The sequence below is a fragment of the Rhinatrema bivittatum genome, chromosome 2 (genome assembly GCF_901001135.1).
Source record: "Rhinatrema bivittatum chromosome 2, aRhiBiv1.1, whole genome shotgun sequence".
NCBI lineage: Eukaryota > Metazoa > Chordata > Amphibia > Gymnophiona > Rhinatrematidae > Rhinatrema > Rhinatrema bivittatum.
The window spans coordinates 490,755,811-491,909,243 of NC_042616.1; the positions used below are offsets into that span (position 1 = coordinate 490,755,811).

At 42.8% G+C, this 1,153,433-nt stretch overlaps 1 protein-coding gene across 1 annotated transcript; it reads left to right on the top strand.

Annotated features, from left to right (window-relative positions):
* The first annotated feature begins 90,400 nt into the window (after positions 1-90,400).
* On the top strand, positions 90,401-892,581 carry LOC115085047 (phenylalanine--tRNA ligase, mitochondrial-like). The gene is made up of 6 exons (XM_029590596.1): positions 90,401-91,032; positions 227,604-227,763; positions 273,603-273,734; positions 467,654-467,814; positions 570,273-570,424; positions 892,020-892,581. The coding sequence occupies exons 1-6, from the start codon at positions 90,427-90,429 to the stop codon at positions 892,156-892,158; spliced, it is 1,350 nt and encodes a 449-aa protein (XP_029446456.1). The 5' UTR covers positions 90,401-90,426; the 3' UTR covers positions 892,159-892,581.
* Positions 892,582-1,153,433: the final 260,852 nt, after the last annotated feature.

Consider the following 1,153,433-nt stretch of genomic DNA (forward strand, 5'->3'; position numbering starts at 1 on the left):
TCTTGATGCAACGCACTAAAGATATGTCAAAGCAATCAGTCATGTTCTTCCAAAGCATCCAGGCATTCCATTCTATCCAAGCTATCAATGCATCAAGCTCAACATCCTGCTTATCAGGCTACTCTGCCAGCACAGCTATATGTAGCCTATCCTAGATCTGTGGCAGGAGTTAGATTACCTCTGCCCCCTCCATTAACAAGAGCCCTCATGCCATCCAGGTTACTGGAGGAGGGTCTTCATTTGAAAACACCACAGCCACGTATGTTTCATTGTTCAATTGCCTCCAACAAACCTCTTATTCAGATGCTGGAATCTATCCTGGTCTCAAAAGAGAATGTTCCACCACCCATACCAGGTCAGAGGACACATTAATCATTTGACCAGAGTGCAGTTTTGGTAAGAAATTTCTTTACCTCTTTGACCAAGAAGATGGAAGTAGCTATCCAACCTCTCCTCTCCACTATTGCTGAGGCAGTTTTCTCAGATTGGAGTCCCATTTTTCTTATAGGGGTGAACACATCATCAGAACCCTTAATTCAGGGCTCTTCAGCATCATCCTACTGTCTTGCAGCGGAGTCTGGTTGGTCAGAGGCATTGGACCATTAAGTTTACTCATGGGCAACCGGAAGAACTCCCGGTTTTCCCTCTTTGTTGTTGACGTCCTGGATAAGTGAGCCCATGCCATTAGTTCAGAAGAAGATTCTACAAGTAAACCTTCTGACCTGCTTCTGGATCCCCCAGACTACTCCCAGAGGACCTGACAAATTCCAAATTTGTGGAAAAGATGGAATCAACATTTAGTGTCCATGTCCGTAAAGACAAAGATCCTAATTCAGAACTCCTTGATCTTCAAATCTGGGCACCCATTCAGAACAAGTGGCTTTTCCAGCCCACAACATCCTTAACATCTTAAAATTAAGGATGTAGGAAACACCTATTTTAGGCATTCCTATGGCTAGGAATCTTGACCTCAAATACAGAGTTCAAAGGTCTCCTGGGCTCGGCGTTGCTCAGCTGCTATATCAATCTGTAGTGGTCAAATCTGGTATGAAAAAAGCAAAAAGACATGAATTCACTCAAATTTACCTCCAGGAAAAGACAACAGACTACTTGATAGCTTTGGCAAGAAGGTCTTTCAAAGCTCTATGCTCACTGCTCATATTGCTATCCACCAATTCTACATGGTTCAATACCTCTACAACTGCATTCGGAAGCCAAAGTCTTTTTTCTCCAATGTATGAATGGTGGTAGTTATTATCTCCAACCACATTTAGATGCAGAGGAAGACATCCATCACCTTTTTCAATCTGTCTGAGTCTTTCCATTCTGTTTCAGGGCTTGACATATGGCATAGCTTAGACGAGCGAGCAGCATATGTGAATATTCCTTGAGAATTTGGCAGACCTCCCTTGTTCAGGGAACAATCTATTTGGCAAAAAGCTGAGAGAAACTGTTGATCAGATTAAAGACCAGTGTATAGCAATATAATCTCTTTCAAAGGCTCCCAAATAGCCCTTTACATTGAGACATTCCTTCAGCACTTACAAATAACCATACTTTCACGGACATCCCTACCATTCTTTTTAATAGTACCTTCTGCCATCTCTTCCAGCCTAGCTTCAGCAGCAGCAGCTTTCAAGACACACCTCGTCAATGAGAACACCGTCAGCCTAAAACCACGCAATAGGCTCAACTCAAAACTAGGCTCAGTTTTTGATCTTCCTTAACAATCTCTATCCCTCTGTTCCAGTAGGGGGAGGAGTTCAGATATTGTTGTAAATATGGTGTTGGATAACAAAGGATCTCTAGATCCTCAAAATTGTGCAGTCTGGATATCATTTGTGGTTTGCTCATCTGCCTACCCTTCCACATTGTTCGACTCTCAATCTGGATCTGTCTAACTTGGCACAAATTCACCTGGAAGTCCAATTGCTGCTTCAACAACAAGTGATAGAGCCAATCCTTGCATCCCAACATGAGTAGGGCTTCTATTCCTGTTATTTCCTCATCCCCGAGAAGTCAGAAGGATTGAGGCCCATTCTGGACTTGAGACACTTGAACAAACATCTACTGTGAGAGAAATTCAAAATGAATTTCTTCAGCATTGATCCTCCTCAAATATAGAAAGATGAAAGGTCCAAGGTACAAAACCAAATGGATACACATGCTCAGATACCCATCTACTCTTCACATTGGTGCTACCTTCACTTCAAGGTAAATTCTTCCCACTGTCCATACTAGGTACTTCCGTTTGGCCTATTGGCAGCACCGAGAGCCTTTACAAAAATGCCTTGCATTAGTTCTTACTTTTATGTCCCATTACTGTCTCGACAACCTCTCAAGAACTCACAGTAAATTTGGGCAACCAGTTTTGTGTAACTTGTTCTCACTATAGTACATGCTCCATGGTGGAGTTTGAGTTCCTTATTCAGTAAACTACTGCATCCTTCAGCTTGGGACTCTCCATATGTAATGGCTAATTCAGTCTGCTTATCAATGGAGCAAGCAAGTTTGCTTTCTGTAAACCATTTTTTTTTGTAGATAGTAAGATGAATTAGCCATGGAATACTTGCCTGCCTCTCTGGAGAGTCAATTACATAGCTAGGATTAGCTCTGATATAGACTGAGGAGGTTGAGGCAACACCTACGCAGGAATTCCTGCACATGCTCAGTAGAGGTCAAAACTCTATTAGATAGAAGAGATGAGTCCGTCCAATAGTCATGAATGATGTCTCCCCACATGTAATGGCTAATTTATCCTATTTATGGAAAACACTGTTTACGGTAAGCAAACTTGCTTTGCTTGTCAATAATTGACAATATTGCTTGCATTGCTTATCTCTCTTTCACTTTAGCTGCACATCAAATTCATAGGGGTTGATTAACTCAATTTGTGACAAAATAAAAGGCCATGGTGAATAGCTATTCTGGAAGGCCAGCAAATAAAAAAATGATGTAATTGAAAGCTAGAACAGATGCTGTATAGGAGGCCAAATTGCAGAGAATTGGGTGATTATGAGCCTATAATAAAGCATTGGGGACCTGACAGGCTCTAAACTGCAGAATATTTTAGTTGTTTCATTACACTGTGCATGAGCTTGATTGTCCTTTTGTGGACATGCAAAGTAACTCAAATGACATCTGTCCCCTGTAGAAAAAGGAAGGGAAATTATACTTTTCTGTTCTTGTTTAGCTTCACCCTGAGTTGCTGTTTCACTCTGAGAACAGCAGAAGGGGGGGCAGAACCCACAACACTTAAGTCCTTTCACTTCCAGCCTCCCCCCACCACTTGGGAAGGGAGGGGAAAGCTAACTTTTGGTTTTTTTTTAAATTTTTCCCATTTTGTAGAACTTATATGACCTATATGTGGTAATGAGATGTAGTGATGAATGGGTGTGAGCGATAGATATGAATGCTGGGGTGGGAATGCATGTATGCAGTGTAGCTCCCAGTAATGTAGTTGTGTGATAGTGAATGTGAGTCGCATGTATGGATGTTAAAAGGGGAAAGGAGGAGTGTGTTTAATTAATGAATGTGTTGGGATGCTTGCCAGCTAGATAGAGACTATCAAAGCCACTTTTTAAAAGAAAAGTGTCAGTGTACTGTGGTGTTATAATACTGTCACTTTAAAAGCTAAGAAATTACAATAGCATAAAAAAGGCAAAAGGATGGGTATGAGCCAGCTTGTATAATTTTTCCTAAAAGTAAATGAAAATAAAAATGCCATCTTTGGTCCCATAGGAAAGCTTTATGGGCAGAAGGAAAGCCTCTGCTCTGACCTGGAATAAATGTATTCAGAGCAGAGGCCTTAGGAAAACACCTGAAAGCCGTGTATTTAGACGGGTGAATTACCCTTTGTGCACTGGATCAATGGCAAAGTGGAGCTCAGTAATGGAGAATATGGGTTGGCTCTTACTCTACACTTTCCATATCTTATTTGGGGGGTCAACGCCAAATAACTTTTAAAATGTTTTAAAAGACGCTGAATAGCAGCTGAATATCCTCTTTTTATGACTAGATTTTCCAGAAAAAAAACCAATATTTCGCCCTGTTTGCCTAGTGGACCACCAAACCTCTGGGGATTACTCAAGCTCTTAATGTATAGGATATTCACCTCCTTTTCTTTACTGATGCCTTGCTTTTGCTTTTTTGCTTCAGATTTGATGATGTTGCTCTTCATTTTCACACATTTGTTTTTTAAAAACAACATAAGCAGTTCTCTGATTGGACTCCAGGGCAGTGTCAGAGTGTAACTAGAATGTATTTGTTTTTATTTTATTTATCCACCTTCCTAGAAGCTCAAGGCAGTTACAGAATATCAAATATAAAATTGCAGAAACAAAATTCATAGCATTCAGTCAAATATAACAATCATCAGTGATAGCACCCATAATAAATATTATGAGTAATTTAAAACTCAATAGAAATTGTCTACTGACATTGTCTTAAATCATCAAAGGTTATATGAATGTGGTTGTCTTTCTACAAAAACTATGAAAGAGATCAGGCAGTAAAACTTTCTGGGAGATTGGATCTCTAGGCTTGATTCAATGAGAATGAAAAAAGTGATCATTAACAGAAGTTTAGTTCTTCTTCTAGTGTTTATCTAGGAAGGCAGTGGGGAGTGGCAGCCCTGGGGAGTGGATTCTCCAGAAGGTGGGGAGGGGAGAAGAGAGACTTCCAGGGCCTAAGGCACAGGGTTAACACTTGCTGTGGGTGTTGTATCAGTGTGGGTACCAGAATAAACAGTCTTGACCCTTTGGATTGGTGTTCCCAAATTAACTAACCTTTGCTGCTGCATAATCTTCCACTATAATTAACTGGTTCCAGATATATTTATTCTTTTACATCCCTGTCCAGAGTCAGATTGTATAACTTTTTTTTTTTATCTGTGCAAGTATTCCTGTTTTTGGGATCTCAGGAATATCTAACACTCCAGAACATGGAAAAATAAGACTCCTAGGTGGGAAGGGGTCTCCTAGATACAGGCAGAATTCCCTTAACAACCCCCCCCCCCCCGAGGTCCCTTGTAGAATAGCAAAGGAAACCTCCTCTCTTTCCCATTCTTGAGCAGGAAGAGTGGCAGAACCAAAGGGCAAAAATCTTCACAAAAATACTCAACCATTCGAACAGAACCACCACTCTCCATCTATGGGATGTGGGAGGGAACAGCAGGTCTTCTCTCTTCCTATCCTAGATAGCTAGGAATATAAGACCTAGCCCACCAGGGAAGAAACAACTCCTTCTCCTTTGACTGCTAACTAATAATGCCGTACCAACTGTGATGCAGCCTAGCCTTGAACAGACTGGATCCTACCACTACAACCACCACACAGGTGTGTTGTAGCAAGTGGTTTGCTCCACTGTTATACTCCTGTGCTCAGTATCTTTGATTACAGCCAACTAGTGGAGATCCCAAAGAGTATCTACACGAAGAAGAAAAATATTTGTATCAATAATTATTACACTGGAGGACGACAGATGTTGTGGAGGCAGCATTCATGCGTCCCTCGTTAGAGGAGTTTTCAAATCACTACACAATTGATAGACTCGGGGTGCATGTGTAATGGGTTCCTGAGGGAGCTATGGTCTATGGCCCTGGCCAAAGTCTATGGCTTTGATGGCTGGGCTAGACTGGAGGGAAGAGATTATTTAAAAAATAAATAATGGGGAGAAAACCCCAGTAGCTGAGAATGAAAGCTCTTCTGCCTCAGTAGAGGTAGGCTCTGAGTCAACTGGAATCCCAAAAACTGTTCATATAAAATCTTCAGCATTTATTAGATAAACATCTGGGAAGCATTAGAAAGTTTTTCTACAGATAATTAAATGGAATTTCTCATAAAATGCTATAAAGCTCTTTGACTTTATAATATTAAATCTAGCTCTGGAATGATAATAAAGAATGAGAGCTCATTTAACCAATTTGCTATGATGGATGGTACAAATTTCATTGTCTGAAGAATATGACTTTCTTAGTGGCTGATTCCATCCCAAGGCTTTCTGACATTGCAGTGAAAGCAAAACAGCCATTTGAACTTAATTTAACATTCTTCGTCTTAAACAAATAAACAAAAAAAGTTATTCATCATTGTCATCAGCAGAATTTTTGTCTTTGTTATCCATGACTTTTGTAATCTGCTTTTCTTACGATCACAAGTATGAAACCTTTATCTAGGTACTAGGTACAGTGCTGAGAAAAGGTTTGTGAACCCCAAGTACAATAATGAGAATTACAAGTTCTTACCAGGATACCCTTTTTAAATTAAAGCCAGTATTTTCCTGTGCAATAAAAAGAGTTTAAATTTAATGGTTCCATGTTTCTTGAGACACAGTAGTATGCAAAGTATAAATAGTATGACTAATTCAGAATAAGTGTGTGTGAAATAGTAAGTGAACCCCTAGTTTCTGTGGCACAATTAATTGGCTAATTAGAATCAGGAGCTTAAATAATTGGTATCACCCTGTAGGATAAATTTGCATGTTTGAGTTTGGGCATCATGTCCTATATAAAGGTTATGAGCTGGGTCTTCACCATAAAAGGTAGTGGGAACTCATTATGGTATGAAGAAAAGGAATTTCAGAGGACCTACAAAAAAGTAATTAATGCTTCTCTGCCCAGACAGGGTTACAGGACAATTTCTAACATTTGGGGCTCTATCCACTCACTGTCATATGGATAGTCTGAAAAATGCAAACATTTGAAGACTACAGTCTTCCTGCCAAGATTACCCCAAGAGCAAATTAAAATCATCCCTGAAGTCAAAAAGAACCCCAAACTAACATCTAAAACTCTGTAGAACTCTCTCACTGCAGCCTGTTTGAGGGTTCATGTCTCAACCATCAGAAAAACTGAATGGGAATGGTGTTCATGAGAGGATAGATAGGAAGAAACCACTGATCCTTAAAAAGAACATTGTTGCCAACCTCAGATTCACCAAAGAGCACCTGACTAACCCACAAAACTTCTGGAATAATGTTCTCTGGATAAATAAATCAAAAATTGAACTTTTTTTGGTCATGATATTTTGTTGGCGAAACCAAACATTGCCTTCCAAAGTAAGATCCTCATCTCTACCGTTGAAATGGTGGTAGCGGTATCAAGGTGTGGAGCTGCTTTGCTACATCAGGACCTAGATGGCTTGCCATCCTTGATGGAACCACTGCTTTAGAGAAGAAAATTCTAGTGGAGAATATCAGCTTATCCATCCATGAGCTGAAGTTAGCTGAAAGTACTTCAACCATAAATATTCAAGCAAATTTGTTATCGGATGACTGAAGAAGATTTTGTGTTTTGGATTGCCCAAATCAAAGTTCAGACCTCCATCATTGATTGAAATGTTGTGGCAAGACCTGAAATGAGCTATTGATGCAAGGAAGCCCTCAAATAGCAAAGAGTTGAAATAGTTCTGTATGGAAGAGTAGACAAAAATTCCTCAAGGGTAATGCGAGAGACAGATAAACAGTTACAGTTTAGTTGAAGTTATTGTTTCTCACGGAGGTGCCACCAGTTACTGAATGAAATCACCTACTTTTACGCACAAATATACTTATTCTTGAAAGTGTTTGATGAATAAGTAATAAAAATATATCATTTTTGGCAGTTATTTATTCAGTGGTTATTTCTCTCTCTTATCAGGGTTTAGATTAGTATGTAATCATGTTTTGAGTATAATATGTGCTAATCCTTGGGGGGAGGGGGGGCAAACTTTTTCTCAATGCTGTATTTTATATTTGCTATTAATAGCCCAATCTGAGTCCTGTTTTCTAAAAATAAATAAAAAAAAAAAAAAAAAATCTCACATTCTGTATCTGTGGCAAGATTCTCTTGAAAGTAGTGTTGTAAATAGTTTGGTTTAAAAATTGTACAGTGCTACACAGTTGCTGCTGATGTTTTCAGATAACATTTGTTAGACAAAGATACTGTTTTTTTCCCCTGAAATAAATACTGTGTTTTATCAGGGACTCTGTTGCTGTGCCGTAAAGACAGGACAAGTTGTTGGATTTTGGCAGCTTTTATTAGGTGATTATATTTCCAGTATTTTTCGGGTTGCCAACTTTCAACCATCAAATTTCTGAACATGTGGAGAGGCTGTTTAATATTTTCGCTGATGGGGTTTACAGACAGGCGACTTTTATTGCCACTCTTCATTCACCATTAGAAAAACACACAGAAACATAGAATATAACTGCAGCTAAGGTCCCATCTACTGTGTCCATTTCACTTAGTGTTATGCTAACATAGATCTCTGACTTTCCACTCACTTCTCTGCAATTAATACTCTTCTGTACTTGTTCCATGCTTTCCTGAACTGTTATTATTTTTGTTTCTGTCACCTCCATGGGGAGGTTGTGCCATGCATCTAACACCCTTTCAATGAAGAAATACTTTCTGATTATTACTCCTGTGTCTTCCCCATTGGAGTCTCATATCATAACCACTCGTTCTTAAACTTCTTTACTTCTAGAAAGGTTTGTTTTTACCAGAGACTGCACTACTGTTGTATAAAACTTTTTTATTCCTCTGATTAAATCGTGGACTAAAGTCTATGGAATTGACACAAAATATATGTAGAGAACCTACCAAAATGTACACTGCATTATGTAATTGTAGAGGAGGACTGGATACTAACCTGCAGCTGGAGGGCTAACATCAGGGCCCTTCCAAATATTTTAGCCATCCCTCTTTTTTTTTCCAATTCAGTACCCTAAAAATCTGTACAGTTCGAGAAAATCAGGAGAGTTGGCAATCCAAAATATTCTCCTCTCTTTTTGAGATGATGCGCGATAAATTCCAAAGAAATAAGAATAGGGACAAGATCCAGAACCTGAAAGCAACAGCATTGTTTTTATCTCCTTGGATCCACTGTAGTTATTTCTTTTAGACATGCAGGCAGCAGTGCATGCAACCGTGTGTAGCAAAATATTTTTTTTTTTGCACTCCCTGTGGACTTTGTGAGGCAGGAGGCTAAATGTTTGAATGCCTTCTGCACATGGCAAGTGAGTCAAAATCAATTTATATGTTGTACTTACAGAATGTAGTGGGCCCAAAATGCTCAACAGATTTTATATTTAAGAGAAAAGTTCCATAGTTTTCTTTCCTTTTTTTTTGTACACTAATTTTTATTCAGAAGCAACAGGTAAGAAGGATTTAAATTCATCAAACAATCAAAATAAGGTCCTCTACTATTTACCTGATTGATAGAAATAACCTTTCAAAGTTTTTATTTTGAAAATAACCTGACAAAACAAACAGTCCAAGACTTAAATTTAAACCACCCAACATCCATTTCCACTATTGTGCCCATCATCAAAATACCCCATTCTAGCTTTTATCTAAGCATTTGACCAACTTTAGAGTAGTTCACTGTATTTTTAGATACTCTTTACAGTTTGCATGCTGTTGAATGCCTTCTGTGCCTATTCGTATCCATCTGTGCCACCTCTCAGCTGCACATGCACTGTAAATTATGGACAGAGCTTTCCCATCAATAAAAGGTCATGCGCGCAACAGGAATTTACACATACAGGTTGAAAAAGACAACTGCAGTTGTGCATGCACAAGATGACGGACGAAGCAGAGTCTTTGCTCCTAATTGGGGCACCAGAGGAGCAGGGCATATCTTCTGGTCTCAGGAGAAGTAGTCTGTGTTCTCAGCCCTGGTTAGACTCTGGGTGAAGGTGTCATGATTGGAAGGAGGATGACCTCGCGAGTCGCTGTGTTTACCCCTGATGCCGGCAAACACTCTCCGTGGCAGAGATGCCATCGACCAGGTCACACCTGCAATCAGAACGTTGCCATATCCGTGAGGCTCCCAAACTCCCTCCTAAGACGCACGCACGCCCATTGTCCCGACTCTTAAAGGGGCTGTGTCGGGAAAGTCCCCGCAGCACTGGGCCCAGCCTATATCAGCCTGCTTTGGATGCCCTTCAGATGCCTCAGCAACAGGTTCCCTGGTGCTCCTTGATCCAAGAGAGTGTTGCTTAGTTCCTTGCCTTGAACTTGGTCCCTTGTCTTATTCCTTGTCATCTGCCTTGCTTCCTGCCCCTTGCTTTGCTCCTTGTTCATGGTCCCATGCCTTGCCTTGTCCTGTCTGGTTCATCCTTGCCTGTATCGTCAGTCTGTCTCCTGACTCTTGTTCCCTCAGCTTGCCTTCCTGGACTCTGACCTTGGCTCTGGACTTGACCTTGCTCCATCTGCTTCCTGTCTTGATTTTTGGTCTGTCTTCTGGTTCTGCTGTCCGCTACCTGTCTTCCGGTCTTGCTGCTGTTGCCTGTCTCAACCCCTACTCTGACTCCAGGTTACGTTGTCTATCACCTACCCAGATCCATGTATCACCTTGGATTCCTCTCAGGACTGCCCTAAGGATCCTGAAAGACCTGCTGGCTGCCAGAACCCAAGGGCTCAATCTGCAGGGGAGGCGGCTGGTATAGGCAAAGCTCCAATTGGTCCCGCCTCAGGGTTTCTCTGCTAGCTGACAGTGTAGGCCTAGTGGGCCTCCCCACTAGGCAGCACCAACCACCCCTCAGTACCAAGGGTCTACAACCTCGTTGAACCTTACAGAAGAAGGTTGCATTTTGGGGCTTGATCATGAGCTGAGAATGAGGCAGAGGCTTCAGCATGATCAGGGACTGGGATGAGCAGGCTTTTTCACCCCAAACTCAGGGCCCTGGAAGAACAAAACCACACCTTTCACCAAAATTGGGACTTGGCAGGAGAAGGCTTCCTTTTTCCTCCTGGTCTAGATGGAGGCCAAACAGAGAGCTGCAGCAGTTGTAGGGGTGGGAGGAGGAGGAGAGGAATACAGAAGGAGAGTTAGGGTGTTGGAGAAGGGGAAGAGAGACAAAGGTGGGGAATAAGAGAGTGGAGAGAAAAAATAATTACATCTGGGTGAGGTGGGGAGTGGAGGACGAGAAGATGGCATATGGTGGGATAGGGTATGTGCACTTTTAGTTTGGTAACCAGCAGTGCCATGAAATTCTGAGGTACTGCAACAGTCTGGCTTTTCCAATTTGGGGATCTGACATTTATGCCACAGTCAATTGGCCGACGAGCTTTCCACTATAGTAGGGGTACCCAAACTTTCACATATCAATAGCCACAAAACAAGAATTCATAGAGAGCAGCCATGTCTTTCATAAGCAGGGAGGCAGAAATGGGGCGGGAGGGAGCTCAGGAGGAAGAGGAGATGTTCACTCTCCTCCACCTGAAAGAGAAGGCCAAATCTTTCTCTGTCTTCCAGAAACAGGAGTACACACACTCTCTCTCTCCTTCTCCCAGACACTCACACACTCTCTCCTTCTCCCAGACACACACATTATTTATTTTATTATTTATTTATTTTTAATTTTTATATACCGAAATTCTTGTAGGGTCTACAAATCACTCCGGTTTACATAAAACGAAAACGAAAAACTGCCCAACAGAGAGAGGGGCTTTACATAGAACAGTAGTACCGATGGAACAATATAACTGGATGACAATTCACTTTCTCTCCAGACATACACACACATGCTCTCTCTCTTCCACAGATACAGTCACACACACTCTCCCCAGGTATAGGCACACACACATTCACATACTCTCTCTCTCCCTCTCGCAGACACATACATACACATGCATACTCTATGCCCCAGACACAGACATACATTCGCGATTCTCTCTTTCAGACCCAGACACACCCACCCACTCTCCCCCACAAACACACAGTCTCTCTATCTGACACACACTGTCTCCCAGACTCTCTCAGTGTTTCTCCCAGACACACTTTCCCTCCCTCTCCCAGATACACACACATTCTCATGCTCTCTCCCTTCCTGAAAGACACACTTTCATCTCTGTATCCTAGACACACACATTCTCCCTCACTCTCTCACACACACACGCATGCAAAACATGCACACTTTCTTTTTCCCAAACCCACATAAAAACACACTTTCTCTATCATACACACACTCACTCTCTCTGAAACTCTCTCCACACACACACACACACTCTTTCTCTCTCGCTCTGACTCAGAGACACACACATATATACTGTTTCTCTTTCTCCCAGATTCACTCACACATTCTGTCTTCCAGACACACACAAACACCCACACTCTCTCCCAAACATACATAAAAATATAATCTCTCTCCAGCATTCACACACACACACACACACACACTCAGAGACTCAGTCTCTCTCAAACACACTGACACAAATACACACTTTCTCTGCCATACATGCATGCACTCACTGTTTCCCAAATATGTATACTCTGAGACTCAGTAACTCTGTCTCCCAGGCACAGACTATCTTGCTCTCTCTATTCCAGACTTACACACACACACACACACACACACTATCTCTATCATATTTAAAGAGACACTTTCTTCCTCCCCCAAATTTGGACACACTGTCTATCTCAGACTCAAACACACATTCACTCTGTCTCTGACTCAGACTCTAATACCCTCAAACTCTCAGAATCAGACACGTACACAATCTCTCTTGCTCCCTCTCTTGAAGACTCAGAATCTTTCTCTCTCTGACACACACACACACTCTCTCTTTCTCTCTCTGACACATACTCTCTCTTATTCTCTCTGACACACACTCTCTCTTACTCTCTCTGACACACACTCTCTCTTTCTCTCTGACAGACACAAACTCTCTCTCCTAAACTCAGACACACACTGTCACCCAGAAACACTCTCTCTCCCTAACCCAGACATTGACACACACACACACACACACTCTCTCTCTAATCTCCCTCCATAATCCCTAGTCATACACACTGTCTCTCTCCCAGACTCATACACACACTCTTCTTCTCCCTGAGACACATACACACTTACTAACTCTCCATCTTGCCTAGATACAGACACACAAACACACTCATTCTCTCCTCCCTGGACACACACTCGTTGTCTCTCCCTCTCCTCCAGACACAGACACTCACTCTTCGCACGCTTTCCCTCTCCCTCAGAAACACTCAAACTCACTGTCTCTATCAGATCAGAACACACTCCTAGAAACATGCATATATACTATTTTTCTCTATTCCAAACACACTTGCATTCTTGCTCTCCGCCTGATTTAGACACACAACACTCTCTCTCTCTCCCAGACTGGCACAAGCACTGTCTCTACCCCAGACTCAAAAACACCCACCTGCAATCTTTGTCCCCTAAATTTAGATTTGCAGACGCTCACACATTTTCCCAGACTCAGACACACACATGCTTTCTCTCTTACTCAGATACACATAAACACACACTCTCTCTCTCTCTCTCCCTGTGCCAGTCTTAGACACCCACACACACCATTTCTTTCTTTCTCTTTATCAGACTCTTTACACTCTCTCTCAGACACAGACATACTCTCACCATAATGGTGCTCTTTGATTTTTCTAACAAAGATATCATTATTTTTTTTCCATTTCTCCTGCTTCCTTGGGCTTCCTTCTTGAGGTGATTTGGGCTATGGTGGCATGAGCCACCATTTGTTTTTTTTTCCCCTTTATTTTATAAAGGGAAAATTAATCTTTTGTTTACTCTTTAAAAAAATATAAAGACAATGAACTTATTAAGTGAGCACACTTAAAACTAATAAGAGAATATACTTTTTTTACTCAACGCACAATTAAGCTCTGGAATTCATTGTCAGAGGATGTGGTGAAAGCTATTCGTGTAGCTGCATTTAAAAAAGGTTTGGACAAGTTCTTGGAGGAAAAGTCCATAAACCATAATTAGGACGGAATTGGAGAAATCTACTTCTTATTCCTAGGATAAGCAGCATGGTATCTATCTACCCCTTGGGATCCTGCCAGGTACTTGTGACCCAGCTTGACCACTGTTGGAAACAGGATACTGGGCTTGATGGAACATAAGAACATAAGAAAATGCCATACTGGGTCAGACCAAGGGTCCATCAAGCCCAGCATCCTGTTTCCAACAGTGGCCAATCCAGGCCATAAGAACCTGGCAAGTACCCAAAAACAGACCTTTAGTCTGACCCAGTATGGCAAGTCTTATGTTCTTATATATTTATATCCTCCTCCTAATTCACAGGCCAGTTATTATAATGACAATCTTTGGTTGGGGACCATGCATCAGGACTCCTAGATCCCTCCAATTTTGGACCCTAAATCTGGCCAAAGATGTAAATGTTTTATGACTGTGACTTCCTGCCTGCTAGGAGCTGTGAATGCTTTGCAGTATCCCCTGCTGGCCCCAGGGAATGGAAGACCTGATCTGGGAATCAAACACAACTTTTTCACATGGCATTGTGTGCAACACTGCCACTGAGCCACCAGGCCAACTAAAGCTCTCCTTGGGCTCTGAAGATTTCTTAAAGTAAAATAAATCACAGTGGAGTCACATTTGAAGGAATTAGATGTTGTAGCCATTCTGTCGTGATTTGATTATTGAAATTTACCATACTTTGATTGTCAAGTGAAACAGGGTGGTGAATTGTTTATTATATAGCCATACAGTAATTAAAGCAGAAGTCTGTGACTTTCTGATTTAAGGTTTCTTTCAATTTTACAAGCCTGCCTCATTTAGTAGATCAGACTCCTATTAGTGCGGAAGTAGAAGTTCCCTATTATTGCTACCATCTATAGATATTAAGGTGCTTTCCAACATTCTGCAGCTTCTATCTATCTCTCATAGTAAAGCATTGATGGCTTTTTGGGAGACTTCACTCTCTGACAATACTGACCTGATACATCGTGTTTTTTTAATTCATCTGAGATCTTATTCCAAAATGCTAAATATTATGACTTTTTGTCATGTCTTTGGAGAGTTTTCCCCCCCCCCCCCAGAGCCCTTTTGTATAATTGCTTTCCAACGCAATACTAAAACAGCAAATAACACCAAAATGAAATCCTATAAGCTAGACTGAAAGAAATACATGAAAATTAAATCATAGTGGAAGCAAATATAAGAGAAGAGGAGGAAAAAGAAATATTAAGGTAACTTTATGCTAAACAGCAGAATAAGAAATCCTAGATAAGATGAAATTAGAAACAAAGTGTATAGAACAAATGAAAGATATTGTAACAGTATTGATTAGGTTATATGAAAAGTCTAACCTGGCGTATTCTCTTGTGTCCGAAAGGTTAATATGAGATGGCATGGTACTATAGTTATTTCTGGTTGATAAGATGCAGCCTGCATACTGATACTCAACAAAGTCTTCTGTATTTTGTGAAGAATTCTGTCTGATGGGGAAAATGACGGACAGACAGCAGTGCGGGGTCTGATTTTTCTTTGCATTAATATATTTTTGAGAAATCTGCATTTGTCATTTTCAGAATGGATGTGCTTCATGAAAAATAAGACAAGGAATGAGGACAGTTCTGAATAGTAATGAAAATTTACATATGTTGAGTAGCAGTAATTTTGTATTTCTAGACTGGGTGACCAACCTTTCACATTGAGAGCCACAAAACCAGAATTCACAGAGGCAGAGAGCCACCATGCTTTTTATGTGGGGGAGTGGAGGGGGAATGCCAGCTCCCCACCTTGTTGTGCTGCTGCTTATGTATTCACTCATGGGCCGATACAGTAAAAGTCGCAGGAGAGCGGGCCACTCTCCTGTGCGCACGATACAGTAAATACATTTATTTAAATTAGGCCCAACGCTAAAAAGATGCGCTAGGGACACTAGCGCGTCCCTAGCTATTTTCAGACAGGAGCGGCAGCTGTCAGCGAGTTTGACAGCCGACGCTCAATTTTGCCGGCTTCTGTTCTCGAGCCCACTGACAGCCACGGGTTCGGAAACCGGACACCGGCAAAATTGAGCATCCGGTTTTCAAGCCGCGGGCCTATTTCAAAATTTTTTTTACTTTTTTAAACTTTCGGGACCTCCGACTTAATATCACCATAATATTAAGTCAGAAGGTGCACAGAAAAGCAGTTTTTACTGCTTTTCTGTGCACTTTCCCAGTGCCCGGAGAAATTAGCGCCTACCTTTGAGTAGGCGCTAATTTCTGAAAGTAAAATGTGCGGCTTGGCTGCACATTTTACTTACTGAATCACGCGGGAATACCTAATAGGGCCATCAACATGCATTTGCATGTTGCGGGCGCTATTAGGTTCGGGGGGGTGTTGGACGCATGTTTTGGACGCGCTATTACCCCTTACTGAATAAGGGGTAACGCTAGCACATCAAAAACGCGCGTCCAAATGCCAGCTAACAGTGCGCTCCGTCGCACTGTTAGCCGGCATTTCTTGGGGCCAGCAAGAGAGATTAAAATGTGTCAGGGCCAAGTTTATTTGTGAATAGAAAATGAAGCGGTCCATGTTCAGCTGCTGTGTGGTTTGGCTAGTTCGCTAGATAAACCTATCTGGCTAACTTAGCCTGTATATTCAGTGGTATTGACGCAACACTGAATATACCCAGCTATCCTAAAGTTAGATGGATAAGTCTATCCGACTAACTTTAAGATAGGTCTACGGGATGAACAGACTTATCCAGAGTATCCCGCTAACTCTGAATATTGAAGTTAGCCAAATAACTTAACTGGCTAATTCAGCTCCTCCCAGTTACACACTCACCTCTCTTCAAGTGAGATCAACCTGTGAAAAAACTAGGATACAAAATCTATAATGGATATGATTAAAAACTTATAATGGGAGTGATTAAAAATTACAATTGTATAAAGATCAAGTAGCGCCATTACAAGACTCATTCAGAGACATATAATTATATTTATTTATTTTTGGTTTTTTATATACCGATCTTCTTGCATTGGATGCAAATCAAACCAGTTTACAGTAAAACAATTCAACTTGCCAAGTAGCATTACATGGAACAAAGAACATGGAACAATATAATAGTGCTTGCGAGCATTACATAGAATACTAGTAACAAATTAAACATTTAAACCTTTAGAAACCATTGGTGACAATTCTTATAGCGAATTTGATTAAATGTGCCTTAAATGATAAAACAAAAAACAAGGGGAAAAGATTGACTGGGTTAATAATATTTAAGATATTATCTCAAGATATTTAATAATTTTATTAAAATTAAAAATAAGAGAGTATAAGACCAGTGACTGCAACAATTGGCCTATAAGAAGCTTCTGAAATTTCAGATCTCTTGCCAATACTGAGGTCTTCTCTCTAGCAAAAATATTGATTGTTATAAATTATAAAGGTTCCAGAATTAATAAAGAATATTTATTTTAATAGTAAAATTTATTTACAATTTCCAATAACTTTCAGTAGCAAACACCACACCACATAACTAGTTATTGTTCGCAATTATTGTATACTAGTTATTCCCCGATTTTTTTTTTTCCGTTCCATTGTATGTAAATCCATCTCATTCATATTCGTTAGGAATATCCTGAAAACCCATTAGTTGGTAGTCCTTGAGGGCTGGGAGTGAATACCACTGGTATAGGCAACAGGAAATTTAGATGTAAAATCCAACAGGAACTATTTTTGAATAGGGCTCTTATACCCAAGGGTTCTTGTATTTGCTTTGAGACACCTGTTCCAACTTATTACCTTATTTCGGTATGAAGGTTAGGATATAGTTTCTTTAGCCAGGTGCTTTTTGGAAATGTGTTGGTGGGTTTCCTTGGCTTTGTGAATTTAATGTAAGAGTATATGGTTAGTTAATAAGTTAGATAATTCTTCCTTTTGGGTGAGTAAATGAGGCTATCTATGGATTTATTTCTGGTACTGATATCTAAATAAACACACTGTCAAAACTATCAGGCTGTGCTTCTCTAATGGCTTGCTCACTGTTGTATATCAGTGTTTTAGAGTTTCTTAGAAAGTACTTAAGTCAAACAATGGAGGCAGTGCATGCAGATATCTCTCATGCATATTCATTGTGGAGATCCTGAATGCCTGGGCCTGTTTGTGACTCTGGAGCACCAGAGTTGGCCACCCCTGATTTAAGTAATAAAATTATGGGCTCTAATGTTTTCAGGCAGCTCAAAATTTCAGGTGTTGCTCACCTGTTCCTAATTTCTTTGTCTTCAGCTTTTACTTTTAACATTTCTAATCGTTACTTAGTCATTCTGCTTGTTCTACATTGCTTGTGTCTTCTCAGACACCAATTGAATTTTCTGCTTCTTCCAGCTTTTTCTGTAAAGACATCGTTTTCTCTACAGTTTTACCTTTTGATCAATTTTGGATTTGAATCCTTTAAATTCTTTGAGAAGCATGTGGACATTTTCTTTACATCTCCATATCACTTTCCTCTGAGCTGGTAAAGCTGGGTGATACCGCAAATGATACTGCTGATGGATCTTCAATTTTTTTTTTTTTGCCTGCTCTTTAAAAAATTCAGTTATGATCTTATTTATTCTCATCTCATCTTTTCACAAAAGTTCTCAAGGTGGGATACAGCAAGTAAAACAGAATTATAATGCAATCAAATAAAAAAAAAATACAATTTAAAAGAATGCAGGCAACCCAAAATGATTGTCCCCAACCTGTGTCTCAGCACTTTCCTGTTACATCTTTGCAGTGAGTATCCAAAGGTGGGTCATGTAACTAGGTTGGCTCTTTTCTTACTGCATTGTAACTTTGAGCCGCAGTCAGAGTTCAACTTTTTTTTTTCTTTTTTTAAGATAAGGGGCTACCTTATAGAGACCCTGATCTGGTGGGAAGGTCTATCTGAAGTAGAACAGCAACGAGCTAATCAAAACGGAGCAATTTATGTTATTTATTTATCATTTATTTATTTAACACATTTCTATACCGTTTTACCAGTACTAATACTGTTCAAAGCAGTTTACAATGATAAAATAAGAGTATAATAAAATAATTAAAATAAAACAAAATAAAACAGAAATGCAGTAAAGTAAGAATAAAAATACAGTGTAATAATTATCAATAACATAACTTAGGATGGTATGAGGGAAGAATTGGCGGCTACATTATTAAAAATTCAAAGATCAGAAAATCATATAAAGGTATTAGTTAAACATTAATAAAGCATAACTAAAGAAAACGACCCATCTAGTATTATTACTCCAAATTAAGGAGTTTCCATATCTTTAAAAGCTATTTGAAATAGATGAGTTTTCAATGCTCTTTTAAACTCCTTTGCGCTCGAAATTTGCCTTAAGGGGTTCGGCAATGCATTCCAAAGCGTGGGTCCTACAACTGAGAAAGCTCGGTTTCTGGTCACATTTAAATCCGCATTTTTTACTGATGGGATTTCCAGCAGGTTTTGTCCTGCTGACCTAAGTTCTCTCTGGGGTTTGTAAACTCTCAGCAAAGAGCACAGCCAAGTGGAATCTTTGTTATTTAGTAATGAATGTATAAGTGACATGATTTTATACTGAATCCGGTATGTTAGAAAAGTAAATAAATAGATCAGTGTGGTGGGTGGAAAGCATAACATTCCAAAAGTTTCAGGGATCTCAGAAAGATGAGGAGAAGGAATATGGAGAATGAGGGAAATAAAGAAAGTATTTAGGACTGTACAGAGATCGCTTAAGGAAAGAAAAGACATTGCACACTTTTATTGAAAAGATCGAGAGGATGGTTCAAACTGAATTAAGTGCCATGCTCTTCTTAATTTTAATGGTTTTTAAATGCAGTTATCAAAAATTATGCTTAAAAAAATTAAGTGAGCCCAATGATTAAAATTCTGAGAGGCTCCAAACGCTCGCGGTTCCATCTTTGCAATTTATATGCTGACTGGAACACATCATAGTGAATATTCGCGACTCTAATATATGAAGGTCTCTGAATATGACTGATTTATTTGTCAGCTTTTATTATCTTGGTTTTTCTATTTCAAGTTCTTGAATTCACTGGTGGTATTTGGAGCTTGGTTGTGTTCTACTAGGGGAGCAAGCACAAAATTGTTGCCTTAGGAGCAGAGATCCTTCTCTACCAGGAGAGAACAGCACACAAGCTGTTATCCTGGAAGCAAGCTCCACAAGGGATCATCTTGAAGGCCAGAGTCTTGGAAACCCAAGAATCCTACAGCATCAGACAGCACGTGTCCCTCACCTGCTGGAGGTAGAGAAATACTGGCTATTGACGGTGCTGCACCAATCAATGTACCCGGTGATGATGTCTCTGAAGAAAGGGGTGTTCTCTGCCTCCATCTGCTAAATGCAGTGTTAACCCACATGTCTGTCCTGGTATAGCAGGATGATAATGGCGTTCCTTTAAAACCTTAGGGGCCGATGCAATATAAAGCATGGAAAGCGGGTGCTGAAAAGTCAGTGCCTGCTTTCCTAACATGCGCATAGTGCCCGCAAGGGGGCACCATGCAATTTTCAAATTAGGGGGTCGTGCTAACGCGACCCCGCTGTGGCTGCCGGTTATGAAGACCGACGCCGGTAAACTCAGCCGATAAATTCGGCATCCGTTTTCATTACTGGCAGACGGCCAGTTATGAAAACCGATGCCGAGTTTACTGGCGTCGGTCTTCATAACTCGGCGGTCTGCCAAGTTTTTTTGTTTTTGTTTTTTATTTTTTACTTAAAAAAAGAAGTACGGAAAAGCAGTTTTTTCTGAGACGCACATTTAGTTTTTTGCATGCGGAGTGAATGAGTAATCCGCATAGCGTCCTATGCGGATTAAATAGACACTAATCTCCCTATTTCATTAGGGGGTGGATTAGCACCTATTTAACCCGGATTGGAGTGCGGGTTATACCGTGTGCTCGGCTGAGCGCACTGTATTGCATTGGCCCCTTAGGATGCATACCATGTGGTCCCATTGTATTGTATACTTTCAGATTTGCTGGCTCCATGTAAACCCTCTCCTCTAAATAGAGGGGTATCTACCCCATTTCATATATTATTCTTAATCATTTGTATAGCACATACCAGTTGTGTGCATCGCTGTACACAGACAGACAAATAATGGACAGTCTGTACTCCTGGGTGTTTACAGTCTCGTGAAGACAGACAAGACATGAAACAACAGCTGAGAGCTTTGAGTTAAGACAGCAAAGTCATGGCTAAGAAACTTTAAGGCATGAGGATATTTAATTAGAATCATGAAATATGTTGGAGTAAGTAAATATTTAAAGGATAACTGGTTATATTTATGGTTACAAGTTAGCTTTTTCATATTTAATATAAATAAGCATAAAATATCTACCCTAGTTCTCTGTAAGAAACTGAGAAATAGACTCCCAGCCTAGAGCTCAACTTGATCAATCTATTGCAAGAGCAGGAAGAATTAAGAATAAAAAATTAAGCACATAGAAGACATTAAGTTATAACAGGGAGACCATGACTGGCAGGAACTAAGCTAGGTAGGTTATGTGTAGTTAGGCTCAATGTTGATTATCCAGTTGAGCCAGGGGATAAAATTTAAAGCAGTCTGAAAATTGATTGATAGATGACTTATCTAATTGGTTAAAGCTGCAAGAATCAGGCAATCTTTACAAGTAAAGCAGGAAATCGGGTGGGTGAGGGGATGAAGTGAGAGAAGGTAGGGAGGGAAGGATATCAGGTGGGGCCATTTGCTCCTTTTATCCTTCCTGGCCAGCCTTGCAAATACATTCCAGTATGCACAACACATTTTTTTAAATCAGGTCCCAATGCAAGCAGAATTAAAGTTGGCTTATCTGGAAAAGGAGATATCCCTTTCAACTATCTGTAGTTCTTCAACAATCCCTTCTTCAGTCAACAGTTAACTACAGTATTATTTCAATATTTCAACTTTTTTTTTTGTTGTCATACGCCACATATTCCCTCTTTATTTCTCAGTCCTACAACGGGCATCTCTGTTCTCCTCCTCTGACTGACATAGCTGAAAAAAAAAAGTCTCGTCATCTTGCTTTCCTCCTTAGCTATATTTTTCAGGGCATGTGAAGTAATGGCCCAAAGTATTTATTTGATAAACTGGAATGGTATGTTTTTGCGTGCCATCAATTTAGATAGCAGTTTAACAAGAGCATTTACAAGTATAGTGCCACAAATTTGGAATATGCTTCCTGCTACACTGTGTTTAGAATTGAATTGTTAGAAGTTTCAGAAATCAGTGAAGGCTTTTCTGTTTCCAAGTATTTGAGAAATGGGGGTCTGCATACAAATGTTCTGATAGAGATGTGTATTAGTATAGGGTGGAGCAATAAGGGTGATACCCCCACAGGTGTGGTACAAGATTACAGGGCTGGTCTTCTGCCTAGCCAGCCCCCTCCCCTGTAGGTTGAGCCCTTGTGTTCTGGGGACCGGTAGTGCTTAGCTGGACAAGGCGGGATAGGCTGGATAAGGCAGGGCAAACACAAGCTGGAACTGAGGTCTGGCTCAGGCTGGACATTGTAGGCAGAGACAGACTGGAAGCAGAGTTCAGGATATGGAACAGACAAGGAGCTAAGGATTGGATACTGAAACAGGCTGCATAAGACTGGACAGGATACTAAGCAGGGAAAATGAATGGAAACAGACAGGGCTTGGGCCGGACACTGAGCGGGGACTGGGATTGGATACAGACACAGGCTTGGGCAGGGTACTTAGTAGATTGGTGCTGGAAACAGGCTGGGGCATGGCAATAGCAAGCTAGAGAATGGATACTAAGAACTGGATTGGGCAGGGCAGGACAAGACCAGACAAGGGCATGACTAGACAAAACAGACCAAGACAGGAGCAGACAAGGACTAATTAAGTCAACACAACAAAGAACACTGAGACCCGAAGTCAGCAATACAGGAAGTCCACAGGCCGCTAAGTATAAGGCCTGGAGGCCACTAGGCGAGGAGAGATCTGAATAATTCACAGAGCAAGGTCCAAGGACACAGAAGGCCTGGAGGCCACAAGGCAAGGTGAGGTCTAGTTAGGCTGCAAGATAAGGAGTGTGGGTACTTACCAAGTACTTGTAACCTGGATTGGCTACTGTTGGAAATAGGATGCTGAGCTTGATGGACCCTTGGTCTGATTCAGTATGGCAGCTTATGTTCTTCTGAGCAAGATACAAGAAGGCCTGGAGGCCATAAGGCATAGAGCAAGGTAAGAGCGGCCAGGTCAGAGAGTCAAGGATAACTCTATGAAGAGGCATCTAGGATCTTGCAAGGCAGGGTTAAATAGGGCTGGAGCTTGGGGTGTGTTGCAAGCAGTGAGGTGGGGCTAGGCAAGGCTTGAGGTGAAGCTTGCTGAGGACCCCTGATAGAGAAGAGGCTGTACCACAGGCTGAGTCAGGTGGCCAGTGAGGACATGGCTTGGGTAGCTAGGAACAGAGCTCACCGGAGGCCTCTGCTAGTGGGGAGGTGAGATAGTGGACAAGATCAGGGCTCAGCAAGGCTGCATGGCAGGCAAAACCATGACTGTTTGTTTTGTGAATGTTGTTTTATTATAAATCACCTTGATGGTTTTGCAGATGGTGCGGTATATGGTTTTTATGGTAAATCTGTTTTTATTATTTTGCATAGAACAGTGAACATCAACAAAGCATAACATATGGTACATAATGTGGTCTGTTACATACCATACAGTTGTAAACATCTTTGGTCATAGTTTCCTCCCCCCCATGCCCCCTGAGGAGTGAGCTTAAACAAGCTTGAAGAGTTAAGTGATGTTAGTAAGAATCAATGCAAAAAATGCATAGTATCATATATTTAATGTGCAGAAGTTTTAAAGGAACAATGTGCAGTAAGGGTGAAATAATTGTAAAGCTATATGAATAAATGATAAATTGGGGGTGGTCATATCTACTAATCTCAAAAATTGCAAAACAGTGCAAAAAGGCAGTGAATAGATCCAGATGATTTCCATAGGTGAATAAAACTGGTATTACCAATAGAAAAAGGAAGTGATCATGATTTTGTAAAAATCATTGGTATGACATTATGTGGAGCAGTGGTTCTCAACCTTTTTTCTGTCGGGACACACCTGATAGTTCCCACATGTGTGACAGACTGAACACATGACTGTCATAAGGCTTATCCCTCCCCCACCGTCGACCCTCAGTAATGGGTATAAAGCAGTACAACTGTACAACTCACCATACCAAAAAGATATTCTGGTATTCTCAATAACAGCAACACAAACTCCCTCTACTACCATGCGCAATAGCTCTTATAAAAAGACAGCAGTTTACCACCAATGTATGTCCTATTGAGAAAACACAACAAATACCAAACCTTGGTCATACACACAAGATCGTCCTTCACCAAGTACAGAGTGCATTATGACATGCACTCAAATGGAATAACCCTACCTATAAAAAGGCAACAATATAAATATTAAACCAGGCCCTAAACACCAATACACCTCCAATTAGGAAAACAGAAAAAGCCAAGCTGTTATAGATTCCCCACATAGAAATAATTGTAAAACTATATGAATAAATGTTTCAAAACAGCTGTTGAACAGAACATCTAACAAAAGCTCTTAAAAATTATTTAAAATTCTCCGAACACAATAAAATATTTCAAAACAGCAGACATATCACATAATACCCAATAATTAAAATGGCAGTCAATTAAGAAAAATTAACTTAAAAAGCCACCTTTACTTACACTCTCCAGCAGTTCTCCTACTCCTTTCCCTTGGAGGCCACACCTTAAGCAGCAGTAGTTGCTGAAGGTGACCTCACAGTCCTCTTCCTTAGGGACCACAACCAGTTTATCCTCTCTCTCTTACACACACACACACGACTAGTTTCTATCTCTCACACACCAATCATCTTCCTGACCAGTCTCTCACTCTCTCTCACACACACACCCACACCCCCCTCTCTCTCTCGCGCGTACATACACACACACACACCTCTCTGCCCAGTCTCTCTCTCTCTCGCGCACACACACACCTCTCTGACCAGTCTCTCTCTCTCTCGCGCACACACACACACACCTCTCTGACCAGTCTCTCTCTCTCTCGCGCACACACACACACACCTCTCTGACCAGTCTCTCTCTCTCTCGTGCACACACACACACCTCTCTGACCAGTCTCTCTCTCTCTCGCGCACACACACACACACACACCTCTCTGACCAGTCTCTCTCTCTCTCGCGCACACACACACACACCTCTCTGACCAGTCTCTCTCTCTCTCGCGCACACACACACACACCTCTCTGACCAGTCTCTCTCTCTCTCGTGCACACACACACACCTCTCTGACCAGTCTCTCTCTCTCTCGCGCACACACACACACACACACACCTCTCTGACCAGTCTCTCTCTCGCGCACACACACACCTCTCTGACCAGTCTCTCTCTCTCTCGCGCACACACACACACACCCCTCTCTGACCAGTCTCTCGCTCTCTCGCACACACACACACCTCTCTGACCAGTCTCTCTCTCTCTCTTGCGCACACACACACACACCTCTCTGACCAGTCTCTCTCTCTCTCGCGCGCACACACACACACACCTCTCTGACCAGTCTCTCGCTCTCTCGCGCACACACACCTCTCTCTGACCAGTCTCTCTCTCTTGCGCAACACACACACACACCTCTCTGACCAGTCTTTCTCTCTCTCGTGCTCACACGCACACGCATACCTCTCTGACCAGCCTTTCTCTCTGTCGCACAGACACACAAACACCTCTCTGACCAGTCTCTCTCTCTCTCGCGCACACACACACACCTCTCTGACCAGTCTCATTCTCTCTCGTGCGCACACACACCTCTCTGACCAGTCTTTCTCTCTCTCTCTCGCGCACATACACACACACACACACACACACACACCCCTCTCTGACCAGTCTTTCTCACAGGACAAGCAGGATGATAGTTCTCACATATGGGTGACATTACAGGATGGAGCCCAATCATGGAACACTTTTGTCAAAGTTTCTAGAACTTTGACTAGCCCCTACTGGGCATGCCTAGCGTGGCACTAACCCTGCAGCCAGCAGGGGTCCCTCTTCAGTCTTCTTTTTTCCGCGCAGCAGTAGCCACGCAGTTAAGGAGCTCTGCAAGTATTCCTGATAGGAATTTTCCTCACGGAATTATTTAAAGTTAAATTGTCCCACAGGGGTCCCTCCGTTAACTTTTTTCAGTCCGCGGTACTCTGGTAAGTTTTTACCCATTTTCCGTTGATTACCGTCGAGTTTGGCCCTCGCGGCCTACTGGCCGTCGACCGTACCGCGGCTCAATTTTTTCTATGGCCATGGCGTTGGGGTTCCGTCGGTGTCTGGACTGTACTCGTACCATGTCCATTACAGACCCGCATAAAGTCTGTGTAATGTGTCTTGGACGAGAGCACTATGTCTTGACCTGCACCAAATGTGCCCTAATGACACCAAAAGGTCGCAAGGCCAGAATGGAGAAGATTGGACTTCTCTTCTGTGCTCAAACCCCGACTCCGTCCATTGCATCGACGTCATTGGAACCGGCACCATCAACGTCGCGCCAGCATCGTCAACCAATCGGTGACTGCCCGGTGTCGATCACTTCCCGGCTTTCGACACCCTCTTCTCCCCCTCAGGACTGAGGAGATCGTAAGGAAAAGCATCGCCATCGGCACCGAAAGTCTCGGACCATCGAGGTATCGAAACCATCGACCTTGCCATCGTCCAAGCCGCCGCCGAAGAAACCCCGTCCAGAAAAGGCACCGACCTTTTTGGCGACCGGGTCACCGAGGCAATCTACACCGGACAGGGCATCGGGAGCAGCGACTCCACCTTCAATGGTGGTCCCTCCGGCTATGCCTCTGCCTCCTTCATCTGTTCTGGAGCCGGGGCTGCTTGCTCCAGGTCTCTGAGAATAACTGGACTGGATGGTTCAGGAGGCCATCGACAAAGCGATGCATCGACTCCAGGTTCCCCCGGCACCGATATCGGTACCGATAGTGGAACCGAGCACCGACCCGATTCCAGCAGCATTGGCACCGCTGCTATTGAGGATGGAAGCGCTTATTGCCGCTTTTCCACCGGTGGATCCTGGGTCACTGATGGCTCCGGTGCCCTCCCCGTTGACTTTGTCATCGGGAGGAGAAACACCATTCCGCATCCCTCCTTCGGGAATACTGCTTCAGCCATCGAGATCGATACCCCCATCGAGCCATCCACCGATGCCATCGATGCCTGCTCCGGGGCCTTCATTACTTTCATGGGTGCCTCCGGTTATTCCTCCGATGCCTTCGGAGCCAAAACCGGGACCTTCAGGTATCCAACTACCCCGTCCTTCTACAGTCCCTAAAGACACAGGTGCGGATCCTTATGATACCTGGACCGATGATTCTTCACCAGACACCGATGATTTACCTTCACCACCTTCACCTACTGAAAGTAGAAAGCGTTCTCCTCCAGAGGACCTTTCTTTCATAAACTTTGTGAATGACATGTCTGAATTGGTCCCCTTCCAGTTACTAATGGAACAGGACGACAGACATCAAATGATGGAGTTGCTTCAATTCCTGGATGCGACCAAGAAAATCACCTCCATGCCCATCCATCAAGTTCTTCTTGACCTTCTCAAAAAGAACTGGGAGCACCCTGGCTCCATTGCACCAGTCCACAGAAAAACTGACTCTACCTACTTGGTGCAGTCAGCTCCAGGTTTTCAAAAGCCTCAATTGGATCACCAATCTGTGGTGGTTGAATCTGCGCAAAAGAAAGCAAAAAGGTCCAAAATTCATATTTCCTTTCCACCTGGCAAGGAACAAACATTTTTGGATACCATTGGTCGCCGAGTCTTTCAAGGATCAATGTTGATCCTCCGAATTGCTGCTTACCAGCTATATATGACCCAATATAATAGTCATTTTTAAGCAACTTCAAGACCTGACAACCTCCATGCCTCAATCACTTCCAGATAAGTTCCACACCCTACTTAATAAGGGTTTGGAGGCAGGCAAACATGAGATTAGATCATGTTACGATATCTTTGACACTGCAACCAGAGTGTCTGCAGCAGCTATTTCAGCAAGACGATGGGCTTGGCTTAAGTCTTCAGACCTTCGTCCAGAAGTGCAAGAGCAGTTGGCCGACCTCCCCTGCATAGGAGACAATCTCTTTGGTGAGCAGATTCAAAAGACAGTGGCTGAACTAAAGGACCATCATGATACTCTGACAGCTCTCTCTGTTCCCTTTGGATTATCCTTCCAAACAGCCTTTCTGGAAGGACACTAAAAAGTCTTTTTATAGACCAAAGAATTCCTACCGGCCAGCAGCTAGATGCCGCTCTGTGAGATCATTCCTCGTCAAACTCGAAAGCAAAAGCTACAGACAGCCCCCCAACCGGGCCCTGCTTCTGGTTTTTGACTTTCACATAGAGAGCAGCAGCCAGATTCCATTACCAAATGTCCCAGTGGGAGGCTGCTTGTGCCATTTCATCAACATATGGCAATCAATCACTTCGGCCCACTGGGTCCTAACAATCATTGCTCAAGGCTATCATCTCAACTTTCTCTCCTTCCCGCCGGATTCCCCACCTCTAATGACGTGGAGAACATCTGACCATTCATTACTCCTGGAGCAGGAGGCTTCCCTCCTACTCCAGTCCAGAGCAATAGAACCAGTACCATTGCCTCAGCAAGGCCTCTGATTCTATTCCCGGTACTTTCTAATCCCCAAAAATTCAGGAGGCGTTCGTCCAATTTTGGATCTACGACCACTCAACAAGTACCTCCAGAGAGAAAAGTTCAATCAAGATGGTAACCTTGGGCTCCCTGCTTCCTCTTCTTCAAAGAGGAGACTGGCTCTGCTCTCTCGACCTTCAGGACGCATACACGCATATTGCAATAACTCCATCTCATTGCAAATTCCTGAGATTCCTCGTAGGCCCCAAGCACTATCAATACAGAGTGCTTCCATTCGGCCTAGCATCTGCACCACGGGTGTTTACAAAATACCTTGTCGTAGTTGCTGCCTTCCTCAGGACTCAAGGTGTCCAGTCTACCCCTACCTGGACGACTGGTTAATCAGGCTCCAACTCAGCAAGCCGCTTTGTCCTCCCTACATCTTACCTTACACACTCTCACTTCACTCGGATTTCTCGTCAATTACGACAAATTCTCCTTAGTCCCATCTCAAACCTTGTCATTCGTTGGGGCAGACTTGGACACCTTACAGGCAAAGGCTTTCCTGCCTCGACAATGAGCCCTCACCCTCGTGTCTCTGGCACAACACCTGCAGTCTCAACACTCGACGACTGCGCATCAGTTTCTCATCTTTCTAGGACACATGGCGTCCTCAGTTCAGGTCACACCAATGGCCCGTCCGGCCATGAGAGTCATGCAGTGGACTCTAAGGTCGCAATGGACACAGTCCCTTCAGCCTCTGTCGACCATTGTCCATGTCACCAACTCACTCCATCTTTCTCTCGCTTGGTGGACGAACCATATCAATCTTCTACAGGGCTTGCCCTTTCAGGCGCCAAACCCTCAAATAACTCTAACCACCAATGCTTCCAACTTCGGGTGGGGAGCCCATGTGGCCGATTTCCAAACACAAGGTTCTTGGTGTCCAGAGGAAGCCAAACACCAAATAAATTTCTTGGAGCTTCGAGCAATAAGATACGCTCGCAGAGTATTTCAGGATCGCCTGTCCAATCAAGTCATCCTGATCCAGACGGACAACCAGGTAGCCATGTGGTACATCAAAAAACGGGGAGGGACAGGATCCTACCTTCTGTGTCAGGAAGCTGCACAGATTTGGGCGGAGGCCCTCTCCCACTCAATGTACCTCAGGGCCACCTACTTGCTGGGAGTGGACAACGTGTTGGCGGACAAGTTGAGTCGCAACTTTCAAGCGCACGAGTGGTCTCTAAACTCCTTAGTGGTAAACTCCATCTTCCTACAATGGGGTCATCCTCAAATAGACCTCTTTGCATCTCCCCAGAATCGCAAAGTAGACAATTTCTGCTCTCTCACTCGCAGCCAACATTATCCACCAAGAGACGCGTTCTCCCTATCGTGGTCAACGGCTCTCCTATACGCATTCCATTCACTTCCACTTCTCTCAAAGACTCTCGTGAAGTTACGTCAGGACAAGGGAACCAGGATCCTGATAGCACCCCACTGGCCCTGCCAAGTGTGGTTTCCAATCCTTTAGGATCTTTCCATTCTCAGGCACATTCCTCTGGGAACAGACCCGCTTCTAATCACTCAAAACGATGGGTGCCTTCGCCACCCCAATCTTTATGCCCTGTCCTTGACAGCATGGATGTTGAAAGGCTAATCCTTCAGCCGCTTAACCTTTCTGATCCAGTCTCCGTGTCTTGATCACTTCTCAGAAGTCTTCCACGAGAAAATCATATTCCTACAAATGGAACAGGTTCACATCATGGTGCTCTTCTCAGGCCCTTGATCCTTTTACCTGTCCCATCCCGAAGTTTCTAGACTTTCTCTGGCACTTGTCAGAGTCAGGTCTCGAAACTTCCTCCATTAGAATGCATGTCAGTGTGGTAGCCGCCTTCCATAAAGGTGTCAGGGATATCCCTATCTCAGTGCAACATCCTTGTAACACGCTTCTTGAAGGGCTTGCTTCACCTCAAGCCTCCACTACGTCCTCCGGCCCCTTCTTGGGACCTCAACCTGGTTTTGGGTTGGTACGCACACACAAACTCACTCCTCTCTGACCAGTCTTTCTCTCTCTCTCGCGCACACACACACACACACACACACACACACACACACACACACACACACACACACACATACCTCTCTGACCAGTCTTTCTCTCTCTTGCGCATACACACACATACCTCTCTGACCAGTCTCTCTCTCTCTCTCGCGCACACACACATACCTCTCTGACCAGTCTCTCTCTCTCTCTCGCACTCACACACACCTCTCTGACCAGTCTTTCTCTTTCTCGCATGCATACACACACACACCTCTCTCTGACCAGTCTCTCTCTCTCTCTCGCACTCACATACCTGTCTGACCAGTCTTTCCCAATCGCACACACATACCACCTCTCTGACCAGTCTCTCTCAATCACTCAAATGCCCCCTCTCTCTCTCACTTAGACAAGCACCCTCCCTGTCTCACATACACACACCGGCTCCCAGCTGAACATCTCATCTTTGGCCCATGCTGGCCTGTTCTCCGATGGTGGCCAGCAGCTTCGGTCTTCGAGTCTTCGGCCCCGTCGGCTGCAGGTAGCATGCGACACACTTGCTTGTGCGTGGCAACATACCAGTTGAGAATCACTTATATGGAGTATTGTGTCCAGTTCTGTAGGCTGTACCTCCAGGAAGACCTTGGGAGATTGGGCATCCAAATGGCAGATGAAATTTATTGTGGACAAGTGTAAAGTGATGAAAATATAAATAAATAATCCAAATTGTAGTTACACAGTGTCAGATTCAATATTTAATGTCACCACTTAGTAAATGGATCTAGGCATCATCATTTAAGATTAAATTTTAATAAAGTTTGTAACCTTGATGACAATTTTTTTTGAACCAAAAATATCTGGGCCTGATATTCAGCGCTGGCTGTTTAAGTAATTTTGCCGGATATGACTAATCCGGCTAAGTTACAATGTATATTCAGTGGCACGGCAAAGCTGCTGAATATAAACGTATATGTGCTTTCTTAGATAAGTCAACCCAGCTAAGTTTAAACCTGCTCTGTGGGGAATCTAAACTTAGACATATATGGCTAACTCCAAATATAGGTAGCTAGGCATATAAGTTACATGTCCAACTTGCTCCGCCCTGGTCCACCCGGTACATTTTAGCCGTATATGGGACAAATATGGCTAAGCAGTAGCGGCATATTTAGCGGCTGCTACTTAACTGCATAAGTCTCGTTTATTCGGCTGAATAGAGCTGAATGTGTTTTGAATATTGGGCCCTCTATTTTTAGTTATGCTCTTCTCTTACTCTTGTGATTTGTGTTTAGCTCTTTAATGTCTAATATATCTTAGTCAGTCACCTGGTTTTTCTTGGAACCTTTTTTTTTTTCTTTTTATAATTCCAAACCCTAATTATACCATACCTTGCAGTCGTCAGCATATGAATAATAAGTTTGGCATAGCCTTTTGCTGACGGAAGACAAGTAATAATATGCAGTAAGTACACCTGTCTCTCCAGATTGAGATACTGGTATGCACTTCTTGTTTTTCCAGTTTTGTCCCCTACAGTTCTCCATAAGGCTTTTAATTGTGGATATATTAATGATAAATGGAACAAATCTTCCTTGTTGTCACAATCTTTCCAGCAAGTTTCAGGAATTGTATTTTCAATATGATACATTTCTGCTAGACGTAGATAGGCTTTGCAAAGTAATGTATAACTGGACACCATAAATATTTTTTAAAACTGTTCCGTTACTTGCTCCAAATCGTCAGGAAAGATTTAAATTCCCAGATTGCTGTGCCACTTATTACAGAGCAACCATTGCATATGATTAACTTCTTAAGCAATTACATCTTTGAGCCTGGAGATTAAACTCTGCACCATATGAGGTTGATAGATTATTGTTTGTATTAGTAATGCTTCTCTCAGAATCATAGTTTTGTTCTTAGGTAAGCAAGCAAATCTTCTCAGTGGAATGTATTACCTGGGGAAATGGCACTTGATTGTTTGTCTTATTCTGGACTTGCTACATAAGACTTCTTTTTAACAATTATCAATAGAAAAATAATTTAAGAAGAGTATTTTGTTTAAATGCTAACATACTTTGTTTTACAATATTTTTGTTGATTTTCTTCCTGTATAAAGGAATGCACTTTTTGTAACTGCTCATAACAGTCTCATCATTTGAGGCAGCAGTCCTGCATTGAATCTCATGTGCACAGTGAATAATTCAAAGGGAATGAGAGTTGAAAAGATAGCATCCATTTTCACTTGACTTGGTATCCAACATTTGCACCTCTTGGACATCATGCCAAATAAACACTAAATACTTCAGTCAAATAATTCAGCTTTCTAAGGAAAAGGAGAAGGCTTGCTTCATTTTCACGCCATTGCTCTTCAGCTTTGCAGAAACAGGTTCAGATGGTCTCATCCAGTTTATTGATCTCTATTTAGAAAGCCTTCCCTCCATGGGGTCAGGGAGTAAACTGCACACTGAAAGCAATCAGCAGCTGCTCAAGTCAATATAATTACTAGGGATGTGAATCGGATCCGATATCGGATCCGATTCTGGTTCCGATTCACATCTCTATAGATGTGAATCGGATCCGATATCGGATGTGAATCGGATCCAATATCGGATCCGATTCACATCCCTACTAATTACTTCATTCAGCTTCCTAGTGGAGGACAGAAAAAAAAAGAATTGGAGAGAGGTGAGGTTTCAACTCAGATTCCATTTTATATGCATGCTTTAGAATGGCAGAAAATTAAATGCCACAGAGATGCAGGAAAGTGACATGAACTTTAAGATTCTCCTCTCTTCCTCCTCCTCCCTCCTCCTTTTCCTCATTTCATCTTGTACCTTCAAGCTTTCTGTAATTATCTTTAGAGATTTTATGATGCTATTGCCCAGCAAACTCAGAATCTTCTACTTTGGCCAATTAAATGTTGGACAAAAATTGTGCCTACAGTCTTTTCAAGTTGCAACCTGCCTAGATGATCACATGGAAAATAAATGGGTTCAGTTTGGTGCCATTCTTGGAAATCTTAGAACTCTGACCTTCTCTCTCACAGGGGCTAATAAGGGCTGCACTCACAAAAGGTGACATTTTTGGGATCCAGAGACAAACCAGATGATGCTGTACATAGCTTGGGTTTTCCAGACGGATTCAAAAGCACTAGTGATGACTTTAATTAAATAGGTATTTTAATTTGGAAATTCTACAGATAAAAAATAAATAAAGTCTCTTCAGCCTACTACCAGGTTTGTGGTACACTAATTTTCAGGCCGACAGTAAGGAGCGGTAGGAAGAGCTGTGTTAGTGCCGGGCGCACCCGCGTTTGCCGCACGCACAGTCTGGCTCACCTACCGCTCGATACTGTATTAAAATCGCATGCAAATGCAAGCCGCGTCCAAGAAGCGTTCGTGAAGAGTTAGGCCCGCGCAATCCATTTTACTGTATAGGTGCTTTATACAGCGCCTATACAGTATCCTGGGTGCGCTGGTACTTGTCATTTCAAATGTCATTTCAAATGACATTTGAAATGACAGGCACCAGGAAGTGGATCCCAACTTTAACCAAAGAAAACCTAAAACCACCTCCTCCCGAAGCGACTCGACATGTAAAAACGGACGAACGCACGCCCGTAGTGCACGGGCGCTCAAACCAATGAAAGCACAAGGACGGGCGTGCGTGACGTGCGCCGTGACGTCATGCACTTCGCTGGCTAGAGCGCCCAAATTGACGGGCGCTCAAGCCAATGAAAGCACATGAACGGGCGTGCGTGACATCACGCACGCCCGTCCTTGTGCTTTCATTGGCTTGAGCGCCCGTGCACTTCGGGCGTGCGTTCGTCTGTCTTCGCCGGAGGGGGCTGCTAGAAGCCGCTTTCGCTGCCGGCTGCCCCTGCCGGCGGCGAAAGCAGCTTCTAGCAGCCCCCTTCGGAGGACATCAGAGAAGGCTGAAAGGGCTGAAAAAGAAACAAAAAGTAAGTTGGTTACACTTATTCACATATTTTACATGTTGAGTTGCTTCGGGAGGAGGGGATTTTAGGTTTTACATATTTTACATGTCGAGTCACTTCGGGAGGAGGGGATTTTAGGTTTTACATATTTTACATGTCCAGTCGCTTCGGGAGGAGGGGATTTTAGGTTTTTAGGTTTTCTTTTGGGGGAAAGTTTGCCGCCTACCCTTACCCCTGCCTCTAACGCAGGGGTAGGGGTAGGCGGTAAATTAGCAGGTTAAACGCGCAGCTAAACTGCAGATTAAAAAGGCGATAGTCGGGGCGCGCGTTACTGAATGGGGGGGGGGAATAGCTAATCCGATCGTTTACATCTCATATACATGCCGCGGGCGGAAGGGGTTACTCGTTGATTTAAAGAGGCGGTAAGAATGGGTTAAAGGGGATAGTGAATCGCGGGTTGGACTAACGCGGCCAAATTGTGAGTAGAAGGCGGGTTAGAAGCAGGGTAACCGCGGCCGCACTTTACTGTATTGACCTGTTTATTATTTGGCGGAAGAGGAAGGGAAAAAAGGACACATGAAGCAAGCAAAAAAAGTAAGCTTCTGCCACATAAAATGTTAAAACTGTCAGCTTCGAACACCTGATCCTTACTCCCCCAGTTACAGTTCAAGAATTACTTTTTTAGGGAACACCTGATGTTTCAGTGATGTAACATACTGCACTGTTAATTGTGAGACCTAGCAATTACTGTTTTGGTCATGTCATCTAACGAAGCCAACAGGTAGTATTAGTAGAGGATGTTAAGGAAGTTGCAACCTATGTTTTTGTCCGGTAGTTTGCATATAAAGGGGAAGGCAAAGGCTTGAAGAGTGCAAAAAAATATCTGGGTCCCATAACTGGAGTTAGTTCAAATCCTTTTATTAAAGAAACAGACATTACAACCTAGCACATGTTTGTTCTGTACATACCATGTACATATAAAGTGCAAACTAAATCACAATATCAAATGTCATCTCCCTTTCCAGAATCTCACCAAAAACCCTAACCTCCCCTCTCCCACTCCCAAATCATATTTCCTTCCCATCCCTAAACCCAACCACACAAAAGCTGAGTCTCCCAATACTGATTATATCTCTGTCTTGAAATACTCTGTGGATATATTTATGATTGAAATTATTATAAAACCATATCATCCATACCATATTGAATAGGTTGGGTGTGACAACGTTCTAAGCAGTAGCACCGTGTGAAAACATACAAACATATGAAGTAATTGCCGCCAGAAACGCTGTTACATTGCTGAGTAATATTAATTTACCATGGTAAATTATATAAGAGGCACAAAAGTATGTTTTCACATGGTCCTACCGTTTAGAACACTGTCACAATCAACCTATTCAATGTGTAAAGATGATATGATTTTTGAATTTTTGAACTATACCCCCAAAATTTAAAGTGATCTTTTTGTTGGCTCCTCCCCGACAAAGCACCTTGGTGAAACATGTGTTACGATTCCTCCCATAGCTATGCCACGGGAGGCCTCTCACCTTCTCTGGAGGCTGCTCCAAAGCCGGGGCCTTGCCTGAGTAATCCTCTGGATCTTGCTCCACAGCCTGGGAGGCCTTCGGTGTCAGCAGGGCCTACCTGAGGCCTACTCCACTGCAGCCTGTATGCTGTGGTGTGGGCCACGCCTTTCTCCTAAGGGGCGGGCTCGCGGCTCCTCTCCACTCTTGTAGGACCAGAGAGGTGTGGCCATCTGGACTCCTCCCAGGCATTTGACTGCTCCTGGGGTATAAAAGCTCTTCTCCAGCACTCATGCATTGCCTTGCATTGGAGTTACTCGTCTCTGGAGGTCTCCTCTTCCAGCGCTCTGTCAGGCCTTCGTTCTTTGTTCCAGCTTGGTGTCCGGTGTCTTGCACGTCCCTGATGTTTCCTGATGTTGGTTCCTGTTGTTCCTGTCCCAGTCCTCACTTCTGACTGCCGGTGTGCAGTACCTCGCTTCTGACTGCCGGTGTACAGTACCTCGTCCCCTTCCTGCGCTGGTCCCGCTCCCACGGATGTAGGACAGGGTGGTCCGTGACCAGACCAGTGGTACTTGCTGTGTAGGGCGCCCTGAGGGACCGTGCCAACGTCTGAACCTTCCAAGTTCCTGAGTCTATGTCTACAGTCTATGGTTCCCGAGTCTTCGTCTTCTGTTCCTGAACCTCCGTCTGCCCACGCCCTGAGTCCGGCCTGCTGCCTTTTGCCATCCCAGCGGGAGGTCCGAAAGGTCCGGGAACGGTCAGAGGACTGTTCATCACCAACATTCCATAGTTGGTTCCAGGGGCATGCAAGTCCGGCTGGGGGTCAGGCCCGTCTCTCGCCACTCACGCTGTCACACGCTACACCTACCCTTGCCGCGGTCCTGATCCACCTGGGATTGCGCCAGGGGCCCAAGGGCACACTCCCTCTAAGGGGGACCGCTCTCCCAGCGCTCCCCATAACAGAATGCAAGGCCTTCCAAGGCCGCCCGATACATAACAACATGTTTGTGTCAAGGGACTATAAATTTGTAAATGTCTTTTTGTGTCAAGCTTTGGAATAAAACAGCGGTAATGTGAATTAAAGAAAACTCATTTCATATAATAGAAAAAAGCAGAAGTTCCAATTAAACATCCTTCTTTTTTGTGTTTTATTTATTGACAGTGATAATCTGCGTTTAACCAAGAATAGTATCAAGATGGATTACAGCAAATTTAAAAGCAAACACCATTTGAATTAAAAATTATAAATCTTTAAGCAACAAACCTTTTAACTGCTGATGTAATAAGAACATGAGAACATAAGATATGCCATACTGGGTCAGACCAAGGGTCCATCAAGCCCAGTATCCTGTCTCCAACAGTGGACAGTCCAAGTCACAAGTACCTGGCAAGTACCAAGACATTAAATAGATTCATGCCACTAATGCTGGCAACAAGCAATGGCTCATCTCTATTGATTAATAGCAGTTTATGACTTCTCCAGGAATTTAACCAAACCTTTTTTAAACCCAGCTACACTAGCTGCCTTATCCACATTCTCTGGAAATGAATTCCAAAGCTTAATTGTGTGTTGCGTGAAAAAGAATTTTCTCAGATTTGTTTTAAATGTGCTACCTGCTAACTTCATGAAGCGCCTCCTAGTCTTTGTATTATCCGAAAGAGTAAATAATGTTTTCACATTTACCCGTTCAAGTCCTTTCATGATTTTTGTAGACCTCTATCATATTTCCCCTCAACTGTCTCTTCGCCAAGCTGTAGAGCCCCAACCTCTTTAGCCTTTCCTCTTAGGGAAGCTTCTTCATGCCCTTTATCATTTTGATCGCCCTTCTCTGTACTTTCTCCAATGTAGCTATATCTTATTTGAGATATGGCAACCACAATTGCACACAGTATTCAAGGTGTGGTCTGACCATTGAGCAATTCAGAGGCATTATGACATCCTGTATTTTATTTGCCTATCTCTTCCTAATAATTCCTAATATTCTGTTTGCTTTTTTGACCGCCACAGCACACTGAATCGACAATTGAATATATATATTTCATATAAATAGGAGGGTTCTTTTTCAAGAGGGTACCCTCTTTCCCAACTATTTTTGCTAATAAATGCAATTTGTGTATAGTATTATTGTGTTATTGAAGAAGCATTGATAATTTCCACTACAAAAGGATAGATCTCTTAGTTTAGCTGGGACTAGTTAATTGTGCTGTAAAACACAATGGTGAAATAACAAGAAATAAAACAATTGCACAGCAATTTATATGAGCTCTTTTTTTCCTAAACAGATTTGTTTTACTTTTTTTTTTTCTATTTTGGACAAAATTCATAAGTTTAATGGGAAAACATTTTTTATGGTTTCTAGCTTTTATAATACCTACCCTGAAAATTTGGTTGCTGTAGATTTAAATAGTTTGGGAGATAGTGTAAAACAGATAAAATACATTTCTTTTGTAGTTACTTTAGAAAAATACTAAAAAATGATTATCTCAACTGAATGCATACTTGCACGTAAAGAGAGAACATGTTCTGTAGTGCGTCAAAGTCAAATATAATGCATGTCACTTCATTATAGTGTTGGGTACTTAAGCGAATGCGGATAAGGGAAATCTCAAATAAATTAGGAATTCAAGTTACTTTCTCATGGTTCAAGTAGATTTCTAGTGTTCACATTGTGGGCATAGGAGAAAACTGATAAACTCAGAGAAGTCCAGTATGAGTGATAACTATTTTTGTACAGATCTTAATGAATGCTTCAACAGTTAATGACCTAGAAATCCAAAACAGCATTAAAGCATTTCAAATTCTAGTAATATTACAAAAAGACTAATCCATATCATTTTTAAATAAATTATTTAGCTATAATGTGTTTGAAGGTAGCAATAGAAGTAGGCATTGTATTGAAAAACCTAATGTTTTCCATTTGATGGAATAATATGATTTTCAGTTTTCTCTGCAGTTAAAAAGTAACAAAGAAAAGGTGAACATCATTTTAAATATCTATATTGTTGGGGGTGCTAGTAAACACTGAATGCCAACAGCCAGTAAGAGAAAAATCTATAGTCTTTTATTATATTTCATAATAGAAGCAATTCTGCTTACCAGACAATGCAAAGTAAATGTCAGCTGAACACTTCTGAGCCATGACGCTCAGTTAAATACGTCACTGCTTCTAAACGTTTCACACCAATGGGTTAGTTTGTTTGCATATTTTCCAACTGGTTGACATTATCATTTTATTTCATATATGCTAATAAGACTGGATTCTTGTAAGTCATATAACTTCTTGTAAATTGAGCCCTGAAGGCAGAAACAAAACTTAATGCTGACCTTTAACATACTTTTTAGTATTTCAACAGTTTTGGCTATTTCTACAGTTCTGATCCGTGCAATCCGATTGTGCTGTAATTCTTTTTCTTCACTGATGTCAAACTAGTCTGGGATCATAGAAAATTCTCTCAAAGCACCCTTACAATATATTAGTAAGGAACCAATTTGTTGTGTGCAAATGAAATCTTCAGTCATTTCCTGATGCCGTAGAGACATGGTTCTTGTTTCTTTGCATTTCTTTCTCTTCTTTTAAAGACTAACTGCTGTAGTTTAACCCCCCTAAAATATGAATTAAAAAAAAAGTCATGCTGAAAAAAATCCTTTGTGTAAAACTGTTAAAATTGCTGTTGTGTTCTGTAATTATATTTTTATATGATGCCACCAACACTCAGTCCAAAAAGCAGATAGTCTGAAGCCAGAGGATCCTTTCCCCACAGCTCCCAACCCAAATAGAAGAGATTATGGGGTTAGGGGTAATATCTGCTTGCAGCACCAAATCAGAGAGAAGACACCATAGGACTAGGAGGATTCCTTCCCCACTGCCCAAACCAGTTAGCTATCATGGGACTAAGGGATCCTCTTCCTACAAAATTTTATAGGTTAGCTTTTCTGCGTACCTATTAGGAATGCTGTCCCCCACATACTAAAGCTTTTAGCTGTGCCACTCAATATCAACTTTAAAATGAGGTAGACCTGTCCTTTCCTCAGAGAATGGAGCATAAAGCACATTCCGTGAGACCCTGGGGTACTTACCATTCCAGATTAATTTATTCTCCTGGGACAAGCAGGATGTTGACATCGTCAGATGGAGCCCGGATGGAAAACCTTTGCAGAGTTTCTAGAAGTTTGAATAGGTACACTGAGCATGCTCAGCATGTCACTATCCGCGCGGGGTCCCTCTTCTTTTTCACGAAGCTGTTGTCTCGTGGATGTGGATCTCACGCTTTTTGTTGGAAAATGTTCACAGTCAAGCCTTCTCGGTTTCTCTTCCTGTGCTGGGGTCCCTCGTCTTTTGTCCCAGTCTTAGTTAGGGGGTGTTGCGGTTAGTGGTAGCCTTTTGGTATGTTTTGTGTGGTCGATCTCTGATGGTGTCGTCCTCCGATGGTCACAGGCCTTTGACCATTTAGGTACTTTTTAGAATAGCGTCATCGGGGTTTTGCCAGTGCCACCAGTGCCCCCAGACCATGTCCATTACAAACCCCATAAGGTTTGTATCTTGTATCTGGGGCAATTGCATTTAGGGATGTGCATTCGTTTCATTCGTTTAATTTGTTTCATACATTTCCCATTACATGTCAATTAGATGAGCATTTGTTTCATATGTTTCATATTACATGCTTGTATAGGAAACGTATGAAACGTATAAAACGAATGCACATCCCTAATTGCATTATGTCAGGGGTGCCCTTTTTGCTCCCAGATGGCCCCCAAGGGTCACTGTGCGTGCCTCGCTTCCATGGAAAAACTGTTTGGCTGCTGGACGTCTGGTCCCTCGGCATCAACGCCCCTAGTAAAAGGTGAGCCGATGACTGACAGTCTTGTACTGCTCTCCTCTCCACTGGGTCCCTTGGTCAAATTGGGTGCAAGGGACCGTCCTGTTTCTATTTCCTCTCGTTCCAGGTCCAGATTGTCTCCATCTCTCTCAGAGCCGGTGAAAGACTGGGCTGAGCATTGTGGGAGATTGAAGGACGACAGTCATCGGTCTCAGTCTTCGCATGAGACCAGGCTTGGGAAGGCACCAGATTGATCCGAGTTTCTCCCATAGTGGCCCTGTCCTGAGGAAGCATTTCCTTCCATCGAGGCTGGTGGCCCAAGGCAGTCTCCACCGGTATCTGTGCCAGGCACCGGTCTCCCTCGAGGTACCGAGAGGGTCCAGGTTATGCTTCCCTCTCCTCCTCTGGCTGTCCTTTCTTTGGTGGCATTGAAGAGGAGATAGAGCACAGAGTGTGTTTGACTGGGTTCTGCAAGGCATAGAGCCACCGGCCCCATCGGTGCCACTGCCTCAGGAGCCTTTGATGTCCCGGGGAGCACCAGTGCTGCCCCCGGTGGATCCAGCCTCTTGGATGAGGGCAGACCACCAGGTCCAATGGCACCGTGGCCACCATTGCCCGAGTCTCTGCAGGTCCCTCAAAGCCCTTGGAGATGTCTATGTCATTGGTGCCTTGGGCTGCAGATATAGCCCAGCCACCCCCATCGGCGTACCCGGGGATCCTAAGTGAAGAGGACACCTTGTACAACCCATGGGGGAATGATGTGTTCGAATCCTCATCGAAGGACTCAGAGGATCTGCCCTCTGAGCTGTCACCACCGGGGGAGAGATGTTGGTCCTCGCCAGAGGACTTGACGTTTGCGGCTTTGTGCATGTCAAGGTGTAGTCTATTGCATTTCAGCTTCTGACAAAGGAGGACTGTCGCCACAAAATGTTGGAAATTGTTCAATTTTTGGATGCACCGAAAGAGGTGGTGACTGTCCCGATCCATGACATCTTTAAAGATCTCTTTGTCCAGCTCTGGGAACACCCCATCTCGGTATCCTCAGTGAACAGGAAGACCGATGCGGTGTACCTGCTTCAGCCCACCAAGAGGTTTGAGAGGCATCAGCTTCCACACCATAAAGCTTCCACAACATAAAGTCCGCACCGCCTATGACGTCTTTGAGATGTCGGTGAGAGTGGTGGTTACTGGCATCTGTGCTTGTCGCATGGCATGGCTCTGTGCCTCCGATCTTCGTTCAGATGTTCAGGAGCGCATTGCCGACCTACCCTGTACCAGGGAGAACCTCTTCAGTGATAAGATTAAGGAGGCGGTGGCTCAGCTGAAGGATCACCATGAGACCCTCCAGCACCTCTTGGCGAGCACTTTGGACCAGCAGTCCTTGGGCAAGAGGTCTTCATGGCAAGGTCCTAAATGCCACAAGCAGACTGTGATACATTACAGGAGGACATTGCAGACGATTGGGCATCCAAATGGTAGATGAAATTTAATGTGGACAAGAGCAAGGTATTGCATATAGAGAAAAATAACCCTTGTTGTAGTTACACAATGTTAGGTTCCATATTAGGAGCTACCACACAGGAAAAAGATCTAGGCATCATAGTGGATAATACTTTAAAATCGTCGGCTCAGTGTGCTGCAGCATTCAAAAAAGCAAACAGAATGTTAGGAATTATTAGGAAGGGAATGGTTAATAGAATGGAAAATGTCATAATGCCTCTGTATCGCTCCATGGTGAGACCGCACCTTGAGTACTGTGTACAATTCTGGTCGCCGCATCTCAAAAAAGATATAGTTGCAATGGAGAAGGTACAGAGAAGGGCAACCAAAATGATAAAGGGGGGATGGAACAGCTCCCCTATGAGGAAAGGCTGAAGAGGTTAGGGCTGTTCAGCTTGGAGAAGAGATGGATGAGGGGGGATATGATAGAGGTCTTTAAGATCATGAGAGGTCTTGAACGAGTAGATATGACTTGGTTATTTACACTTTCGAATAATAGAAGGACTAGGGGGCATTCCATGAAGTTAGCAAGTAGCACATTTAAGACTAATCGGAGAAAATTCTTTTTCACTCAATGCACAATAAAGCTCTGGAATTTGTTTCTAGAGGATGTGGTTAGTGCAGTTAGTGTAGCTGGGTTCAAAAAAGGACTGGATAAGTTCTTGGAGGAGAAGTCCATTAACGGCTATTAATCAAGTTTACTTAGGGAATAGCCACTGCTATTAATTGCATCAGTAGCATGGGATCTTCTTAGTGTTTGGGTAATTGCCAGGTTCTTGTGGCCTGGTTTGGCCTCTGTTGGATACAGGATGCTGGGCTTGATGGACCCTTGGTCTGACCCAGCATGGCAATTTCTTATGTTCTTATGTTCTTACCAATTTTACTGCCCGAGGGAGTATTACCCTTTGGCATCCTGGGTGAGAACTCAACGGGCTGACCTTAGGCCTCGCCTTCGGCAAACCCGGGCTCCTAGGCCTCAACCAGCCCCCCAGCAAAGCCCAGCCATGGGGCTTTGACTGGTGGTGAGGGGGGCAGCCAGTCACTGGTTATCTCGATAGCAGGCCCTCCGGTCAGGGGCTGGCTACGACTCTTCGCAGGCCATTGGCCGTCCATCGTCTCTGATTACTGGGTCCTATCCATTGTTCGTCGAGGGTACAGACTAAACTTTCAGGAAACCCCGCCAGACTCTCCACCATGCCCCTGCTGGGGCATCTCGGCGGATCAGGAGTTACTTCTCACAGAGCTCTCTGCCACTTTAATATCCAGGGTGGTAGAGCCCATTCTGTGGCATCCACAGGGGAGTAGTTTCTATTCAAGTTATTTCCTTTTTCAAAAGAGAACTGGAGATCTCCGTTCCTATTTTGGACATGCTGGCCTTGAACAAGTTCCTGAAAAGGGAGGAGTTCAAAATGGTTTCTCTCAGCTCCTTAATACCTCTCCTGCAGAGAGGTATCAGGGAGCCAAGACTGGCTTTGCTCTCTCGACAAAAAAAACCCTCCTACACCCACATCGAAATTTCCCGCACCCACAGGAAGTATCTGTGGTTCGTGGAGGGCGGGCAGCACTTCCAGTAGAGAGTAATGCTGTTCGGCCTGGTGTTGGCGCCCCGTGTTTTCACCAAGTGCCTGGCAGTGGTGAGCGCTTACTTGCAGAAACTGTGTGTGCAGGTTTTCCCCTATCTGGATGATTGGCTCATCAAGAGCTCTGACCAGAAGGACGTTTGCAGTCCCTGCACTCCACCATTCGGGTCTTGGAGACTCTTGGTTTTCTATTCAGCTACCTGAAGTCTCACTTGACTCCATTGAGGCAATTGGACTTCATTGGAGCCAGGTTTAATATGGTGCAGGCTCGAGCATTCTTGCATCAAGACCGGGTGCTCATCTTAATGGTCCTGGCGAGAATGATCTCCTGGAATCAGGTATCAGTGCACTGCATGTTGGGACACATGGCGGCGACGGTTCTTGTCACTTCCTTCACCTGTCTGCATATGCGCAAAGCTCAGTGGACCCTCAGTTACCAGTTGTGTCAGGCCACTCAGGATCTTCAGGTGCACATTTGAATCACTTAGTCGCTCCAGGTCTCTTTGTCATGGTGGGAGACCCTGTCCAATTTGGAGGTGGGGGATACCATTGCAGGCATCCCTGACTCACGCTGTGCTTACCATGGATGCCTCTCATCTGGGGTGGGGTGGCCATGTGGAAGAGCTCCACACCCAAGGTCAATGGTCTGCCCAGGAAGCGCAACATCAGATAAACTTCCTGGAGCTCCAGGCAATCTGGTACATACTCTGGGTGTTTTGGGATCATCTGGCCAAGAAGGTGGTCCTAATCCAGACGGACAACCGGGTAGCAAACAGGGAGGCATGAGATCATACCTCCTCTGCCAGGAAGATGTCCTTTCGTGGATTGCAAACTGGCTAAAAGACAGGAAACAGAGGGTAGGATTAAATGGACAGTTTTCTCAATGGAAGGGAGTGGGCAGTGGAGTGCCTCAGGGATCTGTATTGGGACCCTTGCTTTTCAATATATTTATAAATGATCTGGAAAGAAATACGACGAGTGAGATAATCAAATTTGCAGATGATACAAAATTGTTCAGAGTACTTAAATCACAAGCAGATTGTGATAAATTGCAGGAAGACCTTGTGAGACTGGAAAATTGGGCATCAAAATGGCAGATGAAATTTAATGTGGATAAGTGCAAGGTGATGCATATAGGGAAAAATAACCCATGCTATAGTTACGCAATGTTAGGTTCCATATTAGGTGCTACAACCCAAGAAAGAGATCTAGGCGTCATAATGGATAACACATTGAAATCGTCGGTTCAGTGTCCTGCGGCAGTCAAAAAAGCAAACAGAATGTTGGGAATTATTAGAAAGGGAATGGTGAATAAAACGGAAAATGTCATAATGCCTCTGTATCGCTCCATGGTGAGACCGCACCTTGAATACTGTGTACAATTCTGGTCGCCGCATCTCAAAAAAGATATAATTGCGATGGAGAAGATACAGAGAAGGGCTACCAAAATGATAAGGGGAATGGAACAGCTCCCCTATGAGGAAAGACTAAAGAGGTTAGGACTTTTCAGCTTGGAAGAAGAGACGGCGGAGGGGGGGATATGATAGAGGTGTTTAAAATCATGAGAAGTCTAGAACGGGTAGATGTGAATCGGTTATTTACTCTTTCAGATAATAGAAAGACTAGGGGGCACTCCATGAAGTTAGCATGTGGCACATTTAAAACTAAGCAGAGAAAGTTCTTTTTTACTCAACGCACAATTAAACTCTGGAATTTGTTGCCAGAGGATGTCGTTAGTGCAGTTAGTATAGCTATGTTTAAAAAAGGATTGGATAAGTTCTTGGAGAAGTCCATTACCTGCTATTAATTAAGTTGACTTAGAAAATAGCCACTGCTATTACTAGCAACGGTAACAAGGAATAGACTAGTTTTTGGGTACTTGCCAGGTTCTTATGACCTGGATTGGCCACTGTTGGAAACAGGATGCTGGGCTTGATGGACCCTTGGTCTGACCCAGAATGGCATGTTCTTATACACCCATCCCTTCGTACTCCACCTTCTTTTGCCAAGAAAAAGGAAATAATTCCTTAAGATGTCTATAATAATTTACAGAACTTCCTATTTTGCGTGCATGACTTTTTAAATTTACTTTAAATCCTGAAAACGTCCCATAAACATTATACACATCTATAAACTGTGCAGTGGAAGGTGATGGTTTCCTAACAAACAGTAGAGCATCATCTGCATAGAGCGCTGTTTTGTGTCCCCCCCCCTACTACATTAGTCATCTTGTATCTATTGTGCTAGTGGCTCCAACACAAGAACAAACGAGCGGTGATAAAAGGCATTCGTGTGTAGTACCTTTCCCAGTGGAAAGTTGTTGGAGGGAGATCCCATGGCCTTTATTCTGGCATCTGATATTCTATATAAGGCTCTAATCAAATTAAAAAAAGATCTTCACCAAAGTTCATTGACTCCAGAACTGTTATAATCTGGCTGCTGGATACTCCCGTTGAAGGAGGAGTTAGCAATCTATTACAAAATCTGCCAAGGAGTTAGCAATCTGCTAGCGCTTACCCCGCCAGGAGGGCGGAGTGAGTGATCTGGTATCGATCAGCTCCTCCCAAAGGGAAGAGATAGCAATCTGATAGGCTTGGCTCCTGTAGGAGGAGGAGTTTAGCAATCTGTTAGTGCTCTGCTCCCCCAGAGGGAAGGAGTAGCAACTGTTATGCTTGGTTCCTGTAGAAAGATGAGCCAGCAACCTGTATGATCCCTACGGGGAGATAGCTATCTGATATGGATCAGCTTCCGCAGAAAGAGGAGTAATGGTCTGATGTGGGTTGGCTCCCACAGAGTGGCAGATGATAATACCGCTCTATGACAGCGCCCTCAAGTGGAGATCCTGAGAGGGCTCACCGGCTAGGCTGGAATATTGAGACAAACACAGATAGTTCTTTATTAGACTGGAAGTCCCTCTGATACTGGAACTATGATCTCTGAGTTGCTGAGCTGTAAGGAGAGACTATAGGTAGTGAGTAGACAGGGTATGCTGGACATAACCAGTGGTAGATGATACACTCTCACAATTGTAGATATCTGTAATGTCTTCTTATGCAACAGAGAGTCTTCAGTATTCAAGAACAGGAGCCGCAGGCAAGTACTGGTTCCTATAGGCAGTCTGAAATAGAACTCACAATAACTGTGTATGGGATGGCTTCTAGAATAAAAGAGAGGCTATGAGAGATTTAGGAACATAGGCCATCGTGAGCGAGTACTGGTTCCTATCTGTTAATCTGTAATAGTAATCCATAAGATATAGGTATGCGATATCTTCTGAGGAAGAAGAGAGTCTGAGAAAGGTATTAGGAACTTAGGCCCTCATGGAGCGAGTACCGGTTCCTATCTGCAATGTGCAAAGGTAACTCACGATCTCCGTACCTGTGATAACGTCTTAGACTGAAAGGAGTCTTAGAGATTAGGAACAAGGGCCCTGGTGGAGTGAGTACCAGTTCCTGTCTGTAATAGGACTCACTGTGTTCACGTCTGCAATCACCTCCAGGCAATAGGAGTCTTCTGAGTCTTTTGGAACGTAGGCCCTCGGGGAGCAAGTACCGGATCCCGTCCAACAATCTGAAATCAAGATGAGGAGCCCCCAAGGAGCGGGTACTCCTGGTAAGTTTGAAAAGGCCGAGCAGTGGAGAAAGATTTCCCCTTGCTGACTCGGATCGTTGTTGCAAGTAGCGTGGACTGCCAAAGCAAGTCCCGTTGGAGTTCCTTGCTAGCTCGTTTGTAGTTAGCAAACAAAGACCTTTTAAACTGAAAACGGATGACGTCACTTCGGGGGTATGTCCCCGAGGTTCGCGTCCTTGCTGGTGCAAAGTCTGGAGCACGCGCGCTCTTATGTCATCAGAAACATGGCGGATCTGTCGCGTCAGGCCAGCCCGGGGATACCGGGACCAAGAGGCGGGGAGAAGCCGCGGCTGCATCTGTCAATCTGAGCTGAAGGGAGTCACCACAAAGGTAGAGAGGGTGGAGCGAGGGCGAGAATAGGCACGAACGCAACAAGAACCACATCCAAGAAATGCCACTCAACCCAGACAAAGGCCTTCTTTATATCTAATGAGAACCCCCCCCCCCTCCAATAAGCTCCTTCTGTTTATCTACCAAATTAAGTATATCCGCTAACCTAACATTATCCACTGCCTAAGCTTTGCAATAAAGCCAATTTGATCTCTATGCACCAGCACAGATATATATTTTTCTACTCTTTTGGACATTACTTTAGCTAGTATTTTTGCATCCACATTTATGAGAGAGGGTTCTTAGAAGCCTCATGAGAGGTAATAAGATTTGCAGATGACACAAAATTATTCAGAGTAGTTAAATCACAAGCGGATTGTGATACATTGCAAGAGAACCTTGCAAGACTGGAAGATTGGGCATCCAAATGGTAGATGAAATCTAAAGTGGACAAGTGCAAGGTATTGCATATAGGAAAAATAACCCATTGTGTAGTTACACATGATTTTAAGTTCCATATTAGGAGTTACCACCCAGGAAAAAGATCCACACCTCATAGTGGATTATACATTAAGATCATGTTTAGTGTGCTGTAGCAGTGTTAGAAATTATTAGGAAGGGAATGTGGAATAAAAGAAAGAATGTCATAATGCCTCTGTATCTTTCCATGATGAGACCACTCCTTGAGTACTGTGTGCAATTCTGGTCATTGCATCTCAAAAAAAGATATAGTTGCACTAGGGAAGTAACAGAGAAGGGCAACCAAAATGATAAAGGGTATGGAATGGCTCCCCTTTGAGGAAAGGCTAAAGAGGTTAGGGCTGTTCAGCTTGGAGAAGAGATGGCTGAGGGGGGATATGATAGAAGTCTATAAACTCATGAAATAAACGGGTAAATGTGAATTGGTTATTTAGTCTTTTAGATAATATAAGGAATAGGAAGCACTTCATGAAATTAGCAAGTAGCACATTTAAAATAAATCAAAGAAAATTCTTTTTCACTCAATGCACAATTAAGCTCTGGAATTCATTGTCAGAAAATGTGTTTAAGGCAATTAGTGTAGCTGGGTTTAAAAAGGTTTGGATAAGTTCCTGGAGGAAAAGTCCATAAATGCTATTAATCAAGTTGACTTAGGGAATAGCCACTGCTTATTACCGGCTTTAGTAGCATGTGAACTATTTAAAATTTGGGTACTTGCCAGGTACTTGTGACCTGGATTGACCACTGTTGGAAACAGGATGCTGGGCTTGATGGTCACCCAGTATAGCAACTTCTTATGTTCTTAACTGGCAACTAACTTGTGATTCCTTTGTAGACCCCTGACTCTACCTCTCTCTATGTCAGTGTCACCAACTATTAGGAGAGCATCTGAGAAGTTCACCATTTTTGCCAGTCTCAGTAATACATTTTACTTGGTACTACTTTGGAGTGTAGACGTTTGCAGGACATATCTTTTGCTCTTCCATTTTGCGTTTCAAAATCCTCCTCCTCTCTAGTTTGTCTTTTACTAACTTACTAACCTTTATAGTGACTGACTTCCAGTTTAAAATGATTACCCTAGTGCTACAGGTACTATTTAGTGAGAAAAATGTCCCCTACACTTGACACTTTAACTTTCGTATGACTTTTTCTCTCCAGTGCGTGTCTCACAGTAAATATGTATCTGATCAATTTCTCCTAAAGCTTTCCTCCATTTATGTACCTCTACCAGAAGATGGAGACGGAGGAAAGCTAACATAATAGTGTATACACTCCTGCAAAGCCTGCCAGTATTCTCTGCAAAAGTGAACTGTGGACAAACTAACAAAACTTGATTATTAACAGATAATCATTCCAACACTCAGCCAACAGAAAAACACTGAGCTCAGACAAAGAGTATAATAATGCTAATCTAGGGACTGGATTGATACTTACCAGTACTCCCTGGAACACAGTCAGGCATGAGGACCATAGCACAACTGTTCGACAGCCAAGGGTGGGAAATTGGATTCGCCTGTCTGTACTAAGGAAAAGGAAATTATCAAGTAAGTAGTAATTTCTCCTTTCTTAGCGTACAGACAGATGAATCCAAAACCAATGGGATGTACCAAAGCTACTCCCAAATAGAGAGGAAGGCTGCCCGCAGTCCAGTCAGATCCACATGTGCGAAGGCTGTGTCTTTCCGGGCCTGCACATCAAACGATAATGCCTGGAAAAGGTGTGTAAAGAGGACCATGTCGTAGCTCGGCAAAAGTTGATGGGAGACAACAATCTACCCCTCTGCCCATGACACTGCCTGAGCCCTAGTGGAATGAGCCTTAACATGACTAGGCAATGGCTGCTCAGTTTCCACATATACTGCCGTGACTACCTCTTTAATCTGGCGAGCTATTGTAGCCTGTGATACCAGCTCACCCTGCTTATTCCCACCATGGAGTATAAACAGCTGGTCCTTCTTCCTGAGAGGTTCAGGAACTTCTAAATACCTCAAGATATGCCTCTTGACATTTTGATTGCAACATCCAAGGGCTGTAACAGGCAATATTCCTCTGCATCTCTTTCTCTATCCAGAGACGGCAGAGAAATAGTGATTTCAAGTGAAAATCTGAGACTATTTTTGGGAAAAAAAAGGAAGGAACAGTACGCAGCTGTATCGCCCCTGGAGTCACTTCACTCAAATCACATGATCCCTATGTTGAGAAGACCGTAGATGGGGGTGGGGGTAGATGAAACTCTATTTGCAGAAGAAGACCTGTTTAATAGATCCCTGGAAATGAGAGTGGTGCCATGTGATTGAAGAAGAGCTGTGGTAGTCCCACTTCACAAGAGTGGTAGCAGAGAGGAGGCTGGAGAATGCAGGCCAGTTAGTCTCATCTCAGTGGTGGGAAAATTAATGGAGATCCTGCTAAAGGAAAGGGTAGTGAACTATCTACAATCTGGTGGGTTGCTGGACCTGAGGCAGTATGGTTTCACCAGGGGAAGGACCTGTCAGACAATTCTGATTGAGTTTTTTGATTGGATGACTAGAGAATTGTATCCAGGAAGAGTGCTTGATGTGATTTCCTTGGATTTCAGCAAAGCTTTGGATACGGTACCGCACAGGAGGCTCGTGAATAAAATGAGAAGCTTGGAACTTGGCGCCTAAGTGGTGGAGTGGACTACAAACTGGTTGGCTGACAGGAGACAGCGTGTAATGGTAAATGGAGCGTACTCTGAAGAGAGAATAGTGTTAAGTATACTGCCACAGGGATAGGTTTTGGGACCAGTTCTGTTCAATATCTTTGAAGGGACAGAAGGTAAAGTTTGTCTATTTGCGGATGATATTAAGATCTGCAACAGAATGGACACACTCCTGAAGGAGCAGAGAGAATGAAAAGTGATTTAATTTTAACACTTTTTTTAATTGAGCATTGAATAGAATAACAACACAAACCACCATGCCTGGGTGGCCTGCACTCTTAACCCCCCAGGTCATCGATACAAACATGTGGCTCATTTACAATTATCTCCCCCCACACAGCATCCTCTTTACCCGCCTCCCCCCCCCCCCCCCAAAGAAACCCCAAGAACCAGTATGAGATATGAATGTCATTGAGGGTATCCAAAATGTGGCTGTCGCAACAATTGAGTCTTGCTCAAGCATCCAGCCAGGTGTGAGACTCCCCTTAATCGTTTAGGATCTGACTGCGAGTCCTATGCGGTAGTGATTGGATATATACACCGTCCAGATTCGCACGAAGTGGCGTCGGCAGAGGGGTGATACACGGGACGCCAGGTTTTCCAGTTGTAATAACTTATGGAAGTTATTCCGCCACATCCAATAGGTTGGAACCACTGAGCTCTTCCAATGCAGCAGGATCATTTTTTTCCCCCACATAACATGCCTTCTGAATGAGGAGACGTGTAGTGGGAGCAACCCAGTAGCCACTCCCTAATTATGCGCAGATTACTTGCCAGGTTATAGAGCATCAAATCGGGGACTCCATGGCTCCAGAAATAGTTGAGAAATAGTTCATTATTTGGACTTAGGACTCATGCTTAGAAAAAATTGAAACTATATGCACAAGTTTATTTACTGGATTCACATTTCCAATTAATGGGGATTTGCAGTTTAAATTTGAAAATATAAGGTTTGTGAATTATTACAATTTATGTATTGTTACTTGAAGTGCAATATGTTTTTTTTAAACAAGGTGTGGATGAATGGTGTGGATGTGTTAGTTCAGCTTTTAGAGTGTCTATATAGGTGTGTGTGTACTGTTGAAATAAACGTTATACACATTGTTCATGTGTTATCTCTCTAATTTACTGGCAATATAGGGTAATCTTTAGTCTGGTGTGCAATGACTGCTACTTTGCCCCTCTAATCACTGGTACTTTTCATAGAAATCTATATATTCTGTTCTCGGCTCCTGATTGTCCTGGCTTGGGAGCCTATGCAGAGAGTTACACCTCTTCCTTGCTTTAAGTTTCCAAAGTCAGAGAAAACTCAGATCTTAATACCAAAACATTTATTGAATGATAAACAGTTTGACACTCACTGCGGATGGCATGGTATTGAAGGTGACTGCTCAGACAGCAGAACTGATACAGCTGTGATGAGAAACTCTTGAGAGCTTAATCAGAAGCAGAGGACGGCAGCCGTAGAGGGAACGGAGACCATCAGAAGACAGCAGTGGTGGAGGAATAGATGCGGAGGAAGGCAAGGAAGTAAGGTGAAAAGAGCGATGCTTCTAGAGGCTGGAGAGGGGTTCTAGAGAGCTGCAAACAAGTCAGTTGCAAACCGAACTTTAGCAGGAAGTAAGGTCTCCCAAAGGTTCCAAGAGGCAACAGACCAATGGGAAGATGCAAGAGAACAGAAACTGAGGGGGAGCAAACAGGAACAGATACAATCGGAAGCTTAGCAAAACTTAAACAATACCCAATAAGGAAGAGGAACTTTACAACATGCAGAGAATTTGAGCTGAATAACATTACAGATGACACCAGGTGGCAGCATAGTAAGAGAGCATATTTACATAGAAATTTAAACATGCCGAGAAGACAGAACAAGCTCCAAGCAACGCCTCCACAGCCTAGGACAGTGATGGCTAACCTATGACACGCGTGTCAGAGGTGACACGCCGAGCCGTTTTTGCTGACACGCCTAGCGTTTCGGGACTATCGTTTTTTTTTTTTATTGGCTGTGCCGAGCCTTTTTTTTTTTTCTGGCTGCGCCAACCCTTTAAAATTAGTTTTTTAGTTTCCCTCCAGCCCCCCCCCCCCCAATGCCCCCGGGCGCAGGGAGGCGCAGCGACAGGCAGGGCCGTGGTGAGGCTCACTTCACCACAGCCCAAAGAAAAAGATCGTGTTGAACGCGCTGATGCTCCTCCTCCTTCCTGCCTGTGCGGCCCCGGAAGTAAACGTTGCCGGAGCCGCGTGGGCAGGAAGAAGGAGAAGCATCAGTGCATGCAGAAGAGGAGCATCGCTTGCACTTACGGGCCGCCGCGAATCTCAAATCGCAGCGGCTCGAGAAGAGGAAGAAGCCCGGTAGCAGGGCCGCTGCAGAGCCCATCCTGCACGACCCGCGAAGAGGAGGCCCAGAGGTGAGAGAGAGGCTGAGGGTCTGTGTGTGTGCGCGCGTGTATGACATGAGTTGAGAGATTGTGTGTGAGAGTGAGGACCTGAATGTTTGCAGAGACTGCATGTGCTTGAGCAAGACAGCATGTGGGAGTGAGAGAGAGCCTGTGTGTGTGAGAGTTAGACAGCATGTGCCAGTGAGAGCCTGTGTGTGTGTGAGAGAGAGCATGTGACAGTGAGAGCCTGTGCTTGAGCAAGACAGCATGTGGGAGTGAGAGAGAGCCTGTGTGTGTGAGAGTTAGACAGCATGTGCCAGTGAGAGCCTGTGTGTGTGTGTGAGAGAGAGAAATGCATGTGAGAATGAGAACCTGACTGTGTGTTTGAGGGAAGAAGATGGAGAGAAAAGAAACAGAAAAAAAGACAATATAAAAGGAATTGGCAAAAAAAAAAAAAAAAAAAAAAGAAAGGGAAGGTGGAAAAAATAAGAAAGGGAAGGTGGAAAAAAAAAAGCCTGTGACCAATCAATTAGAAAACTAAGATCAGACAGCAAAGGTTAAAAAAAATATATATATTTTTAGTGATTGGCACATGTAATCTTTGGGAATGTGCAAGAATAGTAACATCCCCAATAGTCATGTGGCAGCAGTGACAGTGGCAGCAGAGGAATGAGAGAGGTTCAGAGGTTGCTGGCAAAAGAGAGGGGGGTCTGCCTTTAGTGTGTGCATGTGAATGAATGGGACTCTGCCTGGGGGTGTATGTGTGTGAATGCATAGGTGCCTGCCTGGGGGTCTGTGTGTATGAGAATGAATTGGTGCCTGCCTGGGGGTCTGTGTGTGTGACAATGAATTGGTGCCTGCCTGGAGGATGGAGCGGGAGTGGTGTGAAAATGAATGGGAGCCTGCCTGGGTGTGTGTGTTTGTGTGTATGTGAGGGAGCCAGTGAGTGTGAGAGCATGAGTGTGTATGAGAAAATCCAGGGGAGTAAGAGTTTGTGTTGGAGGGGGGGTGGAGGGGGAGAGAGTGTTTTAATTGAAGATTTAGCTGACGAAATTCAGCAACAAAAAAGTCACTAAGCAGGCAAGGTAAAGAATTATTTGTTTTTGCTTTATTAATAAATACAGTACATATATTAAAATTATAACTTGTTATTAATTAGAGCTACAAATATCACAATTATGGATTTTTCTAGAAGTGACACACCACCCGAGTTATGCTCGGCTTTTTTATGAATTTTGACACACTGAGCTCAAAAGGTTGGCCATCACTGGCCTAGGAGGAGAGGGGCATTGTCTTGAGCCTGTAAAGATCCCTTGCTTCAGGTCCCAGTGGTGAAATATACACTCTTCCGCACTACTTAGCTAATCTGGTTCCAAGCATGCACCACAATCAAGGGAATCCTACCTACCCCAGAGAGAGCATGATGCCTTCTCAAACAGACACACATGACAGGGGTTAATGTGCTCTTGGAAAGATAATGGCGAGACACAGCCAAGAACTCTACCTTAAAGTCAATTAGAAAGCTGTGTTTACAAAAGTTTTCCTTTAAGTTGTGACCATGGGAAAATTAAAATAAATAAGAAAATTGGAATGACAAATAGGATGAAATAGTAATAAAAAAAACCCCCAAACTGAGGGATTAGTATCCCTTTCAGTATTTCTTATTCAAATGCCTGTTTTAATTTTAATAGAAAAATAGCTCTCCCTACAGGCACTGAAAATTATATTTATTTGAAGTCTTTTGGAGCCAGTCATCCTTGTCTAAATCTGTTTAACCGCCATCTCTAACCTTCTGTCTTGACGTACAGGAATTATTATTTTGTGACCACAAATTATTCTGATTTTGGAAAGAACCTAAAGTAAGTGTGATTCATTTTGTATTTGTCTATCAAGGAATAATTTTCTTCCACACATGTTCATGTGAGTTTGAATAATTAAATAGCTCCTGACAAGACAGAACCTTTTCTTACTTTGCAGTCTTGGAAAAAAAAAAAAAGTGGCATTTTATTAGTATAACAGAGGACCTATTACTGATACTCATTGCCTGATTAAAGCAGAACAAGAAAAGCTGACTCAGTCATTTACACCGAGGAAATCTGCATTTGACATAATAGTTGCAAATGCTAATGCTGGTTATGCTGTAACAGGCTGCGCTAAAGATTAAAAAGAGGAAAAATTTACATATATAGCAGTTTACTAACACATTCAGCAAGTCAAACTGATTTTTGGAGCAGTCAGATTGGAATGCTCTGGCATTGTATCTTGCATTGCTTGCCTCTTGTATAACTGCCAAGCTCTCCTGCATAATTTTCTTGACAAATGGCTTACTCATTAATATTTCAGCCCTGCTCTTACCAGCCGTAGAAGCTATGTGCCTCAGGCAGGGAAATATAGTTCTTTTTTCAGGAGCATAATCTTTGCTTTTAAACACTTTGTCAGAACCAATGACAGATCAGCAGAGCTGATACAGTTCAAGCTGTAAATGACTTTCCCTTTATGTAAGTGGACATTTTCCCGTGCTTATTTCTTTGTTTGCCATTCAGGGTCACAACATTTCTGATTGATAAATCCTTATAGAATGAAAAAGCATAACAAAGATCCTTAATAAAAAAAAAAAAAAAAAAGTACATTATTTTTTTTGTCATTTGTCAAAATGTGGCGTACAAACCTGTCAGCTGTCCTGCATGCTGAAGAGTACCATATTTGTTAACTTGCCTTAATTCCATGTTCAGTTTCTTTCTATAGCTAGTCCATTACCCCTTTTGTCAACTGTTCTCTTATTTGTTTTATTTATTTATTTGGCTTTATTACCCGCCTTTTTGAATACAAGATTCACCCAAACCAGTTTACAATACATTAGAATACAAGCATATGAGCAAAGGTCAATAGCAGCTTTACAATTAGAACATGTGTAGCAATTTAAAATAGCAGCAAAAATCACATTTCACTTCATAATCAAATTCTTGTTCAAAGGTTCAGAAAGAAAGATCTAACTTCTGAAGAGCTTTGGTCTTAGATTGACTCAAGTAGTCCATCAAGAATTGGATTCAGATGACAACCAATGCTGGGCCCTGAATTTTATGGTCTGGGATACTGATGCGCAGATGACAGAAAAAGCACAGGACTGCTTCTCTAGCCAAGACCAAAAGCAAAGCATGTTCAAGCAGCATTGTCTAATTATATATATTTCAACCCTGATCATAAGGAGGTAACTACCTTAGGAGACTTTCTGGGCAGACTGGATGGACCATTTGGTCTTTTTCTGCAGTCTTTACTATGCTGCTGTACAAGACAAAATGACTTTATTCTGCTTCTTGGGCTGCTTGGAATTGGGAATGCTATGACATCACAGTCCACATTGGGAGGAAACCCCAGACATTACAAGAAGGTGACACTTAGGGGCTGATATTAAAAAAAAAAAAAATAAAAAATTTAGGCTTCTGAATTAGATGCATAAGTTAGATGTCTTAAGAATGGTGTCTATTTTCAGCCGAGCATAGGTTCCTAAGTTTTCAGCTGAAAATTCAAGAAGTTTAGGGGCTCCTGAATTTAGGCCTGCTATATTTGGGCTCCTAAATTAGATGCCTTGTTCTAAAAACCAGTATTAAGCTCCTAACTTTGTTTTCCTGCCCTAAATGTGCCCCATAGTCACTCACTTTTTAGGAACTTAAATTTAGGGGCCTAATGAAAGTGGGAGCCTAATTTTAGGGACTCAGCCCTAGTAAATTTTCAAAAGAACCAAAAATTAGGAGTCTTCAACCCTTTGAAAATCAGCAACTTATTGTCCAGAATCAGTATACATGCCTATCAGATTCCAGAGAAAGTCGGGGTCTGTGGCAGCTAGCTAAGGTCTTTTGTGGTGGATGGGCTAAATAGGAAGTAGGAGAAGGTTAAAAACAGATTTGATATTTCAATCGAGCTCTCTCCAGGCCCTAATCCTGCCGCTCTCATGGAAGTTCCACCAGCATTTCAGATTATTACCTTGCTGCGCCATGGGAATCTCCTGCAGGGCTATGTGCCTCGGATGGAGTTCCAACGGGTTGCCCTCTTCCGGCAACCCTAGTCCTCCTCGCTCCTGCTGGAGCCTAACGGCTGGATTTGCTGGTGGCGATCTCTCTTCGGGGGAGAGTGATGTCGTCAGCTCAAGAGCGGAAGTAGGGTCCTCTTCCCTCCACCTACCGCTCAGCGAGCTCTCAGCCCCGTTCTCCGTCCTACGACGGAAATGGGCGTCCATCGGGCCCACAGACGGTGTAGTCTCCGAGGCCAGCCGCTCCTTAGCCCTCCGTTTGCGGACGGAATGAGGTATCTGATAGCAAGAAAAATATCAAAGGCAAGAGGGACGCTCAGACCCATCACTTTGCCGGCACCATCTACTATACAATTCAAAACTCTGGTAAGACCACAAACATTTTCCTTGGAAAGTATTTGGGAAGCAATCAATGATATAAATAAAAATATGGAGATGCAAATTGGTTCATTGTTGAATTCTGTGAAAGAAATAAAAGTCAGAGTGGATAAAATAAAAGAAGAAACTGGTCAAACAAAATAAGAATGGGAAATAGTAAAATCAGATCTGGGGAAAATTAATGATCTACAACATGCTCTAATTAAGGAGAATCAGACTTTACAGTTTAAGGCCTGGATTCATCATCATCACTGAATGATGAATCCAGCAAAAACAGGGGGCGGGCCTGCAAAAACAGCATCGCGGTGTGCCGGCTGCCGGCTTTCACACTGAATAGCACCACCGTGAAAGGTGGTGCTATTTGGAGCGCTACTGCCGACAATAACGTTGGTAACGTTATCGCCAGCAGTGAAGACACTGCTGACTCCTCCCCTCCCCTCCCCTTCCCCTCCCCCTAATTTACATGCTTCGCACACGCAAAGGGCCTTTTTGTGTGCGATAAAGGCTTATCACACGCGATACAGCTGCATCGCATGCGATAAGCCTTTGATAAATGACCCCATAAAATAGAGAACATGGAAAATTGCTCCAGGATTAAAAATCTCCGTTGTATTGATTTTACCAAGCTCCCAATGACTACACCAACTCAGCTGTGGCGGAGATACTTAATAGAAGTGTTGAAAATACCTGAACCAACATTACCTATTATATCTAAGATTTATTATCTTCCACCAATGAAGAAAGTTACCAAGGAAAATAATAACAAAGTTATGCAGGAATTACAACCTGTGGAAACACCGAACATTGATATCTCAGCAGTCCTGGAAGATTCTGATAGCAATTTGGCGAGACCATCAACATTGATTGTGACTTTCTTATTAGAGTCTGATAAAGACTGGGTGTTTAAAAAATATTTCTTAAATCATTCAGAGATGTTTTTGAATTGTAGAATTCAAATGTTTCCGGATCTGTCTAGGCAGGCCCAAAGACGTAGGTAAAAATTTTTACTGCTTAAACCAAACGTAGTCCAATTAGGAATGTTTTTCATATTAAAGTTTCCATGCACATGCCTAATAAAACATAGAGGACTATCATATGTATTTTTCCAGCCATCTCAGCTAACAGATTTTTTGATCAGTAGGGATAGACTGCAGCTTAGTTCCTCACCATGCCCTGAATAATGCACTCTTAAAATGGAATATTGTTCTCTGAAAGTTAAATTATCCTATAGCTATATTTCCTTGGATTTACTTTAAGAGATTTCCTTAGGTTGTGTAATTGTGGATCCTGTTGGGGGCTTGTAAGACGGGTGTGTCAGATAAATATAGTCTGTGTAGAAAAATTTCACTGTACTACCTGTATATCCATTCAAGTAATGTTACTTGATGATTATGTTGGTAAAATTTGTAACTTATCATTAAAATCATCCATTGTACCTGAAGACTGGAGGATAGCAAATGTAACCCCAATATTTAAAAAGGGCTCCAGGGGCGATCCGGGAAACTACAGACTGGTTAGCCTGACTTCAGTGCCAGGAAAAATAGTGGAAAGTGTTCTAAACATCAAAATCACAGAACATATAGAAAGACATGGTTTAATGGAACAAAGTCAGCATGGCTTTACCCAGGGTAAGTCTTGCCTCATAAATCTGCTTCACTTTTTTGAAGGAGTTAATAAACATGTGGATAAAGGTGAACCGGTAGATATAGTATACTTGGATTTTCAGAAGGCGTTTGACAAAGTTCCTCATGAGAGGCTTCTAGGAAAAGTAAAAAGTCATGGGATAGGGGCGATGTCCTTTCGTGGATTGCAAACTGGCTAAAAGACAGGAAACAGAGAGTAGGATTAAATGGACAATTTTTTCAGTGGAAGGGAGTGGACAGTGGAGTGCCTCAGGGATCTGTATTGGGACCCTTACTTTTCAATATATTTATAAATGACCTGGAAAGAAATACGACGAGTGAGATAATCAAATTTGCAGATGATACAAAATTGTTCAGCGTAGTTAAATCACAAGCAGATTGTGATAAATTGTGAGACTGGAAAATTGGGCATCCAAATGGCAGATTAAATTTAATGTGGATAAGTGCAAGGGAATGCATATAGGGAAAAATAACCCATGCTATAATTACACAATGTTGGGTTCCATATTAGGTGCTACAACCCAAGAAAGAGATCTAGGTGTCATAGTGGATAACACATTGAAATCGTCGGTTCAGTGTGCTGCGGCAGTCAAAAAAGCAAACAGAATGTTGGGAATTATTAGAAAGGGAATGGTGAATAAAACGGAAAATGTCATAATGCCTCTGTATCGCTCCATGATGAGACCGCACCTTGAATACTGTGTGCAATTCTGGTCGCCACATCTCAAAAAAGATATAATTGCAATGGAGAAGGTACAGAGAAGGGCTACCAAAATGATAAGGGGAATGGAACAACTCCCCTATGAGGAAAGACTAAAGAGGTTAGGACTTTTCAGCTTGGAGAAGAGACGACTGAGGGGGGGATATGATAGAGGTGTTTAAAATCATGAGAGGTCTAGAACGGGTAGATGTGAATTGGGTATTTACTCTTTCGGATAGTAGAAAGACTAGGGGGCACTCCATGAAGTTAGCACGGGGCACATTTAAAACTAATCAAAGAAAGTTCTTTTTTACTCAATGCACAATTAAACTCTGGAATTTGTTGCCAGAGGATGTGGTTAGTGCAGTTAGTATAGCTGTTTTAAAAAAGGATTGGATAAGTTCTTGGAGGAGAAGTCCATTACCTGCTATTAAGTTCACTTAGAGGATAGCCACTGCCATTAACAATGGTAACATGGAATAGACTTAGTTTTTGGGTACTTGCCAGGTTCTTATGGCCTGGATTGGCCACTGTTGGAAACAGGATGCTGGGCTTGATGGACCCTTGGTCTGAGCCAGTTTGGCATTTTCTTATGTTCTTATGTTCTAAAATGTATAAACAGACAATAAAAACAAAAAACAGATTTGAGGGACACACACTTGTGAATGAAGATTTATGGGGTTCCGTATTCAGCCGCTGAGTGGCTAGTTAAGTTAGCCGGATATACCTAACGGGGATATTCAGTGACATGGCCACACCACTGAATATACCCGGATATCTCTAAGTTAGCCGGGTAGGTATATCTGTCTAAATTTAGACCAGCCCTATGGTGCATCTAGAGTTAGCCAGTTAGGTTAACCAGCTAAATCCGCTTCTCCCGGGAATGGCAATTGCCAGCCCCCAGAATGCCCCCAATTTAACCGGCTATATTCTAGCTGGATAACTCTTTATCTGGTTAGAATATAGTCTGTTAAGCTTTTTAAAATAGCAGCTTAGCCATTTAGTCAGGGAACATTTCAGTTCTCCATCTAAATGGCTTTTGAATATCTGCCTCATGATGATTATCCTAAAAGAGACTACTTGAGCTGGAAGTCCAAAAGAATAGGAGGAAACTGCTGGGTCAACCTCTCTCCCTATAATTAATTTCTCCCCTTTTCCTAGCTGCTTTGAAAGTGGGAACCTGGTTTTTTTGAATGAGACTGCAGTGCTTTCAGTTGGATTAATTTAACATCGGTAATTTAAAAAATGCTCAGACTTCAATGGCATACTTAACACTGGCAGCAGAGTACTGTCCTGTCCTGGAAGGCAATTGTATCCAACTCAAAGATTCCTTTTGATGATGAAGGAAGATAGCTACCATTGGTTCCAGCATTGTGCAAACACTGGCAATAAGTGAGAAACAATCCTTCCCAACCTCTGTGGCTTTCCCTCAAATGAAAATCTCTTAGTGGGGTACCTGATCGGGGCAAAGGCTGGCTGGTGCCATTTTGGAAAATTGTCGTGCCCAATCTGGAGCCTGAGGGGATGCGATGGGCCCCACTAGACTACCAGGGACACCGCCCCCCCCCCCCCCCGATAATAGGTATGACTGAATGAGGGTGGGCTAGGTTGGGGAGGGGTCTGAGGGAGTGGGCTAGCTTATATTGGTGGGTGGCTGATATCGATGAGGGGGAGAGGGGTTAGGAAGGGGGCAAGGCAATGCAGCATGATGGTCCATTCTATTTTTTTCTCTTTTTCTTTTTCTCCTGCTAGGCTGCCTCTACACGGAGGGTAAGTGAGGGTTTTTGAGACATGGGGGAGGCTTATTTTTCGCCAGCATGGATCTTTAAGAAGATGGTGACTCGGGGCAAAGGGGGCCGCCATTATGCAATTTTTTTCTCTTTCCTCATGGTATTTTTTTCTCGTGGAACTTTCCCACGGGAAAAAATATCACAGGGAAGTCGCCATGATATTTTTACGCAGCGGGGAAACATACCATAGAAATGCCACCCACAGTGTTTTTCTGCAGCTTGCAGTATTTTCCCCTACTTTAGTAAAATATCATAGCATAGTAAATGACCCCCCTTAAACTGAAAGCCCTCTAGGACAGGAAAATACCTACAGAACCTGGATGTAGTCTGCTTTAAAGTGCCATAAAAGATGGAATATAAATAAAAAAAAATATTAATACTACCTTACCTGGAGTATTGTGTTCAGTTCTGGAGGCCTTAATTCTGGAAGGTGAAGGAGGTGCAAACAGAGGCTATCAAAATGACATGGGGTCTGCATCAGAAGCCCTATGAACTGAAACTTAGAAATCTAAACATGATATCCCAGAAGAAAGGAAAGAAGGGAGATATGATAGAGATTTTAAAATGCCTGACAGGTAATAAAGCACCAGAAGCAAACTTTTTTTTCAAGGGAAAGAAAATTCTAGAACAAGAGGGTGTGATATGAGCTTTGAGGTGGAAGTCTAAGGAGCAATATCAGGAAATGCTTTTTCATAGAAAGGATGATGGAAATATAGGACACCTTCCTGGGGTGAGTGGTAGAGACAAAAATAATAACAGAGTATAAAAGAATTAAAACTCTTCCAAAAAAGCTTAAAAACTTGGCTCTTCAAAAAAGCATTTCACAATGAAGTCGCTGAATAACAACAAATACATGCAGCTGATAGTCACCTATAAAAATGCAGAATCGATTATTTATTATTTTATTCATAATTAAATATTAAATGAAAAACAGCATACACATATATGATTATACCAACAATCATATAAATAGAAACTCCAACCCACTTCTCACTTAGGGGCGGATTTTCAGAGCCCTGCTCGCGTAAATCCGCCCAAAACCGGGCGGATTTACGCGAGCAGGGCCCTGCGCGCCGGGAAGCCTATTTTACATAGGCCTACCGGCGCGCGCAGAGCCCCGGGACTCGCGTAAGTCCCGGGGTTTTCGGAGGGGGCGTGTCGGGGGGCGGGCCCAAACCGTGCGGCGTTTTCGGGGCGTGTCGGGAGCGTTCCGGGGGCGGGCCCGGGGGCGTGGCCGCGCCCCGGGGCAGCCTGGGGGCGTGGCCGCGCCCTCCGGACCCGCCCCCAGGTCGCGTCCCTGCGCGCAGGAGGCCCGCTGACGCGCGGGGATTTACGCCTCCCGGAGGGAGGCGTAAATCCCCCAACAAAGGTAAGGGGGGGGTTTAGACAGGGCCGGGCGGGTGGGTTAGGTAGGGGAAGGGAGGGGAAGGTGAGGGGAGGGCAAAGGAAAGTTCCCTCCGAGGCCGCTCCGATTTCGGAGCGGCCTTGGAGGGAACGGGGGTAGGCTACGCGGCTCGGCGCGCGCTGGCTATACGAAATCGATAGCCTTGCGCGCGCCGATCCAGGATTTTAGCGGATACGCGCGGCTCCGCGCGTATCTACTAAAATCCAGCGTACTTTTGTTTGCGCCTGGAGCGCAAACAAAAGTAGGCTATTCGCGCTCGTTTTAAAATCCGCCCCTTAGAGTATGTTATTGAACTATGTAACCGTAATATACCATGGATAATTTAGAAACCAAACCAAACCTATTTTGTGCCTAAATGTAAACCGTTGTGATGGTGCATTACTAAACGACGGTATAGAAAAGTTTTTAAATAAATAAATAAGAGGATAATTTTCAACCATGTGTATAACTCAGTACATATAAAAGCTGATTTTAAAACAAGCGCATGTGTGCCCACATATGCGCTTATGTGGGTGCACGTGGCAAAATAAAGGAATTTTCAGTGGCATGCCAAATTAGTTGCATACTTCAGAAAATGCACGTATGACTGCGCCCAAATATATGTGTGTAATAGGGATGTGAATCGTGTGCCCGATCGTTTTAACGATCGGGTTCGGCTGGGGGGGGGGGGGGGAAATCTGATCGTTAGAGATGTGAATTGGGATTGGTTCCGATTCCAATTCACATCACTAATTTTTTTTAGTGAGGCCCGCACCGATAAAAAAAAAAACAAACAAACCCCACCTCGACCCTTTAAAATTACCCCCTTAGCCTCCTCCACTCTCCCGCCCCCCCCCCCCCCAAAACCTTTTACACATACCTGGTGGTCCAGTGGGGCCGCGGGGAGCGATCTCCCGTTCCCAGGCCATCAGCTGCGCTAAAAAAAATGGCGCCGATGGCCCTTTGCCCTTACCATGTGACAGGGTATCCGTGCCATTGGCCGGCCCCTGTCACATGGTAGCTGATCTTGTGCCGGGAATACGCTTAGCCACATTAGCATGGTTACCGAGACCGTATAGATGGTTGCCAGAAACTTGCCCTCTGACTATACTACACACATTATACATGTGGGACACATGGAAAACATCTCTGACGGGCACTCGGGCTGTTTACATGAGAACCCCTATTTCTCTCAATCCAGGATTCCCACCGGGTATGGAGAGAGCTGTAGCCGGGAGTTGGGAGAGGCAAGGGTGTACATGTCTGGACCCAGGGGCGTATGTGGACTTTTCAAGAGCTGCAGCTGAAATTTGCTCTGCCTAATAATACGTATTACTTCTATTGTCAACTGCACCACTATATATCACTGCACCACTATATATAATCAAAAAAAGATTATTTTGCATCTAAGATTCACAACCTGGTCTTTGATGCTAAAGCCCTCTTCGCTTATGTATCCAGCCTCACGCAAACCATACCGCGAGAAATCCCCAGCGACATGGCACAATCCAAAGCTGAAGAACTGGCCCAATTTTTCCAAAATAAAATCGACAATCTTTTAACCCAACTGCCTTCCAATACAGTAGACGCCCTCCCAACATACCAACACCCGACCTTCTTAAACTCCAGCCTTAACACTTTTGAGCCCGTCTCTTCCACTGAGATACAAACCATCCTGAGAAGAATGAAACCTTCATCTCATCCTGCAGACCACATCCCCACTAAACTACTTCTATCCATTCCAGACACAATAGCTACATCATTGACAAACATCATCAACTGCTCTCTAGCCCAAGGATCCTTCCCAGACGATCTCAAAATGGCCTCAATCTCACCTCTCCTAAAGAAACCCAACCTTGACCCAAAGGACCCCATCAACTTCCGCCCCATAGCTAACCTCCCATTCATCGCCAAGATCATGGAAAAACTTGTTAACACTCAACTCTCAAACTACATAGAAGACAACAATCTCCTCTTCGCCCCACAACACGGATTTCGAAAAAATCGAGGCACAGAATCTCTCCTCATCTCTTTGACAGACCATATACTATTGGGCCTTGACAAAGGAAACTCGTTCCTACTAATCTTGCTAGACCTATCCGCAGCGTTTGATACGGTCAACCATGCCATCCTCCTAAACCTATTGTCATCCATAGGAATCAGCGGCACCGTCTTCTCCTGGTTTAAAACCTTTCTCAACAATAGAGGTTACAAAGTTAAACTCCAAAACAAGGAATCCTCAAGATTTGACTCTGCTATAGGAGTCCCACAAGGTTCTTCACTATCCCCGACTCTATTCAATATTTACCTTCTTCCTCTATGCCAACTTCTCACTGACCTCAATCTAAAGTTTTTCCTATACGCAGATGATATTCAAATCATCATCCCTATTAAAGACACTTACTCTAATGCTCTTGACTACTGGGAATCATGCCACCAAAAAATCAAACAACTACTCAACAGCCTACACCTCATCTTAAATTCCTCCAAGACTGAGATCCTACTCATCTCACCTGAAAACACAAACAACAGTACTCTTCCTTCCAATCTTCTTACCACACAAACCAGAGACCTAGGAGTGATAATAGATAACCGGCTAAACTTCAAGGCACACATCAACAAAACAACTAAAGACTGCTTCTATAAACTCCAGGTCCTAAAAAGGATAAGACCTCTTTTCCACGCTCACGATTTCAGAACGATCATCCAAGCAGTCATTTTCTCGAAACTGGACTACTGCAATTCCCTATTGCTAGGTCTACCTTCATCCTACTCCAAACCACTCCAGATGGTGCAAAATTCAGCAGCCCGTATTCTGACAGGCACAAGGAAAAGAGACCACATCTCCCCCGTCTTGAAAGAGCTACATTGGTTACCCATATACTTCCGCATCATGTATAAGGCCTTAACCATCATCTATAAAACTATACATCAACTCACCACTCTCGATCTCCAATTCCCTCTCCAATTACATAATTCTACTAGACCTACCAGAGATGCTTATAGAGGCTCCCTACTAGTTCCCCCAGCGAAAACGACCAAACACATCACCCTAAGAGATCGCGCCACCTCCACAGCTGGCCCTCTACTGTGGAATTCCATTCCTACAGACCTCAGACAGGAGCCATGCCTCCCAACATTTAGGAAAAAACTTAAGACTTGGTTATTCAAGCAAGCTTTTCCGGACACAACCTAATGACACAATCCAATGACTCATAAAACACCTTGCCGTTTGTATTTAATATTTATTCTATACTACATTTATATTGTATTTTGTTAACTAGTCTCTCCTCTCTTCTTCCTTCCAAGTTCGGCTTCCCTTGTTAAATGTAACTGTACCTTCTGTCACCACAGTTCTAGTTCCATGTATTTATTATCATTTTTTGTATTTATTGCACCCCCGTTCTATGTAAACCAGCAAGATATGTTTTCATGATTGCCGGTATATAAAAACTCTAAATAAATAAAATAAATAAATATATCTCAGAAGGCGGTGCTCACAGACCTACAAAAAGGTAAAACCTTATTTGAGGGTTTCTGTGATGCGGCTAGTTCACTCACAAAGGTGATCTCCCGGATATATTCTCTCTTAAATGGAGAACTGGCAACACAGCCGGCCCATATCCAGGGCTGGGAGAAGGATCTAGGGCTTACCTTAATGGCCACCCAATGGGCAAGCACCTTTTCGGCTATAAATAGCTGCTCCATAGCCTCCTCGATAGTGGAACATGGGTATAAAATGTTATACAGATGGTATCTTACACCATCGAAACTCCATCGATTTTATCCTCAAGTTTCAGCTCAGTGCTGGGGGCGATGTGGCACCTATTTTCATATATGGTGGACATGTCCTATAGTGATGAAATTTTGGGACACTGTGACACAATTACTCTCAGATATAATGGGCGTCCCTGTAACTAAAGACCCGGCAGTTTATCTGCTCCACATACCCAGGGACACACAACCTTGCACAGAAGAATACTTTCTACAGCAAGCCCTTCTAGCGGCGCGAATGGAACTGGTGTGCTGCTGGAAATCAGAACAGGTACCCACCTTAGCTAGGGTCACACAGCGTTTGAATAATGTCTGTTATTTGAATAAACTCACTGCTGTCAGGCGGAAACAATTAGCCAAATTTGAGCTTCGATGGCGATGTTGGTTCTTATGGAGGGGAGAGACACATATACAATAAGGCGCACAAGTCTTCCTAGTAGAACTAGACACTAATACAGATAGAGGTACCATGTGGTCATAGAGTCGGACAGTGGACCAGATTTGTAGGAGGGTGGGAAGTATTAAAACTCAGACATTTGCAACAGAGGTTTTACTTTTGATGGTTTATTATTCATGCTGCCAGCATTTATGACATTACAGTTTTCAGGCCTCTTTGATGAGGCATTACCATTCTTTTTGCAACCAATAGTTTACATTATTATATGTCTTGTATGCCTCCCATTGAGTTCTAGTGATGACTGGGAGTCCTGAGCAGTGATTTCTTGATTGAGGGGGGACTGCAAGTCGAGAGAGACAGTTGATACAGCCTGTTCTAGCATATTTTTCTAATTATATATTGATAACCAACGTTTACTATGTAATGCTACAATTTTATTGTCTCCATGCTGGCTCTGCATATGTCATAGTTGTAACCATTCTGATTGTTATTGTATTACATTTCTGCTTTAAAACCATAAATAAAAAAAAAAAAAAGAAATCCTAGCGGAAATGCATATGCTTATATAGCTGGTTTTGTCTGGCAAACATCCAGCTCCCTAAGTTCCCTTAGGGAGCTGGATGTTTGTAGGCACAATATAAACTGCAGATCTAAGTTAGGCCAAGAGCCATTATCTCTGAGCCAAACCAATATGCAAGAAAGCAGCCAAAGGACTTTGGAGTTTCAACTATATGTTAAGACTTGGAAAATGCAGGCATTATAGAAAATCAAGATTATACACCTTGTTTGATGAGGCCCCACAAACTGTTTACTCTGGCCTAGTCTGAAACAAAGAAGTTAACCATGATTGGTCGCTGCTTATCTTTAAACATTCCTAAGGCTATGCAGTCACATATTTCAAGATGAACTCTACACTTTTCCAAAAAAGGAGTCTTCCAATCAAGAGCCGAGTTTGATTCTCATCGGTATTCACGTGCTCTTGTCTGTTCACTTGCCATAAAGTACGTGGAACCCAGGAACAAGACAGAAGGGATGGCCATTACCATCTGCAGAGCCTGCCATCATCCTGGGGCCCAGCCAACCAACAGATGTGCCTTTAGCACCAGAATTGCCCCCTTCTGGTACCCAAACATCTCTTCTGCATTTGTGCGCCTGAAGATAGATACTGACTGGTGATTCCTACACCAAATCATCTGGCCAAAGATTCCTGCACAGAAGCTGCATCTCTGCCTTATCTCCGTGACCAGCCTCCTGACAGCTGACTCTGAAGTCCCTATACTGGACACTGTGCTCTGTCCAGCTGTACAGAGGCTCCCTGCAAAGAGGGTGCCTCCTCCTTTAATATTGTTTGTCAGTGTGGTAAGAAAAGACTCAAAACTCCCAATAGTATCGCAAAGGCCAGATAATTGATTTTAAGTAATCTGGAGTTAGCTGGTAGGGTTTGTGCATTAGTGAAATGTGTGCAAGTTTTACAACTGATTGATCTGTTGCCACAAGTTAGAAACTGTAAAAGTGCATCTAACTGTATTGTATCACCTGAGGCAATTGATATATATTTACATAATACCTGATCAATTATATTTATTGATTTCTTTTTTTTATCAATTAAAGACATTCTGAATCTTGAAATATTGAAGAAATTTGTCATTCTGATTTCAATCAAAAATAAATATTCTCTAAGAGATCTCTTCTTAGAAGTTGTAAGGTTTAATCTGCCCTTCATGTTCGGGCAGTGGTCATACTACCGTAGTATTCTTAGCTTTTTAGATTCTTACAATACTTTGTGGTTAAACATGGGAAAGGTGGGTGTTAGAAGGAATTAAGTGGGATCTTGTATGCTCTTCTGCCCAAGATGGTAGAGTACAAAGGAGGAAGAGAGAAAAAAAAACCTATCCTGGAGAAGGAGAGTTCATTTGTATAGTGCCGGAGTGCTGAAGTGTTTATGAAGACTAATCAATGTATATTTTTACAAATTTGGTTGCTAACATTAAAACACTTTTGTTGATTGCTAAAATGCAATTATATGCAAAAGCTTGAATTTGATGTTAGATAATATAACTTTAAAAGAACTTAAACCACCCAGTGAATAGTATCTTGGGGCTCTGTTTCTTCTCTGATTTCAGACATGCTTGCAATCGTTTTTTCAAGCACTTGTCTACCCAGCACCACACATAAGCAATTCACTCTGCTTTTATATTTGGGGCAGGCAGACCAATACAGTAACTTATATATAAAAAAAAAAAGTCTGCTTTATTAGCATTGCTGTCAGAACAACATAGGGTGCACAGTAGGACTGTAATGTGCTCCCGATGTGTCTTTAGGGTTTGGAGATGTCCTGATGTGGGTAGGGGTTGGCAAAGTATGGAGAAGGAGGACTGCTGGGTAGAAGGGGCCCTGGAGGCAGCTTATTTTATTTAAACATTTTATATAGCAAGGGAGGACCTCAATTCACTGTGGATAACATCTTTTTAAAAATTTTATTTTTATGGTTAAGGGTATAAGATGCTAGGCTGTGATAGTTTTTACAACTTTTTCTGGGGGTAGAGGGCTGGAGGATTGGGCCTGCTAGCCTGGAAGGTTTCTTTTCCTGTTACCTGACTATAGTCTGAATATAGCTGGGTAGGATTTAAAGTTAGCTGGGTACACTTACCCAGATAACTTTAGGCCTGCTCTGAGCAGGCCCAGACTTAGCTGGCTAAATGTAACCAGGTAGCCTTGATACTCAGTGCTACCTGGCTAAGCTAAATCCCCATCCTTGGAATACCCCTGTACCGCTTTTTTAATCCAGTTAAATTTTAGTCGGGTGCTAACTTAACCAGCTCAGACTGATAGGTCAACAGAGGAATGTAGTTAAAACCCCAGCTTTGTCCGGCTAATTCCTGAACTTAGCTGGACAAACCCTTTTGAATGTTGACCTCTGTTTTCTAGGACTACAGGTGTACAGAAGTATCTAGATGTCTATATTATGGACATTGTATTGTGGATCATCCCAAGTTTAGACAGGTTTATTGTTTGCTCCCTGCTTAGGCTGGGCTCTTGTGATATGTTTCCCCCAATTTTTATGCAATTTCTGTGGTTTATTGTTATGGAGTGAATTATTGAAAAAGCAGCTTAGTGTCAAGATAGCCAGTTATTGTATAACTAGGTTGTGACTGAAAATTGATCTTAATCTTGCCAACTATAAAATTTAAACCAACTGTTCTTGTGCATAGGGATAACTGACTAACTTAGCTGATTGTTTATACCAGCTGGCTAATATCCTCTTCCTCATCCTTTCTCAAATCAACTGTGCCTCCATGAGTGTCCACCTTCCGAGTGACTAAGTATAAAGATGTAGTGAAAGGGCAACTGTTTAGCCACTTATTATGGAGAGATTTTCAAAACCTCTGCTCTTCCCACCTATCTCCTATCCACCTATCTCAAAGAATCCAGACAGCTGGACTCTTTGAAAATCGAGTCCTCTGTGAATATCGTTCACAGCTTAACCAGCTTTGGAGCTATAGGGCAGCAGGAGGCAATAACCCACACTGCTGCTCTGCTCATAAGGCCATGCTGAAAGCTCTGTAGGGTAGAAGCAGTAATGAGATGCTTTGTGCTGTCTGTCCTCCTTGGATGTTCCTCACTAGATTTTAAGTGCCAAGTGAAGATAGATATTTATATTCTAGCTGGGTCCTCATGCTTGAGCCAAAAGTTGGATCCCATTTAGAATAGGTTCCTAGATACTAACTTCAAGTGTGGATTTATAAGCAGTAGTGGTGATGTTAGGAGTTGACATTGCTCTTCACATTGGCGGTAGTTATGAAAAGTCTGTATACATTTTCTGAACACCAGAATGTTGGTAAGTTTCCCCTTACTCCACAAATGCATTGCTTGTGAATGCAGTTAGAAGTGCAGTGAACTCATTGAACTTTGTATTTTTTTTTTTATTTTTTTTAGGGCCAAAAATGTCCTCCTGCTTCAGCTCAGTCTGAATTTGCCTCTGCTGGGCTGTGGCCCCATAAACTTTCACTTACAAGAACCTATTTTATATCCCTCTCCCAGCTCACTTAACTCAGTCTTTGCGCTGAAGCTGGGGCCGTGCACCAGTGCACCTTTTGTAATCCTGCAATTGGGAGCCCTAAATCTGGCCTCTAGTTATTCCAAATGTGCTATGAATGGGATCTCCCTTCCCTTCACAGGCTGTGCATGTTGCCTGCCCAGCATCCTCATTCCTTTTTCTAGCCAACCAGCAGAACCACATACCCAGGAGTTGAATCCAGGTCCTCCGGACAGCACTGTCTCTGGACCAAATCCTTTGTGTTGGTTTGTATTGTATTTGTTAGGATATCAGTAGGTAGGTCAGAAAGGAAAGTAGAAATTCCATGAGTGTTCATTAAGAAATAATAAGATTGGCAATATAGTGGAATTAAAAAAAAAAAAAAAAAAAAAGTTACACTCCAGAAAATTTTCCACCTTCCTCCAAAGTTTGTATAGAGCACAGAAGGAAAGAGATAAAGAGGAGAGAGAAAGTGGTAATCTGCAGTAATTACCATTTGGTTCATCTCAAGCTTTCCTGTCATTAAAATGTACTTACAATTTGCCAAAGAGAGATTTTCAGTATCCGCACTTGAACAACAGCTAGGAATATGAAAAAAAAAAGAGATTGACAGTGGAAGTGAAGCAGAGCAGCTGGCCACCTATTCAACAGCTGCATCCAAGCAAAAACAAACATTCAGAGAAAGAAAAGAAAGCAGAATTGGGGAAACTGGTCTTAAAAGTTGGCAGAATTTGACAGAGATGTCCTTTTTTACTAAACTGTGTGTATATATATATATATATATATATATATATATTTGTGATTTTGCTCTTTCAGTTCTAAAGAAAACATTTTCTTAGCTAAAGTGAACAAAACAAAGCCTGCCAAATCGAAACACAAGAATACATGGTTGTTAATGCCATGCATATACCTGGTTGTGAGTTTGGGGATCAGACTTAGCATAGTGGTAACAGTGCAAGTAACTGTTTACATCATGAGAGCAAATACAGTATTTGTGAAATTGCCCCCTCCCCCCGTTTCTCCTGACAGAGTTGCTCATTTTATTTGACTGTAATATGATTTTGCCACTTTTGACCCCAGTGCATCCACTCAACAAATTTGAGTGAAGAGGTTAAGATATATATCTACTTTTGTTCCACAAAATGTTGTTTTTATTAGGCTTATAAAATTGGCAGGCAGAGAGGTGCATTGTGCGGATTCTTAGAGAGGCATTTGCCATTTTGGAAGAACATGTTTTACTGATCACTAAAGTCTAGCAGACATAATTGTTTGTGCCGTTTCTTTTATTCCTGCTGTGCGTTAGTCTTCTTTGCTGTAGCATTCTGTTTTTTAGGATACTTTCCAAATGCACCTTCTCACGTATGCGCAGATGTGGGGTTTTATAAAATTGCTCCCCCGATGTGGGGGTAAACTTAAGCGCATATGCCACGTTTGTATGTAAGTTTAACTGGAGGCGGGATTGTGGCAGTTTTCCCTGATATGTATACATTTTTATTTTAAGAAGTATGCCCGTAAGTTTACACGAGAAATGTACATGCTCTGGATAGCAAATGTAAAACATGCAGGTACTTTTGATGGGATAATTTTTCAAAACAAAACTACGGGTGTATGTTGCCTTTGAAATTTGGTGTAACTTGTGTGCATATTTGCTGCTTACGTTATCCACAATGTCACACAATTACTCTCCCTGTATCTTTGATAGTAGCTGTTGGTGCTGTGATTTGTATATTCTGCTCAAGAGAAATCTGTATAAGATTACTATAACCTGAAGAAATTTGCAATTGCGAGATTGCACAGTCTTGTGAGATTTTGTTCTCCAGTCAGTAATGCAGCAGTTTAGAACCATACTTATGACCTCATTGGACAGCTGCACTTTCTGCAATCCCCATATGCATTGGAAATGTAGTTGTTAGTGTTGGTAAACCAGACAGTTTCATTAACTGTGTGGAATCTAGACTGACTAGCCCTAAATCTCTGATAACATACCAGAGCTGCATGGAACTCAGTGCTATGGGATGTCATGGAAGCAGATAGTTGAACTAGGTTCAGAAAGGAATTAGACACATTTATAGGCTATTAAATATAACAGAAATATCAGCTCAGGTTCACTGCTTCACTAAACCTTGAGTGCTGAGCAGTGGAAGAATATAACATGGGTTGAACCATGCTACACATGCCTTGTTTCTTTTATGCTTCTTCTAAGCATCTGTTGCTTGTAACTGTCAGAGACATGATATCAAGTGAGATGGCCTCTTATTCTGAATCACTCCGTCTGTCCTGATAGCTCTGATGTGATTAAACAGTAACATTAGCTTTGAAGCATATTTGTGGATCAGTAATCTAATTAGATACATTCTGAAGGGAAGATATTGGCCCATTAATTGTCTCAATATGTCTACACTGCATATGTACATCACATGAGTACATACTGAGGATTTCAGTTAACCTTTATGCGGAAGTATTGTATGTCTGGGGAAAAAAAAAGGTAAAAGCCTCAGGAAATTGGAAGCTTTTGGAAGTATTTGACTACCACAGATTTTTATTTTCTCTGAGGTCATTATCTTCCTACGAAAAACCCAAGAATAGTTTCAAATTTGGACCATCAAATATTTTGACTTTCGAAGTTTAAAATAACGCCTTAAATCATAAGATGGCTTTACCCCTATGAAAAGTAATGATGAATAGATTTTTGGATTACAGTGGTAACAATCTAGTAAAGACACCTCAGTCCTAGTAAATTTTGGAAGGGATTTTTTTTTGTCGGATTTTTGAAATCCAGAAAAAAAAAAATAAATCACATAAACGTGTTAAAAGCTCTCACTTTCTCCTTCACGCCTTCTTGGAAAATACTTGGTTGGAGCACTGCCTTTTAGGATTACATGATTATTTTCTAGGTTTCCGACTGGACTTCAATTTCCATATTACAAGAATCAGCACATGATGACACAAATATACTGAGAAAATCCTAATGATGATCGGTACCTAGGGCCTACACCTAAGGCAATTTTCAAAGCTATCTCTGTGGTAAAATAGTGCTTTGCCTGCAGAAATGGGCTTTTGAAAATTTCCTACCCTACATGTGAGTAATCTTGGGCCTGTATGCGCGCACGTTTACCCACAGTGAGGAGGAATTCCCACGGGCTGGGAAAAGGTTTGTAACTACATGCATCCTTTGGTATTTTCAAAGGTATATGTGTGTTTTGTGTTTCCTCCAAAAAAATCTATCCACACAAAATAGCAGCTGTAAACGTGTGCAGGTAGGTTTCCTGCATTCATTCTCAAACTGAGGGCACTTACTTTGATTTTGAAAGTTAGTGCAAAGCATGCAGGTAAAAGGTGCCCGCAGACTTTGCATTTAATGCGACCACTCTTAAAGTCAGCCTCCTAATGTTACTGCTGTACAGTTAGTTGCTTTTTAATTGGAAACCCATGAAAAATCAGGGCTTCTTAACACTGCACCCTAGATCTCTTGCTGCATCTGCTGTCTTTGCCAGATAGATTAGCTGTGGCCATCATAACCGTCATTTTCACTGTGTATCAAGTTAGGTCGCTTCTAGTGCTCCTTCTCCATTTGAGCATTCTCTGACAGCTCCATCTTGAGGCTATGGTGTATTATTTATTACGTCAGCTTCAAGCAATAGTTTGTTAAACAAGCAAACTTTCCAGATTTATTTGGCTAAGTGAGATTCGTAAGCAAGGGAGTTGGTGTAAAACAATTAGCTTCAGGGAAATGTTTACTTTTGTGATGATTTTGAGGTGACTGATATAGCTATCAGCTCATCCCCTCTGTTTCTATGATGGTGCATATTATGCACGTGCAAGAGTAGATCTCAAATAGATGTTATCCCAGCAACCTCATCCTGCTGCACTTATACTACAGTGTGCAGGTCAAATTGCTGGAACTTTATTTTCTTTTATTGATAGCTGAATGGTTTATTTCTCTCCAGCTAGTCATCTGTCTTAACATTCCAGCTGCTACCTGCATGTTCTCTGTTTGCCTTGACGTATACAGCACACTGTAGTGATCTGTGACTGAGACTGCAAGATGTAGTTTCATCACATCTGCTTTCACTTTTATCCTTGTACCAATCTCTAGTTGTTACAGAAGTAGAGTTGACCCCATTTTGCTTATAAAGGACTGTGGGTAATATCTGAACTTTTTATTTTTACTTCTGTCTGTGTTCTCTGTACAGCTTAGGTTTCTTTTTGGTGAAAGATTGAAAGGCAAGTCTTACAAATGGCTAAAACCTTCAGTGTCTTTGTATACTGGCAAGGGCTGCATCTTTCCTCCTTTTGGAATATTTTTTTATTTATATTCTGCCTTTAGAGCAGATTGCATTCAGGTTACTGCAGGTATTTTCCAGTCCCCAAAGGGCTTACAATCTTAAGTGCCTGATTTACTAAGGCTTTTCTCTCCTTCTCTGTCTATGGTAAAATACCTTGAAGAATCAGGCCCTAAGTTTATACCTGAGGCAATGGAGGTGAACTAACTTGCCCAAGGTCACAAGGAGTGTTGGGTGGATTTGAACTCTGGCTTTCCTGGTTCGCAGCCCGCTACTCTAAACATCCTGTACCCTGCACTCTTCCCTGGACAAGGGGAAGCAGTTTTGGGGAGAGAAAGACACAATCTCTTTTTACTATCTCAGCAAACTTCCAGATAGTACGTTTTCAGCTCCTTCAGCCAACGACCTTTCTCTTCTGTCATCTTGCTAGATGTTCTGTGAACTTAAAGCAGCAGGACTTGCTAGATTGCCTGTCTTGTGACTCTGTTGCTGCCTCCTTTGTTCTTGTTCTTTGGTCTCCTTTTATTCCCTTGCATATTTCTTTTACTAATATTTGGCATGCTAAATAAAAAAAAATGTGCACATCTCTCTTAAAGGAGTTTATATCTCAAGTACAAGTTGAAACAAACTGCATGACGCCCTGAATTTTCAATAACCCATAAAACCACCCATGATATGTAAAATATCAGCCATCAGACCAACCATAATATGACCAGAATTTCTCCCAAATCTGCTCATACAAGGCCTCACTGATTTTTAGTAGATAATTTAGATTTTCAATCAGCACAATTTCATGCATCTGTTTATGCCAGGGCTCCAATGGGGGCGACTTCCACATGGTTACTATACTGAACCTGCTGGCATGAAATAATGTTTACCAACTGCTTTTTATATTTGCTCCCTCCACCATCCAAGCAGGCACAGATCAGGTGTGAATTCACAGTAGCGTCAATGATGGCATAGATCACCCATCTCACTCTGTTCCAGAAGTCTGCCACCCTGATACAGACCCAGCAAATGCGCATATATGATCCTTCTTCACTGCAGCCCCTTCCACCACAATTTAGATGAACTAGGGGAGAATTGAGCACAAACTAGAAGGCATCTATATGTGCTGTGTATGAGCTTAACCATCAGTTCTGATCTGTGCTTACAGATCAGATTCTTAAGGGCATCCTTCCAAATTCTTTTCCACTCTTCCTCACCTATTTTGAGCCCAAGGTCACTATTCCATTGAGCCTCTAGGGAACATGGGGGTTCTAAGCTAATCTCTACCTGCATTACAGCTTTGTCTATTAAAGAGATCACTTTCCTCAGAGTATCTTCTATAGAAGAACTTCACTTCTACTAGTGGTGGAGACCCTAAATTTCACCCTCCTGATTTATGTCTTTGTAACGCCTGCTGTGGCCTCACATAGTGAGGCCTGGATTACTCATGTATGTAGAATTTGAGCGTAGGATGTGAAGGATTTTGAGATAACCGTTATGTAATTGATCCAAGAATCTGAGACCCCTGTCCCAGAATCTTCTTCTTTGTTACAAACATGTATGTACTGACACCACCAGATTGTGCCTGATTGGGATAAGAGGAGGCGTTTTCAATGAAATCTTCAGTGCCCCCTATTCATAGCCTTCCAGACGATAACTGTATTAGAGATGAGCAGACTAACTTTACCCGCCTTCCTTGCCTGAACAGATGGTTCAGTACATTATAAGAGTGAAGGAAATTCAATCCCCTCAGCTAGATTGCATTCTAGCGGTAGCCATGGTACAGAAATATTTATTTATTTATTTATTTATTTAACAGTTTTTTATACCGACCTTCATAGTAAATAACCATATCGGATCGGTTTACATTTAACATAGGGTATAACTGAAGGAACAATTCAGGTAAACAATAAATAACCATAGATAGGAATAAGTCAAAGTTACAATCAACGGGAGTCAAGAACTTGGAAGCTTAAAACAAGCTGGAAGGAAGATAAAGGCAAGTATTAATTATGAAAGATACGATAGAGAGAACGGGTTAAAGCTTGGAAGTGCTTTAACCTGGAGGTACCAGAGTCCATAGTTCATGAAAATAAATGCCAAGGCCGGATGAGAGTGGAAGCCATTAGTGATTGTCTGGAGGATCGGAGAAGGCTTGGTGGAAGAGCCACGTCTTGAGTCTTTTTCTGAAAGTTAAGAGGCAGGGTTCCAATCTGAGGTTTGCAGGGATGTTATTCCAAATAGATGGGCCTGCTATCGAAAAAGCTCTGTCTTTGGTCGTGGAGAGACGTGTGGCCTTAGTCGGAGGAAATTGTAGAGTGCCTTTGAGAACCTCTCTAGTTGGTCTGTTAGAGGAGTGGAGTTTGAATGGGATTTCCAAGTCGAGTTGAAGTTGATGGTGGATGGTTTTGTGAATTAGGGTGGTTGATTTGTATAGGATTCTAAAATTTACTGGTAACCAATGTAGGTTACTGAGGATGGGTGATATGTGTTCACCGCGGCTGGTGCTGGTCAGCAGTCTCGCTGCCGCATTTTGTAACATCTGCAGTGGTTTGGTGGTAGATTTGGGGAGGCCTAGGAAGAGTGCACTGCAGTAGTCTATTTTGGCGAATAGTAGCGCTTGTAGGACTGTCCTGAAGTCCTGGAAAAATAGTAATGGTTTAAGACGTTTTAGAACCTGTAGTCTGTAGAAGCAATCCTTGGAGGTTGTGTTGACCATTTTCTTTAAGTTTAGTCGATTGTCTAGTATTGCCCCAAGGTCTCTAACATGCTTACAGGTAATGTGAGAATTGTGAGGTGATGGTGGCGGAAAATTGTTTTCATTTGAGGAGATGAGGAGTAGCTCTGTCTTTGAGGCATTGAGGACCAGGTTTAAGCTGTTAAGTAGATTGGTGATGGAAAGAAGGCAGTTATTCCAATGGGTAAGAGTTTTTGAGATAGATTCTGTTATAGGGATTAGAATCTGCACGTCGTCTGCATACAGATAATGAATTAAGTTGAGATCCGATAACAGTTGGCAAATATCCCGATTTAACCATGAATTCACTCAAGTCACTCTTGCTGTCCAAATGTATGCCTGAAAATGAGGCAATACCCCCTTCAGTGGCCTCCACAGAGTGCTTAGCCTCACAAAAGGAGACTTATTTTGCCAAATAAATCTGGACAACATTCCATTAATATTAATGAAAAACTTCCTGGCAAAATGCATGGAATGTTTGGAATAGAGACAGTATATTAGTCTAGGCAAGATATTCATTTTTACCATCCCAGCTCTGTCTGCCCATGAGATATAACAATCTTGTCATGCCTCTAAATCCTTAGGTATTTTTGCAACCACAGGGGCACAATTTAATCTATATAGATCTGAGGCAATCTTGGGGATAAGTGTATCCAAACATATTGAGCCAGATCTTAAAAAATACGCGCGGGCATAGATTTGTTTGCACAACCCAGCGTGAACAAATCTACGCCCGATTTTATAACATGTGCGCGCAGCCGCGCACAAGTTATAAAATCCGGGGTAGGCGCGCGCAAGGCGGTGCACACTTGTGCACCTTGCGCGCACTGAGCCCAAGGGGAGCCCCGATGGCGTTCCCCGTTCCCCGAAATCGGAGCGGCCTTGGAGGGAACGTTTTTTGTGATTTTCCCGCCCACCCCCCTGCCCTACCTGAATTCCCCCTACCTTTTGTTTCCAAAGTTACCCTGCCGGCTCGCCATCCCCTGGCACAGGCCGCTGTGCCGGAGGATTCAGGACCGCCCCTGAACTGCCGTCACACCCCTGTCCCCGACCCGCCCATTTTTTAAAGCCCCGAGACATATATGCATCCTGGGGCTTGCGCTCGCCACCGAGCCTATGCAAAATAGGCTCGGCGCGCGCAGGGGCGGATTTTCTCCGGTTATGCGCGTAGCCTTTGAAAAACTGCCCCATTATACTGGCAGAGCCCAGTTTAAAGTGAGAAAAACACAGGGGCATATCTTTTTTTTTTTTGTACATACCCCTATTGGGAATATTTCAGATTTCTGGAAATTGACTTTGAAAACAGAGACTTTGCCATAATCTGCCAGCAGTTGCAAGAACTTCGGACCCAAATGTCTTGGACTGAGCTGGAGAAAAAGCACATCATTGCATGGAGGGGTATGTAAAGTGCCATCAACCCTAAACCCTGTTTTCTTAGCGTGTAGCAGATGGACTCATTACAAATGGGTATAGTGTGCTCGTGCTAGCAGTTGGAGACGGATCTGATGTCAGCACGCAGTACATATACCCCTGCAGGAAGTGCAGACGCTCAATAATTTCCGTCTCCAAAGCAGTTTGGAGCTCCCTCACGCTCGCTGAGTGTTTTTCCAAATTCTAGATTCATAGAAGAATTCTACCTGAAGACGAGCCCCGCACTCCTGCGGTGATACCCTCGGGTCCCTCCCCCAGTCGAGTTTCCCGAGGTGATTTCCGTGGTCCCTTGGAGGTAGGAGCCTCGGTCCGGTGGCCGAATCGCGGCAGGGACCTAGCCCCCGAGTGAGAAGGGCTCGGGCGCGGCGTAGAGGCAGCCTCGGTCCTGATCCGTTTGCAGTGAGGACTTGGCCCCCGAGCGAGACGAGTTCGGGCGCGGCCTAGAGGCAGCGGGTGCACTTCCTCGGGTGCGGCGGTGACGGTAATCACCCTCTTTCCCCGCAGCCGGAGACCGCCCAGGTCGCAGCCTGGAAGCGCCGAAGATCAGGTAAGGCGTACATCTTTACTTTGCTGGTCTCTGAAGAGCGAGGATAGCGGGGTTTGCCTACGTGGTAGCCCGCCAAGGAGGTTGCCATTTTGCCTGCCTGCTCGCCGTCGCCATCTGCTCTGGTTCGCCGCCTTACAGGCAACGGGCACGTATGTTAGGCGCCCGAAAGTAATTGGGCGCACAATGATAGGTGCACATTCGATAGGCGCATATTGATAGGCGCACGTCTTCGCGCATATTACAAGGCGCATACTTCGGCTGGGAGCACACCAGACCATAAAGATAACAGACGCGATGGAGCGTATGAGAGCCCATGCGTCCGCAGAGCCGGCACCTCCAGAATCAGGCATAAGAGCTCTAGGCCTCTGCTCAGCATGCCACCTCAGAGCCACACAGAGCGAGGAAGCTGACTCCCTATGTGCCCAATGTGAGGAGGCCCTGGGAGTCCCAGGCCAGGGCTGGTCCCAGCCCACATTAATTGCCAGTTCCTCTGGGAACACCCTGGACCTAGCAGGCCGAGGTGAGCAGCCAGGGAACCCTACAGACCTGGTGCCCCTAAGGCTAGAACCTGCTTCGCTCTCCTGGGAGGAATTATTCAAGGGGATTCACACCTTTGTCAAGATGCAGTCTGATCCCCGAACGGACCCATATATTCCGGATGACCCTGCCCCTGAACCCTCAAGACCTAGGCACGGCCACCCGGAAGCCCCACTTATGGGGACTCAGATTACTCTGAGGAAGAAGGCGAGCTCCCCGAGGAGGGAGAATTTCGCTTGGGGATAGAGCCGTATCGAACCATGAGATGCTTCTTTCTTAAGGAGGATCTCCCAGACCTGGTCTCTCAATGCCTGTCGGAGCTGGCTATCCCGGGCCCAGGCACCCCGGGGGAACCTAGAATGAACCCCCTGCTAGAGGGCCTGCGTCAAACGGCTCACCATTTTCTCCTCCTACAAGCAGCACAGCAGCTAATCGATCTGGAGTGGAATGCGCCGGAGGCCTCATTCAAAGGGGGTCGGGCCTTGTCTGGCATGTACCCCCTGGACCCGGCAACTAAGGAGCTGCTAGTGTGCCCCAAGGGTAGACGCCATAGTTTGTGCAATTGTGAAGTGCACCACCATTCCAGTGGAGGGAGGGGCGGCCCTCAAGGATGCACATGACAGGCGCCTGGACGCCATTCTGAAACAAGCCTTTGAGGTGGCAGCCATGTCCCTACAAATTGCGACCTGCTGCACCGTGGTGACGCATTCCTGTTTATCACAAGCCAGGAACAACACCCCGGGAGAAGAAATGGAATCAGCTCTCTCGTTCCTCACTGACGCTGCCTCCGACCTAGTCTGTACGGCAGCCAAGGGAGTGTCGTCCTCAGTGGTAGCCAGGAGACAGCTCTGGCTACGACATTGGTCGGCCGACTCCTCCTCCAAGACACGCCTTACAAGAATGCCCTTTAAGGGATCCCTCCTGTTCGGCAGCGACCTCGAGAAACTAGCTAACAAATGGGGAGCATCTCCCTTACCCCGTCTACCAGAAGACAAGTCACGGAGGAACCAGCGCCCTCTTCCTAGGCCATCCATAGGTAGAAGCTCTCAACGCTTCAACCCCTACAGGACTAGCTACCAAGCACCTCGTTCTCAGGCCAGGAACCAGTCCTTTCGGACCAGGCACAACAAGAGGGGAACCGGCTCGGGTTCGGGTCCTGGCCGCACCCCACAATGAGAATCAGCCGACCCATCTGGGGGAGGAAGCCATAGGGGGCAGGCTAACCCTATTCTACTGCAGATGGGTCAAGATTACTTCGAACCAGTGGGTCCTCGCCATCATCCGAGAAGGGTATTAGCTGGACTTCCTTCATCTCCCTCCGGACAAGTTTGTGGAATCTCCGTGTCCACCCCTCAAGAGGGCGGCACTGGAAGCTACCTTGTGGAGGCTCCTGTCCCTAAAAGCCATAATCCCAGTGCCTGCATGGGAGATACATTCTGGGCATTACTCCATTTATTTCATCGTACCCAAGAAGGGGGGCACCTTCAGACCCGTCCTGGACCTCAAGTCAGTCAACCGGCACTTAAGGGTCCCAAGATTTTGCGTGGAAACTGTGTGGTCAGTCCGAAGTGCAATACAGCCAGGGGAGTATCTCACATCCCTGGATCTGTCAGAGGCCTACCTGCATATCCCAATCCATCGGGATCATCAGCGCTACTTACGCTTCAAAGTCCTGAAACAGCACTTTCAGTTCCGGGCTTTACCCTTTGGGTTAGCCACCGCGCCGCGGACCTTTACCAAGGTAATAGTAGTGGTGGCGGCGTCACTCAGGAAGGAAGGAATTCTCGTCCATCCCTACCTAGACGACTGGCTGATCAGGGCAAAGTCACCGGAGGAGAGCCACCGGGCAACCAACAGAGTTATATCTCTTCTGGAAAGCTTAGGATGGGTAGTCAACACAAACAAGAGTTCCCTACAGCCTTAGCAGTCGCTGGAATACCTAGGAGTCCGATTCGACACCCAGGAAGACAAGGTCAGCCTGACCTCCAAGAGGAGATCAAAACTCCGGAATCGTCTGCAGAATCTGCTAAGCACCACCCGGCCCACAGCTTGGGATTACCTACAGGTTTTCGGCCTAATGGCCTCCACTCTGGACGTGGTACCATGGGCACGGGCTCATATGAGACCGTTACAACGCACCCTCCTATCTCGGTGGAGCCCACGATTACGGAACTACACCGTGCATCTACCTTTACCGGCCAGAGTATGGAATCAGTTACGGTGGTGGCTGCAGCCCAGCCACACGAGCCGGGGGTCAAAAATGTCCTCCCCAACCTGGTCCCTGCTCACTATAGATGCCAGCCTGAGCGGCTGGGGAGCACACTGCGAAGAGCTAACCGCCCAAGGGCGGTGGTGCAGAGAAGAGTCTGGGTGGAACATCAACCGACTAGAGGCACGGGCAGTCAGGTTAGCCTGCCTGAGATTTGCACACAGACTTCGAAACAAGGCAGTCACAGTGATGTCGGACAATGCAACCACGGTGGCATACATCAACCGGCAGGGCGGAACCAGAAGCCGACAGGTATCCCTAGAAATAGCCCCCCTGATGGTTTGGGCGGAAGCAAATCTCCCATGAAGGCTTCCAGTCGCATCTGGAGGATCTTAGTGAGGCTCTTGGTATCGGCATTAAGTAACGAGATTGGGCAATAAGGTCCCAAGATCTGTGCCATTCCTGCCCTTCTTGTGTATCACTATAATAGTGGTGTCCATCAAACTTCTAGTGCTGTCTGGATGCATCTGTAAATATTTAAAGGTTTTTAGGATTAATGGGGCTAACTCAGGGAATTTTTTTTTTTTTTTTTTAAAGTAAAAATTGAGGTGAAAACTATTTGGTCCTGGTTTTTTACAATTGGATAGGAAAGCCACAGCTCTTTGTATTTCTATTATTATGATAGGGGCAGACAACTTATCTTTTTGCTTCTCTGTTAGCCCTGGTCGGTTTATCTCCTTCAGATAGTCATTGATGTCCCCAGGAGAGGCACCCTCACTATCCAAGTATAGCTCTTTGAAATAAGACTAAAAAATATTATTAATTTTAGTCAGCTGGTGATAGATCTTGTCTCATGTTTTTTTTGGATACTCCTAATTGGGGTCTGATTAGCTCTTCTTCTCAGGAGCCTAGTTAGCATTGCACCAGTTTTGTTTCCACTCTCATATCTTTTGCCTCGAGTACCTTTAGAAAGTGCTCAGTGTTGCTGAAGTGAATCTCCTGTAGTTCCTCCCTGCATTTCTGTAGGCCCCTGTAGACTCTGAAGCTTTGTGTTCTGCCTCTGACTATCCAATATTTTTCCCTGAATAAACTTTCTCTCTTCAGCCTTGCATACTTGCAGGGGTTGGCATAGCTTATAATTTTCCTTCTTCGGATTGACTTCAGCATCTCCCACAGCACAACTGGACTGTACTTGCCCCCCTCATATGCTTGTAAGAAATCTTTCATTGCATTTATAATCATACCACAAAATCTGCTTTTGTAGAGAATAGGTCTTCTCAGGTTATTACTTCAACCCTGGTTCCTTAGGTAGGTATGCGATATATAATAGATGATTTCTTACAATGCAGCATCTAATTGTACTGAATTTTCTTTTTAGTTGTCTCTCTTTCTCTTCTCCTCCCATTGAGGTCAGAAATTTTGGGGCTATTCTGTATCAATCTTTATTGTGCATTTCATGTGACAATGGCCTTTGTTTTCTGAAAAGCATTTTATTTGTGCTTATAATAATTGCCAAAAATCATAAATAAAGTTTAAAAAAAACCCAAACCAACAACTCTGCTTTTATTCAGCAATAATATATTCAGCTTCGAAGATTTCTCCAAGGCTAGAGACTGTGAGAGCCCAGAGGTAACAGAACAGGGTAATGATCTGAATTTCTGGATGAAAAATATGTCTGAAGGCTCTGCCAAGTGAACTAAGACCTTTGCATAAAAGAAATAGTCAGTAAGGCTATATGAACTGTGTCTTTGAGAGAAGCAGCTATAATCCCTAAATTTGAGATATTGGGCTTGCCATATGTCCACTGGCCCCAACTGCTGCAATAACATATTCAACTCATCTGCTTGACATGGGACCTGAATCTGGGATGATCTATCTCTGCTAGGATCCAGACAAGTGTCACAGTCTCCCCCAATTACAAAGGGTGATGAAGAAAAGATCTCCAGTATCCCAGTAAATTGCCTGTAGTAGTTCTCGGTCCCTCATTGGGACCATAGATGCAGGCCAGGACAAACTCTTTCTCTTTCCCATATAGACTGCACTCCAGAGCCACATAGCTACCTTCCAAGTCTACTAACTTCTTTGAATTTTAAATGGGAGTAATTTGTGAATGAGAATGCATGTTCCCCTGCTCTTAGAACTGAAGGACTCTTAGTATACTTGGTCAACATGTTTGTGCTTTAGTTTATCATGCTCAGCATCTGTGAGGTGTGTTTCTCGAATAAATGCTACTTTGGTTCCCTGACTCCTAAGAAAATTACGTTTTCTGTGTCGCTTAATTATGGTACCAATATCTCTAACATTGAGAGATAACTATTGAGTTAACTAGACATGTTTATCATCATTTTTTCTACACAGGCCTCAGCCTATGTACATCTTCAGAGTAAGGACATGTTTGCTCAGTCTGGCTACTTTTTAAAGCTGCAAGCCCCACTGCTAACAGCCCTGCCCCTTCTAACTCTGTTAAAGATCCCGTAGCTGGCAAAAGCAAGGGGAAAGAAGCTTCCATACTAGCTCAAGTCTTCCTTCTCCTCTAATTCTGCAAGATTTTGGTTCCATCCCACCAGAAGGAGCTCTACCTGGGCAAGAGAAGCCCCAAGGCCTAGATGCAGGATCCAGTGACAGCATTAACAAAAAAAAAACCAACCCAACCTTTAATCCAACAATGAAAGGCACCATAACCCCTCTTCCCAATCTTCCTTTCCTCTTCCTGCCCCACAAACTCTGAACTTCACCACAGTTCAATTCCCAGACATCATTAAACATCATTAAGTCCAGTACACAAGAAGGCAATTGAAGTGAACCGCCTGAGTTCAGTCGTGGTGTTGCCAACATCTTCACTATGTTCAACCTCAAATGCTTTCATCACATCCTCTGGCATTGAATTTGAGAGCTTAAATATGCATTGAGTAATAAAATATTTTCTCCTATTTGTTTTAAGTGGACTGCTTAGTAACTTCATTACTTGTCCCCTAGTCTCTGTACCTTTTGAAAGAGTAAACAACCAGTTTGCGTTTACCTGTTCCATTCTGCTCATTATTTTATGGACCTTTGTCATATCTCCCATCAGCTGACTCTTATGTCCTCTGACAATTGCTCTTCTGAGGTAGGTACAGTAGTTTCTCTATGGTTGCTTTTCGGCTGGATCTCTTGGGTCTTAGTGTTTAGTCCCTCCACATCATGAGGATGCATTTCTTAACCACCCCTTTGGACATTTTGGCTTCTGAAATTGTCTTGTTGAGGTGTGCTAAATGTATTTAATCTGGATGAGCGCACAGAGCAGCCCAAATCAGTAGCTACTTACTGCAGGCACATCACGTTTCCCATGGAACTTGGTATTTGTTGAATTTCTTTTTTAGCAAAGAAATACAATTTTTGTATCATTAAGAGAGTGGTCAAGGAATCATAGGGAGCAATGTATATTAACACATTGCAGTAATCCAAAGCCATGTAAAAACTATTAAAAGTTCCTAAACTTACAGATTTAGAATAAAATAAGCCTACCTTTGTATACGTTAAACCAGGGGTGCTCAAACTGGTCCTCGGGGCCCTCCCAGCCAGTCAGGTTTTCAAGGTATATCTAATGAATATACATGAGATTTATTTGTATGCACTGTCTCTTATGTTTGCAGATATTTCTCATGCATGTTAAATAGGGATATCCTGAAAACCTGACTGGCTCAGCAGGGAGGGCCTTGAGGTCTGGTTTGAGCAACCCTGCATTAAAAAAAACTAATCATTTCCATTTCTGCTCTTGAAATGTTGTATATAAATATTACAAGCATCTGAGAAAGGCTTGCCCTTATCATTTATCAGTGCTCTCAGTCTCTCAATTGTCATTACATACCGGCAGGTTGGGAATCAGTTAAATATGTGTGCAATTGCACGCCTCCATTTTCTTATTGATAAGTGTGTGGGCAGGAACAAGTGGCCAGTTAACTTCTTAGACCCAGGAATTCAATTACCTGTCACTTCTGTCCCCAAAATCAAGGATCTGGCATCATCTGTGATCAATATCCTGTGATCAATATAATGATATCCAGTATAAAACTCTGCTTGATAGCCCAAAAGGTTTTTATTATAGAGGAAGGTCATGTATGATATGCAAGAGTGTGCCCTTCCTTTTGTCTTACCTCCCATACCTGTTATTTGTCTCTTCCTTTTTTTTATGTGACAGTTTTTCAGCTGTATAATAGAGTTGAGTTTAATATTTTTATCTTGTAATCCTATGATAGAACTTGAAATGGGCCTCTTATATGCTCAGAGATGTGCACTTTTTATTATAGTCGTCCATCTTGTTTTAAAACATTTTCCTACTTTAAATGCATCAGTGTGATGTCTGCAAGGGGTTCTGCTAAGGTCAATAAAGTATCAGTGTGATTTACAGTTGTGCTTATAAGTTTACGTGCCCCTGGCAGGATTTGTAAGATGTGTAGCAATTTAAGAAAAGAGTGATCAGACAAAACGCTTCTGCTATTTTTAATGTGTTTCAAATTAAAACTATTATGCATCACAGAATAGCACAATCATTAAGCAAACCATAGCAATAAGGAAAATAATAAAATGGTCCAGTTCAAAAGTTTACGTACCCTTGGTTCTTAAAATCATGTATTGCCCCTTTTGTATCAGTGACAGCTTATAGGCTTTTGTGATAGTTGTGAGTGAGGCCCTTTATTTTCTTATGTGGTAAAGCTGCCCATTCCTCTTGGCAAAAAGTCTCCAGATCCTATAAATTCTTTGGTTGTCTAGCGTGAACTGCATGTCTGAGTTCTCCCCGAAGCGGCTCAATGATGTTGAGGTCAGGAGACTGTGATGGCCACTCCAGCACCTTCACTTTCTTCTGCTACAGTCACTGAAGGGTCGACTTAGCCTTATGTTTCAGATCATTGTCATGTTGGAAAGTCCAAGTGCGTCCCATGCGCAGCTTCCTGGCTGATGAATGCAAATTCTCCTCCAGTATTTTCTGATAAGATGCTGCATTCATCCTGCCATCAATATTGACTAAGTTCCCTGTGCCGCTGTAGCTCACGCCCCCAAAACAGCAGAGATTCACCTCCATGCTTCATGGTAGCGATGGCGAGCTTCTCTTCATAGCACTTATGGTTGTGACCATATTGGTCTCATCACTCCAAATTATTTTAAGAACATAAGAACATGCCATACTGGGTCAGACCAAGGGTCCATCAAGCCCAGCATCCTGTCTCCAACAGTGGCCAATCCAGGCCACAAGAACCTGGCAAGTACCCAAAAACTAAGTCTATTCCATGTAACCATTGCTAATGGCAGTGGCTATTCTCTAAGGGAACTTAATAGCAGGTAATGGACTTCTCCTCCAAGAACTTATCCAATCCTTTTTTAAACACAGCTATACTAACTGCACGAACCACATTCTCTGGCAACAAATTCCAGAGTTTAATTGTGCGTTGAGTAAAAAACGCACAATTTTGTTCCAGAAGATTTGAGGCTTCTTTGGTGCTGTTTGTCATATTGTTAATGGGCTGTTTTGTGGTGTAGGTGCAGCAATGGCTTTTTTGTGGCAGCTCTACCATGCAGCCCATTTTTGTTCAAGTATCTCCTTAGTGTGCCTGCTGAAACACCCACACCACTTTGTTTCAGAGAAGCCTGTATTTCAGTAGAAGTTGCTTGTGTGTTTTTCTTTGCATCCCGACAAATTTTCCTGGCGGTTGTGCCTGAAATCTTTCTGGTCTGGCTTGGTATTATCAGAACCCATAATTTTCCACTTCTTGATCAGAGTTTGAACAGCACTGATTGGCATTTTCAAATCTTTGGATATCTTTTTATATCCTTTTCCTGATTTATAAAGTTGAACTACTTTTGCTCACAGATGCTTTGACAGTTCTTTAGCTTTCCCCATACTTCTGTGACCACCAAAGTCAGTGCAGCCCTGGATGAAATGCACAAGGGTTTCATAAGAGCTTAGAAACTCATTCACTATGCACAGACACTAATTACAATCAATCAAGGCCTAGGTGTGGATACCTATTCTTCATTGCCATCTCAACCCGTGTGTGTCAGCTTGAGTGTATGTTATCAGCCCAAACATTCAAGGGTACATAAACTTTTGAATAGGACCATTTATTATTTCCCTTATTGTTATGGTTTGTTTAATGATTGTGCTATTCTGTGATGCATAATAGTTTTGACTTGAAACACCATTAAAAATAACAGATGTGTTTTGTCTGATCACTTATGTTTTCTTAAAATGCTACACATCTTACAAATTCTGCCAGGGGTATGTAAACTTATGAGCACAACTGTATGTAGATTCATAATGGTGGGGGTGATTAGACAAGAGAAACTACTCTGTCCTATGTGAATATATCTTAATTGACCAATCTAACGTAATCCCAAGGAAGAAGACTTTCTGAAATCTGGGACTGATTTGCACACCTGAATGATGCTTTTCCTAGTAATTTTTTTTATTTTGAATCTTGGTAAACAGAAATAATAAGCTTTCTAGGTTTTACATCAGTTCTGAGAGAGTTTGAATGCATATGATGATCACACATTTCTTAGTTCTCATTTAGTTGGTCAGAGTGAGCAATTGTAAGGCAGTAACCTTTTTTTTTTTTTTTTTGTGGCTTTTCAGTGATAATAGTTGGAATTGTTAGCACTTTCCTAATAATTGCTATTACCAGCTCCGAACTGTGCTCATGGCATGAAATGAACAGTTTATTGGATTGATCCAACCAGGGTTTTGCATAGTTTTATGGTCCCTAGGAATTTAAGAGATGCACTTGAGAACCTTGAGCCATTTTACCCTATCCAATACCTATTGTTTGTTTATGCATTATATAATTGTAAAAGTAATGTACACAGCTTTGAAGTAAAGATGGAATGGGGATTACAGAAGTCAATATAAATAAATATATTAATATGCACAAGTATGGCATAACCTCTTCTAGAACCCCCATATTTTTGAATTGTTACTTTCTACTGCCCCTTGTTGGACTCAATAATAACCCAATTCCCCCATGTCTACAAATTATTGACTAAACTTACAGCAAATGCCAACAATAATCAACTGTTCTCATTTGGTGACTTTTTAGCATTAGAACAAATTTTGAGGAGCCAGAGTTAAATGTTACATTTATTTTAACCATACATTTTACTTATGGATTTTGCTTTAATTTTATGCAATTTAAAAACATGACAATGTTGCTGATTGACTATCATTGGTGTAAATGCTATGTCTTCCTCAATTGTTGACTGATCATGTTCTTTTCTTCCGTTCTCAGGTCCTGTGGAAGCCTGACATGATTGCACATAGAGCTGTTTGTTACTCCAAAGCCTCAGTGCTTCTGAGAATTCACTCTGGCGCTTTGGCTAATTACTTGGGGCATGTATGTTCCAGAGATGTGACATCTGGTTTTCCCAAAAACACAACTGCCTCAGACTCTGTCAAGCTGTTCGGTAGATTCTACCCGCGGGATGACTATACCAATGTCATGGGCAAAATTCTCTCCAAGGTGGGAAAAAACTTGCACAACCAAAGGTATCACCCTCTGTGGCTCATTAAGGAAAGAATTAAGGACCATTTTTACAAGCAATATGTAGGTTGCTTCAGGCATCCTCTCTTTTCTGCGTATGATGATCTGTGCCCTGTGGTCACAACACAGCAGAATTTTGATAAATTGCTCATCCCAGAAGATCATCCCAGCAGGAAGAAGGGAGACAATTATTATTTGAACCGTACTCACATGCTGAGGGCTCACACCTCAGCCCATCAGTGGGACTTAATACATTCAGGACTGGATGCTTTTCTAGCTGTAGGTGATGTCTACCGTCGAGATGAGATTGACAGCAGCCACTATCCTATCTTTCATCAGATGGAAGGAGTTCGGCTCTTCTCCACTCATGAGGTGGGAAAGGTTTGTTGTAGAAGACCATACCCTATTTCTGCAGTAGATTATTAACCAAATAAAATATATACTGCGAACTACTGCCTACTCAGATATACAAAGTTGTATTATGAATATACATCACCATATTTTTCACCAAAATCTGTTATGAAGTCAGCAAGATTTAGAGCACTGACATTTTCCTTTTCATTTCATGTGTTGTATTTACTGTTTCTCTTATATCTTTCTTTTTTTTCTTTTGTGGCATGAGATTGTTTTATCTTAAAGCAAAATCAAATACTTGTGCATTCAATATCAGTGAATATATAACTGCTCTATAGAATGTTCAAGTGTTTACAATAATGTGCTATCCTTCATATAGTTTAAATTGTAAATCTGTGTAAACTTTTACAGAAAAGAGCAAGTTTTGACATGAAGTTTTCTCATGCAGTTAGCTGTACTACACTCAATTGATAACTTTCTGTTGCAGGCACTAGTTTTTGTTGAATTTAGTATCTTAAGGTTTCCCTCAGCTAAATTCTCTTTATATAATTTGCTACATTTGTGAACTTCCAAAAGAAGTGTATTTATGCTGCCTTTTTGGGTCATTAAATGGTTGATTTTATTTCCTTTGGGTCTGCTTTCAATATTCCACCAAGACTGTGCCTTTAATAACTTTAATTGAAGATAAAATACATTAAGAATGATCTTCTAATGGGATGTACATTTCCTGTAATTGAGCATATTGTGTGCATGTAAAACAGGCTTCGTAACCTTGCTTGGCCTCTGTGGGTAAAAAATACACCAAAGTGTAACAGTATGCGTACTGTTACTTTGCAAAAAGTATGCGTGCTTTCTAGTCACGGCTCAGAAAAGGCGCATTCCCAGTGGCGGGGAGAGGTCAGGGGAGTGACTTGTACGGAACTGATCTTTCGTTTGGCATATGTTTCATTTGCTGGGGACGTCTCCTTTAAGTCGGACGTTTCAGATATTATGTTGAAAGTCATATTGTAAATCGTAGGTTCACTCATTCATATATGAAACTTCAAATTGCAGTTCCCCTGACACAGCCTCGATTGTGAGGAGAAACATGTATCCATGTCTCCCTGAAATAATCTTTTTTTAAAGGCGTTATTGGGCTTTTCGAGGAAGGGATAGATATTTCTGTAATTCGAATGTTTTTGTTTTAATTGGATGGATGTGGGTGTGTGTGTGTGTGTGTGTGGTTTTGAGTGCTGCTTTTAGTATGGGGTAACTTATTTTGGATTGGATGGGATTCTTAGTCATTTGATATATATGATACTTGAATTAATTTGAATGTTTTTTTTGTATTTATATGATTAATTTGTAAATTTGATATGAATAAAAAAGTGTGTATGTATATATATAATTCTTATGGTTTGTGTGTAAATTTATATGCACCCAATTTATTTTTGAAACATAGACACACAGAAATGACGGCAGAAAAGGACTAATGGTCCACCCAGTCTGCCCAGAAAGCTTCCCATGGTGGTATCTGTCACGCCGTGCAGGTTACCCCCATGTATCAGTCAGTGCTGCTTTTGACGTGCTTTGCTTTTTCCCCAATGTCTGCGCATCATACCCCAGAGAGTAAAAATGTCATGGCTCATGTCAGTTGACTCTGAATCCAAATTCCTTTTTCCTTCCACCCCCAGCCCCCTCTATCGAAGTGGAGCGCAATGTTGCAGTTGTATCAAAATTTTGGATTATACTTTTTTTTTACCCCATCATTTTTTTTTACAGTCCTTACACTAATTCAAATACACAGTAGCTGAATTTAGCAATAAAATATATAAATATATATATTTATTAGTTTATTAGATATTCTATGTTTTCAAAAAACTTTAAATGGAGTTAAGTTTATCTTGGTGAAATACAGTGGCTTGCAAAAATATTTGACCCCCTAAAAAGTCAGCATATTTGTGTGGATTACAAATAACACTTACCCAGATTGTTCCAGACAGTTTGGGATGGATTTTAAAAGGGTTACACGCGTAATATACGTGCGTAACCCTTTTAAACTCGCTCCTGCGCGTGCCGAGCCTATTTTGCATAGGCCCGGTGACGCGTGCAAGCCCCGGGACGCGTGTAAGTCCCGGGGCTTGAAAAAATGGCCGGGGCGGGGAGGGGCAGTCCAGGGGCGGGGCATGGGCATGGCCAGAGGCATCTCCACTGCCGCTGGGCCCGGGGATCGCACGCCGGCACTTGGCCGGCACATGCAACCTATGCCTGCCCAGAGGCAGGCGTAAATATTACAACAAAGGTGAGGGGGGATTTAGGTAGGGCTGGGGGGCGGGTTAGATAGGGGAAGGGAGGGGGAAGGTGGGGGGGGGGCAGAAGGAATGTTCCCTCCGAGGCCGCTCCGATTTAGGAGCGGCCTTGGAGGGAATGGGGAAAGCCATCGGGACTCCCCTAGGGCTTGGCACGCGCAAGGTGTACAAGTGTGCAACCTCTTGCGCTCGCCGACCCCAGATTCTATAACATGCGCGCGGCTGCGCACGCATGTTATAAAATCGGGCGTAGATTTTTGCGCGCACAAATCTACGCCTGCGCGTAGATATTAAAATCCGTCCCTTTGTGTATTGCAAACCAGTATGCTCTTAAAGTAAATTTTCAAAGTCACAATTCATTATTTCTTTAATTTTTTTGTAAAATAAAAAACTGAAAAATGCTGATTGCGTAAGTATTCAGCACCTATGCTGTGGAAGCACAAAGATTACACAGATGAAAGATATTGCCCTAACACTTGGCTTACAATTGGCCTCTACCTGTGGAATCATGAAAAAAGGTTAGCTTTTCTGCATAAAAGACCCCCTAATTCCAGTACCTTTGGTCAGTTTGTGACTCTGAAGGACAACTGTGAAAATGAAGACCAAAGAGCATTCTAAGGAAATTAAAGATAAAGTTATAGACATGCACAAGATAGGAAAAGGCTACAAAATAATATCCAAGTGCTTGGATAGCCCAGTGAGCGCTGTCGGATCAATTGTGAGGAAATGGAAGCTGCATCATACCACTCAGACACTGCCTAGACAAGGCCATTCCTCAAAACTCAACATCAGAGCAGAAGGAGATTAGTGAGGGAAGCCACAAAGAGGCCAACAATCACTTTGAAGGAGCTACAGAGTTCAGTGGTTGAGACTTGCATACAACTGGCCTGCAAGGAAGGGTGGCTAGAAAGAAGCCATTACTGAAGAAAAACCACATCAAAACACATCTGGAGTTTACCAGACACCATCAGAATGACCCAGCTAAAATGTGGGATAAAGTTTGTGGTCAGATGAGACAAAAATGGAATTTTGGCCTAAATTCAAAATGCTTTGTGGTGTAAACCTAACGCTACCCAATCCTCAGCAAACCCCATCCCAACAGTAAAATATGGGGGTGGCAGCATCATATTGTGCGGATGCTTTTCCTCAGTGGGGACTGGGCATCAAGTTAAAATTGAAGGATGGATGGATGGTGCAACTTGCATAGAGATACTGCAAGATAACCTGCTTCAGTTCGCTAAAAAACTAAAACTTGGGAGAAAGCTCATCTTTCAGCAGGGCAATGATCCCAAGCACAAGGCCAAAGCAACACAGTAGTGGTTGAACCACAAAAAGGTAAATCTTCTACAGTGGCCGAGGCAAAGTCCAGATCTCAATCCAATCGAGAATCTGTGGCACTATCTGAAGATTTCAGTCCATAAGCATCTTCCAACCAACCTGAAAAACCTGGAGCAAATCTGCAAGGAAGAATGGGCAAAAATCACTCCCAAATAGTGTGCAAGCTGGTAGGAACTTATCCCAAGAGACTTAAAGCTGTTATTGCAGCAAAAGGTGGTTCTACCAAGTACTAGTCTGAAGGGGTTAAATAGTTATGCAAGCAGCATTATTTAGTTTTTAATTTTAAATTACAAAAAATGCAGAGAAATAATGACTTGTGACTTTGAAAATTTACTTTAAGAGCATACTGGTTTGCAATAAACATAGGGCAGATTTGATAAAGTGCGTGCTGATTTTATAGCATGCGTATACCAGTCCCGGTCTGCTGCAATTAAGGAGCGGACTGGGAGGGAACTTCTCTACCCCCTTACCTAACCTCCCTTCCCCTTTCCCTCTCCTCTCCTCCCCACCCCCACTCCCATACCCTACCTTTTTCTTTCTTTTTTTCTTTCTTGCTCCCGAGCTGAAGTAAGTTGCATGCGCTGGCAGCCGGGGCTTAGCGCGAACAAGGCCTGGCCACGCACGTAAAGCCTGGATTTTATGCATGCAGGTTATTTAAAATCCGGGCTATAATGTTTGGAACAATCCGTGTAAGTGTTATTTGTAATCCACACATCTGCTGACTTTTTGGGGGGGGGGTCGAACACTTTTGCAAGCCACTGTATTTGTGACATTGTGCGAAGAGTGAATTTGTGCCCTGTTGCATGTATGACTTTTGTTAGGGGAAAATGAATCACTCTGATAGTTCTTTCCTTCAGTTTTTGTTTTTTTTTGAGAGAATGACTGAGACATCCCAGAATGTTAATGCCTTATACAGGTGATGAGTTATGGCAGTAAGCTAATCAACTTGCTAGGAGACAAAAAAAAGATTTCCTTAGCTGAAAAATGTGTTTTGGAGGCTTTCCAGGCTTGACAGCTAAGAGAAAGTATTCTCTTTATGGGAATTAAGGGTTTTGTATGGAGCCTGCAAGTACAATGTTTATGTTGCTTTTTAACCAAATCTTAAAATAAATTCTGATAAAATAAATGTAAATATTAGTAAAAATTTCTCAGTTTAACACTTCCAAGTAAATGTCACTATTTTCTTGTTTAAAGCAGCAGTTGTAGCATATTTTTTGATAATTTAGTTGGCAGTCAAAACAGTCTTTATGATGCCCTTTTTTCATTTGAATTTCTCTTTAATTACTGAAAGTACATTGCCATTAAAAGCTTTTGCATGCTCCTCATACACAGCCACTTCCATCATTATGAATCGAAGTTAATTAAGGTACTGCTGTGTTGACCCTTTTCAAAACCTCAGGCAGGTGCCTCACTAATAATAACAGATACAAATATACTGTGAACAGCTTTGTAAACTTGAGTGGAGATATTTAAAGAGAAGATAGGTGTGACCATATTTTAAAAAATGCATGGTTTTTATTCAGAAAGCATGACAATATAGACAATGAACCATGTTATGACAAGAAGAACGGAAGCTGAAGAAGTAGTTACACCATGGGGAATTGTGCAATTATATGCACATAAGTGGTAACTTTCAAACTGGACATGGGGCTCTGTTTGGTGCATAAGAACATAAGATATGCCATACTGGGTCAGACCAAGGGTCCATCAAGCTCAAGTGTCCTGTTTCCAACAGTGGCCAATCCAAGTCACAAGTACCTTTCAAATACCCAAACATTAGATAAATCACAAGCTACTATTGCTTATTAATTACCGTAATAGCATTTTATGGATTTTTCCTCTAGAAACTTATCCAAACCTTTTTTAAACCCAGTTACACTAACTGCTGTAACCATATCCTCTTGCAATGAATTCCAGAGCTTAACTATGCGCTGAGTGAAAAATAATTTTCTTCAATTTGTTTTAAATGAGCTACTTGCTAACTTCATGGAGTTGCCCCCTGGTCCTTCTATTATCTGAGAGAGTAAATTACCAATTTACATTAATTTGTTCTAGTCCTTTCATAATTTTGTAGACTTCTATCATATCCCCCCTCAGTCATCTCTTCTCCAAACTAAACAGCCCTAACTTTAGCCTTACCTCATAGGGCAGCCGTTTAATGCCCCTTATTTTAGTCTCCCTTCTCTGCACTTTCCCCAGTGCAGCTATATCCTTTTTGAGATGTGGTGACCAGAATTGCACACAGTATTCAAGGTATGATCTCACCATGGAGCAATACAGAGGCATTATGACATCCTCCGTTTTATTTGATATTCCCTTACTAATAATTTCTAACATTCTATTTGCTTTTTGATTGCCACACTGGGCCAACCATTTCAATGTATTATCCACTATGACGCCTAGATCTCTTTCCTGGCTGGTAACTCGTAAGGTAGAACCTAACATTGTGTAACTACAGCAAGGGTTATTTTTCCCTATATGCATCACTTTGCACTTGTCCACGTTAAATTTCATCTGCCATTTTGAAGCCCAATCTTCCAGTCTCACAGGGTCCTCCTGCAATTCATCACAATCCGCTTGAGATTTAACTACTCTGGATAATTTTTGTGTCATCCGCAAATTTGATCACCTCACTCATCATACCCCTCTCCAGATCATTTATAAAGCACCAGTCCAAGTACAGATCCCTGAGGCACTCCACTGTTTACTGTTTTCCACTGTGAAAACAGACCATTTAATCCTACTCTCTTTTTCTAGTCTTTTAACCAACTTGCAATCCACAAAAGGACATAGTCTCTTATCTCATGACTTTCTACTTTTCTTAGAAGCCTCTCATGAGGGCTTTTGTCAAACGCCTTCCTAAAACCCAAATACACCACATGTCCACATGTTTATTCACCCCTTCAAAAAAATGTAGGAGATTTGTGAGGCAGGACTTTCCTTGGGTAAATCCATGTTGGCTGTGTCCCATCAAACCATGTCTGTCTAAATGTTTTGTGATTTTTATTCTTTATAACAGTTTCCACAATTTTTTCCGGCACTGAAGTTAGACTCTCACTGGTCTATAGTTTCCCGGATCACCCCAGATCCCTTTTTAAATATAGTGGTTATATTGGCCATCTTCCAGTCTTCAGGTACATCGGATGAGTTTAATGATAGGTTACAAATGAATTGAAATAGGTCTGAAATTTCATTTTTTAGTTCTTTCAGAATCTTGGGGTGTATACCATCTGGTCCAGGTGATTTATTACTCTTCAGTTTATCAATCAGGTATACCACATCTTCCAGGTTCACCATGATTTGGTTTAGTTGATCTGAATCATCACCCATGAAATCCTCCGGAACAGGTATCTTTCCAACATCCTCTTCAGTAAACACCGAAGCAAAGAAATCATTTAATCTTTCTGCAGTGGTCTTATTTTCTCTAAGTGCCCCTTTAACACCTTGATCATCCAACAGAACAACTGACTCCCTTGCAGACTTTCTGCTTCTGATATATTTTAAAAAGTTTTGATTGTGAGTTTTTGCTTCTATGACCAACTTCTTTTCAAATTCTCTCTTAGCCTGTTGCATCAATGTCTTACATTTAACTTGCCAATGCTTATGCTTTATCCTATTTTCTTCTTCCAATTTTTGAATGGAGATATTTTGGTTAAAATAGCCTTTTCACCTTACCTTTTAACCATGCTGGTAATCGTTTTGCCTTCCTTCCACCTTTCTTAATACGTGGAATACATCTGGACTGTGCTTCTAGGATGGTATTTTTTTTTAAACAATGTCCACGCCTGTTGCACACTTATTACCTTTGTAGATGCATCTTTCAGTTTTTTCCCCAGCCGTTTTTCTCATTTTATCAGTTTTCCTTTTGAAAGTTTAGTGCTAGAGCCATGGATTTACTTACTTTCCCCCTTGCAGTCATTAATTCAAATTTGATCATATTATGATCACTATTTTTCTCATTTTCTCAAATATTTCCTTTTGAAAGCTTAGCGCTAGAGCCATGGGTTTACTTACTTTCCCCCTTCCAGCCATTAATTCAAATTTGATCATATTATGATCACTATTGCCAAGCGGCCACACCACCATCACCTCTCTCATCAAATCCTGCTCTCCACTGAGAATTAGATCTAAAATTGCTCCCTCTCTCATCGGTTCCTGAACCAATTGCTCCGTAAAACTGTCATTTATTTCATCCAGGAATGTTTCACTTACCCAATCAATATTGGGGTAATTGAAATCTCCCATTATTACTGTACTACCATTTTGGTTAGCTTCCCTATTTTCTCTTAGCATTTCACAGTCCGTCTCATCATTATGGCCATGTGGATGGTAGTATACTCCTTTTACTATACTCTTCCCCAACACAGAAGGGATTTCTATCCATAAAGATTCAATGGTGCATTTAGTCTCATGCAGGATCTTTATCTTGTTGGACTCTATGCCATCCCGGACATAAAGTGCCACCCCGCCACCAAGATTCTCCTCTCCTGTCATTGCGATATAATTTGTACTCCAGTATACCACTATCCCATTGGTTATCCTCTTTCACCATGTCTCTGAGATGCCAATTAAGTCTTTGTCATCATTCACTGCTATACACTCTAATTCTCTCATCTTACTTCTTAGACTTATGGTATTAGCATACAAACATTTCAAAGTGTGTTTTTTGTTTGTATTTACATTCTGGTTTTCAGTTGTCAGGGATAAATTGGAATCTTTTAGCTCAGGTGAGTTTTTAATTATAGGCACTTGGACTACTTTTCTTATTCTTGGAACCTCTCTATTGGAATGTCCTAACCCTTATGCTTCATTAGTATTCTTTGAAGACACCTCCCTCCAAACCATGCACTACTGAGCGGTTGTCTGCTTTCCTCTTTGTTCTAGTTTAAAAGCTGCTCTATCGCCTTTTTATAGGTTAGTGGCAGCTGCCTGGTTCCACCCTGGTTAAGGTGGAGTCCATCCCTTTGGAAATAATCCCCCTTCCCCAAAAGGTTCTCCAGTTCCTTACAAAACTGAATCCCTCTTCCTTGCACCATTGAGACTCCAGAGTTCTGCCTGCCTCTGGGGACCTGCGCGTGGAAGAGGGTGCATTTCAGAGAATGCTAGCCTGGAGGTTCTGGATTTCAGCTACCTAAGAGCCTAAATTTGTCTTCTAGAACCTCCCTTCTACATTTTCCTATGTCGTTGGTGCCCACATGTATCACAATGGCCAACAATTCCCCAGCACTGTGTAAAATCCTATCTAGGTGACACATGAGATCCGCCACCTTCTCACCAGGTAGGCATGTTACCTGGCGATCCTCACGCCCACCAGCCACCCACCTGCCTACATTCCTAAAAATCGAATCACCAACTATGGCTGTCGACCTAACCCTTCCCTCCTGGGCAATAGCCCAGGGAGACACATCCTCTGTGCGAGAGGACAATGCACCACTGGAAAGCAGGACATTGCTACAGGATTATTTCCTGCTGCACCAGGTTGATAGTTTCTGATCATGAGACCTTCCTCCTTCAAGGCAGCACCAGGGCTGCCACACTGTGTCCTGCTTCTGTGTTCTTGAAGGTCTCATCTATATACCTCTGTCTTCCTCAGCTCTTCCAGATCTGCCCCTCTAGCCTCCAGAGATCGGACTTGTTCTCTGAGAGACAGGAGCCCTTTGCATTGGATGCATACGTACAACTTCTCACCGGTGGGTAAAAAATTATACGTGTGACACTCGATGCAAAAGACTGGGAGGCCCCCCTCTTGCTGCTGGACTGCTGTCTTCATCTTAAATTTGTTCAATTCCTAGTTCGGTTTTAGGTTGCTGTGGGTGTAGGAATGCATACAATTAGGGTCCTTTAAATGTATTAGTGTATTCATTATATATCTGGTAGTGACCTTCAAGGGAATGATCCAATTCTTGATAAGGTGTGGGGAATTTCTGAGTTTGTTAAAAGGCTGATTATATATTTATTTATTTTTTAAATTTGAAAGTGATACCTGCCTATAAATTAAAGGATGAGCTAGGAGAAGGGTGGAAGGATTGGGAAATACAAACACACAAATTTCTGTTTGTTGCCTGCCTTTCTGACTACCTATTTAAAACAAAACGCACAAACACTCTAAATAATATACCCCAAAAGTTTAATTCTCCCCAATACTTTTAAGTTTTAAAAATTTTCCAAGCAGAACTTACTGATTCTTTCCAGCTACCAGCAAGGTGATCCTCTCCTCTCAGTGCTCCCATTGGGAATTTTGTGCCCAGAAATGTCGTCATTTTATAACTTAAGCGCGTATATGTGGGGGCTTATATGTGTGCATGTTATAAAATAGTCCGCAAATCTGGGGACCTCTAGCCAGTTGGGTTTTCAGGATGTTCACAATGAATATGCATGTGAAAAATGTGGATACACTATCTCCATTCAATGCACATTTATCTCATGAATATTCATTGTGGATGTCCTGAAAACCCCGGTTGGCTGAGTGTCCCCCAGAACCAATTTGGAAAGCACTGGTGTAGAACATATCCCTAGTTGCCTATTCTTTCTCCAATTTTCTATCCCAAACTGCTATCACAAAACATGAGGATTGATCTAATTTCAAGTGTTCGTAGTAAAAGATACTTGATGTATAAGCAGTAGTGAACATGATGATTGCGGTTTTCATTTGATGGGCAACAAAAAGATTGATGGGAAAGAGGGGGGATATGATGGAAAATGTTGGTGGGCCTCATGGGAAGAGGGAAACCTAGCCTTATTAATGAAATTTATGGAGATCCTCAGAATAAATTAGACACTTGCATACTGCTTGCTACATTGGTATGGGGTGCAATGTAGAGGATTTCAGGTGGATTTCTGTACCTGAGCCCTGGAAACATTAACAACTCCTGTTGTGCCATTATCTGTTCTCAGTTTTGTCAAGGGAATGAAGATTTTTAAATAAACTTTTTTTTGTCTAAAGTGAAAGCATCGGCTTTTATTACCTTTGTAAAATTCTGGATTAGCTTGCCATCCTTGATCTTAATTTTTTTTTTCATTTTATAGTAATCGAAAACAGCATCCAATGTACAAAACATGAAAAGCATCCAGTACAGTACACTTAAGGCAATAGCTCCTGTATCAGGCACTTGTGTTTAAATATAGAAACTTCCTTAGGGAGTGTATCTACTTTTAATAAAATAATTATATGAATATTAATTAAGCATTTAACATCTTAAATTTATAATCTTAAATGTATGCGCTCTTTGTGTAAACAGAATAAATTAGAGTCCTAGTCTTTCTTGTAGCAGGAAAAAAAAATCTCAAAGATGTTTTACTTTAAGGGTGGTTTGCTTAAGAAAGATCTTGCAGCCTGTTTCTGTCTTTGGCAGAAAGGTGATTTACCAAGCAATCCCGGAAATATTTGTGACCCTCTAAGGGCAAACAGAAACAGTGAATTTACCATTTCAAAGATTTCAAATATTTTGCTTTTCCAAACTGCAAATTTTTTTTTTTTTTTTTAATATATATTTTTATTGTTTTCATAATTACAGACCTTGGTTACACTTGTAAGAATACAGTAAGCGTTTCTCTCAGTATTAAACCCATACACGAATATAACCATCAGTCAGACTGTAAGATAAACAGTGTTGTAGGCAGGCTTGCAATAGTCAAGGTACAGTCCATAAACTTAACTGAACCAGAAACATGAACAGAAACGTTAACATGAACAAGGACACTCTGTATCCAAAAAGCTAAACCATCGTCCGTTTCCCCCTTCCCCTCCCTCCCACCATCCCTTCCCGAGGTACTTGGTGAGGTCAATCAATCAAACAAAGGAACTAGAGTGCCATCAAATGTGTACAGGTCTGCATGATGGGTCTACTGGAGTACATTATTTGCTGCTATATATAATTTGCTATGATAAATATATACTTTGCTGTTATGTAGATATAGGTTACACACTTAAAGATATCTTTTCAAGCCTCTCCGCCTCCTACTCCCCAACGGTAAGTATGAGTAGGCTATCACAGTGACAGCTGTGTAAAAGTAATCTGATATTGGTGAAAGGATCCCCAAATCTGAGACACCAACTCTCTTCTTTTTTTTGTCTGTGTTTCGGCCGTCATTCATTCAAAGGTAGCTAGCTTAATCATATTGTTCAACCAATGGTTAAGGGTGGGAGCTTTTTCCGAGAGCCAGTGTGTTAGGATTAATTGCTTTGCCAATAACCCTGCTTTATCTATAAATAACGCAATGTGCGATGGTGGACGTGGGGAAGGTAACATATATGAACCCAGGAGCCATACCTCCGGCGCCAGTGGGATATCAACGGCATAGATCTTGGAGCATAGCGTTTGTATGGAGGTCCAAAAATGGAGTATGGTTTGGCACGTCCAAAAACTATGGAAATAGCTCCCAACCTCTGTGTGGCATTTAAGACATAGGGAAGAAGAACAAATTCCCATTTTGGCAGCCTGTTCTGTTGAGACATATATTCGCCATATGAATTTAAATTGTAGTTCCCTTAATTGGGCATTTTCAGTAATCTTTAATGTTTCCTTGAGGAACAGTTTGATTTGTGGCTCCGTTATCTGAAGTTCCTGTGTGGTTTCCCATTTCCCAGCAATCCGCTCTAGACCTTTCGTAGTACGATAGGGTTTCAGTAATTTGGAAAAATTAGAGCTGGAGTAGGGTATCCGCCGCCCCACTCCCAGGACCGTATGTAATTGTTCCCTTAGCGTCCCCGGTATGCTCGTGAGCCCACTACCAGTGAAGAAGTGTCTCAACTGCAAGTAAGCATAAAATACCGACTTAGGTAGATGATACTTGTCCTGCAAATCTTGAAAGCTATACATTATGTTAGTATCAGAATCAATCAGCTGTGAAAGTAGTCTCAGCCCAGCTGCGTCCCAACTTTGAAATATGGTGGTGCCGTGTCCAGGTGGGAATAGTGGGTTACCGCATATAGTTAGTAAGAGCGACTCCCGTTTTGGTAAATTCATCACCCTACCCAGATGTTGCCAGGCTCTGCGACCCGATTCAATAAGTATGAAATGTCTACTAGATGGGGGACTCTCAGCCTGTCTCAGCTGGATTATTGAAGCCGGGGCCCAATCTCCCAACCAGCTTTGCACGTAGGAGGTTGGAGAGAAATATTCAGTACCTTGAATCCAGTCTCGAATATGTCGAAGCATGGAGACCAGATTATAGTGTTGAAAATCCGGGCATTGTATTCCACCTTCCAACATTGGGCCTACCAAATAACGAAGTGCCAATCTCGCTCTCTTCCCCCTCCAAAGAAAAAGACGGATCTCCCTATTTATGGCTAAAAGGTCTTTCCTGGCTAGCCATATCGGCAACATATGCATTAAATACATCCACTTTGGAAGTTCCACCATTTTCAGTAAGTGCATTCTACCCATCAAAGAAACCGGTAAATCTCTCCATCTCTGTAAGCGATCTCGCATCTTTTTGAGCATTGGTTGAACATTAAGGTGATAGAGATCAGCGGGCGCACTAGTTATAAGAACTCCCAAATACTTAATGTGTCCCGCAGCCCACTTGAGAGGAAAGGTAGTTCCCCAGGATTGCTGAAGTGCTCCATAGATCTCCAAGGCTTCTGATTTGTCAGCATTAATCTTGAGCCCAGAGAAACTGCCATAAGATCTTTGCAACTGTAAAACCTTAGGTAGGGATGTCCTAGGATTAGTGAGAAAAATAAGAACATCATCAGCAAATGCCGCAATCGTGAATTCTTTAGTGCCCGCAGCTAGCCCAGTGATCTCGGGATCTTGTGATATGGCTCGAAGCAACGGGTCTATGGCCAATATATATAGCAGGGGAGAGAGAGGACAACCCTGTCTGACCCCGCGCTGCGGTATAAAGGCCAGGGAGAGCTGTCCATTCGCCAGGATATGTGAAGTGGGGTGATGATATAACAAAGATAGATACTCCAAAATGTGGCCCTGGAAACCATAACGTCTGAGAACTGAAAACAAGTAATCCCATGACACCCTGTCAAAAGCTTTCTCAGAGTCGAAACTCACTGCCATAGCTGGATTTTTTTGTTGTTGACACACCTCGATTGCCATAAGCAATTTTACAATATGGGAACTAGAAGAACGACCCTTCACAAATCCCACCTGATGGGAAGAGATGAGACTAGGCAAGATGCCGCTTAATCTCGTCGCCAGCACATTGGCCAATAGCTTAAGATCACAGTTTAATAACGAAATTGGCCGATACGATGCGGGCAGCGTCGGATCTTTGCCAGGTTTGGGGAGGACAGTAATATATGCTTTATTGAAGTCTTGGGGAAAGACCCTCCTATCTAACGCATCTTGGTAGAAAGACCGTAGGGAGTCCACCGCTCTCTCCCCTAATATCTTGTAATAGTCGTACGCAAACCCGTCTGGACCAGGCGTCTTTCCCGACTTACTAGTTTTTATGGCTTGGAGAATTTCATTATTAGTGATCGGGGCATTCACCTTTACCAGATGTATGTCCGAAAGTGTAGGTAGTTTTAAGTGTGCAAAAAATTTGTCCTCCTCCGTCGGCCCTCCCGCTCTATCATCGGTATACAAGTGCTCATAGAACTGCCTGAAAACTGCGCAGATATCTGCCCCCCTAGTTGCCCAAGTATTTTGGCTAAGTGCCAGCTTCTCTATGTGAGTCTTACTCCTACGTAATCTAATAAGGTTGGCTAACGTCCTCCCCACTTTATTCCCAAATCTGTAAAAAGAGTGTTCTTTGTATTGCAGGGCTTTTAAGGCTCTTTGATGGAGCAGCTCCTGTAACGCACTGAGAGTGTGATGGTAGTGTGCAATGTGTTGTGTCGTAGGACTCTGAACCATGTCCGCCCTGGCTTTTTGCAATTGACTATCCAGGGCCAAAATTCCCGAATTAATAGTCTTGTTTCTGGAACGAAGGTAGGAAATTATTTCCCCCCTTAACACCGCCTTACTGGTTTGCCAGAAAAGGTCTGGGGTGCAGGCATGTTGGGCATTCGTCACTTGATAGGTTCCCCATTTTTCAACCAAAAACTCCTGGAACTTCAAATCGTCTTTCATAAAATTTGGAAATTTCCACCATCTAGTTCGTTCTGTCTCTTCTCCCCAATTAAACATCACCCAAGGCATTGCATGATCCGACACTCCCGGTTCATCTATACCGGTAGAAGCTACAAAGGGGAACAATGTTGAGGAACCTAAAATATAATCAATGCGGGATAAGGTTTTGTGAGCTTTGGAAAGATGGGTATAGTCCCGTTCGGTCGTATGCAGGGTCCGCCAAAAATCAAGCAAATTGAGATCTCTACATAATCGGCCAATGAAAGTGCGTCGGGAACTGGGAGTGGAACTAATGTTAGCGGCGGATTTGTCTAGGGAAGGGTCATGGACTGAGTTAAAGTCTCCTGCAAGAAGGAGTCTCCCTGTACCCTGAGTTAGCAGTAAATTGGATATGTTCTGGAAGTATGCAGCAGAGGGTGAATTCGGGCCATAGATATTAACAATAGTTATGTCTTTTCCATTGAGTTTCCCGATGATGACAACGTATCTGCCTGCCGGGTCTGTAGTTTCTTGTATCAATTGAAAAGAAAGAGATTTATGGATTAACACAGCTACTCCTGCCTTTTTTCCCACCGCAGGGGCATAGTAACATTGACCTACCCAGTCTCTCACAAGCTTTTTGCTCTCTGCTTCGGTGAGGTGTGTTTCTTGTATGCACGCTATATGTACCTGAGATCTTTTCAGGGCTTGCAATATTTTGGTTCTTTTAATAGGGTGGCCCAGCCCGTTCACATTGAGGCTCGCTACCTTCAAAGGAGGCATAATCTCTGTGTATTCTGCAGAATATAAGAGGTAGAATAGTCTCTAGTACCCCAGGCTCCCCAGCCTAAGCCCAAGGCACAGCTACACCCTTGACATAGCGTCCACCTGTAACCTATGACAGTCAATTCCAGCGGAAAGAGACCCCCACGTTGTGGCAAACATAAATTTACTGTACCTCTTTGTTGATCCTCATCCCCTCTCCTCCCCCTCCCCACTCCCTCTTTACCCTCCCTTATCCCGTTTCTTCCCCAAACAACCATAATGAACAGTATCTGTCCACCCAAAGGTGTCAAGACACTTGGAGGAACACGTTAGTGACGCTTCGGGATCTCGCCCTCCTCCACAAAAATGTTAGCTCCGGATAAAAAGAAATATGGAAACAGGCATTATTTCTATCTTTTTTGTGGCCATGCAGTGTTGTTAATTTCTTCGTCAACTTTCTCCGTCTGCGTTTCCTCTCCCGGTTCGGCTTTCGGTTTTTTTTTTTGTTTTGTGTTTATTTGTTTTTTCCAGTTTTTATTCCGCCGCTGGCTCGTACACCCATAATGATACCCTCACATGCACTCGCCATGATATCCAGACATGCCCGGTAAGCCCGGTTGGCCAAAGCCGGCATAAGCTTTCCAGTCCCGGCAATCCATATCCGTGGTGTACTGTTCGAGTCCATACTCCGCCATACTCTGACCACCTCATCCAGGCAAGCATATGGGTCACATAATCATTGACCATCCATGGGTGTACACAAAGCCAGAGCATCGGATTCTCGGCCAGGACCACTGTCTAATCAGGCACAGGCATGTCCAAACAAAGGAGATAGAAAAAACAGGCCACAACACACAAAATAAAATAAAAGGACCCAGGATGTCCATGAAGAGAGAAAGGGCCCTAAACAAAAAACAACAATACCCCCTGAGTGGCCTCAGATTCGATCGTCTACGCCACTGCAACTATTGTCCACCGGCCTCTCAGGGTTCATTACTCACTGTCAGTGTTCGGCCCGAAGTCTCCCTCCACAAGAGCTTTCTGTCGTGGCACGCCCCCGCTCTCATCCATCTTATTGTCCTGCTTATGATCTGCCATCAGGCTCTGCAAAATAGGAATCCTGCACATGTCGTTTTTTCTCCGCGGGAAGCATTATCCAGCTCAACTGATTTCACATGGTTAGTATAAATTTTTTCGCTGCCTCCGGGTCTGTAAATGCGTGGTCCTTACCCGCGTGGTGGAATCTGAGAGTCGCCGGGTAAGCCAGCTGAAAGCGCACTTTCTTATTGAAGAGGTCGGTACAGCTGGGACTAAACAGTTTGCGTTTAGCTGCTACTTGGGCCGAATAATCCTGAAATAAACGGATCGCCATATCCTGGTATTGCAAAGTATTTTTCAATCGGTATGCCCGTAAGATCCTTTGTTTATGGGACCAATTGAGAAGTTTGGCCATTATCAGGCGGGGTCTGGAGTCTCCGTCCCGTTTGCGTCCAAGGCGATGCACGCGTTCAATTTTGAAGACTTCCTTGATTTCTATTAACTCCAGTACCTCCGGAAGCCCTGCTTCTAACACTTTTTCTAAATCCCCCTCTTCCACAGACTCGGGAAAGCCTGCAATGCGCAAGTTATTTCTCCTTTCCCGATTTTCCAAGTCGTCAAGTTTTTCCGACTGCGTTTCCACTATTTTTTCCAGCTCCGTCACTTTTTGTTGTGTGCTAAGGTGGCCATCTTCCAGAGTTGAAATACGGCCCTCAGCCGCATCCATCCTAGGATGCAGCTCCTCTAGCGATTTTTTCACTTCTTGAAATTGTGCGGAGAGTTCGAGGAAGCGGCTGTCGAGGGCTGCTATAACCACATTAGTAACAGAAGAGGTGAGCTCCTGTTGAAGTGTAGACGCCGTCGGGGTAACGGGAGGGGAAGATCGGCCTGGAGTGTCCGCCATTTTGGTTCCAGCCCCTCCCGGCTTCTCTTTGTCTTTTTTCGTTCCTTTTAGGGGCATATCGGCAGGAGATTTTAACATAAAGCGATCTATAGACATTCACCTTTGCAAATACCAGGTTTCTGGAAAAAACGCGGAGCAGATGCCGTGGATGTAGTCAGATACGAGGAGGGCGAGGCCCGGAGCCAGAGTTAGTGCAACCACCCGGCTTCACCGCATCACGTGACCCCCTCCTCCAAACTGCAAATTTCAGAGAAAATATGCTAGTCCATGTAAGCCAAATGCATTTATTTGCCACAAAAGCCATCAGCAAAAATGTTCTCACATTTATGAACCTTCAAATGTTAATTATTACTAAATAAGATAATATAGCATGATATAACTTGATGGTATTCCAAAATTTTTTATCATATTTTTTTTCTTTTAAAGAAATGCTAGTCTACAAAGAAAAGGGTAGGATAACCAATGGAAAAAAAATCTAGATCTGAAATATTCCGCCTGTACAGGAATCATTCAGTTGTTGACTATATTATCCATTACATGTAGTCATCATTTACACTTTGGTTGTTTTATAGAAACATGTGACTGGTACTTCTTTAAAAAATGACCTTAAAAACGTTTTAAGGCAGAAAAACCTGGCTGTGCAGGCTGTGCCCTCCAGACGAGGACAACAATATCAGTTCTCTAGCAAAGGGGACCGTTAGATCAAAAGTTATATAAATCTTCAAAACAAATCTCTTGTAATTAAACAAAGTTGCAAAAGTGGTTTATTGATTTGATGGTTTATATACTTTTTGATCTAAGGACCCCTTTCAAAATGTTAGACATTAATAATGTTGGCTAAGGTACTATTTTGCAATTTTTATTAAGTAAGAAATCTAGTCCGCTTCAATCTGTTTGTAGGATGGAAGCAATATTTCTTGCAATCCACAGTACTCTGACTGTGCATTCCAGTTCTTGTCAAATTTGCCTTCATATTTTTCTTTGCAGGCAGGCCCATTTAACTCTTTCTATGTTGCAGCATTACTGCATCTTCTTGTCAGCAGGGAGGTCTTCAGTATTAAAGTTGTATATTTCCTTTTCGGCATCTATTAGACTATTGTTAAACCATATAACCACATTTCAGTATGCCTGGCGAGCATTGTAATCCCATAGGTTCCAGATGCATCTGCACTCCCATACAATATGGATAAATGTATCCTCTTATTTGAGCTTGCTTTTTTTTAACATTCTGCCTCACTGCCATAGGCAGAGTATGAGAATATAAGGCAAGGAAATAAAATGAGCTGTGAGTATGACAAAAGATGCCATTTCTCAACCTGTGCTGCAGATACTCTAGTGAATGCGAAGTCGCTCTAAGGAAAGTAACTGGTGTGTGGCATGTAGATCCAGACGTAGGATGCACGCACCATAGCCTTATGCATCTGGTGTGCTGCATTTTCTGCTCTTCAGGCAGTAGGAGCCCAACTTTTAAGCAGAAAAAAAGTTTTGAGCAGGTCAGTCAAATGTGATTAAGATAAGGCTGCTTCTTGTTGCACAAAAACATGAGTTGTATGTGAATGATAGCCTGTAGTAATGAAGTATTCTGAAGATTACCAACATGGTTGTACAGAGCGAGAGAGAATATATTCCATTAATAAGTAATTATATCTTTCTCCTTTAGAATTGGAACTAAACAATTTCCTTTACAGAAGAAGAGTGTATTTTGCAGGCCACAAATGTTAAGCTCCTACCGTTAATTTGAATGTATTTTGTCAGTGTGAAAATCCAGATTCCTGGCATCAAAGAGATATGATATTTAAAATAAGATGGACATTTGTAGTTCTCTAAAGTTAAATCTCTGCATAAAACCTGTTGTAAATTCTTTATTCCTTGTTATCTTGCAATTATAAGTCTTTAATAGGTGAGAGGCTAAGAACATAAGAGCATGCCATACTGGGTCAGACCAAGAGTCCATCAAGCCCAGCATCCTGTTTCCAACAGTGGCCAATCCAGGCCATAAGAACCTGGAAAGTACCCAAAAACTAAGTCTATCCTATGCTACTGTTGCTAGGAATAGCAGTGGCTATTTTCTAAGTCAACTTAATTAATAGCAGGTAATGGACTTCTCCTCCAAGAACATATCCAGTCCTTTTTTAAATCCAGCTACACTAACTGCACTAACCACATCCCCTGGCAACAAATTCCAGAGTTTAATTGTGCGATGAGTGAAAAAGAACTTTCTCCGATTAGTTTTAAATGTGCCACATGCTAACTTCATGGAGTGCCCCCTAGTCCTAATCGGTTATTTACTCTTTTGGATAATTATCTGTTCTAGACCTCTCATGTTTTTAAACACCTCTATCATATCCCTCCTCAGCCGTCTCTTCTCCAAGCTGAAAAGTCCTAACCTCTTTAGTCTTTCCTCATAGGGGAGCTGTTCCATCCCCTTTATCATTTTGGTCGCCCTTCTCTGTACCTTCTCCATCGCAACTATATATTTTTTGAGATGTGATGACCAGAATTGTACACAGTATTCAAGGTGCGGTCTCACCATGGAGTGATACAGAGGCATAATGACATTCTCTGTTTTATTCACCATTCCCTTTCTAATAATTCCCAACATTCTGTTTGCTGTTTTGACTGCCGCAGCACACTGCACCGACGATTTCAATGTGTTATCCACTATGACGCCTAGATCTCTTTCTTGGGTGGTAGCTCCTAATATGGAACCTAACATTGTGTAACTATATAACTATAGCATGGGTTGTTTTTCCCTTTATGCATCACCTTGCACTTATCCACATTAAATTTCATCTGCCATTTGGATGCCCAATTTTCCAGTCGTACAAGGTCTTCCTGCAATTTATCACAAGAAGTGCCATACTGAGTTAGACCAAGTACCATCAAGCCCAGCATCCTGTCTCCAGCAGCAGCCAGTCCAGGTCACAAGTAGCTGGCAGATCTCCAATAGTTGATCTGTTTCATGTATTTCACTCCCAGGGATAAGTGCTGACTTTCCTAGGTCCACCTGGCTATAACTGTGTATGGATTTTTCCTTCATGAACTTGTCCAACCCTCTTTTGAACCTATCTCTGTTAGTTGCTTTGACCACATTCTCTGACAATGGATTCCATAGCTTGATTGTGTGCCGAGTGAAAGAAATACTTCCTACTATTTGTTTTAAATCTGCTGGTTGTTACTTTCATGGAGTGTCCCTTAGTCCTAGTAACGTGATTCACTGAAATAAAATGCTTAAACCAGTAACTTGCGCGCGCCGGCTCTCCATCCTCCGGCCCGGTGGCTGTTCCGGAGGCCTCGGTCACGCCCCCGGAACGCCCCTGGGCTGGTACCCCGCCCACGGATCGCCCATTTTTTCAAGCCCCGGGACTTATGCACATCCCAGGGCTTGTGCGCGCCGCTGAGCCTATGCAAGATAGGCTCAGCGCGCGCAGGGGGAGGCAGGGGTAGGTTTTCAGGGGTTGCGCGCATATCTTACATGCGCAACTCTTTGAAAATCTACGCCTTTATGTATGTATTTATTTATTTATTACAAGTTTTTATATACCGTTATTCGTTTTCACATCATATTGATTTACACTGAACAGATTAACGGTAGCTATTCTGCCTTACCAGTTGTTGGAGAAAAGAAAATAATACAATCATTATTTTACCTAATAATACATTTACAAGAGTATCTAAGCGAAAAGGAGCAACCTAGGGCAAGAGTCTCTTGTCTTAAAGCAAGAAAACCTTTCCTCCTTTCTTGAGTTACATGAGCTCTCTCAAGAAAAATCCTCACAGCCTGACCAAAAAACAAAGATGTAGAATTCCTAAAATACTTTCTCATTACTTCAATCATGTTCAGAAATCAAAGAAACAAGCAAAGTACATTGCTCAATAATCTCAGAGCCTGAGCTTTCAAGAAAATTCATCAAATTATTCATCTCTGGAGAAAGTTGAACAGTTGGAACCTGTTGAGAATTAGTTGGGGTGTTCATAGGCAAAAAGTAAAATTTATCAACAGAAGGAATTTGGTCAGGTTGAAATTTCAAAGCTTAAAAGAAAATATTTCTTTAATGTCAAATATGGTATTTCTCTCATAACCTTAGGAAAGTTCGGCATATGAAGATTTAAGTGTGTGGTATAATTTTCAAGGAATGCTATCCTCCTGGAAAGTAAAAATTGTGGTCCTTCATAGTGGTGACATTCCAGGCCTGGATATCCTTGATATTGGATTCTGTATAGAAACTTTGCTATTGATTGCAAAAATGTGGCCTTCTCGTTTTAGGCACTGTTGACTCAAACTTATCAGACAAGGAATCAATCTTAGTAGAACAGACCTTTAAAAATGTCCTGAAGCCAACAAAAAGCTCACAGAGGGAATCCAGAGTCACCACCGCTGATCTTGGTGGAAACACATAGGACTCAACAGGGAGAGCTTGCTGTTCCTGCTGAGGCAATCCAGATGAAAAAGCACACAAGGCAGCCTTCAGCACCTGGGGGGGGGGGGGGGGGGAAGAGAACAAAACTGAACTTTCTCCACTGTGGTCTCCTGGCAGTAAACTAGGAACCCACTGCACTCATGCGTCAGCAAACTATCCCCCTTCACTGCGTTCACGCCAAGAATATTAGCGCTCGGCACTGCTGGATGAACTGCACACCTCTTCTGGTGGCAGCATTCTTTGGTCTACGGGGCTCAGAGATGCTTCATCCAAAGGTGAACCAGATGCTCCCTCACTGTGGCTCACAAACAGGGTCATCATCCCCTTGCAGTGCAGTCATATGAGAGATGTATGTTATAATAGATAGCTGACCCGAAGGGTTAGGAGTTTCTGGAGGAAAAACCTGGACCCTTCTCTTACATTTAGAAGGCATAACAAAGAGGAAAAAAAGAACAGAAGAAACAAAGAATGGCTCAACAGTTGAACATGTCCTCTATCATACTGCCATCTTGCCTCTTGACCTACTCTTCCCTTTTACCCTTGGAATTTCTATCCATAAGGATTCCAGAGTGTGGTTTTCCTGCAATACTTTTATTCTGTTTGACCAATTTTATCTGCCCTGTCATGTCAATATAATTTGTACCTGGAATCTTATTTTGCCTCTGTCATGTCTCTGAGATGGCCTATTATGTCTATATCTTCCTTTAGTGCCATACATTCCTACTCTCCAGTCTTACTTTTCAGATTTCTGGCATTCACATATAGACGTGTTCATTCTGGCTAAATCATTATTTAGCATTAGTACTATGCTGTCTTCCACATGGTATCCTATTACTGTATGACTCCTCAGTGATACCAAAGATATGAAGAATGGTGTAAGGCCTAGCAGTATCACACCCCTTTTAGTTAGTGGTAATGTCACAGAATCTGCAGAACCTAGTTGAAGTACAGCCCAGAATTCACCCCTTGGCCCTTAACTCTTCTCTTTGTCTGATGTTCCTTTTATACAGCATGCTTTAGGATAATTCTTTTTTTTTTTCCTGGAAGCTAGTGGCTCTTGGCAGTCAGTTGAGATGAGACTTCACTATGATATAGTAAAAAAAAAAAAAAATAAAAAAAATTGAGTTAGGTTGGCAGCTTGTGATAAAGTGAATGAGAATCCTCAATCAGCATCAAACCTTCAATATTCTCAATGTGAAGTTTAAGGCGTGGATGCATATATCTTTCTTTTCAGTATAACGGATGTTTGCTTTGGTCTTTGGAATCCTTTTGTTAGGGTTTAAGAATATAATTGAATTTTTTTTCTGCAGCAGAGGAAAAACAAACACTGAAGGTTTTGGAGATTAATGACAAAATGAAAATGTTTGCTTTTTGAGGTGATTTTGTTTCTTATATTAACCAATGGTTAGCTAACACCAGGCTGATGTTAAACAGAGAGAAAACTGAGATTATAGTGTTTGCTGTTTTTCCACAATTTAGTTCCTCCCTCTTATCATAATTAAGAAATTTAGGTGTTCCGGAGTCTGACCATTCCTTGCATTTGCAGGTAAAGGCTGTAGTAAGAAATGACTTTTACAAGCTATGGGATAGATTTCAAAAGGGTGTGCGCGCGCTACCCGGCGCGCGCACATGTACGCCTGATTTTTCGTCCTAGCCTGACCTTCCCACCCTTTCCGCTAACCTTCCCACCCCCCCCCAAAGTGTTGTTATACCTTTTGTGCCTGCCTCTGGGCAAGCGCAAGTTGTGCACGCCGGCACGCGATCCTTAAACACAGCGGCAATGGCCGCTGTGTCTGAGGCCTCTGGCCCCGCCCCAGACCGCCCCTTTTTTGCAAGCCCTGGGACTTACACGCATCCTGGGGCTTTATGCGTGTCACTATGCCTTTTTAAAATAGGCTTGGCGCGCATAACCTTTTAAAAATCTGGCCCTATGCCTCTTAAGAATTTTAAAATTTTACTTAGCATTTATGGATTTCTGTATTGTTCTATAGACCCTTGAAATTTCAGCTTAGGTGCCAGCTCTGGTGGTTGCATGAGCACCTCCAGTTTTGTCTCCTGCGATCCTGTAGATCGGGAGCCGAGAGCTCCGTGCTGTAGGGAAAAGCAGGCAGCGTTGCTAATTCCTACATGAAGAAAGTCACTAGATCCACTGTGAAAAGTCTCCAGATTGGATAAAAGGGTAGCTAAAACCATGTTGTTGTTCAGTGCCATCAGCACAGCTGGTGTGCCTAAATTTGGTGGGGAAAGAGGGATGGATTATATCCATACACAATCTCTTAATCTCTCAGAAGCTAAGACACACATTCGCATTCTCTGTTACACACATTTTCTTAAACACACTCTGACACTGACGCATTCTCTGAGACAGACACTTGCTTTCTTAGATACACACACACACACACACACACTTTCTCTCTTTCTGACCCACAACCCTACTGCTGCTCATGTCCTCAGCAACTGACCCTTCCCTGGACTGGTTAATCAAGGGCACTACAGCAGCATCATGTAAAGTTCTGCACTTGCTGCCAGTTCTTACCCAGTCTGTAGGAGCCACCTTTATTTACATTTCTTCCTTCCTCTTCAGGATACTTATTGAGTCCATGTCCCTCTACATTGCTTTTCTCTTACATCAACCTGACCAGCTTTCACAAAGGCCTGACTAGCAGGGCAGAGAACTTCCCTTGAGTGCCAGTAACACAGCAAAAAATAATAACAACTGAAGATAAAACATAGCCCTCTCGTTGTCTTCTTCTTCTGCCTCTGTCAGTCTGTCATAAGGTGATAATGCTGCTGTTCCTGCTTATTATTATTACTTGCTGGCTGTAATTTGTCTTTCTCCTTCCTGCACACAAAACGTAACCATGATGTCATCAGATTCTCTGGTGTTTTCAGGGGGGGGGGGGGGGGCCGCCGCCGAGAAAGAGCTGAGAGACTGAATCAGCAGAGCCTGTTCTGAAGAGTTGAGGGGCTGTGGTGAGAGGAGAGAGAACAGAGCCAGGCAGCAAAGGTACTCTAGGCAAAGAAGATCTCACACTGTAGCCAGAGGAGGTCTCACTGTCTTGCACACTCCTGCAGCACTCTAGCCAGAGGAGGTCTCATACTCTTGCATTCTCCTGCAGCACTCTAGCCACTGGAGGTCTCACACTCTTATACTCTTTTGCAGCATTCTAGCCAGCAGGTCTCACTCTTTGGCAATCTAGCCAGAGGAGATCTCACTCTTATGCACTTTTCTGCTTCCAGATATCCTCCATAAGTAGGGAGCTTGATGGAAATTTTAGAGCTGTAAGAAAGTCGCTAGATTTGTAGCTAAATTACTTAAAAATAGCTAAATTAGCTTCCTATGTCACTCAGTTTTTTTAAATCTCCATTTGGTTGAAAAGGTCATCAGATCTAGCTACAAAATCATCAAATTGGCAACACTTAGAGCAGGCAGGAAATGCTTCTGTCCACCTACTACAGTTATTGCTCCCGCCTCCCCCTGCACTCTATTGGCTGATGGTGGAATGTCTGACCAGTGAGCTGCAGGGAAACCAGAGAACAGCAGCAGTGTAGGATAGACAGGCTTTCTGTGGTGCAGCGCAAATGGGAAGGGCTGTTGATTGAGGGACTGAGAGAAAAAGTGACAGAGGAGCTATGAGTGGGATGAGAGGAGCTGAGAGAACTGCCTGGAGCTGGGGTGAGGAGGAAAAAGAATGCTGGCAGGGAGATGGAATGATTGGTTTTGAAAGGGAATATTGGTTGGGAGAGAGAATAATGTGAGGGTTTGGGAGAGCCACTGAAAGAAAGAATCCTTCTTGAAAGAGGAGGAAAAGAACTATGAGGGGAAGAGAGAGCTGCTGATATGCCCTAAGCAGGGTATAACTTTCTGTGTGTGTACTAGGACAACCTGTGAACTTTTTGCTCATAAATCCGCTTTGAAAATTTGCACTAAAGTCTGCAGATAAAATGTACTCACAGACTTTAGCTACATGCGGGTTGTTTGAAAATTATCTTCTTAGATACAGGCTGGCCAGTCATACTTTGCAACCCGATGTGGGATTTTTTTCCTTTACTGGGGGAAGGGGGGGGGCTATAATTTATGTTGAGTTCAGGACCCCCTATTGTTTTAAAACTTTGGCTCTTAGACTCTCAGGTTTAGACTATTGTAATTCATTGTATACAGGATTACCAGGTTCTATTCTGCAGACTTCAGGTGGTTTAGAAATACCGCTGCTTAAGTACTGACAGGAATACTTCTAAAGGACCATATCACTTCAGTCCTGGGATCTCTTCACTGGCTGCTGATATCTTGGTGTATTAAATTAAAGATTCTTATGGTGCTGGAGGTTTGAGACACATCCCCTGGGTTCTGCAAGCTGTATCCTCTAATTTATTTTATATCCAGAGTAGCAATATCCCCGACAAGGATCCTTGTTTTGAAAATAATCTGCTTCGTTTTCTTTAGCGTTTCAGAAGTCACTGTAGTGACCATGAGTGAGCACCATTACTGCATTGAACATGAAAGAAGCTGAAATGTAAATATTGCTCTGTTCAATCTCTCCCCTCTTCCAGTTCCAAGTTAATTTTCCCTGTTTTATTGTAACTTTCTCTCTCCCTTTATCTGATTCTCTGTATTTAAGTTCAAGGTTCTTATTGTAAATATTGTTTCTACGTTACGTTATGCTTTCACTCTTTGTTATTTGTAAACCGGGTTGATGTGATGCCTGTCATGAAACTCGGTATAACAAAAACAATAAATAAATAAATAAAGAATGACATGGAGATGTTTAAAACCCCCTGAAGCAGACTATTTTTGAAACAAGGATCCTTGTTGGGGATATTGCTATTCAGGGTGTATGCAAACTAAGTACTGCTTTGGTACAAGGGTTTTTGGGCTCATGTTCAAAGCCCTGGATTTGGGCACATTCTAAGGTTCAAATATAATGGCAGTTATTTTATTTGCATATATTGAAAAACATCTAAAAATATATATATATAAGTGGACCTCACAGATATGCAGCTTATAAGAAATTGACTAACTGGCATAGTGTCTGTCCAACAAAACATAAACTGCAAGGTTTTGTTTAAATACATTTGATTGATATTGTCTGTGAATTAAATGACCAGAAATTCCAATTGTTTACTTCTATCTACTAAGAATAGACTAAGGTAGGGGTTCCCAAACCTTTTGGGAGCGTAGACCCCTTTTTAGCCTCCAAAGTTTTGGTGGACCCCAACATGCTTCTCTTTCATTGTGACCTGCAGTTATGTGCATATATAGAAAAGTTATTAATGAATAACAATTATATGCATGCCAGACTCATTCATAATATATAAAACATATTGAATAATACTTACTGATATAAACTAAATACATATAATTGCAAAGCATAGCAGTAAATATGTAAGAGGATCCATATGGAAGCCGGTCCAAGAAATAATGTAGCCCAAAAAAGGAGGCCTTTCTTGCTCAGAGACATTTCTCAAGTTTAGCATACAGGTGATAGTCTCATAACAGGTGTAGCACCTGTTTAACATGTTCTCTGTGCAGAGTCAGAGACTGAGAGTAAATGAGTATGTCGTCAAGGTAGACCACCTTGGGAGTACAAGAGATCTTGGAAAATTTCATTAACCATTTTCTGAAATACTGCAGGGATGTTGCAGAGTCCAAAGGGTATGACAAGGCTCTCATAATGTCCAGTTTACATATTGAAAGCGGTTTTCCAATCATCTCCCTCCCTGATGCGAATGAGATTGTATACTCACCGTAGATTCAACTTAGTGAAGATCTTGGTCCCTTGTAGGTGATCAGAAAGCTCTGAGATGAGAGATACTGGATATTGTTTCTTTTGTGTGATGGCATTAAGGTCCCTGTAATCAGTGCAGGGCCTAGGGTACCATCCCTTTTGCCCACGAAAAAAAAACTCTGCTCCACTAGGAGAAGATGATGGTTGAATAAAGCCCCTTGCTAAGTTCTCCTTAATATAGTTACTTATGGCCTCAATGTCTGGGACAGATAACAGGTAGACCATACCCTGCATGGATACATTATCTGGGAGAAGGTCCATACCACAGTTGTAAGAGCAATTGTTTTTGGTGAGTTATAGACTATAGATTTTTGATAAATAGGTCCAGTCTGTTTAGAGATGCCACAGGTGGTGATACATTTAGTGGTTGCCATTTTCAGGTGTTTGTATTTTTTTATGTTATGATGTATGGTTAATGCATGGAATGCCCTCCCAGAAGTGGTGGTAAAGGCTAGAGTGATAATGGAATTCAAAAGTGCATAGAATAAACACAGAGGGATCCCTAATGGTTAGAGGATGGAAATGAAGAAACAGGGTAACATTTGTTAACTTTAGATGTAACATTTTTGCTTGGGGGAACTTGCACAGACTGGCAGTTACTATCCTAAACAACTTGCTGCACAGACTGGATGGACCATTTTGGTCATTATCTTTGTCATTTACTTTGTTACTATGTACATTTTTACCCTACTGAGAATGCAGGATTCTGTATGCTACATACTTTAAAAAACTATGGACACAATATTCAAAGATATCCAGTTATCTAAGTCAGTGATTCTCAACCGGTGTATTGTGACCTACCACTGTGTTGCAAAGCACAAGCTGGTGTGTCACCATGTCCACGGTCAGAATAACGTGTTCCCCGGTCTCCTGTTAGTGTAGCTGCTTTTCCTTCACCTTCCTCTGCTCTGTGGAATGCAGAGATCTCCTCCTCTGCCCGGCTGTCATCATTTTCAAGCCCAGACAGATTGCTGGGGTGGGGGGAGGCACATGTGAAGTTTTCTCTCATTATCGGCTCGGCCCGGAAGAGGAAGTGAGGTGGATCCGTGCGGGAACAAGAGGCCATGCTGCTCTCATAAGTAGGCATAAGGTGCCGGGACTGATTGAGGAGAATGAGCAGTGCGAGCCAACTTTGAAGAGGCACAGCATCAGCCCCCCGGCCCCAAGAAAGAGAACAAGTTTTGTTGACCATAGAGGCTAGAGGACAGGCTGAAGCTGCTGCTGCCACTTGTGTTTCCAGGGGAGAGAAACAGCCTGTTTGTGTGTGCCTATGTGAGGCTGAGCTCATGAGAGTGAGAGATAGACCATTAGTCTGTGCCTGTGTGAGGCTGAGCATGTGAGATGGAATGACAGCCTGTAGGTGTGTATCTTCATGAGACTGAGCATGTGAGAGTGAGAGACAGCCTGTGTGTGTGGGACTGAGCAAGAAACAGTCTTTGGGTGTGTTTTTGTCTGAGACTGAGCATGAGAGAAGAAGAGAGAGTCTGTGTGTGTATGTCATGTCTGTGTGACTGAGCATGTGAGAGTGAGAGACAGCCTACGGTTGTATATCTGTGTGGGAATGAGCATGTGAGAGACTGGGGGTGTGTGCCTGTGTGAGACTGAGCTTATGAGAGTTAGGGAGAGTCTATATGCATATATGAGAGAGAGAAGAGAAAGTTTGAGTAACAACCCCCTCCTCTCCTCTTGCTAATCCAAGACAATCTCATGGCACCTGAAAATAAAAAATTCCTAGGTATGGAGAGCAGGGGATATTTTTTATCCTTATTTTTTTTTTTTTTTAACTATTGTATGTTTATGGAACATTTTAATGAGTTTTAAATTGTTGGATGTTATGCTATTCTTCAGCTATTATGAAATATGTATTCTTTTTATTAGTATGATTTTATTATTATTGATTTTATATTTCTTGATTTTCTTTGATTTTTTTTCTGAGGAATAGTGATTCTGTTTTTCTCTTGTTTTACTGAATACAGAATCTGGCTTGTGGGTAATAGTTCAGTTTTTGTCGGCATGTTTCTGTTTATACAGTATATGTGGTCTTTTTATTCTGTATTTGGTGAGGGTCTGTCTGTATTCTGCATGTGTATGACTGCGGTGAGGAATTCTGCCAGTATGTAATTTCTGTATAGGGGTCTATAGCAGTCTGGTTTGTTCTATTTTCCTAATAGGAGATGTATTTTTTGTTTTAGTGCTTGGTGTAATATTAGCACTGATGCACTTTCATAGGTAGGGTTGTTATAGTTTGCATGTTGGGAGGTTTACTATATTATTATTATAATTCTCTACTCACGGATTTCTGAGTGCTAAGCCCACACTGAACACATGTTCACTCACCTAGCCTTTCACAATCCTCCACATTAAATATTGATCTCTCCTCAGACGTCAGGGATCTAGGAGCATGGCTTGACAATCAACTTAACTTAAAAATTTTTATAAATACTACCACCAAGGACTGCTTCTATAAATTACAAGTCCTTAAAAAGTTAAAACCACTCCTGCACTTCAATGACTTTCGCCTCGTTCTACAATCCATTATTTTTTCTAAACTCGACTACTGCAACGCAATCCTACTTGGCCTCCCCGCTAACAGTATCAAGCCGTTACAGATGGTACAAAACGCCGCGGCCAGAATCCTAACAAACACCAATAAAAAAGAACATATCTCCCCCATTCTGAGCAACCTCCACTGGCTACCCATCAAACAGAGAATCCTTTTTAAAACCCTCACCATTATTCATAAATCAATACACAACATCGCACCGATATCACTCCAAACTCAACTTCGTCCACACCTATCCTCCAGACCAATCAGAAGCGCTTACAGAGGCACATTGTTCGCCCCTCCAGCAACATCATTACTAAGAAAAAGAGCACTCTCAACTGCAGGACCTCACCATTGGAATGCTCTCCCCCCAGACCTACGCCTCGAACCCAGTCTTCCAGAGTTCAAAAAAAGGTTAAAAACCTTGCTCTTCAGGCAAGCGTTCCAACTTCCAGAATGTAACTAAGCACCCTATCCTGATTGAACTAAACGCCTTTATCCTGATTGAACTTGAACTTAGAATATTTTGTCTTACAGTTAATATGCAATGTTTATCCTGCTAATCGTTTTAATTTAATTTATGAAAATGTTTAATGGTTTATTGTCACTGTTTAATGGTTTACTGTCATTGTTCATAGTTCCTTGTAAAAAAACCCCGGTCGGACCTCCCAGACCAGGGCAAGCTTTTCGTTCCATGTAAACCGAACTGATTTGTATTGTATACAGGAATTCCGGTATATAAAAAATTAAAATAAAATAAATAAATGTTACAATAGGTTTAATACACACAGATTTCAAGTCTTTTTTTTTTTCCTTTTGCTTTTTTGCAAGGTTTTCTGTTTGCACCACAACAGTGCATGTGTTAGTGACATTTTTTGTTTTACTTCAAACTATACTTTTATTGTCTTTTTAAATGTAAAATCTACTATAAATGCATAATTTTTAGTTGTGTGTAGGGGGGAGGGGAGAGTGCGCAAGCTGGTACGGTTCACAAGCTAGACTTTTTCACCCACTGGGCTCAGTAGAACACAGCTCTTGTTCTCCATCCCTGCCACTCCAGCGAGAAATGGCAATTCTCTTTTTCTTCTGGGCCAGTGATAACTGATTCTGTTGTCGCCTACTGGGCCTGAAAGTGACACAGAAGAAAAAAGGTCTGTATACCTGTTGGGGACAGAGAATACAGCTTTCACAAAAATTTTTGTAATTTCTGTTCAGAGAGAGTAATCTTATCTTTTCCCCTTGTGTCATTCTCAACAATAAAAGTAATACTGAGGTGTTTGTTTTTTGTTTTTTTTTAGTTCAGCTGTGGATTGTTATGAGCAGTATGTCCCACATGTGAGCATTGTCCACCAGGTGTTTAACAATGGGAAAATGGTTGAGAAGCACTGATAAAAGTTATTCGGATATTAATGTTATGCTGCTGAATATAACCGGATAAATGCTAGTTAACCGGATGAGTTATATACAGATAACGTTAGACCTACAATTGAGTTGGTCTAACTTATTTGGTTAATGAAACTGGATAAGGCTGAATATAGGCACGTATCTGTTTATGATAACCAGATAAGTTGCCCCACCTTGATCCTCCTATTGCTTGCTTCCAAGATATTCAGCTATCTACTTAACCAGATAAATATTTTCCAGCTAAATGGCGGCTGCTGAACATAGTTGGATGTTCAGCAGCTGCCACTTAGCTGGAAAAGTCACATTTGAATATCTATCCCATTATAACTAAATAAATAACGGAAGGCTTGGAAAAACATTAATCAGAGAGTAATATGCTCAGTTACCAATACATATGAACTTCCATATCTGACAACGCGCAAGTATATGCACACACTTGGGTAACGTTTTAATAGGACACCTAGCTGCAAAGTTACGTCTGTACTTTTAAGCACACCCAAAGCAACATGGTTTTCCTGTTTTCTGTTTTTTAAAATCATTTTTATTAAAAGACAGAACATGCGTTTACAGGTAACATATTATATATACTCGCATATAAAGCCTATCCATTTTTAAGCTGACCATCACTTTTTAACCTCCTAAATCAGGAAAATGTGAAACTCATGTATAGGCCAAGGTTCAAAATTTGATAGCCTATAGTGGTGTTTGCAAAGAATTAGCAGAAATAGGCCAGGTATGTATCTTTGCCTTTTAACATCACCCTAATGATTAAGGTATGCTTTTGTCTAACTTTTTAAAACATTCCACTGTAGCTTATTCGCTTTGCAAACATCTTGATGCCATATTGTAGTAATTAAATTTAATTTAAAAACAAAGCTGCCATGTTCTATCAGTTAATCTTACTGACTAAAGCGACGTTTTATGATCTTTTCCTAACATTTACAAATTGGATGTTGAACGTGTTTCTTCAAATATAGACAAACAAGGCATGACCTACTATTGGTAATTTGTAAACTATCATTTAAATCAGCTGTGGTACCTGAAGGATTGGAGAGTGTCCAACTTAATGACAATTTTTATAAAGGATTACAGGGTAACCCAGGTAACTACAGATAGGTGAGCCTGATGTCAGTGCTGGGCAAAATGATAGAAACTATTATAAAGAGCAAAATGACTTAACATATATATAGACACATTTTAATGGGACAAAGCCAACATGGATCTAAACTCACCATTCTTCTACATTTTTTGAAGGCGTGGATAATATGTGGATAAAGATGAGCCAGTTGATATAGTGTATCTGCATTTTATTTATTTATTTTATTTAACGCTTTTATATACCGTCGTTCTGTATTCACTCACAATGGTTTACAATAAATAGAATAGTAAAATCAAGAAATGATAAAATAATCCAAAAATACAATAAAATATCTTAATAAAAACAAATAGATTACCAAAATAAAAACAATATAATAGTATTAAATAAAACTAAAAGACGAAAAGGTTAAAATAAGAGCATGCCTCATTCTTCAAAATTCAGTAAAACATCTTTGCCATAATAATATTAAATTATTCCATTCCCTCAAAAGCTTTTTTAAAAAGCTGCATTTTTAGATTTTTTTTTTTTAAATTGTAAAATCTGCTTGTAGCCTTAATTCAGTTGGTAAAGAATTCCATAATTTGGGTCCTGCTATTGATATGGCTCTCTCCCTAACCTGTGCATACGGAGGGTACCACCAAAAGACTTTTATTAGACTATCTTAAGTTTCTTTGAGGGGTATAAAGATGTAGTGCTGCATTGAGCCTTGTTTTTTGTTTTTTTTTTCCATTAGTAAATTTGTGTAAAAGGCAAAGAACTTTAGAATCAATTCTATATTTTACTGCTAACCAATGCAAAGAAATTAAAATTGGCATGATATGATCAAACTTTCGACATCTGGTTAAAACCCTAGCTGTAGTGTTCTGCATAAGTTGTAGTGGTCTTATTGTACTTGCTGGGAGGCCAAGTAAGAGGACATTACAATAATCTAAATTTGAAAAAATTAGTGTCTGGAGTACAGTACGAAAATTTTCATGAGTGAGAAGAGGTTTTAAATGTCTTAATGCAAGGAGTTTATTATATCCATTTTTTATTTTTCTACTAATGTGCTTTCTCATGGTTAGGTCACTATCGATTATCATTCCTAGATCTTGTGCATGGGCGAATAATTCAGTTTCGGTAGAGTCCATTTGAAAAAAGAAGGGATATTTAATCTCAGTTTTCTGTTTAATAATATATTTTCAGTTTTGAGGTTTAAAAACAATTTGGTATGAACTAATAATTGTTTAATTGCAGAAATATAAGTATTAACTAATTTCAAAGTATTATCTGTTATATCTTTAATTGGTACCAGAAATTGAATGTCATTTGCATATAAATAACGTGTGATACTTAATCCAGCTAATAGTTGACACAGAGGTAACATGTAAATATTAAAGAGAGTGGTACACCAGAATCCAAACTAATTTTCTCAGATAGGGGCAGATTTTCAAAGCTTACGTGCGCCAGGCCTATTTTCAAAAGGCCCGACGGCGCACATATAGCCCCGGGACACGCGTTTGTCCTGGGGTTCGGAAAAAAGGGTGGGGCGTGGGCGGGGCGAGCGGGGTTGTGGCTGGAGCCTCTAGGCACAGTGGCCATTTGCTGCTGTGCTTGGGATCGCGGGCTGGCCGTTGGCCGGCACGTGCAACCTACGCCTGCCCAGAGGCAGGCGTAATTTATAAAATAAAGGTGGGGGATTTAGGTAGGGCTGGGGGGCAGGTAAGATAGGGGAAGGTTGGGGGGGGGGGGGGGCGAAGGAAAGTTCCCTCCGAGGCCGCTGGCCTCAGAGGGAACGGGGAAAGCCATCGGGGCTCCACTAAGGCTCGCACACGCATGTTATAAAATCGGGCGGAGATATTAAAATCCAGCCCACATTGAATTACCAATTCTCACTTGAAAAGATCGATTCTGTAAGTAAGAACTAAACCATTGTAAAGTAATGCCACTAAGGCCAATTTTGGACAATCTACGAATTAGAATCTAGTGGTTTATTGTATCAGAGGCAGCTGACAGGTCAAGTAATACCAATAAATATGACTGACCTGCATCATATCCCCTTAGTATGGTGTCTGACAGGGCAAGCAATAATGATTCAGTATTAAAATGTTTTCTGAACCTGAATTGAGAAGGAAAAAGTTGGGCCTGTACTACTTTTTCTTAGATCTTGGATATAAATGGTAGATTTGAAATATGTCTGAAATTATCTAAAATATTAGGGGTCGGAATTTTTCTTTTTTAGAATTGGTTTAACAACCGCACATTTTAAAGGGAGAGGTATCTTGCCCTCAGATAATGAGTGATTTATTGTCGTAGCAATGGGAGAAGAAATTGACTGAACTTCTGGTTTTAAAGCTGAGGTGAGAATTGAATCTAAAGGATGTGCAGCGGGATTTAACTTTTTTATGATTGTTTCATTTTCTAAAATAGAGATGTTTTCGAAAAAGAACCACAAAGGTGTTAAGTGCACGCAGGCTTTGGCTAGATGTAGCAAGAGATGCCATGAGCAGCTGCTGCGCGAGAATAGGAGATGTGTGCCCTTGGACCTCGGTGAACCCAGAGAGGAGCTCCGGGGAAACACCGAGGCTGGGGAGACAGATCCGTGTCTGGGTCAAGGTCAAGCCCAGGCCCCTGCCGACCTGCATACCTCGGTGAGACCAACCACCCTTGGTTGGTCTCTGAGTGGTCCTCCGACTACTCCAAGCCCTTTCGGATCTGCTGCTGGGAACGGCAATGGCAGCAGGCCAGACAGGAGACAAGGGCAGAAGAAGGCTCTGGAACGTGAAGACTCAGACAGGAGACTTGGGACGTGAAGACTCAGACAGGAGACTTGGGACGTGAAGACTCAGACGAGAAGCTTGAGCACGAAAACTCAGGATCAAGGTTCAGGAACAAAGTCAAGTACTGGGTTGAGGCTGTGACGCAGCACGCCCTACACAGCCCACAGGCTGGTCACGGACCATGCTTAAGTGCGAAGCAGACTCCAGACGAATACATGGTAGTTGAAGCCGGAACATGGTGAAGATTCAGTAGAAGCCTGTACCAAGGCACGCCCTACACAGCAGCCCGTGGCTGGTCACGGACCACGCTGGAATGGCACAGGTTCAGTCAGAGTCTTAGGCATGGACGGAGCAGCCACCAGAACATCCGAGGGCCGAGGCGATTTCCAGGGTAAGGGACCAAGGCGAGACTTGGCTTCGAGCATAGGGTAGGGGGCCAAGACGAGATTTGGCTTTAGGCATGAAATATGGTGTTTAAAATCATGAGAGATCTAGAATGGGTAGATGTGAATTGCTTTTTTACTCTTTCGAATAATAGAAAGACTAGGGGGCACTCCATGAAGTTAGCATGTGGCACATTTAAAACTATTCGGAGAAAGTTCTTTTTCACTCAACGCACAATTAAACTCTGGAATTTATTGCCAGAAGATGTGGTTAGTGCAGTTAGTATAGCTGTGTTTAAAAAAGGATTGGATAAGTTCTCGGAGAAGTCCATTACCTACTATTAATTAAGTTGACTTAGATAATAGCCACTGCTATTACTAGCAACGGTAACATGGAATAGACTTAGTTTTTGGGGACTTGCCAGGTTCTTATGGCCTGGATTGGCCACTGTTGGAAACAGGATGCTGGGCTTGATGGACCCTTGGTCTGATCCAGTATGGCATGTTCTTATGGGACCAAGATGAGACTTGGCTTCAAGTGAAGATGACCCTCCGGAGACTAGTGCTGCGAACGAGAAGGCAGGCCCGAGACCCGACATGACACGTCAGAGAAGGTAGCAATGAGGAACCAAGGGTCCAGGAAGCAGAAGCAGAGACGAGGCATCAGGAAGGAACGTCAGGATGACCACGAGACATCAGTAAGATCAGGAATAATCCAGAAGAGACAAGGAACATGAAGAACAATGAGGGATCCCACAAAGAACAGGAAATACCAGCAGGAGCGAAGACGAGAAGTTCTGGAAAGGAACTAACTCCTTGCAAAGGCAACTAAGGACTGGAAGCTGGGCCCTATATAGGGCTGAAGATCAGGTGGGGCCAGGAGGCTGGCCCTTTAAATCAGTGAAGGAGGCGTGCCCGCGCCCTAGGAGACAGAAAACAGGAAGTTATGCAGAACCATGGCCATTGGTCATGCTGCAGGAGCAGTGCAGGGAGAAGCCGGGCCTCTAACCAGGCCCCGATGTCAGCAGTGACTCCTGCTGCTGCTGGAGGCACCGAAGGCGGTTCCAGCCGCCAGGAAAGCCCGGGGACTGCGGCCTCCATGCCGCGAAGTGATGATGACAGCGGCGGCTCCGGCCGCATTGAAGTCCCAGTCTGCAGCTCCCTGCCACGGTGAAGAGAGGAAACAGCTGACTGCAGCTCCTGCTGCGAAGAACGTCGGCGGCTCCGTGCCGCTTTCGTAAGCACAGAGTTATAACAAAGGTACATCTCGTAGTTTCAAAACAACTGATTGATCTGTGGCTGAGGGGATGTTAATGAGAAGGTATTGAATCTTTTCCTTAAAAAAGCATGTAAGCTCATTACATTTATTGCCTGGTAGGACTAAGTCATCCAGAAATTCTTTGACAAAGTACCTCATGAGAAACACCTCCACTATTCTGTCTATCCCTTCCTCCACCAGTCCATCTCCGCCAGTCTGTCTCTCTCTCTCCCATCCTGCCAGTCTCTCTCTCTTTCTCTCCCTCCCCCAGTGCCCCAGGGATCTGTACTGGGACCACTGTTTTCTGTTTTTTGTTTTTACTCTAAATTTACAGACATAAATCACAAAACAAGAATAAATAACATAAACTCCAACAGTGGCATACACCTCATCAATGACATAGGTAAGGAACTAAGATATAAAAGAAATTCCATCACTGTAAGGAGCTCTGCCAAAATCAATATTTCTCCCAGACCCTCAGTATTATTTTTAGGGGCAAGTGTAGTCCGTTCTAAAGCCACCACTTCCCTACAGTGGGCTTATAAGTAGCATACCTTTCCAATAGAAAGCAATAGTAATTTGCCCTGCGTGAAACAAGTGAGAAATTAATTGCTTAAGCTATTTAGTTAGATCCTGAAGCTTCCACCTCCACAGCAGGCATAAAGAGCCAGATGGTAACTAAGAAATGCCTGAAATAGTGAATATCTTGATATACTTTGCCCCAGAGCTCTTGAGCAATGATACAGTTCCACCACATATGAATATAAGATGCTCACTCCCCACAACTCCGCCAACAAAAAGGGTTCACATTTATTTATTTATTTGAAATTATTTGTATCCTGCACCTTCCAAAGTTCAGGGCGGATAACAATATTACACACATAAAAGCAAGCATCACATACGTAAACAATATACGAGAGAAACAACAGCATTAAAAATCATCAAACATTAGCTTTTCTCACACTACACTTAGCTGTTAGGTTGAACCTTAAAGATTTCATAGGGAAGATGGCATGACCCTATGAGTTTACGTGAAGTATGCCTGACTGAGGAAGTGCTCGATTATCTGAAGATGCTAAGGAGAAAGAGGTTGCGAAAAGGTGTTTTTTTTATTTTTTTTATCGCTGTTTTAAAATCTTTTATGTTTGTCATGATATGTACTGTATATGTTGTGGGAGGGAATTCCAAAGTATAGGTCTGGCAAGCAAAAATGCTTTTTCATGAGTGGATGACAGTCTGGCTGTATGTAAAGATGGGATTTCTAGTAAAGATTGGGAGGCTGATTGGGAGAGTTCTGGTTGATACATAAAGTTTGATGGTACTGCTAATCCATGGTGAATTGATGTGATGTAGTAATGTATGGACTAATAGTGCCAGCTTATATTGAATACATTCGATTGGGAGTCAATGTAGGGCTTGTAATGTTAGGAGTAATATGTTTGTTTTCGTGAGTGGTGAGTAACCTTGCGGCAGAATTTTGAATTAATTGCAGGGATTTCATGGTGGTGAGGTGAAAAGGGGAGGTGAAAGAAGCTATTTTAGCCAAAAGATCTTCATTCAAAAATTGGAAGAAGGATCCAACAGAAGAAAATAGGATAAAGCATAAACATTGGCAAGTTAAATGTAAGACATTGATAAGACAGGCTAAGAGAGAATTTGAAAAGAAGTTGGCTGTAGAGGCAAAAACTCACAGTAAAAACTTTTTTAAATATATCCGAAGCAGAAAGCCTGTGAGGGAGTCAGTTGGACCGTTAGATGATCGAGGGGTTAAAGGGGCACTTAGAGAAGATAAGGCCATCGTGGAAAGATTAAATGATTTCTTTGCTTTGGTGTTTACTGAAGAGGATGTTGGGGAGGTACCCGTAATGGAGAAGGTTTTCATGGGTAATGATTCAGATGGACTGAATCAAATCACGGTGAATCTAGAAGATGTGGTAGGCCTGATTGACAAACTGAAGAGTAGTAAATCACCTGGACCGGATGGTATACACCCCAGAGTTCTGAAGGAACTAAAAAATGAAATTTCAGACCTATTAGTAAAAATTTGTAACTTATCATTAAAATCATCCATTGTACCTGAAGACTGGAGGATAGCAAATGTAACGCCAATATTTAAAAAGGGCTTCAGGGGTGATCCGGGAAACTACAGACCGGTTAGCCTGACTTCAGTGCCAGGAAAAATAGTGGAAAGTGTTCTAAACATCAAAATCACAGAACATATAGAAAGACATGGTTTAATGGAACAAAGTCAGCATGGCTTTACCCAGGGCAAGTCTTGCCTCACAAATCTGCTTCACTTTTTTGAAGGAGTTAATAAACATGTGGATAAAGGTGAACCGGTAGATATAGTATACTTGGATTTTCAGAAGGCGTTTGACAAAGTTCCTCATGAGAGGCTTCTAGGAAAAGTAAAAAGTCATGGGATAGGTGGCGATATCCTTTCATGGATTGCAAACTGGCTAAAAGACAGGAAACAGAGAGTAGGATTAAATGGACAATTTTCTCAGTGGAAGGGAGTGGACAGTGGAGTGCCTCAGGGATCTGTATTGGGACCCTTACTTTTCAATATATTTATAAATGATCTGGAAAGAAATACGACGAGTGAGATAATCAAATTTGCAGATGATACAAAATTGTTCAGAGTAGTTAAATCACAAGCAGATTGTGATAAATTGCAGGAAGACCTTGTGAGACTGGAAAATTGGGCATCCAAATGGCAGATGAAATTTAATGTGGATAAGTGCAAGGGGATGCATATAGGGAAAAATAACCCATGCTATAATTACACAATGTTGGGTTCCATATTAGGTGCTACAACCCAAGAAAGAGATCTAGGTGTCATAGTGGATAACACATTGAAATCGTCGGTTCAGTGTGCTGCGGCAGTCAAAAAAGCAAACAGAATGTTGGGAATTATTAGAAAGGGAATGGTGAATAAAGCGGAAAATGTCATAATGCCTCTGTATCGCTCCATGGTGAGACCGCACCTTGAATACGGTGTACAATTCTGGTCGCCGCATCTCAAAAAAGATATAATTGCGATGGAGAAGGTACAGAGAAGGGCTACCAAAATAAGGGGAATGGAACAGCTCCCCTATGAGGAAAGACTAAAGAGGTTATAGGACTTTTCAGCTTGGAGAAGAGACGACTGAGGAGGGATCTGATAGAGGTGTTTAAAATCATGAGAGGTCTAGAACGGGTAGATGTGAATTGATTATTTACTCTTTCGGATAGTAGAAAGACTAGGGGGCAGTCCATGAAGTTAGCATGGGGCACATTTAAAACTAATCGGAGAAAGTTCTTTTTTACTCAACACACAATTAAACTCTGGAATTTGTTGCCAGAGGATGTGGTTAGTGCAGTTAGTATAGCTGTGTTTAAAAAAGGATTGGATAAGTTCTTGGGGGAGATGTCCATTACCTGCTATTAAGTTCACTTAGAGAATAGCCACTGCCATTAGCAATGTTAACATGGAATAGACTTAGTTTTTGGGTACTTGCCAGGTTCTTATGGCCTGGATTGGCCACTGTTGGAAACAGGATGCTGGGCTTGATGGACCCTTGGTCTGACCCAGTATGGCATTTTCTTATGTTCTTATGTTCTTCCATTCTCAAACGCTGACACAGTTTATTGCATCGACATCATCTGAACCGGCACCGTCCATTTTGCGCCAGTATCGGCCACCGGCCGCTGACCGTCTGACGTCGACGACTTCTCAGCCTTCGACTACCTCTAATCCCCCTCAGGACCGAGGGGATCGTAGAGAGAAGCATCGGCATCGACCCCGGAGGTCTCGGACCATCAATGAAGGAAAATCATCTACCTCGCCGCCATCAAAGAAACCCCGTCCAGAAAAGGCATCAACCCTTTCTGTGACCGGGTCACCGAGGCAACCATCACCTGGGGTATCGGGAGCCGCGACTCCGCCTTTAACAGTGATCCCTTCGGCTATGCCTCAGCCTCCTTCTTCCCTTCCGGAGCCGGGGCTGCTTGCTCCAGGTCTCTGTGAAGAACTGGACTGGATGGTAAGGAGGCCATCGATAAGGCGATGCACAGACTCCAAATTCCCCCGGCGCTGAAATCGGTGCCGGTCACGGAACGGACCATCGATCCCATTCTGGCAGCATTGGCACCGCTGCTCTCGAAGATGGAAGTGCTTATAGCCGCTTTTCCACCGATGGATCCTGGGTCACCAATGGCTCCCCGCTTAACCTGTCATCAGGCGGAGAAACACCGTTCTGCATTCCTCCATCGCGAGTCCTGCCGATGCCTCAACCATCGATGCCGATGCACCCTTCGGTGCCACCGATCCATCCATCGATGCCTGCACCGGTGCCCTCGATGCCTTCATCAGTGCCTCCAGTACTTCCCTCGATGCTTTCAGAGCCTAGACTAGGACCTTCAGGAATACCATCATCCCATCCTTCTCAGGTTCCTAGAGGGGCAGGTGCTGATCCCTATGACACCTGGACTGATGATTCTTCTCAAGACACCGATGATTTACCATCGCCACCTTCTCCTATTGAAAGTAGGAAGCGTTCTCCTCCAGAGGACTTGTCCTTCATAAATTTTGTGAAGGAAATGTCTGAATTGGTTCCCTTCCAATTACAGACTGCGCAAGATAATAGGCAACAAATGATGGAGCTGTTACAATTCCTTGATGCTCCCAAGGAAATAACCTCCATACCTATTCACCAGGTTCTTTTGGATCTTCTCAAAAAGAATTGGGAACATCCTGGTTCCTTAGCCCCAGTCAGCCGAAAGGCAGATACCACTTACTTGGTACAGTCAGCCCCAGGGTTCCAGAAACCTCAGCTGGATCACCAGTCTGTGGTTGTAGAATCTTCCCAAAAGAGGGCACGACGCTCAAAACCCCAGGTAAGGAGCAGAAATTCCTGGATGCCACCAGCCGGTGTGTCTTCCAGGGTTCAATGCTCATCTCTCGGATCTCTTCTTACCAGCTCTATATGACCCAATATAATAGGGTCTTATTCAAGCAGATACAGGACTTTGCAGAGTCCCTGGCTCAGCAATTCCAGGAACAGCTTCAAACCCTGGTACAAAAGGGTTTTGAGGCAGGGAAGCATGAAATAAGATCCTCTAATGATATCTTCGACACTACTTCCAGGGTATCTGCAGCTGCTATTTCTGCAAGAAGATGGGCCTGGCTTAAGTCTTTGGACTTGCGCCCTGAAGTACAAGACAGATTGTTTGATCTTACCTGCATAAGAGACAGTCTGTTTGGCAAATAGATTCAACGCACAGTGGCGGAACTCAAGGAGCATCATAAGACCCTTCGCCAACTCTCTCTAATGCCTCTGAGTATTCTTCTAAACAGCCATTCAGGAAGGATACTAAAAAGTCATTCTTCCGTCCAAAGAAGTCCTATCCACCACCGTCTAGAACTCGTTCCACGAGACCTTTCCAAAAGGCCCAGTCTCATCAACCTCAGAAACAAAAGCCGCAAGAAGCTCATCAACCGGGCCCTGCTTCCGGCTTTTGACTCCTGCATAGAGAGCAGCAGCCAGCTTCCATTGCCTCAGATACTAGTGGGAGGTCGATTGTGCCATTTCCACAACAGGTGGCACACAATCACCTCAGACCAGTGGGTCCTTGCCATAATCTCTCAGGGTTATCACCTGAACTTTCTCTCCATCCCACCAGACTCCCCACCTCTGCTGACGTGGGGAACATCCGACCACTCACCACTCCTGGAATAGGAGGTCTCCCTCCTCCTGCAGTCCAGAGCAATAAAGCCAGTGCCCTATTCCCAACAAGGCCTAGGATTCTATTCCCGATACTTTCTAATCCCCAAAACATCAGGCGGCGTTCATCCAATTCTGGACCTACGTGCCCTCAACAAGTACCTCCACCGAGAAAAGTTAAAGATGCTCTCTAGATCTCCAGGATGCGTACACACACATTGCGATAACTCCATCTCATCGCAAATTTCTGAGATTTCTGGTAGGCCCCAAGCACTATCAGTACCGAGTGCTACCATTCGGCCTGGCATCTGCACCACGAGTCTTCACCAAGTGCCTTGTAGTAGTAGCAGCCTTCCTCAGGACTCAAGGTGTTCACGTCTACCCCTATCTAGGCGATTGGTTGATCAGGGCTTCCATTCAGCAAATTGCTCTGTCGTCCCTACATCTTACCTTACACAGTCTGATTTCGCTAGGATTTCTCGTCAACTACGAGAAATCCTGCTTAGTTCCATCTCAAACTTCGTCCTTCATAGGGGCAGACTTGGACACCCTTCAAGCAAAGGCATTTCTGCCTTGACAGTGAGCTCTCACTTTCATTTCTCTCGCACACCAGCTACAGTCTCAGCACCACTCGACTGCACGCCACTTCTTCATCTTGCTGGGACACATGGTGTCCTCAGTACAGGTTACCCCAATGGCCCACTTGGCCATGAGAGTCATGCAGTGGACGCTAAGGTCACAATGGACTCAATTTGTCCAACCTCTATCAACCATTGTCCACAACACTGACCCACTTCATCAGTCTCTAGCCTGCTGGAAAAATCAGATCAATCTCCTCTAAGGCCTACCCTTCCAGGCTCCAGACCCTCAAATAATTCTCACCACTGATGCTTCCAACCTCGGCTGGGAAGCGGGCCCTACCCTCTGGAATTCCCTACCCGTCAGACTCCGCTTAGAACCGTCCCTGAGCCATTTCAAAAAAGGAATCAAGACATGGCTCTTTAAACAAGCATACCCCAATCCCACCCAATCCTAACCTATTTTCTCCTTGATTCTTGATCCTCCTCAGTCCCGTCCCCGCCTATAACCTTTTCCCTGACCTCAATCCACCATTCCAGTACCCTCCCCGCTCCCTCCCCTTCCCCCTTCCCCCTTCCCCCTTCTCCCTACCCCACACCCCCCTGCCTACCATCCCCACTCCCTCCCCGGCTCCCTCCCCCATTGCCCACTGTACCCCCGCCCTCCCTCCCCCCCTACTCTGCCCCTCCACCCCCTCTCCTCCGCCCCTCCACCCCCTCTCCTCCTCACTCCCCCTCCCTCCTTCCCCACCCTCCCCCCATCACCAGCCTCTTATCGCTCTTGTACGCTCCTGTATTACTGTACTACTTGCACCTGTATTAATGTAAATATCCTCATATACTAAGTGTATCAAGTGCACATGCCACTTAACATTGTATATTAGTTCATTTGCATATATAATCCTAATCCAATGCAAATAGTTGTAACGCTGCCTGTTGACTCTCCTCTCCTGTACTTATGTATATCTTCCAGTTACCCCCTCCCCTGTTCATTGTAATTTCCTTTCCTTCTCAGTTTTTTGTAAACCGACATGATGTGTCCTACGAATGCCGGTATAAAAAAGTTTTTAAATAAATAAATAAAATGTCGTCAATTTGCAGACACAAGGAGCTTGGTCTCCAGAGGAAGCCAAACACTAAATCAATTTCCTGGAGCTGCGAGCAATCAGATATGCTTTCAGGGTATTTCAGGATCACCTTTCCAACCAGGTCATCCTGATTCAGACGGAAAACCAGGTTGCCATGTGGTACATCAACAAACAGGGAGGGACGGGCTCTTACCTACTGTGTCAGGAAGCTGCACAGATATGGGCGGAGGCCCTCTCCCATTCGATGTACCTCAGGGCCACCTACTTGCCGGGAGTGGACAATGTGTTGGCAGACAAGCTGAGTCGCGCCTTTCAGCTGCACGAGTGGTCTCTCAACCCCACAGTGGCGGACTCAATATTCCAACTTTGGGGTTATCCTCACATAGACCTCTTTGCGTCACCTCAAAACAGCAGAGTAGAGAGCTTTTGCTCTCTCACTAGCAGCCAACACTCTCAGCCAAGAGATGCGTTCTCCCTCTCATCGGCAACCGGTCTCCTATATGCATTCCCTTCACTTCCACTTCTCTTGAAGACTCTCGTGAAGTTACGACAGGGCAAGGGAAGCATGATCCTGATAGCACCTCAGTGGCCTCGGCAAGTGTGGTTTCCAATACTTCAGGACTTCTCCATTCGCAGGCACATTCCCCTGGGGAAGGACCCGCTTCTGATCACTCAGAACGATGGGTGCCTACATCACCCCAATTTTAAGGCCTTGTCCCTGACGGCCTGGATGTTGAGAGGTTAATTCTTCAGCCACTTAACCTTTCGGAGCCAGTTTCCCGTGTCCTGATTGTTCATGGAAGCCTTCCACAAGAAAATCTTATCTTTACAAATGGGACAGGTTTAAATCATGGTGTTCTTCTCAATCCCTTGATCCCTTTACTTGTTCCACCACGAAGTTTCTAGACTATCTCTGGCACTTGTCAGAATCAGGTCTAAAATAATCCTCCATCAGAATGCATGTCAGTGCGTTGGCTGCCTTCCATAAAGGTATTGGGGACATTCCTATTTCAGTACAACCCCTCGTAACACATTTTCTGAAGGGTTTGCTTCACCTCAAGCCTCCACTGCACCCTCCGGCCACTGCTTGGGACCTCAATCTGGTTTTGGGTCGGCTCATGAAACTACCATTCGAGCCTCTCCAATCCTGTGATCTTTGTTATCTCACATGGAAAGTGATTTTTCTTTTGGTAATAACTTCTGCTCACTGAGTTAGTGAGTTACAGGCCCTAGTTACGTATCCGCCTTACACTAAAGTTCTGCAGGACTGGGCAGTACGCTGCACTCACCCTACGTTCTTACCTAAGGTAGTATCGGAGTTTCACATTAATCAATCCATTATACTACCTACCTTCTTTCCCAGGCCCCACTCCAATCCAGGAGAACAGGCTCTGCATACCCTTGATTGCAAATGTGCTCTAGCATTCTATCTAGACCGTACAGCTGCCCACAGGAAAAGCACTCAATTGTTTGTCTCTTTCCATTTCATCAAATTGGGGCAGCCTGTGGGTAAACAGACTCTCCTCCTGGTTAGCGGACTGCATATACTTTTGATATCAGCAAGTAGGCATTTCAGTTCAATACTGTGCTAAAGCCATGGCGACTTCAGTAGCACACCTACGCTCGGTGCCGCTTCCCGACATTTGCAGGGCTGCTACCTGGAGTTCTCTCCATACCTTTACAGCCCATTATTGCTTAGACAAGGCCGGAAGACAAGATTCCATCTTCGGCCAATCTGTCTTGCGCAACCTTTTTACAACTTGACGTACCAATACCCTTCCGCCTGCCCATTACAAAATTCCACCCCATTCTTTGTGCCTATTGCACATCTTGGGTACATTTGGTGCATTTCTCGGACATCCTTAGCTCAGTACTCACCCATATGTGAGGACTACCATCCTACTTGTCCTATGAGAAAGCAAATGTTGCTTACCTGTAACAGGTGTTCTCACAGGACAGCAGGATGTTAGTCCTCACGAAACCCACCCGCTACCCCGCGTGTTGGGTTTGTTTTCTTATTTTATTTTTTGGCACTTCCTGTAGCTTTAAACAAAACTGAAGGGGGACCCCTGCTGGCTCCAGGTTTAGAGCCTTGCTGGGCATGCCCAGTAGGTGCCAGTCAAAGTTCTAGAAACTTTGACGAAAGTGTTCCGTGATTGGACTCCATCCTGTGATGTCACCCATATGTGAGAACTAACATCCTGCTTATCCTGTGAGAACACCTGTTACAGGTAAGCAACATTTGCTATTTCAGCAAATCGTGGATGATACATTTTTATTTTTTTTTTAATGCATTGTGTTTATAAGCACAGTAGATATGTTTGTTGCCAGCTCAAAAAGTTTGACAGGTTGGGCATAGAAATGACCTGAAACACTGGACGTGTTGGCGCCTCGATGGTTGTGAGCCATAATGGCCATGTCCAATGATAGTTGGAATCTCTATTGTCACAGTTAGACAAATATATAAATAGTGAGACTGAGGAGGACATCAGTGTTGGCTGTAGAAGTAAATAAATGGAAAACAGGTATCAGGACTCAGCAACTTAGGCACATATAAAGGGGTGGACAAAGGGCCAAATCCCTTTGTGCACACCCCTTTGTGTGCATATTACTAAAGTTCCCCCTTAGCAGCCTTCTTGTTTTCTGACTAGACATGTATTTATTGTCAGGCTTTTTTTCAGTTAGTTGTCATGTCCTTCTACTTGGTCTTCATTCTCTGGCTTCATCCTTGTTACCTAAATCTAGAAGACTACTTCATCTTGTTTCTGCCTTCAGTGTTCCTGCTTGATCTCTTTCATATTCCTAGTTTCCTGGAATTCTCTAGCCTCCCCCTGTGTTCCAGACTTCTAGCTCCTTGCTTGTATTGTAGGCTACCCCTGTTCCTCATGTATCACCAACCGCCAGCACCTAAAGGTTTAAACTGAGGGAACAATAGTTGGCATAGGAAGAAGATGCCCAGCTTTTCTGTTTTCATTACCGTCTGCCTGTATTTGCTCCTTCATACATTAAGCCTCTTGTCCATGGGGCAACCCACAAATGACTGACTTCACACTGTGTGCCTGAAATAACTTGGGCACAATGGAGGAAAAGCTGTATCACCTTTACCTGCAATCCCACCCTCTGCAGGGTAATTTGAGTAAGGCATAATCCCACCCTGCCAAAGTATCTCTTGCAGGTAGAGGGGATAGGGTAGGAATGCACCATGACTCCAGTTTCACTGTACTTTATTTCACACACAGTGAATTCATTTTTCTTGGCTTATCAGATATCAGGACTCAAACTACTCCCAAATTACCAAAAGTTAGGAATTTTCCTCGACACTCTTCTTTATCATGGAATCTCAAAATGTTTTTTTTCACTCTTAAATTTCCTGAACTTCTGTCAGTGACTGGATTCTTCTGACACAGATTACCACAGCAGTTTATCTCTTATCCACACAGATTAAATTAACAAAGGAAATATTCCTTTCCTGATTTAGCATAGAAATTGTATTTACACTGTACCCTCAGGTATTTCCTTCAGAATTTCCTCTAAAGCAGAGCTATTTTCCCTTCAGAAATTTGGCTGGCTCTTCCCTCCAGATGGTCGCAGTGAATTCTCTGAGCTGCTTTCCTCCTAGCCTCCTAATGGCTTTTTCTTTTTCTCATGTGCTGGCTCTGTCTTAGGCCCAGTTATTTGTTTCCTCATTCTCTGAGTACTGCTTTATTCAATGTTTCACCCTCTGCAACATGCCGGAGAAGAACCAACATGCCTGTCTCCATTTCCTTTCAGGGCTCATTTTTTGTCATACCAGCTCTCTCTCGGCTAGCCAGCTTCTATTTTAAGCAGCTATAGGAGCTGCCATACTGAGAGAATGAAGGAGGGAAGTAATAAATCTCCTCAAACTTCACTACCATTGTTCTGTTATCACTGCTTATCTGTGTTTACCTGTCCCCATTTTCTTTCTTGTCTTATGAACCATCTTAACCAAACCTTCTCCTCCCCCCATTTGTTTATTTTGATATTCCTCCTTTAAGACACTTCAAAGCATATTACATTTAGGTACTGTAGATATTTCACCAGCAAAGATTAAATAATGTCATAATATATTTAATTAAAACATCTGGTGTCCAGTACCATTGATATAAGGTCCTAAGTATGAAACATTTTTCCACAGACACCAGATGGAGAAGACAGTTAGTAGATAGGACCCAATTAATAGATAGGTACTGATTCTTTTACTCCAGTAGCATTGCCCTTATGAGTGTTTTCCAAATCAGAAAGCATTTATCAGACAGAATTTTCTTCCAGTATTTTTCTCCCAAGTCAGCCTGTACTTCTCAGAAGATTTAGCATATTAAGTGAATTATATAATATGGAAATAGTCCCTTTTCTAGAAGTGTTTTTTAAGACAGTATTCTATTTGCCTGTGTATAGCCTATGCTTAATATTAATTAATGATCTTTTAATTTGCAAGTATTTCAAAATGGAAATATTAAAATGACATTTATCCATGATTGTTGAAATACTTTGTAAAAGAGCTGGCCTGCATTAAGAATATTTGTATTAACATAGGAATGGAAATTTTAGAAAATATTTATAGAATATCAGTATTTTCCCATAATGGAATTATAGGGGAAGAGAAAAAATTTACTTGGAAATAAAAAGAAGTCTCCTGCCTCACTTGAATAGTGACTAGAATAACTGGATTTTCTGGTAAATCCAACCTTTTTAAAAATTTTTGTCACTGTGTCACGTCAGCTAAATGCCTTGTTAAACAAGCTGTTCTTCAAAGAACCCAGTGTCTGCTAGGATATACCTGATGCCAATCAACAATAGATATCAGTTTATCATTATTATGTATTAATATGTAGGTAGGCAGTTTCCTTATAGTTGTTAAACATGCCATATTTCCAATTTTATTTCTTTCAAAGTCTACAATTGTATGTAAAAGCTTAGGCACCCCTAGGTTTATCAAAATGTGGTAATTTTTGCATGAATAATGCCACAATAAGGAAAAAGAGCATGACTATGATAATTTTAGAGTTACCATACCATGTGCTATCTTAGCCCTTCACATAGGTAGTTTATCCCGTGTGTTAAAGTTTTCGCACCCTGCGATATTTGTACTTTGCTACTTGCGAAGTTCCCAGGCAGACATTTCCTTTCTTGAGAGAGGGAGAGAGACTCTTTTTAAGGCTTTCATATAAAGTCAACTATTTATATCACTATAGGAGGACCAGCTAGTAACTTAGGTGAGGTTTTGGGGCCAGTTTTACATGCAGAGTGAGTCGTACAAACAGCACAGTAGACCTCAGGGAAGATGTGACATGATTTGGAGTGAGGAAAGACAGACTAAGATGAGATTACTTTAATGTTCTCTTGCCCTAGGTTGATTGGACCCTGTAAATGAACAAAACGGACACAATGTCTATATAGTACAAAGTTAAACATAGAAAAACTTGGCTAAAGAAAGAATACCACAACTACTGATGATCAAAATATATATAAAATGGTACCTCAAAATTCTTTACTAAGAAATGTAAAAACATTATATAAAATTTAAATAATTCAAAAACAATTCCAGAATTTCAATTAATTGCAAACAAAAAAAATTAAATACAATTTTCACACTCACTAATAAATTTTATAACAATAATTATGTAATAACACAAAACAAGCAAACACATAACCATATGGACATAAAATGTATTTAATTAGTAATTGGAAATTTGTATTTATCTTTTTTGTTTGTGATTAAATCGAAATTTCTGCCATTTCTAATGCTAACTTACTATTCGTTGCTGATTTTAATAGGTTGAAAATAATAAAACATTGAATATGGAAAGTGCAAAAGTTTGACACACTTCCAGTCAATTCATTTCACTTTTTAAAAAAAAAGTTGTTAATAAAGCCCAAAAAGACAATTGACTTGTTAGGCCTTCAGTTAGTCAGGTGACGACAGTTCTACAGTTGAACAAATACTCTGACGCTTCTAACCTCTCAGGTTGCAGTCATTGTGTCTATGTTCAACAGCCATTGGCTCTTCTAAGCACTGTGTGAACAGTTGAAAATGAAGATAATCACTCTTACAAAGCAGGCTATAAAAAAAAAAATCTTTAAATGCTTCCAGCTAGCAATTCCTACTGTCAGAAGCAATGTTAAAAAATAGAAGTTACTTCAGTACCTTGTGCAGTTGTGTCAGAACAGTTCAGTTTTCATTTCATCAGTCCACAGCACTTTCTTCCAAAGCTTCAGGCTTATCAAGGTTTTGTTTTGCATACTTATTGATTACTTTTATAATGAGGGCATAAAAGGTTTCTTTCTGACAGCTCTTCCATGCAGCTTATTGTTGTGTAAGCAACACTGTACTATGGACATATGGACAACTACTTCAGTATCAGCTAAACATTCAGCAGGTCATGTGCATTGATCTGTGGGTTCTGTTTTACAGCTCTGTCAGAGATTTTTCTTGATCTTCCAGATCTTGCCTTCACCTCAACAGTTTCATGTAACTTCCATTTCTTAACACTATCTCTGACAGTTGAAATTGCTAGCTGGAAGAGTTTAGAAAAACTTTTATAGCCTTTCCCTGCTTTGTGAAAATGAATTATCTTCATTTTCAAAAACTCTTGAGAATCCTGTTTTTGCTGAAATTAGAACGATAATCACAAATTGCGAAGTTAAGACGGGTCAGAGTATTTGTTCAATTTTGGAATTGATTTCACCTGACTAATTGCAGGTCTAATGAGTGAGTCAACTTTTTGGGCCTTATTAAAAAAAAAAAAAAAAAAAAAGTAGAAACAAATCACTTGGAAGTGTGTCTAAACTTTTCCGCATGCCATATTCACTTTTTTTTTCCAATTTGTTTTATTCAAAGTTTTTCCTTAAAACCCCCCATAATATCCAAATGGCTTTATTTACTACAGATGTTGCCAATTTGTCTGAAGAGAATGGACCTACTGGAAATCAATAAGGTTATTCAGCAGTTCATCTGGAAAGGGAAAAAATCTAGGTTGTCCTTGACCCAGCTTTGAAAACATTTCTCATAAGGGGTTTGAATTGTCTGGACTTCCAATGATTTAATTTTGCCTGCATGTTGAGGCATGTTAGAGACTGGTTATTAGGGACCTCTGCCTTTCCCCCAGTATTACACTTGCAACAATGGTTTGGGAATTGGTCCCTATCTTCTTTAAAACAATTAGATGCTACTCATATTCCTTTTGATTTTCAGCCATACCTCATTCTTGTCTCTTGTAGGCAAGCATGGCAACATCTCTGCAAGATTCTGGATATTCATGGGAAACTTTCTCCCATGTTGGCTATCCATGGTAATCCTACATTTTTACCAGGGGTAGAGACTGGTTATTAGGGACCTCTGCCTTTCCCCCAGTATTACACTTACAACAATGGTTTGGGAATTGGTCCCTATCTTCTTTAAAACAATTAGATGCTACTCATATTCCTTTTGATTTTCAGCCATACCTCAACACAGGATGGAGCCCAATCACGGAACACTTTCGTCAAAGTTTCTCTTGTAGGCGAGCATGGCAACATCTCTGCAAGATTCTGGATATTCATGGGAAACTTTCTCCCATTTTTAATATTGCTTTTCGCCCCAGCCAGGACAGGTTCATCTTGTCCCAAGATTGCAAGTCTAGGAAAGGTGCATGTATTAAGGAAGAATAGTTTAGTTGTTATTTTTTGCATATCTTCAGATATCTTTACTCACAAATATTTAACAAATTGTGTAGCCCAGTGGTTCCCAACCTGTGGTCCGTGGATCCCTTGGAGTCCGCCAGACCATAACATGGGGTCTGCGAGATAAAAGAAAGCCCACACCGCAAAAGAATAGACCCGATAGGCCAGAAAAGACTGAAGGAGGCAGCAAGGCCACCTGCGCACCCATCCCGCTGGTGGCTAAAGATTGGAGGAGGCCCGACAGGCTTCCAGAACACCACCCATCTTGCCGTGGCTGAAGATTGGAGGAGGCCTGACAGGCTGCCAGTGCACCCATTACACTGGCGGCTGAAGATTGAAGGAGGTCAGACAGGCCACTGGAGCATCCATCCAGCCAGTGGCTGAAGATTGAAAAAATGTAGAGGGGCCACCACCACCACATCCCAACATGCTGGCAGCCTGAGAGAGAGGAGGCAACCACAAGACCCCCTCCCCAACCACAGACTCCAGGAAATAGAGGAAGAGGCCCGGTTGAGAGTGAGGCTGTGAGAGCATGTGTGTAAGAGAGAGAAGGGAGCGTGTGTGTGTAGGTGAGGCTGAATGTGAGCATGCATGTATGTGTGTGTGTGAGAGCATGTGTGTGTCAGTGAGCGTGTGTGTGAGAGAATGAATGTGGGCATGTGTGTCTGTGTGAGAGGGAACATTTGTATATGAGTGAGAATGAACATAAGTGTGTGTGAGTGAAGAGAGAGGGAGCGTGTGTGTGTGTGAACATGTGTGTGTGTGTGTGAACATGTGTGTGTGTGTGAACATGTGTATGTGTGTGTATGAGAGAGAGGAGAAAGATTGTGTGTAACCCTCCTATTCCACAGCAATATCAGGGCAACTGGAAATCAAAAGTTCCTAGGTATAGAAAGTAGGGACTTTTTAAATCCTTATTAGTTTTGTTGGCTATTATTGATGTGTTTGATGTTTTGAAATATTTTATTGGCGTTTGGGAAATTAAAAAATAATTTTTTTTAATTATTGGATGTTCACATATATCAGTTGTTTTGAAATATTCTTTTTATTAGTATGGTTTTACTATTATTGATATTTTATATTTCTTGATTGTGTTTGATGATTTATGAGGACTGTGATGTTTTTGTTTTCCATTGTTGCACTGAGGTTTACAGTTCAGTTTTTGTCTGCGTGTTTGTATTTATACTTTATGGTCTCTTTATTTTGTATTTGGCAAGGGTCTATCTGTGTTTTGTATTTGTGACTTAGGTTGAGGTATTCTGCTAGCATGTACTTTCTATATAAGGACCTACAGCAGCTGGACTTGTTCAGTTTTCCTAACGGGTATATTGGTGTTTTAAGGCCTGTTGTAATATTTGCAGTATTGCCTTTTCATAAGTAGGATTGATACTGTTTGAGTTTGGCAGTTAGGGTGCTATGGTGTGCCAGGCTTCCTATGGGTCCCAAATACATTTTTTGCGCGATTTTTTTATTATATAATGTTCCTGTTAGTGGAGGGAGCTTGTGTTGCTATGAATGCAGCGACATCAGAATTTGATTTTTTTTTTTTATGGTGAGTGGTAAGGGGAAGTACCCTTGCTCTGCTTTGTACCCTTTATTGGGGGAGTTTCTATGAATTCAAGGTATTAGATCACTTGAAGTGCAACTTTTATATTGGGATTCTGTCCCACTCCTATATAGAAAAATTTGTATTGATTAAGGCACTTGAATAATTTTGGTGGTAGTTTTCTTAGATAATTGAAACTGGACAAGGGTTTCTTTGTTATCTAGAAGGTTCTTCTATCTAGAGATGCCACTGACATATATGCCCAGCACTTTGTGACAATGGTGCAAAATGTTTGTAGTGGTGCTTCTTACTTTAGGAGTGGGGGTGTCTTAACTCTTCATGTATGGAATTTGTTAACAGGCAGGTGTGGAGAGAGCCATTGGACCCCTACCAGCATTGAACTAATAGGGTGGTTTCCCTGTCACAGATGATTGTCTTAAAAAAAAAAAAAAATCATAAAAAAAAATACCATGTTAGGTAGGGAGGTTAGGGAGGGATATTTTATTTATTTTTATTTATACATTTTGTCTATACCATTGCACAGAAAATAATTCTATTTCCATGGTTTACAAAGTAACTCTTGAAATAAAAACATTAAAAAATGAATAAAAATACACAAGAAAATCATCTAGTATAAATTAATGTAAAAGCCATTAAAGAGCTAAAAATTTCGTTATAGCAAGCTAAAAAAAATAATAGTAGAGCATAAAATAACGTAGATCTCAGCTAGTGTCAAGAGTCTCAGCTAGTGTCTTGAGTATCAGTCTCAAATGCCTGTTATAAGCCACGTTTTTAGGTCTTTTTAAAATCTCTTCAAATTGTGCTGAAGTCTTAAATTTTGTGGCAATCTATTCCAAAGTTTTGGCCCTGCAATTGAGATGGCACAGTCTCTAACTTTGCTCAGATGGGCGGATCTTACAGTGGGTATTGAGAGAAGGCCTTTATTGGCTGACCTTAGCTCACGCACTAAACCTCTTTGTTGCGTCCGTCGGTCTTCGATGGCTTCGTCCTGCTTGTTGCACCCCTATCTCGGCTCCTCCCACTTACGTGGGCAAAATGGCTACTGCAGCGTCGTCAAGCCAACTTCTCTGGCGTCCCTGGAACGGCTATGGTGCAGCCGTACGCCATTGCTCCTCCCAGGTACCTGCTAGGGTGCACGCGCGTGCGCCACCCACATCTAAGTACACCCAGTGGCGTGAACCTCGAGGGCATTCCCTCATCTGACGTCACCCCCATCTGGGTATATCTACTTCTCAAGATTGGTAGCTCATTGAGTTGGCAAAGGCTTGAATAGTCTGATTGTTCCTGTCTGCGCTACTCTGCCACTTCCCTGCTGCCTGTGGGAAGCTCTCCTTCTGCCCTTCGGGGTTTGACTACTAACTTGGGTACCCGCTCCTTGGGGGCCCTTTGTTCTATTTTCAGGTGCCATTCAGGGATCAGGCACTCACTCCTCAAGGGCTGCTCTCCCTGCCTCAGTGCCTGTACTATCTACTACTATCTAGTGGAATCGCATTCATAACAGCTAAACACCAAGTGAGTACATTAAAATCTCATCTGTCTCATCCACAGTAGTTCCTGCTGCGGAACCTCCTGACGTCATCTTAGAGAGAAGGGCTCCCTCTGCCGAGGTCCCTGAGACTACAACTCACCGCTGCTATCTGGTGGCTACTTCAAGCTGTAAAAATAAAGAGTTCAATAACCGGTGTTTTTGTGCATAGAGTCTAGTCCAGTGCTGTGGCTCCTCACGAGGCTCCTCCCCATGGGCCTGGTCATCTCCACAGCACCCAAGGATCCACTCAAACACACGTAATAACAACACTCTTATCTCATCTTTAGTGATGTGGGACTTCCCCACCAGGCAGACCCCCCTCTCTCCTTCCACCTGCCCATCCTGCAAGTCTCTCTCTCTCCATTAGTCCATTGTCACTAGTCTTTCTCTCCTCCACAGTCCATCCCCACCAGTCTCTCTCTCTCTTTCCCCTTCCACTAGTCCATCCCCACCAGTCTCTTAATCCACCTCCATCTGTCCATCCTCATCAGTCTTTCTGTCCCCTCCACTAGTCCATCCCCCCCAAGTTTGTCTCTCACTTTCAGAGCTTTTCTACCAGTCTGTTTCTCTCTCCACCAATCTATTTCCACCAGTCTATTTTTCTCTTCCTCCACCAGTCTCTCTCTCCTTCCACCAGTCCATCCCCACCAGTCTATCAATCTCTTTCCCTCTACCAGTCTTTCTTGCTAGTCTCTTTCCACCAGACTATCCTTGTCAGTCTCTCTCCCTCCAGTCCATCTCCACTATTCTGTCTCTCCCTTCCTCCACCAGTCCATCTCATAAGAACATAAGAAATTGCCATGCTGGGTCAGACCAAGAGTCCATCAAGCCCAGCATCCTGTTTCCAACAGAGGCCAAAACCAGGCCACAAGAACCTGGCAATTACCCAAACACTAAGAAGAACCCATTCTACTGATGCAATTAATAGCAGTGGCTATTCCCTAAGTATAATTGATTAATAGCCATTAATGGACTTTTCCTCCAAGAACTTATCCAAACCTTTTTTGAACCCAGCTACACTAACTGCACTAACCACCTCCTCTGGCAACAAATTCCAGAGCTTTATTGTGCGTTGAGTGAAAAAGAATTTTCTCCGATTAGTCTTAAATGTGTTACTTGCTAACTTCATGGAATGCCCCCTAGTCCTTCTATTATTCGAAAGTGTAAATAACCGAGTCACATCTACTCGTTCAAGACCTCTCATGATCTTAAAGACCTCTATCATATCCCCCCCTCAGCCGTCTCTTCTCCAAGCTGATCAGCCCTAACCTCTTCAGCCTTTCCTCATAGGGGAGCTGTTCCATCCCCTTTATCATTTTGGTTTCCCTTCTCTGTACCTTCTCCATCGCAACTATATCTTTTTTGAGATGCAGCGACCAGAATTGTACACAGTATTCAAGGTGCGGTCTCACCGCCAGTCTGTCTCTCTCTCTCTCTCCCATCCCCAGTCCATTCCCCCCAGTTGCTCCAGCTTCAGCTGTGTGACTGCCTGTAGTTTCACTACGTAAGTTATAGAATATAACTACAATTTGCACATTTACTGCTGTGCTGTGCAATTATATGCCTTCATTTATATCAGTAAGCTTTCAATGTTTTATTATATTATGAATGAGCTTGGTGTGCATATAATTATTTCTTTATTACTTTAATAACGTTTCTATATATGGGATCTAAATGTAGATAAAAAAGAAAGGGAAGCATGTGGGTGTCTGCAAAACATTTGGTGGTTGAAAAGGGGTCTACTCTCCCAAAATGGATGGGAACCCCTGGTGTAGCCTATTTAAATGAAAAATTATCCCATAGTCTCTCTGCCAACTTTGGCAATATGGATATGTTCAAAACCTTGGATTTACTCATATTTACCTTGAATCCTGCTACTTTTCCATATTGTTCCAATTCTGCAACTAACACGGGCAGTGAGACTAGGGGATTGGATAAAATAAACATCACTTCATCTGCAAATAATGTATATTCTACTGACCCAACAGTGATCACTTGGACATCATTATTTTTCTGCCTTATATCTGCTAATGATTCCATCGCTAAAGCAAAAAGAAGAGGGGACTGTGGGCAACCCTGTCAAATTCCCTTTTCCAAAATAAGAATCAGAAAGCTCCCCATTAATTCTGACACTGGCCAAAGGTGAGTCGTAGAACTTCCTGATGCATGTGTAAAACTGTTCACCTAACCTACATTTCTCTAGTACCTTATACATAAAGTCCCAGTGTACTCTGTCAAATATCTTCTTGGCATCAATGGCTAAGAGTAGTCTCTAGTTGTAATTTGTGTGAAGCCCATATTAAATTAGCATTCTCCTGATGTTATCTGATGTGCTTCTCCTAGTTATAAAACCCGATTGATCTTCATGGACCAAATGTGGCATGACATTAACCAATCTCTTGGCCAATATTTTGGAAATGAGTTTCATATCAATATTTATTAATGACATAGGATAATATAACCCACAGTTTTTTCCTTGCCTTCCTTATTTATTTATTTAATTAATTTATTTATTTAATGGTTTTATATACCGTTTTACCAACAATAAATGCCGATCAAAGCGGTTTACAATACTTCGAAGCAAAATTAGAACCAAAAAAATAAAAACTTCAATAAAATCACATAGAAATAAAATAAAGCAGGAATAAAAATACAATAATAATATTATCAATAACATAAAAATTAGGTGACATGGGGTAAGGAGACTGGCTGTTATTATTTTATTAAAAACTTAAAGAACAGAAAATAAAACAATAGTATCAATAACAGTGAACTACATTAAGAGCTAGTCTAATACAACACAAGTCCAATTACTGGGTATAGATCAAGGCCTAGACAGTTTTTAAGACTTCTGAAAGGGGGATACAACTAAGAAGTCTACATGCTATGGGGTATCCTCAATGTCCTTGAATGCTACTTGGAACAAGTGAGATTTCAACGCTTTCTTAAACTCGTTCCGATTAAATATATGCCTTAAAGAATCGGACAAGGCGTTCCACAATATAGGACCTACGACTGAAAAAGCTCTATTTCTGGTCACGTTTAGTGCTGCATTTTTTATGGAAGGGACCTCTAATAGGTTTTTTCCCGCTGATCTGAGTTCTCTGTGAGGTTTGTAAATACGCAGCGTGGTGCATAACCAAGTAGAATCGATGTTATTTAGTAAGGAGTGAGTTAGCATGTTGATTTTATATTGAATACGATACTTAACTGGTAACCAGTGCAGCTTATATAGAATCGGCGTAATATGCTGCTTTAAAGGTGTACCTGTAAGGAGTCTTGCAGCAGAATTCAAAACCAATTGCAGAGGTTTAATAGTGGTTTCAGGAAGACCTATATATAAACCATTGCAGTAATCTAAGCCTGATAGAATCAGGGTTTGTAGAACTGATCGATAGTCTTGGTAAAACAATAAAGGCCGTAAACGTTTTAAAAAATGCAATTTGAAAAAAGAGTTCTTCACAGTTCTGGAGATATGTTGAGTTAAGGATAGATTAGTGTCTATCCAAACTCCTAAGTTCCGCGCTAATTTGGTAACCTGGATAACATCATTACCCAAATGTATGCTAGAAGGAGGAGCATTGGTCGAGTCGGATATAAAGCTGAGATACAGTACTTCAGTTTTCTTTTTATTCAATTTCAAACGATTGTGAGACATCCATTTTTCTATGGTGCTAATGTATAGTCGAATCAAGGAAAACGTATCAGACTAGGAGGATTTAAAAGGAATAAAGAGTTGGATATCATCTGCATAAAGTTTAAATTGAACATTCAATGATGCCAAAATTCGACACAGTGGTAAAAGATAAATATTAAACAAAATTGGTGACAAAGACGAACCTTGGGGGACACCTGTACTTTGAATGTATTTTTGAGAGGAGCAAGAACCCATATTAACTTGACAAACACGATTGGAAAGAAAACTCTCGAACCACTCTAGCACCGTAGATTTTATGCCAATAAGTTGAAGATCGGTGAGCAATATTTTATGGTCCAGCGTATCGAACGCCACAGAAATATCCAAAAAGATAACCATGAAATCTTTATAGGAATCAAAACCTCTAAGAAAGGTGTCAAAGGAAGATAATAGCAAAGTCTCTGTGGAGTAGACTTTCCTGAATCCATGTTGATTTGGGCTAAGTAAATCAAATTCAGATAAGTAATCTTTGAGTTGATGTAAGACAACTGACTCCAGAATTTTGGCTAATGTACATAATGATGCAATAGGTCTCAAGGTAGAGAAATCTAGAAAAGAAGAGGATTTATTCTTTAGAATAGGCAGGATAGAAGTTTGTTTCAATGAATTGGGAAACTTTCCTGATTTTAAAGATTGATTTATTATCAAACATAGATGGTCCGGGTACTGCTCTACAATTGTTTTTAATAAGGAGTCAGGACAAGGATTTAAGGGAGAATTTGATATCTTTTGTTTGCTTATTATCTTTTGGACGGCTAAAGGAGTGATAGTATCAAAATCTGTCCATTCTGAGTTAACTGCATGTTGACTATAGTTTGGGTAGGGTAATGAAGCAAATTCATGAGATATAGTATTCCTTAGGAAGCACTGTAATTTAGTCATCCATGTGGATGGTGGCAGCTGGTTATCCCCTAAAAAAGTATTGAACATAGATCTGAGAAGCCCAAGCAGAGAGCATTTACATCTCTTATAAAATTGTGCTGTGTATCCATCTAAACCAGGTGATTTATCCAATTTTAGGGATGTAATTGCTGTACTAATTTCAGATTCTGGAATTTCTCTATTTAATATTTCTTGTTGATCCAAACATAAGCAGAGTAACTGTACATTAAGTATTTATGCCCTCAACCATGGTTTTCTTGTCCTTAGAATAAAGATCTTGGTAAAACTCCTTAAACCTCTGTATTATCTTGTTAGGATCATGAATTACCCACCCATCTTTAGATTTTATCCCCTGTACTTGTGACCAAGTGGTATGATTCCTCAATTTAATCGCTAGCAACCTGGAATTTTTAATTTCCCTGTTCAAAATAAGTTTGACTCATACATCTGATAATTAATTTGCTCCATCAGAATGTGTTCAATTGTATTAAGTTTTTTAAACTTGCATTAGTATTCTTGGGGAACCTCCCATTTTATGTCTTCCCTCCAGATCTTCAATGGATTTTCTCAGATCCTTGGCTGATTTTTTGTTTTTGCCTGTTGGCCTGTGATCTCCACAGAATCAGTTTTCCCCATAGTATACATTAAAGTCCATCCCAAAGCATGCATTCAGTTACTTCCCCATTATAATTAATGTCAAGATAATCTTGAATTTCCCGCTTGATCTTAGTACAAATATTCTCATCTCTTAATAGTGCATCATTCAATCTGCAGGTTTTCCTAGTCTAAAACGTATACAATTCAAAAGTTCAGCCCAAATAAGCACATGGTCTGTCTAGACCAGGATTCTGTCCTTACCTGAGATACATTGCCTATCAGTGCAAAGGAGCAGAGCAACACATAAAAACATAGAAGTGATGGCAGAAAAGGACCTAATGGTCCATCCAGTCTGCCCAACAAGCTCCCATAGTTATCAGTTCCCCATACTTATCAGTTACTCAGACTGCCAAGGTCAGGGCTCTTGTTGGTTACAGTTTGTGACCAATTTCTTCCCCCCCCTCCCCACCATTGAAGCAGAGAGCAGTGTTTGAGTTGCATGAGAAGTGTAGTATCAAGCTTTTTAGTTAAGGGTAGTAACCTCCGCATCAAGCAAATTAGTTCCATGCTCTTGTTTCTTGTTGGTTACTGTTTGAGTTCAATTCCCCTCCCCCCTTGCATTTGAAGCAGAGAGCAATATTGGAGTTGCATCAGAAGTGTAGTATCATACTTTTTAGCTTAGGGTAGGAATCGCCGCATCAAGCAAATTACCCCCATGCTTATTTGTTTTCCCAGACTGTACAGCTCAGTATCCTTGTTGGTTGTTATCTGAATCCAGTTCCTCTTTTCTTCTTTTCACCCTGCTGTTGAAGCAGCGAGCAATGATGGAGTTACATCAACAATATGAAGGCTTATTTGTAAAGGGTAGTATCTACCATATCAGCAATTTATCCCCGTGCGAAGGCTTATTTGTTAAGGATAGTATCTGCAATACCAGCAAGTTACCCCCATGCCTCTTACTTCATTCCCCTCCTCCTTGCCTTTAGAAATCCACAGTGTTTATCCCCTGCCCTTTTGAAATCTTACACTGTTTTTGTCTTCACCTCCTCCTCCAGCAGGGTATTCCAGACATCCACCACCCTCTCTGTGAAGAAATATTTCCTGACATTGATTCTGAGTCGTCTTCCCTGACGTTTCATTTCATGACCCCCTAGTTCTATTGGATTCTTTCCAGTGGAAAAGGTTTGTTGATCGTGCATCATTAAAACCTTTCAAGTATCTGAAGGTCTGTATCATATCTCCTCTGCTCTTCCTCTCCTCCAGGGTATACATATTTAGGTCCTTCAACCTCTCCTCATAAGTCATTTGACGGAGACCTCCCACCATTTTGGTTGCCCTTCTCAGGACCGCCTCCAACCTGTCTATGTCCCTTTTGAGTTGCTGTCTCCAGAACTGAATATAGTACTCCAGGTGAGGCCTCACCAAAGACCTGTACAAGGGGATTATCACTTCCTTTTTCTTAACTAGTTATTCCTCTCTCTATGCAGCTCAACGTTCTTCTAGCTTTAGCTATCGCCTTGTCACATTACTTCGCCATCTTTAGATTGCTAGTCACTATCACCCCAAGGTCTCTCTCCTGTTCTGTGCACAGTGGCGCTTCAACCCCATCGCATACAGTTCCTTTGAATTACTGCATACCACATGCATGACTCTACACTTCTTGGCATTAAATCCCAGTTGTCATATCTTCGACCACTCTTCAAGCTTTCTTAAATCACATCTCATTCTCTCCACTTCTTCCGGTGTGTCCATTCTTTTGCAGATCTTAAAATCTTCTGCAAATAGATAAACTTTACCTTCTATCCCTTCTGCAATGTCACTCACAAAGATGTTGAACAGAACTGGTCCCAATACTGATCCTTGTGGCACTCCACTTAACACCGTTCTCTCTTCAGAGTAGGTTCCATTTACCATCACATGCTGTCTTCTATCCATCAACCAGTTTGTAATCCATGCCACCACCTTGGCGCTCACTCCCAAGCTTCTCATTTTTCTTCTGTGCTGGACCGTATCAAAGGCTTTACTAAAATCCAGATAAATCACATTGAGCACTCTTTCCTTATCCAGTTCTTTAATCACCCAATCAAAGAAATCAATCAGATTTGTCTGACAGGACCTTCCCCTGGTGAATCCATGCTGATGTGGATCAAGCAAGCCACACGATTGTAGGTAGTTCACTATCCTTTCTTTCAGCAGAATCTCTATTAATTTTCCCATCAGCAAGTTGAGGCTACCCGGCCTGTAAGCGGGACAACCACTGCTCTTCTCCAGTCACTCGGCACCACTACTGTTTCTAGGGATCTATTGAACAGGTCACTCAGCAGAACCCCCAGCACATCTCTGAGCTCCCTCAGTATCTTTGGATGAATCTCATCAGGCTCCATGGCTTTGTCCACTTTTAGTCTTCCTAGCTCTTCCTATACCTTCTCTTCCATAAATGAGGTTTTGTCAAATCCACCCCCATCCACAGCCTTGTAAATCAGTGTTGGTCCTTCTCAAGGGTCTTCCTTAGTGAACAACGAACTGAAGTATTTGTTTAATATTTCCACCTTTTCTTCTTCTCTTTCCATACATTGATGCTTTCACCTTTCACTTTCACTATACCACTTAGGACCTTTCTCTGATATATCTGAAAAAAGTTTTGTCACCTTTCTTTACCTCTTTGGCAATCCTTTCTTCTGCCAGATTTTTTGCTTTCCTGATTACTTTCTTTGTCTCTTTCAGTTTAACCAGAGATATTCTTCCCTGTGTTCCTCTTTTTTGGGATCCTTTATATTTCTTGAAAGCTGTTGATTTTATTTTATCAGCTACCTCCTTCGAGAACCAGATCAGTTTCTTATTTCTCTTACTTTTGTTTACTTTTCTAATATATAGTGGACAATTTAGTTTCAAATTTCTTTCAAAGCACCCCCAAATTTCTAGTACATCCAGTATTCTGTGTTCCTCGGTTCAATAACAGTCTTGGAAATTAGAATAATAGCAAATTCCCACTACACAGCAGAAAAACAGAAATTAGAGTAAAAAATAGCAATTTCCCCCCCTCTTTTAGCTTAAAACCACACCCTATCCAGATAGTAAGAGCAGAAAATCTCTGTTCCGAATTCAGTTATGTTATGTGAGAATAGGAAATGTTGAGTATTGAAAAGAAGGTACAATCATAACTTGTCAGGTTTAAAGATCTCCCGCTGTCCACTAATCCCATTGTTTCTAGAAAATGTATCAATTTTTTCTGAAGGTGTTTGTGAGTAGATATGGAAGATTTAAAATTATCTAGAGAAGGACAAACTGTAAGATTAAAGACTCCTCATAATATCATGGGCCCTTTTGCAAAGCCTGCTAACAACTTAGTTACTGTTTCAAAGAATTTGCCCTGCTCTTGATTTGGGGCATATATACACTAGTCAGTGTCATCATAGACCCTTTCATATTTACATTGAGAAATAGAAATCTGTCCTCCTGGTTTTCCGCATTTCTAAGATGGAAATATTGAGCGATTTGTGATACAATATCTCCACTCCTTGACTCTTCTTTTTTTCGCTAGAAGATGTTAACAGGATTTCTGAATAATCTCTATGCTTAAGTAAACCTTTGTTCTGTTTCCTAAAGTGTGTCTCTTGTACAAAGGCAATGTCAACTTTTATTCGCTTTAATTCTTTAAACAGCAACTACCGTTTAGTTGGTATATTTAAACCCCTGACATTCAGAGAAACTATTTTCTTATTCACCAGTCTACTCTAACCTTGCTCCCCCATTCCAACATTCCCAGCCTTTCCTTTTAAACTCTCCTCCCTTGTTCCCTTTCCCCTCCCCCATAATTATTAAATCCACCTCTGTACCCACCTGCCAGTCCTCCATCTTCCCCATTCCACCCCCGGTTTCTCTCTTACCATCCCCGTATCCCTCTAATAGAGCCAGCTCCCCTGCCTATAACTGCCAAATGACAGAGCCTTATGGAGGAATGACTCCATTTCCCAGCTGTAGAACTTAAAATCTCAAACTTCTTTTAACTTAATATATAACATAACAGACTCAAGGTGCAAAGAATAGAAGCATGAATGAGCAGATCTTCTGTACTGAAACAAGGCATATTCGTGTAACTCAAATCTTAGTCTGCCAGCTCAAAGGCAGGATTAAAAAAACAAAACAGTATAACCACTCAGATTCAGGAAATGACTGCTTTCACTGTAGAAATCTGTGCCTCTGGAAAAGTTGAAGTCCAATACGATGGCATTCTAAAATTTAGCATGTGGCTTCCTGAGAGCACTCTCTGTCAACAGGAAAAAGCCTGCTTAGTTGAGGAAGAAAGCCCCTTAGGCCTGGAAGGCTCAACTGGCGAGATGCCAATTATCTCCAGACTGGCTAATCCTGAGAATATAACACTAGTGGATGTATGGAGAGCGGTAACAAAATTGGAGAAGATGTTATCTTCTTCCATGAGTCAGTCCTCCAATTTCTCAAAAGAAACATGGCTTCCTCCTTTGATCTGGCTCGATAGCTTGTCCTGGTCACAATAAATGACAAGCCAAAAGGAAAAAGCCAACGATAGCGCACATTTTCTTTTTGTAGCTGTTGTGATTTCTCTCAGCTCTCCTCAGTTCCTTAAAGTTCCCAGTGCCAAATTGTTATGAGCAAAAGATTATGACCTTCCCATACGATGGATCCTTGCACTCTGGTTAATGCGAGCTTGATGAGCACGTTCAGTATTGACAGCGCTTTCTTCCGTCTCTGACACTACTTCGTTCATCAAAATCACTTTGTAAATCTTTTGCATTACAGCCATGGTGTCGTCATATTTTCTATCTTCCTAAATCCTAAAGTTGTTGCTTCTGGATCTATTTTTAAGATCTTTGAGTTTGTCATAAACATGGAGGTGGAGCCTTTTATTTCTGTTAATTGTAGTCATACTCATATTTTTGCTCAACATCATTCACTTGCCCTCTAGATCTGTTCCTTCACTTTTCAATTCCACCATGCTCTCTAATATCTCATTCTTTACTGATAAGATATCCCTCTTAAGGTCTCAAAACCAACTTTTCAGCTCCATTCGAATCAGTTTCTGATCATCTGCTCCCGCTTTTCCATCTACCAAAGCTATCAGTTTTAGAATTCGAGGAGGCCACTTCCTGCATGGTTTGCGTGTTTCCCAGTTGATCTGCTTATGTCATAGATATTCTTAATCTCAGAAGTTTTGCTGTGGATACTCATAATCTTTGCACTATCGCCAACAATTCTACTAGCAACAGAAAATCTTGTCTCGCTGTAAAGCTACTTTAATTCTACATCTGCTTTCCCGTTAAGCCTCCATCTTGGGAGATGATGTCACTTCCTCCCATATTCACTTTATTATTTTCGATCTGTCAAAATTGGCAAATAGTATTTATGCACTAAAAATTGCAGAAAGATATGTTTAATGTTGTGCCATGTAGAGGTTATCACTTGTCAGCCTCTGTTCACGTAGAGATTCATTGAAACATGCCATTTGACCATGGGTGCCTAATATTTGTGCATAACGTAATTGTTTAACAGCATAAAACAATTACAGTATTTAAAACACAAACTATCTGTTAAATTATGCAAATAATGGCCTTAGAGATTGATTTAAAACACAAACTATCTGTTAAGCTATGCAAATGATTGCCTAGAGATTGAACACAATGATCAGTTCAGGATTAGTTGCATGCATTTTTCTAAAAGGTCTACATCAATTAAACCATGTAAAAGTTATGTATTTTGTGGTAAGTTATTTCATCCTAAATGTACTGTTTCTTCTTCTTTCATGTTTAACTTCATTCTACTAGGATCCTAATGGCCAATTTTGAATGCAGTCTTCTAATATTTTTATTTTAAACCTGTGTCTAGCATTACAAAAAAGCAGTCCTAAAATTCTTTCCATAATTTAGTGTTGGAGTTCAGAGTATCCGATATTTTCTTAAGGATTTGAAAAACTGTATTTTCTGATCATGCTTGATAATTAGAAGTGCTGTTCTAAAATTTCTCCTTTTGTTTTCAATCTTTTATTTTTAAATAGATCTATATTTTTTTCTTGTCTGCTGCTTGAAATGTTTTATTGGCACTTGGGATAAAAGGGTGCTCACACTGGCTCAGTAATCACCAGCATCACCTGTCCTTTCCTCATTAGTAAATAATATGCCAGATGGCCAGATCCCTTAATCCTTCCCTCCAGAAGTGCAGGGTCAAGCCCATCTTTTATGCAATACCTCTGCCAGTTCAGATGGAATATGGGGGTAGCCCACACTCCGTATAGCAGTGCAAAATGTATTTTTCTTTTCTGCTTTATCTGACTTAGTAGAAATCATTTTCAGTCTATTATTTTCATGTTAACTGAGTTATTAATTAAAAGGTTATCCTGTTGACAGGAAGGTTGGTGCAGCAGAAACATATTCTTAACATTTTCACATCAGATTACACTGGTCTGCAGAAATCAAAGGTATTTCTGAGGTATCTGGATGTGATAAAGTTTATACTACTAAATAGGAGATGGCAAAGATAGCTGGGATGCTAGGGGGCATACTGCAGAAACACTAAGGGAAGGAAGGTGATTTACATCCAAAATGAAGTATGCTTTTAAAAAAATAGAGGGCTCTGTGAATTGGAGTGATATGGAGATGACAGGGCCGGGACTTAAAAAAAAAAAAAAAGCACTTTGTTTTGCTGTTGGGAATCCCCACTGTGCGTGTGGACCTTCCATCTATACTGTAGTGTAGTGGGCTTGCTGTGTTAGTTCAATTGAGTGCATAGAATTAAAGATTTACACAGAAAAGAAATTGAGTGACATCTTTTTATTGGACTAAATGCATGAATTGATTTGAGGTGGTAGTAGGGTCATGCCATGTTTAGAGATGGAGCAGCACCTGAATGAGAGAGATGCCATTTGCAGGATGATGAGCATGGCTTTCCTTGCAAGAAAGTAAGAGTAACTGAAGAGCCAGAGTGATCACTGGAGAACGCAGCATAGAAAAGAGCTAGTGTTTTCTCTCTGTCTTCCCGCCTTATTTCTCTCTTTGTTTTACCCTTTTTGCTGGTTAATAACAGTTTATGGAATTTTCCTCCAGGAACTTGTCCAATCTTTCTTTAAACTTAGTTACTTTAACTGCCTTTATCACATCCTCTGACAATGAAATCCAGAGCTTGATCGTGTGTTGAATAAAAAAAAAATTTTTTTTGTTTTAAATGTGCTACTTAGTAGCTTCATGGAGTGTCCCTTATTCTTTTTAGTTTATGAAAGAGTAAACAACCAATTCACATTTATCCATTCCACTCTGTTCATGATTTTATAGATCTCTATCATATCTTCTTTCAGTCTCTTCTTCAAACTGAAGAGCACTAACCTCCTTAGCGTTTCCGCATAGGGGAGCTTCTATCATTCTAGTCATCCTTCTCTATCTTTTCTAATTCCACTATATCTTTTTTGAGATATGATGAAAAGAACTGCACACAGTACTCTTGGTGCGGTCATGTCATGGAGTGATACAGAGGTATTATGATATTCTCCATAATTTTCCTAATAATTCTTATCATTCTGTTTGCTTTTTTTGACTGCTGCCACACATTTAGCTGAGGATTTCAATGAATTGTCCACAGTGACCTCTAGATCCTTTTCTTTTGAGGTGACTCCTAATATGAAACCCAACATCGGATAACTACAGTTTGGATTATTTTCCCTATGTGCATCACATTGTGTTTCTCCACATTAAATTTCATCTGCTGTTTGGATGCCCAGTCTCTCAAGGTTTCCCTTCAATTTCTCACAGTCCACTTCTGCATTCAGTGCTCTTAACCACTCTCTATTACTTGCTCAGCTTTCTGACCTGGGATTTGTAATATTGTTTTGACTTGGTTTGAAATGTATTTATTTAGGAGGATTTCTGCTTCTTGATCTGTCCACAACCTTCTGAAGGTGTGCTGGGAGGCAGAGAGACCGGGCTGTTGCATTGCGCTGACATCATCATGAGCGCCCAAGCAGAGCTCGCAAAACCAGCTGATGTGTGACGTACTGCTGCCGACGCACCAAAGCAGAATGCCCTTGCCTCTGCTTTTCTGAACATGGGAAGGAAAGGAATGGGGAAGATAGTTGCTTTCCTGATAGTGTCGACCCCCATCAGAGGACCCATGGATGACCATATACACCATACTACCATTATTACTTCTCAGGTATCTGCTTCTGATGAATCTTTAGGTATCTAAGTCCGGGGGTCCCCGTCCCCCCTATTTTATCTCAGATACTGTCAACAGTGGAGGTTGAAGATAGCACCATGGTTAACAGGGTGTTGTGGGTCCCATGCTCCTTGGTGCTACTGAAGTATTACCAGCTTCAATTAATCATCTTCATGGATCCCCTGTGACTGCCAGTTTGGACCTCACCTCCATTATGTCTGTTCTTCAGGAAACTTTGAGTGCTTGTAGGCTTCCAATTCCTCAATCCTGTCTCCTTTGGAGCTAGCTCAGGTAATGCATCTTTGAAGCTGGATGATGTCTCATTAAAAGATATCTGGAAGGTTATGACTCGCATGGAAGCTTCCTTAATACACAGTGTTTCCCAGTTATGTACATATTCGCCAAGAACTTCCTTTAAATTATTAGAAATTGACCAAAGACTTGAGAATATACAGTCCAAGGTTGAATCTTATGCTGTTTTATCTGACCCGCAATTAGAGTCTTTGGTTAAGGATAGTGTTTTTGCACTCTAAATTAGAGCACTTACAGGCCGATACATTACAGTGCATACTGTTAACCAGCATTTGGACGCGCTTTTTCGCCTTGCTAGCTTTACCCCCCATTCAGCCGGCGCCGAGGAAGAGCACAAAAAAGCAGTAAAAACTGCTTTTCTGTGCACCCTCCGACTTAATATCATGGCGATATTAAGTTGGAGGCCCCAAAATTTTAAAAAAGTTAAAAATAAAAATAAAAAAAAATAAAAATGGGCCCGCAGGTTGAAAACTGGACGCTCAATTTTGCCGGCGTCTGGTTTCCGAACCCGTGGCTGTCAGCGGGTTTGAGAACCGACGCTGGCAAATTGAGCGTCAGCTGTCAAACTCGCTGATAGCCTCCGTTTCCATCAAAAAAAGAGGCACTAGGGACGCGCTAGTGTCCTTAGCGTCTCTTTTTACCACGGGCCCTAATTTAATTAAATTAAGTTACTGAATTGCGCGCACAGGAGAGTGGGCGCTTGCCCGCTCTCTCGCGTGGTTTACTGTATCGGCCAGTTAGAGAACAGGATTAGAGTAAAAAACTAAGGGTTTGTCAGGTATTGAATTACTTAAAAAATATCTAATTGAAATATTGCAGTTTTCATCAGAAAGTTTTTTTTCTAATTGGTATTATGTTCTTGATGTTAAAAGATCTTCAGATGATAGGAATGTTTCATCTGATGGGTTTGAGCCTATTATACGCTCTGATCTGTCCTCTTTTTGCAGAGATATCAGGACATTATGCCTACTTAATCTACTCTCATTGTTTAATTTGTCAGAAATGGATAAAAATCTTGTTTTTCATCCATATTTCAAACTTAAAGATGCCTTATTTTGTGGGTCTAAGATTAGAATATTTCTTGATATCTCTAGGGAAACCCAAGAAAGGAGGAAGCTTTTTCTTAATTTGAAGCAATGTGTTTCTGCTTTTGGTGCCTGCTTCTTTCTCAAGTTTCCCTCTAAAAGTGAGATGGATGGTTTATCAGAAGACTAGGTTTATCTTCTTTGGCCCTAGTCAACTAGAGTCTTTTCATAATGAGAAAACATAGGTGTAGGTCCATATGGGTCAGTGGGAACGCTTGGGCAGTATTGTATGGTAAGATTATTTTTTTTATTTTCCTATACTTTTTCTAATGTTGGGGGTCTTGTAAAATGTTTTTTAAAATTTTTATTGGCAATTTCCTAGCATGTTCCTTTCTGTAATTTCTTTGCCTACATAACTTTATTTCAATGTATTTTGAATTAACAATTCAATTAAAAAATAATTAAAAAATGAAACGTATTTATTTGACTGAGTCTGGAAGGTGGAAATAGGGAATTTTTCTTCATCATTGTTTCCTTTGACAACTGGTGCCCGCCAAGGGTCGGCAGTCTCTGCAATAATATTTAACATCTACTTGAGGCCTGTTTGCAAAGTTGTGGCTGACTTAGGTATAATCTTCACTGTTGATATTCAGTTTTGTATTACAGTAACATCATTAGAAGAGTCCAAGAGAAAAGCAGTAAAGTTCATTTCCACTGAAATTAAATCTGGGGAAAAGAGATTCTATTTTTATCTAGATTTCTGAGACAATGCTTCTCTGACTCTTCAACTTGAAGATCATAAGATTCCTATTTCAAATCAGGTTAGGAACTTGGGTGGATTATTTGATACCAGTCCATCATTTAAGCCCCAGGTAAATGCTGTCATATGTGGATCATTTTTTTAAGCTTTGGAGGCTGAAGCCTTTCTTGTCCATTGACCATTTCCTAACAATTCTCTAGGCTTTGGTTATCTCAGGCATAGATTATTGCAATGAAGTACATAATAGGTTGTCATCAGCTATAGTGCATACTCTCCAGGTGGTACAGTGTGCCACTGCCAGATTATTGATGGGGGTAGGTCAATATGCACACATCTCTCCATTTCTCTCCAAATTGCACTGGCTCCCACTGGTGTGGAGAATTAAGTTTAAAATTCTTACAGTAATTCATAAGGTTCTCTATTCAAAGGTACTAATTCAGTTTGGTGCATTTGTGAAAATATATACTCCATGTAGGGCTTTCTGCTCCAGGAATCCAATCTTTTGGAAATTCCCTCCCTGAAAATTAGTTATTTATGTGAAACCAAGAATCGTACTTTTGCCACAGCAAGCCCCAAAATGCAGACTGCATTACCTGAGTCACTGAGAGCTGATTATAAACCTTTTTGTAAGAATCTTAAGGCAGTTCTGATAACTGAGACATTTACTGTCTAGCCTTAATACGAAAAAGAACCTTCTCTGTAGCAGGTCCTACACTATGGAACTCTCTTCCCGAAAATATCTGCCTATTATCAAATCGCAAAGAATTCAAAAAAATGTTAAAAACTTATCTGTTTAACGACGTTTACAGAATATCATAAACTCAGTAACACCTTCGGTTGTATTGCTTTAAGGCCTACCATCTTGTATGAACTTATTTTATACTGTATTATTTTGTCTTTTAAATTATGTATGTGTGCCTGTAAACCGCCTAGACGGACATGTAAATGTCTCATTGTGCGGTATATAAAAACTTTTAAATAAAATAATAAAAAAATACTGTTTTATATACCCACTTTAATAACCTGTAATAGGTATCTGAGGAGGTTTTATTCTTTGGCAGTTTGGTTTATGTTTAGTAGTATGTACTGTGTTTTATTCCATGGTTATTTTATCTATGGTTAAAATTTAAGATAATGTGAGTAATCTTTTTAAAATTTAAATTTTAAAATAACAACTTGGAATAATTTTGTGCTGTCAGCAAATTTGATCACCTCACTCATTGTTCCCTTTTATGGATCATTTATAAATATATTAGAAAGCACTGGTCCCAGTAAAGAACCCTGGGGCATTCCCAATATTTACCTTCCTTCATAAAAAAAAAAAACACAACTGACCATTCACTTCTATTCTGTTTCCTATCACCTAACTAGTTTGCAGTCCATAATTGTCTGTTGTACCTGAAGATTGGATGGTGGCCAAAGTAACACCAACTTTTAAAAAAAAGGCTCTAGGAGTGATCTGGGGAAACATTAGGCCAGTGAGCCTTGGAAAAATCATATAAACTATTCTAAAGAATAAAATTAAAAAATGCATAGATATACAAGGTTTGATGGGACTCAGCCAACATGGATTTACCCAAGGGATGTGTGTTGCCTTACCAATCTGCTGCATTTTGGGAAGGGGTTAATAAACATGGATAATGTTGGCTGTAAGCTGGTGGATATAGGGTATCTGGATTTTCAGAAGGTGTTTTACAAAGTCCCTTATGCAAGACTCCTCAGGAAATTAAAAAGTCATGGGATTGGAGGCAATATACTTTTTTAATGATAGGTTACAAATTACTAGTAATAGGTCTGCAACTTAAATTTTGAGTTCTATAGAATTCTGGGGTGTACACCATCTGGTAAACCACTCACATTCTGTGGACAAAGGGCTTTTATGATCCTTTGTATGGTTTAGAATTTTACTTGTATGACAAGGGTATCTGTCCCCATGAGTGTGTATGTCTCTGTTCTGAGCAATACATGGAGTTTCTGAGTGACTTAATTTTGATAAGCTGCTTTTGAATACCATGCAGGGAAAATATCCATCAACTATGACAGTCATTTACTGAGATGACTAGGATTAAAAGCAAGGAAACCTGCGGAGAACTGACAATGAATGTGGAGTAAATGTTTAATGCTCTCCAAAGCCTCCCCCTCCCTACCTGTGGACAGCTAAGCTATGATGCTGCAGGACGTATGTTGGACCAATGAGGAGCCTCAGAACTACCCAAGAAGCAAGGAGATTTCTGACTAATGTGGAGGAAGGAAATGACAGATGCGGGCTTTTGCTGAAAAAGAAAAATGGAGAGAGGACTCATAGCATCGGAGGAGTGTTGTGAACACTTCACAGGCATTAGGATCTTGAGCCTAGCAGAAATAAACCCTGGGAGAGGAACAGGAAAGAATCTCTCAGCAAGGGACTGGAATCGAGCAGAAAATAGGCTGCTCCCCGTGCTACCCTCTCTGACGTCAGAAGACAGTGATTCCAGCATCCGTGGATGGGGCACTGCCTCAGAAGGAATCAACTAAAATAAGTAAAAGAAACGAAATATAAACTTTTACTGTAAGATTAAGAGAGAGAGTTTCTTGAAAATGCCTCCTTGCACTGAATCCTAATAAATATATGAGTTGAGTTTCGTCCAGCATTCAAACTGCTCCCCAGTTTTGGCTTGAAAGTGTAATTTCCCCAGAGAGGAGAGTGATGAAGAAAGAAATCTTGAGCAGCATTCTGCTCGTAACATGTGGGGACATATAATAACTATCTGTATTATCAGTATGTAGTGGATTAAACTCTGGTTTCCCCGGAAGAGCTACACCCATCAGAGTAGCAGCATTGTATGGACAATTCTGTGGGCCAGATTTTAAAAGCCCTATGCGCGCCGGGCTGATTATAAAAAGGCCCGGCGACGTGCATAAAGCCCCGGGACACATGTAAGTCCCGGGGCTTTACTAAAGGGGCAGTCCTGGGGCGGGGCCAGAGGCCTCCGACACAGCAGCCAGTGCTGCTGTGTTAGAGGATTGCGTGCCAACCAGCTTCCGGCAAGCGCAAAAGGTAAGACAAAGGTCAGAGGGCGATAGTGTAGGGCTGGGGAGGGAAGGTTAGGGGAAGGGGTGATAAGGTCAGGCTAGGGGGAACTGGGGAAAGGTAGCGCGGCTCGGCGTGCACAATTGTGCACCCCCTTGTGCGCGCGTGTGTTATAAAATTGGGCGTACGTGTGTGCGCACTGGGTAGCGCACGCATATACACCCACCGCATCCTTTTAAAATCTACCCCTATGATTCTAGAACGCTGGGGCAGCACTTCTTTGGGGGTTGTGTTTTTGTTTTTTGTATATACCCTACCAGGACTGGGGAACTGCTTTTTGTTTTGTCCACAAATTTACACTGATAACATTTCAGATCGCTGGTGATCCTGCTGTTTGGGTCTGGAGATGTTCTATTGATAATAGTAACCCTTTGCTACTGTTACAGTCACAAATTTATCTATCTGTCTATATAATTATTGTTCCTGTTGTTGCTGTGTGGTATTACCCTTGTATTTATGTTTTTTCTCCTTTAACTAAGAGTAAAATGGTGTTGAAGATTAGCATGTTGCGTTATATCCTGTGTCACTCTGCTTGGGAACAGATGTATTAATTGCATAGAATCAGTATGCTTGGGTCATTTCCCCAGTATCTAAAGAACCCGCAAACCTCTTCTGGCCCTATTATACATGGGCTGATAGGAGTCTTCTTTCGCAGTCCACCTCCATCTATAGGTAGCAGGTTTTTCTCCATGTCGCCATGGTGGGGGACTACACTTGAAAGTACCAATAATCAATGGCATGTGCTAGTTGTAATGCTTCAAGTAGTAGTCTGTTCAGTTTTTCCATAAGGAGATCATTTAAACTGTCACTTTGCAACAGTGACGTAACTTGACATTATTTTAATTTTACCGAATCCTCTTTCACGTGATGCTGTTGAAATCTGCAATTATATATATATAAATGAGTTGCTTAGCAGTAGACTTTTTTCTTTTTTTGTGAAATAGCTAATGTAAGAAAATCTAACTTAACTTTTTGCCCTACAATTTTTAGGTCATTGAGAACATTTTTGTAAGCACTTTCAGTTGTTTCTCTTGATAGGAGATGCCAAAAATGGGAAGCAAGTTTCTACATCTTAGAATCACCAACAGATTTTAAACGAGTACCAGTTGACCATTTAAAAATATCAAACGCGGAGCAGGCATCATTAAGTTTTAGTTAATAGTGCTTGAAAGCCTCTTTTAAGGCTTTAACACCTGCTTCATTCAGCTTAGTTTTGAGCTGTGTGGAGTTTTGACTGTGCTTTATGTATTAGACCAGTTGCCTCTTTTTGGAAACCTCCTTTTATTGACGTGCTATCCAAACTTTGTTTTCCTTTGGTCTTAAAGCTTCTAGTTTTTCTCTCCAAAGAATAACATGTACTTTCCATGTTAGGATTAACTTGACTTAACAGAAAGTTTTTCCTTTTTTAAAAATTAAGGATAACATTTTTAAAATAGGCAGCAAGTCTAACAAGAAGTGAACTATTTAAAAAGGAGAAAAAAACCCCTAAATTCATGAATATTGCCTGCTGCTGAAACAAATTTCAAATGAACAGTGCAACCCTTCCAATTTCTGACTAGCAGAATAAGAGCTTCCATTTTATGGGCCACCCATCAAATACTATGAAGATGCTTTCTTCTCCTTTTCCTCCACCCGTTTTCTCTTACCCCTTCCCCTCACTCATTCTCTTCCCATTCTCTCCCCCTTCCTTCCTCACTCACACTCCTTTCCTCTCACCCTCCCTTCCCTCACAGTGCCTTCCCCTCGTCTCACTTTCCCTTCTCTCCTTCCCCACACTCCCTTTCTTTCATGCTCACACTCCTTTCCCTTCCGCACCCTTCTTCCACTCACCCAGAGCCTTAGCTAGCCTGTGGATGTTATGCCCTCAGCCATAGGTGCCATCACAATCCGCCGGCCTCCCCTCTACTGATAGAGGCTTGGTGCTTCAACAGCTCAGTTGCCAGGGAGAGAAGAACTGCTGTACCAGCTTCTGGAGTCCGAGGGGGGGGGAGGGGAGAAGGGAAGTGGCAGTGACAGCAACCCCCAAATCGGGACAGAAAAAATCATCAATGCTGCCCCTGCCCATGAGCTGCAAGAAGCAGCATCAACCTCCCACCCCCAAGTCAGGAGCACACCCTGCCAAGCAGCATCAGCCTCCTCCACTGCATTTAAGGAGAATGCGAGCTGTGAAAACAAAACATCGGCCTCTCAACCCACTCCCGCAGCCTGAAGAAGAACTGCCCTTGGAGCAGCATCAGCTTCCCACCCTGCCTCAGCAGTCAGAATGAGCATGGTCCATGGAGCAACAAAAGCAGCATCCATCTCCCACTCCTAGAAGTTGGGAGGAGCCAGCCTATGAGGTAACATTGGCCTTCTTCAACTCTCCCGCATTTAAGAAGAGCGTGGCCCGCGGACCAAAAAAAACAACCCCAAAGACCTTTCATTCTGTCCCTGTAGACAGAAGAGGCAAACCTGCAAAGAGAGAGAGAGAAAGAAGGAGCATATATGTGTGTGTGTGAGAGAGAGACAAAGAGCAAAGGATCATGAATGTGTATGTGTGTTTCTGACTGAGCATGTGTGAGAGAGAGTGAACAAGAATGTGTGTATGAATGGTTGATCATGTGTGATGAGAGAGAGCGAGCACAGTAGCGTGTATGTGCATGAGCATGTGGGAGCGAGCGTATGAGCGCGTGTGTGTGTGTGTATGACTGAGCATGTGAGAGTGAATGGGCATGTGTGTGTATGATTAAGCATGTATGAGAGAGAGCAAAGTGCGTGTGTGATTGAACATGTGAGAAAGCGAACGAGCATTTGTGTATGATTGAGCATGTGAGAGAGCTAATGAGCATGTGTGTAGGATTGAGCATGTGAGAAAGCTAATGAGCGTGTGTGTAGGATTGAGAATGTGTGAGAGCAAACAAGCATATATGTGTGTATAATTGTATATGTAAAAGAGAAAATGAGCGTGTGCATGATTGTGCATGTGAGAGAGATTGAGTGAATGTATGTGTATATGACTGCATTTGAGAGAGTGAGCAAGCATATGTGTGCGATTGTGTATGTGAGAGAGCAAATGAGCGTGTGTGTGGGTATAATTGAGCATATGAGAGACAGAGCAAAGAGTTTGTGTGTATGAGCATGTGAGAGAGAACACAAGCGAGTGTGTACATGTGTATGACTGATGTTAAAAAGACCTGAACTTCCCCAGCCTGGTTTCCTCCCCAGAGATAGTCAGTGGTGAAACAGACTGTCAGTTTCAAAATATAACATTTATTGAGTAGCTTAGAGAACTTACAAGAGCTGGCAGTATTTGCTTATTTCATGCATACATACAAATTAGGATAGAGGAATCTATAAGAAAATCAAGATTGTGTTTTCCTTCTGGTAGTAAAGGAGGCCAACTTACAGAATATACTGTTTTGTGAGCAATGCCATCCTTTTAAATTTGCTTTACTCTTTTATATACTGTTAAACATGGCTCGACCCCCCCCCCCCCCCCCTTTGCTCATCCCCTATGTCAGCTGGTAATTTTCCTTCATGCGCCTTTCAGACATCACACATTCTGCTTAGGTTAGTACTTCATTTGTTTAACTTTCATGGCACCTTTCTTATCTGCACTCTCACGCCAGTCCCAGCCTTGGGCTGACAATTGCATTTTTCTCTCTTCAGGCCTTCTTATTCCAGTTACTTGTTAACATGAGGTAGTTTTTTCTTAAAGCAGCAATTAACAAATAACCTAAATCTTCATTCCCCTCTTGATAATTGTGGACAATCGTCATACTCAGGGCCATGCGACTGTCTTAGGTTGTCAGAGGGTGTGCTCAGATCTTACCCGTCATTGTCAACATGACTCATCCTGAGGACGTTTCTTTCCAGGGAAGCTGCTGTATCGAGAGAAGCATAGAGGTTCTGTGTCATACTTGACCTCTGAATGTTGGTTGTATTCAAGGTGATAGGAGATGTTGTTTAGGCCCATAAAACAATAAACAGGTAGGCAAACACATTCACACTACTAACACAACCATAAGAAGGACCAGAGCAAACCACAAGAAACCACTGCAAACACCCCCCCCCCCCAAGGGATATGAGCCAGTTTACCAGTTGTTCCCACCAAATTGACCAAATCCATTACTAATTCAGAATTATCAACGGAAACACAACCTTTGTCCTTTTACAATAGCACCTACTCCGCCTTGGAATAATAACATATAATTATTTGTTTCTGCATATGGCTGTGATAATTCATTAATAATTTTGTTAAATGTAAGCGCTGTATTTATGTACCATAAATTGAAAAAGGAATCCCTATAACTAATGTAATGACACCTGTAATAGCTAAACCTACATTTTGGCCTTCAGTAAGTAGGGAGGGTTTGTTAGAAATAAGGAGATCTAATGATTGTTGCAGTTCTCTCTTCAATCAGGAATAATTAGAGTAAACATTTGAAATTACAGACAAATTCAGATAAATGTGTGTGTGTGTGTAAGATAAAACACTTGCACTGAAGTGCTCGATATGTTTTGTGTCCACATACAAAATAATGTCCTTGTAGGGCTACTAAACCTGGGCAAGTTTCTGCACAGAAGAGTGAAGAAAGTCAGGAAAATAAAAACAAGAAATAAGGGAAAAACGAATTATATACCTCTTGATCCCTTTTGAACCTTGAATGTGATCAGACTAGCTTCCATAGACAAAGAGAGAGAGCAGCTGATTCAGTAAGTAAATGCATATACATATTAAAAGTTATAGGACTGGAAAATGCTGCAAAACACTTGGAATGTAGAGACTAATAAAAGCTGCATTAATTCAGGCTGTATCATTAATTTTAAAATCTAAATAATGGCATATGCAAATAAGGTATTGATTAGGTATATCATAAAAATATCAGTTATCACATGTCAAATAAGGGTACATTAACTTATAAAAAACAAAGAAAACAGCATTAAAGTAAGGCATAGAACAAAAACATAAAGAGAAAATCAGGCAAGAAGTGTAAACATTTCAGTTCATTGAAGGGTGCAGGATGGCTTCTATGACAAAAGATGGGATGATTTCTGAAATCAATGACTTATGACGTATACAGTCTCCCAGTATGGTGTATTTTATTTTTTTACATCAAAGCTTAGCCTCTTAATTCATTATTAAGGCCTGGTTTTATCAAAATGCGGTAAGTACCGCATACGATAGCAAAAGGGGCATGGTTTATGCAAAAATTTAGTTTATCGCAATTTGTGCTAATTAGCTATGCGAAGAGCTAAGTTAGTGCACATTGCAATAACATTATCTGAATTTGCGATAGGTGTCAGACCTGTTGTATTTCCTGCATATGACCACTGGGTGGACCATTTTTGAGAGAGAGAGAGAGAGATGGACTCTCTACCTGGGTAACATCAAGCTAGGTGGAGAGAACATTGCCCAAATCTCATCTTGGACTGAGTTTCCTCACTCCGAAGGTCATCAAGTCTTCACAAGAGACCACTGTTCTGTTCGTATGTATCACATAGAATGTCAGTGGCCCCTAACCCCCTACACTCATACCTAAACCCCACCTCGTGTTACTAGGTGGGCCTACGGGATACAAATACCTACCTATGGGGATGACATTATGGCCACTCTCTCTCTCTCTCTCTCTCTCTCTCTCCCTCCCTCAAAAAGGCTCTGGACCCTTCAAATCACCTCAAATAGGCCTTATGGAGACATCGCAAAAGGCGATGAAACTTTACCACACAGTCACAGCAGCTATCGCACAGCCTAACGCAATTCAGAGAGGTGTAGTTAAAATCAGCGTTACAGCTGTGCGATAGCTCTTCGTAGACAGGCTAACCCAGACCACTCTCCGCCCCTAACTCCTCCTATTTTCTGAATTTGCATTGCACGTTTTCGCATGCGGTAAGGGCCTATCGCATGCGTTAATGGGGCTTTTCACATGCGATAAGCCCTTAACGCATGCGAAAACGCCTTATCGCATTTTGATAAATGACCCCCTAAGTGAGATGTGTATGTTAAACCTACTATAAGATCAAAACAAATTCAAATTAATCAGTGAGAAGATTCCATCATGGCCAGAATTCCTAGTAATCCCTACATATATACTATTACTATAGTATTCCCACTTTATTACTAGGTAACATGCAATAGTCAGAACCACAAACAACTTAAGTATTCAGACATTACATAGAAACATATATTTCACTGAACTGACACATAAATTCATCCATTACATTCTTCAGGTGTTATGATACACAAACAACACAAAAGACAAACAACAATTAATACCTATTTGAGCTAAAAAAATTAGACCAAAAAGTGTTTGGGAAGTGTTTGGTTCGATCCAGAATAAAACAAAAGTCAGAATTAAAATAGATCTGTTTAAAAAATAAAAAGAAATCAAACTGGGAAAAATATAATCTTCAAATGTCACATCTTTCATGGCAGAGTCAACCTGGAAAAACATAAGCCTGGCATACAACAAAATTGAGGTAGTGGTTACAGTGAAATTACAGTTCCATTAAAACCAAACATTCTAATATGCTTTAATTCAGCGGTCATGAAACTACTTTCTTGTTTCTATTGTTATGCCTTTAGGAGGCACTACCACAAGCTGCGGTGTAGAATAATACCAGTTTTAGTTTTTAACCTTGGAATAAATTCTCTCAGCAGAAACTTAACTACAGAGATATCTGCCTTCACTACTGGGAAAACCTCCTCCACTCTGAGAAACAGCAAATCGTTGTTAGTGCGTACTTGTAATTTTGACATAAAGGCAAGCCATAAACAATTTTGATAAAAATCAATTTGGATTTACAGTAAAAGGCCTAGGGGATACTTTAGGTGTGCCGGTGTGATGACCAAATCTTTGAATGTTTATAATAACCAGAACTCTGATGGCCGAGACCAGACTCTTTCCAGAAAAGAAAAGCTCATTCAATTCTGTATTCCCTGCACCAACAAGACACAGATTTCCACTCACTGCAAACAAAATTAAACATTCTTGCCAAATCAAGGTTATTATTATTCTTATTATTCTTAATATTGTTTAATTCCTCACCAATCTGTTATTTAAACTGAAATATTAATTAATTGAATGAAGTTTTTCCCCTTCGTTTGTCTTCTCCTGAGAAAACCCTTTCCCTGCATTCCTTCACTCACCCCCCTTCCTCTCTGTTGTTAACCCTTAACTGCCGGTGTCCTTTCAAGTTCTAAACTTTAACACTAGTAATTAACTCCTCTAGGAATGCCTTTTTAATTCTGAAACAAGGAAAAAACAATATACCCTCTTCTGATAAATTAAATACTCCAAGTCTTTCTAAATCTAATTAGTATATGAAAATAGCTTCAAATGTGCACATCTTGCACACACATGTCTCACAATTATATAGTGCACAGCAGGAAGCAGGAATGCCAATAGATAATAACCAAAATAAAGGCAAATAGTAGAAACACTTTCTTTTTAAGTCTAATCACCTGGGAAGACACTTTCATTTACTAAAGAAACCACTGTGAATATTTTCCTAAAGAAAGAAACCCTAATCCGTTCTAACTACTTGATTTTTAATATATTAAAGCAGAAAAGTAGAAAGGAATCCTATCCCATCTCTATCAGATCTCTGCACAGACAATTACAAACATTCTGCCCCGTTCAAAGAGAAAGGCACTCAAACACTAACTGCGTGCTTCTCCTCATCCTGCCATATAGATTCTTTCCTGAAATAAACAAGAGATAGGGGCCGAGAAAAACTAGAGTCTTCAAACAAAACTAGCATATTATGAACAACATACAAATCTTTTTACAAACTATAAAAACAAAAACAAGCAGTCCAAGACTGTAAATGTAAGATTCCCTGTACCATAGCCTAACCAAGGGTTAAATTCTGATTCCTTGCTCTCATAAGGGGGAGGGGAGCGCTGATCCTGAACTCTGGGAATCTAATCCGGTTCCTATAAACATGTTAAAATAATGCAAATGTCGTGTTAAGGATTTTCCTGTCTTTTTATACTTAAAGAATAGCAGCAATTGTTGCAGAACCAGGGCTGTATAGAACTCACAAAAAAAGCAGCTCAATAGGACAATAAAAAATGCACACAAATGGATAACAATAATATATTAAGATAAAATAAAACTACAATCTACCCCAATGAAGGCTAGTGGTATTTCTTCAATTTTTTTTGCTTACTTCAATCTCAACAGCAGTGTTATCGCGTAATCATGCGTCCGAGATCATGTCGCGGGGCAAAGAAATATTCGTTACCTGAGGTCTGGATCTCTCGGGGAGTTCACCAAGAAAATATTCATAACCTGAGTGTTGTGATACTCAGGGAGTTCAAATCCTTACTTGCTTGTGCAGGGAGTTCAAGGTATCGTTACCTGACCTTTTCAGGGAGTTCAATAAATCATTACCTGAGTGCTTCATGTACTCAGAGAGTTCATAGAATCATTACCCGTAGACCATATCTCTCTGGGAGTTCACAGCATTAATCCAAAGGAAAACTCTCAACCTTATATCTCTAAGTAATAATCTTTATTAAGAACAGTAAAGAAAGGAAAAGCAAGAAATTACCTGAAGTCCGCAGCACACCCAGGGAGCGAAACCAGAGGGAGTTCAGTCTGCCCGTGCCCGCATTCTCCTCCAAAAAATGTTAAAAAGACCTGAACTTCCCCCGCCTAGTTTCCTCCCCAGAGATAGTCAGTGATGAAACAGACTTTCAGTTTCAAAACATAACATTTATTGAGTAGCTTAGAGATCTTATAAGAGCTGGCAGTATTTGCTTATTTCATGCATACATACAAGTTAGGATAGAGGAATCTATAAGGAAATCAAGATTGTGTTTTCCTTCTGGTAGTAAAGGAGCCCAACTTACAGAATATACTGTTTTGTGAGCAATGCCATTTACTCATCCTTTTAAATTTGCTTTACTCTTTTATACACTATTAAACATGGCTCCCCTGAACAATTATTTAAATAATAAACATATGACATACAATTGTCAATCCAATCCCACCCCCCTTCCCCCCTTTCCCTAAGACCCTCCAACCCATTGAACAGTCCTTGCTGTGTGCCATATCCGCCATCAAACGTCCACGAGAAACTAGGTCCTTGGTTTACCATATCACAAAATCATCCATTAAGAATCAAGCTCCTGGATCTATGAGGAAGTGGCTGAAGATAAGGATCCCTCATTGATAGAAACTTCTGATGTCGCAAAGGAGAATCTCTCGATGCCAGATCGTCCATGCGCAACATATGGTGTAGCTGATTTCGCCATTCCCAAAATATGGTCTCTCACTTCCCCGCCAATGTGATAGAATTACTTTTTTCCCCACTAAGCATGCCTTCAAGAGGAATAAACGACAGCCTCCACCCCCCACTGGCATCCTAGGAAGGCATCCGAAGTGCACAAGCAATGGTGAAATGGGGAGAGAAAATCCAATCAAGTGCGAAACATAATTAATAATATGGCCCCAAAAACTGTGAATACGTGGGCTCACCCAGAAAGAGTGAGACAGAGTTCTCCTGTCTTTTGGCATTTTACACACAAAGCTGAGGTCGAAATATGGGTGCAAAATGCTACATAGGCTGACACATATGCCCAGCGTAAGAACTTAAACTGCATTTCCTTAAAATAAATATTTACCGGGAGGTGCGCTATTCTCCGAAAGCATGTTCTAAGGATAGTTACAGTAAGCACAAACACCCCATCACTGTGCCACCGATTCACCAGCTCAGAAAATTGTTCCGGTTGAGTTCTCTTCTGGAGCAATTTATAGTACAGGCATAGGGACAGGTGTTTTGATCTACCAAATAGAAAAGTTCATCTAATGACTGAAAAACCATTGGGGGTCATTTTCAAAGGAGTTACGCATGTAAATGTGACATACTATCGTAGCAATTTTCAAAAGCTATTTACTCGAGTAAAGTGCACTTACTTGAGTAAATCCTATGGACAATTCAATGGCATATATTGTAGCAATTTTGAAAAGCCCACTTACTTGAGTAAAGTGTATTTACTCGAGCAAAAACCAGTTTTGCTCGAGTAAATGCTTTTTAAAATCTACCCCATTGGATTTAGGGAATCAGACGACAGTGATTTAATATGATGTTGAATTTGAAGATAGGGAAATACCTGCTCGAGACCCAATTGATACAAATCCCGAAGTTCCATAAAAGATAGCAATTTGACCCTCTGTGTTAAGGATGTGACCCAACTGTGTGATTCCTTTAGCCCTCCACTCTAGGAACCCCTTTGTTTGGGAACCTGGCGAAAAATCCAGATTGCCTTGGATAGGCAATAAATAGGAGCAGACTTTCGGAAGTTTCAACAACTTAATAGTCATTATCCACGTTTTACGACAAGGTATTATCAAAGGAGAATGGACCAAAAATGGGGGTAGAGTTATAGCGGGAGCCTGGAGGTCATATTTCAAGTCTATAGGGGCTACTAGGGCCTCTTCCGCTCCTTTATTAACATAGATAGAGTGGCCCGTTAACCAATCCCGGATGATGTGGAGATTACTAGCCATATTGTAAAAATATAAGTCCAGTAGCCCCAGTCCCCCTTCCCCCCCACCGCCCCCTAAGGCCATTCAAGGGAATGCGAGGCTTAACCCCTCTCCACAGGAAAGCACGCAACGCTTTATCAATAATCCACAAATCTGTACTTTTAATAGTTAAGGGGAGATTTTGTAGAACATAAAGCCACTTAGGCAACAGGACCATCTTAAACAAGTTCACCCTACCAATCAGAGACAGAGGCAAGCCCTTCCAAGTCTTTAGTTTGTCTACCATGTATGTAACCAAAGGAGGTACGTTCTCTGTATATAAAAAAGCTAGAGAGTTCAGAAGAGTAACCCCTAAGTACTTAAGAGACTTCGCAGCCCACTTTAAGGGGAAATTCCCTGGCCATCCCCTTTGTAGGGCTTCCGGAAAAGCCAGTGCTTCTGATTTATCTGTATTCAGTCACAGCCCTGCAAAAAGGCCAAGCTCCTGAATGAGCTGCAGAAGGGGAGGGAAGGATTGGGCTGGCTCCATTACAAAAAAGTAAAATATCATGAGCAAATGCTGCATACTCAGCCTGTAACTTTATTCCCCACACAACCGGTGTAGATTGTATGGCCAAAAGAAGAGGTTCGAGTTGTAATAAAAATAAAAGAGGGGATAGCGGACAACCTTGTCTAGTAGGGATGTGCAGACCAAAAGTTTAAGTTCATAAGTCCATAAGTCGAAAGGGGGTCCCATTTGCGGTCAATATGGACATATGGAGAATTCCATAAGTTGAGTCTATGTCCATATGTGCAAATAAAAATTTAAACCCCTCACCCGCCTTAATCCCGCCCCCCCCCAAGACTTACCAAAACTCCCTGGTGGTCCAGCGGGGTCAGGACGCCATTCCTGAACTCCTTTGCAAGGAGCACGTGACGTCGGCGTCACGTCGGAGTGACGCGGCGTCGCGTGATTCCCCTCGGGTTCGCTCCCGGACCCCTCATTGGGCCCAAAAGGAACTTTTGGCCAGCTTGGAGGGGCCTCCTGACCCCCCCACTTTTGGCCAGCTTGGGGGGGGGGGTCAGGAGGCCCCCCCAAGCTGGCCAAAAGTGCCGTTTGGGTCCAACGAGGGGTCCGGGAGCGGAACCGCGATGGACCACGTGACGTCGGCGTCACGTCGGAGTGACGCCGACGTCACGTGATTCCCCACGCGTCCGCTCCCGGACCCTCACGGAACTTTTGGCCAGCTTGGGGAGTTTTGGTAAGTCTTGGGGGGGGGGGATTAAGGAGGGTGAGGGGTTTAAATTTTTATTTAGATCAACAATCGCGATTTCCAACGTATTCAACATAGCTATGTTGAATAAGTTGGAAATCCGATTGTTTACGCCTCATCATTTTTTTAAGTTAAAAAAAAAAAAAGTTGCGTTTTCCATTTAAGTTCAAAATGAATGCACACCCCTATTGTCTAGTACCCCTGGAAACTGGGAAAAGCTCTGACTGCATGTGATTGGCAAGTATAAGGGCAAAGAGTTCACATTAAAGCAACTGGATAGCATCGTAGAAAAAACCTTCAAAACCCATCACTTTTAAAACATGGAATAAGTAGTTCCACTCCGCTCTGTCAAATGCTTTCTCCGCATCAAAGCTGATCACTAGATACGGAGATTCCATTTGTTGGCTCATTGCCATAGCGGCTAATATCTTCTGGTTGTTAGTCAGGCCATAACGTTGTTTAACAAATCCCACTTGTCCCGGGTGATTCAAGGAGGGTATCACCTCGGCTAAACGATCGTTAAAATATTTGCCATCAGCTTCTGATCTGCATTAATTAAGGAGATCGGTCGGTATAAAGCCAGTGAATGGGGGTCCTTCCCTGGCTTGGCAATCAAAGTAATATGGGCAGTATTAGTATGGGGTGGAAAGTGACCGGTCTGTATTAAAGTAGAAAAGGTGAGAGTGAATTGCGGTCCCAGTTGAGCTTCCAGACTTTTATAAAATTCTGCAGTGAAGCCGTCTGGGCCTGGGGTCTTAAAATGCTTTGCTTTCTGTATAGCGTGCTTCACCTCTTCAGCCCCCATAGGTCTATTCAACCATTCTTTTTGTGCCTGGGTGAGGCAGGGCAGATCAAGGCAGGTACAAAACTGATCACAAGCCTCCTGATTCTGTCCCTCTGATATAGGTCAGAGTAGAATTGCCAAAAATGTGATAAAATGGAAGGGGTGTCTGTAAGTATATTACCCGTTCTGGAACGAATAGCTGAAATATGACTAGACCTACGGGTCGCTTTAATTAAATTAGCCACTAACGTCCCTGGTTTATTGCCATACTGATGTAATCAAAACTTATAATAGAGGAGGCTCTTTTTAGCCCTCTGATGCAATAGGGTATTTAGAGTGCCCTGAAAAGTAATATACTGCTCCCTATCTTTGGAGTGATTAGACCTGGCCAGCTGATGTTTGACTGAGTTCAACTGTGCACTAAGAGCTAAAATACGGTTATCCAAAGTTTTACGCCTATGGGCCACATAGGAAATGATATCTCCCCTCAGGACCGCTTTGGCTGTATACCAAAAAAGGACTGGATTCTCCTTATGCTCATTATTCAGACTAACATAGTCCGTCCATTTAGCCAATAAGTAAGCTTTAAAATGTGGATCATCTGCTAGATAGTAAGGGAACCGCCACTGAATGGTAAAGGGGAGGGAGAGCTGAAGTTGCAGATCCACCCAAATAGGAGCATGATCAGGGATTACTATGTCACCTATTTCAGCAGCATTAATCATAGAGAAGAGGGAACTACCAACCAACAAATAATCAATGCAGGACAAGATGGCATGTGCCCTAGATAAATGTGTGAAGTCCCGCTCCTTTGGGTGCCAACCCCCCCACGCATCTACCAAGTGGAGGGAGCTCTCCAAGTGCATGAGACCTTTGGTGCCCCTAACATCTCTAGGAGAGATCCGTGATTTATCGAGCTGGGGATCTCGAATAGCATTAAAATCAGCCCCCATAATAATCAAGTCCTCAAGGTATGGAAGGAGTAAACATTGAAGGTCTCTATAATAACCTGGATTATAAATATTAGGGGCATACACATTGCATAAGACCATAATGTCTTCATAGATCTGAGTTATCAAAATGAGGTACCGCCCCAGATCATCTTTAATTACTTTTTGGACTTTAAAGGGCAAATTCTTATTAAACAGAATTGCCACTCCGGCTTTCTTGGTGGAGGCTGAAGCATAGTATGCATCCCTCACCCATCCTCTACATAGTTTCCCATGCTCCATATCTGTGAGATGAGTCTCCTGCAAGAAGGCGATATCGACCTGTTTCTTTTGGAGATGATGCAGGATTTTTGATCTCTTAATTGGTGAATTTATACCACAGACATTCCAGGAGACTATTCTGATACCCAGACTAGGAGTCCTGCAATACACAGAAATGGAATGAATTCATGTTTGAGTGCATTTCAAGGCAGGCACCCTCCCAGCACAGGTCCCACCACTCCGTAACGACTGTGGTCTCACAGGCAGACACCTGTGAAATTACAGCACAACAAGGCACACACAGCATAGTACAGAACAGAAAATGAAAACTTCCCTTGTTATCCCAGTCCTCAGCCATCCCACCCCTCTCATGTCTATATCCCCTAACCGCTCTTTCTCCCCACTATCGAAGCAATAACCAGGGAGTCACTTCAATGCATGCAGCCCTCCCCCCCTAAATCCCGCCCCATTCACCACCTTAGAATCAAAAGTTTAAAAACACTCTACAACACATACATAGTAAGAGAGAACTATCAACAACTGCAGATACATCAGATAAGCTGACCGATAAAGAAAGTAACCAAAGGAGCCCAGTGAGGGCAAAACCTCCTCTTTCCATCAAGTTTGTTCTGTATAAAGGGCAGTACAACATTACTACTCACGCAGACGTTCAGCAGAGTATGTTCAATGGGTAGTGAGGGGGCCCACAACTTGCTGCTATCTGAGCACAGTAGGCTTTCACCCACCACTAAGGGTGGAACACTGGCATCTCTCTGATCACCTAGCCCTTATCCGCATCCATCACCAGTGGACTCCTCGGGCTCAGGAGGGGGTGAGAGCTCAGGAAATCTTTCACATCTTCAGCTTCTGTAAACCAGCAAACTCCCGTAGATGTGGCAACTCGAAGCCTAGCCGGATAAACTAAAATGGCCTGAAGACCACCAGCAATCATCTGAGAGCAGAGTGGGGCCATGAGATGCTGCTTTACTGCCAAATTAGTGGAGAAGTCCTGGAACACCAAAATGTTTTGATTCTCATAAGACAGGATTTTCCCCACCTGAGTGGCCCGCAGAATGTCACTTTTGTGAACAAAATTCAGAATTTTTGCAATAACCACTCGTGGTCTTTGGTCTGCCCCTCACTTGGGCCCTAACCAGTGTGCTCTCTCAAATCTCAGTGGGCCGTGCATATCAGAAATCTCCAGGGCAGAGCTAAGCCATCTCTCTAAAAATCTGGCCAAACTTCTTTCTTCCAGTGACTCAGGCAGCCCCAGGAATCTCAAATTAGATCTTCTTGACCTATTTTCCAGGTCTTCAAGCCTTTCTTCATGTTGGATGATTGTAGCTTTAAGAGTAGCAAGGTCGGACTCCGAATTGCGGCAGCCATCTTGGATGTCTGACACTCACTGTTCTAGCTCAGAGAAGCGGCTTTCATAACCTGCAAACGCCGTGGAGAACTCAGTTATTTTATTTAATATGTTTTTGAGTTTGGGGCCCAGAGTTTTGGCTATCGCCGTTTTTAAATCAGTCACCGCCACAGTGGAAGTCAGCAGCGCCGATTCTGGCACCATATTGGAGGGCACATCAGCACCACGGGGCCGCTCCTTCTCCTTGTCTTTTTAATTTATTCGGGAGGCCATCACTAGAACCAACCTGTGCTGTGATGCTTTAGCAGTCGGGTCAGCCCGTTTTGGTCAGCTAAAAACGCAAATTGTGGGCTGTGGATGGGGCGGAATTGCTGAGGTTGAGCGCTGCGAAGGGAACTCACGTCTTCCCTCGACACTGCATCATGTGACCCCCCCCTATTGGGTATTATTTAATGTATCTGCTGTTTTGAAATATTTTATTGCGATATGTTTTGAAATATTTCTTTTTATTAGTATGGTTTTACTATTATTGTTATGAACGTGCCCTGCTGGCCCTGAGAAGGGACGTGGAGGCGCGGTCGTCTGCTTCTGGGAGAGAGGGAGTCCTTGGCCCAAGGGGCAACTCAGGGAGGAGCCCCAAGACATGCCTCAAGGGGAGGTGAGTGAGTGCAGGCATGGGCGGAAAAATTACACTGGAGCTGGGACGAACAGGGTCAGCCCCCCGCTGAGCTACATGCCCCAGTGAAGTCAGACGGAGGCAGAGGGCTGGGAACAAAGAGACCAGGAATTGGAACAGGAGACTCCAGATCCTAGAAACAAGAGGAGAGTCAGAGTACATAGAAAAGACAAGGACTCTTGGAGACTTGGACGAGACAAGACTCTTGGAGGAGATGAAACTCTTGAGATGTGGAAGAGACGAGACTCTTGGAGACTTGGACAGCATTGTCCCTCAGAGCGCCCTACACAGCCCGACGTGGACTGGTCACGGACCACCCTTTCCCACTGCGTGCCCTACACAACCTGGAAGGCTGGTCACGGACCATGCGGAGAGTGGAACATGCAGGAGTGAGAAGAGGATCCAGCAACACTTGGGAGAAGACCAGCTGGACGGACAGTGGATGAGATGGATTTACTCCCATGAAGGATGGCTGGAGAATGGAGTCCGGCGGACGGCAAGGCTGCTTGTGGATTCTTCAGGATAGAGATAAGGAACAAAGATGGGACGATACACAAGGGAATGGTACCTTCGAATACAAGGACATCTGGACATCTGGACGTGAGGTCGGGAGGACAAGAGGACATCTGGATGAGAGGACATCTGAGAGAGACACAGATGAGGAACTTCAGGAAGGGAAGCTGAGGACTGAGACCCAGGACATTGGACGGAGACATCAGGAACACGAAGAACATGGAACGAGAAGTCATCTGGCCAGGAGCAGCAAGATGGACCACGATGGAACTCCGCGGAGCTGGAGAAATCCATGGAGCAGATATAACTCCATTCGAAGGCCCTGAGCAACTGAAACAGGGCCTTTAAATAGGGCAGGACCAGGAAGAGCCCTGAAGACATCATCTGGTGTGGCCGAGCAGTACTTCCTGTCTCTGGCCCTTTAAAGCAGGAAGAGGCGCGCGCCCACACCTAGAGGGAGCCCTGGAGGAAGCTGGGTGGAGCTAAGGTCTGCAGCAGCAGCCAGCCGCGTGGAGGAGAGGAAGCAGGCCGGAGGTTGGAAGATGACTGGAAGATGAGAGAGGATAGGGGAAGAGGAGGATTTGGAGATGAAGGGGTTTCAGGAGCACAAGAAAGGATGCAGTTGTTGAGGGGAAGCTCTTTTAGATCTAATTCTTAGTGAAACCCAAGATTTGGTGAGAGAGGTAATGTGGTGGGGCCACTTGGCAATAGTGATCCTAACATGATCAAATTTGAACTAATGAATGGTAGGGGAACAATTTGTAAGCCTACAGCTCTAACAGTAAACTTTCAAAATGAAAACTTTGATAAAATGAGGAAAATAGAAAAAAAATAGAAATGTTCAGCCACAAAGGTTAAGAGTACACAGGTGTGGATATTATTTAAAAATAGATCTTAGAAGTGCAGTCCAGATGTATTGCACTTACTAAGAACAGTGGAAGGCCATACAATTACCAGCATGGTTAAAAGGCAAGCTGAAGATGCTATTTTAGCCAAAAAAGCTTCTTTCAAAAACTGGAAGAAGCATCCATCTGAAGAAAATAGGAAAAGCATAAGTATTGGCAAGTTAAATATAAAACATTGATAAGACAGGCTAAGAGAGAATTTGAAATGAAGTTGGCCATAGAAGCAAAAACTCATAATAAAAAATGTTTTAAATATTTTTTGAAGCAGGAAACCTGCAAGGGAGTTGGTTGGACCGTTAGATCAAGGGGTGAAAGGGGCTTTTAGGGAAGATAAGGGCATCGCGGAAAGTCTAAATGAATTATTTGCCTCTGTCTTTAATGAGGAGGATGTTGGGAAGCTACCGGTTCTAGAGATGGTTTACGAAAGTGATGATTCAGATGAACTGAACCAAATCTTGGTGAACCTGGAAGATGTAGTAGGCCAGACTGACAAATTGAAGAGTAGCAAATCTCCTGGAGTGAATGGTATATACCCCAGGGTTCTGAAGGAACTAAAAAATGAAATTTCAGACCTATTAGTACAAATTTGGAATCTATCATCAAAATCGCCCGTTGTAAGAGAAGACTGGATAGTTGCTAGTGTAACCCTGATATTTAAAAAGGGCTCCAGGGTTGATCTGGGAAACTGTAGACTGATGAGCCTGACTTCAGTGCTGGAAATATTAGTGTAAACTATTCTATAAAAAAAATCACAGAATGTATAAATAGACATGGTTTAATAGGACACAGCCAGCATGGATTTGCCTCACTGTTACGATCCCGGTCACTAGACTAGTGACCGGGAGCTTAACTCTCTCACCCGCGCTGCGAACCGCCGGGTTCGGGGCCCTCCACGCGGCTTGGCTGCGGCGTCTCCACGAGGGAGACGTCGCCGGAGACTCCTCCCCTCGGCGAGGGAACGCGCGCGAAGGGCAGCGTTTTGTGCTGTCAGCACCCGGATGTGCTGACACGCCCCCCGTGACGTCAGACGCCGACCGGGGGATTTAAACCGGGCTCTTTCCTTACCCAAGTGCCTTGCAACGAGGTTCCTTCTTTGAAGAGCTAGTTGCCGTCGTTCCTGTTCCCCGCTGATTGCCTGCCTGCCTGCTTGATTCCTGCCTGGTTCCTGGATTCCTGCTTGTCTTCAGCCTGCCTTGATTCCGGTTTGTGACTCCGATTCCTGCTTGTCTTCAGCCTGCCTTGACTCCGGTCCGTGACTTCGATTCCTGCTTGTCTTCAGCCTGCCTTGACTCCGGTCCGTGACTCCGATTCCTGCTTGTCTTCAGCCTGCCTTGACTCCGGTCCGTGACTCCGATTCCTGCTTGTCTTCAGCCTGCCTTGACTCCGGTCCGTGACTCCGATTCCTGCTTGTCTTCAGCCTGCCTTGACCCCGGTCCGTGACTCCGATTCCTGCTTGTCCGCAGCCTGCCTAGACTCCGGTTCGTATTCCACTCCTGGGCTTCTCCGTCCTCGCCTAAGTCCCAGCGGTCCGGGTCCCTACGGGCTCCTCCCGGGGGGACCTCGGGCTTCCAGGGCGAAGACTCCTAAGTCCTAGCGACCCGGGCTCCCACAGCTCCTCTGGAGGAGTCACGGGTTTCCGGGTGAAGCTCCATCTGCCCAGTGGGAGTTCTGCCTCCCGACTGCCCCCTCGGGTCAGTCGGCCTAAGGATCCACTTCCGGATTTCGTCCTTCGTAACAGTTTGCAAGGCCATGGATCCGGCGGATCTCGCTGGTCTCCAGGCCATTCCGGGCCTGGCTCAGCGCCTGGTACAACAACAACAGGTTCTGGATTCCCTGGTAGCCACGGTGGAGCGAATGGCTACCCGTATGGACGCAGAACCTCCGGCACCAGTTCCTGTGGTCGCACCTACGCCGGTAGTTACGCTCCAGACGCCTACACAGCTGCCTGCTCCTTCACGCTACGCTGGAGACGCCAAGGGGTGTCGCGGGTTTTTGAATCAGTGTTTCGTGCGATTTGCCTTGCTTCCGAATCAGTTCCCTACGGATTCTGTCAAGGTCGCTTATATTTTTTCCCTACTGGATGGGAAGGCTCTGCACTGGGCTTCACCGATGTGGGAGAAAAGTGATCCTACTCTCACCAATTTGGATCTCTTTGTGGCTGGGTTTCGTGCAGCCTTCGACGAGCCAGCCCGTCAGACCTCTGCCACATCGGAATTATTGCAACTCTGGCAAGGGGGCCGTACTCTGGCCGAGTATGCCTTGGAGTTCCGCACCCTCGCTCTTGAGGTGGGTTGGCGTGACGATGCTCTTCGGGGAATTTTCCTTGAAGGATTGGCTGGTCGGATCAAGGACGTACTAGCCGCCCGGGACCTTCCCGAAGGATTAGACTCACTCATAGAGCTAGCTGGACGTATCGACCTACGTTTGCAACAGAGAGCTCGGGAAGTACGCCCTCCGAGACGCCTGTCCCCGCTAGCTCCGGCATTCTCGAGACCGCTCACTCCGATGCCCAGGTCGACGGTCGCCTCGGCCGAGGCTTCTGCTGAAGAACCTATGCAGTTAGGTCGCACTTCCCTAACTGAAGAAGAGAAACGCCGCCGGCGGACACTGGGGTTGTGTCTTTACTGCGGTGGTAAGGGGCATTTCCTTTCCCAGTGTAAGGAACGGCCGGGAAACGCCCACGCCTAGGAAAGAAGGAGGAGTACCTCCTGGGCTGTTTCAACGCTGCTCCTCAATGTACAGTGCCTGTAACTCTGAGGTTCTCAGAGGACACTTTTTCTACTCAGGCCTTGATTGACTCCGGGGCTGGGGGTAACTTTATCACTCGAGAGCTGGTACAAAAGCTTCACTTGGACACAGTTCCCCGTGACCCACCTCTCTGCATTACCTCTATTCAAGGAACACCTTTACCGGGCAGTATCTCTCTTGTCACCACTCCGATCTTCCTTCGCACTGGTCTGTTACATGAAGAAGAGATCTCTTTCCTGGTATTGGAGAAGTCTGTATATCCCATAGTTTTGGGTCTGCCCTGGTTACAACTTCACTCACCCGTGATTCGCTGGGACGACCTGCAGATCGCACAGTGGAGTTCTCATTGCCTACAGCATTGCATCAAGGCCACGGTGGTTCCGCCTATCCCCTTGGCTCATGCTGGGTTGAAACTTCCTGACCAGTACAACGACTTCTCTGACGTGTTTTCCAAGGACAAGGCGGAATTATTACCTCACCATCGTCCTTTCGATTGCTCTATTGAGCTGCTCCCTGATACGACTCCGCCACGAGGTAGGGTGTACCCCCTCTCTCTGCCCGAAACAAGAGCTATGTCCGATTATATTAAGGAGAATCTCGCCAAAGGATTCATCCGTCCATCCAAATCACCTGCCGGGGCCGGATTCTTCTTTGTCGCTAAAAAGGACGGTTCCTTACGCCCTTGCATTGATTACCGGGGCTTAAATGCTATCACCAAGAAGGACCGGTATCCGTTGCCACTGATTCCCGAGCTACTGGACAAGCTTCAGGGGGCTCGGGTGTTTACTAAGCTGGACTTAAGGGGGGCCTATAACCTGGTGCGCATCTGTCCCGGCGACGAGTGGAAAACCGCTTTCAATACCCGGGACGGACACTACGAGTATCTGGTTATGCCCTTTGGTCTATGCAATGCACCAGCAGTATTCCAGCACCTCATGAATGAGGTACTCAGGGAGTTGCTCAACTCCTGCGTTATTGTATACTTGGATGACGTTCTTATCTTTTCACGAGATTTGGATTCGCATCGTAGTCAAGTCCGACAAGTACTCCAAATCCTCCGAGAGCATCAGCTCTACGCCAAATTGGAGAAATGTATCTTTGAGCGGGACTCGTTGCCCTTCCTTGGGTATATTGTATCCGCCACCGGATTCAGCATGGACCCCGAAAAAGTCTCCGCCATCAAGAAGTGGCCTCAACCTGTGGGCCTAAAGGCATTACAACGTTTTTTAGGTTTTGCAAACTTTTACAGGCACTTCATACCCGGATATTCACGATTAGTGGCACCTCTGACTGCTCTGACTAAAAAAGGAGCAGACACACAACACTGGACTCCGGGGGCTTGCAAAGCTTTCCAAGATTTGAAAGATGCGTTTCTGCAAGAGACTTGCCTCCGTCATCCGGACCCGTTACGCCCTTTCGTAGTGGAGGTAGATGCTTCCAGTGTGGCGGTAGGAGCAGTTTTGTCTCAGCATTCTGCATCTGGTCAATTGCTACCTTGCTCCTTTTTCTCTAAGAAGTTTACACCTGCCGAGAACAACTACGGGATCGGCGATAAGGAGCTCCTGGCCATTAAGCTGGCTTTCGAAGAATGGAGGCAATGGCTGGAGGGAGCCCAACATCAGGTCACGGTGTATACCGATCATAAGAATTTGGAATTCTTATCACAAGCCCAACGCCTTAACCCAAGGCAGGCTCGTTGGTCTCTATTTTTCAGCCGATTTAATTTCATCCTTAAGTACCGTCCGGCTACTAAGAACGTTTGTGCTGATGCATTGTCTCGGAACTCCATCCTTGAGGAGGAAGATGATCCTCCACAGTATATCATCGACCCAGCTAAAGTTTCCCTTGCAGGCACCGGTATTTCCTCAACCGACAAAGTAATTGTTCCTCGCCGAGATAGGAGGAGGGTGCTGGAATGGGCCCACGACTCCCTTTCGGGAGGTCATGCCGGTCAAGGGAGAACTTTGACACTTTTGAATCGGTACTACTGGTGGCCCCGAGTACGACAGGACGTACACGAATATGTGGCTTCGTGCCCCGTTTGTGCCAGACAAAAGCCGCTGGTTGGACGTCCTTGGGGTCTGCTGCAGCCTCTGCCTATTCCTGCCGAACCCTGGACCCACATCGCCACGGATTTCGTGGTGGATCTGCCTCCGTCGGAGGGACATACGGTGATCTGGGTCATGGTGGACCGGTTCTCCAAGATGGTCCATCTGGTACCGCTGCCCAAACTTCCATCGGCCCCGGAGTTGGCACGTCTCTTTATTCTGCACATCTTCCGAGCACATGGTCTTCCACAGAGTATCGTGTCGGATCGTGGTTCACAGTTCACGGCGCGCTATTGGCGTGCTATCTGCAAGAAGTTTGGAGTGCAGCTAAATCTATCTACCGCTTTCCACCCCCAAAGTAATGGGCAAACGGAGCGTATGAACCGGTCACTCAAATTGTTTCTTCGCAGCTTCATCACCGAAAAGAGGGATAATTGGGTCTCTCTATTGCCTTGGGCTGAATTTGCGTACAACAATCACCAACACTCCGTTACGGGTCATACTCCGTTCCAAGTCGTCTTTGGAAGACATCTTCAGCCTCCAATACCGCTTCCCTTGGAGGTTCCCTCACCAGCGGTTCAGTCTATAGCTTCCCAGCTCCATCGACTCTGGAAAGTCCTTCAGCAGCGACTATCGATGGCAGCTCAGAGAACTCGTACAGTGGCAGATCGTCATCGGCAATCTGCGCCAGAATTGGTCCCTGGTACTAAGGTTTGGCTGAGCACCAAGAACCTGCGCTTCCCAGGCCACAGTCACAAGTTAAAACCCAGGTTCTGTGGTCCTTTCTCCGTGGCAGAACGAATTGGCATGGTATCATACAGGTTACGCCTCCCGTCTCGTCTGAGAGTTCACAATGTGTTTCATGTCTCCCTCCTGAAACCAGTAGTATACTCACGTTTTCATCGGCCTACTCCAGATGATGTTTCTGCTTCCTCTCCTGGGGAACCTGTGTACCAAGTTCATGAAGTTCGGGATGTGCGCTTCGCTAACCGTCGATGGGAGTATCTACTGTCCTGGGAGGGTTGCGGCCCAGAGGAGGACTCCTGGGAACCTGCCCGTAATATTTTGGATAAGTCATTGTTGACACAGTTTCATTTGGACAATCCCGGGAAGGCCGGTCCTCTTCGGAGGGGGCGTAAGAGGGGGGGTACTGTTACGATCCCGGTCACTAGACTAGTGACCGGGAGCTTACCTCTCTCACCCGCGCTGCGAACCGCCGGGTTCGGGGCCCTCCACGCGGCTTGGCTGCGGCGTCTCCACGAGGGAGACGTCGCCGGAGACTCCTCCCCTCGGCGAGGGAACGCGCGCGCGAAGGGCAGCGTTTTGTGCTGTCAGCACCCGGATGTGCTGACACGCCCCCCGTGACGTCAGACGCCGACCGGGGGATTTAAACCGGGCTCTTTCCTTACCCAAGTGCCTTGCAATGAGGTTCCTTCTTTGAAGAGCTAGTTGCCGTCGTTCCTGTTCCCCGCTGATTGCCTGCCTGCTTGATTCCTGCCTGGTTCCTGGATTCCTGCTTGTCTTCAGCCTGCCTTGATTCCGGTTTGTGACTCCGATTCCTGCTTGTCTTCAGCCTGCCTTGACTCCGGTCCGTGACTTCGATTCCTGCTTGTCTTCAGCCTGCCTTGACTCCGGTCCGTGACTCCGATTCCTGCTTGTCCGCAGCCTGCCTAGACTCCGGTTCGTATTCCACTCCTGGGCTTCTCCGTCCTCGCCTAAGTCCCAGCGGTCCGGGTCCCTACGGGCTCCTCCCGGGGGGACCTCGGGCTTCCAGGGCGAAGACTCCTAAGTCCTAGCGACCCGGGCTCCCACAGCTCCTCTGGAGGAGTCACGGGTTTCCGGGTGAAGCTCCATCTGCCCAGTGGGAGTTCTGCCTCCCGACTGCCCCCTCGGGTCAGTCGGCCTAAGGATCCACTTCCGGATTTCGTCCTTCGTAACACTCACAAATCTGCTACATTTTTTTTGAAGGGATGAATAAACATGTGGATAAAGATGAACCAGTAGATGTGGTATATTTGGATTTTCAGAAGGCATTTGACAAAGTACCTCATGAGAGGCTTCTAGGAAAAGTAAAAAGTCATGGGATAGGTGGCGATGTCCTTTCGTGGATTGCAAACTGGTTAAAAGACAGGAAACAGAGAGTAGGATTAATGGTTAGTTTTCTCCATGGAAAAAGGTAAACAGTGAGTGCCTCAGGGGTCTGTACTTGGACCGGTGTTTTTCAATATATATAAATGGATACGACGAGTGAGGTCATCAAATTTTCAGATGACACAAAATTATTCAGAGTAGTTAAATCACAAGCAGATTGTGATAAATTGCAGAAAGATCTTGCGAGACTGGAAAATTGGGCATCCAAATGGCAGATGAAATTTCAAGTGGACAAGTGTAAGGTGATGGATATAGGGAAACATAATCCTTGCTGTAGTTACCCAGGAAAAAGATCCGGGCGTCATAATAGATAATACATTGAAATCATCGGCTCAGTGTGCTGCACCAATCAAAAACGAAAAACAGAATGTTCGGAATTATTAGGAAGGGAATGGTGAATAAAATGGACAATGTTTTATGCCTCTGTATCGCTTTATGGTGAGACTGCACTTTGAATTATGTGTGCAGTTCTGGTCGCCACATCTCAAAAAAGATATAGTTGCACAGGAGAAGGTACAGAGAAGGGCAACCAAATTGATAAAGTGGAACAAACAGCTCCCGTATGAGAAAGACTTAAGAGGTTAGGGCTGTTCAGCTTGGAGAAGAGACGGCTGAGGGGGTTTATGATAGAGGTCTGAAAAATCTTGAGAGGACTAGAATGGGTAAATGTGAATCGGTTATTTATTCTTTCGGGTTAATAGGACTAGGGGGCACCCCATGAAGTTAGTAAGTAGCACATTTAAAACAAGTTGGAGAAAATTATTTTTCACGATGCACAATTATACTCTGGAATTCGTTGGAGGAGAATGTGGTTAAGGTATTTAGTGTAGCTGAACCCAGGCCCGAAGCTGCAGCCTGACTCAGAGGCCAACACCCAGGCTCGATGACGTGACCCATCCCGGAGTCTGGATCTCCACGCAGGGGCCTTGACCCCGGATACAGGCCCAACACCGCAATCTGACCCGGAGGCTGGTCTCTGACACCGGGGCCTCTGCCCAGACCCAGGCCCGATGCTGCGATCCGACTCAGAGAGTCCTCTTCTTTCTTTGCTTGAAAGCCCAAATGATTCTGTCTGCTGGGATTTTACTCACATTTTCCAACTACTCGCTTAAAAATATTTAAGATTTATCATTATTACCCAGAGACACCGCACGGCTACCAGGTGAAATGGAATCATGCTCAGAGTTATGCTTATCCATAGTCTTGTTAAGAACATAAGAAAATGCCATACTGGGTCAGATCGAGGATCCATCAAGCCCAGGATCCTCTTTCCAACAGTGGCCAATACAGGTCATAAGTAGGTAATGGGGTGCAGAAAGAATAGAGGGAAAAAGGATAAGGCAAAGGGCAGAATGAGAAAATGTAATTAAAAAATACTGCCTCACAGCAAAACAAATCAGAAATCAAGTTGGACTTCACTTAATGTAAGGGTAAGAAGTGTTTGGACTGATTTTGAACTGTGGTCTGTCCATCAGAGCTGAAGCTTTGCCTCTGAGCCAGTGTGTGACTCCTTTGATGAGAAGCTGAGCAGTCCAGAAAGTGTTTCGCTGCTTTCCCAAGCCCAGATCGGCAACCCTGCCCCTGAGGATCTGAATTGGTCCTCGGGGAGTCAATTTCAGTGGCAGTGGGGATCGAACCCACAACCCAGGTGTTCAAGGCTTGGGGGAACTTGCAGTGGATTAGAATGATTCTGATTCGCCAAGAATGCTGTAGAAAGTACTAAGCAAACCAAAGTGAGAGAGATCTACCTCTGGGAGGCTCCCTATTGGACCAGCATTAAGTGTCTCAAAAATTGAGCATGTATATAAGAGCTTTAACCTGAAACAGAGCCCACACAGAGTTTACACTTGGGCCGATATAGTACAGTGCGCTCCAGTGGAGCACACTGTTAGCCCGCGTTTGGACGCGCGTTTTTGACGCGCTAGCTTTACCCCTTATGCAGTAAGGGGTAATAGCGCGTCAAAAACGCGCGTCCAATCCCCCCGAAACTAATAGCGCCCGCAGCATGCAAATGCATTTTGATGGGCCTATTAGTTATTCCCGCGCGATACAGAAAGTAAAATGTGCAGCCAAGCCACACATTTTATTTTCAAAAATTAACGCCTGCCAGCACCGGGGAAATGTACAGAAAAGCAGAAAAAACTGCTTTTTGTACACCCTCCGACTTAATATCATAGCGATATTAAGTCGGAGGCCCCAAAAATAACAAAAAAATAAAAATTTAAAATTTAAAATCGGTCCGCAGGTCGGAAGACAGACGCTCAATTATGCCGGCGTCCATTTTCCGAACCCATGGCTGTCAGCGGGTTTGAGAACCAACGCCGGCAAAATTGAGCGTCGGCTGTCAAACCTGCTGACAGCTGCCGCTCCTGCCAAAAAAGAGGCGCTAGGGACGCGCTAGTGTCCCTAGCGCCTCTTTTTACCACGGGCCCTGATTAGCATATTCTTCCCCCCTGAATCACGTGCACAGGAGAGTGGCCTGTGCACGCACCGGGAGAGCGGGCGCTCACCCGCGACTTTTACTGTATCGGCCCGACTGTGATTTCCTGTTGCTTGGCTTTGTTTCTGCATCTCCTGATTCCTGTTCTGATCCTGGTCTTTAGCTCTGAACCTGCTTCGATCCTGGTCCTTGGTTATTCTGGTTCCTGTCCTTGTTCCGATTCTGATCCTCTGTTCTTACCTTGGTCTTTGTCCTCCATTTTTGGATCCTATTGTGCTTTAGGACAAAAACATGCTCACTTATGGATGCCCGGTCTCTCTGTGATACACTTCAGCTCAGGCACCGTACTTCCTGTTTATTCCTAGCAGAGTGGCTGGGGACAGCTTGGACCAGCCCAAACCTGAGACTAGGCGAAAAGGGAGTTCCCTGGCTTTTGGTCTGTATGTGCCATCATTTATTATGTTACTGGTTTTATAGACTGGTCTTTTGACCCACTGTATCAAGCTCCTCTGGTGAATCTATTCCAGGTTGCACCAGCAAACTCAAAGACTCCGTTCCAAGCTGCACCAACAATTTCAAAAACTCTGTTTCATATGGCTGGGATTTCCTATAATTTGAAAGATCACTTGTTTGATACCAGCTTTACAGACTGGTCAGTCCACTTTAAACTGCACCAGCAAACTTAAAGACACTATGCTGGGCCAGCAAAGCCAAAAACTCGGTAATGGATATGGGATGTATGAGCCCGCAGTGCTGCATTGTCATTGGTGCAGCTTCAAAGGTGAGCCCCTGAGGCCTACGCCAGCAACTGGCGAATGTTCCCTGTAATAGGAGAGTCTGGAGCTTCACCTTTACCAGCCCCCCCCGCCTCCTGCCCTTGGATTCTGGCGGAGGGCAGGACTTTGGCTGGTCGCTAGGGTAGAGGTGGTAGATAGAGTCCAGAGACATACCAAAGACAAAAGTGGACAGCAGGCTTTTGGAAGTCAGTGGAGAGCTAAGGTAAGGGCAGGCAGCGAGCAAGTGTAGTCAGACCCAGGCTAGAGGTCAGCTCCAACCGGCAGGCAATCGTAGTCAGGTACAGGCAGGCAATTAAGATTCGAAGCAGCAAATTGAGGGCGATGTGGGCACTCAGGAAACACTGATGACGAGAACGAGGAAGGCAGGCTGGATACGCTGGGCTGGGAAGTGAGGCAAGGCTGGATGATGTTGCATTGGAAGACAAGGAAAGGCTGGACTGGAAGACAAGATGAGGCACAGGAGCCTTGGCAACACACTGCAAGGAATGCAGGAAACCCATTGCTGAGGTGAAGTAGATGCGTCACGGGACCCTTTTATTGGGCAGCGGTGGTGATGTCATCTAAGAGCGCCATGGCCTTTTACTGCCATGGCACATTTAAATCTGGCAATGTTGGGCACGTGTGCATCTAGAGGGAAGGCCTGAGGTAGTGGTTTCGGTGGCATCCTGCTGCATCTGTGAGGTCCGATGGGGTTTCGCTGGAGAGGGGTGTTCCAGTGTTTCATGGTATCGGTGGTGAGTGTGTCAGTTTGCGGGGTCGTCTCGCAGCTGCCAAACGTAACACTCCCTTTCAGGCTGGGCCAGCAAAGCTAATTGACTCCATTCTGATCTGTGCCAGCAAAAGCAAAGATTCTGCTCCAGTTTGTACCTGCAGTAGTTTACAAGCTTCCACCCTGGACTGTGCATGCAGCCGTTTCCAAGTCACTGCTCTGAGCTGCACCTGAAGTCGTTTCTAAGAGTCTGCTCCAGGCCATTCCGTTGCCAGCAAGTCCAGCGCTGGTTGTCCTCGCTGAGCCCGCTCCTGCAATGATTCTGTTCCAAGCCGCATGACAAATTTAAAGATTCCGTGCCAGGCTGTCCCAGCAGTCCCTTTCATGGATCCTAGTCTACTTCAGGGCAGAAATATGTTTGCTCCAAGATGCCCAGCCTCTCTGAAGTATACTTCTTCTTCCCCAGATGAGTGAGCTGTGACTGTCAGAAAGGCTGCTGTGACTGTCAGAAAGGCTGCTGAGAATACCACATATTCTGGCAACTTGATGGCTGAGAGGCTGGGCTGAGGATCCCAGAAATGAAGCTCCATAACCCCGTTTGAGACCATGTATCCTGGTACCTAGCCCAGTGTCTTGCACTTGAATACGAGTGCCTGCAAACCTTAAATGTATGCTTCAGGAACTTAATAACTGTATGAGAATAACCTGGAAAACCTCAAGCCAAATCTGCACCTAGTAATCTGGAATTCATGACTTGAACCTTAACCTGAGTACCTGTGTAGAAGTAACTGTTCCATGGACCTGATCTGTTAATTATACTGATTAGTAAAGACTGTGCCTGAGAAGTGTTCCATGTTTAGTTCTGTTGTGAAGGTAACCTGTTATCTTGTTGTATAATATAAAGTCTAGAATTAAACGCAAGAGGAGTACTGTGTCTATTATCCTGTGGACCTAACGTGACATTGACCAGCCTTTGATAAAAAAGAAAAATTAGGAATAAGGAATTCATTAATATATTTTCCTTATTTGTTTAATAATAGAAAAAGGATAGTAACCAGGCTGGAACTAAAATAAAACAAAGTAGTTGTTATGCGTGGCTTCAGAACAAACAGATCTAAAACTAACAATAATTGGATTTCTGCCTTTCGTATCTATACAAGTATAATTTCTGAGACTAGACAGAGTTGGAACTAAGCTATATACTGATAAAAGCTCCAAGGAGTATGGGCTTGACTAAATGTTGATATCAAGTTTCTACAAAATATGGCTAGAGTCTGGACCGCAAGGTACTGTGATATTAGCTGAATGAAATGACATTGCAAAGACGGTGATCATTTCAGGCAAAAACCAGTAACTCCCTGCAGTCAGTTGTAAGTACATGATTCCATTTTCTCCTAGCTGAACAGAACCAGCCATTTTGTCTTCCCTTCAACGCATGTCAGTGCTTGTTCTACACTGTGTGTAAATTTATGCCTCCGTGCTCCTGTGGTGTAACCACCCCAGCAGCGCAATGTCTTAAGCAAGGAACTCTCAGGACGCTTTTCTTTTGACCTCGATTTGTGTACTGTACACTAATCTTCTTGCAGTTAAATAATTAGCCTGGTAAGCAGATATTATATTAAAGTAGTTGTGGCAAAATCTGATGTAAGTCTGCTTTTAGGTTGTACTGTTCATCAACAAAACTTAGTCTTTCTGGGTTTAAATATAAAGAAAAGTGCTGTTTGCCAAATGTATGCCCTTGGGAGATTCAATTTAATGGACTTACTTTAGAAAGTTTAGTATAGTTATCTATTAGATGACCAAATGAGTTTCAGAAAAACAGTAGTATAATGCATGATTTTCTCTTTTTTTTTTTGGTCCTTGGAATCTTGAATCCTGTGCAGTCTTGTTAGACAGGTTTATGATTATTGCTAGGATATTAATGATCCTTTTCATGGGAGGATGAGATGGCAAGTCCTAAGATTGTAATCCCTTTGCTGGGACTAGAGTTGGATTAAATTATAATAGAATCTTGACTGTGTATTGACAAAATGAACAAGTTAAAGGACTCTCGTCTCTAGAAAAGAGAGACTTTTGATCAGTTTCTGTGACTTTTTTTTAATTGGTAAGCTAAATTTTGCGCACTAGTTATTCCTTTGGGAAGATATCTTTCCGGTAGTAACCATTCATCATGTCAGTGGTGACAAAGCACTATTTCATAAAAATAAAGGATGATTTGGCAATATGGTACAGATTCTTATGTAACTTTTAATGATGATATAATTTGACATGATTTAGTGGTGTTAAACAAAATGCTGGATTATTTTCTGATGCATCAGGAAAAAAAAGTTTCAGCGTTTACTTTTAGGGGGCATTATGTATGGAACTTTACCAGACAAATGATTCAGGAATGGAAGCATAGGGAATGTAACTTTCTTGAAGATATTTTCAATGTTAGTCATATTATTAAACTGAGGACATCATTTATCTAACGAGAAGGCAGTATTCCAGTCAGATAACATGGGAAGAGAGGAGGCCATTAAAAGAAAATTGGCAAAATGCCTTGAGGTAGAAAATTTGCTGAAAGGAAATGGTGCTTAACTGTCTGAAGATGAATATTTCATTTCAGGAAATATAGATGCCAGTGATTCAAAAGGATTTTGCTAATTCATTTTCCCATTTCAAGGGAACTTATTTCAGTATGCCAGCACTAGTTGCCTAGTCCAGATGTCATGTGGGGTTAGAAATGGGGATGGCCATAGGTCACCATAAGTCATGTAATTAAATATGTTAGATCTCCAAAGAAGTAAGGTCTGTAGTTTGCTTGTACAACTATATGTCTAGCTGGCATTTATTTTTCCCAAATTGGACTGTTTTGAAGAGATTATGTAGCAATTGTTCAAAAAAATTCTTATAGTATTGGCTGAGTGTGTATGAGGAAGAAGAATAAGAGCTGTCTCAAGATACTTGGCCTCTTAATCAGATTTTGGTATGCCACTTGTGACATTTGTTTATCAAGGTGTGAGCTTTCCCCATTTCCCTACCATTAATTGTAGTTTTCAGGTTGAGAAAACTTGTGGCAACCTCTAAATGAGAGTCACAGAAATACAGAGTGCGGGTTAGAATAGTCATTCAAAGTTCCAAGACAGATGCAAAAGGCAAATGAGAATGGATTTTCATTCACTAAGCAAATAACCATATCATATTGTAGTCACATTATTAAACTGAAACCTGAAGTCACATTATGTCACTAAAACTTAAAACTTGAGTCCTAGTTTATAATTCACAGAGATGGCACCAGTTTAATAAACTTTAATTTGTCAAGTGTAATGCAGCAGTGTTTAGCATATGTTGGATTTAACAAAGTGCATTGGTAAACTCTCATTTTGCATAGGTACAGCTTCCATGATTAGTTGGGGCATTCAGACCGTATAATCAGGGTGTAATTTCTGGGGGAATGGCAGGGAGGATGTGTGTTGGGAGGCCTTTGAGTGAAGGGATCAGAGGGGAGGGGTTGTGGAGGGGGGCAAAAGAAATGAGTGAGGGGTTCACAAGGGCTATGAGTTATATAGGAAAATGAATGAGGGATTCAAGGTGATACATTGTGAGAGGAGGAGATTGGAGGGATTGTGCAATATGAGTCAGATGATCAGAGTGGGGGATAGTCTATAAGTGAGGCATTTGCAGGGGGCACGGAAAAAGTGAATGAGGGGAGGCGATGGGAGAGTGTGGTGGAGGGAGAGAGGAAAGAATGAGGAGAGAGTACATGGTGCTGCTTCCTTCCTTCCTTCCTCCCTGAAGAAGCAAAGATTAGGCCATACTTTTGAATTTCAGGCTCACCCACCATTGTACAAGGAGACTAAAGAATGCATTCTAGTCTGCCCCTGTTCTCCTAGGCAGAGGAGAGCCAACTGATTCCGGCTCCAAGGCCTGTGCCTTATTAGCCAAGAAGTAATAGAAGGAGAGTTGCTGGAGAATTAGGGACTGTGGGGGTTGGGGGCTCAAGGATCATCAGGGATTGGGGGTAAAACTTGGGAAAACAAGGGCTACTGGAGAAGTCGTACATCTGGGTTTGGTAGACTAGGATCACCAGGGCAGAGAGGAGGGAGAAGGGTAGATAGAGAGAGAGGATTCCCATTCATGCTCCTCTTCCCACCAGTGATCCTCCATCTCCATCTCTCACCATTGCTAAACCCCTAGCCATCGCTCATCAAGCACTGATGGGGACTGGAATGGAGGAGCTCTAGGATCAGAGGAAGAGGAGTGTTTGTGTATACATGTGTGAAAGAGATTGTGTGTGCTTGGAGGAGAGAGAGGTCATGCCCACCCGTGTGCACAGGTCACGCCTATCCCACCCCCTGATTCGCCGCTTCCTGTCGTCTGCGCCCTGCTCCACAGCTCCACTTCTTTTTTTTGTCAGCAAATTAAACCCTGAACACTAATGCAAACTTGAAATTCTTTGAGATTCAGGGGTTATATAAAAATGGAAACAGGAGGATTGCTATAAGAAAGGAAATGAGATGGAACTCAAAACTGCTAAAGATCATTTCTAAGAATTTATAGTAATTCCCACAGGTGCCGGAAGTCAGAATGAGCATTTAATTCGGCAGCCATTCTTTTAGATATCAGGCATATAAGAGCAACACAATAACATATGGGTGAACACTCAGGTTTGGCTTAGCAGAGAGGTTCATATTTATGGAATGGAATGTCATGGAATGCATTGGGACCAATTAAGTTCATTTTTCAGGTCAGTAAATGCTTTACTCCGCATGACATAATAGTTATACATCTGGACAGCAGTAAACTCAGAAAAATGATTGTAGATTTATTGTTCCAACAGATCAATAAGAAATAACTGCTTCCATACTTAGAATTATATCATATTGAACTGTTGTGCTCATAGAGGTGATTCATATTACTGAGCAATTGATAGAACTAGGAAAAGGATAAATATTGAAACTGAAAGATGTATAAGAAAGTTGGAGAGATTAATCATCTGACAATTTAATTGGGGTTGAATGTGCAGAAGCATATAAACATGGGAGCATATGCTTTTCTTGTGTTGGGGCTGAAGCAGTTAATAAAGCATTGCAGAAAGAAATAGAGCAAGTTGTTTAAGACATTAGAGAATCACAGCTAAAGCTGGGGAGTGTGACACCCAGATACATAAGGTATCACAATCTAGGCTAGTGACAGGGGATTGTACTGGACAGAAAGCCTTGTATCTGAAAGGGATGCTCCTGCATCCATGAAGTGTGGCTGTGGGTGTAGGTTTCCTAATAGAAGTTATACACTGGTGAAAGTCCTGGGACTATGTCCAAAATAATAGGACATTTAATGGACTGAGCATTTTAGGGCCAGTTCCAAGAATGATATCCTACTCCTTCCACAAACGTGTATTGTGTGTGGTTACAAATGCTCTATTTCCTGTGAAAAATTACAGTTCTTTGCATTAAAAGCATTTTGAATGTCACATTTTGTGGGTTATCCTATTACATAAAGCCATCAGCCCTCTGTTTACAGAAAAGGATTAGTTAGGATGCTTAGGGTGGAGGGATGGAGGATGATTTCCAGGTACTTTAAGCTCATATCTAAACAACAGATTCTTTCAAGTTCAGATCAAAGACACAATATCAGAAAAATTTAATCTCGAAACAGGAGTACCGCAAGGATAGCCTTGTCTGCAGCTCTATTTAACATATACATGCTGCCTTTAAGGGGCGGTTACATAAAACCTATGTCCTAGGTAAGTTAACGACTATAAAAAATACATCTTTGGTGGGGTTTCGAAAGACATGGGAGCTATATTGTTGGTTGGCAACCATTAAGATCCATGATGGTTAGTGTGATGTGTCTTTTTATGGAATGTTTTGATGTTGCAAGCAGCTTGGCAGTATGTTGGATTTACTATTCTCTTAACAGAATGAAATGGATCTTATGTCATACCAAGCTTTATCCTTTTGAGAGAACTTGAGGGAAAGTGGGGGGAGCAGAGTGGGGGATTGTTTGGGGTTATGTAAGTTACGATTATGCATAGTTGATTTTGTATAGGTATTTTGATGTGACTTTTGAAGCACTAAAAAAAAATAGTGCAAAAAGCAGAATATAAATAAATAAATAAAATCAATAAATATTATGAATGTTCCAGAAAAGTCATCTCTGCTCCTTTGGCTATTTGTAAACATTTTTTGGTTTAATCTATTAAAATTTAAATGGAAAAAAGTTTTATGCATGTGTGTCACCGATTTGCCACAGAATCACACTGACTCCAATTTGTTCCCTTTTTGTCTATTTTGAATTTTTTGTACAGTTTTTATATTCCTTCTTTGGTTTAATTTGGCATAAAGTAATGACATGCAACAAGGTTAGCATCACCATTGTGCACTGCAATTTTTGCTAACATTTTGGTGACCTGCATTATCCAGAAGATTTTATTGCTCTGGGGAATTTCCAGTTCATTGTAGATGATGATAAGCTTTATTAATAAAATATTTTTTTCTCGTGTACTTGTCTTTTTATTTTCAGTACTTACTTATGTGATGAGTAAAATATGAAATGTGGATAATGTAAGCATTATTTAATTTTATTTTTTCAGTTAATGTTCATTAGCCAGCATCTCTCTTTACCTGTAACATAGATAACTATCGTTATGCTTTGCAGCACAACCAAACCATCCAAACACAATTATAATGACACATGTGACAAGCCACACACATATCTGAAAAAAATGTTCTACCTACAAAAAGCTCTCCAATATGCTTATAAGAGTAAAGAGATCATCACATCAATACCACTTATCACTAAACTTAAAAATAACGCGGTGAAGTTTAGTGACATGTGGTGTTGGTATGACAGCCTCCTTACTCTTTTATAAGCATATTGGAAGGCTTACTGTAGGTAGATCAATTTTTTCAAATGTTAGTTATCTACTGAAGTGGTTCAAATGAAGTGTTAAGCTGCGCACATAGCCACACCTTGACAGGGCCCTGAAGCACAGCAAAGTCGATGATATCACACACACAAAATAGCAGCAAATGTAATGCAACAGTACCCACAGTACAACAGAATTATGGCTATAAAAGTTAAGTAAAAAGAAAGTATAGATTCTGGGAGTTAGATGCATGTTATTTCACTCGTGAATAACTAAGGAGCTAATGAAGTCGAACTAGTGTTGCCAACTTCTCATATCATTACCAACTGTTAAAAATCCAATTTTTATTATATTGTAACAATCTTCCGGAAAATTAAAATTTATAAATTTTTTGAAATATTTTATATATTTTTTTTAATCAGAGGAAAGACCTCAGGACTGGCAAAGGATCTGATTTAAACAGAAACTCTGTGGCCAGTTGTTACAGTTACCAGTCTTATTGCCTCTTTTTTTTAAATTTTTAACTTAAAATCTAATAGCTTTAATATGTATTTTTCTTTTTGATATCTTAATTGTCCATAAGGTGCAATGCAGAATGTTCTTGCTACTGTTGCAATTGATTTTATAATGATATTCTCAATAATCTGAACTTAAAGTAACAACTTCAGTTAGACAATATGGAACAAATAATGAAATCTTCAGAACGGAGCCAACTTCATACGTTCAATTTAATCTGAAACATATCCCGACTTCATAAATAGCAACTTGTTCCATATTGTCTAACTGAAGTTGCTACTTTAAGTTCAGATTATTGAGAATATCATTATAAAATCAATTGCAACAGTAACAAGAACATTCTGCATTGTATCTTATGGACAATTAAGATATCAAAGAGAAAAATACATATTAAAGCCATTAGTTTTTAAGTTAAAAATTAAAAAAAGAGGCAATAAGACCGGTAACTGAAACAACTGGCCACAGAGTTTCTGTCTGTCATGGGGATTCACCGACTCACGGTAAGCCATGTTTTTCTTATATAGGGCATCCACTCTGCCGGGTGTCGACGCCTTCTGGCTGAGAACACTGGTGGTCTCCAGCTACTATCAATTGGTCAGGGTAATCCTGTTCATTTGATCGATCGGTCAGTCACACATATATCCATAAAGCTTTTGCAAGGAAGATTACTGAATTGCTACACTTCCTGTGGGGGTATATGTACCCGTGCTGACGTCAGATCCGTCTCCAACTGCTAGCACGAGCACACTATACCCACTTGTTTTGAGTCCATTTGCATACACTAAGGAAAAGGAGATTATCAGGTAAGTAATCTCTACATTACTGATGAAAAACCACATCAAAGCATGTCTGGAGTTAGAAAGCATTAAGCTAAAATGTTGGATAATGTTTTGTGGTCTGATATGAGAGATAAATGGAGCTTTTTGTCCAAAATTCAAAATATTATGTGTGGTGCAAACCTAACCCTGCCCATTCCTCAGCAAACACCTTCCCAACAGTAAAATATGGGGTGGCAGCATCATGTTGTGCGGATGCTTTTCCTCAGCGGGGACTGAGCATCTTGTTAAAATTGAAGGGTGGATGGATGGTGCAACTTGCATAGAGATACTGCAAGATAACCTGCTTCAGTTCGCTAAAAAACTAAAACTTGGGAGAAAGTTGACCTCCGGTCGGAGGTCCAAGAAAAACTTGCAGACCTGCCCTGCACCTTTCAGCAGGGCAATGATCCCAAGCACAAGGCCAAAGCAACACAGGAGTGGCTGACCAACAAAAACGTGAATGTTCTGCAATGGCCAAGTCAAAGTACAGATCTCAAGTCAATTGAAAATTTGTAGCACTATTTGAAAATTGCAGTCCAAAAGCATCATCCAACCAACCTGGAGCAAATCTACAAGGAAGAATGGGCAAAACTCGATCCCAAACAGTGTGCAAAGTTGATAGAAATTTACCCCAACAGACTTAAAGCTGTTATTGCAACGAAAGGTGGTTCTACCAATTACTAGTCTGAATACTTATACAGCTGCATTTTTTAGTTCTTAATTTTATTTTACTAAAAATAGAGAGAAATAATGAACTGTGACTTTGAAAGTTTACTTTAGAGCATACTAGTGTGCAATAAACATACTGTCCGGAACAATCTGACTTTTTAGAGTGTTGAATACTTTGGCAATAGTGATCATAATATGATCAAATTTGATTTAATGACTGGAAGAGGAACAGTGTGCAAATCCAAGGTTCTCGTGCTAAACTTTCAAAAGGGATACTTTGATAAAATGAGAAAAATTGTTAGAAAAAAACTGAAAGGAGCAGCTACAAAAGTAAAAAATGTCCAAGCGGCGTGGTCATTGTTAAAAAATACCATTCTAGAAGCACAGTCTAGATGTATTCCACCCATTAAGAAAGGTGGAAAGAAGGCAAAACGATTACCGGCATTGTTAAAAGGAGAGGTGAAAGAAGCTATTTTAGCCAAAACATCTTCATTCAAAAATTGGAAGAAGGATCCAACAGAAGAAAATAGGATAAAGCATAAACATTGGCAGGTTAAATGTAAGACATTGATAAGACAGGCTAAGAGAGAATTTGAAAAGAAGTTGGCTGTAGAGGCAAAAACTCACAGTAAAAACTTTTTTAAATATATCCGAAGCAGAAAGCCTGTGAGGGAGTCAGTTGGACCATTAGATGATCGAGGGGTTAAAGGGGCACTTAGAGAAGATAAGGCCATTGCAGAAAGATTAAATGATTTCTTTGCTTCGGTGTTTACTGAAGAGGATGTTGGGGAGGTACCCGTAATGGAGAAGGTTTTCATGGGCAATGATTCAGATGGACTGAATCAAATCACGGTGAACCTAGAAGATGTGGTAGGCCTGATTGACAAACTGAAGAGTAGTAAATCACCTGGACCGGATGGTATACACCCCAGAGTTCTGAAGGAACTAAAAAATGAAATTTCAGACCTATTAGTAAAATTTGTAACTTATCATTAAAATCATCCATTGTACCTGAAGACTGGAGGATAGCAAATGTAACACCAATATTTAAAAAGGGCTCCAGGGGCGATCCGGGAAACTACAGACCGGTTAGCCTGACTTCAGTGCCAGGAAAAATAGTGGAAAGTGTTCTAAACATCAGAATCACAGAACGTATAGAAAGACATGGTTTAATGGAACAAAGTCAGCATGGCTTTATCCAAGGCAATTCTTGCCTCACAAATCTGCTTCACTTTTTTGAAGGAGTTAATAAACATGTGGACAAAGGTGAACCGGTAGATGTAGTATACTTGGAATTTTCAGAAGGCGTTTGACAAAGTTCCTCATGAGAGGCTTCTAGGAAAAGTAAAAAGTCATGGGATAGGTGGGGATGTCCTTTCGTGGATTGGAAACTGGCTAAAAGACAGGAAACAGAGAGTAGGATTGAAAGGACAATTTTCTCAGTGGAAGGGAGTGGACAGTGGAGTGCCTCAGGGATCTGTATTGGGACCCTTACTTTTCAATATATTTATAAATGATCTGGAAAGAAATACGACGAGTGAGATAATCAAATTTGCAGATGACACAAAATTGTTCAGAGTAGTTAAATCACAAGCAGATTGTGATAAATTGCAGGAAGACCTTGTGAGACTGGAAAATTGGGCATCCAAATGGCAGATGAAATTTAATGTGGATAAGTGCAAGGTGATGCATATAGGGAAAAATAACCCATGCTATAATTATACAATGTTGGGTTCCATATTAGGTGCTACAACCCAAGAAAGAGATCTAGGCGTCATAGTGGATAACACATTGAAATCGTCGGTTCGGTGTGCTGCGGCAGTCAAAAAAGCAAACAGAATATTGAGAATTATTAGAAAGGGAATGGTGAATAAACGGAATATGTCATAATGTCTCTGTATCACTCCATGGTGAGACTGCACCTTGAATACTGTGTACAATTCTGGTCGCCGTATCTCACAAAAGATATAATTGCGATGGAGAAGTTACAGAGAAGGGCTACCAAAATGATAAGGGGAATGGAACAGCTCCCCTATGAGGAAAGACTAAAGAGGTTAGGACTTTTCACCTTGGAGAAGAGACGGCTGAGGGGGGACATGATAGAGATGTTTAAAATTATGAGAGGTCTAGAACGGGTAGATGTGAATCAGTTATTTACTCTTTTTGGTAGTAGAAAGACTAGGGGGCACTCCATGAAGTTAGCATGGGGCACATTTAAAACTAATCGGAGAAAGTTCTTTTTTACTCAACGCACAATTAAACTCTGGAATTTGTTGCCAGAGGATGTGGTTAGTGCAGTTAGTATAGCTGTGTTTAAAAAAGGATTGGATAAGTTCTTGGAGGAGAAGTCCATTACCTGCTATTAAGTTCACTTAGAGAATAGCCACTACCATTAGCAATGGTAACATGGAATAGACTTAGTTTTGGGTACTTGCCAGGTTCTTATGGCCTGGATTGGCCACTGTTGGAAACAGGATGCTGGGCTTGATGGACCCTTGGTCTGACCCAGTATGGCATTTTCTTATGTTCTTCTGTTCTTCAACCACTGTAGTTAGGATTGGTTTTCTCTATGTGCTTTAGTTTACAATTGTCCGCATTAAAATTCATCTGCTGTTTAGATGCCTCGTCCACCGGTCTCACTGAATCCTCCTGCAACTTCTCACATTCTCCTGGTGTTTTAAGTATTTGGAATAATTTTGTGTCATCTGCAGGTGTGATCACTTTGCTCAGTGCTTCCTTTTTCAAATCATTAATGAATCTGTTAAATAATGCTTTTTTCAGTTCAGATCTCTGGCGCATTACACTGTTCAATTCTCTCCATTAGGAAAAATTGACCAGTCAGTCCTACTCTGTGTCCTATCCTTTAACTAGTGACTAGTAGGATACTGTCTCCTATTTCCTGATTTAGGAAGTGTCTCATGACAAACTTTGCCTTCTTAAAATTCAGAGACACTATGGGACCTATTTACTAAAATGCACTAATCACGTGAGATAAAACATATGTTATTGTTCTGCCTTTAAACTGTTATTCACTAAAGGGCATAAAGCCTTTAGCGAATAGCATTTTAATCACCATGCATGTTTAGCAGAGAAATATTAACACTATCTTAAGAGGTGTCGTTGAAATATAACTTTATTGCATGCATTAATGTTAACATAAGAACATGCCATACTGGGTCAGACCAAGGGTCCATCAAGCCCAGCATTCTATTTCCAGCAGTGGCCAATCCAGGCCATAAGAACCTGGCAAGTACCAAAAACAAAGTCCATTCCATGCTACTGTTGCTAGTAATAGCAGTGGCTATTTTCTAAGTCAACTTTATTAATAGCAGGTAATGGACTTCTCCAAGAACCTATCCAATCCTTTTTTAAACACAGTTACACTAACTGCAGTAACCACATCCTCTGACAACAAATTCCAGAGTTTAATTGTGCATTGAGTGAAAAAGAACTTTCTCCGATTAGTTTTAAATGTGTCACATGCTAACTTCATGGAGTGCCCCCTAGTCTTTCTATTATCCGAAAGAGTAAATAACCGATTCACATCTACCCATTTTAGACCTCTCATAATTTTAAACACCTCTATCATATCCCCCCTCAGTCGTCTCTTCTCCAAGCTGAAAAGTCCTAACCTCTTTAGTCTTTCCTCATAGGGGAGCTGATCCATTTCCTTTATCATTTTGGTCATCCTTCTCTGTACCTTCTCATTCGCAACTATATCTTTTTTGAGATGCTGCGACCAGAATTGTAAACAGTATTCAAGGTGCAGTCTCACCATGGAGCGATACAGAGGCATTATGACATTTTCCATTTTATTCACCATTGCCTTTCTAATAATTCCTAACATTCTGTTTTCTTTTTTTTAACTGCTGCAGCACACTGAACCGATGATTTCAATGTGTTATCCTTTATGACGCCTAGATCTCTTTCTTGTGTGGTAGCTCCTAATATGGAACCTAACATTGTGTAACTATAGCATGGGTTATTTTTCCCTATATGCATCACCTTGCACTTATCCACATTAAATTTCATCTGCCATTTGGATGCCCAATTTTCCAGTCTCACAAGGTCTTCCTGCAATTTATCACAATCTGCTTGTGATTTAACTACTCTGAACAATTTTGTGTCATCTGCAAATTTGATTACCTCACTTGTCGTATTTCTTTCCAGATCATTTATAAATATATTGAAAAATATGGGTCCCAATACAGATCCCTGAGGCACTCGACTGCCCACTCCCTTCCACTGAGAAAATTGCCATTTAATCCTACTCTCTGTTTCTTGTCTTATAGCCAATTTGTAATCCACGAAAGGACATCGCCACCTATACCATGACTTTTTACTTTTCCTAGAAGCCTCTCATAAGGAACTTTGCAAACACCTTCTGAAAATCCAAATATACTACATCTACTGGTTCACCTTTATCTAGATGTTTATTGACTTCTTCAAAAAAGTGAAGCAGATTTGTGAGGCAAAGCTTGCCTTGGGTGAAGCCATGCTGACTTTGTTCCATTAAACAATGTCTTTCTATATGTTCTGTGATTTTGATATTTAGAACACTTTCCACTATTTATCCTGGCACTGAAGTCAGGCTAACTGGACTGTAGTTTCCCGGATTGCCCCTGGAGCCCTTTTAAAATATTGGAGTTACATTAGCCACTCTCCAGTCTTCAGGTACAATGAATGATTTTAATGATAGGTTACAAATTTTTACTAATAGGTTTGAAATTTTATTTTTGAGTTCCTTCAGATCCCTGGAGTGTATACCAGCCGGTCCAGGTGATTTACTACTCTTCAGTTTGTCAATCAGGCCTACCACATCTTCTAGGGTCACCGTGATTTGGTTCAGTCCATCTGAATCATTACCCATGAAAACTTTCTCTGATATGGGTATCTCCCCAACATCCTCTTCAGTAAACACTGAAGCAAGAAAATGATTTAATCTTTCCGCGACGGCAGAATTTGAATTGTGCCATGACCAAATTCTCAAACTCTTCTTCTGAGACTCTGACTGAGAAACAGCACAGGTACAGAAGCACCTTCTGACTCAAACTCGCTGAGAGCTGTGCAGTGCCAGAAGCCAACAAATCTGGGGGTAGCGCTGGCAGCGATCAGTAGAAAAAGATGAGTGATGGATTGACAAAGTGGTGGCGAACGGCAAGAAAAGGTGTATGTGTATTGAGGAGTCCAGTAAGCTCCCTTTGCATTGCTTTCTAACCTGTTGCCCCAGGCAAGGTGCACAAATTCTATGGGAGAATTTAACAGCTCAGCATCGGAGGAGAATTCTGCCCAAATTCAGCATTGTGCAGTTGTACAGGATTCCTCCAGGAGTAATGATTAGAACTGTTAGTCTGTGTCTTTTAAGATTTAGAAAGGACTGCAGCAATTCCCTCTATGAGCTATCTGCTCCTTTTATCATTTTGAAAAGATTTACTTAATTCAAGTATAGAAGATTTTACATTTGATTCTAAGAAGACTGGTTCTAGTTCTGTAGAAATGACTTGCCTGACCTAATTGTTTGGGGCAAGTACAGTTTTACATATATAAAATCACATAAAGCACAAATACAAAAGCAAAATAAAACACAAATGATACATGTCTGTATTACAGAGAACATGCACATTTAACTGCTAACATAATAGTTAATCCAGTCTTGGAAAGGCTATTAAGTATTTAAAGCCTTTTAAACATTTTTTGGACATTTTATGCACCGGACCTCTGCTAGCAAAGAATTTCACATTAATGGACCTGCTAGTAATCGCAAGGGGGTATGTGCGTGATATTTTTTAAAGCATCTTGAAAAATTGTAAAGAAATTAATTTTGAGATTTAGTAGCAGTAATCCCTCTGGACTGGGGATTTCCTGTTAGTTATTGGCCTATCTCGACTAAAAATCCTTGGCTCCTACATCGGGCTTCAGCAGCTCCTGACATACCCATGGGAGATTATTGCTTTTATATGTAAACCCTCAGAAGCGTCCGTAAAATAATATCTTGATACCAAGGGTTTGTCACCTAGCACCCAGTCTATGGGATCCAGGTAGGTCAGGTGGTAGATGGTGAATTGGACCATACTCAGAGGGGAGGAGAGCTTAGGAGTTTCCCTTACTGGATAGAGAAACAAGAACGGATCTCCCCTTTTATGACTTCTGACTACCCCTCTAAGTGAAATTCTTGCCAGGCCCTTCAAGCATTCCTTATGACCCTGGATCACAAACCCAAGGCCAGGGATCTGATAACGCCAGTTGAACACACAGGATTTGATGGCTGTAACTTATAAACGATTTATTTACTACTTCTGTGGAATCGGCAGTAAATCAACATGACTTTAGTCTCAAAGTCCAACAGCAACAATAACACCAAAAAACTGCCAGTATAATAAAAATCCACTGCCCATTAACAGCAAAACAAATAAAGCCTGTTTCAGTCCAAATCAAAGTAGACATCCAGTCCAACTCCCAGAATAACCCAAGCATTACTCACACATGAAGAATGAGTCCATCGAGTTAAGGATTGTTCTAACAGAGAAAAGTGTTTTTGGATAAAATCTGTCCATGCTGCCTCCTAGGGCTTTATAGGAAGAAGCTAGGCAGTAGGAGCTTGAACTTGGCACTGCAGTATCCATGACAGAAGTTCGGGGCAGGAAAAGCAGAAAGCCACAGCAGACAACCCCCCCCCTTCACACACACTAAAGGTCTGTCTAGTGGACTCAGAGCTATGATTGGAACAACAACCTGGAACAACTCAACTTCTGCTACTTGTCAGATTCAGTGTTATCTGGCACCCCTCTCTAGATCAGGAGTGCTCAAACGAGTCTCTGGGCACCCTCCAGCCAGTCAGGTTTTCAGACTATCTCTAATGAATATATATGAGAAATATTTGCATACATTGGAGGCTGTGCATGCAAATCAATCTTATGCATATTCACTACAGATATTCCTGAAAACCTGACTGGCTTCTTTCCATGTAGCAGTGCCATTTTTCATAAACTAAAAAAAAAAAACAAGCTAAACTAAAATTGGCAAGTAGAGACAGACTGTAGAAGGAAAATACTTAGAAGAATTGTACATTAAAGGCCTTCTTATTTTTTAAGTTAATTTCCACTAAGCAAATGCAGAAACTACATGGGAGATACCCTTCTGTCTTTACGGTTGTTTCTCAGGAGTGAACTTGTCATGACACCTGTATAACATTCTATTTCACTGGGTGTTCTTTTCCTGTGAATTTTGATTCCAATTAGATTTTAGCCAGTTAGTTATGCATTAGTTTAAAAAAAAAATCTGTTTAAATTGTATGTTTAGCATTTGCACATTGCTGTTATTTTGGAAAACTGAAGCAGCCTGTATATATCATTTGGTGGTTCAAGATACGAGGACATATTCATGCCATTGTGAGTTTGAAATCTGTTTATATTTTTTAGTTCTGTACAGAAAGTAATGTGATTAATTCATAACACATTTATCACTTTTATTGTAATCAGGTCAGTAAATCTTTCAATAGGATAATGAAGATCTTGATTTAAAGATGCAATTAATATGTTCATTGAGTCTAGTGCTGTTTGTCTTGCTGGAAGTCCTTGTGAAGCATAATTTAGGCTATGATTTTAAAGGGGAACAAAGGAAGAGACTTGAGAGACTGTTGGCCAGATGATCAAATTAGAACCCTTCTTGGAAAAGAATGTAATTCTATTTTTCTCTTGTGCAGAAATACTTTTAAGAGGGTTTATCACAAAATAAAATTGGTTATATACTAGCTCTCTCTCTCTCTCTATATATATATATATAATATACAGATATATATTTACTCTCAAAAGAAAAATAAATTTGATCATCCTTTGAAAAAAATCTTAGCCTGTAAAATGACTAAAAGTCTGTGCTTTCTGCCATATTCAATAACAAGCTCTGTTCTTTCCCAAGACCTTGGTACAGACGGACGTTTCATAGGAAATTGTGCTTCCTTTCTAGTATAACTCATTTATGCTTGCTGGAAAAGTAATATTTTTCCGTCAATAAGCAGGCTGAATTAGCCATGCTGTTTGGGTGACGTTATCGACAGCGCTGTTGCGGACTTTCCTCATTGCAGCAAAGCTTCAAATGCTGCTGCATCTGTGCAGTTTTTCCCATGCCTAACGCATCATCAGTCTCCTCAGTGCTTTTTTTTCTGCGCTCAGGTTTGGACATATTTTGCTATCTCTCCTTTGTGTCTCCTCACGCGAAATTTGCACTTTCTTCACATCAGCGATCTCACAAAAACACTTTTCAGTGCTAAAGAAAATGTAAAAAAAAAAAAAGGGCTTCAAATACTGCCCGTACTGACACATAATGTCCATCACTGACAATCACAATTATTGTTACCTGTGTCTTGGCCCAGACCATGACCAGGCATCGTGCTCCATTTGTGGTTGGATATCTCCTAGGGCAAGGAGACAGAACGGAAAAAATTGCCCATCTTTACAACCAAGAGAGAGACTCATTCTGAGTCTTATGCGCCCACCCCACGGTGCTCAATTCACTTCTCACTGGGGCCAAAATCCAAGTCCCACGAAGTCTATCACAAGGCATCTTCTGTAGAGCTGCAGCAAAAATCCACTGCCAAACAAGAGATCAGGTGAGAAAGTTGCTTCGTCACTATCACAACCCGGATTGTGTCCTGGAGATGGGCCCCAGTGCATTGAGAGTGCCGGTGAGGGCCTTGGAGTGTCATCCTTACCGGCTTTCTGCATCGTCCTTCCATCGGATCCATAGCGCATCCCACAAGGAGTTGTCCTGGGAAAGGGACCATGCCACATACGATGCACCGGCACTGCAACCGAAGCCGGCGCCGACATCGAACCCTTTGATGCATGGCTCATCAACGCATGCAAACCATCCTACAATTCAGACAGTGCATACACCAACTTCAAAGGCATATGCATCAGTCAAAGAGAAGGAATCAACTTCCTCTCATAAGTCATGAGCCTCGAGAGAGCAGGAGTCCTCAGCCCAAAAGAAAGAAATGAGAATCAACTCCATCTCCTGCAAATCAGCAGGTAGACCTGATTTTGGATATTTTATCATAGTCCCCTGGGTGTCACCAGCTAAGCCTGTATCGCTTAGCTTCAAATCATCTTCTTCCTAAGAAGGTCGCTCAGTCTACTCAGATTTATCAAATCGTTCCCATCTCAATGTTTTGTTCTTCAGGAAGAACTAACTCTGAGGGATAGATCAACTCCACCGGAAAAGGGCTCCTGGAATCCAAATTAGAGTTCTTCAGCCATTGTGACTGCAGTGATTTGCACAAGAGGCACGGGGTATACTCAGATGGCCATCTCAAACCTGCCTGTGAGCCTGTCTCAAGCCATGGATTAAATTTCCACAATCATACATAATCTTTTTCTCGTCCTGGTATCCAAAGCCACCATTGCCTCAACTTCCAGGTACAAGTGGGGAGGGCATTCTGGAACGTGTTTCATCCTCTCCATAGGCATCAGTTTCCCATTCTCCAGATAAACAAGCTGGACCTCAGTTTTCTCCTCAATCAGATGCGCAAGATTCTCCACGAGATATGTTGCTTTCTGGTTCAACAGGCATTCCTTCTGACCCACCAGAGGAATCCCCCCACCCCTGATCATTCCGTGCCTCCAGATGATCTCACCTCTTCAGGTTCATTGGAAAGCTAGGATTGGTGCTAGGGGTGGACATCCAAAAGCTGTCAGACCCTCGAGAGGAGGTACTTGGCATCCTCAAGATCTTGGAAGTGCCGGCTAAATCTTTGGCTCTACCTTCTCACAAGGTTCTCGATAAAGTGCTGTTGAAAATGTGGGAATCACCGCATTCCAAACTGCTTGTTTCCAGGAAATTAGACCTAAAATTCAGATTACAGATGTCTACAACCTTAGGGGTTATACAACTCGCACATGCTTCTGTGGTTATAGAATCCACAATGAAGCGTGCTAAAAAAATCCAAGTTTCACATGTCAACTCCTTCATTATGGGAGTATAAACTCCTAGATGATGTGGCAAAACAGACCATTCATAGTGCAATGTTGACATCCAGAATACAACAGTATCAATTTTATATGGTTCAATATTTATACGAATGCCTTCAATCTCTAAAATTATTCCTGTGTTCCGAGACTGGTCAGCCAATTACCCTTCAACCTTTTTTCCACATGGAAGAGGGACTGAGACACCTGCTGAGAGCGATTTACAAATCTTTGGAGACCTCATCCCGGACATCTGCTATGGCAATTGCTGGCAGGCGGTTAGCATTGCTCTGTTCTAGCTCTATTAGAGAGGACATCCGTGATAAGCTAGCAAACTTACCCTGCTTGGGTGAAAACCTCTTTGGCGACTGGCCGAAAGACACTGTCTCCCAGATTAAAGAGCAAAACGTTGCAGTTCAATCCCTGCTGTCAATGGCAGACTCTCAGTCCAGTCTGGAAGGTTTTACCATCCTTAACGTAAGTCCTCTTGCTATCAGAGAAGGCCATTCAAACAATTTCAGCCCTTCAGACCACAGCCATATGAACAGTTCCAGCAACCTCATATGCAGCCTCAATCATTTCAGTAGAGACCACATCAAAGAGACAGGAACCGGAAAAAGCCCTCACAAGCAATACCCCAAAAACCCCCTTAGTCTTTTTGAGGATAGCACATCCATAACCTCACTTGCCAATGGGAGCCAGAATATCTCATTTTGCCTCGGATTGGAATTGGATTACTTCAGATCAGTGGGTCCTGAAGATAGTGAGCAAGGGATATCGCTTAGATTTTCCTATTCCACCATCCCTTCCCCATCTTGCCAAACAGCTGAAGGATGTTCTCAGCTGTATCTGTTATAACAGGAAGTTCAAACTTTACTCTGCCAGTAAGCCATCTGGCCGGTTCCAAATCACCAACTCAACACCGATTATTACTCCTAGAATTTCCTTATTCTGAAACGATCGGGAGGTCTTTGCCCCATTCTGGACCTGCACTCCCTAAACAAACAGATTCGGAAAGAGAAGTTCAAGATGACTTCCCTAAAACTAGTTCTGCCATTTAATCAACAGAACGACTGGATGTGCTCTCTGGATCTTTCCTCACTCCAAATCACATCAAATCTTCACTGATCTGTACTGTGCTGTTCATAGCGCTGATTGTGCATGTAAAACTGTGCTCCAAACCCTAGGCCACCAAAACCTCACCGAGTTACTAGTTGACCCTCTTACAGTGATTTAAATAATTTACTAATATGAGAGCCTTATAAAGAGTCTCCCCCCCAATGTGATAAAAACCTGTCTGGGCAGTAACACGGCATGCAATAAATTTAACTAGCATTGCATTAAAATGGCTGTGTGATGTGGTAACAGGAAAATTTCCTTAATCACATCCCTTTTCTTTCTCATGGGCGTTAGGCCTGTGAAATTTTATAGCCAAATGATAATCTAGGTCTAAGTTATGTCAGCCCAACCCAGCAGGGAAAACACAAAAATCTTTTTCTCACTCTCCAAAAGCTAACTCAAACTGACCACACTCTTCCTCCTTCCAGCCCCCCCAAATAGATGAAGACTACCAATCATAACCTTCCTCAAAAGGAGGGGTTACTATGAGAATGGGGCACCAGCTAAGCTGTTAAAATCTAAGAGTAAGGATCTAGGGCCATCTACTTTCTGACCAAAGGGTTGCCACACATGCTTTTTCATTCTTTGATCTTATTTTATGAAAATCAGTTTCTAAAGAAAAATGGTCAACCTTAAAGTACTCAGTCTTTAGAAAACTATGAAAAACTTGTTTTTTTAAAATCTTACCATTGTTTAATGGGATATCGATTCTTTTTAATATGGATCATTATAATTCCTTTTACCTTGTACATTTAATTTTCAGGATTTTCTCATTGGAAATTTACTAATATAATTTTCCCTTATCAGTGTTTTATGGAGTGGTGTTTGTTCTTTGAACTGGCTGTCCATATAAGAGAGAAGACTTGTTTTATATGTTGTTTATGATGGTGTTTAATTGTTTGTTTATGTGATATTTCACAATGTGGTGGATTTTTTTTTTTTAAATTATTTATTTATTGGATTTTTCAAAACAAATATACAGAACTTTCTCGTTCAGAAATTAAATCACAGTTAATGGAATACGCTTATACAGAAAAAGAAAAAATTTGCATCTCAAAGAATATAAAAAGTTTACCCTGTGTTATCAATTAAAGGAAATTGTAGATCCAAGATGTAAATACAAGCAGCTAGCTAAGAAATAACAAAGATATTTATTACAAATTGCGTCAAAATTAACTAGTGTCTTCTCTGAATTATACCTTCTTCCCTTGGAACTAAACAGAGTGGGAGTCGAGGTAAGCTCGTAGTTGTTCTGGCTCCCTGAAAATATATCGTGAATTCTGGTAAATTAGCAAACAATAGCATGGGAATCTGAGAATATACTTTGCACCTCTGGCAATGACTTCTTCCCTCATGGCAATACATTTTTTTCTTTTAATTTGGGTAATCTTCGTTATGTCCGGAAAAATTTTTAATGGGTATCCATAAAATTTTTGATGTTGATTTCGAAAATAAGTTTTCATGATTAAGTCTCTATCAGACGACATGGCAAATTGTATAAAAAGAGTAGCTCTTTCCTCCACTGTTAACTCGTGGGATTTTTCTAATATATCTGTTAAATCGTACGAAGAATCTTCTTTTTGATCTGGATTTTTTTCTTTATCCCTCTGAGGCAAATAGTAAATTTTAACAATCGTTGGAAAATTTTGTTCTGGGATTTTAAGCAGATTCTGAAGGTAACTTTTGAATAACTCACGATGCGATAATAGCCTCAATTTAGGAAAATTCAATATCCTTATGTTATTTCTCCTTAAGTGATTCTCGAGGATTTCCATTTTTACCATCTGTATATTTTCAGATTTTATCAGGTAATGTGGTGGATTTTATGATGCGGTTCGCTACCTATAGCCTGCAGGATGGGCAACTTAAAAATAGAATTGAATTAAATAACTGGATATTATTTGCATACTTTAAAATTAAAAGAACAGAAATGTAGACCTGTAGTTTACATAGATGTCAAAAAGGATCAGTGATAGCATATAGATCCCTGTGGTACCCTGCAACTTAAATCTCACATATTTGAAATTTTACCTTTTAAAAAAGACACACAGAGTCCTGTCCTTTAAAAATGAATTAAGCCAACTTAAAGTAGAATCACCCAGCCTCAATTTTTGTAAATGTGACAGTGAAATCTTATGATCTAAACTAGGGGTGTCAAACTCCAGTCCTCAATGACTGTAAACCAGCCAGATTTACAGGACATCTGTAATGAATATGTAGGAGATTAATTTGCTTGCATATTGCCTCAGCTGTATGCAAATATATCACATGCCTTGTTATTAGGAATATCTTAAAAACATAACAGGTTTGTATCCCTCAATTTAAACAGTCAAGAGCAGCAGTAAAATCTAATATCAAAAGAGCATTATTACCTTTATTAATTTCACATTTTAAATGGTCTGTTAAGATGAGTAGAACTGATTCTGTCCCATATTCATATCTAAATAAAGATTTCTTAGCTTGTAGACAGATGGACTCAGGACCTTTGGGTTATGCTCTTCTGCCAGCAGATGGAGATGGAGCAAGCTGATTTCACAGTATATATATATATATATATATATATATATATATATATATATATATATATTTACATACATACTCCTGAAGTGACCCCAACCTACCATTATTCTACGATTCCAGCAGTTGGTGGATGTGTATCTCCCTATGGGGATTGCTTTGAGTTTTTTTGAAGGGAATGAAGCATCTTAGGCTTCTTTGAATTTACCGGTCCCCTTGTGGAGTCTTAACTCGGTGCTGGATTTATTGGCTGGCCCTACATTCCAACAGCTGTGTAGCCTTTCCTTGCGGTTGTTGACCTTGAAGATGGTGTTCCTGGTGGCTATATGTTCTGCGCGTCCAATTTCTGAACTGCAGGCCTTGTCTTGCCGGGAGCTGTTCCTTCAGGTGACTCCAGGGGCATCACAGCTACGTATTATTTTCTCCTTCTTGCCCAAAGTGATGTCAGACTTTCATTTGAATCAGTCCATCTCCTTGCCGACCCTGGATAAGGTTAAGGATGCGGAGGAGTATCACCTTCTGCGCTCCTTGGATGTCAAGAGACTTGTGTGTTATCTGGAGCTTTCTGAGCCTTTCCGGAAGACGGATTGCCTGTTTTTCCTCCATGGTGGGAGTAGGCAGGGTGCTCCAGCTTCGCGGGCTACCATAGCTCACTGGATTAAGGAGGCAGTCATGGCTGCATATGTGGATGCTGGCAAGCTGTAGCCTACTCAGGTTAAGGCTCATTCCACAAGGGCTTAGGCAGTGTCGTGGGCAGAGGTTAGATTGTTGTCTCCCATCGACATTTGCCGAGCTGTGACATGGTCCTCTTTACATAGGTTTTATCGTCTGGATGTGCAAACCTGGAAAGACACAGCCTGTGCACGGATAGTGTTGACTGGACCGTGAACAGCCTCCCACCCTGTTCTGGAGTAGCTTTGGTAAATACCACTGGTCCTGAGTCCATCTGTCTAATGGTAAGAAATGGAGAAATTACTTACCTGATAATTTCATTTTCCTTAGTGTAGACAGACTCGGCTTCCCACCCTTGGCTGCCGCATGAGTATGTCAGTAGTCGTCCTGTAGGGCTCTGGATCCCAAAGGATTACTGGTAAGTGTTCATTCAGTCCCTATACTGGTGTACCTATATTCTTACTTAAGTTCAGTATTTCTTGTTGGTTGAGTACAGCCAAGAGGAAACTTCATTAGAGCCCCTACCTGTATTTTTAATGGTGCAATTTCATCCCTTCTCTGAAGACAGGTAGTTCTGACACATGGGTGACGACATCTGATGGAGCCCAGCAATGAAAACATATGTCAAAGTTTCTGTACTTTGACTGAGTCTCACTGAGTATGTCCATGCATGAATCGTACCATATGGATGGGTGGGTTTTCTTCAGCCTTTCTTTTTCTGCAGAGCCTGGTGGTTGCAGTCTTTTCTATTCAGTCTCTTCTCCAAACTTTTAAAACTTTTCATCTAGTTCCTGTGAAACTTTCATCTGTTCATGGGGTCCCGTGATTGTCCTGTAATATCCCGAAGTAGGTTTGTTGATTGTTTCTATAAGTTTCCTTTCGGGCCATTGATTGCCGCCATCATCAAATTTGATTTAGCGTCCCATTTAGTTAGAGTCGACATATCCTCCAGATTCCAGCAATGCATGAGGACCTTGTCTATCACAAATTCCTATGATAAATGTCATCTGCAGGGGGGCATCACATGACATCTGGGGTTTCCCTAAGTCCTGCTTGGATTTGATGGAATGTCTGTCAGGGCACTGGAAGATTGATCCATTGGCATCAGAGGTATCAACATCGAAAAACCATGGAGCCATACTGATGGTCATCGAGTAATCGACATCAAGGACACCATCAGTTCCCTCGATATCAAAGGCTGGTAGGGACACAGGCGACAGGCCATCGCCCAACTCCTCCAGCTCAAAGAAGGCATTGGGTTCCTCTTCTTTGACATTGGTACCAGGGACTACCGATGCTGAGCATTGAGGGAATCCGAAGAAGCATTGGCATCTGTTCCCATGTATGTACAAGTGCTTTGCACAGGGATGGTCCGACTTCATCCAGGAAACCCCCAAAGCGACTCCATGGTGAGGAGAGCTCATCCTCCCAAGTTACCCTGGGTCAGCCACCAGTCCTCCTCTCAGCACTGAAGACATGGCCACTCCTCCTGCCTTCCAATAGGGCTTGGCATCACAATATTCAAAGAGGAATTGGAGAGATGTGTGCACATAGCCATGGAAAGGATACTGCAGGCACTGACTGCATTGCCACTGCACCATATTTCCTCAAGCAGTTGTTGGACTAGTTACAGGCACTTATAGGCATGCTACTGACACTGTTATCTGTGTCGGTACCCGTTGGCTCCCCAATACCTGGAAGGGCATTAGAGTTTGTGGCAGCCAACCCGATGGTCATCCCAATTTCCTCTGAGGAGGAAGTTTCCTCAAGGGAGCCAAGGACCTTGGGGTCCGGACCTCTCCAGCCAGCCCATCAGCCATCTAACTACTGGCTGGGGAGTGAGTACTCAGGGATCCTTCTCCTGCCTTTCGCAGTGGATTGGAGTCCATTTATTACTGGGGTTCTGGAGACTTTGATGCTGGTTCAAAGGAAAGGCATTGGATGGTTTCCCTTCTGATCCTTCTCCTTCCCTGGACAGAAGGAAGTCTTCTTCAGAAGACCTTTTCTTTGCAGGTTTTGTCAGATTGATAGCAGAGGCCATTCCCTTTACATTGCAGATGGAGGAGTACTCCAGGCACAAAATGCTGGATATCCTCTAGTACATGGGGCCTCCTAAGTAAATCATGGCAGTGCCAGTGCCTGAGAGCCTTCAAGAATGGCTATTCAGGATGTGGGGGAACTCCCTCCACAGTGGTTCCTGTTAATAAGAAGGTGAATGAGGTTTATCTCGTCCAAAGGCTCCTGGATTCACCAAACAGCAACTTCCCTACAAGTCAGTGGTGGTTACATCTGCTTTCAAGAAGGCTAAGTGCTCTAGGATCCACTCCTCTGTGCCCCTATGGAGGGATCCTAGGACCATAGATACACTTGGGAGGAAAGTGTTCCAGGGCACCATGCTCATTGCCTGCATAGTGGCCTACCAGGTCCTTTTGAGTCAGTTCATGTGGGATATTCTGAAGCAGGTACAGGAGCTTGCCGAGCAGCTGCCTGAGAAGCAGCATGACTCTCTCCAGTCAGTGGTGAGCAAGGGTCTGGAGAGTGGGAAAACAAGGGGTCTGAGCAACCTACAAAGTTTGAGGCGGCTTTGAGAGTGCCTGCAGTAGGAATAGGGGCATGCAGTCTCACCTGGCTGCATGCCTCCAACCTCCACCCAGAGGTGCAGGAATGACTGGCCAATGTGCCATGTATGTGAGATAGTCTCTTCGGAGATCATGTTAAGGATGCAGTGGCACAGATTTGGGATAACTGTGTAACACTCCAACAGCTCTCCACTCCCCTCCTGACCCGGCCTCCTCATCTAGGAGGTATCCAAGATCAGGGCAGAAGAAGCATTTCTTCCACCCGAGGAGACACTATTCTCCACCTTATCAGTCCTGTACTCAATAGGTCCCATGCAGCCATTCTAGGCAGCAGAAGTGCCTAATCCCCAGATGGCTCCTGTACCTGCTTCAGAATATCCCACATGAACTGACTCATAAGGACCTGGTAGGCCACTATGGGGATTTTGATTTGACCACAGAGATTTTGATTTGACCATTTCCCCATAGTGACCTGGTAGGCCACTATGGGGATTTTGATTTGACCACAGAGGTTTTGATTTGACCACAGAGAGCAAAATCCCACAGGGTGGGATTTTGATTTGACCACAGAGAGCATAGCACAGATCTCGATACCTGTGCCGAGGGATCTTCTGGTCAGGGGCAGACTATGGTTCTTCTTGAATCGGTGGCCCAGTGTAATCTCGGTCAAGTGGGTCCTCGGCATTGTACGCAGAGAGCACAAATTAAACCTATTGAGTGTTCCACCAAATCGTCCACTGAGCTACCACTCCTACCTTACTCATACCAGAATTGGAAATGCAGATGACTTAGGCATGCAGGGAACAAATACCCAGATGCAGCAAATCATTTACTAAACAAAATAGATGTCAAGGAATTTAATGACATCAGCATGCACAAAAGGCCTAATGTGAATTAGCTGCCTTCACAGCAAAGCGGCATGAACGCCATTACCCTTGGCAAGCCACAGCATAGAACAGGTGTCTATATGCAATCAGTGACTTGGTGGATGAAGTAGGTGGAAGCTGCTTTAGAAATACACATCTCAGTGCATAGATGCTGATATGTATGTGCTGTTGGACTAGCAGAGACACATGTGTCACTGCCAAGCAAGGCAAACCATGGGAGAAACACGCTGCAAAAGGTGCAAATCCACTATGGTTCATGCGGATTGTTCAGGGTTTCAGATATTTCCCAACCCTATTTATGATTAATTGAAGTAAACAAAGACATACCTCCTAAGACACAAAATTGCAAACCTTGGGAGAAATGAGGTATGTGACTAGAACAACTCCAGCTTGAATAATGATAGAGATGGCAAGGACCACGCCTTTGGATGCTAATCTTCCTACGAATGCAAATTATCGGACAAGCCTGCTGCCCAACAAGGACAACCCAGCAGCAGACCTCCCATAAATAAACCAGGGGCATTTGGTAACCATTCCAACATAGGCGTACTAAATGAAAATCCATTAGAATGTGGCTAGCGGCATTATAGAGATGCAGTTAGTGTGGCTGGATGTACAGGCTTCTACTCCATATCCCAAGAGTGAACTTCAGTAAGCCACATTCTTTCCAAAGGCATCACCGACAACGTTAAGGTGAAGCTATGGAACCATTTGACTTTGCTTCCGGTATACAACCTTAGAGAACACTGCAGAGGGGTGAAGACTTCTTGTCTAACTCTGGCAATAGAATTAGCATGATGGCTGACTAAAATGTTTGGTGGTAAAATCAAAGATATAATAACCCGTATAGGTCTGAACTACCTCTCCCACTTTGAAAATGTAGAATCAATTGCTGCTTACAGTCACTCAATAATAGCAGCACTGTCATATCTCTGAAGCTGAATGCCTTGTGACTGCCCCAAACATGCCAAGAAGGAACTGAGATGGTGCCGGGCCTTTTGTTGTAAACTTCTCATACTGAGAAATTCAGGGGAGGCATACAGATGACTGCAGATTAGCTGAGGAAGGATGGATGGGGCTATACAACACATGCTGTTGTGATAGAGCAAATGAAGCTGGGGATACAGAATCCTGTCACTAATATTTATTTATATTTGGTACACGTTGTTACGTTTCCCTGCTCGCAGGGGCAGTCCGCGAGCTGGCTCACTTATCCAGTGCAGCCAAGCCATGCTGGTATCCCCGCTCCAAGTGGCCCGGAACATCGCTACTCCACACAGTCTGAGACGCTGCCGCTGTTGACCACCGGGCTCTCTCTTAGGCATATGTGCATGGTGTGCACCAACATTTAAAGGTCCCACAGGGAGAGCAACACTTGCCAGCACCCCTGGATGTCAAAAGGTTGGTTATTTAAACCCCGTCCGTGCAATGCTACATGTGCTTAGCAGTGGATCAAGTATCCTTTGGATAGATTGTATTGCTTCTCAACATTCCAGTTTTTGATCCAGCCTTGTCTTCATCTCCAGCCTTGCTTTTGTGTCTACAGCCTTGCCTTCATCTTCTCCACTTTGTCCCCTATTCTCTTGAGTTTCCATTTTCTCTTCGGATGAATCTCTGGTAATTGACCTTAGCCTGAACTCTCGATATCCCTACCTGCCACCTGCCATTGACCACAGCCTGGACTCTCGACATTCTTGCCTGCTGCCTGCCTTTGACCTTCACTTAGCCATGGATCTTCTCTACCACCAGCTTCACAGAGACTGCCACCTAAGAGCTGCCGGCTCCCGGAACCCAAAGGCTCAACCTGAGGGGAAAGAGGTTGGTACAGGCGAATCTCCAGTTCAGTCTCTGCACCATCTGTTCCGCTAGTTGTCAGTGATGACCTACAGGATGTACCCTGTAGGTTGTGCCAACTTCACCTCAATCCAAGGGTCCACAATCCTAACACATGTCTTCCTTGGTAGCGCAAAGAGTGATGCACTCGAGCATGGCAGGCCTATAAGCCTTTGAGAATAGGTGTTGGAGAACAGATAGTGGCTGGACATTTTGGAAGAAATACTCCTGCCCAGCCAACAATGGGTTAATTCGTACTATGTTTCCACTTTTCAAAGCTTTATTATTATTATTATTATTATTTTTTCAATATTTTGACCAGCAATGTAAAACCTACCATAGGCCACTCTTCATACCACCCAACATCAGTGACTCAACTCATTACTGCTTCAATGCCAACATAGGGGGCTTTATATACTCCACTTTGTGAGCCCACAGGCTAGTTCAACAAGCCTACTAGAACCCAGAAAAAGAGCAGACAAAATAGCCCTACCTAGGATGGCTGATACCTTCCATTATAAAGGCCCACATCTAAGCATGGCTACTCTCCCACCACAAATGTGTATGACAGCAGCTGCCCAATAGCTCTTAACATTAGGGGTGGGGTGTGGCAAAGACCTGCAGCTGCCAAATGGGGCTGGACAAGTCAAGTCCCGAAGATGCCGGTGTGGGAGGGGCTGCCCCTCCCATATTTGCAGAAAGCCTTAAATCCCAGCCCCCTGGAAGGGCACTGTGAAACATGGCAGGGGACCTCCTTTAATACATATGAAGCTGGCTGCTGTTGCATATGTGAACCCATAACTTATATGATCCCTAACCCCACTGTGATGGCTGCAGGCAATACCTTTATATGAATAATATTCTTTAATACATATGAAGCTGTCTGCTGCTGGCATTTACGGTAGTCCTGCCAAAGCTGGCTGCAAAACAAACCAAGCCCAGTGAAATGGCTGCCACAGTGACACCGACCCACCCAACATGGCCACCGTGGCTATGAGGCAGACCTCAACAAGATGGCCGCCACTAGCCCCATACCAACCTCCCCAACATGGCCTCTGTAATTGTAGGGGGGCCTTGACAAGATGGCCACTGCCATTGACTCTATTAGCATAGCAGGCTCAGAAAGACATGGCATTGACCTCCTTAAGATAGCTACTAAGAAAGGAGTGCCAACCTTCCCAAGATGGCTGCTGAACCTTAACTGGTGGGACCCGACCATGCAACCCACAGGGCCTTGCATGTCCACTTGACTGCTTTTCTCGCTGACACACCGAGGCTGCCCTCGGTGTGTCAGCGAGTTCATTGCCTGCCGTACAAGACCCTACCAATGCAGCAGCCCAATGCCCTATAATCCATGCAAGTGCCCAAGCTGGCAGCTTCTCTATGGATCCTTGCTGAACTTGTACAGCAGCTCCTGGTGGGAAGAAAGGCATCAAACCCCCTTACCCAAACCCAACACTGAAACACTGTGGGCTAAAGTGCTCCACAACGGCAACATTTGACACATTGAGAAGGAAGGAGGGAGGGAAGAAAGAAACTGTTGCTCCCGGGAACAGGCCTGCAAGCTCCCACGAGAGGGAAGGAGCAGAACAGATGCCGCAGCGAAGACAGAGCTGAGAAGCATGGCCTTCATCTGCTCCTGATGGAAGGAAAAGGTGGGGAAGTGATTGACTGGGGCCAGAGGTTGCACTTTGTCTCATAAATGCCTACCAGTTGTTCCTGTTTGCAGCCCACCTGACCTCAACACAGGGACCTGTACTGGGAAGCAGGCACCAGAAGGGAGAGTAGAGAGGTGAGCTAAAAAAACCAAAACAACAAAACCCCCCCACTAATAGAGGCTGGTAGATGGTCTGGCTCAAACTTATTGTAATTGCTGGTCCACCCTTCCAGCTTCCACCATTCCCCTTGATCCACCCCATCCCCTGGTGTCCGGAAATGGAGCACCTCTCTGGTTGTAGCCTGCTCAAACCTATATGAGGGGATGGGTATGATGCCTAATCTACCAATATTTTGGAAATGATATTGTGTGTGCAGAAATGATTTTCTTTGTATAAAAGTTGTTTCATGTGCATTTATCTGTTCTGTGCGCACACTGGGGCAGATTTTCAAAGGGGTACGCGCGTAATCCCCAAAAAGCTGCCCCTTCCACCCCCTACGCGCGCCGAGCAAGCCCCGGGACGCGCGAACGTCCCAGGGCATGTCGCGGCCGGCGCGTCATCGGGGGGGGGGGGGGGGGGCGTTCCAGGGGCATGGCTGCGGCCTCCGTACCAGCCCCTGGACCGGAATATGGCGCACCGGCAGCCGGCCCGCATGCGCAAGTTACGCCTGCTTCAGGCAGGCGTAACTTTTGAAATAAAGGTGTGTGTGTGGGGGGGGGAATTAGTTAGGGCCGGGAGGCGGGTTAGGAGAAGGAAAAGGAAGGTGGGGGTGCCGGAAAGAAAGTTCCCTCCCAGGCCGCTCCGATTTCGGAGCGGCCTGGGAGGGAACGGAGGCAGGCTGCGAGGCTCGGTGCGTGCAGGCTGCCAATTTTGCGCAGCCTTGCGCGCGCCGACTACGGATTTTAAAAGGTACGCGCGGCTACGTGCGTATCTATTAAAATCCGGCATACTCTTGTTTACGCTCGCGTACTTTTTAAAAATATGCCCCACTATGTACTAGCAACGTTGCTCCAGGCTCACAAGTTCCTTCCTCCTGTACTTCTTGCTGCTTTTGCCTTGCCATTTTCAGACTCTGCTCTCTGGAAAATTAATCCCACAGGTATGGTAGGAAACTTCTCAGTTCCGCTCGTAAACCCAGTATTGCCCTGGCATTTCACTCCTGTAATCAGCACAGTAATTGGATCCTTTTCTCTCTACTTTTCTGGCAGCAAGGATACATGGGTATTGCCAGGGCCAAATTTAAGAGCAAGGCGTCCATAAGCAGAGGACTGGAAATGGGGGTTTTTACTCCAGGAAAGAGCTGCAGGAAAATTTCCAGTGTGTGGGCACCTTCAAATTTTGGTGTCCATGGCACATGCCTATGTTGCTTAGGCCTAAATTCAGGCCTGGTCATGGCACAGCCGAGCATGCTGGTAACTGCAATTTCAGCCACCGTGTGAGCAAGTGTGGCGGGACAGAAAGCACAGGGTGATATGGACTAGTTCTCAAAAGGTGGTTAGGATTACAGCTCAAGGAGAGCTCATGTCAGAGTATCATAGGAGGATAGGGACATCTGTCTTTGAAGTAAAATTGGTTGTGTGCATAAAACACCCAATCCCCTAGTTAAAATGTGCACTCAGCCTACATAAAAGGCTGTGCACAGATTTTAACATGGGTTAGTGCGCTTTGTAATGCCTGAAGCTTTACCATACCATTTGCTTACTGCACCAAGAGTTACAATTTTTTTTACTGCGCAAATTAAATTATGCACAGAATTTCAGCGCACGGTTTTACCACACACATTGTTACATTGGGCCCTGACAACAGGGGCAGGTTCTGTTCTTCAGATCTAGGGCAGAGGTCATTGCTATACATCTTTTTGTAATTTATATGTAAAATGGATTATCCCTATTTGAGACATGAATGTGGAAAAAATCTTACAAACAAAATGTTAACTCTTTTTAAGCAGGTCTGAAAGTCACAGGAAGGGAGAAATTATTTATGAAAATATTCAGTTTAGCCCAGGGCTTCCCAAACCTGTCCTGGGGACCCCTCAGCCAGTCAGGTTTTCAGGATAATCCACACTGAATATGCAGGAGATCAACTTTTATATACCGAGTTGCTGTGATATTCATCATATTCATTGTGGATATCCTGAAACCTGACTGCTGTGAGGTCCCCAGGACAGGTTTGGGAAGCCCTGGTTTAGTCTAACATGCCTCTGCCCTCTATTACATAGTGCAGGGATGGCACCTCCAGTCTTTGATTGCCACAAACTGGTCTGGTTTTCAGGGTATCCGCAATCAATATGCATAAGGTATATTTGCATGCATTATCTCCACTGTATACAAATGTAAGTTGTGCATATTCATTGCGGATATCCTAAAAACCTGACCTGTTTGTGGTACTCCAGAAGTGGAGTTACCTACCCTTAACATAGTGTATTGTGTCAGATGGTTTTATAAAATGTATCTATTTTTTTTTTTTAATAGTAAATATTTTTTTGGGCTTGTGTTTTTTGGATGTGACAGCTGGTATGAGCCGGCATGAGCATTTCTGGTGAGAGTATAAGGGATCACTGTAATGGAGAATTGAATATTTCTGGTTATGGTTTCACAACTCAAAAAATTAATCAGAGGTTCATAAATATAATAGGGACATATTTTGCTGGCTGCAGTGTCTCAGTTTGTCTCCATGCTGGAACTATTTTATCTGTGTTTATGTTACTGCAGCTGATAACTTGTTCCTACTAGAAAAAAAAAAAAAGAATGTTTAGCTAATATGATATTAAGATAAAAACATTTCATTTCCATTGTGACTTAGAGCTTTACTTTTCATTATTTTGGTTGTGTTCAGCCAATGAGAGCAAGATCCAAGGAAAAATAAGATGTTCTGAAAAATTATTTGGAAAAAGCATGTAGAATATAGCTTTTCAGATTTAGTAGTATTTCATTTGCATTGTCTGCACTGTTCTCTAAGAGGGTAATTTTCAAAAGGAATTATGCGTGTTAAAGTAACATTTATCGTAGCAATTTTCAAAAGTTCATTTTCGAAATTAAAGAACATTTATGCACATTGATCATTTTGAAAAATACCCCCTAAATGTTTTAGTGTGCAGGACATACTAATGTAAACGTATTTTGTGAATTACTTCAGTTTTGATACTACAGTAGTATGGTGCTTTCCAACATTTTCAGGCCTAAGGAACCAAAACGTTTGTGGTACGTCAACCTCCAGAGAACAGTCAATGCGGACTTGGAGAGGGCTCATTTGGTCAAAAGAAGCTCCACCAGTCTCTCTCCCAAATTTTAAAGAAAAGGGGTAGAGACACATGAATCTGCAATGATGGACCAGCTCCCGCTGCATACAAATGCAGGATAAAGGAGAAGTCTGTGTGGTACAGGCAGCCAGCCTACTTAGTTACCTTGACTGCTGCATGTGGCTGCCAGAGCTGCTTTACTGCTGTTGCTCCCAGCACTCGAAGTACTCGGTGCACACTCTTCCTATCTTACTCAGCCTGGGGATAAGACAGAGGCTGTAAAGATTCAAAGCAGGAGCTCAAGAAGAGGAAGAGGTACCATGTGCAATGTGTGTGCTGCACAAAGCAGAACCCAGCTAGTCATGCCCTGCATACTGCCCATTAATTCCCACAATTTAGGGCTCATAAGAACATAAGAATTGCCATACTGGTCAGACCATGGGGTCTGTCAAGCCCAATCTAAGTCACAAGTACCTGGTGGGATCCCAAATAGTAGATAGATCCCATGCTGCTAACACCTAGGGATAAGTAGCAGCTTTCCCCAAATTTACCTGGTTAATGGTTTATGGACTTGTTTTCCAAGAGCTTGTTCAACCCTTTTTTAAGCCCAGCCATGTTAACTGCTTTTATCACATCCTCTGGCAATGAGTTCCAGAGCTTAATGTTGTAGTGAGTGAAAAAACATTTTTTTCTGATTTGTTTTAAATGTGCTACTTACTATCTTCATGGAGTGGCTCATGCTGTAGTTGGGAAGAAAAGGCATGTATAATTACAGATGTTGTTAAGAAAGAAGCTCTGACACATTTAGGGAACCATCACTGGAGTCTCGTGGTGCTGTGAGATGCTAAGAGCAGAGACCAGGCACTGGCCTAGCTCTGAGTATCAGACAATAATGACTTTCTTGTGGCGCACTGATTAAGTTGGGAAACACTGTAGTAATGTGTTAGTAAGAATGCTACATTATACCTAATATTTCATGAAGAGCCTTTATTTTACTGGAGGCTGTAGGATTCAGTTTTCAAAGTGAGTACCCGCTGAGTGAGTTAATTTTAATTGGGTATCTTTAGATTAATTTTCAGCTGAATCTAACCAGCTAATTTTTGACTGAAAATTACCTAAATCCTTGGCAAGATTTAGGACAGTTGTTTTTATGGCTAGGGTTGCTTGGCTAAACTTAATCGGTTACTAGTGCTGAAATTCAGAACTAACCATCTAAGTAGTCAACTTGTTCAAGTAATGTGCCTAGCGCTGGGGGTTTTTTTCCCCGTCTGGCTAAATTTGCCCACCTCATGAATTAGGTGGGTTAATTTAGTCCATCAGTGAGGGAAAAATGTCTAAAAACAGAGGTTTAACTGGTTAACTCTTGAAGTTAGCTGATTAAACGTTTTGAAAACCTACCCCTTGGCACCCATTTTCTTCCAAACAAATTACAATACTAGAAATCTCAAAAACCGTTTTGGGGTATTATGATCACTTTTTTTTTCCTTGAAAATATTCACTGATTAGGCTGTTCCTCTCTATATAGTTGTTCAGCGGTGCAAGACATGAAGAAAACTATCAGTTGTTCGAGCAAAGTCATCGCACAGCTTACAAGCAAGAGTGTCACACCATGGAAGCTGTGAAACTGGTAGAGTTCAACTTAAAGCAGACACTTACGAAGCTCATCACTCATCTCTTCGGAGAAGGTAGGTACCTTCAGGCATTGTTCATGGACATCAAGGATGGCCAACTGATTACTTTCTGGCTCTGACTCGGATCCCCTCCCCCTTGCAGATGATGAGCCACAGTTGGTTCCCTGGCTCCTCGTAATCCTATAGAACCTTTAGGAGCCGCTGGCTTATCCATAAACTGGCCTTTCTGGTAGCCTAGAGAGAGAGTCCCCAGCCACAAGGTGTTGACTGGGTCTGAGACAGTCTTAGAAACACAATGATATGGGAGGAAAATAGTTTATTTATCAGAACTGATGGGGCACCTGTCAGGGGTAGTAATTGGGATCCCGCTACAGACGTGGGTGTATAGCATCTGAAGGAAGTATAGCAGTGAGGAAGCAACCGCAAGGATGGTTTCCCTGCTCTCTCCGAATATCTCCTCCTCAGTAAGGCAGTGAATAGTGCGCACCGTCCTTGCAGTGCTCTGCTGTGCACTGCCACCTCTAGGGCACAGCATCAGTCGTGTAAAGGGACCACGTCTGGTTTTTTCCACATTTAGCACAGCTGAAAAGCACAGTGCTCTTTTCTCACAGTGAACAGAAGGTTTTATAAAAGGGGCAGGAAGAGTGAGTGGGAGAAAAAGGTATGTTATATTTTCATATGTATCTGGGTAGTTTTGGAGTGTTAGACCTAATTGACTGCAAGGTTTTTTAGTAGTGGTTGATCAGAGTGTAGTGGACTAGTGGTTGAAGCAATCTGCACAGGCTTGATCAGGCCCCTCTGTGGAATGATTTTAGAGAGAGACTTAAACTTTACTTCAGGAATCCTCTAAATATATTATTAGCTGGTAGTGAAATCCCAGATAATAAGGGCAGGCTGAAGTCCTGCAGTTGTAGTTCTAACAAAGGTTTGTTTATTTTCCAGAATAAAGGTAAGTACATGGTTCAATTCACAGGAGATTTCACAGTGAATGCTCTTATATTAAAACTCTGACATCAGGGGCAGTGCAATGCCTTTTTAGTTGGGAGGGCGCCCAAGTCAACCTAGCTCTGCCTTCCCACTCTGCCTCCCATCAGTCTCTCTTTCTTTTTCCTCTTGACCTCCACCCCTTTCTCTCTCTCCCCATCTCTTTCTTTCTTCCCTTACCCTAACCTCTTCTCTTCTCCCTAATCCCATTCCAGGTCTGTCAACTCCTGGATGGCTTCCAACACTGGAAAGTAGCAAGAGGCTTTTGGTAGGGAATTTCAGAATGGGATTTTTCTTTGGTTTTGACATAGAGTCCGCCCCAGGAACTCTCAGCATCTTCAGGGTCTGGGAAACCAGGGCCGGCAATTCATCTCTATGGAAAAAACGTAACGTGGTCCGATACAGTTATAAACAAGGGGAAATTTCCCCATCTTCCCAGGAATCTGTATCCTCCTCTTCATCCGTGCCGTCTGGGTCCCTGCCAGGGACGTCTGTGGTGAGGCAAGGCATGCCTAAAGGTCTGCCGATAGGACTGGGAGAGGGAGGGCTTACCAGCTGAGGTTCTGTCTTGACAGGGACAAGTGAGGTAGCAGACTGCACCTGTATGAAGACTTCAAGGCCTTGAAAAAATTCCATCCAAGAGAAGGCAGCTGGGTCCATGCCTAGCCCAGGAGGTAATGGGTTAGGTGCTGCCGAATTTCCCTCTCCCATGGATGATCCAGTACCATGGGGTACTTAGGTCCAGGGTACTTCCAGTTAAGGCTGTGGTTGCCCCATCTTCTAAATGGGAGGAGCTGGGCTTAGCAAAGTCCGGGGAGGCCAGCTGTCCCTGGGCTTCCTCACAGTGGTGACATAGCAAGAATCCAGGTCAGACTGTGCAGCCCTAATATGACAAGCAGCACAGAGAGAAAGGCTCTTATGTTTCTTTGCTGTCGGAGCCATTGGCGACGGTAACTGCGTGTTCAGTTGGCTCGTGCTTAAAATTTTATGCACACAGATTTCAGGGCGCCTATGCGGGCCATGGCAAGGTTAGGGCTGTTCAGCTTGGAGAAGAGACAGCTGAGGGGGGATATGATAGAGGTGTTTAAAATCATGAGAGGCATAGAACGGGTAGATGTGAATCGGTTATTTACTCTTTCGGATAGTAGAAAGACTAGGGGGCACTCCATGAAGTTAGCATGGGGCACTCCATGAAGTTAGCATGGGGCACATTTAAAACTAACCGGAGAAAGTTCTTTTTTACTCAACGCACAATTAAACTCTGGAATTTGTTGCCAGAGGATGTGGTTAGTGCAGTTAGTATAGCGGTGTTTAAAAAAGGATTGGATAAGTTCTTGGAGGAGAAGTCCATTACCTGCTATTAAGTTCACTTAGAGAATAGCCACTGCCATTAGCAATGGTAACATGGAATAGACTTAGTTTTTGGGTACTTGCCAGGTTCTTTTGGCCTGGATTGGCCACTGTTGGAAACAGGATGCTGGGCTTGATGGACCCTTGGTCTGACCCAGTATGGCATTTTCTTATGTTCTTATGTTCTTAATAGGAAATTCCTTCAAATAAAAATATAAAGGTGATAAATATAGGGGAACAAGAATAGAGTCTATTCTGAGATCACTGTTATGGTAGTCTAAGTTTGGAATTCATAATTCTGGTTGTGGGTTGAAGACTACTACAAGTAGCCAGGTTTTCAGCTTCTTCCTGAAAGTGAGGAAATCTGGGGTTAGTTTGATGACTAAAGGTAATGAGTTCCAGAGGGTGGCGACCAATTCTGAGAAGGGTTTCTTCCTAGTGCTGGTAAGTTGCATTTTATTGGGGGTGGGTATCACTAGGCAGACTTAAGGTAATGAGCACAGTGGGCATACAGGTGAATCAGTTAGTGAGGTAAGCTAGTGCTCGTTCTTTGCGTACCTTGAAGGCCAAGATTAGGACTTTGAAAATAATATGATAGTTTGTTGGGAGTCAGTAAAGTTTTTGCAGGAGTGGAGTCATCCACTTAAATTTGTTGACTTTAAGGATGATTTCTGCTGCTGAGTTTAAGATGAGTTTAGGCAGTGGATCAGCTTTTTTGGTAGTCCAATATAGAGTTGCATAGTCCAGATGAGTGATTACACAAGCTGGATTACAGTTAGGTAGGTGGGGCCATTAATGAAGGGGTGAAAGTGATGTAGTTAGAGTGGGCCGATTTTGTTATGGATAGAATTTGTGCTTCTATAGTGAAATGAGAATCTAGCATGAAGCCCTGGCTATGGACTTGGTCACTGAAAGATAGGGTAGTACCTTCTAAGGTCACTCTCGAGTGGATGTGGTCATTTTTTCCAGTCCAAAGTATCTCTGTTTTTTGAGGTTTGAGTTTGTTTATTATAGTGTAGCCCATCTGAGATTGATGTGAGGCAATTGTTCAGACTGGTGATAGCTTGGGCTGGATCTTCATGTAGCAGCTAAATATCATTAATATAAGGGTGATAGAGAATCTGGAATTCTCTGATTACTTTGCCAAGTAGGTCCACCAATATGTTGAATAAGATCGGAGATAGATTGGAATCTTGGGGTATTCTGTAGTAATGAAGGTTTGTTTGGAGGGGGATATAGTGCTTATGCAGCCAGTAGTCAAAGATCTAGGAGTTTAAGTGGACTTGATATTTAGTTTGGAATCTCAGATGCTAGGTGTTGCATGGAATGCCTTTTTGGTTAGCAGGCTAAAGCCATGTTTTAAATCCGTCATGGATGCATTGGTAATCTCACAACATTCCTTATTTTAATAGCCCATAAGTGGGCCTACTTGGCAGGCTCACCCATAAGCTACAGATAGCCCAGAATGTTGCAGCCTCTGTGGTGTTGCATAAAGCCTTTTAATTGAGGTCAACTCCATTATTACAGAGATTGTTAGTTGCTGATTAAGGAGCAGGCCAAATTTAAATGTTGGATCTTGTACATCAGGTGTTGAGGAGGAATGAAATTAGGCATTTGTGGAATAAACTGCAGTAATGTAAGCCTGGGTGAATGGTTTAGTCTAGCCAGGCAGCTTTGTTGGAAGTTCCCTCATTGAGGGCTAGATTAATCAAATTATCGCATGAGATAGGAAGAGGGGCATGTTTTATGGTTATTGCGAACATTGCGATAAATAGGCTATCTTAGTCCACAGAGTACGAGAGCTTTTTTGCACTTTACAGTAATACCACAATTGTTGCAATTCCTACCTACAACCACTGGGGGGGGGGGGGGGGGGGGGGGAGAGAGTGGGAGAAAGAAAGAACACCTAGCTATAACGCCCTTCTAATAGGTATTTATATCTCTATAGGAGGCCCACCTAGTAATTCGAGGTGAGGTTTAGGTTGTAATGTAGGAGTTAGGGGCCACTTTGACATACAGAGTGAGACGTACGAACAGAACAGTACATTTGTGAAGATTTGATGTCCTTCAGAGTGAGAAAACTCACAGAAAGATGAGATTTGTACAATGTTCTCTCAACCTAGCTTGATGCTCTTTCTCTCTGTGTCTCTTAGCTTAAAATACCCAAAATGTTATTTGCAAAAAGATCGCACAGTGCGATCTGGTCATATTACACAGCTTAACACCAATGAAAAAGGTGTAGTTATTTCCGTCGTTAAAATTGTGTGATTTGACTTCGCAAACTGCAAATCCAGCCCACTTTGACAGAAATCCCGCCCCAAACTCCTCCCCCCTTCCAAAATTAGCATCGCACCATGCGTTATGGTGCTTTTCACATGCGTTACGCGTGCGAAAAGGCCATAACGAGAACTGGAAAATAACCTCTTAGGGAGGTTAGAAAGGTGCTTCGCAGATTTAAGATTGGAGACTGATTATGATTCATTTTGGAAGAAACTAAAAACATGGATATTTCCTGTTTAGGCTGGGGTTTGTGGCTGGATGTTTGCAGTCGGAGAGAGATGGAAGTTTTTAGAGTAGGGTTATGTGGTTGAGTAGGGTTGATGTGTGGAGGAGAATTTAGAGTGTGATTGAGGGCTTGGATGTGGTTGGATTGGTTGTCTTTTTATGGGGTGAGGATTATTGTATCTCTTACCCACAGATATTCTGTATGTGCTGTTTTGTGGTCTTTATTTTTATTATTACAATTTGTTTTATGTATTGTATTGCTATTGTTTTTGTATACAGCTTTGGGCGATTACTTTGTAATCAGGGATGCAGTTAATAAGAATGATAAATAAATAGAACAGTTGCAAACCACTCCCTTAAATAGTATAGAGAAGAACAACACAATGAAACCACAATAAAAAGGAAACTAAAGGTTAATGAATTCTAAAATAAGAAAAGTGATAACTTGTCACACCTAGCTGGCAAAGGAAGGTTTTGGAAAGTTCTAAATAGCTTATTTGACAAAAATATGATATAAAATGTTGTAGCATTGTTAAACTAGAACAATCCATCAGAAATGGGGGGACTGTTATTCAAATTGCATTAATTTATGTTGTTTAAAAATAGGCCCCATTAATCTTAATGAATAGGCTACGTTTTTGTAAAAACAAAATAAATAGCAATAAATGATGTGTGTGTTGTGGTATGTTGCATCTGACAAAGCAATCTAAGCATGACAGTGCACAATAAAAATGTTCATACACTGTGGGGTAGATTTTTTAAAAAAGCGCGATCGCGTACTTTTGTTTGCGCAGCAGGCGCAAACAAAAGTACGCTGGATTTTATAAGATACGCGCATAGCCGCGCGTATCCTCTAAAATCCTGGATCGGCGCGCGCAAGGCTGCCGATTTTGGGCAGCCTGCGTGCGCCGAGCCGCGCAGCCTGCCTCCGTTCCCTCCGAGGCCGCTCCGAAATCGGAGCGGTCTCAGAGGGAACTTTCTTTCGCCCTCCCCTTACCTTCCCCTCACCTTCCCCTACCTAACCCCCCCCCCCGGCCCTATCTAAACCCCCCCCTTACCTTTGTCCCTAGATTTACGCCTGCGAGAAGCAGACGTAAATCTACGCGTGCCAGCGGACTGCTGGCGCGCCGTCTTCCGACCCGGGGGCTGGTCCGGAGGCCTGGACCACGCCCCCAGGCTGGCGCCATGCCCCCGGTCCCGCCCCCGAAATGCCACGTCATCCGGTCCCGCCCCCGACACGCCCCCTTCAAAAAAACCCCGGGACCTACGCGCGTCCTGGGGCTCTGCGCGCGCCGGCGGCCTATGCAAAATAGGCGCGCCAGCGCGCAAGGCCCTGCTCGCATAAATCCAGGCGGATTTACGCGAGCAGGGCTTTTAAAATCCGCCCGTGTATGACCTTCCTAACCAAATCTGTATGTTTCTGTACATAAACCTTATCAGCAAAATAAGATTTATTTATTTAAATTTGATAAAGTGCCTTGTCATACAAGGTGGTTTACTTAATAAAAATCAAAGATACACAATACAATAAACAAAACCCAATCCCTCCAATGTAAAATCTGGAAGTCCCCAAAAATACAGTATAATTTGTTAAAATCTGTATGAGGGTGATCAAGCTAGTTCTGCCCAGGGAAATTGCTCCCCCTCCCCTATTTATTGAGGATAAGCATTTCCATGTGGGTTACATTATGGCTGCTTGCACCCACAATAAAAAAGAGGCAGTGTTAGGTGCAGGGAGGGGAAGTATGCACAAGGATTTAATTTTCAGATCCCCGTGTATACTTTGCATGGTACATTTCATGCCAACTAAACTGAGCTAGGAAAGTGCTGTGAACTGAGAGAGCCCATCTCAGAAGACATTTTTGTCCTATTTTATAATACATGGGGAGGGCTATTTGAACCTTGTCGGCCCCCAAGCAGATTAGGTAAAACTTTCCGGGATGTATTTTGCACGAAGTACGTATTGGGGATTTGAAAATGAAATCTCTTTGAGGACTTTCTCTCCTTTGACCTAACTCCATCCACATTTTTCATGTGAATCTAAGTATACGTTTACCCACAAGGAGGGAGGGGGCAGTTTTGAAAGGTCCTTTCTATGTGGTTAAACACACATTTTTCCACATAAAAGGTTTTGAATATTGCCCCCACAATAAGTATGTGTAGGTGCATATATTTATATTTATAAATCTTTCTCCGTCAATATTTCTTTTTATCCAGCTGCCTCTGTCTTTCTGTATGCCAATCTGTCAATATCTTTAGAGCATACATTTTTAACCGTTTGTATGTTGTTCAGATATATGTGTCATTTGTACAGTTAAACCTAGCTGCCAACTGTCGGATGATTTATTTGAGGATTTAATTTAGAATGTAATACTGTATAATTACCTGAAAAAAAATATATATCTCAAGGAATAGTCATGACATTGTATTTTAATAAGTAGTGCAGCATAAAAGAAGTCGAAAATACCACGATCCCCAGAGAGGTAAACCAGTTCTGTTGTATAAATGCATCTTTTGCTTGGGATATTAATATACATTAAAGGGCGCACCAAAGGGAAAATCTGACAAAGATTATAAATGACATGGTAGAAATTGCATCTTTTCTTTTGACAGAAATTTGCAATTAACCACTTACCTTACTGTGTCAAAAAGGATTTACTCCCCAAGATTATACTGAAATTGGTTGACAAGGTGTAGGCAGTTTAAGATATGGTTCTTTCAAGCTAATACTGATAGTGTGAAGAAATATGCAGAAAACATTTTGCTTACATGTATATGCCACATAGGTCTGATATATTAATGAATGGTTCTAGATGCACTTTTATTCTTAAGAATAAAATGGTCTTCAAAGCAATAGACAAAGAAGTTAATTGACTTTAGTTCTGTTACTATGATTACAAAAAAATGGCCATAGCCAGTGTTCCCTCTAATTTTTTGAAAGGCTGCGTGCACAAACATTATCTTTTGTGCATGTAGCCTTTTTTTTAAAGCTGAATTTAAATTTGTGTGCTACAAGCCAATATAATGCAAATAATATTGGGATTTCCTGCCCACACTGTTTTGCCATGTGTTGCGGGGTTCACGGCCCTGTGTACTCATGCACATGTGCGCAGCTTAGAAAGAAGCACGGTCATACCTCTGAACTTGTAACAAAAAAAAAAAAAATAGAGCTGCTAGGAGTAGCTGATTTTCATACTTGCAGATTAGAAGTTGACAATCACACTCTGTTGCTAACATGTAATATTCACTGTTCCCAGGCATGGTTTTATTTTTTTAGAGGCCCAACGTTTCATTTTCACAGGAAGTTGTCAACTTTTGTGTCAAGAAACCCAGTCTCAAATTTGGATGGCCCAAAATTATGAGCCTTTTATCTTGACAGTGAGACATTTTTTATTATGAATTTTTGCCTTAGTGATACAGGTTTACATGGTACTTTATATCTCTGCTCACTGGAGCAGGCCATGAAAAACAACACTTGATGAAGCTGATAGGAAGATTGGCAACTATGATGCAGCAGTCCTCTCTCTCTCTCTCTGCTTAGTTTTTCTGTTTTGCCTTTATTTCTAGGGCTTGACCTCTTCACTGATCACACTTATTCTTTATTAATAGACAGGGAGGATAGTTTTCAAACAACTGCACACAGCAGGATATTTGTGCATATATGGCCACTTGTAGTTTTACCATAGTATTTTATAACTCGTGTGATTATAAACTAGGCATATATTTACCTCGCAACATACTTGCATATGCATACTTATGTGCAGGTACATGCAATGCACTGAAAGCACACATATCTATGCGTTGAACATAAGGACTTTTCCTACCTGTTTTTAAAATATACTTGTGTATATTTTGTGTGAGAAAGTAATATAGGACTTACCCACTTACATGCGTAAGTCGTCCAATTTTAAAACATTCTTGTGTAAATGAAATTAACCAGTTTACCATTTAGTCCACTAGTTCACCAGTCCTGGTTCTTTAGCCTGAACTCCCCACAGTTTATCCCACTCAGTGAATAATACACAGTAAACAAATACACATGCATATCTTTTAAAATACTAACTTATGCATGTAAGTATTGGCCACACTCTGGAATGCCCCTAGACTTCTCCTTTTTTACATGCATATGTGTGCGTGCAAAAATGCATGCATATTTTTTACTTTTATAAAATACAGAATATGCGAGTAGAGACTACTTATGTGCAATTATTTTCATTTTAATGTTTTGAAAATTCACCTAAAAGGTTTTGGCTGTTGATTATTATTTTAAAGTTGTTTTCCAATATATTCCTCTCTTTTTCAATAGCTTCTTTCCTAGCGTGTAGCAGATGGACTCAAAACAAGTGGGTATAGTGTGTTCGTGCTAGCAGTTGGAGACGGATCTGACGTCAGCACGGGTACATATACCCCCACAGGAAGTGAAGCAATTCAGTAATTTCCATCTCTAAAGCTCAAGAATCGTCTGCAGGCCCTGCTGCGCGCCGTCCGGCCCACAGCCTGGGATTACCTACAAGTCCTCGGCCTGATGGCATCCACTCTGGAGGTGATACCATGGGCACGGGCGCATATGAGGCCGTTACAACACGCCCTCCTATCCCGGTGGAGCCCGCGATCACAAACTTACACCGTACACCTACCTCTACCGGCCAGGGTACAGAATCAGCTGCGATGGTGGCAGCAGCACAGCCACAGGAGCCGGGGGTCCAGGATGTCCTCTCCGACCTGGACCCTGCTCACAACAGACGCCAGCCTCAGCAGCTGGGGAGCACATTGCGAAGGACTCACCGTCCAAGGGCGATGGAGCAGAGCAGAGTCGGGATGGAACATCAACCAACTAGAGGCACGGGCAGTCAGGCTAACGTGCCTGCGATTTGCCCACAGACTGCGACACAGAGCAGTCAGAGTGATGTCAGACAACGCCACCACGGTGGCATACATCAACCGACAGGGCGAAACCAGAAGCCAACAAGTGTCCCTAGAGATAACTCCCCTGATGATTTGGGCAGAAGCAAATCTCCAGGTCATCTCCGCCATCCACATCGCCGGGAAGGACAACACCACGGCGGACTTCCTCAGCAGAGAAAGTCTACATCCCGGGGATTGGCAATTATCACCCACGGCGTTCCTGATGATTGTGAATCAGTGGGGGACCCCGGGCAAGGATCTACTAGCGGACAGGTCCAACACTCAAGTATCCAGATATTTCAGCCGCAGGCGGGATCCTCGGTCTCAGGGGATCGATGCACTGGTACAACCATGGCCCCAGGGGATTCTGCTGTACGCCTTTCCGCCATGGCCCCTGCTGGGCGCCATCATACACAGGATTCAGCGGCACAGAGGCCTGGTTCTTCTAGTGGCCCCGGACTGGCCAAAAAGACCCTGGTACGCAGACATGAGAAGATTGCTGGCAGGGACTCCACTACCTCTGCCACCGCACAGGGACCTGCTGCGACAAGGTCCCATACTCCACGAGGATCCAGCTCAATTCTCTCTTACGGTCTGGCCATTGAGAGGGCTAGACTGAAGAAAAGAGGATACTCGGGGCCGGTGATAGATACACTCCTCAGAGCACGCAAGTTCTCCACATCGCTAACTTATATAAGGATCTGGAGAGTATTTGAAGCTTGGTGCGAAGCTCATAGCGCCAATCCACATGCCGCTAAGATTCCTATCATTTTGGACTTCCTGCAAGATGGTCTTCAGAAGGGTCTGTCCCTCAATTCCATCAAGGTCCAAGTGGCAGCACTTTCCTGCTACGGTCCACGGAGTGACGGCAATAGCATCGCCACACACCCAGACGTGTCACGTTTCCTGAAGGAGTCAAACACATTCGTCCACCACTGAAGTGACCCATACCTCTGTGGAACCTCAACCTGGTTTTGGACTTTCTAGCGGGACACGCCTTCCGTCCACTTCGAGGCCTGTCCCTCCGTTTGTTAACCTTGAAGATGGTGTTCCTGCTGGCTATTTGCTCCGCACGCCGTGTCTCCGAGCTACAAGCACTGTCCTACCGTGATCCGTTTCTCCGAATCACGCCAGAAGCCATCCATCTTCGCACAGTTCCTGCCTTCTTACCCAAAGTAGTCTCGCACTTCCACCTCAACCAAACCATCTCGTTACCTACCACAGAAGGTTTGAAGAAGTCAGAAGACTGTCGAATTCTACGCCATCTCGACATAGGCAGGCTGCTGTCCAGATACCTGGAAGTGTCCGAAGCAATACGAAAGACGGACCATCTGTTCGTTCTACACAGCGGGAAGAAGCAAGGGGAAGCGGCCTCAAGGGCAACTATCGCCTCCTGGGTCAAAGAAGTTATCAAGGTAGCCTACGTAGACGCGGGTAAACCACCGCCTCTACAGGTCAAGGCTTACTCTACCAGAGCGCAAGCGGCCTCTTGGGCAGAAACACGGATGCTGTCGCCTGCTGAGATCTGTAAGGCGGCGACGTGGTCCTCCCTCCATACCTTCTCCAGATTCTACCGTCTGGATGTCCAGGCCAGGGAGGACACACGATTCGCGAGAGCAATCCTGCATGGACCTCGGGCAGCCTCCCGCCCAGTCCAGGAGTAGCTTTTGTACATCCCACTTGTTTTGAGTCCATCTGCTACATGCTAGGAAATGTAGAGATTACTTGCCTGATAATCTCGTTTTCCTTAGTGTATGCAGATGGACCTGTGGGGGTATATGTACCCATGCTGACGTCAGATCCGTCTCCAACTGCTAGCACGAGCACACTATACCCACTTGTTTTGAGTCCATCTGCATACACTAAGGAAAACGAGATTATCAGGCAAGTAATCTCTACATTTCTAGGCCTTTAGTGAATTATCTTTCCTATCTTTCATTACTAATTTCACACTATATTTCTATAGGAAAAAGGCAGTTTAACAAGTTTGGTAATACAATAGCATTGCAAAATGTTTACAAACATTATATAATAATGTTGCCTAGTCAACAGTATATCATGGCCTGTTGCATGTGAATAAGAAAAAAAATGCATCCTCTTGCCTGTGGTAATCATAGTTTGCAGTGAACTAGCCATGTTTGAACAAATATGTCATGTATGTCTTTTGTTACCAATTTACAATGCAGCTCACTTGCATGGACATTATATTATTGATTTAAAATGATTATAAGCCCCGAATATGCAATTTCCTTGCACAGCAAATGAGATATTGTAAATAATACTGTGAGATTATGATGTCAGGATATAAAATTGAAATGAAGTCTACAGCCAAGCCATCAACAAATTGACTGGTCCAAACTATGTCATACTTGGTTTGAGGGAGTAATTTGAAACATACCCAAGTATAGAACTGGAGGTTTAACAATAGCTGGATTTCTACATAACCAAATAACTTCAGTCTTTCTAGGGATCAATGTTAAAGATGAGATAGTTCTTGCTGTATTGCTTTCATATAGGTCGATAGTTTTGAAACTGTATATTCAAATGATTTAGAGAATGGTATGTAAAATTGTATCAATCACACCAAAAAAACCCACACACACCAACGGTGTATTCCAGTACACACCAATGTAAACAATCCAAAAAACAACAAGTGTCCTGGTACTAAATTTTAAATAGCACCTAATACGCCAAACTACTTGTGTATGACCCTCTATTCACGGGCAGACATTATCAGTACTGCTCGTTTCGCATAGGGGTCACTAATCCTTTAATCGAATATAATTTTTTTGTTGATTTTCAAAAATTTTTAAGCAATTGCAATCGAGAGTAAAAAACGGATACTTATCCGCACTCGGAACCCGAACCCGACATGGCCATGTTTCGGACTTCTGTCCTGCTTCAGGGGAAAATATTCAGAAAGCCAATTCAGGTGGTAGAAAACGTCGTCTTCTTTCGGCGAATTTACTCCGTGCCGGTCCTGTTTGTCAACGCGGGCTGCACTCAGCGGGGTGAAATGCAGCCCGCGTTGACAAACAGGACCGGCACGGAGTAAATTCGCCGAAAGAAGAAGACGTTTTCTACCACCTGAATTGGCTTTCTGAATATTTTCCCCTGAAGCAGGACAGAAGTCCGAAACATGGCCATGTCGGGTTCGGGTTCCGAGTGCGGATAAGTATCCGTTTTTTACTCTCGATTGCAATTGCTTAAAAATTTTTGAAAAACAACAAAAAAATTATATTCGATTAAAGGATTAGTGACCCCTATGCGAAACGAGCAGTACTGATAAAGTCTGCCCGTGAATAGAGGGTCATCACAAGTAGTTTGGCGTATTAGGTGCTATTTAAAATTTAGTACCATGTAAAATTGTATGTCAACATACAAGAAGAAAGAAATTCCTAGGTCTGCCAGTAATTTGCACAGTGGGAGTATATAGATATTGAATAGTGTTGCCGAGAGGGCTGAACCTTGAAGGACACCTGTATTAATATAGAAAATATCAGATATGCCCAATTTGACTTGAAATGACCTATTAGAACAGCAGTTCTCAACCGGTATGTTGTGACACAGTGTGTCACGAAGCACCAGGAAGTGTGTCGCGGCTGCTGAAAGTTTTCTTTTCTTCCTGCGCGGGACCATATTGAGCTCCTCCTCTTCTACACTGTCTCGGAAAACAAACTGTTTTTTGCGCATGCATTGCTTTTTGGACTGTAATGATTTTGATTGCACATATTGGCCACAGTACTTTTGCCCTAAGCAGCTGTTTGGGAACTGAGGAATCAGAATCAGTCTCTTCACCCTGGAGGCACCCTCACTCACTTCACCATCAGTAAAGCAAGCTGTCTCGAGGCTGCCCTGTCCTGGCCCGATTGCCGTCGTCCTGGTCCCCGCAGCAGGTAGCAAGACTGAAATAGGCTAGGTGGCCATGGCTTGCTACTACACACGTGGCATTTCTGGAGAGGGTGGGGGAGAAAGAGGCCCTGCAACAGGGTGGGATGGGGGGGAAAAGGGGGACCTTGGAGAGAAGAACATTTGAAAAAATAGATGGGACCTGGAAGCATGGGTAGGAGGAGAGGGAGAGACTGGCCCTGATCCCCAGCCTGAAAATTTTTTTTATTACTGAGATGGCAGGCGCTTTGGAGAAGAGGCAGCAGGCTCAGCCTGGAAGGGCCAAGCCTTTGGAGTTCTAATGGGAGGGAGGAGTAAGGCTGGTTTAGGGCCTGTAGACCTGCAATCTTTTTTTTTTCTTTTTCTTAATCAGTTTTTCTCCACCCTGCGATAGGGCCTCTTTCTCCCCCACCCTCTCCAGAAACACCGTGTTAATAGTAGCAAGCCGCAGCCGCGCAGCCTTTTTGAGACTTTGTGCCTGCCCCTGTCCTGGTCCCCGCTGCCTCGTGAGTGCTGCCTACTGACATCGGAATATGAGAAAGTTCGGTACCTGCTTGCCCTGGGCAGAAGCTCCTCCTTAACCTTTGCTCTGTCCTGGTCCCCGCAGCTGATAGCAAGACAAAAATAGGTTGCAATGCCACAGGGCCTCTTTCTTCCCCACCCTCTCCAGAAACGCCACAAGCCGTGGCAGCAAGCTGCAGCCTATTTGAGACTTTGTGCCGTCCCCCTTCCTGTTCCCCACTGCCTCATGAGTGCTGCCTGCCCAACTGCCGACATAGGTAAAGTTGGTTTAGTAACTATGCTCCTTACTCGAGAATTGCCGGGGCTCATGGGAGGGGGGGCTGTCCCCATGATGAGGCAAGACAACTACCGGGTTCAAGCAGCATATAAAACTGGAGTTGGGGGAAGGGGAGCAAAGGCAGCATTTTAATGTTTGTACCAGGTCAGGGATGGGGAGTGAAAGATACTGAATAATCCTATCTAGGTGACGCGTGAGGTCCGCCACCTTCGCACCAGGTAGGCATGTTACCAGGCGATCCTCACGCCCACCAGCCACCCAGCTGTCTACATTCCTAATAATTGAATGTCCTCATGTATATGCAATTTACATCTGACGGGTGCTATTGGGTACGCATTTGTTTGGACATGCATTTTGGGCACGCTGATCTCCTTATTGCATCGGGTTCTAGTCTAGTGCATCCAAAATGCACGCACAACTTCGCATAAAGCTGTGCGCTAGGCTGAGTGCACTTTATTTCATAGGTCTCTCTATTTTTAAAGTGTTACATAAACAGGACAGGTGAAATATTATGCAACTATTAATACATGAAAAGATCTAAGTTTACAATGTGTGATTAAAACTCTTATCTAATAGACATAAATGTAAAATGTAAAACCTTTTAAATATTGAAACAGTAGTCAAGTTAACTGGCTTAATTGTCATATTTGAATTCACATCAACATCAATAATAAATGGCACATTTTTTCACTGAAGCAGATGACTTGTAAAAATGTGTATGTCAGTGTCATCAATGAATGCATCCCTTACTTGCTCATTCCTTCTTTTGGGCCTTTCCCAGTTCCAGTATGTCCTTCAGTGTTTTTGCCCATACTCAGTCTCGCTAAAGCCTTGTTCTTAGCCAGCACCACATTCATATATTTAGTACCTATGTTATGGCTTTATTTGTTTTTGGGGTTTTTTTTTTTTAAATCTAATCCCACTCTGCAGTGTTGTGTAAGTTTCAGTGACGTTTTTACTTTCCTGTCAGATCACTGTTCTAATTTGATTTTATTGTTTAACTTGCGGTCCTTATATTTTCTTTGTTTCTTTTCAATCAGTGTATCACAATGAACTTACTTACAATTTATCCAGTTTCATTTGACAATTTACTGCTCAGTCACCTAGAGTGTGAAAGGACTTGGATCCCCTCTCCTGATCTGCTTTCATTAACAGCTGATCCTTCAGTGCTAGATGGAACAGGACTTTGCATAATCAAAACAGTTGCACATAAACGAGCAGGTGAATAAATAGCGTGCACGATACAAAGCCATCCTTCTAAATAGTAATAAAATTCCTTTGGTTGGCATTGGTAACCATGGAGGTCTGTATTCAGCTGCTATCCAGCTGAGCTGGTTAGTTGGGTAAACCTATCCAGCTAGTTTAGCCTGGATATTCAGTGGCGTGGCTGTGCTGCTGAATATACCAGCAATCTAAAAGTTAGCTAGTTAAGTCCTTAGGGATGAATGCAGCTGACCACACTTCTCTTTGCCAAAACAAAACACAGCTAACACAGAATTTTTGCCCATATTCTTATACATATACACCCTAAATATATTTTCTGAAAAAACAATGACACATCACAGAGGCTTTTGAACCATTGCAGCTTACCTCACAATGAATAAGGCACAGAGGTTTCATACTGGTGTTGGAAATGGACAGGTTTGTAGGTATTGGCATAATTCTCAGGATCATTACTATCATTTCTGGGCTTAGTGTGCCCCACTGAGCACTTCTGATCAGCAATTCAACATTAAGATCCTTATGTACCAGGGGGGGTGAGTGGATGTCTTCCCAGAGAATGCAGAATGGTGGTGAAGTCCTCGCCGTGCCCCTGCCTGGATCCTCCCTTCCCCTCGTACAGTCACCTTGGTCCTCCCTCCCTCACCTCAGCCACACACTTGAGTGTTTCAAAAATAAATTGTTTTCTTTAAACAAGGCAGATGTATTTCCAAGCAATAGGTTACCAGAGGACTAAAGATTTTTACAGCCAGAGAACACTGTGGTCATTCAGAGACATGAGACCGAAGAGCAGTCTGAGCTTCAAAAAATATCTTTTAGCTCACCAATGGTTTTAGTTTGAGTACACAGCTTATTTCCTGGAGCTTAGAGGCAGAAACAGACTGTGTGGTGCAGGCATTGCAGTGCCTGTACTATAGAGTGGTCATAGAGGAGGGAATGGTCAGATGCCAATGCCCTTCTGAGTCAGGACAGCCAGTACCCTCCCTGGGACGCACCCTTTCATGCTCCTTTCTGTCTCCAGTCTCATCCTCTCACACTGCTCTTTGAAGATCCCTGCTGACACAGGAGATGGTTCTAAATATGCACTGATGTCAGTTTTCACTTCTGGAATTCTCTGCTTTCCTTTGACCTAACTCATCTAGAAAGAAGTAGTTCCCCCACTTTTTCCCTCTGCACAGATGATGAATTTTTATGTCAGGCTTACTTGTATACCTCTTGGAAGTCAGGAAGAGTCAAAAGGGAGAAAGAATTGAGCTTACTCAGTTTAGTATACTGATGCTATTTACCTTGCCCTTTGTAAGTAAATTTCTCGTGCTATTTAACCAGTTTAGTTTCAGGTTTCTGTGTGATGATAGAATTGTCATGCAATTTCTGGTACTTTTTATCACAAGCATGCTAAATCATTTTGCATCACTTAAGTGGCTGTTTAACATGCCCAGTAATTGTTTTTGCAAACCTGTAGTAAAAGTTGTTTTGCATGATTTTTATTGCATAGGCTTCTAAGATTTTTAAAATTTCCCATTTTTATTATTCTATCTCTAATTGCCTAATACATTCAGCCTGATTTTAAAAGGGTTGCTCGTGCAAAAATATCCACATATGCGGGCCATGCTCAAGCAAAGCAGATTTAAAAACCTCAAAATACGTGCATATGAACCATGCGCGCGTGAAGAATAAGGAGGAGAAAGAGGGGTGATGTATGGGCAGGGCATGGGGGTTCCAGGGCATGGCAAGACTTACATGTGTAATTCCGAGTTTCAAAAATGAAACCCATAGCGTGCTAACACTAGGTATCCTTGTAACTTTACTACTGCTCCTGTTGAGGATCAAGTCTGTAGATTTCAAGTTTTACGGCTTACAGGATAGGGTGAAGGGTCCAGGTCAACTGGGCAGTGTATAGGTTGAAGAATCAGAGAGGTCTGGATGACCTCGCTATCAAGTGGACCAACTGATGGATTATATGGAAAACTGGGAATGTGCCTCATGCGAGCATGTTTTAAAATTCGCTGACGTATGCATGTAAAAGTCGACATAGTGCTAATGAAGATACGTACGTTAGCTGTGCTTGAGTAACCTCTTAAAATTAGGAGCATACTTGCGCACATTTGGTGCATTTTAAAACATGCATGCGTGATTAAAGATTCTAGCATAGGAGTGGCCAACTCCGGTCCTCGAAAATATACATGAGATATATTTGCATGCACGGGTGCATGCACGCTCATTTTAAAATCGAGCTCTTTGTATTTAGTGATAGTGTTTTGACAGGGCCAGAATTTTGCATGTTTGCAAGGTTAAATAAATGTATTACAAATATGTTTATGAAATAAAATGAACTATTTTTTTTATACATATAAAACTTAGAATGCAGAGAGTAAAAAAATGTATTTCTCTCTTGCTTAACATCTCTGGCTATTCATCAGTAAGACTTAGTGACCCAAATGGAGTTTGCTGTACAGACACATTTTTCATAGTTTTGAATCTTTCAAATATCTTAAGAGCTGAAATTGCTGTTTTAGTTTAGACGACAAGGTTTATATGACAGTACGACACGTTGGTAAAAAATATTTGACATGCAGCACAGATAGCATTGCACCTTGATTTATGAGCTTGGTTTCATTATAATGCAAATCCCTCTTGCTGCTATATAAGTATGGGTGGAAGATTTGAAAAGTCCTTTTGAATAAAAAAAAGACCCTTTTCCCTGAGATGTCAAGCAAGACTAAGAAGATATTCAGGCTTTAAAACCTTTAATAAGAGCTGTTCAACAACCTATAGATAACAAGGATCTATATAGACTCAATATTGAAATGAAAATTGACCTTTTCACTGTATTTGTTCAATTTTTTCAAGGTATAAAAAGACACCAATGTTTCTAACCTCTAGCTCTCATTGTCCAATTGTAATTTCACAAAGCCAAATATGCTTGCAGTTTATGATCTTAGTTTTGTGGGAATAAAAAAACAACAACCTCTCTCTCCCCCCCCCCCCCCCCCAAATACTCTTTTGAGCTTAGTATGGGCAGTTGGGAATCTGACCACTTCCATCTTTCTCCTACTCTGTTGACTTTCGTTTTTCTTTTCACTTTTGTAGCACTCTTGAACAAAGTGGAAATAACTTGCAAGGGGACCCATGTCTGCAGCAAGATAACAATTGTACTGAAATTACTAATGTATTGAAAAACTAGTCCTTACCAATTACCAAAAGTAGAAGCACTAGCTAGAGCACTATAGAAATATCTGCCTGCCTTTGTTAAATCATGATTTTTTGTTATTTTTGGGCATATAAGATTGTTCCTTATTTTATTTTTCACAGAGGAGAAAGTACTAGAGAAAACTATAGCTAAACCCCTAGGCATCAGTAACAGGAAATAGATCTACTTTTTTGGGGGGATCAGCTGGATAATTACGATCTGGATGGGCCACTATCGGAGACAGGATGCTGGGCTTGTTGGACCCTGTTCTGATCCAGTACGGTATTTCTTATGTTCTTATGAGACTATGAGCCCTGCTTTTAGAATCTTATTTCCTGAATTTATTCATTTGTTTGTGCCACATCCATTCCCTAAATGCTTGCATGGGGGTATTGAGGAGGATCCCAGCTTTCTCGCATACAGAAGAGTGACAGAGTAGGGGAGGCGCATTAGAATAATGTCTCCTAAGGAATGAAATCTAATCAGAATGGCAGAGCTGGATCTTAATGAGCGTGCTTTCTCTTAATTTCTAATAGAAGTTTCTAAACCTTTTGCTAGAGCTGCCGAGCAAAAGGAAACTTTCAGTTGCTTCAGACCAACTGTGGTACAGAAAATAAGCACTTCCAATGGTACAGGAACCAAGGTGGCAGTTTAAGCAGCTGCCCTGTGTTATTTTGGGAGCGCACTCCTCCTGGACAATCAGCCTCCCATCACTCTCTTAACTTCCCACCTCACCCCGCAGCCGCCGTTATCGCGCCTTCCTTGTTTTCCTCCATTGCTGCCATCCTTTCCTGCAGCAGCAGCAAGTCCTTGGCTTGGGAGAGGGAGGTCTATTTATTTGTTTTATTACATTTATTCATTGCCTCTGTCCAGAATGAGTTCAAAAAGATTTATAGATTTATCAAAAACATATAAATTAAGAAAAGCTTCATCCTAACAATTAGTCTTTCGTTGATCATACACCAACACACTATCACCCACCTCCCAGTTCACACTGCTAACTTCCTCTCCCCCCCCCCCCCCCCTCCTTTATTCACTCGGACACCTCCAGCTCACTTTAGGCTCTCTCGCACCCCTTCCCCCATTATTGCTCTCACTTTCTGATGTGTCTGCCAATTTACAGGCCCTGGTCACTTTGGGCCATGCGGTGTCTATACTTGTGGAAGTAAGAGTCCTATGCAGCTAAGGGATGTACATCGCTTAGATTCATGTTAAGTGAGTCACAAATTTAAATAAGGATAAAGGAGGAAAAAATGTTTCGTTTCAAAATTTGTATTGTGGGAACCTCAAATTTTCTTTCGTATATATATGTATATATATATATATACATATATATATATATATGGCATATATAGTTATACGGCATTTATTCTGTATAGTATAGTTATACGGCAAGAGGAAATGTGGAAAAAAGAATTTGCAACCACATAAAAGCAGGGGAGTAGCTGGCTTGTTACGGCAGTTACTACCCCAAACCAAAAAATACCTGACACTTCACTTTCAATGCAAATCCAGCATAACTCTCTGCTTCAACGGCAGGGGAGGAAATTTGACAATTCACGCATATTCAGCATAGCCCTCTGCTTCAACGGCAGGGGAACAAGTCTGATATTTCACTTCAATGCAAAGCCAGCAAGGCTCTCTGCTTCAATGATAGGGGAGAATGAAGAAAGGTTGATCTATATTCAGGCAACAGTCAACAAGGACTGAATTACACAGTCTGAATAAACAGATAAGCATGGGTGTAGCTTGCTTATTGCGGTGGTTAATACCCCTAACTAAATTAAGCTATTTCACTTAGATGCAGTTCCAACACTGCTCTCTACATTAATGGTGGGGGTGGAAGGGAAATAGAATAAAAAAAGGTTACTAAGAGCCAAGAGAAACAGATAAGTATGTGAGAGAAAAAAAAAAGTACGAAAGCTTGCTGGGCAGACTGGATGGGCCGTTTGGTCTTCTTCTGCCGTCATTTCTATGTTTCTATGTTTCTATACAATTATTTCTCTGTTGGGATCTATAGCGGCTTGGCTAGTTCTGTTTTCCTAATAGGAGGTGTATTGGTGTTTAGGGCCTGATTTAATATTTGTAGTGTTGCCTTTTCATAGGTAGGGTTGTTACTGTTTGAGTGCATTCCATAATACAAGTGTAACTGTGTGCGGATTAGGTTATGTGCATTACTGCAGATGTTATGATGGACGAAGTCCGGAAGTGGATCCTTGAGCCGACTGTGCCGAGGGAACAGCCGGGAGGCAGAACTCCCACTGGGTAAACGGATCTTCACCTGGAAACCCGCGACTCCTCCAGAGGAGCTGTGAGAGCCCGGGTCGCAAGGACTTAGGAGTCTTCACCCTGGAAGTCCGAGGTCCCCCCAGGAGGCGCCCGTAGGGACCCGGACCGCTGGGACTTAGGCGAAAGCGGCGACACCCAGGAGAAAGGCACGAACCGGAGTCTTGGCTGGCGGCGATCAAGCTGGAAACGGAGACACGGACCGGAGTCTGGGCAGGCAGAAGACAAGCTGGAGGCGGAGTCACGGACCGGAGTCTGGGCAGGCAGAAGACAAACTGGAGGCGGAGTCACGGACCGGAGTCTGGGCAGGCAGAAGACAAGCTGAAGTCGGAGTCACAAACCGGAGTCTGGGCAGGCAGAAGACAAGCTGAAGTCGGAGTCACAAACCGGAGTCAGAGTCAAGGCAGGCAGAAGACAGGCAGAAGTCGGAGTCACAAACCGGAGTCAAGGCAGGCAGAAGTCGAGCAGAAGTCGAAGAACCAGGCAGGAGTCGAGACAGGCAGGCAAACTGGCAGCGGAAGCAGGAACCAGCAGGAACGACGGCAACTAGTACTGCTAGGCAGGAACCTCGTTGCAAGGCAAAGTCTGAGTTCCCGGGTTCCTGTTTAAATACCTAAGCCGGCGTCTGACGTCATCCGGAGGCGGGTCTTGACTTCCGGGGCTGGGAGCAGAAAACCCCGGTCTTCGCGCGCGCGCGTAGCAGTGCAGGGAGGCGGAGTCTTCGGCGGCGTCTCTCTCGTGGAGACGCCGCTGCCACGCGGCCCGAGAGGCCCAAGATCCGGCGGACCTCAGCCGCTGCCACGCGACTCGGGAAGGCCAGGTCCCGGCGAACCGCGGCGCTCTAGGGGAAGGTAGGAGCCCTGTCACAGGGGCAGCGACCGAGGTCGCAACAGCAGATCCTGGTAATAAGTTAGGTCGGTTCTGTGTAAGTGACCGAGGTGAGGTATTTTACTGTATCAGTCTTATTTGTTGTATTTTCTCAGGAGGACATGCAGTAGTGATAAACTGCTGTCTTTTCATAAGTAGGGCTATTGAGCCTGGTAGTTGGAGTTTGTGTTGCTATTACTGAGATGACACTAGAACCAGAATATATTTTTTGTAAGGTGAGTATTTTCTGCTTTACATCCATAATTCTGCTTTACATCCATAATTGTGGGTCAGGGGGGTTCCTGTGGATGCAAACTGTACTTTTGCATTTAGCCCTATGATGGTCATGTGTTCAGTGTATCACTCATGTAAGAGCCATCAGTCAGGTGTGTCCCGACAGAAAAAAGGTTGAGAACCACTGTGCTAGAGAACAACTAATTCATGACCATCTCAAGGTGACTGGAATTAAAAGTTCCCAGGTATGGAGAACCAGGGATTTTTTTCTATCCTTATTATAAGGATATTAGTTTTAATCATTGATTATTATTAGTTTTAATCATTGATTATTATTTGATGTCTGCTGTTTTTGAAATATTTTATTGGTGTTAGGGAAATTTTCAAACATTTGTATATGAGTTAAATTACTGGAGGTTCTGTTTATCAGTAGTTTTGAAATATATATTTTTAGTATGATTTTCCTATTGTGATTGATGTTTTATAGTTCGTGATTTTGTTTGATGTTTTATGAGGAATGATGGTATTTTCTGATTTTCCATTGCTGCATTACATACAGTCTAACTTGTTGTGATTTCCAGTTTAGTTTGTCTGTGCATTTCTGTATATATTTTATGGTCCCTTTATTCTGTATTTGGTGACTCACCAAATTGTATGTGTAATTGGGTACCCATGGGCCAGTATGGAGAAAAATCTCCCGGGCCACTATTTTCCCACAATCCGCCCCTGGTTGTTGCACTTCCTAATTTAGTAGTTTTGCATGAGTTCCCTCTTATTGCTCTAACCTTGTATATCATTCAGTACAGGAAATAGTTTCTCTTGAGCATTTTTTGTCTTGTGCCAGTATTTCTTCTGAATGAGGGCTTTTTTGGACAAACTAACCCAGTGTAGTCAACCATCAAACAGGGTGGGAGCACCAAGCTGAGATTGTGGAGGGACTGTATGCCTGCTGACTGTGCCATGCTAATGTGTGTGTGTGTGTGTTTGGGGGGGGGTGGGGGGGGGGGGGGGGGGGGGGGAGAGAACACAGAGACAATGTTGTACTGAGTGTCACGGCGTGCACTAGTTCTGACACTGCTTAGCTTAATGACAAGCTCCACAACACATCCTGGTATGCTTCAGTCTCTGCCCTGTGCCTGGGCACAGAGACAAAATCAGTAGCAGCTCTGTAAGCAACTCTCCTCCACACTCTGCCCCCAGCCTTCACAAAGGAAGAAAAGAACTTCAAGACAAGTCTACTGACTGACAGCTGCCAATGCAGTGCCTGCCTGGCTACTGTGTGACTGGCATCAGCATCCTAAAGCACAATGAAGGGGGAATGAAGCAGAAAAGGTTGCAAAAAAAAAAATAAAAATAAAATAAACAACCCCAAGGCAGGCACTGATAAAATGGCCAAGCAGCACAAACAGTGACTTCAAGATACCAAAACAACATGAGAGGTGCAAAGCAGCCTCCCAAATTGCAAACAGCAGTCATTGTATTTAAATTGATCTCTTCCTCTGTTACACCATGGTGCAATGCCTTACTGCATATGTACTGTCCGACATGCCAACCGCGATCATCACAAAAGGACTTTTGGATGTACCATCTTTGTACCATGCCAGACTAAGCAGTAGAAGAGACTGAGCCTTCTCTGTTGTGGCATGTATTCTCTGGAACTCCTTTCCTAGAGGCATTGTGCCTGGCTGGCGTTAAAGCTTTTAAAACCTTTTTGAAAACTTGGTTATTTAAACATGCATATTACCAGCCTTCTTGGTACTTTGAATAATTGCTATCTTTATTCATGCTCCTGGTTATGGACTTCTATGGTACTCCTGTGAATTTCATGATTTGAATTTATCTGTTCTTGTGATTGTTTTTATTTTGTATCTTTTATGTTTGTTTTATTTGTACATTGCTTAGAGTACTGTTTTAGGTGATTTATAAATCTGAATAAAAATAAAAAACAACTCATGGAGTTAGGTCTGTGGTATGACAGCAAGGCATAGTGGCAAAGAGAACTCAAAGGTGTACTCCTGGGGGAATTCTGTGCAAAAAAATTGAAAATTTAGCAAGAAAAAATTGAAAATTCTGCGCACACATTTTCTAAACTCTACAAAATTCTGCACATTTGTCAAAACAATATTTTTTTGCAAATTATTCTGCATTTCAGTGCAATCCCCTTCTTAACTCTCTCCCCCTAACATTTTATTGTAAATAATATACTTGTATATAATTATTTTTATTGCGTTTATCTAACCATTTTATTGCGTTTATCTATTTGTACAACATTACCTTTGTTTCCCCCCACCTCCCCCCCTACCCAGTTCTCTTATCTGTTTCATTGTAAAGCCCCGTTGGCCATTTGTTGTTACATGGAAACCGATGTGATGTTTTCTTAATGAATGTCGGTATACAAAAACTTTAATAAATAAATAAATAGATTTTCATTTAAATAATAGTACAGAAAACAAAGAGCCTTCACATTCTTCTCACTTACAGGCCGATACAGTACAGTGCGCTCTGACGGAACGCACTGTTACCCCGCCATTTGACGCACGTTTTCCCTTACCCTTTATTCAGTAAGGGGCCGAAAACGCGTGTCCAACCCGCCGAACCTAATAGCACCCTCAATATGCAAATGCATGTTGATTGCCCTATTAGGTATTCCCGCGTGATTCAGAAAACAAAATGTACAGCCAAGCCGCACATTTTGCTTTCAGAAATTAGCGCCTATCCAAAGGTAGGAGCTAATTTCTTCGGACATCGGGAAAGTGCATAGAAAAGCAGTAAAAACTGCTTTTCTGTGCACCCTCCGACTTAATATCATGGCGATATTAAGTCGGAAGTCCCGGAGGGTAAAAAAAGAAAAAAAAATTTGAAGTCGGGCCTTGGGTGTCGGGTCGAAAACCGGACGCTCAATTTTGCCTGCGTCCAGTTTCCGAGCCCGTGGCTGTCAGCGGGCTCAAGAACAGACGCCGGCAAAATTGAGCGTCGGCTGTCAAACCCGCTGACAGCCGCCGCTCCGGGCCAAAAGAGGCGCTAGGGACGCACTAGTGTCCCTAGCGCCTACTTTTGCCTGTTTCTACCGCCGGGCCTCATTTAAATACAGAATCGCGCGCACAGGCGAGTGGCCTGTGCACACGAGACTTTACTGAATCGGCCCGTTAGTGATTTCCTTCTGGCAGAAAGTACCAAACTGTACAGAGAATGTTTACCGTCTTCATTTGAGAAAGATCTCAGCCCAGCACTAATCACCCTCAGTGACACTAGGATTGTCTATCAGCAATGGCAGCAGCTGCTGTCACCCTTCCACCTGATTGGCCCTGGCAAATTGGCTCATCTGCAGTTGTTGCTAACCTCCACCTGAGTATCCATACCAAGGCTCCTTCACTGCATGGGCTCTGATGCAACTGCGCCTCCACCTCTGATTGCAGTGGAAGGGGCTTCTCCAATGGCTGCATCATGCACTGCCTTATGGGAGATTTGGGATGAATCCCCAACATGCTCACTATCTCTCACATGAAATCAGACGTATGCTTTCTCTTACATGCCATCTGTCACACACATTGTTCTGTCTCACACACACATACATACTCTCTCCCCCCCTCCCCCTAAATACAGACTCCCAGGTAGACACCTACCCACCCATACTGGCTCACAACAAACACAAGGGCTCACACATGCACTCTCAGCACCTGGGCCTGGGTGTCTTCTTTAGCCACCAGCACGGTGAGGTCTGCTGGCAATCCACGGCACTGGACAGCTGAGCAGACAATGACCGCTGCCTCTACCTGAATCAGACACCTAGCTCCAAGCCTCACATACAGCAGCAGGAGTCTCATTTAACCAAACATCTCCTGCTGCTGTGGGGCTGGTCTTGCACAGCAGGAGATGTTTGGTTAAATACATCCTCTGCGGGGGAAGTCAGAGTCCGCTCAGCTGTCCAGTGCCTGGGCACACATGTCAAAGGCTGCAGACCTTTGGTCCAGAACAAATGGAAATATGAATTCCCCTTGGCCTCTGTCCCTATCCCCATTTACCTGCTTTCCCCTCATACTTCGTGCCCCCACTAGAAACTCTCCCCTCTCTCTCCCTCCCTCCCTCCCTCCCTTACTCTTCCCTCTCTCTGTCTCCCCCTCCCCTCCCCCTCTCCTCCCTTCCCTCTTTCCCCTTCTCTCTCTTCCCCTCCCCTCTCTCTTTCTGCCTTCCCCCTTCTCCTGCTTTCTCCCTTTCCCCTTCACCCTCTCTCTCTTTCTCCCTTCCCCCTCCCTCTTTCTCTCTTTGATTGTAGGGTCCTGGCCTTAGCATGGTGCAGCTTGCTAACCTCGTCCATGCCATGCTGCCTCTGCTGTCCATGCAGAAACACTGCCAGTCCTGCGATGCCTCCGCTCTCCACGCACGCCTCCTGAGCCGCAATGAATTCACTCTCCCACGATGGCTCCGTTGTCTGTGCGCAGCAAACCTTGCCCAAGCTGCGATGCTTCCACTTTTGCTTCCTCTTACGGCAGAACATTCGGAAGGGAGAAGCATGCGGCTACAGTGGATTCTGTGAGGCAAGGGAGGAAATCTGTGGGAAGGGAGAATTCTGTGCAAATTCTGCATTCCGCAGCAGCGCAGAATTCCCCCAGGACTAAAGGTGTAATGTCTGGGCATGGAAGCAAAGCTGAGTGGCGCAAAGACCCCCAAGGAGCTAAGTGGAATTTGGATTTTCTTGTAGACTGGGCTTTTTGAAGAAGAATGGTATCACATGTAGGACATCAGCATGGTTTCTCTAATGATTGTGTGGTTTTCCTGGAAAGTGGTGAGAGCTGCTTTATTTAGAGAAATTTCTATGCCGCATATCCACTGTTCTGTGCGGCGTACAACAAAACACTCAATAGTTTACATAAAACAACAAATATGATACATTAGAATAATTATTAATTAATTAATTAATTTAATTATTAAATACTTTATTGAGAAACCATTTCCCGTTTTATTTAGCTGACTTCAGGCTGTTCCATTTCCTGATTTATCTGAGTTATCATGTTCAGAACATCGAAATGGTTAATCTAACATCTTTTGACTTGTACCTATATTTTGTCCTTCTGAATAGGGGCTTTTTTGGAGAAACCACCCCAGTGTAATCAACCATTAAACAGCAAGGGAGAACCAGGCTGAGAAAGATTTACAGAACAAGTTCCATGGCCTAGTAGTGAAACCTGTGTCTTTTATTGACTTTTTCAAATTTTTGTTCTAGGGACAAAATACCTCAGTATAACAAATCAAGAAGAAAGCAAGTGTGGGTGGGAAGTATACCCCAAGGCTCCAAAAGAGAGCACCAAAATCATTAAGGCAGGTTAGCATGTGACAACAAGTTCTCTGTGGTGTTATGGCAGCTGAGCAGATAGTAGGTATGAGGCAGCAAGTTCACGGAAGGAAATTTTTATTTTGTCTTTCGTTTACATTTTTGTTTTGTGGACAAAACACCCCAGTGGAAACAAACAAACAAAAGAAAAACAGGGCATGAAAATCAGGCTAGGATCATTACTGAGAGCTTAGAACAAAATAAAGAACTGTAAAATAGGTGGAGGGGAGAAAACAATTTTTTTCTACATTTTTCACCTCTTTTTCTGGGGAAAAGCAAACACCCCAGTAGAACAATGAAACAAAGAAAATCAAACATGCAGGCACCAAAAACACCCATGCTCATACATATTAATAGGTATGCATAGCAAGTAGGCAGAACAGTATCACCAAGACCCCTATGGTGGTAGAAGGGGCATGGATGGTAGGCATGTGCCAGGAAGATCCTCATGGTAGAATAAGGGCATGGCAGGTAAGTATGTGCCAGCAAGACTTCCATGGTAGTATAAGGGGCATTGCAGGTAGGTGTATGCCAGCAAGACCTCCATGGTGATATAAGGGGCATGGCAGCTAGACATGCAGCAGCAAGCCCCCAATGCTGGCACTAGGGATATTTATTTATTTTGCTTTTGTATACAATCATTCTGTGACCAATCATAACAGTTTACTGTAAGTAAAATAATAAAATCATAAACTTAAATTAAAATTACATGCCAGCTAGACATGAGGCTGCAAGCCCCTATACTGGTACTAGGGTTATGACAGCTAGACATGTGGCAGCAAGTCCCTATACTGGTACTAGGGTTGTGACAGCTAGACATGTGGCAGCAAGTCCCCCACACTGATACTAGGGATATGGCAGGCAAGAAGAGTGGTAACAGTCGGAGCCCTGAGGTGGTATATATAGGTTATGGCAGGTACTAGTGGCAGGCAGAGTGCCTGCAAAGCCTTCAAGGTGTTCTTAAGCATCTTGCCACTCACATGAAAAATCTGGAAACCCAAGCAAAGGGAGACTTCATTTTAGAAATACCAGCATTTCCATTAACCGTGGCACCAACCTTGAGCAATGAAGACTCCCAATGTCTCCAGTAATTGAAAGGACACGTTCACTGGGAACACTGGTTGGTGCACAAGATAGATACCTCTGTGCTACTTTGGCTAGGTCTGGCCAGACGGAGGACTTATGTGCCCAATATGCAAGCACATCTCTATCTGGGTCCTCTCTGGGCTCTTCAAATAGCGTGCCAGACATTTGTGCTGAGCTTTCCTTTGCTTAGGTGTGCCGAGATACTTTCTTCCAGCTAGCTGCTTTTGCTCTGGCCCCTGTGCCAGGGAAATTTTTTATGTGCGGGCAATGTTGTTATGGCATATTGTGTTAGGCGAGGAAGTACTGCTCCTGCTTGCCACTACTCTCTGACGTATCCCTAACCACGAGGCCTCAATGTTTTCTCCTCTCCAGATATATAAATTTTGTTCTCACAAAAAAGGGCCATCAATGGAGGTGTTCCAGAAATGGGGTTAATCTTTAGCTGGTGAACACACATTCAGTGTTCTCTGGTTAAAGTTATGCAGATAAGTCTGCTATCCAGGAAATTCAGCAAGAGTCTTAACACATGCAAGTCCCACTGACTAACCAGGAAAAGTTACATGTATAGCTTTAGCTGAATAAATTTGCCATGTACCAGCTTACTGCATATTGATCACTTTATGGCACTAGAGCTAGTGGAACGCAGGGTGTCCTTTCTTTGTGTATATGTGTTTAGGTATTAACACTTGACATACACCCTCTGTATTATCAACAGCAGCCCAAGCCTCACCCATATACACATGTTCCAAATTGCCTCAACACAAATACATTTATAGTCCAAACAAACAAGAAAACCCCTTTTCAGTGCTAAGCTGATGAAGCTACAGTTGTTTAGCAAGAAGAATGAAATTATAAAAACAAATTACTACTTGTTGCCAAGGCATCTGTTATTTTTATATCTGAGTGAAATTGGCATCATGGATTTGTCTGAATATTAAGTTTCTTCACTTCCTTAGTCAGCTTCATCTGTTGCACTGCTTCAGCTTTCATCAGGGTCATCAGTTTTCCATCTCTGAACATAGACATTAGACTATTTTTGTTGCTTTAATATGCCAAAGACATTTTTTTCAATGTTGCTTGATGTCATCAGATATGATCCAGTTCTTGTTTTCTAAACCCCTGTCAATTTTTACTCTTTTTTTAATAAATGGAGTTTATTGCCTAGAATTCAAAAGGATAAAAAAAATAAGAATATTGGCTGTATTGTATTATTTGGAACTTCAGGCTAGATAGTATTAAATCTCTTGCTCCCTGCTTCTCAGGAAGATAAAGTAAGAGGCTACGAGCGGCAAGATAGTGTGAGAGAAAGAGAGAACATGCTAGATCTGAAAAGAAACAAAATAAAAGAGTTGTATCTAACAGAGAATTCATTATGAATTAATGAAACAAATAAGGCAGAGACACAAAAAGGTTATAAATGTTCCCTATAGATGCAATCCCGCTATAATAGATAATAAATTTGTACACATTGACTCTACACAAATAGAATTTTTCTCTTACTGCAGATTGAATTAAAATGAATACTTTTAGTAAAATAAAACAATTTTAGACAGATATCAGGACATATATATGTGTATGTGTGTGTGTTTATATATGTTTCTCCGAGGCCGAGCAGGATGGTAGTCCTCACATATGGGTGACATTATAAGATGGAGCCCCAACACGGAAAACTTATTTCAAAGTTTCTAGATCTTTGCTTTCCTACACTGAGTATGCCAGCATGTCCTACACCATGCTGGGAACCTCTTCAGCCTCTCTTTTTCCGCGGAGGTGCAGTATTGCGGTTTATGAGCTCACTTTTGGCATTTATAGCCTCTTTTGGAAAACTTCAGTGTTTACTTTAATGTGATTTTTTTTTGCCTGTGTTTGATGCCGGGTCCCTCTCAGTCCTCCCCATAGTGTTCCTAGCCAGGGTTTTCATTGTTTATTGGTAAGTTCCCTTTTGTGGTCGATTTCCCATGGCAGCAGTGCTTTGGTGCCTGCCGCCATTGATTTTGATCTTGCTTCCCATTTATTTTGTCCCATCATGGCCACATCTGGTTTCAAGCGATACCCTCTGTGCCCAATAACCATGTCCATCACGGACCTCCATGATGAATGTGTCCTCTCCTGGGAGCATCCACTACCTACTCCTAGCTTCAGCGTGGGTCACATCATAAATCACTGCTTGTTTCCGCATTGAGCACTTACCATCTTGCTCTCTCCTTTGAGCCGCGTGGGCTTCCCCCGCCCCACCTCCCACGTCATCGTGAGGCATTGGCTCAAAGGCCAAGCAGCGACGCCGGACTCATCATTTGCCTTCCAGCGGACTCCACTACCTACTCCTAGCTTCAGCGCGGGAGTCATATCAGAAATCGCTGCTTGTTTCTGCATTGAGCACTTATCATCTTGCTCTCTCCTTTGAGCCGCACAGGCTTCCCTCGCCCCACCTCCCACATCATCGTGAGGCGTCGGCTCAAAGGCCAAGCAGCGACGACGAAGGCGCCGCACGCCGAAGGAGCGCGACAAAGGGGCACTCCCCTTTGTGCGCCTCTTCATGCGCACCTTCCTCCCTTTTAACAATAATAACATTTTTCCCTTTATTTTTCAGATATCGACTACACCCTTGTAATTACAATGAATATTCCGACGATCAGAGGAAACGGAATATATGGATCCCTTCGAAAAAGACTTAATATACCACAGCAACATCACTTACTACCAATATCAACATCCAATATCTTACCGAATCATCTCATGATACTTTTTGCATCCATAACTATATTACTAATCAATGCTCAATCCATCAGAAAGAAAACCCCAATCATATATGATTTAATTATTTCTACTTCTGCTGATATAATTTTAATAACAGAAACTTGGTTATATGACCACGACACAGTCATCTTAAACAGCATGTGCCCAGAAGGTTATATCCCTATATCACAACCAAGATCCAACAGAAGAGGAGGAGGTTTATTAGCAATAATAAAATCCTCCCTCTCCCCTCGCAAAACAATTATTACTCAAAAAGAATCCATAATAGAAACTCTCCTAATCATGACAAACAATATGAATATTTGCCTAATTTATAGCCCCCCTGGAATCCTCAACAATAACCTTACTACATTCCTTGAAACAATCGTTACTTTACCCTGCGATCTAGAACATACAATTCTTGCTGGTGACTTTAACTTACATTTTAATAACCACAAAATCACCCTTCAATTACAAACCTTATGGAAGCCCTATCTGGACTAAATTTCACAACCATCATAAATGCCCCAACACACAAACAGGGAAATACCTTGGATCAAATTTGCATCAACCAATCTTTTCAAAACTTTACAACAGAAATTCTTACAGTACCATGGTCAGATTACTTTTTAATAAAAGCAGTAGGAAACATCAAATCCCAAGAACAAACAATACCAACACAAAAGATAAAGAGCACCTGAAACTCCGACGTAAGAAACTTTCACAAATACTCTATTACCAAAAATCAATCAAAACCCACACACACAAGTATCTGACATGCTAACATTTTGGAATAACAGTATAACAGAAAGCTTAGACACTGTAGCACCGTTAATGCCAGTGAAAAACACCAATAAAAAGACATCCTCTTGGTATTCAGAATCCCTCAACATAACTAAATCAAACTACGCAATCCAGAACGAAGATGGAGAAAAAACCCTCATCCAGAAAGAAAATATGAATACTATACCCTCTTACAAAATACAAAAAAAGAAATAATAAAAGCCAAAAAATCATTCTTTACATCTAAAATAAAAAATGCATATGGAAACCCCAAAATGTTATTTTCTATTGTAAAAGACCTTTCAATGATACAAGATGCCCCCTTACCACCTACATCAGATGACTTATGTGACAACATAGCAAAATACTTCATAGAAAAAACTGAAAATATCTCTGCTGAATTTGAATATCTACCCATTCCAAAGCCAACAATTCCGCAACTTGCCTGCTCCTTTTCAGAATTTACAAATACAAACAACACTACAATCATGAATATACTTACAAAATCAAAACCATCAAAAAGCCCATTTAACTCCTGTTCTGGACAGTTACTGAAAGACATTAAAGTACACATTGCTCCATCAATAACTGAAATAGTAAATGCTTCTTTATCTCAAGGAGTTTTCCCTGACTCCATTAAAAGGACATCCGTTATACCTATACTGAAGAAGAAAAATCAAGACCCCTTAGACCTAACTAATTGCCGTCCAATTGCTACACTTACATCTATAGCTAAGATAATTGAATCAGTCACACTTTATCAAATTTCAAATTACATTGAAGAAAACAATATATTCCACCGAAACCAACATGGCTTTAGAAAGCACACAGTACGGAATCACTACTCATATCAGCATTCGACACAATCATAAGGGGATTTGACTCTAACACAAACTACATACTTGTTCTGATTGATATATCTGCCGCCTTTGATACTTTAAATCATACTATACTACTTTCTAACCTACAACAAACTGGCATTTCTAAGACAGCATTACAATGGTTCACCACCTTTCTCTCAAATAGACCACAAAGGATAACTCTGGGAAACGCCAAGTCCAAATGGTACACCACTAAATCAGGTGTACCACAAGGCTCTTCACTTTAAGCGTTATTATTTAATATATACCTCCTCTCTCTGTGTTGTCTCCTCGATGGTCTGAATTTAAATTTCAAAATATATGCTGACGACCTATAGTTCATCATACCTTTTACTGACTCCTGGACTAACACGTTTTCATTACTTCAAATCTACTTAACAACAATAAGCTATCTCATAACAGATTGAAACTAAATACAGCAAAAACTGAATTAATTTACTTATCGACAGTACCAGATTCCGATCATCAACCTCCTAAAATGTTTACATTTGACGGACAATGTATATCTATAAAGCACCATGCAAGAAACTTAGGTATAACTATTGTTTCAAAACTAACACTATCCAAACACATTTCAGAAACTGTCAAAAAATCCTTCTTTAAAATACATATGCTCAAAAAACTTAAACCGTTATTACTATCATCTGATTTTCAAACAGTTTCACAAGCTTTAGTACTATCAAGCCTGGATTACTGTAAAGCACTATATATAGGTCTACCTCTATCCACACTACATCCACTACAACTAATCCAAAATGCAACCGCAAGAATGATCTTTAACTTACCACGAAAAGATCATATCACCCCCATACTGCAACAACATAAGAAACATAAGAAACATCTCCACTGGCTTCCTATAACTCACCGAATCAGATACAAAATCTTGACTACCATCCATAATTTACTCTTCAATCCCAGCTCTCTATGGCTTTGTTCCATGTTACACATTTATAAACCCCCAATACAACTCCGATCTATGGACAAATGTTTATTGGAAATCCCATCAGTCAGAATAGCCAGTCTAGTTCTAACAAGGAAAAGGGCCTTCTCGATAGCAGGCCAGACACTGTGGAACTGTATCCCTGAATTTATCCGAATGATCCCTAACCGTAAAGAATTAAAAAAAATGTTAAAAACGTATCTGTTTAATAATGACTACTGAGTACAATAATCAATATGTTATTCTGGCTGGACCAATTACGATGTTAAACCTTTTATAAAAATTTGTTCTATTCTGTCTTGCTAAGTTAGTTTAAAATTGTGTGTGTTTGATTGTAAACTGCCTAGAAGGACATGTAAATGCCTAATTGTGCGGGATATAAAACATTATAAATAAATAAATAAAATCTGGGGTTGCCGCAAATGCACCAGATGACCCAGAAGGGATGTCGTCTTTGGCTTGATAAGATGGAGCCCCACTTCGGGTCAGGGAAGACTGAGCCAACAGCATTGATGGCATCATCATCATTCAAGAACCATAGAGCCTTACTGATGGATACTGTGCCATCAACCTTGGCGGGACTGTTGGTTCCATTGGCTGATAGGTGCACCAGAGACCAGCCATTTTCAAGCTCCTCCAGGCCAAGGACGTCTGGTTCCTTATCATCAGCCTCAGTACTGGGGAAAAACTGTGCTGAGCATCAAGGGGAAACCAAAGAAGCATCAGCAATGGTCTCTGTTGCTCCATGGTGCTGGGCACAGGGATGTGCCAGCTCATACTGTGATGCCCCCAAAACAACCCTGCGGCGAGGAACACCAGTCCTCCATCGGTGCTGGGGGTCCATGATGGCCTCCACTGGTTCTAATGCCAGTCACTGATCCTTCTTTCAGTTCTGAAGAGGATCTGGCCAACCCTCCTTCCTCCCAATTGGTGTTGGCATTGGCAATATTTGAGGAGGACTTTGAGCAGCGAGTTCAATTGGCGGTCGAGCAGGCAATGTGGGGCATCAGTCCTGTGGCACTGATGGCACCAGAGTCGGCACCATCTGTCTTAGAGCCGCTGTCTGAGAAGCTCCATGTACTCATCAAAGTGTTACTGACCCAGCTGGCATAGGTTTCTGGGCTGCCGTCGCCCATCAGGGCACCGCAACCTCCCCCTGCCAATACTGTGGTCATGGCTGGTTCCTCGGAGGAGGAAGCTCCACTTAGGCCAGCTGAGATGCCGTGGCCTGCAACCTCCAGTCCAGCTCCGCCAGTGTTTGCACCTCTGGATGAAGACCGAGCACCTAGGTCCCCATCCCCTGCCAATTTCAGTAAGGAAGAGGGCCCCTTTGACCCCTGGGGGATGACATCACAGAGTCCTCCTCTGGTGTCTCTGAGGATCTCCTATCAGAACCTTTGCTCTTCTGGAGGAGAAGGAAGTCTCCACCTGAGGACTTAATCTTCGCAGGGTTTGTGAGGGCAATGGCAGAGGCCATCCCATTTTAGTTACTGATAGAGGAGGATGCTAGGCACAAAATGCTTGAAATCCTCCAGTTCGTGGAGCCTCCTAAGGATGATCGTGGTGGTCCCAGTACACAACATCATTAAGGGGAATTACTGCTGAGGATGTGGGAATATCCCCTCACAATGCCTCTCGTGAATAAGAAGGCTGACTGGGGTTTACCTTGTCCACAAAGCTTTTGGATTTGATATGTGACAGCTTCCCCACCAATCGGTGATATTCAAATCTGCTCTTCAGTGCAAAAGTGCATAGTGATGCATATAGGGAAAAATAACCCTTGCTGTAGTTACACAATGTTAGGTTCTATCTTAGGAGTTACCACCCTGGAAAGAGATCTAGGTGTCATAGTGGATAATACATTGGGGGCCAGTAGTGCATCAGGGGGTACTACTAATGGAGCTGTCCTCCCTCTTAACAGCTGGAGCGTTCGAGCCTGATCCACCAGGGTAAAGAGTGGGGAGTTTACTCCAAGTACTTCCTAAATCTAAAGAAAACAGGAGGAAGCTGTCCCATCCTAGACCTAAGGGCCTTGAATAGTTTTATCAAAAAGGAAAAGTTCAAGATGATTTCCCTAGGAAGCTTGATCCCCCTTTTACAGAAAGGGGACTGGCTTTGCTCCCTTGATCTGAAGGACGCGTACACATACATTGAAATCTTCCCAAGTCACCGGAAGTATTTCTGATTCATGGTGGGAAAGCAGCACTTGCAGTTGCCATTCGGACTAGAGTCCACCCTGGGCTGGGGAGCTCATGTAGATGGGCTCAGCACCCAGGGCCTCTGGTCTGCCCATGAAAGCTGTTGCCAAATCAATTTCCTGGAGCTCCAGGCAATCAGTTACAGTCTATGGGTTTTAAAGATCGGCTGTCCAACAATGTTGTCCTGATTGAAATCAACAACAAAGTGGTGATGTAGTATATCAACAAGCAAGGAGGTGTGGGGTCGTACTTCCTGTGTCAGGAAGCAGTTCAGATCTGGTTATGGGCCCTGTCCAGTGGGCTGGTGCTCAGAGCTATGTACCTGGCCAGAACGGAGAACGTGTTAGTGGATAGACTGAGTCATGCCTTCAGATCCCACGAGTGGTCCATGGATCAGGAATAGGCAAATCGGATATTCCGTCTCTGGGGAGCCCGAACGTGGATTTCTGCATCCCCTTGCAACAGGAAGGTGCATCTGTTCTGCTCCCTTCACAGGACAGACAGCAAACCAGCCTCAAACCCCTTGCCCGACATTGGGGTAAAGGTATTCTGTATGCATATCTTCCGATTCCCATAGTAGCAAAGACTCTCTTGAAGCTTTATGAGGGCAAGGGGACTATGGTTCTCATAGCCCCTTGTTGGCTGAAACAGATTTGGTTTCCACTCCTGTGGGAGTTGTCCACCAGAGATCGATCAGTCTGGGGCTTCCCCAGATCCCATCACTCAAGATTAAGGCAGGATGAGATATCCCAACCTCCAGACCCTGTCACTCACAGCCTGGATGTTGAGAGGTTAGTGTTGCAACCACTCGATCTTTTAGAAGATGTGTCTTGAGTCCTGGTGGCTTCTACAAAGCCTTTCAGTCTTATGGACTGAAGTAGAGAAGTTTTTCTGTGTGAGCAGAAAGCCCTAGAACCACACACAAACCGTTTGATTACCTTCTACCTGTGAAAAGTCCCTCATGACAGGTTTCTAAGAAAACTAAAAAATCATGAGATAGGAGGCGATGTCCTTTTGTGGATTGCAAACTGGTTAAAAGACAGGAAACAGAGTAGGATTAAATGTCTGTTTTTACAGTGGAAAAAGGTAAACAATGGAGTGCCTCAGGGATCGGTGTTTTTTTAAATATATTTATAAATGATCTGGAAAGGGGTATGTTGAGAGAGGTGTTCAGATTTGCAGATGACACAAAGTTATGAAGAGTAGTTACATCTCAAGTGGATTGTAAAAAATTGCTTGAGGACCCTGTGAAACTGGAATATTGGGCTTCCAAATGGCAGATGAAATTTAATGTGAACAAGTGTAAGGTGATGTATATAGGGAAAAATAACCCTTGCTGTAGTTACACAATGTTAGGTTCGATCTTAGAAGTTACCACCCAGGAAAGAGATCTAGGCATCATAGTGGATAATATGTTGAAATTGTTGGCTCAGTGTGCTGTGGCGGTCAAAAGAGCAAACAGAATGTTAGGGATTATTAGGAAGGGAATGGCAAATAAAACAGAGGATGTCATAATGCCTCTGTATCGTTCCATGGTGAGACCGCACCTTCAATACTGTGTGCAATTCTGGTCGCCACATCTCAAAAAAGATATAGTTGCACTGGAGAAAGTGGAGAGAAGGGCGACCAAAATGATATTGGCATGGAATGGCTCCCCTATGAGAAAAGGCTAAAGAAGTTAGGGCTGTTCAGTTTGGGGAAGAGATGACTGAGGGGGGGATATGAGAGAGGTCTACAAAATCATGAAAGGACTTGAACAGATTAATGTAAATCAGTTATTAACTCTCTCAGATAATAGAAGGAGTAGGGGGCACTCCATGAAGTTAGCAAATAGCTTATTTAAAACAAATTGAAGAAAATTATTTTTACTCAGCGCATAGTTAAACTCTGGAATTAATTGACAGAGGATGTGGCTATGGCAGTTAGTGTAACTGGATTTGGATAAATTCCTAGAGGAAAAATCCATAAATGGCTATTAATGAATAAGCAATAGTAGCTTGAGATCTATTTAATGTTTGGGTACTTGCCAGGTACTTGTGACTTGGATTGGCCACTGCTGGGAAAAAGGATGCTGGGCTTGATGGACCCTTGGTCTGACCCAGTATGGTATATCTTATGTTCTTATGTAAAGCCTTCCTTCCTGCAGTGTTTTTTTCAGGAAAACACTAGTGTGGCTTTTCTTCAATCTGAACAGTCCTAACTTCCTTAGCCTTTCCTCACAGGGGTATCGTTCCATCCCCTTTATCATTTTGATTGCCTTTCTCTATACCTTTTCTAATTCTGCTATTTCTTTTTTGAGATGTAGTGACCAGAACCACACAATATTCAATATGAGATCACACCATGGAGTGATAGAGGCATTATGATATAAATATATTTTATTCTACATTTCTTTCCTAATATTTCCTAGCATTCTATTTGCTTTCTTGACTGCTGCTGCATACTGAGAAGAAGATTTCATCGCATTATCAATGATGACGACTGGATCCTTTTCCTGAATGGTAACTCCTAATGTGGAAGCTTGCATTGTATAGATTTAATTTGGGTTACTCTTTTCTAAGTGCATCGCTTTGCACTTGTCCACATTAAATTTAATTTTCCATTTGCATACTCATTCTCTCACTCTTGCAATTTCTCACAATTCCCATGTGATTTAACAACTTTGAATAATTTTGTGTTATAAACAAATTTGATCACCTCTCTCCTAGTTCCCATTTCTAATTCATTTATAACTATATTAAAAAGCAGTGGATCCCAAACAGATCCCTGGGGCACTCCATTGTTCACCTTACTCCATTGGGAACATTTTCCATTTAGCCTTACTCTCCGTTTTCTATCTTTTTACCAGGTTGCGGTCCACAATAGGACACTGCTCTCTATTCCATGACTTTTTAATTTCCTAAGAAGTCTCTTATGAGGGACTTTGCAGATGCTTTCTGGAAATCCAGATACGCTATATCAACTGGCTCGCCTTTATTCACATATTTGTTTATGCCCTCAAAAAAATCTAGTTCACAGCAGATTCCAGTACCTGAATATAATCTGCTTTAAAGTACCTGAAAAGTGGAATATAAATCAATCAAATAAATAAGTACATTTGCTGATGTGAACAAACAGAATCTAGTAGTTCTCAAGTACCCAAGAAAGTGAGTCAGCTTTGATCTGGGACATAGTTCCCTTGCAGGACTAAGCAGCAGTTCCCATGTACAACATTGTCATTGTGCAGACAAATGTTTTGAGCTAACGCTTTTGAGACCCTGAAGTGTTAAGTACTGGCAGAAGTAATCTTTGCCCTACTAAGGGCCAGGTGAGATGCTTCCATGAGTGGATTTCATATCAGCCCCATGAAGCTCCAAGATGAGCAAGTTTTTCAGCTAAAAAAGGAAAGCAAGAGCCAAGGTTTCAGATTTCTGGTTAAAACCATGACCAGCAATCCTGTCTGCGATGTGTGTTTCTGCCAGAATTTTGAAGTTGCAAGCAGGGATGCTCCTTCACCTTTTTTCCTAGTTGGAGGATTTTTTCCTAGAAGATCTCTTCCATTCCCTTTTACAACCTTGGCTATTAAAAGAACCAGGCTACACAGCAATGATACTTAATGTTGGGGTTTACAGCTTTCAGTTGTGTGAAAGAGGACCATGTAGCAAATTTTAGAGTTTGAAGTCTCTGCAAAGTCAGTTTACAGAAGAAAATATTTCCCTTTGAGGAGTCCATTCTTTCAGTTTTTTCCTTCCACCAGAGGAGATCGAGATGAAAGCATAAATCACAAATCTTGCAGAGGGCAGAGAATGGCTCTGATTTTCTGCAAGGGATACAATCACGGAAGCTCTCTTGCTACTTTCTCAGGTTAGATGCTTTCTTCCAAGGATTCAAGACAAATACCCTGCTGCAGAGGACTCCTTGACTTGGAAGTGAGCTTAGTTTTGAAGAGATCTATTTCATAGCCTCTTTGAGACTTGTTGTTGAAGTCAGTCTCTTTGGTGGCCTTTGGTAATTTTAAGTCCATTGTAGGTTATCTTTGAGATGTTTGTAAGTCTTTAATCCATTAATATGTCTTGTTAAAGAAGAGTGGTTTCTAAGGCATCAGTTTCAGGAGTAATCGAGGAGAGGAACACATTGGCCCATTCCAGAGGAGTTTGCAGTCTTAGAGTGCTAGTGACCACCTCGATGAGGGTGTAGGAGTTCTTGTAGGCAGAGTCAGAATCTGTCTTTTCAGAGGATGATGCCAAGTCAGTGCCCTTGCCTCCACTGCATCCTAGCTTGAAACACATCATTGTGGGGGTGTGTAGGCTGAGAGAGATTATCGTGATTTTCTCCTGCCTGGTCTGGGTGGAGCTTTGGCACATTTCACTTGCTTGAATTGGTGTTATAGGCTATAAATAAACAACACAGCTAAAAAAGGTAAAATCTTTATTGGAATATTCCAGGAGAGCTTAATTACCAACAATGCAATTCAGAAGCAGTTCCAGATACCCTAGGTTAAATATGTCACCACCTCTAATTTACACACCAAAGAGTTTGTTTGCATAACATTTTCCTAATCGGTTGGGATTATAATTTTATCTCATATATGTTAATAAGATTGATTTCTTGTAAGTCATATGCTTTTTTATAAATTGAGCCAAAAAGGCAAAACGAAACTCAGTGTTGAACTTTAACATATTTTTTGAACTTTTACATACATTCTAGTATTTCAGCATATATACTGGCATTTTAGCAACTTTGGATAGGTTTGCAAGTCTGGTCAATGAAATTTCACAGCGCAGTAATGATCTTTTATTTAGTCAGGTTTCATAGAAAACCCCTTTAAAAGCACCCCTATACTGGTCTGGTATGAATGATACGGAAGGTGTAATTTAAAGTTACCTGTTAATTTCCTTTCCTTTAGTCCTGCCAGACCAGTTTAGAACCCACACAGGGAAACCACAGCGACTGAGAGCTTTGTCTGATAAATTCAGAAATCTATTAGCAAGTACATTGTTGTCCACTCTGAAGGCAGCTTTAGGGTTTTTTATTCATGGCTTATTAATCACGAAGTGAAGTTTTTTGGCTGTATCAAGTTTTCGCTGTTATGGTGATTTAGAAACCCAATCAAATAATTGCTTTTGACGTAGTATACTGAAGAGCTGAAGGCAGTACCAGACCTTTATAGAGGGAATAAAGTCAGCTTTGAGCTTTTTTTTTCTCTGTGTCAACCTGCTGGTAGGAATACAAAACACACTTGTTTGAACTGGTCTGGTAGGACTAAAGTAAAGGAAATTAACAAGTAAGATTAAATGTCACCTTACTGGAACATTCCCCATAACAAAATATAGTGAAAGCTGAAGAGGTGGTGGTGATGGAATGGCCCTTGCATATGTAATAGATTCACAGTCATTTTTACATATTTCTTTTCCTTCTTACCAATGGACTTCCCAGATTTCTCTGTAATCATTGTGACAATATTTTAAAAACACCAACTCGGAGCATTTTTTGATCTGTATTCTAATTTTGTCAGCAGGAAAACCCTAAATATAAATCTCAGAACCCCTGAGAGAAGAGGTGAGCAAAAATGTAGGACTGGACAGAAAATGGCAAGTGTACCTGTCCGATAAATCTTTTATTACTATCATATTCCACCATGGTCATGTTATGATCAGATTTCTCAGCTTGTTGACCTTTTTGACATTTGCTATATTTTGTCCTGTCTGTTCACCTTGTCTCTCATCCCATTTCTCTCCTTCAAGATTCATCTTAAATGTTTGGGAGGTCAAAGTTTATTTCTTTTAACAAGGTATTCTTGCAGTGTATTGATGATAAAATTGTCTTAAAAATATAGTCTTGAAAAAAAAAAATCCATCTTAAAAAAACAGAATTTCTTCAAAATGTAGCACTTTGTTATAGAGGCATTCCTAGGTATTTAAAAAAAATTAAGGTTTGGGTCTATACTGTTTCCCTCTTAGAGTCTGATAATTCGTCTCAATAATTCTGATCAGCCACCCTTTTCATCCAAACATCCCCCTCTGTGCCTCAGAGAACGATCTTGTGAAAACACAGGAAACTAGTGATCCTACTGGCTTTGCAGGAGACAACTTTTAAAATGAACATGTTACTTGAAGTTCTAGGGTGGGGGAAGCCTTGAGTGAATTTTCAAAGGAAAAATGCCTGCTGGGTTTTTCTTCTTTTGGGTCTAAAGGTTTCCTACAAGGTCTGTCGGGCTTCCAGCTCAGTTGAAACCAGGGCAGGGGTCCGACTCCATACCCAGGGATGTTGCCTCCTATTTAATATCCTCTCCAAACTCATCCTAGTCATTGCAGCAAAGTTCCTCAGCTCGTGACTGTGCACCAATGCAGTCATAGGCCCTAAATCCAGCCATTAGGTGTTGCTGTTTATTTACTTATTACTTTTTATTCATGTAATACATTTCCAACCCGCTCCACTCATATTTCTAGACAAGGGTACAAGACATATATATGATTAGCTAAAACAGTACAAGCTGTCATATGCAAAACAAACTGCCAGATGTCATAGTGATACAAAACAATATGCATAATTTCCAGAGCTATGGAGATTTTGAGATACTGGAACATTATTGTCACAGTCAATCCAATTCTTAAATTTTGCATTATTGTGCAATGATTGGGACACTTCGGCCCCGGGATTGTGAACACTACCTCTGCAGCATCCCATCCCTGGCCAGCTGGATGACTGGCTTTCCTGAAGAACAGAAAATCTGACCCAGCAAGACATTGTGCAACTTGCCACTGAGCCAGTTTGGCAGGCCCCAGGTATATGTTTTCTAAAGTGGTTCTCTTTGTATGATTTTTAATTCTGGCCCAAACTTTGGAAGTTGAGAATAGTGGTCAGCAGAGGCTGACTTTCTCTTTTTTTCTTCTTAATCATTGTGCTACTGTGCTAATCGAATAAACAGGCCAGTCAGTAGTTCAATCTGTCAGATTGTTTCACCCTTTTTTCAGACAAAATAAAGGTTGACTTTACTACAAGTTTGAAAATTTTCAGAGAAATAAAGGAAAGATGTAGACATGGGCTTCAAAGGTGATTTGAATTAATGCCTAACATTTGGTCTAATCATTCTTCTTTTGTATAAAGTAGTGTAGTTGCTGTGTTAGCCCATTTGAATGCACATAAATGAAAGTTAATATAAAAAAGATAAGGTGATCCCTTTTTATTAGATTTACTTGAGAACATTTCTTGACTAGCTTTTGAGAACTATTTCTCCCTTTCTCAGGTTAAGACTAGAATGAACAAAAGATGACATCAAAATATATAAGCAAATTATAAAGATCATTTTAATAATTATGTGAAGAGAAAGGAATGGGGTTGGGGGTTTGATGATTGATAGAAAACAATATAACTGATAGCATAATTATATGACTCATAATGGTATAGGAAACCTAGGTCTTTAAGTCCTTTTTTGCTTGTTCTGAAATCAATTATGATCAGACATTTTGGAACAGACAAAAAAGGACTTAATAGAGACTTAGGTTTCCTAACTCATTATGAGCCATAACATTATACTGCCTGTTCTCTTCTGAACACTCACCAAAACCTTCTTCTTCATATTTACTTTGGAATTCCTTTTATATTTCACTGATATTTTCTGGTAATGTCATTTTTGGCTCATTGTATTCTGACCTGAGGAAGAAAATGTCAGCTTCTGAAAGCTAGTCAGGAAATGTATTTGTAATCTACTAAAAAAGGATCACCTTATTATATTCGTTTATTTTTGTCAATCTTTATTTTTGTTCTCCTTTTGTGTCAGTTTTAGCATGTTTTGGTAGTGTGAGAGTGCCTATTTTTGATAGTATGTCCATATGTCTGTGTCTGTACGGATGACACAACTCTGAAGGGATTGAGCTAAAATTCAACATTGGGATCTGGACAGAGTTGTCTGGGAATAGTGATTTTGACTGAATTGGTGCAAAATGACAATTACCTGACGTTTTGTGTTGATCCCCTTTGTCAACTTTCAGTGACTTGGTGGAAGGGAAACATGCATTTGTGTCATGCTTCTACCATGTACTTTTCCACCTGTTAAATTTTGTTTAGTAGATTTTTTTTGTTTGAAAGGCCTATTTTGCGATTATCACATAGTTAACAGGTCTGATCTCGAGTACCTTGTGGACATACCTAAATCTTAGCTCATTTTACCTCCTCAGTCAACTTTATCTATTTTACTGCTTCAGCTTTTATTTGTATCATCAGTTTTTCATCTGTTAACAGACTTTCTTTTGCTGAAGAAATGGGCGTAAATGAATACTTAAAATTTTCATGCAATTCCTTAGCAGCTGATATCTATCTAGACATATACTATGCTAAGATGCTTTCGGTAGCATTTGTCTAACAGGGATCAGCAGTAGTGGGCACTGTGCATGTGCATGCCAGGTGCATGCACCAGATGGCATGTTTAGCTGTCGTGTGGGCTGGGCAGAGACCCAGTTATTAGCCTTCTGCCCATGCGACAACAAGATGACAGAGGGGGAATCATTGTGGATAGACCAAACACCTGTGATGGTTGCATTGACCCACACGGGCTGGGAGGAAGGATGCATTGCTAGGAGTTGGGAAATAAGGTAAGGAAGTTGAGAGAGGAGAAAGTGTGCAATGGGCGAAGGAGGAGAGGATTACTGAGGTCAGGCTGTGGAGGGGGGATCAGATAATTCTGGGTTTGGGCTGGGGGAACAGAGGAATGGAAAGAGGGGAGGAGAGCATGTGAAGTCTGGGGCGGGGGGGGAGAAAGTGTTCTTGTGCTGTGGAGGAGGGGGGGGGGGGGAGGGGAGAGAGTACCACAGTCCAGCCAGGCAGAAGGGTCAGTGATGCGGTCAGATTGGGTAGATAGGTCAGAGAGTAGAAGGGTTCAACTGGATCCTGACTGCACAGCAAGGACAGAGTTGGGCAGGTTAGATGAACCTTCAGGTCCTTATTTGCCATTTTATTCTCTATTTCCAATTTGTCTGATTCCCCTATGGGAAAGTTCCAGTAAAATGGAAAAAGTGGAAGCATTGCATAGACAAATTCTCCAGTGTAAAAATGCTAGAATTTATTATGTCCAATTACACAAGGTTAATACCTTTGGTTTTGAAAGGCTGTCATTACATTGTCAACATGTTCTCTCTTTTTCTGTTTTTTGAGTCCTGTGGTGTGATTTAAAAATGTAAATAATGTTCTGGGTTTACAGATGTTGTATGTCAGTTACTGTTAAGCCTTCATCAAACACTTTCATAAAGATTCATGCCTGCATTCAGAGCAACTGTCCTTCCAGTGGCCCTCCTTAAGGTCTCATTTATATAAACAGGCCATGAAGGCGATGGCTAATAATATATGATGCCAAGAAAAAGCAGTTTCTCTTCATTTTCAAGGCATTCTTTGTCATTTCCAGTTACACAGAATAACACAACTGCCTGCTTTCTCATGATCTTGGCTCATTTTCTTTCTGTACCAGATGTTTGTGAGAATTTGACAAGTGATTGATTTGGTTTCCGAGGGTGCCTGAATTGCACAAAGTGTTTTTCTTATTAGAAAAGACATGACCATTTTTTTAAACCTGTTTCAGGATTTATTGCCTTGCACAAAAGTGTTGTAAATAAGTTTGTTTGCTATGTATTTTCTCTAGAATCAAGTAATTGGTGTCATTAGCTGAAGGGCAGGTGTTGGAAAGGGGTAACTATTAAGACTGTCCTCTTTTTCTTGTGTTATTTTTTAACAACACTGCAGGGCTGGAGATTAGATGGGTGGACTGCTATTTCCCGTTTACTCACCCTTCCTTTGAAATGGAGATCAAGTTCCAAGGAGAATGGATGGAAGTCTTGGGCTGCGGTGTCATGGAGCAGCAGCTGGTTAACTCAGGTATTGAAACTCCTCTGCTTCCTTGATGTGACTATTAGCAAAGCACTTCCAGCGCAATGCTTTTTTCAACACTAAGCCACACCCGCACTGCATGCACCACACACACATTGATGGACATTAACAGAAGCAAATAGTCTGCAGGCATAATGCAGAGATGGAAGCACAGTGTGGTTTGAGGAGGAGGAGCTGTTCCTTAATCTGCAAGTTACAGCAGCAGATGCTAAATAGTTGAAAACCCCCTCCTTTCTCCATAGGGGTGTGGCATTCTAGAAAAATGGTTGTTGCTTTTTTTTTTTCCAGCTATATCTTCTTTTCTTCCAGGGCATTAATAATGTATAAACTGAAAAGACCTGAAAATAGTTTATTTTTTTCTTCTTTTGTTATCTGTTTGTATTATTTGTTTCTTAGTTGTGCAGTTTAATAGCAGACAGCAGGTTTCAGCAGTGGTGGTGATTTCCTGTGAGTCTGAAAGCAAATAAATGTCATTGCAGTGTTTTCCCTAACAGAATCGTTATAATAGAAAATCAATTCGTTTAATAATATTTGATATACTGCCACATCACCTTAGCATCACAGTGGTTTACAATAAAATCACAAGATTAAAACAGATAATATAAAAAACATTCCTTATTTTCTCAGTACCATCCCCTGTCAAACTAAAAGCAAATCCTTCCACTTCCTTCCCCAATAAAAACCCTTTCTCTCCTTTCCTCATTTACACCTCCCAAGCTTCCTACCCCCAACCAGCTCCCCTAAATCAAAATCAACACAGGCTTCCCACTCCCATGTTCTCTTTCAGATATACAGGCTTCTCACTCCCATGCTGTATCTCACACACTCCCAGCTTTCTCACTCCCATGCTCACTCTTCACATGTACAGGCTTCTTATTCCCATAATCACTTTCTTTCTCTCTCTCTCACATACACGCAAACACACACCAGTCACCTGATCTCTCTCATGCATATACACACACACATAGGCTTCCCACTCTCATGTTCTCTTTCAGATATACAGGCTTCTCACTCCCATGCTGTGTCTCACACACACACAGGTTTCTCACTCCCATGCCCACTCTTCACCTGCACAGGCTTCTCATTCCCATAATCACTTTTTCTCTCTCTCTCTCTCACACACACCCGTCACCTGATCTCTCTCATGCATACACACACACACAGGCTTCCCACTTCCATGTTCTGTCTTACAAACACAGGCTTCTCCCTCCCATGCTGTGTCTCACACACACCCAGGTTCTCACTCCCATGCTCACTCTCTTCACATGCACAGGCTTCTCATTCCCATAATCACTTTCTCTGTTACACACACACACACACCCAGTCTCTCTCTCATTTCCATGCTCGCTCTCCGCGTGCACAGGCTTCTCATTCCCTGAATCACATTCTCTCTCTCACATTCACATACACACCAGTCACACCGTCACCTTACCAACCAGTCTCTCTCATATACATGCACACACACAGGCTTCCCACTCCCATGCTCTCTCTCACATAATCAGGCTTCTCACTCCCATGCTTTCTTTCACATACACCCCCACAACACCAGGCTTCTTACTCCCATGCTTTCTCACATACCCAGATTTCTCACTTCCATGCTTTCTCTCTCTCTCTCTCACACACACACACATCCCTGACTGTCTCACTTTCACATACACATCAGTCATCTCCTTGCAGTCACTTTCATTGTCTCTCACATATACACATACATCAGCTCTCTGACCAGTTTCTCTCAATCACACACATACTCTCGATCAAATACATTCTCTCACTTACACACAGGCTCTCAATCACACACATTCTCTCACTTACACACAGGCTGGCTGGCTGCTTCTCTCTCTTTCTGTCACTCACTTCCTCTCACCCCCCCCCCCCAGCTGCTCCTCCAGCCCCCGCAGGCCAAGAAGGAAGAATTCCATCGATCGCGGGAGGCTCATGCTGCTCTCTCCTTTCCCTTCCGCTTTCTCCCCCAGAGCAGGAAGATCAGCTGCCTCTCCTGCTGCCACCGGACTCCTGCTATCTTCGGGCATCCAAACTTCCTGTCGGGGGGGGGGGGTAGCGGAAGCGCAGCGCACAACGTCCGCTTCCTCCCTCCCCCCCCCCCCAAAGCAGGAAGATCGGCGGACCATACGGCCCGACGCCCGAAGATAGCAGGAGGCCGGTGGCAGCAGGAGAGGCAGCTGATCTTTCTGCATTGGGGGGAGGAAGCGGAAGCTGCACGCGGCGCTTCCGCTCCCCCCCCCCGAACAGGAAGACCGGTTGGCCATACGGCCGCAGCAGCGCTTCCCCATGTGTGCCGTGATGGCGGCGAGGCGTGGGTTCTCTTGCGGCACGGCCTTTCTTCTTCCTGCGCACCACTTCCTGTTCCGGGTCCGGGGGGGGGGGGGGGGAAATGCAGGCGGGGAAGAAGAAAAGGGCAGCCGCGGATGCCACAGCTTTTTTTTTTTTTTTTGCACCGCTGCCGTTCCCGCTGGGCTTGAACGTGCTGATAGCCCGGCGGCAACGGCAGCAGGGAAGAACGAGCAGTGGGAGGGACCGGGAGCCACGCGACACACCTGCCGGTGCTTGGCGACACACTAGTGTGTCGCGACGCACCGGTTGAGAACCGCTGGCCTAGGCAGCCCTTCAACAGAACTTTTCATTTTTAAATAAAAGAAAAGGAAATGGAGAAATCCAAAGCCAAGAAGTCTGCAGTTAGTGGGTTTAAGGCCTGCATTTGTTGGCACTGGATATCTATCACAGATAACCTGTTCTGTCTGCTATCACTTCTTGAGCCCAGATAATGACACTATCAGCTGTTACAGTTGTGATCGAATATCGCTAAGGCCACAGCAGTACTGTGCCTGGAAGGAGACCCTGCAGAAGGCACTGTAGAGTAAGACCCAACAGTCTCAAAATATAGTGGAGCAGTGTTGCCACTCCTTTTCCTAGAGTGAGGCAATGTCAGATTTCCAACACCACATAATGTCAAGGCAGGATTCTGCTCCCCCTATTTCTTGCAAGTCAGAGAAGGCTTCCTCCCCCACCATACTGCCAGCTCCTGAATTGGCCACAACTCATGGGTTGACTGAGGCATGGAGGAGTGTGTACCGGATGAGATGCCCTTAAGAACATGAAGCAATGAGAGGAATCCCCTCTGGCACAGTCTCACTTGGCATCAAGCAGGTTAGAATTATCGTCATGGAGCTCTATCTGAACAGACTAGTCATCGCTGCTGAGACAAGAGATCTCGGCACAGATGCCATTTTCCATCATGGTACAGAAAACCCCCATAGAGCCAAGCTATTTATTCTTTCTGGCCATGACCAGGGTGCCATCTCTCTCTTCAGCATGGAGTGCAAATAGCAGGGGATAGTCATCCCCTTAGTGTTGCAGACTAAGGCCCCTTTTATTTCATTGGAGTTAAGCCCTCCATCTTGCAGAGTACAACAGTGATGCAGAAGGAGGCTCTGTCTATGTAATTGATTAGATGAGGTGTTGGTACAGCCAGTGCAAAGCGTATCAGAACCCATTACTTTGATAGTTGCAACCACTGCAGCTACAAGCTTCTGTTCATTGCTACCAGTGTTGACAGACCTTAGTGAAGATGAACCAATTTGAGTTTTTGAAGATGATATCTCTTCCAACTCCAGTACAAAGGATCTCTCAGCCAATGGGAGCCAAGTTGTCAGAGCTGATTTTGCCTGCTTAAGCCCTGAAGACTGGAAGGGAGGTTGGAACCTCTACTGTCTAAGATGGAGGAGTTTTTCCCCACATAGTAGGTTATTTAGAGTTCCCCAGAGGTTCATAGCCATACAGCATCTGAGGAGCTCACGGCAGTGGGACTAAGTCCACATCATGAGCGGTGGATTCATTCCCATCAAGGGATTCTCTTCATGAATCGGAAGGGAAAGACTTGGAATAAGCTTATTCTGCTAGATGCTTCCCACTCTTCAGTAGGATCATGGCTATTTGTGCTTTTTCGATAAGCTAACAAAGATGCTGTCCATCACTGTTAGGAAGGAATAGGACCTGAGAATAGATATTTTCAGGCTGCTGCAATTCTTCAACCTCCAGCGGACTCTGTGTCTATTTAAGAATATAAGAACATGCTATACTGGGTCAGACCAAGGGTCCATCAAGCCCAGCATTCTGTTTCCAACAGGGGCCAATCCAGAACCTGGCAAGTACCCACAAACTAAGTCTATTCCATGTTACTGTTGCTAGTAATAGCAGTGACTGTCAACTTAATTAATAGCAGGTAATGGACTTCTCCTCCAAGAACTTATCCAATCCTTTTTTAAACACAACCATACTAACTGCACTAACCATATCCTCTGGCAACAAATTCCAGAGTTTAATTGTGCGTTGAGTGAAAAAGAACTTTCTCCGATTAATTTTAAATGTGCTACATACTAACTTCATGGAGTGCCCCCTAGTCTTTCTATTATCCGAAAGAGTAAATAACCGATTCACAGTCCATCTGAATCATTACCCATGAAAACCTTCTCCAGTTTGGGTACCTCCCCAACAAACCTCTTCAGTAAACACCGAAGCAAAGAAATCATTTAATCTTTCCGCGATGGCCTTATCTTCTCTAAGTGCTCCTTTAACCCCTTGATCATAGCCTTCTTAAGGACTTGCAAATGAGGATGTGGCAGGTTCTGATTTCATGTCTTCTAGTAGCTTGAAAGATGGGTCTGAAGTAGAGTCCAGGAGTCTTCAGGCTTTGAATTAGTCCAGCTGCAAAATTCTGTCGTGGTGGAATCGGTATTGAATCATGTAAAGTGTTCCCAGGACCATTCTAACATGCCTCCTGGGAAGGTCCCAAAAGCATTGGATGCATTTGGGAAGAAGGTCTTTCAGGGATCCATGCTTAGCACTCATATTGCGAATCATCAGATGTACATAGTGCAATAATTACATGAATGGGTGCAAAAGCTGAAACCTTTGCAATCAGCAGACCTTGGGCTTACAGAGTTCTGTCAAGCTGTGAAAGATGTGGAGGAATGTGAGAAGCATGTTAACTGCTCTGTATATGAAGCTTTGATGTTGTGGCCAGAAATGTGGCTGCTTTGATAGGAGCAAGAAGGCTCATACTTCAAGTGTATGTTCTTCCAAAGATGTTCTTTCTGCTCTTTTCAAAATCTTCAAGCTCCTCCCCACTCTCCAGCAGGAGCAGTTGTCTTCTTGAGGTCAGTAGAGAGAGAGGCATCAACTGAAAGCTCAAAAGCAGTTGAAGCCTAAGCTTGGGGCTAATTTTTATTCACTTGAGGCTCGCCTCTTTTGGAAGGGAGAAGGGTACAGTTCTTTGTTTTGGAATGGATGCATATCACAAAGGAAAGGTAGATGCTGAAAATTGTGGGATATGGTTATTGCTTGTGCTTCTCTCATCATTCTCCAACCTGACAAATGTCAGTCTTCAGTTCTGATTCCTCCCATTCTGGTCAGTTTTTCTTCCAAAGTGGCATCTTTCCTTCAGCAGAAGGCAATCAAGCGTATTCCTTTGCAGGAATGTAGTCTGGAGTTCTATTCTCAATATTTTCGAATCCCCAAGAATTCAGGGAAAGATCAAGATGAACTCCCTCCAGATGATTATTCCCTTCATTCAACTGAAGGAATGGATGTACACTCTGGATCTGAAAGATACTTATGCTCATATTCCTATCTACCAGAAGTTCCTCAGGTTTCTGTTGAGGGATATAAACTACTTCTGGGCCCTGTGCAGGCTCAACAGTGTTCATAAAATGACTTGCAGTAGTGGTAGCACAGCTTCATTGGCAGGGAATCTGCATATTCTCATAACTTGCCAATTTGGTGGAGACTGGTCTATCTCTGGCTGAAGTTCTGGAGTCCCTCAAACCGCTATTCAGCTTCTCCACTCTCCAGTTTCCTGGTCAACTTCTCCAAATTCAACTTGGTACTGTTTCAAAGAATTCAGTTCATAGGAGCTTGGATAGATTTGATTCAGAAGAAGGCATTTCTTTCCATAAAAAACTTGGATTGTTGATGGGCTTATTAAGATCTTTTCTGCAGCAGGGCCAAGCATCAGTATGGTTGGTCTTGGTTTTACTCTGGCATATGGCTGCAGTGTTACATGTTCTTCCAAGTTGTTTGTGCATATGGATCTTCAGTGAACCATCTGAAGCCATTGAGGTCAGCTCTATCAACTGCTATCTGGCAAACTCTCTCTAATTCCTGAGATGAGAGCATTCCTTCAGTAGTGGATGAACCTTGAGGTTCTAACAATGAATATTTTGCTACACATTTCAACTCACCAAGTGATCTTGATGTCCTCATCAGGGGTTGGGGAATGCACACTGGTTCTGCATGGATCCAAGCATCATGGTCCCTAGCAGAGAGTCATCTTCAAATCAACCTTCTGGAGCTATGAGCCATCTGTTATGCTCCAAGGGCTTTCTCTCACATACTCTCAGAAAGAGAATCTTAATCCAGGCCAACAACCAGGTAACCATGTTATTTGGGAACAAGCAAGGGGGCATGGGCTCATACACCATCTATAAAGAAGCCCTCCAAACCTGGTTGTGAGCTAGGCATCACACCACACATCTTCAGGTAACCTACCTACCATGAATCCAGATTACATTGGTGAGCCATCTCAACAGAGTGCTGCGACTGCATAAGTGGTCTTTGGATCAAGAGATCACTGAAGACTTGTTCACTCGCTGGTCAACACCAGTGATTGACCTGTTTGCTTCACAGAATTACAGGTCAAGAAAGTTTTGTTCCATGCATCTGAGTAGCTATAGATCAACTCCTTATATTTTTGTGCTAGACTGAAGCGCAGATCCGCTCTATGGGCCTGATTTTCAAAAGTATTTACACATATAAAACTGGGATTTACACATGTAAATGCACTTTATCTGTATAAGTGGGCTTTTGAAAATTGCTACAATATATGCCATTTAATTGTCCATTGGATTTACCTGTGTAAATTTACTTTATGCATGTAAATGGCTTTTGAAAATTGCTATGGTAGTATGTTACATGTAACATACTATCATATTCATAGGTAACTCCTTTGAATATTCACCTGTAAGCATACTTGAAAATTCCTCACATTGCCATGTCTATTCAGAAAATCCTTCAGAACAAGGCGAAGGCGATCCTCATAGCACCCATCTGGCCATAGCAAGTGTGGTATCCCTCTCTTGTCCATCTTTCAGTTCAGTCTCCAGTTCCATTGGGGATGTCTCTGACTCTTACCGCACAGAAGAATGACAGACTCTGCCATCCGAACCTGTGGACATTGGCCCTCACGTTATAGATGTTGAACATACAGAAGTCTCCTCATTTCTTCCTAAGGAGGTGGAGGAGGTTCTGATTTCAGCTAAGAAGCCTTCAACCAGATCCTATAATTTCAAATGGAAGAGGTTTTTGACATGGTGTGAAACCAGCCAGCTGGATCCCTTTTCCTGTGGCTTGAGGTACTTACTTCTGTATCTTTTTTGCTCTTGTCCTTGGCCTTAGCACATTTTCAGTTAAAGTTTATCTCAGCACCAGTATGGCATATCACTAGCAGGTGGAAGGAGCTCCGATCTCTTTAACCCATTACTATCAAAGTTCATTAAAGGACTGTGGCATTTCAAGCCTCCAGTCAATAAACTTCCAGTGCCTTGGGACCCCAGCATAGTCCTTGATCAGCTCATGAAATCTCAATTTGAAACTCTTGAGTTGGTGGGCTTAGTTTCTCACCTGCAAATTGTTGTTTCTTGTAGCTATCAAAAACTAAGCACATTGCTTGCAGGCTCTGGTTCCCTACTCACCATACCTCTGATTTTTTTCACAACAGAATATGTCAGTGTACTCACTCTAAATTCCTTGTGAAAGTGGTGTCTGCTTTTTACATCAGTCAAGCTATTGAGTTACCTACTTTCTTTCCAAGCCTGCGTATGTACCAAGGAGGATGGATCCTTCATGTCTTGCACTGTAAGAGAGCTCTGTCATACTACCTAAAGAGGACTCATCCTCACCATAAAGCTTCTCAGCTATTCATTTATTTAAAAGTATTTATTACTCATCTCTCCTGGTAGTTTGGGGTGGGTAATGTCCTTTGATCCCAATACATTGGGAAGGCGAGTTGCTAAACAAACTTTTGTGGCCTGTATCGTGCATTGCTATGTGCTCGCTGGCTTACAGATTGCAGACTCTGTCAAGGCTCATCATGTGAGAGCCTTGGTGACTTCAGTGTCTTATCTGAAGACCATTTCCATTGAAGATGTATGCAAAACAGCTACTTGGTTGTCAAACCACACCTTTACTGTCCTCTAATGTCTTGATAACATCTCTTGAAGAACAGTAAATTTCAACAAGTAGTTTGTGCAGCCTATTTATTGGTGACATCCGTGTTGTCTGATTTCAGTAATTGCTTGCATTGCAACCCTCAGCATGGGACTCCCCATGTATTATGGCTGATTCATGGCTGCTTGTCAACAGAAAAAGCAAGTTTGCTTACCTGTAAACAGGGTTCTCCATAGACAGGGGGAATCTGCCATTCTTAATACCTGCTCGCTTCCCTGAAGAGTTGACTACCTCACTAAAGCTATAGCTCTGGAAAAGACTGAGGGGCTCACAAGGCAGCATATGCATGCCACTCGTTTGTTATGGCTGATACATCCTGTTGTCTACAGAGGACCCTGTTTATAGATAAGCAAACTGGCTTTACAGTATGCTGAGCCTTTCCATTCTGCAGTGAGCAGCACTGTTCTTACTTTCTATTTCTGTCATCACTCTTAAGAACAGTGAAATGACAGTGTAGAAGTATGTTGAATATATTTTAAGAGGGTAAAACTGAAAGGCTGATGCTTTTCTTGCATATTCTATGAAGTAGTCAAAAGTTTCTAGGTGTTAAAATTGCAGTTCACTGTGTCGCACTGTATAACAATGTGATTATCTCATTTTTTTATATGGCTTTTGGGATCTGTAGTGTTACACTATGGGGTACTTTGAGATCTAGTTAAGGAAAACTGAGATTTGTAGGCTTAACTTGGACCCGTTGGGAACACTGGTATTTGGATCAGTGGCCCAGAGACATCAGGGTTAAAGAAACAAGGAGAGAGCCTTTGAGGCACAAGAGAAGTCAAGTTCCCATTATGTGTGGTATGTCTTCTAAGAGAAAGCTTAAGATACATCCTAGTAGGATAGGAATTGGATCAGTGAATAGTGGAGTATCAATAAGAAGCAGGGCAACTCTAAAAGCATGTCATTGGGCTAATTAAATTCTTTACATTCAACCCTAGATGATTTGGCAACTTCCTGCTATAGTAATCATGTCCCTTGGTAAACATTCTCACGTATTAATGCCAAACAGGAACTCCATTATGTGGAGTGCCATGGTGAAGATCTAAAATTAGCAAAAACCTCAGTATAAACAGTAGATGGCATATGTTAGCCATCGATTGAACTAAAAAGGATTTTACAACCCATATCCTCACGAATTATTTTGAATAGCTATTTCATTGTCAACTCTTCCAACTGTTAGTTCTTCCAAGATCACTACTATTAGCTGTGATATGTTTGCTAACTTCTTTCAAGAGATCTCCTTACTAGTCAGTTCTTTTCCAGTGTCCTTTCCATCTTCTCACAGTGTCCCTTTAGATTATAATATTAGTTTGGATGTGTTTGAACCTACCTCTGCTATATAAATCAGTAATATAATTGGCAAGTTGAATAATTTCTGCTCGCTCAACTCTTGCTCTGATGTTCTGATGAAAATTCTGTAGACTAATTTAAGTGATTTCATGCAAAGTTTGTGAAGGCCTCTTTAAGTGAAGGTCATTTATTGTACCTAATTCTCTTAAGATGTGCCCCTTATTTAAAAAAGGCCAACTTGGATCCAGCTGACTTGGGTAACTACCAGCCCATATCCTCATTACCTTTCCTAGCTAAAGACAGGAAAGCAATGTTGAAGCATCTAAAACAGTATATTGAATATAATTATCTTGATGATTTTCAATTTGATTTCTGTTCTGCCCATAACACAGAGACCCTACTCCTTTTCAGTTTTGATATTTTTCACAAGGGCTTCGATTCAGGTACCACATTTTACTTAGTCCTCCTTGACATTTCTTCTGCATTTGACACCTTAAGTCACTCCATTTTATTGGGCTTGCTTGAAGCCTTAAGTGTATTTTCTGTAGTTTTGGCTTGGTTTATTTATTTTTATGTGACCATTATCAGAGGATAACTCTAGATCGCTTGTGTTCTGCTGTATTTCTGCTGCTCACAAGTGTTCCCCAAGGGTCGTCACTATCTGTGACATTAATCAATATTTATATTTCCCCCCCTTGTCAGATCCTTTCCAATTTAGAAGCCAGCTATATGTTTTAAGTGGATGATATTCAATTTTATTTTCCAATTTCCACCACTGTAGATGACTTTTTGGAGAGGATCTCTCAGTGTTTGACAGTTATCAAGAATTGGCTAATGGACAAATAAGCATGTTCTGAATGTCAGAAAGACTGACGTATTCTTTCATGTTTCCCTGTTCCAGCACCATGTTCTACCTTTTTATTTGATGGCTATTCGATCCTCATTAATTGACCAGGCACAGAATCTAGGTGTATTATTGGATTCATTATTATTGTGACCACATATTAAATCTGTAATCAAAAGTGCTCTTTCAAATTGTAGTTTTTATGCACAGTGAAACCCTTTCTCTCTTATCAAGACTTTCATAGAGTTACTCGAGCTTTCATTATGTCATCTGTCGATTAGGACTTCCCTTAATGACACTGAGGACATTACAGTTAATCCAGAATGCTACTGCTCACCTGGTGTCTGGAACACCTCTTTATGAACACATAACTCCAATCTTAGTTAGAGTCCACTGACTCCTAGTGGTCTGGAGGATAAGGTTCAAGATCTCTTTTCATGTGCTTTTATTGATTAATTTACTATTTCTGTTCAATATTTATCAGCTTTCTATGTTTGCATAACAGCTATTGTTATTTTGTATATATAATGTTTTTTATTTTTAGCTCTTTTAGTTTTGATGCCTGAGTTGAGGCAAAGGGTGAGTAATTTATTTGCACTTGTATTTTAACATATTTATTTTATTCTCTAAAATCATTGCCAAGCAGGCACTATATATGGACGGTTGATTACATATTCAGTTTCTCATGTACACCTGAATAGACTGGGATATGTACATGAAGGGGTCAATATTCAGCACCACTTAGCCAGATAAAAAAGGACTTATCTGGCTATAGTTTTATAGTTAGTTTATAGTTTATTGTTTTTCTAAACCATCACATCAGCCGGAGCCTTCACAACGGTATACAATTATATCTTAACATGGAAATACAATAAATTGATAAGAGAATAATAGCTAAAAATACTAAAAAGATGAAGCACAAAGAAAAAAATTAGCTGTTAAAAAGACATCATAATACTATTACATTTTAAACGAAGAAATGACCTTAAAATTCCTAAAATAGATGCTAAAATAAATAATAAACCTTCCAATATTTGTTAGCATTAAATGCTAAGTGGTAGCGGCTCAGTAGCAGGTCTAAAGTTAGCCAGATAAGACTTATCTGGCTAACTAGTGATTTTTGCACGGATATTCAGCGAAAGGTTAGTCGTATAAGTCTTACTGTTATCTTTGAATGTTTATCCCTAAGAGAATAAGTCAACCTGAGTGAAAGAATTACACACATCAAGAATCAGTACACTGTCACACTGTCTATTTTACACAGAGAAAGTTTAAGGCTGCCTCTGATTCACTACAGTGCAGAAACGCTCCACATTCTGCAAGAAACTGACAGTCTGAATGTCTGTATCTTTCATGCATTCACTGCACAGTGTCAGTTGTCATGGTAGTCTTACTCTGATGATACCATACTCTAACCCCTTCACACAGAGATTAGACTTTCTTCTGCTAGTATGTAGCACACCAAACTATAGCTAATAACAATGTCAGTGAGTGACTAACAGCTGGTAGTCCTCACACATGGGTGACGTCATTGGATGGAGCCTGGCATGGAACTTTGAACTCAAAGAATCTAGAACTTTCAAACATGCTCTACTGAGCATGTGCAGCTGAGGCCATCACTCTGTCTTCTAGGCAGAGTCCCTCAGTCTCTTTTTTTCCGTAGAGCCGTGTGGTCGTGGAAGCCGTGTGTCTCACGGTATTTAGCTTTATTCTCTCCTCACAGTTTTTGTAAGTGATTTTTTCTAGAGCTGCAGCTGTTTTTTCTTTTCTTTATCTTATGTTAGTTTTATTTCATTTCCTTTTTCTTCTTCTTTCCTCTATCTGCCAGCTACATGGTGGGCCTTAGTCGCTGTGCAGTCTGGCAGAGTCTGTTTCTATCCCTAATTAAAAAAAATATATATATACTGCACCGGCAGTTTAGTATCTGTGTCCTTTCCTTGCTTTGTCTGTTTCTATACCTTTGTCAGGTGCTGGCAAGACTGAATGCAGTCCGTGGGCGATCTGTGTAGGCTGTTGAGTCTGAGGATTCGCCTGAGTTCTATCCATACAGGAGTTCCTTGTTGTTTCACTGATCAATTGGCATTGATGGAGGTTCAGACAGTGCAGAGATCAAGGACCACACTGTTCCTGTGGGAAGGATTGCTCATTCTCTCCACAATCAAAGGGACTGGTGTCTCCACTTGCCCTGGATGACTTAGCTTTCCCTCATGCTTGCCGGTGATGGCAGTGCAGTCTCCTTATGAGAGATGGTGATCAGGATCCTGGGCAAGCAGCTTGCTGCAGCATCTTCATTGCCATGCCCAGTAACAGTTGCACATGCACATCTGTGACCAGCACACCATTGATCTGATGCATTGATGTCAGGACCACGTCGGGGACCAGGACTGCCATTGAGTGCCATGGTCATCCTTGATGATGTCTACGTGCCTGGGCGCCCTAGATGCCATCATGGGTGTGTGACTGCCTCAGTGCCATAATGGCCATCTGAGCCATAGCCATCTGTGGGCGTGGAGTCTCGATGCACTGGAGTCATCAAGCGCCTTGGGCCTTGATGTGGCATAGTAGCGGCACCGACTTCTAGTGTCAGGGATCAGTTATTGCCATCAAGCGCCATGGTACTACTCAGGGCCCCCTGAGCCGCTGTGATTGGGGAGGCATTAGAGGTCCCACCTGGATTCGTGCACTATCAGTGTTAATGAGTGCTAGTGAGGCTAGCGTCAGCCATAGCCACTGGCAAAAGACGCTATCAAGCTCACAGCAACAACATCCTTGGATGGATAGGTTATCCGAGGGGGACAGTCGATAGCGCTGGGAGTCATTGGTTCCTCTGGGCACCGATGAGGCATGTCAGGGCGGTGTTGGGGCTGCAGAGCCTCTACCTCTGGCATCCTTGGTACCACCAGTCCATCAGTGCCTTCGGGCACCGGGGTCTCTATCGGTGCCACTGGCTGTTCAGGTCCACGGGTGCCTGTGGTGCCGGGGATGGCGCTATATACCATCAAATTGATCAAGATTTGGTCACGTACTGTTGAAGCCCTGGTGCAACGTCATTTGGTGCCCTTGATGTGATCCATCAGTGAGTGCGAAAGTGTTGTGAGCCCAATGGGTGCTGTCACCACTCTGGGCACCAGTGTACATGGTCAGATGCCGCAGGATACGACCTCAGTGCACCATGAGCACCATTGGTTGCAATGGACTTTGCTGCTATCATTCTATGAGGGAAATGGCGGTGAGCCATTCCTTTATACAGTTTCAAGGGCTGTGTCCAGTCTCTTGGAGCATTATCAGGTACTGGAGGGGGTGATGCCATAGAGCACCATCCACCACCATGGTATACCCAGAGCCCATTGGTACTGGGAACACCATTGTCAAACTGCTCCTATGCACTCCACTGGGAGTAACTGTGACAGTGGAGCACAGTTGGCGCAGTCAGGTTTGGCAAGGCATCTACTCCAAGTGCCTCAGGCGATGGCAGGCTGCATTCTCCCTGTCTGAGCAGTTCTCAGGCATGCCGGGGTTCTGCCATCATCGCATCAAGGTCTCAGCCTCCTCGTCAGTTCTGCACCTCACAGTACTGGGGAGCACTGGTGAGGAAGGCGTCATCACATTCTGTGATTTGCCTTTTGGCAGCACACAGCCATCGACTCTAGCAAGTGGTGATTGGTCCTTGCTGTGCCATGGGATTCTACCCAGAAGCAGGCAAGTGGAGTCATGGGTGTGCTGCCATCCATAGGATGGGATACCACTCTGAGTACTGGTCAGTGTGCTTTTACAGCAGAGGGCTCTATTCTCCAGTTGCCCTGTACTGAATGGGTGTTTGTGTGTGTGTGTTTCTCTCACTGCGAGCAAAACAGGTTGTGCACCACAGCCATAGGACTGCATTCCTGGTCAAACCCTAAGGGGAGTGTACACCAGGAGGGCAGTGTCGGGAGTCTTCTCCTTCCTCAGAAAAGCAACAGGAATCGGCACCTTTCGATCCCAAAAAACCTGTCAGCTCTCCAGTTGAGAGCTGACACAATCACTGATTGCTAAGCCACCCTCGGATGGGGAAGGCCACCATGATAATCAATGAAGGGGCCCCAGCAAAAATGGTCAGATGACCGTCGCGGCCATCTCCAGGCCCTGGCTTACCTGATATTTTCCTTTTCTTTAGGACAGACAGATGAATCCCAAACCAGTGGGTTATGCACCTCTGCCAGCAGATGGAGACTGAGCAAACTGATATCACAGTATATAAACTCCTGCAATGACATCATCCTGACAGTATTCTCTTCAAAATCAACTGTGGACAGACTAGCAAAAAATCTTGATTAAAAACAGACAACCAATTCTGTAGTCAAACAACAAGAAACACTGAGCTCATGCAAGCATGTATTAATACTAGTCTAGGGACTGGATTAACACTTATCATTAACCCCTGGAAACTCTTAACCATGCTTTTCTGACCCTTCAGGAAGAGGGGGATTTGACTGGGTTCCAGGGCAACTCTTATGGGTTCCCCTCTGGATGCCTGGTTGTCCACCCCTGCAAGGGGTATCCCTCGTTCTCCGATTTCCGGAGAAGGCATATCACTGCTTCTGACTGGCAATCGCTCTCGGTTCCTCTGGGATTTGAGAGCCGGTCGAGCAGAAGTCCTGTCCTTAGGTCATCCTAAGGCACAGCAGGTCTATCTCATAAGGGGGCTTTTCCAGAGTAGCTCCCCGGTGAAGATTAGGGGTTTCTCCCGTCCAGGAGTCACATTTGATAAACGCTGAGCTCAATGGACGTTTTTTGATAAGGACCAAGGATGCCAGTCATTCTCACCTGCGGGACCCTACCTCAGTGAGGAAGGTTCTAATACATCTAATTGGCGAGAATGCTTTTCAGCTATCGCCATATCCATGGTTGAAGGAGTTGGGGGACAAGGGACTCCGCAACAGAAGTACTGCTCCTTGGTTCCCCTTTTTAGGCATAATCCTGTCTGTGGACAGGGGAGTCCTGATTCATGCAACGATTGTTCCATTTACTGGACTTCAAGCTTCCTTGGGGAAAGTATATGCTATCATAGCTGAAGTATTAAAACCTAAGCCAGGGTCGGGGCAATCTATTCTGAGATTGCCCTTGCCCTGCCTTTCTACCCTTAGAGTTTCCAGGATGTTGAAGAAATCCTGTTTGACAGGGGTTTGCACTTGTGGCACCCCGGCTTCCTGTCTTGGTGAAGTGTTTCTGGATTTCTTCCCTGTAGAATTTGTTCTCTGTTTCAGCTGTTCCAAACAGGTTGAGGGCTCTAGCTCGGTGGGTAATTTCCTACTGGAATAGACAGTGAGTTATTCGCTTGGGGTTGAGTTATACAACCTAGCGACTTGTGCTTACCCCAGCAGTCTGCCTCCTTGTGTTCTTCACTCCTTCTGACTTCCAGTTAGCTTTTCCCCTCATCCCTCCAAAATTCCAAGGCATTCGTGGTATATCTTTGTGTTTATCTGCAGGGAAAGATATATCATTTTTTCCCTATATTTTCACCAAGCTCTGGCCAATACTGCTTTTAACTTTTCTCACTTCACTAGGTTGCCCATATTGTCTTCCTGCTTATCTGAACACTCATGTAGACAGGATGGATAGCCCTGCCCTTGACAGGGTGCAACGTGGCTGAGCTTCAGGCCTAACATATCTCCCTGCTCGGGGGTTTGGGCTAGCAGTCCCATTCATGGATTGCCTTCCATCCCCTGAAACTCTTGAAGCTGCCCTTCTGGTCAGCTATGTCTGGTGCTTTGGCACGTAGGGTCTGTCACAGACCCTGCCATTGTGGCTGATTATTCTTCCAAGCATTGCTTGGGTTTTCTGCTCATTATGCCTATTAGCTAAACATGGGCACACTTCTGCAGAGACATTCTGTCCTTCAGATTTCAGTGGATCGCAGTTTCTTTCTGGGGAGTTTTTGATCCCTAGTTGGTTTTTTGGTTGTCTTGTAACACCAAAGAAAACTGTGCGGTTTTCGTCCAAGAGTCTTTCTCTTGTTTACATCTCTAGACTTTTTCCTGTATCCAGGAGGCTCTAGACCTACTGTCTCTGTCCGGGTTTTCTGATCCGAAACCCTGCTTGTAATGTTTTCCGTGATGCGGAGTATGTTTCTTGTTGGCACTCGCATCACTCCTCCCTGCCTTAGGCGCCTCTGCTACGCATCAAGGTTTTGTGACTCAGTCTTTCTGGTTTCTCGTTGTAGAACCCAACTCTTTTCCTGCCTAATCCCCTTGTGGATCGGCTGCCTCACAGGCAAAAGGGAGAGAGGTAGTGCTTTCAGCACAGTGTGGTTTTCCTGCTTTGTCTTGCTCGGACATGCTTTAGCTTGGGATTCACCCATGTGTGAGGTCTACCATCCTGTTTGTCCTTGGAGAAAGCAGAGTTGCTTACCTGTAGCAAGTGTTCTCTGAGGACAACAGGATGTTATTCCTCATGAAACCTCTCTGCCTGCCCTGGGAGATGGTTTCTCCATGTATTAGCTATATTATGGACTGAGGGACTCTGCCTAGGAGGCAGGGGGGTGATTACATGCTGCACATGCTCAGCAGGGCATGTTGAAAGTCCTAGATTCTTTGAGATCAAAGTTCTGTGCCAGTGTCCATCCAATGATATCGCCCATGTGTGAGGACTAACATCCTGCTGTCCTCAGAGAACCCCTGTTACAGGTAAGAAATTCTGCTTTATCCTGTAAATTGTCTTTTTTTTCTAAACTTTATTTTCCTCTTAAGTTTTGAAGCAGGAGTTTTAGTTCTCTATTTTCTGTCTTCGAGATCCAACAGAGGAAATACTGAGAAGAAAAATGATCACTTCTGAAAGTGCTCTTGGTTTCGCTTTTACCTAAAAATGGTCGTCATGACATACTAGAAGTGCTGAAAACTCTATCCTTATGATTGGTCCTGCTTCTTTCTTGTCCCACTCCCAAGCAGCTCCACTCTTGTTTGGAGTACAAAACATGCATTGCCTTGCTTCCCCCATAGTCTGTAATGGAACCAAATGTGCTGAAAAGGATTTGGATTTTTCAGAGGACCGTGGACATTTAGTATATGTGACCTGAACCAAACCAGAAATTGGTTGGTTGTCATGTTTTTCCCATATGGATCTAATTGAATGCACATCCTTAATAAGCAGAGAAAAGATATCAAACAGAAACATTTTGTTAATGGCATCTTGGGTACACAGTCTTGCTTGTTTAATTTTTTAATACACTCTAAATCAAATGTTAGCAGTGTAAGTTTCTGGTTCACATATCAAGTGGTAGGATGCATTCTAAGAAAGGGGAAAATGTAATCTCTGACATCCAGTTCTTTATTTTCATGCAGGTCTTGACTGTGAGATCACATCAAATAGTTTCAACAGATGGTATATGTAACCCAACTTTCCTGTTCTAGCATTCCTCAAACTGATACCTACTGAAGGGTTGCAAGATGTTTTTCACAATAAAAAGCTTAGCTAGAATTTTTTTTTTCATTTGTTATAGAACAAAAGATGTTTCTCAGAATATTCTGTTTGTAAAACAATGGGGGGATGAGGTTTGCCATATTTTTCTTTTTAGTTTGAATCAGATAAGTTTTGAGATGTATGTCTTGAGCTTTACTTTGGGCAGCTCAGAACAGTAATAGGCTTTAGTATAATAATCTTACTCAAAATCTTGCATGTATGGAGGATCCAAGAGGACTGCAGAGGAAAAAGTAGCATCGAAGCTGTACTCCTGAGTTGAATTGTTTTGCGCTTTCCCTTCTTTACCTAATGCCTTTTAAATGGAAAGGTAAAGTGCTAGAGTTTCCCCCACCCGACTTTCTGCAGCTATTGCATTTCCAACAGATGACGATGGTGGAACATCTACAAGTAGCTCCTGATATCTCTCTTGTACCCTGTACCCTGAGGTTTCACCCTGGTCTGAGGGAGCGCGTCATTTCCCCGACATTGAGTTATGGTGTGGCTGGGCTCCTAGATGTCTTACAAGATCTGTGAGGGAAGCTGCACTTGCATGCTGCAGTTCTGAGCTGTGCCTTGCCAAAGGAAACACCGAAAATTCAGGAAGTTGTGCTCTCCCCTTGTGCTGCAGTGTGTGCAGCGCTACAGTCTTGAGCCACAGAGCTGCTGTTTTTGTGCATTTTTACTATCATGCGATGTGTAATTAGAAATTAGCCGATAAAACAGTAGTTTTTCCTTGTAACTTCTTCTCTATGGCAGTCAATGCGAATGATTTACACAGGCTACTCAGACTACAGAATGCTTTGTGCATAGATCTGCATCTTCAAGAAAAGTTACGAAATCTGTAATGCACTTTTCATATATGGTACATGCACAAATTTAAGATTTCAGTACAGCCGGTCCCCTTGGTTCGGCTACAGTTCTGTGCATTGAGGTGCAGTCTGTATTCCAATGGAGCTGGTAAACCTCAGGCATGCAGAAGAAGTGACATGCTTGAGCCTGGGGAGGGGAATGAAGTTGACTGACCAGGTTCTGCATTGATTTTAGCCAACTGCCTCTTTAGCTAAGGCCATGTATGTGTAAATGTTGAATTTAGAGAAAATATAATCTGGAATTTATTCTTGATGGAGCACATATACTATATCAAATAGGGCACATTTTTTAATAGAGGAGTTAAAGGGGCAATTAGGGAAAATAAGGCCATCATGGAAAGATTGAAAGAATTCTTTTCTTCATTGTTTACTGATGAGGACGTTAGGGAGATACTCATGCTGGAAACTATTTTCAATGGTAATGATTCAGAAGAACTGACACAAATCACTGTGAAGCTGGAAGATGTAATAAGGCAGATTGACAAATTAAAGCATAGCAAAATGCCAGATGGTATACACCTCAGAGTTCTGAAAGAATTAAAAAAAGAAATTGCAGAACTGTTACTGGTAATTTGTAACCTATTGTTGAGATCGTCCACTGTGCCTGAAGATTGGAAGGTGGCCAATGTAACCCTGATCTTTAAATGTTCCAGGGGTGATCTGGGAAGCTATAGACTGGTGAGTCTGAACTCAGTGTTGGGGAAAAATCATAGAAACCAGACTATATAGAAAGACATGGTTTAATGGGACACAGCAAGCATGGATTTAATATACAAGGGAAATCTTGCCTCACAAATCTACTACATTTTTTGAAGGAGTTAAACATTTGGATAATGGTGATCCTGGTGGATATAGTGTATTTGGATTTTCAGAAGGCATTTGACAAAGCATCCTATGAGAGTCCTGAGAAAATTAAAAAGTCATAGGAGAGGAGGCAATGTCCTATTGTAGTTAAAAGAAAGAAAGCAGAGCATAAAATTAAATGATTAGTTTTTTCAGTTGCGAGACATAAACAGTGGAATGCCTCAGGGATCTATACTGGGACCAGTGTTTTTTAATATAGTTATAAATGATCTGGGAAAGGGAAAATTAATGAAGAGATCAAATTTGCAGATGATACAAAATTATTCCGTTGTTAAATCACAGACGGATTGTGAAAAATTGAAGGAGACTCTTGCTAGACTGGAAGACTGGACATTGAAATGGCAGATGAAATTTAATGTGGACAAGTGCATAGAGATGCACATGGGGGAAAAGTAACCCACACTATAGTTACACAATGTAGGGTTCCATACTAAGAGTTAGTGCCCAGGAAAAGGACCTGAGTGTCATAGAGGACAATACTTTGAAATCCTGAATTCAGTGTGAGGCAGCAGTCAAAAAAGCAAACAGTGTTAGGAATTATTAGGAAAGGAATGAAGATTAAAAACAACTAATGTCACAATGCCTCTGTATTCCTTCGTGGTGAGGCCAAACTTAGAGTACTGTGTGCAGTTCTCGTCACCGCATTTCAAAAAAGATATAGTTGTATTGGAAAAAGTACAGAGAAAGGTGACCAAAATGATAAAGGGAATGGAGTGAATCCCCTATAAGGAATGGTTAAAGAGGTTTGGTTTGTTCAGCTTGAAAAAGAGATGTCTGAGTAGGGATTTGATAGAGGTCTATAAAATCATGAGTGGAATAGAACAGGTAAATGTAAATCGGTTATTTACTCTTTCAAAAAATACAAAGAGTAGAGGGCACTGCATGATGTTTAGTAGCCCATTCAAAACAGATTGGTGAAATTCGTTTTCACTTAACATAAAATTAAGTTCTGGAATTCATTGCCAGAGGATGTAGTTAAGACAGCATAGCTGGGTTTAAAAATGGTTTGGATAAGTTCCTGGAGAAGTCAAAAAACTGTTATTATTTATTTAAACATCTTATATATCTTTGTTCCATGTATAGATCACAGCTGTGCATAAGCAGCATGGGATGTATTTACTGTTTGGGATCTTGTCAGGTACTTGTGAAACAGGATACTGGGACTGATGGACCCTTGGTCTGAATCAGTATGGCAAGTTCTTATGTTTGTGAATTTTGTAGGTTTGTAATTGGTTCTAGTGACAGATATTTTGGCATGAAGTGAAAAAAGTCTAGCGACTTCTCTCAGATTTGCCTTTGTGTGACATGTCTAAGCCTGGAATTGTCAAATCATTTGCAGGCACGATTGGGCAGCATTCTAAGAGAGAAGCTAACTGTCCCATGAATAAACACCTTACTCAAAAGACAGAGCTAAAGAGAGAAAATTTGGAATTAGTTTTATCTTCCTGACTGGAAAAAAAACTAGCACAAACTACCTGGAGAAAGAGCCATATAGTAAGCTAGTTAACTAGCCAGTCATTTCTACTACTTTTCATCCATAGTAAACAAATAAAACTGTCAAATTTCTCTAATAGTTTGCTTTGTTATTTTCCACACACACAGGAGCTAACAGCGATGTATTATTAATAGGATTTAATGTGATGCCTCATTTTTTCCTGAGCCAATAAGACACATTTAGGTTATGATTTTGTGATGGTTATGTAACAAGCTTTGATATTCAGTACTGCTGAAGATTCTCTGTTTCATAACACAGTTGTAGGGTACATTTACTTTTAGTGAAGCTTATATGAGTTTTTGTTGTATTTATTTATTTGCTGTCATTTATAGACCACTCATTAAGAGAATCGCTTGCTGAGCGGGGTACAATATAATGTAGCAGGGATCTGTCTGCTACAAGACACTGCCAGCTGCCCTCCCACCTTACTTGCGATCCTAAATCAAGGAAAAGACTACGTGTATTCTCCTCAGAAATATACTTTTATTTGTCAGATTTGGCAGGATATAGCATTTTAAAAATAACAATTCCTGTCTCTAATATCCTGGTCACTAAGCATCAGTTTTCTCTAAAGAAAGTTCTGCATCATGGGTGGTGCCAGACATCACATATATCCAACAACATACCCGTGTGTCATCTTACATAAACCTTTATTAATTATTATTGTAAAACAACATTTTTCTAACAATACAAACAATATTACTCATTCATTCATTCCCACATGCATACCAATGACATCAATATATATTGATATAACATTACATGACAATTAAAATTTAACATATACATGTAATATATATCCTAATATTGCACTCTAATTGTTAAAAACATAATTTCATGTATATATTTATTTCAGATTATCTTCACAATTTATCCATCATTGAAAGGGTCCTTATATTAAGTAGACTTCTCCCTATTTATAAACACATTTCCAGTATTTGATGAACATAGTTTAGATTTATATTATTCCATTTGTTCCTACTCCTGATGTTACTTCCAATCTTGATATCTTCAAAGAAAACTCCCAAAAACACGATAATCTCCCGACAAGAAGCTCTTGTTTCACCCGTAGGTTTCTTCAGAGGTTATACACATCCAGTATCATTTCATATATAGGGAAACTCCACCTACACTCACCAAAAAACAACAAATCTTCAATGATCTCATTGCAATAAGTATATTAATCCTTAATTAAAATTCTAACCTTATTATAATACTAATAAGTTCACAACCTCTATACAAAAAAAAATCCATCTCTATTATTAGGCATAATAACTCATTTAATAGAAACATTTTTATTTAAACAGATAATCAGAATCACATGTATTTATATTTATATCCGGCCTCAACAAATACTATTTACCACAACAAAACTCCCAAAAGAAAAAACAAAACTCACCTGACAATTAGCACTCGGTCTTATACACAAATCATCTCAGCTATTTTTTTTACCACTGTTTCAGACCGATCCCTCATTCGTTTTTAAGCTCCAACATTCACCATCGGCTTGTGATTACTCATCAGTTCTTGCAAAAAAACTTAAACTATAAGTATAAAGAACATTATCATTTTCAGATTGAATATGCTTCCATCAGAAGAAAAACCGACCCCAAAGCCACACACCATACCAACCTATTTTGTCACGCCTCCTCTTCCCATGACTTTTTCAAATCTTCTTAATGAACGCCTGTATCAATAACACATCCAACACCATAACCATTCACATTCTATAACCCAACACTTCCTACATACACCAACCTATTACTCGATACCAAACTTACGTTTTTCTTCAACGCACCGATCACCACATCGTTTGCTACGCTGCTGTCACCTCCAGTTAAAAAACGCCGCGGCTGCAAGTCCCCCTGATCAATTCTTTTTAAAGGCAAAAATTGGAAACTCCTTAAATGACAAATCATCTTTCAAAATTTGCCAATGTTGGCATATAATGGCATTTATTCTAGTTGCTAAATGAGAAAAAGGTAAAGTGCACACCACTCTTGTAATCAGAATTTTCTGCCCAGTAATCAACAAATTTTCCCTATTGGCGTACAAAGCACGTTTATACGCCCGTTTAACTATTCTTCGTTTATATCCCTGGGCGTATAAACGTGCTTTGTACGCCAATAGGAAAAATTTGTTGATTACTGGGCAGAAAGATCCGATTACAAGAGTGGTGTGCTCTGGAAAGAAGAAGATTGATGTAACGCCAGCACTGGAACAGGTGTTGATAGACCCTTGGTGCTGAGGGGTGATTGGCCCCATTTAGTGGGTGAACCCATTAGGCCCACCCCATCAGCTAGTGGATGCTCCCTGTGGCAGGACAAATTGGAGGTTAGCCTATACCAGACACCTTCCCTGCAGGTTGAACCCTTGGGTTCTGGCGCAGGAAGGTCTTAAGTGGTGCCCTAGGGGGGGTGCTATGACAAGAGTCCAAAACTGGGCATAGGACTGGGCAGGTAGCAGGCAATGAGAATCAGTACACAGACCAGAGGTCAGGGCAGGCGACAGGCCAGTTGTCAAGGCAGGAGGCAGTCACAGACGGGCAGAGTCCAGAACCGAGGTCAGAATCCAGAAAGTCAAGCTGAGGGAGAATGAGACAAAACAAGACAGAACAATACAAGACTGGGGTAAGGCACTTAGAAGGACAGGATCAGGAGGGGCAAGGGCTCTGGAAGCAAGGCAAGAGGCAAGGCAGGATACGAAGACAGCACTGGAACGCAAGAACCCTGGAAGACAGAATGAACAGAAACATGGCAACACGCACTGACAAGCAAGGCACATCAGGAGACCTATTGCTGAGGCATTGTGGAAAGTTCTGTGGAGGCTTATATAGGGGGGTCATGAAGGTCATCAGAGGGCGCAGCAGGGATTCTTCCCGTTGTGTCCCCTTTGAGATGCCGAGCTTGATGTGTGCATAGAGAGGCCCAATGCTGAAGCAGGGCAATGGCAGTGGCTGTGTGTTGATGGTGTCCCTGCCATGGAAGGGCCTGGACAGCATTAGAGAAGGCGGTTTTTCCATGAGCCGGCAATCATAGCATTGAGAGTAAAGAGTTATGTGGTGGAGGTCATCACAGCTCTCTAAGGGTCAGGAAGGCTTCAACTTCTGGCATATGTTCATATCTGGAGGGTGTTCAAGTCCTAGTTTGAGACAGGATTTGGGGATCCTTCTATCTCAAGTCTCTATTCTGATGAATTTGGCCTTTTTGCAGAAGAGTTTGCCTTGAACTCCTTCATGGTCCAGGTGGTGGCGTTATCCGCTTATAGAGGGAAGGTACATCACTTTACTGTTGCACTGCATCCAGACGTTGGGCATCCAATGTCTAAGTCTCCCTGACAGGCGGGTTATGCTGCAGTGGAATCTTACTTTGGTTTTAAGAGCCCTAGTATTTTCATATTGAAAATCAATTGCAAACTAATTGTTTTATTCCCTTTTTGGATAAATTTCAGTGTGAAAGCATCTCAAAAGAACAGAAGTTAATGCATTTAACCAATTTTTAAAATTTACCCCAATTATTTTGTTCTCCGCTCCTGAACGCTAGAAGTAGACCTCTTTCAAAATGCACCCTCTGTGTCATTTGTGTTGCGTTGGAGGTGGAACCTTGGTCTGAGGTGGGGTTGACGCAAAACGTAGGTAGAGACCTACGGGTCCCCACCGTCAGCAGATGGAGTGGGCTGAAGATAGAGGCCGCTGGAGCTTCATCTATACCAGCCCTCATTCCCCGCGGGTTGAGCCTTTGGGTACCGGGGCCGGCAAGACTTAGGTGGGCCTCGAGGTTGGTTTGTGAAAAGAGGTGGTTCAGCCCAGAGACAGCAGTCGATAGGGGGCGTAGTGCTGCCATGGACTGGGTTCGGTACAGGAACTCAGGCGCCAATGGAACGGAAAGTAACCGGAGGTGCTTAAGCAAAAAAAGGCCAGAGCCTTGTAAGTCTACGTCCAGGGAATAGGCTAGAGGAGGCTTCACCGACAGACTGGGATCAGGGCCGGTGGCAAGCGGAGGTCATGGCAAGCAATGTAGATTTCTGGACGCAAAAAAATCTGTAGCATAGTCAATCAAGGCAATGGTCAGGGCATGAAGAAGGCAGGCATAGTAAATCAAGGCAGAGGTCCGGGGCTGGAGATAGGCAGAAGAGTAGTCAAACAAAGCAGAGTCGAAAACCAGAGAGTCAGTCCAACACATAGACAGGGCAGGAATGAGGAAGACAGGAACTGGGAACCACAGGAGTCAGGAACACGAAGTAGAGAGGATTCTCTATCAGCAACGAGTACTCTGAGTACGAGGAGACCTGTTGGAAAGGCAACACTATGGAGCGAGGCCTAAGCTTATATACGTACACTGAAGAGTCTGAGGTCAACATGCAGGGCCGCGGCCAGGTTCCTGCCTTGGCCCTTTAAAAGGATTAGCGATGCGCGCGCGCCTAGGGAGGGGCGCAGCGTCGATGGTGGCGTCTTTCTGTGGGTCACGCGGAGAGGCCCAACGAGCAGGGGCATCTTGGCTGGCAACACTGGGGACCATGGCATAGCCGGAGGCACCGGAGGCGACCTGAGGTCAGAGCTGGCAGCCCACCACCGCCAGTGAAGAGGAGCCAGGAGCTGGAGTCCATGCAAGAAGGTGAGAAGGCTGCGCCGCGGGTCTGCCGCGGGCGGCACGCGTAACAATTTGCTGGTAATTTGCTTCCTCCCAGTCCCAAACCTGATTAATTCTGATGGATACTGAATCCAATGGATACTGAATCCAATCCCCTATACTACTGGATTACTAGTAACACTAACTTTTTTTTTTTTATGTGAGATTTACAAAATGAAATACTTGTCCTGTGGCATACTAAGAGAATCTAAATGAAAAAGAGAAAAATCACTTTTTTTTGTTTTCATGGCTAAAAATGCTTTATTTTGTAAAATTGTAAATGTCTTATAAAAACAGTCTTCAAGATAACTTGTAGTTTCAGTCATACAGCTTCTTCAAAGATGCAGTTGAAATGAAATTAAAGAACTGATAAAAAAAATTGCAAAACGCCCACAAAAAGGCAGTACATTTGCTGTTCCTGCTGTTTGCATTCTCAGTGAGCATGATCTAATTATGATGCATCAACTTATAATCAGCAGTAGGCTTTTTTTTTTTTTTGGTGCAAGCTTTAACTTTGTTGCAAAGGGAAAAAAATCATACTGCCTGCTAAATCTTGAAACTTTTGCAAGGTTATGTCGTTTTCTTTTTTGTGCAATTCTTAAATCAAGCTCTTAGTGATTCCATTGTTCTCCCTCTCTCTATGCTTGATATACCACTACTCTTCTCTCAGCCCTAAGCAGTGTGACATCTTCACCTGCCATTCATTATGGAAGAGTTTAGGCTTTTCGAAACTGATCCTTTTTCATTGCATTTTACATGTTAAAAATGTATCAAAGGAGGGGACATGAGGTAGCTAAATCCTTTGCTTGAAATTTTGACAAGAAACAAATATTTTAAAGCGATCACGAATGTGATTTTTTTTTGTGTGTGTTATGTCGTGCACACGTTACCTGTTATGGATTAAATGTATTTAAATGTGCTATTATTGTTGTCCTTGTTCAGTTTCTCTCCATCATTTGGTCAATGACTGTAAGCATGACACCAACTTTTCTGACTCAGTCGGTAAAGGTGAAATATTCTCAGAAAGTACTAAAATGTAGTACTGTACATGTTTTAAATTTGATAGTGCTCTCTGACCTGTAAGGGACAATTTTTGGGGAGGTTATGCAGGGACTGGCAGTACCATCAAACCCTGAATTACCTCCACTTCAAACAGCATACCCTGGCAATTCAAGCACATTGACTGGGAGGGCTGGATGGAAGTCTGCTTGTAGACTTACCCTTAATGCTACTCCATCAGCTGGTAGGGGTTGCCACAGTAGCAACAGCTGACTTCCTTCCCTTCCCAGAATCAATGTGAAATGCCTGACTTCCATCCAGGCATATCAGACAACAGATTCTTACCCAAGTCTCCTGCACTGCAATTTTCAGCTTGAGCCACAGGAGTCAATCCAGAGGAAATGTTTCATGATGCACTATGCATGCCCTGGAAGTGTTATCAATTTGTGAGGGGAATTAGCAATAATTGTGATAATAATGCCAAAATAAATAAATGAGTCTTTCAAAAAAAAAAAAAACAAAACCAAAACTCCAAATGATTATTGGAGACCAGCAAGTCACCCAAACAAATATTTTATTATAATCTAGTATAATTATAAAACCAATCAGATTCTAGGATTCTAGTGTATATGTGTGTGTGTGTATATATATATATATTTATACACACACACACACACACACACACACACACACACACACACAGAGAAAGAGAGAGAGATGCATATACTTGGGATTTAATTTACACATTTATATTCCACTTTGTATCACTCCTAGAGCATGTCAAGGCGGATTGTAACAGCACAATCTCAGGAGAAATGTTATACAGCACAATCTCAGGAGAAATGTTATAAAACAAAAGTCACAAATAAATAAAATAAACCATATTCTGAAAGTAAACTTTCATCTACCCAGTCTGAATTCCATCTTAATCATTCCCTCTCCCTCAGTCTCAGAGATAATTTGAAAACTAAGAGCAAGGTTCTGCAAGATTATTTTTGCAAAATAATACAATAGGATTTACTCTGGCAGTCCGGCCAAAATTGCTTCTTATAGATCAGTTTGGTGAAGATGTCAGATAAGTCTGGCACTAAAACTTACTTCATGATTATGATGATGATGATGACAACTCTGAAGTTCCTTTGTCAAATCTCATTCCTTATACCTTTTAAGTAGCATCTCTTTCCCTGTCATGATTGATGTCATTCCTGTCACTTATGGGTCACTCTGCAAGCACGGTGGCAGAATCATTGTAACTTTTCACCCAGAATGTATTTTGGTTTTGTTAAGAGTCCTCGCCCATTGTTTTGGTAAGTTAGGAGAATAACAGGAAAGTGGTTTTGCAATGTCTGCATGTACATAGGAGTCATAGACAGTTCTCAGCAATTTCAGCAAATATGTTGATCTTGGCATTTTCACTAGAATCAGCATTTTATGGCATTCCATCTTGGTTCACAGAGGTTAGCATAAATTAGCAGGAGGCTCGTCTTTGGCCTGTGGAATAGCATCAAAATCTTGTCCCCATGCATTTCTTTTGAGTCCGTGATTAAGTGCCTTTTTATCCTCCTTGTACTTTTTGATTTTAAGCTCTTTGGGGAAGAAACATTGTAATAAAAGTAAAAGAAGGTGTATGAATGACAGCTCTCCAGTCACAACTAAATACACACACAAAAAGTGATATTCACTTTATCTCAGTCTTCAAACCAAGATTTTAATGGTATCAGAAATATGTTTATATACAACCAGATTTTAGGCTTGATTGAAAAATAGTATGTTCATCCATCACAGTACAATCATGCAGAAAGAAATCACTTGATAACTTTAAGTGACCTTTATCTAATCATCACATACTATAAAAAAACTCTCATGCCCTTTTTAATCCCTAATTTCTTTCTATACTATTTAACCTATTTAACCATATGAATTGTCTTGTACAGTAAAATGTTGAAATTATGTAAATGATAATTACCAAATCTGTTGAAACATAAGACATAGTAGGACTGATATTCAGTACCATTTAGATAGTTAAGTTCAGAATTAGCTAGTTGAATGATACCATTTGAATATCCAGCTGTGGTCAGCAGTTGTCAATTAGCTAGCTAACTTTTTATGTGGAAAAAAAGTATGGTTTTGCATATTTTTGGGTTGGGATTGGGGAGGAGTTTGGGCGGGATTTAGTTAAATTAGGGGCAGTATCGCACCGTGTGATAGCATAACACATGCTATTGCAAGGTTTTAACACCAGAAGTAACTTCACCTTTTTTCCTGGGATTAGGCTGTGCAAAATGCCTGAAATGGCCATAATGCAATTCTCAATAAATATTTGGAATTGCATTTTGGCCATTTCTGGGCTTGGGGAGGGAGAGAGGAGTGGAATAGAGAGAGAGAGAGCGCGCCTCTGGGGGGGGGGGGGGGGTCTCACTGTATGCACATATTTATATACCTGTAGAAGGGCCATCTAATAGGTCGAGGTGAGGTGGTGGTTTAGGGGGCCTGTTTTGCATGTAGAGTGAAACGTACGAACAGCACAGTACACCTTGGTGAAGATTTGACGTCATTTGGAGTGAGGAAAGTCTCAGAAAGATGACATTTTGTACTATGGTACAAGCTAGGGTGAGATAACCTAGTACAAAATGTCATCTTTCTGAGACTTTCCTCACTCCAAATGATGTCAAACCTTCACCAAGGTGTACTGTGCTGTTCGTACGTCTCACTCTACATGTGAAAGGGTCCCTTAAACCACCACAACACCTCACCTTGACTATTAGATGGCCCTCCTATAGAGATATAAATACTTCCCTACTAGGAGGGCCTTGTAGTTAGTCTTTCTCTCTCTCTCGCTCTTTCGCTTCTTAGCGCAGGATGTGAAAAATAGGGATTACTGCAGCACGCACCAAGTTTACCGCACCATGTGATAATACCTATGCGAAGTGGTAAGTTACCGCGTGGTGCACTAACTTAAAAATTTCCATAAATACGCCCCTTTTTCTTATCATGGGCGTTATTAACTTTTTTTGATGAATCTAGGGGTAAGTGAGCACGCATGAGAAAGATTTGCATCCAGTGGAGGCAGTGCATGCAGCTCTTTCTCATGCATATTCATTGTGAATATTCTGAAAACCTGGCCTATTTGCGGCCCTCGAGGACTGGAGTTTGCCATCCTTGACTTAGACGGATAAACATTGGAATTCAGTGTTATCCAGCTTACTTAGCCGGGTAAGTGTCTAACTTTAAGATAGCTGAATATATACAGTGGCATGGTTGTACTGCTGAATATCTTGACCAAGTTAGCCTGTTAGGTTTATTCTTCCAATTTAGGGAGCCAGTTAGCGGTCGAATATCTGGCCTAGTGTGGTCAGTTGATGAAGTGGACCCTTTCCTTGAAAGTTTATACCTCTTTAAATCGGTTAGTTTATAAGGTGTCACCAACCTCCTTGTGATTTTTGCTGCTAGAGACTAACATGGCCACCACTCTGGATGTGGCCAGTTGCATTTCTCTGGTCGTCATTGTCTACTTTTTCTTTTCATTCAGTCTTTTTTTCTTGTAACTGCTGTCTGTCTTCTTGCTTAACTGTTAACTGTGATCGCTTCTTCCCTATCCTTTTCCATTCCCAATCTATCCTCCTAATTTTCTCTCTTCTCTCTTCCCTCTATATTCTTTCTCATTTTATCCTATCCTCCCTTTGTGTCCACAACCTAATTTCTTTCATTAACTCCTTCCCACTGACTTCCACTCACTCCTTCCCCCTGTGGACTTCCATTCACTCTATCACCTACAAGCCCTTATTCCAGGCTCCTCCAAACGTTTCAAGAGAAGGGGCCACATAGGAAATTTCAAATCATCAAGAGGGCCGGAGGTGGTGATGGAGGTGGGGGGGGGGGGGTGTCTCCCTTGGAATTTCCAGAGCAGAGGAGTAAGAAGAGGGAGTGGGTTGCAGCAGATAACATGTCAGTAATATTTCTAGATTTCCCTGAGGTTGGCAATCCTGCCACACCCTTGAGAACTCTTCTCTTTGGCTTTTCCTTCCCCTGCATCTGCTGCCTCCCTGAGGTGTGTGCATGTATGTGCTTTATCCACTCCCCACCCTTCACTTTCATTTTTACCCCATCTCTGCCCTCCCTTCCCTCTCTTCCTTTCCCTGTCACTCGCTGCAATCTCCTCTTCCTCTCACCCTCCCTGCTCTCTCACCCTACTAGCCTCCCTTCTCTTTCATTCTTTCTCCTTCTTTCTTTTTTCCTTTTGAACCCTGCCCTCCTTACACTCAGCCTACTCCTCTTTCATCCTTCTCCCCTCCCCTCACTCACCTTCTCATGTCATCTCCTTTCCCTCTCATTTCTTCCCCTCTTTTCCAATCCCTTTCTCATCCCCTTCATTTTCTTCTAAAAACCTTGCTACTGCTGTTCTTTTTCCAGTCTGGCTGGCATGGGTAGGAAGGGGAGGAACTGTATTCTGGGGGCAGTGATTGGAGGAGATAGAAGCAGAGAAACTCTGCCCACCCTGGCTATCCTTTCTTCTCATGTGGTTCTCTTCAGATCCCAGTGCAAGGGTGGCTCTGGTCCCTGGTACTGTGCTGGCCCAAATGCTATGTACCTTGGGTGAATGTCCCTTTCAGCCTGCCCTATTTGTGATCCTGATTTAATTATTCTTTACATGTGTTCTAAAGATCTGTCTTACTCTGCTAGATTCACCTTTTTTTCTCTCTCTTTACTTTCTGTTACTATGTAAGTGAACTCATTGCTGTGTTGAAACTAAGCGATGAGGGGGGTGGAGGTGGAATTTCTGGAAGGGCAAAGGCCAAGCCACCTAGGAGTGCTGAGTGGTTTGTTTTTTTTGGGGGGGGGGGGAGATATGGGGGAGGAGGGAGGTGAGATATGGGAGTCATGGGGGGGAAGGGGGTTAATGGGTGAGAGACTGGAGCAGGGGATACTTCATAGGAATTGTGTTTTATGCATTCTTGTAGGGTGGTTATCTCAGCTCTTTCCTGTTAATTTATACCAGTAACTGGGATGGAGCGTTTGCACTGATTTTCTTTCTTCTTAGTGTCCATGAAAAAGGCCTGCTCATGGAATGTTAAGGGGTTAAATAACCCTACAAAAAAATATTCCAAGCACTTTCTAAAAAGCAACTCCAGCTTGTTTTTTTACGCAAGAGACACATCTCTCCCCACAATTCAAGCATAAACTGCTCCCTAAGTGGGTGGGTGAATGCTTTATGTCGGGCTGGAGATGAGGGAAATCTAGGCGTGTAGCAATTTTGACTGGTAAACATACAAAATTTACCTACAGAAAGAAGATCCCTGATCAACAAGGGCGATTTATGCTGTTACAGGGGACTTTGGCAAGGGAAGAGATCATGCTATTAAATGTCTATGGGCCTAATGAATCCTCCTAATTCTTTTTTTCAGTATATCTTTGATCTTCTCTGCAGTGAAAGGAAAGGATTCCTATTAGTGTATTGGGGGGGAGAGGAGGGCAGGATTTCAACATTATTGTACATCATGAGTTAGATAGGAAAGGGAGTAAACCCGATTTATTAAAGGGCTGATGGAAGACATTGGATTGATTGATATTTGGACGAAGCTGAATACCGGTGCAAAGGGTTTTACTTTTTTACTTCAGTCCATATAAATCCTACTCCAGGCTGGATATGTGGTAGACAGGGTCTGAGGATTCTTGACGAGGGGCAGCCTGCAATATTGGTTCTATTGACTTTTCAGATCATGCTCAGTTCAGATTACATTCCGATGTGGACCTGAGCACCTTGGCAGGGATAGATGGATTTTGAATGAGTCCTTCCAAGAGATGAGGAGATATATGCTGGGGTCTGGAAGGACTGGAAGGACTACATAGCCTTTATCAATACAGGCAACGTTTTCAATGGGGTATTGTGGGATTCTAGAAAGTCCTGTTTATGGGGATATTTAATAACCATGGCAACTGCTAAAAAGCATAGATGGGAGTTGGCAGTTAGTAAATTTGAAAAGAGAGAACCTTGGAAATGCAGCATAAGAGATTAGAAGGGATATGATCTGTTGAAAGACCTGTGTAGGATGCAAGGCTAATTGTTTGCCTTAACTGAGAGAGCTGCAGGCCTGATAAAATGGACCAGGTGTCTATACTTTCAAAAAGGGAACAGGCCAGAGGGAATTTGGCACGGCATTTGAGGCGTCAGAGGATGGAAATTCAAATTAATGAAATTAGATTTGAGAGAACTACGGCAGATTCAATATTAGGGATTGCTACTTTATTCAAGAAGTTTCTTTTTTAATCCTTTATCTCATTTAATTTAAACATTCCAAGCAAATCTTGAAAATAAATTACAGTGACTGATCAAACTAACATAAAAATAGGAAATAATGTTCCCAAAGAAAATCAGTACATTTATACAAATACAATATATAGGGAGAGTTGTAGAAAAGCCAATTAGGAAACAAAAGCCATTTTGATAGGAAGGTCATTGTATTAATTACTTGCAATTTAACCAACTTCAGATGACTTATCCTCCTAGAAAAAATCTTTCCAGTTGTGGTAGACAAGAAGTTTTATGAGAAATTGTGTACGTCACAGGGGTGCCCGGATAAAGAAAAGTTGGCAGTCTTCTTGACTAATGTTCACCTGCCTTGCCTGGATGGCTTGCAGCGATTCAGCTTAGATGCTCCTATCTCTCAGTTGGAAGTCCTGGAGGCAGTTAAGGACCTTCTTGCTGGGAAGACAAGTAGTGTGGATGAGTTTAGTATTAGTTTTTATAAGACTTTTTCTGTAAACTGGCTCCAGTGTTGACGCTGGTATATCAGGGTGAGCTGGAAACTGGGACACTGTCTGATGAGACTATGTGTGAAGCGTCTATTATTGTGATTTTGAAAGAGGGTAGAACTAAAGATAACTGTGCCTCTTACTGCCCCCACCTCGCTCCTTAACTCAGATTCAAACATTTTTGCTAAGATTTTGACTCAGAGATTGGACAAGTTTATGCTTGTGTTAATTCACAGGGATCAGGTGGGGTTTATTTCAGGTCGACACTCTTATGACAACTTACTTAGGACATTAGGAGTGATATATATGGCTCTCGTACGGATCCTAGAGACGCAGTGTTAATCTCTCTAGACGCTGAAAAGGCCTTTGAATAGAGTAAAGTGGAATTTTATGGAAGCTGTTTTAGAACATGCTGGCATAGGAGATACTTTTATTAAATGGATCCTTGCCATGTATAAGCGACCTTGGGCTGTGGTTTCTGTTAATGGGGTGGTTTCAGACCCCTTTATATTGGGAAGAGGAACTTAACAGGGGTGTCCACTGTCCTTTTGTTTGCCCTGGTTGTAGAACCTTAGGCTGTGTGCATTAGGGGGGACAGTGATAAAACAGGGATCTGAGGTGGAGGTCTTGAGCAGAAAATATCACTCTACCCTGATGATATTTGCTCTGTCTTGAATTTGGAATTTTCTCTGCCCAGGACTTTGAAGACTTTGGAAGACTATGGTAAGCTTTCTGGCTACAAAGTAAATATTGATAAATCTGAGATTCTTGTTTTACATCATTTGTAGCTTGAAAGATTACAGACTAAAATTGTATGCCCTTTTAAATGAATGGCAGATCAGATCAGATACCTGGGTATTTGTGTACCAGCTGATCTGGATAGACTGCTTTCCCTAAATTATGCTGCCCTTATATCCAGACTGAAAGCATACATGAGAAGATGGAGGGTGTTATAACTGAGCTGGTTAGACTGGATTAATGGAATCCATATGAACTGATTGCCATGGTTATTGTATTTATTTATAATGGTACCTGTGGATTTGTATAGTTCCTTCTTCATCATATTAAATAATCTTTTTGGTAGATTCTGTAAGGAAAGTGGGCCCTTGAGCTGCAACAAGGTTGGTACTTCTGCCAGGAGAGGGCCCCCTGGTGGTTCTTGGTGGGAGGCGGAACAGGCATGGATGGCCCCACAGGAGCTTCAACTATACCAGCCCTCGTTCCCCGCAGGTTGAGCCCTTGGGTACCGGGGCCGGCAGGACTTAGGCGGGGGGCCTCTCAAGGAGTGAATCCTGAAGAGGAGGCAGAGGCGGCGTTGGACTGGCTGGAGCCAAGGCAGACGGAGAACAGGCGGAGTCAGTAACAGGCCGGAGTTCAGGGCAGGCAGCAGGCAGGCGAAGATGAGGAAACAGGCTGAAGGTCTGGACAGGCGGAGGTCACTCGGAGTCAGAATACCAGGCGGAGGTCAGGCAGATGGAAGACCGTCCGGCAGGGCAAGGAACAGGAAGGCAGGCAAGGAGCAGGCAATGACGCTGGAACAGGAATCATGCAGGAACGCTAGAAAAGGAATCAGGCAGGAACACACTGTCACAGAGCAGGACTCGTTGCTGAGGCGAAGTAGACGAGGCAAGGCCGGGTTTAAGTACCCGGGGCGTCTGATGTAATCACTGCGCGCCATGGGGACTTTTCCCACCGCTGGGCCTTTAAGTCTGGTAGTGTGGCACACGCGCCTAGAGAATCGGGCCCAGAGCGGCGTGTCGGCAGCATGGGATCGCCGCGAGAGCAGGCCGCATTCGCGGCCTCAGTTGGGGAGAGGCAATAGAGGCCAGTGTGGGTCTCCCGGTGGTGAGGGGACCCGGCTGGGGTCCTCTTTATGGGTGGGGACCCTAACAGATTCATTTGTGGGGAGAGAAAAGCAAGAATATGTCTGAAAATATTACAGTGACCAAGAGTTGAAGGAAATATTACCTGGCCACTTCTACCTCAATGCTGTTTTCCATCACCATCTCAAAATTCGATAGAATTTGAAGGAGTGAGTACTAAAATACAGGGACCCAGGTACCCATGGATATTGGGGAAAAAGGATAAACCTTGTGGCTTTAATATAGCAACTAAAAAATGCTGGTCATTTAGCGGTATAAGAGGGAATACCAATTGATGGGCTGGGTGCCTATAATGACTTATTGTAAATTAACTGAGCTTTGGCATAATGATTGAGGAGGATGCTCTCTATCTTCTTCTTCTGTTTTTTCTCCCAACTACATACACAAGGGATTTTAAGCTCATGGGAATTATTTAAAGAAAAGTTTTGCATACAGGATTTCCCCTTTTTGGTTACTTCCAATTGAGATCCTTTGCACTGACCAAGTTCAACAAACAGAGGATTTTGAGACCTATCTTTCTTTTGGAGAAAACATTGTTTTTGAGAGGCCTTGCTAAGGAACGGATGAGTCAGCTGTACAAAGCCATTCTCTGGAGGGAGGAGGTCTAATGCTCGCCTAGGATTCCAATTTGGGAAAGAGAATTGGGGCAGTCTTGGAATGAGAAGGATTGAGACTTAATTACAACAGGGGTTTGGAAATGATCCATTTTTGCAAATATTGTGGATCAGCAATATTTATTCTGATGAGAGCCTATTAGGTGCTACAACCCAAGAAAGAGATCTAGGCGTCATATTGGATAACACATTGAAATCGCCGGTTCAGTGTGCTGCGGCAGTCAAAAAAGCAAACAAAATGTTGTGAATTATTAGAAAGGGAATGTGCCATGGTGAGACCATACCTTGAATACTGTGTACAATTCTGGTCACTGCATCTCAAAAAGGATATAATTGCGATGGAGAAGGTACAGAGAAGGGTGACCAAAATCATAAAGGGAATGGAACAGCTCCCCTATGAGGAAAGACTAAAGAGGTTAGGACTTTTCAGCTTGGAGAAGAGACGGCTGAGGGGGGATATGATAGAGGTGTTTAAAATCATGAGAGATCTAGAACGGGTAGATGTGAATCTGCTATTTACTCTTTCGGATAATATTTACTCTATTTACTGCTATTTACTCTTTCGGATAATAGAAAGACTAGGGGGCACTCCATGAAGATAGCATGTGGCACATTTAAAACTAATCGGAGAAAGTTCTTTTTCACTCAACACACAATTAAACTCTGGAATTTGTTACCAGAGGATGTGGTTAGTGCAGTTAGTATAGCTGTGTTTAAAAAAGAATTGGATAAGTTCTTGGAGGAGAAGTCCATTACCTGCTATTAATTGAGTTGACTTAGAAAATAGCCACTGCTATTACTAGTAATGGTAACATGGAATAGAATTAGTTTTTGGGCACTTGCCAGGTTCTTATGGCCTGGATTGGCCACTGTTGGAAACAGGATGCTGGGCTTGATGGACCCTTGGTCTGACCCAGTATGGCATGCTCTTATGTTCTTAATCCTGGCCAGGTAAGATGCAATTGACCAGAGAAGTTATTCTGGGTTATTCTGGAAGGGGTGTGGGTAGAATGGGAATCACACTCATATTTTATATAGCCATCCTAAGCTAGCGGGATATTGGAAAGAGGGCTATTGAATCCATCTCAAAAACTGTGGTTCCAGAGGACCCTAGGATTTATTTTTTTTTTCCTACTGGGTCTTACTACTAAAAGAATGTTTGGTTTAATTCTTAAATTATTCTTGGTGGGGAAAAGGGAAATTTTGAACAAATGGAGATGTCTGGAACCCCCAACAATTAATGACTAGTTAAGAGGCGAGGTTCTAATGATGGAATTGGAAACTTTAACATGCAAGGTGAAGGGAAATCCGAAAACAGGAGAGAAGTTATTTCAGCACTCATTCCTTCATATTTTATCCTTCTTTATCCAGATATCAGAGAAGGATTGACAAGTTTCATGTACTGAATGGATATGACTGGGGGTTGTTCAAGCTTGATAGTTTTCAAGGAGGGGGATAGGGTGAAGTATGGTGTTCAGAGGGAAGAGTCAGGGTAAAAAAAGGGGGCATTGTGTGGGGTACTTGTGTTGACATGTTATCTGTTCTCGACTTCTTGGTGAAATACTCCTTGCTCTGTACTTTAAAAAATCTAATAAAAATCTTAGTCTGCTGCACAAAATTCTTCTACTGTAGCAGTGATTGTTAGCCAAGAATTTTGCCATAAAGTATTTCCTGGTAGCACATCTTCATTTTTTTCAGTAACGTATGTTCATTTGGTCCTTCCCAATGCCACCACCTTGGTGGTGGCATTGGGAAGGACAATGCCACCACCAAGGTGGCAGGCACAATGCCACCTTGGTGGTGGCATTGTGCCTGCCCACCTTGCCAATGCTACTGCTCCCCTGTCACTTTCCTCAATCCTAAATTTTGGAGAGGGCTTCTAGATCTGGACCAGAAATATCCAGGCCTGCCTGAAGATGTTTGCATGTTTAAATATACATTATAGCTGATGGATGAATACATAGATTTTATTATATCATAGGCTTTTCCTCATTTCAGTAAGGCTATATAGAAACGTATAGAAACATAGAAATGACGGCAGAAGAAGACCAAACGGTCCATCCAGTCTGCTCAGCAAGCTTTCACACTTATTTGTTTTTTCATACTTTTCTGTTACTCTTGTCCCTTTAAATAACTTTTTTGGTTTTATTTCCCTTCCACCCCCGCCATCGTAGATAGGAGTGCTGGAGCTGCATCTAAGTGAAGTATCTAGCTTAATTGGTTTGGGGTAGTAACCGCCGTAATAAGCAAGCTACTTCCACACTTGTTTACCCAGCCTGTGCAACTCAGTCCTTGTTGGTTGTTTGAATACAAATCCTCTTTTCTTCATTCCCCCTGCCGTTGAAGCAGTGGGCTATGCTGGATATGTATTCTAAGTGAAGTATCAGGCTTGATTTTGGGTGGTAACTGCCATAACAAACAAGCTACACCCATGCTTATTTGTTTTACCCAGACTATGTAATTCAGATCTTGTTGGTAGTTGTCTGAATATAAATCATCTTTTCTTCATTCCCCCTGCCGTTGAAGCAGAGAGCTATGCTGGATATGCATTGAAAGTGAAGTATCAGGCATTTTTGGTTTGGGGTAGTAACCGCCGTAATAAGTAAGCTACTCCCCTGCTTTTATGTGGATGCAAATCCTTTTTTCCACATTTCCTCTTGCCGTTGAAGCAAGGGGGTCTAATTAAACAAATAAAGGGGGTCTAAATAAATAAAAATAGCCGTTGAAGACTAGGGGTCTAAATAGAGTCAAATATTTTTGTAAAGTTAGTTAAAACATGCAGATATTGTTTTCGGGGGGTGGGGCATTGTTTTTTCCATGCTTGTCAATTAGTGCTTGTAAGGTAAACAACATACATGGTCAGTAGTTCAGTGCTTGGGGAGGAACCCAGTCTGACCTCTTTGCAGTTTTTACTATTCATTAGATTTAAGAATTGTAGCAGTCTTCTTTTGAAGATGTTGTAAATTTGTATGACAGAAAAATAGCAAAGCCCTAGTTTGCAAGAAACAAGACTGGCAAGCTTAAGATAAATCATCAAGTGCAGAGAGATTGCCAGGGCAACAGAAAAGAGGGCATTCTGTATCAGCATAGTCTGCCATTTGTGAAGGGGCATCACACAGGTGAAGGTGGCTGACAAGTCCATCTGAGACATGTCAGGAAATGGCTGTGCCAGATCGAAGGCAGTTAATATTTTTTCAGGGGAATCTATTGAGAATGTAGCCGGATGGTCTTGTGGAAGTATTTGTGGTAGTCTTACTGTAGTCTGAATGTCTCTCCCTCTCTCTCTCTCTCTGTGACACACACATACACTCACACACTTACACACACTTTGTATGCTGATGAAGATTGTTTGCGGGAGACTTTTTGCGGGGTGTTGCTTTATTTCTTTCATAGATTCCTAAAAACTGCAAAAACAAATTAGGGTATTTGAAATATTACTGTGAGATTTCAGTTTGGGGGGGGGGGGGAGTTAAAAGTGATAATGTTTTGTCTTTTTCTGTGAGTGTGAGATGTAATTTCATGATGGTGGTGACTTCAAGGTCAATTAGAGTGGTTGAAGAATTATCCTTGTGCACTACTAGGGAAGGGAAGGTGTGTGGAGCTTGCTCTGTTACATGTTATTTAATAAATATTGTAGAGAACTAATGCAGCCTGAGCTTGTCAGTAAGGGCAGAAAATATATTGGGTATATATTATATATGTAGTTTTATTTTCTCCAGGGTATTTTAATAATTCTAAGAATAGAACACCAAGAGTGAGTAAAACTATTATGAAACTGATCTGTGTGGCAGCTTTCTCTTTATATATATATATATATTTTTTTTTAATGGCTTTCAACATCCAAGCAGTCATAGGCCTTCTTAATTCTTGCAATTACAAAAAAAAGTGAACGCGAGGCTTTTTTTTTTATTTTTATAATGTGATCTTGTTCTTTCATATTATGAGATGATTAGAGCAGGACTTCAATCAACTGGAGGCTTCCCCAAGGGCAAGGTCTGGTCCCACCAGTACGCGTGGCACAGCCTGTCTGACACCGGGGTGACTGGAGAATTGAGTGGAGCGGGGCTGCAGCATGGTGCTGCAGATGAGCACCAGCGGTTGCCATGGAGAACGCTAATACAGCTGAAACTCAAGAGAAAGGGCTCTCGCCGAAGCACAGGAAAAATGAAGGAAAGAAGATGCAGAATACAGAACAGGCCCTAAACTGGCTGTCCCATGTGGAGCTTTAACCTCCTCTCTTTCGCTCACTAACTCGCTCTCTCTCCAATTCATTTTTAGCCAACAAACTATTAAAGCCGTCCTAAGCACAAGACAAAACCGAGCAGTAGCTGGATGAAGTGAAGGGAGGTGTGTGTGTGTGTTTCATGTGCTGGCCTTCATTGAAAAGCATGTGCTTTTTACCACTGAGGGTTTGTGAGTGCCCTGGGATTTGTCTGCAGCATATGTGCTGCTGCTAATGATTGAAAAATTACCACAGCAATTAGTCATGGATCGCTGCAGGCAAGGCTCCTGAACACTCTGGACAATGTGATTAAACCCATGTATGTGACAATTAACTCTCCTGCTGGTTTATTCATGGAGGAGATTGTTTTTGTGGGGTAGGGATGGGAGGGGGGGGGATGATAAATAAAAAGTGATAGGACAGGATAATGCAGCAGAATGGATATGATACAGCTGGCACTATCAATTCTAATCTGACACTGAATTAATCACACTCCGATTAATCCCATTCTTATTGCGTCGTTTCTAGTGCCCATTTATTTAAATTTCTCTTCCTTTATGAACTTACATGAAGGCGTGACTGATTAAATTCGTGCCCGTTCCATGTTTTATATGTACAAAGCAAATCCTTCTGTCATGCTGAGGGTCCACAGTGCAATTGTCTCTTACAGGCTCAGCAGACATCCCCTGAATCCCCTTATGCGTCACAGCTGAGTAACCTAGAATAAATATTTGTTTGCCCAATGTTCTGACTGAGCGGAAGAGACTATTTAGTGGCTCTCTCGACTTGTATGTTATTTTTAGTGTATTTTCAGGGCTTTGAGTCTTGTTTCTTATAGCCGGAGAATTATCTTTCTTCCGTGTCTTGGGCATATGGTAAATGCCATTGTCTTTGCAAAGAAGGGACTAGAGTTTTGGGGTTTTTTTTTTGTTTTTTTATACTTAAAAGAACAGATGTGTGTTAGGGTCTACATAATTTCAGATCCTTTAAGTATAGATCCAGGTAACTGCTTATTTGCATATTATGACAATAATATGCAAATAAACGACAAAAATGGTGGTGGTGGTGGTGGTGGCAAATGACTTATGAGGAAGGTTAAAGGACCTAAATATGTATCCCCTGGAGGAGAGGAGGTGCAGGGGAGATATGATGCAGACCTTCAGATACCTGAAAGGTTTTAATGATGCACATTCGACAAACCTTTTCCGACTCAGAACCAACGTCAGGAAATATTTCTTCACGGAGAGGGTGGTGGATGCCTGGAATGCCCTTCTGGAGGAGGTGTTGAATCCAAAAATGGTGAAAGATTTCAAAGGGGCATGGGCTAAACACTGTAGATCCCTAAAGGAAATGAGGAAAAGAGGGCATGGGGGGTAACTTGCTGGTGTGGAAGTACTACCCTTAACCAATATGTCTTCATACTGCTGGTACAACTCATTATTGCTCTCTGCTTTAACGGCAGGGGAAAAGAGGAAAAGGAGAATTAATTTCACACAGCAACCTACAAAGACATTGAATTTCACGGTCTGGGAAAACAAATAAGCATGGGGATAACTTGCTGATGTGGCTATTACTACCCTTAACCAATAAGCCTGATACTTTCACTGCAACATTGCTTTCTGCTTCAACGGCAAGAGATAAAGGGGAATTGGACTCAGAAACCAGCAAGGGCCCTGACTTTAATGGTTTGGGAAAATAAGTATGGGGGGTAACTTGCAAGGCAGATGCCACCCCCTAATAATACCTTTTTGGGGGAGACCTAAATGGCACAGCTGGTGTTACCATAAGCTTGCTGGCCAGACTGGATAGACCATTTGGTCCTTTTCTGCCATCATTTCTATGTTTCTGTGTTATGGCATTGGCTCCGATATAGCAAATGAATAGATTTCCCAAAGTAAGCAGAAGAGAATTCAGTAAAAAAAAATTTTTTGGGGGGTGGGTGGGGGAGGGGTCTGTCTGGTAGTTTATTCCTGAGGATTTCCAGCTCAAATAGAACCAGCTTCCACTGGGCTATGGCATCATGAGCCTTCATTTGCAGTTACCCAGGTTATTACCTCTATTTTGTAAGCCCCACACACAGGGCCCAGTCACCATAATAACAGTCTGCGACCAAGGTACATTAGACTATGGCCATCTCTGGAACCTGGTTCACGTGCATTTTGAGTCTGGCCACTTGGTGTCACCGTTGAGCAGTTATTAAAACTCCCTCCCCGGAGGGACTATGAATGCTATCTGCACAGCATCAGGATTCAGTATTTTTTTAATCTTCTCTTCTAAATAGGTGAAAGCTTTTGCTTTGCTAATTTAGAAATGTGTTTGTTAATACTATGCAAATGTTTGAAAATGTAAATGTTATTGATCAAGTTTTCACATCTTTTCAGATGGGTTTCATCTATACAGGAGCTATGAAATATTTCTCTTTGAAATAGGACCAGAATATTTTTTTATAAAAGCAATGTTTTAAGTTTTACATTATGTACGTTTCCTTGTATAGGTATAACTCCTATACCTATACAAGGCAGGCTGCACTTCGATGGGGCCATATAATTATTTATCTCTTTGAGGCTGGAATCCTGGCTAGCTGTTCCTGCAGTCTCGTTCCCCAAAGTGTGGATTCTTTTTGTTAAGGGAGGGGGGGGGGGGGGGGGGTTGTGAGGTGGTGGAAGAGTTAACTTTCAGGGTCTTGAGTGCTAAGGGTGACTTTCTTTGATTGTCCCAGGGAGAGGGGTGTCTCTTCCCTATCTCTGTGTCCCCATGGAGAAGGGTATGTGTTCTCATTGTGGGCTGTAGCTGCCGAGAAACACGCTGGAGTCCAAAAATTAAACTCTTTACTGTAAACCCGGATGAGATACAGCACAGCAAATTAATCTTCAGCAACACAGAATTCCTTTTCCAATATAGTCCTTTTCCCCTCTATTTGTGCAGGAGTAACTTGAACCAGGGTAAGGAAGTCTTTACCTTCCAGGGCATTGAAAAGTGAAGTTCCCAGGTATACAGGGGGGATCCTTATGTGGTCGGAAACCCCTCCAGCACCTGCAAAAATGTTCACAATTTTCCTTGTACAGAGTGCATTCTCTCTCTTTCCCCAGAGTTGAAGTTGCTGGATGGGTGTTCTCAGTGGTCTTGAATTGGTTGTATTCACGGTTAGCAGATATAAATCTCTTTGGTTCTCTCACAGTCTCTTTTTCTGGATCCTGATGGGAGGGATCCCTCGGAAAGGGGCAGCCAAAACTTCCTCCTGGATCTTGAACCTCAAAGTCCTTTTCCCTTTTAACAAATCTTAACACTGGAGTTCCTCCTTGCAGCTGGTCACCACCTTCTCTGTCCTCATTTGAGGGTATGGAAGGGCAGGTCTTCCCTAACCTGAACAGCCCCAGACACAGGGTTCCCCGTGCCCTGAGCCCAGGTGATTCCCAGGCTCTCGCAAGGCTCCTACCATTTAAAATGTAAAAATTCTGAAGATATACCCAGAGGGAAAATCCTAACCAGTCAGGGTGTGGACCGAATAAAGTAAACCCACCTGCCCCTGGTCAGTCTCCCAAGGCAAGGTTTGCCTGGCTGCTTTGACTGGGACTGAAAAAACAACTCCGAGAAAGTTCCTCTCTACCGCACGACTCTAAGCAAGTCTTAAGAGACTGCCTGTAGAATCTCTGGAGCAGGCTACTTAAAAAAAAATTCTCAGGGGAACGGCCATTCCAGACCCCTCAAAAGGAGGGGCTGCATATGAATGATACCTCCCCACGCCCCCCCCCCCCCCCCTCCAGCAATAACCTAACCTGCACTAGCTTAACCAAGGGTTCACCCAGGCCTTAATGGTAACAGAACCGTATTGGTTCAGTACTGTATTTGGATCTGCTCTCCATTTATATTACCCAGAAAGTCTTCCATCTGTTAAAAAAAAAAAAAAAAAAAAAAGTGGATGCTAACCATTTTCTAGTATTTTAGTTGGTAGAAATTGCTGCTGCACCGATGTAGGATTCTTCTAGGACAAGCAGGATGTTAGTCCTTACACATGGGTGTCATCATCAGATGGACCCCGGCACGGAATTTTGACTTCAATGATTCTAGAACTCTCAAACATGCCCTACTGAGCATGTGCAGCTGTAGTCATCACCCTGCCCCCTAGGCACAGGCCCTCAGTCTCTTTTTTTTTTTCCACGGAGCTGTGTGGTCGCAGAAGCTGTGTACTCATGGTATTCGGCTTTGCTCTCTTCTCACAATTCTTGTAAGTGATTTTTTTCTAGAGCTGCAGCTGTTTTCTTTTCTTTTCCTGTAGTTTTCTTTCTTCTCTTTTTCCTCTTCTTTCCAATTGTCTGCTGGCCACATGGGGAGCTCCCTGTGCAGCCTGGCAGAGTCTGTTATTTAAAAAAAACAAAACAAAACAAAAGAAAGAAAGAAAGAAGAAAAACTGTTTTGCAGTTTTGAATCTGTGTTCTTTCCTTGCTCTGTCTGGTTTTTCCCCGGTGCTGACAGGACTGACTTCTAACAGTCCGTCAGAGATCCATATAGGCTGCTCAGCCTGGGGATTCACCTGAGTTCTACCCGGGCTGGAGTTCCATGTCTTTCACCAATCGATTGGCATCAATGGATTCAGAAGGTGGAGGTATCAAGGGCCATGCCATTCCTGTGGGGGGAGAGCTTATCCTCCCCACAATCCAAGGAATTAGTCTCCATGGGCGGGAGCCCTGTATGACGTAGCTTCCCCTCCTGCTTGCCAGTCTTGGCAGTGCAGTCTCCTTGGGAGAGAGGGTGAGCAGGACCCTGGACTAGTAGCTTGCTGTCGCACTTCGGTGCCATGCCCAGTAACGGCTGCCTGTGCACTTCTGAGACAAGCGCACTGTTCATCTGACGCATCGATTTCAGGACTGCATCGGGGACTGGGATTGTCATGAAGCACCATGGTCACCCTTAATGCCATCGGGGTGCTGGGATGTTCTCGATACTGTAAGGTCCCAGAAAACAACAAGGAAGCCGATCCAACGTAGCAGCAATGCAACCAAAACAAAACTAGATCTGTGTCATGAAATATTTTAATTAAAGGTAAAAACCAGTGCCCGACACGGGCCGAGTTTCGCCCATACAATGTGGGCTGCTTCAGGGGCTATATATATATATATATATATATATATATATAAGATCAATGTGAGAAAGAAGATGATCATTCAAATAATGTTAATTCCTTCACAGTAACTAGTAGTGCAGCTACAGACATTAGCTTAGGCACAGTCTGTAAACCGATTAAGTTGCACTACTAGTTACTGTGAAGGAATTAATACTCAGGCCGATACAGTAAGGAGCGGTAGGAAGAGCTGCGTTAGTGCCGGGCACACCCGCGGTTGCCACACACACAGTCCGGCTCACCTACCACTCGATACTGTATTTAAATTGCTTGCAAATGCAAGCCATGTCCAAGAAGCGTCCGTGAAGCGTTAGGCCCGCGCAACCCATTTTACTGTATAGAGCACTATACAGTATCCTGGGTGCGCTGGCCTAACGCTTCACGGACACGCTGGTATCTGTCATTTCAAATGACATTTGAAATGACAGGTACCAGGAAGTGGACGGTTCTCCTACGCTCGAGATTGCCAGTCCTCTCTCCCCTCCTCCCGAAGCAAGGCGCGTAAAGCAGCCTTGCTTCGGGAGGAGGGGAGAGAGGACTGGCAGTGTAAAGCAACGACTTACTTTTTTCGCAGCCCTCCTCCAGAGACGGACCTCGGCAGAGACGGACCGCGGCTCCCCTGCCTCACGGCATCCGTCTTCGCCTCCGGGAGGCAGGGGAACTGCGATCCGTCTCTGCCGATGTCCGTCTCCGGAGGAGGGCTGCGAAAAAAATAAGCCGTTGCTTTACACTGCCAGTCCTCTCTCCCCTCCTCCCGAAGCAAGGCTGCTTTACGCGCCTTGCTTCGGGAGGCGGGGAGAGAGGTCTGGCAATCCCGAGCGTAGGAGAACCGTCCACTTCATTGCTACTTTTTTTTTTTTTGGCTTTTTCGATTTTTTCCGCTTTCGTTGCTTCGGGAGGAGGGGGGAGAGGTCTGGGGCTGCCCCGGAGACCAGCACCCATTGACGCGGCCAGGGCAGGTGAGCGGGGGCTGGGGGTAAGTTTGCCGCCTACCCTTACTCCTGCCTCTAACGCAGGGGTAAGGGTAGGCGGTAAGTTAACAGGTTAAACGCACGGCAAAACGGCAGGGTAAAAAAGCGATAGTCAGGGCGCGCGTTACTGTATGGGAGGGAATAGCTAATTCGATCGTTTACATCTAATATACATGCCAAGGGCGGAAGGGGTTACCCGGTGATTTAAAGAGGTGGTAAGAATCGGTTAAAGGGGATTGTGTATCGCAGGAAGGGCTAATGCGGCCGGAAAGTGAGTAGAACGCGGGTTAGGAGCGGGGTAACCGCGGCCGCACTTTATTGTAGTGACCTGATTATTTGAATGGTCATCTTCTTTCTCACGTTGCTCATATATATATATATATATATATATAGCCTCTGAAGCAGCCCACATTGTATGGGTGAAACTTGGCCCGAGTTGGGCACTGGTTTTTACCTCAATACTGTAAGGGCTTGATGCACCGGGAGTCATAGATGCCTTGGACCTCGAGGTGGTGGAGCACACCAACCTCTAGTGTCAGGGACCAGGTCTGCCATCGAGCACCATGGTCATCTTTTATACCATTTAGGTGCAGGGACACCCTCGACGCCATCGAGGTGAGTGACCGCCCACTATGCCATAGGGGCCTTCTGTGCCATCGGCATTGTTGAAAGTGGAGTCTCGCTGCACCGGCTTGGGCATCGAGGTGGCAGAGTAGCAGTGCAAATACCTCAATACGTCAATAACATTGAAGCCTCGAGGATGCGGCGCCCTCAATGCTGAGGTGCCTGCGGTACTCTCGACGCCCGTAGGGCCCTCATCACCCATGGAGCCATCAGTGCCATCGACCTCAATCCCATCAAGTTGCATGTGTGACCACCCTCCCTGCTGACAAGGTTGAAGCAATGGGAGACCCTTGATGCTGTTGAGGTGTGTAGCCTCGATGCTGTGGCAGCCCTCGATGCCATCAAGGTGCTTACCCTTGATGCCATGGTTGCCTACTAGGTCATCTTGGTGCGTGGCCTCGATGCTAGTGCAGAATGTGGCCTCAATGCCATTGCGATGCGTTGCTGCCCCGATACCTTTGACGCCCTCGAGGCAATCGAGGTGCAGGGCCACAGTAGAGGCCCTTGGGCCACCGAATCCTCTTGTCACCAGCTTGACTATGTCGAGCACCACCAACCAGGCACTGGGCTCGCCACTGAGTGCCCTGGTCGTCCCTGAAGCCATCGACCACTGGGGCTTTTGGAGGCCCCCGTGTGACTCTGCAGCCCTCAGGTGGCAGGGGTTTTTGGCCTTGAACGGATTGAGTGCAGGGGTCATCATCTGCTCGAGGCACCCTGGTATGCTGAGGTATCTGAGCACAGTGGTCCCGTGACATCAAGGCTCCTTGCTGGTGTCTCTGTGAGGCACTGAGGAGCTCTGTGCTGTCTTCATGGCCTATGGCTATTAGACCATTGCTGCTGCTGATCTCGCTTTGGAGGCCCCACCGGGATGCATACACCATTGGTATTAATGGATGCTAGCGAGGCTCTAATCAGCTTTAGTACTTGTGAGGCGATCAAGCTTGCAGCATCGACACCCTTGGGTGAATAAGTGAGCTGAGGGGCCACTGTGCAGTCTGTGTCTGTGGGTGCTTGTAGCACCGGGGATGGCGCTATATGCCGTCAAACCGATTATGGTTTGGTCAAGCACCATCGAAGCCCTGGGTGCAGAGTCATTGGGTGCCCTTGTTGAGGCTTTGTGTTGATGAGTGCGAAAGCGCCATGGGCCCTATGGGCACTGTCACTGCTCTGGGCATCAGTGGCTGTGGTCAGAAGCCGCAGGACATGACTTTAGAACCCCATGGACACCTTCAGTCGCTAGGGACTTCACTGCTGTCGTTGCCTGAGGGAATCGAAGGGTAGCCATTCCTGATGCAGTTTATAGGGCCCACCTCGCGAAGCGTTAGGTACTGGAGGGAGCAATGCCATAGACCACCACCCTCCACCATACCTTACCCAGAGCACCAGTGGTTCTGGGGTGGCAGTCATCACACTGTTCTTCCCCACTCCACTGGGAGTTACTGTGACATTGGTGCACAGCATGCACGGTCGGGAAAGGCCAGGCATCTACTCCAACTGCCTAGGGCAATGGCAGGCGGCATTCTCACTGTCTGTGCAGTCCTCAGCCATGCCAGGGTTCTGCCATCGTGCAATCATGGTCTCATCCTCCTCATCAGTTCTGCACTGCACAGTGCTGAGAAGCACTGGCAGGGGAGGCGTCATCACACACTCTGTGCTTTGCCATGGGGTAGCGTGGATTCTACCCAAAGGCATGGCGCATGGGATCATAGGTGTGCCGCCATCCATAGGATGGGATACCACTGCATGAGTACCGCTCAGCATGCTTTTTCTGCAGGCGGCTTGTGCCTTCAGTTGCTCTGTGCCGTCTTGGGTTTGTCTGTGTGTGTGCTTTCCCTTTAGGCGGACACAGCAGGTTGGGTTCGGCAGCCAGAGGACTGACCTAGGTCTGCGTTCCTGGTTGGACCCTGAGGGGAGTAGACATTGGGAGAGTGATTCGGGAGACCTCTTCTCCTTCAGCAGAGGAATGTCTTTCAATCTCTCCCATGTTCAAAGCTCCTTTTTTGTGGGCCTGAGGCTCCGTCTCTGGCAAGTTTTTCTCTGAACCGGTACTTGATTCTTTGAATCGGTGCGTCTCCTTGGAGGCCAGGGCCGGGGAATGTCAGCGGCAGTCATTGGACTATTTTCTCTGGGGCCCCTCCGTGGATTACGGTGGCAACCTTCCCCATCTAAGGTTGGCTGCCTGTGGAGGCTTGGCCGCTTCGGCACTTCAGTATTCAATGATTGTGCCTCATCTGGGGAGTTGAAAGGTCTTTCGGGATTGGGAGTCCCTAATCCCATTGCTCCCTTTCTCCTCTGGAAGAGGAGATTTGTCTGGGTTCCAGGACAACCCTTATGGGTTTCCCCCGGATGCCCAACCGTGTATCCCTTCAAAGGGTGTCCCTTGATTCTCTGTTTCCGGAGAAGGAATGGCACTACTTTGGCTGGCACGAGTCCCAAGAACCTGTCAAAGGTAAGTCTCTCTCTCAGTCACTCTAAGATGCAGCAGGTCTATTCACAAGGGAGCCTGTTCAGTATTGCTCCCCGGTGACCCTCCAGGTTTTTCCCTGTTCAGGAATCACTTTGATACCTGGTGGACTCTGTGGGCATCTTTTCTTAGGGACTGCTATCGCCAGTCATTCTTGCCTGCAGGAACCTCCTCTGTGAGGAGAGTTCTAGTCCATGAAATGAGCGAACATGCCTTTCACCCTTTTGCCTTGTCTATGGCTGAGCAGATTGGGGGCCAAGTGACCCTGCAACAGAGGCGCTGCTCTTTGCTCGCAGTAGCGTGCAAGCTATTCTTTCCCTTTTCGGGATCACCCTTTCTGCTCTCAGAGGTGTCCTAGATCATGCAGCGATTGTCCATTGCTGACTACGTGCTTCCTTGGGGAGAAGTATATGCACTAATGGCTGGGGTAGTAATACCTGAGCTGGGTGCTTGGCAATCTGTTCCGAGATTGCTTTGGGCCTGCTTGGGTTTACTTTGGGTTTACGGGCCGGTAATGAAATCCTGTTCTACCAGGGTTTGTGCATGTGACTCCCTGGTTTCCCGTCTCCTGTTGGAGTTTTCGGCATTTCTTCCCAGGGCATTTACTCTCAGTTTCCGCTGTTCCTAGCATGCTGAGGGCTCCATCTCGGAGCGTACCTCTCTGCTGGTTTCGGCAGTGAGTTATTCACTTGGGGGTGCTAGTCAACCTGGTGTCCTGTGCTTGCCCCGGCAGTCCACCAGTCTCCCTCCTTCTGTTCTTCATTCCTTCAGACTTCCGGTGGTTTGTTGGGAGGAGGGGAGGACAAACTAAGGCACTCGTGTTATATCTTCTGTATATCTGCTGGGAAGGATACACCACATTTTTCACCATGCTCTGGCCAACACTTCCTTTAGCTTTTAATTTTTCTCTAGGTTGCCCAAAGGGCCTTCTTGGTCCCCTGTGCTAGCATGTGACAGGAGAGATGAACCTGTTCTTGACAGGTACTCTTGGGTGAGCTTCAGGCCTATCTCATTTCCCTGTTTGGGAGTTTTGGGCTTACAGGTCTGTTCCGGGGATGGCCCTATATCCCTGAAAACCCCTGTGCTGCCCTGCGTGGTCAGCTACTTCTGCTGCTTCAGCACACAGTATCTGACCCAGGCTCTGCTGTGGCTTGCTGCTTTTTCTCCAATCTATTTGGGGTTTCTCTGCCCAGGTTCTTGGAGGAGAAGTCCATTACCTGCTATTAATCAAGTTGACTTAGAAAATAGTCACTGCTATTACTAGCAACAGTAGCGTGGGATATACAAGTACTTGCCAGGTACTTGTAGCCTGGATTGGCCACTGTTGGAGACAGGATGCTGGGCTTGATGGACCCTTGGTCTGACCCAGTATGGCAATTTCTTATGTTCTTATGTTCATTATGGTCCTTTGGATATCAGTGGATGCAGTTTCTTCTGGTGGGCTCTTGGGCCCCAGTTGTTTTTCGGTTGTCTTAACACTGAAGGAAACTGTGCAGTCTTTGTCCAAGAGTCTTTCTCTTGTCTGCATCTCTGGGCTCTTCCTATATCCAGGAAGTTTTATACTTACTGTTGTCAGGGTTAACTTTTCAGGAACCCTGATTTCCGTGATGCGGCGTTTCTTCCGCTTGCTCTCGCATCACTCCCCTGCCTTAGGCACTCCTGCTGCACGTGAGGGTTTATGTCTTATTCTCTCTATGACTTTTCTTTGTAGAACTCAACTCTTGTCCAGCCTGGACCCTAGTGAGTCAGCTGCCTCTCAGGCAAAGGAGAGAGGTAGTGCTTCAGCATTGTGCGGTTTCCAGCTTTGTCCTGTTTGGCAGCCTATAGCTAGGAATTCACCCATGTGTGATGACTACCATCCAGCTAGTCATTGGAGAAAGCAGAGTTGCTTACCTGTAACAGGTGTTCTCCTAGGACAACAGGATGTTAGTCCTCACGTAACCCTCCTGCCTCCCCTGGGAGTTGTTTTCTCCAAGTATCATGGACTGAGGGACTCTGCATAGGGAGCAGGGAAATGACTACAGCTGCACATGCTCAATAGGGCATGTTTGAGAGTTCTAGAATCTTTAAGATCAAAGTTCTGTGCCGTGCTGCATCTGATGATGTCACCCATGTGTGAGGACTAACATACTGCTGTCCTAGGAGAACACCTGTTACAGGTAAGCAACTCTGTTATATCCTTTTTCTTCCAGAAACTTCATGGTATTTTTCCAATGCGTCTACTAAAACAATAAGACAGTAACTTTTAAACAGGCGCGCGGATGCACATATACACGTGTGCATTGACGCAAACCCAGAAACGTGGCAGTTTTATAACATACGCACACATGTGCATATATTCTATCAAATAGCCTAGGCCTACATATGTGTGCTTCCAGTTTTGCAAGTGGGCACACGCAGCCTCCCAAAATCAGTCATGCAAGAGGGGAAATTTTATAACTGGCACGTATGCATGCCATGACCAGTTTCACTAGTTCATCCACCAGTTCACCTAGTCTAGAGCTAGGTCCTACAAACCCCCCTGGTTCTTTAGCCTGCACTCCCCGCAGTTACCTCAAACCCCTCACAGATGCCTTTTTTTTTTTTTTAAACTTACACCTCTTCCATAGCAGAAGTAAATTTATGCAGCGCTCGACCTGGGCACGCACCCAGGTGTGTATGTACTTGTATGCAGATCTCTTGGCCCCGTCCCTGATTGCCCGAGCTCTTCCCACACCATGCCCCTTTTTAATTCCAAATGAGATAGTATCAGGAGATGTGCCTGCATGTAGGTGTCTAGAAGAATTTGGGTGGACATGCACATCTCCCGGCTTTTAAAATTCACCCCTAAGGTTACTCATGGTTTTCAGTCGCTTACACAGGGTTAGATTATTAATTTTTCTCGTTTTTGATTTATAACTCACCTTTCCACTGTGGTGGTGTTCAAGTTGAGGTACAAACAAGCAAATAAAATATATCACAGTGAATAGCAAAAATAGATTTACTGGCAGCTCTAGAATGTTTGGATTTGGGGAACCGTTGTAACAATAAGCAAAATCCCATATCGAGTAGAAGTGAACTGCATAATGAAACAGTCATGGTTTATTAGTGGTCAGAAGAATTGTGGCATATGTTTTTAATTTACATGCTAATAAGGAAAACTTATTGAGTGCTCTCTTGGTCTGCTGTGACACGCTCTAAAATTTGTCGTATTTGTGATTCAGCAAAGAGATGGTATTGTCATCCATATGGCCTTACTGCATGGCTTAGATCACAGTTAACACTTAAAGTGGCCACCAGGAAATTCATTTTCAGATAAAGCCTTCTGTGACAAGGTGTTGAAGCACTGTTGTGAAGTATATTGTTTCTCAGGGGGTCCATTCATTCTCTCCCTCCTCTGCCTAACACATGTTATAATAGAAGCATTGTTCCATGGTCAATCAGTGGACATGTTAACAGAAGCTGCTTTGGCCTTTATTCAGTGCCCTCTTTCTTAATAGTTAACACTGCCTTGCTCATTGTGGTGTCTGCATGTTATCAGTCTGGTGTGCTTGTAGTTTAAGAAAAGCCTATTTATTAGACTATAATGCCTACAGTATTATCATTAGAGCATAAGAGAAGTGGGACAAATTATAACCACTAAATTAGCTGGGCTTATAACTGCAAGTGTTAATTATTAGTACAAATTATTTATTTAAAATGTTTATTCTCCAGACTATTCAGAGACTGGGTCTGGATTTCACCTTTACCAACCCCTTTCCCCACATGTCGAGCCCTTGTGTTTGGGGGGGCCTGCAGACTTAGGCGAGGTCCCAATGAGCATAGGAAAATCCAGAAACAAGCCAATGGTCAGGCCAGGCAGCATGCAGGCAAAAGTCATGATCCAGACAGGAATTGGGGCAGGCGGTGGGTGTGTGGGCAGATTCGAATACCGAGTGGGGGTTGAGGCAGGCAGAGTCAGAATAACAGGCGGAGATCAGGGAGTATCAGAACGCAGGCTGAGGTAAAGTACCAAGAATCAGTCACAGAGCTACAGACAGGGAAGATAAGGGCAAGAACAGGCAAGACACAGACTAGAACAAATGAGACGTACACAGGCAAGACAGTTAGGAACCAAGGCATGGCAAGGAACAGGATCAGGACAAGGCAGGACAGGGAACTGAACTAGAGGCAGGTGAGGAACTGGAATCTCGACTAGGACAAGCAGGTCAGGAAGCATGGAAAGGATGAGAAATAGCAACATATAGTACGGCAAGGCAGGAAAACCTGTTGCTGAAGTGCTGGCTGGTTGTAAGGAACTTTTTTATATACTCATTCAGGATGTGATGTCATCAGCCAGCGCCACAGGAAGTCCCAGCTAGAGGACCTTTAAAGGAATGATTCAGGAGATACTTCAGATTAGAAGAGAAGGGTGTTACATGATGGCTCCTGTCCTTCTGGCTCTTAAAATAGCACTGACAGATCAGATACTTTCCTTTTGCCCTGCATGTGCCTCGTTATTCATTGGTGGGTAGATGTGAAAGGAGGGGGAGACTATGGGCCATAGATGGTCCTGTTGAATCCCTAAACAAAGTTAACAAGTGTCTTATTTGAAGAAGAATACAACATAATATGTTGGGTTTTCAATGATCAGTTTTCAGTGAACTGTTTTAGAGCACTTGGGTGCTATGTATATAAATTGTCTTCCAGGAGCCCATTCAAGACTGGATTATAAAAAAAATTAATAATGGGGGAGTTACGTGATACCTTGGGGGCATGAAGATTCAAACTTTGCTCTCTCTGGGCCCTGATCCTTATTTTTCTTTACAATGGCAGAATTACTATGTTAATCCCCGATCACTTTGGTAAATCCTGCAGCGGAAACCTGAGCTCACATTACCAAGATGATTGCAGCTCCCAAATCTCAGGAACATCGACAAGGATACCGCGGGAAGAAAAAGAAAAGACCAGGGCTGGTGATTCCAAGATGGTGGCTGTATCCGGAGAAGGCCTTTCAGCTGGCATGGGGGAACTTTGAGTGTTGGAGGTGGTAGCTCCAGTTGCACAGGCCCTTGAAAGCAAGTTTATGGGACTCGCCAAGCAAATAGAAGGCCTTAGTCTGCAATCTAATTATTTTAAGAAGCAGCTTTCCGAAGATGAGACTAGGATATCTGGCCTAGAGGACCAAATGGGTAAGGCAGAGACTAAGCTAGAAGCTTTCTGGGAGGTCACAAAAGTGCTCCAGGAAAAAGTGGAGAATTTGGAGAATCATTCTTGGAGGAATAATCTCCATTTTGTTGGGATCCCAGAGGCGATTAAAAATGCTGCATTGACCTCATTTTTGGTGTCCTGGCTTCCCAAGGAATTAGGTCTGGGTGGCCTACAACTATCTTTTCTGACTGAGCGGGCTCACAGACTGGAGCAAAAGAAACAAGACTCCTATGCACCGAGTATTGTGATTGCGAAGATCCTTAATTTCACACACAAAACTGTGATTATGAGAGCGTAAAAGCAACTCACTGTGCTATTCTATGAAGGATATTTGGTCTTAGCCTTTCAAAATTATTCAGCTGTGGTAGTGGCAAAATGTGTGTTTGCAGTTGATTAAGAAGAATTTAAGGGTTATGTTGCCATTGCCGGAGAGATTACAGATTTTGCATCATTGGGAATTTTTCATATTGGAGACAGTGAAGGAGGGAATCTGTTTTTACAAAACTTGGGAGACTGCTGAGGACCTCGCTATCTACAAGGAACATTTATGTCTTCTTAATGGACTTCCTAATTGGGATGCTGTATTCTGAAGAATAGCTTAATTTTGCTGGACATGGCTTTGCATGGATTCCCCTCTTTTTTTTTAAATTAGATTTTGACTGGGGACACATGACTCCTTCAGGGGATTAGGGCCTAGTATAGCAAGTATATTTTTGGTGACTTATCACTAATGATTGAGTGTTTTTTTTCTATGGGCAATGACTGTTTTAATTCAGAGGTAGGTGGTAACTGGGCTAGAAGGGTTTAGAGGGAGGAGGAATATAGGGGTAGAGAGGGTTGGGGGAGAGGGGTTATTACTCCTTGTTCTATGAGACATACTCATAGAGTTGTGTGTGGTATTATTTCATTGGAGAGGCGTAGTTTTGGGGGCTGGGGTCTAGGCTGGGGGACCTTAGCTTAATACGTATTGGATGTTCCTATTATCACTTATGATAAACATATTTGGTATGTCAATGGCTAATTCTGTTCAATGCTTCACATGGAATGTTTGTGGTTTTAGTACTATAGTGAAACGTTATAAAATATTACAAGCTTTGAGATTTATCAATGGAAAATGCTTCCAGAAACCCATCTTAGTAATGAAGAACACCTTAAATTACCTCACCTATGGGTTGGGAAGTGATTTTTGCTTCTTCTGGGTAGAGGAGTGCTGGGTTGTTTATTAAATTCAATATAACCCTCTCATTTCAGTCATCTATAATTTTGTAAGATCATGAAGGGATGTTTATATTGGTTGAAGACTCCTTATTTAGGAAACCTATTTTGTTTTGTAAGCCCCTTTGCACAGGTTACTGTTATAAGAGGATGCTAAATGTTTTTAAATAAATAAATAGATATTTTGCTCTGTAATATTTATGCTCCTAATATTTACAGCCTTAGGGTTTTCACTAAACTGATGCATATGCCATCCAAATTTAAACGTTTACCATTGATACTTGGTGGTGATTTTAATTGTGTCTCTGATGTGGAAATAGATAGGTCCCCTGCTAAAATATATCATTTGCGAGGGGGATTAATTTTCATTTTAATAATTTAAATCTAGTGGATGTTTGGAGAAGTCTATGTATAAGGGTTGATAGGGTTAGAGGCTGTGAGCCTGCTGTAAGGCTATGGAGGCTGCTGGCTTTCCCACTTTTCTTAGTATATGTGTCTTGTTCCCTGGGAAGGTCGGCCCAGCTTTGGATATGTCCCAAATAGAGAGCTGTATATAAAGAGCTCTAACCTGACACACCTTTGCTGTACCAACAGCATACTCTGTGTCCGCCCTGTGAAAGTACTCCCTGTTTCAACTGTGATTGCCTACCCTTGTTCTTACATAGTATCATGATCCTGTGTTTCCTGCCAGTGTATCCTGTTCCTGTATTTCAAGTGTATTCTGTTTCTACGTTTAGATCTATAAAGCCTTCCTGCATTATAGTTCAGTCTCTGGTCTCCTGCTCCATTTCCAGTCCTGATCTTCAGTCCTACTCCTGGACACCTTGCCTCCCAAGTAGGCTCATGTCAAGAAACCATACTTCGCCTTGTCCTCAGCGGAGCCATTCATTACAGTTTGGACCAGCTCAAACCAGAGGCAAGGTTGCTCGATTACTTTTTTCCCCCAGCAAATCATATACTCTTTTCTACAATGGGCCTTTTGCAGTGGATGTACAGTGGTTTTTTTCTGGTGTTTGTGGCTAGTGCCAAGAGTAGGACTAGATTGAAGCGCCTGGTCCACAAAACCTCTAGACCGTGATCAGCATCTATGGAAAAATGACTATCATCTAGCCAAGGTCACACATGACCCCATGCTGGCACTTCAGTTTACCAAATGTGTTCTTGGCCCCCAGTAACAGACTATGCCCAAGGATGTACCCACAGTGTCCAAGAGTCTGCCCAAAGCTGCACCCTCAGTGTCCAAGGCTGTGCCTGCAATGTCCAAAACTCAGTTCCAGGCTATGCATGAAACATCCATGACTCAGTCTCAGACTGCATCCACAGCACTGTCAAAAGCTTGGCTTTGGGTTGTGAAAGCCACAGTGATAATGGCTGAGACCCTGGCTGCATACACAGTGCTCGAGCCAGCTTTCCAGGCTGCTCCTTCAGTGCTTCTAGAGACTGCAGCTCTAGTGAGTCCAGTGCCGGCTTTCCAGACTGAGCTGAGTCCAGCGCTGGCGGATCAGGCTAAGCCAGTTCCAGTGACTTTAGCGCTGGGGGTCCAGGCAGAGCCGGCTCCAAGTCCAGTGCCCGGGGTTTAGGCAGAGCCAGATCCAGCAAATCCAATGCCGGTTAACCAGGCCAAGCCTATTCCTGCCATGACTCAGCAATGCCAAGTCAGTTCCCGCCATGACTCTGCATTAAGCTGAACCTGTTCCTACCGTGCCTCAGCACTACCAAGCCGAGCCAGTTCCTGCCATATCTCCACAATGTCAAGCCAAGTCAGTGCCCACTATGATTCCGTTCCATACCAAGTCAGCTGTTCAGGACTGTGTCTCCCTGGGTTGAATCTGGGACTCTGGGGGGTGACCGAAGGTCACCCATTGTAAGAGGGGGGAATTCTGTTTGAACCTGGGACTTCTGGGCCATGAGGTTGTGGAGGCTACTGGCTTTCCTACTTTTCTTAGTATATTTGTCTTGTTCTCTGGGAAGGTCAGACATGCCCCTGTGATCTTTTGATTGGACCAGCTTTGGGTGTGTCCCAAATAGCTGTATGTAAAGAGCTCTAGCCTGACACACCTTTGCTGGTCCAACAGCACACTCTGCGTTCGCCTCACAGAAGTGCCATCCATTTCAACTGTGATTTCCTAGCCTTGTTCTTACCTAGTATCTTAATCCTGTGTTTCCTGCCATTGTATCCTGTTCTTATATTTCAAGTGTATTCCTGTTTCTACTTTTGGATCTATAAAGCCTTCCTGCATCACAATTCAGTCTATGGTCTCCTGCTTCCTGGTGTCTTCCTCCGTTTCCAGTCCTGGTCTTCAGTCCTGCTTCCGGGTGTTTTGCTTCCTAGATAGGACCCTACCAAGAAACCATACCTCGCCATGTCTCCAGCGGAGCCATCCGAGAAGGATTGCATGCGACTAATGCCCAAGTTAGGTTAGACTATTTGCTGTATACAAGAGAGCATTTTGAAAAGGTTGCTACTTCAGACATAGGGCCCTTAGAGATCTCAGACCATTCTCTGGTTTGGATGGACCTGGAGGGGGGGTTCATTGCTGCAGATCAGACTAGGAAGTGGAGATGTCCTATCATTTTGTATCAGGATTTGAAATTTAAAGATTACATGATAGTGAATGGAAGAAATTTTCCTTGACAAATGCTGGCTATCAACAGACTGTTATAGGAAATGGAAAATCTGTCTTAAGAGAGATTATAGTTTGTGGCAAAGAGGAGAAAGGAAATAGCCAGATACATTTTATTATTGAAAAGCTCTAAATATTGATAAATCTAGATATGGGAAACATCCCACTCTGGCAAATAAATTGCAGTTCATAGCGACACAGGCATCATTTAATATTTTAATACATCAAAAAACCCAAAATACTATTATTTTAAAAGAATACAATTTTTACATTTGATAGTAAAGCTGCTAAAATGTTAGCTAATCCCACGATAATTTGGACAGGTGTGAATCGTATAGTGGTTCTGAAAAATTATAAAGGACTGTTTGTGAACTCTAACAAGGACATTTCCCAAATCTTTCATAAGTATTATACCTACCTGTATAATTCTGATCCCAATGATGAAAAAGCTATTGCTGCATACTTTCGATCTCTCTGTTTACCCAAATTGTCTTCAGAGCAGGAGCAGTTTATAAATGCTCCGTTAAAGTTGAAGTAGATTTATTTGGCCATTAAACAGGCTAAATTATTCAAGGCCCCAGGACTGGATGGGTTTTTGGGGGAATTTTATAAATTGATGATAGATTAGGTATGTTTACCCATGGACCAAGTTTTCGACTCCCTATTGGAGATGGTGGGGGCGGTTGCTTATGGTGCCTACAAGGTTATAACTACTGTTTTACTTAAACCAGACTGAGACCATTGCTTGCGGGATCATATAGACTTTTTTCGCTCTTAAATTTTATTGTAAAACATTATGCTAAAATTATAGCAAATCGTTTGTCTAAGGTTTTACTGAATCTGGTGACTCATGAACAAGTAGGGTTTATTAAAGATAGATATGCAGTTTTAAATCTATGGAAAATAATTACTTTCATAGAATGCTCTCTATGGTATAATTTGGATTTGCTCATAGTCAGCTTTGATGCCAAAAAGGCATTTGATAGGGTGAACTGTGCCTTTTTATTCAATTTAAAACGATAGGGGTTTACAGGTAATTTCCTGGATTTTGTGCGTGCTCTTTAACATAACCCAATGGAGACCATTTTGGTCAATGGTACTTTCTCTCAGAACTTTTGCTTACAAAGGCAGGGCTGTCCTTTGATTCCTATCCTTTTTCTCCTTTCCTTGGATCTTCTGATTTGGAAGGTTTAGGAACATGATAGAGTTGTGGTTTTTCTTTTAGCACTCAGCAATTTAAAATTGCAGTCTTTGCTGATGATCTTTTAATTCATATAACTCAGCCTAGAAAGTCGCTGCAATTAGTTCTTTGGGAGCTGTGGCTGGCTTGAATTTAAATTTAGAGAAAACAAAAGCCTTACCGAAAGGGGATATTGAGAAGGACTTGTGGGGGAATGATTTCCCTCTTAGGTGTGCCTCAGTCCCTATAAAATATTAAGGTATAACTCTGCCCAGGGATCTCTCTAATCTTACAAATTAAATGTCTCATTTATTTCAATCCACTAAGAAAATGATGGTTCTTCCAAAATGTTTAGTCTCATTCCAATTTACCTAATGCGGAAAGACTTGGAATTAATTGTGAAATGTTTCCAGAGATTTCTTTGGAGAGAGAAGAAAGCACACATTAGTTTGTCTCAATTAATGAGGCCTTGGAATGAGGGGGAGGCTAGAGCTATTTAATATAAAATTATATAATTTGCGGCTAATCTAAGACATAGTAGGGATTGGTTACAAGGAACAAACTATTATACCCCATTCACCATAGAAAATTCTTTAACTTACCCTTTGGCTCTGAGATATATTTTACATGCAGCAGTTTCCAAGTTGCCATCTCATCTTAAGAATAATAAATTAGTCTTGTGTGGATATGGGTTTGCTCAAAATTGCAATTGAACTCTAGCTTCTCTCCATAGTTACCCATAGTTGGTAATAAAGACATATTGCCTGGCATGCACTCCATGTTTTTTGACTATTGGCTTCGGAGGGGCATTAATACTATCACTCAGCTACTGGATAGTCAAGGAATAATTATTTCTTTTGGTGATGTTTAATGTTCCCATGGTTTTGCTAATAGGGACTTCTTTGGGTAATTGCAAATTCAACATTATATTCTCTCCTTAAGTAAAGAGGTACTGATAGTACCAAAATGGGACTTGTTCAAAGAATTATTTGACTGTGAATGTCCAACTAAACACAAGCTTTCATTGTCTTTAGAAAACGAACGGGATTATAGAGTCCTTTTTGAGAAATGATCAGAAATGATCAGAAGATCTAAATATTCAACTCATGCTATGTTAGTTGTTTAAACAAAAAAAAATGTGTGAAAGATTTTTATTGACTCAAGACAGTTAAGCCTCAGAATTACATAATAACCAGATGAACAGAACTCGTAATTAGTGTACAAAGAAGCAAGTGAATAACATTGTTAACTAACCGTCCGGTCACCAGTTTACAAAGTACAAAATACAGAATAATCCCTGCCCCCCCCCCCCCCCCCCCGGCAACGAGAATGCATATATGAAGATAAAAGGGTAACATATCCAATATATTCAACACATTTTAATATTGTCACCAATAATTTAATATTAAAAGAAACAGTATAAGTTTTTGATAAGATTGTATTTTTCACAAAGGCAGAGATATGTATTAAATACAGTAAGGCTCTGGGTTCTTCGGAACATTCATTTTGGTTCTGTGAAATTATAAAACATTTTTGGGTCTGTCTCTTTCGTTTTTGTCGAGAAGACTCTGGATTTTTTCGGCTGAATCTGCTTTGTTTGGAGATCTTACGCAAAAAAAAGGTCATTCTAAATAACTGGAGGTTGACTGATGTTCCCTCGATGATGCAGCGGAGAAATGGCATTCATAATCCTTTTCCTAAGGAGCTCTTGGTGACTAGAGATGACATTCCTAGAAAGGAGCAAGTTACTCCAGCCATTTGGGACGCATATATTAAAGTGGTACCGCATAAGGCGAGGAGTTTAATTTTGAATGGCTGTTGTTCTGGAGGAGTATGAAAGAATGCAAGTTTGTAGAGGTTCTTCAGGTACATGAGGGATAGAATTAAAGTTTTATAGCGGTTTCAATATATTGATTCGTACTGATAATTCATTGTTGGCAACATGATATGTAAAAAGAACAGTTATGTGCCATGTTATATTTTTCCTTTGTTTTCTAATGCCAATAAAAAACAGATCTGATTTAAAAATAAAATTATTGTACTTTTGGGTACCTAAATATAGCTGCAGTAAAATTGAGTGCTTTCTCCATATCCAGGTGACACCATGCAACATTATAGCAACTTGCTTCATAATCATATTTAGAAAACATAGCTTTGGAAATTAACTTTTTTTCTTAAAATATATTAAATGAATTTTCTGGTGATTTTATCAGTCTAGTTCAGTAAATAATTTTGTTTTTGCTTGCTCTGCTTCGTATGGTAAATGTGAAGGCTGAGCTGAACTGACACACATGATCAGTGGTAACGGTTTTTGGATGTCCTCAGCATGAAAGCTTGGATCTGTAAGAATGGATTTAATTTGCAGGAGTATCTGAATCATTAATATTTGGAGATGGTGGGCCAGCCTGGCTGCCTGAAATAGATATAGAGCCCTGCTAGCTGGTGAGAGTGTGGCTGAAAACAATGTTGTTATCCTCCTGCTTCCACACATCTACTCTTCCCCTTCCCATACACTGATACATAGTGGGGTAGATTTTATAAATTTGCGCAAGTGCGTACTTTTGTTCGCGCACCAGGCGCGAACAAAAGTACGCTGGATTTTATAAGAGACGCGCGTAGCCGCGCGTATCTTATAAAATCCAGGGTCGGCGCGCACAAAGGGGTGCACATTTGTGCAACTTGCGCGCGCCGAGCCCGGTGCGCACTGCCTGTTCCCTCCAAGGCCGCTCCAAAATCAGAGCGGCCTCGGAGGGAACTTTCTTTCCACCCCCCTGCACCTTCCCCTCCCTTCCCCTACCTAACCCACCCCCCCGGCCCTATCTAAACCCCCCCCTCACCTTTGTTGCCAGATTTACGCCTGCTGAAACCAGGTGTAAATCTGCGCATGCCAGCGGGCTGCTGGCGCGCCATCACCCGACCTGGGGGCTGGTCCGGAGGCCTCGACCACGCCCCTGGGCCGGCGCCACGCCCCCAGTCCCGCCCCGAACCGCCCCTGACCCCGGACACGCCCCCCTCCCCCCGCCCCTTTTACGAAGCCCTGGGACTTACGTGCGTCCCGGGACTCTGCACGCGCCGGCGGCCTATGCAAAATAGGCGCGCCGGCGCGTGAGTGCCCTGCGCGCGTAAATCCGGCCGGATTTATGTGCGCAGGGCTTTTAAAATCCGGCCCAATGTGTCTTAACTAGGTTTGGTTTCTTTCACCAGAAACTAGGTGCAGAGAAAATATTCTGCAGCGGGGAATGAGAGCTAACGAGCATTAATTTAGTCTACATAAAGCAGTATTTTTTTTTTTTCATTATACTTCACATTAGAAAGGCAAATGCACTTTGAGCAACAGAGCGTGCTGAGATACTAGGAGCTAGGTGGAAAATATTTGTGTAATACTTACTTCCTCGGCTCTTCTGATCTGTCACACTGAGCTGCTGCTTTGCCAGGCCCTCTGAACATATCGGAGCCAGCTTGTAACTGTGCTTGTGGAAAACGGCTGCACCTTAAAGCAGGTAGCACATCAAAAACTTTTCTCTGCTAGAAATGGAGTGCCCCTTTCCCCCAGTCTCTCCCCGCCCCCTCCTTTATCCCTGCTTTTAAGAGAAAAGATGAAAAGAAGCAAAAACACGGGGTATTTAAAAATTGAATTACATTATGTTTAAAGATAGCTTTGATTATATGCAGCATAGTACTCCCCTTGTCGGTTCTTTTGAAGGGAAAAGGAGGGAGGCACAAGTTAGATGATAAAACATATTCTTGCTTACATAATTGTTACAATACACGGAAGCTGTATTAGTAGCTTGCCTAATTATAGCTTATAAAAACTGGAAGTAATTCAGCTCTTTATCAAAGTGTTAACAAATGAATGTCTATTTCATACCATACAGTATGGGCTGTAGGCATAGGATGTGACGAGAATAAGTCATAGACCAAAATCTATTTACACTAAAGATCAAGGTTTATATAATAAGCCACTTATATAATAGGCTTAGGGGACTGGATGTTGTATGTCTGTTGGTAGCTTGTGAGATGCGCATGTGTGACAGCCAGACCCGGCTACCCAGAACCTTCAGTGTAGCTGGTGGGGGTGCGCTACTTTATATAACAAAAAAAAAAATATGGGTCCCGGTTCTGTCCCTCCCCCTTCCCACTAAACCACTTTAACAATGGCCTTGCCAGTCCCCAGGACCTGCTCCCACTCCAACCCTTACCTCATTGTGGGTCTCGGTCTTCCACGAGCAGGAGCGATCTCCAGTCAGACCCGCTCCGGCATTCCAAAATGGCCACCGGTCAATCCAAGGCTGGTGCCATAATGTTGGGCGGCAGTCATTTTGGAATGCAGGAGTGACTGGAGCTTGCTGCTGCCTCCCACCATGGAGCTATGATGGAATACGAGCTGAGAGTAGGTGGAGATTGTGGGTTCCTGGAGGTCTGGTGAGCCTTTGATTAAGTGTGTTTGGTAGGCAGGGTAAGGGGGGTACTTTCATTTACTTTTTGTTTTTCAGGCTTTTTTTGTTTTTAATTTTACCTGATGGGAAGAGGGTGAGTGTGCTGGGTCAGGCTGGAGAGAGGAGCAGGGACTACTGGCTTCAGCTCTGTGGTGGGAGCAGAGTGTGTACTGTGGTTGATCTGGGGAGGAGGTGAAGAAGGTGTTGGGGGTCAGCTGGGGGCCAGGGGAGTGGCTTCTGGGGTCAGACCAGTGAGGAAGGTCAGTGTGATGGGGTTGAGCTATGAGGGGTACTTCAGAGTGTGCTGGGGTCAACCTTGGGGGGAGGAGCAGTGTGTGTTGTGATCAAGCTGGAAAGGGAGAGCAATGTGTGCTGGGGTTGGTCCCGTTTGTTGAGGTTAGGCTGGAGAGGGGGGGTGGGGGTAGAAAATGTGAGGGAAGAAGGGAGTGATGGGGTTGAACCGGTGACGAGGTTCAGAGTATGTGATGTTGAATAGGGAAGAGATGAGGCCAGAGTGTGATAGGTTCAGTCTGGGGAGGAGGACATTTATTGGGGGCTTCCAGGGAATTTCAGTGGGTTTCAGTTAATGGCAATATTCTAAGATTACTCTTTGGTTTATTTTTAAAGAACATAGTTTGGGAGTATTTTTCTTCCCATTTTTTAAGTTTTGAAAAGAGAGTTGGGATATTTCCTCATCTTTCAAGATTTGTGTGTCTATATTTGTAGATATTAACAATTAAAAAAAAATAGATAAAAGGAAAGAGACAATTCTGCACTCTCTGGTGACCTCCTAGCTTTAACTTATTTATTGTTTTTAAGAATTAGTGCCCAAAGTAGGCTGTACATGAGATAATTACCCATGTCCATATCGCATCATCATTAAACAGACTATATTATCTTTGTTGTAAAACCTGTTGCTAAGAGACTATCAGTTTTACACAAGATTAAAATTGTTTAAAATAATAACTGGCTGGTAATTTTTAAACTAGATATCAGATGCAAGTTCCTGTGGGTACTGAGCTTTCTTTTTCCTTTTTGTTTTTTTCCTTTTTGTTGTCTCCCAGCATGCATTCATACCGAGTCCCGTTGTCTCTGATGTGCAGTGGTAGGAGAGGGCAGTGATGATTTTCTGCCAGGTCACAGCAGATCACTGACCTGGAAGCTTTTGTTCCTGACCTGGAAGCTTTCTTGAAACTCATTCCCTTTTCCCAATGGCAGTTGGACTAGAAAATGGAGATTATCGCTGGCCCAATTTGGTACTCTTTTTTTTTTTTTTTTTTAAAGAAAATTACCACTGGGAGAGAGAGTGCCAACACATTTAGCTCAAGCAACGTGCAAAATTAAAGGACTCCTGTTCTAGGGTTATGCTAAATATAGAGAACTGAAATCTCCCATGGGCAGGCGAGGTCTGTCTGTATGACCAGAAAGTTACAGATTTCAAAACCGGGGGAACATATACCATACCGTGCGTTAATTTAATCTGAATCATTACTTCTTATTAACAGAGATGTCCCTAGTATCTTACTGCATCTGAGAAGTCAAAAGTGATTTCTGTTCACTTTTTATAAGGTAAATATTCAAAATGTTTATACAGTTAAAATCCACTTTTAACAGCATAAATCTGACTGGCTAATAATTTACGCCTTGCTGTCCAGTTAAAATCTGTGTGCACAAAATTGCTGTGTGCAGAAATTTAGCTGCACCAAAAGGGGGCTGGGTTGGGGCATGCCCAGGGCAGGGTTTTTAAAATTAACAGGTTACGCAATATTTAGTGTTGACTGGTGAAATTTGTCTGCATAAGTGAATTTAAACAAATTGCTGGCCCAGGTCTGTCCATACCAATTTTATGTGGTCAGATTTAGCCACATATTCAACCACGCATTTAACGGTTAGGTGTGGCTGAATATTTGGATTAAAATAGCTGGGGGCCAGATGTGAGAAGCCTTTTTTTCCCCCCTTAGACACAGAAAACGTTTTAGTATAGTGTTTCCCAACCGTTAGAAGTCCACGGCACACCTACATTAATGAAAATGTGTGGCACACCAACCTCCATTTTAAAACAAAGGGAGAAAAGTGCTACAGACACACCCAAACTCATTACAACGGAGCAGCTCCCTGTATATACAAGTGCAGTAGAAGGGAGAATTCAGTGTGTGGCAGGCAGCTGGCTTGGTTAGCCAACTTGCAGGCCCATGCAATATCATGCACTCAGGCTAACGCACAGGTTAACAAACAGTTGGATGCACATTTTGTGCACTCGTACATAACCCCTGATGCAATAAGGAGATCAGTGTATCCAAAACACGGGTCCAAACCAGGGTGTAGCTAATAGTGCTCATCACATGTAAATGCCTTGTTGATGAGACTATTAACTAGTACCCCTTTGTAAAAAAAAAAAAAAACTGTGCGCCTGATGTACACATTTTAACCCTCAAAAGTTAAAGCCAGCCCCGGAGCTGGCATTAAGTTTTGAGGAGCCCCAAAATTTGATTAAAAAATCAGAAAATACTGCTTTTCTGTGGTTCCTCCAACTTAATATTGTGGTGATATTAAATCGGAGGAGCCACAAAAAGCAGTAATCTAAAAAAACATCTTGATGGCGGTCAGTTTAGGAAAACGGAAGCTCAATTTCCGAGCATCCATTTTTCTAACCCACGTGGCTGTGCATGGTTTAGGAAAATGGACGCTCATAAAATTGAGTGTCCGTTTTCCTAACCCTCGCACAGCCACCTCTTCTGGGCGTCCGATAGCACAGGTTATGAAAATAGACGCTCGTTAATTGAGCGTCCCTTTTCCTAACCTGACTGCAGCACTTTTATTTTTTTTATTTTTTGAGGGGACATTTCTAATTTTTTATTCCTCTAAAATTAACCCCTGCTTGGTGCAGTGTTGCGCGGGTCGGCCGCCCTGCCCGGCGACCGATCCCTCTTACCTTTGCTTCAGCACTGTGGTTGCATCCGGGGCTTGGCCGCAGCGCGGCTGATGGGATTTCGGGCTGTGCGCACAGACAAACGGTACCCTTTGTCCATGTATTGATTATCGTGGCCTGAATGCAATCACTATGGAAGACCCACTACCGCTCATACCCGAGTTGTTTGATCGCTTACAAGGGGCGAAAATATTCTCCAAGCTGGATCTTCATGGGGCCTACAATTTGGTCCGGATACATGAAGGTGACAAATGAAGACGGTGTTCAACACCAGGGATGACTACTACGAATATCTGGTCATGCCTTTTGGACATTGCATTGCCCCTCCGTCTTTCAAAACCTGATAAATGAGATTTTCCGCAACCTCCTCTACGACTGCGTGGTCGTGTACTTAGATGATATCCAGGTATTTTCCAAGGACCTGCATTCTAATCGACAAGATGTCGCCAAAATGGTATGACTGCAGGAGAATTGCCTGTACGTTAAATTAGAAAAATGCATTTTTGAAAAGGAGGCCATTTCTTTCCTAGGTTACATAGTCTCTAACCAAGGTTTCCTTATGGACCCAGCGAAACTTAAGAGCATTCAAGATTGGCCACAACCCAGCAGCTTAAGGTCCCTCCAGAGGTTTCTGGGCTTTGCAAATTATTACCGCAGCTTCATCCGGAACTATTCCAAATTGGCTGTGCCACATAACATGCAAGGGAGCCAACGTCAAGCAATGGCCCACCGAGGCTGAGGTAGCTTTTCGAACTCTCAAAGAGGCCTTTCTCCAGAAACAGTCTCTTAGACATCCGGATCTGAGACTTCCTTTCATGGTGGAAGTGGATCCTTGTCCGATGGAGTAGGAGCGGTGCTCAGCACGATTCCTCAGGAACCGTGCACCCCTGCTCCTCCTTCTCCAAGAAGTTTTCCTCGGCTGAATGGAACTATGCCATTGGCAAGAAGGAGCTTCTAGCAATCAAACTTGTATTTCAAGAATGGCGTCAGTGGCTCAAAGGAGCCCAACACCTAATTACTGTCTGTACAGACCACAAAAACCTGGAGCATCTCCAGCAGGCTCAACGCTTCAATCCTCTCTTCTTTACGTGCTTTGACTTCGAGCTTCATTACAGACCCGCAGCCAAGAATCTCTGCGCAGATGCTCTTTCCCACTCATTCAGCTCTGAGGAAGCTGCTGAGCCTTCACAACACATCATTAATCCAGCTCGAATCCTCCTTACTGCCACAGGGACAGTCCTTTGGGGAAAACAGTGGTTCCCAAAAGACTCCGGAACAAGGTTTGACCTTGATCCCACGACTCCCGTGTCGCTGGCCACCCAGGACGGGCCAGGACCCTGGCCTTACTTCAGCAATTCTATTGGTGGCCAAATATGTGGAAAGGCATCCGGGCATACATGGACACACATATCCACTGACTTCATCATGGACCTTCCAATCTCGCAAGGCAAGACTGTCATTTGGGTGATAATTGACTGCTTTTCAAAGATTATCCACTTCATGGCACTACGTAGCCTTCCTTTAGCTCCCCAATTGGCCCAACTCTATCTGCAGCATATCTTTTGCTTGCATGGGCTTCCTAGGCACATTACTTCAGATCAGGGTACTCAGTTCACTGCAAGATTTTGGCAGACTCTCTGTAAGAAGTTCAACATGGCTGTAGATTTCACAACTGCATATCACCCCCAAGCTAACGGTCAGGCTGAGTGGACTAACCGTTCTCTAAAGCAGTTTGTGAGAACCTACGTCAACGCTCGGCAAGATGACTGGGCTGATCTCATACCATGGGCCGAGTTCTCGCATAACTCGCATCCCTGCATGGCCACAGGAATCTCTTTCCTTTTCAAATCATCTATGGCAAACAGCCGCTTCTACCCTTGCCACTGCCTTTGATTGTTCCATCTCCGGCAGCTCAGTTGACAGCTGAGAAATTAAAACAGTTGTGGATCCATACCCAACGTATGATTAAACAAGCTTGTCAGCCAAAATGTTCCCAGACCGCCACTGCAGACCGGCACCCCAATTCCAATGCTATATTCGCCTAAGGGTGCCATCCATGCATCTGGCTCTCCGTTTCATTGGTCTCTTATTTATTTATTTATTTATTTAAGGGTTTTTATATACCGCAGTACGTAAAGAAATACATCACCGCGGTTTACATTTAACAATAACTTAGCAACAGGCTTTACATTGACATTATTAATAGGTATTACATATACTAAAATCGATATAACAGTTTTGACGGAAAACAGGCTGGACAGACTGTGGACCATCCAATAATGTATAACATGCAATTAAAATATTGATGTAATTATTAAACCTTAACAAACCAACACAAAAACTAAATAGCACTCTTCACAGTGCTCAGACTATTGGGACCAGTGACGTATCAACTTTGGCTACCTCCTTCACTAAAGATCTTAACTCCTTCAATGTCTCTCTTCTTAAACCCCTCATACTCTCCTGGCCTGCCCGGAGAGTTCCTGATCCACTGCAGCTTGCCGCTGAGACCAACTCTATCAAGTGTGCGAAATCCTGAATGTTCAGAGACGAGGTCGAAGGTGGGAATACCTTCAGTCCTAGGAAGGATACGGGCCAGAGGAGAATTCATGGGAACCAGCTTCCAACATCTTAGACAAGAACCTAATTAAGCAATTCTATGTGGATCATCCAGGGAAACCCAAGCCTCCAGGAGGAGAGGGGTACAGTTGCGCGGGTTGGCCGCTCTACCTGGCGTCCGATCCCGCTTACCTTTGCTTCGGCACCGTGGTCATATCCGGCACCTGGCCATGGTGTGGCCGATGGGATTTTGGGCTGTGCGGTCAGGTCTGCCGCTGTCATCGGGCTTTGTGCGCACAGTTGGGGCCTGCTGATGCCGCCAGGGTTTGTCAATGCTGCTGCCATTCCACGGCCGTCTTACCTCTCCTCCCCGCTGTTGTCGTCACGGCTCTCTAAGCATGCGTATGCTGCTTTCATTTGAATTAAAGGGCCATTAACAGCTTTCCTCGTGGCCCTCTTGGATGACATCATAATGCAGAGACTATATAAGGATAGCCCCTGCACTCTTAGTGCCTTGGCAATGACTGTCCTGAGATGCCTGGGCTTCCTGAGTTTCCTGAGCTCCTGTTCCCATCCTGTTCTTCGGACTGACTCCTGCCTCAACCTTTGTCTGGACTCCGATCACGAGTATCGCCACCTGTCTCGCCCTTTTCCTGGACACCGACCACGAGTATTGCCACCTGCCTCAACTCTTGCCTGGACCTTGACCACAGAGATCCCACATAAGTCCAGTCGACCCCAGTACCCGAGGGCTCAACCTAAGGGGAACGTGGGCTGGTAGTGGTGAAGCTCCAGCGGGATCTCTGCTCCTCTCCAGCTTTGCCTGCCGATGGTGGGACTTGTGGGGTTCTTCCTCACAGGGAGAAACAACTCCCCTTTGGTCCAAGGGTCCACATCCCAGAACAGGCAGGCGTTAATTTTGGTGAGTAAAAATGTGTGCATCTGGTGCACATTTTTTTTGGATATTACCTATGCGTGCAATTGGATGCGTATTTTGGACGCACATTTGCATCTGGGGTTATGGACGCACGATATTGCATTAGCCTGCTAATTAGGTCTGATGGCACTTTGGTTGGGAAACACTACTTTGGTTCATCCATGTTTGGGTAAAGTGACTACTTTGCAGCCACTAAATGTCGACCCGTTGATGAGCGACCATGGAAATTTACATTAAGATGAAGAAACTTGTATGATCTGGCAATTATATCATTGTTTTCAACACACTGCTTAGAGATGATACAAAAAAATACTTAGTTGAGTGATACTATAAATTGGTAGAGTGTTATCATTTTGTCCTGAAATTTTCCTCTCCCCTTACCAAAAGTAATCAGTGCATTGGGGAAATGTATATCTTTTAGTTACAGAATAAATTACTTTTAGCTTTGTTTATGAAGGCCTTTTATGCAGTGCTATATTGATTAGCTTTTCATTCTGTGCTATTGGTTGCTAAGCAACAGGTTTATTCTTTGTGTCTTTCATGGTGGCCAGAAACTTTATAAAAAGATTTATCCAGTATAATTGAACCAAATTGATTCCTCTTGCTGCAGGATATTATTTAAAGGGATATCATCAATCCTTTACAGACTCAATTTAGCCCATTTAAACTGAAACACAGAGGTTTGTCTCTTTCCAATGCACTGTTCAATTTCATGTATACATTTGTTGTGTGAATGTGTAAATTGTGTATTCCTATGTATCTCTGCGTGAACAGAACTGACATAATAACCGTTACATGGTACAAAGTTAAACACGAAGCAAATAACTGGCCACCTGGATAGGCATGGAGTATTAAGGTAGAACTAACATGGATTTAGGAAAGGGAAGTCTTGCCTTACAGATCTGTTAGATTTTATTTTGAAGGGATTAAAAAACATGTTGACAAGGGTGAATCAGCTGATGTAGTGCATTTGCATTTTATTTATTTATTGAAAAAATGTTGTATGCCGTCATTCGTATAAATACATCATAACGGTTAACAAAAAGTAAACATAAAACACAAGGTATACATCAAATATTATAAATACAATAAAATTCTTACACTAAAAGGGGAAAGGGAGCCAATTTTCTAGAAAGGCAGTATAGGCCTAAAATAAGATAATAGATCTTAATATCTTATTATTATTAATCTTTTCTTAGATTGGCTGAATAGGCTTGTTCAAAAAGCCAGGTCTTCAAGGCTTTTTTAAATTTTTTAAACTCAATTTCGAGTCTTAGTTCCGGCTGGCAAGGTGTTCAAGAGAGTGGGTCCTGCAATAGAGATAATTCTCTCACGTACTAAAGTAAGATGGGCGGTTTTTATGGATGGAATCTGGAGTAATCCTTTATTAGCAGATCTTAAAGTTCTGTGAGGGTTATGTAATCGAATGGTAAAATTCAGCCAGTCATTGTTTTGGCCATAAATTGCTATATGGAGCAAACAACAAGTTTTGTAAAATATACTTTGTGTGTTTGGGAGCCAGTGCAAGTTTATCAAAATGGGTGTAATATGGTCGCGTTTTCTGCAGTTTGTCAGAACTCTGGCCGCGGAGTTCTGAAGTACCAGTAACGGGCGTAAAGTGGTTTGTGGGAGACCCAGCAGTATGGAATTGCAATAATCTAAAGAGGAGAAAATTAATGCCTGTAGTACAGAGCGAAAGTCATTCATCTCAAGTAGTGGTTTTAATTTTCTAAGCACCAGCAATTTATAGTAGCCTTTGCATAGTTTCGTAGAAATGTGTTTTTTGAAGTTTAATTGACTGTCAATGATTATCCCTAAATCTCTGACTGACTCTGCAACTTAATATCACCTGGCAAGATGAGCATGCTATTAACAGTATGGTTTGGTTTTCTATTCAATATTATGAGTTCTGTTTTTTCCATGTTAAGCGCCAGCTTCATATGACAGAGCAATTGCTTAATAGCAGTCAGGTAAATGGTAATTAATTTGAAAGTTTGATCAAGAGTATCTGAAACTGGAATCAGAATCTGAATGTCGTCAGCGTAAATGTAGAAATTTAGACTGAGACCGGCTAAAAGATGACAGATTGGGAGAAGATAGATATTAAATAAAGTTGCCGATAAAGCAGAACCTTGGGGCACCCCAGTCTTAAGTTCGATCTTTTCAGAGAAGCGATTACCTATCTTAACTTGAAAAGATATCTGTTGAAAAAAAGAAGTAAACCAACTGATTATGTTATTAGTTAGGCCGATTCCCTTAAGTCTTGATACTTAGAATATTGTGATTCACCGTGTCAAAAGCGGCTGACAGGTCAAGTAATACAAGTACATATTGTTGACCTGTATCGAAACCTTTTAGTACGGTGTCAGTCAATGAAATCAGCAAAGTTTCCGTATTCAGGTGTTGGCGAAAACCAAATTGATTTGGGTAGAGAAGGCCTTTGACACATTCCTTCATGAGAGACTCATCAGGAAATTAAAAAGTTATGGAATAGGAGGCAGAGCCCTGTTGTGGATTGGTAATTGGCTAATGGGCAGGAAACATATAGTAGGACTGAATGGCTATTTCTCTCAAAGGAGAAAGGTAAATAGTGTTGTGCCTTTGGGATCTGCACTGGGACCAATACTTTGTAATATATTTATAAATGATCTGGAAAAGAGATTGAAGAGTGAAGGGATCAAATTTGCAGGTGACTCATAATTACGCAAAAGTTGTTAGATCACGAGCGAGTTGTAACGAATGCACGACTGGGGGATTGAGCATCTAAATGACAAATGAGATGACTGAGTGGACCAAGTGGTCCTTTTCTTCTGACATTATCTGTGTTTCTGTGTATGACTATAAAAGCTGCTTAATGTAAGACTCAAGAAATATAGCATGAGAAAAAATTCACATAAATACAAGACCTGCTATATATGGAAATTCTTTGAGCAATCAAGTATACCTTCATACGATGCTATTGAATGAAATAGCTATCGTGTCTGTGAGCCAAAAATGTTTTTAAAGGCTTCATTAATCATTAGGTATCTTGATCTGTGTGTCTGTTTGCGCATGTCCAAGTGTTTTATATGAAAGTCCACTTTCCAAACTGAAATTTTGATAAACTGTTTAAATTTATACAGTAACACTTATCTTGTTGCAGTAGTTAGATTAGGTGTAGCCAATTCTGTGAAGCAGACATCTCGATGTTTCGGAGCGAAAAGGCTCCTTCTTCAAGGGCTTAACATTGGCAGTAGTGGACTGCAAAGCACTTTGTTTCAATCTGCACAAAGAATAAGAATCTCCTTAGTTTATTGTAAATACATTTAAACATCAGATACCGGGGCTATAGAGAGTTACATACTGTGAGTTGTCAAGTCAAAACGCTGATACAATGACAACAATATTGGCGCGGCTGCAGACGGTGAACTGAAACTGCGGGTTGATCTGCTTCGCAGTAGGCTGTGCGATGCGAGAGGCTATCGCTAATGCATGTAAGTTGTAAAGTCAAAATGCTGTTACTGACAGCGATTATGGCTCGGTAAGGCTGCGGGCAGTGAACTGTCACTGAGGGCTGCTCTACTTCACAGATTGGGCGATGCTGTGGGCTATCGCTGCAAAATCCTAAATAAGTACATAAAAGAATACCAAGATTTTGGTCTGGCTAAACAAAAATGGATAATGGAACTATTGATTTGTGGAGATACTCACTGTGTAGCACTTTCTCACCGTCGAGAGCCGTCAACACTTCCTTCACAGTGAGTATCTCCACAAATCAATAGCTCCATTATCCATTTTTGTTTAGCCAGACCGAAATCTTGGTATTCTTTTATGTACTTATTTAGGATTTTGCAGCGATAGATTGTGCGATGCTGTGGGCTATCTGTGAAGTAGAGCAGCCCGCAGTAACAGTTCACTGCGCGCAGCCTTGTCGAGCCGTAATCGCTGTCAGTGAACAGCATTTTGACTTTACAACTTACATGCATTAGCGATAGCCTCTCGCATCGCCCAGTCTACTGCGAAGCAGATCAACCCGCAGTTTCAGTTCACCGTCCGCAGCTGCGCCGATATTGTTGTCATTGGATCAGCGTTTTGACTTGACAACTCACAGTATGTATCTCTCTCCAGCCCCGGAATCTGATGTTTAAGTGTATTTACAATAAACTAAGGATATTCTTATTCTTTGTGCAGATTGAAACAAAGTGCTTTGCAGTCCACTACCGCCAATGTTAAGCCCTTGAAGAAGGAGCCTTTTCGCTCCGAAACATCGAGATGTCTGCTTCACAGAATTGGCTACACCTAATCTAACTACTGCAACAAGATAAGTGTTACTGTATAAATTTAAACAGTTTATCACAATTTCAGTTTGGAAAGTGGACTTTCATATAAAACACTTGGACAAGTGCAAACAGACACACAGATCAAGATACCTAATGATTAATAAAGCCTTTAAAAACATTTTTGGCTCACAGACACGATAGCTATTTCATTCAATAGCATCGTATGAAGGTATACTTGATTGCTCAAAGAATTTCCATATATAGCAGGTCTTGTATTTATATGACTATAAAAGAGCAGGGCTTATGTTCTCCAAAATTATTTGCCTGACCCCCACCCCACCAAGAAATAATATTTCCATGCACAATCGAGCCACCTCTGGGGAGGGGAGGGGAGTAGTCCATAGAATCAGGCCATCTCTAAGAGTGAGCGATCCCAGTGCAGTCAGGCTCCCTCTGGGGTGAGGGGGAGATGGTGGTGCAATCCTTCTCTCGTGTGCCATTTCTGCTGTGCACAAGCATTCTTAAAAGCCAGTTGTGCTTATATCTGTGCATCGCCAGACCGGCATAGCCAGCTTGTGAGGTTTGAAAATGCTCGTGTCGCCAACGTTGTTTTACAAAATATTTACTGGAGCAGAGCTACAAACTGCTCCAGCTGAATTTAGGTCCTGGCATAGGCAAACCTGTGTATATTAGCTGAAATAGCATACATGAATTTATAATATTAGAAAATTACACAGGATACCAGTCATCGTATTATTAGCTGGCATATAGTTTATTATCACTTAGGAGTCAATTTTCAAAGATCTGCTGAGCAGATAAGATAACCTGTTAATTATAGCCAGTTATCTTTAGAAATTTTCGGATAGATTTAGGACAGCTGTGTGTGTGTGGTTGGGCTTGCTCACATGAACCTAGCCAGTTAGTGCTGAAAATCAGTGCTAACTGACTTAAGTCATGAACCTACATACACCCCTCTTTTTTCCCCCTCACTAAGAACCTGATTCACTAAGGGTTTTTCCCATAGACATAAAATGGGAGAAAAGCCTTAATGAATCTGGCCCTAAGTTTTACCCGCCTTGTAAATTTAGGGCGTTTTAATGTAGCCAGTTAATGGTGTAAAATTCTAACCGGCCAGCTCCTGAAGTTAGCCAGTCAAAACTTTTGAACTTTAAACCCCTTCTTTTATTTCTAGAGTAGAAACACAGAGTAAGACTTGTCATTGATAGCTGTGTGTTCTGTCCAAGACAATTTTTTACTACTAGTTGTGATCTACCTCTGGCAATGCCTGAGGCACATTAGTCTCCCTGTTTAGTCTAAACTAGTGATACGGTGTTCCTTGTCATGTCATATTGTGTAAACTGTTTCCTTGATTAAACTGCAAAAAAAAAAGGGGGTCAGCCTGATGGCTCAAAGACAGTCCTACGTACTCCGTTGAGAGGTCCGGATTTGATTCTTGCAACCCCCTTCTGTCCTTGGGCCAATCACAATTGGGAAATGCTGCAGAAGCAGCCCTTATAGTCCCTGGTACGTTAGCGCAGATATTTTAAAAGAATTCTTTTAGACAATGACACGTTAGGATTGAATCATGATGGTCTTTTCCCCGTAGACACGGAATGGAAAAAAAAAAAAAGCCTTAGTGAAACAGCTTATGGAAACCTCTGTTTTCAACACATGGAACTTAAGAAAGGTTGGTTTTATTGTTAGGAATGAAGACCCGCTAAGCTGGAAGGAAAATTCTACCGAGTGTAAAATGTCAGCCTGTAATAAGTGCATTATCGCAGCCAAAAATTGTGTGTATAACTTTTCAACTGCACAGCTGTTACTCTTCCTGCAAAATGTTTTAAGTTTAAAAAAAAAAAATGAGTGCCATGGTTTCCTCCTGTCCCTTTGGGCTTTGACATCAATCAAGCTGGCCTCTGCTGCTGATGTTGCAGTGCCATGAGTCGGCCTTGCAGCTTCCTCATCTTTCCTCCCCGTTCTCTGTCTAGTCCAGCCATCGCAGCAGATTAGAATCATAGGCCTTACGGTCCTTTTCTGCCATGATATCCTCTCTAGCCACCCTTTAATTCCGTTGATCTCTGGCTTTCCCGTCACTTCTCCATCACTAGGGGTCCTTTGTGCTTATTCCAGTCTTGCATGAATTCTGAGAGCATTTTTGCTTCCACCAGCTCCACCGAAAGGCTGTTCCAATCATCCACCACCCTTACTGTGAAGAAATATGCTTTGATGTTGCTTCTAAATCTATTCCTGGAGCCTCATAACTCTTGCAGTTTTTTTCACTGGAAAGAAAACTGTAGGTTTTCTTCTTGTGCATTATTTATACATTAGAGGAATTTTAATGTTTCTATCACATCTCCCTGTCTATCTTCTGCTCTAGGGTATTCAGATGTAACTTTGCATATACCGTATGTCAGCGCTCGTCCCACTCGCATATGCAAATTTTATGCAACATAAATCCACTTTGAAAATTTGGGCTAAAGTCTGCCCTAAAATGTACTTGCAAACTTTATCCTGTGACAATTATTTGACAATTACACTTCCTCTGTCAGTTTGATTTTTCTTCTTTTTGTGGTAACCTAGCTCTTAGGTTTTTCTTTTGTTGGTTCTCAAATTGTGAGCTCCTTTTAAAGTACTGCTGTTTCCTTATTTTTCAATCATTTTTTTATTATATTAATTTTATATACCTTTTTCCCTTTCAAATTGTACTTTATGTAAATTTTGGAAAAATAAATAATAAAAAGTTCATTTTTTCTTGTTATATACTGAAAGTGATTTAGTTAATTGTGTTTCATAATGTCTGTGTTATGATTTGTAAATAATTTAGATTTACGTCGCATACTATATTTTATGCACTTTGGCATTCTTCAAGTATTACTCCTGGGGGAATTCTGCGTGACTACACAATGCAGAATTTGTGCCGAATTCAACCAAGGTGCAGAATTTACGTGTTGCAGAATTTGACTCTCTGGAACCAGTGCGAATGGGGTGTTCACAGGAGAATAAGGAGCTGCTGCCTTGTTCTTCATGCACCGTGAGTCTTTCACAGTGTGAGAAGCACGGTGCCTGAACTCCGTGCTGTTCTCGTGAGAATGAGAGAGAACAGCACGGCAGTTCAGTCCTTCACCTGTATGTCACTGAGAGCCGTGACATACAGGTAGAGGACTGTGTCGGGTTTGCTGGTGGAGGCTGATACCTGGGAGTGGCTGGTTACAGAATAGGAGGATGGGGGTTGATATGTGAAGCTGGGGGATGAGTTGGGGAAGGGAAGAGATTGCAGAAAGAAGGGTTCTGTTGGAAGGGGGGTTGGTGACAAGGTGGAGAGAGAGTGTTGGGAGGGACAAGCTGGGGAGGAGAGAGTGTTGGAATGGATGGACTGGGGTGGAGGGGAGTTTGTTTATTTTATTTGATTTATATGCCACTTCTCCTGGCACTTCAAAGTGGCTTACATTCAGATAATGTAAGTATTACCCTATCCTCAGTAGGCTCACAATCTAAATTTATACCTGAGGCAATGGAGGATGATGTGACTTGCCCCAAGGTCCAAAGAGCAGCAGTGGGATTTGAATTCTGATTTTCCCTGCCCAATGATCTAATCACTGGGCTATACCTCCATTCCATTGTGGGGGAGGGGCAGAGTGGAGGGGGATGAACTGGGGGAGGGCAACAGAGGGGTAGAGCGTGTTGGAGGGGGTGAACATTATGAAGGAGGGCAGAGTATTGGAGGGGATGAACGGGGTGAAGGGGGAGGAGAATAGCCTTGGTAGGGATAAATGGGGTGAAGAGGGAGGGGGCATGTGTTGGATGGGATGAACTAATGGGAGGGGCAGATTGGAAGGGGAAAATAATATTGTAGTCGGGGGACGAGCTGCGGGAGAGAGAAGAGAGTGTTTAGGGGAAGTTTGATCTTCTGCTTTATTGTGTTAGGACATTTGGATTTCAGGGATTTTCAATTGGCCATTGATGAAGTCCAAGAGTTGCGGCAGCAGCATTTCATTTAACTGCTAATATTTGCAGTGACATCTACAGACACCACTGCATTGCTGCAGGTATTGACAGCTGCAAGAAGTCAGTACTGCCTGTAGTTTGCAGTTCCCCTTAAACTCTGTGGATTGCAAAAAAAAAAAAAAAAAAAAATCCCCCCAAACTAGAAGCCCTAGGTATGATGTAATATTACCGTACTTCTAGAAGAATTCTGAACCAAAAGCTTAAGCTTTTTGTATCTTTAAGTAAGACTTTTTTTTTTTTTGAAGTTTAAAGACAGTGATTACATTGTATTATTTTAATAAATATAGCATGTAGAATTTTACAGAATTTTAAAATATAAAGTGCAGAATTTAACAATTGTTTGCACGGAATTATAAAATTTTGTGCACAGAATTCCCCAAGGAGTAAAGTAGATTTGCCAAACCTTGCAGAGTGTTTAGCGTGTTTTTTATTTTAGAAATATTTTCACCTTTGAGCAGCATTCCCAGTACTCTTGCTGTGAAAGAGCAAGAGGGATGCAGGCGTTATTGACACTATGTAACAATACTGGCGGCTAGGTGGCCCTCACTGGACCACGCTTGGACTCGCTCTAGCTTCCACCTTGAAGGCTGCATGATGCAGCAAGACCAGCCCTATAACAACCCTCCCTCACGGGTTATTCCCCGTCTCTGCATGGCGTCTCTTTGCTGCTTGTGGCCCCTTGTCTGTGTATTCTTTGACTAGCGTCCCTGCTCTGGGGCTCTCTGTTTTTGTACGCCTTTGCTGGTTCTTTGCTCTGTCTTGTGTTAGGCCTTCCAGTGGACTTTTTTGCCTTTGTGTTCTTAGCCTTGTCCTGTCCTGTGTTAGGCCTTCCAGTGGCCCCCCCCCCCCCTTGTCTGTGTGTTACCATTGTGCTATCTCTTATTTTCCTGTGCTTTGTCTAGTTCCCTGTTTGGTCTATGGACTTCCACTGCCTTGTGTTTGTCAGTCCCTGTCTTATCAGTGCTCACCTCTGTTTCTGTTCAGTATGGCAAGGGCACCTTCCCGTTCCTTGTCTCTTGCCTGCCATTTCAAGTGAATGCCCTCTCCCTGACCCTGCACTCCCAGAAGACCTACCAGCCACCAGCACTGGAGGGCCCAAACTGAAGGGAAAGTCACTGGTCAGGAAGAAGAGGTCAGGACCTGCCTGCTCTTGACCCCTGCAGAACCCACTTAGTGGTCCTGACATACTAATTGTGAAGGAATAGGAAGGGGGGGACAGATGACAACAGCTGCGGAACAGAACCCAGAACCTCTGATACTGTTGAGGAAACTGGTGAGGAGTGTTGTTATAGCAACAAGAGTGCAACAGTGCTACCTAGATCTTTGCATAGCCTGCACCATTTTAGTGGCCCTTCTTTGTACTACCTTTACTCGACATCTGTTCTGAGGCATAGACTCCAGAATTGGATAGAGTACTGTCTTTAGGTGGGATCTTGCCAATTACCTGTACAGAGGTATCACCACCTCTCTCTTTGCTACAGATTGTCTTTTTCAAGGCATCCTTGCATTCCTTTGTTTCTATCTGCCACCTTGCTCCAATGTTTTGTTGTCTTATTTATTTTTTATTTATTTATTATATTTCTAATCTGCCTATCTACAAATCTCAGTGGGTAACTGAAAATACACACATAATTCAATCAAACAGCAATAAACAACTAAACATAGCATACAATACAGTAAAAGAAAGCCAAAATGAAACATAAAGTGGCATGTTCACCCCAAGTCTTTCTCCCATTATGTATTGTTTCCTTGGATCTCTGCATCCCCCAAATGCTTGACTGCATTTTTTTTCACTGAAGCTTAAGCCCTAATTTTCAAAGGGCCATGCACACAAATACCGGCAGTGACATTAGCCGCTGTTCCAGGAAAGCGAGTGCCGGCGGAGATTACTGCTGCTCCAGAGGAGCAGTAAGTAATAAAATAACATTTTTTGGGAGAGGTAGGTTAGGTTTAGGGAGTGAGGAGGAGAGGGGAAGAGGGAGGAAGTTTAGGTAGGGGGGTAGGGAAGTTCCCTTCCACTCCGCTCCTTAATTGGAGTGGACTGGGAGGGAACTGGGGAAGGCCCGATTGCATTGCTGCGCATATTTAACGAAATTTTGCCCTTCTGCATGTTGCGCGGCCATCAGATTTTATAATATGCACGTGCTAACGCGTGCATGTTATAAAATTGGCACATCCACGTGCTCGCGCCGGGAACCGCACGCACATGGACGGATGCGCGCTGCTTTAAAAATTGACCCCTTAGTTTCCAATCAGTCTACCACTCTTTGAGCTTACTTGGATTGCATTCTGTTTACTCTCTCAGTGGTGTCCACTCTATTGCAGATCTTCATTATCTCTGTAACTTTGTTACTAACACCTATTTAATATCGCATTCAAAAATGCTGAACAGAACCTGCCCCAAGGACAAATCTCTGAGGTGCCTGCACTGATCACTTTTCTTTCCTCATAGTGAAATCCATTTCTTATTGCATCTACTGCCTATTTCTCAATGTTTCTAATCCAGTGAGCTACTTGGCGGGCCATTCCCAGGCTTCTCATTTTATATTTGAACTTCCTTTGTGGGACAATGTTGAAAGCTTTCATGAAATTCTAGTTTATCCTATCCAGCACATGCCTCTAAGAGCTAATGCTCTCAGTAGTGACTCATTTATAAGTCAGGTGGTGCTGTTGTACCACCAAAAATAACTTCAGATAAAGGAAGAACAAATCTGCCCCTTTAACACAGCTACAAGATCTTTTGCTTTCAGGGTACACTCTCCAAGAGAACTTGCTCTGTCATGATGGGGGGAGGCATGGACTTAAAAGTGGATTATATCTGTCCATTACCAATAGGGTTACCCTAGATAGGGGGTCCTTACGATTGACCACCTTGCTGATTCCAATATACAATCCCAGGCTCAGGAGGCAGAGCTGAAGGAATGGGAAGAAAGAGGGCACCGCTAGTGGTGGCTATGGAGGGGGGAGGTAATGACAGTAAGACTAGTTGTTTCATCTAAGGGACCAAAATTCTTTGTGGGACAAAAAGGAGCAGGAAGAAACTGCCAGATTTGCAGAAAAGGAAAGAGAAAAGTAGCTTGAAGATGATTTTAGTGGCCATCTACATGCTTTGCAGGCACCTGACCTGACGACAACAGGAGAGCTGGGAAAATATTTACCTTTCTCATCATCTCTTCCTCCTACCCAACCATAACTGTTCACCTGTGATTTCAATATATTTCTGAAAATATTAATGAAGTTATAATGATTGGTAGTACTTTAGCGGAAGAGTTTTTTCGCTTTAGGTCATTAGTCTGCCTCCTGGAGCACTCATGTTAAGATTTGCAACTTACATCACACACACGTCAGATTCAGTTACTAGGAGGTTATATGAAACTGTGATACCTGAGTGGTTTATGTGTTCCTGAGATTTGTAAAATCTGAACCAGAACAGATGAATCTGGTGCAGTGAGCATGGTGCAATTTGTGAGTTGTTGATAATGGCTGCTTTCTGGGGTGTAGATGAGTTGAATACAAGAAGCTTAAGAAGAATTTTAAAAACAATAGTAGTAATATTTTTAGCCACACATTTGCTACTTGTCATTTGCTCGCTTTCTGAGAGCAGTGCTCAAAGAGAGCAAAAGCTCACCTCACCAGGTTGCACTCATCAACTTATTTTATAGTAAGAGTTTAATTCCAGCGCTACTTTTCCCAGAAATATTTTGGCAAGAGTAAAGGGAAAATGAGAAATAAACTATAGGATAGGACTAAATGATTACAAAACTTACCATTTATTCTGTAGAAAAAGAAGGGAGAAATGGAGATGGTATTAAAACTAAATACTCTCTTTATTTCTGTTTTTAGATGTAGCTCACACCTTTATATTAGTTGCTGCAGGCAAGTTACATTCATGTGCAGTAGCTATTTTCCTGTTTCTAGAAGGCTTGCATTCTGACTAATTCCTGCTTTCCCCTTTGCTACCATCTTAGGGCCTAATCTTAAAAGCTTTGCTTACGCTGAAAGGCCCATATATATATTAAAGTATGTGGGCTGCGCGTGAGCGCTGCAGATTTTTAAAGCCACTAATTACGTGCATATATGCTCTTGTGCAAGTTTAAAGGGGGGCAGAATATGGGTGTACCGGGGCCAGATCAACAATTGCGCATGAAAATTCTGTAGTTTAAAACTAGAGGCCGCACGTTGCGGTGGCTGCTCCTGATGAGGTGTAAGTCTGCAGAAAATCGTGTTTTAAGCCTAACATGCTAGGGTAAGGGGTCCAGATCAACCGGGGGGGGGGGGGGGGGGGGGGGGGTGAAGGCTGAAGACCCAGAGAGGTGGGGGAGGGGGGGTCTGAATGACCTCGGGATAGACTGGGCAAACTGGTGGACTACTTGGTAAAACTGGGAATGTTTTTTTATGTGAGCATGGTTTAAAATCCACTCACCTGCACAAGTTAAAGCTGACAGAGTCCCAAGGAAGATACGCGTTATCCGTTTGCTCGAGTAACAGTTTAAATTTAGGTGCACATCTACGCACGGTACACATATTTTAAAACATACGCGTGCAACTTCACGTGTGATTTAAAATTCTAAATGTGTGTCTGCTCGCGGGCCCCTATGTGCGAATACGGGTGCCTGCGCGCTTGTTTTAAAGTTACCGTCCCTGAGTTTAAGCTGCAGCAGTAGGATCCTCTTTCAACTCCTCCCCTTTCCTGAGCATTGACTAAGATTTCATAGTGACTTGGAAACAGCTCACGGTTTGATAGCCTTACTTTTATAGATGACTTCTCGAAAACACTTGTTTTTATACTTTCTGCAGTGCCTCTCTCACTCCCGTTATCACACAATAACACTTCACTGTTAATACAGTTTTACAGCAATCTAAATAGCACATTGCTCACCAAGCTCAGTCTTCCAGAGCTCTCAATTGATAGTTTAATTTATAATGAGATAGAGAAAGAGAGGACTGATAGAAAGGAAGCATGGGGCCTGCTGCCTATATTTTCCATGAGCAGTTACTTCCCTAACTGGAACTTGATTTTTCCAGTTCTTAACCTCCTTTTGCAAAACTAATTTCTAAGATAATGAAGACGTACTACTGCCTCAATTTATTCACTGCGGTGAATGATTGTAGTGATGGCTGCACAAATATTCACCTGAAGTTGTATTATCCCACCACTGAAATAATGCAAAGCTAAAATAGAGTCTTTTAATATCACAGCTGTAATAAGTCTCACCAGCAGGGAAGAATAGTATGTGCACAAATACAGGTTTATGCAGGAGCGGAGCTCAAGATCTGCATATGTTTACAAAAACTAAAAGAGCTGCTGTTTAATGGGGTGCAAGCCTGTTAAACTGGATTGCAGCCTTTTCTGCTAATCCAGACCAGGTTTTCTACTGTACAGTTTGCAAAACTGTAATGCAGAACCTTAGTACTGAAGAACCATGCAGTGTAGTACTGATCAGAGGCTGAACGTACTGCTATTAAAGATCTTATGACCTGTCTTCCCACAGGAACTGGCTACAGCCAGATGAAGACTCAACTTATTAGGGCAGTGGTTCTCAAACTTTTTTTTTCTATTGGAACACACCTGGCAGATAATGCTTTTACAGGTGTAATATGCTGAACACTTGATCATCACAGAGCTAAATGCAAACATACGCTCTGCATCCACAGGAACCCGCACCCCCCCCCCCCCCCCCAAACCAATGGATGCAGAGCAGAACTAGCATATTTCATATACAACTCGCTGTATAAAAAAGATATTCTGGTGCTATCTCAGTAACAGAAACACAAACTCCCTTACTACCAGGTGCATGGTAAATTACAAAACCTGAAAAATAAAACCACTCAGCACGTGTGTAGCAAACCTTCCCTACCATTGCAACACTAATTCCAAGAACTCAAACAGCAATAGCCCTTCCTATGAAAAGACAGCAGTGCAGCACCAGTGCATGTCCTATTGAGAATGAGAAAACACAACAAAGAAGATTGATACAAATCCCTACCTACTAGTAAAATACCTCACTTCAGTTACACATACAGATCCGACCTTCACCAAATACAGAATAAATGACCACAAATTACAAATGTGGAGACAAAAACTGGAATGGAAACCTCAAAAGGCCACTCTGCATGCAGTGCAAAACTGGGGTGCTAGAAACAGAAATACATATCCTCCTACACTAAGCAAAGTACAAAGGTAGAAGAAATGCACGTTCCCTAAACTGACATATTGTGGCTCTTGCACCCTATCACTCCCCCTCCATACCTCCATCATCCTTCACTTTTCCCATTTTCTCCTTTTCAATTATTCACTGTCACTCACATCGCTTCCCAGCATTCCTGACCCCCCACATCCTCTTCCCTGTGCTCCCTCTCTCCCCCTGCTTGACTCTCCCTATCCCCTTCATCCCATCTCCCTGCCTGTCCAGCTATCCCACCCCCCTATTTCCCACCCCTTCCTGCTCAGCAGCCTCCACACTCTCTTTCAGTTCCACTTTCATCTTCCCAGTATCCCCAACCTCCTTTCCCTCACCCTCCACAGGGAGAAGAGCTCATCAGTAGCTTCACTCCCAGACACAGCAGGGTAAGATAAAGTTTGTGTCCCATCAGGCTCAAAACAGCAGGAGCTTTCTGAGTGAAAGAGGAAACAGCCTCCCACTGGGCTAGAAAGAAGATAAGGAAGTGAGAGAAGCCTCCCATCAGGCCCAATGTAAGAGAAGTCAACCAACTTCCATCTGGGCTGATAAGGAGAAAGCTGGCCCTGCAACACACCTCTCAGGACCTCGCGACACACCAGTGTGACCCGACACACCTGTTGAGAACCACTGGATTGGGGACTAGCTTGAGAAACTTGAGAAGGTTTGCCGCTGTCCAGAGACAGAGAGAGAACTGAGGAAGCTTGCTGTTCAGCTCTCTGCCAGAATATGTAAGCTTTCCAGCTGAAGGCTAAACCCTGAATATACAGAGCTTAAAGACACTCAGGAAGCCTGCCAGCATGCCTAAGATGCCTAGCCAGAATCTATTTCCTGAGAGGCTGGTGAAGGACTACAGAGCTTACAGACATGAGCTGAATTTTTTTTCTCAGAGCCCGACTACAGAGCTTCAAAATATATTCTGGCAGATGCTCAGTGATCAGTGTCTTTGACTCCATGGATATGTTAGCAACTTTGTCATTCAATGATGGGTCCATAAATCAGATGGTTCTGGAACTTACAGTGGCGCATCTATGGGTTTTGCTGGAAAAATATGCATAGGGATAGAAACTACTGGTTATTTTATTGCATTTCTGAGTCGCAATCATGAAACTGATCTAAATGAAAAAAACAAATCTATCAGGGATTCTTGTGCTCTACAAAACAGGACTGGTATTTGCTTTGGTCTGGAATATTCTTTGGTCAGGAATGTTCTTTTCAAATTTAAATAGTGCCTTGGATAACTACACCTCAATAGCAGAAGCTTGATTCTCTTTAAGGTTTGCAGTCCTGTCTGTAATAAATGATGTAAGGAAGTCTTAAGATGTGGATTCACAAATGTTATTGCTAGACATCATCTGCTGCTGGTCATGGCATAATATATTGTGCAGTTAGCAAACAAGTGTGTTGTTTTGGTTATTTTACGTTGATGATCTTCTTTAGCAAATCCTTGGTTGTTTGTACCGTTTGCTTGCCTTGACCATTTGGTACAAGTTAAAATGATTCAGTGGTTGTACAAAGATATTTGGATTTATGAATAAGTTGGATATTTCAGCAGAGTATTGTGGTTGCCACGTTAGTGCAACTGAATAAGTAGAGATAAAGGGTCAACAAGAAAGTTGTGGGCAATACCATTCTATTGAACTGACAATATATTTGTGGCTAGCTTCTGAAAGCTGTGCTCCCTTCATCAAGAAAGCGAAGAACTAGCACAATTATACTGGGTTTAAATGGTACAGAGTCAGCTAGGCCTTAGGTTGCCTGCGTATGCCTTTACAGCTCTGTAAAGGGAAGTGTTAAACATGGGTGGCCGAGACAGTAGAGCTTTTCAGTTTGAAGGGCCTATTTTTGATAGTGGGTGATAAAAACCTATGTCTTTATTAAGTCCTTTTGTGTTTGTTTAAAAGTGTTTGATCATCTTCATTTCAAATGTTGAATTATTTTGTATTCATAAAATTCTCTTTAAGTTCCCTGATTGTGTGGTCATTAGGAGAGTTATTGGCCTGGCTGGGGCTGAACCACAGAGGGAAGATTTGAGGGAACTTAGGTAGAACAACGCTCACTTCTTTTCTCCCCAACTCTCTCAGCAGGCCATATTCGGGGGCTAGCGATGCATTTCCTCTTTGCCGTTATGGGCCATACGAGGCATGGGAAAGATGGCAGAGGCTTTCCTCTATGGCAGGGGTCAGGAACCTTTTTGGCTGAGAGAGCCATAAACGCCACATATTTTAAAATGTAATTCCATGAGAGCCATACAATATGTTTAAAACTAAATACAAGTAAATGTATGCATTTTATGTAAGATCACACTTTTAAAGTACAATAAGTCTCTGAAAATATTACACCAGGCCTTAAGACACCAATACATCTCCTATTAGGAAAACGGACCAAGTCAGGCTGCTATAGAGTCCTACACAGAAACTACACGCCAGCAGAAAACCTCACCTGAATCACGTGCTGTCCCTCACCTAACATAGAATAAAGAGACCAAAACGCATAACAAGAAGCATGCAGACAAAAACTGAATTGGAAACTGCAACAAGCCAGAGTCTCTGTATGCAGTGTAACAAAGGAAAAAAGAAACATCACACATCCTTATAAAACAAATCAAGAAATATAAAATCATCAGCAGTAAAACTGTACTAACAAAAAGAACATATTTCGAAACAGCTGATGAGTGGAATATCCAATAATTAAAAACTCATATAAAACATTTCCAGATACCAACAAAATATTTCAAAATAGCAGACACAAAGATCCAGTAATGAAAAATAATAAGGATACAAATTTTTTTTGCTCTGCATACCTGGGAACGTTTGATATCCAGGTGTCCTGAGATTGTTCTGAATTAGCAGGAGGTGGGGTGGTTTGCTTGGAACTTTCTCCTCTCTCAGTCACATACCAGCGCTCTCTCTCACACTGGCTCTCAATGACACACCTATACACACATGCTCTCAGTCACTCACATATACAAATGTTTTTTCTCTCTCACTTATATAGGCTCTTAATTACACATTTACACACATGCTGTCTATCTTTTCACGCTTACACACACACAGGCTTTCAATCACATAAATACATGCTGTCTTTTTCTCTCACACACAGACTCTCATTCACATGCTTACAAACATGTCCTCTCTTTCTCTCATTTACACACAGGCTCTCAATCACATACTCACATGCTCCCTCACCTAAATCAGCTCTCAATCACACACATACACACATGGTCTCTCTCTCTCATTTAAACACAGGCTCTCAATCACATACTCACATGCTCCCTCACCTAAATCAGCTCTCAATCACACAGACACACATGGTCTCTCTCTCTCATTTAAACACAGGCTCTCAATCACATACTCACATGCTCCATCACATAAACCAGCTGTCAATCAGACACAGACACACATGATCTCTCTCTTACTTATACACACAGGCTCTTAATCATACATACACATGATTTCTCTCACACACAAAGGATCTCAATCATACACACATACTCTTTCACACAAACAGGTTTTCAATTACAAACTTACACATACAGGTTCCCAATGGTAAACTTACATTCATGCTCTCTCTCTCACAGGCAGGATCTCAATCACAGACATACTCTCTTTCACATATACAGGCTCTCAATCATTCACATACATGCAATCTCTCACTCACACACACAGGATCTCAAACACACATGCTTGCTCGCTCATTCATTCACTCTCTCTCTCCCCCCCCCCCCACGGGAACTCGCGGCAGCAGCAGCCACCTCCCAACGCTAACCTCCTTCATTTTCAGCCCTCGCGGAGGCGAAGGCGGAGTCCCATCGGCCGCGGTTGAAGATTTTCATTTTCCTCCGAGCCGCGCTGCAGTCTTCTTCCCGTCGGACACTAGCGTGCCTGCGCGGGTCTTCCCGCGCAGGCACCCGATGCTCTCCACTTCCTCTTCCGGGCCGCGGGAAGAAGAGAGCACCGGCGTGCTCTCTTCTTCCCGCGGCCCGGAAGAGGAAGTGGAGAGCATCGGGTGCCTGCACGGGAAGACCCGCGCAGGCACCCGATGACTCCCGCGCAGGCACCCGGATGACTCCAGTCGGCGTGCTCTCTTCTCCTCCCCCCGCGGCCCGGAAGAGGAAGTGGTGAGCATCGGGTGCCTGCGCGGAAGAAGAGACCACGCTAGTGTGGTCTCTTCTTCCCGCGCAGGCACCCGATGCTCTCCACTTCCTCTTCCGGGCCGGGGGGGGGGGGAGAAGAGAGCACGCCGGTGCCGCTGACTCCAGCTGTCCTGCCGCGTTCCGCCCGGGCTGACAGCATTTTAAGCCCGGGCGGCGGAGGACCGGGGAGCAGCTGGGTCAGCGGGGAACCGCGAAGTATGGCGACACTTGTCTGTGAGCCAGATGCAGCCCTCAAAAGAGCCATATCTGGCTCGCGAGCCATGGGTTCCCGACCCCTGCTCTATGGCCTCACAGTCTGCATCCAGAGATGGGAAGGGAGGACTAGTTATTTCTCTTTGTCCCCGGAGGGACACGTCAAAAGTGAGGTGGGGGCGGCAGGAGCAGCAACAACATTTTTTCTTAGGCCCCCAGATTGCATTGGGTGGAGGGGGGAAGCTTAGCAGCTCTTTCTTCTTCATGCCCGCGGCATGGAGCGAGGAACTCCAGCCGGCCACATCGGGAGAGTGGTGGTGGTGGTGGTGGTGGCAGCTCTTTGCTCTTCAGCTCAGTGACCGCTAGTAGCAATGGGACAGGACTGGCAGCAGGAAATCTTTTGTTCTGCACGCTGCCCCAGATCTGTTGCTGCCTTAGGGAATGTGGGCCCATTCAGAAATCCAGCCTTTTGCGCCTTTCTTTGAAATTCTTTACCTGACACCCATACACACCCAGCCACACATTTGTTCACTCTCTAGAAATGGATAGCAAGATTTCTGTTTGGGAGATTGACAGATTCATATTTTACAAGCATTATGCTCTTAAGCAGCCAGATTTACCTGCTTTGTCTTATATCTCCTTAATTTTTTTTTCTTCTTCCAGGAAGTTTCAGATGCCTTTCCAGCCCCTATTACTTGTTAAATCTTTTAGAATATTATGCAGAGCCTGGCTTAAATGCCCTTATCATACCATAAACAGTATTAATTACTTTGCATCTGACTGAGATCATCAGCATTTCATGTTTAATGTTGCAATGTCTTGCTTTCTGGTCTCCAAAATACAAATTGGGGAATACTCTTCGTTGCCATTATTATCATCATAATAGCAGTGGGAAAAGGGTAATGGAACAAGGGGAGGAGGCTAAAGCATGATCCTTTTTAACAGCAAGTATCATAAAGTTTATTTCATTCGAATGTTACATTTTAGAAGGCAAAAAAGAATCAAATGCTGCAAATAGTAAACATTACTGCTGAGTTTCTCAGTTGGATTGAAATATGGTATGGTGGCAATTTAAGAAAAGAGGGTTAGAATAGAAATATGGTTTATATATGGTTTTACTATCATTATGTGTGTACAGGCTGTAAACCGTTTTGACTACGCTTTGGTAAAAAAAAAAAAAAGGGGGTATATAAAAATTGTATAAATAAATAAAGCAAATGCAAGGGATAAAAACATGTTTAAATGGCAGATGGTAGGTGCATATCTATATCTGTGCACACACACATGTACGTCTTGTCCTCCAGTGTCAAAATAGATCCTTGTCATTGCTGACCGTACTTCTTGAAGTGGTGTACCCAGGAAGAAAAAAAAAATGGTTCTGGTTCTCTCAGAATGAAACTGCCTTCTCTCCTATTTGATTGCTCTTTCGTTTTTCCCTGAACTGACCTAGTTTATTAGAATTAATTTTATTAGTGCAGTGCCTTCATTTCAGTCATTATTAAATGCTTTTGGGGCTTCGTAATCACATTATTTCAGTGCCTTTGTTGATGTAATTGAAACCCAAAGGAGGATAGCCTGACACCATACTTCATTCTAACCTGATAAATCTTGTGTACATAAATCAAGTATGTTCATGCTTTTTTTTTTCACAATCTATTGTTTGAGTAATTTTTGCATAATTATCAAACCTTTATTTCTGAATGTATAGTAGCAGTTGTTATGTCTGAGTTTGGCCACTTAAAAGGCTTATTTTTTCTTTCAGATTCTCTCCGTCAATATTATCAGTCATAACTAGTGTTATATTATCCATATTTTATTACAGATATTTATATATTCCATTAAAGTGCAAAACAGAGGTTAAACTTCACATAGTATGGACATTATTATTTTATTTGTATAAAAATAAAAAATAAAGGTTAATGCAGCCTTGCATATTCTGCAAAGCTTTTATTTTCACTTAGGTATTCATTTGTAGTAGGAACTAGGGGATTCACACTGTCAAATAGTATCTTCCAACCAATGAGATTTTATTATTTTCTAGGTAAACAATGATATTTGGATACATGTTGGAAATTATTAGGTGTTGGATATTGGTCTGATGATAGATTAATCAACCAAGGGAACTGTCAATTTTAGACTGTGAAATTGGAGAAAACAGCTTTAGAATCATGCAATTGCATGGCTAACTTAAAAGATCCATTTTTAAAAAGTAATTATAAATAGGAACATTATGATATACATTGGGAATAATGACATAGAAAAATGCATAAGGAAATCATATTTATTTATTATTTATTTATAACTTTTCTATACCGAAGTTCAAATAACAGAGTTAATTATCACTCCGGTTTACATTGCAACCATAAAACAGTGACAAAGTTGTCTTACATAGAACAGGGTGAGAGAAAAACTTGGATACAGCTTAAGCATGGGGAGTAACGTGTCAAAACTGGTAAGAACTGATAAGAGTTGGCTTTTTGGGGTAACAAGGTATTCCGAGGGAGGGGGTAGGAATGAGGGATTGGAAGGGGGTTGGAAGGTGGGGGGGGGGGGGGGGAGGTAGCGGAGGGTTACCATAGATTTAAGATAATAAGGAAATCATATAGCTGGATGATGCTTAAACTGATTCTCTGGCCTCCTCTAGCTGTCAAGTTTTCAGGATATACCAATGAATATGAATCAGAGTATTTGCATACATTAGAGGTAGTGCATATAAATAAATCTTATGCATATTCATTAGGGATATCCTGAAAGTCAGACTGACTAGGGGAATCCGGAAGACTGGTTAGACCACCACTACTAGAAATAAAAATATGACTTCCTCCTTTGAAGATGTCATTCTTTCAATGAGAGTCCACTCAGAGAAGCTGCCTTACAAAAATGTCATTTGGTTTGGAAAATACAACATACTGTAAAATGTCAAAAGCTGTTAATGGTCTACATCTAAAACTATTTTTCATATTCCCAGCTTGTATCACTGTAATATAATTTTAATACAAGACCTACTTTTTAATAATTTAAATTGGTCAAAGTAGGCTCTGAGATCACTGGATGGTGTGATTCAGTATTAGAATGCAGGCATTGACAGTTCATTCAAAGATGAGAGCCCTAGACTTGAGGAAAATTACCTTTGTTAAAATGGGGGAGTACCTCAAGGAGTTGTTAGCTACATGGGAAACTCCTAGGAGAAGTAGAAGAGTAGAGAGCAAAACTAAGGGAGATATTTTAAGGGCAACTAACCTTTTCACTTGAAAAGTAAATAAAAAGGAAAGGGAGAAAGAGACCACTATGGTTTTCTGAAGAAGTAGCTGAAAATGAAAGAAAAAAAGGTTGATCAGATTTGTCTGACAAGACCTACCTCTAGTAAAACCATACTTACAAGCAAACTAAAAGAGATTGCAGAAAGAGGAAGACAGGAAACATCTGGAAAAGTTGAGAGAAGCTGGAAAAGTAGTCAGGAGAGCAAAGATGCAAATCGAATCAAAAATAGCAAATATGGTAAAACAGGGAGCAAGAATGTTTTTTAGATAGTAATAGGAGGAAGTACAAAATGGCACTGTGAAACATAGAGGTGAAGGGGGGGAATATGTAAATGCTGACAAGTAAATATGGAATTGCTTAACACATATTTTTGTTTGGAGTTTACAAATGGGGAAATTTCGAAAGCTGGCGCACGTACAAAATGGGAGATATGTGTGTGGCTGGGCCGGCCTTGTGCGTATCTCCTGGTATGCGCAGAAATCTGGCTCCAGCCAAAAGGGGCGAACCGGGGGCGAGATCTGGGAGGAGCAGAGGCAGGGGCCGGCCAGGACAGTGCCATTAGATGCTGTTGGGGTGAAGCGCGCGTTGGCACCTGGCTGCTGCACGCAACTTACCGCTACTCCATCAAGCAGGTAAGTTTAAAAACAAAAAAACCCCCAGCTAGCTAGAGAAGTACTGGGAGGGAACTGGGGAAGGTCCTATCACGTCACCACGTGCTTGTAAGAAAATTCCCCCCCTTGCACATGCAAGTTGCCATTCATGCATACATGCGCGCGCTGATATAATATCAGTGTGTGCTTGGTTAGCGGATTTTATAACATGCGCACGTCGGTGCATGCATGTTATAAAATTGGTGCGGCATTGTGCACGCGCTGGAAATCGCATGCACATGGACGCCCACATGCAGGTTTGAATATATACCTCTAAGGAAGGATCCAGGAGTAGGACCACAGAAAATGAATACACATAAGATTGGAAGCAAGGTAAATCTCAAATGATTTTTGGAAGACTGTGGGCCTGATTCATCAATGTATTTTCCCATAGACAAAGAATGGGAAAAAACCCTTAGTGAATCAGGCAGTGTGTTTGTGAGGAGTTAGCTAAACTGAAAATAGATAAAGAGAGGGGCCAGATGGGTGTATATCCAAGGATATTAATAGAATTTTAAAAAGTTATGGCATTTATGCTTGCTGACTTTTTTCAATGCATCTTTCCTGTACGTACCCGGATCAGTCCAGACAGTGGATTGAGCCCCCTTTCCAGCAGGTGGAGACAGACTAAAACTTGCAGGATGCTCATAATCTCTTGAAGGAACCTGCAGAGATGGCAGATATAGACCGGCGGCACTAATCGTATGAGGCACCATTAAGTACATGGTTCCTTCAAGAGATTATGAGCTATTTGTTCTTCATTAAGATATGTCCTTGCTGCGGTTCAGGTTTGATTACCTGTAGAAATATATTTTGAATTGGCTACAAATTTGACTAAAGTGGTTTGCAAGCCCCTGAGGCAGCCACTAGAATGTGCAAAACTCGGCCTGAGTCGGGCGTTTTATTGTTTGCATACGTCTCCAGCCAATAAAGATTTTGAAAAAGACATTCTTTGGCATCTACTTTCTTATGTCTGCTCACAGTTTTTCTAGATTGCCTACCTTGTGCTTTTCGGGCCCTACTCGTAAAATTGAACATCCATTTTCCTAACCTGCTGACAGCTGACCTCTCCTGGGCACCTGCTGCCGAGGAGGCTCTAGGGGCGTACATTTGTCCTTAGCACATCCTTGGCAGCACGAACCCTCGTTTAAATATTAGATCACGCGCCCAGGAAAGGAGGCTGGGCAGGCGTAAGGAAAGCAGGTGTTCAACACTGAGTGCCCATTTTCCATGCTGCTTTATTAGACCGGTCTGAAAGGATTTCTAAAGAATTGGTAGGTATTGTAAAGCTGAATAGTTGGTGTGAATGGGCAGATTAAATAGGTTGTAAGGGTCTTTTTCTAGTATCATGTTTCTATGTTTCCTGATATAGTTTATTGTATTTAGATCTGAGTGATGTGGTCAATACTAATATGCATATATATATATGCATATATGCATATATATATTTATCAATCTGGCTTACCATATCTTCCAGGTTCACTGTGATTTGGTTCAGTTCATCTGAATCATCATCCTTGAATGTCTCTGGAATGGATATTTCCCCAACATCCTCTTCAGAAAACACCAAAGCAAAGAAATTGTTTAATCTTTCTGTGATGTCCTTATCTTCCCTAAGTGTCCCTTTAACCTCTCGATCGCCTAATGGTGCAACCGACTCCCTCGCTGGCTTTCTGCTTTGGATATATTTTTTAAAGTTTTTATTGTGAGTTTTTCCTCTACGGCCAAAACGATTTTTTAACCAAAAAAACTAAGACGATCAGATTTCCCCCCCCCCCCCTCAGCCAAAATCGATCGTTAAGACGATCGATCACACAATTCACATCCCTAGTGCTAGAGTCATGGATTTACTTACTGTTGCAGTCCCGGTTGCTGGATTTGCGACCGGGTTCTTACCTTCTTCCGCTCTGGGGTCCCACGATTGTTTTTCAGGCCTTCTCGGTCCTCTCCGTGGCAGCGTCTCAGAGCTCCGCCCCCCTTAGGCACGTGCAGACACAAGGTGAGGCAGTTGGAAGTGCAGGGGAATGAAATCGAGGCCGGGTGCCAAGATGACGTCAGCAGAATATTTTAATCCGGTATCTGACTGAAGACATTGCTTTGCAACAGTGTTCTTTCAAAGGAGTGACTGTTGCTGTCCTTGGTCCTGTACTTCAGATTCAGTTTGCTCGACTGTTCCAGCCTCTGCTCCAGATCCTGCTTGCTGTTCTGTTCCAGCTTCCACTCCTGATCCTGCTTCCTTGCCAGTTCCAGTCTCCACTTCAGTTCCTGCTTTCCAGCCCTCGGACAGACTTTCTGGTTCCTATTTTGGTTTGTACACTGTTTCTTTTGCCTGCTGCCAGTTCAAATCCTCTGACTTTTCTCCACTCTGTTGGACTTCTGCTACGGGAGACCACTCCTAAGTCCCAGCGGCCCGGATCCTCATGGGCTTCTCGCGGAGGGATCGCGGGCTTCCAGTGGCGAAGCTCCTGCTTGGTCTCCTGGTTTCTTGCCTCCTCCCGGCCGTATCATCTCAGCAGTGTTCTCTTCTCATCTAATCTTCATCCGCACAGCTGGCCCAAGGGTCCACTAATCCCAGCCTCAACACTTACTGTCCTCCTACCAGTCATTAATTGAAATTTGATCATATTATGATCATTATTGCCAAGCAGCCTTACCACCGTTACCTCTCTCACCAAATCCTGCGCTCCACTGAGAATTAGATCTAAAATTGCTGCCTCTCTCATTGGTTCCTAAACCAAGTGCTCCATAAAACTGTCATTCATTCCATTTGGAAACTTTATCTCTCTAGCATGTCCTGATATTTCACTTACCCAGTCAATATTGGAGTAATTGAAATCTCCAATGATTACTGCACTACCAATTTGGTTAGCTTCCCTAATTTCTCTTAGCATTTACTTTCTGTCTCACAATCTTGGCCAGGTGGACGGCAGTATACTCCTATCACAATACTCTTCCCTAACACACGAGATTTCTACCCATAAAGATTCGATTGTGCATTTAGTCTCATGCTAGATCTTTATTCTGTTGGACTCTATGCCATCCCGGACACAAAGGGCCACACCGCCACCAAGATACTCCTCTGTCATTGTGATATAATTTGTGCTTTGATTTAGCACTATCCTAATGGTTATCCTCTTTCCACCATGTCTCTGAGATGCCAGTTAAGTCTATATCATCATTCACTACTATACACTCTAATTCTCCCATCTTAGTTCTTAGATTTCAGGAATTAGCATACAAACATTTCAAAGTGTGTTTTTTGTTTGTATTAACATTCTGCTTTTCAGTTGACATGGATGAAATGGAATCTTTTTAGCTCAGGTGAGTTTTTAATTATATGCACTTGAACAGATGCCCTAACTCTAATGCTTCATTAGTATCCGTTGAAGATACCTCCCTCTGAACCATGCTGTTGAGTGACTGTCGGCTTTCTCCTTGGATTTAGTTTAAAACTGCTCTGTCTCCTTTTTAAAGGTTAACACCAGCAGCCTGGCTCCACCCTGGTTAAGGTGGAGTCCATCCCTTTGAAAAAAAGTCCCCATTCTGCAAAATGTTCCCCAGTTCCTTACAAAACTGAATCAATCTTCCTTTCACCATCGTCCTATCCACACATTGAGACTACGGAGCTCTGCCTGTCTGTTAGGACCTGCACGCGGAACAGGGAGCATTTCAGAGAATGCTACCCTAGAGAGTATAGATTTCAGCTTTCTACCTCAGAGCCTAAATTTGGCATTTAGAACCTCCCTCTCACATTTTCCTATGTTGTCCGTACCCACATGTACCACAACAGCCGGCTCCTCCCCAGCACTGTCTAAAATCCTATCTAGGTAATGCATAAGGTCTGCCGCTTTTGCACCAGGTAGGCATGTTACCAGACGATCCTCACGCCTACCAGCCACCCAGCTATCTACATTCCACTTTAACCTTTTAGATCCTGCTCATTGAAGGAATTATTTCCTGATGCCCCTTTTTACATATCTTAGTTAACTAATACCCAAATATGGTATAAAAAAATTTGCAAGTAATTAAAAGTATATGAAAAAATGTTCCACTTGTGGACATTGTTACCTAAAAGGTTAAAGCATAGTTATTCATCTGCACCAGATGTAAACCTGTGGCTTACAGTTAAACTGTCTGTTAAAGTTTAACTGTCACATGGATGAAGTGAAACAAATAGGTTTTGCTTTGCACTGTGGAAAGAAAACAGAAATAACCATTTCTTGCTACTAATTTGATAAAAAGTTGTGGAATACTAATAGAGCAGATTTCAATACAAACTCTTACTTTCTAAGTGAACAGATTTTTTAACAAGCATTCATCTCAACAATGTAGGAAGAAAATTTCTTCTAAACAACTGTACTTTAAGGAAGAAATTATTTCTATAGTAACCTAGTAGATATGGCAGATAAAGAGCACTAAACGTATCCAGTCTGCCCAGTTATGGCTGTCCAAACTGCTTAGGATATATCCCAGCTGCTAGGCACAGAGTGAGACTTCCTCTAAGGTTTATTGCCTTATCCAGGACAGCTTGTTGTTTTCATCACTTGTGTTCTATCATATAGGGTACATGAGCATAGCAGTTCCTCACTTAATTCACACCCAGCATCCCTTTCCTCCCATGTCTATCTAAACTGTTATCTTGGAAGCCTACAGTGCCAAAAAAAAAAAAAGATAAATTAGTACAACACAGATTGAAACAAACATATTCTAATTCTGATTAAAGTAACTTTTATTTGGCATCTTGTACTTCTTCTTAACGGTCCGTGTTCAAACAGCATACAGTTTTACTATGCCCCCTTAAAACTTCAAGCAACCTCTTCTATATCCTTGCTGCTTCCCCCACACACCCCACTCAGTGCAAGCCTCCACTGCTAAAAAAAAACCAAGGCCAGGCAAGACCCTCACTATTCCACAGCACAAAATCTCCTTGCCTCCAACACTTATCCAGGTAATCAATAAGCAAATCCATTTCTCATTGTACTGTGTATTGCACACAGTTCACAAATGACTGTCAAAACAAATCTAAATTTTCTCAGGAATCCTGTTCCGTTTTCCCAGCAGCCTTTATCACAAAAATAAGATTCAACTATTGTAAATCTAACTTTTGAGGTTCTTTCTCTCTCTGAAACACACATGCATTATAAATTATAAAACCCCATAAAGAACTTATACTTACTGAACTGTTAGTAGGCACAAGTTTATTCCTTTTTGTTATTTAACGGAGCTATGACAAGAGTACACAGCCTTGCATGGGAGACACGATAGAATGAACCCCAAGGAAAAGTATTGCAAGTAAAAAAATAATAATAATAATAATTTGTCAACTTATGTTTTTGTCTGGGTCCTTGAAGGCAGGACTGGTCTTAGCTGGTGCTGGTTGTGGACCAATTAGAAGATCTAAAGGTCAGCCTGCAGGTTTCCTGACAGGGGGAACCTTGGAGTGGTAGAGTACAGAGTTGGCTGTGTGGGAAGCAAGGAGGAGAAACATTTGCTGCTGTGCTTTTAAGGAACTCGGAGAATAGCTAAACTGTGAACCCAGGAAGCTCGGAAGCCAGGAGCCTCCAGCAAATGTTTATAAAGCTTAATCGCTCCCTGGTAAATTTTTGTTCATGGTATATTTTGTATTTGTATATAGTTTAAATATTGTTTTAAAATAATGTGAGAATAGACTTTCTTGCATAGTGAGAGATCTGAAACTTTATGTAAAATTGTAAAAATTTGCCATAAAATTGCAACAGAATATTGAAAAAGCTGCCACAGAAAACTGGGGACTATGTCTGCAGTGATATTCATCAGTGGTTGTGATAAAACTGGCATCTACTAAGTGGGCACGACTAGTTGGTCTAACAGGTTTTCACAGAATAGGGAGGCCTCTGTATGTAGGACATGGACACCTTAGGTAAGGGAGATGAGGGTGCTGGCAAGGTGCAGTGTCATTGCCTATTTTGATAAAGCTGGGGAACATAATGTTCCTTCAAGACGTTCTGAGTCATAGCATGGAAAAAAGAAGTGGCTTTGTAGCAGTCTAGTTTAAGTATGCTGGGTGGCACATTTATTTTCAGAAATATTTACAGCACGAACAGTTTTTTACATAGAACTCAGTCCTGTTTCTGCTGGGAGCCTGCTGCCCTCACACCAACTGCAGCCCACCCATAGTTTCATTTCCCAGCCTCTTCTGTAGTGGAAGCCCACCGTCTTCACCCCAGGCTCAATTTTTAAACAAGTGCTAGTTACCCTTTTCCAACAGCCTGTATATAATCCACTATTTATCAAATAAATATATGATAGAACATTTTAACTGAAATGTCAACTTTTGTTTTGAGTTGAAATTGTGTGCAGCTATCCTTTTTTAAATATTTTCTTGAGAAAGTCCTCATCATCTTCCTAAATATATGAGTCTATGTATGGTTAAGCTGTGCTCTGCATCAGCAGTCTGTCAGACTGTTAAATGAAATTAATGCCATCTTGGCCAGCTGTGTGGGACAGGAGCAGCTGAAAAATTCCAAAATGCATCCAAGTCTTTGTCAGTTGGTGCATGGTTGGCTACATATGGGTGTGAGAACCTTTGTATAAAGATGAGATTCTTCTAAAGAAATATCATGCCATTCAGAAACTATAGCGAAATTGTCCTTGGTTTGACAAGAGGATCAAATAATCGGCTTGCTTGCCCTGTCCAAGCCGACCTCACCCTTTCCCCTTTTTCCCTTCAGGCCAGGAGGGAAGGTGCTGGATTAGGAAACAGTGTCTCTTCTCTGTCTCAACCTCACCCTCTCCTCTCCTGTTCCCTGCAGGCTGTCTGGGAGATGAGGAGCTGGAGTAGGAAGGGAGAGGCTGAGACAGAAGACTGGTTGAATCAGCCCTGCAGGTGCTATGTAACTTCCTTCAGATGATTAAAGTGCCAGATGTGGGAGCTTCGGGTTTGATGATTGGTGCAGTAGGTTGTAAATTATGCAGCAGGAGGCTAATTATGCAGTTTCTCCCATGATTGTAGAACTGCAGGAGCCTTGGGGCATGAACTACAGATTAGTCCCAGGAAGAATATACCAGTCTATCTTAAAGTTAGCAGCAGATGTTTCCTCAGGTTTTTACTGAAAACATACAAAACTCTTCATACTGGTAACTTCAAGCCTTCAGTAAATTCACTTTCAATATTATATAACCCAGCTGTAAAATAGTTTCACTATGAGGAAAGAAAAAGAATACTTAGCTTGAAAGCACAGTTGATGAGGTTAGAGGAATTTAGAAACTGAGCACTGTAGGCTTGATTCATATGAAGATCTTTGGAAATTGTCCCATTGTTAAATTATTATCCAGTGGAGGGTTGCCAATGCTGGCTATTTATCCAGTGCTTTATGGTATTTGGATGATAAAGATGCTGTAGTTTTCTGGGTATCTTTTTTTTTAACCTCTCTGACTGACAAAATTCAATATTTTTTTCCATTTAGCCCATCTAAAGCATAGTACATTGATATTGGGCAGAAAAAGTTTGAATATATATTTAAATTTGCTGTTCACACAGTGGCTCCTCCTCCTCCTCTGAGCATTCTGTTTAAACTGGAAACCCTGTGCTGTAGATGGAGAGGAAGCATTGCACTGCTAGATGACTGCTGGAGCAGATTTGCTCTCCTAGTTGCACAATGCACAGTACATTAAACTCAGTCTTTCACAGCCCTTTAACATTGTCAAACAGGAACATTTAAACAAATGGCATATCAATTTTGTTAGGGTATACTGCACCTTAAAAATATATTATATATCCCAGCATTAAATGAGCATAATTTTATTCTGCATTAATTAAATGTCGGGTAGATTTTAAATAGGCCGCGCGTGTAAAATCCGGTCTTCACATGTATGGCCGGGCCTTGCGCGCGCGCGCCGAGCCTCCCGCTCACCTCAGACTACTGGCTGCCGGGGTGCCTGTTTGTTGTCCTCTCCGGCTCCCCAGACCGGCTTTGGCGCTGCCTCCCGCCATGCTCCTCCAAGGTACCTTAGGGCGCGCGCCCGCCCGCCGCCGCCCTCATCTTTATTTCCATGTTGGCACGAACCTCAGGGGCATCCCCCCTGATATGACGTCACACTGCCCGGATATTTAAGCCTACAGTATTTGCTAGCTCATTGAGTTAGCAACGGAAACCTTACGGATGGGATTCACTCTCCGTACTGAAGCTGCTCTGCCACTCCAGCATTATCTGGAACTCTTACACCCTTCGGGGTTGCTTACCAGTTCCTCGGGGGCCTCTTCTGCTTCTTTCAGGTGCCATCAGGAAACCGGTACTCACTCCTCGAGGGCCCATGTTCCCTGAGTTGCTGCCTGTATCTTCAAACCTTTCTACTTGGAAGACTTCACTAATAGTTTCCATCTGTGAGTACAACTACCATCTATTCCACAGTACTGCTTCCCTGGAACCAGGTACTCGCTCATCGAGGGCCTGCCCTCTGTTCCGGTGCCAGACCTCTCGCTAGTGGAATCTGTTACTGCTACGTGAGTACAATACAACTGAGTCTCTCTGCTCTAAGGGATCAGGTACTCACTCCTCAAGGGCCTGCTCCCCCTGTCTCGGAGCTTCTCCTAATTCTACCTGGGAGTCTGAATGCTTCTCATTGTGTACTCATAACTCTGTCTCTTTCCACTATAGCACAGCCTAGCAGAGGATTCGCTGTTCCAGCGTTCTGTGGGAGACCTGCCCAGCCGGCTCAACATCCACTACTCACTACTGCCACCTCTGATGGTTTCCAAAACTGTTTAATAAAAGATTCAAATCTGTGTTTGTGTGTCCAGAGTCTAGCTTGACACAACGGTCCCTCACGGGACTGTCCCCCATGGGCATGGTCAGCTGCCACAGTGTCCAAGGATCCACCCAAACATCAATAACCATAACACCTGATGATTCAAATACCTTTCACAACAACAACTGGAAAATACACAACATAAAATACTATATGAAAACAACCAAAGTCTAACCCCACACTTCAAAAAATGAACAAACAGAAACAATTGCAGCCATCCTGCATGAATCATCTTTCTCCAATACAGCTTTGCCAAGGAGCCTCAGAACAACAAAAGGGGGAGGACTTGTACATTCTGTTTTGCAAGCTCCACCTTGTTTTGCCTTTCGTCGTGGGAGGAATCTTTGTGATCGCTTGGTTTTTTCATTTATGCATCTATCACTTCCACCCACTGTTTTGTCTCTTCATTATCTGATGTGTGGTAATTACTCTGTATGTGATTTTTCTTTACTATTGTGTTCTTTTAATCATCTTTGTCTTTTCCATATAATTCGCTTTGTTCCATGGATTGTATTGGTGCTCACATTCACCCTTGCAATCTTTTCTATTAAAAGGTAAAATAAAACAAAACACAAGATCAGAATTTGAATCAGTGAGCATTTAAGCGTTATTTGAAATTGCTGAACAGAGGCCCCATTGATGGACCATGGATATAGAATCACCATCAGCTGGTGGATCTCCATTTTATTGTTTTGGAAGTGATCTCCTTAAGCTAAAGTAATGATATCTCTGCAGCCCAGACATGCTGTGAGCAGCATTGGGTCTTTAATTGACATGGAGTTCATCACTTTTGCATTGTGATTGGTAGACGCTCTCTTTTTTCTCTAAACCTCACCTCCATTTTATTTTGGCTGTCTGTCAAAATGACCCACGACATCTGAAGCAAAGACATGCTCTTTATATGGTTTTTTAACTGTTTCTTTTTTCGTTTTTAGATATGTAATGATGCACAATGTGAAAAGTTGGATAGGATCATAGTGTGACATCATTTAATGCCCAAACAACAACTTCAAATCCTACTTGCTGCTGTTCTGAGTCTTCATGACAAAGCCATATTAGTGAAACATGGCTGAAGTTTTATGTGTTTATTCATTTTTTTGTAGGGTTGTGTGGGATTGGGCTTCGGTTGTTTTCATATAGTATTTTTTCATGTGTATTTTCCATTCATTTTTGTGAAGGATTTTTGAATCAATATGTTTTTTCTGTCATGCTATGGTTAAGAACTTTTGGTACTATGACTTCCCATTGCTAACGTGGGGAGTCAGTGCCATATAAGCCTGTCTTTTACTTGCTTTTTGCATCATATTTACACATTTTCTTAAAATATTTTTGGCAAATATTTGAAGGAATAAAGACTCTATTTGTGATTTATTAGCTAATACAATAGTCCTTAATTTTTCACAGCATGTCTTTGGCTTTTTTGTCTAATTAGGGCAATAACTACTATTTTATATGTTGCTTTAAATAACTTTTAAAAGAATGAAATTTGACATTATTTTATAAATGTTTTTTTCAGTTGAAAAATAGGGAGTTCAAAAATCTGATTTGTAAAAGTGCTGGTTTTGGAAGCTTATATGTTCCTGGAATGCCAGTAGGCAGACTTTCCCTTTCCAGTATACAAATGTGTTATATATCTGCTAAGGAGTTAGCAATTTGTTGTGGATCTCCGTATGGAGTTAGCAATCTGTTCTGGATCACGCCGCCAGGGGGGCGGAGTTAGCAATCTGTTATTGATCACCTCCTCCAGAGGGGAGGAGATAGCAAATTGTTATGGATCTACTCCATAGGCGGGGTCAATGATCTGTTGTGGGTTGGCTCCCACGATGTGGCAGTCTGTATGATACCGCTCTAGTAGTGTAAGGAATAAACACTTAGTGGAAATTGGTAAATCCTTGGCCGATGGCAGATGACAGCGCCCCCAGGAGGACATCCTGAGAGGGACACCGGCTAGGCTGGAGTATGGAGACAAACACAGATAGTTCTTTATTAGACAGGAAGTAGAACCACCAGAGGTGGCAGTAGTGAGTTGATGTACCCGGCAGGGCTGAAGTCCCTCAGATACTGGAACTGCGATCTCTGGGTTGCTGAGCTGTAGAGAGAGACTATAGGTAGTGAGTAGACAGGGTTTGCTGGATATATAACCAGTAGTAGATGATACACTTACAATTGTAGATATCTGTAATGGCTTCTATGCAAAAGAGAGTCTTCAGTATATTCAGGAACAGGAGCTGTAGGCAAGTACTGGTTCCTATATGCAATCTGGAATAAGAACTCACAATATCTGTGTATGAGATGACTTCTGGAATAGAAGAAAGTCTTTGGAGAGTTTTAGGAACATAAGCCCTCGTGGAGCGAGTACCGGTTCCTATCTGCAATCTGTAATAGTAATGTACCAGAAATAGGTATGCGATAGCTTTTGAGATAGAAGAGAATCTGGGAAGGGTTTTAGGAACATGGGCCCTCGAGCGAGTACCGGTTCCTATCTGCAATCTGCAATAGTAACTCATGATCTCCATACCTGCGATAACGTCTTAGACAGAAGGGAGTCTTCAGAGATTAGGAACATAGGCCCTTGTGGAGTGAGTACCGATTCCTATCTGTAATAGAACTCACAGTGTTCACGTCTGCGATCGCTTCCAGGCAGTAAGGAGTCTTCTGAGCATTCAGGGACGTAGGCCCTCGAGGAGCGAGTACTGGATCCCGTCTTAGCAGTCTGAAATCAAGAAGAGAGAGCGGGGCCCCCGAGGAGTGGGTACCCCTTGGTTTCCTCCTTGCTAACTAGATTCGTAGTAGCAAACGACCTTTTAAGTTGGAAGCGGATGACGTCACTACTGGGGGACGCTCTCGAGGTTCGCACCCTTGCTGGTACAAACTCTGCAGCACACGCGCACACCCTTACATCATCAGGAACATGGCGGATCCGCAGCATCAGGCAAGCCCGGGGATTCCGGGGAGAAGCGGCGAGGAGCATTTGTCTGTCAGAGCCGAAGGGAGTCGCCACAAAGGTAGAGAGGGTGGAGCGAGGGTGAGAACAGGCACGAACGCAACATTATGTTTGCCTGCAATGTGCCTTTCAGGAAGTTTCCTCGATTGTCCTGTAGCTGAAAATCTGGAAACTTCTTAGTCTTGTTTCTAGTGAAGGAATATAAGTGCTATGCTGTTTGGATTACTGAATATTAATGTGAGCTGCATCTGCAAACATAGAATGCAATAGCAGATAAGGATCATAAAGCACGTGTCTGCCCATGTCTGATGCCGCTGAGATTACCCAATGTCAGCCTTTACCTTGCATCCTAGTATATTGGGATCTTCTGTGCTTATCCCATGCTTTCTTCAGTTTTGTTAATATTTTTTTTGCCTTCACCATCTACACTGAGAAGCTGTTTTATGTATCCATATATCCTTTCTTTGAAGAAATATTTTCTTTATTACTCCTGAATCTCTTCCTGTAGTAGCCCCTTTCTGGACTGCTTGTAATTAGGCTGTCCCCTAGAGGAATGTACAGTAAAATAATAGTAAATATTAATCTTGAAAATGTGCTTCCATCCTTTTGTCCTAAGCAAACCGTTTCTAGAGAAAAAGAATTGCGCTCTTTGCTCATCATGAGTGCCCTGAAACAATTTTTGGATTTTTAACCCCTCTTTCCCAATGATGCTCAAGGTGGCTTACAGCGTTATTAGAATTCAGGTACAATAAATCTGACTAGAACTACAGAATATAAAAAATCTGAAAGACTGTTTGGCAGTTCAACAAAGGAGTCAACAGACTATATCCACCTTCATTAGAGGGATCAAGTGCTGCACTTCAAAAAGAAGGACCCTCCAGAGCTGATTAGCGCCTACTCTACCAGAGCTATTAACCTACTGTATGCAGAAAGGTCAGAGGCATCAGCAGTGGAACTGTGCAAGGTTGTTACTTGAAACTTTCTCTATTACTTTGTAAAACATTATGATTTCTGGTCTTTAACAAAGGGTTCCTTCAGTAATAGGTGGTAGGGTAGCAATAGGGTCCCCATCTTATAAGGTATCACTTTATAAGCTGGTAAGAATGTAATGGAATGGGAACTTTTGTTTGTCTGGTCAGTTCTTTTATATTATTTCAAAGCCAGTCTATCCATTTCTCCCAAGAATGTTATATTCGGTAATTAACAACTTACATATTACCTCATTTTATTGCAAAGGAATTTAAATATGCTCTGACAGTCCACAATATTTATAAGACACCTCTCCCCCATTGTAGAGCCGTTTAAGTCAGGGCTTCCTAACCTGAGGTTTTGTGACCCCATCTGGGACTCCAGATGGGGTCACAAAACCTTCAGCTGGGGTCACAAAACCTTCAGCTGGGGTCACAAGTGCCTCAATTGGCAGCACAGTGAGGGGAATGGGAGATGAGTGAGAAGGAGAGGATGACAGAGGAACAGTTGAGGGTTATAAGAACATCTTGGATGTAAAATAGGATTAGCTGGGGGGTTGCAAAATTTGCTGGAGCTGGTGAGTGAGAGGAGGGGATGGCTAGGGAGGTGAGAGTAGTGGAGGTTGAAGGAGGGGGGGGGGGGATCTGCTGGAGGGTGAGAAGGAATGATTGTTGGAGAGAGACCACACCCCTGATAATTTGTTATGGGTGTCCTTTGGGGTCATGTGAATTTTCAAGTGCTAAAATGGGGTAACATTGGTCAAAGGTTTGGGAAGCCCTTGTTAAAGTTATTAAAGTTTTTACTTTAAACTTAATTACTTATACCTGAACAGGTAAGAAATTCTTAGCTATGCCTTTACAGGCAGAAACTCTTGGCTTACTTTCCTGCATCCCTAGACTGGGAAGGGGCTTTCTCTGCCTGTTAGCTTCAGATCAAGGTTGGCAGGAACATCACTCCAAAACTACTATCTCCTGCTTTTCCCGGGGCTAAAGCTCTGCCCCCAAGCCTGACTTCACCCCCTGTGAGTGTCATCAGTGGCGCAAGAACACTTTAAAGTTGGCAGCAATCGGAGACAGGTCACCTCCACTAGGATCAACTCCAAATGGGGGAAATTGAAATGAAAGTGGCTCTTTGTGTGCCCTTTGTGTGAGCCTGGAGTGCAGCTTGAATTTTCAGGTTTTTATTTTTTACATTGTGTTTTCAATTGAGGTTTGTATTTTTGTTGATTTAGTTTTAGCTGTTTTAGGGGTCTTATTGTGCTATTGTACAGAGTGCCTAGGTCATCTTACTTACCTACAGAAATAATTTGGGTAGAAAGCAATTTTGCCTTTGTCAATCCATCCTCCTGGAAAAGATAGCTAACCTCAGTTCCTGCATGGCTAGTTAAAGTTCCTTACTCCTCCTCCTCCAGTCTTGTGGCAGGGCCTTGTTTTACGTTTAAGTTTGTTCAATGTGCTCTCAGTAAGAAATAAAGCACTGCAGCTCATAGATTTGGATAGTAAGGGGGGAGCAAGACTTTCCTGACAAATCTGATTGATCTGTGTCTCTGTGGAAGTTATGCTCTTGACTGACTTTTTTTTACAAATGATTCCCCAAAGAATTGAGGTGGTCCTGCTTTCATGGTCAGTTCTGTTTGGTAAGCCACTCTTTTCGTCTCAGTAATAAGGCTGTGAATTCTGAATCAATTTCTCATGCAACTAGTAATATGAAAAATGTCGCAAAGGAAAACTTTTGGAGTCAGGAGCTTCTTGCATTTGAGGATTCTTCTTGTATAGTTGATGACTTATGTCACGGTTTTGCCCTCTGCGCAATCTCTCCATGCTGAGGTTCAGCCTGCTGCACAGACTTCCCTACCATCAGGGGTAAAGGAGCTAAGATGTGAGCTTTCCCCTGGTTATCTGCTTTGGCCAACTGTATGCCGTTCCAGGGTTATTTTCTAGCATCTCTCAAGGAGTCTAATGAAACCTATTTAAAAAAAGGTATTTATTTATTTAGTACTTTTTTATACCGACATTCATGATACAGATCATATCATATCGGTTTACAAGGAACAGGGGGATTTAACATTAACCATAACAAAGAAGAAGAGGCAAAAGTTACAATCAAACAAGGGTAATGGAACTCGGGAATATGAAGAAGCTGTAGTAGATAGGTAACTCGGTAACTATAGCAAATCATTTACAATGTTTGAGATGGCGTGCATTGATCAGTTACAATGTCTGAGATGGCGAGCATTAAGTAGAAGGCCTTAGTACATGATCTGTGGCATAGCTGATGTAGGTCTGGGTTAGGAGAACGCGTGTTGAAAGAGCCAGGTCTTAAGTTTTTTTCTCAATGACAACAAGCAGGGTTCCTGTCTGAAATCGGGGGGGGGGATAGCATTCCAGATGGTTGGTCCCGCTGTTGAGAAGGCCCATTCTCTAGTGGTTGACAGATGGATGGCTTTGGTAGGGTGGGCATGCAGGGATCCTTTGTAAGCTTCCCTGATAGGTCTTGAAGAGGTGTGGAGTCTGAGTGGGAGTTGCAAGTCGATGGATACCTGGTGGTGAATGGTTTTATGAATGATGGTAAGGGATTTGTGAAGGATTCTGAAGCTTATTGGTAGCCAGTGTAGATCTCTAAGGATGGGCGTAATGTGCTCTCTTCTGTTGGTGTTTGTTAGGATTCTAGCAGCTGCATTTTGGAGCATCTGGAGAGGTTTGGTGGAGGAGGTGGGGAGACCTAGTAGAATGGAGTTGCAATAGTCTATCTTGGAGAATATGATGGCCTGGAGGACAGATCTGAAGTCATGAAGGTGCAGAAGGGGTTTAAGTCTTTTTAGTACCTGTAGTTTATAGAAGAAGTCCTTGGTTGTGTGGTTGATGAACTTCTTTAAGTTCAGATGGTTGTCAACTATTACTCTGAGATCTCTTGCTTGTGTGATTAGCGTGTTGGGGTGGGTCATCTGGGGGGTATCACTGTATTCAGGGGATATGAGAAGGAGTTCCGTTTTTGGCGGAGTTAAGTACCAAGTTTAGGCTGGTGAGGAGGAAGTTGATGTCAAGTTGTCCCAGAACTTGAGTGTTTTCGTAAGGGATTCAGTTATAGGGATCAGGATTTGTACGTCGTCGGCGTAAAGGTAGTGTTTAGTTTTAGGCTTGTTAGCAGCTGGCAGAGGGGAAGGAGGTAGATGTTGAAGAGGGTGGGAGACAGGGAAGAACGTTGGGGTACTCCTAGAGAAGAATTAATGCGGGGGGACTCTTTGTTATTGATTTTGACTTTATAACCTCTGCTACTGAGAAAGGAGTCGAACCATCTGAAGGCCTTTCCTGTTATCCCAATGTCAGATAGACTATTTAGGAGGATGGAGTGGTTCACCGTGTCAAACGCCACTGAGATGTCGAGGAGCACTAGCAAGAAGGAGTGTCATTTGTCCAATCCCATGATGAGGTGGTCCGTGAGGGAGATGAGGAGGGTTTCAGTGCTTAGCGATTTGCGGAATCCGTATTGTGTTGGGTGAAGAATTTTATGGTCTTCAAGATAGTCTGAGAGTTGCGTGTTGACCAATTTTTCCATGATCTTGGCAACGAAAGGCAGATTGGAGATAGGGCAGAAGTTGTTGGGATCCCTAGGGTCAAGGTTCGGTTTCTTAAGAAGTGGTTTGAGGGTGGCGAGTTTTAGTGAGTCAGGGAAGATTCCTTGTGATAGAGAGCAGTTTATAATATCTGCCAGGTGCTTGGAGATAGTGTCCGGCACCAATAGGAGTAGTTTGGTCGGGATTTGGTCCGAAGGATGGGTAGAGGGCTTCATTCTCTTTAGGTAGGGGGTGAGATCTGAAAGTGATGAAGCCAGTTTCTAATTTGCCATTTCTAGCTAAATTGGTGGGAAAATGTATTTATTCATGGCTATTTAATTTTTTGGATGATTCCAAAAATTTTTACCCCTTTCAGTCAAGATTTAGAAGGGAATGTAGCATTAGATTGGTTCTGCTGTCTCTGGTTGACAATGTATGAAGGCATATGGATCAAGGTGTGTGTATGTGGGAGAGGGTGTGTGTGCAGGGATTGTTATCTTGGTTTACTAAACCTTTTCGCTGCTTTTGTTACTGTCAATCATAGTCTCCTCTTCCAATGGTTAAGGGATATTGGAATTTCTAATAAGGCCTTTCTTTGGTTTTAGTCTTTTGATGAATGTCACAATCTGTTAAATGGGTAGATGGTCCATTTGCAATCTAAGAAACCTTTTTGCAGTGACCTGCAGGGTTTTTGACCCCCACGGCACACTGACCTTAGGATTAAAATGTATTGTCCACAATGATGCCTAGATCCTTTTCCTGGGTTGCGATACCTTATATGGAACCTCACATTGTGTACCTACAGTTCTGATTTTTTTTCCCTTTTGCATCACTTTGCACATGTCTACATTACATTTCATCTGCCATTTGGATGCTCAGTTCTCACATAGTACTCCTTCAATTTCTCACAATCTGCTTGTGATTTAACAATTTGGAATAATTGTGTGTTGTCTGAAAATTTGATCACCTTACTCATTCCCTTTTCCAGACCATTTTTAAATATGTTAAAAAGCACCAGTCCCAGTGCAGAACTCTGGGGAATGCCACTAATTACCTTCCTCCATTGAGAAAATTAACAATTTAATCCTGCTCTCTGTATCTTACCTTTTAACCAGTTCACAGTCTACAATATGACATTTTCTTCTATCCCTTTACATTTTCTCAGGAGTCTCTCATAAGGGATTTATCAAATACCTTCTGAAAATAAAGATATATTGGGGCGGATTTTCAGACTCCGCGAATAGGCCTACTTTTGTTTGCGCTCCAGGCGCAAACAAAAGTACGCTGGATTTTAGTAGATACGCGCGGAGCCGCGCGTATCTGCTAAAAACCTGGATCGGCACGTGCAAGGCTATCGATTTTGTATAGCTGGTGCGCGCCGAGCCGCGCAGCCTACCCCCGTTCCCTCCAAGGCCGCTCCGAAATCGGAGCAGCCTTGGAGGGAATCCTCTAACGCCCTCCCCTCACCTTCCCCTCCCTTCCTCTAACCCACCCGCCCGGCCCTGTCTACACCCCTCCCTTACCTTTCTCCGGGGATTTACGCCTCCCGGAGGGAGAAGTAAATCCCCGCGCGCGAGCGGGCCTCCTGCGCGCCGGGCCGTGACCTGGGGGCGGGTACGGAGGGCGCGGCCACGCCCCTGGACCGCCCCGGGCCGTAGCCACGCCCCCGTACCCGCCCCCAAAACGCTGCCGACACGCCCCTGAAACGCCGCGATGACCGGGCACGCCCCCGACACGCCCCCGACACGCCCCCCTCGGAGAACCCCGGGACTTACGCGAGTCCCGGGGCTCTGCGCGCGCCGGTAGGCCTATGTAAAATAGGCTCACCGGCGCGCAGGGCCCTGCTCGCCTAAATCCGCCCGGTTTTGGGCGGATTTAGGCAAGCAGGGCTCTGAAAATCCGCCCCATATTATATTGAGCATCTCATGGTTATCCACATGTTTATTGTCTCCTTCACAAAATGTAGAAAATTGGTGAGGCAAGACTTCTTATAGGGTAAATCTACATTGGCTGTGTCCCATTATACCATGTCTGTCTATATATTCTTTAATTGTATTATTTAGAACAGTTTCTGCCATTTTTCCTTGCACTGACTGGCTTGTCAGTTTATAGTTTCCTCAATTACTCCAGCGCATTTTAAAAAAATTGTCATTAAATTGGTCACCCTCCAATATTCAGGTGCAATATATTTTAATGATAGGTTATAAATTGCTAGTAATAGTTCTGCTATTTCATTTTTAGTTCTTTTAGAACTCTGGGGGATACCATCTGGTCCAGGTGATTTGCTACTCTTTAGTTGTCAGTTTGCCCTATTGGAACCTTCTGGGTTCACTGTGATTTGTTTCATTTCCTCCAAATCAACACCATAAAATACTATTTCCAGCATGGGTATCTTACCAACATTATCCTCAGTAAACACCAAAGCAAAAAATTAATTTAGTCTCTCCACTATGGTCTTGTCCCCTCTTAAGTGTTCCTTTTATCCCTTGATCATCTAATGGTCCAACTGATTAACCTCACAGGCTTCCTGCTTCAGATATATTTGAAAAAGTTATATTATGAGGTTTCTGCGTCTGTGGCAGCCCCAGTTCCCTATCTTGTTACCTTACAACTTCTTACAATAAGGCTTGGTGAATCCCAGGTGCCAGATTACTGTGGTGTGAAGGATATTTGTGGCAGCGGCCACTGAAATCATTCCACTGAGACAAGCATGGGAGTTTGGGCATCTTGCAACTCAAACTCACTGGGAACCACCACATGGTGGCAAACAGAAGGGAATAGCAGCAGTCAGAAAAGAAATGGATTGTTGCAATTTCAAGGTGTTCTATAAGCCTACAGCACTACAAACAAACCTCCCCAGATGTCCCAGTGGTTTGCCTTTAAAATTCATCCATTTGGTCACGTGATATGATAATCCAGAACAGACGTGTCTGAGCTGGCTCTGCATACCATCCTTTGCTATCTACACATCCCTGCTTATTAAGAATTATTTCCACAAGATGCAGACAGCTTATGTCGATGGATAAATATATGCAAAGATCTCCGCGGATTATGCCCTTAAAAGAAGGGAGAAAGAAAGACAAGCCACCGGGTGTTGTGGACAAGATGGCTGGCATTGCAGAGAATCCGAACACTTCCCTAGTGCACATTGCCTCTGCAACTATTACAGCAGCAGTAGTTGCTGCTCTGGATAGCTGTTTCGCTTCTCTCTCAGAGCAGATAGCAGAACTGCAATCTACGCTCACAGAAATGGGGCCGAGATTGGATGTGATGGAAGATGATGGAAGATGACTCAGGGACCCTAACAGGTAAAATTATCTCACTGGCGAAACTGATGGAGAAGCAAGAAGAGAAGACAGAAGATTTAAAAAATTGATCAAGACGAAAAAACATTTGCTTGATAGGCATACCAGAAAGTACCAAGGACAACAGTTTAGCAAGATTTCTGGAAAATTGGCTGCCTGAAGCATTATCCCTCCCTGAGCTTGCCAGAGTGCTGCAAATAGAAAGAGCACGTTGGCTGGGCAATAGAAAAGAAGGGAAGCCACGGCCATGTATCGTTATTGCAAAAATTCTTAATTGGTCCCAAAAGCAACAGCTTCTACAATCTTATTGCAAGTCTCAGGAGCTGGATTACAAAGGAGGGAGTTCAGAATTTTTCAAGACTACTCCAAATCAGCTTAAACGCAAAGAATTCAACCCAGTCTGCTCTGCACCAGTGAAAAAGCAGGTGAATTTTACCCTGCAATACCCAGCAAGGCTCAAAGTTTGACATCAGAATAAAACTTACTGGTTCAAGCAGCTACAAGACATGAAGGAATTTTTGGCTTGTTTGTAGTACTCGCCTGCAGAATGCCTTCCAGAGCTTGATGAATCTGCAGTCTCAAGGTATTGTAATACCGATAGGTCACCTGGAATATACAGTGAACATTTCTTTTGTTCATGGTGTTAACGCCCTTGAAGTAAAGTTGGAGTAGTTGAGACTCGGCGAAGGAGATGGAATGAGCAAGTGTACCACAACATCATTATGCTTCGCGTTTGTCCACTTCTGGAGTCCTCACCTTGGGTGGAGTGGAGCTTTTGATCCTGTGCCATAGCATTGGAACACAAATATTTACGTTGGCCATGGGAATGTTGGACTAAAGGACTAAGCCTTGGACTTTGTTGGCAGTAAGAAATACTCTCCATTTGGGGTCATGCCGGAGTTGGCCTCTGGGATCGTCAGATGTTCAGTGACTCTTTTCTTATTTTCCTGTCCTGCCTCCAAGCTTGATACAGTGATGCTTAGTTTCAGTGCCAAATATGGTTTGAGAGTTCTGGTTTGCATCGTCATTTGGAATGTCGTCACAGGGATTGTTGCATTGGGGGGATAGTATCTAACCAAATCTTAAGCATGCCTCATGCTTGCTATGAACAAGTCGAGCTACAGAGGGAAGGGAAAGAGAGGGATAAGGGTGAAAATAAGGGAGGGAGGGAGGGCATTCTTTTATATTATGGGTACCTAGCAACCTAAATACATGTTGCTAATTCTTTGGGGGAAGGAAAGGAGTGTGTGTTCCCATTATTTGTAGAGTTCATGCATCAAGGGCTAGGATTTGTTATTTGCTAATGAACAAGGTACACATGATGTCTTTTTGCTTTGGAAGTGAGTCCTGGGGAGGTATCTGGTATATACTTGACTGGCAGTCCCAATTTGATTTAGATTTCATGTCTAACAATGGCAGATAAAGTAAGATTTATCTCCTGGAATGCCAATGGGCTGGGCTCTCCAATCAAGAGAAAGAAAGTGTTACAGGTGCTGAACGACTCTAAAGTTTCAGTGGCATGCCTACAAGAAATGTATCTGTCTCTACCGGAAAGTAATAAACTATGCCAGGACTGGGTGGGAGGGAGTTATTTTCTGAATCCACTGATAGAAAGAAAGCTGGGGTAGCGATACTCATAGATAAAAATATTCATGTTATGGAGGAAAGAGTAATTCAAGACCAAGAAGGGCAGTATGTTATCTTTATTGGCAAATTGAATGGAAAATGGGTCACGCTATGTAGGGTGTACACCCCAAACAAATATAGTCATAATTTTTTTGTCACTTTTGTCACTTTGGTTAATACTCTGGTACTACATGTTAAGGGTCACCTTTTTTAATGGGGGACTTTAATTGTGTACAAGATCCCCAACTTGATAAATCCCCGGTACATAACAATACTCGGAAAATGAAAGGCAAAGGAATAGATTTCTTATGCCAGGAATTACAGTTATTAGATGTATGGTGGGTACTTCATCTTGAGGTCAAGGAATTTATGCACATCTTGCGATCCCATAAATCCTTATCCAGAATTGACTATATCTTAATATCCCAGGGGTATTTTCTAATATTGTTACAGCAGACATAGGAAATCCAATTATTTCAGACCATTCTCTGCTTTGGATAGATTGAAAGGAGAGAGATGCAGAATTTAGGGAAAAATTATGGAAGTTCTCTAGTTGGTTAAGAAACAATGTTGAATTTCAGGAGTTTCTGTGTAATAAATGAAAGAGTTTGAAAGTTATAACACTCAACATAAGGAAGCACCAGTGCTTTTTTGGGAAACTAGCAAGGTGGTGATGCAGGGGGAAATAATTGCCTATCTTTTATGCTAGGAATAAAAGTCTGAACAAGTACATTATACAGTTAGAGAAACAATTAGCAACGAAAAAAGATAGATGGGTGCAAAAAGGTTGTACATTGGCAAAAGAGGAATATAGACCCATCTTGGAAAGCTTAAACACTCTGATTCACCAAAGAACACTGAAAATGATGAATAATTCGAAGCATAATCATTTCCGTTTTGGCAGTAAGGCAGGGAAGTCATTAACCAATGTGGTTCGAGTATGGAGATGGAAGTGCTTTATAGAAAGGGTGAAAAATGTTCAAGGTTCCACAGTGATTTGTGCGGTATTTCTCCATTTTTATGAATAACTATATTCCTCTGAAGACATGCCAGCAAACAGAGGAAGATAGTTTTTTTCAAAATGTGGTTTTACCTCGAATATCGAAACAACTTGATTTCCTGAATAGGCTCATTCAAGCATCAGAAATTTCTCAAGTAATTAAGGATAGTAAATATTGCAAAGCCCCAGGACCAGATGGGTTCTCATACGATTATTATCACTTGCTGAGCCCCCGGCTTTCTGTCCCCATGGGGAGCTATTTTAGGAGAATCTTCCAAGAGGACTCTTTTTCCATCACATTTCAACAATGCCCATATAACGGTATTAGCTAAACTGGGGAAAGACCCACTTTCTCCAGCCTCATACCGACCCATATTGCTCTTAAACTGTGATTTAAGAATCTTAACCAAAGTGCTAGCAGACCGTCGTAGTCTGGTCACTCCTTCAATCATTTCAAACAATCAGGTGGGCTTTGTAAGTGGTAGAGCAGCCTGTCCCATATAATTAAACTAATGACGGCAATGTCACTATGCAAGACTAAACATGTCTCAGCAGTAGCCATAGGGTTTGATTCAGAAAAAGCCTTTGATAGAGTCTCCTGTCCATATATATTCTCGGTATTGGATTGCTTCGGTTTCAAAGGTTGTTTTCTACATTATCTTAAGCTTTTATATCAGTCTCCCTGTTCTAGTATTATTGCCAATGGATATAAGTCAACTTATTTTCAATTGCAAAGGGCAGTCAGACAGGTTTGCCCTCTGTCCCCATTGCTGTAAATCTTAACCATAGACCCATTGTTGAGGAAAATTGATGCTGAAGATACTATTAAAGGGTTTGGGGAGGAAGGGTATAAATTCAAAATAGCGGCCTTCGCCGATGATATCCTAGTTTTTCTCACAACTCGAAAGGAATCTTTGGAAAAGGTCCTCCAGATCCAGACTCAATTTGGAGCATTTGCAGGCTTGAAAATTAAAAGGGACAAGTCGGAAATCTTGGATATGTCAGGTACCTTAAAGTGTACATGGATTGGGGACTTCCCATTAAAATGGGTGGCTGGAGACATTTGAGGTATTTGGGGATCAGGATTCCAGGGGACACTAGTCAAGTATATGAGGTAAATGTTCATCCCTTATTGAAAAATCTAAAAACATCTCTCCTGCGATGGCAAGATCTTCCACTCTCTATCATGGGTAGAATATAACTCGTGAAAATGATGGAAGTGTCTAAGTGGCTATATGTCTTGCAGATTCTACCCATCTGGTTGCATAAGAGAGATCTTCAGGAAATACATAAGGCTTTTAGTTCTTTTATATGGAGAGGAAAGATAGTACGGATCTCTGTGAAAATTTTAATGGGATCTATGGAGCGGGAAGGATTGAAGTGTTCACATATGCAACTTTATAACTTAGCATGTATGGTATGGCATATATTTGATGGGAAATTTTGAAACTTCTTATTTCTTCCCACAGATCACTTTTCATCACTGGTTAGGTCCCCTCTCAGTGAACTCCTTGATTCAAGTTTCTGGGATGGCCATTCCAGGAGAATTTAAAGGACATTTATTTGTTGGCTCCTGTCGTTCGGGATGGGCATATCTGTGCAAAACATTATTATGTAGAGATCCTTTTTCCCCATTTCTATCTATATAGGGTAATCTGCTGTTTTTGCCAGATATGATCAATCCGATCTTTCGGGGCTGGTGTAAGAAGGGTCTTAAATATTTGCATCAATTTTTCATGTCGGAATTTAGCACGCTGATGAATTTTCAAGATTTACATTCCAAATTTCAGTTGTCCTCTAAAGAATTGTATGCATTCCTACAAGTGAGACACTATCTGTCAAGGCTCACCCCAACCTGGGTATGGTAGGACCCTTTGAGGGCGTATTATTAGGGAGCCGAAAAGACTCCCCAACCTCTGCTAAATTTATACGCAGATTGATGCTCATTCCACAGGAAAATATACTTCTTTCTATCTTTAACAAATGGACAGGTTGGCATGAACTTGACACTCCAGGAATTTCAATCTTGTTTTTTAAAAATTTGTAAAATAACAGAAAATTCAATACGAGAAACTCAATATGTATGTTTGCATCAGTCTTATTTGGCTCTACATAAGGCTTACAAAGCTAAACTTTGCAACTCCCCAATCTGCAGGAAATGTGGAGGGGACACAGGGGACTACATACATAGTTTCTGGAGTTGCCCCAAAATGTATAACTTTTGGACACAGATACGATCTTGTATAAATGTTTTGCTTAATGAGTCTTTACCACTTACTACTATTTGGGTGTTACTTGATTTACCTGGCTTTGTTTCTCGAGAAAGCAAGTTATTTATAGATAAAGTTGCCTTGTTGGCAAAGAAGACTATCCTTTTGGTCTGGGTGGGAGAGGATATTTCAAACCTAATGCTTTGCAAAAAAAAAAAAAAGGTGTTTAAATTGCTCACTTTTGAGTCTATGACCGCCAAAGCAAAATCTGAATCCAAAACAAAACAGCATTTCAAAGTTTGGCGGGATTACATTGAATCACTTTCTCCTTTCCTTAGATATACAGTCTTTAATTTATGATGGATGATTTGACTCTATTCCAGAACATTTGTTAGATGAGGGAAAGTACTCATTTTTTGGAAACAAGATTTCAAGAGGTGTATTACTTCTGGTTCCAGGACTAGGTTACCAGGGAGATTTGAGAGTTTAATATTAACCCCTTAAGGTGGATCCAATTTCAGTTATTCTTCATATACTCTAACTTTCTTTTCTGTTATGGACTAAGAAAGTTTTCAGAAAACCACTATATGTAATTTTCTATAATTTTACCATAGAATGCCTGGCAGAAGGGGGGAGGGAGGGGTTTTAAACATCAGAGAAACTTATTCAAACTGCCTTGACGATATAGTAGTGTCTCATTTACAATTTTATTCAAAACTCAGTTTCATCCATACAAGAGAACATTCACGTTGATCTGTTTTGGAATTGTTGTGTATAATGCATTGTATTTGGTCTCTGAGATGGAAAATCAATAAACATATTGGATACAAAAAAATCCATTTGCTTAAACAATGAGGTCAATAGGTATACTAGATTTCTTGTACTTGATTTTAAATTGATACCATTTTGAGCTGTTTTTATTTAAAAGCTAGCAAGCAGTTAACAAACGATAAAAATAAATAAATAAGTAAAATGGGTCATGGGAGAGTAGCAGGGCTGCTGTTTGCACAGACTCCAACAAGGTGAGGGGGAGGATAGTGACAGAGAGAGGAATACTGATGGGGACCTGAGCCATAGAGATAGATGACGCCACGATGCATTCCCCTCAGGTTCAGCTATCAAGGAGAAGCCAAAATACTTGAGGTGGGGAAGGGAAGAAGGGTAGGAGACTAATTTTGAAAGCATTTTTGGCCCCATAGATACAGAATGAGAAAATTAGCCTTAATAAATCAAGGTCTAAAGGAGCTGTGTCAGGCCTTGAAGGAGGGACACCAGAAACTTGAGCCAATGGCTGAGAGCTATCAACTTTTCCTCCCCCTTACCCTGGCTCTTCACCTTCAATAGGGACAACAAGAAGATTGAGAAAACTTAGTCACTGGCTCTTAAGCTTTTGGGCTGACTGCTAGATTCGAAGACAATTTTGAAGGTTTCCTTATAGCTTTCATAACAGGAAATATTTCTTCACAGAAAGGGTGGTGCCTGCAATGCCCTTCCAGAGGAGGTGGTGAGGACAAAAACAGTAAACGAATTCCAGGGGGCATGGGACAAACACTGCGGATCCCTAGAGGCTGAAATAAAGAAAGGGGGGGTGGTATAACATTTCTGCATAGGGGGTAACCTGCATGTAGCGGCAGTTACTATCCTTAACAGAATGCATGGGGGTAACCTGTACATAGTGGCAGCTCCTGCACTTAACAGAAGGCATGGTGATTACTACCCTTAACCAGTTAGCTTTGATGCTTTTGAAGCAATTGCAACATTGCTCTCCACTTTGGTAGGGGCAAAAAGGGGAATTGGATTCGGATGACAGCCAGCGCTGGGTCCTGACTTTCTACGCTCTGGGGTTCAGATATGCAGACATTAGGGAAAAAGACAGCACTGCGTCAACAACCAAGTCCTAAAGCAAAGCAAGTTCAAGCAGCATTGATTAAATTATCATGAAGGCTGCTCAACCCATAAAAATGTTGCTAGTTATGGGTTTGATAGTTGCTTGATTTTGATAGAAAATATTACTACCCTTAGCATAAGACTTGGGCGTAACCTGCATGGAGCGGCAGTTACTATCCTCGGTAGAAACATGGGAGTAATCTGCACGGAGCAGCAGTTACTACCATAAGTAATTTGCTGGGCAGGGTGGATGGATGGATGGACCGTTTGGTCTTTTACTGCCATCATTACTATGTTTCTGTATTTACCACCACCATTATAATGCCACCTGTAAATGTGTATTTGGGCATCATGATTTGTAGCTCATCCTTCGCTGACCTGAGGAAGGGGTTATAGTCTTGAAGACTGGTCATCAATGTAGTGTTAGTCCAAAAAAAAGGTATTGCCTGCAACTTATTTGGCCTTTTATTTAAGTAAATAAAAACACAGGTGAAAGTTATTCTCCAGTATATGTAATTTTCCAGAGACTACACTGGTATTTTAGATTAGTTCTGAGTAAGCTTACTTCAATAATAAGAGAGATTTTCTATTCTGTTCCTGTAGGTTTATGACACTTGAATAATCTCTGTGAATTGGTTTACTTGAACCCTTCCTAACGGCGTTTGACTCATTCTAAAAGTTCATGATGAAAAGAAAAACGATCTCCAGGAAAACCGATTGCATTGATAGATCTGTGACTATATATCTTGCTCTATGGAACAGCTTTATGGCAAGAGGGCGCCAGCTAAATGCACTGCATACTTAAATATCACCCCCTTTTGTTAACTTCGTGTGTGCTTGTTGAAAAGGGCTTTGAATTCTCTCTACAGGATTTCAGAATGCCAGTTTCTACATCTTTGTATGCTATGATAGCTATTTGGGAGCTTTCTAAAAGTTGATTCGCTTTGCTGTTTGACCTGACTAACCTTTCCTGCTAGCCCCTTTTTCTCAGAATAAAGTTCTAACAACTACCGAACATATGTAGTGCTCTGTGTAACTTATAATAAAGTACCCTTTGAAAATGAATGTGAAAATCAACTTTTTCTTCACTCCTTTACATTTTTTCTTTGAGAGACTGACCTATATTTGTCCTTTATGAAATGCATGAATCATCTTTACGCTTTGCACACTTTCAGGCTAATTTTTAAATGAGTGCATGTGCGCCCATACACATAAGTATCAGTGCATGAGCAGAGATAGGCTGCAATTTTAAATCATGTGCTCTAACCATTATGCTGCTCCTCCACAGGAGGACATGCTAATCCCTTACCTAACTTGCCTCAGCATATTTCCCCTCCTAAAGATCTCTGCTACTCTAGGTTTTAGGATAAGCTAGAAAAAGTACTCATTGTTAATGTTCAGAAGGAAGCTGACCTGAGGATGGATGACTTTGGACTACTGCTGTTGCTTTTCCTGCAATCGCCAGCAGATTAGGTAGCAATTCTGATTCACAAGCTGCTTCAGGATCTCCAGATGAGAATGTATGAGTCTCTCATCTCATGTCTGCCAGTGGCCCATAAACCTGACCTGAAATACAAGATGCAATCTGTCTGTCATTTTGGAGTGGTCCACCTTAACATAGTAATGATGGCAGAAAAAGACCAAATGGTCCGTCTAGTATGACTTGCAGGTTTCTTATGGTAATAACTGCTGCTCCATGCAGGGTTATCCCCATGTTTCTATTAAGGATAGTATCTGCCATTCCTTTCTAGATACTCCCTCAAACCTTATGTTAAGGGTAATATGTACAATCCAAACCAAGCAACTGTCAAACCCATTAGAAAATTACTGCTAATAACATTTTTACAGGGTGAGCAGCCTTCTTGATAATTCAGACAATGCTCGTTGAACATACTTTGCTTATGGATTTGGCTGTAGAAGTAGTCCTGTGCTTTTTTCCCCTAATATCTGCGTATCAGTAGTACCATGGGCCGTAAAAGTCGGGGCCCAGCGTTGGCTGTCATCTGAATCCAATTCACCTTTTTGCCCCTGCCATCGAAGTATTGCAGTTGCCGTCAAAAGCATCAAAGCTAATTGGTTAAGGGTAGTAACCCCCATGCCTTCTGTTAAGCGTAGTAACTGCTGCTCCATGCAGGTTACCCCATGCACTCTTTTCTTCATTTTCAACCTCTAGCCTTTAAGGATATGCAATTTTTTATCCCATGCCCTTTTGAATTAATTTAGGGGTAGATTTTAAAAGAAGCCGGTTGCACACATTGACGAGCTGATTTTATAACATGTGCGTGCCGGTGCGCTTGTGTTATAAAATCCGGGGTCGTGTGCATATGTGTGCTGGATTTTATAATCCACGCACGCATGTATGTGCGGCGTGCGCAAGGTGGGGGGGGGGGGATTTATGCAATTTCCGCACGGCGACTCATCCCAGCCTTTTCCAGGTCCCTCCCAGTCTGCTCTTTAATTGGAGTGGACTGGGAGGGAATTTGCTCACCCCCTATCTAACCTCCCTTCCCCTTCCCCTGTCCTCCCACCCCACCCCCTAAACCCTACCTATTCTTTTTTTTTTGTTTTGTTTTAGTATTTATTTCAGGACCCGTCCTGAAGTAAGTTGCGCACGTCAGCAGCCAGGACAGCGAACAATGGTGCTTTTCAGCCCGCCCCTCCCCACCCAGAACATGTCCCCAGGCCTGCCCCTTGCAGGAAGGCTGCCACTTGTGCACGTACCAGCCTTTATGCGCGTGGCTGGGCCTTGATGAAAATTGGCTCGGTGCGTGCAAGGCCCAACCATGCATGTAAAGTCCGGAATTTACACATGCGGCTGAATAAAAATCTACCCGTTACTGCTTTCATCCTCGCCACCTCTTCTGGAAGGGCATTCCTGATGTTGGTTCTGGGTAGTCCCTTCTGGAATTTCTTCTCGTGACCCCCTAGGCTTACTTTCTACACTGGTGATTAGAGTCATCCCTCAAGTGCTAAAGGAAGACTCTTATGTACTCTATTATGCCTCCAGGGAAGGATCCAAAGATTCTAGATAAATTTGACAAGAATGTGTTCCAAAGTTCTATGTTAAGTGCCTGAATTGAGGCCCACTAGTTATATGTGTTGCAATATCTACATGAATGCATTAAGAAGCTGAAACCCTTGTTGGAGTTATCAGACCAAGCTGACATTCATAGGAGAGAAGCACCTGATCCATTTTGTGTATGAATTGACACTGTGGTCAGAACCAGGGCAGTAGCCAATGGGGCGCAAAGACTGGTGAGACTACATGCTAGTGGTTTGTGTGAACATGTTCATGACCACCTGGCAGACATCCTCTGTACTGGAGATTATCTGTTTGGGGACAAAGTCAAAAGAGACTGTAGCTCAAATTAAAGAGCAACGAATGATATAGCTGCTATCAGTGGGTGAAGGAGCTAGTCAACTCTGACTAGATGTCAATTTTTCTCTTTTACGTGTCTATTTTTTCAAAGATACCCCTTCCACTCTTGCCAGTGTCATCTGGCCCCTCCCCCTTTGCAACAGGAGCAGCAGCTGCCTGCTAGGGTACATCAGAAGGTAAGACAGGTGAAGACCTGCAGCAGATGCAACCCAAATTGGGACCCAGTTTTTGACGGAGCTCAAACTCATTTCCCTACCTGCACCAATGGTGGGGGCAGGGTTCAATCCTTCCGGAGTATCAGAAGATCAACAAGGACTGGTGGAGCCTAAAGATTGTGAAGTATAGCTACCATTAGCATTTGTCTCATCTCTCTTTGACCCTGCAATCTTCAATCTTCAATTCACACCTGTCTTAATCTGTCCAGATACAACTTGGAGTGAAGTTATTCCTGCTACAGAAGGCGATCGATCTGATATCTTTCCAGGAGCATGGTCATAGATTCTAATTCTGGTATTTCCTCATCCCCAAGAAAATGGGAGGTTTAAGACTCATTCTGGATTTGTGAAGCCTGAACAAGCTACTAGTTCAAGAAAAATTCAATATGAACTCCCTCCACACAATCCTTCCTTTCATTCAACTGAGGGATTGGATGTGCGCCCTGAATCTCAAGGACACTTATGCACACATTCCCATTCACCCAACTTGCATTAAGTTCCTCATATTTGTGGTGAATGATGTCCATTACCAGTACAGATTTCTGCCTTTTGGCCTGTCAGCAGCTCTGAGAGTATTCACAAAATACCTATCGGTGGTAGCAGCACAGCTACTATGACTGTGGGTCTGTATGTTTCCTTATTTAGTTGATTGGCTAGTGATGGGACCATCCTCAGTGGGGGTTTCAGGGTCCCTCAAAAAGTCCGACGACGCCAGTCCCTGGGGTTTCTGATCAACTTCATCAAGTTGAGTTCAGAGGATCCAGTTCATAGGAGCATAGATAGACTCTGTTCAGGAGCAAACATTTCTCCCAAATGAAAGGGGTACTGAGGGACCTACTGAAGACCCTGCTTTAGAAGTACCCAACACCAGCAAGAGTAGTCCTGATCCTCCATGGTCACATGGTGCAAGTAGTTCCCACAATTTGCTTAAACATGAGATTTATTTAATAGGGTCTTCAAAAGCCAGTGGGACCAGCTAACTCAACCATTGTCTTATCCAGCATCTATAACTATAAGAATGAAAGCAAGGAGAGTGTGAAGCAAATTAAACTGTTCAATTTCAACAAGTTAGGAAAGTGTTCTTAATATATGACAGGCAAATGTATTCAAATGGTCTTTACAGAATAATGCAAATTCTCCAACACAACCACATTTAACCCAAGGGTGAAGGACCCAGAATACAGAATCTGATACGAATTGGGTATCAATCCAGGAACTTCAATAGAAAAAAAGACCAAAGGCAGGTGAGGTGCCTCTACACCTACACGCTCTTTCGAAATACTTTGCTAAGATTCATAGCAGCCCTGCCGTGTGTCTCTGACTTTAACAGCCTGCAGTTATATAGCATTTTCTTCCAAATCATCCTTGTGAGAGACATTTCATGACATAAGTGCTTTGTTCCTACCCCACGGTCTCAATAGAAGCCTTTGTATCAAAACTCAACTCAGATAAGATACTCTGTGGCATAGAGGATCCTCCTCTGCATTTGGCCTTTTCTCTATTGAAGCTCCTGGACTGATACCCAATTCATATCAGATTCTGTATTCTGGGTCCTTCCTGACACAGCCCCTCTGAGAAAACACAGCTGTGTTGGGGGACTTGCATTATTCTGAAAAGACCATTTGAATAAATTTGACTGTCATAAATTGAGAATGCTTTCCTAACTTGTTGAAATTGAACAGTTTAATTTGGTTCACATACTCCTTGCTTGCATGCTGATTTTGCTGTGTGCTTTTTACTCTACACTTTCTGTGACTACCAGAATGAAAAGATCCCTGCAGTGGTGATTGGAACTGACAACCTTGAATGTGGGTCTCTCTCTGTGGATTCTACCTCAGATGACTCCAATCACTGATGCCTCCACTAGAGGGTAGGGAATTTATACCAGCACAGCACAGACTCAAGGAGTATCATCCTTAAAGGAGAGACACCATCAGATCAGCTTGCTAGAACTGCAAACCAATAAGTATGCCTTTGAAGCTTTCTGACACCTGCTGATGGGAAAGCAAATTCTGATCCAAAGAAACAATCAGGAGGCCATGATATCTGTAAACAAGCAAGGGGGCACAGGTTTGTTCGTCCTTTGCCAGGATTATTTTTGAATATGGGAATGGGCTCTCTGTTATAGGGCCCACTATAGGTCACCTATCTTCCAGGAATTCAAAATACTCTAGTGGACTGTCTCAGCAGAGTGCTACTACTGCATGAATGGTTCTTGGATCAAGAGCAGCAGACAGTTTATTCATAAGAACATAAGAAATTGCCATGCTGGGTCAGACCAATGGTCCATCAAGCCCAGCATCCTGTTTCTAACATTGGCCAATCCAGGTCACAAGAACCTGGCAATTACCCAGACAGTCTTGGGACAACCAGTGATCAACCTGCTTGCTTTGGAAAGCAACAAAAAAGTCAGAGTTCTGCTCCATAATTCCGAACAAGTATGCTTTAGCTCTGGATGCTTTTCTAGTAGGCTTGGACATTGGTCTACTATATGTGCATCCTCCAATTTCATTATTTGCAAGGACAATTCAAAAAGTCCTCAGGGACCAGGCAAGAATGATCCTCATTGCTCTGGCTTCATCACCGCAAGTATGGTTTCCATATCTCATCCAATTATCAGTTCAATCTTCAGTTTCACTGGGAAATTCTTGACTCTCATCATGCAGAGACAGGGCAGGTTTTGCCATCCAAATCTTTCCTCACTGGCATTCACAGCATGGATGTTGAATATGCAGTAGTCTCTTCTTTGATCCTTTCTAATGGAATAGAAGATATACTAGTATTAGCCAGGAACCCTTCAACTAGGAAGTCCTACAGTTTCAAATGGAAACAGTTTTTGTCCTGGTATCAGTCCAGCTCTATTGATTCCTTTCTTTGTAGCCCAAGGGTTTTACTCCAGTACTTGTTCTGCTTTTCATTTTCAGGTTTAAGCACCTTGTCGATGAAAGTTCACCTCAGCGCTGTTGTGAGGTATCACCAGCAGGTGGTAAGAGCTCAAATCTCTGTCCACCCGTTGGTTGCCAAGTTTGTGAATGGACTTTGGCATTCCAAGCCTTGGTTAGTAACTGTAAACCTCCAGTACGTTGGGACCCTAATATGATATTGGCAGAAGTCATGAAGCCTTCTTTTGAACCTCTGGAATCATTGGCAAGGTCAATCATCAAATTGCTATGGGCCATTTCTGTGTACTTATCCTAAGTTTCTTCCAAAAGTGGTGTTGACTTTTCACATTAACCAAGCTACTGTGATGCAGACTTTTGTTTTTGAGACCATATATGCATAAGGAGGCAAACGCTCTTCACTGTAACAGAGCCTTAGTGTATTATTTGCGAAGGACTCAACTTATTCATCAAGCTTCTCAACTGTTTGTGTCATTTGATCCCAATAGACTAGGAGTGACAGTAGACATGCGAACTCTGTCTAATTGGCTACTGGACTGTATTGTGCATTATGTGCTGGCTGGTTTTAGGATTGTAGACTCTGTCAAGGCTCAACAATTGAGAGCCATGAAAGCTTCAGTGACTTACCTCAGAGTGGCTGCAACTTGGTTTTCTATGTACATGTTCACATCCCACTACTATTTGGACAGCTTTTCAAGAAATGACAGTAACTTTGAGCAAGCAACTTTGTGCAACCTGTTCACCTAGTAGTTCATTCTTTACTAGTGGGGCTGGGTTGCTATTTTCAGAACTGCTATACTTTGCAACTCAATTTGGAACTCCCCACATATCATGGCTAATTCCTTCCAACTTCTCAATGTAGAAAACAGGGTTTTCCATAGGCAGCAGAGTTAACTTAACCATGTTTATTACATCCCTGGAGAATCGTCTACCTTGCTAAAGCTTAACCTTGCAAAACAGTGAGGGGGCTCGTGAAGTAACGCATACATGGGAACCACCACACATGCTCAGCATTTATTTATTTTATTTGTTAAGTTTTTCTATACCAGTATTTGGAAATAACCGTCACATCGGTTTACAGCAATTACATTAAACATAAAATCAAAATGGATAAGAAAAGTAATAATAAAAACTCAGTACAATTAAAAATTAAACATAAGACTCAGTATTATAACGTCAGCTATTACTCTTATTACAGTATTAAAAGAGGCAATATACAAATTAAAATAGTTATGAAAAAAACGAAATAACAGACATAAGAATCCAATTTGTTGTAGCACAGTTCAGGTGTATGTACATGCATGTAGAAGATGATGCCAAGATCGTTTAGCCTGTGCCATGTTTAAAAGCTTGATTAAAAAGCCATGTTTTGAGCAATTTCCTAAAAACTTTGAAATTAGTTTCTAGCCTTAATTCTGTCAGAAGCATATTCCATAGCATGTGTAAATAAATAAATAAACAAGCCTGACACAGGCCATGCAAGGTACATTATGGGCCTGATTCACTAAGGCTTTTCTTCCATTTTGTGTTTATGGGGGAAAAAAGCTTAGGGACTTGGGCTTTATACATTTTATGCCTTTGAAGATCTTTAAGCATGTTTGGCTTTGCTTTGTTAGAGTTAAAGTAGTGTGGTTGCCCTGTTAGTTCACTTGAATGCATGGAAAATAAAAGTTAAGAAACAGAAACAAAAATAAGGTGATACACCTTTTTATAGAGCTAACTTAAGGCATTTCTTGACATATATTTTGATGCTCCTTTTTTCAGGTCAGAAAATAATTTTAAACTCAGCAGCCAAAAACTAAAGTACCACTCTGCCATGTCATACAGCTAAGTCCTGTTTGCTGATGCCCGTAGCACATCATTAAGTATCAGCTCCTGCTTTTAGGTCTACAGCTCTCTTGAAGAGTTACAGCATGCTCATTTATTATAACTGTTCTCTAACTGGAGAAAGAATTTATAACTTCTACCAAATGAAACACTGCATGTCCAAGATGAAAGCTTTTATACTACATTAATTCTCTTTGAGGCAGGTGAAAATCCTGGGAGATCTGTGTTACTGCTGCCTTCTAGGTTAGGTGAGGACATCAGCTGCAGAAAATAATGCTTTCAAGACTTGCTGCAGTGTATTTGAAAAAATATTTATTACCCTGTGACTTGCTAATAGTAGGAAATATATTTTAACCTTTCTTATTTATACAGATTATATTCAGTATTTAGTACAAAATTATTTGAAATAAATTGTCTTTAGATGAAATGAACATTATTGATTTCTTAGTGGTACTCTAGAAGGCATAAACATTTTGTGCCTAATTAAAAAAAAAAAATTTCCATTTTGTATCTATGGAAAAAGCTTCATTGTTCAAGGCCCTTTGTCCTTTATTTTGTGAAATTTGGAGATTTACAAAAGTAAATTCCATGGAAATGAGTCAAATATTCACAAGCGGACCCAAATACTGTACCTTTTAAAGCCTGCCACAACATATCTCAGGTCAAATATTTCCTGATATTTAGGGGCCATGTCCCCAAAAGCTATACAAAACTTTTTTAGCATACATTCTAAAACGTTCTTTAGCTGCCTAGACACAAATATAATGATATATAGTAGGGATGTGAATCGTTTTTTGACGATTTAAAATATCGTCCGATATATTTTAAATAGTCAAAAATCGTTAGGGCCACGATACAATAACAATTCCCCCGATTTATCGTCAAAAAATCGTAAATCGGGGGAAGGGGGAGGGCAGGAAAACCGGCACACTAAAACACCCTAAAACCCACCCCCGACCCTTTAAATTAAATCCCCCACCCTCCCGAACCCCCCCAAATGCCTTAAATTACCTGGGGGTCCAGCGGGGGTCCGGAACGGCCTCCTGAAATCGAATCGTGTTGTCTTCAGCCGGCATTTGGGGGGGGGGGGGTTCGGGAGGGTGGGGGATTTAATTTAAAGGGTCGGGGGTGGGTTTTAGGGTGTTTTAGTGTGCTGGCTCACGATTTTAACGATTTTCACGATACTTTAAACACCCAAACGGCAACAATACGATTCCCTCCCCCTCCCAGCCGAAATCGATCGTTAAGACGATCGAGGACACGATTCACATCTCTAATATATAGAGCATACACATGTTTAATGAAACACACAATAAAGGAAGCAGAGTCCTTTTAACAAGTGTGTGTTGTATATATTTCAATCCCTGCAATAACTGACCAAAGTATGAGCTCTGGTAGTACAGAGGAGTTCCCTAAACATATAATCACCAGTATTGGTCCCTAGAAATCCACACCAGCAGGAGGAAAGTCATCAATCTGATGCCAGCACCACTGTACACTTCCAAATGTGCTGACTGGTAGAATTTCACTGCATTATCGAGGTACATGGCTATTTTGGGAGGGGGAGGGCGGATCCCTTGGAATAACTGGGAAGATGAGGGGCAGGGCACAATATTCCTCAGCCCTATTTTAAAGGTTAGGATGCCGGCTCTGCAAACACGCTAATATTTAACACCTTCCCACATCTTGAAGTAATTTCAGTAATCCACCAGGACCGCAAAAAAGGCATAGTTACATTTTTTTGGTTTGCCATGGCAGGCTAACATGCCAGTTTATATGGCAGGTTCTTTCTCCGACTGCTGCTAAAGGAGCACTGAAGCCTCATCTCCCCCCACGCCTCCTACCTTTCTCCTACTGCAAGTAAAGTGTGTAAAATGAAGCTAGGGGCAAGAGAGTGCATGGTTCCCACCTACTCTACTGGAGAAAATGTCCAAAACAGTACTGGCTGACTTTAGAGCTTCCTTTGTCATGGACATCAGAAGCCCGTTGGAAGCCCCTTCATTGGCCCTCAGGAGAGTCAGAGTTTCTATCTTTGGTGTTACTGCCATTAATAAATACATATGCATTACCAATGACAGTGAAACCCGCTTTTAACACCTAGTATACCAAAGGCTTTATACTCTCTAGTACATGAGTAGGCAACTTTGGTCCTCGAGTGCTACAAACAGGTCTGGTTTTCAAGATATCCTTAATGAATATGTACGAGATACATGTGCATGCACTGCCTCCACTGTATGCAAATATATTTCAGGTATATTCATTGTGAATATCCCAAAAACTAGACCTGCTTGTGGCACATGAGGACCTGAATTATCTAGTATATCAGGCATTAAGTTGGCAGATAATTTCATCCTTAAAATCATTGCTTTAACCTGTGCTAATGGAGATTTTTAATGCAGCTTTGTATGTAGGTCCCTCTGTAAATTATTTTTAATAAACATACAAAAGTAAAACTTCCTGCCCTTAGAAATGTAGATTAAAATGTATACAGGCAGTCTTCTGACCCAACTGGTTTTTGAAAACTATATCGTAAGTCAAAACATAACTAGAAACTAGTTTCCAAATAAAAATGTCTTAAATGGATGATGGTTACCAAAATAACCTTGAATTTAGTACAGCTTTCACTATAGCATAGACATATTAATTATGGAAAATGTTGTTTCTTATGGGGCCGATGTAATAAGCCACACTGGGGATACAGCAGGTTTTTACTCTGATTTTATCATGAGTTTTTTTAGTGCTAACCTTACTCTGGTATTTTGTATAGGGCTGAATAAAACCATGGTATGAAACGAACAGCATGCTTAGCACACGTGCATACAAATCTCATGTGAAAAAGAGGGTATTAGCTATGTGATAACTCGAGCGGTTGTGGCTTGGGAATAGCTAGAGGAAAAAAGGAGGCAGACTCTGGCTGTTCCTTAAGTGCAGTTTATCTACAGTGAAACAAAAGTGCAGTGTAAAGCCAAAGAAACAAATTAGACAGCTCATCTTAAAGTCCAGGTATCTCACAAATTACACAGCACAGTGCAAAGCAAAACATACAATTTAGGTTGAAGTTCTGGTATCTGAAAAATACTGGGTATCACACCTAGCAGATCTTAGCATATTCCTGGTTCCTGCCTCCTCCCTGGGGCCCGCTTAACCTTTCTGGGGGTGGGGGGTGGGGGGTGGCACCATGAAGTCCAAAAGGGAGGACAGTGAACTGGAAAAAGATACCTGCTTCGAGAACGCAGCCTTCCTTTTTTGTATGAAAAGCACCTGCCAATACCCTTTGGTGTAAGGTCCAGGATAGAGATGAACTGGGCTGATCCCATCGCTCAATCAGTTCATCCACTCATGGCATTGGATAGGCATTGAGTTTGAAACTTTGTTGACCTTTTTAAAGTCAGTGCACAACCTGATGCTTCCATCTGGCTTTGGTACCACAAAATGGGTGAGGACCAATCACTGTTAGATTATTCTATAACCCTGAGCTGGAACATCTCCTTCACTTCTGTCTCAATGACGTGGCGCCTGGCTTCAGGAATCCAATAGGGTCATTGCCATACTACAACTCCAGGAGGCGTAATGATGTCATGCTGCACCAGGTGGGTATGACTGGGCAGGTTTGAGAAGATCTCCTTATTTTTCTGTACCAGCTACTTTAAGTCACTTGTCTGTGTGGTGGACAGCTGCTCTCTGAAAGGAACCTGGGTTTGGTCCACTTCCAGTCTGACTTCAGGACTTCATGTACCACTCCACACGCCTATACAACCCACTTCTTCAGGATGTGTACAAGGTAGATTGAGTTTTCTTTTGTTTATCTGGATGAGCTATTTTGTAATCCATGGATCTTGTTTTCTCCAAAACATGATAGGGCCCTTGCCAATGGGTTAACAGCTTGCTTTCCGAAGATGGAAGGAAGACAAGGATGCAGTTCTCTGGCTGGAATACTCGTTGGACTGCAGGGTGATTGTAAGCTCAGGCTTGGGAGCTCTGATCCTTTTCCAGACATAGACGAACCGCCTCCCCAGCCCTTTATAGGCAATCCTGCACTTGTAGCACATAGTCAATGAGATTCTGCCCAGGGTTCACTTCACCTTCTCTAGTCTCTTGAGTTATGTCCAAGATTCCTCTCAAATGGGGAAAACCCCATCAAGCACTGTGGTACTTTGCATATTGTGAACAGCACATAGGGTAGCAATGCATTCCAGTTCTTGCCATCTTCATCCACAAATTTCCTGAACATTTATTTCAGCATCTGACTGAAGCGCTCAACCAGGCCAGTGGTCTGAGGGTGATACACCAAGGACTGCAGAAATTTTACCTTGAACAAGGTGTAGAGTTGTTTCATCACCTCGGAGACGAAAGGGGTACCCTGATCTGTCAGATCTCCTTGGGCAGCCCAAGTTGTGAAAAAATTTCCATTAGGGCAGTCATCACAGTCAGCGTCTTCATATTCCATAGTGGCACTGCTACTGGATATCTTGTGGCATAGTCCAGTATGACAAGAATGTACTAATTTCCTCGTGTCAATTTCTCTAGTGGCCCCATAAGATCCATGCCCACTTTTTCAAAAGGGTCTTAATTATGGGTATTGGTATGAGATGTGCCGCCCCTGCTCTGGCAGGCTTTGGCAGGTAGGGCAGGATCGGCAATATAATTGGACCTGTTTATGAAGGCCTGGCTGATAGAATTGTGCCAGTATCTTTTCTCAGGTCTTTTCCTCTCCTAGGTGACCCCTGGGTGGCTTTGTGCTAATTGCATGACTACCTGACAATAGGGTTTGGGAACTAGGAGTTTTTTCTATCAATTCCTCTTCCACACTTCCCTTTGTGACTCGGTAAAGTAAATCTCCTTTCATCATAAAATAGGGAGGAACAGGGTCTGTGAGCTATGCTCCAGGGGCTACCTATCCATCCACCCTTTGCATATGATCTTGAGCCCACTTAAAGGATTCATCCTATTTATGGGCCTGCCTAAAGCTCCCCAGGCCATCCCGGCTTTCCCACTCAGAGCCAGGTGAGACATTCCTAGTGGGTGGCTGTTACCCGACTTCGAACCCTCCTCCCGGCTGCCTCTAAATTAGCAGCATAGGTATATTTGTCTTGTCGGTGTTGCCTCAGGGACTTAGGAGTCTTATAGTCTATGAAAGAGATCAGAGTCATCCAAGGGAAAGAGTTGTGGAAAGTACAACTTTTCATGGTTGTAACTGGATGACCCTATTGTAAGCTGGTTCCAGATACATCTGACATTTGGACAGTCTCATCCTATGAACATGGGGTAGAGTAGCCAAGGTAGAACTCTCAGCTCAATCCTATCTTGGCTGGGTGGGATCTTCAGTTTCACCCAGCTTGTTGGATATGTCTATGGTCCCCTATGAATGCATGCCAGGGTTACAACTTTCTTCTAAGCAATTTGGACTTGCTTCACCAACTCTCTCCGAACGAGAATTTTCACACTCCCAGAGTCCACTAATACTTGTGCTAGAATGCCATCTAGCTCAACCAAAATCACAAAAGTAGACACACCCTGGCTGGAGACATCCACAAAGTTAGGAAAAGTGTGGAGTTGCAGCATTAATGTCCATTGACTCCTCTACCCTGTGGGGACAGTCTCAGGCAAAATGACCCCTTTCTCCTCAGTTGAAACTTAGCAGTCCAGCTGAGGTCTGCAGGTAAGGTGAGAAGTCTGGCCGGACTTGTGCTACTGAGACCTCTGAATCTTAGTACTCTGCTGTCCTCTATCTGAGTCAAGAGATTTTTCTCTGAATCCTTGGGCCACAGGCATGGTCTGGGCCTGATAATAGGCGTCTGATACTTCCAGGTCCTTCTTGACCTTAAGGCTTGAGTTTCAGCAAACCCACTGCCACACAGGCAGTTCGCGGCTGTCTAAGAATTGTTTGAGCAGAACCACTTTGGCTAAGTCCATCCCGGTTTTCCCTTCTGGGTGCAGCCAGGTGACATCTTCAAGTCTCTGAAACAGGTTCCTTGGATTTTCTCCCACTTGCAGAATTCTCTGCTGAGATCACTGTCTTTAGGCTTCTGGAATAAATCCTGCTCTCTTGAGATTGGCTGCCTTGACTTCCTGGTAGGTGCCCCTCCCTTCTGGATCAGCTGCTTGAAGGCATCTTGACTGTTATCGGAGAATAGATTGCACAGATAGGTAGCCCACTCATCCTCTGGCTGGACTGCCAGTCGTGCTGTATAAGAACATAAGAACATGCCATTCTGTGTCAGACTAAGGGTCCATCAAGCCCAGCATCCTGTTTCCAAAAGTAGCCAATCCAGGCCATAAGAACCTGGCAAGTACCCAAAAACTAAGTCTATTCCAAGCTACTGTTGCTAGTAATAGCAGTGGCTATTTTCTAAGTCAACTTAATTAATAGTAGGTAATGGACGTCTCCTCCAAGAACTTATCCAATCCTTTTTTAAACACAGCTACACTAACTGCACTAACCACATCCTCTGGCAACAAATTTCAGAGTTTAATTGTGCATTGATTGAAAAAAATCTTTCTCCGATTAGTTTTAAATGTGCCACATGCTAACTTCATGGAGTGCCCCCTAGTCTTTCTATTATCCGAAAGAGTAAATAACCGATTCACATCTACCTGTTCTAGACCTCTCATGATTTTAAACACCTCTATCATATCCCCCTTCATCTGTCTCTTCTCCAAGCTGAAAAGCCCTAACCTCTTTAGTCTTTCCTCATAGGGGAAGTCTTTCCTTATCATTTTGATAGCCCTTCTCTGTACCTCCTCCATCACAACTATATCTTTTTTGAAATGTGGCGACCAGAATTGTACACAGTATTCAAGGTGCAGTCTCACCATGGAGCGATACAGAGGCATTATGACATTTTCCGTTTTATTCACCATTCCCTTTCTAATAATTCCCAACATTCTGTTTGCTTTTTTGACTGTCACAGCACACTGAACCGACGATTTCAATGTGTTATCCGCTATGATGCCTAGATCTCTTTCTTGGGTGGTAGCACCTAATATAGAACCTAACTTTGTGTAATTATAGCATGGGTTATTTTTCCCTATATGCATCACCTTGCACTTATCCACATTAAATTTCATCTGCCATTTGGAAACCCAATTTTCCAGTCTCACAAGGTCTTCCTGAAATTTATCACAATCTGCTTGTTCTTTAACTACTCTGAACAATTTTGTATCATCTGCAAATTTGATTACCTCACTCATCGTATTTCTTTCCAGATCATTTATAAATATATTGAAAAGTAATGGTCTCAATACAGATCCCAAAGGTTTTCATGAAACCATTGGGATTTTCTCCAAGGGTCATCTTAAGTAGTGTTAGTAAAACGGAATGTGCACTGATTACGACCATTTGCACAGCTTGGGCTGTCTGCGTTAGCACCGTTTGCTCCAGCACCACTTGCTCTCATAGTGCCTGCTGCTGAACAAGTTACATTTGCAGGGCATTTTGTAATTGCTGCTGCCCTGAAGCAAGGACCTGGATCACCTGCTCTATCTTCCCTTCTTACCAAGCTGCCTCCAAATAATGTACCTCTCTGGGAACAGGAAAGCCGGGAAATAACAAAAAAACCTGCTGGCCTGTCTAGCTCTTGCTCACTACTTGACCTTTGAGTACACAGGTGGGATTATCTCCCTTGGTCTGTTGTGCAAAAGCTGGGGGAGGGGGGAGTGGAACTGGAGGGCCTCAGGAAAAAAAACAAAACTCCGCAGGGTTTTTTTTTCTCTTCTCTTCTACTGCTGCGGCTGTGGGCTCTTGTCTGTGCTTCCCGCTTAGGCAAAATACCTCACGTCTACCACCATATGTAATAACTCAAACAGAAAAAGGGAGGCAGACTTTGGCTGTTCTTTAAGTGCAGTTTATTTACAGTGAAACAAAAGCGCAGTGTAAAACAAAGCAGGCAAATTAGGAAGCTCACCTTGAAGTTCAGGTATCTCAAAAATACTGTTATCACAAATAGGTCTTAGCATGGTCCTAGTTCCTGCCTGCTCTTGCTTAATCCTTCTTGGCCTGAGGTTTTATACTCTGGTGAAGGGCTCCTCCCTTCAGCCAGGATTCGGTGTGAGTCTGAACCTTAAGGAGGACTGGGTGAGACTGCTGTGCCTGGTCCCTTAAGGTGGTCTGAGAGAGTTTTCTATATACGCTCTCCCAATCTATTATAGGGCAATGTAGAGAGTTGTATTATCAGGAAGACATTTTAGCACTTGCTTTTTAACATGGAGAATTTAACACCAGGGTCAGGGCAGGAAAAATGGATGGAAAACACTTTTTTTTAATTTCCCAATTTTAAATTTGATTAAAAGAAATGAAATATGCAGTGTGGCCATGTGCCTGTTTTAAATACATTGTTCTGATTTTAATATACTTTGATATGTTTTTTATTTTCTGATTTCAAATATTTTAATAATCAATGCAACTCCCTTTTATCACAATCCAGAAGAGAAGTCAGTGTCTGTAGCAAGGGTCAGAACCAGAAGTCAGGCAGAGACAGACAGATAAGACAAGGACAAGGCACTGGGAAACAAGACACAAGCGGGACAAAACAGGGTGAGGTAATAGCGAGACAGGCAAGATAACAATGAGGCAAGGCAACAAGGAAATGAGGCACGCAGGAAGGAACACACACACTGCAAGGCTGCAGGGAGGACCTGTTTCTGAGGTAAAGCTGTGGAGCACGGCTATGGTTTAAATAGCTGGGTTGCTGATGTCATCAGAGAGTGCCGGCAGACAGATTTCCCGCCGTGGGGCCTTTAAGAGGCACAATGCTGCGCATGCTCATACACCAAGGAGGCCCTACTAACATGGCAGGGTGGTATCTTAGCCACATCGGCAGTATGAGGAGTTTGGGGGTGAGTGTAGCCGATTTTCCAATAATTTAAAACTCTTAAAAATTATTTTTACATTTCCCAAACAAAATACTTCAAAACATCAGACACATCAAATAACAGCCAACAATTAAAACTAATACAGATTTAAAAATTCCCTCTCTCCATACCTGGGAACGTTTGATTTCCAGTCACCCTAAGATTGTCGTGGATTAATAGAGGTGGTGAGGGGGTGCACAAACTTTCTTCTCTCTCTCATATACATACACATGCACACATTCATTCTCACACACACACATACACTCCCTCTCTCTTGCACGCACGCTCACACAAACGCTCCCTCTCTCTTTCTCATTCGCACATGCTCATACACATACTTCCTCTCTGTCATACACACATGCTCTCACACACATACGCTCCCTCTCTCACTCACTCACCCACACACAGACACACACACATTCCCTCTCTTTCATACATACATGCTCTCACACAGATGCTCCCTCTTTCATACACATCTACTCTCTCTCACACACGCACATGCTCCCTGTATCATACACACACACATGCATGCATATATATAAGTTCCGTCTCTCATTCACACACACACACACACATAATCACACCCTCTCTCTTACCTGGGCTAGACCCTTTCTTTTTCCTGGAGACTTTGTGGGGTGGGGGGCAGAGAGGCCCCATGGCTCACTCAGGCTGCCTGAGGGATGGGATGCAGCAGTGGTCTCCATTCTTCGGCCACCGACAGGATGGGGTGTGATGGTGGCCTCAAGGCCGCCTTCGTTTCTCGGCCACCAATGGGAAGGGGTGCACCGGCGGCCTCAAAGCCTCCTTCATACTTCGACCAATAGTGAGATGGAGTACAGTGGCTCACAGCTGCATTCAGGCTTTCGCAGGTGGTGGGATGGAGTGCAGTGGTGGCCCACGGCCTCCTTAATTCATCAGCTACCAACAGGATGGCGTGCAGCAGCTGCCCCAAGGCCTCTTTCAGTCTTCTGCGCCAGCGGCCCGCAACTTCTTACTTTCTTCTGCTGCTGGTGAGATGGAGTGCACCTGTAGCCTGCAGCCTTCTATAGTCTTCTGCAGCAGAGAGATGGAGCAGCCTGTTGGTCCTTATCTTCTGCTTCTGCTGAGGCATGCAATCCATGGCAGCCTGTCAGGCCTCTTCTTGGCACAGTTCGTGGAACCCTATTAAGGTCTGGTGGACCCCTAGGTGTCCATGGACCACAGATTGAGAACCACTGATTTAGAGGAAATAAAGCACCATTGTTTAAGAAAAAGTCTGATGTAAAAAAGCCATTTTACCTAGCTGTAGAGTAAGGGTATAGATGGAGTAGCATGTAAAGGGGCAATTTTCAAGCTGTGGTTTTTTTTGGGGACAAATTCTGCAAGTGTTGTGGGAGGAGGGGGAGGGGGAATTAACTATAAGGTGGTAACAGTGACAAAATATACAATCAGACTTGCAAATGAAATCAAATAATTCTTGGAGTGTAGAAACTAATTCAAATAAAATTATATTAAAATACAAAACTGTAGATTACAAACCAATCAGATTATAATATATTTATTGATAGCAATTTAGTTAGGTGCATTTGCAAGGGATCTCCAAAAGTTTATATTACAACAGATGGACCGATTTAGTGATTATTCTTACAGGTAATGTTTACCCTCAAGTCCAGACTGGCAACATCTAAATCCTGAAGATAAAGATGAATACTGGCGATGTAGGCTGGTCTTATGCCAGGAGTGCAGGATCTCTCTTCATGATAATGCCTCCGTAGTCTTTTTATTCTGGGTCATAATTATCATTTGCATTTCATATACCTGTCAGTCACAGGGGGACGTATAGATTAGGTGTGTATGCTATATTCTTCTGAAATTTCTTCCTGATTACAGGTGGCATATGCTGGGCTGCTTCTCATAAATTTTCACTTGGCCTTGTGATTGGAGATGCTGTGCCATTGTTGTGTCTTCAGCAGTGGTCTATGTCACCAGTTGTTGGTGATCAGGGAATAATAAGCAAAGGTCCTTGCAAGTCCTGCACAGCCAGCAGTTCAGATTGCTGACAATTGCTTTTTTTTTTTTTTTTTACTGGTATTAGCAAATTCAGCCATTTTCTATCTTTTCTCATTGTTGGTTCTGTAGTTAGCATAAGTTGTTACAGAAGTACATCTTCAGCCAATAGATTTGGACCTGAAAAGCTAAGCTAAAAACTAGTTGCAGTATACAATACCACAAATCTGTCTGTATGTCACACATTCCATCTGTTGACACTGAGCGATGGCATTGCCGTAAGTGAGGCATCACAATAGATAAATGCAAATAATAATAATTGGTGAAATCTAATCAAAATCTACATGAATAATCTTAATAAATGAAAATAAAAATGAAAAGCTAAATTAATGTAGATAATGTAAGTTAATCTAAATAATAAGTAAACTAAATATAAAATAACCTCAATCTACATAGCAGTGTGCATACTAGTGAAAAAGATATCAATAGGGGAAGGTAACAGAAATTGGAAATATTAAATATAAGCAATAATATAATCAACAATACTAACCTTGCCATTATGTTTAATATTAAGGCTTTATTTGGAAAAAAGATATGTAAAGTTTTAGCACAGGAGAAATTAAATCAGCATCCAGGTATGGATATGCTGTCTCTACTAAATTTGCTAAACCAAAATTCTGACTTCCCTACCCCACCGCTCTCTCTTATTGCTCCCAGATTGTTCTAATCCCTTAATTGGCCTACATTTTGCTTATGCTACTGTTACCTTACTCTCTCACTATGCCCTTTTATCTCCCTCTCTCCCTGTACCTAATGTATTTCACCCCCTTTGTGTAATCTGCTTTGCATCTTCCCAGAAAAAGGTAGAATATCAAATAATACATAATCTGCTTGTAAGGAGCGGCATGAGCCCTTAGTGCTGCGGCGTAGTTGACGCTGCCTGTGCTAACAAATGGAGAACGCATTTTGAAAAAGGTCCAGGCTGGAACTTCACCTATATCAGCCACATCCCCCTCGGGTTGAGCCCATGGGTTCTGGTGGCCAGCAGGACTTGAGTGGTTCAGAGTACAGGAACAAGCCTAGAGTCAGGGCAGGCGGGGTGTAGTCAGGATTCAAAGCAAGGTCAGGCCCAGACATCAAATATAAGGGGTGGTTGAGTCCAAAGTTGAGGTCAGAACCGGAGAGACAGGCCAAGACAGACAAGACATGAAGGAACAAGGCAGGACAAGATGAGGCAAGAAAAGGCGACAAGGCAAAGAGACAAGTCGAGGCAAGAAAGACTGAGCAGGAACAAGACAAGGCTGGACAAGGCAAGGCCAAACTTGGGCAGGCAGGAATGGGTCACCAGAGCAACGAGCTCAGAACAAGCAGAGGACCTATTGCTGAAGCAGTGCTAGGACTCGCAGCTCTATCTTATGTATCCAGCCGTGCAATATCATTTAGGGGCACCTGCAAACAGGATTCCCACCATGGGGCCTTTATAGGGATGCGTGGCACACATGCATACATGCGCACTTAAGGGAGGACCCTGCAGGGAAGAGCAGCATGATGACATCCCAGCAGCGTCCCTGCTGCCGGGGAGGAGAACTACAGCGTCTTGGCAGTCCCGGGGGTGAGTGAAGCCGGTCACGGTGGCCTGCCACAACTGGCACATGTAACCCTGCTAAATGTTTGCAGACACTGCCATCTGTACCAATGGCTGACTTAAACTTAACTACATACATTTTGTGCAGTTAGACTTAACCAGATATTCAGCTGCACAGTTAACTAGTGTGTATTTTAAGTTCTGTTGTGATCTGCTTTGAAAGGGCCATTAGATTATGGAAGGCAGAATATTAAGTTGTAAATTAAATACAGCTGAATATCTGGAGAAACTTTGTCCTCTCTGCCACCTGATTTTTTTTAACATGTAAGCCAATTTGCATATGAAATGTTAATGAGAACACTGTTGGCAATATTTAACATGATTTAATTATCTTTGTTTGAGGTAGTTTTTCCTTTGAATGTGAAAGTAAAACACAATTTGATTGAATCCTAAATTGAAGTTAAACCAATATTTTAACTAAAGATTTAAAAATTTTTAAGCATATTGCTTCAGGTAATATTTAGTTGGATTAGCATACAATTTTAGATTTTCTCTTTAATCCATTTAAAAATGGTTGCTTAAGAAGGCAACACTTTAAACCTGGGAAACACTATTTCTGTTTTAGTCTGTTTTATTACAACTCAGACTGGGTTTATAATATCATTACCAACTGTGAAAGCTGTGGTTTTCTAACATTTGTTACAGCTGATTGGTCAGATGAGTTGCTACATCACTGTATTCCAATTCCAGAGCTTTGCTAATCTAACAAAGAAATAATGAGAATTAATCAGTGTTTCCTAGAAGTTCATTCATTATGTATGTTCTAGTTATTGTCGTACTAACCAACAAATTCAAGAACTCTTTTTTCAGTAAAAATTAAGTAACCTTCCAGGAAAGCATTGGATATATGATGCTATGTATAGCTATTATATAAAGTATTTATTGCAAAAAGAAAAAAAAAACTAAGTAGCCTTCCAGTAAGCAGTATAGAAAGTTCTTTGTTAAAACCTGAAATTATGCTCTGGAGTTGGAATTCAGAGGTGCAATGGAACATTTGCAATTGGTACTTATGTAACCTGAAAAGCTCATGTTCATCTTTGGATTATTCTTACTGTGGTCTAACAAAATATATTACAACTTATAAAGAATCCAATCTCCTCCAAAACTGGAACTCTCTAACTCATTTTACAAAGGGGAAGAACCAGGGCAACCCTTGCGCTCTGTTCCCCCACCCCCTCATCACGCCCCCTCCCCGGTCACGCCCCCCCTACCTATTTTGGCGCCGACTGTGTGCTTCTCAGGGTGCCGAGCCGTAGGGGGTGCCGAAGAGCAGCCACATGGTGCTGCAAGCGAGGCCTATCTCGCTCGCGGCAAAGAGAAATAGAAATAGTCGGTGCCGAAAGGGGTGGGGGGTGCGACACTGTGTGCTTCTCAGGGCCGCGAGCAGCCCTGAGAAGCACACAGTCTCTATTTCTGTTTGCCGCGAGCGGGATAGGCCCCACTTGTGGCACCATGTGGCTGCTCTTTGGCGCCCCTACGGCTCGGCGCCCTAGGCGACCGCCGAAGTTCGCCTAATGGATGCGCCGGCCCTGGGGAGAACTCTAAATCCTTAAATAGCCATTGTCAGTTTATGATCTCCAAGCTTCAGGATTCTTTCAGTTAAATGAAAATGCTGGGTCTGAGTATGGTTCATTTTTCTTAGCTGGAACTCAGTTCCTTTAACTGGTGTAGGCATGACATCTGTTTGGCCATCCCCTGACATTCAGAGAACATGTAACAAGATCATACTTTTGGACATTAAAGGCTGCAGGTACTCTAATTAGATACCTGACAAGGATATCTAATTAGAGTGCTCAAACCTATCCTAACCCCTGGGAAGTGTCATTGGGTTTCTCTACAACTATTTCCTGCTGGTTGCCCAAAGCCGCACCTCCACACATGTGGAGCCTTACTGGATTGAAGCTGTCCCAGACTGGGGCCCCTACCAGGCAGAGTGCCACTCAGCAAACCCACCAGCTTCCCTCCCCCATTATCAGTAAGCAGACTTGCCAGGTGTCTTCCTAGCCAAATGCCTAGGCCCATCCTCTGTTGCACCCCTGAGTCAAGGTTTCTTGTTCCAATGCCATGAACCTAGCACCCATGTGAATTTTCCTGCCCCTCCCGTGAGCTGTTTCCCTGCTCCCCCCAGTACTAAGCTCAAGGACCCCCAACATAGGGAACCTGCCATGCACACCTTTAAACTATAACATGGGGGAAAGCCAATAGTAACCCTACAGTACATGGTTTAGAGGGCAGTATCTTCAAAGGATACTGGCAAACCAAGTTAGAAAGCCCAAAATAGAGGTGGTTGTAAAAGCAGAAAAAACTCATATGTATTTATATATAGAGCTTACAGATAGAAATGAATGCCTGAATCATCTGATAAAAATAGAAATACAAATAAAACTACTTTAAATTGTCTATGTAAATGATAGAAGTCTGAAAAACAAGACTGGTGAGTTAGAATGTATAGCACTGAAGAAAGATGTAGACATAATAGGCATCTTAGAGACCTGGTGGAAGAAGGATAACCAATGGGGATATGGTGATACCTAGATACAAATTATATCAACATGGCAGGGCAGATAAAATTGATAGAAGGGTGGTTCTGTAGTTAAGGATGGCATAGAATCAAGCAGGATAAAGGTTTTGTAGGAAACAAACTGCACTCTTCTCTGGAATCCTTACTGATAGAATTCTAAGAGTAAATGGTAATAGTATAGTAGTAGGAATATATTACCACTCGCCTAGCCAGGATGAGGAAACAGACTGTAAAATATCAAAAGAGATTGTATTGGCTGGTAAAATGGACAACAAAAAATAATAATGGAAGGCTTCAATTATCCAAGTTTAATACAGTAAATGTTACTTCAGGCATGCAAGCTTTTAGATGCCATCAATGACTGCTTCATGCAGCAGCTGGTCGTGGAACAAATGAGAGAAAATTTGTTAGAAAAAACATTAAAAGGAGAAATTCATAAGGTTAAAAACCTTGCAGGAGCATGGACACTGTTTAAAATTGCCATCCTTGAGGCCCAGATAATATGTATTCCGTACATTTAAAAAGGTTGAAGGAAAAACCAATTCCTGCCAGTGTTGTTTAATAATGAGGTGAAATAGGAAATTAAAGCAAAAGGGCATCTTTCAAAAAATGGAAAGCAGACCCAGATGAGGAAAATAGTAAAGATCATAGCATAGGCAAGTTAGATGTAAAAAAGTAATTAAGCATGCTAAGAGAGAATTTTAAAAGAAGCTTGACCTAAAGGTAAAAACAATCAACAGAAACCTTTTCAAATACATTTCAAGTAAAAAGCCTCTGAGGGAAGTCAGCTGGGCCACTAGATGACCGAGGAGTAAAAGGGGTAGAGGTTAGGAAAGACAAAATAAAAAAAAAAAACCAAATGAATTCTTTGCCTCTGTCTTTATTGAGGAGGATGTCAGGGTCATACTCACACCAGAAATATTTTTTGATGGTGAAACTCTAGCCAACTAAATGGAATCACTATGAAACTGGAGGATTTGATAACTCAATTGACAGACTAAAGAATAACAAATCACCAGGTCTGGATGGTATTCACTCCAGAGTTCTGAAGGAATTAAAAAATGAAAATGCAGAAGACTGGAGGGTGGCCATTGTGACATAAATTTTTAAAAAGGGCTCTATGGTTCAACCAAAAAACTATAGAACAATGAGCTTGACGTCTGTGCTGGGCAAAATGGTCGAAACTATTTTTAGAAACAAAATTACTAACCATGTAGACAGACATGGTTTAATAGGAGAGAGTCAATATGGTTTTTGCAAAGGGAAATCTTGCCTTTTCAATTTACTAGACATTTTTGAAGGTATAAATATACATGCAGATAAATGTGAGTCAGTTGATATATATTTGGATTTTCAGAAGCCATTTGACAATGTTCTTCATAAGAGACTCTTCAGTAAAATTGGGAGGTAATAGGATTGGAGGCATTATCCTATGGTGGATTGGTAACTGGATAAAAGACAAGAAACGAGTGTAGGACTCAATGATAAGTTTTCCGAATGAAGAAGGGTTTTGGAATAGCCTGGGTGTCTGTATAGGGACCTGTGCTATTTAGCATTTTTATAAATGATATGGGGAAAGGAACAACAAATTAGGTGACCAGATGTGCAGATGACACAAAATTGTTTTGAGTTGTTAAAACAGTAGCGGCTTGCAAAGAACTGCAGAAGGACCTTATGAGAATAGTAAACTTGGCTTCTAAATGGCAGATAAAATTAAATGTGGACAAGTGCAAATTAATGCATATAGGGAAAAATAATCTCAATTACAGGTACACAATGCTGGGTTCTATGTTAGGAAAAGGATCTTGAAGTCCTTATTGACAATGTCTTGAAATCTTCTGCTCAGTGTGCAGCGGTCAAAAAGGCAAATAGAATCAGGCCGATACAGTAAAGACGCGGTAGAAAAAGTGCGGCAGTGCCGGGCGCCCGCTCGTTTGCCGTGCGCACAGTCCGGATCACATACCGCTCGATACAGTATTTAAATGGCATGCAAATGCAAGCCGCGTCCAAAGTGCATCCAAGAAGCGTCCATGAAGCGCAATCCATTTTACTGTATAGGCGCATGGGGAGTGCCCGATCCGCCCAGGGCGGATCGGGCACTCCCCATGCGAGGCAGCTTCCAGCAGCCCCGCCGGCGAAGGTGAATACATGCACGTCTGTACGTCCAATATGGGCGCTCAAGGCAGCTTAGGTGCATGCGCACACACCGTGACCCGAGCGCCCGGCTGGACGTCGGAGGTCATGGCGTGCACGTATTCACCTTCGCCGGCGGGGCTGCTGGAAGCCGCCTCGCATGGGGAGCGCTCGATCCGCCCCGGGCTGCTGAAGCCGCTCTCTCTCGCCGCCCTTCTACTGCTGCTGCTGGGGGCTTGCGTGGCCGCGGTCAGGGCAGGTGAGCGGGGGCTGGGGGAAAGTTTGCCCGGGACTGTGAAATTTCGTCTCTCTCTGCTGGGGCTTGGATTGGGTTGGTTTGGGTTGGGTTGGTTTGGGACTGTGAAATTTCGTCTCTCTCTGCTGGGGCTTGGATTGGGTTGGTTTGGGACTGTGAAATTTCGTCTCTCTCTGCTGGGGCTTGCCTGACGCTTGGATTGGGTTGGGTTGGTTTGGGACTGTGAATTTTCGTGTGAAATTTCGTAATTTACCGCCTGTCCTGACCCTGGCGTTAGTGTGACACTAATGCCAGGGTCAGAGTAGGTGATAAATTAGCAGGTAAAAAACGCGGCAAGATAGCAGGTTAAAAAGGAGATAGTCGGGGCGCATGTTACTGTATGGGAGGGAATAGCTAATCGGATCGTTTACATACATATACATGCCGCGGGCGGAAAGGGATACGCGTCGAGTAAAAGAAGCGGTAAGGATCGGTAAAAACAGAAAGTGAATCACGGGTTAGATTTACGCGGCCAAATTGTGCGTACACAGCGGGTTAGAAACAGGGTAACTGCGGCCGCGCTTTACTGTATCGGCCTGAATGTTAGGAATTATTTGGAAAAGAATAGAGAACATAACTAGGAATATCATAATGGCTTTATACAGATCCATGGTGCAACTGCATCTTAAGTATTGCATGCAGCTCTGGTTGCCCCATCTCAAAAAAAGACAGTGGACATAGAAAAAGGGCAGCGAAGGGTGATAAAATGATTAAGGGGATGGAATAGATCCCTTATGGAGAAAGTCTAAACAAATTAGGGCTCTTTAGCTTGGAATAGAGGCAATTAAGAAGGGGATATGATTGGGATTTATAAAATTATGGCTGAACAATTATACTCCATAAAACTAGCAACTGGAAGATTTAAAATAAATCGTAGGAAGTAATTTTTTCACTCAGAGCACAATCATGCTATGGAATCTATTACTGAAGGATGTGGTCAAGGCAAATTAACATAGTGGGGTTCAAAAGAGGATTGGGCAAGTTCCTACAGGAATAATCCATAAAGAGTTATTAGCCAGGTAGACTTGGTGAAAGTCAGCATTTAGCCCTGGGAGTGAGCTACAAGAAATAGAACAACTATTGGGGTTCTGCTGGTACTTGGGATCTGGGCTGGCCACTGTAGGAGACAGTGTGCTGGGCTCCATTAACTTGCTCTGACCCAGTTTGGCAGTATTTATGTTCTGGCGGGGTTGGGAGCATGCAGGGCAGCCCCCTCCCCCATGCAGCGTACTAATCATCCCTTCCTGCAGGAACAAGTTGTGGAGCATGTCTGACAGGTGTACCCCAATTTGGTTGAAAAGCTCAGGAAAATGTGCGTCTACCCAATCATGTTTTTCCACCACTAGCCTCCAACACACACACTTTTTATTTGAAGATGCAGACAGGGACACCTACCAGCCCCATCATGGCACACACCAAAGTCAGTGCAGCATCTGGAATGTTCCCCCACCCACTTCAGGTCTGGATTTGTCTGTGAGGCATGAGAACAGGGCACTGCCAAGGGTACCAGCTGTTCCACTGCCACCCATAGTGAGTGGGAAGATTCTTCACTCTGGAGGGGGACAGCATGAACACTGGATCCTCCCATCACAGCCACTGGACAGGGCTGTGGCCTGCTGGAAATCCTTAACAGGCCCATGAAGCCTCATGCTTCCTCTGAACCCAGGGGTTCTAAGCATGCATACAAATGCAGAGGATGCACCGTGTGTCCCCAAAAGGGAAGGGAAATGGGCAGCGCCAGACTATCATCTGCATGGATGGGCTTACTCCCCATGAACTGGGAGATGAGAGTACTTCACAGTTCTCTCGCCCTAGCTTGATAGTACCCTGGTAGAGAATCCATCAAGCTGGGGCAAGAGAACAGTGGAGTGGAGTGGAGGAGTAGCAGCCTAGTGGGGCGGGCTATGAACCAGGAGACCAGGGTTCAAGACCCACTGTCACTCCTTGTGACCTCGGGCAAGTCGCTTTACCCTCCATTGCCTCTGGTACAAACTGAGGTCGTAAGCCCTCTGGGAACAGGGAAATACCTATAGTACCTGTACGTAATCCGCTTTGAAGTGCTGAAAAAAGTGTGACAGCAGAATATAAAAATCTAAATAAAAAATAGAAATCTCATTTTTGTGTGACTTTCAACGATGTCAAATCTTCATTGAGGTGTACTGTGCTGTTCGTATGTCTCACTCTGCATGTAAAACTGACCTCACCTTGTGTTACTGGGCACCCCAGCTGCTCTCGCTCTCTCTCTCTCTCTTCTATGTTAACATGTCAGAATTCAATATCACAGCAGTGGTATGGTAAAAGCTATCCTGCAAAATGTTGCAGTCCAACTATTTATTTTCCACTTCAGACACTACAAAAACAATGAAAGTGTTAATATGCTGTAGCAAATCACCATACCCTTCTTGTATAATGTGTTTGAAAACAGTTATACTCACCAATAGAAATACAGTGTCATTAAAATAAGGATCATCAATTAAAATCAGCTTCTGGATGCACAACACAATTGCAAAATATAATAACAAAGCAGGTTAAAATAAAGACTTTATTGAAAACCCTAACATTTATAGTAAAATTAATACTCAGTACTGCACACACATCTCAGGCAGACAGACTGTCATGAGCTTTGTGTTCTGGCTGTCGCGATCTCCAGTTTACATGATGTTGCTCTCACTGGGGCCAAGGCAGCATTTATCAGAAATTAGAACTGTGCATTCTTGCTGATGCAGTGCCAACCCCAAAAAAGTAGCTTTGCCTCATGTTTTGAAATGTGCTCTGGAAATAAAGGGGATGTTACATGTATCCACCTGAGTCATGGCATCCCCCCTCCTACATCTGTAGCTATTGAGGTAGATCCATCAATTGTCTCACCAAAATCGAATTGAACTTTCATGTACACGTGTATTTTTCAGAATGGTCGTATATTTTCCTGTTCCCCTAACCTTTCTTTGCTATATTGGTCACTGTTTGCTATATAAACTATTAGTGCTTATTGCCCTAGGAAAGGTATAGTGGAATGACATCCTTTGCTTCAAAGGGAGTATTCCTTTTTAATGTACATTGTTGATCCTAACAGAGTGAGGGCAAGGCAAAGTGTGCAAAGACACTTAAAAGGGGATTAGCTTCTTTCCTCTTATGATTATGTTTATTGTATCAGAAATGTAAGAACAGTATGTTTTCCTACTGATACTTAGCTCATAGTTATTGTCAATTTGAATATTGCTTTTGTGAATCCTTTTCAGGGAATTTGGTTCTTGGATAGGTATTAAAATATTGTATTTGTTAGTGGAGTTAATAGAGGTTTAATTTCCCTTGCCATTGTGAACTTACATGCTAATGAAATTTGTGTAATAGTTTTAAGATGTAAATTTATACCATGAATGAATGACAGATTACTGAAACATTTTATGAGTGATCATTGTGAGATTACTAAAGTATATGAGTGATTATTGAATTGTCTTGTGTAATATATGTGAACAATGTGTAAATAGAAAAGTAAGCAAAATAATTACATCCATATTTTTGCTGTGATATAATCTCAGAATTATGTTAAAGTACATCTTAATATTGTCCCTTAGTGTCTCCTTATCTGTTACTTTGCACCTTTACAATTAAAATGTTATTCCTTCTGATGGTCACTCTTCTCAGCTTTCAAATGATTAATCTTTCTTTGTTTATTTTGAAGTTAGCACAGACGTACTCTTCAAACAATACAGTCCTGAGGGGTTTACTGTTGTCTTTGTTGGAAGCAATTGTTTTCTGTTGTAATGCTCAGCAGCCAAATAGTTATTGTGTATGTAGTCTAATGTGATGATGTGAATTAGATATTTTTTGGGATTGCCCGAATGATTCACAGTATCTTTCCCATCTTCTGAAGCTAGTAACTCTCTTTGCAATGGCCTCTGTACATCTGATAGATATGGCTGCTAGTCCTGGAGGTAATCAAACCCAGCTTTCTTTTGACAGGTGCTGTTTAACAAACAGAGTAATAGTCTTATTCCATCAGTCTCACTAATGAAACCCATATTTAGAGAGTTTACTGCTGGTATTTCACAGATAACTTGGAGTCCCTGAGTAGCTTATCCTATTTATCCTTAATTCAAAGATGTGTCCTGCCTTGATTCTTTACAACTCTTACACTGGTATTTATATGTAGACATCAAAGACAGTATTTCACCTCATTTTGGTAGGTACTTAATGTCTCTATTATCAAAATGAATTATGTGTCTACTAGTAGTAGACTTTATCTTTAAGCATGATCTATCTTGGTGTGAAAATGAATTCATTTCCAATTTTTTGAGCCATACAGCTGCTGGGTTTGTGAGGCTGTCTTTCAAAGCTAGTCTGTGTCAGTATTTCAGATAAGTTCTTCTTAATTGCTTTTGCTTCTGTTTTTGAATTTCTATTCTGTGTCAGAAAATGAAACTGAACAGTGAAGAACTGATATCTACATGATTTACTAAATAAGTTATGTCCTGGACTTAAGTAGTTGACGATGGCAGTGCTTGCTATCCTCTGGATTGTTAACATTATCATCATGTTAATCACAGAGGTCTTGATTCCCCCCTGGAGGTTTAGGCTTCAGCTAGGTGAACAGCAAACAAATGTGTGTTTTTTTTTCACAGATATTTGTTGTCATAAAAGGAGATATTTGGCATCTATTCATTGTGTTTTGAAGCACTTCTAGATGCATTTAGAAGAGTCTGAATAACAATATTTTCTTAGCATTAAAACAGGTTAATCCATACCAGTGGGTTATGCACCTCTACCAGCAGATGGAGACAGAACAATGTTGATGTTACAATATATATACCCTTGCACTGACAGCTCGCCAGTATTCTCTGTCTCTAGCAGATGGTGGACATGCATCTCCCTACTGTGGATTGCTTACAAAAAATAAAAAGATTTGTAGAAGGAGAAAAGAAGAAGGAAGTTAATTTGCCCCACTCTACTGTGGTTATAACTTATGGTCCTTCCCTCAGTTGTCTCTTCCTGAGGTGATATCTGTGGACTCCACCCTCAGATGAGTGCCTCGGATGGTAGCTGGTTTTTCGGCATGGACTTATCTGTAGAGAGACAAACAGTTGAGAGGCTAATGGGTGCAGGAAGCCGAGTGCAGCAGTGAAGGCCTTTGCCCTCTCCCCATGCAGCCAGAGACTGACTCTGTACTTGGCCGGGATGGGTTGAGCTCAGGTAAAGAGTAATAAAAAAAAGGAAAAAAAAAGAGGAGTTAATTTTAGGGATTCCATCTCCCTGCTGGTCTCCGAGTTCGGCATGTCAGTCCAATGTCTGATCCTGTCTCTGGGAGAGCTTGGGGAGTTGTGGTAGTTTGGCAGGTTGAGCAGCCTTTTTGGTTAGGCCATGCTCTCAGGCTTTGCTTGGTCACTGTGTGGTAGGCCGCGGTGGCATTCGTGCGCTTTTCTTTTTTTTTTTAAATTTATCAATTTACACAAATTTACACAGAATAAACTTTGTGTGAAATACATTTCATGAGATAAGAAAAAGAATTTCAAGAACAATAATATATAAATATACATAATTCCAGGGAACATTTAAACATGGCCCTGGTTCATTATCATATCACAGAAATTTACAACAGAAGCATTAAGGGGGGGGGGCGTATTTTCTATAACTTGAGAAGAAATAATTAAATCAACTAAAAAGAAATATTAGACGATTCACTGCACTTCAATTTACTATTTACTATTGATCTTCATTTATGGAAGGTTGTTTTCTGCTAAGAAGGAACTCCTTCAAATGTTCAGGGTTGAAAAATATGAAGGTATTATTGGAAAATTTCAACACACATCTGCATGGGTAGCAGAGTTGAAAATTTGCTCCCAAAGCCTGCGCCTCAGGTTTCATAGATAGAAACACTTTACGACGTAGTTGTGTCGGTCTAGATAAATCAGGATATATTCGGACAACTTGACCCTGATATAACGCTTTAATATTCTTAAAGTAAGCTTTCATTATTAAACTAAAGTCTTGTTCCGAATATAAAGATACAAATAATACCACTCTCTCAATTACTTCCAACTCAGAATTTTCCAAATATTGGGTAAGATTTAGGAAATCAGGCCTGTTCCCTTCAGCCAGAGGCATATTTCCAGCTCTTTGAACCAAAAAGCTGATCTTTTTCACAGCAGGTATTTCTTCCACTGGGATCTTCAAGACTTCTTGAAGGTATCTTTTAAAGGTAATAATAGGTATTTCACCCATAATCCTTGGAAAATTTAAGAGTCTGATATTCAAATGTCTAAGGTAATTTTCAACTGCTTCAAGCCTTCTGGAAGAAATTTGAGTGTCCCGGACCAAGCTTGCTGATGTGTCCTGTAATTTCCTTACATCGGATTTTAAGGACTCTGTAACCTGTACTTGTTCTTGCTGTGCTTGGAGATTATCCTTAGTTACAGAGTCTAATTTCTTCCCCAGCTCTACTATTTGAAGTGTTTGCTCCTTAATTAGCTTAGACATACCTGCCATCATTCCCCAAAGGGAATCCATCGAGACATCCTCGGGTTTGTTAAAATCCTCTGTCTCCAAGATGTTTAATCCGATTTCTCTTGTCGAGCCTCTCCCTTCTCCCCCGGAGACAGACCCTCCTCCAACCGCTCCTCTCTCCGAGGAGTCCGGAGCTCTCGACAGAGCACGGGGATGAAGCTCTTCCGGGTCACCACCAACACTCCCAGCAAACAAAGATTGTCTGATGAAATCCTCATCCTTCGTCGATGCAGGAATGGTGGGACTCGGTGAGGAAGCTATAACAGTTGTCTAAGATCTAGCGGGCTTAGAGTGACTTCCCCGGGCGAAATCTGACCTTCTCCCCCAGATCCGCCAATGGGGCTTGAAGCCTGCTGAATCAGTGCAGGGGCGGTGTACTGCGTTATTAATCGCTGCTCCGTTACAAAATCTGGGTCTGCCGGGAATACCTTGATTTTTGCTTTACGCTTATGAGGCATTTTAATAAGAAAATCCCTGCTTAGATAACAAGTATCTATTCGGTTTAAATGTATTTAGGAAAAGCATTTTCGGAGCTGGTGCACGTCCGTCCATTTATATCGCCATCTTGGAACGCCCCTGTGGTGTGTTTTTGACACCTTCGTGCACTTTTCTCTGCACAAGGCTGCCGCAAATCAGTGTCTGACATCAGTTCGCACTTGCATGCCTGGGTGTGCGCTTAGGGGTGCTCAGGTGGGCACCTATCTGAACCCCGCGTATTGGGCGCCAGATTTTGGGCATCCATGGTAAATACTTATTGCGAGTGCAGCTGGGTGCACAGTTATCGGACGCTTTTTGGAGTGTACTGATAGCGGGTGTTTATCCATGGCGCTGGTAGCAAAGAAGCCTAAGCACCTTAGCCTTTGTGCTGCTTGCCATATTTGGGCATCACAGCCTTGGAAGGGCTGTACCCCCTGGATTCAGCTGCAAGAGAGCAGTTGTGCTTTCTGAAAGTGGATGTGTTTGTGTGTGCAGTCACCAAGTGGATGACTACTCCTGTAGAAGGGGGAGCGGCATTGAAGGATGTGCAAGATAGAAGAATTAAGGCTATCCTTAAGCAGCCCTCATCTTCATCATCCTTAAGCATGCTCTTCATCTCACAAAGTTGAAGTGTGACTGAAAAGTTGGGTTGCTAACACAATGTAAATTATCTAAATATAAATTTAAATCCCTAACCATTAATAAAAAAGGAAATTGCAAACTCAAGTCAACAGTAACCTCATAAAATATATCTAAAGACTTTGCATCTACCACAGGTGGTCGATAAACCAATAAAATCCCACTGGATCAACCATATCTGAATTAAATAATAAAGAATCCCACGTTTCCAAAACACTAAAACAAAGCTGCACAACAGCTAGCACATCTTTATAAATAACACCCACTCCACCACCCCCCTTCCCTGGCCTTATGGATAAAGGAAAAACATGATGGATATATCTGAGAGGGAGGCTTTCTGTAATATCAGAAAACCAAGTTTCAGTGAAAAAAAGTAAATCTAAATACATATCTTGCAGATAATCTATGATAAAAGTAGCTTTTTATGTACAAAGTATTAATTAAATCATAATTTACAACTATCTCAGTACTCAATTTATTAACCCTTATGACCCTCAAATATGCAATGGATAACATAAATGTTCCTTCTTTCTACCCCTTTTCTTCAGTTATTATAAGTAAATGATAGTCTCATAATGTTCTCTCCCCATGATAACAGGAATTTCCAAATCCTCTCCTGAGGCAGTCTCACAAACCATATCAATAACATACCCTGATTTCACTGGTAAACAAAGTTTTTGTTTCCTTCAGGCTTTTTGGTGTTCAAAATAGATTTTTTGATGCTGATTACAGATATTACTTCGAAATTTGTACATTACGTAAGGTTTTTGAGAAACGGCCAATTTTGTGTTACAAAAATTGTGAAATTTTAAAACATAATCTTGCATACATATATTTTCTTGCTGGACAGTAGTTTTTATGATTTTTAAAATTCATGTCGTATTTTTTGATGGCCATAAGCAATGTAACATGTAACAGAGACTAACATTTTTAAAAATACACCAAGAAAATCTGCCTAATCATGCCAGAACTTTCTCAGGCAAGCCCCAGCTCAGCTGCAAGATTCCAACTTGTTTCCATGATGATACAGCCTTATACAAGCAGCAGCAAAGAGTAGTCTCCTATGCAATGTCTGTGTGAATGAGCAAATCGTATCGCTAAAACTGTTGAGTTTAAAGCTTGTGGATTTAATTTCATATACTTTATGAAATGTTGCGCCAATGTCGTAATAGCCGTGATACGTTTTGTTATATCTGTGGTGAGTTTACTCTGAAAGCACAGAAAAGGAGTATGACTGCACTCATTAAGAAGGCATACGAGTTATACTTCGGGTGCAAAATTGGTGACCAGGACAGAGTATGGGCTCCTCAAATATGTTGTGCATCTTGTGCCAGTAGTCTGCAAGCTTGGCTGAAAGGTGTGCGATCATCCATGCCATTTGCATCCCAATGATATGGAGGGAACAGAAAGATCATATAACTGACTGTTACTTCTGCATGACAAATGTGTCAGGATACTCATCAAAGAACAGGAAGTTTATTGAGTACCCTAACCTTGCATTGGCATGAGACCAGTGCCGCATGATGAGTCTTCCTGTTCCAAAACCACCAGAGGTGTGGACGCTTGATGATGAGGATGAGGAGGTAGGCGATGGTGGCGAGCCGTCGCAGATAGAAGATGCGGCTGATCCTGACTTTGTGCCATCAATATCCAGCGATCCTCATTTACTATCTCAGTCAGAGCTGAATGATCTTGTCAGAGATTTGGCTTTAGCGAAGAGTCAGGTGGAGCTGCTTGGGTCAAGGCTTCAAGGAATCTTTTGTCATCTGATACGAAAATTTCAGTATTTCGCAGCCGTCATGAAGATTTGACAAAATATTTCAACCAAGTAGACAGTCTGACTTTTTGCTGTGACATCAATGGATTGTTTTGTGCTCTCGGATCTGACCACGATCTAACAGAATGGCGACTGTTTATAGATTCATCAGTCTTAAGTTTGAAGGCTGTTTTGCTGAACAACGGCAGTATCTATCCATCAATACCTGTCGGACATGCTGTTCATATGAAAGAAACTTATGAGAACATGCAGCCACTGCTGAACCACATTGAGTACTCGAGGTACAACTGGAATTTGTGTGGTAATCTCAAGGTAGTTGCAATTCTACTGGGTCTGCAGCTTGGTTACACCAAGTATTGTTGCTTCCTTTGAGTGGGACAGTCGAGCAAGAGATTTGCATTACATCATAAAAGTCTGGACTCTCTGCAAGAAGTTGGTTCCGGGGCAGAAGAATGTAGCGCTTGACCCATTGGTGGATCCAAGTAAGATATTTCTTCCACCTTTGCACATCAAACTTGGGCTGATGAAAAACTTTAAGGCAGTGAACAAGTAAAGTAAAGCCTTTGATTATTTGTGGCAAATATTTCCACGCATAAGTGACACCAAGATAAAAGAAGGTGTTTTTGTTGGCCCACAAATCAGAGCTGTGATGAAGGACAGCCACTTTGATGGTCTTCTGCAAGGTACAGAACGTGTTGCGTGGACAGCATTCAAGAATGTCGTTTGTAACATTCTAGGCAACTATAAGGCAGCAGACTATGTCGAACAGGTTGAAAATCTGCTTCAGGCATACAAATTGATGAAGTGCAACATGTCATTGAAGATACATTTTCTTCATTCCTACTTGGATTTCTTCCCAGACAACCTTGGCGCTGTGAGTGACGAACATGGTGAAAGGTTTCATCAAAATGTCAAAATGGAGAAACAGTATAAAGGCAAGTGGAACCCCTCCATGCTGGGTGACTATTGTTGGATTCTCATCTGCGAAGCGTCGGACAGTGATTACAAACGAAAACCTGCGGCAAAACATTTTTAGTTTTATTTTCTAGTGCCAACATTGCCATTATAGCTTATGCCGCTACAGACACGTAACAATGCTGAATGTATAGCACACTTTTCTGGCAAACTGGACGTGATACAGACATAATAAATGCATGTTTGTGTTCAGCTTGTTAAAATCTACTTGTTTCACTGAAGGTTGTAAAGGAAACAAAATGTTCCCAGAAATTTGTTTACCAGTGTTCTTGTCACCAGTTTCATTGTTTCATGTTCATCAAAGATTGTAAATAGGCAAGCCAAGGGGCAATCCACTTTTGGCTTGCCACCTTCGGCAAGCTGCCTGTTGACAGCTAATGCTGGATATTAAAGCCCCCACCATTGGATGATGACATCAGGGGGCAGGCCTAAATACTGGTACCAGGAAACAGCAAACAAGAGTAAGTAGAAAGCAGGGAGGAATAAAAACTTTTCCAGCAGTCACAGCAGCAACAGATGGCTGTAATGGTTTGTGGGTTTGTTGACCCTTGGCCCGAGGTGAGCGTTGTTACCACCTGTGGGGAGGGGCACCACAGGTCTACACTGTCGGGAGGCGAGGTCAGGCCCAGCGGAGAACTCTGGGAGAAACTGTGGAGAGGTCCCAAGGAGCAGGGTAAGAGACACAGCTAGGAGGGATCCCCACAGATCACAGGCAGGCTGGAGCTCAGTACCTGGGCAGAGACCTCAGAAGGGGATGGTGCTAGGCAGGCCCGCGGAGTGGGGAGCGCAGCACAGGACGTGCAGGCGGTATTCCGGAGAGGCAACCCGAGGGGGCGGAGCAGCGCAGCGAAGGAGGTACTGATATGATGACGTAGGCCAACCCGAGGAGCGGGAGGTACCGGCAGTGACTGGTGGTAGAATCAAGAGTACTGGCCCGAGGAGCAGGGAAGCACTGACAGTCTCTGTATAGAACGTAGGCACTACCCCAAGGAGTGGAGAAGCACAGAGATAGAACTCCCAAATGGTGAAGGCGTTCCCAGAGGCGGCCCCGAGGAGCGGGAAGCCAGCAGGATAGGACTTCTGGAAGGCACAGGGCCAACCCGAGGAGCGGGGGAAGCCAGGAGACCAAGTCCCCGTAGAGCGCGCATGGTGGCCCCCGAGGAGCGGGTACCAGGTAGGGTCCAGTAGTGTCACCACAGGAATCGACGGAGACAGGAGCTCGTAGAGTAGTAATTGAACTCGTTGCCAAGTCAGCTAGCTGAGGGCGAAGGTGAAGCTTAAGTACTCTGATGCAATGGCGTCATCAATCAGGGACGCCCCCGAGGTTTCCGCTGAAGAGGCTTTAAAAGAGGGTCCAGTGGCGTGCGCGCACGCCTAGGAAGGCCCAAAGTCGGTGTGGAGGGCGGCGGCGACTCGACCGCTACAAGGAGCCGTGGGGAACGCGGCAGCAGAGACTAGCCTGCACCGCGAGCAGGCCTGGAGAGGGAAGCAGCACGGTGCAGAATGTGAGTAGACGCAGTCGCAGCCATCTGCGACTGATGGTCATAACAATGGCAGTACAGAGGGTGCCAAGAAGCCATCTACTGGAACCATAATTGTTACCACAGTCTGAACATTTGGATCTGCTGTGTCCATTGCTTACTTGTGACAGATGTGAAGAACAAGTTTTCCTGGTTGCTGTCATGATTTTAGGCATACCCCTCTCTCTGACTACCGTATTTTCCGGTGAATAAGTCACACCGGTGTATAGGTTGCACTCCTGCCTAAACAGGACTTTTGAAGGCAAAATCTGTAGATAAGTTGCACCAGTGGATAAGACGCACCTCTCCATCTCCTGTTTGATTGACACAATGATAGCGACTGATGGCGTGCTGGTGGATCATGCTTATGAGCCGCATGGTTGCAGGGTATACATGGGCATGAGCACAGCGTGTAACAGTCGAACTGGAGAGAGAGAGCAAGGCTCGTGGGGGCATTTGTGTGGATGTGCACAACATGTGGCGGATGAATTGGGAAGCAAGACAGAGAAAAATGCAGCTGATAAGTTGCCCGGTGTATAAGTCGCACCTACGATATTTTGGAAAAAAAAAAAACCCGCGAAATATGGTATCTTTATTTTTGGTTCAGGAGGAACATAAGATCATGCCATACTGGGTCAGACCAAGGGTCTGTCAAGCCCAGCATCCTGTTTCCAACAGTGGCCAATCCAGGCTATAAGAACCTGACAAGTTCCCAAAAACTAAGTCTATCCCACGTTACTGTTGCTAGTAGTAGCAGTGGCTATTTTCTAAGTCAACTTAATAGCCAGTAATGGACTTCTCCTCCAAGAACTTCTATGGGTTAAATGTTAGAAATGTTGTGGTCTTCAGTGGTGCTAATGCTGTGCAACTTAAAACATTTTTTATATATATTTATTTTATTTAGAAACATTTTAGTTGCATACAGTTGTGCTCTTAAGTTTACATGCCCCTGGCAGAATTTGTAAGATGTGTAGCATTTTAAGAAAATATGTTTGACCAGACAAAACATGCATCTGTTATTTTTAATGTGTTTGAAATTAAAACTATTATGCAGCACATAATAGCACAATCATTTTCAGATGTTAAGAGAATTTGCTAGTGTTGGCATGTTGTGATGGTACTTTATTATCTTCTTTTGAAAGAGTTTCTCTGTGGAAGGTACCAATGTTATTCTATGTAGGGGGTAAATGGGGCACTTTTTCTCCCTGCCTTTACTTTTCCAGTGCTTCTTTTCCTGGTTTGAAATATATTGAAGCTGTTAAGCCCCTAGCATTGGAAAAGTGGAGTGATACTTCCTCAGATTAATAGGAAGGTGTATTAAATCATTTGAGTAGAGCATGCTACCCTTTATGATCTTGACTTGTGATGATTTAAGAGGGAGGACAGGGAGGATGGAACAGTAACCTAGGGCCCAAGCCTAGAGGTGGTCCATACAGGGTTAAGTGTGTGTTTGTGTAAATAAATAGTACTCTAGTCCCAAAGTAGCTCAGTACAGAGCACCTCTGTAAACAACATAATGCAATATGTATGATAAAAACAAGGGTGAAGGATAATAGGAATTGGAGGTGCTGTGTCTGGGGTACCTCCCAGGCCCAAAGCACCTTTAATCTGTTCCTGGCCCAGACAGCCCTTAATCAAATACAGTGATGGTACAAATAGGGTTTGCATTCATTGTTGCTGGCTAAGGCTGCTGTATATCATATGGTGAACTTTCCAAAGTCGCTGATAGTCATATTTGCCATGTAATAAGCATTTTTCCCTGTTTGTCTGTGATAGGGTTTTTCTCATTGATTCCTATGGAACCAGGTCAAATAATTGTTGAAGAGGATAGGCAAACCAATATAAAATTTTAGGTGTGGGCAAGGGGTTTTGCTGTCTTGGCCTTCGTTTGTACTGATGTCACAGCCATCACCCAAGTGACTTTACTTGACCAAAATGGGATAATTAAACTTCTGAATAATGTAATAAGACAGCTAATACATTCTGTGACTCAGAACTGGATAGGCACCAAATACTTAATTATGCATTCATTACTGCTTGATTTGCTTCTGTTTGACCTCCTGCACAGCATCTATTCCACTCCGAATAGTGATTTGTTTTTTTAATTCATCAGCCTGCCCAACTAACTAGTCACCTCAGCCTCCTTTCTGGCCTCAAACTGGGTGAATCAAAAACAAAAAGTATGTGTTGTTACAGTTATTGTGGTATGCTTTTGAGAATGATGTAAAAACGAAGATCTAAAACTGAAGAAAAGCAACATCATTGTTCTTATATTGAAGCTGAGATGCTCATGTTTAAAAGAATGAGAAAATACAATCCATGCTTAACAGCAAATCAGAATGCTAGGATTTGCATTACTCATGATTATGAACGTCATTGTATAGCTGTAATTTACAAGATGACATGTGCTCTCTTTGCATGCTGGTTACAATGATTCTTCTTTTTCAGTATAGTAAACAGTATACTGTTTAGCACATGGAAGGACATATTGCTTGATGCATAGTGCATATGCATTCAGCTGCCCCACGATATGCATGAAAAAAGATTATGTATGGTTCCGGCAAATCATACCTTATCTCAAGCTTAAATTACTAGTTCAAGAAAGAAATATATATTGTCAGGACACTTACCATGTCTTCACTTCCATAATATATTTTTAATGTATATTGTTGGAAAGATATTTATTAAACAGCTCATCAGAGACTTTATACAAAGTATGTTGCATAAGAATTGCAATATGTAGGTGGGATTAAAAAAAAAAAGAACAGATTCTGTGGATGCTTAAACCTGTCATGTTTTTTACAAAAAAGTCTTCATGGCTATTTCCTGAAATGCTATATAGAACTATTGCCTTACTGACTGAAGTTATTTGCGAGAAGGACTGTTCTTGATTTGACACTGAAGTTGTTAAGAGATTCAGCATAATGTAGATAGCACAGAAATAAAAAGGGTAACATTTAGCTATTTGCCGCGGTCAAACAAGAGGATGATTCCACTGCCATACAACGCCAGCAAGTACAGAGTCACTAAGTAAAAGAGGCAGAGTAAAAACATTTAGAGAAATAAATGAGAATTATTTCAGCCTCTTGGATGAACTAGCTGCAAGAATCACCAGATAAAGCCTCAGAACTGAAATGTTCCCAGGGGCTTTCTCTGGAACCAGCTGGAATAGAGTTTTTCTTGTTTAAAATTTCTGCAACAGCGTCTTCACTTCCTCCTTTTCTTTGGGGCTGCTTACATCTTAATAATGGGGTTCAGAGTTGAAGCATGACCTGATTTGGGGGCCCATATGTGCTAAAGGGTTTTTCCCATTTTGGGTCTAAGGGAAAAATGCATAGTACACTTGGCCCTGGGTCTGAAAAGAAAGGGGTAGGATCTGGAGGGAAACATGGAAATTAAAAATAAAATATTGTAATGAGCATTTTAAAATTTTCATGCTAAATTGACCAAAGTTATGCCATTGGTACAAAATGTGAGATCCAGTGGTAAATACTTAGAAATTCCAGTTGTGATGTTATCAGTTGATCCTGGAATCCCTTTTCTTCCTAATTTAATGTGATATTCATCTTGTCATAGTACTCTTGGAATTTGAAAATCTGATAATCACTTGCAGAAATTCACATTTAAAATTGTTTTTTAAATTGTTGAATGCAAATGTAGCATGCAGTCTGTAAACCTTTATGAAGCCAGTCAGCTTCAGTTTAGCAAAACTATCTTGCCAATGGGCAGAATTTAACATTGGCAGCTTGCACTTCCGTGTCTGTTCCCCCCCTTTCCCACTCCCGGACCATCCCACATATTACACAGACTCCGTTTCTGGTGAAAACAAGGCCGCAGCATTTATTAACGTGATTAACATAAATTAACATAATTCCATTACAGGTACCCGAGCCGTTGGTGCGTTCAGCCATACAGTAATCCGGGCGTCAAAACTGGCGTCCGCCATGTTAAGCCAGTCCGCCACCATCTTTCCGGCCCCCTGCCGTGCCAGAGCCACGGGGCCATTCCTCCAGGCTGCCCACGCCCAATTACACGCACTTTCCTTTCCCGAGGACTTCCGGTCCATCCTGACCGTGTCCTCGAAGTCCCCATCTACCTACCGACTCGTGTACCCATGCCACCAGCCTGGGACATTGCCTAACTTGTCCCAGGCTCCCCACCATTACTGCGGCCCAACCTCACAAAACACGTGCTCTAGCGCTTCTTGTATGGAGTTGTTAAATAGATCATAACCAACTTCGGATAAGTGTATCCGCTCTGGCCAATATAAGCCTAAACATGGCTCATCTGCCCATTTGTGTCTTATTTGATGAATGCCCATTTGCTGGGCCCATAGACCCCTGCCCCATAACTTGCTACCTTGCCCAATACTTGCTACCTTGCCATTTGATCCTCGGTATGATGTCCGACCATATTATGGTTGTTCCTGGTGCCATCTCTCTGATTGTAGCCAAATCCCTCTTTACCATTCCTATTAACTGGCCGAATGTACTCCCTGATCATTGCCCCCCAGGTGGATAACCATCGCATCTGGTCGCAGCAATGTGTTTAATCTGTGCTGCAGATCCGCCAGCAGTTGCTCCCATTTCAATCCCGACCTTCTCATCCAGCTTAGGCTGACGCCCTTCAAAGCCAAGCCTAAGTGTACACCATATGTGACGCCACGTCTTCAGCGGCCGTGCAGGCGTCCATCTTCGCGAGCAGCTGGAGGCAGGAGAGGTCATCCGATGTCCGGAGGGGGCTGCAAAAAGTAAGTCGCTTCGTCGCTTTACACTGCCAGTCCCTTCTTCCCTCCTCCCGGAGCAAGGCTGCTTTTCGCACCCTGCTTCGGGAGGAGGGGAGAGGGGACTGGCACGGGGGAAGCCACGATGTCCGGTGGGGAGCTGCAAAAGTAAGTCACCGAGCGTAGGATTGCCCGTCCTCTCCCCTCTCTCTCTTGCAACTTTTTTTTTCGCTTTTTTTTTTGCTTCGGGAGGAGGGGAGAGGACAGGGGCTGCCCCGGAGACCAGCATCCATGGACGCGGCCAAGGCAGGTGAGCAGGGGCTGGGGGAAAGCTTGCCGCCTACCCTTACCCCTGCCTCTAACGCAGGGGTAAGGGTAGGCGGTAAGTTAGCAGGTTAAACGCGCGGCAAAACGGCAGGGTAAAATAGCGATAGTTGGGGCGTGGGTTACTGGATGCTAGGGAATAGCTAATTCGCTCGTTTGCATGTAATATACATGCCGCGTGCGGAAGGGGTTACCCGGGAATTTTAGGACGCGGTAAGGGTAGGTTAAAGGGGGTTGTGGATTGCAGGAAGGGCTAACGCGGCCGGAAAGTGAGTAGAACGCGGGTTAGGAGCGGGGTAAACGCGGCCGCACTTTACTGGATAGACCTGACTGTGATTGCAACCAATATGGGGAAAAGTTCCAGGGCTTCCACCTTTCCTCATAGAGGAGCCGTCCCATTCCCTGTATCACCCTGGCTGCCCCTCTCTGTATCCTCTCCACCGCAACTCCATCCTTTTTTTTTTTTTTGAGATGCGGTGACCTGAATTGTACACCATCTTCAAGGTATGGTCTCACCATGGAGTGATACAGAGGCTGTTGCGACTGTCGCCGCTCGATGTCTCCACTCCGCCCTGCTCACCTCTTTGGCGACTCCCTCTTGCTCAAGTGGAAGGTTGGCTGCCGCGGCGTCCTTCGGCTGTCTTCCTCCAGCGTCCCCGGGGTGGCTCAACGCTGCATTCTACCATGATTCACAGGAGCCTAGGGGCGCGGCCCCGACTGATGTACCAGCAGTGGCGCGAACCCCAGGGGTGTCCCCTGAGATGACGTCATCCGTTCCAGATATAAGAGATCTCTGAAACCACTAACTGATCGAGTTAGCAAGGAGTTGAATAGGAGTTGGACAAGGACCAGTTTCGCACTCTCCTAGCTACTCTGCCTCCTCGGGCTTACCAGGGGTACCTGCTCCTCGGGGGCTTCGCTCTCTGTTTTTCAGGTCAGTCAGGAAATGGTACTCTCTTCTCAGGGGCCCATGTTCCCGGACTGGTTACTAAATACCTTTTCTGCCTGGAAGTCATCGCTGCCTCCACCAGTGAGTCACCATCTCTCTTTCCCAGAGCTTTCCCTGTAACCAGGCACTTGCTCCTCGAGGGCCTACTTCATTCCAGTTCCTGGGCTGCTTCATGAGACTACTGTGTGAGTGTTACCATCAAGGTTCTGTTCCTGAACTCTGCATACCCTGCCTACTCACTATATTCAGTTTCTCTACAGCTCAGTATCCAGGATCGCAGTTCCAGTATCTGAGGGTGTGCTGCCCAGCTGGGCACTTCCATCTCACTGCTGCCACCTCTGGCATTGGCTACTTCATGGCCTCCCTGCCTGATACCATCCTGGGCATGGGCTGGTAGTGCTGTGTCCCCATGGTGCTCCTGGGTGCCAGTTAGCATTATCGAGGCTCTGCCGTGTAGGGCACGGCTGGCTGCCATGTCCGGGCTGTCCCTGTATCCGACCTGAAGAAGAAGGGGATGGTTCACCATTCAGTGAGCCCGTGTACCCATCAATGCTCACAGGCCATTGATCACCCAGGGCATCAAAAGCTGTCGCCCTCAGATGTACGCCGCTGCGGCCCTAACTCCATGGCCTCCTCTGCCCTTGTCTCCAAACTGTGTCTGACCACCGACGCCGCATCACAACTGCAGCGGTCACCTGATTTGACAATTCTGGACTCGAACCCACCGCAACTCCCTCCTTGACTGCCGCCTGCTCCTGTTCCCCTCCTGCACCGCATGGCCCCCTGCCCTGCTGGCTGCATGGTCTCCGCGTTTGGTCACCACCCTCCTCCCAAGGCCATAGTCAGTGGCAAAAACGGGGGGGGGGGGGGGGGGGGTGTAGCCACAACATGGCCGGTAACTGTTCCCTCTACCTTCAAACCCGCATTCACTCCCACGAACTCCCATATCTCACGGGAGTAGTAGAGCCCGCCGTCCGCCTGCAGATCTTCATTCACAAGAGAGGAAAACTGCTCCCCCCCCGTAAGATGCGTCCTCCTCGACTCCAGGCTCATTCATAGACACACGCTCATGCTCATAACGAAGTGTCGGTGACGGCCCAGGCACGTCAACCCGAGAGCTGGCTCCATCCCTCTCCTGCTGTTAAAGATTGACTAGTGCTTACTTTCAGCCTCCTTCCGATTTGCCAGAGCAGGAAAAGAACCTGCAGCAGCTCCACGCCCTGGAGGATAGGGTGTTCAGTGCGGGGCCACTGGAGAGTTCTCGATGTATCATCAAAGGATTGACTTCCTCCCCTCCCTCTCCCTGCCGAGCCCACACTGCCCGCTCTCCCACGGCAAGTGATTGTCCATTCTCCGCGCTAAAGAAGTCGCAGGTCGGCTGCTGGGCTGCCATGGTCCCTGCCGCATCGTTACTCGAGCACAGCTAACGCACATCTTGCTTAGGACTTTGTCTGCTACATATATATGTAGGTGGATTTTAAAACATGCTCCTGTGAGGGAGAACACAGTTTTTCCAATTAGTCCACCAGTTTGCACAGTAGTTAATATCAAGGTTTGTCAGACCCCTCTAATTCTTCATCCTGCACATCCCCCAGCTGACCCAGACCCCTCATTGTCCTGTGAGCCCTAAAACTTGAGATCTACAGACTTATTTCTCATCTGGAGCAGCAATAAAGTTACTTGGATAAGAAGCCGATGCGTGCCGCAGTCTCCAGTTTTAAAAAAACAGACTTACGTGCGTAACTGTTGGCTCCGCCCCAGAACGCCCATGTTCTGCCCATGCCCTGCCCTTTTTCCGCCCTCTTATTTTTGACACATGCCCTGATATACATGCATGTGCTTTATGGCTTTTTAAACTACGTGTTGCTTGGGCATGCACCACGTAAGCATGTATGTGGCCATGTTTGCGCGAGCAATGCTTTTAAAATCTACCACTACTTATCTCCTCTATAAACATGGCAAAATGGCTTCAATAAAAGGCCTGCTAAGGATGCAATGTGTTTTTCTATTTAATCCAAGAGCCATGGTCAGAGAATGATCTGAATTATTCAGTAGGAAAGAAAACCACAATAAGCCTCAGTTAAGTTAAGTGAAATTTGAGCATTTATATAGCCCTCACTACTGTAAAAAAAAAAAAAAAAAAAGACTACATAGCAAGATTAGAAAGCTCTTTGCATATCTTCACAACTAATGGGATTGTGCATTTCTGTTTAAGGTGCATTGAATCAATGGTAGTTAGAGTATTACAACTGAGACCACACAGCCAGGCAACCCTGAACTCAGATGTTTTATAAAACATGAACATGTTATGCAGAAAATGAAATCATGGAGATAAAAATGAAATTGAAGATTGAAGGAGGTTGAGAACGTTTGCAGAGAGGTGTATTAAAATGTTTAAAAAATAAGATTTAGGTTTGGTGATGTGAGAATAGATAAAAGGTTGAAGCTACTAAATATGGAATAAATAGAAGAACTGAAAAGCAGAGGGTATAAGAAGAGAGATGTCACCAAAGGGAGACTGGCTCTGGTCCATAACTCAGTATGACATACTATAGAACAACACTGGAGCTGTGACAAGAATCTATGGCAGGCCATGTGATTTGTTTCTCTTTTGACTTGCAGACTAAGTATCTTATGCACTTACATACAGACTATAATATAACTGGCTGAAATCGTCAAAATATCTGAAGTTGAATTAATATATTTATTCTAACAGTAAGTCTTTAAAACCCAAATTTCTAGTTATTCTTTCAGTGAAGACTTTAAGAGAATCCAAATTTCAGGAGTGATTCAGTTGGGAGGATGGCAAGTGGTGTGGGCCTCCCTCAAGTCCAGGCCTGCTTCCTGTCAAATCCCCTCACTCTCACTCTGCTCCCACTCTTTTTTTTCTCTCTCTTTCACACCCACCCTGACTCCAATCTTTTAACACACACCTCTAACACCAAATCCCTACATAGACATCACATGAACATACACTGAGTCAATCCCTCTCACCCTCCCTTAGCTAGCCCCTTCGAATTATTTACCAACTGATCCCCTCTTTTTCCCTTCAAGTTGATCCCTCTAAATCTCCCCTTTCTAACACCCCACTTCTTCCAGTTGATTCCCAACTTCCCTCTCAGCTGATCACCTCTCATCGCCTTTAGTGCCTCTTCTGACAGCCTGTGCAGCTTCCAGGCTGGCCATGGCTCCACATAACCTCTGAAGCAGAGTTGAGTCAGGCAATTTGATATCTGTGGCCAAGTTAAAAAGTGCATATATGCCCTGTACACCAGTTTTCTGAAGTGAGTCCTAGAGTAACCCCCAGCTATTCTGCTATTCAGGATATCTATAATCAATATGCATGAGATATGTTTACATGCACTACCCCCAGGTCAAGCAGCATGGAGATTAGGAGGAGATAGCAACAGGACTCAGAACCCAGATACCACTTCTTTCAGCTCCTGTTTCCCTCCATGACGGGAAAAATTGAAACCAGTGAGGAAAGCTACGAGCATGCGCTCCTTCTGTACTAACTATTCCCTTGTGCCCTGAATAACTGCAGATGGTGGATAGCATTGTTGCACTACACTATGAGCCCTTTCTGCAGCGACACCTAGGGCCAAAGCCATATTGGCGTAGGCTAGCTACAGCACTAACCTGAAATACAATATGGCTTTAAGTACAATGCTGCAGCACTCACTACTGTCACCATCACTGCACCATGTCCCCAATTGCCAACGCTCATTGTCTGAACAGCAGATGTGGCCTACCTCCGATGGTGCCAATGCTACTGCAATCTGTTTGGCTTGCCTCAACATCACTCTTCCAATTGCCCCCAAATGGGGAAAAGCAAAGGAGAGAAAAGAAATATTCTGCTTTTGATATTGCTGATTATGTTACCCTGACCCCCATAGTCTGACTCTACATGTGGTCTCCACAGGTCAGCTCTACACAGGGCCGGTGCAACACACTGTGCAAGCCATGCACTTGCACAGGGCGGGGGCTCCAAGAGGTGGTGCCCTGGGTCCACCAGTGGCCAAATTGAGCAGAGGCTGCGGGGCCATCCAGAGGGCTCCACTCTGCAGCAGCCGAAGTGTAAAAAAAAAAAAAGCCATGGGACACATAGGAGGCTTGTCAAACCCCTGCCTGATCCAATGTAGTGGAAAACAAAAAGCACATTCTCTGCTTGAGCTGGCAACAAGAGCAGCGGCCGCATTTGAGTCACATCATCTTGTGCTGCTGCGGGGTCAGCCTCATGAGAGGAGCAGCAAGATTTCACAGCTCCTACCGCAAGACTGGCTCTGCAACAGTAGGAGATGATGTGACTCAAATGCTGCTCCTGCTGCCGGCTCGTGTGGGTTGAGGGAGAAGCCTGACACTAATAAACTGTGCTAGGGAATCCCTGCACTTGGAGTGGTAGGAGGAAGAGCCTGGGAGTGACAGGATGAGACAGTGGGGGAAGAGCATAGGAAAGGAGGAGGAAGAAAGTGATGAAAGCATAGAAAGGGGAGGGAGGGGAAAGGGAAAAAGCTGAGGTAATGAGGGCATAAGGTGAGAAAGGGGAATCATCAGATTGTAAGGGGCGAGAAGAAGAATCTCTAGAGGGACAGAAATGGGGGAAGAACTGAGGTAGTGTGAGAAGGGGAGGCAGAGAAGGGGATGAAAAGTGGGGGAAAGAGGAAAGATAGGGAAAGGGGAGGAAGAACTGAGGTGGTAAGGTAAGGAGATGAGACATAAAGGAAAGAGCCGAGGTAGTGAGGCTTCGGTCCGCCTGGTGGACCCCATCCGTCTGTCGATAACCTAAGTAAAGAAGAGGCTTTGGGCTGCTAGCAGACCACATCCCACCAGCAGCTCAAGTGAAATGGAGGTCACCTTGTGATCCTGACCCAATAGAGGCCAAAGTGAAGAAATTGGCCCAGAGCTTCCAGGGGAACAATTGGTAGAAACAAATAGTATGTTTGAGACAGCATATGTTTGTGTGTGTGTGTGTGTGTATGTGCATGCTCGAGTGTAGGAGAGAGGGAGTATGTGTTGTGAACCTGCCCGTGAGGAGCGCGGGCAGGCTCCCTACCTCTCACAGCCAGTCGGGCCACTGACGCCTTTCCCTCCATGGCAGTCATGTCCGGGCTCCTCCCCAATTGCCTCCTGCTCTGCGCGGCAGGGCCGAGCCGCCGGGAGCTCTCCCTCGTGATCGGGACCACTGCTGCCACTCCTGCTCTCCCCAAAGCGCTGCAGCCGCTCCCGGGGTCCTTGGGAGGCAGGGAAGCCGTCCTTGCCGTGCCGGGGTCTTCAGCTGGCAGGGAAGCCGTCCCTGCTGGTGCCTGCTGCTGCCCGGGTCCTTGCCCGGCAGGGAAGCCGTCCCTGTCGGTGCTTGCAGGTCTCCTACTCTCCCTGCTTGATTTCTTCGCGGCTGGAAGCCGCTCCTGCATCTGCCTTCCTCCAGCTTCTTGGCAGGGCTGCTCCCGCTGCCTGCTGGCTTCTTGGGCCTTCCACGTGGCTGGGAGGACGCCACCAATGATCCTGCTTCTCTCCTCCAGCTCTTCTTAGGTGTGGGCGAGCGCCTCTCTTCTCTTTTTCAAGGGCCATCCAGGTGTGGCCCTCTCCTAGCTCTTCCCTGGATGTTCGCCTTTTCAGCCCTACAAAAGGGCCCAGCAATCAGTCCAGCGTTGCCTTCGCAAGGAGTTAGTTGCTCCTGGATGTTCCTGTCCTTCACTCCAGGAGTCTCGCTGTTCTATCGCTTCTTCAAGGTCCTGTGTTTCCTGTTCTTTGTTGGAGCTCCTCGTCTTGTCCTGATGTCCATGTTCCAGTCCAAATGTCCGCCTGCTGTTCCTGATGTCTGTGATCCAGTCCTGGGGTCTGTCTCCTGATCCTGTAATCCGTGTTCCAGTTCAGATGTCCGTCTTCCAGTTCAGATGTCTGTGTTCCTGTCCTGATGTTCTTCTCCAGTCCTGATGTCCGTGTTCCAGTTAAGATGTCCTGAACCCCTGATTCCTCCTTGCCACCCTTCCTGGCGTGCCATGTCGTGGTCTGCAACCAGTCCCATGGGCGGGCTGTGTAGGGTGCTTCGTGGTGCAATGCCTTCCTCACTTCTGCAGCATAAGCCTCCAGGAGACTTCCGCTTCTGTTCTTGTCCCTGGTCTATGTAGTCCCTTGTGCTTTCTCCGTCCTTGCCAAAGACTCTGCTAGTACCTGTGCCGTCCCAGCGTGGTCTGTGACCAGTCTCTGGTGGCTGTGTAGGGTGCACCCCGGTACAGGCCTCTACAGCTTCTGCGACATGCTCCTCTTCTTCTCACCACATTTCGTCTAGAGGCTCTTCGAGTCCAGCAAGATCTGCAACCAGTCTCGCGGGTGGACTGTGTAGGGTGTGCTGCGTAGCAGCCTCAACCCAGTACTTTGCTTGACTCTCCTGAATACCTTGAACCTAGTTTGAGTCTTCTGGATACCTTGTGCATCCAAGTACCTTGTTCCTGAGTCTCACCTGTGCATTCAAATACCTCGTTCCTGAGTCTTCATCTGAATCTCCATGTTCCGGTCTTCGTTGCCCTGGCCTCCATCTGGCCTGCCGCTTCTTGCTGTTACCCAGCGGCAGGTCTGAAAGTGCTTGGAACGGTCGGAGGACTGTTCATAAGACCACATTGCGTTGCTGGTCTTTCCGAAGCGTGCAGGTCCGGAGGAGGGTCAGTATCTTCAGTCTTCTGTCTTCAGTCCAGCCTCGCCCCTGTCCAGCCCATGCTCGGGCATGTCTCGCCCACCGCAGCACCTCTGGGGTCGAGCCATGGTCCAAGAACACACAATCCCCCTGGAAAGCGGAACCGCTCTCCTAGCAGTTCCTAACAGTACGTGCATCTGAGAGAGGAAGCAGGAGTGTGTGAGTATGTATGAGAGAAAGAAAGTGTGTGTGCATATATGAGAGTGAAAAAGGAGTTTGTATGCCCTCCCTCCACCACTAATCCCCAGGTATGGAGAGTGGGAATTTTTGCTATCCTTATTAGTTTTAATTATTGAGTGTTTGATATGTCTGATGTTTTGAAATATTTTAGTGGTGTTTGGGAAATAAAAAACCCCCAATTTAAATTAGTTTTTAAATATTGAATGTTTATTCTTCAATTGTCTTGAAATATTTCTTTTCGTTATTAATATGGTTTTGCTATTATGATTGATATTTTATATTTCTTGATTTTATTATTTGATATTTTATGAGGAATGGTGTTATATTTGCAATGTTGCCTTTTTATAGGCAAAATTGTTATTGTTTGAGCACTGGCAATTAGTGCTGTTTTGGCATGGGAGGTTTGCTATTCTGTAATTGTTTGCTCATGGTTTTCTGAGGGTCAAGCCCAAATTCAACATGTATTACAATAGTCCTAATAACATATGGGTATTTTTGCAGGGTTTTCTGGTTGGCACCTCAGCAGTGCATGTAAATATAATATACAGGTTGTTTAAGTATATTTTCACCTCAGAAGACTGTACTCTGAATGTTATTTTAATGTGAAATCTGCTATTATAGATGCATAATTTGTAATTGTGTGTTTGTAGAGAGCTGGAGTGGGGGAGGGGTGCTAGGGCATCTAATACTCTTGCATTGGCCATGAGTTCCAGAGGAGAGGGAGTAGACCCGGATAGGGAGGAATGTCAGATTTTAAAGTTTAGAGTACTGGAGGGAGATTAATGAATTATCGGAGGGTGGGGGTAGGGTGCGGGGGAGCACAGTACTTGTTCACATAGGGCAGCAAAAAAAAAAACAACCTAGCACCGGCCCTGACTCTACATGAGAATGCATGTTAAAGACAGACATAAACTTTCTATATATTACAATGATAATCAATTTTCTTTCTCTGAGAAACAAAAGAGGCTGTAATAGCAGCAGTGGCAATAAGATATCAGTTATTCCTGGATAGCTTACCTTCTGAATAATATAATAGGTTAAGAGTAAAATTTCAATAAGGCGCCTAATAGTCAAAATACATATGTACTTCGCTGCCCACGAAAACCAACTTGATCTTCAAACACAAAAGTACCTGCATAATATGTTTTTGAAGATCTAGTGCAAAGGTAGCCAGTTCCAGTCCTGGTGTGCCACAAAGGGGTCTGATTTTCAGGACATCTGTAGTGAATATGCATGAGTTATACAGTATCTGTGTACAAATGGAGGCAGTGCATTCAAATACACCTCATGCATATTCCTTCTGGATATCTTGAAAACCCAGACCTATTTGTGGCACTGCAGGGCCGCAATTGCTTATTCCGGATGGAGTGATTAATTATGCAGATAAAAAAATATGTGGGTGTTATGGGTTCAGACTGTGCACACTGATATCCTGCCCAGGAGCTCTGACCTGGGGAGCTAATCTCATATAAACACTCACAATTTCTGGGGTTATACCTGGGGGCTTGAACCCAGGAGCTTATTCCCAATCACAGAGCCACACTCAAACTTTGATTCAGTACATCACGGTTCCAGGTAAGAAGGTACGTTTATTTGAGCAATAGGAGTATAGAACAAATAAAGTCAGATTACACAGAAGTAGTAATGGTAGATAACAACAATTACTACATAGATGAATCAGCCATACCATCACGTCCAGGGCTCTCTCTCCCCTCTCTTTGTTGCTATCTCTCGTTATACACTACAAATGCTTGTGAAAGCAGTGGCGTTCCCTCCCTCTGAGTTCTTATCAGATTTCAGACACAGCTGTGTTGCCTTCATTCTCTCTCTCAGGCTTTAGTATAAAGTAATTGCTAGTTTTCTCTTCATAGACTTAGTGGAAGAACTAAATAAACAGACTCTTGCCTGTTCTTAAACATTTCAAAGTGCAAGACAGTAAACAGAAGTTCACTCAGAGGTTGGCCTGTGGCCTTCAAACTAGTTTGTGTCTGGGTGAAAACTCTGAATCCATATGGTCTACCTCTATATACATCCTCAGCAAAAGTAACAAAAAATGACTCCAACAGTGGGTACTTTATATCATCTCAAATGTGAAGATAAAGTATGCATGCTTTCTACATATGTATATTTTTGAAATTTGAAAGTGACCAAGTTATGCCCCTAGGAATTCCACACAGCCAGAAAGAGGTCAGAGAGGTGGAAAAGTCAGCCAGCCAGAGATGCAAAGGGTGCAGTAAAGAAAACAGAGGGTAATGCAAAGGAGAAAAAAGATGAATGGCTGCTTTAAGAATGAGAAGAGTGAAGAATCAGGTGGGAGTTGTAGTCCAGGAGAAGCCTAACCTAAAGTCATTCAGGAAAATGAAACTGACATTGATAGAATGAGTTGAGAATTAATTAAGGAGATTAGAGCTAAATCTGTCTGTGGGAAAGTGCCAGGCTACAGAGGTTCTCAATCCAGTTCTTGGGACACACCTAGGGGCCAATGCAATATTTGTGCGTAGAAAATGAGTGCTTAATGTTGAGTCCCGTTTTCCTAACGCACTCCCAGCCACCTCTCCTGGGCACGTGATGCAATATTTAAATGAGGGGGTATGCTAAAAAAGGAGGTGCTAGGGAAAATTGTGCATCCCTAGTTCCTCCTCGGCATTGGGTGCACAGGAGAGGTGGCTGTTAGTACGGGTTGGGAAAACAGATGCTCAATGCGAGCGTCCATTTTCTCCCACCTTGGGCACAATATACACACACAAAGTACACGGCCTGGACTGTGTATCTTTTGTGTTTATATTGGGTGCCCAGAATTATTTTTTTTTACCCAAGACTTTTTTTTTTTTTTTACTTGAATTTTCTGTGGTTCTTCCTACTTAGTATCATGACGATACCAATAGGAGGAATCGCAGAAAGCAGGATTTTTTGTTTTTATCGATGAACCCTGGATTGCGACATACCTTTACACCAGCCCTGGGTGCATTGGCCGCACGAGAAATATTTTGCATCGTGGGTATTAGCTAATAGCCTTATCTACATGGAATTTACATGTGGTGAGCGCTATTAGCTATGCGGTGGTTTGAACATGGGTTTTGGATGCTCTAATCCCCATATCGCATCGGGCATTATGGACGTGCGTCCAATCATGTGTTAAGCTGTGTGCTAGCCGCAGTCATGGTATTGCATTGGCCTCCTAGTCAGGTTTTCAGGATCTTCAAAATAAAAATGCATGAGATAGATTAGCATAGAGTGGAAGCAATGCATGCAAATCCATCCATATGCATATTCATTGTAGATATCCCGAAAACATGACTGCCTAGGTTTGCCCCGTGGGATCTGGTTGAGAACCATTGCCAGAGGCTAGTCAGAGCAGTTGTGAGACCATGGTAAGCCTACAGCAGCCACTCCAGGTGAGGGATAGCCCTTGTAAGAAGACTGGAGAGCCAGCTGCTAGAAGTGTGACAGTATATAGCAGAAAAAGCGATTTCAATGGCTGTGTGAATTTATTCCAGCCTGTATTTCAGCGTGTCCTCTACATTTCTGAAATACCTGGGGTTGTAGGTGAAGTAACAGACCTGGGAAGAAAATAGATACGGTTTATTCAAGTTGCTTGGCCATGCAGTTGTTTTTAGGTGATCTGAGAGGTTTGAAGCAGGTCATGGTCATTGACTTGTCACACGCTCCATGACCTGTTTTTACCCATGTAGATTCTGAATAAGCCTTTGACAGTGTACCCCTTTATAAATGACTTGCTATTACTGTTTATAAAGAGCATTGAGGGATTAGATGGTTTTCTTTCCTTAAACGATACCTGGTAATGTGAAATTCAGTTGTCTTGATTGATAGCCATACAGTCACTGCATGCAGTATACAGTCTATTTCTTTTTTCAGATTTATTTCTCACTTATACCCATTGCACTCTTGGCAATATTTCTAAAGTGCCAATTTTATGACATGTTTTGGAGTCATGTGTAAATGAAAGATATAAAAAAAATTATAATTCAAGTATATTTCAGTAATATTTTAGTGTAACCTATATACTGTAAGAGTGGAAATCTATCTGGGGCCTTTTTGGTGTCTTTATTAATCATAAAACCACAGCAGATCTGGTATGTTAGAGAGCTGTCAGATCAAGGTCCATTGAGTCCAGCATCCTGTCTCGGACAGTGGCCAGTCCAGGTCACAAGAATCTGGGAGATCCCGAAAAGTAAATCTGTTTCTTGTTGTTCAGTCTCACGGATAGTGATGGCTTTCTCTGATCTACCTGGCTAATAATGTGTTATGGACTTTTCCTTCAGGAACTTGTACAAACTTCTTTTCAATACCACCATGATCTCTGGCAACAAATTCCACAGTTTGATTGTGTGTGTGAGTGAAAAATTCACCAGAATATAACTCTTATAATGTAGTTTGGTATGATTTATTCAGCATACGGTAATGCTAAAAAGGGTAAACAATGAGCATTTTGTTTTCACTGTTCCTGTATCTGAGTGACACATGGATTTAGAGCTCTTTGACCTTACTCTCTCTTCCCATCAGCCCAACTTCCTGCATTTGTTAGCATAGCTGGATTTAAATAAGGTTTGGACACGCTCCTGGAGGAGAAGTCCATAAACTGCTATTAGTCAAGTTGATTTAGGGAATAGCCACTGCTTATTACCAGCATTAGTAGTATGGGATCTATTTGATGTTTGGGTGCTTGACAGATGCTTGTATCCTGGATTGGTCATTGCAGGACTTGATGCAGGACTTGATGGACTCTTGATCTGACCTAGTATGACAACTTCTTATGTTATTTATTTTATTTTATTTAATGTTTTTATATACCAACATTTGTTAGAAACATCACATCGGTTTCCATAAAACAAGAATGCAGCCAACATGGCTTTACAGTGAAACTGATGTTAACCTGGGGAGGAGGGGTGAGGGGGAGGAGAAGAAGGAAATGAGCTGAGGGTGAAGATAGAATTAGGGATTGGATTTTATGTACAGTCGTTAAATGCAAAAAGATATTATGTACAATCATTAAACGATAGTATGTACAATCGGAACTGAGTCAACATTATGTACAAGCATTAAGCGAGAGGTTTGGAAGTTATGTACAATCATTAAAAGTGAGAGGACATGTGCAATCATTAAAGGAAAATATGTACAGTCAAAATATGTAGTCAATATGTACAGTTCTTACGTTCCTGGCTTGTTCTGCTTTCCTAATAGGAGGTGTATTGATGGTTTAGGGCCTGATGTAATATTTGCAATGTTGCTTTTGGGTAGGGTTGATACTGTTTTGAGCTCTGGAAGTTAGTGCTGTTTTAATATGGTTGGTTTACTGTATTGTAATTTGTAATTCAGGTTATTCATAGCTTTCTGAGGGCCAAGCTCACACCTAACGCACTTTGCAATAGGCCTAATACCAAATGGATTGCAAGTATCTTGCTTTTTTGCAGGATTTTTCCTGGAATATCTCTAGCACTCTATCTGCCACTCCTCTGGGAACCCCGACCCTCGCATCCCCCCTTCCCCAGCATTTCAAATCACCAAGAGGGCGAGACTCCAAGTGGGATAACCCCCTCCCCCTGCTCTCTCTGTGATTTGATCTGCACCATGCTTTGGAGGGGGGGGGCGGTTTTTTTCTCCCTGGCCTCAGGCAGCAGATTGCCTTGAGAAGCCCCCGGTTAGTGGGTTCATACAAAAGCAGCTCCATTCCAGAACTGTGACAGCTCCGTGACCTGCAAACTTGCCTCTCTTCATAGCTTGTCACAGTTACCAAAAAAAATCATGTAAAAGAGGGAAAAGGCTTTGCGGAAGCCTGCAAAAACAATGATTTGATTAGTTTGGGCAGTTTGTTATCAACAGTATACCATTCAAAATTAGAACAAAATATTTCCACTAAAAATACATATCTTTTTCAAATTATTTTCTTCTGGATGAAAAGTCTAGTTTTTTACATTTTTCCTGCCAAACTTTCTACAGATCTCAGACTATGTACATGAAGCTCTTAGTGAAAGCCGTTTTGTAAAATGCCAAGAAGCGTACCAAACAGCAAAATCACCGAGAGGCGCCCAGACTTGTTGTACATGAAGCCGATGAAGAGTGCTGTAGAGTTTGCTTGTACATTATGCTGACTAGTACTGCGACCTTTAAACTGTTTAATTCTGTATAAACATTGAGATGAGTTAGGATGTTATTAGTGCAGGTTGAAAAGGTTGTAGAACTCTTGAATAAATGCAAGCATAGACAGTAGCCTTGTATTATAATAGAATAATTCTTGATCCACGCATAACTGTCAGGGCTTCGTCGATCCTATTAGTTACATTATGCAGTGGAATGATACCACAGAAAAGACTCTCTCTGTCTTATTTTGAACACAGTCATGGTGAAGATATGATTCCAATGTTTATGGATAAGTACCAGCTCCATGGTAGCTCTGGGCTGTACAGAGTGAAAAAAATGCACTCAACGGAAGTTACGTTTTCTTGTGTGGAGCACAGTTTTTGTATTTGTGTTTGAAAAATTAGGTTATCTGCTGAATGTACCTGATCATTCAGTCAGTAATTTGATTTTGGTTAAGATTAAATAAAAATCACACGTATGCATAAATTAACTTTAAATTGTGCCCACAATCCAGGGCAAGAAGAACGGAGTTACCATCTTCTGTTGTACAGTCATAGTTGGGGTACTTTATTTTTATCGCTTACTCCTCATGTACAAAGAATTGTTTGTTCTATTTGTATTGAGCTTAAATACCAAATGCTGTTTGAGGCTAAAACAGGACCTTAATGCATTTTGGATTGATAGTAGCGCACCTCCAGAAATGCTTTCAGAAATGTATTTTTTCTTCTTGGAAAGGTCATGAAAACTTTACACAGGAAGAAAACAGCAGCATAATTAATATCTATCCAGCACAAGTGAAATTCTAATATTTTGCTCTTCATATTGACAAGTGGAATTGATGCTCAAAAGAAGATGAAAACAAACAAAGATTTTTTGTATTTGGATGATGTGTTACAAAACCTTAAAGGTCAAATTTTAAAAGCCCTACTTGTGTGTCTTTGTCTTGGGCCAGCATGTGCCGCATGGATTTTAAGAAGCGCCCGAGTATCCGCATATCTCCCGGTATGTGCACAAATTGTAAAAATCAAAAAAGGGGCGGGCCATAGGCGAGGTCTGGGCAGGACATGGGCGGGCTGGATCTGTAACATGAAGTCTGCGTGTAAGTATTTATGCGCACAAGTGCACCAGGGTCCCCTACTCTGTAACTGTATTTATTTATTTAAGGAGATTTATTGACCACGCCCTCCAATGTTCAGGGTGATTTACAACAGTTAGAGCATAATAGTGTTATTCATGATACATCGTCTAACAAAAGTAAAATAAAATAAAGTAATTAAATATGATAATTAGAATAAAGTCAAATAAAATAATAAAATAAAAGGACAGTGTCAGTCTTGTACAATAGACATACATCACATGATAAGCCTTATCGACAGACAGCATAATTTACCAAAAGGTAAAATCACACTCTATCCTCCTAAACCGCCTCACTGACATAGGCATCTCAGAAACTGTCCTCAGCTGCTTTGAGTCCTTCCTGAATAACAGATACTATAAGGTCAGAATAAACAATAAAGAATTTCCCCCCCCCCCCACTAGCACAACTCATGGAGTCCCCCAGGGCTCATCCCTCTCCCCTACCCTCTTCAATATCTATCTCTTACCCCTCTACCAGCTCCTCGCAAAACTAAATCTAACACATTTTGTATACGCCGATGACATTCAGATTCTTATCCCCATAACAGAGTCTCTCCCCAAATCCCTCAAGTACTGGGACAGTTGCCTCCACTCCATCAACCTCCTCCTCTCCAGTCTCAACCTTGTCCTCAACACGGCCAAGACCGAGCTCCTCCTCATCTCCCCTGAACACAACCACCTTTCCCTTCCTGACCCCCCTCCCACCACAGCCACACAAGTGAGAGATCTCGGCGTTGTACTAGACAAGCGGCTGAACATAAAAAATTCATCAACAGCACAACTAAAGAGTGCTTTTACAAACCCCAAATTCTAAAAAAAAAAACTTAAATCCCTCCTCCACTTCTGACTTTCGCATGGTCCTCCAAGCTACTCTTTTTTCTAAAATTGACTATTGCAACTCTCTTCTTCTAGGCCTCTCCACAACCACCACTAAACCCTTACAGATGCTCCAAAATGCTGCCGCCAGAATCCTAACCAACTCCAGCCGAAAAGACCACATCTCGCCCATACTCAAGAACCTCCACTGGCTCCCAATCAGCTTTAGAATCCTTCCTAAGAGCCTCACTCTTATTCATAAGACCATTCACAATCAGCACTCTCTCTGGCTAAAAGACCCACTGCGCCTCCACCCATCAAAAAGACCGATTTAGAGCTGCTTATAAAGGAACCCTCCACACACCCCCCCATAAACTCACTCTCCGCACTTCGACCAGGGAACGTGCCTTCTCCGCAGCTGGGCCATCTCTATGGAACGCTATGCCTCTAGACCTACACCAGAAACACTGCCCCCTGAGCTTTAAAAACAAAAAAAAAAAAACTGAAGACCTGGTTGTTCAAACAAGCCTTTCCTTAACCCTTCTCCCTTCGCCCACCCTCAGCCATTATGCCTACCTCGCACATATCCCTCCCCCCCCAGTTATTTAAGACAACACCTTCCAATCTATGTTAATTCAGTGTCACCATCCTCCTCTTAGGCCGCCAATCGTGCAGCATATATTTACGCTTTACCTACACCTAAATCTCGGATACATATGCTATATTTGCTATATAATTATCTAATCAATGGTCACATGATACTTTATTTTATATTTGCCATATAATCTATGTTAAATTTGCTATATAAAGTTATATAATACATAATTCAATTGTCCTCTCACCCCCGCTCTATGTTCCCTATTTTCCCCTCCCTCCTTCTAGACCACCCTGCTTTCCTTCAACCAGGTTCCTGCAACCCTCCTTCATTGTGACTTATCTTATCTTAGCTCTATTGCTACTGTTAATGTTAAAGTTGTTAATACCCCTGTTCGATGTGAACCGATGTGATATGATATGCTTCATGAATGTCGGTATAGAAAAGAATTAAAGAAATAAATAAAATAAAATATTTTTGAAAGCTTGTTTAAACAGATGGTGTGTTATAGCTTTCTTAAATTCTTGTTTGTCACTTAAAAATCTGATGGAACTTGGTATAGATTTCCATGTAATGGGGCCAGCAAGGGAAAATGCCTGTTCTCTTGTCATATTAAGTCTCGTGGCTTTAGGGGAAGAAACTTGAAGAAGAAGTTGTTGTGAATGGAGAGTGCGTGAAGGAAGATGTAGAGATGCAGAGTTGCGGTTAGCCACAGGCTGCTGCTGCTGCTGCTCTTATGAATAAAATGTATAATAGTTAAGATTTTATATTCGATCTGCCAGAAAACAGGTAGCCAGTGTAGATTTAGCAAGACGGGGGAAATATGATCGTGGAGTTTTGTGTTGTTCAGAAGACGTGCAGCAGCATTCTGCGATTACTGAAGGGGTTTGGTAGAAGACAATTGGAGACCGAGGTATAGAGAATTGCATAATTGAGGCTGGTAAGGATCAAAGATTGCAGTTCTGTGTTCAAAAATGAAGATTTATAAACTGGGACTAGACAAAGGTTTGCTTCCTGTGATTTCCTTCAGTTGGAATGGGCCTCTCTGTAAGCTAGCAGCGCCTCCTGACTCCTGTTCTAGGTTACACAGAAGCATTGCTTTGCACCATTCACTCTCCATAGCTTCTGTCGCAACTCCGGTCACCTCCACCGGACTACCGAGCTTCGAGTCAGAACTTATCAGAGCTGTGCCAGGCTCTCCTTTCTGAGCGGCAGCTCTTCATGCCTTCTCATTCTGTGAGTGCTTGAACTGTTCATTATTCAAATAAATCTTGTTTGGTATTCAAGACTGAGTTTTCTCCGGCATTTGAAGCTGGGAGCAAGGTTTAACTGACTGTTTAAGCACTCAAGCTATAGATTGAGAGCTGAGAACAGTGCAGGAGGAAATAAAAATATCTCCTCCTCCTGCTGGGGTACTGAGAGGCTTGGGGGAAACATGACAGGGGGTGGTGCCCCACATTTTTAAGAGGGAAAGGGGTGGAACGGGCTGCTATTATGCAACCTATATTAAAAAATAAATCAATAAAAAAGCTTGGAGCAGAGTAGGGGGTTTGAGTCATTACTGCCCACAACATCTTTTTTTTTTTTTTCAATTTCGGGGAGTGGAGGGAGGGTCCACCAAGGCCTTCCACTTTTTTTTTTTTTTCAAATATTCAGTAAGCTGATGAGTATACAAGTATAACGTTAGTATATAAAAACAATAAATTAAAAAAAAAAAAAAAATTGGGAACGTCATCGGGCTTGTTAATATGGGATTGTGAATAGATATTGTGAATGTTGATAACATCAGGTATGTTATTTTCAACAGTCAGTTGAAAATGAAAGAAAAGGGAGCAGAATTTGAAGAAAAGGTATTAGTATATATGAAAGGTTATTGATTAATATGAACATTACTGTTTAGTGATATAAGAATTGCACTGTATTGTACCTACTTTTTATGTTTGTATTTTGATGTTCATAATGGGGCTGATTTTCAAAGCCCTACGCGCGCTGGGCCCATTTTTATAAAGGTCCGGCGATGCGCGTAAAGGCCCGGGACGCGTCTAGGTCCTGGGGCTTTAGAAAGGGGGCGGGGCCAGAGGCCTCCGGCACAGTGGCCATTTGCTGCTGTGTTGGAGGATCACGTGCCGGCAGGCTGCCAGCACGCGCAGCTTGCGCCTACCTCGAGGCAGGCGCAAAAGGTGAAACAGAAATTTGAAGGGGGTTAGGTTAGGAATAGGGGGCGGAAAGGCTAGGGGAAGGGGTAGGAAGGTCAGGCTAGGGGGTAGGCCCGATTTTATAACATGCGTGCACATGTTATAAAATCAGGCATACATGTGTGCACATGAAAATCTACCCCAATATGTTTTTGCATTTATTGGCAAAATTATTGCTTTTGAACATTATTGTTTTTTGGAGTGAATGTGGAGTGAGTGTCTTTTTGGATTTTGTTTTGTATGGAGCAATAATAATAAATGAAGGTACAAGTGCTTGTAACATATGGTGAGAATTTTGTTGACTCTCATTTAATATATTATTTGTGAGTATACAAGGACACCAGGATAACTTTAGCCAAGAATATTAAATGGAAGATTCATTCTGCTGAATCTCCAACTAAAATAAACCTGGTTAACTATACAATTCACTGGCTCAGGGGCAGATTGATCTGTTGGGAGATCGGGCATCCTCCGGTGGGCCGATCTCACTGATCACAGATGAAGCCACAGAATAAGTTCTTTTGCGGGGCTGCGACACCCGACATGGCCTGAGGGAGGTGTCGGCGGGGCCACAATGGAGCCCAACCCGTTGCGGCCCAGGGAGGTCTCAGGGCTGCAACAGAGCCCAACCTGACGTGGCCTGAAGAAAGGCCTACAGGCTCGACAGAAGGACCCATCTGGCAGTTGCAAGGCCACTTCCTCCCTCTTCCCCTCCGGCAGTAAATGAGCAGTGCAGGCACGGCCAAGGCCCAGATGAAAGGAGAATGCTTGAGAGTGTGTGTGTGTGTGAGAGAGAAAGCACCTGCATGTGTGTATGAAAGAGAGAGCTCCTGAATATGGGCATGAGAGTGAGTGCCTACATATGTGTGAGAGAGAGCACACCTATGTGTCTGTATGAGAGCACCTGCTTGTGTGCATGAGAGTGGGAGCTAGCATGTGGCCATGAAAGTGAGAGTTTGCATGTGTCCATTAGAGAGTGAGAGCCTGCATGTGTATATTAGAGAGGGTGTACATGTGTGTGTAAGAGCCTGCATGTGTATGAAAGCGAGTGTGCCTATATGTGTGAAGGGGAGAGAGAGAGAGGATAAAGCTGTGTCACCTTCTTCACCCAAATCCACAACAATCTCTGGGAAATAAAAAGATGCAAAGTATTTATTTATTTAATGGTATGGAGAGCTGGAGATTTTTTAATTAATTTTTAATTTTAAATTTTGGAGTGTTATTTCATGTGTCTGCTGTTTTGAAATATTTTATTGGTGTTTGGGAAATATTAGAACAAATTTCTGTGACTTTTTAAATAATTATGGTCCCAGTATTGAATGTTGGTCGTTTAAGTAACTTGGTTAGATATAAATTATCCAGCTAAATTACACAGTATATTTAGTGGCATGGCTAGGTCGCTGAATGTACGCATATATATTTGAACTTAGCCATATCAGTTATAACTGTCTAACGTAGCTGGTAAACTTATGCAGCTAAGACCGAATATTGCTACTTAGTTGTATCAGTTCTGTAGCTAAGTCACTCCTCCCACTGCTCGCCCACAATTTATACAGCCAACTTTTTAGCCATATAAGGGACTTTTGTGGCTAAGCAGCACTTAGAGAACATAAGGCCATCGCGGATAGACTAAATTATTTCTTTGCTTCGGTGTTTATTGAAGAGGATGTTGGGGAGATACCTGTTCCGGAGAAGGTTTTCATGGGTAATGATTCAGGTGGACTGAACCAAATCACAGTGAACCTAGAAGATGTGGTAGGCCTGATTGACAAACTGAAGAGTAGTAAATTACCTGGACCTTATGGTATACACCCCAGGGTTCTGAAGGAACTAAAAAATGAAATTTCAGATCTATTAGTAAACATTTATAGCCTATCCTTAAAATCGTCCATTGTACCTGAAGCCTGGAGGGTGGCTAATGTAACCCCAATATTTAAAAAGGGCTCCAGGGGCAATCTGGGAAACTACAGACCAGTTAGTCTGACTTCAGTGCTAGGAAAAATAGTGGAAAGTGTTCTAAACATCAAAATCACAGAACATATAGAAAGACATGGTTTAATGGAACAAAGTCAGCATGGCTTTACCCAAGGCAATTACATGTACTTCGCACAAAGGAAACACTTATTTGCTTTATCACAAATGACCCATTTATTAATACAGTACATTATTGTATACAAACACATAATTTAAAAATACCCCCCCCCCATATTCCCCCTCATAATCTCATTCACGCATACACCATTCACACAATATTCCTAAAACCCAAGGCAAGTCATGCTTCACAAATCTGCTGCACTTTTTTGAAGGGGTTAATAAGCATGTAGATAAAGTTGATCCGGTAGATGTAGTGTATTTGGATTTTCAGAAGGCATTTGACAAAGTTCCTTATGAGAGGCTTCTAGAAAAAGTAAAAAGTCGTGGGATAGGTGGCAATGTCCTTTTGTGGATTACAAACTGGCTAAAGACAGGAAACAGGGAGTAGGATTAAATGGAGAATTTTCTCAGTAGAGGGGCGTGGGCAGTGGAGTGCCTCAGGGATCTGTATTGGGACCCTTACTTTTCAATATATTTATCAATGATCTGGAAAGGAATACGACGAGTGAGGAAATCAAATTTGCAGATGACACAAAATTATTCAGAGTAGTTAAATCACAAGCGTATTATGATAAATTGCAGGAAGACCTTGTGAGACTGGAAAATTGGGCATCCAAATGGCAGATGAAATTTAATGTGGATAAGTACAAGGTGATGCATATAAGGAAAAATAAACCATGCTATAGTTACACAATATTAGGTTCCATATTAGGAGGTACCACCCAAGAAAGAGATCTAGGCTTCCTAGTGGATAACACATTGAAATCTTCAGCTCAGGTGCTGCAGCAGTCAAAAAAGCAAACAGAATGTTGGGAATTATTAGAATGGGAATGGTGAATAAAACGGAAAATGTCATAATGCCTCTGTATCACTCCATGGTGAGACTGCACCTTGAATACCGTGTACAATTCTGGTTGCCGCATCTCAAAAAAGATATAGTTGCGATGGAGAAATTACAGAGAAGGGCGACCAAAATGATAAAGGGGATGGAACAGCTCCCGTATGAGGAAAGACTAAAGAGGTTAGGACTTTTCAGCTTGGAGAAGAGACGGCTGAGGGGGGATATGATAGAGGTGTTTAAAATCATGAAGGTCTAAAACGGGTAAATGTGATTTGGTTATTTACTCTTTTGGATAATAGAAGGACTAGGGGGCACTCCATGAAGTTAGCATGTGGCACATTTAAGACTAATCGGAGAAAGTTCTTTTTCACTCAACGCATAGTTAAACTCTGGAATTTGTTGCCAGGGGATGTGGTTAGTGCAGTTAGTGTAGCTGTGTTTAAAAAAGGATTGGATAAGTTCTTGGAGGAGAAGTCCATTACCTACTATTAATTAAGTTGACTTAGAAAATAGCCACTGCTATTACTAGCAACGGTAACATGGAATAGACTTAGTTTTTGGGTACTTGCCAGGTTCTTATGGCCTGGATTGGCCACTGTTGGAAACAGGATGCTGGGCCTGATGGACCCTTGGTCTGACCCAGTAGGGCATGTTCTTAGTGAGTCAGATACCCTGAGGGCCAGTATTGAAAAAATCCACTGGGCAGATATTTTCCTGCATTCCACCCCTGCACCAACTTACTGATTACAACACATTTAGTTTTAAAATATATCCTACCCAGCTCTACTTTTAAGATTACTATCAATAATCGCTCACAAGCATCCACAAATACAGTATCTTTGAAGAGAGCATTAGTGTATTTAGATGTCATTGTCTGGTTCTAAGCCTAAGTACAGGCTTACAAGTAAGCAAACGCTTCCTTCCAGCAGAGTCAATACAGGGTCTTCATATACAGATCAGTTCACTTTCCTCAGTGCCCTTTAGTGGCTCAGAGGGAAAAGCACCTGCCTCTAAGCCAGGCCCCCTAGTTTGAGACCAGCCAGAGGCCAGATCAGGAACTAAAAATGTTAGACTACTGTACTGTTTTCTGGAATGTGCTCTGCATTGGGCTAACAGTGTAAATGATTGTAGCAGAGGACAACAAAATGTTGAAGCCCGTTGTTACCATAATCCTCATGCAGCCCACCTGGGTTCACTGTAAAGTCTTGGGGGAAGGTCGTTTGTAATTTTGATGTATTTTGTAGCACATACTATTAGCGCCTAATAAATAATTGCAAGGGCAGTGATTGTTTGCTATTGTTACAAAAAAAACTGGGCATCTTCTGTTTTATTAAAACCTTTTCCCTCTGTAGATTCTTATTTATTAATATTTTTTTCCCTTTGTGCTTGCATACAGTTGCCTAGCAGCAAATGCTGATGTATGAAAACATGCCCATGGCCCTGCATCTATGTACACTATACTATCAACCTGTTTTTTAATTAATGCCACTGTATGCCATGTGACCTGATATCAACCAACCAAATCACAGACAATGACCCAGAATTTAATCAATCTTGCATGACCTATATAACAGGTCAGGCTGCTCCTGGCACAAGGGATAGATAGCTGTATCTTAATAATTAATGTTGCACCTAGCTAGCATTGCTGCAGAACTGTGGAATGGGAGGCACCAGTTATGGTTCTGTGCCAGGTTTATGGATTATAGTGTCCTTTGTCAAATGTATTCATCAGTATGTTAATTAAGCAATGACTTACAGTGAGACAAGGCATTAAGAGCTGAGCTGGTGTTGCCTGAAGCACTAACCTCAACTGGTCCATTAAGAGTTAATATCCTTGTCAATGGTAAATGGGTATACCCATCTGCAAAGGGTTTTTAAATTATGTAATTAAAAACATATTTTTTGCATTTTTTAGTAGCTGTGTAGTTCTTTCATACTGCTCTGGTAAGATGTATTAGCTGTTAAACCAGAGAATTTTAAGACCCTAGTTAATTTGCTGCTGTCACAACATAGTACGATATACTGTTACAATTCCTCCAGGGAGTAAGGTGATGCAACTGCATGACTGGTAATGGTTCAACACAGAATGTCACACAGTTTCTTTGCAGTAACCTTTTAGAAAATTAATGTGGCTGCTGTGCAAAAACCAGTCAGAATTTGGATTATCATCCCCGTCATCTCTAATCTTGTAAGGAGGGTATGCAGTTCTACGACTCATTTCATTAACTGTTTCAGGCCTGTAGAAAGAGAGCTGCCTGGATTTCTCTGTCAGGCTTGATTCTACAAGGAATGATTTTAAGGTAGTGTACAATCAAACCTAACAGAGAAAGCCAGGCAGTTCTCTTTCTATAGACCTGAAACAGTTAATGACATGGTGGACTGTATAAGGGAAAGCCACACCCACAGATGCCAAAGCTGTCATGTGGGTCTGCCCATTTTTAGAAGTAAAAATTATGTAACATTAGAACATAACATAAGAACACAAGGCTTGCCATACTGGGTCAGACCAAGGGTCTATCAAGCCCAGTATCCTATTTCCAGCAATGGCTAAGCCAGGTCACAAGTGCCTGGCAAGATCCCAAGGGGTAGATAAATTCCAAACTGCTTATCCCAAGAATAAGCAATCGATTTCTGCAACTCTCTCTTAATAATTGGTAATGGACTTTCCTTCTAGGAACTTGTCCAAACCTTTTTTAAACGCAGCTACACGAATAGTTTTCACCACATCTTCTGGCAATGAATTCCAGAGCTTAATTATTCATGGAATAAAAAAATATTTTCTCGTATTAGTTTTAAATGTATTACCCAGTAACTTCATTGTGTGTCCCCCTGGTCGCTGTACTTTTCAAAAGAGTAAATATCTGATTAACATTTACTCATTCCATTCCACTCATTATTTTATAGACCTCTATCATATCTCCCCTCAGCCATCTCTTCTCCAAGCTGAAGACTCTTAACCTCTTTAGCCTTTCTTCATAGGGGAATTGTTCCATCCCCTTTATCATCTTGGTCGCCCTTCTCCTTACCTTTATTAATTCTGCTATATCTTTCTTGAGATGTGGTGACTAGAACTTGACAACAATACTCAAGATGAGGTCGCACGATGGAGCGATACAGAGACATTATAATATTCTCTGTATTATTCTCCATTCATTTCCTAATAGTCCCTAGCATTCTATTTGCTTTCTTGGCTTCTGCTGCACCCTGAGCAGAAGATTTCAATGTATTATCAATGATGATGCCTAGGTCCTTTTCCTGAGTGGTGACCCCTAATATGGAACCTTGCATTGTGTAGCTATAATTTGGGTTACTCTTCCCTATGTGCATCACTTTGCACTTGTGTACATTAAATTTCATTTGCCATTTGCATGCCCAGTCTTCCAGTTTTGCAAGGTCCTCTTGCAATTTCTCACAATCATCTTGTTACTTGGCAACTTTGAATAATTTTGTGTCATCAGCAAATTTGATCGCCTCACTTGTTATTCCCATGTCCAGGTCATTTATAAATATTTTAAAAAGCATTGGTCCCAGAACAGATCCCTGCGGCACTCCACTATTCAACTTTTGCCATTTGGCAAATTTACCATTTAGCCCTACTCTCTGTTTTCTTTTTAAACCACATCTTGATAGTTGTGTTTCTGTATGTTATGCTTTTACCTGCCCATTATCCCTCTACTGAGTCCTGTCAAAGAGTGAAGTCTTCCTGCTAGAGTTTTTGCCCCACTGCTGATACACAGTTTGTGCCCATCTGTTGTAAAATCCTCAGGTATGGCAAGAGAGAGGGCAAGGAATTTCTGGGTGGGGATTTTCCCCGCTTTCTTTCATAGAGTCTTCATGGAGCCCCATCGGAAGGACATTTTTGAAGGGGTTGAATTTGGATATTATTTGCCCCAGGCCCTCTTTCTGCTAGTCACCCTATCATTAAGATTAACAAAGGAAATAGTTATGGATCTCTAAATGTCTCATCTGTAGCAAAACATCTTGCTCGTGCTGTAGTTCTTTGCAGTGACAGCTGATGAAAGCGTCTCTCACTGATGACTGTTGCTTTCCTCAGGATTTATTTATTTAAAGGCACTTATTGCCCGCCCTTCCTACACACAGAGTGGGGTACAATGTGGTTTTTATATAGAGAATAGAAAGGAGGGAAGGTAATGCAAAATCTTAGAGGGGGGGGGGGAGAGGACAGGCATCAAGGAATTGAGATCAGATGTGGCACGGGGTCATCAGAAAGGGGAGTAGAAGGCTAGGTAGCTTCCCCTGCTGGGGGACAAGTTGACGGTAGTCCGTTGTCAACTTGGTTCAGGAATGCTCTTTTGAAGAGGAAAGTTTTTAGGGCTTTTTTTGAAGAGTGTTCTTTCTCAGAGACATCTTATTGTCTTTGGTAGGCTGTTCCAGCAGGGAGGAAAGCGGGTTCTCTGGTTTCCACTCTGTGTGTGAGTTTTGCGAGTGGAGCATCTGGTTAGATGATCTTAGCTTTCTGGTGGGGGTGTGAGTTTTTATTGCTGAAGGAGAGCCATGGGGAGTTTAAGTTGTGAATCGAGGAGTGGATGATAGTTGCCAGCTCATATTGTATTTGGAAGGAGATAGGGAGCCCGTGTAGAGATTGGAGAATAGGAGAGATGTGCCGGTAAGGAGCCTTGCTGCCGTGTTTTAAATAATCTGTAGTGGACGGGTGGCATATAGGGACAGGCCTGTCAGGAGAAAGTTGCAGTAATCTATCCCTGAAACTAGTAGGGAGTGGAGGACAGACCTGAAATCCGAGTATTCCAGGAGAGGTTTAAGTTGGGTGTAGTAAGCACAGTTTGTAGAAAGAGGATTCTTGTAGTTAAGGGCTGTAGCACTTCATTGTGCCTGATCAGTGTAATTAACCTTTTTTTTCCTAGTCCCAGTCTCATTGTAACTCTCGTTATGTCGATGTGCAGGGTCTTGAACTCAGAATTTTCATGTTACATGTTTATTTTGTGTAATTGATTTATATTCCGCTTTTCGGCACGTCAAAGTGCATTACATTCAAGTACTGAGGGTATTTCCCTGTCCCTGGAGGGCTCACAGTCTAAGGGCCTGATTTCAAGGCTTTTTCCCATAGACCCAGGCCCTAAATTAGTACCTGAGGCAACAGAGGGTGACATGACTTGCCCAAGGTCTCAAGGAGCGGCATTGGGGTTTGAAACCTGGTTGCTCTACCCATTAGGCTGTTTTTCCAATCTGATTGGTTTGATTCAAAATTTGGCAGCCCCTTCTAATTAAGGAGTAGGTTGCTGCTGAATTTGTTCTATAAAGTTACTCTCTCCATTGACGCACAGTGCAGCATAATAGTATTCTATATGTGGAGGGAACATTTCAACATCGTTGAGTAGGTGAGCTATGTCAAAATGCTGCTTAAAATTTATTTTTTTTTTATAATTAAAGGAGATTTTTTTTCAGATTATGGCTGAGAGACCTTGCTAAGTGGCACTATACACTAACACTAGAAATTAAATATTTTCCTGTCAAGATTCAACTTGTTTGTGAAGACTACTTGCTCATAGAAAGGACTGTATAGAGGTGACAACAGTGGGTAAGAGATAAGCATTCAGAAACAGTGGGTGAGAAAAGGAAGATAGCAGCTGCTGATGAGGAGGAGAAAGGGAGGGATAGAGCAGCAACGGCAAAGAACAATTCTGTTTTGTTGGGAAGAGCAGTGTCATTCCATGGCAAAATTCAGATTCACCAGCAATTATAGTAGATGGAAGATTCTGCTTTATCATAGTGTAGGGTATGTTGAGAACTTCAGCCAGCAAAGGCAAATTTGCACACTTGGGTATAACCTTAAATCTAAGACTTAAAAATGATTTGCAGATAGTTATTTTTGTTACCTGTATACTTAAAAGTGTTTCATCTTCACCAGGTTAAAAGACTCAGCACAGTGGAAATGTTCTCCAAGAGTGCAATTGCACATTATACCTGCAAATTGACAGCATTTTTATCTTCATAGTTATTGTCTGGGAGAACAAGACATGTTTAAACTTTTCTTCTTTTTGTAGTTCTTTGTGCTTTAATTTTCTTTTTCTTTTTGGCCACGATAAAGAGGAAAGTCAGGGTGTGCAGTTACCTTGCTGAGAATTTTTCTATTCCTGCTATTAGTTAGGTCAAGGTGGTTTAAAAAAAAAAAAATATCTTTATGATTTTTCAAAAACTTACAGGAAAGGAGAAAATGAAGCAGAATGAGATTCTAACTTAAAAGGAACAAATCCAAAGCAAAATATATTACTTCCTTACTAGTCCACACTTAAAGGAAAATTTTAAAAGTCCTGCTTGCATCGAAGCCGGGAGATACGCATACAAGTTAGGCCTCAATGCGCTGAGCGGAGTTTGGAAGCCACCATGTATGCGCGGATCTCCCGCTACATGCACAGGTCAAAAGTTTTTAAAAAGGGATGGGCATGGGTGTGTTGGGGGAAAGCTAAGAGATGTGCAAATAAATACTTATGCGCATAGGCACGTTCTGGGGTCCCCTGCCACCTAACTTTAGTACTGCTTTGGATGGCATTTAAGTAATAAAAATATCTAGGCTAGTCAGCTGGATTTTAAGAGTTGGGGCTAACAGGGGGAAAGGGAGACTATTAAACTGGGGGGTTGGGAAGGTCCTATCCCTTAACTGACAAACTGGGAACGAACTGGAAAAACTACCTATGGCATTGGCGCGCGTCCCTTAAAACATTCTGTCACTTATATGGTAGAAGTGACATTTGCCTGTCCATTTAATATTGTGCGCACATGTGCGTGTTCAGCCTATTTTGTAATATAGGCGCATATGTTATAAAATGGACAGCATCCATAGCAATGGTAAAGTTACACGGCAGGGGACCCCAGCGTGCGCCTATGTGCATAAGTGCATTTGGACTGCCTCCCCCGTCTTAGGAGGGGAAGGCAGTCCAAATGTAGAATTTAGCAGGAACTTGTTTTACATCACAGAGGAAATATGAAAAGCTGTTAAGACTACTCCTCTTAGATATAGCAACAATTAATGTACAAAATAGCTTAGCACGGTCAAAACTAGACAGATGGAATTTCACCTACAATGACATTGGGAGAAAGTCTAGTATGAAAACAAGCTGTCAGCTGCTTTGGGTCACAAAGGCATATAGAAAGAATTAACTTTCTCTTAAATTGTGTTCCTTTTGGAAAATCTGAAAAAAATCACATTTCTGTGTCCCAAAAACATGTTATCTCTAAAAGGAAAAAAAAAAAGTCTTACAAGCCAATTCTTATCTGACTCAAGGACAAAGGAAACTAAAAATGTTATGTGGCACATCCTCTTCTAGTAGTTTTTTTTAAATATTGCATTAAATGTAGGTGATCTATAGATCACCATCCACTGTTGTTTTGTCTGCAGCCTTTCCAGCTTTGTACCTGATATTTAACACGTCCTGATAACTGGAATTGCATCCACTGATGTCTCCAATATCTCCCAAAGATATTTCCTTAACTCCTCCGAGTTATGCCCCTGGGATGCCCCTAACTTAGCCGACTAAATTCTAGCCAGCTATCTTACTAGCTGGCTAAAAGCCCAAATATTCATTTAGCTGGATAACTTCTAAGTTATCCATCTAAATGCTTCTGAATATGGACATTTACAAATCAGCTCATTTAAAATGTAATGCAAAAATCTATGTTAATGGAAAGAAACAACATTAATATGCATTAAAAAGCATTAATATACATTAAAAAGCATTAAACAGTAACACAGGTTTATAGTGCACATTAACAACTGGGTTAGCGTTAACACAATTTAGTGACTAGGCCCCGATGTGTGTTACTGTTTTAGCTTCAAGGAAGTCAAGTGAAATAGCTTCAGAGGTGGGGGTGTAGAGGGGAGAGGAGAGAAAGTGTGTATGGTGGGGATCCAGCTTGGGGGAAGAGAGAGAATTTGTGGTCTGGCTTGGAAGAGAGAGTGAGTGCTGGGGTCTGGCTTGAGAGGAAAGAGGCGTGAGAGACAGTGGTAAAATGGTGGATCAGCCTTGGGAGGAAGAAAGACTGTTAGCTGAATTCCGTACCTATCATCCACATTTGAAGACAGCTCTCACTACGAAACATCCCAATTCAAGGAGTATCAGGCAAATTACCAGAATATAAACCACCGACACTGATGCACACCAAACATACTTCAGCACCAAAAACTGGAGAGATCTTCATTACAACTTATCAGTGGTGTTCAGCTACTGAACAAAGAATGTAAAACAAACTAGTCTCATGAGGCCTCACAGTAAGAAATATAACAAACTCTACTGAAAGGCAGAAAAAGGAAGAAATGAGTAGAGAGCTAGGTCAACAAATGAGCTTGGATGCAAAGGAATGTGATTGGCCTATTAATGGAAGCAGTGTGCACCAGTTGCCAGCCACAATTCCCAAACCTCTTGGAACTGGCCAGCCAGGAGCATGTGAGTCAGATGTGGACCCAGAAGGAAAGAGGGAAGCAGAGAAGAAGTTTTGACCACTGCCTCTAGCATAACCCCCTCATTTTTTGCAGCTGTCATTAGGGCTTCACATATGACTGGTAGTGACAGAGAGCTTTGTTTCTTCAGCGGAAATCAATTTTGAAATTTTGAATTAAATACCATAACCCGAATAAATTAAAAGATGGAAGTTGATTACTCCATATTCTTAATGCAATGTCTTTTTTTCCATGATAGGAATCAGAGTGGATCATTTTGATCACATATTTGTTTTGTAATGTTCCATGTGAAATGCTTTACTTTTTGTTTTTAAAGTTTTTGAAGAAATTAAAAAAAAAAAAAAAAGACAGCTGCAGCAGGCTTTATAGCTATCGGAAAGCTAGTAATACGTAAGGAAACCAATGTTTCTATTAAGTCTCTGGACACTAAGCATTTTCCCCATAGACACAAAATGGATGAAAATCTTTAGAACATAGGCCACTTTGAAAGCATTTGATCTTTATAATTTCATATATATTAAACTCCTGGGTAGTTTTGAAGTCTCTTTTTAGTATCTTATCATAAGATCATTGAGGTCTAGCTTGGAAATATGTTCCCACACAAGAGTGTCACTTTGTTTGTGCCTGATGGTTTATTCTTGTCTTTAGCTTCTGATCCTTTTTACCAGTGTAGAATCCCTCATCACTTTTTCTTTATCAGATAGCATAAACTACATTAATAGAAAAGAAAGAATATGGTCCTGTTATGCAGAATATTTTTCCGATGTGGATAACTGTGGGGCGCTGTGAGATATGCTGGCACAGTTTTCAGCATATTTTGCAAGGTTTTGTTCCCGTTTTTTCTTTTTGAATTTCTGTTCTAAGGTTGCTTCTCATCATTAAGAGTTTTTCTTTCCTATAGCTGTTCTATTCTTCCTCACCCTTCGCTAAACATATCTTCCACCTCCCCCCCGTTTTTACTTTACTTCCATTTATAGCTTTGAAATCATACTACTGTATTATAATCCAGTCTGCAATTTACTTGTACATTTGGGCAACATCATTTGTAGTTCAGGTTGTATTGACCTGAGGAAGTAAGCATAGCTCTAAAAAGGTATTATTAAGTTAGTCCAAGTCTAATAAAAATGTATCACTACAGCTCGTTTGTTGACCTTGGTCTTAATGCTTCTGAGAAGGCGTAACTAAAGTGTTTCCAGGGGTCACTGATTACATGGATTAGATCTATGTGTCACACAATTGCTAGCATTATACAATGATCCCTTGTGTGCTGTTATTGGCGAGACCAATTTAATTATAATGAATCTACTTTTTTTATATGAAGCCATGTGTACGCCAAAGCAAAAGAACAATGAGTTTGTGATTTGCAAATATTTGACCTTTTTGGAGTCAAGTTTATCATTTTATAGTGAAATCAGAAGAGGAGCTGTTAGTGGATTCAGTGAACTTGAGATCCAAGGTGTAGAGTAAAGCATTCTTTCATTGAAGAGTCAAGGTCTGTTCTATAGCAGTTGAAGCGAGACAATGTGAATAGCTATTTATCTGCAAAAACGGAGTGGTTAAAAGACCGGAAACACATGGGGCTGGGAAGTATTTCCTGCAGACAGCTTCTTCATGTGATGGGTTCTGCATACCTTTGCATACTTCGCTCCATCACCAGACTGTTACTGGCAGGGTTTTTTTTTTTCTTTCATGCCTCTTTAACTTGCTGCTTGGTAGAAAGGGTTTTTTTTTAACATTTGAAATCTTTCATGCTTAAGCTTGAATTTGTTCTCGCTTTTGATTGCAGCTGGTGCCTCTGAGAAAATTGGCTGGGCATTTGGTCTTGGATTAGAGAGGTTGGCCATGATCCTTTATGATATCCCTGACATCCGCCTGTTCTGGAGTGAAGACGAGCGCTTCCTCAAGCAGTTTTGTGTAACTCACATCAATCAACCGGTAAAGTTTCAGGTAACAAAACAAAAGCTCTGAATTTCATGATGACCTTTCTCCACCGCAGTAAACTAGTATGAAGAATAATGAGCTTGATCTCCTTCCCACTGCTGTCCCCCAGCAGACAATCTCTTCTTAAAAGTATAGGCGACTCTTAAATTGTGTCATGCTTTCCTGTGTCTGTTGTTCTAAAACTTTGAGGATTTTTCTGGGAGAACAAAAATGTTTAGTTTTTCTGGTTTTCACAATTTCAAAAAAATGTTTGCATGTATATGAAGCAAAACTACTGTATTGGCTTGAGAAGATTAATAATTTACTGAGCTATTTATGCGCTCTGGCAGATAGTTGAGCTGTTAAGTTTAGAAGCATTCACATGTTGGGATGCTGAATAAGATTTGTATGGAAGAAACCCACTTTGAAATGATTTTTACATGAGTGTTATTTATTTATTGGTTACATGCCAATCAAATGAATGCTCATGGAGAGTCACAGCAGTGATTAAAATACATAGCAAAACATAATTTCTGTGTTATTTATTTAATTGATATTCCGCCTTTCAGACGTTTCCAAGTAGATTACATTCAGGTACAGTAGATATTTACCTGTCCCCAGAGGTCTCACAATCTAAGTTTGTGCCTGAAGCAGTGGAAGGTGAAGTGACTAAATAAAAATACATTATAACATAAAAATAATTAAAGCAAAAATTAAATTTTAAACAAATCTAAAGCCGAGACATAAAAACAATTAGTCAAGGCCTCAAGAAATAGAAGAGACTTTTGAATATGCCAACAGAAAATATAATCCTCCTTATTATGCAATTCAGCAGGAAGGTCATTCCCTTGATTGAGTAAAAAATAATCTAATAGTCTTTATTGGAGGCACAACAAGCAGAGCATTCTGTGAAGAGTTCAAAGTCCTTGCTGGTATATTCCATGCCAAGTGCTCTTTCAAATAAATTGCCACCAACCCCTTTAGAATTTTAAACACTAAACATAACATCTTAAAACAAATTTTAAATTCTACTGGCAACCAATAAAGATCAACAAGAATAGGAGGTATTCTTTTCTTGAGATCAACCCCTGTTAAAATGAGAGCAATCACATTTTGAACAATGCGTATATATTTTTTTGGCAGCCCAATGAACAGTATATAATCTAATCTACTGGTGACAAGTGCATGCACACTACTAGCTTTTTCTTCTCCAGCAATGGATGAAATTGATGACTTGACCGCAGTTGGAAAAACAAACTCTAACTGCTGACTAATAGGGTCATTTATCAAAATGCGTTATGGCATTAACTCACGCGATAACACGTTAATGCATGCAATAACTGTGTTAATGCATGGCGCGAATGACATTTTTGAAGGGGTGGGATTGGGGAGGGGTTTGAGCGGGATTAATTAAAATGAGGGGCAATATCGCACTGTGCGATAGCATGACGCATGCTATCACACGGTTTTAATGCCAGAAATGACACCTTTTTTTGCTGACTTTAAGCCGTGTGATATGCCCGAAACGGTCGTAACGTAATTTGCGTTAAAGATTGTAAATTGCATTTTGGCCAGTTCTGGGCTTGGGGAGGGAGAGGGGAGTGGAGTGGAGGGAGAGAGAGAGAGAGAGCCTCTGGGGACAACTTCACAGTATTCAACTATTTATATCACTATAGGAGGGCCAACTAATAGCTCGAGATGAGGTGTTGGTGGGGATTTAGGGTTTAGAGGCCAGTTTTGCATGCAGAATGAGACATACAAACAGCACAGTACACCATCAAATCTTCACCAAGGTGTACTGTGCTGTTCCTATGTCTCACTCTGCATGCAAAACTGGCCCCTAAACTCTAAACCACCACCAACACCTCATCTCGAGCTATTAGCTGGCCCTCCTTTAGAGATATAAATAGTTGACTACTATGAAGGCCTTATAAATAGTCTCTCTCTCTCTGTCTGTCTCACCCCATAGTAACAGCTACCTGTCTGGCACTTCGCGAGCTGCGAAATAGAAGTATCATGGGGCACCCTACGATAATACCTGTGCGAAGCGCTATGTCAGCGCGCAGTGTGGTAATTCTAAAATTACCATAAATATGCTCCTTTTTCTTGCCACGGGCATTATCCATGCGTTATTATAGCATTCTGATGAATCTACGGGTAAATTTGTGGAACCATGGACCAAGCCCTGTCAGTCTGAACACCTAAAGTATGCTATTGACTTTTTACAGAAACTGGCTGGTTACAGAATAGCTGAACCACACCTAATTCCAATGTCCTTGGCTTAAATGATGTTTAAACAGTTTTGGATCATCCATTGGTTTATAGCTTGCATACACTTAAACACATTTTTAATGTCTTAACATGTGATTTACTTTAAGGAAAATAAAGTTGAATGGGATCTGCATAGAAAAAATCTTTTATGCCAAATTGTATTACTTTCTCTAATGGTTGTTCGTACAAAATAAATTAGGTGATGATATGGACCTCTGAGGCATTCCCTGAAACTCTGGTTTCATTGTGATAGAAAATTACCAATCACTTCTGTTAGGTATCTGCTCTGCAAAACTGATTTAAACCAGTCCAGAGATGTGTCACAAGTTGCTGCCTGGGGTCTGCCCAACCTGCTGACCATTCTCCAGAACAGATGTTCTGAGGCAGCTACTTGCAGAGAAACTCACTTTATTCCATACACTAGCAACTATTTTACATTTAGGACTGTCATTTCCTTTCGAGACACTAGGATTTCTGCATACAAGGCATTTACATAAATAGCGGCAGGCCAGCTCACGTCCCCAGGACTCCCTAACACCTGTTGCCCTGCAATACCTTTTATGGAATCCATGCTTTAAAACCACACTTCAAGACACTTTTGTTGCTATGTGTGAACAGTTCCATTTCTCTGGCTTCTAGGTCTCTCTGTTGTCTCCCTCTGACTCTCTCTCAGGCCGATTCAATAAAGTCCGCAGGAGAGCCGGCACTTCGAGGCGAGCGCCTGCTCTCCTGACGCGTGCCCAGGCACCTCTCCTGAGCACGCGATTCTTTATTTAAATTAGGGCCCGCACTAATAAGGAGGGGCTAGTGACACTAGCGCATCCCTAGTGCCTCTTTATTGGCGGAAGCTGCGGCTGTCGGCGGCTCTGACAGCCGATGCTTAATTTTACCGGCGTTGGTTGTCGAACCCGTTGACAGCCATGGGTTCGGAAAACGGACACCAGCAAAGTTGAGCGTCCATTTTCCAACCCGCTGGCCGCAGGCAGATTTTTTTTTTTTAATTAAGTTTTTTGTTTTTTTTTTAATTTTTGGGGCTTCCGACTTAATATCGCTATGATATTAAGCCGGAGGGTGTACAGGAAAGCAGTTTTTTCTGCTTTTCTGTACACTTTCCCGGTGCCGTCACAAATTAATGCCTGCCTGTCAGGCCGATATAGTACAGTACACTCCGGCGGAGTGCACTGTTAACCCGCATTTGGACGTGTATTTTCGACGCGTTATTATTACGCCTTATACTGTAAGGGGTAATAGCGCGTGCAAAACACTCAGCCAACCCCCCCCCCCCGGAAACTAATAGTGCTCATCGCATGCAAATGCATGTTGATGAGCCTATTAGTTAGTCACGCTCGATACAGAAAGTAAATGTGCAGCCAAGCCACACATTTTACTCTCAGAAATTAACGCCTGCACCAGGCAAGGGTACAGAAAAGCAGAAAAAACTGCTTTTCTGTACACCCTCCATTTGATGCGCTAGCTTTACCCCTTATTCAGTAAGGGGCAATAGCGCGTCAAAAACGCGCGTCCAACCCCCCCCCCCCCCCCCTGAAACTAATAGCGCCCGCAACATGCAAATGCATGTTGATGGCCCTATTAGTTATTCCCACGCAATTCACTAAGTAAAATGTGCAGCCAAGCCGCACATTTTACTTTCAGAAATTAGCGCCTACCCAAAGATAGGCGTTAATGTCTGCCGGCACCAGGAAAGTGTACAGAAAAGCAGTAAAAACTGCTTTTCTGTGCATCCTCCGACTTAATATCATGGCGATATTAAGTCGGAGGTCCCAAAGTAAAAAATAATTTAAAATTTAAAAAAATACAAATGTTAAATCGGCTCGCGGGTTGAAAACCGGACGCTCAATTTTTCCGGCGTCCGGTTTCCGAACCCGTGGTTGTCAGCGGGTTTGAGAACCGACGCCAGCAAAATTGAGCGTCGGCTGTCAAATTCACTGACAGCCGCCGCTCCTGTCAAAAAAGAGGCGCTAGGGACGCGCTAGTGTCCCTAGCGCCTCTTTTTACCGTGGGCCCTCATTTAAATACTGAATCGCGCGCACAGGAGAGCGGGCGAGCACCCGCTCTCCCGCAATTTTTACTGAATTGGCCTGTGTGTGCAGGAAGAGCTTAAAGCTCACACTGATTACCCTGCAGACAAAGCTTGTCTTTCCAATCAGCTACACCAGTTTGCCTTGCTGCTGGCAGCAATAGGCGTATTGGATCCTCTATTCATGGCCTCAGGACTACTTTTCCCAGCAGCCTTCTATTTCCTGGTCCACAAGGTTTTATAGTTCCCTACTCAACTCCTGGCAGCTTTGTATTTCTTGGTGCATCTGGCTTTATTCTCCTCTAGCTGCTTCAGTACGTGTGAACCCCCTGGTTTATCACACACTGTAACACCAGTATTTCTCTCATGGGAGCTTAATATTTCAAGATTTAGTGTATCAAACACAGCAGTTAGATCTCATAATACCAGTAGGACATCCCCACCTTTATCCAAATCAATTAAAACATCGTCAGACAGCTGTGTCAATGTGGTCTCAGTCCTGTGTGCTATTCTAAAATCTGATTGGGTCTAGATAATCCTCAGCATCCAAATAGTCTTACAACTACAGCAGGACAGCATTTGTAAGAGGGTTAATTGCTTGATTTGGACTAACTTTGAAATGCTACCTTACCCTAGAGTAACATAGGAGTGATGATGCACATGAGTTTTTGAGAACACTTAGCTTCTTTTTCAGACTTGCAAAAAAAAGTACCTGCACAAATAGAAATAAAGCAGGGACCCTTGTCTTGAAAACACATGTACAACAACATCTTTGTGTAATTCTTATTTTGTTTCTGTTTCACAACATGTAAAGAATCTAGTTATCTGCAAGACCAATACAACGCAAAGCAAAGATAAGAGTGTCCTAAACATGTAGTAGAGGATATGTGCAACCCTGGACATATATCTTGGGGCTTGATCCCCCCCGAGACAGACAGGAAGAAAAGCCATAGAAAATCAGGCTCTTGGTATAATGATGAGATGAGTCTTGAGAATGTGGAGACTAATTGGGCTACTGCTGTCCTGTTGTTTTTAAAAAGTTGTTGAGCTTGTATAAAGATTATTGCCTATGCAGAGCTTCACCAGAAAAGGAGCCTGATTTATAAAAAAGAAAGCAGGATAAAACATGACCTTGGTATGAAGTAATGAATGAACTGTTTAATCAGTTTCAGTGAAGTATGTGATATTATCATTGCTGTCTGCATGTATGCCTACAGTTAATTCTTTTATGTTCCTATTAGTCTGCACCATGGGCTTATATTCCTCTCACTAGCAGATGGAGACAAACTACCAATCAGTAGTTTTATTTTTTCTCTTTGGCACATTTTACTCCTTAGTTCTTGCCTTATTTTCTCAGTTCTTAGTTTTCTTCCAACAGAAGAGGACAACCCAGGTGCCAATTAGTGCCAGATTGTATGGGGATGTTTTAGTGATCTGGACACCTGTTCAGTGGGAACTGGACTGAGAACACCAATTCATTTCACACAGTCCACCAAATTGCTTTCAGATGGTAATGACTTTTGCTTATTGCCTGTCTGAGCCAGATTTGAGCTAGTGATCGTGAAGTGAAAGGCTCTGCAAACAAAAGTGCAAATCACCTTGCTAAATGTTTACTCTTTTTTTTTTTTTTTTTTTTTTTGCTCAGTGGCCAGAGTGGTTTAGATGTGATGTTACCAGTTACATCAGAGAACAGGATGGTTACCAGAAACTTTCTAGAGTGCCTGCCTTCCCCACAAATGCACAATCTGGCAGCCACCAGATTGTCTGTCAGGAGGCTTTGAGCTTTCAGCTGTTATGCACCAAACATTTGGAGCAAAGTGCCAGTAACCCTGTGCCTGGAACCCACTCTACCTTAAGTTCGGGAAAAAAGCTAAAAGGTGAATTTTAAAAGTCCTACGCGTGCCAGAGCTGGGAGATGCTGGCGTGTGTCGGGCCGGCGCATACTGCGCAGATTTTAGGAAGCACCTGAGTACCCCCCTGTATCTCGCGGTATGCGCACAAATCTAAAAGGGGAAAAAAGAGGCGGGACGTGGTCCGGGTGGAGCATGGGAGAGACAAGGGTGCTCTGGGAAGGTCACTTGAAATGTGCGCCTAAGTATTTATGTGCACCAAGGTCTCTTTTTGCGCAACTTTACTTCTGCTATGGATAGTGGGTAAGTTTTAAAATAAAAAAAATCAGGACTAGTCAGTGGGTTTGAAGGGTTGGGGCTAATAGGATAAAAGGCAGGAAAGTTAATTAGTGGGGTTAGGAAGCCAGAAGCCCTTATCTGGGCAAACTGGGAATGGACTGGAGAAACTGGTAATTGGGTCGGTGCACGTAACTCATAAAATTCCCCCCACCTATCCAAGTCCATACAAAATAGCATGCACATTAAGCATGTACAGCTGATTTTAGATCATACTTGTGTACGTTATAAATGGCCACGTCCATTTGCGCAAGCCGCCTTACGTGAGTACATGTACTGGCCCCGGCATGGCTTTTCAGACGAGCCTTCCCCTAAGACCCAGATCCTCGGCCCAAGTTGTTGAACTCCCGATGAGGGGCTGTGTTACACACAGCAGGGATGCAACTGGGTCTTGATACTATTCACAGATGGGTTTTCCTATGCTGGATCCCAATGCTTCATTAATTGCAAATTCTGATCCGATTGTAAGGCGTTCTAACACCTCTGTTCGTTTACATTTATTGTACTCCGCCTCAAGACCAAATTTGGAAAAGACAGAACATCAAAAGTTCGTAAATAAATAATAATAAATTTACTATAATGGGCATCCAGTCCAACCAATGGTTCTCTGGGAGGTCGAAAGGAGGGACTGAACTGCAGCGAAGATCTGGCACATTCGAGAAGGACGAGAATGTCTTATGAACATTACTTTTTCATCCTGGCGGCAGTTTTCAAAGTGTCCGAATTGCTGAAGAATACTGGGACTTCCTGCTTGTGCTCTTTGCTTCAGTTTTCAAAGGAAAAAAATACACACTTGCTTTTAATTTGCAAAGTGTTTGCAGAGATTTGCACCTTCTCTTTCTGCAGATACTTTTTGTGACCCAAATTACGTGCTTAGTTTTAAAAACCCAAAACTCTGCACACAGTTTTCAACCCTTGCCTGATTAGGCCGCCCCACTACAATACAAGTATGCGCCTAATGGAAGTAAGTATGTAATGTTACCTGCAAACAGCATGGGCAGTTTTCCAACAGGGATTTATGTGGGTAAAACACTTTTTACCCGCGGGAACCCTTTCGGGAAGTCTCCCTCCATTCAGCTCTTATAGTATAATTTATACGGATTTAGGGTAATTTTCAAACTGTCCCCATGGGTTGAAGTCTGTGGGTACTTGAGCCAGAATTTTCAAAGCAGATATATGCAAGTCTGGTTTAAAAATTCACAGGGGTCTGGGTGTGCTTGTGTGTAATCAGTGCTGACACACACATACAAAATTATGCTTGCTCAGTTGTGTTTTTACACACACATTTTAAGAAATGGAAAGGATGTGCTTCAGTTTTGAACCTGCTGCCTGGAATGGCGTGTTGTAATGCACATAAAAGTAAACACGAAATGGCTTATGCTTGTACTTTTATGCAAATGTCCCCCACCCAGGGGCAATGTTTGAAAGCCTATTTGTGCGCATAAAACCGGGGTTTACTGTATGTACATAAATCCTTAAAAAAAAAAAAATCATCCCCTTTGGCATCTGTCAGAGTTGGGTCTCAAGACATCGTCCATCAGGATGCATGTCAGTGCGGTAGCCGCCTTCCATAAAGGTGTCGGGGATGTCCCTATATATGTACAACCCCTTCTAACACACTTTCTGAAGGGTTTGCTCCACATCAAGCCACCTTTACTTCCTCCTGCCCCTTCTTGGGACCATAATCTGGTTCTCGGTCGGCTCATGAAACCACCATTCGAGCCTCTTCACTCCTGTGACCTAAAATATCTCACATGGAAAGTGATTTTCCTTTTGGCTCTCACTTCAGCTCACAGGGTTAGTGAGTTACAGGCCCTAGTTACCTATCCGCCTTACGCTAAACTCCTGCAGGACCGGGCGGTACTCCGCACTCACCCTAAGTTTTAACCTAAGGTAGTTTCGGAGTTTCACATTAATCAATCCATCATACTACCTACCTTCTTTCCCAGGCCCCATTCCAGTCCAGGGAAACAGGCTCTGCATACCCTTGACTGCAAACGGGCTCTAGCTTTTTATCTAGACCGTACAGTTGCCCACAGGATGAGCACTCAATTATTCATCTCGTTCCACCCCAACAAATTAGGGCAACCTGTGGGTAAACAGACTCTCTCCTCCTGGTTAGCGGACTGCATATCTTTTTGCTATCAGCAAGCAGGCATTCCTTTTCAAGACCATGTTAAAGCACACTCTGTGAGGGCCATGGTGACTTCAGTAGCACACCTACGCTCTGTGCCGCTTCCTGACATTTGCAGGGCTGTAAAGGTATGGAGTTCTCTCCATACCTTTACAGCCCATTATTGCTTAGACAAAGCCAGAAGATAAGATTCCATCTTCGGCCAGTCTATCCTTCGTAACCTATTTACAACGTGATGTACCTACACCCTTCCACCTGCCCGGTGGGGTTCAGGATGCCCTCTACCAAATTCCACCCCAGTTGTTGTGCCTGTTGCACGCCTTTGGGTACATTTGGTGCATGTTCGGACATCCTCAGCTCTGTACTCACCCATATGTGAGGACTACCATCCTGCTTGTCCTGTGAGAAAGCAAATGTTGCTTACCTGTAACAGGTGTTCTCACAGGACAGCAGGATGTTAGTCCTCATGAAACCTGCCCGCCGTCCCGCGGTGTTGGGTTCGTAACGTTTTGTTATTTTCTTTTTTGGCACTGCCTGTAGCTTTCAAATAAGACTGAAGGGGGACCCCTGCTGGCTGCAGGGTTGGTGCCATGCTGGGCATGCCCAGTAGGTTACAGTCAAAGTTCTGGAAACTTTGACAGATGTTTTCCGTGATTGGGCTCCATCCTGATGATGTCACCCATATGTGAGGACTAACATCCTGCTGTCCTGTGATAACACCTGTTACAGGTAAGCAACATTTGCTAACCCCCAGGACAGGAGTAGCAGAGGACTCAGGAAGACAGAGCTGGCCAGGGTTCAGGGTCTGCTGTTTGTTCCGGCCACTTCCCCCTCGGGTTGAGCCCTGAGGTTCTGGTGGCCGGCAGGACTTAGCCGGAAGTGTACTAAAGGTCAGAGGTGCAGGAGGGCACCCACTAAGGCAGCGAAGCTGCAGTAGAACAAGGAACAGCCAGGTGCCAACAAACATAGACACACAAGACAAGGAGTACACCATAAACAAGACACAAGACAGGACAGACACAGAACAAACAAAACAGCAGGCAAACAACACTGGGCCAAATGGACAAGGAAACTAAAGAGAACAGGGAAGCACAAACAAACAAGGAGGCTGCTGTACAGGAACCACACTAAGAACAAAGGACAAAGCAAACAGAAAACCAGCAAAACTAAGGCTGAGGACTGCGGTAAGGCACAGCTAGAATGGCCATAACATGCAATGCGAGAGGCTGCAAGCTGAGGCAGGCTTTAAAAGGCATGGCAGTTCTGAGTCCTGGAATCTTCAAGGCATAAGCCAGTGCAGCTCAGACTGCGGCCTGCTGAAGGGCCACAGTGCAGCCAGGGTCCTAACAATAGGCACAATTATTCTTGCTACAAAAAAAGAGAAAGTTTGCTATACCTTATAATTTACCCTAATGGTTATTTTATTACGGTGGTGGAAGAAATATTACTGCTGTAATCTGGGGAAGTATATTAATTTTTAGCTATTATCACAATCTCTGGAGAGAAAGAACAGTCTTGCTATTACAGGGAAATCTTTCCGTTTACTCTCCTGAACTTTGCACACTTGAAATTACCAGGATTTTGACTATCGAGGTTCCACTGACTAAATTTTAATCTGACATGACTCAGGCCAGCGAGGTTCCTGTCTCTCCCTCTGTTTATTTATTTTAAAATTTTCTATTCAGCACATATCTAGACATTCATAAGTAATCAATATAAAAGACAAATATTCAAAGTAAAAAGATAAATACATTGAACTTATAAACAAATTCAGTAAATTTTTACAGGCTTCATCTCCTCCAGGTTGTAAATGTAGTGCCTCTTATATGCTGCATACATGCTTTAAACATTATGGGGTAGATTTTAAAAGAAGCGCGATCAGCCTACTTTTGCTTGCGCATCAGACTCAAGCAAAAGTACGCTGGATTTTAGTAGATAAGCGCGGAGCCGCGCGTATCCACTAAAATCCTGGATCGGCGCGCGCAAGGCTATCGATTTTGTATAGCCTGTGCGCGCCGAGCCGCGCTGCCTCCCCCCGTTCCCTCCAAGGCCGCTCCGAAATCGGAGCGGCCTCGGAGGGAACTTTCCTTTGCCCTCCCCTCACCTTACCCTCCCTTCCCCTACCTAACCCACCCCCCCGGCCCTGTCTACACCCCCCCCCTTACCTTTGTCGGGGGATTTACGCCTCCCGGAGGGAGACGTAAATCCCCGCGCGCCAGCGGGCCTGCTGCGCGCCGGGCCGCGACCTGGGGGCGGGTACAGAGGGTGCGGCCACGCCCCGTACCCGCCCCCAAAACGCTGCCGACACACGCCGCGCGCTCCGGCCCCGCCCCCCGACACGCCCCCCTCCGAGAACCCCGGGACGTACGCGAGTCCCGGGGCTCTGCGCGCGCCAGGAGGCCTATGTAAAATAGGTTTCCCGGCGCGCAGGGCCCTGCTCGCGTAAATCCGCCCGGTTTTGGGCGGATTTACGCGAGCAGGGCTCTGAAAATCCGCCCCTATATTTGTCTTCTTAATATTTTGCTCCTTTAAATATCTGTAACTTAGATTTGCACTGGCAAACACTTCGGTCATTTCAATTTTTTTTTTACAGGTCTGACAGCATTTGAGTGGCACTGTCAGCCAAGCAAAATTAGTCAGGCTATAGGTTTCACCTATAGTCCTGATCATCCCTAAATTACAGCAAAAGTAAAGACATATATCATATCAACTCAAATTTTTCTTCTAATCATTATTTTCCTAAATGAAAAGACTAAAAATTAGTTTTATCAATTAAAAAAATTATAGTTGCCCCAAAATAAATTATCCTTCAGAAAGAATTTGTCTATCATTCCCTTCCCCTTCCATATTATTTCCCCTCAGTTAAGCACCTAAAATGCATGAAATAAAAGCTCACTGTTATTTTCTTGTTTCCATTGAAAATATATGCTATAAGAAATACAATGATTTTTCCTGCATGCCTTTAATGACAGCCATTTCTCCAATGCCTCTAAGGTCTTCAACTGAAGGCAATAACCATTTGAAGAAATCATAGTATAGTTTTTATGAAATCTCTCTCCAAAGGGAGTCTGGACAGAAGTTTTAGTTTCCATAAATCCCTCTGGAGTTGCTACAATGGGATCATGGAAATGTTTCAGCTTGCCTTAGAGTTTCATGTGTATTATGGGACTGTTATTTGATACCCTGTTATTTTTGCTTGTTAAGTACTGTTCATTGGTACTCTGTGTATGCTCTGACTCTGTGTTACAAATAAAAAGTAAAAAAAAAATAAAAATTAGTAAAGGCACTCCCACATACATCTTCGAGCCCTTTCAAATGCCTTCTTCCTCTGCATTCAGGCAGGCCAATCCCCACCAGTGTGTTATACCCTTCTGCCAGCAGATGGAGACAGAGCAAAAGCTGACATCACAGATATAAGGAGTGGAGGAGTAGCCTTGTGGTTAGAGCAGTGGGCTATGAACCAGGAGACCAGGGTTCCAGTCCTGCTGTCGCTCCTTGTGACCTTAGGTACTTTACCCTCCATTGCCTCAGGTACAAACTTAGATGTTTAAAAAAAAAAAAAAAAAAAAAAGAAAAATCTAGAAGATGAGATGTTTAAATAGCACTTCTTGCCTCCTGAGCTGATACCGTTCAGTCCCTCCCTTAGTTGCCTTGGCTGGCATGGACTTAAAATGTATTAGTGGTTGCAGGCCAAACGTGGCTCACCCTCTCCCCCTGTAGCCGGGACCCTGGAGGTGATGCCATGAGTGAGGGCGCATATGAGTCCTCTTCAGTGCACTCTGCTGTCTCGTTGGAGCCCACAGTGGGCTCAAGACTACCTTGAGCCCACAGTGTCAAGACTATTCAATTCGGCTTTACCTGCCGATGGAGTCTGCACTCAACTGCAGTGGTGGTTAAAAGCAGATCATCTAAGAAAGGAGGTTTCCCTAAGATCACTGGACTGGCTAGTACTGAAGTCAGATGTGAGCCTCCAGGGGTGGGGAGCTCACTGTTAGAAGCTGACAGCACAAGGGCGCTGGAGTACAGAAAAGTCTGTCTAGAACATCAATCAGCTGGAAGCCCATGTGGTCCAGTTGGCACGCTTGTGGTTTGGCAACAGATTGCAGGGTCAAGTGGTCTGGATAATGTCAGACAATGCAATGACCGTGGCTTACATCAATTGGCAGGGAGGAACCAAGAGCCAGCAAGTGTCGCAGGAAATAGCCCAACATATGGAATGGAAGTGCATTTTCAGCCTTGCACATTGCAGGAAAAGTCAATGTAAGAGCCGACTTTCTCAGCAGACAAAATCGGGATCCAGGAGAATGGAAATTGTCAAATGAGGCATTTCAGCTAATAGTAGATTGCTGGGGCCTTCTGTTTATGGACCTACTGCCGACTGCTTGCAATGTGAAAGTTCCTTGCTTCTTCAGTCGCAGGAGAGATCCAAAGTTTTTGGGCATTGATGCCCTCATGCTGGAGTGGCCAGAAGATAAGCTGCTGTATGCCTTTCCCCCGTGGCCCATGTTGGGCAGAATGATTCAAAAGATCGGGAATCACAGGGGATGGTGCTTCTGGTGGCACCAGATTGGCCCAGAAGACCATGGTATGCAGATTTGCGAAGGCTCCTGGTGGAATCTGGCCTCCAATTTCCTGCACACAGAGATCTGCTATGACAGGGACCTGTTCTTCACAAAGATCTGACTCTACTTTGTCTTACGTTATGGCCCTTGAGAGGGCTCTGTTGCTGAAGTGTTGATATTCTACTTCGATGATTTCCACCTTGTTATGAGTGAGAAAGTTCTCCACTTCCTTAGCCTATGTGCAGTTTTGACAAGTGTTTGAGGCTTGGTTGGAGAACGAGGGGTTCCTCCTCATTCTGTTAAGATCTTGCTCATTTTGGAGTTTCGCAGGATGGATTGAGTAAAGGGTTGGCCCTTAATTAAAGGTATAGGTGGACACTCCCGCTATTTTGCGTATATTTCACGATTATTATGCCTCCCTGTATTTGCAGGGGCCGACTAGTTCCCGAATGCGTGAACAGTTTTGTGCCAATGTACCTATTCCCTCCATCACGGGGGATCAGCAGACTTGGCTTAATAGGCCTGTTTCTGAAGAGGAGGTGCGCTTGGTCATTCAAGGGGGGAAAAAATATAAAGCCCCAGGTCCAGATGGCTATGTGGCCGAATTTTATAAAACTATGCTGGATTCCTTGGTTGGCCCTCTTACCCGCAATTTCAATGCACTCATTGCACACGGCTCCTATCCTCCCCATATGAATACGGCTCATGTCACTTTAATTCCTAAGCCAGGTAAGGATCCCCTTCAACCTGGCTCCTATCGCCCGATCTCGTTACTAAATGTGGATCAAAAATTCTTAGCCAAAATTATGGCCGATCGGTTGGCCACCATTCTTCCTAACTTGGTGGGTCCCGGACAGGTGGGGTTTATTAGACACCGATACGCCTTAACTAATATCCGTAAGGTGTTAATTGGCCGGACGCTGTGTCAAAATGATAGTATTCCTCATCTGGTGGTCAGCTTCGATGCCGAAAAGGCGTTCGACCGGATAGAATGGAGCTATTTGTTTCCACTTCTCCATCAGGTGGGGATTGAGGGTTTTTTTTTACCAAGCTATTCAATTATTATATCATGGACCCCTGGCCGCTGTTGTGGCGAATGGCTCCCAATCCGAACCCTTTCCTATTACCCGAGGCACGAGACAGGGTTGCCCTTTGTCCCCGTTATTGTTTGTTTTACAGTTCGAACCATTGTTGCTAGCGATCCAAACTGCACAAAACATTAAGGGGGTACGGTTTCAGACTGAGACTTTTAAATATGCAGCATTTGCTGACGACCTCTTGGTGCTCCTGACACATCCCAGGGAGTCACTGTCCGCATTGCTGTCTCTTTTTACCGACTTTAGCTCTTTCTCGGGGTTTAAGCTGAACCATGGAAAATCTGAAGCCCTTCCATTTCCCCCGTCCCTTAAAGATAGTTGGGGATCTGATTTTTCCATGACCTGGGCCACTTCTCAAATCCGCTATTTGGGTATATTTCTTCCGGCCCAATTAAGCTCCTTATATAACTGTAATGTCACCCCGCTTTTGAGAAGAACAAAGGAGCGGTTGGAGGCGTGGCGTGCTTTGCCACTTTCTCTTTTGGGTCGGCTTAATCTTTTCAAGATGCTTATTTTGCCGCAATGGCTTTTTTTATTTCAAAATTTACCCTTTCTTTTGAAAGCAACAGACATAAAGCAGTTGGAGAAGATTCTGCGGGGGTTTTTGTGGCAGGGGAGACGGGCGCGTATACCTCTTCGCTGTCTTCAGGCATGGTGGGGATCGGGTGGATTGAGTGTACCCAATCTCCGTCTTTATAATCTAGCCAGTAATCTTAGACTTGTACGGGATTGGCTCACAAGGCAATCTAATTACATTAATCTGTCAGCGGAACAAACTTTAGTGGCCCCGGTTGATTTGGGGTATGTCCTGCAGGGGGGTCATGGTGGGTTCGCCTACCCCCCCCATGTGGAGGCTCTCTTTACCCCTTTACGGGTAACCTGGCGGGTCACTATGAAATTACTGAAGCTTCCTCCTGTTTGTGCCTATTTGTTGCCCCTTAGGGGGAATCCCGATTTCACTCCAGGCTCAACGTCAGCTAGTTTTCCAGTCTGGATGGATCGGGGTATTACCCACTTGGGACATCTGTTTGATGGGGAAGGTCAGTTATTAACTCATTCCATGTTAACACAACAATATGGATTGCCCTCGACTCAGGTATTTTCCTACCTACAGGTACGACATTATATTAGGTCCCTTTCCCCACCTAGCCTGGAGCCGAGTCTTTTTGGTTCCGTAGAAACCTTTCTTGCATTGACTGCGTCCAAGTCCCCCACTCTATCTCAATTCTATAAAAAGTTGACGGGGACCCGACAGAATGACATAGCCACGATTTTAGAAGCCCGGTGGCATAGGGAGGGCCGGACGGAGGTTAAAGCGTCTATGATACGCAGCTGTTTTCGCCATTTATCCACCGTCTCCTCCAATACTTATTATAGAGAAATGCAGTTTAAATTCCTTTGGAGGGCGTATATCCCACCAACCAGGGCGGTATACTACCAACTTGTTTCCACAGGCACCTGTGGGAAGTGCCAGGCTCTCGAGGGCAATCTGCTCCACATGTTTTGGGCTTGTTCTAGGGTGAAGAGGTTTTGGCTACGAGTGCTGCATTATCTTTCCAATCTATTAGATGTTGTTCTTCCCTGTTCTTTCTGTATGATATTATTTGGTCAAATACCATTGACTCTCATCCGGGGACAGGGGCCACGATTGATGCTGCGGAAGGGTTTTGCGGTGGGGAAAAAGGTTATACTATGCAACTGGAGGTCTGCTGCTCCACCATCCTATTGGCACTGGAGGAACCTGTTTCATCAGCTGATGATGATGGACAAGCAGTGGGGGACAACATCCTTTCAACGTGAACGTCGTTTTCTAACTATTTGGGACTCTTATATTCAATCGTTATCTCACAGACTTCGCAGTCAACTTTTGAACGCTTAAGACATCAGTATTCTGGGTGAATTGAGTATGTTCATGGGGTTGCCTGGACTGTTGGCAGGGAACGAGAGACTGGCACAGGGGGAGAGAGGGGGGGGGGGGATAAACTGATGGTAGTTCGATACATGTCAATGTAATGTATATGTTGAAAACCAATAAAAACCGTTTTGCAAAAAAAAAAAAAAGGTATAGGTGGTGGCTCTTGCCTTTTTGCAAGATCAGGTGAATGGTGGACACTTGTTGACTCATCCTGATATGGCCTGACTCTTGAAAGGAGTGAAGCATCTTTGTCCTCCCTTGCAGTTACCAGTGCCTTTGTGGAGTTTTAATCTAGTTTGGATTTTTTAGTGGGCCCTACTTTTCAGCCAATGTGTAACCTTTCCTTGAGGTTACTGACCTTGAAAACGGTGTTTCTTGTGGCGATTTGTTCTGCGCATCGAGTATCCGAACTACAGGCATGTTTTTCCAGGATCCATTTCTACGAGTGACTCCAGGGAGTTGATACAGCTGCATACAATTCCTTCCACTTTGCCAAACATGGTCTTGGAGTTTCACTTGAATCAGACTATTTCCCTGCCGTTTCTGGATAGGGAAAGAGATGCGGAGGAATATCACATGTTATGGCCCTTGGATGTCAAGAGGCATATCTTGCGGTATTTAGAGGTTTCTGAACGTCTCAGGAAGACGGACCAGCTATTTATACTCCATGTGGGAGTAAACAAGGTGAGCCAGCGTCCCGCTGGATTAAGGAGGTAATCACGCCTGAATATGTGGATGCTGAGCAGCCGCAGCCTAGAAGGGTTAGGGCTCATTTCACTAGGGCTCAGGGAGTCTCTCATTGACATTTGCTGAGCTGTGTCTTGGTCCTCTTTACACACCTTTTCCAGTCATTATCACCTGGATGTACAGGCCTGGCAGGACACAGCCTTTGCATATGCGTTTTTGACTAAACCACAGGCATCCTTTCATCCAGTTTGGGAGTAGCTTTGGTACATCCCACTGGTCCTGGTTTCACCTGTCTGTACTAAAAAAAAAAAAAAGGAAATTATCAGGTAAGTATTCATTTCTCCTTTTAGCCAAAACAACTTCCTTCTAAAACTGGAGGAAGGATTCATCTGAAGAAAATAGGAAAAAGTCTAAGCATTGGCAAGTTAAATGTAAAATATTGACAAGACAGGCTAAGAGACAATTTGAAAAAAAGTTGGCTGTAGAGGCAAAAACTCATAACATTTTTTAAAAATATATCCAAAGCAGGAAGCCCACCCCCAGGGAATCAGTTGGACCATTAGATGATCGAGGGGGTTAAAGGGGTACTTAGGGAAGATAAGGCCATTGTGGAAAGACTAAATGAATTACTTCCATGTTTACTAATGAGGATATTGGGGAGATACCTGTTCCAAAAACGGTCTTCAAGAGTGATGATTGAGATGAACTGAACCAAATCGTGGTAAGCCTGGAAGATGTAGTAGACCAGATTGACAAACTGAAGAGTAGCAAATTGCCCAGATCACACAGTATACACATCAGGGTTCTGAAAGTACCTAAAAATGAAATTTCAGGTCTGTTACTAGTAATTTGTAACCTGTCATTAAAATCGTCTATTGAACCTGAAGACTGGAAGGTGGCTAATGTAACCCTGATATATAAAAAGGGCTCCAGCGGTGCCTGGGAAACTATAATCCAGTGAGCCTGACTTCAGTGCCAGGAAATATCATGGAAGCTTCTAAAGAACAAAATCCAGGACATATGGATAGTCATGATTTAATGGGACACAGCCAGCATGGATTTACCCAAAGGAAGTCTTGCCTCACAAATCTGCTACATATTTTTGAAGGGGTTAATAAATATGAGCTGGTAAATAAAGTGTATTTGGATTTTCAGAAGATGTTTGACAAAGTCCTTTATGAGAGACTCCTAAGAAAATTAGAAAGTCATGGGCTAGGAGACAATGTCCTTTTGTGAATTGCAAACTGGCTAAAAGATTAGAAACTGAGAGTATGATTAAATTGTCAGTTTTCTAAGTAGAGAAAGGTAAACAGTAGCGTGCTTCAGGAATCTATACTGGGACCGGGGCTTTTTAATATATTTATAAATGATCTGGAAAGGGGAACGATGAGAGAGGTGATGAAATTTGCAGATGACATAAACTTATGTAGAATGTAAAATCACAAGTGGATTATGATAAATTGCAAGAGACCTTGAGAGACTGGAAGACTGGGCATTCAAATGGCAGATGAAATTTAATGTGGACAAGGGCAAAGTGATGCACATAGGCTAAAGTAACTCACATTATAGTTACACGATGTTAGATTCCATATTAGGTGTTACCACCCGGGAAAAAGATCTGGTCATCATAGTGGACCATACATTGAAATCATTGACTTAGTGTGCTGCAGTGGTCAAAACAGCAAACAATGTTAAGAACTATTAGGAAAGCAATGGGTGATTAAAACAGAGAATGTCATAGTACCTCTATATTACTCCATTGTGAGTCTGCACCTTGAGTACTGTGTGCAATTCTGGATACCACATCTAAAAAAAAGATATAGTTACACTGGAAAATATTCAGAGAAGGTGACCAAAATGTTAAAGGGAATGAAACAGCTCCTTTATGAGGAAAGTTTAAAGAGATTAGAGCTTTTCAGCTTGGAGAAAAGGTGGCTGATGGAGGATATAATAGATGTCTAGTAAATCTTGAGAGGACTAGAGAGGGTTAATGTGAATCAGTTGTTTATTCTTTCAGATAATGCAAATATTAGAAGACTCTCTGTGAAGTTAGCAAGTAGCACATTTAAAACAAATTAGAGAAAACTCTTTTTCACTCAAGCTCTGGAATTCGTTATCAGAGGATGTGGTTAAGGCAGTTAGTGGACATAAGAATATAAGTTATACCATACTGGGTCAGGCCAAGGGCCCATTATGCCCAGTATCCTGTTTCCAACAGTGGTCAATCCAAGTCACAAGTACCTGGCAAGTACACAAACATTAAATAAATTTCAAGCTACTATTGCTTATTAATTAATAGTAGTTTATGTTTTTTTTCCTCTAGGAACTTATCCAATCCTTTTTTAAACCCAGTTACACTAACTGCTGTAACTACATCCTCTGGCAATAAATTCTAGATCTTTACTATGCACTCAGTGAAAAAGCTGGGTTAAAAAAAGGTTTGGACAGTTTTCTGGAGAAGTCCATAAACTGCTATTAATCAAGTTGACTTTGGGACTATCCACCGCTTATTAGTGGCATTAGTAGCATAGGATTTATTTACTGTTTGGGTACTTATATCCTGGATTGGCCACTGTTGGAAACAGAGTGCTGGGCTTGACCCATTATGACGACTTCTTATGTTCTTATGCCCTACAGTTCTGTTACTTTAATATTATTTTTTATATTTAGTACCACTCTCTCTCCCTTTCTTTCTATCATGTCATTCCTGACTAAGTTGTAGTCCAGAATAACTAAGTACCAGTCATGATTTTCTTGTACCACGTCTCCATGATAGCCACTACATCCAAGTCAGCCTTTCAATGATTTCATCTAGACATTATTTCCCATACTTTGGGTATTAGAATACAAAGTTTTTCCAGACATTGTCTTTTTCCAATTTCAATATGTGTTTAATGTTTTGCTTACATGAGAGCTTATACTTACCTCTGAGATTTTTTTTCACCCATCCCCCATCCTTGATGATCCTAGTTAAAAGCTCTCCTAAATAGGTTAACCAGTCTGTTCTGGAAGACACTTCACCCCATCTTTGCTCAGCAGTCCTAGAAGTGCCACCTCATGATCCAATAAGTCGAAATGCTGCTGTTGATACTATCTATGCAACCATTCATTCACCTCTTGAATGGGAGCTTCTCTGCCTCAGCCTTTATCCTTGACTGGGAGAACTGGGTAGAAAACTACTTGCATATCAGTCTGCTTTGCATTGTCTCACAGAGCCAGGAAGACATTTTTTATATGTTGAAAGGAAAACCTAGCAATATTAATTGTGCCAAGATGGATGGCCAGCATTATATAATAGTCAATAGGCTTGATAATTCTCGGCAATCTCTCTGTGATGTCTTGGATTTTGGCACCTGGAAGACAATACACCTACTGGAACAAAATATTCGTTTGATGGATGCTTCTCTGCTCTTTAGAAAAGTGTCATCAACCATCCTTTGCTTCCTAGACCCAGTGGTTGCTGATCCTGTAGTTTTGGGGCATACAAGCTTAGGTTCCTCCTCGTCCTGCGATGGTTTCTCTGCTTTTGTTTCCGGGGCTACATTTATGTTATTTAGCTTGACTAAAGTTGGAACTGGAGTGAAGATTCAACTGGCTTTGTTAATTTGTATCCAACTGACATCTTGCAGTCCACTTTCTCCTTTCCCTCCACTGGAGTTTTCCATCTTGGATGTCTCAAGAAGCATTTCAACTATGTAAACATTGCTGTAGAAGGTTCTTCTAAGCCTTGCCACCTTGTCAGTTCCACCATGTGTTTCCTGAGTGAGTTCACATCTAGGCATCTTTCATACTGAACCAATTTCATGCTGTGGATCAGGATATCCGTCTGGACACAAGCAGAAGTAATAAATATGGCGGAGCCTTGTTGACACAGTATTTTCCAGCCATTTTTCTACTCTTCTTAGGTCTTTGATACTTGTGTAAAGAAAAGAGACCTACTAAAATTCCACTTTTTTTCTCATCTGACCTGCAAATATATTCATCTGACTTCCCTTCTGTGATATCCAGCACTACATACTGATTCCTTTTGTATAACCCTGTTTGCTTTTTTCATGTAATTTTGAGGAATGGAGTAATGTATCCTATCTTTAAGAATATAAAATTGTTATTATTATTGCTCTGGTTTGTTGGTATAAAGAATCATGTTGCCTTGGCTACAAAAGATTAGACAAACTAAAAATAATTACCTGAAAAATCTCCTATGATATTATTAGTTAAGCTCCTCTTAAGCTTTATATGTGTTGTGTTTTCACAAATGACTAACAATAAATCTAAATTACATCTTTATGTTTCTCTGCCAACCGATGTTAAGGTATTCTGTATAATCCAACCCCCCTAATTAATGGGTTAGTCTGTATAGGAAGAATGCAAATTGGGGAGAAAAGGAGGTGCTTAAGGCAGAAAAAATATCTAACATCAAACTAGTTCTTTCCCTCTATAGGCAGCAGTATTAACCCAGCACACACAAAAATAATATAAAAAAAATATTTTTTTCAAAATTACTTGAATCAAGTGCTAGAAAACATAACTCTCTAATTGAGCCCCTCCTAGAATGGATAAAATGGCAATTTGAATATTGTCCACCCTGCATGTGGGTAAAAGCATGTGCAGGGTTTCTCAGCATGAGTGCTTTTACCCACTTTCATCTGGAGGTGCTTCTGGGGTGGGGTTAGGGTGTATAGTTTAATGTTTTAAAAAATATGCACATTATTTTTGCCAGAAGAAATATCCGCAGAAGGAGTAGGTGCAAATTTCTACAGGCACTTTTTCCTTAGGCAATTTTCAAAGGAAATATACACACATTCCTTCCCTTTGAGAACTGGAGCAAAATCCATGGATGAAAGCACCCACGAATTTTGCACCTGCTCATACAGGAATGAATTTTCAAAGGAGTTGCCTGCATAAATGTAGCACATATCATAGCAATTTTCAAAAGTCCATGACCGCATGTAAAGTCTGTTAAAAACGACTTGCACAGCTTTGAAAATTGCCCCTTTAGCCATGATTTCACCACAAGAGGCAGTGAGAGCCTTGTTGGAGTTCTTTGGTCAAAAATAAACATCTGACTGGGTTGGAAATATTACAGTATGGCAGCAGGAGGCCCAAATAGCCTCTCCCACATTCCCCCTGCACTGCAAACCAAAATGGCTCAAAATTTAAAGGACCTCATACCTGCCACCTAGATAAGTTTACAAATATAAACAAAGAAAGAATTTTACACCTGCTCACCCAAGTGGCAATGCAGTCTTATGCGCGTTAGAGGAAGTTTTGAATATAAAATCACAAATAAGGCAAAAAGAGCTATGGCCTTTGTTAACAGTGCATGAATCTGTGAGCTTTACTTGGGTTTTTCTGCCATAATGGAGCTTAGTACTAGGCTGACTGGACACATTGATTACAGGGTCTCTGAATAAGGATCATCTTGTAGAGTCGCAAACCATTTCTGTCCTAATTTGGCAAGTTAGGAGATTGTTGTTGTTAGGCTCTTGGTACCTTTGCGCCCCCCCCCCCCCCCCCCCCCCCACCCCAGCTAATAAATTCCTGACCTGGTTTCGGAAAATCATGAAAAACTATGAGCAAAAGAGAGAAAAAAATATATGGACAGCTGCTTGTTATATTCTTCTCTGTAAGAGACAAAGTGAAAAAAAAAAAGTAAGGATCAAGGAAGAAAGAATGAGTGGGTTCTGTTAGGGAGACTGTAACTCTATTCTGCAGACTGGTTTGGAGTTAACAGAAACGGAATTGACAAGGTAATACAAAATTTCCATTTTCTGTGACAAAGAAAATGATGCTTACCATAAAAGGGATTTAAGGCTTCATTTACTAAAGCTATTTCCCCATTCTGTATCTATGGGAAAACAGTAAATACGGCCTGCAATGACTGTCCAATAATTCAGTGACATCATCAAGGTTTTTAGAATGCCAATAAAGTTTCCTGAATCTGAATCTAGTCATAAAAAGAACTACTTTATGGGCGAGAACCATCGTAGCAGTAATCTTTGAAAATGTTTGTAAATCATTTTGCTTAAAAACACTCTAGGGGCAAGCGACTATTTATTATTGGAAGAAAGCAAATGTCACAGTAAGAATCCACATTACGAGGTGCCTCTGTAGGGGAAAAACAGCTTTACTGCATGCTGTGCGTCAATGTTGTTGTCAGGTAGAGTCAGTGACAGCAGTATGTGAACCTGTATGGTAGGGGACAAGCCATGGAGTGCGAAGGACAGACCTGGCAAATCTCCTGCATTGATGAGAGAGACTTTGCCTCCACCTGTTGTCTCCCACACTCTCATTACTAGAAAGCAAACTCCCAAAAAGCCTGGGAGAAGGTCAGGGAACCTAGAGCTCTTTGCTGCATAGTTGAAGGCAGAGTAGACAGGAAGAGATGTGCTTCTTCTGCTACACTTCCTGTTTCCCTCGCAACCTGTTGGCTATTAAAGGAATGCCCTGTCCAAGGGGGGCTGCAGGGAGAGGATGGAGAAGCAGGAGTCCAGGGTAGACGTGCTTCCTTGCTTTGGTCTGCCCTGTAGTCCCAATGGAAAGGGGAAGAGGTGTACTGATCAAGAGACTGGGAAAGAAAATAAGAAGAGGGAAATAAGAGCTGATAAAGCGGTTGGAAAAGAGGGTGAGAGGATGGGAGAGATGCTGGTTGGGAAAAAGCGCAAAGGGCTGTGCCAAGGGGATATTAGCTGAGAGGAAGAGGATTTTCTATTCTCCATTCCTTTCCAAATAATTCCTGGCATTCTGTATGCTTTTTTTTTGACCACCACTGCACACTAGGCTGAAGTTCTTCATTGCCAAGCAAACATGAATCAGCCCTGGATTCCAGGGATATTAACCAGAAGTAATCATTTTTGCATGAAAAGGTTAGGGTGAGCACCATCTTTTTACCTTCTTGCCAGCAAACCCTCATCCTTGACCTCCCCATTCATGGGTGAAACTGGAGAGCCCTCAAGGGCCTAAGGCCTGGCAAGGTGCCTGCTCCAGGATATTCCCTCAACCTTAGCTAGTAGCAGCAGTCATTTTCTCTCCCTCCTTGGGCCTGAGTATATCACCTCCATGGCAGGCTCAGGCCAAGTAGCCTAGCAGACAGAGGATCCAAATCTGAATCCAGTGTATTGTACCACACAGTGCTACAGCCTGAGCCACAGGCCTAGCTCCACTCTCCATTTATTTTAATGGCCTCATATCTCAAACACAGAATTCCACATGTTCATAGTCACTGTCCTCCAGATCACAGGTCAGAAATTTGGCTAAACCACTTGCATTCTCAATATTTCTTGAGGCAGGGAACTTGCTAGTCGTATTAAAGTGTGGATTTTTAATTAGCTTATTTTTGACATGTCAACGGTACTTAGCTTCTGCCTGCCACCCTTGTTTCTTGGCCTGGCAGCTTCCTCCTGTTCCCTTACACATTCAGTTTAATCAGTACCCACCCCAACTAGGGCTATAATATCGTGAGCCTTCAGTCACAGCTAACTAGAGCTTTTTCCAACATTTCCTTATTGCCTCATCCTCCATCTATAAACCAGTGATAGCAAATATAGTCCTGGTGAGTGTATTTTGCTGGGAAAAAAAAAAAAAAGATAAAAATCGCATCACTATATTCTTTGAGAAAAATGCTACAGCAAAAAATACAGGGAAATGAAAGGAAAGAATAGCTGATCTAACTATCAGAGATATCAGCTCCATTTCCTACATTTGTTTAGAGTTACCTTTGTTTTTAAACTGAGTGGGCAGGCAGGCAGACAGGCGAATATTTATTGAATGAAAATCTGGGTATTTACTATTATAAAAAGAAGAGGACTTTGAAGATCAGTTACAAATTTAAAAAAATATGGAGCAGTTGGTTCAGGAACCGACGAGAGAGGGAGCAATTTTAGATCTAATTCTCAGTGGAGCACAGGACTTGGTGAGAGAGGTAACGGTGGTGGGGCCACTTGGCAATAGTGATCATAATATGATCAAATTTGATTTAATGACTGGAAAAGGAACAGTGTGCAAATCCAAGGCTCTCGTGCTAAACTTTCAAAAGGGAAACTTTGATAAAATGAGAAAAATTGTTAGAAAAAAATTGAAAGGAGCAGCTACAAAAGTAAAAAATGTTCAAGAGGCGTGGTCATTGTTAAAAAATACCATTCTAGAAGCACAGTCCAGATGTGTTCCACACATTAAGAAAGGTGGAAAGAAGGCAAAACGATTACCGGCATGGTTAAAAGGGGAGGTGAAAGAAGCTATTTTAGCCAAAAGATCTTCATTCAAAAATTGGAAGAAGGATCCAACAGAAGAAAATAGGATAAAGCATAAACGTTGGCAAGTTAAATGTAAGACATTGATAAGACAGGCTAAGAGAGAATTTGAAAAGAAGTTGGCTGTAGAGGCAAAAACTCACAGTAAAAACTTTTTAAAATATATCCGAAGCAGAAAGCCTGTGAGGGAGTCAGTTGGACCGTTAGATGATCGAGGGGTTAAAGGGGCACTTAGAGAAGATAAGGCCATCGCGGAAAGATTAAATGATTTCTTTGCTTCGGTGTTTACTGAAGAAGATGTTGGGGAGGTACCCGTAATGGAGAAGGTTTTCATGGGTAATGATTCAGATGGACTGAATCAAATCACGGTGAACCTAGAAGATGTGGTAGGCCTGATTGACAAACTGAAGAGTAGTAAATCACCTGGACCGGATGGTATACACCCCAGAGTTCTGAAGGAACTAAAAAATGAAATTTCAGACCTATTAGTAAAAATTTGTAACTTATCATTAAAATCATCCATTGTACCTGAAGACTGGAGGATAGCAAATGTAACCCCAATATTTAAAAAGGGCTCCAGGGGCGATCCGGGAAACTACAGACCGGTTAGCCTGACTTCAGTGCCAGGAAAAATAGTGGAAAGTGTTCTAAACATCAAAATCACAGAACATATAGAAAGACATGGTTTAATGGAACAAAGTCAGCATGGCTTTTCCCAGGGCAAGTCTTGCCTCACAAATCTGCTTCACTTTTTTGAAGGAGTTAATAAACATGTGGATAAAGGTGAACCGGTAGATATAGTATACTTGGATTTTCAGAAGGCGTTTGACAAAGTTCCTCATGAGAGGCTTCTAGGAAAAGTAAAAAGTCATGGGATAGGTGGCGATGTCCTTTCGTGGATTGCAAACTGGCTAAAAGACAGGAAACAGAGAGTAGGATTAAATGGGCAATTTTCTCAGTGGAAGGGAGTGGACAGTGGAGTGCCTCAGGGATCTGTATTGGGACCCTTACTGTTCAATATATTTATAAATGATCTGGAAAGAAATACGACGAGTGAGATAATCAAATTTGCAGATGACACAAAATTGTTCAGAGTAGTTAAATCACAAGCAGATTGTGATAAATTGCAGGAAGACCTTGTGAGACTGGAAAATTGGGCATCCAAATGGCAGATGAAATTTAATGTGGATAAGTGCAAGGTGATGCATATAGGGAAAAATAACCCATGCTATAATTACACGATGTTGGGTTCCATATTAGGTGCTACAACCCAAGAAAGAGATCTAGGTGTCATAGTGGATAACACATTGAAATCGTCGGTTCAGTGTGCTGCGGCAGTCAAAAAGCAAACAGAATGTTGGGAATTATTAGAAAAGGAATGATGAATAAAACGGAAAATGTCATAATGCCTCTGTATCACTCCATGGTGAGACTGCACCTTGAATACTGTGTACAATTCTGGTCGCCGCATCTCAAAAAAGATATAATTGCGATGGAGAAGGTACAGAGAAGGGCTACCAAAATTATAATGGGAATGGAACAACTCCCCTATGAGGAAAGACTAAAGAGGTTAGGACTTTTCAGCTTGGAGAAGAGACGACTGAGGGGGGATATGATAGAGGTGTTTAAAATCATGAGAGGTCTAGAACGGGTAGATGTGAATCGGTTATTTACTCTTTCGGATAGTAGAAAGACTAGGGGACACTCCATGAAGTTAGCATGGGGCACATTTAAATAATCGGAGAAAGTTCTTTTTTACTCAACGCACAATTAAACTCTGGAATTTGTTGCCAGAGAATGTGGTTCGTGCAGTTAGTATAGCTGTGTTTAAAAAAGGATTGGATAAGTTCTTGGAGGAGAAGTCCATTACCTGCTATTAAGTTCACTTAGAGAATAGCCACTGCCATTAGCAATGGTTACATGGAATAGACTTAGTTTTTGGGTACTTGCCAGGTTCTTATGGCCTGGATTGGCCACTGTTGGAAACAGGATGCTGGGCTTGATGGACCCTTGGTCTGACCCAATATGGCATTTTCTTATGTTCTTATGTTCTTAAGAGATATAGATGACCACTTGTAGTCACAAATCTATATAGTACATATACTGTCTATAAAAGGAAAGAAATTCATTAACAAAATATATGTTAAAAGAATCTGAGAACAATTGCTCCTTTGTTGAGGAAAATACTCCACATACTGCTGTTCTGAGGTTTCTGTAACCTACTCTCGCAATTAGCTCTTTCTACCCACAGAACTGCCAAAGGGGAGTAATTTTTAACAGGGAGATTTTCAGCCCAAAGCAATTGGCAAACTGACAGGCCAATTCAGTGAAGTCCGCGGGAGAGCGAACGAACGCCCGCTCTCCCGGCACACGCACCGGCCACTTACTGGTGCGCGCGATTCAGTATGCAAATTAGGTGGTGCGGTAGAAACGGGCAAATGGAGGCGCTAGGGAGACTAGCGCGTCCCTAGCGCCTCCTTTTAACCCGGAGCGGCGGCTGTTAGCGGGTTTGACAGCCGATGCTCAATTTTGCCGGTGTCTGTTCTCGAGCCCGCTGACAGCCACGGGCTTGGAAACCGGATGCCGGCAAAATTGAGCGTCCGGTTTTCAGCTCGACAGCCGCCGGCCCATTTACAATTTTTTTTTTCTTTTTTTTACATTTCGGGACCTCCGACTTAATATTGCCATGATATTAAGTTGGAGGGTGCACAGAAAAGCAGTTTTTACTACTTTTCTGTGCACTTTCCCGGTGCCAGCAGAAACTAGCGCCTACCTTTGGGTAGGCGCTAATTTCTTAAAGTAAAATGTGCGGTTTGGCTGCACATTTTACTTACTGTATCCTGCGGGCATACCTAATAGGGCCATCAACATGCATTTGCATGTTGAGGGCGCTATTAGGTGCCGCGGGTTAGACGCGCGTTTTCCACCCCTTACGCGCATAAATAAGGTAGATGTGAATCGGTTATTTACTCTTTCAGCTAATAGAAAGACTAGGAGGCACTCCATGTAGTTAGCATGGGGCACATTTAAAACTAATCGGAGAAAGTTATTTTTCACTCAACGCACAATTAAACTCTGGAATTTGTTGCCAGAGGATGTGGTTAGTGCAGTTAGTGTAGCTGGAAGAGAAGTGCATTACCTGCTATTAAGTTCAGTTAGAGAATAGCCACTGCCATTAGCAATGGTAACATGGAATAGACTTAGTGTTTTTGGGTACTTGCCAGGTTCTTGTGGCCTGGATTTGGCCACTGTTGGAAACAGGATGCTGGGCTTGATGGACCCTTGGTCTGACCCAGTATGGCATGTTCTTATGTAAATAGTAGCAAATCACCGGAATCTGATTGTGCTTACCATAGAGTTCTAAAGGATCTCAAATATGAAATTTCAGATCTTCTACTGCTAACCTGTAACCTATCATTAAAATCTCTATACTTGAGAAGTGGAGAGTAGAAAATGTAATGCCACTTTTCAAAAAGTATTCCAGGGATGACACAAGTAATTACAGACTACTGAACCTAACACCAGGGCTGAGTAAAATGGGGGAAGCTAATGATAAGTATAAAATTAGTCACTGGTCGTGCTAGACCATCAATACCTTGGACGATACCATATCACGCACCAAATAAACCCACTTACCCTTGAATTAGGGCTTTCCCAGGCCCTCTAAATGCATCCAGTTTTTCATATATCCCTGTTAAAATCCTTCAGAGAAAATCCTTTTCCAGGCCAATCCCAGGTACCTCCTCTCCCCAATTCAAGACCAAGGAAATGAGGAGAATGCAGTGAATGCTCTTTTGAATTCCAAAACTCTGAATAAGTTAATGCACCTAGTAGAGTGAGACAGTTATGACTTTGAAGAAAGTGACTGGGAACCAGCAGAAACCTGTTCCCTGATCCTAGCTCCTAGCATGCAACTCCAGCTCTTGACCTGAAACTCTTGCTTACTGTTCACACCGACTTTAGTGTGCAACTTGCTTCTGACTCCAGCTCCTGGCCTGCAACTCCAACTACTTCTTAAGCCTGCTTCAGTGAGCAATTTATACCTGACTCTGGTTCCTGGCCTGCCACGCTAACTCGCTGCCAGCTCCTGTTCCCGTTTGTAAACTGTCAGATTCTTTAATTGTTCCTGACCTATCCTGTGCTCAACCCTGCCCTGAGTCTGTAAATATCTGAAAGGCAAGAACTTGACAGTACTTGTGTAAGACCAGAGAGTAGCTTTTTGCTGTAGCAGGACCAGCTGTATGGAATGCACTACCCAATCAGCTTAGGGCCGAAAATTGTGCAAAAACCTTCAAGAAATAGATGAAAGCATTCATATTTGTTCACACGTACAGCAGTTGAACATAAAATTAAATGTTTAAAATGATGTCATTCTTCATTGATTAATGAAGAAGCTGGGTTATACATTTTTTGATTGAGGCATTGTTTTCTTTTATTATCTTAACATATAATCTTTTACATTCTATATGTTAAATTTTCTGAATGTTTTCTGTACCCCGTCTAGAATATAAGTAGTAAAAGTAATAAATGATTTTAAATAAATAATGCACTATGACTAAGAATTACCTTGAAAGGTAATATATAGGTGGCAGATAATTCAAAATTCCGTGGTGTGATTGTTAGGTAAAAAAAAAAAAAAGAGGGACAGTATTAAACCTACACTGAGAACTTTACAGTTGTTACTTTTTTATCAGTGTATTTAAAGTTATAATGTCTGTTTATAAACTTTAAATGGAAACAGTCCAGTCTGTTTAAGACTGTCTGATACCTTATGTCCCTATCTGAACAGTCTGGTTGGTGGAATAAAACTTACGGTTTACTCTCTCTCTCTGAAAGAGGTTAAACTTAAGAAAAGTTGAAATAGAACTTTTTCTTGTAGCATCTCTTCTTTCTGTAGTATGACGCCCAAAGCTCTTTAACTAATACAAGACATACAAATATTATTATTGCTGTAAATCATTGCTTCTTCATCATTTAATTTAATTTCTCTACTTTTTGTGTCCTTTTGCATTCCTTACTATCAGCTCTCTTATATACTGTATGTGTCTCTCTCTGAGATTTTTTTTATTGATTTGTTTGTTTCTGACAGGGTTGTTTCTTATACAGCAGAATTGCTACTTGTAGACCTGCCATAGTTGAGGAAGCTCCCAAACATAAGAAATGTAACTACTTGGCTAGGTGGACTGTACCCACTTTAACCTGTGGTGTCCTTTTACATTGTATTTATTAGGAAAGGTAATGTGAAAATAAAATAGTAACATAGTAGATGACAGAATTAAAAATATAGCTGGCCCATCCATTCTACATATTGTTGGGAGCATCAACTCCTAAACTTGAAAAAGGGAAGGAAAGTCCATATGTTTGTTTAAACTATTGCGCAGTTACTTAAAATAAAGCAATGTTAAAATGATTTTTCTTTCCTCCTCCTTTATCAAATTTACTGCTTTTGATTGGACTAGGGGTTGACCTTTTTTTTCTTCTCTCTCAGGCTGATGCAATATTTGTGAGTAAAAAATCGGGCCTCAATATTGAGTGCCCCCATTCTTAATGCATGCCCAGCCACCTCTCCTGGGCATGTGTTGTAATATTTAACTGAGAGCTCATGCTAAAAAGAAGGCGCTAGGAAAAACTGTGCATCCCTAGCGCCTCCTCAGTGTCAGGCACCAAGGAGAGATGGCTGTCAGTGTGGATTGCGAAAACAGACGCTGCTACCGGCACAATATACATGCATATGATACACAGCCTGGACCAGTTGTCTTTCATATGTATATTGGACCCCCAGAATTATTGTTATTCCCAGGACTATTTTTTTTTTAACCTGAATCTGCTTTCTGTGGTTCCTTCTACTTCATATTGTGACAGTACTAATAGGAGGAATCACAGAGAGCAGGATTTTTTGTTTTTATCAATGAGCCCATGATCATGGCATGCATTTACCCCAGCCCTGGGCTGTCATAAAATTTGCCGCGTTGCAAAGGGCATATTGGCCTCGTGGGAAATTTTTTGAATTGAGGGTATTAGCTAAAAGCCTCATCTACATAGAATTTACATGTGATGAACGCTATTATTACATTCACCGTCCGCAGCAACGCGTGGCCAACTTCACTTACCCAGCCGGAGCCAAGCCGTCCTCTCTTTTGGTGACGAGGAGATGCCGCCGCGATCCTCCTGGCTGGTCGGCACGCCTCCAAATCCGCCCAGGCCAGACGCGAACTAGGCACACGCGTCCCACACTAGCTCTTAAAGGAATCGCAGCGGGAACAGTTCCCATGGTTCCTCTCAAACGTCACCCATCAGGGACTATTTAAACCTTGTCCCTGCTCTTCAGCCTTTCCTCTGCAACAAGTCTCCTGAAGCTGTTGGCTGCGTGATATTTCCTCGTCTTGGTTCCTGCTCTGACCCCTGGATTGTTACCGGACTCTGTTGTTCGCTGCCACCCTGACCTCTGGATTGTTACTGGACTCTGTTGCTCGCTGCCTGCCCAGACCCCTGGATTGCTACTGGACTCTGTTGCTCGTTTCCTGCCCTGACCCTTGGATTGTTACTGGACTCCGCTGCTGACCACTGCTGAACTAACACTGAGATCTGCCTCCCCAACGACGAGAGCCTGGGAAGTCTCCTCTCAGGTAAGCCTTGCTCACCTTGGCTCAGGGGTCCACACGCGCATCAGCTATTAGCTACACAGTGGTTTGGATGTGCATTTTGGACGCACTATTTCCCGTATTGCATCAGGGGTTATGGGTTCCCATCCAAAATGTGCATCCAATCACGTGATAAACAGTACACTGGCCACAGTACATGGTTAACTTGCATCAGCTTGTCTGTCTGCTTGTTAACTGCTTTCACATCTGATCTCTGATGTAGTTACAAAAGAGAGAGTAGGCATTCTTGTTCTGCACAGATTTTTTTCCCAAATAAATATTGAACATTTCTTTTTTTGTATTTACTATTAAGTGGCTTGTGCATTTTTTCTCCTGAATCTATTTAGTTTGAGCACAGAGGTTAAACTGTAGCCTCCAACATTGGGCTATGGTCCCAGACACCCTGTGAGTAGCTATTTTTTTTTTAATAGACTGTATCAGGTTTTAAACATAGAATGTGTTTTAAGCCACACCAGAAAGTTACATAAGAATATAATTTTTATTTGTAACATGGCTCGAGCTCAAGTGGAAGCCTTGTGATAATTGAACATGGAAAATCCAATCCTAGATGGTCAACCAAGATATAAGCCCTCTTCAATAAAATGGACATGATTTTAAATACCTCTATCATATCCCCCCTCAGCCGTCTCTTCTCCAAGCTGAAAAGACCTAACCTCTTTAGTCTTTCCTCATAGGGGAGCTGTTCCATTCCCCTTATCATTTTGGTTGCCCTTCTCTGTACCTTCTCCATCGCAACTATAGCTTTTTTGAGATGTGGCAACCAGAATTGTACACAGTATTCAAGGTGCGGTCTCACCATGGAGCGATACAGAGGCATTATGACACTTTCCGTTTTATTCACCATTCCCTTTCTAATAATTCCCAACATTCTGTTTGCTTTTTTGACTGCCGAAGCACACTGAACCGATGATTTCAATGTGTTATCCACTATGACACCTAGATCTCTTTCTTGGGTGGTAGCTCCTAATATGGAACCTAACATTGTGTAACTATAGCATGGGTTATTTTTCCCTATATGCATCACCTTGCACTTATCCACATTAGATTCCATCTGCCATTTTGATGCCCAATTTTCCAGTCTCTCAAGGTCTTCCTGCAATTTGTCACAATCTACTTGTGATTTAACTACTCTGAACAATTTTGTATCATCTGCAAATTTGATTATTTCACTCGTCGTATTTCTTTCCAGATCGTTTATAAATATATTGAAAAGTACGGGTCCCAATACAGGTCCCTGAGGCACTCCATTGCCCACTCCCTTCCACTGAGAAAATTGTCCATTTAATCCTGTTCTCTGTTTCCTGTCTTTTAGCCAGTTTGTAATGCACGAAAGGACATCGCCACCTATCCCATGACTTTTTACTTTTTCTAGAAGTCTCTCACAAGGAACTTTGTCAAACGCTTTCTGAAAATCCAAATACATCTACATCTACCGGTTCACCTTTATCCACATGTTTATTAACTCCTTCCTGTGGTAACGAACAAAATCTTCCAACGCTGGGGTCAACCAACAATAGACCTATTTATATCCAACCTGAATCACAAAGTGAACAGATTCTTCTCCCTGTACAGGCAGCAAAACACGTTAGCCAGGGATGCCTTTACTCGCCCCTGGAACACAGGCCTTCTATACACGTATCCCCCGATACCGCTGATAGTCAAAACACTCATGAAACTACAATAGGACAAAGGGTCAATGATAATCATTGCCTGTATTGGCCTTGACAAGTATGGTTTCCCATACTTCTCGACCTCTCCATCCGAGAACCAATTCGCCTGAGCACAGTGCCCAATCTCATAACTCAGAACCAAGGCACGCTGAGCCATCCAAACCTTCAGACCCTATCCCTCACAGCCTGGATATTGAAAGCTTGATCCTACAACCACTCAACCTTTCAACCGGTGTCTCTCAAGTGCTTGTAGCATCACGAAAGCCTTCCACATGAAAATCCTATCGTTCTAAATGGAATAGATTTATCATGTAGTGCACGCAAAAAGGAATCGACCCCTTTTCCTGCCCTACTCCTTCTCTATTAGTCTGCCTCTGGCACCTTTCAGACTGTGGTCTCCAGACTTCCTCGGAGAGGGTACACCTCAGAACCATCTCAGCATGCCACAGGGGAGTAGGGGATGCCCTGATACCAGCGCAACCCCTTGTGAGTCAATTTATGATGGGCCTGATGCAACTTAAGCCCCCTCTTTGGCCATCTGTTACTGAATGGGACCTAAATGTAGTACTTACAAGGCTCATGCGCTCCCCGTTTGAGCCTTTGCACTCCTGTGATGTTAAATTTCTTACATGGAAAGTTCTCTTCCTAGTAGCCATTACATCTGCTCGAAGGGTTAGTGAGTTACAAGCACTTGTCACATACTCACCCTATGCAAGGTTTCTCTATGACTGAATGGTACTCCGCACTCATCCTAAATTCCTTCCCAAGGTGGTAACAGACTTTCATTTGAATCAGTCTATAGTCTTGCCCACCTTTTTCCCAAGGCCTCACCAGGGTGAGAAAGTTTTACACACCTTGGACTATAAACTTGCACATGCATTTTACCTAGACTGCACCGCAGTCCATAGGAAATCCACCCAAGTCTTTCGTTACAAACAAATCAGGAGTTGCAGTGGGCAAACAAACTCTTTCCAACTGGCTAGCAGACTGTATCGAATTCTACTATGAGAAAGCAGGCCTTCCTCTCCAGGGACGAGTGAAGGTGCATTCAGTAAGAGCCATGGCAACGTCAGTAGCACACTATCATTCAGTACCGATTGCTGAGAACTGCAAAGCTGCAACATGATGCTATCTCCACACATTTGCAGCACATTACTGTTGAGAATGATCCTCTACCCTTTATTCGACGTCTTCGATCCTGATGATATCAATGTTCATAACCTCACCTCTCAGCTCTGTAATTGTCTCCAAAATTTCCCTCTTTACTGAAGACAGATCTTTTTTTAATCTCTTGGAACCAGGCCTTCAATTCCACCTGCATCCCTTTTTGGACCATCTCTAACTTCTCTTCTCCTTTGCTCCCACCCTCAGAAGTAGAGAAGACCTGCTCCTGAGAATCATGGCCTCTCCCCACCCGCATCACTACTAGGGTCTCCTGCATCGAAATAGCGTAGACATACCAAGGAATTTGGAAGATTCGAGTAAGTAGAAAAGAACGAAGCAAACACTCTGGTCCCACTATTAACATCTTATATTATACAGTCTGGGCCACACAGACCGATTAAGTAGCCATTTCGATCTGTGATGTCACTTTCTCTCACCCCCCACCCCATGTTTATTTTAGCTCTTTCCCATGAACTGACCTGTTCATTTAATAGTATATGCATATATACGGGTAAAAGCATATATTGTTGAAATTTTCAAAAGCTCATTTACCCACATAAAACCTTTTGAAAATTCAGCCATATGGAGTGAATTTTTCAAAGGAGGTACAAAAATAATGATAGTAATTTTCTAAAGTCCATTTCCACATGTAAAACCGAGCTTTACATATATAAATACTTTTGAAAATAACCTCCACTTTTTATTTGATTTTAAAAATATTTAATATAACACCTACTTATACTTAAAGGTTTACGATTTCATGAAAAACTCATTCCCAGGCATTCCACCTACCCAATCCCCACCAGGCCCTTAAAACAAATCTTGTTTAATGCATACACATTGTTATTCCCATTCCAGCCCAACTCATATCCATCATCATTAAAAATCCCCACCCTCATCACTAACTCACCTCACTTATTATTCCTTAATCCAATAATAAAACAACATCTCAGCCTCTAATAATCTCCTTCAACCCTACAATATATGATGAGGGTAATTTTATAACACTGTAGGTGGGGCTAAACTCTGTATGTAAGTTGCATATGCAGACTTTTCAAAAGAACGTATACACATAAGTGTGCATTAAAATTGCATGGATAATTAGCCCAATATATATATACAAATTAAATTGCACAAAGTTACACCACCTCTTCAGAGGGCATAATTTGTCTGGGTTAATTTAGGTGCATTTTGTTTTTAAATAAAACAGTATGGATATAATTTTCAAAATAATTAACGCATGTAAAATTGGGTTTGTGCATGTAAGTGGACTTTACACATGTAATGGGCTTTTGAAAATTGCTACGATATATGCTACTTTTACGTGCGTAACTCCTTTTGAAAATGACCTCTTAAGGGTCTCCTTTATTATGCTATGATAAGCGATTAACACAAGAAAAACAGCGTTGATCGTGCGATGATCGCATATAGCAGCGATATCTGGTGATATTTTCACCTAAAACAATCCCCTATTAAAATTAGCTGATTTGTATATATTTGCATGCAGTAACTTTTTTAATGCACGCAAAGCAGCATAAGTAATCCTATGCAAATAAAATAACGTGGCTTCCTGAAGCCACGTTATTTCCCAAAACGTTATCGACAATTCATGAGCTGTCGCTAACTTTTCAACAGAGACATTGGGACCCTAATGTGCATCTCAATGTGTCCAACCTGCTCCTTAAAGGGCCACATGGCCCAGAGGCAACCCAATAGTGCAAAAAGTAAAAAATAAATAAATGTATGAATAGCGCAGTGATTCCTCTCTCCCTAACCAATCCTGTCTCCTGTGTTCAAAATGGCCCCCCAACCAAGAATTTCCCCCTGTTCAAATCACTCCCCTCCCCCTCCCAGTATCTGCCACCCCCACAAAAGCATTCCCTTGTAGTCTACTGGCCCTCCCACCCCCAGTCCCTCTTACCTAAAAAAAAAATAAAATAAAATTAGTGTCCTTGCGAGTCTAGCAGCAGCCTGGAGCACCTCCTAGGCTCCAAGCCAATCGACTCCATTTTCCAAAATGGCATGGCCGTCCTTTGCTCTTATTACATGATGGTGCCAAGGCTCCATTTTTAAAATGGCATCGACCTGCCCAGGACGTAGGTTGTGCTCTGGGCCACCACTAGACTACCAGGGACACTTTTCTTAGGTAAGAGGGGTCTAGGGGGTAGAGAAGTGGCCACTAGGCTGCCAGGGAATGCTTTTGTATGGGGTTTCCAAGGGCTGGGGGGCAGATATACAGGGTTTGAATGGAGAGTGTATTTGATTGGGGATGCCATTTTGAACATAGGGAAGGGATTTGGGTAAGGAGTGGGTTGGGGTGACACTGCGCAATACATACATCTATTTTCTTACTTTTTGTAGGGGTTTACTTAGTCTCCCGGGAGTTTTTCATTTTACACATTGGAAGGGCCACTTTGAGAATATGGTGACCCTAGGCAAAAGGGGCCGCCAGCATGCGTTTTTCAGCCTTTCCCCGCAATATTTATTCTCAAAGATTTTTTTTCTGTCAGAAAAAAATATTGATGTTTCCTGAGGAGGAGCCAAATATCATGGAAACGCCCCCCCCCCTCTCCCCATGATAATTGGCCCCTCCTGTGGTGAAATATGGTTTAGTAAATGACCCCCTAAATGTGTACGTCCGAGCTGTGCCTGTTGACCTATCTCGCTCCAGGTTCTGTAAAGTCCATGTATAAACAGGTTATGCATGTATAGTACTTCTCTGCACTCTGAGCCCTAGGCTGTTTTGGAAATGCATAAAACAAGGGTTTACTCATGTAAATGGTTGTGAAAAGTCAGCCCTAAGCTGTCCAAACAGTGTGCCCTAAGATGAATCCATAAAATCAGTGATCATCTGCATGATGATCTGTCACAGCAGCATAGTTATGAAAGGTGTAATTAGAAAAGATGTGCAAGAGGGAAAGTAGATGGATGTATATGATAATAAAATCCTGGTTTCCAGCTACCTTCTGTCTGATCAGAATAAGAATTAGACTACAGAGAAGATAGGGTAAGGAGGAAAAGAATGTGTGCGGTCTTCTTTGTGAAACCATTTTTAGGTTTACTATGTTATTCTGGAATTTGCTGATGAGTAACTGAAAAAATGTGTATAATGTCTAAAATGATGCAAACTCTTACAACAGATGTAATACAAATAAAAAATGTGTTTCTCATAGCAATTCCCATGCAAGCCTTCTAAGAATTTGGCGCGTTCCGTTGATCCCAAAACAAATGCTGTTCCTCCGAAGAAAACAATTTTCTGCTTTGCCCTCTCTGCTGAATAGATATCATCTTTCAAAACAGAGTGAAAATATTTTAAAATTTCATTGTATTTTGCCACTGGGTATATGGAGGTTGTATATGTTTAATGCACTTTTCTGCCTAGAACTGATCTGAGATTTGGAATATTCTGCACTTTGCTTTTTATTTTTAAGTAATTGCTCAAGAGTGAGCAGCTTTAGGGATGCTTTCTCTGCATTTTCTCTGAGAAAAAGAAATTTAGGTAGCACAGATCCTTTTTATAGCCAATTATTTTTTATGAAAACATTTTTTTCTATACCGGGCAATCTACTATTACAACGAAGGCTTTCTTAGAAGTGATATGCCCAGTAAAAATAGCTACGTTACATTGCAGTGACTCACTGCAGCAGATATTTCTTCTCTGCAGCACAGCACCCTTTTTATCCTCTTTGAAATACTGTGAATGAGAAAAGCCAGGGCATTTGAATGCATGCTCGCTATGCCAAGTAATTCACTGTAGTAGTTGTAGCTATACTGGAGTTCTTCTAATGTAATAAAATCTAGTTACATGCTCTTTGTCAAAGACATAATGCATTAAGGAAGGGTCGTGTCCAGCTGCAGTCTCAAGCAGTTGGAAGGATTTGTACAAATGTGGAGGGAAGAGCACAGCAAGTGTAAATATTATTCTGTTGACAAACAATCCTACAGTCTTTCACATCGTGTTTACATTTGTGAACATCTCTGGTTTTGGTTTTTTTTTTTAATTCAAATATCAATTAAAAAGAAAAAGATCTACCACTGATCTTCTTGGTGACTTGAGCATGTTTCACCCAAATCATTTTGGCTTCTGGAGGCTGAATAGCGGAACACATTCAGATTTTGTGAACTAGCAACAGTTGGAAAAGAAGGTATTCCAAACGTTTCCTGGCTCAAAAACAAAAAAGGTTGTTATAACATATCCAAAGAAGGCCCAAAATGTATTTTCTCGAGCCCTCAGAACCAAAAATATTGCTTCCAGGCTGGCATCAGTGTAAGTCCAAACACTGCCGCAGTTGTGAGTCATCGCTTATTTCAAGTGATTTTGACCCACCAAAGTTTTTTTTTTATGCTTGGGGATGCAGAGCCATTTCTTTTTCTTTGTGACATAATACCTCAAAAATAATTTTAGCAAATTTCCTCCAGTTTTAAACTCTGGATAAATCTTAACCATGTCAAAACTTCTTTTGCTGGCTTAAGAATGTAAGAAGTGCCATGCAGAGTCAGATTAATGATCACTGGTACTCAGTATTCTGTCTCTACCAGTGGCCAATCCAGGTCACTTTGACATATCTGACTGATCTTAATGGGAAGATCCATTCTCTGTTTCTCATTCCCAGAAGTAAAAGGTAGTGATCCCCCATGTCAGCTTGGCTAATGGAACCTATCTTCCAGAAACGTATCCAAACCTTTTTTTATACCCAGCTATATTATTAACTTTGACCACATCATCTAGCAACAAATTCCACAACTTAATTATGTGTTAATTGAAACAATGCTGTGTTGAATTTGATTTAAGTCTGCTACTGGTTAGTTTTATGGAGTGTCCTGTATTCCTATTACTGTTTGAATGAGTAAACGATCATTCCCCATTAACCTAATCTATACCACTCATGGTTTTGTAAAACTCTGTCATATCCCATCTTGGTTGCCTTTTCTCCAACTTGAAGAGCCCTAAATGCATTAACCTTTCTTAGTGTGGCAGCCATTCCATTCTCTTATCATTTTCATTTCCCTTCAATGTATCTTTTTCAGTTTGACTATATCTTTTTTGAGATAGGGTGAGCAGATCTGCATAATATACTCAAAACGTGCTCACATCATAGAACTATACAAAGGCATTATGTTATTCTCCGCTTTATTCTCTATTGCTTTCCAAATTGTTTATGTTTTTGATCGCTGTTGCACATTGAGCAGAGAATTTCATTGCATTGTACACAGGGACAGTAACTTTCAAACCAGCACACCGGCACACTTTGGCATGTGTGCGTTGGTGTGTGTCCAGATACGTGGCCATTTTATAACTTGTGCGCACTTTATAAAATAGCCTGGTCATGTGCACAGGTGTGCCCAGGCATACAAATCCCAATTCTACTGTGTAAGTCAGGGTATTTTATAATGGCTGTGATCCATGCCATTGCCAGTTTCACCAGTTCATCCACCAGTTTACCCAGTAAAGAGCTAGGTCATCCTGATTTGATAGTCTGGACTCCCCCTCCCCCCCCCCCCCCAGTTACCCCAGACCCTTTAAACCCAGCAGAAATAGCTAATTTATTTTATTTTTTAAGTTACGCCTACTCTGTAATAGAAGTAAAGTTATGTGACAGTGGACCTGGTTGCACATAAGGGTGCATAAGTATTTACATGTACATCTCTGGCCCCGCTTCTGGAATGTCTACACACACACATCTGGGTGGCTTTTAAATTTCGGTGGGTGCGCGTGTGCCCGACTTGTGTGCGTATCTCCTGATTTTGGTGCACACCGGGCAGTTAAAAATAACCTTTAAGGGGTCATTTTCAAAAGGATTTACACGTGTAAATGTAACTACTATTGTAGCAATTTTTAAAAGCCATTTACCCATATAAAGTGCACTTACGCAGGTAAACCCTATGGACAATTCAATGGCATATATTGTAACAATTTTAAAAAGTGCATTTACACGAGCAAAACTATTTTTGAAAATTTGGCCCTGACTGATAGCTCCTAATTATGGATCCCAGCATTGTATACATATAGAGGGTAATTTTCAAAGTAATTTATGTGCATAAAACATGGGTTTATATGCACAAATGGCTTGTTATAAAATTGTGCAGGAGTTGTGCACATAAAACTATCAAAGGAGTTACATGTGTAAATGTAACATACTATTGTGGCAATTTTAAAAAGCCATTTACACGCATAAAGGGCACTTACAAGTAAATATCCTATGGACAATTGAAAGGCACATATTGTAGCAATTTTCTAAAGCCCACTTACATGGGTAAAATACATTTACACATGTAAAACCCAATTTTAAGCTTGTAAATGCTTTATAAAATCAAGCCCAAATTGCATAACCCAACTTCATGCTTGTTCCGGGGGGGTGGAATTGAGATCGGCATGCATACTTGTAGAAATTACATCCTGCTAAGAGCAGATGCAAATTTATGTGGGTAAGTTTGTGCACACTCTTAAAGAGAATTGTAAAGGCAAAATTATGTGCCCAAGTTAGATTTGGAAATTGGCATAACTTACACTCTTTAGCGACACATAAGTTACGTGGGTTGTTACAAAATTTCCCTCACTGAGGGTAATGTTTTTAAGTTCAACATTTTTAGTAACATTTTTTTTTCTTTTAAACAGTATAAATCCAAAAGCAAAAGAAGCATTAATAAACCAACAATAACATAAGGTTACATCAGTTATAATGTCTGATGTGCATCCTATTCATCTATCCTTTCCACATTTCAAAAATACTACTAGCCTGCACATGTTTTCCTCCCAGTCATCACTTCATGTTTGCCTGTCAAAGTATGCCAAATTTTTCCAAATCTCAAATGAATATTTTCAGTAGTTTTCCAAACACTGACCAGTAATATCTCTGTTGATATATTGAAGATAGTAGTTATTCTGTACCAGAGCATTCTCCAATAAATTTGCAGGCATGAGCGTTCATAAATCATGGGTACTGAGGGTAATTTTAAAAGGCATTTCCGTGAGTAAAACTGCCTTTTGCCTACAGAGATTTCTCTCTAAAATTGCCTACCCAGTTTGCAGGTAAATTCTAGTGCATACGTCTTGTGTGTAAGTTTCCTGGACTAAGCAGAGACTTTCAAAAGTATGCGCATATATTTTCCACAAAAGAATATTTGTGTACATTTTAGCAGGGGTAATTACTGCTGGTAGTTTTGATGAGATAAATTTCAAAGCGAACATGCTATACTTGCATAAGCTTGCTTTCAAAACTGATGTAATGTTTGCATGTTCTTTTTTTGCCAGCTTTCTTATGTGAGCTGTTAGACAATCACCCCTATGGTTAGGATAATTTTCCCCAACTGCATCGCTTTGCACTTGTGTACATTAAATTTCATCTGCCATTTAGATGCCCAATTTGCCACTCTTTCAAGGTCCTCTTATACTTCTTTACAGTCTACTTCTTTTTTTTTTTACTTTGAATGATTGTGTGTCCTCTGCAGATTGGATCGCCTCACTCATTGCTGCCTTCTCCAGATTGTTAATAAATAAGTTAAACAGCACTGATCACAGGTCCCTGGGACACTCCACTATTCAATTCTCTCCATTGGGAAAATTGACTTTTAAGAGTGGCACAGGGCCCATGCGCGGATGCTGCCGATAACCTGGCGCCACGCACAGACCCGATCGGTGGGATAGGGTTGAGTGCCACTGGAACTACAATGTGGCAGTGCAGCTTCCGGCGTCTTCATGCTCCGATTGCTGTGGCGGTTGCGCGGTGTACTGGCCTTAACGCTCCGACCCACGTCACTGTGTGCCAACGTAGCGGCGCTGTCATCGGGTCAGTACCGCGGTCCTGGGACTACATGCTGCTGGAGGGTGGAGTTAAGGGGTAGCGGGGGGCAGACCCAGGGAGGATTCTGTGCACAAGGGTGGTCCGAGGGCACCACATTGGGCTGTTCAAAGCGACAAGGCGAGCTGAGGGGAGTGTGTGCTTCAGTGCGGGGAGGGAGCTGAGAAGCATTGGATTTCCTCACCACTTTGCTCCGGCTCCTTACGCCATGTGGAATTCTTGTTTATTGTTGCCATGATCTTTCTGCCGGCTGCTGGACAAAGACCCACCGATGACTCTAATTACCTTGGCACATGATATACTTTCAGTTAATTGGCAAAGAAAAGAAAACCTGCCAGACAATGCTTTATTTGGCTGTTTGAATCATACAATATGCCTCCTCCCCAGAACCGCAAGCTCACTGCCCAGGCTTGTGGTTTGTCCCTGGGGGGAGGGGGCCATCGCCTTGCTTGTGTGTGGTGGGCTGACTGGAGTGCCCATGAGGAATGAGTGCCTCTCACTAGGACGGGCTTTGCTTAGCAGTGGTGAGCCCAGGAGTCCAGAGGTGTTGCACTGTATGCCCGTTGGTTAGTAAGAAATATTATTTCGCGGGTGCCTAGGTCATTGTTGTAAATATTGATATCGTTGATGTTAATAATAAAAGCTATAGCCTATTTATTCCAAATCTTTGTAAAGTGAATGGTGTGTGTAGTTTTCCTTGTATTCGGTGTCACCCCTTTCCCCCAAACATCTTGTGACAATTTGGTCGCAGCTATGCAGGTTATTGTTTCTTATCTTTTAACCAGTCACCAGAATACAATAAGACATTGACTCCTGGTCCATGACTTTTTAACTTCCATAAGAATTTCTCATGAGGGACTTTATCAGAACCTTCTGAAAATCCAAATACACTATATTAACCCTTTTACATTTATCTACATGCTTATTTATACCTTCAAAGAATAGATTTGTAAGGCAAGACCTCCCTATTGCTAAATCCATGCTGATTCTTCCCCATTAAGCCATATTTATCCACATGATCAGTAGTTTTTTTCTTAATAATAGCTTCCATCATTTTGCCTGGCATTGACGTCAGGCTCACTGATCTGTAGTTTCCTAGATTACTCCTGGACACTTTTTTCAAAATTGTTATAATTTTGGCTATTTTCTAATCTTTGCATACAGTGGTAGATTTGAAAGCTAGGTTATAGATTACCAGTATCAGGTCTGTAATTTCATGTTTGAGTTCCTTTAAAACTCTGGGGTGAATCACATTCTAGTAATTTTGCTCTAACACCTCTTCCTGATTCACAGTATTTGTTTCAGTGCCTCTAAATCATAAAGATTAGTTCCATCATTATAATCTCCCCAAGATTCTCTGCAGTGAAGACAGAAGCAAAGAATTCATTTAGGTTTTCTCCTATGGCCTTGTACTTCATGAACACACATCAACCCACCCCTTCTTTCTCTCCAGAGTCTTCTAATGAGGCAACCAACTCACTCCCAGATTTCTTGTTTTGGATGTGCTTGAAAAAGTTTTTTTTATTATTAGTTTTGCTTCCTTGTTTGCTTCCAATTCTCTCTTGGCCTACCTTTTTTATGTTTTTATCTCATCAGTCAATGTGGGTATGTGCCTTCCTATTTTCCTCATTAGGTCTTGAGTTACATTTTTTAAAGGGTACTGTTGCGTCCGTCTGTCTCAGACGGCTTCGACCTTTGTGCCTCACATTTCTGCTCTCCCCATTAGCCTTGGGAAGATGGCTACCGCTGTGTCTGTATGCCGCTCTCTCCGGCGTCCCCAGAACAGCAATGGCAAAGCCTCACGCCATGTTTCTCCTGAGGGCCTCCTAGGGTGCGCGCGCGCACGCCACCCACGTCTTTATCCATGTTATGGCGGGAACCTCGGGGGTGTCCCCCTCGAGTGATGTCACACCATCTAGGTATTTAGCCTGCCCTTGTTTGCTAGCTAATCGAGTTAGCAAGAATCGTGTATGGATGGAAAGCCTCTGGTCTCAGCTACTCTGCCGCTCCCAGCTGCTGCTGGAAGCTCTCTCTACCCTTTGGGGTATTTCTCTAACTTGGGTACCCGCTCCTAGGGGGCCCTTGGCTTTCTTTCAGGTGCCTATCTGGGGTCAGGTACTCTCTCCTCCAGGGCCTGCTCTCCCTGGCTCGGTGCCTGTGTACAACTACTTCTGCCTGCTGGGATCTCCACCTATACAGCTACCAACTTAGGGGCGGATTTTAAGAGCCCTGCTCGCGTAAATCCGCCCGGATTTACGCGAGCAGGGCCCTGCGCGCCGGTAGGCCTATTTTACATAGGCCTCCCGGCGCGCGCAGAGCCCCGGGACTCGCGTAAGTCCCGGGGTTCTCCGAGGGGGCGTGTCAGGGGCGTGTCGGGGGCGGTCCTGGTCGTCGCGGCGTTTTCGGGGCGTGTCGGCAGCGTTTTGGGGGCGGGTACGGGGGCATGGCTACGGCCCGGGGCAGTCCGGGGGCATGGCCGTGCCCTCCGTACCCGCCCCCAGGTCGCGGCCCGGCGCGCAAGAGGCCCGCTGGCACGCGGGGATTTACGTCTCCCTCTGGGAGGCGTAAATCCCTCGACAAAGTTAAGGTGGGGGCTTAGACAGGGCCAGGTGGGTGGGTTAGGTAGGGGAAGGGAGGGAAAGGTGAGGGGAGGGCAAAAGGAAGTTCCCTCCGAGGCCGCTCCGATTTCGGAGCGGCCTCGGAGGGAACGGGGGTAGGCTGCGCGGCTCGGCGCGCGCCGGCTATACAAAATCGATAGCCTTGCGCGCGCCGATCCAGGTTTTTAGCAGATACGCGCGGCTCCGCGCGTATCTACTAAAATCCAGCGTACTTTTCTTTGCGCCTGGAGCGCAAACAAAAGTAGGCCTATTCGCGGAGTATGAAAATCCGCCCCTTAGTGAGTAATCTAACATTATCAGTCTGTCTCATCTACAGCTCTGCTGCACTGGGAACCTGCATCTGGATCTCCCTATACTAAGTCTGTGAGACAGGTTTCCTCTGCTGAGGGCCCTTGTACTGCTACCTCTGGATCACTTCACTACTGTCACTTCTTGTGGTATATCTCAGCTGTATAATAAAAGACAAATTTCTGTGTTTGCGTGTCTCGAGTCTAGCCTAGTACAGTGGTCCCTCATGGGGCTCCTCCCCGTGGGCGTGGTCATCTCCACAGTAGCCAAGAATCCACTCAAACACCTCAAAACCATAACAGGTGCCTTTTTGGCATTAATAGCCTCTTTGACAGCTCCATTTAGCCATGCTGGCATGTTTCTTTTGATCTTTAATATGTGGAATACATTTTTCTGGGCTTCCAAGATAGTATTTTGTCTCTCACTTTTGCAGACTTTTAACTCTTGTAACTTCTCTTGTAACTTCTCCTTTTCATATCCTTTTCATATCCTTCTCCTTTTGAAGTTAAATTATACTGGAATGGTTTTATTTATTAATCTCCCTCCTGTGATCATGTCTAATTGGATCATATTGTGATCACTGATGTCAAGCAGTTCCACTACTCCTTGCACCAGCTCTCCCTCTCAGTTTTAAGTGCAGCTGCTCCATGAAGCAATCATTTATGGAATCTAGAAACTTAACTTCCTTGGCATGCCCTAATGAAATATTCAATCAAGCAGTATCAGAGTATTTGAAATCTTCCCTTATTGTGTTTCTGCTTTTAGTAACCCTTATAATCTTTCTTAACATTTCACAGTCTTAACATCCATCGCAACTATAACTTTTTTGAGATGCGGCGACCAGAAATTGTACACAGTATTCAAGGTGCGGTTTCACCATGGAGCGATACAGAGGCATTATGACATTTTCTGGGTTTTTTTGTTTTTTTTTAAATTTAATGTTTATTGAATTATATATACTACATCAAGTAAAATTTACACTTGAATCAGGAATACAGAAGTGAAGGATTAATCCACCAAATACAATATCATCATTTATAAATAATAATTGTTTAATTCATTCTTTCCTTCAATTCTGTCTATCAAGCCCTCATATGAGATCCTTTACATTACTCTAAGTAATTTTATACATAGTACAAACTTAAAAAAAAGAAATATATGACTGTAGGATACCTTCACTACTAAGGGACCTAGAACTCCTACTATGAGTAAATTAAGGTACCTCTGGGGATGAACTCATCAATGGCTTCCCTTTTTCTACCAAAAAATGTGTTAATTGGTTGGGCTGTAGGAATATATATGTCTTCCCTTCAAATTTTATTAAACATTTACAGGGATATTTTAGAACAAAAAACATTCCCAATTGTAAAGCTTGAGGTCTTAATAAGAGAAATTGTTTTCTACGTTTCTGTGTCTGGCGAGAATGATCTGGAAATATTTGAACTTTACAACCTAAAAATTCTTTAACTCTATTTTGAAAATATTTCCTAAAGATCCATTCTTTGTCAGACTCCAGCATAAAAGTGACAAGAAGTGTAGCTGGTTTTACTAAATCAGATTCTGTTGTCTCCAACATCTCTGAAATATTTAAATTCTCATCTACATGAACCTGTTTTAATTCTTGCATAGGTATATTTTCTCCCAATGCATCTTCGGGGGTTTTCTTCAAAGGAGGAAGAAAATATATTTTAGAAAGAATAGGTAATGTTGTCTCTGGTATATCCAGTACCTCCATTAAATACCTCCTCCATAGCTGCATTGGGGTAGAAATTGTTGATTTAGGAAAATTTATACAACGAATATTTTTACATTTACTAACATTTTCTAAATTTTCAACTTTGTAATGTATATCTTGATTTTCTTTTATTATCGCACATTGTATATCATTAACTTTCCTTATATCATCCTTAATAGAATTAACTTCACTTTTAAGCTGTACATTATTTTTCTCAGATTTCAATATCCTATTTTCTATCTCTTTCATATTACCCAGTAATATTGACATTTGAGAACCAATATTTTTATTTTTTGCAGACTTTTAACTCTTGTAACTTCTTCTTTTCATATCCTTCTAACTAATTTCAATTTTTGAAGTTAAATTATACTGGAATGGTTTTATTTATTAATCTCCCTCCTGTGATCATGTCTAATTGGATCATATTGTGATCACTGATGTCAAGCAGTTCCACTACTCCTTGCACCAGCTCTCCCTCTCAGTTTTAAGTCCAGCTGCTTCATGAAGCAATCATTTATGGAATCTAGAAACTTAACTTCCTTGGCATGCCCTAATGAAATATTCAATCAAGCAGTATCAGAGTATTTGGAATCTTCCCTTATTGTGTTTCTGCTTTTAGTAACCCTTATAATCTTTCTTAACATTTCACAGTCTTAACATCCATCGCAACTATAACTTTTTTGAGATGCGGCGACCAGAATTGTACACATTATTCAAGGTGCAGTTTCACCATGGAGCGATACAGAGGCATTATGACATTTTCTGTTTTATTCACCATTCCCTTTCTAATAATTCCCAACATTCTGTTTGCTTTTTTCACTGCCGCAGCACACTGAGCTGACGATTTCAATGTGTTATCCACTATGACGCCTAGTCATAGTTACCGCTGCTATACTCTTCTCTGATCATACATGGAATTGCTATCTATAGTGATACACAAGTAGGGTTTTTTTCCCCAGCAGATTGTGTATCCTATTTTATTCTATGGTGACCTTAACATATAGTGCCATGCCACCAGCACCTTTTTTTTGCTCTGCCATTTCTATTTATTTTGTACTCTGGTATCACTGTTGTCCTTTTTCCACCTGGTCTCTAAAATATCTGTTATGAAGTTCATATTTAAACAGCTTATCTGGCTAAATTACTGACTTGCCCAGACGAACTGTCAGTTTCAAAAATCCTACCGGTTTCACCACCCCTAACTTATCCAGCTAAGTAGTTAGCCAGGTAACACATAGCCAGACAAGTTGGGGCATTCTGAGGCGTAGAAGAAGAGTTAGTTAGCTAAGGGGCTGATTTACTAAGCTGTATTCACATAGACACAGTATGGGAAAAATGCCCTAATAAATTGGGCCCTAAGTTAGAAAATAACACAAATACATAACATCCAGCTGGGTATATTCAGCAATGTGCCAGCGCCATTGAATATGCAGTGTTAGCTGGATCAGTTTATCTGGCTAACTTAGCCAGACACCCTCCAGCTAAATAGTATCCCAGTGTCTTTACCTTTATTTAGTATCTTACACTCCAACTCTCCAATCTTATTTTTTAGACTTCTGGAATTTGCATATAGATGTCTAAAATGTATTTTTTATTTGTTTTCACAACCTGCTTATCATTAGCCTTTGATTCCAATAATTTTCATATTTGCCTACTCTTTATTTAAATTCACCAGTTACCTCAGCTATTTCCTCTGCCTCATTATCAAGTATTCTAATTTTCCTGTTTTAACAATATCCTTTTTCAGATTCCTCAGTCTAAATCGTGTGTCCCAAAATGATTGTTCACTTGTCACAGTTGTTAAAAGCTTGTATTGCTTTTTAAAAACTATTTTTATATACTGTAATGGCTAGAATCTTATCTTCATTATTCACAAAGACTCTCTTTTCCGGCTATAAACCTACTCTCTTTATATTTATATTTTTGCTCCATCTCTGTCTCTAACATAATATATGGGATTGATTCAATAAAAATGTTTTAATGTGCATTCCAAAATGGTGTTAAACATCTGATTCATTAGGTTACATGATATGCCTAGCATATTGCTGAAAAAATAATTTTTCAAATATTTTGCATGCTCACTAAAGGGAAATAGCAATTAAAGGGTAGATTTTCAAAGCCCTACGTTGGTAAATCCTGGGATTTATGCGCGTGGCTGGGCCTTGCTTGCGCCAGGCGAATTTTCAAAGAAGCCCGGCCACACACGTACAACCTGGTACGCACCCAACTGCTGGGCCTCTTCAAAGGGGTGAACCGGGGAGGGGCAGGGGAGCAGTTAGGGAGTGAGGAAGGGGCAGCTCAAGGCAATCTGCTGCCTAAGGTGAGGGGTGAGTGTAACGTTTGGTAGGCCGCAGAATGACCCCGCAACCAGCCACTCACCCCCAGACACCACAGCACACTCAGCAGCAGGGATGCCACCATGTTCCCTTCTCCCAGGCTCTCCTTAGGAGCATGATAGATCTTAAATGCCCTGTGGCAAGAACCGAGGAGCAGTGCCTGTAGAAGACATCAGCGTGGGTTGGGGATTTAAATTCCAACCATACTTCCAGCCGGCACCTCAGCAGCAAGTCCTGTTGCCTTGCTTGGTCCTACTTTGCCTCATTCCAGCCTGCCTTGCCTCGCTCCAGTCTGCCTTGACTTTGCTTTTCCTTTGTCTTGCCCTGTCTGGCCTTTTTCCTTGAATTGCTCACCCGTGCCTTGACCTGTGCCTTGACTCTGATGTTGCCTGATCTCTGCCTGCCCTGACCTGTGCCTGGAACCCAGTGTTGCCTGATCTCTGCCTGCCCTGCTCTGTGCCTGGATGTCGATGCTGCTGTCTGCCGCCTGCCATTACCTTGGCCTGGTTCCTTTTGTTATCTGTCCACTCTCCTCGGGACCCTTGCCTAAGTCCTGCCAGCCTCAATACCCTAGGACTCAGCCTGCAGAGGAAGAGGCTGGCAAAGATGAAGCCTAGACTTGGTCCCAGTTCAAGCGAATCTGCCTACTGGCGGTGGGAGCCCAGCTAGGTCTCCATTGGGGCAGCGCCAGTCTCACTACATGCAAGGGCTCACACACTGTGACGACAAGATGGCGCCCCCTCTCCCCCAAGGCACAGTGCAGGTGAAATCAGTGAGAAGGAAAATCAGGGGGAGGGAATCCCCTTTGCAGTTTGGCCCTTTTGTGATTTGAAATACTGGAGAAGGGAGAAGACAGGGGTCAGTGTTCCCAAAGGAATGGCAGATAATGATAATATTTCTAGGAAGCTGGAAACCTTTGCTTAGTGCCAAGAATTCTACCACCTGTCTCTCACCCTTCCCAGAATCTGTACCCTGGGGAAGTTGGAGATGGGTGAATGGAGGAGATATATAAGCAGCACACACTCTCAGGGCCCTGACCCATGCTTGGAACCCAATGCTGCCTGATCTCCTCCTGCCCTGACCTGTGCCTGGATATCGATGCTGCTGTCTGTTGCCTGCCTTGACCTTCGCCTGGTTCCTGTTGATATCTGTCCACTCTCATTGGGACCCTCGCCTATGTTCTGCTGGCCTAAGAACCCAAGAGCCCATCCTGTGGGGGTAAAGATAAAACCTAGACCTAGTCAGAACTGGTGCAAGGATATTAGGTACTCTAGATGAACCTTACAGCCTTGTTTCCCCACCTGGCCCTTCTTACACACAATTAAAAGTTATGCATTTATAATAGAATTTACATGAAAAGGATATTCAAAGTACAGTGTACTATGATAAAAATATCACAACATGTATATTATATTTACATGCACTGCTGTAGAACCAACTAGAAAACCCTGAAAAAAAGACACTTGGAACCTATATAGTATTGGGCTTACGGTAACAAATTTAGGGTGTGTGCTTGGCCCTCAGAAAAACATGAGTAAATTGAACGGCAGTTAGAATATAGTAAAGCTCCCATACCCAAATAGCACTAACTGCTAGCACTCAAACAATAACAACCCTACCTATGAAAAGGCATCACTGTAAATATTAAACCAGGCCCTAAAATACCAATATACCTTCTATTAGGAAAACAGAACAAGTCAGGCTGCTATAGATCCCTACACAAAAGCTATATGCTAGCAATATTTCACCTTGGCCACACATTCTGAACACAGTCAGACCCTTACTAAATACAAAATAAAGAGATCATAAAGTATAAAGAGAAATGTGCAGACAAAAACAGAAATGGAAATCTCAACAAGCCAGTCCCTGTATGCAGCGCAACAATGGAAAAACAGAAACATCATTCCTCATAAAACATCAAATTCAAGAAATATAAGACAATCATAAAAATAAAACCTTTCTAATAGAAGGAATAAATATTTTAAAACAGGTGACGAATAGAACATCCAATAATTAAAAAAGCATACTAATTTTTTTTTAATTTCCTTTCACGAATAAAATATTTCAAAAGAGCAGACACAGCAGATAACACCCAATAATTAAAACTAGTAAGGATTAAAAAAAATTCCCTATTCTCCATACCTAGACATTTTTGGTTTCCATTCACCCAGAGAGACTTGTGGGAGAATGGAAGGAGATGCACAAACTTTCTTCTCTGCCTGTCCTCTCACACATGTTGTCTCACACACTCCCTCCCTTCTTCTTTTACTCATACACATTTACGCCACGGCCTCTATCCTACCCTCTTTTCTTCTGCCACTGGTTGGATGGACATTGCCTATGGCCCCATCAGGGCTTCTTTTTCTCGATCATTGTTGTTTTTCAGACTCTAAATCCACTGTCCATTTCTTCAACTGCGGTGACCCAGCCAGGCTTGTCCCTCTCTGTCGCCCATAGTGTACTACGACATCCAATTGCATGGTTTGTACATTCCCTAACTCCAACCTGACTCCACCTTCCCTTTTCTCTCACTTACCCACATTATCTTCCCTTCTCCTTCCCTCTCACACATTCTGTCCACCTTTCTCACTTAATCCCTCAACCTTCCCCACCTTGGCATCCTCTTCCTTCTCCTCCTACTGTCAAATTAGAGCACCGCTGTTCTAGGTTGCCCATGTGAGGAGGAGGTGATTGGGAGCAGGGCAACCTCACTGGCATGTGGATCTTCCTTCGTTCCCATCTCTTCAAGTTCTTTCCCTTCCCTCTTATCCTTCTCCTCCCTTTCACTCCCTTCCTTCTTCCCACTCCCCACCTTTCCCTCTCATTCCATCCCCTCTACCCACCCCTTCTCCTCCAGTCACTCTTTTGCTTCTCTTCCCCTCCTCCATTTGCCCACTTTCCTCTTATTCATTCCCATCTGCACCTCTCACTACCTCACTCCTCTCCTCTCCTTCTCACTTGGCAACCCCCGGCTCTTCTTTAGCTTGTGGGGACTGGCATCCCTGCCAGCTCCTGTCTCACGGGGCTGCCGGCTATACCTCGCCAGTGGCTGTCCTCCCTGGAGGGGCCACCAGCTTTTCTTTAGCTGGCAGATCTCCCCACCAGCTGCTGTTTGTCTATGGCAAGGCCAAATGGTGCTGGAGTAGAGTGGGATTTTCTCTTCCTGCCAGAGGGAGTCAGAAACCCACCAGCATGTCACTCAATTGTGCAGCTTGAACAGGGACTATTTTCTTGCCAGTGGGGTGCTGGTAACCCCATTGGCACCTAATCAGTAGGCATCGGGATTCTTATCTGGTGGGAAGTGAGGCAGTCACTGCAGGGGTATTTTGGTCATTGGGAGGCACTTGCTGCCACCCCAAAATTTTGACACATGAAAAGACTGCCTCAGCCTGCCTAATGATAGATGCACCCATGGCATGCTCTGTACTGTTTTTCACTTAGCTCCATTTTCTTCCAAAAATGTATAAAAAAGAAGCAAGAACATGCTTTTGCATATCAGTTCTATCTGGGGAGAAGGGAGAATTGTTGGATCCTGTCATGAAGGATTAGATTTAAGTAAAAGAAAAGATTCTATTATGTTTAGGGAAGGATGTGAACCCCTGGGCTGAGATGAGCGATGTCTCCACCCACAGGGAGGAGCACTGTGAGCCTCACCGTCAGCAGGTGCAGTCTCAGTGGCGTGGCACACTGCTAGAACCAGAACCTTTATTAAAATAGGAAGCAAAGTAATGTCCACAGTATTAGCAATAATGAAGCACAGTCCTGGGCAATGGGGTTATCCAGAATGAGACACAGTGGAGAAGATCCGGTAGTGGTCCGTGGAGTGGGGTACACCGGAGATCCCCTCTGGCGAGGGTAGGCACCTCAGGATACAGATCTAGTAGTGACCCGCAGAGCAGGGTATGGCGAGGAAGTCTGTACAGAAGATGTTGGTAGTGATGCCAAACTCGGATACAGTCCTGTGCAGATGATGAACAGGAATACTGTAGAGTAGGAATGAAGATAGGCTTTCACTGAAGAAGGGTGGTACTGGCCCGAGGATTGGGGTACGCCGCATAGGCTCCTCAGTGTTGTCCAAAAATGATGATGTCTGTAGAAGTACTCAAAATAGGTGGTTCCTGGAGCAAGTAGATCAGAGAAGCAGATCAGTAGCAGATAGGCAGGAAGGCCCTCCGAGGAGTGGATAGCCGTGAACGCAGGGGAGCCCCCGAGGAGCGGGTACTCAGAGCGTCCAATCACCAAAGCTGAAACAGGGACAGGAGGTCCTTGAATGAGCTGAGTACAGCAAGACAGAATTCCTTGCTAACTCGAGGAAGGCAAGGGCTGGCTCCATTAAATATGTTAGTGGGTTGACGTCATTGGGTGGGGAGGTTCCCGCCATGAATTATTCAAATAAGGCCCTTGCACGTGCATCTAGGTAACTCCAGGTCCAAGATGGCGGCTGACAGTGCCCACGCTGTCCCTGGAATGTCGGAGAGGTCGACGTGAACTGGCAGATACCGCCATTCTTCCTAGACGAGATGTAGCGGAGAAAAAAGAGGTGAGCATGAGAGGTCGCAGCCGCCTGCCACTGACAGGCATAACAGATTTTGGATTAGTTCTGTTTGGCATATCTTGTGATTCTTATTTCCTGTGTGTTATGACTTTGTTGAAAATTGTGAACCCTGGGCCGAGATGAGCGATGTCTCCACCCACAGGATGAGTGGGTGTGGTCTCAGCAATGTAGGACACAACTGTAAAGAGAAAAGACAATGCAATAAGACAGTTCTTGAGCAGGATATACTCAGGGTAGTACTGTAGATGCGAAGGTCCGGGAGTGGCCTGCAGCGCAGGGTACACCAGGAGATTCCTGTAGGCTGGTGGAGATACTTCTGTGAGCAGATCCGGTAGTGGCCCACAGCGTGGGGTATGCCGAGGATAGCTGTTCAGTAGGTGATGTAGCAGAGGTCTGGAGATACAGGAAACAGGTAGTGGATCTTGAGTAGTGGTAACAATACCCTGTAGCTCAGGAAAGGTAGAAGAGGTATGGTGACGAACGGTAGTGGCCCGAGGAACGGGGTATACTGTGGAAGTCCAGCAATGTAGACAGCGTAGGAAGCTGAAGAAGGTACTCAAAGAAGGAAGTTCCAGGACCTGAACCCGAGGGATGGGTTAGGCAAAGTCCAAGGCAGCAAAGCCCTCCGAGGAGCGGATAGCCGAGACGCGGAAAGGCCCCCATGGAGCGGGTACCCAGAGTGTCTCAATGCCTCGAGTAGATACTGGAACAGAAGATCCCAATGTGGAGCGGATTTAACAATGAGAGAACTCCTTGCTAACTCGTCTTAGCAGTGGGCCGGTCAACTTAAGTATACCAGTGGGTTAACGACATCAGGAGGGGATGTCCTTGAGGCTCCCGCCATGACATAGACAAAAGGAGACCCTGCGCACGTGTGCCTAGATGATTCCAGAAGATGGTGATCGGCAGCACCCATGCCATCCCGGGAACGTCGGGGAGGTCGGCGTTGGTTGTTGGAGGTCGCCACTCTTCCAGTGATTGATGGTGCAGGAAAAAAAGAGGTGAGCATGAATGGTCGCAGCCATCTGCGACCAACGGGCGCAACACTGTACTGTTTTCCTTCCTGTTGAATTGTCTTTGAATTCTACTTTCATAATTAGTGTGACTGTTGGTCTCAGTTTGTCTGAAGATTTGTTAGTCTCTTTATTAGAATTTGTAAGAGAGGAGTGACAGCACATGATAGTGAGCAACAAGTGAGTGGATGGGCATACTAGGAGAATATGAGTGAGGAGTGGGATAAACATAAGGGGAGAAATGTTGATAGTAAAAAAAACAAAAGCAGTGGAGTAGAGTTTGTATGGAAACGAAGTAGATAGTGAAAGAGAGGTGGAGGAGAAAAATAACCAGTTGAAGGAGGTAGAGGAAGGAGTCTGTGCTAAGCCTCAGTAATCAGAGGGAAGAGGACAACAGGAGAGGAGGGGCTGAGAGGAGATGGCAGAGGCCCTATAGCACTGACCAGCTACACACATGAAAGAGGAGGAGGAGGCAGGACTGAACCCCAGTGGTAGTGAGCCAAGGGCATATTTGCTGTTGCTCAAGTACAGCAAAGAGGAGAACAATGTTCTGGAATGCATTTTAGACAACTACAGCAACCTGCTTATTTAAGATTCAACATAAAAGTCTATGACTACAAAGGAGCACATATGGAAAATGATAGCGGCCAAAGTGGCACCCAGGACTATCAAATTAAACATTGACACCAAGAATTTAAGTGAATCAGCAGGGAGAAGGTATCCAGGCTAAAACCAGGCACACCAGAACAATCAAGAGGCAGTGATCCTTGTCCTTGTCAGCTGACCAAACTGAAGGAAAAACTTAGTGCCATCAAGGGACCAGAATCCTTCCTTTATTTATTTATTTACCGACATTTGATCTCAATTGAGATATCACACCGGTTTACATTCAGGTACTGTAGGTATTTCTCTATCCCTAGAGGGCTTACAATCTAAGTTTTTGTACCTGAGGCAATGGAGGGTAAAGTGACTTGCCCAAGGTCACAAGGAGTGACAGCTGGACTTGAACCCTGGTCTCCTGGTTCATAGTCCACTGCTCTAACCACTAGGCTATTCCTCCTCCTTTAAAATGTTCTTGGAGCTTCTTGATACTGCTGCAGAACTGCATGAAAGGACAGCAGGTGAGTAGTTTACAATCATAAAACAAGATTTGATGTCCGATTCTCAAAACAAGGTGGTTAGCTTTGGACAATCATAATATTTGTTGGGAAGGTGGGTTTGGAACAACTAAGAGATGGATTAATTTACCAGGATGGTGATTAATTATGGTGGGCCTATTGTCCAGAAGTAGAACAAGTTTGGAAAAGAGTGAGGCAAGTGTTAGCAGACCAAGTGGAATGCATGTTTTACAACATTTATATTTAACCTGTTTCTTGGAATAAGAGGTGCTATTGCTGTCCAGACTCCATGCATAACACAGAGCCAGGCTGAACCATGCAAGTGGAGGAGGACAACTACAGTGGCCATGAGGTATCAGAGAAATTAAGTCCCTGGTTTCTGGATCTGCACCACAGAGTCCTATATTCTGCATGCCAAACCTAGAGGAGTTGGCCTGAGTGAGCCAACAACAAAATTAATTTCTACCATCAGAGGTACTTATTCCCACCCACCAGCACCGTAGCAAAGTGGGAAATGCAACTAAGTCTTACTATGGAAAACACAGACATAGCAGGCATGTGGCAACATGAAGTTGCACAACAAACAGAAGAGATATGAAATAATACTTGCATCTATACTTACATATGCGGTCATGCAAGGATTTGAAATGGAGTACAATTTTTTACTAATTGCCCTGCTAAACAGGATCTTCTCCAAGCACTCCTGAAAGTACAGGGCATCACTTTTGCAGACATCCTTCTCTTGGTAATTCTCTGGGAAAGTACCTCATGCACTAGCCCAGATAGTGCATGAGTGATTGCTGCCCCCTCATCTTAGATACATATACAACTTATGTGTATTTAATGCACAAATATCTTACTTCCCATGTACATGCAAAATGTTGACACAAATAGCATACATCAGCTACATATCCATCCCTAAAGCTATGTTAATAAAGATTTTACTGGGTCAAGGAGGCCAGGACACACCCCTCAGTATCCAAACTCTCTTTGGAGGACCAACTACAGAATGGGAGTAGGAGAAACAGTCATCTTCAGATAGGGATTTAGCACTGGACTGTAGTATATGCTCCCATGGCAAGATTAGTCAGGTAATGTCAGAAAACATGGTGACAACTGAGGCTTGAATTCCCCTTGTTATAACTGTAATGACAGCCTAGTCAATGGATTTAAAGGGCCCTTAGTAATTTCTTATTCTCTACAGTTGATCATGAGAAACCGAATAATGGATTGTAATAAAAGCCTACCTATAGGGTATGGCCTGGACTGGCTAAGATGCCTATGTCTTTGATGTGTATATCTGTGGCCCCAGGAGTGACTCTCCTCTTTTATGAACCTTGCAGCCAACTCAGGTGCTTGAGTGCTGCAAGCCTCCAGTGTATGTAAAAACATCGCTTGTATTTTCATTGTGAATATCTTGAAAACCTATAGTTGCCTACCCCTGTTGTAGGAGAATCTTTCATGCCAGACTGGACCTGGAAGACTGAAAGAATGTGCACGATATGCCTGAGCAGATCTTCCATCTCCTAGCTGATTGCCTTGTTGCATTGATATTTGGAAACCTGTATGGGCGACACTCGCAGCTTGTCTGGGGATATTAAAGTAATGACCAGTCTCCACTCTGTGGATACTGTTTTCTTCCAAAGTGTTCAAAGTATGGTGGAAGACACTTTGAGAGAGAAAAAAGTTATAATGATTCATAGTTATAGCATGCAGCTTTGTGCCTGAGTTACTGAAAAACTTACTGTGTTTCAGCTCCCCCTCCTCAGCCCACAGCCCTCTCTTCTCCTCTTTTAACAGAAGTAGCCTGTAAACTTCAAGGTCACATACAGAGATGAAAAGTATATTAGGTGCCCTAGGTGAACAGCCTGCCGCCACCCCCCCCCCCCCCCCCCCACCCAGTCATACCCTCACCACACACAATTAAAAAATTTTGCATTTATAATAATAGATTTTACATGAACAAGAATATTTAAGTACAGTTTTCTAATGTATAAATATCACTTATAACATGTATATTATATTTACATGCAGTGCTGTAAAACCCTGCAAAAAAGTAAAAAAGACCCATGGAATTGATATTAGGTCTATTCTAATGTGCGTTCGGTATGGACTCTCAGAAAGCCACAAGTAAACTGAATTACAATTTCAATATAATAAATCTCCCATATGAAAACCCCAATATCTGCCGGCACCCAAACACTAACAACTCTACTTATGAAAAGGCAAAACTTCAATTATTACACCAGGCCTTAAAATACCAATATACTTACTATTACAAAAACAGAAAAAGCCAAACTGCTATAGATCTCTACACAGAACCTATACACTAGCAGAATACATCAGCTCAGTCACACATGCAAATACAAACATATCCTCATAAAATACAGAATAAAGTAACCAGAAAGTATTAATAAAAACATGCAGATAAAAACTGAACTGTTAACTGAAATAGGCCAGACTATTATGCAGTGCAACAATGGAAAAACAGAAATATTACAATTCCTCAGAAAACATCAAACAATAAAATCAGGAAATATAAATCATCAATAGAAGTAAAACAATACTAATAAAAAGAATATTTCAAAACAGCTAACAAATAGAATAATACCTAATAATTTAAAACTCATATACATTTTCCAAAGACCAATAAAATATTTCAAACACCATCCAATACTTAAAACTTAAAAAGGATAAAAAAATCCCTGACTGTTCATATCTGGGATCTTTTGATTTTCTGATGCCCTGAGATTGTCATGGATCAGCAGGGGAGAGGTGAGAGGTTGATCCTCACAGTCTATCTCTCATATGTACACATATGTTTAATCATAGAACATGCTCTCAGACACAGCAACACACACACATGCTCGCACTTTCACACACACACACATGCTCTTTCAGACACACACACATGCTTTCACAGAAAATCAGATATGCTCTCACAGACACACACAGACATGCTTGCACACACTCAGACATACTCTTTCACGCACAGACATACTCTGAATCACATACACGTATGCTCTCACACACACATGCTCTCACTGACACATACATTCGCTCTCACCCACATAGACACATGCTCTCACCAATACACACAGATATGGTGTCGCAGTCACTGAAACACACACGCTCTTACAGACACATATGTGCTCTCATTCATTCACTTCCTCTCCTCTCGCCAGTAGAAGTACAAGTTCAGTAGCAGCCTCTTTTTGCAGCACCCTCTTTCTTGAGGTCACGGGTGCTGATGTTGTTCTGTTTCCTGTTGGGGGGGAAGAGGCGCTGTTTCTGTTCCTCCTGTGCTTGAACCTGGGCCTATGATGCCTCTTCCTGTGACGGCCTGGGAAATGCACCTGCGTGGAGGTGGGGGCACTGTTGCTGCTCCTCCTGTGTTTGAATGTTGCACGAACCTGGGACCAATGCTGCCTCTCCTGCAATGGCCTTGGGGTTATACTGTTCTTTTTTCCTGCATGGCCTCTTCTTCTTCCCACCCGTGTGGACCTACAACTTCCTCTTCCGGGCCATGTGGCAGGAAGAAGGAGAAGTCATGCTGTCACCGCCCCCAGACCGGTGACACCATAGGCAGCCGCCTAATGCTTCCACCAGCCCTGAATGCAAGATGGAGACAAGACTTAATAAAAGAATAAGAGTACCACTTAAAGCCAGCTGATAGTTAGGGAGTTAAATCTGGTCCTTGGTTTTCAGTGAGAACCAAGTAGCTCTACAAGGGCCGAGACTGAAAACATCGGACAACTGCTCAGATTTAGTTATAGTCACAGTATAAACTGGATATAAGTTTTACAGACCTTATGGATACAAGTGCACTTTTAGCTTTTGGGGCACACACATTCTTATTACAGAAGTGTATCCTTGCTATATGACTGCTTTTATTTACATGGCACTGAGGCAGATTTTATGATGATGATTTTGTTGTCCAACAGAATGTGTTTTATGTAGAGAAGTGCAGAGCATATGGTCTCACGTTTGAGAGAGAATGTCTGGACAAAATGGCAGTTAGAGAGATTGAATAAACCACAAGAAATACATTTGAGTATAGTGTTTACATATGCAGTAGTTTTCCTTATCAGTTAGTTTGGCAAAATTTCAGGAGAGTTAGGACACACAAAAAACTGTCAACGCATAACCAGACACAGGGATAAGACCTTAGTACCCAGAGGGCTGGGCAGATTCTCTGCCGAGAGCTGAGCTGAACAGATCTCTTCAGCAAGACCAATCTCTAAAATAAAAAAATGTCTGGTATCTTTTCAGCTTTCCCCTGAGTAACACTTGCAGCCATTGACTGGAAAGATAAGAGGGCATTCATCCAGGAAAGTGGTAGCTTTTGCTAGGCCATTGTATATAATTTTCCCTATTAGTTGGGGAAAGATTATTTACCCTTGCTTATTGTGCTGACATATATATATATATATAACACCTGTTCTATTTGTCTGTGGTACAGGCGTTCTTTTAAGCATCTGTTTTGTGCATAAATTATGCACAAAATATAACTTTCCATATTTTCACATGAGACATAGGTGTGATTATTTTCTTAGGGGCGGATTTTCAGAGCCCTGCTCGCGTAAATCCGCCCAAAACCGGGCGGATTTACGCGAGCAGGGCCCTGCGCGCCGGGAAGCCTATTTTACATAGGCCTCCCGGCGCGCGCAGAGCCCCGGGACTCGCGTAAGTCCCGGGGTTCTCGGAGGGGGGCGTGTCGGGGCGTGTCGGGGGGCGGGCCCGGTCGTCGCGGCATTCCGGGGGCGTGTCGGCAGCGTTTTGGGGGCGGGTACGGGGGCGTGGCTACGGCCCGGGGGCGTGGCCGCGCCCTCCGTACCCGCCCCCAGGTCGCGGCCCGGCGCGCAGCAGGCCCGCTGGCGCGCGGGGATTTACGTCTCCCTCCGGGAGGCGTAAATCCCCCGACAAAGGTAAGGGGGGGGTGTAGACAGGGCCGGGTGGGTGGGTTAGGTAGGGGAAGGGAGGGTAAGGTGAGGGGAGGGCAAAGGATAGTTCCCTCCGAGGCCGCTCCGATTTCGGAGCGGCCTTGTAGGGAACGGGGGGAGGCAGTGCGGCTCGGCGCGCGCAGGCTATACAAAATCGATAGCCTTGCGCGCGCCGATCCAGGATTTTAGTGGATACGCGCGGCTCCGCGCGTATCTACTAAAATCCAGCGTACTTTTGCTTGAGTCTGATGCGCAAGCAAAAGTAGGCTGATCGCGCTTCTTTTAAAATCTACCCCTTAGTGTGTTTGTGTGATCCGGACTACAAGGCACTTCCACTCACTACAGCATCATTCAGTTTTCTCTCTCGCTCCCTCTAGATTTGTCAATTTCTTCATGAATACCACTGTTGCCTATGGGGTAGATTTTAAAAGCTTGTGAGCGCGCTACCCAGCGCGCACACATGGAAATGCAATTTTATAACATGCTTGCGCTGGTCCTCCCCTTTCAGCAACCCGGGGACTTACACGTGTCACGGGGGTTTACGTGCGTGACCGGGCCTCCTAAAATCTACCCTTATGTGCAGAAACTGCATCCAGTACCTATGTATTAATCAAGAGAGATGGGAAGTGCAAAGGGACGTTTATGATACAACTCACTTTCTCAAGGTGATAGAGGCTATGGATTGTATTTATCATAGTCTTGATTTCTCCAGGAGTCCAGTAATTCATTTACTGAAACCATAAGCAAGACTCCAGCTGAAACATGCAGAGATGCTGTGATCATTGCTTGCTGATGATTGATATGGTAGTCAAACTTCCTGGGAAAAGCAGAGCTGCCAGTTTGAGTGCATGTGTGAATTCTAATCTTTGGGACAGACGTTTGATTGGAGTTGTGGGAATGAATTGAATGTTTGTGTAAGTTTAGTATGAAGAATTACAACCCTCTAAGATCCATATTCAAAAGTCATTTAGTCGGATAACATAATAGTCATCCATCTAAATGGCTTACCTGGCTATATTTAGCCCTTATTTGGCTAAATTCTAGCCGGGTATCTAGTTATCCATCTAGAATTTAGTGAGATAAAAAGGGACATTTTAGGGGTATTCTGGGGAGGGATTGAGTTAGTGCTGGAAATGTAAGTTTACGCTTCCAGCGCTGTCTGTTTTAGAGCAGCGGCGGGAGAAGGGTGACGGTCCCTTGCTCCCTGCAATCTGATTTGAGGTATCGGGGGGGGGGGGGAGATCAGGAGGATTGGAGAAAGGGGGTGGGGATGCCGGCAAATAGTATACCTTTACAGGTGGATGGGAGGAAAGGGAGGGTGTCGTGTTAATATTTTTAGGAGTGAGGGGGTGAGGAGGACACAGCCCAACAGGGCCTTTAAAGATATTTTGTTGGGTGGTCGGTTGCTGAGGGAGGGGATGGCCCTATCTTTATTTAATAGCTTGCAATTTTTGGCAGTGCTACATAACTGGATATCTTTAGAAAGTAACCAGCTCTACTATTCCTGAAAAAAGAGGACAAGTTGGTCTGCCAAACTGTACCCAGATAACTTGTCCACTAAAAGGCCTACTGAATATTGGCCTCTGTGTTTGTAGGATGATAATAGGTGGGTGTTAATTCCATTTTTGCACTCAGTTTGTCTCCCTGAATGGCATTACAGTAGTGCTCACTAGACAATCAGAGCAGTTGCTGAACATGCAATCGGCCTTCTGAAATTTCATTTTCAGTTTTTGGACATTAAAGGCTTTCTGGCCCTAGCCTCTGTCAAAATGTGCAAAGTGTTTGTGGTGTGGAATGCCGTATGCCCTGCGTAATCTACCTTACACATAGGAAAAGCCTGTGGAGGCTTAGCTATGGGATTTGCAGGAGGCAGAAGAGAAGGTGGAATCTTCCGGTACTGTGGCAGCATATCTGAGAAATTGAATCATGTGCTAATACTTCAGCTTTAGAAGGTAGGTGTTAAGTTGTATTAATTGAATTTAATGTCCTTATGATGATTGTTGAGGTGTGGTGTAGGTGTGCAGTTTGTAATTTGCTTTTCCTGTGTTTTTGTATATTTCAGGTCAAAAACAGTTTGTGGAAGAGGATACCTATATTTTATGAGGCATATGAATATATTTTTCCCTCTACATTTGCTATGCGAGGCTGATTTGTATATTCATGACCTCCAGTTTACTCTGATGCCACAGCAGTTGCTCTCTAATTGGCATCTGACCACACACTTTTATTTTTTAAAGGAAAATATATTTTCATAGTTACATAAGACTTGCCATACTAAGTCAGACCAAAGTCCATCAAGCCCAGTATCCTGTTTCCAACAGTGGCCAATCCAAGTCACAAGTACCCAAAGCATGGATAGATTCCAAACTGCTTATCCCAAGAATAAGCAGTGGATTTCGGCAACGTTGCCTTAATAATGGTTAATGGACTTTTCTTCCAGGAACTTGTCCAAACCTTTCTTAAATACAGCTCCACTAATAGCTTTCACCACATCCTCTGGCAACAAATTCCAGAGCTTAATTTAACCCATTTAAAATGTGCCACAGAATATAAAAAAATTGCAAGTCCATTATCCTTACATGTGTGGGGTTTTTTCCAGATCTGATTCATTTGTTTCTTCTGTTTGGGGTACAGTTGAAACTACAAGGGTCTGCTCCTCTTTAAAGCTATTAACTTCTCCTTTGCTTCCTGACCATGTTAATCTTTCATTGCCATATTGAACACTGCCTGCACTTTCAGCATCCTCTCGTTTAGACATTGGTATCTTTAATGACCCTTAATCTTGTCATTGGTCAGGGAAGTTTTTGTTTACTTGTGTTTGATTGCAACAAGAGGACAGGTGTCATAGCTGTAGCCCATTCATTGCTGCTGAAGGAAGACAGTGGATGAGAAAAACTGAAGACTTTCAACAGGGAAAACAAAGAACTTAAGGGGAAAAGATCTAGGAAAATAAACATGTTTTCTTCAACTTGTGATGCGTCCTGATATTGTATTAATAGAATATCAGCTGCTTCCCTGGAAAGAGCTTTTACTTGCTGGAATTTCCTTCTGAGATTTCTCTCTTTCTAATATATATTGCAACGATGATTCTGGGAGACTGACTCATTGCTTTGAAATATTTCTTTTATTTTCTTTCTGCTAAAATGCAAAGCAAAGCAGGCAGGCGTCAAGATCATTAAAACAATTGAAGCAGATTGTGTTTGTGTGATTTATTGTAGGAAATGCCTGCATTCTTTATTGTTACCATCAGGCCACTTTCTGAGAATGTATATACACAGCAAAACACAGGCCGATGCAATATTGGCATGTGGGAAACGGGCACTCGTGATTCAGTGCCCGCTCTCCCAACACGTGCCGATCAACCTGTCCGGGGCACACAATTTAATATTTAAATCGGCTGCCGGGGTAAAAAGGAGACACTAAAGGAAATTGTGCGTCCTGAGAAACCTCCTCAGCAGCAGGCACCCAGGGGAGAGGTTAGGAAAACGGATGCTCAGCCCACAGGTTAGGAAAATGGATGCTTGTTAATTGAGCATCCCGTTTCCTAACCTGACTGCCAGCATGCTTTTTCTTTTTTACATTTTTTTAAAATCGTTCTCCACCTTTTTTTGTTCCTCTGGCTTAATATCGTACACTTTTTAGGATGCTCAAAAATTAATGCCTGCTCTGGGCAAGCGTTAATTTCTAAGGGTAAAAATGTGTGTGTCGGGCACACGTTTTTTGTTTTTTTTTGCATCGGGGAACAATAGCTAATAGCCTCATCAACATGAATTTACATGTGATGAGCGCTAATAGTTTCACAGGGGGTTGGACATGTGTTTTGGACGAGTTAATCCCCTTATAGCATAAGGAGGTTGTGAACGCACATCCAACCATGGGTTAACCAGTGCATTCGGCTGAGCGCACTGTATTGCATCAGCCTGATAGCAAAATGACTGCAGATAAAGACCACCTGCTTAGTATCAATGAAAACAGTACAGGATGTCCAAATGATATCACTTGAATAATTAAAAATGATTTAGTGCATCCAAAAATAGAAAATGACACAATTTAATGGGCAGTTTTAATGAAATCAAACAAAACTTGCATCAAGAGTTGTTACGGCCTTTTTAAAAGGTCCTTGATATACAGTACAAATGTTATTTTTTAGATTTCCGCATCCTTATATCTAATCTAACTTTTGAGATTTGAAAAAAAACGCTCCTTGGCCCCATGATGGTTCAGCACCCAAGAAGTTAAGATGTGGAAGGCAGTGCCCTAATACTATAAACACATTTTCCGTTGTATTAGCCATTCCCTTCCTAATAATTCCTAACATTCTATTTGCTTTTTCGACTGCTGTAGCACACTGAGCCAACAATTTTAAAGTATTATCCACTATGATGCCTAGATCTTTTTCCTGGGTGGTAGCTCCTAATATGGAACCTAACATCATGTAACCACAGCAAGGGTTATTTTTCCCTATATGCAACACCTTGCACTTGTCCACATTAAATTTCATCTGCCATTTGGATGCCCAATCTTCCAGTCTTGCAAGATCCTCCTGTAATGTATCACATTCTGCTTGTGATTTAACTACTCTGAATAATTTTGTATCATCCGCAAATTTGATAACCTCACTTGTCGTATTCCTTTCCAGATCATTTATATATATATTGAAAAGCACCGGTCAAGTACAGATCCCTGAGGCATTCCACTGTTTACCCTTTTCCACTGAGAAAATTGACCATTTAATCCTACTCTCTGTTTCCTGTCTTTTAACCAGTTTGTAATCCACGAAAGGACATCGCCTCCTATCCCATGACTTTTTACTTTTCGTAGAAGCCTCTCATGAGAGACTTTGTCAAACGCCTTCTGAAAATCCAAATACACTACATCTACCGGTTCACCTTTATCCACATGTTTATTAACCCTTTCAAAAAAATGAAGCAGATTTGTTAGGCAATACTTCCCTTGGGTAAATCCATGTTGACTGTGTCCCATTAAATCATGTCTTTCTATATGCTCTATGATTTTGATCTTGAGAATAGTTTCCACTATTTTTCCCAGCACTGAAGTCAGGCTCACTTGGTCTATAGTTACCCGGATTGCCCCTGGAGCCTTTTTTAAATATTGGGGTTACATTGGCCACCCTCCAGTCTTCAGGTACAATGGATGATTTTAATGATAGGTTACAAATTTTAACTAATAGATCAGAAATTTCATTTTTTAGTTCCTTCAGTACCCTAGGATGCATACCATCTGGTCCAGGTGATTTGCTACTCTTTAGTTTGTCAGTCTGGCCTACTATATCTTCCAGGTTTACAGTGATTTCGTTCAGTTCGTCTGACTCATCACCCCTGAAAACCATCTCTGGAACTAGTATCTCCCCAACATCCTCATTAGTAAACACGGAGGCAAAGAATTCATTTAGTCTTTTTGCAATGGCCTTATCTTCCCTAAGAGCCCCTTTAACCCCTCTGTCATCTAATCGTCCAACCAACTCCCTCACAGGTTTCTTGTTTTGGATATATTTTAAAAAGCTTTTATTATGAGTTTTTGCCTCTATGGCCAACTTCATTTCAAATTCTCTCTTTGCCTGTCTTATCAATGTTTTACACTTACCTTGACAATGCTTATGTTTTATCCTATTTTCTTCAGATGAATCCTTCCAATTTTGAAGGTTGTTTTTTTGGCTAAAATAGCCTTTTTCACCTCACCTTTTAACCATGACGGTAATCGTTTTGCCTTCCTTCCACCTTTCTTAATGCGCGGAATATATATGGACTGCGCCTCTAGTGTTGTATTTTTAAACAATGTCCAAGCCTGTTGGCAGTAGAGGAGGACCGGAAGGCTCATCTGCATACTGCTCCCAGCATCCCCTGGGAGAGGAGTCCAGAGGTCACCGCAAGCGATTAAAATCATCCATTGTACCTGAAGACTGGAGGATAGCAAATGTAACCCCAATATTTAAAAAGGGCTCCAGGGGCGATCCGAGAAACTACAGACCAGTTAGCCTGACTTCAGTGTCAGGAAAAATAGTGGAAAGTGTTCTAAACATCAAAATCACAGAACATATAGAAAGGCATTGTTTAATGGAACAAAGTCAGCATGGCTTTACCCAAGGCAAGTCTTGCCTCACAAATCTGCTTCACGTTTTTGAAGGAGTTAATAAACATGTGGATAAAGGTGAACCGGTAAATGTAGTATACTTGGACTTTCAGAAGGCATTTGACAAAGTTCCTCATGAGAGGCTTCTAGGAAAAGTAAAAAGTCATGGGATAGGTGGCGATGTCCTTTCATGGATTGCAAACTGGCTAAAAGACAGGAAACAGAGAGTAGGATTAAATGGACAATTTTCTCAGTAGAAGGGAGTGGACAGTGGAGTGCCTCAGGGATCTGTATTGGGACCCTTACTTTTCAATATATTTATAAATGATCTGGAAAGAAATACGACGAGTGAGATAATCAAATTTGCAGATGAAACAAAATTGTTCAGAGTAGTTAAATCACAAGCAGATTGTGATAAATTGCAGGAAGACCTTGTGAGACTGGAAAATTGGGCATCCAAATGGCAGATGAAATTTAATGTGGATAAGTGCAAGGTGATGCATATAGGGAAAAATAACCCATGCTATAATTACACAATGTTGGGTTCCATATTAGGTGCTACAACCCAAGAAAGAGATCTAGGTGTCAAAGTGGATAACACATTGAAATCGTCGATTCAGTGTGCTGCGGCAGTCAAAAAAGCAAACAGAATGTTGGGAATTATTAGAAAAGGAATGGTGAATAAAACGGAAAATATCATAATGTCTCTGTATCGCTCCTTGGTGAGACCACACCTTGAATACTGTGTACAGTTCTGGTCGCCGCATCTCAAAAAAGATATAATTGCGATGGAGAAGGTACAGATAAGGGGAATGGAACAGCTCCCTATGAGGAAAGACTAAAGAGGTTAGGACTTTTCAGCTTGGAGGAGAGACGGCTGAGGGGGGGATATGATAGAGATGTTTAAAATCATGAGAGGTCTAGACCGGGTAGATGTGAATCGGTTAATAATTTTTCAGATAATAGAAAGACTAGGGGGCACTCCAGCATGGGGCACATTTAAAACTAATTGGAGAAAGTTCTTTTTTACTCAACGCACAATTAAACTCTGGAATTTGTTGCCAGAGGATGTGGTTAGTGCAGTTAGTATAGCTGTGTTTAAAATAAGGATTGGATAAGTTCTTGGAGGAGAAGTCCATTACCTGCTATTAAGTTCACTTAGAGAATAGCCACTGCCATTAGCAATGGTAACATGGAATAGACTTACTTTTTGGGTCTTGCCAGGTTCTTATGGCCTGGATTGGCCCCTGTTGGAAACAGGATGCTGGGCTTGATGGACCCTTGGTCTGATCCAGTATGGCATTTTCTTATGTTCTTAACTTCTTCATTCTCTACAATTCTATCACTGTCATAATTCCAGTGTTTTCTGGTAAAGCATTGCTATTGCCCTTATATACTTTGCAGTGGATGAGCCATGCCACCTGATTGTGCCTTTCTGTATACCGTACGTCTGATATCAGCACATCACGCCCAGCAACGAGATTGTGTAACCTTTTCCAGTTCTGTTCTACAAAGTCTGCATTTGCTTGTTCTACTGTTATTTTCTCTTCAGGTTGTGAACCATCTTGTCCATAATCCACTGTCCTGTGCTGCAATTATCATCTCTCATCTTTAGGTTTGAAATTCACCTCTTCTTAGCCATACCTATGTCAGGATTGGAGATTTGAAGTAACTCTTTGTATTTCCCACTGTCATTATGCTTTTCCCGACTTGTTTTTCCTTCTTTGCTGCTCTGATATTTAAAAGCTTTTCTTTTTTTTTAAACTTCAGTTGCCTCTTTCCCACACCTGCCAGTTGATTCTCATTCATTCCTTCCTCTCAGAATGCTTGTCCAAGTTTTAAGGATGAATTCTTATTTGGGTGGTTCACTTTCACATTAGAACTTTTTGATTATTTGGGTCTGTTGATGCTGGTTCTTACAGATTACCTGCAGGGCATAAAGGAGTGTTCTTGTTCATTCAGCCAACTCTTCAGGATCTTTGTGAGGCAGTCTGTGATTTCAAAACAGCTGTTAAAGCCCTTTTCAATATCAGTTTCAGTCTCCTCTAGTATCCTCTGCTGATCTTTTGTCGTAGCAGCCTGTACGGGATTGTTTGCATCTTCCTCTACCTTATACTTAGTTTTCCTTTAAGGAAAGTAGGCTTAGTGTATTTGTTCAGGACAAATGTCATCCTGATGTCATCTTAGATGGAGGTGGTAAATATGCACATTATTGCTTGGTAATTTTGGAGGGGATGTTACTTGGGTCTCCCTTTGCAGGAATGTGTGGTGGTAGTTCTGCTGTTTTGCAGTTTGTCATGTCTTGATGTTGGGGTGTTAAATGTTTGAGCCAGAAGTTGGGCACTCCATCGGGACCAGGGATCTTCCAATCTGAGTCTCTTCTTAACCTGGTTTCCAGCTCTTTTGTTGTTACTTCAAGCCATTTCATAGTTTTGTTTTGTTTTTTTTTTTTCCATGTTCTCTTGTATGCTGGGTAACCATTCTCCTTCTATGTTTTAATCTATGGGATCCTCGAATAAATTTCTTCAGAACTTTTCTGTTTCAGCTTTGGTGAGTGGTATTTTAACTGCACTAATGTTCTTTCCCAGTTCCCTGTGGAATTTGCTTTCTGTCTAAATGTTTTTATTTGATATCTCTCATTTCGGTTTTCTTCATCTCTGCAGCTTTTGTGCTTCTGCTGCTGTTTTCAGTTTGTTATTAGAGTATATTAATTTAATGTTATTTTCTGTTAGTGTAATATGTTTCAGCTTGAGGTACTTGTCTACCCGTGACACCTCTCCACACAATGATTTATTTTTTCCTATATATTTCTTTTTTTTTTTGCACTGAGGAATTTATCTTTCTCCTTTTCTTTCTGCCAGGTTTCCTGTTGGCAGCAACTCTTTAGTAAGGATTTTTGCTGTACAATATTGTATCGGGTTTATTCTGTGATATCACCTTTATGCAGATTATGATTTTGTTGATCTTGTTATGCTTTTTACTTTGGGTGTCAGGTTATGGGTAGTCTTTCTCCCTACTGGACCCCACATATATATATCCATCGCCAACTAAGCCAGGAGCTCTTCTGGCTTGCCTCTTTGCTGCCTGCCTGTCTTGCATTGCCCTTTATCTTCCTATATTGCACATTATCATTCACAAGTATTTTACTCATTACTTCCTCCTGTTGCTCTGTTCGTTCTGGCACCTTTTTTCCAGGATTCTATGGCTGTTCAGTGCTTTCTTTCTTTCTCCAAATCATCTTTCTTGTTCTGCATCAGCCCTTAGTTGTTTTAAGATGTTATACTTATTGTCGTGTTTTGCTTAGATGTTTTCAAATAGAGACCCTAAGTTTACATCATTGCTTTTTGCAGCCTTACCTTTGGACAGTTTTCCTCTTTCTTCCAGTTTTTGGTACACTCCTGTAAACTCTCTTCATTTAAGTATAGGGTTTTTAGATATAAAAATAGCAGTACATTATCTCCTTTTTTTTTTTTTTATCTTCAGGGTCCATGTAACTGTTTCGCGTCTTAACTTTTTCGTTATTAACTGTGGTCTCTTCTGCAATGGGTCTGTGAACAGGTTCACCATGGCCTGTAACTACACCATGGGTGTTATCTTCACCTGCACTGGTGCTACAAATTACAGCAGCCCTAATGCTGAAGCTATGAGTGGGCACCGTTTTATCATGGGAGACATACAACCAGCTTTGCATTATTCTTTTTCCTACTTTTCCTGCTACAGCAGCAGTGGTCACCTTGCTGAGATGTTGTCTAGATATTAGACAGGGTCACCATGTGAATCTACTCAGCAAGACTTGGTGAGATAAATTGAATCTGTCCTCTTCCCCTCAGAAATGCACAGCAATTGTTAATCACCAACATTGCTGCAGACCTCATATGGGCTGGCCTGATGGCTTAGTGAAAGTGCTGTGCACGGCCATGTGAAAGTCATGGGTCAGGAAAATCTGAGTGCTGTTTACTTTAATCAGTAGTCGTGATATGATGGGGGTTTGAAAGACAGCATCTTACCATTTGAAGTCCCTGCTACAAGAATTCCTTTTTTTTTTAATTGCCTGATGTCCAGTTTCTGGTGTTATTCAGTGTCAGACCCAAGTGATTATGTGGGAGGATTCAGGATTTGTTATTTCTTTCAATTCCCTGTCAGCTATCAGGGTGGAAGTATGGTATAGCAGTTAAAACAAAGAACTACAAGTCAGAAGACCTCCTGAGATTCACAAATAGAAGGTCAACTCTCTCTCTGGCTCCCTGCATGAATTACAAACTTTATTCCCCTTTGTAATGGAGTACCTAATTGTAATTGCTTAATAATGACAATATTTTTCTTTTTCTTTCATGAACTTGGAAGCTATCCAATATTGTAAATTTTCCAATTTTATCTATTTTATACCACCGCCTGAGATTTTAGTAATTACCGAATATACTCGTGGAGAAGTCGAAAAATTTCACCCCCAAAACCGGTTCTTAAAATTGCGGTTGTCTTGTCCACGGGTCAATCCGCATAATGCTGGTACCATAATTCAAGATACACAAGTGAACTGTTCGCACGCTTCTCCTCCCGATCCCTTAACTCACCCACTGCTATGAGGACAATAATGGCACTTGCAGCTGAGCGGGCACGTCAGGGTCTGATTGGCGCACTTAGAACCACATGGATCAAAGAGTGACACTGGGACCCTGCGGGGGAGGAGGGAGGACACCTCTGAGCGACCACAAGTTCGTCGTCATTCTCATAGCAGCAATGAGCATTCGAGTTGAGGGATCCAGAGGAGTTGTGGGGGAGAAGCTGTCCTACCACTACCCTGGGACACTGTGGGGGAGGAGGAAGGACGTTCCTGAGCAAATGCAAGTGCAGTCATTATCTATATAGCAGCAGGTGAGTTAAGGAATCGGGAGGGAGGAAGGATTCAAACAAGAGGGGTAGCCATGGGGAGAGAGGGAAGGATCCAAACAGGAGGGGCAGCCATGGGGGAGGGAAGGAAGGATTCTGACAGCAGGGGCAGCCATGGGGGAGGGAGGGAAGGGTCCAAACAGCAGGGGCAGCTGTGGGGGAGGGAGGGAAGGAAGGATTCAAACAGGAGGGGCAGGCATGGGGGAGGGAGGGAAGGATTCAGACAGCAGGGGCAGCCATTAGCATAATGATATCTTACCTTCAGGAAAATGAGCACTGAGAAGAAAAAGAGAGCTTCTTACACTGCATCGCTGAAACTGTTATAGAACATGCAGAGGAGGCCAAGAGAATTTGACATTAGTGAAAAACTCCTCAGAGATTGGAGGAAAAATGAAGAAAAGCTGCTAGAAATGCCAAAGGCAGAGAAAGCCTTACATTTCAAAATTGCACCTTTTGAAGGAATGGAAAAGGATTTGAATGACTGGGTAATGGAATGCAGACAGAATGGCTACATTGTGACTCGCCAAAGCAATAGGATTTGTGCCCTTCAAATGGAAAAAGAAAAAAAATGTTCAGCGACCAAAGGTCTGAAAGAATTCACAGCATCTTCTGATTGGTGTTCATGGTTCATGAACCAATATGAATTGTGCCTTCGTCAGCACACAAAGATTTCACAGAAACTTCCTAAAGAGCTTGATGAAAAGATTTGTTCGTTCCACAAATTAATTATTCAGCAGAGAATAAAGAATCATTTCGATATGAATAACATTGGTAATATGGATGAAATGCCTATGACATTTGATATGCCTGGCAATCGCACTATAGCTAGTGTTGGTGAGAAGACTATACTTGTAAAAACAACTGGTCATGAAAAGTCCCATTTCATGATGGTCCTGTCTTGCAAAGCAGATAGCACAAAAATGCGTCTGGTGGTAATACTCAAGAGGAAAAGAATGCCGAAGAACCTAAAAATTTCAGCAGGCGTAACTTAGAAACATAGAAACATAGAAATGACGGCAGAAGAAGACCAAACGGCCCATCCAGTCTGCCCAGCAAGCCTCACACATTTTTTTTCTCATACTTATCTGTTTCTCTTAGCTCTTGGTTCTATTTCCCTTCCACCCCCACCATTAATGTAGAGAGCAGTGATGGAGCTGCATCCAAGTGACATGTCTAGCTTGATTAGTTAGGGGTAGTAGGGGTAGTAACCGCCGCAATAAGCAAGCTACACCCATGCTTATTTGTTTTACCCAGACTATGTTATACAGCCCTTATTGGTTGTTTTTCATTTCCCCTGCCGTTGAAGCAGAGAACTATGCTGGAAATGCGTGATGTATCAGTCTTTCTCCCATGCCGTTGAAGCAGAGAGCCATGCTGGATATGCATCGAAAGTGAAGTATCAGGCACATTTGGTTTGGGGTAGTAACCGCCGTAACAAGCCAGCTACTCCCCGCTTTGTGAGTGCGAACCCTTTTTTCTTCTCCCCTGCCGTTGAAGTAGAGAGCTCTGCTGGATGTGTGAAGTATCAGTTTTTCTTCAGCCCTGCCGTTGAAGCAGAGAACTATGTTGGATATGCATTGAAAGTGAAGTATCAGGCTTATTTGGTTTGGGGTAGTAACCACCGTAACAAGCCAGCTACTCCCCTCTTTGTGAGTACAAATCCTTTTTTCCATATTTCCTCTTGCTGTTGAAGCTTAGAGTGATGTTGGAGTCACAGTAACCATGTATATGTTTATTGAATAAGGGTATTGTTTCCAGGCAGTAGCCATCATTCTGGCGAGTCCCCCACTCTTCATTGGTGGCCTCTTGAATTTATGGATCCACAGTGTTTTATCCCACGCCCCTTTGAAGTCCTTCACAGTTCTGGTCTTCACCACTTCCTCTGGAAGGGCATTCCAGGCATCCACCACCCTCTCCGTGAAGAATACTTCCTGACGTTGGTTCTGAATCTTCCTCCCTGGAGCTTCAAATCGTGACCCTGGTTCTGCTGATTTTTTTCCTACGGAAAAGGTTTGTCGTTGTCTTTGGATCATTAAAGCCTTTCAAGTATCTGAAAGTCTGTATCATATCACCCCTGCTCCTCCTTTCCTCCAGGGTGTACATATTTAGATTCTTCAATCTCTCCTAGTACGTCATCCGATGAAGATCCTCCACCTTCCTGGTCGCCCTTCTCTGTACCGCTTCCATCTTGTCTTTGTCTTTTTGTAGATACTGTCTCCAGAACTGAACACAGTACGCCAGGTGAGGCCTCACCAAGGACCTGTACAAGGGAATAATCACTTCCCTTTTCTTACTCGATATTCCTCTCTCTATGCAGCCCAGCATTCTTCTGGCTTTTGCTATCGCCTTGTCGCATTGTTTCGCAGACTTCATATCATTAGACACTATCACCCCCCAAGGTCCCTCTCTCCTGCTCCGTGCACATCAGCCTTTCCCCCCCCATCGAATACAGTTCATTCGGATTTCCACTCCCCATATGCATGACTTTGCACTTCTTGGCATTGAATCTCAGCTGCCATATCTTCGAACCACTCTTCCAGTTTCCTTACATCCCGTCTCATTCTCTCCACTCCTTCCGGCGTTCCACTCTGTTGCAGATCTTAGTGTCATCCACAAAAAGACAAACCTTACCTTCTATCCCGTCCGCAATGTCGCTCACAAAGATATTGAACAGGACTGGTCCCAACACCGATCCTTGCGGTACACCACTTAAAACCGCTCTCTCTTCAGAGAAGGTTCCATTTACCATCACACATTGTCTTCTGTCCGTCAACCAATTTGCAATCCAGGTCACCACCTCGGCACTCACTCCTAAGCTTCTCGTTTTATTCACCAGTCTCCTGTGCGGAACCGTATCAAAAGCTTTGCTGAAATCCAAGTATATGATATCGAGCGCTCTTCCTCGATCCAATTCCTTGGTTACCCAGTCAAAAAAGTCAATCAGATTTGTCTGACAGGATCTTCCCCTGGTGAATCCATGTTGCCTCTGGTCCATCAATTCTCCGGACTGTAGATAGTTCACTATTCTCTCTTTCAGCAGTGACTCCATTACTTTTCCCACCACCGAAGTGAGGCTAACCGGTCTGTAGTTGCCAGCCTCCTCCCTGTTCCCACTCTTGTGAAGCGGGACCACCACCGCTCTTCTCAATCACTCGGCACCACTCCCGTTCTAGGGATCTATTGAACAGGTCACACAGCGGACCCGCCAGAACATCTCTGAGCTCCCTCAATATCCTTGGATGTATCCCATCAGGCCCCATGGCTTTGTCCACTTTCAGGGTTCTTTAGCTCTTCCCACAACATTTTCTAACTGTAAAAGGATTTTCATCTATTCCACTTCCCTCCAGTTTTTTGTTGTGTAGAGATGGTCCTTCTCCAGGGTCTTCTTTAGTGAACACAGAGCTGAAGTATTCGTTTAATATTTCTGCAATTTCTTCGTCTCTCTCCACACATTGATCATTACCACCTTTCAATTTCACTATACCACTTTGGACCTTTCTCTTTTCGCTGATGTATCTGAAAAATGTTTTGTCACCATTTTTTATCTCCTTGGCAATCCTCTCTTCTGCTTGACTTTTTGCCAACTTGATTAATTTCTTTGTCTCCCTCAGTTGATACAAATATTCTTCTTTGTGCTCCTCCCTTTGGGATCCTTTATATTTCTTGAATGCTGTTCTTTTCGCTTTAATTTTGTCAGCCACCTCCTTTGAGAACCAGATAGGTTTCAATTTTCTTTTGCTTTTCTTTACATTTCTAACATATAGAGCAGTTGCCTTGGTGATTGCTCCTTTTAGATTGGACCACTGCTGATCCACATCTCTGTTCGAGTTCATTCTAAAGGCTGGATGGATAAGGAGGGAACGAAATGGTGGCTATGCAATGTGTGAGGTAGGCAACCAGGCACGGGGCTAAGAAAACAGCCGTCACTCTTGGTGTGGGATATGTTCTGCTCACATAACAGAGGATGTGAAGGACAATGCAAAGAAAATGGCAATCACATTAGCAGTGATTCCAGGAGATCTGACATCAGTGCTCCAGCCATTAGATGTCTGACTCAACAAGCCATTCAAGGACCAATTGCAGCATATGTGGCAACAATGGATGTGTTCTGGTCAAGAAAAGTTAACAAAAGGAGGGAACCTGATGAAACCAGACAATGATTTGGTAGTGAAATGGGTTAAGGATGCTTGGGAGTCAATTCCACCAGAAATAGTCAAGAAGTCATTCCTGAAATGCGGCATTAGCAATGCTGTGGATGGATCAGAAGATGGCACCATCTATGAAGACAAAGACAAATCAGCATCGGATGATGATTCAACAGATGGAGACAGCGAAGACATTTACACTGATGACGTCACCAAAGAACAGTGCCACGATTTATTCGGACATTCCGACAATGAAGAAACAGACTTGGAAGATGTGAATAAAAGAATAGGATTCAAACAGCTGGGACAGCCATGGGGAAGGTAGGCAAGATTTCATACAGCAGGGACATTTTTTAAGTAGTTAAATGATAATGTTTCTTATGAGACATTTTATTCTGCTTTCAAAAAATAAATAAAAGTGATTTTCTTAAGTTATTGGTTTGTTTCTTAGTTTGATTTCACCATTTCATAAGCCCTCTAGGTTTTACCCTCGACTTATCCTTGGGTAACAAATAATTCTTGATTTTGGGGACTTTTACACAAGTATATATGGTGAATAACTTGTGGGTCAATTTTCAGATCTATAAGGGTAATTTGTTATCTGGATAAGACGTATCTAGCTAACTTAAATGAGATATTTAGCAGCATGGCTATGCTGCTGAATATTCACGTATATGTCGGCACATAGCCAGGTAAGTTATATCCAGATAAGTTAAACCTCATCTATCTATCTATCTATCTATCTATCTATTTATTTATTTATTTATAGGCTTTTCTTTACCGACATTCGTAAGGCACATCATGCCGGTTTACATTTAACTGAAAGGAGGAAATTACAATAAACGAGGTTGGGATTAGGCAGGTAAGGAGAAGAGGTAAAGGAAGGAGGAGGACAACAGTGTACCAGAGAGAAAAGACTGTAACAGAGAACTATATACATCTTATGTAACATTATGTACATGGTGGTGAGTACATAGAGGACCTATGTATGTACTATAAATCACTATCTTTATCATTGGAGTTCGTATGCTAAAGCTGCTCACAAAGTACATGAGTGAAGAGGAGAGGTTGATGATCTATTGCAAGTCTGACTTACCTGATTAATTTAACTGGATAAGTGTCAAAATCACTACTTATCTGGTTAAGTTAATGGATAAATAGTGCCACACTGATCCATCTACTGCCCACCCACTGTCTATCCAGCTATCAGATAATCGACTTATCCGGCTAAGTGGCAGCTGCTGAGCATAGCCGGATCAGCTATACTTATCCAGCTAAGTAGCACTAAATGCGCTTTAACTATCAACCTCTTAATAATCATGATAAGCTTCTTCTCTGTCCTCCCCTCCCCCAAAAATACCCAATTGTTCATCATTCATAAATATCACATTTACTACTCACCATATAAAAATAATAATCAAATTCTGTTGTCACCTTAGTAAGAGCAACACAAACTCCCGCCACTATCAGGCACATTGTAAGCAATACAAAGCCCTACAAAAACACACTCAGAACCTATAAAGCAAATCTATCATACCATAACAGCACTAATTGCTGGATTCAACCAAGTCCTATGCAAGAAAAGACTATAATGTAACTATTACACCAAGCCCTAGAACACAAATATATTTCCTACTGGAAAAACAAAACAAGCAGGAATGTTATATAGATTTCTGCATTAGAAGAATCATTATCTTCAGTCATATACTTATATAGAATATAGACAGACCCTCGCCAAATACAGAATACCTGACCATGAATTAGAAATATACCAACAAAAATTGAATCGGATACCTTGAGAAGTCAGACTGTGCATGCTGTGCAACATTAGAGAAAGAGAAACATATGTATTTCCTCCTATCCAGGGCAAAATGCAAAGATGTATGAGATACACATTTTGAAAGCTGACATTCTAATCACTAAATTGAAAATTATTTTTTCTTCTACTTTTGTTTTCTGGCATTTTAATTTTCTAATCACACTGGTTCCTGTCTCATTTTCCTCTTCTCTCCTTTCCTAACTTCTTTCCCAGGGCTCCTTTCCAGTTTCTGTTGCTTCTTTTGCCTCCTGTCTTCTTCACTTTCTCCCCACCTCTGTCTCTGGCATTCATTTTATCCTTTCATTTCCATTTCTCTTTTTTGCCTCTTTCGAATCATAGCTAAATTTAAATTATTCTTCTCCCCTTCTCTTAATCTAGTCATCAATTTCCCCCTTTTCAGTGTCCCATTCCCGTTCTTTTACCTCCTTCCAGCTCTATTTCTACCCTCTTTCACTCCCTTCACAGACCCATCCTTTCCTCTGCCTCTCACTCATTTCTCAGCCTTCCATGTCCTTCACGCCATATCAAGGCTTCCCCCACCCTTTAGCTCCCTTTTGCTTGTTTCCCATCTCATAACTCCTAACCCATCAGAAACACCCAAACTCAATAGTTGAGTTGCTGTTGTCCCCCTCGATCCCTGCTCCATGTCCCCAGTCTCTTCCCATCCAATCTGAGTTCCTACTGTCTTCCAATCTCCAGGTTTCCACTCTCATATCCAGTCTCCATACAGTGACTGAATGTCTGCTCTCCATACCCATTCCTGAATCCCCCGCCCAGTCTGGGATTCCTGCACTCGTTTCCCCCTGCTGCCAATCTTGGTGTCTTTGCTCTCTCCTCCTCCTTCCTTACTCACCCACATACACTCTCTCTCTCCTTCCCTCCAAATCTTGGAGTCCCTACTCTTCTCCCCCTCCATGTATCTCATCCCCAATTCATTGTTCCAGTAGAGTCCCCAGCTCTCCTCTCCTGTAGCATTAAACTTGCTCCTGCCCCCTGCCCTTCCTTTCTCTTCTTATTTATTTATTTTTTTATTGTATTGAACTTTATAAACCATTTGTAGAAACAAGTTGTCCAAGCAGTTCACCTCCCCACTCCATGTCTGGGCCTGGATCTTGTAAAACCCCAGGCTTCTTCCTGTGATGCTAACTTCTGGTTACTTCTCATGCCTCGGTGAATCAAACAGCAACTGTTTTTACTGCATAGTGCTCTCTATAGAGCCCCATTCAGTTCAAATAGTGCTGCCCACTGAGCATTAGAAAATATGTCGAGAAGCCAGCATGCCACAGGAAGTGTTTAGACTTTGCATGTCTCCTCAGAAGAAGCTCGGGTTTTACATGCTGCAGGTCTAGACATGGAGGGGGGGAGGTGAAGGAGAGAAAGGCAGGGCAGGGGCAGGATCAAGCTTAATGCTCTAGCAGGTTGATGCAATACCATGCGCTGGCTGCAGCGCATGGTTCAACACGCAATTGGACGCGCGTCTATGACCCCCATGCAAAATGAGGGTTAGCGTTCCAAAATGTGCATCCAGCCAAGCGTGTAGTTAATAGCACTCATCACTTGTAAATCCATGTTGATGAGGCTATTGCCTATTTCCCCACGATGCAAAAAAAAAAAGTGCACCCGAGCAGACATTAATTCTTGAGGAACCCAAAAAGATTACAGAAAAGCAGAAAATACTGCCTTTCTGTAGGTCCTCTGATTTAATATCGTGGCAACCCATTTAAATAGAACATCGGGCATCCCGGAGAGGTGCATCAGAATGCGTTAGGAGAGCGGGTGCTCAATCTTGATCACCCGTTTTCTGTGCACCAATATGGCATTGGCCTGTAGGAGTGAAGGCTCAGGGCACTGTGAAGCTCACAAGGCAATGGCCCTGTGTGGCCATACCTAATGATGCCCCTGCAGGCATGGCTAATGTTTTGAACTAAACTACCCTTATTTATTCTGTGTTTTGTGGAATAATGGAAAATGTTAACTTTCAGCTCTGTGATACTGCTTCTTTTCATAAACATTCAGTTCACTACAAAAAAATGAAGTAACTGAGATATAAGTGGTTGACACCACTGTTATCCCAAATGGACAAGGCAAAGGATTTACCGTGGTAAATCTTTTAAGCCCTAGATCTGAGGATGCTATTATATCCAGTACATGACATTATTATTCCATAGAGATCTACAAAGTCAACAACAGAGTATGAATCAAAAGTAAAGCCTTTCATAATACAAGAAAATGGTATTCCTTAAAGAAAACTTGATTAATTTTCCATACAGCATCTGGTTTGTGAAATGTGTGTGTGAAGAACTGTGTTTGCTGGCACTAAGCAAATGAATGCCTTACATAATGCCAACTGCCAAGGGAAAGACAGGCCGCTGAGGAAAGTGGTGGGCTACCTGCAACTCCTTTGGGACAGTGGTTCTCAACTCATTCTTTGGGACCCATCTGCGCAGTCTGTTTTCCAGGGTATCCTGAATGAATATGCATGAGATAGATTTGCGAACAATGGAGGCAGTGCATGCAGATCTGCTTCATGCTTATTAATTGTGCGTATCCTGAAAAGTAGATTATTCAAAATGAAAATACTGATAAAAAGGGTCAATGTGACAATCCAGTGGGAGCACAGAGAGGAGAGGATCACCTTGCTGGTGGCTGACAGGAATCAGTAAATTTTTGCTTGGGAAATTTTCTTTTTTAAAAGTATTGGTGTGAAGTTAACTATTTGGGAATATTATTTAGTATGTTTGTGTGTTTGTGCTTTTAATAGTCAGTAAGGCAGCAAATAAACAGAAGTTAGACTGTTTATATTTTTAAATACTCAGTCAGTAAGCAGCTAATAAGCAGAAGTTAGTGTTTGTATATTAAAAACAAAAAAAAAGGTAGCCAGAAGGTAGAAATAAGCTAGGAGCAGTGTATACCTAAGTAAAAAGGTTGAAAACTTTAGTTCAGTTACTCACCTTGGAAATGTGTTAAGGTATTGTGACTTGGTTTGATTAGGTACCAACATTTGTTAATCAAGAGAGCAGAGAGTCACTCTGGCTGACTAACTGAAGTTAGATTGTTTGTATTTCCCAATCCTACCACCCCTCACCCACCCACCCCTAGCTCATCCTTTAATTTATAGGCAAGTGCCACTTTCACACAACCCCCCCCCCCCCCCCCAAAAAAAAAACAAACCCCAAAAAAAACCTTATTGAGAGTTTGATCATTCCCCTGTTGGCCACTACCAGACATATAGTGAATTCACTAATACATTTAAAGAATGTTAATTAGACACATTCCTACTCCCATAGCAACCTAAAACTTAACTAGGAACTGAACAAATTTGAGATGAAGGCAGCAGTCCAGCAGCAAGAAGGGGGGCTTCCCAGTCTTTTGCATCGAGTGTCACATGTATGATTTTTTACCAGCTGATGAGAAATTATACATGTACATGCGATGCAAAGAGTTCCTGTCTCTCAGAGAACGAGTCTGATCTCTGGAGGCTAGAGTGGCAGACCTGGAGGAGCTGAGGCAGACAGAGAGGTATATAGATGAGACCTTCAGGGACATAGTAGCCAAGTCCCAACTTCAGACTGGCAGCCCTGCTGCTGCCTTTGAGGAAGGTCTCATGATCGGAGAGCATCAACCTGATGCAGCAGGAAAGGATCCTGTAGCAAGGACCTGCTCTCCAGGTGGTGCATTGTCCTTTCGCACCGAGGATGTGTCTCCAAGGCCTACTGCCCAGGAGGGAAGGGTTAGGTCTGCCGTCATAGTTGGTGATTCGATTATTAGGAATGTAGACAGCCGGGTGGCTGGTAGGTGTGAGGATCACCTGGTAACATGCCTACCTGGTGCGATGGTGGCAGAATTCACGTGTCACCTAGCTAGGATTTTAGACAGTGCTGGGGAGGAGCCAGCTGTCATATTACATGTGGCCACCAACGACATAGGAAAATGTGGGAGGGAGGTTCTGGAAGCCAAATTTAGGCTCTTAGGTAGAAAGCTTAAATCCAGAACCTCCAGGGTAGCATTCTCTGAAATGCTCCCTGTTCCATGCGCAGATCCCCAGAGGCAGGCAGAGCTCCGGAGTCTCAATGCGTGGATGATATGATGGTGCAAGGAAGAGGGATTCAGTTTGTAAGGAACTGGGGAACCTTTTGGGGAAGGGGGAGTCTCTTCCAAAGGGATGGACTCCACCTTAACCAGGGTGGAACCAGACTGCTGGCGCTAACCTTTAAAAAGGAGATTGAGCAGCTTTTAAACAAGAACAAAGGGGAAAGCCAACAGTCGCTGAGCAGCGTATGGTTCTGAGGGAGGAATCTTCAAAGGATACTAATGATGCATTAGAATTAGGGCATCCCAACAGTGAGGTTCCAATAATTAGAAAAATAGTCCAAGTGCCTGTAACTAAAAACTCACCTGAGCTAAAAAATTCTAACTTATCCCTATCAATTAAAAAGCAGAATGAAAATACAAATGAAAATCAAACTTTGAAATGTTTGTATGCTAATGCCACAAGTCTAAGAAGTAAGATGGGAGAATTAGAATATATAGCAGTGAATGATGACATAGACTTAATTGGCATCTCAGAGACATGGTGGAAAGAGGATAACCAATGGGACAATGCTATACCAGGGTACAAATTATATCGCAATGACAGAGAGGAGCACTTGGGAAGTGGTGTAGCACTTTATGTCCAGGATGGCATAGAGTCCAACAGGATAAACATCCTGCATGAGGATAAATGCACAATCAAATCTTTATGGATGGAAATCCCTTGTGTGTTGGGGAAGACTATAGTGATAGGAGTTTACTACTGTCCACCTGGACAAGATGGTGAGACGGACAGTGAAATGCTAAAGACATTAGGGAAGCTAACCAAATTGGTAGTGCAGTAATAATGGGAGATTTCAATTACTCCAATATTGACTGGGTAAATGTATCAATGGGACATGCTAGAGAGATAAAGTTCCTGGATTGAATAATTGACGGTTTTATGGAGCAATTGGTTCAGGAACCAACGAGAGAGGAAGCAATTTTAGATCTAATTCTCAGTGGAGCACAAGATTTGGTGAGAGAGGTAACGGTGGTGGGAGCCGCTTGGCAACAGTGATCATAATATGATCAAATTTGAATTAATTACTGGAAGGGGGGGGGGGGGGGGGGGACAGTAAGAAAATCCACGGCTCTTGTGCTAAACTTTCAAAAGAGAAATTTTCATAAAATGAGAAAAACAGTTAGAAAAAACTGAAAGGAGCAGCTACAAAGGTAAAATGTGTGCAAGAGGCATGGTCATTTAAAAAAAAAAAAAATACCATCCTAGAAACACAGTCCAGATGTATTCCACACATTAAGAAAGGTGGAAGGAAGGAAAAACGAATTCCGGCATGGTTAAAAGGGGAGGTGCAAGAAGCTATTTTAGCCAAAAGATCTTCATTCAAAAATTGGAAGAATGAACCAAAGGAAGAAAATAGGATAAAGCATAAACGTTGGCAAGTTAAATGTAAGACATTGATAAGACAGGCTAAGAGAGAATTTGAAAGAAGTTGGCTGTAGACGCAAAAACTCACAGTAAAAACTTTTTAAAATATATCCGAAGCAGAAAGCCTGTGAGGGAGTCAGTTGGACCGTTAGATGATCGAGGGGTTAAAGGGGCACTTAGAGAAGGTAAGGCCATCGTGGAAAGATTAAATGATTTCTTTGCTTCAGTGTTTACTGAAGAGGATGTTGGGGAGGTACCCGTACCGGAGAAGGTTTTCATGGGTAATGATCCAGATGGATTGAATCAAATCACGGTGAACCTAGAAGATGTGGTAGGCCTGATTGACAAACTGAAGAGTAGTAAATCACCTGGACCGGATGGTATACACCCCAGAGTTCTGAAGGAACTAAAAATTGAAATTTAAGGCCTATTAGTAAAAATTTGTAACCTATCATTAAAATCATCCATTGTACCTGAAGACCGGAGGGTGGCTAATGTAACCCCAATATTTAAAAAGGGCTCCAGGGGTGATCCAGAAAACTACAGACCAGTTAGCCTGACTTCAGTGCCAGGAAAATTAGTGGAAATTGTTCTAAATATCTAAATCACAGAACATATAAAAATACATGGTTTAATGGAACAAAGTCAGCATTGTTTTACCCAAGGCAAGTCTTGCCTCACAAATCTGCTTCAGTTTTTGAAGGAGTTAATAAACATGTAGATAAAGGTGAACCGGTAGATGTAGTGTATTTGGATTTTTAGAAGACGTTTGCCAAAGTTCCTAATGAGAGGTTTTTAGGAAGAGTAAAATGTCATGGGATAGGTGGCGATGTCCTTTCGTGGATTACAAACTGGCAAAAAGACAGGAAACAGAGAGTAGGATTACATGGACAATTTTCTCAGTGGAAGGAAGTGGGCAGTGGAGTGGTTTATGGATCTGTATTGGGACCCGTACTTTTCAATATATTTATAAATGATCTGGAAAGAAATACGACGAATGAAGTAATCAAATTTGCAGGTGATACAAAATTGTTCAGAGTAGTTAAATCACAAACAGATTGTGATAAATTGCAGGAAGACCTTCTGAGACTGGAAAATTGGGCATCCAAACTGCAGATGAAATGTAATGTGGATAAGTGCAAGGTGATGCATATAGGGAAGAATAACCCATGGTATAGTTATACAATGTTAGGTTCCATATTAGGTGCTACAACCCAAGAAAGAGATCTAGGCGTCATAGTCGATAACACATTGAAATCAATGGTTCAGTGTGCTGCGGCAGTCAAAAAAGGAAACAGAATGTTGGGAATTATTAGAAAGGGAATGGTGAATACAACGGAAAATGTCATAATGCCTCTGTATTGCTCCATGGTGAGACTGCACCTTGAATACTGTGTACAATTCTGGTCGCCGCATCTCAAAAAAGATATAGTTGCGATGGAGAAGGTACAGAGAAGGGCGACCAAAATGATAAGGGGAATGGAACAGCTCCCCTATGAGGAAAGACTAAAGAGGTTAGGACTTTTCAGCTTGGAGAAGAGACGGCTGAGGGGGGGATATGATAGAGGTGTTTAAAATCATGAGAGGTCTAGAATGGGTAGATGTGAATCGGTTATTTACTCTTTTGGATAATAGAAAGACTAGGGGGCACTCCATTAAGTTAGCATGTGGCACATTTAAAACTAATTGGAGAACGTTCTTTTTCATTCAGCGCACAATTAAACTCTGGAATTTGTTGGCAGGGGGATGTGGTTAGTGCAGTTAGTGTAGCTGTGTTTAAAAAAGGATTGGATAAGTTATTGGAGGAGAAGTCCATTACCTGCTATTAATTAAGTTGACTTAGAAAATAGCCTCTGCTATTACTAGCAACAGTAACATGGAATAGACTTAGCTTTTGGGTACTTGCCCAGGTTCTTATGGCCTGGACTGACCTGTTGGAAACAGGATGCTGGGTTTGATGGACCCTTGGTCTGACCCAGAATGGCATTTTCTTTTGTGAATTTTATGGAACAGTTGAGCCTTTAAAAACATTGTACTCTTCTAGTTGAAGCAAGCAGTCATTAAAATGTCGGTCTGACCTATTTTACAACTATATTTTTATGGTGTAATTTAGGATTATAAATGGGGGCCAGAGTCAAACATTTTGTATGACTGTCTATGGACTGGGTATTGGGACTTTATTCACTAGCCTTTTTTTTTTTTACTTTGCTCTCTACTCTTTTTTTTCCCAGCAAATAGTCACAGTGTTGACCTAAAATGTATAAATTGAACCCTATGGGACAGATTTTCAAAAGCCTATGTGCGCCACTCCTGTTTTAGAGAGACCTGGTGACGCACGTGTATCCCGGGGCTTCGAAAAAGGGGCTGGGTGGTCTGGGGGCGGGGCAGGACCAGAGGCCTCCGGCACAGCGGTCAATTTGCCGCTGTGTCGGAGGATCGCGTGCCAGCAGGCTGCTGGCATGCACAACTTGCGTCTACCCAGAGGCAGGTGCAACAGGTAAAATAAAGGTCGGGGAGGGGTTTAGATTAGGGCTAGGGAGTGGAAGGGAAGGGAGGTTAGGTTAGAGGGTTAGGAAGTTCCCTCCAAGGCTGCTCTGAAATTGGAGCATCCTGGGAGGGAACTGGTGAAATCCGCGGGCATCGACACGTGCAGGATGCACAATTGTTATAAAATGCATGCACATGTTATAAAATTGGCCATTCATGTGTGCGGGCCAGGTAGTGCGTGCACACATGGACGCCTGTGCGAAGGTTTTAAAATTTGCCCCTATATTTGTATTGTTAATGGCCTTTATTTTCCCAAGGTAGTAATTTGTAATTGTAATTAATGGAATCAGGAAATCAAATTAATTGCTCATTTTTTGAATACAATTTCATTTGGCCCTGTGTATGACAGAACATATTGAGAATAGTACAAGCCGCATGTTGGATAATTCTATTGTATGCTGTTAATAGTGGTAATGTACACACAATCTATGTTGAAAAGTCTTAAAAATGAATGAACTCCAAACTGGGTTCCCTGGAGCTTGAGCCAAAGTTTGTTCAGGTTGGAGGACAGGTAGACTAACTTAGAAATACAGGAAAACACTAAAGTCCCAAAGGAATAGTTTCAAGGATTGCCCCCAAAACCCTGCCCCAAAGAGCCGGACTGGTTGGAGGACCAGTCAAAAAGAGTTGCCGGGAACAAGGAAATGTTCCCAGTAACTTGAAGGCTGCCCAGCTGCATTGTCACAGATCATTTGTTCAATGCTTGATTCTGGTTTTGACCAAGGTCACCTGTAACTCAGACTTGCATTGCACTAGAACCTATCCTATTTCCCTAGTGAATTTTAATAAACCTTGTTTCAGGTCTTAAACTACTGGTGCACTTATTGCCAAGCTCATTGCTGGCCTGTTTACCTTGTTACTTGTGCACCTTGAAGTAAAGTCCTAAACCCTTACCTAACCTCTTTTCCTAACCAATCCGTGAGCATACCCCTAATGATCTGATATACAGTACAAAGTGTGGCCAGTTTCTTCGCCACTTCCTTTGGAAACATTGGATTAGTAAATGAGGTTAATTAACAGTAGCTGGCATGCATAGGCCTGTAAGAACACTTGTAATGCTGTAATTTTAAAAGATTTACATCTCCATTCTAATGCATGATGATGTTGTTGGAGGACAGATACAGGTCCATTATGTTTTGTTTCTATAATGTTAAAAGGAAATCAGGTTGTAAAGGTGCTAATCTGCATCGTTCACCTCTGGGAATGAATAGAGTCAAGGAAGATATACTGTATATACTTGTGTATAAGTCGATCTCATGTATAAGTTGAGGGTATTTTTGTTTGGGCTCCACAATCAAGATTTGTCTGTCACCCGTGAATAAGTTGAGGGTAACACCCAGGGGGCTTATGAAATGGTGAAATCACACTAAGAAACAAACCGATAACTTAAGAAAATCACTTATATTTATTTTTTTAAAGCAGAATAAAATGTCCCTGCTGTATGAGACGGGAGTAAGAAGGGCAGTGGAAACGAACAGGGTTGTGGTTACTCAAAGAAGGTTTGGCATGCAGTCATAGAGAATTTTGAAGACAAGACAGATAGTTACAAAGATAACTCTGAAAGAGAGGAAAAGGTGTGGTCATTTCTTGAAGATCAACAAGAATTTGTCAAAATTAAAGACAGAGCATTTTTAAACAGAAAGCACAAAAAAATGCATTTTGATGAAAATGAACTCTAGTGACAGCCTGTTTCACGGAGCAAAGCACCTGATGTTTGCTTGTGGTCTCCCTTATCATGAGTTTATCAACACAGCCATGCCCTCCCTGTTCAATCCCTTCCTCCTTCCCTCTCTAACCCCCCCCCCCCCCCAGGCTCACCGAAAGTCCCTGGTGGTCCAGCAGGGGGCCCAGAAGCGATCTCCAGCTCCGGGGCCTGCGGCTGCCAGTAATCAAAATGGCACCGGCGGCCCTTTGCTCCTACCATGTGACAGGAACCGGCTAATGGCATCGGTAGCCCCTGTCACATATTAAGGGCAAAGGGCCGCCAGTGCCATTTTGATTACTGGCAGCCGCAGGCCCCGGAGCTGGAGACCCTGCTGGACCACCAGGGACTTTCAGTGAGTCTGGGGGTGTTCAGGAGGGAGGGATTGAACAGGGAGAGCAGCCATGGGGGAGTGAGGGATTTACTGGCAGCTGACGGCCCGGGAGTGGAAGATCGCTCCTGGGTCCCCTGCTGGACCACCACAGGCTTTCAGTGAGTTTTGGGGGGGTCGGGATGGTGGAGGGCCTGTGCACAACACCCATATAGTACACGTGTATAAGTCGAATCAGCAAATTTATGCCCATAGATGAGTAGTTTTTTTATTTATACTTTTGGATACTTTGCTTAGTGCATTTTAAGTAGAAGGTTATATCATCTCTTCTCTATTATCCTAAAAAAATTATTTGTCATAGATAAGGTATAAGAACCCTCTCAGAAATATAGAAAAGTTTTTTCTTTGATATTGACGTTACTGGAAGACGTGTTTTCCTATTGATTTTCTCTCACTTCTCAGATTTGTTATTCAACCCCATCTTTGATAGTACAACACCCGTGCCATTGAAGGCTGTGACTCTACAGCAGGTTGCCAAAGCAACATTGGATATTTCCAGAAATCTTAAGAAGCTGATACTGAATGTTGTTTCTTGGTGTTTTACACATTGGGCTGTAAGCCATGACTTGACTTCAGCATCTGAAAAATCTGACTCAGTAAAATGGCTGCAGCCATGTGGACACCTGGCCATACTTCTTCTCAATGTCATCAAGAGGCAGGGAAGAGTCTGAATGAACAGATCAGCTGATGGCCACAGTCAGCCAATGGCCACAAAAGAAGCTTCCTACCAACAGCAGCTAAGGCAGGAGGTGGTAGAGGGTTGTGCTGGGCAGGCTGGAGGACTAGAGGCCTATTTAGGCTGTTGCATAGCTATCTTGACATCTTCCCCCTTTTCTGCCTCAGGAGCGAACCTCCAGCCATATCCTTTGTGCCTAGTTGAGGGGAAATGTTCCTCATCTCAGTTTTGCAACATAGCACAATGAGGCAGTTCTGGATACCCATTTGGACACACAGCAAGAGAAGCTGGGATATTGCTGAACCTAGTTTGGCCTTCTGACTCCTCAGTGACCACAGTTGTAGGTCAAAGGGATCAAGGATGTGAGGGAGGGTTGGGTATCTGTCCATACCCTTGGCTTTATGGCTTGGGATGGTAGCTCCACTCCTTCCCCCTTTTATTGACTGTTGTTAACACTTAAGGATGTTGCAGAGGCTAGGCCACCCCTATCTTCAGCGGTTGAGAGGGAACCTCCATCTAAAGACAGTGCTTGTTCCAATTTGAGATGAAGAAGATTTCCAGTGAGGGATGGCTTCTCCTGTCACTCTTTCAGCATGTGTAGCAGAGAGGGAGAATGGAGCTTTTATATCTTTAATCCTATATTGCAGGTGGCTTGGTGCACCAGTAGCCAGCATGAATTAGTTGTGAGTTTGTCATAGTCAGTAATATGAATAATGCCCCTCATATATATATATATATATATATATATATATATATATATATAAGGTGTAATATTCATGGGAGAAGAATATGCATGGGAGAAGAATAAACTGATACTTCAAGCATATCCAGCATAGCTTCCTGCTTCAACGGCAGGGGAGAAGAAAAAACAACCAATAAGGGCTGTATAACATAGTCTGAGTAAAACAAATAAGCATGGGTGTAGCTTGCTTATTGCGGCGGTTACTACCCCTACTACCCCTAACTTATCAAGCTAGATATTTCACTTGGATGCAGCTCCATCACTGCTTTCTACATTAATGGTGGGGGTGGAAGGGAAATAGAACCAAGAGCTAAGAGAAACAGATAAGTATGAGAGAAAAAAGTGTGTGAAGCTTGCTGGGCAGACTGGATGGGCCGTTTGGTCTTCTTCTGCTGTCATTTCTATGTTTCTATGTTTCTATGTGGTTATAGTGAATTATTAAATTTTGATATGTATTATTATAATTTGCTGTAATATGCTGTGGCCCATGCTTTCATTCTGTAAATATATTTCCTTCTCTGAAAATAAAGTATTGTTTGGTTCCTGATGGGCAGGGTACTGGGAGGGGGAGGGATTGAGGCTAATAAGGGGTCAAGTTTGCTGGAATTTGTGCCACTTGCACAGTATTCACTTGTTAATTTCACTTAAATGCGTAAAAGAACTGTAGAAAAAAATAATCAATCAATTAGTAAGCACCTAGATTACAATGCGCTAAGAAACAATCAATATGAATTTGTGAAGAACACATTATTCCAAATCAACCAAATAGTTCCTGCTTGATTGAATACCAAGCCTTGCACATAAGGGAAGATCATTAGATGTGATATATTTTGACTTCAGTAAGACTGTCTCTGTCCTATGATATATTCACATTCGTAAACAAACTTGGAAAATGTGACCTAGATCATGCTATTGTAGGATGGATTCACTTTGGCGAGAAAATTGCACATGGAGTAATCATCAATGGCTCAATCTTAACCAGGGACAGCTTACCAAATTGTTTTCCTAATATCTTGATATTTCAAAGCATTTCAATGGAAAATTAATATCTGACTACTTTCCTTCCGCTAATCTTTTCTCAGAACTATCAAATGCTCACAAGTGTACTCATCCTTGTCCCTGAATTGCCTACACCTTTTGCAGCATTTAATATACCTTTGAAATCTCCCACACAAGTATTGACTTGGTCCAGTGTTATTAAGCTTCTAAGATATACAGGATCATATTCCAACATGAAAATGCCTTGTATGAAAACAGCATTTGCTTTTTATGCTAATAAGCATAAGACAGTATTACTGTGGCAAAAATCTAGGGGTCAAATGGGAGTCATAAAAAGTTTTTGGTCATGAGATTTTTATCATTCGGTGATCAAATGGCCAGAAAGCTTCAGAAGGATGTTGGCATCTCTGGGTACATCTGTAATTTATGCACATACTGCCCAATTTTAAAAGGGCCACGCACATAAATTATGAGGGTTATGCGTGTGGCCGGGTCTTGCACGTGACATATGCATTTTACAATGGATCTGGCCATGCGCGTAACTTTTGTTACGCGCAGAAGTGATGGCCCCAAAGAAAGGGGTGGGCCCTGGGTGTGGTCTGGGCGGGGAGGGGGTCGGGCCAAGACAGTGCCGGCACATGGAAATACTTCTGCTCCAAAGGAGCAGTAAGAACTCCAAAAAAAAAAATTGGATATAGAGTAGGTTTGGGGGGGCGGGGAGGAGAGGGGAAGAGGGAGCAAGGTTAGGGTTAGGAAGTTTCCTCCCAGTCCGCTCCTTAATTGGAGCAGACTGGGAGGGAACTGGGGAAAGGCCAATCTCATCGCCCCTTGTAAGTTTTAAAATTCCCCACCCCTGTGTGCGTGCGAGTCTTGGGCCCACCCGCCTATGCGAGCGTAGATTTTAAAATGTGGCGCACCCATGTGCGTGCGCCGGGAACCACATGGACGTGCATGCGCGGGTCTTAAAATCGACCCCATTGTTTATAGTACGGTTCTCTTGAGAATTCTATACCCATAGCTTCTGCGTTCCTTTTATTCTCTGGGTGTGGTATTATATCAGGGAATTGACATGAGAGTTTTTCCATACACAGAGTGCTGAAATTGTCATACAGCCAAGTAATGCATTTGACAAGTTTATTCATGTAACATGTCCAGTAATCAGTGCCAGCCACCAACTGATTCACAGAGGTTTTTTTTTATTAATTTAAAAGCAATACCACACTCCCTATCAGATATTCATTGAAGAATTCACACTGTATATAATAGGATTCCTATAAATCATTGCGCAATAAATCTGAATTGTTTAACAGGTTTATTACTTTATCAGATATTCACTTAAGATTCTACTGGCATGACATAAAACATTTTCAGACACTCTATATGTTTTTATATTGAGGTAATATATAGACTGAGACTTAGTGTGCAAATCAGTGCTCCCCCTCCACACACACACAGATATATATATTTAGAGAGAGAGATATGCCCACACACACAATCTAAGCTATTTTCTTTCTGTTATAGGAACTAGGATAAATGTTCTTAATATTGACAAGGATGTTTATTTCAATTTATTGAAATCCGGCGTGGGACCACCTTTGGGTAATGGTGGAATAATAAACAACTATAAATAAATAAATATTAATAGATTATTATTTAGGCTGAAAGCTGGACATGGTTCACAGTTTAAAGGGGTGAAAGAGTTAAATATATATTTATGCTCCATTTCCTTTTTGATAAAATGTAACCTGAAAAGAAAACCTGAATCTGAATAAGTCTACCGTAAATGGATTGTGCTTCTGAGACAAATGGCAATTTTTCCATTCTTTTTTTTTTGACCCAGTGTCTTGCCTCTTGGGCTTCCAGCTCAGTCAGACCTAGCCTCTTTTGGGCTGTGGCAGCATAAGCTTTCATTCTGAACTGCCTAGGGATTATTTATTTATTTATTTAAAATCTTTTCTATACCGTTATTTACCATCATAACGGTTTACAGGCAGGCACAATTAGGCAAAAACAAATGTTAGTATTTAACAGAGGTGCCAATAGATAACCGGTAACATATAATTCCATACAATATCTATTTAAATCATGTCATATAATGTCCATTGAATTACATGTCTCATGGTTAGCTTACATGTAATTCGTTCTTGTACTTTAAGGTTTAATCTACTTTTATCAGTGAGAGTTTAAAAATAGTTCTCACAGGACAAGCAGGATGGTAGTCCTCACATATGGGTGACATCACAGGATGGAGCCCAATCATGGAACACTTTTGTCAAAGTTTCTAGAACTTTGACTGGCACCTACTGGGCATGCCCAGCATGGCACTAAACCTGCAGCCAGCAGGGGTCCCCATTCAGTCTTCTTTTTTCCACGCAGCAGTAGCCACGTGGGTTAAGGAACAGAGATTCCTGACAGGAGTTTTCCTCACGGAATTACTAAAAACTTTCATACCCCACAGGGGGCCCCTCTTTCGAATTTTTGACTCCGCAGTACTCCGGTAAGTTTTTTACCCATTTTGGGTCGATTCCCATCGAGTTTGGCCTTTGTGGTCTACCTGCCGTTGACCGCACCACGGCTCAATTTTCTCAAAGGCCATGGTTTCGGGGTTCCGTCGGTGCCCGGACTGTACTCGCACCATGTCCATAACAGACCCTCATAAAGTCTGTGTAATGTGTCTCGGGTGTGAGCATGATGTCCTGACTTGCACCAAGTGTGCCTTAATGACACCAAAAGGTCTCAAGGCCAGAATGGAGAAAATGGAACTTCTCTTCCGTTCTCAAACTCCAGCGCCGTCTATTGCATCGGCATCGTCTGAACAGGCACTGTCCACTTCGCGCCAGTATCGGCCACCGGCCGGTGACCATCCAGCGTCGACGGCTTCTCGGCCTTCGACTACCTCTACTCCCCCTCAGGACCGAGGGGATCGTAGAGAGAAACATCGGCATCGACACCGGAAGTCTCGGACCATCGATGAAGGAAAATCATCGACCTCGCCATCGTCCGAGCCGCCATCGAAGAAACCCTGTCCAGAAAAGGCATCGACCCTTTCTGTGACCAGGTCACCGAGGCAACCCTCACCCGGACGGGTATCAGGAGCCACGACTCTGCCTTTAACGGCGGTCCCTCCGGCTATGCCTCTGCCTCCTTCTTCCCTTCCGGAGCCGGGGCTGCTTGCTCCAGGTCTCCGTGAAGAACTTGACTGAATGGTTCAGGAGGTCATTGATAAGGCGGTGCACAGACTCCAAGTACCCTCGGCGCCGAAATCGGTGCCGGTCGCGGAACTGACCATCGATCCCATTCCGGCAACATTGGCACCGCTGCTCTCGAAGATTGAAGCGCTTATAGCTGCTTTTCCACCGATGGATGCTGGGTCACCGATGGCTCCGGTGCCTTCCCCGCTTACCCTGTCATCAAGAGGAGAAACACCATTCTGCATTCCTCCATCAGGAGTCCTTCCGATGCCTCAACCATCGATGCCAATGCACCCATCTGCGCCACCAATCCTTCCATCGATGCCCTCGATGCCTGCACCGGTGTCCTCGATGCCTTCATCAGTGCCTCCAGTACTTCCCTCAATGCCTTCAGAGCCTAGACCAGGACCTTCAGGAATACCATTGTCCTGTCCTTCTCAGGTTCCTAGAGGGGCAGGTGCTGATCCTTATGACACCTGGACTGACGATTCATCTCAAGACACCAATGATTTACCATCGCCACCTTCTCCTACTGAAAGTAGGAAGCATTCTCCTCCAGAGGATTTCATAAATTTTGTGAAGGAAATGTCTGAATTGGTTCCCTTCCAATTACAGACTAAGCAAGATGATAGGCACCAAATGATGGAGCTGTTACAATTCCTGGATGCTCCCAAGGAAATAACCTCCATCCCTATTCACCAGGTTCTTTTGGATCTTCTCAAAAAGAATTGGGAACACCCTGGTTCCGTAGCCCCAGTCAACCGAAAGGCAGATACCACTTACTTGGTACAGTCAGCCCCAGGGTTCCAGAAACCTCAGCTGTATCACCAATCTGTGGTTGTAGAATCTGCCCAAAAGGGCTCAAAACCCCATTCTTCCTTCCCTCCAGTTAAGGAGCAGAAATTCCTGGATGCCATTGGCCGGCGTGTCTTCCAGGGTTCAATGCTCATCTCTCGGATCGCCTTTTACCAGCTCTATATGACCCAATATAATAGGGTCTTATTCAAGCAGATACAGGACTTTGCAGAGTCCCTGCCTCAGTAATTCCTGGGACAGCTTCAAACCCTGCTACACAAGGGTTTTGAGGCAGGGAAGCATGAAATAAGATCCTCTTATCTTCGACACCGCTTCCAGGGTATCTGCAGCTGCTATTTCTACAAGAAGATGGGCCTGGCTTAAGTCTTCAGACTTGCGTCCTGAAGTACAAGACAGATTGATCTGCCCTGCATAGGAGATAATCTGTTTGGTGAACAGATTCAACGGACGGTGGCGGAACTCAAGGAGCATCATGACCTTTCACCAATTCTGTTTGATGCCTTCTGAGTATTCCTCCAAACAGCCATTCAGGAAGGATACTAAAAAGTCATTCTTCCGTCCAAAGAAGTCCTATCCACCACCGTCTAGAACTCGTTTCACGAGACCTTTCCAAAAGGCTCAGTCTCGTCAGCCTTGGAAACAAAAGCTGCAAGCAGCTCCTCAGCCGGGCCCTGCTTCAGGCTTTTGACTCCTGCATAGAGAGCAGCAGCCAGCTTCCACTGCCTCAGATACCAGTGGGAGGTCGATTGTGCCATTTTAACAACAGGTGGCACACAATCACCTCAGATCAGTGGGTCCTTGCCATAATCTCTCAAGGTTATCACCTGAACTTTCTCTCCATCCCACTGGACTCCCCACCTCTGCCGATGTGGAGAACATCTGACCACTCACTACTCCTGGAACAGGAGGTCTCCCTCCTCCTCCAGTCCGGGGCAATAGAACCGGTGCCCTACTCCCAACAAGGCCTAGGATTCTATTCCCGGCACTTTCTAATCCCCAAAAAATCAGGCGGAGTTCGTCCAATTCTGGACCTTCGTGCCCTCAACAAGTACCTCCACCGAGAAAAGTTCAAGATGGTAACCTTGGGTTCCCTCCTTCCTCTTCTGCAAAGAGGAAACTGGCTCTGCTCTCTAGATCTCCAGGATGCGTACACACACATTGCGATAACTCCATCTCATCGCAAATTTCTGAGATTTCTGGTAGGCCCCAAGCACTATCAGTAATGAATGCTACCATTCGGCCTGGCATCTGCACCACAAGTCTTTACCAAGTGCCTCATAGTAGTAGCAGCCTTCCTCAGGACTAAAGGTATTCATGTCTACCCCTATCTAGACGATTGGCTGATCAGGGCTCCCACTCAGCAAGCTGCTCTGTCATCCCTACGTCTTACTTTACACAATCTGATTTCACTAGAATTTCTCGTCAACTACCGAAATCCTGCATAGTCCCATCTCACACTTTATCATTCATAGGGGCAAACTTGGACACCTTGCAAGCAAAGGCATTTCTGCCTCGACAGCGAGCTCTCACTCTCATTTCTCTTGCACACCAGCTACAATCTCAGCACTGCTCGACTGCACACCACTTCCTCATCCTGCTGGGACACATGGCGTCCTCAGTACAAGTTACCCCAATGGCCTGCTTGGCCATGAGAGTCATGCAGTGGATGCTAAGGTCACAATGGACTCAATCCGTCCAACCTCCATCGACCATTGTCCACATCACCAACCCACTTCGTCAGTCTCTAGTCTGGTGGAAAAATCAGATTAATCTCCTCCAAGGCCTACCCTTCCAGGCTCCAGACCCTCAAATAATTCTCACCACCGATGCTTCCAACCTCAGCTGGGGAGCTCATGTCGCCAATTTGCAGACACAAGGAGCTTTGTCTCCAGAGGAAGCTAAACACCAAATCATTTTCCTGGAGCTGCGAGCAATCAGATATGCTCTCAGGGTATTTCAGGATCACCTTTCCAATCAGGTCATCCTCATTCAGACGGACAACCAAGTGGCCATGTGGTACATCAACAAACAGGGAGGGACGGGCTCCTACCTACTGTGTCAGGAAGCTGCACAGATATGGGCGGAGGCCCTCTCCCATTCGATGTACCTCAGGGCCACCTACTTGCCGGGAGTGGACAATGTGTTGGCAGACAAGCTGAGCCGCGCCTTTCAACCGCACGAGTAGTCCCTTGACCCTACAGTGGCGGGCTCAATATTCCAATGTTGGGTTATCCTCACATAGACCTCTTTGCGTCACCTCAAAACCACAAAGTACAGAACTTTTGCTCTCTCACTCGCGGCCATCACTCTCAGCCAAGAGATGCGCTCTCCCTCTCATGGGCAACCGGTCTCCTATATGCATTCCCTCCACTTCCACTTCTATCGAAGACTTTTGTGAACTTACGTCAGGACAAGGGAAGCATGATCCTGATAGCACCTCACTGGCCTCACCAAGTGTGGTTTCCAATACTTCAGGACGTCTCCATTCGCAGGCACATTCCCTTGGGAAAGGACCCGCTTGTGATCACTCAGAATAACGGATACCTACGCCACCCCAATCTTCAGGCCTTGTCCCTGACGGCCTGGATGTTGAAAGGTTAATTCTTCAGCCACTTAACCTTTCGGAGCCAGTTTCCTGTGTCTTGATTGCTTCACAGAAGCCTTCCACGAGAAAATCTTACCTTTACAAATGGATCAGGTTTAAATCATGGTGATCCTCTCAGTCCCTTGATCCCTTTACCTTTTCCACCATGAAGTTTCTAGACTATCTCTGGCACTTGTCAGAATCAGGTCTAAAACCTTCCTCCATCAGAATGCATGTCAGTGCAGTGGCCGCCTTCCATAAAGGTATCGGGGACGTTCCTGTTTCAGTACAACCCCTCATAACACATTTTCTGAAGGGCTTGCTTCACCTTAAGCCTCCACTGCGTCCTCTGGCCCCTTCTTGGGACCTCAATCTGGTTTTGGGTCGGCTCATGAAACCCATTCGAGCCTCTCCAATCCTGTGATCTTCGCTATCTCACATGGAAAATGATTTTTCTTTTGGCAATAACATCTGCTCGCAGAGTTATTGAGTTACAGGCCCTAGTTACCTATCTGCCTTACACTAAACTTCTGCAGGACCGGCCAGTACTCCGCACTCACCCTAAATTCTTACCTAAGGTAGTATCGGAGTTTCACATTAATCAATCCATTATACTACCTACCTTCTTTCCCAGGCCCCACTCCAATCCAGGAGAAAAGGCTCTGCATACCCTTGACTGTAAACATGCTCTAGCGTTCTATGTAGACCGAACAGCTGCCCACAGGAAAAGCACTCAATTGTTTGTCTCTTTCCATTCCATCAAATTGGGGCAGCCTGTGGGTAAGCAGACTCTTTTTCCTCCTGGTTAGCGGGCTGCATATCCTTTTACTATCAGCAAGCAGGCATTCCACTTCAAGACCGTGTTAAAGCACACTCTGTGAGGGCCATGGCGACTTCAGTAGCACACCTACGCTTGGTGCCACTTCCTGACATTTGTAGGGCTGCTACCTGGAGTTCTTGCCACATCTTTACAGCCCATTTTTGCTTAGACAAGGCCAGAAGACAAGATTCCATCTTCAGCCAGTCTGTCTTGCGCAAGCTTTTTACAACTTGACGTACCAACACCCTTCCACCTGCCCGTTAGGGTTCAGGATGCCCTCTACCAAATTCCACCCCAGTCCTAGTGCCTATTGCACATCTTGGGTACATTTGGTGCATTTCTTGGACATCCTCAGCTCGGTACTCACCCATATGTGAGGGCTACCATCCTGCTTGTCCTGTGAGAAAGCAAATGTTGCTTACCTGTAAGAGGTGTTCTCACAGGACAGCAAGATGTTAGTCCTCACGAAACCCGCCTGCCACCCCGCAGTGTTGGGTTCGTTACGTTTTCTTATTTTATTTTTCGGCACTTCCTGTAGCTTTAAACAAGACTGAATGGGGACCACTACTGGCTGCAGGTTTAGTGCCATGCTGGGCATGCCCATAGGTGCCAGTCAAAGTTCTAGAAACTTTGACAAAAGTGTTCCATGATTGGGCCCCATCCTGTGATGTCACCCATATGTGAGGACTAACATCCTGCTGTCCTGTGAGAACACCTGTTACAGGTAAGCAACATTTGCTTTGCCAGTGGCAAATGTAGCTAGTTGTTTGGTGCTGATTTGTAACGCCGGCTTTTCCTTACTTACTTTCTCTGTTCTCTGTGTAAAAAGCCTGTTTGAAAAGCCATGTTTTCAGACTTATTTTGAATAGTTTGAAATTTCCCTGTAATCTTACTTCCAGAGGGATTAAAAAAAATCACATTTTATGATTTGTCCATGTAACGTAGACATTGCTGTGACAACCTTGGTCACGCGCCACAGACCACAGCTCTTTTAGGAACTTAATTCATGTGCAGCCTGAGCCTGGTTAACCGCTGTTACTGTTGAGGAGATTCCCTCTCCCCAAGGTCTATGAATGCTGAACCTCTCTCACCTCCAAGCCATTTTTGTAACCCCAATTGATCATCTGTCATCCCCATCCTCTCTCTTTTCTCACATACCCCTTCAGTTGATACTCCCACCCCTAGCTCTTCTCTTGCATCCCCCCTCTCACCTTCCACAGCTAATCCCTCTCCCACTGATCCAACCCTCAAACCCTTCCTGTATCTCATATCCCTTCCTTCAAACAGCCCCCATCCAAACATCCCCTTGACTAGGATCAGCAGCAACATTTTCCTTTGGGCCTCAGGTGATAAGTGGATGACAGCTGGTGGGAAGAGGGGACAGGCTGATGGACAGGGGCAACATTTTTCTCATAGGTAAGTTCAGTGATGGGAGAGGATAGTGAAGAAGCGACAACCTGCACAGACCTGTGCACACTCTGCCCACTCTTCCCCAATGGCTGGTCCAGTGCCTGATGTTGATTTGCAACTGGCAGCAGCATTAGGAATGAAAGTCAGCACAGGATCTGTGAGCCAGTAAAAGCTCTCAGGTCCTGTAGTGGCAAGAGTGCATGGTAGCTCAAAGATCCCATGTTCATTTCCACTGCTTCTACTGCTGGTGATGTCTGGAGAGGACTGCCCTTTGAAGCATTTGTGACCCTGGCTGGAGGTTTTGTGACCTCATTTGGGGTCCTGACCCACAGTTTGGGAAGCTCTGATCTATGGGCTTCATTTATTAAAGCTTTTTCCCCATTTTGTGTCTATAGGGGGAAAAAAGCTTAGTAAATAAGACCCTAAAATAGGTAATAAGATATCCTCAGTTTTCTGAATAGCTAAAGAAGAATCAAATATTGAAGCCATCTCTCCACCATGCTTATAGTCTCTGAGTTTGTTAAAATTAAAAAAAAAAATAATATCCAGGCGGGCAAGTTTTATGTGACAACTAAACAGTCTTTCCTTCTGTACAAGCTGTAAAGTTCAGCAGCAGACTAGTCCCAGCCTGTTCCCACAGATATGCTCACCTCGGTAGTAGCCCTTGGTCCCATCAGGCCACTGCCTCTCCTGGAAGATTTCTGATCCTCTGATATCAGCTGCCTTGTTCAGCTTTTCTAAGGGAATTTTTCTTTCACACACTCTAATTAGCCACACGCACCTCCCTTGCTTCTGTCTCCTTAAAACTGCATTACCCATCAACTTCCTGGCTATATTGAGGTCAGTTGTTTCTCACTTTCCTTTTCTCCTTTGCAGCACCTTCTACTTCTCTGAAGTGCTAACTCTTCCTTGTCTGTGGTTTGCTCCCTGTTGAGTAGTATCCTAATTCATTAATTAACTATAGCTGCCAAAATCAGGCTTCTTAAAGCCACACTCCTTTCTCTTCTAACATTCCTTTTGCAGCGTCACTCATAGGCTACACAATCCATATTTCTAGTCTACGTCCAATTGTGCAGAGTCTTCACTCTCTCTGTCAGTTACTGTATTTTGTCACTCAACATCTTAACTCTTTAGTGATTAGCTATGGATAAGGATCTTCATTTTCGGTTTTTATTAGCTTTGCTCTATGAATTTCAATGTTATAACAAGAAAATTCAGTGACTTTTCCACTGATATTTCTTCTTTATAAAAAAAAAAAAAAAAAGTTATTTTTCCACAGATTTTTTTTTTTGTTATAGCCTTGAAATTTCTAGGGAAATAAAATAAAAACTGAAAATGAACATCCCTAGCTATGGAATATTTAAATTTGTGAATGCATTTCTATTTGACTGGAAATTAAAATATCATGATAAGCTTTTAGTTGGTTTAAAATTAGTCTCAGCATGACATTATATTTGACCTAGTACTCTAGTGAATGAGATAAATATAACACATGAAAACTGATCGTTTTCATGTTAAATTGTTTGTAGCCTCTTTCCAAAGAGAACCCTCTCTGTTCTTGTCACTAATGCTTAGGAACCTAACCCACTTTATTGATTCCAGAAATATTAAATGTAGCAGTTGTATAACCACTTTGCTCATTTTCTGTAGTGTCCTTAGATGAAATTTATTTTATCCTGGGGACATGTAAACTTTAAAAATAAACAGAGAGGAAGCGATATTTATAACTGGCAATAGAAAATCCAATAACTAATTCACAGATTTTAAATATTCATATATCATGAGGTTTATGTTTCACAATTTCCTTCTTAACTTAATAAATGGGATATAAGACCTCAGAAAAAAACTAGACAAAGGCATTTACTTATGCCCTAATCATTTCTTTAATCACAGGTTAATCCCTATTTTTCTTTATAGAGGTCCATGTTCAAAAGCATTTAGCTGGCTAATTCATAAGTTAGCCCCCTAAATGAACTTTTGGGTATATATCACGCTAAATTCTAGCTGCCTAATTTAGGAATGTTCCAGGGGCGTATTCAGAGTTAGACGGATGACTTAGTTGACTAAGTCTGGTCAGGCCAAAGAGCTGACTTAGGTGGCTACAGTTAGCCATCTAACTTTAAGATAGCCAACTATATTCAATAGTGCGGTTTCACTACTGAATATACCTCCAAAGTTAGCCAGATAAGTTTATCCGGCTAACTTTGCTATCTGGACTGTGTCTGAATATGGACCTCTTATTGTTTTCTTGACATTTTTCTTTATAAATGTAGAAAAAAAGACTGGCATTTATCTCATAAGTCCTAGAAATGAATTCACAAAGTGAAGCAAAAAGGCTGGCTATGTTGATAAAATGCTGCCTACAAAATACTGTCAAAGATCTGTCATCACCAAACTTCATCTCCGATGTGGCTAATGTTTTATGCTAAGCTCTACATCAAGGAGAGGTCCTCAACTCTATTCTGTCAGGACAAAGAGAAAAAAAAGGAGGAGCATAATACCCTCTGGTCAAACAATGCCTGCATTCATTCTTAGAAGTGCTAGACACCTCTTCCTGGTTTTATATGGATTTCAGTAAAGAACACCAACATTCATCCAATCTGTAATAGTTTTGAAAATGTCCCCTATTGGTCAGTTTCCAAATTTCAGATTTTCAGTGGTCTAGTTGTCTGTTACCCACTCCTGAGTTAATGAAAACTTATTGTACCTGTTAGTCAAGTCTGTTTCCCTTGCTGGGTTTTTACTTCTCAAGTGATCTTTCCATTGTGAAAACTGCAGCAAAAAAAGCCATTTAGAATTGTTTTCTAATATACAGATTAGAAGTGGTGTATCCATTTGTTCTGCATTAACACTTTAGTCTATGCGCCAGATCATTCAGGGGAAGGGCTGCAAATTCTATTTATAAGTATATTCCAGATAATAGCATTTCTTCAGATTTTAAAAGTATTTCTTCCTGGAGTAATTCTTCTTTAGAAAACATTCTGCTTATAAGAACATTTTTGTCTTGAACTAACAATTTTCTTGTATATAAGAAATGGGTGACATTTTCAGTATTTGTCATTTGCCAGACTCCTGTATGAAGTTATCTTGCCGATATCAAATGCTTTATAATTGCTCTTACAACTTTTGTAATGTATTTTTCTTTCATTTTTTTTATCTCCTTGTTAGCCTCTTAGCAAATATCCTCCTCTGACAAATGACATCTCATTCTGGCTTCCTCTGGAGGGATATTCTGAAAATGATTTTTATGACCTAGTCCGAAACATTGCAGGAGATCTGGTTGAAAAAGTTGGTCTCATAGATGAATTCATACATCCAAAGTAAGTAAAAGTGCGAGATATGGTATTGTATTCTACCCTGTGGAGAAATAATGAATGTGATTTTACCTTTCTACAGAAATGCTTTTTATGATTCTGAAGAGGTCTTCTGTATCTGGGTTGTTCAAATTAAGATACATGAGTGTCCCCTATGACTCTTGAGCTACTCAATAGCATGTTCTCACCACATTTTTAAAATGGCAGAGGACATAACTGAAGGCATTTAAATGAAAGTAGCACAGTGCTCACAGCTCTTTGAAGGGAAGGAGCTTCATTTGTTTATTTGTGAATTTATTAATATTTGATTGCCTGCATTTCATCTAAAACATCGGTAATATAACGCGCCTTGAGCTACTAATGAAAAGATGTGAGCTAAATCTAAATAAATAGAAAAAAATAAAATTGTAAAACTAAGTACAAAAAGTATATAAAAGAAAAAGCATTAAATATCAATAGTAAAATCATCATAAAACATCATCTGGGTTAGTTCTAATTCATATCCTTTCCCCAAACGTCCTAATCAAGTTTTACTGAATGCACAGATGATTCATGGATTAAAATCAGGCAAAACCTGATCAAAAAGCCAGGCCTTCATCTTTTTCCTAAATCTCAAATAATTTGTTTCTTTTCTTAACTCTGATAGTATTATGTTCTAGAGTGGTATCACGAAGCAGCTAATTTAGCATCTGCCAAGAAGAGCATTGATCACTTTGGGGCCGTTGCAATATTTTTGCCCAGAAAGCAGGCACTGAACAATCAGCGCCTGCTTTCTTAACGTGAGGGGGTGCCATGCAATATTTAAATTAGGGGTCAGGTTAGCAGGGAGGTGTTAGGGTCGCTTGCCCGCCCCTAGCACCTCCCTGCTAACAAGTCTGCTTTTCTGTACTAGTTTAATTAGTGCTCAGCAATTAACGCCTGCATAAAGGGATTAGTTAGTGCCTCTACAACCTGCGTCCAACTGCAGGTTATACAGTGCACTGTATTGCATTGGCCCCATTGATTGTTGAGAAGATTGTAGTACCCTGACAGATTCTGGATAGATCTGGCCAGACTGTAAGGGAGTGTATATTCCTAAATGAAGGATCTGGTAACTGGGAATGTTGAAGTTTGCCAATAGAGGGATCACTGTCATTTAAGGAAAACTGCTTAGTCACACTCCCCACCCAAAGAAGACAGCTATAAAAGATAGACCTGGAAGAGGAAGTTAACAAAGTCTGGGGAAGCAGAGCAAGGAACTCAGCAGAATGCAAGGGGCTAACAGTCTTAGCTTTACTCAGGCAGTAAGGTAACTGCCAGTTTGTGAATAGCTAGAGCTCAGAGCTAGGTTACATTTTGTTTTCTTTTGTTTCAACAACAAGTAGGACAGAATTAGCCATGACACATGGGTGATGTAATCCAGCGGTGCAGAATGGACACTTCTTGCTTAGCTTAAAGAGCTTTTTGCTCTATGAGCATGTGCAGAAATTCCCGCACAGGCATTGCCACATGAAGCCCCTCTGTCTTTTTTCGTCTGAGTCACAGCATAGATTTGTACCCATCTCTCAGTTTTTCTTTTGTTATATTCTTAGATATTTTCAGTTCATTCTTAATTTTTCTCAGTGTTACATCTCTGTCTCAGCAACGCCCAAACATCACTTTTCAGTGCTATAAAAAAAAAAAAGCCTCTTGAAAATAAATGTCCAGCTCCAAAAAGACTGACCTCATCAGCTTCAGGGACTGCTTGCATGTATGATAAGAAGAGATCTATCACTGATGGCTATGATATTTGTTACAAATGTCTAGGGCTGATCGCATCCCTATCCTTACCCAAGGAAGTTGAAGACGTGTTAGTATCTGCAAGAAAGTCCCCAACTAAAAGGGTTTACAGCTTTAAATGGAAACTATTTTTATCCTGGTGTCAATGGAGCTTCCTAGACCTGTTAACTTGCGAACCACGGAGGCTACTTCATTTCTTTGTTTCATCTTTGGGACTTAGTACCTTGTCAGTCAAGGTGCATCTCTATGTCATAGCTGCCTACACTGGTTCTCAATGACAGACACACACATGCTTTCTCTCTTCTACCCACAGGCTCTTCATCATTCATACACATGCTCTCTCTCACAAATATAGGTTCTCAATCGTACACTTACATTCATGCTATCACTCACACACACAGGCTTTCAATCACACACACATACTCTTTCACACAAACAGGTTTTCAACCACACGCTTCCACATTCAGGTTCTCAATCACTCACTTACATACATGCTATCTCACATACACATGCTTGCTCACTCACTCTTCCTCTCTCTCCCTCTCCCCCCACTGAACTAGTGACGGCAACAGCCTCCTCCTCTTCCAGCCTTAGTGGCAGCAGCAGCAGCAACCACCTCCACTTACAGCCCTCGCGGCCTCGAGAAAGGAGTTCCATCCGCCGCTGGGGCTGACGTTGCTCCTCATTAGCTCCTCACCGTGCTGCTCTTGAGGCTGCGCCTCTCTTCTCTTCTTCGGGCCAATGATGCATGCACTAGCATGGTCTCTTCTTCCTGTGCACGTGGCCGCTGCATACCACTTCCTTTTCTAGGCCGCGCAGGGGGCGGGAAGAAGAGACCATGCTGGTGCCGCTGACTCCAGCTCTCCTGCCACGTTCTGCCCGGGCTGTCAACATTTTAAGCCCAGGCGGGGAATGATTTCCTATTTCGCTGGGGCAGGGGGGAGTGGCTGGGTCAGCGGGGGGGATTGGGAAGTGTGGCGACACACTGGTGTTTCGCAACACATCGATTGAGAACCGCTGCTCTAGGGAGACCTGAGGAACTCTGCAGCAAGACACAGATCCCTGCCACAGTGGCTGAGGGTTTAAATACTCAACTCTATCTTTCTGTTCCAGAAAGGAAAGCAGAATCCTGCACCTCTGTTGTTAAGAGGTAAATTAATTTCTGGAACTATCTGCGCAGAGATGGAGTTGTAGCATTTCTCCTAGCAAGAAAAGCTGAATCTCCAGGGAAGCAACCTTGATCTTAGCAACACTGTCTTACAGTTTCAACAGAGTCTACCCTCTCCTCCAAAAGGGAACTGAGGTCCTGAGGAGTAACCGGGACCTATGATCCTAATAAAGAATCTGTAATATTGTTTAATAGCATTTGTAGTAATGTTTTTAGAGAATATCCTGCCACTGCTCGCTTCAGAGGACTTTGATACTCTGTATCCATAGTAGGAATGACAAGCCTTGAATTGTAGAGGTAGTCTGAAGCCTGATTTCCCTTTCCCTGAAGCAAGTGTACACAATGCTTTTAGAACTGCTGATGCAAAATATACTATTATTATTATTATTATTTCCATTTCCATTGGACTCCAGGGGCAGGCCAGAGCCTGCTCCCATAATCTTGACGCAAGAGCAGGTAAAAGACTATGTTCTTGAAATTTGTTTATTCTGTGGACAAGCAAACATGAATTAGCCATAACACGTGAGTGACATTGTCTGATGGCATTGACCCAGACTCCAGGTCTCAGAGCTCATTAAACATTTTGCTGAGAATGCGCGAGAGTCTCCACCTGCTACCGCACTGCCTCATTAACCCCTCTGTTTTCCTTAGTCCGAAATACTGCACGGATATGTTCCTGGTTTCTCTCCATAATATGATTTCTGGCCTTTTTTTTATTGGCCTAATATTTCTGCTCCATTGCATAATTTGTCTTTTTTTTTCAAGCTGCTGCCTCAGCAGCCCCTCAAGATAACTATTTAGTTCTGCAAAAAAAAACCAAAAAACCAGTCCAGGGCCAGGAAGATCACATGCAGCATCAGCTTCAAAGTGCCAATATTCTTCATAGATTCTCATTCGATTTACTATCGCTGCCCGGGGCCAGATCATGACTCTCCTAACTGCTACAGTTGTGGTAGGATTTCCCCATGGGCACAGTACGGTGCCTTAAAAATGGACACTCTGCGGAAAATGCAGAAGAGCTGCTCCTCGTCCCAGAGCAAGGAGTCAAAGGGCTGTCAGCACAGGAAATCAATGCAAGATGCTTTTCTATCCCTGCTCCTGCAAGTTGGGTAAGGCCCCCCCACCACCGTGGTATCAGTTCCTGTATCTGTGTCAGGTCAGGAGTTGAGCATGGGACGTAGGAGCAAGGTGCTGGCTATGGTGCAGAAAAGAGCACCTAAGAGGCATGAGGGATCCCCTCCAGGGCCTTCTCCCTCAGTGAGTGCCAAAGATGCCTGCATTATCCAGTACAGTCCTCCACTGGACGGACCCCTAGGCAGGACACAACCTCCTTAGTGCAGGTGCCATCTTCATTCATGGTGTGGAAGGTCTCCATGATGCCCAGCACATTCCAAGGCATGACCAGGTTTTTCGTTGTGAAGCTTTTCCATGACGCGGCCAGCTAAAGTTTTCATCCTTGTTGGGGCTGAGTATCTTGGCATCAAAGTGCAAAGGTCCTGCTATGGCGCAGAAAGAGACGTCTCCGGAGCCATCTGTCAGATGTGTTGTCAATCAGTGGGAAGAATCAAGGCATCCAGAGCGCCCCAGAGCTGGCTGCAGCTGCAGCTACCACTGCAGTACCAAGCTTCCTCTCGGCACCATGGGCCACAGTGAAGAGGAGCTGATCTAGGACTCTGAAAAGGATATCTCTCGTCCGTCTCAGTCAGTGGGAGCCCAGCAGTCAGAGTGCGTGAAGAATTTCTTTGCCTCTTTTGATCCTAAGGACTGAAGAGGGAGATTGGATCCTTTCCTGTCCAACATGGCGGGAACCTTCCTACATAGTGGCGTTCCTCAAAGCCCCTCAGAGACTTCATCTCATGGCTTTCCTGTACTGTGTGCATATCCCCTCCCTGAAGTTATATACTTGACTCCTCCAGGGTAGTATCTTCATGGATCAGAAAAAAAAGAAGTGGCATCAATGCATTCTGAATTCCTCCCAGAAACTTCCCCTTTGGTGTAGCCGAAGTCTTATCCCTGGTCACCATCGTCATTGTCTGGGTCATGGCTTAGCCTACTGCTGAGGTCCAGGAAGGGGGAGGACTCCGGGGGGTATTCCTTTCAATCGTGTAACAGACTTGCCCCAGCATATGTCTCCTCTGGAAGATTTCTGCTACTCACTTATCTATGTTAACAATCAGATATGAATTAGCCTTTATGTGTGGGTGATTTCATCTGACAGTGGCAACATAGAGGTCTGTAAAAACTGTTCTGAGCATGCAGGGGAATTCTGCATGCACACTGCCTCGTGAGCCTGCTTGGACATGCCCCAGTCCCTCTCTTAAATTATGCACAGCCTGTACCTAATAAGATAATCTCACACACGTTTCACACACGCCACCCCACTTCATCCCTACCTACAACACGTACACACTAAAAGTCAGGGCACAATGCGGTGGTGAAAGCAGATGGGATGTGGCTGCTGAGGCATTCTGTTTGCTACCTGCTGACCAGAGTTACCCAATTGCAGGTTTCAGCAATGGAAGCATCGATGAGTGTTGGATTATACTACAACTCAGTTCATCTTCTCTACCCTCAGATGCCATAACTATCATACAATGTGAATAGCCTCTCTCACACAAAAAGCACCTCCAGCACATGTTAGCAAAAGACATCTCACCCAATAAGCAGAGCCATTGACACTGAAAAGAAGTACATCATTTATCCTCACCATCTCCCTTACACATGTAAACATGCACCCACACACACCTTTGATTCTGCCACTCTGCTTTTTCATCCTGACATTTTTGACGGCCTAATCTACTGGTTGAGAAATAAGTACTAGTGGTAAAAGGGCCTAATTACTGGGGTGACCACCTTGAAAACAGGTCACCAACCCATCAAATAGATTTGCTGCAATAAGGACTCCAACGTGAGGGTGATGTAGTGGCTCTTGGCTTTTCAACCCTTTGACTTTGAAACAGAACACAGAAAAGGTGAAAACAACAGGAATGCTGATGACCTGTCCCTGGAAGTTCTTTTAAAATGGACAGATGCTACAAATTTCAAGTATGAGCTGGAGGGTATTTGAGGGAGTATATGTTCCTAGTTGAAGGACCTACCCGGGAGGCTTACCATGGTTCACGGAAAATTATGGAGTCACCCTCTGCACTCCAAGGGAACAGTTATAAAAGACAAATTGAGAAAAAGAAGGTAGCAAAGCCTGAAGATGTAGATTAGGGAGCCCAGCAGAAGGTAAAAACCTTTAGAAGGGATTTCAGTTTACTTCTTAACTAGTATTATTTGTGCAATTAGCAGGATGAATCTGACTCCAGCCATGAAGGTATTGCTGGTTTGAGCACAGATAGAGCTAGGTTATATTTTGTTTTCTTTTGTTGATTCACATTTAGAGGGTGATTTTCAAAGCCATTTTTATGTGTAAAACAAGTTTTTTTTTAATTTTCAGAAGTACAAGTGTAAATTTTGTCAAAAAAATAAAATGCGCACAAATTAGCAAGTATAAATGTGTGCAGGTTGTTTTGATGGAGTTCTTTTCAAAAGTAAAATACACATGCTTTTCCTTTGAAAATTGATGTAGCTTATGCTCATATTTGATTTAAAATATAATTAGGCTGTTAATCACCCTCCCCCTCTCAATGTTCATTCTCTCTGTTTCGCTCCTTGGCAAATAGAGCCCCTCAGTGAAAATAAGAACATAAGAAATTGCCATGCTGGGTCAAACCAAGGGTCCATCAAGCCCAGCATCCTGTTTCCAACAGAGGCCAAACCAGGCCACAAGAACCTGGCAATTACCCAAACACTAAGAAGATCCCATGCTACTGATGCAACTAATAGCAGTGGCCATTCCCTAAGTAAACTTGATTAATAGCAGTTAATGGACATCTCCTCCAAGAACTTATCCAAACCTTTTTTGAACCCAGCTACACTAACTGCACTAACCACATCATCTGGCAATAAATTCCAGAGCTTTATTGTGCATTGAGTGAAAAAGAATTTTCTCCGATTAGTCTTAAATGGGCTACTTGCTAACTTCATAGAATGCCGCCTAGTCCTTCTATTATTCGAAAGTGTAAATAACCGATTCACATCTACTCATTCAAGACCTCTCATAATCTTAAAGACCTCTATCATATCCCCCCTCAGCCATCTCTTCTCCAAGCTGAACAGCCCTAAACTCTTCAGCCTTTCCTCATAGGGGAGCTGTTCCATCCCCTTTATCATTTTTGGTTGCCCTTCTCTGTACCTTCTCCATCGCAACTATATCTTTTTTGAGATGCGGTGACCAGAATTGTACATAGATTTCAAGGTGCGGTCTCACCACGGAGCATTATGGCATTTTCCGTTTTATTAACCATTCCCTTCCTAATAATTCCTAACATTCTGTTTGCTTTTTTGACTGCTGCAGCACACTGAGCTGACGATTTTAAAGAATTATCCACTTTGATGCCTAGATCTTTTTCCTGGGTGGTAGCTCCTAATATGGAACCTAACATCATATAACTACAGCAAGGGTTATTTTCCCTATATGCAACACCTTGCACTTGTCCACATTAAATTTCATCTGCCATTTGGATGCCCAATCTTCCAGTCTTGCAAGGTCCTCCTGTAATGTATCACAATCCGCTTGTGACTTAACTACTCTGAATAATTTTGTATCATCCGCAAATTTGATAACCTCACTCGTCGTATTCCTTTCCAGATCATTTATATATATATTGAAAAGCACCGGTCCAAGTACAGATCCATGAGGCACTTCACTGTTTAACCTTTTCCACTGAGAAAATTGACCATTTAATCCTACTCTCTGGTTCCTGTCTTTTAACCAGTTTGTAATCCACGAAAGAACATCGCCTCCTATCCCATGACTTTTTAGTTTTCTTAGAAGCCTCTCATGAGGGACTTTGTCAAATGCCTTCTGAAAATCCAAATAAACTACATCTACCAGTTCACCTTTATCCACATGTTTATTAACCCCTTCAAAAAAATGAAGCAGATTTGTTAGGCAAGACTTCCCTTGGGTAAATCATGTTGACTGTGTTCCGTTAAACCATGTCTTTCTATATGCTCACGATTTTCATCTTGAGAATAGTTTCCACTATTTTTCCCAGCACTGAAGTCAGGCTCACTGGTCTATAGTTACCTGGAATCACCCCTGGAGCCTTTTTTAAATATTTTGGTTACATTAGCCACCCTCCAGTCTTCAGGTTCAATGGATGATTTTAATGATAGGTTACATATTTTAACTAAAAGATCTGAAATTTCATTTTTGAGTTTCTTCCGTACCCTAGGATGCATACCATACGGTCCAGGTGATTTGCTACTCTTTAGTTTGTCAATCTATCCTACTACATCTTCCAGGTTCACTGTGATTTCGTTCAGTTCGTCTGACTCATCACCCCTAAAAACCATCTCTGGAATTGGTATCTCCCCAACATTCTCATTAGTAAACACGGAAGCAAAGAATTCATTTATTCTGTCTGCAATGGCCTTATCTTCCCTAAGAGCCCCTTTAACCCCTTGGTCATCTAATGGTCCAACTGACTCCCTCACAGGAATTATTCTATGTGGACATAGTTTCACTGAATTAGGTGGCTAATACTGTCTAGTGTGAGGCAGAGAAGGCCTAGCTAAACCCCTGCCCACTACAACATGGATCAAGTTCTGGAGGGAGCTACAGATTGAGGCTCCTGACGGAGGGTTTTTATTAGAATAAATGGGCTAGATGTGGCTCTTGTTAGACAGATTTAGATTGAACTGGAATTCTGAAGGAACAGGAGGAAACTTTGAGGCAAAGGAAAAAAAAATAAATGACATCTGGATAAAACTCTGAAACTCATTGCTAAAATGAATGATAAATGTTGTACCACTTGTTTCTGACATCTGATACAATTAAGCATCTATCCATACTGCTACTTTTTCATGACCCATTAAGCATTGCATCATTAGAATAATATATATGTAATAAATAATATCTACTTCTACTAAGCAATAAACTGCTGCTGCAGTGATTTAAACATTAAAATGAAGATTAATTATTTAGGACGGCATATTCAAAGCGCATTCAGCTCTTGATAGCCGGATAAGTAGGACTTATCCCGCTACCTAGTAGTCCGCTGAAAATCAGCAACCTCTGATAGCTGGATAAGTCACTTATCCGGCTATCTTTCAGCCAGCCAATTTATGAGTGGGTAGTGGGTGGATCGGGGCAGCTCTACGTTTCTGATTATTATCCATTTCAGTTAATCTGTTAAATTAGATCAGCCTTAGAGCTGGATTTAACTTAATCGGCTAAGTAGCGCCTTGACTGCAGATATTCAGCAGTATAGCCGTGCCGCTGAATATTCTTGTAACTTAGCCGGCCACGGTTTGAATATTTACCTCTTAATCATCTGGGAGAGATGTTAAATGCTAGTACCTTCATATTCTGCTCAACTACGAATAACTCCAATAGTATGTATGAATTTAAAACAAAATATTTAATACATCTAAAGGAAAAATTAAGTTCCATAATGGGGCAATCAGTAGATAAAGCTACTGGAAATCTGTGTATGCAGACATCTAGAATTACACAAGTTTCATTAATCTCTATAGCATAAGCATATTTTTATCTAAGTGACTGTGTAAAAGACACTTTTTTTGTCAAGGTGCAAGTGTCAAAGCTGTAGAAAATCTACTTAATATTTGGTTATAGAATTAATGAATTGGTTTTAATTAGAAAAGTTATTCATTAATTTTTGCAAATTTACCCATATTCTATATTAAAAAAAAAAAGACTCAGAAGCCCTTTGAATCTTGGTGAAACTGAATAAATCCCTTTTATGCAGGTTATTAGATTGACCTCTGCTCAGAATTGTGTAGCAAACTTTTACCTTCATTACCATATGCACAGCTTTTAACTTTTTCCTGACCAGTAGGTCTTCTGACCTCACCCGCATCTGGAACTGGGCTGACTAAATCTGCTGAGTATATTTCCCATTGTGATAACAGCTCAGATTAAGAGCAAAAAGCCAAGGTCTGGTCCACGTTTCAGTCACTACACTGCCTTATTTAAATATCGAACATTGAAAAGTTTTCGTGTCCCAGGCAAGATATGTTGTAGTTATCTAATAGTAATATGTGTGAACATTAAATGAGTAATAAAGTAGGTTTTTGTTTCCCTTTTTTAGGGAATGTGACCAGTTCCAAAGGGCCATAAAAGAATTTCTTTACGTGGGATAGCTCCTCAGTCCTTTTCTTCAACTCTTTTGTTTCCCTGGGGGGGATTCTTCTCTATAAGAGGAAGGATAACCTTCTTGGCCCAGGCAGTCGTGTTTTTGCTTGGGTGTATGTTACCATGGCTCTTTGGGACAAGCACACTTACAAACCAGGCAGGACTCTATGGATGAATGTTCCAGTTAAAGTTTACATTGATTAAGTTCAAAATAATCAAGAGGTGCAACAAATGAAATACCAACTTCATCCAGGTTTCTTAGATTTACATGAGTCAGGATTTAATTGATCTCTAACTCTGTGGATGATGTGTCCCTACAGGCAGGGGCTTGAAACTAGCTTATGCTCCTATGACAAGGAATTATAAGTGTTCCAAGTGTGCTGGGGGTGTCCTAACCATGATAGATACCCTCCCCAGTACCTGAGGTCCACAAAGAATCCTGTACTCCAACCTGGCAGGGTCCTGTGTCCTGGGGTGGAAACTCCGTTGGGGGTCTCCAGATGTGTCCTCCTCCTATTTTTCTCCCTTCAACTCCTCTTCACAATATAGATGCAGCCCTCCTGGAGGAAAGGCCAGTCACTGAAAGCAGTCCTTACAGTTTCCAGCACAGGGCAAGGAAGGGTGGCAGAAAACAACTTCCTTTCCTCTTGGTGGTAAAAACTCAGTCTATTATCAAAGCACTTCTCTTCTTTCTGCATGGTCACTGCAGTCTCCTCAGACTGGGCAAAGAGGTACACAGCTCTCTCCTGACCCACTGAGCAGGGGATTCTGCCTCTCTAAAGGCTCAGGGCAAAACTTGTGAAAAAAACCTCAGAAAAATGGCAAAGATCCTTCTGTTTCTCTCTCTTTCCTCCAGTCCTCTCCTGAGGACCTGGTAGGGCAGTATCTATCTGTCTCCGTGCTGAGCTGAGGGCCTAACTTGGGGCTGATGTAATAAGACACGTGGCAAAACAGGCGCTAGTTATGAGCGCGGGTTTTGATCACTACACGCACTAAAGCTGCCACTCCCGTGGGATGTAAACAACATAAATTATGCAAAAGATTTGCGAGCTTAAATCTGCACAGTCATGAAGAAATGCGCGTACCTAACTGTGGTAAGGTCCTATGTATTAAGAGGCCGCATCCTCACTGAAAGCTCATGCCGATAATCCGCACATAAAAGCGAACGGTGATAACTGCATGGCAGCGAGATAGGTGCTCAGCTGGGCACCAATCTGGATGCTCAGGTGCCAACACAGGCACTCAGCCAGGATCAAATCTGGACGCTCCGGTGCCCAGAAAGGTGCCTGGCTAATCTTGCTGCTCAGCCGTTGAGCTAGGCGCTCAGTTGGTCGTGAATCTGCACAATCAGGCACCCAGATAGGCACCTAGCTTATCTTGACGCTTTAGCGCTGAGCTGGGCACTTTTCTGGCCATGTATTTGGCCGCTCGAGTACTGACATAGGCGCTCAGCTGGTCGGTCATAAACTATCTTTAATTTTCAGTAATCTAGACTACTGCAATGCCCTGTTTTCTGGTCTCCACCAAAATGCTGTCCGGCTGCTACAATTAATCCAGAACGCAGCAGCAACCATCCTCACCGGCAAGTCATGTAGAGACCATATTTCCCTGTCATGGAGCATAAGCTAGTTTCAAGCCCCTGCCTGTAGGGACACATCCACAGAGTTAGAGATCAATTAAATCCTGTAAATCTCTACATTGGTTACCCATTGAATTCAGGATCAATTCAAAATTCTTTCCATTATTCGTAATTTATTAAATGACTACACTTCAACTTGGCTCAGCTCTTAATACGCATCTATAGACCCTCAAGAAAGTTACGTTCATCCCAAAATAACTTTCTGCAAGTTCCTACAATCAAAATTGCCCAACTAGGCATAAAGAGACACCATGTGTTTTCAGTTGCTGGCCCTCAACTCTGGTATTCTATCCCAGATAATATTAGGCACCTTAATAGCAGGACAGAATTTAAAACGTTTAAAATCCTATCTCTTTAAATGCACTTTTAACATCGAGGCCATTTAATCATGCCTCTCTTATATTGCCTTCTTGAACTGTTGATCTTTACTGCTCATATACTATCTTTCCTCTAATAGCTTTCAATCTGTTCTTCATCTTTATTTTATGAAATATTACTGTTTTTTAAGTTCTTTAAAGTCTTTACTTTGCATTATGTATTTGTGATTTTATGTATGTTACATTGTAAACCATTTTGATTACATTTAATATAAAAAAGGTATATAAAATATTTTAAATAAATAAAATAATTACCAATATGTACACTAGAGCTCTCAGAAAAGTGCCTAACTAATCACGAATCTGCCTGCAAACACGTCTCCCTTTTCAGTAAAAGTATGTCCCTGGAATTTATTTTTATTAATGTGAATAACTGTGTGCTACAGAAAAAAATGGCAAATATTTTCATGGCTGATAATTCACACCGCTTGGCAGCTATAATGCTGGGTCTTTTAAGAGCGGGAAAAGCAGTGCTGTTCTATTGGCTGCATCGGTAAACGGGGGAAATGTAGCATTGGCTGTACAGGGGAACGCTCAGCTGGTCGTAAATCTAGACAATCTGGCACCCATAAAGGCGCCTAGCTAATTACTAATCTTGCCACTCGGGTGCTGAGCTAGGCACTCTCCTGGCCATGTATCTGGCTGCTCGGACGCGAGAAAAGCGCCTACCTCAGCTGGCCACTTGGACACCGAGATAGGCGCTCAGCTAGGTGCTTTTCAGGCTGCTCGGGTGCCAAGATAGGCCCTCGAGTCGACGCTGACACTTAACTCGTGCCCGGACGTGACGGTAAAAAGCCCACATTTAGTAACCCACAGTAGCATTAGCGCGTCTCCCTACATTGCCTATGATTAGCTAATCGCTTTCTTTGTACGCCATTAGCATGCCTTCGCAGAGGGAAAAAACGCGGTTCTGTGAGCGTGTTCGTATGCGCCTTTTTTTTTCCCCCGCACACAAAACCCTTATTACATCCCCGTAGAGGGCCTTGCTTGGGAAAACGCACGTTCAAACCCGCAGCAGCTTCAGCGCACCTTATTACATCGGCCCCTTGGAGAGCACATTGAAAACACCCCTTCCTCAAAATCAAATTTACACTGCCACGCTCTAAGGAGGTCTTAACCCTCCCTCGTGGACTAGGAAATCCTCACTCACAGGCAGCCTCTGGGGGAGGGCCTATGCAGGAACGCTGTCTCCACCTAAGCTGATGGTAATCCTAAGGCTGGAGCTAGGGCAGGTACTGGCTCGCCAGGGGGGTCTGCTCCCCACCCCCACATATATATATATATATTATATATATTTTGTATATATATGTAGTATGAAATCTAGAATTATAAAAGATGTCTGGAGATGCAGAAACAAAGATCTTTCTTTCCTTGTTTTTGACCTTTAACTGAGATACAGTGGTGCAGATGTCCTTAGAGACTCCTTATTCTGTTATTGAGTTCAAGCCTTACGGAAGGATTGTAGAATTAAAATATGTGAGGTTTGGGATTGATTGAATACCATTTGTGTCTTGCGGGCAAAAATTGTGCTGGTTGTATTTCTGCGCTGTGGCACCTTCTGCCCAGTTAGGTAAATCTGCCCAGTAGAGTGATATATACAACAGTCTAATCTTAGCATGAGTTATACTCACCATGGTGCTTGGAGAGTGTTTAATCAGAACAGCTAAAAAGATTCTGTAAAGGGAGTTTGGGATAAAGGAATAGTGGAATTAAGTACTGGTAATGTTTTGTCTTTGCAATAGCGTTAACATATATGGGTGGCAGAAATGGGGGCTGCTGGTTTATTTTGCATTTATATTTTGAAACTTAATGAATCCTAATGTATACTGTATATTTTTCTAGATAAAGACAAGCTTTATGTGATATCTGTTTCAAAGACAGAAAAAAGCACTGCATACTCTTTTCCAGTTTAATTGGTACAGCTGTGGTATTATTTTTAGATCTTGATTGTATGATACTTTGAGATGACCTACGGTACATCTTGGCAAGTAATTATTTCCACTGAATTGATAACTGAAGCAGTTCCATAATGAAAAGGCAGCAGATCCAGCCTGTTGCCACAAACTTATCACATAGCTCCTCTAACACATGATTATAATTTGGGAAGGCATTTTATATTAACAGCTAGAGATATTTAAAGATATTTGTGTGAAACTGAAAATGATGACAGGTTGGCTTTATTACTGTAAAAAAAAAAATCTATTTCTGTGAGTGTTTTGGCAGAGATTTTAATGGAAATATTTTGGGTAAAATAAGCAAAAAAACTGGCAGAATTTACCTATTATATTTAAAGGACAAGCCGTTAAGCCCGTTAAAACGGGCTACATCCCTCTGTCTCTCACCTCCCCCTCATTCTCTCTCCCTCCACCCCCTACCTCCCTCCCTCTCACCCACTCCTCCACTCCTCCTCTCCTCCCACTGCAGTCCCTCCCTCCCACTCAGTCTCACTCCCTCCCTCCCCCCTCTCTCCCACTCTCCCTCAGTCCCACTCCCTCCCTCCCTCCTTCTCTCAGTCCCACTCACTCTCCCTCAGTCCCACTCCCTCCCCCTCTCCCTCAGTCCCACTCCTTCCCTCTGTCCCACTCCCTCCCTCTCTCTTCCCTCCCCCCTCTCCCTCAGTCCCACTCCTTCCCTGTCCCACTCCCTCCCCCCTCTCCCTCTATCTCCCTCCCCTCTCACTCCTCAGTCCCCCCCTCTCCCTTCCGTCCCACTCCCTCCCTCCCACTCACTCCCACCCTCTCCTCCTCTCCGCCCCTCTCACTCAGTCCCTCACTCTCTCTGTCCAGTCCCTCCCTCTCTCTCTCCTCCCTCGCTGCACCGCTGTTAAGCCGTTTTAAAAAGGGCTGACATCCCTCTGTCCTCTCACCCTCCCCCCTCATTCCCCTCCACCCTCTCTCCCTCCACCCCCCTAACTCCCACCCACTCCTCCCTCTCCTCTCACTCAGTACCCTCCCTCCCCCGGTCAGTCCTCACTCCCTCCCCCCCTCTCTCCCTCCCATCTCACCCTCAGTCCACTCCCTCCCCCTCTGCCCTCAAGTCCCACTCCCTCCCTCCCAACTCCCCTCCCCCTACTCACTCGTTCCCACTCCCTCCCTCCCTCTCACCTCATGACCCACTCACTCTGTCCCACTCCCTCCCTCTCTCTCCCTCAGTCCCTCTCTCCCTCAGTCCCCTCTCTCCCTCAGTCCCACTCCCTCCCCCCTCTCCCTCTATGTCCCACTCCCTCCCTCAGTCCCACTCCCTCTCTATCTCTCTCCCCCCTCACTCAGTCCCCCCTCTCCCCTCCGTCCCACTCCCTCCCTCCCACTCCCTCCCTCCCACTCACTCAGTCCCACTCCCTCTCTCCCTCTCACTCAGTCCCACTCCCTCTCTCTCCTCCCCTCTCACTCAGTCCCTCCCTCTCTCTGTCAGTCCCTCCTTCTTTCTCTCCTCCCTCGCCGCCGCCACCCGCCGCCACCGGACGCCACTGCCACCCAACGCCGCCGCCGCTGGACGCCGCCATGCCGCTGCCACCCGCCGCCGCCGCTACCACCGGACGCCGCCGCCGCCACCCAATGCCGCCGCTGCCTCCCGCCGCCGCCGCTACCACCGGACGCCGCCCGCCACCCAATGCCGCCGCCGCCGCTGCCTCCCGCCGCCGCCGCTACCACCGGACGCCGCCACCACCCAACGCCGCCGCCGCTGGATGCCGCCATGCCGCTGCCACCCGCCGCCGCTACCACCGGACGCCGCCACCCAACGCCGCCGCTGCCGCTGCCACTGGACGCCGCCATTGTTTTTTCTTTTTTTCTGACGCTGGCTCAGACCGACGTGCTCACCCGCACATGCGCGGTAGAGCTGGTCTCTACTGCGCATTTGCGGCACGTCGGTCAAGCTTCGTTTATTAGTATAGATATTGCAGACAGGTTTGAAATACTTACATAATAGATAAATGGCAGGTAAGAACTATCTGGCCCACTCCATCTGCCATTTTGCACTGCTGTAGTTAACGGTATCCCAGCTGTCAGCCATACAAGCTTGATCGTCTACAGAATATCACTTTTTATCCAAGTCCGTTTTGTCTTACCTCTTTGGTTTTCTGTTATTCAGGGTCAATGAGCATTTAAGCTCCCATTCTTAAACTAATACCCAAGTTCCCCCTTCCACATCTTTTATTTATTTATTTAATTAACTTATATCCTGCATTTCAACCCTTTTCATAACTTAGCTTTTTCCTTTGCTTTATTATATTCATAGATAACCTTCTATTTGTAATGATTCTGGCTGCTATTCAGTCTCCTCGCCACAAGAGGTCCTCCATGAGCTCTCTCCCCCTAGCTGACCCAGCCTCCCTGGCCTGCCTGCACCATGCCCGGACTCCAGTACTTAACCCTACCTAGCCCAGGCCTCGGTGCTTCAGCATCAAGTTCCTTTGGGCTCCTTCCTCTAGCCACCCGTTTCTTGCCTTGCTCTGTGGCCTATGGGCCTTCTGGTTCCCTTCTTGCCTTGCTCTGTGTTGCCTGCAGGCCTTCTGATTCTCTCCTTACCTAGAGGATTATCCTAGGCCTCTTACTCAGTTTCTATCCCCTGCCTTGCCCTTTGAGTCTTCTCTTGCCTCGCTGCTTTTGGGCATTCTGTATTCCATTTTCTGTGTAGTCCTGTCTTCTCATAGTCTGTCTCCCTAGTCCCTGTTTCTTACTCCAGTGCCAGGCTTACCTGCATTCTGTTCCTGTGTTTTGGTTACCCCCATACCTGCCTCCATTCCATGCTTACTCACACTCTGTTCCAGTTTTCCCGAAGTTCACCCTTAACTCCATGCACCTCACTTCATTCCAGAGACTCAGCCCAGCCTTCACCTTATATTTGAGTTCCGGCACACCTGCTTTTGTTCCTGTTCCAGCCTTACTGGACCACCGTCACATGCTCCAGTCCTTCCTTCCTGAGCCACTCCTGGAGGTGGTGTTCATCTCACCTTGCTCCCACCCAAACCCATAACAGTATGCTGAAGCCATCCACCTCCAGATGCAGGGGCAGGACTCCGCACCAGCCCGGTGAGTCAACCTTTAATTCTGTCCAGCACATCATCTCTGCTAATCAGTGGTATTTTACTTGCACACACTGTCAGACCTTGAATTATCCACACTACCAAGAATGTCTAGTCTGTCAGCTTTCAGATCAGGAATCCTAGGCATGCAGTATATTTGGGAAGAAAAATGTTTTTGTCTATCAAGAGTGTTTGAACTGTGAAACTCCTATGCCAGGTTGGTGGAAATGTCCTTGTATCCCTAGCCTGCTACCCCCAGACAAGACATGCCACCGCTGCACTGCTACCAGACCAGCTGCTCATCAGGAAGCTGCCATTAGAGATACTCACACTAACTTAAGGTCTGTTCACGTAAAAATCAATGCAGCACAGAACCCTCAGTTACAGCCAATTTCCAAGTCCAAAACACTGTTAAAGCGTGAACTGGGGCCAACTGGGAGACTAATGAAGGACATTAGTGTGCAGCCTGCTCCAAAAGCTTTCAGTACCATACCTCAAGAAACTTCTGCCTGTCTAACCTGTGTTCTGTGCCTAGCTAGGCAAACTCTGTAATTACCACGGCATTACCTTTGTTAAAGATCTCAGCAACTTCTCAGGAAACATTAGGAAAAAACCTCTGAGAGAAAAATTAAAATCTTCACCAGAAAAGCCTGGCCCTCACCTGGGTCAGTAATGTTTCTGTGGCTTCCTTGTTCTGTCCTCAGAGACAAGATCCTCTAGAGCAGAGGTCTGCCTTCCACAGCTGCAGGTCAGTCACAGCTGACACACTGCTTCCCAAGATGTCCCAGAGCAGCATGTCTGCCACCCCACACACCAGAACCAGGGCCCTGAGGTCAGAGGATCTGCAGCTTGGTTCTATCCACTGTCTGCTCTGCAGCCAGGTCTACACAAACTCCTTCGTCAATCATGGCCAGTTTAGTCACGGACAGCCCTCCACCTGGTGACCAGTCAGCAGCAGGCTCCTACATTCAGCCAGCTGATTCTGTACGAGATGTCTGCACATCTGTACCATGACCAGCAGGAGGCACCTTCACTCGGCCTAGCCACCAAACAGGAGATGCCTGTCCTCAGCAAATTCTTCCAGCTGAAAGCGTCTGCTTACAGCCTGCTATACCAGCAGAGACCATCTGCTCAACTCCGGCTCTTCCAGTAGAGAACGTCTGCTCCCAGCCGGTCCATCCAGCGGGGTGTGCTTTTTCCCAGCCAGCCAGTCCTGAAAGGGACATCAGTTTCAGTTCTGCCCTGTCACCCCTGGAGGGGTCCTTTCTACCCGTTAAGCTCCTGGCAGAGCTCCCAGCAGTCAGCAGACCCATGAGGGGCTCAAGCCTGATGTTCAGCCCCAGAAGAGCTCAGGCTTGCCTCGTAGCCACTGGAGGGGGCTCAAGCCTATCTTGCAGCCCTAGGAGCGGCTGAAGCTTGTTGCTCAGTTCCAGGGAGGCTCTGACTCTGCCACTCCATCCCAGGAGGGGCTCTAATCTGCTGTAGAGCCCCAGGTTCGAGTGTGCCATCCAGCCCCAGCAGGGGCTCAAGCCTGCCACTCAGCCTCAGTCGTGCCACCCCAAAGGGAACCAAAGCAACCTCATCCTACAGTTGCTTTGGCTCCCTTTGGGGCATGTCTGCTCAACTGAAGGAATCTGCATGGGTCAACTCGCAGCATCCTTCTTCAGACAGTACCCCCTGAAGAGATGGGACCCAGGAGGAGAAGGTCTTAAAAGCAGAGGTACTGTTACAATTCTGGCTGTTGTGCAGCCTCCTTGTCACCAGAGGTCCTCCACAAGCTCTCTTCCCTGGCTGGCCCAGCCTCCTTGGCCTGCCTGCACCATGCCCAGACTCCAGTACTTAACTCTGCCTAGCACAGGTCCTGGTGCTTCAGCATTGAGTTCCTTTGGGCTCCCTGCTCTAGCCACCCATTTCTTGCCTTGCTCTGTGTTCTTTGAGATATTATAGCCTCTCTCACCTCACCTTTCAACCATGCCAGTAGTCGTCTAGCCTTCTTTCCACCTTTTCTAATGCGTGGAATATATCTGTTCTGGGCTTTGAAGATAGTATTTTTAAACAGCATCCATGCCTGAGCTAAACTCTTAACCTTTGCAATTGCTCCTTTCAGTTTTTTTCCTAACCATTTTCTTCATTTTATCATAGTCACCATTTTGAAAGTTAAATGCCTTCGTAGTAGATTTCTTTTTTGCTCTCCCTCCAGTTATTAACTCAGATTTGATAATGTGTGATCACTATTTCCAAGTGGCTCCAACACTGTTATCTTTCGCACAAAATCCTGTGTTTCACTAAGGACTAAATCTAAAATAGTTTCCCCTCTTGTTGGTTCTTGTACCAGCTGCTCCATGAAGCAGTCATTTATTTCATCTAGGAACTACCTCTCTAGAATATCCTGATGTAACATTCACCCAGTCAATACTGGGGTAATTGAAATCACCCGTTAATATTGTGCTGCTGATTTTGTTAGTTTCTGTAATTTCTTTTAGCATTTCATTGTCTATTAGTTTATTCTGGCCAGATGGATGTTAATATTACCCCAATTACTATTTTATTCCCTTTTTCACCTGGAATTTCTATCCATAAAGATTTAACATTGCATTTTGCTTCCTGCAGAACTTTTATCCTATTTGAGTCAATGCTCTCTTTAACATATAGTGCCACACCTCCACCAATTTGATCCATCCTGTCATTTCGATATAATTTGTACCCTGGTATCACACAGTATCCTACTGGTTATCCTCCTTCCACCAGGCCTCTGAGATGCCAATTATATCTACCTCTTCATCCAATGCTATATATCACTGGAAATCCAAATGATCATCAAAAAAATGAACCCAGCTAAACACCCTATTGATTGCATACCCATAACGACGATCAAAACAATCGAACCATCAATAACCAAAATGATAACTGACATCGTAAACCTATCCCTCACTGAAGGAAACTACCCAGAATGCCTAAAATTAGCAATTATCAAATCCATACTGAAAAAGAACAACCTTGATCCAGAAAACCCACTGAACTACTGACCCATATCAAACCTACCTTTCATTGCCAAAATCACCGAGAAAATCGTCCACTCTCGACTTAGCGACCGCCTCGAAGAAAACAACATCCTACTACCCACGCAATTTGGCTTCAGGAAACAACTGAACACAGAGAAACTACTACTATCATTAAACTACACTGTACTCAAAGGTTTTGAAAATGGCTACAGCTACCTTTTAGTCAAACCACTCTATCTTGATTTCTCGTCTATCAGAAATAAGTGCAAAAGAAAAACCCTACAATGGTTCACATCCTATCTATCACAAAGAACTTACCAAGTGTTGATCAATGACACCTTTTCAGAAAAAATAAACCTAGACACCAGAGTTCCCCAAGGCTCCGCTCTATCAGCGACACTCATCAACATTTACCTGCTTCCAATATGATACTTCCTCTCAAACCTTAATCTGACCCACTTCATATATGTGGACAACATACAAATATTAATCCCTATACACAACTCGTTGGAAGAAACCTACAAAAAAACAGACACTTACCTAAATAATATAAAACAACTACTAACCAACATGAAACTCATCCTAAACTTCGATAAGACTGAAATAATCATACTGGATAGAAAAAAACAGCGCTCCTCAACTTCCACCACTCAACCTAATGAACCAAAAAATGGCAATCTCTCCGATCAATCATGCCCGCAACCTTGGAGTCATAATTGACAAGGAACTTTCCTTCAAGAACCACATCACAACTAAAATCAAAGACGGATATCACAAACTCCTAACACTGCATCAATTAAAACCTTTCCTCTCCCCCAACGATTTCAGATCAGTCCTTCAACTACTCATCTTCTCCAACCTGGACTACTATAACTCCCTACTATTCAACTTACCGCTTAACACCATCCGACCACTCCAAATCCAACAAAACGCAGCTGCAAGAATACTCACTGGATCTAAAAAACATGATCACATCACTCCTACACTTATATCACTACACTGGCTCCCAATAAAATTTAGGATCGAATACAAAATACTATCCATACTACACAAAATAATATACGAAAAACAAACAAACTGGCTAAGTTCATCCATAAAATTGCATTCTCCAAACAGAAATCTCAGATCAGCAAATAAAGGACTATTAAAGATTCCACCTACTCGTCCTAAACAACTCACCTCAACTCAAAAGAGAACAATTTCAATAGGAAGCCCTAAACTCTGGAACACCCTCCCAATCGAACTCAGAACACAAGAAAATTTAAAAACTTTCAAAAAAGATCTAAAAACCTGGATGTTCACCAAAGCCTACCAACTCACCCAATGATTCTAAAACACTACTCCCGCCTAATGACACTAGGCAAACTTGTGAAACCAATACTCGATGATAACAAAACACTGAACCGAAACTTGTACCGACTAACCTACGAGCTAAATTTATAAAAATATAATATCTATGTTAACAACCATTTGAACCTTTTGGAAACCCTGTTAAACATCGAAACTTTGTAAACCGTTGTGATGGCGAAACCGAACAATGGTATATAAAACTCAATAAATAAATACAAATAAATAAATACACTCTAATTCTCCCATCTTATTTTTTAGACTTCAATCATTTGTATATAGATATTTCAAAGTATGTTTCTTGTTTGAATTAACAACCTGCTCTTCAGTTGACAGTTGTAATTTGGAATCTTTGTGCCCTTTACTTAAATGTGCCTTGTCCCCTTTGGCATTTATTATAACCTCTTTCCTGGGATGCCGTATTTTCCCTGTCTCTTAGTATCCTTCAAAGGTACATTATTCCAAACCATATGCTTCTGAGCGACTTTTAGCTTTCCCCATCATCTAGTATAAAAGCTGTGCTATTTCCTTTTTAAAGTTTAGTGCCAGCAGCCTGGTTCCACTGTAGTTAACGTGGAGTCCATCCTTTTGGAAAAGGCCCTCCCTTCCCCAAAATGAAGCCCAGTTCCTAACAAATCTAAAACCCTCTTCCCTGTACCACCATCTCATCCTCCCATTGAGACTCTGGAGCTCTGCCTGCCTCTGGGGTCCGGCACATGGAACGGGGAGCATTTCTGGAATGCTACCCTGGAGGTTCTGGATTTCAGCTTTCTACTTAAAACTCTAAATTTGGCTTCCAGAACCTCCCTCCTTCACTTTCCTATGTCATTGGTACCCACATGTACCAAGACAGCCTGCTCCTCCTCAGCACTATCGAAAATTCTATGTGATGTGTGAGGTCTGCCACTTTCGCACTAGGCAGGCAAGTTACCAAGTGATCCTCCACTCTGAGAATTCAGTTGTCCCATTGAGCTCCTAACGGGCACCACGCCTCCCAAGGGTAGAACATACCCTTCTCACTCTGGAGACCCAAGCGATGTCTCACTTCCGGAGACCCAAGGATGTAAACTGCCATCTTTCTTCGTGAAGAAGAAAGATGGCAGTTTACATCCTTGCATAGACTATCGTGGTCTTAATGCTGTAACTCACAAGGATCGTTACTCTCTGCCACTCATTAGCAAACTATTTGATCGCCTACAACAGCGGTTCTCAACCTGTGGGTCGCGACCCCGGCGGGGGTCGAATGACCAAAACGCAGGGGTCGCCTAAAGCAGGTCCCCAACCACCGGTCTGCGGACCAGTACCGGGCCGTTGGGGTTTTTTGCCGGTCCGCGGCGCCACGGCTGCTGCGGGGAGGCGGGGCGAAGCTGGCGACCTGCCTCCTCCAACCCCAAAAGGGAAGAGACATGGCCCAAAAAGCTAGCGCGTCGCAGTGACGTATGTTGCTGGAGCCGCGCAGGCAGGAAGGAGGTGTATCAGCCACTGCAGGTGCTCCTCCTACTTCCTTCCTGCCCGCCCTGCCCCGGAAGACAAATGTTGCCGGAGCCGCACGGGGAGGAAGGAGGAGGCGCGTCAGCCGCGTGGGTAGAAGAGGCGCTTCAGCCGCGTGCAGAAGAGGAGCAGCGGGGCCGGGAAGACTAGGGCCACTGCAGAGCCCATCCTGTGGCAACCCGTAAAGAAGAGGCCCAGAGGTGAGAGAGAGGTGTGTGCGAGTATGAGATGAGTTGAGAGACTGTGTGTGTTTGCAGAGACAGCATGTGAGAGCCTCTGTGTGTGTGAAAGAGACAGCATGTAAGAGTGAGAGCCTGTGCTTGAGCAAGGCAGCATGTGGGGGTGTGAGAGAGCCTGTGTGTGAGACTCAGACAGCCTGTGCCAGTGAGAGCCTGTGTATGTGTGTGTGAGAGAGAAATGCATGTGAGAATGAGAACCTGACTGTGTGTTTGAGGGAAGAAGACAGGTGGAGAGAAAAGAAATAGAAAAAAAGGCAATATAAAAGGAAATGGCAAAAAATTAGAAAGGGAAGCAGATGTAAAAAAAAACAACTTTTTACTGATTGGCACATGTAATCTTTGGGAATGTGCAAGAGTAGCACTTTCTCTATGGCAGATCTCACAATGTACGAGATCAACATGGAGGAAGTGGAAACCCACGGGGCCTGCACAGAGGATGCAGCAGAATGGGCTTCAGTGCCAATAGCAGCAATCAGTGCCTCCCCAATAGCCACGTGGCAGCAGTGGCAGTAATTAGATTAATTGTTTGACTCAGCTGGAGGTGACAAAGTATGAAGTGGGATGTGAAATCAGCTTGATCTGGTGGAGAATTAGGATTGCTGTTACACATGAACTGTATTTGGCAAACATAAAGGGAGCCAGGATAATCAATTGATGCCTGCAGCTGAGGACTGATTCATTATGACTCATGTAGAAATTAGTGCATTTTCCAGATTAGTCTGCATAACACAATTCTCAACATTCAGCATTATTTCTGCTGCATAGAGTTTTATCTGAGAGGCTCTGAGGTTGTGAGGGAGCCAGTAAGAGTGAGAGCATGAGTGTGTATGAGAAAATCCAGGGGAGTAAGAGTGTGTGTGTGTGAGTGGGGGGGGGGGGGGGGGGGAGAGAGTGTCTTACACCCTGAGAGTGTATCAGTGTCTGTGAGAGTGAGAGGTTATGGTGGGTATAAGAGCATGAATGTGTAAGTATGTGACAGTGTATGTGTGAGAGAGAATGGACATGTGAGTGTATGTGTGAGAGAGAGAGGATAACCTCCTAATCCTCGACAATATCAGGGTGACTGGAAATCAAGAGCTCCCATGTATGGACAGCAGGGGCTTTTTAAATCCTTATTAGTTTTAATTATTGTGTGTTATTTGATATATGTGCTGTTTTGAAATATTATTGGTGTTTGGGAAATTATAAAAATGTATATGATTTTAATTAATAGAAATTCTATTTATCAGTAATTTTAAAATATTCTTTTATTAGTATGGTTTTACTATTATAACTGATGCTTTATGTTTCTTAATTTTATTGTTTTATGAGGAATGGTGGTTCTGTTTATAAATGTCATAATAAATAAGTATGCACTAAAATCCAACCCCATCCATAACCCCGCCCCCATATGACCAAAGCCCCACCCTCACCCCGCCCTCGCCCCGCCCTCACGGGGCGAGGGCGGGGCGAGGGGTCACCGCAACATGAGGAACTGTATTTCGGGGTCACGGCATTAGAAAGGTTGAGAACCACTGGCCTACAAGGAGCCCAGATCTTTACAAAGTTAGATCTCCGAGGGGCATACAATCTCATACATATTCAGCCAGAGGACATCTGGAAGACCGCCTTCAATATGGGGGACGGCCACTATGAATACGTAGTAATGCCTTTCGGACTTTGTAACCCCCCTGCGGTCTTTCAGCATTTGATGAATGAGATCTTCAGGGACCTACTATACTATATCAGCTGTCCTAATCCTGGAAACCTGTCCTTGGTGCGAGATGATACCACATTATCTTGAGGGCTGGTCCTGGCTACAGGATTGCTTCCTGCTTCATCAAGTCGATGCTGTTAAAGCGTAGCCGCGTGTATCTTATAAATTCCAGGGTTGGCGCGCGCAAGGGGGTGCACATTTGTGCACGCAGGCTGCCCAAAATCGGCAGCCTTGCGCGCGCCGATCCCGGATTTTATAAGATACGCGCGGCTACGCGCGTATCTTATAAAATCCAGTGTACTTTTGTTTGCGCGAACAAAAGTACGCGATCGCGCTATTTTTTAAAATCTACCCCAAAATGTGGTGTGTAAATGGCTGGGGCCCTGTGCTCATGATGGTATGTGTGTAGCCCAGATTCATGCACACTTCTACACAAGCTGAGCGGATGAGCTCCAGGGATACATACATACTTTTTGATTATAAAAACATAGGCACATAAATGTACATGCAGAAGTTCATGCCCGCCAAAGAGGAGATGTAGTTTTATGCAAGTGAATCTCTGCCTGTATTCAGCTGCTTACCTGTGAATTTTCAAAGCAAACTTATGTGCATAAATTCAGTCTGAAAAATGTAAATCATACCTGCAGACTTTACTGCCATGCAGGGAGTTGTAAAATTAGCATCCCTAAAATTAACTATTTATTTAGCAGCTTCTGCTCCTATATTTTAAATAGAATTAACATTTTATTAATCAGCTTTGTCTCTGGTTCATTTAAAATAATGAGTTCATTTGTGATTTATTCCTTTCGATATTTATGCCATCCTTCCAAGAACTTTCAGGGTGGATTACAGTAAAACATATAATTAATAAATATGTCATTGAACATCAAACAGCTGTAAATAAAAAGGTTTTTAAAGAATGTCTAAAAGACTTAGAGGTCAATTTTAAAAGTGTTGTTTGTGCAAAAATGCCCACATATGTATATATATGGGCGGTGCATGAGCAACGCGGGCTTTAAAAAGCCACGAATTACTTGCATATATACCCGTGCACGGGTGGAAAAGGGGTGGGACATGGACGTTCCGGGGTGGGGCCATCACTTACAAGCATGACTCTGTATTTTCAAACCGGAAACTACAGCTCACGTACACTTATTATCCATGTAACTTTACTGCTGCTTCTGATGAGGAAAAGTCTGTAGATCTCGAGTTTTAGGGCTCACAGGACGGGGTAAGTGGTCCAGTTAAACTGGGTGGCATGCAGGATAAAGAACCAGAGAGACCTGGAAGACATCAATATTAACTAGACAAACTGCTGGACTGATTGGAAAAGCTGGGAATGTCCCTTGCGCATGTGTTAAAAATCCATTTACATATGTGAATAAAATCTGACAAACTCCTCTGGAAGACGTGTGCTAGCTTTGCTCGAATAACCTCTTAAAATTAGGAGCATACTTATGCATGGTTGTGTATTTTAAAATGTATGCACGCAATTATACGATTTTAAAATTTCAGGGTGTTTTTGCTCGCACTCTGATACACGCATTTTGGCGCGCACATACTCATTTTAAAATCGGCCTCTTAAGAGTCCACATGTACACAGCTTGTAGTAATTTATTCCACCAATTTGGAACCGCATAAGAAAACCAGTGATTTGGGGGTCATAGCTGAGTTAACGGCTTTTGATGGTAGAATAGTTGGATAATTACCCTCTAGTGACCACAACGAGTGAGGGGAAATGTATGGGACTAACCACTCAGCCAAATAGGTGAGGCCCAAGTCATGCTGGGCCTTAAATGACACAGGTGTAAAACCTTTAAATTTAATATGCTGAGCAACCAGTAACCAGTGGAGAGTGGTTAGAATGAGTGAATCGTTCTCTGGATTTGCTTGGACAAACAGTCTAGGTTTTTGTTGGTAAACAAGAGAACTTAACAGTCCAGTAATCAACATGCAACAACACAATGGCTTACGATGTTTTTGTAAAGTTTGCCTAAGTAAAAATAGATTTTTACAAAAATCTCTGCTCGTTGTGAGGTAAAGCTGGTACAAAATCCAAAACACCATCTAACCCCACTCTCACTCAATATTCAATATAATAATTCTCCCAAAAGAAACTAACAGCTAAGTAAATCGGGGATACTTGATGAGGATATTAAACAGAATTGGCACGTGAACAGTTTGAGAGTTTGAGTTAAATGATGTGGTATTTAATAGTAAAATAAGAAGCAAGATTTTAAAGTTTTCACAAAACGCGATAAGTAAATTAATTAATATAAAGAAATATTTGAGTATAAATGATGTAAAAAAAATAGGTGGTTGGGAAGGGTAGTCATGATTACATTAAAAAAATATCTGTGAGCAAGGCCGTGGAGGCAAGCAACAGATTATGTATGAAATCTGCATCATCCCACAGTACAAATTATTATATTGAATATTGAGAGAGTGGGAGTATATGGTGTTTTGGGTTAAGTAAAAATAGAAGCATATTGCCTGAGTAACTCTAAACTGTCACTAATAGTAAAAACTAGTTTTCACAATGAGGAGGTTTGTGAATCCAAGGCAAGAGACATGTCTATTTGAATACCCAGACTATGTATTTGATCTTTTGCTTGAATTACAATCTCATCCCATTTATTGCACAGTTTCTTTCCTCACCCATAATACCGCCATTTTTGTGGATTTATTTTCAATTTGTTTGCAACCATCCAAAGCTTACTATCCCTTAAACACTGATTTAACCTCCTAAGTGCCTCCTCATGGTCTGCCTTCAGGGTCAACTGAATGTCATCAGCAAACATCTGAAAATTGATCTTAGCTTTTTAAATAAGTTTTGATAAAGGCTCTCCAGATAGATGTTAAATAAGAGTAGGGAAAATAGTACTCCTTGTGGGAGGCAGATAATTATCAGAGGAACAAGTTCCTATATTCACAAACTGTACCCTGTCAGGGAGAAATGAAGAAAATCATGTGAGCACTTTCTGACAAAAGTGGTCTACAGGGTTGAACACCAAACTCATATCCAAAAGAACAAGAATCGTGTCATTTCCTTTAATCAGCTTATTCAACAGATTATCAAAACAATGAACAAAACTGATTCAGTGCTGTGGTAGTGCCTGAAACCATATTGGTACTTGTCCAGGACATGGATACTGTCAACAAAATCTGAAATCTAAGAACTGATTTTCCTATCACCTTGAATAAAAACAGAATGATCAATATAGGCCAATAGCTTTCTGATTTGGTAACATCTAAAGTTGGTTTCTTAAGAAGAGATCTAACTGTCGTACTTTGTATGGAATACTTTTTATTGAATTGAAATTCTCATCCTCACTATCTCTATTTAAACACTCCAAACTTGAGTGACTTGGATCTGACACCAAGGTGTTTGGGCACATCTAGCTCTTTAATGCTCAATTTCCTAAATTCAGAGTGGACATTTCTTAGATCAACTCTTTCCTTAAATCATGGATTCAGTGAATGAGCTATTAGGTTCAGTTCCCTGTGAATTTTTTAAATCTTTTCATAGAAATGGGAGACTAAAAAAAATAGTCTAATTATGTTGCCAAACGATTTGAAGAATTAAACAAAGGTTTTGTAACTGAAAATTTCAGGGCATCGCGTAACTAGAGCCTGAAACAATTTGAATAGCCATTCTTTTTCACCATTAGGATTTTGGCTTTATATCATTTCATCTAGGTGCTGCAATATTGTTGGTCAGGAATGCTCTTTGACTTACAACAGGCTGTCTCACTGTGACGCATAGTTCTTTTTAGCATTCGCAATTCAATTTTATGAACATCCATTTTTTTAACCCGTGCACAGCCACAGTGTTTTCTGCTCTTCTGTAAACTTTTGGGGCTTCTCAAGAATTAACGCCAGCTCCAGGGCTGTGATGAGTGCTATTAGCTACACGCTGGTTTGGACGTGCATTTTGGATGCGCTAATCCCCTTATTGCATAAGGGGTTATGGATGCACGTCCAAAACACACGCCCAGCTGCCGGATAACCAGTGCACTTCCCTGAGCACACGGTATTGCGTCAGCCTGAAAGAATATAAAGTTTAGAATCACCCACTAGGTCATATATTGCATATTCTTTGGTTTTTGCAGATCTAACATTTAATAGAGTCAAATTTAGGGTCTGTAACTTTATGATCTTCCTTATGGATCTTTCTGTGTATTCTTGGGAGAATTATTGCCAGCGACTTCCTCTCCATTGTCCTTTCTTCTGTTTAGAAACCATTCCATTATTACGTCCTGGTCCTACCTGGATGTGGATGATCTGACCCTCTCCAGGATCTCTCAGTTCACCCTCTGAAGAGATGACAACAATACAGCAATAGAAATAAGCTTTCAAGAATAAAATCAGGATACCATAGGATAAAGACAACTGACACACTGCAGGATGTTTACTTGTCACATCAGAGCATCTCAATGAGGCAGACTAAGTTTAAAAGTGCCATCAGGAAGCAGATTGCTGACATTGGGGGACGGCCCAGACTGGTAGGCAGATCTTCAACACAGGAAACTCAGGCAGAGGGGCATGACAATAGTCACAGGCAACAACTCCCTTGCTGTTCTTACTATTCTGCTAGTCAGTGGTTGCTGTTGAAGCCAGTGAAAGATGTGGGCAGTGCCAGTAGCATTTAAAAGTGCTGCTAGAATGTGACTCATTGACACCAGGGGACAGACCAGTGGAAGGAACTTTGCCCCAGTAAGCTCAGGCAGAGGGGTCTGACTGGAGAGTCACAGGGAATAGCCCCCCTTGCTATTCTTCACAGGCTTCTCAAATCCTCCAATCTCCTTTTTAAACCTTGTCCAAACTAAACTGCCATGCATGCCACAATATTAATAATTGGTTAAACTTCCATTGTACTTAAGTTGACTGGTGGATGTCAAACCCTCATAGAACTGACAAATATTTTATTTAGGCTTGGTTTGATTTTCCTTATTCAGCCCTTGGGGGGAAGGATTCAAAAGAATTAACTACATGCGTTTCGATTAAGGTTTGGTGCACATATTGTATATTATTTTTCCAGAAGTTACTAGAAACTGGAACTGGCTGTTTGGCCCTGTTTGGGTTGCTGGAAGAGAGAGAGGCAAAAGTAAAATCATGCTGTCTCTGCCTGTGGGTAGAGAATAGCAGGAACAGTGTTTTTCTTGCTGTGTAGGCTCTTTTTTTGGAGGTGGGGAGGAGAAGTGGGATTCGCTCAGTCCCCAGTTGGTGACTATCAGTATAGGATTTGAATCTTCTGACTTGGGGAGAAAAGTCTGAACAGAACATTTGGCTCAGGCTCCAGGTATCTATGCCTTTGGCTACAAAGGGCATCCAGTTTTGAATTACATTAAAAAATTGACTGATTACCCATGTCACCTTTTATTGGAGGGGTTCAACGTCCAGCATGAGGATCTGATTTCTTGGCAGGACAACTGCCAATTGATTCTCCTTGACAGCATCCTTTATTGATTTTTTTGTAGTTTGAACCTATACTGCACTATTAGTAATCTGGGGGAAAACATTTGAAGTGCATGCCTGGATTACTGTTGCCCATCCCAAAGCTTGGGCTTTCTACGGTACCATATAATTTTTTTAAATGGCAAAGAATCGTACTGAGGCTAACTTTCAAAAATGTGCTGAACTCCAAATTTAAACACCTAAGTTAGGAATCTGTTTTTAGCCGCTTTTAGGTGCCTGAGTTTTCAAATGAAAACTTGCCTAAATTTAGGTACCTAAAACTTAGGGGCTGAAATTTAGGTCCTCTATTTGCCTAGAGTTAGGCTTCTAACGGGCCGATACAGTACAGTGTGCTCCGGAGCGCACTGTTAACCTGCTATTGGACGCGCGTTTTCCCTTACCCCCTTATTCAGTAAGGGGTGGAAAACGCGCGTCCAACCCGCCGAATCTAATAGCGCCATCGACATGCAAATGCATGTCGATGGCCCTATTAGGTATTCCCACGCGATTCAGTAAGTAAAATGTGCAGCCAAGCTGCACATTTTACTTTTCTGCACACATTTCTGCACACATTTTCCTTTTCTGCACACAGAAAAGCAGTAAAAACTGCTTTTCTGTGCACCCTCCAACTTAATATCATGGCGATATTAAGTCTGAAGTCCCGAAGAGTGAAAAAAGAAAGGAAAAAAAAAATTTGAAGTTGGCCGGCGGCTGTCGGGTCGAAAACCGGACGCTCAATTTTGCCAGCGTCCTGTTTCCGAGCCCATGGCTGTCAGCGGGCTCGAGAACTGACGCCGGCAAAGTTGAGCATCGGCTGTCAAACCCGCTGACAGCCGCCGCTCCTGACAAAAAGGAGGCGCTAGGGACGCGCTAGTGTCCCTAGCGCCTCCTTTTGCCCGTTTCTACCACTGGGCCTCATTTAAATACTGTATTGCACGCACAGGTGAGTGGCCTGTGCACGCGCCGAGAGAGCGGGTGTTTGTCCGCTCTCCCGTGAACTTTACTGAATCGGCCCGTAGGTTAGGTGCCTAATGCTGAAAATATGTGCTAAGCACCTTGCTATTTTCCCTACTTTAACTGTACCTCTATAGGCACCTGCAAATTTTCAGAAAGGTTAATTTGGAGCCTAAACCTTTTGAAAATTTGCCTTGTTTGATTTTTGTTGGCATTTTAAAAGGCATTAGCATTGAAATGTAGACAAGTCTTACTGCTACAATGGTTCATGAAGTGATAAAGGTTGTGCTCCACTTACCAAGAATATTTCTGATGTAAAATACTCTTTATCAGAGTGAATTACGACAGATACACTGGCATACTTTTTTCTGCTAGACTTGTCCTGAACATCAGGCTTGTCTTTATTGTTAGAACATTAAAGTATTCTTCAGATTTGTATTTTGAAGTTCATCTGTAATGTCTTAGTGGTAGTTTCCCTCCGATGATCACCAAAAGAGCATGAACTGTTGGAGAAGATGTAATGGAGAATAGAGACCTCTTTTATTAATTAATTTGCATCCATTATAACTCTGCTCTAGAACTGTATTTTTCATCAACTGGTAGGATTTGTATTTTACGTTTGTATGTGTGTATGCATTATATTAGTACTTTATAATAGATTATATGCAGGTTATAATAAACTCACTGGTTGACTTCAGAGCCTTTTTAATAATTAACAGTTTCAGATTGTTACATGAAAAAGATATGGCTGTATAGAAGAAATAAGGTTTAGAGGAGGGGTGCAGTGTTTTGCAGAGAAATAAGAACATTGTGCTGTGTTATGTGGCTGGTGGAAACTTGACAGTATAAGAGAAGGCAAAAGAAGATGGATTTGTGGTTTTGTAAGTGGGAAATGTAATATTATGATGACTGTTTGCACAGACATATGCTGAACACTTATTGAAAATGTTAATTCCTGTATGCGCTTCTGCATCCCGCAATACTTATTAGGCCAGATGTATTTGAAGTTTTTTCTTCCCTTACACACAGATGGGAAAACCTTTCAATATTTGCGGTCCACACTGTATAAACTCTGAAATACTGTGCTAGAAGTGTAGCACATATGTTTTTACGCTTGCTTTATGTTGTAATACATGAAAATGGCCTAATGAATAATATATATTTTTGTTAGTATGAGAAGAGGCCCTGATTTTAAATAAGCCCACGTTCCAGATGCAGACTAATCTTTGGCTTTGCAACACTGAGCTTAAGGTTGTATTGGTTGTGCTGTCTATATGCTCTAAGTTTTGCAGCACAGTACGTGACTGAATAAAGATCTCTTGAGTATCAGTTGATTGAGCGTTTATAATGAGTTCTCTCATAAGTATGGTGAGTGTTATCAGGACGATACAATATATATTTGTCATATTTCCTTAAGCTTTGTTGGTTTTGTTTGCTATGGTCTGTTAAGGTTGTATGGAACCTAAATGAAAATGAATATTCAAACAGAAAAAGCAATTTTCATTAATATTGGAAAAACTGAAGATATACTTCAAGAATTTACTTTAAAGTTGTCACCATTATGTTTATTGTGGTAGGGAAGAATTGAAGCTGTTAAAATGTCTATTTTTCTGCAGACAAATTGCATACTAAATATATTGCTTATACTTTTTCCAGATGACTTATACAAGAAAGTGCATCACATTCTTTCTGATTTCCTCTGGAAAAATATACCTCCATGTATCGCCCTCTGGAAACTTAAAATCAGCAAAGAGAAAGGCAGGGTCAACTTCACACACTTTTTTTTCTGTATCACCAGGCATACATCTAGTGACAAGGTAGATTGTGGCTACAGCATTGGAAGGAGTAGAGTATTCTTAGATGATTGAAGGTGGAAAGAGAAGTAGTCTTTACTTTTCCTTGGTATCATATTACAGGATGATGTCTACAAAAATTAAGGAACATTTTGTGATAATATCAACTTATAGAACCTTTTGGAAACTGTGCAAATCATTAAAAATTAAATGGACAGACTTTACAAAATGTTTCCTATAGTACAATCCAGTGTTTGAAATTAACAAATCTTGAATAAATTGGCCTGGGTGAGGAAGTCAGAGTATATTGATGTTGGATCAGGTATTAAAAGGAAAGGAGCTTGTGATAATAACTTATTAAGTTCTCAATGATTTAAACAACTTTACTTGAGGCAGTGTGTATTAGTAGAGAAACTTGATATCCATTCATTGCAAGATGTTCCAGAGAATTTTAAAATGTGTGATAAAATCTGGCATCCTTTAAAGTGGCTTCAGGGTTCTATCAGTGTTTGCAGAATGCTGAGGAGTAGAAAAGTGTGAGAGAAGGACTTATGGATCAGTATGTTAAGCATGCTAACACTGTCACAAGCATTGATGCTACACCTGCGTTATTGAATGCAAGTTAATAGTGGTGTTACTAAGCATAAACTAGTGTGCAATAGTGTTAACACAAAATCTGTACTAATGAGGTAATGATATGCAGAATTATGCAAACTAGCTCATTTTATATTACTACAGTGAAAGAGTATGAATTCTAGATGTAAAATGCAATGGGATTGTAGTTAAGTTTTTGAACTCTTGCCCTCATATGAGTGAGATCTTTTGTATATTTATTTATTATATTTATTTTCCATCCTCCCATAATAGCTTTGGGCAGATTACAGTAGAAACAATAAAATCAAACAAAATCAAACACAGTACCCATCAGGACCCACATCAGACAAAGACACAAAATTTCGTTAGCATCAGTTTTAACATTACTGAAGAAACATAGAAACCTGACAGCAGAAAAAACCATATGGTCTATCTAGTGTGTCTATCCACACCAACTACTTAGCTTTATAATCTGGTGGTGTTACAGACACATTTAGAGATATCCGTTGTAAAATTGACATCATTACTAAGGTCCATATATAGAGTATCAGACTGAGCCCTATAAAGAGTCTCTCTCTCTTTCTCTCTCTCTCTCTCCCTCCCCCCAATATTTACCAAGGAGTTGTAGCAACGTGGCGCGCGTAATAAGATATGTTGCGTACAGCTGCAGACATGCATGCATGAAGAGTATTTTATAACCTACGCGTGTAGGTTTTAACATAGCACGTATTTTTCTGCGTGGCGAGATACGTACATTTATGGGTGCACGCGTGGCCCTTTTAAAATCTACCCAATACTTTATATCGAATAAAAAGTTTTAATTCAAATTATTATTTGAAAATTATTTGCAATTATGTAAAATATTCCTACTTGGGAATAGAAAATAATAGTAAATTCTGTCTTTGGCCTTGAAACTCAACCTTAACAACTGGAAGTATAGTTCCTTCCTGAAGATATATATTGGTGTAGTATATAGTATATTTGAGGTACAAATAGAAAACTAATAAAACTGAGAAATGTAATAGATTTAGAAAATTTAAGGAAATCTGGAAACCTGTAGATATAATGAGATAAACTATGTTGGACAATATAGTTGTATTATCCTCCTAGACAAGTTAATGATATGTTCATTAACTGGAAATTATATGCAAAATCTTGGGAATTCAATAAAAATATGCCAACACTAAAATTCCTAACAGCTCTGTTAGAAGATATGGTAAACATTAGGGTTTATTTAGATAAGATGAAGAATACTAAATAAGAACAACAATATAAAAAGAAGCAGATTTCATTAAAGTAATTAGTTACAAACCTATCAGCTGACTCTAGTTGAGGCACTAAGTTAAGAACATAAGAAAATGCCATACTGGGTCTGACCAAGGGTCCATCAAGCCCAGCATCCTGTTTCCAACAGTGGCCAATCCAGGCCATAAGAACCTGGCAAGTACCCAAAAACTAAGTTAGTAGCCTATACTTATCCTATTGATTATAATTACCAGCAGTCTATTCCTGAAGAGCTTTTACTGATATATGAAGGGTTCAGTAAGGAAAACTGTTACTACAGGTATAAACAATCATAAAAGACCATCTTCCTGGACTCTCTTTCACTAATCTGTCAAGGTCATAGTTAAGGTCAAGTTAAGGTCCATATTTAAACACTGACTGGCTAGGAAAGGTAGCCAAATTAACTTATCTAACTTGGGCCTGGATTCATCATTCATCGCTGAATGATGAATCCAGCGAAGGGGGGGGGGGGGCCTGCAAAAGCCCGCAGCCTTTGCACCACTACGGTATCTTCGCTGCCGGCTTTTGCACCGAACAGTGCCACCGTGAAAGGAGGTGCTATTCAGTGCGCTACTGCCGATGATAACGTTGGTAACGTTATCGCCGGCTGCGAAAACACCACAGACTCCTCCCTCCCCCCACCCAGACTCCTCCCCTCTCTGCCCCGACACCTCTCCTCCCCCTAATTTCCATTATATCGCATGCGAAAGACCCTTTTCGCATGCGATATGGCCTTATCGCGTGCGTTAGGGCCCTAACACACGCGATAAAACTTTAGTGAATGACCCTCTAACTTAGCCAGAATATTCAGTAGCTCGGGCTCACCACTTAATATTCCTGACTATCTTAAACTTATCTGGTTAAGTTTAGTTAACTTTAGGGCTACTCTTCAGCAGAGCCCTGAAAAGGAAGCAAGATGGTGGCATGAGACTGGATGTGTGCTAGTTGCTCCTAACCTGTTTTCCTTTGTAATTTCCTCATACGATGCCATCCAAATGAAAGGGCAAGGTGAAGATCTTTCCCCTGGATCCTGCATACCTTGAGGGGCAACAGCTGATATCTTCCTACATGTCCTCTGGATCCACTGTTAACGAGGGGGCTGGTTTCCCTCAGCCCTCTGGATTAGCCTCAACCACCGGCTGAGAGGTGTTCACTTTATAAAGGTGCCGAGCCACGCTTGGATGACATTACCAGTGCGACTGAGGAAGGGGGGGGCCCACAAGAGTTTGCTTCCAACATTTCAGGGAGCTTCTTCGTCGGTGGAAACAGGAAGGAATGCAAACTCTGTTTTTTAGCCATCTTCTCTGGTGCCAGTTGTTGAAGGTGCCATGGGTGTATCTGGTGCTATATCTGATTCTCCTACTAGCGTCAAGCTGCTTGGTCTGGCTGGTGAGTCTCTCTCCACATCTTCCAAACTTCTGGTGGAGACTTTATATGCCCTGTGAGAACTCACAGCAAGCTTTGGGACTGATATCAAAGCCTGTTCTGTTAAAACTGATACTTTAGCTGCTAAGTTAGAGCTATATATAAAGCAGCATGAAGAATTTATTTTGGAGGCCCAGAATAAGATCTGTGGACTAGAAGATTCAGAGCTTCAATGCTACTGTGGTTAGGGATAGAACTGCTCTCTCTAAATGACTTGAGATATTAAAGTATTAAGCCAGATATCTTAATCTTCACTTTAATTTTCCAAAGATAATGGGCAAAACACCATATTTAACATCACAAACCTATTTTCTTGAAGTATTTCATATTATCTTCGATCAAGTTCCCTCTATAAACAAGATTTATTTTCTACCAGTGTCTCACCCTATTTCATCACAAGCTCAGTCTGCTAAAAGTTTCTGCAGAGTTTAATTTGACGAATTTCTTAGAAAACTCAGGATCAGAAGTTATTAAATGTACAACTCTTTTAGTTTCCTTTGTTATGGAGCGATATCTTGGCAGGGTTATGAAACTGTATTTTAGGAATTTTAATTCCCTTTTTCATGTGCAAGCTATTAGCATTTTTCCTGATTTAGTTCAAATTAATCAGGAATATAAGAGAGGGTTTCTAGCTTTGAGACAGGAGGCTATTGCTCGGGAGGTTTCCTTCATGCTGTGCTGTCCCTGTAAATGTGTAGTTAAATATAGTAATGACTGCTTTGTTTTTGTTTTGGTTTTTTTTTTAACCTGAACAAGTAAAAACTTTTCTAGATTCCAGAAAGTCCCTGATAGTTTTTGTGGCCACCAGTTAAGTTTCTGCTGTTTTATAATATTTGGTGGTTCTGCCATGTTATACCATTTCTTTTTGTTTATTTCTATTATCTCCTTAAATTTATCTGCTTCCCTTTATGGATTCTCATCCAGAGGTTAGAGAGAATTTATTTTCTGCAATTATTTTCAGTATATAATTTTTATTACTTTTGTGTTTTCCTGATTGCAAAGTTGTATTTTTTGCTTTGAATGATTGTTAAAATGTAATAAATTTAAAGTAAAAAAAAAAAGTATTGCTTTTCAGCTACTTTAGCTGGATAATCCTGAAAATCAGGTTTAATATCTGGTCATCTTAGATATTGGTGCTTCATCCCACTCTGCCCATGGACCACCCCTTACATAGCTGGATAATGTTTTAGCCAGATAAATTATCGGCTATGACAGGGGCGTTCAGATTGGCAAGATTTTTAAATCCCAGCATTTGTTAGGCTAAGTACCAAACGTAGCCAGACAAACATGCTGAATATAGACCTCATAATATATAAACACAGTAAAATTAACTACTGATGCATAAAGTAACACAAGGATGAATCTTAAAGCTACCGTTACAGCATGTGGTTGTGGTATTAATTTATTAGTTTGGCAGTTAGTTCTTACCTGACACAGTTCAAGGGCTGGTTAGCCTGGGAAGAAATCCTTACACCACAATCATGCCTCTGATTTCCTCCACCATGACTGTGCCTCTAATTCCCTCCCAGCACCACCACCACCATCCACCTTGATCAAGTCTCCTATTCCTCATTCATCCACAGGACTAGTGAACCAACAGAAGCAGAAAAGCCTACCTTCATCCTAACAAACACTTGTTATTTTCAAAATTACAGTCCTAGTGTCTTGTAGTTTGAACTACATCTGATAGTAAGTATGGGTTAAAGTGTGAGGTGGCCAGAAGGAAGTGATGTCGCCTTCTTTGGTGGCTGCTTAACTAGAGAGCTCCCTACTGGAACAGTGAATCCCCTGGTGAAACATCCGTCTGTAGTTAATTAGCACTCCTAAGGACTGATATCGATGCTTTGGAGGCTAGAGATGGCATCCAAGAAGAAATTAATTGATTTTAAACCATTTTCATGTTTGAAAATTGCAGCAGATGCTGGGAATGTGGTCATCATGCAGAGCAGAACAGGCTGTGAGTCACTGGAAATAGGCCCAGGAGATGCAGATATCTATAATCGCAACAAGCAGAGATATGCCTATGAGAGCAGAGTTTCCCTAATTAGTTCTGTGAAATAAGAAAAGACATGAAGTAATTAAGGATGAAATCCTGGGAACAGTGGCAGAATTAAAGGAGGAAATGGCCAAAATCAGACATGTGGAAGAGTCCAAAACAAGCTTAGGCTCACTTATGGAGAAACTAGAGGCGCTACAGAGTGCTAACCTGGAGATGGAAATGGAAGAGAAAGCTCAGCTCAACAAAATTAAGGATTTCAAATAGATCCTGGAGGTCTAATTTATGGTTTAGGGGGCTGCCGGAGACTCCTGACTATGGAAACTGATCGCGGGTGGTCATAGACATTAGCAATGCTGTCTTGTCCAAAAGAGTTGTTAAAGCAGATGTGGGGAATCTGGCTATTAAGGTGGATCATGCTGGACCGTGTGCTGGGAGCATAGAATTCCATCATACCTCAAGATATTATCATGTGCTACCATAAATGTGCACTGAAAGAAAGGATTCTAAAAGCAGCCCGTCAATAGATAAGGTGATCATGGCTGGGCCATACTGTGGCAATCTTTGCAGACTTTGTCATCAGTTACACTACATAGGTGGCAAGAAATGAACACACACAGGACACTGGCCTGTGTGCGCGCCGGGAGAGCAGGCGCTCGCCTGCTCTCCCGCTTTTCTTTCTGTATCGGCCTGTTTGAAAGGGGTAAATAATTCAACTCCATCCGCAAATCTCTTGGTGCTGAGTTACACAATTCTGGATCTATAACTGAAAAAAGTCGCTTCCTAACTCTACTTCTTGATAACTCCTTTTGTGTAAACACTCTAAATAGAGTTTCAGATGCAGATCAGAGAGACCTTCTGGGAGTATAAAGCTCTTCCAGCTCTTTGCTGCATTGGGAGCCATTGCAGCTGCCTTAATAAAGGAGCGGCAATAACCTTTCGAGGATAACCATAAATCAACCTTGCTGCCATGTTTTGTATGACTTGTAACCTATGAGTACTTTTGGCTGGTAAATCCATCAACAACCCATTACAATAATCAATCTGTGGCAGGACAAACGTCTGCACAACCAACTGAAAAACAGCCAAGGAAAGAAATATTCAAAGTCTCCTCAATAACCTAATCTTGAAAAATATCTGTTGTACTACCATTGATATGTGGGCTCAAAATCCCACTGATCATCCCAGATCACCCCAGATTCTTTACTTTTAAGCTGATTCCCAGTTCCATCCCATCTATTCTTAATTTCAACAATCTATGTAATACATCCTCTTTCCCAATATACAGCCACTTTGTTTTCCCGCTATTCAACACTAAGCAGTTTTTATAGAGAGTGAATCCAAGTTCACATTGATCCTTATCATCACTTCCTCAAAATCACATCCTGCAGGAAAAATTAACTGTACATCATCAGCATAGAGAAACTCTTAAACCACAATTCTCTAACCAATTCCCCCAGTGGCTGCATAAAAAGATTAAACAGCAGTGGAGATAAAAGTGAACTCCACAATCAAACCCATATTCCTTAGAATACTCCCCTCTTACCTGCACCTCAGCACTTCTCTCCTTCAAAAGTGAGTCCAACCACATTAGGATCCTCCCTTCTAGACCTTGTCCCTTACACCTTTCCAACAGAAGAGTGTGGTTCACCAGATCAAAGGCACTAGACAAGTCTAAAAAACTCAAAAAAGAAGATTCTGCTTTCTCCCTACAATATAAGATCTCTTTCTGACCTGGTTGAACCACATTTAAAACCTGATTGACACACGTTTAGGCCATTAATTTCCTCCAAATACAAAGATAACTGAGAACATACAGCATGCTCAATCACCTTTGCCAACAATGGACTATTTGCTACTAGACAATAATTAGCCTGACTCCTCTTATCTATGGTGGCCTTTTTCAAAACCAGAGTCACCACCAATTGCTGTAAGACCAACAGCATGTTATCTGGCATACTCTTTACCAAAAAAGAGGGACAAGGATCTAAAAAACACTGGGAGAGCTTAGATAACATATCCTGTAATTCCTTCACCCTCCCACTGAAGCAAACTCTTCCAACCCCCAAGTTTCTACCCTCAAGAGTGAACCCCTTCTACTATCATCTTTACTCGCTAAGCGGTCTTCAAAAAGAAAAAGTGCGCTACTGGTGACTATACCTAACCAGCGTGGCCTTTACCATTAATGGGGTTTCTCTGTGGGTAAAAACACCAGCAGAGGCTGAAACTGACCTAAAGGCTGCAGGGATTTTGATGTCCAGTAGCACAAGAGAAACTCTGGATATGTCAACTTCATTGAGGGACAATCCTCCAAAATGGCAGAGGGTCAGAAAAGGAGGCAAACACCTGCATAGGCAATCTGAGGAATCCTCTTCTTCAAGAAACACTGCAACTTGACTTTTGTTGGCTTCTATCTGGTTCTTTTTGTAGTTAGAATGTTGATGTGAGTCTTCTAAGATGATCATCAGAGCTCTTATTTTTATTTATTTATTTATTGTAAACCGTTATGGCGAAACCAAATGACGGTATATAAAACTTGATAAATAAATTAATAAATTGTGTTTGCAGAGGGTTGGGGGACTCAGGGGTGGGGGGGTGGTCACTCTCCCTGAGGAGAAAGACTGGTTAAATTCGATAAGATATGGCTTTCTTTTGTTACCTGAAAAAAAATATGATCTAAAAGATCAATTCAGGTTGCACTGAAATGGAATTTATAACAGCTCTCTCCCTAAATACTCTAAACCCGGTATCCACTTTCTTTTTTCTTCTCTTGTCTTTGTGGGGATTATTGTATCATTACGAGAGGGGGTGGAGGATTTTCTTCTATGCAATTGTCAAAATGTTTGTCGTTTTGTATTTGCGCTGTTGGGTGACATAAACATAATAAAACTTTAAATGAAAAAAAGTGTAAGGTGGCCAGTCTTCCATTCTAAAGAAAAAGAACAAACAGAGGAAGGTTGTTCTCCTCCCCGTACCAGCTTGATGGTCCTGAGGGGGCCAGGGAGGGTGGGTGTTCAAGAACTGGAGGGTATGGATTGGAAACATAAGCAGCGTATGGATGGGGCCAGCATGCTATTATTTCTCACTTCCCGAGGTGCTGATAAATTTATGTGAGCAATATGCCAGCAGCAAATTTACCACATTTTAGTAAATAATGGAATGCACCTGCATTATTGTTAAGTGTGGCCATGTACGCAGGATTTAATCCACACGGCCAGGCATTATGCTATTTTTAGTGTGCATGTTAAGTTAGTGGTCCCTCTTTTGAATTATTGAATATATAATACATTTGTTCCAAAATGAGTTTGTAATAGTAAAATAAAATTCTGTTTAAGAATTGTGTGGGTACACTATTTCAGTTTACTACCAATGATTTGTTACAAAGTGGTTTGCTATAAGGGAGGAGTGCAATAAATCCATACCTAGGCTCTGAAGAAGGCCAACGTTGTGAAGGTTCTATTCTTCCGAAGGAGGGCATTCTAGAGTCAAAAGCCCTGCAGGTGAGGCATGCCAAATTAACATATGGGTTAGCAAGCTTCCACACTGAAGCCTCCTGCGACGGTTAACTATTTACTATATGTTAAGTCTAAATGAAGCCTGCTTCAAAATGAAGGAGCTGAATTGTATACTATTACTGGAAAATTTATGTATATGAATTTAGAAGAAACCGCTGGTATTGATTGGTAACAGATTTATTTTCTTTTATAAATATATAATGGATAAATTAATGGAGTTCATTAAAATGAATACGAGGTATTACTAATAAAACATTTAGAATGATTGGATCCTTAAATTAGATAGTCCAAAGATTGAGAATTTCTTTAAAAGCAGAGCAGCTTAAGAGCAATCTTGCAAGGGATCTGATATTCCTTGAATAAATGGTGACCTTGTCTTGAAATACATCTATAGATCTGAGGAAGCTTTGTCTAGTGAGGTGAACAGATTCTGTGTAGGTAATATCTGCCCACCAGCAGCATTTCAGTTGGGCTAATTGTCCAATTTGTAAAGCTAAACTCATGGAAGTAAAATCAGTTGTGATAGCACTACAAACAAAGAATTGATGTAGGACCCTAATAATGTAATATGTTAAAAATGCGTATTTAAAATTTTGTGGAATGAAATTAATTTGGAAGATGCGACAATGAATTTTCCTATGACAATTAATATGGTACACATTAAGAGGATAACTTTCAAACAACTAAATGCAGATGCATATACATGCATATATGGCTGAATGTAGATCTACATTAGTATTTTATAAACCACAAGTATCAGATACACGCATATTATAAAATATGCATATGTTTACTTATGCGTGAATAATGCAGTGCATTAAATACATATACTTTACCAATCTGTATTTTACAAGTGAAAATAAAATAGAACTACAGGGCCAGATTTTTAAAAAAGCGAGGGCGTAGATTTGTTTGTGCAACCCGGCGCGAACAAATCTGCACCCAATTTTATAATGTGCGCGAAGCCGTGCACATGTTATAAAATCTGGGGTTGGCGCGCGCAGGGGAGTGCACACTTGTGTACCTTGCGCACGCCGAGCCCTAGGGGAGCCCCGATGGCTTTCCCCGTTCTCTCAGAGGCCGCTCTGAAATCGGAGCGGCCTCGGAGGGAACTTTCCTTCCGCCCCCCCCCCCCCCCCCCCACCTTCCCCTCCCTTACCCTATCTAACCCGTCCCCCAGCCCTAACTAAAACCCCCTCTTGACCTTTATCTCGAAAGTTCCGCCTGCCTCTGGGCAAGTTACGCCTGCCTCTGGGCAGGCGTAACTTGCGCACGCCGGCCGGCTGCCAGTGCGCCATCCCTCGGCACGGTGGCTGTGCTGGAAGCCTCAGTCCCGCCCCCGGCGCTCCCCTGGGCCCGCGCCCCACCCACGACCCCGCCCCAGAACGTCCCTTTTTGCAAGCCCCGGGACATACGCTCATCGCAGGGCTTGCGCGCACAGGGGCAGATTTTCTCAGGTTATGCGGGTATGTTACGCGCGTAGCCTTTGAAAATCTGCCCCTAAGTGTATAAGTTGGTGTATTTTAAAGCATACATGCATGGGTGAAATTACAAGTTTTACTAATTAATTCACCAGTTTGTCCAATCCTTCTTCAGGTCATATACATCTTCTTAGTTCTTCATTCTGAACACCCCTTAGTTCACCCAATTCACCCAGACACACAATAAACACATTTAATATCACGCCAAATCATTAGCAGCTGTAACAATACACGAGTAAATTGGAAAATGTACATGCGTAAGTGTCTTTTAAAATTGCAACTTATGCATGTAACATTTGGCTCCGCCTGGGAATACCCCTATACCACCCTTTATTTTACATATGTGAATGTGCTCGCGAAAGTGAGAATGCACATGTATTTTGGACTTTTATAAAATATGGAATACGTGAGTAGAGGCTACCTATGTGTTTATATATGCTAATCTGTACGCATTCAACGTTTTGAACATTTACCTTTAAGGGGGATAATTTTAATAGGAGTGGCATTAATGCAAAGGGTATGGGTGAACTTACACACATAGAGGCCCTACATGCATAACTACGTACGCCCATTTCCATGGATAAAATACTGTTTATTCTTGGAAATGGCTTTGGAAATTACCCTCTAATAGTTTAAATATGTTCACACACACACTTCTTTTCAGGAATGCTGTTAGTTCATTTGTATGCTAAATCATGAAGTTAATAGCGCATTTAAAACAAATCCAAGTACTTTTTCACTCAGCATATAATTAAACTGTAGAAGATGTGGAAATAGTGATTAGTGTGGCTGGGTTTCAAAAGGGTTTGGATAAGTTCCTGTAGAAGAGACAAAATATATTTTCCTGGCGTGTAGCCAGATGGACTCAGAACGAATGGGATACTATCCCATTCGTTCTGAGTCCATCTGTCTACACTAAGGAAAAGGAGATTATCAGGTAAGTAATCTCAACATTGTAGATTAGACAAAGACTTGGGTAAGAAACTACTGACAGCTGTTCATGCTGCACCCAGCTATATAGAGGAGAATAACATCAGAAAAGGCTTGTGTTCTCTGTCTCCACCTGCTGTTGGAAAATTATAACCTATTCGTCTAGACTGGTGTGTCAGGACTCAACGAAATGAAATTAATAGTAATGCTTAAATTTCATCTTTCCAGTAATGCAATCTTTTAATTCTGGAAGAAAACCCTGTAGAATTGAAGTCCTTCTGGTAAAAATTGTGTACTCAAGGAAACCAGAGGTCATTACTTTGCAAATTTAAATGAGACACTCTTGAGCTATTCGTTCTAAAGTCGCAATTGTTCATGATCTGATACCAGAGCAAAACATTGATATTTTCTGTGTAACAGAGTCTTGGCTAAATGTAAATGATTTGGTAACACTATCTGAAGTCTGCACTGAGGGTTATAATACTTTTTCTCAGCTGCTTAGGAAGCAGCATGGTTGAGAACCGCAGGGGATATGGGACGTGCCATGACATTGCTGCTGCTGTTGGTATGCTATACTCAACTTGTGTGGGCAGAATCTAGGGTTCATCGACATAGCTGGGTCAGTTATATTACAGCTCTTTAGAGCAGTAAAAGGATTCAGGGCAGAGGGACTAGTCAACTCTCCTCTGCTGTGATAGGCCATGTTTGTGCAGCTTCTAGTACCTCAAATTAAGATCCTTTTGGAGGCTGAAGTGTTGGGATCTAATGGTGCTATCCCTGGATGGGGAGGTGACCTGGGAGCTCCTTTGGGGAGCTCCCAGGTCACCTCCCCATCTGCGCTATGCAGAAGCCTGGAGTGGGAGGCAGGATTTATGGGTCCTGTGAACTTGACTGCTCCCCATTATCCCTCCATGTGGTGACTCAGTGCAGATGTACCTGTCTGAGGGTCTAACCTCCCTAGGGTCCCTCCACTGGGTGTGGGGAGGGACTGGGGCAGAAGGCAGAGGTCGTTAGTCTTCTGAAGAGGAGGTGTCTTCAGAGGGAGAGGACTTCTTGGTCAGGATGTTTTGTAGAGAAGAGCTTGCCTCTCATCTCCCAGGTGATCTCTCATTGGATATTAGATTCAGAGGTTGAGGAGGCACCTGAAGGAGACCCTATTCTTGAAGGAGTCCAAAAACTACTTAAGGCCTTTTCATTCCATAAAGCGATTAATCGTATGGTTTATGTTGAATAGAAATGGGAGTCTCCTGATGGGAGTCTGAAAGGAGGCAAATCCATGGCCAAGCTGTATCTTGTTCCGGCTAAGAAAAAGTTTGTTTTGAATGCCATGTATTGATACCCTGGTGTCAGCTATGACTCACAGGATGACAATTCTGCTGGATGGTGGCATGGCCCTTAAATATGTTCAGGATAGTAAGGTTGAATCTATCTTCAAGCAGTCTTTTTCCACTACAGCCTTTTTGAGGTGCTTTTAAATCTTAAGCTTGATTGTCCGCCTTCCAACTCATTAAATAATTTTAACCATTATTTTACTATATGCAACTCCAAATCTCTTGACCTGTATTGTTGTCTTGATTATATTGTAAGCTCTATTGAGCAGGGACTGTCTGTTGTGTTGTTTATAAGCGCTGTGTACATTGAGTAGCGCTATAGAAATGTTTAGTAGTAGTAGTAGCCTAGACCACGGGGTAAAGGTGGGAGAGTAATTGTAATTTCTCACTGGCTGCTACCAATTAAACAGTAATTACGAGTCCTGATATCAGGAACAGAGTGTCTTGTATTAATAGTTGGGGAATTAGCTAATTTATCTATTCTTTTGGTTTGTTATTCTCTAAGAGATTTATGTAATCCACCTTGTGCCAACCTTTAGGAAAAAGTTGAATATCATATGCTTATAATAAAATAATAATACAGTACTTGATCAATTACTTCAACTAATAATGGAAGTCAGATTAGTGTTTTCTAATATGATTTTAGGTGATTTTAATCTCCATATTAATGGTGCAGTTAAGGGAAAGAATTCCGATTTCCTTTCTTTTTCAACTATGTTGTTTTATGATTTTAATATGTTGTATATTAATGTATTTATGATTGTACACAACTTTGAGCAATTTGTTTTAAATAAGGAAAGCAGTTTATAAATGTATTAAATAAATGAAAGGCCATATTTTAGATTTATTAATTTTACACTTTTCTGGAAAGCTAAATTATATTATTGGAAATGTAGTTATATTACCTGCAGTTTGATCAGATCATTCCCTGATCTCCTTTTCTTTATCTAGAATGAGTCATTTTCCACCTGATAAGTTAACCCAAAAATTTAAATCAAGGAAAGCCCTTATGGCATCAAGACTAATTTAAGTTGTAGATCGGGAGTCGCCAACTCCGATCTTTGGGATCCACAAACAGGCATGGTTTTCAGGATATCCACAATGAATATGCATGAGATAGATTTGCATGCACTGCCTCCATCGTATGCACATCTATCTCATGGATATTCATTTTGGATATTCTGAAAAGAAGTCTGTTTGTGGCTCTCAAGGACCAGAATTGGCCCACCCCTGCCATAGATGAAGATTCCCTATTTCAGCTAAATGGCTTAGTAGATAAGCAGTTAGAAAGGTAACACCAAATTATGTCCCAAGTAGTGAGTAAAATTGCACTAGAAGGAGCAAGAATCATATTAGCAAATTAAACCACTCAATGGTTTACAGAAGAATTATGGATTTTAAAGTGGCAGGGCCATAATTGGAAAGAATATGGCATAAATTATGAAGAAGCCAGGACAGAGATAATTACAAGAAGTATCTTAAAGATTATAATAAGAGTAACTAGAGAAATAGTGAAAATTTATCTTCACTAAGGCTGTCACACACACAAAATAAACCAAGAGAGCTCTTTCAAAATTGTAGAAAGCTTTCAGAAACACTCTCAGGTTGTGAACAATAATCTATAGAGAATAGCATCTATAGGACATTGTCAGCAAATGATTTTGTAGACTATTTTAAACAGAAGTATGTAATGTTTGAAAAACTTTAGAAACTGTGGATTTAGGTTCAATTAAGCATAATAATGTTCCTCCTACATGATTGCACATTGGATGATCCAAATAGCAGATATTCCTCTTAGGAAGGAAAGAATAGCAAGCAGGTAGAATCAGATAGCTCTTTCAAAATAATGGAAACTTTGTAGTATTTACCTCACTCTGTCTGAAAGAAGTTGAAAGTATATAGTTAGAGCCAATCCAACCAATTGGAACACAGTAACATTTTGTTTTTTATCTGCCCTCATTTACTATGTAACAATTCTTATCTATTTATTTATTTAGGACACTTCTGTTCTGCCTATAATAGAGCAACCATGCTGGGGAGATTAAAAACATGCATAGACACCAAAGTTGTCTTATTTTCTATTATTAGCCTTGGTTTAGAAAGAACTGAGAGGCTGATGAGATCATACTGAATGTCTATCTATGCATGTGTGTATATAGTTGCCCCCACCTTTCTTTCCTTTTAACTTTGGACTGTTTAGACCTTTTTAGACCAAATCTGGTATGGATTTGGGTGCCTGGGGAGCATCAGACTTTACATAATTTGAAAGTTGATAAGTGCTTTTTATGGGCATAGGAGGGAGGACAAAGTTGGTAAGTTTATCATAGGAAATGAATAAGGGTCAGACTGAGTTTATATATGTAGTAAGTTCCCCTGTTTCGATGCTTTATCCTCGACTAGTGGTGCTACAGGTCTGGGTTCAGGTCCAGACAGAGAGGAGGATTTCTCTTCCTGGCAGTGGCATAACCAGAACAGAATTTTGGAGGGCCCAAAGTTAATATGGGTAAGTAATAGACATATAATTGTGGGCCCCACTAGGGATGTGAATCGTTTTCCATATCGTCTTAACGATAGAAATCGTGTGGCAGGGCAAGAAAATCATCTTAGGCACGATTCTTTAGTTAAAAAATCATTAAAAATCGTTTTTTCCGATTAGTGCGCACTAACTCGAGTTAGTGCGCACTAACTGGGAGTTAGTGCACACTAACTGAAAATGATACAATTTGACACTTTTCAGGTCAGTTAAGGTCAGTTTAGGAATAAATATGTATTCCTATTGGCTGCCCTCTTATTTATTCATGTTACCAAGTTTCCTACTGACAGTATATGGGGGATGGGAAATGGAAACAGTTGGTAGCTTGACAAAACAAGTAATGTGATCAGTCAATGTGACTAGAACTTGTGCCCTAACCCTGATACCAGGGGTATTGTGATCTTCCTGCACACAGTGCCCTATCCCTATTAATACCAGGAGTGTTGTGATCTTCCTGCACACAGTGCCCTATCCCTAATACCAGGGGTGTTGTGATCTTCCTGCACACAGTGCCCTATTCCTGATACTGGGGGTGTTGTGATCTTCCTGCACACAGTGCCCTATTCCTGATACTGGGGGTGTTGTGATCTTCTTGCACACATCCCGGTATCAGGGATAGGGCACTGCATGCAGGAAGATCACAACACTCCTGGTATTAATAGGGATAGGGCACTGCATGCAGGAAGATCACAACACTCCTGGTATTAATAGGGATAGGGCACTGCATGCAGGAAGATCACAACACCCCTGGTATCAGGGATAGGGCACTGTGTGCAGGAAGATCACAATACCCCGGAGGAGTGAGGGTCAGGCAGCTCCCCCCTGTCTGTGAAGCCAGCCTCTCACTAGTAATGCAGGGAGGGAGCTGTCTCAGACTTCACCATCCTCCCCCCCCCCTCACCCACACACCATTCACTAGCTGGGACATGGGGGAAGTCAGGAGTGAGGGTCAGGCAGCTCCCCCCTGTCTGTGAAGCCAGCCTCTCACTAGTAATGCAGGGAGGGAGCTGTCTCAGACTTCACCATCCTCCCCCCCCCCCCTCACCCACACACCATTCACTAGCTGGGACATGGGGGAAGTCAGGAGTGAGGGTCAGGCAGCTCCCCCCTGTCTGTGAAGCCAGCCTCTCACTAGTAATGCAGGGAGGGAGCTGTCTCAGACTTCACCATCCTCCCCCCCCCCCCTCACCCACACACCATTCACTAGCTGGGACATGGGGGAAGTCAGGAGTGAGGGTCAGGCAGCTCCCCCCCCTGTCTGTGAAGCCAGCCTCTCACTAGTAATGCAGGGAGGGAGCTGTCTCAGACTTCACCATCCTCCCCCCCCCCCCTCCCCCACACACCATTCACTAGCTGGGACATGGGGGAAGTCAGGAGTGAGGGTCAGGCAGCTCCCCCCTGTCTGTGAAGCCAGCCTCTCACTAGTAATGCAGGGAGGGAGCTGTCTCAGACTGGTATCAGGGTTAGGGCACTGTGTGCAGGAAGATCACAACACTCCTGGTATTAATAGGGATAGGGCACTGTAAGAGATGACTGTAGTAGATTGAATAAAGATCTGATGTTTCTGCTCTCCTCACACCAAACAAAAACAACACACAAGCAGAGAAGCCCTTCTTACAAAGCTGAGCTAGTGAGTTAAGTAGGAGGAAAAGTAAACATACTGGTGCCAGTGTGGCTACTTAAAAAATACACTTACCAACAATCAATTACATATATTTGAACTGTTACAGTTCCAGCCAGGACCACCTTTCTAAAATGCACAGTGATTGGCAAATTCAACATGCACTAGCATTTCAGGTGCCTGCTAACAAAAATAATAAACAAACAAGTTCTAGTCAGGTGAGTGCTGATCATTACATTACTTTTTTTGTCAAGCTTCCAACTGTTTCCATTTCACATCCCCCCAACCATATTGGTAACATCAATAGATAAGAGCACAGCCAGCCAATAGGAATACATACATACATATTCATTCCTAAGTGACCTTTACTGACCTGGGAAGTGTGAACACTTTGTTTCATTTTCTGTTGGTGTTCGTTAGTTTCCAGTTCCATTTCCCATCCCCCCAACCATCACCTCAGTGGTAACCTTGGTAACATCAATAGATAAGAGGGCAGCCAGCCAATAGGAACACATATTCATTCCTAACTGACCTTCAGTGACCTGGAAAGTGTTTATTTGTATCATTTTCAGTTAGTGCGCACTAAATCGAGTTAGTGCGCACTAACGGGGAGTTAGTGCGCACTAACACGATTTAACGATTTTTAACGATAAATCGTTAGAATTTCTATTGTATCATGTTCTATAACGATTTAAGACGATATAAACATTATCGGACGATAATTTTAATCGTTGAAAAACGATTCACATCCCTAGGCCCCACTAGTTGTACTCTTCTCGATTTAAATAATGCCTTAGCATACACCCTACAATGGATCCTGAGTAGTCTGCAACAGTCATCATACATGAGTGACTTTTTAAAATATTTTAATTCTATTACTTCAAGAACTTACTAACATTGAACATGCTTTATTAATCTGTATTAAATGTATATTTATTGCAGTTTACAAATACGCATTATCATGTAAAAAGTAAACAAAGAACACTTAACAGAAACATCAGATCCAATCACATAATAAATGAAATATCAATATATTCTATTGATTCCTTTTTCCGAAAATGCATAACTACAATAAAAGAGCAATAATCTTATAATCATTATAAAAAGATTTGCAACAGGTGCAGGACATGCAAAAAAAAATTCAAATTTTGATGTCACCCTTCACTGCCAAACACTTGTGAAGTAACACAAACCCTGCAAATAAATAAATAAATGAATACATACCTAGAACCTTACCATACCATAACAGCAGTAGCTCGCAGGACTCAAATAGCAGCAATCTTAACTATGAAAAGGCAGTAATGGCAACCATTACACCAGGCTCTAGAATATAAATTCACTACTTAATGGGCAAACAGAACAAACCAGACTCTTACAAATCCCTTCAGAGAAACTACATGATAGCCAAAATATTGCATCTCTGTCACCATGTGCAACAGACAGACCCTTACATGATACAGAATAAGGGACTACAAATTAGAAAGAAACAAGCAGACAAAACTGAAATGGAAAGCCTGAGAAACCAGACTGTGAACACTGGAATACTAAAGAAAAACTTTTCTGTTCTAGAGAAGGTTTTCATGGCTGATGATTCAGATCAATTGAACCAAATCACGGTGAACCTTGAAGATGTTGTAGGCCTGATTGACAAACTGAAGAGTAGTATATCACCTGGATCAGATGGTATACACCCCAGGGTTCTGAAAGCACTAAAAAATGAAATTTCAGACCTACTTCAATTAATTTGTAACCTATCATTAAAATCATCGGATGTACCTGAAGATTAGAAGAAGGCCATTGTAACCCCTACATTTAAAAAGGGATCTAGGGGTGATCTGGGAAACTATAGACTGGTGAGCCTGACTTCAGTGCTGAGGAAAAAAATGGAAACTGTTATAAAGAATAAAATCACAAAACATTTAGATAGACATGGTTTGATATGGGACACAGCCAACATGGATTTACCCAACAGAAGTCTTGCCTCACAAATCTACATTTTTTGAAGGGGTGAATAAACATGTGAACAAAGGTGAACCAGTAGATGTGATGTATTTGGATTTTCAGAAGGCATTTGACAAAGTCCTGCATGATAGGCTTCTAAGAAAACTAAAAAGCCAAGGGATACGAAGCAATGTCCTTTTGAGGATTGCAAGCTGGTTAAAAGACAGGAAACAGAGAGTAGGATTAAATGGTTAGTTTTCACAGTGGAAAAAGGTAAACAGCGGAGTGCCTCAGGGATCTGTACTTGGACCGGTGCTTTTTAATATCTTTATAAATGATCTAGAAAGTGGTACGACGAGTGAGATGATCAAATTTGCAGATGACACAAAATTATGCAGAGTAGTTAAATCTCAAGTGGACTCTAATGAATTGCAGGAGAACCTTGCGAGACTGGAAGACTGGGCTTCCAAATGGCAGATGAAATTTAACGTGGACAAGTGCAAAGTGATGCATATAGGGAAAAATAACCCTTGCTGAGTTTCACAATGTTAGATTCTATCTTGAGTTATTACCCAGGAACGAGATCTAGGCATCATAGTGGATAATATATTGAAATCGTTGGCTCAGTGTGCTGTCGTGATCAAAAAAGAAAACAGAATGTTAGGAATTATTAGGAAGGGATCGCAAGCCCACTAGTACACCCCATCTGATCGGTGGCCAAAACGTGGAACAGGATCTCAAGGCCAAGAAGTGGGACAGGATCCACTGGCGGCTGAAAAGAGGACAAGGCCTGCAAGGCCACCAATGGACCCCCATCTGACCAGCAGTCAGGAAGATTACGAGGCCCCCTAGTCCGCCGATGCATCCCATCTGACTATTGGTCAAAAAGAGGAGTAGAACCGGGAGGCTGGAGGTTGAAGAAAAAAAACACCCTCAAAGGAATGCACCCGTTCTCCTGCTCCTCCACATGTGCCGGCCCAGGTGCATTCAAAACATGTGCAGCCAGCAAGTGTGCTTTCCTGGTTTCGTGCATTGCAAGATCAGCATAAATGATGTGCTAGCCCTGCGAGTTTGAATGCCGCAAGCAAGCACATGAGGAGCACCAGCAACAGCAGCACAGGCTCCCCCTTGTGTTTCCGATGGGGAGTCTGCCTTGTTTGCCTGTGTGTATGTGAATGGGAGCCTGCCTGGGGATGGGGGTGTGTGAATGGTAGCCTGCCTGGGGGTGTGCGCAGGTGTGAATGGTAGCTTGCCTGGAGGGAATGCGTGTGTGTGAATTGTAGCTTGTGTGGGTGTGCGTGAATGGGAACCTGCCTGGGGGGGAATGGGGGGATGTGTGAATGGGAGCCTATCTAGTGGTTTGTGTGTTTGAGAGAGAGAGCATGTGGGAGTGGGAGCTTGCATGTGTGAATGGGAGCCTACATATGAGAGTGAGAGCCTGAGTGTGTATGGAAGTGGGAGCAGGAACCTGCTTATGAGAAGTGAGCATGTGAGAGCCTGAGTGTATAGGAAGATAAGCTGCATGTGAGAAAGGATGTAAAAGTGAGAACCTGTGTGTGTGTGTGTGTGTGATGGAGGAATTGGAGACAGCATGTGAGACCCTATGTGTATACTTATGTATGGGAGCGCATGTCATAATTTGTGTATTTGTGTGTGAGAGAGCATGTAAGAGTGAGAGCCTGTGTGTTGTGATTGTGGGAATGGGAGCATGTGTGAAAGTGCATGTGAGAATGAGAGCCTGTGTGTTTGTGGGAGTAGGGGGCCTATGTGTATGTGAGAGACAGCATCCTTTGTGACAGAAATCATGTGTGTGCGAGAGAATATGTGAGAGAGAATCTGTGTGTTTGTGTGTATGAAGGAGGAAGGAAAGAAGACAGAAGAAACAGAATAAAAGAGACCCTGAAAAAGGAATAAAGAAAAGAAAGACAAGGGAAAAAAAGACTGGGACCAACCAATTAAAAAACTAAGATCAGACAACAAAGTTAAAAAAAATTATTTTGCCTTTTAGCAATTGGAATATGCCATCTCTGTGAATGTTCATTTCTTATATATTTGAACATAAGAAATGCCATACTAGGTCAGACCAAGGGTCCATCAAGCCCAGAATCCTGTTTCCAACAGTGGCCAATCCAAGTCACAAGTACCTGGCAAGTACCCAAACATTAGATAAATCACAAGCTACTATTGCTTATTAATTACTGTAATAGCAGTTTATGGACTTTTCCTCTAGGAACTTATCCAAACCTTTTTTAAACCCACTTACACTAACTGCTGTAACCACATCCTCTGGCAATAAATTCCAGAGCTTAACTATGTGCTGCGTGAAAAAGAATTTTCTTTGATTTGTTTTAACTTCATGGAGTGCCCCCTAGTCCTTCTATTATCTGACAGGCCGATACAGTACACTGGACATGTGCTTTCCCTTACCCCTTATTCAGTAAGGGGCCAAAAACGCGCGACCAATCCGCCGAACCTAATAGCGCCCGCAACATGCAAATGCATGTTGATGGCCCTATTAGGTATTCCCGCGCGATACAGAAAGTAAAATGTGCAGCCAAGCCGCACATTTTACTTTCAGAAATTAGCGCCTACCCAAACGTAGGCACTAATTTCTTCAGGCACTGGGAAAGTGCACAGAAAAGCAGTAAAAACTGCTTTGCTGTGCACACTCCGACTTAATATCATGGCGATATTAAGTCGGAGGTCCCACAACTTTCCAAAAGTAAGAAAAAAAAAATTTGAAGTCGGCCGGCAGCTGTCAGGTCGAAAACTGGACGCTCAATTTTGCCGGCATCAGGTTTCCGAGCCTGTAGCTGTCAGCGGGCTCGAGAACCAATGCTGGCAAAATTGAGCGTCAGCTGTCAAACCCGCTGACAGCCGCCGCTTCGATCCAAAAGGAGGCGCTAAGGATGCGCTAGTGTCCCTAGTGCCTCCTTTTGCCCGTTTTTACTGCTGGGCCTCATTTAAATACAGAATCGCGTGCACAGGAGAGTGGCGCCCGCTCTCCCGTGGACTTTACTGAATCGGCCCGTGAGAGAGTAAATAACCGATTTAAATTAACTTGCTCAAGTCCTTTCATGATTTTGTAGACTTCTATCATGTCCGTCCCCCCCTCAATTGTCTCTTCTCCAAACTGAACAGCCCTAACTTCTTTAGCTTTTCCTCATAGAGCAGCCGTTCCATGCCTCTTATCGTTTTGGTCACCCTTCTCTGCACTTTCTCCAATGCAGCTATATCCTTTTTGAGATGTGGTGACCAGAAGTGCACACAGTATTCAAGGTGCAGTCTCACCATGAAGCAATACAGAGGCATTATGACAGCCTCCATTTTATTTGCCAGTCCTCTTCTCAACTGCCAAACAGATGGGGTCCACTGGCGGCCTTGCAAGCCTCTTCCTCCTCTTGCCCGGCATGTCTTTTGCAGCCCTGTGATGGGCCATTGTGCAATGCTGATTCATTGGGGCTCCTGGCACTATCAATCATAATCTCAGTGACAGTTCACACTCTAGATCAAATATCTTCAGGAGATGCCTGATTGTGAAAAATAAGAACAAGGAAGTCAAAATCCATACAGCTGGGAAAAACCAAGAGTCACATATGGGTCTATCCATCCCCTTGTAAGTCCACATGGGGGTACACTTAAAGAAAACACAGGAATCTGTTTTTGGTTTTCAAGTAAAATATAGTCTTTACTGTAACTTAATTAAGAGGATCCAAGTGAAGATGACAAAAATAAGAATCAACATACATCCAATGAGCAATAAAAAAGCAAATGGTTTCTGTCCATCCTCCTCCTGTTCACTTCCCTCAGTGCTCTTGCACCTTCTTCCTGATTGAAAATATCTTCATTCACCAGTAAGAGTGGGATAACTAGAGTCTAGTTCCAGTTCTGGAAGAAAAAATATCTCCAAGCAAAATACCAAACTGGGTTCCAAAAAGTCAAACACTTCAACTGTAATGCAAGCTCTCAAAAATACAAGTCTCTAGAGTTATTGGTTCAAAAGGCAACTTCCTTTTCTTTACCCTGTTAACTGGTTGAAGGGGTAAAAAGATCTTTGCTCTCAGTCCTTTGAGATACCCGGGGGTATGTCCTTCCCTCAGGCACTGGTCAGTCAGAATCCAAAAAATCTTCTCAACAAGTTCTTCCTCTAAAACTTCTTCACCAAAGTGCTTGAAGTACCTGCTGTGTGATCTAAGGAGAATCTCCAGCTCTCCACCCACCTTGCTCTGAGATCTTGGGGATAACACCAGCTCTCTACCACTTTACTTGAGATCCAGGGGAAATCTCTATCTCCTTACTGCAGACTTCACTCACCCACTGAAGTACTGGGCATGTTCCAAAGGCCTTTAACACCCAGAAGATTCCTATCCCTACAGAAGGTGGGATTATAGCAATGTGAAGAATAAAAGAAAATGTCTGAATCCCTCCTACTGCCCCTAAATAGAAAAATCACATAGGGATAATGTTAGTGACTGGCATAGCCCCGTCACATATATAGAATACCATTCTACTGGTGTATCTCTAAGAGTTTTGTGTACTATAAAATCATTTTTTTAAATGGATCTTAAAAATATTAAAGGGCTTGATTAATCATATACTTCTTGGTATTGAAATACCTGCAGTAAGCCCATTATTACATTTCTTGGTGGTTCTCTGGGTAGAGGCAAAAGTGAGAGCTGAAACTGGGCTAAGCAGAGTGAGACATTGTTAACAAAGCACTTATAAAAACAAGACCACAGAGCTGCATCAATACCAATTCTAGTAACTTTATTGTTATAAAAAGTACTGCAGTTACAATACCTTAGGCATTATCACTTAAGACCTAAATTTAAAATACAGCATTAAATCACAGCTGCAAAGCGTGGAAGGCACACAATTACCAGGAGCAGTGGGCCAGATCAATCCTTTTACCAGCATCCAAGAGCTCAGAAGAGAGCAAAAGATCCATTCATATTTACTATATAGGCGAAACCCTTTGTCGGGTGGTTTATAATTTCTCCTAGAGCCTTAAAAGAATTTGTTAGTTGGGGCTGCTCTTGCCATTCTTCCCCTTCTTCTTGCAGCACCCAGGGAGTGTGCTCTTTCTGTGGGGGGGAGGGAAAGGAAATCCCTTGTGGCCCAGGTGATGGAGGGTCTCTCCTGATGTGTGGCCTCCCCTCTGGTGATGTATTCTCTTCAGGGACAAACAGGCTGGACTCAGACTGGGTGCTAAATTAAAATTTACTGATTATTTCCAAATGTTAATCACTGTCCCACAAACATTCCACAAACAAAACTGTATATTTGAGCTATTTACATGGTCTCTCTGCTGGGGTGCTTGTCTCCATCTCTCTAGCCCCATGGGTGGGAGCTTGCCACTGTTTCCTCATCTGTGCAAACAGCCCAGTAGATTGGGGAATCCTAGGTGGGAGCCTCACGCCAAGAAAAGATCCTACCGGAGTCCAAATTTTAGTCTGATGCCCACAACCTGTGTCCTGATCCCTTTTGGGGTGGAGGTCCAGTTGGGAATCTCCAGTGCTTGATATTACAGATTCACTTCTTCCTTCCTTTCTGGATAACCTCTTTGGGAAAGAAGCCTGATGTTCCAGTACTGTTCACAGTTTTCTGTCTCCTACACCAGTTTGAGTAGAGGGGTGGGAAAAACCTTCACACTAACAAATAGGGGAAAAATCCAAATGTCTCTATCCAAAAGACCTCACGCTGGATAGTGCTGTCACTGGTCTTGCTTCTTCTAGGGAATAGAGGGGTTGCTCACAGGTCTCCAGCCCCTGCTCTTAGGATTGGGGGGTTTGCCCCTCTTCAAAACATACGGTATTCCCTAGAACAATTAAAACTATTCCAAAACTCAACCAAGATCTACAAAAACCTTTCTCTCTTAAAAAGGGGAGGCAGACCCTCTCAGAGAAGGGAGTTTGCTGCTGTGGAATCTCCTCTAACAGAAGAAAAAGATCAAGCTGGGTTAATGGGCCCAAAACAGCAGGGAGAAAAGTAAAAATAGCTTCTTACTCTTCAAAACCTAACTCAAAATGACCCCACACTCTACTTCTAGCTCTGCCTCATACCCTGGGATAGCCAATCACAGTCAGCTCAGTGGAGAGACCGAAAGAGAATAGATATTCCCAATGCTCTTACTAGTCCTGATGGTAGGGGACCCAGGGCCATCTAGTGACGAACTGAAGAATTGGCCACATAGAACTAGGAGTTGTGATATGAAGCTCTGAGGGTGTAGCGTAAGGAACAATGTGAAGAAATGCCCTCCTGGAAGACATGGTGAGGACAAGGGAATGGTAGCTTGGGGGAAGGAAAGGACATGTATAGATGAAATTATCAAATCTTTGCATGTGCTTTGCTGGTAAAAATCTATTGCAAGTAAAGCAAGTTCAAGTGACTCCGTGTGCTTTATTCCTGCAGCATGTTTCACAGGCAAATTATGCTCGTGTTCCCTCTGAAAATTGGTGCAAATCCCAAGGGTAAAATGTATGTGAGTACTTTGTCCCGAAACAGCCAGTATGAAAATTACCCACTCTAAATGTGTGAATTGCTGCATATTTCTTTGATCAGCAGTTTTAATTATTTTATGGTCAATTCATTAGCAGCATACACCAAGAAGCAATTATGCACAGTTCACTCAGAGTTAGAGTATATGGACCTGAAGTTAAATAGAAATGAGAGCATTGGAGGAGAATTAGATGAGCAGAAGCAAATAAGTATAAAATATAAAAATCAAAGTATGGGGAAGAAAGTTATTCAATACATATCTAATGGAGGGGCAAAGCTTTGCTCTCAGCATGTGAACAAAAAGCTGAGTTAACATCAGTTCTACTAGAAAAAGGGTAATTTAGACAGCGCAAATGAATCTTGAAAATGTATTCTGTGATTTCAGTTACCAAATTTGTAGGAGGGATCTTTGTCCGTGTGTGTTTTGTTTGGGAGTAGTGGCACATTTCTTTCTAGCTGCTGTGGGCGTGGACCTTTGGGCCGAGGTAGAGTTGGCAACTTCCAGGCCACAAACTCATCTTTAATCTTTGGTGACAGGCCTTCCAAGAAGATCACTGGCAAGATGTCTCTCTGCCAATTCAGTTCTGTGGCCAAAGTTCGGAATTCGATTGCATAGTCCGCTAGGGACCGAGCACCCTGGTGCAGATGCAAGAGATCGGAGCCCATAGAGGGCAGCCAGCCAGGCTCGTCAAAAACTTGTTTGAAGATGGAGACAAAGAGTTGCAGGTCCTAGAGGAGCGGGTCCAAATGCTCCCATAGTGGAGAGACCCAGGCCAGTGCTTTACCATCAAGAAAGGAGAGTATGAAGGTTGTCTTTACTGTATCACTGGGGAAGAATGTTGCTTGGAGCATGAAGTGCATGTAGCACTGGTTAAGAAATTCCCAGCACTGATGGGATTCCCAGCATACTACTACTGGGGAAAAGCTGGCAGCTGGAGTATAGGCTTGACTTTTTTCTGGAGGTGATACTGGGGCGACTACTGGCGGTGGCAGATAAGGACAAGGTGTCCAACTGTGCAGTGAGGCGATTCATGTCTGTGACTACAAGTTCCAAGGTTGTCTGTAGGCTTGTAATTTCTGGGTTAAGGTGCAAATGGCTTTTAACGCAGTCAAGTCCGCTGGGTCCATGACCTCAGCAAGTTGTTGTGGGTGTGGACTCTTGGGACAAGGTAGAGTTGGTGCGCCCTGCAGGTCTCCACTTTCAACTGGTGATACTGATGGAAGCAGACGCCCAACTGGAGCTTCATCAATACCAACTCATGTTCCCCTTAGGTTGAACCCTCAAGTGACGGGGCCAGTTGGACTTAGGTGTGGGCTTCTGTGGTGGTAAAAGTCCAGTGAGAAGCAAAATACACAGGCCAAGGTCTAGTGCAGGCAGAGGTCAAACAGAGTCGGTATACAAGACAGTGGTCAGTGGCAGGCGGAGGTCAGTCAGAATTTGTCTCCAAGCAGGAGTCAAGCCGAAGATCCATCTGAGGAACCAGGAGGAATGGAGAGGTGGACAGGGGTGAGGAGCAGCACAGACAGGAGCGGAGACACAGAAGGCTGACCACGAAGACTGAAGACTGATCATGAAGAAGACAAAAACTCAAGAACACGGATCAGACTGCCAACAGGATTCAGGAACAGAGATAGGAACACAGGAGCATAAGAACTCAGGAAGACAAGCAGGAGCAAGCCTCAACAATAACGCAGGAATGCTGAGTCAATGCACACTTCTGGAGAAGTCAACCTATTGCTGAAGCCCAGGTTGCAAGGAGCAAGGGCCTTTTAAGGCAAGACTTGTAACCTAATCAGGGAAGGCTGCGAGGCATTTCCTGCCACATTCCCTGCCACATTCCCTTTAAATTTCAGCAGGGGACTCACGCACATGCCTATGGAGGACACAATGCATCGGAGATCGCCAGCGGCATATCTGCTGCAAAAACCGGTGGCCTGTTGTCGCGTCGTGTGGCGGTATACCAGCCATGGGTGCCGGATAACAGTGCTGGACCGTGGTAGATGTGAAAGTGTCTGTTCGCAGGGTTAGCCTGCAGAGTGTAACACTAGAGTCTGAATGGGTCGTTTTCCACATAAATTCTACTGTGTACCCTTGTAGCTTCAATGGCAAATAATCATTACACTTTGCTAATGAACTGGATTATGGGTTATTCAAAAGGGCAACTATCCTGGAAGTATAAATTCCCTCTTCCCCTATATTGGACAACCAGCAAGATAGAAGATCGAAAAGTGGTACCTTTAGTTTGATGGTACTTGAGTTCATTGTTTAGAGTCATTGTGGAATTGGCTATTTTCCAAAGTAGAAGAAGAATTTAAATGTCACCCAATCCTGTATGTGGGTAAATTGCCCACCTGCATTTTCATGGAGGCATTTCTGGGGCAAAGGCAGGGCAGGGGTGGCAACAACATGCATATAATGTAGGTCAGAAAAAGCTGATGACAATTTTGGGGTCTGGGGGTTTATCTTTCCTTGGGCTCCAGGGGCGATCCGGGTAACTATAGACCAGTGAGCCTGACTTCAGTGCCGGGAAAAATAGTGGAAACTATTCTCAAGATCAAAATCGTAGAGCATATAGAAAGACATGATTTAATGGGACACAGTCAACATGAATTTACCCAAGGGAAGTCTTGCTTAACAAATCTTCTTCATTTATTTGAAGGGGTTAATAAACATGTGGATAAAGGTGAACCGGTAGATGTAGTGTATTTGGATTTTCAGACGGCGTTTGACAAAGTCCCTTATGAGAGGCTTCTACGAAAACTAAAAAGTCATGGGATAGGAGGCGGTGTCCTTTCATGGATTACAAACTGATTAAAAGACAGGAAACAGAGAGTAGGATTAAATGGTCAATTTTCTCAGTAGAAAAGGGTAAACAGTGGAGTGCCTCAGGGATCTGTACTTGGACCGGTGCTTTTCAATCTACCTTATAAATGGCCTGTGACCGACGGCCCGCAAATGCGCAGTAGAGCGCAGCTCTACTGCGCATGTGCGGGCAAGGATGTCGATCAGAAAAAAAAAAATGGCGGTGGGGCCGCAGGAGCGGGAGGAGAAGCAGCGGCGCCGCGCGCGCGCGGTGCCGCTGCTTCTCCTCCCCAGATCTGCCGGCAGATCTCGGGGGGGGGGGTGTCACTCCCGCGCCCCCCCCACCGAGATCTGCCGCGCGCGCGGGAGTGACCCCCCCCCCCCGAGATCTGCCGGCAGGAGCGGGAGGAGTTAATGGAGCCGGGTGAGGGTTGCGGGAAGTCGCGCTTACGGCGCCGGGAGGAAATGGAGGTGGGTGAAAGGAGGGAGGGAGAGGGGGACTGAGTGAGTGGGAGGGAGAGGGGGGACTGAGTGGGAGGGAGTGAGGGAGAGGGGGGACTGAGTGAGAGGAGAGGGAGGGTGGAGAGGAGTGGGTGGGGGAGGGGGGTGGTGAAGAGTGAGGGGAGAGAGAAGGAGGGGGAGGTGAGAGACAGAGGGATGTAGCCCGTTTTAACGGGCTTTACGGCTTGTATATATATAAATGATCTGGAAAGGAATGCGACGAGTGAGGTTATCAAATTTGCGGATGATACAAAATTATTCAGAGTAGTTAAATCACAAGCAGACTGTGATACATTACAGGAGGACCTTGCAAGACTGGAAGATTGGGCATCCAAATGGCAGATGAAATTTAATGTGGACAAGTGTAAGGTGTTGCATATAGGGAAAAATAACCCTTGCTGTAGTTACACGATGTTAGGTTCCATATTAGGAGCTACCATCCATGAAAAAGATCTAGGCAACATAGTGGATAATACTTTAAAATCATCGGCTCAGTGTGCTGCAGCAGTCAAAAAAGCAAATAGAATGTTAGGAATTATTAGGAAGGGAATGGTTAATAGAACGGAAAATGTCATAATGCCTCTGTATCGCTCCATGGTGAGACCGCACCTTGAATACTGTGTACAATTCTGGTCGCCGCATCTCAAAAAAGATATAGTTGCGATGGAGAAGGTACAAAGAAGGGCAACCAAAATGATAAAGGGGATGGAACAGCTCCCCTATGAGGAAAGGCTGAAGAGGTTGGGGCTGTTCAGCTTGGAGAAGAGACAGCTGAGGGGGGATATGATAGAGGTCTTTAAGATCATGAGAGGTCTTGAACGAGTAGATGTGACTCGGTTATTTACACTTTCGAATAATAGAAGAACTAGGGGGCATTCCATGAAGTTAGCAAATAGCACATTTAAGACTAATCGGAGAAAATTCTTTTTCACTCAACGCACAATAAAGCTCTGGAATTTGTTGCCAGGGGATGTGGTTAGTGCAGTTAGTGTAGCTGGGTTCAAAAAAGGTTTGGATAAGTTCTTGGAGGAGAAGTCCATTAATGGCTATTAATCAATTATACTTAGGGAATAGCCACTGCTATTAATTGCATCAGTAGCATGGGTTCTTCTTAGTGTTTGGGTAATTGCCAGGTTCTTGTGGCCTGGTTTTGGCCTCTGTTGTAAACAGGATGCCGGGCTTGATGGACCCTTGGTCTGACCCAGCATGGCAATTTCTTATGTTCTTATGGCTGTTGAGTATACTTTCCCTTTGAGAATTGGCCTAAACGCCACAGGTCAAAATAGCCAGGGACCTTACACTTCCCTGTACAGTTTTGAAGATTTCCTCATATTGTACAACACAAAATTTCTCTTCCATATTTAACCTTTTTGTTAAGCTTTATGGGAAATTGATATTGTTTTGCGAGCTCCAGTATATTTCCCAGTATGTTTTGCCAGCTCCAGTATATTTCCTTACTGTTCAATATATTTATAAATGATCTGGAAAGAAATACGACGAGTGAGATAATCAAATTTGCAGATGACACAAAATTGTTCAGAGTAGTTAAATCACAAGCAGATTGTGATAAATTGCAGGAAGACCTTGTGAGACTGGAAAATTGGGCATCCAAATGGCAGATGAAATTTAATGTGGATAAGTGCAAGGTGATGCATATAGGGAAAAATAACCCATGCTATAATTACACGATGTTGGGTTCCATATTAGGTGCTACAACCCAAGAAAGAGATCTAGGTGTCATAGTGGATAACACATTGAAATCGTCGGTTCAGTGTGCTGCGGCAGTCAAAAAAGCAAACAGAATGTTGGGAATTATTAGAAAAGGAATGATGAATAAAACGGAAAATGTCATAATGCCTCTGTATCGCTCCATGGTGAGACCGCACCTTGAATACTGTGTACAATTCTGGTCGCCGCATCTCAAAAAAGATATAATTGCAATGGAGAAGGTACAGATAAGGGCTACCAAAATGATAAGGGGAATGGAACAACTCCCCTATGAGGAAAGACTAAAGAGGTTAGGACTTTTCAGCTTGGAGAAGAGACGACTGAGGGGGGATATGATAGAGGTGTTTAAAATCATGAGAGGTCTAGAACGGGTAGATGTGAATCGGTTATTTACTCTTTCGGATAGTAGAAAGACTAGGGGACACTCCATGAAGTTAGCATGGGGCACATTTAAAACTAATCGGAGAAAGTTCTTTTTTACTCAATGCACAATTAAACTCTGGAATTTGTTGCCAGAGAATGTGGTTCGTGCAATTAGTATAGCTGTGTTTAAAAAAGGATTGGATAAGTTCTTGGAGGAGAAGTCCATTACCTCTATTAAGTTCACTTAGAGAATAGCCACTGCCGTTAGCAATGGTTACATGGAATAGACTTAGTTTTTGGGTACTTGCCAGGTTCTTATGGCCTGGATTGGCCACTGTTGGAAACAGGATGCTGGGCTTGATGGACCCTTGGTCTGACCCAGTATGGCATGTTCTTATGTTCTTATGTTCTGTATTTATTTTCTCATAGTTAAAACTGAAGTGGGCAGGGTTGTGCCCTGATCTTTGACACAGACTTGCTTAGGGTACTGGTTAAATTTCATGTGCTGTGATTGCTTCAGTATTTATAATTCCATCTAAAGTTGCAATCATTTTAGCAACATGACTCTAAAAAGTGCTGCTACTTTACTAGTTTTATGTTAGATGATGTATCCATTTGAAGTTTCCTTTTTTGCTTGTTTGATAATATTCAGTTAAATTTTAAGTGCTGCATTTTTCCTCTATTTTCCTTGAATGATCAGGTTCCTTAACTGACTGAGGGTTTCAATCAAATATATGTCTGAGGTAGAATTCTTCAGTGCTGCTTGTGAGTCAGTAGTGTTCATCTTAGCAGCATACAACCTATTCCCCTGGGGCAGAATATATTGCTTTCACAATATGCCTGCATTTGAAAGCTCTTCAAGGGCAGATTCAGTGGGCAGAAAAGGGAGGTACAGTAATTTCCCGTTAAAATTCATTGGCATAAGGGCACTTTAAAGAAGGAATAGTTAAACATTTTCAACTTTTTAACCACGTGATAGTGAAAACTTTCACTCCGTCAAGAGAGTTCACAGCTCTGCTATAGACATATTGTGCCAGGTCTTTCCATTAATAACATGAAAGGCACCATCAGGTATGATGGCTCAACTTCAGAGGCATTCGACATATGCTTTAGAGTCAAATAGTAATGTATCCTTGCCCCTATGCTTTTTGGGATTTTTTTTTTTTTGCTTCTGTTAAAGTATGCCTTTGGGTCAACAACTGAATGGATATCTCTACATACAAGATCTAATGGAAAACTGTTCAACATTTCATAACTAACAACTAAAACCAAGGTGCATGAAATTATTTTTAGAGAGCTGTTATTTGCTGACATTCCTGCTATCACATCTCACAATGAAGAACATCTCCTATTCCTAATGGTTCATTTTTTTCTGTGCATGCCAGGACTCCGGGCTCAATATTAGTCTGAAGAAGACTTATATGATGAGACAAGATGTTGAGACCCCCCCCCCTCTCCCCCCAAATCAGGATCAGCAAGTGCATACTAGAGATCATTGATAAGTTCACTTATTTGGAATCTACGATCACAGACAACAATTCACTTGATGCAGAATTAAATCTGTGAACTAGAAAAACCATCACTATTTGGTCTGGAAGAACAGCAGACTTATGGGGCACCCCAAAATCAGTGTCTACAAACCTGTGCTGACATGGGATAGGAGAGTGAATCTTATTGTGGATAGATAACTAGTTAAAAGATAGGAAACAAAATGTAGGATTAAATGGTCAATATTCCCAATGGAAAGAGGTAAACAGTAGCATGCCTCAGGGATCTGTATTGGGACTGTTAGCATTTAATTTCATTCATGAATGGTTTGAAAAAGGGAGCAGTGAGTGAGGTGATCAAATTTGCAAATGACACCAAAATGTTCAAAGTAGTTAAAATATAAGCAGACTGTGAAGAAATGCAGAAGGACCTTGCCAGACTCGAGAACTGGGCATCTAAATGGCAGATTAAATTTAATGTGGACAAGTGCAAAATGATACATATAGAGAAAAATAATTCTATATATAGATACACAATGCTGGGCCTGTGTAGTAGGAGTCACCACCCAGGAAAAGGATCTTGGTATCATTCTGGACAATACTATGAAATCCTCAGCTCAGCGTGCATTACATACTTAGCAATGATGGCAGAAAAAGACTAAATAGTCCATCCAGTCTGCTTAGCAAGTTTCTTATGGTAGTAACTGCTGCTCCATGCGGGATACCCCTATGTTTCTGTTAAGGGTAGTAACTGTTATGAACCCTGCCCGCGGAGCTAATCCCCGCGAGCAGGCCCTGCTCACCTCGTTTCTTCTTCACCCGACGCGGCACGGATGCCGCCGAAGTCGGGCCTTCTGGTACGGCCGGAGCCGCGGACTTTCTGCCTCTTGCGGCATGGAGCCCCCACCGATGTCTGTGTCATCTTCGCATCCGGAAGCTGCAAGCCCCGGCCTGGATTAGCGGCTGGAGCTGCCCCCGGGGCCTCCTGCAGCAGCTGGAGCCGCTGCCGTCATCGGGGCCTGCATTCAAGCCCAGCCTTGCTTCCTGCGCTCAGACATCGGTGCAGGACCACTGTCTATGGTCCTGCACAGTTCCTGTTTCCTCTTCCTAGGTGCGCGGCCGCGCCTCTCTGCTGTATTTAAAGGGCCAGCCACAGGAAATGTTGCTGGCCCCACCTATGGACTGATTTCCTGTTTGAGCCCTATAAAAGGGCTGGTCTTGTCATTGTTCCTTGCCTTGCATCGGAGTTTCTTCACTCTGGAGGCTCCTGCCTGCCAGAGCTCCGTCAGGTCTTTTATCTTCTCCATGGAGTTCCTCGTCTCGTCTGTTTCTCGTCATGCCATGTCTTCGTGCCTGAGGTCCTCGTCCAGGTGTCCTGGTGTTTCGTCTCCTTGTGTTTCGCCTCCTGGTGTCCTGCCCTTCTTGGTGTTCGCTTCAGTGCTCCTGAGCCTTCTGGTCCTGTCAGACCTTGGTCCCTCGGATGACGTCTTTCCCGAGCTTGGAGTGGCCTGCAGGTGAAATTCGTTCCTGTGCTCCTGAGCCGTTATGTCCTGCCAGCCTTTGTGGTGCTTCGGACAACATCTGGCTCTGTTGTCTGAGTCCCACCTCAACTGGATTCTTCACTGCGCTCGTCCCGCTCTCCACGTGGTCCGTGACCAGCCTCCTCGGGCTGTGTAGGGCGAGCAGTGGGACAGGGTGGTCCATGACCAGCCCATTGGGTCCGCCCGTGAAGGTGGGCTGAGTAGGGTGCCCTGAGACTCAGTGCCAATGTCCTCCTGCCCAGCTTCACGTCTTGTCTGGACTTTGTCAAGTTCCTCGTCATGTCTCTGATGTTGTCGCATTGACCCTGGTCCGGGATGCCTTCGCATCGACCCTGGTGTCATGTCTTCGTGTCAAGGCCCGTCTGCCCTCGTCCTCAGGCCAGGCCTGCTGCTCCATGCCGATCTAAGCAGCAGGTCTGAAAGGGCTCGGAATGGTCAGAGGACCATTCAACTTCCAACATCATGTTGTTGGCCTTGGGAGCTTGCAGGCCTGGCAGAGAGTAAGACCGTCTGCCATGCTGGAACACACCGTCAACCCTCAGTTCGGTCCTGGATCCGTTTGGGGTCGGGCTGAGGTCCAAGGGCACACTAAACACCCCCATCACAACAGTAACTGCCGTTTTATGCATGTTTATTTATTTTATTTATTTAAAATTTTTATATACCGGCATTCATGTTGCAAACACATCATGCCGGTTTACATATAACAGGGGTGTACAGTAAACAATTCAATAACCTATTTGTGTAGAAGGAAGCAGTTACAAATAACAAGGTAATAGAACTGGGAGGAGAGAAGAAAAGAAAGAGAATAACATTAGGTATAGGTATTTACATTAGTAATAACATTTTTACATGTGGAAGTGGTAGAATCTGGCTGAATAGAATTAATCGGTGTCCGGGAAAGCTTTTTTAAACAGCCAGGTCTTAAGTCTCTTCCTGAAGGTTGGGAGGCTGGGCTCCTGTCTAAGGTCCGGTGGGATGGAGTTCCATAGAAGGGGGCCGGCTGTTGAAAAGGCCCGATCTCTCAAGGTAATGTGTTTGGTAGTTTTGGCTGGGGGCACTTGAAGAGATCCTCTGAGTGTGTCTCTTGTTGGTCTGGAGGAGTTATAAATTTGGAATGGGACTTGTAAGTCGAGTGGGGTGTGTTGATGGATGGTTTTGTATATTATGGAAAGAGATTTGTAGAGGATTCTAAAGTGAACAGGCAACCAGTGGAGATCTTTTAGGATTGGAGATATATGGTCCCTCCTCCTGGAGTTTGTCAGTAATCTTGCCGCAGCGTTTTGTAACATCTGGAGGGGTCTAGTATAGGAGGAAGGTAGGCCCAGAAGGATAGAGTTACAGTAATCGATCTTAGAAAAAATGATAGCTTGTAGAATGGTTCTGAAGTCCTGAGTGTGGAAGAGTGGTCTAATTCTTTTCAGAACTTGGAGTTTGTGGAAACAGTCCTTGGTGGTTCTGTTGATGTAAGCTTTAAGGTTCATCCGGTTATCAATTAATACTCCTAGATCTCTCACCTGTGTAGTAGTTGGGATAGTTGGAGGATTAGAGATGGCATTATTATCTGGGGAGATGAGAAGCAGTTCTGTTTTAGAGGAGTTTAAAACTAGGTTTAGGTTAGCCAGGAGATGTTTAATTTCGAAGAGACAGTTTTCCCAGTGCACCAATGTTTTTGTGTAAGATTCTTTAATGGGTATCACGATCTGGATGTCGTCGGCGTAGAGGAAATGTTTGAGGTTAAGGTTGGAGAGGAGTTGGCAGATAGGTAAAAGATAAATGTTAAAGAGTGTAGGTGACAGTGAGGAGCCCTGGGGGACACCTATGGATGCGTCCATTCGTGAAGATTCTTTGTTCTGTATCTTAACCTTGAAGCCTCTGTTGGAGAGAAAAGATTTAAACCATGAGAGAGCTGTGCCTGAGATACCTATAGAAGCCAGAATGGAAGTGAGAATGGAATGATTGACCGTATCAAAGGCGGCTGATAGGTCCAGTAGAATTAAGAGGAAGGATTGGCCTTTGTCAAGGCCCATTAATATGAAGTCAGACATGGAGATGAGGAGGGATTCTGTGTTCAGTGACTTGCGAAATCCGTATTGTGATTGGAATAGGATTTTGTTTTCTTCTATGTAAGACATAGAAGAAAACATTACGCCAAGCCTTATGTAAGACATAGAAGAAAACATTACGCCAAGCCTTATGTTAAGGGTATTAATATTAACAATCAAAACCAAGCAACTGTCAAACCCATAACAAAATTACTGCTAGCAACATTTTTACAGGGTGAGCAGCCTTCTTGATAATTCATACAATACTGATGCTAGAACATGCTTTTTGCTTTTGGACTTTGTCATAGAAGTAGCCCTGCGCTTTTCCCCTTATGTCTGCATATTAATACCCTGGACCATAAAAGTCAGGGTCTAGCGTTGGCGGTTGTCTGAAACCAATTTCTCTTTTTCCCCTACCCCCAGCTGGAGAAGCAGAGAGCGATGCTGCAATTATGTCAAATTCATGTAAGCTAATTAGTTAAAGGTGGTAATCCCCATTCCTTCTGTTAGGGATAGAAGCTGCTATTCCTCCCCCCCCCCCTCCCCCCCGCACCCTTTTCTTAATTTCCAACTCTAGCCTTTAGGTAATCCATAGTGTGGTCATAAAAGCAAACAGAATGTTAGGAATCATTTTGAAATGAATGGCGAACAAAACTAAGAATATCATAATGCATCTGTATAGATCAATGATGTGACCACACCTTGAATATTCTGTTCTAGTCACCCCACTTTAAAACAGATACATTGGAACTAGAAAAGGTACAGAAAAGAGCAACAAAAATGATAGAGGAGATGGAATGCCTCTCTTATGAAGAAAGGTTAAATGGGTTAGGGCTCTTAAGGTTGGAGAAGAGCTAACTGAGAGGGGATATCATAGAGGTTTTTATAAAATCATGAGTGGGGTGGAACAGATAAATAAAGAATGGTTATTTACTATGTCAGATAGTTTCATGGCATATTCCTTCATCCTTGTACTAACGGGTTAGCAGATATAAAACGTATAGGAGAAACAATTTTTATCAGTCAATGAAAAATAAAGCTATGGAATTTTTAGCCAGGAAGATGTTGAGAAAGCTACTGCATATCCCTGGAAAGGAGGCAAGTAATACTCTTTGGATTTTCCTAGAAATCTAAATTGGCCACTGGCGGACACTAGATGTTGGGCTTGATGGAACCTTTGTCTGACCCAGCATTAGCACCTCTTATGTTCTTATGTTTCTCTATGGATTCCTTACTCACATCAAGAGGCTGATGCAATAAAGTGTGCTTAGCATAGCACACGGGTTTCCTTGTGGTTGGGTGCACGATATGGCTGTGCTAAACTAGTGCCTGATGCAATAAGGAGATTAGTGCGTCCAAAACGTGTGCCCAAACAAATGCCTACTTGATAGCACCCATTAGATGTAAATTGCATATAGATGAGGACATTAGATATTACCACCTGAGGCAGTAAAGCACTGGGTGCCCAATGTGCACTTTTTAACACGGCAAATTTAACTCCAGCTTCAGAGGTGGCATAAAGTCAACTTGCAGTCAAGGGCTCATGAAAAACATTAAAAACTAGGTTCTCTGTTTTACGATGTGTGTCCTCCTCCTTAGTATTATTGCGCAACTTAAATTTACAAATTTACTGCTTTTGGTGGTGAAAGTAATTGTATATTTTGACTTGATTAAAAGAAACCCACTTTTCTTATGGCCACACAATTTAGATGTCAGTGGCAAGTGACGTGTAATATTTTTCTGAGGTTGCTGAAGTGAATTATAACAAAAAAAAGAAGAAGTGGGATGAAAATGGATGCTTGTATTGAGCCCCTGTGGCAATTGGGCCACAGGGGCAATAAACTATTGAGAGCTATGGATTCACAATTTTTCTTTAGCGCGCCATTTTAATGCTGCCTCGCATTTAAATATTGCATCAGACGCCCAGGGGATGTGGCTGCATGCACGTGAAGGCAGTGGGCACTCAATACTAGCGCCCGTTTTCCACGTGCATTTTGCTACATCGGCCCCCAAGAGAGGAGGCTGAACAGTTTTCCACATGTGCTGCCTGTGTCACATGCTTAACATCTCCTGGAAGATAAAATTCCAAACTCCTATGTCCTGGAGTATGGGCTCAGATTTACCATATCTTCACCAGTGTTGGATTTAGAATGTTGCTGCCCCTAGATACTGTTGGTGCTATTGCCCCCTCCCCCCCTCCCTCTTTAGAGAAGAAAGAACAGAGCAGAACATCTAAGGCACAGCCATCTTTGTTCTGCTCATTCTGCTCCAGGCTCACCTCCTCCTCTTAAGTCCATGAATGATGAGCGGGGGTGCAGCATTAGGGAGCAGAGTGATTTTTTCTGGGCTTCCTGCTGTGCTGAGGCGTCACCTCCATCCTCCTGTTTCCTGCACAGGACAGGAGAGGAAGGGCTGGAATAGGGAGAAGAGCAGTTTTTCTGTGCCTTGTCTCTTCCAGCCTCATCTCTTCTTGCCTGTTCACTGGAAGAAAAGGGTTTGGATCAGGAAACAGGCCATTCTCTGCTGAGTGAGATTCAGTAGAACTGGGAGGCAACAAATTTTCAGCTGATCTGCTGCCCCCCATAAATTTGCCACCCTAGGCACAGGCCTAGTGTGTCTATGGGCAAATCTAGGCCTAATTTTCAGCCCGTTGACATAAAGATGCCTCAGATGGTTTGGGCATGTTCATCATATGGATGATGGCAGAATTCCTATATGTATTCTGTATGGGAAGGCCAATCGGCGGCCATCCACATCTACAATTCAAGGCTGTGTTTAAGAGAGATATTAAAGTTCTCGACCTTGACGTTTTAACACTTTGAAAGCATCTGCCCAAGATTGTAGTCACTGAAAACATGAATTGCACAAAGGCCTTCAATAAGACTGATATGGACCTAGAAATTCAGAGCTCGCAGGAAAAAAAATTAAAGCTTGAACATTTTTGCATCCTTTTTCAGCTGCAGCCTTTTTAACAGAGACTGCCACTCATTTGTGGATCTTTATAACTACAGAAGGCGCTGCCTACCTAAAAACTGAAAAGAACATAAGTAGCACCTATCCATGGTCTCTTGTAACGAAAGGAGCCTAAGAGTAAGAATGATTAAAGTAACATAAAACATAGAGGTCATATTCTAAAGCATTTATGTGACTAATTTAGAACTTAGCCAGTTAAAGAAATATTTGAACTCTTATTGAGCTAAATTCTAGCTGGCTGGTTAGGGGCATTCCGGAGATGTAACTGGGAAGAGTTGTTAGCTAGCTAACGCTGATATTCAGAGTTCTCCAGATAGCTTAGCCGGCTAAGTCTGGTCAGGTTTAAGACCTGTCCTATAGTAAGCCAACAATAGTTAGCTGGCTAATTTTAAGATAGCCAACTATATTCAATAGTGCAAATTTTGTTGCCCTACCTCGCAATGGGATGAAGGGCCAATTCTGTTTCAGAGGACTGGTCGCCCCGGCAGGTCTCAATTAAAGGGGTGAACCATTGAACTCCTTCATGAGCAATGATGGATCGGCTTTGTGATTAAAGTATTATTTTATTGTTTTTTTAATAATTTATTAATTTACTGATTTATATGTGACTGTTACATTTCTTCACATTTAGAATGTTTATTGAATTGTAATTGTTAGCCACTTTGGGCAATATTTTAAACTGGAAAGTCAGGGTGAAAAATCTAATAATTAGATTGGCTTGGATAAAGATATTAGTGGAATTCAGTCAGCAGAAATTACGAGGCCCATATTAAGAAGCATTTAGTTGGATAACTCAGAGGTTATCCAGCTAAATTAATATCTGGGCACTTAGGCTATATTTTAACAGCTAATAAATTAGCCAGCTTGAATTTAGCCAGCTAAGCCCTAGATTCATCAAAATGCTATAATAACACATGGATAATTCCCACGCTAAGAAAAAGGGGCATGTTTATGGAAATTTTCTGGGCCCCGCAATAATTCCTGTTTTGCGCTGAGAGAGAGAGAGAGAGAGAGATTATCTATAAGTATTTATATCTCTATAGGAGGGCCACCTAATAGTTTGAGGTGAGGTGTTGGTGGTGGTTTAGGGGCCAGTTTTTCATGCAGAGTGAGACATACGAACAGCACAGTACACCTCGGTGAAGATTTTACTTCATTTGGAGTGAGGAAAGTCTCACAAAGATGACATTTCTACTATGTTCTCTCACCCTAGCTTGATGGACTCTTTAACAAGGTACCATCAAGCTAGGGTGAGCTAACATAGTACAAAATTTCATCTTTGTGAGACTTTCCTCATTCCAAATTACGTCAAATCTTCACCGAGGTGAACTGTGCTGTTTGTACATATCACTCTGCAGGAAAAACTGGCCCCTGAACCCTAAACTAACACCACACCTTGAGCTATTAGATGGCCCTCCTATAGGCTTATAAATAGTTGCACACTGTGAGGGCCTCCCCAGAGTTTCTCTCTCTCCTCTCCCAAGCCCAGAAATGGCCGAAATGCAATTTGAAAAATGTATCGTGAATTGCATTATGGCTGTTTCGGTCATATCTTGCAGCTAAACACCAGGGAAAAAAAGGTGTAGTTATTCCCGGCGTTAAAACTGTGTGATATTGCCCCTCATTTTCATAAATCCCACCCAAATTCCTCCCTAATCTTGTCCCTTCCCAAATTTAGCATTCATGCCATGTGCTAGCGTTAACGCATGCATTATGGCATTAACACGTTATCGTGTGCGTTGACGCCATATTGCATTTTGATGAATGACCCTGTAAGTTAGGGGCGTTCTGGGGGCATAACTGGGAAGAGCTGTTAGCCTGCTTAGTTAGCCAGTTGATATTCAGAGATAGCCGGATAACGTAGCCAGCTAAGTCTGGTTGGGCCAAAGAGCTACCCTAAAGTTAGCTGGTTATAAAGGTAGCTGCTATATTCAGCAGCGCAGCTGCAATATTGAATATACCTCCAGTGTTAGCCAGATAAGTTTATCTGGCTAACTTTGCTATCAGGACAGCGACTGGATATGGACCTCTACATTTTTAAGATGGGTTAAAGGATATAATAGACAGAATAAGGACTGGAACTGAAGAAAAGAACTAAATATCTATCCTGTAAATGAGAGATTCAAATATCATAAAAATATTTGGGGGACCAGCATGTAGAAAGAAAGGAAAGTTCAAGATTCCTTAAAGAAGGCTCTTCATTATCAACGTCAGGAAAAAGTTATCCAGACAGACCTAGGAAAAGAGGGAAGGCACTTCCCTAACTTGATAGAAGAAGATGGTGAAGACTTAAGCAGAACGACATCCATTGATCAGGTCATGGAGAAATAATTGGTTCTACAAGTTTCATGTTCAGTGAGGAATCTTTTTTGATCCACATTAGGAATCTCAAGAAAATGGGCTTTAGAAGCTGGAAAGAGTGTTTTTGGTATAGAACCCGAGTTTAGTATATTTTCATCCTTTCAGGACTTCCTGCTATATCCTACTTCACTTTCTTCTACATTTGAATTATATTTCACCTGCACTGGTGCATCATTTTTTGCCTTAATACTTGATCTTTGCTGTTACTGCTACTTTCATCTTTATTTGGATGTGACAGTGGTTGCCCTCAAAGCAATTAATTTCTTCTTTAGAGTACACTTGTGACCTGTAGGTAAGCTTAAATAATCACTTGAACATTTAAAAAATCATTACTCTTGGGTAATTTTGCAGTGTGTAATTTTATTTCTCCTTTTTGCTTTCATTTAGCAGCCCCACTATGCTGTTTCAAAAACATGGCTTGTATTTCAAGCACAACATGCAAACAATGTAATGTAGAAAATACAACTTAGATGCAACAAATGTCAATAAAACTCACTAAATGAATGTTAAATGCCGATCAAAACACTACCACCACCACTCACACTGTGTCTACTATCCAGTGTACTATTACCACTTAGTACTAGGGTACAGAGGTGGATTGGCCTTTCGGGGGATCAGACATCCCCCGATGGGCCGGTTGCTCTGATCACATGGTTTCATTTAGCTTCCCGGCCTGCAGCCAAAGAAAAGAGGGCTTCTGAAGCCCAAAGAAAATCTCAGCAGGGCCATGTGGAGCCCATGCCACCGCATTCTGAAGAGAAACCTGCAAGGCTGCAACAGAGTCCATCCTGCCGTGGCCTGAAGAAAAGCTTGGCAGGGTCATGGTGGAGCCCATTCTACCACGGTCTGGGGGACTGTGGCAGAGCCCATCCTGCTGCAGCCCAAAGAGAAGCCTGCAAGGCTGCAGTAGAGCAGGGTTTGTTTGTTTTTTTAGCCTTAGTTTTCTCTTCAGGCCACGGCAGGATGAGCTCTGCTGCAGTCCCACAGGCTTCTCTTCTGGCCGTGCCTGCCGCAGCTGGAAGAGAGGCCTGCAGGTCTGTGGCAAAGCCCATCTTGCCATGGCCTGCAGAAAAACCTCAGGGATGCATATCTCTCTCCTCTCCCACCTTGCAGGAGCAGGGCAGAAGCAGTGGCCTCCTTCCATCTCCTTTCCGGCAATGAGGAGCAGCGCTGCCATCCCGCAGCAGTCTAAGACAAGGCCCTGAAGAAAGGGGGCGGTCTGAAAGCTGTATGTGTGTATACTTGTGTGGGGTATATGAGAGACAGCCTGCATATGTATGTGAGAGAGAGAGAGAGCTTCAGTGTGTGTCTGTTAGAGATAGGCTGTGTATATGTATAAGATAGCCTGCATGTGTGTATGTGAGAACCTGCGTGTGTATAAAAGAGCAAGAGATCCTGCATGTATGAGAGAACGAGAGAGCCTGCATGTGGGCATGAGAGAGTCTTCATGTGTGTGTCAGAGCCAGCATGTGTATGTAAGAGTAAGAACCTACATGTATATGTCAGAGCCTGCGTGTATATGAGAGAGTGACAGAGCCTGTATGTGACTATGAGTGAGAGAAGAGTTTGTGTGTGTGTAAGGGGGGAAAGAGGATTAAGATTGTGAGGCCCCCTCCACCAAAACATAACAATCTGTGGGTGACTGGAAATCAAAAGGTCCCGGGTATGAATTAATCCTATTATTTTAAATTTTGGAGTGTTATTTCATGTGTCTGCTGTTTGAAATATTTGGTGTTTAGGAAATATTAGAAAAAATTGGTGGGTTATTTTAATTATTGGATGTTCATTGGCTATTGCTGCTTGACATTTTTATTCTTTTTATTAGTATGGTTTTAATATTATGAATGATGTTTTATATCTCTTGACTTTATTGCTTAATATTTTATGAGGAATGGTGAAGTTTCTGTTTTTCCACTGAGTGAGACAGTGACCGTGTGTATGTGAAAGAGAAGGAGCGAGCCAATGAGCATATGTATGATCAAGAGGACTTTTTAAGCCACTGAGCATATTTGTGAGCAAGAGCTAGTCAGTGAACATGTGTGCGAGCCTGAGTTTGTGAGCCAGTTAGCATGTGTATGAGAGAGAATATAAGGGAGTTTGTGTAAGAATGCACATGTATGTTAGAAAGTGTATATATATATGAGAGAGAGGAGAAAGTTTGTCCATACCTCCTATCCCTTACTATTCCATGACAATCTGAGGGTGACTGGAATCTAAAGTTTCCAGGTATGGAGAGCAGGGTAATATTTTAGTCTTCGTTTTAATTGGGTGTCATTTAATTTATCTGCTATTTTGAATTATTTAATTAATGTTTGGAAAATAAAAAAAACATGATTTTAAGCATTTGTTATTCTATTTATCATTTGCTTTGAATATTCTTTTTTTGAGTATGGTTTTACTATTATGATTGATGGTTTATATAACATGATTTTATTGTTTGATGTTTAATAAGGAATGGTGGTGTTTCTGTTTTTCCATTGTTGCATTGCGTATGGAGTCTGTCTTGTTACGGTTTCCAATTCAGTTTTTGTCTGCATGTTTCTAGTTATACTTTGTCTGTCTATTCTCTATTTGGTGAGGATCTGTCTGTATTTTGCATGTGTGACTGAGGTAAAGTATTCTGCTAGCATGTAGTTTCTGTGTAGGGATCTGTGACAGCTTGGCTTGTTCTGTTTTCTAATATCAGGTATATTGGTGTTTTAGGGCATGGTGTAATGTTTGCATTTCCTTTTCATAGGTAGGATTGTTACTATTTGAGTGCTGGCAGTTAGTGCTGTTTTCGAATGGAAGGTTTATTATATTGTAATTCAGTTTACTCAATGCTTTCTGAGAGCTGATGCGCTTTACAGTAGTCCTAATGCCATATGGTTGTAGGTGTCTTTTTTTTTTTTTTTTTTTTGCAGAGTTTTATGGTTGTTACCACAGCAGTGTATGTAAATAATATACATGTAAGTGATATTTTTACCTTAGAACATTGTACTTTGAGTGTTCTTTTTCAAGTAAAATCTGTTATATAAATGCATAATTTGTAATTGTTTGTGGGAAGGGTGGGGCTCAGAGTGTATGCAAGGCTGTAAGGTTTGCCTGGGACATCTAATACCCTTGCACCAACCCTGCCAGCTCTGGATCCACAAGAGAAACCAGTATTCCATCTGAGCTGTGCTACTTTGGGTTAGTGGCTCTCCCCGGGCTCGGCCAGGCTTAAAATCTTCTCTTTTTATAAGACCAGGGAGCAGTATGGTTAACTTCTGGTCCTCTTTCCCCTGGAGTAGGTAGGCAGAGCAGAACCTGGGGAACCATAAAAGCAGCAGACTGTGTAGCCTGCAGTCAGTGGGAATGTACTAGATTGGTGGCAGGGTGGCGGAGAAATGGAGGCAAACAACAGGCAGAGGAAGGAAGAAGGGAGTAAGCCAGGAGGAAGTGCCTGTGAAGTGTTGGGGAGGCTTCTGTCTGAGGTGACTGTATTGAGCTCTGAGAGAATCAGCTGGCTGTGGAACCAGTGAGTCTCCTATAGAATGGGATCGGGAAAGGGAGGGGGCTGCTGCAGAATGGGGTGAGCACATAAGCAGCAGCACATCACTAGCATGTGAGAGAGAGCGTTTTGTGTGTCTGTGTCAGAGGGAGAAACACACACCTATAAACACTTTGCCTGTGAGAGAGAGCATTTGTGTGGGTGTCTTTCTGACCCAGATACAGACACTTACACACTCTGTGTGTGGGGGTGTCTTTGGGTCTGAGAAAGAGAGTTTGTGCCTTTGTGTCTCTCAGTGTGTATGTGCCAATAAAATTTCTGCAATCTAAAAATCTGTTTGTGACTGAGCGTGTGTATGTATCTGACTCTGGCTGGCAGTGTGGTTGTCTCATTAGTTGCAATTGGTTCAAAGGCCAGATCGGGAATCCGGGATATATCCCTATAAGAGATATAAGCAGACTTGTAGTGGGTCCATCCAATTTGCATGGATGGAATGGGGGGGCTGCAGCTCTGCTCACCCCTGGTCTAGAATGTGCTCAACTTCTTAGTTATTTAGGAAAGATCACATTTAGTTTTTTAGATGTTTTGGCTCAATTCTTCCAGGTTCCAGGGTCGACTTGACCTGCTTTTGGAAGCTGTTGACACGCCTGCTGCAGGGAAAGAGCACAAAGGAATCAGATACCCCATAGGCCAGTTTTGAAACCTTCCCGAGGCTATTTTCCTGCAATCTGCCCCTGGCAGGGTATGTGCTGTGCTCATGCTCTAGTAGATATTTCAGATGATTTACTATTAGGCAGCTCAGTCAAATTTATAAATGCTGATGTGATGGGGCTTTGCCAGTCACTAACTTTTTGCTCCCAAGTATTTTCTAGCAATGGGCAGTAGGAGGGCTTTTTTATTTCTAGGATTCTTCCCCCCTTGCCATAACCCCACCTTTTTGGGGAAGGCTTGTGTGGGATATAACAATCCCCATGAGCATATTCAGTCTTTAGTGGTTAGAAGCTGATGAAAAGGAAAGAAGCTAGAGATCATCCCTTGCTTAAAAGCAACTGAGATTGGAGGAAGGAGTTGGAGTTTAGCTGTAGGATCTATTTTTTTTCCTCATCCCTGGAGGTTAGGATATACAATTGGGGCTTTTGGATTTTTGGAAGAGAGAGAAGATTTTTGGATACAGACTGGTTCAGCTTGGATGGAAGGGCATTCCCCCGAGATCCTGGAAGACTGAATTCAGAGAGATCTTGTTGCCTGAGCACAAGAGGAAACAAGGATAAGAAGTTGTTATTGTTGGCCTCTGTACTAGAGAGACATCAAGAAGACCTATTGAAGATTTTTGCAGTTGGATTACAGAGAAAGTGTTTTTTGAAATGTTGTAATTGTTCTAATAGATTTGGACTTGGGGATATGTTTCCATCTTGACCAGGATATGCTGGAGCTATACTCCAGTTATCCCACCTTCACTGGGAAGGATATTTTTAATATGGATGGTAGTGGAAGAGAAGGGAGACTGGTGAGAAGATCTAGAATGGATAAGGAAGCCATTGTTTTCATTATTCTGATATTTTTTACAATTTATTTTTTTTCATAATTTTGGTCTGGATACTTCTATTTAAGTTAAAGTAAAAAACGAAATTTGAACACCACGAAGGACTCTTATGTGTTTATTTTTGCTGTGCTCCATGTGAATGAATGGACAATTACTTGATTATTTTTTCTTACCCATTCTTATAATTTTTGCTTCCTTGCTCCTATATTGGACATTCTTACAGTGGCGTAGCCACGGGTGGGCCTGGGTGGGCCATGGCTCACTCAATCAGGGCTGCTTGACACCAAATGAGGCCTGGCCACTGCTGAATTCATCATTGTGGTGGCTGAAGAAGAAGTAGTCTCGCTAAAGAAAGGCCACCATGGGAGCCCATCCCTGTGGTGGTGAAGAAGTCTGGCCCAACTGAAGCAAGGCCACCACGGGAGCCCATCCTTTTGGCGGTGAAAAAGAATGCCCACTGGAGTAAAGCTGTGGCGGGAGCCCATCCCCACGGTGGCGGAAGTAGAGGTTTGGCGGTGAGGCCCACTGCGTGCATGTGAGAATGGGAGCCTGAGTGCGGATGTATGTGTGTGAAAGAATGGTAATCTGAGTGTCGGTGTTTGAATGTGGGTGAGTATTTGTGTGTGAAGGAATGGGAGCCTGAGTGCGGGTGTATGTGTGTGAAGGAATGGTAATCTGAGTGTCGGTGTTTGAATGTGGGTGAGTATTTGTGTGTGAAGGAATGGGAGCTTGTGTGTGTGCAATAGAACATGTGTGGATGAGAGCTTATGTGTGTAAGGGAGTCTGTGAGAGAAAGCATGAACCTTTGTCTGTGTGAGAGAGAGAGGAAGAGATGAAGATAGGGCAGGAAGAAGAAACAGAAAGAGAAGAGTGACCCTGGGGAAAGAATTAGGAAAAATCTGACAAGGTGAAAGTGGAAAAGAGAGACCGGGAGCAACTGATTAGAAAAATAAAAAGAACAGATGACAAAGGTGAAAAAAAATTATTTTTAGATTTTAGCAATTGAAATATGCCATCTTTGGGTGTGTGCATTTCTTATATTATTATATTTTGCTCTTTAGCATTCCACTGTTCAGAATCTCATTTCTCAAGCTTTCTATTTTGGTTTAGTTTGCATGTTTCTATTTCTAAATTGTAGTCCCTTATTTTTGTACTAGGTAAGTGTTGATCTGTATACTGCCTATGTGTGATTAAGGTGCAATATTGCTGCTAGAGGGTTGTTCCTCTGTAGGAATTTGTAGCAGGCTGGCTTGTTCTTTTAACCCAGTAGGTGTTTTTTTTAATGTTCTAGGGCCTGGTGTAGAATTTGCATTGTTTCTTTTTCATAAGGTTGCTGTTATTTGAAACCTGAGAGACAGTGCTGTTATGATATGATACGGCAAGCTTCTAGGTTCCTTTTTTTTGCAGGGGTTTGTGTTATTTCACAAAGGGGTAGATTTTAATAAAGTACGCCCGCGCATACTTTTGTTCGCGCACCAGGCGTGAACAAGAGTACGCCGGATTTTAATAGATACGCGTGTAGCCGCGCATATCCTTTAAAATTTGGGGTCAGCGCGCGCAAAGCCGTGCAAAATCGGCAGCCTGCGTGTGCCAAGCCGCGCAGCCTGCCTCTGTTTGCTCCGAGGCCGCTCCGAAATCGGAGCGGCCTCGGAGGGAACTTTCCTTCCACCCCCCCCAGCCCTATCTAAACCTCCCAACCTTTGTTTGAAGAGTTATGCCTGCCCAAGGCAGGCATAACTCGCACCCGTCAGTTGCGCGATTCCCCGGCCCGGGAGCAGTTTTGGAGGCCTCAATCACGCCCCCGGGCCGTAACCACGCCCGTGGCCCCACCCCCAGATGACGTGCCGATGCAACCCGCCCCCCAGGAAAGCCCCGAGGATTATGCGCGTCCCGGGGCTTGCGCGTGCCGCCTATTCAACATAGGCTTGGCACGCAGGGGTAACTTGGGGCAGGTTTTCGGGGGGATACGCGTGTATCTTACCCACGTACCCCTTTGAAAATCTGCTCCAAAATGTTTAGCAGTGGATGGAGTCTTTTTTTTTTTTTTGTTTGCTTTGGTGACTCCAGAATTTGAATATTGTAGTTATAGTGATCTCTGCCTTTCTGGAAAGAGGATTTATGAAAGAATACATTGATATTTGTTTTATGACATGATTGATTGGATCTGATATTTGTGTTCTTTTCTTTTTATTTGATATTCTTGTGTATTTATTAATTGCAATAAATATAAAATAATAGAGATTAATAAGGAATTTTTAATGTTGGTAAGTGCTTGAAGTAAGAATTAAAATATTTTAAAATGTTTCACTCATGATGCATAAGAGCTGTTGTAGACTACTTGGGAACTCTTTGGAGTACAACTAGTAGGGTTCAGACCTGTGTGCCTACAGCCCACCCTTGTTAACCTTGATCCCACCCAAAAAATCAGTTCTGGCTATGCCACTAAACTCTTGCATGTGGTGGGAATCATCCAACTGGAAGTGTGAGCCATCATACTGAAAGGGCAGTGACCAGAAAAGGGCCCAGAAGATAGTTTCTCCCCAGCCTGGACTTGGACTGGACCTGGTTGATGCTAACTACACAAATGGGGGCATTTGACACCAGTAGGATGTACTATTGACAATTCTGACTTGATCCCTTTGGTCAGAGAGGAATGTTGAGAACCTAGATAGTATTGTATCTCCTATCCCAACATCAGACAAACAATGGACCAAATTTTGATGACTAATGATGCCAAAAGCCACAGATAAATCATGCAGTACTATAGTATACTTGGCACCATTGCCAAAACCGTGACAGATTGTATCATTAGTTGAGATAAGTAGTTTCAGTACTACATTGTTTTCTAAACTGAAATTACTGAGGGTCGACTCTAGAGTGATCATCAAGAAATTCTGTCAGGTGCTTCAAAGCAACAGTCTCCAAAATCCTCGACAGAAATGGGATAATAGTTTGCAGTCATGTGCTGATTCGCCCCCAGTTTCAATAGAGGCTGACCCAAAACTTATTTCAGTGAATTTGGCATGACCTTCTCTGATAAAGGCATATTAACAATATTGGCAGTGAAAAGGCTGATAGCCTTCCTCTTTGCTTTAAACACTGTAGTGGAACAGAACTTAAGAGGGCAACAAGAATTATTCAGTTTCTCAATAATTTGAATAATTTCGCAAGTTGATACAACAGAAAGGTCCCATTTGTATTTTACCAAGCCTCCAGATATAGGTCTCATTGTGACATCCACAGGAAATCTACTGCATAAATCAGCTATCTTTTTAAAAAAGAAGTTGGCATTTTTGGCATTGTTCAGGGCGAGCACTTAATATTTTTTTTCTCTGAAGTCTTTAAGTCAATGAGCTTTTTTTACAGTCTGAAATAGTTCATGGGTGTTATTCAACAATGCTTGAATTCTCCCAGAGAATAGGAACAGCTTTGTTTACTTTAACTCAATATACAATTATCATCTTAGAGTAAACCTCAGAATTCTGAGTGGACATTGTGCAACACCATTTAGGTTTTAGCCTTTGTACTTGTCTTCACAATTCTTAAATCATGCGTAAACCAAGAGACTGACTTTCTTTATTGAATGACAACTATTTTCAATGGTGCATGTTGATCAATAGCAGTTTGAAGAGCATTATATGTCATTCATGTACTGTTTTCTTCACATTAATGGTAGTATAAAGGAGCGTAGTACAGTACTGTGAAATGTTGTTGTGGTTGTGTAACTATATTGTGCAATATTTGTGTCTGTGCTGTATAGCAATGCCTGTTTGTGTTCTTTGGTTTTTTTTACCTGAACAAGAACTTAAACATGCAATTACTGAAAAACAAAATTAAAGCATGTACTAATGAGAAATGAATTGCATTAATAAAGTACGCTAGTGCCCTAAATAAATTGCAAGCAGAATACCACTTAATGCAACTTAATATGACTTAAGAGGCTGATATAGGGAACAATAAATTCCAGCAAAGACAGTACTGCCAAATATAGGATGGTCTCAAGCATAAGAATTATAATTATCAACTTAGGGCATAAGAACATAAGACTAACTATTATAAAAAGAGGTCATATTGAAATTGACAAATTGAAAGCCACCTTGATTTTTCCGATTTCAACTTCTTATTCCATTACACCACACAATAACATACAGCATACTATCCACTACCAATATGCATAATCTAATATAAACTCTACAACACACGTGCATGACAAGTGCATACAGTAAAAAAAAAAAAATACACAAGCTCAAATGCATAACATACTAAAAATAAATGTACAACATAATCATAAACATAATATAATATATTATGAAGAATACAAAAGCCAGATATCTGCAAAAGTGAATAAAGAAATATAGTTTTATGACATTATGAGGATTTTAATTTTCTTAAATGTGAAATGTAACTCTTTAAAGCAATACTTTTCTTTTCGTATATACTTGCAGTATAGTTTTGTGTTGGGTGTATGGTTGTGCTAATGTAAAATGCTACAAATTGTTTGATTATGACCATTAAACAATGATATAGGTACTTACACTTTAATTACAGAGAAACCTTTTTCCTGTGTGCTGCTCTGCTTGCTGTTTGCTCCTTTGGTCACTTTCAATAGTAGAGAGGTTGAGAAGATAAATTGTTTTCATGAGTCTCATTTTAAGCAGTCAACTGTAATTTAAAGCAGTATTCACAATACCAGTCACTATAAGATGGCAGTGAGCTAGAGCAATTTCTTACTGTTTGCATATAGTATTAACCTGAACAAGAGAACAGCAACTAACTGTGCAGCTGATATAGGTAGGTGGTGTTTGATTTCCCAAATATCTTTTTTGGTTCCAACAAAACTGAAACTACTATAGTATTAGATGTATATAAAATACATATATGATAGTCAATAATTGGTGGGAGAGAAGTTCATGCTATATAAAATAACTGTCTTGCATTGTTTGGGGGAGACAAAACTGCAGTACTCAGATTCATGCAGAAATGTTTGTTTGTCATATCGAACCAGTGGGAAAAGACATTATGTACCATAGGTGATATCTGCCACAATACTTTTCACATGCAGTTATTTTTCACTTATTAGTATTTATTAAGTGACATCCATGTAATAAGTATTATACAAGGTAAAATGCTTCCGAGAAATATACCAGGAATTCAGATAACCATGTTTTGCATATGCAGAGTCAGTTTTTATATCCAGCAAGAAATGGCTGCATATCAAGGTAGATTTAAAAAAATAAGCGCGCGTGTCCATGTGTATGTGGTTCCCAGCGCGCGCACATGGCTATTTTATAACACACATGCGTTGACGCATGTGTGTTATAAAATACCAGTCCTGCGTGCATGCACGCGCCAGATTTTCATGTCCGCGTGGGTGGCCAGCTCCACGCGCGGGGGAGGATTTTAGAAAAATATGCACAGCGACTCAACCTGGCCTCCCCCAGTTCCCTCCCAGTCTGCTCCGGTTAAGAAGCAGACTGGGAGGGAACTTTGCTATCCCTAACCCTACCCTTCCTACCTCTTCCCTGACCCCTAAACCTACCCTAACTACCCCACTTTTTTTATTTTTGAACTTACATGCTCTTTTGCTGTAGTTTTATTTTGTGCCTTCTTCTCCATGCTTAAAATGTTCTAAAGATAATCAGCTTGAGTCTTTCTAGTTATAAATTTCAAGTGCAGTGCTTTTGTCTTGGAATGACAGTGTATTGTGCATCATTATCTAGAAGACAAGTGTGTCATATTGATATTAGACACAGGAAGGCACAGATCATGGTAGCAGAAACTATACAGTATATGCTATTTGGGAATAAATGGGGAGTATACCAGCTAATGAAATGGAGTACAAAACTAATTAAATATAGGAGACCTGGATAATAGATCCTATCAACAAAATAAAATTGAGTTGGGGGAGGAGGAAAGATCAAAAGTATGACATTCCTAAGGTAAAAACATGGGTGAATAATTAAACTAAAGGGAAATGCAGGAAGAGAATAATATAAAAAATAAAGCCAAAAAGATATCATCATTTAAATGGTTAGAAATAGAAAAAAAACATAGAGAAAACACTGATGAATAATCAAGGTGAAAAGATAGAAAAGGAAGAGATTTGGAGAAGGAGGAATAAGAAAGAAGATGAGCAAGAGAAAATTAGTCTTATTTGAGACAGAAATAAAGATGATAGTAATATTTCTTGAAATAGTAAACTGGAAAACACATAGGGGCAGATTTTCAAAGGGTTACGCGTGTAACCCCCGAAAAGCTGCCCCTACGCGCGCCGAGCCTATCTTGTATATGCTTGGGCAAGTGAGCTGCGAGGGACCTACTTTTATTAAGGAACGGGCATTTGGGGGGGGGCTACATGTTCCTTTTGCCATCTGAAGGTGTGTGCTCCAAGAGCACTGGAAGATATATTAGCTTCTTGAGGTATAGTAAACATTCCAAGGATTAATGCGGTTGACATAATTCATCATGATCTGTCTTACTCCATTTCAATATTTAGTTAGCTGCTTTGCATAAATTTGCATGTGATGACACTCTTTAATATTTAATAAATGTTGGGCTGACTTTGCATTGTGCTTTTGTCAACACTATCACAAGCATTGCCGATTGCACATTGTAATACAAATTTAACATTTCATCATCATCATCATCCCATGATCCCCTCATTCCAACTCAACATTTACATCTCTTGAAAATATTTTGGAGTATTATTTATTATTTTTTATTGTTGTTTTTTAATTTTAATTTTTCACATTCATTTTTTATTTTTTATTTATTTTTTATATGTATAACATTTCTTTTTATTGTATTTTATTTTGTTTTATTTGAACTCTGTCTTATTTTATTCGGATTTTAGTTTTCTCTTTTTTTATCATTGATTAATTAATTTATTGATTTTAAGATTGAGTTTGATTTTAAAGGGTTATTAGTTTATAATTTGGTTATAATTCATATGCTTTTAAGTTGTATTGAGCGTTTTTATATTTATTCTGAATACTTGTAATGTATTACATGTTTAATATATACATATATTTAATTCTCATCACAAAATGCCATTCCTGCTATTCTCCACTATAACACCATTGCTTTACATTCAGATTACAAATCTCCTTTCCATTTATATGCCATAACATATATATTCACTTTTTCCTGTGTATTTTAGTTTTATATATCCCATTTTTGAAGAAACATATTGAATGAAGTGATCTTGATACCTGATGCTGCACGGCATAAATACATGCTTTAAATAACAGTTTCATGTATAACCAAGTAAACTGGTATATTCAAATAAGGTTTTTACTTATCATGACCTTCTTCACACTGGCTTCAGCCCTGCAGGCATGAAATAGGCCCTGCTAACATCTAGTAAGCATTTCGGATTAACCATTTTCACTTTATTTTTATCATCTCCACATGGTCGAATTCACTTTACTCTCTGGTATTTTTAAATTCTTTTATTTAAACAAAGCATTTTTATTTATTATTATTTTTTATTGTGTCTTATATCAACACCAAGTTATTCTCTCCAGCACGTTATTACCTGTTCTATCGTTTGTTTGTAGCTCATGATATCTGCATACACACTATGTCCTTAGTTTTTATTCTGTATTGTGTTGTTCTGTATTCCATTATGGTGTCACCACATATACATGTTGTGATTTGTATTACTTTTGAAGTCTTTACACCTATTTATGTTTTTTATTAATTTTTTACTTTTCTTTGTATGTGTGTTTTATCTTTTAATTTTTATATATTTGTTTTTAGTTGCCCCTGAGGCAGCTCTCGACCAAAGAGCGAAACTCAGCCAGAGTCGGGCTAATTTCAATAAAGGGCTTTTTCTGTACACAGATCTTCGCTTTCTTTACTGTCTCCAGAATTATATACAGTACTCCAAATGAGGTCTCATCAGAGGCAATATCATCACTTCCTTCCTGCTGACTTTTCCTTTCCCTAAGCACTGAAGCATCCTTCTGGCTTTTGCCCTCACCTTGGGGTAAATTTTAAATGTAGCATGCAGGCATTCATGTGCGCACAGTTCCTGGTGCTCGTATGCGCTGCGCGCATGTTATGAAATTGGTTACCCGCACACATGTATGCCTGATTTTATATCAGCTCACGTGAGTGCCGACTCATGTGCACAAGACGGGGGGGGGGGGGGATTTTGTAAAAAAAAAAAAAAAGAAAAACAACACACAGCAATGCGATTGGGCCTTTCCCAGTTCCCTCTCAGTCTGCTCAAGGAACTTCACTATCCCTGTAACTAATCTTCCTCCCTTTTCCCCTCTCAACCCTGACCCCTAAAACCACCCTACCTACCCTATTTTTTCTATTGTTTAAAAACTTACCTGCGCCTCTGAGCAGAAGTAAGTTGCGTGTGCCGGCTGACTGCCGGGGCGCGCGTTACCAGGAAAGCACAAAATGGCGCTGTCCCGGTCGGCCTCCACCCCACCCAGACCCCACCCTCACCCAGGCCCGCCCCTGTTTAAATGTCCGGCACTTCCACACATACCGAGAGATATGTAGAGGGATGGGCAATTTTGAAAATGCGAGCGGCACTTTTACGTGCATTTCTCACAGGATTTCCATGCTCTGGGACTTTCAAATCCCCCCACTGGTCTATCTATTTGACCACTTTAAGATCATCTGATATGATCTCCTCCAGATCCTGTTCTTGTTTTGTGCACAGAACTTCACCCACCATGCTATATTGCTCCCACAAAGGTAATCAGCTAGCCGCGTGCGGGTGTCCATGTGCGTGTGGTTGCTGCGTAGACGTGCGCATGTTATACAATCTGCTTCCCAGGTGCACATGCGTACCTGATTTTATATTGGCACGTGCGAGTTCCATCTTGCGCATGTAAGTGGGGGAGATGTTAGTAGATGCGTGCAGTGACGCAATAGGCTTTTCCCCCAGTTCCTCCCAGTCCACTCCAGTAAAGGAACAGACTTCCTAAACCCCCCTACCTAACCTGCCTAAAACCCTGCTGACTACTTTAGTTTTTTTAATTTTACTACTTACCCATGGTCCGTAGCAGATTATGCGGGCTTGTCATATCCTGGTGCACACTTGTGAGTTTCTGTGCCTAATGGTGCTGTCCTGGCCTGCCCATTTTTTCAGTGCACATACTGGGAGATATGTGCGTGGCTGCAGCCCAGCCACGCATGTATCTCCTCATTTCACCATGTGTATGGCTTTGAAAATCGGCCTCTTTAGAGGTAATTTTCAAAATGATTTACACATGTAAATGTGCTTTTAAAAATTATTTCTTTTACGCACGGAACTCCTTTGAAAATTTACTCCATAGGGCAGAATTTTCAAAATGTTTTATACATGTAAATGGGGTTTTGAAAATTGCTACAATATGTTACTTTTACATGTGTTAACTCTTCTGAAAATTCACGCCTTATGTTTTTGTAACTGAAATGTGTGACTCTGCATTTTGTAGCATTAAATCTTAGCTGCCAGACTCTAGACCACTTCTTAAGCAAACAACTACACAGTATTAACCCATTGAGCCATTTTGGCCTAGGGGATAATGATCGGGAACAGTGAAGTAGACCAATGCTCTGTCATCAACTTTCTTAGTTGCTTGTTAACTCATCTAAAGCTATATTTTCATGAAGTTGAATTCTTGAGAAGAAATGATCCTGTTGGTTTTGTTTTACTGCTTTAGTAAGATTTGTCATGCTATGCAAGTTTTTAATTTTGCTTTGAGTAGGATGTGTTGATATTTTAATCTGTCAGTTATATACCGCCTACTAATCAAGTTGCCCTTAAAATTACAAACACATCTACTTAAATTTTAAACCTAGAAACTAGGCACTCTTAAATCACTATTTTAACTAAAACATAAAATATGATACCATATGTTTGTAGGCTCATCCATAATATTGAAAGCAAAGAGAACTGGTAAGAGCATGAGATGTCTTATTCTACCATAAAAAGGGTAATTTTCAAACAGCCTACATAAGGAAGGCGGCAGAAATGTGTGTAAGTTACACCAATTTTCAAAGCAGACATATTTATTTTATTTATTTATTTATTGTTTTTGTTATACCGAGTTTCATGACTGGCATCACATCAACCCGGTTTACAATTAACAATGTGTGAAAAGCATAAGATAACGTGATAACAATATTCCCAATAGAACTGTGAACTTTAAATACAGAGAATCAATTGAAGGGTTTGAGAAAGTTACAATAAAACAATAAAACAGGAAAAATTAACTTGGAGCTGGAAGAGGGGAGAGATTGAACAATGCAATATTTACATTTCAGCCAATTAGTGTAGTAGTATAGCAGAGTGAATAAATAAGCCTATGTGAATAAATGAGACGGTACATAAATATGAAACGGTAAAATAAGTAACCAAGAGAATAAATATGACACAGTAGTGAATGATAATGATATGATAAAACTCAGCAGGTAATGATGTGCGTAAGTTTATGGTAGTTGGATTCTTATTTAGATCCAGTTATTGCATGCGAGTTTGTGTTGAAGAGTGGAGGTTTTATTCAAGGCTTGGAAATGCTTTTTTGAAAAGCCAAGTTTTTAGTCTTTTTCTAAATGTTAGAGAGCATGGTTCCTGTCTCAAATCCGGTGGGATAGAGTTCCAAAGAGATGGACCTGCTGAAGAGAAGGCTCTGAGACTCAAGGATTTATGTTGGAAGGTTTTGGCCTTTGGAATTTGGAGTGACTCTTTGTAGTATTCCCTGATGGGTCTGGCGGAAGTGTATTTTTTAAGTGGTATTTGTAGATCGAGTTGTGTGTGTTGGTTAATGGTCTTGTATATGATGTTGATGGATTTGTACATGATTCTATAGTGGATCGGTAACCAATGGAGATTTTTGAGGATGGGGGAGATGTGGTCAATTTTCCTGGAATTTGTAAGCACTCTGGCTGCAGAGTTCTGAACCATTTGAAGGGGTTTGGTATAAGAAGCTGGGAGGCCTAGTAGTAATGAGTTGCAATAATCTAGTTTAGAAAAGATTATTGCTTGCAAGATTGTTCTAAAGTCTTGAGCGTGGAAAAGTGGTTTAATTCTTTTCAGAATATGTAATTTGTAGAAGCAATCTTTGGTGGTTTGGTTAATGAATGTTTTGAGGTTGAGACGATTGTCTAAGATAGCTCCTAGATCTCTTACGTGGGTTGTTTGAAGGAGTGTGGGTGGTTTTGGAAGTGAGTTATTGTTTTCCGGCATATACTTTGAAAATTGTGTAATGTAGACTAACATGCACAAAGTTAAACATACTCTTTGGAGGGTATAACTTGTGTTTAAAATCAAAAGTCTAAGTGTAAATCCCAACACCACAATTCCATTCTGCTGCCCCTAAAATGTCTGTTTTTTGTGTGCATAAAATTATGTATAAAATCAGGATATGTGCATACTTTTATGTGCAACACCCTTGCACAATTTTATAGCAAGTCATTTATATGCACAAATATGTGTTTTATGTGCATGAATGGCTTTGATGTTTACCCCCAAAATACCTTGTTGTTGAGAAATTTTCATTTAAACTAATAAAAATAGTTAATTTTCAAGCTAGAGAGTCATTCTGTATAGAGAACTGGCAATATAAGGCAGTGGGTTTAGTATATACTTGGGTCTAAACTTTCAGACATTTTAGTGTAAATTATATATTGGAAGAAAATTAAGCCCAAAATAAATGTTTGTTCCAAGAATGCAGATTTCCTCATTGATATTTCAATATATGAGAAGCACGTTTCTTTAGTCCAAATGTTAACTTACTTCCTCAATTGAGATCATCAGCCTTTGAGCTATTATTGCTGTGAATTGATCTATAGAGGTATTTTTTATCTAACAGGGTTTTATTAAATGCATTTAACCTTCTAATTTCTTTTTAATAAATCATGTGATTCTGGACGTACCAAGGATGAGTTGGAGGACCTGTTTAATATAGTCATCAGGCACAAATGTCATGGGAACCTATGACATTGAGGGCCTGATTTACTAGACATAGAATGGGAATGAAGCCTTATTAAATCAGGCTGTAAAGTTGCTATTTATTAGACATGGTGGTTATTGATCTCTTGTATTCTTGTCCCCTCACTGAGTGCCAGATTAAATCATTCCTGTTGGTGCATTCTCAGCAGGGCATAGGATAAAGGATACAGAGCCATGGATCTTTCACATGTATCATGGGTATGAAGAAACTAAAGAAGTCAGGTTGTATCTTGTTTTTGGAAAGAATAGAGATAATAATAGCCACTGTGTCCATTTTTTGTTTTATAGCAGCATGGGTGAAATTGCAGTATTAATGAGAACAGAAGTTCAATCATTTATAGTCTTTATGGAAAGAAATCACTACCTTTGTTCTAACCTGCTATACCTATTGATAAAATCTGATTCTCATTTGCATACAACAAGAAAATTGTTCCTCAGTGTGCATTTATCCTTGCTGTAAACATAATACAGCAAGCATATCTATGGATTTGTATAAAAAACCTTACTACATTGATGTCATAGTAAATACTTCCATTTTAGGATTTCAGAGTATAAAAGATTGGTTCTTTGCACATACTGATGCATTTGAGATTATCTGGGGACATGCATATTATATGGAAGAGGAGATTGTAGTGTATTCCACAGCTCAATGAGTTCTAAAAGAGTATATAAAATCCATCTACATGAAACTTCTAAGATATGGGTAGGTATCTCTGGTCCTGGAGTGCCACAAACTGGTCTGGTTTTCAGGACATCTACAATGAATATGCATGAGATATATTTGCATACAATAGAGGCAGTGCATGTAAATATTCCTCATACATATTCATTGTGGATATCCTGAAAAACAGACCTATTTGTGGCATTCAAGGACTGGAGTTGCCTAGCCTTGTTCTAAGATATGTTACTTCCTCAGTGACATTTTCTTAAGGATAGGATGCATATTTTATTTGCTTGAGCTGCCAAATATCTTCCTTTTGGAAATATTTGAAACACTGGAATTAGAGTGAATTGCTGTAATTGTTATGATATTTTATGTTAGCACCAATACTGATTAGTTGCTTGGTTAGTTTTTCATCTTTTACAGATATAATGTGAATTTTTTAATGTGCCCCGATTCCAGAAGTTTTATCTACCTTTGTTGCAGTAAAGCTCTCAATGTTTATCCAGATTCAGCAATAAGCTCTTAGGGGACTGGAAGAATAGCAAATATTCCAAAAGAATAAATGCTGAGAGTTTGAATGTGGAATTTAGTCAAACACCTAAAGAGGCAAAATTGTATTTATTTTTTTAAAAACAAAATCCATGGACTGATATACAGAATGAACCACTTAAAATTACTGGCAATCTGTGAATATGCCCTGTGTTGCCACAGCAACTCACAGCGCTGCCATTGACTTTATTAGTGTGGATCATGAGATGCCGTGGCATCCCACAGGAAAATGCAGATTTCCTATAGCTTTAAATTGCTAGAATTATATACTCACTTTTAAGGTAGCTAGTTGCCTGACATTTACAGTTCTGTAGCACTAGTGACTACTATTCTTCATATAAAGAAATGTTTGACTGTTGCTAATTCATCTCCCTCTATATGTGTTTGCTTCCTAATTATCATAATTCTCCTTGGGTAAAGGCTTACCATGAAATTCAGTAAAATTATATTTTATCTTCTTCCATGCACCAGAAGATTGTTTGGTATACACATTTCATTTTACCAGCCTATAGTCTTCTTTTTTGGTATGTTTTAAGAGTTTGGACCAAAATAGTCCCAAAATCCAACAAGTGCCATATTTATAAGACTATAGCACTCAATAGAACATTTAAAACAAATGATAGAAAGTACTTTTTCACTTAGTACACAATCAAGCTGTGGAATCAGTTGTCCATGGACATGGTCAAGGTGACTAGCATAGAGGGGTTTAAAAGAGATTTTGACAAACTCCTAGAGGAATAGCCCACAAATCATTAACCCAGGTAGACTAAAGAAAGCTATTCCTATCTCTGGGAGTGAATAGCAAAAAATAGATTTACTTTTTGAGATCTTCTGAGTAATGACAACTAGTCTGGCCATTGTCGGAGACAGGATGCTGGGCACAATGGGCCTTTGTCTAACCCACATGCATTCTGTAATGGAATTACTTAGCTGACTACTCTGGCTAAGGGTATATTTAGAAATTAGGCCTTAATGGATTCAGAGTTCTCACATAGACACAAATCACATGATTGTAACTACTGTGAGAATAAGTGATACACAGGTGTTCAGAATCTGTAGTGAGGGGGTCAGAATCGCAAGAAACAGCCTGGACTATGTTTTGAGAACATGACATGGATTTCTCATAACATTGTTTCAGATATGCAGATAGATCGGGTATAACTGGCAGAGGTACAGACAGTGAGTTCTGAACTGAAGAGTGGAGAAAGCTGTAAGACAGACTGATTTGGGGTTTTTGTTTTCCACAGCAAACAGGAACGTAAGCTTTGTATTTTTGTTTGTGTGTATGTATGTATGTGTGTGTGTGTATATATATATGTGTGTGTGTGTATATATATATGTATATTTATTTAGTATTCTCATTTTTGATGAGGTTAAAATCAAGATTTATGACCAGGTATGGAATCTAGGCATCAATCTTGATGCCACCCTTTCCATGAAATTTCACATCAAGTCAGTTATAAAAAAAATTCCTTCATGAAACTTCACATGCTATATCATCTCCGCTCTTTTCTCAATCCTGAAGATTTTCACACTGTGCTCCAGTCATTGATCTTCTCTGGCATAGATTACTGTTACATCCTTTAAATCAGTCTTCCTGCATACCCCTTCTGAAATCTCTGCAAACTTTTCAGAATGCTGCTGTATGCCTCCTCACATAAACTAAAATTTGAGAGCACATCACTCCTGTGTTACTATCCCTCCATTGGCTTCCCATGTACTGGAAGGTATGCTATACACTGGCTGTCACTATCTACAATTTGTTAAGTAATGTGAAATCACCTTGGATTTCTCCATTTTAAAAATACTCACGCCCTCTTGTAACCTCCAGTCAACCATGCAGAATTTGCTTAATGTCTCTTCTCCCAATTTCACTTGCTTGACTGAAACTTGTTAGTGTGCTCTATTGCTGGACCTGTTTTTTGGAATTCCCTACCTCTCACAATGCGGAATATCACTGAACCAAAAATAATTAAGCGGACATTAAAGACATTTCTATTTTACTATTACTGTTGTGTATGTGAGCCTGTAACCTGTCCCAAACTTTTTGGAGGGTGTGTGATATAAATAATTTTATATAAATATATAGTTATTTGCAATTAACTCTCTGTATCTTCTGATTTTATTTATTTTCTGCTCTATCCTCTTATCGCTTAATAAACCTATCAAAAAGACTTGGTACCGTGATATACTGAGTCAGAGTGTGCATATATGTATATGTACTGTATACTGGATGAGCTCCCGAGATATAGTCCTGTTGGTGTGCAGGCAGAAGCCCCTTGGCTGAAACCATGACACATTCTTATGTTCTTAAGTTTTTCATGTCAAAACCCTGATTGTTAATTTTATGGAATGTCTCCTTGTGTTAGTATTATTTGAAAAAGTAAATAACTATCTTTTATTTACTTGTTCCACCCCACTCTATCAGCTAAGTAATTTTTTTTGCCATTGAAAAAAGGGGACTTCCAGTTATGCAGGACAGAGACAACTCTCTAGTGATTCCATCTATAACTGATTTTTTTCAGCGATCCTGGTGATAGTTGGCGTTTGCACTTAAATATGTCACAATCTAAGGAGCAGGGCAGTCAATCAATATCTTCTATGTGGGCCGAAGTGTCTTATAAAAAGAAAAAATGAAATTAGATTGTATCGGCTGAGCAAATGCCATGTGGAGAGTAGTCAGCCTCAGAGGAGAATGAGTCACCAGAGAATGAGGTTGGTGAAAGTGCTCCATACATAACCTGATTCATGTAATGCTTTGCTGAAAAGATTTCGCAAAAGCTGGATGCTCGGCTCAGTATTTTTGTGGAGAAGGTAGACTGGGTGGTTCAGATAGTGCAGGAAAATGCCGATAAAATAGAAGAAGCATAAAATAGAATTGCAGAGGTTGAGATCGGTTGGAACCAAAGTGGATTGTTTAGATTGCTTAACTGCAGCTTTAACAGAGAAGATCAATGATCTTGAAAACGGATCTCACCACTGCAGTATAAGAGTAATTGGTTTACCGTAAAAAAAAACAAAAATCGGAGGGAAATGATGCTGTCCATTTCTTTTAAAAATGGCTGCCAGACCTGCTGACTTTTGACTGCCCTAAAGGATATGTGAAAATAGACAGAATACATAGATTGTTGGCGCCAATACATGGTAAAAGGGTTTGCCCGTGGTCAGTTATTATCAAAATACACAATTTTGAAGACAAAAATATTGAATGCCACCAGGGAAGCAAGGTCACTTCAGTTTCCCGGGGAGTAAAATTATGCTATTTCCTGACTTCTCGGCAGAATTACAAAAAAAGCATCAAGAATTTGTTAGAGTGAAGAAAGAGCTGCAGCACTTGAATTTGAAATATGCGATGATTAATCCCTCCAAACTGAGTATTTGTGGATGGAAAATCCTTACTTTTTGACACAGTCACTGTTGTGGAGAAATATGTTAAGGATTATAAAGCTGGTGCTGATTTTGAGAATTACATTTTCATGTTGCTATTTCGCCTGATTGGAATTACTTCCAGTTTTGATGGGAGGGATTGAAGATTTGTTACAACCTGTATTTCAAAGTTGCTGGCTGCTTGGCTCCCTGTGGCCCCCACTGGTCTCAGTGCCGCATAGAAAGCTGCAAACTCATCAAATCCTCATGTATATTACTGTAGTGGCTCTATTTAGCAGCTCTGTTTCTTTGAGGAAAAATGATTTGTCCTGCTCAGCTGTATTGTGGTAGATGGGGAAGGAGATCAGAGGGCACTGGTTTGTACTAAACTTCTATGGATATAGCGAATGGCTGATTTGCTAGATCCCACGGTAGTACGGGAGACCTCTGTAAGCATGTGAAAGGTGGCGTTGTCAACTTGGATTTTGTGGCTAGTGCAAGAACAAAATCAGGCCTCTGGTCTTTTTCTTTAACAATAGAGATTCATTATCTTCCTATCTTATACATGCTGTTCCCTGGTGAACTGGCAGACCAGCGGAACTTCAGTTATTCATAGGAAACATGCGAGCAAAGTGGTTCATGCACCTGGTCGTGGTTCACTTAGTGCCTGCTAACTTACGGAAGCTGTGTTATGAATCCTGCCCACGGTTTCCCGTGAGCAGGCTCCTTACCATGCTGCCAACTTGCTGCATTCCCCTTCACGGCATGATGCCACCTAAGTCGGCCGGAGGCGCGGACTTTCCTATGCTGCTTGCTGCTCCTCTTCGCGGCTGGAGCCACCGCCGACGTCCTTGCTATTTTCGCGGCTGGAGGCCGCAATCCCCGAACTGGATTGGTGGCTGGAGCTGCCCTCGGGGCCTCCTGCAGCAGCAGGAGCCACTGCCGACGTCAGGGTCTGTGTCTGGGCCCAGCCCTGCTCCTCCGCAACATCGACATCCGTGCAGGACCGCTGTCCACGGTCCTGCACAGTTCCTGCTTCCTGCTCCTAGGCACGCGGCCGTGCCTTTCTTCAACATTTAAAGGGCCCATGGCCGGATATGCCCTGGGCCCCACCTTGAGACTGTTTCCTGTGCTAGCCCCATAAAAGGGCTGTTCCTGCAATTCCTCTTGGCCTTGCATCGGAGTTACTTCGTTCCTGGAGGATTCTGCCTTCCAGCGCTCTGACAGATCCTTGTCTTCTTCGTGGAGCTCCTCGTCTCGTCTTCTCCTTGTCATGTCTTCATTGCCTGAGGTCCCTGTCCAGGTGTCCTGGTGTCTCGTCATCTGACGTTCCGCTTCCTGATGTTCCAGGTTCCTTGGTGTTCTTCACCTGTGCTCTTGAGCCTTCTGTTCTACCGGCCGTGGATCTCCAGGTGACGCTTCTCCATCTTAGGAGATGCCGGCAGTGGACTGGTGTCCTGTGCTCCTGAGCCGTCCTGTCCTGCCAGCCTTTGTGGTGCTTCGGATGACATCAGCTTCGTTGTCGAAGTCCCGCCTCGACTGGATTCTCTCCTGCGCGTGTCCCGCTCTCTGCATGGTCCGTGACCAGCCTCCTCGGGCTGCGTAGGGCACACAGTGGGACAGGGTGGTCCGCGACCAGCCCATTGGGTCCGCCCATGAAGGTGGGCTGAGTAGGGCTCCCTGAGAGACTGTGCCAATGTCTACCTTCCCAGCTTCTCGTCTCGTCAGGACTTCGTCAAGTTCCTCGTCTTGTCTCTGATGCTGTCGCATCAGCCTTGGAGTTTTCTGAAGCCTGCACAGCATGGCTTCAGAAAACTATTCAGCACTAAAACCCTCCTTCTTACACTCACAGACACCATCCTCAGAGGACTCGACCATGGCCAATCATACCTCCTAATACTCCTTGACATCTCCGCCGCTTTCGACACCATCAACCACGGAACACTCCTCACAAGACTCAAAGAAATCGGTCTACGAGACACTACAATCAAATGGTTCGAATCTTATCTCACAAACAGATCCTACAACGTAAAGATAAACACATCAGAATCCTCCCAAATATCTCTCACACACGGTGTCCCACAAGGATCTTCACTATCCTCCACCCTATTCAACATATACCTCCTCCCACTCTGCAAATTCCTCTCAGAATCTCACCTCACTTATTTTGAATATGCAGATGACATACAAATATTACTTCCCATAAGCAAAACTATTGAACACACCCTAGAAAGATGGAACCAACTCAGCACAAAAATAACGCCGCTGCTGTCGCAATTATCACTCTGCCTCAACCAAAATAAGACTGAATTCCTACATATCTCCAATCAGCGTCCCTCAGCCCCCATCAAAATCAACACCCATAATAACACTGGGGTGCAATTCACACCATCCACAAGAAATCTGGGAGTGACTATTGACAATGAACTCAACCTCAAGCACCACATCTCCAACATGATCAAAGATGGATTCTTCAAGCTGCAAACACTAAAACGGCTCAAACCCCTTCTCCACGCCCAAGACTTTCGAACAGTCCTACAAACAATAATCTTTTCAAAGCTCGACTATTGCAACACATTACTCCTTGCCCTCCCCGAAACCACCATCAGACCTCTTCAGGTATTACAAAATGCCACCACCAGGGCCATCACAAACATAAAAAAATGCAACCACATCACCTCCACACTAAAAGAACTTCACTGGCTTCCCATCAGCCAAATAATTCAATACAAAACCCTCACCCTCATCCAGAAAAAAATAAACAACAATGACATGAACTGGTTAAACACTACCATACTCCCACACTCCGCTCAAAGAAACCTCAGGTCTTCAGACTCCGGCCTCCTCACCATTCCAAACCCCAAAGCAGCGCACCTCACCTCAACCCATAAATGAGCCATCTCCGTGGCTGGCCCCACACTATGGAATTCCCTCCCGCCCCTACTCAGAAATGAACCCTCCACACAAGTATTTAAAAAAACAACTCAAAACCTGGCTTTTCAGAAAAGCCTTCCCACCAGATACCTAACCTCTCCACAGGCTCATTCCTAGTCTCGAACACGAAACCATACCACCGTCACCTAACCCATGTAACCCACCCCACAACCCACCCTACACCCCACCTACAGCCAACCGCTCTCTCCAACCCCCTCTCCTCCCCCTCCCCCACATATTAAAGCCTTCCCACAAGGACTTCACCTCTCCAAGATTTTATTTAGATCGAAATCTTTAAATTATATTTCCAAGTTGAATTGTCATAACGTTATAATATAAATGGTTCTAATTTGCTACTATACCTTTTACCATGTTACAATGTATATTTGTTCAGTTATATGTAAACCGATGTGATATCTCGATCAAACGTCGGTTTATAAAAGCAAATAAATAAAAAAATAAATAAATGTCTTCGCATCAACCCTCGTCTGTGATGCCGTCGCATCAACCTTGGTGTCATGTCTTCGCATCAACCCTTGTCTCTGATGCCGTCGCATCAACCTTGGTGTCATGTCTTCGCATCAACCCTCGTCTGTGATGCCGTCGCATCAACCTTGGTGTCATGTCTTCGTGTCAAGGCCTCCGGCTGCCCTCATCCTCAGGCCGGCCTGCTGCTCCATGCTGATCCAAGCGGCAGGTCCGAAAGGGCTTGGAACGGTCGGAGAACCATTCCCCTACCAACATCATCCTGTTGTTGGCTGTGGGAGCTTGCAGGCCCGGCAGAGGGTAAGACCATGTTCTGCCATGCTGGGACACATCGCCAACCCTTGGTTCGGTCCTGGATCCGTCTGGGGTTGGGCTGAGGCCCAAGGGCACATTAAAACCCGTGTCACATAACAGGCTGAAGAGGATATTGAGCATGGAGCTTTTTTTCTGTTTTCTAGCTGGCATTGAGATCCATGTGCCCAGCATACTGTGGACAGTACTAATACACTTAGAATGTTTGATGGGTGGGATTAGATTGAGTGGGGGCAATGGCAGATTGCAGCTTTTGCAAAGTTGGGGAATTTGGGGTTTTTGTACTGGGCTCGTCCAGTCCTGACGGGAATCCCACTGGAGAGATTACCACTATTTTGGGATAGGGGGTGGTGGTGTAGGGCAAAGGCTGAAGAAGGGTGATCTTGTGGGAAAGGTTAAGATTACTGAAGGTGTTGGGTGCGTAAACTGGGGGTTATATGGGAGGATGGGGTTAAAGGGCATACTATGATACTAATTGTCTTCTGGTTTGTATTTATTGTTTCAGCATGAGACCTTCATGATATGATATACAGGGATTATGGTTCCTTCTAGTAATGTGGAATATAAGTGGAAGCCTAGGCTTCATTTTCTTACTATTGGTTATTTTATCTAGACACTTATAATGGTAAGAAATAAGCTATGATGAATATAGTCAAATGTGTTTTCTTGAATGCTCGGAGGATATAATTACCTATTAAATGGAAAAGCTGAAGTTTGTGCATAAGAATGAAATACATATCCTTCTCCTTCAGGAGACTCACCTGACGACCAAGGAGCATGACAAACTGAAATAGGGCTGGGTGGGTTAAATTTATTATTCGCCCCACAAATCCAGGAGTAGGGGAGTTTGTATTTTAGTAGATAAACATCTCTCTTTAGTTGTCCATCCATATTGCGCTGAGACTGAAGGGCAATTTGTCATATTGCAAATCACGTTGCACTCTATTAACTTTACACTGGTTAATGTATATGTCCCGAATTGTGGTTGGGTAGAGTTTTATAAAGCGTTAATTGATATAATAGCGGTGTTTGGGTTTGAAATTCTTTGTTTAGGAGAAGACTGGAATATATGCTCTGATTCCTGTCTAGATAAAACATCTACACCAAAGATGGGGATATCGGTAGTACCTAGTACTAAAGACCTGACAGGTACTTTCTGACTTACTGATGTATGGAATTTACAACATCCAATGGAAAGGAACTATACTTATTGTTCCCCATGTCATAATATGTACAGTAGATTAGACTATTTCTTATGTATGCCACAATTTGTGTCTTGAGTAAAAGATAGTAAAATCTTAGTCACAGTGTTATCAGATCATGCACCAGTGGAGATTTCGATCTGTTTGGACTCATTGAAGCCCCAGGTTTTCCTTTGGTGAATGAACACAGCTATGTTGGGTATAGCCATTTCCCAAACCTTCTGAGGGAAATGATATATGACTTTAATACTCACAATCCTGAGGCATAGTGTTCACCTTTATTAAGATGAGAGACTTTTAAGGCATGTTTGAGGGGAAAATTGATTAATTATGCAAGTTTTCTTAAGAAGGAAAATAGGATTAAACTGAATGAGCTCACAGTTCAGATTAGAGTGCTGGAGGCAAAACATAATCGAGATTGCTCAGCCAAAACATAAAAACAATTGGAAGCCTGAGGAAGGGAATTAAAATCGTTGGAGGTAAATAAGATTGAAAAGGCCCTTAAATATGTTAAACTTAAGTTTAATCAGCATGGAGACAAGGCGGGAGCCTTTCTAGCAAGAGCAGTTAGGAAAAAAGCTGGGAAATCACATATAGTGACAGTCAAAAAGCCAACTGGGGGAATACTGTAGACCCTGAGGAAATTGCGAAATTATTTGTACAGTTCTTTTCTCATTTATATACTGACCTGGTTTCAGCAGAGAGCATTCAGAATTTTTTTAATTCTCTAGAATTGCTGCAGGTTAGTGAAGAACAGAGTGAGCAGTTAGCAGCTGCTATTTCCTAGTTGGAAATACAGATGGCAATTAAAGCATTACCAGGTGTGAAGTGACTGGGCCCAGATGAGTACTCTATAGATTTTTACAAAATGTTCCTACCAGAGATTGCTTCTTTTTTGGTACAATGCGGCTGGAGATCAAGAAGTGGGTTTAGGAGACCTAGTGGATGCCACTATCTCCTTGATTTATAAAGAGGGTAGGAATCAGGCCTATCTCATCCTTTTCATCCTCTTCCTATTACTCCAATCAGACCAGTCCAGACAGAGGAGACATCTGTCCTGACCTCAGTTTGCCAGTATGCTCTGTCTCCAGCAGATGGTAGGTGAGCGCCCGCTTCCCCGACGCATGCCCAGGCACCTCTTCTGGGCACGTGATTATTTAAATTAGGGCCCACGCTAATAAGGAGGTGCTAGGGTCTTCACATACGGCTTCACATACGGGTCTTCTAAACTATTTGTATATAAGTTGTAATCCCCCAGTTCTTTGTTAACTTTCTCCAAGTTCATCCCCCTGTTCTATGTAAGACATTATAAGCTATGCGTTATATTGTCATTGTAATTGTTGAAATGTGAACCGAAGTGATTAGTAACATTGTTACTTGAACTGCGGTATATAAAACTGTTAAATAAAATAAATAAATAAATCTCACTCCTTAACTCAAGATTTAAAAATCTTAGCTAAGGTCTTACAGCTACGGCTGGAAAAGATTCTCCCTTCCTTGGTTAATTGAGATCAAACGGAGTTCATAAAGGGTCAGGTATCTGGGTTGTTGTTTTTTTAAATTTTATTTTTATTCATTTTCATCATAATACAAGCAAGATATATTCTTACTTTATGGAAAAAAGAAGGGCAATCACACATATTATGCATATTTGTCTAAACATAACACTAGAAAATACACATATCTCCATCAAGAAACATATTATATAGGAGGAAGCGGACATCCAGGAGAAATTTACAAAACAAAATAAAGAAACGGGCTTAACGTTAAGCAGCCTTTAAATTAGGGCTCCTCAGACCTGTTAATAGTAGGAGAGATGGTCACTATACGCCTTGAATAAATAAATGACTTAAGCTGTTCGGGCAAAAAGAATATAAAACGTTCATTCTTGGATCTAACAATGCATTTGCGTGGATATCTCAATATAAAAGAGAAACCTAACGAAACAATTTGTGCCTTTAAAGCCAGAAAACTTCTCCTTCTCTCTTGTGTTGCACGAGCAAAGTCAGGGTATATTCGGACTTGGGATCCATAAAATGGAACAGATATAGATCTAAAATATCTCCTTATGATTATGCTTAGATCTTTCTCCGACACAGACGATACCAGGTATCTATGTTTTATACCAGAAGGTTATTTAATATTTTGCAAATGGCCACGAGACAGGATACTACAGGCTTGGTTGTCTCTTTGGATGCAGAAAAGGCTTTTGATAGACTTTCATGGCCTTTTTTATTTGCAGTTCTACAGCATACTGGTTTGCCGGCCTGATTTGTGGCATGGATTCAAGCCATGTATGTGAGGTCAAGAGCCTGTATACTCATTAATAGTTCACTTTCTTCTTTCATTAACATAGCACATGGTCTGGCAGGGCTGCCCACTATCCCTGCTTCTATTGATTTGTCCATTGAACCACTGGCTGCAGCTATTAGGTCAAGTCCGGGGATTGTGGGAATAAAAATGGAAAAAGTGGAACACAGCATTTCCCTTTATGCAGATGATGATCTTATATACTTAACCTCTCCAAACCTCTCTGGCCCAGTCCTGATAGAGCACTAAGTGTGGCGCCTTAGTGGGATACAAAATTACTTGGGACAAGTCAGAGAGATTTCCCTTAGGGCTTAAGGTTATAATCTCTGATTGCATGAGTAACTTTAGGTTAGCGTCATCTGGTTTTAAATATTTGGGGATATATATTGTTAAAAGATTTTAGGAATCTATACAGCAAGAATTTTGTGGGAATTATAAACACTATTAAACAAAATTTGCAGGAATGGACAGACCTGCCCATATCTTGGCCTGGCCGGATAAACGTGCTGAAAATGAATGTGCTCCTAAATTATCATATCTGTTTCAGAATGTGCCTTGCTCTGTACCTTTAAAAGTGTTTTATGAGTTACATAGCCATATGACTATATTTATTTGGAACAAACAAAAATACAAAAAATTACCACCTTAGTGAGTACAAATATACAAGAAATCCAAATCAAGATCCCGCTAAGGGCTGGATTTTCAAAACATTATGTGCGTAAATCCTCTGGATTTATGCACGCTGGGCCTATTTTAAAAAGGCCCAGTGACACGTGCAAAGCCCCCAGGACACGTGTAAGTCCCGGGGCTTTCAAAAAGAGACAGTCCAGGGGCGGGGTCAGAGGTTCCCAGCACAGCGGCCATTTGCCGCTGTGCTGGAGATCCCGCGCCAGCAGTCGGCCGGAGCGCACAACTTGCACCTGTCCCAGGCAGACACAACAGGGTAGGACAATTTTTTTTGGGGGGGGGGTTATCTTAGGGCTGGGGGGCAGGGAAGTTAGGGGAAGGGAAGATGGGGTGAGTGGGTAGGGAAGTTCCCTCTGAGGCCGCTCCAATTTCGGAGCTGCCTGGGAGGGAACAGGGGAAGGCAGTGCGGCTCAATGTGGGCTCTGCATGCGCAAGGTGCACAATTGTGCACCCCCTTGCACGCGCTGACCCTTGATTTTATAACATGCGTGCGCCTGCACGCGCATGTTATAAAATCATGTGTCCATGTGTGCGCGCCAGGTAGCACGTGCCCATGGATGCACATGCGCAGGTCTTAAAATCTACCCTTAAATGTCCAAAACTTTTTTTTAAATTTTTAAACCAAATACTGCACTGTTTTTTACTCAAAAAACACAAAAGTGTGTGTAGATGGATAGGGGAGGTTTCATAAATATATACACATCATTAAGGTACTTAACCAGGTTACCCAATGGTTAATCTCATATAATCATTAACCAACCACCAAAATAATGTTTTTGAAAACAGATGCATTGTTTCAATAAACATGTGATATTCTCCAAAACAAATATTAAAAGTCTCCATATAATGTGTCTGTCTTCCCTATAACTGAGCTGCAAGTCAAAAATATTAATCACATCAATAAACTTAGCTTAAATCTTATGTTCCTTTTGTCAATTCATCTTCTATAATTAAGCAAAATGCTCCAAATGCAGTCCCAAATATCATCCCAACATGGCCAAGTTTCGGAGAAATCCTTCAGGGGATGTATAAGTGACAAACAAAGAAGAGAAGCTTCCCATGTAATAGTCTAATTTATAAACATTTTTTAACATGAGTCTGCGACCAACTCAAAAGATAAACTTCTCAGTAAATCCTCGTTGTAGACAGCATCAAAATTGCTGAGATTTGATGTGATTTGAAATGAGGAAAGCTACACAAAGATGAGATTTCTACAATTACTCTTGTCCTAGCTTGATAGCACCCAGGTAGAGAGTGCATCAAGCTAGGGTGAGAGTACATTGTAGAAATCTCATCTTTGTGTGACTTTCCTCATTCCAAATCACTTCAAATCTTCACTGATGTGTACTGTGCTGTTCGTACATCTGACTATGCATGTAAAGCTAGCCCCAAAACCGTAGACCACCACTAAAACCTCACCCGAGTTACTAGTTTGACCTCCTACAGTGATATAAACAGTTGACTTATATGAGAGCCTTAAAAAGAGTCCTGTCCGTCCCCCCCCCCCCCCCAGGAGCAGCTGGCTAACTCAAAATTTACCCTAACCACGCCCCTTTTCCTTATTGCAGGCCTTATTCATGCAAAATTTATAGCACTCGATGAATCTAGGGTTAGAGAGGAGTTTGATTTACTGGCCCAAATGCATGCAAAACAACTGAAGTTGTGAGAAGAGCTAGTAGGCCTCTTCAATATTTCAGCACCCCTATTGTCCCTGAATAGAATGGAAGTCTATCTGAGTGATCCAGATGCTTCCACAGCAATATATTGGGGCATTATGATTGGTAAATTTGGGGCAGTAATTCCACCAGCCCTGATTGGGAAGTGAAATGTAGACCTGGATGTTATTTATGATTATAAGGTGTGGAAGTCTATCTGGGAGGAAGCCCATCATAGTTCTATATTGATTAAACGTACTAGGTTAATGGTTCGATTGTTATACAGCATCTATCGCATGCTAGTATTTTACTATAATATACTCTTAACCCCAGATGCAGCATGTTGGCGGGGGAATGGGGAAATAGAGTATTTATATATATGGTGGCAATGTCAAGGAGTTAGATTCTTCTGGACACTGGTCATGCAAGAAATTGCTAACATTTTAGGCTTTCCAGTGCATATTAAGCCATTTACAGGCCTGTTGGAGAGATGGGCAGGGTCATCAATCCCCAAAATATAGATCTTTAGTTTCTCAGTTCTTGTTGGCGGCCAGATTTACAATTGCCACCTTTTGGAAATACAGTCCCTGGATAGACATTGGTGTGATCAAGTGAGGGAGGTAGCAGATCTTGAATGCCTACGATATGCATTGAAAAATGAGTTTTAAATATGAGAAGATATGGGGTATTTATCATCAGTATTATAATACTGGATGTGGTATGCAGATATGAAATGTTGCTTGTATTCCTGGGGTGGGGGATTGTCTTATGGTCAGGAAGGCATGTCTAATTTTGTTTAGTTTGCTATGAAATATTATATGACTGTATCAAGAAGACATTGCTTTTGTAAGTACTATCTCTTTTTGTATGCCATAAAAATTAATAGAGTTTAAAAAAAAAAAGGGGGGAAACGATTTATTTATTTATTTGAAAAGATTTATATCCTGTGCCCACCAAGGTTCAGGGCAAGATACATCAGAACATTCATAATAATATTCACAAAATTAGAATTGATTAAAACAAGTTAATAAAGACATAAAAAATAATAAGTACAATAAGATAAATTAAGATACACTGGAATAAAATAGAATAAAATAAAGCAAGAGCTAATAACATAAAGTAAAATGTTACCTACTTAAGGTCACAAAGGTCTGCAAATGCTTGATTAAATAGGTAATGTTTTAAAGCTTTTTTGAAATCTTGAATTATTTAAAGTTCTCAATGTAAGTGGTATTGAATTCCAAAGCATCGGTCCTGCGATGGAAAATACCCATTCACGAGTAATAACTAATCTTGTTAGTCTTGGTGAAGGAATTTGCAATAGGAACTGGTTCTTTGACCTTAAGTTTCTAGCAGGAGTGTACAAATGAAGGCTAGCGGATAGCCAATCATTGTTATTATTGTAGAAGAGATTGTGTATAATAGATATTTTATATTTTAGCCGCCATTTGACTGTCCTTTGATTGGACTTAGCGATAAAGAGGAAGCGATGATTAAACTGAGACATCATTTTTATGCAAGCCCATATAGATGCCAAGTATGAACAGCTCCTCTTATCAGTTTATTTGTTTTATACAGAGGTGGAAGTGAGCAGTTGTTAATTATATCATAATGCTCATTAGTGTGTGGCCTGTGTGTCTGTTACACGTTGGTTTGTGGAGAATTTACATTTATAATTAATGATAAGGCCTCTGTGCATCACAGTTCAGAGTATTTAGGTAATCATGTCTGGTGAATAATCTCTCTTTTTTTTTAAACTTCCCCAAATCTCCATTTATTGCTCCGGTGGAGATGATCAAGAAATATTTTATGGTAATATTTAAAGTCCCAGCAGAGATATTTCCTTCTATCCCCAGTGTATACTATCTTCCCTCTTGAAAATACAAAGGGCATGAGGGTGAAGGAATCAGAGGGAGTCAGGTATCCGTGGATAGTTTAGACATTATTAATATTTTACAGCATTCCCTAGAGGTAGAAGCAGGGTCTCCTTTGCTCTTGAGTTGGATCAAAATTGGACTGTGAATCTTTATTTATGACATAGAGATGCTTTATTTCTTGGATATCTAGGATTTTCCAGATTTTTGTAAATTGACACGAGCGAAGAAAAGAATTTCTTTCCATGTGTCAGGAGTCTGCTTTCATTTGGTGCACAATTTTTGCAGCATTTTACCCTGCAATTGTCTTTTTACAATTGACAACAATAGTTATATTTTTTATTTATTTATTTATTTTGGGTTTTTATATACCGGCATTCGGGAACGCAGTCCCATCATGCTGGTTCACATAGAACAGGGGTGCATCATAAACATAAACTAAAAACAGTGGTGCGGAAAATGCAGTTACATATAACAGGGAGATTGGAACTTGGCAGAGAAAGAAGAGAAAGGACAGGTTATTAATTCAAACATGTAAACAATAATGGATGCGGATCACCTCAGATTAGCAGTGGTCAATATTGGGGGTCATTAGGTTTAATCTATGGTATAAGGATATGGATATGTTGGTGGAATAATGTTATGAATTCTGCAGATTCTAAAGACCTCTAATTTCTCTTCTATTCCTCCTTTTTTCTTCTTTAGTTATATTCCATTTTTTTTTCTTGGTTCTCATCTTTTGTAGTTGGCTATATGAATCATATACTTTGTGGGGTACATTTTAAAAAACAGCGTGCGCGCGTACTTTTGTTCGCGCACCAGGCGCAAACAAAAGTACGCTGGATTTTATAAGATACGCGCGTAGCCGCGCGTATCTTATAAAATCCGGGGTTGGCGCGCGCAAGGGGGTGCACATTTGTGCACCTTGCGCGTGCCGAGCCCTATGTGCGCTGCCCGTTCCCTCCGAGGCCACTCCGAAATCAGATCGGCCTTGGAGGGAACTTTCCTTCCACCTCCCGCACCTTCCCCTCCCTTCCTCTACCTAACCCACCCCCCCGGCCCTATCTAACCGCCCCCCTTACCGTTATTGTAAAAGTTACGCCTGCCTCTGGCAGGTGTAACTCGCGCGCGCCATTTCCCGACCCGGGGGCGTTCCGGAAGCCTCGGCCGCACCCCTGGAACGCCCACAGGCCGGCACCACGCCCTGACGCCCCCCGGGAACGCCCCGAACATCGCCCCGCCCACCCGATGCCCCCCTAGCGAAGCCCCAGGACTTCCGCACGCCGCCGAGCCTATGCAGAATAGGCTCGGCGTGCGCAGGGGCATTTTAAAAGGGTTACGCACGTACCTTATGCGCGTAACCCTTTTAAAAACTACCCCTGTTTGTTTTCCTTGCTATTTTCAATGTCTTTGAGATTAATGTCTTCATTTATACAATTTTTTCTTTATCAAGTTTGTTCTTGATTTGTATTCAAAACTGCATAAATAAAAAAAAATGTGCACGTAGACTACCACACACACTTTTAGTTGCACCAAGGGAAGGCAGTTTTCAGAAAGCCAATTTACAAATGTAAATCACTACTGCATAAATGACTTGGAAAATTATCCTTAACAGGAGAAGACCACATCTTCGGTTTCTGGTTTTGGTATATTTTGGAGCTGTTTTTTTCAAAGTGTGGTAGTTTCATTTCACTTAATTATTTTGCTCTTTATGGTATACATTTATTTATTTTTTCCCATTTTTCCTCATTTCTGAATATTAAACTTGTTTCCCACCGGGGGGGGGGGGGGGGGGGGGGGAACCTTACCATGCTATGGAACTCCTGAAATAAAATGTAATACCTGAGTAAGCATAATGAAGTAATTTTCAAAGGAGCTCCGCAAGTAGGGACGGGAACTTTCAAACCGGCCCGTGGGCGCACATTTGTGTGCACGCATCGCAGGGACACAGCTATTTTATAAATTGCACACAACTGTGCGTGCATGTTATAAAACAGCCTGGCTTGCACGCAGATGTGCAATGGATTTCACGTGGGCGCTTGCATGGGGGCTGCAAATCCCGCTTCTGACACGTATATGTTGGGGGAATTTTAAAAGGGGCATGCGCCCCACCCCATTTCCAGTCTGCCAGTTCACCCGATTAACAGTTAGGTCTTCCAGCATCCCCCTGGTGTGATAGCCTATACTCCCCACCAATTACCCCAGATCCTTTAAACTCCTCAGAAATGGCTTGATCCTTATGTTTTATGAGTTACACGTCATCCGTAGCAGAAGTAAAGTTACGCGGCAGGGACCTTGGCAAGCACCGGGGCGCTAAAGTATTTACCCGCACAGCTCTTGGTCAGGCCCTGAAACACCCATACCCTGCCCAGACCACAGCCACGCCCACCCCTTCTTTTGGAAATTTTGGAGATGTGCGTGCCACGGAATTTACGTGCGTATGTGGCTGCTTTTTAAAAATATGTTCGTCGTGCGTAAGCCTCGACTTCTTCACACATCCCCTAATTGATGCGTGCGCCGGGCTTTTAAAATTAACCTTAAAAGTAGCATATATCATAGCAATTTTCAAAAGGCTGATTTACACGCATAAAATCTTTTGATGATTCAGCCCTGTGGAGAGAATTTTCAAAGCAGTTACATGCATAAAAGTAGCAATTTTCAAAAGCCCATTTATGCACGTGAATCTTTTTGAAAATTACCTCCAATGCTTTTAAGAGAATTTGGCCCTGATGCCTTACATTTTTTCACTATAGATACAGATTGGGAGCAAAACTCTTGGTGGTTTAGTCATTCTGGTACTAGAATTTAAAATGTTGCTGTTATTTAGAGCATGACCCTGTCTAGATTTGGTTTTGTTTCAAGTTTTCTTGCTGCTGCTGTATACATTGAGAGTAATATGTTAAAGAGTGTAGATAACAAAGATGAGCTGTTGTATTACTGATCATGGATAAACTACTTTGTGAACAATATTTTGACTGCTAATGACTGAGAGTTTGAGACCCACAGAAGTGTTTGGCAAGAAGTACACAGAAACCTCAATCACATTATAAACTTGACCTTTCATTGGTGTTGAAGCCTAGAAGAAGGATATATTTTGAATTATTTATTGATTGATGTTTCTGAAAGGTTTTAAATTTCTCATTGACAAAGAACATTTTTTCAAGACATAAATCACATCTGGGCCAAAATTTGGCGAACCCATTCAGCACTGTTCCTGTTGCTTCCACTATTTTTGTACCGATTGCCAGTGCCGCCTCTCCCACGTAGGCCTGTTTGTCCTATTGAGAAAAATAGGACTAGAACTATCAGAATCTGTTGAATTTTGAGCTAAAAACTGGAACAGATTCTCCTTTATCTTAGACAGGTGGTTGCACTCAGTCCAGCAAGTCATGAGAAATGCCTTCTCCAAACAGGAACACAATTAATTCTGGCATCACTGAGAGCAAGCAAATGGAAGACTACTGATCAATGTTTGCTGTCAAGAGAGGGCATGTTAAATATCGTTTCTACAGTGTTGCACCAATTAAGGTTTTCATTTTTCAAACATGAAGAACAGATAAGGAGAAACATTTATAACTTTGTATCCTGGAAATGACTAACATAGAAATGATGGCAGAAGAAGACCACTGTCCATCCAGTCTGCCCAGTAAGCTGTCACACTTATTTTTCATACTTATCTGTTGCTCTTGTCCCTTTTAAGTAACTTTTTGGTTCTATTTCCCTTCTACCCCCGCCCTCGATGTAGATGATAGTGCAGTAGCTGCATCTAAGTGTAGTATCTAGCTAATTGGTTTGGGGTAGTAACCACCATAATAAGCAAGCTACTCCCATGCTTGTTTACCCAGACTATGTAATTCAGTCCTTGTTGGTAGTTGTCTGAATATAAATCATCTTTTCTTCATTCCCCCTGCCGTTGAAGCAGAGAGCTATGCTGGATGTGCATTGAAAGTGAAGTATCAGGGTTATTTGGTTTGGGGTAGTAACCGCCGTAACAAGCAAGCTACTCCCCTGCTTTTTTGTGGATGCAAATCCTTTTTTCCACATTTTCTCTTGCCGTTGAAGCATAGAGCAATGTTGGAGTTGCATTAGCCGTGTGTATTTTATTGAATGAGGACATTAACCATGTGTATGTTTATTGAATAAGGATATTAATCTCCAGGTAGTAGCCGTCATTCCCGCAAGCCACCCCATGCCTCTTCTCTTCATTCTCATCCTCGACTTTATGGATCCACAGTATTTATCCCACGCCCCTTTGAAATCCTTCACAGTTTTGGTCTTCACCACTTCCTCTGGAAGGGCGTTCTAGGCATCCACCACCCTTTCAGTGAAGAAATACTTCCTGACAGTTCTGAGTCTTCCTCCCTGGAGTTTTAAATCGTGACCCCTGGTTCTGCTGATTTTTTTTGCAACGGAAAAGGTTTGTCGTTGTCTTTGGATCATTAAAACCTTTCAAGTATCTGAAAGTCTGTATCATATCACCCCTGCTCCTCCTTTCCTCCAGGGTGTGGTACTTTCTTTGCTACTCGGCACCATGGTTCAACACCAGGAATTTGGGGAAGATGCTAAGGTTTCAGGTAGGGTTGACTATATAGCTCCATGTCCAGGCGGACAAGCCGAACCAATCCTGGTTTTTAGCATGAAGGGAGCTGTCGCCCTGTTTTTGCATAGGGAACTTAATCGAGAGATCGGAACTACTTCCATTTCTTCTAAATGCATGGAATGAGGGAAAACCAGAACTGGCTGAGCATGTCTTCCTGGACATGGTGGCGTATGCTCACCCTAGAATTAAGTTTGGTAATTAAAATTTTCACATTTGTTGGCGCTAGGCTTATATTAACACTGCAGATTTCAGCAGCCTGTTTTCCGTGGATGACAACCAACTGTCTGATTGTATATTTGCAGATTATAGCCTTTTTGCGTTTAAATTGTAGCCAAAGTTTAGTCATCCATTACAAACATGGCTTGGCATCCGTTTTCTCTGGCATGCAAGAATCACCAACTGGACTGTGTCTGCACCCCTGTCTTCATTTAATTGGCCAATTTGAGCTTGCATTTCATTTGTCCACATGCAAAAGGACCAGCTAAAAAGGTTCTAAATGATGCTAAAGATGGTGATGATGATGTTGCTGATAGTTCCCTATTTTTTTTCTGCATTTTGTCATTTAAAGCAATATTAAACGGATAACATAAAAAAATATCTCTCATAGCAAATAACTGCTGGCATTCAGCCTAGAAATTATGAAAAAGAACATTGCTTGACTGCTTAATTGTCATACAAAGCAGGCCTTTTTAATTTTATTTTTTTTTTACAGGTTCATATTTTTTTATTTTTTTCAGGTTGGCACCAACAGGTTTTCCTGCCTGTCTCCCCCCTCCCCTTCATTTTCATTTTCAATTATTTCTGTTTATGTTGAGCTGCTGCCTGCTCAGCTGCGGCAGGATGCGCTGCTGGCAACCCGCCTCGTGTTTTCCAGTCCTGCTGCCACCGCTGCTCAGCAGCGTGTTTGAAAACCTCTTTGAAATAAATCTGCATTAGACTGGAAACAGATACTTTGCTGTTAACCTTTCAGAATAATTTTAAGTTATAAACGTAAGGTCCATGTTAGTATCAAATAAATGTTTTTTGTATTGGCATGTATATATATAACACACTACCCACGCCTCCATATACTATACATGAAGCAGTTATTTGCTGCCATTAATCTCAAGGTATAACACACAACAAGATGAAAGCTATATGTACTTTACACCCTTGGATGATGAAGTGTTGGAGCAAGTACTGAGTCTCTGTTCTAAACTAAACAAAATACTGCAAAATTGTATTTGGTTACCAGCACTTACTGGATAAATACGATTTTTGTGCAATGTGATTTTTTTTTTTTTTTTGTAGCATACTTGGTGACCTTTAAAAGAAACATCTCTAAAACGTGATTACATTCAAATAGATTGGGCTGCATTTAGTTTTAAGTACATTTTGTTTTCTCTGAGAAACAAGGAAGTCAATGACTAGATGTTGTCTTTCTAAACCAGCAGAATGTAATTGTGCCTTAACAGGGTTTTCAGTGTAGAGGCTTTGAAGTTTAAACAAGGAGCCACTTTCTTAAAAATAGATGAAAAGAAGGGTGAGGGAGGATGGAGGGAAAGGTGAGAGATGAGATGGAGAGGGGGCGGTTCCTCTGCTGATTTGCAGCTGGCCAGTACTGCTTTCTCTATTTTCAGCTGCCAGCATTTCCACTGGGAATAGTCATGGAGAAATCTTGTTTATGAGAACATCGAGCATGTCTTTAAAAAGACGTCAGGTCAGCCTAAGCAGGAGACAATGCGATGACTGAGGTTCAGAAAAGGCGGAGCAGGTCATGCCCCCAAAGACTCCTGTGGAAAGATTCATTTAGCACAGTTTGATGGGGACTGGGTAATGGCAATATGGTTGGAGATTAGATTGAGGAGTTAAACGATGGCTGAATTTCATAGTCTGAAAATGTATGCAGATTTTATATCTCTGTTCTTAAGATCAATAGCTGTCATACCAGTTAGTACTCCCTATTGCAGATCTACAACTCAGCTATATACTATTGTACTTCTTATCAAAGTAGATGCAACGGCATGATTTCTTCTTTAGTGTACCGGCAAATATTTCAGAGATGCAGCAAGCGCTACCTCTTCTATTGTAGTTAGCTTAGATTGTAAATTGTGGCCGTGATCCTGAGATGAAACATGAGACTGAAAAGCATGCTGGCTTGATGGGCTGACATCACAGTATGATTGCAGTTACTATAGTTAATTCCTATCAAGAACTTATTTTTGAAGTCCAAAAATAAGTAACTGTAATTTACATTAAGCTTTTTTTTTTTTTTTTTTTTTAGAAACCTTGTAGGTTTTGTTCATTTCTTGTCATTTTAATCATGTTTATATATAGACTGTAAATGAGATACAACAAAATAAGAGGATAGCTTTAAAATATGCTCACATGCACCTTTATACTTGTGTATGAGGGCATGCATACTCATGCGCATGTATTTCATATTGTGCACGCTAATGCACATGCACGATATAAACTACATGTAAATCTACCCTACAACGTGCACGTGTATCTAAAAGACAAGTGGCATGTATTTTCAACATAGCCGGATAAGTTCTGACTTATCCGGCTATGTGGCGGCAAAGACACGACTTAGATATGTCTCAAAACCGCTACTTATCTGTAAGTAAGATAGCCGGATAAGTAAAAGAAAAGTGCTACTTAGCCAGGTAAGTAAGATAGCTAGATAACTAGCGTTTCAAGACGTTTCCAGCTATTTTACTTAGCCTGATAAGTAGCGCTTTTGAGACTTATCCGGATAAGTGGCGGCAAAGCATGCATATTTTCCTTAGCCCTTGCCGGCTTTTACGCACGCAAGTCAGCAAAATTTAAAACATGCGTGCGTGAAGGAAATTACTAGTTTTACCAATTCGGCCACCAGTTTGCCCTGTCCATCTCTGGGCCATTGATAGTCTCCTGGCTCTTCAGCCTGATTTCCCCCAGTTTACCCATACCCCTCACCTCAGGTCGATACAGTAACGTGCAGTTAAAGATTCCCCGTCTGTAACGTGCTGGGAGCGCACAATACAGACGAGTAAGGCGATCCAGCGATACAGTCTCCAGTTTCACGCGTCCTTAGCGCTTCCTAAAATAGACTCATAACCCTTTCCGCACCCAGCATGTAAATGAACGAAAAAGCTGTATAATGAAGGAATTAGCTATTCCCCTGCGATACTGTAACGGGCGCTGATACTATCTCCTCAGTAACCCGCTGTTTTGCCGCGGCCTTAACCTGCTAGTTTACCGCCTCCCCCTAGTAGGAGTTAGTGTAGTGTAGTGTAAAAACATTGCTTACCCGCCCTGGTCCCGTCCGGTCTCCGGTGTAGCCCCAGTCCGGTCTCCTGCAGCCCTTCCGGTCCCCTCCTCCCGAAGCAAAAAAAAACCAAAAAACGAAAAAGTAGCAAGGCTTGGGCCTGCTACGGCAGTCCCTTCTCCCTTCCTCCCGATTTCGCACGGCCATTCATCCAGGCAGAGGGAACCGGTGGCGAAAACGGCCCATGGTTCCCTCTGCCTGGATGAATGCACGGCCACCGGCAGTGAAGGAATGGCCGTGCGATTTCAGCGCTGAAGGCAGTCACATGCCATGACCACGGCATGTGACTGCCTTCAGCGCTGAAATCGCACGGCCATTCATCCAGGCAGAGGGAACCGGTGGCGAAAACGGCCCACGGTTCCCTCTGCCTGGATGAATGCACGACCACCCGGCTCCCTCCGCCTGAATTAATGCGTGCCTGTGCGACCCGGGTCACACAGGCGCGCATTAATTCAGGCGGAGGGAGCTGGCAGCGAAAGCGGCCTCCGGCAACCCCCACCAGCAGGCGCGCATTCACTGCCGGTGGGGGTTGCCGGAGGCCACTTTCGCCGCCGGCTCCCTCCGCCTGAATTAATGCGCGCCTGTGCGACCCGGCCTCGTTTGAACACGCGCCCGTGCGACCCGGCCTCGTTTGAACACGCGCCCACCCGCCCCCCGGATCCCGCTGCCGCGCCCGCCCAATCGAACACGCGCCTACCTGCCCGCGGCCTCGATCGAACACCCGGCTCCCGCCGCCGCCCGCCAGCCGCCTGGACCCACGCCGCTGCCTGGATGACCGCATGAAAGTGACAGGTATTTAAAAAAAAAAATTTTTTAACACTCAGGTTTTTACATATTTTTGGTTTGTTTTTTTTTACACTTCCTGGTGCCTGTCATTTCAAATGTCATTTGAAATGACATTTGAAATGACAGGTACCAGCGCACCCAGGTTACTGTATAGGCGCTGTATTAAGAGCCTATACAGTAAAATGGGTTACGCGGGCATAACCCTTCCCTAACGCTTTAAAGCCGCGGCATGCATTTGCATGCAATTAGAAGAGAGTATCGGGGACTAAGTGAAGAGAACTGTGCGTGCGGGGAGGAAGGGTGCGCCTGACACTGCCGCACTGTTTCTACCGCGGCCTTACTGTATCGACCTGCTAGTAGGTATTTAGCAAAAAACACTTTTATTCTCACTTACTCCAGATAATTAGCAGGTCCGTATGTCACTCTGGCAACTCTTTCATTTGGTGGCTCTCAGGACTGTCCCACAAGTTGTGACACTCACCCCCACCGCTGACCAATGCTGCTAGAGGCCTCCTGTTGTGGCAGAGCATCCCTATCCCTGCATGCTGCTGACCACTACTGACACTGCCAGGCCATTGCCCTGCGGCAGGAAACACTGAGCAGAGCCTTCCAATGATGTCAACCCAACCGAGCTATTTAAGCAATGGCCCTGTAGCATTACCTTGCCTCAGCAACAGTTCTCCTGCCTTGCAGTATGTTTTGCTTGTGAGTTCCTGGTTCCTGTTCTCCTGCATTCCTAAATCCAGCCTTGTCTTCTTCAGCCTCACTTTCTCCAGTCTTACCTTGTCCAGCCTTGCCTTGTCCTCTCCGTCTTGTCCAATGTCTTCAGTATGTTTTCATCCGCTCTTGGCTTGACTCTTCGGATCTTGACCCCCTTGCCTAGACCTGAACAAGATTGCCTGCCCCCCCGGACCTGACCCCTTGTGTGGATCTGACCGTTCTTTCTAGCTGCCTGCCCCAACCTTGGCCGGTCTCTGACTCCATTAGTCTGCTCTCTGCCCTGACCCCAGTATGCCTTTGGACTTTAATTCACTTCACCGCCCTAGAGTCCCATCTAAGTCCTGCCAGCCGCCAGAACCCAAGGGCTCAATCTGCGGGGGAGGTGACTGGTCTAGGTGAAGCTCCAGACTGTCCCGCTACAGGGCGTGTAAGGTAGCTGCTGGCATAGATCTCACGGGTTTTTCTCTTGAGGCTGCGTCAACTATGCCGCAGCACAAAGGATCACACGGTGGCAGTGTTTGTGCACAGGCTACATATATACACATGTGACCCTTTTTGCACGAATATGTCTTTTAAAATTCACTTTAAATGTAAAATTACTTAAATATGCCATAAGAAAGCAAACAAATCAAAAGCAAAGCAAAAATCATGACATCTAAATGGCCAAATTGGGCATATTACATATAAAACTAAAACAGATTAAAATTAACCACAAAGCAGATAAGGAATAAACAATTTTGAGATCTCAAAAGCAGATGATAATGGACTTGATGACATAAGAAAGATGTCTCCACTATCCTATCCTGATTATCCAACAGAGTGGCACTAGCCAATTACAAGCACTTGATACCACCCACAGTATTAAAGTGGGACTACACTGCTTGAAGATATAGGATGGAAATACCAGAACTACAACAGGCAGATTACAAGTGGACAACATTAGACACTGAGAACTGAGGACTTTGAAGAGACTGCCAGAAACCCACCACTGTCCTTTAAACAGCTGAACTGTGGTGACTAAATCTTAAATGGAGATTTGGGTATTTTTGTTTAAAAATACAGTGCTAATGCCACTCGGGGGCAAAGAGGGATTACAAAGCTCTGTCACTACTGAGTATGACAATAAAGGATATTGCTTGTTTACTGTCATTGTTTCTGTAGCATTACAGAACACAGCTGAACCATCCCATTGGAGAGCTTTACAATCAGAGAATGTAAGAAGTGCCTTCCATTTCACAAATCTGCACTTTTACCACTGCGCTGTGCTGCCAGTCAGAGGGGAGATGAGATGGATGTTAAAAGGGGAGATGAGATGGATGTTAATGTGGCTTTCGGACACAGTGGTTCAGGAAAGCCGTGGACAGGAGAGGACCAAGGAGCAGACTGGTTGGGCTAGGTTCAAAGGAGAAGGAAGAGGAAGAACAGGAATAGATAAAGAATGAAACAGAGGACAGCACAGAAAATTTAATTCAACTGAACGTATTTATACAACCTCCCTCTTGGCTATGCACTTATTTGCTTAAGAAAACATTTTTTGAATAGGATAGATGTATTTTCATTGGTATAAGGGGAGCAAAAGGAGAAAGTAGATAATAAGCCTAGCTTAAGTGAACATGCCTCATAGACAAAACATGTAGATAAATGCTGAGCTCTTTTTATGCATTTTCATCTGTAATGTTGCAGGATTATATGGGTGCAACACATGATCAGCACAGGGATGAGTAGCTTAGAAGGCATGTGAGACAAGAAGGATGTTGACTTTGAGACCACAGCGGTGGTGATTTCTTTTAGCAGGACTGGATTAACCATAATTCAAGCATGCAACGAACGCTGGAAATGGATCTTGTAGGCTTTTCAATCGCAAACATTTTTAGTGGCAAGAATTTTTGAAAATGCAAAGATTAATGTGCAGGCAATCCTCCTAACAAAAAATGTTTTATGCAGAGTAGTAACAAAAGGAGATTTTTAGGAGAAGACAGTGAAAAGCTCCTGGCTGAAAATATGAGAAGTCGTTTACTTTGTTACCCACATAGAAAGAATATAGTGGTGTTGAAGATTTTTGAAAGGGGACTCATTTGCAAGCGATTTGAAATCAGCTTAAAAATTGCAACACATGATTGAAGAAACTGAAAAGCGGTACTAAATTCAGGCATAACCCCTGAGGGAGTACTGCCCCCTCCTCTGCCCCAGTGGGAAACGTAGGTGCCTTTCCCCCAAAGAAGATGTAGTATTTTGTATTACAGTTTTTAAAAATACTTCTTTGACTAATACTTTTATGTCCCCTTACTACCTCCGGACCAAATTTCTGAATTGAACACTGCTGGAAAAAAATTGAATCCGACCAGAATTATGGTTCTGTTTGAGAAGTTTCCTCTCCTGGGAATGAAAATATCACCTTTGGGTGTGGTGCCATCAGATATTAAAAGCAAAACGTTAGATATCTAGCAAATGGTAAATGATCATTGAGAGCTAGGATTTCACTTGACTGCTAATGCCTCTTTTAATTAGTTAAAGCATGTGGATGAGCAAGTAGGAAGGCCCTTGCTGATGGTCTACATAGATATTGAGTCAGGTATTCCATGTGCTGTGAGTGCGTGGTAAAAGCAGAAAAAGCATACTACACGGTTGCTTTAATCTCAGTAACTATAGTGAGGAGCAAAGTCACATTCCCCCCGTGGATCTTCTGTCTAGAAATACTAGAAGTGTTTCCAAAAAGTTGTTTGCTTTTTTCTGAGATAAGCGGGAATGTTTCTAGCTCAGCCATACAGTGTGAGTTACAAAAATGATGGAATGGTGGTGTAGCACACTTGGAAGCAACCTGTAAGCACAGAATAGGTAGGCTAACAGCAGCATCAAGATGAATGTAAAAGGAATGGCAGAAAAGAAAAAAAGAATGTAGATTTAAAGAGGAAGTTTAGGGGCTGTAGAATGCAATAGCATTAGGACTGCACCCAGCTAGGAGCAGACTAGGTATAGAATACATTAGGCACACCAGGGAAACAGAGGGTGCTAGAAAATGAAAGGAGACCAGAAATGCTGTCAATATAGCCAGGCGGTTGCTAGCTCTAAGGACCCAGAAGCCAGGGAGACAGTTATGGCCATTAAGGACATGGTTGAAGCAGAAAATAAAAGTCACTTGGAGAGGCTGGAAAAGAGCATCTGATAAGCAAAGGGTCAAGGAGCTGCCATGTTTATTAAAATGTATTAATTGCCTTAGACAAGGTACTGGGTGATATACAAAGTTCCTGGATGGAATAAATGACTGCTTCATGGAGCAATTGGTTCAGGAACCGACGGGAGAGGGAGCTATTTTAGATCTAATTCTCAGTGGAGCGTAGGATTTGGTGAGAGAGGTAGCGGTGGTGGGGCCACTTGGCAATAGTGATCATAACATGATCAAATTTGATCTAATGACTGGAAGGGGGACAGTAAGCAAATCTACAGCTCTAATACTAAACTTTCTAAAGGAAACTGATAAAATGAGGAAAATAGGAAAATACTGAAAGGTGCAGCTGCAAAAGTTAAAAGTGTACAACAGGCGTGGACATTGTTTAAAAATACTGTCTTAGAAGAGAAGTCTAGATATAGTCCATGCATTAAGAAAGGTGGGAAGAAGGCCAAATGATTACCGGCATGGTTAAAAGGCAAAGTGAAAGAGGCTATTTTAGCCAAAAAAAAGTCCTTCAAGAATTGGAAGAAGGATCCATCCGAAGAAATCCTGCATTTCAAACGTGGTTCTTGTGTTGCATTTGATTAAACTCCTGTCAACGGATGTTTGTGTCTTCTAAAATAGCAGCTTACATACATACTGTTGGCCTTGCCTAGGAACACCCTAGACAGCCCCTTTTTTACATCTATATTTGTGCATGCAAAAGTAAAAATACGCATATATTTTGGACTTTTATATATTATGGAAAACGAGAGTAGAGGCTATTTATGTTCGTATAGGCTACTTTTTATGTGGGTAACGTTTTAAAAATTCAGATTAATGGAAACAGTCATCCTGTTTTGAACAGACTGTTCAAAGAAATTAGTCAAAGTCAGTAAATCCACAGAAGTTTGTACATCTTGAGCTTTTGGATTTTACATATGTGATAGAAGAAAAAGTCTGTTAACCGGTGGAACTGCATCTGATGGTATATGTAATACTTAAGTCAAATACTTTTAAACAAATCTCTAGATAGAATTTCCTATACTTTTTGAAAATTTAAAATTCTAAAATTTAAATGTCTAATATGATTGTCTAAGGTTTCTAATTTACAATGTACAACAACTTGTCTTGAGCTATTACTACCTTGAAAGATTTAATTCAAGTGCCATTCTTTGCAGTTGCTCTATTCGACCTATTTGCTCCTGAACCGAGATTTAAATCCTTGAGATAGGATTTCTACATTTAGAAAGAGATACCTTCATTCTAGTAAGGATGGTCCACAAGGATTCCAGGGTAACAGCTGGAGACTTCACAGTAATACCAGAAGACTCACCAGGGCCCAAAGAGAACATCAAAATCTGTTCCCCCCACAACCTCCGATATCTCCACTCAACTGGGTTGAAGTGGCTCCAACTCGTCCCGGGCCATAGCACTTGGATGCAAGGCTCCCAGAATCACAGAAGATAATCCAGCAAGAGAGAAGCATGAAACGCTGACTCCCTCATCCACCTAAGCGGCTGTGACATCACTAATCTATGCTACTGGAGATGTCACTGCCTAACCTTTCCTCTCATACGGCAGCTGCTGCATTCAAGCGGCTCAGCGAGATCTAATCCCCGTGAGAAGATGATGCTCTGGGTATTTCACCCCTATAGGATACTAATTTCCTTCTCACTCAATTACTGGGACAACACATTGGAAACCATAGGGGACCCTAGTTTATGACCTCTTTCCTCCTCAATTAGTGAACCTAAATAAGGGGGTCATTTATCAAAGTGTTATATGACTATATGGACTCTCTACCTGGGTAACATCAAGCTAGGTTGAGAGAACATTGCACAAATCTCATCTTTGGGTGAGTTTCCTCACTCCGAGGGTCATCAAATCTTCACAAAAAGAGCACTGTTCTGTTCGTAAGTCTCACTTTGAATGTCAAAGTGGCCCCTAACCCCTACACTAATATCTAAACCTCACCTCGAGTTACTAGGTGGGCCTCCCATAGAGATATAAATACCTATCTAGCATGAGGGCATTATGGCTAGTCTCTCTCTCTCTCTCAGCTTAAACCTACTAAACATGGTCCCCCCAGTGGTTGTATGTAGGAAATACATCAATTCTGGCACTTATTGGAAAGTGTGAAAAGGTTATCGCAATTTGCGCTAAGATAGTCCTTCGCATAGGTAATAGTGCAAATTGCGATAAACTGCCTATTACCATAAAACACACCCCTTTTCCTATCGCATGCGATATTTAGTTAATTTTGATAAATCCAGGCCCAAGTCAGTTAATAATATTTGGCTTAAAATACAGATACTTACTGTTTGTCATTGGGTTAATTCTGTTTTTGTGTAGTTTTTAGTTATATTTTGCATCATAGAAAGGTGTGCAGTTTCCTTTTAATAATTTTAAGCATGTACTTTTATATAAAGAAATAAAATACATAAAAGCAGCACTATAGTGATTCTAGTAAAGGAGCTAACATACTAGACCCTCTTACTAAATTGTTCCGGAAAAGAAGATGGCAATGAGGTTATTTCTAATGTCGTCTGATGCAGAATGTACCAAACAGCCATATCGCAGCGCATTTAATAATCTAGGCTTGAGGTTAAAAGCTCTGAAAAAAATCTCTTTTTACACCATCTCTTTTATAAATGGGAACATCTCCTTTTGTTAAATCACCTGTTAATGTCTTTTGGCAGCAGTTTATACATTGCTTTCATTCTTGAGTAACAGGAGAAAATAATCTAAAAGATCCTATTGAAAACTGTCTACGTCCAATAACTGGGTCAATAGAATTCATGAACACTTGTGTTTTTGCAGTATCTCTTCATCAGTGATGCAAGTAATTTCCCATAATTAATATTGATACAAGTTAGGAATGTTACTATACTAATACTGTTCAAATCTGGGTCAAAGCCAGTGCTCCCAAATGGAAGCTAGTAACTATCAGGTGAATTTTCAAAGATGTTACACGGGTAAATGTAACCTACTATTGTAGCAATTTTCAAAATCCATTTGCATGCGTAAAGTGCACTTGCATAGGTAAATCCTATGGAAAGTTCAATGGCATATATTGTAGCAATTTTCAAAAGCCTACTTACCCCAGTAAAGTGAATTTACATGTGTAAAACCTAGTTTAATGCGTGAAAATGCTTTTGAAAATAAGGCTCTCTGGGAATGGTTTCACACAGCTTACTATTATTCCAAACCCACCTCCCTCCTCCATATCTCTGCTGTACATACAGGAAAGGAGGAGGATGTTGTGGGGGCCAGGTGCAACGCATGTTAATGCCAGAAATCGCCAGTTAGGCCCTAATATGCCTGCCTGCAGAAAATATCAGCACGTACACAGCCACTTCTGGCACTGCCGTGTACATTCGAAAACATACTTGAGCACACACAATCTTTTATTTGCCAATCCTCTTAAAACGAGTTGTAAAGTCGTTACCATGCCAGGGTACAATACTCTGTAACAGTGCAAGAAGGCTTGCAGGTTTGAATGACTGCGGGAGTTTTATCCATCTGTTAAAACTCATGAAGTTTCTACAGCCCATGACTGCCACCAAACAGCATGGTTCAACTCCAGGATTAGAAAGTCCGATTCAGCAAATAAAGCAACTTGCTTTGTGAAAAACATTCAGAAGAAATATAAGAATCATTACCAGAAGAAACCAGGTTAACAGGATCACAAAAAGAGCCTTTACTGAGTTAAAATAATTTACTTCTGAGGTTCCATTTTTCTTTATACTACTGTTACCAAAACTTTTTTGGCTTAACTTTGTAGATATAGTAATTATTTACCTTCAGACATTTAGGGGGGCACTGTTAAAACAGCTAGCATTGCTTCAAAGTTCACGGATGTTTTTTGAACATAGTTGTTGCGCCAGTTTTCAAAGAAAACACATTGCCTATACTTTTACTTTGAAAACTGTCCCAGGAAAAGTACTGGCAGAGATTTGCATCTGCTTTATCTGACCCAAGATGTACACACACAGGTTTGAAAATTTTCAAAACTATGCATACAGTTTTCTTCCCTGACCTAACCCCACCTGGGAATCTCCCCTACTACAGTGCCAGTGAAAGCATGTGCCTAATGGAACCATGCATGTAACTTTACAGGTGCTCAAATCTCAGACAGCTGATTTATATTGGTGAAACACTTTTTACTATGGAAAATCCCTTTCAAACTTGCCCTCTTACTTTTAGATGCCAGAATAGGGTGGGCCACAGGGGTCACGGCCCTGCCTAAATCTGGCCCACCCACAGAATCGCTGTGGGAGAACTGGACCTGGGTTGAGGAGGTAGCAGCCGTTTGGCAGCAGGAGATGGTGGGCAGTAATGCGTCTGCCACGTCTTCCAGCTCTGGGACTGACTGCTGCTGTGAACCGCACGGGACTCTGCACAGCCACACGTAATTCGATGCAGCAGCTGGGCCAGGTGGTGAAGGAGGAAACAGACTAAAGCATTACTGCTCTTTTCCTCCTGCCACTGATCAGTGTGAGAGGTGCATGGGGAAGAGAAGGAGGTAAGGGAGCAGAAAGGAAAGAGGTGGCAAGAGGGAGGAGGAGTGTGGTGGTTGAAGAGAGAGAGAGAGAACAGTAGTGGCAGGGAGATGGGGATTGGGGAGAGGGTGGAGCTTGGCTGGCTCTCCCCCAACCAAAAGGGCATTCTGCTGCCCCCTGCATCTGGCTCACCCTGCTCTGTTGTGCTGTGTGCTTCGCTGAACGCTCCACCTACCACCTTGAAGCCCTGTTCCTTGGATTTTGCTGGCTTTTCTCCTCCTCTTCTGCCCAGGTGGACTGAAACCCCATCATCCAGGTGCTGAGCTTCAGTTGGTGTGCAAATGCCAAAGGCATCTGCACACCAAGGCGGTGCATGTCTTTTCATGCACTGAAAGAGTGCGCAAAAGAAGCTTGCTGCGTTTTGCACCCCTTCCTGTGCTACTGAGTGCACTTGATTGAATGAGTTGATCTTCTGCCTTAATTAAGACTTTGTGGAGCCGATGCAATAAAGTGCACTCAGCCGAGCGCACTGTTGAACCCGCAGTTGGGCGTGGGTTGTGTAGGGGCATCCGCAGCCCCTAATGCTATAAGGGGATTAGCGCCTCCACAAGGTGCGTCCAACATGCCGGGAAACTAATAGCGCTTATCACATGGAAATGCATGTGAATGAGGCTATTAGTTATTCACTCCACATGCAGTAAAAAAAAAAAAGAAATGTGCATCCAATAAGCACATTTTTGCGCTCAGAAATTAACGCCTGCCTGGAGCAGGTGTTAATTTCTGAGCACCTCAAAAAGTTGTGCAGAAAAGCTAATACAGCAGGCTTGCACAGACAAAAGAAGGGTGTCTTCCTCTGCTCAGCTGCCAGTGGGATTTGGTCCATTGGCGGCTGCACGGCCTCTCTCTCTCTGTTTTTTGGTCACCAGTGGGATGGGGTCCACCAGCAACCCGCATGCACCTTCCCCCGCAGTATGACATTTGCAAACCCCTGGAAGTTTGTTCGCGGCCCCTCGGGAGGGGCACGCCCCCCATTTTCACACCCCTGCCTTAGGCGAGACTTTTGTGCCTAAATTGAATGAAGCTAAACTTACCACTTCTTTGATGCTATTATTCATTGGAAATCATCCCTTGATTATGCATTAAACAGAATTGCCCCTGTCTATTCAATTATTCCAAAGAGAGCTCATATAGCACCATGGTATAGTCCTCAGCTGATTGCCTTAAAGCAAACCTTTTCATGATTAGAACATCATTGGAGAAAATCCTTCAGTTCATGGTAAACAAACATAGCTATCGAAAGTAGGGGAATACAGAACTATATTAAACGATACTAAGCTTAAATCTTTCTCAGAAAGAATCCATGCTGCACAAAATCTACCTCGAGAGCTTTTTTACATTGGCAAGAATTTAACCTCAATGAAGGAGGAACCAAGATCCAAGGTTAAAGAGGACCAGAATAAGATTGGACATTACTTTGCTGAAAAGATAGACATGTTAGTCTCTGCCTTGCCACCTTCTAAGTCTCCAGAAAATGATGTTGAGAATCCTTATGAAACCCTTTGGGAATCCTTAGAAGAAATCCACCCTTCCGTAATATGCACCATCATTGGATTTTAAAACCAAATTTACCTTTTATTTCAAAAATCCTTGAGAAAATTGTTTTAAGGCAACTGCAAGATTTTTTGAAAAGTCAATCCGTATTGGATTCCCAACAATATGGTTTCAGGACAGGTCATAATATTGAGGTCCTTCTTTTGTCTCTTCTTGACACTTTTAGATGTGGGTTTGATTCTGGCTCTGAGGTTTTTTGTTTTTTTTTGGGGGGGTTTTTTAGTACTTTTAGATTTATCAGCAGCTTTTGACACTATTAACCATAGGATTCTCTTGCATAGGCTTAAGGAAATTGGAATCAGGAATATGGTATTGAAATGGTTTTCATCCTTTCTGGAATGGAGAAACTACAAAGTTGTAATATCAGGAGCTCAGTCAATTCCTTTTAAATTAAAAACTGTGATTCCACAGGGATCCACCTTATCAGCAGTTCTACTCAGTATCTGCCTTGCTCCAATTGGCCATATTTTTGCAGAGCTAGACAGCTTCCCTTATTTCTCTTAGCATTTCATCATCTGTCTGACCATTTTGGCCAGGTGAATGGTAATATACTCCTATCACTATACTCTTACCCAACACACTTGGGATTTCTACCCATATAGATTCTACTGAGCATTTAGTCTCTTGTATAATCTTTATCCTGTTGAACTCTATACCCTCCCATACATAAAGTTCTACACCCCCACCAAGTTGATCCCCATGACATTTGCCTCCTCCGTGACAGACTACCACGGTGCAATATTTTATCATCATACACAAATGCATGACAAATGTCATGTTGCAACATAGGGCCTTCCTGCATGATGGCAACCTACCTCGGCTGGGGTTGCCATTGCTTAAAAGGCAAAGGCCCAAAAATTTGAGCACACCTTCTCTCCAAAGGCCACCTAAAATCCTGGGGGTCAATTTCTAAGGCAGCAATGACCCCCAAAATAAAAAAAAAAAAGCCAACCACATGGCAGGAGCACCCCCTCCCTTTTAATCCAAAAAATGCCCCTTAGCCATATAATCTGCCCGGCCCATCCCTTGCTTCCCCTATTTAAATAAAGTAAAATCACTGGGGTCTAGTGGTTCCCCACCCTCCCAACCCCCTCACCCCAACCCCCTCCCATACCTCAAAAAAAAGTCATTGGGGTTCAGTGGGGGCCCTAGCTTTGAGGCCTGCCAACACCATTTTTGAAAATGGTGTTGATCTGACCTTGCCCATATGATGTGACTGGGGCCAGGTCCAGGGATCAGATCTTGGCCTTTAGGCCCTGGCCGAAGTGGACTGCTATCGCACAGGAAGGCCTGTTACCATGGCGAGATTTTTTTGTTGTACATTTGTGCCGTGATAAAAAAAAATCACGTCTCTGTACTGCTGCGATAGTTTGTTTGGGAGGAGCCAAAAATCACAGGGCCGCCCCCACAATATTTGACCCCTGTTGTGATAAACTATCAATGCTCAATAAATCTCCCTTAAAGTTTGCCACTGTACTTTTTTCTACCCTATGTCCCCTATAGGAGATAATGCAGACTTTGTTCCATTATTCTCCTAAAAATTATTTAAACCATGGCAGAAATTCTTATCACTAGTACAGGTCAGTTTTTATATATCAGTAAACCCATTTATTTTATACAATCATAAATTATTTTCACTGTTGTAGAACTGATTGATGTGCTCCTATTGGAAGCAGCATAAACTCTCTGTACATGCTATTTTGTAGTGAGGAGATTCAGACTTAGGACCCCATTGAGATGAGGCCTTAATTCAGCCACTTAGCTGCTCAACCATGTTACCATCAGTGGCTAAGTGGTTGAATTAAGACTGTATCCTCTTTGGGGATCCTACGTTCAAATCTTTCCACTGCAGGTTTATTTTTAGACTAGTCCCCATTCTGCATCGCACCATATATTATCTGTTTTTACATAAAGTAGTGTGGTTGCTGTGTTAGTCCATTTGAAAGCACAGAAATAAAGGTTAACAAATAAAAATAGCAAATATATATCTTCATATATATAGAGATACCTTTGTATTAGACTACATATCTATAGTGATACCTTTGTAACAAACCATTTCTTGACTAGCTTGCTACCTCATTATAGTATGTGTGACCCTTATTGTCTCTTTCCTGATATGCAGACTTTGCTCCCCAGATATCACTGACATGTGGAGTTGGGCTAAGAAAGGGCTGGGAGCATGCTTATTCCACAATATCAGCTCAGTCTCAAAGCAAGAGATTAAAAATATTTAAATCACCACACTTCCACTTTTAAGCATGCTCAGAACCACTTAAGCAGCTCAACTCCTTAGGAAGCAATAGAAAAGTATGACGTTCTCAAGCCCTTACTGTAAAATGTTAAAAATAATTACTGGTACCAAAATCAAGTCCATTATATCTGCAGACTTGAAGAGAAATATAAAGCTAATTAAGAAAAGCTGAGCAACTAGAACATCTTTATTTGATAATTGTATCTAGAGCCATGGAAATTATTCAGGCATCCCTGTTTAATAAAGACACTTAGGGCTTGATTTTGTAAGGCTTGTTCTTTTCTTTTTTTGTGTCTGAGAAAAAAGCTTAGTAAATCAGGTCCTAAAAAAGAAGGTAAGTAGCATTCAGCACACATACACAAATATCCCTAGTACAACCTTGATATAGAAATCAGCTGAATTTTATCAATGATCTAACATTGATTGGGGAGTGTTCTCCACTGGACTTACATCTATAACCCCTTCCTCACTTGCCTGAGGAGTGGGGAAATGGGAGGAAGTGAAGGCCATGCCAGGAAAAAGGACTGTCTACTAGATGCGGACTGGCTAAGGAGTGATAGAATTGATTGGAATATAAGAGGACTGCATTCATCGACATATTGATGGCCCTCTATCTCTGTCCTGATTTGGACATTAGTGAAATCAGGTTAAACTTGATTTAGATTTTCTGTACATATATAAGAAAGCATAACAGTTTTCTATTATATATAATGTACCCCATTACAATTATAGCATTACCTTTAGTCTAAATTTCATTCAGCTTCATTAGTATCAAGCACAATGTACCTCCTTCTATCAAACTCTAACCCTACAGGTGTCTCCCTCTCTCTGAATCTAAGGTCTTGATCATCAGTTCTATGCCCTTGAGCATCTATTCTACACCAAATAAAGGTGTAAGATATTTGAAAGTGGCTCTTACAGTTATCATTCTGTAAGTCAAGGAAGATGTTCCTTGACTTGAAGGGCATAGAACTGATGATCAAGACCTTAGATTCAGAGAGAGGGAGACACCTGTAGGGTTAAAGTTTGATAGAAGGAGGTACATTGTGCTTGATATTAATGAAGCTGAATGAAATTTAGACTAAAGGTAATGCTATAGTTGTAATGGGGGTACATTATATATAATAGAAAACTGTTATGCTTTCTTATATATGTACAGAAAATCTAAATCAAGTTTAACCTGATTTCACTAATGTCCAAATCAGGACAGAGGTAGAGGGCCATCAATATGTCGATGAATGCAGTCCTCTTATATTCCAATCACTTCTATCACTCCTTAGCCAGTCCGCATCTAGTAGACAGTCCTTTTTCCTGGCATGGCCTTCACTTCCTCCTATTTCCCCACTCCTCAGGCAAGTGAGGAAGGGGTTATAGATGTAAGTCCAGTGGAGAACACTCCCCAGCACTACCAATGAAGGTGCTTGAGGAGGAAGATGTGAAACTTCCATAGTCGTCTGATAAGAGAAAGACTCCCTTTTTGGGAAAATATTTTCTGAGAATATCCAAAGGAGAGAGAGTACATCAATCAGAATTCCTGTCAAACAACTCCTGAATGCATTCTTAAGGCAAAAACATTTTAGGCTTACCAAGATCAATAAGCTGAACTATTACATACTATTCTGTTTAACAGAATCAATAGCAATTATTTGAGATGCAAATGACCATTGTTGTATCGACATGCCACATGTTGAGATACATTTGACAGCCTTGAGGAACATGCAGAAAATGTGGCTTCAGCATATAAGAAAGAGAGGTATATTGAAAGGGAGAATCTCCTTCACCTTCAGTAAACACAAAACATAATTATAAAATACTTCAGTACTCAAGAACTCACAGGTCTCCTCCAGGATCCCTCAACATGGCCCTCCTAACCCCTTTATTAGTTCTGAGGACCAATTCAGTTTCTTCAGAGGGCAAGGTTATAGATTTTGCTTCAATTTTACTACAAACCCCTTATGGTTTATCCCACTTAAGTTTGTCATTGCCATTTTGTGGCTCAAGGCAGAACTTTAGTCCCTTGCCCTAGCAGTCTTCTAGTTTGAGGACAGCCAGAGCTTTTTCCCCCCCCCCTGAGAAAACACGATAAAATACTTATTTACTGAAAGGTTGGAATAATCTATTAGCAGAAGTTGTAGAAACAAGTAAATGTGAAAAATAGAAGCATGATTGGGACAGATATAAAGGACACTGGAATAAATATGGTTGGGAAGTTACAGACAGTATTGCAAACAATCCAACCTTCACTCTCTTGAGAGCAGAAACAATGAAGACGTGATACAGAGAAAATAAGGGACATACAGAGGAGTCCCAAGCTAGAGATATTGCGGACAACAGAGTTGAATCAAACTCATTCCAGAAAAATGTGCTAGTTTATCAGTAGGAGCCAAGGGAACCTTGAGAGTTTGTCAATCATTTATCCTATCTGGAGAATAGAATTGCTAAGGAAAATTGCTTATTGGTACAGAAGGAGAGCCATCCTTGATTGGTTACCATGTTTAAACCTAAGGGATTCTGCAATATTCATCCTGAAACTCTGTTCTTGTTCATTGCTGCTATGTTCTTGGTTTCTTTGCTTTGTTGCTTCTCTGCTTGGACCTCTACCCTGGACATACTTTGCAGCTTGGACCTAGACCCTAAATCGATTTTGATCCTGTGACTCTGGTTCCACCACCTGGCTTTTTTTCCCTCCTCCTTGAACTGACTTCCAGATAATCATCAAATCATACAAGCTGACTTATCTGGGCTCCACTTCCTCTCTTGAGGACCTTTGCCTAGCTTCTATACATCAGATACAAGTATCCTACTTTTTTTTTTCCCTGTTGGTTGATTATACTCCCAACCATTCCTGACTGGTTGGATCAACAGGCTACAAGACCCCAGACACTAACCAAGTCAATGTCAGCAGGTTTGCAGTGACCAAGTACTACTTAGCAATGCCACAGGGAGCTAGGCAGTTAGATGTTTAGGAAATAGCCTCAATAGTTTGGTACATGGTTAAATTATTACAAAGCTTGGTGATGAGATATGGGGGTGGCACTGGGTGTAGAATTAGGTCTAAGAACTTGTATGTTCATCTACCCAGGATGGAGAAAACCAAAGAGAAAGACAACCAAAACTAACTTGTAAAGGCTATGAGGACACCCTGGCACATCACCATCTCCCTAATAAGATATTGTTTTACTGTATAGCTTTTTACAGTTTGGAAAAACAAACTCACCGATGATGTAACCTATCCCACAGTTGACTTGTATATTCATATATTTCTATCCTTAGCTCATTTTGTATTAACCATATGAAAGAGTTATTCGGAAGCTAGTGATAAATAGTAAGTTAGCACAATAAAAAGGTATCACCTGCAACCTGTTTGACTTTAAATTCTTCCTATCTAAATTAACTAACATGACAACTACAATACTTCATTTTACAAAACATTGAGACTTCTCTTTTGTATACTATAAAGCAACGCAGTGTTGCTTTACTACTACTGTTCTAAATAATGGGAATGAAGATTTGCAGATTCGAAAACTCTCCTTCTGCAGACATAGATTATATTGGGAACTGCACAGATGCAGTTGTGCTGCTGCCACAGTTACACAAGTGTGAAGTATGTGTGTGCACGTGCATTGTGTGCTGCCACTGTTACACAAGTCTGAAGGTAAGTATTTATGTGTGCATTGTTAGGAAATGGAAATTACATGGAACTGTTGAAGTCAAAGCAAGATCTGGAATTCCAAGAAATATCTCTGATAGGACTGGCCAAAAACTGGTCAGATTTGTAAAACAGAACCCACAGATCACTTCCAATGACCTGCTGAAAAGTTTAACTGCCACTGGAGTAGCTGTCCACAGATCCACAGTATAGTGTTCTTCATGAAACAATGATCTGCATGGGAGAGTTGTCAGAAGGAAATCTTTTCAACGACCTGATCACAAAAGTCATTGTCTAAAATATCAAGATTTTCTTTTGCATATTTTTAATAGATGTTTTTATATAAAAGATAAGCATATCGGTAACAAGTCTTTAAAAATATATTTGTACGTACATACACACACAGTTGCTACTGACAGTCCCCCTTGAACATTTTTCACAGTTTGCTGTGTTATTGTGTCAGACTTGCATGCATGAGAAGGTTTATTTCTACTGATTAACACACTATATTTCACATCTTTCAGGCCAAGAATGTTTTACTGGGGATAAAGCAGATACTTCCAAAAAACAAAACTAAAATCCAACAATTGGATATTTCCACACACACACACACACGCTTCTCTCGCACCAAGTCAATATTTAGGGGAAGCACCTTTAGCAGCAATTACAGCTGTGACTCTGTTAGGCTAGGTCTCCACCCACTTTGCGTGCCTAGATTTGTCAGTATTAGACCATTCTTCTTTATAAAATGGTTTTAGCTCTGCCAAGCTCCTTGGGGAATGTTGCTGGACAGCTATCTTCAAATCATGGCACAGATTTTCAGTTGGTTTGAGGTCTGTGTTCTGACTGAGCCATTCCAGGACATTTGCCTATTTGACCCTTAGCCACTCCAGTGTAACTTTGGCTACATATCCTAGTTATCGCCTTTTTGCAGAAGGCAACACGTTTTCTGTACTTCTCAGTAGTCCTTGTTCTTTTTGTCCTGACAAGTGCCTAAGTCCATGCCAATGAGAAACAAACCCGTAACATGATGCTATTTGATGTGTTCCAAATGTAAAGCTCTGCATTTAAACCTAAATCTTCTATTTTAGTTTTGTCAGACTACAAAACATTTTGCCACATGGCTACAGTATCCCATGAGTGTTATTTTGTGTACATCAAATGAGATTCAAGATGGGCTTTGTTGAGTAATGACTTCCTACTTGTCACACTGCTATACAGGCCAGATTTGTGGACTGCTTGGGATATTGTTGTCACATGCACATGTTGAACAGTCTTGGCAGTGGAAGCTTGTAGCTTTTTCAGAAGTTATTGGCCTCTTGGTTGTCTCCCTGATCTGTTTCTTTCTTGTTCAGTCATACAGCCTGGAGGTATGGAAAGATCTTGGTGTTGCCATATATATATATATATATATATATATATTTTAGTGGAAGTGCCTGTGAAAAATGATAGGGGAAAATGCCATTCAAACATGTACCCTCACACCCTTAACTGCCTGCCCCTTCTTAGTGCCCCTTTTCTGTGTCATAGACACACAAGGTGGGGTACAGATTGCAGCTGGTGAAAATACATGCACTGTGAGACAAGAACATAACATGAGAACATAGGATATGCCAATACTGGGTCAGACCAAGGGTCCATCAAACCCAGTATCCTGTTTCCGACAGTGGCCAATCCAAGTCACAAGTACCAGGCAAGTACCTAAATATTAGATGTGCTCCAGACAGCATGTATGTTTTTCTCCAGCATCGTGCTCCTTTTTCCAATAGCACCCATACCTGTCCTCCACAGCCTGTGTTCTTTTCATCTACAGCACGCATATGTTTGCTTCACTGTGCACAAACATAACAGCAATTGTGTGTGCTTTACGGGTACAGCACAAGTTTCTTTGCCTTAGCAGCGAACATGGGTGTACATTTGGCAGCCGCTACATTTAGACACACTGTTTAACATCCAGATGCATGGAAAACGTGCAAAATGCCAAATGCATTTTCCTCAGATTTCTCCCTTAATTCTAATTCCTATGGGATAATTTTGGGTATTAAACCATGATCCAAATCAATCGCAAGAGTCTCCACAAAGTCCCAGGAATTAGATATTTTTTTTTAGCATGTCTGACAAAGTCACAAACACAAAATTCTTAATTTAAAATCGCTGACGCATATAAAAACTGCGAGTTACGTGCATGGCCGGGCCACATGTGCGCCGCGGGGATTTTAGAATGGCAGTGACCAAGCACGTATCTCGCGGTACATGTGGAAGAGCCGGCTGTGAAAAAAGGGGCAGGCCGGGACAACGCCATTAGATGCTGTCCCGATGAAGCACGCGCCGGCAGCCGGCCAGGGCATGCAACTTACTGCTGCTCGGGAGAGCAGGTAAGTATAAAAAAAAAGAAAAAACTAGCTAGAGGGAGTTTAAGGGTTGGGGTGGAGAGGAGAAAAGGGAGGCAGGGTAGGTAGGGGATTAAGGAAGTTCCCTCCCAGTCCGCTCCTTTATTGGAGCAGACTGGGAGGGAACTGGGGAAGGCCCGATTGCGTCACCGCTCAATCCTGACAAAATTTCCCCGGCTTGCATGTGCGAGGCGGCACTTGTGCGCGGGTAGCCGATTTTATAATATGCGCGCGTCGACGTGCGGCCTTGTGCGCGCTCCGGGAACCTCGCCCACATGGATGCCTGCACACCTTTTAAAAGTTTGCCTAAACTTAGCAAATTTATATAAATTGTATATACAGGAGGATACCCATTCACTCCATTTTTCAGTCCAGAGATCTACCAGGGTGAATAGTAGGTATCTGTGTGAATGGGTGCTTATGAACCTGTCTGTGGATGGAATGAATTCTCTGTCTATGGCAATGACTCCTGCACATCTCAGGTTTTATTTTTTAGACTATGACATATTTTATTTTCCTTTTTTTTTTTACTGAATATCTGCTGTTTGGCTTTTTTTTTTATTTGCCTTTCTGTTTACCATCCAGAAGTTTAAAAGAAGATGCTGGGTGAATTGAGCTCTAATTGTGTAAACAACCTGATGATTTAGTGGGAAAATGTCATTTGGCTTTTATGTTTGGAGCAACAGATGAATGATTGCTTCTAAAGTGTTGCAGTTTAGTGAGATATTAATGGAGGATAATCCATTTACATTTTTACTGTGGAAGTTATGCAATGCTTCTGGGATAGATTTGTCCTTAACAGTTGTGAGATAATGTAGCATATGTAGCAGTAAAGCATGAATAAGCTGTGTGGGGAAGACAGTAGATTTCCTGAAGGTAAACTACTTGTTAGGATTTTATGCTAGCATTGTTACACAAAGCCCCAGTGCCTGGAAGGCAGTGGATGTAAGGGAGGGGGAGTGGTATGCAATTTATACTGTGAAGTGATTATTTATTCCTAACAAGTAGTGAAGAGTGTTAAGTGTAATGGTCCTGGAGAAAATGGAATATTGTCTAGGTTATGATACTTTTTTTGGACCAATATCTTGTTTCATTAAAGATTTCATGATCAGTACCTACAAAGTACAAATGGTACAGTATGACACAATGCATATTAGAATCCATTGAAGTCATGACTTCCAGTCATGTTATTAATCTCAAGTTATATTTAAGTAATCCCATGTCAAGAAATAACAGACTTGTTAATGTGGCTGTCCCTTTGCAGAGACTTTTAACATAGCTTTATGAGTTCTTGTATAATTAAGTTGATGGTGTAGTGGAACTCAGGTGGCTATGATAAATCACTGTGGATTTTCCTCAGGGATAAATTGCATACAAAATATGTTATATTATCTTCAAGGATGTCACAGCTCTCCGACATTGGTGATCCCACTTGCCTGCTTTTTAGCTTCAGTTCTTAAGGAACAGGATAAATCAGCCGGTTGAGTATTTCTGTCTGTGTATCCTGTCAATTTCTAAATGGTTAGACCAAGCTAAACCACACTTAGAAGTGAATTTTTAAAGGAATTACATGTATAAAATTAACATATGCGCATAAGTTATATGTTCTTGCGTATTTGCTATTTTCGGTACATGAAAAAAATGCATTTTTCTTTATTTTGCATGATTATTTACACACGCAAATAAGGGACATTCCGGGACCAATAATTACTTATTTTATTTATTCAATATTCAATTTATAGCCCACTAATCCACCAATCTCAGCAGTTAACAATTTACATACATAATAATCAGAGTTGGTAACTTTAAAACGAGCTTGTGTGTGCCCATGTAAGTGCGTATGTTGGCACGAGCTCCCACACACTGTAATTTTAAATTGGCAGCATAAGCGCGCATATATAATATAAAATATGCCTAGCATGCATATGTGTGCTCCTAACTTTAAGCAGTTATGCAAGAAAACGTTATTCACGTATTTTCCTTAGGACTTGTTGACTTTTACATGTTCAAGTTAGCACATTTTAAAACATGCCTGTGTGAAGGAAATAACCAGTTTGACCACTTAATCCACCAGTTTGCCCAGTCTGTTTCTAGGTCATTAAAACCCCTCTGGTTCTTCTGCCTGTACTCCTCCCGTTTTATCCAGACCCCTCACCCAGTCAGTTATTGTCTATAACACGTTTTTTTTAGACATACACCTGATAAAGAGCAGAAATAAATATGGTGTTTGCTCCGCCACTGAACAACCCTGACCTTCCCGAAATACACCCCCTTTTTCCATGCATTCTGTTGTACGTACATATATGCACATAATTTTCCAGTTTTAAAATAAGAGTTGCTCACGCTCAGCCCATATGCTTCCATATATAGGCCTTTTTACACAAGCAACTCTTTTAAAATTCACCCCATAATGTATATAGAGAGAATACATTTTAGGCTACATTTAGAACAGACAAAGCAGAAATAAACAGCAAAAAAGTAAAACAAGAACATAATTCACAACAATTGAAGCTATAGCAACATCATGACTATAACGTCAAGCAGAAAAAGCTAAAGTGTAAAAGTGAACCTTAAGAAGCTTTCTAAAATGAAGGAAATCATTTTCTGATCTGAGTTCCTCCAGTAAAACATTCCAAAGCATGGGACCAGCTATAATAAAGATCCATTCTCTAGATTCTGGCAAGCAAGCGAACTAGAGAAAATGTATTTCCAACAGGTTTTTTGCTGATAAATGAAGAGAAGCCCGTAGGTGAGCATCATAGTGACTTGATGATTGAATACATAAGGGAGCATGATTGTGAAGATCCTTGAAAATAAGAGTAAGAATTTTAAATCTTACGTTCCAGGTAAGAGAGGCAGTCAATGCAAATTAGCTAAAACCAGCATAATGTGCTCTCACAGTGAAGAGTCAGATATTAAACATGTGGCAGAGTTTTGGTTCAACTGCAAGACTTTCAGATGGGAATGTGGAAAGTCTAAAAGAAATGTGTTACAGTAGTCTAGGGAAGAAAGAACAAGAGATTGAGTAAAATTGTGTGAAAATCTGAATGACAGAGAAAAATTTAAGAGAGTGCAAATGGTGCAATTTAAAAGAAAGAGGACTCAACTAATGCATTCATGTGAGGCAGAGACAAGGATGAGTCAACCAGAATCTCCAAATCACAAGCATGCAGTCTGATAAGGATGGACCAGCTAAAGTTGGCTGGCAAGACCCAGGATAGTAGCACAATTTCAGTTTTGCCAATGTTCAATGCTAATTTATTGGAAGAAAACCAGTTCTTTATCTAAGATAGATAAGAAGATAGCTTCTGAAATGCAAGATCAAGAGTAGAGGCGATTGGGAAGAACAACTATATATCATCTACATACAGCTTAAATGAGACATCTAATCACACTAAAACTGAACAAGTGGGGCTATATAGATATTGAATAGAGTTGCAGAGAGAGAAGAGCCTTATGGTACACATGTAGATAATGGATGCAAGACAGAAGAAGAATCACGAATCTTGACTCTGAAGGAACGATCGGCCAAAAAAAAAGCAAACCAGAAGTGAACAGTGGAAAAAATCCCCATTGATCCCAAGCAAGAAAGCAATATAGTATATAGAGTATCAAAAGCCGAAGATACATCTAATAAAATTAGAAGAAATTGTGAGCCATTATCAAAACCTTCAGAGTCAAGATTGGTGATTCTTCCTCTGTTTTGCATCCATTATCTACATGTGTACCATAAGGCTCTTCTCTCTCTGCAACTCTATTCAATATCTATATAGCCCCACTTGTTCAGTTTTAGTGTGATTAGATGTCTCATTTAAGCTGTATGTAGATGATATATAGTTGTTCTTCCCAATTGGATGCGGTTCCGGCACTGCTTTCTACATTGGTGGTGGGGTGGAGGGGAAATGGAACTAAGGGGTACTAAAAGCCAGGCGTAACAAGTATGAGAAAAAAAAAAGAGTGCATGGCTTGCTGGGCAGACTGGATGGGCTGTTTGGTGGTCTTCTGCCATCATTTCTATGTTTCTATGTTTCTATTATAACATGCTACTCAAAAGTAATGTAACAGTATTATGAAGTGAACAGAAATCAAACTGAAAGACATCCAGCTGATTGTTGGTATCAATATATTCTTGTAGCTGACTAAGCACTATCTTTTCAATCACTCTCGACAAAAGTGGTAAAGATGAAAGGGAATGATAGTTTTTTTGATCCAAAAAATCTAAATTAACTATTTTCGATAGAGGATGAACAACTGCAGATTTTAACGCAGATGGAAGCCGACCTTCAGAAAGAGAGGCATTCACAAGCCTTTAAAGTCTCCAAAGTCAGACCACAGTATTTTAATCAAAGCAGAAGAGCGAGAATTTAGCACAAAAGTTATCCTTCATCTCGCTTAATATAGAAATTACATCAGCAGATAAAATCAGTGAGAATTCAGTCCATGATGCTGACACCTATTGTGCTACAGTCAGAGAAACAAAATAGAACTGGTGAGGAGGTGGAGAAAGAGAAAGAAAGGAAACTGTTCACAAGTAGCAGAGGTAGCTGAAAGAAGGTTGCATGTGGGATTAGTAGTTAAAGAGTGAAACATTTTAAACAGTTCACATGGTTGAGAAGCAGCTGTAGTCATGCTTGTGGAATACCACTCTCGTTTTGCTTTATCAATAGAATATTTATAGGTATTTAGCTTAGTATGATAAGCAGAATGGTTGTCATCAAATTTATGCTTGTGCCAGCAGCATTCAGTCTTACATAAATCACTCTTAAATGTTTGAAAGGAAGACAAAAACTGAAGGGTACATCCCTATGCTTTACAAGGAAAGATTGCAAAGGAGCAATTTCATTCAAAGATGTGTGAAGAGATGTTTGCCAAAGGGTAAGCAAATTAGCTGCTTCATGATCCTCACTGCATGGATGAAGTTTTGGCAGTCAGTGAGACTGGAGTCTTTGTGAAACGGTTTGAGATGGCATGACTCCATAGAAACAATGGAGGGGCGAATTATCGAATAGTTAATTGAAAAAATGGTCAGGCCAGGGAACATCAGTATCAGAAGTATGGTTACATCATCAGCTAATTATGCACATAAATTACTATTTTAGAAGAGACATGACTATGTTTGGCAACTTATGCATACAAATTTACCCTTGTTAATTAACTAGCACATGTGATATCAGACTTGTCTGTTGTGTGCTATTGGTTGGATAGGATGTCTTGGAGAACTGGGAGTAGTTCAGACTGAAGAACTTGGAGGGTCTCGATGACCTGGAGAAGGACTGAGTGAACTGGTGGAGGTATCGGCAAACTGGTGACTTTAGTTACGCGCAATTTAAAATATATCGACTTCTACCTATAAATCTGGGTTTTACGCAAGTTATTTTTTTATCATGCCTAAAATATATGCATATATATATATAAAATATAAAAATTTTCCCCATTGTGTAAAGCCCTAATGCAGCTTAGTAAATTGCCCCCAAAGATTGTAAGTTATTTTGGGAGGGGGGATGCACAGGAGAGGGGTAGCGTTGACAATTTCCCAATAAGAAATCATGATCGAAATTCAGTTCAGCATATCATGAAAACCACTGTGCAAATTTTAATGAAAGTTGAGATCTACACACAGGGCTTAAAGAACTTTATTTGGATAGAATACAATTGTAATCAAACTTGGTTACTGATTGTTTTTTAAAATGTTTGATTTTGACAAGGCTATTACATTTTATCTGTTATGTTTTTGTTTGCTGTGATTATGTCCTTAATATTTGTGGTTTAACATAGTCTGAGAAATACATTGTTAAGGTGTGTAAGAAAAATAAAATAGTATTATTTGTATGGCAATGCAATATTTACTCCTGCATATATTTTGTTAAACCATTTATTTTATTTATTTTATTTAATTTTTATTGAAGTTTAAATTATTCACAATAATAATAAACTCACAAGAATTATTTGATCAATGCACAATTAACACAAGTAAGTATAAAAGAAAAAATACACTTAGGTCAAATACCAGTCCCCATTATCAAGAAACAAGGGAGTGAGCATAAAGAAGAAAAAAAGGAAAAAGAAATCCAATTAACTAAGTCTCAGCACCTTTATCTAATAAAAAGGTTTCCAAGTGTAGCAGATCAATAAAAATAAACTTATTCTTTTGAAAAGTAATAATGCATTTACAAGGATACTTGAGAAAGAATGTAGCTCCAAGAGCCACAACTCTGTCTTAGCTGAAGAGATTGCTTCCTCCAAGCTTGAGTAACAAGGACTATTTGTACCTTATAGCCAAAAAAAAGGAAGTCTTTGTTTTTAAAATATTTTTGAAGAACTAGATCTTTATCCTTTTTTAAGCAAAATGTAACCAACAAAATTGCAAGCATAGGTATATCATCCAGACAAGCTTCTTAAAAATGTAGACACATTCAGACTGCAAAACATCAGTAATAACTTTAGCCTCAGACATATAGTAAATCTTGGATAAAGTAGGAAGTTTTTCTTCTACAAAGCTTAAAATTTCATGAAGATAATTTACAAACAGCTCCTATGCTGACAGGAGCCTAGAAATGGGAAAGTTTAACAAGCGCAGGTTCTTAACTCTAAGGCTATTTGCCATAGCTTCCAATTGCCTATGAATAATCAAACTATCTTTAATATGATTAACATTAGAGTTTTGCAGTAAAACAACCCTAGCATCCATAGAAAAAAATGATATCTCCAATGCTGCGATCCTCGACTCATGTTCTTCCAGCTTAGAATGTACTGTACCTGCTGTAAAATTACACCGTTGTGCAACAGAATTAGATAAGGACTTCTCCAATCTGGTCACCACCCTCCACACATCAAGGAGGGCAACATTACCAGGTTCCTCCATCCTCCATGTCCTCGACAACTTCACAAGGAGGAGGAATAACTTATAGAATTGGAACTTTTGAAATTTTTAAAGAGGAGATACCAACCCTGGGAGAGGAAACATTCAAAGCAGAATTTAAAAAATCACATGTTATAGGGGCTTAGGCTTGACCTGTACAGGAGAATTTGCCTGTCATTCCAAAAATCGACATACCTTGGACTCTTATCCCCTCCCCCCCCCCCCCCCCCCCCAAACCCCCTGAGTTCCCTCAACCACAACCATGATGGGGATTAAACTAGCCTAAGCTGAATTGTGGAGGGGTCTGATGAAATACCCCCAAAAGTTGAAATTACAGCAGGCTGGGAAGGAGGTGAATGAACTCCTGGACTCAGAGAGGCACCAGAAACTGATGCCATGCCACACAAGTCACCCTAGGAATGCTTGGCATGACACTGCACATAGAGATCTATAGGACCATGAACCCTCTTCAAACATGAAGAAGACATTGAAATCTTATCCGTCCACTTTTTGCCCATCTAGATCCGCAGATATCTTCAACAAACACACATTCTTGCCTAGACACACATGACTTTGGCTGCATGTCACAATGTAGGAGATTTATATGCATTTTGGCTCCTTCAGATAATGTCACCAGGAACCACCAGGGTGGGAGAAGGGCAGATTCAGCAGTGCTGGTAGGTTTTTCTCACAAGGTCCACTCCTTTTAATGATTTAATTTTGCTAAAATTCTTCATTGTTACCACCCCCCAAGGGGTACAACTGGCTTTGCATGTTTCAGAAGTTGCAAAGCAATAGCAAGGGAGTGCAGAAGGGAGCAAATTCAGAAATTTCTTTGGAAGAAATACTTGGAAAAGAACTTAACTATATCATATCTCAAGAATCGCTGGGCCGAATCTCAAGAAATAGTCTTTAATTGTGATGATCGGAATGTCGGTTGCTGTATGGTTAACAATGGTTCATATGACTACATCGATCACTATTGTTTCTATCACAAATTATTTCTTTATGAAATTATTATCCTAATCTTTCATTGTGCTTCAATTTGTAAAAGTGTTAACTAAAGCCTGATTAGTATTGACTGTGCCCAGTGGAAGCTGGGTGTAATTTGACTGTCTAAAAATGAATAGAAGTTTGAAGGGTGATGTTGTTTTTCAGAAAGATCAACTGTGCTGGTTTGTATTCCAGAATATTGTTTCAAATTGGTTGCATATCAAAAAGCTTTACATCCATAAGTAATATTGCATACAAATGGAACTGAGGCTATCTAGAATATCACACTTTCTACTGGTATTTAACTTCTTGGACTCTGAAGAATTTCTTATACATTCTCTCTCAACTATCCAAAGTTGGCTCATTCAGAACAAATTGGCATTAAATAAAAACAACCCTGAAATTATGATGTTATCTCATTTCCCGGTATCTGATATTCCCAAGGCTATCTTTTTTGAAATTACAACATTTCCATATTAAAAGGCACTCATAACCTTGATGTCCTGATTGATCCAGCACTTTACATGAATGATATTATTAAAGCCGTAACTCAAGCCTCTTTTCACAAACTCAGACTACTACGACATCTGAAACCATTACTTGACCTTAACAATTTTCAGACTGTTTTACATTGCCTTCTCTTTTCTGATATTGACTACTGCAATTTCCTTCTTACTGGTCTTCCAGCATATTGAAAAGCTCCACTGCATGACCGTTAACAGGAGCCCCCATCCATGGCTATATCACCCCCAACTTTGCAATCTCTTTATTGGCTCCCAGTATCTCATCGTATCCTGTCATTCACTCTCTTACCAATAATATTCATTCCCCCTAAATTGCAGCAATCTTGAAAATTAACACACCATCCAGACCACTACAATCCCCTGGCCAGAGCTTACTAGATATTCCATCGCCAAAAGCAGCACATCTTGATGAGACCAGAGAACGTGTTTTCTCTTTAACCTGTCCTCTCCTCTGGAACTCAATCCCAAAGGAAGAAAGAACCATCAAAGGGCCCAAATTCTTTAAAAAAATCTCTAAAAACGTACCTGTTCCAGAAGGCGCATGTGAGCCCATCAGTCATGATACCCTCCACGACTCCAGGAATAGGTTTCTCTTTTAGACTCTGCTATTGCCTGTTATTGTACTATGGCCATATAATTTCCCTTGTCATTAGTTTTATTTTGACTATGCATGTTTTATTGTGCCCCGCCATGAACATAGGAAGGGTGGGTAATAAATGTTTTTAAATAAATAAATAAGTTCATAAATGTTTTGCTTTAAACAGACCATTTGATACCACCTGTAGCTGATGGCACTATTTTAACTAAGATAAAAAATGAATGCAGGCAGCAATCATAAATCAGATGTGCCTTGGTGTCACAAGATAATCACAGATTGTCAGTGCCTAGTTTGTGTGTTTTCAGTATGATCTCCTGCACAAGGAAACTTGCAGCCAAATCCTGGCACTGGCACACAGGCAGCAATATCCCAACAGGCTGAGGATTCCTTTTTACCACTACTGATTGGTACAGCCAAGGGACTTTTATTTATGTGTAGCTTGGGGGGGGACTGACCCCACTGAAATGCAACTGGCTTGGTCACTTGCAGTGGGAATTGCCCTGGCTGGCTTGGTCTCCAGAATCCAGAGGCATGCTGCAAATTTCCAGGTTTGGAAACATCAACTTTTATGAGTGGTTACTGTACCTCACCTAGTATTTGTAGATAGTGCGGGTAAGAAATGGTTTTAAATAAATAAAACACAGTAGAGATGGCAATAAAGTGTGTGCACTGCTGTACTTGCTGTGCTCACTGGCTTCCACCAGGATGGAGCCAGAGCAGCAGCAGCTGCAGTAGGCGACATAACAGATATATTTTTGCGGTAAGCTGCAGAGTCCCCAAATAATCCAGTTATCGGTAAATAACACACGTTAATTGGCTGATAATGCATGTTACTGCAATTTTGCAGCATAGTAAATAGGATCCTAAGTATCTTAACAGAAGGGTGGACCTGATTGCTGTTCTAAAATGGATGTCAGTTAAAATCAAAATAGTAAGGTAAAAAAGTTAGGGTCCTATGTACTAACTTGTGATAAAATCAGCCTGACTTGATCAAGCCTTTCAGACAGGATACAGGATTTTCTCTTTTCTTTCTGTATCCTGTCTTTGCAATCCAAAAATTTAGCTCCAACAGTTTATAAAACAAAAAAACACAATACCTGTGCACTGTGACCCTAATTCCAGCTTTTCCAGTGATGCAAAATTTCCCACTCTAATGTCCCAATGAGAATTATTGCTCCAGTTAGAGCTCTTTAATACATGAGGAGCTAATGACTAAACAGTTGGTTATCCCCCATTTGCATGTTCATGTAAATAATTACATATTTATTTATTTAAAGCTTTTCTATACCGATATTCATAGGACTATCACATTGGTTTACATTGAAGAGGAGAAACAGTTAACTTTTGGAAAAGGAATTAGAAATTACATGGAACGAGGGAGAACTGGAACTTGGGTGTATAAGGAATAGCAAACAAGAGTCAAGTGAAAGAACCAAAGTATTTACAATTAGAGGTATATACTTAAGGAATAAATAAGCTAGCGGATTATGGAATAGGGGTTAGAGGGAGAAAATAAGCGGAGGGAGGGTGGGTGTGAAGGGAAGGTTGTGGGTAGACCATAATCATAGTGTGGCATCCTTAGTTGGGGTGGGAAGGGTTAAGCGTTATAATAAAAGGCGAGGGGTAGCAGAGGCGAAGTTATGAAAAGGCTTGTGAGAATAGCCAAGTTTTTAGTTTTTTCTTAAAGGTCTGGGTACAGTGTTCTTGGCATAGGTCAGGGGGCATTGATAAATAATTAAATACATTTTATTTATTTAGATACTTTTATATACCATTATTCTAATAGTCAATCAGTATGCAGATGTGATAATATTTACAGCATCCGCATTAGTACTGTTTAGTTTGGGTATTATACAGCACAGTAGGGCTTTTGTATATGGCACATTTTTGCCAACACATTGTAAAAAACTCACACTTAGGGCTGAATTTTCAAAAAATTATGCATATACAGATGAATTTTAAAAACCCTATACACACCGAAATTAGAGGATGTGAGAATGTGTCAGGTCGGTGCGTGCCTGGATACGCATGTACATGCTGCCGCGTACACAAATGAAAAGTTTCCAAAAAGGAGCAGGGCATGGTCTGTGAGAGGCATCAGTGTTCCTTAAGTTTAAGATGAAATTTGCGAGTAAATACTTGCGTACACTGGCATGTGCCAGAGTAAGTTATAAACCAAATAAAATCTAGGCAGATCAATGGGGTTTTAAAGATTGGGGCTAACAGCGGAGAAGGGAGGCTATTAAACTAGTGGGGTTTGGAAGTCCTGTCCCTTAACTGGGTGATCTGGGAATGAACTGGGAAAATTGGCAATGGCTTTGCCACGCGTGCCTTTTAGAAAACCCCCACTTACATGATAGAAGTGGCATTCAGGCATGCGTCCACTTAAAATTGAGTGCACATTGCATGCAGCTGGACTATTTTATCACATGGCGCTTATATGCGCACATTCGATAAAATAGCCATGTCCCTGTGTGCGGGTTGATGAAAGTGTGCACCTGTGCACTACTTTGAAAGATACTGTCAAAAGTAGCATGTATTCACATAATTGGTATTTTATAAACCTTGAAAGTACGCGCATACTTTGTTTTTTCACGCATATGTATGACTGAAAAAAGAGGTAGTCTGGGGCTTTCTGGGGCGGGGCCAATAGTTGCACATGTAAGTTGCTATTTTAAAAGAAACTTGCACATGTACATTTGGCAACTTTCTTGTACAATTTTATACTTGCTGATTATCTTATGGAATTGATATCAGACTTGTTTATGGTGAACAGTTGGATGAGTGGGAGGTCTGACTGAACTGGGGTGAGTTCAGGCTGAAGAGCAATGAGACTTTGGAGATAGACTGGGCAACTGGTGGAGGAATTGGAAATCTGGTAATTTCAATTACTCACACATGTTTGAAAATATACTAACTTGCTGTAAAGTTCCTGGCTGCTAGACAACCCCCTGCCAGCAGAGGTCATCACCGAGCCACACTCACAACCACTCTATCCACTACCTTGGTGGCACCATGACGCAGCAAACCTTGATCTTTATATATAACCCCACCTCTCCCTGCACTCAAGGCCTCATCATCGAGTCTCCTTGACTATTTGGCCCTCTTGCCTTGTTTGTGCATTGCCCTTGCAGCCTTCCTCTTTTGCTTTGCCTTGAGGCATTCCTGGCCTTCTTGCCCTGCCTTGTTTCCTTCGGGCCTTTTAGCTTTGATTTGCCTGACCTTGTGGTCTTTGGGCCTTCTCGCCTTTGCCTTGTGGCCATCAGGCCTTCTCTACTTGCCCTGCGATCTTCTGGCCTTCTAGCATTTGCCTTGCCTTGCTTGTGGCCTTCAGGCCTTCTTTCCTTGCCCTGCCTTGCCCTATGGCCTTCTGCCCTTGCCTTGCCTGGAATTGCCCGGCTTGGCCTTGTGGCCTTCGGGCCTTCTCTCTTTACCTTGCCTTGTCCAGTATAACCTGACTGTGTGCCTGCTTGTCCTGCCTTCCCTCGCCTTTCTCTGGCCTTGCCCTGCTGTGTGGCCAATAACCTTGTATATTTGCACATGCTTTTTCTTTTGCCAGAAAATTATGCGCAAGGATTCTAAACACTGAGGATAATTTTCAAACAACTCTGCAGAGTCTTATATTTGCTCATGAGTGTGCTTTTTCATTTGCTGGCCTGGCTTTCTGGAACTCCTTGCCATAGAATGTACATCTGTTAACAGATTTGACCCTCTTCAAGAAAGCAATCAAAATTTTTTTTATTTGAGTGCTTTCAATGAAAATGTGGTCTGAAGTAGTTTAAATGCACCTATTTGCAACACATGAGATGTCAGACAGTATACAATTTTTTACTTTGTCATTTAAATGGAGCAACATTTTGTGTTCATTTATGTGTTTATTTTTGATACATTTGATTAGTCTTTTTATTTCATTGGTTGTAAGTTATGTTTCATGATGTTTTATGATTACTGAATTGATTTATTGTGTATGTTTTATTTGTGATCCGCCATGATCATATGGAATATGTGGAATAAAAATTATTTTAATAAATTTATATACGCATGTATATGAGCACACAGAGGTCTACTACAGTATTTTATAACCTATGTGTATCAGGTATGCAAGATTAAATATTACAAGTATGTTTGGTTGCACGCAAATACCTGCAAAGCATTGAAAGCATGTAATGCACCTATTTTAGAAACCTACGCTCAAATTATAAACTTGCTTGTGTAAAACCCTGATTTACATGCAAAAGTCAGTATATTTTAAAACATGCAAGCAGTTTGCCAATATTTCCCCCCAGTTCACCCAATCCTTCAGATCATTGAGACCCTCCTAGTTCTTTCATCCTGAACTCCCCCACCAGTTCACGCAGATCTCCCACTCAATCAATAGCAAAAGACAGATGAGTCTGATATCAATTGCACAAGATAGCTGCTGTAGAATTGTGCAAACAAGTTGCCAAATATACTAGGGTAAGTTTTAGCCCTGCTCTGGAACACCCCAGACAATCCCGTTTTGTGCAAGTAAATGTGTGCGCAAAAGTGAAAAATACATGCATACTTTTGGTGGTCATAAAACATGTGAGTACAAGATACTTACACCTGTATGTGCTGATTCTGCACACACAGTTCTTTTGAAAATTCACCCCATGTGTCTCTTTTCTCTCTTGACTAAAATGCCCTTGGAGACGCCTCCTCTGAATGTGGATAATGGTACAATGCTTGAACTTTTAGCCATATTGTGAGAGAGGGAAATTTTCAGACAGACGATTAATGCAGGTAAAACCATTTTTTGCCTGCCTAAATTACTTTGAAAATTGTTCTGTCAGATAATCAGGGAATGTAAAACAGTGGATCACCTGGGCTGCAGGGATTAATAGTTTCCATTATAATTAATGTGCTGAGTATAATTTCATTTACATGGAAAAGAAATCTTTTTCTTTTTATCTCTTTATTGATTTTTAAACAATTACAATAAGGATTATTCTTACCTTACAATTCAGGTAGAGCATCATTTCAAAGAAGATACATGAAATAAATATGCACAAAGAAAATTAAGGAATAGAAAATCACTCAACAATTCCTCTTTTTACTACTCTTTTAAACATTTTAAGCAACCTTTTACCTCAATCCCTTACTATGTGCTCTAATCCTGTTTACACCATAAAATTGGGGAGAACAAAAAAAAAAGGGAGCAATAGAATATATCTTTTTCATTATATAATACTCAGAAAATAGAAAGTGGTGGGGATAAGAATTAGATACCTGAGCTTTCGACAGATCTAGGCTGGTTCACTTTAGAATTCAAAAATATTTCTAACTGCTCTGGCTCCATGAAAACATACCTTATATTATCTATTGTCAGAATACATTTGCAAGGGAATTTTTATTAATATTTGTGCTCCTAATGAGCGGGCTCTAGGACAGAGATTCAGAAATTTCTTTCTTCGTAATTGAATTGGTTTAATAATGTCCGGATACATCCAGATTCTTTCTCCCAGGTAAAATTTACTTCTATTTCTAAAGAAGCTTTTTAGGACGTTGTCTCTTTCAGCTGGTATCAAAAATTTCACCAATAATATTCCCCTTCTCTCAATTTGCTCTTCCTGAGAGGTCTCTAGGAACCCAGACAAATCCTCCAATGGAGATGGTGACTCCGGATTTTGCCGAGAGGCTTCTCCATCCACATTCCTTCCTCCTCTCTTAGTTACTTCTGGTATAGGGTATGCTTTCAAAATAGTAGGTAAATTTATTTATTTAATTGTTCCTTGGGAGAAATAAGTTTACACTTGGGGAAATTCATCATTCTCAGATTTATATCTGAGGTTGTTTTCCAGATTTTTCAATTCATTTATCTGTCTTTGATTCCCCCTGAATTAGGCCGGCCTGTATTTCCTTCATCTGTACAACTTGAGAGTCTAATTCCTGTATTTTATTGGAATTAGCTAAAACCACCGGATTAACAACAGTAGATTGGTCTTGGAAGCCGTGAAATGCATGAGTCAAGGAAATTATAGCTTTTTCAAACACAGACATTGCATTCCATAAGACATCTAAAGTCACTATATCTGGCTTTTTTAACAATGTAATCTCTGGTATATGTACCGGCAACCTCTGAGACGAATTCTCCATTCTGCCCAGGACCGTCTGACTTCTTCCTTCTGTGGACAGTTGCAGCGAAATGGCTGTTCCACTTGAAATCCCGATATTTATTTCCCTCAGGGCAGACAAAACTCTCTCGCCATGAGTTTACCCAGACGCCCTGACAGCTGGGCCTCCCTCGATCACTTCCTTCATCCGGGACAGCATCGGACCCGAGGACTCTGCAGGCCCAAATGTTCTGGCGTGGACTGGGGGAGAGGGAGTCTCTGGTGCTCCAGGGCTCAAGGATGTTTCGTCGAGCGGCTCGGAAATCTGCTCCTGCTCCGAAACCGCAACCGACTCTCACCGCGGGGTAGAATTCTCTAATCATCGTCTGTCCCGAGGTTGGTAAACGGGGGGGTCGAGGTTCCCTCCCTCACCTTCCCCTTTCTTTTGGTATGAGGCATTGGTGTTTTTTCCAGGCAACGAAACTAGAAATATACAACTTTCGGGAGCTCTGCTTACTGCGTCCTTCCTTCACAGCGCCATTTTGTTCTCCCTTCCTGGAAAAGAAATCTAATGACATAAACCACCCCAATATACATACTTGTAGTGAGTAGAGAAATGTCATATTTTGCTCTGTATCAAAAAGATTATATTGTAATCAATGAATTCTATCAGTGCATGCAGCATCTTTTTTCAGTAAACATTTCCAGTCACTGCCCCCTCACAGGCTTAATAAGTTTGTCAGTCACAAATAGAGAAAAAAGATTAGTGCCCAAATTTTCAAAGCCCACACGTGTAATATAAGGGGTTTATGTGTGTGGCCGAGCCTTGTGCACTGCGCACATTTTAAAACGGGTCTGGCCACGCGCGTAAACCCCGCTATACGCACATGTGCTGGGCCTCTCCAGGGGGGCGGGCCGGGACAGCGCCATTGTATGCATTCTTTTACCACTGAATATAATCAAAATTCATGTCTTTGTTTCCATACATACCTGGAACACAGCAATCATTCAGATTTCTAGAATGACTGTGTTGGGTTTGTGGCATAGTGTGGACTCTTAGTCGCAGTAGTGATGACTCCTCCCACGGGGAGGGGTCCCGTGGGGAACCACAGCGATAGGCTAGTCTCAGAAAGCAGACACTGGAGATGGAAAGCTTTATTGTACTGCTGTAGATAGATGGTAATTATGCAGGAAGAAATGGTACTGAAGTCCAGCAAGGTGCCAATACGCTCAGACAGTCTCAGATGTAGATGTCTCACCCAGATGTACAAGGTTGGTAGTGTTTCGCTAAGCGGGATAAGCCGAACCTGGTGGGAGGAAGTGGAGAGCTGGATCATAAAGGTACTCACTGAAGAGTAGTGCAGGAATCCTCCTGGTGATAGTGAAGGCGGACCCGAGGTCTGTACTGCTGGATACTCTGAGCTGGTAGGCCCTCAAGGAGCGAGTACCTGGGAGCGCAGAATCCTGAAAGAGAAGAGAGACCCCTGAGGAGCGGTTGTCTAGTTAGTAGAAACCCCAAAGGGTAGTTGGAATGAAAGATCCCCTCGGAGCGGGTGCCCAGAGCTTCTTCAGGAGCGAGAAACCCCAGAGGGTAGCGAGGAGTCTAAGCGGGCAGCTTAGAAGCAGTCAAAGTAGCTAAACCGAAGTCCTTGGTAACTCGTTTGTTGGAAGCGGAGCAGAGGCTTAAATACCCGGAGGTATTGACGTCATGCGGTGGGGATACCCCCGAGGGTCCCGCCATGACGTGTAGATAAGTATAGGCAGCGTGTGCATGCGCGCCCTAGGAGGCCACAGGAAGGAACATGGCGGACGGGGACGGCCATGCTGAGTTGGAGATGCCAAGGGTTTTGGCACTTGGCACCGGAGGCAACCATCTTACCCATGGAGGAGGAGAAAGGCAAAAAGAGGGTAGGCAGAGCGGATGCAGCCGTCTGGGACTGACAGACGCAACAGACTGAAAGAAAACTTGGGAGAAGGTGGAAGCAGAGCCCTCAGAGTGGGTTCTTCGGCTAAAATAAACCCATGCTTTATATGTTACAGTAGTTTGCACTGTTTCATGGAGTAAAATATTCAAATTAATCTTTTTTGTTTATTTAGTGAGAGATTCTCTATTTGTGTTGTCTGCCTTAAATTTTGCATAAAAATGTAGTGTATTAGAAATGAATGCCTACTGAGATTATCAGCATTAAGAGGTGTTCAGTGCATTTATATGCCATGCAAAAAAAGTACAATTTTAAAAAGTAGCTGGTGGAAAAATCTATCCTGTCAACACATTCATTAATTGTGACAGCCATCATGTTGTTTATGTAATTCAGTGTCACTGCAGAACATTTTTATTTAGGCTGCATAACTCTGCTCTTTCTAAAAATAAGAATTCAGAAGCATATAAATGCAATTAATGGACATTAATCAGCTGCAGGTATATACAGACGTTTTAAAAGAGGTCATTGATAAGGATTTTTTGATGATTTTTAAAGTTGAAATATTGGTGAGGGCTGGTAATTGGGAAACATTATTTACTACAGAAAGAAAGGGAATTGATATTTGGAATGCATTCATTTCATTCTTTTAGATTGAATGAATGCAGCAAATATAATTTATTCTTTTCATAGTGTGTACTATATGAAATTTTTGTACTCAGTACAATAAGTATTTAAATTTGGGTAGTCAGTTTTCTAGCATGTTCCTTTTTTATGTAAAATATTTTTAATTATAGTCAGTACATTAATGTTAATAGTCTATTTATTCCTTCTGCTCAGGTGATGCACATCATATTAATTCTCTTTTAGGGGCCTATTTACTAAAGATTTTCTCCCATTTCGTGTTTATGGGAAAAATTCTCAATAAGTAGGGCCTTAGAATGAGTTGTTGATTAGTATATAACTAATGGAACAGAAGTGATTGTTTTTGGCGGTATAACTTCATTGGCAATCACTTTTTATCTTGGGGGAGGACCGAGGAGGGCATCTCTTGCCCTGCACTCTTGCGGTATTTGCTCCTGGGGCTCGGGAGAGGATCCCTTGATCCTGCACTCATTCTTTTCTCCCTTTTTTTTTTATATTAAATTTTTTATGCACTTCCAGAAAAATCTTTTGAGAGATAAAAACGAGTAAAACAATTGCAATGAATTAGTACATCAAAAGAATATCAAATTCCCCAGTCACCAGCTCACAGTAGTGGGAGATCGAAATCTCAAGCCCTAAGTAAACCAATACAAAGAAAATACAGACATTAAGTACTTTTTCATGTGGAAAAAACACTTGTATGTGAACCTCACAAAGAGACCTTATCAGTTATTAGACTAAATAACACAGGAGATCAGTCTTTCTGAGCATCCTTGTCACTTAAAAATAATGAAAGCTGAGAGGGTTCAAAGAATACATAATTATTATATTGACATTTAACAAGGCATTTGCATATGAATTTAAGAAAATAATAATCAGCTAAGTGCACTACTTTTGCCCGCAGTGCTAAAAAAATACTTTCTTTTCTACTGGGTCATCTTAGGTACCTTAGGAAATATCCAAATTTTCTATTATAGAACATGTCCTCATGATGTCTAAAAAACAAAAAAAACAAAAAACCAATTGTAATACCCAATCATGGTCAGAATCCAATGCAAAACCACTATCAGGGTTGCGGCCATTGCTACATTCTCATCTGAAGTCTGCAATAGCACATTCAATTCTTAGCTGTTTTGCGAGACTTGTGATGATTCCATTTGACCTCCTTGAGCACCTCCCTCCCTCTCTCTTGTTAAATGGTGGCTAATTGTGTTCACTAGCTATAGGAGGAATTGACTAAGACGGTATCCGGAACACCTCAGTTAAGTATCTTTTAAACATATCGAGGTCCATATTCAGTAAGTCGGCAAGTGGACAAGTTATCCGGCTAAAGTTAGTCAGGTAATTTGTCCCGTATCTTCAGCGAGATAAATGCCCTGCTGAATATACGCAACTAAAGTTTGAATGTAACTGGGTAACTTATGTAGTTATCCGGCCTTGTTTTAGTTATCCAGCTTCACTAGTCAGCCCCCCCCCCCCCCATTCCTCTGTTGTAGTAATAATATTAAATAGTGCTTCCATCCGACCCGTGATGCATACCTCCCCCCCCCCCCCCCGGGGACCCTCCCTCTCCCTTCAAATCAAAAACTCCCTACTGAGGGCAGGGTATGAATTTCCCATCAACTGGCATTCCAGCGAAACTGGTGACGACCAGCAGCGCTAGAAGCATAAAATGAGTAGTTTATACTTCCAGTGTTGCTTCTGTCACGAGCAGCGCTGGAGCACCAGGAGCAGGGAGGTTCGTACCCCACGCGCAGCAGGAATTTTTTTTGATTTGAAGAGATGTGGGGCATTTGGGGGGGGGGGCAGGGCAGATGGTTAGGAGGGTCCAGTGGCAGCGCAATTTAATGAATTACTGGAACTGAGGAGGGGGATGGGGACGGGGCCCGACCAGAAGGCACAAAACATTTTTATAAAATTTAGAAAGAGATTATGGGGTGTGGGCTCAATGGCCTAACAGGGCTATATATAAAATTTGGGAGGGGGGGGGGGAGGGAGAAAATCGGTCTGCAGGCTCCTTTCTTTCTTTCTTTTTTTTTTTTTAATAGTGCTACTTACCCAGATAACTTTTGAAGATATCTGGCCAAGTTGCAAGTTATCCAGCCACACAAGTTTGGATAGAACTGAAATTTGGCTTAGTTAGATGGATAACTCAACTCCTCCCTGTAGTCCCCCTCCCCCAAAAGGCCTCATTTTTATCTGGCTAAAATCTAGATGGATAAGTGACACAATACTCAGATACTTGCCATTTAGATGGATAACTTGTGAGTTATCCATCTAAAAGGCTTTCAATACTGACCTCATCAAGCAGTCAAAGTAGCTAAACCGAAGTCCTTGCTAACTCGTTTGTTGGAAGCGGAGCAGAGGCTTAAATACCCGGAGGTATTGACGTCATGCAGTGGGGATGCCCCCGAGGGTCCCGCCATGACGTGTAGATAAGTATAGGCAGCGTGTGCATGCGCGCCCTAGGAGGCCACAGGAAGGAACATGGCGGACGGGGACGACCATGCTGAGTTGGAGACGCCAAGGGTTTTGGCACTTGGCACCGGAGGCAGCCATCTTACCCATGGAGGAGGAGTTAATGAGCTGCAGCGCTGCAGTATCATGCAGAGCAGTTGATTAATTCAGATTCAGGTGAATACTGGTGTATGAAGACAGAGCTGTACCAAGGGTCTCCTGTGTTCGGGGGTCCAGTGTATTTATGTTGCCTCCCTGGCACCCTCCCTTCCAAATCCTCTTTGTAGAAATGCTTAAGGATAAGAAAATCACACTAATAGCCCTAGAAAAGAAATGAACTGACAGACTGTTGTGATCAGTCTATGGGGCAAAAGCTTCCCTGCCTGTAGACAAGGCCGTTAATATTGCCCCTTCCCTCCATGGTACTGCAAGCAAACAAAAGCATTCTCTGATAAAGAATAAGATCAAGAATCTAGGACCATGATGTAAAATTTATAAATTCTTCCAAAATGTCCTATTTTTCCCCCTTCTGACCATAAAAAAAAAAAGTAAAAACCATTCCAAATTTGTCCTTTTTCCAGGCATGCACACATCATTGCAGCCTCATTACAGCACACTGCCTGCCCCCTCTTCAAATACAGAATAATTGGCAACAAGTTAGAAAGAGAAACATGGAAACAAAAGCTGAACTGGAAACCTCAAAAAGCCAGACTCTGCCTGCATTATAACACCAGAGAAATAAAATAGAAATATTCAGATGCACATTTCCAGAAATGACACTGAGAAAATCAAATTCTCCCAATTCCCATCTCAGAGAAACAGAAGCAATAGCAGTCTCACTCTGCTACCTTTTCAATCCCCAGCAGTCATGCTCCTCAGCCTCTCTCCCCTCCCAGATCTCCCAGCCAGACTCATATGCAGTGCAATAATGCAAAAAAAAAAAATAGAAACCTCACCATTCCTCGTAAAACAAAATCAAGAAAATACAAATCCACCTACAAGTAATCCATACTAATAAAAAAAAAAGAATATTTCAAAACAGATGACAAATAGCGCATCTAATAAATAAGAAGAATAAGGATAACAAAATATTTAAATATTTTCCAAAAATTAATTTAATATTTCAAAACCACAGACATATCATAAGAACATAAGAAATTGCGTGCTGGGTCAGACCAAGGTTCCATCAAGCCCAGCATCCTGTTTCCAACAGAGGCCAAACCAGGCCACAAGAACCTGGCAATTACCCAAACACTAAGAAGATCCCATGCTACTGATGCAATTAATAGCAGTGGCTATTCCCTAAGGGGTAGATTTTTTTAAAAAGCGCGTTCGCGTACTTTTGTTTGCGCACCAGGCACAAACAAAAGTACGCTGGATTTTATAAGATACGCGCGTAGCCGTGCGTATCTTCTAAAATCCTGGATCGGCGCGTGCAAGGCTGCCGATTTTGGGCAGCCGGCGCGCGCCGAGCCGCGCAGCCTGTCACCATTCCCTCCCTTCCCCTACCTAACCCACCCCCCCGGCCCTATCTAAACCGCCCCCCTACCTTTATCCACGGATTTACGCCTCCCGGAGGGAGACGTAAATCCACGTGCGCCAGCGGGCTGCTGGCGCGCCGAGACTCGACCCGGGGGCGGTTCCGGAGGGCGCGGCCTCTGGAACCGCCCTCCGATTTTAGCCTGTTAATGATTTTAGCCTGATAATGATAAATCATTATCAGGCTAAAATCTATGTACAAAAAAGAGGTGATCTGGGGGCATTTCAAGGAGGAGTTAAGTTATCCATCTAACATAGCCAAATTTTAATTATAACTGGCTTAGAGGGTTATTTATCAAATCATGTTAGGGTGTTTTCGCGGGCGTTATGGCCATAAAACCCGCGATAATGCTGTAACGCATGCGATAAATATCGCATCGCAACTTGCGTATGCAAATTTTTCATTTCTATTTCAGTGGGAGGAGTTTGGGCAGAGTAAATGGAAATGAGGATCAGATAGTGTGGCATGCGATAGAATAACGCACAGCAATGCAGCTTTTTGCTGTACATTGTGCCTGTGTTAGCTGGCATTTCTTTTATCATAAATTGCGCTTCAGGAAGGGAGAGGGGAAGTGGAGGAGAGAGAGAGAGCGAGCCTCTGTGGAGGCTCACCTCTATCTGAACGTTTTATACCACTGTAAGAGGGGGCATTCTGAACTCGGGGTAAGGTTTGGGGGGTGAGTTGGCTTTTGGGAGGCAGTTTTATTTGCATAGTCATATGTACAAACAGCACAGTTACCATCAGTGAGGATTTAATGTGATTTGGATTGAGGAAAGTTGAAAGAATAATAGATTTGTACCATGTTTTCTCTACCTTGCTTGATGCACTCTACCTAGCTGCAATCAATCTAGGTAGAGAGAACATGGAACAAATCTACTCTTCTTTCACCTTTCATCTCTCCAAATCACATTAAATCTTCACAGATGGTAACCGTGCTGTTTGTACAGATGACTGTGCATGTAAAACTGCCCCCCAAAACCCAACTCACCACTCAAACCTCACCCTGAGTTACCAGTGCTCCCTTTTTCAGTGGCATAAATAGTTTACTTTTTTGTGAGCCCTTACAGAGGTGCGCTCTCCCTCCCTCCCTCCCTCTCTCTGCCAGCAGCCTAGAACACCAAAAGCCTGTCTGGGCGGTAACGCAGTGTGTGATGGACTTCTCAGCTTGCAATGTGAAAATAACACGGGTGCAATAAATTTACATAAATTTAACACTTGTTGCAGTAAAATATCTATGCGATGCGGTATCAGGAAAATTTGCCTAACCACTCCCCTTTTTTATCACGAACGCTATTTTTGCTATATTTATAGCAAAATGATGAATCTAGGCCTCCTTTAGAGCAGGCCTAAACTTATCCAACCTTGTGTAGCCAGATAACTTCATATTTAACCATATAGCTTCAAAAAATATCCTGCTAAGCAGTGCTAAAAAAAACAAACTGAAGTAAAGTGCCTATAGCCTGAGTTTCTATGTTCCCCCTCCAAACCTATAAAGATGCCTGTTGGGCCATGGAATCTCATATCCCCTAATCCTCTTTGAAATGTTAGCAAAGTGTTCTGGATCCGCTGGTGGCCCTCTCTCACCCCCTTCCCTGGGAAGGCCCAGCAGGAGCATTTGCAATTCATAGCAGAAGTAAATTTTATGCGGCAGGGGACCCCAGCAAGCGCAATGTTGCGTAAGTACTTCATGTACATTTCTTGGCCCTGACACACCCAAGTCCCACCCAGACCATGCCCATTCGCCGCCTCTTTTTAGAAACGTTTTACTTGTGTGCGCAGCCGGAGGTACGTGCGTCCATGGGCAGCGTATAAAATCTGCTCGTTGCGTACCGGCCCGACTTGTGCCCATATCTCCTGATTTTGGCACACGCAGGGTTTTTACAATTCGCCTTTAAGGACGTTGGCTGATGCTGAAACAGTTTTAAAATGAATTATACAAAATTCCAATTAAAAAAATGCCCCTTTAGACAGAACATGCTTTTGTGAAGTAAGGGGTTTGGTATATTCCGTATACGCGTACCCTTTTGGAAGGTTGCCGGAATGGATTGCTCTATGAACATTATAGATTCCCCTAGAGCAGTGGTTCCCAACCTGGGATCCGTGGCACAAGACCATTTCAGGGAGTCTGCCAGAATGGTTGCAAGAAAGTTTAGCCGAGGAGAAAAAGAGCAGCCAGCTGTGATTAGTTGAGCTGCTGCATCAACTTAGGAGAGTGAGAAATGGGGCTTTATTGATGCTCTGGAAGCTTCACCCCACATTGCTGCAGACCCAGGAAGAAGGAGTGACAGAGGAACCGTTTGCATCCATTAGAGAAGCCGGTCACCACACAGCCGCATGTCCGGTGGAGATGGAGAAGAAAGGGACCGCGTGCAGCCCTCGAGATTCATAAACTTCACTGCTGTACTTTGTGAGAATATGGGGAAGAAAGGGGCTAATTGATTCTGTCAGAACCTTCAGCAGCCACTGCAGCGCACTGAGGAAAGCAGGAGGAAGCAGGGTGATCACAGCACTGAGAAGCATTTCCCACCACTGCCACGTGCGCTGCTACTGGCCTGACAGAGAGCGAGAGGAGGAGAGCTGCACCAAAAAAAAAAAAAAAAAATGAGTAGAATAGCTCAGAGGAAGAAGGAACTGTATGAGACAGTATGAGAGGAAAGACAGAGGGGGGAAGGAATGAGGCAGGATTGAAAGAAGAAAAGGAGGTTAAAGAGTGAGACAGGAATCCATGATTGACCTGGTTATGGGGAGTAAAAGTAGTGGGCAGCCTGTGAAGGAAAAGAAGGCTAGGACCCCCAGAAATCTTGCTGGACAGAGGTAGAGAGAAGAGGGATCAAGAGGGCGGGATGGAGGACCCTAAAAGGGGTCAATTTTCAAGGAGGGTAAGTTTTAAAACTTTTTATGTGGGTGAAAATTGCTACTCCTTGCCACTAGTGGTGAAAGTACCCGCTCTGTGAATAGCATGCATACTTTTACCTGTGGGGGAAAAAAGAAGCAGGGCTAGGTTGAGGGAGGGAAATTATATACAGGGATTTAAATTTTGAAATCCTTGCGCCCACTGTCATGCATATGCTTTGCACCTGCTTAAATCAGGTGAAAAGTAGAAAGGTACAAAAGTACCAGCTTTCCCCCACCAGCCCGAGTTTTCAAAAGGAAACTCCACAGACAGTTTCCCTTTGAAATTTAGATTGCAAATCTACAAGTACTGGGGCTGATTTTCTGCCAGGTCACACCAGGTTGCCAACCGGGAATTTATTTAAACTTGCTTCCTTTTCCCCAATGCAACTGGAGTAGGATGTGGAGGTCACTGTTGACCTCAACCTTCAATTATGGAGGCAATTTTTAAATAGCTTAGGAAATTGCCCTCCCTATTTATTCAGGTTAAAGCAGTAAACATTATTTAATATTAAATTTTAGATAGTATGTGATTCTGGAACGCATATCATTTCTTTTGTTATGTTATACAAAAATTAAAGAGAAGTATGTGAAGGTCCACAAAGCATTTTAAGACTGGAAAGAGGTCTGCATTTCCTGAAATTTGGGAACCCTTGCCCTAGAGTTTCTTAGAAGGAGTTCAGTGATGCACTAGTTCAGGGAGAGATCAATCTCTCTCTCCCCCCCCCCCCTGCAGTCTGAAACACAGGTACACAAGCAGCAGTGTCTGTTCTGTGCAAGGTTGTAGCTGCTTACCTAAGTCAGGGCTCTGCAGGCACTCTCCCTTACTTTAGAATCGTCAAAGAGGGGAAAGTTAGTCTGTGGCTTTGCAGTTTGATAATTTTTTTTTTCCAAAATTATAACGTCATGGACATAAGAAGGCGTGAGATTTCTCATTTGTTGATGGTTACCCTTGTTAGGGTTTTTGCAATTAGAAAATAATCCTAGCTTGAAGTGAAAGAAGTGCAGTTGGTTTGCCAGACTGGGCTATGTTTTCTTCAAGGGAGGAGGCATTTTATTCTGACTCTTCTAATACCAAAAAGGTGGTACATGATTGAGAGAAGAGAAGTTGGTACGCATATGTTATTCAAGCATAAAGCTAGTTGTGTGGATTGAAAACTGGTTGACTGACAGGAGACAGAGTGTAATGGTAAATGGAACCTACTGTGAAGAAAGAATGGTGTTAAGTGGAGTGCCCCAGAGATCGGTTTTGGGATAGGTTCTGTTCAATACTTTTGTGAGCGACATTGAGGTAAAATTTGGCTATTTGCAGATGTTACTAAGATATGCAACAGAGTGGACATGCCTGAAGGAGTAGAGAAAATGAAAAGTGATTTAAGAAAGCTTGAAGACTGGTTGAGGATTTGGCAGCTGGGATTCAATGCCAAGAATTGTAAAGTCATGCATCTGAGATGTGGTAATCCAAAAGAGCTGTATGTGATGGTTGGTGAAAGACTAATATGCACAGATTGGGAGAAGGACCTTGGGGTGATAGTGTCTGGTGATCTGAAGGTGGAGAAGCAATGTGTCAAGGTGATAACTAAAGCTAGAAGAATGCTGGGCTGCATAGAGAGAGGAATAACCAGTAAGAAAAAGGAGATGGTGAGGCCTCACCTAGAGTACTACGTTCAGTACTGGTGCCCATATCTGAAAAAGGATAGGGACAGGATGGAGGCGGTCCAAAGAAGAGCAACCAAAATGGTGTGGGGTCAGCATTGGAAGACTTATGAAAAGAGGCTGAAGGATCTTAATATGTAAACCCTGGAAGAGAGGAGGTGCAGAGGAGATCTGATACAGACCTTCAGATACCTGAAAGGTTTTAATGATGCACAATCGTCAAACCTTTTCCGTTGGAAAGAAATCAGTAGACCCTAGGGATCACGAAATGAAACTCCAGGGAGGATGACTCAGAACCAATGTCAGGAAGTATTTTTCCACGGAGAGGATGGTGAATGCCTGCAGTGCCCTTCCAGAGGAGGTAGTGAAGATGAAAACAGTAAAAGAATTCAAAGGGGCATGGGACAAACACTGTGGATCCCTAATGGCTAGAGGATGAAAATGAAGAAAAGAGTGCATGGGGTAAACTTGCTGATGCGGTGGCTACTATCCTTAACCAATAAGCCTTGATACTGTTGATGCAGCTTCATTGTTGCTCTGCTTCAACAGCAGGGGAAAGGGGGAATTGGATTTAGATAGTAACCAATGCGGGCCCCCAACTTTTATGGTCTGGGGAGCAAATAAGCATTGGGGGTAACTTGCTGATGCGGCTGTTAAAACCTTAACCAATAAGCCTGATACTTTCACTGCAACTCCATCATTGCTCTCTGCTTCAACAGCAAGAGGTAAAGGAGATTTGGATTCAGACAGCCACAAACGAGAGTCCTAACTTTTACGGTCTGGGAAATTGATAACCATGGGGGTTACTACCATCAGCTTGTTGAGCAGACTCGATGGACTGTTTGGTCCTTTTCTGCTATCATTTCCATGTTTTTATGTTTCATAAAGAAAAGGAGGGGAGTAAGAACATAAGAATATGCCATACTGGGTCAGACCAAAGGTCCATCAAGCCCAGCATCCTGTTTCCAACAGTGGCCAATCCAGGCCATAAGAACCTGGCAAGTGCCCCAAAACTAAGTCTATTCCATGTTACCGTTGCTAATGGCAGAGGCTAATCTCTAGGTGAACTTAATAGCAGGTAATGGACTTCTCCTCCAAGAACTTATCCAATCCTTTTTTAAACACAGCTATACTAAATGCACTAACCACATCCTCTGGCAACAAATTCCGATTAGTTTTAAATGTGCCCCATGCTAACTTCATGGAGTGCCCCCTAGTCTTTCTATTATCTGAAAGAGAAGCAGAGCAGAGCCAAGTCATTGGAATTCAGGTACCATAGGAGAAGCAAATGGATCCTGTATGTGAGCTTGTGCAGAGCCGTAGCTAGCCTATGGCTGATATGGCCTTGCGCCATCCAGCAGGGATGCCATCTCTCTCGCCCAAATCAACTTTGGGACCTCAAGAGCTGAAAAACCTGAGGGGAGAAGAGCTGCTGTACCTGCTCCTGGTATCCCGCCTACTCTCAGGGCTGTCCTTGAGGGAGTAGGGGGTGGCCCAAGTCAGGACAAAAAAATCACTAACGCTGCCGTCCTTCTCTTCTGCCTGCAGTTAAGATCAGAGAGGCCTGCAGTTCCAAAAGAAGCACCCCCAGTCAGGAGGTGCAGAGCTCGTGGATAGAAAGAGAGCGAGCACATGCATGTGTGGGTATGATTGTGCATATTTGTGTGTTTGTGTGACAGAGCACAGAGGAGCACATACTGTATGTGTGTGTGTGTGTGATTGAGCATGTATATGTGAGAGACAGTAAAGGAGCACATATGTGTGTGTAAATGATTGAGCAAAGGAGTTCATGTACTGTATGTGTGTATATATGATTGAGAATGTATGTGCGAGAGCAAATGAGTGTGTGCTCATATGTGGTTGAGCATATGAGAGAGAAAATGAGTTTGTGTGTGTGTATGATATTTTAAATTAGTGTAATATTTCTCTAACTATTGCAGCATCGTATACAGAATATAAGTAGGCAATACAGTTTTCCGGTAGATGTGACATCTTATGATAAGCATTTGGATGACTTGATCTTCCTTTTTTTTTCAGAAAAGTAATGCACACCTTTATTTAAAATCAATAGTTTTTGTTTACTGGCTTATGAACAAAAATGAAGGCCTCTGTTATTAAAAGCTCTGTAAACCCAGAAAAACAGTAAAAGCTCAAGATTTTTGTAAATATATTTTTGTGGTCATTTATCACAACCTGCTTACAATGATCTTTTTGTCACAAAAGCCCAAACAAACATACATACATGTATACTTGGGGTAATTTCTTAGGCAAATGAGCCCACAAACGTAACAAAGAATGGCATTTAACTGATTGACACCAGACAATCGGTTTTAAAATCACCATGCACTGGAAGAGAACCTCTGGGTGACCTACATTTCTTTACAAAGGTCAGCTAACATTTAAAACATTCAAAAGTAGTTTTAAGAAAATGAAGAAATTTTAGAAAGCTCCTTTTGGAGTCCTGTCAACAACAGCTAATGTATGACTAACAAAATCCTCCGGTCCTCGGGTGCAGAAGAATATTATTAGGCTTGGTGTTTCCCAGCATTCTGAAGTTAACTTGGGCTGACAGGGCACAGTAAGACTGCTTTGGAATGAATGAAGATTGGCTGGTCTGGAAATGATTTTGAAATACATAAATAGCTTTTGTTACTTTTCGCTGAGGAGAAAAAGTATATTATATATGCCACAGGAGTGGTATAATGTCTAATTTCGTAAACTAGCAGGGGATGCAGGAGAACTTTGTGTTGGGAGGCTGATCTGCGAGGCCCCAGAAATGGGCCTTCAATAGTAGATAACCCTCCAGAGTTTGGTATGTGAGCCCTTTTCATTTTATAGAATTAGACATGTCTCTGAATAGGCTGATTCACTAATGGGTGACTTTAAAAAACGGAATTATAATGAAGGAAGTTTGATATTCGGATAATGCCACTGGAATCTGTGGGAGTGAAGGACACGAGGAATGGAGTCAATGCTTTCTTATGTGTGGTGCCACTTGAGAGTTATGACTATAATTTAATCAATGAGCTCTCAAATTTAAGAACTGGATCCAAAGAGTAGTATAGAATGCCAGATGTTTTATTGTGAGAACACAGAAGTGAATTGGCTGGAGAAAAATGTAATAAAATAAAAGGAATGTGCATCTGGTACATTTTGGGGGCCCTGCAAAGAACAAGTAAATTTTTGTCTTCCAGTTAATGGATAAATAAAGAAGAGTTGGCCAAAGTGAAGCAGTTTGTAGTAGCAATTTTGGCAACACAATATTTATAGGTAAAATTCTTGTTGTTGCAACTCAATACAGTACATGTCTATGTTTTACTTTATTAATATGAGAATGATAGCAAAAGTTTGGTGTTCATATCAGATATATCATTTTTACATTATTGAGATTTTATTTCAAATTTTTCCTGTACATAAGCTCTTATAAACTTAATTAAAAATGAATTAAAACATCAGTAATAGAAAAAAATGTAATTAAGCTGGCATTTAAAATAACATCCTCATTCAGATCCCCCTTATCCTGATTTTTATTTAATTCCTGATGCACTAGTAACGTTTCAACTGTTTAAAAGGTTCTATTGAATAATCCCTCTCCCACCTTCTTCCTCTCCAACCTTAAAACACACCCTATAGCTCAGAGTGCTGATGTCCTGATTGTTGATGAACTGCTGTGCAGGCGTCAGAATGATATGCGAATGCGTCGAAAGCAGCTGAATGGTGGATGTTTTGAAAAACGTCAGGGCACGATACTGATAGAAAGAACACATCTGCCACACTGTTTTAATCAAGAGAATTAAAATATGTTGGGACATGAAAGAAAGGAGACCTAGAAATAATAAAAAGTAACAGAACCAAACTGATCAAATTATCAACTTTCCTGTTCAGTCTTTCCAGCATTGTCGCTTCAGGATGTACAAGGAAAGCACAGTCTAGGGCGCCGTTCATCAGGCATTTCCAACAGTTTAATTTGGAGTACGCACTGTAAATGCAAAGAAGGTGAAGTAAGAAGTGGCTAGTATGCCATCCTCTTAAATACCTTAAGTTGCCTAGATAACTTTAAAAATGAATTCTGTGTGTCACATATCATCATTATCATTTATTTATTTTACACTTTTCCAAGACTTCAAAGTGTGTTACAGCAATTTGGGCTTACAGTCATAGATGGTAATTTTAAAACGGGCATGCATGCACCCATACACGCACGTATCCGTGCATGAGTGAAGATACTCTGGAATTTTTAATTGTGCATGCACTTGCACGCAGGGAAGGCAACTTCCCAACCGACACGCATGCTCACATTAGTGTGCAAACATCGGCGCATGCCCAAGTACATGGCAGTTTTTTAACATACGTGTGCATATGCGTGCATGTTATAAAACAGCCTGGCTGCTCGCACATGTGCGCCAAATTTTAAGTGGGCACACACAAATTCTGCTTCTACCATGTAAGTCGATGGATTTTAAAAGGGGCGCGTGCCGACGCCTTTCCCAGTTTTACCATTTATCCCCAGTTCACCAAGTTGAGAGAGGTCCTCCATCCTCCCCTGGTTTGATAGTTTTCAATCCCCCTAGTTAGCCCCCAACCCTTAAAACCCTGCAGATCAGTCTAGTTTTCTTGAAATTTTAACTTCCCTGGCACCCATTGCAGAAGTAAAGGTACGCGACAGTCATCCTTGGTGTGTGCCAGGTCACGTCAGTATTTACGCGCATATTTTAGGTTCACACCGTCAAATACCCAAGCCCTGCCCACACCTTGCCTCTTTTCGAAACATTTTGAGATGTGCGCGCTGCAGGAGATCCGTGTATATCTCAGCGGCTTTTTGAAATCCACTCTGCATGCGTGAGCCTGACTTCTGCACACATCCCCTAATTAATGCACTCTGGCTTTTAAACCTCATACGTTTTGAAGTACACCATCCGTGTGTAAGTCTGCTCCTAATTTTAAGAGGTTACTCAAGCACAGCTAGTGCGCGTGTCTTCCATTGGGCTTTGTTGGCGTTTACGGGTGTAGGCAAGCAGATTTTAAAATGTGCTCGTGCGAGCCGCTTTCCCAGTATTTCCAGTTAGTCCACTTGTATGTCCAGCTAATAGCGAGGTCTTTCAGACCTCTCTGGCTCGTCATCCTGCACACTGCCCAGTTGACCCAGACCCTCACCCTGTCCTATAAGCCCTAAAACCTGAGATCTAGAAGCAGCAGTAAAGTTACACGGATATCTCACGTACGTGCCCTGTGATTTTGGGTTTTAAAACATGGAGTCATGCGCGTGTTAGCCTGCCCAGGAACACCCATGTCCACCCCTTTTCCACGCTCTTATTCTTCAGGCACGCATGGGTACATATGAGTGTAATTTGCGACTTTTTAAAATCCATGTTGCTTGTGCGCAGCCCACATACACACGTATGTGGGCATTTTTGTACGAGCAACACATTTAAAATCAATCTCATAATTTTTCAAAAAGAAACAAGCTACAGGTCAATAGTTAAACGTTCTAGTGCAAGTAGGATTAGAGGTTTAAGTCTCTATATCGAGAACACATCTGTGGTCAAAATTCTAATTACACCCTTTTAACCAAAAATCTCTTACTTGACTTGTTCTAAAGATTTTTAGCATCATTTCAACAATTTACATTCTCACTATCCTCCACCATCCTTAGGTTTTTATGTAATCCTCTAATTTCTTCCTTATCTTTTTAGAATTTAATATGTAACAGTTTTTCTGTATTTTACTGCACATTTCGCTTTTTGATTAAGCCATTTATTTCAAAGTGTCTCTTATTTCTAATTAATTTGAGGGATATCCATTAAATGTATTAATCTCCATCACATTATGTTGAACTCTTTTTTTTTTTTTTTTTATTCGTCAATATGCAATTATACACAATTCACTTCATTTCATCATTAGACAAGTAGAGTTAGAAAGGAAAAATGTATTTCTGCATTGGGTTGAACATTTTGCATTGAGTTTAATATTATGGAAAATCCAAATGCACTCCTTAATGATGATAGAGGAAATGTCTGCTTAAAAAAGAGGACTCTTTAAGGAAACACTTTTTTTCAGGTCTAAGAGCTTTATGTCATATCCTTACCTGTAGGTGCAAGAAGTTCCACATTAACTATACCAAAGTTTTAATTACTGAAATAAATGGATTTAGCTATGCTAGTGAAGGTGGAGATTAAACATATCCATTGAGCAATCTTGTGAAATTAGGATGCAAGTTATAATTTGGTTTTGTTGGGGTGAATGTGGTTTTGGGTTAAATCTGTCAATTTACCTTGTTTAAATGTATAGATTTTTTTGCTATTAGGATTTCTAAAAAAAAAACTTCCATAAAGAGACATTACCAAATGTGTATTCTCTCTGTCTTGTCCAATATTCATATCTCCCTTATGCCCCCACTGTTTGGCCTAATATACTTTCTGGTAGAAACCTAAAAAGCAATTTTTTCCCAAAAGTCAACAATATAGGTGCCACACTTAGGGTAATTGTGTGATACTAGCTCTCAGTGCCTTTCAGATAGATAAAGTTTCTATGTATGGATTTTTAATGTAGTTCTCTTAAACTGATACCTGCTATTAGGCCATTTATGTACAGTATATAAAACTACTTCTAAGAGTCTACTACAACCACCAAGCACATGTCGTACTGCCATTTTACTAACTGATCAATGACCATGTCTATCAAAAATTGTATATTAATCCCTTATATAGATGAGAGGTTGGTTGCTTATCATGAGGAAAGCTTAAAATTATATTGTCAAATGAAGATGCTATCATCATTCATCCCCAAGCAATGAATCAACATGCCCCATGTTAAGGAATCCTTATTGCAGATTGTCTCACTTGTTGAAAAGATTTAACTATTCTCCTATCCTCAGAGAGAAACTGTATTGCCAATGTAAGTCCTGCATTTTTCCAGTTTAAGAAAACTTTATAATTCAATATTTTTCAAACACAAAAAGAACCAAAAAGGACACACAGTAAGGGAAGAAATAAATAGTAAAACCAGAAATAAATAGTAAAACCATCAACAAAGAGGACCAGTTTCACCTCCACAGTACCAGTCTTAATACCTCTTATATTGACTGTTTGCCGAATTTCATGGGCCATAGTTCTAACCTAAAAAAAACTAGAATAGTGGAAACAGGACAGCCCTGCCTAGTTCAAACCCTAGTTCAACCCTGCTGCACCTGACCAAGGTTCATCGAGCCTAGCATCCTGTTGCCAATAGTGGCCAGTTTACATTAAAGGTACCCAGCAGATCCCAAAAATTAGATCTGTTTCTCGTTGTTCACTCATAGGGATAAGTGATGGCTTCCCTAAATCTACCTAGCTACTAATTGTTTATGAACTTTTCCTTCAGGAACTTATCCAAATGTTTTTTAAATTCTGCTAGGCTAGTTGATCACATACTCTGGCAATAGATTCCACAGCTTTATTATATACAGACTGAAAAAAATACTTCATACATTTTGTTGATTTCATGGTGTTGATTTCATGGTGTGTCCTAGTGTTGTAGTATTATTTGCAAGGGTAAATAACCATCCCCTAGTACCCATGCCACCCCACTCATAATTTTATAAACTTAAGTCATATCCTCTCTGTCATGTCCTCTTCTCCAAGCTGAAGAATTCTAACCTGTTCATCCCCTTTAACGTTTTTTGTTGCCTTTTCCTGTACCTTTACTAGTTCCATTTTGTCTTTTTTGAGATGAGGTGACAGAACTGAAACCACTACTCAAGGAGTAGTCTCACCATGGATCAATATAGAGGCATTTTGATATTCTCAATTTTATTCTCTGCTCCTTTCCAAATAGTTATTAACATTCTATTTGTTGTTTTGAGCACTGCCACACGCTGACCTGAGGATTTCAACATGTTGTCCTCAAGGGTTCCAAAGTCCTTTTCTTGGGTGATGATTCCTAATGTGGAACCCAGCATCATGAGCCTGTGGATGGGATTATTTTTCCCTATGTGCATCACTTTCCATTTAACAGCATTAAGTTTCAACTGCCATTTAGATGCCCATTCTCCTAGTATTGCTATATCTTTCTGCTATTTCTCACTATTCGCAGCTGTTTAAGAACTTTGAATAATTTTGTCATCTTCAAATTTGATCACGTCACTTGTTGCTCCATTTCTAGATCATTGGTGAATATGTTAAACAGCACAGTTCCCTGTTCAGATCCCTTGAAGGCGCCACAATTGACTGTTCCCCATTGGAAAAATTGATTGTTTAGTCTAGCTCTGTTTCCAGTCTTTTAACCAGTTAACAATCCACAATAGGACAATGCCTCCTACCCCATGAATTTTTAATTTCCTGAGGAATTACATTGAACACACGCCAGCTTTCAGGTAATGTGGCTGTTTTAAATTATGTTACAATTATTAGTGACAGGTTTGCAAGTTCATGTTTGAATTTTTCAGAATGCTACAGTGAATACCATCCAGTCCTGATGATTTTTTACTCTTTAATCTGTAAATTTGATCTATTACATCTTCCATTTTCATGGTGATTTGTATTACTTGCTCAGAATCATCACCATTAATGAATGTTTCTGGTATATGTATGTCCCCAACAGCCTCCTCAGTAAAGACTGAGGCAAAGAATTAATTTAGTTTTTCTGCAATTTATTTCCTACCTGAGCATCTCTTTTATTTCTTGGTTATCTAGTGGTCCAGTCGATTCCTTTACAGGCGTTTTTCTTTGAATGTACCTTTATTTTATTAGTTTTTATCTGTATGGCAAGCTTCTTTTCAAATTATTTCTTGGCCTGCCTTATTACTACTTACATCTTACTTGCCAGTGTCCTTACTTGGGTCTAATTTCCATTTTTTGAAAGATGCCCTTTTGGCTTTGTCTCTTTCATGTCACCATTAAACCATGTTGGCAGTCTTTGGTCTTCCTTTGATCTTTTTTACTGAATTCATTTTATCTGGGCTTCCAAAATGACATTTTTAAGCAATGTTCACACCTAATGCAGACTTAACCTTGGCAGCTACTTCTTTTAATTTCTTAATTTTATCACAGTCATTCTTTTTAATGTTAGATGCTACTGCAATAGGTTTACCTTGAATTTTCCCTCCATCGATCATGTCAAATTTAATTGCATTGTGATCACTATTGATCCACCACCTTTACCTTTGCACTAGGTGCTATATTCTACAGAGAACTAGATTTCAAGTATTTCCCAGAGTGCAGTTTGTTTCTTGCTGAGCTTTTATCCTGCTTGAATCTATGCCATCCTTAACATATAATGCCTCTTCTCTACCTATTTGATCTGTCCTTTCATAGCAATATAATTTGTATCCTGGTATCACGGTGTCCCATTGGTTATTCTCCTTCTATTAGTTCTCTGAGATGTCTATCATGTCTCTGCTATATCTTCATTTAGTGCTGTACATTCTAACTATTCCTCAGGGAGGAGGAATAGCCTAGTGGTTAGAGCAGTGGACTATGAACCAAGAGACCTGTTGCTCCTTGTGACCTTGGGCAAGTCACTTTACCCTACATTGCTTCAGGTACAAAAACTTAGATTGTAAGCCCTCTGGGGATAGAGAAATACCTACAGTGTGATATCTCAATTGAGTTCAAATGTTGGTATATTAAAAAAAATAATAATAATAAATAACTCTGCAGTCTTATTTTTCAGATTTCTTGCATTTGCATACAAACCTTTTAAAGTATGTTTTTATTTGTATTTACAACTCACTTATTAGCAGATGTTTGGGTCATTATATTTGTCCTCAGACATTACCTCATTTGTTAACACAGTCACTAATTTCTTTCTAATATTTCAGCAGTCAATCCTGATTTCTCCAAAGATAAAAAAATAAAAATAAAAAAGTGATTCCAGGATATCTGATCAAATACTTTTTCTGTTTTGCAGTTTATCAAAAGGGACATAAATTCCTGCCTTCTAGTTTCTTCAATAACAATTAACGGGTGAATTTTAAAAGCCCGACATGCGCCAAAAATGGGAGATATGCGAATATGCCGAGCACGCCTGCACTGCGCAGATTTTAAAAGTCACCCAAGAATGCACTTATCTCCCGGTACACAGTCAAATGAAAAGTAAAAAAAAATGGTGGGGCATGGACATAGTCTGGGCATGGGCATCCCTGGATTTATGAATGAAACCAGAGCGTAAAAACTTACATACATAAGTGCGTGCCGGAATCCCCTACCATAACTTTACTTCTGCTACGGATGGTATGTAAGTTTTGAAACAAAAAAATATAGGCATGTCAACAGGTTTTAAGGGTTGGGGTTAAGAGGGGAAAAGGAACGTGTCGGTGCACGTGTCTATTAAAGTCCCCGCACTTAAGCGGTAGAGACAGCATTTGCATACACATTCACGCGTCCATATAAAATTGTTCACCCATGTACGCATTTTCAGCCTATGCCTATTTTATACCACGTGTGTATATACGTGCATATGTTATAAATGACCACGTCTCTGGAGGCAAGCTGGCACACATGTGCGCCCACATGCTGGTGTTAAAGTTACCTTTTATCAGCTAAATTTTAAATCCCCTGCATGTGGGGGAAAACGGGGGATATGTGCGCAGCCGGGCCTTGTGCGCTGTGCGCATCTTCAGAGGGGCCCGGCCACGCGAGCAACTCCCGTTAAATGCAGAAGTGTTGGTCCCAAGAAAAGGGGCAGTTCAGGGGGCAGAGAGTGGCGATCTGGGGGGGGGGGGGGGGGGGCGGAGCTGGAGGCGGCTGGTACAGTGTCCATTTGCCGCTGTGCCGGGGGATCGAGCGCCGGCAGCATGTCGGCATTCGCAACTTACGTTAGCTCAGTAGCTGGCGTAAGTTCTGAAATAAAGAAAATAGAAAAAGATAGGCCCTGAAAAAGGGTCGGGGAAGAGGGAGGGAAGGTAGGTAGGGGGTAGGAAAGTTCCCTCCCAGTCCGCTCCTTGGCATGCGCATGTTATAAAATCGCACGTCCATGTGTGCCACCGGGAGGCATGCGCGTATTTTTTAGAAATCTACCCCTATAAGTCTCCGAATATTTACTACCAATTTCTGACTGCAAATCCTACTTGTTTCTTTGCTATTCATTTTAGGCAGGATGAAAGTAAATCTGTTGGCAATAATTTTTACATACATTTTGATATTTAAATTTAGTACGGGCATATGATGTTGATGTGTTAGGCTCCTTCCCTTTCTTTGGAGTTACAGTAATTAAAGCTTTGTTAGAGGACACCGGAAAGCAATCTGAATTCAATGCAATTTCAAACATAAAGATGTAATGAATTAACCATCTGATCAATTAGCCATTTATAAAATTCTGAAGTAAAGAACACAGGCTATAATGCAGAGCTAAGATGTAACAGACGGAGGAAGAAAAGGAGTTTGTTCAACATACTTATCACTAAGGAAAAGAGTTAACTGAGTAGGCTCATTAAAAAACATCCACATTTCCTTTATTCTTAATATAACATTTTCAGGGGAATTTCAGAAAAAAAAAGCACCTAACTGTAAGACCCTAGGTCTCCTCGGCGAAAAGTGCTTATGCTTTGTCTGTGTTTGTTTAGAATATCTGAGAAAAACATAACTCTGTCTTGCAAGAAAAGCTCACCACGATGCCTAAAGTAAAACCTCGAAAACCTGTCCTTATCTGGTTCTAAAGCCATTCAGGCATTGCTCCCTTTTCATGTTTGTTTATTTCCTGATGGATTATATATTGGTTCTCTCATTATAGAGGACTTGTTTTTTTGAGCTGTATTGGTTATTTACTTTATTTTTTTTTTCTGTGATAGTGCTTTATTTGAGTTCAGCTCTTTATTTCTTTCTCAAGATGTATCTTGACGATGTAATATGAAATTATAAATAAAGAGTTAAAAAAAAATTCTGAAGTAAATGCATCTGGGAATAGGGATTTTAAATCTTTCAGCTGTATTGTACTAGATCTGATCTCTTCCAGTCTTACAGGAGAGTGGGGGAAATTACAGATTATCTGCAGAAATCATAGGTAAATCTAAGTTGCTTGAGAAAATTGTTTTCTTCTCCAGGAATAATGGGCTGAGAAACCAGGGTTCAAATCTCACTCCCCCCACTGATACGTCTTATGACCTTGGACAAGTCACTTTATCTCCTGCTGCCTCTGGTAACCACTTAAAGGCGGATGCAATAATCTTTATGTTAAAACAAATATACAGGAGAGTTTATTTTGTTTATCCTGTTTATGAAGTCTCTATTTATTGTTCCTAAAGTTAATTGTGGTTTTAGGGGCAGTTGGTATTTTCCATTGTATTGACATAATAATACTGGCTGTTGCTAGTCCTGTACCAGCTTATATACCAGGTGCTGGTGTCACTGAAATAGGGTATGTCCTCTGTCTCCATCTGCTAGTAGATGATGATAACCATCTGGACTGGTATAGCAGGACTCAAGGAAAGGAAATAAACTATTCGTCCTTAAAAAGCCTTCAGAACCCCCGAGTTTGCTAGTTAGCCACTGAAGAAAATTCTTTCTGTTATTGTCATAACAGTTTTAAGGATTTTCTCTTCAGGGTCGATTTTCAAAGCCGCACACGCGTGTCCATGTGTGCGCGGTTCCCGGCGTGATCACATGGACGCAATCATTTTATAATGTGCGTGCATCGCTGCGCACATGTTGTAAGCGCGCAGATTTTAACATCCACGCGCACATGTACAGGCGGACCGTGACTCGCATGCATGGGGGGGGGGGTTGGAATTTTATAAAATACACGCTGCAACGTGAGTAGGCTTTCCCCAATTCCCTCCCAGTCTGCTTCCTACCTTTTCCCCTCTCCTCCCCCTAATGTTTTATTTTAATACTTACTGCTCTTCTGGAGCAAAAGTATCTTCCATGCGCCGGCTGCCTGCTGGTGCGCGCCAGGACAGCGGCTAATGGCGCTGTCCTGCCTGCCCCCACCCAGACCACACCCCCGGGCTGCCCCTTTCAGCAGGCCCGGCACTTCTGTGCATAATGGTGGTTACGTGCGTGGCCGGGCCCTTTGTAAAATGAGTGAAGCATGCGCAAGGCCCGGCCACTCGCGTAACCCTGAAATTTATGCGCTCAGCCTTTTTAGAATCGGGCCTTTAAGTTCTTTGAAACTTTGACATACCCAACCATTGGTTCCAACTTACACAGCTGCAGAGGTTTGCCAAAACATTTAAATGAGACAAGATTAATGTTCACTTGCCTTGTAGCCACTATTTTCTGGGATGTAGTAGATCTACACTATCACAGTCATAACATGCTGTATAAAAAAGAATAATCCATTCTTGAATCTGTTTTTATTTTTCTGTTCATTTAAAACATTCATTCAGCATTTTGGTCCCTACGCTTAGTTTTTTATGGGAAATCTATAGAGAATTTTAACAGTGTGATGCTCACCAGATGGCTTACTATGTGGTCTCTAATAGTTCATTTGAGATTTCAAGTCTTGGCTTGATATTTAGTTTAGGCTTGATATTTTGCCTCTGTTTCTTTGTTTCGTTATTTAGTTTATTCAGTTTTGCTGTCCTTTGTCTCCGGCTAACTTAGCCCCCCCCAAGTTACTACCTCCTTGTTATATGTAACTTACGCCTCTTGTTAAATGGTTGATTAAGTTCTACCCCTTGTTACATGTAAACCGATTTGATTTGAATTTATTCATGAAGGTCGGTATAGAAAAGTGTTAAATAAATAAGTTTTCTGCTAATGTTAGTAGTAAGGTATATGAAATATATTTTATTTTCAGTGTTTAGGCTTTAACATTTTATAATGTAGACTTATTTTTCATAGGCAAACTAAAGATCAATGAGTGTCTTTAATATAGTGAATGTATTGGAGAGCAGCACTGAAGCAGATTTATATTTTTTTTTGTCTTACTCTTAAAATTAACTAAAAGGCAAGGAATGAAAACACTGCCCGAGAGGATAAAGATTTTATCCCAGACATCATTTACTGCTTACTTTCTCTTTGATTCTGCCACCAGGTGGAACGCAAGTGCATATTTCCAGTAGATGAGAATTTTACATTCCCTGTCCCTAGGTAGCACTTTGAGTAAGTTACTAGTATTTATGTACTGCAGTTAGATAGGTCACTGGTCAATCCTTGAAGGACAAGATCTTCGTGGTGCTGGAACAATCAATATGATTTTTTTCTGTCTTCCAGTTGAAGTGAATAGTACACATATAATGAAATAATTGTATCCTGGGTAGAGCCATATCATGTAATAATGGCAAACCAGTAAGGCCTAACAGAATCAGAGTTTACCAGGTTCTTATTAACTTGCAAGCAGAATGAAGATATTTTGTTTATTTTTTTTTTTAGAATTTGAGGAAGGTTTCAGAGATAGATGGAACTGTCTGTGCATATTTGTCTGAAGTGTTGATGTTAATGCAATCATTGTGACATTATCAAGTACCGTACATCTATCAAAAACAACCATCATGGACATGGAGCAACAGGAAGTATGAAAATGTAGCACTCGAGTTCATAAATGAATTCTCAAAACAAATATTAGTCCAGCTATTTCCCATGTAGACATACTATTAATGAACAATAATAACTGAAATTGTTTTAGCACTCCTGTATCTCAATCTGATGACTTGGAATGAGTTTCTCAGACCAGAGCAGTGCATATCTCTTCTTTTTTTCTTTCTGAACAGAGAGAAGGGCACTAAGACCCTTGAAGAAACCATGCTGCAAACTATTCCGGCGCATGTCAAAGGACCACATTGCTCAAAAGCTGATCACTGTTGTACTAGTGCAGTCTAATTAGAAGATATTAGTTTTATTCTCTCATTTGTATAGTGCCCTGAACTAGGGTGCAGTATAACAAATTATATACAGGCATACTGTATCCCCTCCTAAAGAGCTTACAGTCTAAAAGGGCATCTGAGGCAAAGGGAAGTAAAGTGATTTTGCTCACGGTCACAAGGATTATCAGAAGAAAAATAGGATTTGAATGGCAATAATCCTGGTTCTCAGTCCATTACTCTGTAGCCACAAGAAAATGGCCTCTGTCTGTTTATTGTAATTCATTCTAGATTTTGTACTTATGCAGCATGAGCACGTCAACAGGGTTTTAAGGGTTGGGGCTAACAGGGAGGAAGAGAGGCTATTAAATTTGGGGGATTTGACGATTACCAAGAGGAATTTCAGCAGAGACTCTTATTATGTGGCCTAAAGATTTAGGTGCCTCCAAAACGTAAAGGAAAAGTGAGAGTGTTTCCCTCACTTCCCATACCATCTCCAATCCAACAGGAAATCAGCAGGTTTTTACTCTCTCCTGCTTTAAATGAGGTGAATGACAAGGACTCTGATGTGCCACTCAGCCTGGGAGGGCTGAATGTGCCCCCAGACGAGGCTTCACTAAGCCCAAACACCGGCATACCTCCTGCTGAAAGACTGGTGGGAATGAGCTCTGAGGGAGCTATAGCAGAGGTCACCAATGAGCAAGCTTCTATTATCACCAACGGAGCAACTCCAAGTGGTGGAGGAAGAGACTTGGAGTTAGTAGTTCCTTTAGAAAGGAACATGGAACCATCTATACCAGGTTATAACCCAGAGTTACCCACCCGTCCAGCGGTGGTAACACTCGAAGTTTTGTGGGAAAAGATGGAGGGAATGTCCCTAAATATAAAGGCTTTAGATAAAAAGGTTGATATGCTAATGAGTGGGAATCAGAAGGAAATGTTACAAATTCAGAGACAAATTAAGGATGTAGTTGACAGGACAAAGAGTTTAGAAAATATTCAAAAGAAAAATATAGAATTCCAGGTAGCTGTAGTTAGGGACAGAGAATCAGTTACTAGAAGGTTGGAATCTCTAGAAAACAGTGCCAAGAAATATAATTTACGTTTTTTAAAATTTCCAAGAGTCATAGGGGAATTACCCTTAGTTACTCTAAAAAAGTTTCTATTGGATAAACTTGGCATTGGTTCTGGGGAAACCATAAATATAGTAAATTGTTATTTTCTCCCTAGAAATAGAAATGTAAACAATAGATCTGATTTACCATTCCAAGGAGACCTCACCAATTTTCTGGAGTCTAGTGCTCAGATCATTGATTGGGGTACACTGTTGGTAAATTTTTCATCACTTAAAGAGATAAATCTAATAATGAAGACATACTTTCAAAAGTATCCTGTTAACTATATGGATAAATTGATAAAGATATTCCCCGACTTGGCATATCCCACACAATTGACAAGGAAAGCCTTCTTGGCCTTACGCCAAGAGGCAATTGAATTAGGCTATGCCTTTACATTAAGATTTCCATGTAAATGTATAGTGAAAAAACAGAATGATATATTCATTTTTTTTGTACCGGAACAACTAAAAGAATTTATAGAGCAAAGGAAAATCCCATCCTCCTCCCCTATTTCGAGTTCAAATTGAATGAAAAATAGCAGGTAATATGTTGGCCCTGAATTTTTTCTTTTTCTTTTTTAACTCCCCTTTGATTATCGGTTTAAGTGCAAATCACTCTCAATTATGTTTGATATTAAATGATATTGGGGTTTATTTTGGTTTCATTATAGATTTTGATTATTCAATACTGTAAGCAGTACAGATGTTTCCTAAATATAAATGTAACCCAATACATGTATTTCTATGCAAACTATATTTTATTGTTTGTTTTGAAAACGAGAAATAAAGAATTAAAAAAAAAAAAAAAAAAAAAATTTGGGGGATTTGAAAGTCCTATTCCTTAACTGGACTAACTGGGGAAAATGTCAAATGATGTTGGCATGCGTGGCTTTTAAAATTCCCTCACTTACAAGATAGAAGAGGCTTTTGAATACATAGGTACACACCCACTTAAAATTGCATGCGCATATGTGAGCTCCGCCTGCTTTATAACGTACGCACATGTTTTAAAATAGCCGCCTCCCTGGGCACGAGCTGACAAATGTGGGCACATGTTCGCCAGCGCGTCTGTTTAAAAGTTACCATTCTTGGAGGTAATTTTAAAAGGAGTTACGCTTATAAATGTAATATATTATCATTAGGGTGACCAACTGTCCGGTTTTCCCCTCAGTTACACTGTGTAACAGGACGCTGTAAAATCCAGTCGAGGCAGGCAGCAGAGTTAGAAAATGGTGGCCAGGCTAGGGACCAATCAGATTACATTTTCCTTCTGGCTGCTGCACCAATCAGCAGGCTAGACACATACAGGAAACAAAAAAGGCTTCTGCACATGGTGCAACAAACTGGAACTGGTGTGCAAGCTGTATCTGGAAGAAGAGCAGCAAGTTTCCAGTGTACACAGCATAGAATTTGAGAAACTATTTTGTACTGAATAAAAGTCCTAACTAGTACACTTAAAGCAGACTTTAGTGAAAAGCCTCCATTTTTTTTTCTACAACCTGATTAGGAACCTGTCACAACTCCATGTATTAGTTCCTTTAATTTGTTGTGGATTATGTGGACACAGCCACACATACATTCTGTTGCAGTAGTATGTCAGCTTGCATGAAAAGGAAAATATCAGTAAATCTTGTATTAGAATTAATTCTTGTACTCCCTGAATTTATAGGGATATTAATCATCAGACCTAAAGGATCAAAATTATATAACAGAGATCAGCATTGTTTTGTCTTTTTTTTTTGTAAGTCAAAATCTTATATCCTTGACTGAGGATGGAGGTGTAAGTTCAGGTGAAATCCTTTATCCTTGGCAGGCTGAAAGCTGACAAAATCCTGCAAAGGGAAGTGGCCCCAGTGAAATGCTGGCTCTTCTATTTTCCTGGCACACCGCCCATCACTCTCTCTAGTACTGCATTTTCAAAAATGTTTGGCTGGCCCTGCTTTTAGAACTTCAAAAACAAACATTGTCCATATTCTTGGGGGTTGTGGTCTGGCAACAAATAGCTCATACCCAGGTTACCAAAAGGATGATATGGAAATGAACAATGTTGAGGAACCGTACGATCCAAGATGGTAAGGGATTGTTAGCAGTGTTTGGATAATTGCCAGGTTCTTGTGGCTTGGTTTGGCCTCTGTTGGAAACAGGATGCTGGGCTTGATGGACCCTTGGTCTGACCCAGCATGGCAATTCTTATGTTCTTATGTTCTTACCCTGCTGCTGCACCCGGCTTTAACGTTTGAATTTTGATTTAGTGTTTTCTTTAGTTTGCTGCCAAAATGAAATGGCAAGGTGAATACTTACCCCACAGAGCCTTCTACCTCCCTTCAGAACTCTATCACATCTTTCATGGTTCATGGATTTGGGACTACCATCTCAGAGGGGACCCCGTATTGGTAAGGTTGGAGCAGCTCCCCATCTGGATTTAGATATTACCTTCGGCAGCAGAAGTTAGCATGCTCTATCCTGGCCTAGATGGTGTGAAGAATGACACTTGGCCAGCAGATTACCTATTTATTTATTTATTTATTTATTTATTTATTTAAATTCTTTTAATATACCGATGCTCAAGACCAGGTCTTATCGGACCAGTTTACAGTAAACTAGGGGTAACCAGTTAACAGAGCAAACAACAACAAAAAGAACAAAAAAAAGTTACATTATAACAGGGAATGTAGAACTAGGCTGTTAGAGAAAAAATAAGTTAAACAAATTCTAACCAATTTTAAAAGTTAAGTTAAACAAATTCTAACTGGAGAGAAGGGCAAAGGAGGAGAAGGTGCTTACAGGATAAGAATTATGTACAAATTTATCTAGTATATATGAAATTAAGCAAATTTACAAATTTACATAGTGTATATGAGATTAAGCAAGTTTATAGCAAGTTTATAGCAATCTTTATAGTGCTGGGCACTGCATCTGCTAAAGGGGTGAGTTCAGAGGCCCACTTCCTGGCTCACAGTAGAATGGCAAAGGTCAGAATCAGACACCTTCAGCAACCTGGGTGAATCACACAAATCCTGGTTTATATTGCTGGAAGTGATTCGACTGGTGTGGCCCCAGGTATTCTGGCAAGGGCCTCCTTTGTTTCTCCATTCTATTTGGTTCTCTCTTCTGCTGAGTAAGTGTGCTGGTAGAACCCAGTGTAATCACACTTGAAGTTATCTAAGATGCCATCACCTGACTGGAAAAATCTTTTTAACTTTATAAAGAATTTAACAGTATTGTCTAAAGACTTGCTTCACAGGACCCATAGCTAGGGAGCCACCCTGGAGAAACATGTGGGAAAATTACGAACGTAGCCCAACAAGTCAAGATGCTGCTGCAAGCCATTAGTTTAATTATGACCAAGGATGGTCTGGCTTCTCACCATAAATTGGAGATGCTTGAAAATCAAATAAGATGTCTCAGCTTAAGGTTCTTCAGTTTTCTATGGTCTTCCTCCATCTCACCAAATGTGATTTTGTAAAGGTACATCCTCAAAGTTTTGAAAATTTCAATTGATGCTCACCCCTCTACCACTATAAAAGATAATTTCAAAGGGTAAGCACTGATTTACCCATGAAAAAGAACATCTGAAAATTGCCCACACTCTGGCTTGCTAAACGTTCACACAGGGTTTCGCAATGCAAGTTTTGCCATTTAGCCACATTTAGAGGAGGCGTTTCCAGAGGCATGTTTAGGTCAGGAAAGGAAAATAGTACGGTAACATATCTGATGAATACGAACAGTTAGTATAGCTGTGTTTAAAAAAGGATTGGATAAGTTCTTGGAGGAGAAGTCCATTTCCTGCTATTAATTAAGTTGACTTAGAAAATAGCCACTGCTATTACTAGCAACGGTAACATGGAATAGACTTAGGGGTAGATTTTAAAAGAAGCGCGATCAGCCTACTTTTGCTTGCGCATCAGACTCAAGCAAAAGTACGCTGGATTTTAGTAGATACGCGCGGAGCCGCGCGTATCCACTAAAATCCCTGGATCGGCGCGCGCAAGGCTATTGATTTTGTATAGCCGGCGCGCGCCGAGCCGCGCTGCCTAACCCGTTCCCTCCAAGGCCGCTCCGAAATCGGAGCGGCGTCGGAGGGAACTTTCCTTTGCCCTCCCCTCACCTTCCCCTCCCTTCCCCTACCTAACCCACCCGCCCGGCCCTGTCTAAACCCCCCCCTTACCTTTGTCGGGGGATTTACGCCTCCCGGAGGGAGACGTAAATCCCCGCGCGCCAGCGGGCCTCCTGCGCGCCGGGCCGCGACCTGGGGGCGGGTACGGAGGGTGCGGCCAAGCCCCCGGACCGCCCCGGGCCGTAGCTACGCCCCCGTACCCGCCCCCAAAACGCTCCCGACACGCCCCCGAAACGCCGCGACGACCGGGCCCGCCCCCCCCGACACGCCCCCGACACGCCCCCCTCCGAAAACCCCGGGACGTACGCGAGTCCCGGGGTCTGCGCGCGCCGGTAGGCCTATGTAAAATAGGCTTACCGGCGCGCAGGGCCCTGCTCGCGTAAATCCGGGCGGATTTACGCGAGCAGGGCTCTTAAAATCCGCCCCTTAGTATTTGGGTACTTGCCAGGTACTTATGGCCTGGATTGGCCACTGTTGGAAACAGGATGCTGGGCTTGATGGACCCTTGGTCTGACCCAGTATGGCATGTTCTTAAAATGGTCCATCCAGTCTGCTCTGAAAGTTGTTTAGGGTATTAACTGTCACTCTATGCAGGCTTCCCTCATGTGCCTTCTGTTAAGGGTAGTGTTCCGTGCAGATGCTCCCATGCAGAAATGTGAACTTTAGGTGTAATAAAGATTGCTTTTTCTAATCTGTGCCTGTTGTTTTCCATCACAAAAGTATCCACACAGAGCAAGATGGCCACGTGAAGTGGGATGCTGTAAGCTGCTGCGCTTACCTTCTGGTTTTTCTTTCAATTTTCTTTCTAGAATTATGACTCCTAAGCATAAGGGGAAGGTGAGGGGGTACCCCCCCAAAAAAAAATCCCTTACCTTGCTGGGCAGCAATTGATTGTCTTTCACTTCCCAAACTCCTGAATTTGCGGGTGATGAAATCCCTGTTGGGAGTTCCAGTGGAGGAGTTCTGGTTTCTTATGGAGAATGCTAGATTAGATATTTTTCATTTTTAGTAGTTTTATTTTTTCATATGTTCTTGTATTTAGTTTTTATACTATATTGTTTGAGATTTTTTTTGATGACTCATTTTACTCTATAGTTGACCTTTTGTGCACAACTGTTGCGTGCACATTGAGAATTAAAATTCCACTTTTTCTAAAATAGTATTGTCCAGTATAATTAATCGCCACACATTATTTTGTTGTTACATACAGAACATACATAATAAAATATAAAATCTCAAACAATATAGTATAAAAACTAAAACCAAGAACATATGCAAAAATAAAACTACTAAAAATGAAAAATATCTAATCTAGCATTCATGCACAAAACCGCATAAGTGTATTAAGGTAAAATAGCTAGGGAGTGGGGGAAGATAAGAGTCGAAGGTGATTAGGTGTGTTCTGATGCAGGGATCTTAAAGGCTAATTGAAATAAATATGTTTTTAATGATTTCTTGAATTTTTGCGAATTTGAAATTTGTCGAAGAGAGTTTGGTAGAGAATTCCAAATGGATGGATCAGCAACAGAGAAGGCTCTTTTTCATGTAATGTCCAGCCTTGCAAGACGGACTGAAGGAATATCCAATACATTTTTTATTAAAGATATTAGGTGTCGTGTTGGTTTGTAAATTCGCAGGATGGAGCATAACCAAGTTGAAGATGGGTTATATATAAGTGAGTGTATAATGGATCCTGAATTTTATGGGAAGCCAGTGGAAAGAACAGAGTATTGGAGATATATGGTTTCTTAAAGAGGTACTGGATAGTATATGAGCAGCAGCATTCTGGACTAATTTCAGGCTGAAGAATAGCTGAATCAGGTAAATCCAGATAGAGTGTGTTACAGTAATCGAGTCCTGAAAAAACAAGGGATTGAAGGACTGTGCAAAATCTTGATAAAAAAAAGCAGGGGACAAATTCGCTTTAACAGATGTAGCTTGAAAAATGATTTTTTGTTACAGCAGAGATGTGTTGTGTCAGTGAGAGATCAGAGTTTATCAATATTCCTAGGTTGCATGCTTGATTTAGGATAGGGATGGATATGCTATTTATTGAAAGATGAGAGGGAGGACCAGTTGTAGGGTTAGAAATAGATGTTAGGTAGACAATTTCTGTTTTGGAAGAGTTTACTTTTAGACGGTTATGTGGTAGCCAGCATTGATCGAGTTTATGTATAGTGCAACCATAGAGAGGGTGTAGGACCATGAAGTGTTATAAGGAACCAGAAACTGAATGTCATTGGCGTTTCTTTTAAATTGAATGTTTAAGGAGGAAAGAATATGGCAGAGAGGAAGCAGATAAATGTTAAAAAGAATTGGGGAAAGAGAAGATCCTTGTGGAACACCAGAAGGAATTGTATATCAATCAGATGAATGATTACCAATATTGATTTGTTGCATGCGGTCTGACAAATAAGATGAAAACCAATTTAGGACTGTTGCGAGATGCCTATGGAATGTAAACCCTGATACAAGAATATGATGATCAAGAGTGTTGAAAGCAGCAGAAATGTCTAAGAAAACTATAATAAAATCAGTATTAGATTCAAAGCCTCGAAATAATGAATCAAAGAAGGAAAGAAGTAACGTTTCTGTTGAATGACCTTTACGGAAACCATGTTGGCCAGGGTGAAGAATGTCATGTTCAGTGGGAAAGTCTGAGAGTTGAAATAACACTACTGATTCTATGAGTTTGGCTACGGTTTGAAGCGATGCAATAGGTCTAAGGATCTAGGGGATCTTTCATTTTGTTTTTTGTTATTGGGAGAATTGAAGTTTGTTTTAAACTATTCGGAAACAAGCCTGACTCAAGAGATTGCTTTACCAGTGCACACAGAAAGTTGCAGATGAGGGACCCCATAGATTTGAAAAGAGAACCAGAGCATGGATTCAATGGAGAATTAGAAATGTTTTGCTTCAGTATCATGGATAGTATAGTTGATGCAGATACCGGAGTGAATTCTGACCAGTTGCGATCTGAGGGTGGGCTACCGAAAGTTGGGTAGGGTAGATGTGTAAATTCCTTGGATATATTATCGACTTTGCTTTTAAAATGAGTAGCAATCTTGTTACAGGTAAGGGCGTCATATGTAGTAGAATTTCTGGTGTCCAAAGTGGTTAGTGACTTGACAGTATTAAAAAGTACAGTAGGATTTCTGTTAGCAAGTGAAATCTTGTTTGCATAGTATGTTTTTTTTGACTATGTTCAATTCTTTATTATATTGACATGAAGTATGAAAATGTTTTTTTTTGCCTCCAAACTTTTTTTGCATCGCCAATAACGTTCTTTTTTTCTCAGCAGGGTTTTAAAGACATGAAGGGTCTTAGGGGCAGATACGCGCGCAGGGGACTTGCGCACCGATGTTGCATAGGCCGCCGGCGCGCGCAAAGCCCCGGGACGCTGTATCAACTAACAAGAGTGGATTTAAATCAAGATAAGTGCTAAATATATGGATAACTTCCTCGGAAGAACCACACAATATTATCAAGTCATCTAATGATTTATCAAGCCGGTCAAGGCTTATCAACACAATAACCAATATTTTGGTGTCGTATGAAGGTTGACTTGGTTACCTAATGAGAAATCCTTATGTAGCAAGTGTCATATATATGTATATCCGTTAAGGCATAAATTATTGGTACTAATAATATCTGAGTCTGTTAGCCAGGATTCGGTGATTAAGAAGAAGTCGGGGTTGTTAGTATGTATCAAGTCCGATATGATCGGAGTTTTCTTCCTAACTGATTGAGCATTACAAAATATGAATGACATTGTTGATAAATCTGTAGTGGTAATTAAGGCAGGTATAATAGACACCAATGAGCTCCGGTGCAAAGATTTAGATTTAGACGAGTAACGGTATTTTTTTGAACAGGAGACAAGAGAACCATATTTACCATTTCCAGATATGATTGGAATTTCCATGATAATTAGCCAGAAGTAAGAAAATAGGCAAAAATCGGAACTCAGGAGGGAACAAAGGGGCAAGCCCCTTTGTCATGCTCCTTCGGCTTGCGATGCCCCGGCGTTGCCTCGAATCTTAATAGCTGTCACCCGGAGATGATGTCACTGGGGGATGTGGCCGTGCAGACCAGTCCAGCTCAGAACGCGGGGAAGGTTGTAGAGGTTCAGCAAAGGTCCAAACACAATATCAGAGCAATGAGGCTCTCGTGATGGTGAAGAGAGCAGGTGGAGGCACATGCTGGTAAGCCCCTCCGGAGTCGCCGCAAATCTTAATAGCTGTCGCCCGGAGATGATGTCACTGGGGGCGTGGCCGTGCAGACCGGCCCAGCTCAGAATGCGGGGAAGGTTGTAGAGTGGTGCAGCAAAGGTCCAAACACAATATCAGAGCAGGGCTTTCGTGGTGATGAAGAGAGCAGGCGGAGGCACAGGCTGGTAAGCCCCTCCGGCGTCACCGCAATTCTTATGGGAGAACTTCCAATTTTGGCCCTCAGAAAATTCTTTTTGGACATTTTACAAATGACCATAGAGACATTATCTTCTATTAATAAAGCTATATTTCTATCTTCTCCCTAATCTAATTTGACTACTTCATTTTATTTATTTATTTATTTGCTTTTATATACCGACATTCGTTGGCGTACATCACATCGGTTCACATATCAACAATTGGAATAGTATGACGAGGGTCGTACTATTTAAAGTGTTTCAGTTTTTGGAAGTGCCTGGATATGAAATTATTGAACGTGCTATGTTACTTGTCTTTTTTGTAACAGATTCGGATTTAAGTAAAGCTATGTGTCCTTATATTTTCGGAATGTAAATACTAATTTTCATGGCCAGGCTGCATGAAAATACCCAGATCTGTCAAGGATCATTCAGGAGAGGAGAAGAGGGTTTTTTATTCTAAGGCAGGACGTTTTGGTTCTAGGAGCCTCTTTTATTTTATGTTATGCCTGCAAATGCATTATTAAATATCATTCTGATAGTTATAATCTTCTCTCCTGAGAAATCTAGGTCCTTTATTGATGCTATGTAATTAGCAAGCTTGATTACATTATATTTACATGAGTTGTTATATTTCTCGTTATGGACTTACTATTCTATTTCTGTTTCCTAGTGATCTCCTCTTTGTTTCTTTTTTAATTCAGAATGAGATAAAACATTATCTGATATCTGGATGTTATATTACCTTGTAAATGTTTTCTTTTTGTTTTCATTGTTTCCCTTTCACATTACTGTGCAAAGCTTTGTTTATGTGCTTTATTTTTATTTTTATTTATTTAACTCTTTTCTATACCGACATTCATGAACAGTATCATATCATATCGGTTTACAAGGAACAAGGGGGTATAACTTAACAAACCATTTAACAAGAGGTAAAGTTACAGTAAAGAAGGTGATAAGAACTTGGGTGCTAAGGTAGCCGGAAACAAAGGACAGAAGAGTTAGATAGAAACATAACAACCGTAGTTAGGCTTTGTTAAATATAAATGCTTAATACAAAAATAAATGTTAAAAAAAAAAAAAAATTATTCACAGAAAATGCAGGTTCAATTGTCTGTTGGTACTTTGTATCTATAGCAATTTTCCAAGTGAAAGAATGCATGTATTTTCACACTGAGACTTGGTACAAAAAAACGCAGATAAATACCTGCAGATTTTGCAGCAATATGAGCATTTGGACATGGAAGAGACACAGTGACCTCGAATGTTGGGGGAGAGGATTATAGAAGGGAGTGGAAAGCTTGAACCTCACACAGATATTAGCAAGATCTATGGAGGAAGGAACCACCAGGGCTCTGCTCCTGGTACTTTTAGTATTTATTTATTTTTTATTTATTTAGATATTTTATATACCATCGTTCCATGTATAGATCACAACGGTTTACAAAGTGGCATTCATAATTATAACTCAAGAAACAAAGATTGGTTGTAGAGGTGGTAATTACAGGCAGGCATTAGTATCAATCAAGTGAAGATTTGTAGTACTGGAGTTGGTATTTCATAGGTATAGAAGTGAACTCTTTTGGGATCAAAAACTGGAAGTTTTCACAAACTATGGGGGTCATTCGTCAAAAGCTATAGGACATTATCGCAGGTGTTAGGGCCCTAACGCCCGCGATAATGCCATAACGCATGCAATAAATATTGCATCGCGAAATGCATATGCAAATTTGAAAAATGTATTCTAGTGGGAGGAGTTTAGGCAGAGTAAATGAAAATGAGGACTGTTAAACATTGCGTGCGATAATGTAATGCACACTATCGCTGGATTTAACACCGGAAATAGCTACACCTTTTTTGTTGGTATTATGCCTGCGATAGTTGTGCGATATGGTCGAAATGGGATTTATCGCAAATCCCGTTTCGGGAGGGGAGAGAGAGCCTCTGTGGAGGCCCACTGATTTTTGAACTATTTATGCCACTGTAAGAGGGGGCACTAGTAATTCAGGGTGAGGTTTATGGGGTGATCTCTGTACCTTGCTTGATTGCAGCTAGGCAGGGAGTGCATCAAGCTAGATAGAGACAACATGGTACAAATTTACTCTTCTTTCAACTTTCATCCCTCCAAATCACAGTTTTCACTGATGATAACTGTTCTGTTAATACGTCTGACTGTGCATGTAAAATTGTCCCCCAGAACCTACCCCACCCCACCCCCAAAAATGCAATAAAAGCACTTCTTAGCTTGCTATGTGAAAATATCCTGGGTGTGATAAATTCAACACACGTTGTGGTAAAATCATAGGCACTATTCTTGCTATATTTATTGCAAAATGATGAATCAGGCTTGATCTAGTGATGCTAAGTTATTCCTGCAATACCCATGCAAATATTAGCTACAATATTTTGGTAATAGATTTATTTTTTATAATCCTATGCAGCTAAGAATTTTTCTAAATAACAGAGGTTCTTCTAAGTAGGTGGTGGTTGATATTTAAGTTTCTGCATTTTACAATAATTTGTAATCTGATATATTATGGTTATTTAAATGTGCTCGATTAAGATATGCTAAGCTCTTGTCTATTTCTGATGTTTCTTTGTGCTGTTCTTGATTATTGCTCCTTGTATTTTTCTGTATTGAATTTTCTTATTTCTTATTGTGGACTACATTGAAGTGATCTGTGATATATATATTTTTTTTAATTTATGTGATTGATTCTAATTTTTCCATATGCGTTTCAATTCATGTTTTTCCTGTATTCTTGGAATTACAATGTGTAAATCCTATAAATAAAATAAGAATATTGTAATGGTTCTTACCCAGTTATCAGTGGTTAGACTTGAATCATTGGAACATAGGGAGGGTAATAATCAAACAGTGCACAACACGGTAAAGTCTGCAGTACATGCAGACTTGACTGAGCATTTTCAAAGCAAAGCTACACATTTCAGTTAACATTGAAAATCCCCGGGTAATTGGTTGAGTGTATGTATACATTCACTGGCATAACTTATGCATCTATGTATTGAAATAAAAAAAGTATGTGATTAAATGCTGACTCCACTCCCTGGAATGCTTCTGCAGATTACGTGTGTACCATCAGTAGCTGAATGTAATACGCGTGGAAGTGTCACTAAAGGCAAAATGTAAATCAAAAATCATTAAGCCTGGGGAGGAGACAGCATCTGTTATGCACTTAAGCACAAATCAGGGAAAACCTTCAGATGAAATTTAATATCCTCCTTACCAATGATGCTTTGTGATACCTTGATAGCAACAATCACAAGGAGTAGAATCGGTATAAAAATGGACTTTATTGAATCTTGCCTGACTCTGGCCGAGTTTCGCTCATCGAGCTGCCTCAGGGGCTATTGTAAACAAATAAAAGACACACATACATATATATTTGAAACAACAAATACAATGGAATATGTAATATTGTATAAATATTAAATCATATTAAATAATAAAAATAAATAAAAATAAAACAGACATACGTATATATAAACATCAATAAAATTGACTTCAAACATACATTCATGATTATATATGTGTACAAACCTAATTAAAAATAGGAATCAGATGATGAACAAGCCCTTTATTAAAATGCATTTTTATAAAGGGCTTGTCCATCATCCGATTCCTATTGTCTTCACTGTTACACAGCCTACTGGATCGGCTACCGCTTCGTTTTTTTGGGTCCAAAACTAATTGAAAACATTATACTAAAACAATGTATGTGTGTATGTACAAATATCAAATGGCATACAATAAGCAAATAAAAATGCAAAGGGGAAATGTGTGTACATACAGATAACTTGATGATACCTTAAATAAGAGAATTGATTAATTTGAAAATTAATCAAAAAATATATACTAAATTGCCATTAAATGTTACAAGTGGCTCTCAAGGTATTTATTTATTTTGTATTTATTTATATGTTGTTTGTACTAATAGTGTAGGAGTACCCTGAAAACCATCCACATGTACTATTTTTTCTTTTTCCTTTTTTTTCTCACCTCTTCTGCCTTTTTTCTCCTTTTCTTTTCTCTTTTCTTCTTTTTACTACTTTTTCTTTACTTTTTCAACTTTTTTGTTTTTTTCTTTTTTCTTGTATTTTTTAGTTTCTTGATCTTTTAATTTCATATACATGTTTTTCTGTAATTTTAGTATGCATTTATTTAATGCTATTGTAACATTTAATGGCAATTTAGTATATATTTTTTGATTAATTTTCAAATTAATCAATTCTCTTATTTAAGGTATCATCAAGTTATCTGTATGTACACACATTTCCCCTTTGCAGTTTTATTTGCTTATTGTATGCCATTTTATATATGTACATACACACATACATTGTTTTAGTATAATGTTTTTAATTAGTTTTGTACACATATATAATCATGAATGTATGTTTGAAGTCAATTTTATTGATGTTTATATATAAGTATGTCTGTTTTATTTTTATTTATTTTTATTATTTAATATGATTTAATATTTATACAATATTACATATTCCATTTTATTTGTTGTTTCAAATATATATGTATGTGTGTCTTTTATTTGTTTGCAATAGCCCCTGAGGCAGCTCGATGAGCGAAACTTGGCCAGAGTCGGGCAAGATTCAATAAAGTCCATTTTTATACCGATTCTACTCCTTGTGATTGTTGCTATCAGCCGTTTTGGATCGGTTGCCGGTTTGTTTTTTTGTGATACCTTGGGCACGCCATTATGGGGGTAATTTTCAAAGCCATTTACAGGCGCAAAATCAAATTTTATATGCCTAAATGGCTGTACTAGAATAACCTAGGGCCCAGTGCATGTTAAATAATGGGGATTGTTTTAGATTTAGGGCGGGTAACAAATGCTTTTTTAAAATAAATAAATATTATGGTACTTTGATTCATGAGAAGAATGATTTATTGTCAGGAATTAGAACAGCAGCTCAGCATAGCCAAAACAGATTTTGTCTGTGTTGAACAGTTCAGCATAGAATCTGGACATTGTTCTTGCAAATTTGATCTCTTTTTGTTGAGGGTATTGAAGGTCATTTTCAAACAGCCCACCGTACTTTTCACCCACAGAGTCAAGCCAGAATTTTCAAAGCAGATTGTGCGTATGAATTTGCTTTGAAAAATGGCCAACCTCCGTGTAACCGACGTTGAAATAAACAGACATACTTTTGGAAAGCAAAAATAGGCACAAAAATTCTGCCTCCACCCTCCCCATCAGAATGCCTCTTTGTAGAGTGCGTGAACTTATATGCAAAATGGCATTTGTGTATAATTTTTACATGTAGAACCCCCTGAAGGCACTTTTCAAAATGCCATTAATATACAGAAAATTAGGGCTTATTTGTATAAAATCTTTTGAAAATTACCCCCACTGTGTATTCATTATGGTAATTTAGTATAAGATTTAGTATAGCTGATATGAAATGTAGCCTTTGGGTGTGAATTGTCTTTTAAATCATTTAAAAAAAAACTTGCCAGAACATTTTCTGTCGTATTTGCGTCTTGCTGTCCTACAGGGTCCAGCTGCAGAGCTTTCTCATTGAATCTTATGTAGGTATCATAGGCCAGACAGAAGTTGTAAACAACTGAACTAAGTAGAATCTTGAGCAGTCTTTTAGGGCAGCACTTCTCAACCGGTGTGTCACCAAGCAGCAGCAGATGTGTCGCGTGCTACGGTCTACTGCTGCTCTTTCCCCCCCCTTCTTCCTTCACCAAGCAAGAGGCAGGCTATCTTCCACTGCTGCCGTTGCCGCCTGGGCTATCAGCACGTTCAAGCCTGGATGGGAATGGCAGCAGTGTTAGTGGAGGCTGGCAACTGCGGCTGGGCCTTTTCTTCTTCCCGCACCTGCTCCCCCGACCCGGAACTGGAAGTGATGTGCAGTGGGGTGCGAGGGAAGAAGAAAGAGCCATGCTGCATGAAAAAGTAGCGGCAGCGGTGGCCCCGAGCAGTAGCATGGGCCCGAACAAAATCAGAAGCAGCCAGAAATCGGCACAGGAGACAGCAGAATTAGCTTCCCGTGGCTGATGAGATTCTTCTTTCTTGGCCTGCAGGGGCTACAGGAGGAGGCTGCTGCAGCTCCCATTTGTGCTGGGGGGGGGGGGGGGGGGGGGGGGGGGCAGGAAATGAGAGAGAGCCAGCCAGCCTGTCTGTAAGTGAGAGAATGTATGTGTGATTGAGAGTGTGCATGTGTAACTGTGACTGAGAGCCTGTGTGTAAGTGAGAGCATTTGATTGAGATCATCTATGTAAAGTGTGTGAGAGAGAGCATGTGTGTGATTGAGAGAAAATGGTCAGAGAGGTTATGTGTATGTATATAGGAGAGACAATGGAAGTGACTGGTCAGGGAGATGACTGGAGTGTGTGTATGTGAAAGAGAAAAAGTGATTGTGGGAATGAGAAGCCTGTGCATGTGGAGAGAGCTAGCATAGGAGTGAGAAATATGGGTGTGTGTGAGATACAGCATGGGAGTTAGAAGCCTGTATATGTAATATAGAATAGGGGAGTGGGAAGTCTGTGTGTGTGCATGAGAGGGAGAGACTGTTCGGAAAGGTGACTGGTGACTGTAAGAGAAAGACTGGTCAGGAGATGATTTGTGTGTGAGAGACAGAAACTGGTATGTGAGTGTGACTGGTATGTGTGTGAGAGAGAAAGAAAGTGATTGTGGGAATGCAAAGCCTGTGCATGTGGAGAGAGCTAGCATAGGAGTAAGAAATCTGGGTGTGTGTGTGAGACACAGCATGGGAGTGAGAAGCCTGTATATGTAAGCTAGAACATGGAAGTGGGAAGCCTGTGTGTGTGTGCATGAGAGAGAGAGACTGATCGGGAAGGTGACTGGTGTGAATGCAAGAGAAAGACTGGACGGGAGATGGTTGGTGTGTGAAAGACAGAAACTGGTCATGGGGGTGTAACTGGTATGTGTGTGTGTGAGAGACAGAGAGACTGGTCGTGGGCACTAAGGAAGAGGACCATGAGTACAGAGCTTCAGCCACTACTGCTTCTGGTGTGTGCTATGGCCTGCATGGAAGAGGAGTAGGAGAGCTGCTGGAGGAGGTTAGTAAAGGTGGCTTTTTAAGTTTATTTTTCTTGATTGACTGCCATTTTAATTACTGAATATTATGTGATGTGTTGGCTGTTTTGAAATATTTTATTGGTGTTTGGAGAATTTTAAATAATTTTTATGAGTTTTTAATTGTTGGATATTATTCTGTTCATAGTTTATTTATTTATTTATACAGCTTTTCTATACCGTTGTGGAGAGAACTATGTCTATCTCTATGGTTTACAGAATAATAGTAAAAGAAAATAAAAATAATTAATAAAATATCATAGTTTAGAATAAAAATTACATTAAATCAATCAATACAAATAAAAATATAGATAAAAGTAAATAAAAAACATTTCTTAAAAGAAAATCCATAAAAGAAGGAGTAGAAACAATAGAACAAGATAAAAATCAGGTTTGTAACTCTCTGTCTAAGATTTAGGCTGCATCTCATGGATTAATCGTGTAAGTTGTTGTGAAACATTTATTCTGCTTATTAGTATAGTTATACAATTATTTCTGTGTTGGGATCTACAGCTGCTTGGCTAGTTCAGTTTTCCTAATAGGAAGTGTATTGGTGTTTAGGGCCTGATTTAATATTTGTAGTGTTGCCGTTTCATAGGTAGGGTTGTTAGTGTTTGACTGCATTCCATAATACAAGTGCAACTGTGTGTGGATTAGTTTAAAGATGAGCTTTGTTTTTTCGTATCAGGACATATTTCGGTTTGGGCGCTTCATCGAAAATTTTGGTTTTCGGCGGATCGTTTTTTGTCGGCGCGGATCGGGAAAACGAGTCGGAAAACAAATCGGGGGGAAAAAAAGAATCGGGAAAAAAAACACCCCAACTCTTCAATTTTACTTTCCTACAACCCCCCCCCCCACCACCACCACCATCCTGATCCCTCCCCAAGACTTACTAAAAGCCCTGGTGGTCCAGCGGGGTCCCGCGAGCGATCTCTCCCTCCGGGCCATCAGGCTGTCGGGCCTGCTACGAATCAAAATGGCGCCAATGGCCTTTTGCCCTTACGATGTCACAGGGGTTACCGGTGCCATTGGTCGGCCCCCGTCACAAGGTAGGAGCAATGGATGGCCGGCACCATCTTGTGCTGGACCATCAGGGACTTTTGGCAAGTCTTGGGGGGACTCCTGACCTCCCCAAGACTTGACAAAAATCCCTGGTGGTCCAGCGAGGGTCCTGGAGCGATCTCCTGCACTTGGGTCGTCGGCTGCCAGTATTCAAAATGGCGCCGATATCCTTTGCCCTTCCTATGTCACAGGGGCTACCGGTGCCATTGGTCGGCCCCTGTCACATGGTAGGAGCAATGGGTGGTCGGCCCCTGTCACATGGTAGGAGCACAAGATGGCGCCGGCCATCCATTGCTACTACCATGTGACAGGGGCCGACCAATGGCACCGGTAGCCCCTGTGACATCGTAAGGGCAAAGGGCCATCAGCGACATTTTGATTCGTAGCAGGCCCGACGGCCTAGAGGGAGAGATCACTCGCGGGACCCCACTGCACCACCAGGGCTTTTAGTAAGTCTTGGGGAGGAATCGGGATGGTGGGGGGATTGTAATACAGTAAATTTGAAGGGTTGGGGTGTTTTGTTTTGTTTTGTTTTTTTAATAAATGTGCCTCTCTCCCCCCCCCCCCACACACACACACACACACACACACTAACCCGAAAAACAAATTTTCCCTGAAGTTCGGGGAAAATCCGTTTCATGGTTCAGGTCCCCCGAACCACTACGAATTAGGCAATTTTGTTGAAATTGCCTAATTCGTGATAAACGAATGCACATCTCTAGATTAGTTTATGTACATAACTGCAGATCCTGCGAGTATGTTAGGTCGGTTCTGTGTATGTGACCGAGGTGAGGTATTTTACTGTATCGGTCTTATTTGTTGTATTTACTCAAGAGGACATGCAGTAGTAATAAACTGCTGTCTTTTCATACGTAGGGCTATTGAGCTTGGAAGTAGTTAGAGTTTGTGTTGCTGTTACTGAGATGACACTAGAACCAGAATATCTTTTTTGTAGGGTGAGTTGTATGGGGAATATCATAATTCTGCTTTACATCCATAATTGTGGGTCAGGGGGGCTCCTGTGGATGCAAACTGTACTTTTACATTTAGCCCTATGATGGTCATGTGTTCAGTGTGTCACACATATGAGAACCATCTGTCAGGTGTGTCCCGACAGAAAAAAGGTTGAGAACTACTGTTTTAGGGTGTGTATCACAATAGAGCAGTCCTATAAACACAGGTGGCAGTGTGGATACAACATCTGTTTGCCTTGTTATATTACTGATTATGCTAAGAATATGTTATGACCTTTTAAAAAAAAAAACTAGTTTTATTATCATGCAGAATTTCATTAAATAACCTTTATTTTCCTTTTGCTTTTTATTCTTGAATGCATCTTTTCCCTGTATCAGGACTGCTTAACATCATCACCTTGTTGACATATCTTCTGAGAGAAACAAATCTCTCCCAGCTGTTATCCGTCAATACCCTCGCTTAAGTTAGCAGCATGTGTGTAGCTCCAGCAGTACAAAATGATTGGATGTCACTGATTAAACCACCTTTTTCATTACCTCTTGGAAGACAATAAAGATTGCAAAATGTACTACTTTTCTGATAGATTCCGAGTTTACTATTCAGGGCTGGTGCTAGCTTTTTTGCTGCCCTGTGTGAACAATTACTGTGCTGCCCTCCCCCCTTCATTCGTTCTCTGTCCCGGGCCCAACAAAAAAACACCCAGCTCCCTTCAGTGATACAAACTTTAAAAACTGACACCAAGCCCCCCCCCCCCCCCCCCCGAACTCATGGCTGGTGCAAGGGTATTATTAGCGCCCTGCGCGAAACTTATAGCCTTGTACAATGCCCCTCCCCTCCATTCCACACAAACTTAATTTTATAAATGAAAAATATCAAAGTACAGTATTCTGAGGTAAAAATATCACTTACATTATATTTACATGCACTGCTGTGATGCCAACTAGAAATCCCTGCAAAAAAGACATTTGGAACGCATATGGTATTAGGCCTGTTGTGATGTGTGTTGGGTGTGGGCTTGACCCTCTGAAAGCCCAAATCTACTAATACACTTCCTATTAGAAAAATGCCTCACCTTCATCACACATGCAGAATATAAACATGCAGAATCTAAAAAATCCTCACCAAATACAGAATAGAGCAACCATAAAGTACAAATACAAACACACAGATAAAAACTGAACTAGAAACCGCAAGAAGCCAGACTCTATATGCAGTTCAACAATGAAAAAACAGAACCATCACCATTTCTCAAACAACAAAATCAAGAAATAAAATAAATACAAAATCATAATACTAAAAACATACTAATAATATTATTTAAAAACTGATAAATAAAAGATCAAATAATTAAAAATTCATACACAAGTTTTTTTTTTAATTCATAAACACCAATAAAATATTTCAAAACAGCAGGCACAGCAAGTAACACCTGAAAAATAAAACTAAAAAGTATTTTAAAAATTCATGCTCTCTATTCCTGGGAAATTTTGATTTCCAGATGCCCTGAAATTGTCATGGATTATCCGGCAGAGAGTAACTGGGGTAGCTGTGCACACACATGTTTTCTCTCAATCCCATACATACATACACACATGCTCTTTCTCACTCTCCCATATACATGCTCTCTCACTCTCCCACACACATGCTTTCTCACTTTTCCATACACAAAATCACATGCTTTCTCTCATGTTCCCAAACACAAGCACACATGCTCGTTCTCACTCCCCTTGACTTAGCAGCAGAGTCTCCTTCTTCAGCCCCCTGGCCAAGGGAACGACTTCCGGCCACGGGGTATTGGATTACTTCCTGCAGGGCACACTCCTCTTCCTCCTCAGCAGCACGACCCCGTTGAAATCGACAGCGTGGTCAGCGTTGCCTTAGTAAGTGGAAAAGCAGCGAGGTACTGCTGGCATTGCTGCTGATTCTGGCAGGGTCGCGCTGCTTCTCCACTTACTAAGGCAGTGCTGCTTTTTCTTGGCAGCATGGACCTCTTTCTTCTGGCGTCGGTGGGATCGGGTCCACCAGCAGCACCACGGACACTCTTCGTCCACTGCCGGTGGGATAGGGTCCACTGTGGCACCATGGGCCTCTTCTTCTGCCACCAGTGGGATCAGGTCCACCGGCGATACCACAGGCCTCCTCTCCTTGCTTCTGATGCCGCCCCACCAGATGAGCCGCCCCATGCAATTGCACGGTTTGCACACCCGGTGGCACTGGGCCTGTTACTATTAACACTTTAATTACTAGTGTTAGAATCTCTAATGTTTTCATATACTATAACCTAGCGAACCCTTATAGTATGGAGTGTATGACCCACAAAAGCTCTTCTATGGCACTCATGAATACTGGGCCATAGAAATACAGAAACCTTATAGAAGCAAAAGACTGTATTGCCCATCTAGTCTACCCATCCACCCAACTATCTTAGCTTTACAATTCCCATTTCTCCCCTGTGTTTATACAATGCATTCTTGAATTCAGAAACTGTTTTTTGTCTCCACCTCTTTCATCGGGAGGCTGTAATATGCATCCACTACCCTCTTTATAAAGAGATATTTCCTAAGATTACTTCTGAATCTGCACTCTTTCACCCTCATCCTATCAGCCTTCATTCCAGAGCCCACCTTCATTTGAAAGAAGCCTTCTTCTTAAGCATGGAAATCCTGGAGGTATCTAAATATCTCTATCATACCTCCCCTATTTTGCCTTTCCTCTAGGGTTATACAGTACATGTTTAGATCTTTAAATCTGTCTCCATATGCTTTAGAATGAAGACTATTGACCAGTTTGGAGTCACCCCCTGGACTGACTCCAACCAATTTATATACTTTTATAGCTACAGTCTCTAAAATAGTACACATTATTTCAAATGAGGTTTCATTGGGGACCTATATAGGGGCAATATCGCCTCCCTTTTTCTGCTGACCAGTCCTCTCCCTATGCAGCCAAGTATCTTTCTGGCTTTTGCCATTGCTTTATCTACCTATTTGGCTACCTTAAGTTCATGAGATACAATCATCCCCACATCATATTTTGTGCTTAAAAGAATTTCAACTGAATACTGTACCTCTCCCTTTGGTTTTTGCAGCCTAAATGTTTAACTCTACTTTTTTTTACAATTAAATCTTAGCTGCCAGACCCTAGACCATTTCTTGAGCTTTGCTAGATCCCCCCTCATATTTTCCACACTTTCCTGACCATCTACCTTGTTGCAGATTTTGGTATCATCAATAAAAAGACAAGCCTTTCCTGATAATCCTTCCACATATTGCTACAAAAATGTTGAAAAGCACCGGTCCAAGGACCAAAGCCTAAGGCACACCTCTAGTAAGACACCACTTCTCAGAGTGAGATCCATTTACCCCTATCCTTTGTTGCCTCCCACTCATCCAGTTTCTAAGCCAGTCAGTTACTCTAGGGTCCATACCAAGAGTGCTGAATTTATTTATAAGACGCCTGTGTGGAACTGTGTGAAAGACCTTACTGAAATCCAACTACCTACATCTAGTGCTCTTCCATGATGTAACTCTTTGGTCATCCAATCAAAAAAAATAATCTGATTCATCTGACAAGTTCTGTTTCTGGTAAAACCATTTGGGTTGATTTCAAAAGCAGCATGTGCGCGTCCATGTGCGCACGCCAATTTTATAACATGCGCGTGCTGATGCACACATGTTATAAAATCCAATGGCCGTACGCATATGCGTGCCAGATTTTAAAATCAGCACATGCATGTACAGGTGGCATGCACAGGGGGGAATTTTTGCAAAATACACAAGGCAACACAATCAGGCCTCCCCCATTTCCCTCCCAGTCCGCTCCAATTAAGGAGCGGACTGGGTGGGAACTTCCCTATTCCCCTATCTAACATTCCTCCCTCTTCCTGTCTCCTCCCCAGCCCCTAAACCTAACCTATCCCTAAATTTTTTATTTTAGTACTTGCAGCTCCTCTGGAGCAGAAGTAAACTCCGTGCGGCTGCCAGCGCGTGCTTCTCCAGGAGAGTGACGAGTGGCACTGTCCCAGACTGCCCCCCCCCCCTCCCTGCCCAGACCCCACCCTCAGCCCACCTCTTTGGAGAGGCTCAGCACTTCGGCGCGTACCGTGTGTGACCAGGCCCATTGTAAAATGCACGTGGTGAGCGTAAACCCCAAAATTTACACACATAGCCAGTTTAATATTTACTTGATACTGCGTCACATTTTAATTCACTGTATTCTAGAAATTGCACTATCCTTTGTTTTAGCTGCGATTTCATTAGTTTTCTCACCACAGAGGTCAGACTAACTGGCCTGTAGTTCCCAGCCTCTTCCTTCCTTCTACTTTTATGCATAGGATTCTCATCCACCCATCTCCAGTCTTCTGGAACTACTACTCCCAACACTAAAGAATTATTGAAAACATCAGCCAGCAGAGCTGGTAGCTTCTGATGTATCCCATCTGGCCCCATAAGCTTATCTACTTTGGGGTCCATTTTCAAATGCCTTTTAGAAGGATAACCTAACAGTTATCTGTCTGAATAGCATAGCAGGCTATATTCAGCCCTTATCTGCAAAATTCTAACCAGGTAACTAGAATTTGGCTGGTTATAAAAGGGGCGTTTTGAGGGCGTTCTGGAGAGGGCCTGAGATATCCAGCTAACCTAGCCAAATATCAGGTATATCCAGCTAGGTTAGCCAGATAAAGATAGACCTGCATCTGAGCAGGTCTAAAGTTATGTTTAAAGTTATACAGCTAATGTTAGCCATATAACTTTATTAGTAGATATTCAGTTAACTCTAGCTGGATAACTTGTTCACTAAATGGCCAACTGAATATTGGCCTCTTTAAGTTTAGTTAGCTTCTCATGAACACCCTTTTCTGAAAATTGGTTGAGGTTTACCTCACTTCCAATCTTATTTGTGTTCATTTTACGTAGTCCCGTTCCTGGCCATTCCACAGTGAACACCGATCAGAAATAGTGCTGTGCCTGAACCTGCAAAGGGTTTCATATACAGAAAGAAATGAGAGGCATGGACACAGGCACATACAGATGTAGGCTGAGGAAGAAAAGGCAATAGCCGGTATTCAGCAATACTGCTGCCATTATCCTTCTCCAGCACTCACTGTGACATTTAAATACTTCCAAGGTTTCCTTGCAGAGGAGGCAGGCCTCTTTCAAAGGAAAGAGGCTCTAGAAGAAGAGGCCATGGAATGAGGGTGAAAGAGGCTAGACTTGGGAGTAATCTTAGGAAATATTTCTTTACAGAAAGTTTGGTGGATGCATGGAACAGTTTCAGTGGAGGCAGTGGAGACAAAAACATCTGAATTCAAAAAAGCATTGGATAAACACAGGGGATCTCTAAAGGAGAGATGGGAGTTGTAAAGCTGAATTAATTGGGTGGCTGGGCAGACTGGTAGGCCATGTGGTCTTTTTTTGCCGACATGTTTCTGTCAACACCTGTATTAATTCAGTTTTTTTAAACAACTGACATTTTACTTTTAAGCTTCCAAAAATTTCCTTTTTCATATTCCTAAGATCACATTCTGCAGGAACCTTGGAATGCCAGCCTACAACACTAGTTTACTGCATTGGTCTTTCACCTCAGACATGTTCAGCCTGATTAACCAAAATCTTGTCCAGATGCTGACTGCATTACATTAATACCAATTGTGTCAAAATTCTTCAATTTGTTACTACTTTTTGAAAGTAGAAAGTAAGTCTATCACCAAATCTTCTAGATCTGATTCATACTCCTTTGAAGATCAAGACTGGACACCCAAGGAAATAAGAGTTACCTCAGATTTGACAGATATAGCATAACATTGTGGAAGGTTTTAATATGCATTACAATGAGGCATTTGTATAAATGTTAGGCTACACAAAGGGGATAATTTTCAAAAGGAATTGTGTGCTTAAAAGTGGGTTATACGCATATACGTGGGCTTTTGAAAATTGCTAAGATATATGCTTTTGAATTGACAATAGCTTTTACTTACAGAAATGCACTTTAAGCACATAAATGGGCTTTTGAAAATTGCTATGATATATGCTAAAATCCTTTTGAAAATTACCCCTTTAGAATTTAACAGTTTGTATTCATTGTAGAAATTGCACCCAGAGTATAGAACAATGGTATCCCTTATTGATGTAATTTCAGCATTGAGTTAATTTAACAGATGCTATGAAGTTTCTGAAGAAAATATTGAGGTCCATATTCAGCCGCAGATTGGCTAGTTAAGTTAGCTGGATATAACTATCTTAAAGTTAGCCAGATAGGAATATCTGGCCAACTTTAGGACAGCCCTGTGGCACGACCAGAGTTAGTCACATAACTTATGCAGTTAACTCTGACCTGTCTAGAAACGCCTCCCGCCTGCTCCTGGAATGCCCCTGACTTATGCATAGGTCATTATGCGGCTAGAATTTAGTCGCATACAGCTTTAAATATAGCCAGCTAGCCATTTAGAAGTCTAAATGGCTTTTCAGCTATCTGTCTAAATGGCTTTTTAACATCAACTTCATTATATCTATTCAAACTGGACAATTCAAGGTTAGTCACATGAAGGCATTATTAACATATCTGTTAATCTTTTATGGTTGTGCTAGCAAGCCAAAATACTTAAGTAATCCAAACCAAGAGTACTCTGAGATTATCTTAACTGCCAAAACATTAAATAGATCTCATCTACCAAGATAAAACTGCTGTTTCTTGTATAGATTTATCATAAAATGTGTTTATTGGCATCAAAAATCCTTTTTTCCACTTTAACTGAGCAAATGATAGATGATATGCTTAACAGGCTGAAATGCTGGCTGTAAAATGACATTTTCAAGGAAATAGCTGAGTCACAATGTTTGAGTGCTGAAAGCTGTGTCTCTCCAAATGTAATGAGACAAGAAGAAGAATGCAAAGATTAGTACAGTACTGGTCCTTCTGCTTTTAAACAGATAGTCCTAATCTTGCCAGTCGACAGTGAGAGATGGCCCCATGGAGAGGTGCAGCGGTTGTGAAACTACCAGCTGGGGTGAGAAAATAAAATTGAGTTCTGCCTTCCCAGAAGCAATCTGCTAATTACTCATGAACAACTCAGTTCAGGTGTCTAATCAGGACGACATGTTGGAGATTTTTGACTGTGGCCATCATGTTGCTGCCTACATTACTGCCTTTGCTACTATTGCCATACTCTCCCACTCTCTCCCTGTACCATCTTAATTTATTTTGCACCATTTCTTGTAATTTGCCTGATGCTTTCCCAGGAAAAGGTACAATATTTATTTATTTAAAAGCATTTTTTTTTTTAACCCTTCTGTTTACACACCTAGGCGGGTTATACGCACAAAAAACAAAGGTAATCACACACACACGCACCAGGAAATCTTCTCATTCTAAAAAAAACCTCAATAATCATACCAATTGTAGACAAACACTAACAAAACACTGCATTATATATAATACAATATTCCTGCTCTCAGCCCACTAGTATGTAACAGACTGCTCAAAATAAAAAATGCCTTGGCTTTTATGCAAAAGACCGCCCAATGCATTTCTCCTGTTTTTAGCCCATGAATATGAACAGAAATACATAAAAATAAATGTGATCATATCATAAGATTACAAGTGGTACTATTATGACTTTACTATAAAATGAGGTGAAGAGGAAGGTACCCACATTTGATGCTACACTTTGAATGAAGGCAGAGATGTTAATGTGTAATAATATCAGTATAATAGGACTTGTACAAGTGACCTGGCCTACAGAAAAAGTCATAACTATAAACTAATATGAATATTTTAAAGCAGTCTGTAAACATGGTAATCGTGTAAGTTATGAACAAACAGACTTTGGATGGGGGCATATCATCATGCACACCAATGCTGAACACTGAAGTACTGAATGGGAAGAAGGGAGCACAGAAAAATAGAGAATATGATTGCAGATAAAGGACCATAAGGCTCATCTTGTCTGCACAATTTGATTGCTGTCGCAGTGCTTTTGGCCCCAGTTGATCTGTCTTCTCCTTTTAGTCCTTTGTAACTAAATTAACTGGCAAATTTTAAAAGGAACCCGCATGCACCCATAAACGCTCATATTGCAGTGCGAGCAAATATACGCCTTATTTTAAAAAGTACACGTGTAGCATTTAAAATACCGTTGCCTTGCTTACTTCTCTGCAGCCTTTATGTGCATATCTTGCACGCTCGGGGGGGGGGGGGGGGGGGGAGATAGAGAGAGACAGACTGTATAGGGTCAGCCTGATTCTCTCTCTCTCTCTCTCTCTCTCTATATATATATATATATATATAGGAACCACTCTAGAGGGGCGCTTTGAATCGGGGTGGGTTTATGGGTGGTAGGTTAGGGTTAGGGAGGGTGGTGTAACAGACACATTCAGAGGTATTCATAGTAAAATTGACATCAGTAGTAGTCCTTATAAGCGATGAAAAGGATTAGATTTATACAATGCAGGTAGCACTGCAGTGTACAAATCAATTCCTCTTGTTAGACTTTTCATCGCTTATAAGTACTACAATTCTTTACCGATGTCAGTTTTACTATGATACCTCTGAAATTGTCTGCAACAAGACGCCCCCATAACCCCAACTCACCTCTCGAAAACCCACCCCGATTCAAAGCGCCCCTCTAATGCATGCATTTAACCGCCTCTGTGAAGCAAAGTATTCCATATGTCTAGCAATACTATAAAAATGGTGATTAGCAGTAGTTCTGCTGTTTATGCCTCTCCCATTGCCTCTGGCCACCACTTTGCTGCATTGTTTCACTACCTTTCTCTTATCATGTATGATCATTGTACTTTAATATATGTTGGATTGCTAACCACCAAGAATTGACGATTGAGCAGTGTATAAGTTTTCACCCCTGTTGCAAACTCCGGTTTCTGTGTCCCACTGTACCTTTTTGCATTAAAACTTAGCTGCCAAGTACTTGTCCTCTCCTCAAGCTTTCTTCATTCCCTTCCTTGTTACTAAGGATTCTCTACAGTTAACCCAGGCTTTCTTTGATTCTGTTACAGTTTTTTGTCTCCAGTGGTAGGATGTTAAGTATAGCAACCATCTTGTTTGTAAACAAATATTTCCTAATTTTACTCTTGAGCCTACCCCCTTTGACCCTCATATCATGGCTTTGTTTTGGAACTTCCTTTCCACTGAAAAATGTTTTATTTCTTGTGTATTATGTATAACATTGAGGTATGTGAATGTTACTACTATCTTCCCTAGGGGATATGCTGTATTTAAGTCCTTAAATCTTATTTCATAGAATTTTTGCGCCAGTTTTGTAGCCAGTCTTTGGACTCTCTCTATTTGGTCTGTATAATTTTTGAGGTATAGCCTCCTATAACTGAGTAAACCTATTTAGACATTGGAAATCCTGTCTTCTTTTGTGAGTATTGCCTCCTCCCTTGTGAGTTCTGGTACCATTTACCTGAGGAGAGCTCCTTGAAGGGGAATTTGGGATCTTGCTACTTATAAATTATTTTGGCAGCTGAAATGGTTTGGTCAACATCCACAGGTTAAAATTTCCTACCAGCAATACCTCTTCTATTCCTTTCATTGCAGTCATATTCATACAGTATCTCTGACTAAATTTCCCTCCAGCTGTTTTGCCTGTGCTGGAGGTCTGTAGCTTATACCATTGTAAACAGAAGGGACCGTCTCTCTTTTCCAAGGTAGCCCACAGTGCCTCCTCTCTTACTCTTCATCCTTGCATTTCAGTTACATTAATATTTTTTGCATAAAATGCAACTCCTCCCCCCTTTTCTGCCTACTTTGTGCTTTCTAAACAGACTCTAGCTTGGCAGGGCTATATTCCTGTCATTTTATCACGTCTCTGCAAAAACAAAAATATTGAAATCTGCCACCGCTGTTAGGGTCTGCAAGTTTGTAATTTTACGATGGATTATGAGCATGTGTGCACTCATACCCCTGCAGATAGTTCTGCTTTGCTTGTCTTCCTTGTATCCTCATTCCTAGTCTTCTTATCATCCCTTTTTACAGGTAATTTCCAAGTTGGACATCTTTGTGTATTTATCCACTTAACACATTTGTTAAGGCTGACTTCTGATTCATTCAGCTTCCATCTTACACCCCCTCATCTACTCTAAGGTTATGTGAATATATGACTTGAAGCATTCACCTAGGATCTTAGTTCCCTTTACAGATTGATGAAGGCCGTCACTAAAGTCTTTTATCCTTTCAGGAAAAGCCCTAATCCCCAAGCAATCCAAACCCCTCTTCTTTTGCACCAGCCATATAATTGACATTTCTAGTACAACATAGCCCATATTCCCTTTTCCATACACATGTAATACCAAAGAAAATGCCATCGTGCATGACAGCTACCTTTATTTATTTATTTATACATTTACTGCATTTATATTCTGCTTCATGCCACAGCCCTAAATGGCATACATAATCACTCTCATAATAAAATGGAAGTTACAAAAAGACAAGACTTTGTTTATTGTTTAATGAAGATACAGTCTTAAAACAAAATAAATTCACAACATCAAAACTGTCAGCTGAATGCAACAAGTGGCCCTGGATATGAATAAATTCATGCCAGTGCATTACAAAAAAAGTTGCCTGAACAGAAAATTCAGAAAGCGAAGCCTTGAAAGTTTTAGAACACATCAGTTGCAGCTCTTCTGACAAAGAGTTTTAGAGAACTGGAGCAGCCACAGAAAACACCCTTTCACTTGTTTCTGCTAATCATGCATGATGCATGGAACAAATGTCTAGCAAGCCCCTTTGTAATGAACACGATGATCATAAAGGATTGTAAACATAAAGCATCAAATTGATCCATGGAAATGAATTGAGTGAAAGCAACTTATGAACCAACATTGCAGCCATGTTTTTGATCCGCCAACCAGTAAAGATCAAATAAAACAGAAATTATGTGATCCCATCTATTAACCCCAGAAACTTATGTACACTGAATGACATAGTCCATCAATGATAATATAAATGCCTGGACAACAGCATAGAAATCAAAAGCTCATAATAATGGCTTGAAACTGTATACCATCTGTCGTTTAAAATAGCCTGAGCTGATTACAGCCTTAATTTGATGGACAAAAGAAACTTGGAGTCAATTAAGATGTCTAAGAACATAAGAAATTGCCATGCTGGGTCAGACCAAAGGTCCATCAAGCCCAGCATTCTGTTTCCACCAGAGGCCAAACCAGGCCACAAAAACCTGGCAAGTACCCAAACACCAAGAAGATCCCATGCTACTGTTGCCAATAATAACAGAGGCATTTCCCTAAGTCAACTTGATTAATAGCAGTTAATGGACTTCTCCTCCAAGAACTTATCTAAACCTTTTTTAAACCCAGCTACACTAACTGCACTAACCACATCCTCTAGCTCCTTGCATAAGATGAAACACATAATGTGGCATTCTCACTACAGATGGAAGATGGAGTCTCCTCAGAGTTTCTGCTCTGAATAATTATAGTTTCTGTTTTTGCTAAATTCAAGGCCAGTTTATTATATGTAAGCCATTGTCTGATCATAGATACAACTAAGGAAACCATAGCAGTTGTTTGGGCCCAAGATGAACTTGCTGGTAGAAATAGTATAAATAGTATATCCATTAGTAAGTCCAGCCAGATTTCTGCACATGACAGCATGTAAATATTGAATAGTAGTGCCAAAATGACTGAACCCTGAGGGACTGGTATTGATTAAATGCCACATTGAATGGCCCTCACCAATCCTCACTTCCTATAGTTGCCCCATGATATATGACCTAGAACAGTGTCAGTGATTAAGATTTGATGGTCAATCATGTCAAAGACTGATGAAATGTCAAGCATGACTAAAACATATCTCTTCCTCATGTAGAGTCCTCGCCTTAAGGAATCAGTAAGAGAAAAGTAAAATCTCAGTACTTAGAGATTTTCAGAATCCAAATTGAAAGTGGTCTAGGATTTGCTGATCTTCAACAAAATCAGTAAGTGTTTTAGAACCACAGATTCAGTGCTTTTTGCAGTGAATGACAGTGAAGAAAAGGGTGATAATTAGCCACATCAATTGGATAAAGAGGATGTTTTATTTTAATAAGGGTCTGATTGAGACTTGTGTTAATGAGCTAAGGACATGGCCCTTGTCTAAAGACAGATTGACCATCAAAGCCAGATAAGTAATGATAACATCCTTCAGTGTCTTCAAAATAGCCATGCTGCAATGGATAATAAGAGACATTCAGAGAAGAAATAACATTCACTAGCTTGAATTCAGATACAGCCTCAAAGCGTGACTATTTGATTACACAAGAATGTGGCAACCCAGTATTAGAGATGTGAATCGTGTCCTCGATCGTCTTAACGATCAATTTCGGCTGGGAGGGGGAGGGAATCGTATTGTTGCCATTTGGGTGTTTAAAGTATCGTGAAAATCGTGAAAATCGTGAGCCGGCACACTAAAACCCCCTAAAACCCACCCCCGACCCTTTAAATTAAATCCCCCACCCTCCCGAACCCCCCCCCCCCAAATGCCTTAAATTACCTGGGGGTCCAGCGGCGGTCCGGAACGGCAGCGGTCCGGAACGGCCTCCTGCAATTGAATCGTGTTGTCTTCAGCCGGCGCCATTTTTCAAAATGGCGGCGCAAAATGGCGGCGGCCATAGACCAACACGATTCGACTGCAGGAGGTCGTTCCGGACCCCCGCTGGACTTTTGGCAAGTCTTGTGGGGGTCAGGAGGCCCCCCCAAGCTGGCCAAAAGTCCCTGGGGGTCCAGCGGGGGTCCGGAAAACGATCTCCTGCCGCGAATCGTTTTCCGTACGGAAAATGGCGCCGGCAGGAGATCGACTGCAGGAGGTCATTCAGCGGGGGTTCCGGACCCCCGCTGAACGACCTCCTGCAGTCGATCTCCTGCCGGCGCCATTTTCCGTACGGAAAACGATTCGCGGCAGGAGATCGTTTTCCGGACCCCCGCTGGACCCCCAGGGACTTTTGGCCAGCTTGGGGGGGCCTCCTGACCCCCACAAGACTTGCCAAAAGTCCAGCGGGGGTCCGGAACGACCTCCTGCAGTCGAATCATGTTGGTCTATGGCCGCCGCCATTTTGCGCCGCCATTTTGAAAAATGGCGCCGGCTGAAGACAACACGATTCAATTGCAGGAGGCCGTTCCGGACCGCTGCCGTTCCGGACCGCCGCTGGACCCCCAGGTAATTTAAGGCATTTGGGGGGGGTTCAGGAGGGTGGGGATTTAATTTAAAGGGTCGGGGTGGGTTTTAGGGGGTTTTAGTGTGCCGGTTTTCCTGCCCTCCCCCTTCCCCCGATTTACGATTTTTTGACGATAAATCGGGGGAATTGGTATTGTATCGTGGCCCAAACGATTTTTGACGATTTAAAATATATCGGACGATATTTTAAATCGTCAAAAAACGATTCACATCCTTACCCAGTATACCAAGTTGGAACTCAGCCCGTAACCTAGCAGTTATCTTCAGCTCCTCTCTCTCCTTCTCTACACATATCCAAAACTTTATAAAAACATACTATTTCTTTCTCTATAACATTGCCAAAATCTGTCCCTTCATTTCTGAATACTCTTAACAGAACCCTCATCCACTCTGTCTACTACAATTTATCATAAATTCAGCTGACAACATATCTTTTGCCAAAGTCGCTACACCCATATTACCCGTCTGCTGAAGTCACTGCATTGGCTCCCTATCCCTTCTCGCATATAGTTCAGGCTCTTCTTACTTACCTACAAGTACCTTCACTTTGCAGTTTCTCACTACCTCTCCTGCCTTATCTCTCTCTACAACCCTCCTCATGCACTCTGCTCATCAGACATGTAACTCCTATCTATGCCCTTCTCATCTACCGCCAATTCCCGACTCCATGCTTTCCACCTGGCTGTACCATGTGCCTGGTGCATCATGCGCTCTCTCTTACCTTATTTAAATCTAATCTAAAAACCCACTTTTTTGAGGCTGCTTTTAAATCTTAAGCCTGATTGTCTGTCTGCTTTGATCTTCATTAAGTAACTAATTCTAACCATTGTCTTATTATATGAAACTCCCCAAGTCTCTTTTTTGCCCTGTATATTTATCTTGATTAGATTGTTAGCTGCATTTAGCAGGGACTCTCTCTTATGTGTTGTTTGTACAGTACTGCGTACATCGAATAGCACTATAGAAATGTTAAGTAGTAGTACCATAACATAGTAACATGTAATATGGTAATGATGGCAGAAATGGACCAGGTGGCCCATCCAGTCTGCCCAGCAAGCTCCTTATGGTAGTATCTGCCGATCTGTGCAGGATACTCACTTGTTTCTCTGAAGGGCAGTAACTACTGCTCTGTGCATTTACCCCCAAGCCTTATGATAAGGGTAGCAATACTTACAGTCAATCAAAACCAAGCAACTGTCAAACACACAAATTACTGCTAGCAAAATTTTTAGTGGGTAAGGAGCCTTCTTGATAATTCAGACAATGTTGCTTGATGTTCCTAGTTTTGGGACTTGGGACTTAGCCGTAGAAGCCATCCTGTGCTTTTTCCCCTTATGTCTTCTTGATAATATCAGCAATGCTGATTGATGTTCTTTGCGTGTGATTTGGCCTTAAAAGCCGTCTTGTGCTTTTTACCTTATGTCTGCATGTCAGTATCACAGACTGTAAAAGTCAGGGCCCATGTTGCTTGATGTCTATATCCAGTTCCCCTTCCCCCACTTCCCCCCACCATCAAAGCGGGTAGAGAGTTTGCAGTTACGTCAGAAGCATCAAGGCTGTTGATTGAGGATAGTAAGCCCCGTGTCTTCTGTTAAGGTAGTAACTGCCTCTCCCTGTGCACCCTCTTCTTCATTTCCATCCTCCAGCTTTTAGGGATCCACAGTGTTTATCCTATGCCCCTTTGAATTCATTGACTATTTTCTTTTTCACCACCTCTTCCAAAAGGGCATTACAAGCATCCACCACCCTCTCCATGAAGAAATATTTCCTTACATTGGTTCCCCCTAGAGTTTCATTTCCTGATCCCTAGTTCTATTGTTTCCTTTCTGACGAAAAGGTTTGACGTTTGTGTATCATTAAAACCTATCAGGTATCTCAAGGTCTGTATCATATCTCCCCTGTATCTCCTCTCTTTCAGGGTATACATATCTAGATCCTCCAACCTCTCCTCATATGTCTTCTGATGCAGACCCCGCACCATTTTTTTTTTTTTTTTAAATCGGTATGAATCAATTTTGCTAGATGCAATTTCTGATCTTTTTTATCACTAGATAGGTTTCCAGCAAGATTCAGCTCTAAATATCATGCTTTTATCAACTCTGCCATTCAAAAGATTTTGCATAACAGAAAGTTTCTCCACCATAGCTTATTTCTATGGACTGCATGATCTATTAAAGTTAAATTGTGGAACACAAATTGTGATTTAATACTGGCAATACAACAGCACCAATGGTACCACATTTATTAGATGTGGAACATGATTTTTCAGATTTGAAGTGGATTGTAATCAATCAGATTTATAGTTCAATCCGTGGGGGGAATTTGGAGTCTCGGCTCAACTTTTTGGATCTACACACTAAACTCGGCTCAGCTTTTTGGATCTACACACTAAACTCCTCGTCTCCGAGGGGTATGAATGAAGAACTTAATTTTGTATTATTGATAAAAGTGGGTTTGATAGTGGGTAGCAACCGTGGGTTGTTTCCAATTGGTGGTTCATTTCGGCAGTTTGATTGGTTAGTTTTGTTACCTCTGATGACGTATAAATAAGGAAGGTCATGAGTGATGCGATGTTGAATGGCACCAGGATTAAAATCTGGTCGGATTGATGGAGGAACAGCATGAGGAGATTCATCATCTGAGAAAGACTTGTGGACTTTAATACATTTGGACATCCCCTGAGGAAGGACTGCTTGTTTGAAATGCGGCCACGTTGGGGCAGTAAGCCATTTGGTAACAATCATCAAGGAGTTGTAGTAGAGATTTAAGTTTCGTCTTTATTTATTTATTTATTTATTATTTTTGTTGTACCGAGTTTCATGATAGGCATCACATCAACCCGGTTTACAAATAACAATGTGTGTAAAGTATAGCGTAACGTAATAAATATTTCCAATACAACTGTGAACTTTAAATACAGAGAATCAATTAAAAGGTGTGAGAAAGTTACAATAAAACAGGGAAAATTAACTTGGAACTGGAAGAGGGGAGAGGTTAAACAATGCAATATTTACATTTCATACAATTAAAGTAATAGTGTAGCAGAGTAAATAAATAAGTCTATTTGAATGAATGTGACGGTACGTAAATATGAGCGGTAATATAAATAACCAAGAGAATAAATATGACACAGTAGTGCATGGTGATGATATGATAAAAACTCAAAAGGTAATAATGAGTGTAAGTTTGTGATAGGTGGATTCTTATTTGGATCCAGATATTACATAGGAGTTTGTGTTTATTTATTTTCACTGCCATTTACTTTATAAAATAACTTTAGTTTATTTTATATATTTATATAATATTATATTTATATTTATATTATATAATATTATATAATATATAATATAAATATATTTTATTTATATTTATATTATATATTTTAGTTTATAAAATAACTTTAGTTTATTTTCACTGCCATTTACTTGAAACTGTGCACTTACATCATTCACAAGGTAGGAGGTTGGAGGTTTATGATTATAATATATGATCTAATTTTGCCGTGGGGCAATCACAGTTATATGAACCAACAACCCCCTCCTAAAAATATTATGAAGGTGCTCTTTTGAAAAATGGTTAGGAATATCTAACATTGAAAGCAATGTAAGTGAAGTGGTAGAGTTAGGTGATTGGATTGTTTCCAGTTTTGTATCGAAGATCTTAGTAGGCATTTAATCCTTTTTTCTTCCCCCAATCCTTCCCCCATATTTATTCCTGTGATGATAAAATCCACCCCACACCACCCCAGAGGAGTCCCCCCCCCCCCCCTTTATGGAATTCTCTAACATATAATTCAGTTCTTTTTCACCATCTTTAACTTTATCTTGTATCAGATGTCACTTTGGAATTTTCATTAATTGCCAGTGCCTTGATGGAGTTAAGTATTGGTGTTTGGTGAAATTCTCTCTGACTCATGGCCTTTATCTTACCTGAACTTATTCTAATCCATCTATTCCTTGTTTCTTAGTTCCTTTTTGGGAATGATGGCAGACCGGGTGTGCTCTGAATATGGGGGGAGGATCCTTTAATTCTGGGTAATAGTTGTACCAGAATTGAACCATGTTTATATCAGTGGGATATCAGTGAAGTTTCCATAAGGTCTCTGTACAGATTTCTACCCTACAGTTTTATGTTGCACCACTCCCATAAGAACATGCCATACTGGGTCAGACCAAGGGTCCATCAAGCCCAGCATCCTGTTTCCAACAGTGGCCAATCCAGGCCATAAGAACCTGGCAAGTACCCAAACACTAAGGGGTAGATTTTATAAATTTGCGCGAGGGCGTACTTTTGTTCGCGCACCAGGCACGAACAAAAGTACGCTGGATTTTATAAGATACACGCGTAGCCGCGCGTATCTTATAAAATCCGGGGTCGGCGCGCGTAAGGGGGTGCACATTTGTGCAACCTGTGCGCACCAAGCCCGGCGCGCATTGCCTGTTCCCTCCGAGGCCGCTTCGAAATCGGAGCGGCCTCGGAGGGAACTTTCCTTCGCCCTTCCCCCACCTTCCCCTACCTAACCCACCCCCCTGGCCCTATCTAAACGCCCCCTACCTTTGTTGCCAGATTTACGCCTGCTGAAAGCAGGCGTAAATCTGTGTGCCAGCAGGCTGCTGGCGCGCCATCACCCGACCCGGGGGCTGGTCTGGAGGCCTCGGCCATGCCCCCGGGCCAGCGCCACGCCCCTGGTCCCGCCCCAAACTGACCCCCGATCCCACCCCCGGACACGCCCCCTCCCCGCCCCTTTTACGAAGCCCCGGGACTTACGCACGTCCCGGGGCTGTGCGCGCGCCGGCGGCCTATGCAAAATAGGCACGCCGGTGCAAATCCGGCCGGATTTACGCGCGCAGGGCATTTAAAATCCGGCCCTAAGTCTATTTCATGTTACCGTTGCTAGTAATAGCAGTGGCTATTTTCTAAGTCAACTTAATTAATAGCAGGTAATGGACGTCTCCTCCAAGAACTTATCCAATCCTTTTTTAAACACAGCTATACTAACTGAACTAACCACATCCTCTGGCAACAAATTCCAGAGTTTAATTGTGCGTTGAGTGAAGAAGAACTTTCTCAGATTAGTTTTAAATGTGCCACATGCTAACTTCAAGGAGTGCCCCCTAGTCTTTCTCTTATCTGAAATACTAAATAACTGATTCACATCTACCCGTTCTAGACCTCTCATGATTTTAAACACCTCTATCATATCCCCCCCTCAACCGTCTCTTCTCTAAGCTGAAAAGTCCTAACCTCTTTAGTCTTTCCTCATAGGGGAGCTGTTCCATTCCCCTTATCATTTTGGTTGCCCTTCTCTGTAACTTCTCCATCACAATTATATCTTTTTTGAGATGCGGCAACCAGAATTGTACACCGTATTGAAGGTGGGGTCTCACCATAGAGCGATACAGAGGCATTATGACATTTTCTGTTTTATTGACCATTCCCTTCCTAATAATTCCCAACATTTACATGTTTTATTTTTTATTTCCTTTTTTGATTGCACCATCTTGTCTAATAAATAGAAGATCTGATCTCAGGAACCACTTTTCTTAAATGTAAAAGATTGTAGAAAGAGCTTAGCTCCTTCACGGAGAACATATATGTAAGAAAAACAGGAAATTGGATGTATGATTTTGAGGAAGAAGGGAGGTACTAATTAATTAGTAATAGCAAAGAAATGTTGAATTACAAGGAAATGCCCAACTTTATCATTTAGTAAAAAAAACAAAGTTATTTATAATAAAAAAAAAATAATTGAACTATTATAAATTTCTAAAGCAGCATTTTTGCAGGAAAGTATTAGAGAGCCTTGTTCGCTTACAGTTATGCAGGAACAAGAGCTTCTCCCTATGTATTTGAGCATTTTACCAGCTCTCACAACTGCCTTATAGCACTGTTTTTCTACTTTGAAAACATCAAATATGCCACCCCAAGATTTCTTTCTTATTTGGTGTATATCAGTTTCCCATCCTTCATCAAGAATTGCTCCTTAGAATTTTTGCTCCCCAAATTAATGACTTTTGTGCATTAAATTTTATTACCAAACTCTTGACTGCTCCTCAAGCCTTTTTGGATCACTTTTTTTTTCTTCTATTATTCCATCTGGAGTATCCACCCTGTTGCATATCTTTGTATCATCCACAGAAAGACAAACCTTCGCCACCAATCCTTCTGCAATCTCACTTATAAAAATATTGAGCTGAACTGGAGGCATAGCTGATCTCTGAGGTATCTTATTGATAACCCTCATTTTGCTGTACTGATCTTTGTCTACAACTACCTTCTTTTGCCTGTCACTCAATTAGTTTCTAACCCAGTTTCCACCCTCTAGACTGCTGAACCTGTATACGAGCCTTTTGTCAGAAATCTTTACTGAAATGTAAGGATATCACATTCAGAACGCATCCCGGTCTAATACTTTGATCACCCAGGGAAAGAAATTGATCGTATTTGTGTGACATGATATTCCTTAAAAAAAAAAAATCTACAGCCATATGTTGGACCTTTATTGAAAATCTATATGTGCAGCCTTCTATTTTAGAAAACTGACAAAAAAAGGCACTGTCAGGTACAGCTCAGTGTAGATAAAAACTCAGTTATGCAATAAGGTTTACAACAAAGGGAATGTTGACAAACAGCCACTTGTAATTACCCAACTCATGTTTTACTGATTAGTTTCATACAAACAAGCTTAGCCACAAAACAGTTGGGTAACCGCTGTTTAGCTGTATCTCGATACTCTCTGTTTTGTAAGTTATATTGTAGCACAAATAGATTTTAGCACTGTTAAGGTGTACCTATTTGAAGCATTTATTTGAGACTGAATAAACCCTAGGTGCCAGGCTGCCATTGGCCCCGGAAATCGCATCCCGGTGCCTAGGATTTGCCAGGATAGAGGAACATGGCAGTGGGGCCTGAGGCAGCAGAAGGAGCAGTGTTGCAGGATCAGTTAGAAGTGGCAGCAGCAGAAAACATTAAAACGACGATGAAGAGAAGCAAACGTCAACCACTGAAAGGTCAGGGAAAAAAATGCTTTTTTAATTATTTTCTTGCATTTAAAAATTAATATACCATTTTGATTTACTATTACTCAAAAAGATGCTTGTGTAGCAGTGATTGCTATACAAAAATGTCATTGTCAAATGTTTCCCAAGTGGTACCTAAATTGTTTCTGTGATAGATTATTTATATTTGGCCCCTCCCTATGCCACCATTGTGCCCCTCTTTCTTTCCTTCCTCATGCCCTCTATCCCAGTGCCATCACTAATATGTCTTTTTCCTGGTATCTGAATTTTGGAACGGAATCCCAGACAAACAAGCCTGGTCCAGATTTGACCAGGCTTGTAATCATTAACGTATTTTAGTTTTCACCCAATGTTCATTAATGGTGCCACTTGCTCTATTCTAGTTTTTGTAGTGCAGTTTGTACTAATTTTCCAATGTCTTCTTTCTTTGTTACGACGGAGAGCATTTGGCAGAGCTCTCCCCATTCTGTTTGCTGTTGCCTTGAAACCATTAGCAGTTAATCTGTGACTAAAATGTAGTAAAGATGGAATTATGACTAAGTCAGTTGATAATGTTATTTCTTTATACTTTGATGATCTTTTCTTTATTTATTTATTTATTTAACAATTTTTATATACCGGCATTCGTAGGACACATCATGTCGGTTCACAATTAACTGAGAAAGGAAATTACAATGAACGAGGATAGAGAGAGTCAACGATATTACAATGAACTAGGAACAAGGATAGAGAGAGTCAACGAGCAGGGATACAACTTTGTAAAACGAACTGGATGAAGATTATCCATGTTAGGAATAGGTATGCATCAGGATGTTAAGGATGCATACCTATATATATAAATATATATATATATATATATATATATATATTTATATTTATATATATATTTATATTTATTTATATATTTATATTTATATATATATATATATATATATATATTTATATATATATAATATATATATATATATATATATATATAATGTTAAGGATGCATACCTATATATATAAAAGGATGTTTTCTTGCATCTGAAGAATCCCTTTCTGCTTTGCTTAGGGTTATACAGATATTGCAAGGATATGGTTATGTTTCTGCCGATAAAGCAGAACGGCCTAAAACCAAACTATATCCCTTTGTGAAAAATCTTTATTAACAGCCCAAATGAAATATTTCTTTAAGTATAAATATCTGGGTATTCATCTCTAGTGACATTGAGACTGTGCATAATTTAAACTACATTTCAATGCAACATTAGATTGTCAAAATGGAGGAAAGTCAGAGTGTGCCTGTTTCATTTATTGGGTGAGTGAGCATTGTTAAAGTGATGATTAATTGTTATTATACATGTAACTATTTTTTCTAACTAGCGGGTCGATACTCTAAGGCCTCGGTAGAAACAGTGCGGCAGTGTTAGGCGCATCCTCGTTCCCCGCACGCACAGTTCTCTTCACCTACCGCTCTATACTCTCTTCTAATTGCATGCAAATGCATGCCGCGGCTGCGAAGCCTTAGGCAAGCGTTAGGCCCGCGCAACCCATTTTACTGTATAGAGCGCCTATACAGTATCCTGGGTTCGCGGGCCTAAGGCTTCACAGCCGCGCTGGTATCTGTCATTTCAAATGACATTTGAAATGACAGGTACCAGGAAGTGGACAGTTATGTTCCCCGATGATCGTCAAACTATCCCCCAGCCCCCGCTCACCTGCCCTGGCCCCGTCCGGTCTCCTGTGCAGCCCCAGTCCTGTCTCCTCCTCCCGAAGCAAAAAAAAAAAAAACAAAACTGAAAAAGTAGCAAGGCTCGGGCCTGCTACGGTAGTCCCTTCTCCCTTCTCCTCTCCTCCCGATTTCGGCGCTCAAGGCGGCCGGGTGGGCGTGCATTCATCCAGGCAGAGGGAGCCGGCGGCGAAAGCGGCCTCCGGCTCCCTCTGCCTGGATGAATGCACGGCCCCCGCCGGCAGCGAATGAATGCCCGTGCGATTTTGGCGCCTTGAGCTCAAGGCCGGACGGGGCCAGGGCAGGTAAGCAATGTTTTTACACTTTTTTTACACCATTTTTTACACTTTATTCCCGTTTTAATTTTCTAACACCACACTAACACCAAGTAGAGGGTAGCAGTAAACTAACAGGTTAAGGACGCGGCAAAATAGCGGGTTACAAAGGAGATAATCTGAGCGCACGTCACAGTATCGGAGGGGAATAGCTAATTCCTTCATTATACAGCTAATTCGTTCATTTACATATCATATACATGCTGCGTGCGGAAAGGGTTATGCGTCTGTTTTAAGAAGCGCTAAGGACGCGTGAAACTGGAGACTGGATCGCTGAATCGCCTTACGCGTCTGAATTGTGCGCTCCCAGCTCGTTACAGACGGGAAATCTTCAACCGCACGTTACAGTATCGACCTGTAGGTAAGGTCTTGCAAATTTATGGGGGAAGAAAACTTCCATGTCAAAACATGGGACTTGTTCTTCCAAATTTTCACATTATTGTTAGCAGCTATCATTTGTCACATTTGGCTACAATATACACAGTTGTATGAAACCCTCCTCAGTACAACAATAGTGTTGATTTTTTTTTTTTTTGAGAAGCATTATTACATTATGTTGAATAGGGATGATATCCAAGTACACAAGAACAGGAATCAAAACACTATGGGGGTCATTTATCAAAGGCTTATTGCACGCAATACAGCCTTATCGTGTGCGATAGAATGCAAATTAGGGGGTGGGGAGGAGTCGGGGAGGGGAGGGGGCAGAGTTGCCGTTGGCTTCGCTGCCGGCGATAATGTTACTAACGTTATCGTCGGCAGTAGCAAACCGAATAGCACCACCTTTCATGATGGCGCTATTTGGTGCAAAAGCCGGCAGTCGGTGCACCACCATGGTGCGAAGGCTGCGGGCTTTCGCAGGCCCGCCCCCCTTCGCCCCCTGTCTCCTGTTTTCGCAGGATTCATCATTCTGTGAGAAATGATGAATCCAGGCCTATATTGGCAAAAGTGTGCATAAATTAATTAATAACAAAATATCATCGTATAGGATGTCAGCAAGTGGGGAAATTAGAGTAAGATCACCTCTTGGGTGGTTGCCTAGACCCCTCAATCATCCTCCCGAAGAAAGAAAAGTGTTCAAGGTAAAGAAAGATATTTTTATGTAATTTTGAAATTTTATTGCTAGTGCTGCCCCTTTTCTCCATAGCAAGCATTGGTCTCATTTATTGCTTGAGCTAGGTTTAAGTTTCTTACCCAGATCATTTATACCTTGAGAGAAAATGATCTAGCTTAACCGAGGGAGAAGCTTGGTTGGAAGAGGACAGAGTGAGAGCTTAGATCTTAGAGTTTTGTTAAATGTAGCAACTGTATACATAGAGCCTGTTACAGAACCAGGGCCTTCTTGGAAGTAGCACTCCTGCTTTGGAACAGCTGTGAATTTGCACTCAGGGACGGTAACTTTCAAAGTGACGCATGTGACAAAATCTGCGCGTGTTTGCGGGTGCGCACACATGGATGCGCCGATTTTATAACATGCGCACTTTCATTTCATTATTGATGTAACATCATCCAGTGTTCAACAAAAACCTTTAAGTTAATATGCAGCGTTCAAATAAAGCGACACCGTAGCAGGCAAAGCAAAATCCCCGACGTCAGTTGGTGTTTCAGTTTCCCTGCATCAGGGGGGACTTACCTGACAACTAAGGTTTCCTTTATGATTCTGCACGCTTTGGTAGGATCACCCGATCTCCTTGTTTGATAAAGATAAAGTGTCGCTTTTATTCAGGTATTGGGAGGAAAGGGCTAGGACCTTGTGTAGCATCCTCCTATCAGCTATGATGAGATAACATTTGGGATCATGCCTGAAAAGAGGTAAATGTTGATTCTCTCATAATCTGTGAGACAATTGGGGAAACACCTTAATCCACAGTTACCTTAAGTCCAGTATGCCTTGCTGATTTTATGAGAAATGGCAGTATATCAAATTCACGTAATCCCAAACTAACCTAAACTTCAATCAGGCAATAAGTGTGATTAGGCATTTGCCACCAGCGCTATTATGGAGAGGGCCATTATAGATTTGGTCAGTCTCTATGTATGTATGTTGTAACAGTCTGGCATATTCTTGTGGTTTGGGTCGGAACTGGTCAGATACAGCAGGAACCCCCCTTCCCCTGCATCTCAAAAAAAGGAGGGGGGTCCTCTTCTGCAGTGGCAATTGACTGCTCTGCAGCTCTGACTCATTGTCAGGCCGATTCAGTAAAGTCTGCGGGAGAGCAGGCGAACGCCCACTCTCCCGGCGTGCGCACAGGCCACTCACCTGTGCGTGCGATACAGTATTCAAATGAGGCCCAGCGGTAGAAACGGGCAAAAGGAGGCGCTAGGGACACTAGCGCGTCCCTAGCACCTCCTTTTTGACAGGAGCGGCGGCTGTCAGCGGGTTTGACAGCCGACGCCCAATTTTGCCGGCGTCGGTTCTCGAGCCTGCTGACAGCCACGGGCTTGGAAACCGGACGCTGGCAAAATTGAGCGTCCGGTTTTCGACCCGACAGCTGCAGGCTGACTTCAAAATTTTTTTCTTTTTTTTAACTTTTTTTTACTCTTCGGGACCTCTGACTTAATATCGCCATGATATTAAGTCGGAGGGTGCACAGAAAAGCAGTTTTTACTGCTTTTCTGTGCACTTTCCTGGTACCGGAAGAAATTAGCGCCTACCTTTGGTCATTTGGTCATTCATCACAATGCATTAGGCCGTTATTGTAATAAATAACGCCCGTGATAATGCTATAATGCATGCGTTATTTATCGTGTCACGTGACATGAATGCAAATTTTCAAAATTTATTCAAAGGGGAGGACTTGGGGAGGAGTTTGGGCGGGATCTATGAAAATGAGAGGCATTAAAGCAACATGCAATAGCATAACGCACATTATCGCACTTTTTTAATACAGAGAAAGGGGAGGAGTGGAGTGGAGAGATAGAACCTCTGGGGTGGCACACGTAATTATCATCTACATATACCACTATAGGAGGGTCATCAGGTAACTCGAGGCGAGGTTTTGATGGTGGTCTAGGGTTTTGTGGCCAGTTTTACATGCATAGTGAGACATATGAACAGCACAGTACACATCAGTGAAGATTTGACGTGAATTTGAGTAAGGAAAGTCACACAAAGATGAGATTTCTACACTTTTCTCTCGCCCTAGCTTGATGGACTCTCTACCAGGGTCCTATCAAGCTAGAGCAAGAGAACATTTAGAAATTTCATCTTGGTGTGACTTTCCTCTCTTAACATCAGGTCAAATCTTCACTGTTCAGTGTGCTGTTCGTACGTGCCTCACCTCGAGTTACTAGCTGACCCTTCTATAGTGGTATAAATAGTTGACTAATATGAGAGCCTTATAAAGAGTCTCGCTCTCTCTCTTTCTCCCCTTCCCCCCCCCCCCCCCCCCCCCCCCTCGGTCTGGGCACTTCGCTGCTCGAAAAGTAAAAATATCACAGTGTATGATAAACTTAACGTGCGTTGCAATAAAATACCTATGCGAAGTGCTAAAATAGCGCACGGTGCAGTAACTCTAAAATTATTATAGCCATGCCCCTTTTCCTTATTGCAGGCATTATTCATGCAAAATTTAACGCATTTTGATGAATCTGGGCCACAGTCTCTTCAAACTTGCTTTCTCAAATCTTCATTCTAAAATTTAGCATATGATAATTTACTTCTGAGTTTTTGCACACCATCTGTCTGAAATTAGCTATGCATTTACCTTAATCTTTAGCTTTATTCTTTCGGTACAGGTTATTCTTTCAGTACAGTAGCTAATTATAGATTCAGTATGGCATCCCATGGTATAATTATAGATTCACTATTGCAGCTCACTGTTATGTGTTATATGTTGCAGGTGGCAATGCTTATAGTGCAAGTATATGTAGTAAAAAAAAAAGAAAGAAATTTCTCACAACTTATTTTATAAAAGAAAGATAAGGTCTCCAATATTTTCCTTACTGAGAAGGAATTTTGTCTATATTAAAGAAAATTAGTCAGAAAGAACTAACAGTTAACAAAACTCCCATGAGTGGATTAATAGATCACCTAAACAAGAAGAGAGGTTATACTTTTTTCTGCATATTAGTTTGTTTACCGTCACCATAAGTTAGCTTTATCCAGCAGCAATCCCATCTTGAACTTCCACATTTAATGACTGCGTACAGTTCTCTTGGTTATAGACGTTCAGTGTACAATGCTGGAAGCCATACAGTCTGCGTTATTTGCTTTTCTTTGTTCTATTACTGGTTTCTTGGTGGCCAAAGCAGGGTTCTTGCTTCTATTCAGTATGCTGCAGGCTTGGAACTGCTCTCTCTGTTTCCCTGATTCATCATAGCTTGGATTTAGCACCTTTTCCTCTCTGCACCTATATCCTTGTTTAGCAGCCATACCATGTCCAGCAACAGGTGGCACTTCCCACACTATGGAAGGACAAAAAGGGAGGTGGATGAACCACATAAATAATGTATCCCTGCCCCGGACTTTGGATGGTGTGAGTTATAAATGTTTTTAAATAAATAAATTAGAAAACAACATTGGTTTAATCTATTGAGTAGATTGTCCATAGAAACCTTTCTCTTTAGGTTTGCAAGTAAGGAAGATTATTCATTTTATTTTTTACATTTAGTATTTCCTGCGGGGAGGCTTTGGTGTATTTCCACAAAAATGTGTTTAGGTTTCTGATCTTACATTTATGGTCCCGTGATCAGACTCTTTTCCTCTTGGCTAGGAGGAACAGTGGATGATTATTTTATGTAATCACTCCAATGCCGATACTTTTGTCAAAAGATGGCCACGTTGGATGTATTGGATCCATCACTGTGTTAATTTTAGTTGTATTTAAGTTTTTAAGTGACATTAAAATTTGTAATATTTTATATTATTTTATCTTACATATTTTGAATACTATATATATTATAGTTATTTAATTATCTATTTATTACTTTTTTTTTTTTTTTCTGTACCACATCCAATGCTAAAACAGAAATGGAGAGTTATAGAGTCCTTGCTTGCCCATTTTGATGAACTATTCTTTTACTCTATATACTTTAAGGGGCATTGAGCATTCAGTCATTTGTACTTTAGACACAGAGAAGCATGCTGGACGTTCCACTGGGCAAATACCTTGGCATGATTTCTGTCTTCATCAATACCCACATAACTCTTTGGGCTAGAGCCAGCGGTAAACTAGTTCTGGCAGCAGTAAACCATGTCATTTCCTTGCACAGCAAGTCATTTATTACATCTTGGCCTTGGGCACCCTGACTCGTGTGTATGTGTAAATTGTGTAAATTGTATATAAATGTGTAAATTGTATATAATTCCTACCATGAAAGCAATTACTCTATGCTTACATGCTTTGCTCTACATTTAGAAATTGTTAATCTATCTTTTTTCCAACACCCCAGTTTCACACTCCCTGTTGTAATGTAACTTTCGCTTTCAATGTTAACTGGTTTACTCCCCTAGTTTATTGTAAACCGGTACGATAAGACCTGGTCTTGAGCATCGGTATATTAAAAGAATTTAAATAAATAAATAAATATGTGCAGTTTTGGAATGGGGTGGGCAGTTCTGGCATTGGGGGTAGGCAGTTGCTTTAGATCCATATACTCTTGCAAAGGAGCACAGCAAAAACCCCTTGCCTACAACATCTGTTTATACAGTTTGGCATGGGGTGTGCAGCTGCTGTAGTTTCTTCATCCATGCAGGTAAATCTGCACAAGTTGCCACCTGCAGCACTTGTGATATCGTGCAATATTGTTGAGGTGGTCTTGCGAAGGAGCAGGCCTGAAATGCTTCATTATACACTTATTTATCGCCTGATGCAGCTTACTACACATCCTTTTCTCCAGCTTTGAATATCAGGTTTTTTTTATTTGCCAACCCAAATAGTTATTCACCTCAGCTTTCTTTCCAGCCATTCTAAGCATACTACAGAAATTGTGTTACAGATATGAAACCATTGGTAATGAGAGGTTGCTAAAAGAATGCATAGGTCACACATAATGATTACTTTAATGGACTCGGTCTTCATTTCCTGTGTGTGTAAAAGTGTGCAGGCTGCTGTAGTCTACAGAATTGTCAAAGATCAATATGCTATGCTTTTTGCTATTTATGGTCAACTATATGCATATTTCATCAGCAAATTACCTGAGGTAATTTCTTCTTCCCAGTTGCACACACCACGAGACATCATTTTTGATTTACGATTAATGGAAAAAAAAATCCTAAGGATTCCATTGGAACTTGTTTTTTTCTATTTGATAAAGCATAACCAAGTACTGAATTGGTACAAACTGCTGTACTGAGTGTGACGCTAGCAGAGAAGTTGCCATACTAGGATGTCTGCTGCAGTCACAGGCATAGTTGTTGGAAGGTGGAGCTATTCTGTTGAGTGGATTTGCATCTCGCAGCAATGTTTCTGTGAGAAAATCGCCAAAAAGAGAGAACAGTATCTGCCGTTCAATACGGAAATGCGTTTCCCAAAGGAGGGGGAACGCTTTTTACTAAGAGCGCTGTTATAGAAAGATTTGTGCAGTGATTATAAATGAAAGTGCGCGTGTTATAAAATCGGCGCATCCATGTGCGCGCACCCGCAAACACGCGCAGATTTTGTCACGTGCGTCACTTTGAAAGTTACCGTCCCTGAGTGCAAATTCACAGCTGTTCCAAAGCAGGAGTGCTACTTCCAAGAAGGCCCTGGTTCTGTAACAGGCTCTATGTATACAGTTGCTACATTTAACAAAACTCTAAGATCTAAGCTCTCACTCTGTCCTCTTCCAACCAAGCTTCTCCCTCGGTTAAGCTAGATCATTTTCTCTCAAGGTATAAATGATAAGGGTAAGAAACTTAAACCTAGCTCAAGCAATAAATGAGAACCAATGCTTGCTATGGAGAAAAGGGGCAGCACTAGCCCTTCTAGGGCTACCCAGAACCACTCTGTTCCACCTCTGGAACCATCAGCAGCAGGAGAAGGACCTACAAACATACATTCCCTTCCCTATAGGCATACCAAAAAGATGCTGAAATAAGTCATGAAACCTGGAGTCTCGGTCCCACTTCTACACACATACTTTCCTGAGGAGAAATTATTTAAATTTATATATTTTTTAAAAGAAGATTTTCTTTTGGTATAACTCCTATGTCTGTGTTATTGAATAGGTTTAGCATTGCATGAGCATGAATGATGGGTATAGTATGCTGGAGTGTGATTGTTTGCAGTATATGTGTATATGAATTAATGTGAGTATGCCCACTCTTCCCAACCTGAAGAGGACAAGAAGTTCCATTCCAGAAATCTCCATGGGGTTCTCTGTGGTTCTTACAGCAGAAGGGAAGTCCTGCTTCAGGGCCCTTAGGACTAAGTACTCACTTTTGTGGTCTTAAAATAATGACAACTCCACACCAGACAGTGTTGAAGCATAAATTGTTGTCTAGCGATCAACTGTCAAACAAGACATTTTCTTCTGGTAATATATAATAAATTTAAACAATCACTTAAACAATCCAAAGATATGTGGGGGGGACTTCCTTGATTTTAGGTACTTCCTTAATCCTCTTGTTCTCCCCTCAGTACCTGATTTATTGTTGTGACTCTCCTCCTGTTCTGAATTCCTTAGAATGAGCACAGTTGGACACTCTGGTCAGAATGATGATTTCTTAATCTTTATTTATTTAGATGAGGCACATGCCTTTACATTATCAGTTCAAGATGAGTTACATTCAGGTGCTGCAGGCATTTCTCTATTTCCAGAGGCTTACAGTCTCACAGGTCAATTTTAAACATGTCGCTCTCGCAAAAACGCCCCCATATGCGCATATGTGGGCTGCGCGAGAGCAACGCGGATTTTAAAAAGCTACAAAACACGTGTATGTACCTGTGTGCACGTGAGGAGTAAAGGGGGTGGAAAAGCAGCGGAACATGGATGATCCAGGGCGGGACCAAGACTTACATACATACCTACATATTTTAAAATCGCAGCACGCACATGTGAGAGAGCCGCTCCTGATGAGGAACAAATCTGTAGATCTCGTGTTTTAGGGTGAGGGGTCTGGGTCAAATGGACAGTGTGCAGGACGAAAAACTAGAGGAATCTGAAAGACCTCAATAATAACTGGACAAACTGACGGACTGATTGGAAAACTGGGCATGTGCCTCAAGCAAGCACGTTTTAAAGTCTGCTGACATACGGTACGTGCATAAAAGCCAACAAAGTCCTATGGAAGACACACGCACACTACCTGTGCTCGAATAACCTCTTAAAATTAGGAGCATACTTACATACAGTTGGCGTATTTTACAATATGTACGCAAATGCGCATATGATTAAAAATTCCAGCCTATCTTCGCACACATTCCGATATGCACATGCATGGGCACATGCGCACTCATTTTTAAATTGTCCTAAGTTTGTATCTGATGCAGTGGAGGATGAAGTGGCTTGCCAAAGGTCACAAACAGTGTGTGAGAATCTGGGCCAGGTTTTCCGTCCTACTATACTTAGGATTGCTTCTTTTAAAATAACTCACCAAAGCGAAGATTCCACCTGAATACTGATTTATTGTAATTTGTACATTCTGTTTATAAGCACAGGGGGACTGCCCATGCCTCATGAACATACAGATTTAGAGAAAGCAAAACAGTGCCAGCTATTTTAGTCAGCAGCTTTTTCTCTCAGTTCTGGATCCTCTTTGGTTAGACTCTTCTGGTAGGACTCCTGGTTCTCCTTAGCCAGGCTTGCTTCTCTGTATAGTTTGGGTCTACAGTCAGATTGGCCCTGGCTCTATCAATTCCTTCACTTTTCTTTGCCTCTGAATTCAGGCTGTCATACTTCCTGTTTCCTCCCAGTCTATTTTAAACTATAAGATCTGCCTGGTGAGTCAATAGGTTTCTGCTTGTTTCTTAAGGTGGACCAGCCTAACTCTGCTTCACTTTTTTGAAGGAGTTAATAAACATGTGGATAAAGGTGAACCAGTAGATGTAGTATACTTGGATTTTCAGAAGGCATTTGACAAAGTTCCTCATGAGAGGCTTCTAGGAAAAGTAAAAAGTCATGGGATAGGTGGCGATGTCCTTTCGTGGATTGCAAACTGGCTAAAAGACAAGAATCAGAGAGTAGGATTAAATGGACAATTTTTTCAGTGGAAGGGAGTGGACAGTGGAGTGCCTCAGGGATCTGTATTAGGACCCTTACTTTTCAATATATATATAAATGATCTGGAAAGAAATATGACGAGTGAGATAATCAAATTTGCAAATGACACAAAATTGTTCAGAGAAGTTAAATCACAAGCAGATTGTGATAAATTGCAGGAAGACCTTGTGAGACTGGAAAATTGGGCATTCAGATGGCAGATGAAATTTAATGTGGATAAGTGCAAGGTGATGCATATAGGGAAAAATAACCCATGCTAGAGTTACACAATGTTAGGTTCCATATTAGGTGCTACAACCCAAGAAAGAGATCTAGGTGTCATAGTGGATAACACATTGAAATCGTCGGTTCAGTGTGCTGCGGCAGTCAAAAAAGCAAACAGAATGTTGGGAACATGCCATACTGGGTCAGACCAAGGGTCCATCAAGCCCAACATCCTGTTTCCAACAGTGGCCAATCCAGACCATATGAACCTGGCAAGTACCCAAAAACTAAGTCTCTTCCATGTTACCGTTGCTAGTAATAGCAGTGGCTATTTTCTAAGTCAACTTAATTAATAGCAGGTAATGGACTTCTCCTCCAAGAACTTATCCAATCCTTTTTTAAACACAGCTATACTAACTGCAGTAACCACATCCTCTGGCAACAAATTCCAGAGTTTAATTGTACGTTGAGTAAAAAAGAACTTTCTCCAATTAGTTTTAAATGTGCCACATGCTAACTTCATGGAGTGCCCCCTAGTCTTTCTATTATCTGAAAAAGTAAATAACCGATTCACATCTACTCGATCTAGACCTCTCATGATTTTAAACACCTCTATCATATCCCCCCTCAGCCGTCTCTTCTCCAAGCTGAAAAGTCCTAACCTCTTTAGTCTTTCCTCATAGGGGAGCTGTTCCGTTCCCCTTATCATTTTGGTAGCCCTTCTCTGTACCTTCTCCATCACAATTATATCTTTTTTGAGATGCGGCGACCAGAATTGTACACACTATTCAAGGTGCTGTCTCACCATGGAGCGATGCAGAAGCATTATGACATTTTCCGTTTTATTCACCATTCCCTTTCTAATAATTCCCAACATTCTGTTTGCTTTTTTGACTGCCGCAGCACATTGAACCGACGATTTCAATGTGTTATCCACTATGACGCCTAGATCTCTTTCTTGGGTTGTAGCACCTAATATGGAACCTAACATTGTGTAACTCTAGCATGGGTTATTTTTCCCTATATGCATCACCTTGCACTTATCCACATTAAATTTCATCTGCCATTTCGATGCCCAAGTTTCCAGTCTCACAAGGTCTTCCTGCAATTTATCACAATCTGCTTGTGATTTAACTACTCTGAACAATTTTGTATCATCTGCAAATTTGATTATCTCACTCGTCATATTTCTTTCCAGATCATTTATAAATATATTGAAAAGTAAGGGTCCCAATACAGATTCCTGAGGCACTCCACTGCCCACTCCCTTCCACTGAGAAAATTGTCCATTTAATCCTACTCTCTGTTTCCTGTCTTTTAGCCAGTTTGCAGTCCACGAAAGGACATCACCACCTATCCCATGACATTTTACTTTTCCTAGAAGCCTCTCATGAGGAACTTTGTCAAACGCCTACTGAAAATCCAAGTACACTACATCTACCGTTTCACCTTTATCCACATGTTTATTAACTCCTTCAAAAAAGTGAAGCAGTTTTGTGAGGCAAGACTTGCCTTGGGTAAAGCCATGCTGACTTTGTTCCATTAAACCATGTCTTTCTATATGTTCTGTGATTTTGATGTTTAGAACACTTTCCACTATTTTTCCTGGCACTGAAGTCAGGCTAACCGGTCTGTAGTTTCCCGGATCGCCCCTGGAGCCCTTTTTAAATATTGGGGTTACATTTGCTATCCTCCAGTCTTCAGGTACAATGGATGATTTTAATGATAGGTTACAAATTTTTACTAATAGGTCTGAAATTTCATTTTTTAGTTCCTTCAGAACTCTGGGGTGTATACCATCCGGTCCAGGTGATTTACTACTCTTCAGTTTGTCAATCAGGCCTACCACATCTTCTAGATTCACCGTGATTTCATTCAGTCCATCTGAATCCTTACCCATGAAAACCTTCTCCAGTATGGGTACCTCCCCAACATCCTCTTCAGTAAACACCGAAGCAAAGAAATCATTTAATCTTTCCACAATGGCCTTATCTTCTCTAAGTGCCCCTTTAACCCCTCGATCATCTAACGGTTCAACTGACTCCCTCACAGGCTTTCTGCTTCGGATACATTTGAAAAAAGTTTTTACTGTGAGTTTTTGCCTCTGCGGCCAACTTCTTTTCAAATTCTCTCTTAGTCTGTCTTATCAATGTCTTACATTTAACTTGCCAACGTTTATGCATTATCCTATTTTCTTCTGTTGGATCCTTCTTCCAATTTTTGAATGAAGATCTTTTGGCCAAAATAGCTTCTTTCACCTCCCCTTTTAACCATGCCGGTAATCGTTTTGCCTTCTTTCCACCTTTCTTAATGTGTGGAATACATCTGGACTGTGCTTCTAGAATGGTATTTTTTAACAATGACCACTCCTCTTACACATTTTTTACTTCTGTTTGTTAACCTTTATTTCCTTGCATTCAAATGGCTAACATGATAACTTCATTATTTGCACAGTTTTGAAACTATATTTTGTGCAACTTAAGAAATGAAAATAAATCCAAAAAGAATAAGCAATCATAAACATTAAAAAAAAACACTGTAGAATTTTTTACCAAAACTTAAATCAAACCCATAAAGTTGCAATGTTTGAAAGTTTCTAAGTTGCACTATCTTTAGTGAAAGTAACCTTTTTATTCATTTGGAAAAAAAATTACATTTCAGATAACTTTTCCTGTTTCATCTTTTCAGTGCAAATGTTTCCATTTGAACTAGGGAAAAATCTTTTCTTTTTTTTTTTTTTTTTTAAGAGAGACTTGTAAAATGTAAGAGTAGGTCACAACAAAGGTCATGGCTTCAGAAATCCCACTGATAGCTTCAGAAGTCTTACTGTACATGAAAGGTAAAAAAAGATTTTCTGATTTTTGATGGAGAAAGGGAAAACCCTAAGTACAGTCTCATATTTCATCTGCTAAATAAGAGGCAATGATGTCAGGAGCAGGGCTTTTTGCTTCTGTGACTGGTAGGAGATGGAATTTGAAAGGTTTCTTCATTTCCTTGTTCATATTGTAATATTGGTATTTTACCTGACCTGAACGCAGAATCATTTAAGATGAGGCAGCCTTGATGTGCCTTGCTCTGGACAGCATGCTGATTCTATCAGAAGTTTCCGTTTATCATTAGAAATTATATTAGAAATATCTGTTTTGACCAGAGTTCTAAACAGAGAAGGGTATAGTTACAGATGACATGATTAATATACGTTGAACAAAAATCATTAGTATGACATCAGGAATTTGCCATAAAGAGCAATAACTAATTTTATTCCTATCTTTAGTCCTCCTTTGTAGAGAAAAGATAAGACAAGAACAGGCTGATGCAATAAGGTATGCCCAGCCTAGCACATGGGTTTACTTTCAGTTGGGTGCACGTTTCAAGCATGCAATAATAGCATCCGATGCAGCAAGGAGTTTAGTGCATCTAAAACGCGCCCCCTCACCGTATATCGGATAATGCCCGTAGCATTTAAATTGCATGTAAACAAAGATATTAGCTACTACTGCCTGATGCAGGAAAGCGCATCCAAAGACTGGGCGCCCAACACATGTTTTTTTACGCCAGAAAATTAACGCCAGCTGTGGAGGTGGAGTAAGGTTTGCTCATAGTCAAGGGCTCATGAGAAATTTAAATTTGGTCCTGTGTTGTGATAAATATTCTTCTTGTAGGGTAGGGTTGTTTAGAGAGATTAATGTAAGATTTAGTTATTTGGAGTTAGAACAAACAAAAAATAAAAAAATGTATATAGGGATTAATGGTGTGGAGCATGATGATTAGCTGAATGACACCTTAAAACAGTGGTTTTCAACCCCCAGCAGTGAGTGCAGAGCAGATCTAGGGCATTACCCTGTACAACTCGCCATACAAAAAAGATATTCTGGTTCTGATGACATCTCAGTAAAAGCAAAACAACCTCTCTTTACTACCAGGCACAATAGCCTTCCTTATGAAAAGACAGTACTTTACCACTAATGCATATCCTATTGAGAAAACACAACAAATAAAACTGATACAAATGCCTACATGTTAGTAAAATACCTCACCTCGGTCACACACCCAGAACTGACCTTCACCAAGTACAGAAAAACCACAAATTATAAATATGGAGACAGAAACTGGAATCGAAAACCAAAAAAGCCACTCTGCATGCAGTGCGAACCTGGAGAAATGTAGCACCTAACAGACTTTCAGGATTTGCAATAATGCACACAAACTAACCCGCACAAAGTTACACCTGTATTATTGAACACACTCAAACAGTAACAACCCTATCTAAGAAATACAACTATTAAACCAGGCCCTAAACACTAATACATTTCCTATTGGGAAAATAGAATAAGCCAAGCTGCTATAGAGCCCCACACAGAAATAATTGTAAAGCTATACTAAAAATGTTACAAAACAGAATAATATCCAACAATTAAAAACTCATAAAAATTAGTAAAACGTCCAAATATCAATAAAATATTTCAAAACAGCAGACATCGCATAATACCCAATAATTAAAATGGCAATCAATCAAGAAAAATACATTTAAAAAGCCACCTTTACTTACCCTCTCCAGCCAGCTCCTACTCCTTTCCCTTCCAGGCCAATAGCACTCACCAGAAGCAGCAAGGGCTGCTGAAGCTCTGTCTTCACAGTCCTCTTCCTTAGCACCCACAACCAGTCACTCACACACACCCCCAATTAGACCCCACGACCAGTCTCGGTCTCTCTCACACCAGTCATCTTCCTGTCTCTCACATACGCACACTAGTCATCTTCCTGACCAGTCTCTCTCTCTCACACAGAAAAACATCACCTCCCTGACCATTCTCTCTCTCAATCACACTCATGCTCTCTTATATTCAAGCTCTCAATCACACACAAATGCTCTCAAACCCATTCATGCCAGCTCTCACCCAGTCACCGATTCACACCCACAAGCTCTCACCCAGGCTTCCGTTCACACCCACACACACCAGCTCTCACCCTGGCACCCATTCACACCCACACATACAAGCTCTCACCCAGGCCCCCACACACTCAAGTTTTCACTTAGGCACCCATTCACACCCACAGACACAAGCTTTTACTTAGGCACCCATTCACACCCACAGACACAAGGTCTCATCCAGGCACCCATTCACACCCTCAGACACACAAGCTCTCACTTAGGCATCCGTTCACACCCACAGACACATGCTCTCACCCAGGTATCCGTTCACACCCACAGACACAAGCTCTCACTTAGGCACCCATTCACACCCACAGACACAAGCTCTTACTTAGGCACCCATTCACACCCACAGACACAAGCTCTCACTTAGGCACCCATTCACACCCACAGACACATGCTCTCACCCAGGCATCCGTTCACACCCACAGACACAAGCTCTCACCCAGGCATCCATTCACACCCACAGACACAAGGTCTCATCCAGGCACCCATTCACACCCTCAGACACTCAAGCTCTCACTTAGGCACCCATTCACACTTACAAACAAACTCTCACTTAGGCACCCATTCACACCCACAAATACAAACTCTCACCCAGGCACTCATTCACACCCACACACACAAACTCTCACCAGAAACCTCTTCAGATCTGCTGTGGCTTTACTCCAGTGGGCCTTCTTTTTTCGCCGCCACAGGGATGGGCTCCCGTGGTGACCTTGGTCGGGGTCGGGTTTCCTCTTCACCACCAGGGGGATGGGCTCCGGTGGCAGCCTTGCTTCGTCGAGGTTCGACACTGTCATTCCTCCCACCCACAGGCTATGCGATGCCTGCCTCACCGGCCAATCAAAGGTGATATTATCAGTTTTTTGTTTAACTTGATTCTTGAAGGTTAGATATGCTTTTATTAATTAGTGATCTGACCAAGGTATTATCTTGTGTTCAGTGTAATTTGGCAGTTATTTGTATTTGCAAATGGCCTGCTTGGTGAGTTGCTTTAGTGATATGTTGTGTCCATTCTAGGGCCTCCATTGCTTCGAGGAGCATATCACAAGCAGGTAACCTTAGTGTTTTGTCCACTGGTACATTAAAATCATCTAAGATAATTGTTGACTTAAATGTGGGAAACACTTTGGCGAAAAGTTCAATAATTGGTGAGCAATCTTTGAGAGGCAGGCCGGGTGGGCTGAATACTAGCCCTATGTTGATTTGTTTCGATTTTAGGATGGCTGTTTCGTAGGGTGGGTCCAAAAGGCCAGTAAAATATTGCAAAACAGCAGACACACTTTCTTCTCTGTTTCTTATAAATATATATATATATATATAAGTATAGCTGTGTATAAGAAAGAGAGGAGAAAGTTTGGTATTCCCACCCCAGTGCCTGCAGTTCTTTTTTGGTTGGGATCTGCCAGCAGCCCTGGGCCATCTTCTTCATTTCAGCTGCTGGCAGGTTGGGATCCACCTGCACCCCCATTCTCTCTCACATACACACAGATAACCCAGGCAGCTCAGATTCTCCCTTTCTCTGTCTCTCTCTCTCACACACAAACACACAACTCAGACAGGCTTCCATTCTCTCTCTCACACCCAACCCAGATAAGCTCATATTCACACATGCCAGGCAGGCTCCCATTCACAGTCACCCAAATGCCAGGGAGGCTCCCATTCTCTCTCTCTCACACACACACACAATCAAGGCTCCCATACATGCATGTCCACGCACACACACACACTGCCCATCCCAGGAAGGCTCCCATACATGCATGTGCTCACACACACACACACAGCCCATCCCAGGAAGGCTCCCATACATGATTGTGCGCACACAAACACACACAGCCCATCCCAGGAAGGCTCTCATACATGCATGTGCGTGCACACACACACACACACACACACACATACACAGCCCATCCCAGGAAGGCTCCCATACATGCATGTGCGCGCACACACACAGCTATCTCAGGCAGGCTCCCATACATGCATGAGCGCGCACACACACACACAGCCCATCCCAGGAAGGCTCCCATACATGCATATGGGCACGCACACACGGCTATCCCAGGCAGGCTCCCATACATGCATGTGCGCACACACACTCTGCTTTTTCCACCGCTAGTGGGATTGGGTCAAGCGGCGGTAGCATGGGCCTCTTCTTGCCCTGACACCACCCTCCTGGGTGTGCCACACCCTAAAGCATAAAGACACCCAAACAGAGAAAGCAAAAATGTCCTCAGGCCCATTGACTGATAATCAGAAAAGACAAGCAAACTGACAAACACAAAAGAAATCACAGAAAGAGCACAAAACTGCACACAAATTGGCACAATTATTCTAACAAAAACAAGTCCCACCAGTCTCCATCACTAACCACCACTCTAAGCACCAAGTCCGAAAAGACAAGTGAGGATTAAATAGCAGTACAAGTGCGCATGCCTGTTTGATGACGTATGCATGAACTGTGCTTATAAACATGTTCATACTTCCAGACCCCGCCCCAGGATGCCCTCAGGCTGCCATGTTGCACAAACAATTGTGTGGCATTGCAAGTACATGCATATTCCCACTCTTAGGAATTTCATGTGGGCAATACACAAGCCACTTGCACAAGAATACCCTGAGTTTGGGTGCACAAACACTGCATACATTTTAAAAAAATTCCTTCACAATTTCTTAATTTATTAAGAATACAATTATGATAACTGGTAGCATTAGAAGCAGGTGAACTCCTACGATTCCTACGTACTGTATCTGCTAACCAAAATTGCTTTTGAGAGGGCAGGATTTTAATCAGGCATCTAAAGCAGCATTGGTCCATTGAATGCCTGGTAAAGATTACTGATAGATATTTGAAATCCTGTTTTCAGTGTTTTTATATTTTACAGCATTTACATTTACTCAGATATGATTGTCTTGATTCAGTTATGGCATTTCTTTATACCAGGGTAGACAACTCTGATCCTCAAATGTTACCAACAGGTCTGGTTTTTGGGCTGTCCATAAGGAATATGGATGAGATATATTTGCATGCACTGCCTCCATTGTATGCAAATATATTTCATGTTTATTCATTGCAAATATCCTGATTGTTTCTGGCACCCAAGGACCGGAGTTGCCTACCTCTGCTGTACACAGTAATTGACTTCTTGTTTGCTATTCATTGGTTGTCTCTGTAGCACATAGCTGAAGATTATGAATTTACCAGAGTTATTTCAACATTCTAAAATCCCACTGCCTGGAGTTTTTACATGGGGTATAATAAAGGCCTATGTTAAAAGCTTCAGAACAATTTACAAAACTGCCATCATACATTTCTCAGGGACTAATATTCATATCTCTTCAATGTAACCCTTATTCATGTGTGTGCTGAATCCGGATGGGGCCATAAAAACAAACAACCCCGGGTTAAGCACAAACTGTTTACAATTACCAGTCTCTATTGCCCTGGGGTATGGGTTATTTTTTAATGGAGGAAAGGATGTCCTTCAAGACCCAGTCGGGTAGGTGGAATTCCCTTCCCTTGTGTGTTACTATACCCTTAACAGTGATGGTGTTGCAGGAAACAGACAGGACACGGATGTGGGTATTCCAAAATCAAAGTTTATTGTGATTTTTGCAATTAAAGTCCAAATTCTTTGAAAAAAACTGTTCCAATGTACATCTGTATTCATACTGGCTCCTTTCCTCCCTAGACTCCTCTTCCATCTCTGTGTAAGCGTCCTGGATACAGGCGTCTTGGGAGTGCCTGGAGTGAATGAGTGAGTGCCCTAGTTGAGCAGGGTAATCCTAAGTGTGAATGGGGATCCCCTTCTCCCTGGTTGTGTACCTTAGGTCCAAGAGGGTCCAGTTCTTCAAAACTCCAATCTGTGTCCCAAATAGTGAAAATACCAATGATGCTTCTCCAAAGATCTTGACTCTTCTCTCCACTACGTAGCACTCTGAACTCTTCCTGAGGACCTCTTTTGGGGAAAGATCTAGTGCTGGAAAAAGCAGGGTTATTTTAACCCTTCTTCAGTGTTAGAAAGGATGGTATAAAAACTTCCTGACAAACTAAAAGCGGGAAAAACTCTTTCAAAGGCCACAAAACTTCCTCTGAGATGAGGAATCACAACTGCTCCCTCGCAGGCAGTACAAGGGGCACAGCAGATCTTCTGGTCCCTGTCCTCTGGATATGGGGCATAGGAAAAAAAAATCCCAAAAGATCCTCCAAAATACTAACAATAGTCTCTTTACCAAAAGAGAAGGCAGGTCGCAACAGGCCAGGGATGCATTGAAAGGAATCTTTATTCCAAATAAATCTCAGGCCAGGAGGCCCAAAATCAAATCAAAGAGCAAGAGAAAACAGCTCCTCCCTTTTCATCTCCAGTCCAAAATGAGTATATTCTGCTTTGTCCTAACCACCCCTGTCCCCTGCTTGTGCACCAGGAACTCACCACTCCAGCAAATCCTCTGGTGGAGGTGCTGTTGGGAATGCTACGCCCCTTTACTGCTGACTAACCCAAGGGCTGGAAGTTAGAGCCATCTAATGAAGACCAAAGGGGTCGTTACGCTAGCATTCTACAAGAACTCAGCCATGGTAAAGGAAGCTTCCTCTGCTTGGTTTGGTAGCCAGTAGTGTTATAAATCTCTGTTATCTTCGTGGATGATAGCCACTGTAAGCTTTGAGAATTAAGTTTCCTATCAAAAAGGATTGGACAAGGATGAATTCCCTGTAAGGAGAATCATGTATCATTTTCTGAGAATGCTACCACCTGCCGATATAGTCTGTGAATTTTTTTGTGTTGCACCGGTTCCCAAAGCAGTGTCAGTTTTGGTACCCAGACAAGATTTTTCTTTATTTTCAAATGTTTAGCTAAACAAGCTCTAAATAATTATTTGTTTCAGCAGTAAAGAAAATGCCAAAATGGAGGCAACATCATAGAAAAGTAATGTAGAAATAAAGTCATGTACTGTATTTTATTTTTAGGTATTAATGATAAAAATAGTGATGCTGAACATACAAAATCAGTGCCAGACTGATGGCTCCATTCCAGTGCCATGCAATAGAAGACTGCTGAGATATTCTGGTTTTACTTTGTTTCCTTGCTCTTAATTGTAATGTTTTTGTCATGTTTCTTAGCATTAATGCTTGGGGGGTTTTTTTTGTGTTTTTATGAGAAACAATGCTGTATTATATCTTTTGTTCCCCACCTGGCATGTTCTCATTAGAGACAGGATATACATATGGATATAAATAAATAAATACGTTGGTGCTTGTTTTCTTTCTCAGGCTAACGTGGCTACAGTAGTAGTGCTCACATCCATAGTGATTCCCAAGCTAATCCTGTAGACTCGACAGTAGTTCTATTTTCAGGATATCCACAATGAATATGGATAACATATAGTCATATTCATTAGTTCTCCAAAGCCTTGCCAGAGAACAGTACTAACCATGCCCCGAGCTGTACATTGCTCTGCCAGTCTAAGGGGGGATGTGGGAGGGGGAAGGTAGGGGTTCGGGGTGGGGCAGGAGAAGCCCAAAGCCAGTACTTTAATTTTAATGTCGAGCAAGGGATGCCTGGGCCCATTATTATTTGGGTTACTCTTCCCTAAGTGCATCACTTTGTACTTGGCCACATTAAATTTAATTTGCAATTTGCATGCCCAGTCTCCCAATTTTGCAATGTCCTCTTGCAATTTCTCACCATCCTCTTGTGATTTAACAACTTTGAATAATTTTGTGTCATCAGCAAATTTGATCACCTCACTTGTTGTTCCCATTTCTAGGTCATTTCTAAATATATTAAAAAGCAGTGGTCCCAGAACAGATCCCTGAGGCACTCCACTATTCACCTTTCTCCACTGTGAAAATTTACCATTTAGCTCTACTCTCTGTTTTCTATCTTTTAACCAGTTGGCAATCCACAATAGGATACTGTCCCATCTCCCATGACCTTTTAATTTCCTATGACGTCTCTCATGAGGGACATTGTCAAATTCTTTCTGGAAATCCAGATACACTATATCAATAATCTCTCCTTTCTCCACATATTTATGTCTGCTCTGAAAAAAATGTAGCAAATTAGTGAAGCAAGTCTTCCCTTGGCTAAATCCATGCTGGTTTTGTCCCTTTAAACTATGCCTATATATATGTTCTACAATGTTGTTCTTTATGATAGTTTCTACCATTTTGCCTGGCAGAGACATCAGACTCACTAGTCTGTAATTTCCTGGATCACCACTTGATCCCTTTTAAAAATTGTTGTTACATTGGCAACCCTCCAGTCTTTAGGTACCATACACAATGTTAATGATAGTTTACAAATTTCCAATAGCAGGTCCACAATCTCATTTCTCAGTTCTTTCAGCACTCTGGAGATGTATGTCATCTGGTCCAGGTGATTTGCTACTCTTTAGTTTGTAATTTGCCCTACCTTTCAGGTTCACTGACATTTGCTTCAGTTCCTCTGAATCATCAGCTTTGAATATCATTTCTGGCATGTGTATCTCTCTTACATCTTCTTCAGTGAATACCAAATAAAGAAATAATTTAGTCTCTGCTAAGGCTTTGTCATCCCTAAGTACCCTTTTTACCCTTTGATCATCTAATTGTCCAACTAACTCCCTCGCAAGCTTTTTACTTCGAATGTACCTGAAAAAGTTTTTATTATGAGTTTTTGCTTCCACGACAAGCTTATTTTCAAATTCTCTCTTTGCCTTCCTTATCAATGCTTTGCATCTAATTTGCCAGTGCTTATGCTGTTTCCTGTTTTCTTCAGATCCCTTTTCCATTTCTTGAAAGATGTTTTTTTAAGTTATTACAGCCTTTCTCACCTCAACTTTTAACCATTCCAGTAGTCATTTATACTTCCTTCCACCTTTTCTAATGCAAACATATTACTACATGGCTTTATTCAAACTTTAGTATTTCAGGAAGTGAAAATAAGCTTTTTTTATAATTATAAATTAAATGTCAGTGACTACAAGGTAAAGGAAGGAAAAGCTAGTCAAAGTTTGTTAGTTCAGTGCAAAGGTAACACTTTATATATTTTGTTGATTTATTGCTATTTATTTTTGGTAGTGCTTACAAAGGAAATCAAACCAAAAGAGACATGACATTTTTATTCTTGCATTAACCGATAATATTCAATGGGACTGCCATTTCTGATTGAGCAACATAAACTGTATTATATTTCTAATTGTTTAAAATAATTCAATTTAAAACTAGTGCATAAAAATACATAGGAATTATTCTGAATTATTCTGAAGATGAGTGAGTCAGTAATTAAAAGAAAAAAAAAAGAGATAAATTCAAGCAATGCTGAATGTGTCAGAGGAAGGTCATTTTAAAAGGAGAGTATTAAGTAAGCCTTCTGGTTTGGCCCACCACATTGTGAGCATGAAAGCTATCTTCATTACACCTTTGAAAAGAGTGCGTCGTAGATGGCTAAGAGTGCAGATTATAAGAGGGTAATATAAACTGGATAAATTATGAGGAGTTTGGAATTAGTATCCACCTTCTGATAATCTTTCTTGTGGTCTAATAAAACAAAGTATTTTTAAAATCCTTCTGTATATGGCTTATATTAGGCTTTAAACATTTCAGCGGCTCATGATGCAGGAAGAAATGTCTGCTTTTCCAAAACTGTTTCTATGGAGACAAATAGTTCTTGCTTTTCCTGTTACGGACAGGCAGTGGTGAGGAAGAACTGAAGGGAAGGTGATGGGAGGATCAGAAATGTGTCAACTCATTTGCAGTCTCCTCTTTAGCACTTTTGTAAAAGTCAGTTCCCATTTTTTCAAAATCTTATACTTGTGTCTTGGTAAATTTTTAACTTCCATTTGGTCGTGATGGTTTATTTATTTATTTATTAGGGGGGGGGGGGGGGGGAGTGGATGATAGTGTACTGATCAGTTCATTCAGCAACATTATCATACAAAACATTATCACGTGACATGAGTATCTTTAAAGATATAAGGTAAACTATGGGGAAAAGAATTGTGCAGTGTCCTAAAGTAGTCCAGGCAGTGATCACTTTTCAACCCTTTGATTTTCAAGTTCTGTTTCAAATTACAATTAAATATCTTGGCCTTTTCAGAATGTTGTGTCTACTGATGAATGCTGCACATGCTCATGAAATTGTGCTAGGGGATTTTCCATTAGCCTACAATGTAGCATTCCTGTACAAGTCAGTGAGTTGCTTTCATAGTTACAAAAGTGGCAGTTTTCTAATTCTATAGAACATTGTGGAGCATGATGATAAGTAGATACTGTATATGGGACTGAAAGTGTATCTTGAATGAAATCCTTACAGTTAATGCACTATTCTCATGATTTAAAATATTCAGGCTCACAAGGTGCCACATCTCATGATCAGGTCTGCTAAACCGTACTAGTTTAATGGTGAGAATTGTGGATCGATTATGGGCTTCGTCTGATTTAGGGGCAGATTTTAATACCTACGCGTGGGCGTAGATTTGTGTGCGCGCAACCTGGCGCACCCAAACCTACGCCCGATTTTATAACATGCGAGCGCACGTTATAAAATCCAAGGTCGGCGCGCGCAAGAGGGTGCACACTAGTGCACCTTGCGTGCGCCGAGCCCTAGGGGAGCCCCGATGGCTTTCTCCGTTCCCTTCAAGGCCGCTCCGAAATCGGAGCAGCCTCGGAGGGAACTTTCCTTCGGCCCCCCCCCACCTTCCCCTCCCTTCTCCTATCTAACCCACCCCCCAGCCCTACCTAAATCCCCCCCTACCTTTAGTTTATAAGTTACACCTGTCTCTGGGCAGGCGTAGGTTGCGCATGCCGGCCAAGTGTCTGTGCGCGATCCCCCGGCCTAGCGGCCGTACGGAGGCCTCTGGCCACGCCCCCGCCTTGCTCCCAGACCGCCCACGCCCCACCCTTTTTTTCTAACCCCAGGGCATACGCACGTCCCGGAGCTTTGCATGCGTCGCCGAGCCTATGCAAAATAGGCTCGGCGCTCATAACCTACCTATGCGCGTATATTTTTTTTAAATCTGCCCCTTAGAGCACAGCATACTTAATGCTTAATCTTTTTTCTTATGTTCAGATTTGATCTGGTCTGCATTTTTTTTACTACTAATCTTTTGTTTGTTTATGTTTTATTGTAAAATAACCAGAGTACTGACCTGCTGCTTAGCAGAGCCTGAGTGCATAAAGGAGGAGATGCACTGAGATCTCAGAAGGGGGAGTGGGTTATTGGCCATTGCAAAAGTAGCAACTGCTGGCCAGTGACTGACATTGAAAGGGCTTTACTACCTAACAAGAATACCCGCATCATCCAGATTAGCTATTCTGGGTAATCAGATAACACAGAAAATGTTGACAGAAAAGGAACACTTTGTCTACCCAGTCTGTCTGTTTGGCCTGTCTACTGTGCAGTCACAGGCCTTCCTTCATATATGGCCTATTCAAGCTCTCTCTGCTACAAAAGGCTGTCTCCTCTGCATGTTTGAATTCTGCCACTGTTTTACTCCTGTAATCTCGGTTGGAAGTCGATTCCAGATATCTAACACCCTCTCAGTGAAACCTATTTTTTCATGATCTTTTGCACCTCCCTCCGGTTGGTTACACAATGAAGACCCATTGTTCATGAACTTTTCATTCTCTGGAAAATGCTATCTTCTGCTTCTTTATTGATTCCTGCTGTATATTTTAATGTTTGCATCATATCCCCCCTTTTCCTTCTTTCTTCAGTCTCTGTATAGTTTATTGGGTGGCCCTACACTGAATTGCCTTTATATTATCAGTATCCTTTTTAAGATGTAATCTCCAGAACTGAACTCAGTACTTACCAGAGATGCTTGTTAGCTTTTATTATATTATTATATTATTGGGTTTTTGGGTACTTGCCAGGTTCTTATGGCCTGGATTGGCCACTGTTGGAAACAGGATGCTGGGCTTGATGGACCCTTGGTCTGACCCAGTATGGCATTTTCTTATGTTCTTATGTTCTTATATTGGTTGCTTCTGTTTTTGCTACCTATTGGCCTTTTCTCCATTGTCCCATCCCTAGTATCTGTTTTATTTATTTTCCACCTTTAGTTCGGATGTAAACCAATTTGATGTAACCACGAATGTCGGTATAGAAAAGTATTAAATAAATAAATATTGTGATCATGTAACCCACTGGCTTGAAGTATTGCACTATTCTAAGAAAATAAGAAATTGCCATACTGGGTCAGACCAAGGGTCTATCAAACCCAGCATCCTGTTTCCAAAAGTGGCCAATCCAGGCCATAAGAACCTGGCAAGTACCCCAAAACTAAGTCTATCCCATGCTACTGTTGCTAGTAATAGCAGTGGCTATTTTCTAAGTCAATTTGATTAATAGCAGGTAATAGACTTCTCCAAGAATTTATCCAATCCTTTTTTAAACCCAGCTACACTAACTGCACTAACCACATCCCCTGGCAACAAATTCCAGAGTTTAATTGTGAATTGAGTGAAAAAGAATTTTCTCCGATTAGTTTTAAATGTGCTACATGCTAACTTCATGGAGTGCCCCCTTGTCCTTCTATTATCTGAAAGAGTAAATAACCGATTCCCTGTACGTACCTGGATCAGTCCAGACCGTGGGTTATGTCCCCAATCCAGCAGATGGAGTCAGCACAAACTTTGAGGGGGCGTCACCCTATATACCACTACCCCCTCTGCAGGAGTTCAGTATCTTCTGACTCCAGCAGATGCGAGTAGGGTATCCGGGGATTCTCCTACTGTTCTAGGTTTCCCTGTGATTTTCTTACTTGTTTTTCACTTTGGCCTCTGCCTATTTGTGTGTCTTTGGATCAAGTTTTGGTATTTAAAAAAAAAAAAAAAAAAGTTTGAAAAAGTTTTCAATTGTAAGGAGCTGCCTTCTTTCCTTACCCTCTGTGTCTCTCTCTTGCCTGTGCTGCTTGAACGGGGTAAGTTTGGTTTTGTTGTATTTTCTTTTGCAGCTCTCTCTCTCTCCTTCTGTGTCTCGCGGATGCCGATGGTGCCGGCCTCTCCGCGCTGATTTTTGCGTGTCGGCGGCCATTTTGCAGCTCCTCAGGGGCTGCTGTGGCAGGCAGGAAGGACGTCTTTTCGGCAGGTTGCGCGGCCAGGAGGGCCCCCCCGAGGCATTTGGATCCTCTCCCGGCGGGCAGTGCAGGCCGATAGGGCCCCCCCGCGGCGCCGTTTTCGCTCTCTTGCGGCCCCCCCCCGAGGCTCAGGTAATTTTTTTACCGCTGTTGTCGCTGCCGGTCTCTGCTACCCCGCGTTTTTGATGCCGCGGCCATCTCGCTGTTCGGCCTGCGGGGAGCCGGGGTCACGCATCTCTCGGGAGAGCATCTGCCCTCGGTGCCTCCCCGGGGGGGAGGGCACCTCGCAGGCCCTCACCGATTTTGCCTTCTTCCCCAGTTTGCCCGGGCAGCGTGGGCCGGCCCCTCCCCCATTCCTGGCGGGAACGGCGGCCATTTTGAGTACACAGCGCCCTGAGGGGTCTCAGGGCGCGCTGGCAGATAGAGAAGCCGTGGCTGCTTCTCCCCCGACCCTGATTCCGGAACCGGGGCCACAGGGGCAGGGTTCAACGGTCCCTCCGTCAGCCGGAGCCCCCTTGAGCAGGCCGGGGTTTTCCCCGGAATTTATTCTTCTGATGCACACGGCATACTTGCAGGGGCTGGACGCCCCGGCGGACCCTCCCCCGGCTAAGGTGCCCCGGATGTCGACTGTTTCCCAGGCCCCCCCCGTCTTGACGGGAGTGGGGGCCCTCAACCCCCCCACTCGGGTCCGGCCTCTCCCAGGACCGGTGGGAGCGGCGACCGGATCAACGGCTCCTGACCCTGATGTTGCGGACTTGGGCCTAGCGGACTCCACGCCGGAGGGAGAAGATCCGCGCACGTTGCGTCTCTTCCAGAGGGAAGAACTGGATGACCTGATTCCGCTGATTATTCAGGAGTTGGACCTGGACCCTCCACCGGATCCGCCCGCGCCGGTAGCACCCGCGGTTGTCACCTCGTCGAAGAAGGGGGATCCGGTCCTGGCGGCTCTTCGTCCGAGGGCCTGGGCTTTTCCCATCCACGAATCTTTCCTCCAGCTTCTCACTAGGGAGTGGGACACCCCGGAGGCTTCCCTGAAGGTCGGACGGACCATGGAAAAGCTGTATCCTCTGCCTGAAGATTTCCTGAATCTCATAAAGGTGCCAAAGGTGGACTCCGCGGTGTCAGCAGTCACGAAGAGGATGACGATCCCAGTGACGAGAGGAGCGGCCCTGTGGGATACGCAGGATCGCAAGTTGGAAGTGTTCCTAAAAAGGGTCTTTGAGGTCTCCACGCTGGGGATGCGAGCAGCGATGTGCAGTTCCCTCGCCCAGCGGGCGAGCCTTCTCTGGGTGCAACAACTTCTCACGTCCCAGGCCCTGCCTCCCGAGGAGGCCGCCCAGGCGGATAGGCTGGAGGCGGCGGTGGCGTACGGGGCGGATGCCTCGTACGACCTGTTCAGGGTGCTGGCACGATCCATGGCTTCGGTTGTGGCGGCTCGGCGTTTGCTGTGGCTTCGCAATTGGGCGGCGGATACATCCTCCAAGTCGAGTCTAGGCTCCCTGCCTTTCAGGGGTAAGTTCCTCTTCGGGGAGGATTTGGATCAGATCATCAAGTCCCTGGGGGAAAATGCGGTGCATCGGCTGCCAGAGGACAGATATCGCTCTTCTAGGGCGTTTTCGTCATCTCGGACCAGAGCCAGGGCACAACGCCGCTACAGGAACTACAGACCGGCGGCTTCCAGGTCCTCCGCTCCCAGGTCTCAGCCCTGGTCGCGCTCCTTTCGCGGGCGCCGGCCCGCGTGCCCCACCCCAGGGGCGGGACACCCTTCTCCCAAATCTTCGCAATGATGCCAGGCTCGCTCACTCCGCCGTCCCCAGGATTGGGGGCCGGCTGGCGTGGTTCTACCAGGAGTGGGCGCAAATTACATCAGACCAGTGGGTCTTGGACACCATAGAACGCGGCTACACATTGGAGTTTGTCCGCGCGCCGCAGGGAAGGTTCATCTTCTCTCCCTGCGGATTGGGACCCAAGCGCAGGGCGGTGCAGCTGACACTAGGCAGGCTTCAGGAGATCGGCGCTATTGCGCCCGTGCCCTTAGGAGAGGTGGGCTCGGGCCATTATTCCATTTACTTCGTGGTGCCAAAGAAGGACGGCTCCTATCGACCCATCCTGGACCTAAAGGAGGTCAACAGGTCCCTCCGGGTGGTCCGGTTCCGCATGGAAACGCTGCGGTCTGTGATCGCGGCGGTACATCGGGGGGAGTTTCTCGCCTCCCTGGATCTGACGGAGGCCTACCTGCACATCCGCCAGGAGCATCATCGCCTACTCCGGTTCAAGATCCTGGACCAGCATTTCCAATTCATAGCCCTCCCGTTTGGGTTGGCGACGGCTCCACGCACTTTCACCAAGATCATGGTGGTGGTGGCGGCTGCCCTGCGGAAGGAGGGCATATTAGTTCATCCTTATCTGGACGATTGGCTCGTTCGAGCGAAATCTTTCCACCACGGGCAGGCAGCGGTAGCCCGGGTGGTACAGTTCCTGCAGTCCCTGGGATGGGTGGTGAATTTCTCCAAGAGCTCCCTCGTGCCCTCGCAGCGGTTGGATTTTTTGGGGGCGACCTTCGACACTCGTCTGGGCAAGGTTTTTCTACGTACGGACAAAGCGCACTCCTTGCGGGCTCACATACGGCGGTTCTCTGCGTTACCAGAACCCACCTCCTGGGACTACCTGCAGCTCCTGGGGGTGATGGGCTCCACCATCGACATGGTCCCTTGGGCGTTTGCGCACTTCCGGCCCCTACAGAGGGCTCTCCTCTCGCGTTGGAAACCGCTCTCACAGGACTACCAGGTGATTCTCCCGCTGCCGCAGTTCGCCAGGAACAGCCTGAGCTGGTGGTTGGATCCAGCGAGTCTGGCTCGCGGCGTGTCCCTCGATCTGCCGGATTGAGTGGTGGTCACCACCGATGCCAGTCTCGTTGGCTGGGGAGCAGTGTGCGACCGCAGCGCCACGCAGGGGACGTGGTCCGAGGAGGAGTCGAAGTGGTCCATCAATCGCCTGGAGACCAGAGCGGCCAGGCTAGCTCTACGACACTTCCTGCCCCTTCTTCGGAACCGGGAGGTCAGGGTCTTGTCGGACAACGCGACCACCGTGGCCTATATCAACCGACAAGGCGGCACTCGCAGCCCGCAGGTCGCATGCGAAGCAGCGATGTTAATGCAGTGGGCAGAGCGACATCTGGTCCGCCTAGCGGCCTCACACATCGCGGGAGTAGACAACGTTCAGGCGGATTTCCTCAGTCGCCAACTACTGGATCCCGGGGAATGGGCCCTGTCCGACGAAGCGATGCAGCTGCTTGTCCATCGGTGGGGGACCCCCCACCTGGATCTGATGGCGTCCGCGCAAAACACCAAGGCTCCCCGGTTCTTCAGTCGCCGCAGGGAGAGAGGCGCGGAGGGAGTCGATGCCCTGGTGCTCCCGTGGCCGTCCCACCTGCTGCTCTACGCATTCCCGCCGTGGCCGCTGGTGGGCAGAATACTCCGCCGAATAGAGGCTCATCAGGGGACTGTGATCTTCGTCGCACCAGAATGGCCCAGGCGTCCCTGGTTCGCAGACCTGCTACAGCTGGTTATCGACGGACCCATCCGGCTGGGACATCTCCCCCACCTCTTGCACCAGGGTCCGGTATTTTTCGATCAGGCAGAACTCTTCTGTCTTGCGGCCTGGCTTTTGAAAGGCGCCGCCTCCAGTGCCGGGGCTACCAGGAGGCGGTAGTTTCAACGCTGTTGCGCTCACGGAAGACATCGACGTCGGTGGCCTACGTTCGAGTCTGGAAGGTCTTTGAGTCCTGGTGTTCCAGCCAAAACACGGGTCCCACTACGGCTTCTGTTCCTCAGATCCTACAGTTTCTACAAGCAGGGGTGGACAAGGGACTCGCCTATAATTCCCTGCGAGTTCAGGTGGCCACCCTTGGCTCGCTCTTGCGCGATGGGGGCTCTCTGCTACAGCACCCGGACATTGGGCGTTTTCTCAAGGGTGTTAAACATTTGCGACCTCCGCTGCGTGATCCTTGTCCCTCCTGGAGTCTCAACCTCGTTCTGCGCTCCCTGTCGGGACCTCCGTTCGAGCCCCTGCGCAGTGCAACGCTTAAGGATCTCACCCTTAAGACAGTGTTTCTGGTGGCAATCTGTTCCGCTCGCCGCATATCGGAACTGCAGGCTCTGTCGTGTACAGAGCCTTATCTACGTTTCTCCGACTCAGGAGTCTCCATCCGCACCGTCCCATCTTTTCTCCCGAAGGTGGTATCTACGTTTCATGTGAATCAGACGGTGGAACTGCCGTCCTTCTCTTCGTCTGAGCCGAAGTCCCTCCGTCTCTTGGACGTCAAACGCACTCTGCGTCTCTATCTGGAGGCTACGAATGATTTCCGGACGTCTGACCATCTCTTCGTGCTTTGGTCCGGGCCTAAGAAGGGGGCCCAGGCCTCGAAGACGACCATTGCCACATGGCTGAAGGCGGGCATTGCAGCTTCCTATATTGGGATGGGGCGGACTCCCCCTCCCGGTATTGTCGCGCACTCTACACGTTCGCAGGCGGCGTCCTGGGCGGAGTCTCGCTCGGTTTCTTCTCAAGAAATCTGTAGAGCAGCCACCTGGAAATCATTACATACGTTCTCGAGGCACTATCGCCTACATCTCACCTCTCCAGTTTCTGGGCACTTTGGCGAGCAGGTTCTTCGAGCAGGCCTCGTAGGACCCCACCCGATTTAGGGAAGCTTGGGTACATCCCACGGTCTGGACTGATCCAGGTACGTACAGGGAAAAGAAAATTATTACTTACCTGCTAATTTTCGTTCCTGTAGTACCATGGATCAGTCCAGACGCCCACCACGTCTGGGTTTCTCAGCCTGCTCGGATTTCCTCTGAGTCTTTACTTCACGACTCTTTCAGATTCTACTGTTCTTTGCAGCTCCCTACAGGTTGTTTAGCTGCGTTCAAGGTTCCCTATCCGCTGGTAGGGTACTTACAGTTTTGCATTCGTTATTATAGTTACACGGCTTGGTTGCCGGTTATTTGGAAACTTGATCCAATAAGGGGTTCTGTTTTTCTACTCGGGCTTTGATATACTCGATACTGAACTCCTGCAGAGGGGGTAGTGGTATATAGGGTGACGCCCCCTCAAAGTTTGTGCTGACTCCATCTGCTGGATTGGGGACATAACCCACGGTCTGGACTGATCCATGGTACTACAGGAACAAAAATTAGCAGGTAAGTAATAATTTTCTTTTCACATTTACCCGTTCTAGATCTCTCATGATTTTAAAGACCTCTGTCATAGCCCCCCTCAGCCGTCTCTTCTCCCAGTTGAACAGCCCTAACCTCTTTAGTCTTTCCTCATAGGGGAGCTGTTCCATTCCCCTTATCATTTTGGTCACCCTTCTCTGTACCTTCTCCATCGCAACTATATCTTTTTTGAGTTGCGGCGACCAGAATTGTACACAGTATTCAAGGTGCGGTCTCACCATGGAGTGATACAGAGGCATTATGACATTTTCCATTTTATTCACCATTCCCTTCCTAATAATTCCTAACATTCTGTTTGCTTTTTTGACTGCCGTAGGTCACTGAGCTGATGATTTCAATGTGTTATCCACTATGACGCCTAGATCTTTTTCCTGGGTGGTAGCTCCCATTATGGAACCTAACATCGTGTAACTGCAGCAAGGGTTATTTTTCCCTGTATGCAACACCTTGCACTTGTCCACATTAAATTTAATCTGCCATTTGGATGCCTAATCTTCCAGTCTCACAAGGTCCTCCTGCCTACCAGTGATGTAAACTAGTCAGCCTATAGTTTTCTACTTCCTCCTTGTGGAGCGATGCGGCATCTGCTTTTTCTCCTATCTCTTGGAACATTTCCTGTGTCAATTGAATCACCAAGCAAAGCTGTGAGGGGTACAATCCACACCTCATTCAGTGTTCTAGGATGTATTCCATCAGGTTCAATAGCCTTGATTACTTTCAGTTGTGCCTGTACCTTGAATACTTCCTCTTCTGTAAACTGTAATGTTACTGTTACTGCTCACTGCTCCATAGTCCTTCATGCCCTTGCTTTTCCATTTGGTCCATCACCATCCCCTTCTAGTATGAGCACTGAATAAAAGCATTTGTTTAAGATATCTGCCTTCTTCTGATCCTTTTCTTAACGAAACCTGTCATCCCACCCCACCCTCTTTTAATTCTTGGTTTTTCTTATAATTGCCTTCCTAAGATAATACAAGATGGAGAAGAGTACATGAAATTTCATAAATCTTTGAAAATTTGGGGAGATGATTCTATGAAATGTTCATGCACTTTACAACTGAAGTGCATCTTCTTTGAGGATATGGACTTCTTCTGTTCTACTAAGCAAAGGAAGTCTGTGAGTCAGCATAATCAAATGCAGTCTCGTTGAGCTCGTAGAGCTGACTGCCTCTGGCTTTCTACCAGAAGAATAAGGCTCAACTCTTTCCCCTTTGCTAGTTAAGACTCTTAACTCTTATATGTATGTGTGTGTGTATGTATATATATATATATATATATATATATATAGTCACAGGAAGTACATATATATATATATATATATGTGTGTGTGTGTGTGTGTGTGTGTGTGTGTGTGTGTATAGTCACAGGAAGAATCATATATATATATATATATATATATATGTGTGTGTGTGTGTGTGTGTGTGTATATATATGATCCTTCCTGTGACTATACAAGGTCTTTGAAGACTTCTTCCTCCTCAGGTCTTCACATGATTCTGAACCCTTTCCCAAACTTTGTGCATAAGTTGACTCAAAGGCTTAGGTTTCCGGCCTAGCATTTAGGGTTCCCAGGTTCTTATCCCAGGTCTGACTCCAGATGCTTGGAGGTGCATTCTTTTGCTGCAGTATTAAGTAATAGAAACAATAAATAGTTTTCAAAATATTGTCAGTGCAGTTAATATTAAATTTCCCTGGCTTGGTTAACACCTCAAAAAATGCAAATTGTCATATTTTAGCAGCCTTATTACATTCAAAATATTTGTTAAATGGAAGCCATATTTCATAAAATGTATTACCCTTTTGTACTCTAGTGAAAGTCATATTTTTCATCACAAAAAATCTTCCAAATCCTATGAAACCAGTCACTTTTATTAGTCGGCTTTATTGTTTTCCATTTAACATCTATGGAAGATCCTAGCAGCAATAAGGAAATGTATTAGTTTACTCTCTGCAGAGTAGAACATTGTGGTTGCTATTTTAGGCTACTTAGATATGTAGAAAGAAAAATCAACAAGCAAGTTGCAACAGATTTGTGTCTTTAGAGCACTGACCTGATAAGGGAGTATAACGCTTGAAAGCTAGACATGAATATAGTTAGTCCAATAAAAAGGAACCTGCTGCTTGCTTGTTGATCTTTATTACTACTTTTTGAAAAGCAGAGTTCTTGTACAAGCAAACCTAGCAATACTGCCATTGCTTCTCTTAAAATTATTTTATTTCCAGCATTCACCACTTTACATCTTTTTGGTGATTAGTCTACTGGTGTCAAGGAAACTGCTCATCTTATAGTGTATGATAATCCAGCTGGAAGCAAAAGTATATACAACTCTGCATGACAGTTAGTAAAAATAAAATAAGCTACAAAACTATCTTATAGATGATGTGGTGTAGCATATCTCTTCAGTTAATAATTCCCTCTTTTTTTCCTCAGTTGGACTTTTTATGTCCATAACAATTTATAGAATGAAAGAATTAGATCATATGGGACTGATGACTCTAGCTCACCATTTGTTCCAATGTCTCAATCTGTATCTTCCCTAAACCAGTAAGTGATAATGTTTTACAATTAGAGATAATTAGGCGATGTTTCTATGCAAGATATTTGTGATGGCAGCTCAATTATGACTTTTCATTAACTTAAAAAGAATTTTAACAGAGCCCTATCATTTTTTGACATATACAATTCAGTATATACAAGTAATTTAAAATTAATGATATTCTACATGGGAAACAGAAAAAGAATTAGGTGGATTCATTCCATCATTACTTAAGTTCAGCCACAATATATCGACCAGTTTTAGCAACATGGCCAGAGGTTTAATATTATAGTTAGATGAGGTAATCTGTAAAGAAGTTTTTGGAGCTGTGGATTTGTGCATTACCACTATAAAAATACAAACGGCTCACTTAAATGTATTTATTTATTTATTTAAATTCTTTTAATATACTGATGCTCAAGACCAAGTCTTATCGTACCGGTTTACAGTAGAACTAGGGGAAACCAATTAACACTGATAGAGAAGACAAAGTTACAAAAAAACAGGGAGCATAAACATGGGCGTTAGAAGAGAAGAAGTTCAAACGAGTACAACTGGAGAGTAATATAAAAAATAGGCAGCGAACAATTGATTAACATAGAGTAGCTGAATTTCGGTGGGTAAATTTATCATAAGCAGTTACTAGCATAAAATTCCTGTGGGTGAAGGAGCTAATATAATATAATAAATATATAAAGGACATAATATATCATTTAAAATGTATATTATATCCCAGATAGACCATCTTACATGTCTCCAGGCATCTGTTTACTGCAGACGCAGATCTGCTATTGACAGATTTTTCCATATATACTGGCATTACTCCAGGGTTTGTAACTTCTGGATCAAAGTAACTGACCAGTTACAAAGTCTATACATATTAAAGACTTGAATGTCTCCACAGACACTGGTAGATGAGATAACATCACAACTCCTACTTTCTTTTATCTGGCTCTCCCTCGTAGGAGGTGTCTCAGTGGTTTATCAAAATTCATGAGTCCACTTGGTTTGGGATTCAGTTCCATCCTGTCTTCTGTCATGACAGAGTGGTCAGTAGACCCAAGGATGGAATTCCCAGGTCCCTAGGATCAGAGAGATTTGTCTTGAAGTCCAAGAGTGGACTGAGATATTCCAAGGATCCAGAGAAGAGATCTCAAAGAAGAGGAGGAGGGTTAGTTTTATGCTCCTCATCTGCCTAAGAGAGATTTCTTCAGTATTTTATGGAAAGAAGATTATTTTGTGAGGAGTCAAGAGAGAAGACTGCCTTGCAAGGAGATAGCCCTACAAAGGTGTTACCTAAAGAAAAGCATCAGCAGATACTCATCTGAAGGTATCAGGAGGAGTCTCCAGTTTCTTACTAGAAAGAAGTTTGCATCAACTTTGCAAGTACCATTGGGGGAGGTGCCCAGGGAGGGTCCATTGTGAAGAGTACCTACTGCCAGGGAATACAGATATGCCAGTGACTGTGTCTGTGATTTTTTTTCTGGAATTTCATTTCTCTATTAAAGAGCAGTAATCCAATGTAGACCCGTCATGATTTTTCATCTGCAATCAAATATTCAGTAAAATGAGTTATTTTTGAACAGCAGCTGACTTGTGAAGTGTGTGCAGGAAGCCTATTGGTCTTGAAAGACTTTACCTTTCCTTCCTATAACGAAAAGAACCTGGAGGCATGGTTAGGAATATGGACTCAGTGCTCCCAAGTAGCCAGTGGAGCAAGGGCTACATTCATATTTCTAAATTAAATGTCAAACTTGTTTTATACCACTTGCCTTATTAACAGCCCAAAAGTGTATTGCAATTAAACAAATTCCCTGCATCTCTCACGGTATGTGACTGTCACTAATGGAAAAGCTGATCTATTTATTATGAATCAAAGAAAATCTTTATGAGAAAGTTAGGTTGATTTCCTTAATATAAAAATTAGCCATTAACAAATATGAATAATTAATACTCAGGTATCTCATAAGAACATAAGAAATGCCATACTAGGTCAAAACAATTGTCCATTGAGCCCAGAATCCAGTCTCTGACTGTGACCAGTCCAAGTTGTTGCGCGTCCCGGCCGCAATGGTGCCGCCACCGGGCCTGCTCACCTCACGCTGCCCTCCACTAGTGCCGGTCTTGCCACTGCTGCCAGCTCCCGGCATCCCCGACGCTCAGCGCGGCCTTCTCCGGCCTCTTCCATGCCGCAAGCCTCTCAGCGGAGCTCCCATCGAAGCTCCATGTCTTCGACCTCTTTGGCCCCCGTCCCTAGGTCCTCACTTTTAAAGGGCCGAGGGCGGGAACCTCAACCCCGACGCCTCCCGATGACTTAGTGGGACTATAAATAGCGAGGCCCTGTTCCCAGGACCTTGCCTTGGCAATCAGGTCGACACCTCGGTGTTCGAAGTTTGCCTGATCCTGTGTTCCAGTGTCTGCTTGTTCCAGCGTTCCTGTGGTCCTCAGTGTCTCCAGCGTCTGCTTGTTCCAGCGTTCCTGTGGTCCTCAGTGTCTCCAGCGTCTGTCTTGTTCCTGCTCCACATTCCCTGGTAGTACCCTTCGGGTTGATTCTCGGTACTGACCTCTGCTTGCCTGACTACGACTGACCGCTGCCTGGACCTGACCTTTGCCTGCCTTCTGACCATGTTTGACCGCTGCCTGGAACTGACCTTTGCCTGCCTTCTGACCATGTTTGACCGCCGCCTGGAACCGACCCTTGCTTGCCTTGACTACACTCGGACTGACCTTGGAACTGACCCTTGCTTTGGCTGACCATGTCTGCCAGGATACCCTGGCTATAAGAACATAAGAAATTTCCATGCTGGGTCAGACCAAGGGTCCATCAAGCCCAGGGTCCTGTTTCCAACAGAGGCCAAACCAGGCCACAAGAACCTGGCAATTACCCTTGCACTTCACTCGGACACTGTCTTTCTGCCTTCTGTGACCACCAGACCGACCTGCTTGGACTCTGTCTGCGGCCTTCATCTGACCAGACCCACAGGTCCTGCCTGTCTTGCCCGTAGGACCTTCCTGAACTGTTACTTCCCTGAGGTCTCTGGAATCTCCAGTTCGGGTCTGGTCCATCCTCTCTGCATCAGCTGCACACCCTTGCTTGTGGTGGGCACACCCCTTCGCTATCTCTCCGGGAGACCCTCTGAGGCCCCCCTAAGTCCAGGCGGTCCGGGTACCCAAGGGCTCAACCTGCAGAAACCCCGGACTGTTATTGGTGAAGCTCCAGCTAGCCTCTGTCTCCTCCTGTGCTCTGCCTCCTGGTGGCAGGCACGCTCTGGGTCCGACCAGAGGGCCATACCAATCCTGCACCAGGCCAAGGGTCCACCTCCAGCACAACACAAGTCACCTTGGAAATACTTGGCAAATCCCAATTTGAAACTCTGTTTCACGTTGCTGTTCCCAAGAATTTTGAGATGGAGAAACCAAAATCTGTCTCCCTAGTAATTATTTATGGACCTGTCCTACAGGAATGCATCCAAATCTTTTTTAAATTTAATTATACTACTAGCCCTAACCACATATTCTGGCAACAAGTTCCATAGCTTAATAGTGCGTTAACTGAAAAAATACATTCTTAAATATATATTTAAATATTCTACCTGTTAGTTTCAGGGAGTGTTCCCCTGTCCTAATACTATTTGATAATGTAAATAACTATTCCCTATTAACCTATTGCATACCACACATAATTTTATAAACCTCTTTCGTATCTCCTCTCAGTTATCTCTTCTCCAAGCTAAAGAGCCCTAACTTATTTAACTTTTCTTCATAAGGGAGCTGTTCCGTCCCCAAAATCATATTTTTATGTATTTCTATGTTCTTTTTCTAGTGTTATCTTTTCTGTGGTTGGGGACCTTTATTTTCACTCTTTATTTTATTTTGCTGGTAATTTATCAGTGTTTAATACAACAAAGACAAAAGAGAGAGAAATCAGTGAAAAAAAACCTTCATTTTTCTTGGCAAATATAAATTTCTTCTTTTTGTAATAAACAATGATAAATTCCCAGGAAAAATAAAATAAAAACTGAAAATGAAGTACCCTGTCTCTGGTGTAGTGACCAGAGCTGCACACAAAACTGAAGGAGTGGCTGCACCATAGATCAAGAGGTATTATGATAGTTCCAGTTTTGTTTTCTATTCCTTTCTGAACAATTCCTAACTTCTATTTGCTTCTTAGGCTGCCACCACACACTAAGGTGAAAATTTCTGTGTGTAGTCCCTAATGATCCCAAGGTTCTTCTCTGGGTTAACTCCTAATATGGCGCCTAGCATTGTGAATACATTCATAGGATTATTTTTCCTTATGTGCATTACTTTGTACTTGTTCACATTAAATTTCATGTGTCTTTTAGATGCCCAGTTTCTCAGTCTTACAACGTCGTCCTGTAATTCCTCAAAATCAACTCATGTTTTGATTACTTTGAATAATTGTGTCATCTGCAGGTTTGATCACCTCGCTCATTACTCCTTTTTCTAGATCATTTATGAATACGTCAAACAACACTGGTACCAATAGACGTCCCTGGGTCTCCACCCCACTATTCACTTCTCTCTGTTGGAAAAGCTGTCCATTTAGACCTGCTCTCTGTTTCCTATCTTTTAGCCAGTTATTACTCCGCAGGAGGACATTGCCTCCTATCCCATGACTTTATAATTTCCTGAGGAGTCTCTCATTTGGAACTTTATTAAATGTCTTCTGAAAATCCAGGTATCTACTTGCTCACCTTTATCTATGTATTTTACAACTGCAGAGAATTCTAATAATTAGTATGACATGACTTTCATTTGCTGCAACCATGTTGGCTTTTCCCCATGAAGCCATGCCTATCCATTTGCCCAGTAATACAGTTCTTAATTATAGAGGTCAATATTTAAAAGCCATTTAGACGGGTAACTGGAAAGATATCCATCTAAATGGCTAACCGGTCATATTGTAAGCCGTATGCAGCAAAATTCTAGCTGCATGATGAGTTATGCAACTAGAATTTAGCTGCATAAGTTGAGGGCTTTCCAGGGGGCAGGTGGGAGGCATTTATGGAAAGAGGGGAGTTAGCTGCATAAGTTATGTGGCTAACACCAATATATTCAGAGTTAGCCGCTTAACTTAGCTAACTATGATCAGGCCACTGCCCTTTCCTAAAATTAGCCACATAAACGTATTCCACTAACTTTAAAATAGCTGGGTATATTCAGCGGTGCAACATGCTGCAGAATATAATCTATTAGTTAGCTGGATAGGTTTATCCAGCTAACTAACCAAGCCACTCAGCAACTGAATATTGGCCCAAGAGTTTCTACCATTTCACCTAGGATTGATGTCAGGTTTACTGGGATCACCCCTGGACCCCGTTTAAAACTTGGCATTATATTAACTACCTTCCAGTTTTCAAGTATGATGGCGATTTTTAATGATATGTTACAGATTAACAGGAGCAGATCTGCAAATTTCATATTTGAATTCTTTCAGAACTCTAGGGTAAATACCATCAGGTCCTCATTATGTTTTGCTATGTAGACTGTAAATGTACTCTAATACATACTCCAGCTTATCTGTGATTTGCCTCAGTTGTTTTGAATCATCACCTTCAAAGGAGGGTTCCGGTATGGGTATCTCCCCAGCATCATCTTCAGTCAAGAACAAAGCAAAGAATTTATATATATATATATATATATATATATATATAATTTATTTAAACTGTTTGGGTTTTCTGCAGTGAATTTGTCTTCTCTGAGCACCCATTTTTCCAATTGACTCCCTCACAGGTTTCTTACTTTTGATGTATTAGAAAACATTTTTATTAGTAGTTTTTGCTTCTGTGACAAGCTTCTTAACAAGTTCTTGTTCAGCCTTCCTTATTAATGTTTTACATTATCAGTGCCAATCCTCTTTCCTATTTTCCTCATTGAGACCCGCTTTTTTTTTTTAAGATGTCTTATTGGCTTTGATAACCTCTTTCATGGCATCATTTATCCTTATAGGTAATCATTTGGTCTTCAGATTCCGTAATGCATGGAATACATTTTATCTGGACTTCCAAGATGATATTTTTAAACAATCCCATGCCTCATGCAAATTTTTCACCTTTGTAACTGCCCTTTTTAGTTTCTTCTGAATTATCTCATGTTATCAAAGTCTCCCTTTTTGAAGATGATAGCTACTACAATAGTTCTATTTAAAATTCCCCCTTATATCAAATGAGATTGCATTATGAACACTATTGCCAAGCAATCCCACACTAATATTCGTTGTTCCAAGTCCTGCAATCCATTGAGAGCTACACTTGTGGTCAAATGATGTTACAATGAATCTCTTAGTGAACAGAAGATGGCACAACCTCTACATGATACAAAATTAAACACATCTTTATGCAATGTTTAGTGCAATATTACTGTTTATTTTCTGATTTTAACAGATTGAAAATAATAAAATAAGTGATATGACATGTTCAAAAGTTTTTGATTCTATCATTCAAAACTTTGTAACACTTCCTTTGGCAGAAATAACAGCTTCCAAAAATTTCCTATAGCCAGCAGTCTTTCTATTTTTGCTTTTGGAACGTTTGTGCATTTTTTCTTGCAGAATTCTTCTGGCTCAAAAATAATCTTAGGTCTCTTTGCATGCACTCTGTTTGAGATCTCCCCACAGATTTTCAACAATATTGAAGTCTGGGGACTGTGAAGACCATTCCAAAATTATCATCTTTATATCTTATACCTACCAAATTTGTAATGAACTTTCACCCTTAATGATGAGACTGATAACTTAATAATGTACTTTAATAATGTCTCTTTTTCATTTTTTGAAAACTGGAGTATGTACTTATGCTGTCTTTTGCCATTTCTTAAGCACTATAACAATATGGTTATACAGATTTCATTTTATATTTGCCAAAGTTGTGAACTTACATTGTTAACTGAAATTTGCACTGGTAATTGAATAACATCGAATCCACCATAGTGGTCCAAGCTGAAATATAAGATGACCCTAACCCTGAGAAGAACACATTCGAAAAATATGACTCTTTCTTTCTCCCTCTCTCCTCTAATTAGATTGTTTATTCTCATCACTTTTCCCTCTCTCCTTCTTATTTTTCAATTCCTTCCATCTGTAGCAAACTTCTATAAACCCAGTTCCTGCCCCCACAAGCTTATTTTGTATTAGAGCCTTACAATGTGGTCTGAGCTGTGTCTGGATCTGAGTGATGTGTTTTGGACCTGCCAAAAAGGATTTTTCAACTCTGCAGAGACTGTAAGCCACTGCAGCCAAAGTGAAGAAATATTAAAATACATCAAAACCCCTGTATGCTATCCTGTGAATGACAAATACTCTGCAAGAACCAGCATCCAGCATTCACCATGTTAACAAGATGGGAAAAGGTCTGCACTGTTTAGCCTGCCCAGAGAACAGCACTTCATAGCCAGCAGAGGAGGAAGCCAAAGAAATGTTGGGAGACCATTTAAGGAAGAAAAGGTAAAAATTGGCTGGCTCTCTCTGTGTTTGGGGGTGGGGATGGCCAGGAGTTAGAGCCAGGAAGACAGAACTGCATCTGGCAACCCTGCAATTAGTTCTTCTCTTGAGGAGCTAATTAATGAGAGGGAGAGACAGAAGTCTCCACTCTGAGGAAATAAAGAAACAGACAGCTGTTCTTGTTCATAGCTGAACTACATGTAAAATCCAAACAAGGGACAGAGGAGCCAGGAGCTGAGAAACTTTCTTTCCAGAGATATCCAGGCCCAGGAGCACATGGCTTGCTCATTCTCCTAAGAGACTGAGTTAAGTAATCTAAACTTTCCACAGAGAGTATCTTAGCAGAGGAGGGAGAAGGTTTATTTCCTTGCTTTTTGTCACAAATTCAGTATCTCATCTTAACTGCTTTAGCCTTTCAGCCAAAGTTAAGCATAAACCCTAACTGGCAGGTACAGCCACACAGATAGCACTGGGAAAGAGAAGCTGATGGACTGTGGTATTTCAGTAAGAGACTGAAACCAGGCCTGCTTTCTGTTTAGTTCCAAGTAAACCCTCTAGGGAAGCTCCCCTGAGAGAGAGAGACCTTTCACACACTGCAGTGCTCATCTATTTGTTTTGTCATCTAGCCAGCTCCACCATCAAGAAGGATTTCTTCATTTTCCTGATTGTTGGGTTTTTTTCACACAATTTTGTTTTTGGGACAGGGTGCACCCTTTACAAACTGGTGACATTGGGGTGGATCTGTCCCCCACTCTCTTTTGTTTTGAATACTCAGGGGTAAAGACAATTTTTGAAAGCTGTGTACTTCACTGCTTTTCCCCCTAACCTTTCTTTATTAGCATTTCCTATTTTTTGTACTATCCATATGAGTATGTTGGCTGCCCTGGCTAACAGGCCATACCCAGTGTTATTTTTGCATTCCTTGATATAAAATAAGAAAACTGCACATTTATATTATACTTCAATATTGTACTTGTCCCATTTAATGTTCTGGTTGGATTTACTGTCGCCTTGCACAATACTAGTAAAAGAGTTAATTACTGTTTTATTCTGGTGTGATGATTTTCTCTGATCTGTGGTGCCACAAGTGAGAGGTTGTTTGGGAAGGGCACAGAATTGTGGTATCGGGGTGAAAGGGACCATCTTATCCTCCAGTCTGTTGCGTCCGTCGGTCTCAGACGGCTTCAACTTCTGTGCCTCACCTTTCTTCCTTCTCTCTCCTCAAGCCTTATGCCAGTCCCAGACCACTCCAGGGAGAGATTCATGTCAAGCCTACACTCCCAGGGCCTGCTGCTGGCTGCAGTCATTTGACTTCTAAAGAGAGACGAGTCCGAAAGAGGTTGGGACTATGCATGTATTGTGGACAAGCTGGTCACGCTGTACAAACATGCCCTATATGTCCGGGGAAAGGTCTAACTGCACCCTCTCCTCCACTCTCTCTTCCAGTATCTTTAATCTGTGGGCCTTTGAAATATCAGGCCCTTGCCTTAGTAGACTCTGGGGCAGGGGGAAATTTCATTTTGAAATGTGCACCTAGCAGGAAATACACGCACATCTGGGCAGCTTTTAAAATTCATTGGGCCCAGCTTGTGTACACATCTCCCGATTTTGGCATGCGCCGGGCTTTTAAAACTCACTTTTTAGATTGTAAACCCTCTGGGAACAGTGAAGTACTTAAAGTATCTGAATGTAACTCGCCCCAAGTTACCAATGTAAAGGCTTGAGCTAAATAAATAATACAGCCACCTCACATGCATAAATAACCATGGATACACGGTAACCTTCTCAAATACCTACCCCCCCCCCTCCCCAAATATACCCACAGCCGCCTCCTCACACAGAAACACACCACCATGTTTCTCTCTTTTCATACACAGAGACTTTTCTGTCCCTTGTTCTTGGCTTCCTCCACCTTTCAAACACCCCCTCTACAGACAATCCAAATTTGGAATGTGGACTTCAGTGAGACACAGGGGTGGAGGGAAAAGGGAGAGAAGCAAAGGTTGGTGCATGCACTTCCCAAAACAACAGTACACTGCCAGCGTCAAGTGTCATGCATTTCGACTAGAATTTAAAATATACACATAAAATAATGTAAAACTTTCCAAAGTCATATAATCTGATATTGAAATTGAAAATAAAAAAAAAACATTTTTACCTTTGCCTTTTTCCCCCCATTATCGTACTGTTTTTCTGTATTCTTCTTTCATCTTTTGGCTTAGCCAGATTCTTTTGATGTACTAATCTGCAAACTGTGAATATTGTAGAGGAAGCCAAACCCAGAACTAATTTCATGCATCTGTGTGAATCTTTCATCGATTGTATTGCTGTATCAAGGACTGCAAAATAATTGTTCACTTTGAAGTTTTCCTCAGCACTCTGAATAGGGTTAGCATCAGCTTCATATGTGAACTGCTTCTTTTTTTTTTCCTAATCCGGACTGGATCTGGTTCAAAGCATACTGGTATCTCCAACTCCTCGGCAAGTTCACGGGCATCTACCAGTGTTTTCGCAAACCCTTCATCACTCCTGCAGTCTAAAAGAAATTTCTTAGTTCCACTCTGTTGGCATTGTGTATGTCAGATTCCTTCATTTGAAGTTATTTGCTAGTCATATTGATCTCAAAAAGGATGTTATGCCACACAACAAGAGAAACCACAAACTTGAAGCACGAAATACGTTTTACAAGAGCTTGTGCCTCTACCCATAAGGTATTGCTAGATGATCCTGTTAGGGTAGTGTTGACAGCAATTTCAGTTAGTGCATCATAGATATTACCTAGTTGATAGCGAAGAGGTTTCAGTGCATGAATTTGACTTTCCCATCTTGTTTCACTCAATGGTTTCACTGTAAGAGCAGGCAAATGGCGCATTAGAACTTCCCAACGACATGCTGAAGCAGAGAAATTCACATAAATATTTTGTACTAGGTTAAAGAAAGCCATTGCTTCCAAGCAACATCACTAACAACCAAATTCAAAGAATGTGCACTGCAGGGAACAAATAAAGCCGATTGATTAATGTCCAAAATTCTTCATTGTACACCATTTTCTTTCCCTTTCATATTGCTTCCATTATCATAGCCTTGACCACGTAAGTTTTCAATGGGCAATGACATATCTTCTAACTGGCGAAGGACAGTGTCTGCCATTACAGCACCAGTGGTCTCCTGGTGTGGCACAGATCCCAAGAAATGTTTCTTTATGCTTACAGGTTGAGAATTATCAGGGTCTGAAGCAATGTCCACAAAGCGAAGGATCATGGTCATTTGTTCAACATGGCCTACATCTGGTGTACAATCTAAAATGATTGAAAAGTACTTGGCAGCATAAGCAGATTTTAGGATTTCTTCTTTGATAGCATTGTATAAAAGCTGAATCAGTTCATTTTGTATATCTTTGCCAAGGTAGTGGACATGTGTCTCGGTGTTTCTTATCTTATGAAGATGTTCATCCATAAGTGGATCAAACAAAGCTAGATATTCTACAAATTTCAGGAAGTTTCCATTATCAGGTGTGTGCAGTCTTTCATATGTTCCCCTGAAGGCCAGATTTTACATACCAAGAACTCCCACCAAAGCAATCAGTCATTCCAAGATTTGCTGCCAATACTTTTCTTGTTGTTTAATGAGTCGCAAATTTTCTTCATTAATTGTTTTCATGTTTTTCAATCGCAATTCAAGTTCCTTCCACTTCTGAAAGTTCTCCAAGTGTTCACCACTTCTCTTGTGCAAAGCTAGAATTGCAGATATGTTCTTCCAATCTTTGGAACCTTTCTTAGCAAGAGATGATGCACCAGTGTTAATGATAAACATCATACAACAAAAGCAAAACACAGAGTCCTTTGACATAGAATACTGTAGTCACGAACGGGGAATTTTGTCTCCATTGCCAAGTCTCCTTTTGTAATGAACTGTTGAGAATTTTCGTTGATTACTATCTTTGGGGAAATCAAATTGCAGAACTTGTTCTGGTCCATGTTCCACTAAAATTTGTTGACACGATCATCGCTTTTGGATAGTAGATTGACCCAAGTAGCAGGATCACCATAGTTCAACTTCATGGCATGTTCTTCTTCATATCCTTTCAAATCTTGATCCTTTTGGACCTCACTTGGTTCGTCTTCTATATTTTTATGCTCTTCAAATTTTACTTCAGATTGTGAAACTGTAGGCAAAACAGTCATCTCTGCTTCAGTCTGAGACAGATCCCTTGAACTACTTTCTACTTGATGCTGTGGATGAAAATATTTCAGCAAGGAATCTTCTTGCTTTGCCTGTTCTTTTTCCCTTTCAGCCTTCCGTTTGCGATACTGTGCCCCTGGCAATTTTTTTCTTTCTGCCATAATACCACGTCACGTTAACTGAAAAATCAAAGTTTTGTACCAACTAGATGTGTTTCTAGATATTCTTTACTATGATATGCATATTACATTTAAATGCCCTGACCAAACACTTAAATCCGTGTAAAATAGATATTCCAAACATATGTAGGAAAACTGCCATACCATAACAGCACTAACTCCCAGGGCTCAAACAGCAGCAATCCTATCTATGAAAAATATTACAATAGGTGCTAGATACATCAATACACCTTCTACTGGAAAACAGAACAAGTTGGCTTGCTCTAGATCCCTACACAGAAAACAATAGCAAAATTCTTCACCTTGGTCATGCATAACACAGACACAGACCCTTTCCAAATGCAAAATAAGTGACCGCAAATTAGAAATAAAAAACTGAAATGGAAACCACAAGTAGCCAGACTCTGCATGTAGTGCAGTACTGTAGAAACTAACACATTTCACTCCTGAGGGAATTCTGCACAACTGTGCAATGCAAAATTCCCCTTTTACACAGAATTCTAAAATTCTGCACAGAATTTGCAGCTGTGGATGGGCACTAGCGCAGACTGCAAGGGAGGGGGATGTCGATGGTTGTGGGAAGAAACTGGCTTGGTAACGTATGCAGAATTTTATATTATTCCAGGAGTGAAAAGTACAAACATAAAAGATGCACATTCACAAAGCTGACATATTTCTATCACTAAATAGAAAATGGTGGGTCAAAGCACAGACACATACACACACACACACACACCCTCAAACAGGCTCCCTCTCTCTTGCACACACACATACACCCTCACATAGACTCCCTTTCTCACATAGGCTCCATCTCTCTCTGGCAAACATGCTCTCCCACTCATTACCCCAATACCTGCTCTCTCCTTCAGATGCATCTCCAAATTTCCTTGCTCAGTCTCAGTTACTCCCTCAGTCTTTCCCTATTGTCTTCTCCAACCATCTCTTTCTCCCTCCAGGCCTTATCAGAGTCCCTGTTCTCTTTCTCCCCTCAGGGCTATTCTTCCTCCTCTTTCTCCTCTCAGGGCTATTCCTCCTCCTCCCCCACCCCTCCTCATCTTATGGCCCAACCATTATTGTCCCCTCTGAGATTTCCACCCTCCCCCATCCCCAGCAGAGGAAGCATTGACTTTTTTTTTTAATAATAATTTATTTTAGAGACAAAAAAATTATCTGCAGGCTGCAGCCTGAATCAGCGGCAGGCTGGATCTGGTGGTACTAGGGTGTGGACGGTGGTGGTGAGACTGGTCTGTGGGGTGGCCTCTTCTTCACAGGCAGAGCTTCTTGCTGCATCTGCGCACTGATTGAAGGCTGGCTGAAGCATCAGATCGGGACTTGGGGGAGGAGGTCGGATGGATTTGTCGCGCTCGGCGCTCCTCGCAATGATAACTTATTAAACATCTTGGGGCTGCCGGCAGCTCCGCCAGCGCCGCAGCAGCGGCTCTCTCTTCTTTTTTTCTGCATCTCCGTGGCTTTTGCTTCCGCAGGCCCTGCCCGTACACCTCTCCTCCCTCCTTCCATGCTCTCCTCCCTCCTTCCATGCTCTCTTCTGTTTCTCTACCCTTTGATGCCCATATGAGTCTTTCTTCCCTCCCCTTTCCCCTCCGTGTTTTTCTTCCATCCTCTTCTGCTCCCTTGTGTGTCTCTTCTTCCATTGTGCTCCTTTCTGTGTGTATGTTTCTGTGACTCCCCTCTCTCCCCTTTGGCTCACCTCAGCAGCTCTCCCAAAGCAGCATAGGGTAAGAGGGAAGGACCAAGAAGGCCATTGTCAGCTGACGGAGATCTGCAGGAGGAACAGCCGGAGCCTTCTGTCTCCACAGCATGGGGGCACAGTACAGTCGTCTTACTCTGAGCGCTGGCCTTAGCCTTCTCCCTCTACATAGGAAGTGATATCGAGGGGAGTTGGCGACTCCTGACACCATGAGCCTGCTGCTGCCCCCCTGCCCCAGTGGAATGCAGTACACCACTGCCTCCCAAACTGAGGTCCAGGGTTAAAAGTTATGGAGACCCCCCAATTCTAGGTCCTCTCCCCCCATGTACCCTTCTTGGATCCTATCCCTCCCCATCCCCCCCCCCCCCCCCACCCCATCCCATGGTCATTTCTTTTCTCCTGTCCCCTGTCTTATCTCATTTTGTTAACTCCAAGTTGGCAATACAACAGCAGAGAAAATCAGCATGGGGTCTGTGAGCCAGCGCTTACTCTCATGTCCTACAGGGCTCAACCCTATGCAAAGGTTCGGACCACTGCAGGGCCTGCGAGCACGAGCCATCTTGCAGGGGCCTGTCCTGCTGATCTCTGCTATTGTGATGCTACTAACATTGCCAAACAATCTCTGATAACTTGGGACAAGGACTGTGCTTCTCTAATTCCTTGTGGTATGGGGTCTGGCTGATTGTCATTGTTGAATTGCCCCCACCCTAACACCCCTCCCCCCCCCCCCAGTTCCAGCCCAGCTAGTAACTGGACTTTAAGTGTCAGACCGTCACCACTTTTGACCGGACTTTCCAGCAAAAACTGAGCAGTTAGCAACCTTAGAAGCAGGCTTTTTTCTTTCTGGCCCAGCACAGGTCATGACTGCATCTTTCTCTCTGGCAGCACACAAGCTGCTGCCTTAGTGCCTTCCCTCTGGCCCTGATTTGGGACTATTGCATCCTCATCCCTGGTCCCAGTCAGGTTGTTTTCTTCTCGTTTTCCCTGACCCTGATCAAGCCGCTCTCTTCTCTTCCCCTGCTCTAGTTGGGCCGCCTTTTTTATTTCTCCCCTCCTCACTGACTGTACCACCGCCTCTTCCCACCCCTCTAGTTCACAATTATAACAGAGTCAGGCCAGCGTGGCAAGTAGTGACTTTATACTGTAGTTTCAGGCTTGAAATATTGCTGCCCGCTTCAGTGATCTCACATAACCATGGCGGTCTCTTTAGGAAAATAGTTACTGAGCCCTTCTCTGTTGATCTGGTGCAGCTGTTTAGTAGGAAGGGCTATTTCCTCTCTATTTATCTCCTCTTCTGTTTTTGTCAATTCCTGAAAACCAAACAATTAACTTGGATCAATGTTTCAAGAGCTGAAGGTGTAGTTAGAGCAATGACCTGGAAAGAAAACATTTTCTAAAGGCTGTCAGCCCTTAGGTTTTGTTAAATTTCAGTTAGCGAAGGAGATGGCAGATGTTCTGATTTTAAAACAGTAATGTCGACCAGGTATTGCAAGAGAGGATAAGTATGTGAATGTTGGTGAGGGGGGTGGGGGGGAAGGTGCTACTTAGTGTGGTTTAAAAAAAAAAAAAGTAAATCCTTCTAGATTGCCACTCATTCGAAATGATGGTATTGAGGGAATTTTATTAAAAATCTTTAATTGGATATTTTGTCTAATTTATTCCCCACCAGGCATTAAGAGTGTGGAGGTTACATTTTTTTTCCAGTAGAGGTTTTTTTTCTCTGTTAACAACTTCAGTTTACTAGTTGACAGTGATTCTGTTAGCTTTAAAGTTTTCATTGACTCTGTGTCTGTGAAGGAAGTGACTCCGTTTGTTCAATGTGCCACTCATCCATCTGGTCAGAGTTTCTTCTTTTTGGAGGGTAAGATTTCAAAAGTTGGTTCTATTGAAATGCCATGGTATGACCGAGGGCTGCTGCTATTTGATGATTTAGTTATTTATTTCATTTATTTAGACTTGTATTCCGCCATTTCCAAAATAACGTTCAAGGCAGATTACGTGTGAACATTAAGCATAAACTTAAAACAATAAAAATATACCATCTTGATGAGTCTGGTAAACCTCTCACAGTGATTAAGAAAAGCTGTGAGGCCATGCGTGGATTTAAAATCTTTTGAAAGTTTATGGATATAAAAATCACAGACTATTATGTTAGAGACTGCAGACAAGACAATTGATTGCTGGAATATTGCATTGCCTGTGAAATTAATTGAAAGATTAATTGGATTTAAGCAAGTCCCTTGTTTTTGTTTTTTTTTGTTTTGTTTTATATTAATGACTTGAATATCCACAGGTGAAAGGTGCAGAAATACGAATGTTTCTGGCGTTGCTCAGTTTGGAGTTAAACAACAGTACACAATTGAAATAAATAATTACAGGACTGTCTTGTTACATGCTAAAAAAAAAAACGTTTTTCTCTCTAGTCAGATACAGGCATCATTAAACCGGCCTAGAGAACTTTTTCAGGTTGTTAAGAATTTGCTTGCAAAACCAGTCTGTGTGAATGAGCAGCCAGTAGACTGATACACAAGCTGAGCTCTTTCAAGACAAAGTATGTTCACGTCAGGCTTCTTTACCTTGTACTAACTAATGAGGCTGAGGTTGACTCCTGTGATAACGTCCAAATTATTTAGACACAGTTTAACTGTGTGTCTAAAGAGAGCCTTTTAAGAATGTTGGATCAGGTAAATATAAGCTTTTATCCTTGCCCATTTTTGGACATAGAAAGTTTGCTGAATCTTTTTTTGGATCATTTGGTCTGATTAATCTCTCTCTCCTATTGAAGGCTATATTCCAGCTTCTTTATAACTTGCAATAAAATATCCTGGGGAGGGGGAATCTCACTCTGATTGTGATGGCTCTAATTATCGCCCAATCTCAAATCTGCCATCAGTAAGTTAATTAAGAAATGGGTATTAATTCAACTTGAGGACTTCTAGAAGAAAATAACATTCTAGTTTGGGTTCCAAAATATTCGTTCTTTCTTTGTTAGACAGTCATTAGCCATGAAGGGGTCCATATTCAGATACAGTCCAGCTAGCAAAGTTAGCCAGATAAACGTATCCAGCTAACTTTGGAGGTATATTCATTAGTGAAACCGCACTACTGATTATAACCGGCTAACTATAGTCACCTACCTTTAGGCCTGCTCTTTGGCCTGACCAGGCTTAGCCGACTAAGGCCTAGATTCTCTAATACCGCCGGGCTCTTTGAATCGCGTGGAAGGGGGGAGGGGCGAAGCGGGGGGCGGGCCGGCTTTCACACCCAATAGCGCCATCATAACAGGTGGTGCTATTGGGCGTGAAATTGGCAACGAAAAGGGTTCTTACCTTTTTGCTGTCCGCGATGTCTTCGCGACGTCCGCCCCGGTGCCCAGACTCTTCCTGTTCCGGTCTTGACGCCGCCCCATTTAGTGATCGCACGCAAAAAGGGACTTTTCGTGTGCTGTCGCTTTGGAAAATGACCCCCTAAGTCATCCGGGTAACTCTGAATAGTGGAGTTAGCTGATGACTTATTAGGCAGCTAGAATTTAGCTGGATATATGCCCAAATATCCATTTAGCTCGTTAACTTCAGAGTTAGCCGGCTAAATGCTTTTGAATATGGACCTTGATGTGGTTAGAGGAACTTCTGGATTCCCAGTTGTGCTTGATTTATCAGCTGAATTTGACACAGTTTGCCATAGTAGACTAATTGAAAGGCTGTGGCCTTTTGAGATAGGACGTGCTGTTTTGGGTTGATTTATTTTGTGTTTGTCTGCGAGAACACACAGTTCAGCTTAGGTGAGCACGACTCCTGCCGGAGACCCTTAGATTCTGGAGTTCCTCAAGGATCTGCCCTGTCAGCAGAGATCTTCAATACACATTAGCTGAAACCTCTTGCAATTCCCCAGAGGCTCCTATTTACTCTTCTGCTCCCCAGTCTGACCTCAGCACTCCCTCCCACCCTCCTTAGTCCTAACCCAGCATTTCCTTCTTTTTAGCCTGACCTCAGCCTGCAATCCCCCCCCCCCCCCCCACACACACACACACATACAGACACAGACACCTCCATCCAGTACCAGCGCACTCCCAATCCCCCTTCCCAGCCCGGCTCCAGCACACTCAGACACCCCCCCCAAAAAAACAAACATTGGACATCCAAAACTCTCCTTTAAAAAAACCCAAGAAAACTAAAGTACCCTGAGGCCATTTAGCTAAACTGGAGAAAGGGCAGAAGCGATGGGGTATGGCTGCCACCCCCAGATGCCTTGCAGAGCCAGGATTTGTTAAAGGCTGGGATGGGGAGAGGAGGGTGGAGGTCCTGTTAGCCTGAGTTGCTTCAGTGAAAGGGGGGGGGGGGCTTGGAACCAGAAGCAGGATTTTTTAGGGGTTTTTTCAGTTTGGTAATAATCCAGTGGTTACTGGTTAGCGAGGAGCATGTGCACACCCCACCAGTTTGCTTACAGATAAACCACATCCAGCTAAGCCTATTATATATATATATATATATATATATATATATATATATATATATATGTAGATTTGGAGCTGTTTGGTAAATTATCATTAGGACGTTTTCACATTTATGCTGGTGACATTGTTTTATCTTCCCTAAGAAAGTAATGGAAGTTCTCCTCAAGATGCTTTCTCGTATCTCATTGGTCTTATTAATCATTGGCTTTTTATGACAAACTAATATTAAATTTGCAGACAATTACAATGTTATGGCTTAGTAGGGCAAGGCTACCTCAGTGTTCATCTCATTTGTCATCCTGGGATGTAAAGATAAAGGTAGAATCTGAGGCTCGTAATTTGGAAGTTTGTTCAGATACTAAATATGTTTTGAAATCACAGATCGGTACTATAGCCATATTAGCTTTCTATAAGGGTAGATGATCCACCCACTGAAAAAAAAAAGACATTGCCTTAGATGATTTTGGAACCAAATTTCAAGCCCTTGTGCTAGCGTTAGACTCCTGTAACGGTTAGTGCAGAATGCTGCTGGGAGACTAATAACTGAAATGAAATGTAATAGAAAAAGACATCAAAATTAAGAGTTGAACTGGTTACCTATATTGCGAGTGTAACCCCACGCCAGTGTGCAGGTCCAGCACGGGTGGGGCCATAAAATTATTTGTTGACTCTTTGGGGGCTCCTCTGTCTCCCTTACCACCCAAGGTGTGGATTCTTTTGACTGGGGGAAGAAAGGAGTCCTCTCAGGTCCCAGTGTGGGGTGACGAACTTCCTCTCCTGATTTCCCTGAGTGAGGTAAATTCCTAGACACTAAATGCTGTGGGCCCAAAGAAGACACAGGGGCCACTGGATTAGTGTCCAAAAATAATACTTTACTGTAAACAACTTTGGTTTTGTGGCACAGTAAATATGACTTTCCAGCTCCGCAATTTTTTCTCTTTCTCTCTTTCTTTATATATAACTCTTTGGCCTCTATCTCTGCAAGAGTCTCTTAAAAAGGCTGAGAATCCAGCCAGCCACCTGGATTAAGCTGAGCAGTGGTCTCCTTTGGTTAGGGCCACTTGAGTGGATGGGAAAGCCTTCCCTGATGGCAAAAATCTGTCTCTGCATAGAGAGTGAATTTCTCTCTCTCTCTCTTTCCCCAGAGTTTTGTGAAGACTCTGTTTGGGTGTCCTCCAATTACAGATGATTTCTTACTCATAGTTAGATGTCCTTGATCTTGAGGGGGGATCCCTGGTAGGAAAGGATCCTGGATGGAAATGCAGGTTTCACAGGTCCACTGATGGAAAGGAAGAGAGGCAGAAAACACGTCCTCCCAGGTCTTGGAAATAAACTTTTTCTGTCCCCAAAAAGTAAATAACACCAGAGAGACCTTGCAACAGGTCACCACCACTTCAGGGGCAGGTCTCCCCTATCCTAGGACGACATCAACACAGTGTTCCCCAATCCTTGTGTCTCGGAAAGGCCCAGGTGTTCAGCAAGGCTCCTACCACAGAAAAGGCCAAATTCTTCCCTGGAGGCTCTCCATACCTCTGAAGGGAGAGCACAGCAGGAGAGCCTAAACTCTGGAGGATCTCAGATGGTTTCCAAGGCTCCAGCTTGGCTCAAAATGTAACTCAAGAAAACTCCAACCTTCCTCTCTCAATTCCAACTAAGACTGACTCCAGAGCCCTTTGCGGAGCTCTGCTATAAAACCTCCTGCAAGAGATATGCATTATATCCCTGCAATGGGAGGGCTGCCAAATGAATGGATCCTCCCCCTAATTATCTCTCTCTAACTGTACTAGTATGTATACTCCCACGGCTTACTGTTAACCCAGAAAAGTGCCCGGATTACGCAAGGATCACAGTCTTAACTTTAGTTCATATATTCATATTTTCTGATTGCTCTCATTGTCCAAAACATTTATTACACTCGACTCCTAAGAATTTACTTGATGATATTTCCTTTCATGATTATAAATTGCAGGAGACAAGATCTCGGTCTTTCTCTATAGCTGGCCCTGCCTTATGTAATACATCGCTATATGAGCTATGTGAAAGGATTATTTGCGTTTTAGAAAAACATTGAAGGCATTCTAATTTGTTCAGGCTTTTTCTTGAACATTGTCTTCCCTCAGGATTTACTTCAGTAAACTGCTAATGCAATGCTTTGTTTACATTTTTTATCAGTGTACTGCTTGTTTAAATTGTTACATCTGCTTTATTGATAATTATGTATGTTTATTGCTTTCCACGTTGAATGATTACATTGGAATTTGTGGAATATAAGAAAAATGTAAGCAAACTTGGTTGTTTACTTAAAAGTATGCTAGGTTTAAAAGGAAATATATATCTTTATGTATTGCAAATAGAAATTATACTAATCACATACATATGACTATTTCATTAGGACTGATAAGCAGGGCAATTTCAAAACTATTTATATGAATAAACAATGTTTTATCTACCTAAATCAGCTATCTAAAACTTGCCTCCCTCCTTCAATGTGTTTAAAAGTTTATGCTAGTTCCACATCACAAGGACTGTTATCCCTGTGCAGAGAAGATGCTCTCAGGAGCATGTTTAGGTTGAGGAGGGAAATACACAGAGGAGGTAATTTTCAAAAGGATTTACATGCATAAAAGTAGCATATATTGTAACAATTTCCAAAAGCTTATTTATGCAGTTAGGGCCTGAATTTTTAAAGTATTTGCATACTTAAAACTGGGTTTTACATGTGTAAATGCAATGTATTCATGTAAGTGGGCTTTTGAAAATTGCTACGGTAATATGCGGTTGAGTTGCCAATAGATTTTACCCACATTAGTAAATTATTTTTTTTAATTGCTACAATAGTATATAACATTTACATACCTAACTCCTTTGAAAATTCACCTGTGAAAGTACGTTTACACACAAATCCTTCTGAAAATTATCCCCATAGAAAGTATTTTCAATTCTACACATGAACATTACCAGCAAAAATCTACCTGCACAAAGGGCAGGTGCACATGTTCACACCTACTTTGTACCTGCAGTCATTTTCAGAGAGAAAGTATTCATGTGCATTCTCTTTGAAAACTGATGCAAAAGCTGCTAGTAAAAAGTACCCATGGGTTTTGCATCAAAGCAAAACACTTTGAAACATGTTCATAGGGAGGATACCTTTCAACACTGCTCGCGTACGCCCATTTACATGTATATATGAGCGCATGTGTTTTCTGACCTTAACATAGTGCCGGCCCAGCTGATGAAAGATCTCTTTGAGCCACTGTACTCCTATGACCTGAAGTACCTGCTGTATTTTTGATGGATCAGTGAGCTCCAGGCTCTAATAATGTATCCACCTTCTACCAGATTTCATCATGATAGGGTGGTCCTGTGCACCCATCTAATGTTCCTGCCCAATGTGGTGTCAGAATTCCATTTTAACCAGTCAGTTGTCCTTCCAACATTCTTTTCCAGGCCATATATCCACCAAGGTGAATAAGCACTGCACAGTTTGGACTGCAAAAGAGCCTTCTACTTGGTGTGGACTGAAGCTCATAAAAAGCCTACCCAGCATTTTTTTTCTTTTGATATCAACAAACTGGGAATAGTGATTGCCAAACAGACTTTATCTAATTGGCTAGCAGATTGCATCTCCTTCTGTTGTGCCCAGGCATGCTTGAATCTGGTAAGCCATGTCAAGGCTCACTCTGTCTGAGCCATGGCTGTGTCAGTGACTCACCTGCGATCAGTCCCTGTGGAGGAGATCTACAAGGCTGCGACGGAGTTCTCTCCATACATTCACATCTCACTATTGGTTGAATAGGGATGGCTGATGGAACAGTAGGATTGGACAGTCTGACCTGTGGAATCTATTTGAAGTATAGAATTCCACATCCATCCGCTTCCTAGGGCTCATTGTTGTTGTTATGGGCTCGTTACCAACAAAAATAATGTTGTTCCCATTGGCATTTGTTGTTGCTCCTTTTTTCCATTCAGGGCAGTCTATAGCTAGGGATTCCCATGTGTGAGAACTGCCATTCTGCTTGTCATTGGAGAAAGCAGAGTTGCTTACCTATAACAGGTGTACTCCGTGGACAGCAGGATGTCAGTCCTTATGAAATCTGCCTGTCTTCTCTTGGAGTTGGCTTCAATTTGAATTGCTAAAGGTACAAGAATGAAAGGGCCCCTGTGTGGACATGTGGTATGATGGCAAAAGAAGCAAAAACCGTATCTGAATTCAAGACAACATAAAATAAATGCAGTGATCTCTGAGGGAGTGATGGAATTTATAACGCTAAATTAGTTGGGCTGATGGGCAGACTTAGATAGTCCATACAGTCTTTTTCTTCCATCATGATTCTATATTTTTATGGCATGCATGGGCATGCTCAGTGAGGCACAGTGAAGCTCTAGGAACTTTGTAATCAGATTTCTGTGCAGGGCTCCACTGAATGATGTAATCCATGTATGCTGTCTTTGAAAAACACCTGTTACAGGTAAGCAACTCTGCTTTTTCCTGTTGGTTATGTCTCTATGCAGCCTAGCTTCCCTCTAGCCTTAGTCACTACCCTCTCATATTGCTTTCCTACCTTTCAGAACATCAGACATTATCACCCTGAGTTCTCTCTCCTGGTCCATGCACATCAGTCTATCACCTCAAATCACATACAACTCTCTGGGATTTCTCACTTCAAATGCATGACTGTGCAATTCTTTACATTGAATCCCAGCCACCAGATCTTCAATTACTCCATAAGCTTTCTTAGATTGCTTCTTATTCTTTCTACTCCTTCGGGTGTGTCCACTCTGTTGCTAATCTTAATATCATCTACCAGAAGATAAACTTTTCTTTCTACTCCCTTTGCAATATCACTCACAAAGATATTGAACAGAACTGGCCCCAGAACTCATCCTTGAAGAACTCTACTTATCACCCTTATATCCTCAGAGTAGGTTCCATTTACCACTACTCGTTGTCTGTCAGTCAACAATTTGTAATCCATCCCACTTCCTTGGGACTCACTCTCAGGCTTCTCATTTTATTCATGAGTCTCCTGGGTGGGACTGTATTAAAGGCTTTGCTGAAATTAAAGTAATTCACATCAAGTGCTTGTCTTTGATCTAAGTCTATAGTCACCCAGTCAAAAAAATCAATCAGATTCATTTGACATGACCACTTTCTGGTAAAAACCATGCTTCCTTGGATCCTGCAACCCATTGAGTTGTAGATAGTTCATTATCTGTCCTTTCCCCATAATATCCATTAATTTTCCTACTACTCAGGTCAGGCTGACCTGATAAGTGTTTCCTGGCATTTCTCTGCTACTTTTGTGAAGCGGGACCACAATCACCTTTCTACAGTCTTGTGACACCACTCCTGAATCTAATAATTTATTGAACAGGTCCTTCAGTAGACCGACCAGCACTCTCTCAGCCCTCTTAGTATCTTGGGATATATCTCATTAGGTCCCATGGTATTGTTTACTTTCAGGTTTGCTTGTTTCATCGAAACACATCGTTCTGTAAACATGGGTAGTTTGTACCCCATACCCATCCGTATACTTGCCAACCAGCAACATCTATCCTCTAATGTCTTCTTCAGTGAACACCAAACTGTGTTTTCCACATCTTTCTCCACACATTGCTCCTAGTCTCCTTTCAGTCTTATGGAACCACTGTTGGCCTTCCTCCTTTCTCTGATATATCTGAAAAATGTTTTATCTCACTTCACCTCTTTGGCAATCCCTTCTTCCACTTGAGCTTTTGCCATTCTAATTTCTTTCCTCATCTTTCAGCTTTTCCAGATATTCTTCCCTGTGTACTTCTTTTTGAGACCCTTTGTACTTTTGAATGCTAATATTTATGCCTTTATTTTTTCAGCCACCTCTTTGAAGAACCATATTAGTTTCCTTTTCATCTTACTATTATTTATTTTCATTACATAAATATGTGTTGGCTTTAGTATAGCTCCTTTTAGTTTGTCCCACTATTATTCCACTTCACCGATCCTCTCCCAGTCATCTAGCTCCTCTTCAAGATACCGCCCCATTTTACCAAAGTCTGCATTTTTGAAGTCCAGGACGTTGAGCTTCATGTGACTTATCTCTATCTTAACTGTCAGATCAAACCATACTGTCTAGTGATTCCTGGTGCTCAGGTGTGCACCTGCTCAGACATTTGGGATACCATTTCCATTTGTGAGTACTAGATTCAGTATCGCTTCTCCCCTGGTGAGTTCCATCACCATTTGTTTGAGCCACAGCAGCTTGGAGAGCATCCACAATCTTTCTATTTCTTACAGATTTTGTAGAAGGGATACTCCAAGTCACATCTGGCATATTAAAGTCTCCAACAAGCAACTACATTCCCTTTCTTCACACCTTTTTGGTGTTTTCAGCCAGTTCTCTGTCCAGTTCTTCTGTCTGAGTTGGCGGCTTGTAAATCATTGCAATGTAAACGAAAGTGCCATCATCTTTCTCCTTTCGTCACGCATTCTGCATTTCAGTTGCTTGGTTATTGTTTTTGACATAAAAAGCTGCTACACCCTCTTTTCTCTCATCTGTATCCTATCTCAACAGATTATAGCCCATTATGGATGTATCCCATTCATGAGATTTTCTGAACCATGTCTAGGTAAATGCAACAGTATCAAACAACTTCTCCACTATTAGGGCTGCAGGTCTGGAACTACATTGCCCAAACTACAAGCTCCAGATCAGAGGCAGACTTGGATACTATTGCTATTACAGAGATATATTTTGAATGGGATGATACTATTGCTATTACAGAGAGATATTTTGAATGGGATGATACTATTGCTATTACAGAGAGATATTTTGAATGGGATTCAGCCATACTGGGAGGAGAGGGAAGCCCAAACTGCAGAAAACAACCACGCACCTTTTGTTACACAACACAATAACCTCAAGCAGGAGATCCAGGGCTCCCTACCCAGTGCCATGGGCTGACTAGAGAAGTAAAATGGAGATGTGTGGCATCTCTGCTGCTGCACAGAAGGGGGGGGGGGGGAGACTGAGGCTGCCATCACTAGCACAAGAGGAGCAAGAAAGGCAGCTGATGGTGCAACTAAAACAGAGACAGCCGGCACTGCGGAAGGTAGTGAAAGTACTGTGCTTCCTGTTACCACACCTATCGCCGCTTCTTCCTGCCTCATCATTCCTTGCATTCTTCCTCCACCCTTCCTTTTTCTGAATTGTAATGATCTATGCAGACAACCTAACCTCTAGACTGAATATGCAATTTCTTCATTGACCTCGTGAAGAGATGAAACGTATTGAAAGTTCGGCACATATGTTTTAGGTAAAAAGGTATCACCTACAACCTGTTTGTTTTTTGGTCCTTAATTCCATATATCCAAGTAGACTAACACGGCAGCCATGTTTGTTCAAACAATCCAAGAAATTTAAAACAGGCTGACACCCAGCTGGGTTGCGTTTGACTTTGAATTGTTCATGCATTTCTTGTCTCCACAACACTGATAGCCATCTAATAGTATTTGTATAGCCTTAGGGCAATGTATGTACCCCATGTTGTTTGTATGTACATATCCTTCACTTACTTGAAAGTCACAAGATTGCCTTGTGACATTTTGGTGCTGGTGGTTTGTAAATAACTTGCAAATTGCTTGGATTGCTCACACCTCCTTTGGTGCTGTTAATGCTTAATTTGCTCCCTGTGTTCCAGACTACACAGCTATAATTGAGTAATGATGATTTATATTAGAAAATGTTTGGGGTAGGAGCTATATTGTGTAATTTTCTTCTACAATACAATTAAATTTTCCAACTTAATCATGAATGTCATTTATACTGCTATTATTTGACACTTATGAATCTCAGCGTTTTTCAGCTTTACTAGAGTAGAATTATATGTAGTGTTTCTTATTATTGCTCTTGGAACTCAAATACTGTGCATATTTAAGAAATGACTACAATTCTAAGAGTGCCTATCCATTTATTTTAGGCACATGCATTTATAAAGCAAACCTTATTTTCTGCTTCTGGGGTAATTTGCTTGAAATGGATGATTCTTCTTTTTTTTTATTTTATTAATACAGATTTTACACACACAGGTCTTCCTCATCAGTTCCTGTCAAACTTTTTTCTGCTTAATTAATGTTGGATAAATCTACTTATTAATGCGATGGTATATTGTGGGGGAAAAAATTCCAACTGGAGAACCCTCCTACTTATGCCTACACTAAGCTGTGCCCAAGCCATTGATAGATGCTTGGTAGAAAGGGGGCCCAGATGTACACTTGGTTTTATTCCTGGTACTCTATGAGAGAAAGCACACTCCAGTATTTGGGGTTTTTTTGTTTTTGTTTTTTTAGTGCGCTTTACTGTATTGCCCTTCCATTGTGAGCCTGGAAGAAAGAGCCACTCTAGCTAACCCCAACTTGAAACTGAATCTGTCTTTGCTGGTCAGTTTTTGCCTTGCCACTTCAGAAAAGTGCATGGGCACTAGCCAGAACCAGGAAGTTGGCATGTCCAGGGGACCTGTAAATAATAAACTGAGTGAGTCCTCTAGCATTTTTTTTTTTTTTGTTCTGAGCCTCAAACCTGTCTCTGTTTCAAGTGTTGATCTCCTGTGCTTATGTAGTACTAATCATTTTTGGCCAAATCCCTCCTTGATGTCAATATTCCAGCATGTTTAAAGTGAAGTGTATCTGATGCTGTGAAAACATTAGTAAAGAAAAAGGTGTACATTTGTAAGTCAGATATTGATGAACAGGGCCCCATGAGACTTGTGTTTATAAGTCAGAAATTGCTTTTCTGTTCCTTGCTGATACACTAATGTGATAGCTTATGGCCTCCCATACTTGAGGACTGAATTTGTGTGCTTTTCCCAACGTAGCAAATGTCAAAAAAGCAGTCAATTTAGACTTCTGTGAACTGGCTCTGTGGAACAAATTCATCCACAAGGATGGGAACTATTAGCAATAAGAAGAATCTGTGTAGTTCGGAAACAGAGCTATTGCATGTGTGCTCCAAGTAGCTTTATGCCAAGTTTTCTTAGCTATACAGAATATCTTTATTATTGCTTATAGGGAGGAGAGCGGGAAATCATTTATTGTGTCGTAGATTTCAGTCAGTTGGGGGCGTAAAAGCTATTTTTCCATCTCCTGCTGGTTATTTTTCACTATTATTAGAAACCAAATGGTAATAATAAGAAACTTTATCCCTATCAGGGAAAAAATAGAACATTTTACAGAAATATATTCCTCTTTTGGCTCTACTCTTTCCCTTAAGATTCATTGTTTAACCCTTTAAACCTCAAAATCAGCATACTTTTCAGAGAGATAGGGGTTTAGGTACTAAGAGGTGATAAAATCACGAGGTAATGCACACTACCTGCAGGTTCTAATGACCACGTTACACCACAGATTAATACAGAGTGACCTAAAGATTGACACCCTCCCCCCCTTCAGTGACATGCAGAAGATGCAGAGAACTGCCCCATTAAAATGGCCACGTTAACCAGAAGGCGCTAATTATGACATGGCAGCCCTTTGCATCAGCCCCTGCAGTCCACAGTAACCAGGCTGACAATGTGGATAACCAGGTAATTTGGGCTGCAGGGAACCCAATATCTGCACTGGCCAGAACCAGGAAGTTGGCATGTCCTGGGGACCTGTAAATAATAAACTGAGTGAGTCCTCTAGCATTTTTTTTTTTTTTGTTCTGAGCCTCAAACCTGTGTCTGTTTCAAGGCGGTAGGGTCGTCTCTCTGCCATCTTCCTATCTGCTGTCCAAACTGCTCGATCCCTCCTCCCTCTTCCGTGGTTGATTCACTTCCCCCCACCAGGTCCAAAGAAGCGGCAACAGGAGGAGAGCAGCTTGCTCTGCAGTCTTGCCAGAATGGTGACTTTTTAAGGTGTTTCAAAGTCCATGGCATCAAAGCCACCATTTTGACCTGCACAAAGTGACAGAAACAAGCTAGGCCATTTTCCTTCTCTTCCTTTTCCCCCAGTTTTGTGGGGGAAGGTGCCTGAGTGCAGCAGGGGGTGAGGGAATCATTCGTTGAGGCCATTAGGTGTCTTGCCCATTTGGGGGGGGGGGGGGGGGGAAGGAATGTCTGAGGGGCAGCTTGGGCCCTGAAGTCATTTACCTACTTAAGCAAAGCCACTACTTAGCCGGATATGTCTGAAAAGTGCCACTTGTCCATTGAAGTAGCTCTTGTCAGATTTAGCCACTTAAGTAAGATAGCCAGATAAGTCTGAAAAAAGTGCTATTTAGATGGATGTCTTATTTATTTATTTATAGCTTTTATATACCGACATTAGTGTGCAACATCAATACCGGTTTACATTAGAACTGCCAGATGGAAAGTACAAAAAACAGGAGCGGGGAGGGGGATAAAAAGGAACAACAACGAAAGCCAGGTGGAGCCAAAAAAAAAAGTAACACAACTAACAAGTTATATGTGCAGTAAAGGGAGAAAACACTACTCATCCGGTTAAGTCGGATAAATAAAATAAAATGCTACTTGGCCATCTAACCCCTAGATGCATACAGCCGCAATATTTTTTCACAGGAGTGGTCCCACTATTTCAGGGGGCTGTTGCCGTAATAGTGGGCTCCCCCCCCCAAAAAAAAAAATATTGTGGCTCTATGGTGCGTTCTTTTGTCTCGCAGCCAAATATTGCAGGATAAAAGAATGTGTCTAGTGGCCCTTTAAAGCACTGGTGGCCCCTTCCCCAAGAGACCACTATCACATTAAAGGGCCGCTGGCCCAAACAAAAAAAGGTTGTGGCAACATGGAGAGTTTGAGCAGGGGTCTGACCCCCCCCCCCCCCACACCACCCTCCCCCTGAAAAGAAAAAAATATAAAAGTAGTGTCCCAACTCCCCCATACCGAAAACGGATCCCATGTTGGGACTGTGTGCACCCTCGCAGACATTGACTGTGGCAATATGAGTTGGGAGCCATTTTGGAAAATGGCGCCGACCGGGGTGGGTGGGAGGTGCACCTGGTCCCGATGTGAAATCCGTTTCTAGGTATGATGGAGGCCGGGACATGATTTTTTTTTCTTTCAGGGATAGAGTGGTTAGGGTGGATCCCGGGACCCTTTTTTTGTTGCAGTTAGTGGGGCCATCTTTGTCACTTGGGGGCTCATCCCCCAAGTGACAAAGATTGTCACTTGTGGGTATTGGAATCGGGATCCAGGACCACATTTTACTTTTGTGCTTTGGGGAAGGGGGGGGGGGGGGGCGGGGCCATCACCGCGTGGATCTTTTTTTAAAATTTTTAACATTTTGGGGGGAATCGAGGCCGCCTCAACTGGCAGCCCCGGGTTGAGACGGGGGTCAGCACTGACCCCTGTTCAACCTCCCCATTTGCCTTTTTTTTTTTTTTTCCTGCTGCTTTAAATGTGCGGCAGGAGCCTCAGGACTCGTGTTAGGATCCCGGGTCTCCCACCACACGTTTAACGCATTTCAATTAGATGTCGTTATTTTTATTGCGGCTGACTACCTTCTTGGTCGGCTGCGATAAAATATTTATAACGAATTGACTAGTAATGACCTTCGTTGCATGCATTTGCATTACATGCAAATCGCATGCAAAGAAGGTCATTGTAATAGGGGAGGGAACCTGGGCAGGGAATTACATATCTACTATTTTACATGCATAAGTGATATTTTTTACATGTGCTACTTTTGTGGAAGCACAAAGGCCTGAACCACTAACTTAAATGAGTTTCTATCCGCCAAAGTCTGCAGGTGACAAATCCACATGTAATTTAAAAAATATAACCTGCATAATCTGTGAAACCTGCGTATCTAATGACATGTAGTAGTCTGGCTTAATAATAACCCAATGATTTAACATCCCTGACACTCACAACTTTGCTGGCCCCTACCTCCACTATTAGCCATAACCAAGGGGGAAATCTAGATTCCCCCACTAAGAGAATCTCTATATTGGCTTCATTCAGTATCAGTATATGTCTCAATAGCCAGGAAGAAATTTGGGGGTCGATTTTCAAAGAAGTGCAGGTCTGCCCATGGGCCTTGCTCGCATGTGTGGGCAGATGGCCTCCGCACGCAGGGGGGAGGGGAACTTTCAAAGCCTACGCACGGCGAAGCAATCGGACCTCCCCCCAGTTCCCTCCCAGTCCGCTGGGAGGGAACTTTCCTATGCCTAACCCTACCCTTCCTATCTCTTCCCCTCTCTTCCCCGACCCCTACCCACTACCTAACTCTTTAATTATTATTATTATTATTTTTTTTTACCTTGCTGCTCCTCTGGAGCAGCAGTAGATTCCACGCAGCGGCCGGCTGCCGGTGTGCGCTTTCCCAGGTCAGTGTCGAATGATGCTGTCACGGGCCACCCCGCCCAGACCCCGCCCCCCCGGCTCGCCCCTTCTGAGAGGCCTGGCACTTGTGCACGTATCTGTGGTTACGCGTGTGGCTGGGTCCTTTAGAAAATGCGCGTCCAGGGCCTGGCCACGCACATAACCGCCGGTGTTTGCGCATGTGGGCCTTTGAAAATTTACTTGCTTATGAATAAACCACCTTAAATTGGGAAAAGTACTGAAGAGACCTATTAGTACACAGACCCCTTTACAACCCCAGATAAAAAGTTTGGTTAGAATCGCCTTTTTTAAACTTTGCATGTTACACCACTTGATACTGTGTTCTAATTTCTGATTTGAAGACTGCTTTAGCAATCTCAGCCCTAAATTATTGTAATTCCTTATATATCGGGTTACTGCAATCGACATTATGTGCCCTCCAAAAATTGCTTGCAGTTTTCCGTAAGATTCTAAAGGCTCATTCGTTTAATTTAGCCTTCAAGGATCTGGTATAATGTCTGCTCAGTTTGGTCCTTACACCTTGGGTGTTACAGCTTTATGTGTTAATGGCCTCGTGGATGTATTACAGTCTAGTATGCGGTATGATAAGATGGCATGTAGCAATGTTATTTGTACAAATGATATTTTAAGTTAGTATAATATATTTTGTTTGTTCTCCTTATGTAGTATTTATAATTGTATTCTTATTGTATTTGTTGGTTTTAATTTCTTTTACTTATAGATTTTATGTTTGTTCTTCTGTAACCCACCCAGATGTATGCGATGGTGCAGGCTATAAATGTATTAAATAAATAAATGTTTATGGGGTGGAATGGCTCCTCTAAGAAGAGGTTACACAAGTTAGGACTCATTTAGCTTGGAAAAGAGTTGGCTGAGAAGAGGACATAATGGTAGTATATAAAATCATGAATGGAGTGGAACGGTTAAATAAAATATAGTTATTTATCTTCTCAGATAATTCTAAACAAGGAGGATGCCATGAAACCAGCAGATTTAAAACAAATTGTAGGAAGCATTTTTTCACTCTGTGTACAATCAAGCTATGGAATCTGTTGTCAGAGGTTGCGGTCAAAGTGATTATAATAGCAAGCCTTAAAAAAAAAAGGTTTGGACAGGTTTCTGGAGCAAAAGTCCATAACAATTAGCCAGGCAGACTAAGAAGGAACCATTCTTAATCCTGAGAGTAAGTAACAAAAAATAGATCTACCTTTTGAGATCTGCCGGACACTTGGAACCTGGACTGGCCACTGTCAGAGACAGAATGCTGGGCTCAATGAAACTTGGTCAGATCCAGCATGATGTATCTTGTGTTCTTAGCCACTGCACATGAAGGACATTTATACTGAAAATCTCTACACCTTGAATATTTTTCACATTTTGTTATGTCAGTGTGTAAGACTTGCATGCATTTAAATGAGGATTATTTTCCATTCATCAACACACCATACTCCATTTTTTCAGGAAATATTTTACTGGGGGACAATGCGTATGCATATCCAAAAACAAAAACTGAAATCCAGCAACTGCTAAGTCTGTTCTCCCTCCCTTCCCCCCCCCCCCCCCCCCCCTCAGTGCTGGAAGCACCTTTGACAGCAATTACAGCTGTTAGTCTGTTGGGATAGGTATCCACCAACTTTGCACAACTATATTGTCAATATTAGATCATTCTTTACAAAGCTATTCACAGTCTGTCAAGGTCCTTGGGGAGCATTGATTGGATTGTGCTTGGGGGCTCTGATTGGGTCACTTCAGGGCATTTGCCATTTTGTTTATTAGCCCCTGCCATGTAGCTTTGGCTGTGTGTTCGGGGTCATTGCTGTTCTGAAAGGTGAACGTCCATCCCAGTCTCAGCGTTTTTGTTTTAAAGGGGCTTTTCTGTACTTTTCTTCCTTCATTATCCCTTCTGTCCTGACAAGTGGCCCAGTCCCTGCCAATGATAACCATCTCGATAGCGCAACGCTGCCACCACTGTGCTTCAGAGTATGGGCTGGGTTGGGTTTCCGCCAAATGAAATGCTTTGTATCCAGGCCAAAAATTTCTGGTTTAGTTTTGTCAGACTGCAAAACATTTTGCCACATGGCTTCAGTATCTCCTGAGCGTTCTTCTGCATATTTCAAACAGGTTCAAGTGGATTTTCTTCAGTAGTGGCTTACTTCTTGCCACCCCATAACACAGACTAGATTCGTGGAGTGCTTGGGATATTTTCACCTCCACACTTTGACCAGTCTTGACCATGGCAGCCTGTGTCTTTCAAAGTTGCCATTGGTCTCTTGGTTGCTTCCTCGATCAGTCTCCCTTGTGCTTGGTCATTCAGTTTTGGAGCCAGGCAGGGTCTTGGTGTTGCCTTATACCTTCCACTTCTTAATAATCAACTTGACAGTCCTTCAAGGGATATTCAAGAGCTTTGAAATTCTTTTATACCCATCCCCAGATCTGTGCCTCTCCACAACTTTGTCTAGGAGTTCTTTGGATAGCAACTTGGTGCTCATGGTTTGATATGTGCTGTGAAATGCACTACCCGGCAGAGAGAACCAACAGGACCTGCTAAATGTATCCTGTGATGATAGGAATCTTCCAGCTCAACATAGGTAGTGCCAATTCACTTATGTCTTTTTGAAAGTTATTGATTACACCAGAGCTTTAAGTATTTAGCATTTGTACAGAAATACAAAGGGAGTAAACATGCTTTTCTTTCTACTTCATTTTCTAAGAAGTTCTGGAATATATTTTTCACTTGGCAGATGTGGGCTAGATGTGTGGCTATATGGGACAAACACTGGTTTACTGCATTTCACATGTAGGCAATAAAGCTAAAAAAAGGTGAACATTTTGCAAGAGAGTGTAGACCTTCTGTAGCCATCATGTATAGATGTCATGCATACTCTAAATCCAGCACTTAAACACCCGGAAAGCTCAAATAACCGGCATCTAACAGCAGAGCATTTTTGCAAAGAAGGTTTAAACAGAATGCTAATCAGCATGAAGGAGCAGAGCAGCTTTTCTCTCATCTGTTCTCTGTCCACTCCTGCATCCTCCCCTCGCTTCCTGTTCCCCACAGTCTGCTGCCTGAAGCAGGAAGCTCTTAGAGAGCTGGCATATTCCCTGAACCAACAGGGCCTATTCCCCATTCATATCAGATACACCCTGCTTTTTACCTACATATTTGCTCTGAAAATGTAACCCTGCCACTGTTGGCTCCTGTAATCTATCTCTGCTGGATGTCTGTTCCAGGAATTAGCTGCCCTTCTCACACTCCTTTTGAACCTCCTTCCCTTCAGCTTCATACGAAGACCCCTTGGCCCTGAGCTTTTCATTTTGTGGAAAATGCTACCTTCTGGTACTTTATCAAAGCCTGCTAGATATTTGAAAGTTTGTATCATATCTCATGTTTCCCTTTTTCTTCTAGAGAGCTCATTCTTAGTTCCTTCTTTTATGTATATATCTATCTATAGATCTGTACATCTATATATAACAGTAAAAGCCCTATTATATGGGTAGAATGCCTGCATCCACCTAAGTGGATTTTCAGCTGGCTAAAAGAACACGATGTAGTAAAACGAGGCGTTCTCGGGCTCATAACTTGGCCAGGGAGAAATTACACACCTACTTTAAAGTGTAAGGGATACACTGAGATCCCTTACTAGTAAGCTTTTCCCTATTATGTACCAGCACTAGGGACTTGCAGTTTTTAGACCTTCCCTAAAAGTTTCCTTCTCCCAAGGCTGGGATTGGTCAACTTGGCCCTAAATATTGTAACTGAGCATGTGCAGAATGCAGAGGGTGTTGGAGCTGAGCAGGTATTAGGAGTGTTTTTGGCAGTGGTCCTTTGCTAGCCCTCCCTGGCCTGGAGAAGAAAAGGGAAAGGAGGTTTTGTGGAGATTCATGTCTTGGAAAAGAGATTTTTCTTGATGCTTTTGTTGGATTTTATTCCAGTTTTAGGAGGGAACCCACTTGCCTGAGAGAAAGAGAATCTGGGTGTGTTGCTGGCCCTTCACCCAGCTGAAGTGGGGTGGCCTCTGCACTTGCCTGGAGAAAAGTTTTTTTGAGAGAGACAATTTGTTGCAGTTTTTGGTCCGAGGAGTTCAGATTACCATTAGAGAGACTGAGACCTGGCCTTTTCTCCAGAAGCCCATTTTTCAGTCACCCAGGAGTGTACTGGCTCAGAGAATAACAAAGTGAGAACAGGCAATGTGAACTTTTGTCTTTTTTTGAAGATTCCTGTAATTTATCTTTTGATTGGACTGTGCAGTTATTTTTGTTACAGTAAATTTTATTTGACCACCACCTATAGTGTCCTGCCTGTTCTTTATCCTGAAGGGAAGGTAGCATCCCTGTGAGCCAACAGACAGTGAGTACTAACTGGGAGAATAAAGAGACTGAAAGTGAGTCCTCCATTCCCTTGCATGCCTTAGGCCCAAGACGTTGAGCCTCCCCCATCAAGAAAATCCACGTTCTAGAGTTGAAAGGACCTAGTGCTAGAGAAACTGAGACTCAGCCCCAGGATTGAGTGTGTCCCCTGCATTGATTCAGCTCCAACGCCAATGTAGGGGGGTTACAAAAGTAACAGATGCAAATAATTTATGCCATTGTTCCAGGTGACATAAATGTATTCCTGGACTTTTTGCGGCATTACAAGTTGATGCAGAGCTTGCAAGCTACCTTGTGTTTTGAATTCTTGAATATCTGTTGGATTTCTCTAGGCTACAAAGCAAATGTATAGGTTGCCAGTTAGGCGTGCTACTGACAATTTATTGTAACGGGACCATAGTGGCAGAGGGTATGGAGAAGATCACAGATTGAGTAAGACCTATGACTGCAGAAGTAGGCAGGCATGAATAGGCAGACTAGGCGGAACAAGTGGTCCTTTTCTGTCAATATCATCTGTATATCTGTGTGTGTATATATATATATATGTATACATTTTCTTTTTTTTTTTATAACTTTTACTAATACATACACGTATTTTATCATGAGATACGCATAAGCCATTACAATTATTCATACCAATAAGACGTCATTTACAACAGAAGCATTTCTTAATGGCTTATTACTATTTCACTATTCAGTAGTTACTGTCGGAGGTGGTTAACGAGGAGCTCAAGTAAATACTTTCAGGAAAAGGTATAGTCCTTGATAAGAGAAGCTTACATCCTATTTTGGAGACTATGGGATATTATTCAAGAAGTATGTGAATCAAGAAAGACTCTCAGTTGTTCTCGTACAAAAAATATATATGAATCATTATCCTTTTTTATTACACCTGTAAAAAAAGAGGCTCCCAATGATATTGTTTCTTGTCTCATTGAAAGGAAACCTTTATGTCTCTCTTGTTACTTTTGAAATGTCAGGAAACATTCTTACTACTGAACCATGAAATGGTATATTTAAATGGCGAAAATAGGATGACATCAGTTTATTGATGTCCTGTTCAACAACAAGAGAGACCAATAAAGTAGAACAATCGATAATTTCAATGGCTGATGATTCCAGGAAAGATGTTTGGTTTTGCATATCTAATGGCAGCCCTCCCAGATCCGCAGCAGAATTTCTCTCAACCAGTGATTTGGGTATGAAATACACTTTACTGATTGGAGGTGCCTCAGGCATTTGGAGTACCTCACTCAGGTACCTCCTAAAGGTAATTTCTGGCATTTCACCCATTACCCTGGGAAAATTAATCAGTCTCAGATTTAGATGACGATTCCAGTTTTCAAGAATCTCTAATCTCTGGGATAAGGCAGTTCTATCCTTTATAGTAGCCAAATTAAAATTCTTAATCTGCTGTATCTCTGCTTCTGCTTTGGCAACTGAAACCTTAACAGCTTCCAAGGAGTTTTCATGGTCAGAAATTTAGTTTTTCAGAGAGACAGTTAAATGATCCATTTTGCTATTACAAGCTTTTATAGTGACAGAAAGACCTGCAGTCAACTCCCAGAGACTCTCCAAGGTTACAACCGCTGGTTTTACTGGGGGTAATAGTTGCTCACCCAATATAGAGGGTCCACCTTCCAAGGGTGATGTTCCTGGGAGTCCTACCGGGGTTTCAAAACTTTTCCCTGGTGTACTTCTCCCTGTCCCTGGTGGTGCAGACGCTGACAGCTCTCCTTTCTGCCCCCACCTGAGCAATGACCTCATCATCCCTCGACGACTGCAGTGCGTCTGAGGTCATCTCCACCCTGGCCACTGGCGGTCAAACGTCGGGGGGGGGGGGGCTGAGGGAAACCTCCACCCCAAGCGTCAGCTGCTCTCCCCCAGCCTCCAACGCAGCGGGGGAATCCCCCCAGCTTCCACTTCTCCCCTCAGCTTCCACTTCTCCCCTCGACATGAAGCGCGTTATTAACGCCTGGTCAGTGAGTTGAGTTTTTACTGAGGGAAAAACCCTCACTTTTCCTTTTCTTTTCGGTGGCTTTACAACGATGAAGGGTAATTTTTCAGGAGCTCTGAAGCCAAGCTGCTTCACGTCGAACGCTCAGGATGCCATCTTGCCTCACGTATAAATTTTCTAAGTTGGCAGTGTCCCATTGAGAAAAAATTTGAAAGACTAAATATCAAGATAAGAAATATTATTAAAAAAAACCCAATTCTTTATTCCTTCTCTTTTCTTTTCTTTCCCCTTTAGCCTCTTCTCTTTCTACTCCACCCCCTAGCTCTGCCTCTCCTCCAAGCTCGCCTTCCTTGCTAGCAGATGATGCTCTCCTCTTTATAGACCTGCTAAGGGGTGTCTTCCTCCTACCCATTTGAGATTGGTATTAGCAGGCAACATCAACTGGAAAAGACCTGAGAGGTTTGGGACCCCTGAGAGACTGTATGCTCTCTGGGGCAAGGACTCAGACCTGAGAATAATTGATATACAACACCTTGGTGTAGACTGCTGTGTGAATGTGGAAAAAAAATAATGCCAAAGAATAATTCAGTTGCTCAGTAATAAGACGAAAGCCATCACCCAGCTGTTTCCATGGCAACTGTAAATATGCATGCAGGAAAGTGTCTATAAGAATCCCACCATAGCACAGTCTGAAATGATTTCTTTAAAGCCATTTATGCGGGTAAAAACTGTTTTACCCGCATTAATCAGCTCTTTTGAGTATCCCCCTTCTGCGACGAGGCAGAAAGTAAAGCACATTGTTCCAGTCTTAGCCACCTTTAGAGGAGACGGTTCCAGTCATGTGATTAGGTCCATGGGCGGAAAAAAAGACATAGATTGCATTTTCAAATCTGCATGTGTTTTATTTCCTGTGAAAACAAAAAAATAAAAAAAGAATCAGGTGCAAATATCGGACCCGCAACAAGATTGAAAGTGAAAGGATGCATGTGCTTCTGCTTTAAAAGTCAGCGTGAGGATCGCGGATAAAAAGTACACGCGGACAGTTTAAAAATTGTTCCCCCCCCCCCCCCAAGTATGTATTCTTTCACGTGTATGTGCTATTAAATAAACTTTTTAATGTGGATTTGCTGCTTATTTTTGTAATGTTCTTCTGTTCAGGTAGCGGTAGGAGAGCACTCTCAGGGAAGAGCTGGTTTGCACAGGGAGGCAGCAGCCTGGATACAGAGCAGGCTTGCACTCTCTCACGCTGCTTGGCTGGGGTGCCCGTGTACTCTAGGGATTATGATAAAGTTCTGCTTATAGATACCTCTCTGTTTAGCCCTTCAGAACTACTGCCATGATATAGGTAGTATGAGTCAGTTTGTCACACTAGCAGATAAAACTAAATTTCTCTGGGGCTGAAGTAATAAAACCTGCGCTAAAATCTGAATAAGATTTTAACATGGAATTTATTTAATGCATATGTTTAAAAAAAGAATCAAGCGATCTCCACGGGATGCAGTGAGCTAATGATACACAAATAGACCTGGATTGAAAAAAAGAAGAACACCAAACTGAAAAAAAACAACCTGCATTTTTTTGACTTGGGGTCTATTTGCATGCCAATCCACACTAAAGAAAAAACAAAGAAAAACAAGTTCCCCCGAGTGGAGCTCTCTTCCTCCTGCTTGGCCCAGCCCGGCATGTCCTCCCCCCCTCCTATCATCCCAAGCATGACAAACCCTCTAAAACAAAAATTCAGACAAGGCAATGCCAGCTAAGGCAGGGTCAGGTCTGGGTTGTGTCCAGTCCAGTAGGTTCTTCTTCCCCTCCCAGCTCCCCTCTTCACCTTAAAAAAAATATAAATCTGGCCCAGCCACAATCCCACCCACCCATCACCCATCTGGGAACCCCCAGCCAGAGACGACTTCACCTCCCTCAGCATGGCTGTTCTCTTACAGCAGGGGATTGGTCCCTCCATTGTCACATGTCAGTGAAAGGGCCAATCCCCTTTCAGAATTCTGAAAGGGGAATGGGCTTTTCCCTGACAGCTGACAGTGGAGAACCAATCTGCAGACAGTGAAGGAGTGAATAAGTTAATATTAAGTGTCAACTTAATTTAGTAAGGAGTCAATCAGCCCCCCCCCCACACACACACACACACACAGTCCCCCTTCCACCTATCCAGGTTTCAAAGATTGAGGGGACATTCACCCCTACCCCCTCCTACTGAAGTTTAAAAGATTAGCGGGGGGACCACCAGCCCTCTGTGAGCCCCTCCTCTACACAGTGGGCATAAAAAATGTCTGGAGGATCCCCCTTCTTCTATAATCCTCCCTAACTAGCCCCCATTTCTCAACCCCCTAAGCCCACCTAGCCCAAAAGAGATCCCCCAACCAATCTTGGAGGACACAGGCTTATAATCTGACAGCATCGCTGGTAGTATACAGAGCTGAACACTGAGCCAAGAGGGACTGAAAGACTGGGATCATATTTTGGGGTAGATGAAGGTTCTGGGTGGAGAGTGGTCAGGAAAGGAGGGATGCCTTGGGAAGGGGCTTATGAATTTAGGGGGATTGGGAGGGGTCAGCTTTTAGATATTATTTTCTTCATGCCTGGTTGGAGGGAGTGGGTTTATGGACAGCTTACTGCCCCCTACTAATATTTTAAACTTGGGCAGATGGGAAGGATGGATCATGGGAGGTTTACCTGCTCCTCCCAACCTTGCTAATCTTTTACATTTGGGCAGCTGAGAGGTAGGATCTGGTCAGACAGATTTATGTCTGCTTTTTTCAGTCCCTAAATTTGTCATGTTAAATTTATCCAGTTACTGCTGAATATCACGCTAACCAGTGAAATTACTAAATCTGCCACTAGCACACCTCTGATCCAGCCTCCTTTTTAACTGGCTAAATCTGTGTGCGCAGCAATTTTGTGCGCTTGGATCTAGCTGGTCAGAGGAGGGAGATTTTAAATTGGGAAGATTTGACTGGCTAATTTTAGCCGGTTAAATCTTTTGATCTCAGAGTGTATTCTCTCTGTTAATAGCTTTTGTCAGCTGGTATGATACCTGTATTTGCAGTGAGTAGGGTGATCAGCAGTTAATTCCAATGCAGTGAGCCTTTCAAGTGTTAATTCATTAAAACCAGTGTTTCCCTATATAATCAGTCATCCTACATGATTCATAATTCTAGCATAGCTGTTCCTGTTCTCTTCTAAGTGTTTACCTGACACTTTCTGCTTCAGTCAGTCATTGGGCAGTGTGTAATCTCTCACTAGTTTTAGACAGAGCCGTAGCATGCTTATGCCCACGGCCTTAGGCACCACTACTGCTGCTATGTGCCGAGGAGAGCCGGCGGGTCCTCAGCAGAAGAGAAAGCAGCACAGCCTCGCCAAAATCAAGTGCTGCCTTAGTACAGTGGAAAAGCAGCGAGGCCCCGCTGGCAATGCTGCTGATTCTGGCAGGGCCGCACTGCTTTTCCACTTACTAATGCCCACTTACCACGCCGTCTATTTCGATGGGGTCACGCTGCTGAGAAGGAGGAGGAGCACATCCTGCCGGAAGTAGTCCAATGCCCCGTGGCCGGAAGTCATCCCATTGGCCACGGGGGCTGAAGAAAGAGACTCCTGCTGCCTGCTAACTCAAGGAAGAAGTGAGTGAGAGAGAGCATGTGTGCATATGTGAGAGAGAGAAAGAGAGAACGTGTGTGGGAGAGTGAAAGCATGTGTGTGGGAGAGTGAGAGAGCATGTGTGGTTGTGTGTGGGAGAGTGAGAAAGCATGTGTGGTTGTATGTGGGAGAGTGAGAGAGAGAGTGTGTGATTGTATGTGGGAGAGAGAGAGTGTGTGTGCTTGTGTTTGGGAGAGTGAGAGAGCATGTGTGTGGGAGAGAGAGAAATCATGTGTGAGAGTGAGAAAGCATGTGTATGGGAGAGAGAGAGCATGTGTGCTTGTGTGTGGGAGAGTGAGAGAGAGCATGTGTGCTTGTGTGTGGGAGAATGAGAGAGAGTATGTGTGCATGTGTGTAGGAGAGTGAAAGAGCATGTGTGTTTGTGTGTGGGAGAGTGAGAGAGAGCATGTGTATGGGAGAGTGAGAGAGCATGTTTGCATGTGTGTGGGAGAGTGAGTGAGACCTTGGAATTCAGATCGATGAAAACTTAACTGTGAAAAAGCACATAAGCAAATTAATCAAAACAGGATACGCCGAGCTGTGAATATTACATCGCCTAAAACCACTGCTAACAATGCAGGACTTCCGCACTCTCTTACAAACACTAATAGTCTCAAACTTGGACTACTGCAACTCCGTACTACTAGGCCTACCCTCAAGTCTACTAAAACCACTACAGCTACTTCAAAATGCCTCTGCTAGACTATTACTGGGGACAAGGAAATTGGAACACATCACTCCCTCGCTGATAGCACTGCACCGACTTCCTGTACAGCCCAGCATTCACTACAAAGTATTAACTCTAATTTTCAATATCAGTTTCTATGTAGGGATCTATAGCAGCTTGGATTGTTCTGCTTTCCTAATAGGGGATTTATTACTTTTTTAGGCCTGGTGAAATAGTTATAGTAATAACTTTCATAGGTAGGGTTGTTGCTGTTTGAGTGACTCTCTGAGGGTCATGCCTGTGCCCAAGAAGCATTACAGTAGCCTAATACCATATGAGTTCCAAGTATCTCTTGCTTTTTTGCAGGGTTTTATGGTTGGCACCTCAGCAGTGCATGTAAATATAATATACATGTTGTAAAGTGATATTTTTACCTCAGAAAATTGTGCTTTGAGTTCTTTTCCATGTAAAATAATTTATTATAAATGCATACTTTTTAATTGTGCGGGAGGAGGGTGTGATGGGATGGGGGTGCAAGGCTGTAAAGTTTTCCTAGGACACCTAATACCCTTGTACTGGCCATGGGCATTGCTGTACAAACATTGAACAGAGTCTCCCAACTCGTGGTGTCACATTCTTATTTATTTAATGATCAGTCTTATTATTCTGTTTATAGTTTGATGTGTAAGTAATTCTTGTATTAGTGAGCTTTTATTGTTTTACAGATCACAATGTTCTCATGTTTATTTTTATCATTGTAAACCGGTGTGAAGGCAAGCACCAAACAACGGTATATAAAAGTCTCCAAATAAATAAATAGAATGTATTGTGAGGGCACAGTTTTTCACTTGGCCATAGATGTCAAATTGCCTGGCTACAGCTCTGGTTTTAGACATCTTTGTTTCATATTGGACTAGAATTTCTGCTTTGTGAGAAATCAGGTTTATGAGAGCTATTTGTTAAATTAAGATTCTCTGGTTTTTGGTAGCACTATAACAGTGGAACTTTAAAAGGTAGCAGTGCAGATGTAAAATCAATGTTTGTGGTTTTTTTTCACTATTCTAGTCTGCATTCCCTGTTACATTTTAGACATGAAGGAAAAATGACATGGAGGTTGCTGTGGCTTTGATATGCTCTGGGTTCTTTAGGAAGTAGAATGGATTGTTTTACATTCTTTCACAAATTTCTTTGTTTTGGGGTTTGGTTTTTTTTTTAATAAATTTCATATTCCAGAATACATACAGGCCAATCAATAAAGTCCGCAGGAGAGCCGGCGCTCCGAGGTGAGCGCCCGCTCTCCCGACGCGCGCCCAGGCACTTCTCCTGGGCGCTCGATTCTTTATTTAAATTAGGGCCCGCGCTAATAAGGAGGCGTTAAGGACACTAGCGCATCCCTAGCGCCTCCTCATTGGCGGAAGCGGCGGCTGTCAGCGGGTCTGACAGCCGACGCTTAATTTTACCGGCGTTGGTTGTCGAACCCGCTGACAGCCACGGGTTCGAAAAACGGACGCCAGCAAAGTTGAGTGTGTGTTTTCCAACCTGCGGGCAGATTTTTTTTATTTTTTTTTTATTTTTGGGGCCTCCGACTTAATATCGCTGGAAAAGAGACGGCTGAGGGGGGATATGATAGAGGTGTTTAAAATCATGAGAGGTCTAGAACGGGTTAATGTAAAACAGTTATTTCCTCTTTCGGATACTAGAAAGACTAGGGGGGGGGGGGGGCACTGCATGAAGTTCTTTTTCACTCAACGCACAATTAAACTCTGGAATTTGTTGCCAGAGGATGTGGTTAGTGCAGTTAGTGTAGCTGTGTTTAAAAAAGGATCGGATAAGTTCTTGGAGGAGAAGTCCATTACCTGCTATTAATTAAGTTGACTTAGAGAATAGCCACTGCTATTACTAGCAAAGGTAACATGGAATAGTCTTAGTGTTTGGGTACTTGCCAGGTTCTTATGACCTGGATTGGCCACTGTTGGAAACAGGATGCTGGGCTTGATGGACCCTTGATCTGACCCAGTATGGCATGTTCTTATGTTAAGTCGGAAGGTGTACAGAAAATCAGTTTTTTCTGCTTTTCTGTACACTTGTCCGGTGCCATCTGAAATTAACGTCTGCCTTTGGCAGGCGTTAATTTCTGAGAGTAAAATGTGCGGCTTGCGGATGACTAACTAATAGGCTCATCAACATGCATTTGCATGTGATGAGCGCTATTCACACGCTATTACCCCTTACAGTATAAGGGGTAAAAATAGCGCATCAAAAACGCACGGCCAAACAGGGGCTAAACGGTGCGCTCAACTGAGCGCACTGTTCTGTACCGGCCTGATTGTTAATTTGACAGCATCATTTTTTTTTTAGTAATACGGTACTACTTGTGTTCTTTGGTTTTTGCCCTGTTGTTCAAAAGAATCCTTCTCAATTTTTCAACCTTTTTTTCTTTAAAACTGAAATGTTTAGCACTTCCCCACTCTGTTTTGCTTCATGCAGCCTGTCTAAATAGGAGACTGAGTATTGTTTATGATTTCTGAAATAGTTAAATGAGGGCTTCATGTAATTTTATGTGCTTGGCAATTTCATTTGTCAAGCGGTTGAGTTTTAGGCTTCCAAATTCCCTGTTTCCATGGAGTTCCATTGAGTACATAAAAGGAAAGGCCACTGTTTTATATTTCTGGAAAAAAAATAATAATTCCCATAGGGCTAATTAGAGAAGGCAGTCTGTAGATGACTGAAGAACTCCTCGGGGGTACTGTATTGAGAAAATTGACCAGAAGAAAAGTAGGAGCATGTGCTGCAGGTAGACGTACCAGCTTGGATGAATAGTCAGGCATCATAAGATGTTTTCTTTGGTTCATGGCTCTTGCTTGTCAAGTAGGTAAGCGTAATGATTAATTGCAATCTACCAGTGAAAGTTAACATGTGGCCTAGTATATTTTAGAAAGGGCAGACAGATGCTAAACTTTTGTTTCATGGAAACACATCTGAACATGTAGTTGTATTTGAAAATATGAAAATTCTTCCCGTGCTATAAACATAAGCTGGGAGGGGTATAAAATAGGGACACCCCCCCGGGTAGGTGCAAATGAAGGCCCAGTAGAATCCAGTTACCATTGAGCTAGGAAGCTGCAGGAGGAAATTGCCTGACCAAAAATATATAAAGCACTCTGGATTCCCATTTTTTCTACTAGGTGACTGAAATACTGAATCGTGTGTTCTGCTTATATAACAAGAGTCTGTATGGTGTACCCTGTTTGTCATAGGAGCCTTGATTCTATATCAGAGGATTTGCTACAGGTGTGAAGCACATGCAATTTGAAATCTGTAGTGCAGATAGGGAAAATGACAAGCTAGAGCTAGTGTTGATAGGTGTGCATTTGAAAGGTTGAAACTGACAGGACAGACACATTTTACTCAGACTGCCTTTGGCATCTAGATATTGGTTTTTGCAGAGTTTGCCTTTAGCTCTGTTGGAAAACAGTGAGGAGAAAGGAAATCATAGAAGATTGAGTTAGTGCTCTTAGGATTTTCCAATTACTGGATGTTGTGACATAAAATGTTATATCTGCAGGAATTAAGTCCTGGGATTGTTTTCTCCACAATGTAAAATTTAAGTTATACAACTTCAGTAAGGTATTGTAATGTACTAATTGTTGCCAAAAAGCACTGGGAAGTGCAATTAATCCATTAGTCTTGAGTGCAGACCTGCTCTAGGATTTTGTATTGTGTACAACAGTATAGTTTAATTTATTTATTTATTCCAATTTATAGATGTGGGAAAAGGGCAAAGGAAAGAGGGTGGACAGTCTAGGTCCCCAGAAAGTCCCAGCTCTACCTGATGAGTAGCAGCTTAGTAGTGCGATTCTTATGCTGGAGAGTGCACAATATTGGAATCCCGTTGATGTATTAGCAGCAAATAAACTAATCCAGATTGAAGAGTAGCTTTAAGAGGAAGCTTTTAGTTTTTGGCATGTATGTATGTATCAACTAAGGAAGGTTCTCCATCCCTGTATTTATTAAAGGTTTTCTCCCATTCGGTGTCTATGGGAAAGATGCATAGTAAATGACCTCCTTTGATAGTCAAAGGGGTAACTTTCAAAAAAGTCTACCTATAAAATATTTTCAGATTCTGTCTTCAAAATATGAGTTTTTCTAGAATCTGGAGAACTTTTTGTTGTTGTTTAAAGACTGTATAGCATAGAAGTTCAGAAAAGATGATCATTTGCTATCTCACATGTCACCAATTTAATCTTTGACTCTCTTTTTCTTCTATTTCTTTGTCCTTTTCTAGTATATTGTGAGACCAATATTTCAAACACTAGACGACAGATAATTTAGCCAGCTAAAGCTAGCTGGATTAGTTATCAGGGATATCCAGGGGGATAAACATCACGTTGAATATCCCGAATAAAGCTATCTAGATATATCTACCTTAGGTTTCAATATCACCGGTTGGGTTGCAAAGTTATCCAGATATGTGAACCCGGATAACCTCTGTTACACACAAACCCCCCTCCCCCCCAAAAGCACCCAAGATTCCCTCATTGCCTGATCCCTTATCCCAGTGAAAAGAATGACGATCCTGCCAGACAGTCCCCAAGCCCTCAGAATAAGTATTTCAAGTTGTGGGTCTTTAGGTCTGAAAAGTCTTCTATCCCTTCCCCCATCCCCCGAAAAAAGAGTTCAAAAAGCAATTAATGTCAGTCCCACAGCACTTTGGCACCCTTTCTCCCACCCTGCCAAGTTGTCTCTAAGCCTCCCCCCACCGTGCCACCAATGCCCCTTTAGACCTCTAATTGCAACCGAGAGTTCGGCACTTGTGTCTGGCTCCCAGTGGATCCAACCTGCTTTGAAATGCCATGCATTATCTACCCCCCCCCCCCCCCAAACCAAAAAATCCTGGCGCAATGTGGAAATGGTAATAAACTGATTAGCATGTAAAGACATGCTAATCAGTTTATTGCTAAAATATCTAAATCAAATAATGTGGCTTGCCTCAAAATTTGCAAGCCTCGTTGTTTGATCTAACGTTAGCAGTAGAGTTAATGCTAACTTTCCCCAGGCGCATCCTGATGCTCCTGGATCCATCTTTTAAAAGGGATGATCAGCCCAAACAGTCATCCCCCCCCCCCCCCCTCAGTCTCTGTAAAAACCATAGGGGTCTCAAAAGATTCTCCTGTCCCACCCCTCTGTGCCCCCTTCAGGCAGCCCAAATGAAAAAATATTTTCAAGTTACTGATCCCACGTGCAGGCCCTGCCCCCAAGCCCCTCTCCTCTTTTGCCAAAAATAGCCCCTAGCTCTCATCCCCATTTCCCTCACCTTAGGCTCCCACCCACCGATCTTGCCTTGTGAAGTATCTCAATATCCCTGATGCTCTAGTGGGGCCTAACATGCCCCTAAGGATCCAAGCGCGATGCCACCATCTTAAAGAATGGTGCCAGCTAGCCACATAAGGACTTTTGCACCATCACATGACTCTCCTTGTGACCTTGGGCAAGTCATTTCAGCCTCCATTGCCTCAGATACAAATTTTGATTGTGAGTCCTCTAAGGCGAGGGAATACCTACTGTACCTGGTTGTAACATGCCTTAAGCTTGGATTTGGAAAAGTAGGTAGGTACATCTAAAATCTACACCATATTGTGCTTTTTAAAATAAAATAATGGCAGCTTGACATTTTCACACCCCTTCCCCCCCCCCCCCCCTTAGCTCACACTGATCCCTCTCTTATCCCTTCCTCCTATTCCCCCACCCCAACCACATTAGAACTGCTAAGGGGAAGCACCTTCTCACCTTCCCTACCCTGTGCTTGCAGTATAAAAGACTTGACAAGTACCTTTACCCAATATCCAAGCATGGGACTTCTGTGCTAGCATTTAAGGAAATGGGTACAAAAAAAGCTTAAATATGTGCAACTTCTTGAATCCCTGAATCCTTATTCTTAAAATTCTTATCCTTAACTCCCTCATCATTATAAGAAAATCTTTGTAGGTTGTGATATCTTTTAAAAGACCAACAGAAATGATCTATCACAATCTACCAAGATTGCAGTTTTCTTCAGGACCAATACAGTTATCAGGACTGTGCATCACAGATTTCATGAAGAAATTACACAGTTTACCAGAAAATCTGAATCATACACCCTAAGCATAATCTGGAGACCAAGAGCTAAGCAAAACACCTTCATTCTGTCCAGTGCTTGCTTTCGTTGGAAGGTTTTGCAAGAGAAGTGGCTCAATTTGCATTTTTACACTTGACTTTAGCTAACTTCCCTAAAGAATATTAAAAAGATCCACGATACAACTTTCATGAATGGTGCAAAGTGAAACTGAAATGGTAAATGTCTCTCGTTCCCAGAACCCAAACAACCCTAAGGCCACCACTGCCTAGTACTCCTGCTCTGCCAATGTCCTCTGTAATGGAACAGAATATTTGTCAATAAAGCATTTTCCAACCTTTATATCTCCTCTTCTTTTATTCCCCTTAATCTTCATCTGTTGTTTCTTTCTTGCTCTTTTCTTCCGGTTCCTATTCTGTTTCTTTCATGTGTTGTCTTTAATTGTTTATTTATACTTCATACAAGCCGCTGAGCCTGTTAAAATGGGCGAGATGTTTGTTCGGAAACGTGTAATGGAAGAGCCGAAGAAGACAATTAGAGTTGATGTCTACAGTACACATGTATATACTACGTCATCCGCACATTTGCGGCACGTCGGTCAGAGCTGCTCTCTTCTGCGCTTTCGCGGCATGTCGGTCAGACCTCAAATATATATATATATTGATTTTACTTTTCTCTTTCTATTTATCTGCGTTTCCTCTCCCCTCTGGTTGCTACATTTTCTTCTTCCCTTGATCAGTCTTTTCTCTCAGGCTTTCTGGTTGATGTTTCTGTCTTGTTGCCCCTTTCTACTCTTGCTAATCTCATTCTCTGCTCCCATTTCCTTTCTGTCATTTTTTTTTGCTTTTGTTTATCATACCTCATGGTAATTCCTATATCTTTCCTTATTCCCCCCATGCCTCCTCCTCGTACATACATCCCTCCTCCACACTAATTTCACTCCCCTCTTGCTCCCCTCCTCAGTTCTCTCACACATATGCCTCACTCATGTCCTGACCACATACACAGTCCCTCCCCAGCCCTTGTTTCATTTTCTTTAAAATAAAGCAAAACAAAACATTTTTTCAAATAAAGCAGCTCACAATATGTATGTATTCTGGATGCAGAGATATAAATAGGAAAAACATTATGCTACAATATGATTAGGTCCATCTGTTGCATCCCTGGCATCTATGTATATTGTTACTCCTGCAGAACATTCCAGTTTGTGCTTCCATGAGATTCAAATCTGGTCCCAAATGCAACAGGTACAATCAGCTGACAGTGTTTCAGGTGATTTGCCTTTAATGGGGCATATAACATGGTACAGGGATGAGCACATATATTTTGGTGTCAGGCATGGGTATTATAGAAGTGATATTGTTTAAATACTTTTTTCCTTAAAAACATTTATATATTTGCTTTTTCTGTCTGTCTACACAGTATTAACCTACAGCAATTAAATTCTCAAACTAATAATTTAAGAAAAATAAAGCAAAGAATCATCAACCTTTCCAGCCAACGGTTTCCCAGCTTTCCCAATAAGAGTGGATGTTTTCTTCATAAATTAGTTTGTAAAATTGGAATTCCTGTATATGAAGACCAAGAACATTTTATTCACAAAAGCTCTTTCATAATGTGACTTTAGTTCTGGAATGGGACTGTGTCTTTAGGGCAAGGCTGATCCTTCAGCGGGTGCAGGGCCACGGACACTTCCGGCCCCAGTGAGCAACACCCCCACACCCAAGATATTAACGAGCACGGGGAGGGAGATGTTTCTGCCCATGGGCCACAGCTAGTCCTGCCTGTTCTGTGCTCTCGAGCAGTGGGAAGTGATATTATACATCGGAGGTAGGGCCCCCCAAAGCAACAACTGGACCCCTGCCTCCTCTTGTCCAGGGGTGGTAGTGGGACTGGCCTTACACCCATAACATATTTACAGTCTTAGGGTGTTTTGTTTTGGGGTTGTATTTTTTAAGAGAAAATGCACTCAAGCGAATTGCTCTGCAATTCTTTTCTTAGTTGGTATATATTATTCTCACTTTCATCTAGGTATGAGCATGGTTCTTAGTTCCTTGCTGTGAGGTTGAGCAAATAGTGATGAGCAGAATTATTATGAGTATTATGAAATAGCTGTGCTCCGACATAGAACTGAAGCTGTTTGGAGAACAGGGGATTTGTAATAATGCGATTTATTTTGTTCAATAATATCTCTGATTTTTTTTTTTAACTCCAAGTCCATTTCCTACTGTCTGTTGACCAGTCATGCCTACACAGTTGGGGATATTGAAATATCGATTGGCTACGAAATCCGGTGCTTTTGTAGCATTGCTCATTGAATCACTGGATGTGATCTCCCAGTTTATTCTTTCACTCACCCCTCCCAGTTAGAGATTTGTGGCACAGCAGAGTTAGTTTAGATAAAATGATGCTTTCTAAAGAAAAATAAAAAGCGAAGCCAGGGAAGGATTCTTCTTTGCAAGCGCAGTAAAACAGCACTGCTTTTATTAACAAAGTAAAGTGGGCTGCGAGTAGCCAGCAACTCACCTCACAAAAAAACAGGAAGCAAGTAAGTACACATATAAAGCAGTACGGAAGCCCCAGTAGCTGAAAACAATTAACTACTAGCTAACCGAGAGCCCAGAGTAATAAGGTACAATCAGCAGGGTGTTCACGTGTACCCACAGTACTAGCCACCTGGGGGCCCAGAGTAATGAGGTGCGATCAGCAGAGTGTTCACTTCTTCTACCCACAGTACTAGCCACCTGGGGGCCCAGAGTAATAAGGTACGATCAGCAGAGTGTTCACTTGTACCCACAGTACTAGCCACCTGGGGGCCCAGAGTAATAAGGTACAATCAGCAGGGTGTTCACTTGTACCCACAGTACTAGCCACCTGGGGGCCCAGAGTAATAAGGTACGATCAGCAGAGTGTTCACTTGTACCCACAGTACTAGCTAACCGGGGGCCCAGATTAATAAGGTACAATCAGCAGGGTGTTCACTTGTACCCACAGTACTAGCCACCTAGGGGCCCAGATTAATAAGGTACAATCAGCAGGGTGTTCACTTGTACCCACTGTACTAGCCACCTGGGGGCCCAGAGTAATAAGGTACAATCAGCAGGGTGTTCACTTGTACCCACAGTACTAGCCACCTGGGGGCCCAGATTAATAAGGTACGATCAGCAGGGTGTTCACCTGTACCCACTGTACTAGCCACCTGGGGGCCCAGAGTAATGAGGTGCGATCAGCAGGGTGTTCACCTGTACCCACTGTACTAGCTAACCGGGGGCCCAGAGTAATGAGGTGCGATCAGCAGGGTGTTCACTTGTACCCACTGTACTAGCCACCTGGGGGCCCAGAGTAATAAGGTACAATCAGCAGGGTGTTCACTTGTACCCACTGTACTAGCTAACCGGGGGCCCAGATTAATAAGGTACAATCAGCAGGGTGTTCACTTGTACCCACTATACTAGCTAACCGGGGGCCCAGAGTAATAAGGTACGATCAGCAGGGTGTTCACTTGTACCCACAGTACTAGCCACCTGGGGGCCCAGATTAATAAGGTACAATCAGCAGGGTGTTCACTTGTACCCACTGTACTAGCTAACCGGGGGCCCAGAGTAATAAGGTACAATCAGCAGGGTGTTCACTTGTACCCACTGTACTAGCTAACCGGGGGCCCAGAGTAATAAGGTACGATCAGCAGGGTGTTCACTTGTACCCACAGTACTAGCTATCCGGGGGCCCAGAGTAATAAGGTATGATCAGTAGGGTGTTCACTTGTACCCACTGTACTAGCTAACCGGGGGCCCAGAGTAATAAGGTACAATCAGCAGGGTGTTCACTTGTACCCACTGTACTAGCTAACCGGGGGCCCAGAGTAATAAGGTACAATCAGCAGGGTGTTCACTTGTACCCACTGTACTAGCTAACCGGGGGCCCAGAGTAATAAGGTACGATCAGCAGGGTGTTCACTTGTACCCACAGTACTAGCTATCCGGGGGCCCAGATTAATAAGGTACAATCAGCAGGGTGTTCACTTGTACCCACAGTACTAGCCACCTGGGGGCCCAGATTAATAAGGTACAATCAGCAGGGTGTTCACTTATACCCACTGTACTAGCTAACCGGGGGCCCAGATTAATAAGGTACAATCAGCAGGGTGTTCACTTGTACCCACTGTACTAGCTAACCGGGGGCCCAGATTAATAAGGTGCGATCAGCAGGGTGTTCACTTGTACCCACTGTACTAGCCACCTAGGGGCCCAGATTAATAAGGTGCGATCAGCAGGGTGTTCACTTGTACCCACAGTACTAGCCACCTAGGGGCCCAGATTAATAAGGTACGATCAGCAGGGTGTTCACTTGTACCCACAGTACTAGCCACCTGGGGGCCCAGATTAATACGGTGCGATCAGCAGGGTGTTCACTTGTACCCACAGTACTAGCCACCTGGGGGCCCAGATTAATAAGGTACGATCAGCAGGGTGTTCACTTGTACCCACAGTACTCGCTAACCGAGGGCCCAGAGTAATAAGGTATGATCAGCAGGGTCTTCACGTGTGCCCACAGTACTAGCTATCCGGGGGCCCAGAGTAATAAGGTGCGATCAGTAGGGTGTTCACGTGTACCCACAGTTGCACGCAAACTTTAGGTGCAGCAAGGGCTTTAATGCACACAAAAAATGTTTCCATAAAACTGTGTGCATTGCTTAAAGCCTTCTCATAGAAATCCCATGCTGATGAAGGCAACAACTATTATTCCCCTCCCCCACACAGAGAGTTGCACTAGCTTAACTCCTGTTTTCTTAACGCTGGAAATGTCACTCAAGTGGAGTAAAGATTTCGGCGCTATTTGGGATTGACGAGCAGAAAACATGTTTTGCGCATATAAAATATGATTTATGTGCACAAAAACGTTTTCTGCATTGAAATCATTTTTGTTCGTATAAATCATAAGCATAAATCGTGTTTTATGCACAGAAGAGTTTTATATAAACAAAACATCATTTGTGCTTGTTTTAATTTTAAACTTGTGCACATTCTCCTGTGTTATGCTGCAGTGTCCTGCTATGCCAGTTATTCAGGGAAGATCAATGTGAAGATCATTTTCAAAGACATTTCTATGGGTAAAACTTCTTTATCTGTGGAAATGGGCTTTTAGAAAATTATCCGCCTTATATTTAGGTAAGTGTACTTGCTTGTAGTTGTGTAGACATGGGTGGGCCAGGGTGGACCAAGGCCCACCCACTTTGGACTCAGGCTCACTCAATCATCTTTGCCTGGCAGCCCAAGAAGATAGGCCTTGTCACAGGGCCGCAGGGGACATGCTGGGCATACACATCCAGGGGAGCTGCAGCCAAGAGGAGGAGCAAGCCTGGGAGGCTGCCAGTGGACCCCATCCCACAAGTGGCTCAGAAGAGGAGGAGGCCTGGTAGCTAAGAAATGGATCAGGCCAGTGAGGCTGCCAGTGGACCCCATACTACTGACAGCTGAGAAGTGGAGCCAGACACATGAGACCTCCGGTGGACCCCATCCTACTGACGGCCAATAAGAGGAAGAGGCCCACAAGGCTGACTGTGGATCCCATCCCACCGGCAGCCAAGAAGACGAACAGAACTGGGAGGCCGGAGGTCGAATTAAAAAAAAAAAAAAATCCTCAACAGATGGCGCCCAGACTCCTGCTCATCCACGTGAGCTGGCCCTGTGGCATACAAAACACATGCGGCTGGTAAATACTCTATGCTGGTCTCGTGCATTACAAGATCAGCATAAAAGATGTGCTAGCCCCACGGGTTTTGAATACTGTAGGCAAGCACTCAAGCAGCAGCAGAACAAGCTCCTCCTTTTGCTCCCAAAAGGGAGCCTGCCTGTGTTTTGTATTTGCATGTGTGTGTGTGCATGTGAATAGTAGCCTGCCTGGGGGGGGGGGGTCTATGTGTGAATGGTAGCCTGTCTGAGGGGGTGGGTGAGTGTGCAAATGGTAGCCTGCCTGTGGGTATAGGTGGGAATGGTTCCTGCCTGGGTGTATGTGTGTGTGAATAGTAGCCTGCCTGGGGAGGGGTGTCTGTGTATGATAGCCTACCTGGGGGTGTGGGTATGTGAATGGGAGCCTGCCTAGATGGGTGTGTGTGTGTGAATGGTAGCCTTCCTGAGTGTATGTGAGAATGGGAGCCTGCCTGGCATTCAAACACTGCAGGGAGCGGCAGTAGCCACAGAGGCATTCAAACACTGCACGGAGCGGCAGTAGCCACAGAGGCATTCACGGAGCGGGATGCCAGTGGCCAGTAGTTGGTGTTCCACCTTCACGGAGCGGAAGGATGGAGGGCTGCTATCTCAAAAAAATAAAATAAAATAAAAACAGGGGTGGGTAAGAGTATGGGGAAGGGTGTGGCCTGCTTGTTACAGCGGTTGCTACCCCTAATTGATTAGGGCTGGAGGGTACTGGAAGCCAATAGTAACAGGTGGGAGAGAAAAAAAGGGGAAAAAAATGGATAAAGTGCGTAGCTTGCTGGGCAGACTAGATGGGCCGTTTGGTCTTCTTCTGCCGTCATTTCTATGTTTCTATGTTTCTATGTGTGTGTGTGAATGGGAGCCTGCTTAGGAGGGGGGATATGAACAGGAGCCTATCTAGGGTGTGTATGTGAGAGAGAGCATATAGGAGTGAGAACCTGTATGTGTGTGAAAGAGTATATTGGTGTGTGTGAGAGAGAGCATGTGAAAGTGGGAGCCTGTGTGTTTGTAGGAGAGTGAGAGCCTGTGTGTTTGTATGAAAGTGAAAGTCTGTGTGTGTTTGTATGTATTGAAGTGGGAGTAGGAGCCTGCATGTGAGAGCCTGTGTGCTTGTGTGGGACTATGAAGCTATGTGTGAGAGAGCATGTAAATGTGAGAGGCTATGCGAGTTTCTGTAAGGGGGAATGAGAGAGAGCATTTGAAAACCTGTGTGTGTGAGCATATGAGAGTGAGAGCCCGTGTATGCACATATGTATGGGAGTGGGAGCCTGCATGTGTGGGAGAGCCTGTCAGTCTGTGTCTGAAAGAGCATGTGAAAATGAGAACCTGTATTGTGTGTGTGGGAGTGGGAGCCTGTGTGTGAAAGAGAGCATGAAAGAGTAAGAGCCTGTATATTTATGTGAGAGTGGGAACCTGTGAGTTTGGAAGAGAGAGCATGGAAGAGTGGGATCCTGTGTGAGAGAAAGCATGTGTGTGTGAGAGCACATGTGAGAGAGAGCCTGTATTGTGAGTATGAAGGAGGAAGGAAAGATGAGAGGAGGAGAGAGAAGAATCAGAAAGAATAAGAGAGATCCTGAAAAAAGAATAAGGAAAAGACAAACAAGGGGAAAAAAAGAGGCTGGGACCAACTGATTAGAAAAATAAGATCAGACAACACAGGTAAATAAAAATATTTTGTCTTTCAGTGATTGGAATATGCCATCTTTAGGAATTTATAGCAGTCCGATTTGTTTTATTTGCCCACTAGGTAGTGTATTAGTGTTCTAGGGCCTGGTATAATATTTGCCTTGCTGCCATTTCATAGATAAGGTTGCTGCTGTTTGAGTCCTGAGAGTCACTGCTGTTACGGTGTGGTAAGGCTCTCGGTATTTATTTATTTTTTTGTTGCAGTGGTTTGTGTTACGTCACAAAGTGTTTGGCAGTGAAGGGAATGTGTTTTGCTGTCACTGAGGTGACACCGGAATTTGGAATTATTATTATTTTTTTTTTGCAGGTCCTAGTTCTGTTCTGCACCTGTTGTAAATCTTTTAATGATGATTATTATGATTATTGTTATTTTATTGTAGTTATGATATTCTCAGCATTTTTGGAAAATTACCCCCCGCCCCTCCCCCGTGTGGTTGCAAATCCCGGTTTCTATCCACTCATTTACTGCACAGAAAGACCCAGACTAGGACCTGGGATGATTCCTGGGAAGCCGTCCTCGGCTGACATGGCCCATCTTATTGTTCCCTGATCTCAGCTTCTGAAAGAATTATCCTATTTCTTTTGGGGGGGGGGGGGTTTCACTGGAGGGTCAGTGTAGAGGAAACCATGATCTTTTGAGAAAGCAGAGCTGTTATTAAAACCGCCCAGCTAAAGTGAATAGCTCAGCTTAAATTTGCCCATGGCCAGATGCTCTCATTTCTTTGAGTCAAACCTCTGCCCTCTAGTGACCTGCCGGTCCAGTTGGCCGCATATGCATTCATGAAAATTGCGCAGCTGTCTGACAGCAGAGCTTGTCTACCCCATTGCCATCACAGGTGGGAAAACTTACCTAAAATAAATAAAGCGTCTGCTGCTGAGCATACTTATTTGTTATCCGCTGTCTGATCTGAAACCCGGAACTTGCGCACAGCAGGTGGGGATGGTGATAGCATTGAAACCGCAAGGAAAGGAGAAGACAGCTGTGCTGCAAACAATCATATGCAACTCAGGTAATGTAAATACAAAAAAAAAAAATCTTCAGAATTGATGAATCTCACATGGTTTGAACAAATCGCACAAAGATCCTAAGTGAACTGCAGCAAGGTGCCAAACTCCTTAAGAAGCAGAAGACTAATTTAAAAACAAACACAAAAATATGGCTCAGTCTCTCAAAAGATAACCATTGTTTTGTAATGTGGAAACATTTTTTTTTAGCAGTGAGAGCTGCAGTTCTTGATGCTTTCCTTTTAATCAACATGAAATTGGTAGCCACTGCTGCCTAAAACTGTTTACACAAGTGGACATTCATAATGGAATAGGAGATCTTGTGGGATAAGTCTAAAGCAGGGATAGGCAGTTCCGGGTCATGGAGCACCACAGATAGGTCTGGTTGTCAGGATATCCTCGATGAATATGCATGAGATATATTTGCATACAATAGAGGCAGTGCATGCAAACCTACCTCATGCATATTCATTGTGGATATTCTGAAAATCAGACCTATCTGTGGTGCTCAGTGCCTACTTCTGGTCTAAAATAGTTTTCACTTGAGGTACAACTGGTGCTTTTTAAAAATTATTATTTTTTCCTTTACCACACAATATTTATATGATTTCCCACTTAAGGGGGGGAGGGGGGTGAAAGCATTTTTTAAAGGTAAAATACATTACAGCCCTCATTGAAGGTTCCCAAAAATGAATCTGAATGAGGTGTGTTTCATGTGAGCTTTACGTGCATGCTGGGGTAGATTTTATAAATTTACGCACACGTGTACTTTTGTTCGTGCACCAGGCGCGAACAAAAGTACGCTGGATTTTATAAGATACGCATGTAGATGCGCGTATCTTATAAAATCCGGGGTCGGCGCGCGCTGCCTGTTCCCTCCAAGGCCGCTCCGAAATCGGAGCGGCCTCGGAGGGAACTTTCCTTCCGCCTCCCCTCACCTTCCCCTCCCTTCCCCTACCTAACCCACCCCTCCGGCCCTATCTAACCCCCCCCTACCTTTGTTGGCAGATTTACGCCTGCTGAAAGCAGGCGTAAATCTGCGCGCGCCAGCGGGCTGCTGGCGAGCTCTCATCCAACCCGGGGGCTGGTCCGAAGGCCTCGACCACGCCCCGGGCCGGCACCACGCCCCCGGTCCCGCCCCGAACCGACACCCCCCGGACACGCCCCCTCCCCACCCCTTTTACGAAGCCCCAGGACTTATGCGCGTCCTGGGGCTATGCGCGCGCCGCGGCCTATGCAACATAGGCGCACGTAAATCCGGATGGATTTACACGCACAGGGCTTTTAAAATCCGGCCCATTGTGTCATAAACTCTATTTGCATGCATTTCAAATTCATTAGCAGTAAGAGCTCTGGGAAGATTGTATCATATACTATAACAGGGGTGGCCAATTCAGGTCCTCAAAAACCATAAACACCCAATGGTTCTCAGGATAGCCACAAAAAAAAATATGCATGAGATTAATTTGCATTCAGTGGAGGCAAATCTTTTTCTTGCATATTCATTGTGCATATCCTGAAAACCAGGCTGGTTTGTGGCTCTTGAGGGACCAGATTTGGCTGCTCCTGTACTATACTATACCACTGGTTGGATGTAAAAGTAAGAATCGTCATGCAGAATGCAAACTCTAGGAAACAAATTCTTACTTTTAATATTGAGGTGCCACCAGACGTAACTGGCCATCTTTTCTATTTTAAACCTGCATATGCTTATGTTGCTCTACCATCACTCCAGCTGCCCCAAAATATGCAGGAAGGGAAGCGTGGTCTCACAGCTTGAGTTATGAGCTCTTGTCAGAAGGCTCAGGATGTGACGGTCTCACTTTATGCTACTCGCTCATCAGCAAGTCACTCTGCTTAGTTTACTCAAAATTATTATTATTAATAAACATTGAGAAGACATTTTCATGAGCAAAGTAATTTGCAGTCACCAGTTGAGCTTAGTAAATAATTATTGCACTCTGAAGAAACTTTATGATGAACAAAATATGTGGCAATAGATTAAAAACTTACAAATAGAAGGTGAAAACATATGAAATTAACTGGCTACTGAAGGATATCCAGGACAGAGCAAGATTAGCGATGCAATAATTTGTGAAATTTTCTAGAATTCTTCAGTTTTTTTCATACATAATAACACTAAATAATGGAAAGAAACCTTTTTTTCCCCCCAAAAAAGTTTCTGATTTCCTCCTAGACCAGGGGTCCCTAAACCTAAGGTCTGTGAGCTAGATCCGGACCATGGAGCTGAGTTTTCTCTACTTTTACTTCTAGTGGCTAGATCTGGTTCACAGAAAAAAGTTATTTCCTCCTCCTCTGGCATGGCAGTGACAGCAAGAGCAGAAAGGCTGGCAGGGATTCCCAGGCCCTGCCAGCAGTGGGAGAGCCTGCGGACTGCAGTGCTGGAAAGTGCTGCTAGTGGGCAGGCAAGGCCCCGTCATCAGAATATCAAGAAGTGACAAGGTGCTTGGGAATGGGGGAGAGGGGGGAGTGAGAGGGAAGAGAGGGGAAGAAAGAGAAGAGGTGTAAGGGAAGGGGGAGGGATGGGAGTGTGCTATACACACACTCACACACACTCACTCACACACACACACACACACTCACTCACACACACATACACACACTCTTCCAACACCTCAGGGGTGTGGCACAATTACCAACTTCCAAGAAATGTAGAAATATTATTAATACAACACTGCTATAAAAGGAAAATATATCAATAAAATAGAATGACTATCAGCAAAAATTAAATAGAAACAGTGTTTCACATGGTAAAATAAATGTATAAAAAATAAATTTGTCTTATGGATGGTGCTGTTTCGCTGGCTGTGGTTACAGAGCTTTGTTCCTGTTTTGCAAACAAGTTATTCCTGGCATGTTTGGATGCAGTTATGCTAGTTTATTAGTGGAGAGAAGGCGATCACTTGCTGAGAGGTGGACTACCGACCGACTTGCCCCTGTGAGAGGATTTCACTTTTTCCATCATTGTAGCAGTCCCTGAAAATCTAAGGAGCCTCTCTGAGATTTCCACTTCTGTGAGACTGCTTAGCCCGCTGTTAATGTCGCACCGTATCTGATGTTGTATTCTCATATCCCTAATGCAGGCTCTGCTGAAATATGATCATTTCATTTTTTTATTTGGATTTTTATGCTTAATGTTTGAATGTTATTTATATATTTTATATAATTTTATAAACATCTATTTTACCATGTGTAACATGGTTTCTTTTTAATTTTGTGATAGTTATTCTATTTTATTTTACTGATATCTTTTTCCTTTTACAGCAGGGTATATTATTTATTATTCCTTTTTCATATTTGCTTTTGTAGTGTTGCCCCTCTTTTGTTCTTTTCCTGTGGACACTAGCCTCTGTTTTTTGCTCTCGAAATATGATTACTTGCCGCTCTCGGAAGCCCTGCCTCCTGCTTTTCTCCCCTTCCCAGTTTTTCAAATGAACGAAAGGGCAAAATATGGGCCTCCCCCAGCAAACCCTTGCCTGATCAGTAAAACCGAGGGGGGGGGATCCCCTCCACCCCCAGCCCTTCCCATTGGTATGAAATATCTTATGCGGCTCTTCCTCTGAAACGTTTGTGGACCCCCCCATCCCTTGGACCCTTCAAGCAGGATGTGCAGCTCCTGTAGTGGGTATTTGCTTTCAGGAGCAGTGAGGCCTGGCGGGTGCACATGCATTCTTCAGGGGTGCACAGAAGGAATAGGAAATCTGAACACGGGAAAGTGCAAACTAAAACCTGTGATTGAAAATACCAGGGAGCAGTCTAATGACTGGCACGGGGCCAACTGAGAATGTTAAAGCGGATGTGATGGTTGATGAGAAGCCAATAAAGTTTAACTAGTAGAGGGAAGACATAAGGAAAGTGTAGTAAACTGAAAACAAACAGAGCTGCCAAATTCTGTGTTAATTTGAGTGGTTGTATTGCTCTTCAGTGAAGGCATGCTAACAGAGGCTTCATGTAATCGAGTCTAGATAGACCTCGGCTTGCATCAGCAACGGAGACAAATGAAGTGAGACAGTGTCCAGCGCAAGCAATGTTAAATAGATGAAATGGAGTGTTTTATTTAAGGGCTTTTATTAAAGGATTTATCTGAGGGATGGAAGTCTGTGATCAGTCAAGTTTCATTCCAAAGGCGTCAGTTCATCTCCAGTGGCTTTGGGCTCTCGAAAGCCCAAGGTGGCAGAAAAGCAGGATTTTCTGAAGGCAGGAGAAAATCGATATATTCAGCCATTGTTTGCTGCGTTCTGAAATGTGTGAATTTTTTTTTAAACTGACTCAAAAAAAGATATTTGGGCCATCAAGGTAGCAGAGCCGGGAGCATAGTAAGGATCAGCTTTGCCCCTGTTGCCACCCAGAAATTGCTGTTCATTAGAGCAGTGGTTCTCAACCTTTTTTTTGGCCGGGACACACCTGACAGATGGTTCTCACATGCGGGACACACTGAACATGTGACCATCACCAGGCAAACATGCACGCTGCATCCTCAGGAACCCCCTCAACCCCCAGCAATGAGTGCAGAGCAGATCTAGGGCATTACCCTGTACAACTCGCCATACAAAAAAGATATTGTGGTTCTCATGACATCTCAGTAAAAGCAAAACAAACTCCCTTTACTACCAGGCACGATAGCCTTCCTTATCAAAAGACAGTAATTTACCACTAATGCATATCCTATTGAGAAAACACAACAAATAAGATTGATACAAATGCCTACATGCTAGTAAAATACCTCACCTCGGTCACACACCCAGAACTGACCTTCACCAAGTACAGAAAAACCACAAAATATAAATATGGAGACAGAAACTGGAATCGAAAACCAAAAAAGCCACTCTGCATGCAGTGCGAACCTGGAGAAGTGGAAAGAGAAATGTAGCACCTAACAGACTCTCAGGATTTGCAATAATGCACACAAACTAAACCGCACAAAGTTACACCTGTATTATGGAACACACTCAAACAGTAACAACCCTATCTAAGAAATACAACTATTAAACCAGGCCCTAAACACTAATACATTTCCTATTGGGAAAATAGAATAAGCCAAGCTGCTATAGAGCCCCACACAGAAATAATTGTAAAGCTATACTAAAAATGTTACAAAACAGCTGCTGAACAGAATAAAATCCAACAATTAAAAACTCATAAAAGTATTAAAACGTCCAAATATCAATAAAATATTTCAAAACAACAGACACCCAATAATTAAAATGGCAGTCAATCAAGAAAAATACATTTAAAAAGCCACCTTTACTTACCCTCTCCAGCAACTCTCCTACTCCTTTCCCTTCCAGGCCAATAGCACTCACCAGAAGCTGCAAGGGCTGCTGAAGCTCTGTCCTCACAGTCCTCTTCCTTAGAGCCCACAACCAGTCACTCACACACACTCCCAATTAGACCCCACGATCAGCCTCGGTCTCTCTCACACCAGTCATCTTACTGACTAGTCTCTCTCTCTCTCTCTCTCTCACACAGAAACACATCACCTCCCTGACCAGTCTCTCTCTCAGTCACACTCATGCTCTCTTATATACAAGCTCTCAATCACACACAAATGCTCTCACACCCATTCACACCAGCTCTCACCCAGGTACCCATTCACATCCACACACCGATTCACACCCATAAGCTCTCACCCAGGCTTCCATTCACACCCAGACACACAAGCTGTCACCCATTCACACCCACAAATACAAGCTCTCACCCATTCACAACCACAGACACAAGCTCTCACTTAGGCACCCATTCACACCCACAAGCTCTCACTTAGGCACCCATTCACACGCATAGACACAAGCTCTCATTTAGGCACCCATTCACACCCACAAACACAAGCTCTCACCCAGGCTTCCATTCACACCCAGACACACCATCTCTCACCCAGGCACTCATTCACACCCACAGGCACATGCTCTCACCCAGGCACCCATTCACACCCACAGAAACAAGCTCTCACCTAGGCACCCATTCACACCTACAGACACAAGCTCTCACCTAGGCACCCAATCACACCCACAGACACCATCTCTCACCCAGGCACCCAATCACACCCACAGACACCATCTCTCACCCAGGCACCCATTCACACCCACAGACACAAGCTCTCACCTAGGCACCCATTCACACCCACAGACACAAGCTCTCACCTAGGCAGCCATTCACACCCGCAGACACAAACTCTCACCCAGGCACCCATTCACACCCACAGATACAAGCTCTTACCTAGGCACCCATTCGCACCCACAGACACAAGCTCTCATTTATTTATTTTATCTATTTATTTATTTATTTATCTATCTATCTATCTATCGAGTTTTATATACAATCCCCATCCCCACATACCCCTCCATGGGATGAAGTACAAAGTAAAGATGACAGGAGGGATGCCCACTTGGCTCCTGCCTCACCTGTATAGTCTTCAAACTGGCACCATTTGGCCCAGAGACTGGCACCATAGTTATGTCAAATGGCAGCAGCCTGAGGGACCAGTAGGAGCTATTTTCATGTATAGCCATAGAAGAAAATGACGCTAGCCAGATCTGAGACTGGTGTTATTTTAATATTGCTATGGCTTCAGTCTCAGGTGCCATTGCAAAGACTACATGGATAGGGCAGGAGGTGAGTGGGCATCCCTCCTGCCCCTTTTACTCTGCAGTTGACCACATGAGAGGGGTAAGTAGCAGCTGGGGGGGTTCCTGGCCCAGGTAGCTTTTGGGAAAGAGGTGGGGATGGCTCAGAGGAGGCTCCAGAGCAGGCCCCAGGGCAGGCTGTAGATTAGGCCTCGGGCCCCTCAGCGCAGGCTGTAGGCCTGTGGGGCACAGAGGGTTTTTTATGTTTTTTTTCAAAATGAAGGAAACCAACAAAATGTTGTTTTTTCTTTTGTTCCATTTTGAAAACGTTATTGACATTTCCTATTTCATGTCACTACTATTCATCCCCTTACATTTATACCTTTTATTCATCGCCCCAAGCTCTCTACCCTGAATAAATTTACTCTTGCTCTGGGCGCCCTCCCTCGGAATGAACACCTCCCATTGTTTCTTATGGAAGCAAACATTTATTTTCTATTTTATTTTCTTCCCATGGAAAACGGTGTCAGCTAAAGTTATCTGAGTACACATACCCAGATAACTTTTAAACTAACTGGCTATGAAGTTATGTATGTGTACTCGGATAACTTTAATCTTAACTAGATATATTCAAAATATAGCTGGTTAAGTACCACAAAAAAAAAAGACCTTCCTGGCCAGCAGGCCCAATTCTCCCCCCCCTCCCCCCTGCAAAAAAATTGTCAAAATGATATAGGGTATAATTCCCTGAAGGACAAAAATAAGTTGCGGGCCATATGGGTTGGAAGAGCCTCCCTGCCTCTCTCTCTCTCCACTTTCACAAAAGTCATGCAGGCTTTGGGCCACCCGCAGCCCCTAATCCAGACCTCCTGCCTTACACAGCACCCCCTAAAACTCCACATCTGCTGGGAGCACCGTGCATTTGTACTGCTCCTGCCATCCCCCAGAATTGCTGGGAGAAACAGAGTTGGTCATGCTGGGTCCTAGGCTCAGGAAGGAAACCAAACATACATGTGCAAAGATCAGGTGGCGCTGAGAAAAGGCAGTTTATTCGCTACCAGGGGAAACCAATAATACTTTAACAGCTCTCTATTTACAGTGCAGGGAAAAGAAACGCAAAATAAAAATCCATCCTATACTGAGCACTGTTATAAATGTCCAATATTGTCCCTAAACTTGCAGACAAGGCAGTTAAACTCTCTAGCCCTCAGATTTTGCAGGCCTTGTATTGGAAGTTTCACGGTGAATTTCTGGCAGCACTTTCTTCCTTCCTTCCTTCCTTGGCAGTGCTTCCCCCAGTTCTTTTATGCAGAGTACAGGTGCCGTTAGTTAATTAGGAAGCTCCGGCCACTGACCCAAAAACCTGGGGTGGTATTAACCAGGGAAGACAACCTCCCCTAGCTTCCAGCTGACACAGCTCCCCTGGATAATTCTGTTACTGGACTTAGTAGGTTTTTCTTGTTTGGGGTTCTTTTTGTGGTGCTTGTTCATTTGAAAGGAATATACCATTCTAGGATCTGAACTCTTTACAGTGCTTGACTGAATATGTAACACTTCATTCTTTTAGTTAGGAAAATAATTTATTTTGTTTGTCTGCTAGGTTGAAATGTTCCCCAAGGACACATACCACTGAATTACAGCATTGTATAATCTCCAGAAAGAGAAATGAGAATTAAATTTATGTTGTTGGGGAGAGGGGGGGTTTGCTGAACTGGGGCTTAGTTTTAGGTGCCATCTAGTTGATCTGCAGGGGCGCCACTGGGGAGACACTAGAGCTCCCGGGGCATATACCAAGCCTTAAATCATAGCAAAAGGAATTTTTCATTCAGATGATTTTGCCTCCTTTTGCAGGCATACAGCAATAGACTTTGACAATTATACACCATCAAGTAACACTTTCATCCTTTTCTGCTTTCTAAGTCAACTAGGTTGAAATGCTTCTTTGCTTTAATCAGTTAGATTTTTATTTTGAATTTGGCTTTTAAATTTAATTACTCACTTTTCCAAGTCTAAGCTGAAAGAATGTTAAAATCGGTACATTACATAGTTCCCTGCCCCAGAGGACTTACAATCTAAGTTCATACTTGGGGCACGAGGATACAAGAAGCAGGATTTGAATCTTTCCTGCTGCTCTAACTGTTAGGCCACCTCCTCCTCCTGTTCATAGATGTATAATTTTACAATGAGCCTGATTTACCAGCACTTTTCTTCCACTCTCGGGCTGATGCAATACTGACGCACGTTAAAGGGGCATTCATGATTGAGCGCCCACTCCCTTAATGTGTGCCAATCCACCTCTCCAGGGCGCCCAATGCAAAATGCAAATTGACTGCCACAGTAAAAATGAGGTGCTAGGAGAAATTGCACGCCCCTAGCGCCTCCTCGGCACCGGGCGCCCTGGAGAGGTGGCCATTAGCCGGTTAGGAAAACGGACACTCAATTTTAGAGCGTCCATTTTCCTAACCTGACTGCTGGCACACTTTTTTTGGGGGGGGGGGGGACATTTTTTAATTTTTTAGTTCCTCTGACTTAATATCGCCACGATATTAAGTCAGAGAAAGTATATAAAAGCAGTATTTTCTGCTCTTCTGTACACTTTTTGGGCTTCTCCAAAATTAACGCCTGCTCCGGAGCAGGCGTTTCTTTTGGTGAGTAAAAATGTGCACCTTTTTGCATTGAGGAGAAATCGATAGCCTTTGCACATGATGAGCACTATTACCTATGCACATAATTGAACGCACATTTTGGACTTGCTAACTCCCGTTTTTCATCGGGAGTTATGGACACTTGTCCAAAACGTGCATCCAATTGAAGGTTAAACCATGCACTGCAGCCAGCGCACGGTATAGCATTGGCCTGTCTGTGTCTAAGTGAAAAACAGAGGTTAATAAGTTAGGTAAAATGTATGTGTACTTGAAGCCTCACAAATCATATTGCATCAGAAACAAGAAGGTAACTGCACTGCTTCCTCTGGATCTTTTTCCTAGCCATAGGGAGGGTAATTTTATAACAACCTGCATAGCTGTGAAGTCTGGGTATTCTGAGTCTTTTACGTGCATAAGTTCCCTTTGAAAATCCTTGGGTGGAGGGGGGCAAGATGGCGTCCTGATTAGAGTCACGAAACAGAGCCGCTCCTATTTCCTCAGTAAAGTAAGCTTTTGAGCTATCTGATGGCTCCAAAACGCAAGGGGAAAGTGAGGGTTTTCCCCTCAATCCCCACACAACTTACAGAGCAGGCTTTAATTACCAACTTTCTGACTCGTGGAGCTGCAAACTCTGGGGTGGTGTCCCCCGCTGCGACTTCGCCTAGAGGACAGTTGATTTCACCAGGGGTGGAGGTTTCCCTCAGCCCCCCCCCCCCCCGACATATGACCACCAGCAGTCAGAGGAGAGCCGTTCCCAGACGCCCTGCAGGAGTCACTGAGTGATGGGTTCATCGGCGTGGGACTGCAGGAGGAACTATCGCTGGCGACGGCACAACCAGGAAGCAGAAGAGAATCAGAAAGGGAGGATTATGCAACTCCCGATGGTTCGGCTATTCCATCGTCTTCTGAAAGCACCCCTTCAACATCGGGTGAGAACATAAGACATTGCCATGCTGGGTCAGACCAAGGGTCCATCAAGCCCAGCATCCTGTTTCCAACAGAGGCCAAACCAGGCCACAAGAACCTGGCAATTACCCAAACACTAAGAAGATCCCATGCTACTGATGCAATTAATAGCAGTGGCTATTCCCTAAGTAAACTTGATTAATAGCAGTTATTGGATTTCTCTTCCAAGAACTTATCCAAACCTTTTTTGAACCCAGCTACACTAACTGCACTAACCACATCCTCTGGCAACAAATTCCAGAGCTTTATTGTGTGTTGAGTGAAAAAAATGTTTCTCCAATTAGTCTTAAATGTGCTACTTGCTAACTTCATGGAATGCCCCCTAGTCCTTCTATTATTTGAAAGTGTAAATAACCAATTCACATCTACTCGTTCAAGACCTCTCATGATCTTAAAGTCCTCTATCATATCCCCCCTCAGCCGTCTCTTCTCCAAGCTGAACAGCCCTAACCTCTTCAGTCTTTCCTCATAGGGGAGCTTTCCATCCCCTTTATCATTTTGGTTGCCTTTTTCTGTACCTTCTCCATCGCAACTATATCTTTTTTGAGATGCAGCGACCAGAATTGTACACAGAATTCAAGCTGCAGTCTCACCATGGAGTGATACAGAGGCATTATGACATTTTCCGTTTTGTTAACCATTCCCTTCCTAATAATTCCTAACATTCTGTTTGCTTTTTTGACTGCTGCAGCACACTTAGCCGACGATTTTTAAAGTATTATCCACTATGATACCTAGATCTTTTTCCTGGGTGGTAGCTCCTAATATGGAACCTAACATCATGTAACTACAGCAAGGGTTATTTTTCCCTATATGCAACACCTTGCACTTGTCCGCATTAAATTTCATCTGCCATTTGAATGCCCAATTTTCCAGTCTTGTAAGGTCCTCCTCTAATGTATCACAATCCGCTTGTGATTTAACTGCTCTGAATAATTTTGTATCATCCGCAAATTTGATAAACTCACTCGTCGTATTCCTTTTCAGATCATTTATATATATATATATATATATATATATATATATATATATATTGAAAAGCACCGGTCCAAGTACAAATCCCTGAGGCACTCCACTGTTTACCCTTTTCCACTGAGAAAATTGAACGTTTAATCCTACTCTCTGTTTCCTGTCTTTTAACCAGTTTCTAATCCACGAAAGGACATCACCTCCTATCCCATGACTTTTTAGTTTTCTTAGAATCCTCTCATGAGGGACTTTGTCAAATGCCTTCTGAAAATCCAAATACACTAGATCTACCGGTTCACCTTTATCCACATGTTTATTAACTCCTTCAAAAAAAATGAAGCAGATTTGTTAGGCAAGACTTGCCTTGGGTAAATCCATGTTGACTGTGTTCCATTAAACAATGTCTTTCTATATGCTCTACATTTTTAATCTTGAGAATAGTTTCCACTATTTTTCCTGGCACTGAAGTCAGGCTCACTGGTTTATAGCTACCCGGATTGCCCCTGGAGCCCTTTTTAAATATTGGAGTTACATTGGACATCCTCCAGTCTTCAGGTACAATGGATGACTTTTAATGATAGGTTACAAATTTTAACTAATAGATCAGAAATTTCATTTTCTTAGTTCCTTCAGTACCCTAGGATGCATACCATCTGGTCCAGGTGATTTGCTACTCTTTAGTTTGTCAATCTGGCCTACTATATCTTCCAGGTTCTCTGATTTGGTTCAGTTCGTCTGACTCATCACCCCTGAAAACCATCTCCGGAACTGAGCGACCTGAGTTTCCCGGTTAAGCCTGCGATCGTAACTTTGGAGGCCCTGTGGGAGTTAACTGCTGGGCTTTCTTTAGCAGTGAAAGTATGTAATAATAAGATGGACTCACTGCTTCATTGAGCTCCAAAATTCAAGCTCAGGAGAATTCTCTTTCAATTGTGAAGGCATCTGTTGTTAAAGTTGAATCTGAAATTCAACAAATTAAAAGCTTTAATGTGGCAACGATCAAGGACAGAGCAGCCTTATCATGGAGGCTGGAGATGTTGGAAAATTGGAATCGTCGTCTGAGTTTAAGACTGATCAGTTTTCCTCGGGTAATGGGAGAACTTCCAGTAATCACTTTTAAGAGGTACTTCTTTTGCCTGAATTAGAGTTTCCACTTATTAATAAAGTGTATTTTTTGCCTTCTAGTAATGTTGAGAATCGTTTAACTACTGATACTGGAGTCCCCCCTTTAGATTTTCAGAATTTAACTACCTTTCTGGAATCCTCGGGTATAGAGATAATTGATCATTCTACTCTGTTATTATCACTTATATCAGAACAGGATATTAGTAAGTTAATGTCCTGTTATTTTCGACATTTATAGTCCCTATTTCACGACTCTAAGATTCATATGTTTCCCGATATCTCCAAAGTTACTCAGGAGAGACGAAAGGGGTTTTTAATTATGAGACAGGAAACTATTTCTTTGGGAGCCACTTTCCTATTGAGGTATCCTTGCAAATGTATTATCAAGAAAGGTAATGATTGCTGCATATTTTTTGCCCCAGAACAACTGAGATCCTATTTAGATTCATATTCCCCTTAATGCTTGAACCAGTAGGGATCCAATTTTGGTTAATATATGGCAGCTCTGTAATGTCAGGACAATGCTTTTTCCTTTTAAATTTCCCTAGTACTCATATTTACTGCCCCCCTTCTGGCGTGCTGTATTAAGATTTGGTATAACCCATGGAAAACTGCATTCCCTATTTTTTCTTTTGTTTTTGAATAATGTGGTTTCATGTGGATTATACATGTTTCCTGATGCTAAATACTTTTATGTATTGGGAAAGTTATAAATAAAGAATTGAAATAAAAAAACAAAACTCCTTGGGTAATTGTTCGAGTATGTGCACAGGTTATCTCACAAAGTTGCACCTGTTCCAAGCAAGATGCAATTTGTGCAGGGTAATTTATACATAGACTTCTCAAAATACAAAAACAAACTATGCATGTAAGTCACAACTCCACCCCAACTTCGTCCCTGGAATGCCTCTGCTCAGTGTGCATAAAAGTACGCTTGAAAGCAGGTTACAATTCAAAAAGAGTTTTCTGTGAGCACCTGGCTTTGAAAATCCAAGCTCCTGTAGTTTATATCCTGTGTACTGTCATGACTTCTATCCTCACAAGTGAGGACGGTGGCTATAACTCATAGGATGCAAAGTATTGCGCGAGAATTGAGGCCCATCCCTTCATGAGTTTCATGATAAATAACGGAGGCTGATAGGACCTTATAAACTAACTGTTAAGTTGCCAGCAGCCTCTTTTGTTGTTATTTTTGCTACTAAAACTGACACAGCTCTGGAAGTATTCATTAGGATAAAAACTACTTTCAAGTGGATGGGACTTTGTAAATGAGACAATTAGAGTTTAGAAAAACATATTGTAAAAATCAAACATCACAAGTACTATCTAAAAGTGCGAGACTTATTTACACATGAGGCTAATCCTGTTGCCAGATCTATCTGTGTTGTTGCTGTTAATGGTGACTAGTCAGTTATAAGAACATAACTGAAGAACATAACTGAGAAAGGAGGTTGGGCTCAATGGACCTTGGTCAGACCAAGGTCCATTGAGCCCAACATCCTTTCTCTGAAAGTGGCCAGCAGATCCCATAAAGTAGATCTAATTCCTGAAACTCACTCCCAGAAATAGCAATAGCTTTTTCTAATCTCTCTGGCTAGTAATGTTTTGTGGACTTTTCCTCCAGGAACTTGTCCAGACCTCTTTTATACCCCACCATGCTAGTCACCTTGACCATGTCCTCTGGCAACAGATCCACTGTTGATTGTGCACTGAGGGGCAGATTTTCAAAGGGATACACGCATACCCACCGAAAACCTGCCCCAAGTTCCCCCTGCGCGCGCTGAGCCTATGTTGATTAGGCTCAGCGGTGCGCACAAGTCCAGGAGCTTTCCTGGGGGGGCGTGTCGCGGCAGCGCGTCATCCGGGGGCGCGGCTGCGGGCATGGTTCCAGCCCGGGGGCGTTTCAGGGGTGTGGCCGAGGCCTCCGAAACTGCTCCCGGGCCAGGGAATCGCGCAGCCGGCGCGCGCGTTATGCCTGCCTCGGACAGCCGTAACTTTTCAAACAAAGGTGGGGGGGTTTAGATAGGGCTGGGGGGGGGGTGAGGAAGGTGCGGGGAAGAGGAAATGGAGGCAGGCTGCGCGGCTCGGCGTGCGCAGGCTGCCAACTTTGCGCAGCTTTGCGCGCACCGAGCCCGGAGTTTAAAAAATACACGCGGCTATGCGCGTAACTATGACAATCCAGCGTACTCTTGTTTGCGCCGGTCGTGCGAACAAAAGTATGCACGGGCGTACTTTTTTAAAATCTACCCCTGAGTGAAAAAGTACTTTCTACTATTTGTTTTGAATCTGCTGTCTGTTAGTTTCTTGGAATGTCCCCTTATTTTCATATTATTCGAAAGGGTAAATGACGGTCCTTTGCTTACCCATTCCATCCCTTTCATGTTTTTAATAAATCTCTAGCATATCCCCTCTCAGCCATCTCTTTTCCAAGCTGAAGAGAACTAACCTTTGTAGCCTCTCATGACAGAGGAGCCATTCCATCCCCTTTCTCAGCACCTTTTCTATGGCTTTTTTGAGATGGGGCGACCAGAACTGCACACAGGACTCAAGGTGTGGTCGCACCCTATCTGGTTCCCTCAACCTATGGTCCCTACTCGGGTTCCCTCACCCCCTGCTTTCCCCTCTCATGTTTCCTCCATCATGCTCTCTCTCTCTCTTGCCTATTCTGCTCTCTTCCTCCACTCCCAGTATCTTCTCTGGCTCTGTCTTACATCCTCCTCTTTCCTTCTCAGACCTTTCCTCCTCCTCCCCGGCTACTACTCTAGCTGTATTTCATCTGCTCCACCCATCACACCTCTGACTGGCTGCCCTCCCCCCCCCCCCCCCCCCCCGATCCCCATCTCTAGCTTTCTGTCACACTCTCCTACCTCAGCATCTTTATTTATCTTCCCATTCATCACACACACGAACCCTACAATCACCATCCCCACCACTACCTCCAGCTCTGGCTTTCTTCATATATGCCATCCTGTTGTGGCTCTTTCTTATACCCCCCTACCCTATTTCCACCCATCCTCAGAGCTTGTGTATGGTATTTCCCACCCCCCCCCCCCACACACACACACACACACACACTTTCACCCACAACCCCCTCCCCAAATGTTTTTTCTACCCCCCACCCCCACCCCCCATCCTGGCTTTCTCTTACTCCCTGAATTCCCTTCCATCCACCCTAGTTCCAATCTCCCCAAATCTGCTGCAGATCACTTGGCAGCACAGATCTTAGAAAAGCAAAATTTGTCAGAGCCCAAGTTTGCATTGCTGACTACACACACACACACACACACACACACACGCACACACACACCCCTTCATGCTCACTCCAGCATTTACCCCCCCCCCTTCATGCTTTCTCCCAACATTCAACCCCCTCACTTCCGCAATATTTAACTTCTTTTGTACCATCTCCCCAACATGCACTTACTCTTGCACCACCCACCCTCAAGCATGCACCCCTTCTTGCACCATCTGCATTCACCCCCTCTTCACTTCATTCCTTTCTCAGCACTTACCTCCTCTCCCTCCCCATAAATCACTCACAGCTCCCTGACTTGTTCTACAAAATGTCTCATTCCTCAAACCCCCCACTCTGTCCTCGGCTGAATCTTAGGTCATAGAAATATGTGGCTGACTGCTCCAGCCCTCCCCCCTCCTGTTTCCTGCATATATTGCCTGGGAGGGGGTGGGGTGAAGCAGGGGGGAGAGGGTTTTTTTCCTCTCTGCTTTTTCTGCTCCTATCTTACCCCCTCCTCTTATATCCACTTATGCTGGGAGGGGGAGGGGATGGATTAAGGAGTAGACTCGCTGTTCTTTGCACCTCAGTTTCTCCTCTGGGCTCACCCCCCCCCCTCCCCATTTGTTCCCTGCATGCTGCCTGGAGGGGAGGAGGAAGCAGAAGGCTAGCCTGTGCTGCCTGAGAATAGAGGGGCCGACGCAATAAATCTTGCGGAAAGCGGGCGCTGTCTGGGCACAAGCTGTGTGTCCATGCCAAGTGACACCCCTGCCCACCCCCCCAGCCCTTTCTTAAATGAATGAATCAGGCAGCTCTGATTGCCTTAAAGAAGTCTCTTGGATCCACTCATAATCTAATCAATAGCCAGTGGTATTTTAAGTACATTGCTCCTTTAATCAGTATTGCATTGCATAAAGAAATTGAAGGTCTTCCCAGAAGACCTTCCTTGATAAGATAAAAAGAACAGGAGCCATTATCGTGCCTGGTGCAGTGCATCCTCTGCAGCCCTGATAAAACTGCCCCCACCCCCTCCCCAGGTAGCATATCTTTAGTTGGTTATATCATTGTTATTCGTTTTCGGCTTTCTTAAAATAGGAAGGTGAACAAGAAAGGGTGGAGACAACGATGATGCAAAAAAAAAAAAAAAAAAGTCATTTCATTACCTACTTCAATAGCGAGGGTTCTACTGGAAATCTTTCTAAGTCAATACAGTCCTCTTAGTATTGGCTGGCCACCCAATGTTTCTTACCATCATCATGCTCTATGCTCTATGGTATCACTTTATATTTATTTCCTGCCTTATCTTCTTTCCAGCTTGTTGCAAGCTTCCAAGTTCTCTTACCCTGTTGATTGTAACTTTTACTCATTCCTACCTATTGTTTACCTTTCGTTTACTTGAATTGTTACCCCAGTTATATTCTTGTTAATTGTAAACCGATCCGATATGGTTATTTACTATGAAGGTCGGTATATAAAACTGTTAAATAATAATAATAATAATAATCATGGCTTTTTAATGTTTGCTTTTAATTTCATGTTTTGTAGGACAAAGATGACCAGCCACTGCTACCGCATTACGTACCGGCACGTGGAGAGGACTCTCACCCATGACGAGGTGTGCCGCCTTCATGCGGCCATTCAGAAATCAGCAGTTGAAGAACTGGGGGTGAAAGGAAGGTTTTAAATGGAAACGGATGCAGTGATGGTCCATGGAATCTGTTCCCCTGCAAGGAAAAGAGACAGCAGGACGTCGGGAGGGGAGGAGGGAAGAAGAGAGACTGCATGTCAGAATGCAGCAGAAATACTTTTGACACGTGGGATATTCGTATAATAAAACTTTGCTGTAAAAGTATACTGGGCATAAGCTTCTGCCTCCATGTTTTGTTTTTTTGGGTTTTGTTTTTTTTTTTCATTTAAGGCTAATAAAAGCAATAATGTAAGGTTTCTTTCCTGATGTTCTGCCTGGCAGTGCTCTGTGCTGTTAATTGGTCCCTGGGATCCATTAGAGTATAAATACTTGGCATTATTTCAATTTTGACGAGATTTTCCATCTAAGTAATGAGCGAACATAATACCTCGGCTAAAAAATAAAGAGGCTCCCAACTGGTGTCTGTATTTGCTCTGACCCTCTTTCATGAGCACTAGCACAACAAGAATGTATGTTCCTTTAGCATTTCACAACAATGCATGCTATGCAGTGCTACTTTTGTACCAGTGAAAATATCGATAAATCACTCTCTTTCTCTTTAAAATATATCTGTTTTCTCAGGGGATTATTTTTCAAAAATCCTTTGCTTCCAAAAAATGGGGCTGCTATCTGTGGCATCAAAATATCCTAAGCTGCCTGAATCCTTACTACTGACAAAAGAATATCACCTCAATAAGTGGGGCTACAGCAGGGCTGAACAGTCCTGAAGGGGTGCATGCTGTTTGCCCAATCACAGGAAAAAGAAATGGCTGCACTGTCAAATCCTGCTTCTGCTGCAGTAGGCTCAGGCAAGGAGCCACTTACTCTATAGCGAAACTGGACATGGGAGCATCCACAGCAAAGCTCCACAACCTAGGAAGAGCTGCCATCCTCAGGCCTTAGCACAGCAGTTCCTGCTGCTGCCAGGCACCTACCCAGGGAGAGAAATAACAGCTGTAGCCTGCCCGGGGGGGGGGGGGGGGAAGGAGTGGTGAAGTGGAGAAGTGTAGTGGGCAAAGAGGCCAAAGAAAAATTAAAAGGTGGAGTGGAGAGAGCGAGGAGGTGGGGAAGAGAGAAGAAAGGCAAACAGTGTTTAAAAAAAAAAGTTAAGCAAATCAAAATATGAGAAAAAAAAGAAACAAAAAATACAAAAGAGAAAACCAGGAAAAATTATTGAGAACAGTGAAAAAGCAAAAAAAAAGTTGAGCAGTGTGAGATGGTACTTATTTTTTTCAGCTCCTAAAATATTTTGGCTGGCACCTATGGTTTTTTGTTTTTTTTTAATTTCCAGTCCTTACCATTGTGGTGTGGGTAGTCTGTGTGTCTGGATGTATAGTGTTTCTCACTGTGGATCTAGGTCTGTCTGCTTGTGGAGTGTATGTTTCTTTCTCTGGGTCTGGGAGGGGTGTGCCTGGATATGGGGTCATTCTGTATGTGCTAGGTGCGGGGTGTCTGCCTCTCTGTGCCCATTTGTGTGTATATATGTGAACCTACTCCTTTCAGCAACTTGAAGAGAAACGAAATGGGGGCTTAGAGCCACTGGTGGGCAGTATGGCTGCCAGGTGATAACTTCCATAGGTTATATATGTATGTGTGTGTGTGACTGTGTATAGATATATGTTATAGATATAGATATTTACTGTACATATGTAAAGCCCCCTTGACCGCTTACCTCATGGGGTGTTCCTGGGTCTGGGACCGACCTGGTTGGAGCCCCCTTGGGCAGACTCCATCGGTCCTCATGTTCTTGGCGCCTGGTGCCTCCACCTGGGGAAGAAAGTGTTTGTTATGACTATGGCTGCTGTGCAGCCTCCTCACCACCAGAGGCCCCCCATGAGCATGCTCCCCTGGCTGGCCCGATCTTCCTTGCCTACCTGCTCCATGTCCAGAACCCTCTATTTAACCCCACCTAGCCCATGCCTCGGTGCTTTGGCATCGAGTTCCTTTGGGCTCTCTGCTTTAGCCTTCTGTTCCTTGCCTTGCGTGCCTTCGGGCATCCTGCTTCCTTGCCTTGCTCTGTGGTCTATGGGCCTTTGCTGATCTTGCTTTGTAGGCATCCTAGCCTTGCCTCCCTTCTTGTCCCCTCGGTCCCTGAATCCCTTTTCTGTTGCTGCCCTATTACTGTTCTGCTTCCCTGGACTTCCTTGCCTTCCTGCCTTTGGGCATTTTGTGGTTTCATGTTCAGTGTAGTCCTTGTCCTGGTTTGTCTAGTCCTGTCACTGTCTGTCTTCCTTGCTCTGGTTCCCCTCCTCCAGCTCACGCTTGCCTGCATCCAGTCTCACACTTACCTGCACGTTATTCTGATTTCACCCATACCTGCACTGAGTTCCAGTGTAACAGTTCACGCTTACCTGCATTCACATCCACGCATTCCCATGTGCTGTTCCAGTGTTTCCTGAAGTTCACCCTTACCACCACGCTCTCAGCTCTAGAGACCCTTCTCAGCCAGCACCCAGCTTCAGAAGGTTTTCTCAGCCAACACCCAGCTTCAGAAGTTTCTTCTCAGCAAGCACCCATAGTCAGAAGGCCTTCTCAGCCAGCACCCAGCTTCAGAAGGTTCTTCTCAGCCAGCACCCAGTTCCAGAAGTTCTTCTCAGCCAGCACCCATCTCCAGAAGGCCTTCTCAGCCAGCACCTAGCACCAGAGACCCTTCTCAGCCAGCACTCTGCTCCAGAAGGTTGCCTCAGCCAGCACCCAGCACCAGAGACCCTTCTCAGCCAGCACCCAGCACCAGAGACCCTTCTCAGCCAGCACCCAGCTTCAGAAGGTTCTTCTCAGCCAGCACCCAGCTTCAGAAGGCCTTCTCAGCCAGAACCCAGCACCAGAGACTCTTCTCACCCAGCCCCCAGTTCCAGAGGGCATTCTCAGCCAAGACCCAGATCCAGGAATCATTATCATCCTGCACCCAGCTCTGGAGACTCTACCCAGCCTCACCAGATCCCCTGCTATTGCTCCCATCCTCCTGTCCTGTGTCACTCCTGCAGGTGGTGTTCACCATACCAGGCTACAGCCCAAACTGTAACAGTGTTAGTGGGTGGGATTTCCCTCCCTTCACCCTAGGAAAACAAATGGTACTGTGAACAAGGCTGGCAGTATGTACAAATATATACAGGTTTATTAGACTATACAAGTATATACATTTCTACATATGTACAGTGCTAATACAATATCAAACAGCACACATATCTACTCGATCTCTTATTGTTGATTCTACTTTATATGTCGATTTGCCAATTCTGTGTCTCAAGACTGAAACTGTTGTTAATTAATCATCTGTGAATTTCCAATGTCTTCTTAGTGTGTTGGAACTGGAACTGTATCTAGAGCAGACTTCAATGCCTCTTTGCAGTACAGACACTGTGATGTTAGTGTCACATTGGGCTCCATATGACGTTGCCTATCTTAGGGGGGGGCAGCCATTTGCATGAATGGAAGGGGGACCTCAGGTCATAAAGTTTGCACACTCCTAGACTTGAGAACTGGGCTAAAGCACAGCAGACATCAAGTTAAAGGAATCTGATATTTCTGATTACTACTTGAGCTCACATAATGAGCAAACCTTAGTAAAATGACACAAAAATAAAATAGATCCTATTTGCAAACAATTTTCCATAGATGGCTTTAATTTTGAAAAGTCTCAAGCTTCATGTGGAGGGACCCATAGCTTCCCGGTCTTTCTGCATTGGATGAAGTACACGGTCCTTTTTCCAGTCCCTGCAAGCAGTACTGATAATCTCCACAGTCTACAGTAGGAAAAATCACACTGAGAAGCAATGTGGTTTCCAACCCCTTTAGTGATGGTTGATAAATTAACTGAAGATTCTTTACAGCACATAGGTGTTAATAAAGTTGATGATCAATAATGAAGAAAAAGATTAATAAATGTGTGACCTCACTCTTCTAGCAAAGTCTGAATTTATCCTCCTCCTCCTTTACAATTACTCAAATTGAAGAAGGTATAATACCTTTTCCAACTCCCAAATTTGTCTGAAGCTTCTCTCCACTGTAGAATGGTTAGAACTTAGTCCCAATTACTTATCTGAGTACAACAAGTCCTAATTCTCATACCTCTCCTACAGTATTCTTGAATATCTTAGTACTCCTTCCGGAAGCAGTGCGTTGGCACTTTCCTCCCAAATGTAGGACACTTGGGTTAGCAGAAAAACACACTTGAGCAATAGCTTCAACTCCTTCCCTCTGGAAAAGGATGGAAATCCATTTCTCACAGATGAATTCTCTACTCCTCAGGCCCTTCTTTGTTGAAAGACACCTCTCCTTCTCAATGATTTTGAAACTGGTACAAAGGGCACTCCCAAAAGGAACAAAAAGAGAGACTGACTCAAAAGGAAAAAAACAAATATGAGATAGGAAAGGTAGAAAAGCTTCCTTATCTGCCAAATTGAGAGGAGAAATACTGAAGAAAACCAATTCCAAATTGAATCTCCTCTGCATTGGGTCACTGACTGATCTATCCACTGGAGGAGAGAAAGAGCAGCAGGTTTTCCGTACCCCTTAGTCTAACCTTACACAGGGATTCCACAAAATTGTCTGTGAGGGGATACCAAGGCTCTCGCAGAAAAGGTTTCCAAAACGTGGATCAAAGAAACAATACAAACAAGGAGGGCAAATCAGGAAAATCTTTTAAAATAATTAACAGGAGGCAGGAACATCCTGCCTTCCTAAAGGTTATCCAGAAATCCACTGGGGTCTATCTAGAAATCCAACAGAAATCCACACTCTAAGATGGTGGCAGGGGGTTATATATTGTTAGCACATACTATCTCTCTCTCTCATATATGGGAGTCAAAACCCCATCCTCTGTGCTCTAATCTCTCTGTACTTCCCCAGTTAGATGGTTCACTTCTTTTGGTAAGGAAACTAAAGAGTCCTTATAATAGTGATTCACTAATATTTACAGCTCTATGCTCAAAATAATATGCACATCACCACTCTACTGATTAGAATTCAAAATGGTGAACCTGAATATCCTAGATTTGATTCTTCTATTTGCAGTATACTATATAAGTGTGAGCAATGTAACTTCACTGTGCTGAAACATAAGTGCTCTAGGACGAGTATTACAACTTTGTAGATTGTTTTGTACAATGCTATGCATACAGATTGAACTGTATAAACAATTTTGAATTCTAAAAAATACCATCGCATAGCCATAACATTTTAGGAAAGATGAGGGATCTTTGCACAATCTTATCTTGCTGCTAGTTTGTAGAATATCAGTGTGTTCATATGTTGGTTAATAAAGCAAATTCCTGCTATGAAATGGTGCTGGAATCAGCAAAGTTTTTCAAATAGTTCAATAAATACTTAATGAGGCACTGAAGTAACAAATAGCGGCTTTTGCCATTAGAAATATTAACACAGTTTTCTAAAGGCCATACCTTCATTCTGTTCAGTGTCCTTGTACAAGGACAGCAACCTCCCCCAGAGAATGGGGATTGCATTAGAAGGTGTATTTCCATATGCTAGATATGAGGAAATGGGTTTGTCTAATTGCAAGTCAGTCAGTGGTTTTCATTGGCAAGCAGATATATAAATAATGAGGTACACACTAGAAATCAGTGCAGTATGGCAATGCCATTTAATGGGAAACACAAACTCTGCTCAGCCCTTTTTTATTTTGGGTATAGAAGAATGTGTAATACCCCCTTGACCGCTTGTCTCATGGGTGTACCTGTTTCCGGGACTGACCTGGCGGGAGCTCCCCTAAGCAGATTTTATCAGTGCTCACGTTCGTGGTGCCTGGTGTCTCCACCTGGGGAAGAAGTTGTTGGTGGGATTTCCCTCCCTTCACCCCAGGAAAACAAATGGGACTGTGAACAAGGCTGGCAGTATGTACAAATATATAAAGGTTTATTAGAATATATTAGTATATACATTTCTACATGACTATGTACATTGCTAATAGGATGTCAAACAGCACACTTATATACTCATGGTTAATAGTCTCAGGCCACACAATTATATACATTTTTACAAGGTAGCAAGAATATTTAATATTTGGCAATCCGGGGTTCTGGGTCCCCACAGTATACTACCATATAGAATAGAAGGATTCCCGCATAATCAAGTGTTTTATCATCCACCTCCATTTTTACCCAAGTTTTACCAGTGTGAAAAGATTCTTCTGGGCTGGCGGGCAGTGTTGGCCTGCAGGGGGACCATTGTATCTAAACTGCTGCCATCTCCTTGGTCGTGCTTCCATTCCATTGAAAGGTCCATGCCAATGCTGGGGTCCATACCCTCCTGGGGGACCCAACCCTGCCTCCTGGAATGCTGCTGAGATCCACACCCTCCTGGTGAACCCAATTGCTCCTCTGGAACTGCCGCTGGGATCCCCTTCCTGGGGGACTGCCCGATCTGCCTCTGGGGTCCCACCCTCCAGGGGGACTGCTTGATCTGCTGCTGGGGTCACCTTGGTCAAGGGGACTCAGAATCACCTCTTGATCTACCGCTAGGGTCCCCTTCCTCCTGGGGGACCTAGGGTCACCTCCTGATCTGCTGCTGGGGCCCCCTTCCTCCTGGGAGACTACACAATCTGCTGCTGGGGTCCACATCCTAGGGGACCACTCAATTTGCTGCTGAACCAGGGTCACCTTCTGGTCTGCCACTTGTGTTGCCTTCCTCCTGGGGGACCGCTCCACCTCTTGATCTGCCATTGTCCTTCAGTTCTTCTCCCTTGGTAGGAGGGTTTTCCCTGGCTTAAGTTTACAGCTCCACTAGGCTCATGGCTTGTTTAGCATTCAGTGATTCAGGCCCTCCGCAGACTCAGCTTTCAGTGATTTTAGCTCCGCTAAGCTCATGGCCAGTCATTCACTGTTATTCAGTGTATCCCAATTGTTCACCTTCTCTCAGCCAAAAGCCATAACCCAGGCAGGACCATGAAAAGAGAATGTTTACACATTCTTCCATCCTGCCTGGCCCCTTTTTTATCTGTTGTCTGAGAACTAGGTACCCAAGGATCTAACTCCCCTTATTAGTCAGGGTGAGAATCTATTTTCTTCCTAGGTCTGTTTTTCAGTACATTTCTCTCATAAATCCCTCTCTTATTCAGAATTCTCCAATGTTGGACTCTTCCAATTATAGTTCTGTAATTTAGGATTTTGCTAACCTTTGATTTAAAGTGATATTTCACTGCAAGTTACCAACAGTAGTCCAGGGGGCTGTGACATGCAAATCCCCTAACTGAGTCTCTGACTCGTCTATTCAATGGTCATTTAAGCACTTTCACAGTAAGAGGTCTGGCAACCTTTGCAATCTCATTCTGGGTTTCCTGGGCTGTCAGTTCATGTTATATAGCTGCATTGTTCTCTTTTTGTTTTCTCTGCTGCAGTTCACTTAAATGGTAGCATGCTCTTTAACCTCTGCCTCCCTTGGGAGGTGGGTTTCAAATGTATGTTTTTTAATGAAAAATGTAGAAATATGCATAGTCAAGCAGGTTCTAGGTGATTTCCTTTTGATGGACTAATCTTAATAGATTTGTGACCAGCTTTCCAGAGTTATCTACCATTCCTTCCTCAGGTCCCTTTACAGCATAACAACTGTTGTCAAGTCTTCAGTTTGTATTTGAGGCTTTTAATCAAAGGGAAGCTCCCATTTTGAAACTCCAAAATGGCTTCTTGTCCCACCAGATAAAAGCACTCCTTGCTTGGACAATAAGATGTAGGGTGTAAATAAGGATGTTTGCCATGGACAACAAATGAGAAAGAGAAAATCCTACTGCATCTGACTGTTAGAGTACAGCACGCTACAGGTTTGTTTATCTCAAGAAGGCTTTCTGATGCTGTGTGATCTCTAACATCGAGGTTTGTGCCGCAGCAAGGCAATGCCATCAGACATCATGTCCCACTTTGCTTTGGAAAATGCAGGGCATTACAGAAGTCGCTGACAGCTATTAAGAACTAGAAAAAAAAAAGGTTACTCCTTCCTGAAACTGTGGCTAGCCTTCTTTTGATTATGAATTGAAATATGCTGTTTGACTTGTTTATGAAATACATTTTTCATATTGGAGTGCTTGAAGATTCTGTTGGATTATTTAGCAAATGGGTATAGAAGAATGTGTCTCCCTCCTATTTTACATATCTTCAATTTTTTGCTCATGTTTTCAACTTGTATTTTATCTCACAGTATTTATTATGTGTTTTGATTATATAAGTATCCCATTTGTTCATTAGATTTAACTAGCTTGTTATTTTCAAACATCTTGATAATCTCCCTCCTATTTTACATATCTTCAATTTTTAGCTCATGTTTTCAACTTGTATTTTATCTCTTAATATTTATTATGTGTTTTGATTATGTAAGTATCCCAATTGTTCATTAGAATTAACTAGCTTGTTTTTTATTCTAACTATCTCAACTGTTCATTTGTAAAGCGTCGTTGCTATCAGTTATGTTAAATGGAAACCGATGTGATGTTACTAAACAAATATCGGTATAAAAAAGCTGCAAATAAATAAATAAATAAATGGATTCTACCAGCAGCCGAATACATTGCTTCTTGGTAAAGCTGGCTCAAAATCTTCACGTGTAAAAGTTATAGTCCAAGCAGAGCAGCTTCTTTCAATTGGCTATGCAATAATGCAACTTGAATTCTGAGAAGGAGCATTCTCCTGTAATCCCCTATAGCAAGAGCACTGTACTTGTACACTTACATAATATTTAATTGGCCAACAGGGATTGCTGCCAGAGCCATATCTGGCGCTGAGCAAGAGATCATCCTATGCATGATTCCCAGCATAGATTTGCCCATGGTGCTTGAAGCAAACTTGGAAATCAATATCAGTTTACTTGCAAGGTAGTGTGGAGCTCAACTGCTGGACCATTGGCTTTGCACCGAGGTCCATTTAATAAGGAAAAACCACATTGTTTCTCTTTTATTGCATTTTGACCAGCTCTGATGCTGCAGCTGTTGTACTTTCACACTATGTTAATTTACAGGGCCTTTGATATTCAAAACATTCCAGCATCATGCTTACCATTCATGAACGCTTGGAAGTGAAAATTTTACACATTGAAATGTACTTGCTGCTTTCCCTTCCAAATATTTTTCTTTTTTTTTTTTATAATTTATACACATGAGAATGAACAGCACTTAACAGAAGGATATATATACAATGCAAGATGAAATAATCAATAAAAGATCATGAAAACAAATATCAGAACAAAATGTCCATCGTAAAGTGACATAAAATAATATGAAACAAAGAGATTTAGGCTTTAGTACTGTAAGTTACAATGTGCATGACTCATCCCCATACTTTTGGAATATATATCATCATCCATACTAAGTCACTAATACCCCCACACACACACCCATTCACACCTCAAGGGATCAGAAAACCCTATGATTCAGGAAATAAAGAGAAAAAATAAATAACTCCCAGGCCCAATCCTAAGAAATACATTCACCATACGCATGAATACCCACATAGAGTTAAGGATCTTTGAATCTTAGAAGGCAACATTAGGTATGTTTCTGACCATAAATGAACTTACTACTTATATACTTTTCTACATAGGTATATCTCCAAATATTTTTCTAAACCACAGCATGTGTAGTGGGAGTCATTCTGGCTCATGCCCCCTTTTTGCTTACTCTCATCACAAGCTTGTTATAGGGTCCAGCAATGAAAAAGCTTTTACACAGGCACATGCATGTTTACTTGCATATAAACACCATTATAATCTTTCCCCCAGTGTGGGTAAAAGTACATAGGCTGTTTCATCCTTGTGGGGGAAATAAAAGTGGGATTAGGTTGGGCCCTCGGTGATTACATTTTCAAATCACCGCATGTTCTTTGCACCTGCCACCACCCACGTTTTCAAAGTGAAGCTGCTTGGGAATTTCTTTTTGAAAAATGAGCAGCAAACTCCCCGGGAAAATTGAAAATTCCCTCATGATCATTAGGTGGGGGCAATGTTGAATAGCCTGTATTGTTTGCAGTGTACTCGGGGCCTTTCAGACCATGTGCATTTGCAGCCAGGTTTGAAAGGGAAATCATGCATGTCATTTCTTTTAGACAATTTACAGCTACAGTGTCTGCTAAAAATGCCCATATGTTTTTGCATCCGCTGTGTTTGTGAGCAGCCAAGCCTGTGTCTTTTGAAAATTGAATACATGGGTGCTCTTTTATCATCATCATCATTGTTTATATCTTATCTCTGTACAATTCTGCTGTATATTGTTTCTTTATATTAACTGTAACACTCTTTGAATACTCTCCTGATGGAATAGCGGGTAATTAAATAAACAATGTATTTATTTATTTATAACTTTTATATAACGAGGTTCAATTAACAGAATTAATTATCACTTCGGTTTACATTACAACCAGCAAACGACAACAATGACATAGTCTTGTCTTACATTGAACAAGGTGGAGAAACCTGGATAAACATAACGGGATAAAACAGTGAAAGTGTTTTGAATTACATTGAACAGAGTGGAGATAAAACTTGTAAAAACAACATATGGGAGAAGGTGAAGTGAAAGCGTGGTGAGATGCAAAGAGCTCCTGGCTCTCAGAGAACGAGTCCGATCTCTGGAGGCTAGAGTGGCAGACCTGGAGGAGCTGAGGGAGACAGAGAGGTATATAGATGAGACCTTCAGGGACATAGTAGTCCAGTCCCAACTTCAGACTGGCAGCCCTGGTGCTGCCTTGGAGGAAGAAGGTCTCATAATGGGAGAGCACCAACCAGGTGTAGCAGGAAAGGATCCTGTAGCAAGGACCTGCTCTCTAGGTGATGCATTGTCCTTTCGCACTGAGGATATCTCCCCAAGGCCTACTGCCCAGGAGGGAAGGGCTAGGTCGGCCTTCATAGTTGGTGATTCGATTATTAGGAATGTAGATAGCTGGGTGGCGGGTGGGCGTGAGGATCGCCTGGTAACATGCCTACCTGGTGCGAAGGTGGCGGACCTCACGCGTCACCTAGATAGGATTTTAGACAGTGCTGGGGAGGAGCTGGCTGTCGTGGTACACGTGGGCACCAACGACATAGGAAAATGTGGGAGGGAGGTTCTGGAAGTCAAATTTAGGCTCTTAGGTAGAAAGATTAAATCCAGAACCTCCAGGGTAGCATTCTCTGAAATGCTCCCTGTTCCACGCGCAGGTCACCAGAGGCAGGCAGAGCTCTGGAGTCTCAATGCGTGGATGAGACGATGGTGCAAGGAAGAGGGATTCAGTTTTGTTAGGAACTGGGGAACCTTTTGGGGATGGGGGAGTCTCTTCCGAAAGGATGGGCTCCACCTTAACCAGGGTGGAACCAGACTGCTGGCGCTAACCTTTAAAAAGGAGATAGAGCAGCTTTTAAACTAGAACAAAGGGGAAAGCCGACAGTCGCTCAGCAGCGCATGGTTCGGAGAGATGTATCTTTAAAGGATACTAATGATGCATTAGAATTAGGGCATCCCGACAGTGAGGTTCCAATAATTAGAAAAGTAGTCCAAGTGCCTGTAACTAAAAACTCACCTGAGCTAAAAAATTCTAACTTATCCCTATCAATTAAAAAGCAGAATAAAAATACAAACAAAAAACAAACTTTGAAATGTTTGTATGCTAATGCCAGAAGTCTAAGAAGTAAGATGGGAGAATTAGAATGTATAGCAGTAAATGATGACATAGACTTAATTGGCATCTCAGAGACATGGTGGAAAGAGGATAACCAATGGGACAGTGCTATACCGGGGTACAAATTATATCGCAATGACAGAGAGGAGCAGTCGGGAGGAGGTGTGGCGCTTTATGTCCGGGATGGCATAGAGTCCAACAGGATAAACATCCTGCATGAGACTAAATACAAAATTGAATCTTTATGGGTAGAAATCCCTTGTGTATCAGGGAAGACTACAGTGATAGGAGTATACTACCGTCCACCTGGTCAAGATGGTGAGATGGACAGTGAAATGCTAAGAGAAATTAGGGAAGCTAACCAAATTGGTAGTGCAGTAATAATGGGAGACTTCAATTACCCCAATATAGACTGGGTAAATGTATCATCGGGTCACGCTAGAGAGATAACGTTCCTGGATGGAATAAATGATAGCTTTATGGAGCAATTGGTTCAGGAACCGACGAGAGAGGGAGCAATTTTAGATCTAATTCTCAGTGGAGCACAGGACTTGGTGAGAGAGGTAACGGTGGTGGGGCCGCTTGGCAATAGTGATCATAATATGATCAAATTTGATTTAATGACTGGAAAAGGAACAGTGTGCAAATCCAAGGCTCTCGTGCTAAACTTTCAAAAGGGAAACTTTGATAAAATGAGAAAAATTGTTAGAAAAAAACTGAAAGGAGCAGCTACAAAAGTAAAAAATGTCCAAGAGGCGTGGTCATTGTTAAAAAATACCATTCTAGAAGCACAGTCCAGATGTATTCGACACATTAAGAAAGGTGGAAAGAAGGCAAAACGATTACCGGCATGGTTAAAAGGGGAGGTGAAAGAAGCTATTTTAGCCAAAAGATCTTCATTCAAAAATTGGAAGAAGGATCCAACAGAAGAAAATAGGATAAAGCATAAACATTGGCAAGTTAAATGTAAGACATTGATAAGACAGGCTAAGAGAGAATTTGAAAAGAAGTTGGCTGTAGAGGCAAAAACTCACAGTAAAAACTTTTTAAAATATATCCGAAGCAGAAAGCCTGTGAGGGAGTCAGTTGGACCGTTAGATGATCGAGGGGTTAAAGGGGCACTTAGAGAAGATAAGGCCATCGCGGAAAGATTAAATGATTTCTTTTCTTCGGTGTTTACTGAAGAGGATGTTGGGGAGGTACCCGTAATGGAGAAGGTTTTCATGGGTAATGATTCAGATGGACTGAATCAAATCACGGTGAACCTAGAAGATGTGGTAGGCCTGATTGACAAACTGAAGAGTAGTAAATCACCTGGACCGGATGGTATACACCCCAGAGTTCTGAAGGAACTAAAAAATGAAATTTCAGACCTATTAGTAAAAATTTGTAACTTATCATTAAAATCATCCATTGTACCTGAAGACTGGAGGATAGCAAATGTAACCCCAATATTTAAAAAGGGCTCCAGGGGCGATCTGGGAAACTACAGACCGGTTAGCCTGACTTCAGTGCCAGGAAAAATAGTGGAAAGTGTTCTAAACATCAAAATCACAGAACATATAGAAAGACATGGTTTAATGGAACAAAGTCAGCATGGCTTTACCCAGGGCAAGTCTTGCCTCACAAATCTGCTTCACTTTTTTGAAGGAGTTAATAAACATGTGGATAAAGGTGAACCGGTAGATATAGTATACTTGGATTTTCAGAAGGCGTTTGACAAAGTTCCTCATGAGAGGCTTCTAGGAAAAGTAAAAAGTCATGGGATAGGTGGCGATGTCCTTTCGTGGATTGCAAACTGGCTAAAAGACAGGAAACAGAGAGTAGGATTAAATGGGCCATTTTCTCAGTGGAAGGGAGTGGACAGTGGAGTGCCTCAGGGATCTGTATTGGGACCCTTACTGTTCAATATATTCATAAATGATCTGGAAAGAAATACGACGAGTGAGATAATCAAATTTGCAGATGACACAAAATTGTTCAGAGTAGTTAAATCACAAGCAGATTGTGATAAATTGCAGGAAGACCTTGTGAGACTGGAAAATTGGGCATCCAAATGGCAGATGAAATTTAATGTGGATAAGTGCAAGGTGATGCATATAGGGAAAAATAACCCATGCTATAATTACACGATGTTGGGTTCCATATTAGGTGCTACAACCCAAGAAAGAGATCTAGGTGTCATAGTGGATAACACATTGAAATCGTCGGTTCAGTGTGCTGCGGCAGTCAAAAAAGCAAACAATGTTGGGAATTATTAGAAAAGGAATGATGAATAAAACGGAAAATGTCATATGCCTCTGTATCGCTCCATGGTGAGACCGCACCTTGAATACTGTGTACAATTCTGGTCGCCGCATCTCAAAAAAGATATAATTGCGATGGAGAAGGTACAGAGAAGGGCTACCAAAATGATAAGGGGAATGGAACAACTCCCCTATGAGGAAAGACTAAAGAGGTTAGGACTTTTCAGCTTGGAGAAGAGACGACTGAGGGGGGATATGATAGAGGTGTTTAAAATCATGAGAGGTCTAGAACGGGTAGATGTGAATCGGTTATTTACTCTTTCGGATAGTAGAAAGACTAGGGGACACTCCATGAAGTTAGCATGGGGCACATTTAAAACTAATCGGAGAAAGTTCTTTTTTACTCAACGCACAATTAAACTCTGGAATTTGTGCCAGAGAATGTGGTTCGTGCAGTTAGTATAGCTGTGTTTAAAAAAGGATTGGATAAGTTCTTGGAGGAGAAGTCCATTACCTGCTATTAAGTTCACTTAGAGAATAGCCACTGCCATTAGCAATGGTTACATGGAATAGACTTAGTTTTTGGGTACTTGCCAGGTTCTTATGGCCTGGATTGGCCACTGTTGGAAACAGGATGCTGGGCTTGATGGACCCTTGGTCTGACCCAGTATGGCATTTTCTTATGTTCTTATGAGATGTACTCGAAGGGTAAAAAAACCGGTATGGCAGGGTTGGTTAAAGGGGTGAGAAGGGGATGAAAATGGCGGCTTTGTTACAAATACTTAGGATACTTGTAACAAAGCCGCCATTTTAATCCCCTTCTCACCCCTTTAACCAACCCTGCCATACCGGTTTTTTTACCCTTCGAGTACATCTCACCATGCTTTCACTTCACCTTCTCCCATATGTTGTTTTTACAAGTTTTATCTCCACTTTGTTCAATGTAATTCAAAACACTTTCACTGTTTTATCCCAAGTTATGTTTATCCAGGTTTCTCCACCTTGTTCAATGTAAGATAAGACTATGTCATTGTTGTCGTTTGCTGGTTGTAATGTAAACCGAAGTGATAATTAATTCTGTTAATTGAACCTCGGTATATAAAAGTTATAAATAAATAAATAAATTGTTTATTTAATTACCCGCTATTCCATCAGGAGAGTATTCAAAGAGTGTTACAGTTAATATAAAGAAACAATATACAGCAGAATTGTACAGAGATAAGATATAAACAATATACTGGGCTACAACTTTAAACAAAAAATATTATAGATAATGTATTTTAGACAAAACAGAGATGAAACAAGCAGTGTGCTATGCAGCAATTATAACATACAAACGCTTTTGATAATATATTTAGCCAAAAAAGAGGGGTTTATATGTGATATTGAAAGCAAGAATTGGAATTGTTGTACTACTGAGAAGTAATGAGACTGGGAGATGAAGAAGTTGGGGGGGGGGGGGGGGAGTACAGTAGTGGGAGTTGAAAAGGGAGACTGGGTTTAACTTAGGTAATGGGAAAGTGATCAAAGTTGGGAAGATGAGGGCATTGTTGAGAGTAAGGTGGATGAGGATCCATGTTGCTCAAACAAGGATTTCTAGCTGGTGGACAACGGAATTAAGGTCCGAATGCGTCAATGAACAGCCATGTTTTTAACTTCTTCCTGAAGGTGAGCAGATCTGATGTTCAGGGATGATGAATTCCAGAGGGATGTGGCTGCTCCTGTGAAAGTTCTCTTCCTTGTGTTAATGAGCCACATTTCACTGGGTGATGGAACCACTAGTCGAGTGAGAAGCAGAATGCACAGGGGTCGGGAGGGGGTGAAAAGAGAGATGGTCTTAGGTAAGAGGGAGTCAGTCCTTTGAGCACTTTTAAAGCCAGGACTAGGATTTTGAGAATGATTCAATGAGAGAGAACCAGTGAAGGGTCTTGAGCAGTGGGGTGATCTGCGCAAATGTATTGGTGTTGAGCAGGCATCAAGCTGCAACCTTTTGCACATGCTGTAGGTGATAGTTCAATTTTTTTGGCAGGCTGATGTACAAGGAGTTGCAGCAGTCCAGGTGGGAGAAGATATAAGCCTGGATGACTGTGGTGAAGGATGAGCTGACAAATATCTATCAACAATCTACTCACCAGCATCAACTTGGTTCTAAACAAAAACAAAACTGAAATCCTCATTATAGCACCGGAAAACTATACCCCCTCCTCACATTCTAACACTAATCAACATCCGGACACTGCAGGGCTCTCCACCACGCAACAAGTTAGAGACCTGGGAGTCATCATAGACAGCAGACTCAATCTCAACAAATTCGTCAACAACACAACAAAAGAATGTTTCTTTAAACTTCAAACATTAAAGAAACTCAAACCACTCCTCCTATACAGAGACTTCCGCATGGTTCTACAAGCCATCATTCTCACTAAGCTGGATTACTGTAACTCTCTCCTCCTAGGCCTACCAGCATGCACCATCAAACCACTTCAGATGGTCTTGAATGCCTCTGCAAGAATTCTATCAAATGCCAAAAAAAGAGATCATATCACCCCAATCCTCCACCATCTCCACTGGCTTCCGATTAAATTCAGGATCCAGTTCAAGTCTTTAATGATGATACATAAGGCCTTACACAACATCGCACCTCTCAACCTAACATTTCAAATTCAACTACACACATCCGTGAAACCAACCAGAAGCGCCTATCAGAACAGACTAATCACACAACCGGCGAAATCCGTTCTGAGGAAACGTGCATTATCCACAGCGGGCCCTTCACTTTGGAACTCGCTCCCTCCAGACCTTCGTCTGGAACCATGCCACTCTACATTTAAAAAGAAACTTAAGACTTTGCTGTTCAAACAAGCTTTCCCCTAGAGCCAAGAACACGAAGAAAAGTAACCTACTTCGATTAATTTGTACAATGTTAAAACTTGTTTACTTAATTTTCAATGTTCAATGTAAAAACTCCTGTTTTATTCTTATTCTGTTCTATGTAAACCGCTAAATGTAGCAACAGTTACTGTTCCTTGTGAACTGGGGTGATATGTATATTATACAGGAACCTCCGGTATATAAATCATTTAAATAAATAAATAAATAAATAAATAGAGAGCGAAGGTGACAAAATTTACATAGCTGAAAGAAAGCTGATTTTGTCACTGTAAGAATTTGAGCCTTGCATGAGAGTTATGAGTCTAGGATGAAGCCTGGACTATGAACTTGGTGGCTGAAAGGCAAAATGGATCCTTCTAGAGTAAGTCTTGAGTGGATATGAGAGTAGTCAGTCTTATGATCCAAAAGCACTTTCATCTTTGTGGGGTTTAGCTTGAGCTTGTTTAGGTGAAGCCATATAGCTCTGGATTTCAGATAGTTCAGATTAGAGATAGATTGTTCAATGTCAGAGCCAAGGGAGCATCCACATAGGTGTGGTATGGAATCTGGAAATCCCTGATTAGTTTACCCAATGGTGCCAGGGAAATGTTGAAGAGTGTAAAGGTAGGATGGAGCATTGTAGCATACCATATATGAGGGGGTTTATGCGGGAGGAGAAGTGATCCAGTGGGATAGTTTGAGAGTGATCATGGAGGAATGATCTGAACTAGCAGAGTACTGAGCCTGAGAGCTCTATGTCAGTTAGGCAGGATATGAGGATTTTGTGGTTGATGGTGTCAAAGGCAGCAGAGAAATCAAGAAGAATAAGAAGAGCCTGCTGACCTTTATCAAGGTAAGGTATAGATCATCGATGAGGGATGATATTGCTATTTCTGTGCTGTGATGGGGTCTGAAGCCTGATTGGAAACGGTCAAGATGGTTCATGGCTTGCAGTAGATCTTCTAGTTGTAGCAGCACCACCTTCTCAATGATTTTGTTGAGGAAGGGGAGATTTGAGACTGAATGCTAGTTGCCTAGGACATTTGGATTTTGACCAGGTTTCTTAAGCAAGGGTTTGGCCACTGCTTTTTGATACATTTTGGTAGGTGGCCTTCTGAAATTAAGGCATTTACAATGACCAGGAGGTGGTTTAGGAGACCCTATTTAGACTGTTTGATAAGCTAAAATGGGCAGGGGCCTTTGTTGCAGGTTATGATGTTGAGATCTGTGAGGATTGAGTCTAGAGTATCTGTGGCCAAAGAGTTGAAGTTGAAGAAGGGAAGTGATGGCGAGGCCTTTTCACTCCTGCAGGATTGGTTGTTAGGGTTGGCCTCTGGTTTAGCTTTGCTGTCATTGAGATTGGTGTCCAGTTCAGATCTGAAGTTGTAGGGGGTTGGTGTCCAGTTCCATTTTGGTGTTGGGGTTGGTGTCCATTTCAGTTCTGATGTTGCTAATCTTGCTAGTGAAGAAGTCTGAGTTCATTGCAATAGGATTCTAAAGCTAGGGAGAGTAGTTGATTTGATTCAGCACAAAGGAGCTTTTTGACTGTATGGGAACAGTTCTTTGGAAGAGTTCTTAGCTTGGACAATTGTCTTGGAGAAATACTTTCTTTTTGCTTACCTGATAGTCTTGCGGTAAGCCGCTTGATGCCTTCTACAATCTTCTCTATCTGTTTTAGAGTTCGAGTTATAGTTTTCAACCAGTTTGTCTTAGGTTTTTTCAGTTCTGGTGAGTACCACATGATAGAGTTTGGATTTTTAATGATGGAGACTCTGACCTCAAGTGCATCTATAATGCACTTGAGGTCAGAGTTCCCAGAATTGACTAAGTTAGAGACACAGAGTGTGATGAGTTTGTTCCATATGTCTTGCAGGGACACATCATTTCCAGGTTTTGGACCCACTGTAAAAAGGCTTCATGAATTAAGTGAGCAGTAGGTCTGACCAGTTTTAAGGAGGCAATTTCTTTATCCGTCGGGATTGTTTGCAACTCCAGGTGTATCAGGTAGTGATCTGTCCATGATAATTTGGTGGTGTGAGTGACTTTTATTGGCAGTTCCTTGAGAAGGGTCTGAAGGGCAGTTACTAGGTCCAGGGTGTTCCCTGCTTCGTGAGTTGGCCTGTTGACCAGTTGAGAAAGGTCAAGTGTATCCAGAGAGGTTAGGAAGTCTGCAGTGATTGTTGAGGTTGTGTCATCAACATGGTTGTTAAAATCTCTGGGATGATTGATCTAGGATGCTCTAAGATTACTTCTGATATTGATATGAGCTCTTGGAGGACTCATTGCACTTCGGTGGGCAGTAAACTAGGGAAATACCGCATTTGGGATGTTAGTTTGATTGCAGGAAGATAGATTCTGTGCCTTCCAGGTTCTGTGTAGGAGTGAGTGTCAAGTCTAGAGTATCGTTGAAGATTTTGACTACATCCCATCCACCCCTCTCAATTGTTACTGTGAGGAGAGTGTGCAAAATTATAATGTTGAGGGCAGATTTGGCATAGCAATTCGGAGTCAGCTTCACGCGCTCACATTTCGGTGAGGCAAATTATATCTGCTGCTTGGTCTGTGATCATGTCTAGAAGGGTATCTGGCTTTTGTGGATTTATATGACCTAAAAACATTCCTTGGGAACACCTCTTTTCACCCTTGCTAAAAGCACCCTCACTGAGGAAGCCCACATCTACTTTTTTAGTAAGGTGTAGAGGAAGGCAATTAATTTTATTTGGGTAAATACCTTTAAAACTGCTCCACCTATCAGAATAATTAAATAGAACTTTACAAAAAATATATTTGTTCTTTGTTAATGAAGCTTTATCCAATATTTTTACAATATTGGAGCTTGCATCATTGTATGCTTGTGGCCGTCATTGAAGTAGTACGACTCATAAAACTATTTTTGTAAAAGGGTCTTGTGGCCCAAGGACTCTTGCCTTTTGTTATTTTTTTTTCCTAAAGAAGGAGAAGGCAGAATTGATGACTGGAGGAAACAAAATTGTCGCGCTGGCCATGATAATGCAGAAAAGCACTATTTCCTAGCACCCAGACAGATGAATTCAGGGCCAGTGGGTTATGCACCTCTACCAACAGATGGAGACTGAGCAAACTGATGTTACAGTATATATACTCCTGCAGTGAAATCAGCCTGCCAGTATTCTCCGTGTTAAGTTGGGTGCGGTGGAAATGCGCCTAGTTTTGCGACACCTAGCCTTCATTCACCTAAATTTTGTGCCCCTAAATTTTGCAGCATGAATTTAGATGAAAGCACACCTTCAGTTGCTTAGGTTTCTTAGCCTTTGGCTAAGAAACCTAAGCACCTTTTCCTCTGTGTTGCCTGACATATTCGAGCATTGCAGCCTGGATGCCCTCTAACTTGTGCCAGCGCTGCTTAGAGGCTCAGGGAGAATTATCTTCCTCTGATTTTACTAAGCCTGATTCTTCCCAGCCTGATGATGGTCTAGGTAAGGACATGTCAGGAGGGATGCCTGACCTTGGAACTCCATTAACTGGTTCGTCAACAAGGGACAGTAGCTTAGTAGGCGCAGCACAGATGACTTCTGGTTTTCGCATGGATCCTTCTGCCTTTTCTTGGGTACAGTTTTTTCAAGGATTGCAATCCTCTCACATGTCCGGTACTACTGTTAAGCGCTGAAGTAACCTAGATTGCCAACAGGTCCTCCTGATAGGAATCCGGATAGCTCTCTAGAGCAGCAATTCTCAACCGGTGTGTTGCGACACACCACTGTGTCGCCAAGCACCAGCAGGTGTGTCATGGCTCCTGGTGTCCCACTTCCCCGATTGTGCTTCCCCGTTCCCTGCCCCTGCGGGCCAATGTCAAGCCTCCTCCATTCTTACTGTCCCTGCGCAGGCCAATCAGAAGCCTCCTCCCTTCTACGTGCCAGTGGGAGTAGAAAGAAGGAAGGAAGCTTCTGATTGGCGGTGAGGCAGGAAGAAGGGACATAGCATAGGCTGGGGGTGGGGGGTTGGGAGGAGTGGCAGTGTCAAAGTGAGGCCACCACGGGAGTTCATCCCCTTGGTGGTGAAGAAGAAACCCGACCCCGATGAATCAAGATCGCCAAGGGATCCCATCCCCGTAGTGGCGAAGAGGAAGCCTGACCCTGGCCAAGCAAGACTGCCACGGGAACCCATCCCAGTGGTGGCGAAGCCTAAGCCCAACCCTGGCCAATCAAGGCCACCATGGGAGCCCATCCGCGTGGTGGCAAAAAAGAAGTCCCGCTGGAGTAAACCCGCGGCAGAACTGAAGCCTATCCCTGCAGTGAAGAAAGAAGAGGTTTGGCGGTGAGGCCCAGTGCATGCGTGTGAATGGGAGCCTGGGTGTAAGTGTGAATGGGTGCCTGGGTGAGGGCTGGTGTGTGTGGGTGTGAGTGGATGTGTGCTTGTGGGTGTGAGTGGGCATGTGCTGGTGGGTGTGGGTGTGAATGGGTATGTGCTGGTGGGTGTGGGTATGAATGGGTGCAAGAGCATTTGTGTGAGATTTTGAGCTTGTATATAAGAGAGAGCATATATGTGAATGAGAGAGAGACTGGTGTGTGCGTGAGTGACTGGTTGTGGGCTCTAAGAAGAGGATCGTGAGGACAGAGCTTCAGCAGCCGCTGCTGCTTCTGGTGTGTACTTTTGGCTTGCAAGAGAAAGGAGTAGGAGAGTTGCTGGAGATAGTAAGTAAAGGTGTCTTTTATTTTTCTCAATAGGATATGCATTAGTGATAAATTACTATCTTTTCATAAGGAATGCTATTGTACCTGGTAGTAAAGGGAGTTTGTTTTGCTTTTACTGAGATGTCACCAGAACCAGAAAATCTTTTTTGTATGGTGAGTGGGTGTAATGACCTAGTTCTGTTCTGACCCATTGTTGGGGGTTGAGGGGGTTCCCATGGATGCAGAGAATATGTTTACATATAGCCCTTGACGGTTACATGTTCAGTGTGTCATGCATGTGAGAACCATCTGACAGTTACATGTTCAGTGTGTCATGCATGTGAGAACCATCTGTCACATGTGTCCTGGTCGAAAAAAGGTTGAGAACCACTGCTCTAGAGAATGGAGAAATTCCTCCCTGACTGGAACCATATAGAACTATGTTGTGGTTCTTTCATAGAGATGAGCTAAAGGCTCTGATTTCCTAGATGTTGAAGATGCTAGAAGTACCTGGGACAGATTCCATGTCCGAGCCAAAAAAAAAGAAACCTATACCCTACCTTGAAACTTACCTGAGATCAGAGCAAACACCAATAAGGACAACTTCAAATTACCTGTGCTCAGATCAAGCACCAATAAAGTCAAAGACATTAATAAACCAACAATAGAACTAAATGGCCCATCACACCCCCAACGATGCCAAAATAAGAAATCTGTCAATGTATGTTATGTGATTATATTAAGTCATTGTATATGTCATGCCATAAATATGTATGTAATGTTGTAAACCGTTGTGACCTTTATTTGGAACGATGGTATAGAAAATAACCACATAAATACATTTTGGTTTTGTTGCATAAAGCCTCATGGTTTTTTCCCTGTTATGGAGGCCATTCAAGAACAGATTGATCCTGAGTGGATGCCCCGGAGGCAAATTTCCAAGGGAGTCAGGCTTTGGAAGGCTTATACCCCCTGGATCTAGTGATGAGAGAGAATTTGCGTTTTCCAAAAGTGGATGTGCTTGTTTATGTCATCTCTAAGCAGATGACTGTCCCCATGGAGGGAGGAGCAGCCTTAAAGGATGTACATGATAGAAGGATTGAGGCTATCCTTAAGCAAACATTTGAAGCAATGGCAATGACCTTGTAGATAGCTTCTTATTGTTCCCTGGTGGCTCGATCTTGTTTACCTTTCTCTCAGGAAGTCAGTGACTCTGGAGTGAATTCTAGGATAGTTATGGACCCAGCCGTTGCCTTTTTGGCAGATGCGGGCTGTGATTTAGTCCGCACCTCAGCCAGAGGGGTGGTTTTGGTAATAGTGACCAGTCATCAATTATGACTGAAAAATTGGTTGACCAATGTGACCTCCAAGTCTATTCTTACAATTCTGCTCGTTAAGGCCTGCTTTTGTTTGGGCGTTATTTGGAGAAGCTGGCCAGTAAGTGGGGCGAATCCCCAGTTCCTCGGTTGCCGAAGGATAAGAATCAGACGCTGCGCCCCTTTGGCAGGAGGGGTTATATTAAGGGGTCCAACCATTTTCGACCCTACAGAGGAGCAACCTTTCAGAGGTCTCAACCTTGCGGTAGGTCTCAATCCTTTCGTCCCAGACAGCCCAGGTAGGGCACGGGCTCGAGTAGTGGAACCTCCTGAGCCTCCCAGTGAAGGTTTGCTGACCCACCCCCAGGAACTGGAGATAGTGGGGGTGCCTCTCTTTTATCAGAGGTGGGTCGAAATCACATTGGATCAGTTGGTCCTGGGGTGATACGAGAGTGATATGCACTGACGTTTCGCAGTGTTCCTCAGGACGTGTTCATGGTGTCTCCCTGCAGAAAAAACAGGCAGTGGGAGTGTACATTGTCAAGGCTCCTCAGTCTGAAGGCTGTGGTCCCAGTGCCCACATCTCAAGAAAATATGGATCAATATTCCTTTTATTTCATTTTGCCCAAGAAGGAGGGCTCCTTTCATCCCATCCTGGGTCTCAAAGGGGTCAACCGTCATTTGCTCATTTTCGCATGGAAACATTGCACTCTGTGATAATGGCAGTGCAGTCAGGGGAATTTCTGACCTCCATGGATCTGTCCAAGGTGTACCTCCATATTCCCATCCAATTGGAGCATCAACATTTTCTGCATTTTGTGGTGTTGTGTTGCCATTTTCAGTTTTGGACGCTGCATTTTGTCTGGCCACTGCTCCCAATACATTTTCCAAGGTTATGGTGTTTGTGACGGCAGAGTTCAGAAAGGATAGATCCTGCTATACCCGTATTTGGACAATTGTTTGATTTGGGCCAAGTCTCTGGAAGAGAGCTGCCTGGTGACCTGCAAGGTGATCTCTATGTTGCAGGAGCTTGGTTGGGTGGTGAACCTAGGCAAGAGCAGTTTCAGCCATCTCAGTCTTTGGAGTATCTGGGTGTTCAGTTTGACATGAAGCAGGGCAAGGTGTTCTTGCTGGAAGCTCATATTCAGAAGTTGATGGTGCAGGTGCGTCTCTTGATGAACACTATACGCCCAACAGTGTGGTCCTATCTACAAAACTCAGTTTGATGGTGGCAACTCTGAAAGTGATGCCATGGGCGACAGCGTATATGCGTTCTCTTCAGTGTTCCTGCAGTCTCAAGACTATTCGATTTGGCTCCAACTGCTGATTGAAGTCTGTCCTCACCTCCAGTGGTGGTTGCAAGCAGATCATCTGAAAAAGAGAGTTTCCCTGAAATCACCAGACTGGTTAGTTTTCACAACAGATGTGAACCTCCAGGCTTGGGGAGCTCACTGTCAGGAACTAACAGTGCAAGGGCGCTGGAATACAGAAGAGTCTGTCTGGAACATCAACTGGCTGGAAGCCCGGGCGGTCCAGTTGGCATGCTTGCGGTTCAGCAGCAAGTTGCAGGGTCGAGCGATTTGTATAATATCGGACAATGCAACAACAGTGGCTTACATCAATCGGCAGGGAGGAACCAAGAAGTCAGCAAGTGTCACAGGAGCAAGACCAACTTATGGAAGTGCATCTTCAGGAGGAAAAGACAATGTAAAAGCAGATTTTCTCAGCAGGGAGATTCTGAACCTAGGAGTATAGGTATTATCAGATGAGACGTTTCAGCTGATAGTGGATCGCTGGAGCCTTTCGTTTCTAGACCTGCTGACAATTTCTCACAATGCGAAGGTTCCTCGATTCTTCAGACACAGGAGACATCCGAAATCCTTGGGTTTTGATACTCTTGTGCAGGACTGGCCAAAGACAAGCTGCTGTATGCCTTTCCCCTGTGGCCCATTTTGGGCAGAATAGTTCGGAGGGTCAAGGGTCACAGAGGAATGGTGCTTTTGGTGGCACCAGATTGGCCTAGGAGACCATGACCTGTGATGGCTCCTGGTAGAACCCCCCCCCCCTTCAATTGGTTTCCAGTGCACAGGAATCTGTTGTGGCAGGGACATGTTCTTCATGAAGACCTGTCTCAGTTTTGTCTTATGATATGGCCCTTGAGTGGGTTTGCTTGCTGAAGCATGGATATTCTACTGCTGTGATTTCCACCTTACAATGAGCAAGAAAATTCTCCACTTCTTTAGCCTATGTGTGGGTTTGGTGAGTATTTGAGTGAGGCTTGGTGTGAAGATCAAGGAGTGCTTCCTCATTCAGTTAAGATCACACTCATTTTGGAATTTTTGCAGGATGGATTGAATAAAGGATTGGCCCTTAATTCCTTGAAGGTACAGGTAGTGGCTTTTGCCTGTTTCAGGGGTTAGGTGAATGGTGAATCCTTATTAGGTCATCCAGATGTGGCACGTTTCTAGAGAGGAGTAAAACATCTTCATCCTCCCTTGCATTACCGGTACCCTTGTGGAGTCTTAATCTGGTTTTGGATTTCTTGGTGGGCCCTACGTTTTGATTGATGGGCAGCCTTTCCTTGTGATTACTGACCTTGAAAACAGTTTTACTGGTGGTAATATGTTCTGTGCATCAAATTTCTGAACTGCAGGCCTTGTCTTAGGGAAATATTCCTTCAAGTGACTCCAGGGGCAAAACAGCTGCATACTGTTGCTTCTTTTTTGCCAAAAGTGGTTTCAGATTTTTACTTTAACCAGTCCATTTCCCTGCTGTCTCTGGATAGGGAAAGAGATGAGGAGGAATATCGCCTGCTGCAACCCTTGGATGTCAAGTGACATGTCTTGAAGTATCTGGAGGTTTCCAAACCTTTCCAAAAGACAGATTGCCTGGTTGTCCTTCATGGTGGAAGTAAACAGGGTAAGACGGCTTCGCGGTCTACAGTAGCTCGCTGGATTAAGGAGCTAGTCATAGCTGCGTATGTGGATGCTGAAGAGCCGCTGCCTACTCCAGGTTAGGGCTCATTCCACTAGGGCTCAGGCATTGTCATGGGTGGAAGTTAGATTTCTGTCTCCTGTCGACATTTGCCGAGCTGTGATGTGGTCCTTCATATACACCTTTTCTGGGTATTATCGTCTGGATGTGCAGGCCCGGGAGGATGCAGCCTTTGCCTGTGCAGTTTTGACATGACCGTGAGCAGCCTCTTTTCAGGAGTAGCTTAGGTACAATCCCACTGGTCCAAAATTCATCTGTCTAGATGCTAGGAAATGAGAAATTACTACTTACCTGAGAATTTCCTTTTCCTTAAATCAAACAGATGAATTCAGCTTCCCGCCCTTGCCTGCCAAATGATTGTGCTATGGTCCTCCTGTGTGGTTACGTGTGCCAAGGGTTACTGGTAAGTGTTAGCCCAGTCCCTAGACTAGTGTTAAAACATTCTATGTCTGAGCTCAGTGTTCCCGGTTGGATGAGTACTGAAATGGTTATCTGTTATTAATCAAGTTTTGCTAGTCTGTCCATAGTTGGCTTTTGAAGAGAATACTGGCAGGCTGATGTCACTGCAGAAGTATATATATTGTGACCAGTTTGCTCTGTCTCCATCTGCTGGTAGAGGTGCATAGCCCACTGATACTGAATTCATCTGTCTGGTTTAAGGAAAAGGAAATTATCAGGTAAGTAGTAATTTCTCACTGCCAGCCACTACTGGTAAATGATGCCATGGAAGAAAAGAGGTAAGTGTGGCCATTGTGGAAATTGCTGTACAGAGCCACAGGCAGACTGCTAAGAGCTGAGGGAAATATGTGTTGCTGTGGATGGGGTAAAAAGAAAATTACAGGCTGGAGATGCAGGTGGATAAAAAAGTACTACTGACTAGAGATGTGAATCGGAACCTGAATCGGTTCTGATTCTGGTTCCGATTCACATTGTGTTTTGTTTTTTTTGGCTGGCCCGATCGGGTTTTTTTTTTATCGGCTGCGCCTGAGCCGATAAACAAAAAACACACTCCAACCCTTTAAAACTAATCCCTTAGCTTCCCCCACCCTCCCGACCCCCCAAAAAACTTTTTACAGGTACCTAGTGGTCCAGTAGGGGTCCCGGGAGTGATCTCCCGCTCTCGAGCTGTTGGCTGCCACTAATAAAAATGGCGCTGATGGCCTTTGCCCTTACCATGTGACAGGGTATCCGTGCCATTGGCCGGCCCCTGTCACATGGTAGGAGCACTGGATGGCCCACGCCATTTTTAAAGAAATGGTAGAAGACCAAGGCTCACTTGCAGTCCAAACTGTACAGGGCTCATTTTTTGTTTCCTTTGATATCAACAAACTGGGGATCATTGTTGCCAAACAACGATATCTAATTGGCTGGAAAATTACATCTCCTTCTATTATGCTCAGGTAGGGGTTGAATCTGCTTGACGATGTCGAGGCTTTTTCTGTTTGAACCATGGCTTTGTCAGTGACTCACCTGAGATTTCTCCCCATTGAGGACATCTGTAAAGCTGCAACATGGAATTCCCTCCATGCATTCACTTCTCATTATTGTTGGACAAGGATGGCTGATGCAAGAGCAATATTTGGCTAGTCTTTCCTTCAGAACTTGTTTGTGGTGTAGAACCCAACTTTTTCCAACCTAGGGCCCATTGATTTTATTCCAGGCTGCCCCTCTTAGGTTAAGTATAAAATACAAAAAAAGTCTTGTTACCACAAAAGCATTATTGTTGTGCCCACTGGCACTGGTTTTGTTGTTGCCGTTTTTTTCGTTGGGTGCAGCCTGTAGCTAGGGATTGCCTATGCATGAGGACTGTCATCCTTCTTGTCCGCGAAGGGAAAGCAGAGTTGCTTATCTGTAATAGGTGTTCTCCAAGGACAGCAGGATGTCAGTCTTCACAAAACCTACCCAGCTTGCCATGGAATTGGTTTCTCCAAGAAAGTTTTCTTTTGCTAAATTATGAGACTGATGGGACACTGCTTGAACACCTGGTATAATGCATGTGTGGGCCTGCCCAGTAAGGCTCAGTCAAAGTTCTAAAAACTTTGACATAGTTTTTTTGTTCCGGGTTTCATCGGATAATGTCACCCATGTGTGCTGTCCTCAGAGAGTACCTGTTACAGGTAAGCAATTCTATCTCCCTTCCCTCAAGTGGGCCAGTGGTACAATGGATAACACATCTGGCTATGGATACAAAGACTCTAGTTCCAATTCCTGGCTGGTGTGGGGTTTCTTTAGTCCCTAACTGGGCTGTGGGTAAGGAATCCTCTCCTGAACCCCAGGACTGACCTCAGCTCAGTTCCCTGCCTGGATTTCACCATAACACCATGCTGTATTTAGATAAACCTCTGTTTATGATTTTGGATAAAGCAATGGCAAAAGCCAGAAAGAAACTTGGCTACATAGGGAGAGGAATGATCAGTAGAAAAAGGGAGGTGATATTGCCCCTGTATAGGTCCCCGGTGAGACCTCATTTGGAATACTGTGTGCAATTCTGGAGGTCGCACCTTCAAAAGGATATAAACAGGATGGAATTGGTCCAGAGGGTGGCTACTAAAATGGTCAGTAATCTTCATGCTAAAGCATATGGGGATAGACTTACAGATCTGGAAGATCCTTCTAGAGGCTAGGGGAGATATAAAAGAGACATTTAAATATCTCAAAGGTTTCTGTGCACAGGAAGCAAGTCTTTATCAATGGAAAGGAGGTTCTAGAACAAGAAATCAGAGGATGAGGGTTAAAGGGGATAAATGCAGGAGTAATCTTAGGACATATTTCTTTACAGAGAGGATGGTGCATGCATGGAACAGCCTCGCAGTGATGATAATAGAGACAAACACAGTATTTAAAGAAAGCATGGAATAAATACAGAGGATTTCTAAGGGAATAATGGAAATTGTAAAGCTAAATTACTTGGGCAGATGAGCAGACTAGATGGACCACACGTTTTTTTTCTGCTATCATGCTTCAATGTTTCTATACCTACTCTGGTCATTGTAGTGATAGTCCTGGGCAGGAGGCCATTCACGAGGGCTCCTTTTTGGTACTCTGCGATCATAGGGCCTGAATTCAGTCACTTTGTGTCGCCCTTAAGCAATGATAAAAAATCCTTGTCTCCCAGGGGTTGTGAACACTACTTTCCCAGCATCCCCAGTCCCAGGTAATAGGGGGTATAGAACACTTGGGCATGGAACTGGGTACCTTCTGCATGACAGTTCATAGCACAGTGTCACTGAGCAGCAGGCCTGCACTTTTAATTGTTTGTTTTATATGAAAATTGGTTTTGTGAGGTGTATAGAATGATGCATGGCCCATGTCAAATGATTAGTTCACTGATTAAATAAGCTAGGAATTTTTCCTTAAATAATTTAATTGTTTAAGCCAATTACAACATGCCTTTGTATATTTTGTTCGATATAGGTTTTGTACTTGTCCTTGAAGACTTTGTTTTGTTGTACAGCAATTTTCCCTTGAGACAGCCTGGTTTGGTAAAATATACAATGTAGTCTGTGTCAGGACTTTCAAATTATGCTGACTCCTTCAATTTAAGAAGATATTTTGGCGACTTTGCTTGTTGAAGATTTTTATTCTTCATTGAACTTTTTTTGTTTTTGTGGGTTCTAGGAAGTGCCCTTTTTTATACAATATACTGTTATCTGTTTTAAATAAGCTGAATTTTCAAAATCATCTATGTGCATAAAACCAGGTTTTATGCATGTAAATGGCTTTTAGAAAATAGCCCATGGCTCAGTGTGCGTAAAAGCCTGTGAATAGCCCGGTTTCATGCATACTTTTACACAAACTGGGAAGAGGCACGGGGGGGGGGGGGGTTGGGGGATGTGGGAAGGTTTGGGCAGAATAGAAACTTATGCACATAATTCTTGATTTTAAAAAGTATAGGTTGAATTTTCAAAACTTTACACATGTACAAATTATCATATATGTGCATAAATAGCCTCTACCTGCATATTCTATATTTTATAAAATTCAAATATATGCACCTATTTTCAATGTGCGTCAAAAAGCCAAGCCGCGCTGCCTTCCCCCCGTTCCCTTCCCCCCTAACTTAATCTTCCCACCCCTTCCCCTAACCTTTCCCCCCCTAGCCCTACTCTAACCCCCTGAACTTTGTCAAACCTTTTGCGCCTGCCTGGAGCCACGCGTATGTTATAAAATCCGGGGTTGGCACGTGCAAGGGGGTGCACACTTGTGCAGCTTGCGCACGCCGAGCCCTAGGGGAGCCCCAATGGCTTTCCCTGTTCCAGCCGAGGCCGCTCCGAAACTTATATCGGAGCGGCCTCGGAAGGAACTTTCCTTCTGCCCCCCCACATTCCCCTCCCTTCTCCTACCTAACTTGCCCCCCAGCCCTACCTAAACCCCCCCTAACCTTTATTATTTATGTTGCGCCTGCCACCAGGCAGGCTTAGGTTGCGCTCTGGCCGAGCTGGCCTTCGGAGTCCTCTGGCCACACCCCTGCCCCGGACCACCCACACCCCGCCCCTTTTTTCAAGCCCCATGACATACGTGCGTCCCGGGGCTTATGCACGTCGCTGAGCCTATGCAAAATAGGCTCGGAGTGCGTAACCCCCCTGCGCGCGTAAATCCAGTTGGATTTACGCGCGCAGGGCTTTTAAAATCTGCCCCATAGTGTATATGTGGTTGGATATTTATAAATCTGCCTGCTTTCTTGATGGTTAATAAAACATTTCAACCAGAATAATGTATTCTTCATTCATGCTGACCTAGGAAAATATTTGTTCAGCATACAATGAGCTTTCTGTCCATGAAACAATTGTGTCAATATCTGGTCATATTTATCCATCATCTGCCTGTAATTGGAGCAAAAGTATGGAACTACAGCGTTTTTCAGTTTCAGTGCTCCAGTCCGAGGATCATTACAGGCAGCATAGAACACTTAATATTTTGTGTAATTTCAGAAAATATAATCTGTGGCAGGATGCCTTATTGTTAGGGACCTTCATTTTCAGTTTTATTTTAATTATTCAGATAATTTTTCAGTGTTTATTATAACAAATAAAATGGGAGAAAATTAATGGGAAAAGATGAGTCGATTCTTTCCACTGATTTTCTCCCATTTTTGTTTGCTATAATAAACACTGATAAATTCCCAGGAAAAATAAAAACTGAAAACGAAGGTCCCTACTTATTGCGCAGGCACAGCTTTCTTAGGAAAAATAAGTGGTAGATAACACACAGTTTTGAAGTGACTTATTACCTGTTATATCTTTACTTGGTGAATTCAGTATTTGAACAATAAGTTATCCAGGCATAACACTTTCTGAAACTACACAAAATATAGATTTTCAAAAACAGAAGCATTTTCTTACCTATAACTCTTGTTGAACTGGAACAAAAGTGTGGAACTAGAGTGCTTTTCAGTAATAAAGATCTGGGTTGAGAAGATTTATGGGTAGTAAAACTTTGCAACATTAAGCACGTATAGAAATGGGAAAAAAGGGCAACATCTGGAAAGCTATGTATACTAATGCCCTAGTATGGGAAATAAAATCCCAGATCTAGAAGTCATGGAAAGAGGCTGACTTGGCTATAGTAACTGACTCGGAGATGTGGTACACATTAAGCCATGACTAGGATATAGTGATACCAGGTTGCAATCTATTTAGCATGGACAGAGTTGGAAGAAAAGGAAGATGAGTGGTACTTTATAAAATAGTACTAATGCAGCCAAACTGCAGGGCTTACAAAATATGGAAGAGGCACTGTTGGTTAATCTGGAGAAAGGGAAAAGAACTTCTATTTATATTGGTGCAGAAGAAATGAAAAGAGATTTAATGGTGACTATTCACAAAATTACTATGGAAAGTAAGGTGCTATTGCTAGGTTATTTCAATCTGCTGGATGTTGATTGGGACAATCCAGCTGTGGTGTCTTCTTCAAGCAGAAAGATGCTGGATTCTCTACAGGGAGAACTGTTCCATTAACTGGTAACAGAACCCACGTGGGAGAGGGCAATACTGGACCTGCTGGTTACCAATGGGCAGTGTGTTTCTGTTGTAGTGGATGATCATCTGGATCCAATGATATCAGGATGGTGTTATTTTATTACAGCTCAAGCAATGAATGTTCATACAAAGGCTACCTTGCCTTCTTCCTGATTGTGCCTGTTTCTTTGCACTGGTGGGTGCCTCCATGGAAGGTCCCAACATCTGACATCATTCCAAGGTGGTGCTGAGACCCAGTTATTTCAGCAGCTGGTCTGAGCAAGAGATTCAGAAGTTGCTTGAATGCTAGAACATCTCCTCTGTCTCATCTCCTACAGTGCTGCCTTGCCGCCTTCTTGATTGGGCCTGTTTCTGTGACGCCAGTAACTGCCTCTGTGGACGATCTCAGCATCTGACATCACTCCACGGTGACGCTGAGACCCAGCTATTTCAGCAGCTGGGCTGCAGCAGGCAGCTGGTGGCACTCTTGGGGGGAAAAGATGGCAGTTTAAGAAGGTCTGGATTGTAAGTACTGTCTAATAGTTTTCTAAGGCTTTCCTTCTTGTTTAGGTATATAGGAAAGAAACGAAAGGGGACTCATAGGCCAATCGCATCCAGACCAGCAACTCCCTCTGTTCTTTCCCAGCCTTCTATTGAAGGGTTTATGCTCCCAAAAATGATAGTTTTAATTCAGGGTCTAATAAGCTTAGTATGCGTGATAGAGCATTTTATCTCTTAGCTCTGACATTTGTCTTCCTCCTAGGGTTCGATGTGAAGCTTATTGAAAACTCTGGAGAGAAATTAATCTTTGTCTGAAAGAGTCACAAGCTTTCTTCCCTTGAATGGGAATAGTATTGCACTTGAGAGTACAGGGGACATAAAAACTGGTGGTGGTATTTCTGCTGCCTCATCTACCTGTGCTTCTCTAGCAATGAGAACTTTACTGGAATTACACTGGAGTCTGTATGGATGGCTATTAAGGGCTTCAAACATTTTTTTGACTACAAGAGTAGATAATGTTTTATCTGTAATCGGTCCTATGTAAAAGGTTCAATCTCACCAGGCACCGATGAAGTCTAATTCTGATAATTTGATTGATTTAGAAAAGCAGTGTGAGGCTATACAGAATTGTAGGGCTGCTTTATTTAAAGTTAAAGAAGCAGTACGTCGGAGGATGGAGATTGTGGAGAATTATGCTAGAAATTAAACAATCGTATTTAAAATTTTCCAAAACCTCCAACGTTATCACCAATAAAGAAGCTTAAAACATTTTATGTGAATGTATTGAAGGTTCTCACTGTATCAGTTCCTTCGGTTTCCAAGGTCTTTTATTTGCCAGCTCACGCTTGTGGGGAGCCGTCCACTAGTACATCTGTTGGTTCTGCTGTTAACCCCGCTTTAACTGCTTTGTTGCAGTTGAAGTTCAAGGTAGAGCGACACTGCTGGTTGCATATGTTCTTGAATCCAAAGTGAGCTGAACGATGATGAGAAATCTTTTTTATGTAGTCAGCTGTCAATATTTCTAGATGTTGCCAGAGCCACCCAGATAAGGAGGAAGGTTGTTTTGGTTTTTTTTAAAAAGGCAGAGAGTGATCGCCCTTGGTGTGTCCTTGTATTGCAGTTTCCTTGTAAATGCCTAGTAAAACTTGGTAATAAGTTGCTTTTTTTTTTTTAACCACAGTAGTCAGAAGGTTTCCTACAAAATAGAGAGATAACTTGTACTATTACCCACCTGAAAGGCCTACTAGGCTTCCAGATTTGCTTGAATGATTGTATTCTGTCCCAGTCTTGTTGTTTCTTTAGGATGTGTTTCTCACCCCCCTCTCCCCAATAATTGAGATCTCATTAATGAATAACATTTTCTGCAATTTATATCTTTTTTTTTATTTCTTTTTTTAATCCAGTTTAATGTAGATGTCATTTTTTGACTAATTTGTTTGAAATAAAGAAAAATAATTAAAAAAAAAAAATGGGGAGTATCTCAAGGAGCTCCAGTGGGACCATTGAGAAGAGAAGCTCATCTTGCTGGTGGCTGAAGAAGATTGAGAAATATTTGGTTTGGGAAATTTTAAGACTTAAAAAGATTGAGGGAAAGGTGAAATAGTGGGGTATATTCTTTAGTGTGTATGTATCTGATATAAAAAAACAAGCCAAGGGAGTTAATAGAGTTCACATAAGAAATCAATCAGGCTTTTATCTAAAACTCAGGATTGCCCCAGCCCTTATCAAGGGTTTAATTATCCCCTTTTAGGCAGGAGTGGATTGGTATATCTGGACTTCGGCATGCCCCAGTGAGCTGGTCCAACCAATCACATGGTTGAAGTTGGTCACAGCAGCCCCATGCCAGCACCTTTATTTTTTCTTCAGTTCCCCATGTGTTGGGAGCACATGGCAGCGGTAAGGAGACTTCATGGGCCTGTTCTCCTTCTGTCCCCCACCTCCATCTCAGCGGGAGCCTCCTCCGAGGGTCTCCTTTTTAGGCATTACGCAGCGACGGCAGTGGTAACTATGGATAGACTAGCAAAAAACTTGATTAAAAACACTATTAAAAACAGGTAACCAAAACTGTACTCAACCAACCACAATCACTGAACTAACATAAGATTCTAGGTACCCCAAGCTAGGGACTGGATGAACACTTACCAGTAATCCCTTGGCCCCACAGGAAGAATATTGATGCACTCATGTGACAGCCAAGGGCGGGAAGCTGAGTCCAGCTGTCTACACTAATGAAAACGAAATTATCAGGTAAATAATATCTCCATTTTAGCGTGTAGACAGATGCACTCAGGACCAGTGGGATGTACCAGAGCTACTCCCCAACAGGGTGGGAGGCTGCCCGTGGTCCAGTCAACACTGCACATACAAAGTCTGCATCCTCCTGGGCCTTCACATCCAGATGATAAAAACTGGAAAAAGTGTGTAAGGATGGCTATGTTGCAGCTTGGCAGATATCGATGGGAGACAACAAACTAACCTCCGCCCATGACACTGCCTGAGTTCTAGTGGAATGAGCCCTAACCTGAGTAGGCAATGTTTTTTAGGCATCCACATAAGCGGCCGTGACTACCTCCTTAATCCAACGAGCTATGTTATCTTGCAAAGCTGGAGCGCCCTGCTTACTCCCGCCATGGAGAACAAATAGGCAATCCGTCTTTTGAAAAGGTTCAGAAACCTCCAAATACCACATCCAAGGAGCACAAGGCGCAATACTCCTCTGCATCCCTGACCTTATACAGGGATGGCAAGGAGACGGACTGATTCAAATGAAAGTCCGAGACTACCTTGGGTAAAAAGGATGGAACAGTACCACAGCTGTAATGACCCCGGAGTCACCTAAAGGAACAGATCCTGGCAAGACAAGGCCTGCAGCTCAGAAATTCGATGCGCTGAACAAATAGCCACCAAGAACAGTCTTCAAGATCAACAACTGCAAGGAAAGGCTACACAGTAGTCAGAACATAGGACCCACCAAAAAATCCAGCACCAAGTTAAGACTCCACAATGGAACCGGTAACCTCAAGGGAGGCCTAAGATGCTTCACTCCCTTCAAAAAATGGGCCACATCAGGATGAGATGACAAGGAAACACCATTCATTGGGCCTCTGAAAAGGGCAAGAGCCACAGCCTGCACCTTCAAGGAATTAAGGGCCAATCAGTTATTCAACCCATCCTGCAAAAAATCCAGAATGAGTGGGATCTTAACTGAACAAGGAAGAACATCCTGCTCCTCACACCAGGCCTCAAAAACTCTCCAAACCCGGACATAAGCCAAAGAATTGGAGAAATTGCGAACGTGGAGTAAGATGGCAATCACCACAGAAGAATAACCATGCAGGTGAGCCCTATCAAGGGCCAAACTGTAAGACAGAACCAACGGATCTCTCCCCAGCGATCCACAATCAGCTGAAATGCTTTGGCTAACAACATCCACTCTCCTGGGTTCAGACTCTCCCTGCTGAGAAAGTCTGTTCTTATGTTGTCTTTTCCTGCAATGTGAGAGGTGAGATCATCTGCAGATGACCTTCTGCCCATTCCATAAGCTGGTCTATTTTCTGCTATACTTGCTGACTTTTGGTTCCTCCTTGGCGATTGATAGAGGCCACCATTGTTGCATTGTCCGATATCACGCAAACCACTTGATCCTGCAGCCTGTGACTGAACTGAAAGCATGCCAGCCGTAACGCCCAAGCTTCCAGGCAATTTATGTTCCAATGGGACTCTTCGGCATTCCAATGCCCTTGGGCCGTTAACTCCAGACAGTGAATCCCCCAACCATGGAGACTTGCATCTGTCGTGAGTATCAACCAGGTTGGAGAGGACAAGGGACCTCCCTTTTTCAGATGATCCTCCTGCAACCACCACTGGAGGTGGGAGCAGATTTCCGTCGGCAAGTGGAGCCAAACTGCATAGCCCTGAGAATGCGGGTTCCAGCGAAACAGCAGACAGTGCTGAAGAGGATGCATATACGCCCTTGCCCACAGCAGCACTTCTAGGGTAGCTGCAATCAAGCCGAGCACCTGTAGGTAGGACCACACCATCGGATGTATGGTGTTCACCAACTGATGCACTTGAGACATTAATTTCTGGATCCGAACTTCCAGTAGGAAACCTCTGTTTTGCCCCATTTGAACTGGACCCCCAAATACTCCAATGAACTGGGATGGCTGAAGATTGCTCTTGGTCATGTTAACCATCCAACCAAGCTCCTGCAATAAGGAGATTACCTTGTGTGTCACCAGGCGGCTCTATTCCTGAGGCTTGGCTCGAATTAGCCAGTCATTCAAATACAGGTGCACCAGCTCCCTTATTTTCATAAGGCCACAACTACTATCACCATAACCTTGGAAAATGTTCTGGGAACCGTGACTAGACCAAATGGCAGCACCCAAAACTGATAATGGATCCCCAAACCGCAAAGCGTAGAAAGCATTGGTGTTCCAATCAAATGGGAATATGAAGGTATGCCTCTGACAGATCCAAGGAGATCAGAAATTCCCCCAACTGCACTGCCATGTGAAAATGAGTCGCCTTCAAAATATGGTTGACCCTCTTTGAGATCCAGGATGGGATGAAAGGAATCCTTCTTCTTGGGCACAACAAAATAAATGGAATATCGCCCCATACTTTCTTGAGACATGAGCACCGGAACCACAGCCCTTAGCATGAGGAGCCTTTAAAGCGTGAACTCCACTGCCTGCTTCTTTTGAAGGGAGTGGCAAGGGGACAGCATGAACTTGTCCCAAAGAATACTGTGAAATTCCAGCATTATTCCTTCTCGTATAACCTCCAGGACCCACTGGTCCGACGTGATCTCGACCCACATCCAATAGGAGAGATGTCCCCCTATCTCTTGTTCCGGAAAGTGGGTTGTCAAACCTTCATTGGGAAGCTCGGGAAGGTTCACCACATGAGCACTGTCGGGAACGAAAGGACTGAGATCTGTTAAAAGTCCGAGTCTGCTGAAAGCCGACCCTTTGTAGGGATGAAAGCATCTGGAACCCTGGAGATGACCCCTTATACCAAAGGGGCACTGTTACTGCTTCTTATCCTCAGGCAACTGAGGAACTGGAGACTCGCCCCACTAACTGGCCATTTTCTCCAACTTGCTCCCAAACAAGAGCAAGCCTTTAAAGAGCATCTTCGTAAGATTAGCTTTGGAGGCAGCGCCAGCTGACCAATTTCGCAACCAGAGTTGACGCTTGGCCACTATCACCGAAGCCACTCCTCTGCCCGAGTTATGGACCTAATCACAGCCTGCATTTGCTAAAAAGGTGGCTGCAGGCTCCATAACCATCGGGGGGGCCTTATGTAAGCCCCCAGTACTTTGCAGCAGTGAGGTAATGACCACTGACAGGTTTGCCAAGGTGCTTCCCAAGATTTTAAACTCAGTAGGGAGCTTCTTATGCTCCCCCACCTAAATCGCTATGTTTTTGAATTTTTATTTTATTTTATTTCCTTTTTATTTAACTTTAAAAATTCGGCTCGGGCCCTACCTTGCAACTCTCACTGATATCAGGTAGGGCCTGAGCCGAATTATTAAAGTTAAATAAAAATTAAATTAAATTAAATTAAAATTAAAAAACTCAGCGACATAACATACATATACATTACCTCCCCACCCCCCACCCTCGTTTCCTTCTCTCTCAAAGACATGCCTCTGAGTTAATCCTCTCTCATTTATTTAAAATACTTTTATATTCCACCTATTACAGTACTCAACCATACTAAACAGATTACAAATAAGCCCCATCTCAGCCCCTCCAAATCTTCCCAAAATGATCCCCCTTTCCTCTGTCTGCCCCAGACTCACCCCATCCCATCCTGTTTCCTGCAAGCTGCCAGGGAGAGGAAGAGATGGATTAGAAAGCAGAGGGCTGTTATCTGAAGATTGAGGTCTGGCACAGCTGGAAAGCAGCAAATCTTCAGGCAGCCTGCTGCCCCCAGATTTTTGATGGCCTAGGCACAGGCCTAGAGTAACTATGAGAACTTCAGGCCTGGGTCTGAAGAGAAGCCACCTCCCCTTCTTCCAGTTGCAGCCCTTAGGGCTGAAAAGCTCTGTTGCTCCAGGAAGAAGAACAGCCTGGTGCTCTTGGTGTCCCCCATTAGGTGTTGGAAGTGGTGGTGGTGTGCAAATGAAGGCGATTATCCTGGGTTCCATGCTTTGGGGAGCTCTGTTTGACCATGATAGCCACACCCCCAGCAGTACTGTTCAGGCCCATGGCCCTGGGTGCATTATTGGGAGATGGTGGAGTGCAGCAAGCAACATCATTGAGCACTGCCTCCTTTATGATGTGGCCACTGGGACAGAAAAATTAACAAGGTTAGGGATATATATAACGGCCCTGTGACCGCTTACCTTACGGGTTCCTGGGTCTGGGACCGACTTGGCGGGAGCCCCTCTAAGGCAGACTCTCTCAGTCCTCACGTTCTTTGTGCCTGGTGCCTTCACCTGGGGAAGAAGGTGTTAGTGGGTGAGATTTCCCTCCCTTCACTCCAAGAAAACAAATGGGACTGTGAACAAGGCTGGCAGTATGTACAAATATATACAGGTTTATTAGAGCATACAAGCACATACATTTCTACATGACTATGTACATTGCTAATAGGATGTCAAACAGCCCACTTATATACTCATGGTTAGTAGTCTCAGGTCACACAACTATATTAATTTCTACAAGATAGCAAGAACATTTAATATTTGGCAATTTGGGGTTGTTGGCCCCCATAGTATACCGCCATATAGAATAGAAGGGAACTCTTGAGTTCCCACTTAATCAAATGTTGTTATTATCCTCCTCCTTTTTCCCAAGTCTCACCCATGTGAAAAGATGCAACTGGGCTGGTGGGCAATGTTGACCTGGGGGTCCGTTGATTCTAAACTGCTGCCATCTCCTCGGTGCTGCTTCCAATTTGCTGAAAGGTCTGTGCCAACGCTGGGTTTCATGGCCTCATGGGGACCTGACTCCACCTCCCAGTCTGTTGCTGGGGTCCATGCCATTCTGACTCTGCCTCCTAGTCTGTCATTGGGGTCCACGTCCTCCTGGGGACCCGACTCTGCCTCCTGGACCTGCCACTGGGGTCCCCTTTTTCCTGGAGGACCACTCAATCTGCTGCTAGTGTCCAAGCCCTCCTGTGGGGACAACTCGATATGACTCTGGGGTCCACACCCTCCTAGGGGACTGCTCAATCTGCTGTTGGGTCCCCCTGATCAAGGGGGGGGGTAGTGGTTCTACCTCTGGATCTGCCACTGGAGTTCCCTCGCTCCTGAGGTACCGCTCAATCTGCCATTGGGTCTCAAGGGGGACCTCTCCACCTCTGGATCTGCCACTGGGGTCCCTTCACTTCTGGGAGACTGCTCCACCTCCGGACCTGCTACTGAGGTCCCCTTGCTCATGGGGGATCCATGATCACCTCCCTTGGTAGGAGAGTTTTCCCTAGCTTGGGTTTACAGCTGCACTAGGCATTCAGTTATTGCTGTTACTCAGCCTGGATGAGTCACTTTCTCATAGCCTAAAGGTTAAGACCCAGGCAGGACCATGGGGAGAGAATGTATGCACACCCTTCCATCCTGCCTGGCTTTTTTTTTTTATGTTGTCTGATCCTGAATGGCTCACCTTTTCTCAGCCAAAAGGCCAAGACCCAGGCAGGACCATGGAAAGAGAATGTGTACACCCTTTCATTCTGTCTGGCTTTTTTTTCCTTCTCTTTTCTGGGAGCTTGGGTACCCAAGAGTCTGACTACCCTTGTTAGTCAGGGTGAGAATCTGTTTGCTTCCTGGGTTTGTTTTTCAGTACATTTCTCTCATAAATCCCTTTCCCATTCATAGTTCTGTAATTTAGGAGAAATCATTAGATTTAAAGTGATATTTCTCTGCAAAATTACCAACAGAAGTGTAGGGGGTTGTGACATGCAAATCCCCTACCTAAATCTCTGACTCATCTATTCAATGGTCACTTAAGCACCTTCACTGTAAGAGGTATTTTGGGTTTTCTGGGCTATTGGCTCAAGTTACATAGCTCTATTGTTCTCTTTTTTTCTCTTCTGCAGTTCACTTAAATGATAGCATGCTTAAACCCCCTTCCTTCCTTGGGAGAGGGGGTTTACCCAGCTTAGATGCAGCCTGCACAGGGTTAAACTTGCTCCTTGCAAAGTTCAGGCAAGAAAGCTGCCACACTGCCTGCACTAACTGCCCTCTCTCATGAAACCGTTGAGGAAGTGAGGGGAGTAGGGAGGATGAAAGTAGAGATGGTTGGAAGCAGGGCTGGTGAAAGCACTAGGCGGCTACCTAAAGTGCCACAGTTCTGGGGGCAGCAGCAATGTCATTTCCTTTTTGCCCACATGGTCCGCAAGAGGAAGTGGTGTTGTATGGGCCCATGAGGCCAGGAAGAAAGAGAAGTTATAGTTGCCTACCCCCTCTCTCCGAAGCAGCATAAACATGCTTCAGTATCCACCTGTTTTCCTAAAGGAGAAGGAGAAGCAGTGCTGGTCTGTGCACCTGAAAGCAAACAAGCAGTAGAAGAAAAGAGCATGAGGCAGAGCCAGCATCTACCCCCATGGCTCAAAGAAGGAGTCATCCATGTGGCTGTGGAGATTGAAGGAGGAGGCTCTCACTTCTGCTGAGAAGAGTATGCGAGAGTGAGAAAGTGAGTATATCTGTATGTGAGAGAGAAAGGGAGCATGTGTGTGTAATGGAATGTGAGAGAGACAGGTTGGGTATGTGACTGAATATCTGTGAGAGCATATGAGCATGTGTGTGTGTGTGAGAGAACGAGCATGTCTGAGGAGGTGTTTGAGAAACAGTGCATGTGTCTGAGGGTGTGATTGAGCATGTAAGAGTGTGTGTATATGTGTGTGATTGTGTATGTGAGAGAGGAGAAAGTTTGTGACCCCCCACCCCCACCACAGATCTACGACAATCTCAGGGTGACTGGAAATCAAAGGTTTGCTATTTTGGAGAACAAGGGATTTAAAAAAAAAATCCTTATTGGTTTTAATTATTGGTATTATTTGAAGTCTGCTGTTTTGAAATATTTTATTGGTGTTTAGGAAATGTTACAAATTTTTTATATGAGTTTCTAATTATTGTATGCTTGTCTGTTTGTCAGCTGTTTTAAAATAATATTCTTTTTATTAGTATGGTTTTCCTATTATGATTGATGTGTTATATTTCTTGATTTATTATTTGATTTTCTATGAGGCATGGTGATGCTTGTTTTTCTATTGTTCCACTTGTTGCGGTTTCCAGTTCATTTTTGTCTGTACATTTCTATTTATATTTTATGGTCTCTATATTCTGTATTTGGTGAGGGTATGACTGTGTTTTGCATGTGGACTGAGGCAGGGTATTCAGGTATCATGTAGTTTCTGTATAGGAGCCTAAAGCAGCTTAGCTTTTTCTGTTTTCCTAATAGTTGATGTATTGTTGTTTTAGGGCCTGTTGTCAGATTTTTGGGACCAAAGTTAAACTTGTGTCTACTTATAAACTATAATAGTAATAGTGTTATATTTTAAATAAAAAAAATAAATTTAACAGATTTTTCCAGCTCATGGTGACATATTTTGTATTTAGGGTGAGAGAATACTTTTTCAGTTGCTGTAAGTGGCAAACTGCCTGGCTAAGGCTCTTCTGATATTTGTGCAGGTATTTTTCTAGCAGAATTTGTCCACATAATCCATGTGAGTGCACCAGGTGGGATATTTTCAAATGGGCTGTAAAAAAGCTTTAAAAGTTGCCCTCATTAAGGGGTAGATTTTAAAAGAAGCGCGATCAGCCTACTTTTGCTTGCGCATCAGACTCAAGCAAAAGTACGCTGGATTTTAGTAGATACGCGCGGAGCCGCGCGTATCCACTAAAATCCTGGATCGGCGCGCGCAAGGCTATCGATTTTGTATAGCCTGCGCGCGCCGAGCCGTGCTGCCTCCCCCCGTTCCCTCCAAGGCCGCTCCGAAATCGGAGCGGCCTCGGAGGGAACTTTCCTTTGCCCTCCCCTCACCTTACCCTCCCTTCCCCTACCTAACCCACCCACCCGGCCCTGTCTACACCCCCCCCTTACCTTTGTCGGGGGATTTACGCCTCCCGGAGGGAGACGTAAATCCCCGCGCGCCAGCGGGCCTGCTGCGCGCCGGGCCGCGACCTGGGGGCGGGTACGGAGGGCGCGGCCCCGCCCCCGGGCCGTAGCCACGCCCCGTACCCGCCCCCAAAACGCTGCCGACACGCCCCCGCAACGCCGCGCGCTCCGGCCCCGCCCCCCGACACGCCCCCCTCCGAGAACCCCGGGACGTACGCGAGTCCCGGGGCTCTGCGCGCGCCGGGAGGCCTATGTAAAATAGGCTTCCCGGCGCGCAGGGCCCTGCTCGCCTAAATCCGCCCGGTTTTGGGCGGATTTAGGCGAGCAGGGCTCTGAAAATCTACCCCTAAGGGGTGAATTTTAAAAGCATCGCTCACGTATAAAGGCCCATATAAGTGAGTATATGAGCCATGCATGAACAACGCATATTTTAAAAGCTGCAAATTATTTGTACATATGTGTGTGAGCGAATAGAAAAAAAAAGGGGGGTGGTGTTGGATCATGTCAGGAGCATTCCAGGAAGGAGCCAAAATTTTTGTGTGCAAATCTGTATTTTAAATCCGGTGGCCGCAGCATACAGGAGGCTGTTAGCTGCGCATGTTATTTCTGTTCTTGAGGTGTAAGTCTGCATAAACCTCTGTTTAGGCCTAAAATGACTGGGTGAAGTGTCTGGGTTAACTGGAGAGAGACAGGCTGAAGAACCAGAGGGGTCTGGATGACCTTGAGACGGACTGAGCCAATTGGTAAAACTGAGGATGTCCTTCTTGCAAGCATGTCTTCAAATCCGCTTACCTGTGTGCATTAAAGCTGACAACGTTCTAAGGAAGATACCCAAAATATGTTTGCTCGAGTAAAACTTAAAATTGGGAGCATACATACGCCCGGTAAGCATATTTTAAATCATACGTGCACAACCGTGCCCACGATGTAAAATTATAGCTTATGTGCGCCCGTACACTCATTTTAAAGTTACCAAGTGTTGAGGTTGCATTTGGTTATCATCTGCATGAAGAGTCACATTTCTTGCAAGTTTCTGGAGACAGACATCATCAGGTAAATTTTCAAAGGAATTATGCAAGTAAATGTAACCTACTACCTTAGCAATTTTCAAAAGCCATTTGCTTGCATAAAGTGCATTTACACATGAATATCCTATGGATAATTCAGTGGCATATATTCTAGCAATTTTCAAACACCCACTTACATGGGTAAAATGCATTTACATGTGTAAAAACCAGTTTTAAGCATGTAAATTGTTTTGAAAATCAGGCCCATTTAGGGCAGATAATGTGCTATTTATATGCACAAAAACTGATATTCCAAATCAAATAAGCTGAAAACAATACATTTTCTCTTGTGGTGGTAAACAAATCTTTGCTTAACTCTTAACTCTTATATTGCATTTCTTGTTCATTTTTATTTTTTTGTGGCACCAGAGATGAGCCTAGAGCTAGTGAGGAAATTGAGATGGAAGAGTTCTGAGAATTTGATTTCCCACAAAATCTCTGTTCCCAAGCCAACATAAGGCTTTAAACAAACCCATAAAATAAGAAAGAGTCTTGACAGACATTTTGAGTATAGCTGCACATAAAGATGCTCTGTTGGTATCAAGCATTCCCTTCATACTAGTAACCTGCAGAAAGAAAAGGTAGAGATCTCTGCAGCCGCCACATAGTTATGTCACAGGACCCCCTATTGTTCCTGAAATATTCTGCAATCACTGTTTATGTATTGTGATAAGAAAACAAGGGCAATTTACTCTTTATTCATTATCAATTGTTTTTATTGAGTAAAAATAAATTTAGACATGTATTAACATTTTTCAAAATAATATGATCCAGAACAAATCTTTTAAAGGAATATTCTTTAGTAATTTATCAGAATTTTATCAGAGAAATACACTTTAAAAATTGTACAGGATTGTATGAGGAATACAGTGAATTATAACTACTTCATTAGTTCATTATGCATAGCTATATCTGTCTTTCATGGATTTGCATATCCTACATCTGATAACTTCAAACTCTCAGTAATCTACCCAAGAGATGTCTAACAGGACAGCCACTGCTGTTTGGATAGTCATCTGTGAGAAGATCCTCAAAAGTATATCTGGCACCTGCAATATGTTTTTTCTTCTTCTTTGTTTTGTCTTTGTACATGAAGCCTTGGCAGCTTTCTTATATAGAAAGCAGGATGCATAGGAATGTAATAAATGCATACCTATTCATGTCTATCCAATCATTGGATTCTTTATTTTCCAGCATTGCCAAACATTACCATGTATAGACCTCAGCAAGCTTCCCATATTAGGTAATCTTGATTTTAGCATCTATTCATATCGTTGCCATATTTTCTGAAAGTCCTGTTTCTAACTCTCTTGCTACTGTCGCTATCAATATTTAGTATCTTACTGGTGTGCTTTAGCTGTATTTAGCTATCTGAAGTTTGGACACATGTAGCTGTCAATCCTTTATCAGCCTTAGAAACAATTTTTCCTTCTTTAGTTAAACCATCTTAAACACTGTCTATTCGTTCCAAGCAGCAAATAACTGTAAAAATCGAGTGGTTATCTTCTTAATCACTCCAAAACAGTATCATGCGACTAACCAAGCTACAGATATAAGAATACCAGTAAACAAAAGACAGATTGCTATCTTTATATTTCTATCATTAATTATACTCTTTATCTAAAATGTCTTCTCTCTCTATGCAGAAATATTACACTAGAGAAAGGAATTGCCTTCACATTCTAGTGCTTGTTCATCTTATATATAATCACTCTTTCTAGGAAAAGTTTCAGGATATTCTCGAATGGATGCCTGTTAAGGGAAAACAACTCTTGTTCTCAGATATTGTGTCTAAAAAGCAATTGTTTCATAGCAGTTAGAATGAAGTAGTTAGAAAAGATGGAAAGGTTTTACAGTAGTTTAACTGAAACAGAAAAGTAATTGGAATGTTGGGAACAGTGCAGTACAACGGCCTTGATTAGCAGTCTTTAGAGAGACCTTCCAGAGACAGTGGTGTTGTATTGTGTTCATTTTTTTTTTAAACTCAAATTACTTAATTACAGGTAGAATTAGTTTAGTTCAAGGATTCCCTCCCCATAACCAGATTCAGCAAATATGCCCTACTACAGCAGAAGAATTCACAAATGAAGAGTAGATGGATGATAGTGGGTTCAGGTTAAATAAGAGAAGACACATCCCTAAACAATGCATTGCACAACTCTTTCACAGCGTTGGCAAAGTGAATATATTCCACAGTGGCATCTATAGTGGAGATAGTTGAAGACGGAGGTCCACCAAGAGGTAAGCCCCAAGAATGATGGTAAAAGAAACTCCTCCTCACCAGAGATTTCATTATCAGAGGAATACATTTGGGGCAAGAAAGGAGCATAAGAAAATGGTTACATGCCTACTGGCATCCATGGCTAGGAGGGATCAATGTTTAGGTGTGTTACAAAGTGCACTCTTGGGTTTAAGGAGAGGATGAAAAGTAGGAAGAGCTTGATGATATTGTTCTCTTCTGGAGAAATGACCTGACTCAGAATAAAATCGGTACAGTGCAAGAGAAGTTAAAGGAATTAGCTGTAACGATGTGTTACTGATCACGCCGCCAGGGGGGGCGGAGTTAGCAATCTGTTGTGAATCTGCTAAGGAGTTAGCAATCTGTTATTGATCATGCCGCCAGGGGGGCGGAGTTAGCAACCTATTATGGATCACCTCCTCCAGAGGGGAGGAGTGAGTAATCTGATCAATGCTGCTCCCTCAAGGGGAGGAGCTAGCAATCTGTAATACTCCGTAGGTGGGGTCAATGATCTGTTGTGGGTTGGCTCCCACAGTGTGGCAGATACCGCTCTAGTAGTTTAAGGAATAAATACTTAATGGAAACTGGTGACTCCTTGGGCCAATGGCAAATGACAGCGCCCCCAGGAGGATAGCCTGAGAGGGACCACCGGCTAGTCTAGAGTATGGAGACAAACATAGATAGTTCTTTATTAGACAGGAAGTAGAACCACCAGAGGTGGCAGTAGTGAGTTGATATGCCTGGCAGGGCTGAAATCCCTCAGATACTGGAACTGCGATGTCTGGGTTGCTGAGCTGTAGAGAGAGACTATAGGAAGTGAGTAGACAGGGTATGCAGAATACATAACCAGTAATAGAGGATGCACTCACAATTGTAGATATCTGTAATGGCTTCTAGGCAACAGAGAGTCTTCAGTATATTCAGGAACAGGAGCCGTAGGCGAGTATTGGTTCCTATATGCAGTCTGGAATAAGAACTCACAATATCTGTGTATGAGACGGCTTCTGGAATAGAAGAAAGTCTTTGGAGAGTTTTAGGAACATAGGCCCTCGTGGAGCGAGTACCGGTTCCTATCTGCAATATGAAATAGTAACTCATGATCTACGTACCTGCGATAACGTCTTAGACAGAAGGGAGTCTTCAGAGATTAGGAACATAGGCCCTTGTGGAGCGAGTACCGATTCCTATCTGTAATAGAACTCAGTGTTCACGTCTGTGATCGCTTCCAGGCAGTAAGGAGTTTTCTGAGCTTTTAGGGACGTAGGCCCTTGAGGAGCGAGTACCGGATCCCGTCTTAGCAGTCTGAAATCAAGAAGAGAGAGCGGGGCCCCCGAGGAGCGGGTACCCCTTGGTAAGTATGGGGAAGCAGAGCAGCAGAGAAGTTTCCTCCTTGCTAACTAGATTCATAGTAGCAAACGAAGATCTTTTAAGTTGGAAGCGGATGACGTCACTACGGGGGGGACACCCCAGAAGTTCGCGCCCTTGCTGGTACAAACTCTGGAGTGCGCGCGCCCGCCATTACGTCATCAGGATCATGGCGGATCCGCAGCATCAGGCAGCCCGGGGATTCTGGGGAGAAGAAGCTGCGGCAGCATCTGTCCGTCAGAACCGAAGGGAGTCACCACAAAGGTAGAGAGAGTGGAGAGAGGGTGAGAACAGGCAAGAACGCAACACGATGCTGCTTGCGGCTAGGCCACAAGCAGCCTCTCACCTCTCCGCGGCCACCGCTGCTGACACTGTTCTTCCGTGGCTTGGAGGCCGCTGCCATCTCTGCCGCTCCTCGCGGCCAGGAGGCCGCTGACATTGTTGTTGCTACTACTGACCAGTGTTCTCCTCTGCAGTGGGCTAGACGCCATCACTGCTCTCTACACGGCCTGGGAGCCGCTACCGCTTTCCCTCTTCGCGGCCTGGGGCTGTTCCTGCTCCTTCCTTGCGGCTAGGCTGCCGCCGCATCTTTCTTCCATGGCCTGGAGGCTGCTTCTGACGTCCTCTTCTGTGGCCAGGAGGCCGCCCTGAAGTTCCTCTTCTCGTGGCAGGGAGCCGCCGTCAATTTTCTTATTTCGCGGCAGGGAGCCGCCAACGTCAAGGACTTCTTCCTCTTTTGCGGCACGATGCTGCTCTCCAGGGTCCTGCCTCTTCCTAGGTGCATGGCCGCACCTCCTCTCTCCATTTAAAGGGCCAGCAGTGGGCTGTTCTCCTGGGCTCCTCCTGCTGACATTCCAAGGCGTTTTCTCTTCAGCCCTCTAAAGAGGGCCTTCCTTCATTCCATTGTTGCCTTCACAAGGAGTCAGTCATGGAGCTGACTGCTCCTGGATCTCAGTTCCAGGAGACCTCTGTGATCCTTCTTTGCTTCTTCAAGGCAATCTGTGTTTCCTTGGTATTCCTTGTCTTCATCCTGAACCTTCGTCTTCATCTTCGTTCCATGTCCTGGTCTCCTGTCAGACCCCGTCCTCTTGTCTCCAGATGTCCAAACGTCTCCTTGTCTTCAGATGTCCAGATGTCTCCTTGTCTCTAGGTGTTCCGATGTCTCTGTCTTCTGGTGTCTTCGTCCATCATGTTCCAGATGTCCCTGATGTCCAGATGTTCTGAGTGTCCAGAGGTACTGGTGTCCTGTTGTATCTGATGCCTTTCGTTCCAGTCCTGATGTTCCAAGTCCCGAGTTCTGATCCTGAGGTACTGCTAGTTCCTAGCTCTGGGTTCAGCTTTGCCTTGCCCCAGACCTAGTCTCCAGCTAACCTTCTCTGGGAGTAAATCCATATTGATCTGGTATCTGTTTCCGGTGGCTGGAGCCCTCTTCCAATTGGATCTGTCTTCGAGCACTTCCCGGATTCCTCCTTCATTCTGAGCCTCAGTCTTGCGCATGTCCCGCTCTCCACATGGTCTATGACCAGCCTCTTCAGGTTGTGTAGGGCGCACAGTGGGACAGGATGGTCCATGACCAGCCCACATCAGCTATATAGGGTGCCCTGAGGGGGCATTGCCAGTCTAAGTCTCCGAGTATCCTGGGTCGTTCCAAGTCCTCGTCTGAGTCCTTCCAAGTTCAAAGAGTCCTCATCTAAGTAACCGGAATCCTCTCCTGAGTCTGTCTGATTTCCATCCACATCTGAGCATCTTGCTTCTGAGTTCTAAGAGTCCTCATCTCGTCTGAGTTCCAAGTTCTGAGTTTCAAGGGTCCTCATCACATCTGAGTTCCAAGTTCCAAGTGTCCTCGTCTCATTTGAGTTCCAAGCTCCGAGTTCCAAGTATCCTCGTCTCGTCTGAGTTCCAAGGGTCCTCATCTCATCTGAGTTTCAAGCTCCAAGTTCCTAGTGTCCTTGTCTCATCTGAGTTCCAAGTAATCTCGTCTTGTTCAAGTCTTCAGCCTAGTCCAAGTCCGAGGTCTCATCTTGTTCCAAGTTACAGTACCATCGTCTGTTCTCGACCTCTGTCCGTCCTGCCGCATCTGCCGCTCCCTAGTGGCAGATCGATAAGGGCTATCGAGTGGCCGGAAGGCTACCCCAGAGACCAGCATTGCATTGCTTGGTCTCTACCGGTGCATGTAGGTTCGGCAGAGGTTGGGGCTCCTGTGGTCAGCCTGTTCCACCCATGCTTGGACACATCTTGCCTGCTGCGGCGCTTCCACGGAGCTCCTTTCTGCAGTAGTGCCGTGGTCCAAGGGCACACATCTCCCCGGAATCTGGACTGTTCCCTAGCACTCCCCCAACATTAGCAGAGAGTCTTCAGCAACTGTCAAAATCTGTTGCCTTCTCTGATGTGTTACATGAGTATGCAAAGAGGAAAGACAGGTTATATCATACCAGGCACCTCAATAGCTAAAGAATTGTAAAAAATTGCTTGTGCTTTTCTTGGGTACTGAAGCTTCACCTAGAGGAATAAAAGACTGTATAGTAGTGATCATCGCTATTACTTATATCTATCTAAGCAGGGAACCATGATCCTAAGTGAACCATTAGATTTTCCATTGGCAAGAATTTAAAATAGATGATGGAGGGCTGGCCCGATGGCTCAGTGACAAACTGTGCACTGCCATGCAGAAGGTCCCTGGTTTGATCCCTTATTTGGCTCATCTGTATCCTGGGTTGGCTGAGGCTAGGGATGTTGTGATGGCAGCATTTACAGCCCCTGAGGGGAAGAAAGCTGGGCATCATTTAGAGAAACACCTGGTGGTACATTGCTACTGGAAGCAGGACTATAGCTGCAATGACTAGGAACAGTGGAAGGATGGGCCTATTAAAACAGGGGAAAAATCCACAGGTAGTTATGAATGAAGGCTAATGGCACCAAAATCCCAGTACCGGTACAAGTTGAGCTAGAAGAGAAAGCTAGAGGAGCTGGATATGGATAGGCAGGTTAGCAAAATACAATCTTGCGACACTTCTCTAGTAAAAAAAAACAAACTTGCAGTCATTGTAAGCTTGAATCTTTGGAAACTGGAACAGAAGCCTGAACTTATGGTTACTCAACTTTTACCAAGTTTCTGTTGATTCCATCTGGGGAAATGCTCAGGAGATGTCATAGAGAGATCCTGAAGGTTCCAGAGGAGTCCAGCCCACTGACTACTATGATCTTTTATGTGTAATCCCTGGGCTAATAATCCTGGATAGGGTCCCAGGAACCAAACTGCAAAGTCACTTTTATATAGCAAAGTCCTTCCTGATGTTAATTTTATCTGCTGGTCCAGAATTCTCTGAGTGGGGGAAAGATAGTTCTTAATTGGTTATATAAGTAAATGGTAAACAGCACCAATGATCTTCTGATGACCATGACAGTAATGTATAAGTTAGAAGCTGTTATAGTTTCCAACTTTAGCTTTTACTGATTCAAAGGTAAAATGATAAAGTTCTTTACAGCTTCGGACAGTTATAAGAACATAGGTATAGCTTCAAGACATCAATAAATGTTTGACCTTTTCTGAATAATGTTATAATATTGATAAAGCCAACTTCACATTATAATTGCAGTTTTTCTCCCATCCAATTAATGGGCAGTTGGTGCTCTCCTACCTAATTGATAAGGGGTAGTTCTTTGGTCAATTTAGCTTATGTTTCATGGAAAAATCCCAGTTCTCCTTCCTATCCTGTAGGTCTTCTCTCTCCTCCTCTATCCTGCTAGTGGTACCTAAGGGGCACTTGTATTATTCCTCCTTCAATCTCCTTAAGATGATGTGGACCACTGGAGTACTATAATAAGATGCTTTCTCCCATCCTTCATATCTATTTCATGGGGTTGATGAATATCCATCCTTCTTTGAGGATACTGTGGAGAAATAGCCTAGTGGTTAAAGCAGTGTGTTACAAACCAGGAAAACCAGGGTTCAAATACCTGTTACAGAAAGGTCTGGATGCAGGCGCCTCCTGCAGGTCGTAGGATCCAGACCGCCGGCACCTCCAGCAGGTCGTAAAGAAAGTCCCAACAAAAATTTTTTTCTGGAAGTCAGATGCAAGTCCAAGAAGACACCCAAAACAAGGACAGTCCCACTGGGCACATGGCCTTCGCAATCTGTTACAGAAAGGGTGGCCTTGAGCGTGGGAAACCTCAGAGGCCTACGCAATCTGTTGTGCTTCGCTGGCTGGGAGCGCTAGGGTGAGATGTGTGCCCCTTGCGGTAAGACGGACCTCGTCTAGGGTTGGAGGTGACCAGGCCCCTGCTGACCTGCATGCCTGGATGAGGCCAACCACGCAAGGTTGGTCTCTGAGTGTTCCTCCGACTACTCCCAGCCCTTTCGGACCTGTTGCAGGGAGCAGCACAGGCAGCAGGCCGGACAAGAGATGAGGGCAGACAAGGGCTGAAGCTGAAGGCTGAGATGAAGGCTTCAGGACTCAAGAGTAGAACACAAGGCATTGACATCCAGAAAGGCGAGCAGATGGAAGCTCCGGTCATAGAAGGCATCTGAGACTAGAGTAGGTGAAGTCTCAAGGCAACAGAAATGTCCGAGCCAAGGATGACTTTTCCGGACCTTGGGAAATCCAGACAAGACAAAAAGGTCTTGGAAGACTTAGACGAAGACAAGTGGGCACTGTTCCTCAGGGCGCCCTACACAGCCCACTACTCAGGGTGGACCCAATGGGCTGGTCACGGACCACCCTGTCCTCTACATGCCCTACACAGCCTAAGAAGGCTGGTCACGGACCACGCGGGAGCGGGGCAGGCTCAGGAAAGGAATCCAACTGGCAGAGGCTCCAATGACCGGAAACAGGAACCGACGGAACGGATTTACCCTCGGGGTAGCCACCTGGAGGACTCGGTGAGCTGGAACATTGCAGGAACAAAGAGACAGAGGACATCAGGCTCAGGAGAGGAATCCAACTGGCAGAGGCTCCAGTGACCGGAAACAGGAACCGACGGAACGGATTTACCCTCGGGGTGGCCATCTGGAGGACTCAGGGAGCTGGAACATTGCAGGAACAGACATCAGGAAGATCAGGCTCATAAGGACCTCTAGCCATCGAGAACATCAGGCCTTCTGGAACATCAGGAGGGCAGAGACGGAGAACGTCAGGAACATCAGGAGGGCAGAGACGGAGGACGTCAGGACAATCAGGACATCAGAGACCAGGATCAGGAACAGCAGAGACGAAATGAAGAGGGATCCTTTGGAATATTGGAACACCAAGACAGAGCCGAAACATGGAGTCCAAGAGGAAGGAGAAGCTCCTCAAACAAGTGGCTCACTGCGAAGGCAAAGCTGACTGGAAGTTGAAGTCCTTTTATAGGGCTGAAGGAAGGCAACTCCCAGGGAGGAGTTTGGATGAGTCACACCTAGCTGGCCCTATACCTGAGGAGAAGTGCTGCGGGCCAGCCCTTAGGGAGAAGGGCATGGCCCAAACCAGGAAGTCCATGCAGACCCAAACAAAGCCTCAGGCAGGCCCCAAGGACATCGAGGCCTCCCAGGCCCTGGAGCAAATCCTGGATAGTTCGTAGGCGAGACCCCGGCTTTGGAGCAGCCTCCAGGAAAGAGGTAAGAAGCCCTCTGTAGCACAGCTACAGGAGGATTCATAACAATACCTTGTGACCTTGGGCAAATCACTTTATCCTCCCTTGCCTCAGGTAAAACATAGATTGTGAGCCCTCTGGGGATAGGGAAATACCTACAGTACCTGAATATAATCTGCTTTGAAGAGCCAAAAAGCAGAATATAAAACAGATAAATAAAAAAAAAAATACTGATGGTCCCTTGGCTCTTCCTCTGTGAAAGACACCCTTTCTTTGGATGTTGTAAAAAAAAAAAAAATCTTAGTCCCTGGGCCCTAGGTTACTCAGTTAAACACAAGAAAAATCCTTTACTGATAAGGGAAATTAAACAAGAGGCTGGAAGGGTGTAAAACTTCATCCTCTCCACAACAAAGAATTCCAAAAATAATGGCAAATAAATGGGTATAGGTCTCAACCCTTGAAGGTTGAGGGAACAAGAAGAAGCATGCCACCCCTAGTAGGGTCAACTCAGGATTCCACACACTCAGGATGGTGGTATGGGATTGTATAGACTAGGGGCCCACCATCTTAAGCTTTCACATGGGGGAGCTAATACCAACACTATTGCTGAACTCTATATATTTCATGAGCCAGTGAGATAGTCCTAGGTATAATGCAGAGACTTTTGGTGACAGTCTTTCTGTGACTGTTTTCTCTGGAAAATTCCCAGTTAGTGGTTATTACCAGGAGTGCTCTTCTGGTTACCTTTGCACTCAAACCAGATAAGAACAGGACCATGAAAATGCATTTTGGATTTAAAGATATGTGCTTTCTTGGACATAAGATTTCTGTATTTCCTAATATCTGTAGAACATCTTGGCAGAGATGGAGCGTATTTATGCCTAAGTGACAAGCTGTTATTTACTTGGGGGAAACATTCCTGTTGCAATTTCCTTGTTTACGTGTTGTTGATTATCAAAGTAACAAATATTTCTTCTGTGATCTAATTCAACTGCAGAATCTTTTAGACTACAGGACCATGCCATAAGAGGCAGTGATCGGAGTGGGTATTGAAAAGCCAGAGGCTAAGGGTGGGTTGGTCTCAAGCAGTTAGGTAAGATGAAGAAATTAAAATGTAACTTTGAATGTCCTTTTCAGATATTTTTTTCCTATTATCATTTCCATCTTGAATTGCACCATAGATTTCCTGAAATCTGGGCCTCCAGTTTGTGAATCTTTTGTAAAAATGTTTTACCAAGTGTATTTTTCTTTAATGGTTCCTGCCCTCTGATTATGACAATATTTTTTTCTTTTCTTTTGTAATGTAAACGTTGATTTTTCTTGTTTCAAGATTATTCTTGGATTTAAATGTGAAAAGTACAATACATAAAATAGCAAACAAAAAAATCATTATACTCAAATAAATTGTCTGAAAATTGTCCACCCTCAATATAGCAAAAAAATACACATACTTTCACTTTAAAAATTGAGGCAAAGACTATGGGTAAAAAGTATACACATTATTTGTCTCAATTTGAAAATTGCTCCTTGAAGTCCTCAGCTCACTGTGGAGTGGCAGTCAAAAAACAAATAGAATATTAGGAATTATTCAAAAAGGAATAGAGGATATAGCTGAGAATATCCTAATGCTTCTGTAAAAATATACAATTCGACCACATCTTGAGTTTGTGTGCAGTTCTGGTCACCCCATTTCAAAAAAGATATAGTGGAACCAGAAAAGGGCATGTTTCTCAAAAAAGGATAGAGACAGGATGTAAATGGCCCAGAGAAAGGCAACCAAAATTGTGTGGGGTCTCTGCACCAAAAGACTTATGAAACGAGACTGAAGGCCCTAAATGTATACCCTGGAAGAGAGGGGATAGCGGAGATATGATACAGGCTTTTAATTACCTGAAAAGTATTAATGATGCATGGAAATCAAGCCTTTTCCAGTAGAAAGGAATCTGTGGAACTAGGGGATATATTATGAAGCTCCAAGTAGGTAGACTCAGGAACAGCATCGGGAAATATTTCCTCATAGAAAGAGTGGTGGATGCATGGAATACCCTCCCAGAAGAGGTAGTGAAGACAAGAATGGTCATGGAATTCAAAGGGGCATGGAATGGAAGGAGAGGGCACACAAAGTCCCAGGGCCATTCCATTATCCCGAACTCCTCACTCTTCTCTCCAGTCTCTGTCATAATTGGCCACTAGGGTAAGGTGGTTCAACCGGCAAGAAGAAGGACCAGCTCCAGGGTCCTAGGTTCATGAGGGTGGGAACCCTGTAACAGTCTCTTGCTTTTCCCAATCACTCCTCCAATCCTCTTGAGACTTGGAGTGGTGTTGAACTAAAAATGTGCTATAATTTCAAAAACAGAATCCAAGTTAAAGTAGCAAAATCATGAGGATACATAGCAGTGTGAAAATCCAAGTGCCAGAAACTCTCCATCTTCAACTTTTGAGTCACTGTCCTTTCCCCTTGATGGGGAAAATAGGAAATCTCCTATTAGGAGATTAAGGAAATTAGATAGGGAGGTGGTAGTAGAGAAAAAAAAAAAAGCACTCCCTCCTATCCAAGATAAAGAAAGCTTCACAACAACAGTTCTTACTTCTAGTAACTACAGTCCCCACTGTTGTCTGGATGCAGTTCACTATCTCTGTCCCCTCAAGAAGTGATGTATCCCCCTGAGCTGGGAGCAGGTAAAAAAATAAAATCTCTCTTCGAAGACAAAAAATGAATTCTGCTCTTCTCTTATCACCAAGGTAGAACCCTTCAGATCTTTTGAAGGCTCTAGCATGCCTTCTGTCCTTGTCTTCCCAATTATGCAGGCTTTGGGGCCTACTGGGATTCACCAGCAACATTCTTCCTATTTCCAAATGAAATCTACATCTAACCATACCTGCTCGGGCTCAGCCAAGGGTTTTATATCCCAAGCTGGTCCAAATCCAGCACCCTGGATGGGAGAAAATCCTTAGGGATTGTCTCCCAAGATAATAGAAATTCCCCTAGTGTTAAGCAGAAGAAATTTAGTAAGGAAAACAAAGTACTGCATACAGCAGGGCTTCCCAAACCTGACCTGGGGACCCCACAGCCAGTCGGGTTTTCGGGATATCCACAATGAATATGCATGAGATACATTTGCATACCATGGAGACTCGGTATATGCAAATTTATCTCATGCATATTCATTGTGGATATCCTGAAAACCCAACTGGCTGTGGGGTCCCCAGGACAGGTTTGGGAAGCACTGCCTCACAGAATAAACCTAAAGGATAGAAATGAAGAAAAGGGATTAATAACCAGTATTAACTGGGGTAATCTTCACAAAGTGGCAGTTGTTACCCTTAACAGAAGACACAGGGTGTTACCTGCGCAGAGCTGAAGTCATTGTGTTAAAGAAAAAAAAGTCTTGCTGGGCAGGCAGACTGGATGGACCGTTGGGTAGAGATGTGAATCGTGTCCTCGATCGTCTTAACGATCGATTTCGGCTGGGAGGGGGAGGGAATCGTATTGTTGCCGTTTGGGGGGGTAAAATATCGTGAAAAATCGTTAAATCGTGAGCCGGCACATTAAAACCTCCTAAAACCCACCCCCGACCCTTTAAATTAAATCTCCCACCCTCCCGAACTCCCCCCAAATGACTTAAATAACCTGGGTGTCCAGCGGCGGTCCGGAACGGCAGCGGTCCGGAACGGGCTCCTGCTATTGAATCTTGTTGTCTTCAGCCGGCGCCATTTTCCAAAATGGCGCCGAAAAATGGCGGCGGCCATAGAACAACACGATTCCACGGCAGGAGGTCCTTCCGGACCCCCGCTGGACTTTTGGCAAGTCTTGTGGGGGTCAGGAGGCCCCCCCCAAGCTGGCCAAAAGTTCCTGGAGGTCCAGCGGGGGTCAGGGAGCGATTTCCCGCCGCGAATCGTTTTCCGTACGGAAAATGGCGCCGGCAGGAGATCGACTGCAGGAGGTCGTTCAGCGAGGCGCCGGAACCCTCGCTGAACGACCTCCTGCAGTCGATCTCCTGCCGGCGCCATTTTCCATACGGAAAACGATTCGCGGCGGGAAATCGCTCCCTGACCCCCGCTGGACCTCCAGGAACTTTTGGCCAGCTTGGGGGGGGCCTCCTGACCCCCACAAGACTTGCCAAAAGTCCAGCGGGGGTCCGGAAGGACCTCCTGCCGTGGAATCGTGTTGTTCTATGGCCGCCGCCATTTTTCGGTGCCATTTTGGAAAATGGCGCCGGCTGAAGACAACAAGATTCAATAGCAGGAGCCCGTTCCGGACCGCCGCTGGACACCCAGGTTATTTAAGTCATTTGGGGGGGGTTCGGGAGGGTGGGAGATTTAATTTAAAGGGTCGGGGGTGGGTTTTAGGGGGTTTTAGTGTGCCGGCTCACGATTCTAACGATTTATAACGATAAATCGTTAGAATCTCTATTGTATTGTGTTCCATAACGGTTTAAGACGATATTAAAATTATCGGACGATAATTTTAATCGTCGAAAAACGATTCACATCCCTACCGTTGGGTCCTTTTCTGTCATTTACTAAGTTACTATGAATCACAAATGGAATATGGAATGGCTTCCTTATGAGGAAAAGCTTAACAGGTTAGGGCTTTTTAGCTTGAATAGATGACTGAGAAAGGGGTATAATAGAAGTTTATAAAATCTTAAATGCTGTGGAACAAGTAAATATAGAATTGTGTTTTACCCTTTCAAATAAAATAGGACTAGGGCGCACTCCATGGAACTGACTAGTGGCAAATTTTAAACAAATTTAAGAAGAGTTTTTCAGTCAACACAAAAATAAGTTGAAAATTTTTTTTTTTTTTTTTTTTACCAGAGGATATGATCAAGGCCCAGTAGTATAGCTGAAGTTTAAAAAAGGTTTGGACAAGCTTCTGGTCCATTAATAAGTATTATTCAGGTGGAAGCTGGAAGAGGATTTGTTGTTTGGCTACAGTCAGGTGGCTTGATGGGCCATTGATCTGAGGCAGTATGACATTTCTTCATTCTTATTTGAATTTGAGATATAGAAATCATGTCAGCACCCTGGGAACAAGACCACCGAATTCAGAAGTTTCCCGTGCACATTGCACAGTACTTGGCCCTTTCTGGGAATGAAAGCTCTTCTTATTGCAGTAAGCCAATTAAATTTCATAGGGGCTGATGTAATAAGACCCGTGGCAAAACAGGCGCTCATTACATGCGGGGGTTTTGATCACCGCGCACGGCTGAAGCTGCCGCTTCCACAGGATGTAAAAAAAATAAATTATGCAAATGATTTGCACGCAGAAATCCACACACGTATGGAAAAATGCGCATACCTAAGCGTGGTTCAGGACCTATGTAATAAGCGGCTGCATCCGCGCTCAAAACCCGCGCTGATAAGCCACGCATAAAAGCGAGTGAGCGAGCGAACGGGTCTCCCTATTAAGTGAAAGTATGACCCTGGAAAGTATTTTCAATATTTACAATAACTGTGCTGCAGAAAACATGGCAAATATTTTCATGGGTGATAATTCACAACAATTTTGCCGCTCTTCTGGCCGTGTATCTGGCCACCCAGGGAAGCGCCTACCTCGGATGCCGTGAATAGCGCTTTGCTAAGCTGGCCACTCTGAAGTCAAGATAAGCCTTCACCCAGGTGCTTATCAGGCCACTCATGCTGTTCTGCTCGTGGCAGAAAAATGTGGACGATCGGGCACCCAGAAAGGCGCCTAGCTTACCTTGCCATTTGGATGCTGAGCTAGGCGCTTAGTTGCTCGCAAATCTGCACGATCGGGCGCCCAGAAAGGCACCTAGCTAATCTTGCCATTTGGACACTGAGCTAGGCACTTAGGCCGCTCGTGCTCTAGTCATGGCAGAAAAAATCTATACGATCAGGCGCCCAGAAAAACGCCTAGCTAATCTTGCTGCTCAGGCGCTCTTCTGGCCATGTATCTGGCTTCTCGGACACCGAGATAGGCGCTCACCAAGGTGGTTTTTTAGGGCATTCGGATGCCGACGTGGTTTCCCCGAGTCAGCGCTGACCCTTAACTTGTGCCCTGACGATGGCGGTAAAAAACCCACACTAGCATTAGCGCAGGTCCCTGCATTGTCTGTGATTAGCTAATCGCCTCCTTTGCATACCGTTAGCATGCATTTTCACAGGAAAAACAGCAGGTCTGTTTTCCCCGCACACAAAACACTTACTACATCCCTGTATAGGGTTTTGTGCGGGAAAACGCGCATACAAACACTCATACATACAAGCACAAACCCGCAGCAGCTTCAGCACACCTTATTACATCGGCTCCATGGAGCAGTGCCAGGGTAGTGTATGCAATTGATAGCACGCATTACTCTGGGTAGGCCAATGATAAGTCCAATTAGAGGTCCTATCATTCTGGCCTCGTATTAGGAGCAATAATATAATTCAGCTTAGCATAGCTTGTAGTGCTTGGATGAAACGCCTGGAGAAGGACAGCTCTGTTTCATTAACTACAGCCACAGACGAATGAAAAGACTTAGACACTAGGACATGTGACCTGGCTGTCAGGGGATCAGCCTTATTTTAAATGTCTTCACCTGTACATGTGATTGACCCTGTCTCAGGAAGACCCAACGATAAAGTAGTCCTGGATCCAACAACCCTGCCTCTGCACTGCCTTCATAGTCTCCTTTGCAATAGTGCTTGCTGAGGCCGCTGTTCCTGGAGTCTTCTCTCCTCTTTCCTTCTCTCTCCCCCCCCCCCCCCCCCCCCCCATCCCTTTTCTCCTGTTGCCTCGGCTGCTGCTCCAGCCAGGACACTATCAGAGGCTCCACGTCCGTGAAAGACATCATCCTGTCAGATGTGTGTGCTCAACGTCATCTTCCATGCGGTGAGCTTTATTCCGATTTAAATATCATGCAACAAATACCGCAGCCCACTTATCGCCTAATCAGTTCATTATTCTTCATTAGCACGCCCATTACCAAATTTACATTGGCAAATTCGATAAATATTATGGTGCCCATGATAACCTCTTTGATTGCCTCTTTAGAGACAGGGCAAATGATAAGTACATAGGGTGAGGCGTTCATCACACTGTGAATGCCTTATCTCTCTTCAGCACATCTGCCCCATGGTGTCTTACTAACAGAAGACTGACAGCAGATTTACAGCTCAGTGTAGTTCATCAGGTTTTCTAGTTCATTATGGAGATGTTACATAGGAAATAGGCTGTGAATTATCTGAACAGCGTAATCGCACAACAATTACACTGCTCCAGACTCGGGTGACCTGTGTTGTAAGATAGCATTACCAAATGTTGCAAAGCTAGTGAAACAGATCTGATAACTGCTATGTACCGGAGAAACCACATCCCTGGTATTTCATTTATCAAATCTGCTCCTAATTAGGCATATTTGCTTTCCTTTGTAAACTGGATGGGTGGCAATGGAATGTTCCTGGCAAATCTTCTTTGCTTAGAAGTCTGTGAGATTTTATTGTCACCAGAGCTGATAATATTTTTATTACAGAGAAAACTGAGAAGGGGGGGGGGGGGGGGGGGAGAAAGAGAGCGAATAGAGCTTTGCAGAGCTGTGCCCAGTATTAATGAACATATTTTTCCGAGGTGCTTCACTCACAATGGCCTTGTTTTGCTGTTGGTAAAAGTACTTAACACTGTGCCCTTTCTCTTCGAGGCTGATGGTTCAGCACTGCTGCGCTTTCCAACGATTGTGGAACCGCAGAATACAACAGCGCATAAACAGCTGCAGGTTCATTCAGTCTGCTCATTTTTCCTACCTGCTGCAATGCCACAAACCCTACTTGGTCTTTGACTTTGCCTTCCTGAATTTTGATGCCACATTTCATCCACCATTTTAGAATTCTTCCCCATGTGACACAGGGTTCCCTTGCTGGACCAGGGCTACTTCCCTTCCTCCCTGCAGCTCACGTACATCTTTCATTTGGTTTCATTTGTTTTGTTTTTTTATATACCACCCTTCATCAGGGATATCAGGGCAGGTTACAGCACTACCATAACAAAATAAAATAAGCATAATACCTAAAAATTTAAACAAATTATGGTAAATGCAATTACACATAATATATATTAAATAAAATAAAGCACTACATATAAAATAAGCACTTTATATCATACAATAACAGATCTACACATCTAAAATATGCCTCCTGAACTAGTTATAACATTAAGTATAAAACAGGTTTTAACTTTCTTCATGAACCTCAGATTGAGAATTATTCCAAAATGGTGCATGCACTGCATACATTGTATATAAATCTATCTCATGCATATTCATTGTGGATATCCTGAAACCTGACCTTTTGGCTCTCGAGGACTGGAGTTGGGGAGGACTAGTGTATGGGGTGCATCTGCTTTTGAAGCAGGGTGATGCTTGGCCCTTAAGGGTCTGAATGCCAGGACTAGGATTTTGAATAGGGTATGACAGTGTGTGGGAAGCCAAGGTAAAGTTCTCAAAAGTAGGGTAAGTCGGTCAAACTTACTGGCATTTAGCAAGTTTTGTATTAGTTGTAGATGATGGCTTTTTTGGGTGGCTCCATGTAATTGGAGTTGTAGTAATCGGGGTGAGAGATCACATAGGCCAGGATCATTACAGCAAAAGTGGGGACATTGAAGAAGACACGGAGGTGGCATGATTAGCACAATTGGAAGAAATCTGATTGCTGGTGCTTATATTTGGGCTTAAGTTGAGAGTTGGGAATCCAGGATGAAGCCTAGACTATGGACTCACCTCCCTCACTAAACATTTCCCTGGTGACCTGTTTTTGGGGATTTTTGTATTTTTTTAATCCTCCCCCATCTTTTGGCTTTCCCCTTTTTGGGATGGATCTTGCCCTGTATATATGGGATAAGCTTGCTTGGAGGAGGAGTTAGTTACGAGCTGGTGAGGAACTAGAGTGTTTGGAGCTGAGGAAGGTGTTTTTTAGCAGTGGAGTTCCTGGTAAACTTCACGGCTCACCAAATGAAGAAGTGTTTTTTCCAGAAGATTTTTTAGTGGGGATTTTTGCGATTTTGTCCAACTCTCATCAGGAGGGCCAGTTCACCCTTGCTGGAGGGGCTGGATTTTCCAGTTACTTCAACCATGCAATCAGTTAGTGGACTAGAAGACATTTTGGTATCTAGATTGAAGCCAAACATGGTTTTTCCTATTTTTACCAACTGGCTTATGATTTTGAGAGAAGAGAATTTTCCTGCCCTTCAAGGAGAGGGCATATGGAATCATGTGATGCAGTGATCTGGTGAGCAGCTTGCTTGGGAGATCCCGTTTGTCTCTTCTATAATCCTTTCATTATCTGCTGCAGAGTGGCTTTTCATCCTACTCCTTTCTGCTACCATGAGTGTTAAGAATATTGGGAAGCATTCTATACCTAAAATTTGGGCTGACAAAGCGAAACAAAAGGCAATGATACTGGATAAAGAAGGCCCTGAGAACGGTAATCTCAGTGCAGGGGACGATTCCTCCTCCAACGAAGATCTCCAAGACTCCTCTTGGGTGCTCTTGGCTTCTGGGAAAACATTTAAACAATGTTTTGATACTTTTTCAAAAAAATGGGTAAAAGTATTGACACTAAGCTAACTATTGTGGTGGAAAGGTGGCCGCATTAGTGGTGTCGGTAAAGGAGCATGAAGAATGCTTGGAGAACATAGACATTCGAGTGAGTGATTTAGAGAATACTTATACAGAATATAGGAGAAAGGTCCATAATCTGGAGAGATCCTTAGCATCTTTAGAAAATAAAGCAGAAGATCTTGAAAACCATAGCTGGCGTAATAATAATCAAATAGTGGGCCTTCCAGAAAAATCAGAGGGGAGTGGCGCAGTAACTTTTATCACAAGATGGCTTCCTGAGCTCCTTGGCCTAGCGACGAAGCATGACCAGCTTAAAGTGGACAGAGCCCACAGGACCTTAGCTCCTCAGCCGGGTCCCCAGGATAAACCTCATGCTATGGTGATACACAACACAATTTCTCTGACAAACAAAAGAGTCTGGAATCGGCATGCAGAAAGAAATAATTATTGCATCAAGGGAAATGCATTTATATTTTTCCTGATTTCTCAGTGGGGATACAGAAGTTGCGGCAGAGTTATGGTGAAGTAAAACACCACTTACGGGAATGCCATTTACAATATTACATGCAATATCCTGCAAAGCTCCGGATCATGCTAAATGGTGAATACCGGCTTTTCCAAACCTCATCCGAGGTAGCCAATTTTCTTCAGTCTTTTGCATCTTCTAATAATGACTCTCCTGGTTGAAATTGTACCTCTGCTGCCGACGGTTATTGAGACGGGCGGGAAGCCCAACTAACGAGTTTTCTGTTGATAAAGCGATTGTTCTGCAGTCTTTTCTTTTTTCTTTATTATTCTTTTTTGTTTTTATTTGTTTTTACAGTTTTTCCTTTTTTCAACATTTGGCTGAGCATAGTTGTACTTTATACCACTGCTTCAATATTTGTATTATCCTGCTGCGATTTCCTTTTTCAATTTACTTTGTCATTGTGCTTTTTATTTTTGGCACTGAACAGTGGTTTTTCCTGTCAGTGGAATACTATCTTCGCTTTCTACCAGTTATCCCTGCTACAGTTGTAGGAGGATTTTGGCTATTTACCTTGCCACTGACTTTATTTTTTCTTTATTTGCCATATTTTTGGACTAGGCATTCAGATTTTTCTTTGTATTTTTTTTCCATCTCATTTTCTTCTGGTCTTTGTTTCCTACTTGAGGGCTTTTTACTTTTGTTGCAGTAGTTCTGAGCCTGGCTCTCTTGCCTGCTTGGTACTGCAAACAGTTGGGGTATTCTGTAAGCTTTATAGGTTTTGGGAGGTGGGGATGGGGGGAAAATGGGACTTTTGGTATTCTGGGAATGTTACACGTGCTTGTGAAAAAAAATGACAGCAGGATGGCGAATTTATGCTTTATCTCTGCTTGTAGGAGACTTTTTATTTTTGCCATAAAGTCCTCAGCCAATTACTTTTGTCTATAATGCTATTATTTGTACTTTGCAAAATAGACACAGATGTCTTGTTTATATTTTTTTACCATTGTGAGTTTTATAGTCTCTTTATAAATTTGTCTTGCTATGGCATTATTTCATGTATGAGTGTACAACCGTGTTTTTGCTATTTTTTCCACAATAGTTTTTGCCTGCTAAGATATATCTAACTCAGGTTTAAAGATTGTCTCACTAAATGTCACAGGTCTTTCTAAACCCATCAAGCACAACAGGATTTTGCAATATATGTGTACACAAGAGGCACATTTAGTTTTTTTTACAGAAGACTCATATGTCTAAATCTGAACATGATAAATTAGCTAGGAGATGGGTTGGTTCTGTTTTTGCATCTTCCTATTCTACTAAAAGTAGGGGGACCTGTACATTGTTAAGTAAGAACTTGCCTTTGTACATAGAAAAGTCTTTTTGGGATCCTGAGGGCCAGTTTGTAATTGTTGAAGGTGACCTTTACAGAAAAGACATTCTATTTGTCAATGTCTATGGTCCTAATAGTGGCTCTGAAGAATTTTTTGGCTCTCTTTTTGCTAAATTTAAAACATTTTCTTCTTCAAATGTTGTTTTGGGGGGACACTGGAACTTGTGTCTCAACTCTTGATAGATCTTGTGCGGCTAACTCAGTTTCCTTATAGACAGGGGGGGTAATTTTCAAAAGGAGTTACATGCGTAAATGTAGCTACTATTGTAGCAATTTTCAAAAGCCCCCCTCGGAGAACCCCGGGACTTACGCGAGTCCTGGGGCTCTGCGCGCGCCGGTAGGCCTATGTAAAATAGGCTCACCGGCGCGCAGGGCCCTGCTCGCCTAAATCCGCCCGGTTTTGGGCGGATTTAGGCGAGCAGGGCTCTGAAAATCCGCCCCTATGTTAATAGGGGAGATCATTTCATTTGCTAGCCATCTCAAGAAACAATGATGCACCCAACAATTTACAGAAAAATTAAAGATCTTGAACTTAAAACACAAGATAGATTGTTCCCCCAAAACATACAAAAAATTGCAGTTAGTGAGGGATGAATTGGCCCAGTTGCAAATTTTTCAGATAGAAAATTACGTCCTCCCAGTAATGTTATCGGCTCCATTAATAAGTCAGGTGTTTTGATCCATTCTCCCTCTTATATCCTTACTGAGCTTCAAGAGCACTTTGCTGACCTTTATGGGGAAACCTTTCATGTTCCAGATGTGGAGATTTCAAATTTTTTAAGCTCTATTTCTCTTTCCAAATTACCAGATGGGAAGAAAGAATCCTTATTGGCTCCTATATCGGGTCCTGAGTTTCTTCAGGCCCTTTTCTCAGTGGCTCAGAAGAGTCCAAGCCCTTTCAGACTTGCCGCTGGGAACGGCAATGGCAGCAGGCCGGACAGGAGATGGGGGCAGACGAAGGCTCTGGAACATGAAGGCTGAGATAGGAGACTTGGGGCGTGAAGACTCAAACAAGAAGCTTGAGATGTGAAGACTCAGACGAGAGGCTTGAGCACAAAGACTCAGGATCAAGGTTTTAGGAACAAGTACTGATTTGAGGCTGCAATGCAGTGCATCCTACACAGCCCACAGTCCATGGACTGGTCGCGGACCACGCTTGAGTACGGAGCAGAATCCAAACGAATACATGGTAGTTGAAGCTGGAACATGGCGAAGATTCAGTAGAAGCCTGTACCAAGGCGTGCCCTACACAGCCGCCCGTGGCTGGTCGCGGACTACGCTGAAATGGCACAGGTTCATTCAGAGTCTTAGGCATGGATGGAACAGTCACCAGAACATCTGAGGGCTGAGACAATTTCCAGGGTAAGGGACCAAGACGAGACTTGACTTTGAACAAAGGGAAGGGGGCCAAGGCGAGACTTGGCTTAAGGTATGAAACATGGGACCAAGACGAGACTTGGCTTCAAAGTGAAGATGACCCTCCGGAGACTAGTGCTGTGAGATGAGAAGGCTGGTCCATGCCACGAGGTGATGAGACGACATGACACGCCAGAGAAGGTAGCCATGAGGAACCAACGGTCCAGGAAGCAGAAGCAGAGACGAGGCATCAGGAAGGAACCCAACTGATCGAGACTCCAATGTCCGAGAACAGGAACAGGACGAAACGGATTTACCCTCAGGATGGACATTTGGAGGACTCAAGAAATTGGAACATCACAGGAAGACACGAGACATCAGGAAAACCACGAAACATCAGGAAGAGACCAAGAACATGAAGAATGATGAGGGATCCCACGAAGAACAGGAAATACCAACAGGATTGAAGACGAGAAGTCCTTGAGACGAACTAACTCCTTGTGAAGGCCCCTAAGGACTGGAAGATGGGCCCTTATATAGGGCTGAAGATCAGGAAACGCCCTGGGAGGAGTCCAGGTGGGGCCAGGAGGCTGGCCCTTTAAATCTCTGAAGGAGGTGTGGCCTGCACCCTAGGAGACAGGAATCAGGAAGTATGCAGAGCCATGGCCAGCAGCCATGCTGCAGGAGCAGTGCAGGCAGAAGCCTGGCCTCTACACAGACCCCGATGTCAGCGGCTCCTGCCGCTGCTGGAAGCACCAAGGGCGGCTCCAGCCACCAGGAAAGCCTGGGGACTGTGGCCTCCAGGCCGTGAAGCTGAAGAGAGCGTTGGCGGCACTCCCTGCAGCAAAAGGGTCCCGATAGGCGTGGCTCCAAGCCACGCTGAAGATTAAAGTCCACGGCTCCTGCGCTGCGGAGGTAAGTGCAGAATCATAACATGATAGGATATTCTGGCAATATATGTTTCAGGTTTTGCAACACTTGCAGTTCCCTTTCCAATATATTTCCTGTTTAAGAGCTTTATATAAGGTACCTCAAGCCAGGGCTTTGGTAAATGGTGGGTTATCTAATTCTTTTAGAATTTCTAGAGGTACTTGGTAGGGATGTCCCCTTTCTCCTTCTCTATTTAATTTAGCTTTGAAACCTCTTGCACACCAGTTTAGGAAAACAGTGGGTGTCATTGGTTTTCATGTTGGATCTGAGGTGAATAAAATCTCTTTATATGCTGATGATATTTTGTTATACTTAACCCAAGTGCAGAAATCCATTCTGGCTCTCTTGCCCCTGATTAGGCATGATAGTATAATTCATTTTATAACCGGAAATAACACTAAGTCGGTTTATTTTCCAATTGGTCTTGAGGAACATCTTACACAAGGGATGAAGGATTTTACTTTAGCCACATCTAATTTATGATATTTAGGGATCTTAGTTTCTCCTAATCTCTCTGAATTGTATACCCTGAATTATACTACAGTTCTTTCTCAATTACACTGTGACTTAAAGCGATGGACAGATTTCCCCTTATCCTTGCTGGGCAGGACTTTTTTTTTGGTGAAAATGACTGTGCTTCCCCATTTATTGTATTTATTGCACCTCCCCTGTCCTGTTCCTAAGGGGGTGTTCTGACATCTGGATGTATCCATTTCTTTTTTTTCTCCGTCGAGGGAATACGCCACATATTAGGCTGTCTACCTTACAATTGTCAAAGGGATGTGGGGGACTTGATATTCCTGATCTTTACTTATATCTCTGTACAACTGCTTGGGATCAGGGGATGGTGAGGTCTTTTGGGTAATTCTTCTTTGTTTTCTCTGGAGCGCTATCAGACTGGAGATTTATCTTTGGGTTCATTATTGACTCTGGCTCTGTCCTCTCCTGTATATCATAAAGTGACTAGTAATAGTCCAATTTTGTCCCATACTTTACGCATGTGGCAGATCATACATAAATTTTGGATTTAACAGTGGCGAGCCCTTCTCCTATTTTCTCATTGATTTGTAACCCTTCTTTATTGCCAGTTTCGATATCTGAGGGCACTGAAGATTGGATGACTAAGGGTTTACGTTTAGATCAAATTTGGATGGGAAGGCATTTCAAAACATTGTGGATTTCATCATTGAATTTGGAGTGTCTCCTCACAAACAATATATTTATGAGCAGTAGTGCAAAGATTTGCTTGGTGGAGCCTTTGACTTTTCTTTATTACAACCATGTACGGGATTGGAACGTTTGTAACAACCCCCATTTACCAATCAAAACTGATTTCCCGTTTATATATTTACTTGCAGGATGGGACCAAAACATTGGAGACCAGCTCTACCCTTATTAATAAATGGAATGCAGATTTATCTTTGCACTTAGATGAAGATGATTGAGAGGATATTTGGCGTACTATTTTAAATTATCTCAGTGTAACAGAAATCGAGAGCTTATGTTCTGCCTGTACGTAAAACATATAGATATCCTTTAAATTATGTCAAATTTAGAGCTGTAAGTCCTTTGTGTTGGAGGGGTTGTGGTTCCATTGCTTCGTACTTGCATATGTGGTGGGAATATTCGGTCATTATGGATTTTTGGTTACAAGTTCAGGGCACTATTCTGCAGATGACACATTTTGCGATTCAGCTAATGGCCTCCCTATGTTTGTTGGGAAGATGGGAGGATGCCCGTCCAAACAAATGGGCTGAATGACTGCAGGTGCGTTACATACCATGAGATCACATTCTTCAAATATACTGGCTGAGCTTCATGTAAATCCTGGAAAGCTAAAGTGAGAATTTTAAATTTAAGCCTCTGCGTTACAGGCAGATTTTAATTTTGGGGAGATGTGATCTGTCAAAGAACAGCCTGCCACTAAGAGCACAGAAGGATTCAATAACATTTGCAATGCCCTTAGATGACACTTGGGTAAGCCAATATATAGGGCATTCCAGTAATCCAATATGGATATTACAAATGCTTGAATAACAGTTCTAAAATAATTTCTCTCCAAAATAATTATTAGACGACGCAATAACCGTAGCTTATAAAATCCTTTCTTGACCACTATTTTTAACTGAGGGTTCATACTAAAATCTGAATAAAAAATCCCAGGTTCTTAACATAGTCATAGTAATAGTAGGAACAGTCATATTGAACATTGATTCAGATCAGAGAAAAAAAGTTAAGGGGAAGTGCACTATGCACAAAGAAACTGCAGCCCTTGGAATTGTTATTTTGCTTCTTATGCTAATGATTTTTTCCATTTTGGCATGGATTCTATTTTTTAAGTTGAAGTAAATCTCTTTTTTGTTGAATACCACTACTGGACTGCTAACTGTGTTTCTCCGTGAGACCTCGATTTATTGAAATTATTCCTAAAGTGAGTACCCATTGAACTGAGTTAATTTATGGTTGAGAGTGTCTGACAGTATCTTTAATTCCCACCACTGTACCTATGGCCTCAGAGGTCATACCTCCTACCTGCCGATGGAACTCCGTCACCCAAGGCTAGAAGTCTAATGTGAGAGAGAAAGATAAGAGGTCCAGGATGGTGAACTTAGGTCCTGGTATTTTGCTTTAGTCCCTACAATAGGGACTGTGAAAACAAGAGGGGGTTATATTTATTTATAAGCCTCTGAAGGGAAGGATTGTATCTTCCAAAGTCATTCTAAAGCAGATATGATTGTAATCATTTCTCTTTCCAATCCAAAGCACCTCTGACTTTTGAGGATTTAGTTTGTTTGTTGTAGTGGAGCAGGCAGCTGTACAGGTTAGCGATTGATTAGTCAGGGTCTGAGCCTTTATGAGAAAGCAGCTGGATATCTGCATAGGTGAGAGATAGATTTTTTAAACTTCTGATTGGTTTGCCAAGTGGGGCCATATGGATGTTGAATAGTTTCGGGGAAATGATGGATACTTGTGGAACACCATATTGGAGGGGGTGAGGTTGAGAAAATGCATCTCCAAGGGAGATGGCTTGCATGTGATTTTGGAAGAAGGATTTGAACCATGAAAATGCTAGGCCTGACAGCCCAAGGTCAGTCAACTGAGTGATGAGGAGTTTGTGGTCTATGATGCTGAATGCTGCAGAGAGACCCAGGAGAATCAAGATGGCATTTTTTTTCATGGTCAGGTTCATCTATTAGCTAATTAAAGCAGTCTGTACTGCAGAAAAGTCTAAATCTAGTCTGTAATGAGTCTAGAAGGTTATTGCTGTGCAGGAATTCTGTTTGTTGCTAGAGGAGTGCTATTTGGATGGTCTTACTAAAGGAAGGGAGGCTGAAGATTTGACAGTAGTTACTTAGGTAATGTGGATCTAAGCTTCATGTCTTCAAAGTGGTTTTCACCCCCACTTTAAGGCATTCAGGTAGGTGGCCTTCTGATGGTGAGGAGTTGATGATAAGCTGGCAACAGCTCAGTAGTCCAAGTCTGGCTTGCTTGATAAGCCAGAAGGGCAGGGATCTTCTGAGCATGTTGTAGACTTGAGCAATCCTTGATAAAGTGAATTGCAGTAATCAGTTTGAGATGTTATTAATGCACAAAATAGTCATTAATTCATATTTGTCTAGGAAATAATGAAGTCTATAAATTAAACATAACTCATAAGCAATAGAACGGCCCACATGAAGCAAGTGGTAATTCTTGCCTAATGTCTTGTTTAGAACAGTCGTACAAGCAATATTTAATGGATGCCTGGACTATTGTAATAGTTTATATATGGGTCTGCTGACTAAGGGGGTTAATTTTAACTAATACGCGCACACGCTACCTGGAAAAAAAAAAGAGGCATGATGTGGGTGAGGCATGGTCATTCCAGAGCATGGCAGAAAGCTGTGCACAGAAGTATCTACACACCTGGGCGCGCACCCAGGTCCAGTGCCATTTAAGTTTACTACTGATATGGAGGAGGTATAGGTTAAATTTTTTAGAAAGGCATCCCTGAGGGGTTTAAAGGGTCTGGGGCAATTGGGGGAAGTGCAGACTAAAGTTCCAGGGGTTTTAGAGGACCTAGCTCTAGACTGAATGAACTGGTGGTCAAACTGGTGAAACTGGTCATGGTGTGGATGTGCGCCTGTTATAAAATTCCCCAACTTGTGCGGCTCAATCCCACTTTTGCGTGATGGTGCACGCCCACTTGCAAAAATAGGGGCACACATATGCGCGCCTAGGCTATTTAAAAACATACACACATGTGAGTACATATATAAAATGACCGTGTCTCTGGGTGTACGTCAGTGCACATGTGTAGATGTGCACCTGCGTGCCCATTTGAAAGTTACCGTCCTTAGTCCACAACTTCCTCTATATGTTCAGTATGGATTCCAAAAAATGAACATGCATAATGTAAAAAAGTATACAGTAAACATTAAAAGAATTAAACTTAGCAAAAACTTATATCCCTTCCCCATATGTCTCAATAAAAAATATCTAAAAACTTAAGAGCCAAATTTTAAAAGCATTGCTTGCACTAAAAGGCGCATATACACGAGAGCAACATAGATTTTAGAAGCTAATTATGTGCATGCATATATGTGTGAGCTAAAAAAAGAAAAGGGAGCAGAAAAGGGGTGAGGTATGGACGTTCCGGAGTGAGGGCCAACATTTATGCATGTAAATCTATATTTTAAAAATAGATGCCACAGCGCATAGCGGCTTCTTAGTCATGTATATTTACTGCTGCTCCTGATGAGGTGTAAGTCTGCAGAAATTGCGCTTTAAGCCTAACATGACAGGGTGAGGGGTCCAGGTCAATTGGGTGGGAGGGCAGGCTGAAGAACCAGAGGGGCCTGGATGACCTCAAGATAGACTGGGCAAACTGGTGGAGTACTTGGTAAATCTGGGAATGTACTTTGCATGAGCATGTTGTAAAATCCGCTTATTTGCGCTCATTAAAGCTGACAGAGTCCCAAGGAAAATACATGGAGCACATTTGCTCGAGTAATGGCTTAAAATTAGGACATATACGTGCGGTAGGTGTATTTTCAAGCATACATGCGCAACTACGCATATGATTTAAAATTTCAGCGTATGTCTGCTTGCGCGCCCATATGTGCATGTATGGATACCCGTGCACTTGTTTTAAAGTTACTTCTTAATGTCTTTCTCCCCCTTCATTGCTAATGGCAATGAATTCCAAAGCATTGGTGCATTGAATGAAAAGGCACATGAATGAGTTGTTTACATGGATATTTTAAAAGGGGCCGGGCCACGCGCACATAACCCTTGTTACGCACACAAGAGCCGGGCCGAAAAAAAGAGGTGGTCCGGGGACAGGGAGGGGCGATCCAGAGGCAGGGCAGGGCGGAGCTGGAGGTGGCTAGTTCAGCGGCCATTTGCGCGCCAGCTCCTGAGCTGGCGCGCAACTTATGCCAGCTCGGGAGCTGGCGTAAGTTCTAAAACAAAAAAATGGTAGGGCATTTTAAGGGGTTGGGGAGGACAGGGAAGAGGGTGGGAGAATGGGCAGGGGGGTAGGGAACTGGGGAAGGCCGTGATGCATCGCTGCACTAAAATTGCATTTTTCAACCCCCTCTTGCATGCATTAGCCCCCTGAGGAAGGATGTTTTTCGAAACACGAATCGTGTTGGGCAGGGCATTTTGGCATGAACATTAAGTGATGGCAAATCAAGAATTAATTCCAAGATAAGTGTCTATGGTTATTCATTATTTTAAATGCAAAAAAGAAAATGAAAAAAAATATGTGTAAGTGACCGATGATTAAAAAACTGTTGGGCATCTATTCATTTTAGTGGTTTAAAGACAGCTAACATTCTTATAACCATGTATAAGTGATTTTCCCTTGAGCCCAATTATATATTTATGAAGGCTCCTTAGTCTTCTTTGGCAGTTACATGAGTTTTCTTGGTATATGGCTTTTTGATTAATCCTTAATAATTACTGCTATAATGTATTCAGTTTTCCTATTTTTAATGTCAAACAAGTTCCTGACATCACAGTACTGCAACTAAGCCTCTAGGCCAGCTCTCTTTTTTTTTTTTTATAACCTTTATTTATCTATTCAGGAAGAAAGATAACAAAACAAAAGCTCTTTAGTACAAGGTCTAGTGACAAGATTAGTAATCCAAGTCTTGGGTGTACAACAATACAAACAACAGTACAACATTTTACCCGGATTACAGTAAACCCAGCTTTCTAGAGATGGTAAGGAACCTTGCAACCATAGGGGTAGATTTTCTAAAAGTGCGCCCGCGCGTACTTTTGTTCACGCACCAGGCGCAAACAAAAGTACGCAGGATTTTATAGGATACACGTGTAGCCGCGCATATCTTATAAAATCCGGGGTCGGCGTGCGCAAGGGGGTGCACATTTGTGCAACTTGCGCGCACCGAGCCCTGCGTGCGCTGCTCGTTCCCTCCGAGGCCGCTCCGAAATCGGAGCGGCCTCGGAGGGAACTTTCCTTCGGCCTCCTCCTACCTTCTCCTCCCTTCCCCTACCTAACCCCCCCCAGCCCTATCTACAACCCCCCCCCTACCTTTATCGACAAAGTTACGCCTGCCGGAGGCAAGTGTAACTCGCGCGCACCAGCAGGCTGCTGGCGTGCCATCACCCGACCTGGGGGCTGTTCCGGAGGCCTCGGCTGCGCCCCCGGAACGCCCCCGGGCCAGCACCATGCCCCCGACACGCCCCCGAAATGCCCCGAACGTTGTGCCGCCCCCCGACACGCCCCCTAGCGAAGCTCTGGGACTTGCGCGTGTGCGCAGGGGTTTTTTAAAAGGGTTACGCGCATAAGTTATGCGCGTAACCCTTTTAAAATCTACCCCATAGTCTTTATTATTTCCCCCCCCTTCCCCTTCCCCTCCCCCCCAACCCATAGCCAGCTCTTTAATACTATTTGTGTCCTTCGCAGCTCCACTGGGAGGCTGTTCCAAGCATCCACAATCCTTTCTTAAGACTTCTTTATTTACTCCAGAGTCTAACCCCTTACAGCAGGTGTATTTTGCATACAAAGGAGGCAGTGCATGTAAATCTATCCCGTACATATTCATTGTGGATATTCTGAAAACCAGACCTGTTTGTAGCCATTGAGTTGAGGGCCGACCTTGACCACCTCTGCCGTACAGGCTCATATGGAAAATGTAATTGTTGACATTCCTTCCCTCCAAAAAATATTTGCCTCTTCTGCATGTAACCTCAGTTTCACCAGGGGTCACCTTCCCAGCCTTGAGGATCATTGGGGCCACTTTCCCAAGGTGAGGAAAAATATCTCCTGGACCGTGGGCTGGGGGCAGGATAATCTGCAGGGTCAGAACTGGGTCAAGGATACTCCCATGAAATAAACAAATGTCCACTCAATATAATGTAGGTTTTAAAAGGGCCGCACATGCACCCATAAACAAGAGTATCTCGCCGCGCACAAGAATACATGCTATTTTACAACCTATGCATGCAGGTTATAAAATACTCTTCACGTGTGCATATCTGCAGTTGTATGCACATATCTTATGCGTGCCACTTTGCTACTGCTCCTCGTTAGGTGCAGGAGTCTTGTGAACATCGAGAGAAGGGCTCAGTCTGATAATCTATATATGGACTATTGTCAGGGGGCACTTTCATTTAGGGTGAGTTTTTGGAGGTGGGTTGGGGTTAGGGTGATGTTATCACAGACACATTCAGAGGTATCCATTGTAAAATTGACATCATAAAAGAATTTTCAACCTTATAAGTGATGAAAATTCTAAAAAGAGGAGTTGATTTGTACTCTGCAGTGTCTGCTAGCTGCATTGTACAAATCAGCTCCTTTAATGATGTCAGTTTTACAATGGATACCTCTGAATGTGTCTGTAACAACGCCCCCTAATCCCAAACCACCTCCCGTAAACTCACTCCAAATCAAAGTTCCCCCTTCCAATGGTCCATATATAGAGTATTATTTATTTTATTTATTTTTAATCTTTATATACCGAAGTTCTTGTAGGGACTACAAATCAATCCGGTTTACATAAAAAGAAGAACTGCTCAACAGAGGGCAGAGCTTTACATGGAACCGAGGAACATATGAAAAAGTATAACTGGTTGACAATTTAACTGGTTGACAATTTAACATAGTGCTAAATAAAGTAATAATTGTTTAACTGGCAATAAATAAAGAAATATAATATTTTATATAAAGCAGTTTAACTGTTTAACGTATCAATAAATATAAATATAAGCAATGCCAAATAAATGTATGAAATAAAGTAAGTTTTTGAGCTCAAAGGTAATTGTCCAGTTGCAGATTCTTAAAATTAGTACTTGATGGAGAGCGGATGACGTCACCGCGCAGGCCGGCAGCTTGAATCCCGGGCTGCTCAACCCCCGTTCTAAATCGCCTGCCATCGGCGTTTCCAGGCCTCGGTTTTTGCTCAAAATCCACCCAGCTGCAGCCACAGGAGCAAGGATGACGGCTGCGAAAAAAAAACCGGATCTCAAAAGATTTTCCTTCGCCGCTGCCGCGGCCGAAACGGAGCCAGATGAAGGAGCCAAAATGGCGGACGGGCCGCGATCCCCGGCGGATTCGGCAGATGAGGTACTGCCGGGGCCCCTGGGATCTGGGGATAACTCGATTCCCACTAGAGAAGAATTTAAGGCATGGTTTGGGGCCCTTCACGAGGATATGGCACAGTTTCGTCGGGGGATGGAGGACATAGTTGCAGGCATTAAAACGGACGTCACTGAGCTACTGCACCGCGTGGAGTCCACAGAAGATACTCTGGAGGAACACCATACTACAGTTCAGGCATTAAACTCTGATTATCAAAAAATGAAGGACGCCCACGAAGATCTGGCCCGGCAAGTGGAGGATATGGAGAATAGACTGCGCAGATCAAATCTTAGGTTTCGGGGCATCCCTGAAGAAGAGACTTTCTCTGACAGTGTTAAGGTGGTACAGGAAATATGTACCCAGTTGCTAGGGGACGGTGACAACCAAGAAGATATTTCTAGTATTTTGTTAGACAGGGCACACAGAACACTTGGAGCGCCGAGGAACAATCAAGCCCGTGATATCATTGCCTGTTTTCATAATTTTGTCATCAAAGAAAAGGTGATGGGGATCGCCCGGAAACAAGGGTCGGTGACCTGGAAAGGCCACAAGGTTGAAATTTTTCAGGATCTAGCCATCACCACTATTCAGAAACGGCGAGAGTTTAAATCCGTGGTCCAAACGCTTCGTGAGCAGAACCATCGTTATAAATGGCTTTTCCCCTTTGGCCTCAGCTTCACGATAAACGGGATAACCTCAAGGGTCCAGAAGCTGCGGGAGGCAGAGGACATCCTGAGAACGGCAGGTGTTCTTCATGGGGGAAACAGTTCATCTGCGGCGGAGAGCATGGATACTTCGCGCCCACGTGAGCAACCCAGGTGGCAGAGAGTGCCCAAAGGAGGGAAACGGCTACGGCGGCATCCAGAAGAACCCGCCACTTCCAAGGGCCTCGGCTGAGGTGAAGGGACACTTGTGAACTTATGTGGGCTCTGGTCACACATGGACTTTGCGTAAGGTTCTACAGGGGAATCTTAAAAGGGGCTAAGATTCGGTTCTGTTTATGGTTAGAAGGGTTTTCGGCAACAGGTTACGTGCCCGGTGAATGTTTTATATAGGTTTGGTTACAATAAGGGGGATGGGGGGGGGAGCCTGCCCGCTGACGTCATCGCTCTCGATGGGCGCGATCCACGGCTGGGAGAGTGGATCACTTTGGGTTGGGGACGGGAAAGGGGGGGTGGGCAGGGTCGGGGCAACGCATCTCTTGACAGGGCAGCTCTGGGATATGCATATGGAACTTGCAGCGTGGGGCAGGTGCGTGTTGCAACTTATTCTCCCAAGTTTGTCTTTCAACCAGCCTGGGGGTCAGATTTGCGAGTTTTCTGTTCCTTACCAAGGTAGATGGCTAGTCTGAAAATAATATCCATAAATACTAAAGGGTTAAACAACCCGAGGAAACGGAAAACGTTTATTCATGACATGAAAATGCAGAGGGCTGACATTATATTCTGTAAGGAGACCCATATGGCAAAAAGATTTGAGAAACTTCTACATTCTAAGGAGTTCCCCCAATACTACCATGCAGCCGCCGCAAAAGGCGGTAAATATTGTGGGGTGGGCATAATGCTATCCAAGCATATGACAGCAGAGGTGGGAACGGTTCTCAGAGATGTAGAAGGAAGATATGTCCTGTTGAAGGTGACCATACAAAACACTCTATATACATTGGCTAACATATATGCCCCATCAGGTGAGCAGACGGACTTTCTCCAAAAGATCTCTAACATAGTTGGGGAATGGACGGAGGGTCACCTAGTTTTAGGGGGGGATTTCAATATCACTAGGAATCCCTACCTGGACAACACGAGCACGAGACTTGGAGGAGGTAAAAAGGGGAGATCAGCACTACTGCATCTAATAGAAGATAGGGGACTCACAGATATCTGGCGGTTACTTAATCCTTCCACACGAAACTACACTTTCTACTCTCACCCGCACCAGTCCTATTCAAGAATTGATTTCTTTCTAATTGATAAAGCACTGGTGAGTCGAGTGCTGGAAACTGACATCGGCAGTATTACCTGGTCGGACCATGCTCCGATCTGGTTAACATTGAGGCAGGCGGGAGAGCCTCAGGGGACACGCTTTTGGAGACTTAATGACCACTTATTAGATGACAAAGATTTTGTAGAGGAGATAAAAAAGGGAATACAGGACTTTCTGGACACTAATGATAATGGGGAGGTGTCGTCAAGCATGCTTTGGGAAAGTCTTAAGGTGGTATTGAGGGGCCTTTTTATATCTAGGGCCACCCATGTTAAACGTGAATCGGCAAGGAAAAGATTACACATTTTGGAATCCATTGAAGCACTAGAACTGCGTCACAAGCAGTATAGGGAGAGCCATATCTTGCAGCAGTTAAAGGAGGCCCGTCGAGAGTTGCAAGATTTGGAGCTGGGCAGGCTTGCATATCAGCTTGATTTACTTAAACAGCGCCACTTTGAATTTGGGAATAAGGCGAGCAAACAGTTGGCGAGGAGATTAAAGGAACAAGAGGCTAAATCCCACATTACAAAAATCAGGGATGTTGATGGCCAATATATTCACTCCCAGGGGAAGATTGGGGAACGGTTTAATAGATTCTATCAAGAACTGTATGACTGTGATGGGGCGATATTAGATTCGGAAGTTGCTCACTATCTAGAGAACTTATGTCTCCTGGTACTTGATGGGAAGCATAGCGAGCTTCTGGATAAGGAGGTGACTATCCTAGAAACGATGCAGATCATCAAAGAGCTGAAAACGGGGAAATCACCGGGATTGGATGGTTACACGGGGAAATTTTACAAGGTCTTTAGCCAGTCGCTTGGGGCTCCTTTAACACACATGTTCAACGGCTTACGCACCACAGGTCGGATATCCCCGCAAGCCAACACGGCAGGGATCACTATCTTGGCTAAGCCAGGGCGTGATCACACTCTATGCGGGTCATACCGACCAATATCACTCATTAATATATACCTGAAGATCTTGGCCAAAATTTTGGCCAGGCGGCTGGGCCGGGTAGCACCGCTTTTAGTTGCACCTGATCAGTCGGGATTTATCCCAGGCAGACTAGCGTCTGACAATGTCAGGCGAGTGGTTGAGTTGGTCGAATATGCCCAGAAGAATAATATACCTGCCACTCTTCTATCGGTGGACGCTGAAAAAGCTTTTGACAGGGTGCATTGGCCATTCCTTTTTCAAGTTCTCACTAAGATGGGCTTGGGGGCTCAGTTCACCAATTGGGTGGCTAAATTATATGATTGCCCACAGGCACGAATTAAGGTTAATGGCGCGTACTCCACTCCCTTTGAGGTTAAAAGGGGAACCAGACAGGGGTGTCCACTTTCCCCACTCCTATTCGCCCTCACACTGGAACCCCTTGCTGCACAAATTAGAAGCTCACCGGCTATCCGGGGTATATCCGTGGGAGGTAGCGACTATAAAGTCTCGCTTTTTGCAGATGACCTGCTATTCACCGTCACTGCACCTGAGATATCGTTGCCTGAACTGGCCCAGGAAATCAGGACCTTTGGAAAAGTGTCCGGATTTAAAATGAATGAGGACAAATCTGAATTGTTGAATATTTCCATGGATATGGCCCACTATGAGGAGCTAGCGGGCCACCTTCCCTTTAAAAAGGCTAAATCGTGGGTTAAATACCTTGGGGTCCGGTTATGCTCTAACCTCACACAGCTGTACGCTCTAAATTTTGAATCACTAACCAAATCCATTCAGCAGGATCTGGGTAGATGGGATAGATTGAATCTCTCCTGGCTGGGGCGCATAGCTGTGGTAAAGATGTCCGTTCTACCCAAATACTGTTACTTGTTCCAGACACTCCCTGTTAGGGTTCCAGATAAGGCTTTGAAAGTGTGGCAGAGACAGCTGTTCTCCTTTATTTGGAAACGAAAACCCCCAAGGGTGGCTCGCTCTGTCTTGTACAGGGATAAGTCGCGTGGCGGCCTGAATGTCCCTAACCTATCTTGGTACTATTATGCTAGCCTTTTGGCAGTAGTGGTTAGTTGGCACGGTAGAAGTTCACCTAAACCGTGGATAATGATAGAGCGGACCCTAGTGGGGGATCCTCCCTTATCCTCTAGAATTTGGTCACCCCAAAACTTGCGAGGGATGACCCTTACATCTTTCACAGGGGTGGTACTTCAAGCATGGGAGAAATGGAGAAGGAAACTTATTGGGGACAATGTTTTCCACCATAATACTTCCTTTCTGCATAACCCCTTGTTTCCCCCAGGGACGGAAGGGGCCTTTATTAAGAGATGGCAGAGTAAAGGAATCACCACACTTGGTCAATTGTGGAAGGACAATAAATGTGTACCTTTTAGCGATCTGCAGGCTAGATACTCTCTCGAAGCATCAGACCACTATGCTTATATGCAACTTGCGCACTTCTTTTCCACTTATCGCTTAGGTAAAGTGCTAGGCCTGGAGAAAACCACGTTCGTCAGGTTTTGTGACAATGCCGATCACTTTGGGAAACCCATTTCAAATATCTATGCACTGCTCAATGGCCAGCCAGGAGCAAAACCAGTGTATCAGGTGAAATGGGAACAAGATATAGGTGTCCCTTTACCGGCCCCAGTTTGGGAGAAATGTCACCTAAGTATAGGCCGCAGCTCAGTCTCAGCATCACTGAAAGAAAATGGTTATAAGGTACTATATCGCTGGTATCTTACCCCTGATAGGTTGTATCAGATGTCCCTTCGACCAGATGATAAGTGTTGGAGACAATGTGGTATGGTTGGTACCTTCCTGCACATGTGGTGGGATTGCACTGCGGTGCAACACACATGGCAGGGGGTTCAGAACTATATTCAGCATACTTTAAAGATACCAGTGGTTTTAACGTCACGTGCTTGCCTGTTGCAGGACGTTTTGGCTGGGGGCACGCTTTATCAAAGACTGTTAGTTGGTCAAGTGATCTTAGCTACCAGATGCGAGATAGCCTTTGGGTGGAAGAAAGCTGAGACGCCGACCCTGAGTGATGTACTAGCCAGGCTAGATAGGGTATATCATTTGAATCACCTCACGGCTATCCGCACTGACCAATTGCCCAAGTTCCAGAGAATATGGGACACTTACCTTTTGGGAAGGAACGCAACACCTCAAGATGAGGGGAGTATTACGGTTAATTCAGCTGTTCCTGTCTGAGCTCTCACAGGTGGGAGGATACTGCATTTTATTGGGGATCCCAGATGCAGCCCTCACTGCTTCGAATCTCTGAGATACCTCACTGACACTACCACACGGGTTGAATGGTTGCTTCACCTGTTTCAATATTGTTCCACTGCTGCTCTCTTGTATTTTGTATTACTGCTCTTGAGTTGCGTTGGTTCTGCTCTCACAGGAGTGGAGGGAGGAGATGTTTGACAGCTAGAAGCTGAGAGACGGGGGGGGGGGGGGATGAGGGGGGTGTGGGGAGGGATGGGATGATGGGGACGCTTACAATATGTGGTATTGCTGGAACCATTGCTGGTCAATACTTAGCCGTTTGTTTGTTCACGATATGTTTATTAAGCAGTACCAGTACTAAAATAGGCTCAATTACATTTTTATGCTCACATTCTGTTTGCATTCCTATACGGATACTGTACATTTTCTTATCCTAATACTGTCATGCTTTGTAAGACTTGGTACAATGATCCTAGGATTTACTTGTCCAGAGCTTTGACTGCTGTTTATTGCCTATATCTGTTATGGTGTTGGGTTGTGGTTCTGTAAATGTTCTGCTTGATATAATAAAATCATAATTTACAAAAAAAAAAAAATTAGTACTTGATACAGTGTCCATAATTAGGGTAATTAGGCTACTTTGAAATTCGGAAGTCTGTCCGTCACAGTCACTTATTAGACTCTGTTTACAATTTGCATAGCTCTCGCACAGCCCACATAAGTGCATTTTTGCGCGCAAGGCTTTTAAAATCTACCTTTAAGTTTGCTCCAACATAAAAATAATTTACTGTGGTTGAATCGGAGTGAAACATGGTGAAACAGCACAAGAAATAACAGCAATAAAAGAATCACAGTCCCTAACTGAGTCTTCTCTCTTCACAAAACAACTATTTCTTTCCCTTTACACAGTCTCTTCATTGGCCCAGCTTGGCCCTCTTTTTCTTTCTATTCCCAGATTAAGTAATTCACAATGTCCTGATCAGCTCAAAATCCCTCTGTTTCTGCAGACAGGAATCCACCGAGCCCCACAGCAAGTTCCTGCCGGCACAGTTTGACTCCTGTGGCACCCAAGCTCCCACCACAGTTAAAACTACACTTTTCTTTCAGTCTTCAAAACAACATCACAAAACACAAACTTCCTTTCCTTCAGGCTTCCTGAGACTCTGGGAGAGAATCTCTGCCTGGAGTCCTTCTCCACCCCTGTAACTCTGAGAGAGGGTCATAGCTACATTCTCCTTTTATCTCAGTGACTCTGGAGAGATCCCAGACCAAGAGTAATCAGGGTTTTTATATTCTTCTCCTTAACCATGCTCCTAAGGGCTGTACCAAACTGTCAAAGAGTGTACAGTATGTAACATCCTCTGACTAAAAGATGCCCCTTATTCACTAGAACCTTCTCACATCCACTACTCGGCCCTATAGGATTTCCCTTAGGAGGGAAATCACCTTAATGCAACACAACTTCACATTACTTCACTGCACCTTTACAGACTTCCCAATAGAGGAAAATCTCTACTTTAACTTAGCACATCCTTAGGCTAACAACCTGTACATTTCAGTGGCACATAGGAGCCAAATGCATTATTTATGCCCTTCTGGTATTTTCAAGTTTCTCTCATTTCTTCCCTCCTTATTTATAATATCTATATCCCTTTATATAAACACACAACATTTTTTTGTATAACTGGGAGTTTTTAGTTTTTGCTTACCCTAAGTTTAGCAGGGGGAAGATGGGGAGTGGTTGCGGCATGAAGGAAGAACTTCAATCTGCATTTTCTGGTACATGACAGTGCCAAACGTGTAATGTAAATACAAAAGTGCTTTTCTGACAAGAAGGGTCTCTTGCTACTTACAGGAAAAGCATATTTGAGCCTACATGGTGATTGCTGGCACTTTAATTTTGCAGCGGAAAACACTGAATAATGCTATGATATTGCTCTACCATACAACTTTCCTCTCCTCCTCCCACTTCACTTTCACATCAGAATGTCCCTCTTCCCTTGTTTCTTTCTTCTCTTCATTTTTAACCCCCTCCTCCTTTGTGGAGTGACTTCCCTCCCGCTTTCGATGGCTAAAGGTTAATGAATTGCTGTTAGGATGGTTCTATTTGTGAGTCATTAGATGTTCAGAAATGTGGTGAGTAAGAGGAATACCCTCCTTTCCATTAATACCCTCCTTTCCATTAATAGATGAAAATGAGAGGAAATCACCATTCTTTTTTTTTTTTTTTTTTTTACTTTTCTTTAAATTCAGTTCTTTAACAATATATTAAATCATTGTCAGGTGTGTCACTGCCCATTTGTGACACACCTGATGGACAGTGCTCACGTGTGTGACACACCACTCACAACAATCCACAGCTAAACTAAAAAAAAAAAAAAAAAAAGCCTCACTATTACTTTTGTTGTTAAGAATGGCCAAGGGAAAGATAAAAGTATTCTCTCTGAACAGAAATACATTTTTGTACAAGCTGCATTTTCTGTCCCCCGTGAGGCCACCACCCTTTTTTCTTCTGCTGTCACTTTCAGGCCTAACAGGGGAAGACAGAATCAGTTATCGCTAGACCAGAAGAGAAAAAGGATTGCCATTTCTCGCTGGGCTCTGGCAGGAATGGAGGACAAGAGCTGTGTCCTACTGGGCTCAGTGGGTGAAGAGGTCTGCCTTGTGAACTGTACAGCCTTGCACACCCTCCCTCCCTACGCAATTAAAAATTATGCATTTTTAATAGATTTGATATGAAAAATGGCAAAAGTACAGTCTGAGGTAAAAACAAATATCACTTACAACAACATGTATATCATATTTACATACCCTGTTGTAGTGCCAACCAGAAAACCCTGCAAAAAGGTAAAAAAATAGGACATTTGGAACCCATATGGCATTAGGCTTATTGTACTATTGCACAGAAAATACGTGACTCTATATGATTAAATGTGGGTGGTAGTCACTCAAAAAATATCCAAAATATAATACAAATAACTATCACACCTCAAATATATCTGCTGTTCAGAAATTTCAAATGACCATCATACTGGGTATCATCGCTAGTGCAAAACACTTATTAAACTCTGCCGTTCTCTTTTAATCATCGGCCATTAAAACCATTATCTGAATTTGTGGACCAATTTTTACAATCATTGATTCCACAGATGTCGTCATATGTAAAAGACACCAAACACATACTCATTAAATTGTCCTCAGTTGTAAATGTTGGTCACATGTTGTTGGTTACCCTTGATATGTGGGCTCTTTATACTAGTATTCTGCAAGAGCAAGCTCGTAGAGTATTGGAATATACCTTGGAATCAAGACCTCAACTTCATCGGGTTCCCACTTCTTTTCTTATCACATTAGCCACATTAGCTTTATGTGATAATTATTTTATTTTTAATAGCACGTATTACAAGCAAATCTATGGTACGGCTATGGGTGCTACAATGGTCCCTAGCTTAGCAAATTTGTATGTGACCAATTTTGAGGAAAAATTTGTATGTCCTGCATCTGCTTTTAGTCATGTATCTCATTGGTCAAGATACATTGATATTTTTTTCTTATGGCATGGAGAAGAATCTGATTTAGAAGATTTTTTGGTATGGATGAATTCTTTGGATAATAACATTTTTCCATGCAGTATCATCACTGTCAGATCAATTTTTTGGTCATTCTCATAAAAAAGGAGGGAGACTCACTTACTACGACTATTTTCAGAAAATCTACTGATAAGAATGTTTTATTGCATTTTTTAAGTTTCCATCCCTATCATCTTAAAGAAAAATGTACCAGTCGGACAATTTTTATGTCTACGTTATCTGTGTTCTACTAAGAAAGAATTTGTGACACAAGCCAGTTTCTTGTTTCGTAGGCTATTACATTGTGGTTACCCCTTTAAGATTATTAAGCAAGCATACAAACGGGCAAGTAATGCTGAATGTCAATGGCTATTGTTCGATAATACAGTTACAACAACTACAACACCATTAGTATGTACATTGCGGTATTCTACAAAATCGGCACAAGTCACTGATTTATTACGTAAATATTGGCCTATTCTAAAAGTACATCCTGTTTTCAAAGATCAATCATTGATTGATTACAGTAGAGGCAAGAGCCTCCGTGATATCTTAGTTCATTCATTTTTTTACAACTTTGCTTTTTCTGATGCAGTCGTCCCGTTGGGCCATTGGCTGTATCAAAAATGTGCCATGTGTCAATTGACTCTTTTTGGATCATCATGGCAAGATCATTTTGGTGTCTGTCATACAGCAAAAGTTTATTTTGATTGTACCACTACACATGTAATTTATTTAAATATATGCCCTTGTGACAAGTACTATAATCGGAAGAACTAAACGTTCCATTTGCTCACGGTTAATTGAACACTGTAGCTGCTTAGCTACTGCTAAACTACAAGCTCTGATAGTAGCCCACTGTATTGAACATTCTCACAGTTTTACCGATCTTAAGTGGAGGGTTATTGATAAGTTCGTTATTAGTGTGGGGGGGGGGGGGGGGGAGATCCTCAATTTCTGTTGAATTTAAAGGAACAAGAATGGATTTACAAACTTAATAGTGTTCATCCCGATGGTCTAAATTTAGCCATTGAGTGGCATTCAATTATATGAGTAGCACCTTGGGCGATTAACAAGTGGGAGAGCTTTAAATAGCTACCCACGCAACTTGACTTCCGGTAGACCTGACCGGAATACGAAACTGAAGAGCTGAAAAGCAGCTATCTTGGAGTAAGTTACAATTATTTTTCCACTCTGCTTTAATATTGGAATGATTTGAAGACTGCATTAAAAAACTTTTTTTGTACTATGTTTATAGAGATTGTCGCCCCATGATGAAGGAAGGTACTCCGAAACACAGACCATGCTGGACAACGGATTAAGAGGGAATGCTGGGCAATGAATTAAATATTAAAAACAAGCAGATAACTCTGATTTGGGCAAATATTTATCTTGCCATAAGGAATGATTGCTATCAGGGACGATTCCGGTCTCCTATGTTATACAGCTAAGTGGACAATTTTTCAAATTTCAAATTTTAGAACATGCTTCTCAAATGTGAGCCAGTTTGATGATATGAAAAACACTAGTGGTGAAACCATCACATAATTTATATAGTTAAAAGTTTAAAAAATGTTTTCAATAAGAACATGGGTGTGCATATAAGAGACTAAAGAATGACCGATGATTAAAAGAGAACAGCAGAGTTTAATAAGTGTTTTGCATAAAGATGATGCCCAGTATGATGGTCATTTAAAATTTCTGATTAGGCTTATTGTAACATGTTCAGTGTGGGCTTAGCACTCAGAAAGTCATGAGTAAAAGAATTATAACAATAACAATATAGTAAAACCTCCATACTAAAACAAAACTAAGTGCTAGCACGCAAACAGTAACAACCCTACTTATGAAAAGGTAGAAGTGGTAATATTACACCAGGCCCTAAAATACCAATACACCTCATATTAGGAAAATAGAACAATCCAGGCTACTATAGATCCCTATACAATAACTACACATTGGCAGAATACCTCACTTCGGTCATCTATGCAGAATACAGACAGACCCTCAGCAAATATAAAATAAAAAGAGCATACTGTAAGTATGAATAGAAATATACAGACAAAAACTGAACTGGAAACCACAACAATACAACAATGGAAAAACAGAATCATCATTCCTCTTAAAAAAAAATAAAAATTTATAAAATAGTAATAAAAGCATATCAATAAAAAATACATATTTCATAACAGCTGAAGAATAGAATAACACCCAACAATTAAGAATTCATAAAAATGTTCCAAACACCAATAAAACATTTCAAAACAGCAGACACAAGCATCCAATAATTCAAACTAATAAGGATTTTTAAAAAAATGTCCTGCTCTCCATACCTGGGAAATTTTGATTTCACGGTGCCCTGAGACTGTCTTGGATTAGCAAGAGGAGAAGATGGGGGTCTTGTATCATATATGCACTTACTGTCTCCCTCAAACACACAGGCTGTCTCTCACTCACTTTTGCTCAATCTTGTACACGCACACACTATCCTACCTCCCAACTTCCCTACCCTCTCCCCTTTTACCATCCCCATCCCCTTCCCCCACTCACACATCCCACCTCTTTACCTCCCTGTTCCACCACTTCCCATGAACCCATTCTTTAACAACCCTCCCCATCACTCCTATTACTCCCACCTTAAATTGAACCCCTCCCAACCCTCCCCTACAAAACATTATGTTCTGGTACCTCTTAATCCCCAGCCTGTCCTCCACTAACTCCCCATTACAGGCAACGATCTCCTTCAGAGATTGCGTTTGAGTCTGGAGGTCATCACCATGTGCCAGTAAAGTAAAAATCTGTATCTCCTCCACATAACTCCCCTGATCCCCATAGGAAGAGTAATTGTGTGCTCAAAAAACATCTACGTCTCCCCAGGCAGTTCTTTGGATGTATGTCCTCACAACTTATAAAATGTAAAACAAACTGATTTATGCCCCTGAATCTATAACTAATCCTTCTCATAACTTAGCGAGAGCATATTTCTCAAAGCCATAAACTCTGTGACAAGGGCACTATTCATATACCCCCATGTAAGGCTTTCCCTACTAAGCAGGATATAGCAGAATCTTGTTTGCCAAACAGACAGCAAAGTTCCTCAAGGAACCTCCAAACTGCACAATTTTCTACCTCCTTTTCTCACACGCTACCATTTAGGGGCCTCTTCCTGTACTACAGATGCCTTCAATGATCTCTTTTGACTTGGCAGGACCTGGATACTGGCCATTCTTAGAATTGATTCTACCTCTGTATGCGATTTCGCTCTTGAAGTTATGCCATCGATAGCAAAAGAAAGGCCGAAGGGGAATAACCACTGATATCCCTCTTATGTAGTACCGCCATGATCTTTCTAAAACTCTTGGCATTTCTTCTGTGTGCCTTGGGCTAAGTCAAGTTAAATCACAATAGGGTGGCCCTCCCATTGTCATAGTGATTGTTTCCTCTGCTATATTGTAAATCTTAATCTTCTCCTTTACCTAATATTTATGAAAGCATACGATAATGTCCCTGGGTTTATTTTGCATCTGCTGACTCAGCTCCTGATGGGCCCATTCCAGTTCCATTACTGGTTCAGCTTCATTGCCCATCTCCTCCTGAGCTTTAAGAATTGTTTGGCATGTGCTGATCACCAATGCCTTACAGTTCTCATTTTTGGAGGTGTCTGGCACCCCCTGATACGAAAGTTACACCTCTGGGCCCGATTTTCCATATCTTCTATCTTATCCTGCAGCTCAACTTGCTCTTCTTGTAGCTCCCAATATTTTTCATTAAGTTGCATTAGGGACTTAGTTTGGGTGTCTATCCGGTTTTCTGTTTCATCCAAACAGCAGCCCAACTCTGTAATTTCTTCCCTGAAATCCACCACCATCTCTAATATAGCCTTCTTGTTTTTTTTCATATTGGAATGGAGCTTGCAAAACCAGCACCAAAATTCAGCACAAGATGGTAGGTCACTTCCCGCCTGCACATCCTCATCAGTAGCGTGATCGGCGCACTGCTCCGGTGAACTGTGGCCTTCTTGCCCCACTTCTAATGCTGGACTGCTCATCTCTCCACCAGATTTTTTTGTAAGAAAGTCCACATTTTTCTTTCGACAGACAATCCTACTCACTTTACTGACTCTCAGGTGTGCCTTCCAAAGCTTTTTGTCCATGGATGCCTGCATTTCACTGCAGATTGTGCCTGGCAAAGACCGGAGCACACAAGTAGGCTGCCATTCAGACTGCTGATGTCACCATAAACTCCTGGTGATTTTTAAAATAACCCCAGTGGTCAGGAGATGAGGTTGGTCAGGTGGCCAGGGTCCCCTTACCTGGCCACTACCTTCATTTCTTTTAAATTTTGCTTAATTTTCCTATTTTTAACAAAATTGAGAGCCCCCCCCCCCCGGTTGCAGGTAGCCTGCTGACATCATCAAAACATCAGTGAGCAAGCCTAGCCATGCTAACATAGCGTCGGGGCTTCCCTAAGACCCTGACGCTGATTTCTCCTTTTCTTTTTTTTTATTAAATTAAATTGATAGTGGTGACAGTGGATCGGGGACTTGCCCTATCACAGCAGGAATGCAGGAAGATGCAAGACCACATCAAGCCAATTGACTAAAGTGCATTGGAGCAGCAGTGGGCAGGACCAGCAAGATCGGGCCAATCAGGCCCAGCAGCAGATACCACCTACCGCTGCCGGACTGCTGATTCCTCCTAAGCCTCTCTTCATCAAGTCCCCTTTTGATGTCAAGCAGTAGCAGCTGCAGTGGCAGTGGCAGCTGGAGGAGAATTGGTGGGCCTGGGCCTCAGTAACATCGCTGTCCCACTGAGCTCAGCTCTCCCTTTCTCACCATTGATCGTGGCAGCCTCTCGTCTCTCCGGGACATACTTCTTGGCGATGAGCAGCGGTGAAAACAGACTCAGGCCCCTCTTCCCTCTTTCAGGTGGCACCTCTCAGGTCTTTTTTTTTTTCTTTAATTGCGGCAGACTCCCGACATTCTCTTCACAGCTCAAGGCCGCCCACCAGCCTTGACTCCCACCGCTTGGTAGCAGCAGGACCTGTTCCCAGGTATTTAATAATATTTTCCCCCCCTCTGGGTGCGCTATTACACATTGTCTACTGTAACATAAGCAGCAGATAAAACAGAAACTGGTCCTTTATTTCTGAAATCTTCCCTCATATAGCTTTTTGTATTGCAGCCATCTTGGAAGACACACACAACAACAACCCTCACCTGACAGAGAGAAAACAACTTGAACACGACCAGTGTCAATATTTGTAAAGGAACAGTTTTAACTTGCTATTATCAGATCGCAGCAACATTAAAATACAGTATATTATATTCCTCTTCCTCCCTCTTCTGTGCAGTGCCTGTCTTTTCCTTGTATTATTGTTATTTAAATGTAGTTAGTCAGTATACCAAAAATGCCCATAATGAGTACAGTATAATCACATATATTCATCAATAAAATAACATATACAATCAAAATAAATTAACAATAACAACAGATATTTTGATAATAACTGTAATGAACTTACAGCAATCCTAAAAAACAATATAGAGAGAAAATACAATAAACATCCCAGGCACCTGCTTCCTTCTGCCAGCAGCTAGGCTCTTAGTGCCCTGTGATACAACTAACGCATTTAGGAACAATGCTAAAAGTAATTTCCTGTGAACTAAAAGATGGTGCTCTCAGCATCAAACTCTTAGAAGTATGTGTATATCAGAAACAAACATTTCCTGAAGCACATCAGTAAGAACAACCAGGTAGGACTCTTTCATAGCTGCTAGTCTTCCTTGAGACTCTATGGCCTAGTCCAAAATGATATATTTTCTATATGACACTCATTTTTTAAAATAACATTTTACTGTCATAAGAACATGCCATAGTGGGTCAGACCAAGGATCCATCAAGCCCAGCCAATCCAGGCTATAAGTACCTGGCAAGTACCCCCCCCAAAAAAGTACTTGCCAGGTATGTCATTTCAAACATTACAGAGATCGCTGACAGAAAATCTTCATGAGACTCTCATGTGCTTACAGCTGCAACAGATAATTTACCAAAAAAAAGTTTCATATTTAATACAACTCTAACAATGTACAAAACAAAGCAAACTTCCGGGTATCCCCAGAATGCAATCCTTATTGCAGACTTGACTGGCAATTCCACCCCTAGGACTAATACTTTCTGCTATAGTTCCATAGTTCATCTAATCATGTTTAATTTTGAGTGTTATGTTGTAAATTGCCCCGAGAAATATCTTGTAGGTAGCGGTATATAAGATTTCTAAATAAGTAAATACTTAAATCTTATAGCATTGTCAACCTGTGCATATTTGAGTAGCTCGTATGCTGCTCATTATTTTTGGGAAATATATTCATGAATCAGCAATCAGAAGTATTGATCTTCCTCATGATTAGATGACGTCCTCTGCTTGTCCATAACTTTCATACAAATATATAGAGAGATAAAGAGGCCTTTTAATTAACACTTTACATTTCACCCTTTCTGGGTTCATTCCCCTATACTGCAAGTACCATAGAGAGAACAACACTATCCTATATATTTAGTTTTCTGTGTTTGAGAGATGCTTACTCTGTGTGTCATGCTGTAAAACCCATATTTGTGCTGCATTTTAGGAATATTTGGTGACTGATTTTGTGTCCTTTTGGTAGAATTCTGTACTCTCTTCTCAGTAGAATTTATCCTCTTAGAAAGCATTTGATAAGGTAGAATGCTATCTGCTAGGGATGTGCACAGAAAAAAAAATTCATTTCAGTTTATTATTTCAGTTTGTTTGCCATTTTCTGTTGTTTTGTTTGTTTTGGCTCCATTAAAATCAATTAGGGAAGCAACACATCCTATTGTAGACTCTAATACTGGCATTTATTTTCTATCCACGTCGGGAGTAATTCTCCATATCTTCAAGTTTTTCTGTCTGCTTTCGTAGCATAGCTTGCAGAGTTTGTATCTCCATGCGTGCGGCCACTAGGCCATCTTGGTTCTCTGAAATTTGTTGTTCTGCTTCCGCTACTTGCCATTCACAGCCAGTCATTGCATTTGATACTTCCAATTTATTGCAGAGTTTTTGGAACTCCAGTTCCAGTGCTTTCACCACTGCGGATTGCAATTCAGTCACCATTAGGTTAGGAGATATTGGGGCCAACCCGGGAATGATAGCCTCGTCCACCATATTGGGCTCGGGCATCTTTGTTTTTTCATGATCTTTGTCTTTCTTGCTTTGTCTTGTGGTCATGTCTGTCAAATATAGCACTCCCGGGTGAGTAGACAAGCAGGTAAATGAAACTGATGCAGTTTGAATCTCCAAAACACATGGATGGGAGTGATAACCGATGGGTAGGAGAGCGGAAATCACATCCTATCCCTCTCAGTGCTCATGTGATCTCCAAAATCTTTTAAAATATATCCGAAGCAAGAAACCGGTGAGGGAGTCAGTTGGACCGTTAGATGACTGAGGGGTTAAAGGGGCTCTTAGGGAAGAAAAGGCCATTGCAGAAAGACTAAATTAATTCTTTGATTTTGTGTTTACTAATGAGGATGTTGGAGAGATACCGGTTCCTGAGATAGTTTTCAAGGGTAATGATTCAGTTGACCTGAACCAAATCACTGTGAACCTGGAAGATTTAGTAGGCCAGATTGATAAACTAAAGAGTAGCAAATCACCTGGACCAGATGGTATGAAATTTCAGATCTATTAGTTAAAATTTGTAACATATCATTAAAATCATCCATTGTACCTGAAGAGTGGAGGGTGGCCAATGTAACCCCAATATTTTAAAAGGGCTCCAGGGGTGATCCGGGAAACTATAGACCAGTGAGCCTGATTTCAGTGCTAGGAAAAATAGTGGAAACTATTCTAAAGATCAAAATCACAGAGCATATAGAAAGATATGGTTTAATGGAACACAGTCAACATGGATTTACCCAAGGAAAGTCATGCCTCACAAATTTGTTTCATTTTTTTTTTGAAGGGGTTAATAAACATGTGGATAAAGGTGAATCAGTAGATGTAGTGTATTTGGATTTTCAGAAGGCATTTGATAAATTCCCTCATGAGAGGCTTCTAAGGAAACTAAAAAGTCATGCGATAGGAGGCAGTGTTTTTGGGTACTTGCCAGGTTCTTATGGCCTGGATTGGCCACTGATGGAAACAGGATGCTGGGCTTGATGGATCCTTGGTCTGACCCAGTATGGCATTTTCTTATGATGTTATGTTCTTATGATTATAAACTGGTTAAAAGACAGGAAACAGAAAGTAGGATTAAATGGTCAATTTTCTCAGTGGAAAAGGGTAAACAGTGGAGTGCCTCAGGGATCTGTACTTGGACCAGTGCTTTTCAATATATATATAAATGATCTGGAAAGGAATACGAGTGAGGTAATCAAATTTGCAGATGATACAAAATTATTCAGATTAGTTAAATCACAAGTGGATTGTGATAAATTGCTGGAGGACCTTGTGAGACTGGAAGATTGGGCATCCAAATGGCAGATGAAATGTAATGTGGACATGTGCAAGGTGATGCATATAGGGAAAAATAATCCATGCTGTAGTTGCACGATGTTAGGTTCCATATTAGGAGCTACCACCCAAGAAAAAGATCTAGGCATCATAGTAGATAATACATTGTCGTCTTCGGATCAGTGTGCTGTGGCAATCAAAAAAGCAAACAGAATGTTAGGATTTATTAGGAAGGGAATGGTGAATGAAACGGAAAATATCATAATGCCTTTGCATCGATCCATGGTGAGACCACACCTTGAGTACTGTGTACAATTCTAGTTCTTTCCCATTCAGGCATATTTATTCATATGACCAGTAATCCTATTTTCAACTATCGGGGAGATATGATAAAAGTCTATAAAATCATGAGTGGAATAGAAAGGGTAAATGCAAATAAATTATTTACTCTTTCAAAACATAAAAACTAGGGGCACCTTCATGAACTTAGGGTCTCATTTACTAAGCTTTTTTCTATGCCTTTGGAAAAAAGGCTTAGTAAATGACCCCCTTAGATTGTGAGCCCTCTGGGGACAGGGAAATTCCTATAATACTTGACTGTAATCCACTTTGAAGCGGCTGACCAGTCATAAAAGGTAGAATTTAAATTAATTAACTGAAGTTACCAAGTAGCGCATTTAAAACAAATCAGAAAAAAATATTTTTCCACTCAACGCACAAATAAGCTCTGGAATTCATTGCCAGAGGATATGATAAAGGCAGTTAATATAGCTGAGTTTTAAAAAGGTTTGAACAAGTTCCTGGAGGAAAAATCCATAAGCTGTTATTAACAGGTAGACTTTGAGAAAACCACTCCTTATCCCTGGACATTATCTTCTGTTTGGGATCTTGCCAGATACTTATGACCTGCATTAACTACCTTTGGAAACAGGATATTGACCTTGATGGACCCTTGGTCTGACCTAGTTTGGAAGTTCTTATGTTCTTATTTTGTTCTGCTTCCTATTTGCCCTTATTCTGCCTTCTACCCAGCCTCTGCACAAGCTTTGAACGGCAAACATTTTTATTTGCTGGACTGTTCAAATATCTAAGGGTCAATTTTCAAAGAGTTTAGGCTCCTAATCTTTAGAGTTAGGCTCCTAAATTGGTTCTTTTGAAAATTTATGAGGGTTGAGTTCCTAAATTTAGGCTCCTAGTTTCATTAGGTTCCTAAATTTAGGGACCTAAAAAGTGACTGGCTATGGGGGCAGAGTTAGGACAGGGAAACAAAAGAGCTTAGCACTGATTTTTCATGGCTAGGTACCTAATTTAGAATCCTAAATCTAGGCAAATAAATAGCAGTCCTAAATTTAGGGAACTAACTAACTTAGGGACCTAAGTTCAGCTGAAAATAGGTTCCTAACTTAGTCACCTAATTTAGAGGCCTAAATTTAGGTGCTCAGCTTTTTTTGAATATTGACCCCCTATGCTCCACAAGACATCTTTTTAGGCCATGAAATCAGTGCTGTCAAGTCTTCTGCATTTAATAGGAGACTCATTCTTTCACGGGCCATTTCCTGCCTTCCCACTAAAGCTGCCCCTACTCCCACTCAGTTCCCAATTTGCTTGGTTATTTTTGGACACTGGAAACTCCTTTAATGCAGCAGGCATACTGTGAGGAAGAACTCCTTGCCACCCCAGCACTGCAGCACTTCCCTACTTGAGAGAGGGAAGGAGACAGGCCTGGCTCTTTCTAGAAGAGAACTGTGCTGTGTTCCTTTGCAGTCCTGCCATTGCCCTTTTGCCTAATTAAGATTGGGAGCCACAGGGCAAGGAGGCGAGGCAGAGCCCTCCTGTACAGTTCCCATGATTCTAGAAACAAAGGCTTTCTTGGTCCCCTCTCCCTGACTGCGCACAGAGTCAGGAAGTCCCAGAGCTGCTGAACTGATATATGCAGGGAAGACAAATAGAGAAGGAAGAGAGAGAACGAAACAGAAGAGGCACAGGGAGGGTGGGAGGGACGAGGTACAGGGTACAGGGGAAGAGGAGAGAGATACACAAATGGGAAAGGAGAAAAGACATGGCGAGGAGGTCCATCTTGTCTCTTCTTCCAAGCCTATCACTTGCTCCTCTGACCCTATTCCTACCCAGTTCCTCAGCTTTATCTCCTCCACAGTCATCCATTTCATCTGTCACATCCTCAATCTATCACTCTCCACCACTACTGTTCCTGCTGCCTTCAACAAGCTGTGATCACACCACTCCTCAGAAAACCCTTACTGAACCCTACCTGCGCTGCCAACTATTGGCACATCTCCTGCCTTCCTTTTGCTTCCAAATTACTTGAACTTGCTGTTCACCCCTCATTGTCTTGACTTTCTTTCATCTCAAGCCATTCTTGATCTACACCAGTCTGGTTTTTGCCCTCTACATTCAACTGAATCAGCCCTTGCCAAAGTCTCCAGTGATATGTTTATAGCTAAAGCCAAAGGCCTTTACTCAGTCCTTATCCTCCTTGACCTATCTGTTGATCATCACCTACTCCATGATATTCTGTCCTCACATGGATTTTGGGTCTCTGTTCTTACCTGGTTCTCTTCTTACCTCTCCCATCACACTTTTAGTGTTTCCTCTGATGGATTCTCCTCTTCTGTCATCCCGCTTTCAATTAGTATGCCTCAGGGTTCTTTCATGGGTCTTCTCCTCTTCTCCCTGTATGCTAGTTCCCTTGGTGCTCTGATTTTCTCTCATGGCTTTCAATATTTCTATGCTGATGATTCCCAGATTTATTTCTTTTCATAAAAAATCCAATCCCACATCTCAGCCTGCTCATCTGACATTGCTGCCTGGATGACCCACAATCACATTAAACTCAACATGCCCGAGACAGAGCACTTTATCTTTCTTCCCAAGCCTAACTCCCCTCTTCCTTCTTTCTCTATTTCTGTAGATAAGTCATCCTTCCAGTTCCCTCAGCCTGTAACCTAGGAGTTATCTTCAACTCTGCTCTCTCCTTCTCCACACAAATCCAAAACTTTTCTAAAACCTGTCGTTTCTTTCTCTATAACATCACCAAAATCCATCCCTTCTTTTCTGAACACATTGTCAGAACTCTTATCCACTCTCTCATCTCCTCCTGCTTAGACTATTGCAACCTGCTCCTCACAGGTCTCCCAGCGAGCCATCTGTCTCCACTACGCTCTATCCTAACTTCAGCTGCGTGACTTATCTTTTGCCAAAGTTGCTACACCCATATTACCTCCCTTCTGAAATCAATGCATTTGCTCCTTCTCCATTCCCGCATACAGTTCAAGCTCCTTTTACTGTAACAAATCACCTGCACAGTTGCCAAGCCATGGCTGGTGTTCCTTTACCCCGTAACTGCCTTGCTGCCTCTTCCATCGCTGTTGACCCAGCCTCCCCTATTACACTGTTCACTGAAGACAGCCTTGCAATGGGAAACCTGGCTACAGCGCCGATGGTTGACATCATTGCTCCTGGGCATTTAAACGTCAGCTGCTCACTAAGCCAGCGTCTCAGCAACAAGTCCTCCTGCTTTCCAGTTGGTGTTTGTTGCTCTCCTTGTTCCTGCCCTGCTCCTTGTCTTGTTCCAGTCCTGCCACCTTGGTTCTTGCTGTGTTCAAGTCTTGCTTTGGTCCTCGGCTTGATCCTGTCTTGCCTTGCTCTTTGTCTTGCTTCCTTTCTTCCTTTGTTCCCTGCTGACTGATTTCTCGTGCTTTAACCTGTGTTTAGATTTCACCTCTGCTGGACTGCTGCCTGCCTCGACCTGTGCCTGGATCTGTTTGATCGCTGCCTGCCCAGAACCTTGGACCACTTTCCTTGCTGTTGACTCTCGCCTAAGTCCTGCCAGCCTCTGAACCTAAAGTCTCAACCCAAGGTTACAAAGAATGCCAACAGGATTTGAACCCTGGCTTCCCTGGTTTACAAGCAGCCTCCCCTGCTGCCCGTCCTGTTGCCTATGATTGCAGATGACAAGAGTGTCCTGCACAAATGAGGGGATTATGATTATGTACTGAATCACCCCAGTGCCATCAGATTCTTCTGGCAACCTTGCAACTCAGAAAGTACACCAGCACTCTCAGCAGTTCTCTCTACCACACAACACACAATTAAATCCTGGAATTTGTTGCCAGAGGATGTGGTTAGTGCAGTTAGTATAGCTGTGTTTAAAAAAGGATTGGATAAGTTCTTGGAGGAGAAGTCCATTACCTGCTATTAAGTTCACTTAGAGAATAGCCACTGCCATTAGCAATGGTAACATGGAATAGACTTAGTTTTTGGGTACTTGCCAGGTTCTTATGGCCTGGATTGGCCACTGTTGGAAACAGGATGCTGGGCTTGATGGACCCTTGGTCTGACCCAGTATGGCATTTTCTTATGTTCTTACCAAGCTTCTGAAGAAATCTCTCCAATTCTCTCAGGGAGCACAGTTTAAGCCCTGCTGGATAAGATCACTTCTCGTCCCAGCACAGGGGTGACAGGATCTTACCATTTCCCACAGTTAGGTTAATGGATTTGTCAAGCTATAAGGAAAGAAAAAGGTCTTGCATTATGTTACATTTGTGTATCCAGAATGCTGTTGTCACAGTAAAGATCTTACTGCCAAAGTTAGATTATTGCAACCTTGTTTTGATTCGGATGAGAAATCAAGCTCATGTTTCTTGACTGTAATGTATTTTATTAAGGAGGTCTTCAGCCTGATGCTCTGTTCTGTTGCATGAAGTACCTATTTCCTAAAGAAATTCAATAGTTCTTGATACCTCCTGTGACCGTGTCTGTTTTAAAGAGTAATCAAATTCTGCCCACAGAAACTCCATTGACTTAAACAGCTTTTTACTTTCAAACTGAAAAGGTTTTCATGTATCTGTTTTTGAAATACACTACAGCTGAACAACTGCTGATGTCTGGTTCAGAATTGTATTCAGTTCTGGAGGTAATATTTCTGAAAAGATATAGACAGAGTAAAGAGAGTCCGGAGAAGAGCTACATAAATAGTGCAGTTGGCTCCTTAGAACCTATAATAAAAGATTTAGGTACCTAAATATGTATGTGTACCCTAGAAAAGCAACAGGACATACCACAGAAAACATTCCGATACCTCAGACGTATAAATAATGATCAAGGGGCAAGAATTTACCAGTAGAAAGGAAGCTTTTGATCAAGCAACTGAAAGCAGGAGGTTCAGGTGAGAAGGGTAACATAAGAATTGCAATACTGGGTCAGACCAATGGTCTATTGAGCCCAATATCCTGTTTCCAACAGTGGCTAATCCAGGTCACAACTACCTGGCAGGATCCCAAACAGTAGATCTCATTTTTCTAACACCCAGGGATAAGTAGTGGCTTTTCCCAAGTTTATCTGGTTAATAACAGTTTATGGATTTCTCCAAGAACTTGTCCAAACCTTTTCTAAACTTAGCGAAGTTAGCTGTCTAACACATCCTTCAGCAATGAATTCCATAGCTTAATTGTGCATTGAGTGAAAAAGATTTTTCTCCAATTTGTTTTAAATGTGCTACTTACTGAGTTCGAGAAGTGTCCCCTATTTGTATTATTTGAAAGATTAAATAAATGATTCACATTTAAAGATCTATTCCAATATAGACCTTTATTGTATCCTTCCTCAGCTATCTCTTCTCCAAGCTGAACAGCCCTAACTCTTTAGCCTTTCCTCATGGGAGTGCCATTCCATCCCCTTTATCATTTTGGTCACCCTTCTCTGTACCTTTTCTAGTTCAGCTATTTTTTTTTTTTAGATGTGGCAACCAGAATTATACACAGAACTCTAGATGCATTTCACCATGGAGTGATTCAGAGGTATTATGATAGTCTCTGTTTTATTCTGCATTCTTTTTCTAATAATTCCTAACATTCTGTTTGCTTTTTTGAGTGTCTCTACACATTGAGCCAAGGATTTCAAAGTATTATCCATGATGACCAGATCCTTTTCCTGGATTGTTTCTCCTAATATAGAACCTAGCATTCATAAAATACAATGTGGGTTACTCTTCCCAATGTGCATCACTTTGCATTTGTCCATATTAAATTTCATCTGCCATTTGGATGCCCACTATCTCAGTCTTGCAAGGTCTTCCTGCAATTTCTCACAATCCCTTGTGATTTCACTACTCGGAATAATTTTGTGTCATCTGCACAAAAGTTGCTGACAGTTAAGAACTATTTAGTTCACCCACACTGCTTAGTTATCCCCTGTCTATTGTGTCATAACAGATACTGAACATCCTCCAAGTATCACTGTTCCTCCCTTGCCTATATCACTGCCTTCTGTATCTGTCCCAAGTATCCTTTTATAGTTTTGGTTATTTTTACCTTTGATGATAGACAGCTCCAAAGAATGAATGGAAGGGCTCCCTTATGAAGAAAGGCTAAACAAATAAGGGCTCTTCAGCCTGGAAAAGAGACAACTGAGAGGGGATGTGATAGAAATTTGTAAAATCATGAGTGGGGTAGAATGGGTAAATGAAGGACAGTTATTTACTCTGTCAAATAATACTAAAACAAGGAGATGCTCCATGAAACTAGTCACCAGGCCATTCAAAACAAATTGGAGAAAGTATTTGTTTTCATTCAGTGCACAATCAGGCTATGGAATTTATTGCCAGAGGGACGCAGTCAGGGTGACTAGCACATCAGGGTTTAAAAGAGGTTTGGACAAGTTCCTTGAGGAAAATTCCAGAAACAATTATTAGTTAGGTAGACATGGGAAAGCCATCACTTAAACCTGAGCATGAACAATAAGAAATAGATCTGCTGGGTACTTGTGACCAAAACTGTCCACTATTGGAGACAGGATGCTGGGCACAATGGACTTCGGACTGACTCAGCAGGGCATGGCATATCTTATGTTACAGGCACCTACTATGCCAGGAGTAAACAACTCCAGTCTTTGAGTGTCAAACATCAGTCAAGTAGCCGAACTGAATTATCATGAGATACATTTGCATGCACTGCCTCCATTGCATGCAAATGCATCTCATGCATATTCATTATGGATATCCTGAAAACCTGACTGGCTCGTAGCACTCTAGGACTGGAGTTGCTTTTTCCTGTACTATGCTTTCAACAGAGCAGTGGTTCTCAACCCAGTCCTCAGGACATACCCAGCCAGTCTGTTTTTCAGGATATTCACAGTGCATATGTATAAGATATATCTGCGCACTGCCTACATCATATGCAAATCTATCTCATTCATATTCATTGTGCATATCCTGAAAACCAAATTGACTGAGCATGTCCCAAGGATTAGGTATTTCATCGCATTTCTTCTAAGCCTTCCTCCTAATTCCCTTGTCCTTGAGTTTATTTTCCTGGGTAAGATGCTACCATCTTGTATTTTTATTGAAGCTTGCTAGATATTTGCATAATTGATTCAAAGTCGATTGTCCCAGAAAAAAAAATGTTGCAAATAAGAACATAAGAAGTTGCTATATTAGGTCAGACCGAGGGTCCATCAGGCCCAGCATCCTGTTTCCAACAGTGGCCAATCCAGGTCACAAGTACCATGGCAAGTACCCAAACATTAAATAGATCCCATGCTACTAAATGCCATTAATAGCAGTGGCTATTCCCTAAGAGGTAGATTTTAAAAGGCTTGCATGCCGCAAAACTGGGAGATATGTGTGTGACTTGGTCGAGCAGACCGGGCGAATTCTAAAAGACCCACGACCACACACGTTTCTCATGGCACGCAGATAAAAAAAGGTTTGGCGAAAAAGGGGGCAGGAAATGGTCGTGGTCTGGATGGGGCATGGGTGGGCTGGGACTGCACCATGAATTCAATTATGCGCATTAAGCTTGCGTCGGGATCCCACAACCGCGTAACTGGCTTCTGCTATGGACTTGCATGTAAGTAGGTAAATAATAATAAAAAAAAAAAGGTAGTCAGAGGGGTTTTAAGGGCCGGGATTAGTGGGGTAAAAGAGAGGCAAGTTAGGTAGGGGGTTTAGGTAGTGCTCTCTTTTACTGGGGTGAACTGGGAGGGAACTGGGAAATAGGCCCAATGCATCGCCGCGCGCATCCACTTACGCATTCGAGACAGCATTCACGCGCACATGCACACATTGTGTTATGACTATGGCTGCTGTGCAGCCTTCTTACCACCAGAGGTCCCTCACGAGCACACTCTCTTGGCTGGCCCAGTCTGGCCTACATATCTGCTCTATGACCTGGACTTCCTATATAACCTCGCCTAGCCAATACTTCAGTGCTTCGGCATCGAGCTCGTTTGGGCTCCCTGCTCTAGCCTCCGGTTGTCCTCTGTGTGCCTTCGGGCCTCTCGTCTTGCCTTGCTGCCTTCGGTCTTGTGTTCTGACTCCTTGCTTGCCTGCCTTCGGGCTTGTGTCCTTCCTTCCCTGCCTTGCTGCCTTCGGACATTGTGTCACGCCTCCTTGCTTACTGCCTTCGGGCTTTTGTTTTATATTCAGTGTTAGTGTTGTCCTGGTTTGTTTGTCTATTCATTGTCAGTCTTGTTTCCCCAGATTCTCCCATTCCCGTTCACACTTACCTACAGTCAATATCACACTTACCTACATGCTATCCTGATTCCACCCATACCTGCACCCAGTTCCAGTGTACAGACCACGCTTACTTACATTCACATCCACACTTACCCCCATGCTGTTCCAATGTTTCCTGAAGCTCACACTTACCCCACGTACTCTGTTCCAGAGACTCCTTTCCAGCCAGCACCCAGCTCCACGGGTTCCAGCCAGCACCCAGCTCAATAGGTTCCAGCCAGCACCCAGCTCCACAGGTTCCAGCCAGCACCCAGCTCTACACACTCCTGCCTGCACCAGATTCCTCTCCAGCCATTATCAGAGGCTCTACTGCAACTCCTGTTTCTCTCTATCCTGAGTCACTCATGCAGGTGGTGTTCACTATACCTGGCGATTGCCCAATTGTAACACATTGATATGAAACTAATAGCAGTTTTTGGACTTCTCCGGGAACTTATCCAAACCTATTTTAAACCCAACTGTGCTAACTGCCTTAACCACATCCTTTGGCAATGTCTTCCAGAGCTTTATTGTGTGTTGGGTGAAAAGGAAGTTTCTTTGATTTGTTTTAATTGTGCTACTTACTGACTTTCATGATTTATATAGACTTCTATAATATACCCCCTCAGCCGTCTCTTCTCCAAGCTGAATAGCCCTAACCTCTTTAGTCTTTCCTCATAGGGGAGCTGTTTCATCCCCTTTATCATTTTGGTTGCCCTTTTCTGTACCTTCTCCAGTGCAACTATATATATATTTTTTTGAGGTGCGGTGACTAGAATTGCACACTGTATTTAAGGTGTGGTCTCACCATGAATTGATACACAGGCATTATGACATTAAATGGAGGATTTTCACCAAAATAACCCAGAATTTAGTAATATATGGTGCTGAAGACGCATTTTAAAGCATTATATTTTATTGCTTAATAAAGTTCCAAGGCATGCCTACAGGACATTGTTCTGAGGAGTGAAAGTCCTTGGTGCTCTTCATGTTAACATCGCCTCTCTGGGCCTCTCAGTCCTCAGCATGTTGTAAAAATTGAATCATGGGTGTCAATTTAAGAACACTGTAACTCTAAATGCCTTAGGTCTAGGACTGGCTGTACCTTTTTGGCAGCCGTTCTCTTAACTGCTCTCATTACTTTATCTGTGGAAATGGGTTTTTAGGAAATTGCTTTCCCTATAGGCAGGCGAACTTACACGCATAGAGGCAGATGTTGCACTTATAAGGCCAGTCTTAAAGTTACCCCCTGAATGACCTTGCAAGGTGCAGTCTTCTGCACTGAACACAGTTCTTGAGGTGGGATCTTCTCATTGTTCCTGCTAGTACTGCCTGTCCACATGCGTCCGAGCACAATATTATCTTTCCTTGCAGCCTTGTCGCATTTACCAGCAACCTTCAGGTCAGCAGATATGATTGCCCCTGTGTCCTTATCCTTTTTGGTAGTTGCCAATTCCTGCCCTCCTCATTGATAAGTGACTAATAGATTTTTGTACTCCAAATACATGATTTTACATTATTTCCCATTGAAGTACATTTTCCAAACCGGTAATTTACTTATTTTTTCCAGTTTTCTAAGTCCTCTTTCATTTTTTTCACCCATTCTAGTGTTTGATTTTGGTGTCATCTGCAAACAAGTAGATTTTCTTTCAAATTTATTTCCCGGTATCACTAATAAAAATATTGAAAGTACCACCCCTAGCCTGCTGGTCACTTTACCTTCGGTAGTGTGAACCTTATTGGCCACTATTCTCCTAATTCTGCTGTCCTCCTCCCATACCAACTAGTTTGTTATCCAGTTTTTTTGAGGAGCAGTGTTAAAGGCCTTACTGAAGTCTGGATGCTCTCCTGTTTCCCAGGACCTTCCAAGTTTCCAATAATGAGATTAAAAGAACTGTAAGGAATGCAATCAGCATTTCACTGAGCTCTCTTAGTAGTCTGATATCCCAATGCTGTATCTACTTTCATCTGTGTAAGCACTTCAAGTACTTCCTCCTCTATAAATGCATGTTCATTTCACAATACATTTACTCCTCTGTATCCTGCTTTAGGTTCATCATCATCCTTCTTTTCTCTATATACTGAGCAAAAGATCATCTTCAAGGTTTCTTCCGTCTGCGTGTCTTCCCTCCACACTCATCACTGGTTCTCATTTTATTTTTTTTTTATCTTTGGTTTGTCATCTTTACCTTATATATTTGAATAACATTTTATCTCCGCCATGTACTGACTGGGCAATTTTCTCTCAGAGTAATATCATCAGATGGATTAGTTTTGCATATACCATGAGTGGAATGAACCTTGCTCATAAGCAAGGGCATGTGGAGTATGATTTCAATCTAGAAAAACAAATAGAGGGGTAGGAGAACCACACAAATAAATATGAAAACAGCAGGAGTGGTACACAAAAAGGTAAATAGATAATAAAATGTATGAATAAATATTTTAAACTGTGTGATAAAATATTACAAATTTCATATCAATAAAAGCTTAAGTGGTAACTTTCAAAGTGACGGGTGTGCGCACGTGCGTGCATTTGCCGGCGCGCGCACGTGCACACTGATTTTATAACATGCGCATGTTTATGCTAGCAATACTAAATAGGAGGAACCACAGAAAGTAGAATTAAATCTTGCTCAAGGGCTTAACAAAAAACAGATCCTGCTTTCTGTAGTTCCTCAGTGAAAAGAACCAATCAGGAACAGCCCTGCTGGTGGTGGGGAGTGAGCTCTGTGCAGGCTGTTCTGGACGCACAGCCACTTCTCCTGGGTGCCCAATGCAGAGCGCTAGGGACACACAAATTACCTATTGCATGTCCCTTTTAGCACGGCAGCTCATTTACCTATTGCACTGAGTGCCCAGGTCAGGTGGATATGCGCGCGTTCAAAAAACATGCACCCATTTTGGACACACATTTTTTATGCGCTGATATTGCATTGGCCTGAAACAGAATAAGCTTTATCTAAAATATTCTTGTAGTAACCTTATTTGCGAACAGGAACATAGAGCTCTCAGTGGACAGACTGCAGCACTGTCCCATAGAATAAACCTATATTACAGATGCAGACCAGGACTGCTCTTTTAAAAGAGATTTTCCCTTCAAAATCCACTGCTCAAAAATGTTAACTTTAATAAGACTGATAGAGCTAAATCAATAGGGTATATCAATTAAAATACAAAGCTGTGCTAGAACAGATTCTACAGCTCAACAGCTCTATCAATGCATCAAACACTATCAGCCTCTGGTGCAAGTCCCAGTAGGGTCAATAAAAGAAAAACACAAAGTGCCAAAAAAATATATACACAGACATATAAAAACATGCGGGTAGATTTTAAAAGGGCCGTGCATGTGCCCTTCAATGTGCGTATCTCGTCATGTGCAAGGATGCGTGTTATTTTATAAAGTGTATGCGTAGGTTATAAAATACTCTTCACGCACATATGTCTGGAGTTTTCCACGCGTAGAGGTAGAGAGAGAGAGAGAGAGAGAGAGAGAGGCTTTTTATTAGGCTCAGCTTGACACTCAATATATGGACCATTGTAAGGGGGCACTTTGATTCGGGGTGAGTTTTCGGAAGATGGGTTTGGGGTGGTGTTAGACACAGTCAGAGGTATTCATTGTAAAAATGACATCATTAAATAATTTTAGACCTTATAAGCAATGAAAATTCTAACAAGAGGAGTTGATTTGAACCCTGCAGTCTCTGCTAGCTGCATTGTACAAATCAACTCCTTTTCATCACTTATAAGGACTAACATTCTTTAATGATGTCAATTTTACAATGAATACTTCTGAATGTGTTTGTAACACCACCCCTCCTAACCCCAACCCACCTCCCAAAAATTCACCCAAATCAAAGTGCCCCTTACAATGGTCCATATATTGAGTGTCAGGCTGAGCCTTATGAAGAGTCACTCTTTCTCTCCCCCTCTCTGCCCCCCAATGTTTCAATGGACTCTTATGCCTGCTGAGGAGCTGTAGCTTAGATACGCACACTGACTGAGGAAAATTAGAAGCTATGCGCGTAAGCCCTGGCCCTGCCTCTGGAACGCCCATGCCCTGCCCCTTTTCTGACTACTTTTTCCAGGCACGCCCCCTTCCACGCTATTTAAAATTTCTGTAGCTCTCACGAGGTCCACTTATGGGCATATGTGGCCATTTTTGCTTATACACGGCTTTTAAAATCTACCACATATTGTTTTATAAAAATTACACCATAAAAATATTTTTTAAGTAGTCAATAAAGTACAAAATAATAATAAAAAGAAAGAGGAACAATTAAAAACATTTAAAAACATTTCTAAATACAGAGAGGTCCATTTTAAGATTAAGTCCAAGGGGAGCAACAGTTTTAATTTAAATAAAAGTTTTCATTTAAAAATGTTTTTTAAAAAATGGACCATTATGAAGGGGATAGGGGGTTAAAAGGAAAGGAGGGAAGTTAAAGTAGAAAGAGGAATGAAGGGTCAGAAATAGGTGGAACCATGAGACAGGTAGTAAGGAACCTGGGAAAAAGGAGAGAAAGGGAGTGGGAAGGGCAGTCAGGGGAACAGGAAAGAAAAAAGGAAATGAAACAAATAAAACACATAAAAATAAAAATGTATAATTAAAAATATTTATTAAAAAATAACAAATAATTTTAAACAAGGAAGCATTCTGTAGCACCATAAATAGCATACAAAATAAAACTTATCAAAAATACTTTTGAAGTTACCTTATTTGCAAACAGAAATCATAGCTCACAGTGGACAGTCTGCAGCACTGCATCATAGAATAAACCTATATTACAGATGCAGACCCAGACTGCTCTTTTAAAAGAGATTTTCCCTCCAAAATCAACTGCCAACATTTTTTATACTTTGACAGACAGAACTAACTCAGGCGGAGTATATCAATTCAGATTCACAGCTGGTCTGCAACAACTGTCCCTATATATATAAAGCAACTTAAGGAAAGTAATATTTATATATTTAAAATTTTGATTTTGTTTTCAACAGCGGGTCCAAACATCACTCGCCTGAGGAAGGACGCATTTGCATCCGAAACATGTACATGTTGGGACATGGATAACTTGTGAGATCTGATACACAGTAATAAAAATAGAGTTAGTTCTCAACAAGAGAAGGATCTGAGATCATAGTTGACAGAATATCAACGGTGGTGCCGTGGTATTTGAAAACAACAAAGAAAAATCTGTATCCAGTTGAGTATATTTTGCACTGGATGTCATTGGGTAATTTTAAACACAGTAGAAATTTTTCAAAGTTTTTTTTACAACATTTGCATAGAAAATAACAAAAAAAAGGAGGAGGTTGGCGGTTCTATGATTATAACATGCCAAATGAGGCAGGGTTGCCTACACGATTATATGAGACCCTTCCAACCCTTCTACAAAAATGTTTTTGTTCATTATATTTAATAAAGAGAATTCCACAGTTTGTGTAGGTGCATAAAATTTAAAAATATTCAAAAAATATAAAAGCTTTGCAATAGCTTACATACAAGTGTTTTTCACAGCGAGTGAACCTTCTTTGGTTCCTTTTTGATTATTTTAATATTATCTATAAGCATAATATATATGTGATTCTGTTTGGTTGTTTTGTACCTATGAATGTTTCACTACAAGCTGCTTAGGATAGCTCGATATAGAAAGCTTTTAAATAAATAAATGATGAAATAACCCTTCTTGGGAGCAACTTTGTGATTTTCTGGGGAGCTTGCCAGCCTACAGTGATTCCCTTTGAAGATTTGGGGTCAGTGGAGATTGTGGGTACCTGCTTTCTCTCGTGTACTTTTCCTTCCCTACTGTAATCCTGACCCTAACCCTACCTCTGTTCAGTGGGACCAGAAGAAGATGCATTCATGCATATTTTTGACTGCATTGGCCTAGAGGGGGCACACAGTTTTCAGATGGGACACTCTAGTATTGTTACTCATTTCTGACACAGCTACCTTTTAAAATTGTCTTCTTTTATTCCTACTCTCCTGCTAATATATGCTTTTCAGAGATTTATTGCCTTCTCAATGCTCCCTATTATTGCTGCCCTACAGTTCCTCGCAGACATTCCTCTGTGCAGTCATTTATCTTGAAGTCGGTCTTCTTGCAGTTCACTTCTGGTCAGAGCTACACTGTTTAGTGATCATTAGACCCCAAACTGTCCCCAGCATGAAGGCAGTGATAATGTCAATATAAGGTCCAATAGTTCTACTCCACAAGTGGGCTCTTCAGCTGGCTGTCTGAAGAATGCCTCTTGCAGGGCGTCTAGGACTTCACTACACCTCGCTGAGGCCGAAGCTAGCAGATTCTAATTCACATACAGTAGATAGAAGTCCCCAGCAAACACCACCTCCCCTCTGGGATGTATTTAGGGGCATTAACTTTTAAAACAGGTGTGTGGGTGCACAAATGTGCGCGTTCGTTGGCCCGTGCCTAGGGATGCGGCAGTTTTATAACGTACATGCATATATGTGCACATGTTATAAAATGGACTGACCGCACGCATGTGTGTGTGTAATTTTAAGTGGACATACACTTATGCGCTCAAATGCTGCTTCTACCACGTAAGTGGGGGGATTTTAGTAGACGTGCACCAATGCCATTTCCAGTTTTCCCAGTTCGTTCTCAGTTCTCTCAGGTAAGGGATAGGACTTCCAAACCTCCCCCCTAGTTTAAAAGCCTCCCTTCTCCCCTGTTAGCCCCTATCTTTAAAACCCCACTGACCTGCCTTTTTTGTTTTACTGCTTACATGCCATCCATAGCAGAAGTAAAGTTGCACAGAGGAGGATCCCAGCGCGCGCCTGAACACCTAAGTATTTACTTGCAAATTTCAAGGTGAAATCCAGGAATGCCCATGCTCCACCCAGACCACGCCCATTTGCCCCTTTTTTTGGGAACTTTACATTTGTACATGTAGCAGCAAGTACATGCATACGCGGGCACCTTTTAAAATCCACTTGCAGTGTGCCAGCCCGGGCCGTGGCAAAATGTAACAACAACAAAAACCAGCATTGAGGACTTCGAGCCATTCCCACATCAAGGGAAACAAACTACCTTCTGGTCAGCAGCAGGAAGCCAACCCAAATCCTATTCTTTTGGGGCCATGCTGAATTCCTTTTGACCACCAATGTAAGTAAAAATATTTTTTTGTTAAACTTATACAGTGATGGAGGGGAAGAAGAGTGAGAGCACTTGTGTGAGTCAGGGAGCTTTTATGTCAGTGTCTGAGAGCATATGGGTTACTGAGCATCTGTGAGTGAGTGTGTGAGTCAAGGAGCATGTGGCTGAAGGAGCATGTGTGAATTAGTGAGCATATGTGTGTGAATGTGTGAGATTGTGAGCATGTGAATGGGCATATAAGAGTGTATATATGAGAATAAATGTGTGTGAGAGTGTGTGTGTATATAAGAGAGAAGAGAAAGTTTGTGTACACATCCCCTCCTCCCCTTCCAACCTCTGACTAATCCATGACAATCTCAGGGTGACTGGAATCAAAGTTTCCCTTGTATAGAGAGTATGTGTGAGAGCCTGTGGGCATGTGTGTTTAAAAAGAGGGCCTGTATACATCTGTGTGTCTGTGTGAGGGAGAAAAAAAGGGGAGTGTGTGTGAGAGCATGGGTTTATATGTATGAGAGGAAGTGTATGAGAGAATGAACATGTGTAAGCATGTGTGTGCATGTGAGAGAGAAAGAGAGAGCCTTTATGTATGTGAGTGTGTGTGTGTGTCTGTGTGCATGAGAGAACTCTGATTCACACACTCATAAAGATAATGAGTATGTGTTTGTAAGAACCTGTCTGTGTGTGTGAAAGAAAGAGGTTGTGTGTGAGAACCTGTATGCATTCAGGTATGTGTATGTGAGGGAAAAGTTTTGTGTGTGTATAAGACACAGAGAGCATGTCTATGTATGTATGAGACACAGAGAGCATGTCTATGTGTATATGTATGTGTACTCGTGTGTGTGTTTGAGGAAGAGAGCCTGTGTATCTGAGAGGGATGCAAGAACATGGACATGTGTATGAGAGATGGATTGTGTGTGAGAATTAACGAATAAGTGTGTGTGTGTGTGTGTGTGTGTGTGTGTGAGACAGACAGAGAGAGAGAGAGAAGATAACATAAGACTTTCCATATTGGGTCAGACCAAGGGTCCATCAAGCCCAGTATACTGTTTCCAGCAATGGCCAATCCAGGTCACTAGTACCTAGCAGGATCCCAAGGGGTAGACAGAGATAAATTTTGTGTGGTCCCCCACCTCCCCCAGTCCACAACAATCTCAAAGTGACTGGAAATTAAAAGATCCAAGGTTTGGAGAACAGATTTTAAAATTCTTATTAGTTTTAATTATTGAGAGTTATTTGATGTTTCTACTGTTTAGAAATATTTTATTGGCATTTTGGGAAATTTAAAACATTTTTTAATTATCAGATGTTTTATTCATGAGATGTTTTGAAATATTTATTTTTATTTGTATGGTTTTACTGTTATGATTCATGATTTATAGTTCTTAATTTTATTGTTTGATGTTTGAGGAATGATAATGTTGCACTGCATATAGCATCTGGCTTGTTGTGATTTCCAGTTCCATTTTTGTCTGCACATATCTAGTTATACTTTATAATCTCTTTATTCTCTATTTGTCTCCAACAGTTAGAAGTGGGCCCGCACCCCCATGCCCGGAGCCCAGCTGTAACCACACGCCGCGCTTGGTGGCCCAGTGGCACCTGACAAGGGGGACTCCAGTGTCGCGGCAAGTGGAGCTGCAGTGCAGTTTCCCTTCCCCCTTCCCTCCTCGGCCCGGCTCATCAGTGATGCAGCCGAGTGAGGGGACGGGGAGGAGCGGTCGCTGGCTGATCACATCGCAGCCCATTTAAAGGGCCACCACCTCTTTGCTTCCGGCCAGCGTCCCACCCACCTACCCCGTTTACCTGTTAAACAGGAAATTTCAGGTCCATTAATGTTAGAGGTTTGATGTTATTCAGTTGTATAGCTATAAGATTATTGGGTTAATCGGTATTTAGGCTAATCTGTATTTGACTGTTGGTATAGATAGATAGCACCTAATGCTAGCTAGTGTGGTATGTTTACTATTGTAATACGCAAACGAGGCAGCTTGCAGCACATGTTAGGTAGTCACACGATGGTGAAATGCTCAACTGTAGGGTTAATGTTGCAGCGAAAGGGGGGGGGGGGGGTTACCCGGGCCAGTAGGGGCATTTTGGATGTGGTGCAGGCGGGCATCACGGTCCAGGTCAGCAGTGCCCTGGCACCTTGGGCAGCGCAGGGCACAGCATTTTGCACGCTGAAGGTCGGAGGCCCCCTTACTTGGGGGACAAGGTGGAAGGGCCGGGTTTGATGCTGCCTTGCTTGGCGGCTACGGCGGGCAGCTGAGGTGGTGGTATTGCCTGGTTTTGGCAACTGACATACCAGCTCGGGTACCATTTTGTCTAGGTGTGTATGTATATATATAGTTAATAATTGTTCAATGTTCTATGTAAAAAACCCCAGTCTAACCTCCCAGACCAGGGCAACCTTTCGTTACTTGTAAACCGGATTGATTTGTATTGCATACAGGAATTCCGGTATATAAAAATTAAAAATAAATAAATAAATAAATAAATAAAGCTGCAGCCTTTTTATCCAACATCCGTGTTTGTTCTTATTCCTTGTTTAAAGAATATATCCATGCATGGCTATGGGTCACTCGGAGGTAACGGGGCAGTGGCAGATTGGGGAGTGGGAGGGATGAAGACCGGACGCCAACACAAGTGATGACTAGGAATTGATTTGTACAATGCAATTAGCAGACACTGCAGTGTACAAATCAACTCCGCTTGTTAGAATTTTCATCACTTTATAAAGTCAAAAAGTCTTTACTGATGTCAATTGTACAATGGATACTTCTGAATGTGTCTGTAACACCACCACCACCCCTAACCCACCTCCCGAAAACTCACTCCGAATCAAAGTGCCCTCTTACAATGGTCCATATATAGAGTGTCAGACTGAGTATTATAAAGAGGAGTGCTCTCTCTCTCCCACCCCACCCCCAATGTTCACTGGACTCCTGCACCTAATGAGGAGCTATAACCTACATACATAGGTTGGTTATAAAATAGCATATATTTTTGTGCACGGTGAGATACATGCATTATATGGCAGCATGCATGACCCTTTTTGATGTAGAATCTTTTCTAACTCACTCGCAACCACTTATGCACATGGTCCGAGCAATATACTCTGAATCCTGGGTTCAAATCCCACATCTCCCATGGACATACCTTGTGACCTTGAACAAATAATTTTCTCTCTCATGACCTCAGGTTAGATTGTAAGCTCTTTTGAGATGGAGCTTATCATATGTGACTACTTTTCACCATCATACAGCATTGCATATGTCCGGTAGTGCTATGAAATGGTAATAATTCTTATTCTTGCTGTATAAATCCATTTTCAAAAGGATTTCTCCTATTCACTGTTTATAGCAATGCTTCTTTGAAAATGGAGCCCATAATGCCTAGATTTCACCATGCTAATATACTGACTGACTTTCCTCCCTCTGTCTTTTCTCTGAACATCTTAGAACTTAATTAGGAGGCTGAACCCAATCTGCTAGGCTGAGAGCTCTGCTTTTTGACACAAATTCACTTAGTTCTAATGCATTTGTCTGTTTTGAACTTAAACTGAACCCTCTCAAATTGATATATTTTCCTAGTGAACTAATAAAATCAAAGCACCTATGATGTTTTTCTTAATCAGTGAGTTTCTTTGTTTATTTGATTTTGCTGGGCCACTGAGGCAAACAAACATTTGCTGTTCTTTTTCTTTCTTTCTTTTATAGTGTGGACATGGTCTTGTCATCCTTTCTACTTTGAACCTCTTCCCAAGGCATGTGAACCAAGACTACGTTTGGTCCTGCGTTCAGTCTTCCAGAGGCATGTCATGTCTGAGGCTTTGGAGGTAAACTGGGTAACAAGAGAATTAAGCTCGGTTTCTAAAAAACATAGGTGTCCACAAAAAAAAAAAAGTATGGGCCAGAGATTAGGATCCAGTTATTTAGAAATATGCACATTTTTCTGTTTAAGCCCATTTGAATGTTCGTTTGGTTGTAAAGAGAAAAATCCATGTTTATTAACTGTAGTTTTGAAAGATTCCTGCAAAATTCATCAATGTAAAAAAATTTCAGTCTTGTCCCCTGCATTGCTCTGTTATCCTTCAAATAAGTACTTTTTAATAATATACCACCCTTTGCTTCTAGTTCTTTCCTGCTTTTCACTGCACAGGTTTCTATAAAACAGAGGTATCAAATACACTACAATGAAATGATTTAATAAGATGGTTTATAAAATAACACTTGAAAGATGGTTAGAAGCAGGTTATTGATTGTACACTAAAATTTCACTTCCTACACTATCATCTAGGATCTCTCTATATGACCATAGACTTAGTGACCATAGTGCACTGTGGAAACAAGCATCACCAACTTTAAAACAAGGTGAGCTGTGCACCACCAACTGCCTGGCAGCCTAAGAAGAGAGACCCTGTTGCAGAGTGCACATCCAGAGGAGTGGCAACAGAGAAGAGGAGCAGGACTGGAAGCCCACTGGCGGACCCCATTCCACTGGCAGCCAAGAAGAGAAGCAGGCCCTGATGGCCACCAGCGGACCCCATCCCATCAGCAGCTGAAGAAAGAAGAGGGTCCAGGAGGGCACCGGTGGACCCAATTCCACCGGTGGCCGAGAAGAAGAGCAGGCCTGGAAGGCCACCGGCAGCCAAGAAGAGGAAGGAGCCCATTCTCCCTCTCCTTTAAGTGTTCCTGTCCTCTGGCATTCAAACCATGTGTGGTCAATAGGTGCTCTATGCTGATGTCATACATTGTGAGATCAGCACAGAGGAAATGCTAGCCCCGCAAGTTTTGAATACAGGGGAGCAGGCACATGAGTAGCAATGCAGAATGAACTCCTCCTGCTCCCAATGGGGAACCTACCTGTGTTTTGTCTTTGTGTGAGTGAATGGCAGCCTGCCTGAGTGTGGGTGGCTGTGAATTGTAGCCTGCCTGCCTGCCTGTGTGTGTGTGTATGTGAATGGGAGCCTGCCTGGGTGTGTGTGTTTATGTATGTGTGATTAGTAACCTACATGGGTGTGTGTGTGTGTGTGAATGGTAACCTACCTGGGGATGGGTGGGTATGTGTGTGTGAATGGGAGCCTGCCTGTGTATATATGTGTATGAATGGAGGCCTGCTTGGGGGTGTGAGTGAATGGAAGTCTGCTTGAGAGGATGTGAATGTGAGGCTGCATGGATGTGTGTGTGTGTGTGTGTGAAAGAGAGAGTATGTGGTTATGAGAATCTGTGTGTGTATGTGGTGAGAGAAAGAGCATTTTGGAGTGAGAGACTGTATGTGAGTATGAGGGAGTGTGTGGGAGTGGGAGAACATGTGAAAGTAGAAGCCTGTATGTGTGTGTATGTGATAGTGGCAGCCTGCATGTGAGAATGAGAGCTTGTATGGGAGTGGCAGTCAGCATGTGAGAGCCTGTGTGTGTAGGAATATAAATCTGAGTGAGACAGCATGTAAAAGTGAGAGCCTCTGTGTGTCTGGGGGGGGGGGAATGGGAGCCTACGTGTGAGAGACAGCATGTGAAAGTGAGAGAGCTTGTGTGTGTGTGTGAGAAAGTGGCAGCCTGCATGTGAGTGTGAGAGCCTGCATGTAAGAGAGAACATATGAGAGTGGGAGGCTGTGTGTGGGAATGCGAACCTGTGTATAAGTGAGAGAGAGCATGCAAGAGTGGGATACTGTGAGAGAGAAAGCTGTGTGTGTGAGAGTGTGCATGTGAGAGAGAGCCTGTGTGTGAATGAGTGAAAGGGGAGAGTTTGTGTGGCCCTACCTCCCCCAATCTATGATAATCTCAGGGTGAGTGGAAATCAAAAGATTCCAGGTAGGGAGAGCAAGAGATTTTTTTAAATCCTTATTAGTTTTAATTATTGAATGTAATTTGATATTTCTATTGTTTTGAAATATTTTGTGTTTTTTTAATAGGAAATATTAGAACACTTTTAAATTATTGGATGTTTTATTCATCAGATATTTTGAAAAATGTTATTGGTGTTTGGTAAATATTAGAAAAAATGTATGAAAGTTTTTAAAAATGATTGGGTGTTTGTCAGTAGTTTTAACATTTATTTTTTTTATTAGCATGGTTTTAATATTACGAATGTTGTTTTATATCTCTTGATTTTATTGCTTGAAGTTAAGTGAGTGTTGCTCTTCAATGGAAGGGAGCGCTAGGGGGCACTCCCCAGGGCGGGACAAGTGGTGTGTGCCCCTGTGGTGAGACAATTCCAAGTCTGGGAAGGCCTTAGGAGATTAGATGAGGACTTGTAATTGAAGATCCGAAGAGATGAGGACTTGACACTGAAGATCAGATGAGATGAGGACTTGACACTGAAGAGACGAAGACCCTCAGGTACCACAGCCAGTAAAGGCCAGGCGCGGATGATGCCACGGATAGACAAATTCAAGAGTTCATTCTTGGAGAGGGGCAAGTGCAAGGAGCTCCGAACCAAGAATGGGTGCTGAGTTCTGGTAGTGGTTCAGGTTTAAAACAAGGTCTCGGAGACTTGCACTGCTGAGAAGATCAGAAACATGGAGGTTCCTTGGCGACGACTGCTGGAATCCCACCAAGCGCCCTACACACCCCAGCCGGGATGGTCGCGGACCACTCTGCCACTGCGCGCCCTATACAACCCCGCCGGGCTGGTCGCGGACCATGCAGGGACGGGACAGTGGAGTCGCACAAGACATCAAACTGGAACATGGACATCAAGACTGGAATGGAACATCAAGTGAAGATACCAGGAACGTGGAATGGGATCCCAAGCAGATGCCAAGCTGGAGCAGAAGACAGGAAGTCATGGTGAGAACTTGCTCCTTGCGAAGGCAGGGAAGGACTGGCTGAAGAGCTTTTTTGTAGGGCTGAAGAGGGTGTTCCAGGAAGTGAGGTCATCCAGGGCCCACTCCCTCACTGGCCCTTTAAGAATGGCAGAGTGGCGCGGCCCCATGCCTATGGGAAGGAGGAAGGAGGAAGGTTTTATCCCTTTTTTAAGCAATTAAATGCTGCAAATGTACCATCTGGCATTGATGCTAATTACTGAGAACTCAAAATTTTCCCCCCAAAATAAGAACTTAACTGGGAATTTTTAGCCCTCTATATCTGTTCCCAACCTTTGTTAATTTGTTTTCACCATTTTAGGTAAGTTTTAACTAAAAAAAAATGCTCTTTGGGAAATGGGATGTTTTCCTCCTTTAGGGACGGTCTACAGACCCTCTCGACCTCAGATCATGTGTTTTATATTGTATTTTTTCTTATTTTGACTTTTATTTACTATGGTGGCACAGCTACTATACCGGAAAGGATGTCAATGATAACCTCTTGAAAATGCGGCCCACTTCCAAAAATTGTGCTGGAGCTTCTCCAATGCCATTTCATCCCTGCCACGGTCCGGGGCACTGGTGGCAGCAGTGGTAATGATGCAAGCCCACACTGCTCACTTGTTCCGCCCCCCCGCAGCTCATCACTAGCTTTCTCTCAGGTCGCAGGGAGCCTCACACGTTCCTGCGGCTCTCTCAGCACCACAGATGTGACTCCCTTCACTTCAGACCTTCCTGTTCCCTGCCACCCAATGCTGCAGCTTTGGGCCTATTTAGTCCCAAATCTGGCTGCACTTCGTGCTGCTTTGCCAAAGCAGTCGGACCTCACCTCCTCCAGCAGCTCCAGTGCTGCCATCAAATAGCCCAGCACCAACCAGAGACCCCCCACATTTCAGGGACACCACCCAGGTAATTTTATTGTTAGTTTAAAATATTACCCCTTATTCACACCAGCATAGGCAAGGCGAGAGGTCATAGCAGTGGCAGATGCTTTGTTTAACAGTGGCTAAATTCCTGTTTCATTTGGCTGCTGCAGTGGAGATACAACATCACATTGTCCAGAGTTCCAAGTTCTTTAGGTGGATAAAATGTATTTCCCTAGTAGGAGTCAATATTTGCTGAGAATAAGCTACCTTGATAAGATGGACATTTGGTATAGATCTGAATAAAACAATACATCACTGTGATTTAGCAAACTGAAAGGACAAAGGAAAATCAATGTACTCCAGAGTACTGGTTTGTATGACAATTTCAGTTCAGAGGCATGCACTAGCCGCTCCACCAGGGACAGCTACTGTTATCAAGCAAATTACCTAGGAATTTATGAAAGTCCAAATCTACTTTAAAGAAAGGAAAAAGTATAGGGAAATGTCTTGCCCTCCCCCAATCATCCTATTTTAGGAAGTGACATGACATGTCAGGGTTTTTTTAAATCAGTTTATAGGAATCATTACCATTCTTATACAGAAATGAGCTTTTTTCCAGGCGATTGCATCACTCCCTCGTGGAGTCTTATACAGTATGTGGATGACCTTAGAAAAAAAATGCTTTTGTGGCCTGAAAACCCAGGTAGAGAAAAAGTACCAAATGCAAAACCTGGCACACTTTTAACAGGCACAAACAGTTCACAAAGCCTTCTAGCTCTAAAGAAAAATGGACTCAAAATTGGGGAACATTCCCTTATCCCACTTATAGGGGGTATGTTTATCTTTGCTAATGCAAGCGTAAATGTGCTTTGAAGTCCCCTTAATGTACATTAACGGGCCAATTAAAAAAAACCCGGCATGCGTAATTGTCAGGGGTTACACGCGTGGACGGGCCTTGCGCGTGCTGAGCGCATTTTACAATCGACCTGGCCAAGCGCGTAACCCCCGGTATGCGCAGAAATGCAGGGCCTTTCAAAAGGGCTGGGCCGAGGGGTGTGGTCTAGGTGGGGAGGGGCAGGTCTGGTTCCAGAGAAGCACGCGCCGGCCAGCTGGCTGGCGCATGGAAGATACTTCTGCTCCAAAGGAGCAGTAAGTATTGAAACAAAAAAATTTAGGATAGATAGGTAGGGGTTAGAGGTCGGGATGGAGAGGGGAAAGAGGACAAAGGTTAGGTGGGGGGGGGTAGGGAAGTTCTTTCCCAGTCATTTTCTTATTTGGAGCGGACTGGGAGGGAACTGGAAAAAAGGCTGATTGCGTCACCGCAAGAAATTTACAAAATCCCCCCCGCACGCAGAAGATCCCACCCATCCGCACATGCACGCCCAGATTTCATATTTTATAGCGTGCACGCGATGACGCTCGCATGTTATAAAGTAGCCACGTCCATGTGCGCGCTCGCTGGGAACCGCGCGCACATGGACGTGCGCTTTTGGGTCTTAAAATTGACCCTTAAATGTGCACCTTAGAAGAAAGGAGAGATGGGTAGACATGAAACAGACTTCAATATCTGAAAGAAGCAGACCTTTGTCAATGGGAAAAAAATTGTAAAAAGGGAGGTAGATTCAGAAACAAAGTCAGGAGGTTTTTTTTTCATGGAGAGGGTGGTAGATGCCTGGCATGACCTTCCAAAGGAGGTGGTGAGACAAAAAACAAAACAAAATAGTAATTTATTTATTTTATTTATTTATTATTTTTATTATACCGAGTTTCATGATAGGAATCACATCAACCCGGTTTACAATTAACAATGTGAGTAAAGGCAGAGAGTAACATAGTAAAACAATTCCCAATTCAACGTCACATATAGAATGAAACTTAACAGATATAATAACAATATTTAGGATGTGAGAAAGTTACAAAAAACAAGGAAAAATAACTAGGATCTGAAAGGGGGAGGAAACTGAAGGAAGAATATTAACATTTTAGCCAACTGTATCAATTAATAAATATGTATAGTATTATAAAAATATAGATGAGTAGCAAAAATGATCAAATATGATGCTGTTGTGAAGTATAATAATAAGATGCTGAATTAAATTGAATTAAAAAACAAACAAACCCAGTGAGATGATTCTAGAGGATTCCTGCAGACAGAGGATGGGAATGAAGCACTGGGTAACCTGCATGGAGTGGCAGTTCAGCCCATAACAGCAGTGGTAGGGATGCACTGGGATAATCCACATGAAGCTGCAGTTACATTGCTAAATAGCATTGGAAGGACCGGATGGACCATGTTGGTCTTTATCTGCCATCATTTATTATGTTAAATGTGTCCAATGCCTGTAAATCAGTGTTAATGTGCTTGTATTAACTGTAATGTTTTATAACCACTGAAGCAGATTACCACGTTAAATATTGAAATGAGTCGATAAAATGCAAATGAGGTACACAAGAGACAGACTAGTGAAAAATTTCACATCAGGAAAACTCAGCAGTTGAAATACTTTGAATACTGTGAGATAGGAGATGTTAACAGGTAAGGACCTTATAGTCAGTCAGTTGCTCCTGCCTGTACTGCTCTAGTTCTGGAAATCACTCTCCCTTGTTACCATTGCCATCTGCACTGAAGGAGTTCTCCCTGCTCTCAGTTATACAAGTTTGACCTCCTGCAGGAAATCATTCCTTTATCTTTTTTTTGCTAGTAGCTGGGGAGTGAGGCCAAGCTGTCCTGCCACCCTGGCTAGGATATCTTTTATCACGGCAATCCCCACTTCCCCCTTAATTATTCCTGAGGAGTGTACCGAAGCCACACCACTGCTCTGTTCTGCTAGATGCACCCAAACTGCAGCTCCATTAAATTCTACTTTTTTTTTAACTCCTCACATGACCCCCCTACCAGGGAGATGGGCATATGCATTTCCATTCCTAAATAAAAACACGGTCCTCCCCTCCCCCCATGTCTTTAACTCACTTTTCCCCTTCCCTGTTCTTACCCACAACTTTCTATACCAGTTGTAAGCTTGCTTGTCATGATTTTGGTGCTTACCACGTATGCTGATAGGCTATGCTAGGGAAACCACCACCATCTCAACAACAAAATATTTCCTTATATTTTCTCTGAACCTCTCTCCTTCCCTCCAAATTCGTAACTTGGCCCCCTTGTCCTTGAGATTGAGGCATACTGGCAGAGCCGCAGCTAGCTTCAGCCATAGACACCATCCAGCAGGGCCGCCATCTCTCTCACCTGATACAACTGTGGGGCCTCTAGAGCTGAGCAGACTGAGGGGAGAAGAGCTTTGTGCCTGCTCCGGTGTCCTGCCTATCCATAGGGCCATCCTTTAGGGGTGGCGGCCCAAATCGGGACAAAAAATATCACCAACGCTGCCGCCCTCCCCTTCCGTCCGCAGTTAAGATCAGTGTGGCCTGCCGTTCCAAACCATGCGGTATTGGCCTCCCACACCACCCTAGAAGTCAGAAGCACGGACTGCGGAGCTGCAGAAAGCAGCATCAGCCTCTATTACCTGAAGTCAAGAGAAGTGCAGTTTGCGGCGCAGCATTGGCTTCCTCCACATCTCCCCCTCCCCCTCCGCATTAGGAACAGCGTAGCCCAGGGGGCTGATAGAAGAAACTTTGGCCTCCTACTCTACCACCACAGCTCGTGCAGAGAAAGAAAGCACGCGTATGTGTGTATGTGTGAGAGAGAGCACAGAGGAGCACATGTGTGTGTATTTATAGGATTGAGCATGTATGTGTGAGAGCAAAGGAGCATATGTGTGTATATATGATGGAGCATATGTGTGTGAGAGAGAACAAAGGAGCAAATGTATGTGTGTATATGATTGAACATATATGTGTGAGAGAAACCATAGGATGATCTGGAATGTATGTGTGAGACAGAGCAAATGTGCATGTGTATATGACTGAGCATGTATGTATGAGAAATAACTAAGGAGCATGTGTGTGTGTTTATGTGTGTATGTATATAACTAAGAATGTATGTGTGAGAGAAAGCAAATGAGCTAATTTGTGTGTGTGTATATGATTGAGCACATATGTGGATATATATGATTGAGCATGCATGTGTGAGAGAACAAAGGAGCACATGTGTGTATATGATTAAGCATGAATGTGTGAGAGAGCAAAAAAAACACGTGTGTGTCTATGATTGAAAATGTATGTGTGAGAACAAAGGAGTGTGTTTATGTATATATGATTGAGCATGTGATAGAGTAAATGAGTGTATATGTGATTATACATGTCTGAGAGAGAGCAAACGAACATGTGTGTGTGTGAGCATGTGTGAGAGAGAAAAGCGCGTGTATGACATATGTGAGAGAGAACAAGCATGTGTGTGTGAATCAGTATATGAGAGAGTGAATGAGCATGTGTGTGTTAGAGAGAGATGAGAATGTTTGTGTGCAACAGTTCACTCGCTTCTCCCAACTAATCTGCAACAATCTTAGGGCATCTGGAAATCAAAAGTTCCCAGGTAGGGAAAGCAAGGATTTTGAAATCCATATGTTTTAATTACAGGGTGTTATCTGATGTAGCTGCTGTTTTGAAATATTTTACTGCCATTTGGAAAAGTTTATATGAGTTTTTAAGTATTGGATAAAGCTCTATTCGCCAGCTGTTTTGAAATATTTCTTTAGTATGATTTTACTATTATGATTGTTGGTTTATATTTCCTGATTTTGTTTGATGTTTCATGAGGATTGGTGATGCTTCTGTTTTTCCTTTATTGCACTGCATACACAAGTAAATTTTTAAAGTCCTGCGCACGCAAATATCAGGGTTTATGTGCTTGGCCGGGCCTTGTGCGCACCACGCGCCTTTTCTAACAGGCCCGGCCACGCGCATAAACCCCTGTACATGCACAAGTGCCAGGCCTCTCCAAAGGGGCTGGTCACGGGGGCGGGGTATGGACAGAGTAGGGGGTGGGCCGGAATAGTGGCCATTAGCCGCTGTCCCAGGGAAGCACAAGCAGGCAGCTAGCCAATGCGTAGAAAATATTTCTGCTTCGGAGGAAAAGTAAGCAGTAAATTAAAAAAATTTCGGGTAGCTAGTTAGGGATTAGGGGTTGGGGTGAAGAGAGAAAAGGGAAGGAAGATTAGGCAGGGGGGTAGGGAAGTCCCCTCTCAGTCTGCTCCAATTAATGAGTGGACTGAGAGAGAACTGGGGGAGGTCCAATTGCGTTGCCGCGCATATTTAGCGAAAATTCCCCCCTGCACGCTCCGCCTGCACATGTGTGCGGATTTTAAAATACAGCGCACATGTGCGCAGAGATATCAGATTTTATAAATTTTACCCACTGGCGGGCGCGTGTTATAAAATTGGCACATCCATTTGCGCGCACCTGGAACCGCTCGCACATGGATGGCTGCGCACTGCTTTAAAAAATGACCCCACAGTGTCTAGCTTATTGCTGTTTTCAGTTCAGTTTATTTCTGCATGTTTTTATTTATACCTTATAGTCTCTCTATTATGTATTTAGTGAGCTTCTGTCTATGTTCTACACATGTGACTGAGGTGAGGTAATTCTGTGTAGGGATTTTTAGCAGACTGACTTATTTTGTTTTCCTAATAGAAAGTGTATTGGTGTTCCTAGTGTAATATTTGCAGTGTTGCCTTTTTATAGGTTGGGTTGTTACTTTTTAAGTGCTGGCAGTTAGTGTTGTTTTGATATGGATGGTTTTGTTGTGTTCCTGCTCGCGGAGCTCTCCCCGCAAGCAGGCCCCCACGTACCACTATTGCCGATGCCGCTGGACTCTGTTTTGGCGCTGTCTGGACTGCCGTGCTGTTTCTCTCCAGAGTCGCTGCCCCCGGGGCCTTGCCTGCATGGCTGGGTGCCGCTGACTCCTTCTTCGCGGCCCTGCCGATGCTGCCGATGTTCCTCTTGCGCCAGGATCCGCCTCTACTGCCTTGATCTTCGCAGCCTAGTGCTGCCCCCACGAAGCCTTCATCTTCGCGGCTTTGAGCCTCCACCGTTGACTCCTCCTTCCGCGGCAGGATGTCGCCGCTGGGGTTCCATCTCCCAGGTCTGCCTCGCTTCACGGCCTAGTCCCGCCGTCGGGGCCTGCTCCCCTGGCTGTGCAGCAGGGACGCTGCTATCCATGGTCCTGCGTCCTCTTCCTGGGCCTTCTTAGGCGCTGGCACGCACCTCTTCACACTATTTAAAGGGCCAGTGGCGGGAAAAGCCCACGGCCTCACCGGAAGCAGTCAACATCCTGTTTCCTGCTTCAACCCTATAAAAGGGTTCACTTCTAGTTCCTCAGGGTCTTCGATCAGACTTCATGGTTGTCCATGTTCTTCTGTGCAGGTCCAGATCCTCCATGGTCTTCATTTGTCTAGATGGCTTTGTCCTGATGTTCCTGGTCTCCTCGTCCTGATGTTCCTGGTCTCGTCCTTCATCGGATCTCCTTCGTCGCCTTTTCCATGTTCTGATGTTCCGTGGTTCTGTTCCTGAGTCCTGATGTTCCAGATGTTCTGTGTTCCTGATGCCTTCGTCTTCACCTCTGCAACCAGTTCCCAGTTTTCTACGTCCACCTTTCCTGGCGTGCCACCATTGTGGTCCGTGACCAGCCCATGGAGGGCTGGGTAGGGCGCTTCGTGGTACAAGGCCTTCTTCTCGTCTGCAGTGCAAGTCTCCGGAAGACCCTTGTTTTTAATGTTCCAAGTTCCGAGTCTTGAATCCTGAGTCTTGAGTCTTGTTCCGGTCTTCGGAGTTCCTTGCCTGCTTCTGTCCATGCGCAAGACTCTGCCAGAACCTGCTCTGCTTCAGCGTGGTCCGTAACCTGCCACAGGTGGCTGTGTAGGGCTTGCCCCGGTGCAGGCCTCTACTGAATCTTCGACATGTTCCAGTCTCAAGTTCCACTACTTCACCTGGAGTCTGCTTCGCGCTCAGCGTGGTCCGCAATCAGCTATGGGCAGCTGTGTAGGGCATGCTGCAATGCAGTTCTCACCCAGTACTTTCGCCTGAGTCCTGAAACCTTGCCTAAGATCTTCTGAGTAACCTGAATCCTTGTCTGAGTCTTCTGAGTAACTTGAATCCTTGTCTGACTCCTTCCAAGTTCCAAGTCTTCGTCTGAATCCTTCCTAGTTCCAAGTCTTCGTCTGAATCCTTCCTAGTTCCAAGTCCTCATCTGAGTCCTTCCAAGTTCCAAGTCTTCGTCTTGTTCCTGCCCTCAGCCTCCGTCTGGCCTCATGCACTCATCATTCCCAAGTGGCAGGTCTGAAAGGGCTTTCAAGTGGCCAGAGGGCTACTCTTGAGACCAGCATTGTGTTGCTGGGTCTCCTTGGTGCGTGTAGGTCCAGCAGAGGGCTGTTTCTGCCTGGTGCCTGTTCTGAGTTCCTTGCTTTAGTTCCAGTCCTGCTTTGTTCCTGCTCCACCCGTGCTTGCATGCGCTCACCTCCCACGGTGTGGCTCGGAGCTCCTCTCTGAGTTGTGTCGTGGTTCAGGGGCTCACGCTCTCCCGTGAGCTAGCAGCCGCACCCGTATCAGGACCTGTAGGTCGCGGCCTCAACAGGATCCGAAGGCCATGAGCTTGGTGAGCTGTGCCTGTGAAGGGCTCAAGTTCCTGGACATTTTTTGAACCTTGTTCCTTGCATAGAAAATTTTTTTTGCTCCTAGTTCCTGGACCCTTTTGCCTGGTTAAAATTTTTTGTTATTGGTCTCCCTTTTGAGTATGTCAGGATTTTTTTCACGACCCTTAGGAGGTGCCTACATCCAGATTTTTTTTAGCCAGTCCAGTCTCTGTTCGATCCCACAGAGATGTGGTGTTTCATCCTGGGTTCCACACGACCTGCAGGAGGTGCCTGTGCCCAGGCTTCCACATCACCATTACCAAGCTCTGTTTCTTCGCTGAGCATCGTCCCGCCATCGGGCCTGCTCCCCTGGCTGTGCAGCAGGGATGCCGCTGTCCATGGTCCTGCGTTCTCTTCCTGGGCCTTATTAGGCACTGGCGCATGCCTCTTCACACTATTTAAAGGGCCAGTGGCGGTAAAAGCCCGTGGCCCCACCGGAAGCCGTCAACATTCTGCTTCCTGCTTCAGCCCTATGAAAGGGCTGACTTCCAGTTCCTCAGGGCCTTCGATCGGACTTCATGGTTGTCCATGTTCTTCTGTGCCGGTCCAGATCCTCCGTGGTCTCATTTGTCTAGATGGCTTTGTTCTGTGTTCCTAGTCTCCTCGTCCTGATGTTCCTGGTCTCGTCCTTCATCAGATCTCCTTCGTCGCCTGTTCCATGTTCTGATGTTCCGTGGTTCTGTTCCTGAGTCCTGATGTTCCGTGTTCCTGATACCTTGGTCCTGATTCCTTCGTCATTGCCTCTGCAACCAGTTCCCAGTTTCCTGCATCCACCTTTTCTGGCATGCCACCGTCGTGCTCCGTAACTGGCCCATGGGGGGCTGTGTAGGGCGCTTCGTGGTACAAGGTCTTCTTCTCATCTGCAGTGCAAGTCTCCGGAAGACCCTTGTTTTTAATATTCTGAGTTCCAACTTCCGAGTCTTGAATCCTGTTCCTTGCCTGCTTCTGTCCATGCCCAAGACTCTGCCAGAACCTGCTCTGCTTCAACGTGTTCCGCAACCAGCCACAGGCGGCTGTGTAGGGCGCACCCCAGTGCAGGCCTCTACTGAATCTTCGACATGCTCCAGTCTCAGGTTCCACTACTTCACCTGGAGTCTGCTTCGCGCTCAGCGTGGTCCGCGACCAGCCATGGGCGGCTGGGTAGGGCGCACTGCGATGCAGTTCTCACCCAGTACTTTCGCCTGAGTCCTGAAACCTTGCCTGAGATCTTCTGAGTAACCTGAATCCTTTTCTGAATCCTTCCAAGTTCCAAGTCTTTGCCTGAGATCTTCTGAGTAACCTGAATCCTTTTCTGAATCCTTCCAAGTTCCAAGTCTTTGTCCGAGTCTTCCGAGTATCCTGAGTCCTTGTCTGAGTCCTTCCAAGTCTTCGTCTGAGTCCTTCAAAGTTCCAAGTCTTTGTCTTGTTCCTGCCCTCAGCCTCCGTCTGGCCTCACGCACTTGTCGTTCCCAAGCAGTGGGTCTGAAAGGGTTTTTGAGTGGCCAGAGGGCTACTCTTCAGACCAGCATTGCGTTGCTGGGTCTCCTTGGTTCGTGTAGGTCCAGAGGATGGCTGTTTCTGCTTGGTGCCTGTTCCGAGTTCCTTGCTTTAATTCCGGTCCTGCTTTGTTCCTTCTCCGCCCATGCTTGCATGCGCTCACCTCCTGCAGTGTGGCTTGGGGCTTCTTTCTGAGTCGTGCCATGGTTCAGGGGCTCACAATCTCCCAAGAGCTAGCGGCCGCGCCTGTAACAGGACCTGTATATCGCAGTCACAACAGGTTTACTATATTTTAATTGTAATTCAGTTTACTCATGGCTTTTCCAGGGCCAAGCCCACACCCAACACGTGTTACCATAGGTATAATACAATATGGGTTCCAAGTGTCTTTTTTTCACTTTTTTTTGCAGGTTTTTCTGGTTGGCACCACAGCAGTGTATATAAATATAATATACATGTTGTTAGTGATATTTTACCCCAGGAAGTCCTTATTTATGTAAAATCTGTTATTATAAATGCATAATTTGTAATTGTATGTGGGGAGGGCATGATTGGGGAGAGGGGGGGTGCAAGTCTCTAAGGTTCACCCAGGGTGCCTAATACCCATCCAGTGGCCCTGGGGAAGCATGGACGTTACAATTGTCTGGAAGTTGAGAGAGGGGGAAGGGAAAGAAAGATAATTTTTGGTAAGGGTTTTCAAAAGAGAGGATGTAGCTGTTGAGGGGAAAGACAATGGGGCCAGAGAGCTGGAGATGGTGAAAGGAACAAGTAAATGAGAGGGAGACAGAGAACTGAGAGGGGGTAATATAGGGGAGAGTTGATGAGGTGTAGGATTGAGACAGAGAGCTGGAGGGAAAGAAGGGAGGATGTTGAGTGGATAGAGAGACAGAGATAAAGAGAATGAAGAAAAGGGAAAGATCATTATTAGAGATATAGGAAAGAAAATGAAGAAGACAGGGAGAGAGGTTAAACGGAAATGAACAGGATACTCTGTAAAAAAGTTAGAAAACCAAGAATAAAGCGATGAGGACCAAAGTGATTAGGAAAATAAAATGTCCAGACAGCCACAGTAGAAAAAAGCATTTTATATTCATTTTAGTGAATGAAATATATTAGTTTTGTGAATGTGCATGTCACGATATCTTTTATTTTGTACAATATAGGAGGAAATGCATTTCTGTTTCTATTTCTCTGGTGTTGCATGGCATGCAGAGTCTGGCTTCTTGGGGTTTACAGTTCAGTTTTTGAATGAAGATTTATGGCTCCGGAATCCCCGTACTGGATCTGATTGAGCAGGAGGAAACTGCTGAGTCAAAAGAAGGATGAAAATTAAAGCCCTCCTCCATGTGACAGGCTCCTAGCTCATGGAGTTGTGTGTTGTGTTCAGGGTGAGGGCGCACTTTTTCATTTGGTTATAGGTGAAAAAAGGCCTAGCTAGTGCTCTGCATATTGAGTTAACAATTACATGTGTCGCCCCCTCTAGTATGAGGGATCATGGGATGAGGCTGAAAGAGGATAGACACAGGAGTAATCTCAGAAAATATTTCTTTACAGAGAGGTAATGGATGCATGGAACAGCTTCCCCAGGGAGGTGGTGGAGACCAGGACAATATCTGAAGTCAAGAAAGCAAATCTCCTACATTTTTTTGAAGGGGTGAATAAACATGTGGACAAAAGTGAATCAGTAGATGTGGTGTATTTGGATTTTCAGAAGGCGTTCGACAAAGTCTCTCATGAGAGGTTTCTATGAAAACTAAAAAGTCATGGGATAGGAGGTAACGTCCTTTTGTGGATTGCAAACTGGTTAAAAGACAGGAAACAGAGAGTAGGATTAAATGTTTTGTTTTCACAGTAGAAATAGGTAAACAGTGGAGTGCCTCATAGATCTGTACTTGGACAGAGCTTTTTTTTTTTTTTTACTTTTTATTAATCATTTTAAATATAATACACAAACATAAACTTGCAACATAAATAGCAATTATATAATAATAATCACAGGAGAAATAAAAAAAATAAAATCACAATCCAGCTAACAGACCACCATAAGAAAGAGGGGACCCAGAAAGGGAGTGAAATACAGGAAAAGAGAAAAAAATCTACATTATAAGGAAAATAAGAATCTTCCAGTGAGAACGGAATGTCGATCCAACATGTTTCAAAATAAAGAAGAGCCAACCTAAACCACAATACCCTCCTACAGAGTAGAAAATCCCATATTAAACTTGATCTGGAGCTCAGGAATTAATGAAGGATATAAGTTGAATAGGATCCAGGAAAACACATTTCTCCGAGGAAAAATTAACAATGCATTTACATGGAAATCGCAAAAAGAACCAAGCCCCCAGATCATCAACCTCTTGATGCATATCCAGAAAGGCCTTCCTGCGAGCCTGAGTGGCCCTGGAAAAATCAGTAAAAATGTGAAGCCTGCCGCCCCGGAAACGCCCCCGGACCGGAACCACGCCTGCGACCCCGCCCCTGAATGATGCACCACAGCGACACGCCCCTCAGGAAAGCCCCGGGACTTACGCGCATCCCGGGGCTTGCGCGTGCCGCCGAGCCTATTCAACATAGGCTCGGCATGCGCAGGGGGAACTTGGGGCATGTTTTCGGGGGGTGCGCGCGTACCCCTTTGAAAATCTGCCCCATAACTTACACAGCTCAGCGTTACCACTGTCCACTCGTTGTGTATGAGATGACCAACTGTCACATATTCATGCCCTGAAATCATAGGTGCAAGTTTTAAATCTCTACTAGGTATATGGCAGCCATTCAGTGTTTCTGCCTAGGTGCTTTACTGAAATGTTTACAGAGAGATATTTCTCTTTTCTTCTGGTTTTATCCTTTTCACAGTGGAAACCTAGTCCTAAATGAATATTGCCTCATATGTAGAAATCAGGATTTATTGATTCCTAATCAATAAGTACCCAGGAGTTTAATAATGTTTTAGAATAGAAAAAACAATGTTTTCCTTCGGTTCTTTGGATCAATTTTTTGAAAATGTGTGAAATAGGAAAAAGGATCTTCCAGTTAGTTTTTCTTTAGAGCAATAAAGCTTCAGGTACATGCTGGTAAACATGCCTGCCAGCAGTTAACAAAAATTCCCAGTTTTTGCCTCTTGTAGTACTCCTTTACCTTGGATAGCAGATAATGAAAGCGTTTTTCAAAGCTCAATTGTGTATAGACTCTAGAAGGACATGGCCTGTGGCGTCCGCTTTGTAGACGCTATTGTATGTGCAACCTGCAAGAAATTGTGAACACCGATCAAAACCCGGGTTATGCTGTATAATATGTTTTGTAAAATGAAAGGGTATTTATAATTCCAATGTTTTTGCTCCAATTACGTAAAAATCACTTTATCATAAAATCTCTGGAAATCTGGTTGACAATAAAAACTGATTTTAGTAACATTTAGTATACCATATGATTGGGCATGAGGGTTTAGGTGAATTGCTTTTTTTTTTTTTTTTTACTTAGCTCAATTGATGTGATGGCTGTCATTTTCTATTATATGTGACTTGGATTCAGTACCTTTTTGGAAATATGCATTTCTAAACCCTAGATCAGTGCTTCCCAAATCTGTTCTGTGGACCCTCAGCCAGTCAGAGTTTCAAGATATACATACTTAATATGCATGAGATAGATTTGCATGCACTACCTAGCCTCCGTTGTAATCAAATTTATCTCATTCATATTCATTGTGGATATTTTGAAAACTTGACTGGCTGGAGGTCCCCAGGACAGGTTTAAGTATCACTGCTTTAGAACAGATATGTCCCATGGAGGTGGTAGTGACCTTCTTGCTGTCAGTGGCTGAGTGAAGATGTGTGAGGGTTTCCTACATTGTCACTAAGGAATCATTAAAAACACTAGAATATCATCTAGGTAGAGTAATAAGTTGTCAAAAAGGAAATCATTCAGGGCTAGCTCCCTAAGGCACTGGAACATAGCTGAAGCATTACAAAGTCCAAATGGCATCCGCATCCACTCATATAAGCCAAATGGAGTGGTCACAGCTGCTTTCTGCTGAATTTTTCCCTCCATTGCTACCTGAAAGTACTCAGCTATCAAATCAAGTGAAGAGAATAGAGCAGCCAGTCTGAGAGCATTCAATGATTCATCAGACGAGGCAACACATAAAGCATCTTTTATTGTTACTTGATTTAGTCTTTGATAATTACAGCAAAACTGTATGGAGCTATCTTTTTTGATGATTAGAATTGTGGGTGAAGCCCAAGGACTTTTACTTTCTGTAAGTATTCCTTGCGACATCAGATCTTGAATGTGATGCTTAAATTTGTCATAAACATGAAGTGAGACTCATCTGTAGTACTGCTAGATTGGTACAATATCATCAATATGAATTGCATGTTTCACCAGATCTGAATATCCAATGTCTGTATCTGACACTGAAAATATGTTTTGATAGCAGTAATTGTTGTAAAGCCAGTTTCTTATCTGCTGTCAAAGCTTCCCACCAAACCTTTACTGGAATCATGCATATAGACAACTCAGGCTGGATGTTGTCATTATTTTGGAAAGTGCATTGTTATATTTGCCTCATCTTAACGTATTAGCCACGAGCACTGTTGAGGGAAGTATCACCTGGTCGGTTGTCATGATCATCACTTTTTCCTGCAGTGATTTTCTGTAACTGATCGTATTTTCTTATCAACATAATTTCTGCAAGAGGTGGCCATTTGATTTTCTTTGGATCCAGCTTGATGAAACCAATTGGTTCAACCTCATGTTGCTGTAGTTTTTTTTTTTCCATATTTTATCTAATTTTGCTCCTTGTTGTAACCCAGCTGTTATTTTGGAGAAATCAAGGTCTTGCAATATATTCATTCCTAAAATACCTGGTATCTCTTCACCAGTTTTCTTTTCCATGCTTTTATCCTGAACAATAGAAATGCACTTTGCTTTAGTTGCTGGGTAAGACAATTTATTTTGACCTCTCTGCAACCGAGAACTGGCAGGTCTAAGCTATTTGCAGCAGTCAGTTATACCCAACTTGCATCTTCAAGACAACATGTTCTCTCATAATTGTGGATACATCTTTCATAATTGTGGGTACATCAGATTCTGTAACTATATAGCATTTAGTCTTAATAGAGCCAATCAAAACTTCCAAGACCAGACTTTTTCCAAAGGCTCTATGTTTTTCTGTTCCAAGTCCATCTTTTTTTTTTTTTTTAGATTGCACTGGTTATAGTCTCTTGTGGAGGGATTTTCTCTTTGAAGTACATTTATTTTCCCCTCTTTTTGCCTAATCACTGTTGTTTTTGTCAACCTACTTGTTGTCACTCGGTTCTCTTTGTTAGAAACCCAAGTATGAGCCAAGTTGCTACTTTTCCCAGGATTAATCCTCTTTTCACTTTCACAATTTTCTTGCAAAGTGTCCCGGTTCATAACACCTAAAACATATGATTTTTCCTCTCTCATTTCTACTGTTGTATCTTTGCCTCTCTAGCCAGATTGATCATTTTATCATTGGAGCTGGTATGTATCTCTGGGCAGGGATAATTGTCTCTCTCTCTATCATCAAGCCATGCTGATCTAGAGGACGGTGCTGAAGAATACTGGTGGGATTTCTGCTCTTCTAATTTTTCATGCCTGTTCAGGAATTCATCTTACTGCTTGTAGAGACTCATTACCATCAATCTTAAGTTTTCACCATCAGAAGACACATTGTATTTGGCTGCAGTTGCCCTAACTGTTAGTTCATTTCTTCCACACACTAAGAACTGAGGAGCAGGGCCCTCTATTTGGTAAGCCACTTCGTCTTGTTCTGACCACACTATTGCTAATTGCATCAATTTAAGGAATGTTCTATCCAGATGTTCAAAGAGGCTCTTTCTCATTTCATACCTTAAACTGTTATCTCTCAGCGCAACAACAAATCTCTCCTTAAGCATCTTCTCTGGGTCAGCGAGACAATATGGGTCTCTAGCAAGGTTCTTGTCAGTTTTTCTTGAAGACTGTATGCATATGTTCTCAAATCTTCTCTGGTTACCTATTTCCTTTTTTAGAATTCTTTTAACCATATGCTAACTGGCACCTTGTCTCCATATACTATCTGCAGTTGTAGGAAAAGATGTTCTATATTCCTAGGTCTAGGTCTAGCATATCTTTCACAATTTCTAATTGATCAACCTCAGGACTGTATAAAACCTTCAAGGCAGCTCTAGTTTGTTTTAACCAATCTTCAACTGAAGTGTCACCATGTTTCTTTGGGACTACCAAAAAATCTGGGATCTTCTTAGGTGTATATACATTTGACAAATCTGTCAGAGCTATGTCTTGGCTCACGCTATGCCTCTTGTGTCTGTCGTATTATTTTATCCTGTTTTTTTTCACTCACGCATATTGTTCATCCAGTCTTGCCTACATTGCTTACATCTCAGCTCTCTAATCATCAATCATCTTGTCTTCTTTATTAAATACTGTTTTTCACAAAAAAAGAGAAATTGGGATAACTCCACGGAACCAAGGTACTAAGATAGGAAGAAAAACACCCCCAAACTATTCTACCTTAACACAGTTAACCTCAGATATTCCTAGCAGGAATGTTTAAAAAAAATAAAAATTTCAATTATTAAAAATCCTGTTCATTGACGCCAAATTTCTAACCCACCTCCCCTATGGGCAGTGACCCTTCTGCGTTGGTAGCTGAATAAAGATATATGAGGGTTTTCTGATGTTGTCAGTAAGGAATCACTGGTTCTCATGCGCATAGGAGTAAGCTAGAAAGTCACACTCCTTTCTTCCAGGTCCTGAAGCAGACAGCTAGGAACCCACCTAGTTTCCCTGGAGTTGAGAAAGAAGGCAGGGCTTAAAATCAAATCAGTTGGAATTAAATTTGTATTAATTAGTTATAAGAGATATTTTGAATTAAAATTTTATTTGTAAAAAAATATTATGTAAACTGGCAGCAGTTATACTTTTTAATATGCTACATCAATGCCAATTAATAAGAGCTTTTCTTTGTTGATGCTGATGACCATTTCCCAGAACTGGATCTGATACCAAACAAAATTACTTTATCAGATAAGTATATTTATATTTCTTTGAAAACGGTGTTTCATCATAAATATTCAGTAAATGTTAATCAGGAAAGTGATTCTTTCTTTTACCTATCTTTTATAGACGTTCCTGATCACTTCGCTTGGATGACAAATGTAATTATGTGACACGTAGATGTTTGACCCTGTTCTCGACTCTTGTTTTGATATCTATTTATATCCTGTGTCTTTCTTTGTATATGTGTTGTCTGTTATCTCTGTCTGTGGCTTGATTCTAATTTGAATAGACCTGTGCTGGGGATTGTGCACTGGAAGGGTGCCGGTGCGTGCAACTTGCTCCTTTGCAGGAGCAAAAGGTGAGTTACAAAATGGGGGGAGTGCTGGGATAGGGGAAGGGAAGGGAGGGTAGGGGTATAGGGAAGATCCCTCCCAGTCCACTCCTTAATTGGAGCGGTCTGGGAGGGAACTGGGGAAGGTCCCGATGCGTTGCTGCGCGAATTTGCTAAATTACACTTCCCCCTTGCACGCACCGACCTGGGATTTTATAACATGCGTGCGCTGGCGCGTGCATGTTATAAAATTGTGCATAGTTTTTTTTAAATCTAGCCCTTAGCTGACACTCCAATAACATAGCAGCTAGGGTTCATAGCTTAATTTGATTGCTAGAGAACACTGATTCAGTTCCAATCACAGCTGGCATTCAAGGCTAGAGGATATAGCTAACGGGCAGAGCTTGAGTAGCAGAGTTTTGCAGTTTTGCCTGCTATACAGCGTCCCTGTGCCATGGTTCCACCTGCTGTGCAGCCTCCTCACCAGCAGAGGTCCTTTGGTGAACCCCGCTCCTAGCAGCACAAGTTACCTCCTCGCTGATCACCTGATGTCTGAGCCCCAGGCCTACTTAACCCAATCTATTCAGTCCCTCGGTACCTCTTCATTGAGTCTCCTCAGCAATTTGACTGGGTCATCTCCTTCTTGTTGTTCTACCTTGCTTGTGGCCTATCCATACCTTCTACCTTGCCTTGCGGCCTACCCAGGCCTTATGACTTGCCTTGTGACCTTCCCAGGCCTCCTACCTTGTCTTGTGGCCTCTCTTGGCCTCTTACCTTGCTCTGCGGCCTCTCTTAGCCTCTTACCTTGCTCTGCAGCCTCTCTTAGCCTCTTACCTTGTTCTGCAGCCTCTCTTAGCCTCTTACCTTGTTCTGCAGCCTATCTCGACCCCATGTCTTACTCTGCATCCTTCCAGGCTTCCTTGCCTTGCTCTGTGGCCTCCTGGGCCTCTCTGTCCTGCCTTGTAGCCTCTGGGCCTACTAAAAATACCTTGCCCAGTCTCATGCCCTATTGGGATATTTTGTTCCCTGTTGTCTGTCTAGGTCTGCATTTGTCTAGTCCAGTCCTTGTTCTGTCCTTGTTTGGTCCAGTTCTGTTCTTGTCTTGCCCTGTCCAGTCCCTTGAATGTTTTCCCAGATCTTGCCCTTGCCTCTGGTCCTGGCCTTGCCCTCAATTCCAGCATTGTCTCCAGGCAAGTCTATACTTATTCCCAGCTCCCAGCCAGTACCTATATCCATCTCCCAGCCAATACCTGCACCCTGCTCCCAGCTTGTGCTTGCATCCAGTTCCCAGCCTATGCCTGACTCCAGCCCCCAGCCTGTACACAGCTCCCAGGCAAGCCTGCTCCAGCTATGATGTTCTGCAGAAGACCTATTGGACCTCAGAACCCAAGGACTCAACCTGCAGGGGAAGAGGCTGGTTAGGAGAAAGACCAGCTCCAGTCCTACTCTGCAGTCTGCGGGGGTGTTCTCTGACTCTAGCTCGCTGTTCCATGTCCCTGGGGAGTCCTTTTTCTACTATTTGGAATTATCGGGTCATCTGGATTCCAGTCCAGAGCTGGAATCCTACTATTAATTCTATTCAGCCATATTACTCATGTAAATATGTTTCTGCTAATGTAAATACCTTCATCTAATGTTATACGCTCCATTTCTTCTCTTCTCCCAGTTCTATTACCTTGTTATTTGTAACTGCTTCCTTCCACACCAATAGGTTACTCAATTGTTCATTGTACACCCCTGTTATATGTAAACCGGCATGATGTGTTTGTAACATGAATACCGGTATATAAAAATTTTAAATAAATAAATAAATGTGCTGTGCATTAAGAAATTAAAAGGAGAGAACCTGACTGTTCTATTGTGTAAAGCTTCCAAAAATAATCTAGAATGCTCCTTGAGGTGTTGTTTGGCTGGCTTTAAAACTGGCTAACAATGAAGGTAATTTAAATCACAGTAATTTTTAAAAAGCCATTTATGGGTGTAAAGTGCACTTACATGTGTATAAATTATGGAGAATTCAATGGCATATATTATAGCAATTTTGAAAAGCTCACTTACTTGGGTAAGGGGCATTTAAACACGTAAAACCAAATTTTTAGTGTGTAAATGCTTTTTAAAATCAGGCCCTATGTTTATCCCAAAGGATAATTGAAAAAGCCCTAGCTCTAGTATTTATTTATTTATTTAGTTAGTGAGTTTTATATACTGTCATTCGGTTTCACCATCAAAACGGTTTACAAATTTCAATATAAGTAAAAACAGTTAAAACTGATAAAATACAATGTAATAAAAGTCAGGTAACAACTTACAATTAAGTACATAAAATTACGATAAAATCATATTATTAAAGAGGAGAAATATTAAAAAGTTATAAGTACTAAAAGTAGTAAAAGTGATGAGGTTCAATAGTTTAGGGAAAGCGGGAAATGGTTGTTGCAAAAGTGTTATTGTGGGTCTTGATAAGCTTTGGTGAACAACCAGGTTTTTAAATCCTTCTTGAATATTTTCAAGTTTGGTTGTAGTCTTAGTTCAGTTGGAGTGTGTTCCAAAATTTAGGGCTAGCGAGAGAAATTGCATGGTCATGGACTGAGATGAGTTGTGTGGATCAAACAGAGGGAATTGTCAAAAGGCCTTTGTTAACTGAGTGAAGATTTCGCTGCAGTACATGGAGTCTGATAGCCACACCTAACCAGTCAGTTTGTTCCTCATGTATTAATTTGTGTAGAATAGTCAGAATTTTATAATCTATTCGAAATTTTATTGGGAGCCAGTGTAGAGATGTTAGGATTGGAGTTATATGTTCGTATTTTTTTATACCTTAGGATTCTGGCAGCTGTGTTCTGTAAGATTTGAAAGGGACAGATACTAGAAAGCGGTAGTCCAAATAATAGGGAATTGCAGTAATCCAGATTAGAGAAAATGAGGGACTTGTGCATGAGAATATTATAATTATTACAATTACACTGAGCCTCTTTTCTTCTGTGTATTGTCTCAGTCAACTGAATGTTACAACTCTTGTTAGATAAACTTTGACTGATGTAGGTGACGGTGATCAAAATTTATTTCTTTTCATAAGAGAAACTTTGAAACTATCAAATTATATTTCTTTATGCCCAAATAATTTATAAAGGTGTTTTTTTTCTTTTTTAAGGAAATTTATCTCAACATTTTTTTCTGTTCTATATTGCTCTAAGTAGAACCAATTGTTCTTTTATTCCAGAACCTTGCAATTAATCTAATGTTGAGTCATCTGTAACTAGGGATGTGCAGACAAAAAGTGTTCGTTGAATCGTTGATAAGTTTTCGTGGGGGTGTCGATTTCGTTCAATATGGACTTATGGAGAATTCCATAAGTTGAGGATCTGTCCATACTTTTCCCGGTTCCCTAAATAAAAATTTAAACCCCCCACCCTCCTTAATCCCGCGCCTCCACTCCCAGACCCCCGCTGGACCCAACCGGAACTTTTGGCCAGCTTGGGGGGGTCAGGAGGACCCCCCAAGCTGGGGGGTCAGGAGGCCCCCCCCCCAAGCTTGGGGGGTCAGGAGGCCCCCCCAAGCTGGCCAAAAGTTCCGGTTGGGTCCAGCGGGGGTCCCGGAGCGACCTCCTGCCACACGACCTACCTGTCACGTGGTAGAAGCACAAGATGGCGCCATGACCATGTGACAGGGGCTGACCAATAGCACGGGCAGCCCCTGTGACACAGGCTATCGGCGCCGTGAGGAAATCGCAAAGGAATGCAGGAATGGCTTCCTGACTCCCCGCTGGACCACCAGGGAGTTTTGGTAAGTCTTGGGGGGTCAGGAGGATGGGGGGTTTAAGTGTTTATTTAGGTTCAACGTATTCAACATAGCTATGTTGAATAAGTTGGAAGTCGTGATGCGTTGCACATCAAACCTTTTTTTTCTCTTTTAAAAATATAAGTTGCGTTTTACATATGCGTTCAAAACGAATGCACACCCCTGTCTGTAACATTTCCTTTCCTCAGCACAAATTTTGTGATATAACTCAGAACTTCTTTTAGAGCATAAAGATCTCCTTCAGAAAAAAATTTGGAATCTGCTTCCTAACGCTTTCGTAGTGAGTAATAATTATTTTTTAATCTGAGTTTTGACTTATTCCAGAATATTTCAATGAAATTATTTGGAATGTTTTTGCATAATAATGCTTTGGAGTGAGAGAATGGCTAACTTTCCCCTTCAATTAAAAAAAAAAATCCTCTCAAGTTTGAAAGTTTACCTTTCAATTGTATTGTCTTAATAATTAATTTTCTCTCAATACTCTCAAGCAACTTTCTAATAAAGACGAATATTGTTTCCACTTCTTCAGCTCACAATTCAGTTAACTGACTTCCTTTCTTATCTTTTACCTTAGTATCTGGAACTTTAAAAAGCAAATACTCTAAATAACTCATTCATTCAGTCCATTCACTTTGGAGTATGCTTAAACAAGTCCCCATTTTTGTGATTTTGACTTCATTTAGGCACTTTAGCAATCTTTGTGTCGGAGAAGCTGTGCAGCATTTCTGCTCTCCTCAGTGTCACCTGACGTCCTGTTGTGTTCTTTAACTGTAACTGAATGTTTCTTTTCAAGAATATCCTTGCTTTTACCCACATCAGACTGAAAAATAGTTTCACTAAATGTATTAAAATAGCACAAAGGACTTTCCCATATTTCCTGAACAGTGAAGAGAATTATGGGTGATAATTTTGGATGTGATCATTTTTAAGGAAAATGTTTCCTACGACCTTGGATGAGCCACATCACTGTACATTTTAAAGTACTTGCACGCCAGTCGCTTCACTTGGTTCTATTGTACCAGGCATGCTGGTTGCTATAGCAACGGCTTTGTTTGCTATTTTCAGCCAGCATGGACCGCTGCCAAGCTACGTCTTGAGTTGTCCGGCTGTAGTAAAACCTTGCACTGAATCAACCAGAATTGTTTGGACTGAAGTTTAAACATATAGGCGGCAGATTTTAAAACCTGCGCGCGGGTGCAGATTTGTTCGCGCATGTTATAAAAATCCATGGTCGGCGCGCGCAAGGGGGTGCACAATTGTGCAACTTGCGCGCGCCGAGCCGCACAGCCTGCTTCCGTTCCCTTCCACCCCCGTACCTTTCCCTCCCTAACCAGCCCCCCAGCCCTACCTAGAACCCCACCTTACCTTTGTTGAAGAAGTTACGCCTGCCGGTCGACAGCCGGCCTGCGATCCTGGGCACAGCGGCAAATTGCCACTGTGCCTGGAGGCTCAGGCCATGCCCTGCCCTGCCCCTTTTTGCAAGCCCCGGGACATACGCGCGTCCCGGGGCTATGCAAAATAGGCTCGGCGCGCGCAAGTTTTTTTTTTTTAAGGGTTACGCGCGTAACCCTTTTAAAATCCGCCCCATAATAATTTTTTTTTAAATTCTTTTTCCCTCCAATATTATTATTCAGGTTTTAAAGAAGTTGGACGAAGTCTTTAATACATTTTTTTCCCCTCCATTTAACCTTTTATTTGCTCCATAAATGAGATCAAATTACAATGGTGTAAAACTCACTCTGTCTACCACTTTAAAACAAATAAAGACTCATCTGAAGGTTTTTAGTGTCTATTTTGATTGTTTTATCCACTTTTTATGAATGCTGGTAATTGTCATTTTTTTTTTTTTAGCCTTTTTTAAACCTTTTAAATCTCATCCAGGGTCAGAATAGGAATTCTCTGTGTGTTCCCCAGTGACATAGTGGAAGGATTGCTGGGAAAGGTTTGTCTTTTTGTCGATAATACCAAAACCTGCAACACAGTAGACAGCTAGGAAGTGGTGTAAAACACAAGGAAGGATCTAGCGAAGATCAAAGAATGGTCTAGGGTCTGGCAGCTAAAAAATGCAGAGAGTAATGGATGTAGAATGCAAAAACCCAAGAGAGAATTATAGAATTGGAGGCAAAATTCTTCTAAGCACAAAAGACGAGCAAGATAAGGGGGGTGATTGTATCTGATCTCAATGTGGCCAAACAGATAGATAAAGCAAAGGCAAAAGCCAGAAAGATGCTTGGCTGTATACGAAGAGAAATGGTCAGCAGAAAAAGGGAGATGATATTACCCCTGTAAAAGGTCCTTGTTGAAGCCTCATTTGGAATATTGTGTACAATTCTGGAGACCGCACCTTCAAAAGGATTTAAACCGGTTAGAGTCGGTCCAAAGGGTGGCTACTAAAATGGTCAGTGGACTTTGTTCTAAAGCATATGGGGATAGGCTTAAAGATCTAAACAAATATACCCTAGAGAAAAGGCAAGATAGAGAAGATATGATAGAGACACTTAAATATCTCAAAGGTTTCCATGCACTGGAGGCAAGGCTCTTTCAATGGAAAGGAGGATCTAGAACAAGGGGGTCATGGAATTAGGGTGAAAGGGAGTAGACTGAGAAGCAATCTTAGAAAATGTTTCTTTACAGAGAGGGTGGAGGATGCATGGAGTGGCCTCCCAGTGGAGGAAATGTTATCTGAATTCAAGAAAACATGGGATAAATAGAGGGGATCTCTGAGGGAGTGATGGGAATTGTAAGGGCTACTTAAATTGGACAGATGACAGACTAGATAGGCCATATTGTCTTTTTCTGCTGTCATGATTCTATATTTCTATGTTTATTTAAATAATTTTAATGTAATTTTATTCACTTTGATATCAGGTTCACCAAAATATATCTGGAGTTTAAAAAAATTTTATGGGATCTACCCTGGCCTTCCCTACTTCAGATCGGGTTCTTTTACATTTTATTTTTCATTAGTTTGCTTGATTTTTTTAAACTTTTAATCCAGCTCTAGTTCAGCCATGAAACCAGAAGTGATGTCATCAAGTTGAAGGAATTGGAGTCCACACTTCTTTAATCGACCAGGAGCTTGCCTGGGATCCCCAGACGCTGGAACTTGCTTCTGCCAAGCAGCGGCATCTTCCCCAAGGCCTCCTGCTGCAAAGTAAAAGTCACTGCGGCAGCATTCAGCGGCAACAGCAGCCTGCCTGCCTCTGCATCACCGGAGAAGCCCACCTCCCTTTCCAGCGCTGCGGGATTCAGTATTTCTCCTGCAGCCGTATTGTGGCTTGTCTACGGCTTCCTACACACTGCGGGAGGAGTTGCTCCCGCCTTCCCCGACTGTCCTGCTCCTATTCTTCAGGTCTGCCAGCTTTTCTTTCTCACCCAGCCCACCTCTCTGACCCATCAGTCAACTTTTCTTAATTTGGGGTTTTTCTATTTATTTTTTTTATTTTAACCCCCCCCCCCCCATTTTACAGCTGATCCAGGTCACGTCTTGAGCAGCTGACTTTCTCTGCAACTTTCTGCTCTTTGATGTGCACATGTTAGGGAGATACTGTTTCCGACGGAGCGCACTGTCAGCCTGCTCTTGAACATGCGTTTTCCCTTACCCCTTATTCAGTAAGGGGCGGAAAACGCGCGTCCAACCCGCGGCACCTAATAGCGCCCTCAACATGCAAATGCATGTTGATGGCCTATTAGGTATGCGCGCGGGATACAGTAAGTAAAATGTGCAGCCAAGCCGCACATTTTACTCTAATAAATTAGCACCTACCCAAAGGTAGGCGCTAGTTTCTGCCGGCACCAGGAAAGTGACCTTCGACTTAATATCATGGCGATATTAAGTCGGAGGTCCCGAAGAGTAAAAAAAAAGTAAAAAAAAAAATTTAAATTGGGCCGGCGGCTGTTCGGCTGAAAACCAGACGCTCAATTTTGCCGGCATCCGGTTTCCGAGCCCGTGGCTGTCAGCGGGCTCGAGAACCGACGCCAGGAAAATTGAGTGTCGGTTGTCAAATCCGCTGACAGCCGCCGCTCCGGGTCAAAAGGAGGCGCTAGGGACATGCGCGTATCTGTTAAAATCCGGGATCGGCACACGCAAGGCTGAGCAAAATCGGTAGCCTGCGTGCATCGAGCCACGCAGCCGGCCTCTGAGGCCGCTCCGGAACTTTCCTTCCACCTCCCCCCACCTTCCCCTACCTAACCCACCCCCCAGCCCTATCTAAACCCCCTCTATCTTTATTCCAGAAGTTACGCCTGCTCAGGCCGGCTGCCGGTGCGCCATATTCCGGTCCGGGGGCTGGTCCGGAGGCCGTGGTGATGCACCCCGGAATGCCCCCAGACGCTGGAACTTGCTTCTGCCAAGCAGCGGCATCTTCCCCAAGGCCTCCTGCTGCAAAGTAAAAGTCACTGCGGCAGCATTCAGCGGCAACAGCAGCCTGCCTGCCTCTGCATCACCGGAGAAGCCCACCTCCCTTTCCAGCGCTGCGGGATTCAGTATTTCTCCTGCAGCCGTATTGTGGCTTGTCTACGGCTTCCTACACACTGCGGGAGGAGTTGCTCCCGCCTTCCCCGACTGTCCTGCTCCTATTCTTCAGGTCTGCCAGCTTTTCTTTCTCACCCAGCCCACCTCTCTGACCCATCAGTCAACTTTTCTTAATTTGGGGTTTTTCTATTTATTTTTTTTATTTTAACCCCCCCCCCCCCCCATTTTACAGCTGATCCAGGTCACGTCTTGAGCAGCTGACTTTCTCTGCAACTTTCTGCTCTTTGATGTGCACTTGTTAGGGAGATACTGTTTCCGACGGAGCGCACTGTCAGCCTGCTCTTGAACATGCGTTTTCCCTTACCCCTTATTCAGTAAGGGGCGGAAAACGCGCGTCCAACCCGCGGCACCTAATAGCGCCCTCAACATGCAAATGCATGTTGATGGCCTATTAGGTATGCGCGCGGGATACAGTAAGTAAAATGTGCAGCCAAGCCGCACATTTTACTCTAATAAATTAGCGCCTACCCAAAGGTAGGCGCTAGTTTCTGCCGGCACCAGGAAAGTGACCTTCGACTTAATATCATGGCGATATTAAGTCGGAGGTCCCGAAGAGTAAAAAAAAAAGTAAAAAAAAAAATTTAAATTGGGCCGGCGGCTGTTCGGCTGAAAACCAGACGCTCAATTTTGCCGGCATCCGGTTTCCGAGCCCGTGGCTGTCAGCGGGCTCGAGAACCGACGCCAGGAAAATTGAGTGTCGGTTGTCAAATCCGCTGACAGCCGCCGCTCCGGGTCAAAAGGAGGCGCTAGGGACATGCGCGTATCTGTTAAAATCCGGGATCGGCACACGCAAGGCTGAGCAAAATCGGTAGCCTGCGTGCATCGAGCCACGCAGCCGGCCTCTGAGGCCGCTCCGGAACTTTCCTTCCACCTCCCCCCACCTTCCCCTACCTAACCCACCCCCCAGCCCTATCTAAACCCCCTCTATCTTTATTCCAGAAGTTACGCCTGCTCAGGCCGGCTGCCGGTGCGCCATATTCCGGTCCAGGGGCTGGTCCGGAGGCCGTGGTGATGCACCCCGGAATGCCCCCTGGGCTGGAACCACGCCCTCGGCCCCGCCCCCGGAAGACGCGCCGCCACGACATGCCCCCCCGACTCGCCTCCCAGGAAAGCCCCGGGACTTATGTGTGTCCCGGGGCCGGCGCGCGCAGGGGGGGTTTGGGGTAGGTTTTCAGGGGTTACTCGCGTAACCCTTTGAAAATCTACCCCTTAGCTTGGTCCTTGTTCCCAAAGCATGGGCAGCTTTCCACCTCTCCTGGTTTCATTGTCCATGGAACCTCTTTTCTTCTTTCTTTTTTCAAAGTGTGGTCCATAATCTTTAATTAAAATAAAATGGGGAAAGATTGACTATTCTATCCACGAAATTCTTCCAAAGGTGTAACTAACCAAGATAATGTTCTCTCGCTGTGGTCTTGAAGGCTTGCTGAAAGGGCGTCTGTCGAATAGGGTAAAAGTAAACTGATAATCAATATCCCCTGTTCTTCAGTGTATTGGAGAGAATAAGTGGACATACCAGTGTCCTTGAAGCAGCAGTTGCAGAGAAACCGTCATTCACACTGCTCTTCACTTTCTCACTTTCTGTCTCTGTACACATGTTATTTTCCCTGTCACAGTAACTGTGGTTCAGATGTAATCCTGCTGCTACTTCTGTTAGTTTTAATTCTCTTTGTTGGAACCTATCAATCCATCTGTTGTCCTGATTATAGTTTGATAGTTCTCTGATATACAGCTGCAGCTTCTGCGGTTAACTTGTTGTAGTGAGGTTCAGCAGACTGCATCAATCGGTAATATAATATTTTCAAAGTCTCTGGGTAAAAACTCTTTAATAACACTCAAGCAGAGATAGTTAGGCTTGCACTAAACATATCGTTCTCTCAGACAACAAACAATAGCAATCCCATTAGGAGTACTTACATGGATAGGCATCGGTCATCAGAAAATGACCATATTAATCCAAATTAAATATTTGCTTTCAAATTCCTGCAAAATGTTCTCCACAAATGTCGTTCCTCAGTAAGCTGAATCAATAAACCTGCATCCTCAGCTGTGCAATTAACAGTAACTAAAACTCCTGCCTTTTACTCTCAGGGATATTAGGGAATACAGATTCTAGTCCCCTTCATACACACATCACATGCATTCAAAGCTATGTATACTAGGGATGTGAATCGTTTTTTTGACGATTTAAAATATCGTCCGATATATTTTAAATCGTCAAAAATCGTTAGGGCCACGATACAATACCAATTCCCCCGATTTATCGTTAAAAAATCGTAAAAATGGCGGGAAGGGGGAGGGCAGGAACTTACTTGCCCTAAACCAATGGCAGGAAAACCGGCACACTAAAACCCCCTAAAACCCACCCCCGACCCTTTAAATTAAATCCCCCACCCCCCCGAACCCCCCCAAATGCCTTAAATTACCTGGGAGTCCAGCGGCGGTCCGGAACGGGCTCCTGCAATTGAATTGTGTTGTCTTCAGCCGGCGCCATTTTGCAAAATGGCGGCCGCAAAATGGCGGCGGCCATAGACCAACACGATTCGACTGCAGGAGGTCATTCCGGACCCCCGCTGGACTTTTGGCAAGTCTTGTGGGGTCAGGAGGCCCCCCCAAGCTGGCCAAAAGTCCCTGGGGGTCCAGCGGGGGTCCGGGAGCGATCTCCTGCCGCGAATCGTTTTCCGTACGGAAAATGGCGCCGGCAGGAGATTGACTGCAGGAGGTCGTTCAGCGGGGGTTCCGGACCGCCGCTGAACGACCTCCTGCAGTCGATCTCCTGCTGGAAAATGGCGCCGGCAGGAGATCGACTGCAGGAGGTCGTTCAGCGAGGGTTCCGGACCGCCGCTGAACGACCTCCTGCAGTCGATCTCCTGCCGGCGCCATTTTCCGTACGGAAAACGATTCGCGGCAGGAGATCGCTCCCGGACCCCCGCTGGACCCCCAGGGACTTTTGGCCAGCTTGGGGGGGCCTCCTGACCCCCACAAGACTTGCCAAAGTCCAGCGGGGGTCCGGAACGACCTCCTGCAGTCGAATCGTGTTGGTCTATGGCCGCCGCCATTTTGCAAAATGGCGCCAGCTGAAGACAACACAATTCAATTGCAGGAGCCCGTTCCGGACCGCCACTGGACCCCCAGGTAATTTAAGGCATTTGGGGGGGGGGGTTCGGGAGGGTGGGGGATTTAATTTAAAGGGTCGGGGGTGGGTTTTAGGGGGTTTTAGTGTGCCGGTTTTCCTGCCATTGGTTTAGGGCAAGTAAGTACTTCCCTCCCAAAGTTGATGAAGTATTAAGGCATTTGGGGTGGGGGATTTAATTTAAAGGGTCGGGGGTGGGTTTTAGGGGGTTTTAGTGTGCCGGCTCACGATTTTAACGATTTTCACGATATTTTAAACACCCAAACGGCAACAATACGATTCCCTCCCCCTCCCAGCCGAAATCGATCGTTAAGACGATCGAGGACACGATTCACATCTCTAATGTATACTTATTCTTTCTGTGGCTTCTACTTCTGAGAGGAACCAGAACAGGTCCTGTGAAAGAGTTAGAGCAATACATTCCTATTCCTGTGCTAGGCCAGCTGCTACTCTGCCCAAAACCATACAACTAGAACATTTTTTGCCCAAGTGGAATTCATCCTCTGCTGATGATGTAAAAGAAAATAGTACCCAAGAGTGCTCGGGGAAGGTATTTAGAACTGTATAAACCATCCCTTAATTCCCTGCTTTCATAGGCAAGAATTTTTAGAGCTCTTTCAATGAACTGTTTAGTCTTAAATAAACCAATCAAGCCAAAGCACTTTACAAACTGAGGTGTTCCTACACTTTCCTCTTTACTTCAGTTTCCCACACGGAGAACTGCTTGTGGGAACTCTAAACAACTTGGAATGCTGCCAAGCCAGAATCCAAGTGGTCAAGCAAAAACAAAATCCCAAACCAGATTCCAACAATTTAGTGGATCAGAGTTAAGTTTCACAATAAAAGCGAATGTTAACATTATTTTTCACACTGATTACTTTAAACAATTAATTTTAAAGGTTTTTATGAACTTCCTCCCTGTGTTCAACTTTCCATTGCCGGAAATATCCCAAAAATGTAGCGAACAGGCTGTTCGCTACATCCAGATTTCTTGATCCTTTTTCTTTAAATACAGCTGAAGTTGGTGGTCTCTCTTTCCAGGGAGGGGTATCCTGTGCCTCTTGTTGATCATTTTCTCATTTTAATTGTTTTAGGCACTTTTAATGGGAGCTGGAAACAAGGGTGTTTTTGCCCCTTTAAAACCCTAAAAAAAAACCACCATTTAAGGAAGTTCTAGGGGTTTAGATTTGCCCCCCTCCCCACCACCAAACCTGTATTTATTTTATTATAATTTTGGCTGGCCTAGTAGCTTTATTCACTTTTATTACTGCAGCTGTTATTTTTAAATTGCAGCTCTGAAACTGTAAGTGGATTCTCCTGGGCTTTCCAGATCTTGTTTTGGGGGGGGGGGGTGAATTTTAATTCTACTTAAATTTGTCTCTACCTTTCCCTCAGCTGTCCTGCAAATAAAATCAGCTACCCTCTATTCTGTGAAATGTATCTTCCACCTCCATACTCAGTGTTAGGATAAGTAAGTTAGTAAACCCTTTGGCCGAGGTGAGAGGTGGAATCACCCAGGGGGAGGAGCCCCGTGGGGCCTCACCGTCGGGAGGCAGAGCCTCGGCTGTGGGATGGAGATACAGCAGACGTAGAGGTGGAGACGTGGAAGGTGACCCCTGGAGGTGGGCCACGGAATGGCAGAAACTGCTGACGTCAGTCTTGCTTGAGACAAGAGTCGTAGGAGGAAGCGGCAATACCCGAGAAGCGTATGTTATAAAATGGCCGCGTCCATTAGTGAGAGCTGGCATATGTACATACATGTGCGCACACTCGCTCGTATGCAAAGTATCCTTTAAGTTTTGAATCTGGGGGAGGGGGAACAAGTACTCCAAAAGAATCAAACTTCTATTTTGTAAACTTTAATGTTCGCTTCCCCACAATAGCCAATCTAACCTACATGTGAACCATACTTCTCTCAGCAAACAGAATACCCTTGAGTTTAGCAATATCCCAGCAATTATCCAATGCAAAGTCCTGTTTGCATTTGTCTAAACTCAAGTCTTGTTTTCACCAGCAGCAATTCCTTATGCCCTGCTCCTCCACTGCCAGCTCCCAACTCTCTTCTTTCCTCCTTGCTGCGCCTTATGGTTAGAAGAGACTTCCCAAGTAAGTATATTGTGCTCTTTTGCTTGCTTTATTCAAATCCAATCTAAAAACTCACCATTTTGAGGCAGCTTTTAAATCCTAACCACTTCCATATAATAAATACACTTCCCATCTTTTATGTGCTACTTATGTCTAGTACGATTTTAGCCATGATAATTAGTAGGGATGTGAATCGGATCCGATATCGGATCCGATTCTGGTTCCGATTCACATCTCTATAGATGTGAATCGGATCCAATATCGGATGTGAATCGGATCCGATATCGGATCCGATTCACATCTCTAATAATTAGTATTAGTGTAGTTTATGTTCCCCTATGATACATACCCAGCCTTCCAAAGCTTTTTAACTCTACATCCCCAGCCTCCCTAAACACCCCATACAGTCTCTTTCTCTCCCCAAACAACCTCCTTTACTATTCCCCAGTGCCTACCTGCTACCTATGTTGCTCTATCCAAGTTTTTAGGAAGCCTCTGAAAGAACTCAGGACCCAGGACTTCTAGTAGTTCTCTTCCATAGAGGTTAAGGTGATAGAACAGGTTTCCCCTCCTCTCTGTGCTTATCTTTGTGGTGATGCTTTTCAGGCACATCTTCAAGTCCCAATATGTCTACATTACTCTAGAATGCATGAGACTGATGAGGGATCTGGCTATTCTTTTCTAAATAGCCTTCATGGGTGCTGTAGATGTTATGGGGATTTGTCTCCCATACAGAAAATTATAGTTGTGACCAGAAAAGTAAAAGGGAGTTAAAAATATATCAAGTTACCTGGCTGCTGGTCAGGGATGGCTGACAGCCGTAGGTTGGCTGGAGCATATCCTCGCCATGGTGAAGAGAAGACTTTGTGAGAAGGCAGGAGGGCCAAGGGAATTGTGTCGTCTCCTGCGATGAAAGAGAGAAAGGCTGCCGCTGCTACCTGCAATTGCAGATAGATCAAAGCTGCTGCAGGTACTTTCATTTTCACAACAGCAGCCCTGGGAAAGCTGCCACTGCATGGAGGAGGCTGAGTGCGGGCAGCAGAATTAAAGGAAGGAAGATGGTGGTGATGTCACTTCCTGTTCTAGGGGGTGGGCTCTAATAAAAAGTTAAAAAGCAAACAAATTTAAGTAGAATTAAAATTCACCCCCCCCAAAACAAGATCTGGAAAGCCCAGGAGAATCCACTTACAGTTTCAGAGCTGCAATTTAAAAATAACAGCTGCAGTAATAAAAGTGAATAAAGCTACTAGGCCAGCCAAAATTATAATAAAATAAATACAGGTTTGGTGGGGGGGAGGGGGGCAAATCTAAACCCCTAGAACTTCCTTAAATGGTGTTTTTTTTTAGGGTTTTAAAGGGGCAAAAACACCCTTGTTCCCAGCTCCCATTAAAAGTACCTAACAGCAAAAAGACATGTTGCCTGTGAAAATAACACCTTATGAATTTCAGAAAGAAGTTCTCTTTAGCACAATGTAGGTATGAAAAAAGGGTATTAATAGAGAATTTGAGAGAGTGAGATAATACTCAACATACCCTGGCTTACGAGTGAGGTTCATTCCTGTCAAGGTATGTGCAAAATCCACACATTTGGAGATTACTCCATCAGAATGTTGGCTGGGAAACACTATGAGGTCCATATTCAAAAGTATTTAGCCAGTTAACTCAGAAGTTAGCCGGCTAAATGAATATTTGGGCACATATCTGGTTAAAATCTAGTCTGCTAATAAAATAGCTGGCAAGAATTTAGCTGGCTAAATTTGGGGCATTCCGGTGATGTAACTGGTAGGAGTTGAGTTAGATGGCTAACTTAGTCAGCTAATTCTGATATTCAGAGTTAACTGGATAACTTAGCCGGCTAAGTCTGGTTGGGTCAAAGACCCAGCCTAAAGTTAGCTGGCTGTAGATAGCTGGTTAACTAAGATAGCCAGCTATATTCAATAATAAATTTTGTATTATTGAATATATATCCAAAATTAGCCAGATAAGTTTATCTGGCTAACATTGTTATGATGGTGTTATTGTTATGATGGCATTATTATGACAAAACCGAATAACGATATATAAAACTCGATAAATAAATAACATTGTTATGCGGACTGTGTCTAAATATGGACCTCTACATCACCAAAGCAGCACCACTGTTATTAAGTAGTCTTCTGTCCAGATGGATATCCTGATTCACAGTGAGGAATTGGTTCATTGTCAAAGATGTCTGCAGGTTGACTCTCTCAGGAAACAGGTGGTGGAACTGAAAGAGGAGATGGCAAGTTTGAGAAGTATCTGCGACGATGAGGGCTATATCGGTTCATTGTCAAAGATGGAAAACTCAAGCAGATAAGAAGGTGAAACTGGACCACAAGATCACAGCTGGATTCAGCCACTAGATGCTATACCCTGACTCCAGTTTTTCTTGAGCTTAAAAATCAATAAACAGCCCTGGAAGTGTAAGAGGAGAAACCGTCCCAAGAAGAAAAGCAACTACAACTCAGAAACCCAAGGCTGCAGGCTCAGCAACCACTGTACTTAGGCAGTGAAGGTTAATGGTGGTTGCTGATTCCCTTCTGAGTGGCATGGAGACATCCATCTACTGATCAGACATGTTGTTCTGGGAGGTGCACTCTCTGCCAAGTACCAAGATCTGAAATATTACGAGAGAGTCAATCATCAAGAATACGATCCAATGCTGCTCGTCCACATCAGCATAAATAAAACTGCTAATTACTTGAGAAAATGTATCAAAAGTAAGGTTATGGCTCTGGGAGAGAGAGTAAAGCAGATTGGTACACATTTGGTATCTCCTCAATCCTCACAGTCAAAGGTGAAGTCCAAGGCAGAGAAGGTTACATTCTGGAGATGAATGAATGGTGGGGTAGATAGTGTTGACAAGAACATTTCAGCTTCCTGGTCCATGGGATGGTCTCCCAAGAACTCCTAGTCTTTGTACTCTTTGAAAGTGTAAACAACTGTTTAACATATGTATTCACTCCACTCAATTTATAGACCTCTATCATATCTCCTCTCAGCTGACTGTTCTCAAGACTGAAGAGTCCTGATCTCTGTAGCCTTTCCTCAGAGGGGAATTGTTCCATCTCTTTTATCATTTTAGTTGCCCTTCTCTGTACCTTTTCTAATTTTGCTAAATCGTTTTTGAGATTGATGACTAGAACTGCACACAATACTCAAGATGGGATTGCACCATGGAGCGATACAGAGGCATTATGATATTCTCTGTTTTATTCTCCATTCCTTTCCTAATAATCCCTAGCATTCTATTTGCTTTCTTGACTGCTCCACTCTGAGCAGAAGATTTCAATGTATTATCAACGATGACACCTATATCCTTTTCCTGAGTGATGAGGTGACTCCTAATGTGGAACCTTGCATTATGTAGCTATAATTTGGGTTACTCTTCCCTAAGTGCATCACTTTGCACTCAGCCACATTAAATTAAAATTTCCATTTGCATGCCCAGTGTCGCAGTTTTGCAAAGTCCTCTAGCAATTTCTCACAATCTGCTTGTGATTTAACAACTTTGAATAATTTTGTGTCATCAGAAAATTTGATCACCTGACTTGTTCCCATTTCCAATTTGTTTATAAAAATATTAAAAAGCAGTGTTACAAATCCATGGGGAACTCCACTAATCAACCTCCTCCCTTGGGAAAATTTACCATTTTCATCTAATCTTTGTTTTCTATCTTTTAACCAGTTCCCCTACAAGAACTTGGACCAGCCCAACTTAGAGGATAAGACCAAATGGAGGCCCTAGCTGTGACGTCAGAGAGTTTGCAAGGCTTTATGGATGTGGTCCAGAACATATAATTTCAGCTTCAGACCTTGCAACAACAGGTGGCCACACAGGTGGCCTCTTGTGATGAAGGAGCCACACTCCTGGCCCACTGGATTGTCTGAAAAGTTTGACAGTATTCAAGATAAACTGCAGGGATTTATTCACCAACACAAACTTTAGTTCTGTCAGCACCCCTACACCTATCACTCGGATGCCCTCGAGGTAGGGTTCATGCTATGTCTTTTATTCAAGGTGGTACTAGCTTGGGTAATGCCACTGCTGGACCATGATGACCATATCCTAAGTCTTGACTCATCAGGTTGACTCATCAGGTTTCATCCCCCCTCTCATCTCTCTTCCCCAGGCTCAGTCCTGCTTCCCCTAGCTTTCTCTCTCTGTCTCTCCCTCTCCAGTTATCTCTCTAACAAACCTCCAGCTCTTGCTTTCTGCCTCCCCAGCTCTCTCTCTCTCTCTATCTTTCTGCTCCTCTCTAAGTTCTCTCCCTCCCCAACCCTTAGCAAGACCCCAGCTCTCTCTCACCCCTTGCATATACCCCCAGCTTGCTCACTAGTTCTCTTCATCCCAGCTGGCATAGCCACTGCAGCCTCCTCCCATCAAGGCCATAAACAGGGTTGCCAAATGGCTCTAGATTTTCAGGATAGGTTGATCCAGATCTGGTTATATCCCATTGCATTCAGGGATTTAGAATTCTGCTTTCTCTATTGCATTCCTTGAGAACAACAAGACTGCACGTCGATGCATGCAATGAGAAAAACCAGGACTGGATCAACCTGTCCTGAAAATTTGGAGCAGGTTGGCAATCCTAGCCACAAATGATGCCAAGGCTACTGCTGCAGCCTCAGTCATTGCAGACCAATGCTGACGCTAGTGTTTAGCCTCCTCCATCTTCTAGCCTGTACCCCTGACACTGCTGTTTTCTCCTTCTGGCCAGGCAGGCCAATACTGCTATGGCCTCCTCTGTCTTTCCAGCCATACTGTCCAATGCTGAGGGTTTCTGGTCCCTGCACTGAATTCTGGGAGGGGAATTCTGCACAAATTCTGCATTGCGCAGTTATGTAGAATTCCCCCTGTAGAGGCATGCTTGTGACAGTAGGGGAAGAGTGTTGGAGAGAGGATATGGAACGGTATACTGGGATAAAAGCTGGGTAGGGAGAAGTATCAATATGACATACTGGAATCTACAGCCCCAATATTCAAGTTCTGCCTTCTTCCTTATAAAATAAAAAGATCTTAAAACACACTAAATACCAGGTCTTAAACTATTAAATATGATCTCAAATGTACTGCTTTCAAGCTCTTTTCTCTTGGCTTGAAGCACTGATTAACTGGGTCAGAAAAGAAACGGCAAAAAATAAATTAAAAAGTGTCAATTACATAGGGACCTTGTTGCTGAAGGAGCTGGCAACTGCAGCTTTCATCTAATAATGAACAGGGGGGCTATGATATGAAACAAGCCTTAAAACTTTACTTTTTCCTTTCAAAAAAAAAAAAAAAAAGACTGTCAAAGAAATCGAAATATATCAGCATGCTTCTGGGCACTCTTAGATTGTACTTAACATGCTACCACTCATGGGTAAATGAGTTTAGTAATTGCATCCATACAAATCAGGTCCTCAGACAGCTATCCCTGGAGTGTCTGTGGGTCTCCTGGAGGTATTTAACAAAATGTGAAACATTGGTAGTCAAGGTGCTGGTGCATAATCTGCAGTAGGGCACAAATGAGTTCTTACCAACTATTGTCAATTTAACTGAACAGGAAAACACTTTTGACTACCGTCTCTCAAGCAAATTGGAAACCTAAAGTCTATGGGCTTGGTTCTACATTTCTATTATACTTCCAATTTGAGGCCAGCAAGGAGGCTGTTATGCGTAAAACAATAGCACCGTTCAAAATTGGAGCAGAAGCTGCATGGAAGTCTTAATGGTGGCAATGTGGGTGATAAGAGGAGCATAGCCAAAATTGAATTTTCTTTTGGGAGGGGCCCAAGGTTAACCTGGCAGGGCACTGAGGACACCCCTCCCCCACCCCACGCTGCCCCCAGCCCATGTGGGTCCTCAAGGCAGTGGCTACAAAATATTTTACATTTCTGGCACTTCTATGTCTCCTGTCTCTTCAGTCTCCCTGCTCTGTCTCTGCCATTTCTCACTCTCCTTCTCTGGTTAAAGCAGCTACTTTAAGCCATGGTAAATTTCTCAAGATGCTGAACAGCAATTATGTAAATAGCCTTCCACCCAGTCCTGGCATTATTGAACTTTGAAGGGGCAGAGAGCAGGGGAGATAAATAATTACCTGCCAAAAGTAAATGGAAAGATTTTGATGGCCTCAAAGGCTCAAGGGCAGTGGAGTTTCCTTCCAAGTTATCCCTGGTAAAGGGACAAAGGATCAAGGACTGGCATTGATTCCACCTCCCAATGAATAATCAAAATCACAAAGAGGGAGGAAGGGCTCACGCGCAATATTCAATATAGCCTCAGTTTAAAAATCATTTTCAAAAAGGAAGAAAAAGACCTCAAAAGGGAGCACAAATTGGTCAAAAAATCCTCCTTGTGAAATCCTCAACATTTTTGGGGTTTATTTATTTATTTATTTATTTTTATATACCGACATTCGATCAAAATATCACATCGGTTTACAGGAAACTTAGAGATAGGGCGGGGACCGCCCAATTTTACATTATAACATGGTAGATTAAAACTAAAACTAAATTACATTATTAAGGTTCACTAATCCTTACGCAAATCTGCACCCAGGAGTCAAAATATTTTATAATTAAAAGTTGGGTGATGGAACTTAATCCAATCTGCAGAATATCCGAACTGTTCAATAAGGTGAAAAGATGCTTAAATCATACTAGCGCAGTAGTAAAGAGATTTTTACATGAGCCGAAATGGCCAGCATTTCACTAATTGAGCTGAATCTAGGCAAATCTATCACATAAAAGAGTCAAGTATAACAGACCCTTCTCCACAAATTGAAAACTTTAAATGTTCAGATGACACTTAAATTATAGACAAATCAAAAGTCTTCAAGGTGACTGAATCTACAAAACAAAAAAATGAACAACTGCAGCACCCATTTTGGCACATTCCAGCATTTATATAGACTGAAGGGTAGTCAGCTGACCCACTATCAGCCAGTCATAAAAACATGTAAGGGATTTCAATCAATTTCCAATTAAAACAGGTATTTTGAGAGTGCTGTCTTTTGCCACAGGGACAGAAGTGAGGGGGGCTGGAGCAGAAGAATAGTGTCTGATCCAGTCCCCCCTCCTGCCCCTACACAATGGGACCCCATCTAGCTCACCTTTTCACAGGGCTGACGACATCCACCAACTCAGTACACCAAGATTATAAGAGAAGTGGAAGCAAATGTGATATCAGATTGAAGGAATGAGATTGAAACAATCTTGTTCTTAAGCAGTTTCTTCTTACTTCAGAGAATATCTTATATTTTGGAGACATTTTCCTGTAAGAAACTGAATCAAAGCCAGAAGTCAAAATAATCCTGATGGGAGGGACAGGTGGGCACTGAAACATCTCAGACAGTTACACAGTCCCATCTACATGGAGAAAGTGAGAATAATTGTCAAACACCCAGTGTAAGAAAGTAATCAGAAACACATAGGAGTTACAGCAATTTTCCCAGCGGACTTAAGCACACAAGTCTGTTTCGAAAATTATCCCACCAAATCTGCCTGCACAAGTTACAATTGCTAAAACGTACATGCTAATTTTTCCTGAAAATGTACCTGCTAGCAGGTGAATTTTCAAAGGAATTATACATGTAAATGTACCATACTATTGTATCAATTTTCAAAAGCCATTTACTCAAGTAAAGTGCACTTAACATGACTAAATGCCATGGACAATTCAATGGCATATATTGTAGCAATTTTCAAAAGCCCACTTACACACAGGTAAAGTGCATTTACATGTGTAAAACCCAGTTTTAAACATATAAATGCTTTTGAAAATCAGGCCTTATACTTTTTAAAATTTCCCTCCAGCTCTGCCCCCAGGAATGCCTCTGCTCATTCTGGGCACACTTACAGATGAACAGGACGTGAACATATAAGTTTACCCGCATATCTGGTGGGCAGTTTTGTTAAAGGCCATTTCTGCTGGTAAAAATTCTGTTTTATCCACAGAAATCTGTCATAAGTTCCTTTTAAATGTTTATGGAGGTTAAGGTAGATAGAAAAAGCAAAATGCTAAGAATATAAGCACTGGTAGACACCATAAAGAACACTCCTTATTTTAGAAGAGAGTCCCCCCAATCAGGAGAGTGAAGGAATGGTTTAATTAGTAGGAACAGAATTGATAGGAGAGATTCGCAAAGTTGTGAAGGTGAGCTAAGAAAATGTTATAGTTAATGGTGTCAAGAGCCAGCACTAAGTCAAGAAGGAGGGCAAAACCATTATCTCAGAGAGCAAAGATCATTGATTGCACATGTGAACACAGTTTCAGTTCTGTGATCAGAATAAAATCCTGACGGAAATGGTTGCAAGAATAGAAGGTTAAAGAAACGAGAAAAGGGTCACTTTCTGAAGGCCTTTGCTGAGTAAATGAAAAATTGTAATGTGAGATCGGGTTGGAAGTGAGAGATAATTATTAATTAGAATGGTGATTGAGGGAATCAGCCAGTCTACCAGTGGTGAAGAAGTCATGTAGTGATGTAGGAAGCTGAGGGGATGACCTAAGAATGATCTAAAGAATATGTAGAGGATATTTTTGTAGACAGGATACAGGACAATATTCAAAGGCTTTTTGTGGTAGTTTAAGTTACCTGGAGACAAACTGACATTTGAAATTTTCCCCCCTACTCCCTGGCTAAAGTTTGTCTTATAAAAATGTACCCGACTACAAAGAGGAGACGTTGGTGTTATTCCCGGAGTGCAGTTTCACTTTGTCCTGACAGAGTTGATAGCACCACCCCAGACAAAGTTAGCCAGATAAGTCTGGTCAGAAAAATACCCGCCCTAAAGTTACCTGTTTAACCTTATCTGGGAAACTTTGTCTAAGTATATTCCATGGAACACTTCTCTAGGTATTCAGTTGCAGTTATCCAGGTAGTTTCCCTGCTGAATATCAACCTAAAACATGTCTGAGAGAGCAGGAGAAGAGGTATCTGGTGGTGGGAAGATAGGGGTCTGGAGGAATTGAAGGTGATGTGAATGTTGGACATTTTTAGTTTGAAAACAATTATTTTTTTTTGTAGGAAGGGAAGTTTGGAAGGTAAAAATCAGATGAGCTTAGGAGGGATTTATGGTTTGGAAAAGGAAGCGAAGGGTTTTTAGTATCCTTCAGAATGAAAGCTTCATGTAACTGAAATTTCGAATGATTGCGAGCATCCCCTACGTTGAATTTGGTGTAATTTCCAGGTCTTCTAATAAACAGGAAGTAGAGAAAGCTGTCACTCCCAGTCAAGGCTGCACATGGCACGCTTCATCATCCAGGGCTTCAACAGGAGGGAGCTTTCAAGATAACAGAAAAAAATAGGGTTTTATTAGAGCAGAAGACAGAACATGGCAAAAGATGAAGTAAGTGTGCAGATAAAGTCAGATTGTTAGCGAGTATCAATAATTTTTAGAGAGCCCTGGGAAATCTCTTTATGTTTGTTTTAATGCCTGATATTTACGTTAAGGTTGCCAGATGACTCCATGTCACCAGGGATAGGCTGAGTCAGTTCTGGTTTTGTTAGATTATAATTATGATTTTGTTTTGCTTCCCCTAAGAAAAAGCAAGAAAATAAATCTATATACGCAACAGAGAAAAACTAGAGCTGGCTCAGCTTGTTCCTGATGACCTGGAGACTTCCAACAACTTTAATTGTATGCTATGGAAGCAATTTTCAAAAGGTTTTACGTGCATAAGTGAACTTTTGAAAATTGCTGCAATATATGCTACTTATATGTATGTAACTCACTTGAAAATTCACTCCTGTTTTGTCCAGAATCATGTTTAATATAATATAGCTTCCGATCTCATAGAAAGCAGATAGAGATTAATTTCTCAACAAATCATTTATTGGGAAATGATTGTGGTCTCCTGACAGGTACTTGTGACCTGGATTGGCCACTGTTGGAAACAGGATATTGGACTTGATGGACCCTCAGTCTGACCCAGTATGGAAAGTCGCATGTTCTTATGTTCTTTATAAATCCATTAAGCCAGTGGTTCCCAACCCTCACAGGAAGTCCACAAGAAGGAAGGCAACTAAAGTACAGCTGCTGAGAAATAGAGCAGGCTGACTTGGCCTCTGACGAGTTCTGCTGCCTGATCCCAGGCCAAGGAGAGGAAGATTGTAATCTCAAGAAGCCCAAACTGACATGGAGAGAAGGCAAGGGGGAGAGTGTGGATGATCGCTACCATGAGGAGTCTGAAGCTACGCAGAGAGGAGGAGGGGAAAGCACGCTGCCACTAGAACCTTCAACAGCCGCTGCTCCACAAAACCAGAGGCAGCAGCAAGCAGGGTGGTGATCCTGAGGAGCATTTCCGGCCACTGCTACATGTGCTCTGGCTGTCCTGCAGGTCTGACAGTGAAGGAAAACCATACTGATGTAACAATGTGGTGGAGAGCAGGAGGGAAGGGGCTAGGGTGGGTTCAGCACTCAGAAAGGCATGGAGAAAAGGGGGTCACAGGGAGCAGAGAGCTAGAGGGGGAGCACAGGAGTGAATGCACTTGGAAAAAGCCTTTAAAAGGAGGAGGGCAGGAAGGTGTGCGATAACCTGCTTGGCACCTTATGGGGTGCCATAAACGTGCTGCTGCAGCCTAATGTTTGTATTTATAGGAGTGCCTTGAAAATGCTGCTTCAACCTATTCCTCTGCTGTGTCAGCTTTGAAGCAGGCTGCTGTATGTATTTTTGTTACTATTCCTCTGTCTTTATTTTATTTATTATGTATGTTATTCTGTAATTTGCTACAAACTGTATGGATGTATGCAGACAACAAATTGCTTTTAAATAAATAAATGACTAAATAAGATGTTTATGTTTTTATCCAATTAGTCCTGTGTTGGTTTTATTGAGATGTGTTGTAGTTTTAGTCCGATTGTTGACTTATTCCAAGTTTAGTCTTGTTCTATATTTTGCCTAGTTTAGTTCTGCCATTGATGAATATCACGTTTAGTCCTTACTGAAGTCTCCTTTAGACTGGAGGTTACCTTTCAAATATGCTGTGCCCCATCTTGAGTGAATTTCTTAGTCAAAAAGATGGGTAGGAAATACAAAAAAAAAAAAAGGTTATGGATGGGGGCCACGGGGAGACAAAAGGAGAGAAAGGACCAGAGAAGGAGCCCCAAGAGGAAAAGGACAGGAGGGAGGGCACCCAGGAGGGAGGGAAGGTGGGAAAGGGCCATGGAGAGGGGGGTGCAGCACTCAGAAAGAGGCCATAGGGGAAGGGCAAGAGGGAGGAAGGAGCATAGGAGGGGAAGCACTCGGGAAAGGGCCTGGAGGAGGAGGACCAGAAGGGGACACGGGAAGGAGATGAAAAAGGGGAGGGGAGAAGGCAGGAGGGTGAGCATTCAGGAGGGGATCACATGATGAAGGAAGGAGGGAGAGAGCCAGGGAAGTGCTGCAGCGGGAAAGAGGTGGAGGGAAGACACTTGGGAATGGGCTATGGTGGAGGTGGGGAATGGCACTCATGAAGGAGCTATAGAGGGAGAGCAGGAGGGAGAGCGCAGTTCATAGCAGAACCCATTACATTAATCAGTTTTTTGTAGAGCATTTAACTGCATGTAAAAGTTAAACAGATACGTGTGTGGGTCTGCAAAAGTTTTGGAAGTTGAATAGGGTCCACACTCTCCAAGAGGTTGGGAGCCCCTGCATTAAGCCATTTCCGGATATGTGAAGAAACGGAGACTTTACATCACTTCTGATGAGGGTAAGACTTATACTTTGCCGAGTTTTGTTCTACACCCAATCCCAGCTAATGGACGCGCCGGTCCAGGGAAGAGGATCCTAGCATTTATACTAGTAAACCCCTGTCCATCTGGGATCCACCTTCTCAGCTTTGGGGAACCTGGGGTCATTCACCCAAAGTGAGGAAATCAGTCTCAGCAGGGCTGTGGACTGGGGACAGATAAACTGCAGGGCCACACTGAGCCGAGGACACCCACACAAACACCTTCAACAAAAGATAATGTATTTAAATAAACTGTTCAGTCAGTCCAAAAATTGTAGAAATCACACTTCCAGAAAAAAAATCTGTAGTTTCCCTCTTAGTCCTTTACAGAGAGTTCAGAACAAAGCTCGATGTACAAATCTTTCTTCACAGTCAACAGGAAAATGTGCAGAAGAATTTAAATGTCCACACTTCTTTGATGCAAAAACAAATTTTTATATTTTTATTCCAGCAACTCCACAGTGTAGTGATACAGAGGTAACTTGTACAGGCGGGTCCCCCGACACGGACCGGTGTTTCGCCACCAGGCTGCGTCGGGAGGGACGGGCAAGCAAAACTTTGTTATTCTAAAAAATGATGAAAAACAAGTGAAGGAGGGATTTTTATATCAGTGGACAAAAACATAAAGGAGCATGGCAATGCTTAAAAAGTTCTAATCATGTTCGAGAAACAGTCACAGGGTAAATTAACAATTAAGAGGTCAACATATCTGACAGACTAAGAGCGAGCAGAAGAGAAACAGAGCAGCGAGTAATTAGCTCAAATTGTATTACAGATAACCAAAAGTAATATTGCGTTACACTGGTAGCAGTCTATTACGCGTTTATGCTTTACTTTTGGTTATCTGTAATACAATTTGAGCTAATTACTCGCTGCTCTGTTTCTCTTCTGCTCGCTTAAATTTCTTTTTGCATCAAAGAAGTGTGGACATTTAAATTCTTCTGCACGTTTTCCTGTTGACTGCTGAGATTCTGTGCGTGCAGTAGCGCTCCTATTTTGCTATTTGGCAAATCTTTCTTCAGCCTTCGACTAGGCCTGACATCCTTAATTTCCACAACAGTTTAAATCCAGTTTGTTACCCTCAACTTTTAGGATGGCTGCAAGGGAACTCGCTCCCTCTTCTGTAGATGGAATGCAGCTCCCTAACCCTGCTCAGAGACTCCAATCAGGCACAGGCTCCTTCTGGTCCTGAAGGCCCTTCTTTACAGTTCCTTTAGTCAATCTATTCTGAATATCTCAGATTTACTTCTTGAGAGATCTCTTCACATTTCTCTGACTTCCTGAAACACCTGTGGGGTATCTCTGCCCAATTCCTCCTCCTTTCCCCTGTAACCCCAGGAGAGGACCTCAGTTGCCTCCTTCTGCTGGCTCCCCTCCCACGTTCTAACCAGGGAAATATCCTTTTTCCAAAACCCAGCCCCTAGGGGCTGAACCAGTCTGTCTGTCAGAGCATTACAGTACACTGCCTCTGACCATTGGATGGCCTTACCCTTTCTGCAACTTCCCCCCTTTCATAATACCCTTCCCAATTTCCCCTAGGAGGAAACACCAATCCCTCAAACATTATACACTCTGCACCTTCTCTGTGGCACACAGGGGCCGCATATATTTGCGTCAATAAACTTTTCTTTATTAACGGAACAACAATATCTGTGTGAAGACTGCCTTCTTGAGTGAATCTAGAAGCAAGTTTCCTCACCCCTGGGATTGCTATGATTCAGTCAGGCCTCAGCAGTACCTGAAAGTGCAACCCTTTTCCCCAGGTGAGACCCTAAAAAGGGGTTACACATTCTTGTTCATAACCCCTCATACCTTGTACATGTGACAGAACTTTGCCAGTCACTAACATTATCCCCAATATACTTTTTCCAGGAATGGGTAGTAGGAAGGGTTTTGTTGAAGTTTTGGGATTATGCCCCATGCCATAAGCTCACCGTTTTGTGGGAGGCTTGTGTGAGGTGTATACATCCTCATGAGCAATCTCAGTCTTTAGCAGGTTAGGAGCAGAGGAGTGGGAAGGCGACAGGCGGGAGGGAGGGAGTGGAGAGCTAGAGACTCCCCCAGGATCTCAGGCAATTCAAGTATTCTGGAGAGCTGTTAATTCTTCTGAAGACTTGTGGAGTGATTGACCAATTCCAGAGGAAGGGCCTACCCCTGGTATCCCAAAGGGCTGGATCAAAGATCTTTTTGCCCAGGCAACCTGTCACAGCATGGGTGAAGAGAGGTTTTGAGGCTTTTGAGCAAAGAACTCAAGCGACTTGGATTTTTGGGAGTTTGGATTACAGTTTGAAGTGTGGGGAACCTTCCGTCCCCCACGAGCTGGCCCTAGATCCCTGCTTGGTAGGGAATGGCTAGGAGGGACAGATCATGCCTTTCAGCACCTTCCCCTGAGGATGCCTGCAATGGTTCAGTCCTTGTCCAGAAAGGGGGGTGGGGGTCAGAGTCTTAGTGATTGTGGTTAGTTTGACTTCGGGTTTTGTTGAGAGAGGAGCTGGTTTTTGCTCTTGCACTGTTTTTGGTTGGGAGACTGCCCAGTTCCAGTGCACCCCTTGTCTGGTAAGGGCTATCCCTTCTTGAGAGTAAAAAGGACTTTAATAAGGAGTTTTTCTAAATTTGGTTGTGCCTGGGTGGAATTCTTTTCCAGTTGGTGAAGCAACCTTCGTAACCAAAAGACAGGAGGGAGAAGACCTGGTTATTTCTTTCCATCCAGTGAGAGGACTTCAGTGACTCCTCACTCAGTGGTAAAGTTTTTGGATTTTTGAGAGTTGCATTTTAGTGAGGAGGTTTTTGTTTTTTTTTCTACCACACCTCCTCACTGTTTGGCTGTGTTATAAAAGCCTGCTGGTATCCAGAAAAGGACCTTTTCCTCTAAGAGGTCAAAACTACAGAAAGAGTACAGACGAGAAGAGTTTCAAGATCAAATTGGAGACCTCAACCAGATCTCCACCAAGGGGAATGCAGGATACAAACTGGGAGCATGTGGGACTCTATTGGATTGCAGGTACGAGACTTTTTGGGGGATTTAGGGGACTCCAAAATAGGTTTCCCTTCCCAGCTGGGACTCTTGCCCCAGAGACAAAAAATTAGGGGTTGAGCTGCTCCTAGAGATCAGCACTAAGGACTCCTGCACAGAGTGAAGAGAGAGTTCCCTCTGTATGACCCAGATTGAACACAGATGTTAAGTAAGGCAAGTAACACATTGACTGGACATTTATTTAATTTCTACAAATCAAATAACACCCACATCGTGTCCTGCCTGTTTCTACAGTCCCAACATCACCAAAGGGGACAGTAACACACCTCAGGGGAGGATTCCTGTTCCCCGCCTGGGCCTAAAAGTTTAAGCCTTTCCCCCATAGAAAGAATCCACTCTTTGGGACTTATAAAAATTGGTGAAGAGGCAAAAGGAGATAGCCCCAAGAGAAATTCTTTCGTGTGCCCTTGGACTATTATAAAATCTGAAAAAGGGTTACAGAAGTTTAGTGAAATTTAGACTTGTTTGGAACCCAGTTTGACATTTTTTGGCTTGGGGATATAATTTTTCCATCTGGCTTGTTTTATGCTGGAGGGATACGTCAGTTAATAGTTATCCTACCCTCACTGGTGAAGTTATATTTTCTATGGATGAAGATGCAAGAGATAGGAGAGAAGTGAGGACTGAGGAGGTCTACAATGGACAAGGAAACCATGTGTTTTATTTTGGTGATCTGCTGATGCCAATTTTGATTTTTGTAATTCTGCCTTGGATCCTCTTCTTTAAGTTGCAGTAAACTGATTATTTTGAACATCACAACTGGATTCTGTTTGATTTTTTTCCCACTCACCCCAATGCATGGACTGAATGGATGGAATCTGGTTTAAATGTTGTTTTCTACCCCCTTTTGCTGGTTTTGGCTTCCTTGATCCTATTTTGAATAGTTTGGCACCTTTTGGAGATTTTTGAGCTAGAGTTTGAATTCAAGACTGTGATAGTGATTGATGGTGCCAGGAGCCCCGAAAGATCATTTTTTCTCCCCATCTGGACTTAGACCCGGACCCGAACCTGTAGCACCCCTGTCTGAGGCTAATTACTCACATGGGGGGGGGGGGGCCTACATAAAGTACCATGGAATGCTTTATTTTGTTTTCAAGATAATTTAGCAAATTTCACTGATCTTTTCTTAAAGAAATCTGCTTGCAGGAAATAATTAAAACTGGTTTAATTAAATTGGCATTAGGATCAGTGTGTAGAAATTAATTTACTGCTTCCATAACAGATGCACCTGTTCCAACAAATTGTTTAAAACAATATTTTTAATCTGTATTCCATTGGGCATAATAATAGAGATAATATAAGTTTTGAAAAGGCCTGTTGGAAGGGTAGAAAAATCAGCATGCCATAGGCAAGATTTCTCAAAGGTTTACCTCACTAGAAATCCCATTAGTTACACAAATAAACAATCCTGTGCTAGCTTCAAGAATAGATCGCTGTGCCTCATGCAAATAGTATCAGTACAGTATTTATCAAGTAATTTGTTTAGCAGGCTTAGGAGGCCTGATTTGAACATCTTTTCCTGGTAAAATACAGCCCTAGAGGAAGGAACTTACCAGTGCAACAGCCCCTCAGATAAAACTGAGTGATTTCAGGTGACAATATCCAAACTGTCGGCATTAGGAAAAGACTGTATATGCATCAATTCCCAAAACAAAAGTCGGTATATACTTTCTCTTTGAAAATTGTCTGCTTTTTGCATGGGTAGAATTTTGCTTGAAGCATGTGGGCGTATGTTTGAAGATGACATCTACACGTGGACTTTTCCTCCCCCCACCCCCATCCGACACACCCACGGGAATGCCTCCTTCTTTCAGTGGGGATAACAGTGACTCTGCACATCGAGGGAGGGGCCAGTTTTTAGACAGCCGATTTACTCAGGTAAAACACTTTTTACTCAAGGAAATAGCTTTGAAAATTGCTCTCTTTTTGCAGGTAATTTTTCAAAGAGACTTCTGTGTGACCGTTAAGAACATAAAATTACCCGCATAAATTTGTCGTGTTCGGTGGTTTGCGGGGCCAGGCCATGGACTGCCTCACTTACCTCCAGCCCTGACGTTGTGGCAAGCCCCCCAAATGACAACACGGCTGACCGCTTCGTTCCAATAGGCCTGACACCGCTAGCGGCAAGAAACCTCTGACCTTGCACGCGCGCGCACGTCTGCCTCATATTTAAATTCCCCACAGTGCCCACCTATGACATCACTGCCTTCAGCCCTTAAAAGGGCATTGCACCCTTCAATCCATGCCTTGGAAATAGGTCAACTACCTCCAGTATAGCAAATTGCCTCAGCAAGTTCCTGGTCTTCATTCCTACATTCTTGGTCCTTGTCCTGGCAGTCTCTGGTCTTTGTTCCTGAGTTCTTTGTCCTTGTCCTGTGGTCAATCTTCAGTTCTTCAGTGTCTTCTCCTGCCCACCTGTGCTGTTCCTCGCCTCCCTGCCTGCCTATCCGTTCCGTCTTCCCTTGAATGGATCTCTGGTTCTGCCTTCAGCTTGCCACTTGACTGCAATTGAACTCTGCCTGCCTCTGACCACTGTTTGACTCCTGACCATGCCTGATCATCGCCTGCCTGACTGCTGCCTTTCTTGGACAATACCTCTACTCAGTCTGCCCCAGACTTTGGCCTACATCTCAATTACCCCCACGGATCTCCACCTCAGCAACAGAGGCCTGGGCCTAAGTCCTGCGAGCTCCGGCACTTGATGGCTCAACCTAAGGGGAATGAGGACTGGTATAGGTGAAGCTCCATTGGGTACTCTGTCATGGTGAGCTTCGCCGGCTGACAGTGGAGACATTCAGGTCTCCTCCTTTCAGGTTACACCAACTCCGCCTCGGTCCAAGGTTCCATGCCTGCAACAACTCTTTATACGTGCATTTTTACCCACATAGGGGATGGACTCTGGGTGGGGTTAGGACTTACACACACTCACACTTTTTGATTTAAAAAAATGTAATGGCCGACTGGGGTTTATTATCAGTAGTGCCCTTGGTTTAACTCCTTTAGCTAGGGACAGAGAGGTGGAAATTGTGGGGTAGGTACCATTCGGAACAGCCTCTCCCTTTGAGGGAGCTGGGATGGCCATTCCCCTGGTGAGGAAATAAAATCAGCTTGCAGCAGTGCTTTTGAGTTGTGAAGTTAGGTGGAAGTGCAGGAGATTTTTCTTTCATTGGATTTTGGGCCTATACTGAGGATACAAGTAAGCCCTGTGTAAGGAAGGAGGACCTTTGGTGCTGCAGTATGGTTGGCACAGCCTAGAGAGTGAACCCTTAGGCCCACACCCATAGGGCATGGACAGACAAGAAGGTCTGTGGCCAGGTTAGCTTGGGGCAGGCATCAAACAACAAGGTCCGGGATCAGGCTAGGGTCAGTGGCAGGCGACAGGCAAGCGTATTCAAGGTCCAGGCAAGGGTCAGTCCAATAGTCCAAGGAGAAGGCAGGACTGGAGAGTCAAGGCAAGGTAAACTGGACGAGATGAGACAAGGCAGGCTGGAGGTACAGGAACATGCTGAGGCAACATGTACTGCAGACTAGGCAGCAGATCCATTGCTAAGGCTCTGGCTGGGAGCGAGTGCCAGATTTAAATATCCAGCAAGCGCTGACATCATCCCTGGGCGCCCAAGTCAGTTTCCCGCCACAGTGCCTATAAGCGTGGCTCCAGCACGTGCAAGCAGGTCTAAGGACTGATGGTGGTGGTGTGGAGGTGGTGGCTTCTGCTGCGAAGAAGCAGGAATACTTGCTGGGGAGGCATGAGCATCACACGGCTGCTGTGGGGTGCAGTGCGCACACTACGACCCACAAACGTGGGCTCAGTCTTTTGGTTAAAAGAGCTGGGAGAAAGAGTTTCGCTGTCCCCCCTTCCCTCCCTGGAGAAAGGAACATTCAGGGCTGTGAGTTCCATCGTGGGATTCGTGAGAGGGAGAGAAATCGAGAGAGACATTGGAGAACTGTGAGTAAGACCAAATTGAGACTTACTGAGGACCTCCAGTTGGAGTCTTCACTCCTCGGGAGAGAGGACATTGGGACTCTCTGGGCAGAGATTGTTTTATCCATTTTTGCCAGCTTTGGAGGGGGATTTTCCTGCCCACACTAGGATACCCTGTCCACTTGTGAACCACATTTGTCCATGCCCTGGAGGGTGTGTTTCCCTGTCTTGGTAGTAAAAGACCTTTGCACAGATAGAGGAAGGACTCTAAACTGACAAGACCAGCTGCGGTGCTGAGAGTTTTGGACTGTGCTGATTACTTATTGGATTCACCTTCAGTAAAGTTATTTTTTTGTACCCTCAGACCATGCCTCCTATGTATTACTGGTACCATACATCATTCACATTAGTAAAAGCTTGATACCTCTACCGGGGAAAGGAGCGAGAATGTCACCCCCTGCCACTTAGGGAGAAATTCCTTTCCCCTGTCAGCACAGAGCTCAGGCCCTGGGGAAAAGAGACTTGTGTGAGAGCCAGCCCCAAGAACAACAAATACTTTTATGGCCCCTGTGGTATACAGTAGCCACTCATAACAAGGGTAACAAAAAGTATCAGGGGAATTTTCAAACCTGTTATATATGTAAATGTAACATACTACCGCAGCAATATTCAAAAGCCATTTACCCTCATTAAGTGCACTTAACGTGAGTAAAACCTATTCACAATTCAATGGCAGATATTGCAGCAATTTCCAAAAGCCCCCTTACACGGGTAAAGTGCATTAATGTGTAAAACCCAATTTTAAGCATATAAATCCTTTTTTAAATTACCTCCTTTACGGTAACTTTAAAACAAGTGCGCAGATGCCCATACATGCGCATATGGGCGTGTGAGTGGCATGCCCTGGAATTTTACATCTTAGCCACGCACTTACACACCTATGATATAAAATACGCCTACTGCGCATATATGTGCCCTTAATATTAAGCCATTACTCGAGCAAATGAACTTTGTGTATCTTCCTTAGGGCTTTTTTGGCTTTAACATGTGCAGTTAAGCAGATTTTAAAACATGTTCGCGTGAAGGACAATCCCAGTTTTACCAAGCAGTCCGCCAGTTTGCCCAGTCTATCTCGAGGTCATCCCAGGCCCCTCTGGTTCTTTAACCTGTACTCCCCCCCAGTTGACCCAGACCCCCTCACCCTGTCACATAAGCCCTAAAAATCATTTTCTGCAGAGTTACCCCTCATCAGACGCAGCAGGGAAGGTACTCTGTCAACGAGCCACCGCGCGCTGCAGCCTCTGGTTTTAAAATATGGATTTACTCCAGTAACAGTTGGCCCCCACCTCGGAACTCCCATGCTCCGCCTCTTTTCACGCCCCCTTTTTTTTTGCTCGAGCACGCGCATATACGTGCATAATTAGGGGCTTTTAAAATCCACGTCGCTCATGTATGGCCCACGTACTTGCATATATGGGCCTTTTAGCGCGAGCGATGCTTTTAAAATTTGCATACATTTTCCTGGCAGAACTGCAGATGTAATTGTGTGCACACAGTTTTCCCGGAATAATTTTCAAAGCGGATTTATGTGCATAAATTCACTTTGAAAATTAGTGTAACTTATGCACGTATTTGCCAGCTAACTTATGCCCGGTGTTATAATGCTTGCACCCTTATGGAGTAAACCTTGTTTGCGCTGTTAGAGATCTCCATTGGATTGATCCCTTCAACAGTTTCAGCATGAAGCTTACCAAATATAACCCTCTGTACAGATTTGGTATTGAGTTTAATATTCAGCTTGTAAATATGTGATTAAGAAACCTAATTCTGTAATGTAATCCTTTCTCTGACATGGAAGGTTCATTTAATTATGTAACTTCTTGTGACAGGCAAGCTGAAGAACATGAATTCCTCGGGAGAATGACACTAACTCAGCTGCAAGTGGCTGACAGGTCTGCGTTAGAATTACCTATTACAGGGTTGCGGGGGAAGAAATTCACAGCTGCAATCCCCACATTAACATAAAAGAAAACTCCTCCCGTCCACCTAAGAATTCTTTGAAAACACTCTCCTGAAAGGAGACACCAGGACTCTGACCCAATACCGCACCAAGGGAGTGAGCGAAACGGGGGGACTTCCCCAGATATCAGCACGAGGGGGCACCATGCTGCTAGCTTCCCGCCACTTTGTGTACCCCAAGGGCTGCATCTTGCCCACCAGCCGCCCGCTGCTTTACACTCCCAAATACTCAATGGAATCAGGGCCAGATTTAAGTGTTTGGCACCCATAGGCAGAGTTGTCATGGTAGCAGCCCTTTGATGTGCGCTGGCACATGGGCCCTAGAGGAAGCAGAAGCTGAGTCCTCCTTGGCTTGGATTTGGTGCCTTCAAAATCCAGTGCCCTAAGTCGTTGCCCATGTTGCCCGTGCCTAAATCAATCTGGTCCTGGGTGGAGTTTTGCCCCACGTTTTCCTTTCCTTCCCAGTCCCTGATCACACCTAATACCATTCTTTGGCATTCTGCAGACAACCAGCTTGACCTGATATTCTTGTCCTTTCCCGCTCCACAGTGCAGCCTCTTTATGCCACGCAGTTCCTCCCCAGTGCCCCCCTTTTTTTAAAATTCATCATAATTCATCTGTGACGCAAATGCTACTGCTCCTTCAAATGGCTCCTCCTCCCGCCAGACTCCCGTCAGGTAAGAGCAGTGTATGGGGATTGATGGGTTGCGCCATTGAAATTGGATTTGTCTGTTGTCTGCAATTTTTGGGTGGGAGCTCTGGTGAACCAGTAGGGGTAAAGGGTGAACTGGTAGAGGTATCAGCAAACTGGTGAGTCCAAGAATGACCCACAATCGTTTAAAATTAAATACAAAGAAAACCGAAATCATATTCCTCAGTTATATAGAAAATCCTAGCAATGCGCCTCCTGCAAATATCATTTTAGGCAAAGATATTTTCACAATTACCAAACTTGCACAAAACCTAGGTGTTTGGATAAATTCCAACTTATCATTAACCCTTATCAAAAGTAGTTAAGAACTCTTATTTTTAATTACATGTCTTAAAACAACTACGCCCTTTGCTCCTCTTTCATGACTATCAATCAGTGCTTCAAGCAATGATATTTTCTGGTTTAGATTATTGCAATGGATTATTTTTGGGCCTACTTGATACTGTAATTAGACCCTTGCAGCTGATCCAGAATTCAGCCGCAAGACTTCTCACTGGTACGCCTATGAAACATCACATTTCTCCCATTCTACAAGAATTACACTGGCTACCAATCAAATTTAGGATTCGGTACAAAATAGCCATGATAATACACTCGTTATTAAATAACTCAGACTCTATCTGGTTATGCTCGACCCTGCGGCTTTACAAACCCACTAGAGAGCTCAGATCTGCCTCAAAAAATGGGTTAAAGGGGCTCTTAGGGAAGATAAGGCCATTGCAGAAAGACTAAATGAATTCTTTGCTTCCGTGTTTACTAATGAGGATGTTGGGGAGATACCAGTTCCGGAGATGGTTTTCAGGGGTGATGAGTCAGACGAACTGAACGAAATCACTGTGAACCTGGAAGATGTAGTAGGCCAGATTGACAAACTAAAGAGTAAGAAATCACCTGGACCGGATGGTATGCATCCTAGGGTACTGAAGGAACTAAAAAATGAAATTTCTGATCTATTAGTTACAATTTGTAACCTTTCATTAAAATCATCCATTGTACCTGAAGACTGGAGGGTGGCCAATGTAACCCCAATATTTAAAAAAGGCTCCAGGGGCGATACGGGTAACTATAGACCAGTGAGCCTGACTTCAGTGCCAGGAAAAATAGTGGAAACTATTCTCAAGATCAAAATCGTAGAGCATATAGAAAGAAATGGTTTAATGGAACACAGTCAATATGGATTTACCCAAGGGAAGTCTTGCCTAACAAATCTGCTTCATTTTTTTGAAGGGGTTAATAAACATGTGGATAAAGGTGAACTGGTAGATGTAGTTTATTTGGATTTTCAGAAGGCATTTGACAAAGTCCCTCATGAGAGGCTTCTAAGAAAACTAAAAAGTCATGGGATAGGAGGCAATGTCCTTTCGTGGAATACAAACTGGTTAAACGACAGGAAATAGAGAGTAGGATAAAATGGTCAATTTTCTCAGTGGAAAAGGGTAAACAGTGGAGTGTCTCAGGGATCTGTACTTGGACCGTGCTTTTCAATATATATATAAATGATCTGGAAAGGAAAACGATGAGTGAGGTTCTCAAATTTGCAGATGATACAAAATTATTCAGAGTAGTTAAATCACAAGTGGACTATGAAACATTACAGGATTGCAAGATTGGAAGATTGGGCATCCAAATGACAGATGAAATTTAATGTGGACAAGTGCAAGGTGTTACATATAGGGAAAAATAACCCTTGCTGTAGTTACACAATGTTAGGTTCCATATTAGGAGCTACCACCCAGGAAAAAGATCTAGGCATCATAGTGGATAATACTTTAATATTGTTGGCTCAATGTGCTGCAGCAGTCAAAAAAGCAAACAGAATGTTAGGAATTATTAGGAAGGGAATGGTTAATAAAATGGAAAATGTAATGCCTCTTTATCACTCCATGGTGAGACCGCACCTTGAATACTGTGTACAATTCTGGTTGCCGCATCTCAAAAAAAGATATAGTTGCGATGGAGAAGGTTTATGGTTTATTGTTTTTATATACCATCACATCAGCCTGGCCTTCACAACGGTTCACATTGCGTAACATAGAAAGAAATACAAACATTTATCAAGTATAGTTGCATCTAAAATCTGTTAAAAGTACATAAAATATATTTTAGATGCTAAGAACAATAAAAGTTTTTAAATATTAATAATCTAGGGAGCCAGAAATCATAACAATTATACATATTAAAATGAAACATAAAATATCTTGTGACGGATAAAATAATAAAATTGATAAAACAAAACAATAATAACAACCATTTTAAGACAAACTAAATTAAAATAAAATATCACTAAAAGAAGTTAAGGTACAGAGAAGGGGAATCAAAATGATAAAGGGGATAGAACAGTTCCCCTATGAGAAAAGGCTGAAGAGGTTAGGGCTGTTCAGCTTGGAGAAGAGACGGTTGAGGGGACATATGATAGAGATCTTTAAGATCATGAAAGGTTTTGAATGAGTAGATGTGACTCAGTTAGTTACACTTTCAAATAATAGAAGGACTAGGGGGCATTCCATGAAGTTAGCAAGTAGCACATTTAAGACTAATCGGAGAAAATTCTTTTTCATTCAATGCACAATAAAGCTCTGGAATTTGTTGCCAGAGGATGTGGTTAGTGCAGTTAGTGTAGCTGGGTTCAAAAAAGGTTTGGATAAGTTCTTGGAGGAGAAATCCATTAACTGTTATTAATCAATTTTACTTAGGGAATAGCCACTGCTATTAATTGCATCAGGAGCATGGGATCTTCTTAGTGTTTGGGTAATTGCCAGGTTCTTGTGGCCTGGTTTGGCTTCTGTTGGAAACAGGATGCTGGGCTTGATGGACCCTTAGTCTGACCCAGCATGGCATTTTCTTATGTTCTTAGAATGGCTGCATAAATGTCACTAGACAAAGAGCCTTAAGAACATAAGAAATTGCCATACTGGGTCAGACTAAGGGTCCATCAAGCCCAGCATCCTGTTTCCAACAGAGGCCAAACCAGGCCACAAGAACTTGGCAATTACCCTATTTTGTGGAACTCCTTACCGAATCCTTTAAGACTAATATCAAATAAGTCTGAATTTAAGAACCAACCCCCCCCCCCCCGGTTACCCCAGACCTTTTAAACCCCTGAGAAATGTCTTGATCCTTTTATTTCATAACTTACACGTCATCCATAGCAGAAGTAAAGTTACGCGGCAGGGGAACTCGGTGCACGCCGGGGCGTGTAAGTATTTACGTGCACATCTCTTGGCCGGGCCCCAAAATGCCCATGCCCTGCCCAAAGCCATGCTCAGGCCCCGCCCCTTTTGGGACACTTTTGAGATGTGCGCACTGTGGGATTTTCGCACGTATCTGGGCGCTTTTTAGGATATGTTTGGCACGCGCGAGCCCGACTTATTCGCGCATCCCCTGATTGATGCGCACGCCGGGCTTTTAAAATTCACCTTATACTTTATAAAACAACTTCCTCTTTCTTTTTGTGTGTGTGTAAATATCTTTATTAAGATTTGCAACAATAAACACCAGTGGTGGTAATTACAAGCAAAAGCATTTTGTCCCATTTAAACCCCCAAGCCCTCGTAATGAACTAACCAGCTCTTTTTAAAGAGGGGCACAAATACAGACAGCAGTTATAAAGTATGAATAAAGAGACTCCAAAGAGCTGCAGTAATATCAGGCACAGCACTCCCTCAACAAAACTAAATTATATATCTGAGAAGAAGAGCACTGCAAATAAAATCTTCTCAAAGCTCGGCCTTTGTCAGTCTGCTGCTGGTATCGTTTTGAGAAAGGGATCCCAGATGCTAAGGATTGGGATATTTTGGGGTAGAGGAAGTGATAATAGCAGTGCAGAGTTCCATGCACAGCATTTTATACAATTTGGTCCTCCAAATCAGGAGGAAGAGTGTCAAGCCGTTTCACAAGAATGCATCGTTTAGCAACAAGAACTTCCTCTATGTTTAAATCAGTGTCATTAGGCAAACTGCTATATATTTTTACGCACCTAAAATATGCACGCGCATATTTATAAAACAGGTAGAGAAAGTGAGTGATTCCTGATATTATAAATCTACACATTTAATACAACATACACATGTACATTCAGAGCAGAAATATGCATTATTTCTGCTCTGCAACGCTTATCTATTGTACTTTTAGTTAACTCCTTGAACTAGAGCCTCAACACAGAATCTTGTAAATAGTTATTCCATTTCATTTTCTTTTACGCTGTTTTCTTTCATTTTATTAACCTATCCAACAGTCCTTTGGACCCTTTATTCTTCTACTTCATTCCCATCTTCTTTCTTCGCCTCCCTGTTTCATGTAACTTACTTTTCACTTTCTAAATCATGTTGTATTAATCCCCGTTATATGTAAACCGATGTGACATGCAAATGAATGTCGGCATAAAAAAGTTTTAAATAAAATAAAAAAAAATTAATTTTATAAACTGTGTGGTCTGTCCCTGACTGGGCCAAATTGGAGGATGTTGCGCTCCTGCTGGATGGCGCTGGGTCTGTGTGGGTAATTGCTTTCTAACTATGAGTTCCCCACTTCCTGACCCTTTTTTTTTCTAAAGCCAAATCTGCGTTACTGGGTCATAGGTGCCACAAATGCTTCCCATTCTCCTCCCCTCTTTGCCTGAGCAGCAGCATGTTGGAAGAATCAGGCTGGCATGTCTCCCTCCACCACTTTTTCTACTAACTTGGGCAGGGGGGTGGGGGTGGGGGGGGGGATGGTCTTGGATCTTGCCACCTCTAAACCTCAGGGCTACAAGCATCAGACTCCCTGTTAGTCCATATCACCTCCTGACTCGCTGGGGGTAGGACTGTGGCACTCCAGTCCTAGCCCCATTTAGCACTGCAGCCAAGCTCTTTGCAGGGGAAAATAGAGCTCAAATGACAAAACATGCCGCCGAATTGCTGGGGGTGGTATCCAGATTGACAGAGTCTGGGGGGTACTCGCCTGGTCCCACTAAAGTGAGGTAATCCAGGCATCTTGTGGCGGACAGGTGTAGTTCTGCTATTTTATGTACTGCATGTGGGACTGGGTCTCATGTACAAATTCTATAGTCCAAATACGGAACTCATGCTAACTTCTGTGAACCAAGATAGAATACTACAAATGAAATACTAGTGAAAAAGCCAAGATCAAAATGATTTGCTGAAACTGCTGAAAAACTGTCTGTAGCCCTGTGTATCTGCACACACTACAAGGCCATTCTCCTGTTGTACCAAAACAACAAGAGAAATGTTTGTTGGTGAAGTCATAACAACTTCTAAGTGTAAAGTCACAGTAACTGTATCCAGAATGCATGTAATGTGACCCATGAGTGACAAAGTTGACATCAGCCATGACCAGAGGCTCATTGCCAAAATGTATAAGAAATAAGAGAAGGCAAAGAAATGACCATGGGTGCAGACTTCTCCTTCTCTATAGTCTTAAAGAAACTGTTGGTACTGGTTCAAGCCACCAAATAGGCATAGGAGATTGGGATACATGAATTACCATGATATGGGCTTTGGTCTAGCTGGGGAGCCCATTCCATGGGGAGAGGAAGACTGATGCTATTATGGCCTGTTCTTCTGAGCCTTCCCTTATAGTACTGGAACACAGTCCTTGGTATTGTGAACCTCAGGGAAGGAAGAAAAGCTAGTCTGGTCCTGTATTTTAACAGTATGAGGAACAAAGAGACTATAGTGAGCAGTTGGGGTGTTGGAGCAAGACAGTGTATACTTGTACACTAATGGGGCTAGAAGCCTTTATTAGTCTTTGTGGGGCATGGTTTTCACCTTGTCACTGTGTTCTTCCCAAGCAATTACAGATGTAATGCAGCCCGATGGTGAAAGGACACAATAGCCCACCAGTCATAGAAACCAGGAACCTAGGACCTGCCTTTAACAGATCCAGCTATGCCCAGTGAGACCACTGATATTGAGGCAGATGGCAGTGCCCTTGCCACACTGGTACACAATACAGTGGGCAATGGGACTTGTATCATGAAGGGTACTCATTGTTGCGTCCGTCGGTTGCAGATGGCTGCAACCGCTCTGCCTTACCTCTTTTCTTCCCTTTTCTCCTTCCTTGGGCAAGATGGCTGCCTCCAGTGCCAAGGGCCTCAGCGTCTCCAACTTAGCATGGACGTTCCAGTCTGCCATGCTCACTCCCGTGGCCTCCTAGGGCGCGCGCACGCACATCTCCTACGCTCAAATACACGTCATGGCGGGAACCTTGGGGGCGTCCCCACTGCATGACGTCAATACCTCTGGGTATATGAAGCCTCTGCTTCGCTACCACCTTTGAGTTAGCAAGGACTTCGGTTTAGCTACTCTGACCGCTCTAAGCTGCACGCTTAGACCCCGCTTTCACTCCAAGGGCCTTGCTCCTCTAGAAGCTCTAGACACCCACTCCTCGGGAGTCTCTCGCTTCCAACTCCCTTTGGGGCCTCTACTAATTAGACAACCATTCCTCGGGGGTCTTCTCTCTCTTCTCCATTTCAGGATCTCGGACTATTGGTTACTTGCTCCTCGAGGGCCTACCAGTCTATGTATCCTACACCACGGACCTTCGGTCCCACCATCTCATCACCAGGAAGACGCCTACACTCCTGTGAGTACCTCTACGATTCGGTGCTTCAACTCCACCCACCAGCCGTGGCGTTACCCGTACTGTGGGCTCCTGCCTATCGTCAACATCTGGGTGAGATTCTACATCTGAGCCTGTTGAACGTATTGGCACCTCATGGATCTCAGTGCCTTACCTTCTTGCTCTACACCATCTATCTACAACAGTACGATAAAGTCTTCCATCCAGTTCTGTGTCTACTATCTGAGTTCAGCCTATCTCTGTGGTTCCCCACGGGGCCCCTCCCTGTCGGCAGAGTCATCTCCACAGCGACCCATGGTCCACAATGCCACAAACACAACACTCATCTTCATGCCATTGGTGCAGTAGGGTTCTTTCCCCCTCTCTACAGGGTAATGGCAAGTCACTCGAGATAAACACTAATGCATGAACAAGAGACATTCATCAGATTCCAACTCTAGGGGTAATTGGAGTGGTTCATCCAACTTCAATGACTCAAGTAGCTCCGCCTTGGCAGGTGACATGACCTAGGAGCAGTCATCCCTAGAGGACCACCCCATATTGAAGAAAGCGGTCCCTAGATCATTGTGATATAGGATCAGAAGGCACCACTAAATGGACATCTTCCAATTGCTTGGGTATGTAAGAAATGTAAGGAAAGATGGAGTGAGAGGAATCAAGAAGAAAGGACTGCTAAGCCAGCCCAGAAGGACATAGTCAACTGTGTATGGTTTTATTCCCATTTGGCGTCAGTATTGAACAAGGCAGACCCTTCATTGAATCTCCTGATATGGTGCTATCTGGACACCATCTTGGGAGTGTACAAGCAGTATGAGGGGTTTGTTTGGCTCAATTATGATGAGGTCTTCTATGAGTAGAAAGCAAGTGATGCATCTGTATCTTTGCCAACACAGGATATGACTCTGTGGTTGATGCATAAGATTGATAAGACACATGACACCAAATCACAGAAGCACAAGGTAAGTGATCCATTCCTTTCAGAGTCATGGAGCTGATCTGCATATGCCAATGTCTATTGGCGATTCAATAAAAATGGCTGCAATTTGCAGGACTCCGACTTCAGACATGCTTGCTTCAGATGCTCTTCTGCTCACCCTTCCTTAAAGTGTTCTATAAAAGGGGCAGGAGCAGGGAGGGTAATACTTCAGAGGGCAGCAAAAGAGTCCCTTCCCCAGTGCACTGGAAGGCTATGAGGCCATGGTTTGCAGTGTACCTAGATACGAAGACGGCTGAGTTGCTGTTGGCGGGATTTAGGGATGGGCTTGACATACCATATAAAGGTCCTTGCAACCTATCCACTCTCCTGAATGCTTGCTTGGCCATCCAGTGTTATGGGACCGGGCCGTGCCCCGGTCCCTCCTCCTACCTTGGAGCTAGCCTGGCCCGCATGGAGCTCTCCTTGACCGCGTAGGCCCGATCTTCAACCTACCGCGGTTCTCCCTGCTTGAGGGAGACACCACCAATCCGACGCGCTGAGCCCCGCCCCCTAGACATGCTCGTGTGGGGGGGCTTGACTCTTAAAGGGGCCAGCACGGGAAATCCAAGGATGGCCTACTGTTGACGTCACATGCTGCAGGGTATTAAAACCCTGCAGCTCGATCAAGCCTTTGCCTTGCAACAAGGTTCCTCAGGTTCTCTGACTCTTTAGTTGCTGCAGTGTGTCTGATCATCTTGTCTTCTGGCTTTGACCCGGCTCTGTCCCACGACTCCGTCTTCTGCTTGCGTCCCTGGCTTTGATTTGGATTTCGGACTTCTGGCTTCTGACCCGGCTTCGCTCTTGGACTCCGACTTCAGCTTCATCCGTCATCTCAGGTATCCATACTTGCTGGCCCAGAGGATTCTCCTAAGTCCCAACGGCTCGGGCTCTCACGGGCTCCTCCCAGGGGAGCCACGGGCTACCGAGGGTGAAGACTCTTCTACTACCTGGGCCCAGCCGTCCTTCATCCACCTCTTCGGCCACTGCCCAGATCCTTGGTTGCATAGGGTCCCACCTAAGTCCAAGAGGCCTGGGTCCCTACGGGCTCCTCCTGGGGGGATCTCGGACTTCCAGTGGTGAAGCCTCTTCAGTCCCTACCGTACCGCCTCCCGGCTATGACGCTCGCTGTGGGCCTCCGCAGCATACCATCCACTGTCTCAGCCGGCCCAAGGGTCCACAACCGTAACATCCAGCTTGCAGAGATCATCTGGGACAAGTTTAGAAAAGAAGTATAAATAGGCAGTGGCGGGATTCTTCAAGGTAGGCCCTTACACAGTATGATTTGTCATTCCCCTTGCAATAGTCACTTAGAAAAGGCAGGAAAGTACAGGTTGATTCACAACCTTTCATACTCAACATCCATGTGGACTCCCCTTCTCCCTCATCCAATTGCGAAGTCCTTCTTTCCTCCTTCCAGGCTATGGGCTTCAAACAAATTATAAACAATCCCAAGCACAAGGCAGACCACACGCTAGACCTTACATTCACGAATGAAACCATCTCGCCCATCTCCCCTCCTACTTGTACCCCCATCCCTTGGTCAGATCACTCGCTGATAGTTACAGAATTATCAATAAAACAAAAGCAGACTCCCATGGTCACTAAAACTTCCATCCAATTCAGGAAACCATGTTCCATGGATACACTCAGCAACAGCCTTGCCACAGACCTAACTAACCTGGACCTCTCCGATCCTGACACCGCTATTAACTCTTGGCTAACTATCAAGCACGCAGTAGCAAACAAAATCTGCCCCATGTCTTCCAAATTTATCAATCCAGCCCGAACCAACAAAAGCCCTGGTTCTCAACAGAATTAAAAAAACTCAAACAAGACCTACAACACAAAGAACAACGCTGGCGGAAGGATCCCTCCCTTACCTCACATGCTTCTTACAAAACCGCAATGAACTATTATAGAACCTCCATTCTTCGCACTAAACGAGATTTCTACTCCGAAAAAATACACGGCTTCCTCTATGACCCGAAAACTCTTTTCTTATATGTTGCAGCCCTTACCACCCCTGTTCCCCCTACCATTCCAGAAGAAGAAGCCCAAAACAAATCTACAGAGCTGGCAATCAACTTTGACAACAAAATCAAAAATTTACTTGCTCCTCTGGTAACAACTAACACATCATCAAACACCCCTCCTCCACCTAGCCAACTTTACTCCCCAGCTGTCCACAAACAGACACTTGTATCTTTTGAACCCACCTCATCCTTGGAAATCGAATCGATAATCAAGAACATGAAACCTTCATTACATCCATTGGACCAAATACCTACCAAACTCCTTCTCACCGTTCCTAACACTATCTCTAAAGCTCTGGCAGACATCATTAATTGCTCCCTCAGTCAAGGTCCTGTCCCTAACTCATTAAAAACTGCTTCTCTGAAACCCTTATTAAAAAAACCCAACCTGGACCCAGCCAACCCTGTAAATTTCCGCCCCATTGAAAACTTACATTTTATAGCCAAGCTAATGGAAAATCTGGTCAACATTCGACTCACAGACTACCTTGACTCCCACAATATTCTCTACCCTTCTCAATTCGGATTCAGGAAGCGCCTAAACACAGAATCTCTCCTTCTTTCATTAACGGACAATATCCTGATGGGCCTTGACAAGGGCCAATCCTACCTTCTAGCTCTTCTCGACATTTCTGCGGCGTTTGACACTGTAAACCATACTATCCTCATCAACCGTCTAATGGAAATAGGCATCTCTGGCTCTGCACTTCTCTGGTTCAAATCCTTCCTCAACAACAGACACTACAAAGTTAAAATAAACGACAAAGAATCCCACCCCGTACCTTTTAATCAAGGACTACCACAGGGTTCATCACTTTCCCCTACCCTGTTTAATATCTATCTACTTCCTTTATGCCAACTACTCAATAACCTCAACCTCATCCACTTTATAAATGCGGACGATGTGCAGATCCTAATCCCCATCTCGGACCCCATCTCCACTACCCTAAACTATTGGAACAGCTGCCTGCACACCATCAACCTCCTTCTCTCGAGTCTCAACTTGGTTCTTAATACGTCCAAAACAGAACTCCTTGTCATCTCTTCTAGCGACAATAACACCTTCGCCAATAACACAACTATACCACTAGTAAACCAGGTGAGAAACCTGGGGGCCACCCTTGACTCCAGTCTGAACTTCAAAAAGTTCATTAATACCACAACCAAAGAATGCTTCTTTAAGCTACAGGTCCTAAAACAGCTAAGACCGCTCCTACACTTCCGCGATTTCCGCTCAGTTCTTCAGGCCATACTGTTTTCAAAGATTGACTACTGCAACACGCTATTGCTCGGTCTCCCCGCCTCTTCTACTAAACCTCTACAGATGCTGCAAAACGCAGCGGCCAGGATCCTTACTAACACACGTCGTAAGGACCACATCACACCAATACTAAAAATCCTACACTAGCTACCCATCCACTATAGAATACTCTTCAAGACTCTTACCATCATTCACAAATCCATCTACCAGCAATCCTCACTCCAACTTTCCAACTCTCTCAAACTCCATGCTTCCACAAGGCCGATTAGATCCGCATACAAAGGCTCTCTCCAGGCCCCCCCAAACAAATCTTCGGTTCACAACTCCATTCATAAACGAGCACTATCCACAGCGGGACCTCTCCATTGGAACTCACTACCCCCAGATCTACGCCAGGAACAATGCCATCTCTCCTTCAGAAAGAAACTGAAAACCTGGCTGTTCGCTTAAGCATACCGCTGAAGGAACATTCGATCAACCTGTACTGACTCTTTCACCCACCCCTTTTACCTTCCCACCCCTTCCCTATCACCTCCGTCTCTTCGCACCGGTCCCTGCCCTTCCCCTGCCCCCCCTTGCCCCCTCGATTACCTCCTCTGATCCTTCACCCTCTGCGCACATTCCAGGGACAGAGCGAGAGGGTGAGAACATGTGTGTGTGTGTGAGCAATAGCATGTATGAGAGCTTGTGCATGAGTGAGAAAAAGCATGTGTGTGTGTGTAATAGCTTGTATATGTGTGTGTATGAGCAAGAGCATGTTGTGAGTGTGATCAACAATACATATGAGAGCTAGTATGTGTGCGAGTGTGAGAAATACCATGTGTGACAGCTTGAGTGTGAACATTAGGATATATAAGAACTTGTATGTATATGTGAGTGATGCTGTGTGGGCCCAAGGAGGCTGCTGCTGTCTACACGTTCCAGGGAGAGAGAGCATATGTGTGGGAGAGAGAGTATTTGAGAACATGTGTGTGTGGGAGAGATGCTGAGCAGGCCCAAAGAGGAAGCTGCTACTACCTCTTTGTTAGAGGGAAAGAGAGCATCTGTTTGTGCATTTGTGTGTGTGTGTGTGTGAGAAAGAGAGCATGTGAGAGTGAGCATGAGAGAACATATGGGAGAGAGAGAGAATGTTTGTGAATAGATGAGTGTGGGGAGAAATTCTGCATGCTTCCCTCCCACTCCACCTATTAATCCGCAACAATCTCAGGATGACTGGAAAACAAATGTTACCAGGTATGGAGAGCGGGCAACTTTTTTTTATCCTTATTTATTTTAATTATTGCATGTTATTTGATGTGTTCGCTGTTTTGAAATATTTTATTGGTGTTTGGGAAATTTTAATAATTTTGAATGACTTTTTAATTATTGGATTTTTTTTTGTCAGCTGTTTTGAAATATTTGTTCTGTAAGTGTGGTTTTACTATCATGATGTTTTATATTTCTTGATTTTATAGTTTGATGTTTTATATGGTATGGTGATATTTCTGTTTTTCCATTGTTGCACTGTATACAGAGTGTGGCTTGTTGCATTTTCCAATTCAGTTGTTATCTGCATGTTTCTATTTATACTTTATGATCTCTTTATTCCATGTTTGGTGAAGGTTTGTCTGTGTTCTGCATATGTGACTGAGGTGAGGTATTCTGCTAGCATGTAGTTTCTGTATAGGGATTTATAGCAGCCTGCCTTGCTCTGTTTTCCTAATAGGAGGTGTATTGTGTTTTAGGGCCTGGTAATATTTGCAGTGTTGCCTTTTCATAGGTAAGGTTTTTACTGTTTGAGTGCTGGCAGTTAGTGCTGTTTTCATATGGGAGATTTACTATATTGTAATTCAGTTTACTTAAAGATTTCTGAGGGCTGACATGCTTTACAATAGTCCTAATACCATATGGCTGCAGGTGTCTTTTTTGCAGCATGTATCGGTTGGTACCACAATAGTGCATGTAAATAATATACATATTGTAAGTGATATTTTTACCTTAGAACACTGAATGTTCTTTTTCATGTAAAATCTGTTACTATAAATGCATATTTTTAAATTATTTGTGGGAAGGGTAGGATCAGGAGTATGTGCAAGGCTGTAAAGTTTGCTTATGACAACTAACACCCATGCACCAGCGCTGGCTGCACTGACTCCACAAGAGAAAGCAGGATTCCATCTGGAGCTATGCCACTTTGGCTTAGTGGCTTGCTCCAGTCTCTACCAGAGCTTAATTTTCTTTTTTTATAAGCCTAGGGATCAGTATGGTCCAACCTCCCCTGAAGTTGGTAGGCAGAGCAGAGCCTGGGGAACTATCAAAGCAGCAGACTGTGTAGCCTGCAGTCAATTGGAATGCACTAGAGTGGTGGGAGGGATGCAGAGAAGTTGATGTAAGCTACAGGCACAGGAACGAAGGGGATAAGCCAGGAGGAAGTGCCTATGCAGTGTTGGGGAGGCTTCTGTCTGAGGCGACTATACTGAGCTCTGAGAGAAACAACTAGCTGTGCAATCAGCAAGTCTCCTTTAGAATGGGATTGGGAAAGGGAGGGGGCTCCTGCAGAATGGGGAAGGGCTGGCAGCAAGCAAGAACTTTACACCATGATACAACAGTGCTGAACTGGGGGCATTCACTGTGTGAGCACATAAGCAGCAGCACAACATTAGCATGTCAGAGAGAGTTTGTGTGTCTGTCAGAGAATGTGTGAGAGAGGACATACCCATACCCATACACATTATGTCTCAGAGAGAGTGAGTGTGTGTGTGTGTGTGTGTGTGTATTTCGCTCTGACATAGACACACACACACTCTGTGTATGGGTGTGTCTTTGTGTCTGAGAAAGGTTAAGAACAGAAGACTTGCTATACTAGGTCAGACCAAAGGTCCATCAAGCCCAGTGTCCTGTTTCCAACAGTGGCCAATCTAGGTCACAAGTACCTGGCAGAATCCCAGGTACTTGTATATGTGCCAATAAAACTTCTGCAATCTAAACATCTGTTTGTGACTGAGCGTGTGTGTTTCTGACACTGGCTGGCAGTGTCATTAATTGCAACTGGTCCAAGAGCCGGACTGGGAATCCAGGATATATCCCTATAAGAAATATAAGCAGATGTGTATGGGGCCCAACCAATTTGCATGGATGGAATGGGGGCTGCAGCTCTGCTCACCCCTAGTCTAGAATCATGTGCTCAACTTCTTAATTTTATAGAAAAGATGAAGTTTATAAGTTTATTTTGGAGATATTTTGGCTCAATTCTGTCAGGTTCCAGGGTGGACTTGGCATGCTTTTGGGAGTTGTTGACACATGTGCTGCCCAGAAAGTGCATGAGGGCATCAGATACCCCAAGGGCCGATATTTTCCTGCAATCTGCCCCTGTATGCGTGCCTCAAAACCTGGCTTCTGTGAGATCCCAGTACAGAGCTCTGGAGAAGGGACTGAATGGAAAGGCCATAATTGCTACTGGCTGAATGTTTTCATATCTGGATGGATGTATGATTTCTGCTGAATGGGGACAGGTTTTGCTTTTCTAGGATACAGAGGGCCAGCATTAATAAAACCACCCACAGAGAATGTCAGGTGATGCTGACTCCCGTTTGTATTTAGATCTGTGCAGCAGTGAAAGTTGTCCGTACTTACCATTTACCACAGGAGATTTCAGTGACTTTAGCCATCTCTTATATGCTTCAATATAGGCTAACTATTTTGAAGGATGACTTTCAAACAGCACGCAGAAGTGTAAAGTTTACTTTTTTTTTTTTTTTTTAGCTGTGTCAGTTTTTTAAAGGGAAAACTTTCCCTTAGAAAATTGGGTCACACTAAAGTATGTGCGAGAGATCTGCTATTTGTGGGGTACATTTTTCCAGCGACATTACGCACGTACACATGTGTGTGTATGTACCTGTGTGTGAGCATGCGTGAGTGCTATCCTCTGGCCTCAGGAATGCCTCCTCTCTCTGCGTGTACTAGCCCTGCGTATGTACTTGTAAGCACAGAGAGTTTTCCAAAAAATCATTTCCATGCAAAAAAACACTCTTTGCTTAAACCGTGGAAACCTCTTTAAAAATTGCCCTCTTACAGCATCCCGGGTTTTTTTTGTTGTTGTTTTGAATATCTATAAAACCAGTCTTTAGAATCTTAAGGACAGGTTTTGTGGCACACACAGAAAACTGGTGTCCTAGTTTAACTCCTCCCCCCCAAAAAACCCAACACATTTTATTTATTTAATACTTTGAATTCTGCCATTATTATTTTTCCGGTCTCATGGTAGCAAAGGAAATGCATTAGAAATGATACACTTCAGTCCAGGAGAATCTAGAAACAGAGAAACTAGCTACACATCCGTAGGTAATAGAAATTGTTCAAAGCTTTTGAAAAAAAGATGGGGGCTAGTTATAGCAAAGGCCTTACTGACCTCAAAAGCCAACCTGAATATGCCAGCTGAGTCTTCCTGGCAGGGAAATTGATATGTAGGGTATTCCATATGTGGCATAAAACTTTGATAACCACTCACTGACTGACTGGTAGCCACTGCACCACAGAGGTTGGCTCTAATCGAGTCTATAATAATGCTTTTAACATCGCAAATTATGAAACTACGGTAATTTTTTAATAACTGAAAATAAAACAAAAGAACACAACAATTCTACATTCTGTACCCACAACTATGAATAAATGACAATAGTAGTAGTCTCTTTTTAGTCTTTTGAAACAGAAGATAATATTCTCTTGAAAATGTTACAGAATCAAAATTTTTAGTCTTTTACTTTTCTCCCTGTCTCTGTCACTATCTTGCACTCTCTCTGTTTCTCTCTTTCCCACTCATTTTAACTTACTGTTGTGTCATTGCAGGCATATTCCCCACAAAGGACATTATCTACTTGGCTGTGAATTATTGCTTTCTTTAAATATTCTGATATTTTTTTTCCTCTTCATTAGTAAAGAAGGTTAAGACTCCAACCAACCAACCAACCAAAAGAAAACCCAAAACCTCAGTAGAGTTTAAACAGGGAAGAGACTGAAGCATTTTTTTTTTATTGCCCAGGATCCTCGGGCAAGAAAAATGAAGCCCTGCAGAAGTGAAAAAGGAGGAACTGAAAGTTGCAGTACTGACAGGGTTACACGGCTGCAGAGACGGGTGAATTAGGCCGAACGCGATTGAACACGGGCAGCCCGTGGTAATGAAATATTTATGAATGGGTAAATGACGCTACAATCTGCAGTGCAGCACAGATGAAAGTGAAGTTTCAGGAACACTGTAATAGCAAAAGGCCGCCATTAATTATCAGAAGCAATCTGTAATGCCAGTTACTATAGTAACTGTGTCCCCTATGCATTTTGTGCTTTTTTTTTCCCCTCTTTGCTTCCATTGGCTGTAGTACTTTATACTCTAATTTCCTACAGGCAAAGAATTTCTTTTTTTTTAATGCAAAGACTGATGACACTAAAAGTCATGAAGACATAACCTTTAGTCAGGCATACTAAAGGTTATGGTGACTGGCCAAAAGCCCAAGCAGGTTTTGTTAGCTAATGACCCTTCAGTTCTGAAGAGGTTTAGAGATAGGCCTCTTCCCCCAATGGTTATTATTTGAGGCAAGGGAGAAGTTCTGTAGATGCCATTAACAACCCATTTGTATAATTAGACATGACTGACCCTACATTTGTTAACTGCATTTTGAATATTTTTACATTTGAGCCTAACTAACTTGCAAATTAGAAACATTAAGCAGGAAGGCATAATTTTTTGCATGAAAATATATTAGCTATATAATACATAATAACAATACAAGCTCTAAGGGGCCAAATTCACCTAAAAACTTTTTTTGCCCACTGTCATCAAATCACATGTTCAGATGATAGTTGGTGAAAAAAGAAAAAATGTCCATCATGACATGAAAAAGCTGTTTGCTCCATTAATACCCTCCATGCTACCCACAGCCAGGCCTAGAAACAACTCTTCACCCAAATTCATAGATACTTGCAGCAACCCTTAGTCTCCTGCTGGAGGGTGCATGGCCGCATTCACACAGCTCCAGGTATACTTGTGGGGAAAGAGAGGAAGGTATTTAACATTTGTAGGTCTTTTGTTCCATTTTTCACAGTCAGTAGCAGTAGTGCTTCATTTAAGTATATTTTAACAGAGTAATTTTGTGACGTTGCACATATAAGTTAGCTGACAAATATGCACGAACGTTACACCGATTTTTAGGGCTGTGCACAATTATTTTTGTGCCTTGTGATTTTTTTTTCCATTTTCTTTATTGTTTTTTATTTCTTTTCGTTTATTTAAAATGAAATAAAATAAAGCAAACAAAATTTTATAAAATGAAAAAACAAAACAAAACAACAAATGGTGGGTCCCATCAGAGAAGAAAAAACACCCTCTTGGGCTTTCTCTCAGATCCCTTCTACCTATTACCATATTTTTCTTTCCTCATGGAGCAAAAATGATGCCCAGCCTATCCTATCCCATCAGTGGTAGACTTAAAAATGGTGTTGGCAGACCAAGGCTAACACTATTGTTAATTTTGTACATACAGGGCTGGCACCATTTTGTATGGAATAAATTAAGAATCACATTGGCCTCACTCAGCCGGCGCCATTTCTAAGCATACCACCAGTGAGGTAGAAGCAGTTAAGAATCACTCCTGCCCTGTGAAGGAAGAAAAATACAGAAAGAAGAATTTGGGCAGAAGGGAGTGTGTGAGGGAATGGAGTGTTCCAACCCTACCCACATTGAACCTCCTGAAATGCCTCTCCCCATGTGTGTAAAAGTATGAGCATAGACAGGCCGATGCAATATCAGGTACTCTGGCCAGCGTACCATTCTATGCACTTTGGACGCATATTTTCGACGCGCTAGATAGACGCCCTATGCAATATATGCATTAGCGTATCCTAACCAGTGCGTAGGTAATAGCGCTGATCAGAATTAAATTGCATGTTAATGACTAGATTAGCTAGTACCCCTGATCCAGTAATGTGTGCCCAAAACATGTCCATTACGAGTTATTTTACTTGTAAGAACATAAGAACATGCCATACTGGGTCAGACCAAGGGTCCATCAAGCCCAGCATCCTGTTTCCAACAGTGGCCAATCCAGGCCATAAGAACCTGGCAAGTACCCAAAAACTAAGTCTATTCCATGTTACCGTTGCTAGTAATAGCAGTGGCTATTTTCTAAGTCTATTTTCTAAGTCAACTTAATTAATAGCAGGTAATGGACTTCTTCTCCAAGAACTTATCCAATCCTTTTTTAAACACAGCTATACTAACTGCACTAACAACATCCTCTGGCAACAAATTCCAGAGTTTAATTGTGCATTGAGTAAAAAAGAACTTTCTCCGATTAGTTTTAAATGTGCCTCATGCTATCTTCATGGAGTGCCCCCTAGTCTTTCTATTATCCGAAAGAATAAATAACCGATTCACATCTACCTGTTCTAGACCTCTCATGATTTTAAACACCTCTACCATATCCCCCCTCAGCCATCTCTTTTCCAAGCTGAAAAGTCCTAACCTCTTTAGTCTTTCCTAATAGGGGAGCTGTTCCATTCCCCTTATCATTTTTGTAGCCCTTCTCCATCGCAATTATATCTTTTTTGAGATGCAGCGACCAGAACTGTACACAGTATTCAAGGTGTGGTCTCACCATGGAGCGATACAGAGGCATTATGACATTTTCCGTTTTATTCACCATTCCCTTTCTAATAATTCCCAACATTCTGTTTGCTTTTTTGACTGCCGCACCTACCCTGTCCCTAGTGTTAGTATGGTAGCGCTATTGATAGCCAACATGTGATTCCTACCATATCAAGTGGATTTTCTGCACTTTTTTGTCCTGCTGATCTTTCACTTGCTTGCTCAAGCAAGAATAAGGAATGCCAGGCAAAGGAGGGCGATTGTTCAGGTGAATGAAAGAGAAGAGAACCCGGTGGCAATACAAGAAAAGGTAAGCAAATAGCTTATTAAAGCTTATTAAAGCATCCGTTATGGGTGCCCATGAGGGGCCCGTGTGACGTAGATAACGGATGCCCATTCTGGACGACTGAAGGGCCCACAATGGATGCCTGGACATCAATGAAGGGAGGCAATGGTCATCCGTGAAGTGCATCCCCATGGACCTGTACATGGATGTCCAATCAATTTATACTGGCTATGTGGCCTGTTCCTTTGTCCTTCCATCGATTAGTGGACAATAACTATTCCTGCATACATGCTATCTTGAATTGCAAATACTTGATCTTGGATAGGCCAAGGGTGCACCCTTGGTCGGATCCAGTATGGTATGACTTATGTTCTTGTGTTTTTTATACAGGCCAGAACCTTCTGTATGTAGACCATGCCAGCCGTGTATCAGTCTCCCACAGTCAACCCTCCATGCTATTTTACACTTGTACTATTCACATTATTTTCTGAAGGTAAAGCATTGAAGTCCCTTTGAAAATTACCCTCTTGGTTTACACAAAACAGACGCTTCCTGAGTTTTGTTACTTTACAATAATTTTTTCAGTGTTTCACATCCTTTTTAAATGTCATCTTTTGGATGATTTAATTTGTCTGGATTGTATCACATGATAAACTCTTCTCTCTCCTAAATCAGCTTTATACATCATTCTGTGAAGCAACCATAATCACATTCACAAAACACATCCAACTGCCCTAAAAATCTACACATCTGTACAGCTCTAGACTACAAATATATCTTTGTCCTGCCAGGAGGCTATAAGTATGTATGGTGTTCCAGAACGTGCACACTTCTAGCCACGTTTAGAGGCGGTGTTTTCTGGGTTGTGTTTAAGTCAAGGGAGAAAAACAACATGCATTTTTAATTCTATGTGTGTTATTTTTCATGAAAATATACCTATACAGAAAGCAGGTGCACATGTCCATGAGTGTTTGTACCCATAGTAAATTTTAAAGTGAAAGAATGCATATACTTTCCCTATGAAAACTGATACAAATTCCTCAGGTTATACATACCTGCGGACTTTCTCCCAGTGCTGTTTGAAGATTGCCCCCAGGATACACAATTTAAAAATTTCAGAGTCACATAATCCACTATCTGAATTGAAAATAAAATATCTTCTGTCTGCATTGTCTATTTGTCCCCATCATACTATTTTCAGTCACTTCTCTGATCTTGGCTGTTTCCCCTTTACTCTTTTCCATTACTTTTTCTTCAGTGTTTTCTCTATTGCTCCTTTGCCCTCCACCTCTTTCATGAATCTATCTTTCAGGTCACTTTATCCACCTCTCTCTTCTCTAGGCCCATCTGTCTTGTCCTTGTATCACTACATTTTCACTTTTTTTTCTCTTTCTCCTCACATTTGTCTTTTTCAACCATCTGCCCTCTCCATTTCTTATTCTTCCATCTCCACCTCTGTTATTGCTCCATCCAACTTTTCCCAATTCTCAATTTCTCACAACCAACTCTCAACCCTCTAGATTTCCCTCCCCCACCCATCTGTAACCCCAACTTAGGGTACATAAAATATAAGTAGTGGTTAAGAGTCCAAACCTTTCACTGGTTATAAGGGGTTCTTGAAAATATGGTCGAGCAGATGGTTTAGTGGACTTAGCTCAGGGAATTCCCAGGTGAATTTCTTGACTGGACAGGGAAAATGTTTCCCTTTAGTGGTTGAACAGATCTTCTTCTAAAAGAATGGCTTCACCTAAATAGTAACAGTTTAGTGACAACTTCCACCACAGCTAAATCCTTTCAGAGGTCTAATCAGTGCAACACAGGTATCACACTTAAAATGAGGTTTAATGAAGAAACAGAGTACAACATAAATCTCCTGGCTTACAGACTGCAGGGAAAACAACCAAGGAACTCCAAAATGTGATTTCCCTTACCTGGGAAGCAGGAGGAGAGACCCAGTTCAGCCTGAATGCGGTCCTGTGTAGTCCAGCTCAGGCCTGTTCGTAGACCCAGCCCTTCAAGTTTGAAGACATTCTGCCAGCAAAGGAATCACTGCTGGCTGGAACCTTTAAACAGCTGGTGCGTCTACCATTAGCCAGTGGGTTCCTGACTAGGTGTAACTCAGCACACAACCCCCGGGAAGCTAATGATACCATTGCTTCCTTCATCCTTGATGGCTGAGATAACTCTCTCCCTAGAGCTCCAGCCTACGACCTCAAGGGGTGATGGTTCAAACCCCATCTGCCCTGACACCATTCCCCCCTCCTAAAGGGAGACTCTGGGCCCCTACAGAGCACCCCAGGGTGCCCACAGTGCCCTACTCTTTTTTTCCCACCTGGTCTCCCTAGCATAGAGGGACACAATATTTGCAGTCATTGGTTGAAACAGAAAAAAAAATAAATAAAGGAAAAATTAAAGTCAAAAGGCTTTTTTTTTTTTTTTTGCAATTACTCTTTGACAGCCAGTACCTTACAGGGGTGCGAAGGTTGCCCTATAGTTCATCTAGCACAATTGATGTATGGTGGAATGGACGTTGATAAGGCCTCCTTGGACCCAGTATCTATGTATCTCAACTCCTCCTCGCTGAAGTATTGATCGGAGGAATCTCAATGTGACTCCTTTTTTTGGATCCCGCTTTTTCTGAAATGGTTTCTTCCTGCCGACATAACTAACCCTTTGTCAGCAGCTTTTCTTTTTTTTGTGGTCATGAAAGCTCCTCCTACAAATACCGCAAATACCAGGCTTTGAGGATTTCCTGCAAGTCCCCCGACCTCTGTGGCACTTTTTTCAGGATCTATCAGCAGCCCCTCTTTTAAATCAGATCTCGTGAGGTGATTCCTTTTCCACCTGGGATTGTATTGTACAGGCAGTTTGCTCCACTCTATTCCCAGTGGTTCAGGATCCCTCTCTTTGGGGCAGCAGTTTAATCCTTGGGGTTACTTTCCGGTGTGACCCTGGCTCATAAAGTGTTCCAAACCCCCACACCACAGGCAGTGGGAGTGGGGTCGTGGTCGTGGTCATCAAGTAACATTCCCTGACACTGGCTCCTAGAAGAGGGCAGTGCAAACTTGCATCAGTTCTGAAGTGTCCTGTTCTTCTGAAGTGTCCAAGGGTGAATTCCATGAAGGGAAGTGTGACCATCCCAGGGTCCCCCTTATTTTTTTCCTTGTCACTCCCATAGCCGTGTATCGATCCGGATATAGGTGTTGATCAGCTCCTCTAAGAAAAAGGGGGTTCAATCTGGACCAATTCATCCTTGACATTTTTTTCACTGAGCTCCAGATGGAACTGGTGCCACAGCAGTTCTTCCATCCATCCTACATTTGCTTATAGTTGGTGGAAGCGTGCAACATAGGATAAGATGCAGCCTGCCTTTTGTCATAGTGTGTTAAACCCCTTTCAGCCATATGTTTCTGGTATGGGACAGAAAACATCCTTTTAAATTCCTGGAGGAAAGCATCCCACATCATGCCTGGTACCCGCTCCATCAAGGTGGTGGCCCATGTTAGGGCATCTCCTGTGATTAAGGTTATTACCCAGCATAGCTTCTTTGCATCATCAGCAAAATATTTGAGGCAAATCTTGAATTGTAGATTGCACTAATGCAGGAAACCTCGATAGTGCCCTCAATAGTGGTAAATCGCTCTGGGGGCAGTGGGTTAGATGTTGGACAATGTATCTTTGTTGTTGCCTCTAATTGTTGGCATTTGTACTCAAAGAATGTGTGCATTCTCGCCAGCTGCTGACACTTTTGTTGCCATGCTTTTTTAAGGTCCTCAGATTGACCTTGGAGTGTCTGCACTTTGGGCCAGATTTTCAAAGGGGTACGCATGTAAGATACGAGCGTACCTGGCCGAAGTACCCCCTGTGCGTGCCGAGCCTATGTTGAGTAGGCTTGGCGGCGTGCCCAAGCCCCGGGACGCGTGTCGGGGCGTGTCGCAGCGGTGTATCATTTGGGGGCGGGGCCGCAGGCATGTTTCTGGCTCGGGGGCGTTTCGGGGGCATGGCTGAGGCCTCCGAAATGGCTCCCGGGCCTGGGAATCGCTCGCTGGCGGCTGGCCCGGCGCTCGCAAGTTACGCTGCTTCGGGCAGGCGTAACTTGTACAACAAGAGGTGGGGGGGGGGGGGGGCTTAGGTAGGGGAAGGTGGGGGATCCGGAAGGAAAGTTCCTTCCGAGGCCGCTCCGATTTCAAAGCGGCCTCGGAGGGAACGGATGCAGGCTGCGCAGCTCGGCGCGCGCAGGCTGCCGATTTTGGGCAGTCTTGTGTGCGCCGACCCCCGGATTTTAATGAATACGTGCGGCTACGCGCGTATCTATTAAAATCCCGGGTACTCTTGTTTGCGCCTGGTGCGCGAACAAAAGTACGCGCAGGCGCAGATTTATAAAATCCTACCCCTTTCTGTAGGAGAAACTGGATTTGTTGTTGCTGAGCCTCCAGTGTAGCCATTGGAAAATCGTAAAAGGACCAGAAAAAGGGGAACCTCTTTCAACTACAGCTGCTTCTGAAGGATTTTAAAAAATCTTTTTCTTGACACCCCAGAAAAAACAGGAGTTCCCAGCTCAGCTGGCTAAGAGTTATAGCTGGCTGCGTAAGTCAGAAAATAACCAAAAGGAGGAAAAAAACTCCACAAACTCTTACTAACTGAACTTTCTAAAAAAAAAAAAAAAAAAAGAAATTGCTGGCACAGTCAGGGAGGCAACAAAAAAAACAACAACAAACTTTAAGTGGATTGAGTCTCTCAGATGGGCTGGCACAATCTGTCAGGGGTCTAATCAATGCAACACAAGAACCACACTTGAAACGAGGTTTAATGAAGAAACAGAATACAACATAAATCTTCGGGCTTACAGACTGCAGGGAAAACAACCAAAGAATGCCAAAATGTGATTTCCCTAACCGAGGAAAGGAGGAGGAGAGACCCAGTTCAGCCTGAATGCAGTCCAGCCCAGTCCTGTTTGTGGACCCAGCCCTCCAAGTTTGAAGATATTGCACCAGCAAGGGAATCTCTGCTGGCTGAAACCTTTGAACAGCTGGGAGGAAAGGGTGGGTCTACCTGTTAGCCAATGGGTGCCTGGCTGGGAATAACCCAGCGCCCAACCCCTGGAAAGCTAATGATACCATTGCTTTTCCCCAACCTCAATAGCTCAGGTAACTTTCTCCCTAAACACTACCTTACTACATCAAGGGTTGGTGGTTCAAACCCCAATCACTCTGCCAAACCCAAACCATGGAAAAGTTAACTCCATATCTGGGAGTTGATGGTACCAATAATGCCAAATTTATTTAACAAAAGACTTATAATATCTATAGACTCCTACAGTAAAAGTTCAGAAAAACAGAAGCAAAAAAAAAAAGCATAGGAGCCAAACAAATTCCTTAGCGCCAAGAATGTATTCTTATCAATGTCCAGTACAATACATGAGTAACAGCACAGATCACTTACTTAGAGGTAGATTCTAAAATCGTTGCTTGCGTAAAAGTGGCCATATACATGTGTATGCAATGTGAATTTTAGGAAGTCGTGAAGTACGTGCATACACAGCTGTGTGCGTGTCAAGAAGAAGGTGGCAGGAAAGGGACGGGGCTAAGACTTATGAGGTAGATCTTAAAAACATACGCGAGCACGTACTTTTGTTCGCGCCACCGGTGCGAACAAAAGTACACTGGATTTTATAAAATACGTGCATATGTTATAAAATCTGGGGTCGGCGTGCGCAAGGCTGCGCAAAATCGGCAGCCTGCGCGCCGAGCCGAAATCGGAGCGGCCTTGGAGGGAACTTTCCTTCCGTGTCCCCCCACCTTCCCCTCCCTTCCCCTATCTACCCCATCCCCCAGCCCTACCTAAATCCCCCCCCCACCTTTGTTGGGCAAGTTACGCCTGCTTAAAGCAGGCGTAACTTGCGCGTGCCGGGGGACTTGGGACCGCCCTCCCAGCCCTCCCCCGAACCGTCGCCATGCCCCCGGACCACCCCCTGACCACGGATACGCCCCCAGGGCACACCCCTCCCGCCCCTTTTATGAAGCCCCGGGACTTACATGCGTCCCGGGGGTTTGCACGCGCCGGCGGCCTATGCAAAATAGGCGTGCCGGCACGCGAGTGCCCTGCACGCGTAAATCCTCCCGGATTTACGCGTGCAGGGATTTTAAAATCTAGCCCTATGTGCGTAACTCTGAGTTTTAAAAAAGCTGACCATGATGCGTCATCATGTTATCTGTGTAACTTTACTGCTGGTCTTGATGAGGAGCAATTCTGGAGATCTCAAGTTTTAGGGCTTTCAGCACAGCTTGAGGGTTCGGGGTCAAGTGGGAGAGCTTGCAGGATAAAGAATCAAAGAGGTCTTGAAGACCGCAATATCAACTGTATAATCTAGTGGATTAATTGGAAAAACTGTTCTTTCCCTCACATGAGCATGTTTTAAAATCCGTCTGTATAAATGTGTAAATGCCGCTAAAACCCTAGTGGAAATATGCATGGCATATTTATTTGAGCCACCTCTTAAGATTACGCGCACACATACGCACAGAAAGGGTATTTTAATTGATACGCGCGTACTTGTAAGTGCGATATAAAATTGCAGTGTGTCTCTGCTTGTGTGTCGATACATGCCTTTATGGGCACACACACACCTTCCTTTTAAAATTAGCCAGTTAGTTCTTACAGTTGAGATAAATGTTGAGACTTCTACGAGGCAGGCTGTTCCTTCTTCTGTTCTCACCAAGATATCTCCAAGGGCAGGGGTGCTTTGCAGGAAAATATCAACCCGGGTGATTTTTTTCAAAACCGGCCCACATTGCATCTGTCTGACTCACTTGTGTGCTTTTCCTACTATTTCAACAGTTCCCAAAAGCACACCAAACTGACCCTTCAAAAGTGCATTATATGACCTGGAGCTTGGCAGAATTGAGACAAAAAATCTGCAACATAAATTTCACATTTTCCCTAAATAACTAAGTAGTAGAACACACCCTAGACCAGGGGTGAGCAAACAGGGCTGTAGGCCTTCTTCCATTCATACAATCGGTTGCCATCTGCTCTCAAGTCTAGTTACATCTCTCATATACATCTTGGATTTCTGATCCGGTATTAAAGTATCTTGCCAACCAATCAGCTCTTGAACCAGTTGCCAAGCAATGTGACAACCACAAATACACAGTCTCTCAGACACAAACACCCACACACATTCTTTCAGACACCCACTTTGTGTCTGAGAAAGAATGTGTGTGGGGTGTCTCTCTTTCTGACATGAAGACACCCCCACACACACTCTTACTCTCAGTATATGGGTGTGTCATGGAGAAAGACACCCATACACAAACTCTCTTTGATAAACACATTCCATCACTGTGCTGCTGCTCGTATGCTCACACAGTGAGGCCCCCGCTCCAGTATTGCCGCAGCATTAGGTAAATAGTTTTTGCTTGTTACCAGCTCTTCCCCAGTCTGCAGCAGCCCTCTCCCTCTTGCTTTCCTATCCCCACTCCCACCTTCTAGGCACCCCTGTTCCAGGAGACTCACTGATTCCACATCTAGCTAACTCTTTCAGAAGGAAAGCCTAGCCTACAGAAGCCTCCCCAACACTGCATAGGCACTTCCTCTTGGCTCACCCCATCCCTTTTTGTGACTGTAGCTTGCTCCACTTCTCTATGTCCCATCACCATCACCATTCCAGTGCATTCCCATGGAATGCTAGAGAGTCTGCTGCTTTTATGGCTCCCCTGGCTGGTTCTGCAGTGGCTGCCTACAACAGGGAGGGATGGGGAGACCAGACGTTTGTTGTTCCTCCAGAGCTTAAAAAGAAAAATGAAGCCCTGGCCGAGACTGAATAGAGGGGACAACTTTATGCTGTGAAAGGTTTTTATTAATAAATTAGAGCGCCCGACTCCGGCCGAGTTTTGCCAATTAAGGCTGCATTATGGGCTAAAAGTATAAAAATCGGAAATGTTTTTTTTAAAAAACAAACATTAAAAATAATTCCATAAATAATTTGAAAACCTAAAATAGGTTTCTTAAAAAACATTTTTGAACTCACATGATTTCTGATGATAAAGAAACTACATAGGCATACTTTTATGTAGTAACAAAGTGACAAATCAAATCTAAAATGGAATAATACATAATTATTCATCTATCGGAACAACCCACAGTTCAACAAGGCTAAAAACTTCTTATTTAAAATAAGACTGAGGAGAATTTGACCTTTATATCTGCCATGAAATCATGCTCAAAAAAAAGTGATGAGTAACTATAGAATAAACCCACAAATAATAATTGCAATTTCTTTTTTTTTTCAATTATCTCTTTATTGTATTTTAAAACAAAATTACAAACATAAATCTCATTTTTCCAATTTACATAGGCAATCTTAATAGGAAATTATACATATGTACTTTTACTTATAACTACCCTTACATAAGGAATTCACCTCAAATGTTTCTATTAAGAAACAAAATAATGTCGGGGGCTTAATATTAATTCAATACACAACAAATAATACCATTTAAGAAGGGATATCATTCTAAATCATTCTTTTGCGCTGTTATAGATGGTATCTCTTGGTTTTCTATTGGGCTCGATTTATCTTTTAGAAAACAATCTAAATGATGTGGCTCAGTAAATATACATTTTTTACTCTGGTAATTTATAAAACACTTCGAAGGATATTTTAAATATTTAAGATCTTTATTCCTAAAAAACCTTTCTAATAACACATCTTTCTCTCTCTCTAAAGCAAATGACACAAAGAGTGTTGATCTTTTATTTATAATGTCTGTACTTTCTTCTAAGAAAGTAGAAATACCTACAGAATTTTCTTCAACCATACTGGTATCCTTATTAGATCTTGAAATAAAGTAATATATCTTAGATATAGATGGTATATCCTTTTCATCATACAACAAAATCTCTTTCAAGTATTTCACTAGCATTTCTTTAGGTGACAACAACCTAGTAACAGGAAAATTAACCAGTCTCAAATTTTTGATTCTAACTAAGTTTTCCACATTTTCTAATTCGAAATGTAACGATTTTGTATTTCCAACAATCATACTTTCTAAATTCTGAGCCTTATTAACTTTAACAGAGAGATCTTTCAATACTGACTCCACTTCACTCACTCTTTTACCTTGATTTACTATAGATATTCTATTCACATTTACTAAGGCTGAAAGAGAAGAGTTAACCTGAGTTAAATTCGAGTCCAATTTTACCAATACATTCCACAGATCTCCTAGATTCACATTGGCTGGATCTACAGAACTTATCTGAGTGTCACCAATATTAACAATGATATTCTCCTCCCCTACTTCAGCGTAGGTGGCTGGTTCAGTCTCTGCCAATACATGCTGCGATTCAAGATCACTCACGTTTGGCGAATCCGTTCCAGCCTGGAGTACCTCTTTCATTGCTCCTGAGGGCTGTGGAGGTGTAAGCACTGTGCCTGGACTTAGCATTGCATCCGAAGTGCTGCGCATACTGTCCATTCTTGGTGTTTCCTGCCGGTTTATGTGGGCGTCCATGGGTCCGGTTTTGGTTATAGTAGGCAATGAGGTAGTATATCTCGCTTTTCTCTTCTTTCCCATTCCAAAGATGTTATCCAACACGTTCTTAGAAGGGACTCTTACGCGTCCAAACGCGGTCAAAGCGGGTCTAAGCCGCGCGCCGGCGTGCCTCGGAATTTAAAGATCTCGGGCCCTGGTGATGACGTTGAGCACTCTGGATCAGCTGATCCCTCGCTTCTCACCTCCTTTAGCGATTCTGATGTTATTCAGCTGGGTTTCCTTCTCACAGAGTCTCTACCAGGACGGCTCGATATCCCTTCTCAGCCAAAGCCAGCCCCACTGAATCGCCGGCGTGCCTCGGAATTTAAAGATCCCGGGCCCTGGTGATGACGTCGAGCACTCTGGGTCAGCTGATCCCTCGCTTCTCACCTCCTTTAGCGATTCCGATGTTATTCAGCTGGGTTTCCTTCTCACAGAGTCTCTACCAGGACGGCTCGATATCCCTTCTCAGCCAAAGCCAGCCCCCTAATTGCAATTTCTTGTGTGAGAAAAGAGGACGGCTTTACTTATTTACCTTGGTCATACAGGTAGTTCACTCTGCTTCACAAACAAACAGTATCAATGCAGTGAGTGCACCATTCCCTTTCAAGGGTGTATTGGCTGCTATCTGATAAAAACAATTAAATCTAAAATTATTCACTGTACTCCGAGGAAGAACTTTTGGTATAACTATAGAACTACACATCATGCGGATGCACTTAAATGCAGTGAAACGCTCATTATATAACTAACTCTCTTTATCGGTGCAGACGTGTAGAAGTCATCTCCATATGTTTAACATTTCTATACCAATTCACTATTCTTGTAAAAAGGTGCGATAGTACATAATGGTGAGCCAAAGATGAAAACTACTAATTTAAATTAGACATAAGAGATTTTAGACTTTTATCTGCCGTGAAACTAAGCTCCATTAAAGGATGAGCCACTATAAAATAAACCCACAAGAAGTGGACACCTCTGCAATTGGGTGCAGGAGCGGTCTTGAGCCAATGCACTGCTTCTGGATCTACAGTCCTATGTTTGTTTTACTCTCGCAAGTTCTCGTCTGCGGAACAAAATTATAGTATCAGAAATCGCGAGTTACTTGCCATCAAACTAGCCCTTGAAGAGCGACACCCGTGGTTAGAGGGCGCTCAACACAAATTCTTCATATTCACTGACCACAAGAACATGGAACATCTGAGCCATGCCCACCGTCTCAACGCCTGTCAGGCCCAATGGGCATTATTCTTTTTCAGGTTCAACTTTGAGCTTCGTTACCGTCCAGCTGAGAAAAACCTCCGGGCAGATGCCCTATCATGCTCTTTCGAGCCTGAAGATACTCTGGAAGAACCCAGCCATATCATAGATCCAGCTTGCATTTGCTTATCTGCTACTCACCTAGTCCCTACTGAGAAGACTGTTGTGCCCTGTCGACTCCAAGAAAGAGTCCTCCGGTGGGCACATGATTCGAAGTTTACTGGTCACCCAGGGCAAGCACGAACCTTGGTGCTGCTCCAGTGGTTCTTCTGGTGGCCCACTATGGTTTCTGACGTTAAAGCATACGTCGAATCCTGTAACACTTGTGCGCAACAAAAACCCCGCAATCGGTCGACCCTGGGGTTTACTCCTACCACTTCCAGCTCCCGAGGAACCGTGGACCCACCTGTCTACAGATTTCATCATGGACTTGCCTCCATCTAAGGACCATACCGTTATATGGGTAATCATAGATCGATTTTCAAAAATGGCCCATTTTGTCCCTCTACTGGGCCTACCATCTGCTCCTGAACTGGCACGTCTATTCTTTCATCACATCTTTAGATTACATGGTCTACCCAAGGACATTGACTCTGATTGGGTCCACAATTCATTGCTAGATATTGGTGCGCTCTTTGCCGAAAATTTGGCATTAACATCAGTCTAACAACCGCTTACCACCCTCAAGCCAACGGACAAGCTGAGCGAATGAATCGCTCCTTAAAGGCTTTTCTCTGTGCTTACATCAATGACCGCCAAGACAATTGGTCTGAACTTCTTCCTTGGATGAAGTTTTCTAACAACTCCCACATTGCCACAGCTACAGGCACATCACCATTCTCCAACATCTATGGGAAGCAACCAAGACCACCATTACCCATACCATTATCAGTGCCTTCTCCTGTGGCGCAGGCTACTGAGGATGCCCTCAAGGCTTTATGGGAATAGACAAACTTTCGCTTACATCAAGCTCCTTCCTGGGCCAAGAGATCTGCTGACAGTCACCGATGCTCGGCCCCTGAATTTCTTCCCGGCCAGAAAGTCTGGTTGAGCACTCGGTATATCCGACTCAAAATACCTTCTCAAAAGTTCGCTCGAAGGTACATTGGAACTTTTTTGGTCACCCGACGCATTGGACCAGTTACATACCAGCTTCAGCTGCCTCCTATGCTGGGAATACACAATACGTTTCTCATATCTCTTCTAAAACCAGTAGTCTTGTCCTGGCCTTCCCGAAAGGCTCCTGAACCAGCTCCATTGGTGGCTGAGACTGATACGACCTACAAAGTACATGAAGTCCTTGACGTCCACCGTAGGGGCCGCCAGTGGGAATACCTCCTTTCCTGTCAGGGTTACATTCCCGAAGAAAACTCATGGGAACCAGCTCGAAACATGCTGGACAAGGCCTCCCCTTGTGCCTCTGGCTCAGCTGCAGTCCCTGGCATTCACGGTCCAGCCACTACGTCCATTGCATCACGTCGGACCTCTCTGCGTGGCCTATGGAGAGATGCCACTACTCAGCGCTGCGCCCCTTCCTAGGCTCACGCGTGCATCACCAATGCTTATTAGGGCCAGCGGCGGGAACCAAGCCGCGGCCCCGGATGATGACGTCAGCGAAGCTTCAGTATTTAAGCGCAGGCTCTGCTCCCTAGCTTTGCTTTGCAACAGGTCTTCTCGCTGGTCGAGTACTCATTGCCTCCTTAGAGATTCGTCTCACTCCTGTGTTCCTGTTCTTCGTTTGATCCTGTTTCCTGTCTTCTTCTTCCTACGTTCCTGCCTTGCACCTTATTGACTCTCTCCAGACCCAGACCTCTGCATTGCCTGACTATGTCGTTGCCTCTCTCCAGACCCAGACCTCTGCATTGCCTGTCTACTCCATTGCCTCTCTCCAGACCTCTGCATTGCCTGACAACACTGTTGCCTCTCTCCAGACCCAGATCTCTGCATTGCCTGACCACGCCGTTGCCTCTCTCCAGATCCAGACCTCTGCATTGCCTGACCACGGCGTTGCCTCTCTCCAGACCCAGACCTCTGCATTGCCTGACTACATCATTGCCTCTCTCCAGGTCCAGACCTCAGCATCGTTCGACTACGCTTGACTGTCTCTGTGATCAGACCTCAGCCTTGCCTTGCCACTGCTTCCAGATTGCTGCCAGCCCTAACTCAAGCCTGTCCCTTGACGCCTCTTCAGCTTACTTCCTGGACTTGGTCAATTCAGGCTTTGGCCTGCTCTTCCTTTGGTGCCCGAGTCTCCAGGACAGTACCTTGTCAGGTGTAAGACTGTACCATCTCTCTTCTGCTGTCTCTGGGCTGAACTCGATCTCCTCATCGTCTACATACAGAGGCCGACCTAAGTCCAGCCGACCCTGGCACCCAAAGGCTCAACCCGCAGGCAACGAGGGCTGGTATTGGTGAAGCTCCAGCTGGCCTCTGTTCATCAGCCCACTCTGCCCTCGACGGTGGGACCCGTAAGTCCCTACCTATGAGTTAAGTCAACCCCACCTCTGCCCATGGGTACACCTCCGGTGCAAAACTATCCTTATGAGAACTGTGCAAATAGGATCTAAATTGAGATGTGAGCTTTTGAGTTAAAAATAAGGGTTTTCCTTCCCAAGGATTACATAAGAACATAAGAACATGCCATACTGGGTCAGACCAAGGGTCCATCAAGCTCAGCTTCCTGTTGACAACAGTAGCCAATCCAGTCCATAAGAAACCTGGCAAGTACCCAAAAACTAAGTCTGTTTCATGTGATCATTGCTAGTAATAGCAGTGGCTATTTTCTAAGTCAACTTAATTTATAGTAGGTAATGGACTTCTCCTCCAAGGACATATACAATCCTTTTTTAAACACAGCTATACTAACTGAAATAACCACGTCCTCTGGCAACAAATTCCAGAGTTTAATTGTGCGTTGAGTGAAGAAGAACTTTCTCTGATTAGTTTTAAATGTGCCACACGCTAACTTCAAGGAGTGCCCCCTAGTCTTTCTATTATCTGAAAGACAAAATAACTGATTCACATCTACCCGTTCTAGACCTCTCATGATTTTCAACACCTCTATCATATCCCCCCTCAACCATCTCTTCTCCCTAGAATGGGTTCGCCCCTAGAGTGGGGTGTTTCCATTGGCGTCTAATGAGCTCTTGCTGGTCTTTTAAAATCTGGTGGAGTTAGCAGATATACAAACGAGAATATTCAAGGCCAAGGCGGAGGAGGGTGCCATGTGAACAGCGGTTCAACATGGGTCAACAGGTACTAAGAGATAGTCCGGTTACCCCGGGGGAGAGTTCCCTTTCCTTTGAGAAGGAAAGGGCTCCCCGGAATGGGTTGGACCCTAGAGTGGAGCATGAGCCTTCAAACTGTGGCGATGTGGAGCAGGGTGCCATGTGAACAACGTCCAACATGGGTCAACAGATACTAAGAGATAGGCCGGCTACCCTGGGGGAGAGTTCCCTTTCCTTTGAGCAGGAAAGGGCTCCCCGGAATGGGGTAGGCCCCTAGAGTGAGGTGTTTCCATTGGTGTCTAGTGAGCTCTTGCTGGTCTTTTAAAATCTGGTGGAGTTAGCAGATATTAAACAAGAATTTTCAAGGCCGAGGAGGAGGAGGGTGCCATGTGAACAGAGGTTCAACATGGGTCAACAGGTACTAAGAGATAGGCTGGTCGGCTACCCCAGGAAGAGTTCCCTTTCCTTTGAGCGGGAAAGAGCTCCCCAGAATGGGTTGGCTCCTAGAATGGAGCACGAGCCTTCAAAGCGTGGAGCAGGGTGCCATGTGAACAGCTGTTCAACATGGGTCAACAGGTACTAATAGATATCCTGGCTGGCTACTCTGGGGAGAATTCCCTTTCCTTTGAGCAGGAAAGGGCTCCCCGGATTGGGTTGGCCCCTAGAGTGGAGCACGGGCCTTCAAAGCTTGGCGATGTGGAGCAGGGTGCCATGTGAACAGCGGTTCAACATGGGTCAACAAGTACTAAGAGATAGGCTGGCTACCCTGGGGGAGAGTTCCCTTTCCTTCACTAAGATAGATCAGCAACTGGATGGCATTTGGTAATCAAAAAGCACTTTTTTTCCCCAAGCAACAGGCATGAATTGTGCTATCTCTGTCTCAGGCCAGACCATGACCTTGGTAAATAATTATGCTTGCAGTCGGATATCCTGCGCACTCCGCATTCCAGAGCTTATAAAATGGAGGAACTGCGTAAATTTCTCAGAGGCTGCAGTCATTCCTCTACCCACAGTATAACATCATCTGCCTCACTGGGAATAGAGTTCAGCAGCAGCCCCTCCAAAAATCCCCTGTCGGTGCAGCAGGCCAAGGCCTTGGGTTTGAGTAGTGCTATCTGCAATGAGTTGAGGAAGAAGTGGCATCTCTCTGTGGAGCCATCAGGACAATTGTCACTGAAGAAACTAAGTGTGGTGTTTTGTCACCGTCAAATCATGGCACATCAGCACTAATGAAGCATTCCGCAACACAAAGCACATTGACCTCATCTTTTAATGTATCAGTGCATGGTGCATTAGCCCCATTGATGCATGACCCATTGATGCACACTGCATAGGCATACAGTGTATTCTCATTTGGCACAGTTGACATTGATGCATTTGAAGCAAAACCACTAGATGCATTTAAAGCAGACTTCATCCATATCTTTGAAGCACAGTGCTATTGAAGCACAGGTCTCCTGCACCAACAGCATTGACACTGATGCAGTATCATACGAAGCATCAAGCTCCAGACCTGGGTCATCCAGTATGCCTGCACAACTCTATGTTGGGTGACTCAGACCAGGTGCAAACAAGGATCTCATACCTCTGCTCCCTTGTGTTACCAGAGCCCTTACCCCAACAAGGTTATTGGCAGAAGAATTACATCTGGAAACACCAGATTCAATCTGTTCTCTGGTACCACTTACCTTGAATAAGCCTCCTGTTCAAGAACAAGAACCCATTCTTGTCTCTTAAGATGTTCCACCATCTACATCAGGTCAGAGGACATGTCATTTTTTCGACAAGATAGTGGATATGGTAAATAATTTCTTTACCTCTCTAACTAAGGAGGCTCAAGGAACTCTACATCCTCCACTCTCCAAGTTCACTTCCATAATCCCACAAGAAAGAGTGCCAGTCTCACCTATTTGGGTGAATACATCATCAGAACTCCTCCTGAGAGGTTCTTTATCATCTCACTCAGTCACATTCAGAGGTTGTAGAAGCAACACAGAGATCCTCCTGATTCTCCTTATTCATTATTGGGATCCTGGATTAATGTTCCCATGCTCTTGGGTTGTAAGGGTCAACAGGAATATCTTGTGACAAGCTTCTGGATTACACTGAGCATACTTCTCCTCTGGAAGACTTCACTTATTATAAATTTATAGAGAAGGTGGGAACCACACTTGGAGTGAATGTATGATGATGCCATAGCCTGGATTCTTAAAGGGGCCAGGTTGTATCAGCACTGCAGGGGCAGGCACAAAAGTAAAATAAAAGAAATCAGAGTAAAACAAAGCTAAGACAGAGTAAAATGAAGGGAAAAGGACAAATAGCCGAGGGCACTTATCAAGCTCCTGTAGCAGTGACAAGCTAACACAGCCCCCCCTCCCTGGGAGTGATAGAGACACATTGGAGCATAGAGCACATCAGGGATAGCAGCAAGGGATGCTAGGATAGCCTCTGCTGTTTGGCTGTATGAGAGAGTATCTTGGAGAGAAAAATGAATCCTGGTAAGCAAGCCCATGTAGCCTCCAGGAAAAATAGTTTAAAAATAAATATTTGGACCAGATTGAGTATAGAGGTGACCAGTGCTAGCCCCCATCACTTGTGTAAGGCTGGCTTGATGTGTTTATGTGGCCAGAGAAAGCCTCTGTGCTGGGTCTCCACACTAAGCAATAATTAAATTCAATATTTCACTGTAACTTTCTTGCTGAGATTCAGGCTTGACAGCTTGCCAAGTAATTAGAAATTCCATGAGATGTTTTCCTGGTGAGAAAATGCAGTAAAGGGGCCAGTGGAAGGATACCCTATTTCCTGCTGTGTTTCAGTTTAACTAAGGTTACTGAAAGTTATTTCAATGATTTAAACTGTGCCAAAAATTATCGTTCCTGTTGGCTATTATAAGCAGGAGAAAAATGAAAGTTTTTTTGTAATTGTAAATGTTATCCCCAGTAACTCCTGGGTACTATTTTCTCTAGCAATTATCAGCAGAGGATGGGTACCCCAGGTCAGAAAAAAGGGTCTGGCTACATGTGCTTTGGCTAGAAGCAATGCAGCAGTTGAGAAAGAAAGAAGCAGGCTGGAGAAAAGAAGCCACCGCTGAAAAAGAAAGTAGCAGAGAGAAACAGCAGAAAAGAGAGAAAGAAAGCAAAGAAGGGAAAGCATCTGAACAGAATAGAGGCAAAAGCATTGCTCTTGCTTTTCCACAGGACCTATTCCAGTTCCAGAAAGAAGATACTACAAAACAATAAGTATATTTGGTTTATTGCTTGTGCTGAGTACAGAAGATAAGAACAAGAGTTGGTTAAGGGTAATTGGCCAGATGAAGATGCATGTTTATTCAAATTCAACTTTCACACCGCTTCAAAGTGGATTACATTCAGGTACTATAGGTATTTCCCTATCCCCAGGGGCTTACAATCTAAGTTATTAGAACAGACTGTATAATATTTATTGCTAAGGAATTTGAAAGTGAACATTTATTTGATTCCTGTTTCCTTGAAAGATATAAAGTTTATCTGCATTAATGGTATAAGCTGCAGCAACCTGCAACCACAGAGACTTAAATGTTACACAGGACAACAGTAGAGTTAGATAATCCTTAACAAAGGAAATCAAAAATAACTGAAGAACCAGCAAAGCTACCTTTGTTTCACAGTTATTGTTCCAGGGAAGGAAGCTGCTGCAGAAACAAACAGTATGAATGCTACAGTCAGTGCAACTGCTGTAAGAGACACTAACCATCTTTTTATTCTCTCCCCATACAGAGAATAGGGAAAAATGCTTATCCTTTTATTTTTTCCTTTAGCTAGAAATACAGTACCAACAAGTCTTCAGGACTCTACTGAGTTAACTCTACCTTTAAGTACACCACCTGAAGATTGACATGCAGAGTGCAGTGAGACCTTCCCCATTTTATTTAATTAAAGCATAGATAACACATTGACAAATTTAGAAAGAAGATCTACAAATTGCCAATCCAGCATCCACATCAATTGCAGGACCTGGAGACAATCAAGATACAGGAACCAGCTGCAAAGAAACCAAGCTACAGACTTTGAGCTAAGTATATTTGCAAAACAGCCTACAGTCTAGCTAGACTAACTCACAGGAAAGACACAGGCTCAACCAAAGAATGTACACTTACATAGATAAAGAAAGAGACAGCTACAAGACAACTCTGAGTAGACAAGCTTTAATAAAGGAAAACATGAATAACAAGACACTTACACCTACAGTCTTAAAATCTTAAAGTCTTTCTGCTACTGCCTGGCAAAAAGAACAGGGACACCTGTAAAAGGATAGTGAATGCAAAGCATCAAATTCTTGAACCTATAGAAACATAGAAATGACAGCAGAAAAGGACTAAACGATCTATCCAGTCTGCCCAGCAAGCTTATGGTAGTATCTATCATGCCATTCAAGTCACCTCCATACTATTTTTCTCAGTTTAGGAAACTTTCAAAAGGGAAACTTTGATAAAATGAGAAAAATAGTTTTAAGAAAATTGAAAGATGCAACAGGCGTGGACATTGTTTAAAAAAATACCATCTTAGAAGCACAGTCCAGATGTATTCCGCACATTAAGAAAGGTGGAAGGAAGGTCAAACGATTGCCAGCATGGCTAAAATGTGAGGTGAAAGAGGCTGTTTTAGCCAAAAGATATTCATTCAAAAATTGGAAGAAGGATCCATCAGAAGAAAATAGGCTAAAGCATAAGCATTGGCAAGTTAAATGTAAGAAATTGATAAGACAGACTAAGAGAGAATTTGAAAAGAAGTTGGTCGTAGAGGCAAAAACTCACAATAAAAACATTTTAAAATATATCTGAAGCGGAAAGCCTGTGAGGGAGTTGGTTGGGCCGTTAGATGATCAAGGGGTTAAAGGAGCACTTAAGGAAGATAAGGCCATCATGGAAAGGTTAAACAATTTCTTTGCTTCGATGTTTACTGAAGAGGATGTTGGGGAGATGCCTGTTCCAGAAACGGTTTTCAAGCGTGAAGTTTCAGATGAACTGAACCAAATCATGGTGAACCTGGAAGATGTGGTAGGCCAGATTAACATACTGAAGAGTAGCAAGTCAGCTGGACCAGATGGCATACACCCCAGGTTCTGAAAGAACTAAAAAATGAAATTTCAGATCTATTTCAATTAATTTGTACCCTATCATTAAAATCATCCGTTGTACTTGAAGATTAGTAGATGGCCAATTTAACTCCGATATTTAAAAGGATCTACTGGGGTGATTCTGGAAACTATAGACCGGTGAGCCTGACTTCAGTGCCGGAAAAAAATTGTGGAAACTATTATAAAGAATAAAATCACAAAACATTTAGATAGACATGGTTTAATGGGAAACAGCCAACATGGATTTACCCAAGGGAAGTCTTGCCTCACAAATCTCCTACATTTTTTGAAGGGGTGAATAAACATGTGGACAAAGGTGAACAGGTAGATGTGGTGCATTTGGATTTTCAGAAGACATTTGACAAAGCTAAGAAAACTAAAAAGTCATGGGATAGGTGGTGATGTCCTTTTGTGGATTGCAAGCTGGTTAAAAGACAGGAAACAGAGAGTAGGATTAAATAGTCAGTTTTCACAGTGGAAAATGGTGAACCCTGGAGTGCCTCAGGGGTCTGTACTTGGACCGGTGCTTTTTAATATATTTATAAATGATCTGGAAAGGGGTAAGACGAGTGAGGTGATCAAATTTGCAGATGACACAAAATTATGCAGCGTATTTAAATCTCAAGTGGATTGTGATGAATTGTAGGAGGACCTTGTGAGACTGGAGGATTGGGCTTCCAAGGCAGATGAAATTTAACATGGACAAGTGCACAGTATTGCACATAGAGAAAAATAGCCCTTGCTGTAATTACACAATGGGCCAGATTTTCGAATCTACGCGCGGGCGTAGATTTGTGCACTCAACCCTGCACACACAAATCTATGCCCGATTTTATAACATGCGCGCGCAGCCCACCCCACCAGCCCTACCTAAATCCCCCCCTACCTTTATTTCTTTATTTACGCCTGCCTCTGGGCAGGCATAGGTTGTGCGCGCTGGCCAACTGCCGGCGCGCTGGAGGCCTCGGTCCCGCCCCTGGCCCACCCATTCCCCGCCCATTTTTCAAGCCCCAGGACATACGCGCGTCCCGGGGCTTGTGCGCGTCACCGAGCCTATGCGCGCGCAGGAGGGTTTTAAAAGGGTTACGCGCGTATATTATGCGTGTAACCCTTTTAAAATCCACCCCAATGTTAACATCTAACTTAGAAGTTACCAGCCAGGAAAGAGATCGTTGGCTCAGTGAGCTGTGGTGATCAAAAAAGTAAACAGAATGTTAGGAATTATTAGGAAGGGAATGGTTAATAAAACAGAGGATGTCATAATGCCTCTATATCATTCCATGGTGAGACTGCATCTTCAATACTGTGTGCAATTCTAGTTGCTGCATGTCAAAAAAGATATGGTTGCACTGGAGAAAGTGCAGAGAAGGGCAACCAGAATAATACGGGGCATGGAATGGCTGCCCTACGAGGAAAGGCTAAGGAAATTAGGGTTGTTCAGTTTGGAGAAGAGATGACTGAGGGAGGATATGATAGAGGTCTACAAAATCATAAAAGGACTTGAACAAGCTAATGTAAATCAGTTTTTTACTCTCTCAGAAAGTAGAAGGACTAAGGGGCACTCCCTGAAGTTAGCAAGTAGCTCATTTAAAACAAATTGAAGAAAATTCTTTTTCACTCGGCGCATAGTTAAGCTCTGGAATTCATTGCCAGAGAATGTTATTACAGCAGTTAGTGTGACTGGGTTTAAATAAGGTTTGGATAAGTTCCTAGAGGATAAATCCATAAACTACTATTATGATAATTAATACACAATAGTAACTTGTGATCTATCTAATGTTTGGATACTTGCCAGGTACTTGTGACTTGGATTGGCCACTATTGGAAACAGGATACTGGGCTTGATGGATCCTTGGTCTGACCCAGTATGGCAAATCTTATTTTCTTATGTACTTCTCAGTTTCTCAGACCATCAAAGTTGTTGCGAACCTGGTCGCGACACCCACGACCGGGCTCTTACCTCCACGGCTGTCCCCGGGCACGGGCAGGTCTCTCCGATCCAGTGCGAGGCCTGACAGGCCTTTCCCCGCTGCGGCGCCTCCACGAGGGAGATGCCGTCGAGCTTTCCTGCTTGGCCCCGCCCTCAGTGTACGCGTGCGCAAGGAGGCAGCTCTTGAAACTGCAGGGGCGGGAGATCTCAACCGGCTCCTGGAATGATGTCAGACGCTGGCAGGGGATTTAAACTTGGTTCCTGCTCCAGAGAATCGCCTTGCAACGAGGTCACTCTTGTGAGTATTTAGTTGCCGTCTCGTACCCGTTCCAGCTTGTTCCTGCTTCAGTTCACGTTCCAGCCTGTTCCTGCTTCAGTTCCCGATCCAGCTTGTTCCTGCTTCAGTTCCTGTGCCAGCTTGCTCTTGTTGCAGGTTCTGTTCCTGATCCAGCCTCCGTCCTTGTTCCAGCTCCGCTCCTACCCTTTCCAGTCTACCTTCGGATTGTCTGCCTGGCTTTTGACACTGGTCCGTACCTGCTACTTTCCTGTCTGCCACCAGCCCTGAACTGTCTGCCTTTTGGCTACTGAGATTGCCCTCTGAGGAAATCTCCTAAGTCCCAGCGGTCCGGGTCCTCACGGGCTCCTCCTGGGGGGACCTCGGGCTTCCAGGGTGAAGCTACCACCTGGTCTCCCAGCTTGGTGCCGCCTCCCGGCCTTTCCACCTCTGCAGAGTAATTCTCACGTGCTGACATCACTCCGCACGGCCGGCCCAAGGGTCCACTATCTCAGTCATAACAAAAGTCAGGGCCCTTGTTGGTTGCTGTTTGAGTCCAATTCCCTGTTACCTCCTGCCGTTGAAGCAGTGAGCAGTGTTGGAGTTGCATTAAAAGTATCAGGCTTATTGGTTAAGAGTTGTAACAGTCACATCAGCAAGTTATCCCTATATACTCTTTTCTTCATTTCCATCCTCTAGCCTTTAGGGATCCACGGTGTTTATCCCATGCCACTTTGAAATCTTTCACTGTTTTTGTCTTCACCACCTCCTTCGGAAGGGCATTCCAGGCATCCACCACCCTCTCTGAGAAGAAATATTTCCTGATGTTCATATTTTGATTGGACAGTGAAATGCTATCATCTCAGGAATAGTTGCATCTTTAGTGAACATCAAAACATCTTGTATATAAAAGACATTTTCAGTATTGTTATCAACATTGTTTATGGTTCTTTTGCATTTTATTGCTACTTTTGCTAAATCTTGTTTACTATACAAATCGCTAGTATGTTAGATTTCAGTAATTTAAAATGTTGTTTCTCATAATGTTCTATGCAATTTAATTTAATTTAATTAATTTTCACCCAGTTCTTCATTTCCTTGTTCTATGTAAGACACTCCTGTTATGTCATCCCACAGTTGTATGTAAACCGAAGTGATTGGTAACATTGTTACCAGAACCTCGGTATATAAAAAATGTTAAATAAATAAATAAATAAATAAATAAATAAATAAATAAATATACAAATGAAGAAATCCAGTCATTCGGTATCCTTCCTCCTTTTCCCTCTCTTACCCCTGCTCTCCCTCCCTACCTGCAGGAGATGATATTGGATGGGGGTCCAGTCCCCTTACCTGAAACACCCAATTGGAGAGAGGGCTTCAGAGAGTGCCCCCTGCCAGCTGCATTATAAGTCTCTGCCTTATATACCCTGGGCCCATAAATAGACATCATAGTGTGAGAGACTTTCCCTGGCAGGGCGGTTTACAAAAGGAAAGATTCTGTGGTGCTGTGGATCACTGTTGTGCCATTTTCACTCATTTGTACACTGAGTGACTCCAGTGACTTTATTTGGCACCTCCAGCACACACACTGGGACATACAGCTACCCCTCCCCAGGGTCAGTAATAAATGACATGCATGAGACACTCTTAGCACTCAGGGCCTTGGGAATAATTCCCCCCACCTACACACGCACTTGACAAAGGATCCGGGGACTGGAAATAAGAGTCATTGGTCAAGCTAGCCTGGGAAGGTACCAGCTCTGAAGAGTTATACAAATAATTTTATGGCCTCATTAGGTAGCAATCCCCACCCAGGGATGGGATTGCACACATGTATACATATATTTAAATATACTATGAATACAGAAGAGATGGGGTGCTCACACAGGACTTTTTTTTTTAACCTAAGAAACATGGTATCTCAAAGAAAGTCACCTCCAGATAAATCTGATAGAATTGAGGGCAATTAGATATGCTCCAACAACTTTCAAACATCTTCTCTAAGGCAAGGGGATCTTGATACAAACAGACAGCCAAGTCACATGTTTTATATCAACAATCAGGGAGGCACAGGGTCATGGATTCTCTGCCAGGAAGCGCTGAAGATCTATCTATGGGCCAGCAGGTATCAAGCTATCCTTAAATCCACTTACCTTCCAGAAATTTTCAGCCCCCTAGTAGATCCCATCCCAGCAGAATCCTCAGACTGCACAAGTGGTCTCTATGACAATCAAGAATTGACACACTATTCAACTTATGAGACTTTCCAAAAGTCATCCTATTTGCATCAGAATAGAACAGAAAAATGGAGAAATTCAGGTTAGCTCAGGACACTTTTCTGCTCATTTGGAACACAGATCTCATGTACACTTTTCCACCAGTACCACTTATTGCCAAAACAGTGCAGAAAGTGCTACAGGACATAACTTACTAATTCTTATAGCTCCAGCGTGGTTCAGACAAATGTAGTTTCTATATCTCATACAACTTTCCAGCAATTCTCCATTTATCTGGGAACAGACCTTGCCTTGTTAACTCGAGACCTCCACCTGACGGCTTGGAGGTTGAATGTGCAGTGATTGCCAATCCTTCTTTATCCAGAGAGATTGAAGACATAATAGTTTGACCAAGAAACCATCAGCCAGGAAAACCTCTGGTTTTAAATGGAAAAGATTTTCCATATGGTGTCAGCAAAAGACCTTGAACCCATTTTTGTGTCAGCCCATTCAATTATAGTCTTACTTGCTCTACCTTTCTGAATCAGGACTCGTGACATCTTCTGTAAGAGTATATCTCAGTGCCATAGTGGCCTACCGCACTATAACTGACAATAAGAACATAAGAAAATGCCATACTGGGTCAGACCAAGGGTCCATCAAGCCCAGCATCCTGTTTCCAACAGTGGCCAATCCAGGCCACAAGAACCTGGCAATTACCCAAAAGCTAAGTCCATTCCATGTTACCATTGCTAATGGTAACTCACCTGTGAATATCAAGATTTATGAAAGGATTATGACAGGTTAAACTCCCAGTGCAGAAACCTTTTGTTCCATGGAACTTAAATGTCATCCTCTCTTAATTAAGAAGCCACCATTCAAATGATTAGAATCTGCTTCTCTAAAATTCTTGAAGTGGAAAGTAGTGTTTCTTGTGGCAGTAATATCAACCAAAAGAATCGGTGACCTTCAAGCATTGGCTTACTATCCACTCTACATGCAGTTTTTCCACAATAGAGTAGAACTCGTCACTCATTTAAAGTTTCTCTCAAAGGTCATTGTGGTTTTCCATGTCAATCAATCCATCATACTGTTACCTTCGTTCCAAGGCCACATGCATAATCAAGGAGAAAAAACCCTTCTTAATTTGGATTGCAAAAGAGCCTTAGCTTATTATAAGAAAATAACTCATCTGCATTGCCAGACATCTATACTCTTTGGGGTAGATTTTCAGAGCCCTGCTCGCCTAAATCCGCCCAAAACCGGGCGGATTTACGCGAGCAGGGCCCTGCGCGCCGGTGAGCCTATTTTACATAGGCTCACCGGCGCGCGCACAACCCCGGGACTCGCGTAAGTCCCGGGGTTTTCGGAGTGGGCGTGTCGGGAGGCGTGTCGGGGGGCGGGGCCGGATTGCGCGGCGTTTCGGGGGCGTGCCGGCAGCGTTTTGGGGGCGGGTACGGGGGCGTGGCTACGCCCCGGGGCGGTCCGGGGGCGTGGCCTCGCCCTCCGTACCCGCCCCCAGGTCGCGGCCCGGCGCGCAGGGGTCCCGCTCGCGCGCGGGGATTTACGCCTCCCTCTGGGAGGCGTAAATCCCCCGACAAAGGTAGGATCGGGGTTTAGACAGGGCCGGGCGGGTGGGTTAGGTAGGGGAAGGGAGGGGAAGGTGAGGGGAGGGCAAAGGAAAGTTCCCTTCTAGGCCGCTCCGATTTCGGAGCGGCCTAGGAGGGAACGGGGGTAGGCTGCGCGGCTCGGCGCGCGCAGGCTATACGAAATCGATAGCCTTGCGCGCGCCGATCCAGGATTTTAGCCGATACGCGCGACTATGCGCGTATCTACTAAAATCCAGCGTACTTTTGTTTGCGCCTGGAGCGCAAACAAAAGTAGGCTGTTCGCGCTCGTTTGAAAATCTACCCCTTTGTATCTTATGATCCTAAGTGTACCTTGTATCTTATGATCACTAAGTGTACCTTGTCCAACTGGATAGTCTCAGGCCTGCTAATCACATATTCTGTCAAACCTCATCAAGTTAAAGCTATGGCCTCTTTCATTGCTCACCTCCAAGAAGTGCCTCTGTAAGGCTGCAAAGTAGTCATCAGTATGCACGTTTACATCCCACTACTATCTAGACAATTTCTCTGATCTAATGATAAATTTGGGCAAGGAGTCTTGCATAGCCTGTTCTTGCAGTAGTCTAGTCTCCAAGGTGGAATCTGGGTTGCTTATTCAGTAAACTCTCTGCTACAACCCTCAGCTCAGGATTCCCACATATCATGGCTAATTCAGCCTGCTTATTGATGGAAAAAGAAAGTTTGTTTACCATAAATGGTGTTTTCATAGACTGTAGGATGAATTAGCCATGCAAAATACCTGCCCACCTCCCTGGATAGTTGAATGTCTGAATAGGATTAGCTCTGATGTCAACTGAGGAGGATCACGAGGCAATGTCCATGTGGGAATTCCTGCACATGCTCAGTAGAGCTCAAAGCTCTACCAGCTAGGAGAGATGAGTCCTTTCAGTCCTGCCGGATGACGTCACCCCATATGACATGGCTAATTCAGTATGCTATCTATGGAAAACACCATTTATGTTAAGCAAACTTGCTTTTTCTTCATCACACATTTGTGGATCTGTCTGCCTGCCTTACCAGCTGGCATATTTCTCAGTCATGCAACTAACATAAGAACATAAGAATTGCCAAACTGGGTGAGACCAAGGTCCATTGAGCCTAGCATCCTGTCTCTGATAGTGGCTAATCCAGGTCGCAAGTACCTGGCACATCCCAAAAAGTGATCTCTCTCTTACTTATTCCCAGGGATATCTATAATTATCTTTAGTCTACTTGGCTAATAATATGTGTTAGACTTTTCCTCCAGGAACTTGTCTAAACCTCTTTTAAATCCCAGTATGCTAGTCGCTTTGATGACATTCTCTGGCAACAGATTCCATAGCTTGACAGTGCTCTGAGTGAAAAAGTATTTTCTACAATCTGTTTTGAATCAGTTGATTGTTAGTTTCATAGAGTGTTCCCTTGCTTTGGTATTATTCGAAAAGGTAAATACCCATCCCTTGTTTACCCATTCCACCCCACTCATGATTTTATAAGCTTCTATCATGTCCCTTCTCAGCCATCTCTTTTCCAAACTGAAGAGCCCTAGCCTGCATAGCCTCTCATCATAGGAGAGATGTTCCATCCCCTTTATCATTTTTGTCACCCTTCACTGCACCTATTCTACTTCCACTATGTCTTTCTTGAGATGGGAAGACCAGAACAGCACACAGTACTCTAGGTGTGGTCACACCATGACTCGATACTGAGGCAATATGATATTTTATATTTTGTTCTTTATTCCCTTTTGAATCATTCCTAACATTCTATTTGCTTTTGTGACCTCTACCATACACTGAGAAGACGATTTCAATGTATTGTCCACAAGGACTTCATGGTCCTTTTCCTAGATAGTGACTCCTAATACACAACCCAGAATTGTGTACCTGAAGTTCGGATTATTTTTCCCTATGTGCATTACTTTACACTTTTCCACATTAAATTTCATCTGCCATTCAGTTGCACAGTCTCTTAGTCTCAAAAGATCCTTTAGCAGTTCCTCGCAATCCACTGCCATTTTTACAACTTTACTTAATATTGTGTCATCTGCAAATGGCTATTATTTCTGTATTCCTTCACCATTATCAACAGTCAGGAGGGGCATCAACTTGCTGTTAACGAAATCCAAAAGCCTTAGGAGCCTTCCCCAAATCTAATGAAAATAGTGCTTGTGGCTTGTCATATGTGGTACCAATCCACTCAGTATCATCATCGTTCCATATAGCACCCTAATTCAACATTCCATTTGAATTCCAATTCAAAATATCACATTGGAAAGCCAAACAGAACAGTCACTGGAGAGGAAGGGAAAGGGGGCCTGCACTGTAAGTGCAGGTCACAACCAGATTCCCATCATGTAACAGCTCCATCAAATAAAGACCCCTGAAGTGTGTTCTCTTCAGAGCCTGAATCCAGAAAACAATATTTCAGTGCACTACCTGAAATGTAGTTCATTTTACTCACATCAGAAGGCTGCATTAAGCCTCTTAGGTATGAATGCTGAATATCATACCAGCATTAATACCTAATGAGATAATTTAAATTTTTTTTGTACTTTTGGACATTTGCCTGCATGTTAGTGCTGGGGAACCTGCAATAATGCTAATGTGTCTGCAAATAGCCCACGTGTTAATGCTTTTAGTACATTGTTGTCAACTGATGCCTTCGTTAATCCACATTTAACATGGGCATCAGTGCTAATGGCCATTTTGCATAGGCCCCTAAGTCAACTGTTTACAGTGCAGTGCACAAATGCATTTTGCTTGGCTGATACAAAGTGATTTGTAAAAGGACAATAACAGTTATGATGAATTCTAATGGTCTCTGTGTCACGGTGATTAGATAGCTAACAGATAACTGCTTCACCCAGGCTTCAAGAAGCTGTATTAACTCAGCTCTGTTTTGAAAAAAAAAACTGCACTTTATCATAATATCCTAAGACAGGTACAAAAAAATCAATGGTTGGGGATCTACATCTATCACAACTTCCAGAAACCTCCTCTGCTAATATCAAGTTGAGGAAGCTGCTCTAATTGCCTATCCTCGTACGGCTCCTCTCAGCAACCCAACGCTTCCCAGTGACATTAAAATAGATTTTCAGTCCCTGCTCAATGCATCATTTCTAGGTGAGAAAATAAATCATCCCATTCTTCTGGTGGTGCTCATGACAGCTGAGGAGAGCCCACAGAGAGGTCAAATCTATGTACCGTCATTCCTGTTACCTTAGGGCTCTCTGGCCTCAGTGATTCTGCAAACAGAATATTGTACTGTACACAAGAAGAAACAAGTTTATCGTAGTACTTATTACTGAACTGCTCAGACACTTTCTAAATACAAAGACAATGAATAGTTGAGTATCTCTGCCCTTGCATTTTAAGTTCACAGTGCCCAGCATTTGAGTTATTATAGTGTTACTACTGAGGTGATAGGAAAAGTCTGAACAGTTGGAAAGTTTTACGCTTGAGAAAAATAGCAAGTGATGTATGCCGGTATAGAGGCCCCTTGGGATCTCAGCTAGTTGGGCCTGTGTTACCTAGGGAGCAGCCCTGATCTTAGGGAGGTTGCTGGAAGACAGGAGGAGTCTAGACTCTGGCCTTTTCTCACACAAAATGCTTTATTATTTACAAAAACAAATCCTGCAGCTTCTCTCAGAGTTATGGCATTCAAACGTATATATAGTCTTAACGTACTGTACCCTGCTTTCTCCTCCTGTTTCTTGGGCCTGAGCTTTCCTCTTCCTCCCCAGGGACACCCGCCCTTTGTCTTGGCTTTCCCTCCTGGGTGTCCCTTAAGGTGGACTGGGATAGATAACTGGAGCCGGTCCTTTAGGTGTTTTGAGGGTTCCCTCTATATACCCCTTTGCATGGCCCTAGTATCAGACCAAGGTTAGAGGAGTGTAGTGGTGGAGCAAACCACTTGCCAAGCACCCCTGTGGGGTGGCTGGAGTGGGATGCTCCTGCCTGCTAATTGCAGGCAGGGTGATTGATCAGGATGATATTTTAGTCCAGCTGTTGAAGGAGAAGGAGCTCTTTTTGTTGGTCCACTTATTCCCGGTGGGGTAGACCTCACATTCTTGCTGAACAGAATATGGAGGGAAGCAGATATCTTGCTGGTCCTCAATCTGGCTAGTTTGTCTCAGGTTTTGTAATTGTTTAAGGATTTTTAGATTTATTTTTGGAATTTTATAGGAACCCCTAGTCTGTGCTCAGGAAGGAAACCCCTCTGCCCTGAGAAGGATAGAAAAGGAAGACAAGTCCTGCTGTGTTTCCATCTCATACCCAGTGGATGAAAAGTGGTGATTTGGTGGGAGGACGTTTTGGTGAAGTTTTGCCTTTTATTTGTGTTAGAAGGAACTATTTTTCCCTGCGACCCTTCCTGCCCAGGAGTTGGGGAGAAGAGGAATATTTTCCCTGCTGTGGTTTGGAGCATTAAGCCTGAAAGATACTACTATTTTATCTGGAGAGGAAAACTGCTAGTAAGTGGATTTCATCCAGAGATCCCACTGGAGTCTCTGCCCCAGGAGGAGCAAAAAGGATGGGAGATTTGGAATACTGGAGAACATCTGGACCTGAGGTATTTTGAGAGAAGAATTCCACCATGACCCCTGGCCACCTGGGATTCGTATGTTTCCATGCCCTGGAGGGTGTGATATCTTGGGACCCCCCAAATACCGAGAGACATTTGCATAGATAAATAGACGTTTTTGAAATCTGAGTCTGGACTTGGATCTAACAAAGAAACAAGTATGTAAGGTGTCAATGAATTACAGCTGAAGATCTACAGCATTATAGTTTTAAATTTGGAACATCCATCCAGAGTGTCCAGCCTTTTTTAGTTTGGTACCTTCACCCATTCAGTTTACCACTGCTGAAATAGCACTTATTGAAAAGGTTTACCCCTTGGACTTTGGGCCCAGAAGCTTGAGTGGTAGATGACATTGCTTGAACCCAAGATGTAAGTTTCTCCTTGCTTCCTGGTTTGTCCATCAGTCTGGTGTTTCATATGATACCTGGCAGTTTCCTTTACAAAATGTAAGGGTCAATATTCAGTAAGAAGGACAAATCTCCCACTGAATATACTTGACTAAAGCTACTCAGATAAGGATATCCGAGTAACTTTGCTGCTGGCTGGGGAAGGAGATGATGTGTGCTGACAGTATATAAACCCCTGCCGCCATCATAAGATGTGGATTTTTGGTTAATCTTTCCAGAGGCAGGATGTTCCTATTCATTATTTTTGCTGACTTATTTAAAGAGGATTCTTCTGATTTACCCTCCTTGAGGCAACCTGTTTGATCCACCTTTTGGATACCTTTTCTGCGACAGCCTTGAGATCCCTTCACAGAGGATTTGGGGAGTCCCTGTGTAAGGTTAGATCAGGGGGGTAGGGAAGATTTTGCTGCTCTCTCTCACAGTGGATAGGTCAGCGACCCAATGCGAAGGAGTTCCACATTTGAGTTGTTTCTTCTGTGACTTTATGTCTCATTTTTTGGTGAACAAGGATGGTTTCCACCCTTCCTGTCTCTGCTTTCCCTGTTGAGTAAGATATTTTATCTTTTTTTTTTTTTTTTTCCTTTTTGGGATTCAGTGCCCCTGGTACCAAGGACCCAATTCCCAAACTACTGGGAGAAGAGGTGTCTTTCACCTGGAAAGAACCAGAAGAGTAGAGGCGTTATCATTGAGGCTTGGAGCATTGTCCATTATCTGAGGAAAGGAGATGAAGGTATAAATTGGAAGTATTTTTGCTACTGGCCCTAGTGGTTTAACACTGGGGGGAAAGTACCAGCCCAGTGCTTCCAGAAGGAGATCTAAGATATTCAAGAAGACTGCAGGAGAGATATAAGAATTGGGACGAGGTTGTATTTCTGATAAGTAATGGCACTAAATTCTAACCATTCTACAAGAAGCTTCAGATAAATTTGGGAGTTGGAAGATGGATTACCCGCTCTTCAATCTGAGTAGCTGAAAAGGAGAAGATACATTGCTAAGGAATTGGCTTCCATAAATTCAACGACTTTACTAGAAGAGTGAGGTCACAAATGTATTAATCTTTTCCTTCATTATTGACCATAAAATGTATTTAACACGTAAGTACTGTAAAGAGTCTTCAGTCAGTTGATCAACTATCACTAGAGGAGTTGGAAAGCACTTTGCCTCTCAGTGTGATTATTGCTGCTATAGACTGTAGAAATTATCAGTGCAGTTTACAGGGGACTGGAAAAGGACTATGTACTTTATCCAATGCAGAAGAGCCTTAAAAAAATGCTTCCCTCCATAGGGAGCCCTGGACCTCAGAAAGAAAAGCTATCCTGGAGTGCTGGTGCAAGTAGGGTCTATATTTTGATTGTGTGCCTCTGGGGTCATTATCAGAATCTTTTCCCACCCAGGGGTTACATGAATAAATAAATAAATAATAAGAGTAGTGGAATGTGGGAAGCCAGTTCCCTTACCAAGTAGTTTTTTGCCACTCCTGGTACAGGATGAAACAGCAGCTGGAAAGATGAGCTGCAATATGTATGATGGCCAGCGCTTCTGTAATCTACTAATAAATAAATCTTGCTCTCCTTATTTCTGTGAAGCTGGAAACTTCAAAGTTAGTGATAAATCCATAGTTATTCTGTGCCAAGAAAAAGTACATATAACAGGTGATCTCTGTGGCTCTCTCACTCCTGTTAGGTTACCTTGCAGCCTCATTGTATTTTGTGCCTTATCTTAGCAGTATCTTTATAATAAGTTCTTGTTGTTACTCATTGATTTGCCTATTGTTGTTGACCTTACTGTGCTGTGGCCTCCACAGTCAACTGGGGGATTAAAAGTAGTCCAAACCAAATAATCTCTGAGACTGCATCCTCTGATCAGAGCAAACAAAAAGGGTTCTCGAAGTATCAAATGCAAACCCAATATATGCCAGTGTTGTCTGATGCTGCGCTATACCAGATATGTAGATGAAGAATAAGGTAGTATGCAGACAGGGCATATAGCCACGGGTTTGGCAGCAGGTGGTAACAATAACTCACAATTTGCCCTGTGTGCCCTTTTGTATGAATGAGGAATGACACCTCTGGGGTAGCCCCTCAGCATAAACCACTGCAAAGAATCCAGGTATGTTCAAGACTAGTACAGCTACTGGAACTCTGACACCATTAATGCTTTTGAGGGGAATTATATTTTGTCCCAGCAGTTTCCTTCTGCCTCTCTGGGCTTCAAGCTCAATTTAGAACTTAATGAGACTTCATTTGCACCTACTGGTCCCTCTCCCTGCCCCCTTTTTACCCTTTTTACCTTGCCCACCTAAGCCTATCTCTGCTGGTCCTGAGCCCAGGAGTCACCGTCCCTCCAGAGCACAGTCCATGAGCGCCACGAGCATCCCCAGCCCAGACTGGCCTGAGGAATAGATGTCAGGTTTGGGAATGAATGGAGGGAAGTTTAGAAGAGAAATGCACTCCACATCTCTTTAGTACTTTGTACACCAGGGACAGATCATTTTAACAAAACTAATTTTTAAAATGTTTCTAATACAGTACTTAAAAGTGAAGGCACAGGGCATCTGTTGGAAACATTACATTCCAATTTATAGCTCTGTGTTAGCAACAAGTGACAGCGAATTTTCACATCAGATAGTTCTGTATCTTTTAAAAGTATGTTCTCAGGTTAACTGCTTCAGGAGAAGTGAAATTGTAATGGGACTTCAGTGGAATTGCTTCTATGCCGGTAAATGACTCTATTGCACTCAGCATATTACAATGAGTTTTTAATGGTGGGCCACTTATAATAAACAGATATATCCACTTCACTCTAAGTGCTCCATTCTATGAGATTCATTCATATTCTTCAATAACTCTCCAGTAATTTCACCAACTGTAATGAGTTCATCTTTATTTCACACAAGCTTCACCCATATAGTCTAACACTTCCGAAAATGTGCAGTCAGAATGAAGCATTCAATTCAATGGTCACTTCACATAAAGTGGAAAAGAACATTTAATGTGCCTATTGGAAACAGCCATATGGATACCTCAAGCATTTATTTTATAATCCACTAACTTCTACCTTTAAAAAATACTTTTATTTTCTAAAATTCTAGGCACTTACAATTACATCACAAGCTGGACTCTTCAGGGGTAATATTCAGCCATTGGCCAGCTTGCAAAGTTAGCTGGATAAATTTAACCCTTGTTTTGGATGATTGCTGCTCCTAGGGCACACAACTAATTTATATCTTCTGGGGCTGCTTTGGCTATCCATTTCATCCCACGTTGACTCTTAATCCCTGGAGCGGGACTCTTTATATGGGTGGGAAGCTCTCACTTATGGCCCAGATGCTGAGAAAAGGTTGCCAGTGTGTATGTAATCATTTTGTGCTTCCCACGGTGAGAGGCTGTAATGACTCAGACAGGTGAGAGCCCTTTTGCCTCTAAAGGGTATCAGGCTTAAAAGTCTTATCTTTCTGTAACTTATAAGAAGGACCCTTATGTAGGGAGTGCACTGGGAGGTGTCACTTCTAAAATAAACTCCTTTGGATGAAGCTGGGAGGCCCCACCAGAGTGTGCAAAAAATACATCCTTACTCCTTCACTGCTTCCTCAAACTGAAGCCACGCTGTCATAAAATGGCTGGGCTAAATAGGCATCCAATCCAGAACCTCCACGTGGGAGGGACTGAGGGCTATGGATGGCTTTTTATAAAGCGTATTCTAAGGGCAGGGACAGAGACATCTGGGGGCCAGACTGGTAGGGATTGTCACATAAACATATCTGGATAACTTTGATAGGATATTCAGCGATTCAGCTGCACCATTGTATATACGCGACCATCTTAAAGTTGCCCAGATAAATTTATCCAGCTAACTTTAGAACTACTCTACGTCATATCCAGAGATAGCAGGGTAAGTAATCCAGCTAACTCTGAATATCGAAGTTAGTAAATTAGTAACAAAGTAATGATGGCAGATAAAGTCCAGATGATCCATCCAGTCTGCCCAACAATTTACTTATGGTTGTAACTGCCACTCCATGCAGGTTACCTCATGTGTTCTGTTAAGGGTAGTAACTGCCAACCATGCAAGTTACTCCAAGCGTTCTGTTAAGGGTAGTAACTGCCTCTCCATGCAGGTTACTCCAAGCATTCTGTTAAGGGTAGTAACTGCCTCTCCATGCAGGTTACCCCCATGTGTTCCGTTAAGGGTAGTAACTGCCTCTCCATGCAGGTTAAGGGTAGTAACTGCCAACCATGCAAGTTACTCCAAGCGTTCTGTTAAAGGTAGTAACTGCCTCTCCATGCAGGTTACCCCCATGTGTTCTGTTAAGGGTAGTAACTACCTCTCCATGCAGGTTACCCCATGTGTTCTCTTAAGGGTAGTAACTGCCTCTCCATGCAGGTTACCCCCATGTGTTCTGTTAAGGGTAGTAACTGCCTCTCCATGCAGGTTACTCCCATGTGTTCTGTTAAGGGTAGTAACTGCCTCTCCATGTAGGTTACCCCTATGTGTTCTGTTAAGGGTAGTAACTGCCTCTCCATGCAGATTACCCCCATGTGTTCTGTTAAGGGTAGTAACTGCCTCTCCATGCAGGTTAAGGGTAGTAACTGCCAACCATGCAAGTTACTCCAAGCGTTCTGTTAAGGGTAGTAACTGCCTCTCCATGCAGGTTACCCCCATGTGTTCTGTTAAGGGTAGTAACTACCTCTCCATGCAGGTTACCCCATGTGTTCTCTTAAGGGTAGTAACTGCCTCTCCATGCAGGTTACCCCCATGTGTTCTGTTAAGGGTAGTAACTGCCTCTCCATGCAGGTTACCCCATGTGTTCTCTTAAGGGTAGTAACTGCCTCTCCATGCAGGTTACCCCATGTGTTCTCTTAAGGGTAGTAACTGCCTCTCCATGCAGGTTACCCCATGTGTTCTCTTAAGGGTAGTAACTGCCTCTCCATGCAGGTTACCCCATGTGTTCTGTTAAGGGTAGTAACTGCCTCTCCATGCAGAAATGTTACACCATCCCTTTCTTTAAGCCTTTCAGGATCTTCAGAGTTTGTCCCACGCCCTTTTGAATTCATTAACTGCTCTTGTTTTCATCACCTCTTCTGGGAGAGCATTCCAGGCATCTACCATCCTCTCCGTGGTGAAATATTTTCTGGTCTTCTCTCCTGGAGTTTCATATCATGATTCCTAGTTCTACTGTTTCCTTTCCAGAGGAAAGGTTTGCAGTTTTGTGCATCCTTAATACCAATCAGATATGTGAAGGTCTGTACCATATCTCCCCTGCTCCTCCTCTCCTCCAGGGTGTACATATTTAGATCTTTCAGCCTCTCCTTGTAGGCCTTCTGAAATAGCCCCGCCCCCCTTCCCAACCACCACCAATTTGGTGGCCTTATCCTGCTAATTTAACAACCCCAAATTGCCCCTACATTATCCAGCTAAAGTATAGCCAGATAAGTGGCATAAATATTCAAAACTCGATGTCAGGGCATGGATTCCGGGTATGGGAAGGCTGAACCCAGGAACAGCTGGCTAAGGACAGGAAAAGGCCTAGCCTGGCACCAGGAATCTTCTGCCTGACCAGCTACCTCCCCCTTAGGCTGAGCTCTCAGGTTCTGGTAGCTGGCAAGATTTAAATTTGAAATGCTCACAGGACAGAAAGGCAGGGAAGACAGAAACCAAACAAGAGAAATAAAGAACCAGAGCCATAGCCAGGCAATGTGGCACCTATGGCCGAGTGAAAAACGGAGCCCTTACTCATTACACAACACATAACAACATATGACACCACGAGTTGGGAGACTCTGTTAAATGTTTGTACAACAATGCCCATGACCGGTGCAAGAATATTAGGTGCCCTAAGAAAACCTTAAAGCCTTGTGCCCCCCCCCCCCCCCCACCCCATCACACCTTTCTCACACACACACATTTAAAAATTATGAATTTATAACAGATTTTACATGAATAAGGACATTCAGAGCACAGTCTTCTGAGGTAAAAATGTCACTTCAATATGTATATTTTATTTACATGCACTGCTGTGGTGCCAACCAGAAAACCCTGCAAAAAAGCAAGAGACGCTTGGAACTCGTATGGTAATAAGCCTACTGTAATGCGTCTTGGGCATAGGCATGACCCTCAGGGAGTCTCAAGAAAACAGAATTACAATGCAATAAACTTTTTATATCAAAACAACACTAACTGTCAGCTCTCAAACAGCAACAACTCTACCTATGAAAGTCAACACTACAAATATTACACCAAGCCTAAAACACCAATTCACTCCCTATTAGGAAAACAGAGCAAGCCAAGCTGCTATAGACCCAACATACAAACTACACACTATTGGAATTCCTCACTTCAGTCAATTATGCAAAACACAGATAGATTCTCAATTACAGAATAAAAAGACCATAAATTATAAATAGAAATGTACAGACAAAAACTGAACTGGAAACCACAACAAGCCAAATTCTATTTGCACTCCAACAATGGAAAAACAAAAGCATTACCATTCCTCATAAAATAATAAAATTAGTAAAACCATACCAATAATAAGAATAATTCAAAACTAATGAATAGAATAACATTCAATAATTAAAAACTCACATAAAAATTTTCTAAACAATAAAATATTTCAAAAAACATCAAATAACACCCAATAATTGAAACTAATAAGGATTTAAAAACATCCCGTTATCCATACCTGGGAACTTTTGATTTCCAGATGCCCTAAAATTGTCGTGGATTAGCAGGCAGAGAGAAAGTGGGAGTCAGTCTCCCACACACATGTTCTTTCTCCATCACATACACACATGCTCTCTCTGTCTCCCACATACATGCTCTCTCTCTCTCCTATACACATACACAGATGTTCTCTCTCTCTCTCATTCTTCTACACACATGTTCTCTCTCACTTCCACACACATGCTTTCTCTGTCTCCCACACACATGCTCTGTTTCCCACACACATATACACATATGCTGTCTTTGTCTCCCATACATATTCGCTCTCTTCCCCCCCCCCCCCTCTCCCCCATTGTAACAGCAGGCAGCAGCAGTCTCTTGCTCCCATGACCAAGGGAACAACTCTGGCCATGGGGGTCGACCTAACTCTAACTTTGGGCTCCTTCCAGCAGGGCAGGTCATGCATTTCCTCCTTCAAAGAAGCAGCACACTCCACCAAAATTAACAGCATGGTCAGCAGGGCCTTAGTAAGTAGAAATTCCACAGCCCTTTTCTCACACATAGATTCTCATCCATACCCCCTCTCTCTCTCACACATACACACACGGGCTCTGGCTCACATACATAACCTCTCTCTTCCTCACTCACTGGTTTCGGGTCTCATACACACAAACACACACACACACACACACACACACACTCACACACGTATACAAGCTCTCTGGCTCTAATACACCTGCACATGCAGTCACAAGTTCTCTAGCTCTCATACACCCATCCCCAGCAGTCTTGCTTAGCCCCCAGAAGACTTTTTCACCAGCCCCCTCTTCCCTCCTAGAGTCCTACACTCCCCAGCACTCTTTGTTCCAACCCCTCTCAGACCCTCAACTTCCCAGCATTCTTGCTCCCAAGCCCCGTCTCGCGTCTCCCCTCTCAGACCACCAACTCCCTAGCAGTCTTGCTCCCCACTCCATTCCCCAGGAGTTTTACTCCCCAGCCCCCTCGCCCCTTCCAGATCCCACAGTCCCAAGAAGTCTTGCTCTCCAGACCCATCTCCCATCCCAGAAACCCCACTCCCCAGCAGTCTTGCTCAACAGCCCCTCTCCTCCCTGACCTACATTTCTCAGCAGTCTTGCTCCCCAGCCCTCTTTCCCCTCCCAGCCACCCTACTCCCAAGAAATCTTGTTCCCCAGTTCCCCTCTCCCCTTCCAGACACCAGCAGTCTTGTTTCCCCTCCCACACCTTCTCACCCACAATTCCCTCAGTCACCGCAGGTGGCAAGTGCATGATTTCATTAACACTGCTCACCCTCATGGTGCTGCCATAATCCCCTCACCCTCCCTGCTCTTGCAGAATGGAAGGATTGTGACTTTGCAGCATTGACTGCTTCCTCCCTCCCGACTGCCGGGGCCTGAATGATGTCATTAGTTGCTGACAGCCAAGGACCAAGAAGCAGCCTGGGCTGCAAGGCCACGATCCTTCCATTCTTCAGGAGCAGGGAGGATGAGTGAGGGGATCACAGCAGGACTGTGGGGGTGAGCAATGTTAAGGAAATCATTCACTGTCCCACTACCACCAATGAGGATTCTCCGGTTGTCGGTGGTCCCCCGAGTGGAAAAGAAGCAGGGCCAGACTGCTTTTCCACTTACTGAGTCCCTACATGGCGGTGGTATGGCGCCTTTTGGTAGCGGCACCTATGGCCGTGGCCATATTGGCCTTAGGCACCCTACAGCTCTGCAGAAGTCCACAATATTGGGGCCAAACAGGACACAGGAACAAAGAGTAGGAACAAATACCAAAGGTACAAAGCTAAGGCAAAGTCTAAGACAAACACAGAAGGTCACAGTAATATGTATTTAATTTATTTAAAACTTTTAATATTTTGTCTTAGTAAATAAAATTTGAACAAAACGGTTTACAACATTGGTCATAAAAAAAATAAACGCCTAAAATAAAAATAGAGAAATATTAAGATAGTATTAAAGGTTTGAATAAAATTGCACGGTAACATATCAAATATCAATATAACTAATATCTAAGTAAATAAAATTGTAAAATTAAATTAAATTAAGGTTACATTAATTTAATAAGGCGAAAAGGTAGAAGAAATAAATCATAATTGCAGTGACAAGAAGAAAGTAGAAATAGAAAGTACCTGGTCTCTTATTCAGTGGTTCTGAATGCTTCTCTAAAAAGGTATGTTTTTAATGATTTTTTTTTTTAAATCCTTACTGTTCATCTTAGTCCAAGTTCGTATCTAAAGCAAGAACTAGGACTAAGATGGCCATAACGCAGAGTGTAGGAGACTCTAAGCTGAGGCAAGGAGCTCAGGGTGGGGCAGGTTTATATGCTGAGTCAGTATTGGGATCATGGCCACCAGCAGGACCTCTAAGTCATAGGTCCGGGAAGACCGAGCACCCAGGGCAATTGTCCACTGAGGGCTCTTGCTGGTGGGATAACAGCACCACAGACAGACCTTTACAGTCGGCATTTAGCCAGATAACTTACAAGTCGTCCGGTTTAAATGCAGCTAATTTGGACCCCTTCCTTTCAACTCTGTTTAAATTTCATCTTGCTTTCTGGGGTAATCTCCTCCTCCAGATACAAGTTTTGTGTAAGAACTCGAAATTTAGTGGTCCTGCCACTTTGCCCTTTCTCTGGCTAAGTTTGGATTTACATAAAAGACAAAAGGTGTAACAAAATTTAATCAAATAATTTGAAAAAGTGGACTTTCAATTGAACAGTTGAATGAACGCAGCATCAGACTCAATCAAAGTGCAAGTGGACGTAATCCACTGCCTCTTGCTTTGCAGTGGGGCTGCAAGCAGTATCAGACAGCAGCACCTCAAGCTCATTCATTTGCTGGTTCAGATCAGATAACTCAACAGTTCAAAAAAACCCTATCTAAAAACATTTCTATGCCTTGTTTTTTGTGAATTTACAGGGCAGATGTAATAAGCTACACCAAGGCCTGGATTTTCTAAGTTCGCAGAACTTAGAAAATCTGACGGCAACGGGGGCGGGGGGCGAAGTGGGAGGTGGGTCTGCGAAAGCCAGCAGCGAACGCACCTCCGCGGTGCGATCGCTGCCGGCTTTCACACCCAATAGCGCCACCGTGAAAGGGTGCGATACTGGCGGCGATAAGGGGTCTTACCTTTTGCCGTCAGTGAAGTCGTCGCGGAGTCCGCCCCGAGGCTGCCCCAACTCCTCCCCTTCTGGTGTGGACTCCTCCCCGATTTAGATATCGCATGCGATACCTTTGGAAGATGAACCTCTAAAGCAGTGGTTCTCAACCCTGTCCTGGGGACCCCCACAGCCAGTCGGGTTTTCAGGATATCCACAATGAATATGCATGAGAGAAAATTTGCATGTTATGGAGGCAGTGTATGCACATTTTCTCTCATGCATATTCATTGTGGATATCCTGAAAACCCGACTGGCTGGGGGGGTCCCCAGGACAGGGTTGAGAACCACTGCTCTAAAGCTTCCACTGGTTTTTGCAGTACTTGTGCAGGTTTTTGCATGCATTTTTCCCGCTCTAGTCTTACACATGTATGTAATAATGTGGTCAGTGCAGGTAAAATGTGTACACAAACCCGCTTAAAAACCGGCGGCTGGTTTTGCACAAGTGCATGCAAATGACATACAAAGGAGGCAATTAACTATTCACGGGCTACACCGGGGAACTGCGTATCGGTTAGTGTGGGTTTTTGCACACAGATTTTTCAGCGCCTGGGTCAGGGCAGGAGTTAAAGCACGTGTCTGGAGACTGGTTTGCTCCATTGCTGGCATCAGTGTGGTTGTGTGTCCATGCAGCTCGGGGGGTAATCATGGATTACCTTCACTTTTTCCAGATGCTATGGTACATTTTGCAGGTCGGTTGAAGAAATATCTGCTGCATTTCCCGCGCTTATCGGCATGTAGGGATTAGACATTGCTTTAGCCATCTTCAGTCCCACTCCCGGACCACCAACTTCTTCTGTTTTTTGAAAGGGGAAGGCTTTCACCCCGTGAATCACTTATGGATCACCACATTAATGAGGGTTTTAGCACTGGTTTCTGCGCAGTTTATTACATAGGGCCTTGACTGCGTGCATTTATACGTGTTTTATTTACGTGTGCATTTTCTGCGCGCATCTCATTTACATACCTGCCCTTTATTACATCCCATGGAGGCACCTGCTTTAGCCATGCGTGCTAAAAAACATACTCACAGCCAACTAGCACCGATTTCATCATGTGTCTTATTACAAAAGTTTTGATTTTAAGTTCGCATTTGGTCAGACATACAGTGGGATTTGAAAACCCTGCAGCGCCGACCAACTCTCTGAGGGGTTTTTCTGTCACTGTGGTATTTTTCCTCTCTGAAGAAAAATACTGCAGGGGAAAATATTGCGGGGCAAAGACTAAAAAAAATCATACATTAGCAGCCCCCTTTGCCTGGGGCCACATCTTCCCAGTTGTAGCTAACTTTATGGAAAATAACACAGCTTGTAGTTTTTCAGGCAAGCTGTGTTATTTTATTTTCATATAAATTAATTATTTATGAGCTGCTTTGCATGCATTTGAATTTAAATACCTGTGTTATTTTGCCAAACATGTCGCATAAAATTGCTGCAATAACCTTTTATTGCATGTTAAATACTGTTTTCATGTAATAAATGCTTATTGTGGCTTAGCAAATATACCCCTTAGGTGCTTATTTTTTCCAGGAAATAGTTGTATTTGATGGGTATTAAAAATTGGCCTTTATCGGTGATTTCATGACAGAAATTAAAAGTTTGGGTGCATTTTTAGGTGGGTTCAATTTAATACGGCATAAATCAATTGGTCTTCAAATTTATACATGCCTTTATTATTGAAATTAAAATTGCACAATGCAACTTCACAATGCTATGTTTATTTTATTTTATTTCTTTTATTTAAAAGTCTTGCATTCTGTCTCTTCTGCAATGGATGCAGGGCGGATTACACATTAAAACATTCATAATAAATTACAGAAAATACAAAAACAAAACAAATTAACACATATCACAAAATGCATCCTCAAACAAAGCTATGTTGTGGGGTGGGTATATGTGGTAGTGGGAGTGGCAGGATGTGTGTGACTGAGGTGGGTGAATGTATGTGCTTGGTTGGGGGTGACAGGGTATGTGGGGGTGTGTGGCTGAGGGGGATAGCAGACTGTGTATGGTTGGGGGGCACTGGCAGTAGGGTAAGGATGGGAGTGTGTGGCTAGAGAGTTGGCAAGGGTATGTACCTATGAGAATGATAGAGGTGTGTGGCTGAAGAGGTGGGGTGGCTGGTTTGTGGTTAAGTTGGTCCTCCCCAGTGTACTACCTCTTCTTCTATTCCTCTCTTCCCTTTACTCCTCTTTTCACTGCACATTGCGCTTCCCCTTCCTTATCTTTAATCCCTGTCCTCCTTCCTTTCTTCAATCATCCCTCCTGTTGGCTCCTCTTGCAAAGCCTCTTCTTCAGCCAATGGGACTTGGTCTTACAGTAAGCCCTCTGCTCCTGCTGAGCCTCTTCTTCAGCTGGTTGAGTCTGGGCTCTCCATTTGCCCGCTCTTTCCATGAATCCTCTTTTTCCAACAGTGAGACTTGGGCTCCCCATGGCACTCCGAGATATCATCTGGCTGCTTCTCTTGTACCTCTTCTTCGCTTGCTTCAGGGCAGTAGTCGGATGACATCACTGGAGCTCCAGCAAATAGGTCAATTATCATGGATTGGGGTTCGGTTAAAACTGAATTCCAAATTTCCCCATTGGGAGTGTTATAGCAGAGTTTTTCAGTTTTAACCAAAAATCAGGACCTTGGATATATTTTATACTCTTGTATCAAAGTATCTAGAGTTGCTTCCAGATGTTATATTTAGACTTCTTTATAAAATACTCTGTGTATGATATTCTCTTTCATAACTGTGTGGTCAGTTCTTGATTGCAAGTTAGATCCCTTAACATTTTAATCAGAAATCTGGTAACATCTAAACTGCTTAGAAAGTAAAAAGAAAAACAAAAAGGATAAAAGCTAGTGTTGCTTTCTATTTCTTGCAGGAGTAACATAGCAATATATATCCCACAGGGAATGCAATTGTTGCAGATTTGCTAAAACCAGTCTATGGATGGGGGTCTCAGGGCACTTCCCAAGTTTGTATAAGGCCACACAGTATGAGTTCAATAAGCTGCTTTTGAATAGATCTATAAACTCCCTTAAATATGGTCTAGATCAATGCTAGACTCAGGAGGATTCCAGAATTAAAGTCTTCTCTTTAAATTGCATTTTGGCAGAGTTCTTTGCACAATTTTTAAAATGTTTGTTATTAAAAAAAGTTATTATGGCGTGCCTATGATTTTCAAGAACTTATGTTATTATAGATTTGAACCTGATTGACTCTTTTCTTTTTTTGTTTGTAATCCTAGTGGAAAATGAATAGATTCACATTCTGAATAAACAGAATAAGGCCTGAATATAAAAACCATATGATTTATAATAGAAAATTGTTTTAGAAAATGTATTTTCCTTTCTAGATAAAAAAATAAGTTAAGCTTAGTCTGCATGAAGATAAAAAACATGTAGGACACTCCCTACGAGAAGAGACAAGAAATAGGAGGGGGAAAGAGAAGCTAGAGGGGAAAGAAAAACATACATCTATCTTCTCAGTCAAATGATAAGTTACAGACTGGCCTCCAATTAACTATTAATTGATTAAGACCGAATATATTGTAAGTGTAGAGATCCTTTGGATCTCCACTAGATGGCCCTACTTCCACCCTGGGGTAGAGAGCTTAGAAGATAGGGTGTACCATTTGTAATAGCACCTCCCCTGTGAATGCCTGGAATAGTAAGCTCCTGTAGCATAAAGGAGGAGATGTTTAGGTGGTAGTGTGGCAGTCTGGAGCTTTAGTAAAACTGGGAGCCAGGACCTAAACCCAGCACCAACCCAACCATCCTCCACCCCACAGTCTCGTCCCTGATTTAAGCAAAAACATTGAAAAATATAAAAATAAATTCCCAACAAGTTGATTTTTGGCAGTAAAGACCCAACTTTATTCAAACAACAATACATACGCAGTTAAAAACCTGTACCTGAGCCATGTTAATTGGTACAGGGGCTATGTCTCCAATTTCTGCCACCCGCTGTGAAACCAAGCAAGGCAGCGATCTTCCGTAACTGACTCCCCGCTATGCTACCGAGCAAAGAAGCAACAAGTCCGAGGTTGCGTCCATCGGTGCTAGACGGCTTCGCCCTGTTTGCCTCATCTTGTTCATGGCTCCTCCTGCTTACCTAGAAAAGATGGCTACCGCAGTGTCTACAAGCCGACCTCTCCGGCGTCCCCGGAATGGCTATGGTGCAGCCTCCCGCCATGCTTCTCCCAGGTACCTACTAGGGTGCGTGTGCACGCGAGCTTCACCCACGTCTTTATTCCAACCTTGGCGCAAACCTCGGGGGTGTTCCCCCTTGCTGACATCGCGCCATCCAGGTATATAACCTATTCTATTTTGCTAGCTCACCGAATTAGCAAGGACTCAAATCCGTTCCTGTCTACGCTACTCTGCCGCTTCCGTGCTGCTGCTGGAAGCTCTCTCTTTGCCCTTCGGGGTAACTGCTAACCTGGGTACCCGCTCCTCGGGGGCCCTCTGCTTTACTTCAGGTGCCTTACAGGGAACAGGTACTCGCTCCTCGAGGGCCTGCTCTCCCTGCCTCGGTGCCTGCACTTCCTGCATCAACTTGGTGGAATTGCATACCTACAGCAAACACCTAGTGAGTACTCTAACTCTCAGTCTGTCTCATCCACAGTACTACCTAGCTGGGAAACCTGCTTCGGAACCTTCCTGTACTAACAGGGTGAGAAGGGCTCCCTCTGCCGAGGTCCCAGAGACTGCAACTACATGACTGCCTCACTACTGCCACCTCTGGTGGCACTCTTCAAGCTGTATAATAAAGAACTGTGTTTGTGTGTTCTGAGTCTAGCCCAGTACTGTGGCTCCTCACGGGGCTCATCCCCGTGGGCATGGTCATCTGCCACAGTACCCAAGGATCCACCCAAACACCACTTAACCATAACATAAACCACGCCCCTGCAGTTGCCATAAAAATGTTCCCTTGTCAGCCGACTGCTGTTATGTTATCATCATTGACTTGGGCACCCACCCTTGCTGCAAAAAATAAATGTAACGATGAGTTATTGTCTAACTAACACTGCATGCTATCTATCAGTGAAAAAATGACTGTATACAAAGGATATGTGACGACTAACATCCATCAGCTGACTACCACCACACGATTAGGAAATTTAAACCCGAACCCATTAAGTTCACAGAATACATCAAGCAAAAATGTTATATAATTACATGAAATATTTGATTAATAAAGGTGGGAGGGAGTGGGGAAAAAGAAAGCATGGACAAAGAGAAAGAACTGCACCAGGCTGCAAGTTAATATATCACTCCAGTCATCATCAGCACGCGCCTAGCATCGCCCACTGCCCGCATCATTTGCTACTCCTGATGACATCACTGGCGCGTCGTAAACTCATATAAGTGCCGGGAGGCCAAGGGGGGTGGCAAAGGAGGCTGCGCCTAGAGACATTGTGTCAGTAGGGAAGGACGACATGGACCCTGCCCAGCCCCAGGTTAGTTGTGGGGCCTCACTTAGCATGGGGTAAGGCATTTGCAACCCATTACTGACCCCTGGGACATGATGCACTCGAATAGTGGTATTGCTTCGTAACCTAACCAGCACCACCTCTCTTAGCAGCTTTGCTATCCTCGGGAACCGAGCATGTTGACGATTCCGCACATGTACCACCTCCTGATTGTCACACCAGAATATGATCTGTTTGTTCTGCAGCTTATTCTTCCAAAGGTCTAATGCCACCAGTATTGGGAAAAGCTCGAGGAATACAACATTCTGGGTCATTCCCGCCTTCATCCATACATTAGGCCGAGGCATAGTGGACCATGCATCCTGGCAATAAACTCCAAAATCCCATCCTCCTGAGGTGTCAGAGTGTATGTCCAGGTCTTGACTTGAAAGTGGAGGCTCTTGCCATACCGACATTCCATTGAAGTCGGCCAGGAAGGATATCCAAATGGCAATGTCCTTGTACATATACCTTGATATCTTAACAAAATAATGAGACCTGTGTGTACCCAATGTCACTGCCGCAAGTCACCTCAGGAAAATCCTCCCCATTGGAATCACTCTGCAGGCAAAATTTAAACTGCTCACATTGGATTGCAGTGCGCAGAGTGCAATATTTTTGGTGTTCGAGGCTTGATTCAACATGTCCCTCAACTTTGCCACATTGTCCTCCAGAAGTTGGGATATCATCTTTTCTGAGTCAAGCTTGATGCCCAGAAAGCAGATACAGGTGAAAGGTCCCTTGGTCTTCTCAAGTGCCGAAGGAATGCCAAAGTTGGTGGCCAGAGACTGAAAATTGTGAAGAAGGCATTCATATGAATTGGACTTTCTCAGCCCAATGAATAGGAAGTCTTCTAAGTAGTGTATGATATTATCCAGGCCAGATCATTGTGCAGCTACCCAGTGCAAGAAGGAACTGAAAAGTTCAAAGTAGGCACAAGATACCGAACACCCTATTGGCATACATTTGTCGAAATAAAATTGGTTCTGAAACTGAAAACCCAATAATGGAAAACTCTCTGGGTGAACTGGGAGTAAGCTAAATGCAGATTTGATGCCTGCCTTAGCCATTAAAGTGCCTTGTCCGCACATCCTCAGCAAGGCTATAGCCCTGTTGAAAGATGCATTTTGCACTGTACATTCTTCTAGAGATTGATAATCATTTACCAAAGCTCCCTTGGGGTATGATAGGTTCTGACTGAGCCTGAATTTTCCAGGCTCCTGTTTGGGACCATGGCCAGTGGTGCCAAAATCATCTCAGGAAAGGGGGGAGTACTAAAAGGGCCTGCCATCCGCTCCATGGCCAACTTACTGTCCAATTTTTGCTACATGATGTCTACTTGTCATATGGAGGATGGGACATTGCTCAGTGTATTGCCCCCCAGTGTCCCTTTAATGGAATGTAGAAACCTTCTTAAAAATCTCACATAAGGTGAAGGGCCTCGTTATGCTTAGGGTAATGATCCAGCCAAGAATACATTGATGCCAGGATTATGGGGGAAGGGGTCTTGTCAAAGACTTGGTACTTATCAGGTTTTTATGAAACTCCCTCCTGTAATCTTCTTGGAGCACTTGTTCGCTGGGGTGGAGCAAAGAAGACTGAACATACATGTGTGAATCTGCAATCCTGGAAGTTGCATGATAATTTGTTATATCGCCAGCATGTTTTACTTGGCAATTGAGGGGGTGTGGTGGCCAGCACCAGGGCGGCGAAGGATTTTCAAAAGGACCGATTGCATCGCTTGCTTTGTTTGTGATTTGTTTTAGCCATAAGCTCATGTCTTGTTTCCCCCAGGACATGAATCAGTTCTCTTACATCTTGTTGCAGAATCGTTCATCATAATTTAGCCTCACCCAACCATCGTACTCCTTGTAAGCTTTGAGGATGGTGTCAGCATAGCTCAGTATGGAACCGTATTGTAATGGATCCTCCTGTCCTATGACGCTCATTATCCTTAGGAATGATCATACCCAATTAATTATGTTCCTTGGGACTTTCTTGTCAATAGTGGGTACAGCATCTGTGTCCTTGTTTTTCTTGCACGTGGTCCTTCTCCTTCTCCCTCTCCCCTCCAAAAGCCGGAAAATATCAATGTAAGTACGTTTTCATATCACTCTCCCAGTAAGAGCTGGTGGTCCCCTGGATGCTAAAACAAATGGTGGGCTGTTATCGTCTGAATTGTCTGAGTCTGAAGTTTCGGTGGTGCTGTTTGAATTGCATCTAGCCCTGCACTTGTGCTTCACCTTTCTTTTCTTTTTGCTCGCTGGCATGGGCACCCCTTCCTCTGTGTGATGCATGCCATGACTCGTTCCTGCCACAAACTCACCCACTGCTGTGTGATGTTGTTTGTCACAGCAGAGCTCATCCCTCGAGCACCAGTGTCGACCCAGATGGTAGAATGTGGCTGTCGCTCAGTTAGGGTCGCTGAATATGCTGCCATGGCTATCCTCACGTTCTTGGAAATACCTCCCACTAACACCTGGGGAACAAGGTGTTAGTGGGTGGTATTCCCATCCCTTCACCCCAGGAAACCAAATGCGGCTGTGAACAAGGCTGGCAGTATGTACAAATATATGCAGGTTTATTAGACTATATAAGTATATACATTTCTACATGACTATGTACATCGTTAATAGAATGTCAAACAGCACACTTATCTACTCGAGGTTAATAGTCTCAGACCATACAACTATATAAATTTCTACAAGGTAGCAAGAACATTTAATATTTAGCAATTTGGGGTTGTTGACTCACACAGTATAGCCCCATATAGAAGAAGGGATCTCTTGCATTCCTGCTTAATCAAGTATTATTATCCTCCCCTTTTTATCCCAAGCCTCACCCATGTGAAAAAGATGCAACTGGGCTGGTGAGCAGTGTTGACCTGGGGGGGGGTCTGTTGTATCTAAACCGCTGCATCTCCTCAATGCCGCTTCTGCTCCGCTGAAAGGTCCATGCCAGTGCCTTGGTAGGAGGGTTTTTCTTGGCTTGGGTTTACAGCTCCACTAAGCTCATGGCTTGTTTAGCATTCAGTGATTCAGGCCCTTCACAGTCTGAGCTTGTAGTGATGGCCAGTCATTCGCTCATGGCCAGTCATTCGCTGTTACCCAGCCTGGATAGATCACCTTCTCTCAGCCAAAAGGCCAAGACCCATGCAGGACCATGGAAAGATAATATGTGCACACCCTTCCTTCCTGCCTGGGCCTTTTTTTTGTCTGAGAACTGGGTACCCAATAATCTGACTCCCTTTGTTAGTCCTGGTGAGAATCTGCTTCCTAGGACTGTTTTTCAGTACATTTTTCTCACAAATCCCTCTCTCATTCAGAATTCTCCAATGTAGGACTTTTCCAGTCATAGTTCTATAATTTAGGATTTTGTTATCCTTTGATTTAAAGTGATTTTTCATTGTAAGTTATCAACATTAGTCTAGGGGGCAGTGTCATACATATCCGCTACCTGAGTCTCATCAATGGTCATTTAAGCTCCTTCAGAGTAAGAGGTCTGGCAACCTTTTCAATATCATTCTGGATTTCCTGGGTTGGCGGCTCATGTTACATAGCTGCATTGTCCTCTTTTTTCTATGCTGCAGTTCACTTAAATGGTAGCATGCTCTTTAACCTCCATTTCCCTTGGGAAGAAGGTTTCACTCTCCTCCACTTAAATCTCTTGTGGTCCTCAACAAGAAGCCACTCTCTTGCATGCACCTCCCCTTTAGACCAAAGTCTCTAGGCATTTCTTCATTACTTTTTGGTAATAGGCAGACACCTGTTTGTGTGCTAGGGTCAGGGGAGCATTCACTGGGTTTACAGAGCTGTCATACGTGAACCTTATTGTGGGCTTCACAGTCCTGCCTGTTCTTCTGGGCTCTCAGAGTTGCAATGGAACCAATTCTTCATCCTCTGTAGTTTCTGATTCTCTCTGGGGGTGAATCTCATCTGTAGCACTTCTTTCCCTCTCTTTTTACAGGCTGTCCATCCCTCTCTTGCCATCTGTACCAACCTCAGTCCTATCATTATTCTTGGGGGCTTCTTGGATTTCTCTCTCCTGGGTTTCCATCCCTAGGAACTGTTTTACTATGTCCCCATCATGTGCCCTGTTGGTTAGGGTATGGTCTCTCCAATGTGGCTCCCAGATGAACCTCATATGTCCCCCACCTAACTCTCCTTCTGAATCCTACTATCATATCCACTATGTCTGTCTTCCAGTGGATACTCAGGGGTGCCAACCAGTTTCTGATGGGGATTCCTATCAAATTCCCAATGAGGTTGGATCTCAGGTCTTACTGTTCCCCTTCTTCTTGGTCGGGGTGGAGGGGGTTCAACTATAGCTTGAGGTTCCTCTAGGGGAATTACCAACTGTCAATGGGCAGGAAATGGTTTCTGTATAACGTTTTTACTGGTCCTTCACCCCACTCTGGCCATACCTGTAAACAGGCAAGTTGTTCAGTTTTTCCTCAACAACATAGGGGGTAGACCTCCACCTATTAGAAATTTTATATCTCCCAGTCAACCCTCAGTTCTCTAAGTGTACTCTGTCCCCTGACATCAAGTCATTCTGCCTCACCTTTTGGTCATATCGGTGCTTGTTTGTCTAGCTCAGTTTGTAGGCAGACTCCGCAGCCAACCTATAGGTGGCCCCAACTGTTCTTTTAGCCTCTTCACATATTTTTGAAAAGTCTGAGGCAATGACCCATCTACTGAAATCCCAAAATATACAGATCAACTGGCAACCGGGCCTCTCGCCCAAACATCAGAAAATAGGGTGAAAACTCTGTAGCATCATTATATGTGCAGTTGTAAGCATGCACCAAATAGCTCACATACTGGATCCAGTTCCTCTTTTGAGCTTGTGTCAATGTCCCCAACATGTTTAGTGTCCTGTTAAACATCTCTGGCTGGGGGGTCTCCCTAGGAATGATAGGGAGAGGTGTGTGACTTCCTAACCCCAGCAAGCTGCAACATCTCTTTAATGAGTCTGCTTTGGAGGGTATCTGGGCTGGAAGTCCATAGTTCACAAAGACTTTCTCCCACAATACTCTGGCAACAGTCTCTGGTCCTTGGTGGGTTATGCCTGTGCATACCTGGTGAAATGGTCTGTCACAATCAGAATGTTCTCTTTATACTGGGAGTCCATTTCTAAAGTCAAGAATTCTACACACACCAAATTCATAGGGCTTTGACTAGTAATGTTTACCATCTCTGCTGCTCTGTGTGGTAAGGTCTTTCTTTTTATACAACTAGTACATTGTCTACAATGTTTATCAATGTCTTGTGCTTGTTTAGTTCAATAGAACCTGTCCCTCACCGGTTGTAGGACCCTCTCTTCCCCCATATGCCCCATGTCATCATGGAGAGAGTTTGGAATTCAATAACATAGTCCGTTAGAGGCTTTGTTGGAGATGAAGAAGAGATGACCCAGAACGGTTCATCGGCCTGGGTCTTCGAAAACAGACTGAAACAGGGCCAGGAACCCTGGAAGGTCGTGGAGGACCAGGTCTGCTTGTTCCCAAAGAGGTGACGCCCAGGCCAAGGCCTTACCATCCAACAGGGCCAGGATGTATGTAGTCTTGGTGATCACATCTGGGAAGTAAGCTGGTTGCAGACAGAAGTGCATATTGCACTGATTCAAGAAACCCCTGCACAGGAAAGGGTTCCCTGAAAAGCATGGGGGCACTGGCAAGGGCACAGTCAGTCGAGGAGCCGGTGCAGAGGTGGAGGTATTGAGCTTGACAGATGTCATAATAGCTGTCCCAGTAGCATCTAGACGAGAGCTCAAGTTGTCTATGGCAGCTGCCAGAGACTCCAAGAATTTCTGTTGTTCACTGATCCTTTGTGCCAGGCCAGGAATGGCCTGGAGGGCTGAGATCTCTGCCAGGTCCATGGGCTTGGCAATCTGTTATGGTTTGTGGGTTTGTGGACCCTTGGCCCAAGGTATGAGTTATTACCACCTGTGGGGAGGAGCCCCACAGGCCCACACCATCAGGAAGCGAGGTCAGGCATGGCAGGGAGCTCTGGGTGAGACTGTGGAGAGGTGCCAAGGAGTCAGGGGGAATTCTCCAGTAGACAAGCAGGCTGTAGATAATACCTTGACTGAGACTCAGGGGGAAGGCGCCAGGCAGGCCATAGAGTGGGAAGGCTTGAGACTGGCGTGCAGGAGGTATACCGGAGACACACCTCCGAGGTGCGGAGCTGTGGAGCGAGGAAGGTGCAGCTGTAGTGATGTACGCTAATCCGCGGAGCGGGGAAGCCCGAGTCCGGTCTCTAGTGATGACGTAGGTAGAAACCTGAGGAGCGGGGAGCACAGACAGTCTCTGTATGATAGAGAAGCACAGCCCCGAGGAGCGGGGAAGTGCTGGTAGTCTAGTAGCATGTAAGCATGACCCCGAGGAGCGGGGAGGCGCGGACAGTCACAGTAAAGCACAAGGACACTGTCCTGAGGAGCGTTACAGTGCTGAGAATCTCTTGATAAGTAGGAGGCTGCAGCCCCGAGGAGTGGGGGAGTACTGACAGTCCAACACAGCACGTAGGCACAACCCCGAGGAGCGGGGAAGCGCTAGAGTAAACTCCTGAGGGTAAAGGTGTTCCAGGGGGCAGCCCCGAGGAGCAGGGTAGGACTTCAGAAAGCGCAGGGCCAGACCGAGGAGTGGGGAAGGCCAGGAGACAAGGTCCCTGTAAGAGCGCCCACTGGTCCCTGAGGAATGGGTACCAGACAGAGCCCAAAGTCCAACAGAGTCCAATAGCGTAGCCATAGGAACACGGAACAGGAGCTAGTAGAGACGTATGGAACTTGTTGCCAAGTCGGCTAGCTGAGGGCGAAGGTGGAGTTTAAATACCTTGATCTGATGACATCATCAAACAGGGACGCCCTCGACGTTCCTGCCGAAGAGGCTTCAAAGGAGGGCCCGGTGATGCGCGTGCCTCGGAAGGCCCAGAGGTGACGTAGCTGGCAGCAGCGGCTCGGCTGCCACGAGGAGCCATGGGGAACGCGGCGGTAGAGATTGGCCTGTACCGCGAGCAGACCCAGGGAGGGTTGGAGAACGGTGCAAGATGTAAGTAAGTGCGGTTGCAGCCGTCTGCGGCCAATGGACATAACACCTTAATTACCCTTGCTGAAAAGAAAAATACAACAAGGCGGGAGGTTCACGTGATGTGGTAGTCTCAATATGATGTGTTGTCTCTGAGCTCCCAGTGCTGCCTCCCTGACAGCCACATTTATAGAACTTTAAAAAGCTTGTTACTGTCTGAACTTTGCAGTTATTGTTCTAAGTTTATGGACAAAGTTGTACTGAAGACTGGAGAAGATATGACTACCAGAACTACTGAAAAGGAGAAGGACAAGATAAAGATGGCTGAGAACAAGCTGGCTACCGCTAAGGAGGTTGCGATACCTGGTTAGCTTGATGGGTCAGTTATGACGGGTTTAACAGCAGCAGTTGTGGCAGCACTCGATGTGAAATTGCAGTGAATATCTGAACAAACTGTGGAAGTTACAAATTCCATATCAGATATTGGAATAAGACTTGATATGGCAGAGGAACATATTGCGGTGGTAAAGGAATATACAATGTGAACAGAATATATCGTTTGTACTACAGTATATTGCTGTCATGCTGGCTGGGGTCTGGGTACACCACCTCAGAAGCTGTGAGGGACCACTGGGCTGGACTTGAGTTTATCTTCTGCCTAGCCAGCCCCTTCCCCTGCAGGTTGAGCCCTTGTGTTCTGGGGGCCAGTAGTGCTTGGCTTCAGTTTCAGAACATAATGGCTGGACATGGCTGGAAGCTGGGCTAGTACTGGGACTTGGCAGGGGCTGGATGAGGCTGGGCAGGCTGGATGAGATTGGACCTAAGGACTGTATTCTGGAGCAGGAGGATTTTGAGATACTGAGTAAGGGCTGGGGCAGAATACATACACAGACCGGGGAGGATACTAAGCAGGGACTGGGACTAGATACAGACATAGGCTGGGCAAGATACTGAGCAGGGACTGGAACTGGATACAGACACAGGCTGGACTGGATGCTGAGCAGAGACTGGGACTGGATATGACACAGGCTGGGCAGGATAGTGAGTGGGAGCGTGAACTGGGACTGAATATAGAGTGGGGCAAGACAATGCAATGGCAAGGTAGTTCATACTAGGGAATGACTTGGCAAGGCAGACAAGGACAGGACCATACAAGGGCTAGACAAAGACAACACAGAACAGAGAACACTGAGGCCTGAAGGCAGCAAAGCAGAAGGCATGTAGGCCACTAGGCAAAAGGCCCAAAGGCCACTAGGCAAGGAGAGACCTGGATAGGCCACAAGGCAAGGCAATGGTGAGAAGAGGCCCAGAGGCCACAAGGCAAGGTAAGGCCTGAGAAGGCCGCAGAGCAAAATGCAAGGTAAGAGCAGGCCTGAAGGCTACAAGGCAAAGTAAGGCCTGAGTAGACCTTAGAGCAAGGTTCAAGGTAAGAGCAGGACTGGAGACCTCGAGGCAAGGAAAGGCCTGAGTAGGCCACAGAACAAAGTACAAGATAACAGAAGGCCCAGAGGCCACAAGGCAAGGAGAGGTCTAGATAGGTCACAAGATAAGCTACAAGGTAACAGAAGGCCCAGAGGCCACAAGGCATGGAGCAGGGAAAGAGCAGCCAGGTCAGAGAGCCAAGGGTGACTCCATGAAGAAGTATCGAGGTACTGGTAAGGCTGGGTTAAATAGTTCAGGAACTGCTGAGTCAAATGGCCAGTGAGGAAATGGCTTAGATAGCTAGCAGCAGAGCTCGCTGGAGGCTTCTGCTGGCAGGGGAGTATCATTGCAGCTAGAAGCAGGGTATATCGAGGCTGCACGATAAGCAAGAACCACAACTGCCCACTTGTGGATCTGCATCAAAGCTCTGCGCAAGTTTTTTTACTCTGTTGAGAAGGCAAAAACCTTCATTGGGAAACTGCAAAATGGTGGTGCCTAATTGTATAAGTATTAGTGTTAATAGGCAATGGGTCTGATGAACAGGAATTTTTGATTGGACATTTGACTCTGTTTTGTAGCTTTGAAGCTAAGATGATGCATCTGTGTGTTTGACTAGTGGCTAGGGATGTGAATCGTTTTTGAACGATTAAAATTATCGTCAGATAATTTTAAAATCGTCCAAAATCGTTAGAGTGCACGATACAATACAAATGCCCCCGATTTATCGTCAGGGGCATTTGTATTGTATCGTTAAATAGAGCGCGAGAAAACCGGCACACCAAAAAAACCCTAAAACCCACCCCGAACCTTTAAAACAAATCCCCCACCCTCCCGAACCCCCCCAAAATGTTTTAAATTACCTGGGGTCCAGTGAGGGGGTCCCGACGTGATCTCCCTCTCTCTCTGGCCACGGCTGCGTTGAAAAATGGCGCCGGTGGCCCTTTGCCCTTATCATGTGACAGGGCAAAGGTAGCGCCGGCGCCATTTTGGTTCCTGGCTCCTGACATCACGCGTGCAGGAGATCACCCCCGGACCCCCGCTGGACCCCCAGGGACTTTTGGCCAGCTTGGGGGGGGCCTCCTGACCCCCACAAGACTTGCCAAAAGTCCAGCGGGGGTCCGGGAGCGACCTCCTGCACGCGGGCCGTATTGCCAATCTTCAAAATGGCGCCAGCGCTACCTTTGCCCTCACTATGTCATACGGGCGACCGTCGCCCGTATGACATAGTGAGGGCAAAGGTAGCGCCGGTGAGAAATTGTACATGTGCATGCAATGCAAAGAGCTCCTGGCTCTCAGAGAATGAGTCCGATCTCTGGAGGCTAGAGTGGCAGACCTGAAGGAGCTGAGGCAGACAGAGAGGTATATAGATGAGACCTTCAGGGACATAGTAGCCAAGTCCCAACTTCAGACTGGCAGCCCTGGTGCTGCCTTGGAGGAAGAAGGTCTAATGATTGGAGAGCATCAACCTGGTGCAGCAGGAAAGGATCCTGTAGCAAGGACCTGCTCTCCAGGTGATGCATTGTCCTTTCACACCGAGGATATCTCCCCAAGGCCTACTGCCCAGGAGGGAAGGGTTAGGTCAGCCGTCATAGTTGGTGATTCGATTATTAGGAATGTAGACAGCTGGGTGGCTGGTGAGCATGAGGATCGCCTGATAACATGCCTACCTGGTGCGAAGGTGGCGGACCTCACGCGTTACCTAGATAGGATTTTAGACAGTGCTGGGGAGGAGCCGGCTGTCATGGTACATGTGGGCACCAACGACATAGGAAAATGTGGGAGGGAGGTTCTGGAAGCCAAATTTAGGCTCTTAGGTAGAAAGCTTAAATCCAGGATCTCCAGGGTAGCATTCTCTGAAATGCTCTATGTTCCACGTGCAAGTCACCAGAGGCAGGGTGAGCTGCGGAGTCTCAATGTGTGGATGAGTTGATGGTGCAAGGAAGAGGGATTCAGTTTTCTTAGGAACTGGGGAACCTTTTGGGGAAGGGGGAGTCTCTTCCGAAGGGATGGGCTCCACCTTAACCAGGGTGGAACCAGACTGCTGGCGCTAACCTTTAAAAAGGAGATAGAGCAGCTTTTAAACTAGAACAAAGGGGAAAGTCAACAGTCACTCAGCAGCGCATGGTTCAGAGAGAGGTATCTTCAAAGGATACTAATGATGCATTAGAATTAGGGCATCCCGACAGTGAGGTTCCAATAATAAGAAAAGTAGTCAAAGTACCTGTAACTAAAAACTCACCTGAGCTAAAAAATTCTAACATAACCCTATCAATTAAAAAGCAGAATGAAAATACAAACAAAAAACAAACTTTGAAATGTTTGTATGCTAATGCCAGAAGTCTAAGAAGTAAGATGGGAGAATTAGAATATATTGCAGTGAATGATGACATAGACTTAATTGATATCTCAGAGACATGGTGGAAGGAGGACAACCAATGGGACAGTGCTATACTAGGGATGTGAATCGTGTCCTCGATCGTCTTAACGATCGATTTCGGCTGGGAGGGGGAGGGAATCGTATTGTTGCCGTTTGGGGGGGTAAAATATCGTGAAAAATCGTGAAAAATCGTGAAAAATCTAAAAATCTAAAAATCGCAAAACTGGCACATTAAAACCCCCTAAAACCCACCCCCGACCCTTTAAATTAAATCCCCCACCCTCCCGAACCCCCCCCAAATGAATTAAATAACCTGCGGGTCCAGCGGCGGTCCGGAACGGCAGCGGTCCGGAACGGGCTCCTGCTCCTGAATCTTGTTGTCTTCAGCCGGCGCCATTTTCCAAAATGGCGCCGAAAAATGGCGGCGGCCATAGACGAACACGATTGGACGGCAGGAGGTCCTTCCGGACCCCCGCTGGACTTTTGGCAAGTCTCGTGGGGGTCAGGAGGCCCCCCACAAGCTGGCCAAAAGTTCCTGGAGGTCCAGCGGGGGTCAGGGAGCGATTTCCCGCCGCGAATCGTTTTCGTACGGAAAATGGCGCCGGCAGGAGATCGACTGCAGGAGGTCGTTCAGCGAGGGTTCCGGCGCCTCGCTGAACAACCTCCTGCAGTCGATCTCCTGCCGGCGCCATTTTCCGTACGAAAACGATTCGCGGCGGGAAATCGCTCCCTGACCCCCGCTGGACCTCCAGGAACTTTTGGCCAGCTTGTGGGGGGCCTCCTGACCCCCACGAGACTTGCCAAAAGTCCAGCGGGGGTCCGGAAGGACCTCCTGCCGTCCAATCGTGTTCGTCTATGGCCGCCGCCATTTTTCGGCGCCATTTTGGAAAATGGCGCCGGCTGAAGACAACAAGATTCAGGAGCAGGAGCCCGTTCCGGACCGCTGCCGTTCCGGACCGCCGCTGGACCCGCAGGTTATTTAACTCATTTGGGGGGGGTTCGGGAGGGTGGGGGATTTAATTTAAAGGGTCGGGGGTGGGTTTTAGGGGGTTTTAGTGTGCCGGCTCACGATTCTAACGATTTATAACGATAAATCGTTAGAATCTCTATTGTATTGTGTTCCATAACGGTTTAAGACGATATTAAAATTATCGGACGATAATTTTAATCGTCCTAAAACGATTCACATCCCTATGCTATACCGGGGTACAAATTATATCACAATGACAGAGAGGAGCACCCGGGAGGCGGTGTGGCGCTTTATGTCCGGGATGGCATAGGGTCCAACAGGATAAACATCCTGCATGAGACTAAATGCACAATTGAATCTTTATGAGTATGTTAGGGAAGATAGGAGTATACTGCTGTCCACCTGGCCAAAATGCTGAGAAGCACAATGAAATGCTAAGAGAAATTACTACCAGACTGGTAGTGCAGTAATAATGGGAGATTTCAATTACCACTGAAGGGACGTCATGTAATTATGTTTTCCTTAATGTGCTATTGCTGTTATTTATAGAGCCATCATAACACCTGCAGGCATACCAGCATATTTTGCTTGAAGGTTTTGCCACTTCAGGTCATATTTAATCATTGGCCCAAGTCCTTTATTCTTCAACGTATTCTTCAACGTATTTTTTTTAAATTTTTGGTTTTTGTAAAATTCTGTATCAGGGTGAATATATTCCTTAAAAATGACTCAAAGTGTCAAGGAAATTTTAAAGCCCAGTCCGACGCGCGTTTCGCACCGCTTCATCAGGGACTGAAACTAATATCCTCCGCTTTTGTTTTCAATGGAGATAATTGCCCCGTTACTCAGTTGCTTACTTGCTTGCTTTTAGCCTTCCAACCTTGCCGCCGTTTTCTCTTGCTGGCGTCTGAGCTCAGACGCCAGCAAGAGAAAACGGCGGCAAGGTTGGAAGGCTAAAAGCAAGCAAGTAAGCAACTGAGTAACGGGGCAATTATCTCCGTTGAAAACAAAAGCGGAGGATATTAGTTTCAGTCCCTGATGAAGCGGTGCGAAACGCGCGTCGGACTGGGCTTTAAAATTTCCTTGACACTTTGAGTCATTTTTAAGGAATATATTCACCCCGATACAGAATTTTACAAAAACCAAAAATTTAAAAAAATACGTTGAAGAATACGTTGAAGAATAAAGGACTTGGGCCAATGATTAAATATGACCTGAAGTGGCAAAACCTTCAAGCAAAATATGCTGGTATGCCTGCAGGTGTTATGATGGCTCTATAAATAACAGCAATAGCACATTAAGGAAAACATAATTACATGACGTCCCTTCAGTGAGAATTGTACTCGTTGTGTTTGATTATAACTGTTTACAGTGTGAGATTTCAATTACCCCAATATTAACTGGCTAAGTGAATCATCAGGGCATGCTAGAGAGATAACGTTCCTGGATGGAACAAAAGACAGTTTTATGGAGCAATTGGTTCAGGAGCCAACGAGAGAGGGAGTAATTTTAGATCTAATTCTCAGTGGAGCACAGGATTTGATGAGAGAGGTAACGGTGGTGGAGCCGCTTGGCAATAGTGATCATAATATGATCAAATTTGAATTAATGACTGGAAGGTCATGACGTACGAGGAGAGATTGAAGAATCTAAATATGTACACCCTGGAGGAAAGGAGGAGCAAAGGTGATATGATACAGACTTTCAGATACTTGAAAGGTTTTAATGATCCAAAGACAACGACAAACCTGTTCCGTAGGAAAAAAATCAGCAGAACCAGGGGTCACGATTTGAAGCTCCAGGGAGGAAGATTCAGAACCAATGTCAGGAAGTATTTCTTCACGGAGAGGGTGGTGGACGCCTGGAATGCCCTTCCGGAGGATGTGGTGAAGACCAGAATTGTGAAGGACTTCAAAGGGGCGTGGGATAAACACTGTGGATCCATAAAGTCAAGAGGCCGCCAATGAAGAGTGGGTGACTCGCCAGAATGACGGCTACTGCCTGGAGACAATACCCTTATTCAATAAACATACACATGCTTACTGTGACTCCAACATCGCTCTAAGCTTCAACAGCAAGAGGAAATGTGGAAAAATGGATTTACACTCACAAAGAGGGGAGTAGCTGGCTTGTTACGGCGGTTACTACCCCAAACCAAATAAGCCTGATGCTTCACCTTCAATGCATATACAGCATAGTTCTCTGCTTCAAAGGCAGGGGAGAAGAAAAAAGGGTTCGCACTCACAAAGCGGGGAGTAGCTGGCTTGTTACGGCGGTTACTACCCCAAACCAAATGTGTCTAATACTTCACTTTCGATGCATATCCAGCATGGCTCTCTGCTTCAACGGCATGGGAGAAGACTGATACATCACGCATTTCCAGCATAGCTCCCTGCTTCAACAGCAGGGGAGAAGAAAAACAACCAATAAGGACTGTATAACATAGTCTGGGTAAAACAAATAAGCATGGGTGTAGCTTGCTTATTGCGGCGGTTACTACCCCTACTACCCCTAACTAATCAAGCTAGATATTTCAATGGTGGGGGTGGAAGGGAAATAGAACCAAGAGCTAAGAGAAACAGATAAGTATGAGAGAAAAAAATGTGTGAAGCTTGCTGGGCAGACTGGATGGGCCGTTTGGTCTTCTTCTGCCGTCATTTCTATGTTTCTAAGTATGTAAATATATGGCTCTAGCGCTAAACTTTCAAAAGGGAAACTTTGACAAAATGAGAAAAATAGTTAGAAAAAAACTGAAAGGTGCAGCTACAAAGGTAAAACGTGTGCATCAGGCATGGACATTGTTAAAAAAATACCATCCTAGAAGCACAGACCAGATGTATTCCATGCATTAAGGAAGGTAGAAGGAAGGCAAAACGATTACCAGCATGGTTAAAAGGTGAGATGAAATACGCTATTTTAGCCAAAACATCTTTATTCAAAAATTGGAAGAAGGATCCATCAGAAGAAAATGGGATAAAGAATAAGCATTGGCAAGTTAAATGTAAGACATTGAAAAGACAGGCTAAGAGAAAATGTGAAACGAAGTTCGCAATAGAGGCAAAAACTCACAATAAAAACTTTAAAAAATATATCCAAAGCAGAAAGCCTGCAAGGGAATCAGATGGACTGTTGGATGATCAAGGGGTTAAAGCAGCACTTAGAGAAGATAAGGCTATTGTGGAAATATTAAATGATTGGTTTGCTTCAGTGTTTACTGAAGAGGATATTGGAGAGATACCTGTTCCGGAGAAAGTTTTCATGGGTGATGATTTAGATCAACTGAACCAAATCAAGGTGAACCTGGAAGACGTGGTAGGCCTGATTGACAAACTGAAGAATAGTAAATCATCTAGACCAGATGATATACATCCCAGGATTCTGAAAGAACTAAAAAATGAAATTTCAGACCTATTAGTAAAAATTTGTAACCTATCTGTTACGATCCCCCCCGTTGCTGCGCTACAGGTGGTCTCTCACCTTCCACCGGAGGCCGCTCCGAAGCCAGGGCCTCGCCTGTGTTCCATCCGGGACTTGCTCCAGGGCCTGAGAGGCCTAGCTGTGCCTGTGGCTTGCATGCCAGCGTTTGGACTTCCTGTTCGGCGACGCCCTTCTCCTAGGGGCCGGCCCGCAGCTCTCCTCCTTATTTATAGGGCCAGTGGTGGGCGGTCCTGGGAAGCTCCTCCCAGGGAGTTGCCTACAACCTCCAGTATTTAAGGACTTTCTTGTCACTTGCAACTGGCCTTCGGATTGTGCATTACAGTCGCCTGTAACCTTGCCGATCCAGGTCCTCCATGTATTGATGGCTCCTTGTCCTGTCTCGGTCCGGATATCCGCTTCCTGATGTTCCTGATGTCTGCCTTGATGTGTTCCTGATGTCCTGATCCAGTTCCGCTCGCTTCTGCCCTACGTCCTGTCTGGTTCCTGAGCCTTCTGTCCTGTTGGGCCCTGGAGTGGCCAACAGGAGGGATTCGTCCCACGGGCTCTTGAGCTTCCCTGCCTGCCAGCCGAAAGGGCTTCGGATGTCAGTATCCCAGCATCAGAGTTCCTGTTCGCCTGGATCTTCCGCTTTGTCTTCCCTGCACCCTCCTTTCCTCAGCGTGGTCCGCGACCAGCCTTCCTGGGCTGTGTAGGGCGTGTCTGGGACGGGGTGGTCCGCGACTCAGTCCCACGGGTGGGCTGAGTAGGGCGCCCTGATGGACAGTGCCATGTTTCCTTCCAGCCCTCATCTTCAACGTCTTGCTTCAGCCTGTCTTAGATGTCTGCTTCAGCTCCCGTCTGACGTCTTCAGTGTAAAGGACTCTGTCTGCCCTCGCCTCTGTCCGGCCTGCTGCCCATTGCCGTTCCCTGCGGCAGGTCCGAAAGGGCCGGGAACAGTCGGAGGACCGTTCATCAGTCAACTTCCCAGTGTTGGCTACCATGGGCGTGCAGGTCCGGCTGAGGGTCAGACTCCGTGCCTGCTTCCCTGCTTCTGTACCCGCCTGGCTCACCATGCCTGCCCAGCTCACCTACCACGGTGTGGCTTGGGGCTCCTCCTTAAGTCCTGCCGTGGCCCAAGGGCTCACCACCAGCTCGAGACGACCGCGCCCGCGCGCGCTCGTAACACTATCAATAAAATCATCTGATGGACCTGAGGATTGGAAGATGGCCAATGTAACTCTGATATTTAAAAAGGGATCCAGGGGTGATCCAGGAAACTATAGACTGGTGAGCCTGACTTCAGTGTCATGAAAAATAGTGGAAACTGTTATAAAGAATCAAATCACAAAGCATTTAGATAGACATGGTTTAATGGGACACAGCCAGCATGGATTTACCCAAGGGAAGTTTTGCCTCACAAATCTCCTACATTTTTTTGAAGAGGTAAATAAACATGTGACCAAAGAAGAACCGGTAGATGTAGTGTATTTGGATTTTCAGAAGGCGTTTGACAAAGTCCTGCATGAGAGGCTTCTAAGTAAACTAAAAAGTCATGGGCTAGGAGTTGATGTTCTTTTGTGGATTGTAAATTGGTTAAAAGACAGGAAACAGAGTAGGATTAAATGGTCAGTTTTCACAGAGGAAAAAGGTAAACAGTGGAGTGCCTCAGGGATCTGTACTTGGACCGGTGCATTTTAATATATTTATAAATGATCTGGAAAGGGGCACAGTGAATGAGGTGATCAAATTTGCAGATGACAGAAAATTATGCAAAGTAGTTAAATATCAAGCGGATTGTGATGAATTGCAGGAGGATCTTGAGAGACTAGAAGTATGGGCTTCCAAATGGCAGATGAAATTTAATGTGGACAAGTGCAAAGTGATGCATATAGGGAAAAATAACCCTTGTTGTAGTTACACAATGTTATGTTCTATTTTAGGAGTTACCACCCAGGAAAGAGGTCTAGGCATCATGGTGGATAATACATTGAAATTGTCAGCCCAGTAACTGGGTTTAAAAATGGTTTGGATAAGTCCCTAGAGGATAAATCCATAAACTGCTATGATGGTAAGCATAAGAATATAAGAACATGCTATACTAGGTCAGACCAAAGGTCCATCAAGCCCAGCATTCTGTTTCCAACAGTGGCCAATCCAGGCTATAAGTACCTGGCAAGTACCCAAAAACTAAGGGGGTCATTTTCCAAGGAGTTACCGCAAGAGATAATTCCGCAAATAGCGCTAACAGCCGTTAACGCAATTTGTGAATGCAAATTTTTAATTTTGTATTCAGGGGGTGGAGTTGGGGCGGAGCATATGTAAAGTAGGAAAGAGTTATCGTGTGCTGCAAAACAGCTGCAGTGTTAGCGTGGCCAATAGCTACACCTCTTTCATTTGTGGTACGTTGTGCGCTAGAGGCCAGTAAAGGTTTATCACGGTTCATGATGTTTCTGGACAGCCTGTTTCAGGAGAGAGAGAGAGACTTGCTATAGTGCCTCCTCCCTAGACAGGTATTTGTATCCCTATGGTAGGCCCACCTAGTAACTCAAGGTGGGGATTAGGTATTAGTGTAGGGGGTTGGGGGCCACTTTCTCATTCAACATGAGATGTACGAACAGAACAGTGGTCTCTTGTGAAGATTTGATGGCCTTCGGAGTGGGGAAACTCACTCCAAGATGAGATTTGGGCAATGTTCTCTCCACCTAGCTTGATGGACACTCTACCTGGGCAACAACAAGCTAGGTGGAGAGAACATTGTCCAAATCTCATCTTGGAGTGAGTTTCCTCATTCCGAAGGCCATCAAATCTTCACAAGAGACCACTGTTCTGTTCGTACGTCTCATGTTGAATGTGAAAGTGGCCCCCAACCCCCTACACTAATACCTAATCCCCACCTCGAGTTACTAGGTGGGCCTACCATAGGGATACAAATACCTGTCTAGGGAGGAGGCACTATAGCAAGTCTCAGTCTCTCTCTCTCTCTCTCTCTCTCTCTCTCTCTCTCTCTCTCTCTCTCTCTTGCTGAAACAGGCTTGTCTGGAAACATCATGAACTGCAATATATACTGGCAATGTAGCTCAAATTGGGTTAATAGCATGTTGCATAGCTGTTATCGCAATTTGCAATACACATGCTTATTAGCATAAGGTTTGAGATAAAAAACTGTCAAAGAGATGGAATCTTAAATAGACGAATTTCTAAATACCATCACCATACCACGGCAAAAATTGCTGTAGCCTGGATAGTTGCAAACAAAGAGACCTCATACAAATGTGGCTGGGTTACCTTTGCAGTGCCCAAAACGCCACTCTGGTTGTGCGGTGATAACTTTACGGGGTGCACCGTCATCAAAGTTCAAATCATTGGTCTCTTTGTTATAGGATGAAAGTAAAGACAACTTGTGTCAATTACTGGCAAAAAGTTAGGCAGTTAACATTTTACTTATCGTAGCGTGGTAGCGGGGAGTGCAGTAAGGATATAGTTGTTGGCAATAGCCCGACACGGCTCGTGTTTCTTGCACCAGCTTCCTCAGGGGCCTCACAATGCCAATACTAAAAATAGAAATGCACAGTTAACAACTCCTTATTAAACTGCAAAAAGTGAAGTCCGCAAAACTTAATACCTACGATTCCAAGCACTGCCGCTCTGCTCTGCTACTAGGCTGCAGCTATTGTTCGGGCAGCCGGATCCGCCATTTTACTCAGTGATTATGTACCTACCGCGATAGGAGGAACTCATTAATTATTAATTGTTAATTATGACGTCATCTAGTGCTGATTCGATTGTCTCTGACGTCATAATTAACAACATCTAGTGCTGATTCGATTGTCTCTGACGTCATAATTAACAATTAATAATTAATGAGTTCCTCCTATCGCGGTAGGTACATAATCACTGAGTAAAATGGCGGATCCGGCTGCCCGAACAATAGCTGCAGCCTAGTAGCAGAGCAGAGCGGCAGTGCTTGGAATCGTAGGTATTAAGTTTTGCGGACTTCACTTTTTGCAGTTTAATAAGGAGTTGTTAACTGTGCATTTCTATTTTTAGTATTGGCATTGTGAGGCCCCTGAGGAAGCTGGTGCAAGAAACACGAGCCGTGTCGGGCTATTGCCAACAACTATATCCTTACTGCACTCCCCGCTACCACGCTACGATAAGTAAAATGTTAACTGCCTAACTTTTTGCCAGTAATTGACACAAGTTGTCTTTACTTTCATCCTATAACAAAGAGACCAATGATTTGAACTTTGATGACGGTGCACCCCGTAAAGTTATCACCGCACAACCAGAGTGGCGTTTTGGGCACTGCAAAGGTAACCCAGCCACATTTGTATGAGGTCTCTTTGTTTGCAACTATCCAGGCTACAGCAATTTTTGCCGTGGTATGGTGATGGTATTTAGAAATTCGTCTATTAGCATAAGGTAACATCCCTTTTTGGTATCGCATGCGATATTGGAAAATGAGGCCCTAAGTCTATCCCATGCTACTGATGCTAATAATAGCAGTGGCTATTTTCTACATCAACTTGATTAATAGCAGGTAATGGACTTCTCTTCCAAGAACTTAGCTTGTGATCAATCAAATGTTTGGGTACTTTCCAGGTTCGTGTGACTTGGATTGGCCACTATAGGAAACAGGATACTGAGCTTGATGGACCTTTAGTCTGACCCAGTATGGCATATCTTTTGTTCTTATGTGACTGTGACACTTCTATGTTCCTTTACGCGCTCTTTTGAGATTAGTAATTTAATCACCAAGGTCATATTTTCAAAAAGCTTTTCCCATTCAATCTGTTTAGGATCTGATATGGTTTTGACCCAATTTAAAAAAAACAAAAAACAAAACAAGGAGGTGGAGGAGAGAGGAAAGGAGTACGAATATCATCTGCAGCTGTTTCCGGGGGGGGGGGGGGAGAATTGACTTTCAGGGCCCCAACGGGGTTCTGCTGTGCCTCCTATGTGATGTCATCAATGTGGGACTGGCAAGGGCTTTAAAGCCATCCCTCCTGCGGTGCGAAGCCGACGCCAGCGCGCCGCCAAAGCTGCGCGTACCTAAGGGGCGAGCGGCTTTGTCTGAGTTTCCTTTGACTTTTCTTTTTATGATCCTCGCCTCAAGTATTTACTACTCTCTGAAGCCTCCACGATAAGATCCAGGAATTTAAAATATCCAATGAGAGATCGACAATTGGTAAGCACCTCAGACTTTATCTTGCTTCTTTAAAGTTATGCTGCATACAAAGAGGAAGGGCAGAGTTCAGCTAGATTCCTCTGCACTACCAGCACCTATCCCTTCCTAACATTGATAGAGGGGTTTTTCACACCGGTAACAGCCTCTACTCCAGGTGCAAGGTCCGCGGAGGGGACAGTTAAGGAACATATCCTGCCCCTCATGGATGAACAAACATCACTGAGCCTGTGCGCACCTGAAACTCCCTCCCCTCCTTTCCAAAGTAACCCCCAGGACTATGCTAGAGATCCACGGCAATCGGCCGGAGGGAAGACAGCAGCAGAGGTGGGAATGGGGGCTATTACGGAGGACTTTTTAACATTACCTATTCGGGCATTGGAGAGTAAAAATGGAAATGTGAATGTTATACTAAGAAAATCAATTGTATCTGTTCCGAATATGAAATTTAACACTCAAGAGAGGGGAAAGGACTTGGCAAGTGAAATCAATTTGTTTTCGGAAGCTTGCCAAGAGAGTGGGGAAAATACAGGCCTCACATTGCAGAAACTATCCAAGCCAAATGTAATCACATTAGATTCAATTTGGTGTGTATTGGTCACTTTAGAAAAATCAATTTCTTCTTTAACTTTAGCGATAAATGCTTCACAAAAAACGATTCAAATAATGCAACCAATGCTAAAATTACATGAAGTGCAAATTAAAGATATGACAACACAAATAACAAATGTCCTAGAAATACAAGCTAAGTTGTTTCAATCAGACACTATTACAACTAGAAAAGTTGAAAATGTTGAGAATAACATGAGGTATGTAAATCTTAGAATATTAAATTGTCCTTCTATTAGAACATAAGAACATAAGAAAATGCCATACTGGGTCAGACCAAGGGTCTATCAAGCCCAGCATCCTGTTTCCAACAGTGGCCAATCCAGGCCATAAGAACCTGGCAAGTACCCAAAAACTAAGTCTATTCCATGTAACCATTATTAATGGCAGTGGCTTTTCTCTAAGTGAACTTAATAGCAGGTAATGGACTTCTCCTCCAAGAACTTATGCAATCCTTTTTTAAACACAGCTATACTAACTGCACTAACCACATTCTCTGGCAACAAATTCCAGAGTTTAATTGTGCGTTGAGTAAAAAAGAACTTTCTCCGATTAGTTTTAAATGTGCCCCATGCTAACTTCATGGCGTGCCCCCTAGTCTTTCTACTATCCGAAAGAGTAAATAACCGATTCACATCTACCCGTTCTAGACCTCTCATGATTTTAAACACCTCTATCATATCCCCCCTCAGTCGTCTCTTCTCCAAGCTGAAAAGTCCTAACCTCTTTAGTCTTTCCTCATAGGGGAATTAAATTAATATCACCAAAAGAACAATTTAAAAAATACTTAAGGGATATACTTAGGCTGTCCCCTGAAGCTATTCCCCCAATTGCTAACATTTACTATACCTCTACATTAAGAAACCCGAATGATCCAGCAGTACCAGTTCCTAATCAGAATATTGGTTCTGATTTAACTATTTTCTTAGAAACATCTTCTGAGGAACAGGTAGATTATCAGGGAACACTACTTGTCTCTTTTGTTTTCCCCACTGACAGAGACTTAATTTTAAGATTATTCTTTCAAAATAGAAATAAGATTATTATGGACAAAAAGTGTGGGTATACCCCGACATAACAAAGGCAACACAATCTCGTAGAAAATTGTTCCTGGGAATGTGTCTGGAGGCAAGATCTTTAGGAGCTCAAATAAATATTAGGTATCCATGCAAGTGCATGATGAAACTGAAAAACAATAGATATATTTTTTATGAACCTACACAATTAAGGAATTTTTTGGCTAACTGTAAAGTTGAGACCAGTACAACCCAACCCTGTTTAAGTGGCATGAAATGAAAATAGGCTGATATTCTCTCCTTATTTCTTTATGATTTTTCTATGTATTATGTTCCAGAATTTCTTGGATCTTTTCATTACTTTATGCTAATATTAACAGTAAAGTTGTATTTGTTTATAGACTATTAGGAAGTTATTTCCTTTTTTGTTGTTGTTAACATTTACTGTAATTCACTGTAATTTACTTTTCTGTATGTGAATAAAAAAAACAAAAACAAAAAGCAACCAACTTTCAGCAACCTTGAGCAACAGTACTTTCATGCTTGTTGTGCAATTGAAATTTTCAGCAACTGTAAGGTTGTTTTGGGGATCTTTACCACTTCCTTGCATGCTTGTTGCCCCTCTCTTGGTCCCTTCATGCCATTCCAGATGTCCTTTGACTTCTACTATTTCGTGGGCTCAGTGTGCTGCAGCAGTCAAAAAAGCAAATAGAATGTTAGGAATTATTAGGAAGGGAATAGTTAATAAAACGGAAAATGTCATAATGCCTCTATATCGCTTCATGATGAGACCGCACCTGGAATACTGTGTACAATTCTGGTCGCCACATCTCAAAAAAGATATAGTTCCTATGGAGAAGGTACAAAGAAGGGCAACCAAAATGATAAAGGGGATGGAACAGCTCCCCTATGAGGAAAGGCTGAAGAGGTTAGGGCTGTTCAGCTTGGAGAAGAGACGGCTGAGGGGGGATATGATAGAGGTCTTTAAGATCATGAGAGGTCTTGAATGAGTAGATGTGAATCGGTTATTTACACTTTCGAATAATAGAAGGACTAGGGGGCATTCCATGAAGTTAGCAAGTAGCACATTTAAGACTAATTGGAGAAAATTCTTTTTCACTCAACACACAATAAAGCTCTGGAATTTGTTGCCAGAGGATGTGGTTAGTGCAGTTAGTGTAGCTGGGTTCAAAAAAGGTTTGGATAAGTTCTTGGAGGAGAAGTCCATTAACGGTTATTAATCAAATTTACTTAGGGAATAGCCACTGCTTTTAATTGCATCAGTAGCATGGGATCTTCTTAGTGTTTGGGTAATTGCCAGGTTCTTGTGGCTTGGTTTGGCCTCTGTTGGAAACAGGATGCTGGGCTTGATGGACCCTTGGTTTGACCGAGCATGGCAATTTCTTATGTTCTTATGGAAACATATGCTACATGACACAGGATCAGTCAGATAATGCCTTTGACTAAGAAAGAAATCTCACTCCGGCTGATAGTGTCTACAAGGTTCCTTCAAAATTGCCTTCACCTATGGTACTTTGCCAATTCTTGCTCTTGCCATGGCAATCTCGCAGGGCTGTAAGGTGATTGTTGGTTTTAAACTGTCAGCCCTTTTGGCGATGGCCTAGAGCTCTGTAGAAAGAGCTATTTTATTTGTGAGGACATGGGGAAACTGTAATGTTATTGCTTTCCAAGGTACTGTGGGCTGGGCTATGTCCAGGCTTCCATTGGCTATAGGGTAACCAACTCTATTCACCCAGCTGTTCATAAGTGCCAGCCAGCACAACAACTTTTGAGCTTCCATTCCTAGGTCTGAACGAGACTGCACCAAGTTTTTCTGAGCTGGTTTGGGTCTCTCTCCTCAGCTTACCAGTAAGGAGATATTGTATATTCTTAATAAGGGCCAAGAGTGGGGCAACAAGCATGCAAGGCAGCAAATGTTAAGGGAAGGACCAGAAGTCTGCAGGTACCATAGGGAAAAGGGAAGGAAAACAGGAAAGAACTTCATAGATAGGCAGAGTGGGGGATGTCTCTCTCTGTCAGAGTCATGAGCTATGGCTACATGTGCCTGATCAACCAGTTCACTAGTCCAGTAGCATATGTCTATTTCAAAGAATAAGTATGCATTGAATAAATACATACAGTAGTTACATTGAAATTGCAATTGGCTTATGGATGCAGTCATGGTTTTATGGAGTGGTGCAGCAAGCATGCAGGGCAATGGATGGCCAGGGCAGAAGTTGGCAGGAACCACAGGGGAAAGAGAAGTGGAATGGTAAAAGAAAATCTCATACTTAGGCAGTGGAGGAATGGAATTTGAAAGGACTCTCAAAATCAGCTGGAGCAGTGGAGTAAGCACCGCAATGTACCAAGTTTGGCTTGGAGTGGCAGGAACAGCCATGGTGCTGGTAATTGTTAAAAACTGAAATGGTAGAAGCAGAGCAATGCAGTGAGAAGGATAACTGTAAAAATCCCAAAGGCATATCTCGAGGGAACACAGTAATCGCACATTCTCAGAGCAGAAGAGTGGGCACTGTAATGTGGCAAGACTGGATTGAAGCAGCTTCAGTGACAGCAGTGGTGATGGCGATTCTTAAAAAGATCATGGGGAGCAGAGAGGAAGCCCTGCAGTGAAGTACAGCTGTGAAGGGGAAGATGGAATCACCAGACCTTGTAGGAACATCTGAGTCTCAGTGATGAGTCTAAAAAAAGAGGTACCATCATGTTTTAATTCTGAAAGGAAGCAATTAGTGTCTGGAGGCCCTGGGGAAGCCCCTGGTGCAGAGAAAAGAGATAACAGCCACAGCCCTGTTGATGTCATCAACGATGACAGCATAAGCAGTGATCTTGGCCCAGAAGAATAGATAAAACTATATAAAAAGAGAAAATAAAATTAATAATAAAATAAGCATAGAATGTAGGTGTGGAGACCCTGGGAATGTCAGGAACACTTCTGCCATCCCTAAACAAGGATATTTTAAAAACAGAAATTTCCCGGATGGAGCCCTGCCATATTTGGGGTCAAAAACCCTTAAAAACTCCTAAAACAAGTGGGGTCCCCAGGACAGGTTTGGGAAGCGCTGCTCTATGGCATCCCCAACCATAGTCTGCCCCATTTGAATAGCACTATAGCCTGAGCCATGGGGTCAGTTTCAAATGTTATTTTTTGTTTTCCAATTGTCTTCTATGTCTCTTGGCAGTTGCTAGTCTATTTTTTTCTTTCTCTATTTGCCCTCAAGAAGACAAAAAGAATTTGGGTGAATAAACCCCTGCAATTTCATATATCTCATACTCCACATATTACACTTGACATTCAAGAATTCATTCACAGGTAAATGTGTGAAGTAAGATAAAACCACTAAAATTTCTGCTTTTCTATTGTAGTCCCAAATCCCCAGAACAAATCAAGACAATTGTTTAGCCTCATTTTGTGAACAATTCTTTTTACTCTGATGGATTCCCATAAGACAGAAGACTTGATAAAGAATGAAGTAAGATAACTGCTAAAACTCCCATTTCCAGTTTTCTATTCTTGGCTCTATGGGGGCTTCATAATTCATATGATGGTAAATAGATTTGGAAGATGGAGGGGCTTTTTATGGATCATAGGCTTTATAAGTTGTCAGCAGCACTGCAAAACTACCACAGACCACCATACAGCTAAGACATTTCCTCGTGCCTTTGAACAAGCTGTGCTAAATAGAGGGATGAAAGGGTTAAAGATTTTTTTTCCTCTGAAAGAAGAGTTAATAGTTTACAGTTTATTTAGATTTAACAATTTGTACTATGGGAAAGCAGAAGCCAAATTGGGAGAGGCAGAGGAGGGGATTTTCCTTAACTCTAAAATTCCTTCTGGAGTATGGGTATAGAATGTGAGCCACTCCTGAATTAAAATTTGATTAATATTTTTGAGCTTCTCCCACCCCAAGTATGAAGGGAGGGAAGGGAAAGGAGTATACTACTTTAAAAAGAAACTCTATAGCGGGCAATATTCAACTGTTGTGCAGCTTGGCAAGTTGGCTGGATACGCTTATATGGCTAACTTAGTTGAAATATTCAGCAGCATGGCAGCACTGCGGAATGTACCTGGCTATATTAAAGTTAACCAAATAAGTTTATCCAGCTAACTTTAGGTCAGCCCTGTAGTCTGACCAGAGGGCCTCATTTTCCAATATCGCATTGGTATCGCATGCGATACCAAAAAAGGGGTGTACCTTATGCTAATAAGCATGTTTATTGTGAGTTGCACTATTAGCCCAATTTGGGCTACATTGCTGGTATATCGTGGTTCACAATGTCTCCTGACAGGCCTGATGCAGGCTGAGAGAGAGAGACTTGCCATAGCATCTCCTCCCTAGACAGGTATTTGTATCCCTATGGGAGGCCCACCTAGTAACTCGAGGTGAGGTTTAAGTATTAGTGTAGGGGGTTAGGGGCCACTTTCACATTTAACGTGAGACGTGCGAACAGAACAGTGGTCTCTTGTGAAGATTTGATGACCTACGGAGTGAGGAAACTCACTCCAAGATGAGATTTTTGCAATGTTCTCTCCACCTATTGCACAAATCTCATCTTGGAGTGAGTTTCCTCACTCCGAAGGTCATCAAATCTTCACAAGAGACCACTGTTCTGTTCGTACGTCTCACGTTGAATGTGAAAATGGCCCTTAACCCCCTACAATAATTCTTAAACCTCACCTTGAGTTACTAGGTGGGCCTCCCATAGGGATACAAAAACCTGTCTAGGGAGGAGACACTATGGCAAGGCGCTCTCGCGCTCTCTCTCTCTCTCTCTCTCAATATGAAATAAAAAATTTGCATTCGCAAACCATGTTAAGTGCGGTTTGTGGAATTATCGCACGCGGTAACTCCTTGGAAAATGAGGCCCAGAGTTAGCTAGATAAGTTATCTGGTTAACTCTGAATATTGGCGTTAGCCAGCTAACTCAACTCCTCCCTGTTACATTCATTTCCTGCCCTTGATTTATCTGGTTAAGTGGCTTCTGCTGACCATAATCGGATATCCAGCTAAGTACCATTCTGAATTTTGGGCCCTATATTTATGAATATATTTTTTATTTTATTAATTTAAAGTAATTTTTTTATTTTTATATTTATTTGATTTATATTATTCTGCTTTTCAGACACTTCAAAGGGAATTATAATCAGGCACTGAATTTATAACAAAATGTCAAGGAAATTATCCTAAACACAAATATATAATTTGTAGCCCCACATTCAAGCCCACAATAACAGGGTTCCAATATCACAAGGTCCAGAAACTATTTAAAAAGAAAAGATACCACTATATAAAATAGGAGTAATCAGGCTAAGAAGAAGAATAGTTGCATATCAATTGAAAGAGACTTGAGCCACAGAAACAATTTTGTTATTCAAAAAAGTGTCAGCTGACTTGGCTCAAAAAAAATATGATACTTAATACTTCGTTACGACTTTACATGGAAATTTCAAGAAAAATTAGGCCCCTAGAAAACTTTAGGTTTCATCAATAAAAATGGTTTCCTCTTCCTTTGAGTCACTTTCACAACCTCAGTAACAACCTTTGGCCTGGATTTATCAAAATGCGATAAGTATCGCATGCGATAGCAAAAGGGGCATGGTTTATGCTAATATTCAGTTTATTGCAATTTGCCTATGTGACGAGCTAAGTTAGTGCAAATTGCAATAACCTTTTCAGACTTTGCAATAAGTGCCAGACCTAATGTATTTCCTGCATTCAACCACTGGGGGACCATTGAGAGAGAGAGAGTGAGAGAGAGAGAGAGAGAGAGACTAGCCATAGGATCTTCTCCCTAGTTAGGTATTTGTATCCCTATGGTAGGCCCACCTAGTAACTCGAGGTAAGGGTTAGGTATTGGTGTAGGGGGTTAGGGGCCGCTTTGACGTTCAATGTGAGGTGTACGAACAGAACAGTGGTCTCTTGTGAAGATCTGAGGACTGACGGAGAGAGGAAACTCACTCCAAGATGAGATTTGGGCAATGTTCTCTCCACCTAGCTTGATGTTACCCAGGTAGAGAGTCCATCAAGCTAGGTGGAGAGAACATTGCACAAATCTCATCTTTGGGTGAGTTTCCTCTCTCCGTCGGTCCTCAGATCTTCACAAGAGACCACTGTTCTATTCGTACGTCTCACATTGAACGTCAAAGTGGCCCCTAACCCCCTACACCAATACCTAACCCTCACCTCGAGTTACTAGGTGGGCCTACCGTAGGGATACAAATACCTATCTAGGGAGAAGAGGCTATGGCTAGTCTCTCTCTCGCTCTCCCTCCCTCCCTCCCCCCCCCTGCATTAAATCTGTGTGATAGCATTCCCCGCCCCTAGCTCTTCTTCTTTTTCAAATTTGCATCGCCCATACGATATGGTGTTATTGCATGCGTTAAAGATGTTTTTGCATGCGGTAAGGGCCTATCGCATGCGTTAATGGGGCTTTTCATATACGATAAGCCCTTAATGCATGCGAAAACGCCTTAGCGCATTTTGATAAATGACCCCCTTTATTTGGCAGTGCAGAAAAAGTTAATCACAATGAATGAAAAACAATTTCAAGAGCCAGTCTCTGTATGGCAAAGTTACAGTTAGCATAGATGGTTTAGTCAACTCTTTATCATGTCTCAAGCAAAGCTGCTAAATTCAAACTATTATCAGATATGGGTGTTAAGTAAATATGAGGATTTCCTTCCTCTAACTTCTTAAATGGTGGAAAATAGATAATTCTTGCCAGTGGAGGAAAAGATTGCTCTGGAATCTTCAAAGGTTTCTTTTGAATATATTAAGTAGTATGACCAAAGGAAGCTGGGGGAAATTAATAAAATGTAAATTCCGTTATCTAAGAACATTTTCCAAGTTCTCCAACTTAGTAATTAAGTACCTATTTACTAAGCATTTTCCCTTTAGACATAAAATGGGTGGAAACCTTTAGTAGATAACCCCCTAAATTTGTGATATCTTTGATGATTGCTTCTTGAATCCCCACAGCTTGTTTAAGTTGATTGTCATTATTGGTCACATGTTCCTCAAAATCCTGCTAGAGGTTTCCAAAACATCAATTCTACTTCCCAGCGAAGCTTTCCTTTCAATTGCTGGAGAGATTTGAACTGTTAAAACTTTACCAAGGCCCAATATAGCATTCCACATCTCTTTCAGAGTGAAAACTGCTGGCCTTTCTGAAGTAACTCACCTCCCCTTTCCAGGGGTAAGACAAATGGTGCACCAAATACCTGAGAATTGCTTTGGTCTGCAAGTCCTTCAGCTTCAGAGGGCATAATCTGCTTTTGCTCACCAAGCCCGCCACCACAACTGCTTCCTCTGCACTTGCAGTGACTCAACAAATATTGCACTCTTATGACATTGCAGTCAAATTGTAAGCAATCGGCGGATTTTAAAAACATATGCGCGTAAAAGCCCAGGGTTTATGCACGTGGCTGGGCCTTACACGCGCCGGGCCAAGTTTCAAAGGGCACTGCTACAACCGTAAATCCCCTCCATTGCCTCAGGTACAAAATTAGATTGTAAGCCCCCTGGGGATAGGGAAATACCTACAGTACCTGAATGTAATCCACTTTGAAGTGCTGAAAAAAGTGCGAAAAACAGAATATAAATCTAAATAAATAAAGGGGTGGGGTGGGGCTAGAGGCGCCCAGCACAGTGTCCATTTGCCGCTGTGCCGGGGTGCACAACTTGCTTCTGCTCGGAGGCAGGAGCAAAAGGTAGAATAAGGAAATTGGGGGTATTTAGGATAGAGATAGGGGGAGGGCAGGATAGGGGAAGGGGAAGGGAGGGTAGGCCAAGGGGGTTGGGAAGTTCCCTCCCAGTCCGCTCCTTAATTGGAGTGGACTGGGAAGGAACCGGGGAAGGCCCCGATGTGTCGCCGCATACTTGCATTACTCTACTCCCCCTTGCGTGCTGACCCGAAATTTTATAAAATCGCGCACCCATGTATGCGCACCGGGTAGCGCGCGCGTAACGTTTGAAAATCTACCCCAATGTGAGCAGCATCTGGATCCTCCAGAGGATTCCTCCTATCAAGGCTAAGCGAAATGCTAAGGCCTGGAGGAGTTGAGGGCACCACTTCACTCCCCTCTGACTCATCAATGGCCACTTCCCGATTACATGCTGAAAGTAGAACAAACAAGTCAACAGGACTAGGCCCTGTAAAGCCTTTGGCCTATATATGTGGTGTAGTGGACCCTACAGTCATGCTGTGTGTTAAGTACAGCTAGTTAGTGTAAGATGGTTTTGTAGGGAGGTTCCATTCAAATGCAGTCCCTCATTCTGCTGGGTCTGGAATGGCGGTCCCCCTGATATGGATATAGAGCAGTGATCTGGCTACAGCTGGGGGTGCAGGTCCTTTTAGGTCAACAAACAATTCAGAGGTAAACAGGAGCTTATCTTTTGTTATTTGTCAGGCCCAGTTA

Coding starts and splice junctions, on each gene's coding strand:
- LOC115085047 (XM_029590596.1), top strand. CDS start 90,427: ATGATTGCACATAGAGCTGTTTGTTACTCCAAAGCCTCAGTGCTTCTG. Junction 91,033..227,603: donor GGCTCTTCTCCACTCATGAG/GTGGGAAAGGTT, acceptor CTCTCTATATAG/TTGTTCAGCGGTGCAAGACA. Junction 273,735..467,653: donor GCAGCAGCTGGTTAACTCAG/GTATTGAAACTC, acceptor TTTTGATTGCAG/CTGGTGCCTCTGAGAAAATT.